This window comes from Halichoerus grypus, chromosome 7 (genome assembly GCF_964656455.1).
Source record: "Halichoerus grypus chromosome 7, mHalGry1.hap1.1, whole genome shotgun sequence".
Lineage (NCBI taxonomy): Eukaryota > Metazoa > Chordata > Mammalia > Carnivora > Phocidae > Halichoerus > Halichoerus grypus.
In genome coordinates this window covers 31,999,061-33,069,757 of record NC_135718.1, presented here as the reverse complement: position 1 = coordinate 33,069,757, position 1,070,697 = coordinate 31,999,061, and the positions used below count along the sequence as shown (strand labels likewise).

Sequence of the window (1,070,697 nt, the reverse complement as noted above, 5' to 3'; positions counted from 1 at the left end):
CAAGAAGACTGATTTGAAATAAATAGTAAGACCCATCCTTTTCCTGACAGCTCTAGCTAAAAAAATTCTTCAAAAAACTTATAAAAGAAGCAAAAGTCAAGATTTTCAATTTTAAGAAAGCTATTTAGGGACTTTCTAAGTGTCTGACCCTAGAATCATCTGAGAGCTAATTGAGATTGTAATCTTATAGTACTTGCCTCAGATTCACCCAATATGTAGGCCTCTTGATCTGATCACTTCTAGACATCAGTTTGGATGTTACTGACATGCTGCAGAGTGCCCAGAAGGCTCATATTTGATTTTCTAAATTCCTACTCCTGGATCACATGGTTTGTTAGCACCTAGCACAGTGCCTATGGTAGGCTAGGCTCTCAAAAACTGCTTTAGAAGACGCATGTGTGTCCTCCTGTTATAATAATAAACTTCCTAAGTCCCTTTGATCTAATCAGTCCTATTTATTGAGTACCTATTAAGAACGGGGTATTGTTCCTGTGGTGTTGGGGAGGAGAATTGAGGAGGAATTGGGCATGGCCCTTGCCCTCTGGAGCCTTAGACTAATTGGAGGGTTAAGACACAGAAACCTACAGAGTAAGCCGTAAGTGCCAATCATCATCTGAACATTCTGATTATAAAGATCCCAGGAGTATCGAAGATGAGTTCCTGGAGGAAGTGGTCCCTGTTTTAACTTAAAGGGGAGATATGGTTTCAAAAGGGGATCACGGCATAGAAGATATTCCTGGCATGAACTGGTTCTGTGTGAATCAGAGCTTCCTCCAGCTTATTGCTCCCCACGCTCCTTTGCCAAATGAATGGGTAGGGGGAAGAGGGCAGACATCAACCCCTCTGCTGGCACATATCTGGCAAACTTGAGATACCAAAGGTACACACAGTAGTTACACAGCCTCCAAGAAGCAATACCTCGGGAAGTTATGTGTAGGAACCAGATTCCTTTACCACGTGGGATGATATTAACTGACATTAAAGTTATAGGGGACAAGAAGTCTTACCCATTCCCGATCTGGCACACAGGGAGAACTGGCCTTTGAGTTTCTTATTTTCTTCAGTTCCCTTTTTCTATAAACAGGATATATGCTGTTGAAGAACACCTGCTTCGTACAGACTGGGTTTAAATCCAGCCTTGCCATGTACTGGCTTTGTCCACAGGCAAGTTATTTAAGTTCTCTGAGCCTCAGTTTCTTTATCTGCAAAGGGACAATAATGCCTACTCCAAGGACAGTGGAAGGATTAAATGAGATAATGTGCACTTGGTGGATTGAATTTTCCAAATACGGCCACAATATTTCCCATCCTACATGTTCTATGAGAACCTTGCCCCCACCCCATCAAGAGGTAGTGCCTAATTCTGTTATCCTTAAATCTGGGCAGGCTTATAATCAATAGAATGTAGTGGAAATGATGCAGTTTGACTTTTGAGACTAGATCATAAGAACAATGAAGCTTCTACCTTGTGAACTGGGACAATCGCTTTTGGAACCCTGAACGGCTACCCACAAGGTCCCACGAGGCTGAGGCCACCATTGTGAGGAAGCCCAGGCTTCGGTCGACAGCCCCAGCTGAGGTCTCATCTAACAACCACATCAAGCACCAGTGCTGTGAGTGAAGATGCCTCCGGGTAATTCCAGCCCCGAGCTGTCAAATCTTCCCCACTGGGGCCCTGGACGTTACGGAGCAGAGACAAGACATCCCCACGGTACCCGGTCCAAATTCCTGACCCACAGAATCTATGAGCATCATAAAATGGTCACTTCAAGCATCTAAGTTTTGGGGTGATTTGTTACACTGCAGCAGTGATCAGAACAGCATACAAGGTACTTAACACCGACCTGACACAAATTAGCACTCACCGAGTGTGCCAACTCCACACCCAGAATATTGCATGCTTCAGGGTCATGTTCTACATTTATTACCTTAACGTAACTCACGGCCGTTTCATTTGTAAAGGATATCTCTTGTTTTCAATACGTTGCCAGTGTTCGAACTCTGTGCCAGGCCTTCTGCTGAATTCAGGGATGCAGAAATGAAAGGCTTAGATTCTTCTCTGTTTGTTTTCACAGAAGCATTGACTATTTAAATTAGCAAACCGACTCTCTAATTCACCTGAACCCGGAAAGCCAGAGATGTGAAGTGAGCAGAGGGAGACAGCACCAAGCCAGGCCTCTGGACATTCAATCCAGATCCATCTTCATCACATGGAACTACCTTTCAACACTTCACCTTCCAATCCGAACCTGGGACTATAGATGGGGAAGAGGTGAGAAGTGAGAAGGCTGACAGAAATTCAAGAAGAACTGAGGAGGAGGACACATGGTAGGATCCACTTTCACAGGAATTGGCCGGTCCTTCCTGAGACTTGCCCTCTCCCCCTGTACCCTTCTTCTGCCCTATACTATATAACTCTGCCTCCTCTCCAGCCTCAGATGACTGGACCTGGAGTGAACTCCTGATCCAGGGTTCAACCCAGAAGCTGGGCTGGGAAAGAACTGATCCAGTTCTTTCTCCTGGATATTTGGAATTAGGACAGAGGCTCGGTCACTTAGTCACAGGCACCAGATTTGTAAAGTGACTATCTTAAATCAGTTTCCCTCAAAGCAGAGGGATTGACTGAGGGAGTGATTTCCTGTTACACCTGTAAGGGAATGAGACTAGGGCAGGGGAAGGTGCTACACAGAGATGTTCTTTCAGGAGAAGTTAGCTTCAGACTGTCTCCACGGGGAACTCCAGAGTGTGAATTGTACCACACAGTGTGTCCTGCCTTGAGGCAAGGAGGATGGATGTTTATACCCCCCATCTAATAGTCATTGAACCAAGAGGATGGGGCATAACCTTTCAGACATCTCCAGTGATGAAGGTTCCCGTTGGCTAAGGACAATCCTCCAGAGAAGTATGCAAATGTAGGCTGTTATAAACTAACACCCATGGCAGCTGCAGGATGGGTACTTCAACCCAGTGAAGAGCCTCTGGGTGGGAAACAATGGCATATGCTACAGGGACAGTGACTGAGCATCTGTAAGAGCAGAGGAAGCTGGTCTGAAAGGTGAGAAGAGAATGAGGTTGAAGGTCAGAGAGAAGCAGAGGTGAGAAGCTACATAGTCTGAGGGGGAGGGGGAGGAAGAGCAGAGAGAGAAAAGGGGAGAAAAGGAAGGGGGAGGGAGGTCTGGTGGCCCCTGTAAGGTCGCCTGAGAAAACCAGACTCTGTGAGGCTAATGTACACATATTAAGTAGTACCCTTGAGATGCCACCTAGAAGGGAGGAGAAGAAAGGAGAATTTGGCAGAGAGCAACTGAGCCGTGATTCAGTTCCAATAAAAAAAAGCCCTGTAGGGAGCTGAGATGCTCCCTCTCAGGTGTCCCAAGCTGAAGCGAGGGGACCCACCAGACCTTTCCACCTCCATGGTGATTAGTCACTGGATGTGGGCTGGAAGAAAGTATGGCCCGAGGTGAGGCTGTGTTTTAGCCACAGCAATCCCCAGAGACTAGCAGACGGTAGCAGAAGCTGTTTCTGGGAGTCCTCCCAGCAGCTGGGAAAGTAAGTTTTTAATTCCTGAAAGAGGGAGGATCTGGGCAGTGCAACACAGCATCCGCCACAGGGGGAAAGAGAGAGAAAAGAGTGAGAGAGATTCCTAGTGACTGTCCATTTCCCGTTCATCCCTCATTACATCCAATGGCACTCCCTGCCCCTGAATTCCTTGATGTACTTCTGGAGCCTTCTAATAACAACCCTGCCCCACCATCACCACACATACACATTTGGCTTTGTTCCGCATTAGTTTGAGTGGCTTTCTGTACTTGCCACACAATTATCTTCACCTAAGCAGAATGTTTAGGCGTAGTTACCTCAATGTGGGTACGATGCTGAGTACTAGATATTTTCATCACCTTTTCCTCTGCTATTCAAACTGTGTGATTTTTTACTGATCTATCTTCAAGTTCATGGGCTGTCTTCTCTGTCATCTCTCACCTCGAATTTCTTTAAAAAGTAATATTACTCCAACTAGATCAGAGCTGCTCAACTTTTAAAAATTTTTCTAATGTTAAAAAAAACTTCAACTATGGAAATAAAAAAAAAATCTCCAATGTATTTTTGGCCAACGTCTTTCCATTGTCTTGTGGACCAATATTTTTGGAAATTAGAATAAAAATGAATAATTACCAGAAAAATGATCACACGCTTCGTTATTGTGACAATGCCAAATTGCTGTAAAAGTTTCTCAACGTTTCCTCTCAACTCCTGTACTCATTCCATCCCAAACTGATTCCAAACTCCTCCTGGCCTGGCACTGGTCCTAGGACCACATCTGTAGGTATACTGCTAGTCGATGAGGGCTCAACTTACTCAACGCAGTTCTTACATGTTGATCTTCGTGTGGGATGTAGATGCATTTTAACATGATTGCTATCAAGGGCACTGGGCATCCAGGACCACCACAGGCCTAGGAAGACCTACAAGTGGCCCTATAAAGTCCTAAAGGTGGAGTTCAAAATCTGACCAGCTTCTCCTTCCACTCCAGCATCCTCCATTTCACCCACACTCCCTTCACGTTCACAATTTGCCAATCCCTGTTCATCTGAGCACGTTCGTACTTGCTTCTGTGCCTAGGAAACCCCAACCACCAACAATCCCTTTCCCTACTCTCCTACCTTTGGACATCTTAGTCCTCATCCAACCAGCTACCTCTGGTTTCTCCTTTCTCCAGCTTTCTCAGCCCGTGGCTTTTACCATAAACAAGGCTCATAATTCATTCTGCCTTGTATTATGGTTGATTGTTGACCTATCCATCTCTCCTACCAAGTTACATATCCCTGCTGGTCAGGACTTTGTCTTAGGGGTCTGTGATTCTTCTATCCCATCCCACCCTCTGTCCCCTGGAATAGTCCTACTTTGTAGAAAATCCATAAAGCTGGTGGAAATGAAATAGCTTTAAGTCCACCAGCTTCAGCCTTCCTGTTTGCATATCTGAGAAGCGGCCTCCTCCCCTACAGCAAATTTCCAGCCTTATAAAGAATCCTAGCCATGGGTTACACCTACAGGATAGACCTACCAAGACCACCTGTCTCCCAGGTATAACTGGGGTGATCTGGAAGATAAAAGAGACACAATTTATTTCCTGAGTAAATCCTTATTCAAATACATGCGGCAAATCTACCTAAAACTTGATCCACAAAAACGAAGGATGGGAACTAATTTAATTAATCCACGGAGACCCAAAGAACAAGAAGCTTGATACTAACACTTTCAGAAAGTCTATGCCCTTTGAAATTTCTATCCCCAAGAGGGATCCACATTCATGGTCAGCACTACTCAGAGATGCCCCAAGGGGAGCATCTTCCCTAGCTGAAGCTTTTAACAATAATTCTCAGCAAAACTGTGTCCCAGAAATCAGTATTCCCAACAGTGCCAGATCCCAGGACAACTGTCCTTTATCCTTCATTCCCTTAATCCTGTCTACCCACACATATTTAATAATTCTAAAGAAACTTTAAGAATTTTAATATTTTAATTTAATATTACAATTTATATTTTAACATTTTAATTTCATTATAATAATAGGTGGCACTTATTAAGCACTTACTATGAGCCAGGCACTATACTAAGCGCTTTATCTGTATTGTCATTCCATCCTCTATGATTCTGTAATAAGAGCATTGTTTTATAAATGAGAAAGCTTAGTCTTAGAAAAGCTAAGTAACTTGCCCAATCATATAGCCAGTTAAGAAGCAAAGACAAGATTCATTTTGGATAGTATCCATCAGTGGCGTGCTATGAAGTGCTTAAAGACGAAATATATACTAAAAATTCAGGACTCTGAATTCTTCTGTGGCTGGGTGGCACAGTCGGTTGGGTGTCCAACCCTTGGTTTTGGCTCAGGTCATGGTCCTAGGGTTGTTAGATTGAGCTCTGCATCAGGCTCTGTGCTCAGCACCAAGTCTGCTTGAGATTTTCTCTCCCTCTCCCTCTGCCCCTCCTGCTTGTGTTCTCTCTCTCTCTCTCTCTCTCAAATAAATAAATAAATAAAAATTCATGACTCCTGTAAACTGCCAGATAGACACCCCAATCAAGAACCTGGAGTGTTTTAAGTATCCTAGGACTATTGATTGGTATTTACACCAATGGACAACAACAAGCTCAATTGTATCAAGAACATTTCTTGAACATCTATTATAAGCAAAGTGCTATGGAAGATGGTATGAAGAAAACAAAACGAGCAAGAAGTTGTCCCTACTCTTAAAGGATTTACATACCTCTGGGGTTTATTTCTAAAAGGCAGCATGCAGAAACAACAAAAGGGGCAAAAGTAAGTTCTAAAGGAGAGTTCTAAAGTAAGATCTAAAGGAGAAGTGAAACATGACCAGTGTTTTTCTTGCTTTTTGCCTGTAGATCTATCCTGTTGGTGGCCACAATATTTCTGTCTTTAGAGCAGTGGACATAATGATTAACAACATGTGTTGTTAGATTCAGGCAGACCTGGGTTTGCATTTCACTGTGGCTACTCACTAACTCCATAAACTTAGACAAGTTAATTAATCATTAATCATTTCTCCACCCAGGTTCTGATCCCTGAGGAGACATAGTGGTTAGGATGCTTTTGGTTATAAGTTGCTGAAATCCAACTAAACTAGTTTAAATACAAAAATACATATAGCTTCAGAAATACCTGGACCAGATACTCAGATGATATTTTCATAAATCTGTTTTTCTCTGACTCTATTGTTGACTTCTTTCTAAGTCAGTCTCTCCTTTCATGGTGGAGAGACCCATCAGCAGCTCCAACAAAACATCTTGCCAGTTTAGCTGTGCCTAATAGAAAGATGGTACTCCTTTTCCAGTAGTTCTAGCAAAATTTTGGGGCTGATGCTCATTGGCCCAGTGCCCATCCCTGAAGCAATTGTTCTAAGTATAGAAGGCTCTGATTGGCCAGACATGGGTCATATGCCCACCCCTGGAACCCACAGGTGAGAACCATGTGCAATGAAAGTGAGGTAAGGGTATTTCCCTAAAGTGAAATTGTAGTGCTATTAAAAAGAAAGAAAGGATGCTGAACAGGCAAAACAACAGAAGTCATCAGCCGAAGGTGTGGTCTCTGTGGAGAATCTCCATTTAGAGAGCTGGAGTTACCAGGGAAGAGGCCACACCCTTAGATGTGTCTAGAATCCCTTCACTAAAAGGTTTCAAAGAGCCGTTCCGGCTCTTATTTTGCAAAACTTGACAAAATATAATCTCCCATCTTTGTCTATTATTCATGATGATTCACTGCTACAATTTCTATATACATTTTTAAATGGTGTTCTGTCAAACATTCTGTTTTAAAATATTTAAATTGATATCTTCTGTTTCAAAATGATATTTTCCCAAGTGAAGTCAAGCTGCCAATTCTGATTCCATGGCCACCCATCCCTGGGAAATGAGAACAAGCATTCCGAGATCATGTTTTGTTCTCCTGGATGTGCTTTGACTTCAGATCAATCTTCACCGGGCAAGGGTAGCTCTCTTCTTGCTCTAATCACCTTGAGCTGACTTGAAGATTAAAATCTTAGTGGCTCTTTATTGGCCCAAGACTTTTCCTGACTTAGCTTTCCCACAGGTACCTAGGCATTAGCTGGAAATTGTCATAGATCAATCTCAGCAGAGAAGAGAAGAACATAAAACACTGACTTCTGTTAATAATGGTTCCTGGACCTGGTTTCCCCCCCAGAACCTCCTAGAAAGCAAACTAACTATACAGGTTCCTGGGACCCCACCTCAGAGCCACTGAAACTGAATCTTCAAAGAATAGGACCCAGGAATTTTTATTTTTAAACATTCCTTAGGTGATTGTGATGTTGCTAGCCCATCACCAGTTCACTAGCTGGGCCTCTGCTCTAAATAACCACGTTGAACTGACCAGTAGCATGTCAGGAGCACCAAGCCTGTGGTTACAAAAGTTGGCCAAAAGCTTTGGAACACGCTAGCTTTAAGGATTACCTAAAGCAAGACATGGAGTTTCTTTCGGCCTTAGTTTTCTCTATAAGATATTGGAACTGGATCAGGTCAACCTATAGATACTTAGAGCTCTGAAAAATCTGTAACTGTGTTATAATGGAGAAAAAAGTCGCTTGGAAGCTTAGAGATCTTGGCCCAATACAACAGCCTTTATAGTTTTGTGACCTTGAGAAGTCACTTTCACTCCCTGGCTCACAATTTCTTTTTTTTTTAAATTAGTTAGTTGGAATAAATGAGTTAATGAGTGATAATTTTATGATAGCTATAAGATAACAATTAAGCCTTAGATAATTCTCCAAAATAATCTGTCAAAATGTACAGTATGAACGAGCCGAGGTTGATCATAATTTCCTGTTGACTTGGTTTGCTGGGTTGAGAATCTGCAAGCAGCATTTGGTATGTTGGTGTTTAATGGATATGACATTTCACTACACCAAATGGGAATGGAATATTTTTAGCACAGAATTCTCTAAGTTTTAGTAAAGAGGGCTTGTTCTGTGAATGGAGTGTGAACAAGCAGAGATACTATTTTAAAAGACCAAATATAATCCCCCTCCCCATCACAAAATAGTCATATGTGTACATATTTTCACCACAAAGCTTGAAGAACTTACCCCTTTTTATATCTTCTAAAAGGCAGTATTACATCTACTTTAATAATTCTACTGGCTCACACACACTCCTCCTTTCTTTGCATGGCCTGCCTATTTATGATTAATAGGCTAAAATATTGTTAATGATTGAAAGCAATAATAATAGCTACCATTGGGTTGCCTGGGTGGCTCACTTGGTTAAGCGTCTGCCTGCGGCTCAGGTCATGATCCCAGGATGTTGGGATCAAATCCCACATCAGGCTCCCTGCTTAGCTCCCTGCTAAGCTTCTCCCTCTCCTCCTCCCCCTGCTTGTGCTCTCTCTCTCTCTCTCTCTCTCTGACAAATAAATGAATAAAATCTTTTAAAAAAATAATAATAGCTACCACTTATTGAGCACTTACTATGTGTAGAACATGTGCTGAATATTTTATATGTATTTAGTCATTCAAGCCCTGCAACAATGCTATTATTATCCATTTTTTCAAAAGAAAAAATGGAAGTTCAGAGATGTAGAGAAGTCTACCTAGGGCATACAGCTAACAGCAGAACCAGGATTCAAACCAGGTCTCTCTGCAATCGGAGCCCTAGTGATTGACTTACACTGATATACTTACACTGATTGTTATCCGTCAGGATAACCTGGGTTATTTGGTAATACTTCAGTAGCACTCAAATATTACTGGTTTAAAATAATAAAGACTTATTTCTTGTTCATGTTACTGAGAGCACTGTTCCAAGTCATCATAATCTGCATGCATTCATGCATGCATTGATGGAATAGCCACTATCTGGGACATTACTAAGTAACAGTATCAGAGGGGGAAAGAGCCATGGCAAAGTATGCATGACAGCTACTACTGCTTTTATTGGGTTTCTTTATCTGATTTTTTAAAAATGATTTTCTTTTATTTTTTTTTTATAACCACGCCCAACTGGCTTGTTTTATTGGAGAAGGGCATGTGGAGTTAACAACGTGAAGACAGTTGGGACCTGAGGTCGGGAAGAACACCCTCCCCTCCCCATATGTGGCCACTGCCTCAAATAAAAAAATAACCAGCTATGGGGACGCCTGGGTGGCTCAGTCGTTAAGTGTCTGCTTTCAGCTCAGGTCATGATTTCAGGGTCCTGGGATCGAGCCCTGCATTGGGCTCCCTGCTTGGTGCGAAGCCTGCTTCTCCCTCTCCCACTCCCCCTGCTTGTGTTCCTGCTCTCGCTATCTCTCTCTCTGTCAAATAAATAAATACAATCTTTAAAAAAAAAACACAACAACTATGGGAGAGCCGATGCGACAGTGACAGAGGGTGGGGAAGGGAACACGGAACCCCAGGGCAGCAGAAGAGACCATGCGTGTGCTGGGAGGGCTCCAAGGCAGTGGCAGTACAAGTAACATGAGTAGGACTCTCTGTATCTTCCACATAGGTCTATGTAAATATATAGAGAGAAGTTGTTTGCTTTCCCTTGCTCTCTGCTCTGCTCCAGCTACTTGCTGCAGCCCCAGCTCCTCTTTCCACATGAGGGCGAAGGGAAGAAGATGATGAGCAAGTCATCACCAAACTGTGATCAGACCCACACATCCATCAGCTTCTGGATCTTCTGTGCTATTACAGGATTCTTTAAGTGTTCAGTGAGTGCCTGGGGTCCTTCTGCATCGGTGGCTCACTCATTATCTGCTGCACCTCCATGCTGTCATGTCGCGCCTCCATGCTATCATGTCGGTTCTACTGAGCCATCATACAGCGTTGGTAACCGTCTGCCACCTCCTTACCATTGGAGTCCAGATCTAACGCCTTCCAGTAAACATCCATGGCTTTTGTGTAGTCCTTCGTCTCCTCTAGTGCAGCTGCTTGCCGTTTGTAACCCTTGATGAGGGTTGGCTCCAGCTGGATACATTCCTCACAGTCCTTGAGCACCAGCCGAAACTCCAGGAGTTTGGTGTAGCAGGCAGATTGATTGCTGTACAATTTGGCATCTCTTGGGTTCCATTTGATGGCTTCGGTATAATGCTTCATGGCCTGGGGAGAGTCCCCTTTCTGAAAACATTCATTGCCTTTGTTCTTCTCCTCCAAGGCCAGGTCAGGGTTTATACAGGCCAGCCACTCTTGGTCCTTGAGAATTTTCTCCACTTGTTGGCATTTCTTTTTTTTTTTTTTTTTTTTTAATTTTTTTAATGTTATGTTAATCCCCATACATTACATCATTAGTTTTAGATATAGTGTTCCATGATTCATTGTTTGTGCATAACACCCAGTGCTCCATGCAGAACGTGCCCTCCTCAATACCCATCACCAGGCTAACCCATCCTCCCACCCCCCTCCCCTCTAGGACCCTCAGTTTGTTTTTCAGAGTCCATCGTCTCTCATGGTTCTTCTCCCCCTCCGATTTCCCCGCCTTCATTCTTCACTTGTTGGCATTTCTTGCGCACATCTGGTGTTCAGGGCTCTGCCAAAGACTTGTTATAGAAATGGATGGCATCCTTGCACTTTTCTTCTTTGAAGTAGGAGTTGCCATCTAAGGCTATACCACCCTGAACGCGCCCATTCTCGTCTAAAGTAGGAGTTGCCAATTCGAGAATAAGCTTTGGCAATCTTGTCAATAATCTTGGTTTTCTTGCCCCACCTCAACGGCCTTCTCAAAAAGCTCCCGGCATTTACTGTAGTCGCCCTTCTCGAAGTACACAGCTGCTTGATTGGTCATGTAGGGCATGTTGGTGGGATCTAGGTCCTTGGCTCTGTCATAGCGCTTCAAGGCTGTGTCAAAGTCTTTTGTCTTGTAGGCCTCACTCCCCAACTCTTTTTCTTTCAGTGCCTGCTTCTTCTTCTGGGGAAGATCTTCTTTCACTGGCTCTGGCTTGGTGTCCTTTTTGGGAAGAGGTGGTAGTGGAGCTGTTGCAACTCCCTCCTCCTCATCCGTACTGCCCAGACCAACTCCCAGCAAGACACTGAGAGTAGTCATGATCCGGGGATCTTACGGTTCGTACCTAGGTCACACGGCTTGTTTCATAGTTGCTCTATCAGTTGCTGGTAGGTAGGATCAGTGAGCAGCATCCTTGTCCTGGGATCACTCTCTAACTTGTGGTACAGATGCGGCATGTTGAAAGGATTCATGAATTTCCTCTCTGCACCACCGGGCCTCCATATTCTGTAAGCCCTCTTTGAGCTGAGGATTATTTGCTTCATGTTTTAAACCTTCTTTGTAGGTTCCCTTGGCTTCTTCGGATCAGTGTAAGAACTCAAGAGCTACTGCTTTCTGTGAATAGCCCTTGCCCCAGTCAGGCTTTAAGTCAATAATTTTGCAACCATCCTCATAAGCCTTCTGGTAGTCACCTTTCTTGGTGTAGGCTGCTGAGCAATTTCTGTAGAGCACATGGTTCTGGGGATCTAGCTTAATTGCTTCAGAGTAGCACTGTAATGCATCAACGATGTTGCCTGCACTCAGGGCCTTATTGCCCTTCTCTTTTAGCTCATTTACCTGCTCCATAGCCCGGCCCGGAACCCAGTTGAATCAATTCCATCCACTCCACATTCTCAACCCTTAAAAATTATTTTCATTTAATATTTGGATAACTTTTTTCAAGGGAAGTTTCCCCCAAAATAGAGAGATTAAAAGGGCCTAAGCCCTTGGAGATATCACTGTTACTTTGATGAAGATTTTACTGTCTTGTCTTCCTAATCTGAGGCCAATATGTCGGGTAGTTATCAATGACATGAGCCAGATGGCTCATATTTATAATATTGACACTGGTGTAGGGCCAAAGTGCAGACTACTTATATATACACACATCTGCTAAAAGGCTCCTCCATGACAAAGAAGAACAGTTACATGGTAGGTGAATTCTCCCAGAAGTACAGCCCAAGCGTGGCACTGCCAGCCTGCACTGGTGTGCTAGGAAGGGCCAGAGGGGCCAGCCCAAGATTCTGAGGAGATCTACAATGTACAATAAAATGTGGCATGTATTACTAGTCCCTGATAACCCAGCACATTGGGCTATCTCAACCTAGTCTCCCTTATCTTCAGGATACCCAATTTTACCTCCATCAGCTTCTTTCCAAACCTTCTCCCCTTCACTTTTTGTTGAAAGGATCAACTTGATGCTGAGATTTGAGATTTCTGCAATACTCAGCTACTGCTTCAAGGATGCTGTAGTAGATGAATCATAACAATAACAACTATTATTATGCTATAGAAAGAGGTTTTCTCTTTAGAGGCTCCCAAATAGAAACTATCATAATATGTGGGAGCAAGGTCAAGAGATACCACCATCTGATAACAAACTGAATGAGTCAGGGCATAGTTGATGAGCTCAGACATTTCCTGGACATATTTCAGGGCCCTTCCCAGAAATAACCCATTATCCATTGTGATGGGTGCCAGAATCATTCTCCCGGCATGTTAGATAAACTCTACGTGGAAGCTGCTGGCTCCATGCCAGCCTCCTTAATAATAAGAGGGTTTGGTACCTCCTTAATAATAAGAGGGATTGTGGAGGAAGAAGAGTTGGAGGGTAAGAAATGCAGTCTCTTGGGGGCGAGGGACAAGACCCAATGGTTAACAGGCAGAATATGCCCACTGTGGCCAGCAGAGGGCAGCAGAACCAGACTACTCCTGCAGGTGGCCCCTGTGGCCCCTGTGACCCCGTGGCAGCTGCTGTGGACATGGGTGCTCCAGGAGACCAGGACCACAAAGAGTAGTCCCTAGAAAAGGTACAGCTAAAGTGGGAAAGGAGGTTTGGGGAAAGAGATTTCCTTCCCAGTGATGATATTCTTCCCTGAAATCAATCCACGGTCCAGCCTCCTGGAAGATGAGATTAATCTTCCAAAGCCTGGTCATCCCAAGAGGAATAGTCAGAATAGCGATTTGGATCACACAAAGCTGAAGACTAGAACATAAACTCCTAATTACTCAATCAAGATAGAAACAATTCATTAAACTCAGCCTGGAACAGTCACCCATGCTTCCTTGTATGCCCCAACAGATTTACCACCACGTTGCCCATGCCCCCAGTGTCCACCGCCTCTACAACAAAGAGGGATAATATAAACACTTTGGTCTCATCTTCCCAATAGATCTCCTGCCCTCCATCTTCTTTTCCAGAAGGTCACTGTTCTCACTCAGAGGGTGGTGAGTACGGGCAATATGCACAGTGAGGGCCTGCTTCATTGCCTCCTGTTCTTCTTTGGTTAAGCCAGAGATGACTGAGTATAGTTGAATTTTACTGCCCTTGAAAAATAGCAAGACTCCTTACATCTCACATGTAGAGGTAGGGTCAAGGGCAGCATACCACTATGAATTATTCCTAATAAGATGACTGTCCCAAAGGGTTGGGGCAGATGCTCAGATGGGAAATTATGGCTAGCTTTGTTATCAAAAATGTAAGTCTAACCAGGCAAAAGCGTTGCTGGCAATGAATTTCCAGTCCTTCCCCTGGCCCTGTAAGCTAAAGAAGGTCCTTCCTTTTTCTCTTCAGTTCCTTCCTTTCCCACGGTCCTCCCAGCAGGCTCCTGTTTTAGGGGCTCTCATGAGGCAGAACTGGGAGGAGAATAACACAAAGAAACTCACAGATCAGGCTGAAGGAGCATGTCCAAATCTGTGTTTTAGAAGAGAGAAGCCCAGAAGCAGCTGTGGAAGGGGAGTGGGTGGGCGAGGACATGGGGATTCTAAGAAGTGTTTCTGTGAGTTGCAGCCTTTCATGACATTAAAAAAAAAAAAAAAAATGTTGCTCAACTGTGTTCATTTGGTGCAGATCTTCTTTGAGAATGGACCCTATGAATCATAGTTTCAATAGAATTATAGAAGACACTAACATAATTCTGCCTCTGCCTTTGAACAACCATTTGCATAATTTGAGTAGGTTATTCTGTAGCTCATGAGGAGCATGGAAAATTACCTAACTCACAGAATCTCAGCATACCAAAACCAAGCAAATCAAAAGCCAGAAATACTTATCAAAACTCTGCTGTTTCTGATCTTCGCTTCCATGTTGTTGCACCTAAAGCTTTTTAGAATCATCTTTGCTGCTTGAAAACTTCCAAGAGAAGTTTCTTTTTCTAGGGACCGTTAGCTTTACCATCTCATTACACAGCTCAAGGCTGTCCTCCAAAACCTCTCACTATGACCCAGACTGACCAGGCTGATGCCTTCTACACTGATGCCTCCCCAACATGACAGAGCCAGTGATCTTGGTGCAGTGCCTTTTTCTGTCCTGGAGGGACCCTTTTAACTTCCAGAATTGAAGGCATGTAAAGAAGAAAATAGTTGCTGGGTGTTATTATAGCCCCAAGGCCAAAAGGCGCTTGATTAATTAAATGTTACATGTGGATTTAGGGTGACACCGGGAGTAACAGGCATGGGGACAAGAGTGGCTTTTCCTCCTTAAAAAAGGAAAACAAACAGAAGAGGTAACATTACCTAGAGAAAATCTCCTGGTTACAGATAGAATTTTGATATGTGAGCAGCTGGGATTTCCTTCTCTCCCAGATTTTTTTCTTCATTGGAGGAAGATGAGGGCAGAGATAACTGAGAAGAGCTGGAATTCACTGGGGAAATTACCTCAGAAACCAGCTATAGATGAGGGCACCACAGAAACAGGTCCCCCTGTAACCATGGTGACAAGCAGAGGAAGAAAGGGGTGGAGAGAGGAGGGAGCAAACAGCCAGTGCAGTTAGAGGGCAGGAGGAATGCAGGGAGGGGAGGGAACACCCAGGTCAACGGAGTGAGTGACAGGAGCTTTTAAGCTAACTTCAGGTTTTTAAAGGAAGAAAGAATTTGTGACTGCAATTAACTAGGAAGGCAGGATGCATGTTACATTATGGATTCCTTTTACATTTAGAGAGTGTTTTAAATGTTTCTAGAGTTTAGCTATTTTAACAAAGCGAGATTAGGAGTGAGCAGTGGAAAGTTGTGGTTGAGTTGGGGGTGGGGATGGGGAGGGTGGAGGAGAAAGGAAGGCACGCTCGGAGCTACCCAGAAGCCCAGAGACTGCAGGCATCTAGAGTCAACACAGCACCCGACTGCCTCCTGGGGGCAGCTGTCTTCCCAGAGATGCCCTTACAGGCTTACAGGGAAAAACCAAAGCCAGAAGTACAGGAGGCCACATTTAGCAAATATAAATACAGGATGCCAGTTAATTTTGCATGTCAGATAAACAGCAAATAATATTTTAGTAGGTTTGTGTTCCACGGCAACCCTCATAAGGTGGTACCCACTAATTAAATATCTTCTTGTTCTCTCATCCCCTATATATTTAAAAAAAGAAAGGAGAGAGGCAAGGAAGGAGAAAGAGAGGAAGGGAGGGAGGGAAGGAGGGAAAAATGGAGGGAGGGAGGGCAGATCTCAACCCTCTGAACACCAAATGGTTAGTTTCTAATTACTGACCCACACTCCATTCCTGCTTGCTCCTCTCTCTCCTCACCATCATAGAACTTTCCTTAACTATTCAACTTTCTTTAACTAACTCAATGTCTTCAAACAATCCGGTCAGAACAAAGCCACACACAATCAGACCAAACCTCTCTGATTCCTACAAGCTCCGACTGTCTTTTCCTGGATGCTACCTGTGTGTGATGACACCTCCTCCAGCCTCACCTGGTGCCTCCACACTGACCTCACCAAGCTTTCTTGCAGCTGCCTGTTGTTCCTGCCGGGTCTATACCTGTACCAGTTGACCCCACCTCTGAGCTCCCTGCTGGCACTTTTCTCGGGTCTTTGTCCATGATTAATACACACCTCTTAAAGTGTCTACCAATTAAGTGGCAGGTATCAATAAATTCCATCACATCAATATTTCAAAGAAGTGTTTTACAAAACAAATCAACATCTATGGTTCAGCAGTGGTACTGATGTTCTCAGATCGATTTTTCTCACTCATGCCACCTCAGCTCCAGCCCTAACCAAACACCACTATAGAAAAGACCAAACACAAGACAAGAAATGGGTTCACACATCAGCTTAAAACTTCAATCAGATCATGTCATTTGGGTTAAGAACATCCTATATTATCTTGGGATTTGTGTGTTTTACTGTATGGATGTCACAACTCAGTGAAAGATAAAATATTAAGTGGGCCAACCACAGTAATTCATTACCACATCATCCCTTTTTATTCCTTCCTGACAAGGATCACAATCTAGTATTTATGTTGATTCATTTACTGTCTGTCTTTCCCCTCAATCAGAGTTGGTAAAATGATGGCCCATTGTCCAAATCCAGCCACCATCTCTTTTTGTAAATTAAGTTTTATTGGAACTCAGCCATGCCTGTTCATTGACTATTTTCTGTGGTTGCTTTTGGGCTACAGTGGTAGAGCTAAGTAGTTATGACAGAGATTTCGTGGCACCATGAAACCTAAAATGTTTACTATCCAAACAAAATTTGACAACCCTTGCCCTAGACTGTAAATCCCATGAAGGTAAGAACTGTGTCGTTCTTGCTCATCTCTATCATCAGGGTCCAAACAGTGCCTGGCCCAAACTCAGCAATCCTTCAACAAATATTGGCTCCCCATTATGCCTTCTGCCAACTGGCCCCTACTGCAGTCTCCTAGTTGCTCATCAGAGCCTGGATCCTGGCTAGTTGCCTGCAAACTGAAGGTTCTTGCCATCTGCCATCCCCTCCTAGTCCTGCCTTCTTGCTCTGTATCTCCAACTGGTGCTCCTGAAAAGTGATCTGATCAAAACCAACAATCCCACACCACAAAGCTTCCTCTGGGTTTTGTCCATCAGAACCATGTTTTGTAATCAATCTTCATGTGGCCAGCAGCCCATTCTTTATAATCATGAAAGCATTCCTATCTAAAATTTCATTCTTCTATCATTCAGCTTCTTGACAACATATTTATTTAGGTTTTTTTCTATTATAAAAATGATTTATAGGGGGCGCCTGGGTGGCTCAGCCGTTAAGCGTCTGCCTTTGGCTCAGATCATGATCCTAGGGTCCTGGGATCACCGCCCCCCCCCCCCAGCTTCAGGCTCCCTTCTCAGCAGGAAGCCTGCTTCTCCCTCTCACACTCTCCCCGCTTGTGTTCCCTCTCCTGCTATCTCTCTCTGTCAAATAAATAAATAAAATCTTAAAAAAAAAAAAAAAAGATTTATAGGTATAATATAAGATTTTGGAAAAATCGAAAATAAAAGGAAAAAGTCACCAAAACACAATCACTTTCATCATTTTGATGTAGTTTCTTTCCATTGTTCTATCTTTCTATGCTTCTTTTTTTTTTAAGCACACTTGTATAAAACAACAAAAAATGTCTGAAGGTAATTTTTTCTCTTGCATTATAAAAGCATTTTTATATGCACATTCTTTGTAAATTATTATTTTTAGTACCTGCACAATATTACATTGAGTGAATATATTTATGAAATATTTCTCTATTGTCAAAAAATATTTATAATATATCCAGATTTTTATAACCAAAAAAAAATTATGAAGATCTTTGTCCATGTAGCTTTTTTTCCCCTACCTTTTGGATTACCTCCTCAAGTCAGATTTCCAGAAGCAGAATTACTGGATCAAAGGATTTTGTTTGTTTGTTTCGATACGTATTGTCATTCTCCCTTTTTAAAAGGTTTTTATGGATAAAGTTCTCAAAGTAAATATACTCATAATCCTCTTTACTGTATCCCAAATCCATAAGAATGAGAGATAATATATTAAGATATATATTTATACACTACTTTCAAAACACAAGAGAAAAATCTCAGTGGCTCAAAACACAGAGTAAAGCTTAAACAATAAGGGAACTGTTAAGTCACAGGAACCGAAGATGGGACTGGAGCCAGGCAGGCAGAAATGGAATTAAATACCTCCTAGAAAAAGCTGGAATACACCTTCTGTAACAAGAACCTGAGCTGGACTTCCCACTCAAGAACAGTGGGTGATATCTCTCCATCCATGCATCTAGAATTGTGGCAGAAACACACTACTTGCTCAGGGCCAGTGTCCATAGCACAGTCTCCTTCTGGTCTGTACCATGTGAATTGCAGGGAATTGTCCCTCCAGAAATGGGGAGCTCTGAGCTGAACTACAAATACATGACATCAGTTGAGCCTGGTCAATCCATGAGACCAAGGCTAAGGCAGCTAAGAAATTACCTCACAGACAAGGGAGATATAGGAGAAAATTCCCACACAATATGAGATTTCCAGGAAAAGTTTAAAAACACATTTAGCACAATGAAAAGTAGTCACAAAAGAAAGATTTATATCCTAAGGTGACAGAGATACAAGCACCTGACAAGAAGTTTGAAATGAATCTGTCTGAAATCTTCAAAGAAATAAAACAAGGTAACAATAATAAAATCAATAAGATATTCTAAAACTGGAATAGGTAAATAATGAAAAGAGCATAAAAAAAATTATCTACCCTCAAACTTAAAAACAAAACCAGCCCTTAAAGGAACTGTACTTCACTACATTGACAGAAGAGGGTGATCTTGAACTAGGAATGGCAAATTACTCTATATCCATGACATGAAATGAAGCTCCATAAATCCACACAAAGCTACTCCAAGGGGAAGAAAACAATTAGGATAAAAACACCTCAGCTGAAGAAAATTTTTACCAAAAACAACCACAGAGCAACCACAAAACACAAAATTCCAAATGGAATTAATATCCTCAAACAAGCATCTGAAAATATGAAAAATCACCTTAAATCAGAAATTTAAAATCCAAGAACAGAAATGGACAGAGTGATAGATAGATAGATAGATAGATAGATAGATAGATAGATACATCGATCGAAGTCAGGAAAGAAAAGACAAAATCATCTTAGGAATGAAAGCTCCATGTACCCAATGGAGAATAGACTCAAATGAAGTTTTAACAAAGTATCGAGGAGTGGCAGGAAGATAAACAAGAGAAACAAAATAAAGAAGGAAGTAAAAAGATTCAGAGAGAAAGTGGTTGAAACGGAAGACAAAGAAAATTGAGGATATAGATCATCCCAACCCCTGAAGAAGACATATGAAACACTGGAATAAAACTTGTATTTAAACCTACAATCCAAAATGGAGAGATATACCATGTTCATGTACTGGAAGATTCAATATTATTAAGATGTCAGTGTTCCCCAGACTGAACTATAGACTTGTCTACAAAAAACTCCTTGTTTCTCCTTTCTTCTCACACTTAACAACTCTTCTGACAGTGTTGGGTAGTAGAAGTGTGGATTTGTTCCTACACCCACCAACTCTCCAATACCAGCTGAGTGTCCTATAGTTGAACTCAGTTCTGCACTGTCTACTTGGAGTTAGCATTAGATCCCACAATTTAAGGGCTCAGTACCACAAGACTGTCCCCACTTCTGATGCCTATTTTAAGTCCCAGGTTATCTCTTATACTTCTGACCAGCAACCTGCTATAACTCAGGGTTCCTGTGATTCCCTCCTCAGGTCTGATAACTTGCTGGAACAGGTCACGGAAGTCAGGTAAACACTTACTATGTTTAATATATAATAAAAGATATGATAAAAGACACAGATGAACATCCAGGTGAAGAGATACATGGGGAAAAGTCTGGAAGTGTCCCATATGTAGGAACTTCTGTCTCTGTGGAGTTGGAGTATACCACTGTCCCGGTACATGGATGTGTTCACCAACCCAGAAACTCCCCAAACCCTATACTTTTGGGATTTTATGGAGGTTGTATTGTGTAGGTATGACTGATCATTAACTTAATCTCTAGCTCCTCTCCCTTTCTCAAAGAATAGGGGGTGGGGCTGAAAGTTCAAAGCTTCTAATTGTGGCTACGTATTTCTGGTGACCAGCATGCATCCTGAAGCCATCCAGGAACCCACGAAGAGTCACCTCACAAAAAACATTCTTATCGGGGCACTGGGTGGCTCAGTCAGTCAAGTAGTTAAGCATCTGCCTTCAGCTCAGGTCATGATCCTGGAGTTCTGGGATGGAGCAGCATCGGGCTCCCTGCTCAGGGGGAGTCTGCTTCTCCCTCTCCCTCTGCTCCCCCCCCCCACCCTGCTCGTGCTCGCTCTCTCTCAAATAAATAAATAAAATATTTTAAAAACAAAACAAAACAACATTCCTACCACCCGGGGAATCCCAAGGGATTTAGGGGCTCTTTGCTAGGAACCAAGATCAAAGACTAAATGTTAGAACAGAAGATGCTACTTGTGCTCTCAGCACTTAAGAAATTACAAGGGTATTAGGACCTCTGTGCCAGGAACCAGGGACAGAAACATACTTTTTTTTTTTCTATTATTTCACAAGACTCAGTATTGTTAAAATATCAGTTCTCCCCAAATTGAACTATAGACTCAATCCCAATCAAAATCTCAATAAACTTTACTGTAGGAATTGATAAGCTGTTTCTAAAACTTATACAGAAATGCAAAAACCTAGAAGAGCCAAAACAATTTTGAAAGAAAAGAACAAAGTTGGAAGACTTAAAATACTTGATTTTGAGACTTACTATAAAATGAGCCATAATCAAGAAGAGTGGCATTCAATGGGAATCACCCCATACCTGTTAGAATGGCCATCATCAAAAAGATAGGAGATAACACATGCTAGCATGGATGTGAAGAAAAGGAAACCCTTGTGCACTGTTGGTGGGAATATAAATTGGTGCAGCCAGTATGGGAAAATAGTATGGAGGTCCTCAAAAAAAAAAAAAGAAAGAAAGAAAGAAAGAAAGAGAGAGAGAGAACTACCATATGATCTAGCAATTTTACTCCTGGGAATATATCCAAAGGAAACAAAAACACTAATTTGAAAAGATATCTGCATTCCCCATGTTCATAGCAGCATTATTCACAATAGCCAAGACATGAAAACAGCCTAAGTGTCCACTGATAGGTGAATGGATAGTTGTGGTATATATACCCATATGATGGAATATTATGTAACCATTAAAAAAGAGGACATTCTATCATTTATAACATGGATGGACTTAGCATTACCCTAAGTGAAATAAGTCAGGCAGAGACAAACAACTACTGTAAGATCTCATTTATATAGAGATCAGATTCGTGGGGGTGGGGAAAGGGGGATTTGGAGGAAGATTGTCAAAAGGTACAAACTTCCAGTCAAAAGATAAATACTAGAGATGTCACATACAACACGATGGCCATAGTCAACACTGCTAGATGATATATAGGAAAGTAGTTAAGAGAGTAGATCCTAAGAGTTCTCATCACAGGGAGAAATTTTTTCCCTTTCTTTTTATTCTATCTATATGAGATGATGGATGTTAACTAACCTACTGTGATAATCATTTCATGATATATGTAAATCAACCATCATACTATATACCTGAACTTTATGCAATGATGTATGTCAATTATTTCTTAATAAAACTGGGGGGGAAACTGCTTTTAAAAAAGGAAAGAAACAGGGGCGCCTGGGTGGCTCAGTTGGTTAAGCGACTGCCTTCGGCTCAGGTCATGATCCTGGAGTCCCGGGATCGAGTCCCGCATCGGGCTCCCTGTTCGGCAGGGAGTCTGCTTCTCCCTCTGACCCTCCTCCCTCTCATGCTCTCTGTCTCTCATTCTCTCTCTCTCAAATAAATAAATAAAATCTTTAAAAAAAAAAAAAAAAAGGAAAGAAACAGTGTACTGGGGGGCGCCTGGGTGGCTCAGTCATTAAGCATCTACCTTTGGCTCAGGTCATCATCCCAGGGTCCTGGGATCGAGCCCCACATCGAGCCCCACATCGGACTCCCTGCTCAGCAGGAAGCCTGCTTCTCCCTCTCCCACTCCCCCTGCTTTGTTCCTGCTCTCGCTATCTCTCTCTCTCTGTCAAATAAATAAAATCTTAAAAAAAAAAAAAAAGAAACAGTGTACTGGCATAAGACTTGACATATAGATTAGTGGAAAAGACTAGAAAGTCTTAAAGTAGACCCACACATATATGGTCAATTGATTTTTTATAAAGGTATTAAAGTAATTCAATGGGGAAATAATTGTCTTTTCAATAAATGGTGCTAGAACAACTGAAAATCCATATAAAAAATGAACCTCAACTATTACTTTATATTATGCATAAAAATTTATTTAAGATGAATCATAAATCTAAACACAATACTTAAAAATATAAACCTTGTAGAAGAAAATATAGTAGAAAATATCTGTGACCCTGGGATAAGCAAAGATTTCTTAGATTGGGCATAAAAAGCACGAAGTATAAAAGGGAATTGATAAATTAGGCTTCATTAAAATTATAAACTTCTGCTCTTTCAAATACACCGTTGAAAAAGAAATAGACAAGCCATGTAATGGGATAAAATATTCATATATATATATACATATATATATATATATATAGGACCAAAGAATTATAGCCGGAATATATAAAGAACTCTTATAACTCAATAATGAGAAGATAGATTACTTCATTTTAAAAACTGGAAAGGAAGGAAGATTGGGAAGGAAGAATCTCTGGCAAGCTGATGTGGAGTCCTCAAACCAAAGTCAGGGTCCTCTTGATAGAATGGGCTCACCTTAGTCCCTCTGCCATGCTCAGTAATTGGAAGGAGCAGCCCTAGGAAGCAGGTCTCTACACAATGGTGGCAGTGGATCTAGAGAGGCAGAGGTTGTGGCCAGCTAGGGAATTTTGCTCTTCACAGTAGAAAATAAAGGTGGTACATTTTCATGGCCACCCCATCCTCTTTCTCTCCTTTAGATTCTTCTTGGCCTTTGATCTCCCAAGTATTATTTTTCTCTGAGCCTCTATTCCTCCTCTGTAAAATCACAGAGATGGTACCAAACTTTATGCATTTTCCTAACATCTGACAAAGATGAGGAACTCCAGCTCTCCAAGAGGCCCCCTTGAAATTTTGCAACAGAAAAATACTATTCTCACTATACCTAGGGCCCACCCCTTTTCTCTAGCCCCAGAGCCCCTAGCATGGTGTGTACCCACCCATCTCAGGGAATTCTGTCCCATTCCTACACTGTAATAAGATGCTAGAATGCAGAAAATCCCACATTACACCATTAGCCAATTCCATGTGTGTGTTTCTCTCACAGTTTTAAGCAGCTTTTAAATGTTTAAAGCATCTTTTTTTTTTTTTTTTGGAAAACCTGGTGATTCTATCATAAACAATTTTCTGAAGATTCCTCTGGCCCACATGCGCTGTTAAACTTTGAAGTTGCTATGGGAACCAGTGTTTTTTAAATAAATTATTTATGTAAAGGAGAAAGAGACTTTGATGCCTATCTCAAAGAAAAACAAATGAGGCATTGGAAGATATTTTTAAAAAATTAAAAACCTGAACACATTAATAACAAGAAGAGCTTTTCATTCTTTACTTAAATTGTACAAATGGAAAGCTTGCAGAAATTCTGCTATGTGGGGAATTAGTCAATTATGTACTTCTATGAACAAAGTCAATTAGTATTTGTTGAATGAATGAATGAATGAATGAAGAATGGGAGACAAGGTAACCCTGAGACAGTGTTGGATAAACTGGTCATGCTTTACTACTCACTTGGGTTATGGGAATTAGAGGGGTTCGTCACCCCATGATTAACCACTAATCCCAGCTTTTCATCAGTTCTGTCCTTTAAACCTTGAGAGATTTCACTATGAATCACACATTCATTTTTCAGAAACCTATTTTCTAGGCTGTAGGCATTTAAAAGTTGGTGTCTACAAAAATGTCATACTATAAACCAGCTCAAGAAAGCCAATGGTAATATATGATTGTAGGCCAGAGGCTTCCTGCCACACAAATTTACCCACTATAACCAGGTATTAAAATCTCTCAAGTATAAAACAAGATCACATTAATTTTTAATGTCCACATTTGAATGACTGGAACCACTGGGATCATTGCTAAACCTCAGAGGCTATAGTGGACACAGGGATGGCGAATCCTAGGTCACCCTACAGGGAAGGATTTTTCCAGCTACTGGGACTATTGTCCACAAAGAAACTTCAGTTGTCAGCATCTTCAGGGTCAGCCTCAGCTACAGAGAGATGCCTTGCCTATGGCCATAGCTTTCCTGGGACAGCTTATACCCCAGAATGGATGGAAGCCAGGGTAGAAAGTCCCAGCCATTTCGACCCAAGGTGGAACAACTTGGGTGCTTTTGGTTGCCTGTAGGGTTCTTTGAGGCTGTTGGGCCTACATCTCAGTTCACCTTCTTTCTCAACCCAGTACAGCTTTCTTTTCCCCCCTTCTGAGTGTGTTGATCTCAAAGGCACTTCCTAGTAAAAACCCTGCACACTAACTCCATCTCACAGTCTGCTTGCCAGAGGACCCAACCTCAAAAATTCCTCCTATCCCCTGCCAATTGCATTGCCAAATAAAATATTGCCCAATGAAATGTAAATTTCAGATAAACAATGGATAATTTTTTTTAAAGATTTTATTTATTTATTTGTCAGAGAGAGCGAGAGCACAAGCAGGGAGAACGGCAGGCAGAGGGAGAAGCAGGCTCCCTGTTGAGCAGGGAGCCCAATGCGGGACTCGATCCCACGACCCTGGGACCATGACCTGAGCCGAAGGCAGACGCTTAACCAACTGAGCCACCCAGGCATCCCTGGATAATTTTTTAGAATAAATATGTCCCAAATATTTTTATGGCTTATGGCTCTACTCCCTTGTATGCCTAGTATGGTACTCTGCTTAAGCAAATGCTTGCTGGATGAATGAGAATGTTAGGACCCTGTCTTTTTTTTTTTTTTTTTTAAGATTTTATTTATTTATTTGACAGAGAGAGAGACAGCGAGAGAGGGAACACAAGGGGGGGAGCGGGAGAGGGAGAAGCAGGCTTCCCACCGAGCAGGGAGCACAATGGGGCTCGATCCCAGGATCCTGGGATCATGACCTGAGCCGAAGGCAGATGCTTAACGACTGAACCACCCAGGCGCCCCTAGGATCCTGTCTTAAAACAGTGCTCTGTCACACAAGGAAGAAGGCAGAGGTAGACAGTAGTCCCCTACTTTCCATTACGCAAGTGTTTCTCAAAATGTCCACAGGTAAACAACATCCCAATGACCTGGAGGTGCTGGTTACAAATACAGATTCCCAGGCCTCACCCAATTAACTGAACAAGGATCTCTGTGGCTGATCCCTAGAAATCTGCATTTGTAGCAGGCTACCTGGGTGAGTCTTCTGCCTCCTAAAGTTTGAGAACCTTCGACACTGAGAATGGTGACCTTGAACTAGAAAGACCAGTTTCATCTAAATTGAGAAGGTCTTTCTGTGGTCACCAAAGAACTGGGGAGAAGAGGGGACTAGCCCTGTCTCTTTCCTACTTGTCTACTTGCTTTCCCTTTCCTCTTGAGTCTCCTTTAGATGGAAAGTAAGTTCTTGGACGAGGCTGATCACAAACTCAGGGAGAAGCAGCTTATACGGATACCAATTTATTTATTCAACATAGTACTGGAAGTCCTAGCCACTGCAATCAGACAAAAAGAAAGAAATAAAAAGCATCCCATTGGTAAGGAAGAAGTAAAACTTTCACTATCTGCAGATGACATGATACTATTTTTTGAAAACCCTAAAGACTCCACCAAAAAACTACTAGAACTGATAAATGAATTCAGTAAAACCACATGATGTAAAATTAATACACAGAAGTCTGTTGCATATCTACACACTGATAATGAAGTAGCAGAAAGAGAAATTTAAAAAACAATCCCATTTACAATTGTACCAAAAATAATAAAATACCTAGGAATAAACTTAACCAATGAGGTAAAAGACCTGTACTCCAAAAACTATTTTTAAAAAATATTGATATACTAAATCAGAGACTCTGAGAGTAATATGTTGAGCACAGCAGGGCCTCACAGAAGCCAGAGTGACTGGGATAGGCTTTAGGGAAGAGATGGCTTTGAATGGTAGGCAGTGTTTACATGGGCAGATTGGAGAGGTTTGAGCATTCTAGAATTCTAGAATCTTATAAGCAGGAGAAGCATGACAGGGGAGACATTTATTGTTAGAATGCTCCTGGAAATCAGAATCTGGATGGCAGGTTCAGGAACATTCCTTCCTAGATAAAACACACAGTGTCATGTTTCTGCTGCCAGATGCCCCCCGGGAAATAAGCAGAGAAATCTTCCTTTGGGGTTTGATCAGATCTCAAATGGGTCAACACAATGCACCAAATGCTCGTCCACCGGGAGTTCACAGATTGGTGCCCCAGTTGGCTGGACACTGAGTTCTAAAAGCTCCCATTAATGTTTATATCTTTGGCAGAGTCCTCCTTACACAAAACTCTACTCTCTTCCCCACAGGATGAAGGTGGGTGGGTGAGGGAGTGGTTTTCCCCAGATACCAAATGATACCACAAAATTTTCCTCTCCCCATCTCTATTTTATCAAGTAAGGAACAATAAGATTCACAGGTAAGAGCCATCTATACATTTGGGGTTTGTGAAAGGTGGTTTGGGGCTGATGAAAAAGATGTCACCTCCGTGGAGGGGTGAGGTGAGCATTGTCACTCTCTGTACACACTTGGCTAGAGCAGCAGGTGCGTGTTAGGGAAGAATAAAAATCAGATTGGAAAATTGACAGCGGTTTGCCAGCCATGGTATGCTAAGAGTTACTGTTTATCTTCTCAGCACATCTTTATAGACTCATTTTATTCTTGTCATTCCAGTCTTAGCTCACATGTCACCTCCCTCAGAGAGGCCATCCTTAAGCACCCATTCTAAAATCCCTCCCTCCCTACTCTGTCACTCCATCACATCACACCACTTTATTCTGTTTAGAGTACTACTCTTATATTTAAAATTATGTTGCTCATTTACTTATTTTCCTGCTTGTTATCTTTGCCCTCACTAGAATGTAAATTCCATAGGGACCGGGTCTAGCTCTGTTTTGTTCACAGCTGCAGTCCCCTGCTTCACATTATTCCTAGCATTTAGTAAGTACTTGATAAAATATGTGTTGAATGAATGAGTGAACTTACATTTTCTTTTCATTAAACGTCATGAATATTTGTTAATCCATACCAGAAACATAAGCATAAATGCTATAATGCTAGAAGCATCGGTACCACAGGGGCCCATAGCTTGCACTGTTCCTCAGAATCCATGTGGACTCTTTTGCAAATCCTGCACTACATATGAAAAGTCACTGACAAGGTCAATGAAGAAAAAAACAAAAGTTGAGAATTTGCAGGTCTTTCTCAAGTGGTAGCACAGGGTTTTCTGATTTGACATTTAAGGGAAAATCAGCAAGTCAGTCTATATCCAACATAAATCCAAGAGTTGAAAGGTAATAATTACTCATGAACATTACATTTTAAAACCTTTAGCATGAAAAACCTTTAGACAGATGGATGTATTTCACTTAAATTTTATCTCAGAAAAAAATAGACTTAACTGAGCCTTTCTAATGAATAAAAACTTATTTTAACACTAAATAAAACTTGCCACAAGCTGCATATCCAATGGAGTATTTGTCAAAATTTAGGTGGAGAAAAATCAAATTCAATTAATCTCCAAGAATTCAGAGCTGAATCAAGGATAGAAGAACAGGAAGAAGAATTTTAAAAGCTGTCACATGTTAATGAAGTCTGCAAACCACTTCCCAATATGTAAGATTATAATATTCAAAATTTTAGTTATCTGAGTCTCTGGGTTTAATTCTCCTATGTTTTGAATGCCACAAAAGTTCATTTCTTCAGATCTGCAAAGAGCACAGTTTTTCTAAAAATAGGCAAATAGAATCTGTAAATCCTTTACCCTTCTGAAGTCTAAGTATTTATAATTATGCCCTGCTTTTAAAAAGGAGGCAAGTACATTATCTGTGCCTTTTAAAGAAATGTTAGGGAATTTGGTTAAGTTTGTCAAATTTATAAGATGATTGACTAGCTTAAAGTGGGCTATTTGGGCTTCTGTTAGTGATTTTGAACCTTCTGCCTTCATCTATTCATTTTTCATTCATTTCCTTCTAATGTTATTTGAGTTATGGGTCTATGTCCATCATGAATAATGTGCCTCTAGTTCAGAATGTCTGTGTTCCTAGCGGAACCTTGCATAATTCATTCACTCAACAAGTATTTGTAAGTGCCTGCCTACCGCAGAAACAACAGTAAACAAACACATCTGCCTTCTTGGAACTTGCATTTTAGTGATGAAGACAAACAATAAATAAGATAAATTAGTAAAATAAGTACTCTGGTAGATTGTGATGGGTGCTAAGAAGAAAGCTAAGTAGAGGAATGTCCACAGGAAATCTGTGTATGGGTGGGGGCGGGGGTGGAGTGGGCTTTTAAATAGCATAGCCAGAAAAGGCCTCAAGGAGAAAAGACGTCATTTGAGTCAAGATGGGAAGGAAGGGGGGCATGCCAGGTAGATAGAGAGCACTCATGTATTGAGTAACTGAACCACAGTCAATTGATTCCTCAGCTCTCACTCTGTTTGGGATGTCTCCTCCATGTGGGAGCTGATGTGTTTACACTGTAGATGGTTTGTCCCTTCTCATAACTCTTGAATGGTGTCCTCATCCACAGCCTATAAATAGCAATCCCAAATGCAGCTGATGTACATATCCACGTCCTCAAGAATAAACAGCTCTACACTGTCAGAAATTGGCTGGATATGTAAGGGTTAACACAGTAGCCTGGACTGGTGACAGGTAAGCAAACCTGAGGCTGTTTGGATATGGAATAGTACCATGCGTAAGTTGAGATGAAATGGAAGTAATCAAAGAACTCTAAAGAGAAAGCAAAAGACAGAGAGGTGTTGCTCTCAGGAGTTAAGGTTTACATGTAAACCGCAAACAAACTCTATGTTATAAACTAGTTTCCTATCTCTGACGTGTAAATGTGCGGACTTTCCTCCACACTTATCTACTGGTCATACCCAAAAGGCATGTTGTTCTTGGCAAACTACTGCCCCCAAGGAACTTCATGCTCTTTCAGCTCTCCGTGCCTTTGCAGGTAGGTATTCCTGACCTTTAGCCTGCTGTTCATTCTTCCAGGACTCAACTCAAAATTTCACCTTATCTGTCAAAACCCATTGAGCTGTAACCATTAAGATGGGTGCATATCACTGTAGGTAAATTATACCTCACACACAAACAAAAAGTAAAAGAAAAAACCCTCATCTCCTCTGAATATTCCTAGCACAACCTCCCATCCTTGTCCCCCAACTCAGCAGGGATGGCTATCAAGACCAGCAGTTCCAGAGTCTGGGGGCAAGCTTCCTAGAGAGCCAAGGGGCCAAAGCAAGGGATGTTAGTGTATCTGGTAGCAATCCAGGTGGATTATTACCTTTTTTGCCCTTTCTACATTCCACATTCCTCCTCTTTTTTCAACAGTAGACAGATAATTACAGCTTCCTGGGCTTCTGTGCACTATTGAATTATTAATTTTAATATGTCCTCCAGCCTTGCTAAGTTCTGGGATTCAAACTTTGCATCATAGTTCTGACGTGTCCTATCCATCCATCCACCCATCTGTCCACCCATCCATCTTGTAAATGTTTATAGCATAGTTCTGAACTCCCATTGCCTAGGTTGAAATTGTGGCTTCTTCACTTACTGAATAACTTTGGATAAGTTACTTAACTTCTCTGAACCTCAGTTGACTTATCAGTAGAATGGGATAGGGATAGTCTTTATTTCTGAGAGTTACTGGGAGAATGAAATGGGTTAATGCATATAAAATGTATAGATGGTACCCAGCACAGAGTGAGCACTCAAAAATTGACAGTGAGCATTCATTCATGAATTATTCACTGAGTATCTACCATATGCCAGAACTGAATTTGATACTATGGAAAGAAACAATAAATAAGACAGGAACCCTAACCTTAAAAACTGAATTTTTTTTTTTTTTTTAAGATTTTATTTATTTATTTGACAGAGAGAGACACAGTGAGAGAGGGAACACAAGCAGGGGGAGTGGGAGAGGGAGAAGCAGGCTTCCCGCCGAGCAGGGAGCCCGATGTGGGACTCGATCCCAGGACCCTGGGATCATGACCTGAGCCGAAGGCAGACGCTTAATGACTGAGCCACCCAGGCACCCTTAAAAACTGAATTTATGAGGGAAGATTCACAGGCAGACAGACAGACAAATACAACTGAATGGACTGATCCTATGATGCGGCAAGCCCTAGGGGCCATGAGAACCCAAAGAAAGTGTCCCCAGCTGTCACTGGGAGACAAGTCAGTGAAGGCTTCCCAGAGGTGGAGTTAGTTGAACTAAGTCCTACAATTCTGGTCTCTTCTGTTTTTTCCCCTCAGGTTCAGCATCACCCTGACGTCTTTGTTTCTGACCCCAAATTCTCTGACTGATGTGCTGGACTAACATCCAGACTTTGGCATTCTTGTTTCTGGTTGGTGTCCTGCACCCCTGTGACTCTAAAAGGACCCAAGCCTCTTCCCCCAAGGGTAGGCAAATAAGAACAACAACAGTGCTAGTAATATGATGATAACTAATGTTCAAGTTCCCTTTTTATTCAGAATAAAGGCAAAAGCCCTTCTAAAGGCTTCTAAGGCCCTATATCATCTGCCCCCATCATGTCTCTGACCTCTCTATCATGTTCTTCCTTCTTTCTTCAGCTCCAGGCAGACCTTTTTGCTGCTCCTTGAACATACCAGGCACACTACCACCTCAGGGCCTTTGAACTGTCTCTAACCTCTGTTCAAAGTATCTTCCCTCTACATCTGCAAGGCTCATTCTCTCTCTCACCTTCAAGTCTTTACCCACATATCAACTTCTCAACAGACCACCCTATCTAAAATGCAAACCCTGCCTCCCAGCACTTCCAAGTTCCCTTTACTTTGAGCTCTATTGTTTTTCTAAAGCACCTATCATGTTTTCTCATTGTCCATAATGTACTTATTTACTGTGTTCATTATCTCTTTACTTCACTACCTTGTAAGCCTCAGAAGAGGAAGCATATTTACCTGTTTTATTCACTAAATAGCCTGTGTCAGTGGTTAGCACATTGTGGGTGCTCCATATATTAAATGAGAGAATATTCAGGCACCTGGGTGGTTCAGTAGGTTAAGCGTCTGCCTTCAGCTCAGGTCATGATCCCAAGGTCCTGGGATCGAGTCCCACACTGGGCTCCCTGCTCTGCAGGGAGTCTGTTTCTCCCTCTGCCCCTCCTCCTGCTCGTTCTCTCAACCTCTCTCTCAAATAAATAAATAAATAAATAAATAAATAAATAAATAAGAGGATATTTGCATTAGCAGCCTAAGGGAAAGTTTATGAGGCCCCACAAGTTAGAAAGCACAGAACTACCTCTCTGCCTTTTAATTATTAAGCTGCACAAATGTAAAAAAACTCATTCTGATTTTACCCTTCAGTCAACAAAGAAATAAAGGTCCTTGAACTTGCTTAATGAGTCCATGAGAATGACTGCTAATTAATGTGAAGCAGCTACTTGCTCTGCCAAGTTAGCCACTACGATCACTTGAAGAGCCCGTTGGAAGTGGAACAGGTCTCTCTCTGGCTCCCTGTGTATGTGCCCAGCTGTCTGTGCAAGCCCAGAGGGGTACTGAAAGTGGAAGGAGAGCTGAGACAGCTTCTATCTCGGTGTCTTTGACAGTTCCTGGTTGTTCTAGCCTATAGGGAGCCTGGGACTTTCCCAGACTGGGATCCTTAGCCTGGACCTTGGTTTGTTAGATTCCTCAAAGGCTGATCCTAGACCTATTTAACTAGAACCCAACTCTGTGATTTCATGCATGCTCATGGGATAACTGGGTCTGAACCATGCTGGAGTCTTCTCTAGCCTGGCTTTTCCTGGCAGAATAGCACTCAATCTCTCTTTTTACAGAAACTGATGTTCTGGACACAAATTCAGAACAGATAGCACCGGTCAGACTGGGTCTGAATCCAGCTGGTCCACTTACTGGCTAATTGACTTTGAACGTGTGTTTCAACCTTTTGACAATACTGAATTTTACTTGAGCCCCAAGAACACATTGAGGGTTAAGAAGTCCCCCCACCCTTTTGTACTTCAAAATCCTTTCACCCTTTTTCGTATTCCAGAAACAGCTAATCTCACAAAGGACAACCCTGACCTCCCAGATTCCAAGACAAGACTTGTTTCCACCCTTCCCAAAACTCCCCTAGATTCATTCCCTTGTTTACCTGCTTCTATAAAACCCCAGGCCTCCTTCCCTTTCACTGAGATAGTCCTAGTAATGAACCTTCTCCCTAGTGCAATAGCCTGAATAAAACTATCTCCTTAATTGTCCAGTGCATTTTGTCTTTCACACTTTTGAGTCTCAGTTCCCCCATCTGTTATTTTTAAAATTTTTTCCTTCATTTTATTTTTATGTCATTTTAAAATTCTCTATAGTATTTTCATAATTTGCAAAAATTAAGGAACACATTAATTTAGCATTTTTATAGAACTCTATGGTGATATATATTTTTTTAAAGTAGGCTCCACACCCATTGTGGGGCTTGAACTCATGACCCTGAGATCATGCTCCACCAACTGAGCTAGTCAGGTGCCCCTAGTGATTTTTGGTATATGAGATGACTATGGTAAAGGTTTCCAGTCCAAATGCAAATGTTAGTGGTGCTTTTCAGTTTATTCCTTTTGAAAAAGAAAGTTTGTCCCACAGCTTTCTCAAAATATGAACAAAATGTACTGAATCGAGTGAACCAACTTTAAAATGCTCTCCCAACATTTCTTCCATATTATTTATTTCTACATTATATAAGTGTATTGCTATAGTAACATATAATGTACATTATGTAGTACACAGGCATTTTTAAGCATGAACTAAAAATAGAAATAGACATGTGATAGTCTCTCCTGATATCCCCATGGGTTGTCTTGTGTAGTCCTGAAGGACATACAGCAGACTTTAGAGACCATTGCCTTAGAAAACTAAACAGTCAAATAATTTAGGGTTTTACATTTATTTACATTCTGTATTCCTTTCCATTATTAAAAAAAAAATAGATTTGGAAGTAAATAGTAAAAAGAAAATGAGAACTAAATTTTTGCATGACTTTGGTGGTAGATTTTACACTCTTTTTTTGAAGATTATGTTTACTATCCTGGTTTGAAATTTGGTATTTGCTGCTTAAAATTATGTTTCACGGAATTGTTGGGGAGGAAGAAATTTTCCTCTCTTCAAGATTCTTCGAGCCGAACCAAACTTACCTACAGTGAATCCACACAGACATGAAATTTCCAAGAAAGGCAACATGAGGCTTATATGTCATTCTGAGCTAAGGCGAGGGGTAGGGGTCTAGGGATAGATAGGGGAGGAAGACCATTAGGAGAAAGGTGAGAGATGTTTGGTAAACAAAGGTTGCTCTGTTATGCAAACAAGTTTGTTAGATAAAGAGGAATCTCTGTTAATAACTCTCCCTAGTACAAGCTCTCCTTTCCAATGTAAATTTAAGCAGTTGAGGGGAGTAAAGAGCTTTTCCTGAATCTGCTGGGTTTTGATTGCTTTTAACTCAAGATATATTCTTCGTGCCAAAGTGGCCCACCTTGGAGCTGCCAGCCCTTAGCCCCTACAGTTGCCTCCTTTGGAACTTCCCACATGAAAAGTTGAGTTGATAGGTTGTTCCCTCTTGTTGAACCAGTCTCTTAGTCCTGACAATAGGTCAATTCAGTTAAACTCATTTCAGGAGGCAGTGATGCAGGTGTGTTCTCAAAGTTAGGCCAATGGTTCAAGTAATCATGTATTAAATAAGAGGCATTTCTCCTAAGACTGCTGGAAACTCTATAAGCAGGGTAACAGACTGATTATTTCCAAGGGGCTTTATTGGCTCCATAAAGTCAACCATAGTTCCTTAAAACATTCTGGTTATATCTGAGTCTATGCATGTCTCTCAAATATGACATTCTAGTCAAAGCTTTGGTATTATGACCAATGTTTCCAACTGTGTCCCAATTCAGTATTACGATCTTAAGGTTATCAGAAGCCTGTACTCAAGAGTTCTTTCCATGAGTCTCACTGAAGATGAAACACAGTTGCAGGAAGTTTTCATAGAAGCATCTGAGTAAAAGTATAACTGTTACAGGATTTCTTTTCCTTTAGTGCCCACGTTCTTGGTCACACCTCTTCAAAGAATGAAGACGTAGACAAGCGTGTTGGGCGGCAAAGCAAATTTTATTGAGTGATAGTAAAGTTTATTGAGCGATAGTGCAAAGCTCCCAAAGAGGGAGGGGACCCAAAAGGATTGCCCTCAATTTCCCCATCTGTTAAAAGGAGATCATCATAACTACTTCCTAGGGATGGTTGTGAGAATTAAATGAAATAATGTGTGAAGTGTAGTGAGCCCTCAGTAAGTATTTTGATGGAATTATTATTCCCACTGTTAATTCTCTCCAGCCTGGTCCTACCAGGCCTTGGTCTTTAGGGTTTCCTGAGCTGATAAATGTCTGATAGATGTCTTAGTAACTTAAAACTTGCTATTACTACACAATTTCTGTTAACGACAGCATTTTTCTAGAAGCTTTTGAAGGGTTTAGTCACATGTAGCGGTACTCAGCCTCTATCAACCACCAAACACATCCTAAGAGTATGTCCCAAATGCTGTCTGAAAACAGCATTTCAGTGCTCCTTCCGCATCCAGAAATGGAGTTCTGAACCACTTCCCCAACCTGCCCCAGACTGTTCTCCAAGATCTGGCCTTGCTTCTCCCTTCACATTTGATTCTTGGTGGGTTTTCCTGTGATGAGTGTTGCTTCTTGCCTATTCAGCTACATGTCTCTGTGTCCTAATGGGAATAGGTGGGGGGTTACTTTAGCTCTGGGGAAAACTAAGGCTAATCACTCCTTCACTGTGCTTCTGCAGAACTTTGCCAGTAGTTGGAATTGGAATCCCCCCCAGGGACCAGGACCAGGGACTTTTTAATACTCCTTTTTTAAAGATTTACTTATTTATTTATTTTTGAGAGAGAGAGAGAGCACAAGAGTGCATGAGCGGTGGGGAGGGGCAGAGGGAGAAGCAGACTCCCTGCTGAGCAAGGAGCCCATGCGGACTGATTCCGAGGACCCTGGGATCATGACCTGAGCTGAAGGCAGACACTTAACCGACTGAGACACCCAGGTACCCACCCCTTTTTAAAGATTTTTTCATTTATTTACCTTCTTAATACTCCTGATACCCAGGTGGCAACTCAGACCAACTAAATCATGGCCTCTGGGTATGGGACCACAGCACTGGTGTTTTTAAAAAGGTCCCTAGATGTTTCTGTGTGCAGCCAAGATGGAGAACCATTGTTATACAGATTTCTGTGGCATCCGACACCCTCTAGGATAATTTACCTTTCTGCCTTCCCTGACAAACCGAAGTTCTTAATCTGCAGTCCATGGACTTTTACAGGGATGATCAGGGATCTGCGACCCAGAAAACACTTAGAATCATTCATCCCTAGTCCAGGAGCTCCTTGGAAACAAGGCTTGTAGCTTATCCATTATTGAAACCTCTGTGCTAACCCCTGTTCACTCACTAATATGGCATTTATGCAGTGATAAATCGGATACTGGGGATAGCATCTCAGTAGGCATTGCCCAGAAATTCTTTGAGGAAAGAAGATGAGAATTAGGTTAAAGAATAATCTCATAGCTTCACATGCATAGAATAAGGGTAGAGTTATATATAGATATATATATATTTCAGTATTTGGTCATATATATGTAGGAGAAGAAAAATCTTTTTCCCTCTACCTTCCTAGATTTAATATCTGGGGCCCATTAATCAAACTGATAAAAGAGTCATAAGAGAAAAAACAGTTTTACTTACATACCCATGCATGGGAGTTCACAAAGAAAAACATGGCTCAAGGAAGCAGCCAGATGATTGACACTTACATACCATCATAGGCCAGACAAAGGAAACAGTTTTGGGGCTTCTGGTCAGGAGAGCCAGGTTATGGGAAGGAGGGGAAGAAATTTATGACAAATAAGGGTTGTTGTGTTACACTGATAAAAGCCTCTTGGAAGATAAAGGTTATCTCTGACAGTAGCTCTCTTCCTGATATGGAGACATCTTTATGTGGAAATTGCCTTTATAAGTGTAAATTTCCTTTATAAAAGGAGAAACGTATACTCTATTTTTAGGTAGTTAAGGGGAGGTAAAGAGCGCTGCTTGTGCCTGCTGGTTGTCAATGGTCTTTTAGCACAAAATAATACATACACTGAAGAGACGTATTTGGGGATAGCATATTGTGGTACCCTTCATATATTTACTGAGGGGTTTGATCCCCATCAAATTGTAATTGTCTGGAAGTTTGCAGCATTTGAAGAATTATCCTAAGTTCCATATGTCTGCCCAGGTTAATTCATTTTAAATTGATTTAAATATTCATCCATTTCCCTTTTTCTTTCATCTTCATAGGATAATAAAAGTTGCAGAGAAGTTTTGAAATGAAATGCTTTAAAATTCTTTCTGTATATTTGAGCTGAAGGGGAGCAGAATATGTAACCTCAAAATATATCCCTTGAACAAGTGGATTATTTTGAGCTTAAGACAATAAAGACCCAGCTGACTCAAGAAAAACTTTTATTTTTTTTTTTTAAGATTTATTGATTTATTTGAGAGAGAGAGAAAGCACAAGCACACATGTGAGTGGGGAGAGGGGCAAAGGGAGAGGGAGACAAGCAGATTCCCTGCTGAGTGGGGAGCCCCATGACAATGACAAGGACAAAGACACAGGGCAATCCCAGGACCCCGAGATCATGACCTGAGCTGAAATCAAGAGCCAGACGCTCAACTTACTGAGCCACCCAGGCGCCCCACAAGACTTTTACCTCTCCCTTAACTGCCCAGAAGAATTTAGATAGGGGGCCTGGCTCAGAGAGAGAGAAAGAGAGAGAGAGAGAGCACTATTACCAGAGATAATTTTACCTGAATGGCCTATCTGTATGGCAGGGCAAATATCTAATTTAGCAAACATCTGCTCTTCTTCTTGTCCTATGAATTATCCTCCCCTGTGAAGCCCCAGGCCCCTATCCCATTCCTTAGTTCAAAATGGTATATAAACCCCAATTGCTGGACTTGTCCTTGGGTCTCATAGTCTTTCTTTTTTTTTTTTTTTTTTAAAGATTTTTTTATTTATTTATTTGAGAGAGAGAATGAGATAGAGAGAGCACATGAGAGGAGGGAGGGTCAGAGGGAGAAGCAGACTCCCCGCTGAGCAGGGAGCCGATGCGGGACTCGATCCAGGGACTCCAGGATCATGACCTGAGCCGAAGGCAGTCGCTTAACCAACTGAGCCACCCAGGCGCCCGGGTCTCATAGTCTTATAGGCACCACAGATGTATGTAATTAAACTTGTTTTTCTTCTGTTAATCTATAAGTTGTTTATTAGACCAGCCAAAGTATCACAAAGGATAGAGGGAAAAAACTGTTCTCCCCAGCAGATCTTAATCAACTGAAGCCTCATTATTATAACTGTGGAATACTGCACAAATTCAGAGATCAAACGTGATCACATCTCTGCCAGTTTTCTAATTATTTGCTTGAGGCCCCATCTGCCTTACTAGCAGGAAGCACAGTCATCTCCTACCCTGAACTGTCCAAGAACCCTGGGGGGAGAGTAGTGAGTAGGGATGGGGGTGTCTCACTTCAGCCAAAGAGGAAATCAGTCCAGTTTCCACACTCCTGCTATAGCAGGGAGTACCGTATTAATTATGCCTTTTTATTTTCTTCATTTCCGATGCTTTGACAACTTGGGGCCCTGCTAACTGTACATAGACTGTCTCTCCCAGGGTTTGTCTGGAGATAGTAGACTTGCTCAGATTTCACCCTTCACATGCAAATTAACCAGTCCAGAGCCCGTACCCCACCCCTCCCCGCCATCAGCCTCTCTAGCTGAGGGCCACTGTTCTCCTGCCCTAATCACCCCAGGGCCAGGTACCAGACAACTAGAGACAGCCCCTATACCCCAGAGCCCACCAAAATTATTCAAACTAGCTAATCCTCAGCCTGCTTACAATGCCTCACTTGTTTCTTCCCACAGAAACCACAATAAACACACTTGCCCACATTTTTCCTGAATTCCTTTTGCCTCTGAACCACCTTGGTGCTTCCCTTGTGTCCCCACCCCCCACTGTGGTGTGGCATGCTCCCTTCTCTTGGGAACTATGAGTAACTCTCTTTTCATGGGCAATTCTTTCCTGATCTGTTGATCTCACTATTCTTGAACGATAATAAAACGTACATTTTAAAACCCACCAAAGTCTGGTGATTCCAGCAGGCTATGGCTTCCAAGGCCTTCAGCATTGAAAATGGGCCTTACAAAGTCCAAGATGCCTTGACAGGCCCCTACTGTCATGATGTCAATGCATTCCAGATTGCAACCAAAACTGTGGGAAATCCTGGGGGTAGAGCCCAGCTTAGCCAAGGATGCACCACATTTGGGATCCCAAGAGGGCAGAGCCTTAGCACTCTCAGTTCACATATCCAGGAACCTCCTGAGGGCAAGTCTGCTCGGTGGAGGCCTGAGATCTGCCATGGGCCACGCTGGGGATCCATAACCATCTGGTGAGGAGGCTGCCTTCGGGTGATACACTACTCCAGCGATTTACCTCTCTAAGCGAGTTATTTTATGGGAATTTCTGGCATTTCTTTTGCTATACAAAGAGAACTATCCCCCCAAATGTACCCTAATTTCATATAGACATTTTATAACTTATTAGAATATCTAATTTATGAAAAAACATCTTGTAAAATAACCTTCATTCCTCCCCCATCCCTGGCCTTCCATGGTCTCATTATTGGACTGTGCTCATCCCTGAAAACTCCTCCTCTCCTCATCTCCTGACCACAGTGGGCAAAGCTCCCAAACTGACCCCTTCTTTACTAGTCTTCCCCCAAGCCTCCAAGACATGCCCCAATCTTGGAACCTTCATCAGCGTTGTTCTCCTTCCCTACCCCCTGGCCCATCTGGGGTTCCCCACAGACTCAAGGCTTAGCTTTCAGAAAGGCTTAGGGACAAATGTCAGGCCCAACACTTGAGTTTTAGGGGGCTTGGGCTGCTTCAAAGATTGAAACAGTGATATGGGCTAAAATGGGTTTTGAACTGGCCAGAGAACCTCGCCAACATTTAAACAAGTATGTTTCTAGGAGAAGACGTGTCCCAAGTTCCAAACAAGTGACATACAAATGGAGTTTCAGAACATAATGCTATTTGCAAGCTAGGTATGGCCTGTCTTTACAGCCTCTAGCTAGTGGGCAAAGGGGTGCCGTGGAATGGTGGCTGCCCTAGGAGGCTGGGGTTCTATTCCCAGCGCAGCCACTCAGATAACTCATCAGTAAAACTGGCATCCCACCTTTAATATCTTCCTTGCCAGAAATTAGGAGCATGGATCAGATTGTCTCTTGCAGTTCTAACAATAATGCAAAATTAAAGCTGAGCTCCAAGAGGTTCATTTCCTGCTGTGAAGAATTCCTGCACTGAATGATTTATGGAAAGTTTTGGGAGAGAGGGTGGTTTGACACCAACTGAAAGGATCCTCCTTCCCAGTGGAGTTTATTAATTCAAGGATCAGAGCAGAGAGGAGAATGGGGGGTGGGCTGAGGGCTGTGAGGGTGGTTGGGCCTGAGATCCCAAGGTTCACAAAGGGACCAGGGCTGACCAATTTATTTCTTGCAGCAGTTTCCTTTTTCTCAAATCAAGTGCCCTATCGCATCTCAATAGTCTCCAAAGTAGCCATTTGCCTTCATTCCAAAGAGCAGCCATTTGCCACCTGCTGGTTTGCATTAACATAAACTATGCAGACAGCTTTTTGTTCTAGAACAAAAAGCCTCTCGGTAGGGTTGCTTAAGGCAATCAGACATTCTGCTTAAGAAAGGCTGAATTAATTGACTGCAGCAAATAAACTGACATTCTGCTCCAAGTACTGTTGAAGGCAAATAATTTTGAATGGGTTTGTAACCGGTTCATTTACACAATTTTTGTTGTTGTTGTTTTTTTTTTTTTATAGAATTCAGTGAGCTTTTACTGTTCGGGGCCCTCCGTTTAGTAAAAATTGCCCTGGGTGAGATGTTAAACATTGACACTAATGCACATCACCTTTCCATAGTGTTTATTACAAACATTCAAGCTGCCGCTGCAGATTCCTTAAGGGACTTTAGGCTATTAAATGTCAAGCCCTATTTTCACATTTCTATTTTCATTTGGCTAATTATCACTTAACAGAGACCTGTTGTGACTGACCCTCATCAACCAGTTAACAAAGAAACAGATTTCAAGGAGAACTTTTGTTTAAACAAGTCACCGGACTGGAGTGCACTGAGCCGGAAGGCCTTGGCAAAGGCCTGGAGGTGGGAGAGATAGTGACTGGGGAGGCTGGGGTTAATCAAACCCGCTAAACAGAGCAGTGGTCTTGAAACTCAGAAGTCATATGTTCGAGTCCCAGCTGGGTAGGATAAAATGACCAGATGACTTATTGTTCAAACCAGGGCATGTCTGATAGAAATGTTGCAGGATTTCTCTGCCTTTAGTGCCCGCGTTCTTGGTCCCGCAGTTTCAGAGAATAAAGAGCAGACCGGATGAAGAGTGGTGGGCAGCAAAGCAAAGTTTACTGAGCAAGAGTACAAAGCTCCCAGAGAGGGAGGGGGGGCGCCCGAGAGGGTTGCCCTGGAGTTTCAAAGTTTCGGGGGTTTTAGGAGCTCTTTTTTGCACTATCTTGAGCAATCAGGGTGTGCTGAGCCATGCCAATCAGGGCTTTGGTCACGTCTCTGTCTACCTATTAGGTTAATGTCAGTGTGCTGATGGTCTTTTTTGCTGACATCTGGGGGCTCATGTCTTAACTGCCCCTTGCCTGTGATATTGACAAATGCTCTGTGGTTAATTGCCTTATTTTAGGACATTTTGCAGAAGTCATTTCTGCAAAGGCTGCAAAGCAGAATGCCAGTGCGGTCCTGTCTAAGCTGCAAAACAGGACGTTAGTGCTGTTTTATTTCAGCTGTCCTGACTCCGTATTTTCTTCTTGGGGACCCTGGTCCTGACTACCTAACTGCCCAACTAACTCCTAACAGTAACATGGTTTTAACTGGATGGCAGACCAGGACAAAAGAACAGAAATTGATGTGGGAAACAAAGGCAGAAGAAAAATTATTAAATGTCCTTACTACCTACAGCCCATTGACAAGTCCTTGAACCAGGCAGAGTGACATTCCTCTAGGGACTCAGCTGCCTGGATATTGACACTTTGCTAAGGGCAAAAGGCAATCTTAGCCAGACCCCCAGGATCCTGTAAGTCTACTTCAACATATAAAAAATTCCCTTGAAAACTTCCTTTATCTCCACACCCTCCCCTTCAGATACATGTTGGCAATCATCCTCCAAGTATATGACCCACTCGTACACATCTGAAGGGTCTCACTGAGTAAGGGAAAGGTGGGGCTGGGGAGGGAGAGCTAGGGGGCTACGGGATCAGGCTCACAGAAATCCCAGAAATGCTGAGGCATAATCAAACCAGAAATAAGGGGACAAACCAGACCTCTCTGCCCTGAGTGTCAGAGGTGGGGTCTTTTAATGGCAGTCACATTGTGGCCAGACCCCAACAAGAAGAAAGCCATTAAAGATGTGATCACCAATCCTTCCTCAAACCAAGACATCACAAAAATGATAAGGCCACAGGCTCCCTGGTCAGTTCTGAATAAAAGACGGTCATGTTGGCAACCCTGTCAGGACCCCTCTCACGCCTGAGAGCTTTTTCTGTATCCTTGCTTCATAAAACTCTATCGCTTTACTCACTCTCCTTTGTTCACAAGAATCATTCTTCAACTCTGTGAGACCACTCTACCGCTCTACTGCTTCAAAATTTTCTTAGGAAAATCAGAATGCGTGGTTATCACGTCCCTTGGCTCCTTAGTAGTTTTGTGACAGTGGGAAGTCATTTGACCTTTGACCTTTCTGAGCCTATTCCTCAGCTTTACAATAAAATAACAATGTCTTACAGGATTTTTATACTTACTAGTTTCGGAAATACACATTAATGTACTTTTATAACTTGTAAAACATGATATAAATGTGAGATACTATCATAGTTGATAAAGACAAGTTTACTGCTTGCTACTGAGACTGAATATATGAACAATAGCCAGACCGTATATAAAAAATAGAACTTTGAGGGGCACCTGAGTGGCTCAGTAGGGTAAGCATCTGACTCTTGATCTCAGCTCAATTCTTGATCTCAGGGTTGTGAGTTCAAGACCCCTGTTGGGCTCCATGCCCAGGCCAGTGTGGAGCCCACTTAAAAAAAAAAAAAAAAAAAAAAAAAAAGAACTTTGACTCAGAACCTATAGCACCCTGCCCAGGAAACCAACCCCTCTTCTACAATAAACAGCCTAAGAAGCCTGCCTGCTCTAAGTTAGACTTGCAGGAAGCCAGACTGCTATCTCTAGTGACAATCCAGGAAGCTCAACAACAACTTCTGTAATAATCAGCCCCTAGGGGCCAGGACTTGATTAATAAGTAACGGTTTCCCTAATTTGTCTCCACACTTCCAATAGGACCAATCAGAGAAAACCAAACATGAATCCCTAACCAATCACATAGGATGTTCCATTTCTTGTTTAGGTGGCCTCCAGCTTCCTCTCGCTAACAGCTTTCAATTAGAGAAACCTGAAGCCTTCCTTCTTTTCCACTGAAAAGCTGTCCTACTCTTCTGCCTGCCTTTGGGTCTCTGCCAAAATAAAGGTGACAGTGGCTGACTCCCTGACTATATAGCAAACTCTGAATAAAGAGCCTTTGCTTTCCCCATTTAGTTGGTCTTTCTTTATTGCCAGATCTGATATTTACATATAAAACCTTGGGTCACAGGATATTGCATGGAACTTTCACTGTTGTCTTAGAATTGTCAACAAAGCCCTAAAGCTAAGGAAAATAGGTGCTAAGAACATCCAAAGGATGAAGAGGAACTCAACAGGCGCTGCTACCATTCTGTCATCATTTCCTACAGTCTAAATCAAGAGCAGAAATATTCCCAGAGTAGTAGGATTACCCTAGAGGAGTGTCAAGTCTTCTCAAGCAAGGATATTTGCATTTTCTGTGATAACTGACTCCACATAAAATAGTAGAGCTTGAGACCTCTCACTGGTACCCTGGGTAGGCAGCTGGCTGCTCATGAGATGGCCCCAGCCTAGAAGGGGCTGAGGGTGGTAGTCAGAAAAGGTTATGTTGGAAGAGGTCATCTTGCCTTGGGTACATGGTCATTCAAAATAAAGATTACATTGCCCAGGTCCCTCCACCCAGATGTGCTTAGTTCTGCCTGAGATCCTGCAGAGCCTCTTTCCCTACATAGGATTTTGTTTTCTCTCTTTAATCCCTCCTCTGCCTTCTCCAATCCTGGTGGATACAGAAGCAGAGTGGAGAGGAGTGGGAGTAGACCCTGTCTCCTTCCCCAGTGCGGGCCCCTTGTTCATACCCCAGCTAGGGAAGAAGGAAAGAGCATTGAGTTGGATGTGAAATTGAAGCTTCTCATTGTATTGGGCTAGGCTAGACTTTTTAAAACATGAGTGTGACCAGGAAGCTTTGGGATCATTAAGAAACAGAAAACAGGTGCTCAGTGGATTTTAGTTCGATAACACTAAGCTGTCTAGTACATCCACATGTTCCATTCTCTTAAAACGGGGGTGGGGGGCATGCTTGTATGTTGTGCAGAATATGTATAGATTAAGGTGGGGGGTGAAACACCAAAATTAAGGCAAACATCTACCAAAAAGGGAACCAGTAAACCAAAATACATCATTTCAAACTTCAGTATCCTATAACATGCAGAATCCCTTCCTACAACTCTTGGCTTCTTTATTGTTGAATACACAAAGTAAGGTGGTCAGTAAATAGTCATTATGGATCAATGACTGAAAGATTTTTATATGAAAAGTGTTTTCTTCATCTTTTCATCAAGGAGGCAGCTTCTATCCTCAAACTCTTCCCTACATTTTAAAATGTTTAAAATGTAATCTCTGTGCATATATCCAGCAAAAGAGAAGCTTGAAAATGAAATTGCAGCTTTCTAAGCATTAAAAAAGTAGGAAACTAATTTGTTTTACATAATTTGAATCTGAGTTTCAATGTAAAGATGGGGTTAAGCAATTGCTGATTTTGTGATGGATGCTGACACCTACTGGCCAAATTTGATATTACTTTTTGCTATGTTTTGACCAAGAAAAAGAAATGTTCCTGGTTCTTGGAGGGGGAAATTTGGAGGGGAAAGAGGGGGAAATCCTGGTTCCAGGTAGGTAAGAGTGTGGCCACTGGGAAATGGAGATGCAAATGTGAAAAAAGACCTAAGGAAAAGAATCATGGGGTAGCTTCTGAAATGTCATCAAATAGCTGACTCCAGAACTCCTGGCTTGCCCAATTTAAGCCCTTCCTCTCCTTGAGTTTTTCACTTGGTGTTCTAAGCGATTTTACTCCAGGTGCACACTTCCATTTTCAAATTAGATTTTGGAAAAGAACCACCCTCCAAGCCACCAAACAGAAGTGCCTTGGGCATCCGTGTGGCACCTGATCATCCACATTATTATTGTTGACATGTTTGGATGCTTACTCTGTGCTACTGAGCTAACTGCTTTATAAGTACACAGAGCCTGGAGTTGGGCTGCCTGGGTTCCAACACTGGCTCTGGCGTTTACAAGTTATATGACTGGTCAGATGACTTAATCTCTCTTTCCTTATCTCTAAAATGGAATTAACAATAATGCCTATCACATAAAGTTCTTATGAGGTTTAAAGAGTTTGCATATGGGGGCACCTGGGTGGCTCAGTCATTGGGCGTCTGCCTTCGGCTCAGGTCATGGTCCCAGGTCCTGGGATCAAGCCCCACATCGGGCTCCCTGCTCGGCGGGAAGCCTGCTTCTCCCTCACCCACTCCCCCTGCTTGTGTTCCCTCTCTTGCTGTGTCTCTCTCTGTCAAATAAATAAATAAAATCTTTAAAAAAAAAAGAGTTTGCATATGTAAAGTGCTCAAAACAATGCCTGGTACATCCCAAGTGCTATAAAAAATGTCAGTTATTCTTACCTTACTTCTTCTTTACAATGATACTCTAAAATAAATACTGTTATTTTTTAAATGAGGGAACTGAAGGTTAGTGTATGAGTTGGAAATGCTTTCAGCTTTAAGTAACTGAAAACTAACAATGACTTAATAAAGTTCCCCTCCCACCACCTTTCTGCCCCCCCCCCCCCAATCTCTCCCTCAACAACCCATCCAGAGGTAAGTACCAGCTGGCCCTGGCTCATGGTTCGGTGATGCCTGCTGGATATATGCACAGAGAGTATCTTGGAGATTACTTAGGTTTCTCCATCAGGGTCACGACTGCCCAGTTCGGCATCGTGTCTGTTCAGCAAGAATGGGGATAGAGAAGGAAGCTCCTGACATTGGCTCCATCTGCCCTTTTATCAGAAAAGCAAAACATTCCCAGAAACTCTCCCATTAACTTCTACTACTTATATCCCATTGACCAGAACTGTGTCCCTTCATCACTCCTGGCTAAAAAGGAGTGTAGGAAAGTGAGTATTCAAGTTTTCCTGATCTATCATAGAAGGCAACAAGGGAGAAGGGAACCGGGAATGACTATTGAATCAACGAGCCGTCTGTATCTGCCACAGCTTAGAGAAGAGAAATCGCTTGATAAGACCGTATCACCACTAAGTGGTGGTACCAGCATCCAAACCCCAAGTCTGGCTGCTTGTGTCTTGAACACCATCTTCTATTAATATTGTACTGGAGAGTCTCCGTTTGCCCCTCCAGATCCACTCTTCCTTTCCTCTAACCTGATGTGGTCCTGCAATTCTGTTCTCTAAGAACTGTAATACATGGGACTGCGTGCCCTCAGATTTACCATCTGGTTCAGCCAATCGTATTGGAAAATGGGAGAAGAGGGGCGCCTGGGTGGCTCAGTCGGTTAAGTGTCTGCCTTCGGCTCAGGTCATGATCTCAGGGTCCTGGGATGGAGCCCCACTTAGCAGTGAGTCTGCTTCTCCCTTTCCCTCTGCTGCTCCCCTGCTTGTACTCTCTCTCTGTCAAATAAGTAAATAAAATCTTTAAAAAAAAAAGAAAGAAAGAAAGAAAAGAGAATGGGAGGAGAGAGAGAAGTCCAGGTATTTGCTCTGCTAGCTCCCTTTTCGTCAGGCTCTGGCTTAGCGGAGGGTATGTTCCTCTACTGAAGACCACGGCATGCCCAGCAGCCCATCTCCTACTGGTATCCACTAACACCATTCCTTCGCTTGCCCCTTCAGGCCTATGGGAGCAATGGCTTTCTACTATTGATAATCCCTTGTTGATTCTCCTAATCCTGACAGGACAGATTAGTTTACCATCTGTTTCCTGCAAGAACCCTGACACGCACCTTTCATTTACATAATGCCCTATAATATCCTTTTGTATATTCTCTTAAGGGGTCTTATTCTACTGAGATTTCAACCTATTGCCTTGCCCCCACACATCTTTCTAGTATCTGACCTTCTCATAAAGGCATGTTCTATCAGCATATGCACAGTAACTTTCCTGTAGAATAAGGGAGACTTGGCCTCATAGGTATGCACGAGAGAATTACAGTTACATGGCTTCCTTCACAAGTCCAGCCTGACATACTTTACTTTATAAAGTCTGATTTTCCAAGGCTGTCCTGCTTAATCTGAGTCCCAGTCCTTGGTCTGTTTTTTTTTTTTTCTGTGAAAAAGACTTAAGGGTTTATTGAAAATAAACTCAGTATGTTAAGTGATAAAATATAACTGCCAAAGGTACCTAATTTATTTCTGTGATGAATAAATAGCAGTATGTTACATAAACAAAAGAAGAATGATAACCCCATTCTGTTTTGTTAATGGTCATATCACATACAGAACATTATATTCAGCTCTGAGTCCTTCTAATAAGAAGTCCAGCTTCTTTGTCCTCTCCCTTTATCTTGCATCCTTTGCTCCCACACTTGGCCCAATGTAACTCTTATAAGCCTCTTTCTTCCTCTGCCCGGGTTCAATTCCCCTAGCATTGCCCATTCTTAGCCATTTCACTTCTTTCTTCTTTTCTCTTTCCCCTAGTCCATGTTTCCCCTTTTCCTGTCTTCCTGGCTTGCATCTGGAACACGGCACCCTTCCCAGCCTAATTTCCCAGGTCTAGTATCTCAGCGCTTGTCAATCGTTTGCAGACTATCATGGCATGTGAAAGAGAGAGTTCACTTATTTTATTTTATGAGCTGGCATTGTAATAGGGCAGGACTTCCTTAAATAAAAATAAATTATAAAATAAACAAAATATAAAATATAAAATATAAAAAAGTATAAAAATAAATGTTACTCAACTTTAGCATCACATGGATAGGAGCCTATTCTGTTCATTCATAAAAGCCATTTATTTTTATTATGGTATAATACACTTAACATAAAATTTACCATTTTAAACATTTTTGAGTATACAGCCCTGTAGCATTCAGTACATTCGTGCTGTTGTGCCATCATCACCACCATCCAGCTCCAGAACGTTTTCCTTTTCCCCAAACTGAAACTCTGTCCTCCTTACACACTCACGCCTCACTACTTGCTCCTCCAGGCCCTGGCAACCACCATTCTATTTTTTTGTCTTTCTGATTTTGACTCAGAGTAGACTTATTTTGTACTCTTCAGAAGAACAAGCTCAGGATCACAGCATGCGAGCTGCAAGTGCTCCATGGATATGTGTTCAGGGTGGACACACTGTTGGGGGGCTGCTGCCGAGCTGCCTGCCTGTGGTGATGCTCAGGATAGCCTGAATCACCATCAGGATGCCAAAGGGTGAGGTGTCGAAAGAGAGGACCCTCCACTCCTGACCCCAACCCCCAACCCCACCTCTGCAAGCTCACTTCTGACTCTTCAGTTCCATGAAAAGGAAACTTGGACGGAGTAATATGAAACGTGTTAATAGAAAACACAAGTTGGCTAGGTTATTATAGCCAGTATGTCCATACATGAGCTATTTGCAACTAATGCCAGATAATGCCAGAGAGAGAGTGAGCACATGAGCAGGGGGGAGGGGCAGAGGGAGAGGGACAAGCAGACTCCCTGCTGAGCAGGGAGCCTACACAGGGCTTGATCCCAGGACCTCAAGATCATGACCTGAGCCCAAGGCAGATGCTTAACCAACTGCGCCACCCAAGCACTCCAGAAGATTTGTATATAATCAACAAATGACTGGAGGAGACAAAATGTTCAAAAACTGCAGAGGGAAGAGAGACTGTCTGGATATATGCAGGAAGAGCAATCCAGGCAGAGGGAATAGTAAGTGCAAATGTCCTGTGGAGATAGGATAGAGGTAGAACACATACCTAGCACATTCAAGGAACAGTAAGGAGGTCGGTGTGACATGCTACAGGCAGTTGAAAATTAAGATTCTTGGTGATGTATGTAGCTATAGTTGATTCATTTATTATTCTATATTATTCTACTGGGTACTCTTTATCCTTCTCCCTCTGACCCTCCCCCCTCTCATGCTCTCTCTATCTCATTCTCTCTCTCAAATAAATAAATAAAATCTTTAAAAAAAAAAAAGAGTATCAGTAACAGAAACAGAGAAGTCAAGAAAAAGGAGAGGCAGCTGGTCAGGATTTTTATCACAAGTAACAGAAATGCAATTTGAACTTCTATGGGCAAAATAGAGACCATTGGCTCATGAAACCAAGCTGTGGAAAGAGCAGGGATAACATGGAGTCTGAAAAACATTTGGCACAGGAACTTGAAGTTCATCTCAATTTCCATCAGCATCTGTTTCTTCACTCTGGGTGCCCTTCGTTCATGAAGCTGGAATACTTCTGCCAGCATATCCCAGGTTCACATGCTCCCCATACCAGAGATAACAGAATTTGCTTCCTTAGTTCCAATTAGAAAACTCCCAGGGAATACTGATGGATCTGTTAGGGTCACATGGCTACTTTAGCTGGAGAGAAGAGGCAGAGTACTCTGATTAGCAGCGCCCACGAAAACCACCAGGTTGACAGTTGGAGCGGTCCCTCAAAACAAAGGTAGGATATATTTTCAAAAAGAAATAGGAACACATGCTGGATAAACAAAGCAACTAATGCCTACCACAGGGGACAGGCTGATAGTTGTTTGTTTGTTTTAACATTTTAAATTTAGGTAAGTAGCATACATCTAAGATTGCGGAATCACATGATCTCAAAGTTCCATAAAAGTCTTCTGATTCTTATCTAATGTACTCATTATTTCCATAATATTCCCAACAAGCTATCTCCCAATGGGAATTCAATTTACTCCCTCCTTAAGCCCTCTATCCATTATAAAATGTTCCTAGTTGTTACAAAGTTGTTCCTTATAGTCAGGTAAAATTTGCCACCTTGGAATTTCCATCAGTCAATGGCAACTTTCTCCCTTGGAGGTGTCCATAATGAATCTCTTCCATTTTGCAGGTTTGAAGAAAGCTCTCATGTTCCCCAGTGAGTCTTTTCTTCTCAGGCTAAGTCTCAATTTACTCCAACTATTTCTCATGTGGCATGGAGATTAAGTCTCCTTGGACCTTTGTCCAGTGAATTCTTTCAACATTCAACAAATGTTTATTTATGCTCTTGCTTGTGCCAAGCAGTAAATTGGATCTTGAGAATAAGACGATGAGAAAAACAGATTACATCCCTGTCCTAATGGAGCTTATAATCCAGGAGGAGAGACAAATGCTATATATTCACACAAAAATATTGCAACCATGATAGGTACTATAAAGAAAAACTACAGAGTTATATGTTTACCTTAAGTTTTGGTGCCCAGAATCATGTAAAATGCTTCATGTATGGCCTTGCCAGTGGTAATGATGAGTAGTTTAAATATGTCCAAAAATTCCCTGACACTATCTTCAAAAGGTGCAACACTCCCCTTGAGTGTTAACTGGACCGACAGGAAAAAAGCAGAAGTGACACAATGCCACTTCAGAGACGAGCTCATAAAAGACACTGCAGTTTCCCACTTGCTCTTTCTCTTGCTCAGGGAAAGCCAGCTTCTGTCATGAGAAAGCTCAAAAGTCCCATGAAGAGGCCCATGTGGTGAGAAACTGAGGCCTCCAGTCAACAGTCTTGTGAGCAATGTTGGAAGCAGACCCTCAATCAAGCCTTCAAATGACCACAGCCCTGGCCAAAGTTTTGTTGCAACTTCATGAGACCCTGAGCCAGAATATCCAGCAAACCAGTCCTTAGTTCCTGACCCACAGAAACTATAAGATAATAAATATTTGTTTTAAGCTAAATTTTGAGAATAATTGGTTATGCAGCTATAGACAATTAATATGGCAACCAAAATATAAACAATTGAACATTTACCTGAAAATTAATAAATGGAAACATCTTTTAGAATGGAGTCAGAAGGCTGGCAGGCAAAGACGCTCTCACACACCGCCATTCATCAGTTGTAGACCCCACAAGAAGACAGAGACTTTGCAAGTCTATGCACTGTTTTACTAACCCAGAAGGAGGAAGGAGGATTTCTTCCTCCCCTGGCAACAGCCCAGCCAATGAGAGACAATCTCAGCTCAGCCAATGGAAAGCCACGATGCTTCCAGCTCCCAGTTTACTCCAATGGACACTTAGTTTATAACCACCCCTCCTAACTCAGTTCTTCCTCTATAAAAGAGCCATTCCTTTCTTTTGTTCTCTGGACTTGGCTGTGGTTTCCCCATCTTTGTTTGTTCCAGATTGTAATTCTCAGCAATTCCTGAATAGGCCCATCTTTTGCTAGTAAAATAGCTGGCAGCTTTATTTTTAATATTAACACATCCTTCACATTGACTATTGTAGCTGTCACATTGCCCTGCTGATTCATGTTGATTTTACAGTCAATTAATATTCCTAAGTCTTTTTTTCTCACATTCTATTAAGACTAGGCTCATTGTTCCATCCTGTCAAAATCCTTTGTGAGTTTAACTCTCTTTCAAGGTAATAAGTTATCCCTCTTGCTTTGTACTACTTCGTGGAAGAAGTAATAACATCAAAATCCAAGGAATTGGGTGGTAGTCCCAGATTTGCCACTAACTAGTTGAGTGACAATGAGAAAAATCTCTCAATCTCCTTCAGCTTCAGTTTCTTCATGTGCAAATTGAGTATAATAATGCTGACTTCATGGGGGCTCTGAGGGCAGACTAACCTGAGACCTGTTCCTAGATCCTGGACCCACCAGCTGCAAGGGACACCTTTCACCTGCTGAGTATTTACTCTCCTACCTGCTTTTGATAACAGTAGAAGTTTCTTTTGGGAGCCATCCCTCCTACAATCTCAGTCCATACAGTTCAGCAAAGGACTGCTCAATTATAAATGACTTTAAACTATAAAGATGTTTACTGTGTAGGTAGGTGTAGGAGGTTTCTGGTTTGGAGCAGTGGTTGAACAATGTCAACTCTAGTTCTGCATCTCTGAGATTCTCTTGGCCTTCTCATTGTCACACTCCAGTCTTTTCATTCTCACACGTCAGTGTCAGAGCAGGAAGTTACTGGGTGGGTGTGGGGTACACATATAGGAAAACTGGTTTCCCTTTTAATCAAGGGAGAAAATTGTTATGACTTTGTCAAATTAATAATTATTAAACCCCTAGGATGCTGGATGATGAGCTGGGATTTGACAAAAGACAACAAAGGAATTGAAATAGAGAGGGTTATTACTCACAGGTACTAGAGGAAGTATACTGCATGCCTTGAGAGACCACACCGGGAAGTAAAGGCAGGGTTCAGGCAGAGAGACAGGCAGGACCTGGGGCACATGCATGTATGAGGGCCTGTAGGTGAAGTGCTTGGGATCCAAAGTTGAGGCCAGATTTAGCCAATTCAGACCAAAAAGGGCAGGGTTTTGGTAAGTTCCACAGGGGTCTTACCTAAGAGAGAGGGCACAGGGCAAGGCCCTGGGAGGTGGGAGAGACTGTTTATCACAAAGGCAACTGCAAAAGTCATATCAGGAATTTACATTTACTCAGGACTCTCTGTGGGCTATTATCTAGGGTATGAGCTTGCATGAGGAAGCTAATGTTAGTTTAAGGCCTCTACAGTTCATTTGACCAAACAAAATAGATGCTGAGGCAGCAATACCAGAGTTTAGTGTTGCTAAACTCTCAACAAAAATCTTCCCTAGAAGTCTGAAGATCAACTCCCTTTTTCACTTCACTGGCCAGACTCACTCACATGGACACACCTAGCTAAAAGGGAAGCTGAGCAATTGAGTAATTGGCTTTTTTTAGACTCTCAGGCAATGGAGAAGACAGTTGGGAAACACTGCTGGGTAGGTAGTTAATCAAAAGCATGTGCCATAGGTAAGCACATGACCCAGACTTGACAATTAGCACATTCCATCCTCCTAGTCACAGGATGGGTGCATGGATGGATGGATACATGATCCTGCATGGCTCCTCCAAAGTCAGAAATACTGTGGCCATTTGCCACCATTAGTAGGGAATCTGCCTGACAATGGTGTTGACATAGAGGAAGCAGAGGTGAGAGGCAGAGAAGCATATTCCAGCTGGCCTCATTTGAGTGCCTTGTTACTGACAATACCTAAGCCAGCTACACATTTTTCTTTTCTTTCTTTCTTTCTTTTTTTTTTGAGGTGGGGGAGGGGTGGAGGGAGAGGGAGAGAGAATCTTAGGCAGTCTCTAGCTCCAGCATGTGAGCCTACCATGGGGCTCCTTCTTACAACCCTGAGATCATGACCTGAGCAGAAATCAAGAGTTAGATGCTTAATCACTGAGCCACCCGGTGCCCTGTAAACCAGCTATACTTCTTAAACCTGCCAGTAACGTGAGCCAATAAAATCCCTAGCCTAATATGGTTGGCATATTACATTAACAACCTGCCATGAACCATGTTTCCCAGCATTCATACCTTCTGCAGTCTCTCTCCTTGAATCTGGGCTGGCCCTCTGCCTTACTTTAGCCAGTAGACTATGATGAAAATGACATTGTGCAAGTGCTGGGCCTAAACCTTAGGATTTGGGCCACTGCACTTTTGGAAATCAGCCACTCTAGAAGTCCAACTACCCTGAGGCTGTCGTGCTGTGAGGAAGCCCAAGCTAACCATGTGGAAGAAAACTGAGGAACCTAGTGTATCAGTCAGGGTTCTCCAGAGAAAGAGAACTAATAGGATATATAGAGATATACAGAAAGAGATATATTATGAGGGATTGGCTCATAATCTAGGCTGAGAAATCCCATGATCTGCTCTCTGTAAGCTGGAGATGCAGGAAAGCTGGGGGTGTAGTTCTAGTCTAAACCCAGAGGTTTGAGAACCAAGGGAACCAATATGTAAGTCCTAGTCCAAGTATGAAGGTCCAACCAGGAGTGCTGATATCCAAGGGCAGGAGAAGACAAGTATCCCAGCTCAAGCAGAGAGAACAAAGTTGCCCTTCCTATGCCTTTTTGTTCTATTCAGGCCCTCAATGGATGGGTGATGCCCAACCACATTGGTGAGGGTGATTTTCTTTACTCTGCCTACCAATTAAACTGCTAATCTCTTCCAGAAACACCCTCACAGACACACCCAGAAATAATGTTTTATAAGTTATCTGGGCATCTCTTAGCCTAGTAATGTTGACACATAAAATGAACCATCACACCAGCTAACAGCAAGAACTGAGGCTCCCAGCTGAAAGCCAGCACAAACTTGTCAGCCATGTGAGTGCACCCTCTTGGAAGTGGATGCTCCAGTTCCAGTTGATAAGCCTTCCCCATGGAGCCCTATCCACATTGCAAACACAGAAAATGGTTGTTGTTTTAAGCTACTAAGTCATGGAGTCATATATCCCACAGCAAGAGATAGTTAAAACACTGAGTAGGATTCAGGTATTTCATTTGCAGTTGAAAGGTCTTCGCCTAGTACACCAGCCATATAGCCTTAAAAGGGAACTGTAATATCTGCCCACAATTCAGTTTCTTTAGCTATACAAAGGTTGTAACTCACATTCAGTGTATATTTAATTTTCTTCCCCCCGTTGGGTTATTTTTAGGATTAAATGAAGTAACATATAAAAGTACCTAGGATTCTTGCTGACTCCCAGTGACCACTGCTTTCCCACCTGCCTTGCTGAAACCCAGTAACACTGTCTCCAGCATTACCTTGATCTTCCAGCTTTGTAAATCATCAAAAAGTGAATAGGATTAACTTAGCTAGTGAATTCCTGCTGATGCACAATGACTACAGCTTTCCCAAGTGGGTAAAAGATTCATCCAATGTGCCTTTCTAGAATTTTGCCATGAGTAAAAAAAGGCATAGAAAGCCATTCAAACCTGAATTTTGTTCATTTCTGCATTTATTTCTTGTTTATTCCTTTTTCCTCCCTTCTCACGTCCTCCCTCCTCCTCTACCTGCCATCCCCAGATGAAATGAAAATTCTTTGATCTTGGCTAGTGAGGAGATTGGTTCCACTTGGTTCTAAGAGATGAATATTTCATCCTGATTCTCCTCTGGGCACGGAAGAGGGGAAGAACAGAAATTTCAGATTGGTTTTGGAGTTCTAAAAGCAGAGGGGACCTAAACTGCTTCCCTCTAGTAGAGCCCGGGAGGGGCAAAACAGCAGAAACTCTGAATGGGTTTGGGGTTCTGAGCTCAGCGGGGCCTGGGTGGGGGGGCAAGACCTCAGACTAGAAATGGCTGTGGTGGCCTAGGCAAATGCACTTGAGAAATCTTCACTGGGGATCCCTATACTCAGCTAAGTATGGGTACGGTAAATGATTCCTCTTAATACATCCCAGGCATAGTGAAGGGTAGCAACTACCCAATGGGGTTCCTTTGGGCCTGGTATGATAAGCAACACCAGAAACCCCATGCTCTTGGAGAAGGCACCCAATGAGCTGAGAGAACCCCCAGACCTAAGTAAGAGAGGGACCCAGCCCTAAGGAGGGATGACTCATGTGGGACATGTGTAGATTTACTAAAGACCAGGTAAGAATGAAGACTTCCCAGCAGGGGCCAGACATTCCACCTGCCCCTCTCTGCCACCCCCTCTGGTACTTCAACATAAGATACCAGAACTTTGGTGAAACATTGACTAAGATTTAAGGGCCACCACTCAAATCAGAGTGGGGGCTCAGAACAGAAATCAAGCTCATTTATAGAAAACTAAGTGCTCATATTTTTCATACCCGAATTTGTGCAAATATATTATCTGCCTGGATTTTGGTAAAATAGTTTGCAGATGTATGGGGAATACTGGGACCTGACTACCTCAGGTGCCATCACCCTGTGATACCATGACCTGGGCTCCCAGTACCATGCCAAGGACCATTTGATTCAGTTCATGAAGGCGGAGGAGATTTGCCTCAGCAAAGTGCCACTGAGCAGTGGTCAGGTAGTTCCATGACTCCAAGATCAAGGTCATACTGCCTCACCAGGTCTAATGTGGACAGTCAAAGCCATGCTTCACCACCAAGAGGCCCAACATCTTTTATTATTTTATTTATTTATTTATTTTTTCCAACACCTGCTTTTAGATACAGGGCCCTTCCCATCCCCAGGTCTGCTCAGATAAATTCCTTGGGGGGAAAAAACCATACGCTCCACCTAGGGAATATGTCAAGTGGAGATGTGAAAGATGGATAAGGATTAGGGATTAATCCAAAACAAAAGAGAAAGAGAGTTCTAGGCAATGGGAGGAGCAGTGTGTCCTCCTGTTTTCAGAGAACAATGTAGTAGTTCATTTTGAGTAAAGTCGCATCTAAAATAATTTTTGTTTGTGTATTTTTTTATGCCATTAAAGGGACAAGTCTCAAAAGTTACCAAAACCCAGTGGTTTCTGGTTAGCTGGGATGTATTCTACACTCCATGATGTTAGTTCCCTTACCAAACTTTGCATAACATTGGGGACCATTTGAACTACATTGTTTTAGCAGAAATCTGTTGGAGTATCTGCCATTTCTCAGTGACCCTGTTCACAATGAATTGCTCTTCCATGAAAGTGGACTCCTGGCAACCTTGTTTGTAACAGATGATCCTGGGTGATTATAAATCAGATCAAGGGAGACATCTGGCTCCATGTGAACCAATCAGGTTCTCCCCCTGGAAATGAAGTTTGGTGGCTAAGCAACAGCTAGTTATTCTCAGGGTGCACCCGGAACCGAGGGTCACATAACCCCAAGAGCTGACTTTTCTTTCACTGAACAGAGACCTGAAGAAAGAGAAGAAAAAAGCAGATGGGCAGGGACACCTGGCATCATGGAACCATCTGCCCCATAAAGAAAGAGAGAGGAGTCTGAGAGAGGACAGTCTTGCAGGAGACCCCGCTGCATTCCCACCTTTGGCTTTTTGAGACACACCCCGTATATCCTTACATATCTTTCCCCCTCCACCTCCACCTATCTTTTGTGAAGCTAGTTCAAGTAAATCCCATTACTTGCAAGAAAGAGTTCAAAGATAAGATAGTGATTATTTATGTGCCTTTGTTTTCTGGTGGGACAGTCAGTACCTGCTACATGCCCAAACAACAATGTTGCAAGGCCTCAAAACTAAATTATTTCCTGCTGGAAATGCATGCCTATGACTCAGCAGTTTTCCTCTCAGACTCCCTGCAAAGTCCTGGTAAATCTCAGCCAACGGCTGCCCTCTCCTTGTTCCCCATTAGGTTAGGTTGGCTGCTTCTGCAACTTCACACTAACTTGCTGGGGGCACATCCGATGAATAAGCATACATAGGGATGCAATGGTGAACATGGCAGACCAAACACCTACCCATCCAGAGCTTCTAGCTTCTAGCTGGAATTAAACCCACAATTATAATTCCATTTAGGTGTTGTTTAGCCAACAGGAACTATAGCATGCCAGAAAGACACATGGCAGGAGATGCTTAACCCAGTCAGGGAGGGGAGTCATGGGAGAGGAAGAGTGATTTGTCAAGAGGGAACACAATCCCCAGAGTCAAAGCCATTAATTACGTTCATCTCCTGTGTGTCAGACATTGTTCTAAGCACTTTGCATGTATGAGATCACTTAATCCTCACAAGTTTATATGGTGAACCCTATGATTAACTCCATTTTATAGATGATTCAGGTCCATCATAGAAAGATTAGTAAGCATGTCTAAGAACATACAACTAGCAGTGGTGGAGCTGAGATTCAAACCTGGCTGTTTGAATAATAATTATTTATTGATGGAATAGCTACAAACTGGACAAAGCACAACAATGTTTAATCCTTCCACCAACACCCATACTGGTCATTTTTATCTCTAAAATATAAATATCCTTAGGCCTTGAAATGTGCATCTAGTGGGACTCAACTGTATATGCAGAGTTAATGTCAAGATAAAGAGCATTTTGAGGCAATTCTGCCAAGTTATCACACTCCAGATAGTAATGACCGGCAGCCACATTATTATCAGCAGTGACCTCTCCATATCAGGGAGCAGGAAAACAAACAGGACCATTTCAAGCTTGCACCAGCCACCAGCTGAAATTACCCCATTAAAGGGAACGCGAGAGGAGTGGTTGCTGGGTAACAGGAGAAGATTGTTGACGTGCAGCCCTCCTTTTCAGGAAAATCTTTCCATGCAGATTTCTATTTCCACAATTTTCAGATTGGTTTGTAGCTTCATCAGAAAATGATTCTTTGGCTATTCTATTTCACAAAATGTACTGCAGCATTTACTTGTGAGAAGCCATTGAGAGGCAAACCAACTTCAGGCTGAAAGTTTAATTACCAGAATTTGAGTGGTATTTGGCTACACTGTATTTTGTACTAAAAAGAAGAGATCGAATTTTTTTTCAGAGTGACATGCTTTTGTATGTTTTCCAAAATTGTATTTATAATTCATTAACAAAATAAGGTATTCTACTTTAGAAGTTTTTTATTTCTGTTCTTTCCTTCTGGCCTTTATTCCCCCCTCCTCTTCTTTTAGCTCACATCTATACAGTGAGTCTTTGATCGTTTTCCTCCTGGAAACTTTATAATATTTAAGCAAGAGATAATGGCCTGATTTGTGCATATGAACTCTCAGAGAGAGGATGGGTTTATTTTGATCTAATCTCTCATCTCTCTTGCTATTAACTGTGTGATAGTCATTAGGGCTGCTCACAAATGTCCCTGCACTCCTGTTTCTGGCACATGGTAGGACTGTGCCTCTCACCCACCTTGAAGCTAGGCATGATCATGTGACCTGCTTTATCCAGTAAAATATGAACAGAGTGATGTGAATGTATTAAGAGCATGTAAGGCAATAATAATGGAAATTTACAAGTTTTGACAAAAATGTGGAAAAATTGGAACCCTCATATATTGCTGGAAGAAACATAAAAATGGCGTAGCTGTTGTGGAAAACAGTTTGGTGCTTTCCCAATAAATTGAACATAGAATTACCATATGACCCAGCAACTCTGCTCCTAGCTATATCCTCAAAAGAATTGAAAACAGGTGTTTATTTTTTTAAAAGATTTTATTTATCCATTTGAGAGAGAGAGAGACAGAGAGAATATGAGCAAGGGGAGGGGCAGAGGGAGAGGGAGAAGGACAAGCAGACTCCCTGCTGAGCGCGGAGGCAGACATGGGGCTTGATCCCACAACCCTGAGGTCATGACCTGAGCTGAAGTCAGACACTTAACTGACTGAATCACCCAGGCACCCTGAAAACAGGTGTTTAAACCAAACTTGTACATGAATGTTCACAGCAGCTGTATTCAAAACTGTCAAAGGTGGAAACAACCCAAATGTCCATCAATTGATAAACAAAATGTGGCATACCCACATAATGGGATATTATACAGCCAAAAATAGGAATGAAGTACTATTACAGGCTACAACATGGATGAAGCCTGAAAACATTATGCTAACTGAAAGAAACCGTATGCAAAAAGCCACAAATTTTATGATTCCAATTATATGAAATATCCAGAATAAGCAAAGAAAGAAAGCAGATTAGTAATTGCCAGTGGTTGGGGGTGAGGGGTAGGGGTAGGGAATGTGCCTAATGGGTGTGGGATTTCCATTTGGGGTGATAAAAATGTTATGAAGCTAGATAGTAGTGATGGTTCCAAAACATTGTAAATATACACTTAATGCCATGGAATTATACACATTGGTTAAAATGGTACATTTTATATAATGTGTGTTATATCACAATGTTTTAAAATGAATGTGTGTGTGTGTATGAAGGGCATGTATAATTCTCCAGAGTGAACTCGAGTTGATAGGGAACATCCATCAATCTGAATGATTATAGCATGACTGAGAAATAAACTTTTACTATATTGTCATTTGTTACAACAACATAACATACCCCATCCTGACTGATATAAACTATTATATTGCATTTAGTTCACCTAATCTTTTCTTAAGCCTCCTTTGTGCCAGGTCCTGGGGAAAGAAAGAGGAAAAGCTTCAAGCAGCTTGCAGACTAGCAAGGGAGATAAACATGTTAACCAAAAGATGCTCTTCTGTGTGATGATGCCATGATGGAGGTAGATTATGAGCTATAGTGGAAGCACAAAGGCCAGAATGGCCAATTCCATCCTGGAAACTCAGAGAAGGCTACCGAAGACAGCAAAGATTGAATTACATTTTAAAAGATGTATAAAAGCTTGCCAGCTTGTGAAAGGGAGAGATTCACTGAAGGTTGATGGAAGAGCTTGTGCTCTATGCAATGATATAGGCATGACACAGCTTGGCATGTGGCAGGAAATGTCAATCACTAGATAATAAGGTGTAAGGTGATGAGTGCTGGAGAGGGGACTAGAGAAGTCAACAAGTATTGGGAGTTTAGACCTAAATCTGTAGCCAGCCCTTTCTAATCTTTCCATTCATACCATATATGGAAAATGAAAAAACGTATGGCACACTGAGGTAAAAAGTTGAGGCTTCTTGTGACTGACAACACACCTGGCCCAACTTTGGTTGTCACCCTCGGCATTCTTAATCCACTGTAACACACAATTGGGGCACAAGCTTTGGGAAGCTCTCCTATGAGTAATGGAGTAACACCAAGATTTTTAAGCTAGGAAATAATAAGATTTGGAAAATAATTCATAGTTTGGAAAATAAAAGAATATGAAGATTAAGATTGAAGTCCAAAAGATCTAGAAGGAGGTGATGGCAATAACCCAGAAAGAAATAGTAAGAGCTTAAATCATAATAGTGGCCATGGAAATAGAGTGGATAGATTCAAGATAGAGTTACAAGTTAATTCTACAAGATAGAACTAACAAACTTTACTGATTGACTTGAAGTGGAGGGTGAAGGGGGAGAAAGAAATTAAAATGGCTCCCTGCCTGGATGAATGTTAGTGGTTCCACTGGAATAGGAGAGAGAGGAAAGAGAGGACTGTGAAGACAGGAGTCAGTACTCAGGGACCTGTTGAACTGATGTGCCAGTGGAGGTACCTGAAAGGCAGTTAAAAACCAGAGTAGTTGGGGAAAGGATGCAGGGTTTGAAACATGGTGGATGACGTGGACCAGCAACAAACTACCAACACTGTAGAAGAGCCCCTGGATCTCATCAGGCTCAGCCTGGATGAGCGAATTTATGTGAAAGTGAGAAATGACAGAGAGCTTTGAGGCAGATTACATGCTTATGATCAGCATTTACATATGATATTGGGAGATATGGAAGAAACTGTGACTACTATAGAAATTGATGAGGAAACATATGAAGAGATAGATAAATCAACAAAATGGAATATTCCAATGCTTTTTGTCCAGGGAGATGGTGTTGTACTAGTTGCCCCTCCATTAAGAGTTGGCTGAAACAAAGAATTTATCATGTATGGAATATAGGAGCTTTTGTATGATTGCCTCTTTTTTTTTTTTTAATATTTTATTTATTTGACAGAGACACAGCGAGAGAGGGAACACAAGCAGGGGGAGTGGGAGAGGGAGAAGCAGGCCCCCCACGGAGCAGGGAGCCCGATGTGGGGCTCGATCCCAGGACCCCGGGATCACGACCCGAGCCGAAGGCAGACGCCCAACGACTGAGCCACCCAGGCACCCCATGATTGCGTCTTTAAATGTAGAAGACATTCAAAAGAGAAACCTGCATAAATTTTGATATTAAGAAATGACCAAGGATTCTTCCACCCCTGAAATGAGTTGATTTGCGGATAACTAAAAAATTCTTAAGCTAAAGGGCATTTTAATTTTTTTCCAACCCTTTCAATAAATGTGATCACCAAGATGTAGAACTTTTTTTTTCAGGGAAAAAAACCCAAAAAACCAGAGTAGTTAAATATTCAGAGAGAAACTGGAGTAGAGTTAAAGATGGGGGGGGGGGTGGCCATGGACAGATACAAGCAGTAGTTAAAGCCCAGGGAATGGATGAGCTGGTTGAGAGAGGCCATAAGTGAGAAAAGAAAAGGTCCAAGGTCATTTAAGGGGAACACAGAGGAAGGAAAGCCTGTGGGAATAACATTGGCATTTCTTTGATGCATAATAGGATTTCTCAACTGACTGAACAGATACTCTTTGAAAAGAATGACTCTCTTTAATCTTTCTAAATCTGTCTGAATTATCTGTAAAGGCACCTCTGGGAATTCCAGAAGATTGATCCCTTAATATAGGCAGATACCTTTTATGCAAAATGAATGTTTAAAAAAGTAAATCATTTGAAGTAATTTTAACAAAGTCATAGTTATGGCTCTTGTTAACATATTACTACTATATATTGTGATTATATACTTTTATGTCTATCCCTTCTCACTAGACTATAAAATCCTCAAAGGCCCCAGTGTTGGTGTCTAGTCTGGTACCTGGAATATAGTACACAGTTGATAAATATTTGTGAATTACTATGAATTTGAGTTTTAAAGTTCAATATATAGAGTATAACTCAGTTCCAGTAATCTTTCCAATGGAAATGTTAAATTGGCAAGATATACTATAGTTCTAAATGTGGCAGTGCCCTTCATAATAGTCCACATTGATAGTGATGCATGATATATTTATAAAATATCATTTAGTAAAGAGGATAAATCAACTAAAACTATATATAGTAACAAGGATGAATTTCACAAATATATTGAATGAAAACAAGGGCAAAGGTAGAATTCCAATTATATGAAGTTTAAAAACAAACAAATCTAATGCATCAGTTTTAGAAGTCTGGAGAGTAGTTACCTTTGGAGGCAGTGTAGTGATGGGGAAGAGGCACAAGGAGGACTTTTGCAGAACTGGTTGTGTTCTATTTCTTGATCTGGGTGTTCTTTTCATGAGCCCATTAAATTTGTCATCATTCATTAAACTGTACACTTATTATTTGTGCATTTTTCTGTATGATGGCTAGACTTCAATAGAATATTGAAGAGAGAGGAACATAAATAATTCTGATACATGATACTACATGATAACTAATAACATTAAAGAATAATGCCTACAAGTGGAGGAGGAGTATATAGCCTTAAGCAAGTAATTGAACCTACAGTAATCAACTAATAAGAAAAAGAGAGTAAAAGGAAGAAGTCAGTGGGTTTCAGACCTGAAGACTCATGCTTATTATTAGCTGAAGACTCAAGTGGTTGCTGATAACTACATACCTGCATGGGATCAAAACCCAAAGTGGTCTTGCTGTTTGATAAGACCATCTTAGTTTCTGAGCATTCAGCACAACTCTCACCAAAGGAAACTTCACTTCATTAGATGAAAACTCTGAGAATAAACCACTTCTACTCAGGCTGTGATGGAGTGACTGGTATTATCCTAGACCCCTTGCCATCAGTGAAATATAGATAAACATGGACAAAAGATGAAACACACCTATTTTAGACACTGAACAACAGGCTATACAAGACTATAATCTCTAAGAGAAAGGGAACAAATGAGGTAAGTTCAAATTTCCTCAGCTTTAGGCTTAAAGGCACTTAGATTCTGGCACAGAGAGGAGGAACCTGAAGCAGAACAGCCTTGCTCAGTTGAGGAGACAGAGATTTTAGTTTGGTGAGATTAAGATTGCTGGAATTTGCCCAGAAAATGTGTGAGAAGTGGATACTATACAGAGAAAAAAACCTCCAGAAATCTGCACACAGTCTAGGGGGATAAGAATATTGGGGAAAAAAACAATGTCCAGAGAGCTATGAACTGAACAGCTGTGAAGCTCACAAAGTTTTAGGAGACCTTTCCATTCTGATCAACCACAGTGGAGAGATCTCATTAAACATCTAGAACATTCGTTAGAGATGCCAGAAAGCCCAAGTCTTATGAATAAAAATAATCTAGCTATAGAGTTAAACTACCAGAAATCCATTCTAGCGGAGCATAAAGTTAAGCTTTGAAAGTATCAAGCTGATCCACAAGTAAATTAACTGCAGGCCAGAACAAAGCTCAACAGTTCTTGAAGGAACACAACACAATCTAGACTCTATCACTCAATAAAAACAAACAAACAAACAAAAACCACTAGACCTGCAAAGAAGTAGGAAAATGTAATCTATAACGAGGAGAAAAGTTAGTCAATATGGAGACCCAGAAATGACAGAGATGATGGAATTAGCAGATAAGGACTTTGAAACTATTATTGTAAATATTACTTAAAGGAAAACATAAACACATTGAGGCAAGAAATGGAAACTATTAAAAGGTCCAAATGGAACTTCTAGAATTGAAAGATATAATACCTGAAATGAAAAATTAATTAGATGGGCCTGACATAAATTTAAACACTACAGAAAAAGACAAGCAAACTTGAAGACAGGAAGCAGAAACTATCCAAACCAAATCACAGAGAAAAAAAGAGGATTAAAAAATGAATAGCTTCAGTGATCTATGAAACAAAATTAAACAGTCTAATGTTTATATAATTAGAGTCTCAAAAATTAGGGTAGTAGGGTGGAGCAAAAGAAAATATTTGAGGAAATAATGGCTGTTAATTTTCTATATTTAGTGAAAGATATTAACCCAGAGAGCCAAGAAACTCAATGATCCTCAAGCAAGATGAAGACAGAGAAAACTACAAATTACATCAATGCATATTGATGAAAATCAATGACAAAAAGTTGCCAGAGAAAATAGGGGAATATTGAATTCTTGAAGAAAGAAGAAAATGGACCAAGATCTTTAAAGGGTTGAAAGGAAAAACTGTCAACCTATAATTGTACTTCCAACAAAAACATCTCTTAAACACAAAAGAGAAATAAAGACATGTTTCAGACAAAGACAGAATTCTGTGCCAGCATATCTGCTTTACAAGAAATGTTTTTCAAAGTTCCTCAGGCTGCAAAAAAAAAATTACATCATATAAAAACTTAGATTGGTATGAAGGAATGAAAAGTGCTAGAAATGGTAAATATTTGAGTATATCTAAAAGATTTTTCTAATTTTTAATCTCTTTAAAAGATAACTGACTTTCTTAAACAAAATAAAAACAAACATATCTATATGTGAAGAACCTTATAACATTCCATTTCCCCTCTCCTGTTCATTAATATATCACTGTCATAATCCTCATACACTTTATTTCTACATAGTATCAATGTGAATACATATGCACGTGCACACGTGCACACACACAAATAGACAACGTGCAGGATGAAGGAAATACTCGCTGGTGGCAGAACTAGACTGGCCTTAGAGCATTTGTTGTTCTGGGGCAGTAATGGTTAAGAGTTAAAGTGGGTATTAGAAAGTACAGGTTAAATCTAGCTCCCAGTTAGTAACTATCAGACGCTGAGCAAGTTACATAACTAGCCCAAACCTCAATTTCCTTATCTGTATAATGCAGGTAGGGCCTATTTACTAGCACGGGCATGAAGATTAATTAAATGGTCATATATAAAGTGTTAGCACATCGCCTGGCTGCCAATAATAAGGACCTGACAAAGGACGACTATTACTATCCTGAAGTCAAACATGTCCCCACCTTGCCAGATATCAACTTGTTCAGACACCGGTTGATCAAGATGATATGACAGGAACTAGGGAAAGCAGAGGGTGGCCAAGTGGCACTAAAATTCTCCATCTTCCAAAGAAGGATAAAAGAAATCATCTAAAGTCAGTAAATCGGTCATTAGAGACTAACGGCAACCCCTAGAAGAGTTAAAAACAGAAATTGTTTATAGTGATTGCCTCTGAGAAGTGGGATTGGGGGAAGAAAGAAAAGATTTTATTATTCATAGTATACCCTTTTATGCTGTTAAAAATTTTATCACACATTAAATATTGCATAGAACTTCAAAACCTAGTTCTATAATTCATAAAGTACATCTGGAACAAGTAGAAAGGTTAAACAAATATACCCGAATCTGTATAAAAATGGCACTTCTTGAGTGCTTCCCATCCTCACCACCACTGAAGGGGAAACTGCTTGTGTGTGTGTGTGTGTGTGTGTGTGTGTGTGTGTGTGTGTGCACGCGCGCGTGCGCGCGCGCACGCACATGCATACAAACATGTGCACCCCTGTTTGTCTGGAAAATAAGTGCTTGATGGTTTAATATTGGAATTATCTACTGACACTTTGCTTACGTCTTCTCCCTCCTTGGGCCTCATATTACTAAAAATTAATATTTGCCCTTTTGGTTGATAGCATGAAAAGTTGGAAGATGATCCAGTAATGGGAAAATAGAAATAGAGCAGACACCTAGGATGCAGGGAAAATAATAGAGTGCCCTGGATAGGCAGAGGATGCGGGAAATACCTAAAATCAGGTCTGCATTGCTGGTGGGTATCTATTCGCTTTGCAAATTGCTTGTGAACTCTCACCCCACCCCTGCCCTGTGGGTCCTAGCTTAGACTCCAGCTTTGGACAACAGAAGTGAGTTAGGAAGAGATTAAGAGTTGTGGACACTGGAGCATGTATGTTCTCACAGCAGATGGGGAAATAGGTTGGCTTCTATTATTATTATTATTATTATTATTATAAAAATTGCTTTTCTTCTTTGTTTCATAACATTTTACTCCAAGAAAGTTAAGATGCTAGACAGACACCATAAGCCTAACACAAAGCACAGAGCATCAGTGTGGTATAGAACATAGTCATAGAATGTAGCCAAAGTAATGGCCTCAAGGTCCAAGCCAGGCTATAAGGTGAAAGGGACTGTGCCCTAATGAGGTCCTCTCAGAAACCAGCAATCCTGGCAATTAAGACCCCTGGATAAGTCAAGTCATTGGGACCGTGGACTTTGACTCCAGACAGTCCTGGGTCCCAATCCTACTTCTGCTCTTTCCTATCAGTGTGCCTTTGGCAAGTTGTTTAACATCTCTGAGCCTCAATTTTCTTATCTGTAAAATAGGGATAATAAAAGACACACTTTTTTTAAAGTACTTATTATCTGTCATTCTACATGTATTACCTCATTTCATTCTCACAGCAGCTGGACACTATTATCATCCCATTTCATTTATTTTATCTTTTAAACATTTTTGTGTATTTATTATGTTTCACAAAATTACACCTTGCAGTCTAATACAAATAAAATTTTTTAAAAATTTGTATATTTCATGAAGCAAACCATATACTAGGTAGTCCAACTATTAAAATAAAGCATGTTATAATTCTTAATCAGCAAGTTTTTTTTCTTCCAATTTTTATTTAAATTCTAGTTAGTTAACATACAGTGTAATATTGGTTTCAGGAGTAGAATTCAGTGATGTATCACTTACAGACAATACCCGGTGCTCATCATAACAAATGCCGTCCTAATACCCATCACCCATTTAGCCCATCCTCCACCCACCTCCCCTCCAGCAACCCTCAGTTTGTTCTCTGTCATTAGTGTCTCTTATGAATTGCCTACCCCCCTCCTTTTTTTGCCCTTCCCACACATTCATCTGTTTTGTTTCCTAAATGCCACATATGAGTGAAACATATGATATTTGTCTTTCTCGGACTAACTTATTTTGCTTAGCATAATACACTCTAGCTCCATCTACGTCACTGCAAATGGCAAGATTTCATTCTTTCTGATGGCTGAGTAATATTCCTGTGTGTGTGTGTGTGTGTGTGTGTGTGTGTACCACCCTTCTTTATCCATTCATCAGTTGATGGACACCTAGGCTCTTTCCACAGTCTGATTATTGTTGATAATGCTGCCAGAAACATCGGGGTGCGTGTACCCCTTCAAATCTGTATTTTTGTATCCATTGGGTTATTATCCCATTTTATAGATGTGAAAATAGAGGCTCAAAGAGAGGCTAAGTCACTTGTCTGAAGTCACACAGTTGGTAAGTAAGGCAGCCAGAAGGGTACCCAGCAGCAGACTCCAAGAGCCCTTCTATTAACCATTACACTAAAATGTATGATAAAGTTCTCCTGAGGATTAAATGAAATGCATTTAATAGTGGTTGGCATACTTTGAGCATTTAATAAAGAACAAGCATTATAATGAGAGCTGGGTGGAATCCAAATCCCAAATTATAACAAATTTGGGGTTAAAGTGGATTGCGCTGTACTTTTATCATCTAGGGCAAAGTCTAAAGTACAGGCATCCGTCCACACTCTCAGGAAATTTGTAAGCAGAAAGCAAGTTCCCACAGGAGGATACAGGTTTCCCAGGGGCAGCGCAGCAGGGCAGTGGCCATAAATCATTTTTATAGGAGTTACCTTTCCCAGAGAGGGAACGGATGAGAGTAGGAAAGCAAGAAGTTGCTGGAGAAAGTCCCAGTGGTATCAAGGCCGGGTGCGGGGGTGTTGGGGGGGGGGGACGCTCTCCTGCCCAGCTGTGACTGCTTGGGATCCAGCTCTGTGACTTCTAAGCTTAAGAAATAGAGATGGCGAGAGCCAAGTGAATGTATCCAGACCCGCACAACTGCATGGAACCCAGCCTCTTGATTCCCAGGCCAGTGAGTCAACCCGGCAGGGACAAGAAGCTAAGCAAGATGCACAGAGCCGAAGCATGAGTTCTGCATGCTAGGTAATGCGTGCATCCTCTTTTGTTCCTCCACCATCCCTCACCCGACCCTTGAGAGGACTGCAGCCTTGTCTGTTTCGCGCCCCACTCTACCCCTGCTAGGAACCCTAAGTGGTCCACTGCAGGCACTCAAGCATTAGTTGAATGAGTTACATGAAAAATGGCATTAAGATAAACATAAATATATTAGGGAATAGAATGGAAAATTGGCATACGTGTCTAAGATGGGACAGGGGACTTTAAAGAAACATCCCATCTCTGACGAGGGCTTTAAACTCTGTCTCCAGAAATTAAAGTTCACAGTTCCAAGTTCACACTTTTAGCTATTAGGGATACTTGGATGGAAACGTTTCAGAAGCCCAGAACACACTATACCATGCTACCTCTTTTCCTCCTCTTATGGATCTTTTTAATGTATTATCATCTCTTTATAATTATGAAGGAGAACTGAAGAAAGGAGAGCATGGCTAGTGCTGGGGAAAATATCTTGCACACCGCAGCTTGCATGCAGACCTGGGTTTCCTTCAACTTTGGATCTACACTGCTGGTTTCATAGTCTGTTGCACACCCTCAGAAAAGCTTTCCCCTGACATTTCTTTTTTAACTTTATTTTATCGTGGTAAAACATAAATAATGTAAAATTGACCAGTTTAACCATTTTAAGTGCACAGCTCAGCGGCACTAAGTGAGATTACATTGCTGTACAACCATCACCACTATCCCCCTGCAGAACTGTCATCATCCCAGGCTGACACTCTGTACCCGTTAAACATTAACACCCCTTTCCCTCCTCCTCTCGGCTTCCAACAACCACCATTCATTCAATCTCTGTCGCTATGCATTTGACTATTCTAGGCTCCTCATCTAAGTGGAATCATAGAGTCTGTGTCCTTTTAGGTTGGGCTTATTTCACTTAGTGAAATGTTTTCAAGGTTTGTCCATGTTGCAGTATGTGTCAGAATTTCATTCCTTTTTAAGGCTGAATAATAGTCCATTATATGTATATACCACACTTTGTTTATCCATTCATCGGGTGGTAGACATTTGGGCTCTTTCCACCTTTCCGCTATTGTGAACAATGCTGCTATGAACACTGTTGTGCAAATTCTCTGTTAGATTCCCTGCTTCCAATTCGTCTGGGTATCTAACCAGAAGTGGAATTACTAGATCAGGAGGTAAATTCTCAGTTGCATTTTTTTTTTTTTAAGATTTTATTTATTTATTTGACAGAGAGAGACACAGCGAGAGAGGGAACACAAGCAGGGGGAGTGGGAGAGGGAGAAGCAGGCTTCCTGCTGAGCAGGGAGCCTGATGCGGGGCTCAATCCCAGGACCCTGGGATCATGACCTGAGCCAAAGGCAGACACTTAACGACTGAGCCACCCAGGTGCCCCTCAGTTGCATTTTTTTGAGGAACTGACCCTGGCTTTTTTTTTTTTCCTGTTATATTTCCAGAGTCAGTTTTTATCATCTATTCAAACAGTTTATTTTGCCTCTCCAATATACTATCCTACATTTAGGCTAAACTACCTCTCTTTGGCTTGTTCCCTCTTTCATTTATCAAGATATTTAGAATTATGATTTTATGTTCCACAGTACTGATCTTCCCCAAAACATGAACACTAGACCTCACTCCTTGGAGCAAACTGCCATTTTCTGAATCATAAGTTGCATTAGTTAAAAGAGTAAGAAACGAACTTTTTTGGGGGGGGGTAGGGAGGAGCCTTTCAAATCAGTACGAAGATACCAGTCTGATATGAATCAGGTAGACATACCAGGAGAAGAGAGCTCCTGATTTACACATGTCTCACTCAGGAACATCCCTGACATATAAAAAGTAGCAGAAATCAGGAGTCCAACTCCTCCGCTGCAAGTAGCTGGAGGTCTCCACCTGCCACCACTGTGGTGATGAGGATCCTGCACTCTCACTTTTTCATGGAACAGCTAGAACCCACTGTTACAGGATTTTTTCTCCTTCGGTGCCCATGGTTCTTGGTCATGCCACTTCAAAGAATGAAGAGGCAGACCAGGCAGAGTGGTGGGCAACAAAGCAAGGTTTATTGAGTGATAGTGAAGCAAAGTTTATTGAGTGGTAGTACAAAGCTCCCAAAGAGGGAGGGGACCCGAGAGGGTTACCACTGGAGTTTCTAAGTCTAGGGTTCTTCATGGGCTTGTTGGAGGGCTGTTTTATTGATAAGGAAAGTCTTTGTCCTAAGATGGCCAACCGAGCCAGTGAGAGAGTCCCAGTCCTTGCCCCAGGGCTCTTCTGTGTTATTCTCCCTGCTCGGCTTCCAGTGCACACCAATCCAGGTCCTTCTCCCTGCTCTGCTTTGTGCAGGCGCCAAAATTGCCAAGTACGCGGAAGTAGAAGTGTATAAATTGCCCCCTTTGTTTGTGCTCGGGGCTCAGACCTTTAGAGACCACTCTCCTCTGAGCCCGCCGGCCTTAAATAAACCTATCCTCCAAGATCTACGAGTGCCGCTTTGTTCTTCTGTCAGGCGATCCAATCCAGGTTCCGTAACATTTGGTTCCCTGACTGGGAAACCCAACTGCGCTGGCCCATTGTAGCCACCGGTTTGGGGGCAACGGTGGGGCAGTGACGGAAGGAGGGATCGTAATGGAGAAGGCACGCCCTGCCTAATTTTCGGTAGTCTCCCACTCCGGTCGCCTCAGGCCAGCCCCGCTCTGCTGTTCCTGCCAGACTCGAGTAGACTTGGCAGGTGAGGAGCTGGTCCGAACGTCAGATTCCGGTAAGGCCTGGGGCCCCAGGACCCAGACAGGCCCACCCCCACTGGGGTGGAAGGGGAGCCTGACCACCTCCCAGAGACCTTTTACAGGTCTCACAGGTAGGGATTCCCAGGGAGGGAATGTAATAACTTCTGGAGTGTGAATGCGTGAGTGAATGTGCAGTCCAACCTGGCTTGCTCAAGTGGACTGATTCTGTGACTCCATGGGCGGGCACCCTTAAAGTCCCCAGAAGCCTACGGAGTCTGAGTGGGCCCATCTGTGATTCTGTGGTGAATGGCATAGTGGTGGCATTGGAATAGTTTCCGATCGTAAGTCACAACACTGAGACCGCTAGGGCTAAGCCTCACCTAAGCTCCTTCAGAACACGGCCAGACGGGCATCTGATTGGTCTCCTCACCTCAGGAGGCACCCCCCTTTTGTCTATCTCTGCTCCACCGCACACGGGGACATCACCATGGGGTCAGGACAGAGTAAACCTACAGTTCTAGAGGCCATGATCAAAAATTTCAAGAAGGGGTTTTCAGGAGACTATGGAGTCAGGATGAACCCCGGAAAATTGAGAACCCTATGTGAATTGGAATGGCCCACCTTTGATGTCGGGTGGCCTTCAGAAGGGACACTGAATGTCCCAACGATTTGTCGAGTATGGCGAGTCATAACAGGAAAACCAGGACACCCTGACCAGTTTCCGTACATTGACTCCTGGCTAGGAATTGCTCAGACCCTTCCCCCCTGGGTGCGATTCACTTGCAATAGGCAGGGACAGGCCAGGGTCTTAATCGCCTCATCCAAGCGACCTAAAGAAAATCAGCAAAAGCCCCAGTCTCCACAAATCCTAGCCGGAGATCCCAAGAAGGAACCGATCTTGCCCCCACCGTACATACCCCCAAGACCATCTACACCTGGCCCTTCAGTTCCAGACACTCCACCACCATTGGTTTCACTGCCACCCCCAGGCCCAGAGGATCCACCGGCGCCCCCAGGCCCAGAGAATCCACCGGTGCCCCCAGGCCCAAAGGATCCACTTTCTCCAGGACCAGCAGCCAGGCTGCGCCCAGGCTGGGTGCAAGCGCCCTCCAAATGCTGGTACGAGAGACGCAGGAACCCGAGAGGCGCAATAAAGACGGGATGGTCCAACCTGGCCGTTCCATGATGTATTATCAGCCCTTCTTCACCACCAACCTCCTCAACTGGAAACCTAACACCCCATCCTACTCTGAGAAACCACAGGCCATGGTAGACCTCATAGAATCCCTCTTCCAGACTCATCAGCCAACCTGGGAAGACTGCCAACAGTTACTCTGCACCCTGTTTAACACAGAGGAAAGAAGGAGAATAATGAAAGGTGCACGGCAATACCTGGAAGAGCACGCACCAGTGGGAGTCATCAACCCTGCTGCCTGGGCTAATACGGCCGCACCCGAAGAGCACCCAGCATGGGGCTTCACTAGAATCAAGGGACAGGCCCACATCCACCAGTACTAAGAGGCCCTCCTCCGGGGAATCCAGGCAGGAGCTAAGAAACCCATGAACATGACTAAGATATCCTCGGTCACTCAACAACCAGGGGAGTCCCCCGGGGACTACTACGAAAGACTATGTGAAGCCTACAGGATATATACTCCATTTGACCCCGAGGCACAGGAAAGCCAACAGATGGTAAACACCTCCTTCGTGGCTCAGGCTGCCCCAGACATCAGAAAAAAACTTCAGAAACTAGAAGGTTTTGCCGGGAGGAACATCACCCAACTAATAGAGATTGCCAATAAAGTCTACATGAACAGGGAGGTCGCAGCCGAACAGGAAGCCGACAAAAAGATGAAAAAGAAAGTTAGCCTCCTTGCCGCTGCCCTGAAAGAAAAGGACAACACAAAGATGGGGTGACCCCAGCCATTGAAAGGGGGGAAGTCCAGAACCCCCTTGGCAAGGGATCAATGTGCCTACCGTAAAAAGAAAGGGCACTGGAAAAACGAATGTCCCAATCGGGGAAAGGCTCAAAAGCCCAGCCGCTACAAGGAAGAACCCCAAGAGGAGGACCTCATAGGCCTTGCGGGAATGAACTCAGACTGAGGGGGACCAGGCTCTTTCCTCCTTGGCCCACATGAGCCCACGGTCAGAATGAAGGTAGGGGGCCAACCAGTGACTTTAATGGTTGATACTGGGGCCGAGCACTCTGTTGTCACTTCCCCAGTGGTCCCTTTCAGCAAAAGGACTGCGACCATCCTCGGGGCCACTGGGACGCAAAAGATACAATAGCCCTTTTGCCAGGCTTGCCAGTGTGAACTCAGGGGCCACAAGGTCCGACATGAATTCCTTTATCTGCCTGACTGCCCCATCCCTCTCCTGGGCCAAGACATACTCTCCAAGCTTAGGGCTCAGATAACCTTTGAGCCCACTGGACACACTAGCCTCCGATTAACCCAAGGCAAGAGGAGATGGGGCATCTAATACTAGCAAATACCATGCCAAGGGAAGAAGAATGGAAGCTATTCTGTGCCCAGGCCCAACCGAGCAGCCCGCCGGAGTTCAGACTCGCCTGCCCTTCAGTATGGGCTGAAAACAACCCACTGGGACTAGCCCGGAATCGGGCCCCTATCATTGTTGAACTGATCCCAGGAGCCCAACCTCAGAGGCAAAGGCAATAGCCCCTTCCACAAGAAGCTAAGATCAGCATCCAAGAACATCTGACCAAACTCAAAGAAGCAGGTATTCTAGTCGAGTGCCAGTCAGCCTGGAATACCCCACTCCTGCCAGTCAAGAAGCCAGGAGGGGGATACCGACCAGTTCAAGACCTGTGGGCCATCTCTCTGCACCCAGTGGTCCCGAATCCATACACCCTCCTCGGCCAAATCCCAGGGCCGGCCAGGTGGTTCACTTGCCTAGATTTGAAGGATGCCTTCTTCTGCCTCCGCTTAGCTCCCCAGAGCCAGCCAGTGTTTGCCTTTGAATGGACTGAACCTGATACAGGGCACCAGATGCAACTGACTTGGATGCGCCTCCCACAGGGGTTTAAAAACTCACCAACCCTCTTTGGGGAAGCACTGGCTGCGGGCCTCGCCAGCTTCCCAAGAGAGGTCTCACAATGCACCCTCCTCCAGTATGTGGATAACCTCCTCCTCGCCAGTGACCCACCAAGGCCCTCCTACAGCTCCTGTCAGACTCGGGATACCGAGCCTCATGGAAGAAGGCACACATCTGCCAACAACAGGTCCGATACCTTGGTTTCCTCCTCACCCAAGGGAAAAGAGAACTAGGGCGGGAGAGGAAAATGGTCATCATCTCCCTGCCACAGCCCCAGACAAAAAGGGGCCTATGAGAATTCCTGGGGGCTGCAGGACTCTGCTGCATCTGAATCCCTGGGTTCTCGGCAATAGCAAGACCCCTTTATGATCTCTTAGGGGGACCAGATCGAGAACCCTCTTCCTGGACTGAGGAAGCAGAAGCCGCTTTCACAGAGATAAAGATCGCCCTGGGGCGGGCTCCAGCCCTGAGCCTACCAGATGTAGAAAAACCCTTCGATCTCTTTGTGCATGAAAAGGAAAAAATAGCTCTCGGGGTACTCACCCAGACTGTTGGACCCTGGCAATGGCCAGTTGCTTACCTGTCAAAGAAGCTGGACCCCTTGGCAGCGGGATAGCCACTGTGCCTCAGGGCACTGGCAGCCACAGTCCTACTCATCAAGGAGGCGGACAAACTTACCCTGGGGCAAGAACTAAACATCAAGGTCCCTCATGCAGTTGTGTCCCTCATGAACACACAGGGACACTGCTTCCTTTCCAAAAAACGCCTTTGTTACTGTACGTATACATGGAGCCATCTACAAGGAAAGGGGCCTCCTAACTGCAGCAGGAAAAGCTATCAAGAACAAGGAGGAGATACTGAGACTCCTCGAAGCCATCAAGCTTCCAAAGGAAGTAGCAACCCTGCACTGTGAGGGACACCAGAAAGGAGACGACCCCACAGCGCAGGGAAATCATCTGGCAGATGAGGCAGTCAAGACCACAGTCAGTGAGGACATAGACAGAGCCTCTTCCCTCACCATGGCCCTAACACCCCCAGAAGAAGTCCCTCTGCCCAGTTACACTAAAAAGGAAAAGGAATGGGCCATGGCTGAGGGGGCCACCCTGACTGAAAAGGGATGGTGGATGACGCCAGACGGTTGCATCTTTGTTCCAACAGCAACTGGAGGGCATCTAGTCAAGGAATACCACCAACTCACTCAGCTGGGAAAAACTGCATTAGAGCCCTTCTCAGGAAGCACTACTACATCAGTCAGCTGCCAGCACTATGCCGAGCAACGAGTGAATGATGCATAACATGTGCTAAAAATAATGCTCGGTCTGCACCACAGCCCCTGCCAGGTGTCCAGAGGATGGGAGCAACCCCCTTTGAAGATCTAGAGGTAGACTTCACAGATGTGCAGCCGAGCAGGGGATTCAAGTATCTCCTAGTAATAGTATGCACATACTCTGGGTGGGTTTAAGCCTTCCCGACCAGGACGGAGCAAAGCCAGGAAGTAGCTAAAGTCCTCTTGCGGGAGATCGTGACCCGGTTCGGCCTGCCATTAACAATCCATAGTGACAATGGACTCACATTTGTGGCAGACATTGTACAGGTCTTGACCAAATCTCTCAACATCACCTGGAGACTCCACACCACTTACCGGCCCCAAAGTTCAGGGAAAGTAGAACAAATGAATCACACCCTCAAGGGAACCTTAGGAAAGTTTTGTCGGGAGACTAACCTTCCATGGCTGGATCTGCTACCCCTAGCTCTCCTGCATGCTCGCTGCCCGCCCGGGGACATCAGGTTTCTCCCCATTCAAATTAATATATGAACAGCCTCCCCCGTGCTTGGGAAGCCTTTCAGGAAACTTGCATCAGGTTGGAGATAAAGGGATAAAGGAGCAACTTCAGGCCCTGGGGGCCACCCTAAATAAATTACAAAAGTACACCATTGAGAGGGCCCCAATCTCCTTAGGGTCTCAGGTACACTCCTTCCAGACAGGGGAGTCAGTTTGGGTCAAAGATTGGAAGAAAGACCCCCTCAAACCGCAGTGGACAGGGCCCCACATTGTTGTTCTAACCACCCCTACTGCCCTCAAGGTCTCAGGTGTCACTCCGTGGGTCCATCACTCAAGAGTGAAGAAAGCTCATCATTCGGACAAGGAGCCACGCCAGTGGAGAGTCCAGCCAGACTTCACGAACCCACTCCGGCTTCACCTTCGACGAGACTCCACCAACTGATGGACATCTGCTCACCATGGTCCCTGGCTCTCATTGGCGTGATTTCCCTCATCTTGGGAGTCAGACTCTACACTGTTGCCCCTCCTGACCAGACTTTCCCCCAGAGGCTCACCATTGTCATTGCTTATTGGGTGTCCCTAGGGTGTATTACTGCACTTACTTGTCCACGGGTTTCATCTGCTGACGGGTTAGCCATGATGGCTCCCTCTACCTAAGGTCATAGATCCCAATTTTACTGGCCTTCTGCTGTCTACTCCTGAGCGCATTTCACCGTGGTTTTCCTGGCCCCAGTCAGTCCTGGTCTTCTGCTACCTGGTGTGCTGTTCCTCCGCACTGCCTCTAGCTTGCCTGGCCCGGCAAGGGGGGCAAACTCTTGTATCACTGTTACTGGCAAATGGACTTTCCAGCTTATCCCCCTCAATCCTGCCCCAGCGGCCCCACTGACTTCCTCCACCTGGGAGGAGCACACACCAAAGGTTGACCTCCATTTTGATGGATGCCAGCTTCTTGATACCTCCTGGGAACCTCATAGATGGGGTTCCTACCATGACCCTCACTCAGGTTACCAGCTGGTAGATATCTACATCTGTGGGGGCCCTATGCATCAATAGCCAAACACCTGCCCCCAGTTCTACTCACAAGCCTGGGGATGCAAGTCCTGGGTGGCAACTTGGCCGGGAATGGAACAATGGTCCAATGGGTGGTGGAGCCTTAAACAGCACAATGACATCCAGATTTCCTTGTCACGCAAGGCCACCCCATCCTCTTGCTCTAACAATCACTGTATACTGCTCGCCCTCTCAGTCTTAGAACCCAATGCCACATCATGGGCTGTAGGAATCACTCTCCTCTTATCACTCTATAGGGACTGACCCCATGGCCAAATTTATGATTAAGTCCATGTTCACTCCAAGCCTTACAGTCAACCCCCAGAGTCAGACAGAAAATAACTCACCCTGGCACATCCCTGGGTCCCCCATCCACACGCATCAAGCGTCTATAGCGCAACTGTTAGGTATGACTAACGCCTCCCACCAAGCACTTAACCACTCAAATCACCCCTAGTGTCTGACTGCTGGATCTGTATAAAGCCCGGTCCCATCCAATACCTAGGTGTCATCCTCAACCAGTCTACCACGTCACCTCCCACCTCGGCACCGGGGACCACAGATGATCCCTTTCTGGCTCCGCTACCGCTGTATGGCAACTATTCCTCTCCCATCACGGGCCACAGTCGGGTCTGTGCGCCTAACAACACTTTTCTGGCTTGTGATCAAGGTGTATACATCTACATCACCCTGTTAGATCAATCATGCATGCTTGTCAGTCTCTTACCCGATCTTTCAGTCCTCCCTGGGAGTGATGTCCCACTCATATGGAGACGTCCTAGCCGCCCTCGACACTCCCCCACGGCCATCCCTCTTATCGTGAGCCTGCTGGCCACATCAGGTGCTGCCCTTGGCGCCACTGGCATCGGGATGTCTCAGGTTCAGTACCAGGGGTTAACTCAACAACTCACCGCAGATTTTTCCGCCCTCTCAGTCAGCCCTGGCTCTGCAGCGCCAACTCGATTCACTGGCCTCAGTGGTCCTCCAAAACAGGTGCGGGCTCGACTTGCTCACGGCGCACAAGGGGGCTCTGCCTCTTCTTACAGGAGGAATGTTGTTTCTATACTAATGAGTCAGGGGTGGTCCAAGAAACTCTGACCCAATTACAAGAACGAGTACATCGCCGGTGGGAATCACTCCAGCGGACAACTTGGTGGGATACCCTCTCACAATGGTTCCCTTGGTTCGCCCCCCTCGTCGGCCCCCTCCTATTGCTTCTCCTCATAGTAGCATTTGGTCCTTGTATTCTTAATGCCCTTACTAGGTTTATCACTACTCAAATTGCTAAATCAGACTCCAGTTACTCCTTACTCATTATCACCCCTTAGAAGATGAAAGTGCCCTCTAAACTAGGTGTTTAAAGGGGCATCAAAGCGGGGGAATGATAAGGAAAATCTGTGTCTTAAGATGGCGGACAGAGCCAGCGAGACAGTCCCAGCCCTTGCCCCGGGGCTCTTCTGGATTCTTCTCCCTGCCCCGCTTCCCGCATGGGCCAAAAGTGCCAAGTATGCGGAAGTAGCAGTGTATAAATTGCCCCCTTTGTTGGTGCTAAGGGCTCAGACCTTTGGAGACCACTCTCCTCTGAGCCCGCCGACCTTAAATAAACCTCCTATCCTCCAAGATCTCTGAGTGCCGCTTGGTTTTTCCGTTGGGCGATCCAGTCCAGGTTCCATAACATTATTATTTTATTTTTTAAGGATTTTATTTATTTATTTGACAGAGCACACGAAGGGGCAGTGGCAGGCAGAGGGAGAGGGAGAAGCAGGCTCCCTGCTGAGCAAGGAGCCCAAAAGGCAAGGCGGGGTTCAATCCCAGGACCCTGTGACCATGACCTAAGGTGAAGGCAGTTTAACCAATTAACTGACTGAGCCACCCAGGTGTCCCGGGAGGGCTGTTTAATCTGATCAACCCCTTGTGCCTGTCATCCAATCAGGTTTTTGTCATCTATCTATCACAAGGGAAAGGGTGGAGGGCTCCTTCCAGGGTGGTGTAAAATCCTTTTAACGGTGGTTTCCTCTGAGGGTGGGGGGCCTTTTCCCTGCCTGCGTGCCTGCCTTCCAACTATCCTTCATCATCACCCCTCTTCGACTTTCATCTTCCTTCTTCCTTAATGACACCAGAACTGTGGGAGTGCCACCCACTGTGGTTACCCGGCATTAGAGTGAGAGCCCCTGTTCTCACTAAAGGATTGAATTCCTTGAGAAGCAGAATTTCAGTTGGAACACTGCATGATTTTTTTTTTTTTTTTTAAAGATTTTATTTATTTATTTGAGACAGAGAGAATGAGAGAGAGAGAGCACATGAGAGGGGAGAGGGTCAGAGGGAGAAGCAGGCTCCCTGCTGAGCAGGGAGCCCGATGCGGGACTCGATCCAGGGACTCCAGGATCATGACCTGAGCCGAAGGCAGTCGCTTAACCAACTGAGCCACCCAGGCGCCCTAGGAACACTGCATGATTTTGCCTACAGAAGCAATGTTGCTTCGTATGAGTCCACAAATCCTGTCCACTCCATCTGCCAGCTACCTCAAAAGCAGTCCTTCCTCCCTGCCTCCTCTGCCTTGAGGTCAGAACCTCAGACTAGTGCAGTGGGCTCTGAGCTGGTTTCTCTCCATCTCAGGATTCTGCCCCACCCTTCACCCTGTGGGGGAAGCCCACCTCTCTCCAGCTGTAAGTCATTGTCACCAGAGTCTAGAAATAACAATGCTCAAAGAAAAACTTAGCTCCTCCATGCCTCTGCTGGGTAGAGCTACAACTCAGAGCAAGTCTTCTGACTTAGTCTGGTCCATATTTTCCTTATCAGTTGCTTTTTATATTTCTGTGGCTCTTGTTTGTTCAGCAAACAAGAAAAACTAAAGTGACTGCTATCTTTCATACATCACTGTTGGCAGCAGAGGGGAAGGAAGTGAAAGGGAATAAAATGCAAGACCCAAATCATCCCATCACCCTTAAGTCACCCTAGTCAATACTGGTGTGCTAACCTATTTTCTTCTCCCTTTTTGAGGATGGTATTGAAAGTGAAGTAGTCAAGATATTTCTTGGTCAAATCATCCAATTCTTTCTTCCTTACACATCCTAACCACCATCTTTACTATTTGAAAAGGGAAACTAACAGGGTTCCTGGACCCAATTACACTGGGGAGGGGTGTGGGCAGTGGGAGGTTTCCCCACACAAACAATAATTCTCCAGACACCAGCTGGGTGTCCTATAAGTCAACTCAATTCTGACCCTATTTACCCAGAGAAAGTGTCAGACCCCACAGTTTAGGGACTCAGTCCTACGAGGCTGCTCCCCATCCATTCAGATGCCAATTACACGTCCAGGTTATTTCATGTGCTTCTGACCCACCAGCTATAGATGGGGAGTTCCCAAGACTCTTGCCTCAGGTTTGATGAATTTGCTACAGCAACTCACAGAACTAATAGAAGCATTTTACTCCCTAGATCACCAGTTTACTATAAAAAGCTATAATCAGGACTAGCCAGATGGAAGAGAGCCACAGGGCAAAGTATGGGGAAGGAACTCAGGGCTTCTTTGTGCTCCCCAGGAGACCCATTCTCCCAGTACCTCCACGTGCTCACCAACAGGAAGCTCTCCAAACTCCATCCTTTGGAGGTTTTTATGGATGATTCATTATATAGGCATGATGAATTAAATCACTGGCCATTGGTGACTGAACTCAATCCCTGCCCCTTCCCCTTCCCCACAGGTGTCCAGCGGGACTGCCAATGCCAACCCTCTAATCACTGGATGGTTTCCCTGGCAACAAGGCCCCCCCCCCCCCCCCCCCCCCCCCCCCGTCCTTAGGTGTTTTCCGATAACCTCATTAACATAAACCCAGTTGTGGTAGAAAGAGGTTTGTTATAAATCACAAGATGCCCATTACACCTTTATGGCTCTGAAGCTATTTTAGGAACTAAGGACAAAAGACCAAATATTAAGACAAAAGTTGCTTCCATTGTTCTTATTGCTCAGGGAATTCCAAGAGTTTTGAGAGCTGTGAGCCCAGAACCTTGGCTGAAGAGCAAATAAATATGTGAATGACCGAATATATACTTCCTGAAAATCACAATATTGCAGGGACTCTTCAAACACTCTGCACATCTAAGTCTTACAAATAAATGCAGTTGTGAAACTGCACTTGATTTCTAGATGTTTGGAGAAATTTTTTGGTTCCTGCTTCATAATCATGATCTATCACCTTCACCACCCTTCCCTACAATTTCCCCACTAAAATACCACCACCACCAACAACAACAAAATCAGTTTCATATGTTTTATAAGCAGCCTTAAATTCTTTTTAAGACAAGGCAAAAGTATATGTTCACCAAGTTAGAATTCAGGCGGCCATTTGTCCCAGCTTGCCTACAACAATCCCGGTTTATGCCTATTGCCCTGCATAATTTTTGAAAGCTCCTTCTTCTACTCTATAAAAGGGCGGGTCCAGTTTAGAGGATAAATTAAATGTTCACCTTATATAAAAATACACCTTGTGGGGCGCCTGGGTGGCTCAGTCATTAAGCGTCTGCCTTCGGCTCAGGTCATGATCCAAGGGTCTTGGGATCGAGCCCCACATCGGGCTCCCTGCTCCGCGGGAAGCCTGCCTCTTCCTCTCCCACTCCCCCTGCTTCTGTTCCCTCTCTTGCTGTGTCTCTTTCTGTCAAATAAATAAAATCTTTTTTTTTAAATAAAAAAATACACCTTGATTTTTCAGTAAAGTGCTTTTCAGGTGACACTGTGCTTTTGCCCACATCACTGGACTTGATTTGCACAACTCTGCAAAATAGGAAGGGAAATACTTTATCTCAAATAACCAAGGCCTCAAGTAGTAGGTGGTGACTGTCTGAGGTCACATACTCAGGGACAGAATCAGAGGCAGAACCCAGGATTCCTGCCTTCAATATTTTTCAGCTGTTGACCAATTTTTGCAAATACCTGAGTAAAGACAAACTCTACTCTCTTGGTTGGTAATCTGCTTGCACTTGGACCTAGAACAATTTAGGCAGGTTCATCCCTGCCCAGACACTGTCCTTTTCACATTTAAAGCAAGCAGAGATGAAAGAAGAATTACCTAAACATAAAGAGCCTATTAGTGAATTCCAGGGATCCTGGGGCCAAATGACATATGTTTTTTTTAACTTTACTGGGCGCAATTATGTCAGATTATTGGAATCTTACATCTAACCAAATTAGGATGTCTCAGTTAACAACCAAAAAAAGAAATTAAAAAAAAAAACCCAATAATGAATGCCTACTGTTACAAAGAACATATAAATAGGTTCTGCCCCAGTCTTACAGATATATTTTCCCTATGGTTATGTGCTAATCCTTTTTTTTTTTTTTTTTTTCCTTACCTAAAACCAGGAAAATTCTACCTTCCCTGGATAACTGGCAAGGAGACAAAGACAGGCACAGTGTTTGGCAAGGTCTCCAGGGTACTCCAGAGGTGCTGAATGGGTGCCACACCATTAAATAAACGCACACTCTCCTAACCTCCCGACGGCCTAGCCCAAAAGAAGGCCACAGGACCCACAGGCGTCCCCTCCCTCTCTTTGCAACGACAGAAAGGGGTCCGCTGTGCCTGGGTAAGGATGACTCCAAGCCACTGGCCAGTCTAGCCGGACCGCAGCAGAGGGGAGGACGCCCTCGGACTAGTTGTGGGCACCAGCGCCAGACCAGGGAGGTGGCCGGCCTCCTCCTGCGCAGGAGGCTTCAGGAGCTGAAGGTAAGAGGGCAGCGGAGGACAAGCGCGGTCCCCGGCAAGGGGAGGAGGGCCGCGCGCGCATGCGCCCCGCCCCACCGCCGGCCGGAAGAGCAGGGCAGCGAAGCCGCTGCTCCCCGCGCTAGTCGCCGCGGCGCGGGGGAGAGCGCCGGCCGCGCGATGCGGCCCCTGGACAGCGCCGGGGCAGCCGAGGTGCCAGAGCCCGGGCTGCGGCTGACGGAGGACGCGCCTCAGGGCGCGATCGAGGAGCCCGCGGCGGCCGAGGCAGCGGGGACGCCCGGCCCCGGCAGGTGCTGGCTGTTCGGCTCCTCGCCGTGCGCCTTGTGTGCTCCGCAGGGTGAGTGTGGGGTGCAGACCCGGGCGCGGGTCTTGCCCCTGGGGTAGGGGTGGGAGTGCGGACGCCAGCGGGCGAGGGTCCCCGCAGCTGCGGGCCGGGGGCGCAGTGAGGACCGTGCCCCCCATCCCTACCCTGCTCAGAGCTGAGGAAAACCCTCGAGCCCTCACCTGGGGGTCTGCAAAGCAGAAGCCCCTTTCGTCCCCGCTGGCGCGAAGACTGGAGAAAGTTTCTGATTGTGTTTGGAACCCTTTTGGGATTCTGAAACTGTTCCTATAATTAAAGTGTTGCGGGCAGGACCGCCGAGTCAGATTGCAGCTCGGTGCGCCCTGCCGGAGGTTGGAGGTTGGGGGATCAGTTAAGAGGCCATCTCGCAGCCAGCTGAGGTTGGGAGGGAGCTAAACTACGAACACTGATGACGGTGGTAAGCGGTGTTCCTTCAAGAGGAAGTTGAAAAGCACAGAGTATGGGGCGCCTGGGTGGCTCAGTCCTTTAAGCGTGGGACTCTTGATCTCGGCTGAGGTCTTGATGTCAGGGTTCTGAGTTCAAGTCCTGAGTTGGGCTCCATGCTGGACATGGAGCCTACTTAATTTAAAAAAAAAAAAGGCAAGCATAGAGTCTAGAAAATGTTTGCTTCAGAATCTTAGAATCTTAGGAAGGCAGAGTTGAGTGGGACCACTGGTTCTTAAACTTTTGGGGTTAGGAGGACTTTTTTGTTGTAAATTTTTACAATATATCCGTAACAGCTCACACTGAACTAAACCAGATTTCCATTATTAATATAATGAATATTTTGTGATTTTTTTTTTCCTATTTTTTAAAATTTGAATCATTATATCATAGACCTGAAACAAATATAGGACTTTCTTAGCAACTAATCCTAAACAAGGCAGATGCACCTTACATAACATTTTTAAGAGGTTCACAGACTTGTCTCCAGAGCCCAGTACCCTGTGTAAAATCACCTTGATCTCGTTCAACCTCTTCCTTCCACAGAGGAGGAAAGTGAAGCCCAGGAAGGTGAGGGCTTTGGGGCGGGGGTTGCCTTGTTTTCCCTAGATCTGGCATGTGTGGGTGAGACATGGCACAGGTCCCTGCAGCACCACGGTTAAGGATCCCAGCATGCCAGAGACCCAGGCCAAGGCCCTTTGTGTTGACCACAGTGCTACTTTAAGCACATTCCTCCTTAAACTCCGCCACCCACCTGGAGCATCTTCCTAGAAGAAGAGGAAAAAGTAGATCTCCTTTCAAGACAAAGTTACACAGTCTGCATCATCTCATCCTCTGGGTGACTTCCACTAAACGTGACCCTGGATTTCTATGCCTCTTCCCCAACCCCATTTCCCCCTTTCTGTATTATGAACTTTCCGCAGTTTAGAGAGATGAACCCCAGAAGATGATTCTTGCTCTATTTTTGTCCTAAATGCTAACAGAAATGATCAGACTTCTGATTATTTATGCATGGGCTGGTGGCTCCAGAGCAGGGGTCACTTCAAGCTGTGCTGACCAGATGTGCAGTCCGTGAAGAGGTGAATTTCTCACTTTATCAGTTATGGCTGAATGTCATTTTGGTGGAATGCTGAGCCAGTCCTTACGAACTCTTAAATGTTTCTGCTGTTGTGAGCCAAAGAGGAATACTGTACACTCAGGCAGCACATGGCAAAATGATAAACCTATATAAGCGACTGCACTTAGGAATCTTGAGTATTTTAACTTCAAAGAAAATTGCTAATAGTAAGACTTAGTTATAGTTATCGTAAGATAAGCAGATAATACTCTGAAAACAGGATTGCCAGAGAAATGTTGTCATCGAACTTTGTGACAGTATCATTTTAACGGCTTGATCATGGGTATCTCAAGAAAGCTCATTTTCAAGTTCAGGTTGAAACTGTTAAACCAGTTTTCTACATTCTTGGATAACCTTCACAGACAGCATACAGCTATCCTAAGACATCTATTTATTTTCTTGAATGACAGTGTGGATCTTGGACTGAAGCAAGGAGAAGTTGTCTTCGATGTGTGCCCCTGGAAGGAGTTCTCTAGTGTAGCACTGGTTCTCAAGCTGGTGGAGCTTTTTACCGTTGCAGAGATCCTGTATCAGTGGGTCTGGAGTAGGGCTCAGGAATTGAAGTTTAAAAAGTTAACTCAGTCAATTCTCATTCCCAGCCAGAGTTGTGAATCACAGTTTAAAGCAGAGGATAGAAAAACTGAGCAGCTTTTCAGTTTTCTTCTAACTTGGGAAATTGCACTGTGGCCACTTACTTAATCTGAATTATTTAGAGTTGCCAAATTATTAGCTATGCTTGTAGTGGAATATGATCATAGAAGCACATTACATAAGCAAATGCCTCTTTGGATTATGCTACTCTCTTGTTCATCTCCATTGGCAGAATGGAAATTATTATTCAGTAAGAGACAGGTCCGCCTGAGTAGAACCAGGCCTCACCTTCATAACAAATAACCAAGCTCAGCCAGGCCTTGTAACAACTGCCCTGTCCCAGTCAGCAGTCATGGGCCTTAAGTGTTTATAGGCAAGAAAATATGTGAGTGGCTATGTTTTAAGAGACAAGATAATCAGAACCAGGGGTGTAAAATTAAGTTTTAAAAGATTTAAAATGTCATGTTAAGTTAAAATATTCCTGGAGAAAAATTTAAAAGTTTAGGTTGGAGAAGATCCTTGAAATATAGACCAGGGAGATGTTTTCTGTCCTTGATCTTCCTGTTCTATCTGAGGGTGTAGGTTCTATGTATGAGTTGGGCTTCTTTTTAGAAAAACTATTTTATTTGGACCTGAACTCTGAAATTTCAGAAGTTGAACTCTCAGGCTGACCACAGCCAAGGCATGTATTTTGTGGTGCTTAACTTGGAAGTCTTCTAAAGTTTCCTTCTCATGGGCTGAGTATGTGCAGTTTGTTTCTGTGGTATCTGAGCACATAGGTAGTGAACAGAATGTGGAGGATTCTGGCACTTACAACCTATCACCCTTGACATGACGACACCCGCTAGCTCCAAATGATTTTCTTCGGCTGTGCACCTGGAACAGGAAAAGGGAGAGGCCTCTGACCACAATGGCATCTTTCACCACACACGTCAGGCTGTAGAATGCTCCTGGAAAGATTGTGCATCATCATACTTTGGTCCCAATTCACAAAGTGTTTGTCACTCATGGGCAAAGGTATCTCGCAGCTATGAGGATGTTGAAATGTATTACCTGGTGTTTGCATTTATCAGAGGAGGGCATTTTTTAAAAAAACATTATTATGCAATACCATTCTATAGCTGAGTAACACATTGTAAATTCCTAGACTGGAATGATGATCCTAGTTTTACTATAAATTGCAAGTGCCCAAACAATACACCCTTCTGTTTTGCTGTACTCTTAACTGATGAGGGCCAGTAGTGTTTCCTTCTTATTCTCTCCTTGTTTCTGTATTTGTTTCAAAAAAGAAAAAAATATTAATATATCCCTCAGTGAGTCACCTATCTTTTAGGGAGTTCTCTGCTTATCCTGTCCCTTTTTGCTTCCCTCTGAATGGTGGGGCGGGGAGGGGGTATGAGACTGAAAACAGGTTCTCTTCCTGTTTTAGGTAACTAAGGTATAGGAAGTGGTGAAACAAAAGTTTAATGCTCATACAGACTGTCATTAATGGATTGAATATGTGATGCTTTAGAGAAAGCAGAAGTTTTCTCGTTCAGAGCTAGCCAAGAAGTTGGTGCTTAACGACGGTTCTAATTTTTTAAAAATTTTGTTTTAAAGCACTTTGAGGTCAGAGGGGTAGATACCCTAGCCCCCTGCCCTTGAAGAGTTTATGCTCTAAATGGAAGATCAGTCGTAAACCATGAAAAGTAAAAGATTTGATTAACGGTTCAAAATAACAAAACAGAGAGCCTTCTGTCGCCAGTGGTGTTAGACTTGGCGTCTTTCCATGAAGTTCTCTCATATTCTTTCATTCAGCAAATATTTAATCAGGGTCTTCCATGAGCCAGGCATAAACGAGACAGTGAGGTCCCAGCATGGAAGAGTTCACAGGCTTGTGGGGAAAGTAAGATAATCAACAAGTAGCCATATGACACAGCTATAAACTGTTGTCCAGAAAAGAACACTTCCTTTATAAAACCTGGTTCACCAGTGAGATGCTATAAATTATCACTTGGAAGCATTTTTCTCTAGCCATCTTGACAAGCATTTCTTAAAGATTTCTCTCACCGTCTTGGCAAGCATTTTTACTTTTTTGACTTGTGAGGGGTGATTCCTCAGTGAGCCAAAGGAAATCCATTTTATAGGGTAAAACTGCATTTAAAAATTAATGGGTTTAAATTGTTGCTTTCCTCAATGATTCTTCATTCTTGGTGGGGAAATGGTTCGGGTCCAGAGAATGGATATGCTTAGGAAATAGCATTGGTAGCCTGTTAGCCATTAACACTGTTCCATTTTTCTCAATTCCTAAGTGAAAATAATAAAACATATACTTGGAAGCAAGGACTAACCAGAACTTAATCTTTTTCAGAAGCCAAGAAGAAAGCACCCTGTCCTGGACTTGGCTTGTTTTATACATTATTGTCCGCCTTCCTTTTCTCAGTGGCCTCTTTATTTGTTAAAAAAGTGCAAGACGTCCATGCTGTAGAAATTAGTGCATTCCGATGTGTGTTCCAAATGCTAGTCATTATCCCTTGCTTAATATACAGAAAGTAAGTATTTCTTATCTGCAAAGTAGAAGGTATTAACAAATGTTTGTAAATCTTTTGAACTGCTTGAATTATTCTATAGCGGATGCTTTATCCCTCCCATAGATTAACCAGTTCCTACACCCTTTGGCTCTGATTACTAAAAAGTCACAAGGACCCACCCACAGAAGATGCTCTCATAAGCACAAACCACATGCCCAGCGAAGGAGGGGAAAGAGATTCAGTTATTCTCCATTCCCCATTTTGAGAACAAAGCATTCCTTGTACACAATTCCCTCCATCTTTTACCACTCTCCCTTCTTTCCCTTGGCATAACTGGTATTTAGAAGAAAAAAGGAAATGAGAAAAAGTCGTGGTGTCTCCTAATACCAATGTTTCTTTAAGTAGAATGGGCTGCTCTGTTATCAGGGCAAACAGAAGGTTACCATAATAATATCCAGGTCTTCCCCCCCTAGGGTGATGTGGGAAAGGGAAAAGGTAATCTTGAGCAAGGCCTTTTTAAGTAGTTTCATATTTAGTGTCCTCATCTGTGAACTGGAGGGAATTATACTTTGTCTTCTATCTGGCACCTTGGCTGCAAGGGCCAAGTAAAATTGATTATAGCTCAGAGCACTTTATGTAGAATGTAACAGTATTTGAAAACTATATTCCCCATCCTTCCTGTCCCTATCCAGCACCTCTTTCCCTTCCATATAGAACCCCCTCCCCACCCTTTCCCAGGTTAAAATTATGCCTCTCTCACACCGTTATAACCTCTACCCACCCCTGTGTACTTAGAGGCCTTGGAGAAGAGACCAGTTGGATGCCTGGTGGCAGTCTGTGGTTCCTTCTCTCTTTGGGCAAAAAGGCTTAAACCCTAAACTAAATGCTTCAGTCATGTGCCACCAAAGTCTCCTTGTATCTGTAACACAGTACAGATGCATTTGGAATAGTTTCACTCCGTATCCTGAGGATTTGGTGAAAAAGGTGAAAATTTACTAATTAATATTGTCAGAAATTCCTTTGTAAGTGTGGACAAGTCTCAATATTTTAGGAAATGATGGTGAGACTTCAGAAATTTCTAAGGGTGGTAACAGACCACTGATGCTAACACAATTATCTTTCCATAATAAAAGAATTGGCAGGGGAAGGCCCTGGAAGAATTTTTTAAATCCTTAGCACCAATCTGTTTTGACCTATTTTATGTTTCATTATCATGGAAGATGATACGGTATTCCAGGTATTTTCAAGGTATGAGTCAAAGGTGACCTATGCTTTCATTTCTAACTCCAGAGACCCAGGAGTCCTCATGTCAGGCCTACAGGCTAGCCTTCAGATAGGTGTTCAGTGCTGACACCAGGTCAGCAAGCTGACTACCCTGACATGTACCCAGCACTTTGCTTGGTAAATATTTAATAAAAAGAAAATTGAGTGGCAGTTATTATACTTATCCAAATGCTATATGTTCTTTTTCAGTATATTTTAACTCTTCCTGCAGAGAACAATGAAAAGTTGTCTCACATTCAATGGCTAAAATAATTTTAGCATTGCCTCAGCTTTTATAGAAAAACTCGTAAGATTGGCAATGCATACTAGCCAGGACCAAGTTTTCTTATGTAGGACAGCTCAATCTTGAAATTGTATTTATTATAAAAATCACGTATTGTCATTGTAGAAAATTGGGGGGAAATGAAGAAAAATTATCTATGAGTCTACCTATTAAAGTTTACCCACTATGAACATTACAGTACATTTTCCTTTTTGTCTTATTTGCAAGCCTGTATAGACATAGGAAAAATTAGATTTGCTTAATTATAATTATACTATTTATGGAGTTCTCTTTTGCTATTTTTGCTTATACTGTGAACACTTACCTGTTTTTAGCTATAATTAGATACCATTTTTTAAAGGTGTATACTATTAAGTTGTGGGCATTATAATTAATTTACTAGTCCCTTATTTTTTGACAGTTAGGACTTCAAAAATAATGTTTAATCAAGAATTGCAATATTAAAAACAAATACCAAGTTGGTTTAATGTGCGTTCCTCCATTTGAATTTACAGAACTGGGTTTATAGGCCCCAAGGGTCAACGAATTTTCCTCTTGCTCAGAGGAGTCCTGGGTTCTACCGCCATGATCCTACTGTACTACGCTTTCCAGGCAACATCCCTCGCCGACGCCACTGTCATCACGTTTAGCTCGCCCGTGTTCACATCTATCTTTGCTTGCATATTTCTCAAGGAGAAATACAGCCCTTGGGATGGCCTCTTCACCGTCTTCACCATCACTGGCGTGATCCTTATAGTGAGGCCCCCGTTTCTGTTTGGCGCCAGCGCCGCGGGCAGGGGCGAAAGCTACTCCCTTCACCTGAAGGGCACGATCGCAGCGGTCGCGCACGCCGTGTTCGCCGCCCTGACCCTGGTCATCCTCAGAAAGATGGGGAAGTCCGTGGACTACTTCCTGAGCATCTGGTATTACGTCATCCTCGGCCTCCTGGAGAGCATCATTGTCCTCTTCATCATCGGGGAATGGAGTCTGCCCTACTGCGGGTTGGACAGGCTGTTTCTCATCCTCATCGGCCTGTTTGGTTTGGGGGGTCAGGTGTTTCTCACGAAAGCCATCCAAATAGAAAAAGCAGGGCCAGTGGCAATAATGAAGACTATGGATGTGGTCTTCGCTTTCATCTTCCAGATTATTTTCTTTCACGATGTGCCCACGTGGTGGACAGTGGGCGGGGCCCTGTGCGTCATAGCCAGCAGCACGGGCGCGGCGGTGCGGAAATGGTGCCAGGGTTCCAAATGAGGCTTTGCTGCTGAGCGCACGGTCCCCCAGTGCGGACACGCCACACGTGCACACACCTGGAAAATCTGCATTTCCTTCACTGATTATACTTAATAAATTTCATAATTAAAGTACCATTTTTGAATATGGTATGTCTTTAATTAGCTAAGAATTAACCAGTGTGGTCTAGCAATTTTTTTTTTTTCTCAATTGTTTTGGTTTTGGTTTCTCTTTGGGTTTTTTGTTGTTGTTGGGGTGGCATCGGTAAGAGGACAGATCATTAGTTGGAAAAAAAACTGCAAAATGTTCTTTGACTGGTATAAATATATGTAATTTTTTAAAGTGTATTTTTGGTATTGATGGGATATAGGTGGGTAGGAAATTTTAGATGCTCTTTTAGCCGTGTAGAGGCTAAGAAACTTACTGATTATAATGCTGCTATAATTGGTATTATGTTGGAAATTCATTTGAAACCTAATTCCATTTAGGAGGCCAAAGCTGAAACTTGGAAAAGGTGCCTACTTAATGGTGTTAATAATACAAATGAATTAGCCTTATTTTCAAGGCTTTTATAAATGATTATCTTTCTTTTAACCCATATGAGTGCCTTTTCATTTTGATGCCAGAATTTTTATATGTAAACTTTAAAAAAAAAAGTTTTTGATCACCAGGTTTGGCTAGAAGTTTTCTGTTCAGTGGCATTCACAACTGTAGCTATCGTTTTATAATTTTAAGTTGTCCTCTGTTTTTTTGAAACTGCACTACATTTTTCTTAACTTTCTAAGGTTTCAGGTCTTTAAACCACAAGAGAGAAATCTTGGCATAACCAATGTGCACATTTCCATGCTGAAGTATTTTCCCCTCACTAGAAATGTGATTTTCTATAAATTCTCTTTGAATTTATAGTGTGATGCCAAATAAAATTTTCTCAGGATTTTATTAGGTTGAACCATATAAAATTGCTGAAATTTTACCTTTTTAACTTACAAAAACCATAGTTTCTTATGGATCACCCTAATAGATACCTCCCTTACCCTTTCTACACCAAATATTTAAAAGACTGTGGCATATATTTTTTTAAAACAACTTTAAAATACAGCAATCCTATTAAGCTTATTTTTATAGTCCTTTTCCCTTATGGAATTATATATAATAATGCTTCATGTTACTTGTTAAATGTAAAGACATGGATTCATGGTTGATTGACTTTTGTAGTTTCTTGAACAGAAAAATCCACTGTTAAATTCTAGTATATCAGTATGGTATTAAATGTCAGTGCTGTACCATGATACTAACTTCATGAATTCAAACAGCATTTTTTATCTGGAACTTCATCAGGCCAATACTCTGCAGTTAAAGAGAGAATGTAATATTTAGGAAGGCTTGGGAGGTTAATCAGGAAGTAGAGAGTACACGCAAATGATTCTTTATCACAATGAACCCTTTATTGGTGAAGCTATGATGGTTTCCAACTCTTACTGTCCAACCTAGCATCTGTTATTATCTTAAGCCTGCAGATTTGAAAGATTATAGGCTCTTTCTCTCCCTTTCATCATAATTCTTCCAAAGAAAGAAAGAACTTGGCTTCTGAGGTTTATGCCTTGGTGAGAAAGGATCTTTTCCAATAGTTCCAAAAGGAAATTTTTAGCTTGCTGATCTTCCCAAATGCTTCCCACCTGACAAACTCTAAATGAAGTCTACTTAGGGGAGTCACACTATCATTATAACTTTAGCCTAATACACAGTTTTTGGAGTTTAGAGTTGAAGAAGCATCATTTTGCAAAGGTCTTAGATAGTTACAGAATCCGAGCATTTTAGAGCTCAAAGATTAGAAATCCTCTTGTAGGAGCCATGCTGCACAGATAGAGATGCTGGGAAGGGGATCTGCCCAAGATGGGTTTCCATGGCCTTCTCCTTTCCATTATTTCCATGACAAAGTATGGAAAGTAAACCACTGCTTAAGCTACCTAAGGTAAATTAACTCAGGGAACCCTCTCCTGGTTCTTTACCTTGCACAATAAAAGAACCTATGGGACTTTGAGAGTTAAATCCCTTTGGGCCTGTACACTAGAGACATGTTTTATTTCAACAGTGTGTGGTTTAAGTACTTGAATGTCACAATATATACCAAGGTTGGAGAAAATTTTCCTTCTCTCAACTTTTACAGGGTGTCATTCTTAAACACTTTTATAATGTCTAAGGTATATACAAGGATGTGTATTGTAACAATTATGGGTGTGTATATTTTGCAAAGATTGTAGTTTCTATATCTTGAAAATATTTTCATAAATTGTTTTTATTTTATAAATACTAATAAAGTTAATATGAAAGAAGGCTATAATGTTGGTTTTTATGATTATAGCAAATGTGCTCGCCAGTCTATTTCCTTTTTCATCCATGTGCTTCAAAATTCATTTTATAAAGGATATTGATCCCTAGTCTTTCAGCTGTGATGTAATCTCAAGTTTCAATCTGTTTTGTTGTTTTTTTTAAGATTTTATATATTTGTCAGAGCACAAAGCAGGGGGAGCAGCAGAGGGAGAAGCAGACTGTAGTTAATACTGCAGAGTTGAACATTCTCCACTTCAAAATGATTCCCAGTTCAGGGTCCTTACTCCTGAGCAGTTTCCCCAGGAACTACAGGAGCAGTCTAATGGATTTCAAACCTCATTTGACTCTCTCCTGCCAGCACATAATTCCACTGTTGGGCAATTCTCAATTTCCTGGCTGATCTGCCCACATAGGTGGCCAAGGGTCACCAGTCTTAGGCGTAGGTGTTGCCACCTTTCCAGTTCTGGCTTTAGCTCTGATCTTCTGTATTACATTTGGCTCTGGCTGGGGAATGAGCCTGATTTTCTATGTGTTTCCCATGCACTACATACTACTACATACTACATACATACTACACTTAGTATGGCTCTTCTAGCCCCTTGAATCTGCTTGCTCAGTAAACACAATTAGTCTCTTGAGGGTAATCTAGTGGTAAGAGAGCCAGATGTCTTTATGTAACACGTTGGCCTCTAATGTAGGTGTATAGAGCTGTGGTCAGCACTGGGCATTAGAATTTGATTCTTAGGGTGTAGGTTGGGCACATGAAGCCTGAGCACCACACCAATCACACCATTATATGGTCGCTTTGGTCCCTTCTGTGAAATCTAATACAGCTACCATATTCACTTGGAATTCTGCAAGATGCCCTAACAGGGACTCTGTGATCCACAAAGACCCATCCAAGCTTTAGCCTATTTGAACACTAGATTTGGAGCTGGACTTGGAAAACCAATTCACAGAGAGCCTGTGCAACTTTGCACTGCCCATCATCTCCTAGAAACTGGGGTGGGGCTTTATTAGAAGGAGGGTAAGAAGAAGACATCTTGTGTCAAGGCAGGGCAGGAAATGTTGCATCACAGAAGTCCAGTCCACAGGAAATGTTCCACTGGGTTGCACGAGGTACCATGCCAGCTATCATCTATTAAGGCAGATTTGTGATGATATAAAACAATGCTATTCTCACTAATTTTTTAAATAGTTATTTTTCATAAGAATATTATTTATGTTAACATGGAATCATTTTAATAATTTTTTTTCAGTTTTGCCTTCAAATATGGTAAATATCTCTCTATATAACGCACATAACAGAAGCTCTTTGGAGTTCTCAATAATGTTTAACAGAGTAAAGGAATATAAAACCAAAAAGTTCCCAAGCTGCGGATTTAATATATAGTGTTATCAAATTTGAAACCTTAAAAAAAAAAAACAATGATTAGGCCCACCATCAAATCTACCAACTTTTTCATGAGGTTCTTACAGTTTGAAATGCAGCTCAGTAACAGTTTGTAAATTAGAAACATCTTTAATGTGATGTTCTATTTTAGAATTGTGAAACAACTTTAGATGTATATAAGCGATCCAAATTATCTACCCAACAGAGGGCAAAGGAACAACAAGAAATCCAACTGGTCTATGCTCACAGGGTCATATCAAGTTGTCTCTTTTACTTCCTATATATATGTTTTGGTTCCTTTGTACATGCGTTTTGGAAAAGTCAGAAGACTTTGATAATTTGCAGGTAAGTATGTGCATTGGTACAACTTCTATGAAGGGCAACTTGGCAACATCTATCAATTTACAAATGAACATGCTTTTTCACCCAGAAATTCCATTTCAGAAATTTATCTTATAGATATACTTGCTTATTGCAAAATAAAATGTACATGTTTATTCATTGCTGCATCACCTGTAATAGCAAAAAAAAAAAAAAAAATAGAGCTAGTCTAATGTTAAATAAGTAATGGTACTGGTAATGGGTTAAATGACTAAATAAGTAGTGGTACTGAAATTTTCCTCTGTCTAAGGTTCTAGCTGAACTAATAATTAAATTTACATAAGACAGATTAACGGAAGAAAAAAAACCACAAAGTTTTATTACATGTGCACAGAGGCCCAATAATGAAATTGAGACCTAAAGAAATGACCAAGCAGGCAGTGTTTATACTTTTTAGACAAAGAGATGATAAATCTATGAGGAATGACAGGACAAAGATAACCTTGGGAGCTTCAGTTAGTAAGGAATTCTAAACTGTATTTGGGCTGGGTTAGTAAATTAGTAAAAAGTAACAAGGGTTGTTTATACAGCCTTCTTGGCTCTAAATTTCCAGTTCTGGTGATAAAGATATCTACTTCTTTGTCCAGGGAGTGTACCTTTCACATGGGAGATTTTCTTTCCTGCTTTCAGGGGGATGGAGGAGGGTCCGAGTGTCCTTCTTGCACGGGCTGTCTCTTCAGTAACTTTTATTTAAAATATCCAATTGGCCAAAGTGGCACATTTGGGGGTGGCCTACTCTTGGCCCTTACAGTACATACATAAAATGAAATACAATACAGTAAAAACAAATTAAGGAAGAGCAAGAGAGCTTTCCACGTACTAATGTGGAGTAATCTTCAAGATTATTCAGTGGAAAAGCAAGATTCAGATAGTAGTACGGCATAGTATGTATTCATTTATATAAAAAGAGGGTAAACAGAATATTCTAAGAGGATACACAAGGAACTGGTAACACTGGTTGCCTTTAGGGAAAAGAATTTGGGGGCTGAAAGAGTGGAAAGGTGACTTTTCACTAAATTCCCTTTTATACCTTTCAAATTCTGAACCATATATGTATGTGACCTAGTCAAAAAACAAAATAAAAAATAAACTGGTGAAACAAACAAACAAAAAAGACTTGTAGAAAGGAAGGGAGAAAAGAAAGGAAGGGGTAAAAGAGAGATACCCATATATATATCCATATACACATGCATAGAGAAATGTTTACTGCTTTGATCTGAGCCATCACCCTGGCTCACCATCACTGACTTCCTTTTGTCTCATTCAGCCCACAAATCAGACTTAAATTCCCACGTGCTCAGGGCACCTGGGTGGCTCAATCCCTTGAGTCCTTCGGCTCAGGTCATGATCCCAGGGTCCTGGGATCCAGCCCTGCATCGGGTTCCCTGCTCAGCAGGGAGCCTGCTTCTCTTCTCCCTAGGCCTGCTGCTCCCCCTGCTTGTGCACGTGCTCTCTCTCTCAAAAATAAATAAAACTAAAAAAAATTCCCACATGCTCCATGACTGAAGAAAATAACAAAAGGAAATCCTGAACTTTAGCATTTTAATAGAAATATATCCTCCAAGGGGTGCCCGGGTGGCTCAGTCAGTTAAGCTTCTGCCTTCAGCTCAGGTCATGATCCCAGTCTCCTGGGAACGAGCCCCGCATTGGGCTCCCAGTTCAGTGGGGAGTCTTCTTCTCCCTCTGCCTCTGCTCCTGCGCTCCGCCTGCACCCCAGCTCTCGTGCTTTCTCTCTTACTTGCTTTCTCTCAAATAAATAAATAAAATCTCCAAGATCCCAGAAAGCATTGCCGAGTCCTGAGCTAGATATCTGCCTTTCCACAGCACCAAAACCATTTTTACATGGAAAGGAAACTAATATTTACTTAATATGTCCCATCCAGGCCAGGAGCTTCTTTCTTTGTCTCATTCAGTCCTTGCCAACTCTGGGGGATGGGTTGAATAGGAAACTGACATTCAAAGAGGTTGAATATGGTCACCTACCTAATTAAGTCTAGTGCCCTCACTCGTAAATGACGAAGTTGGCCGCTACCCAAGGTCTGCCTGACCACAAAGACTTGACCTTTCCAATACCCCTTGTTACCTCCCTAGCTGGGGTAGAATGCATGACAGGGAGTCACTGTGGCGAAAAGACTGTTTCTTGACTTTGGGATTTGAAGGTACGTATGTACTCTTCCTCTCTCCTTTCCCACACATGTACAAGAGCTGGATGTAAAAGAATAGAAGGTGAACAACAACACTTTATCGTTCAGTTTTATTTCTTTCTATATGTTAATCAATACTCATTGAGCAGTAGCCATATACAATCACAATCAAGGAAGGGAAACATCAAACTTCAAATAGTCAAATATTGCTCTTAAAGTGGCCAACACTGGATGCAAACATGACATACACACACTATAATAATTCGTACACACGCGCTACAATGAGAACCTCGAAATGAGATCACCTCCTGAGGTCACAAACCAAAGCAGAACAAAGAATGAAGCTACTCAAGGTCACCTAAATACACAGAATTGAATTCTGGGCCAGCCACACTTAGCCATAACTTACCTAGATGTACTAAGAACACTTCTAAGGGTGTAATGTACCAATCAGAAGAAGGGGTGGCCCTCCGTGGAAGCAAGAAAGGAGGACGGCATGTGTCAGGCATGTTCCCATTGTAGAGATCTCTACAATGAGAGATGGTGAGTTCCCAGTTTTTCTCCCTAAAGTACCTCTCATAACTAAGAAAAGTCTAGAAACATAATCACAAAGCATCACCACAATCTGGAGCTTGAATCACAACACAATAACAATAACCACTATCCTTTATTGTATCTTTCACGTAACAACTACTCTCCTAACTGCTTTTTGTGCTCTGGATCACTGAGTCCTTGCAACTCCTAAGGAAGGCTTTTTATTGCCTTCATTTCATCATTGAGGAAAGAGAGGTTTGAAGAAGGTACATGAATGTCCAAGTTAAGTGACTTGTCCACTTGCTAATAAGTGGCAGAACCTGCGTCTTAAAACCCTGGCCTATCAAACTCCAAGCTTACATTCTTGACTCTGCTACTCTACTGCTTACCCTAAGTCTGAAGCCATGCTTTTTTAAAAAAGAAAAAAACCCTGAGTTTTATGTGCCCCCTGGCACACTGCAGTGTAGCCCAAGGGACTCTTCAACTCCATTTGAAGAAACATGGCCAATGATGATGCAGTCAAGTCCTCTTGCTACTGAAAACTATAAAATCATACCCCTTATTCTTTGTATATCCATGTTATCAGTATCTATGCAATTATAATTTGGCTTCTCACATACTTTAAATGCAGAGGACAATTTAAGCTAAAGATTAAGCCCTTGGTTCCCTCAACTGTTATATTTTTCATTGTATATTAGTAAATTTGGCATTGTTCCACATATCGGTCTCCATGTACTTGGTTACTGTGACTCTTTCCAGAGAGATATACTGTATTCCCAGCGTCCCCTTTCTTCTAAGACAATACTCCTGTATTACTCAGTGTAATTATGCTAGCTACTATAACAACCCCCAAATCTCGGATATGTACCAATAAAGTTTTATTTCTTAGTTATATCACAGTCTGATTAAGTTGTAAGTTACCAGCTCTCTGTAATTTCTCCTTTAAGTGGTGACTCAGGCTTCTAGGCTCCTTCCATCCTAAAGTCCTAAACTCTTAAACATGTAGCCTCCAAGCTTGCTGCAGATTTTATGGCCACATAGACTTGCATATGCAGAATATCACTTCCACCTATATCTTATTGACCTTAACCTAACTGAAACGGAAGGCAGGAAAGAAGGTTTTCACTTGGTTCCAGGAAGAGGAAAAGAAAACAGAATTTGGTGAACACATAACGTTCTCTCTGCTGCAACCCCATCCCTTCAGAGAACCACCCAAACCTAATTCCATAGAGTTCTAGTGGAGCCGGCAATACAGAATCCCAGCGCCAGTGGCCTAAGGAGTGAAGGGGCCCATGCAACAAAGTCAAGTTTCTCTCTCCCGATCATCTGAACATTGAGCAGAGTCACAAGAACAGAAGACTCATAACTGAGCTGTCTGACATCAGTGCCCAGTGAGTTGGGCCCTGGGGTGCTGGCTGCCAAGAGGTGTCCAATCTTTTGTCAAATCTGTGAGCTCACCACTGTCATTCCAATTAATCCCCTATTCATGACTAAAGTAGAATCAGTTTCTGTTACTTGTACCCAAAATACCCTAGTCAATACCCAGTATTTGCTACCTATATGCTGACCAACCAGATTCTCACTCCCTCGTGACTCGGCCCTGAACTGTGATAATTTCACTGAGGTGGTGCCTCCCTTTGGGGATCTGATGGAGTGTCTGACCAGTCTTTTCCAGGTGACACCACTCTATCTCATTACATGCTGTCTTTGATCTTCTAGGAACATGAAAAAAGCAATTAACAATACAAAGCGGATGTTTAGGCTGAATAAGTGATAAAGACAACATAACATCCTCAAGAGGGATATCAAGTGGGCAATGGAATCATATATGAGTGATTTCTAAAGAAAGATCCCAGACAATACTTTGTCAACCTTTTCTATTTCACAGACAAAAATCAAGATTCTACAATAACACAGTCCAGTAGAAACATAATGCAAGCTACATATGTGTTATAGACTGAATGTGTCCCTCCAAAATTCATGTTGAAGCCCTAATCCCCAGTGTGTTGGTAGTAAGAAGGGGAGGGCTTTGGAAGGTGGTTGGGTTTAGATGAAGTCAAAGAGAACATCAATCTCATAAGGTTATTCCAGGGAAGAAATGAGAGGAAAATCTAAGAGATTTGATACATGCTGGCACAGAGCAGGGCTACTTAAGTGGTGGCTATTCTTATAATCCTCCTTTACTTCCAGCACGTTCTAGAATTGGGCTGTCAGACATGGTAACCACTATCTCTATGGCCACTGAGCATCTGAAATGTGCTGGGAGTAAAGGAGATTGATGTTCTCTTCCCTCTTTTACAGAAGAGAAAGATAAGACTCAGCATGTTTAAGAGACTTGTGTAAAATCACATAGCCAGCGAAGGACAGAGGCACACATAGGTTGATTTAACCCAAAGCATGCATTGATCTCATGCTTCCCATTTACAGATACAAGGAGTTTGAATTGGTCTGGACTTTACCCCAAAGGTGGTGAAGCAGGGCAGGGCGTAAACAAGGCGGAACAACACTCATACCACCAGGAAGATGTGCTCTGTGAAGGCAGAAGGTGGCATCTACTATATCACTGAGAGCAGCAGGAACGAGGTGCTGATCAATTTTCCCAGCCAAAAAAAAAACAAAACAAAAAACAAAAAACCACCAAAAAACAAAACCTATGAGAAGCAATGGTGAGGAGATAAACAAGGTGAAAACAAAAGAATTGTTACACTAACCGGAAAGAGATAAATGAGTTTGAACATTAACAAAGGGCAGAGTTGATGATATAAAATAGTCATAACCCTGGCAGATAAACACGCCATTTCCATAAAGTGAGTGGAAGTGGGTACCACAGGTCCCACCTGTAAGGTTACCCTTGGGAGGAGGAGGAACCAGAGCCTGGAGCCAGGTCAGGGGTTACCCAGATTGGCTGGAAAGCAAGTCAGAGGGAGAGCCAAGGTCACAAGAGAGGAAACCGGAGTGTGCAGCCATCCAAGGTGGGCTGTGAGACCACCCCGTGTGGCGGGATCCAAGCAGGGCAGGCACAGCTGCTGATACGTGTTCAGCTGGGACTGACCCCGAAAGCGAGGGCCCATATAAACGTGCCTCAGTGAAACGAGAACATCACGCTAAATTTGCCACACGCTTACATTATGCCTTTTCTGTATTTAGAGTTTAAATACCTTTTATTTATGAAAGGATGGTAATAATGGATAACCGTTGTTTGGATGGCTCTGTCCTTTTTTTTTTTTAATGTCTTCACTTCGCAAATATAGAGGACCTTACATTGGTCCTCCAGTTTTATTTATTTATTTTTAAAGATTTTATTTATTCATTTGAGAGAGAGAGAGCATGAGCAGTCGGAGAGAAGCAGAGGGAGAGGGAGAAGCAGGCTCCCCACTGAGCAGGGAGCCCGATGCGGGGCTCGATCCCAGGACCCCGGGATCATGACCCGAGCTGAAGGCAGACGCTTAACCATCTGAGCCACCCAGATACCCCCTCCAGTTTTACTATTTAAAAAAAAAAAAATTGTAATGGTACATAAAATTTTAAAAAATCACAGGTTAAGTTTCCATCCTCTCTCATACATACTGGATTTTGCTTCTCCTTGGTATAATTTTAACTACTCTATCCTAGCTCCATGCCCTTAGCCCATAAACATGCTCAAATTCCTTCCAGTTAAATCAAATTAAATGGAACCTTCCTTAAACTCTCCTCCCCTCCCCTCTAGATACACCCGACACCTGTTTCTTCTTTAACTCCCATTCTTTCCTCAATCCTTCAGCTGTTTCCCCCTCCCCCAAATTTTTCACACTGGCCCTTGAATATTCAAGAATGATCAATAGTTTCTCCACCAAAATAAAGATTAATTAAAATCTATTATTCAATTCTAAAGTTTTTCCTTCTGGTTGAATCATTGTGAAAATGGTACTGCTTCTTCCTAATAAATCACCTTGGGAGGGCCCAGTGTTTCGGCTCTATTACATGTTAGATGTTTGTGTATAAGAGAAAAGCCATGTTCCAAACTGGTTTTCAAATAAGCATTGTTTTTCTTTTATCTTTTTGTTTTGACATAATTTCAGAATTACAGAAACATTGCAAGAATTGTATAAATTCCCATTACCTTTTACCCAGATTCCCCAAGTGAACATTTGAGAGTAAGTTACAGACATGATGCCATATAGGCCTTGCATTATTCAAGATTCTCCAGAGAAACAAACCAATAGAAGATATATATACAAATCTTAAGAGAGAGAGAATTATTTTAAGGAACTGGCTAATGCAATTATGGGGGCTGGCAAGTCTGAAATTTGTAGAGCAGGCTGGCAGGCTGGAAATTTAGGTAAGAGTTGATGTTGATGTTGTCTTGAATCTGAATTCCTCAGGGAAGCAGGCTGCAAATTTACACAGACTTTCTATGTTGCAGTCTTGAGAGAATTCCTTCTTTGGGAAGCCTAAATCTTTTCTCTGGAGGCCTTCAACTGATTGGATGAGGCCCATCCATAGTACGGATGATAATGTGGTTTACTCAAAGTCTACTGATTTAAATGTTAATCACATCAGGGTGCCTGCGTGGCTCAGTCAGAGCTCATGTGACTCCTGATTTCAGCTCAGGTCGTGATCTTAGGGTCCTGAGATCAAGCCCCACATCAGGCTCTGTGCTCAGCAGCATGTCTGTTTGGATTCTCTCTCTCCCTCTTCCCAATCTCTCCCCTCCTCTAAAAATAAATAAATAAATCTTTTAAAAAAATTTATTTATTTGAGAGAGAGACAGAGAGAGTGCTTACGAGCAAGGGGGAAAGGGAGAAGCAGACTCCCTGCTGAGCAGGAAGCCCGATGTGGGACTTGATCCCAGGACCCTGGGATCATGACCTGAGCCGAAGGCAGATGCCATTCAGGTGCCCAAATAAATAAATCTTTTTTAAAAAATAAACGTTAGTCACATCTTAAAAATATCTTCACACCAACATCCAGACAGATGTTTGACCAAATAACTGGGCATCATAGCCTTCATAACCCCTAAAATGGTCCTTTCAAAAAGGCTGCCAGAAGCTCAGGCTAGGATTTTTCAGCAAAGATAGCAATAGTATTTCCAACAGAAAAACTTCTAAAATTCAGAAATCATTTCCAGGAAAGTGACTTTAATGAGGTGGTTTAGAAGTTACCATTATCACAGAATGCTGATCTGGACGTGTGGCTGGACAACACTTTAGGGGAAAAAAGAATTGTCAAAATACCTTAAAGGCTATAGGCTCAGGAGACCCTTGGTTTAGAGCTCCATTTACCAGTAGATGTCGCTATAGTCAGACATTATTTTAGAAAAACACAAGAGGTGACCTCATTAGTGTTTAAGGGATATGGGGCTGGGGGGAGCCAACAAACCCTTCTGTATCTAAACATGTGCTCTTCTTTTTAAGAAAACACAATAGGCATCTAATCATCATTTGTTGAGTGAATTAATGAGCAATCAATGTATGTTAATTATTCTACCTTAAAATTTTTGTGATTGAGTTATGCTCTGATAGGTGAAAAGGAGAATTTGTCACCCCAAGATGTGGCTCTTCAGCATAAGGATTATTTTAGGCTGATTCTTTTTAAGAAATTGCAGATTCAGGAAGAGCTCTTTACCTTTCTTTCAATTGCCTAAATTTACATTGGAAAAGGGGCCTGTACCAGGAAGAGAGCTATTATCAGAGATACCTTTTTACCAAAGAAACTTACCTGTAACACAGGGCAACTTTTGTTCTCCAAACATCATCTCGCCCTTCCTGTCAATGGCCTTCCTTCCCTCTGTACCCCCAGACTCCTGCCCCTTTCCTTAACTCAAGATGTTATATAAGTTTCAACTACCTGGCTGCCCTTTGAGTGTCATATTTTTATAGGGTTCCTATAGATACATTAAATTTTAAACTGAATTTGTTTTTCTCCTGTTAATCGGTTTTATGTTAATTGAATTATTTGACCAGCCAAAGAACCTGTAAGGGAAGTGTTAACAAGAAATAGACCAAAAATGGAGCCACTTATGCTAAACCCCAACAAGACTTAACATGCAACCTAACTGCATTTTCAGCCTCTGGGCAGGAGTGGAATTTTAAACCAATCAGTCTGGAATTTCCTGATCCCACTAGAGGTCATCTGCATAATAAGACTTCTGCACTTGCCCTAAGGGAAGGTAACCTTGTCTGAAACAATCCACTCTTATAACTTCTTTGTCACACTTGCTAGATAAGATGCTGCTGATAGACGAATCATTGAATAAAGCCAGTTAGATCTTTAAATTTACTCAGTTGAATTCTATCTTTTAATAGAAGAAAGGAAAACTTTTCCAACCCTACATAGGAATGTCAGAAGGAAAGCTTTAGAAATTGTATAATGAAACTGATCTCTAAGATACGAGTAGACATGTTTAGAAGAAAACAATTTGTCTAGAAATTCGATTTCACAGATACTAAATGCACCCACCCCATGTCCACACTGAGCTCAGTTCTACTAGAGAGAGAGACATTTTACGTAGGAGAGAGTGAAGCACAGGACACTGTTCTGTCTTTCATCCAAGAGATGGGGAAGGGGCAGATCTTCCTGGCACCAGGGAGAGACAAGTTCTAAAATCTGGGAGAAGGAGCCAAGAAACAATTCCCACTAGTTCTCCTTCAATACCCACTATCTTTTTTAAACTGAGGTTTGCCTACATAAAACAAAGAGATTAGTAAACAGTTCACAATGCTGGCCAGTGATTCAGAGGTTTGCTGCTGTTTACATATGAGAATATGCATTATATCCATTTTGAACTCTTGCTAAGTAGCACGCTCTGTGCCAAGTCCTTTATCTGATGTAACCCTCTCGGAAGCTCTATAAGGCAGGAATTTTTATTGTCCTGACTTTTAGAGATGAAATATCTGAAAAATAATAGCAGGTGGGGAGTGAGGGGTTAAACAACTTGTCCGGGACCACCCAGTTAATGAGCAGTAGAACCAGATCCAAACCCAGCCCTGGGTGAAGCACTCTGCCATGCCCCCTTAGGTCATTATTCCCAGGTCACAGGCTCTAGGCAGGGTCTGACCACAGATAACATCTGGACTCTATGTTATGTTCATTTTGCCCCATTCATTTTAAAAATCTTAATTACTGAGCGTGCCTCTGAAGAAGGCACTGCTTTGTGCTAGAAGAAGGGAAATTTAAAGGAAAGAAGCAGAGTGCCCTTATAACCTATAATTGAGTGGCAGTGGCAGGGGGCAGGGTGTCTGGAGATGAGGAGGGACTTGAATGAGGAAGGTCACCCCAGCCTCTGTTTTCTCCACATAGCCTAGGAGAGTTTGGGGGAAAGTTGAGAAGATTTAGAGCAGCTGCTATGAGGAATGTGTTAGGTTAAATAATATGTCTGGAGAAGAGAAGGATATTTCAGGATCTTTCTTTCCACTCCTTAGAATTAGTTGAGCTTATTTTCTCAGATTTTCCAAGATAAAGTTCACCTCTAGCTTGAGTACAAGTTCAAAGAATTTCAGTACAGAATCTAGTCTTGTCTCTCTCTTTCTCTCTCTCTCTCTTTTTTTTTAGAGAGTTGGCATTGCTTTACACTTTTTTTTTTTGAAGACCCCATTTATTTATTTGAGAAAGTGAGTGAGAGAGCAAGAGCAGAGGAAGAGGCGGAGAGAGGAAGAAGCAGACTCCCCACCCAGTGGGGCTCGATCCCAGGACCCTGATATCATGACCTAAGCCAAAGGCAGACACTTAACCCACTGAGCCACTCAGGTGCCCCCTAGTCTTGTCTCTTGAAAACTTGTCAGTGTTTAAATTTTTTATCACAAAAATAGATCATTGATAATACTACATAAAGGAGGAGGCTGACTCGAAATGCTTACTCGACTTTTGGTGTTGATTATCCATTCAACTTTTTTTTTCTTAATGTCACCCCACTTCCGGAATAAGGAAACAGCCAAGTAAGAAACAGTTTCAAAGTCGCATGTTGAAATCATAAGACAAACATCTGTGTTTGTTAGTATCTTCAAGGCCCGTGGGTTGTATTACCTTCCTCCTGACGTTCTGAACAGTGTCATCTGCCTGCTGTGTGTTTCTGCCTCAATGTGGACACATTTTCTGGCCCCACCAAGATGTTGTCATTTCTGCCTCCATTCCACTTAAAATAGTTTGTTAAATTATCTCACTGCATTTTATGTTTAGAAATCTTCTCTTTGAGACACTCCATCCTGCTTCTAGCAAGGGAGGGAAATCTGTTGGAGTGTTAATCACTAACTTTCCTCAGACTCAAATCTTCCCTCATACACTTTGCTTCAGAGCAGGTAGAAAATGTTGCTCTGGAGAAATTACAAGATAAAAATCTCTAAACCGAGGGTTTAATAACCAAGCCCATAACCAGTATATTTTTTCCAGAGTCGCCTTCAAAAAGTGTATAAATTGGTTTTTAAGGCCCCACAGAAGGGGGGAGCTCCCAAAACAGGAAACACAAATGGCTAATAAATATATGAAAAAATTTCAACTTTTCTACAAATAAAGTACATTAACACAGCAATGAGTTCTTTTCGCTTTAAGAGTTTTGTTTTTGTTTTAATAATACTCAATATTGGCAAGAGGGTGCAAATTGCCAGATGGCATTATGGTTTGGCAATATAAACTGTAAAATCTTTCTGAAAATAAATTTGCAATACATGTCACACCCTGTGGCCCAGGAATTCCATTTCTAGGACTTATTCCTAAGACAACAATTTGAACACAGGGAAAAAAAAACCTTTACATAAAGATAATCCTTTTTATAATTTATAATAATAAAATATAAAGAACTATTCCCCTATTTGAGTCTATTAGATTGTTTTTTAAAAGCTACATCCATAGATTAGGATTTTTTTTTAATTTAAATTTAATTAATTAACATATAATGTATTATTGGTTTCAGAGGTAGAAGTCAGTGATTCATCAGTCTTATATAACACCCAGTGCTCATTACATCAAGTACCCTCCTTAATGCCCATCACCCAGTTGCCCCATCGCCCCACCCCTCACCCTTCCAGCAGCCCTCAGTTTGTTTCCTATAGTTAAGAGTCTCTTATGGTTTGCCTCCCTCTCTGTTTTTATCTTATTTTATTTTTCCTTCCCTTCCCCTATGTTCATCTGTTTTGTTTCTTAAATTCCACATATGAGTGAAATCACGGTACTTGTCTTTCTCTGACTGACTTATTTCGCTTAGCATAATACCCTCTAGTTCCATTCATGTCATTGCAAATGGCAGATTTCATTCTTTCTGATGACTGAGTAATATTCCATTGTGTGTGGGTGTATATACATATATATACACCCACATCTTCTTTATCCATTCATCTGTCGATGGACATCTGGGCTCTTTCCACAGTTTGGCTAGTGTGGACATTGCTGCTATAAACATTGGGGTGCACGTGCCCCTTCGGATCACTACATTTGTATCTTTGGGGTAAATACCCAGTGGTGCAATTGCTGGGTCATACGGCAGTTCTATTTTTAACTTTTTGAGGAACCGCCATACTGTTTTCCAGAGTGGCTGCACCAGCTTGCATTCCCACCAACAGTGTAGGAGGTTTCCCCTTTCTCCGCATCCTCGCCAACATCTGTCATTTCCTGATTTTTTTTTTTTAAGATTTTATTTATTTATTTGACAGAGAGAGACATAGCGAGAGAGGGAACACAAGCAGGGGGAGTGGGAGAGGGAGAAGCAGGCTTCCCGCGGAGCAGGGAGCCCGATGCGGGGCTTGATCCCAGGACCCTGGGATCATGACCGAGCGGAAGGCAGACGACGCTTAACGACTGAGCCACCCAGGTGCCCCCTGACTTATTAATTTTAGCCATTCTGACTGGTGTGAGTTGGTCATAGATTAGGATCTTAAGCATCCTTTTACAATTATGCTTATAAAGATAGAACTAAAGAGGAAAAGTTGTGATATGACATTAAGTGGAAAAATCAGAATAAAGATGTATAAGCAAATGTATATATAGCACATATAAAGTACACACGTACATATATGTATATATTCATACATGTCCTCTTGTAAAATAACTAGAGGCTCTCTGAGGTTCCAAGTATGATTCTATAAAAGAGATTAGTTCAGAACCTTACCAATGTATTGTCCTCACACAAGTCATTATTCTCTGGAAACCACAAAATGATGTCAGTGACACTCAGCACTTGTCTTAGCTCAGATGCCCTAGAAGCAGAGCTTGAGAATGGGATTTGGGTTTATGTGATTTGCGAGGGTGTGCTCTTCAGGAAGAGCCTGTGAAAGCTGAGAGAAACAGACGAGGGAGAGAAAGAGGCAAGGATGTGGTTTCAGGTAAAGTCTCGTCCTACCTGATCCTGGGAGTGCTCTGGAGCATAAATACCATAGCATTATTGGTAGTTCCCACCCCAGGGCAGTCCTGGGGAAGTGGGGTGGGGAGAGAAGGGTGGAATCTGTGAGCCATGAACAGCCAAGTTCAGAGCAGCAGGGTACAGGGTGCAAAAGCAGAGGGGATCCACACCGGTCCTGTTGTCTCAACTAAGCCATTGTGAGGTTTAAATGAGGTCACTTTGTAGGCCTATGAGAACGATCAAGAAACTTAGCTTTGTATACTCTTAATGTTAACTAGCTACTGATCTTCTTTCTTTCCTTCCTTCTTTCTTTCTTTCTTTTCTTTTCTTTAAAGATTTTATTTATTTATTTGAGAGGGTGAGAGAGAGCGCACATGAGAGCCTGGAAGAGCAGAGGGGGAGGAAGAGGGACAAGCAGACTCTGCACTGAGCATGGAGCCCGAGACAGGACTCCATCCCAGGACCCTGAGATCATGACCTGAGTTGAAATCAAGAGTCTGAAGCTTAACAGACTGAGCCACCCAGGTGCCCCACTAGCTGCCAATTTTCAAAGACCACACCTAAATTTAATTATGCAACATGGAAGCTCAGCCTAGAGAGTGTCCCTTCCCCTGGCATGGGCGCCATCCACTGTATCCAAAAGCTTTGGTCACCTTCCTTCCTACTGGTTGCAGATATGGCGGGGGGGGGGGGGGGGGGCTGGTAGGAGCGAGGAAATGGGGCTGAGCCCTCCCTATCAGCTATGTGGTGATTTCTCTGGATGGTGTCTTCCTCCTGGGTAAAATAAAGTAACTGAACTAAATCAATAAAGTGTCCTTAATCTGGGCCTGGAAATCCCCAGGAATTATGTCCAAAATTCAGTCTTTCTTGCAATTTTCTGGGATTCGGGTGCCTAACTTTCATCAGATTCTTTAAGGAGGCTTTCAGCTGACGTCCAGACTTCCTTCCACTCCAGCACTCTGATAATGAGTGTGAGGAGAGACTTAGGTCAAAGGAAGAAATCAAGCATTGAATTCTTTGTTCTGATTTTATAAATATCTTGGATTAGCAGAAGGATTCTTTGTTCTCTTTCCCTCAACCCCTATTCTGCTTTAGGAAAATTAAATGCAGGCTCCCAAGGCACATCAAATAACTTTCAGGGCTACATTTTCAATGCTCCCCACCCTGGTGAGAGGTGGGTGTTATCTTCATTTTACAGAGCAAGAAACTGAGGTGCCTGGGAAGTGACTCATCCAAAGTCCAACAGCACCCCCTTGTGGTTTGGATCCAGGTGGCAAAGACTTGTGGAATCTAGTGGCTTTCAAATGTCCTGGGGAACATACTTTGAAATATTTTTATTTAAAAAATATATATACTTGGGGCGCCTGGGTGGCTCAGTCGTTAAGCGTCTGCCTTCGGCTCAGGTCATGATTCCAGGTCCTGGGATCGAGCCCCGCATCGGGCTCCCTGCTCCGCGGGAAGCCTGCTTCTCCCTCTCCCACTCCCCCTGCTTGTGTTCCCTCTCTCGCTGTGTCTCTCTCTGTCAAATAAATAAATAAAATCTTTAAAAAAAAAAATATATATATATATACTTTTTCTTCCCCAGTCTTTTAAAAATGATACTTTAGAAATTCAACAACATGGATGTATAAAATGTAAGTGGAAGGCTCAACTCCTCAGTCTACCTCCCTAAGTGCTAAGTAGTAGAGTGATTGTTTTTTACATATATGTAGTATTTGTTTGATTGATTTTTACAAAAATGGAATTATATTATACACTCTGTTCTGCAACTTCTGTCCAGACACTATATCATGAGCATTTTCCATGTCAGAACATAAAGATGGGCCTCACTCATTTAAAAACTATACAAAAAACATCTTATATGTATTTAAGATCCATAACAAGTTCATTTGAATCACGAGGTTAAATTGTGAACAATGTGGAATGAAGCTTCTACCATGAAGAAATTATTTGAACTTCTTATAAACTACTTATGGAGGTTGAGGTTCTGCACTGTTCAAAAAAAAAAAAAAAAAAAAATTCGGGAACTGTTCAGGACCACTCACAGAAATCACCCAAGGAACCATGTACCAACAGCTCCAGTGAGCTGCCCTCTATGAAATGTCAGACAAAGTTCAGGTCCACCTGTTTTGTGCAGGTCCTCATCACATCATCATTATAAACTGTGCAATAGCAAGAGAACAAATCAGATGTTTTATCATGATTATACTGTGTTATACATAGTTTTAGTTCTTACAATTTTGGTATCCTGGCTGTCTAAACAACTATACTTGTAATATTTATAAGTTTTGGACACTTATGGCTTAGTTTTAATTTTATAAATGTCATTATATTTTGAAATGAGTAACCTAAAAACTAAAAGTCAAATGATTAATAGATAGATGAGTATAGATGTATAGTTATTTAACAAATCTTATTCAAAACAGGAAATTCAAATAGCTTCAAGTTGAGCTACCTAAGCTCAATTTGGCAATGCAGAAATACAACTGTACCAATCTTACAATGCAGACAAAATTCCAGGGGTGAAATTTTAAACATAACATTCTTTTATGCAATCTATAAAGTACATAAAATGTGAAGGTTTTAAAACTTTAAGTAAATACTTCACTGACACAGGAACTGAACATCTGAATATTTTCAAAATGGTTTTGTTGAACATCTCATAATGTTACAATACACACCTGAAAAGTATGTTATGCGAAAAGAACAGTATAGCATGATAGTTAATGGTTCCAGCTCTGGAGTCTGATGAACCTGAGTCTGAATCCTAGCTTCATCACTAGCGAGACAACCTTAAGCCAGTAACATCACCTTCCTAAACTTTATCTGTGCAACAGGTTTATTAGTCCCCAAATAACAGAGATGTTGCAAGAATTACACAAGATCATGACAATAAGGAGTTTAGCACAATGCCTAATGCTGAATAGGCATTTTTAAGGATTTTTATTCTTAAGGATTATTATTGTTTTAAGCAAAGCCACAAAGAGCCAAGTGAGGGGCGCCTGGGTAGCTCAGTCGTTAAGCGTCTGCCTTCGGCTCAGGTCATGGTCCCAGGGTCCTGGGATCAAGCCCCACATCAGGCTCTCTGCTACGTGGGAAGCCTGCTTCTCCCTCTCCCACCCCCCCGCTTGTGTTCCCTCTCTCGCTGTGTGTCTCTCTGTCAAATAAATAAATAAAATCTTTAAAAAAAAAAAAAAAGAGCCAAGTGAAGGATGCTCTTCTTTGAGGTCTCGCTGAGCCACATGTAGCTGGTCAGGACTCCCCTTGTCTCATGGTCTAACCCCTCACACAATAGTATTCTTAACCACTTCACTGCATTATCTCACAATGAGCGTCTGTTCCTAGCAGGGAGATGTCCTTTGTTAAATCTATTTTTCTTCTTTTTTGACATCTTCTAGAAAATGGAAAGAAGGTGTTAAAGTTCAGTACAAGAAAAGGCACACGTTAGAAGTCAGAGGAAAGACTCTTGCTGCTGGCCTCTGAGAAAAGTCATCCAGAGGCGTTTTGATGCCAACCTGATCTGAAGGCAAAAATCGCTTCCAGGCTAGAATTCACAGTGCATTTATTTTGTCTTCTTTTTCATGAAGGTAATATGTGTAGTTGGTAAAGAAAAAATTTACATACTACAGAGAAATTAAGCATTATGTTTCCTATCCCCAAACACCTGCAGTCCTAGTCCCTTGCTCCGTGTTAACTATTGGTTTTGGGGTCTTTTGGGGTCACCTCCATTGGAAATGGATTTCAATAGAACAATCTTGTCCAAGCATTTATAAAGTTTGAGGTCAGGATATGGTGAACCAAAGGAAACAAAAAGATTCTGTGTTGTTCTGGTTGAGGCCAGCGTCAGCATTAGCAATTAGCAGACATCATCCTAGCAGAATTTGAAAATGGAATAAATGGGCGGATCATGGTCAAAAGGGCCAGCAGGGTCCAGAGGGACTATGGCTGTCTTTCCTGTTTACCTCTTACCTCACCCATCCCCAGAGCCCCTGGGTAGAGCCAAGCAGAGGACCATCATAAACTGGACAAATGCCCACAGCTGGTCCAAAGAGCAAGGCTTGGAAACCAGATGAGGTACCAGATCTCCTCCTGTAGCAATGAGACACCTCGGATGGTGACAGAATGAACTCGACCCTGGATGGTCCAGTTCTGGCACCCAGACAGATCCCTTGTGAAGAAAGATAGGAGAGAGTCCACCTGGTGGGATGCAGTATTCTCTTAGCCAAGCCAGCCACATGTAAACTAAAATAAATCAGGACTCCACTTTTCTTCCCATAGACAGGCTAGCCAATGTGTCACTTATCTAGCGGGAATTTGGAAGATGATTAAGGAAATGAAAGTGATCCAAGTTCATTTTATTTTGGTCTGATGTCAGCAAAATAAATCTAGATTATCATTTTGCATTTATACCCATGAAGGGAACAACTTGGCATGGATTGCAAAGTATTTAATTATAATTTAGACATGTCATGCATTCAGTGTTTTGTTTCATTATGCCTTTATTTACTGACACACAAACATGACCACATAAAATGCTAAGTTCCTGCCAGTACTTCACTGACCTCGTGTATTGTTAAGAAAAATTAAAATTTGCTGTACAGGAAGAAAAAAATATTCATTTTCATAAGTAGATTATGTGTGATGTAGTAAGATCAGTGAAGCTCTTTGAAGCTTCTCTGCCTTTTCGAAGGCTATTCTCCCACCTCCACGTTATCCTTCCAGGCTCACCCTCTTTTAGGATTTTCACTTCCCAGTTAGAATGAGTTTCTCCCTCTTTTCTACTTCTGGGGTGCCCTGTTCTTGCTTAAATAATTGTACTAGCAATGTATTTTAAGAATTAAATTAACAGTCCGTCTCTCCTCCTGGTCAGTGAACTCCCGAGAGGGCACAAAACTGCAAGAAATTGCCTTGCTCACTATGGTACATCACCATGCTGTAGTCAAAGACAATAAGGAACGATCAGGCATCAGGGATATGAAAACCAAAGTCACAGTGAGATACCACTTTGCACCCACTAGTCAAAAAGTCAGATAACAGCAAGTTTTGGCAAGAATGTGGAGAAATCGAAACCCTCATATATTACTGGTGGGATTGTAAAATGGTGCAGTCACTGTGGAAAACTGTCTGGCAGTTCCTCAAAAAATTAAACATAGAGTTACCATGAGATCCAGCAATTCCATTCCTAGGCATATAGGCGAGGGAACTGAAAACATTTGTCCATACAAAAACTCGTCCATGAGTGTTCATAGCAGCATTATTCATAATAGCCAAAAAGTGGAAACAACTTAAAGTGTCCATCAGCTGAAGAATAGTGGAACAAAATGTGGCATATCTATATAATGGAGAAGTAGACAATAAAAAGAAAGTACTGATACATAACACAACATGGATGAACCCTGAAAACATTGTGATAAGTTAGAGAAGCCAGACACAAAGGACTACACATTGCATGGTTCCATTTACATGAAAGGTCAGAATAAGCAAAGCTAGAGAGACAGAAAATAGATCGGCGGTTTCTTAGGATTGGTGGAACTGGGGGGAATGGTCAGTGACTGCTAACGGGTATGAGGTTTCTTTTGAGGGTGATGAAAATGTTCTAAAATTGATTGTGGTGATGGTCAAACAACTCTGTGAATATACCGAAGCCATTAAATCATGTACTTTAAATGGGTGAACTATATAGTACATGAGTTATATCTCAATAAAGCTGTTACTAAAAAAAAAAAATAAGGAAGAACTCTTTAATACTGCAAGGCATGATTTCTAAGATAAAGCTAACCAAAAACAAAAACAAAACCAAGGTGCAAATTTATAATATATGTGTAAGAAACAAGGTAAATAGAAATAATGCACGCAACAGCTTATTTTTGCAAAAAGAGTCACAAGAAGGATAAACCAGGTATTAATGATAATGTCGCCTACAAAGGAAAAGTGGGAAAGTGGGGGAGAGGAAGTAGAGAGTGTCACTTCTGTGAGTAAACTTTTGAGTATTATTTGACTTTTGGAACCATGCTAATGTTTTTACATATTCAAAAAATTAAGTCAACAAGTTAGCACAAAAACTAAAATTGAATACAAACAAAACCAAATATACTGGGAGCTGTATGTCAAATGGGTAATATAAGCACATGGGGGAAACTAATTCAGGACTCTGAACATATAAACATATTCTAAAGACAAAAAGAACTGCAAATACATTTTGAATTTTACTTGGTAAGTTTGTTATTGGCAGCAGTATGGGTGCATTCTCAGAGCATTTTGTGACTATTGTAGGATAGAGCAAATGATTAACCTTATATTGAAGATTTTGGAAATCAGAGCTTTTGCTGTTGGAAAACAAATGTGTAAATATAAAATGGGGCATGGACATGTAGAACTCTGTGCTGCTGGACTGGAATTAGGGAATCATTATAAAGTAATGATTTAAAAATACATAGGTACAGATTTACTATTTATATTGGCCGAAAGGGTCTAGAAGCAATCACAACCCAGAAGCAATAAGCATACTAAGTGCCCAGATCTTGGTTTCTAAATTCCATTTCCCACTAATGAAAACCAGAGCTTCTTGGAAAAAATGGCTGATTCTAGCACTGTGCCATGGAAAACACAAAATGATTACCTTGTTGTGTAAAGAAGAGTTCAAAGTTCAAAGAATATGAGGACATGTCAAAAGTTTCCAAGAGTTTCATGCTCAAATCAGGGACAATTTGAGTAATAAAATAAATATCATTGGTAGCAGATTGTAACATGTGAAACAAAATAAGAATCCATGAGCCCATACTGATGTAAATAGAGGATGGATGGATGATAGATCGATAGATAGATAGATAGATAGATAGATAGATAGATAGATAGATAGAAAACCTCCTTACAGTGGAAAATCAATTGATGAATGTAGATAAAAAATGGAATTAGGAAATCACTATTTGGCAACCATTATGGTAATAAATTCAGCCAAGAAATATCAGTGAATGTTGAAATTAGTGGGTGAATTTTAATGAGGAACAGAATACTTCCATGATCTCAAAATAACTATAAAATACTTGTTGAGTATGAAGTGAGAGAAAGTAACTATAGCACAGAAACCTTGCAGCAGATACCACTTTAATCAAGTCAGAGAAGGTAACATCACCATGACAGGACAAACTGAAATTGTATGCTACCTCATAGGGTATACTGAGGACACACAACCTCACTTTTGAGATATCCCTCTCAAAACACAAAACTTGGAATCTATCATCACAAGGAAACATAAAGCAAAGTGAAATTGAGGGACAGGCTACAAAATGACTGAACTTCGAGAGTGTTAAAGTCATAAAAGTCAAGGAAAGATACACAGGTATAGCAATTAAATGCAATGTGTATTCCCGGATTGGATCTTTTTGTGACAAAGGACATTCATGGAACAAATGAAGAAATACAAATTGGGTCTATAGATTAGATAGTAATTATCAATGTTAATTTCCTGATTTTAAAGGTTGTATTGTGGTTATATAGGAGAATGTCCTTGTTTAAAAGAATTCTAAAGTATTGAGGAGTAATGGACATTATGTCATCAACTTTTCCTCAGATGGTTGTGTGATGGGGAACTCTTTGTTCTACATCTGCAACTTTTCTTTAAGTTTGAATTTGTTTCAGAAAGAAAAGGAAAAGTTTCCTTAAGTCCATACTTCTGCTAAAAACAAACAGACATAAAGGAATAGGGGGAAAGAGAAAGTTTCTATTTATAGGAAAATGTCAACTGCATAATGTATGAGGAACAATAGAGTTTTTTGAATCACCATTTTGAACCACCATGTTATTAATTGATTCAGGCAAGAATCATCAATGGATGCTAAAATTATTGGTCAAAAATTTGTTCAGGACCAGAATAGGTATACAGACTCAAAGCATCCTCTTAAAGATTACTTATTAATTATAGAAGAAGAAATGGTACCTTTACCAAAATACCATAAATAACACTGTAGCCAAGTGATCAAAATTAACATCACTCAAAGTGGGATGAAGGCACATGAGGTGATCCCTGCTGTGATGCACTGGAAGATATGTATACCATGTTATATTCTTGCCAAGAATGCATCTTCATAATGAAGTCACAGAAGGCACTCAGACACACCAAAGTGAGGGACAGTCTATAAAATAATAGGCAAGCACTCTTTAAAAATGTTAATGTCATGAAAAACAGTGAAAGGCTGACAAGCCATTGCAGATTGAAAGACACTGAAGAGATATGGGAACTAAATGGAATGTGTGTGTGGTCTTGGATTAAATCCTGGATTGGTGAAGAAAAGTACTGTTGTATTCAATATTGAGACAGTCAGCAAAATTTGAATATAAATTGTATTTTAGATACGAATACTTATTGTATCATCAGTGTTAATTTTCCCGAATTTGATAACAGCAGACCATCCTAGGGAACCACAAATGACCCCGAATAGCCAAAAGAAATTTGAGAAAGAAGAGCAAAGCTGGAGGTATCACAATTCCTGATTTCAAGATATACTACAAAGCTGTAATAATCAAAACAGTATGGTACTGGCACAAAAATAGACACATAAATCAACAGAACAGAATAGAGTCCAGAAATAAACACACTCATATGGTCAATTAATCTATGACAAAGGTGACAAGACTATACAATGCAGAAAAGATAGTCTCTTCAATAAATGGTGCTGGGAAAACTGCGCAGCTATATGCAAAAGAATGACACTGGACCACTTTCTAACACTATACCCAAAAATAAGCTCAAAGTGGATTAGAAACCTAAATCTGAGACCTAAAGCTGTAAAAATCATAGACGAGAACACAAGTAGTAGTTTCTTTGACATCAGCTATAGCAACATTTTTCTAGATATGTTGCTAGATATACCTCCTGAGGCAAGGGAAATAAAAGCAAAAATAAACCATTGGGACTACATCAGAATAAAAAGCTTTTGCATAGTGAAAGAAGCCATCAACAAAACAAAAAGGCAATCTACTGAATGGGAGGAGATATTTGCAAGCGATATATCTGATAAGGAGTTAATATCCAAAAATATACAAAGAACTTATAGAGTTCAACACCTCCCCCCAAAAAAAGTCCAATTAAAAAATGGGCAAAGAACCTGAAGACACATTTTTCCAAAGAAGACGTACTGATGGCCAACAGATTTTTAAAAAGATGCTCAGCATCATTAATCATCAGGGATATGCAAATCAAAACCATAATGAGATATCACCTTACACCTGTCAGAATGGCTAGTATCAAAGAAGAGGGTGCCTGGGTGGCTCAGTTGGTTAAGAGGCTGACTCTGGATTTTGGCTCAGGTCATGATCCCAGGGTCCTGGGATCAAGCCCCATGTTGGGCTCCACTCAGCGTGGAGTCAGCTTGAGATTCTCTCTCCTTCTCCCTCTGTCCTTCCACCTAGTCTCTCTCTTTCTCTCAAATAGATAATTTTTTTTAAAAAAAGAAGAAATAAGTGTTGGAGAAGATGTGGTGAAAAAGGAAACTCATGCACTATTGGTGGGAATGTAAATTGGTACAGCCACTGTGGAAAATGGTATAGAGGTTCCTCAAAAAATTAAAAATAGAAATACTATATGATCCAACAAGTCCACAACTATTTACTCAAAGAAAATGAAAACACTAATTCAAAAAGATATATGCAAAAAAAAGATATATGAACCCTCATGTTTATTGCATCATTATTTACAATAGCCAAGATATGGAAGCAACCTAAGTGTCCATCAGTAGATGAATGGATGAAGAAGATATGGTGTACACACACACACACACACACACACACACACACACACAAGAATATTATGTAGCCATAAAAAAGGATGAGATCTGGGGCACCTGGGTGGCTCAGTTGGTTAAGCGTCTGCCTTTGGCTCAGGTCATGATCCTGGAGTCCTGGGATCGAGTCCCACATCGGGCTCCCTGCTCAGCTGGAAGTCTGCTTCTCTTTCTGATCCTCCCCCCTCTCATGTGCTCTCTCTCTCTCATTCTCTCTCTCTCAAATAAATAAATAAATAAAATCTTAAAAAAAAAAAAAAGGATGAGATCTGGCCATTTGTGACATGGGTGAACCTAGAGGGTATTATGTTAAGTGAAATAAGTCAGTCAGAGAAAGATAAATACCATATGATTTCATTCATATGTGGAATATAACAAAACAAATAAACAAACAAAACAAGAAATAGTTATAATTCTAAGGAGATATCTATTAGCAGTAAAGGGTCTTAATCTCTTCATCTTACTCTAAAAAATGTTTAATTTGAAAAAAAGAAGAATGTATATGTGTGTGTGTGTAAGAGAGAAAGACAAATGTATCAAATTGCTAATAAAAGGTCAAGTTTTCAAAATTTTAATTTATAAAGAAATCATCTTGCTCAACTCTGTATCCCCAGCACTTCCTAGCATAACCTTTAGAACATAGTAGATGCTTATTAAATGCTTAAATTAAATGACAAAGTCCAATCAGGACTCTTTTAATTGCAAGTGGTAAGATAACCTATTCAAAATGCTTAAGTGATGAAAGAAGTCAGTACATTTAACTGTAAAGTCAGAGGGTATATTTGCTTCAGGCATAGCTAGATCCAGGGGTCCAGTCAATGTCATTAAGGTCTGGACTTTTGCACGCGCTCTCGCTCTCACTCTCGCTCTCCCCCTTGGCCTTATTTTCCTGTGTTGGAAATACAGTTTCCTCTGTTTTTACTCACTTTCTTTAGCTGACTCTCCATATGGTAGCCCCACACAGCTCTCTAATTCAGCAGAAATAAAGATATTTCTGTCCAACTGTTCCATACACTTCCACTACTAAATCTCACTGAGCTGACTTGAGTAGTAAGAGAGGATGAAAAATGCTGATGGGCAGATATGAGATGTGTTCTCAAGTGTGACCTACATGCCTTGTGGAATGAGCAGCCTCAAAGCTTTTAAAACACAAATTCATGCGGAGTCTTGGAACATCATCACTAGGACGAGAAGTGCAGCCACATTCTCCCTTCTCCCCTGGTCCCTTTTGATTAGCTTCTCTATGAGCCTCGTGGCACAAAATGATCAGATAGATACTACAAAGTCCAAGCTATTTACTCTCAGAGTTTAATCAACCTATGCTTCAAAATAAAATGCTGTAATTCTAAAGTTAAAGGAAAGAAAGTTCCATTAAATCCAAGGGGAGCTTGGTGAGCAGCGGATGGTACAGAGAACAGAGCTGTGCAGGGCAGGGGTCACTAATCAGCAGCCCCCAGCTACATGAGCTGGCAGATGTGTTTTGTTTGACCTCCCTGGTGTTTTAAAGATTTATTTATTTATGAGAGAGAGAGGGGAAGAGAATCTCAAGCAGACTCCCCGCTGAGTGCAGAGCCCAATGTGGGGCTTGATCTCACAATCCTGAGATCATGACCTGAGCCAAAACCAAGAGTTGGACGCTCAACCGACTGAGCCACCCAGGTGCCCCAAGACCTCCCCAGTGTTTTAAAAATTGAGAAATCTTATACAGCATAAAGATGTCTGGCTTCTCTTGAACACTCAGAAGACCTGGTGGCCACGAGCCATGTGGTCACATGGGTACCGCTGGTGGAACTAAGTGTGGTCCTGTGTGGAACCACACAGGCCTCGTGTCTCCTACTCCCCATTTCGTTACCCCTGGGCCAAGTCTCTCCTTGACGTGACCCACAGACCTAACAGGCATTTGAGTTTGTGGCGGCATAGGTGGACTGCGAATTGTCCTCAGTTATCTCTGAAAACCCACTTAGCACTTTCACCTTCCTCTTTGCACTTTCTGCATTATATTCTGTTCTCAGCAAAATTTCACAATATTTTAAAAATAAGTAAAAGGCACTCAGAAGTTTGGCAAAACTAAGCTAATGCTTGAAAACTGTAAAATAAAGGGGCGTAAACAAATGTTTTACCACGATTTGGTTCAAAGGGTTCCCATAGTCCTGCATTCATTTAAAGACTTGAGAAACAAAGTCATTGATGATTTCTACTCCCTTCCCGCACCCCCACCCGTGCAATGTCCCAGAGCTACCGTCTCTTTAAGGACATTGGTATGAATATTTTTGCCATCTTCCTTCTCTAGTATTTTCAGAAACTTAACACATGCTCAATGTGGCAGGTGCTATTCTAATTTTAATATGGGTGGGAGTCCACCCAGCCAACTATTTGAGAAGGGCTTTGGGAATTGTATCAGAGCATCAAGCTGGTTAGAGCATATTGTGCTGCCTGAGCAACATCCCATTTGGGCACAGGTCCATTGAGTGGGGGCCTCCTTCCAGTCAGCTAAACCCCTGTGAGTTATGAGTATTAAAAAAAGAAGAAAAAGCCAGCACCTGTTTCAGCTCTGGCAAGAACCCTAAAATAGAGCAACCATTTCTCACGAAAGCTGAACTTCAGTATTTGCAGCTGCTTACTTCCTTATCAAAAATCAATTTCTGTCTATTATATAACGTACAGAAATAGGATGAGCCCCCCCCCACACACCTTTCTAATCCACTGCTTTTCTTCTTGACCAAAGGAACCTTTTTGAATACTTTTGTGTACATTTGGAGTCAATGGGGAAGGCTTCCCCCACCACGCCATGAAAAGCCATTGACCCACTAAAAAGAAGAAATCCACTTATTAAAAAAAAATTTTTTTTTTGCTTTCTGTTTACTGTTCTTTGTTTTTTTGTTTTCCTTTCTCAAGCAACCTGCAAGAGGATGAATGAAAAAATAAAAACAGGAATATAAAACTTTATTCAGTAAATACAACAATCCATAAAACTGTATCATTATATGTGTATCATAATATCCATGGAGGGAGACAGAGCAAATGGGATGGCAGGGAAAGGACAAGAGAGAGAAGTAAAGAGGAACAGAGTGGTAATGAAAGAGACAAATGTCCTCAAAGATAGGAAGGGAAAAGCCTATAGCTGACTGCTCATCAGACCACTTTCCAGGCTCCCAACCTTAGTCCCTAAACTCATCTTACACCCTCACTGTGCAAATACTACACCTCCTCAGCCTGTCTCCACAAGCCTCCAACACTTCTATCTCGTCTATTCAGTTTGGTCCCTTATGCCTTGGATCCAACCCCTGGGTCATGCTGATGAAACCAGCCACAGAATCTTCTTTCCCCAAACATGTCTGAATCCCCTCAAGAATAATGAGCACGCTCACGGTAGAAATATCCGTCTGATAGGTTATTCATCTTAATTACCCAGAGCTTTTCTGAGAGCGGGCATAGTTTTATCGACTACATTTTGGATAGCTTATTTTTAGGAGTGGAGAAAAAAATACATGCCTAACTCTTTATAAAATCAGCATTGCCTGATTTTCTGTTCAGCGCCATCACCATCTGAGATACTGAGAATGACTAATTCAAAAGGGCATTTCTCACCTCCTAAAACATAATTCTCTAGTATTCACACCACTAGCGATTCTGTCAAAATATCTTATATGCAGCCCTGTTATTTATTTTATTTAAGTAAATGCAGGTTGTCAATAGTGAAATTAGCTAAGCAAGGTAAAAATCTTAAGAGGAAAAAAAAATATATTCCTTAAACCTCATCTACAGAAATACGATGCTTTCAAATATGCACATTAAAAAAACAGTTTAATGTAAAATGTATAGGAAGAAGAAAAAATACAAAAAGAATTGTTCTGAAAAACCATAAGGAAATTATAAGTCATCAGTAAAGTAAATACATCTCATCACTTCCTTCCTCCCACCACCCCTTCTGGCCCCGTTGATTCTGCAGCCTTTCTTGGTAAAAAGCACACAGAGAGCGGAAGTTAAGGATAGATAAATGGATTCTAAAGTCTGTGAACTCAGTAATTTTATCTTCCCTCAGCCTATCCTTTGACTTAGACAAGGACTCAGAAGTCAGCTTCCACTGCTCATCCCTATCCCTGGCCTCACAGTTATATCAGATAATCATTTTAAGGCTTGGCATTCTCATTGTCAAATACAATTGCTGGTTAATCTGATCGCTGTCTCCTCTCCTAAAGAAAGTCCTTCTAAAACCAGATGAAGTTGTGTCAGATCTAGCCTCAGAGCTCCAAGCTCCTCCCTAGCCCCTGGTTCCAATGGCGAAGACTGAGTGATGTTCTCAGCAGGCCTGGGTATGGGAGACCCCTGACCCGGTTCCACCTATGTTCTGAATTTATGTTAAGCCCAGAAGTGAAGCCAGAAGTTTGTTTGAACACTACTATGAAATCAGTTAATTTTGTTTTTCTTTCTTTTTTTTTTTTAAGGATTTTATTGATTTATTTGACACAGAGAGAGAGAGAGCACAAGCAGGGAGAAGAGCAGAGGGAGAGGGAGAAGCAGACTCCCCGCTGAGCAGGGAGCCCGACTCTGGGGCTCCATCCCAGGACCCTGGGATCATGACTTGAGCTGAAGGCAGACACTTAACCAAAGTTAAGTGGTTAAAAACTGTATCATTATATGTGTATCATATCTACTCCCTTCCCGCACCCCCACCCGTGCAATGTCCCAGAGCTACCCAGGTGCCCCAAAATCAGTTAATTTTCTGATCTACTGTAAGGGTAGCAGAGTGATTTGTCTAAAAACCATGTCATGCCTCTGCTCAAAAGCCTCCAGTGGTTGCTCATCTCACTCAGAGAGAAGCCATAGTTCTTCAGCCAACAAGTTCTGCCAACATGTCCCTACCCTATCCTGTTAACTGTCTACCCTCCTCTTCTACTACCTCCCCCATGCTCACACACCAGCCACATGATCTTGCTGTTCCTTTAAAATCCCAATCTTTTACTCACCACAGGGCATTTGCTTTTGCTGTCCCTTCTGCCTGAAATATTCTTCCTCCAGTTATCGACAGGCTCACTCTCTCAATTCCTGGAAGGCTCTGCTCAAACATCCCATTATCCACAAGGCCTTCCTTGACCACCCTTCCTAAAAAAGCAGCAACCCCTTCCTGCCCCAGTATCCTCCATCATTTATTGAGAAATAGTTCACACTACCATGCACTTCATCCATTTAAAGTGTACAATTCCATAACTTCTAGTGTATTCATATAGTTGTGCATCCAACTCCCTATCAATTCTAAAACATTTTAATTGCCCCCAAAAGAAATTCTGCACCTTTTAGCCATGAATCCCAATCATCCCAACTCCCTAGCCCTAGGCAATCACTTTTCTACTTTCTGTCTCCATATATTTGTCTACTCTGGACTTTTCATACAGATGGAATTGCACAATATGTAGTCCTTTGTGACTGGTTTCTTAGTGTCATGTTTTCAAGGTTCATCCATGGCGTATGATGAATCAGCACCTCATTCCTTTTTATTGCTGGATAATACTCCATTTTATTGCTCCAGTCTTCAGTTGATGGATATTTGGGTTGTTTCCACTTCTTGACTATTAAGAGTAGCACTGTTAAGGACATGTGTGCACAAGTTTTTGTGTAGACATATGTTATAATTTTTCTTGAGTATATACCTAATAGTGGATCCCCATTATTTTTATCCTGCTTTATTTTGAGCACTTTTTACCATCTGATATATGATATATTTACTCACTTTCTTTTCTTTTGCCTGCTCTTTTCCTGCTAGATTATAAGCTCCCTAAAGATGAGATTTTGGTCTGTTTTGTTCACCGCTTAGACTAGGACAGGCACATAGTAGCAGGCAATAAATGTGCATTGCATGAATGAAAGAAAGCTGCTGTCATTAGAGAAAACTGAGTGAGGAAAATCTATTACATCAGCAAGCTGATTGTGTACACATTATAAGTCAATTTGTCAAGAGGATTGGAATGACAGCTTGAGGGAAGTAAGAATACTTTCAGAGTTGTCACCAGCCTGCTCCTTAGTCAAATGACCGCTCTGGGGCCTCAGTTCCTCCTGTGTAAAATGTTGGGATTGGACCAGTGTCCCTGACTCCTTGCTGCTCCATATTCCATAATCCAGCATAAAAATTAATAGTTGACTTGATTTGCCCATGCACGTGTTTATCTTTCACTCATTAATTCATTGATTCAACGAATATTTGTTAAGTGCCTTTGTGAATCAGACAGTATGCAGGTGCCTTATTTGGCATATCAACATTCATAATTTATTTGGATGGTAATTACACCCTTGCTGGTTTAATTTTTTTTCATTTAAAAAATATTTTTATTTATTTATTTGAGAGAGCGAAAGTGAAAGAGATCACAGAGGGAGAGGGAGAAGCAGACTCGCCGCTGAGCAGGGAACCCAATGTAGGGCTCGATCCCAGGACCCTGAGATCATGACCTGAGCCAAAGGCAGACACTTAACCAACTGAGCCACCCAGGTGCCCAATTTTTTTTTTCATTTTTTGTGTATCAACAAATATAGCTGAGTTGGGCTTTAAAAAATGAATGCTATCCCTTAACTATTTTAAGTTTCTAAGACATAGGCAGAAACTGGAAGGCTGAAAAAAATCAATATCCAACATAAGTTTATTATTATTTATTTTAGTGTCTTCCAGTTTCACACAGACACAAAGTGCACCCATTATCAGAAACAGAGAGGGGGTAAAAGGAAAAAAAAACCTCTGTCAGACTCATTGGCTGTGGCTTTTGCTCTGTGGAAAACCACAGATCATTCACCATCAGCAGTCCCTACCTCTTTTCGTGCTTTTCATGGTGGTCATAGACTGAAGGGCTGCCTGAAATGAGACAAGTTTTTCTATCATTTTTTTATCCAGGTAGTTTATTCCTGACTTAGCATAATTCCTCAAATGTTGGGGGGCAGAGAGAGTAAAAGAGTGGAAAGCCTTTTCTAGGAGCGCCTGGGTGGCTCAGTCGGTTAAATGTCCAACGCTTGATTTCAGGTAAGGTCATGATCTCAGGGTCAGGGATGGAGCCCCGCATCACATTGGCCTCCATGCTCGGCAGGGAGTGTGTTGGAGATTCTCTCTCTCTCTCCTCTCCCTCTGCCCCTTCCCTGCTTGCCTACACGTGTGATTCTCTCTCTCTAAAATAATAAATAAAATCTTAAAAAAAAAAAAAGCCTTTTTTACTCCTATTGACATTGTATCAATGAATAAGCCACACAGTTTGTTTCCTTTGTACCTCGGTTTCCTCCTCAGTAAGATTGTGGGCTTAGACTTTAGACCCCAGTCTCTTTCAGGTTGAACACAACTATCTGTAGAAGGAGAGCAAACTAAAGTAGACAAAAAGCCAAAGTAGTAAGATGTCCTATTGTCCAAAGGCCTTGTTTTTGCTGGAGAGATACACTTGCAAAATCACTGGCTATGTTCCTGGACCAAATACCCCAAAATGTACTTTGTCAGGAATGTTTTCTATGATTAAGTCCCAGGGACAGTTTTTCATCATCTGCCTACTGCATAATTTTAAGAAAGTGTCTCCGGAGAGTGAAGTGGACTTGGGAGGTAACACACAAATGCTTCATTCAACAAATGTTTATTTGCCTGTGATGTCCCAGCCTGCAAGCAGAAAGTGGTTAATACTTTCTCATCAAACCTGCATTGGGTTTCCCTAAGACAGGTATCACTGGCACACTGTTTTATAAATGAGGGGAGCTGAAGCTCTGAGATGTAAAAAAAAACTTACCTTTGCTAGGATTATACAAGTCATGGACAAAGTCTATGGGCCCCCAAAGACTGAACACTCTTTCACCCTGTAAATACCACTCCAATTGCATCTTTTGCATTTACTGATGGAGCTAGAGTGTTATCTCTGCATAGGAAGTGGATAATATGAATTGGAGACAGTAGGTGGTAATAATTACAATTCCTTTCCAAAAAAGGATATTTTATTCTGTAACTGGAGAGTTTTATGGAAAATTGAAAAATCTGACCAAATTCCTTTATTTTAAATGACCAAATGTAAATCATAAGGCACCTCTCTAAAAGGAAAAAAGACTCTAGTGAACTTTGGAAGCTCTGAAGTGCTGTTTTCAAGAAAATTTACGTGAATGAATTATTCACATGTTGTATGGGGGAGGGCTCCCTCCCCATCTATCAGAAGTGGTTAATAGACACCTCCCCTAATATGAACTCAGTAAGTAGACGACAAGCACACTACATGTTACCTCAATTCCTAAAATGTCAGTTTCCTTATTTGCACAGAGGGAGGGCTGTATGGGAAGATATGCAATCTAGTTCTGCTTTACAGTCCTTTCATGCAATCCTGGGATATAAATCACACTTTCTGGGTACCTGGGCGGCTCAGTTGGTTACGCGTCCGACTCTTTTTTTTTTTTTTTAAGATTTTATTTATTTATTTGACTGCGAGAGACAGAGCGAGAGAGGCAACACAAGCAGGGAGAGTGGGAGAGGGAGAAGCAGGCTTCCCACAGAGCAGGGAGCCCGACGCGGGGCTCGATCCCAGGACTCTGGGATCATGACCTGAGCCGAAGGCAGACGCTTAACAACTGAGCCACCCAGGCGCTCCTTCGCGTCCGACTCTTGATTTCAGCTCAGGTCATGATCTCAGGGCTGGAGGATGGAGTCTACTTGAGATTCTCTCTCCCTCTCGCTCTGCCCCTCCCCTTGTTCATCCTCTCTCTCAAAAAAATAAATAAATAAAATCTTTAAAGTAAGTAAATATATAAATAAAACACACTTTCCAAATAATTCTGTAAAATTGTAAAAAGAAAAAAGAAAAAAAAGTTGGCTGTAAACTAGTTGTACCTACTGGTCACAAACAATAGAACCATCTCTTGCTATTGTAAAACAAATACTAAAATAAAGAAACTCTGGAAATTGAGGTAAAAACAATAGAATGAAGCTTAGAAAGGGGAATGAACTAGGAAGGTCAGAGGCTGTAGGTGTAGAAACAAAAAAGCATCATTTTCCTGCTCAGTAGGCTTGACCGGGGCCACTGTCACGTTTCAGAGAGAGAGCATCTGAATGAGTTAGCTTGGGACTTCTGCCACGCCTTGGCCAAGGGAGGGACACTTCTCATGCACGGTGGATCTATGTGATTTCTGATTTGAGGCGACCATAGAATCCCCCAAGCAAAAGTTGGGTGCTGTCCCCAGAATAAGAGAGAGGAGGCTGGGTAGGAAAAACAACAAATGTCCATGAACCTGATGTCAGGAATTTGGCCTCTCTGTCCCCTTGGAGGGATCTGTGACACGGGTTTGGGACTAGGGACAAATATAAGCCATGAATAGACATCAGGATAAACCCTGGATCAAAGCTATGGTCCAGGCCAGGAAGGGGCAGGCCGGAGCTGGGGAAAGCGGATGACAAGAGAGGGCACTTGGAGCTCTGAGGGGTGAGCAGCTGTATTTTCTGATACACACTTCAACCAGCCGCCTGCACCGAGAATGCACCACATGGTCAGTGGAATGGAATGTAGGGCAGACACCAGCCCCTCCAAAGCACAGAAATCTGATATAATGCCTTCAGCCTAATGCACGTCCGGGCATTTTCTCTCATTTAATTCCAATTCTTTGTGATGTCCAAGAAAATAAAAATCGCCAGGCTGGGTCAAAGGGTCAAATCAGCCAAGTGAGAGTGGTCAGGCCCAAACTGCACATTTAGGTGAGACCAGGGACCTTAACTGAGGCAGGTTAAAACTGCCCTCTCCCCTTTCGTAAGCTGAGGAGAGGGGTGCTGGTTTGCTCTGGAGGACGCTGGCACCCCAGGGGGGGAGGAGACTGCTGTGATAGAGGCGTAGGGCACAGCAGGTTTTGGAGCCAAGGACTGGAGCCAAAGGAGCAATATCAGCTGCCAGATCCAAGAGGTCAGTTTGAGACTGTGGTCAAGAATGAGGCAAGAGACCAGGAACTGGGATTTAAAAGGGTCTGGAAACACAGTGGGAAGTGAGATGGTTTAAAAAAGTTCAGGATATAGACTATACAGCCCAAGGGCCAAAGCCTTGTTTTCCCTGTGTGCTGGCCACACGGCAGGGGGCCTGGCAGAATCAGAATCATTTAGTAGCACAGAGCTGGGCTGGAGGAAGATGAGCAAATACCTGAGGTGACCATGCACCTGATCCCGAGCAGGCAGGGATTGGGGATCTACAGGCTGGAATTCAGAGTCCCAGAGGTCAAAAATGTGGCACTGGCCAGTAAGACAGACCTCTGCTTCCAGTGATACCCTCCAAGTGAGGACACCAGGTCCTTGGACTTGGTGGTGATGCCATCTTCTAAGTGGGCAAGTACATATGTTTTTACAAAAAACGTGCTGTTTCTGTAAGATCGTGGTTCTCAACCATGGCAGCACACTGGAATCACCCAGAAATAGGTTGATGCCAAGTCTTCACCAGCATCTAGTTTAGTTAGTTTGGGGCATAGCCTGGACTTTAGGGGTTTAGAACTGTTTTTAATTAGGCTTAAAAACAAATATTCAAAACTTGGAAAACTATGAAATGTTAACTAATACTTCTACAAACAAACTAGCTTCTGATCAATAACTCAAATGCCCTCTTCGTGAGTCCTAGGGAAGAAAGAACCATGCCTCATTCATCTCTTTTTCTCTCAGCACCCGAAACAGTTCCGAGCATACATTAAACATTTATTAAAAATATTTTCAATTGAAATATAGTATTTCTCAAAGGATATACAACAAAATGTTAAGTGGTTCTTTTGGTAGTGAGACTACAGGTGACTTTTTTCTTCATTTTTTGTCTTCATTTTTGTGTTTTTCAACAGTGAACACAAGCTACTTTTAAAGTTAAAAAATACATATTTTTAAAACACTCATTGGGAAGGACTATTAAGTCTCCATTAGGAGAAAAGAAGGAATGTTTAATGTCATCATTGCTTAAATATTTCCCAATTAAGTAGTTTAACATTCATACCAAGACCGCAAAGATTCAGTTTGAGTTCAAGAAACTAATAACTGATGGGACTGAGCGACAGGAGTAATTATGTACATTTTGCAAATGTTTGCAGGCAGCAACAGGAAATAAGAAAATATGTAACTAAATGCTTTACCAAACAGGCCTGAGGTACTGATCACTGCTGGATGAGAACATTTGAACATTTGGTTTGCTTCTTCAATATCTAATTTACCTTCAAACATCAAGTACTCAGTTTCTAAGTTGATGTTTACAGAATACTAATAGAAGTGTCACATTAAGATTCTTCCACCTCAAGGATTCCTAAAAAAAAGCTGAGTTTTGTCTTGTTTTTTTTTTTAATAATCTGTAGTGGCTCTAATCAAGGATAACTAAACCTTGGGTCAATGTATTCATTGCGTTTAATCTATTAATGGAACAGTTGTATCTCGTAAACTATTTCAAATATTATTAGATTTGTGTTTGCCCGTTTTAAAAAATTCTTTTTTTTGAAGATTTTATTTATTTATTTGAGAGTGAGCGAGCAAGAGAGAGAGAGAGAGAGCACACTAGCACAAGGGGAAGGGCAGAGGCCGAGAGAGAAGCAGATTCCCCGCTGCGCAGGGAGCCCAGAGAACCCTGGGATCACGACCTGAGCCAAAAGCAGACGCTTAACTGAGGGAGCCACCCAGGCACCCCTAAAAGTTCTTCTTTTTCTTTTTAAGGCACTTTATACTCTACTTGCACTAACTATAGAACCCTAGTGGAGTCTACAGAGGGCGACCCCAGCAAACCTTCATTTATAAGGTTATGATGCAGGACAACTCGTCACCATAAATGAACACTTTACAGCCACATGTGAGAGCTTTTCTTTTCCCCTCAGAATGGTAAGCAGTTTCCCCTCTTTCTTTCTTATAAAGAAGGCACACTTTAAAAACTAAAATTTTAAAAAAATGATACAGAATACAGCAAACTGACATTTGTCTATTGTTCTGTTTTGCAGACTATATGTGGTAAGGCATTGTTGGAATACCTAAGGGATGGCTGTTCATTGTTTTGATTAACATGAAACATAAAAAGAGAAGATACTTCAAGAGTACTGAAAGGAGCATTGCCGATGACAGACTTCGGTAATGGCTCCCGCAGACCACAAAGGCTTAGTTTTACAGCAAGAAACTTGGGGTAACCTGGCTAAATATTTCACTCATGTGATGGAGCAGGTTGGGGGGCAAATGGCTGGGATTTGCTTAGCAGTGCTGGTGACTGTGGCTTGGACGGGCTTGGGGTTAATTTCTCACTCATTGCTTCGGACTGTACAAAACATCCTGCTTATGCCCTGTGTTCCACTACGGAACTTGTCTCACCCCTCGAGGCTATCTTAAAATGGCAAGATTAGCGGCACACTGGAGCCAGCCATTTAAAAGGAGGAGGGCTGGCTGGCTCAGGCTGCTGGGTGTGAGAGAGATGACAATGTTCTTGTCAAAAGCCTAGCCAGGATCCTTTCAAATTTCATTGTTATAAATGCTCTGCTTTTAGCCAGCATTGCCTACATTCATCCAATGGAGTAGGTGCTGAGAAGGAGAGGCGCAGGAGGAAATGAGAATGCTTAGGACCTGGAGAGTAAGGAGAGGTTTTGCACAGAATATTTCTCTGGACCCCAGGTGAGTTCTCATTGGGGTTCAACAAACTGACCTGAGGCATCAGAGCCTTTTCCACATTCATTTGAATATTTTTTTCAGTGATGGAACATTTATGCCTTCAGTGGTTACATCTGAATTTTGGAAATAGCTGAGCCCATTCAATTATAATCAAGCTGGGCCAATAATAACCTGCATTTTCATTGCACAAGGTACTATAACAATGCCTTGTTTCATTTAATCTCCAGAACAACCCTGGTGTAGGCACTGTTATTCTCAAGTCGCAGAGGAGGAAAGTGAGTTTGGAGAAGTTAAGGGATGTGCAGAGTTACAAAACAGAGTTGGACTTCAATCCAGATCTGATTCCAAATCCATTGCTTTTTATCCCACATCAGAGGTTCTACTTTTAATTTAAAACATATGAAGCAGTGTTATGGGGCAACCTAACTAATTTTAATTCACACTTCATAATCTTGTGCTAAAGACAATTCAACAAGAGGATTTCCAAAATATTTTGAGCAGTGACGTTCTCCTCAGAATGAGCATGTGTTTTCCTAAGAAAATAAATGTATGGTTTTCCTATCTTTCCAAATACACAGTTAGATTTTAAAAGTCCCATTATTTTATTGTCACAACTGGTAAGACTTTAAAATGCATACTATATTTGCTTCCATAAAAATCATTATGCGGGAAAAAATACTGGAGGAAAAAGCTATTTAACATCTGGGAAAGGGAAAACTGCAAAGAGCCTTTAATAGAACATAAAACCAGACTTGTGGACTACCTTTTATCAGGGAAAAGAAAAAAATGTTAGCATAATAATATTTATACCTATACATCTAACAGAAGAACCTCATTATACTTGGAGGTTTTTATTCTAGAAATTCCAAGCAAATAAGGGTGTTCCCCTAATTCATTTTTTTCCCTCCCATCTTTGGTTTTTGGTCATTTGTTCCATTAAACCCGCCTTTCTTTTAGGTGCAGTGACTCTATGTAGGAAATCAGCCTGCAATAGTGTTATATCAAGATAAAAGAGTCCTATAGGTGCCATAATTGATCATTGAGTGGCTGGACACTGCTGTGCTCCAGCAGCTCAGACCTGAATGTTAAATATTCAGGAATTTTGGGAGCCAACTGTTAAACTGCTGGTACTTCAAACTATAGTGGGAATATTTACAACGTGGAAATCAATAAACCTGCTACAAATTAGGGTTCCCTCTCCACCGAGAGCCAGTTTGCCAGCACACTGCTGACAGGAGGTATGAGGAACTAGGAAGCGGGGTTTGCTACCCTACAAATGTTGAAAGTCAGAGAAGAACAAAGAATGTGCCATCTTGTCCAGTGACTTCGGGCTTGATTTATAAATAGAGTTTTAATAAAGCTGAGAGAGTTGGACTGCATTTAGGGACATCTCTATAATGTCAAACAAACATTTGGCACCACACAAGTAATTCAACGTGCTTACAGTGAGTTGTTTAACTTGCCTTCAGGTTAAAATAATGTAAGATGGTCACTATATATTGTTAAATGGAAAAAAGCAAGTTACAAACTGCACACATGAGCCAAGAAAAATCACTGTAGACATGTATATTCTGGAAAAATATATACCAAACTGATTATCTCTTACAAGATGGGGAAGAAGATTAATGTTTACCCTTTTTGTTTCTGAATTTTTCTTTCTTTCTTTCTTTCTTTCTTTCTTTCTTTCTTTCTTTCTTTCTTTCTTTCTTTCTTTCAAGATTTTATTTATCTGACAGAGAGACACATCGAGAGAGGGAACACATGCAGGGGAGTGGGAGAGGGAGAAGCAGACCTTCCGCTGAGCAGGGAGCCCGATGTGGGGCTCATTCCCAAGACCCTGGGATCATGACCCCAGCCTAAGGCAGATGTTTAACCGACTGAGCCACCCAGGTGCCCCTGTTGCTTTCTTTTTTTAACAAACATTTAATTTCCTTATAACTAAATAGTAATTTTAAAAGAAAGAAAAGAACCATACAATGTCAGATAAATTTGGTCATGCTGACAATTTGATAATGATCTATTCAAAGCATAAAACTGATCCAATTGACCATTTTCTTCCTCATTCTTCTAGTCTCATTCTATTTTTCCTTCTTTAATCATCTTGACTTTTTAAATTATTGTTTTCAAAGATAAATGCATTTATATTTTTTTGGGCTCCAAATTTTCAGTTTAAAATACTTTAAAATTGTATCTGCTTTAAAATACTTTAAAATTAATTCCTGCATTGCATTGAAAGACATACCAACTCCACCCTTGGGATCAGTTAAGTCTTAAAAGCCTGCCACTGTGTCCATTAGCAAGCCCAAGGGGACTCCTAATTCCAACTGCTGGCTGTAGGCAGAGCTGACAAAATTTTGTTTTGGCAAATTGCTTTGTTCTTGTCAAGGAAAGTTTGTAAATGGAAAGTTTGTTCGTAGAGGAGTTTCTGGAGAACTCTAGCTAAGTTGTATTTCTGGCTTGGCCGTATAATGAACTATGTTACTTTGGGTTAGTCATTTAATCTTCTAGAACCTCATCTGAAAATAGGAATAGCACCATATTTCCATGACTCTAAAATATACATTTCCCCCCATATTTTATTACCTCTGAAATGGGATGTGTCTAAATAAATTTGCCAGCTTCCAGGCCCAGTATGAGATATAAATGTCATTTGTGAGGGTAGGACAACTTCGCAGGTTCCATAAAGGTATCTGTTTAGTTCATATCACTTTAGATGAGTCATTTGCATTTGATAGCATCACATGTGTTTATTTGCATTTCATCTTAAATAACTCTACATTTACATTACTCTACATTTGGGCCCCGGCACTTGTATTAATAAAGCCTCCCCAGGGGCGCCTGGGTGGCTCAGTCATTAAGCGTCTGCCTTCGGCTCAGGTCATGATCCCGGGCTCCTGGGATCAAGCCCCGCATCGGGCTCCCTGCTCTGCGGGAAGCCTGCTTCTCCCTCTCCTGCTCCCCCTGCTTGTGTTCCCTCTCTCACTGTGTGTCTCTCTGTCAAATAAATAAAATCTTTAAAAAAAAAAAAAAAGCCTCCCCAGTGATTCTGATGTGCATTATGTTAAGTTAGTGGTTCTCAAATTTAGCTGCACATCAGGGTCTCCCACAGCTCGGTTCAGTGCATGAGCATCTCAAGGTGGAGATCTAGGTATCAGGTTTTCTTTCCTAAGTGGTAAAGCCCAAACATCAGAATCATCTGAGGCCCTTGTAATTGAATCCAGACTCACATACACGACAGTCCCCAAGTTCTTATTTAAGTCTCAAGTGGGAGCCTTGTGATCTGTATTTTTTTTAAAGTAAGATAAAGGTTTTTTCTATATGTGACAGTGTCTGCTGGTTTATATATTGTTTTAAAGATTTTATTTATTTATTTATTTATTTATTTGAGAGGGGTGGGGAGAGAGAGAGAATGAATGAGAGCAGAGGGAGAGAGAATCTGCAGCAGACTCCACACTAAGCACAGCCCAATGCAGGGCTCCATCCCACAACCAGGAGATGATGACCTGAGCCGAACCTAAGAGTCAAGAGTCAGATGCTTAACCAACTGAGACACGCAGGTGCCCCAGCAGTCTGTATTCTTAATAAGTTCCCCAGTTTATGCTGTGGTATGGATTTGAGAATCATCAACTTATGTTCATTCACTAAGTTGGCAGTTAAAAATCTAGTCTTGGTTCTGCTAACTAGTTCTCTGAACTGAGCTTCCTCCTCTATGAAGTAAGGAGGTTGGATGAGATGGACATCTGAAGTCCGTTCTGACACCAACATGGGGAAGCCTGGGTCACTGGTCTAGTGTGGGACATCTGTTGTTTTGTCTGGTGAAGGCAGCCTTCTGCCCACCTCTTTTGGGGAGTGCACCTCTACTGTGTGATTCTAATGGAAGCCGCCAATCTTCCTGTAGAAGTCATCTCTGAGGCCACTGTGATGGGTCTAAGTTTGCATATTTTACCCAAATTGAGTCAAATGGAGCAACTGTGCAGTAGTGCTGAGCTTCCGGCCAGAGAACCAAAGACTCTGAGACTTCGCTGGTGACAAAATGGAAGTTGCCGGTCAGGCAGCCACGATACCCATGCTCCGGCCACAACTGAGGGAATGAAGGCGATGTTCAGAAAAGCCAAGGTGAGAGGTGGAGAGAATGTGGCCCACTTGGAATCTCTAATTTTAGGGCCTGCAGTTTGGTTACATGGGTCAGTAAAGTCTCAAGTTAGGTGTCTAACAATCAAAACCCAAACAAACAAACAACAACAAAAAACTCCCAACTAATACAACTGATCCTCACTAAAAATGACACATTAGAGTTTGACAGAGGTTTTGTGTGTACTTTCTCTCTGCCTCCTAATGATAGCCCTGTGAAGTAGCACATGTATTTTCTTTTCTTTTTTTTTTTTTTTAAAGATTTTATTTATTTATTTGAGAGAGAGAGCACATGAGAGGGGGGAGGGTCAGAGGGAGAAGCAGACTCCCTGCCGAGCAGGGAGCCCGATGCGGGACTCGATCCTGGGACTCCAGGATCATGACCTGAGCCGAAGGCAGTCACTTAACCAACTGAGCCACCCAGGCGCCCGCACATGTATTTTCTTTAAATTCTAAGATATAATAGACATTCCATAAAATTCACTATTTTAAAGTGTACTGTGGTTTTTAGTATATTCACAAGGTGTGCAACCACAATCACTGTCTAGTTCCAGAACATTTCATCATCCCAACAGAGCAACCCCATCCCCATTAGAGGTCTCTCCCCATTTCTTCCTAGTCCCAGCCCTTAGTAACCATGAATCTACTTTCAGCTCTTACATTCCCCATTGGAAGGTAAGGACAAGGAGATCTAGAGATTCTAGTGGCTTTCTTAAGCTTTTCTGAAGATGCTAGAGCCAAGATTAGAGCCTGTTAAACCATTCTGTCTCCTTCTGTGGACATATTTATGCCCAGTTTATTTCCTCAAGTTATTATATTTGTTTGCTATTGTAGATGGGGAAGGGGGTTAAAACAACCACATGTAAATTGTTGCGGTCATTTAGAAATGGCACCAGTTTGTTCTGAGAGGTCAATTCACTCTGACATGGCTTGCTTTAATTTTGTTAACGTTATGCTTTCTTAATGAAAGAGATCAGTATGCTTCTTTGCAACTGAAACCCACTTGACTTCCCCAGGAAGGAGAAAATGGTTATTGAAGTTAAGTCAATTGAGCTGAAATTGACTTTCTTGTAAATCTAAGGAAGAAAACAAGTTTTAGTCTCCTTCAGAACCATATGTCTTAAGTATAGTAATTCCATTTTAGTCTACTAAGCTTCTGAACAGGACAAATAAACCTTATACAGAATTCAGAGTTCAATAGGATTAGGAAAGAGACATCAGAGAGAAGATGTGGATATTATATTTTGATTCATTTGGAGTTCAAACCAACTTGGTGCCTTTCATTTTGGCAGATATTATTTTAGTAAGAGTTTTGCCTACCGACTACTTTAATCTAATTCTAGAAACCAATAAACTGCAATCTAATTGGGAAATGATGAAAGACAGTGATTTGGAGAAACAAATTTGTTTACATGCAGTTTTGTCCAAGTTCAGCTTTGTAGAAGAGTCAGAAATATCCAATCTCTACTTTGGCGGTAAAAAACACATCTAGGGGTACACACCCATATAGCCTGGTATGTATCTCCCTTTGTGTGCTTGCTTTCCATTCATGGGAGTCTATTTCTGTCAATGGGATAATACCAGGCCTGCACATCCCAGCCTCCAGGGCCCCTCAGGGTAAAGGGCTGGAGAACAGCAAGTCCCTAGAACAATTGGGGAGCCTGTTCAGTTTTGGCTGCCTTTGTCACTGCTTTGCCAGTCTGTTGAAGCATTTGGGGAACACCCAGTCTTTGCAGAAGCTTGAAATTGGCTCTAGAGAACAAAAATGAATAAAGAATAAATTTTCCCCGAAGCTGAGAACAGGGGCCTTCACTCTCCTGTCTAATTTTCTTGCCACTCAGCCACGTCTGTATCAGAAAACCCAGTGCACATGTATGCCAGGAGGAGGGAGCACATACACTCTTTCCCACCCCACCCTGGACATGCTGGGTCAATGGTCTCTCTAACAACCAACCGTTAAAAGATGTTCATCTTCTCTGATAGACACATGAAAAGATGCTCACCCTCACTAATCATCAGGGAAATGCAAATCAAAATCACAATGAGATATCACCTCATACCAGTCAGAAGGGATAGTATCAAAAAGACAAGAAATAACAAGTGTTGGCGAGGATGTGAAGCAAAGGGAACCCTTGTGGGAATGCACACCTGAAACTAATATAACACTGTATGTCAACTATACTTCAATAAAATAAAGAGATGCTCACCTTCTATTTGTTTCACAAAGCCATAGTGGTTTCATGCCTCTGTCCTTGGTCCATACTGTCGCTCTACTAGAACGTCACACCTCACTTCTGTCAAGACAGTCTCCTAGATTCAGCTTGTGTTGTCCTCCTGGGAAGCCTTTCCTGATCCCTCTCATCTGCAGTCCCAGTTAGGTCCTTCCTCTAGTATCCACCCCATCTCATTCTGCATCCTCTATGATGATCACTGTTGTACCCTGTTATTACCTTTTCTTTAAAAATATCCCCTATTTGATTGTTTCTACAGGGTCTGGCTTATCCTGCTTATCCCTGTATCCTCAAGATCTGATGTAACACTTGGCTTATAGCAGGCATTTCATTCATTCAAAAACATGTATTGGACACCTACTGTGTGCTAGTACTGTGTAGTGTGCAGCAGCTAATCAGCATACAATGCTTGCTGAATGAATAGTCTCCCATCCCTTGGTTCTCTACCATCTTTTGCAGTGTGGTGGGAAAGAGAGCTTGCCAGGGGGGTTGGGTACCAAGGTGTGAATGGAAAGGACAAAAGTGATATCCCGCATTATTTTTGTTTACATGTATTGACTGCTCACTGTGTGCCAGGCACTGTGGCTAGGGCTTCATGTACATTCACACACCTAATCCTTTGGTACCATCTTTATCCCCATTCTATAAATAAGGAAACTGAGGTGTAGAGGATGGAGTTTGCTCAAGGTCACAAGGCTAATAAGTGCAGCTAGAATTCAAAGTCAGGCCATCATCACTATATTATAGTATACTACTACACTATACTATATTATAATCGGTGGGAGATGAAAGAGAGGTTGTTTTTTTCTGATCTCTGTGAATGGAACTACTTTTCAACCCCAAGAACATATCCCTCAGATGGAGGCAGATTCAGGATCTGGGCTCTGAAAAGCCAGCTCCAGCTGACCACCACTACGCCACAGAGCAGTGAGTAGCTGTGGTTTTGACCCATGTAGTAGCAGGCAGTGTAGCATGATGGTAAAAACCCAGTCTCTCAACTCTCATCTCTACAATGTCCCAGCTCTAGGCCTTTAGGTGAGTCCCTTAACCTCTGTTTCCTCATCTGTAAAATGGGAGATACAGACTGGAAGAGGGTGATCCAGCCATACCAGCTTGCCTGGGACTGCCCAGTTTTAGCTGAAAGTTCTGCATCCTAGAAAGTTTATTAGTCTCAGACAAACCAGGATGGCTGGTCACTCTCAGCCAACTGTTTTGCTGCAGGATTCATGGCCTTTAAGGGAACTGTTTGAGCTCAATATTATCAAACATGGCCACTGAAGAGTCTCTGTAGCAGCTCTCACCCTTAGTCTCTATCAGAAGCACCTGGGGGGCTTGTTAAAGTGCATATTGCTGGGCCCCACCCCTAGAGTTTCCAATTCAGTAGGTCTGAGGTAGGGCCTGAGAATTTGCATTTTTAACAAGTTCCTCAGTCCTGCTGATGCTGCTGGTCCCAGGACCACACCTTGAGAATTACTGCTCTGCACATTTAAAAATCAGTTTGTTATTAGCAAAGAAAGAAAATTGTGTTTGAACTTAAATTTCAACTGCCAGGATAAGAAATGGTGAAGTTTCATAAATATCTTGGTTTATATGTGTATTATCTTGGAGCTACCCAAACTGGTGTTAAGATGAAAATATTGCAGGGGAGGATGTGTTAATAGTTGTGCTAAGAAAATAGGTCTGTTGGTTTAACCAATGAACAGAGTAAAACAGGTTTCTTTGAATTAATCTTTAATATACTAACATGAGATGTAAATCTCTGAGGAAGATATCACATTTCTCAAACATTTTGACGCCAGAAAACTTTGTTCTCCAGTATCTGGAAACCGTTGCTCGATTTACAGTGGAATAATAAATCATCCGTCAGTTTTAAAGTAACATTTAAGCCCCAATTTTTTACTCACTAATTGGCCAATTGCTAAATCAGATTATGTAGTATTGAAGATAGTGAAAACATTATTTGTCTATGAATTTCCACAGATCACTGTATGTGTCAAATTTAACTTAGGTTATTCATACATATTTTTCTTTATTACCAAAGGTCTCGGGAGCATCTCTACTCTTGCCATGGACACTTTTGGAGATGGCTGTATGGCTCATACAAATCCTTTCTCTGAGCGTGGCACCCAATGACTATGTCAGGGCCACCAGACCCTCTCAGCAGCTATAGTCCAGGGTGGTCGCCTGATCCAAGCTGGCTGATCTGTCCTGGGAATTTGGAATTGTGAACTAAAAGCCAGAGGCTTGAAAGCCTTTGGAGCTTCTTCATATCACTGGCATAGCACTACTGAGAAGGTCTTTCTGTCTCAGTTTCTCCATGTGTAAAATGACGCAGATAATAGTATCTACCACACACAACTGGTACCAGGATTGAGTGAGTTAATACACATGGAATTCTTGGGCGCCTGGGTGGCTCAGTTGGTTAAGCGACTGCCTTCGGCTCAGGTCATGATCCTGGAGTCCCTGGATCGAGTCCCGCATCGGGCTCCCTGCTCAGCAAGGAGCCTGCTTCTCCCTCTGACCCTCCCCCCTCTCATGTGCTCTCTCTCTCTCATTCTCTCTGTCTCAAATAAATAAATAAAATTAAAAAATCTTTAAAAAAAAAACAAAAACAAAAACAAAAACAAAAACAAAAAAATACACATGGAATTCTTAGGGCAGTGCCCGATGCATAGTAAAAACTTTTTAAGTGTGACTGTTTATTAATGCTGTTATTAATTACCACTGCTCAAATCCTTTAAGATGACAAGGCTCCTGCCCTCCCTAAACCTCGGTGGTTCAAATACTCCTTAATTTTCATGAGATAATGTAGTATCCTTCCAAAATATTCCTCTATGGAATATGGTAGGAGGAATAATAGTCACCCAAATAAATATATCCAAGTTCTAATCCCTGGAACCTAATGAACCTTACATACTAAAAGGGACTTTGCAGATGTGATTAAATTAAGGATTTTTACAATTGGGAGGTAGTCCTGGATTCTCTGGGTAGGCCAGAGAAGAGATATGATAATGGAGCAGAGTCAGTGAGATCTGAAGATGCAGCATGGCTGGCTCTGAAGATGGAAGAAGGAGCCATGAGCAAAGGAAGGAAGGCAGCCTCTAGAATCCCAAGAGCCTTGAGAAGGGATGCAGCACTGCCAACACCTTATTTTTAGCCCAGTGAGACCTATTTTGGATGTCTGACTTTCAGAACTACAAGATAATAAAGTTGTGTTGTTTTAAGCCACGAAGTCAGCTGTTACAGCAGCAAGAAGAAACTAATACGTGGCATAAGTTAGCCAAAGCTGGATTCTGTTGCTCACGACCAACTGACCAACCAACTAACTAACCAACCAACAAACACTAACCACAGCAGCTCTACAATCATTAGAAGAGTCTGAAGCATGGGGAGGTCTCTGCTGGGTGATTTTTCAGCTTCCTATGGCATCTAATACAATCCCTAGGTGGTATTCTACTTATAACTGGATTGGGCTGGGTGGGGGGGGGGGGTGGTCCATGATGGCTTTACTCATATGCCTGGCACCCTAGTGGGGATAGTTGGAAGGTTAAGCCTTTCTCTCTCATCATGTAGTCTCAGGCACTCTCCACATGATCTTTCTAGCAGGATAGCTGGACTTCGCACATGGCAGCTCAGAGCTCCAAGAGCAAGTATTCCAAGAGAACCAAGCAAAAGCTGGAAGGCTTCTTATGAGCTTGTCTTGGAAGTCCCAGAAAGTCACTTTCACCACATATGATTGGTTAAGGAGCAATGTATGGAATTAGCTCCACCAAGAAAAGCACATAGCTAACACAGAGAGAGGGATGATTTCTCCAAAGCAAGACTGGAGGTACGATTACCAGTGGAGGGAGAAAGGAAGCTAGAAATAAAACAACAGGGTCTCCTAATGAAGGTATGGAAGCCAGCCAGTTGAGAGATGAGAGAAAAGCAACCCCCATAGCCAACTTACATTAAAGAGTGCATCTATAGCTTAAAAGAGATAAAATATGTAAAGCAAGTGTTGAATGACGGGTAACTAGGAGTTTCATTCTTTGTTTCTCATTTAAATCACTTTTTAATGTACTGATAAAATAACAATATCAAGAGAAATAATAGCATTCAGGATTCTACCACCTTGGCACATAGTTTTGAGTTTTCTCCTTTCCTTCCAGTCCATACCCTTCCATACAGTTTTTGCAAGGTTAATTAATTTGTCACTTGGTCTTTAGAATACCCACAGGGTACACTAAAGTATGGGGCTTTTATCTACCATCCCATGAAAGTTTTTATAGAAATAAATTTAACTGTTGAGATTACTTTTTTTCTTTATTGCATAAGCTGCAAGAATTTTAAATGACTTTAAAGAAAAAAATTCATCCATAATTCTGACACTGTAATACAATAAATTTAATGTTCGTATATCACCAGTTAGTCTTGGTTCATACCCATTCATGCATTTTCTTTTCGAAGTTGGAATCACAATGGTTTTGCATTCTTTTTTTTTTTTTTTTTTAAAGAACTAAATGCTAACCATAATCATTTGGTTTTCATTTTAGGAAGTCTTAAAATCGATGTTTAATACTTGCATAATATTCCATCTAGTGGCAGAGCATAATTTCCTAAAGCTAACCCTTATTGTTAGAAATTAAAGTTGTTTCCATTTCTAATTTTCAGGCCTAGCATTTTACTTTTGCCAACCTAATTTCTGGAAATGAATCCTCAGGGCAATGGCTGCCTCCCCCAGTATAAATGTGCCTCAGTGCTTAGTAAGCACTGCTCCATTCTAGTCCGCATAGGCTGAGCCTATGGTCATGCCACTGGCAATTCGACTATAGCTTCCCACAACCTTGGCAGTACTGGGTATTATCTTAAAAAACAAAGCACAGTGAAGTGGGAGCTGGTCTAATAGGCATAAAATGGTATTTGTTTTTCTTGAACTGTTTATTTTGCTATTGCTATTTTACCCAACTTTTTATTTTGAAAATTTTTAAACTTACAGAGGTTGAAAGAATAATATAGTGAGCCTCACATTTCCTGTACATATATTCACCTGTTGTCAATATTTTGCCACATTTGCTTTTTCTCCTTCTTTCTCAACACACACACACACACACACACAATTTTTTTGCTGAGCCATTTGATAGCTGTAGACATCATTGATATTCTATTCCCAAATACTCCATCATGTTTTTCCTACATAACCAAAATGCCATTATCATTCATAGGAAATTTAACTGTGATACAAGTCAGTGTCTAATGTATAGTATAGAAGAAAATTTCCCCAATAATTACAAAATGCCTTTTTTTTTTTTTTTTAAGTAGGCTCCATGCCCAGTGCAGAGCCCAACATGGGGCTTGAACTCACAACCCTGAGATCAAGACCTGGGCTGAAATCAAGAGCTGGATGTTTAACCAACTGAGCTACCCAGGTGCCCCACAAGATGCCTTTTAAAGCTGTTTTTTAAAATCCAGGATTCAATCAAGGTTCACACATTGCATTTTTTTAATCACATCTGTTAGCTTTCTTTTGGTCTAGAAAAGTACGCTGCCGTATTTTTAACTCTTTGGAGATTGACTTTTTTTTTTTTTTAATAGTCCTGACCAACAGTTTCATAGTATATCCCACATTCTGGATTTGCCACGTTGTATTCTTCATGATTAAATTCAGGTCAAACATTGTGGTCAAGAACATTATACATGTGATGATGCATGTGCTTCCCATTGCATCCCATCAGGAAGCACATTATATCAGGTCATACAATTATTGCTCATGCTAAGTTTCATCACTGGACTGTCTGTTGTAAAAGGACCTTTTCCCTCCCTCTGACACTCAGAGACCTATGAATATCATGTTTTCCAGCATTTCACCCAGAGTGTTTGGGATCCACTGACAATGCTTCCTAATTAGTTATGTTGGTGGCCCAAAATGATTTCTAATTCAATTCTTCTTCCTTTTTAACATAATTCTTATGTATAAATGAGCTACAGCTCTCTTTTAAAATACTAGTATGAACTCATGAGTTCTTTTTTCAATACAGTGTTAAAATCTATTGTCTTGCTACTGTTTTTGAAGCTCAAATTGCCCCAAATTTGATTCAATAAGAGCTTCTCAAGCTAATTCCTGTGTCCTTTTGACATGTCCCCACTGGTCTTTCTGCACTTGTTTGCATTTTGGCACAAGAAGACATTATAAGCTCACCTTGTGCTTTCATTACCCCAGACCTGGAATACGTAATTTCTCTAAGGAAACCTGGTTCCTTTTAGGAGGAAATGTTATGTAGTAACCAAGATCTGGGTGGTAGTTATGCTCATTGCTACTGGGGTTTCACTGTTTCTAGGCCCTGTCTGTGGAAAGGCTAACGTGTGTATTTGTATGTGTGTGTATCTATTTGAAATCATGATTTCACACTGATACCTCCAATTCAAACTTATCATCACAAGATTTTTCCTCAGCTTCCCCTACTCCACATTTGTATTTCCCTTCTACCATAGTGAAAATCCTGGTTCCCAAATATATCAATATATTACTCTATTATACAATATGGAAAAAACAGTTTCTGAATTACTATGTCAATATCATTACCAAAATAAACCCTCAAAGTAAAATTCAAGATTTTCTTGAAGATTTTTTTGTTCATTTGTCCTTTGACTATATCCCATAAGGATGTACTATTAGAATATCATGCTCAAAATTTTCTTGGGTTAATTTATTACTTTTTTGTGGGGCTTCTTTCACTTAGTATAATTATTTTGAGATTCATTCATTTTGTTGCATGTATCAGCAGTTTATTCCTTTTTATTGCTGAGCAGTATTTCATTGTAAGGATATATCACAATTTGTTTATCCATTCATCTGTTGATGGGTATTTGGGTTTTTTCCAGTTTGGGGCTTCTCTTAGTCTGTTAAGGCTGCTATTGCACAAAACTGTAGACTGGGTGGCCTAAACAACAAACATTTATTTCTCATAGATCTGGAGACTAGGAAGTCCAAGATCAAGGTATCAGCTGATTCACGTCCTGATGAAGGCCTTCTTCCTGGCTTGCAGACAGCCACTTGCTCATATGTCCTCACATGGTGGAAAGAGAGCAAGCTGGGTTCTCTTCCTCTTCTTTTAAGAACACTAAGCCCAGGGGCGCCTGGGTGGCTCAGTTGGTTAAGCGACTGCCTTCGGCTCAGGTCATGATCCCGGAGTCCCGGGATCGAGTCCCACATCGGGCTCCCTGCTCAGCAGGGAGTCTGCTTCTCCCTCTGACCCTCCCCCCTCTCATGCTCTCTGTATCTCATTCTCTCTCTCAAATAAATAAATAAAATTAAAAAAAAAAAAAAAAAAAAAGAACACTAAGCCCATCATGGAGGTCCTACTCTCATGACCCCACCTAAACTTAATGACCTCCCACAGGCTCCAACTCCAAATACCATTACATTGGGGCTAGTGCTCCAACATAGGAATATGGGGGAAGAGGACACAAATATTCAGTCCATAACAAGGCTATTACAAATAAAGCTCTTTTTTTTTTAAACCTTTTTTTAAGATTTTATTTATTTATTTGTCAGAGAGACAGAGGGAGAGAGCATAAGCAGGGAGAGTGGCAGGCAGAAGGAGAAGCCGGCTCCCCGCTGAGCAAGGAGCCGATGTAGGGCTCGATTCCAGGACCCTGGGATCATGACCTGAGCCGAAGGCAGATGCTTAACCGACTGAGCCACCCAGGCGTCCCACAAATGAAGCTCTTATGACCATTCATGTAAAGTCTTTGGATATTTGCTTTCCTTTCTCTTGGGTAAACACTTGAAAGTGAGATTGCTGAGTCCATATAGTAGGTGTGTATGTTAACTTTTTAAGAAACTGCCAGAGTTTGGGGTGCCTGAGTGGTGCAGTTGGTGAAGCGTCCATCTCTTGGTTTTGGCTCAGGTCCTGATCTCACAGTCTTGAGATCAAGCCGTGCGTTGGGCTCTGCACTCAGCATGGTGTCTGCTTGATATTCTCTTCCCTCTGCCCCTCCCACTCATGCTCTCTCTCTCTCTAAAATAAATAAATAAACCTTAAAAAAAAGAAAGTGACAGTTTATATACGATTTTTCATTCTTACCTATAATGTATGAGTTTCAACTATTTCCTATCTTTACCAATAAATTACAACACTTGTATTATCAATCTTTTTAACTTTAACCATTCTATTAGATGAGTATTGGTATTTCATTGCGATTTTGATTAACTAACATAACTAACAAAATTCATGCAATAACTTGCCACCCATATATCTTCTTTGCATAAGTCTCCATACAAATCTTTTACCCGTTTTTAAAATTGGGTTCTTTGTTCTCTTATTATAGTGTTTTCAGAATTCTTTATATATATATATTCTGGATTCAAGTCCTTTATCAGATACGTAATTTCCAAATTTTCTCCCAGTCTTCAGCTTTTTTCATTCCTTCACAGTGTCCTTTGAAGAGTAGAATTTCTTAATTTTGTTAAAGTTCAATTATAAGTTTTTTCTTATGTGGATCAAGTGGTAAGTGCTGAATTTAAAAAAAATCTTTGCTTAATCCAAAGTCACAAACATTTCTCCAGTCAGTTTTTTATATTTTAGGTTTTGAATTTAGATCTGTGATCCATTTTGAATTAATTTTTTATATGGTATATGAATTGAGGTGTTTTGGGTTTTTTTTGCATATGGATACCCAGTTATTCCATTTTTTTAAAAAATACCTTGTTTTTTTAACTTAATACATCCTAGAAATCACTTGATATTTGTTAATAGAAATGTTTAACATTCTTTATTATGTCCACATGGTATTCAGTTATATGAATGTGCCATAATTTATTCAAACAGCCTCCTAAATAGGACTTACATTTTTTTCAATATTTTAAATTTGAGAATTACAAATAATTTTATGATGGATAACCTTGTGCATATTTTGTGTCTTATTCATTTTATTTACTTTTATCTTCGAGTGAAATTTAGACTGCCTATTTTTCAGATATTTTCAGATAGAGTTATGTTGATGTTTTGAGGCCTAAGCTTAACTCTTGGCCATATTAATTAGTCAAGAACTTACCACTTGCTGGGAAGTGTACTAGGTGCTCTACACAGGCAATCTAATTTCATTCTCCCACTCTCTGATTATTATTCCCATTTTAAAGGTGAGAACTCTGGGATATTAATCCAGCAGTTCTGAAATGCTATTGGGGCTGGGCCATTTTAAGAATCTGAAAAAAGCTGAAAACTTTTGCAGAGAAATTCATCTGCATGACATTTGGCCTCCCATTCCTAGGAACTCACAGACTCACCTACCCTGGCTTGTACATGCCCACACCCACAGGTAGATTAATAACAGTAGCTGTACTTCAAACTTTCCCTTCAATCCTCTTGCCGTGCAGATCTTACATTTTTCTGATAACCAAGTGGTCAGCAGGGGAAGGAAGATAGAGTACAGCCCTATTTGTCCCTGAGAAAGCAGTTGCAGAAGCTACAGTAGGGGCTGGGATTGGGGGATGGTCCCAGGTAGATTAATCAAAGTGATTTGATGCTAGCAAAACACTTGCTTAAGCCAGGTCATCTCACTGAGAAGTCCTGGCCATCTGACTCCCTCACAATACTTACAGTCTACAGACACAAGGCTTTGGTGCAAGATTGTTGAATTAACTAAATGGATTCTAATATTCTGAAGTGGGTGTTGGGGAGAACTGTCCAGAACTATGCCATGCATATGCATTGGCTCAGTCAATGAATAATGTTAATGTTTATCAAGTACCTCCATCTTTGCAGCACATAACTGAGCTTCATTACTGGTGGCTCTTGATTCTCAGAAACCTGGTGGCTCTTGATTCTCAGAAACCCATCACTGACCAATAGGTGCATCCACAGGCTACTTGAAGTGTCCATGGCCTCAGATTAGGAATTCTTGGGCTAAGGAAAGTATCTAATTAGAGTCACAGCTCTATGCTGTCTGACTTACCAGAATGCATGTAGCTTAATATAGCTGAAAAATGAAAAACTTTAATGAACTATGGCAGAGCCTCCAGCCTCTAATAAATCTGAGCATGACTGCTCCTCCAATAGTGGAATTATGCTCAGAGTTCAGACCAAATTGCATTAACTGTTGCTTCCATGTACTCAATAAAAAATAGAAGCATGAGTCACATTCCCAATTCTAAAAGTAATACTTTTCAATACTGTAGTAAAGGCTGCAGAAATGAATCTGGTTGGATCTTAAGGACTGAACCCCCATGGAGTTATCATCATCAAGAGCTGGTCATTACCTTTGAGGGGCCAGAGATTTCATTTGGTTGTTGACCCAAACCTGCTTAGGGGCTAAAGGAGGCTCCTGGCCTGTCTGAGGATGCATGTGGCTCAAAGCAGAGGCCATGTTGGTGTATCCTTGTGGGTGGGAGCCAGAGTCTGAGAAAGATGTCATGAGATGTCAAATGGCTCAAGTGAGATATCACATTCAGCACCAGGGTGTTCAGGAGGAAGATGGGTCATTGAAGATCAGGACGGCAGAATCACTAACTTTAGGGAACAGTTGCCTTGGTTCAAATCCTGATTCTCCTACTTAATTTACTTAATTTTCTTCCTATAACTATACTAAATGAGTTAAAATGTATGATGTCCATAAAATAGTGCCTGACATATTGTGTTATTATATAATATCATAGCTAAGGGGAGAACAAAGATAAGCCAGGACAACAACCAAGATATCAGATTGGAAAAGAACCTGGTATTTTACAAAGTGAAGCCCTAAGACTAATTTTCTCTGGTTAAAATCTGCCTGAATAATGGGCCCCCAACAACATCTGTGTCCAAATCCCCAGAACCTGTGAATATGTTACCTTATATGGCAACAGGGATTTTGTGGATGTGATTAAGTTAAGGATCTTGAGATGGGAAGATTATCCTAGATTATCGGGGTGATCCAAGATCATAAGAAGGATCCTTAGAAGAGGGAGGCAAGACATCAGAGAAGGACATGTCACAGCAGAAGCAAAGATGGAGATCGTGAGCCAAGGAAGACAGTCAACTCTTGGAAGCTGGAAAAGGCAAGAAAGATCCTCCCCTAGAGCTTCCGAAGGGACCAGCCCTGCTGACACTGTGACTGTAGCCCAATGAGACTGAATTTGGACTTCCAACCTCTAGAGCTACAACATAATAAACCTGTGTTGTATTAAGACACTAAATCTGTGGTAATTTGTTACATCAGCAATAGGAAATGAATACAGTCTTCATCACTCAATGAAGTATCGATACTTCCATTTTACCTCTGGGATGATACTTCCTGATAACACAGATTATGCTCCCAAATCTCTCCTGTAAGTTGTATCCAGAGAACACTGTCAGATGGCTCTTTCAGGTAGTTTTCTGCAAGCATTATTGCCCTGCCTGGGTGTATGTTTCTGGCCATTTCAGTCACAGAGGGTGGTGCTTGTTTTACTTTATCCATTGATTGGATCATATAGTGAGGGATTTATATTCTGGATAACATTTTTAAGGGTGTTGTAGTTTATACAGTAGCTATATTCCATTAAAAAGAAAGCATACACCAATACTTTGTGAAATAAGTCATTTTGGGGGTACTTAAGTCATGTTTTTAGGTATTAGTGGGACTATTTAAAAAATCCTACAATGACTCCTTTGGAAATGATTTTGTTTAATTGGAAGCATGTCTTTATGAGCAGTATCTTTAAATTATAGATCTCACTTCTGGTTTTTGCTCATTTACACACTCATCCTTTCAACCAGTATCCACTGAGATGTCATTTAGTGCTGGCCTGTATCATAGGAGCTGGGAAATGATAATGAATGGAGTCAGACAATAAACAAATAAATAGAAAATATATTGGGCTGTTAAAAAAAAACCCAGCTACATAGAAACTAAAATAAGGTGATGTGGTAAAATTGAAATAAGCTTTAAAAACTCACTACTGATCACCCTGTGGAACAATTACCTCCCATGTATGGGAAGGTGTCTTGAGAAATGCCTGTCCATCTATGAAGCTTTGACATAGCTCAAAGAGAGGACCTAGGTGGAAGCTGGAGTGTTTCCTCTGTAAGTTTGAAGATGAACTTATTTGTTCTTTCTACGGCAAAAGAAGAGAATGTGTTAAAAGACCTTCACACAGGAGACACACAATAAATATGTATTAATATTATTCATCATTTGTCAATGCCCAGCCCTCCATAGTGTTCTAAGTTCACTGGGCAAGTGAAGTTACAAATACACAGCAATTGGTTTCACTTGGGCAATGGTCTATTCCAAGTATTCATGGTTAGAGGATGGGTGATTGGAAAGGTCATCTGTGTCCCATGTTGGGTGCCCACAGCAATGACAATGGCAGCATTCCTTCTTCAGAGGAATGTTCTGTACACTGTCACCTGCCTGGTCCCAGGGTGTCTGCTTGGTAGAAACCAAGCTGCTGTTTCCCCAGTGGGGCACAGAGGAGACAGTGCCCCATGACTTCTGACAACCTTCAAGTCCCTTGTCCCCAAGTACAAGCAAGGAGCTTCCCATACTTGAGTCTGTTGTTTGCTGCCTTAGTTCTGAACCACCTTCTCCCAACTGCTCACTGTTCCATTTTGATTCTTGTCTTTAATTTTAGATTCAATGTTCAGGATCATTTTCCCATCACTGACCCTATATCTCCCAAAAATTATTCTCTATCCCAGCTGTGCTGCTGCCTCGCATCAGATCAAATAACCTCCCCCCCGCCTCCAAGTTCACTTCAACCCTCTGAAGCAGCTTTTCCTCAGACATTTCCCGTGTGAACAGCCCCCCCAGCCCTCAAGCTTTCCCTACCCCATTTCATGAGCTTGAAAACCAAGCAGTCAGAGAGTGTTTTTCAGAGACATTAGCCTAAAGGCAGTATAATAATAGGGCTTAACCAAATAGGTTCTGGAAAAACACAGCCTGGCTTTGAAAAGTAGACCGTCCACTTATTAGCTATGCAAACTCGGGCAAATTTAACTCGCAGACTTTTCATCTATAAAATGGGGCCAATGATTCACTGAGGTCATGCCTATAAAGAGCTTAGCTCAGAGCCTGGCTCATAGTAAGTGAATGTTAGCTACTACGTGTCCCACTCTTGGTCCTTTATCACAGATTTACTCAATAGCACAGTGACCTGAAAGTGTCAAAGTGCCTAACTTTCCACCAAAGTATAATCCAACATAAAGGCATGCATTTTATAAATCTTAAGAATGGATCCTCCTTCTCTAAAATCAAAATGGAGAAATGTGCGGTTGTATATGGCTCATGTAAGAGATGAGAGGATGATTCTCTGGAGGTTTTTCACCCAGTAAATGTGACAAGTTACCAATGGCAGAAACCGTTTGATCGAGGCTTAACCATAGAACATCCTGAGAAAATGTGGGAAAATGGTAGCCCGTAGCTGGGTGAAAAGAAGTGGAGAATAAGGCTGAAAAGACAGGAAAGGGAAGGTAACGGAGAGCCTCAAATGTCATGTTGAACAGTAAGCAGTAAGAGTCAGGCTATAGGCATAAGAGACCCACACCCTGGATATGAATACTGGTGCTCCTCAGACTAAGTAAGACAGTGGCATTCAAACTTTTCTGAATATGACACACAGTATAAAAAATGTTTACATGGTGTTCTAGGACACACACTGTCTCTCTCTCACTCTCTCACAGTCCTGAATCAAAGGTTAATAAAACAGTTCTTACCCTTAGTATGCATGATGTATTTTGATATTTTCTCTTCTATTTTATTTCATATTTTTAAAGCTGCTAGCCATGGCCACTAAATTGATCTCAGGACCCATTAATGAGTTGCAGCCCACAGTTGAACTAAGAAAAATTACTTTCATATCTCTGAACTTTAGATTCCTCATCTCTGAAAAGGAGATAATGCTGGTGCTGTAGAGTGGGGAAAGAAGATAAATTATGAAAAGCACCTGATAGAGTGCTTGATACATAGTGCACACTCAGTAAGTGACAGTTGAAAATATGGTTGCCAATGTATTGATGGAGTTAGAGAGAGAAATTCTGAGCAGCTAAAGATTCCTGAGAATTTTAAGTCTGGTGATTAGGGAAAATTGTGCAGTGACATGAATTGGGTGAGGAGTCAGGAGAAGGCTAACTGGGGATACCTTCAGATTTCATTGCATGGCTTCAGTTTTGCTCTTATTTTCAGACCATAAAAATCATACCTGCTTACTATGCAGTTTGGTTTTTGTGTTTTTAATTTTGTGTTTTTGATACCTTAACATGCAGTTTCAAATATTTATGTTTTGAAACATCCACTCAAATTCCTTCTATTGCTTTTAAGACTTAGAAAGCACCTCCCCACAATTGGATGAATGAAATATTCACCTGCACTTTATTTTACTTTTTTATGTTAATGGTTTCATTTTAACATTGAGTTATTCATTCTTCTGTACTTTATTTGATGTGTGTGAGTGCGGTGAGGTTCTTACTTGACATTTTGTCAAATAGTCAATTTTCCTAATATTTCCAATTGTTTAATAATCCATCCCTTTCCCATTGATGTGTTACTAATTTTATCATTTATTAAATCCATATATGTTATATATATGCGCGTGTGTATTTGGGTTATTTTCAAATCCATCTTTTCTATTATTTTGTTCAGTTCAGTCTTGAGACCATATATTTTTTCTTTTTGTAGAATTGAGAAATTTTTCGAACATAGAAATGTGCAGAAAGTAATAAAAACTATGTATCCACCTCTCAGAACAAACACTATTACTTGTTTTGAGAGGTGGATACATAGTTGAAACATTTGTTTCAGGTATCTTTTTAAATTAATAAACTTGAATTTTTAGAGCAATTTTAGGGTCATAGCAAAATTGAACAGAAAGTACAGAGTTCCTATATACCTCCTGTCCCCACACATGCACAGTCTTTCCCATTATCTACCTCTTGCCCCAGAGTGGTACATTTGTTACAACTGATGAATCTACACTGATACATCATTATTATCCAAAGTCCATAGTTTAAATTAGGGTTCACCTTTGGTGGTGTATATTCTGTGGGTTTTGACAAATGAATAAGGACATGCAGAATAGTTTAGCTGCCCTAAAATAGTTTAGCTGCTCCAAGTATTCATCTCTCCCTCCTACCTAACCCCTGGCAAACACTGATCTTACTGTCTCTATAATTTTGCCTTTTCTGAAAGTCATATAGTTGAAATCATACAGTATGTAGCCTTTTCAGATTGGGTTCTTTCACTTAGTAACATACATTTAAGATTCCTCAATGTCTTCTTATACCTTGCTATTTCATTTCTTTTTATCACTGGGTAATATTCCATTGTCTGGTTATACCACAGTTTATTTATTCACATACTGAAGGATACCTTGGTTGCTTCCAAGGTCTGGCAACTATGAACAAAGCTGCTATAAACATCTGTGTGCAGGTTTTTATGTGGACATAAGTTTTCAATTAATTTTGGTATATACCAATATGCTGGATTGCATGTAAACAGTATGTTTAGTTTTATAAGAAACTGCCAAATTATCTTTCAGAGTAACTGTACCATTTTGCATTCCCATTAGCAACATAAGAGTTCCTGTTGCTCTGCATCCTTGTCAGCATTTATATCATCAGTGTTTGGGATTTTAGCCATTCTAATAGGTACGTAGTGGTATCTCATTGTTTTTTTAATTTGTAATTCCCTAATGATATATGATGTTGAACATCTTTTCACATGCTTACTTGTCATTCGTATATCTTCTTTGGTGAGGTGTCCAGGTCTTTTGCCCATTTTAAAAATTGGGTTGTTCATTTTCTTATTGTTGAGTTATAAGAGTTACTTGTATACAGTCAGAATGGCGAAAATTAACAAGTCAGGATACGACAGATGTTGGCGAGGATGCGGAGAAAGGGGCACCCTCCTACACTGTTGGTGGGAATGCAAGGTGGTGCAGCCATTCTGGAAAACAGTATGGAGGTTCCTCAAAAAGTTGAAAATAGAGCTACCCTATGACCCAGCAATTGCACTACTGGGTATTTACCCCAAAGATACAAATGTAGTGATCCAAAGGGGTACATGCATCCCAATATTTATAGCAGCAATGTCCACAATAGCCAAACTGTGGAAAGAGCCTAGATGTCCATCAACAGATGAATGGATAAAGATGTAGTGTATATATATATATATATATATAAATATATACACACACACAATGGAATATTATGCAGCCATCAAAAAATGAAATCTTGCCATTTGCAACTACATGGATGGAACTAGAGGTTATCATGCTAGCGAAATAAGTCAATCACAGAAAGACAAGTATCACATGATCTCACTTATATGAGGAATTTGAGAAACAAGACAAGAGGATCATAGGCAAAGAGAGGAAAAAATGAAACAAGACTAAACCAGAGAGGGAGACAAACCATAAGAGACTCTTAATCCCAGGAAACAAACTGAGGGTTGCTGGAGTGGTGGGGGGGTGGAAGGGATGGGGGAGCTAGGTGATGGACACTGGGGAGGGTATGTGCTAGGGTGAGCCCTGTGAACTATGTAAAACTGATGAATCACAGACCTGTACCTCTGAAACAAATAATACATTATATGTTAAAAAAAAAATAGTAGGAAGGGAAAAATGAAGGGGGGGAAATCGGAGGGGGAGATGAACCATGAGAGACTATGGACTCTGAGAAACAAACTGAGGGTTTTAGAGGGGAGGGGTGTGGGGGGATGGGCTAGCCCAGTTGATGGGTATTAAGGAAGGCACATACTGCATGGAGCACTTGTTATACACAGACAATGAATCATGGAACACTACATCAAAAACTAATGATGTAATGTATGGTGACTAACATAAAAAAAAAAAGGTTACTTGTATATTTTGGGTAAGAGTCCTTTATCAGATGTGTCTTTTTTAAATGTTTTCTCCCAGCCTGTGACTTACCTTCTCACTCTCTTGACTGTCTTTCATAGAGCAGAGGTTTTTAATTTTTTTTTTAAAGATTTTATTTATTTATTTGACAGAGAGAGACACAGTGAGAGAGGGAACACAAGCAGGGGGAGTGGGAGAGGGAGAAGCAGGCTTCCCGCTGAGCAGGGAGCCTGATGTGGGGCTCGATCCCAGGACCCCAGGATGATGACCTGAGCCGAAGGCAGACGCTTAACGACTGAGCCACCCAGGCACCCCAGAGTTTTTTAATTTTAATGAAGTCCAGCTTCAGATATTTTTAAAGACCAAAAGTATTACAGATATAATTGATGTGATATTTATACCCTTCCCTTTCATCCCCTTACCGGGCTAGTGGCAAATTTCTGTCATGACGTTTGTGTACACACATCCTGTTCATGTTTTTACATTTGCATTTCATGTGTGCCCATAAACTAGATATAATCTTGTTTGTTTTAAAAATTTACAGCAATGGTATCCCACTGTACATGACATTCTGCAATTTTTGTTTTTCACTCAGCATATTTTTTAGATATATCATGTTGATACTTATAAATCTAATGCATTCACTTAAATTATTGTATAGCATTCTGTCACATGAGTAAACAAAAATAAATGTGTTAACACATCACCCAACAGATGTACATTCAAACATTCGGGCTTGTTTCAATATTTTTCTTTTTCTTTCTTTTTTTTTGGACAATTAACAACAAGGCTGCAAAGAAAGTATAGTATGTTTCTTTATGTATATATGCAGAAATTCCTCTGCGTATATACCCAGATGTGAAACTTGATTTGTAGTATAAGGATATCTTCAACTTCACCAGATACTGCCTAACTGCTCTTCAAAGTGTTTGTACCAATTTACTGTCCCAGCAACAGTATATAAATTACCACATCCCATAATTCTAACATTTGTTCTTGCCAGACTATATTTATTGTTGCCAAAAGCTGGTGTAAAAAACTATCTCAATTTAAAATATTTTAGTTTTTCCGAGATTATAAATGAGGTTTAGCGTGCTTTCATATGCTTATTGTCCTTTCCATTTATTTTTTTCCTATCAATTACCGGTTCATATCATTTGCCCATTTTCTATTTTTCCTACTGATTTCAAGACAGTCTTTATGTTGCAATTTTCCTCTTCCAATCTTTGTATTTTGTTTTAACTTTGTTAACAATGCCTATGGTTATACAGGTTACAGAGTAAAGCCGAATTTACCAATTTTCTCTTATTATTTAGCTTTTTAAAGAACTTTATCAAAAAACTCCTTTTCTGCTCTGGGAATGCAGACCTTTATCCTATGTTCTTGTCTAAAAGTTATAAAGTTCTTATATTTGGGAGGGTATGTCTCCTTCCTTTATCCACTATCACAGAGTCACCCTGGCTCTTCTATGTCAGATGCCAAAGAAAACAAAACAGTCCTTTAGGCACTGAGGAAAGTGATCACATCATCTAAAAAAAAGAAATAAATGAAGATTGGCCTCAGACACCTCTTAAATACACGAAGAAAGGATGCCACAAGCAGAGAAGGCTAAGCAGGTGTGGGAAGTTCTCTAAGGAAGATACCCAAGGCTGCAAACATCCCACAAAGGAGGCAAGATGCCAAAGAAAATGACACACCCTGAAGGGAAATCCTATAATTCCATGTTGGAAGAAGCTCAAGAAGTTTGAAAAGCACTTTATTGGAAGAGGTGAGAAAACAAGCACTCACATACATTGCCAGTGGAAATATAAATTGTTACAACCCCTATCATGGTCAATCCTGCAGCAGTCTTTAAATTGGAAACTTCTGAAACCTTTCGAAACCTAGCAGTTCAACTTAGAGCAATTTCTCCTGGAGAAATACTACTCATGGGTGAGTCAAATGATGTGTATACAAGGCTATTCATTGCAGCAGCCTTTTTTGTAACTGCAAAAGGATAGAAACAACTTAGATATCCATCAAGGGAGGACTGGATATGTAAATAATGGGATGGCTACATACTGGGGTGCAACTGTTAATAAAGGAAACAGTACTCTGTACTATTATGGGAAAATCTCTAAGGCACCCTGTTAGGTGAAAATATCCAAGGTACATAAAACATAGTGGGTTATTGATACATTTTTTTATTTTTTTAAGATTTTATTTATTTATTTGTGAGATACAGAGGCAGAGGGAGAAGCAGGCTCCCCGCGGAGCAGAGAGCCCAATGTGGGACTCCATCCCAGGACCTTGGGATCATGACCTGAGCAGAAGGCAGACGCTTAACCGACTGAGCCACCCAGGTGTCCCTCATACATTTTTTTAAAAGAAGGTACAAATAAATGTTTGAATCTGCATAGACCAGCCCTCGGAGGGTACCTAAGTGGTTGTGTGTGGGTGAGGGAGATGGAGAGAGAGAAACTTACTTTTTGCACCTTTTGAATTCTTGTCTGTGTTCCTTAATCTACAGATATAAAGTGATTCAAATTGATCTACAGATTCAAACCCGACCAAAATCCCAGCTGTCTTTTTTGTAGAAATTGGCAAGCCAATCTTAAAAGTCATATGGAAATGCAAGGGACCCAGAATAGCTAAAACAACCTTGAAAAAGAAAAAAGTCAGAGGAATCACACTGCCCGTGATAGCTATTAAGTAAATAAATTTAAAATTTAAAAATTATTTATTTATTTATTTAAAATTTAAAATTAAGTAAATAAATTTAAAAACTAACAAGAACCAAGGTGCCTGGGTGGTATTGTAGACTAACCATCCAATTCTTGGTTTTGGCTCGGTCCTGACCTCAGGGCCCTAGGGTCGAGCCCTGCATCAGGCTCCACACTGAGCATGGAATCTGCTTGGGTTTCTCCCTCCCCTTCCCTCTGTCCCTCCACCCTTTGCACGCACATGCTCATGTTCTCTTCCTCTCTCTTTCAAATAAATAAGTAAATCTTTAAAAAAAACCAAGAACCTAACATGTTAAAAATTGTCCATTTAATTTCTTTTTAAAATTAATGGCATAAGATTTTTCATAGGGTTGTCATGTGAACCTTTACTCTCTACTATAATTCTAGTTATGTCCAACTTCTTTGGAGCCAGACTGCCTATGGTCTTTTTACAACTGGCTGTGAAACTTTAGCAAATTACTTAACTCCTCTGTGCCTCAGTTTCCTATTACATAAATAAGAATTATAATTGCATTTTTTTCATGGGCCTATTGCGAGGATTAATACTTCATCTGATACTATGTCACCTTTCAATAAATATAAATTTCACAACTATTCTCACACTATATATTGACGTATTTTTGCTTTTATCTTAATTATTCTTGCTAAAAGCTTACCTAGCTTATTAGTGTTTTTAAAAATCCATTTTTTTTGTTTTCTATTTAAATAATGTATTATTTCTCTTTTAGGCTTTAGTCTGTTGTTCTCTGACTAGTTTCTTTGCTGAATGCTTACACAGTTTTTTTACACTTTTCTCTTTTTATTTATTTTTATTTATTTACTTACTTATTTTAAAGATTTTATTTATTTGACAGAGAGAGACACAGTGAGAGAGGGAACACAAGCAGGGGGAGTGGGAGAGGGAGAAGCAGGCTTCCAGCAGAGCAAGGAGCCCGATGTGGGACTCGATCCCAGGACCCTGGGATCATGACCTGAGCTGAAGGCAGATGCTTAACGACTGAGCCACCCAGTGCCCTACACTTTTCTCTTTTTAAATAAATGCTTTTTTAAAGATTTATTTATTTTAGAGAGAGAGAAGTGGGGGGAGGGGCAGAGGGAGAGAGAGAGAGAATCCTCAAGCAGACTCCCTGTTGAGTGGGGAGCCCAATGTGGGGCTCAATCCTGGGACTCTGAGATCATGACCTGAGCTAAAATCAAGAGTCAGATGCTCAACTGACTGAGCTACCCAGGCGCCCCTTGAATAAATGCATTTGAAAGTTATAAATTTCCCTTCAGTACGTCTTTAGGTATAGCCAACAAGTTTGAGTACGTAGTTTATTTTTTAAAAACTGTCATTCAGTTCTAAATATTTCAGAATTTCTGTTATGATTTTTTTCTTTAGCCTGTGTATTATTTGGAAATATGTGTTTTCTTTTCTAAACTGTTCAAGTCAGATTTCTTGGTTGCAAACAACAAAAACCAATTCTTGAGAGCTTAAGTGGAAAAGGAATATATTATACCAGAATCACTGGGAAGCCTGGAGAATCAGGCTCAGAAAATGGCTGGAACCAAGAAAGGAAAGACACAGCCATGCTCATATGACAGGAACAGCCAGCTTAGGACTAGCTGCTGGTGTTTCTCCACTGGACACTCACTGCTACCCCATGACTTCTGCCTGTGGATGCTGAAATGTCACCTTTGCTCCCCACCTAATGTCTTTCTTTTACAACATTCTTTTAGCTAATCATTTATTTTTTTTAACGATTTGTTGAAATTTTCAGTCAAGTTTTTTAAAACTTCTCAATATGGAAAATTTTAAACAAAAGTAAAAAGAGGAAGAATATTATAATGAAATCCAACGTGATGATCACCTTAGTTTCAGCAATATCAGCATTTTCTGGCAAGTTTTTAAAAAAAAAAACCTAGTCTAGAGGGATTTTATTAAATATTAAATATTAACTTAGTAGAAATTGACAAATTTTAATCTTTAAGTCTCCCCATGAATGAATAGCATGTCTCTCTTTATTTATCCAAATCTAATTTCTCCAAAATGATTAGACACGTGTGTGTACACACACATGTATATATATGTATTTATATCATCATGATTATCCCTAATTTCCATATTTTAGTGCTTTTGTTGCTATTATGAATGAGATCATCCCAATATATCTCTAAGTAGATATTAGTGTTATATAGAAAAGCTGTTGATTTTTGAGTATTTCACTTATATCCAGTGACTCTAGTAAGTTCTCATTAATTCTAAGTATTTTGTAGTTTTGTCTTGTATTATCTAGAAACATAATCATATTTTTTCTGCAGGTAGTCATAATTTTACCTCTTCTTTTTCAGGAGATATATTTATTCTTCCATGTATCCATGTGGCTAAACCTCTGAAGAAAAATGTAACATCACAATGACTGAGCTCACTTCACATTTATGACCACAATTGAACACTTAGTTCCTGGCATTATATTTCATTATTACAATCGCTCTCCCACTTTCCTAAAGGAGTATTTCATACCTTCTCTCTCAAACTTTTTGCACCTCCTACCATATTTTTACTCTTACCTGAGGACACTGTTTGCCATTTAATTGAGAACATAGAAGAAAGCAGTAAAAAACTTTCATAAGCTTCTAAAAACTCTACTTACCTCCCAACATCCACACCTATTTTTCCAGTTGCTAAAGCTATATAGCAAATTATCCCAAAACTTGTGGCTTAAAAGACTGAAAACATTTATTTTGCGTACAAACCTACAATTTGGGCAGGGATTGGCAAGGATAGCTTTTGTCTGCTCTACTTGCTAGAGCTAGGATAGCTTGCTTGAAGGCTAGGGCCCCAGAATCCTCCTGAAGGCATACTCACTCACATGTCCAGGGTTAATGCTGGTTGTCAGCTGGGACCCTAGCTGGGACCATCAGCTGGAACCCCTCCTTCTATTTTCTAAGTGCTTCACATAGATGAATTCGTTTCAACCCTCCCAACAGCCCTTAGGAGTAGGTATAGTATACAGAAGAGGAAAATGAGGCACAGACAGGTAGGTAACTTGCCTGAGGGCTCCCACCAAGGGGGTAGATAGCGGATTTCAACTCAAGTGGTCCCACACCAGAGTCTGTGCCCCTAATCCTGGCTATGCTGAGAGATAACGTTTAGAACAGTCTTTCCCTGCTTGGCCCACTGTTCCCACCAGATCTCCTCCACCATCACTCCTAAGCACCTCAGAAAAGTAGAACTACCTACTACTTTAACAAACAGGTCGTTTTTCACCAACCTCAAACTGCCTTAATACATCACCATCACATATGAGATAACTCTAAAAAGCTTGTTTCTGGCTCTCTCCCCACACTATCTGAACTCACAGGCCTATTTGCAGACAGTTGGTAAATCCATTACAATCTGATGCAGTGACTTCAAAGGGGAGAAGATGGTGATTCTTAAACTAAGGGCTGGCTTATTCCTTCTGCTCTTGGTTTTCAAGGCTACCAAGATGTCTCTTGGTAAATACCTCTGCCTGGCAATTAGCTACTGTTTAGCAAAGATCAATACATTTGTCAGTGATGCCTGTGCAGACCTCAGGGCTTGTTTATAAATGGGTTAACCGATGGCTGTCTTGTTGAGTGTGGCAAAGAGCCAATCTTTTTCCTGTAATATGTGCAGTCGGGAGTGTGGGGCCTCCCGTTGGCAGCAAGAACCATGAAGTCAGAGACCTTGCCCCACCCCACCCCCGCCCCCAACCTGAAAAATTACAGGATGGGAGAGGAAGAAAATAGGGAGATGATTCCATTTCTTAAAATGGCTTTATGACTTAAATTCCCTAGTCCCAACATTTATAACTTATTTAAATCCATTTCCATTGAATGGAGACCATTATGTACCAAGTTGAAAAAAGATGTGTGCTTTCTTCTGAAATTTCAAACACAGACACTCTATATTTAAATAAAGTTTCCACAGCATTATTTCTTGGGCCTTTTGTTTTTGTTGCTTTTGACTATGCAGAATCATCTCGTATACAAAGATGCGTAACTTAATTTATTGAAGCTGAATTTTCCATGGAAATTATCCAGTGCTCCCCCAATTCCCTCACTTTATCTGACAGTCTTTCTTCCTCCAGATAATGGCTGGCAGTAACCCACAGCATGGAGGTTATATGCTGCACTTTTGAAAAAGTCTTGAATGGAGCCATTGTTCCCCTGAGATGGTCTGCATGTTTCACTGAACAGAGAGCAGGGTGTAAAAAAGGCACCTTGTGTGCAACTGTTGGCGAGGTTGGGAAGTGAATTAAAATCTCCAGAAAGTCTGGGCAGTGCTGTTCAGAGGAGCAATGAACCCTCTGGAAGCACTGTTAGCTCAGACATTCCAATGCGGTGAGGCAGCCTCAGGGACATGGCTCCCTCCAGTCTCATTTAGAGAGGGAGCGAGGGGGCGAGCAAAGGACATTGATTTGGACATGCTCTCTTTGCAAAGACTTGGGGAAGGTACTCTTTTCCAGGCATGGGATGATGTTGATTATCACACTCAGGTAACTTTCCCCATCCAATAGACCTAGATTTGCCTTGGTTACTAACCGTGCAATGACTCATTTGGAGGATTAAATGTTAACTGCTTGTGCATCCACCAGTTTGTAGCAATCTAATTCCCATGTGCCTAATTTAAAATAAACAACAACAACAACAAAACACAAGTGTTTCAGGGCTCCAGGTGACTGATGATGTTTGACATTACTAGATTCATGAAATCATTTTTAAAACCATAACAGAAAACAATATATTAAATAAACAGTGTACCTTGTTTACTGTCAGTGATGGTTCCTTTTTCCTGGCTCCTGCATTCACCTGCCCAGAGTGGACTTAGGCATTGCAGTAAATGACCACTCTCTATTGCTCTAGCGCTGAGATCTCAAGCTCTTAATGAACAAAGAGTTTCCTCATCGTCCTCTGCAGAGACCTTTCCAAAACCAGCTCTCAAGGGAAGCAGTAATGTTGATTTTCATTAAAATCCTAGTGGTGAGAAAACAGCAAAAACAGTTAAGGACCAGGCTGTCATATTTTTCTTATAGGCAGAAATTCTTTGGTGTCCTCCTATGCATTCTTGATCCAACCTCTCCTGTGCCCTGGAGGCTCAAAGGAGGGGAGGCCGCTTTTAAGAGCGACCTGAAAGAAAGGGTCAAACTTGAGCAGGAGGATAGTATGTGGGTGGAGATGGTGATGGTCCAAGTAGAGGCTCAGCCTAAACACAGGTACAGAGTTGGAGTGGGAGAGACATTATGCTGGGTGGTCCATATTAGCCAGGATGAGGCGGGTTCCTACAGTCATGGGGAGTTAAGTTTGGAAGGCAGTAGGGAGCCTAAGGAGGTTTCTGCACAGATTTAAGTTGTAGAAGAGGGAAAATAATATGGCTGTGCCACGAGGGATGATTGGGTCCAAGAAGAGGACAGATGGGAGGGGTTATGGGCCACAGGAATTGGTCCTGATTGAATGTACAAGGAGGTGTCAGACCTATGGAAAGGTTATTTGTCCATCAAAATAGGTAAGGAGGAACAGGTTTAGGGGAAAGGGGGAGGAATGATAATTTAACTTTTCTCCAGGTCCCTGGCACTCCTGTCAACTGGGTATACAAACCTCCCAGCGCCTAGGGAAGGCTCTGTGCAGAGCCTGTAGTTTCTGGCGGTGGTTGAACATCCCCATGTTTGCTTCAGCAATGACAGAGCACTGGATTTGGAGTCCACAGACCTGAATGGCCACTATTAGCAGCAAAAAGAGTACTTCCAAAGCTTGGCACAGCGCCAGGCACGGTATGGCGCTCAATAAAATTTGTTAAATTAATGACTGACCGAATGGGTTCGAGACTTGGTGCTGCTATTTACCAGAGTATCCTTGGTCAAGTGACCTATCCGCCACGAGCCTCAGTTTCCCTAAGGGTCAAGCAGGGCTGGTCCCCGGGGAGAAGGTGTGGGCAAAACTTCCCGCGGCCTGAGGTGCCCACAGTTCCCGCCTCCCCGGAGCCCGGCAGCGCTGTTGCCCGCTCCCGTGGGCTCGGGTCGCGGCCGGCCGGCGGAGCCCGAGGCCGAGCGGGGGTCGCGCGGCTGGCCGCCCGGGCTGGGGTGGCGGCCGGGTCCGCCCCTCGCCCCCGTGTGCTCCGCGCTGCCCGAGCCGGGGGCGGGCCCGCCTCAGGCCGCTCCCCCGGCCGCCCGGGGGCCCGCGGCGGCGCTCGCGGCCTCTCACCCGGGGCGGACGAGTTCTGGGAAAGGCCGGCCCAGGGCGGGGGCCCCGCTGCCGCCCGCGCCGCCGTCCCGTCCCGGCAGCGCGCAGAGTCCAGGGCGCGGAGCGAGCGAGCGACGCCCGCGGGGGCGCACACGCTAGCGCGGCGGGCGGGGGCGGGGACGGGGGCCCCCGGCGGGCGAGCGGGCGGCGGGCCCCGGGCTCTGCCTCCCGGGCACTTGCCTGGCCGTGGCGCGCTGCTGGCACCCGCTCTGCCGCTGACACACGGTAGCGGGGACACCCGACGCCGCTAGCGACAGGCGCGTCCCACAGGGACGCTGCACTTGGGGACTCCGGCGCGACTGGCCCCAAGAGGAAAGGTGAGGAGGCGACTGTGTGGCTCGGTTCCTGAGGTGGGCGCAGGGGAGAGGTGGGCTCTTCCTGTGAGACTCCCGCGGGTCCGCGAGGGCAGCCGCCTCGGTCCGTACCTGGCGCGGGGCCCCGCCCCCACCCGGGGAACCGAGGCCGGGCGGGGGGGGGCACAGGCCGGCCGCCGCTCCGGCTCCAGGGCACCCCGAGTGCTTGCCTCGCTCCCGCACGCGTTTGCCTCAGTTTTCGCGGCATTTTTTGTGTACTTGTGGAGGCGGCCAGTACAGAGAGGGAAAACATAAGCCCTTTTTGAGGCGGCACCTAGCAACTGTATTTCAAGAAAGGTGCTCACGAAATTGTTCCTGGAGAGATCGATCTACATCAAGTCCTAGAAAATACCATATGGGACCTGGGCTCACTTCAGCGACTAGAAGAATGGCCACGTCTTTTTTAATGTTCTCTGGTGCTATGATAATGAATAACGAGAGCCAGAAGTCCTCCGTTGTGGCTAATATTAAATGCACAGTATAAATGTATGGGGTTCTCCCTCGCCCCCGTGCCTAGTATTTAAGCCATGAGACAGTTGGTTCAACTGACTCAACTAGTTGTTCCGTGTATGAAAGAGTCTACATATAAAGATTTAATGGCGTCATTTTCAATAGTGAGTTCCCTGAAGAAATGTGATGGGGGATTCACTTCATTAAAAAGTTTTGTTTGCACACTGTTCATAATTGTAGTTGCATTTTGCAGAATTTGCCGGTGGGTCATTTAGATCCCTGCAAGATTAGGTACTTTTCCTTGTGTTCCTTGTCGGAACCCCTGGTGGGATTGGGTGGGGCCGCTACCGCAGAATGGGCTCAGCGGACGCCAAGAATGCTGGACCCACCAGGGAGAATTTTTGAGAGCCTGTCTTGGGAGGTGGATGCAGGTGACCCCGTGGGTACCCGTACAGTGTGTCACTGCGGGAGATGGGGAGTTGAACTATCTCTGGATGCTGTCTGTATGCAGCCATGTGTCTTCACAGATACTTTCTAAAGAACGCCTGAGGATGCTGTCATCTAGAACATCCTTTCCCTTTTCCTCTTCCTGAATGCTCTTCCTGCCCATTTCACCACTCTAAATCCTAACCATCCTTCAAGCTGAATTTTGTTACTGCTGTGAGGCCCTCCCTGATATGCCCAGCCCCAAAAAGTCAACCTTACCCTGCTGGGATTCCTGCAGCATTTTACCTTCCCTACCTTTCTCCATTCTCCTTCTTTGAGAGTTATTTCTGTGCATGTCTCATTTTCCCTACTGAAGGCATTAACCATGGCTTTCTTAGCACAGTGTTTGCAGATATAAGGCCCTCTGAAATAATTGTGGGCTGCTATTAAATGTTAAGACTTTTGTTCTTCAACACAAATCTTTACTTTGGAGGAGATACTATAATTGAAAGTATTTATTGAAAAACATAATATTTACCATTCACATTGACCTCCATTTACAGGCCCATAGAGGAAATTTTCTTTATACCTAGGAGCCATGCATAATAATTATCTGTGGTCCATGCTTTGGGACCAAGTGAGAGGTGAGAGTGAGCTGAGGGACGTTCTTCCAGTCCTTCCAGTAACATAAGCTCCTTGGATGTGCTCCAAGGTTGACCTGTGTCATTAAAAATTCCATGCTCAAGTGAGTTGTGGTAAAGCTAGATTCCAGTGAAGGTGCTTGGTTTTCTTTTTCTATCTGCAACTTTTGTTAGTTACAGTCCCTTCTGGGCTTTTGTTGTATACTTTAAAAAATGAATTTAATGTGCAACTTGTTACTTAAACATTTCCAAATGAATAAAGCAGAGGGCAGGGAATGTTTCCCATGCCTGGGAAAGAGGAGATATTTGCACAGAGCGAGGCTGCTCTGCATGTGTGTGTGTGCGTGCGCACGTTGACAGTCCCTGCCTTCCACACACCTGGCTGGCAAGCAGCCTATGTAGGACAACAGCTGCTTCAGTCCAGACTCCTTCTCTCTGGGCCTGGGCCTACCTCTGCTGGGGGTGGGTGGGGAGAGAAGGGGGTTTCCCGGGGAACACAACAATTTAGAGTTTCTGGATTTAGAAAGAAACATAGGGAAAAAGCTAGAAAAAGCAGTAGCAGCTTTTTTAATCAAGTTGCTTTCCTGCTGACATTTGGTTGAGATCTTGGCATTGAGCAAGTAGAGTTAGGTTGGGGAGAGGAAAGGCAGGTGATGGGGAGCATGGTACTCCAGGAGAAGGGTTGGGAGGTATTGATGGGGCTTAGGGAAACATGTGGTCCAGATATGTGGGGTCCCCACAAAGGAAGTTGGAGAAGCAGGGTGTAGAGAAAAGATGATATCAAAGATGTACTTTGCCATGGACCAACCATGCTGCCTAGGGGCCTAGAAAGGAGAGAAAACTCTTTCCAGCATTGTGTGGTCTTCTCTGTTCTCAGGGTACAGAATTCAGGCTTATTTTTATTAAAGCAATAATTCATCTGTGTTATGGCTTAAATAGGTTTTCATGGGCCAGATCAGAACCTAGCCCTCTAGCTGTGCTATCAGTATGGTAGCCAGAAGCCACGTATGGTTATTTGCTTTAACTTTAAATTAGAATTAAATGAAGTTAATGAGCCACATTTCAAGGGCTCAATAGTTGTGTGTGGCTAGTTGCTACCCTACCAGACAATGAAGATGCAGAATATTTCCATCATTTCAGAAATCCTGTCCTGGAATATTGTTCTAAAGGGTTCATGCCTGTTAATTGCCAAGATACTGATGTCGAAACCTAATTCAGTCATAAATTAAAATGTTCCTGTTTATAATCCTCTAGCAAATCTATTTAGATGCAAGTAATAGTAGCACTTGTTGTTGGTAGTGCTTACTGCAAGCCAGGCAGTGTTCTAAGTACTCTACATCTATTAACTCATTTCATTCTAACATGAGGCAGCAAGTGCCAGAGACCTGTTATCCCTTACCTGCAATTCCAAAATCAAAACAAGCTCTGAAAATTGGTTTTCATAAATTTCGCTACAAAATTTGGTCTTAATTGACATGAGGTTATCATAGTGTTTATTTTTCTCACCTGGTGAGAACTATTCATACATTTTTATTTCAGAAAGAATGGACATGTTTGCTGTGGATCCTGCCAACAGTGTTATGTAATATATGGCCTATGGCACTGTCTTACCATCATAAAAGCCAAAAAAATTTATGATTTTGGATAAAGGAGTATGGGCCTCCATTATCATGTCCATTTTGAAGATGGGAAAACTGAGGAACTAAAAGGTTAAGCAACTTGTGTGGAGTCATAGCAAGAAAGTCCCAGACCCAGGACTCAGTCAGAGCAGGCTGGCTTCAAAGTCTGTTCCCTTGACCAGTGTGCTATCCTGCATCAGCCTCTGGTCTCATCACCCAGAACAAATGACTGGCCACTTTTTTTGGCTTGGTGAAGCCAGATAGCTTTAATTCAACTCATTAGAAAGTTTCAGGTAGGGCTCTGGCCGAATTGTTTACCGGTTGAGGGTGAAATGCTGTGGATGGTTACACCACCACAATGGGCATGCTTCGCAGCTGTTTAGCTCGCTCCTTTCCACCTTGTGCCAATCACAGTTTATTTTGAGCCATTCGCTGTGTAAGAACTGATAGAAAAAGAGGCCATTCATTGTGGCATTGATAAAGCTACTGGGCCCTTGTTGAAATCATTGGCACATGGGGGTTTATATACTCATAACGATTATGAGGTAGAAGGCAGGGGATGGTTTGGTCCTGGTGTATATTGACTGCTGAGCACTGGTGGGGCCATTCTGGTGGCCTGCAGGGGTTCTGAGACTTCTGGTATGGTTTCAGAGGATCTGGATCTATCTGACTCAGTTGGTTGTCTCTCCAGAGGAGACTGTAAGTTCCTCTCTTCTTTTGGAGGTTGACTAGAACTGCAGACCTGGTCTGGGGTCAGGAATGGACTTTTCACTTTCCCTCTAAGTGGTGGCAGGAATAGGTGGTCCCTTCATTTGTAGAAATTATTTTTTTTTAAGATTTTATTTATTAATTTGAGAGAGAGACAGAGAAAGCATGAGCAGGGTGAGGGGCAGAGGGAGAGGGACAAGCAGCTCAGCAGGGAGCCGGATATGGGGGCTCGATCCCAGGACCCTAAGATCATGACCTGAGCCGAAATCAAGAGTGGGACACTGAGCCACCCAGGCACTCACATTTGAAGAAATCCTTAATTACCCCCAAGGTTTCTCCTTTGAATATAAGAAAATGTTCTGTCTGAGTGCTCCACTATCTGTATGGATTTTTTTTTAATTATTTATTTATTTGAGGGAGAGTGGGAGAGAGAGAGAACATGAGCAGGGGGGAGGAGCAGAGGGAGAGGCAGACTCCCCGCTGAGCAGGGGGTCCGATGCGGGACTCGATCCCAGAACCCTGGGATCATGACCTGAGCCGAAGGCAGACGATTAACCGACTGAGCCACCCAGGCGCCCTGTATGGATCTTTTAGTATGGGCTCCATAAGACCCCTGTCTCTCTGTATCTGGGGAGCATTTTACCTTTTATGGTACAGCCTCCAAGTCTCCTCCTAGTGATCATGGTGCCACCCTTCCCCCCGCCTCCTCAAGTTATAATGATTTAAGGTGTAGGGACAAGGCACCCTGTTGGTGAAATACAAGGGCACTAGAATCAAACTTACCTGGTTTACATAGGCTTTACCACCTACTAGCTGTACAACCTTAGACAAGTGATTAATCTTTCTGTAAGATAGTAATTTTACAGGGTTGCTGTGAGACCTAAGCAAGATAACTCAAAGCACTTTGCATAGTGCCAGGTACATAGTGAGTGCTCACAAAGTTAGCTGCTAATATTGTTGTTCTGGGCCTACCTACGTCTTGCCAGTCTGCAGTTTTACGCTTTGGAGAGGCGTCTGTAGTAAACTGAATAATGCCAATAGCCTCCTAAAGGTATCCAGGTCTTAATCCCAGGAACGTATAAATATGTTACTTTACATGACAAAAGAGACTCAGCAGATGTGATTAAAGATTTTGAGATGAGAAAATTATCTGGATGGGCCTAGTCTGGTCAAGAGGGTCCTTATAAAAGAGAGGCAAGAGGATCAGAATCCCTAGCAGGAGGTAGGAGTAATGAGCCAAGGAATGCAGGCCGCCTAAAAGCTGGAAAAGGCGAGAAAATGGATTCTTCCCTAGAGCCTCCAGAAGGAATGCAGCCCTCCCAACCCATTTTAGACTTCTGACCTCCAAAACTGTAAGATAACAAATTTGAGTTGTTGAAGCTACCGAGACTGAGGCAATTTATCACAGCAGAAATACGAAACTAAGAGGGCATGGAAGAGAAACCAGAAAGTGGTCAGGAGTGAAACAAAAGGTCTCACAATGAGGAACAAGAACAGGCAATGGGTAGTGCAAACCTTGCTGGGTACTGTACTAAGTACTTCATACCTATGAACCGGTCATCCTCACAGCAACCTTCCCAGATAGGTACTTTTGCTATCTGCATCTCAGAGAAGAGGAAGTGGAGGCACGGAGAGGTTGAGTAACTTGCCCAAGGTTACAGAGCTAGTTGTGGTAGAGCTAGGATATGAATCCAAGCAGTCTGGCACTCTTAAGTGTTACCCACCCTGCTCCCCAAAGCAGGCATTTCTGTCGACTAAGTCTGACAGTATCAGCCACTGAATGGTATGTTACTGTATGGAAGGAAGAGAGTATTTGAATCAGTGAGAAGGAGGGCAATGTCGTCCCCCCAACGCGCCCCCCCCCCCAAGAAAGCCTGGTATTGAAGTGCTTGGTAAGGTTTTGCCATTCCTGTCTCATATGATATGTGTGGACAGCTTGAAGCTAGAGGACGCTGGCTCTGGGAGCAGTTCCTGTGCTGGCCTCCCTCTCATGCTCCCACCTCTGTTCATACAGCAGCCTCGCTCTCTCACCACAGACCGCTGGCCCAGGCATCCTGTTGGCTCTGCTTCCCACCTCTGCCTGTTTATTGGATTTGCCTCATTCCTGACTCTCTGCTCCAGCCCTGAATTCCACCTCCTTCTGGCCCCTCAAATGCTCAAACTTGAGATGGTTAGGGACCAGATTGTGAGCTACCTTTGTGACTTAAGGCTGCAGGGGAAGGTTATTTTTGCCCTTTTCCTTTGGTTTATCTGGCTTCTGTTGGTTTTCTAGCTGTGCGGTTTTGTCTCTCAAGCACATCATTCGGAGTGGTACTGGTTGGGACCATTGGTTTTCAAACTGTGTTCTAAGAGTGTTTGGGGCCTCTACCAGGTGAGGGGTATGGTAGGAGAAGACCTCAGCCCTTCACCCTGCTTCTATTGCTAGAGAGACAGAGAAGTTTGAAAGGAACTAAACCTCATGTTAAGGCACTCTGCGTAAGACCTTTAGCCCAGAGACTGGGATGTGCAAGATATATAATGCTGTGTTTTCTCTAATTGCATTTTACAAGTTTGGGGTCTGGATGCATGTTGCTTAGCTTTGTTTACATCCTGGCTCCACTACTTATATACAATCTGCACAACCTTGAGCAAAAGACTTGGCCTGTTGGGGCCCAAACTTCCTCATGTATGTAATGGGAGAGGCAGTAGTAGAACCTACTTAATAAATGAGATAATCCATGTGAAGGGCTTAGATCCGTGCCTGATCACAATAAAAATTCAATGAACACTAGCTCTCAGGATCGTTTTTCTTATTACTAAGTCTCCCAGTGCCGTGGCTGAAGAAGCAGGTAGCCTCATGTCTTCGCAGAGTTCTGCTCTCCGGTGGTGCTGCAGCCGGGGGTCCCCTGTTACTCCTCTCTCTTCCTGGTTGCCCTTGAAATTTCCATCGTCTCTGATTGCAGATGACTGCAGGTGCAGTGACATGAGGCTGTCTCTCATGGGTATAGCAGCTTCATCCCCCAAGGTCTCTGAGGCTTCGCTGCCTTCTGCCAAGAAGCAGGGTCTCTGCTACTTTTAGGATTTGTAGGACATTTCTTCTTTTCTCCCCTGCCTGCCAGATGTAGGGGCTGGGATGGGAGGGGCAGAATGAAACTCCAGTCTCCTCCCTGATTCTTCTCCAAGGCATTTGGTCTATAATAGACTGAATACTGTTGAATCCTTCCCCCCTCCCCTTAGGACTTAACAAAATATAAACATAAACAGGGTGGCTAAGCTTGACAGGGTTATTGGTCAGACAGGGCTGGTCAGTGCCATTATCTGCTCAGTACACATTGGTGTGTACTCTATGGCATGATCTGCTAGGTGGTGGCCCCAACGAAATGTGCTCCATTTATAAAAATAAACTGGAAAGTCTTCAGAGGGGCTGATGATTTGTGCTCACAAGTCCAGAGGTATAGCGAAACATGATGATCATCTATATATTTTTAATGCCTTGTTGGAACAGCTACATTATAATAATAAAACAGTAAGCCTGCAATATGCAGAATTAAGGAAGAGGCAGAAGCAAGGAGAGACTCTGTTTTGATGACTTCATTTTAGGTTTAAACTATATAATATCACTGACTATGGAAAGTCCAGGGAATGGAAAAAAATCATTGGGAAAAAACACATGTGACCAAGTGCATACTATACACATCTGGGATTAAAATATCATATAACACAGTTTAATTTGGATATCACTGGATTTGGTTCAAGTTACTGTCATTTCTAAAGAAGTTTTGAATCATTTGTTATTATTAATAACACAAACTCAGATTTCATTGATGAACATATTTTCACCTATGTTATGTTTGCCTGGAAGAATTGAAGCCCTCTCTGGTAGTCTGGTTTGTCAATCTCAGAGAGGTGGATACAATTCACAGAAGTTAAATACTTTTGGCCTGAAATTGTATTCCCTTTTTCCCCCCAAAGGCAGAATGAATTTGGATGACAGGGCAGCGCATAAACCTCACTCTGTCTGCAGTTTGTTAACTACTGGGTTCTGAGCCGATTCCTATTCACTTCTTTGCCACTCAGCAGGCTCAATAGTCCCTAACTCAGCCTGGTTTACTGTGCTTGAGGTTTATTCTTTCATCATGCCTCCGTGTGGTTTTAAAATTCACAGTGGGAGGGATTGGTAAGGCTCCAGGCAGTGGTGAAAGAAATATGCTCAATTAATATTTGAACGTAACAGAAGAAGGTAAGAACTTCTTGAGCTATTATACATAGAAGCTATAGAACTTTACAAAAAGAACTCCAAAAAGTGACTTTGCTGGGCCATCAGTGCAACACAGCAGTCAGCCAGCCCTGTGGGTTCTCCCAGGACATCTCTTGGATCTAGGATTTTGACTACCCTTTGCTGACTGAGAAGGGGCTGGGCCTCACCAATGCCAAGTCATGGGATGGCTGACAACAGGTGAAGTGTGTTCCGGACCCAGCCAGGCCAAGCCCAGATCAAATTAGTTACAGAGGATAAGAGAGTGTGCTTATTTCTAACCATGCTGTATAGTTCTAATGAATTATCACTATCTAAGCAGTCACACCTAAAATATGTCACCTATTTAGGAAGATACTAGTTAAAAAAGAGAAAAATTTTAATCCAAACAATTTTATTTTAACAACTAAAATTTTATCTTTTACTTATTAATGCAGACATTTCCGTTTATGATTTATTTATTAATTATTTATTATATGCTATGTCATCCAACAGTGAGAATTGAGGGCTAGAAAGGAGGGGTCCAAGTGTCCCCCCTCACTTTTAAAGTTGAAAGAACTGTCTCTTGAGAGACTCAGATTTGATCGAAGCCACCTAGCTGCGTAATGGCAAAACTGAGACCTTTGTTTCAAACAGGATTAAGACCATACTGTAGAGAGGCGCCTGGGTGGCTCAGTCGTTAAGCGTCTGCCTTTGGCTCAGGTCATGATCCCGGAGTACTGGGATCGAGCCCCACATCAGGCTCCCTGCTCCGCAGGAAGCCTGCTTCTCCCTCTCCCCCTGCTTGTGTTCCCTCTCTCACTGTGTCTCTCTCTGTCAAATAAATAAATAAAATCTTAAAAAAAAAAAAAAAAAAAAAAGACCATACTGTAGATACATAATACACAGTTTTAAATTCTGGATTCTTTGTCTGACATTCCATCATGAAGATGTTTCCACATCATTCAGTGTTTCCAAACCTTGATTTCAGTGGCTGGGTCTCATTGTATTGTGTGGTCCTGTGGAGGACTTATTTATCACCCTAATGCTGGACATTTAGCTGTTGATCCCTGATTTTTTTTCTATTTAAATACCTCTCCATTGCCCAGATCTCTAATTCTTTCTTTAGCACAGAGTCCCTAGAAGTGGAATTACCAGATCAAAGTGTAGAAGTTTTTTAGAGACTCCAGATACATATTGCCAAAATGCTCTCCAAAAAGGTTGTACCAATTTGCACTTCTACTAATGATATACTAGAGTGGTTTTTCCAGTGGATGTCAGTGAAAGATACCAGACTTGGTATTTCATAGTTTGAATGTGCATTTCTTTGATTACTAGAAGTAATATATCATCATTGTGCTTTCTCTTGGTTATTTAATAGTAGTTTTTTCCATTTGTCTTTTTTTTCTTTTTATGTGAGACTTCTTAATGAATTAAGAATGTAACATCCCTGCATTCTGTATTTTTGCAAGTATTTTCCTATCTTTGTCACTTGATGCTATTTTTCTCAACTAGCATTTTTTTCCTGGTTGCAAAATAATACACGTTTATTTTGGATAATTTCGGAACTAGAGAAAAGTCCAATAAAGAAAAAGTCCAAAAATCACCCACAATTCCACTATCTAGAGTAATTAATAACATTTGGTTCATGGCTTTCTAGGTTTTTGTCCTTGTTCTTCCCCCCCGCCGCCATTGAGATCATGTTTTCATGTTTTATAAGTTTTCACCTAACTTTGTTAATCATAATTAAGCAGATTGTGCTTATCTCTGCTATGGGATACTATATAAAAATATTAATGAAATATTATATTTTTGAAATATTTAGCATATTTTTTAATGTATAGAAAATTTTAATTTCTGTATGACCATAGGTCTGTGTCCTCCCTGGTAATTACTTCCATGGCCTTTAAATTTGTAGTTTTTATCTATTTTCTATGATTAACTATATTTTTTAGATTTTCAGGCTTTTAGTTACATTCAGCTTTTCATTTGGAATCAGTTTTTTGTCCATATTATGAGTTGAAGACCTAAACTGTTTTCTAAATACTTAATTTTCCTTAATAATACATTTATTTCCTCATATATATATGTTTATATTCCTTATATAATTTCCTTGAATAATATATTTATTGGATAATCCTAGGCAATTCCTAATCTCATCTTGTATATTCTAAAGTCAGTTTTAGGCCTAAGATAATCTATCTGCAAATGCTTGAGTACCTCAGTGTTTTAGTTATGTTAGCTTTATAATGTATATTTGTATCACATAGAGGCAGTTCTCTCTCAGAATTATTCAAATTTTCTTTATTATTTTTCTGCTTTTTCTTGTAAATTAAATTTTGAGACATTGTGTCAGATCTCAAAAATCCACTGAGATTCTGATTGGGATTATAATAAACATATATTAATTCAGAAAGAATGAATGTGTTTATAGTATTAGTCTTTATATACTCCTCTGTTTCTTTTTCTTTTAAAAAATTTATTATTGAAGTATAATTGACATACAATGTTGTATTAGTTTCAGGTGTACAACATATTGACATGACAATTCTATGCATTACTCGGTGCTCACCACAGTAAGTGTAGTCACCATCTGTCACCATACAACGTAATTACAATATTATTCACTATATTCCCTATACCGTAATTTTCCACCCACCCACCTCCCTTCTGGCAACCACCAGTTCTCTGTATTTAAGGGTTTGTTTTGTTTGTTTGTTCATTTGTTTTGTTTTTTAGATTCCACATATAAGTGAAATCATATGGTATTTGTCTTTCTCCATCAGATTTATTTTATTTCGCATAATATCCTCCAGCTCCATCCATATTGGATGGCCAGATTTCATTCTTCTTTATGGCTGAGTAATATTCCATTGTGTGTGTGTATATGTGTGGGTGTGTATATATGTGTATATATATGTATGTGCATATATATACATCACATCTTCTTTATCCTTTCAGAATGTTTCTTAATGTACTCAAATGTTTTTGTCTTTCAGTTAAATTTTATAGTAGCCTTCATATTAATCATATTTTTCTTATTTAAAAAATGTTTTGTGTATTTTGAGACACCTGGGTGGCTCAGTTGGTGTTAAGTGTCTGCTTTCAGCTCAGGTCATGATCCCAGAGTCCTGGGATCAAGTCCCACATCGGGCTCCTTGCTCAGAGGGGAGCCTGCTTCTCTCTCTGTCATTCCCCCTACCTGTGCACGCGTGCGCTCTCTCTCTCTCTCTCTGACAAATAAATAAAATCTTTAAAAAATGTTTTGTGTTTTTTTATTTAATCAACTTAATTTTTTAGCTAATTCTCTTGAGCTTTCTAGGTAGAGAATTGTATTATCTGCAAATAATGATTATTTCTCTTTTGAATCAAAAATTCCAGAACATTAATAACTAAGAATAAGGATAATAGACCTTTTAATTTAATCCTGATTTTAATGGAAATGCTCTTCATATTCATTAAGAAATACAATGTTGTCTTTTGGTTTTAAAAAGTTTAAATCACTTTGAGAAAGTAGTTTCATATTCACAGATTTAAAAAAGAAATAAAAGAGAATTGACTTATGTCACATGCCAAAAAGTTAATCTTTGAAGTGATTATATGCTTTTTTCCACATTTGACTACTAATGTGTTATATTATGTTAACAAATTTCCTATCATTAAACCATACTTGCAGTCTCATTGTGGCAGTTTATTATCATGGTGTTAATGAATTATATCTCTAAGATAGAGAATAATCTGGAACCCATTTAGATTTTACTTTGGAATTTTTTTTAGTTAGCTTTATTTTAGCCTTGGTCATCATAGGCTGGTGTTAAAATTAGCTTGCTGCTCCTGAGTATGCATAGATTGGATTCCAGGAGACCCCCATGCCTTCCTGAGAGTGACAGGGGCAGCTTCCCATGTGGTGAGGAGCTGGAGATGCTGTTTGTGTGGCAGAGAGTGAGGAGGATAAAGTGCATATCAGAGATTGGTTAACTGAGGCTCTTCCTGTGTCGTGAAAATGCAGTCAGTACCTTTGTTTTGTTTGTTTTTTTTTAACACTTTTAACACAAAGAAGCAGTCTTACTTCTTTGTAAGGGTTCTAGTCACTGCAATAATAACATTTGGTTCATGGCTTTCTAGGTTTGGATATGCTCCAGACCTGCATATCCAACTGCCTGTGTGACATCTTCCCAAAACTCGTGTCTCAAATTGGACTCAGTCTTTTCCCAAACCTATTTCTCCTGTATTCCTTATTGCAGTGACTAGAACCCTTATCGACCCATTTACGGAGACCAGAAACCTTAGCTCTCCAAGGCTATCCCTTCTGAGTCCATGGTCTCGTAGCACCGGGGGCTTCTCCTTCCCATTTCAGTGTCTGTCTTTCCCAATAAAGCATATGCTCCGTGAAGCCAGGGACAGGGACTACTGTCAGTGTTCACTTCTCTTATCTCCAGCCTCAGCATAATATTGAGCCAGTGACAAATGTTGATTGACTGACTATATTAATTGAATTTCCTGTCCATTCTGCCTTCTAAATATTTCCCTGGCTAGGCAGACCTCAGTTCTAAATCCAGCTTTGCTGTTTACTAGCTGGGTAATATTGATATTTTTTAAATTTTATTTTGAGATAATTTTTGATTTATAAAACAAGCTACTTTTAATTTCACTTTACATCATTTTCTAAATCCGTAAAATGAACATAATCATAGTACCTACCTAGATTTGTGGTGGATTAAATGAAATAAAGCACATGAAACATTATTACTCTGTTTGACAGGTGCATCCTCTATACTGTTATAAAGTTAGGTTTGAAGCTAGAATGTTGGAGGCCTTTAATGCAGGTTAAGGGGTGTGTGTTTTATCTTTTAGAAGGTGAGGATCCATGAAAGTTTCCAACTGTGTGGTGGAAAAACCATGAGCTCTGGAATCAACAGACATGGGTTCAGATCAGAACTCTACCACTTAATAGCTCTGAGGCATTTCACACCTTAGTTTTAAAACCTCTAAAATTAGGGGGTGCCTGGGTGGCTCAGTCAGTTAAGTGTCTGCCTTTGGCTCAGGTCATGATCCCCAGGTGCTAGGATCAAGCTTTGCGATGAGCTCCCTCCCCAGCAGGGAGCCTGCTTTTCCCTCTGTCCCTGCCCGGGCCCCCGCTCCCCCGCTCATGCTCTCTCTCAAATAAATAAATAAAATCTTTCAAGAAAAATAAAACCTCTAAAATCAGGACAATAATACCTTGTATCAGGAATTGTTGTAAGGTATAAGTGAAATGGTATTTGAAAAGTGACACTGATTTGTTTGTTTTAAAGTTACTTTCTTTCCTCCAGTGATAAGCTCTGGGTTCCCTTGGAAAGAGATCTGTGGTACAGAGGCTTGTCTTTGGCTCAGCCCAGTCTAACGTTTTTGTCAGATACTTAAATGAAGCCTGATTTCCTAAATTTGCAGACGATTCAGCGTTGGAATAGCTGATACAGTAGGTGATGGAATGGAGGCTCAAAATGACCTCAACAGGCTGACATGGGAAGTCAGGCATCTAGCAGGTGGATCAAAGCAGTCAGGAGCAAGGATACCACTTGGAAGGTGATTCCACGGTCCAGGTCATGGATGGAAAGGACCTGACTGAACTGGCGTGTCTCAGTGACAACAGAAAGGAGTTAACAGTTGGGAAGAACTTTTTTGAAAAATCACTAGAATGTTGCAGTTAACTAGGTGAATATGTGGATAAAGAGGGCTAGAGATGAATGGGAAGCTTCCTTTCTTGGTTCCTGGGAAAAAGAAGGTTCCAGTTAACAGGAAGGAGGAAGTTAAGCAAAAGAATTGAATTAGGGAGAGGAGGAGGGCAGGAGTCTGGTTTTGTACATGGGGTGTTGGCTCTGCCCAACAGGAAGTTGGAAAGTCAGGACGGTAGCTTGTGGGAGAGAGGCTGTGTCTGGAAAGAGGCGTTTGGGAGTCATCCACATGGAGGTGATAGTTGAAGTCGTGGGTGGGAGGGAATGGGATGGCCAAGGAGTGGCCAGTGCTATTCAGAATCATTAGGGTTGTTGGCTCTAACTTGAGATAAGCAGGATAAACAAACCCTTACCCAAGTGGGAACTAGTTCTACTGCCTTCCTCAGGCTCTTTAACTCATTCAAGCAAAGTTTTACAGGATGGAAAAAAAATCACATACAATAATTTCAGATTTAAAAAATTGTATTTTTGACTTGTATATTATTATTCATTTTTAATTATACAAGTAATACATTCTTGATTGGAAAGAATACAAAAACTGTGTAAACATAGATAAAGTAAAAGCCCCCATTAACATTAACCCTTGTCCAACTTTACTTTCTTTTTCAGAAGCAATCACTGTTACAAGTTCAGTGGGTGTTCTTACAAACTTTTTTTTTATGCATTTATACATACACACACATACACATAAAGACATGTCTTTGTTTTTGTGTGTGTGGTTTGGTTTTGTTTTATATAAGTGAGCTCATAAAATGTTTTATTCTTTAATTTTTACTTTATTTTTCTTAAAAGTATTTTAATTTCTTAATTTTTAAAGATATATTTATCCATTTGAGAGAGACAGAGAGAGAGTAGGGGGAGGGGTAGAGGGAGAGAGAGAGCATCCCAAGCAGAGGCGCCCGACGCGGATCTTGATCCCACAACCGTGAGATCACAACCGGAGCCAAAATCAAGAGTCAGACACTTAACCAACTGAGCCATCCGGGTGTCCCAATTTTTACTTTTAAAAATGAAACAATATGCTCTGAAACTCTTTCCAGGTAAATTTATCTAGATCTGAGTCATAAAAACAGCAAAATCTGTTTTCCTGGGTACAAATGTACTATGTTTTATTTAATCATTCCCTTATTGATGGAATATGCCATGTTTCCAACTTTTGCATCTGTCTGTCCTGCAGACGCTGATTGCTTGTACTGTGTAGGAGACTGCCCAGTAGATACTAGGATATGTTGGTCCATAGTAAGCCAGGGGTTTGCAAGCTGTTGGGGTCAATGAGAAGCACATCCTCCAGGGTCAACTATGAATATGCTATTAACCTTATGACGGAGAATTTCTTTGTCAGACTCAGCCACTTGCTGTGTTCAGCGGTGCCAGGGCCTTCTCGGTGCCTTAAGCTGAAGGAGCTGGAAGTAGTGGGGAGAAAGGGAAAGGATGAACCCATGCTAATGAGATGAGGACTTTCACCTCTCTCCCCAAACCAAAGTTGGAGTAATTGATTTGGGGAGGGGTAGGTTGGGTTTGAGAACGTTTTTCTTTTTACAAATATTATCAAAATGAATATATAAAGTTTTAAGTTCCCACTTGGGAGCTTCTGAAAATATATCCCCCTGTGAGAAACCGATTCATTGTTTCCTTTTCTCTCAAGTGCAGGGGCCTGAGGCAGCTCCAGTGTAAGGACGGCAGGGAAAGGAAGAAGAACCCCCTTCTGACCTCCTTTATCCCAACCCACCCATTCTCTTCCTTCTCCCTCCCTCTCTTTTTCTGGTTTTCTTGTCTTCGATGCTCTGAATCATACCACATCTAGTGAGCAGATTTGGGGCATAAGTGTTTTATGCAAAAACACCAGGGCCCTCATTTTCTTTCTCTTCATTTTTGCTGCCTTCACTCAGGACTCAGAGGAGGGTCCACTTTGGGCTACAACGCAGGGAATCATGCTGGTTCTTCTTCTCCTCTTCCCTCTGTTCAGGACCAACTCAGCAGCTGGGAGGCTCTGCCAGGCTGTCAGGAAGCACCATCCCAAGGCAAGACTGCCAAGAGCTGGGCTTCACAGGCAGTCGTGTCCTCTAGCATGTGTGACGAGTCTGGCTGGGAAATTTCTTGGGATCTCTCCAATTCCCCAAGCCAAGCCCCTCCCAACTTGAGTCCTCAGCACAGTGAAGACTGGGGGATCTTTTTCATTTCACCCGTTTCTACTCCAAGGCAAGCCGAACTGACCCTTGGGGCTGCTGGACCAATGAGTGGGCTCATCACACGGCTCCCACAGGCATATGTCTGCAATGTAGCTCTGATCTGCTACCTGCAGGAAAATGATCGCTACCCACTTCTTTGGGTACATGTTCCAGCCTCCTTTTCCACTTCTGACCCCCACCTGTCCCCTGGCACCCCGGACACCCCGGCAGTAAATACCTAATGCTTTCACTACTTGGAGCTCCCTAAACGCAACACATGGTCTTCCCGTTCTGTGCCTTACCTTGGGCTGCTCACTCTTCCCCGCCCGTCTTTCCTCTGTACTTTAAATTCAGTTTAGGCGTCAGTCATTCTAGAAAGCCTTCCCTGACACACACACACACACACACACACACACACACACACACACCCACCTCCAATGCCATATACACCTCATTGACCTTGAGTTTTTCATTTAGTATCTGTGTCTCCCACTCCAGTATGGCAGTCTGAGTCACCTCTCTGCCCCCGGGTCTGAGCCCAGGACGTGGAATATACTGCGCACTCAGTTTATGCTTGTTGAACTCAAATGACCTGGGGCAGGGACTATCTTTGTGGTTCTTCTAGGTTTGCCCACCTGACAGATTCCTGACTTCCTAAGTCACATCTTGTTATTTGAGAAATAATGCCTCATTAGTGAGAAAACTCACTGAGAGGGCTTACCTTATAATAAATAAATGTGTTGCATTCTATTTGGACAGTTTGCAGGGTGGAGCGTCATCATTTTTAGATTCCAGACAAGTCTCTGCCTAGGATGAGTGTGGGGAGTAAGGAGGAGCCACATAACGTGTCAGGGTCACAGAGGAGGCTCCTTGAGGTGCTCAAGGCGTCATGAAGTGCCCTCCCCCCACCCCCCACAATAACCCCACCTAGCATGTGGAGTCTTTCCTTTTACCAAGCACCTTGGCCACAGCTGATTTCCTATAAATCATCTTGGGAGGTAGAAGGAAACAATTTATACATAATTTAACAAATGAGGCTGATTTATTTATTCTACAAATATTTATTGAGTTCCTACTATGTCTCTGCTTTGGGAACATGGCAGTAGACAAAACTACTTTTGCAGCTCTCAGGAAGCTCTGGTCCTAGTCGCAGGATGCCAACAAGTAACTAGCATGCAAATAAGTAATACATATAATTTGTAGTGGTGGTAAATGCTCAGAAGACAATCAGGCAGTGTAATATGACAGAAAGCAATGGGTGGGAGGGGAGAAGGGCTGCTTTAGAGCTTCAAAGCCTTTCTGAGGTGATGACATTTGAGATGAAGTCTGAAAGGTGAGAAGGAGCCAGCTAGGTGATGTCTGAGGGAAGTGGGGTGACTTGCTGAAAGTCCCAGGCTGGAGCCAGCGCTGAAGCCGTGAAGCAAGCTTGCTCCCCGATGTCCCTTGAGCACCTCTCTCCTCTCTCTACCATGTCCAGGGACCCCCATGAGTATGTCGGGGACAAGCTGTGGGCAGGAAAGGGATGGGCCATGTTAATATGCGCTAGGAACTCTCACCAAGCATGGGCCCTGTCAGCTCGCCTTGGAGTGTGCACAGCCAGTCCAGAGCTGATGAGGGGTCACCTGGGGGCCAGATTTCTTCATCATTTGTCTCTCAGTAGGTCCCTTTCACAAGGGATCCCTTAAGAGTAAACCTCGCCTCTTTCCAGATCAGCAGGAAAGGGGTATGACAAACTCCTCTACAAGGCAGCTAAGAGGTTAGCATCCTGCCCTGTTTTTTTTTTAATTGTTATAAAGTATACATAACATAAAATTGTCCATTTTAACCATTTTTTAAGTGTACAGTTCACATTCTTGTGCAGCCATCAATACCATCCATCACCAGAACTAGTTCTTCTTCCCAAACTGACACTCTGTACCATTTCAGCACGAACTCCCTGCCACCTTTTTTAAGGCCCTGGTGGATCCTGGGTAATGAAATGAATCCCATTTTACAAAAGCCTCTCCCCCGGTAAATTTAGCCTCCTCGTGTTTAATGCAGTATCATCAATATAGTCTGAAGACAACTGGCACCAGGGTCACCCAGTTGGTGGGGAGAAGAAGGAGAAATGCCTGTTGAAATTTAGATCTCCCCTCTCCTTCCTGAATCAGAATCTCTCATCCAAACCTGTGTATTTGTACCAAGTCCCCCACATGATTATGATGCTGACGTAAATGTGAGAATCACTGGTTTCAGCCTCATGGGAAAAACACGTGAGGAAGAATATTAGCTAGGGCATAGAATGCTTGTTGTGGGGAAGTAGCTACCTGCATTTGAATATCTGCTTCCCCAGTGGCTAGCTGAATAATTCTGGGCAAGTTGCTTAATCTCTAAACCTGTTTTCCTATCTCTAAATTGGAAATTGTGGTCTTAGGACACACCTCACCAGAGTTGCTATGATGATTGAATAAGACACGAGATGCTCAGATGGGGGCCTCGCATGGATGTTCTCAGGTCTTGATGGAGCCCATGGGTGATGAGGTGACCCAGGAGACTGCTTTACACAGGGTAGTTCTATTTTCTTGAGGAGTTACGGGTAAAGTGGATCAAAATTTGCTATTCCAAAAGTGTTTTGTCTTTTGCTGTCATCCCACTGTAGGAAAGCAACCAACATTATTAGTCAGGATAGGAAATATATAGATACGCCTGCAGCAATTGATAGGGTAAAATATTTTTCTTGAAAAATCCTTTCAGAGATGGGTTCATGTGGAGAGATTCCTGAGAGGAATGGTTAGGTGATTAATAGTGATGCATGTAGTGCTTAGCTGTGGGAAATAATTAAGAAAATGAGGCTCTGGCACCTGTCCCAGATACTTACCACCACCCCACTTTGGAAAAAGGGCAATTAAGGTTGTGTAAAGATGTTCTGGATGGCTGGTGCAGTAGTAGTTTGAGAGTGTATCATAGTCATTGGTCAGAGAAGCTTTCGGAATAGAATGTGGCTCTGCAAAAAGGAAGGTAGAGGGAGCTCAGGAGTGATGAACAGGACACAAAAGTGGGGGTGAATAGGTAGGTTCAGGGAGCAGCAGACCAGACCACTCTGTCTGAGGGGAGTGTCAAATCGGTGGGTTGGAGAGTCTGGTTTTTATTAGATCACCTTCAAACTTGGCTCTGTTTGGCCTAGTTTAAATAAAATATCACCTGAACCTAGCATATATCTCCTTGATAAATTTCGATTAGAATCAGTAGTTTTATGGACCATTTGTACTTAGTGCTTAGCATAGGATTTGCACATAGTTAGGTGCTCAAAAATTTTTTGTTGAATAAGTGAATGAATGAATCATACCCTTTGGTTGACCAGTCCTTGCAAGAAAGATTGGAGCAATCTGGAAGTTATTGTACTCCGAGGACAGTATTACAAATATATCGAACAGGTGAGATTAGGCATGATTTCAGGGGGGCATTTTCCATGATTTCCTCCTTTGTAAAATAATATTTAGAATGTTGGTAAAGGGAGTGTTGATGTTTATATAGATTTCATTATGTCCAAAAATTATTCCTTTGGACAATATAAATACTAAAAGCAGGATAAAAATGGAGAATATAGTTTCAGTTCTGTAAAAGGTATATATTCATGGGGAAAAACTGGAAGGAAGTTATAAGAAAATTAGGACTTACCTAATGACCTTACCTCATGTTTTCTACTTTATGCTTATCAGAATTTTTTCAAATTTTCTACAGTAGATCTGTTACTTTTATAATCAGAAAAATATAACATGTTATTTGTTAAACAGTATAGAATGTGGTCCAACAGTCTTGCCAAAACTTGCTTTGTTTTTTTAGCCCCGGAAATCATAAAAATCATAACTGATACTTGGAATAATGATAGAGTGGTAACAAAAATGAACTCTACCTTACCAAGTATCATATGACATCATTGACTTACTGAGGAGCCTATACCACCCAGGTCCTGAGATTGGCCATCTCATGGCTCCTTGCTTCCACCTGCACATCCTCACCCTCCCTGGATACCCTCTGCCCTCCATCACCTGTTAGAGGCTCATGAATGTCCTGAAAACTGGTAATGCAGGTCAGAGTAACCTTGCTTGTTTCAAATTGTGGACTCTGCAAACAGCTCTGTACTTTGGGTTACACTGCCCTGAAAAATAGCATAAGTGCCAAGGTATTGGCCTACAGACTTAAAAAAAATTAAATAACAACAATAGCAAAACCCAAAAAACTTATTTGCTTCATTTTCTTTTCAACTAGGTAAAAAGTATGAATAATATTTCTTCTCCCTTTTGGATGAAGACTACTTAGTGATAAATCAGGGGCACAGCTAAAATGAACTTTGAGTGTTAAGGAGGCCATTTGCATTTTTAACCCTACTGAAAACAAGCCATTAGAGTAATATCAGCTGTTTGTCAGCTGTTGGCTTGGGCTTTCACCCAGAATTTGATGTCATTGGTGAGCATCCATAGGGAACAGGAATTATTTTTAAGCTTGTTGACCAGAGGACCTCTGAAGATCTTCATTGGTATGGTGTTAAATATAATGCAAATATAAAGAAGAAAATGGCTAGAAATGGTTTTCTTATGCATTAAGTATGTGGATTTAAAATGCTTTCCATCTGTTAGGGCTTTATGGGAGAGCTTCTATGAAACTGGAGAGTTATTTAGTCTGGAAAATGTTTTACTCCATGAGATGATGAAATGTAGGCTAGGTATCAGATGTGGTGCAACCAGGTAGGAGGGAGATCAAGAAGCACAGCCATGAAGAAAAGAGTTTGCAGGAGCTGAATCATATCCTATTTTGATTAAATCAGGATCATTTTACTGAGAGACTGTAATGTGAGAATGTGTTAGTGTAGTAGAGCAGTTCTATTATGTTTATCTCATCCAGAGTGAGTTAGTTTTCATCACATGTATTTTTAATTCTTTGGAAAGACAATTACATTAATTGAGGAATGACTTATAGAATACCAGTTTGGAAAAAAAAAAAATTTGGTGAATGGGTGTGTTGATATTACAAACTATTAAAAATTGCTTGTATTATGAGCTATAGGTATCCCAGCTGAATGGTGGCAGTTCGCTGTTTGGGGAAGCCTGTTTTATTTTTAATGCATAGGATAGGTAATACAAGGGCTTCAAGGAAGCAGCTCCGGGTTCTTCCCAGTTTTCTCTTCCCCTTCACTGCAAGGCTTCCAAAATGTCTGCCTTGACCTGATATGAGAACTTTTCAGCATCTATCCAGGATGGTTCTACTGCCTCTGCTGCCATTATGCTTAGCGAGGACAGGGTAACCTCCACATGCCAGTCAACCTACAACCTCCCATCCCATCTCCAAGACATGGCCAAAACTCCTTCTCACCTCCATTTTCTCCCTGGCTTCACTTCCCAGGCCAGAGTCCTCTTTTAAAGACTATGACATTCTCTGGGAAGTCTTTGCTGATAAGACTTGAGTGCATGCTGATTTCTGCCATCTCTTATCTTCACTTTTTATCAGTTGCACAATTAGTACACACACTGTTGAATGATTCTCTCACTTTTTAACTGCCTGCCTGGATTATTCAGGATTTTATGATATTAACTCATATCCTAAGTTTTTTCTTTATGGTTCTGTAACAGTGAATGATTTTCCTGTGGGCAGGGATTGTGCCTTTCTCTTCTTGTGAAGTCAAGTAGTCCCTTGCACGTATGTGCTGACACCCAGTAAACTCGTAGAGCTCAACTTAAATAATTCAGCTGCTTGCACTGGATGCGATAAAAAATCACCACCTACTAACATAAAAATAGTATTCTACCCAGAACTATCATTAGCAAGTATTTATTGAGCCTTTATTTTTATAGTCCTAGGAGGTGATTTAAAAGAAATAAACATGGTTCTACATCAGGAAGGAGTATGTGATGACTCTGGATATGATAATAAGAATAGAGGGTATTATTTTTTGAGGGATTACCACTTCAAAGGGTTATTGTGAGGGTTATAAGAGAAACTATTATTCCCCCCGCCATGTTACAGATATAAAAACTAAGCCTTAGCAAAGTTAAATGGAGATGGATCCAAACTCAGATCGAATGATTCCACAGCCCTGGTGTTAACACCATATTGTACGGTTGAGCAGGTTGTTCAGTGCTTGGAGGTGCCTGGCCAAGGGCACAAGTGGGATTGAAATGCAGCCTGTAGTCCACTTGAAAAGCTAATGGGGGGGAAAGTATACAGTTGGGGAAGTGTATACTGTGTATACTACCTCTTTGTGCCATTTTATAGTCTTATCTGTGCTGTTTTATACAGTTGCCATGAGCCACATACGACTATTGAGCACGTGAAATGTGACTAGTGCAGCTTGGGAGCTGAATGTTTAATTCTACTTAATTTAAATTAATTTTTTTACTTAAACTTAAATGGCCACATATGGCTAGAAGCTACTACATTAGCACAGGTCTAAAACTTCAAATAAATGCAGTCATTCAGTGCCTGGCTTCTTTCACACAACCTAATGTTTTTAAGATTCATCCACGTATGTTACATACTCAGGAGATCATTCCTTTTATTGCTGAGCAGTTCTTCGATTGCATGAATATGCCACAGGTGGTTTATTTATCTGTTGATAGACTTTTGGGTCGTTTCCAACAGTTTGGGCTGTCATGAATAAAGCTGCTAAAGACATTTGCATACAAGTCTATTTGTGGATGTATGCTTTTATTTTTCTTCTACCAGTGGAATTTTTGGGTCATCTGGTAAATGTATATTTAACTTTATAAGAAGCTGCCAAACTTTTCACTGTACCAATTTGTATTCCCACCACAATATTCCAGTTTCTCCAAGTTTGCACCAACTTTGGTATGGCCAGTCATTTTAATGTTAGCTATTCTAGTGGGTATGAAGTTCTATCTCATTGTGATCTTAATTGATATTTCCCTGATGACTAATAACATTGGACATCTTTTCATGTGCTTGTAGGTCATTTGTATTCTTTTGTAAGGTGCTTATTCAAACTTTTGTGCATTTTTAAAAATACTGTTATTTGTCTACTTATTATTGAGTTGTAGGTATTTTTTATGTATTCTGAATGCAGATCCTTTATTAGATATTTATCTTACAAATATCTTCTACCATACAATAATGGCTTGTCTTTTGAAGAGCAGATGTTTTTAATTGTGTTGCAATTTATCTATTGTTTTTTTATTTTGTGGTTTGTGCTTTTGTGTTCAGTCTAAGAAATTTCTGCTTCCTCCAGTGGTTGTAAAAATTTTCTCCTATGTTTCCTATTAGAAGTTTTATAATTTTAGCTTTTACATTTAGGATCTGCTTTGTGATCCATTTTGAGTTAACTTTTCTGTGTGGTGTGAGGAAGGGATTGAACTTCACATTTATTTCATACAGAAATTTTGTTGATCTGTCACAATTTGCTTATAGGCTATTCATATGTTATTTTATGAAGTATCTGTTCAAGTCTCTTGCCTATTTCAAAAAACTTGTGTTGTTAACTGCTTATTACTGAGTTATAAGAGTTTTATGTATATTCTAGATACAGGAACTTTTTCACATGTTTGTTTTGTGAATATTTTCTCCCAATCTGTGGTCTTTCTTTCTTTCTTTTTCTTTCTTTCTTTCTTTCTTTCTTTCTTTCTTTCTTTCTTTCTTTCTAGAGCAGAAGTTTTAAATTTTTAAAAATTTTGATTAAGTCCATTTTACCTTTTTTTTCCCTTTGTGGTTAGTGCTTTTTGTGTCCTAAGAAATTTTTCTGTATCCAAAGTCATGAAGATTTTTCCTGTTTTCTTCTAGATGTTTTACAGTTTTAGGTTTTAGTTTTAACTTTATAATCCATATTGAATTAATTACTGTGTATGGTGTGATATAGGGGTTGATGTTCATTATTTTTCTATTTGGATCCAGTACTATTTATTGACTATCATTTTCCCACTGGATTACCTCTATCTTTGTTTAAAAGCCAATTGACTGTATATGTATAGGTGTGTTTCTGGATATTCTATTCCATTGATCTAAATTTCTGTCCTTATGCCAGTAACACACTGTTCAGATTACTGTGGCTTTGTAGTATGTTGAAATTAGATTGTGTAAGTCCTCCAACTTGTTCTCCCTTTAACTATTTTGCTACTCTAGGTCCTTTCCATTTTCCATGAATTTGTAAGATTGTTTCAATACTTGAAAATCAATCGATATAATTTACCAAGGAGAAAAATCATACAGTCATCTTAATAAATGGAGAAAAAGCACTGGGCAAAACTCTTTTTGATAAAAACTTCCAGCAAACAAGGGATGCAAGGGAACATCCTGAGTTTAATAAAGGGCATTTATAAGACACAGCTAACATCATATTAAATAGTGATGTATTGAATATTCTCCCTCAAAGACTTAGAAAAAGGCAAGGATATATGGTCTTCATACTTAATTTGGTATCATAATTGGAGATCCTCTCCAGTGCAATAAGGCAAGAATAAAAGGTATGCATTTTGGAAAGAAATAATTAAAACTTTCTTTATATGAAAATGACATGGATATCTGTGTAGAAAATTCTAAGTCATCTACAAATTATCTACAGAAGTAATAATTGAATTTAGCAAGGGTATAAGTTATATTGTCTAGACACAATAATTAATTGTATTTCTGCATACTAGCAGCAAACAACTGGAAACTGAAACATAAAATAATTCTGTTTATAATAGCAACACTAACATAGGGACAAATTTAACAAAAGATGTACAAGACCTCTGTATAGATAAATACAAAATACTACTGAGATAAATTAAAGAAAATATATATGGAGCTCCCAGGTTGGTGAACATGTGGAGATTTGGGGAGGGTGGTGTGCTTGGAGAGGGCATGGATGCTACTTGTTATTTTCCCATATCTTGCCCTACGCATCTCTTCCATCTGGCTGTTCCTGAGTTATACGTTTATAATAAACCAGTTATCTATGTCTCAGCCTCTCAGCCATCACTTTAAAAGCAACAAATTCATTGTGGAACAAAGTGGCAACAAATGTCAGATTCTCTTCTCTGCACTTCCCTGGTCTAACTGCCTTGGTAGCTCTTCAGCACCTTCATGAAAGGTTCCAGATGAACCAAAGGTTGTTGAGGGACCCTGAGATAATCCTTTGTTTTAATAATTTATTAAGAGTTCATATTCAGACAATACCATGCATGACTTGATCTTCCTGTGTAGGCTCCACAGAGCTATGTGGTTGACTCTGCTACCACTTCTACACAGCCTACACAATTTACTCACCCACTGTCCTCTGCCTCCTGTGAGCAAACGCAGTTCATCTGCGTGACATTCCGTAAGCAGCACACACATTGTAAAAACAGCCTGGCCATGCAGCAGCTCTTTTATCCATGACATGCAAAAAATAGTCAAGAAGGGCTCCCCATCCCCCCAGGATCTACAGAGTCTTCTTTTTTAAATTTTGCTCTGATGTAAATATCACTCATAACTGAGACAACTGCTAGGCCCAGCTATCACACAATATGTCATATTAATAAAAACAAGAAACATGCAGGAGTTAATTTACCTAAACACAGTTTAAAGCCAGTTTAATTCTAGGGCATATTTTGTTCCCAGTATTTTGTTTTAAAAATACTATTAGATGTCCATGGCAGTTTTAATATAAAGGTATTTCAACTTAAATATTAGCTCTGAGGATATCAGATATTGTTTTTATACAAAGCTTTTAAATCACAATAAAATAGCAAATGGCAAAAAGATATATGTATATATACATAGATGTGGGTATGCATGTCCATACATATATTCTTCATATATATATATATATATATATATATATATATATATACACACACACACATATGTGGGGAGAAAGAGAAAGAGCTCTAGTGTTAGCTAGCTATGTCATGTTTATGGATTAGAAACCTCAATATTGTTAAAATATTATTTCTTTCCAAATTGATAAATTAATTTACATTACCAAAGCCCCTGCAGGAATTTTTTTTCTTTTTTTTAGTTTATTAATATGATAATTTACATTGATTTTTGAATGTTAAACCAAACTTTCATTCCAGGGATTAAACCCCACTTGGTACTGATGTATTAACCTTTTTATATATTGGTACAGTTAATTTATAAATATTTCTTTAAAATTTTTATGTCTATGCTCATGAGGGACATTGGTCTATATTTTTTGTGTGTGTGTAATGTCTTTGTCTACTTTTGATCTGAGGGCAGAGATTTGCCCTCACAGAATGAGTTGGAAAGTATTTCCTCCTCTTCAATTTTCTGGAAGAGTTTGGGTAGAATTGGTATTATATTTTCTTTAAATGTTTGGTAAAATTCACCAGTGAAACCATCTTGGCCTGGAATTTTGTTGTTTGGGTTTTTTTTTTTAGGTAAGATTTGAACTGCAAATTCAATTTCTTCAATAAATTAAAAGCTATTCAGTTTCTTTCTTTTTTTTTTTTTTTTAAGACTTTATTTATCAGAGAGTGAGCAGTAGGCAGAGGGAAAAGCAGGCTCCCTGCTGAGCAAGGAGCCCGATGCAGGACTCTATCCCAGGATCCTAGAATCATGACCTAAGCCAAAGGCAGATGCTAACGGACTGAGCCACCCAGGCATCCCTGTCTGTTTGTTCTTGAATAAATTTTCATAGTTTGTGACTTTCAAGGAATTTGTCTATTTCATCTGAGTGGTAAAATTTTGGGGTATAATGTTCATAACATTCCTTTATTGTCCTTTTATTATCTATAAAATCTATGTGATATCACTTTTCTCATTCCTGAATATTGATCATCTGCGACTTCTCTCTTTCTTCCTGTTCTGTCTAGCAGAAGTTTTATCAAGTTCATTGATCTTGTCAAAGAACCAGCTTTTTATTTTATTGATGTTCTCTATTGTTTTCATTTCAATCTCTCTATATCATTTATTTCCTTTCTTCTCTTACTTCAGATTTCATTTGTTCTTTCTCTAGTTTCTTAAGATGGAAGAAGAGGTCGTTGATTTGTATGTATGTATATATTGCTTTAGCAAATTCTGATATTAACAACTTCATTCATTTCAAATACTTTTTTTCTTGATTTTTATTTTTTTCATTTTTTATTTAAATTCAATTTAGTCAACATATAGTGTATTATTAGTTTCAGGGGTAGAATTTAGTGATTCATCAGTTGCATAGAACACCCAGTGCTCATTACATCAAGTGCCCTCCATAATGCTCATCATCCAGTTACCCCATCCCCCACCCATCTTCCCTCCAGCAAGTCTCAGTTTGTTTCTATAGTTAAAAGTCTCTTATGGTTTGCCTCTCTCTCTGTTTTTATCGCATTTTAATTTTCCTTCCCTTCCACTATGTTCATCTGTTTTGTTTCTTAAATTCCACATATGAGTGAAATCCTATGGTATTTGTCTTTCTCTGACTGCCTTATTTCGCTTAGCATAATACTGTCTAGTTCCATTTACATTGTTGCAAATGGCAAGATTTCATTCTTTTTGATGGCTGGGTAATAGTCCATCATATATATATATGGGGTATATATATATGTATATATAGTATATATATATGGGGTGATATACCACATCATCTTTATCCATTCAGCTGTTGATGGGCTCTTTCCATATTTTGGCTATTGGGGACATTGTTGCTATAGGAATAGGAATTTTTTTTAATTGATGATATTCTTAAGGATTAGGGTAAGGTGTGTTGAGGTGCCTGGGTGGCTCAGTCAGTTAAGTGTCTGCCTTCGGCTCAGGTCATAATCCCAGGGTCCTGGGATTGAGTCCTGCATTGGGCTCCTTGCTCAGTGGGGAGTCTGCTTCTTCCTCTACCCTTCCCCCTGCTTGTGATCTCTCTCTCTCTCTCTAAAAAATAAATAAGATTTTAAAAAATAAATAAAATCTTTAAAAAAAAAAAAGGATTAGGGTAGGTTTTTTCTCAAGGAATGATATGATTAAAATAATGTTTGGGGAATATTTTTCTGTGCTTGAACCTAGCCAAAGTCCAAGAAGTGATGGGGAATATTTTTCTGAAAATCATATGGGATGGAGTGAAACAGGAGGAGGTTGGGAAATTAGGAGACTGAAAGTTCTTAAGGATCCAGGTCTTAATGAACAAGGATTGGGCTCAAAGAGCCATGGAAAAAAAGGAGAGAATAAAATGTCTATTGAGACTATATACCTTGATACTGTACCAGGAATGTAGGGTGCAGAGTATCTATAAACCTCCTTAAGTTTAAAGATGCAAGGTCTCTGTTCTTCACAAGCTTTCAATCCATGCAGGGTTCCTATATAATCAATTGCTACAGTGTAGTGTTTCATGACATGTTGTACTGGTGAAGTGTAGTAAGAACTATGGGAAACAGATAAGAGCAATTAATGCTGTCAAGTGGGTTTCAGGTAGGGCTACAGAGTGGAGGTGCCATTTAAGCTGGGTGAAGGAGTCTTAGCAGAGAGAGAAAACAGTGGGAAGGGAAATGCACAGAGGCATTAATGCTAGGCTGGTTCAATACATGGCAAAAAGACCAGTGTGACAGGATATCTTCTCCTTGGGGGTATTCGTCAGTGATTGAGCTGGAAAAAATAGACTGGGACTAAATCATGGAGGGTTCTAATACCACCTTCTGCTGCTCACTTTTCTCCCTTCTCATCTCTCTTATCAAAAACATGCATCTTTGTGTGTGTGTGTGTGTGTGTGTGTGTGCATGTGTGTACCTACGCATAACTCCAGAATTTCTTGACGTGATTGTACTTCAGCAAAGGAGAGGGAGTCCTGTGAGTGTCACAACACTGCAATCCTATCTGCCTCCACTCTTGGATTAAAGTTCTAATAATGTCTATGACTCCACATTTCTGGGAGAGCAATAGAGTGAGAGGGGTGATTTGCAGGCTGATCGGAGACCGTGTTTACAGTGAGGATTTCCTTTCTTTGTGAGTTTTATAATTGAGAATTAACATGTTATGAGCAAACTTCTTTTGTGATCCTCCATTTTACTATATTAGCAACCTTATCAATGTATTAGTTCAAAAATATTTGTATAACTTTGGCATCTACCTATCGTTTAACTCCTATTTAATATACACAGAGTATAAAGATTAGGGTATCTCTGGGTTCTCTGTGTCAACAGTCTAGCATCACAGACTTTGAAACTTTTCTGATAAAGGGAGTGGAAGTCACAATGGGTTAAGTCTGTGGGGTTTTGGAAAAGGACCCAGATTAGTACACAAGTGCCTTTGGGGAATGTTTTAAAAGCTTTGTTTCTTTGTAAGTTATGGGGTTTCCATCATAATAGTTCAGAGAAAGGAGGTCAGGAGGGAGTGGAGCAGCAAACATTCCGTGGAGAAGAAAGAGTGAAGACTGACTCATCATGTAGGGTTTGGGTGTGGGTGTGCCTGTCGAAGGGAGAAAGGGAGGAAGGGTTATGTAGGCAAAATATTTTCTTTAATTGCTTTGCAGAGTGGTCTTTGGGGAAGAGAATGCATAAGTGCATAACTGTGGCATGGTTGTTCATCTGTCATATACATGATACTATAAGTGAATCTCTAAAATCCTTTAAGTTTAAAGATGAAATAGGACTATTACATCCTATTACCAGCTTTGACAGTTGCCCTAGTATTTCTTCCCATGATGGTGAAATTACAACTTTCACTTTCTTTGATTGAATTAAATGTTCTCCTAAGAACTTCAGATAAATTCATAGTTATGCATTGTATTTTCCTACTTCTTTATCTTCCTTTATGCTGTTCCTTTTACCCAAGGTCTCTTTTTTGGTTATGGATACAAGTAATTGCTACCTCTCTGTAAAGTTCCAGGTTAAATCCCCCTCCATCAGAGCTTTACTGATCTCCTGGTCCACAACTACCTTACTTCTGAACTTGGAATGTAACAGGTGCTTAATAAATAATTGATAGTTGTCTGATAGTTTTTGTTGTTGTTGTTGTCGTTAAATCCCACCTCCTTCTGACATTTACAATCATAAAAAACAATGGGCTTGTATTTAATATTTTTCTCATTTAACTGTTCTTTATGACACAAAGGATTTCATCTGGCCTAGAAACATAAAAGTGGAGACATATTGCCAATTAGTGAATATAACTTTCCCTCCAATGCAGGAATTCTCTCTACAGGTTCGTTGTTATATTACATCTCTACTTTTAGATAAGCCATTCAAATACTCTGAGCATAATCCATAAAATGGGAGTGATAATAGTATTTACCTTTATTAGTTAGGAAAAAATTTGGATGTAAGTGACAGAAAACCTAAAATAGTAGTTGCTTAAACAACATAAAATTTCTTTTTCTTTCCCCCAAATCCAGGAAACAAGCACCCATGCTTCTATCTTATTTCTTTACTATGAAAGGTATCCATCCTTATGTTTACCTCATGGTCTAATATGGCTGCTTCAGCTCTAGTCATCATGCCTTCCCTCCGGCCAGCAGAAAGGAGAAAGGGGGAGGAGAAAGGCACACCTTTCTATTCAAAGACTTCCCAGAAATAGCAAACCACTTCTGCTTATTTCTAATTAGTAATAACTTAGTGACATGACTACATCTAGCTAATAGTGAGGCCGATAGAGGGATGGCCATATGCTTGGCTAAAATTCAGAGGTTCTATTACTGAGAAAAATGAGAACAGATTTTTGGGGACAATTAGTAGTTTCTGCCACCCTACTGATAATGTTATTATAAAGATTAAATGAGATATTATATACGCTGTGCTTAGAACATGCCTGACACAAGATACATGTTCAATAAGTATGAGCCATTATTTTTATAATTAACCATTATAGACAGTATTCATTCACTCTAATATTCAACACCTATTGAACACCTGCTATGCTGAACACTGTGCCTCTCTCTATTTAAATCCCTGTATCAACAATGAGGAGAAGACTGCCATCCAAGATAGCTTCTCCTTTGTTAAACAGATCTAAAAGAGAATACTTTATTACAGTAATCCAAAGCATACCTCCCCAATAATTCATTTGTTTTGGCCCTGATCCTACCTTTTGAAACAATATGTAACCAGCCTATTTCCTCATCTCAGTTCTTCAAATATATGAAGATGGCTTTTAAGCCTCCCACTTAGTTTTCGGGCTCTAACCAGGCATTTTATTAACTCATTTATCTAGCACACGGTTTGGTAAACTTTTTGTATAAAGGGCTAGGTGGTGAATATTTCTGGCTTTGTAGGCTGCATGATTTCTGTCACAGTTTCTCAACTCTTATCATTGTAATGCAAAAGAAACCATAGACATTACGTAAATGAATGGCCATGGCTGTGTTCCAATAAAATTTTATTTACAAAAACAGATAACAGGTCAGATTTGGACTTCTGTCTGTAGTTTGCTAGCCCCTGGTTTAGCCCATGGAAATTTGTCAACAAGGTTATTTGTGACTGATATTTCTCTATCCTGAAGCTGAAAACTTACTCTATGTCACTCCTGATTCTTCTTAAACCTTTCATTTCTTTTTCTTTTCTTACCATTTTGTCTAGGATTTCCAGCACCCTGGCATCTCCATAGCCATACTTCATGGCCATTCATTTCCCTAAACATATTACCCATCCTAATTCATCTCTAGCTTGGAAATGCTACCTTGACAAGTTCCCTCTTATTCTTCCATATTCTTAACCCACATATCCTTTGATCTCTCCCGGGCTGGTCCTTCTCTAGTTTCCCCTACAAACCACATTAAGAAAAGAAGAATCTTTTTCTCCATCTCTTTCTTCTTCAGAACTCTTTGACTGTGATCTTTATTCAGTGCTTCAGGTTTTCTTCAGCCAACTGTCTAATGCTAGCTATAACTTTAACCTAACCCGTCTTCCTTCATAGACAACCTAGGGCTAACCAAGAGGAGGTAGGTAGAAAAATATGTGTGTTTCATTTTAATGTTATAGAAATGGGAAGTATAATTCAGGATTGATCATATAACCAGCTCATGGTCATGCAGCTGGGATTCAGGGAGTCAGTCCCAGTTATAGAATTAAAATTTAAATTTGAGTGAACCTGGTGAGTGGAGTGGGTGCATCTGACAAAAGTAAATTCAACACCATGTCACCAACGGAACTGCTGAACTTTACAAGGCATAGAATAACAAACATTTGCCCTTAACTTTTGATTCCCAAAGCATTTTCTTTTTTCTCTCTTTTTTTTTTTTTTTTTCGAGATTTTATTTATTTGAGAGAGAGAGATAGCAAGAGAGAGCACAGGCAGGGGGGAGAGGAAGAAGCAGTCTCCCTGACGTGGGGCTCGATCCCAGGGTCCTGGGATCATGACCTGAGAGCTGAAGGCAGATGCTCAACTGACTGAGCTATCCAGGCACTCTGCAAAGCATTTTCTTCATAATCTGATGGAATAGGTGATTTTATTTCTCTTACAAGAGAGGAAATCAACCCAAACCCAAAGTAGTTAAAATATTTGCCTGAAGTGCCAGGTGCCAATGTCTTACTGTTTTTTTCCATGAGAATCTTTTCTGAAAACTCCACACCACCTCTTTAGCGAATTCCTTCTTGTCTTTCAAAACTCAGCTTGATCATCATCTCCTCCAGAAAACCTCCCTGGCAATCACTCCCGCCTTGTCCCCACTATCTGATTTAGATGCTCTTTCTCTGTGTTAACCCAGATTATAGCCCTACTTGCACTGTACCTTACCTGATGATTTATTAGCTTATAAAGAAATCAAGGACAGATTACTGCCTCATTTAATGTCATACTCAATAAGAATTTGTTGAATAAAAGAATGACCTGAGATGGAGTCTTCAGTCCTTGGCTGTGATTACAGCTGGAGGCAAAACAAAGATCTCAGCCTTCCAGAGACAAACTCAAATAAAAGAGGATCCTCTCGGAAGCCATGGATCTCTTCAGCTAGCAGATATCAAGAATTCAAACCCATGAGGTTTCAAACTAGGTAGGAAGAAAGCAGCATAACTATGGTGAAGAGCATAGATTCTGGAGTCAGGTTTCTTGGTTTTGAATCCTGACTCCACCATTTTCCAGCAGTGTGATCTTTGGCAAGCAACTTAGCTTCTCTGTGCTTTGGTTTCTAATCTGTCAAATGTGGATAATGATAGAACTGATCTGTTTTAGTTCTCTCTTGCTGTGCAACAAATTACCTCAAAACATCTCAAAACAATAAACACTTCTTATCTCATATTTTCTATGGTTCAGGAATTTGGGAGCTGAGTGCTTCTGGTTCAGCCTTGCTCATGATGTTAGAATCAATATGTAGAATGTAGACCATGGCTGCAGTCACGTGAAGCCTTGACTGGTGTTGGAGAATCCCTTTCCAAGATGGCTCACACCAGTGGCTATTGGCAGGAGGCCTCAGTTCTTGCCACATGGAACTATCCTTATGACATGGCAGCTGATTTCCCCCAGAGCAAACAAGAGGAGAGCAAGGAGGAAACCCCAATGATTTTATGACCTTTTATGATCTACTCTCAGAAGTCATAAACTGTAACTTCCAACGTATTCTGTATGTTGGAAGGAAGTCACTGAGTACAGCAAGGGGAAGGCAGTTAGGCTCCAGCTTTTGAAAGGAGGAGTATCAGAGAATTCATGGACATATTTTAAAACCATCATGCTATCTTGTAGGGTTGAATAAGAATTATATGAGTTAATAATTTCAAAGTGCTTAAAACAGGAGTTAAGCAGCACTTGCCTTGAATTACCTTCCTCCCATAGGTGAGAAAGGACACATTAACAGTCAGTCTGGAGGTTTTGGCTTTAAAAGTTACTCTAAATAATAGAGCAAAGATACTGAAACCAAGTTACTGCCATAAGCCATAAGCCATTAAAATTATCTATATAGTTCTTGACATGAAAAGCTATTCATGAATTAAATTTGTTAAAAAAAAAAAAGCCGGTGTAAATCAGGATGTACAACATGATCAGGTGCTTGTGTAATTATATACATATACCTCTGTGTGTTGGTGCATAGGGAGCCTTCTGGAAGGAGTTTTCTCAAAGTATTAATAGTGGTTATCTCTGGATAGTGGGATTTATGTTAAGTTGAAATTTTTTTTTCTTTGTGTTTTTCTGCATTGTTTGAATTGTTTTACACTGAGCACATATCTTCAAAAATAAGAGAGGCATTTCCCCAAAGAAAATAAAAAGAAACCAAGTTGGAAGGAGGATGTGAAAGGTGGAAGGGTTAGGTTGAACCAGGACCTTGCTGCTCTTTGTGGCCTTACTGACTCTGTGAAGTATCTGATTGATAGGGTGTCCTCTGATTTTTCAAGGTAGTTGTGAAGACTGCACTTGAGTGGCATATATGTAAGGGAAGAGTAGTTGCTACTTCTTTGGTACAAGAGGAAAAGGGAGATGCGAGGGGAAGAGGGACACCTGTGTGGCAAAGGGCAAAGATAGGTCAAATCTGCTGTTGACAGCAGAGCATGAATGCTCATCCTTTGTCTTGGAAACGACAGCTTTACCTACAAAGGAATGGTATACTTGTGATGGATACCCACGGTCTCATAGTGCCTTATATATCCTTGATAATTACACTTGCCACACTGGATTGAAATTTGTTCAATTCTCCCTCTCTCAGTAGACTTGCAAGCAGGTCCTGGATATCTAGCCCATTACACAGTTCCAAACATAGAACAGGGTTCAATAATTTGGAGAATAAAGATAAGCTGAATTATTTTTTTAATAATGCTTTTCATAAATTGAAAATTTTTATGTCCACCGACATTCACCTGAAAAATTTCTTATTCAAATAAAACAGAGGGAGGGACGTCTGGGTGGCTCAGTTGGTTAAGTGTCTGCCTTCGGCTCAGGTCACGATCTCAGGGTTCTGGGATTGAGCCCCGCATCAGGCTCCTTGCTCAGCAGGGAGCCTGCTTCTCCTCTGCCTGTTGCTCCCCCTGCTTTACTCTCTCTCTCTCTCTCTCCCAATTAAATAAATAAAATCTTTTAAAAAAATAAAACAGAGGGGGGCGCCTGGGTGGCTCAGTCGTTAAGCGTCTGCCTTCGGCTCAGGTCATGATCCCAGGGTCCTGGGATCGAGCCCCATATCGGGCTCCCTGCTCAGCGGGAAGCCTGCTTCTCCCTCTCCCACTCCCCCTGCTTGTGTTCCTGCTCTCGCTATCTCTCTCTCTGTCAAATAAATAAATAAAAATCTTTAAAAAAAAAAAAATAATAAAACAGAGGGAGTACACACACACAGTCACATTTGTCACATCTGTTCTTTGTTCATCTTTTCCCCTTTTTTGCCTTTTGATTCTTTGAAATTTTTTATGATTCTAATATTTTGACTTATTACCTATATCTTAAAGTGGTTGCATTGGGGCTTATAGTATACATCTTTAACTTATGACAGCCTGCCTTTAAGTAATATTATACCACTTCACGTAGAAAATAATATTATAACAATATACTTCCATTTCTCTTCTCTTGACCTTGTGTTTTTATTGTCATATATTTTTTTCTGCATTTGTTAGAACCCCATAATACATTGCTATTATTTTTGCTTCAAAAGATCAACTATCTTAAGTGATTTACAATAAGAAAATTTGTACTTACCCACATATTTAACATTTTCCATACTCTATTCTTTTGCATCGATCCAAATTTCTATCTGGTATCATTTTCCTTCTGCCTAAAGGACTTCCTTTAACAGTTCTTATATGCAAGTTTGCTGGTGATGACTTCTTTCAGCTTTTATATGTCTAGAAAGTTTTTATTTTTGTTTACAAAAGATATTTTTGCTGGGTATAGAATTCTAAGTTGGCAATATTTTTTCTTTTTTTTTCCTTTTAAAGTATTAAAAGAAATAAAGTACTTTGGTACTTTAAAGATTTACTCCACTCTCATCTGGCTTGTATTGTTTCTTATTTTATTTGTTCATCATGATAAGTGTACTCTTTAATCCTCATCCCCTATTTCACCCATCCCCCCACCCACCTCCCCATAGCTTGCATTGTTCCTCATGAGAAGCCTGCTACCATTTTTATCTTTGCTCCTCTCCACTTAATTTGTCTTCTTTCTCCAGTTTTTGTGGCCTTACTGAACTTTCAACTTTTTTTTTCTTTAAATCAGCACTCTGTTGGGTTCAACCTGAGTTCCTCTTTCCTCCCCTGTAGCATAGCTCTCAAGCTGTAAGCTAGGGCATTTATAGGGCTCTCCTCATTTGTTTGTTTTTTCTTATTTCAGGAATCACTATTCTGTGTTACCTCTTGTTCAATATCTAAAAACCATTATTTCGTAATTTTTTTTCTGATTTTTTCAGTTGTTTAAGATGGAGGGATATTTCTGGTCTCTGTTATTACTCTACTTCGGCTGGAAACAGAATTTCTGAAATATTAAATCAGAAAAACAAATACCTAAAACATTGGAAGTAGCTATCAATTGCAAAACTCCTTCCTCAAAATTGGTTCATATTTAGCATTAGCTTAGAATTATTATGAAGTTCATTTTAAAAAATTTATTTAGTGCCACAGCATTGACATCATGTCTTTTTCTTTCAGGAAACATTGAAACTGGATTTTTAAAATCATTAGTAAGTCAGTAAGGGATCAGAATTTGCAGAATGCAATCCCGAGTAAAAATCTCCAAAAGAATTACTTCAAATAATAGAGGAAAGAAAGTTGAACTGCCACCTTAAAACCCTGGTCTAGAAAAACATATTGCAGACGACGGGAAGTGATAACTGGGGAAATTTATTTGGCTCTTAATGCACCTGAATCAAAGAAATTGTCACACTGTTTCTCAGAGGACTTGTATATCTAAGATTATTTTAATAATAAGTTGTTTTATAAGCATCTTGACATGATCACCAGAGAGGAGAAACAGCAATAGCTAAAACCTGTGTGTGCGTCAAGATGACATCTGAAGAAATGGCAGCTTCTGTTCTCACACCTGTGACTCAGAGAAAAGTGACGTCCACTCCATCGGCTGTAGATGAAAGTAGTGAAAAGGTCTCGGACGTCAGTGTTCCAAAGGCACATAGTGTCAGGCAGAGTGGGCAGACTTCTACCATCCCACGGATGAATGAGCTTAAAGAAGAATCTTCTGGAAGCAACTTGCCCAAGATTCTCTCCATAGCAAGGGAGAAAACAGTGAGCGATGAGAACAGCAATGAAAAGTGCTGGGCAGAAAGCACACCAGTTTCTGTGAAAAACCTTAACATTAACCACAACAACATACTGACAAACCGCCAGTGCATCCTTCCTCAGAGCCAGTGTTATGACATGTGCAATTCTGTCATGGAGGAAGACCCATGTTTGGAAACTGGAATCCCATCCTCACTGGAAAGAAAGGCATTTCCTGGAATTCAACTGGAAATCAATCGACCTCCCATGGACATTAGCCCCTTAGGAAGTCAGTCAGCCGTTGTAGAGACTGGCCAGGCAGACCCTGACAGTAACACGGCAGCATTTCACTTTCATTATGAAGTTGAGAGAAGAGTGTCAGATGCTTTCTGTACCCTGTCAGGTAACTTGATTTTGGATGATTGTGGAAACTGTGTACCACCGCCTGGTGTTGGTGAGGAGCAAAAGAAAAATTATGTGGCATATACTTGTAAACTCATGGAATTGGCCGAAAACTGTGATAATAAGAATGGGCAGCTGCAGTGTGATCATTGTGACACCTTGGATGACAAATACTTGTGCTTTGAAGGTTCTTGCCAAAGGGCCAGTGTGGTATGTTCAAGTGACAGCTTTTGCAGGGAGGACTTGACTAACAGTCCACCTGCCAAGACCTTTCTGAGCCATTTTGAGGACTTCCCTGATAATTGTGAAGATGTAGAAGAAGATTTTTTTAAGAGCAAAAAGGAGAGGTCCACTTTGTTAGTGAGGAGATTTTGTAAAAATGACAGGGAAGTAAAGAAATCTGTGTATACCGGGACAAGGGCAATCATGAGAACTCTGCCTTCTGGTCACATTGGGCTGGGAGCTTACAGTTACATCGATCAGAAGAGAAGTGGTCTCTTATTGCCCCGTGGGAGAATTCTGGAAAGGCTGTCAGCGGTGGTGATTAGGCAGGACGGGAGCCAGTGCCTGTCAGAAGCCCAGTGGTATCGGGTAAGAGTTAAAGTTTCATTTTTGACCACTTCTTTAAATTTGATCTTTGAAAATCCAATTTTCCATTGTTTTAATTCATGGAAAGTTTTAAGTTCTGTCAAATTGTGATTCTTGGGGGAAGCATTTTGTAGTTATTGGAAACCAGTAGACCTAACATGATACTCCAATTGGTAGCTGTCAAGATTGAGTTAACTTTGCAACGAGGTAAGTATATATGTAAAATACACATATATATGTCATCAGGAGTGCAGAAATTAGGGAGACTCCCTGGTTACTGTTTGTAGGATTATAAGACAGACTGCTGATAGTGGGAAAGCAGCTCCATTGACTGATTATCTAGTCGTGTCCTTTGGAGGCACATGCTTATGTCTTCCTTCTGCCATATTTTTAGGTTGCAGGGCCTAAAAGCACTTAAAATCTGGTTTCCTCCATTTTCCAACCAATGTTCCCAGTTTCTTCCCTTTTCATCTTTTTTGTGCCATGGACCCCTTTGGCAATTTGGTGATGCCTGTGGACTCAGAACAATGCTTTTAAATGCATCAAATGAAATACAAAGTGTTATAAAGGACACAGATTATGTGGCCATATGTACACTTACCAAGATATTGTTTGAAATTGTGATATACAGCAGGGTAGGTGCTTCTTTATTAACACATTGAACAGTGGCGTTCAGTGAGGCGATAACTACTGTAATTTCTAAGTCGTGAGGAATGTCAGTAGGGAACGGTTTCCCTGGGACTTCCCAGTTTAGCCCTGCAAATCCTACAGCTAGGGAAACCCCCTCAGTCCTGAGCAGACCAGGGCAGTTGGTCACCCTAAATATAAATACTCTTTTACGGTTTTGATGATGACTGTAATATATGGAAATATCTGTGATTTCTATCGGTGACAAGATCATAGGTGCTGCTCCTACTACTGAGTCTTATTGCCTATATTCATAACTGAAGGACATGCCAAATGTCTAACTCTCACATTCCAGTGTTTCACAATTCCTTAAGACCTGGCCTTGTGAATAAATACCCAGTCTAGAAAAACATTCCTTTTATTGAAACATAACTGGTATATTTTTACTGTCACCATCATCAGTCACAGGAGCTGATACTTACTGTGCATTTTACACGTACTAGACATTGGGTCACATAATTTACATACTTGATTTCATGCAATCCTCTCAACTACCCTCTGATACTGGTATGATTATTAACCCCATTGTATTGCTAAGAAAACAGAGTCTCAGGGAAGTCATGTACCTTGTCCACGGTCACTTAACTGCTAAGTGGTATAGCTAGGATTGAACAGAAGAATTATGTTCATTTCAGAGTCTGTTGATTGAGTAACCGCACTCACTGATGCTTCTGGACTTGGCTGTGTTCAGTGCAGCAGTTCTAACCCTGGTTCTGTGTTAGAACCACAGTGTCCAGGCCCCACTCCTGACCCTCTGAATCAGAATCGCTAGGGTCGGGCTCAGCATGAATGTTTTTTCAGAGATCTCCTGGGGATTCTATGATTCTGTGGAGTTGAGAACTGCTGTCCAGGAGCTTTAACTGAGCTCTTTGTTCTTTGGTCGGGACATTTAAGGAATATTTGCTCTCTCCTAAAGACCCTGACCCTGCTTGGGCTCTCAGGAGTGGCAGGGCTGAGCTGAAAGCCTGCCTGAAAAGGGATGACCCGCAGGCCCTTCTTTCTGTGCATTCAACCTACCATTCACCCAGCAAGTGTTCGCAGATTTGTTTTTGCCACCTCATCTGATTCCTCATAAAACCTGAGTCACAAGCAAGGTGATGTCAGCGACACACAGGCTCCCCAGCTCTTGAGACTGAATTTTGTCCATGCAGGGAGAAAGGACCTCATCACAGTAATGTGTCTTCCCAATTAAAAAGGCAGGGATTTAAAAAATTCATGCATACCTGAAGTTGAATGTTAAGAATGCAACAGAAATTTAAATGCAGCAAAGGGAATGGAAACCGATTGGTTGAGAACTGTTATCATAGGCCACCCCCCCCCACACACACACACACTTACACAGGCATGAGGGTCATTCGTCTGCTGTAAATAATTGCAGAATAATTTCTGGCATGACCATACTCACTCCTCCAATTTCTGGAGCACTGCCCCTTCTCCTGAGAATGTTCATGAGTCCCGGGTCCCTAGTTCCAGTCTGCCCCTTTATGTCAGTCAGAGGCCCTGGGATGGGTAATTTCCAGTGAAAAGGACCAAAGAGATGATGCAAATCATATCCTCCCTTCTTAGTCTCTGGAGGCTGGGAGAGGTTGCTACACCTTGGTCAGAGTGAACTCTAAGAAGTCCTCTCTCCTCTCTGACTGGGTTTCCAGGAGGCTGTGGGCATATTTATGAACCATTAAGATGAAGCTGGGGAAGGGGCTGACTGTCCTGTCCTTTCTGAAGTGAGAGTTCTGAAAGGGAGAGCCCTTTTTGAATAGTCAAACCGTACCACGGCAGGAATGAATCAGTATTTTCTAAAGTATAGTATTCTTTCAGTGTCTCAGTTTTTAGTTTAGAGTCTGGTAGAAATCCTTCTCAAAGTTGCACAGATGAATTTTAGCCACTTCCCCCAACTCCTCTAAGTGGCTTCCTTCACCAGAACAATGCAGACCCTAATGCAATGCTCCTGTCCCTGACCATTTCACACATATCCATCCTGGTTCCCCAATCAGATTATAAGTTGATTAAGGGCAAGAAGTGGCCCTACCTTTTTTCTACTCTCTGAGATGCAAGCCTAATGCCAAGTATATAGAAAACAGGACAATGTCATCTTAGGAACATGGTCTCTGGAGTCAGTCAGCCTGAATTGAAAGTCAACCACTGTGAGTCCTCCATTTACTGCTGGTGTGACCTCCGGCAAGTTCTTTGACTTCTTTGTTTCTAATTACCTTATAAGTAAATTGGAGGTAATTGTATTATTAGGGGGTTAAATGGAATGGCCCTGTGAAGTTGACAGCACAGCATCTGGCAAGGAGTGGGAACCACTGTTCTCACTCTGGCGGTTTATCATATGCTTTGTCATGAACATGTCCCCACCTCCTTCTGCTTTTTTGGAGCTTCTCCCATAGGGGAGTTTATGGTGGTGTGAATTTGGATGTCTATCTCCCAGTCTATGATGTGGTAGCTTGTACAATCCTTCTGCACATTTGAAGAATGTGTTGTGTGTCCAATTAGTTCCTCTGCCTCCCATTGAAATTTTTTTCTTGTATGCCTTCGTCAGAATGACCCAATTAATTTATGTTTGCACAGCTGTGCAGAGAAGAATGGGAGACATTAATGAGGATTAATGCTTGCTGACTGACTAACCATATTGGTATCCTCCTCCCCTTGCATTGTGAGAAATGAAAACTCTACCCCTTATCCAGTTAGAGCCACACTCCTCCTGCTCTCCTGCTTTCCATTTATTGGCTTCACAAGATGGCATATTTTGGCAAGTGGCTGAAGTCTCCAGGTTGAAAGTTGGTTAAGGGTGTTTTTCCTTTTAAAAAATCCTCTCCCAGGGGCACCTGGTGGCTCAGTTGTTAAGCGTCTGCCGTCGGCTCAGGTCATGATCCCAGGGTCCTGGGATCGAGCCCCACATCAGGCTCCCTGCTCAGTGGGAAGCCTGCTTCTCCCTCTCCCACTCCCCCTGCTTGTGTTCCCTCTCTCACTGTGTCTCTGTCTGTCAAATAAATAAATAAAATCTTTAAAAAAAAAAAAATCCTCTCCCTGCCTGAATTTTGGGGGGAGTTTGGAGTACTCAGAGTTACTCTGAATATGAAGGACAAGAAGTTTCTGCCTGTCCTGGAATCATTCATGTAACCTGAGTTCCGTGTGCCTTGAAGGATGGAGAGTGGAGGAGGGGAGGGTGGCGGGGGCAGACAGGCCACGAGCTCCCATATCATCCCTTCATTTATGTCCCTGCCATGGTCTGCAGGAGGATTCACTGTATAAGAATATGTACGGCAAAATAGAAAACAATGAATTTATTGTTTAAAAAAATCAGACTAGAAAAACTGTAAATTAAGAAGGAAAATCAAACCAGCTTCTGTGTTGCTAGTTCTTACTCTTCTTTCTTCCTTCTAAAATATATCTTTCTTCTTCACATTTTATTCTACTCTTTAGCAGAGAGAATTAAATTTAGGAGGCAATGAAAAATTTTTGAGTGTTTAACGTAAATACCTTTGTCAGTATATATGTCTTTGAGTCCATATTTTCTCTGCTAGATGTCAAGGCACCAACCAATAATAAATTCATCTTCCAAGTTGTAACTTTTAGGGATGATCAGATATCCATTGAGCCCTGCTGTCCAGTGTTGTAACAGATGGCTGCTGAAATAGCAACATGTATTATTTTCTCCTCCAGAAATTTGGTCTCCCTACAGGTTGGGTACAGTGTGGACCTTGAAACAATTAAAATTTCACAGGGTGTGCAGGCTAAGCTAAAAGCCTGCGCTCGGTGGCATGCCAGTCCTCCTCTTCCATTACTAAGGGTTATGTCAGATTCATGACATGGGTATCGGACGATGCTGGCCCCTTCCTGCTGAGCACAGTGAAAGGGAATCCAGATCCCGGACGGACAGCCGCTGCACAGTTTAGTCACGTCTGGTGCATCAGTGGAAAATGTGACAGGCTGTCAGAGGCCGACTCTGTGATGATTGGACAACTTTCCCTTATTAACTGCATCAGGGCCGTTTAGGATAAATTTACTTCCACATCTCTGTAGTTCCACCAGCTCTTTGGCTAGGATTTGGCAAAAAAATGGAATGAAAATGAAAAATGCTGACCCTGGACACTAATTTAAGGTGAATATATTCATGGCAACTGTTATTAAGATGGTAGCCTTGGGACAGTATCAGCACTAGGATTTTTTTTTTCCTTTTCCCCAGATGTCCTGCATAATAGGAATTAGCAGCTGGAAAGGCCTCATCCCTGGAAATGGGCCATGGTTAAAATGTGGTCTGAAAAGAATCGGAACCCATAGGCAAGGATAAGACCATCACATGGAGTCCTGATCTAATGCACACCCTGCATTTCTACACAAGCTACCCATAGAATGACCTCCTGTAGTCATGAGTGATAATAGTGTCCCTCTCCCTTTGGTCCCCTCCCTGGGTGCTGATTCAAGTATAACAGTCCCCTTAGGGCTTATAGGCCTCTTGGAGTAGTGTGGAGGTTTCTTCCCCAGTGGCCACAGGATTCAGCATCAAGGACTGAAGCATCATTGGGTGTGAGGGGTGACCATCCCCTGACCCTTATGTAACTAGGCTAACTCATGGCTCAGTCAGGGCCCTCCCTGAAAAGCTGTTCTGACAGTGGTACTGGGTCATTTTCTGGTCTTGATGAGCCTTATGACACCAATATGGTGTTCCATCTATTGGTTATTTTTTCTAGCAGCTGGCCTGGATGCATGTAGAGCCTCAGATTAAATATGGGTCCTGCAGAGTTCAGGCATCCAAATCCCTACCCTAACCAACATTCAGCCCTTGAGCCCATGCCCCATCCCTGTCATTTAGGCCATCACCCCTCAAACGCTCAGTCTTCAGCAACCCAGAGACACCATCATCTTTCAAGGGTAAGGAGAACCCGTACTTTGAATCCCAATAGCAGAGCTCTTTGGAGGCAAGGAGAACTTCTTTGATTTCTTCTGTTTTTAATAGATTTATTGAGATATAATTTATATACCATACAGTTCACCTATGTAAAATGCAAAATCCAATGTTTTTATATATTCACAGATATGTGCAACCATCACCACAATTTTAGAACATTTTCATCACCTCAGAAGGAAACATACCCTCTAGCTATCACCCTCCATTCTCCTCATCCCATCTCCCCTCCCCCACCCAGAAGCATCCACTAATCTACTTTGTGTATCTATAAATTTCCCTATTCTGGACCATCATATGAATGGACTCATATAGCATGCACACTTTTTTGACTGGCTTCTTTCACTTAGCATAATACATTTTTAAATTTTAATGTCAGTGTAGTTAACATGACAATATTTTTAAGATTCAAGGTACATCTGTACTGTAGCATGTATAGGTACTTTTTTTTTTTTTTACCTCTGAAAAACACTCCATTGTATGAACATATAACATTTTATTTATCCATTCATCAGTTGTTGGACATCAGATTCTTTCCACTTTTTGTCTGTTACAAATAATGCTGCTATGAACATCCATGTGCAAGTGTTTGTGTGGACATATGTCTTCATTTCTCTTGGGTACATATCCAGGAGTGGAATTACTGAGTTATATAACTGTGTTTAACCTTTTGAAGAACTGCCAAACTGTTTTCCAAAGCAGCCGCAACTTTTTGCATTCCCACTAGCAATGTTTGAGTGTTCCAGTGTTTCTACATCCTGACCAACATTTCTTAGTGTCCGCCTTTTTGCTTATCGCCATCCTAGGTGATATGAGGTGATATCTCATTGTACTTTTGATTTGCATTTTCCTGATAGCTGATGATGTTGAGCATCTTTTCATATGATTTTTGGCCATTTGTACATCTTTGGAGAAATGTCTATTCAAATCCTTTGCCTGTTTCCGTAGTGTAGTGGTTATCACGTTCGCCTGACAAATCCTTTGCCTATTTTCAAATTTCTTTTGTTATTGAGTTATTTACATTTCTGCAATATGTGTGTGTGTGTGTGTGTGTGTGTAGGTATAGGTATGAATGTGGATATAATGAATGCAAGTCAAGAAAGTAGCAAAGAAGGCTTATAATTTTAATGCACAGTGAAACTTGTTAAGTATTTTCTTTGGACATTGATCTCATTCTCAGTCTTTTTCAAACTTACCCCACCAGCAACAACAGTTAAGTCAAATTTTTTATCTTCCTTCTCCCCCAAATTCTTTCCAAACTCCATTCTGCATAGTTTCTCCCTCCTCTTCTGCCTAAGCTTGTATTATATAGGCCATTTTTCTTATTGTCTAAATTCTGTGCCCCAGAGCGATGGCTGGGAACCAGATTGTCATCTGTAAACTTGTGCATTACATGGAAGGCATCCAAGGCAGGACTGGTTGAGGAGGTCACCACTTCACGGTAATGTACTTCATTATGCACAAGTGGTGGGACCAGGCCTAGGCAGAGGCAAGCAAGGTGCCTGGGTGGCAACTTTTAAGGAGGCACTCAATCTCAGGGTTTCACAAGTGCCAACTGTCTACTTATCAGGGAGTACCTCCTTAAATTTTGAGACCTAGGCAGCTCACTTGTCTCACCTTAGTCCCGGCCCTTGGTAGAAGATCTAAGAGAATCTGTGGTTTAGAAATGCCTGTCATCTTCTTAGCTCAGGAATGGCATTGACTAACCCCACGTGCCCCTGCCCCGTATACATTCATGCAGATATTGTTAAAATACTAGCTAAGAATGGTTCCTCATTTTTAAAGCATTAAAAAAAATCAAGAGAAGAATAATATTTCCTGACACATAAAAATTATATGGAATTGAAATTTCAGTGTTCACATATGAAGGTTATTGGAGCACAGCTGCATTCATTCCTTTTTTTTTTTTTCAAAGATTTTATTTATTTGACAGAGAGAGACACAGCGAGAGAGGGAACACAAGCAAGGGGAGTGGGAGAGGGAGAGGGAGAAGCAGGCTTCCCGCCGAGCAGGGAGCCCGATATGGGGCTCGATCCCAGGACCCTGGGATCATGACCCAAGCTGAAGGCAGATGCTTAACAACTGAGCCACCCAGGCGCCCCTGCATTCATTCCTTTTAATACTCGTGTATTTTCTGTAGCTGCTTTCTCCTTGTAACAGCAGAGTTGAGGAGCTATAATTGAGACTACATGGCTTGGAAAGACTAAAATATATTTATTATATGGTTTAGAACATCCCTCTCCACCTGGCTAGTTTCTACCCGTCCTTTAGTCCTGAGCTAAGATTTCACATCCTCTTGGTGGTCTTCCCTGTAGGCCCCTCCGCCACCACAGACTCCAATCTAGAGTTTCACTGACAGTCAGTACTAATACATATTTCTTGAATGACTCCTTGAATTATAAATAAAGAAAGGCAGTTTCCACCCACTGCTGATGTCTCCTTCTCTCCTTCTCTCCTTCCCCAGACCCAGTTCAGGCTTATTAGCTGGCTTCCCCCTGATCATCGAAGCTTGGAAACACTTTCTCTGAGCAATACCTAGGACAGAATCAGAATTTTCCATTGATATTCAGAACGGTCTTTTTCAGTTCTGTGAACCTAGAGACCCATGCCTGTCACTTCCACAGACTTGGCCTGCAAGACAGAGAGGGGACATTTTTCCATCTCCTTGCCCCTGGCCCTCCATTTCAATTGGCTGCAAAAACCCCTGGGAAAGTTTCCAACTGTTTTGTGTTTACAAGGGGGGCATCTGAGACTGCTGTTATCTACAATGGGCCAGAAAGGAAAGAAGCCCCCTCCTCTCAAGATCCAGGAGCTCTGTCCCTGTCCTTCAGAACCCCCAGTCCTTATAGGCAGAGATTTCCACCATGGACCAGAGGGAAACTAGCTTCTGTTTCTCAGTGGTGGTCGGGGATGGGGTTGGTGGTGAAGAGATAGGGGGCAGCATTCTGTGTTGAGGAGATCATTCTTGAGTTTGGGAGGTATTTGGTCAGTTTTTTCAAGCCATCTGACCTCCAGTACTCTCAATAACCTGAGGCAGCCCCCTCTCACACATACACCCCCAAAATAAGACCTAAGTATCAATTCCCGCTCTCCCATTAACTGGTTGTATGACCTTAAGCAAGTCACTTTAGGACCTGAAATTTTTAGTTCCTTTGGGTATAAAACAAAGTGAGGGTATGGGCGCCTGTTTGGCTCAGTCGGTAAAGCATTTGAGTCTTGATTTCAACTCAGGCCATGATCTTGGGTCATGGGATCCAGCCCCGCATCGGTCTCTGCGCTCAGCACGGAGTCTGCTGGAGAGTCTTTCTCTCCCTCTCCCTTGGTCCCTCCCCCTGCTCATGCTCTCTAAATAAATAAATAAATACTTTTAAAAAAAAGCGAGGGCAGACTTGTATTCACTGACCGCTATGTGTCAGACATTGTTATATTATTTGCATATATTAGTACATTTTAAGTTACACGTCTCTTCTTAACTCTGAAAGCCCAACAGTCTGTGATTTTCCTGATTTAAGCCTTGACTCTGGATTTATGGTTGAGTAAATATTCTACCTCCCCCAGCAGTGCCTCCTGGAGATTTGATTTGGAGGGAACGTTGTCACTCTCCAGCATTTGCAGCAGTGGATGGGCACAGGAGAGATGCTTCTTCATCAGTGGCTGAGCCCTGAGATGCCTGTAGCGGTAAAACAGCAAGCACTTGGTGGGCTCTTACCGTGTGCCAGGCACTGTGCTTTCCAGACATGACCAAGGTCACACAGTGTGAGGACTCCAACCTGGGTTGGGCTGCCTCCAAAGCCCATACTCATAACCACTCCTCAGAGGTCCTCTGGAAGATTCTGATGTAACTCATCCCTATAACTTGGCAGAGGTTCTGTTCCCTTATTAAAGTGTACAAATGTTGAGCTGGATGAGCCCTTAAGCTGTTTCTGTCTTCAAATGTGATCTGGGTGTGACCGTTGGATGAAATGGGAGACATGGGGAACAATACCAAATCTTAATGTGAGGGGTGTGTTGGCTATTGAAATGGCTAAGATTTATTTTTATGACTCAGCCTGCAAGGGGGAGGAAACCAAGCCTGAAGGTTTGAATTTTTTACTGAATTGCTGTAATTTAGAAGTACATTTTGAAAGTTTTATAAGTAAGTAAGCAAGAACAAAGTCCAAAGCAAACTGCACACATCTGACTCAGAATCTATAGCTTATTCATGATCATGCTGAAATGACCCAAACTGGTGGGAACATAATTTAGTATTTTTCCATTTTAAAGTTTTCTGTGATCTTCAAGGGTTCTGACCAACTGACCTGAGTATGAAAAACATTACTCAGGAACATTTCTTTCCATAGTCACACCATTAAAATGAAGTTTTCACCTCCTTCACAGGGTTATGAGGCTGGAGGAAAAAATGGGGCTGGTTGTATAGTCAGATGCTTGGCAAACATTATAAAATGTCCCTGCAATTGTAACTTTTCTCCTCTTACTCCAGGCTCTGAGGCTTCAACATGAGGTACCTGGGGGAAAAGGGGGATTCTGAAACTATTCTGGAGGCACCAAAACAAAGCCTGAGTCAGCTGTTTTCCTTTCTCAAATGCTGCAAGCATCCAGGGGAACCTGCTTAGTGAAACCTGACCCTTTGGTTTCCCCATTGTTATGCTGGCCTAGTTTTCAAAACTTCATTTTCAACTTGAGATTAGGTGACTTTTATCACCGACACCTACTTCATCTTATCCCTGTGTTTTAATAAAATAAGGAATCAATTTGTCTGTATACCGTGTTAAGTAGCCTAACTTCAGAAAATTTAGCACCAAATTATAAACAGTGACACTTTAATAGTGAGTGTGGATGTGTCTCGAGAGCCAGCATGTGGGAGTTTGGCAGTTGGAAATCCCCATGGCTTCAGTTTTTCCAGATTGTGTACCCTTCCATCAAATAGTAATTTCTTAGCCTTGAAAAACTCTTCTAGAACAAGGGGAATGTTCATTTGAGCTCTAAATTGGTGAATCCAAAACTTGTTTAGTAGCAAATTCATTATTTTTCTCTTTAATGGGGCCAAAGAAAATGGTCTCAGGCCCTGGATGGACCAGCAAGTTCTCCTTTTGATGGCCACATACCAAATAAGGGCACCGTAATGTGGGTATGACTCTGCCATGACTAATATTTTATGAGGGTAATGCCATTATTGTGACAACCATATTTTCCAAATAAAAAGTTGAGAACTTTTTATTGAGAGGAGAGAGGGGCAGAATACTTGAACTTGAGACTGACTCAGGAAATCCAGAATGATTGGTCTTGGAGTTGCTGTTGATCACAATATAAAGGAAAAAGAATATGAGTGAATTAGAGCACATCTACTTTGTTGCTAGAAAAATCAGGGAGCTTCAAAATGAATGAGTTGGTAGTGGTAGTAAATGTGTTGTAAAGACAACACATTAGAAGCCCAGAACAGAATCCAGCAAATGTTTTTCTCAAAGTTTTTTGTTTTTCTGTATTTTTTCCAAGTGTTTGGTAGCTACTGTGTTTTGGAATTATAAAGGTAGTAAAATGGATTTCTTTGAGACATTAGGATATGCTCAGTTAAATAAGGGTTGTCCCTTTCTAAGAAATCACCTTGAAAGGCAGACTCCATTTTCCACTTGTGCCTCCATTATGCAAAAGGTCTTAATCCTTTGAGCTTGGATTGACATTTTAGAAACAGTCCTTTCAAGCATCCTAGCTAATGCTGGTTTAGGTTAATGTTGATGTATGACTGTGAAGGATAGGGTTGGTTTTATTAGGGGTCCTATAAATAGACTGGAGGTGAAAGGGGGTATCTAGAAATGTTTTGAGCAAAAGTAAAATTGTAAGTTCTGCATACGACACAAACTAGAACACAAACTTAGTCATTGCTTCACGGTCTTGCTCAGTGTCAAGGGATGGTTCAGAGGTACCCATAAACCCATTTGGTTTGGACTCAGCCTCATGGGCACGAAGCTCATGCCAGAAGTGAGATTGAAATTTAGCTCCATCTCCCCAGCCCTTTTTGGCCAGGTGCCCTGGTATAGATCACACCATGCCCAACCATACAAGGTGATCCTGGGGAGTTCCATGTGGAAGACAATCAGAAGAGCTACTGAAGACCAAAGCTACTATTGGATTTTTTCTTGGATTCATGTATAATGAATCTCTTGGATTCATATATAATGTGCTCAGCACAGGGGAGTCCATTAAGTTCCAGTGGTCTGAAAGATAAACAAATAGTGTGAACGCTTTTTTAGGTAAATATAAACTAAGTGTTTGGTAACTTCATGAACTACAGAATTCTCGAGCTGGAAGGCCCATATTCTATAACCTTATTCACTCCCTCATTTTATGGATAAAGTAGCCAAGTCCTTACACGGTGGAAATTACTTGACCAGATTCACATAGCTAATGATGGAAGACACAGAACTAGAATCTGGATCCTCATCTCTCAAATAAGATAAAAATATATGATACAGCCTTTCACAAAGTAAGTACTCTTATTAATGTCAGCTGATTCTGAACCCCAATGCCTTTGGGGTTCCTGGGAGACATGGATTCCTGGTATGGCACCTGCCCTGGCAGAGTTCATGGTGAATGGTGGAGGCCGACGTGCCTGTGCTGTCTTCCATTTGTTCCACAGTTTTCCCAGATTGTAAATGACCATGGTTGGTGCATAGTTTATCAGCTTTTTTCTGTGTTCTCTGGTCCATTCCAGTTTTCACAGCTTATCCTATCTTCAGTTTTTTAAGAAGCTGGCTCATCTTGTTGCAATAACATTGTCAATTCTTTAAGTACTCCAAAGTGCCCTTTAAATTTGAATGTAGCCAAGTTTTGTTGAGTTCATTTCTCCCCTTAGTCTAGTTTCTTTCCATCCTTCACTTGGCAGGTAGCTCCCTCTGGTTAATGACCAGTTCTTCAAAGCACACAGAGCGGCCGTGGGATCCCTCCCAGTCTCTCAGGAGGATATTTTCCCGTGTTCTTTTTCTCTTATTTATGGGAAGCAGAGCCAGTGAGAGACACTGAGCCCAGCAGGAGGGGCCAGACCAGCCCAAGGAATTGAGCCAGCAATCCCAGGCTCATAAAACATTAGCAGTGGAAGGGCTTTGGAGACTGTCAAGTCCAACTCTTCATTTTACAGAGAAGGAAACTGAGGCTCAAAGGAAGGCAGTGACTTTGCCCAGGTCTGCTCAGGCATCAGTTTCACAGCCAGACCTGGAGTCTGGGTTGCTCTCAAGCCAACTCTCCTGCCCTGTGACAGATGCCAAATACTATTTCTGACCCATAGGCGAGGAGCTGAATTGATTATCTTATAACAGTTAAGTTATTCAAGGTATAAGGCTCCATAGTGGTTAAGTGAGCTTGGGAGCCAGATTGCCTATGTTCACATCTGACTGTACTTAATCACGTTGTGACCTTATGAAAGTTACTTAACTTCTCTGTGCTTCTATTTCCTTACCTCTAAAGTGGGGATAATAATTTAACTTACTTCTTGGGATTGGTAGAAAGATAATAGGTGGTTATATGTTAAATGTTAACATATGTTAACAAAAATGTTCTTAATTTTAAAGCATTTAGAACAGTACTTGGCACTGATGTTATTTTCATTTTGATTCTTTTTTTTTTTTTAAGATTTTATTTATTTATTTGACAGAAAGAGAGAGAGCACAGTGGGCAGAGCAGCAGGCAGAGGGAGAGGAGAAGCAGGCTCCCACTGAGCAGGGAGCCCGACGCAGGGCTCGATCCCAGGACCCTGGGATCATGACCTGAGTCAAAGGCAGCCGCTTAACCGAATGAGCCACTCAGGTGCCCCTTCTTTTTGATTCTTAAGCCTTAACCAAAATTCTGTATTATCTCCCTATAAATACAAAGTTTTCTCTAGGAACCCTGATGGAATAACTCTAAATTGTGGGATATAGTCTCCAAGTGCTGTTAAGAGTGGCAGGAGGGTTTGTGTAGTCTGAGAAGGCTTCCTGGAGGAGGTGGGATATCATTTGAGTTCTGTCAGGAGTTAGGATTCTTCTGCATGCAGTGGGCAAAGTGTTCCATCATAAAAAAATTGACCACCTGTCTCCCTTGCAGAAGTCCACCTTTGGTTTACTCCAAATGTGATGTTGATTTCAGAGGCCTTCTGCCATCTTGACTTAGCCATTTTTCCCAAAGGAAATTGCTTCATATAAAATTTAAAGTGACATAATTTCTCTCAATACAATAGGAATTTTCCTGTTTTATTTTCAAAGCACCTTTTGTGAAAATTGCCTTCTCTACTTTGCAAAAGGTTGTTGGCAACATCTGTTGATGTAAAGCAAAAAGGACTGCTTTGTTTGTTTGTTCATTTGGCTTTTAGTAATGAAATAAGCACCCATCTAACTTACCATCTAAAACTAAAGCTAGGAAAACCCTACATCTAGCCTATGAGTCCCCTCTCTTGGCTCTCCCAACCTCAGTCTGTCCAGGCACCATCAGCTGAATCCTGTTTCCATCATTCCCTTACTTTCCTTTGTATGCAGTGTTGTTGCAGCTACATGTATGCTTAAGAACTATATATTAGGGGCACCTGGGTGGCTCAGTCGGTTGAGCGACTGCCTTCGGCTCAGGTCATGATCCCGGAGCCCTGGGATCGAGCCCCACATCGGGCTCCCGGCTCGGCGGGGAGCCTGCTTCTCCTTCTGACTCTCCCCCCCTCTCATGCTGTTTCTCTCTCGCTCGCTCTCTAATAAATAAATAAATAAAATCTTAAAAAAAAAAAAAAAAAGACGTCAGATTCAGGCCTGCTGTAACTAACAGCAGGTTAAAGGGTTTAAAAAAAAAAAAAACTATATATTAATACTAAATGCCACCACATTTTATACTTTAAAATAGTTAATTAGTTGTATGTCACATGATCTTCACCTTAATATAAAAAAAACTATGCATTTTTTAAAAAACAAAACAAGCAATCATGGGGGAAAAAGAGAGAGGCAAACCAAAAAAAGACTCTTAACTATAGAGAACAAATTGATGGTTAGGAGAGGGGAAGGTGGGTGGGGGGTGGATGAAATAGGTGATGGGGATTAAGGAGTGCATTTGTTGTGATGAGCACCAGGTGTTGTATGGAAGTGTTGAATCACTTTATTGTACACCTGAAACTAATATTACGCTGTATGTTAACTAACTGGAATTTAAATAAAAACTAAAATAAAATAAAATTTTTTAAAAAATTAAAAAATAACAAAACTATGCATTTTAGTTTTAGTTGTTTTGAACTTTTCATAAAGGCATAGTATGTGTTTTTTACTTTTTATGCAATATTATATTTCGGAAGTTTTATTTATACTGTTGTATGTTGTTTTAGATTGTTTTGATTCCTGTATAATATTTCTCTGTGTAAATATAGCATAGCTTCCTCATGCATTCTCCAGTTGATACACATTTAGATTGTTTTTATGTTTGTACTATTTTAAACAGTCCTTCCATGACTGTTTTTGTCTATGTTACCTGTTATACATGTCCAAAATTTTCTCTTGGAAATATACCGAGGAGTAGAATTGCTGAAACATGGGGTATGTGAATATTCAATTTGGAAGATAGTGGTAAACTATTTCCTAAAGTAGCTGCACCCATTTAGACTATATGCCCTGCCCCTACCCCATACCCCCTTGATGTATAAAAGATTCTCTGAATCTGCATCCTCTCTAATACTTGATATATTCCAACTTATTTTTGCACAGTCAAGCAGGTTTAAAAACATTTCTCTGGAGTTAATTTGGCATTTTCCTGATCACTAGTAATGTTAATCATATCTTTACATTGTCATTGTTTTTTTGTTTGTTTGTTTGTGTTTTTTTTTTAAAGTAGACTCCACACCTAGCATGGAGCCCAACATAGGGCTTGAACTCATGACCCTAGATCGAGAACTGAGCTGAGATCAAGAATCAGACACTTAATCAACTGAGCTACCCAGGCACCCCATCATTGTTTCTTTTTCTATGAAATGCTTTAGATCTTTTGCCCATTTTCTTTTGGGTTACTTGTGCTTCTGATCGATTTGTAGTTCTTTATATATTCTTGATATCTGTTTTTGTTTGTATTGCTGATATTTTTTCCCAGTTTAAAATTTTTTTTGTAAAATTAATTTTGATAAAATTTTTAATTTTAATAGTCAAATTTGTTGAAGTTTTATGGTCGGTGCCTTTTGTTTTTAAGAAACTTTTCTCTAGGGCGCCTGGGTGGCTCAGTTGGTTAAGCGACTGCCTTCGGCTCAGGTCATGGTCCTGGAGTCCCTGGATCGAGTCCTGCATCGGGCTCCCTGCTCGGCAGGGAGTCTGCTTCTCCCTCTGACCCTAACCCCTCTCATGTGCTCTCTCTCATTCTCTGTCTCTCAAATAAATAAATAAAATCTTAAAAAAAAACAAAAAAACTTTTCTCTACCTGTAGTCTAAAAGATATTCATTTGTATTTTCTACTAGGAGTTTTTTTTTTTTTTTTTGACAATTTAATTCCCTAGTCTGTTTAAATCCTTGATTTTGTATGTGGTGTGAGGCAGAGATCTCACTTTAATCTGTTTTCATATCAATATCCATTTCCAGCTCTAATCTGACATGTCTCTCTTGTATATCAAAGTTCCATATGTGCATCAGTCTTCTCTCAGCTCCTAACCTAGTTCTTCGGTTAGTTTATCCATCACTGTGCTAATAACTTTAGGATGTATAACAGCTTCTTTTCAGAATCCTTACTATTCTTGGCCCTTTACTCTTTGCTATCATGATGATGAGGATGGTGATGATGATGACAGATGACTGTAGCATCACAAGCTTACAGAGAAATATGCAAACAATACAAAGTGAAACACAGTGATGTAATTGGTACCAAAATCAGCAAATGGAATGTTAGCACCCCAGAAGTCTTCCTTGTATCCTCCTCCATTCTCTCTCTCTCTGTCCCCCAAAAGTAACCAGTCTTGTCTTCTAATGGGATACATTCATTTGGCCTATTTTTGAACCTCATATAAATGAATTCATTGTAGGTACTATTTTGTATGTTTTCTTCCCCCAGCATTATATCTGTGAAATTCATCCATGAAGTCGTAGTTTGTGCATTCTCATTGCTACTTACTATTCCATTCCATTTCATGAATATCCTACTCTTTATCCACTCTCCTGTTAAGCGTCATTTGAGTTGTTCCCAGTTTGAAGCTATTATGAATAGTACTATTCTCTTCCCTGCCAGCCTCCAAGCCCTTGCCTGGGTTGATTCCGTCTTCCTGTCATTCTTCCATTCCCTCCACTACTTAAGACCCTGGCCATTTTACAAAATCTTGGTAAGTATTGCCCATCCCTTTTGTGAATCTTTCATAGACCATTCCAGTATACCAAGTTATTCTCTGTCAGGGCATCTAACTTTGTAGCCCATGAGTTGAACCCTAAGTGCAATACCTGGAAGGTTTTTTGCAAAAGAGGAAGGAGGAGGAGGAGGAGGGGAAGGATGAGGTGGAGGAGAAGAAAAAGGAAAGTTTTACAAAGCAATTAGTATCTAGCAGATAGGAACTAATTGGGTCTAACTACTTGCCAAGGAGGAATTTGAAAAATTTTTCCTAAACATGTAAACATTGAGTTCACTTGTAGTTGTATACAAGGAAAGGATGGAGTAAAAGGCTTCCAAGAGTTTGTGTAAGTCAAAGAGATAATTGGTATAACCAATTTCCATTTCATCCTTCTTCAGAAGAAAGTGTAGGCCAGGTTCATAGCATGATGTAATGGAGAAAATGACCAAGGTTGTTAATGACTTATATGCTTCTACCCTTAACTATTGCCAGTTTATGGGATAGGATACTTAGAAGAAGTTGAAACAGATTATTAATATTTAGTTGACTTTAATGCTGTCAGATGGCTAGGTAATGGAAACTTGTTGAAAAGATTTCCTCTACTTTTTCAGATTAGGGACTTTGGGGAACAAAAGGCTCTGTGAATTAGTAGTGGCTTGAAATGCATCATTTTCTTACTAATGGGACAAGGATCTGAATACATTTAATTAGAATAAGCAAAACAAAATCCAAACCAAACAAAAATAATGTAATGCTGATTTGTTCAAAGTAAGGATGCTCACACTCAAATTGGACATGGCATTTGAACATTCTTACATTCATTCATTTATTCAACAACTATTTATCAAGCACCTGTTACTATGTGCAAGCTATTGTTAAGGAGCTAGAGAAACAGTGAACAAAACAGAAACATCTCTGCACTGTTGAAGTGTGTTAGTTGGGACATAGGTTCTCTGTCTTTAACAGTGACCAAAAATAAAAGTGAATTAAGTAAAATAGACATATTTTTTTTATCACTTAAGAATGATCTGTAGTTATTTAGAAATTTTATCCTACAACATCACCCAGGGACCCAGGCTCCTTCTGGTATATTTCCCTTATCCACATGGTCCAGATGGCTCAACATTGCATCCATGTTCTCAATGGCAGGAAGAAGAAAAGGAGGAAAAAATGTCATGCCTATTCCTTTTAGAGGACACACCTCAGAAGTTGTCCACATCACTTTCTAAAGCATTCCATTGGCCGGAATTTTGTTACATGGTCACTACCTAGCTCCAAGGGAAGCTGGAAAATAGAGTCTGACTCTGAAAGATCATAGACAGATAAATTCAAGGGCGTTATGTCTATGGGAGAATGTATACTGGAGGAATAGTAGTCTCTGCTACATTCTAGTACAGGGAAAAACACATTAGACACATTAAACAAATATTATATAGTCAGATGATGCTATATGATAAATAAAGCAACGTATAGAAATAGAGGATAAGGGAGAAGAAAAGAGATGCTAATATGTAATTCTCACATTTCTAAATGTTTCTAAGCTCACGGACTTACAAAGTTACTTAGAAGAAATTGAAATCATAATTGCAGTAGAGAATCACAGTTTTTCATGAGTAAGAATCATGCTTTAAGATTTTGCCAGCTGCCTTGGCATATCCGGGTAATCAAACTTCTGCTCCATCATTGTAGCTCATTGTAAAAGAACCTGATCCATGCGAAAAACAACTATGTCCATCAGAAGGATATGTCATTCCATAAATCTTGGAGATGAGCATATGCATCCCAGAACAAGCCAGAAATTTCTGATTGTGTGGTCAAAAACTGGGCAGTGCTAGAGATCAGTGGGCATTATGAAAGTATATTCTTCATCATGAGACCACTAAAATGAAACTTAAAGCCACCATTAGTAAAATAAACCTGGATAGAGAAATTGAAATGTGCTGGGACTGAATGGAGTCCATAGTGCTTGAAGATCTCTCAGCATGTCAAACATCATTATTCTCATCAACATGACAAAAATTGAACAGTGACAAGCAAACCACCTGTCACTAGTAGGCTTATGGTCATCTGACTCACTTCTTAAATGCCTTTGTTTATATTTTTATATATTATCTCCCTAAGGCATTAAATTAAAAAAAAAAAAGGTAATACACATTTCTTATAAAGAAAAAATGGTGTGTAAAATCTTAAAAGTGATGGATTCTTCCTTCCCCAATCTCCCCCACCCCTATTTTACCCCCAAATTAACAGTTTGTTGGTTCTGGCTCCAGACCTTTTCCTATGAATTCTATATAGATTTTAAGCTTCTTGTTTAACTCTGTAACTTTTTCTACCTGGAAGAGTGCTTTGCACAGAACAGGTTCTCTGTACATATTGATTGATTTAATTAGTGATTGATTAAATAGAGTTCAGGAGGGAAAATGCCCAAATGGAAATCTAGAGACTTGTGGGAAACCAAGAGCAATATTTTCAAAGTTGCCTTTGACAAGAAATATTGCTAATAACCTTTTAAGGAACACTCTGAGTGCTATTTTTCTACTCCCTCCTTCCCCCTTAGCACAAAATCATGAAGACATCATAAACAAAAGCTTGAGAAAAGCTATGTGTGATTCCCTCTCCCACATCCTCCCTCTTAGTGAAGAGTGTGTGGAAGGAGGAGGTGGGCACGACGGGAGACGGGCCCTAGCAGAAGATAAATCTCTAACTCTGTACCGGCTAACTCTAAAATTTGCTGTGGGGTGTTTTTATTGGTAATCTCTTTTACAGATGTTTTCAGAGAAAGTTGAAATTATGCTGGTAAAAACACATCTAGACTCCACATTGCAATTTAAACATATTGTATTTTATGTCCTCAAGCAAAAGGGCTGGGAACTCTTCTTTTTTTTTTCTTTTCTTTTCCTCCCTCTCTCTTTTTCTTTTTAATTAAAAAAGGAAATGGACCAAAGAAAGTCCAAAGAGTCTTTTCCTATCTGGACTGAAAAATTAGTTATTGCTTTGGGAATAAAGGTAGTGAGCATGATGTCTCATTTCTAGTTAACCAGTAGTTGCCTTTAAATATAAAAAACAATGACTTTGGAAGACTAAAAAATATATAGTTTTAAGGTGTGATTCATATTATTTCCCCAAGGTTTCATTTTTATTTTATTATCCTCCAACTCCATGGCTAAACATTTATTTGGCACTTGCAAACTGAAAAAGTCTGGGCTGCAATAAGCCATTTGCTGTATCTGATTAATTGCCATGGATATGCCTTTCATTCCTCCCAGTGAACCTGAAGTGTACTGTCTTGAGGAGTGCTTTCCTAAGGGAAAACTTTTGGAAGGCCCTCCATTTCTCTGAGTTTTCATAATAGTGGAATGTGTTATACAGGCAGCCGAGTGAGCAGTTGAGAGCAAGGCTCTGGAAGCAGGCCCTGTTCCACCGTTAACTCACAGTGGAGCCTTCAGCAATTTACTTGATCTCCTTAAGACTTAGTTTGTCTCACCTGTAAAATGAGAATAATGGAAATAACACCTAATTCAGAGAGTCATGAGGTTGGATATCTGAAAAAGCACTAAACGTAGCACGTGGTAATTGTCCCAACAGATTTCAGTGGCTGCTATTGTGATTATGACCTCTCTTTCTGACTGTCACTGCTACTCCTAATGGACTGTGAAGCCCCGTGGTAGAGGAATATGCTGTTTCTGAGGAAGTAGTGTGCACAATACTGGTATCTTACGTAGCACATGTGATATTTTTACCCTGTTAAATGGGAGTCATTTATAGCCTATTGCTGATCCTAGATTGTAGCCCTCCTGACCCACTCCTATGTACTAGCTTTTGCATTGCATCTATCAGTAGACCCTCAGGATGGCTTGCATTGAGCAGGTCCTCAAGAAGGACCTACCTTCCTTCCTTCCTTCCTTCCTTCCTTCCTTCCTTCCTTCCTTCCTTTTTGAGAGGGAGAGAGAGTGGGTGGGGGGTGAGGAGCAGAGGGAGAGGGAAAGAGAGAATCTTAAGCAGCCTCCACACCCAGCATGGAGCCCAATGCAGGGCTCAGTCTCACAGCCCTGAGATCATGACCTGAGCAGAAATCAAAAGTTGGACACATAACTGACTGAGCCACCTAGGCACCCCTCAAGAAGAGTTTCTTGAATTGCACTGGGAAATTCTAGGTGGAAGCTGGGCTCCAGCCTGCACCAGAGTAAAGGCTCTGTCTTAGAAATATCCTCACAACTGTTGAATGAAGGCTGGGGATAGGGCTTTAGGATTTCACATTCCAACCCGGAACTGGGGCTGCCAAGGTGCTAGTCACCGTAGTAAGAGCCAGCCTTCCAGTCTCTGAGTAAAGTTGAAAAGTAGAGCAGATTTGGAAAGCAGAAGTTTGTCTCTTTTACAGGATGGCCAGATTAGTTTCTTTCTTTCTTTCCTTCTTTCTTTCTTTCTTTCTTTCTTTCTTTCTTTCTTTCTTTCTTTCTTTCTTTCTTTAAGTAAATATTTTTAATTCAAAAAAGTAAATGGACAGAACTTGAGATTCAGATTTATAAGTTGCCATAATCCAGGTTGAAGAAACAGGCAGTAGGAGTGTCCATACAAATGATCAAATCATCAAGGGAAAAATGCAAGTCTGAGAGTCTCAGGATATAATTAAGAAAGTCTTACAACATGAGGGGTGGGAATGGTCACCTCCACAGACTTCAACTGTAGATGATGTCAACCTTGCTGACCTTTCCAGCCAACAAGGATGCAATCAAATCTAAGTAAAATGAAAAAATGCAAAATCTCTGTCCAGTCTATAAATGAAGAGGTGGCAGATCCTCCCTGCTAAGCCTGGGCTCCAGGAAGCGTTTGGGGAGAAAGAGACCATGCTAAATCCAACAAATTGTTCCCTTCCCTTCTGCTGGCCAGTGCTCCTTCCCCCAACTCATCTCCACTAAATCTTTGATTTCCTTCTTCCCCTCAGACCTCTGCTTTTCTGGGATTTCAGTTAACAACTCCAAATGTCCTCAGAGAGGAGTTAATATGGTGAAATAGTAGGGGGACCCTGAGCTTGCCTTGTCCCTCCAACACAGCTAGATCAACATCCAACTATTTTGAACAACTAGGAATGCGATCCGAGGACTAAGAAAACAGTCTGCGTAGTTTAAAGGAGAGAACATGGCAGATGTGAGGCTTATCTTAACAAATCAAAGCACACCTAGTTAAAGGTCCAAACACTCCCCACTACAAACAAGGAGGACCTCTGTAGAGGACAGAGCAGTGGGAAAGAGCAGCCAAAACACAACAGCGGAGTGTACAGAGCATACACTGAAACACTTCCTGAAGTTTTTGTTGTTGTTTTTTCTTTTTCTTTCTTCTTTTCTGGACAAAATGATGAGACAGAGAAATTCCCCCCCAAAAGAAAGAACAGGAGGTAGTACTCACAGGCAGGGATTTAATCAATACAGATGTAAGTAAGATGTCTGAACTAGAATTTTAAAAAACGGTTATAAAGATACTAGCTGGGCTTGAAAAAAGCATGGAAGACACTAGAGAATCCCTTATTGTAGAGATTAAAATCTAGTCAGGCTGAAATTAATAATGCTAAAACTGGGATGCAGTCCCAAGTGGAGGCCATAAAAATGAAGATGAATGAAGCAGAAGAGCAAATCAGTGATATAGAAGATAAAACTATGGGGGGGAAAATGAAGCTGAAAAGAAGAGGGAAAGAAAACTATTAGATCATGAAGGTAGACTTAGGGAACTGAGTGGTTCTGTAAAGTGCAATAATATCCAAATTATAGGAATCCCAGAAGAAGAGCGGGAACAAGGGCAGAAGGTTTCTTTGACAAAATTATAGCTGAGAACTTCCCTAATCTGGGGAAGGAAACAGGAATTCAAGTCCAAGAGGCAGAGAGAACTCTCTTCAAAATCAACAAAAATAGATCAACACCTGGACATGTTATAGTGAAACTTGCAAATTACAAAGATAAAGAGAAAATCCCAAAAGCAGCTTGGGACAAGAGGCCCTTAACCTACAAGGGTAGACACATAAGGCTGGCAGCAGACCTGTCCACAGAGACCTGGCAGGCCAGAAAGGACTGGCATGATATATTCAACGTGCTAAATGGGAAAAATATGCAGTCAAGAATACTTTATCCAGCAAGGCTGTCATTCAGAATAGAAGGAGAGAGAAAGAGTTTCCAGGACAAACAAAAACTAAAGGAATTTGTGAACACTAAACCAGCCCTGCAAGAAATATTAAAGGGGACCCTTTGAGTGGAGGGAGAGACCAAAAAGGAACAAAAACCAGAAAGGAACAGAGACAAATCTACAGGCAATACAATGGCACTAAATTTATATCTTTCAGTAATTACTCTGAAAGTAAGTGGAGTAAATGCTCCAATCAAAAGACATAAGGTATCAGAATGGATAAAAAAACAAGACCCATTGATATGCTGCTTACGAGAGACTCATTTTAGACCCAAAGACACCTGCAGATTGAAAGTGAGGACATGGAGACCATTTATCATGCTAATTGACATCAAAAGAAAGCTGGAGTAGCCATCATTATATCATACAAACTAGATTTTAAACCAAAAACTGTAATAAGAGATGAAGAAGGACACTGTATTATAATAAAGGGGTCTATCCAACAAGAAGATCTAACAATTATAAATATTTATGCCCCTAACATGGGAGCAGCCAAATATATAAATCAATAACAAAATTAAAGAACTCGGGCGCCTGGGTGGCTCAGTTGGTTGGGCGACTGCCTTCGGCTCAGGTCATGATCCTGGAGTCCCTGGATTGAGTCCCGCATCGGGCTCCCTGCTCGGCGGGGGGTCTGCTTCTCCCTCTGACCCTAACCCCTCTCATGCTCTCTGTCTCTCATTCTCTCTCTCTCAAATAAATAAATAAAATCTTTTAAAAAATAAATAAATAATTAAAGAACTCATTGATAATAATACAATAATAGTAGGGGACTTTAACACCCCACTCACAGCAATGAACAAATCATCTAAGCAGAAGATCAACAAGGAAACAAGGGCTTTGAATGATACACTGGACCAGATGGACTTCACAGATATACTCAGCATTTCATCCTAAAGCAGAATACACATTCTTTTCAAGTGCACATGTAAATTCTCCAGAATAGGTCACATACTGGGTCATAAAGCAGGTTTCAACCAGTACAAAAAGATTGAGATCATACCATACATATTTTCAGACCACAGTGCTATGAAGCTTGAAGTCAACCACAAGAAATTTGGAATGACCACAAATACGTGAGGTTAAATAACATCCTACTAAAGAATGAATGGGTCAACCAGGAAATTAAAGAAGAATAAAAAAAATACATTGAAGCAAATGAAAATAAAAACACAACAGTTAAAAACCTTTGGGATGCAGCAGAGGTGGTCCTAAGAGGGAAGTATACAGCAATACAGGCCTTCCTCAAGAAGGAATAAAAGTCTCAAATACACAACCTAACCTTACATCTAAAGGAGCTGGAAAAAGAACAGCAAATAAAGCCTAAATCCAGCAGAAGAGAAAATAAAGATTAGAACAGAAATCAATGATATAGAAATTAAAAAAAACAACAACAACAAAACAGTAGAACAGAGCAACGAAAGTAGGAGCTGGTTCTTTGAAAGGATTAATAAGATTGATAAACCCCTAGCCAGACTTACCAAAAAGAAAAGAGAAAGGACCCAAATAAATAAAATCATGAATGAAAGAGGAGATATCACAATTAACACTGAAGAAATACAATTATATGAGAATATTATGAGCAATTATATGCCAACAAATTAGGTAATCTGGAAGAAATGGATAAATTCCTAGAAACATATCAATGACCAAAACTGAAACAGGAAGAAATAGAAAACCTGAACAGACCCATAACCAACAAAGAAATTGAATCAGTCACCAAAAATCTCCCAACAAACAAGAGTCCAGGGCCAGATGGCTTCCCAGGGGAATTCTACCAAACATTTAAAGAAGAATTAATACCTATTCTTCTGAAACTGTTCCAAAAAATAGAAATGGAAGGAAAACTTCCAAACTCATTTTATGAGGCCAGCATTACCTTGATCCTGAAACCAAAGACCCCACTAAAAAGAAGAATTACAAACCAATATCCCTGATGAACATGGATGCAAAAATTCTCACCAAGATACTAGCCAGTAGGATCCAACAGTATATTAAAAGGATTATTCACCATGACCAAGTGGGATTTATTCCTGGGCTGCAGGTGTGGTTCAACATCTGCAAATCAATCAATGTTATACATCAGATTAATAAAAGAAAGGATAAGAACCATATGATCCTCTCAATAGATGCAGAAAGAGCATTTGACAAAATACAACATCCTTTCTTGATAAAGACCCTCTACCATGTAGGGATAGAGGGAACATACTTCAACATCATAAAAGCCACATATAAAAGACCCACAGCAAATATCATCCTCAACAGGGAAAAACTGAGAACTTTTCCCTGAGGTCAAGAACACAACAGGGATGTCCACTCTCACAACTATTGTTCAACATAGTACTGGAAAACCTGGCTTCAGCAATCAGACAACAAAAAGAAATAAAAGGCATCCAAATTGGCAAAGAAGAAGTCAAACTTTCACTCTTCACAGACAGCATGATACTCTATGTAGAAAACCCAGAAGACTCCACCAAAAAATTGCTAGAACTGATAACAGGAATCCAGCAAAGTCACAGGATACAAAATCAACACATGGAAGTCTGTTGCATTTCTATACACTAACAATGAACCAGCAGAAAGAGAAATCAAGGAATCAATCCCATTTACAATTGCACCAAAAACCATAAGATACCTAGTAATAAACCTAACCCAAAGAGGTAAAAGGTTTGTACTCTGAAAACTATAGAACACTGATGAAAGAAATGGAGGAAGACACAAAGAAATGGAAAAACATTCCATGCTCATGGATTGGAAAAACAAATATTGTTAAAATGTCTGTGCTACCCAAAGCAATCTACACATTCAGTGTAATCCCTATCAAGATACCACCAGCATTTTTCACAGAGCTGGAACAAATAATCCTAAAATTTATATGGAACTGGAAAAGACCCTGAATAGCCAAAGTAATGTTGATAAAGAAAACCAAAGCTGGAGATTTCACAATTCTGGAATCAAGCTGTATTACAAAGCTGTAATAATCAAGATAGTATGGTACCAGCACAAAAATAGACACATAGATCAATGGAACAGAACAGAAAATCCAGAAATGGACCCTCAACTCTATGGTCAACTAATCTTCGACAAAGCAGGAAAGAATACCCAATGGGGAAAAAAAAACAGTCTCTTCAGCAAATGGTGTTGGGAAAATTGGACAACCACATGCAGAAGAATGAAACTGGACCACTTTCTTACAGCATACACAAAAATAAACTCAAAATGAATGAAAGACCTAAATGTAAGATAGGAATCCATCAAAATCCTAGAGGAGAACACAGGCAGCAACCTCTTTGACCTCAGCCACAGCATCTCTCTTTCCACCTGCTGGAGATAAAGGATTAGAGACCCAGGAGAGGTGGAGGGCGAAAGGCAAGGAACTTGCTTCCTGAATTGCTATGTAGAAATCTTGCTGAGTGCTCACAGCTGACTGTGTGGGCATGAAATAAACTATTTTGTGAAGTCTTTGAGGGTTCAGGGGTTCAGGGTTTATCTCTTACAGCAGTCAGAATTACCTTAGCCATTAATAACATCCCCTTATAGTGCTTTAGTCTATTGGAGCAAACAGATGAAAATTAAATGACCCCACAAATTATCCAGGTGGATTTAAAATGCCCTGCTCAGTCAGAGAATATGAGGGCAAACCTAAATAAATGACAGGGTCACTTTTGAATAGCTGCAATTTGAGAGCTATGATGTGATGTGATTTTATTATGGAAGGAGGCTGTATAATAATGGGGATAATATGGGGTGCCTGGGTGGCTCAGTCGTTAAGCGTCTGCCTTCGGCTCAGGTCATGATCCCAGAGTCCTGGGATCAAGCCCCACATCGGGCTCCCTGCTCGGTGGGAAGCCTGCTTCTCCCTCTCCCACTCCCCCTGCTTGTGTTCCCTCTCTCGCTGTATCTCTCTCTGTCAAATAAATAAATAAAATCTTTAAAAAAAAAATAATGGGGATAATATTTCGTCCTATATCATAGGGTTGTTCTGAGGACTAAGTTAGTGTTGTATTGTAAATAAGGTAATAATTGCACACATTTTGTATAAGCAGAATCACACAATAAGCAGAATACATACTGGCCTTTAGTGACTGGCTTTCTTCACGCAGAACCATGTTCCCAAGGTTCCTCCATGCATAGCATGTGTGTCACTATTTTGTTCCTTTTTTAGCTGAATAATATTTCATTGTATGGATATACCACCTTTTACTTAGCCATTCAGTAATTTTTGGACATTTAGATTGTTCCAACCTTTTGATATTATGAATAATGCTGCTGTGAATATTTGTGTACAAGTTGTTGTGTAGACATGTTTTCAGTTCCTTTGTGTATACACCCAGGAGTAGAAATGCTGGGTCATATGGGGATTCTATGTTTAAAAATTTTGAGAAATCACCAAACTGTTTTCGAAAATGACTGCACCATTTTCATAACCTTTTATAGACTGCTTTTTCATGTAGCATTATATCACAGTCATTTGTGTGTGTCACTAAATTGTCTTTGAAAATGTTATTTTTAATAGCTGATATATACACCATCTTGTGGTTACACAAGAATGAAGTCAACTATTTTCCTAATGCTGGACATCTATGATGATGATGATGATGATGCAGTGACTTCGTTTGCATCTCTATTCCTTTTATTTTTATTTTATTTTATTTATTTATTTTTAGTAGACTGTACACCCAACATGGGGCTTGAAGAGTTGCATCAAGAGTTGCATGCATCAAGAAGCATGCATCAAGAGTTGCATGCTCTACTGGCTAAGCCAGCCAGGTGCCCCCATCCTTCTTCCTTTTAGAGTAAATTCCTAGAAGTAGAGTGTTTGGGTCAAAGAGTATAGACATATTTAAGACCCTTATTACTTAGTGTGACATTTTCCTCTAAGAAGGATTAACAACCTACACTCTCACCAAACTGTGTGCATGGCCCTGTCATGTCCTTTGCCCATTTTTCTAATGAGAGCCTATTAAAAATCTGTATTAGTTTTCTGTGCTGCATAGCAAATTGCTACAAGTGTATTGCCTTTAAGCAACACGAATTTATCATCTCAGTTTTTGTAGAGCAGATGTCTGGTGTGGTGTGGCTGGATTCTCTGCTCAGGTTTTCACCTGTCTAAACTCAAGGTGTTAGCCAGGGCTGCCATTCTCATTTGGGGTTCGGGGGTCTTCTTCCAAGCTCACTGGTTGTTGTTAGAATTCATTTCCTTCTCATGCTTTCTATTCATTAAATTACTTTCTTTTTCTTTGAATTAGGATAAGACACACTCTTACTCATTTTTAGCAGTTGAATATCTATGTTCTGCAGGTACATGTTTGAGAACCAGTGGACTATATTAATTTTAAGACCCTTCTAATTATAAGATTTTACCATTTATTATCTATCTGGCCATCTTTCTGCAACAAAAACCTAACTGTAACCGAACTGATATAACACAGCCTTTCAGGGGTACCACTCCAATTAAACAAAGTGACAAAAAAACATTTTTTCAATGGAGAATTTATGCTTCTTCTGCTTGTTACTGCATGTCAAGATGCATTTTAAAATTTCAAGGGCTACATAAACATTAGCTGTTATTATTGTTATTGGTGTGTAAATTTGGGAGGAACTTGGTGCAGTCTCTTGGTTCTCTCCTTTTTTGAGAATTGTACCTGTCTCTGGAATCAAACATCAATGGCAAAGATGTCAAAAACTATGATGGCCTTTTTTGCAAATGTGTTCTGTAAAGTATTTTTTTGAGCCAAGCATTCCATGATAACCAAGTTTGGGAACAAATGCATTTCCTATTTCTACTCCCCTTTGTGCTCCTCTGGAAAGTCATAGTACACATGAACACTTGAAAAGTCCTTCAATAAAGAGCTTGTTTGAATTACTAGACCAGATTTTCCTTGGTCGTGGAATGAGTATGCTATGGGCAATGCTGCTTTATGCATCTCTTTCTATTCATTAATCAGGTAAAGTAGAGTTCAGTGGGTTATCTAAAACTTGGGTGATGACCAGGGGATCTAGAACAAATAAGCTAACTTGTCTAGGATGCTAGTTCCTCCTTGGTAAAGTGAGGATGGGGGGATTAATTACACTTTAAAGTCTCCGCTCTAGCATTATGGGATTCCATCATTTACTTTATTATAAATGTGTAAAGGAAAAACTTCTCATAAACAGAGCTTTGCCAAAAATAAAATAATAAAGCCAAAACCAAAAAATTAAAGTCATCCACTGGCCCTCTGAGAAGCAATTGGATCATGGAAATCTTTCCTCATGAATTTTTGAATAGTCCCATAACATAAACATGTGCACATATGAGCATAGCTTGCATTGATTTGTCTAAATGACAAGTTTGGTGTGCTCTCATATACCAAACCCACAGGGTGGTGACAGTATGAAAGGGGAAGGGAGAGAAGTTTGGCTGAACAGACACAGTCGTGGTGAAAAGCAAGAAAATAGTTGTGTGGAAAGGAATGTGTTGAGAGCCTTGAAAGTTGTGGGGCTGATAGGAGGTACTTCCTGAGCATAGAAATAACATCAGGACAGGTGTAGTTTGGCTGAATTTCTCAGGCTGTGATGCATAGGATAGATCAGAAGAGAGAATTGCTACACAGACCAGGATGGAGGCCATGGCAGCAACCTGCTGGGCAGAGATGGGGCTGTGCCAGGTGAGGGCTAGAACAATGTGGGGGAAGGGTTGTTGGAACATGGTGACTCATGAGCTCTGATTCTTGGGGGAGAAGGAGGAACCAGTGGTGACTCCAGGGTGAAGATCTCAAAAGAGGAAGTGGTACCATTGGCAGTGACAAGGAAGGTATGCAGAAATGGTGACTCAGAGGTAAAATGGTGCTTTTTACTAGATATGTTGAGATCTGGAGGGGTACCAAAGTAGCCCAAAAAGCTGGCAAGTAAGCAGGGTAGGCAAGTGCTTTGGGAAGTATGACAGAAAAAATAACTCCATGGCTTCTCTTATTAGATATTTGTGTTACATGCTAATCTTATTTTCTCAGGTACCATTGCACTGGGAAGGTACCTTTGTACTCCATTTAACATTGTTTGAGGGTGTATTTATTACAGTGCTTCAAAACATTGGACACTTATGCTGCTTTTTGAGCTCCATTTTATTTCTTTATGCTTTGGTGAAATTAGTAAGTGGTCCCTGTTTCAACTCAAGTCCTGGGCATGCTCTTCCAGCTCCTGATGGCTTTTTCTGTTTGTTTCCATCGGGTTCTTAAAGGAGTGCCTGTGTTTGATTAAATTTGGCATACTGTTAATTTGCATCAAGTTATAGTGGAAGCATTCTTTGTGTTTTTTTGTCTGCCTTCTTAAAATAAAAAGGCAGCTAAAAACAATATCCATATGGAGACTTCTTTAATGTTCATGACTTTAATGGCATGTGGTATGTAGGTCAATGTGAGAGACCGTGTGGCTTTGAAATGCAGACTTACCACAAGCCTGGTCTCCATCAAGTTACTTTCTCTCACTAGGCTTCAGTTTTCTCAGCTCTAAAATGGAGATAACCATACTCCTTATTTCCTAATATGGTTGTAAGACTGGAGTGAGTTGATACATATAAGGCTTAGCACGGTGCTTGGCACCTAGTAAGTTTTCAGTAAATGGGCACTATTATTATCATCATCATCACCATAATCATTATTCCTAGCAATGGAACTGTGTGAGGTCTACAGCTGATAGAACTAGGTAGAAATTTTAATTATATAGAAGAGAATAAAGACATATAAAAATAAAGGAGAATATGGGAAATAAGATTAGCTTGCTTTCGATGTCTGTTTCTTAGTTTTGTGAGCTTGGCAAAACTTTACTTCCCTGTGCCTTGAAGAAATGAGTACTCTTGTGGCTGGCCTTACAAGAAAATTATAAGGATTAGTGCATTTATATTGAACTTCTGGATTCTCTGATTGCAAAGTAGGAAATATTTTTTGCAGCTGTGATACATTAATGTTAGCATGGACCCAGGCACTATAACTGGACTTAGATGTTTTTCCCTGCCCTTTTTCAACTTTTATGAACCCTTTCTGTGTTTCTCAGTTATGAGAATAAGGAAATGGCAGAAAACGTGGCTCCAAGGTTTCAGCGAGGAGGAAGCCATGGGACAAGGGTCCTGGATGCTCCGCGTGGCAAGTTTCAAGCAAAACCTGTTTTGTTTTTTTCTGGTCTGAGAAAACTTTCCACAAAACATGTTTCTCAGTGAGACAAGCTGGAGAAACCAATTGTGTAGGAAGATTAGAACAGATTGTGGTGAAAATGAAGTTCCTTTATTGGAGATCAAAAGATTAGCTTGGGCAGACAATCTCTAACTGGTAGTTCTCCCAGAGTCCATGAAAATGGAAGAGACCATAGCAAACCAACACCATGTTTCTGTAGATGGGAATTGAAGTGGACTAAGGACCTCGCCCTTAAGTAAGGCACCCAGGACAAATGAAAAGCAGTGATTAACATCACCCAAAAGAGTAGCTGGATTTCTTATGATGTGCATGCCATTAGCCAAAGAAAAATTGCCTCTTATGCTTACATGATCAAGAAATTATTCCCCAAGATTTTCTGTCTATTTTTTGTTCAGGCAAGTAAGGAAGAAAAGTTTAACCAGTAGTATCTAAATTGTAGCACAATAAAACTCAAGTACAAAAGTTAGTCTTTGTTTTTACATGCCTCCAGTGATGCCATTTGGAGGGACTGCTCATACAAGAAGCCAGTATAGTGATGGACAGCAAAGACTTGAGTCAGCCTACCTGAGATTGAATCCAGGCTCCCCCTCTTTGTAGCTGTGTGCCTTCAGGCAAGTTTCTAGACCTCTCTGTGCCTCCATTTCCTCATGGCTGAATAGCAGTATCTACCTCAGGTTGTAAGAATTGAAAAGAGGTAATAAATGTATAACATTAAGGACAGTATGTGACATATAGAGTCAGCATTAGGTATGAGTTAGCTATTATTATTTTGATAACTTGGTGGTTAAGAGTGTGGGTTCTGGACTCAGATGGTCTGAGTTTATGTCCCGGCTCTCCTACTTGTGAGCTTGACCTTTGACATGTTACCTAACTTCTCATAGTCTTTACATTTGTCAAATGATTATACTAATGGTACCTACTCTATAGGCTTGATGTGACAAGTTTACAAAGCACTTTATAATTCACGCAGTGCCCAGTATATAGTAAACACTCATATAAGTGTTAGCTATTGTCAATTTTAAAAAATTTTTTCTTGTCTTCAGATTTCAAACACACCATTTTTAGCCCTCAAGCAGAAAATTGGAAAATCTGAAGGTGACAGCTATGGGAGCTTATCTCTACCTTCCATTGCTGGAAGATCCTTCCCAGATTTTTTGTTGGCCGCTGAGCAGCAGAGTCAATTATTGTCTTTCTGAATTAACTTTCCAGACCACAGTGTTCTATAGCCAATCTTGGCAATACATCAGGTTCCAGGAAAGTACGTGAATCATCACAGGATGCCCAACTCTGTTCTTCTGAACTTCATAAAAACATGTGATTCTATTAGCAGATCTCCTGAGTCTCCTTCTTCCCTGATATTCTCACTTCCTTTCATCCTCTGCTGGCTCAGTCACTGGTTTCACACCCACCACATCATGCTCTCTCCCCTCCTGCTGCCTTTGGCTCAATCCCAAAAACATATGCAGCCCTTTCTCACCTGGACTCTTTTCCCACCCACTAATTTTCTACCACCTTTCCTCCTGCTCTCTTCTGTGAGCAGACCCTTTATTTCCCTCTGCCTTACTCACCACTCTCACTCCTGTCCAATGGGAATGCAGTGGTGAACAAGATGTTCTATCCTTGAGAGTAGAAAAAGGAATGAGAAAAAAAGTCTTTGGGTCATACTGTGGAAAAGCAGATGCAGAACAAGTATCAAAAACTAAACTCTTACCACAGTTATTGCTCAGGGCTCTGCTGAGAAAAGTCAAGAAGAGGCAGAAAAAGGTCTGGGTTACTGTTTATTATAGCATAGTGTCTTTGAACGCTCCTCAACCTTTAAGAAGCCTGGCCATCTAATGAACAGTTAATATGACCCAAGTTCTGTGTTCAGTGCTTTTACTGCATTCATTTATTTAATCTTTACCAAATCTGCAAAGTAATGATTATTATGCTTATTTTCAGATGAGAGAATTTAAGCTCAGAGAGGTTAAGTAAATTGTCCAAGATTACCCAGCTAGGTGATGAAGCTAGGAAGGATCTGAACCACAGCTCTGCCAGAATGCAAGCCTCACACTCTTAGTCATCCAGCCAGCCTGATTTACTATGATAAATCTAAGTCTGGTCATTGTGATCACTCTGGGTTGGAGATAAGACAGAAAGTTCTTATAGGGTTAAAAATATATAATGTGTAGGAACTTGTAGGGCAATGAAGCACTCATACAAAGTTGATGGCTATGATGTTAAGGATTATGAAGTGTTATCAAAATGAATGCTGAAGCCCCCAGGCTTGGCCCTTGGCCACCTGTCACAATCTGCAGTCATCACCCCTGCTGCCACACCTCTGGTCTTCCTTCAGCATCTTCACTGTGTGCTACACTCCTTGCTACCTCAGGGCTTTTGCACATACTCTTTACTCTACCTGGAATACACTTCCCTCCTTCTCTCCCCGACCTTGACCTACCCAATTACTATTCTCCCTCCTAGTACACAACTGAGCCCCACTTCCTTACAAAAGCCCTTACTGACAACCTCGTTCCCCACTAGGTTAGACCCCATAGAACCCTGCACTTTTTCTTCATATGTTTATACAATTCTAATTAATTTAAGCAGTATATCTTCTTCTCACTAAATGGCATGTCTCAGGAGAAGAGCACACTCTGATTGTTGAACCACTCCTAGCATCTCTATTAATATCTACTGAGTAGATGAATAAATAATGATAAGATTTACTTATGGGGTCAAGGTAGGCAAAAAATGTGCCAATTGATTAAACTCCTTAGGGAGAATCATTCACTCATTGATTCTGTTCACTCAACACATATTAGAAGAATGCTTACTATGGCCAGGCTCTGTTCTAGATGTTCAGTCTGGGATTATGGAAATGAGATGTGGCAATACTATGGCAAGGACCTCAGACTGATGACATGAATATCCTGTAAGAGTTGGGGAGAAGGTGGCAGTTCAACGCCTACTCCCAGCACAGGGCAGTGAGAAAGGCAGATCTCCTCCTTCCCCACCAAGAAGGTGAGGCTTCTATAAGTGAAGACTGCAGAGTATGTGACGTCTTCAGTTAAGAATGAAACAGCCATAAAGGAAAAGATGGGAGGGAAAGAGGTGAGTAAGTTGATGTCCGTGTTTAGTCCTAGCCTCTGATTTTCACTCAGCATTCCTTAGGGAAACTGTCTGTTCTTAGGTCTTCTACTAGCTTATCTCTAACTGTCACTCCCCATGTTTATATTTCCCACTCCAGCTGCTCACTCGTCCGCTGCCTCTACCTGTCCTGGGTTCTGGACTTTTGTCTGTCCTAGTCATTGAGATCTGCTTGTCTTTGTTTCAATGATCCATTAATCTGGTCTCATACTCTTGGATTGCACTGGAAAGGTGATACAATGTATTCCTTTCCCTTCCTTTGACCTACTGGTTCAGGAGCCAAAGCTTGCCTTGTGATACCTGCCATCTGGGGAAACTTAACCCCTGTTTTCCAGTCCTACACCCAGACTCATGTCCAGCCTTCTCTTGGCCTTACTCCCTATGAGTAAGGCCTTATACTGTTGCTGCCTTTATTTCTTCCTAGAAAAGAGACAGACCTTTGGATTCCCATCACCAGTTTTGGTTCAACACAACCTCAAAGGGAATTTACGTCCATATGCCTCATTCTTTCTGTACTTTGGTCAGGTTGCAGACATAGAACTTATTGCATCATATTTGCCTGCCTCATTAAATTATGAAATCTCTGAAGACAGCAATTGTCCTTAATTATCTCTGTGTTCCAACATTTAGTTCAGGCCCTGAAAAATAAAAGAAGACCTTTAATAAATGATGTTTTCAAAATTAATTGGAAATTGTCACCCTGCCAGAAAATCTAGGGTCAGCCTGCACCATCAGGGAGGAGTAGGATCATTGGCTGCTAGAGGGCAGCATGGACTATGGAATAACTCCAGAGATGGCACTGTCATCTTCAAATTATTCAGGGGAAGGTTCCATGGTCAGTTGATAGAGTCAGTGACATGGCCTCTTTCTCTGCTTGGAGAGGACTTTCTAGATACCAACGTGTACAAAAGTTAGTGTATCGATTTTCACGTCTCCCCCCTCCTCTAGCCTGCTAAAGATAAGTCTGTGTTTGTTTTTTCGGTATTGCATTTTCTCTCCCTTCCAAAAGAGGTAGTATTCTGGGTGGTTGAGAGAAAAGCTAAGTTCATCTATAGAATAATGGACATCCAGGGGAAGGAAGACAAGAACAGAAATCACAGAGATCTCTGTGGAGAGAAAGGGAACTTGGTGGGGGAGGTCATTTTGCAGAGAGAGCTCTGTAGTTGCTAAAATGTGAAAAGAATTGGAGAAAAAAAGAAGAGGTGAATAGGCCCCTCTGGTGTTCTTTAAGAAAAACAAATAAAAGATTTGACTTGGAAAGAAACTTTATCTGTATTTTTTATTGCTCTATCCCTTGCCTGGAACATGGAAGTTTCTCAATAAGTATTTATTGAATTAATTCCTTAAATATTGGAACTGTATCTTCAACAAATAATGGTGCCCAGACTGTAGGCCCTGCACTCACACCAGTCACAGTAGTATGGGGCTGGGAGCACAGTCTTTTGATACCATGAATCTTGTATGGTGGGGTGTTACAGAGGAGCAGGAGAGCATATACCAACCCACCCCCAAGTTCACAGTGAAATGGCCATGCTTTGGTGTGCAGTGCTAGTTTCAGGACCAAGGACAGCATCCATTGGACGCTCCCCCTCATGTTTTAGTGCTGCTACTCCCATGCTTGTATATGATTCAACATCCTGGGCCCCTTGTCTTTCCATTACACCTGTTCTGAAACCCTCCCAACTGGAATCAATGCAACTACTGCCTTCCCCATTTCTAGACATGGACTACCAAGTACCGCCAGAGAGAAATGACAAAACTAAGCCCTCAGATGACACACAAATTCATGGTCTCTTGTCTTAGCTTCAGCAAGCAGTCTTACAATGTTATCATCACTCTGCCCTATGCCCCACAATGGCTATTCCAAGCCTGCATCATTGTAGTCCCTCACTTTTGCCTGCCCTTTCAGTCATAGTATATGATTCTGCCTCCTGCTTCCATAGGAAATTGAAGTTACAAGGCAAGAATTTCTTTAACTGTTTACACTCTGTTTTGCCAGCTCTCAAAAGAAAAGGTGTCCTTTGGGCTTCTCAAAACAAATTCCCCATCTTCGCTTCTGATTTTCCTCCCCATCCCTTCAGGTCCTCTAGGACCAGATGGTGTTCCATCAGCTATCCTCTCCCCTCCTCTAGTTCTCTCTGGATCCTGCCCAAAATACTGGTTGGTGTTCCTAGACAACTGTGAGCTTCCATCATAGTCATGTAGATTTGAGCACCCTATTCCAGGCCTACTGAATCAGAGTCTTGGGTGGGGTGGGGGGCTGTAATCTATATTTGTAACAATCTGTATTTGTATTCCTGGGTTGGGAAGCTCTGCCTTCTTTTATTCTTGTGGCCCCCAAACCATCCTCCACTCAGGAGCCAGAAAGACCTCTCTGAAGTGCAAATTTGCTCACATCATTCTCTATAAAAAGCCCTTTAGCAGTTTTTTGTTTTTGTTTTTGTTTTTGTTTACAAGTCAGGGTCAAGGCAGGATACACATGGCACCCTCAAAATGGGTAATTTGAAGACTTTAGTGAAGGTGATATTTTAAAGGTATGGCAGAGAGAGGCATCTAAATGAGGGCTAGCGTAAGACCCCAGGGCTAGCAGTAGGGGCCCTGAAAGGGTAAAGGGAGGGAGTGGTTATTTGTTTAGAGAAAGAGGGCTGGCTGACTTGAGCTGTATTTAGTGGAAAGATACATCTAACCTGCAGCAGTGACAGGAAAGGGGAGATGAAAATAAATACTCCTCTCATCTTCCTCCCTCTGAATTCTTGCCAGCACTCCCAATTGGATAAGGGAAAGAGCCAGTGGCACAGTCTATATTGGTCAACCTCCAGGGCATGGACCATGGTGGAGAAGGTAAGAGTGGGACTTGGGGAAGTAGGGGAGAGAGGTGAGGCACGTAAACAGAATTTACCTAGCATGTGTTTCTAACCAGTGCTCACAAGATAGGGACCAAACCTTCATGGTGGCACATAATGTCCTTTTCTGTCAGGCTGTCCCCTCCTGCCTCCCATCTTCCCTTGTAGCCACTGTAGGTTTCTGGGGCTCTGGAACAGTCCCAGGCTGTTCCTTTGCTCATGCATCTGCTCCTATTACCTCCTTTGTCTGGAATGCCCACTCTGTTCTTATCCACCTAACAACTGCCAAACTTTCTGCAAAACTAACTTGAATGACACCATCTTTTTGAAATCTTTCTTCAACCTCTTCACCAAGTAGAACTGACCACATTCCTTTTTGCTTCCATAATACCCCACACTTATTTCATCATCACAATAATAGTTAACATGTACGGAGTGCTTACTAGGTGCTAGGCACTGAGAAGTTTGCATGTGTTAACTAATTAAATCCTCATAACAAATTTATTATCCCCGTTTTACAAATAAGTCAACTGAGACACAGAGTGGTTAGGTAAAACTTCAATAGATCACCTAGCTAATAATTCACAAAGCCAGGGTTTGAAGTCAGGCAATCTGGCTCTAACTTCTAATCACTCTGTCATAGAAACTCATTGCACCAGTACCATTTGACTCGATTAAATTAATTTACTCATGTGTCTGTCTTCCTTTACTGAACTATTAACTCACCAAGGATAGGATGGTGTTTTATTTCTTTTTTCCTCACTACCACCCTGCCCTCCCCCAATGCTTAGCATAGAACTTGGCAAATAGGAGTTATTTAATAGATGATGAATGAAAGGAATGAGTGAGGAGTGAAGGAAGAGGAATCTTTTGCAAACATTCTCTCTTTACAGTTGAGAAGTCTGCAACTCTGAGAAGCTAAATAACTTTCACTGGCATAGCCTATGCTATAATGTCCATCCAGGTCTGCTTGACTGCAAAGACTATGTCCCCCACCCCCCATGATATCAGGTTACTTCCAAGAGGAATACAAAACTTATTAATACGGTACTGTTGTCCCCAAACAAAAACATGGAAATCCACCTCGTTCATTTTATGGAACTAGCATAACTCAGATAATTCAAAGGAGATTGGGTGCCGTTTGAGGTCAAGTCCCAAAGCAGAAACTACTCAGGAATAACAAATTTGTGCTGGAGGGGTGGGGATGGAGGTATGGGACAGGGAGAAAGTTCTGAGAATTCAGGGTACTATCCAAAGAGTTGGAATTTAAGAACCACCATTCTGGAACCGTAGGACAGGCATCTGACCCAAACCTGCCTCTTTTTGAAGCCACAATTTGAATAAACAGAGGGTAGCCATGATTTAAGGAATGTGCCTTCCAAGGAGTGGGGAGGGATTTGGCCAAAGTCAGTCCTACAGGATAGCTCTCTGGGAGCTCCTATTCTATAAGGGGTTATTAAAATATTACTAGAAGATATTGGAAATAACATGCCAGTTAACTCAGCTTTTCCGTAGTCAACTCCTAAAATGATTAGGGAAAGAGGACTTTGTCTTTTCCCATGGAAGTCTCTTTCCATCAAGTAAAAACTGTTTTAAAGCATGCCCACCAGTGCTGGCCACTCCAAAAAGTAAGCAGGCGGGGCGTGTGGGTGGCTCAGTTGGTTAAGCGTCCGACTCTTGATTTCCGCTCAGGTCATGATCTCAGGGTTGTGAGATTGAGCCCGTATCATGCTCCATGCTCAGCTTGGAATCTCCTTGAGATTCTCTCCCTCTCCCTCTGGCCCCCCTCCGCCCCCTGTCAAATAAAATAATTAGATAAATTTTTTTTTTTTAATGAGCAGGCTGTAACTACAGCCATTGACATCAGCATCAATCCAGCCAATGGCCAACTGTCATCAGCAGGTGCCACCAACCAGTTCTAAAACTGAATAATGCATGGCATAATACTTACCTAAATTTTAAGCAGTTAAGATTCCTGGTTTCAAAAAATATACATGCCAGCAATCAGTATAATAAATCCCTTCTTTAAGCATAAAGAATGAGATGTGGGGGCACCTGGGTGGCTCAGTCATTAAGCGTCTGCCTTCAGCTCAGGTCATGATCCCAGGGTCCTGGGATCGAGTCCCACATCGGGCTCCCTGCTCCGCGGGAAGCCTGCTTCTCCCTCTCTCGCTTCCCCTGCTTGTGTTCCCTCTCTTGCTGTGTCTCTCTCTGTCAAATAAATAAAATCTTAAAAAAAAAAAAAAAAGAATGAGATGTGAATTTTCTTATTAATAGAAGATCAATTTTGTGCTTGGTCCAACAAATAAATGTTGAGCAAATGTGTTAAGAACATCAACGTTAGGGCTGTCCAAATGTCTGATATTCCTCCTCTGCACCCATGCCCTCTGTCAGTGCCTCATCCTAAAGTGCAAGAGCTGATTCTCTCCCCTCACCAGGAACGATGATCCCCCCAGCCCAGGCCAGTTTGTTCTCCTTCTGGTGCCCCTCACTCCTCTCCTTCTCTTTCTTCTCTTTATCTCAATCCAGGCTCTAATTGCCCAACTACTAGGTCAGTTACTTCTAAGACATTTTAATAGGTTGTTCCTTGGCATGGAGATAGCTTTTTTTTGAGCAAAACTTCCTAGCCTTTCCACAATATGATGCTGCTACACATTAGGCATTTTCCCCTACTATTCCTGCTGTTCCTTTTAACTGGGAAAGTTTCCACCCTGAACCTCAAAGACAGAATATCTGGGCTCATTGCTGCATCTGTGCCTTCAAGCTCTGTCTCCCCAATTCCCACCACTCCACCATCTTCCCCATTCCTACCATCCCCTAGCACCACAACCTCAATTCTCTTTTCTTATTCCTCTTCAAATCCTACCCACTTTTTAGGACCCTCCCTTTCTATAGTTTTCCTTGACTATGCTGCCAATGTTAATCCTTCCTTCCTGACGTAACCTTGTACATGCTATGTGCCAGGCACTGGGCTAAACACTTCATACCCATTGGCACAATCTTGCCAACAATCGGGGAGGAGAGGAGACATTACTGTTCCCGTTTCAGAGATAAAGAGAAGTTCGTGAGGCTAAGCAGCTTGCTCAAGATCAGGTAACTATGAAGTGGTGGAGCTGGTATGAAGGCCCAGGTCTTGGATTTACTGTCGTCCTATGAAACTAACACTTCTTCTCTTAGGGCAGGTCTGTTCAACTTGGGCATGTCCCATGCAGACTCCAAGGGTTGGAAGGGAGGGCTGTCAGTAGCTTCCTCCTGCTTACATGCTCCTCTCACACCTTGAGGCCATCTTGGCTCGGGATAGTCTCCTCTGTGCCAGGAGCACCACCTGGAGCCTAGCTCCTGGCTCTTCTTCCTTCTCCCCCCTCTAGGGAAAGGCATCCATTACACAATTCCTTCTCCCAGCTCAGCAGTCTGCCCTGGGGTGTATATGCATCCTCTTCTTAACCCCCATCCCTCTCTCTCTACTCTCTTCCAGCCCTTGGCTGGTTACATCTTGCTCTTTCTTCACCACTTCATTACTCACCTTCCTTTCTGCTTTTTATTGCTCCTGAGTTTGCCCTCTCCCCCCTCCCCACCTTTATATATAAACTCTTCCTGGTTCTGTCCCCACTTTTACCTCTCTCTCTTTCACCTCTTTCATTCCATGGAGGAGCTAAGACAATACCTGGATGGTGGCCGAGTAAGAGAGCTGTGCTCCAGGCACTAATCAGGGTGGTACGAGTCCATCTGCCTGGATTTGACTCCCACCTCCACCACTGTCTTACCTCAGACAAATGGCTGAATCTCTCCTCCTCAATTTCTTCATCTATAAAATGGGCATGATAGAAGTTACTGAGGCTGAAATGTGATAAACCTTCAATGTTTGGCGATTATTGCCATTATTATTTGAGTGTAAATTTGAATTTGAATGTTCTTCCATGGGGTGCATTGGTTCTACTTTTTACCTTCCCTGTTTCCACCATTTCACTTAGGTTACCCATTTTGCTTACCTGCTTGGCTCTTAGGTATTTGAGTTTGTGATCCATACAGACCAAAGCTTGGAAGCTACTCAGAATGTCTCCATTTATTTCTTTATTTGAAAATTTCCATTTATTTCTCTATTCTCCGACAAAGAAGCCAATTTTCTCTCAAGCATCAAGAGTGACACGTTTAATTACGCTTAATCCCTAGAATTGCACTGAGAGTTTTCTGTTTTCATTTTCTCACGTGATAAGGGTTAAATTAATGTCATCTGATGTCATTAGTGGTACTCCTCTCTGAGTTTCCCCAGAAGCAACAACTCCGGACACACAAGCATGGGTGGGTGATGTGGAGGTTTACTGAGGAGAGGATTGACATCACCTTCCCCTCAGCAACAACTCCAACTTCCCCTCTGGTATCTCCAACTGCAGAGGTGATGCCAGGAGTTCTTTTTCTCCTCCCTGCCCCTCATCTCCCGCCCAGGGAGCACTCAGCTCTCCTGGCTCCTGTCTTCATCCTTCCATACCCAGCTCCCCACCTCAAGCTTTGGGCATTTTCTTAGAGTATAACCCCCTGGCCCCAAGCAGCTTATTACAGTTTATCTTTTTTTTTTTAAGGTTTTATTTATTTATTTGACAGAGACATAGTGAGAGAGGGAACACAAGCAGGGGGAGTGGGAGAGGGAGAAGCAGGGGGAATGGGAGAGGGAGAAGCAGGCTCCCCGCCGAGCAGGGAGCCCGATGCGGGGCTTGACCCCAGGACCCTGGGATCATGACCTGAACCGAAGGCAGACGCCCAATGTCTGAGCCACGCAGGAGCCCCTACAGTTTATCTTTAAATGAACATTCTGGCAAATGCATTTTTTCCCCCATGTTATTACTTAGATTTTTATAGACTAGCTTAGGATACTAATCAACATTTATATACCTTTTCATAGGTGAACATGTTCTGAATTCCAAACAACTGACTTATAAACTTGTAACTGATATAACTATAATCATATGGAGCTCAGTGAAGGCTGAAAATCGTCAGGAATGGTTTCACAGAAAGTGGGTCTTGAGTTAGATTTTGAGGGATGTGCAAGAAGAGTTCAGAAAGGGAGATGTTCCAGATGAGGGAGTGAAGAAACAGAAGTAGAACTGATAAGGGACAGTGAAGAGAAATACAGAGGAGCAAACATGTTGAGAGCGTTTTACCTAATAAATAGTTTCAATAAATTGACCCCACTTGAATGATTTGTTTCTCCTCCTTTCAGCTTTCTTTAATTTTTAAGTCAGGGATGACAATGCTGGGCACATATGTTGCTATTTACCCACCCCACCCAGGGCAGACCTTACTAGTCATCGTGACACTTTTTGAGGGGGGGGGAGTCCAGATATGGCCTAAAAATCCTTCATAATGAAACATCCCAAGCACTTCTACCAGTTGATTATAGAGTTGGCATGCAATATGAAATTCATTTTGCTCTTCATGGCCCGCATTTAGTCAACCCGATGATTTTTATCTCTACATGGAAATGTATTATGACAAACTTATGGAAAAATCTAAATATCCACTTATAACAACTTTAATATAATTGTTCAGATACATTAGGATACTCTTTGGCTGAGATATAAATTTCATAGCGATACACCAAATCCCTTTTAACTGGTACGTGAATCTATTTGCTTTTAGAAGGGAACATTCAGTCCAGTTACTGATGTTAATGGTTACTGTTCCTCAGATTTAAGTTTTACATTGATCCATTTCCCAGAACTTGGTATTGATTTTCTTAAGGGTAATTTTTATAATACCAAGTGGAACAGCTATATTAATAAGTTCTACTCCTCTCTTATCAAACAGATCATTTATGCCTGGACAACCCAGGTCTACACATCATGTTTTGCACAAAGGCAATAGGATTTTAAGTGACTGGGCTTCTGTGGATTCCCTTCGTTGCCTCCTTCTCTCTCTCCTGGCATTTAATTCTTATCTTTCAAGAACTGGCTCAAGCATTATCTTCCCTGGGAGAACTTTCCTGAATCTCCACATCCACCATCAGAATTAGTGTCTCTCTTCTCTGTTCTGTAGTTCTTGGTATTTGCAACATTAACAGAATGGCTAGTTAGCGGGGTACATTCCTGCCTCTCCAGCTGGGCTGGGAGCTTTTTGAGGACAATCATGTGCCTCACCCAACACAGTGTAGGGACGAGATGCATCCTTTATATTTGGTGACAGTAATGAATCATTTATTTATTTATTTATTTTTAAAGATTTTTGTTTATTTCAGAGAGAGAGAGCACGAGCAGGAGGAGCAGGAGAGGGAGAAGCAGACTCCCCGCCGAGCAGGGAGCCCGATGCGGGGTTCGATCCCAGGACGCCAAGATCATGACCTGAGCTGAAGGCAGACGCTCAACCCACTGAGCCACCCAGGTGCCCCAGTAATGAGTCATTTAAAAATACTAGGCTAGTAAGGGCACCTGGGTGGCTCAGTCGTTAAGTGTATGACTCTTGATCTCAGCTCAGGTCTTGGTCTCAGGGTTGTGGACTCGGGCCCTGTCCTGGGTTCCACACTGGGTATGGAGCCTACTTAAAAAAAAAAAAAAATACTAGGCTAGTAGAATTTTCATTTTGTTTGAATGTATCAATGTTTATGCCATTTTACCTGAGAAAGCAAAATTGATGTAAAATTAGGTGACAAATCCATATATGTGGGCTTCAGGATCTTGGAAGACTGAATAGTTTTTGTATTGACTAAATTGCTGGCATTCTGTTTTTTACAACAAAAGTGCCATGGGGTGAAAGCATTGGTGTTGGTGTCTGTCTCAAGCTGAGCCTACCTTTGTTTGAGTGAAGGGAAGGTATTTGGATCATATGACTGGAAACATGCATGTCATGAGACAAATATGCAGACATTTCTATCAGGACAACAGATGATATCCTTTTCCTGAGTACAATGGGAAAAGCAGGGAGTGTGGGGAGGCCTGCATTATGACCTGGATGAGGGAGTAACATTCGGAATGTGTCTCGATGTTCAAAGTTCCCTTCCTCTTGAACATCACCCTTTGCCTCAGTTTTCTATATGGGAAATGGGTGGAAGTCAGTGGAATTATTGCATAATAAAAATAGCTAGTGTTTATTTCCTGTGAGTCAAGGACTGTGCTGAATCCATGAGCTCATGTAATCCTAACAACAGCCCTATACAGTGGTAACATTAGGATTCCCTCTTCACAGGAGAGAAAATGGCACCTTGGCAGTGAAATGACTCGCTCAAGGTCAGCTGCAAGAACACGGGAAAGTCTGTGGCTTGAATCCAGGACTTTCTAACTATAAAGCCTTTCTTTTTTACCTCCATGCTAAGCTGCCTCTGTGGGAAATTTGGAGAGTTTCATAAAAGAGCTCTACGTAGAATGGGAATCCTTATTAGAGTGTTCAGTGGGAAATTAAGATAGTATTCTGTATTTTCTTGAGAGAGCTCCTATCTGTTATGAAACTGTACAGTGCTTGATGTGATCAATCACATGATCTTTTGAATCTAGTGAAGCCGATATTCCTGCCAGGTGATTTCTGAGACTTTGATCCATTGCAGTAGGAGTTCAGAGGACGAAGGTCTTTGTCAGGACTGGAGGGGGTCAGTGTGACTTGTTTGACCGTGGCCCTGCCTCTCCTCAACTGGGCCTTGTTGTCTTCTTTCCTACCAGTAGGTGGAAATAGAACTGAATCTTCTAGCCCTTGCTCTTGCAGCGGAGTCCTGGCAGGATTCCTTTCATTTCTGCCTCAAAAGAACATCAGCAAAAAAAAAAAAAAAAAAAAATGCCCTCAGGACAGGCTTGGAGTGTGCAGTTAGGGGATGTTATTCTGCAGAAAGACCGGAGGATTTCCAGGGTGATGGTCAGATAATGGGTTTAGCCTCTTACAAGGCCAGGGTGCTGGAGGCGGCTGCTGGCAGTCTTGGGTATCCTGTGAGCCCTGCTGGACACCCATCTCGAGTGGGTTTTTTTCCCACTGTCCTGATCACATGTCCTTTTCCGAGACTTTTATTCCCAGTCTTAAACCTTTGTACTTGCTTTCAATTTGTACATCATCATCTTTTTTTTCAGAAACCACATTTCTGAAATAAAAACTTACCAAACTGAAGTGCATAAAAGGATGAATAAAAGGGGAAAGTCTCGCACTCATGGTCCCCCTCACCTCCTCAGAGTATTCACTAACAGTTTGTGGCTTCACTATCCAGACGTTTTTCTATACGTCTACCATTATAGATCTCCATTTAAATAAACTTAGAATCACGTCATAAGCATTATTCTGCATCTTGCCTTTGCCACTCATCAGTGGTTTAGGGCTGCTCATGTATGCGATTATCTCTAAAACAGTGGTTCTCAACTGGGGCAGTTTTGCCTCCCCCCCCCCACACACACATACACACTACATCCTACGAAGAATGATCCGGCCCCCAATGTCAATAGTCTGAGGTTGAGAAGCCTTTCTCTAGAGAGCCTCATTCTTTGTAATGGGTGCATAGTATTCTACAGTGTGGATTTTCCATCCTGTATTAATCCATCTTCCTAAAAGCAGACCTGTAAGGCTATTTCCAACACTTTCCTATTAAAAGCAATATTGCTTTACATCTTTGTGCACTGTGAGATTTTATTTCTACAAGATAAAGACACAAAAGTAAAATGTCTTGAGTATGGGAACTTTATTTTTTTTCTTAGAAATTTTTTTTTATTTTTTTTAATTTTATTTTATTAGGGGAACTTTACTTTAAAAGTAAAAGAACTAAAAGCAAAACATTGTTTCTTAAGTTCCTAGCAAGCTCATTTGGTGGCAAAACCTGACTTGAACTAGGATGAGGTTAGATACAGTCTTTATTTATTCCGTTTAATGTGAATATTTAGACATTTATTTTGTGATTAGGGAATGCTGTCTCTGTCTCTGATGGGGATGTTACATAATATATAGTATAACTACCTCATTGATTTTTTAAAATCTTAAAAATAATTGAATTCCAGAGTTTTCTAAACTTTTGGTATGTAGTGATGTGCTGCATTTAGTCCCTATAATCCTCATGTGTTAGAATGAGCGGATAGGGATGATTTTGATGATTTTGTATTCAGCATCTAAAACCCCCTTTTAGAACCCTCTTATGCTGTTGGTGGGAATGCAAGTTGGTACAGCCACTTTGGAAAACAGTGTGGAGGTTCCTCAAAAATTTAAAAACAGAGCTACCCTATGACCCAGCAATTGCACTCCTGGGTATTTACCCCAAAGACACAGATGTAGTGAAAAGAAGAGCCATGTGCACCCCAATGTTCATAGCAGCAATGTCCGCAATAGCCAAACTGTGGAAACAGCTGAGATGCCCTTCAACAGATGAATGGATAAAGAAGATGTGGTCCATATATACAATGGAATATTACTCAGCCATCAGAAAGGATGAATACCCAACTTTTACATCAACATGGATGGGACTGGAGGAGATTATGCTAAGTGAAATAAGTCAAGCAGAGAAAGTCAATTATCATATGGTTTCATTTATTTGTGGAACATAAGGAATAGCATGGAGGACATTAGGAGAAGGAAGGGAATATGGGGAGGGGGAATTGGAGGGAGAGATGAACCATGAGAGACTATGGACTCCGAGAAACAAACAGGGTTTTAGAGGGGAGGGGGGAGGGGGTATTAGTTAACCCGGTGATGTGTATTAAGGAGGGCACGTACTGCATGGAGCACTGGGTGTTATACGAAAACAATGGATCGTGGATCACCACATCAAAAACCAATGATGTATTGTATGGTGACTAACATAACATAATAAAATTAAAAAAAAAAAAAGAAAATAAAGATCCATTTCACCCATGCAAAAATAAATAAATAAATAAAACCCCCTTTTAAAGGTAATTTGGTCCTATCAAGAAATGCTGCGTGTATTCAGGTCCTAATTATTGCCAGTGCCTTGTGGTTTTCCATCCAAATTAGTCCATCAGAAAACAACGAGCATGACCTTGAGAAGCACTTTTTGCCTTGATATTTATGAGTATCATTTAAAATATTAAGCAATAACTACAACTATTGCTTACTGTGCTTAAAAAACATTACCAAGTCTGACTTTTACAGTGGTGTCCCGAAGAGGTGTGTTTTTAGCTTCCTTTATACTTGAGGGAATGGGCTCCGGCAGTTGATGACTTGGGCAAAATAGCATATCTGGCAAGAAGCAGAACCCAGGCCTGCAGTAGTGTGGGCTGCATCCCTCCCCAGTGTTAGTCCAATTCACTTTCCCACATGTGGACAGAGTTTTAATATTTCTACATTGGTGGCCATTAGAATTTTCTGAGAAAAAAAAAATTAGTCTCAAGTTGCTTTTTGTCTCTAGGGGTTACACTTGGACTCGAGAACAAATAGGTGAATGTCACTCGAGTCAAGTGGATATTTTCATCCCAATGTTAAGAGAAAGTTGTTGGAGCAAATCTGAGGTCACAAGCTCTCCCACCAAAGGACTCCAGCACCGAGTGTTGTTTGAAATGAGAAAATGTTAATTTCTTCCTTGGAGCCTGGATTTGATATGATATTAGAGGAAAGCTTTCAGTTATATTTATTTCTCTTGGTTTAATCCCAAGAAGATATCACTTTCCATTATGAAAATTGCAGGTGTAAAATATATTATCTTTTGTTTTCTATAGCAGAGCCAATCTAAGAATCCTCAGGAGAAATTCCTGCCCCAAGCCAATTGGAATTTCTGATTCCTAAATTTTTTGTGGGTGACCAGTTTCAGCTGAGGTCGCATCCAAGAAGGATGCTGCTAGATTATTTTTGGTTTTTTTTTTTTTTTTTTTTTTTAACTGCTGCTGACATAATCCACTTTGCTGCCTTCTGGCTCTAGGAGTTCCTCCAAATATCAGTGGGCAAGGAACCTTCCCATTCCTCAGCAGATCCCCATTCCTCAATGCACCCTTCCCATGGTGTCCTCTGCAGTTCAAACTACTGACTTGTTTTTAAGTTTCAAGTTTATAATTGATTTTATATCAGTGAAAGGGAATATCACAGTATGAACTGTATGCAGACCAGTTAAGTACTCCTGTTAATCCTTTTCCTGCCCAGCTTTTATTATTGCTTTTAGATGTCTTTCAACTTTTTACACATGGTCCTTCACCCTGGGTGGGTTCTCTCTGGTTCTTTGATCTTTGAGAAAGACAAAGACAGACTCTCCTCAGTTCCCTGTGCAGTCCCCTCCTCACAGCATGCCAGAACTTTTCATAGAGGTCTCTATAGATTCTGCACCAACACCCTCACAGCCCCTAGGCTCCTTTCTGCCTCAGGGCCTTTGCACATGCTGCTTTCTTTGCCTGGGACGCACAATCTACTTACTACCTCTTTGTTCCTGGTGGTTAACTTCAGTTCATGTCCTCAGAGAAGGCTTTCTAAAATCATACCCTTTCCCCTTGCCAAGACCAGCCTTTAGTTTGATTATCTCATAAGTTTGTCTCTACCATAAGACTGGACATGGTATTAGGCCAGAAACTAGGTAAAATACTCTAATGTAATAAATATTCATGCCCTGAGTGGACAAGCAAGACGTGTACTTCTCTGTGTTTCCAGAGAAGTAGCTCCTCTGCTTTTAGACTTTATTTTCTAGACCAGTGTTTTCTCTAAAATGTGCCTCTTTCTTCAAGTCACTCACCTGCCCTTTCTGCTGCCCCCACCTGCCGGCCTTTGCACTGTCCCTCTCCAGGACATCCTGGTTCGCATTCTGGACCTAGTCAGCATGTTCAAAAAACTGGCTTATTTAGGCATTTTTCTATTATGTCATTCCTCCCCAATATCAACAATGTTGTTTTAGATATAGTTCGTTTACTTGTGCTCATTTATTACTGTTATTTCAAGCATATAGGAAAGCACAGAGAAGCTTATGACAAATAGTCATGTATCCACTGCCCAGTGTTGCAAATCCTATTTGCCTCAGATTTTTCTAAAGAAATGAAATGTTAAAGAGACCTACTCCCTATTCTCTCCTCCTTCTTCAGAGATAACCACTATGGCGACAGTTGTCAGACTAGTCATTGGAAAATCTGTAAGTGAAAGAAAATAGAAAATTTGACATTTTGGCTGGCCTGATGGATAGGAATTTTATCTCACTCTTGTTTTAATTTATATTTTCCTGATTACTAGTAAGGTTGAACATTTTTCAGTTTATTGGCTACGTAGGCTGCTTCTGGAAATTACCTATTAATATCTTTTGCCATTTATATGTTTGGTTATTTGTCTTTTTCTCATTGGTTTGTAAAGTTCCCTGTATAGTTGGATTATTCCTTTGCTTTATATATGTTGCAAATACCTTCTTCTATTCCACAACTTTTATCTCTTTTATCTCTGTTCAAATGATCATATGTTGTATAGAAATTTTAGATTTGAATGCAATCTAACATTTTCCTCTTTAATTTCTGTTTTTTGTTTTTTTATTATATTCCCTGCCCCATGATTATATTCTCAAAATGTTTTAAATGTTTTCCTTTTCACATTTGAATTTTCATTTATCTGGAATTTATTTTTGTAATTAGGTAGAAATCTAATTGATTTTTACCAAGCTGCCACATACAGTTGGGTGTATTTTTTCCTTTGCCATCTTTGTACTTTTTGTTTGTTTTTCTTATCACACTGCCTAGTACTTTCAGTGCAGTATTAAATTGGTGTGTCCTCAGCCCTATGCTAAATCTCATTTAATTTGATTACACTAATAGCCAATAATACAGGTATTATCTCAACTTTATAGATGAAGTAAATGAAACTTGGAGAGGATAAATAATCTTCCCAGAGTCACACAGCTAGTAAGGAAGTAACAGAGTCAGTATTCAAATCGAATTCTGAGTGACTACAAAGTTGAACTGCTTATACTGCCTCTTGTCACAAATGACTTGGGGAGGGGCGCCTGGGTGGCTCAGTCGTTAAGCCGTCTGCCTTCGGCTCAGGTCATGATCCCAGGGTCCTGGGATCGAGGCCCGCATCGGGCTCCCTGCTCCGTGGGAAGCCTGCTTCTCCCTCTCCCTCTCCCTCTCCCCCTGCTTGTGTTCCCTCTCTCACTGTGTCTCTCTCTGTCAAATAAATAAATAAAATCTTAAAAAAGAAAAAACAAATGACTTGGGGAAAAGATATTCCTTCTACCTTGTCTGCTCTTGCCCAGATTCTCTATGTATAATGAGGAAAGGAGATTTTATTGAAGTCATGCCAGAAAAGCACTTCCAGTGTGTCTGAACAAAACCAATAGACTTTGTTTAATTTAGACCAGCCAAAAGCAGATTAAAGAACCTTGTAAGTATGGAACAGGTCTTATTCCAGATGGTATAAGCATTCACTCAGGTAAAAACAAAACAAAACAAAACAAAAAAAGTCACATCTTGGTGGAACTTCAGAAAGAAGTATATCTTCATAGTAAGTTAACATTTTCAGGAATATTAACAAGTAACTGGAATTTCCTTCCTTCCTTTCTCCCTTTCTTCCTCCCTTCCTTCATTCCTTCCTTCCCTCCCAGCCTCTATCCATAAAAGATTTGAGGCAGCTTGCACATATCGACCCAAAACAAAATAAAATAATAAGATGAGAAAAACAGGAAAAAAAGGAAAAATAAATATGGCAAAATTAATGCTTGCCTTAGTGTCATTTGTAAGAATTTGGCCACAACATAGCCCTAAGCATCCTAGCAACAGAAGCAAAGAAAATCTGTCCAGCTACACAATTCATAGTGACCGTGGGATCAAAATAGAATCGTTGCTAAGGGGATACGTAGCATTTGCTAATTCTACCATGGCCCTCATACAGGGACCCTCTGTGATGTGGGCAGTGTTCACCAACATCTTCTCAGTAATGGAGAAGTACACCTCACCTGTACCCAGTTCTCCTACTCAACGCCAAGCTCTTGCAGGCACCACATCTATTTAATTCTTCCTTTTATACCAGAGCGCAGCACAGAGCCTGATACATAGTAGGTGCTCAGGATATATTTTTTGAATGAATGAATACTATTTGTAACATCTACCAATAAAAGCCAATGGCGGGTTACAAGATCAATGTGCAGAAATCAATTCTATTTCTTTACACTAGCAGCAAACAATTCCAAAATGAAATTAAGAAAACCATTCCATTTACAATATCATCAAAAAGAATGAAATACTTAGGAATAAATTTAACAGAAGAGGTACAAGACTTGTACACTGAAAACTACAGAACAGCATTGAAAAGTCAATGGCAAAACGTTGGAACAAATTTATTAAAAGCAATTTTATGTGAAGTAAAAATATTGATATTTTAGGTATGTGGCTTTCCAATGATTTGATTTGATCAAAGACTATAATTTAAAATTTTTATAGGAATAGATAGGCCAAACATACTTCTGGCAATTCTGTATGATCATTACTTTTTACATCCAAGCTTCTGGTAAGAAGGAACAGGAGAGAATTGGGATTTTCATTCTTGGTCAAGAATCTGAAGGGTAAATAATACATGTTGCCAATAAAGGGTATTGCTAGAAACTTAGATGAATCTATAATATACCATAATTGCTTTGTGAGTTGGGAAAGGGTATATTAGGTAAAATAAAATCAGGATGTATGGGGAAAATGAGAAACTGCCTCAAATGTTTACCAGCATCTAATTCATACTAAGGATCCTTGTATTAATTACTGAGTTCAACCATTAATCTGTATTCTGATACCTGCCTTAAAAAATGTGTCTGCTATCATTAGCTGATTTTTATTGAGCCCACAATGTGGGCCTACTGCTTTTGCAAACAACTTCACTGATGTTCTCACATGTAATGCCCTCAGCTCTATAAATGGGGCGCTGCTATTACTATTTCCTTTTACAGAAGAGGAAACTGGGGCCTAGAGAAGTTAAGCCACTTGCCCAGGGTCACACAGGAGACATGGCAGTGCCAGAAACCACACCCACACCTGACCCAGGAACCACGCAGCCTGTGCACACAACCACCTCGCCGTGTTGCCCCCACTTATTTCTAGCCCAGTGAGAGCAAATACATGTTCCTGTGATTGGCCAGAAGTGATTTTCCCTGTTAGATATGGCGTGTTGGATGTACTCTTGGGGCCTTGTTTTGGTTTTGTCCTCAGGACACCACAGTTAAAGAATCACCCCGATTTTAAGACCATCTTTCCAGAGTCTCCTAGAATTTTAGGATAAGCAGCTACAGTTTGTATGGCATTTGCCAAGTGCTGGACTCAGAGACGTTACTGCTCCAGCAGGGGCCTTGACACGAGCACGGTTCCCAGGCTTAGTTCCTGCCTCACAAGGATTCTCATTCTGTCAAGGGAGCAGAGTCTGTAGTGAAGACCTTGGGCTCTTAAGTTAACCGAAACGGTTCAAATCCTGGTTTAATCATGGAAACTTCCCCACAGTGGTGTTGGAAGGAATAACTAGGCCTGTCACTTAGGGCACTTTGCACACCGTGGGGGCACTTAGAAAGCTTTTCAGAATGGTAGCGGTTAAAACACACCACCTTTTAAAACTGGACATCGGGGTGGGGAGTGCATCTTGACAACAGGCAGACGTGACCGACGACGGTCCAGAGCTGACAGCCGCTTTGTACTGCAGACTGAGAAGGCCGCTTGGACACTCGCCAGCCCGGACTTTGAAAATTTAAACATTTTCAAAATTATTTTTAACCAAACTTAAAGAACAGGGATTCCCACAGTGTGAAGGAGGCTGCCGCAGCTTTGCTATTTCCCATGGGGAAAGGGACCAAGGGAAGCTTCCTTTTGTTGGTGGAAGAAAGGAGGGAGAGGGCCAGAGTGCAGGGTGGGGACAAACACAGGACTGGGAGCTCCGTGCCCAGGTCCTCAGCAGCTGCCCCTTGAGCTCCTGGCGCTCTTTCCGCCTCCATAAAACCAAGGAGCTGGACTACAGACCCTCCTGATGCTGACATTCTGTGAAACCATAAACGCCTCCGTCGAGCTGCAGTTTAATGTGGGCCCCCAGCTTTTATGGAGGGGCCGTGTGAGTCTGAGCCCTTGCAAAGATGTCTCTGTATCTTTTACTCAAGTCCCAGGGAAGGCATTGTCCTTCCTATTACCTGGTGCCCTGTATCCCAGCTTATAAATTGCTCTTGAAATTTGGAGCCAGGAAAAAGTTTGTTTCTTAGCTTGTACCCTTAAGTTTTTTTAGGATTGGATGACATCTGTTCTACCCCCTCAGTGTGTTTCTCTTGTGACTCCCTTTGCCAAGAAGCTCAAGAGCTACATACAGTGGTTAACAATAGTTAACCTCAGACAACTCGGGGCTCTAAATCCTCAGAGCTGGATATTGCTGTTGTTTGACTTTATGTACTATAATATAGAAACCACACCAAATCCTTCTGCAGCATTCAACAGGGCATCAATCGCTGACGCAGAATGACATAGTGACTAGATGTGGACATACACGAATGCTGTTTCCCACTATCGGTGGCTTCTGTTGTCCTGCTCTTTCCCCACACCCAGCGAGCATGAAACAATAGCAGCACCTGGTACCTGGTAGGGGCCCACTCTGGATCTGGCATAAAGTGCTTTCTATGTGTTTTCTCATTCAACAACCTTGTGTTTGTGGCTATTATTATTTTCTTTATTTAAGGGTGAAGAAAGAGAGACACCAGAAGGTTAAGTAGCTGGACAAGGTCTCAAGTGAGTGAGAGACCACCCCTTTCCTTCACTGGTGGTGGACAGGCAGGCCAAGGGGGTCCCATTAGACCCAAAGAATTCCTTTGGCCCTGGGAGTCCTAGTGGCAGAGAGGCTTTGGCCCATCTAGTATTAGCTTGTTTATGTGGACAATTAGTAAGCCAAGCACAAGCAAACAAAAACCAGGAGTAAACACAAGGATGGGCAGGGGAGAATGGATGACCACAGAAGATGGGAGAAACCTCTAGGTTCTGACTCTCCTGAGATCTATTCTGAACTCCCATTGAGCCTATTTGTTTGGGGAACCTTGTGGAGTCTCAGATATGTCAACTCATTTTTTTGGAATGTGTATGGAGTCAGGCTGTGGTTGGGAGATGGTTCCTGGGACCGCCTGCATTGCCCCAGACTTGGATCTACTCTGAGTCCAGCTTGGCTGCAGGTCACAAACCCTGCCCACCCCTAACAGGGTTGTAGAAACATTTCCCAGTGTTGCCTGGCTTCCAGAGCTGGCACTAATGGAGGAACATGTCAGCCCATTCGGTCACAAGCCCTAAGCCGATCCTGCATGGTGGCATCTTTAGCGCCTGTCCTCACTCCTCTTCCCACTGAATACAAGATTGGCCATGAGTAGGGACAGGATGGGAAGTTGTCACCGGGCCTCGTAGATAGACTGGGTTTAAGTACAGCCTTACTTTGGCCATTGGACTCAGCCGGGAATGTGTCCACAGTCTGTATGCAGACATGTAAGTGTGACCAAATAATAAGACAACTTTTAACATTTCATATTCAAAAGTATCTTGCATTCAGTCAACAAATATTCATTGAGCATTCCCCTGTGCCTAGCATCATTCCACGTGCTGGGGGCACAGCAGCAAGCAAGCTAATCTGGGCCTGCTGATAGGGAGCTTGCCACAAATGATTCTGAGGCTTTTGTCTCCGGTGTGGTCAAGTGCTGTGCTTGAAAAGCCTTGTCTTTTGGAATCCCTTTGGTTGGCTCTGCCTTTAATCTGGAGATGGTATCATTGCTCGAAACATTTTTGGAACTGCCCTTTAGGAATCGCCTTCAGAGCTAGTCTGGGCCACACAGGAAAATCCATCTCACTATTTTATAGCCACACCTAGCTTGTGACCAAAAATGGTATTGCCCTGCTTGATGACCCACTTTATTTCCCAGACTTGGCTCTGATTGACTTGCCTGTAAGCCAAAATTACATCCACCGTCTGAGGATGGATATTTACCACCACTGAGCATATTAGCAGTCATTCAGATAATTTTGAAATAATTTCTCACTTGCCCCACCTCCCATCACCCTTGGCCCCATAGCCACCACTTAGCCCAGGCTCCCTTCTGGTGGAATAACCTCCTTCTGCCTCCACCCTCCCTACCAGGTGGGGAGCCCTTGGAAAACAGGACCATATAGTTATACCCTCTGCAGTGCCCAACATGGAACAGATATTCAAAAATGTGTATTTACTAAAATGGAATGTACAGCCTCTGAAGGAAGTTTCCAAAGAGGTGTTCCAGAATTGCTCTGAGTGACAAGAGTGTCACTGGAAGAGTGGGTAGTGTTAGCATCATATGTGGAGCTCTGGAATCTGTTGGGCCTGGCTCCAGTCCCTATTTGCCCCCTTAACTAGCTGTGTGGCTGGCCACACAAGGCATTCATTCCCTCTGAGCCTTCATTTCTGCATCTGTGGAATAGGAATGATAATACTGCCTCTTAGGGGCTTTTATAGGGCAAGTGAGAATATTCATGTAATGCCCTTAGCACAGGGCCTATTGCATAGTACACTCACTCAGTAAATGGGAGTGATATTATTATTGTTATTATTACTATGGTGGTGGTGGTGATGGCGATGGCTAGTGAAGCTGGCAGGAGCAATAGACTGGTGGTAAAGGAGCACACCAGACCACTCTGGTACCACTGCTTACCAGCTCACCACCACCTCCCTCCTCTGTACTTCGGGGGTCTCTTCATCTATAGAACAGGAACAATAGTAGTATCTACCTTGCAGGGTTGTTGTGAGGGCTCCATGAGGTGTGCCCGTAAAGTGTTAGCGCAGTGCCTAGCACATGATAAATGCTTTGTAAAGTTTCACATTGTGATCAGTAACACATCCAAAGACAAATGGTCTGCCCCTGGCATCCCCACCAGTCTCAAGCCAGCCAGTGAGCAGTTACGAAACCTTAGCTGGTCTCTTCCCCCAGGCAAGGGCTTTCCCCTTTCCCCTCTCCTAATCCCCTTCTCATCCAGCAGCAGTGTGGCCTCTCACATCTTCCTGTCCCACCCGATTCAGGGACCGGAAGATCCTGAAGTAATCACTTGTGGTTGCCCATTGGGAACGGTGTTGGGAACCCCTGGGCTTTCTTGTTCATCAAAAGTTATAGGAAGACAAATGGACTTCTGGCTTAAAACAACACTGCTTTTCCTGGGAGTTACCTTTACTTTGAAGGCATCTGCACCTTTGGGAGGCTCTCATATCCTGCAGCATGGCAGGCTCCCACATCCCTGGATTGGTGCCTTCCACCATTACCCCCTTGATACAAGGTGTTTTGCACGCAGATTCACCTTGGGTTGTTTGCTACCTTTTATTCTCTTGACTAAAACTGTGAGTAATTAAGAAGTTCTGAATTTCTGTTTGGAAAACATCCTGCTCTTGATGAGACCAGAACAATCCAAATAACTCTACGTTTACACCAGAGGCCAGATTAACAAAACCCAAAGATGAATATTTTTTTTTTTCTCCATCTAGAAAAGTTGTATTTCACAGCAGTTCTTACAATACCCTGACTCTGGATCAGGGCCCTCCCCTGATTCTGGATATTACATCATTTTATTTCAGCTAATGTAAACACTCATCACCCTGTGTGTTGCAGGATTTTTCAGTACGGTTTGAGATTGGGCTTCATTCGGTGGGTCTGGGTTGTTGCAGTGACTAATGGTTTCAGAAGGAAGTGCAGCAGGAAGAGGCTTTGCAGGAATGGAAGAGGTGAGGCAGCTCCATGTGAGATCCTGCAAAGGGATTAAGATTTGGCACCGAGTTGGTTTCTGTGCAGCCTCTTAGGCAGAGAGCCTGGGGAGAGGGAAGCAGGCTGTCAGCTGGGGCTTTGCACGCTCTCAGCCTGCCTTGAGGGTTGGTTGGCTCTTCCCTGTCTCTGCAGTACCTAATTTTACCTTATTAAAGGATGGATGTGGATGCTGGAGGCTTAAGGAAGACCAGGTAAGGGCTCCCATTGTCCACAAATCCCCCATTGTCCTTAATGCATGGGATCCTGGGGACTGTTCCTTCACTCACACCGCTGTGGAGCGTTAGCCAAAACACAATTCCTGTGAGACATTTCACAGAGAAGATCAGGGAAGTTTCTTTCCTAGTTAAGAAAATTTCTAAAATGTTTTAGCCCCAAGTACTTAACTATAGAGATGTAAATTTTTTTCTTTGAAATCACAGCTTTAAGATTACTTATTTGCATTTTAATCTACTAGATTTTGAAAAGAATCCTGATGGTTTATTAGATGTTTGTTTTCCTTCCTTTTATAATGACCTGTGGTGTGTTATATATCAACATGTAGTTTAATGAAAACGAATGATTCGTTATTCTTTGAATAAGTTGATCTTCTTTTTACAGATTTGATCTGTTTTTCTCTTTTTTAATCTTTTGTGCATATGGTAATGATAAGGAATATCCTTAAGTATAGCTAATTTTTAAGAGGAAAAAGTATATACTTAGGAGTTCAATTCAATCATATTTGATAGGGTCCCTGTTTGAAATGAGCTACGTGTTTTTTGATGCTTCATATAGAGTTTATTAAAAAAATATTTTTCTCAGTGTAAATGTCCATAGCTGGTGGGAAAGGTGATGCAGCTTGTCTGTGTTGTTAAGCTATTTATTTACAAACATTAAAAGCAAGTTAGACCTTTGATAAGATTAGCTCAAGAAGAGATAGTTGGAAGAGTAGTTTTCTGCTCACCACCAACTTAATTCCAAATTCTGTTCCTTTTCTTAAAAAAAAAAAAAAAATCTGGAGTTAAAAATAACCCAGAATAAAACTTGAAAACTGTTTTGTTTCTCTGTATTTGGCTAACTTCATTGCAAAGTGCTGTGTTTAAGGAATTCAAGCTATGAGGACTACTCTTGAAATGGTTCGCGCAATTCTATCTATGAGTTTCTATAACCTTTTTCAAGAGCATATGCTGTTTTGTGAGTATTACGATTAAACTTTTCCGTGAGTCTTCATTCCTTCTACAGCCCTAGGAGATGGATAACAACTCTAAGAAAATAACATGAAAAATCGTGTCAGTTTCCTGACACAAGCTCAGTTTTCCGGTGTCCACCATAGTGTAGAGTTGCCAAAGTGAGGAAAGGGGGGGCATTTGGCACCCCTCATTACAATGAGTGACTGCCTCGGACTGTTGTGGCTGACAGAGGCAAGGACCCGTGATCCCTATTATTTATTGTAAGTGAAATGTTTTTGTTAAGTGTAGGGGACTCTGACCCAAAAAACTTTGTTTGGGTGAGAGGAGGTCTGTACATCCAGTTGTTTTTACTGTTTTTGTTTGATGAGCCCTTTAGTTCATGTAGTCCTCTGGTTTTTCCTTTGGAAATAGACTTGCAGTAGAGTCTTAGCATTGTGTAGTACTTTAACTTAGCATATTAGCCATTGTGTTTTTTATTTTAGCGGGATGGCTAAAAATAAGGCAGTCTTAAAGCAATTTGAGAAGGTGTGAGAGCAGCTATTATCTTTAGGAAAATAAAATCATGCCGAGGGTTAAAACATGCATGCAGACTCTTAATTGTGCTGTGTACATTCTCTTCTGATTATTGAAGAATCTAGGCAAGCTATCGCTACAAATGCTTTCCCTAATTGAGCTTAAAAAAAAAAAAGTGCTGTATGGTGTGGAAATGGTATATTGTCCTGGCTTTCCTTTGTCACATTGATATCTTCTTAAGGGACATCCTTAGTCCTCTAATATTTTTAGAAATATCAAACAAAATATGTTTTGTTAACAGAATATAACTTTGCCAGTGTCTTACCTTATCCTCATTCTATCTTCTTCCTCCTTACTTGTCATTTAGGAGAGAGGGGAAAATAGTCCAGCTAAACAGTTGAGGAATGATTACCAGGAACATCCTAGAATAGTTGCTGTGAGTTATCTTTTCCTTTTCAATGTGCTCTTGATAGAGGTGCGATTTATTTGTTTGTTGTTTTTATTTCTATTGAAATAGCAAGATAATCACATGGCTGAAAAAAAATTTTTAAGTACAAAAAGGTAAATAAATAATGAAAAGCCTCCTCCATGGGTTCCAGACACCCAGTTTCCCCCCTAGATAATGCCTGAGAGAATTCTGAAAAGGAGTAACAGCACTTTAGATCCATGCTTCTCAAACTTTAGTATGCCTTGGCAAACACCTGCAGAGTTGGTGAAAACACAGCTTCCTGGGCTCCCCCCGCCATGTGCCCCTGAGATTCTGACTCTGGAACACTGGGATTGGGCCCCAGAATGTGCATTTCCAGCAGTTTCCCAGGTGCTGACGCAGCCTGGTGGGACCACGCTTTGAACAGAGCCAGTTTAAAGTGAAAGCCTCCTTTTCCTGCATCCTCCTCCACTTTTCAGAAGGGCTGCTATTGAAATTAATAGCCACAGTAAACCCCGGGGAGAAAACTGGGTGGCAAATAAATCCCATGTCTGTAATTAGAATTTGGGTGGAGAGGGGGGTGGTGAAGGGTGAAGGCATTGTGTGTGATGCCCACACACTGGGTAAAGGGCATTGCCTTATACCTGTAAATGGTGCCATCAACTCAAGCGAGCACCACCTCCATGAAAAATTTTTCTAGGTCGTGATTTTGAGAACATTTGGCATAATTGTATGTATACACACACACACACACACACACACACATATATGTATATATATGCTGGTAAAATGACCCTGCCTCTGCCCCCTTTCACCTCTGCTTCCCTATGAGCGTCACCACATCTCCTCTGTCCCATGGCAAATGACATACGTGAATGTGTTTGACACAAATGAACACAGGTCACACTTTGGTACTGGGCAGTATTTTCCATGAAACCAGCCCAAGTTGGAAAGAGATTTGTTTTCATTTATTTATTGGCTCCATAAATGTTTAGTGGGGGCCTTGCATGCTACACACTGCTAGGCCCTGAGATGAAGCAGCGAGGTGGATGACATGGTCCCAGCCCATGAAGCTTCGGGTGTAATAGAGATTCTTGGAAAGGGAGGCAAGTAGCCCAGCATAGAGATGGAGAAGGGAGAGAAAGGGAGAACTGTAATGTATGATGCACAGGCTTCGTAAATGACTGGTTATATGGATGGAGCCCTTCCAGTTCATGTTCGGTTCAATTAAACAGTTACTCAGGGCGGGTCATCTCATATTAGGACGATAAGGGACACCCATGAAAGTAAAATATAGTTCTTGCCTTCAAGGAATTTGCTATTTAGGGGCCTGTGATGCAACTCCCAATTGTTCAGCCCTGTACCATTTTCAAAGAGCTTCCCCGTATAGTGTGGTCCCTCAGTGATAGTGTGATGTGGATTGGATAACAAAATATAATTATTTGTTTCTGGCACCCTCTTCTGCCCCTTCCCAAAGCATCTGTTGCTGCCAGAAGAACAAAAAGGTAAAACACCTGCTGTGTTCTATTTAATGCTCATTGCATATGCTGACATGCTCTGCCACAAGAAGCCATTTGAATTCAAATGGCTTAGACATCTAAAACTAATAATCTCCATGTTCTCACCTGCAACATGAAGACATACAGAGAAACAGCATGTGCGTGTGTGTTGCGGGGTGGAGAGGGGTTTTGCCAGAGGCTCTGTATGTCGAGCGATTTCTCCATTGGGGTCAGCCCAGCTTAGGAATCCGGTGGGGTCAACAGGTTGCACCCATGAGGAAAGAACCGTGGCAACCACTGCAAACTGAGGCAGGTGTGGATGTGGGAAAGAGCCTTGGGGCATTCCAGAGCAGTGACCATTTTTGCAGCAATTGGCAGAGGGAGTTGTACACTGGCACTAGCTGGGTGAAGACAATCTGATGCAAGTGAAGAGAGCAGAGGTAGGAAATCAATAGGATGGAAACTGTCCTGTGCATGTCTCAGAAGTAACATGCCCAACTCTCTCCTTTAGTCCCAGTACTGTGACTTGGGACTAAATGATAGGAGGGTTCTGAAGGCTAATTTAGGAAGCTGAGAAAGAGCTGAAGATCAGAACCTTTTGTGGTCATTGCTGAGCTATAGTCATATATATATATATATATATATATATATATATGTATATGTATATATGTATATGTATATGTATGTATATATATGTATATATGGCTGTAGTCCATTGATGGCTATCATACATAGCACAGGTGGAAATGGGTGGAATTTGAAGGTCCTAGTGAGAGCAGATACAGGGCTATTGTGTTTCTTAGTTAGGAATCAAAGGTTCTTGTGAGATAGCTGGCAAAGAAGGGTAAGAAACCAGTCATGAAACAGATTGTCAGAGTAGTGGAGAAATCCAGGGAGCCTCAGCATAAAAATGGCATCAGGAAATGCCCAGTGGGTGGAAATAGCCAACAGTTCATGAAAATATGGCAGTAGAAAAGGGGTTATGAGCCACCTGACAAGGATAATGAGATTGAGCTGGAAACTGCAATAGGACTGGCTGAGCTAAAGAATCGGGCCAATTAGTAATAATGAGGGTGTTTACTCACTTGTAAATTGGCAAAATATCTCCCTGGGATGAATTAGGACAAATGATCATTTCCTGCCCTAATGATTTTACAGAAGAAAAGGAAGAGAAGCACCATAGAAGGTGCAGAGAGTATCTGTGTGTGACCACTGTGATTTAATAACTCTAATAAGTTTAAGTCGAACAGTCTGGTGTAAGAACGGAAAACCAAGATAATGTATACATAACAAGAGAAGAAAAGCATGTATATTGTAATAGAGTAGGAATTATGAAAAAAAATGTCAATCAGCCTCAAGAATCTTGCCAGCTAACTTTTAGAAAACACCACCAAACATGTTTTAGGAAGCACAAGATTTGAAAAACCATTTTGGCGGGTGGGGTGGAAAAGAATCAGCTTTTTTCCTATCTTCCCTTCTTTGGCCAACACGGTAAGAATAAGTAAGTGTTTGCTAAACACTTACTTTGTGCCAGGTATCAGGCACAACCCTCGATGGCCTTACTTCATTTGATTCTCATGGCCCTGGAGGTTGGGATAATAATCATGATTTACAGAATCAGCCCAAACAGGATTGCTCAAGACAAAGGCACATTCATAAGAAAGAGATATGTTCTGAAAAAATAGAAAGTTAATTCAGTTGGAAAAACAGGGGAACCCACCTAGGAAACCTGCAGAAGGGATCCACACATCATTTAAGGAGCATCCTATAAGGATCAGACATTAGAACAGAAACAAGAGGGTCTTTTAAAGTAATTGAAGTGAAGAAACCAACCAAAGACCTGGTAGAACCTTTGCAGATGATCAGAACACTCCTCTCGATATATGAAAAGGAGCCAGCAGACATAATAAATTATTTGCCCTGAAATTTTCAGAAAAACATATCAAAATGAATATCACTCTTAAAGTATCTTTAGAAGCAGGGGTACTAGATCTAGTAGTAGCCAATGCACAGAATGTTCTAGACCTAGTTGACAAATTGGATGTGGATAAATCACGGGGACAGGTTGGCATTCGTCCAGGAGTTCTGAAGGAATTCAAGGGTGAAATCGTGGGACTGCTGGTCAAAGCATCTAATATTTAGCTTCCAAAATCTGGCAATCCCCTAACCTTCTTTGTCTCATAAAATTGCCTGGCTCCGTCTCTCTGCACTACATTATTTGAACATAAATTATAATATATATGTAAAACATGAAATATGGTAAACCAAATAAGAAAATATCTTTTAAACAGCAATGATTTTGAATTGGCCAACCCTGTTGTGTCACAGTCTTGAAAGTCTTTGTGAACATTTCATTCTTGAAATTGCTGAGAATTACCCAGCCCCTTACGATCATGTAAAATAAGCTTATAATTATTCATGTGAACTCAGTAGCAAATGCACAAAGTAAGAAATGGGCAGTGACTCAGTGTTTCGAGAAAATATTTAGCATACAGAGCTGCATCGCTAAAGGGAGAGAAGAATCCTGCAGCCTCAGAAACGGACGCTCAGTGTCCATTAATTACATAAAAGGCATGTGGAGGATTTGAAAACTAATCAGCTTTTGAGCCCCTAACTGCGCAGTCCAGCTGCCCCATTTGCCCGGTGGTCTGGCCCTGCTCCCAGCTGGCTCAGGCCTTCTTCCTTTTCTCATGGCCTTCACTTTGTGTAGCCCGGCTCGACTCTTCGTCCAGACACCCTGTTCTCGGAGTTGTTACAGGCAGGTCTAGCTTTCTGTCACCCATGGCCTGCAGTGCACAGAGCAGGAGTAGGATCGGGGGCCTGGTCAGAGTCAGAATGGGATTTGTGCTGAGTGACATGGAGAGGCCAGTACAGGGAGTTGGTCAGGGGCAAAGCAAGCAGAAGCAAACTAGAGATGGGAGCTGGGGTGAAGGTCATTCAGCCATTTAGAGGGTCTTTTCTGCGCACCTGGAATGGGCCAGGCATCATACTGGGATACAGATATGAATGAAACAGCCGCTGTGAAAAAAGATAAACAAGTAAACAATTACACTAGGGCAGGATTTCACAACCTCAGCACTGGTGGCATTTGGGACTGGATAATTCTTCGTTGTGGGGGGTGCCCTGTGCATTACAGGCTGTTTAGCAGCATCCCTGGGCTCTACCCACTAGGTGCCAGGAGTATCCTCTCACACACACCATTGTGACAACCAAAAATGTCTCCAGATAATGCCAAATGTCCCCTGGAGGCAAATCATCACCAGTGGTTAATCGCTGTGGTAAGGTATGATAAGTGCCTGAATGGAGAAAGAACAGGCAATTAATTATGGGAGCTCCTGGTAGGGAAGGGAGGCTCCTGGAGCAACTCATAGGTAAGGGGAGACCTAAAGAACAAGTAATCCTCAAGGGCAAATTTGCAGGAGGAATGTCAGGAAGGGAAGTGCTCCCGGATGAGGGAAGAGCCAGGCCTGGAGACAGGCGGAGGAAGACCTTGGCCTGCTGGGTAGTGACTCACGGGTGGGGGACACTCTTTTTGGTGCACAACCTTATCCCCAAGAGCCAGCATTTTACTCCCGGGGTCAGCCAGCAGGTTAATGTGTTTGGATGCTGTGCTTACACCCAAGGACCTGCCACTGGATGAGGAGGGACATTGGTTAGAAATGTTTAGCCCCATGGTCAGAAGTACAGGGTAAGAAATGGGTAGCCAGTTCCTTTGGTGAATTTTCCATAAAACTCTGACTAATTGCCCCTTTCAGCTCTAATGTCTACTTTAGATTAGCTAATCTAATCAAATTAGAGCAAGGTTCAAAACTTGTTCACAAAAAATTTTTCTCACAAGGCTATCCCAGGAATTGCTTCCAGTTGCTGGGACTACACACTGTTTCAGGAGCTAACAAAGAATATATTTTAACCACCTTTAAAAAGCCTCCCTCTCTAACCAACTCTTTTCTAGAGAGACTGGTTTTTATTTCTGCCAGGAAAGGGGCTGTGAGCCACGTGCTAGGTCTACCTCAGGGCTCACACAGTGATGAGCACATTTGGGAAAGACAGCACTCTGAGTAACAGGCCTGATTTCATATAGCTACTAAGGGATACCAGTGGGATTTGAGCCCACCTGTTAGACTCTGATCCCATGTGCCTTCTACTTCCATATTATTCCATATCCACTTCCACCTAGGCCCATGGTCCTTGCTAGAGCCCAGCTCATACGCCATGAGGACAGGCTGGTCGGGGGTCTTCTCGGGATGCATGGCAGATCTGAACTTGAAAGGCCTCCAGGACTAAAAAGTGAGGATGTCATCTCCAGCTGTTCTGGGGGACCTCCCATGATCCAGATACATCCTTATTTGGGCCATCAGTTCATTGATCATTGCCGAGAAGACTTCACAAGGCTAGACCTCAGTTCTCTTCACCTTCCCAGCTGTCCTGCTGCTTCCATGGGGCAGTATGGAATGATGCTCAAGAGTCCTGGACCAGGATTTGGGAGACCTAGATTCTAGATACCCCTGCCTTTCACTTGCTTCTTGGTCTTGAGTGTGTTGCTTATCCAGCTGACTCATTTGTGAAATGATGAGCCAACCATAAACTCTACCCGGTTGTCTCCACTGGTTCCCCTGGGTATGGAATAACATAATGGTTATAAAAGCAGACTGAAAAGAGGCATAACTTAACAATTGTCAAGAGGTACAGTGTCAGCAATGGGAGGGACAAATTGAATTGGTGCACAGTAGGAACTTAATACATGTGTATTGAACAAAGGAATGAAAGAAACTCCATCAGGAGGTAAGTCCCAGAGAGGAACTTCATATCAGAGAGTCTGATTTCCCTGTCAGGCAAATAGCTGGAATTTACAATAAAGAGGAAGCTCCCCTAACACTTAGGTAACCTAACATGTTAGGCATAGGGTGTGATAGCTTCTGTGAGAGAAAGTACAAGAAGATCGTAACTGACAGGATCCCACCAATTACCTTTGACAGATAATGAAACTGAGAATCAGGGAGACATTGATGGCTAGATCAAGTTCACACGCAGTATCACTGGCTGCCCGGGATAGAGGATGAAGGGGGGAAGAAAGAGACAAAGGTGATGCTGAGGTTTCTAGCCAAAGAGTGGAAGGAGATACAAACAGTAGAGTTGGGGTAGGGGGGACAGTGAGCTTCTTTGTGGAAAGTAACAAGGTCAGTTAGGAGAGGGCTGATGGGGAAGTGGGGACAGAATGGTCCAGGTGAGTGATCATCACAACAGGTACTTTGACCTCACTTGGATGAGTACATTTGGGAAGCTTTTCACATTAAGGAAACTGATCTCTCTTGGAAGAAAAGTAGTTGCAGAACAAAACAGAAGATTTCTGGGGACTCATACCATTCATTCTTTCTTTAAACAAACAAAAAACCTTATTGTGTAGGTTTTTGAACAAACACAAAAATACTGAGACTAGTATAACAAATCCCCTGGGGCCTATTACCTTGCTTCACCATTTATCAACACTTGCCAGTGTTGTTTCATCAGTCACCTCCCAGGAGTATTTGCCCCTCCTGCCGGAGTATCTAAAATAGACCCCAGAATTATATCATTTCATCCATAAATACTTCATTATATATTTTTTAGAAATAAAGACTTTTTTTAGAAACAACTGCAGTATTATCCATACCTAAACAAACAAATAATTCCAAATTACAATTTAATAATGAGCCTATATTCACATTTCCCTGATTGTTCCCAAAATGACTTTTTAAAAAAGATTTTATTTATTGTCAGAGAGAGAGAGCAGCAGGCAAAGGCAGAGGGAGAAGCAGGCTCCCCGCTGATCAGGGAGCCCGACGTTGGGGCTCAATCCCAGGACCCTGGGATCATGACCTGAGCTGAAGGCAGACACTTAACCAACTGAGCCACCCAGGGGTCCCCGAAAAATGGCTTTTAATATTTGATTTTTGGAACCAGGGATCAGATAAGAAATATTACATTTGAATGATATGTCTCTTAAGTCTTTCAATCTAACAGATTCCTCTTCTTGTAGACACCATTTCCTTGTTGAAGAAGCTGTGGCCATTGTCCCATGGAACATTCAGTCTGTTTTAGAGCATTTTGAACTCCCCTTTGAGATTTACTTCTTATAAGTGCAATGGGCATACGATTGTTAGGTGACTCTGGAATTATCTCTCTTGTATTCCTTCTGTCTCAGGAGTCTCCATCATCATGGCTGATGCTACTTATGTTTTTGAAGAGCAAGCTGGGGGCCAGTCTGAGCAAGGGCAGCCGTATTTGCTTTACCAGTGGTGCAGTGAGAACACAGCATGTGTAATGCTGTGCCAGGCCATTTGGGAAACGCAGGGAAAGGGTACTAAAGGTATGGCTCTGAGGAGCTTATCACTCAGTTGGAAGGAAGAAGATGACACGCAACTAACAGATTAACACAAGGCAGCACAGTTTTGGGAAGTCAAATAAAGCTGCACTTGGCTCCATCTTCAGCCCTGACACATAACAGCTGTGTGATCGCAAACCCGTCACTTCACCTTTCTGAACCTAACCCCTCATCTTTAAAATAGGGATGGTAAACTCTGCCTACCTCAGGATTATATGAGAAGCAGGCAGCACGGGCCCTGCGGTAAGACAATCAGGAGCTGACTCTAAGCTCTCCTTCTTCCTAATGGTATTAAGTACTCACACTTCACTCTGTGCGAGTCCTGTCCCTAGCACTGCATGATCCATTTTAGAGATGGCAAGACTGAGGCTTAGAGGAGCAGTCTATGCACATTTACCTACTTAGTGAACTGGGATTGAACCCAGGCAGACGAATTCAGAGCTCACACAAACTGCTGGGATATATTACTTTTCCCATCCGGGTTTATCAAAACTCAATACCCTTGTTTGTGAGGAGGGAGATGTTATATCCATTTAATGAAACTATTATGAAAATTAAACAAGAAAAATATATCCAACATATAGCAAGTGCTCAAAAGTATTTGTTTTCATGGTCGTTATAAAATAATAAATTATTGTACCAGTTGTTGGACAGTGCTGTAGAATATTACATCGTACAGAGCCATCTGTAAATGTATTAGGAGTATGGAGAAAGGGAGCTTTATGTTGGGTTGAAGCCTTTATGGCAGGGGAGGAGGCAGGTAGGACCCAGGGGTATTTCACTATCACAGGAGCTAAAGGTGCATTCCAGGAAGGGAGAGCAACCCAAGCAGGGAGACTTGGTAGAAAAGAATATTAAAAATACCTGCTTTAAGCTTCCTAGTTGTCTTATGAGTGCAAGTGAGTGTTTAAATGGTCAGAGAGAACACACATAGACACTCCTGGCCCCTTTCAGAAGGCTCTGTAGGAAATTAGAGAAAGAGGTGGTGGTTAGGACCCTGCTGTTCTGCGTGTGGCTCAGCACAACTTCCAACCAGTGTGTCTGAGATCTCAGTGAGTCACTGAATTTAGCATTCCATTGTTTCTTCCTAGGTAAAATGGAGATCATAAAGGGCTGACATCTTAGGGTTGCTTGGGGGATTATATGAGATCATGTGGAGAAAGAATCCAGAGAAGTCAAGACCCGGAGTTTTTCCTTTCTGGCCTCCATATCGCCCTTCCTGCCTCTACTGTGGCTCAGCCTTCCTCTCCCCTCACTCCTTAAAGGGCAACCAGGACTCTGGGTCACCCTGGGTCAAAGGCTAGGCTACTGAAGCACCAGGATGGTGCACCAGGAGGATGCTCTCAAAGGCTTACTCTTTTCTGTAGAAACACGGCCCCGGATGAGAAAAGATGTGAATCAAGAGGAGGGATTGGGTGTGCCTATCTGGACCTGGTTAATTGCTCTGCTCCCTAAACCCCGCCCCTGTCCCCTGTATTGGCTTGGGTAAGAGGTCTTTCCCCAGTTTCTTGAAAAATTTAGAGGAAACTCCTTCAGTCTGAAATTGTGAAATCATTTGTCTGTGGGCTTTTGACTACCCTTGGGACTCTTCCTTTCTTCAAGTGCTTAGCCCCTGAGTCTCTGCAGATAGGAGAGATTTTAAAGGTCACTAACACTTTGTTTGTATGAGTCAACTGCGTCTGCTCTGCCCTCATGCTTCGGGCAGACCTCTAAGGGAAGATGGATGCAAACAGGTTAACGATTTGTTGCAAGACTGGTGAGCAAAACCATCAGAGAGGGCAGACAGTTCACTGCCGGGGAAACATGGGAGGGCTCCCTGCCTTTGTGGACTTGGAGGCTCACGTGGGCTTTCTGGGGAAAGCACCTGGAGAATGAATGCGACTTAGAGTTAGCAGGAAGAGGAATCGGCATTGACAAAAGCCAGGAAGTAAGAGAGGAGGAATGAGTCCACAATGGATTTGGGGCACCTGGAGGGAGCTACTTCTGCAGACCTACCAGGCCCCGTGGCAGATCGCTCCATAGAAGGAAGTGCAGTCATTGTCAGAAGCCCTGCCATGCGGAACCTGGACCTGGTTTAACAAGGAAATAGGGCATATGATAGGCTGAGAGGCACCAGGAACGTAGGTGTGCATGGTCTGTTTCCTTCCCCTAAGTGCCTTCCCACAGTGTGACCACCACAAAGCTCACCCCCAGGGGCCTCAGTTTTTTCATGAATGAAACAAGGACTGGATGAGCTCCTTTCAGTTCCTCAGTTCCATGGCTCTCTGAAATTATTTTTAAAGCTGAGGAAAAAAAAATCAAGTAACTACTGAAAACAGATTTCAGTCCTTATTAGGTTGCAAAATGGGAACAGAAACAGAACCTGGTATTGAGAAAGAATTCAAAAAAAACATTTGAGAAGAGACATCTTTGATATTGAGTAGATAAAGACTCCATGGCAATTCAAGTCAGTGCTAAGCTTGAATTACCAAAAAACAAGAGATGAATCACAGGAGAAAAAAGAAGAAAAGAAAAACCCTCCTCAGAAGCACAGGGGCATTTGAAAACAAGGGACTGAGGGCCTCCGCAGGGTGGAATGAGTTACTTGGTGAATATGGTGGCCAGTGGCTGGCGCAGAGGTGAAGTGTTTGGGTGGCAGCAGACGTATGTCAGAGCTTGCGCTCTGCGGGGGGAGGGAGCTGGCTTGTGTTTGCTTGCAGGGAGATGCAGGCCCAAGCTGTGGGCCACAGGGAGGATGTCACTCCTTGCTCGGTGCTCAGGCACTGGAGGGCTCTGGCTCTGGACGCCAGAAGGCCATTTGCAGAGCTGAGTGAGTGCCAGCAGGCAGGACAGGGCAGGGCAGGATGGGCATTTGACACGTAGTGGTGTGTGTGTGCGTGCAGTAGATGATGTCTGTGTGGGGCACGTCCTTGGAGTTGCCCGGGGACCTCTGGGGCCATGGGTCAGGATCCCCTAGGACACTGGATGTGTGGGGCCACCGCCGCTGAGCAGCTGTCTGCTCTGCCTGCCGAGAAGCCAGATTCTGACAGGGAATCTGAGAAAGGAGAGGAGAATGGGTTTTCTTTCCAGCAGCATTATAATATTATAGAACCAGGGAGAGTCATCATCATCTTTCTCCTGGCAACAACAGGCATCTGGTAGGTGCCAAATGTTAGGCTAGCTCCATTACCTACATTACTTCCAGGCCTCCCAACAACCCAGCAAGTGGGCATTATTTTTACTATCTCCATTTTACCCATTTTTCCTCCAGTGAGGAAATGGAGTCTCAAAAAGGTTGGGCCTCAAAACTAGTGAGCTGAAAAGATGAGGATGCACACCAAGTTTACCTCCTTCTCTTTCATGAGACACAATATGAATTGTGGTTTCTAGTCCCACACAGTTATGCCAGTTTGCCAGTGCTCCCAGGAATGCAGAAAAGTGACCTTGTTTTCAAATTTATATTTTAATAAACTTAAACATTATGTTTTCATTTAATACATAACATAATGTCTGTCCCATAATTTGCATTTTTTTTGATAACTAGGGAAGGGAACAAAATTGACTGACTGTCCTCCCAGGTGAATTGTCTTCCTGGTTTTTGCCCATTGCTGGCCCTCTCATGTCACGAGTGAAGACAATACAGTCTGGCAAGTTTAAGTGGCCTGTGACAGCTCTTGAACCGGCCAAGGCCAGAACTCCCCAGCTCATCCAGCCCCCACCCCGTGCTGAGTTTCCAGCACCCTCCAACCCGCCACCTTGACAGGAGGTGCTTCGAAGCTCTCCTCATTCCAGGGTCTGTCCCGAGGGAAGAAAGAACAGGACAGGCAGCTCCTTGACCAAAGCATCCTGACATGAAATCCTTCCTGCAAAAAGCTTTGGAATCTCTTCTGATGAGTAATAGGCAACCATTCAGACACTTTAAAATAGCTGGTTTGTTTTGAAATAATAATTTTAAAAAATGCAAAGAAGAAAAACAGCGTAAGAGGCAGATGGCATGTTTTAAAAGAGTTCTCACTGAGGATTTTTAAAAGCTAATATAAAAACCAGCTAATAAACTGCCCATCACCATCCAAAGAAGAATATACCTAAGATCTCCCTGGGGCACTCAGAGACAGGAACAGCCATTGTTGTGAAATCTGCCATTTAATGAGCCCTCACTGTCAGGCATCAGTGCTTCTTGAGTACTCTTATTTATTCTTCACAGCCACCTGATAAGATAGATACTGTTATTACCATTATCACCATTTTATAGATAGGCAAACTGAGGCTTAGGGAGGTTCAGTATTTTTTTTCAAGGTCACAAGATAATGAGTGGCAAAATTGGGGCTTGAACTCTTAATTCAAGGCTTGTGCTCTTAATTACTCATGTCTACCAGACACCCTCAGGTCTCAGCCCATGGAGCGGCTGCAGCCCTCTGGCTGGCCTGTGGGGGGGCAATTGTTATGAAACAAACCATCCCAGCCACTTTGAATAATAGGTCTAGAAAAGAGCACCCAAAGGACCACTTGTCAAGAACATTTTTCAGTTCCAGTAATTAAGGCTCAAGAAGTTAGGTAATTTGCTCTAGGCAACAACTCTACGTTTTGGAGCTGAACTGATCCAGACTCAAGCATTCAAGCATCAAGTCTCCACCTGGGCTGTTTCCCTTCCCCCTACCATGCATTTGTGCGTGCATGCATGGGAGCTTGCACACACACACACACACACACACACACACACACACACACACACTTATTCAAAAGCCAGAACAGCCGAGAATAAAAATGGGTTCAGATAACTCAAGCAAAGGGTTGAAATTACAGACTCTGAGGCTGGTGGGCACCATGCCAGGGCGTTCTAATTTCATCTCTATCAACAAACTTGTATCTCTTTTATAAAGAGAAGAGTCATTTTGATTTCAGCAATCCTGGCAGGAGGTTTTTTAGTGTACATTCTTCCTAGCCCTTCCTAAGTACACATGAAGAACAGCTGATCCTTGTCTTGTCTAACCTATGGTTTTCCGTGGTACTCTTGTGAGTGAGTAGGATGAGCAGAGGAAGTATCCTTTAAGAGAATCAATATGCAACTGCTCTCAGCTGCCTTGTGCTACCTCTAGTAACTAAGATTGATCTTATAAACACATAGCGCTTACTGTACAGCAGGCGCTGTTCAAAACAATGTAGAAATAGTAACATCTCGTCACAACCCTGTGAGAGGGGAACTGAGGCAGAGAGGAGGTACGTCACTTGCCTAAAGTCACACAGGTGGTGAGTGGCAGAGCGGGGCTCAGGGCTCAGGCCACCTGGCTTCAGGACCAGCTCCTCGTGGGTAGTGGAAAGTTGCAATTTCTCCTAACAAAGAGTTGATTATCATCGTGCAGGGGTTTTTCTCACGCAGAGAGTAAGTCTGAAGTGCATGTATTCCATGACCCTGGGTGGGGAAAAAGAACCAAACTCCAGCAAGCAATGGGAAGTGAGTCAGAGTCTGTTTATTTTGGTGGTTTACTTTGTGAGAGAGATTTGTTGAATGAAGGAACAAAGGAAAACGTAGACTTTTTGCAACTTCTGTCTGCCACCCTGATATTCCATGATTTCCTTCTTTTCATCTTCTAAGACATCTAATTTGAATACCCCCAAATTCAGATATTATGATTTATAATTGGCCCTCAGCCCCCTGTCTGCATCTGGCACATTGGACTTGACTACATCTCACCCCTTGTGCCTTTGGCCTCTTACTCTAAAAATAAGGGTCAGATGAATGCTCATATTCTTTATAGAACAGATGATGGTTTTACTGGGAGAATGTGGCTTATGCTTTAGAACAGCTGCATGTATGGAAGGAAATTATTTGAGTAACCCATTTTCAGACCTTGACACATACATTTGTCTTAAAATTCAATATGCGCTTTCTCAAAAAGGAAGTGAATGTAAACAGTCTTCTCATACATGATCCTGCACATCTGAATCCTATGTCTCGATGGTTTCTCTTTTGACTCTAGTATATAATATATTGGTAATGGGAAAGGAAGTCCCATTCAGTTGCCGCTTTGTAATGACATGAGAATTATAGAATGTTAGAGCCAAAAGGGGCCCTGGAGATCATCAGGGGTGACCCTGTCATTTTATAAAAGGATTCTGAGACTCAGAGAAACTCGATTCTCCAGGGACCCTCACATTAGTGATGGTGGACATGGGACTAGAGCCAGGTCCAGGCCAACTGAGTTGGCCGATGCTGGGATGAACTTTGAAAAGCTGGTGCTCAGAGGTTCTCTGGTCCCTACCTGCACCCTCCCCTCAGCTGCCTCGCCAACACTGGGGATTGCCTGTCTGTTATCTCTGGCCTCAGGCACGTCTTCTGCACCAGGCCTGGAGTCCCCTTCGTGTACCGGGCCTTGGTCACTGGAACAATGCTATGGCCTCCTGACTGACAACCCCCAGTCTTCCAGATCATCTCCCCCCAAGCACACACAGAACACTTTTAAAACATATAACCATCATGCCCAAAAGGCCAGTCTTGATTATATTGGTCCTTTACCAAATAGGCTGTTGTCTGTTTCCTTCACTGATGCGTCCCAGTTATCTAGAATGGTGCCTGGCACATAGAAGGTGTTCAATAAATATTTATGGAATGACTACTGGGCTCTTTATTTCCTACTGAATAAGTTAATTCTCACTCCTTTGCCTGGCATGCAAGACCTTTTATCATCTGGCACTAAGCTTTTCCCACTTTTCTCCTTCTATCCTCTGGCCATTAAAAAAAAAAGAACCAAATCATTCTTTATCTTGGCCAACAATTTATTGAGTGTTTACTGTATGCCAGGCCTTTCTAAATCTTTTGTGTGTATTAACTCATTTAATTGGCACAATACTATCATTATTACCATTTTGCAAATGAAGACACCGAGTCACAGAGAAGTTGAGTTACCTATCACTTGTAGGATGAGGCAGAACTGGGTTGAAACTCCAGCAGCATTTTTTCACAGCCCATGCACGTGACCACTGTGCTATAGCTAGCTTTTCTATTTAATTTATGTTTAATTACAAATTTCAACAATCTAGAAGTATCCAAAGTAAAAACTGACAATTCTCTACCTCTCCAAGAAAATCAAGGCAATCCATGTGTATCTTTCCAGATTGATGTATTTATATTATTATAAAACAAAAATTGACTCATGTTACAACTTGCCGTTTTCACTTAGTGTATCTTTAAGATCTTTTCATATTAGTAATGTATCACTACCTCATTGTTTTTCACCGTTGCCTAGTATTCATTGTATGGATACACCATAATTTATTTAATCAGTCACTGTTGAACATTTAGGCATTGTTCCCTTAGGAACAGTGCTGGACTGAACATCAATGTACATCTATTTGTGCAATGTTAATATTTCTGCAAGTTTAGATTCCTAAAAATGTGATTGCTGAATCTCTTAAAACTGTGATGGATATTGATCAATGGCCCTCTCGAAAACTTGTGCCAGTTTATCCTCCTGCAAATATCCTCCTGCCTTGAAGTTCCCCGTGACTTTCTTTTCCTCTGCATGTGAGTTCAGGAAGTGAACTCTGGCACCCTTCCTAACAGGAACTGGGAACTCCTGTCCTCTGCTGCTCATGCCTCTCTTTCTGCAGAGGAAACATTTCTTCTCCCCACATAGCTCAGCTAGATCAGATCCCCCCTGCTCAGTCCCTCTCACTTGTGCTTGCTCTCTCTCTCTCCTCTGTACCTCCCTCAGTTATGCAAAAACATAATAGAGATCCTCATTGTGGCCAAGGGTTCTTTGCTGCAATTTTCCTATCAAGGGAACTTGGAGGCTACTTAGAGAAGAGTAAACTCTGTTCCTGGCTGAGATGGTACTGCCCATGGTGCTGGTCGGGGTTGGGGTTCACAGTCTCACAGTGTTACTCTTTGGCTGTGTAGGTAAAGATGATCCCATCATCTTGCCCAACCTTATTTGGGGCACAGCAATGAGTGTGACTAAGAAAGGAACAAAGGGTTACAATGGAAGGCAAAACTAGGCAAGAGCCCTTTAAGCGACAAAGGAGATGGAAAAGGAAGGATAAAGGCATAATGCTTGCTGATCCTCTCCTTTATGCCACCCTCCTAGCTTGCTTGGTGCTTTACATACATTGTTGCATTTAGTCCTCCAGTGAGAACAGACTAAACAGATTAGGAATGTTCTGTCTGGAAAGAGGAGGAGGATGTGAACAACGTTTCTGAAGTCATAAATAGTTCTAGTGTAACTACTAGGAAGAAGAAAAGATACCTCTTAAGTGAGAGCAGAGCGAGTCTAGGACAAGAGAAAGGTAGTAAGTCAGTGGTACTTCTCAAAGTGGCAAGAAAGCAATGGACTCTCTAGCCAGAAGTGTGGTGCAGATGGAAAAACCTATTTTTTTTTTAAAGGTTTTAGAAAACTGCATGGTAATAGATTGTTTGGGGTCCTTAGCCATTCTTGTTGATGCTAAGGGGTCCTACCCTGCTTATGGCCCTAGTGTCCATGAAAATATTTAGGTTGGAAATGGGTGGAAGGAGGACATCCTGGGATTCCTTCATCTCTCTTTAAACCAGAGTCTCTCTACTACTTATCTTTTGTAAATTCTGGACTTCTGAGATTTCTCTTCAAAATACTTTTTTTTTTTAATTAAAAACATAAGTCCACAAGCCATTGCGTTAGTTGTTTGATTTCAGTGTGCAGATGAGCCCTGGGCTGAATGGACCGTGGGTCTAATCCACGGTGGCGGATCTGACCCGTGGACCAAGGCTCCACTGTTGCTTCTCTCACTTCCATAGCACAGGCTGGGGTCTGCCGGGCTCCTGGTCCAGTTCTGACCCTGTCCACGGGGGAGGGCAGGAAAGAGAGGGCAAGTACAGCAGCAAGAACTGCAGGAACAGCCCATTTGTCAGACCTCCTGGCCCCCACCCCACTGTGCCCCAGGCGAGGTCTGAGCTCTGCAGCCACAGGGCCTCCAGGAGCCTTGCCTGCTGGGTGCCCCAGAACGAGTCAGGGAAGCCTTGGCTTCCGCCTCACTCAGGTTCATGCCTCCTCTGAGCTCCTTCTTTAATGCCTCCTCCTGCCTGGCCTTTCCCCTGGGCTCTGACTCAGAAGACAGGGTTGAAATCTCTGGCCGTCTTGCAGCTGGAAGATTTTACAATACTCTGAACTTCTCTCCAAGCCTCGGTCACGTGCCTGTTTCTGTAACAAGGTCCTGTGGGCGGTTGTGAGGACTGGCTGAGATTATACAAGTGACACACTGAGCAGAGGGCCTACAATGAGGGAAGCCCTCGACTGGCCTTAGTGGTCATGGTTGCTGTGGATGATATGTCATTTTTATGCCTCCCTTCGTCGTTGCTAACATCCTGGTCCCAGACCTGTGACTTGGAAGGAACTTTTGATTCCTACCACGATACCTGATTGTGAACCACTAATTCTCCACACAGACATCTTCCTGTTTCTTTCCAGTCCCACAGCTTACCTGATCAGTACTGACTTTTCTGTGCTCGACCATACTTGGGTTGACATCATAAAGGAGGGTACACAATACATGGGAATACACAATAACAACTCTCTTATTTTTTTTAAGATTTTATTTATTTATTTATTTGAGAGAGAGAGAGAGTAGGGGGAGGGGCAGAGGGAGAAGGAGAAGCAGACTCCCCGCTGAGCAGGGAGCCTGAGGCGGGGCTCGATCCCAGGACCCAGAGATCATGACCTGAGCCAAAGGCAGACGCTTAACCAACTGAGCCACCCAGGCGCCCCTATAGCAACCCTCTTTGTACTGTTATTGCATTTAGAGAAGTATACTGTATCTCCAAAAGCACTCATATACTAATTCATATTTGATAGTCTTCCTTTTTTGAAATAGAACACTTCAGATGTCAGTGATGAAGGGGGGGCAGGTTACACATCAAGACATTGCTTCTAATTGATTTTTATATACTTGCAGGTTTCTCTTTGAACCTAGGAGCAGGAAGAGAAAGTGACATTTTAATTTCTACTTCTCTGTAGCTATCCTATAATCAGCTACTAAAACACAAGAGAGAACCGGTTTGGGTGTTAATGAAAAAAAATTTTTATCTTTGACCTTATTCTTGTTTCAAAATGTTCCAAACTTATCCCAACAAACAGCTGCTAAGTTGATTGTCAAAATCATTGCATTCCCAAAAGCCGAAATACCTGAGATAAAGAGAAAATACAACCCCAAATTTTTAAAAATAAAATAGCGAAACTGTTTTAATACAGAAGATGGCTTTGTGCTTATAGGAAAGACATTCCAAATAAGATCATTTTGCCTCTGTAACCAGCAAGTCCTGCTATCTTAAGGGCATATTAGTTATGTCTCTTCATGCCAAAAATCACAAGTCTTTCATTCTTGTTCTCATGATCTACTGCAGTCTCTATTCAGAAAGTTGTGGGGTGGATTTTTTTTTCAGGTTCCTTTGATGTTCCTCAAATGGAGACACTTTAAGTTGCAAGTTTGGAGTATGTTTTTAGACTAGAGCAGAGCCAGGGTCCAGGGGAATGTTTCACATGGGTTTTGATGTTAGATAGAACCTTTTGACAAATCCTGTTTGCCTCTCAAAAATTCTGTATGGATTATAGACCCTTTTTAAGATTTGTCCAGGAAATAACCACCCAGGTAGAAAAAGTTTTATGCACAAATATGCATATCACAACAGGCTGAAAACCTGGAAACAGCTACAATTTACACTACTAAGAGAAGGGTTAATTACAGTGTAGTTGGATCATGGCAAGCAGCCTCACGTAACAGTGAAAGCAGTGTCTTTTAATAATGTGGAGAACACTTGGTTGTCATGTTCTACAGAAAAGGCAGAGTATGAATGGTATATAATACAATCAAAGCTATTATATGTAAAAATATAAGGACAGTGGTATCACAGGCAGTCTTCTGCTTTTCTTAATTTTCTAATTTTTCTATAATGAGGGGGAAATGGAGGGGGCAATTTTGGGGGGCTAAAAACAGGAGCATGATCCTTCTTTGCTGGTGATTTTCAGTTTGATTTGGTTTGTAGTGCTGCAGGAATTTTCTTTGATTTTTCTGGAACGGTTTCTCAACCTCAGCCAGTTTTGGGGGCTGGATGATTCTTCCTTGTGGGAGTGGCCCTGTGCATTCTAGGATGTTTAGCAGCACCATTGGCCTCTACCCATTAGATGCTTGTAGCACGTCTTCATTTGTGACAACCCAAAATGTCTCCACATATTGCCAAATGTCCCGGGGGGGGGGGAGCAAAATGGCTGAGAACCACTGTTCTAGAATCATGTGCTGATTCTTTACCAAATGTCCACTCCCCTGTGCAGTGCATGAGGGACCAGAGAGATGGTGAAGCAGGAAGGAGAATGTCTGGATCAGGGGGTTTTGGTGAGAGACTTAAGCCTGGAGCTAGTAAGACCTGAGGTCAGTGTAGTGAAAAAGAAGGAACAGAGAGAGGGAGGAGTCCTAGAGACCCTTCCAAGGGGAGGCAGGTGCTGGGCCCAGCCAGAAAGGCTGCCCTGGTGTTCATAGCACGTGGTTTTCACAAAGAAGCCAAGGTGGCGAGCAGTCCAGGAGCCACCTGACTCCGGGAGACGCACCAAGAGGTAGCAGTATCTGTTCAGTTGTGCACAGCCTGGAGAAAGCTAGGAATTCACTCATTCACGAAACACTTGTTTGCCAGAGAGGTGTTCGGCATCAGAAAAGTATGGCAGTAGGTAGCAGAACTCCAGGGTGGGCTTCAGGGAGAGGTCTCTGGCCTCTTGCAGGCAGGGGTGGAGTGAGGAAGGAGTCTGCCAAGCAGCAAGGCTCAGAAGAACAGAGATATGAGCAGTTCTGGTGACAGAAGAAGGTAGACGCCTGACTTCCCAGCCGGAGGTGGGAATGAAAGCAGAAATGCACTTGACTAGACATCGTGGAGCCTGCATCAGAGACCTCAGCTCCTTAAATTCCTCCTGACTCAGAACAGGTTGTCCTCAGAACCTGGGGCAGCACACAGCTTGCAGGTGGAGGGAGCAGAGCCTCAGAGAAGGATGTGGCGGGACGGGCAAGAGCGGAGGACGCTGCCAAGGTGACAGTGAGATGGTACAGGGTCTAGATTGAGATGGTTATACTTGGTTCTGGAAGGAAGGAAGACACAGAGCCACTTTTCCTATAGGAAAGATAGGAGAATGTGCGCTTTTTGAGTTTTGCTGTGCAGTGCTAAATTACCTTCCAAAATGACGGGATAATGATCAATGGGTAAAATATGATTTAACATTTTGTAGGCTTGAATAATAAATTTATTATCTTAAATATTTATAGAGGTTTATAGCTGTTGCAGCTTTGTTTTTGTGACCTGTTTTTGATCATATCTCTGATTTATATGACATCTAGTCAGGAACACAATCCCAAATCATAAAAATTTTTCTATGGGAAAACATAACTTACTTTATGACAATCCACTTTATGGCATGCTTTCCAGAAATAATGTGGCAAAAAGTAAAGATGGTCTGTAAGGTTGGTGTTGTTTTATCTGTTCATGAATTTTCATGCTTTTGTCTTCTTCAATTTCCATCCTCTACTAGAAATATATATCTGATGAAGCTTGAAATGTTCTTTTTAAAAAGTGTGTAGAGCACAAGGAAGATGAATAGGTGGAATAGTAAGATGGTGGTTCAGATTATTATATGTATTTTCTCTTTCATGAAGTAAATGCATTCAATTAGCTTGAATGATATGAAGTTTCCATTTTATAGCTCAGAAGCAGTCAAATATCAACAATTTTGTACGATTCAGTCTAATAGTAATGTTGGCTATAAGGAAAATTTTTGTGAAGTGAATATTCTGGTTTTCATTGCTTTCTTAAAAATTCAGAGATTCATTTTCCTGAAGACAGAGTTAAAAACTCTGACTGCATATTATTCTGGACATGACTGGAATTCAACAAATTATTCTTGCTTAGGCTGGTTGTTTCCATTGGAACAAGAATTCTCAACCCTGACTGTTCGTAGAGTCATATTTAAAATTGGGCAAGGTTGAAAAGGTACTGATGGTCCCCACTGCAGGATGCAAAGTCAGAACCTTGAGGGCGAGGATGGCAAGGGGAGGGCTCATGCCTCAGGACCTTTTGTCCTCTAGGTGACACTAAGGTATAGCTAGTTTTGAGAACCACTGCCCTAAAATTTCACTTTGAAGAGTCTTAGCAAAGCTTTTTTTTTGTGCCCCAGAAAACAAAAACACAACAACCCTGTTCCTGATCTATTTTCTGAACTTGCTTTGGACCAAGTTCCAAGGATGAATGTGAAAAAATTTATCTTTAACTCGATTGAACCCATCTTTTAGTTTTCATTCAACAGCACATTTATTGGGTGCCAACTGTGTGCCTGGACCTATGGAGCTGGGTATTTGGGGGATATAGATTAATGATGAGTAAAAGAAGAAGAGTTTGATCCCTTGAAAAAGCCAGGGGATTATATGAAATGTTCAGAACAGGCAAAACTATAGAGATAGGAAGTAGATTAGTGGTGACCTAGGCCTGGGGAGGTTGGGGGGAAATGAGGAGTGACTGCTAATGGGTATGGGACTCCTTTTTTGGGTAATGAAAGTGACATAAAATTGATTGTGGTGATGATTGCACGACTCAGTGAATATACCAAAACTATTGACTGTACACTTCAAATGGATGAATTGTGTGGCTTGTGAATAATATCTCAATAAAACTGCTATTGAAAAAAAAAAGCCACAAGTATCCTTCACTGGGAGGACTTCACACTGAGTCATTGAGTTGGGAACAGCAGAGGAGAAACTCAGTGCTATATCTCATTCCTTTCAAAATTGACAGAACTTAAAATGGGGACACTAACTGAGAGCAAAATGGAGTAAATCCTGCTTGGCGGCATTGAATTATCACCTGTATTCCAGATAGCATGTGAGTGATCAGAGGGGAAGATGGGCCAGGAGCCGTGCAATGTCCTGGGGCATCCAATGGGTGAGAAAGAAACAGAAACTTTCGCAGAACTTACTGAGTCCCAGGCACTGCTCTAGGTGCTTTACTTTTATTCATTCACATAATCACCACACTCTTATCTCCATTTTCCTTAGAGAAACTGAGGCACAGAGAAGGTAATTGTCCCAAGGTCATGCAACCAGCCAAGTAGTGACATTAAGACTGCCTCCAGGAGCTGATAGGATTCTGGTAGGTGACAATAGGACAGGAAGACTTGGGTGTGCTGAGGTGGGAGGGACAGTGGTAAGCAGCTTGGTTGGGCAGGAGCAGTGGGTCCCTGTAGGATAGTAACTGAGGATGAGGCCAGAAGGATAGACAGATGATGGAGACGCTGTCATGACTGCATCTCAAGATGCTGTGGGTTGGGCACCGTTCAAGATTGAGTCAAAGCAAGGCTTGAGAAGGCCATGTCTTCTCAATGCTCAGGTGTGTGTGTCTGTCTGATGTGTGCATCTCTGGAGCACCACCTAGTCCCCTGCCTCTCACCTGGTGTGCAGGTAGACACACCACAGGACCTGCCATCCCACCTGGCCCCATGACCTGGCGTCTGGTGGGAGCAGCCACCACGAGAGAAGTCACAACAGCCTGGGGTTACTACAGAGCCTCCATAAGACCTGCCTTAGAACCTTAAATTCTTTGCCATGATAGCAAAGTCCCAGCCCAGGGGCTCTCCCCAAGCCCAGAATGCTCAGAACATTTGGCATCAAGCCTCTTGGACTGAAAGGCAAACTCTCCAAAGGGGAAGGAAAAAAACTTTTCCTTTGACCTCCTCACTCTCTTCAAAAACAGGAGCAAGTTGGGTTTCCCAGCCTTCTCCCCCTTCCCACTGGGCTGGATAAGGATAGACAGTAATGCAGCTAACGGGGCAGAGGAGGGAAGGACATCCAGCATCTTAGGCTGACAGTCTGATATCCAACCCAAACCTGCATTCAGAGCCAGCAACTTTTCATCCACATGAACTCATCCCACTCCACTTTCCAACCCAGTATTGTCCATCTCAGGGCTTAGTTCATTCAGGAAGGTTTTTTCTTCAGGTTGCTGACTGTTCTGACTTCCTCTCCTGCTTGGATTTTTATAACAAACCTCATACCTTACAGGTAGCTTTGCTTCATATTATGATCTCCACATTACGCAGATAATCAGGAGTTCACAGTACAGCTTCTCTTTTCTTATTTCTTCATCCACCAGCCTTACAGTAGGTTCATCTATTACACCCTGTCTCATGCCCTTACATGATTTGGGGGATGTGGTAGCTACTCACTTCCCCATGAAGTCAGCCTGTTCCCACTTGCCTGAATCTCTCTTCTCACTTATTATCTCCTGTCTCATCCTATCGTTAACTTTCCCTATTACCTGCCCTGCCTTCCAGCTCCCTGTGGCCATGTAAGAGACACTCAATGAAGCAGGGGTGAGTCATTGATTAATCAATGAGCACTTTATAGGTTAGGGATGGAGGGTGATAATTGTTCTGATGTCCAAAACCAGGCGAACAGCAGGTGCCTCCAGAGCACACTTACATCAGACTCACTTCTGTTCTTCCTGCCCCCACTTCCCTCTTTCCATCCTGAGCTTCAGAACTGTATCTTTCTAGGATTCTCTCCTTGCCAAATTCCTCCCCATTCTTAACTGCTCACAATGTGGATCTTGTTTATCCTCACATTCGTTATACATACACCTCTTGGCTTTGCTTATTTTTTTACGTCTTGTGTCTGAAAATGATACCAAATATGATTTTTTAAAAAACTCCTTATGAGTGGCCTTTGATGGATTTTGGAAATGGGGAAAGGATTCATGGCCTTGATAGGAAAAGACTGTCCAGTCTGTTCTTAAGAATTCTTAGGAATGTGTCCAGGCAAAATGTGGAAGAACTGATGAGGAAACCTGTTGGAGGGACTAATGGAAACCAGAATCAGCCCAGCCGAGGATAGCCATGCCCTCCTTCCTGACCCAGAATATGTCCTACTTCCTGCCTTCTCCATGGCTGAAAGGTAAAGAGTGGAAAAGGAGCAATTTGGAGGGAGGGCATCAAAAGAAAAGAAAGAACTCCTCATATCATCCCTGCACCCCTGACTTCCTAGAGCCTGTTTTCCAGAGCCTGTTTCTTCTCCATTCCCAATGCCTCTACCTCCTATTTTGTAGTACATCATGGTCACAACTGGATCACAAATTAGCAAGAGTTGAGAGGGTTATCTGTGGTCTGTTTATCAGTGTGGCCCCATGCCAGGTCCCCATATGTGCTGCTTTCTCCATCCATGATGAGCGCAAATAGAGCTCCTTTCCTCTCTCCTTGAGGTTCTTGTAGTGAGGGCACAGATTTTGAGAAAAGAAAGAGCACAGGGAATGAGCTTCCCACTGACAAAGGATAGGCTGACTTTAGGTCCACAGACGAAAGAACCCTCCAGCTGAACCCTCATTTGTTCCCCAAAAGGCACCCATTGATGTCCCAAGAAACCACAGAAATGACTGGGATTTACACTGAGGTATGGCCCCATCAGAAGGACCCTTCCTCCAGCTCAGCACCACATTCACTAGGTCTCCTTTACCTCCTACCTGCTCTGCTGGAAGTGAGCCTCAGCTGCCCTACCCTCCCTCTAGCCCACCTGGCCATGATGTTGGCTGCATCATCTTTGCCCCCCTGCCTTTGGCATTACTGGTAATGTCCAGTAAATACAGTTGCCAAGAGCCAACTGAAATCAATTCAGGGAATGTATTATGAGTTCCAGCTGTATACAGTACAGCATACCATGGATCACTGGATCATGGAGGGTGCAAAGAAGGGAAAATCCTTGAGACAGCCACCAGTGATTGATCCCAGTGGGGTTGGTCATGGCTCTAGTTAGCAGACACACCGTTGTTGACATTGCCTTTAATTATATGTAGTCACATCTGTATAGTATCCCTTATAAGCTCTTAGAAAATAATGGCTGCATCCAATTGTTTGGGGTCACCACAAAGTGAAGGACAAAGGTATTTTAGATTGTTGCAGGAAACCCAGAGAATCTGGAGACAGGGAGAGCTCTTAAGTCTACTTTTTACACAATGGAACTTCATACCATTATTCTGTATATAATCTTTTTACCAAAACACTGTCGCCTGTTTCTGTCAACAAAAGACCTCTTTGTTTTGATAGCCAAGAAAAACCTTAAGCTCAGGAGAGACAACAGAACAGACTTTTTAAATGACAAAGTGTAAGGGCCAAAATGCCTTATTTTTGGAATGTAAATTAGAAGCTTTTATTTTTTTAATATGATTGTATGAGCCCTCAGATTTGATGAATTTTGGGTGTTGTTTTGTTTGGTTTTAATAATATCCATGCAGTTCTTTGGAATGCACCTCATAGGGACTGTATCTTTTATATCTGACTACGGGGTAGACACAGATGAGGTGGAAGGTAATAGCTTTCCCACACCCCTGAGCATGTTGTCTTTGACCTTCAGTGTCTCCATATGATCCTATCCCTGAACATATGTGCTTATGCGCACTTTAGCTGAGAACCTCTCTAACAGGACAGAAGCTCTCTATCAGCGGATAGAGTCCCTGACTCTTCTTCATGAACTTGTGTACAATCCTAATGCCATCATCTGTTTATTGTTTTGTAGTCCTCATTATTTTGGAAACTTCTTTTTTTTTTTTAAAGATTTTATTTATTTATTTATTTGACAGAGAGAGAGATAGTGAGAGCAGGAACACAAGCAGGGGGAGTGGGAGAGGGAGAAGCAGGCTTCCTGCCGAGCAGGGAGCCTGATGTGAGACTCGATCCCAGGACCCTGAGATCATGACCTGAGCTGAAGGCAGACGCTTAACGACTAAGCCACCCAGGCGCCCTATTTTGGAAACTTCTTAAAGGCTTACATTTCCACTGCTATATTCCAAAGGGAGGAAAGCAATGTTTCTTTCAGTCTTTCCCATCTCTTTCTGGCTCTATACACCCACCTAGGCAGGAAAAATTCTCAGTCGCTGCCCACTCTGTCATTGTTACACTGCAGGTGTGAATGAAGTCGATAGTCTCTCTCCTGTTCCAGGCTGGTAAGTAATGTTGGGCACTTTGTCCATTCCCACTGGGTTTTGTTAATAACAAGGAAACCATCAAGTTATAAGAACTCATAGAAGTGATCATCTTGGGGCACCTGGGTGGCTCAGCCTGTTAAGCGTCTGACTTTGGCTCAGGTCATGATCTCAGGGTCCTGGGATCCTGCCCTACATTGGGCTCCATGCTCAGCAGGGAGTCTGCTTGTCTCTTTCCCTCTGCCCCTCCCCACCACTCGTGCTTTCTCTCTCTCTCACTCTCTCAAATAAATAAAATTAAAAAAAAAAAAGAAGTGATCATCTCTATCCGATTGGTGCCTTGAGAGCTAAGACTGGGTCTTGTTTGATGTTGCATCTTCAGCATGGTACCCCTAGAAGGACAATGGGTGTCCCCAGACAAAGGAGAGGACATCCTCCAGCTGTAAACTTTTTTTTTTTTCTGTTGAAGTTACTTGCATGGTTGTTAGCTTGGGAAATATTTCTGAAAGGAAATAGTTCCAGGCTAATTGCATTCACTTATAAGAACTCAGAAAGACCGTGCCTACCTCCCTAGGCTCATTACTCACTCTCAGCTCCAACCGCAGGGAGCCACTTTGCACTCGCTGTTCCCTCTGTTTAGAATGTTTTCCTCTGTCTTAACTTTATTCTGCCCTCCCCTTTGCCTGACTAACTCTTACTGTCTTTAGGTTATGTTTAGTTGTTACAACCTAGGGGAAGCTCCTCCCCCCCACCCCCACAGTGGCCTTCTAAGACCCTCTTCTGTGTTCCCAAAGCACTTTGTGCTCACACCATTGTAGAATTGCCTGCTATAATAGAATTGCCCATTTTCTGGCCTACCTCCCCTGATACTTGGTAACTTTCTTGAAGACGAAAACTGTTTTATTCATCATTTTGTCTCCAGTTTCTGGCACACTATTTGGCCCAAAGTACACATTCAGTAAATATTTGTTAAGTGAATGAATGAATGGAGTCCAAACAAGGAAGACATTCATAGGCGTAGATTTCTTCTTCTTCAGAGATTAAAGTGCGGCCAGAGACTTTGTCTGCCTTGCATTCCCGTCCATGCGGCTCAGAGCATTCCCCTGAGTGAGCACTCCTGCCTGGGACCTGGTTGTTACTTAGGCCCTCCCAGAGGCTGCCCTTCTTTGCATGTGGGTCCCAGGATTTCTCCACCAAGCTGGGCTACCTCGCTTTACTATACCCTTCCTCAACGCCTCCATCCTGTCCAGGCCCCTGGTGCCTTTTCCTTTCTAGACCCAGCAGTTCCTCTCCTGGGTCCCATGTCCTCCTGACCTGTCTGAGCTCAGTGATGACTCCAGTTCCTGGAAACCTGGTGCTCTGTCTTCACTCATCATGGCCTACTCTGTCTGCCTGAAGCATGTTCACTGGCTGACATGTGGTGGTTTTCAACCAATTGCTAAGCCTGATGCCACCTTGTATGAAACCTGAGAGTCTGTACTGCTAGTTCTAAGCAACTCTCAAGTCTTAGTGGTAGCATGAGGCTCTGAAGTGGGTGCCATTGTGCCTGCAGCCAGCTTGATTAGTTAAGGCCAGGAGTCAACTTACACTGGGTCCTGTGTCTGAGGGTGGGTCTGATGTTGGGTCAACTACGAAGTTCCTGTTCCTTAAGGGTTAGGGGAAGGACTGTCCCTAGCTCCTCTCTGGTGACCATTCACTTGTTGCCCATCAGAGGAGAGACTTTCAAGAATTAAAGTACTGCAGATTTTCAGTAGAAGAAATATAGTGCATTCAGTAGTGACAAACAACTGTCTACTGACAATTAGAGGAGGTTCTCTGCTTACAGACCCTACTAGTCAACACTCCTCCCTTATTCCCACCTTCTTCCTTTGCCCCTGGAAATGAAGCTCAGAGGATCCCCCTCAAAAGGAGGTGAGAAGAAATGAGGGGTGGAGGAGAGACACAGGCAATGGGAATAAAGGGAGGGCAAGGAGAGAGAGTGAGGAAGATAGGAAGATCAGAACAGAAAAAGTAAAAAAAAAAAAATGGGAGGAGAGTAAAAAGAAAGGAAAGCAGAGGATTTGAAAGGGGGGAGGAATAAAAAAATTTGAGAGTGAAGAAACCATGGGGATCCAGAGAAAGTTGGAGAAAACACCCCCAGGAGCAACCTAGAGAGAAAGAAGAGAACAGAGAAGTGAGAGGAAGAAGGAAACCTGGAGGGAGAGAGGATTCATGCTTGAACTGCCATATGAACGAAGGGGTTAATCAGCCCCATTTACTGAATGCCGCATATGTACCCAGCACTATGCCAAGGCCTGCATTTACAGCATGGTGGGTACACGAGCCCAAACTGAACTCAGAGTGTGGCTGTTTGAGGAGCTATGGCCCAGAAAACGCTCAGACACCTTCATATGCAGGAGGCCGAGCATTGGAGAGGCTCCAGCACCCTGGGATCACCAGTGAATAAATAGGAGGGGTGGGTGGGGGTGATGGCTTTTTGAGGTGGGAAGTTGCCTCAGGTCTTACAGGAGAGCAGGCATGGCCTTGGAGCTCTGGAGATGCGGACATTGATGCTGTGATGAGCACTGGACACTGAAAAGCTGCGTAGCTGGAGACAAAGAACTCGTAACTATCTTGTCATTTAATCCTGGCTTATAACAACTCTGTGATAATCTCCAATAAAAAACACAGGTGATACGCACACGCACGCACACACACACAGAGTAGAGTATTACTCAGCCATCAAAGAGTGCAGTCTTGCCATTTGCAGGGATGTAGATAGAACTTAGATGTATTATGCTAAGCAAAATAAGTCAGTCAGAGAAAGACAAATACCATAGGATTTCACTCATATGTGGAATTCAAGAAACAAAACAGATAAACATATGGGAGGGGGAAAAAAAGAGAGAGGGAAGCAAACCATAAGAGACTCTTAATGATAGAGAACAAAGTGAGGGTTGCTGGAGGGAGGTGGGCGGGGGATGGGCTCTGTGAGTGATAGGGATTAAGGAAGGCACTTGTGATGAGCACCGGGTGTTGTATGTAAATGATGAATCACTGAATTCTACTCCAGAAACCAATATTGCACTGTATGTTAACTAAGTAGAATTTAAATAAAAATTTGGGGAAAAAAAAAACAAACCACAGGTTATTTCCCCACTGCTGCTAAATGGTGGCAGTAGGAGTCCAAAATGATCAGTGTGATACAAAGATCAGGCTCTTTCCTCTCTACCACACGGCTTCTGTTCTGCTGTTCCACCTCTGGTGGTGAGAGCAGGATTTCCCGGGAGGTCAGCCTTCAGGCAAAGAGTAGAGGAAGGAAATGTAATGTTGGTTGGTCCAGAAGCAATGACCCCAGGCAGTAAGGGGCAGAAGAGGCCAGAACAAGGTGAGTGGGGATTCATTTGGCCCAGGAAGTAAACAACGCGGCCCTGTGGGTCAGCCTTGGTCCCCTCCACCTGTGTGGCCACACAGCAGCCTGGAGCCACAGGACTTTAGGAACTCTCTGTCCCTCACAGCTTCACATGTGCACAGCTTAGCAAGAACACTGCCTCTGAGCCTCTGAGCCAAGGCATCGTGGTCTGCAGGATTTGTGAAAGTTTGTTTTTTTCTTGCAGGGGCTTTGTCCCCATGTGATTCATTAACTGACCCGTTGCTCCTTCGAGCCGCAGGGAGCCTGGTAGTTCAGGCCATTAAATCCCTTCTGTCGGCCTAATTCATGGCCTGACATCACAAGCCTCACAACATAATCCATTTGTCCTGATTTGATTTTTTCTTTTCAAGAGGCGTCCTTGGCAGCCAGGTTTTCTCATTATGATATGATTCATCTGTATGGTAATTCCCATTAGAATTAGTATCTCAGACATGATTCATCCTTGGAAATATTAAGCCAGAAGCATCATTTCAGAAAGGCCTGTTCAGTCACAGCCACAGGGACTTTGTGTGACAGATGTCCCGTCATTCAGCTAGTATTGGTCCAGTTTGCTCTGTGCTGGACTCTAAGCTAGGGGCTTTGGGGGATGCCGATATGACAGGACTTCACCCCTGCCCTCAGGAGCTCCCATTCTGAAAGAAAGGTGACATGGATGTGAGTGTTTATGGGACAGATAATGTAAGAAGTGCAGTCAGAGAAAAGTAACATGTTCTCCTGAAAGTCTTAGGGAGTGATTCTCAAACTTTATCAGGAATCAGGGTCACTTGGAGGGCTTGTTACAATACATTTCAGGGCCCCAGCCCCAAAGTTTTTGATTCAGTAGGCCTGAGGCAGGGCCCAGGAATTTGCATTTCTAACAAGTTCCCAGGTAATGATGCTGGTCTGGGGACTGTGCTTTGGGAACCTGGCTTGAAGCCTTCAGTTATTTCTCTCTTGTCCCCTCTCTCCACTGCCTACGGGGTGCTAAGCAGTGCGCTTTGTGCTGGAGACAACATGTTAAATAAGACACGGGGAACTCGCAGCCTGGACGGGCAGTCGAACAGTGGCTTCCCTACTTCACAGGAAGTGCCTCTGGAGGGTTTTGCAGAGGGGTAGTTGGAGCACGGAGAGAAGATGCTCTTTTCTCACTGGAGCCTGGGGAAGGCTGCATGGAAGGGGCAAAATTTAAATGCTGGAGTAAAATGTGGCTTGAAAGAAGTTATGTGGGAGGGCTTGTCCAGCTGTTAAATTCCCAGATTATCGAATGTCCTGGGGACACCCTTTCACACTCCTTCTTAGATGTTTCCTGCAGTAATAAAGGTTCATCTTACTTCCCATAGAAGCCAGTGGCGGAGCTCTGGTTAATTGGCCTGGCCTTAGCAAAGCCTTTATTTTTGGCTCCCTGGAGCTGTGTTTGGTCAGCGTCTCATGCATGGTCTGAATATTCTCAGTAGAATGGAATTCTCCACACAGGCACTTAATGGAATGTGGAATCCAGAGCAGAGGAAGCGACTGCCTGCTACCAATATCCTACTCCCAGTCCCTGCCGCTCAGGTCTGCAAGTTGCTTCAGCCCTCACCCCTTAAAACAGCCTCACTCTTTTTGTTGACTCTTCAGGAAATTTGGCAGTTTTTCGATCATTCTGTTTTGTTTAGACGCACACACCCATCAAACTTCCAGTATTTTCAGGCTTCTAAAACACTGCTTTTAGACTCCAGAAGTTAGGAAAAGGACCCATGAGACCAGTAAAAGGGGTTTCCAAACCACAGCTCCTAACTGCATTGTTATCCAGCCTATTAACTCACAGTTAACCCATAGTTCAAATAAATGTGATTATTTGGTTTTCTAGCGCTCAAGCTACGGTAAGAATCACATTATGGGGAGATAAAGGTGCTATTAGAAGTACATACATTGTCACTAGTGACAAATGACAACGGTTATTGAAGAACACTGATAAGATAGAGGGAAACAGAAGACCCTAACTAGGGGCACCTGGGTGTCTCAGTCGGTTAAGCGTCTGACTCTTGGTTTCTGCTCAGGCATGATCTCAGGGTCGTGGGAAAGAGCCCTGTGTGCAGAGGGATCCGCACTCAGCAGGGAGTCTGCTTCCCTCCCCCTGCTGCCCCTCCACCCATCCCATGCACTCTCTCTCCCTCAAATAAATAAATCTTTAAAAAAAAAAAAAAAAGATGAAGACCCTTTCTATACACTGTATTAGAAAATAATGATGATCAAAATTAAGGTTAATATGCTCCATCTCCCATGTAAGAAGGCTAGGAAGCGTGGGTCACTGAACAATAACACTAAGATAATTGGAGATAATGTTGGCTGACCCCTTTATGTTAAAGAACATTCATTGAATTAAAGTGAATTAGGAGAGTCAATATATGAATCCATATTCTGTTGTTTTTAAGCCCCAGTATTTCCAAATCATCATTTTCATGAAGAATCAGGATGGAGAATAGATCTGATTAAGCATTCTCAATCAGCAAATGGTACTAGAATAATGTTAAACTACTGGTAAATTTCTCAGAGCAGGCCACATTTGGTTAGTAGCAATTAGGAGCCTCATTTGGGTACAGCTATTCTGTATACTTTGTAAACACTTCATGCCATTTCTATGTGATTTCCATGTCTGTTGTTCAGCAAATACGACGCTGCAAATGTCACCTGTAGTTCAGATGTATCCAATAGATTCATGACCAAAAAACTGGAGAACTCTAGCCAAGTTCTTGGAGAAGATATAGAATAGAGATATTTATTAATTTAATCAAGAACTTATTGAGAAGCTGTAATGCCAAACACTTCTAAACAGTGGAGATAGAGCAATGAAAAAAGTAAAATCCTCATGAAGCTGATATTCTAGATGGAGACAGACAATATACAGAGAAGGAAGGACTGTCACTACAATTATCCCTCTGAAAAGTGATTTGACAACTATATTATAGGATTCCCTAACTGGTTAGCAGCTCCGGCTGAGATGAAGAATCCTGGTGCTACGTCCTAGCTGTGTGCACACTGGTTCTTTATTTTTAAGCAGTGGTAATACATCTTCCTAGAGCTGTTCTGAAGTTGCAGTGAAATCATGGCTCAATGCTCAGTACCTACTTCATTTTAAGCACTCAGTATATGTTGCAGTGATTACAAGTACTATTGAGTCAATGGACACCTAAGTAACAAACCATCATCATTGTGGTCTTCTTCCTCTTCTTCTTTCTTCTTCTTCTTCTTTTTTATGTGGAACATAAGGAATAGCACGGAGGACCACAGGGGAAGGGAGGGAAACTGAATGGGAAGAAATCAGAGAGGGAGACAAACCATAAGAGACTCTAGACTCCAGGAAACAAACTGAGGGTTACAGAAAGGAGGGGGTAGGGGTGGGGGGATGGGGTAACCAGGTGACAGGCACTAAGGAGGGCACGTGTGGTAATGAGTACTGGGTGTTATATGCAACTAATGAATTGTTAAACACTACGTCAAAAACTAATGATGTACTATATGTTGGCTAATTTAACATAATAATAATTAAAGAAAAAAAAAAACCAAGCCTTCTTCTTATTGAAAGATTTCAGAAGATGTGCCATCAAATCTAAGAACATCATAGTTTTCCATAATGCTGACCCCAGAAAGATAGCTTTTGAAACAGAGCAAGTTATGAAATTGACCCCCCTTGACCAGTACCCTCTTTGACCCCAGTAGAAGTCAAATTAACACAAAGCTCCTTGTGGCTGTGTAGAGGAAGGAGCGCTCCTCCTAGGTGAGTGGTATGGATGTGGTGTACTGGCTACTTCATGCCTTTCCATGCACCAAAGTCTTTGGCTTTGTCTCCATCTGAATTGCCCCAGCTCTCCTCAGTCTTGGATGTTTCTTTTATTTTGTTTTAGTTCTGACCTCCATGTCCCAGTGCTGGTTTCTACAAGGCATCCCTCTTTCTTGAGTCACAAGGAACGCAAATGTTTTCTTAAGTGTTGTCTAAGCATTAGTTGCTTTTCTGCCAGTAACTTCATAATATCAAGGTCATCCTGCTCAAAGGTAGCACCTGGCATAATGGGAATAGTGTACGTCCATGAGAACGGTCCACTCATGTCCACAGTGGTTGTTAAACACAGGAGCCATGGGGGGTACTGTTTGCAACATTGATCTATATAGCTATCTATGTAAATCTTAAATCTCTAGGAACTTAACAGTGACCCAATGTAGAAACCTTGACCCCTTTCCTTTCCTTATTCCCAACACTTCAGCAAGTCCTGTGAAATCTATATCCAAAATACATCTTGACTACGTAACAGTCTGCAATTTTTAATTAACTTATTTGGCCCACGTATTTATTGACCGCCTTCTGCACTAAAATGAAGCTCTTCTTGCTCACTGTTGGATACCCAGTAATGGGCTTGATGCAACGTATGTGCTTAATAAATATAAATCAATTTTTGAGTGAATAAATGGACACATACATGTTTGGCAAGCTTAGATGCCGTGTTGTGACATGTTGATTTTATCTCAGAAAAGATATTGGCCCATACAGGATGGTGTTCTGTCTAGTTTTCAGCCCCTTTATTACCACATTAATCGAATGAGATAAAGTTTATGTATTTTTTTCCTTGTAATTTAAAACTATAAATCACCATATAAAGGAAACATATTTGGCCATTCGTTAGTCATAACTTGCCTATTTTCAAATGTAGTTTAGGGTGACCATGAAAGGAATTATCATGAATCAAAACAATAACAGCAATGTAAACAACACTTAAACCTCTTGCCAAATAACAATATTTTCTTGAATCCCGCTGTTTGGGTTTTTGGTGGGACCAAGTTTAGTGCAATGGATAAAGCTGGACCACAGAGCTGGACAAACCAGATTTCAGTCCTGGCCCAGCTTCTTACTAGCTGGGTGAAGTTGGCTGTATTTCTCCACCTCTCTAGGCTTACTGTCTCCATCTGCAAAATAAATCAACCTCACAGGGTTAGTGTGTGGATTCAGATCTCACGCAAGTAAATACCTGTCACACCCAACACACCATCATTTTGTCAGTTAACTTTTGTAACAAAGCACTCCCCAAATTTAATGACTTTTCACAACAATCATTTATTTAGCTCGTGTTTCTGTGAATTGGCTGGGTGGTTCTCCTAGTCTGGATCAGGAGACTCTGCTGGGCTCTCTCATGTATCTATGATGGCAGTTGGACTGGCAATTGGATGATCTAGGATCTAGGATGGCCTCACCATGTGTCTGGCTACTGGCAGGCTGTCCACCAGGGTGAAAAGAATGACTGGGCCATGGTCTCTCATCTTCCAGCAAGCTCGTTCTGGCTTCTCCACATGATGGTTGTTGCAGAGTTCCCAAAAGCAACAAGAGAAACAAGGTCGAATGCACAAGTATTTTTCAAGACTTGGCATGCATCACATTTGCTAAATTCCCATTGGTTAAGCAAATCACAGGGCTGGCCTAGAATCAGTGAAGGAAATAATTTATGACCATTTTTACAGTCTGCCACAATCAACATTGTCGCCATCATTGTAAAAAACAGTATTTGTTGAGCATTAACTAAGTGGCAGGTGCTGTTCTAATCAGTTACATTTTTTTTTTTAAAGATTTTATTTATTTATTTGACAGAGAGAGAGACACAGCGAGAGAGGGAACACAAGCAGGGGGAGTGGGAGAGGGAGAAGCAGGCTTCCCGTGGAGCAGGGAGTCCGATGCGGGGCTCGATCCCAGGACCCTGAGATCATGACCTGAGCCGAAGGCAGACGCTTAACGACTGAGCCACCCAGGCACCCCTAATCAGTTACATTTATAAAAGTTTGTAATCCTTACCTCAACTTTATGAGGCATACTATTATATCCCCATATTGGAGAAAAGGAGGCACAGAATGACAAGACAACTTATCCAGTCACACAGCTGGGAAGCAGGGGTGCTAGGATTCAAACCAACACCCCAAAGCCACATTTACAATGACTGTTCTATACTACATCTTCTTCCCACTCTATATATGTGGGACTTTCATTGGTTGCTTCTTTTTTTGTAAGTGGATGATCTAATAAGGGTTTATAGCCTGATTTTAACATGTTCCCTGAGCATTGCCATATCTACCAGTACTTGATCCATTTTTCAGCCTTCCAACAGGTACCTTATTAAAGCTCACCCAGGATTGGTGTGACTGGCAAGTGTTGGTCCAGATCTTGGTAGGACCTGTAGATGCTTTTTTGTTTTTAATGGAGTGTTAGCAGTGGTGGTAGAGTTTATTCTAGAACTCTTTATCTTTATTTCTTCAGAGAAGTTTGAGGACTTGGAAACAAGGGGCTGATGGCAATGCTGCATGATTATTTAATACATACATAACATTTACATATGTTGGAGATAAACTGCAACACCCCTTGAGAGCAGACTAGCAAAGGGAAGATCACCTAGAGGACATGTTGGGGGAGTTCAGTACATGTCGGGGGAGTTCGGTTTATTGTATATAGCTACAACCACGTTCATATCCCATTAAGGCATGGATCACACACTTATATACTAATAGTGACCAGATACTGGCAATATGTGATCACTAGAGAGGGGTGGGGACTGGTGCCAACTGGAGAACTCATGCCCCAGGCAACAGGGAAAGGTCTAGCCATTTGACACCACATGGGAATGTTCAGTGTTGCCAGATTGTTCCAGTTTTTAGGAAATGCTGTAACTTCAAATGTGTATGTAAACTTTCCTGATTTGATTTGATTTTTTCAAGATTTATTTATGTATTTAAGTAATCTCTACACCCAACGTGGGGCACAAACTCAGGACCCTGAGATCAAGAGTCGCATGCTCTACCAACTGAGCCAGCCAGGTTCCCCACTTTCCTGATTTTAAAACACTATGTGTCAGATTAAACAGGTCTTTTGATAAATCTGACCCATGGCCAGCCAATATGTTACCCCCCCTACATCAGTCACTGGGTGGCACATCTCTATTGCATTACAGCTGTCCTGAAGGCCCACGGAGGAAGGGGAACCACAGAATAAGGCAGAGATGTAGCAGTAAAATAATAAAAGAGACAGGACTTCAGGAAAGATGGATGATTGTCTATTTCAGAGATTTCACAGAGGTCAAGGAAAAGAGAATAATTATTTGATACAAGACTACGTTCACATGCTATGTTCTTAAAAAAAGAAAGGAAGAAAGAAAAAGAAATCCATGGTCAAGTAACATCATAAATACTCCAAACACTCAGTTAAACAAAATAAGATGGATTTCTTTACTCTGACCCTTTTCATTGTCTTTAATATCCTAATATGCAATGTAAATCTTCAAAAGGAGAATTAAGTACTGAGTGTTTCAGCTTGGCATATAAAGAAAGTAGGTAATAGGTAAGCCCATTAGTAACTAAGAACCATCAGCATATTAATCTTTGTAAAATAAAACCCTTTTAGCATCATTCCTCTAATAAAAACAAATAAACCAAAGAAGTGAAGGTTTCCCCACCTCTGATGGATTAAACCTCTTTGCCTGACATTCAAGGCTCTCCTTTATCAGGCCAGCTGACCTTTTTTATTTCCCACTTATTCTCTGCCCTATACTCATTCTCTGCTCTAAATACCCTGCTCTGCTCACTGTCCTCAGGGCATTTCCTCTTTTTCAGCCTCTTCACCCTTGACTACCATGTGAGTTGCCTCCCCCAGGTGCTCTGATTAGAACCGGGCCTGTTTTCCAAGGCACAGCTCAAATCTGCTTTCCTCAGAAGCCTTCCTTAGCTATCAAACCTCACAGTGGGTTCTTTTCTCTGAACTTCTAGAGCATTTGAAATTCTGAAGGATTCATCTGAGACTTAGTGTGTTGGAGATTGCCTGTATGATTTGGAACTGAGAGAAGAAAGGCATGTCCTGAGCTCTGCAACTCTCAACCCCAGTTTGCCCTCACAATACACCCAAATAAGGTTAGGATGATATTATCCAGCAGCACATAAGAGCAAGGGTACAACCCCATCACGGTGAATTTCATAGACTGTGCTCTGTTGTTATACAACCACCTGCTCTTCGTTGAGGTGGAAGAGTCCACTCTCTTCTTGCCCCATAGTAATGGGTGCCATTTGTAGACAATAGGTTGAGCACTTTACATATATGATCTTGGTGAATCCCACAATGTCCCTAAGAAGGGGCGTTAGTATCTCCACTTTATAGAAGAGTAAGCTTTCTCTAAACATTCAAGTCAGCTTGTTCATGTTTATGACCCTCTCTTTAGCTGGTCAAGGCAGAGCCATCCGTACCTCCCCACATACCTGACCCCAAGTCCTGGGCTCTTTCTGTCCCAGCACAATATCTCCATGGCCACACTGGCCACCAGAAATTTAATGACAAGAGAATTAAAGCTCAAGAATTCAGACTCTTCCTTCAAGTGGCAAGTATCTACCAGTAGGCTGCGGAAGGCGGAATAGAAATCTAGTTAGAGTCAGTGCAGTTTGAATATCAGGGGTGTTCTAGGAACATTCTAGGGTCTCCTAAGGACCTAGCACAGCTCAGTGGGTGTCCTCTTGAGTGCCGGTGGGTCCTGATTAACGTGAGATTTGCAGTGTGCAGCATCACAGGGGCACATGCACAGCCTGCAGGACATGTGAGGGTCTTCTCTTCCTTGGATACTCATTGATGTCACTGGAGGGATTGACCTCCATTTTCACCCTACTGTGAACTCTTTGCTTATCTGTCTCCCTTGTTAGACTTTGAACTCTCTGAGGGGAAAAGCTGTCTTATTTACCTGGACCTGACACATAACTGGTATATAAATACAAAATAACTCCTTCTGATTTGATGAATGAATGACAAGGAAAGGTGCTCAAGGTGGAGACAACACAATATAGTCAACTTTTATTCCACTATCAGAAAACTATACTAACTCACCCATGTTGTATTTCTTCCCTATTGTTTATATACTATTCAGAAGTCTCAGGCTTCCCAGAGACCTTCACAAAACCCAGAACCTCCCGCAGTACTGTCAAACCTCATAATTTTCAGGCCCCATCTTCTAAATTAGATTGTGCCGTTTTTCAGCACAGGAGGTGTGTGCTGCTCCTTGTGCATGCCCCCATCTTTCAGGGCACTGCCTCCCACCGAGCAGGATCTATATAAATGCATGTTGAACAACAGTATTGGAATTATGGCTGGAAGCCTGTCCTAATTGTGCAATCTCCTTGAGATAATTCTTGGTGAATTCAGGTGATAGGGGAGAGGAGATCAGGATGGTGACAGAGACAGAGCGGGAAGAGTGGGCAGGATCTGTCAACTCATTGGATGTGGGAGGTGAAACAGGATGAAGAGGAAAAAAGGATTCAAAGACTTTGAACCAAGCTGATGGATTGAAGGATTATACCCAAGAGAGAAATATAGAACTTCCCCTTCCCCTGACCTTCTCATCCTCACTGCAGTTTGAGCATAGAGAAAAGATTCCTCCTGAATGTCAAGCTCAAGTGTTCCTTGGAGGCAGACAGACCTGGGACAGTCAGGCACTCAGGAGAGTCCAAAAGGACAAAAAGGGAAGGTTTGACTTTGTCACTCTGCAGAAACACTTTGCTCTGCTAAGGAGGAGGAGAAATTTGAGCTGAATATATTTTTGGTTGGAACAACTTGTAAGTGCTCTGTTTGATAGCAGGGTTGTTTGAATGGCCGATTTCATAACTGCACATAGCTTTTCCAAATAAATGGTGTCTGTAGAATGTTCAGGTTAATGCATGAGTCCAAGGCTCAAGAGTGTTTGCGCTTAGAGCAACTGAGCCTTCTTTCTTAATAAGTCATCTTGGCATTTTGTCAACAAACTAATTTGCTTTTCTAAGAAACTAGATTAATACTTCCTGTACTCTGTGCTATTCACAGATCTACAATGCAGTGAGAAGGGGAGAAGAAATAGAAAATACAATTGGATCTCTTCTCCATGTCTTCACAAAGCTCCCAGCCTCCGAGACAGCCCATGAAAGGATAAGCGTTAGTCCATGCTTAAAGCAGTGTGTCCGAGACACCCTATGTGAGTACCGTGCCACCCTGCAGAGGACGTCCGTATCTCAATACATCACGGGTTCTCTCCTAGAAGCGACCACATCTTTGGGAGCTAGAAGTGGCCTACTCAGTACTTTTGGAGGATCCACTGGACGAACGATGCTAAAAGGTAATATCTGAAATTTCACTTTTAACTTTCATCTTTCAGTGCAGAAAGGAATCTAAGTTAACATCTATGCATGTCCTGATGGAAAATTTAGTTTACTTATTGGCAATTTTAAATAAAAGTTGCCATTTTAACAAACTATAAAAGAGGTAGTCCTTTATCAAAATCCTGTAAGATGTAAACATTCCAAGTAATAAGCATTAAGATTTTAACATTTCTTTTTCAAAAGAAGTAAATGGTTACAAGACTATCTTTAATTTAAAAAAAAAATTATTCAGACAGGGTTTCTCCTAGTGGTAGTCTATGACAGATGTCAATTACTGTGATAAGATGCTTGTAAACAAGTGTGGTCATGTGGTCACAGTGAAAACCAACACTGATATGGAACAGAATGAAATGTAGTTCTTCTTCCCACACAGAATCAATAGGTTCATGTTGACCAGAAAAGCTAAAGGCCATCTTCCAATGACTCCCATCTTAAAAAATAGGATAGTCAGGCATCCTGCTAAAAAATGAAAGCCAATGGAAAATGGCGTCCCTGAGCACCAGAACTTCCCAGCTACTTCCCACGAGTAGCAGACAGGCAGGTCAGAAATGGCAGTGCACCAAAGAACCTTGGAGATTTGTGCACTGCACGGCTGTCACAACCCGCTTGGCAGCCTTCCCTGGCAGGAAGCTGCCAGCCAGACAGGGACCATGCAGAGCAATGTTCCACTGCCTGGGGGCTGCCAAGAGCTTGATCTGACATCCAGCTATTTCTCTCAAGGAGAGCAGCTATTGTCCCTTCACAGCAAGCCCCAGACCTGTGGCTAGCAGGCCAGTGACCTTCCTCCCCCTCCCCACCACACACATCCTGGGCAGGCCCAAGAGGAAGTACACACCTCCCTGTGTACCATGTGGGTACCATGTTGGTTTGTTTTCTGGAGTCATTTTAACTTCTGCGGCTTGGTGATAAATGATGAATGAAGGAAAACACAAGGTGTGGAGACACTAATCCAAGAGACCAAAGGGTTTCATATGTTTTTCATTTATTCAACATACGTTTTCTGAGCCCCTACTAGGTACTTGGTGCTGGGTAGGGAACAAAACACAGTTCCTGCTGTCACAGAGCTTGGAGTCTCTAGGTGGTAAGCAGTTTCCCCTGTGCACAGGACTCAGGATTTCTCTACCCCGTTGTGGCTCCTGGTGACGGCCAAGCTTCCATTCTCCATCCATGCTCTTCCTGGGAAGTTGGGCTGAGATTGGTATGTGGAGTTATTGTTGCTCTAAGTCTTGTGACTCTATGTGAGGACCTCATCCTGTGATTTAATCAACTGTGTTTGTCAGATACCCCATCTGTGCCTGGCTGTGTGTAGGTATATGGGACAGTCTTTTTTTTTTTTTTTTAAGATTTTATTTATTTATTTGAGAGAGAGAGAGAGAGAGAGAGAGAGAATGAGCAGGGAGGAGGGGTAGAAGGAGAAGGAGAAACAGTCTCTCCACTGAGCAGGGAGCCCGATGTGGGGCTCGATCCCAAGACCCTGGGATCATGACCTGAGCCAAAGGCAGATGCTTAACTGACTGAGCCACCCAGGTGCCCTGGTATATAGGAGATTCTAATGAAATGCAAGTCAATTTACTTGCCCTTAAGTTGTTCATGATTCTAACGAGGAGGCCAGATTTGTGTGTACCAAGTATTCAAAGAATAATATGAGACTGGAGAGAGTTAAGTGCTAAATAATGTGAAAGTGGCTCGAAGAGTTCAAAGAGTTTAGAGAGGGAGTTAATGTTCTTTGTGACAAATGGCTTGGCCCAAAACATGAGACGGCAGACAAACAAAAGTCAATAGAAGCCACTTTCTTTCTTCTCCATTAATTGCAAAGGGATGGATCTCTAGGATCCCTGACCAAAGCCGCTGCCTCCAGTCCCACACAGACCTTTGGGAAGAAAAAAGGAGGCTGCTTGTTAGCATGTCTATTGCCCTGATAGTAGCTTGATCTCAATTGCTATTTGTACTTCTCTGTTCAGATCAGAACTTTTTTTTTTTTTAAGATTTATTTATTTATTTTAGAGAGATGGGGAGGAAGGGGCCGAGGGAGAGGGAGAGAGAGTCCCAAGCAGATTCCACACTGAGCATGGAGCCCAACACTAGGCTCAATCTCACGACCCTGAGATCACAACCTGACCTGAAACCAAGAGTCAGACGCTTAACTTACTGCACCACCCAGGCGCCCCCAGATCAGAACTTCTTCATCAACATTCCCAGCTCAGAGATTCATTGGACCATCAGCTAATGTGTTCTTTAAATTGGCAATTTATGCAAGAGTTGGGAGTTTCTTTAACTTTTTGTTTTGTAGCCCTTTAATGATTTTTGGTATCCCTCTGTAAGTAGGTTCTGCTGAACAATACAATTAGCTGGCTGGCTTCTGCTTCTGTAACTCTGACTTGTTCTCTTGGAAAACTTCTCCAACTTCAGTGCCCTCTCCCGTGGGGTCTTCAAAGTCTACACGTGCTGTAGTGAACCATATGTTTCTTTAACATGCAGTGGAAGAAAATACATCCAAAAAACCATACAGGTGTTCAGAATTATAGAATGTTTATAGAATCTATAGGTTCAGCCTATTGACTAGTTGGGTCTTGAACTTCATTGGCCATATATTCCAGCAGGGGGTCTGGAGGACATGCTGGTGTTGTGACCTGGTTGTCGGCTTCACTGTGTGTCCTGTGGCATTGAGTTGGCCGAAAACTTTCAGTTCTGTATTGCTAATGAAAATCTCTGGGAAGTATATAACACAGACTCAGTCCCCATTTTATAAATAACTTGTATTCCAGAAGTTCATTTCTTAGGGGCTGTGTGGAACTGAGAATACTTTCCTAGAGACAGTATTAAACGTTGTGATTTGGTTGACTCTCATCCTCAAAAACCTCTTTAACCCACAACACGGTTGAAAGTTATACACTTCCCAGGGTATTCTCTTCAAACACTATTATTGGAGTACTGAGAGCCTCCAAAGAAAAAGCAATGCAAATGAGTTAAAAGGCACTTCCTGCTTAAGGGAAATAAGTTTAATCAAGATGAAAGAGTTAAATTGAAACTTTTATGAAGATTTTCAAAAGAACTTCGGGCCATTTTAGAGATTTTGGATGTTGGCATCTAGTTCTCTTGTATGGTTAATCACATTTCAAAACTCATACCTATATAAAAGAATCAGAAAATTATTATCCCAGTAGTTTCCCCCCCTTTTTTTAATGGAGGCTTATAAATGGAATGAAGAAGGGAAGAGAGGCCGGGCAGGGTTTAATTTTTTTTCCCCCAGAGGAAAAGGGTAAGGAAGAGATTAAAACAGAATGACTTCCCCCATGAGAGAGGTCATGTTTGAAGTAAATTAAAGGGACTTGGGAAAGGTAGAGAAAAAGGAGGGGGAAAGACAAGTACTGTTTGATTCCATTTATATGAGGCACTTAGAACAGTCAGCATCATAGAGACCAAGGGCTGATGGGGTACGGGGAATGGGGAGTCATTGTTAATGAGTATAGAGTTTCCGTTTTACAAGATGAAGAGTTCTATACAACAGTGTGAATATATCTAATGCCACTGAAATATACACTTAAAAGTGGTTAAGATGCTACATTTTATATGTATTTAAACCTCCCTCCCCCCCCAAAAAAAGAATAAAAATTTTTTAAAAGAGGAAGAAGATGTTACATAGGTCTTTGGTCCCAGGTCTATTAAGATGTTAGAATCGAGGTTGTGGAAAAGAAATGTGAAAACAGACAGCTTTTCATGTGAACCTCAGGAGGGGGCACAAGTCAGCTCGTCCTGTGGAAGTGGTTGTGATTACAAGATGAGGGTTGGAGCAGCCTGCAGTAGGTGAGAATAGGAAGAGAAAATGTCCAGTCAGTTGTTCACGAGTCACAAGGCATTCACAAGTCAGGAACTGGGGACTCAAGGCTTGATTGGCCAGAGCTCTGCAGCCTTGCAGCTTTACCCCAGACTACAGGATTCTGCTGACTCTTCAGTATCTCACTGAGCTTCCACACCTCTGATGGTACAGGTGACTCTAGAAAGACAGCCAACAATCAGGACACAAACATTCCCGGTTTTCTGCCTTCAGGACCACCAAGGATGGTCTGTCTACGAAGTCGAAAGTTTGCCAAATAACAAACATTTTCTGATGTGAAGCATTGATTAGCAAGGGTGTGCCCTGGATTACAAAGGTGTGCTGTCTCAAAATGGGAAATGGAGCATTTACACCATCTACTTCCAGTCTAGGTCCCTTTCTTCCCCTCCCCATTAACCTTGCTAGAATCTCAGGATCAACTCCCTGTAGCAGTGACAGTCAAAAGAAATTATTGGCGTCAATAATCAGGAGGTTTTCTAAACCCATTACCTGTTTTTGTTTCTTTTTCCCCCCCCCCCAGTGTACTCTCTACTAAAAATTACAAAAACAAGGTAAAGTAAGAAGGGAGAGAAAAAAGTGAGATCGCTGATATTTATATGAAACACTGACAGTAAAATTAGAAAAAAATAGTGGTAAGGGGAAGGATTTTTCATTAGAAGGCAGCTAAGTGTTTTCAAATGTGCATATTGTACCAGCCAATATAATAAATTTGGTACATTAAACTCAGTTTTTCCTCCTCAAACTGTTGTTAAGTAAGTTTACAAATTAAAGGATTAAGTATTTACATATAACCAGGACAAAGCTTAGTTATCCATATTTAAATTATGTAGTAGAAAAGAAAACTCCACTGTTCATTTTAACCAGTTTGAGTGTGTGTATATATATGTAAAGAATAACTATATTAAAGTTATTGGTCATATATAGAGTGTGAATAGAATATTAATATGAAAACGAAAAGTGCCCTACATATTTAATATTCTTATTGAAAGTAGACAATATTTTGTTTCTGATAGAAAGGTCTAATAAATTTTTCTTTTATTGCAATAAGGATATTCTATTTGTGTATTTTTCTAAAATTAATACCTTCAAGGATAAAAAAAGAAGTTGTAATAAGAATACACACACACATTCAAACTATGTGACTGTGCCTCATAAATTATTTAGTTTATAAAGGCTGTCTTAGTTGACTTCCTCATAATCAGAACAATTAATCTTTACGTGCCTACCAAGTAGGGGAAGGCATATGCATACTTCTAATTCCCAGATTTAAGTTTATTTAAAGAAATCCTCTGACTTATTAGTTTTGTGGCCTTGAAATTATTTTCTTGGTGGTTAAAAGTATGCTTTATGTAATTTGGGGTATGTTTCTGTACCAGTTAATCAACTAGAAAGTATTTGTTAACTGTGGCCCAGTGCTGTGTCACCTCTGGGAAGAATGTAAGGGATTACATCTGGAAGTCTTCAACTTGAACAATAACTTTTCTCACTCCAGCGAAAATGTAATATTAGGTTTTAGGTCTACTGAGGTAGCTCTTACTACCTGCCAAGAGATCTATGAAGTGCTGGGCTGCACAGTTGATGGTGGGGTCTGTAGCTCACGGGGTCAGTAAGTTTGGTGGCTATAAGACAAAGCCCTATGCCTTGGGTCCACAGTAGTCAGGTGTCATCCAGGACTGTGACACTATGCCTGAGTGTGACCCAGGAAAGTGACTCCATGTCTAGGTGTGACCTAAACATGCTCAGATGTGACCAAGGAGTGTGACTCCACACCCAAGCATAACCTCAGAGTAAAACATCGCATGTGACCCAAGCGTGTCACTCTATGGCCAGGTGTGACTGAGGACTGTGTCTCTGCACCCCTGCTTATAACCAGGGGGTGCTTCCAAAGTACCAGGGGAGAGTAAAGTCATGTACCTCAAATGTAACTGGAGACACGATGCTTCTTTAGCCAAAACAATTATCTGTATTTTGAAGGGGAAGAAGGGTCAGGCAGAAGAAGGGTCAGGCAGAAGAATAACTTTTTTTTTTTTTTTTTAGTTTTTTCCAGGTGACATCCCCATTACTGTTATCTCTGAAATTTTAAACTCTTCCATTTGTAAAGAGAAAATTGGGCATAGGAGCAGGTTAGAGTTGGGTAGAATTACAATAATACTACTTCTTAACATTTTCTTAGTTCTTGCTGGGTTCCAGGTATTGCTCTGAGTGCTTTGCCTGTGTAATTTCATTGAAAGCCATTCAGTGGTCCAATGAAGAAGGTACTGTTTGCTAAGGAAACTGAGGCCCAGAGACATTAAGAATCTTGCACGTGGATATGTAGGTAGGTCAGGAATAGTGTGAGTACTTGAATCTAGGCAGCCGGTTGAGTGCATACCATGTTCCAGGCAATGCAGCAAGCCCTTTTTCTGCATTATTTCATTTAGTACTTATTGTGGGTTGACTTGTGTCCCCCAAAAGAGGTATGTTGAAGTCCTAACCCCGAGTACCTGTGAATGTGACCTGATTTGGAAATAGGATCTTTGCAGAGGTACTCAAGTGAAGATGAGGTCATTTTCAGTGAGAGTGAGCCCCAAACCCAGCAACTGGCTTTCCCTGTTTGAGGAAGAGAAGAGACATAGAAGCAGACCCACATTGTGGTGAGTACCATGTGATGATGGAGGCAGAGACGGGAGTGGTGCAACCACAAGCCACGAAACCTCAAAGACTGCCAGCCACCACCAGAAGCTGGGAAGAGGCAAGGGAGGATTCTAACCAGAGTCTTAAAGGAGACATAGCCCTGCCAACACCTTGATTCTTGATGTCTAGCCTCTACAACTGGGAGAAGATAAATTTCTGTTGTTAGCAACCATCCCAATTGTGGTAATTTGTTACAGCAACGCTAGGAAACTAAGACGATCCTTTTGACAGTCCTGTGAGGAGGAAATTATTAACACCAGGAAACTGAAGCTCAGAGAGTTTAAGTGACTTGCCCAAGGTCACAAAGCCAGTAGGTATGTGCAGCCAACCTAGACCAAGCTTCTCCAAGGCTCATGGTCACCGCTACGGTGGAGACATGTTTGCAGCTCCCCAGTAGCAATGTCTGTCTCCACCTCATTTTAGTTGTTTGGGGTTTTTTCTAGTCACAAGCTCTGATGCTCATCCTCCTCCTATACACACCTTGCCTGGCACAGGACCAGGCACAGAATAGGTTTTCAGGGGGCTATATTTCATGATAAAAAGCTTGGATTTTACCACGTAATGAAAGACACTGAAGGGTTCTAAGGAAGGATGTGATTTGATCAGATTGGGTTTTTAGAAAGACCCATCTGGCATAAACCTTTGTGGAATCGAGTAGCGGGTGTGTTCACAGAATCAAGGAATGTGTAGTCATTGCTATTTGATAATAGTTAATGGAATGAGATAATTTTAGAACCAAAAAAAGGAAATACTAATTTACACTGTAGGTTGTACAAACATACCAAACTCATACAAAATGAAAATGCAAATACATTCAGGAAGTTTTTGAACTGGCACAAAAGCCATTTATAGTGTTTCAGTAAACCATTCTCAGCACCAGAGCCCTGGAATGGTTGCAGGGCTATGTCTGGGGCCTCCCTTACTCCTGTCTGAACTCCTCTCCCCTCGTTCCAAGGCACCAGTTGCCTTCGGGGGGTCCAGAGCCGCCCTGACTATACCAGCCCATCCACTCCTCACTTGCAGCCCCATAGTAACATAATTACCTGTTCTTTCTGTAGTGGATCCCAGCTAGGCTTGTGAACAGAGTGACCTGATGGGTTAGAATAGAGATCTGGAGTGTTGACTGATGAGGGAGACTCCCTGGGATGGACTGGGGACAGATGGAAGAGCTGATGGCAACTGGTAGAGGGAATGGGGCACACAGGTGCAAAGGCATAAGAAGACACACAGTGTGTTCAGGGAACTGCTGGTCTACCAAGCTGTTCTGGCTGAAGCTTGGGAAGTACAAAGGCTAGGTAGGAAGGCATGAGGCTGGAGCTGGGAGGAGAAAATAGGTCTCCAGGGGACTGTATTTAATGATAAAGAGCTTGGATTTCACTTTGTATATAACGAGAGAGATGCTGAAGGGTACTAAGGAAGGGTGTGATTTAATCAAACTGGGTTTTTATTTATTTATTTTTTAAGATTTTATTTATTTGACAGAGAGATAGAGATAGAGCACAAGTAGGCAGAGCGGCAGGGAGAGGGAGAAGCAGGCTCCCCACTGACCAAGGAGCTGGACTCAGGAGTTTGATCCCAGGGCCCTGGGATCATGACCCAAGCCGAAGGCAGCCACTTCACCGACTGAGCCACCCAGTTGCCCCTCAAACTGGGTTTTTAGAAAGACCCATCTGGCTGCAGTAAGGGGTGGGGCTGTAAAGAGTGTCATCCTTAACCCTGGCATAAGCATCCAAAGTATAGTTTCCTGGGGTTCCCCCGCAAACATACTGAATTAGTCTCTGATACTTCAGGTGAGTGTGCTTGGTGTGGAAGGTGGGTGGAGGGAAAGGGCAATGAGATCCAGAGGCACTTAGGAGGATATTTTTAAGGCATCGTTCCTGGTAGGGTGTTGTTGGCACATTGAGCCACTGGTAAAAATTACAACAAGGCCCCCCTCCTCACTCTCCACAGGGTGATACAACCTCATCCCATGCATATCATCTAGGGCACAGCATGCTGGCTGGATTTCAGACCCTTTTCCACTCGGGTAAGCACCTTTATGCAGTGCACAGACTGTTCACTGTACCAAAAAGTCTGAATCCTGGGGAAGCAGCAGAGAGGCGTATGTAAGGGGTAGAATTAATAGAATATGGGGATTGGATGGATATATTATGGATAAAGAGAGCTGAGCCTAAGATGACCATTAATGTTATCTTTTAAAAACATCATTTCAGATCCTTCCGATTTGGTACACCTGGGTGGCTCAGATGGTTGGACGTCTGCCTTTGGCTCAGGTCATGATCTTGGGGTCCTGGGATGGAGCCTCATGTAGAGCTCCCTGCTCAGCAGGGAGTCTGCTTCTCCCTCTCCTTCTGCCTCTCCCCCTGCTTGTGCTCTATCTGTCTCAGATGAATAAACTCGTTTTGTTTTTTTTTTTTTTAAGATTTTTATTCATTTGACAGAGAGAGACACAGCGAGAGAGGGAACACAAGCAGGGGGAGTGGGAGAGGGAGAAGCAGACTCCCTGCTGAGCAGGGAGTCCGATGTGGGGCTCGATCCCAGGATCCTGGGACCATAACCTAAGCCAAAGGCAGACGCTTAACAACTGTGCCCCATAAATAAAATATTTTTAAAAATCCTTCCAATTTGTTATTCATGGTTAAAAATTAATAGGGTTTGGTGCCTGGGTGGCTCAGTCGTTAAGCATCTGCCTTTGGCTCAGGTCATGATCTCAGGGTCCTGGGATCGAGTCCCACATCGGGCTCTCTGCTCAGCGAGAAGCCTGCTTCTCCCTCTCCCACTTCCCCTGCTTGTGTTCCCTCTCTCACTGTGTCTCTCTCTGTCAAATAAATAAAATCTTTAAAAAAAAAATTAATAGGATTTTTGGATTGTATGCCTATTCCCACCGCCTTCCCCACCATCACTTCAAGAAATCAGGAAGTTAAGGGTTCATTAAATACTAATTATTTAGTATAAGTGCTAAAACCTCTAAAATAGGAAACTAATAAATTCTTTATGATTAAAAAGAAAAGTCCTAATCATTGAATTCAGAAAGGTGATTGGTGAAGACAGCAACCCCAGATAGCCACTTGGGATCTCCATATTTGAGCTGGTCCTGAAAATGTCAAGTCATAGGTATAGAATCTCTGAATGGTCCATGTTCCAGAAATTCACTTACAAGATAGTTACTTGAAACTTTATACCTGAAGACAAAATAGCAATTAAACTCCAAGCCTTCCCCAAAATAACTTGTTTGACACAAATAAAACTGAACTCCTGAGTATTTTAAATGAAAAAGTCCTAGAAGATGATTTTTCTGTGTCAGTAATTAAATGTCCCCCCCCAAAACCAAACTGGAATAAGAAATTGTTGTATTTACCCTGAACGAGGCGAGTTTAATTAGAAAACAATAAAGAGCAGATGGATAACCCTGAGGGGGAGTCAAGAAATACATTTAAATTGAAAGGTAAAGAGAGAAGTTTAAGAATAGTTTTTAAAGCTGAGGCAGTTACCATTAGAAAAAAAAACTGAAAATATATAGCTTGCAATAATTGGAAAAATGGGCCCAATTCCTCATCTTTCATTGAGGTGATAGAATATATTCTTCTTCCAGGGGAAGGGAATATATAAAGAAATAGGGATGTAAACCTTTTTTAGTGTAAGGACATAACTGCCCAAGAACAGACACAGAAACAAACAAAAATGGTTACCTCCAAGAGAGGCTTTTTACTTGTCACTTTCCCCTCATCTATAGTGTTCGAATGTTGATTTCCATGAGCACATACTACATGGATCATGTTTTAAAAGAAGCTTTTGGAGCCTATGTGAAGATTCTGATGGATTCAAGGCCCTCATCTCCAGTACCATTGTTATCAGCTGCCATACTGAAGACCATCTGGGGCTCCCATTCAAATGAGAAGACAGAGAGGAAGACCAGAGGCTTTGTTGAAGTAGGGTGGGGAGAGGGGCTCGGAGTGAGTAAGACAAGTGTGATTTCAGGCTCTTCTTTGTCCTGGTAGGACTGTCAGCCTCTGAGTTGCTTCATGATTTAAAGAAATGCAATGTGAACATCAGTCTGTCTTGGATTTGAGACTTGATTTCAACACCGTGTTATCTTGAATAGGTGACTTTCCTTCTCGAGGCTTCAGTGTCGGCATCTATAAAATGAAAATAAGAGCACAACTTGATAGAGTTGTTTGGAGGATTAAATGAGATAATGTATATAAAGAACTTAGCCTAGCAGCTGGCACCTAATATGTGCTCAATAAATGTAATGATGCTGATGCAGAGGATGATGATGGTGGTCATGATTGTTGCCACCTTGGAATGCCAACCCTCCACTGTTCTTAATTCAAGTGCTCTGCTCTTAGCTCAGTCACAGATGCACACAGAAAGAGAGACATCCTCCGTGTTTCCACAGCTGTAGACTCAGAGCAGTAGCATCTTAAGGGACACTTGAAAGGAGGTATCTACCCGCTGGGGCCACCCTTATGTAGAGTCTTCAGTTAGGTTTTCGTTAGGACCCATGCAGCAGGCCATTTATTCATTCATTTATTTATTTGACAAGTATTTATTGAGCATTTACTATGTTCAAAGCCCTGTGCTAGGTCCTGAGGATAAAAAAGTCAATAGATATAGTGTTAACTTTCAAGGAATTCACTTGCTGTTGGAGGAGATGGACAGATAAACATGCAGTTTTCAGTGTCAATATTACAGGTGAAATAAGCACAGGATGTAGAGGCTCAGAGGGAAGTTCCTATACCATCTTGAGGGAAGTCTGAGGTTTCTAAAACCACTTAAGAGCCTGGAGAAATGTGAAGCCTTATTTCGCCAAGGAAAACAAACCCTCACCATACACCTTCACTGTATGGTGAAGCTTCTGTTGTTTCTACTTCATTCTTTGTTGATATCATCTCTCTCCCCTCCAGAGTGGGAAAGATGCAAAACATTTATACCTGGGATTAGGAGCCATGTCTAAAATCTATGATTGGTACAGAATTTACTGTTCAAGTTAAAATTGGTATGTTTTTATGAAGATGCATAAAATTAAATGAGATTTTGCAGTAAATGTACCTTTTGAGTGTTTTTGTGTTATTTATTCTTTTAAAGAACAAAAAGTCATTTTAAATGAACTACAAAAATTCTTGTCCATGGGAACAGTTATAGAACATAATGGAATATGCTTATAATTTGTTTATAATAATGTGTGGGTCAGTAGCAAATATTTAAAGGGGGAAAAAAAGGAATATCTCAAGTTAGTCTGAGTCTTATTTAAACTTCTGTTGGAATTGGGTCTTAAAACCAAGGAATCATAAATTAGTAATACAGTTAAAAGTAGTTAAGAGGGCAGTTTAAGAGTATTTTGTCTTCAATGAACTGAATTCTAAAAGAAGATATTTTACCATCTTCAAGAAAGTCTAAAATACTTCGCCAACTAGAAATACATATTTGGTACTTAAAGACTTCTAACTCTGTATTTCATCATGACCACAAACTTTTAAAAGCATGATTCCTATAATATTAATCCCACAAGTGATTCTATGAAGGTCTGAACAAATGTATGCTTCAGCCCCTCTGAGGCTGTCCCTGTGAATTTCACAGTCACCAGAAACACCCTTGGTAGCATTGCTGCGTATTTTACCTGTGTATATCCAGAGTTACATTTTTACATTAATAAGCAGACTTATCTAAAATCCATTTCAAACAGATATTTCTGTGAATTATGAGGAACATAGAAGGGAACTGAGAATACACAAAGTTTCAGAGACCTTGGCAACTCACAAGAGCTGCACTTATAAACTACCAAGTTTAGAACCAAAACCTTTAACTGGGGTGATCAGCTAGTAGGGGCAAACCCAGCATGTGATCCCAAGCCTGTCTGATTCCCAAATCCAAGTTCTTAACCACTAGGAAACCATTCATGTTCTCTCCCAGTCTCTCTCTCTCTCTCTGTCTCTCTCTCTCCCTCCATCCCTCCCTCCCTCCATCCCTCCCTCCTTCCCCCCTCCTCCGCTCTTTCTTTCTGTGTACATATATGTCTAAGTACAACATGGAACCCCTGATTTGAATGCAGGTCCCTCTGACTACGAAACTGATCATTTTCCTGCATACCTGCCATCTCCTTGACCTAGAGACATCTGAGGACTTCAAGGATATCTCAAGCATTCTTTGATATAGGCACCTACCTATAAGTCTTCCCAATAGTCACAGCACAGAATCAACCAAATGAGAGAAGAAGAGACTCCTGTTAGCTAATGAGCCAAGCAAATATATTGCTCTCTACCAAAAAAGCCACACAGCACCCAACACACAGAAGGGGCCCAGAAAATATTTGTTGAGTGAATGAATGAACAAATGAACACATGCACACAACTCTAAGCTAAAACACATGTACCTGTACTAACACCAGGAGGGAACATTTGAAGCTGTCTCCCCATCCTCTGAGCATCACCAACATCAAAAGTTAATTTACCAGCAAGAATGTTCTTCATGCATCATTTACAAAAATCATTTGGGCTGGTCCCAGCCCTGCTCAATGTGCAATGGAAGGTAGGTGGCAGAAGACAGAGTCCTGCCCAGTTGGGAGGTATCAGGTGGCCCACAGTGAGGTGGACAGCCATAAAATGATTTCTTGCTGGTCTGTTTCTGTCATTCCCATGTGCCCTCATACCCCTAGGCCAGTTGGCAAGTGGTCCTGAGGGTCTGATCTCTGCAAAGTGAGCTCACAGTGTTACTGAGAAAAGAGAAGAGGGAAAGAAGGAAGGGGGTCACCCCAACCTCTTCATTAGCCCTGCTTTGGAGGGTCCAGGATCTCTTTCCTGAGCAGAGAGATGAGGACACCATCACTGTTCAGCCCTCAAGTCAGGAGAGAAGTCCTCATTTCCTTCTTATCTTTGGGGAAGGCCCTCTGCCCTATGGTTATCATACCCCAGCACACCAGGAAGAGGCTGCTGGTGGTGAAAATTCCTTTACTTTACAAATAAATATTAAATACCTATGCTGGCAGGTACCACAAATAGAGCAGACATTGTTCCTACCCAAATGGAGCTTAAAGACCTGTAGGGAATCAAGTATTTACAAAAACAAATGACAGATTATAACCTGATACATGCTACAAGGGATTGGGACCTGGCTGTGTGAGACCCTCTTAAAGGGAGATTTGACCTGAGCAGATAACGCCTTGCCGAGGCAATAATGTTTCAGCTGAGGGCTAAAGGTCCAACACATGTAAACTAAGAGAAGAGGTGTTGGAAGCATGTCTAGACAGAAGCAACTGTATGTGCAAAGGCCTGGTGGCAGAAGAGAGTATGGCAGGTTTGAGATTTGGATGTAAAGTGGTCTGGAGAAGTCAGAACAACAAAGGCTAACAGGTCTTGGGTGCTCACTGTGGGCAAGGTGTTATGACAAGTGTTTTTAAAGTATTATTTAAAGCTAACATTTTTACATATGAAGAAACTAAGGCAAAGAGAGGCAAAACAAATTGCCACATAATACCAGTTCTTGTTTAGGGCCCTTGTCTCTATCGCTAGAAGCAGTGGGAAGCCATCAGAGGGTTTAAGCAGAAATGAACACATGGTGTTTCAACAGAATGATTCTGATAAAAATAAACTAGAGATGCCCCCACCTGCACTACCCCTTCTTTTGTACCCCAAATTAAAATATTTACATGTAAAATCAGCATGGCTATTGAATCTGAAAATAAATGATTATTCTGAAAAAGAGACCTAGATAATACCAACTAATGTGCTGGTGTGTGGTGGTTCTGAGGAGTGGGGAATGGCCTAGTAGTCCAGCTCCCTCTACTTTCTGAGACCTGTATTCCAAGAAAGTTTAGAAGAGAGCCTGGTATGACCTAGAGAGGGAGGTTGAAGACAGTCCCCTTCCAGGAACAGAGACTTACGCTCCCCACCCTGTGCCAAGCTCAATGAGTACAATGAGTCCTATCTTACTTTTTATACCAGGGAAGCAAAACCTCCCTCGTGGCCCAAATCCAGGCCATATGTGTTTTTCTTTGACAGCTGCAATAGTTTAAAAATTGGGGAATTTTGCATTAAAATGTAGAGTTCTGGCTTCTCTGGCATTCCTGGGCCACCATTCACTTTTGGCCCCATGGGTTGGCCCCTGACCCACCCTAACCATCACCCCCCCATAAGACATACGAGCAGCTCCATACTCCTCACTGCTACACCTGGCACCTGCCTGACCCTGCAGCCATCTACATTTGGGACCCCTAGATTGTATTCTGAGATTTGCACAGGCTCTGGAAGGATTTCAGGTCATGGGTTTAGGAGGCTGCGCCGGAAGTTTGGACAAAGAGGAGAAGGGCTGCAAACAAACAGGTTGTCTTTGAACTGGTTTCTGGTCAGTGTGGAGGGGGGTCTCCCTGGGAGACATAGGAGTTGTTCTAGGCAGGAGAAGCAGGTGAGATGAGGTGCCAAGGTCAGAATGAGTGCAGTGCCTGGGAAGCAATGAGGAAATGATTCTCAGCAACAATCTAGTGGGTGGATACGAGAGATAAGGTTAATTTGGAGGTGTGGTTACAGTTCTGAGAGCAAGGTGAAAATTTGGACCTAAAGTCTTAGAGAATCATAGGCTCTTAGTGGGTTGAATTTTAGGAAGGTCAGACCAACAGCAGCATGTGGGGATCAAGAGCCTGGAGGCAGAATCACCCTCTGTAGGAAGGAGAGTGGCAATCACAAACCTGAATGATTATTCCCAGATTAGGAATGGTGCACCCAGAATAAAGAGCCAGAAGCTGGTGCAAGCCCATGTAGTTTCATTGGCACGGGGCAGTGGTTACAGGAAAAAGAATAGTCTTGAAAATTTAGCATCACTGGGAGAAAAATGAAATGCAATAAAAATTACAGTTGGTTAAGAATGGAGGCAATTTTACTACCAACAGAGCACCACTGTGAAAATCTCCAGGCTCGTGCCAGTGGGTAGATGCTGCTAACCTTTTCCTGGAGTCTGGGCATCTGAGTGCTCTTGTATTGGCCCAGCCCCGCTGGCTGGGAGCAGGGCCTCCTCCGGCTTCCATAAAGCATAGATCTTGCCCAAATGTGGAAAACCTTTAGGGATATGAAAACCATTAGGGATCCGTAGCCCTGATTTGAACCAAGCAGAATAAACAAACCCCTGCCCAAACTGGAACTCGCTGGACGCCTTTCAGAGTTATCCAGGGAGAAAGGCTGGAGGCCTCAAGGGTCTTCAAGTGGGATTATGTCTTGTTTCAGCTGCTCTGCTCCAGTCTGATGAGACCCGTGCACTTCAGTCTTTGTCCTTTTCTGAAGTGTTTTAACATCTCAGTTGCAAACCCACAAATGGATTGTGTTCTAAACCTATAACATATACAGTATTTTTTTTACCCCGCTAGTGGGATTTTAAAGCCCAAGTTAGACCTTCTGGAAGTGTGTTATATATCCAGGAACTCAGTTGGAAAAGGTCCAGAGAGCATTCACATTTTCCATAGACAGGGTCTTGCTAAGTTCCCAACCTTGATTTCTATTTTCAATATCCTTTGTCACTCTTTCCAGCCAAATAGTTTAGTTAGTTTTCTATATGCAAAGCTTCATATAATTTTGCATCTTGCTCCCCAGAACAATTAAGTGGCATATTTTCTTTTTTGATCCCAATTTTTTAATTAATCTGGGGAGGCAGATTCAGAGAGAATTATGAATATTCATTCATTCACTAAGTAGTCAACTCAGTGCCTACTGGGGGCTGGACACAGGCAATTTGGGGACAGCGAAGGGGGGTGGACTGAAGAAGAGGAAACAATTCCCTAGTCACTCATATTCGTGATCCACTAAACATGGAGTTGGACAGAGAGCTAGGAAAGCAAGACACAGAGCAACTAAGAACCCAGCCCTACATGGTCACGAATTCAGAGGTCAGAGAAGCATAATTTGAACTAATCTTGAGCTAGACTGGAGTTATTACCCTGTCTCTAGTCTACTTCTAGGAATTACACTGTAATACAGCACAGTACGAAAAACATGTACTGAAGCTGGCCATGGCTTTGTTCTGGCCAGGGATAAAAACAATGAAAAAGGCAGTGTTCTTAATCCCTAGGAGTTGGTGATTTAGTTGACAGACTGAGGTGTGAACATGTGGTTACATTGTACAGTGATACATATGAGGCTAAGGTTAGTGTGCCCTTTGGTGACAGACAGACCTAAATCCCACATACAAGCTGTGTGACCCGGGGCAGATGACTTACCTCCTCGGTTCCTAAGTTTCATCATCTTATAAAATGGGGACAGTTCAGATACTTGCCTCAGAGAATTAGAATGGTATAAAATAAATGAATCTAATGAATATAAGGTGATTAGTACACTCAAAAATAAAAACAAACAGACCAAAAAAGACGGAGATGGGACAAAGAAAACATTCCAGAAATACTGAGAACAAAGGCTTAGGTGCAGAATGGTTCTCCAGACCAGGACTAGCAAGGAAGGGGTCAAGTTTGGCAGGAGCGGAGCAAAGGAACCTGGAGAGGACCGTGAGAAATGGAGCTGTGAAAGGCGCCCTGGTCTAGAGGCTTGTCTGGAGCTGCGGGTGGGCCCTGGGTCAAGGCAGACCCCAGCAGGAGGGGGCTCTGGACGGTAATTCTTCCTGGCGCTTGCTTTCAGAGCTCATTTCTCCCATCCACACCCACTCCTCCCTACCATTCCAAGCTGCATCAGCCACAGACAGCACCTCACCTGCCTGGAAGGTCTCTCTAATCTTCCTAGCTTGAGCAGTGGAATAATGCACAGAGAAACCCTTCTCCTTCTCTAGCTCAGGCATGAGAAAGTTGGAATGTTTAATGCCAACTCTTCCTTTCAAAAGGAAAAGAGAGAAAAGATGGGAGGAAGGGAGGAGGAAAGGGATGGATGAAAGGAAAGGAAGGGAAATGGATCCAGAAGCGGGCAGGGAACGGTATACAGATGGACCAAATTAGCGATGTTCAGCCGACTTACCACCTCATTTATCAAAAGCGGGTCCCAGATCAGCCTTGCCAATGGATTCCACTTGTAGGACTTCCTGTTCTTCTTCCCATCCTTGCTTCTTCCCTGAATATCTGAACTTGGAGAGATTGCATGAGCTATCTGAGGAAGGGTCTGCAGACATGGCTGCTGCATCCATCCCAGAACATCTGAGTTCTCCACAGATGGCCCCAGGTCTTGGATCCCTTTGACCTTGGGCGGTGTCACATCCTTTGTGCTTATCAATCTTTCTGTGTGTTTATTGGGTGACAGTGACTGAGCTCTCCTCTCTGCAGGCGCTCTGCCCTGGGCTGGAGACAGCAACATAAGGTGTAGGAGGCCCAAACAACAGTGCCCAGCACTGAGAAAGGACCCAGGGCTACCTAGAGAGAGCACCTTTCTAGCACAACTAGAGTTCTCAGAGGTGACTGCTCAGTGCCTACTTGGATACAAGTTTCGGTGATGTTGTTTTTCAAAAAAAAATCTTTATAGCTTTATCACTTTGAACCTAAAATCAAAAAGCCTATATTGCTTTAAAAATAGTAAGATTAATCTTTTCTACTACGCAGTACAAATTAATGAGAAACCATGTATTTATGAACTGGCCAATGTATAATAAAATAACTTTGATTTAGGTTTCTTTGTTGAAGATGGATTTTTGAAGTGCAATTTCAAAGTGCCACTCTGGGGGACCTCAGATTTGATTATTCAGTCTCTCCAAGCCTTAATTTTCTGTATCCACAAAGTGTAAATGATAGGCTTGTCCTATAAATCAAAGGAATGCAGAGGCATCTGATTTGTTGACTGTAAGCCGTTATACAAATGTAAGCTGCCTTTGCTACTACCATTAATAATTGCGATGATGAACGATGACTGTGTTTATGGCCCTGGGTGAGGTGTGTGAAGCCAGCCAGCTCATCCTCTGCTACATCTGGATGCTTCTGTGTCAGCCACTTCTAGAAACTCCTTCAGACCTGAGCTTCTCAAACTGTAATGTGCATATGGGTCCCCTGGGAAACTTGTTGAAATGCAGATTTGGATTTACTAGGTCTGGGGTGGGGTGAGATTCTGAATGTTTATGAGGTTCCCTACCATGCAGTCGCTGCTGGGCAAGGCCCTCCTGTTGAGTAGCAAGACTTGAGGTTCTCTCAGAAATTCCCATGGCTTCTTTGTCTCCCACCTTTGCCGGAGGAGAGCTGATTCACCTTTCAAGGGCCAAGGGCTTCCCTGCCAGGTCCATACCCGGTCCTGGAGAAGGAAAGCTATCCGCTGCACAGAGCAAAGACCCCATCCTCCTGCAGCGCACTTTGCTTGCTGCCACATGCAGGAGGCACGGTGTTTGTTCCCCGTTCTCCTGTGTGTTCATTCCACCATTCCTTGAGGTCTGACCTTCAGCTCTGAAGAGGTGTTAGTTCACCCACTCTGCTTGAATCTGTCTTTGAACCCTGGGGCACTGATCTGAGCCAGTCAAGTTCACAGAAAACTGACTGCAAAACCCAAATGCACTTTCCCAGTTTCTGAGAGCCACCTGCAGCTCAGTCAGTTCAAGTATCACACACAACAGGAGTGATGATAATGACTGAATCGGGAAGGATGTGCCATAAACTATTGGGAGGGCTTTACCAACACCAACCTCACCTGAAGGTGTGGTTCCAGAACCAGCAGAAATCTTGGGCCTCACCTGACCTCATGAATCAGAATCTGTGTTATTTTAAACAATGGAATCCTCAGGTAAAAACATGGGTTCAAGTCCTAGCTATGCCACCCACTACTCCTGCAACTTTAATCTTTTCTCCCCTACCTTCCGTCCTCAGTCCCTTGGTCTCATTCAGTTTCAGGGTCAACTTGTAAAGACCTCAAATCCTCTTCATTTATAAAGATGTTGGGAGTTCTCTTTGGTGCCCAGGATTAGTGGTCAACAACTCTAACACTCACTCAGAGTGGCTGGAGGGGAGTTCCAATTTGTGATTGTTCCTCTAGACACCACGGGGCTAGCATGTTGGGTCCCTTTAGGTGAAGAAATTACAGAGTAATTAGATATGACCCATCAGCTGTCAGAGAATATAATCTCCTTGTATTATTTATATCTGTAACAGTAGACAAAAAGGAAGTCACCCTGAAAGAAATAACACACCAGTGAGTAATTGGACCTTTAACAGAATGAAGAAGCCACATGTCTTATGTGTATTTATGACCTATTTCCCCCTGTGCCAACTCTCATGTGCCTGTAAACAGGTAAATATAACACACTCCCAGTGTGTATGACAACCTGCTCAGAGTTCACATGGAAACATGCCAGTCTTCCATTAATGGCCCAGACACTTCCGAAAACAACCTGGTGAAGTATGATCATGATTCCCATTTCAAAGATGAGAAAACTGAGACCTAGAGCCTATACGTTGATGCCCCTGTAAATTTCCCTTATTTAAGAAATTGAGAAGGGGAAAGACAGCAGGTGGCTTTACCCTCTGTTGTCCTGAACCATTCCCTTCTGGCTTTAAATTTGCCTGCCCCAGTCCACAAACTCAAGCCTCTGTGGCGAGGCTGAGTGGGTGCTCCTGTTTGAGAAGACATTTAGGGAACCTCGTGGTGATCCCACCCCCTTCCAACCTCAGAGGTTTGCCAAAGTATTCATTCCATGTATGATATTTTACTTGTGAGGCATTTAGGAAAGTTTATTTTCCTCATCTTTTCCTATCTTTGATGATGTTTGTACTCCTTCTTAGCTAGGAGTTCACAGGAAGATGAGTAGATGGCCTGGTCTGCTCTGAAAGATTAATTACAGGGTTAAGCAACTCAAGAGTGAGGAGCAGGGGTTTGAACTTGGCTCCATCCCACTTCAGAGACCTGGCACTGGAGCACATTCCTGTGTTGCATCTGGAGCCCAGGGCTTCTCCTTCACCTCCTCCTTATTCCCTCTTGCTTCTGGCAGGAGGCACATGAATGAAGGTGCCCTTAGGGGTGAAGACCTGGTTTGGATGGTGAGAGCTGGCAATAATCCAGCAGCAATCACGGATACCGATGCTGGTCAGCCAGGACTATCCATGTCTGGCAGTAGGCACCAGCACCTCCTTTGTCTCTGCTGCTCAGACTCATGGGAGAGAGGCCAACAACTGTTCATCCAGTTCCTATGACTGTTTTATACCAAATCAGAAAGGAACTGACCTTAGGAAAGAAGTGTGGGGTTTCTCCAGGACATGTATAAACCTGTGTGTTTTCTTTACACATTTTATTGGGCTGGCCTCCACTTTTCTCCCACCTCCCACCGCCATCGTGGACACCATCTCCCAGGGCCAAATGGCCTTTCTAACTCCTGAGATGTTGGCCTAAGAAGGGTTTTATAAGGATTCTTCTTGGTCTCTCACAGCTGAGGACAATCAGGAGGCTGTTGCAGACATCCACACAGGTGGTAGTTGAGAGAAATCAATGAAAATGGGATGGAAGGGACTAATTCTTGGGACAACTGGTGGATGAATGGATTTGAACTCTTCCCAGGACACTGAAGAATAACAGACGCCTCCAAGATTTGGGACCTGGGGAGATGAAAGTGGTACCATAAAAAGAAAGTGAGAAGTATATCCATTTTGGATATCTTGACTTTGAGATGCTGGAATGTTCAAGGAGACGCTCCCAAAAGCATCAGCATTGGATCTGAGTGAGAGGTCAGAACTGGAATTATACATTTGTAAGTCATCTGCTTAGCTGTGATGGTGACAGCTTCAGATGAGCTTTTCTGGAGGAGAGAGAGAGAGCCAAGCAGAGGACTGAGACATGTACAGTTCAGGCTGCGGGGCTGCAAGTAGGCGCAGAAACCACTGCCATGGCTGGAGAGTTAAGAGGAAAGCCAAGATAGTGTAGTGCCCTGAGCCAGGACTCAAGAAGCTCCATGGTGTTGGGCTTAGAGTTGTGGATTATGAAGCTCATGCTACATAATAACTCTCTGTTGATTTAATGCACCAAGTCATAATGTCCTCAAATCTGTTGTTAGCTACTGTGGCATAGCCATTTTTTCCTGTTAAGGTGGGTTTGCTTTTGTCAATAAATATCTTCTACTTACATCATCAAACATAGTCAAAAAGCGATTAACTGCATAATTAAATACAAAACAGTTCCTGTACAGTCTCATCCACTACTGGATTGAATTCCCATAGTAAGTACTTAATGAGTACTTGACTTGAAATAGTACTTGGTCAACAAGTGAGGCACTGTGAATCTTATGACCTTCCAGGTTTTGGTCCCATTTCAGTTGAAAAGGGAAAATCGACAGTTTGAATATGTGTATAAATTAACCTCAAGTACCCAAAGTATAATCCTGGCCTCACTATCTACTACTACCTGTGAATAATATTAACCTTTGTGAGTTTCTTCAGCTGTAAAATGGAATACTAATCTTACTTAGGCCACAGAGTTGCTGATTGGGCTAAAGGAGATAATTAAGTAAAATGTTAGCAAGTAATACTACCAGTACCATTCCTATTGCCTTTTAAGGGAAAAAAAATTTCCAGGCCCATATGTGTTTTTCTAATTAAGTGACTTTGACCTATCTAAAGTCTGGTCCAGGTCATTTCTGCAATAATATGTACTAAATTAGAAATAACATGTACCAGTTTTCTCTTAAGTTATAGAGCTATTTTAATTGATACTCATATCATCAAGGGTTGAATATGTGATTATAATAACAATAATACAGAGTACATGTTCAACATGGATTTTAAAAATATATATTTCCTTTAAAACAAACATAATTTTTAAAAATATCATAGTGTTTGTGATGTGCAGTCATGGTTACAGTCACATCCCAGTTTGTCATCTATTCTTGTCCAATGTACAGGTCCAATTTAGGGCTAGACTTGCAGATAGACAATAAATATCTGGTGGTCTTGTACAAGGCTCTTCTCAGACTGTTCTTAAACATGTAATATAATACTGAATGGACAGTTAAAAGGTATGAAAACCAATCAAAGTAATACACCATATTAATAGCATAATGGATAACAACCACATGATCATCTCAATAGATACAGAAAAGGCATTTGACAAAATGTGACCCCCTTTTATGAAAAAACACCCAACAAATAAGAATAGAAGGAAACATCCCCAAATTGACAATGTGTATTTATGAAAAATCTACAGTTAACATAATGCATAATTGTAGAAAACTGAAAGTTTTCCACCTAAAATCAGGAACCAGACAAAGATATCTATTCTCACCACTTCTATTCAACATTATACTGGAGATGCTAGCCAGGGCAATTAGGCAAGGAAAAGAAATAAGAGGCATCCAGATTGGAAAGGAAGCAGTTAGACTATCTCTATTATCACATAACATGACCTTATATGTAGAAAATCCTAAGGAATCCACTGATACACTATTAGAACTAATAAATTAGTTCAGCAAGGTTGCAGGATATAAGCTCAGTTGTAATTCTGTACACTAGGCATGAAAAATCAGAAAGTGAAGTTAAGAAAACAATTCCATTTACAATAGTATCAAAACCAATCAAATACTTAAGAATAAATTTAACAAAAGAATTGTAAGACTTATATGCTAAAAACTACAAAATATTGTTGAAAGAAATTGTATAAGACAAAGAAATGGAAAGACATCCTATGTTCACGGATTAGAAGATTAATATTGTTCAGATGACAGTACTCCCCAAAGCAGTCTCCTGATTCAGTTTCATCCCTATCAAAATGCCAGTGGCCTTTTTTTGCAGAAAATAACAAGCTGATTCTAACATTCATATGGACTTTCAAGGAGAACCAGAATAGCCAAAATAAGTTTTTAAAAGAAGAATGAAGTTGGAGGACTCACACTTCTGATTTCTAAACTTATTGTAAATATATGGTAATCAAGCCAGTGCAGACATAATGACAGACATATAGATCAATGGAATAGAATAGAGAGCCCAGAAATAAACTGTAGCATATCTGGTTAAATTATTTTCGAGAAGGATGCCAAGATCATCCAGTGGGGGAAAGGACAGTCTTTACAACAAATAGTGCTAAGAAAATTGAGTATTCATATATAAAAAAATGAAGTTGGACCCTTACTTTCCACTATATACAGAAATTAAAATAGATCAAAGACCTAAATGTAAGACCTAAAACTATGAAACACGAGGAGAAAAGCTTCATGACATTGGATTTGACAATGATTTCTTAGATATGACACCAAAGGCACAAGCAACAAAAGAAAAAATAGATAAATTGGACTACATCAAAATGAAAAGCTTTTGGCATCAAAGAACAAACACTATCAGTGGAGTAAAAAGGCAGCCCACAGAATGAGCTAAAATATTTGCAGATTACATAAATAAGGAATTAATATCCAGAATATATATAAAACTCAACAACAAAAAGACAATCTAATTCAAAAATGAGGAAAGGACTTAAATAAGTATTTCTCAAAAGAAGATATGCACATGACCCATAAGCACATGAAAAGATGCTTAACGTCATTAGTCATTAGGGATATGCAAATCAGAACCATAAAATACCACTTCATAGCCACTAGGATGGCTATAATTTAAAAAAAGAAAAGAAATGTTCACCTGGAGGTAGAGAAATTGGAGTCCTATACACTAATGATGGGAATGTAAATTGGTACAGCCAGTGTAGAAAACAATTTGGGCATTCTTCAAAAAAAATGCTAAACATAAAGTTACCATATGATCTAGCAATTCCACTCCTAGGTATTTACCCACAAGAAATGAAGAAATATTCACATACAAGTTTTTGCACAAATGTTCATAATAGCATTATTCATGGTAGCCAAAAAGTGGAAACAACCTGATTGTCCATCAGCAAATGAATAGATAAACAAAATTTGGTATATACATAAAATGGAATATTATTCAGCCATATAAAAATAAGTGAGGAACTGATTCATGCTATAATGTTGATGAACCTGGAAAATATTATAAGTGGAAGAACCCAGACAAAAAAGGCCACATATTATATAATTCAGTTACATGAAATATACAAAGTAAGCAAATCCATAGAGACAGAAGGTAGAATAATGGTTGTCAGGGGCTGATGTGGCCCGGGGAAGGGGGGCGGGGCATTAGGAATAATTGCTAATGTGTACAGGGGGTGATAAAAATGTTTTAAAATTGACTAGGGTGACAGTTGTACAGCTCTATGAATATACAAAAAAACACACTGAATTGTACACTTTCAAAGCTGAATTTTATGGTATGTGAATGATATCTTAATTTAAAAGAAAGAATGGACATAAATAGCTCAGCGATATTTTAGCATGGAAAGATTTAACTCTGAGACTGCCCTGACATCTTGATGGGGTTTGCTGATAATGCCAAGCTAGAAGGGATGTGAAAGTTCTCTTTACAGAGGGAAGAGCTACCAGAGCTAGGAACAGCAGGGGTTTGGTGGAGGGGCTTTTTAAAATTGGGTAATCTGTTAGTACAATGTATAGCAAGATTTACAGACATTTCTTTTTATATGAACAAATGAGGTATCATTAGGGATCTTTAAAAAAAATTTTTTTTTATTATGGTAGGCACAACACCAGAGGGTACGAGTTGCAGGTTATAAAAACAAAGCAAAAGTTTCCATAGCCTGAAATGATTTGATACGTGACAGTCTCTTCCTCTGGCTTCAAAGATGAAAGGCCCCATAATTCCTTCTTCCTCTTTCAAATGATGACTTAATGATGATGATAAAAATGACTAATTACTGAGAACTGAATATGTGTGAAACCTCTTACACGCATTTTCTCATTTTAACTTCCCCATCATCACTGTGACATAGTTGTTGAGAACTTACCCAAGATCATGCAGCAAGTCAGTGCCAGAGCTGGGCTGCAACCCCACATCTGTGTGATCCCAAGACCTCACTCATAACCACTGGACTGTGCCGTCACTTTCCTCTGGAGGAGAATTCCCTCAAGCGTTTACAGCTTCTGAGATTCTAGCCACACCAAATAGGGAGGCAGTAGTGTGGAGAGGAAGTTCTGTGGACTGGGAGTCCAGGGCCTGATTCAAGTCCAGCTTTGTCCTAGTCAGCTCTGTGACCTTGGGCAAGAAGCTTGACCTCTCAGAGGCATAGCTTCCTGATTGTAAAGTGTGGAACATTCATCCCAACTACCCCTGTAGTTCCTTCCAACTCCAGCGTTTGGTCTGAGTCCAGCTTGATTTACCTACCACTAAGAAAACATCAGATTCAGTTGTAACAGAGACACTAAGGAACAGAACCTTCAAGTCAGTGGCGGGTGATGTGGGGAGCCTGGTCTTTGGTGTCAGTCTGATGTGGCGCTGGTTCCATCGCTAATCTCAGTGTGACGTTGAGCAAGTTCCCTAACCTCTGTCCCCATCTGCTAAAATGGGGATAATGATAGCATAGCGTGCTATGCCATCTGCCCAGAGGGTTGTGAGCACTGAGTAAGATTTCTGTAGGTACTAGTACATAGTAAGTACTAGGTATTATCTATTTCCTAATAATATAGTAAGTAGTGGGACCCCTGGGTGGCTCAGTTGGTTAAGCGTCTGCCTTCGGCTCAGGTTATGACCCCAGGGTCCTGGGATCCAGTCCTGCATTGGGCTTCCTTCTTATCGGGGAGCCTGCTTCTCCCTCTGCCTGCCACGCCCCCTGGGTGTGCACTCTCTCTCTGACAAATAAATAAAATCTATAATAAGTAGTCATTATTATATATTATATAATAGTTGATTTATGATTATTATTATTGATGGTTATACTTATAACAGAAAGACACAAAATCCCTTAAGGATAATTAGTGTATGTTTAAGTAGCCCAGCCAGGTCGGACTCTGGAGTTCAGGTGGCCTGCATGGGCTCGGTTCTAGAATCATCCACATCTACTGGGTCAACTACCCCTGAGGAATGTGCTGCTGAGTGGAAGGGCATTAGATTGTCACCAACACTCCAACTTCCCTCCTGTTGCCTTTGAGTTACTAATGCCATTCTCACAACACCATATCCCAGCTTGCCATATGAATTTTAGCTCAATTAATTTTGTTTACCCAAAGTAGTCAGAAATAGATAGGTAGTCAATGAGAGACACTGATAAAACTGTTAGTTGATGTTCTGTAAAAAGAAAAGAAACTTCCGTTGCCTGGAAGCTTCCCAAAATGGGTAGGGACCTGTTAGTAGATAACATAATAAGCATAATGTGATATATTTATAATAACCTTTATCACAGTGTTATTTATGATGGTAAGACATTATAAATGTAACATTGACTACTAGAGAGCCATTAAAAATACTAGAAAGCTAGTTTTAGAGCTGGGGAAATGTGAACTGGAGAGTATGTTTTTTAAAAAGGTTAGAAAAAAGTATGTGCTCTGATCCCTAACTTGGTAAATACTGTATTTATAGAAAAAAATCAAACACATGAGATGTTGCAACAGAAATATTAACAGAGATTATCTCTCTGGGTATGGGATTATTGATTATTTTAATTTTCCTCTTTACGCTTCTCTACGTTTTCGATACTTTCACAGTGAGCTCATATATCTTTGGAAATCTGAAAAGCAGAAGTTATTTTTTATTAATAATAATTGTCAGATTTTTTTTCTGCTGTGAGGCTTTTCAGTCTACTAAACTGTTTTATCTGAATATGGCTTAATTTTCAATCTAAGCATATTGTTTTTTCTTTTTTTCTTTAAGTACCAATTTAGAAATAATATGCTTCATTGATTTTGTGAACTTATCTTTTTCATTGTAGTACTGAGGGCAGGCCAGACACATTTGTTACAAGATTGATTTGTTACTCTGAAAACCAATAACAGATAATGAGAAAGAATCACCAATTACCTAACCTTTCTCTAAACCCATTTACTTCCCTGTTGAAAAGCAATTTTCAACTCTGCCTGAGATTAGTGTCTTTAAGCCAACTCTAAATCTTTTATAAAAAGAAATCAACATCTTTCCTCTCCTGTCTTATTTTATAATTGGAATTGTACCACTCAATGTCCATTAAATGTGCAATTGATAAATCTAATGCTTAAGAAAAATAAACAGACTGTCTACAAAATTAATTGAATCAAAGAAAAATGGATACAGTAGATACGATAAAAAAATTTTCTACTTTCTTCCCTAATTTTAATTTGAAGTAACTTTTCAAGAGCAATATTGTGATATTTATTGGGAAAAAATCTGAACAGCGCAGATGCTAAACCAGGTTGTGTCTGTGAAAGGACTTGGGGTTTTTCCTCTGGATGATTTTTTCAGATATCATTTTGATATATTTTTTAAACACTGTCGTGTGTACAGTAGAAAAAGTTAAACAAAACAAAATGTGCAATCTATAAACATTGTTATTAGTTTGATGTGTACTGGACAGATATGCAAACATATACCTACATTTGTAAAATTATTTTCCTCCAATAGGATCGTATTTTGTTGTTCCCAGCGTGGTTTTTTTAACCTAAATTTATCATGAAAAAAAATGTCAATGTCAGTACATATAAATTTACCTCACTCTGTTTATATTTTTACAAGAATTTCTGTCAGATAAAATCCTGGAAGTGGAATTGCTAGGACAAAGTGTGTACTGTGTAAGTTTTGGTTTGCCTTCCCAGAAAGCTTATGCCCCTTTCACCAGCACTCACGGAGAATGAGAATGAAAAGTAATGTTTCAGAAGCAGAGCTACATAGCAGGTCCTCCCAAAGGTTTGCCTTGGTTCAGAAACAAACACACAAATAAATGTGAAGTTACCATCAAAATATAACACAAGTACTATGCTCTATATTTCACTGAAGTCAGATTCCTGTAAGGTCTAATCCTGCTATTAAACAATAAAAATTGAACTGAGTCAATTGAAGATCTAGTGGCTTTATTAAGTGACTGATTTGTGAATCGGACAGTGTCCCATCTAGCAAGTAGAGTTGCACAAAATGGAAATTTTTTAGGGGCACCTGGGTGGCTCAGTCGTTAAGCGTCTGCCTTCAGCTCAGGTCATGATCCCAGGGTCCTGGGATCGAGCCCCACATCGGGCTCCCTGCTCCGCGGGAAGCCTGCTTCTCCCTCTCCCGCTCCCCCTGCTTGTGATCCCTCTCTCTCGCTGTGTCTCTCTCTGTCAAATAAATAAATAAAATCTTTAAAAAAAAAAAAAGAAATTTTTTATAGGGAGGTGGGTGAGGCAAGAGGTTATTAGTAAAAGAAAAGAAGGATTGTTGCAAGCCAGATCACCTTCCCTTGGGGGAAAGAGCAGGGGGTCTTATTAGGTGGATTACCTCATCTTTGTGTGGGGTGGGGGGCAATAGAGAGGGCCCACGTGACAAATGACCTCGTGGGTGCTGACCAGAAAATTCCAGATTGATTGGCTTAAAATCCCACTCCTGGAGGGGTCGACACTGCAGTTAAATCCTGGTTTACTCTCTTGGTGGGCAAATGACTCCACCGAGGGCCTGTGGCTTTTTTTTTTTAACAGACTCAGCAGGATATCGGGGACTCCATCTTCCTTGCAGAAGATCCCTCAGAATGCTGAGGGTAACAGAGGGCTGACCTTTGGAGTCAGAGCTGAGTTGTAGTTCTATCCCCCTCTCAGTTGCAGAGTGTCTTTAGACAAATTGCTTAACATCTCTGATGTCTGTTTTGCCATCTATAGAATAGGGATAATCACCCTTGCCTTACAGCATTCTTTGTAAGAATTAAATGAGTTTCTTGGTGCCAAGAGCTAATAAATGGTGAGGAGCAGGAGGTAGGTGAGGAGCTATTATTCAGATGCTAGAAAAGGATTAGGGTATTAGCTGAGGGCATCCTGGATGATAAAGTTATTAAAACATTTGCAAAAATCCTTGATGAAATTGCTAACATTCTAGTTAGTATATGCTATGTAATATTACACCTTCTTCCTCCATCCCCCGTTTCCCTCCTCCCCCACCCTGCATTATACTGATCCTCTCCTAGAATGTAGTTATGTGAACAAGGATCTTTTCTTTTTCACTAAATCCCAACATTAGTGTAGCCTGAAACAAAGTCTCGCACATTGTAGGCACCCAATAAATGAATGAATGAAATTTCTACTTGAGCCTTTCTTCAACCATTCAGATGTATTGGCAGCTAATAAGGCTGGCCCTTGGACAGAGATCACACCCAAGGTAACTCAGGCTTGGCTTGGGGTAATGCAGAGTCCTGGGCCAGGAGCCAGAATCTTCTGGTTCCTGCTCAGCTTTTGCCAGTTCCAAGGCTGACAACTCATGAACTGGGTCCTTGGGCAAGTCACTTAGCAGCTTAACTCAAGCTTTGTAAAAAATAACATTAGCAATTCCTGCCTGTCGTGACATCCTCACATTATGCAAGAGATTAAATGAGATTCCTTGGTAAACTCTAGGTTTTTGTGTAAGGCACAGCAAGAAAGACCACATGCTTTTCGTTTTGATTGGGACCAAAAAGCAAAGAGAGAAATAAATGGGAAGTGGCAGATTTTGCTGGGCTCGAGCCCAAGCCTGAGGCTTTGACCCAAACTAGCATTTCTGAGCAAGTGCTAACTCTGAGGGAGGATGTGGATTTTGGGGGGAGGGAGTTCCCCAATGGCACTGTGCCCCAGGGCATTGGGTGAACAGTTATCAAGGAAAAGTGCTTCCCAAGTTTAGAGGCTTTTCTGGATATTTCTGGACTGCACAATATGCGGACAGCCCCTGGAAATGGCAGCTTATAATCAAAATCAGGGGCTTTCTGAGTACCAGACAGGAAGCCAGGAATGAGAGGACTCTGGGGATTGCAGGGGGGATGCCACTCAAGGGAAGCCATGGGCCAGATTTCCCTCCCTGGAGGCAAAGTGATTGCCTAGATCCAACCAGAGACCCCAAAGCCTAGGGTGATATATTTTTTTTTAATTTTATTTATTTATTTGAGAGACAGAGAATGAGAGACAGAGAGCATGAGAGGGAAGAGGGTCAGAGGGAGAAGCAGACTCCCCGCTGAGCAGGGAGCCTGATGCGGGACTCGATCCCGGAACTCCAGGATCATGACCTGAGCCGAAGGCAGTCGCTTAACCAACTGAGCCACCCAGGCGCCCCTAGGGTGATATATTTTTATGTAGATATTTTCATCCTCCCACTACCCACATGGTTTCTTCATGGACCACACCTGTTCTGTAGTGCCTTCTGGAAAATAAACCTTCATTCCTTATTTTCTACAGTGATGCTCCATCTCTTCTAATATATGGTGCAGCAATCAGGAATAACCTGCAGTTTTCTAAATAAGCCACAGTGTCTCTCACCCTCTGACCTTTGCATAGAGTTCCAGCAACAAGGCAGACTAAACTTCCTTGGACACTAACTAACCTCACAAAGACCTTAAGCCCTGTTCCCCCAATGAAAATCACTGAGTATGATGATGTAAGTTGTGAGGGTGCTGTGATTCCCATGTAAACAATATATAGACAAGGTTGAGGAGAGCTACTGTGTGCTATGATAGTGTAGTCCTCTTGTGGGAATTATTAAAGACTCGGAGAAGTCCTGCAGTTACAATTGAGACTGTGGGGGACGAATCTTGCTTAAATTTGTTTAACCCAGTATGTCTCTAAATTATTAACGAAGGAACCATGCTCTGCATAAATTCAGTGTAACACTCTTTGGAAAATACTGGTTTAAAGCATGGGAACATTCTTTCGAACTTATAAGAAGGAAAGGAAAGGGCACCTTAAGTTTCTGGGTCCTATATTCTAATGCAGTTGTGCTGGTTGAAGTGATGATTCCAGACTAAGAGGGAGAGATGTTCACCCTCTAGGGTTAAATCCTTTATCTCTGGAGTTTGAAGAGTTTATTTTATCAGATCATTCCAAGGAAACAAGCACAAGAAGTTGATTTATACTGACTAATATTGCTCAAGATGCCTCTAAAAACCAGAATGAGAGTGTGGCATTCTGTTGTTCCATGAGGCCATATGCTGAGCAATCAGGAACATGAGCTCTGAAGTCCAGTAGACACTGATTCAAATCCCAGCTCCCAGCTTACTTCTTCTGTGAACTCATGTGAGCCTCACATCATAATACTATCTACCTCCTGAATTAATCCATGTAAAATACTTAGTTCAGGAAGTTAATAATTAAGCAGAGAATCAGAACTTGCAGACACTGTGTCTCATGGTAAATATTTCCAGGTTGTGACCGTGTCTAGAGATACAGCCCTATTCTACTGTAGAATAGCTATTAACTGAAGAACATAGAGCTGAGAGCAAACCTTGACTGTGATTAAGGTGGATAATTTTATTCATCATACATTTTCTAAAAACTTTCTCACAAGAGAAGAACTGCAGCTTCTAGAGGGCTTTATGAATTTTGCTCCACAACCAATGAGGAAGTGCCAGGGGGTCATAGAACTACAGGGTCTCTCATCCATCATAGAGTTGCCCATCTGGCAGAAAGGAGGGTGTGATGGTGATGCAGAGCCGTGAGTTGGGGCCATGTGGCATGGGAAGGGGAAGAAGGAGATTATAAGGAGCGCCCAGCAAGAATGAGAGAAAATGGGAAGTTTTTAACAGCTGCTAAAAGTTTGGAACTTGTGGGGTGCCTGGGTGGCTCAGTCGGTTAGGTGTCTGCCTTCAGCTCAGGTCATGATCTCGGGGTCCTGAGATCGAGCCCCATGTCAGGCTCTTGCATGCTTGTGTGCACTCTCTCTCTCTCTGTCAAATAAATAAATAAAATATTTTTTAAAAAGTATGGAACTTGTGGGACAGAAAATTATGTCCCAAGATTTCTGGGATGATTGTTTGTAGGGCATGATATAAAACCCCTGAGTACTTCTGCTTTAAGGAAACCTACACGAAAGGTCTACATTATGTTTCAAGGTTTCTAACATCAGATTTGCGTTTCCTTTGAGTGTGCTGTCATGCTTATCCTGAGACACATGGGGCTGTGGCATTTATGAGGGTTACAATGACCAGGCTTCTTTTTTCTTCTTTCATTCAGTTTTTTTAGGTCTCCTTTATTGCTGTTTCTCACCAGTCACTAGATTCTTTATTCATTGTAACAGCATGTGATTCCTATCTCAAGATAAATTGCAGTTTATAATATATTATCTTACGTTATTTATATCTTTTATTACATTATCTCTTCTCTTACATATTAGATAAGCGATTTCACAAGATTTAGGGGTTACTATTATTTCCATCATAGAGTGTTGTACTTTGAAATCATGTTTCAGAGTTGGTTACTTCTGGGAAGACTTCCCATATAGGGCTAATTCCACTGTACATATATTATCAGTATCTAGAAGCTGCAGTCTGCCTGTCATCAGACCACATTCTGAGTCAATTTTCAGGAAATCCAGTAATTTCTAAACTATTCAGAAAGTTGGAGAGCATAGACCATGTAGACTTGAGCACTTGCCATATTTTAATTATTTTCAAATAAGAGCTTAGAGAGAACCAAATATAATTTGGCTGTCATTGTTTTCCACTGAAGTTGATTTTTGTAGTTTGGCCCCAAAAAATGGATAAAAATGGTTACAATAAATCATTGTACTCTTTACTCACCCGTTCACCTTTTAGAGTCAAAGAGAAACAAAAATTTGGATACTACAGTTTTTATACAGAAGATAAAACAGCGAGTTCTGACTGGAATATATTTAAAATAGGATCAGGCTTGCATCAGTGGAGAGCAATATTTTTCAAACTTTACAGTTTTCTCCTCATGATTTTTTGTTAGATTGTCACTGAGAGCATTCCTGCAAAAGGGAAACAACTCAATTAAACAGCAAATGTCACAAGAATTTTTCTTGAGCTATGCTTCAGAGGTGGCGGGTGGGCTGCATGGGAGAGGATGGGGTGAGGGAAGAACATCAGAGCCCAGACCATCAACAGAGATGCCCTGTCAACAGGGTGGTCTAAGAACTAAGAGCTCCCAGTTTCCATTTTTCTCTCCCACACCATTATTGGTTTATTACTTTGGGCAGAATGTATGGCCTAGTCTTTGGATCAGAAGATATGGTCACCATACTTACCAGAGGAATGTAGCTTGCTGTGCACAGAAGGTACACAGTGAAGGGAAGGCTAGAGAAGATTTGGAGTTTAAGAGAGAAGGGAAGTTGTATGGGGTAAGGGTAACCAAACACTTGGGTAGGCAAAGAAGAGTCTGCAGAGAGAAAGGGACTGATGTTGGAGACAACCACTGAGGCAATTTGAATAGACTTAATCACAAACCTAGGTGTGCCTTGGGTAAGAGGAGGCACACAACTTTCTCAGAGAAGGAGAAGAAAATAGAAAACATAGAGGCATTTTACCTAATGGAAGGAGTCCCTGACGTTTGTCAGTTACCATCGTGTAGTAAACATGTGGTAAGCATCAAACACCGTAGCTACACTAGTGGTAAGCACAGCATCATGTTCAAACTTGTCAAATCACTATGTTGTATGCCTGAAACTAACATAATGTTGTATGTCAACTACACTCAAGTAAAAACAATTAAACAAACAAACAAAGAAAAAAGAAATGATCAAATCAATGTAAGGAAAATAAAGGTGGGTTTGGGAGTGTGAGAAGAATAGAAAGGCTCCACTGCAGAGGTAAAGAAGACAGTGAGTTATTTAGGAAAAAAATAAATAAATTCATGTCAAGTCTGAAGCTGCCCTGAGGGCCCAGCTGAAGTAGATAATCCAAAGTAGCAAGGGTCCCGTCACTAAGTAGCAGCAATGTCAGTGTCATCATATAGCAGCCCAGAAGCCAAGGATGGATGGTTGAGTTTAGGATTCAAGATTGGGAAGTACACGTGGCAGAAAGTCAAGGAGACTTGGGATGGCCTCCTGGGTGTTGTGGGCGCATGTTAAAATGCTGACCATGTACCCAAACCAAGATCAAGGAACTGGAAGTCTGTCAAGGACAGAGAAGGTTTAGTAGAAAGGATGGGAGGGAAAAGGCAGTCAAATTCAAGGTGGAGGATTTCAGAGTTCAGTACTACAGAGATGGAATACTTTGGAGTGACGATTCCAAGGTTGTCTGCAGTAGGGATTTAAAAAAGAGTTAAGGATGCTGAGATCTGAATGTGATGAAGTCCTCCTTATGAACGGTGCCGTTGTCCAGTGTCCAAACAAATGACAGTCAGCAGTGAGGAATGCCAGCCATCAGAAGGGCTTTATTCTGCCAAAGGGTCAGTGAGAATGTTTTAAGAAATCAGGAATGTGAGAAAGATCTGGAGAAGTAGAATGTGGTCCCCTCATGGAGCACTATGAGAAGCGTGAAGTGGGGCCGGCCAGGAAGAGACTGTCGGGAAGGAAAAGGCGTGAACTGGATAAGGAGTGAGAGCAGTTTGGCCCACGGGGCAGTGTTTCCTGAAGGGCTCCAAGCAGCACTAGTCTCACAGAGTGACCTAGTAGGTGTGATATAAAGTGTGCTCTGGGGAGCACTGAATGAAGCAATGGAAATGGATTTCTTTACTGCAAGACCCCTTAGAGCCTTTAACAGTATACCTGTGCACCTCATGTGTTTCCAGGAAGAGGATTTGTGACATGAATATGTGACATTTCCCCAACTTAGCCACAAAACTGGTCATACTTTGAGAAATTCTGTTGGAGGGCTCATCATAGATTTTCAAAGCTTTTTGAGTGGATGGACGGACAGATGATGGTTAAGTTAGATAAATGAATGAATGACTCGTAGGCAGGAAATTAAGAGACAGATGGGAGGAGTGGTCAAATAACGTGAATTTGTGCTAAGGGAATAATTTGGAGCCTATGAGTGCATTTGGTCCTTCTGTCTAGTGCACTTGCTGCTCTCTCTTCCTCACCACCTTCTTACTGCCACTTGTGGAGCAGGGAATAAGATTTATTTTATTTATTTAGATACATCTCCTTACTACCTCTTCCTGCCTTACTTTATACGTGGTTCTGTCCCTGCAAACCCCCAAATGGTTCTCAGTGGAATCACTGAGGGTAGAATATCGGCAGGTATACTATGAAGTTTTGGACCTTGTGTGCATTGGGTCCCTGGGGTCTCCTGCATGTTTACACACCACGTGCATATGTGTCCACATGCCTCCCCCCACCCCCTGCCACAGCCTTCTTTCCTCTTCCACCTCGGGTGCTGTGCCCACACCCAACCTCATTTTGCTTCACTCTGATGGTTAGCACTGGAGAATGCAGAAGCAAAGTAGAGACTTCTCTACTACTCTGCAAAGTGTCATAGTGAACTGGTTAGAGAATGGTATGTTAGATCAATTCTCTTTCTAAAAATGGGGAACTGAGCCTTCACCCATGCCCCAGGGGGCAGGAGCAAGCAGGCAGGACAGTTATCAGAAGGGTCTCCATATCAAGGAAGATCGTAGAGAGCTATTCACCAAGCAGAAACTTGATTAGGAAACCTGTAAGATTTTGAATGGCTCTCAAGTAAATATCAGTTGTAGGGATATCAACCTTGGTGTCACCATAACTTTTGTTGCTTTATTTTAGAACGCCAGCCAGGCACCTCCATGGCCAATTCCAGTGCCCTCCCTTCAAGTTCAGCTGGGATCAGCAAGGAGCTGATTGACCTGCAGCCCCTCATTCAGTTCCCAGAGGAAGTCGCCAGCATCCTGATGGAGCAGGAACAGAACATTTACCGAAGGGTCTTGCCAGTTGACTACCTTTGCTTCTTGACCCGGGACTTGGGCACTTCGGAATGCCAGACATCCCTGCCCTGCCTCAAAGCATCCATCTCAGCTTCGATTCTTACCTCCCAGAACAGAGAGCACAATGCCCTGGAAGATCTGGTGATGAGATTTAATGAGGTAAGAAGCCACTTGGAGATGTACTTGTAATTGACACTCTAGTAAGTGATTTTTAAACGTATTTCTCCTCTTCGCTTTGTCTGTTATTGGTGTCTCATCTCCCTGTTGGTCCTGCCATGTCCACAATGGCTGCTTTGTTTCCAAGCAATGAGATCGATGATACATTGTCATCCTCCCTATCATTGCCCTAGGCCTAACTGTTCCTATCCTTACCTCCATCTTCACAAAGTACATGGGCCTTCTCCCTTTGGACAACTGGTCCCTGCCCTTTTCTCTGCTCTCTTGCCAAAATATTCTCCCCGGGCTCATTTTCCAGTATTCCCCCCACGTTGTACAGGTGCTTTTAAGACCAAATGTCTCAATTTTGAGTTTTGACCACGTGATCCCTGGCCATGGGATCTATCTAACCCACCCCCTCTTCCACTCTCGGGGCTTCTCAGCAGAAATGTAAAAACCAATGCACCTGGGTCAGAAGCACAGGGAGGAACGTGGGTTCCAGGGGCACTTCTGTTCCCTGCACCCCATCAAGATCCTCAACACCAGAAAGTCCCTCCAAGGCCTCTGAGACCTTACCATAAGCCAGTGCTGGAAAGGACAGCTGTGACCAGAGTCTGGGAATACTTGAGAAGAAGGCACTGTAAGAGGTCAAGGGGCTGGGGTGGGGGGGGGGGAAGAGCCAAGGGTTGGCATCATGTGGCCCTGGAACAAGGACGAGGGACAGGAGGGAAAGGCAGGTCTCCATCCAGTATATCTGTGATGGACGGAGGGTCCATCAGACTTTGTTACTTAAACCCTTTCCAGCTGTGGCAGCTCACCTTGCCACCTCCACAGCCTGCCAATCCTGACCCCAATGATGGTTGTAAATATCAGTGACCTTGATAAGGCCCAGTGGATGCAGAAGTTTTAGAGGCTGAGCCCAAGTAGTTCTGTGCCCAGACATGCCCCAATCACCGTTCCTCAGAGGGAGGTCTGTTATCCATAGGAATCGCTGATACCGTCTGGCAATGTCATGCTCATCATTTTACACGTACCATTTATTTGCTCCTCACAACAACCCTGGGAGACAGATGCTCTCATTAGGCCCATCTTACCAGTGGAGACACTGGGGCATGAGGAGATGAAGTCATTTGCCCAGAGTTACATGGGTGGTAGGTAGCAATAGTGATATTCAGACCTACATAGTCAGGCCCCAAAGCCGGACTGTGAACCACTCCACTCCCACCAGGATCAGGCTCGTGTTGACGGGTGGCACCTGGCCCCACTCCAAACTGAGCAGCACTGACTCTCTGGGAGTCCACTTGAGAGCCCGTGAACCACATTGCCCCTAAATTGCTTTTTAAAATAAATCTGATGTTCTTGATTTTCCTTACTGATAACAACAGGGTAGAAATGGAAGTTCCAGTACATTGAGTGTTTTATTTGTGGATTTACTGTATGTTGTGTAGTGCTTTAAACTTCCAGATCTCCTTATTCTCACAGCCTTGGGACCTTATCCTTGTCCATTGTGGTTGTGGTTGTTTTAAATTCTACCTGAAGTTTTGCCTTGCCTGAACTTTTAAAATCTAATTTTAAATTAATTTTGGAGAAAGAAAATTTCGGTTTCTTCCATTCACTCCCATAACCTCAAGAATCAAAGATGAATCAGTGATTTCGCTAATTCAGAGTTAGTGATGATACAAAGCACAGCTGGGTTGAGGCATGCTTTGGACTGTCTTTGAAAATAGTTTAGCTAAGCAACTTCAGAACATAAACAAGATTTCTGGGAAAACACTTAAACTACTTAAGAGAACAGTCTGTTTTCAAGTATTCTCAAGCATCTATTTTCATACAAATTATGGATACTGATTAAAAATCAGTCTTATGTAGTCATTACAGGCAGATCTGAAATGACCTCTAGTAGGCAACACTGGGCTAGCTAAATTCTAGTTGCTTTCTATACCTTAGTGTAGAAAGGCTGCATTACATTAAAAGAGAATTCTTAAATTAGGATGTTCACCTATTTAGAAGGGTCTTGCCTTCAGAGTAGTGTGGCTTTACCTTCTATAAGGAAAAGGGAGGACAGGAGCCAGCATTTATTTACTAGGTACTATGGACTGGACATTTTCACATTTCTAAATCCTATTTAATCCTCATGATAGTTGTGTAAGGCTGTTGCCATTCTCCCTGACTCACAGATAAAAAAAGTGAAGCTTAAGTAACAAAATAAATGATAGTATTGGATTATAGTTCATAGAATAAGTATTCTTGAGTCCATACTGATAAAAATAAATGAATAAATTCATTAATGGGAGGGGAGGGGAAGCTCTTAATTATAAAAGAATCTAATTAATAAACGTAGAGGGATGAAAGAAATAGGAAATCACCTTGAGGACCCCCCAGCAATAAATTGTTACAAGCAAGAACCACTAAAACAAACAAACAAACAAACAAACAAAACAAGAACCGCTGATGAATGCTAATATTTTTGGGCAAAAATATGATGAGAAAAAAGATATTGGCTTAGTCTAAAAGTATCTCTCCACAAGACGTGTCTGGCTGACTCAGTTGGCAGAGCATTTAACTCTTGATCTCAGGGTCATGAGTTCAAGCCCCACATTGGGTGTAGAGGTTACTTAAGGAAATAACAAAATAAATAAAAAGTCAGAATATCTCTCCATAAAATATTTATTAATTACAAAAGGAAAAATAGAACAGTGGAAAAACCCAGTAGACACCACTTTAGTAAGTGTTCAAGGTCACCATGACCAGTAAGAAGACATATTGACAGATAACTCTTGCTGTGGTGCACTAGGAAGGGCATGACATCATCTCTGTGACGTTCTTGACACCAAAATAAATAAATAAATAATGCATAACCTAAATCTAATCACGAGGGAAAAAACCCATCAGACAACCCCAGATTGAGGGACATTCTACTCTTCAAAAGTATCAAGGTCATGAAAGGTATGGAAAGACTGAGGAACTGTCAAAGACTGGAGGAGACAAGGAGACATGATAACTAAATACAGTGGGGGAACCGACTGGATACAGGGCTAGGAAAAAATATATTAATGGGGAAATTAGTGAAATTCTAATAAGGAATATGGCTGTATTGTATTAATGGATCAATGTTAATTTCTTCATCTTGATAATGGTACTATGGTTATGAAGGATGCTAATATTAGCAGAAGCTGGGTGAACTGTATACAGGAACTTTCCATACTATTTTTGCAACTTTTCTATAAATCTAAAATTACTTCAAAATAAAAGGTTAAAAAAAAAAAAGCTAGTGCAGCTCAGAGAGGTTGAGTCACTTGTTCAAGGTCACACAGTGGCTGAGTGAATGTCAGAATCCAGATGTCTGTCTTCACAGTCTACTCTCTTCTAACCCAACTGCCTTGCCCCTCCTCTCTGCTTAATTATCAAGGTCAAGTTTGTAGTACCAGAATTGCTGATTGAGAATTTAATTAATCTTTTTTTTTTTTTTAAGTTATTTATTTGACAGAGAGAGACACAGTGAGAGAGGGAACACAAGCAGGGGGAGTGGGAGAGGGAGAAGCAGGCTCCCCGCAGAGCAGCGAGCCCGATGCGGGACTCGATCCCAGGACCCCAGGATCATGACCTGAGCCGAAGGCAGTCGCTTACCTGACTGAGCCACCCAGGCGCCCGAGAATTTAATTAATCTTGAGTCTCCTTTCCCCTCTCTTTCTATTTCCTTTCTAAATCTGCTGTGCATCTACTCTTTTTCTACTCCTCTTTCTGTTTCTATTTTTATCTAATTTCCTATTATTACTCATCCATTCATTCACTTAAGACTTATTTATTGAGCACCTCCTGTGCTATAGCCTTCTCTTTTTTTTGCTGATATGTCAAACATAATGTTCTTTTAAGTAAGAAATTAGCAGTATATGATAAAAATCTACAACATTATAAGACCATACTTTGGTTCTGTCGAAATTGGATACACAAAGTAAATGCACTTTCCTCAGTGGGAGGAAGATATCTGTTGCTTGGAAGGCTGGAGAATCTCAAAGACAAGATAGAGAATATTAGCTCCATGGCAGGAGTGCTAGTCACTTAGGGGAGAGGTGAATGCATTTATTTATGCATTCAATTATTCAGTGCACATATTTTCAGCACTTCTCAGAAGCAGGGCACCATGGTGGCTAAGCACTGAGAAAAATGAGTAACAGTCTGCGGCTGCCAGGAGGTACCAGTCTTAAATTGTAGTCAGGCACGGGCACAAATCACTACCAAAAAAGGCAGAAAGTCCGTGCAGTGTGAGTGGCACAGATGTGGAAGCTGAGGTGTCTAGATGGGTGATTAGAGCTCTCTCTGCTCAGCTTTGGAGGTTGGGGCTGGGCCTTGAGGGATGGGTGGGTTAGAGAGGGGACATCACAGGGAATGGAGGATATCCCAGACAAGAAGACAGCCAGTTGTTCTGAGCAAGACTCATTGCCTAGGGAGGAAGCTTGCTCCTAATTATCAATAGAACATTATTCTGAGCTAGAAGTTTCCCAAGTTCTAACAACTCTTTACCCAATGACTTAACTGTGATGTGGGGAAAGGAAAGAAAATCCCTGATGCCTTTTGGGCAATGTTGCATAACACTTGTTCTTAGGAAAATACGGTTAAAATGCAGTTCAAAGTACAATCATAAAATAACTGAAAAAATGGCTTACATTAAGGAAGGCCAGGACATAAATCGTTGAGAATCAATTTAGATTGTGGCTTGGAAGCAGTGTTTCTCCCCATTCCCCCTTCTCCTGCCCAACATCAAGACTGGTGCACATCAGAGTAACTTTTCAAGGGAGTCATTTCTTTAACCTCGCAAGTAAATGGAAGATGCAGAGGGTCAGCCCCAAAGCCAGTGGTTGTCGGATGGGGCTTAAGGGGTGTGGATAAGCTCAGTCCTGCTTTGCTTGATTTGGGAGGCAGGTCTTCCTGAACCCTTTTGATCTGGACATCTCTCTGTAGTCATACTCTGATCTAAATCTCCAAGAAACCAGTGTTCTTTCTTTCTCTCTTCAGGTTGAGCAACCTCACTTCCTGGCCACCCACAAAGTCTCTTACTTTGACAGTCTCAAATCATCCTGGGGGTTTTCCCCTCACTTTCTTCCCCTATCCAGCCTCTGCCTCTAGCCCAGATTCCTTTTGCTCTCACTGTTGTTTTTTTTTTTTTCATTTCTTTTAGAATAAATTCCAGAGCCATTTTTCTTTTCTAGAGGAGCCAGAGAGGCATGTCTTTGTAGATAATGTCACTGAAGAGATTGCATACTTTAGAAGCAGAGACGAGAGCTAAGAAGAGACGAGAAGCTATTAAAGATTGAAGACCATCCTTACTCCCTTTGTTCTCATGCCTTTCTTCCCCCACCACCCCTGAGGACGATGGTGAAACATGGAGGTTGGTGGTATTCTGGGATTGAATTTCTGAGTCACTGGTTCTCAAACCTTATGCCTCTTTAATATGGCCTCTGTTTCCTGTCTTTATTGTTCACCCATTGATGACCTTGGAAATCAGAACTCGCCGTGGTCTGCCTCTACAGCTGGGCCTCAGGACCTGTCAACAGAGTGAATTTTTGCTCCGTAACCACCACTGCCCACACCATTACCAGATACTCTTTTGTATAATAGATAGTTGATTTCTCTGACTGGAGATTGGTTTTCAGCTCTAAAGGCTATTAGCAGGTTCACTTTTTCCTCTGGCCTGAGCAGTCTTTTCTTGTTGAGTAATTTTTAGCAAGAACATTCCTCTGGGCTCCTCTTTTGGACCTGGTGGTCCAGGGGAAGTTCATGAGCCCAAGATTTAGCCCACAATTATTCTGAGACCCCAGAAGACCATGGAGGGATTCTACTTAGCTCTTTGCCCAGGTGACCTTCCCCGACCTCCTTCTGTTTGGTTAACCTAAGCAGTCATCAATCTGCTTCTCTAGCCACACAAATGCAGGCAGCTCAAAGTGACACTCAGTTGTTACTTGTTCCTTCTGTCTGGTAGGTTTCACTAGATTTCAGTTCAAGAGTTTAAAGGCCATCCCCTCTATGAAGAATACCAAGGTGCAGCTTAACTCCCTGGGAAAGAATCGCAAGAATAAGCAAACCATCTGGCCAGAGAACAGCTGTTTCAACCTGGGTCCTTTCAGCCAGAATCCCTTATATACTTCGTAAGTGATGATCAGTTTGGCATTTTCCAACATCTAAAACTATGTCTCATCATAGCAAAGGAAAGACCATTTCTGCACAGTAAGGAAAATGCATGACATATGATAATGGTGGAGATTAGGGTAGGGGAGTGTCGTCATGCCCAAATGTGTTCTTCACTTGAAATATTTTTTAATATGTATGTTCAATCATGTTAGAAGAAGTTCCTGTCAAAGCTTTTCTCCCCTCCTTTTATGCAGACAGCCAAGTAAATCATCTGTTTAGGGCTACGATACAAACTTCTTCTTCATATCTGAATACTCATGGGATGCATTGCTAATAAAGCCCCCTCAGCATAAGGGAAATTTCAGCTCACTGTGGAAAACCAGATTTCTCCTTGGGAAAGCACATCTCTCCAGAGGCACCTCTGAAAGTAGACACTATATTCATTCTCCAGAACATTTCACCACGTATTCCCGAGTTAACAGAAATTTTAGTCCAGAAATTTCTGGACCAAAAAATACAGTAGGCAGCTGAACCAAGACTCAGCTGTGTAGGGCCGTATTCTAAGATCAGGGTATTAGTAGGAGGCTAATCTGTCCTGGAGCTGATTGACAGCAAATTGTGATTGGCAGTTCTTGGCAATCAGAACTCACAGGATTCTACTCACTTACAGTAACTGTCAGTGAACAGCAGGGCTGGGAATGAGGAATGGCATCACCGTGCATCATCATTCAGCTCTAGGGTCGGCCTGCCTTGGTTCTAATCCACCATTCCCAGCTGCATAACCTCAAGCTAACTACCTAATCCCTCATCTCTAGATGGGGACAATAATAGTACCTACCTCAAATAGGTTATGTGAGTGTTCAGAAGGATGACATGTGTAAAGCAGTGAGGATCTAAGACACAAATGGTTCAATGTTGGTTACAAAAAAAAAAAAAAAACCTAAAATTAAAATAACTAATAATAATGGATCCCATCTCTTTTATTATTATGGTCCCCCCACTTAACAGATGAGAAAACTGAGGCACAAAGAGGCTAATTAAATGACTAGCTAGGATTTGAATCCAGGTGATCTGGCTTCCAAAGCCAGTGTTCTTGGGTTGCCTACCTGGTGCTATTAAATCAGATGCTGAAGGAGCTTTTTTCCTCAACTCTGTTCTCTTACTCTGAAAAAAAGCCATTTTCTTCATAGGACGACTCAAAATATTCTTTATGATTTCAACATGTAGAATGAATTTAACGTCTTTGTTGACTTGAACACATGTGCTCACTTCCTGATATTGAAAACGTAACATCTCCTTTGAATTGGGAGGCTGTGCTCCTTGACATGGGAAAGATAACCGTATCTTGAGGTGTCCTAGAATATTGTCCCAGAAGAACATTAGGATAAGTTGTCATTTCCACAGATCAGGCAGAAGGGGATTTCAGGTCTTTGGCTTTTAAATTTCCTTTCATTGTTTCATTGTTTGCGTATAACACCCAGTTAATCATGGAACACTACATCAAAAACTAATAATGTAGTGTATGGTGATTAAGATAACATAATAAATTAAAAAAAAAAATAAAGTTCCTTTCAGCCTTGAGGTACTGGATGCCTGAGAATGTAGGATGCCAAAAAAAAATCTAAGTTTTGCTTTATTTCTTTACCTTCCTCTCTTCCCCATACCATCGCTGTTATATGTTTCTTTCTCACTCTCTACTTCTATTTTTCATGAAACCTATACCCCAACAGAGATGGCTTTTGAAATTCAAAATCTTAAGTCCTATCACTACTTCCAAAAGGACCAGGATGGAGGGAGGCTGTGCCCAGTGTGGGGACAGCAGGAGAAGGTGGTGGACGAGGGCTGCCAGGAACCTTGGAATCAGGACCTCCATGCCTGTGCTCATTCTTGAAATATCTAATGTGATTTCCTTGAACAGTGGTTTTCACTGATCAGCTGAACAAAGACAAGGGCATCAGAGTATTTTTAAAGTATGCACATGCCTGCAGCCCACTGCCAGGAGTTTCTGACTCCATGGATACATGGTGGGCTCGGGGATCTGTATTTTTCGAAAGTTCCACAAGATAATTCTGATGCCACCAATGCTTAGAGATCACAGCTCTAGACCATCAGCCCCACTGGAATTCAAAGAGAAGAACAAAGCTGTATCCCAAAGCAAATAGGACAGTGATTCCTGTCTTTGAGGTCGTCCATTATTGCAGATAGTTGAGAATTGTCCAAAGTAAATTTTAATGAATGTGGTAGCTTGCTTGCTTGTCTTCTCTTTATTTTTCCCCTTCCTTCCTTCCTTCCTTTCTTCCTTTCTTCCTTCCTTCCTTAATTCCTTCCTTCCTCTCTTCCTTTTTTCTTTCTGCATTTTTTTTTCATTCTTTGGTACTCATGCTGCAGTAGAGAACTTGGTTTTGAAATCTTAAATATTTAAACCATTTTGTTACTATGATAGGATTTAGTGACCCTTCTTAAAGCTCCCATCATGTCTCTGAGATTTAACCAACCCAAAAAGAGAACTTCCGGTTGACCATTGGAGGCCTGTTTTATTCCCTTTAAGGCAGGCACCAAGTCAGTGCTTCAAGCCTGGGATGGGTAGAAATAAGAATGACTGCGATGGAAATTAGCAAAGAGACAAATAAAAACTTTGATGTATGTGAGAAGTATTGTTCTTGTTGTTAATTATTATTATTATTACAAATAGTAAACATGACTCAGAGAAGCAGTCTAGTGTCTCCTCGAAGCCCAGTGTTCTTTACCATCAGACATATCACTTCAGTGACACTGAAACTGTGGGAAAGACCAGGTAGGCTTTGGTCAGAGAGTAGGATTTTGAGCCTCTCCAAGTCTGTGTTAACTGACCCTATTAGGATATTTAATTCAACTCTTTGAAAAACCATTCTCTCAGAGATCTTTACTGCACATGTAGGAGCCAAAGAGGAAGGTAATTATGCTTTGCCAAGAATCTACATTTGCGCAAGAGATTTAAACATTCATAAATCCAGTTGCCTTCTCAATGCCTCCCCTTGGCTTTTTTCATTCAACAAGATTTTATTGCATACCAGCTTATATGCTAGGTGCTGGTTTGTGCACTGGGGATACAGCACAGAACAAGACACACAGAGCCTCTGCCTTCACAAAGCCTACATTCTAACAATGTCCACAAGACAGCTCAGATGTGGCCAAAATAGAACTACAGGATTGACTTCTCACTCCTCCATTCACGTACCACCCATTGTCTTCCCCATCTTAGCCTCTACCCAGTTGCTCAGGCTAACACCCTAGGAGTCATCCTAGATTTTACTCTTTTCCCAAGTCCTTACCATGGAAACTATCAGCAAGTTCCATTTGCTTTACTGACAAAATACATTTGAATTGGCTCACTCCTTAGCATTTCACCTGCCACCACTGGCCACCACTGCACTCACCTTCAGTACTGCTTTCATGCTTGCATACCCTATAATCCGTTCTCCACTCAGCAGCCAGAGTGATTTTTTATAAACATAAAGCAGATCAGGTCACCCCTTGCTGAAAATCTCCCAATGGCTTCCCTTTGCATTTGGAATAAAATCCAAAATGCCAAGACCATGCATGATTTTGCCCATCTACTTCACCCTGACTTTACACCAGCCACCCCCTCTCTGGCTCCATTCCAATCACATTGACTTTTATTCTGTTCCTAGACATACAGAGCTAGTTTTCTCCACATAGCCTTTGCACTTGCTGTTCTCTCTGCCTAAGACCTTCTTACCCTGGTCATACCACAGCTGCTGCCTTCTCTTGGTCATGTCTCACCTCAAAAGTCAGGGAAGCTATTGCTTGTTTGCTTTTATCCTTAGAAACTTTTTAAACTTGTTCATTGCTGTATGTCTTGTTCTTAGCAAAGTGCCAGCTATAAAGTAGACGCTCAATAAATAAGTATTTATGAATGCATAGTGCTAGTTGGCATTAACAGTTGTTTATTGAAAGAAGTGCCACTAGAAATACAAAGAAAAGCAAGACCTTTTGTTCGAGGAATTTACAATTTAGTTCAAGGCATGTAAGACCTAAGATATTGAATAAATATACACCAAGAAAAGGCCATGTAAAGCATTAGCTATCATGTGAGAGATCATGGTGAAATAAGTGTCATGGGTTAGTGGAAAGAATATGATTCTATTGCTAAAGTCTGGATTTGAGTCCTGGTCTGCCACTTACTCACTGTAGGACTCTGGGCAAGTTAGTGACATAAACTGATTTCAGCTTCATATTTCTCACCTGTAAAATGTGTTAATTTTATCTTCACAGGGTTATTGGGACATTTAAGCAAGGTAATAGAATAGCACAGAATAGTACTCAATAAATAGTAACTAGTGTGATTCCATGCCACATGAGTAGCAAGGACTGTGTGCCATGAGAGAGGAAGAGAGAGGGCACCAGGCACATTGCCCTTGAGGATGACCAAATGCTTCAGAGCCTTGGAGGTTGGGAAGGCTTTTGCCAGACACAACTATGAACATTATCACTGATGAGCTTTCAGAGGTTATGTTACATACCTCTGTCATCCACCAAATGTAGGAATCTCTCCCTTGTAGATTCTTACCCAGCTTTTGCTAAAAACTTTCAGAGTTCACTCCATTTTAATGAGCCTGTTATGTTGATGGAGCTCAATTTGTTTTAAAATTCTTCCTTAAATCAAACTGAAATCCGCCTCCTTATAAATTCCACCTGTCATTCCCTGGGATGAATAGGAATTGTCTTCCTTTGTTTGGTTCTCTTGAGGCTGGACATTCCCCATATTGTCAAAACAGAGCATTTTTCAATATCCCTCTTAAAAATGAAGCTCCCTAGTCTGTTCTGAACACTGAGACTCTCCCTTCTTGCAATTAGGTCATTCTCCTGCTCTGAATGCCTGCTAATTTGATTATTTTTTTCTATAAGCTGTGTCTAATTATTAGCCCACCTGAAGGTCAACTAAAACCCCTAGACTTTTAGCATGCAAATGGCCAAGTTCATCTTTTCTCTGTGCATAGGTTGTTTTGTTTGTTGTTTTCTTGCATGGATGTAATCTTTTACTACATTTTATCTTTTGGGGGCATTTTGGGGCAAAAGTTTTTGACTATTAATTCAGTTATATATTGAGTAAGCTAACTACTTCCAATCTATTTCATACTCAGGCTTGATACATGTGTCTCATGTATATTTATTCAAATTGTTAGTAAAAATGTCAAACCAAATAAGAGTTAGTAGGAAGCCCAAAGGCACATCAGTAGAATGCTCATCAGGTTGGCTTTACACCATTAATCCCCTCTTTGCAGAGTGTTTTTAAGCTAGATGTGAATTTCCTTAACTCTGCAATCATCCAACAGAGGCTTCTCATTTTGTCTCTTGGTATAATTTGAGATACTCCATGAAATAATTTCCTAAAACCAAGACACATCCTTGATATATAAGTCAAATTATCCTCTCAAAGGGAAAGAAAAAATATGGTTAATTTGTCAGTTAGCTAATTGAGGATGTCTAATTTTTTTCCCATTTATTTAGATGATAGTGATGGTGATGTTGGTGATGATGATGATGATGATGTTGTTGATAGTGATGGTGATATGGTGATGATGATGGTGGTGATGAGGATGATGGTGATCATGGTGATGATGATGATGGTGATGATGATGAGGGTGATGGTGATGATGGTGATGATGATAGAGAAATTAATAATGTAGCCACTGCTAATTCTTACACTGGGCACTGTGCCAAACACTTTACATACACACTTTACATTTAGCTTTCATACAATCCTGATAGATGGGAATTATTGCTTTATTTTACAAATAAGGAAACTGAGAGGCTACATAAATTGCCCAATATCACATAACTAGAAAGTGGCTAAGCCATGATGAAACTCAGTCTTTTATGACCCCAAAGCCCAAACTCTCTGTTATATAGCTTTACATATAGAATTATGCATCTAGTTGCACAACAAACATTTGTCATGAGAGATACCATGAATAAAGAAATGGGGCAACAAAATGGTAGTTTGTTTGAGGGATTTGGGGGGTAACCAAGTGTTGTATCTCCCACAGTGCATTGTTTGGGATGTATGCATTCTGTGGAAGAATGGCCTAACATATATGCCGCATGCTGGGCAAACAATGATAATGAAGGTGGGTTTTTTCTTTTTTTCATTGCAGGACTTCTCAGGTCATTCATTATGCTAATGTATATTGAGACTCTCAGAATGCAGTATTTCACTAACATATTTGAATACTGAGTGCCTGGTACCCATTATAGAACATGCTTTGGAAAACTCTGTCATACAGGGAGGAAGAGGGCCTGGGCCTTAATGCCTCAGCCTCCCAAAGCAGTTTAGCCACAGATCCCTCAAAAGCTGGAGAAGGAGCAGAAAAGGAAGTAGCATGTAAAATATTTAAATTACATGACAGTTGACATATGTTCTAGCCTCCCCTCCTCCCTTCCCCCCGTGGGATGAGGGTTCTGGATCAGTAAGGACTAGACAGTTCCAAGGTGAGTCAAGTGAATGAATGGCAAAGAGGTGGATGGCAGGGAGAACCTTTCAAATGAGAGAAGCAGCTTGATCAAACATATTCTGGGCAGGATCATGCATGATACCAGGAGGGGAGACCCATCAGGAGAGTTGCTGTAAACAAAGGGGGATGATGACGAGGGACCTGGTGTAAGATGCTGGTGAGCACAAAAGGAGAAAATGGCGCCCAATTGTTTAGAAAAAGAAACCTAGTAGTATAGTGACTAGTAGGGTAGGAAGGCTAAATTCAGGGAAGGGTCAAGACTGACTTTAAGCTTTCTGGGCAGGGCGTTTGGAAGACATGGGGCACCTGTGACATAGTCTGGGCAGTAACAAAGTCCATCCATGATGGTCAAGTGCAGATGCTCTGATTCAGACATACAAAGGTTCAGATCCTAACCCTGTTACTTATTAGCAGAGTGGATTTGGCTGAATTACTTTGCTTCTCTGAGCCTATTTCCCCACCTATAAAAGGGAGTTAGGAGTAGTTTCCTCATGGGTTGTTGTGGAAGTTAAGTAAGATAATGAATCCTTAGCTCAAGATAGTGCCTGGCACAGTTGTAGATGCCCAACAAATGTTAATTGTTATTTCTACTCTTGCTGCTATTATCACCATTATTATCATCATCCCATGAGGAGATACTTGCTTTGAGGCATGAAGGTTTTAGGATAAGAGTAAAGTAAGGTCTTTAAGGGTGTGGGAGGTGAGAACCTGGAGCTCACATATGAGGAGATTGAAGCTGCAGATACAATTTGAGAATAATCCCAATAGAAGGGATGGCTGAGTCATGAGAATTCATCTGTTTTCTAAGATGTCAAGTGTGAGAGAGATCACAGACTCCAAGGATCCAGCTTTGGTAACACCCACTGTTGTGGCAGATAAAAGGCTCCAAGGAGAAGGAGAATGTGGGCCTCCCATGAGAATCAGGCAGCATGGGTGATGAAGACCAAGGGGGAAGAATTTCAAAAATAAGTATCCCATTATCCTGAGCCAGGGAAGTCCAGAAGTGCATTACAGAGTCCACGATGGTGAGCAGATCACAGAATGCAATGGCCTTACTAACCTGTCCCCTAAACTGGGCACACCTGAAGTGTAGTCTGAGGCCAGATTTGCAGAAGGATTTCTACAGACCAGAGCAGAGAGAAAACTAAAAAACGCTGTGCAAGCAACAATGGAAACCTGGACTATTGTCCCAAGATGGGAGACTTAACAGGTGGTCAGAATAGGTACTTTTCAGTATTTGAAGGGTTACCACAAAGTTGAAGTTGACTTATTCTTTGTGATGTCAGCAGGCAGAACCAAATCTAGTCATTTCATCTCAGCCTTAGAGCAGGCTGCCTCTGAGGTAGTGAGCCTCTTCTGATGGGAGAAAGTTCCATACAGAGCCTGGCTGACTGGCTGCAAAGCTGGGAAGAAACTCCTGGTTTGGGTTGGAAGATTGACCTAGATCAAATAATGGCACAGGGGTTAAATCCATTCCACCACCTTTTTTTGTACAGCTTATGAGTTAAGAATGCTTTTTACATTTTTTAAATAATTTTTTAAAAATCAAAAGAATAATATTTTGTGAAATAATATTAGGTGAAAATGGTATGCAATTCAAATTTCAATGTCCCTAAATAAAATGTTATTGGAACACAGCCATACTCATTAGTTTACATATTGTCTATGGCTGCTTTGGTACTGTAATGGCGAGGCTGAGTATTGCGGCAAGATTGAATGGCTCACAGAGCCTAAAATATTTATCATCAGGCTCTTTACAGAACAAGTTTGCCAAACGGTTTGAGATCATCTAGTGGCCTCGGTTCAACTGGGAGATTCTGCGAGGGAGAAAAGTTTTTGCCGTAGATTTGGGTGGGAGGTCATGGGTCACTTGGAGACCACCATAGCAATAGCCTGCTGGGCTGCTGAAAATAGCCTGCTGGAAAACCAAGGTTCCGTGGTGAGAAAATGTAGAAATTGGATTGTGTATACTTATTTGAGAAGTCTGACAGAAAACAAAGGTGAAACCTGGCTGATGGCTCATCAGGCCAGCTCAGGACAGGGAAGGTATTTGTGGGGGGATAGGAAGACGTGTATAAGTTTGTGTCAGAAGAGAGACATAAAAACTTTTCCTGTGCTTGATGAACCTACTGGTATTCTCAGTATCTGCTTTATTTTATGGCTCAGTTAAATATATCTGTTGTCATATCTCTCAGCAAGAGGGGATTTTCTAAATGTTCTTGTTTATAAATGTGCAGAAAATTTTTGTGTAGAGAGTCATGCTTTTGTTGGCCAAAGAAAGTGAACACTTGCTGATTTTCTGGCAATCCTAACAAAAATACTGAAGTGTATTTATACTCTGGGGGCCAGAATGAATTTCAAAGTGACAGTGCTCAGATACATAATCAGCCCAGTTTTCCTCTTCTGCCTCCACTGAGTTTAACAACTTTGTCAAATCCCTTCCTCTGAAATCCACTTCTGCAAGTGAGCTGAAACTAATTCTCTCTACTGCAGAATAAACATAAGGCGGGCTTCCCTGCTAGGCTCTCAAAAGCTTGGTCCCCCACCAATGGATGAGATAAGCAGGCTAAATCCATGGAAAGTGTGGTATGAAACTATCTTTTTTTTAAAGTACATTTTTTTATTGCTTCTTACAATGTGATTTCCTTATTAACATCTGTAACAGTTATAAAAATGTTTACTTCATACTACTTTGAGGCATAAAGCTATTTCAGTAGAATTTCAAGCCAGACACCGGGACTTAAGTTTCTATTCCTATTCCAAACAAGGCAAGACACCTGTTATGTAGTCCAATATAAGTGACTATTATCTATGCCAATGAGGGATATTCTGCTAATAAAAACCCACACAGAACCAAATATCCTACTTTGGCTAATAGGGTTGCCTCCTTTCCCAGGGAATTATGTGACACCTATGAACAAAGTCCACATTCATCCATTTGGCTTCCACATTTGTTCCTTGTCCCTGTGACACTACTAAGGCATAGCAGTCTGCTCTTCATTCTTGAGGCGCTCCTTATTGCCAGGCAAACAGAATGCAGACATCTTAGCCACATGCAAGGGGCTCTACAACCTACCTGTCCAGTTTTCTCCCTCATTGATCCCTGCATGCACCTTTCACATTCGTCAGCCTGGATGAGTTACTGTTGCATGTTGAACTCTGTGGGAAGTAACAGAGACACCACACCATTCACATGGTGCACAAAATGGCAGCTTGGGTGAGAGCATGGGCTCTGAGACTTGAATTGGAATCCCTGTTGCACTACTTACTATCTGTGTGACCCCAAGCAACTTTCTTAACCATTCGATACCTCTGTCTCCTCTATAAAATGGTGCTAATGGCACCCACCTAACAAAAAGGGTCGTTTCAAGTATTAAAAGAGGTAATTTTAGGGAAATATGTTTGCCACGGTGATTGACCCAGACTCCAGAAGTCAATAAATAACTAATGTGAAGATAATGATGCTAGAAAACTAATAACTCTGGATTACTTACTTTTAGAACAGATGAGAAATTTTTCCTTCCAATTCTGTAACATTTTAAGATCACTGCTTACAAGCTCTCAAGAAGTTTGGGGAAATGGTCCCCATTTTGAACAGTTCGGCACACCTAGGTGGGCTCTTGAATGATTACAAAGGTGGCAGATAGAGGTACTGATATTAGGGTTGGTTCCACTCTCTATATCTGGATTCATAGAACAGAGAGAAACTGCATCTAAAGTTTTCTAACATTTTCGACTCATGTCTTCTTTCAAAATGTTTTTTTAAAAAACCCTCATGTGAACATCTAATGTGATTTTGGAATTTCCAAATATAATTAGTAGCATGAATAAAGCTATTTATAATACTAAATATACATTTTTAAAACATTACATGTTCTCTCCCCTACCTGCCCTGCCCCAATCCTGGCCAAGACTGTCCTCACCCTCCTCCCCAAGGTGAGAATCACAATCAAAGAGAAAGGGTAGTGGACTAGTCCAGTTCCACAAAGGCTCTTCTAGTTCTTGGACTTTGTGATTTAGGGACTAAATGTCCCAACCCTGGAGATCCAACTAACCGGAAAGAAGTCCCTGTGTAAAGGGACACAATGAGAGATAATGGAAATAGAAGTTTGGGTCTGAGAATGTCACCCTAAGAATTGGGGGCTTTATTTATTTATTTTGGGAAGAGGAGGGACATGACATGACATGTTTGAGGAGGAGAGCACCATACCCAATGATTCCCTTTTCTCTTGGGAAAATGAAACTAGTTGGGGGGCAGGGAGGGGTGCAGGGGAGGACATTTTACAGCAGTATAACTCTCTGAAGATTTTGAGAACATCTTTCTTAGAAACCCTTGAGAAAACAATACATACCATCTGCTTGGGATGGTTTTAGAACCCAAGTTAGATAACTCTGGACTATGGATGTGAGACTCTGACTTCAGGGAATTTCTTCCATATCCGTACCATGAATCTAAAAAAGACCAAGGCAACTTTTAATAAGATCATGAGTCTGGAATCTTTGCTTTGCCTCTAGCCAGTTCTGTCATATTGAATAAGTCCTGTAGCCTGGGCGCATCATTTTCTGACCATTAAGATAAGGGATGAGACCAGATGATCTCTAACACCCCCTTAGAACTTGAGCTCTGGAGTCTGACCTCCCCAAGTTGGAATCCCAGCTATATTGTTTACATGACCTAAGTTTCTAAATCTTTCTAAGCCTCCTTTTGCCCATCTGTCAAATGAGGATAACACTTCCCTCTAGGTAAGATTGTTATGATCAAGAAATGCCATCTCTTGTTATTATAATCCTCTGATGCTTAATGTGTCAGGTGAATTGAATGTAATACTGAATCCAGAATATCCTATATGCACTACCCACTTCCTATAACCCTATTTTGAGGGAAGGAAGAGGGAGGAACTGAGTGGGCTGGTCAACAGCCAAGGCTGTGGGCTCAGGGGGCTTGGGTTCTGTGGGGTGGGAGTGACACTGAGGGTTCTGTTATTGCAATATATTTTGGCATGAAGTGTTCTCTTCCTTCCTTTGAGGTGATGATTTCTAATCCAGTCCATCTTTAGCCTGATTATTACAGCTGGGCAGAGCCACCAAAGGTGAAGCAACTGCACTCCCAGCTCAGATGAGGGAAAACTTTTTAAGATGGGAGGGGAGGATCTATAGCCTGCCTTTTATGAGAGAGATTTAGGGAGAAAGGGCCCCACTCAGGCTTAATGAGGTGGGACTGCCTGGCCAGAATGCTCAGTCCTCCTTCCTGGCTGTTTTCTCTACTCCTGGCAACACTTCTCTTTTGTTTGTTGTTGTCAGTATAATTTTTATGAAAGTTTCATTGAGATATAATCCATATGCCATACATGCATACACTTAAAGTATACAGTTCAGATAACCACTGAATAATATATGGAACTGTTGAATCACTATATTGTACACCTGAAACTAATATAACGCTGGATGTTAACAACATTGGAATTAAAATTTTTAAAAAAGAAAAATTTATAATAAAAAATAGAGTGTACCCTTCAGTGGCTTTTTAGTATATTCATAGAGTTGTATAACCATCACTATAACTTTAGAACATGTTCATTGCTCCAAAAAGAAACCCATACCTATTAGCAGTTGTTTTTTATTCCTCACTAACTTTAGCCCCGGGAAACCACTAATCTATCCTCTGTTCCTATGGACTTGCTTATTCTGGACATTTCACACAAAAGGAATCATATAAGATGGGGTCATTTGTACATCATTTCTTTCACTTAACCTTACGTTTTTAAGCTTGATCCATGTTATACCATGGATCAATACTGATCGCCAAATAATATTCCATTGTATGGCATACCTCATTTTGTTTATTCATCAGTTGATTGACATTAGGGTTGTTCCCACTTTTTGGTTATTATAAATAATGCTCTTATGAACATTCATGTATTTTTGTATGGATGTGTGTTTTCATTTCTCTTAGGTATATACCTAGAGTGGAATTGCTGGGTTATATGGTAACACACTGTTCAGCATTTTGAGGATTTGCCAAACTGTGTTCCAAGGTGGCTGTACCATCTTACACTCTCATCAGCAACAGATGAGGGTTCTGGTTTCTCCCCATTCTTGCTGACACTTGCTCTTCTCTATTTTGCTTATAGCCATCCTAGTAGGTATGAAGTGGTAGCTCATTGTGGTTTTGATTTGATTTACCTAACTGGCTAATAATGTTGAGCATCTTTTCATGTGCTTATATTAGTATATCTTCTTTGGAGAAATCCTCCACTCAGATCCTTTCTTGCAACATTTCTGACAATGAGGCATGACATTAAGATGTAGTCTCATCCTTCATAGGTTGGCTATTGTCATTCCAAATCCTTAAGGATCAACATTTGTCCTAGGAAGGAAAATGAGAGAGCTCTACTTCCAAGTGTGAAGAAGAAGAGAGGGGTCAGCATTTAGGATTCCCATTCTGAGTTTGTGTCCATAAGCAGGGAAGACTGAAAATCAGTTCTTTTCTAGAAATGTGTCCACTCTCAATAGAAAAGCTCTGGACTTGAAGATAGAAGACGTGGGTTCAATTTCTGGTTCCATTTGGTGACTATGCCCAACTTGCTTAGTTGGTAACTAAGCTTCTTTAAACTTTCCTTTCCACCACCTTTCCCTTTCAATTTTCATCCTTCCTTTTTTAAATTGAAGTATAATTTACCTACAGTAGAATTCACCCATTTTGGTGTACCATTTGAATTTTAACAAATGCATACAATTGTGTAACGACCACCACAATCAAGAGAGAGAATATTTCTCTCATTCCAAAAGTTCCCTTTGTTCCTTTGTAGTCAGTCTCTTCCCCTGACTGCAGACCTCTGGGAATATTGATCTGATTCCTCTCTTTATCATTTTGCTTTTTTCCAGAATGTCATTTAAATGGAATCTTACAGTGGTGGATAGCCTTTTGAGCTTGGCTTTTTTTCATTTAGCAGGATGCGTTGGAAATTCATCATTGTTTTTTCATACATGGGTAATTTTTTTTTAGTAGCATTCCATTGTACGTATATCTATCATAGCTTATTATTAATCAGTTGAGAGACATTTGGGTTATTTTCAGGGTTTTTTGTGATTATGAATTAAGCCACTAAAAATATTCTCAGGTGAATATAGGTTTCATTCCTCTTGGGTAAATACTAAATTCTTTTGCAAAGTGATGTGCAAAGTGTCTCTATCATTTGGCATTCCCAGCAATATGTGAGAGTTCCAGTTGCTCCGTATCCTCTTGTCACAAACTCCAGTTTTTTTTCATCTGTAAATGAAAGAGCAAACACTGCCTTAATATCTCAGGACTGTTCAATGGAAATAAAAGCAAAACTGCATAAGTAGAAGTGCTTTGTAACCTGTGAAGTGCTGCAGCCAAGTAGACGCTTCTGCGTCCGATGATCATGATCATGCCCACTTATATATAAAATTGTGTTTCCCACATGAGCTAAATGTTTCATTTTTCCCTCTCCATCTTGGCAGACAAAGTGAGTTATGGCACGTCTAAAGCAGCAAGAGGTTTGCCTTAGATGCATTCTAGAGTTTGTCTTGGCTCTAGGTTTTGAACTTTTCACAGAAGCAGATAAATGACCAAGATGTAAATCATCAAGTGTGAGTCAGCTTTGTAAAGAAAAATGACCCTATGTGATGGAAGTCAGCAGGAGTGGAGTCAACAGGACAGATAGTGTGATGTGCTGTGGGAGAACTACATGCAGGCTTCAACCAGGCAGTGTCCCCAGGGCAAGGCATTTAGGACAGCTAAAGCAACTGAGAGGACTGGCTCTCTAAAATGTCCCACAGCAGTAGGGGTGAGAGGGGTGGGTAGGAAAACTGACTATAGAAGTAATCTCTTCAACATTTTCCAACTATTGAAATTTACTTTTTTTCCATGCTAGAGAGAGAAAGGCGTAAGAAACAAACAAGCAAAGGTTTTTTTCCTTGACATTAGTATGAACTAATTTTACTGTAATATACAGATGGTTACATGTGGAAATGTGTAGAGATATGTATGTATTCACTGGTCAGTATACATACATACATTTCCTTGCTCTGCCATCTGAGGGGGCCTAGAAGCAGCTGACACCCCAGTAGCAATAAGCCCATCTGATCCCCAGATCTTGGTATCTAATACCTTTTTCCAATAAAAAGGAACCTGGGTTCCTTAGAGAAGTAGTTCATTCTAAGACTGGGACAGGAGATATCTAAGATGAACCTGGGGTGTCTGGTAGTGTTAGAATGTAAGGAAATAGTCAAAAACACACCAGGATGGGGTATGTTGAAGAGGCCAGGAGGCAACTTAGAAATGTCCCAATTGTCAAAGCTAAAGCAATTTGAACAAAATAAAGTAGTATTAGATTATAGCCTGTTGTGATTTTGTTAAATGAACATTTGTTAGGTAGAACTCTGGGGTGTCCAGTAGTCAGCCACATTTCAACAAAAGGCCACAAGGGAAAGTGAACTAGAGAAGGTTACTACTCACAGGTGCTAGAGGAGGAACCTGGCTTGCCTACAAGGGCCACTGTGGGAAGTCAAGGCAGGCTTCAGGCAGAGAGAGAGGCAGGATGTGGGGCACATGCCTTTATTAGGGTCTGCAGGGGAATGCTTTGGGGTTACTGGGCTAAAGCTGGATTGGTCAGTTCAAACCAAAAAGAGTGGGGCTACAGTAAGCTTCTGAGGGGTCTTATACAAGGGGCAGCCCTGGGTGGCAAGGGAGAGTATTTGTCACAAGGGTCTTTCAGGAAGTCATATCCGGAACTCACATTTACTTGTGACTCTGAGGGCTGTTACCCAGGGCACTGCTCTCAGGAGAAGCTCGTATCAGTTCAAGGCCCCCATGGGTTGCTTGGCCACACAAAATGGATGCTGAGGCAATAATATCATGGAGTAGGAGCTAAACTCTCAACATAGCCCAAAGTATACAATAAATATTCATGAGTCTATTCTGGTAAAAGTAAACGACTGAGTAAATAAGTAGGAATACAGTTGACCCTTGAACCACACAGGTTCGCTTCTGTGTGGACTTTTATCAATAAATGCAATGCAATACTGTAAATTCGTTTTCTCTTTCTTATAATTGTCTTAATTAAAAACATGTTCTTTTCTCTAGCTTTGTTTAAGAATACAGTATATAATACATATACAAAATATGTATTAATTCCACTATTATCAGTAAGACTTCTGGTCAACAGTAGGCTATAGGTAGCTAAGTTTTGGGGCAGTCAGAAGTTCTATGTGGATTTTTGATGGGGCGGGGAGGGGGGCGGGATCAGCAGCCCTAACCCCTATGTTGTTCACAGGCTAACTGTAAACAAATCTCCTATGCGAAAGAATTCCAAATAACTTATTCTAGAAACTCCACCCTCTGGGAGGTTTGGCATACCTCCCACCCCTTCAGTGTGAGCTGCATATAGTGACTTCCCTCCAGAGGGCACAGTATGAAAAAGGAGGAAATATGAGTAATTTTACAGGGAGGGAAGTAAGCTAACACTACCTCAGCCAGGTGATCAAGGTTAATGTCAACAGGCAAAAGTCATGTCGATTACATTTGCCCTTGATGAGATATAATGAGAATGGCACATTGCCTCTGTAGTCTTCCTTCCACAAACCCTTAACACCAGTCCAATCATGAGAAAAACATCAGACAAATCCCAACTAAGGACATTTTACAAAATGCCTGACCGGTATGTCTCATAACCAAGGTCATTAAAAATCAGGAGTCTGAAAGGCACCTGGGTGGCTCAGCCGGTTAAGCACCCAACTCGTGGTTTCAGCTCAGGTCATGATCTCAGGGTTGTGAGATCGAGCCCCGAGTTGGAGTCTGCACTGGGCGTGGAGTCTGCTTAAGATTCTCTCTTGCCCTCTCCCTCTGCCCTGCCTGGTCCCTCCCACCCCTGTGTGCATTTGAGCTCTCGCTCTCTCTCTTTATCTAAAAAAATAAAAATAAGGAGTCTGAGAAGCTGTCACAGTCAAGAGGAGCCTAAGGAAACAATGATTAAACACAATATGATATTCTGGACAGGATTCTGGAAAAAGACTAAATTAGAAAACTCAGGAAAAAAATGAATATAGAATTTAGTTAATAATAACATACCAATTTGTTTTATTAATTGTGACAAATGTACTATACTAACTTAAGATGTTAATAAAAGGAGAAAATTGGGAGCTGGGTGTATGGGAATTCTCTATACTATCAATTATTTTCTGAAAAATATTTCAAAATAATAAAAATTTACTTTAAAAGAAGTTATCGCCTTGCAAAATAAGAACTAGGAAGATGCAAAATTTCATTTGTTTATATAGAACACTTTGCCTCACTGAAAATATTCCCAGAGGAATTTCAGTTCAATATTGACGAAATTTTACATATGTTCTTTCAAAGGTTTGTATTACATAAATTGTGTGAGCTTCAAATGAAACATTTATTATGATTTTTTTTATTGTTGCTCATTGAGATACCCCCCAAAAAGATGACTATAGATATTTGGGAGGCATTTCCTTTTAAAAATTTAAAGAAAGATGGAGAAAGAATTGGTAAAATAAATAAAAATCCAGCAGATAGTTACTCAGACTATCAGACACAAAATCAAAGGCCACTCTTTCTGCCAAGTTAAAAACAAAATCCAGCTTGATTTTTGTTTGTTCTCTAAAATGTTATTTAGTTTCACTTTTCAAATTAACAAATAAGAGCAACTATACAAATAAGATCAACTTAAAATGTTACGGAACTCTAGATTTTATAATGTGACTGTGGCATGTAGAATATGTCCGGTTAAAAACATCTGGACCATCTGGGTCAGTCCATTAAGATATTTTATACCAAAGGAAAACTCCTATATTCCTTTTTTCAACTTAATTTATTCCTGGCTTCAAGTCTTCTTTCTCCCCTAAGATAATAGTGATGCCTTTAAAGGATATGTAGCAGTTTAATCTTTCATTGCTTTCTAGTGAGCTTCCTATAACAAAAAGTTTCTGGCAAGATGTTTTTACATTCAGATCCAAATCACTGTCTGTGATGAAACTGAGCCAAGAACTTCTCCATCACCCCCCACCCCCAAAGAGGCTGGTGCTCCTCCACCCCACCCCCCAAGATTCAGGGCTGCCAACCACTCATTTGCTAGGCTTTCTTCTCCTTGGGCTCTGACCTTAGGACTGTGGTCTTTCCCCAGGATTACTCTCTAGGGGCACTTTGGCGTATTATATGCTAAGCCGGCCATTTAGGATGTGATGACAAGGTGAGGAAAACTTGCAACTACACACTCTAAGTCCTGCAGAGTTAGACAATTACCAGGTACAGAGTTTCTTCGTGGATTTGATTTATCCTAACATAAGTCTGGCTCATCACAACTGCAGTCTGAAAACCATCCTGTCTGCAGCTGCCTCCACCCCCAGGGAGTTAAGTTTGTCCTCAGCTAAATGTACCCAGGTACTTCACTTCCTTCCGGGACTACTGTGTCCTCTCAGGCTTTTCTGTATGATTCTTGCCTAGTTGGTTAAGTGAAATAGTTAGTGACTGGCTATGAGAGCTGCTGTAGCCCGACTCAGACATGGTAACATCCACAGTTGGCTGAGCCCCTAAGTCGGCACCACACTGTGTGCCCCACACGTGTGGCCTTATTCCATCCTCTGCACAGTCCTGGAGTATAGTTACTGTGGTTCCCATTTTATAGATGGGAACACTGAGACTCAACAAACTTGGACAACCTGTCTGAGTCCACACAGCTGTAAATGGGAGAGCTGTGTCACACTCTGTTCCCCCTGACTTGTTACCCCTTCCTGCACACCACTTGTGGACACCTGTCAGTCTACCCTGAATATTTATCCAAATTAGCACTCCCAGACCCATCTTTAGACTTGCCATCTTTTTTCCATACAAGGAAACATCAAAGTACCAATAGGATTTTTTACTCTCATATTAATGTTTCAGGCAGAAATTATTATTATTTTTAATCCAATTGATCACACCTGCTTTTGGAGTATAAACTTCTGTAGTTTAAACTTCAACATGTAGAGTTTTTCAGCTTGCATTAAACTCATTCTGTCCTTTCTGGGGATCCCAAACTCCACAGCAAAAATGTCATACTCAGAAATACTTGGTTTCCTAAAGGTATTTTGTACATATTCCCATTATTATGTCTGAAGTCCCAAGTGAATTTGGTAGACTGCTGGATGTGGTCCTCTGTAGACAGAAAAGATATGAGAAGGTATCTCCCTCCCTCCTGGACCCTGTCAACCTGGTGCACTGACGTGATGAGTGGGGAAAAATCACACAGACCCCAGCCATAGCTTCTCTTTCCAAAAGCAGAGCACAAAGAAAATCAAGCTGAGTAAATATCCACAACATGTGAAGGGAGAAGAAATATTAATGTTTAATTTGAAACAATATAGGATAGTGGGAAGGGTGGGAACCCTGAGGTTTTAGTCTGAAAGCTTTCCTAACCAGCTGTTTGTGGCTCTTAGCTAAGTCAGCCTCTCTGGACCTTATTTTCCTTACCTATAAATTGTAAAATGTCACCATTGGACTGTTTGTTCATGTACCATTTATGTCTCTTCCTCCTTGGAAAAAAAAAAAAAAAAACACCTCAAGAGGCTTTTAAAAACAATGGAGCAAAAAGTCTAGAATCATGCAGGAGAGGTTGGAATGATGTGGGCAAGAATGCCTAGGCCAAAGGAAACTTGATGCCATTGATTCAAAAATTGGTCAGAGCTTCCGGGTAGCCTAGACAAAAAGAGAGATGTGATGGGTTATATTGTTCTCATTATCTGAAAAAGGAATGTGGAGTGGAGGGAACAGAAGGAAGAAGAGGAAGAAAGGAAAAAAGTAGCAACCTACCAGATTGTCAGAAAATCCAAGCTCAGCCCTGGGAGGAATTGTTTTCTGTGTCCTATAGACAATGGATAGTCTTCAAGAGCAGCTTACAGGACAAAAACATTGGAAACAGTCTTTCTCTGGCCATATTTTATACGGACCCTCAATAAAAGGACATCATGAAAAAACATAGCTCTCTAAAGATATCCATGTAGATGGCTAAGATAATCTGGTCCAGGTGTGTTGCTCACCAAAGGTCTTACTTGGCATAGGGCGAGCTTAGAAAATCTAAGGAATGGGGGCACCTGGGTGCCTCAGTCGTTAAGCGTCTGCCTTTGGCTCAGGTCATGATCCCAGGGTCCTAGGATCGAGCCCTGCATCGGGCTCCCTGCTCCACGGGAAGCCTGCTTCTCCCTCTCCCACTCCCCGTTTGTGTTCCCTCTCGCTGTCTCTCTCTCTGTCAAATAAATAAAATCTTTAGAAATAAAAAAAGAAAATCTAAGAAATGAATGCCTGTTATGACCCTTAGGATATCTTTCTCAAATACCACTTGCCTCAGCCAAGCTTTTGACAAGTGTGATAGGCTGGTTACAGACAGTTGACAATTGAAATTCTTGGCAAGTCCCTTCATATATAAAAGTAATTCAGGTTTGTGAACGTTCTACTTGCACCACCTTCCTATTCCCCAGGGAATGTGGGGACATCTACCTGCGGGGAGGGCTGAGAAACTTTATTACCATGGTGACCCATATCAAGGGATGGAGGGAGGGAATTTCATTTTCTACTGTATAGAATGCTGTAGTACTGGATTTTTCTTTTTACAACAAACATGTATTACTCAGAATAATAGAGATTAAACCAGAGGCCTTGGGGAGGGGAGAGAAGGGAAGGAGAGAAAGGAGGGAGGGAGAGAGAGTGAAAATAAAGTACAGTTGCACGCAAGTAGATTTGAAAAGTTCTGTTTAACACATGAAGCCCTGGTGTGGTCCTGCCACTTAGACATTGCTCCACAAATATTTGTTGAATGATGAGATAAGAAATAGAAATGGAAGCGAGCACTAGCCGGCGAGAGTCTTGAGGTGATGTTGCCAGCTGGCTGCCTCGACTAGGAAACAAATGTACTGTGGCTTCTTTAAAACACTTTGTTGTGAGTAGGGCAGCCTCCAAAGGCCCCTTTCCAGGATGAGCAGCCCCAAAATGCATCCCCCAGATTCCTAAATGGGTTCATCTGTCAACCAGAGTTCTAGATGTGAGGTAGATGGCCGGGAGTGCCTCTTCTGATCCAACATAACTGGGAATGAGCCCTTCCTCCTGTTATCACTCAGCTGATGCTTTCGTTTGCTTCCTGAGGCCGCTCTTGGAATATCATTCAATTGTTCATTCAGTCATCCCCCCAGAAATACTGCTCGAGTGCCTACTGTGTGCCTGGCACCGTTCCAGGCTTTGGAGATCCTGCAGTGAAAAAACAAAATTCTCGATTCCGGAAGTTGCTTTCTGAGGTAGTGTGCGGTCTTTGTCAGCTTCCACCATGGCGTACCGTGGCCAGAACCAAAAAGTGCAGAAGGTGATGGTTCAGTCCATCAACCTCATCTTCAGACCCTTGCAAAATAGATCTCGAATTCAGGTGTGGCTCTATGAGCAAGTGAACATGCGAATAGAGGGCTGTATCATTGGTTTTGATGAGTACATGAACCTCGTATTAGATGATGCTGAAGAGATTCATTCTAAAACAAAGTCAAGAAAACAATTGGGTCAGATCATCCTAAAAGGAGATAATATTACCCTGCTCCAAAGTGTCTCCAACTAGAAATGATCAATGAAGTGAGAAATTCTTGAGAAGGCCATGTAGTTTGTTTTTTTAGATGTCCTTTGTTGGGAGTGTAGTTCTAAAACATTTGTTCGTATTGTTTTGATTACCTTTATGTTATTACCAGAGTACAATAAATGCTGTGGGATTGTTTTTATTAAAAAAGGTGGGGGGCTGCCTGGGTGGCTCAGTCTTAAGCGTCTGCCTTCGGCTCAGGTCATGATCCCAGTGTCCTGGGATCGAGCCCCGCATAGGGCTCCCTGCTCCGCAGGAAGCCTGCTTCTCCCTCTCCCACTCCCCGTGCTTGTGTTCCCTCTCTCACTGTGTCTCTTTCTGTCAAATAAATAAATAAAATCTTTTTTAAAAATGAAAAATAAAAAAAGGAAGAAAAGAAAAAACAAAATTCTCTACTGACAGGGGTTACATTCTAGTTAGGTGGAAACAGAGAATAAGAAAAATAAGTAAAAAGTATGGAATGATAAGCGTTAGGGAGAAGATAAAGCAGGGAAGAAGGATGGGGAGTGTTGGGGAGGGGTGGCTATTGTAAGCTTAAGTAGGACAGTGAGGGAAGGCTCACTGGGACCCTAGTATCTGAGTAAAGATCGGAAGGGGTTGAGGGAGTGAGCTGTCTGGATATATGCAGGAAGAGCAATCCAGGCAGAGGGAACAGTAAGTGCAAATGTCCTGTGGAGATAGGGTGGAGGTAGAACACATACCTAGCACATTCAAGGAACAGTAAGGAGGTCGGTGTGACATGCTACAGGCAGTTGAAAATTAAGATTCTTGGTGATGTAATTAGCTATAGTTGATTCATTTATTATTCTATATTATTCTACCATTAAAAGATCTCTCTCTCTCTCTCTCTCTCTTTCTCTCTCTCTCTCTCTCTCACACACACACACACACACACACACAAAATGCATGTGTGGTTCCCCAGACCAGCAGCATCAGCATCATCTACATCAGCATCATCTGGGAGCTTGTTAGGAATGCAGACTATTATCCCCGCCCCCATGCACCCACACCCCACACCTACTGAATCAGGACCTACATGTTAACAAAATCCCCAGTGCTTCCTGTGCACATTTAAGTTTGAGAATGGCCAGGGCCCTTGATCAGCAGTTCCTAGGCTTTATCAGAATCACTTAGGAAAACTTTTCAAAAGGACAGGTTCCTACCTCCCTACCCCATACACTGAATTAGATGCTACGTGGTAAAGTCTGCAATTGGATTTTTTTTTTTTTTTTAAGACCTTTATTGACGGGTGCTTGCCGTTTGTTGATTTTTTTGAAAAAATCAAGTTGTAAACTTTTTATTACAAATTAAAAATGAGGTTCTTAAAAATCTCAACTTGACCAGATATGAAACAATTTAAAAACCTTTAAAGGTGTATTGAGAAAAACCAGGTTTTTTTTTTTTTTTAAAAAAACACGTTTGTCATTACCAAAAAGAGACGTCTTTAGGTAAAAATAATAAAAACCCCATGCTGCATAGATAATGCAGATAGTTCTATTTATCTGGTCAGTGGGCAAAAAGCAAGCACTTAAGGTCTTCAGCTCCAATCTTTTGTTCATTTCTTATTGCTGGAATGCAATTGGATATTTTTAAGGAACTCTCAAGGGTTGTTTGATACGGAGCCACATGAGGAACACCTGGGCTCTGAATGATGGTGTCGTGTATAAGTGACCAAAACGGGGTTCATTCCTCATGGGCCTCAAAACACAGATTGAAGAATCAAGCTAATAATCATCAGGATGCCTCCAAGTACTGAGACATGACCCCAAACTAATATTCCAATGCACGGGTGGAATGTAAATAAATATTGGTGGCTCACATTTCAGGAGTTTTCCAGAACATTTAAGTGGATTTGAAAAATACTTTTTAAAAGATTGTTTGTAGAAACATCATACTCTTTCCAGTCCTTCTTTGGCATAGAGTTTAATCAGATTTAAAATGGTGAGTGTTCTTTGTAAGGTTGTGTGTTTCTTTTCTTCTAGGGCATGTAAAACAAGACATCTGGGTTTTATCATTAAAATGCTAAAACATGTCCAGCATTTTTAGGAAACTTTTAGGAATTTATACACTATAGGTGTTAGATACATTTGATAGAAGTCTATTCATTTAGAGTTTTTAAAAGTTTATACATACCAATTTTTTTGTTTCAGAAAAATATTTGAGTAAACCATTTAAGTTTCTGACTGTATTTTCCAGCACTTAGAAAATTAGGAGAAAATAGAAAGAAATCTTTTAGTCCCACCCTTATGTGAAAATACCTCATTTTCAGATATTCTTGGTTTTATATTATACACTGAATTCTCATCAATTCATAGCAAAATATGCTTTTACTCTCTTACTAGCATCTGTCAATTTATCTGTGGACATAAAAAGCATCTTCTTTGATTAATTTCTTCCCTGCCTGCGGAATTTCAGGAAAGATATAAAAATATAGAATTTAAAGAGTGAGGCTAGGTGTATTGTAGGCATATTCTGTGCATGAGTCTCAGACATGATGCTCCCCGTCCTACCATGGAGCAGGAGGCCAGGGAGGGGTGTAGAGTAGAAGAGCCAGGGAAACATAAGACATTAAAAAAAGTTGTAATTTCTAATTTCAAAGAAATGCCACATTAAATGTAGGTACCTCACAAAACCAAATCATTAGATACATGCGCATTAATATTAGTAAACTTGTCTAACCTTTCCACTGGGCTTATGAATATACAAAGCACTTATCTCCTTTATCTCCTTTAATCCTGCAGTTCTGTAAGGTAGGTGTTGCTCATTGGCCTGTTTTAAACTGAAGGCACAAAAGAAGAGAGACTAAGTAAGTAATTGGCCCAGTACCACACAGTTAGTAAATGTTAGAGCCGAGACTCGAGAACAGCGCCTCTGACCTCAAACACAGGCTCAGGCTGATCCCACTGCATCTAGTAAAGATTATTTGTCCAGTCAGCATCCCCAAAACATGATCTTGTTTTGATTTGGTTTCCTTTGGTTTTTTGGTATGAAATGTGTCACTTTCTAATACTTGAACAGTATGGGGGTTTTTTTTGTTTTTTTTTTTTACTTTTTAGTCTCTGTCATCAACACCCTAGGCGCTTTCCAAGTAAATATTTCTCTAAAGAGATTTCTTGAGCCAGAAACTGAACACATCTTTACCCCTCTGGAGTGAACGCTCAGCCCCTCTCTACAGGAAAAGCAAGGCTGGTGTTGGGCCCCCACCCCCTCTTGCCACAGCACCACGTAACCCTTAAATTACCAGACCCCAAACAGGTCATTCACTTTTATAGAGACTGTCAACACACCCTCAAAAGCTGTCAACACTCTTAAACTTCTTTCACTAACTCTCCTGATGACAAGGAGCAGGCTCTAACTTCAGCCCACTCGGCGAAATCCCAAGTCCTGCCAGCCTCATGGCCCCCATCTCCAAAATAAATCCCCTCTTCTGCTGATCTGAAGCTCACGTCAACTTCCCCACGTCCAGGGTTTTGAGTTTCTGCAGCTCCTGTCCTGGGGTTTGTGCCCTTGAGCTGTGAGTCAAGGTCCCCAACCCATTGTCCCCTGCTGCCACCACTGAGCAGCCGCCTTCTTCCCTTCCCGAAACAGATCCTGGCAGGATTTTTCTGGAAAGGCTCTTCCTGCTGATACCTCCTCTCCTCCAGGAAACAGAGGAGGCTTCTTGGCTCTTCCTTTGACCTCTCTTGCCATCCACAGTAAAGACAAATAGCAGCCACATCAACTTTAATGTGTTCTTGCTCCTGTTTTCCTTCTGCCCCAGATCTCCACTCCCCTAGACCCTTCCCCTTCTGGAGCTGGTCTGCAGGGCACAGCCGGAGGGCTGCTGGAAGGGGAAGAGTTCAGGCCGCAGTGTGTCTGAAATTCTGCATGCAGGTGGCTGCTGGTAAGGGCTGTGATATGGCAGGCCCGGGGCTGGCCACTCATTGCCCTGACTCCTCTCCCTTTTGTTCCTCGAGTTTTGCCCGACAAGGATGCGCTGCCACCATCTCTCAGGCCCCCTGAGTCAGCGTCTTTAGCAATTCCTGCAGCTGCCAGCTCGCTTTTTCCTCACCATCAACTTCTTCACTCAAGTAAGGCTGCCTCTGAGGCTCCACGGATGGAGGAAGAGTAGGACAGAAAGCGGCAGGGAAGGGTGGCTGTGCATCAGATCCTCTTCACAGAGATAACGGAAGCCCAGCAGGCCATGACTCTAGGATGCCCTGAGGTCAGGAGACCTGAGGTCTAGCCCTGGCACTGCCACTGACTAGCTGGGTGACCTTGGACAAGTCACCTCACCCCTCTGCTTCTTGGGGTTCTTCATCTAAAAAATAAAGGAAATGGGCTAAATAACCTCTAAGGTCTTTTGATTTATTAGCTGCCGTATTATGTAGTAGAACCAGATGTCTAAAACCACGTGTCTGCTCAGCTCTTTCCTCATCACAGCCTTGGCTATGAAATCAGAGTTGCCCATGTGCTTTAATCTCATTTTAGATTATAAGAAAAATTTTCCTGTGTCTTGGCTTTAGAATTCCTCCAATGACACATTGATTCCTAATTTATGACACCAGTTAGAAAATCCTATGCTGCCATTTCTGACTATTTCTACCCTTCGAAGTCCACTCACACCATGCAGTTTCTAGAGATGAAAGGATGTGTTCTCGGGACGGACAGATGCAAAGAGAGGTCTCCAGGATTGCCAGTGGATATGAGCCTCTGGCTATGTTCACTTCAGGATAAAGGAGTTTGGAGGAACCCAATGCCACTATTCCAGGGGCTTTCTAAATGTAAGTGTTCCTTTGGGGAAAAAAAAAATTGCATGGCCAAAAGAATTTGGGAAACTCCAAATATTAGCTCCTTCTTGGAGATTCACCATGTGCATTAGCATATTTAAAGCTCCAAGAGGGGCACCTGGGTAGCTCAGTCATTAAGCGTCTGCCTTCAGCTCAGGTCATGATCCCAGGGTCCTGGGATCGAGCCCCGCATCGGGCTCCCTGCTCAGCGGGAAGCCTGCTTCTCCCTCTCCCACTCGCCCTGCTTGTGTTCCCTCTCTCGCTGTGTCTCTCTAAATAAATAAATAAATAAATAAATAAATAAATAAATAAATAAAATCTTAAAAAAAAATAAAGCTCCAAGAAATCCTGCCAGTGAAGAAATCTTAATTTATCCTAGCATTTTCCAAACTCATATAGCCCCAGATACCTTCTTCACAAAATACTTTAACATCTGGTAGGACATGTCCCTGGAACAGAGTTTAGGAAACATTACCCCCAAACATTACTGACCTATCTCTATCTGGGTCTTCAGAGCAGAAAGGGATAACTACCGCTGCTGGAATAGCACACGTGGCAGTAATTCAAAATTGGCAGATCAACTGTCCAGCAGCCAGGATTTCAAAATCTGAAGCTGCAGAGGGACAGGCACAGGAATAAGCATGCCAGTCAACAAACAAGACAAATGAAGTGTCAAGTGCAGCTTGGGAGCATAGGCCAGGCCACAGGGCAGTTGTCTGCCTTCCCGAGCTGAATTTCCCTGCTCTCAGCTGTCAGTCTTAAGTTCTTTGCTCTACCAGGCAGTTACCTTTCAGCCAGTTACACGATATCAAAGCAGGACATTCATTGTTTATTTTTATAGGTTAGGTGGTTGGTGAGGCACATGGAGTAATTTTATCCCGTGCTGAGCATCCTAGAATTTTTGCCTTACACATACCACTCCGTTGAGTTTTATTCAGAATTGGAATCTGTTCTTTCCCGGGAAAAGACGACCTCCTTTTCACCAAGTAAGAAAGATACTGAAATGGCCAACGTCTCAGGCTGTTGTTTAATCCCAGTCTGAATCAAGTGTCATTTCGGTTTGTGTACACGATGTTTCCCGGACAGGGGGCCCGAGCTTCTCAGGGCCCCCTTCTAGGACCTATTTGTGATTCACTGTTATTTTTCCCAGCACTTCCCCTGGAACCAAGCCATACCCATGCGTCCTCACTTCCTCACACAGCTCCCGCCCCCGCCCCCTTTCCCCATCACCTGTTTTCCATTCCCCCCCACCAACGTTCCTTAGATCCTCTATGGATATGTTTTTTCTGAATTTTTTCTCTTGCTTCATTTCCACCTTTCTTCTGCCTCTTCTTTCTGTCCTCTTTAAAAGAACTGAAGGCTCATTCTTCTGAGGGTTTAATCCTTAGGAAGTTCCTCTCTGCTAAACAGAGAAGGGAAGCAAGCACTGTAATAAAAAGGCCAACAATGTTTCCACAAAGACTATATCTTGAAAAAGAAGTTGCTTATTATTTTTTTTAATTATCAATATTAGTTGACATGTATTGAGTATGTGCTCTGCTCCAAGCACTAGGGCCCTTAACATACATTGTCTCTTTTATTAGTCACCACACCCCTTATGATATAGGACATTTATTATTCCCATTTTATGGATGAGCAGTTGAGTCTCAAGGAAGGAAGGAAACTTGCTCAAGGTCATAGAACTAGTAAAAAGCAGGGCCAAGAAATGATCCTGCATTTCTCTGGCTCCCCATCCTGTCTTCTCCCATTGCTCCCCTGCCCTCCTTTAGAACAGGGAAGTCAAAGAGACAGAATTCTGGTTTTCATCAAATTTATTCCCTAACAAGTTTCATTCACAGAAGCTCACCCCTCCACACATGTACTGCACAGACAGCAGATTGAATTACCTCCTTAATGATCTATTATATGCACCAGTGTCCAGCTTGGCCAGGATGTAATTGATCTTGGTGGGATGCCAACATCCTTTCTTTCTTCACACAGATTTATCTTCAGGGGAACATACGCGAACACATGCAAACCATTTTATTCCCTTCCATTCCCTCCTTCCTGCTTGATCATTAGTGTTGGTTTCATTATTAGTCTGCTGTTCTGGGCTCACCGTTTTCACTGCTGTTGGCAAACCTTTGCTGTTGGGCCCTACAAGTGAAAGAGTGACTTGCTGGGCTTACTTTTACTTTCCTGTGACAAGTGTCCACCTGCTGGGGCCCAGAGTGGTTCACAGCATGTCTCAGAACCTCTGGACTTGCTCAGTGGCCCTGAAAGACAGCCTTCACTCTCCTCCTTTTCCCAAGCAGGATGGCCTATGGACAGTGACTTCCCCATCCAGGGGACTTAAGTAATCAGGGGCGCCACTTCCCGTCCATCACTTGGGGCACCTGAGAAGGAGCCCAGCCAATTCCAGAGCAGATGAGAAGGCTACCACTACCCTCACTCTCTGATGCCCAATTATCACAAGGAAAATGGAATCTTCCAGTCATGGGCCAAATTACCCATAGGCCTTCTATGTCACAGCTCCCTGGGTATCCTTCCCCAGCACTGGCCTCTTGAGCTTCTTGGATGAAGAGGAAGCTGACGGTGGGGGGGGGGGGGGCTGTCAGCCCCGCTCCCCTACAGCAGCCCCCAGAGACCCTGGCATTCGGGTGCTTGGACGCTCTTCCAAGAACGGCAGCACCAGCAGGGGGCGGATGCTGTGGCAGCTGTGCCCTGTCCCGTCTCAGAACAAGAGGTTATTCAGCCCCTGCCACTCGAGCTGGACCCTGTGCCGGGAGATAGATGAGTAAAACAATCAATACCTGCTTTCAAGAAGCTCATGCTCCAGAGGCAGGAGCCCGGGGGAAAGTGGTCACAGTACAGTGATAAAGTTAGCTTAGGGCAGAGGATGGATTAACCATGTGAGGATTCAGAAAGGCTTCCTGGAGGAGATGACATCTGGGCCACTTGGCAGTCAATGAGATGTGGGGCTGGAAGGTGACGGAGGAGTTAAGGATTGGGGTCAGGGTGGGCCTCCAGAGCCCTTGGGCCCTCCAGCTAGAAATGCCCAGTTAATTCTTGGATATACAGGACAAGAGCTAGATATTCAGAGATAGCAGCTGGGGGGGGTGGGTATAACCAGGTCAGTGAAGGGAATCATCGAGGGAGAAGATATAGCATAAGAAGAGATCCAAGAAGAACCAAGGACAGATTCCCCAAGAAATGCCAGCATTCAAGAACTGACTTGTGCCAGCAGAGGAAAATATTATGGGCACGGGCTCTGGGGCTGGGCTGCCTGAGTTGGGATCCCACCTTCACAACTTACTAGCTGTGTTACCCTGTGCAAGTGACTATGCCTCTCTGTGCTTCCATTTCATCTATAAAATGGGGTGATAATCACATATACCTCATTGAGTTGTTGTAGGATTAAACTAATTAATACACTTTAAGCACTTAAAACAGTCTATTTAAGTAGATGGTATAAGCACATTTTTAGTATATGTGCTGCCGAAGCGAGCACGGTATAAGCACATTTAATGGCATTATTCCTTCACTGGTGTCAGAAAAGGGCAAAAGGAAAAGGACAGCCTATGACACAGTCAGGCCTCTCAGTGCCAACCGGCACAGCTCAGTCGAGATCCTCAGTGAGGAGAGGTGAAGGAGAGCCCCCATGGGAGCCAGATCACAGCTGGGATGGAAGGAATGGATCATGCTGGGTGGGCAGGGGCGGTGGCTGCCTTACTCGCTGCATGCCCCAGTGGCCCGTGCAGTGCCCAGTGGCGTGTGAGCTCCTTAGGGGTAGAAGAGCCCTCCGTAAAGATTTGCTTAATGAGGGTATATTTTCTGAAGGTCCTGCAACTCAGCTGGCATGATGAGGCTGCCGGGACCAGGGAAAGCACATGGGCCACTCCGGTGGTGGCCGCAATTTGGGGAGCAGGTTTCTTGGGGGCCTCTCTTGACTCTGGGACACCTAGTTGTTTCCACGAGTGAGCTGTAGGATGGAATCTCATAGGCCTCCTCCTTCCAGACTCTTTAACCCATGAGACCCTGTTCTATTCTGCGTGTCATAGAAAACTTGGAATTTTAGACAGGTGACAGAACAGGAACATGCGTAGACATTCAATTCATGCTTGCAACACCTTCTCTATGACCTTTCAGAACACCAGCATTCTGTTTCTAAAGGGGATGTTCCTTATTTGAGCTGAGCTCACTCTAGTTTTGTTAAGGCATTTCTTTGCTCACTAGATCAGGGTAGATATTGGGGCTATAATGCAGTTTAAAAAGCTATAACGAATTCACTCTTTGGTCTAATGCTCATAAGAGAACATGGAGAGTAATAAAGCATGGTAGTTTAAAAGCACATGCTTTTCATTTGGCTCGTTCCTAGTTTATAGGTTGTGTAACCTTGGACAAGCTAGCTCTGCCACTCTGAACCTCAGCTTCCTCATCTGTAAAATGGGAACAGTACTAGTACCAGCATGTAAGGCTGAGAGGATTAAAAGGGATAAGCAGAGTCCCTCTCACAAGTACATGCCCACTACATGGAAGCGGTAGTGATTGTAAGTATTATTATCAAAATCATGCAAAGAGGAGAAGAAATTGGTTCACAAGTGGCCCCTGCGATAGGATCAGGATAGTTTGGAGCTAACCGCTCACTTATATCAACTTTTTATGTAAACGCCTAGCCATGGGTTTCAATCCCATTATTAAAATGGAATGAAATAACAAAGACCCTATTCTAGGACTATCAATAGATACTTTTACAAAAGGAGAGAATACAGATGAGATGAGGCTCACTCTTGAATACCGTTTAATAATTGGTTTCAGAATGAATGACCTGTTCAATTGAGTAGGGTAAGAGAGCGGAGGATAATGCAGCCTGCGTGACTCTTAGCAGTTCTCTGCAGTCCGTTTAACTAGAAATGGCATCTGCATGTTGAAGTCAAAATGTTTACTCTCGTTGCTTTTAAAACAGTAAGTAGCCATAAAAAAGAATGAAATCTTGCCATTTGCGACAGCAGAGACGGACCCAAGGGAATGCAGCTGAGTAAACTAAGTTAGACAGGGAAAGACTAATACCTATGATCTCACTTAGATGTAGAATTAAAACAAGAACAACAGCAACAAACCAAGCTCGTAGATACAGAGAACAGATTGGTGGTTGCCAGAGGTGCGGGTTACAGGGTGGGGAAAATGGGTGAAGAGGGTCCAAAGATACAAACCTCCAATTACAAAATAATTAAGTCATGAGGATGTGATGTACAGCATGGTGATTACAGCTAATAATACTGTATTGCATATTTGAAAGATGCTGAAAGAGTAGATCGTAAAAGTCCTCATCACAAGAAAAAAAATTTTATAACTGTGTATGGTGATGGGAGTTCACTAGACTTCTTGTAGCCATCATTTTGCAATATATACAAGTATTGAATCATGTTGTTTGCCTGAAATTAATATGTCAGTTATACCTCAATTTAAAAAAAAAGAATATGGTGTCACAGAGAGTTGAATAGCAAAACATTTTCAAAACTTTTAATAAATTTATTCTTTGTACAAAAAGGTAGTTTAAATTAAGTATGTCATGTGGAATTGCACACTTGTCAAAACTTCTAGATTTCACACTGAAAATATTTACATGTAATTTTATTGGCATGAACCATCGGTTAAATGGAACAAAAATAAAGAAAAAACATTTTAAAAGAACAGTAAACAATTCTAAGAAATTTAGAATTCTGAATATTTAGGGAATGTTTAGTTGAAGAGTCTTTTGCAAACCATGGGGGAGACATTCTGCAAACAATAGAAGGATGGCCAGAACACTATGGTTTCTATCCTCAAGGATTTGACAATTTAGAGAAGGTGGATATATATACAACGGACTTAATTGCAAGGCAGAACATGCTATCTTACTTTTCTTATACTTGCTCCAGACCCTCCTGTCCTCATGCCTAATGTAGTTCCTGGCAAATGCACAGGCATAGAGTAACTATTTGTAGGAAGAATTAGCACTGTTACAGAGATATGAATAAAGTACTTTGGGAGAGAGTGGGGACCACAGAATGGTAAAAAGACTGGACTTCCAAAGATGGTAGCATAGAAATGGGTAAAGTTGGCCTTGTACCTCCCAATCATAGTATCCACTATACTACTCTTTATTACTTGCTTATGTTATTTTCCCCACGAGGCTCCAGCCTTCCCAAGACCGGGTGCCATGTCTGTCATGTTTACTGGTGTCCAGCATGGTACATGGGACATAGTAGATACTCAATATATTCAATAAGTATTGTTAAAAGAAGGAGGGTCATCAGATTTATTTGTCAAGACTTTCCCCCACCAGTTGCAAGTTAACAGCAACTCAAACCTGCTTAAACAAAATAAGGGCATTTTGGGGTTTATGTATATGGACTCTTCATAGGGCTTCAAGTATGGCTGGACCTAGGAATCTAAGGTCCTCAGGAATCTATCTTCATCTTTTTTTTTTAAGATTTTATTTATTTATTTAAGAGAGCGCACACATACACACACATGCACACATGCACGTGAGTGGGGGATGGGGCAGAGGGGGAGGGAGAGGGACAAGCAGACTCCACACTGAGCACAGAGCCTGTCATGGGGCTCAGTCTCAGGACCCCAAGATCATGACCCAAGCCAAAACCAAGAGTCAGGCACTCAACCAACTGAGCCACCCAGGCACCCCCTATCTTCATCTTTCTTTTGTGTTATCTTCATTCTCAGGTAGACTCTCCTGATATTGTGGCAAAGACAACTGACTTGTATCTTGACAGTTTACAATTCCAGTAAAAAGATTGTGTATCTTTTCCTGATAGTTTCAGGGAATGACTCTGTCAAGGAGGACTCTGGTTGGCCTGGCTTGGTCGTATACCCACTTTGAACAAATCACTGAGACCAGGCCTAAAGTCAGGGGAGGAGCTGCCACATGAATTCTCTATAGACTGAGATGCAGAAAGCTGATTTCAACTAAGAGACATTGGAAAGCCAAAGCAAACAAACAAAATGCCCTATGTATTCACACCCCAAGGAAACTGGACAGTAGCGTAGAGATAGGAATAGGCTGAGAATAGGAAATGATACAAAACATAGTAGGGTTGAAATGTCAGACAGATGAGTGGTGGGCAGCTATGGGAATTAATGCTGAAGATGTAAATTTAGATCAGATGGTGTCAGGCTTGAAGATCAGAAAAAGAAGGTTTAGATTCGTTCTGTAGACAATTGTGATGCAATGTGAGGGGAAGGGGAGGGGGTATAATCCAAGATGTATTTAGGGCTTCTCCAGAAGCCACCTTTAGGGGCCTCTCTTTTCCCCTCTGTGTCCCTCCTAAACCAAAAGTCACCAGTGGAAACATGCCAAGCAGGACACAGAGTTCAAGAGACTCTCCTGCGGCTACTTCATGTGCAGAAGGATGTCTGGGTACATGTAACTTGCTGGCCTCTGCATCCTCAACACTGAGCCCCTGGCGTGAATAAGTCACAGCCTCTGGTTTAAGGAGCTCACAGCTGGGGGATATCGGTCTCAGACAAAGTACTAGAAATATACCCGCATATACACATATGAAGTACGTACGTGTGTATGTCTATATATGGGACCAGGTGGTTTAAATAGGAAAAAAGGGATGTTTGATTCCTCATGAGGAGTCAGGGGAGACTTCAGAGTGGAGGAAATAGGTGAGTTAGCCTTCTAGGAAAGGCTTGTGCTCAGGACACAAACCCTTCTCAGGGCAATCACAGATTCTTCCTGGTCCAGCCTTGGGCTATGTCCTTCCTTGTGGTTAGAAGGAGAACCTAGAGCTTCCTTTCTTCAGGATTTCTGTGTTCTGCTTCCTGGAATTCAGCTTCTCCACAACTCAGGTAACAGCACCCCCACGGCAGGAGCAGTCCCAGCAGTAAACAGCTATCGAGGCCGTAACTACACACCAAGCGTCATGCTCCCATCTTTGCATAGTCTCCAGTCTCATCCTCATCATCCTTCTAGGAGGTCAGTACTATCGTTCCCATTTTACTGAAGAGGAAACTGAGGCTGATAGCTAGGCAGCCTGCCTCAGGACCAGGCACAAGGCAGTGGTGAAACGGGGGTGAGCATGGTCCACTCGGCCTGGTGCCATGTTCTCCACGGTGCTCTCTGCTCCCTCTGTCTGCTCCTGCCTGCTTCCACGTGGGTCACAGGGACAGCCCCAGCTCAGGTGGTTTATAGAGTTGGTGATCCGTACGTAGTATTGGACTGGTACTAGAGGAAGGATGCTTCAGCTGACTCAAAACTGCACTAGGGGTGCGGAGAGGGACGCTGAACTCCTGGGATGGTTCTCAACCTAAACATGGCTAAGAATCACTGGGGAGTTATCTAAAAATGCAGATTCCTGGGCCCTGCTCTCAGAGAGTCTGGGTGAGACCTTGGAATCTACACTGGAACAAACACCCTACTACTACAACCATTGGAGGTGCTGAGGCCAGTGTTGCACATGTTGAAGAGTGCTGCCTAGGCAGGGTGTGTGTGTGTGTGTGTGTGTGTGTGTGTGTGTGTGTGTGTGTGACAATGTGTGTACATGCCCACACGCCCACAGTTCAAGGGTTGTTTTAGGAAAGCTCCGTGGAGGGCAGGTGTCACTGGCCACTGCCCATAAGCTACTTCAGAGCAGCTTTGTCCGGGTTTTCATTGTCTTCTGTGGATCTCACCATTCGAATCCAGCCCTTTCGGGCAGGGTGACCACATACCCACTGTAAAGGATCATCTTTCTGTGAAAACTGCTCAGCATATTCAAAAAAAACTTTTTGGCACGAAGACGTTTGTCTCTTTTTTCTGGACCTGGGAACAGCAGTAGGAAGTGTTCAAGCCTTTTCCCAAATATAATCCCTGACTGATTAGAGGCTGAGAATCCTCTCTGCCAGTGGCCTCCTGGGACTCTGGGTGGCCTGCCTGGTGGTCAGACGCACCGAGCACCCCCACACTGAAGATGTGGGAAAGATGGTCTGTCCTTGAGGACGTAAGATCTAGTAGTGGAGACAGAACAGACCCATGTGAAAGAGTCAGACGCACAAAGATAATAAAAATAAAGTCCTTGCAGCAATGAGAATCCCAGTATGGACGTAGCCTCGGTCTCAAAGTCTGACATTAAGTCAGGGAGAAACAGGAAGAAGTTGGATGTGAGTTGCTAGGTGAGCCATCAGAACAGCCTTCCTAGAGGAAGTCACACTGTCTCCTTCACCAGATCTCATGGAGCGCTTGCCGTAGGCACTGCTGCTGGTGTGCACTCTTGAGGAACACGGTGCTGATTGTGTAGGGGGTCTGGGGTCAGGGAGACCAGGGGCATCACAGAGTAGGCCTCCTCAAGAAAGTGATGCTTTTCATCGGATTCCTAAAGGCAGCCCTGCCTCTAAGTTTAGGGGAGCCAGGAGGAAGTACAAAGAAGGCCCCAGCCTGTGACCTGCTCACCTTCTCTTTCCATGCTGGCTTGTGTATACCTGTGTGTGGATACCTCAGACCTCAAGTTCAAACTGCATCCACACACCACACCCCCCTGCCCCCCAGCCAGCCTTCAGGCCTAGTGTCATGATCCACCCACAGGAGGACTGATGCCAGAAGTGGGCTTGAGCTGTTTGGATGGGGGATTTGGGGGTCCCGGCTCTACAGGGATGAATGATCTGGAAGTGGGTACACAATCACTGGGCGGACACTTCCCTCCACCCCAACATGGGCCTTCTAAAGCATGGGGCCCAGGGCAAGGATCCTGATGGCAGAGCCTGAGGGAAGTTTTGCCTAAAGGATAAGTAGGGGTTAGCTAAATCAAAGTCAGGACTGGGGGGAAGCCTTCCCGTAGAAGACCCCTGAAATGAGAAAAGGCCTTGGTCATCCTCCTAAAAGCATAGGTAGGGTGGAGGTTGGAGAACCGACAGGCGCCTGGTGGCGAACGTAAGGATTTGGCTTTACAAAGGACATGGGCAGGACATGGCGGGCCAGGGAAAGGTAATTATGAATTGAGCAAGAACATTCCTTCCAAACTGAGCTTGTGTGATGCCAACCAGGTGTTTGATGTGAAGAGAGCAAGCTGTTCAGTTTGGCTAGGCCTAAGAGTACTGACAAAGGCAAGAGAGGAAGAAAAGACACGTCAGGAGAGAAGTTGTGGAGAAGTTGTAGGCATGAACCTGGGTCGGGCCCTCAGGGGGAGCACAGAGCCTCCGGAGGAACTCTTACAGAACTGGGCTGGGGGCCAGATTCTGTCTTTATTCTGTGCTGACCATTCAAATAAGGTAAAATAGTCATTTAACATGTTCCCTATGCTTGAGTCGTAGTACTTTCTATGTACGTGATTTTTGTGTTTTTCTGTGTGAATCCAGTGTCCTGAAATTCTTTCTAAATTGGCAACACATCCTGTTTTTCACTTAGTAAATACAACCACCATTTATGCTTTGGGGCAACATTTTTCAGTCGTTGCCAAATCCTCGTGGGGTTTTTTGGTGACATTTATTTTTCATAATTAGTGATGAAACTCTCATCACTTAATGCCCATGAAATTATGAATACATTAGGCCACAATAAGAATCATCCCTGATCTCTGTAAGCAGATGGGGTGTGTGTGTGTGTGTTTATGATAACAGTGCTTACATAATCCCAACAACCAGACCCTGGGGACTCACACGCAGAGATGGAACGGCTGGTTTAAATTAGGTTTCCATGTGAAATATCGTATCACTATTTTTTTCCTAGCATTGTGGGAAAGTATATGGAAAATGATTTGACTGATAGGAAATAAATCTGGATGCATGATCAGGACTGAGGCACAAACCACGTGGTAGTCTGCGCCTGCTCATGAAGCAGTCTCTCTGAGGGAAAATGAATTAACCCTTTCAGGCCACTAGACTAGTAAGTCATCGCAGTGTACCAGAATAGCCTGAAAGAGCTGTGACTTTCCAGAGCCACTGATTTGCAATCAGTTTCAATTAAAAAAAAAAAAAAGGAGCTAAAGCCTAGAAAGAATATATTCTTTCTATGAGGTCTCAAGAATTAATGCATTTGGGTGTCTGGGGAACCATTTTAACTTTTGGGGATACATTTTTATTTGTAAGGAGATGGGTTTGAATTTCTAGCTCAAAGAGTCAGTAATTTTATGATTCTAAGTGTTTGCTCATGGCTTCCCACAGCAGGATAGGGCTCATCAAAAGCAAATCACACGGAAGGAAGAAATGCACCAGAGCACCAATGACACTCAATCTTTATTGACAAAACAGTTTCTTGTTCTAGAGAGCCAGAGTCTCACAGGATGACTTTTAACTGGGTAACCAGGTGATGAGGGGACAAGGCATGGAGACAGTGAGCAAGGAATTGCTTATAGCTGCAGGAGAGGGGTTGGCTCTAGGAATCCCAGAAGGTGCCAGGGTGCTCAAAACAGCCCCAGGAGATCAGAACAAATGGTTATCTTAGCTTATCTTCTTCCCAAGAGGCTCTGAATTCCTTGCAGGATGATCTGGACTGGGACTGGTCCTAGGAGTCTGATTCCAGATCTGTTCTCTTGATGTTGCCCAAAGTCCAGAGCTGGTAGAGAGCAGAAGTGCGTGCTGGGAGCCCCCTGGGCTGGGGCTGGGCTCAGGGTGGCAGGTGGTCCATCACATACGTGTCAGCACTGCTGGCTGGTACCACAGGGTGACCCTGTCTTATCACTGAAGGTCCCTGTTGCCACTGTTTCCCTGTTATTTCTGTGTAGGGAAAGGAAAGGGGTGTTCAGCACCTGTCTCTTCTGTTCTGCTTTTTTCATTGCTTTCATCATATTTTGGGACTCTTCTTGGCATCTTCTCCTTTTATTCCAACTCTGTTCAGAGGTGCTGCTCTTAACTGAGTGCTTAGAAAAACCTAATCAGTGACAAGTTTAAAAGAAACTGTCACCCCTCATCAGATAAAAGAGCACCCCACGGGGAGTCCTCATTTTGACATCAACAAGAATTGGGACCTCAGAAAATCACTTCTCCCTTGAGCCATAGATTCTTAATCTGGAAAAATGGGTTTGGACTGCCCTCTCTGATTGCTGTCAGCACTAAAGGCCATTCGTTCCTATCATTTTACCAATGGGGGATGGGCAGGAGGTGCAGTATTAAACTTGTTTTTTCTGCAGTTGCCATGGGTAACCGACCATGAACTCAGTTCAGGCCTCCCTTTCCCTCAGGCCAGGGAAATGAGTTGGCCCCAGGTTTCAGCACTGTTGCTGAACCAGTGCAGCTCCCGGGCCATGTGAGGTCAAGACCAAGGCTTTGGTTTGTTAACAACTAGGTTTATCAGCCCAGACATTAGCCAGGATGGTGCAAGTGACTTAAATGAACACTAGTGTCCAAGCACCAAAGTATAGAGAGCAGCAAAATAACCTTAGAGAGGGGCGCCTGGGTGGCTCAAATGGTTAAGCATCTGCCTTCGGCTCAGTTCGTGATCCCAGTGTCCTGGGATTGAGCCCCGCATCGGGCTCCTGGCTAAGCAGGGAGCCTGCTTCTCCCTCTCCCTCTGCCTCTCCCCCTGCTCATGCTCTCTCTCTCTGTATCTCTGTCTCAAATGAATAAATAAAAAATCTTAAAAAAAAAATAGCCTTAGAGATTAAGCAGAGGATTTTGAGGCTGCATATCAGAAAGGGGGGACTTAGGAGCGGGTTATTATTAATCTTGCTGTCCATCAGTCAACTGTATTTAAATGTATTTTTAAAACAATATTATCCTTAGGCCTTATTTTCTTATAGTCCCATGGAATTTTATAGATCAAGAGGGAGTTTATGAATTACATTTCTGCCTCCATATTTTCTTTTTCTTTTTTTTGCCTTTTTTTTAATTATAATGTATTATTTGTTTCAGGGGTACAGGTCTGTGATTCATTAGTCTTACACAATTCACAGCACTAACCATAGTACATACCCTCCCCAATGTCCATCACCCAGCCACCCCATCCCTCCCACCTTCCTCCACTCCAGCAACCCTCAGTTTGTTTCCTGAGATTAAGAGTGTCTTACAGTTTGTCTCCCTCTCTGGTTTCATCTTATTTCATTTTTCCCTCCCTTCCCCTATGATCCTCTGTCTTGTTTCTCAAATTCCTCATATCAGTGAGATCATATGATACTTGTCTTTCTCTGATTGACTTATTTTGCTTAGCATAATACCCTCTAGTTCCATCCACATCGTTGCAAATGGCAAGATTTCATTTTTGATGGCTGCATAATATTCCATTGTGTATATACACCACATCTTCTTTATCCATTCATCTGTTGGTGGCTCTTTCATAGTTTCCTGCCTCCTTATTTTAAAGATGGAAGGTGAAGAATATGGAGAGGTTAAATGACTTTCCCAGAATCCCATAGCAAAGCAGTGATGGAGCCTAGAGCTTCACCTCAGATCCCTCAGCTGGGGCCTTCATTTCCTAATACTAAATTGATTTAAAAAAAAAGAAAAAGAGGGCGCCTGGGTGGCTCAGTTGGTTGGGCGCCTGCCTTCAGCTCAGGTCATGATCCTGGAGTCCCTGGATCGAGTCCCGCATCGGGCTCCCTGCTCGGCAGGGAGTCTGCTTCTCCCTCTGACCCTCCCCCCTCTCGTGTGCTCTCTCTCTCTCATTCTCTCTGTCTCAAATAAATAAATAAAATCTTTAAAAAAAAAAAAGAAAAAGAGTTTTCCTGTGAAAAAAATATTCATCGAGTTTGCAGGACCTGGGTTCAGTGGATGCCCCTTTCTGCATTTTCCAGGTGAGCTCCTGGGTGACGTGGCTGATCCTCACGGCGGGCTCCATGGAGGAGAAGCGAGAAGTCTTCTCCTATTTGGTGCACGTGGCCAAATGCTGCTGGAACATGGGCAACTACAATGCTGTCATGGAGTTCTTGGCTGGCCTCAGGTATGGAAGTGGGGAACACAGTTATCTGGATACCAGCCAAATGGCACTGAATTAATTGCCCTGGAAACCACATTTATCCAAACCAGGCAATTGGTTGCGGGTGATTGTTTGCGGGAAATACGTTATTCTTTGTTAACACCACAAACCTTGTCCCTCAAAGATACAGCAGCAGAATTCAGCCCCTGTGGCCAGTCACGATCCTAATTAGCTATATCTGCTCTGATCCCATGCTGTTGGCCACACTGGGTAAAATTACCTGGGTGCACAACTCCATCAATCCCATCGGTGACCCCCACCTGCCCTCTGTGCCCTGTAAACCCCACTGTTATCGGTCTCTTCCCAGCTCTGCCTGATGAACTGCCTCAGCACTGTAGGCTCCCATCCACCGACTGGGAATGGCTGACACTGATAACAAGCATTCAGTAATGTTAGCTGTTATTTTAATTGAACATTTACTATGTGTCAAGCACTGAACTATGCATCTCCTATGCATTAAATCTTTTAATTCTCGGAGCAATTTCTTGGTCGATACTCTTATTATTCCCACATCATACAAAAAAAGAAACTAAAGTTAGGAGAAGTTAAGTCCACCTAGCATGGCTGGGATGTGAATGCAGGCAACCTTGACTTGAGAGCCCTTGCCCTTAACCTCTCATATCCTGCTCATATGCCTTCTCCCCTAAGCTAATAATAAGATCACCATCTTATCAATAAATCTCCTGCCTTACTCCCTTTCAGCTTCAGTTATCTGGCATAAAGTAACTGCCCCTCACTCTTGTGGAAGGTAATGTGGTATGGGGCTGAAGGGTATAAGTTGTTGGGTCAGAATAACAAGGAATCAAATCCTGGCACCCCCATGGAATAGCTGTGTGATCTGAGCCAGTTTCTTGATCTCAGTGAGCCCTAGTTTCTTCATCTGTAAAATGGGTATGATAATAATAAAAAGCACCTACCTCCTCACACAGGATTTAGTGAGATAGTACAAAGTGTTTAGCATGCATGTTTGGCATACAGTAAGGCTCTAGAAAATGAACCTGCTGTTGTTAGTGTCTGAGATTCACCTTCCCAATGAGGGTTCTCACTATAAATAGATCTTGCTTCATAACATTATTGAGATTTTTCTCTGATTCTCCAGATCGCTGCAAAGGGATTCTGGGTTGGGGGAGGAAAGGAAAATTCTCAGAGTTGGAAATTTTTTTTTGTCCTTTTGAACTTTCTTAACTAAGAATAAACTCAAACGTTAATGTCACTGGCATTTAAAGTGGTCATACAAATGTATCAGGCGTGGCTCAAAAGAAGGAAAAAATAGAAAGAATACTGAGAGAACAGGAGATGATTTGGATGATTGGATTCTCTTTGTGATAAATTTTCTACAAAGGACATGTGTTACTTTTCTTTAAAAAAAGAGAATGATCATATGATAAAACAATTCTATTTCAATGATGCTTATCCTTGGTGTTTGGCAAGCCGGTGTTGGCTATTGGCTGGAGACCTCGCTTCCTCTGTTCTGGATGTCATGGTCCTCACAGCGTGGCAGTTGGTTTGCTCCAAAGGGAACAACAGAAAGCAAGGCAAAAGCTGCAGTGCTTTTTATGGCCTAGCCTCAGACATCACACACTGTCACTTCTAACATATTATACTGCACATAAGAGAAAAGACTGGTTGATTGTGGATGGGATCTATACTACACCAGGAGCTGTGGATCAATGGAGGAAACAATTAGGAGTAAAAAGATTTACATAGAACAATATTTTATTCAATCATGGTATCAATTTAAAATAACCCAAATGTGGGGCGCCTGGGTGGCTCAGTAGGTTAAGCGTCTGCCTTCAGCTCAGGTCACGATCCCAGGGTCCTGGGAAAGAGCTCCGCATCGGGCTCTCTGCTCAGCAGGAAGCCTGCTTCTCCCTCTCTCTCTGCCCCTCCCCCAGCTTGGGCTCTCTTCTCTCTCTCTCTCTCTATCTGTCTCTCTGTCAAATAAATAAATAAAATCTTAAAAAAAAATAAATAACCCAAATGCACATCGGTGGGGAAATGAAGGAAATAATATGATGCATCCTTACAATGGAATATTATGTAGCCACCAAAAATGATGTGTATGAAATATGTTTAATATCATTGGAAAACAAGCAATATATAATGCATAAAAATATCTGGGAACAGGGCTGTCTTTACTTAATAACCTCAGCAATATTTATACAACATTTATAAAATATTTAGACCAGACATCTACAAATAGAATAAATACTGGAAGGAAATATACCTAATGTTGTCTGTGGATGATAGCACTGTGGGTGGATTTTCTTTATTTTTGGTATTTTCCAGATTTTCTACAATGAACATCTAGTACCTTTATAAACATAAAAAGAAATAAAGGTTTTAAAATAGTGTCAATTATCAATCTAACAAAAAATCATTTGATCTGATCTTGCTGAGATTTGTCTTTTGCCCCCAAATCTACCGTGACAACCCCATTACCCATGGAAAGAAGGATGATCCAATAATGAGAATCACGTATTCACTTTATTTATACTTCCATTTCATGCCCAAAAAGGATTCTCACCACCTTGTAAGAAATCAGTTGTAGCTGGACTCAGTGGGGTGAAATCAGGAAACAATTTTATTTTTTGACATCACTGTCTTTCAGACCTGCCTGTTAGGCTCTTCCTCCCCCCGACTCTGGGTTATACCTTGGGAGGTCCTGTAGCTTTCGCAGTCACTGATGTGGTCCGTAGCTTGTCTCACTCTCCTAGGCTCATGAGCATGAATAAGTCTCAGAAACATACAGCTGTGCAAGAAAAGCAGGTTGTCTGAGTACCTACAGTGTGACACCATTTCTATAAAGTTTAAAAGCACACAGACAGTTCTACCAGCTGCTTAGTGATATATACATATGTTGGGGAAGCATAAAGAATTGTAAGGGCACGAGGACGCTGAAGTACAGTTGTGGTCCCCTTCGGTGAGGGAGGGAGGAGTGCGTGCTCATGGAGGAACCCGCTGGGGCCTCAACTACATTATTAATGTTTTATTTTTTAAACTGAGAGGCTGGTGCCTGGGCGTTTGTCATATTGTACTTCTCTATGTCCTTTGAATGTCTTATGTATGATATAGTGATTTTTTAATCCAGTCTGATATAAATCAAAATTTCAACATCTCATTTGATTTAAAGCTTCACCCTTTCCCCACATTTCATAGCTTAGTCTCAGAAACCTGCAGTAGAATGGGAGGACGGGGTTTATCTTTTCTTCCTCCAACTCAGGGTCCCTACAGAAAAAGTGGGTGGGAGAAGAAAGAGGGAGGGAGATGGGGTGAAGGGAACAAAGGTCTCATTTGACTGGGACACTTGTAATCTGGCCTAGGTGCTCCCACAGAGAGGGATACGACGTGCTCTTGGGGTTTCTTCCCAGGTACTCCTCCTCCGTTCCCCCACCTATTGCCCTGTAGGTACCTCCCACTGCACCGCTAGCTGGCAAGGGGCAGGGCCCCCTCAGTCCCCAGGATCCAGCTCTGGATTTCCTGCCCTCATAGGCTCTTTCTGCTAGGATCCCGTCCTTCGGCGGGCAGGCCTTTCTAGATGGTTCAGGTGCAACTACACCTCACGGTGTCCCTTCCTGACTCACAGGAAGCGCTCAGTGCTTTGCCCTCCCAGACTCTGCAAATGCAAGACAGGCCCACTGGAACCTTCAAGCAGCTCTAGGCAGCCTGTCATCTTTAGACCTTCCCAGGCAAGAGTCACACACCGGGTTCTGTGATCAACAAACTCAGGACATAGGTCAGCCTCTCCCTGGAGTTCACTTGAAGCTCTCTGCCCTGGGGGTGATCCTCCTCCCTTCACATACCGCACTCTGACGACTCTATGCAGGGAAATATCCCCTTCCTGCCTGCTCGGATCCAGTTCCTCTGCACGGGCTGATGGACAGTTACAGACCGCAGGTGGCCGAGCAGTTTGGGTACCCTTCTGACGACCTGGTGCCTCTCTTTAGGAGGTGGGGTACAATGTCACCTGTTGTTCTCAGCAGCAATTTCATCAGAGGGAAAGTCCCATTTAACATCCTGTTATGCAAATAGTATTTTAAGATAATGTCCCTCAGGATGGGCCAGTGGCTTAATGTCAAAGCTGGATTTAGTAAAAGCAGTTGTACAAAAGAGGTCAAAACAGGGTTTATGTATTTCACTGAGGGACTGGCCTAATCCAAGGATAACATTTAAAAGATCAAGAGGAGTGGATGGACCATGTTTTCTGCAGACAATCCTCCATAAATATCTGTACAAATCATATTACCCACTAGGTTTCCCTCTTGGCTACAGCTGCCAGAAAAGCTCAAACCTAGGTTCAGTGCCCACCTTCCAAAATTAACTCCTTCCACACGTGTTATTTGTATCTGTCCTACTTAATTTTGTGTTTCAGTTTCTAAAAGTAATACATCATTTGGGGAAGTAGGTGGAGATATGAGTCCTAAATAAATATTACAACATAAGGAAAACTGAGGCAAAAAGAATAGATTTGTATGGAATTTAGGCTATATACTGTGGACGATATTATTTCTTCTTTTATCTAAAAAAAAAAAAAACATCATTTACTTGCAATAGGTCAAGAAAAGTTTTAAAAATGTGGCAGTTTATGGACCAGTCTGACCTGGAGACCATGAGGAGCCTGAAGGACGCCATGGCTCAGCACGAATCTTCCTGCGAGTACAGGAAGGTGGTCACGCGGGCCCTGCACATACCCGGCTGTAAGGTGGTTCCCTTCTGTGGGGTGTTTCTGAAGGAGCTCTGTGAAGTGCTGGATGGAGCCTCTGGCCTCATGAAGCTTTGCCCGAGGTACAATTCCCAAGAAGAAACTCTAGAGGTGAGGCCTTTCAAAATCTGAAGTGTCATTGTCACCAGAGGAGAGAGCCTGCTGAGCCTAGGTTATCCGTTGTTGCTGTTGTGTTGTGTAACACTTAGGCCCTGGGAAGTTCTGGAGAAAATAATGCCAGCTAGCACGGTTTGGGGCTTAATCTTGTTAACTTAGCTTTAATGGGGCAGTGCTTAAGTACAAGTGGAAATGGGTGTTGTTTTCTGATTTTTAAGGGATGATGGGGTTTTCTTCTCTCATTGGATGGGAATGTCTGGATGCCAAGGATAAAAGAAGTCAAGTGAGGTACGCCTGGCAGATGCTTAACACTCTTTCGGTTAAGCGTCTGCCTTTGGCTCAGGTCATGATCCTGGGGTCCTGGGATCGAGTCCCGCATTGGGCTCCTTGCTCAGCAGGGAGCCTGCTTCTCCCTCTGCCTGCCACTCACCCTGCTTGTGCTCTCTCTCTGACAAATAAAATAAAATCTTAAAACAAAAAAAAGTCAAGGGAGAGTATTAACTTTTTGGAATTAGAGAGATAAAGCATGACGGAAGGTCAGTGTTGCCTTGCTTTCCCCCTTTGTGGGAGGATGCTGGAGAAGCTGGCCTCTCATCAAAAGACGAGCTCTAGGCTCTGATCACAGCCACCTCAGCTCTCCCAGGCCCATGACTTCTTGTTCCTGACTCTAAGAGGGGAGAGGACCCTGTGAACTTTGACTCGGGGCATCGGGCATTGGAGAGAACGGGCTTTGAGAAACTGGAAAAAGTTGTTTAGAAATGAAAGAAGGGACTGAATTGGGGAGAACTTTCCCAAGATTTTTTTTTCTTGGTTTCAGAAGTAAAGTTTAGTGATTCATCAGTTGCATATAACACTCAGTGCTCATTACATGAAGTGCCCTCAGTGCCCATCACCCAGTGACCTCATCCCCCCACCCTCCTCCCCTCCCCTCCCCATACCTGGCAGTTCCAAACCCAAATCTAGGGTCATTCCCACTTGCTAACAGCACCACTACTGACCTCACACACACACACACACACACTCACACTCACATACCCCACCCTTCTCAGTGGCCATGAGACAACTCCTAAAACTTCAGCCTCTTCTGTGTCATCTGGGAACCAGGTCATCACCTGCTATCAGGGAGACTAACGAGCCCCTGGCAGGTACAGGCACCACTATCAGCTTGCATCTCTCTGGCTTATGCAGGAAAATAAAAGTGCACTAAATGGAGGAGAAAGCTTATAGCAAGCCCCCCAGGCTGCACCCACACCGGCTCCTCGTATCTTAGAAGCCGGGAATGCCACATCCAGTGGCTCAGCAGGAGCTCTTATGTCGAATGGGAGGAACTTCCTGATCCTGAATACAGACCATAAGAGCTTTAAAACCGTCAGGAAGCCTCTGTGCTACTACAGGATATAAGGGCAATAAAGCAAAACGTCATCCTTTCTCAGTATTTTCCTTGGGCCCCAGGAATTTTATCTGGTTCCATAGAATAATAGACTTTTGTCATGGTTTTTCTTGATTCTCACTACCAGGATAAAACAACCCTACCCGTTTTCTGTAAAGTGGCTAATCTTCTCCCTGGGGAACCTTGAAATAATATTGCTTTTTGTGTTGTAAATTTGAAATGGAGTGTTGATTCCTAGAGGGACTAGAGTTGTCTTAGTGGAAACAAGAATGAATTCTAATAATTCATGTGGTGAAATGAAAAAAATGTTTTTTCTGGAGGCTCTTTCTTCTTCTTTCCATAAAATAGGCGCAAATGCCATTATTTATGACTACTGCGATTTTATTTCCCTACCCAAGTAGGTTATTTAGACATAGTACATGAAATTGCAATAACAAATTCTTGGTATGTTTTTCTGTAGTTCGTAGCCGATTACAGTGGACAAGATAATTTCTTACAACGAGTGGGACATAATGGCCTAAAGAATTCAGAGAAGGAGTCCACCGTCAACAGCATCTTTCAGATCATCAGGAGCTGCAGCCGAAGTCTGGAGGCCGAGGATGAGGACAGCCCCAGTGAAGGCAACAGCTCTAGGAAAAATTCCTTAAGGGATAAAGCACGGTGGCAGTAAGTTTTACACTTTAAAAAGAGAGATGCTCATTTTTTCTTTCTCCTACATCAGGTTGGTTTTAGGTGGACTCCTAACAAAAACCCACCACCTTCATCAGGAAGCCATGCTTTCTATTCTAACTTTACCAATTCTGAATTTGAATTCACCTTTCTAAATTGGCTGCTTTGTTCTAGAATTACTGCTCATAATTTGACTTCTTGCCACCTGTTATCTCTTTAAAGAGGACAAACTAGAGCTATCCTGTCACTTCTGAAAATTCAGCAAATTATATTTTAGCATTAGAACCATGATATTTTATTTATTTCATAGCTTCTATAAAGATAGATTTTATTAATCACTGGGAGGGGCACAGGGACGGATATTAAAATATGTTTAAATCAAATATACTGATTTATTAGGGCTGGAGCGACACCCTGAAATCAGTGCTTTTAGCAGCTCCCGCAGACTTCTGGGTTACTGTAAATCAGGTGGTTCACAGATCTCACTTCCAGAAGCACAGCTCTGCAAGATGGCATCTGTAGCTTTATAATTATTCAGTTGCTGCAGCCGCTCTTGTATCCACAGACATTGCTGCCCATCTAGACATGTGTACCCACAACCAAATGAGAAGTTCAGAAATCAGCAGTCTCGGGGCATGTGTTGTGCCTCTTCAAGGCCACACTCAAATGGCAGAGCCTGGTCCAGCTGGAGGAATCCTCTAGCGCCATCCAAAACCATTGGGTCTGCCGACTTTGACATTGTTGCCACGGAAGATTTTATCTGTAGTCAGTACTCATGGGTCATGCCTTGCAGTTGTCTTGGAGTCTTCATACACACTTGTGTACATTTATGAGACATGGTGGTTTGTTTTGCAAAGCCTTTCCCGGTTGTCTCTGGGAAGGGCACAGTGTTTTTAGAAAAGAATTTCTGTCGAATTGGAGCACTGGATCCTTAGAATCTGTTGTGAACAAAAGAAATGAATGCCTTGTGTCTGAGTCCCTAATGCTGTTAAGGAGGGAGGTAAACCTATATTCCAGATTTCTCCAAAGGACCCAGATGCTCAAAGAATAATCTTATCCCAGTGTCTTGCCCCTTAAGCTGAAATGTCTCACAAGTAGCTTCTACCAGTTGTTTTTGGGTTTTTTTTTTTTAAGATTATCTCAAATCAAAGATTATTTGAAAGTTTTCGCACTAACTGTTGGCTGACTTTAGTAGCAATCTCTATACACAGAGAGGACCATCGACAAATAAACACATGTCTGCACAGAAAGCACCTCATAGCCATTTCCATCCTTAATCTATGTCTACCTCTATCTACAATTCCATGTTTATAGGTATGTAGGTATATACCTACATGCTTCCACAAAAGATTTCGTAGATGCTTATAAGAACAAATATAAATAATTGAGGATATTAAGAGAAAAGGGAAACAGGAGAGGAAAAAGTAAAACATACTGAAGTGTATAGTATCACTTACAGTGACTAAATTTTGTTCTGAGAATTCTTAGTGACTAAAGGAAAGAGAGGATTTGATCCATGATAAGTTTCACAGTATTTGTAAGAAAAATCAGACAGATGATTTAGAGAAGAAGCATGCCTTTTCCTCATACTGAGATGACTGAATTCCTTTGTTAAATCCTGCTAGAAGAGACGCATCATCCCTCAGGAGTTCAAATAATGAATTTCGTATGGCTCTTCTTTATAACATCCTTCTCTTGGGGCTGTGTTGGGGTGGTGGTGTTACTTAAAGGTGTCAACCTTTCTAAAGTACTTTTAGGAATACTGCCTTTGATTGAGTCTTAGAGACCTAGCCTCTGAGTTTCCCTTAACATCTTTTTTTGGGGGGTGGGTGGGGTGCTGGAGTTCCTTCAAGTGATACTTCATCCCATCACCTCTCCTGAAAGTTTTGTTTCCAATTTTCTACTCATTCCCTTGTCCCCTTTCTAATCACCATCCCAAGAACATTGCTCTTCCACTTCCCATCTTAAGTAGTCTTAGAAGGGGGAAAAAAAACACAAAAATGCAAATATCCTGTGAAGCCATAGTGAAATCACATTAAAAGCTATGTCCCTCAGTACCCGTAATAGTTTTTTGTTTGTTTTGTTTTTTTGGTTTTTTTGGTTTTTTGTTGTTGTTATTGTTGTTTTTTACCCCAAGTGACTGCTCCTCTGAAAAGAACCACTGAACACAAAAGATGGGGGTAGGGATGTTTAATAGGATTCACTGAAACCAGATCAGCAAGCACTGTTTCCGGGACCACCTGCCAGGATTTGGGAATCCATTCCTGAACAGAGCCCCATGTTATCATTTCCAGCATAGTGTTGTGTGTAGCAAAGGGATTTCCAGATCCCAAGACCCATAGGAACCACGCTTTATTGTTGATTTGGCTGAAACAAAGACTCGATAACCAATAACCTTCAGCCCCGTTCCTGTGGCAGCTGCCTACTTGGTGAAAGTTACATCAAAGAAAGAAGTGACAATCTCATGGTCTTTGCTTCACGCAGCCTGCAGGGTTCTCTTCCAGTTTGTCTCAAATCTCTCACTACTCCTGCCAGAAAACCCATTCGAATCATTCACAGAAACCTAAAGAGTTCGAGTCCTCAGCAGAAAAGGAATAGGGTTGAGAGAATCTCAAAGTGTCAGTGGAATTGGTAGGTCAACCCGTCCAGCTCCCCTGGACAGATGAAGAAGTGGTGCCCAGAGAGGTGAACTCACTTGCCTACGTGATGCCTACTGAGCTGGGGCAAAGCCTGATGGTGTGTTCAGGGCAGGACACAGTCTTTTCTCCTACGGTGTTCAAGGCATTTCTTGACACTGTAGAGGGGCTAACCCTCAGCTTCTTTTTATTTCTAGTTCCTGTAGATTAGGAACATCTGAATTCTAAAAACACTCCAGTTAACATTTTGTACGACCTATAAAGCTCATTAATAATGACTTTTTAAATTTACCAGCACAGAGACTAGATAGCTTAGCCTGTGTGAGTACGTGTGAGTCACGGAGACATAAGAGACACATAGAGCCCCACTGTAGGGAAATGGAAATTCGGAATATTAATATGTGTAGAGGGGCACCTGGGTGGCTCAGTTGGTTAAGCATCTGCCTTTGGCTCAGGTTGTGATATCGGGGTCCGGGGATCAAGCCCTGCGTCAGGCTCCCTGCTCAGCGGGAAGCCTGCTTCTCCTTCTCCCACTCCCCCTGCTTGTGTTCCCTCTCTCACCGCGTCTCTCTTTGTCAAATAAATAAATAAAATCTTTAAAAAAAAAAAAGATGTGTAGAAAAGAGTGTGTGGTCATATAGGAGCTGCAAGTTCTTAATATTGTTGTCCCTCTTTAAGATGCTATGACTTAAGAAGGGTTTGCACATTTGGAGAAATTGGATATAAGTAGATAACAAGTTCAGACAGAACCTTAGAAAGGAGGCTGCCTGAGATGATTACAGGCTCAAACTTTGTGGACACATTGCCAGCACTCTATTTATGTCACCTGGGTAGTGACTTAATCTCACTAAGCTGCAGTTTTGTCATCTGTAAAATGGGAATGGCCATAATGCTTTATAGAGTTGTTGTAAGGATGACTTGAGATAAGCAATTTTACATTGTGAAAGCCACATATATGGGGCTGTTGTAGTTAGTGGCTGCCATCACACCTTTCAGTGCTGGGGGCATCTGGGGGCCTGAGCCAAGGCAATCTGGGGGCCTCAGCACTCAAGTGTGGGCACTGGGCAGCAGTCCCCATTTTAGGGCCACCCCTCAGTCATGCTCTTCTTCCTTACTGGAGAGAGCCAAATTCTGTGCCTTCCTACTCCAACAATCTCCTTGAGACTCTCCTGGAAGATTATCCAATCCCACAGGGATAGAAAATAAGGAAACTAAGCAGAAGGAAGTACAGTATCTGAGAAAAAAAAAATCATATTTACCAGGATTACACACACACACACACACACACACACACACACACATACACACTCAACATGCAGGCACAAAACAATAAAATGACAGGAAACCAATTATTTTCCACAGAGGATGGTGACAGACCAGTCCCAGTCTTACAAACGCCCACCTCATAACATCCTTTAGATGAAGCTGATGCTTCAGCCCAGCCCAGACCTTAACATGGTGTCCCCCCACACCACCCGTGGCTTTGCTGGGATAGCTGGGACCCTCCCATTCTCTCTCTTTCCTGTCTCTACAGCCAGTACGCACCACCAGTCCAATGTCTCTGACCTGCAACAGAGAAAGCCATTTTCCTCCTGTCTGCAGAACATTCAACTGAAGGTAGTTTATCACTTGAATCCCAACTTGAAACTTGGACACCATTTCCACAGTGAAGCAATGTTTGGGTGGCTATGTTCTAGAATATTGACTTTGCAAATATAATCCAGATGATAATAATATCAGTAATATTTAACATGCCATGATTTATTGAGAGCCTACTTTTGAATAAACACTGTCCTAATACTTTACATATATTAAACTATGTAATCCTCACAACAGTTCCATTTGACTCAGGATCTTATACCTCCCAGGGCCAGGATTTAACCTCAGTCAGGCTGGCTTGGAAGCATGATGAATCATGGTCCTGTAATCATATTAACTTTGTAGGAAGTAATGAACAGTTACTAAGAAAATACATAACCAGATTGATTAATAGCCCACTTGTCCCCTCGTATGAGATTTTCATCAGGGAGCATGAGAAAAATATTTATCTGTCAATTTATGGTTTCTCACTGACCAAAGCTGCAGAACTTCTTCAGGGGGGTGGGATACAAAATTTCCTTCTCTTTCACTCCTTGGTCCTATGTCATATGACCTAAGTAGTTTCCTTCCTCGTAAACCACATCTTTGATCTTTGATGATGTTATTTGGTTCCTAAATAACCCTTTAAGTGCCACCTTATTCCTTCTTGTAAACCCACTTGAAGAAACAAATCTTCTATGTGGAAGAATTCCAAATAACTTATATAGATACTCCACCCTCTAGGAGATTGAAAATAACTCCCTACACCTTAAATGTACATGGGGATTTTCCAAAGAGGACAGTAGGGAAAGGAGTTTTTAAAAAAAGAATAACTTTACAGTGGGACACGACCAACACTACCTCAGCCAGATCAACATCAACAGGGATAAGTCATGTTAATAGTATGTTCCATGGCTATGATATTATGAAAATGACACTTTACCTCTGTGGACTTCCTCCCCAGAACCTATAGCCCCAGTCTAATTGTGAGAAAAATATCAGGCAAGTTCTAACTGAGGGACATTCTATAAAATACCTAACCAGTGCTCCTGAGAACAGTCAAGATCATTAAAAACAAGGGAAGTGTGAGAAATTGTCACATCTAAGAGGAGACTTATAGAAGTATGACAACTAAATGTAATATGGTATCCTGGATAGAATCCTGGAAAATAAAAAGACATAGGTTAAAAAAACAAAACAAAACAAAACAAAAACAACTAAGGAACTCTCTAGAGTATGAACTTCAATTAATAATTTATCAGTATTGGTTTATGATTGTGTCAAATATACCATCCCAATGTAAGATGCTAATAACAGGGAAAACTGAATGTGGGGTCTACTGTCTTTGAAATTTCTCCATAAATCTAAAAGTATTCTAAAGTTAAAAGTTTTTAAAAACTAATGTATTTGGATAATTATCAAGTGAATACATGCATAACTACCCCTCAGAGTGAAAACATTGCCAGCACCCATAAACTGTTTGTTTCCTTTCTCAATTTTGTTACCACCTTTCCCCCATTGTAGTGAATTTGACAATACCACTTCCTGCTTTTCTTTATAATTATATCACTATTATGCATTTCTAAATAATATAGTATAGTTTTCTCTGGTTTTGAAATTTACATTTACACAAATGTAACCATACAGTATGGATTCTTGTGTGTCTTGCTTAAGATATGTCCTTTTGACAGTTAGTTATGCGAGGGAAATGCTTGCAGTGGATATGCTTGCCACAGAGATCTTCAGGGTGAAACTGCCTAGAACTTGTAAGAGTGACTTTTCTCTATAAAGAAAGAAGCTGTGAGAGATATATGGGGTGTGGACTTTGGAGCAGATTCCTTTCCTCCACTTAACAGCTGCATCATCTCAGTCACTTGCCTACAGTTTGTGCCATGAAGGTGAGCTAATATCTTTGAAAGATTCAAGAACTAGAGGAGGGGGAAAAGATGGCAGAGGAGTAGGGGACCCTATTCCAACCAGTCCCCAGAATTGAGCTGGATATCTACCAGACCACTCTGAACACCCATGAAATCAGCCTGAAATATAAGATAGATCTGGATCTCTACAAACAGAATATCGCAGGCATTTGGTTTTGAGGTACAAAGCAGGGAGCCATGATTCTGCGGGCAGATATTGGAGGATAAATGGAAGGCGGAGGGAGCCATCAGGATCCTGCACCACCGGTGAGCGATAGCCTCCCGCTCTAGGGACGGGGCACAGACTCGCAGACCTGTAGCGACAGGGAAAGGACTTTAGGGCAACCCCCTGGACGGAAACCCGGAGTGGCAGGGCCAGGCGTGCAAACTGGGGGCGGCTGGCAGTTTTAGAAGCACAAAAGGCAGAGACGTGCCCCAACCTGGAGGTGAGGACTGGGAGCGCTGCTGAGGGGCGCACAACCCAGGATGCTGCAGTTTATAGCAGCACGGACAGAAATGGGTCTGTTGTGGCCTGGAGAGCTCATTGAAGAACAGACTGCAATCTCTCTGCTCTGAGGCAGAGGTTTGGAAATGATCTCTTCTGCTCTGACTCTCGGAAGAGACTTGGAAAGCCGCCAGGGAAAGCCACCAGAGAACAAAAGCCCCCCAAAACCGGTTTTCACTGAGCCCATCCCCCGCCACAAGGGGCAGGGCAACTCTGCCCAAACAGGGTTGCCTGAGTAACAGCACGGCAGGCCCCTCCTCCAGAAGACAGGCTGGGAAAACAAGAGGCCAGCAATCCTAAAGTCCCTATAAAACAGGTGCATCTTGCTTGGGTTGTGGTCAATAATTTGGACTCTATACATTCCCTCAACCACCCCTCAACAGAATGACTAGGAGGAGGAACCCCCAAAATAGGAAAGACTCAGAGACTATGATTTATGCCACAGATTTACAAATGGATATAGATATAACCAAGAAGTTGGAGATGGAATTCAGGGTAGCAATTGTGAAGACAGTGGCTAGAATGGAGAAATCGATTAATGGCAACATAGAGTCTCTAAGGACAGAAATGAAAGCTGAACTGGCAGAACTTAAAAATGCTATGAATGCGATCCAATCTAATCTAGATAATCTAACAGCTAGGGTAAGTGAGGCAGAAGAACAAATTAGTGATCTAGAATACCAATTAATAGACAAGAAAGGAAAAGAGGAGGCCAGGGAAAAACAACGCAGAATCCATGAAAATAGAATCAGAGAAATAAGTGACACTATGAAACGTTCCAATGTCAGAATTATTGGGATCCCTGAGGGAGTGAAGAGAGGACTAGAAGATATATTTGAGCAAATCGTAGCTGAGAACTTCCCTAATCTGGGGAATGAAACAAACATTTGTGTACTAGAGGCAGAGAGGACCCCTCCCAAGATCAAGGAAAACAGGCCAACACCCCGGAATGTAATAGTAAAACTCTTAGAACAAAGGAAACCATCTTAAGGGCAGTTGGGGGGAAGAGATTCCTTACGTACAGAGGGAGGAACATCAGAATAATGTCAGACCTATCCACAGAGACCTGGCAAGCCAGGAAGGGCTGGCAAGACATATTCAGGGTACTAAATGAGAAGTACATGCAGCCAAGAATACTTTATCTGGCAAGGCTGTCATTTAGAATGGATGGAGATTTGCAGAGCTTCCAAGACCGGCAGAAACCGAAAGAATATGTGACCACTAAGCCGGCCATGCAAGAAATATTAAGGGGGGTTCTATAAAAGAAGAAAGACCCCAAGAATGATATTCTTTCAGCAGAAACTGAAAGAATATGTGACCACTAAGCCGGGCATGCAAGAAATATTAAGGGGGGTTCTATAAAAGAAGAAAGACCCCAAGAATGATATGGGTTCTATAAAAGAAGAAAGACCCCTATAAAAACAAGGTCTTCATAGGCAACATGATGACAATAAATTCATATCTTTCAATAATCACTCTCAACGTGAATGGCCTAAATGCTCCCATAAAATGGCACAGGGTTGCAGACTGGATGAAAAGACAGGACATATGCTGTCTACAAGAGACTCATTTTGAACCTAAAGATACATCCAGACTGAAAGTGAAGAGATGGAGAGCCATCTTCCATGACAACGGACCTCAAAAGAAAGCTGGGGTAGCAATTCTTATATCAGACAAGTTAGATTTTAAACTAGAGACTGTAGTTAGAGACACAGAAGGACACTATATCATTCTTAAAGGGTCTATCCAACAAGAAGATCTAACGATTGTAAATATCTACACCCCCAACATGGGAGCAGCCATCTACATAAACCAACTGTTAACCAAAATAGTCATGTTGATAACAATACGTTAATTGTAGGAGACCTCAATACTCCACTCTCAGCAATAGACAGATCATCTAAGCAGAAAATCGACAAAGAAACAAGAACTTTGAATGACACACTGGAACAGATGGACCTCATAGATATATACAGAACATTCCACCCTAAAACAACAAAATACTCATTCTTCTCAAGCACAGATGGAACTTTCTCCAGAAAAGACCACATACTGGGCCACAAATCAGGTCTCAACCGATACCAAAAGATTGAGATTATTCCCTGCATATTCTCGGACCATAATGCTTTAAAACTGGAACTCAATCACAAGAAAAAATTTGAAGAAATTCAAACACTTGGAAGCTAAAGACCCCTCTGCTCAAGAATGTTTGGGTCAACCAGGAAATCAAAGAAGAACTTAAGCAATTCATGGAAACCAATGAGAATGAAAACACATCAGTCCAAAACGTATGGGATACTGCAAAGGCAATCCTAAGGGGGGAATACGTAGCCATCCAAGCCTCACTCAAAAAAATAGAAAAATCCCGAATTCACCAAGTAACTCTACACCTTGAAGAACTAGAGAAAAAGCAACAAACGATGCCTAAGCCACGCATTAGAAGAGAAATAATTAAGATTAAAGCAGAGATCAATGAATTAGAAACCAGAAACACAGTAGATCAGATCAACGAAACTAGAAGCTGGTTCTTTGAAAGAATTAATAAGATTGATAAACCACTGGCCAGATTTATCCAAAAGAAAAGAGAAAGGACCCAAATTAATAAAATTATGAATGAAAGGGGAGAGATCACAACTAACACCAAGGAAATAGGAACAATTATTAGAAATTATTATCAACAACTATATGCCAATAAACTGAGCAACCTGGATGAAATGAATGCCTTCCTGGAAACCCATAAACTCCCAAGACTGAAACAGGAAGAAATTGACAACCTGAATAGGCCAATAACCAGTTAACAAGACTGAAGCAGTGATCAAAAACCTCCCAAAAAACAAGAGTCCAGGGCCTGATGGATTCCCAGGGGAATTCTACCAAACATTCAAAGAAGAAATAATACCTATTCTACTGAAGCTGTTTCAAAAAATAGAAACAGAAGGAAAGCTTCCAGACTCATTCTATGAGGCCAGCCTTACCTTAATCCCCAAACCAGGCAAAAACCCCATCAAAAAGAATTTCAGACTGATATCCCTGATGAGTATGGATTCCAAAATCCTCAACAAAATCCTAGCTAACAGGATCCAACAATACATTAAAAGGATCATCCACCACGGCCAAGTGGGATTTATCCCCGGGATGCAAGGGTGGTTCAACATTTGCAAATCAATCAATGTGATAGAACACATTAATAAGAGGAGAGAGAAGAACCATATGGTCCTCTCAACTGATGCAGAAAAAGCATTTGACAAAATACAGCATCCTTTCCTGATTAAAACTCTTCAGAGTATAGGGATAGAGGGAACATTCATCAAGTTCATAAAATCCATCTATGAAAAACCCACAGTGAATACCATCCTCAATGGGGAAAAGCCGAGAGCCTTTCCCTTAAGATCAGGAACACATCAAGGATGCCCACTCTTGCCACTATTTTTCAGCACAGTACTAGAAGTCCTAGCAACAGCAATCAGACAACAAAAAGAAATAAAAGGTATTCAAATTGGCAAAGAAGAAGTCAAACTCTCTCTCTTCACAGATGACATGATACTTTATGTGGAAAATCCAAAAGACCCCACCCCCAAATTACTAAAACTCATACAGCAATTCAGTAATGTGGCAGGATACAAAATCAATGCACAGAAATCAGTTGCTTTCTTATACACTAACAATGCAACTGTAGAAAGAGAAATTAGAGAAACTATTCCATTTACAGTAGCACCAAAAACCATAAGATACCTCAGAATAAACCTAACCAAAGAGGTAAAGGATCTATACTCTAGGAACTGCAGAACACTCATGAAAGAAATTGAAGAAGTCACAAAAAGACGGAAAAACATTCCATGCTCATGGATCGGAAGAATAAACATTGTTAAAATGTCTATGCTACCCAGGGCAATCTATACCTTCAGTGCCATCCTGATCAAAATTCCAATGACATTTTTCAAAGTGCTGGAACAAACAATCCTAAAAGTTGTATGGAATCAGAAAAGACCCTGAATCATGAAGGAAATGTTGAAAAAGAAAAACAAAGCTGGGGCATCATGTTGCCTGATTTCAAGCTATATTACAAAGCAGTGATCACCAAGACAGCATGGTACTGGCACAAAAACAGACATATAGACCAATGGAACAGAATAGAGAGCCCAGATATGGACCCTCAATTCTATGGTCAAATAATCTTCGACAAAGCAGGAAAAAATATGCAATGGAAAAAAGACAGTCTCTTCAATAAATGGTGCTGGGAAAATTGGACAGCTATATACAGAAGAATGAAACTCGACCATTTGCTTACACCATACACAAAGATGAACTCTAAATGGATGAAAAAACCTCAATGTGAGACAGGAATCCATCAAAATCCTAGAGGAGAACATCGGCCACAGCAACTTCTTTCAAGATACATCTCCAAAGGCTAGTGAAACAAAAGCAAAAATGAACTTTTGGGACTTCATCAAGATAAAAACTTCTGCACAGCAAAGGAAACAGTCAACAAAACAAAGAGGCAACCCACAGAATGGGAGAAGATACTTGCAAATGACACTACAGATAAAGGGCTGGTATCCAAGATCTATAAAGAACTTCTCAAACTCAAAACCCAAAAAACAAATAATCAAGTCAAACAATGGGCAGAAGACATGAACAGACACTTCTCCGAAGAAGATATACAAATGGCTAACAGACACATGAAAAAGTGTTTATCATCATTAGCCATCAGGGAAATTCAAATCAAAACCACATTGAGATACCACCTTACACAAGTTAGAATGGCAAAAATTCACAAGGCAAGAAACAACAAATGTTGGAGAGGTTGTGGAGAAAGGGGAACCAACCCTCTTACACTGTTGGTGGGAATGCAAGTTGATACAGCCACTTTGGAAAACAGTGTGGAGGTTCCTCAAAAAATTAAAAATAGACCTACCCTATGACCCAGCAATTGCTCTCCTGGGTATTTACCCCAAAGACACAGATGTAGTGAAAAGAAGGGCCATATGCACCCCAATGTTCATAGCAGTAAGGTCTGCAATAACCAAACTGTGGAAAGAGCCCAGATGCCCTTCAACAGATGAATGGATAAAGAAGATGTGGTCCATATGTACAATGGAATATTACTCAGCCATCAGGAAGGATGAATACCCAACTTTTACAACAACATGGTTGGGACTGGAGGAGATTATGCTAAGTGAAATAAGTCAAGCAGAGAAAGTCAATTATCATATGGTTTCAGTTATTTGTGGAACATAAGGAATAGCATGGAGGACATTAGGAGAAGGAAGGGAAAAATGAAGAGAGGGAAATTGGAAGGAGAGATGAACCATGAGAGACTATGGACTCTGAGAAACAAACTGAGGGTTTTAGAGGGGAGGGGGGTGGGGGGATGGGCTAGCCCGGTGATGGGTATTAAGGAGGGCATGTACTGCATGGAGCACTGGGTGTTGTACGAAAACAATGAATCGTGGATCACTGCATCGAAAACTGGTGATGTATTGTATGGTGACTAACATAACATAATAAAATAAAATTTAAAAAAAAAGATATGTCCCTTTGTTGCATTGCAATAACTATTACTATTCATTTTCATTGTTGTGCAATGCATTACATTATATGAATACATCAAATTTTATTTATAAGTTTTATTGTTGCTGGGCATTTGGATTGCTCCTAGTGTTATCAGTGTGGCTTATCAGAAAAGGATATTCTGATCATCAGATTTGTGAGATCTCTTGTAGATTTCTTTTCTTTTTTAAGAATATCTGCTTATGGAGTGCCTGGTGGCTCAGTCATTAAGCATCTGCCTTCGGCTCAGGTCATGGTCCCAGGGTCCTGGGATCGAGCCCCACATCAGGCTCCCCGCTCAGGAGGGAGCCTGCTTCTCCCTCTCCCCCTTCTCCTGCTTGTGTTCCCTCTCTTGCTGTCTCTCTCTCCACAAAAATAAATAAATAAAATGGTTAAAAAAAAAAAAAAAGAATATCTGCTTATGTGAGGCAAGGAGGAAGAACCTGCTGAAAACAGGAGTGGGATCTTACTCAGGGACCGGGATCTAGACTGAGAGTCCAGGAAGCCCAGTGCTACAGCTCATGCCTTGCCAGGAGGCAGTAGTCTGCCCAAGAGCCAAGTTCCCAAGACGATTGGATCATTCCTTCCCAGAGATGTATGGACCTGCTCCTTCTCAATTTTATCCATCACTTAGCAAGCAATGTCTATGGACCAAACAGCAGAAACCTTGATCTTAATAACAATTCTTCATGCTTTGAAAAAAATGAGTCTCCTTTGGCACATTCCTACCGAGGTGGCCATGTAGGAAGGAGGCAATAAGGTCTCCCATGCCTTCCCCCCAGATCCTTCTGGACCTAACAGTCCACATTCCCAACTCAGGGAAGACAACTTGCTAAATTTTCCAAGCAGACAAGTCTTGTATGTGCACATGCGTGCACAATGAAAATCTACGGTTGAGTCAGGGAGAGCTGTTCTTGTTCATCTGGCCACCATGACTGTATTTTCCAATGAGTGTCTTTGAACTAATGGTATTTTATTTTTTAACAGAGGCACTTCTCAGGCCAGCTTATTAAGTCTTGTTGTGCCTATTTTAGTACCATTGTGTTCAGGTCACAACTTTTGGTTCTGATCAAGTAGAAGGCAGTCAAACCTAGTGACACAGGTCCCAGGCTGATGAGTCAGAGCAGAACCCTGCTGAGCTGGATGACCTGGAGTGAGTTACTTACCCCTTCTGAAGCTCAGTTTCTTCAGAGGTTAAAAAAAAAAAGGAAAAAAAAAACTTACTTCATGAGTAGGTAAAATTAAGTGCAAATGTATGTAAAGTATTTAACAGTTCCTGACACAAGAGGGAAAACTAATACATCATGAAGATTATTGTTGATATTAAAAACACAATAACTTTGGACTCCTGGATGGCTCAGCGGTTAAGCACCCAACTCTTGGTTTTGGCTCATGATCTGAGGGTTGTGAGATTGAGTCCTGCATCAGGCTTTGTGCTCAGTGCAGAGTCTGCTTCAGATTCTCTCCCTCTCCCTCTGCTCACCCCCCACTCTCTCTCTCTCTCTAAAATTAAATAAATAAAATCTCAAAAAAAAAAAATACAACAATTTATCTAGCAGTTCCTTTCCTTAGGCCCATGGTCAGACCTATTGCTAAATACAAGGTTTTAGAATGCAGCTATACAAAATCTACTCTGACCTTTAGCATTTTATATTTCCTATGCTAATTTGAATTCACAGTGAAGTGAAAAATGATGTCCAGTGTCAGTGAAAAGTTTTGTGTTGTTCTCACTTCTGATTACAAGACAGACCAAATTTACATCTCTTTCCATTAGGTTTATAATTGGAGATTTGTTGGACTCCGAAAACGACATCTTTGAGCAGTCGAAAGAATGGGACTCTCATGGATCAGAAGAGCCACAGAAGGCCTTTGACCACGGGACAGAGCTGATCCCATGGTACGTGCTGTCCATCCGAGCTGATGTGCACCAGTTCCTGCTGCAGGGGGCCACTGTCATCCACTACGACCAGGACACGCACCTGTCAGCCCGCTGCTTCCTCCAGCTTCAGCCTGACAACAGCACCTTGACCTGGATAAAGCCTACCACTGCTTCCCCAGCCAGTGCTAAAGCAAAACTTGGTGTGCTTAGTAGCACGTCTGAGCCCGGCAAATTCCCGTTACTGGGCAATGCTGGATTAAGTGGCCTGGCAGAGGGGGTCTTGGATCTGTTTTCAGCAAAGGCTGTGTACATGGGACACCCTAGCATTGATATACACACTGTGTGTGTTCAGAACAAACTGGGTAGCATGTTTCTCTCAGAGACTGGCGTGACTCTGCTCTATGGGCTCCAGACCACGGACAATAGATTATTGCACTTTGTGGCACCCAAGCACACAGCTAAGATGCTCTTCAGTGGATTGCTAGAACTCACGAGGGCTGTGAGGAAGATGAGGAAGTTCCCCGACCAGAGACAGCAGTGGCTGCGGAAACAGTACGTCAGCCTCTATCAGGTAGGGGCGCAGCCCTCCCCGCTCCTCACTCCCCTGATTCTCAATCTCGCAAAACCACACTGGGACCACCAGGGCTCGCCCTCGCACTCTGGCACGTACTTCCAGAATGGTACTGGGCACCTTTGACTTCTCTCTGTGCTTCAGTTTCTGATCTAGAAAATGAGAGTGATAACAATACCCATTCATAGGGTGGCTCTGGGGTCTGAGTTAATATGTGTAAAGCCATAATGTCAGCTGCTGGTAGAGAATAGTGTCTGGCTCATAGTAGGTCCTATTATTATTTTGTATGAACATAGTGACCAGTCATTGTACTTCTCACGTTGGAAAGAAACCAGTTAATATAAGCGTTGTCACTTACTCAGTTTCCATCAAAAGCATTAGAGTGTGAATATTTTTATTATTAATTAGGGACTAGCTGATACATTGGAAACCTTCACTTTGGAAACTGAAATCCTGCTTCATCCCCTCATATGCTATATGACTCTCAGAGCATTAATTTACTGTGTGTGCTGCCTCACTGTAGAGCTTCTAAGTTTAAAAGAAACTTTCCCAAATGTGGGGTAAGTCATGCATGGAGTTCTGCCTCGCCAGGTTATTATATTGGCAGCAGTCCTTACGAGGCCGTGTCTCACAGTCAGTTGCTTAACCTGAGTGTGTTTCTCACTAACCCTAAAATTCTCGGGTACTTCAACACTCCAGCTAAGGGTGGCTGCAGGACTGGGCTGAGCGAGGTGTGGAAAGAGACACAGGCATCACCAGAGTGGTATGCTTGCGGAGGACGAAGGGCAGATGGCTGGGAAAGTGAGTCAAAAACCCCGCCACGAGGGGACACTGTTGATGGTGCTGCCCAATGAGTTGTATCCAAGTATTCAGTTTTTCTTTGTTATGCTTTTCCATCTTTTGGGCAAAAAAAATTATCTTTTTTACTAGTGTCACCACAAATAGAACTATAACTTAAATTCTTCAGATGACTGATTTCATGTACTTTTCACAGTTCTAATATGTTTCCCACAAGCAAAGACATTTCCCCCGCCCCCCCCCCCCCGGGCTGTTAGTAGAGGCATATATATATAATGCTCCTCTTTCCCCTTTCCCTACACCCATGCAATACTTATGAATAGAGATCATATCCTGAATAACTAACTTATTGAATTGATTAATAAGCACGTAGGCCTATCTACACGATGATGCTAGGACTGCACAGCACAAAGCCTGTTTCAGTTAACTCATCCTAAAACGGAAACCAAAATATGAGCTTCCTGTCCACTCCGCAGGGAGATTCCAGTGTGGTCAGCTGCTTGGAAAAAAGGTCTTCAGGAGCTATTGTAAATATTGATCTTAAATTATAATCATTCCTCAGCCTTACAGAATCATACAGATCCATTCAACCTGGACATAGACCAAAGTCTCTGAGCTCAGTTACAATCACGGTCACAAGCCCGACATGGTTTATTGGCTCCATTTGTTTCCTTCCCCATCTTATAGCATAAAGTAACTGAATTAACACCTAAGACATACTTGGTTTCTCATTCACCCTGGCAACCTACAGTTTTTGCTGAAGGAAGCACCAGCTGAGACCAGGAACAGCAGAAGAGGTAAAAGGCTCCGCTGGAGCAGAGACAGCAGAAATGACCTGGAGCCGACTCAGTCCTTCCTAGTTGCAAACACAGCTACACCCCCCCTACGCCCATCCCTCCACCGCTGCTTGGAAACAAGCCATTACAGGGTAAAGAAAAAACAGCTCCATATACCTCAGCCACTTCTGAAAACACACAGGTGATCGTCTTCCTCAAAACATTGTTCTGCATGAGCCACCCAGGAAGACAAGGACAGACCCTCAAGATTTAAAAAAAAAAAAAAAAAGTGAAAAATGTTAGCAAATTGTTATCTTCCCATTATGTAGACCAGCTCCTAAACTGTCTCAGAGAACATCAGAAAGATGCTGCCAATATGGTACTTGGAGAACAAAAGGTCAAATAGGCATCCTGTTAAATGCCCCTCTTGATGATTTATGGTACTGCTTAACACACTTAACGCTCCTGAGAAGTCCTAAGGTACAAAAGAAATTAATTTAAATGTATCTATATGTTCAAGAAATTTATGAACAGTCTTATGTTCTTCCAAACTCATGTTAACAGCCCTGTAAGAATATTTCTTTATCCCCAGTTTGGGAAGGGCTTATATAGAAAATAATCTTTCTGGGGTGCCTGGGTGGCTCAGTCGGTTGAGTATCAACTCTTGGTTTTGGCTCAGGTCATGATCTCAGGGTCATGAGATTGAGCCCCACGTTGAGCTCCACGCTCAGCGAGGAACCTCAGCTGAGTTCTCAGCTCTGCTTAAGACTCTCTCTCCCAGAATGAAGGGGGGGAAATCGGAGGGGGAGAAGAACCATGAGAGACGATGGACTCTGAAAAACAAACTGAGGGTTCTAGAGGGGAGGGGGGTGGGAGGATGGGTTAGCCTGGTGATGGGTATCGAGGAGGGCACGTTCTGCATGGAGCACTGGGTGTTATGCACAAACAATGAATCATGGAACACTATATCTAAAACTAATGATGTAATGTATGGGGATTAACATAACAATAAAAAAATTTTAAAAAAATTAAAAAAAAAAAGACTCTCTCTCCCTCTCCCTTTGCACCCCCCAAAATAAATAAATAAATCTTTAAAGAAAAAAGAAAATAATCTTTCTGACATTGGAGCCCTCTTATGTGATTAATGTGTATGGAGTTGCTCTTTTCTTTTTTTAAAGATTTTATTTATTTGAGAGAGAGCATGAGGTGGGGTGGCAGAGGGAGAGGGAGAAGCAGACTCCCCAGTGAGCAGGGAGCCCGACCTGGGGCTCAATCCCAGGACCCTGGGATCATGACCTGAGATGAAGGCAGATGCTTAACCGACTGAGCCACCCAGGTACCCCATGAAGTTGCTTTCAAATGCAAGTATTTTAGTAATAGTAAATGTATTTGATCTAATGGAAATAGTAACAGGAGATAAAGCAAAAGACAAGAAGAAACAGTAACATTTATAATGAAGCCTAGGAATACAGGAAAATAAAAGTAAGCCCCAGAGATTTGATGTGGGGTGTGGAACAAAGACTGGTATCATGAGCTTTGGCTTGAGGTTGCATAGGCAGAGCTGAGAACCCATAATCTTGGGTATTTGGAAACATCTCTGGGAATCTGAAAAGGTTCAAAACAGGGTTCTCAGGTGAACTTTGGTTGTAAGCAGCAGAAACAGATTCTGAAAATCTGTTTTCAGGAAACAGAGAAAAAAGTTTTAAGGCCAGCCTTAAAAAAGGGGGGGGAAAGGATTTATTCAAAGGATTAGATTAGTTAAACGGTCTCCAAAATATCATATGCAAAGATAATGCCAAGAGGTAAAAGTGCATGAATACTTTTTAAGGAATCAGTTTCCTGATCCTAATGTCCACATGAACTTCTTTTATTTTTCTGTATTCCTAGGCTTCATTATAAATGTCACTATTTCTTATCTTTTGCTTTATCTCCTGTTACTATTTCCATTAGATCAATTTACATTTACTAGTACTAAAATACTTGTGTTTGAAAGTAACTGTTTGGGACGCCTGGGTGGCTCAATGGGTAAGTGTCTGCCTTCAGCTCAGGTCATGATCCCAGGCCTGGGATCGAGCCCTGCATCGAGGTCCCTGCTCAGCGGGGAGTCTGCTTCTCCCTTTGCCTGCCACTCCCCCTTCTCTCTCTCTCTCTCTGACAAATAAATAAATAAATAAAATCTTTTTAAAAAAATGAAAGTAACTATTTTCTAAAACTGAGAATGTAGTTTCACTCACAATAGACCTTCTCCCAAATTAAAAAGAGAGAAGGTACATCTTTCACCCATCCCAACCAAGTTTATTGTTTTGTACAAAATAGAAGAGTCAAACTACATTTCAGCTCCCAGAAAGTCTCCTTTAAAGATTAAACAAAAGCATATGCCTTTTCCAGGCCTGAAATATTTCTATTAAGAGTAAAGCTTAACCCATGTTAGGATGTTCTGAATTTAGAAATACCAAAGCAGTAGAGGCTAATTCTTTTATATATACATGGTATGGGTCTAGTAAATTTTTATATTAAAGATTTTCTTTTTTTAGAGCAGTTATAGGTTCACAATAAAATTGAGAGGAATGTACAGAGATTTCCCATAAACCTTCTGCCCCCCATGCATAAATAGTGACCCCCACTGTCAACATCACTCAGCAGAATGGTACATATTTTACAAAGGATGAATCTACATTGGTATATCACAATCACCCAAAATCCATAGTTTACCTTAGGATTCATTCTTGGTGCTGTATATTGTATAGGTTTGTACAAATATATGACATATATCAATCATTATAATATCACATGGAATATTTTAACTACCCTAAAACTTCTCTGTGCCCTGCCTATTAATCTCTTCCTCCCACCCTACCTCACCCTACCTGCCCCCCCAGCCCCTGCAAACACTGATCTTTTTACTGTCTCCATAGTTCTGCCTTTTTCAGAATGTCATTTCATTGGAATCATACAATATGTAGCCTTTTCAGATTGGCTTCTTTCACTTTTATGCGTTTAAGATTCTTCCATGTCTTCTCATGACTTGATAGCTCATTTCTTTTTATGGCTGAGTAATACTCCATTGTGTGGATGTACCACAGTTTATTTATCCATTTACCTACTGAAGGACATCTTGGTTTCTTTAAAGTTTTGGTATTATGAATAGAGCTGCTGTAAATATTCATGTTCAAGTTTCTTCGTGGACTTAAGTTTTCAGCTCTTTTGGATAACTACCAAGGAGCATGACTGCTGGATTGTACGGTAAAAGAATGCTTACTTTTGTAAGAAACCGCCTCACTGCCTTCCAAAGTGGCTGTGCCATTTTGCTTCCCTACTAGGATGAATCCTTATTCCTGTTACCCCACATCCCCACCAGCATGTGGTAGTGTCAGTGTTCTGGATTTTTGCCATTCTAATAGGTGTTGTAGTGGTATCTTATTTTAATTTGCAGTTCCCTGATGCTATATGATGTGGAACATCTTTTCATATGTTTAATTCCCATCTGTATCTCTTCTTTGGTGAAGTGTCTGTTGAGGTCTTTGGACTTTTTTTTAATTGGGTTGTTGGTTTTCTTGTTGTTGAGTTTTAAGTTTTCATTGTATATTTTGGATAACCGTTCTTTATCAGATGTTTCTTTGGCAAACATTTTCTCCCAGTCTGTGGCTTATCTTCTAATTCTCTTGACAATGTTTTTTCCAGAGCAGAAGTTTTAAATTTTAATGATGGGATCTCTTAAATTTTTAAAGTGTTAGTTAAAACCCATAGATAAATTTTTACAAAATTTCTTTCAGCATATGATATTCAATAAGGTAGTTAAAATTTATTTATGAAATTGTGGCATGAAATGTTGATTCCACTTTGAAGTCAATTGTAGTGACTTGTTCACAGGGAATAGGCCTGCCTCAGGAAAGAATGATCTCCAACCATTTCATTCTCAGTAGCACTGTATTCAAGATGCATTTTTCGGGGAGGGAGATTCTGATTGACTTATTTGGATCTTATGCCAACCATTGGTCAAGGGAGGATGTTTCATCTTGATTGATAAATTCAAGACTGTATCCAAGGGTCCTGGGTGGCTCAGTCGGTTAAGTGTCTGCCTTTCCCTCAGGTCATGATCTCAGGGTCCTGGGATCCAGCCCACCATTGGGCTGCCTGCTCATTAGGGAGCCTGCTTCTCCCTCTCCCTCTGCCCCTCGCTGCCCAGCTCATGTGCATTCCCTATCTCTCTCTTTCTCTCAAATAAATAAATAAAATCTTAAAAAAAAAAAAAAAGACTGTGTTCAGTGGAAAGAGATACAGTAAAATTGAGGTATGGTTAGAGAAAAGAGAAATGATTAATGGAAGGCATAAATCCCAGATGTCCATCAGAGATCACCAAAAGATTTCCCACATCAAGCATCCAAGTCACTCAGCATCCTGGGATCCATAACAGGATGCAGGAAGTGGGAGGTCACAACTCAAGTCATAAAATGAGATAGCAGTTGAACGTTAGGGTGAAGGAGCAAACACACACACACAAAGACCCTTTATTATTTACAGAGCATCTACAACAAAGCAAAACCTATTTACAAGCTCCTCTTTGGAGTTGCAAAGGAGAGCTGGCCTTAAAAGCTTGCAGAAAGTAAAGACAGCAAATTATGGAAATTAATTTTAAAAGGTCCATTTTATACAACCTGTGAAATTTCATCCATATTGGCTTTAATTCATACGTGACTTTTTGTGGTTTTATTAACTGGCCTCCCTGACTTAGAGGGAGAATTGTTGGCGGTTGCTTAATGAGTAAATCTCTGCTGCTCCCCAGCGCACGTAGCTGAGTTACCTGGTGAGAAGCATTTGTCTTGAAGCATGACTGCTTCAAGACAAGGATCTTCTCGCTGCTCACAGCATCATAATATGCATGGTGTTCTCAGTGCCCTGGGCTCTCTATCCTTGGTTATCAGTCACTCAAGAGGACAGCAGCCCAGCTATTTTCTTTCTTTATTTTACTGAGTGTAGTTGTTGACACATAATGTTACATTAGTTTCAGGTGTGCACCAACTATTTAATAATATGTTTTCTCTGTGGTTATCTCCCCAGAGCCCTCTGAAGTAAATTCCACATATGCCACATACTCTGTATTTCAAGTCAGACTGTCCCAAGCATCAAACTAGGTAAAAAACAAACAACAACAATAAAAAAACAAAAACCTTCCTGAATATTCCTACAGTGGTAATTCTGGAATGTAACCTCTGAAACTGGGAAGGGAAGTTTATTTTCATCCCACTTGCCCATGGCCCATAAAGCACATCCTTGGAACTCAGCAGGGATGTGACCAGGACAACAGGATGTGATGAGACTTCCAACAGAGTCTGACAGTTAGGACACAGGGCCACTTGGGTGGCCAGATCTCTAGTCTTCTGTAACTGCCTGTGCTCCTCCACCTCTGGGAATTTACTAGAAGCCATTCATCTATTGACTTCCCCATTGCTTGCTGTTCCCTCATGCATTCAGAATGTGATTCTCTTACAGGAGGACGGACGGTATGAAGGCCCAACTTTGGCTCACGCTGTGGAACTGTTTGGTGGCCGGCGATGGAGTACACGCAACCCCAGCCTTGGGATATCCGCAAAGAGTGCTGAGAAGCCCAGTGTGCAGAGAAACAACACCTTGGGCATAAGCACCACCAAGAAAAAGAAGAAAACCCTTATAAGGGTAGAGTGTTATTTATGACGCCTCAGACCCCATCATCCAGGACCATTGTATGGTCTACATCACCTTAGCGCATTTGGGGTGGGGACAAGATGGAACAAATGAAATGCAAGCACTTGCCAAGCACCTCCTGGTGCCAGGCCCAGTGTTGGGAATTGTGTCAACACCTGAAAAAGTCAGGGGCCTCAAACAGTGAGGACTCAGTAGGAGTCATGGTGAAGCCATCTACAGAGTGCTATGGGAGCAGACATAAGGAATATCCAGGACTAGAATGCAGGCAGGAGAGGCTTCGCAGGGAAGCCGACAGATGGGTCTTGAAGGATCAGACAGACAACGCTGTGGGGGTGGGGGGGAGCATTTCTGGCAGAGGTGGCGGGAGGGAAGCACAAAAGACTTGGCTTGTGCAGGGAAGCATGCAGAGTTCTGGGTTCATGCTCCACGCTGAAGCATATGCTCTGTGGTGGGCAAGCAAAGGCTAAAAAGACCAGGGATCCGGTTATAAATCTCTTAGAGGGCCAAAATGCTCAATGTAGAACATAACTTAAAATACAGTATCAAGAGAAGCAACCTAATGTCCACCCATGAATGAAAGATCAAGGAAAGGTGAGGTATACATATAATGGAATACTGTTCAGCCTTTAAAAAAGAAGGAAATCCTGGCATGCGACAATGTGGGTGAACCTGGAGGACATCACCCTGAGTGTAATAAGCCAGTCACAAAAGGACAAATGTGGCATGATTCCACTTAGATGAGGTACCTAGAGTGGTCAAGCTCTTGGAAACAGAAAGTAAGATGGTGGATGCCAGGGGCTGGGGGGGAGGGGCAAAGGGGAACCCGTTTTTCATTGCGTCTAGAGTTTCAGTTTTGTAAGAGGAAAGAGTTCTAGAGATCTGCTGCACAACAAGGCACATAGAGTTAGCACTACTCTACTGTACACTTAAAAATGGTTAAAGTGGTAGAATGTATGGTTTTTACTGTGGCAGAAAATATTTGGTTAGTTACCACTATATATTCTATATTCATTATATGGAGATTATCAGTATAACACGATAGTGTGTTTTCTCCATGGTTATCTAGAAAAAGTCCCACACTTTGTGTATGAGAGGCTGTTGATGCCTAAGCCAAGCTTTGTCTGCTTCATAATTTGGTCTCTATGCAGAGATGCCAGGGGCTGTGTGTCTGCTCTTGTCAGCCCCCTCCCCCAGGGAGGGCTGCTATATCAGGGAAAAACAAGTGGGATAATGTAACATGAGACTCCTGGGTCAGCCTTCACAGGGATCTGTACTGGTTTGGGGTGGGGGCGTATGGAAGGTGGGGCAGTCAGAAAATAGGGACCTGCCTGAGCCGCAGCAGTGCCGGGAGGGAGAGAAACCCAGAACGAGGGATATTGGCACGTGTGTGTTCCCAGGGTGAGAGTGGAGAGGCGGCCGACGACGAGATGGCCACGCGGAAGGCCAAAATGCACAGGGAGAGTCGCAGCCGGAGTGGTTCCGACCCTCAAGACATGAATGAGCAAGAAGAATCCGGTAAAACCCCCTACCAACATCTGAGGGTTTTTTTTATTTTATAGGGAAAATATGCATTTGGTTTTCAATTGTGATTTAAGTACTGTGGACATTCTTAACAAAACTATTTGTCTTGTTAAATATACTTATCTTTATTTATTTATTTTTAAAGATTTTATTTATTTATTTGACAGAGAGAGACACAGCAAGAGAGGGAACACAAGTAGGGGGAGTGGGAGAGGGAGAAGCAGGCTTCCCACTGAGCAGGGAGCCTGACGCAGGGCTCGATCCCAGGACCCCGGGATCATGACCTGAGCCGAAGGCAGATGCTGAACAACTGAGCCACCCAGGCGCCCCTAAATATACTTATCTTTGTATTTAACTAGATAGTGGAACCCAAGAGGTACTTCTGCAAGTTCTGTGTGCTTGGAAGAAAATTCTCATTAATTAACTTGGCCTCATGGACAAAGGATATGAGATATACAAAATCAATGTGGTGGATTAGACCAGACCAGTGATTCTCAACCATGGCTGAGATTATTTTTGAAAAATATCTGGATGCCTTGGTGGCACCCCAGCCCCAACTGAGTCCAACACTCTCTGGCTGGGACCTGAACATCTCTATATTTTTAAGCTCCCCAAATCATTCTGATCTGCAGCCAAGGTTGAGAACCCACCACATGAGTCCACCCATCAGAATATTTTGATGCTTCTTGTATAGAAATTGCTTGCATAAATGGATTTGCTCAGACATTCAGAAGCAGCTTTGGTGTTTCTTTGATTTCGAGGGAAAGGATAACCTGACGTCATTGTCTGGTTTCTGTGTTTCTCTCTTGCAGAGGCGAATGCCATCATGAGCCTTCATAACACTCTGCCTTCCAGAAGAGCCCATTCTTTGACCACGGCTGGGTCTCCTAACTTGTCTGCCGGGACATCATCTCCCATCAGGCCAGTGTCCTCCCCTGTGCTGTCTTCTTCAAACAAGAGCCCGTCCAGGTGGGGCCTTAACATGATAAAACAGAGGGACCCTTCATTCAAGTTGTGTAGAAGGGCATTATCTTCCAGGGCTCTGTGGAAAGACTGTCTCTAGTTTTGACTTAACAATTACACTGAAAACTGAAAAACCCCCTATTTTTAAATGCTTCTAATTTTCCTGATTTTATACTCCTGTCTTGCATTACTGTAATTGCTCCTAACCTAATTATTTGACAGACCAATCCTTCGGTAGCACTAACAAAACCCAAGCTGTGATTTTCTGAAGCTGCCTTGTCGAATATAGTAACTGCTGGCCACGGCGGGGAAGGGGGGGGGGGAAGATGGCTCTTTAAATTCGATTTTAAATCTATAAAAATTAAATAAAATTTAAAATTCAGTTCCTCAGTCACACTATGCCCATTAAAAGTGTTCTTAGCTACAAGTGGCTAGTGGCTACTATACTGCACAATGCAGAAAGAGAACATTTCTATCATTGCAAAAAATTCTATTGGATAGCACTGTTCTAACTGAGAAATAAAGTAAGTTTTAACATAAGCCACTTTACGCTTTGCTGTTAGGTAAAATATATTTAATACTCTTCTCATATATAAGACAAGATACACCTGTCTGGAGAAATGAATGTATTAGAGCAAGTTAGGTGTGTTAAGGTATAATTCTAAAGCTGGTGTTATAGTAAATTATTTTATAAGGTCCATGCAAAGTACAGATTTGAAACATCTACCCTCTCAGATGAAATAATATTAAGAAAGCAAAACAAAGGAATTAGAATGGCATACCTTCTCCCTCAACCCCCCAAAAAGTTTAAGAAATGCAGAGGTTCCAGACAGAACCAAGATGAAACAGGCACTCTTTACTTTATTGAACAGAGGAGTGGTAGGAGGAAATGGGTCTGTGCAGACACTGGCTTTGGAAACGTTAATTACACACTCACACATGCACATACGCACACACACACACACTTTCTCTCAAGGAAGTTTGCTACTGATAAGAATCCTACAGTAAATCATCTTTTACAGGGAAGCCTTCTTTCACAATGTGAATAATGAACATAATTTAAGCTCTATACATTCAGATTTCTACACTTGGTGAAACTGAGTCAAAGGTACATGGGAATTCTTTGTACCACTCCTGCAACTTTTCGGCAAGTTTAGGTTTGTAACAAAATGAAAAGCTACAAAGAATCAGAACTCTTTATATTTCAGCCTCTACAGTATCCTGGGTAAATAAAATACCCAGAGAGAACTTGGATGGAGTGGCTTTCCCTTTATTTCAATTACTCAGGAACAGGAATGGGAAGGACAGAGTAAGGGAGGAAAATCTTTTTAAAGAGGTAGGACTAACATGCCAGATGCAAGATCATCGGGCCCTCCCACAAGAGGACAGGGGTCAGTGCCCACCAAGTAAGCTAAAACCAGAAGATAAGACAAGGCAAGGAAAGAAAAATTAGCCCAAATGCTGTTCAAGGAGAAAGCAAGGCTGAGCCGTAGAAGGGGAGAGAGTGGACAGTTCCCTAAAGTCTAGGGGAGAAGGGTTCCTGCAGACAGTGAGTGGCTGACCCAGAACGAGAAGGGAGGAACACAGGGAACATACGTGCTTAAATGCAAATGATAAGTAACTTTGTCAGACCTTTTTCCTCTTCCTGAACCTCCACCCTTTGCTTCCAACACCACCTTGGGGATCAACAGCCCATGCCTACAAGCAACTACAAATCCATCCTTTGTAATACTCTTCCATGTACAGAGGTGACTTTCAGATATCAACACAAAATAATTTTCCACAAATAAACACTATTAGCAAGATTCAGTATAAACTGACTATTCATTACAATGGCCTCTATACTTTCTTATATATTTGAAATATTTCAAAAGTAAATAAATAAATAAATAAATAAATAAAGCCCAAAAAACAAAAATGAAAAAAAAAAAAAAGAAAGATCCTCTTTATTGATTTGACTAAAAACCAATCAAAACATTTGTTATACTATCCTGTCAGGGAACCAGTATAGAAAATAATAGTGTTGTGAAACAGCTAGACTGAGTTTTGACCGAGTGGACTGATATTTTTATATTGAATATACAGCCTTGGCAGGTGCAGATATGTTCTAGGCAGAATTGGCTTCTTTCCATTCTTAATATTTTTGTGACTCACATTTTCCATTAGTATCAAAAGCCCTTCCTTGTTTTCATCTGATAACTGGTTAAGAAAGGGAAAAGAGAAGAAGACATTGATACGTTCGGGACTTTCTTCCTAAACATGTTTCTGTAATTTAGAATATGGGAAAGAACGTGCAGATTTTTCCACAGGTTGCGCTTTTGAAAAAGCATAGGTGCGTTTGAAAAAAAATGATTTTTCTTCAGAAACATTGAGTTCAAGTTGTGTCCTCCCACTGACCTGTGATTTCAAAGAGCTGTTTTGGTTAGCGGAAGGGTATTAACCCTAGCCTTGTGGCCTTATTCCGTAGCCTATAAACGTGAAGTGGTTTTGCTGCGTCATATGTCTTATTTACTCTGACACAATGTAGATTAATTTTGAGAGAAATGACAAGAGAGTCCGGAAAAGAGCCTCCATGTTAAATGACTTGCGGTCCACCTTTTCGCCGGTGTTGCTCCCCAGGGGCGCCCGTCGGGGCAGAAGGACGCGCCGCCCCGGTTTGCCTGTTAAGGCCGTGTCTTTGTTGCAGTGCTTGGAGCAGCAGTAGCGGGCACGGGAGGATCAAAGGAGGAATGAAGGGTTTTCAGAGCTTCATGGTTTCAGACAGTAACATGAGTTTTGTTGAATTCGTTGAGCTGTTCAAATCATTCAGGTACGGCGTGCTTTCTTCTGAGGCTTTCTCAGCCCCACGTTTTTGCGGCAATACTAATCGGGAGTGTTTTCCATCCCCCGCCCAGCGTGAGGAGCCGCAAGGACCTGAAGGATCTCTTTGACATCTACTCCGTGCCCTGCAACCGAGCCGGCTCCGAGCCGGCCCCCCTCTACACCAACCTAACAATCGAGGAAAACACCAGCGACCTTCAGCCTGATCTAGGTTTGTGCCACCATGTAATATTTCCCGTGGAGGCCTTTGTACCTAAAAGCGAAGGTTGGAGATCCAATCACACAGCCCCTCAGCCTGTCCCACGTGGCGCGCTGGTACCTGCAGAAGGGGGGAACACTTTGAGGATTCCTTCAAGTTGTCTTAGGGATGGGTACTGTTGGCATTTTCGACAAGGAAATTCATCATGGTGTGAGTCTGTTTAGGCATTCCAGAATATTTAATCAACAGAGCCTTCCAGTCCTTCTGACAATCAAAAACCCTCTCTCGCCCATGTCCAAATGTCCAGTAGGTGTGTGGTGCACCACCAATGTTTCCCTGCCTGCAGGCCGACAGGTGCTCAGCCCCAGGGTGGCAGTTGCCTGCCCTTTGACAAGGAGATCTTTAGTGACTTGAGCAGAGCACTCCTGCTCAACATCCAGGACACTTTTCCGAGTGTAACCTGGAATGTCTGCCTCCTATGCCCCGCTCACCACCACCACTATCATCACCACCACCACTATGATCACCACCACTGATGCATGGTAAGCCCCTTAGTTTGCTCTTCTGTTCTCTCTGGAGACTAGAAACGCAAAGAAGCAAAAACAAACTGTCCTCTTTTATACAGTAGCTTTTTTATTACTCAAAAACTTACACTGTCCTCAACTAAGACTATTAAACTTTTCAACTCTAGTCACAAAACATGCATAACTATGGATTAGTCAAGTAGTTGCACTTGTTAAAAAATTAATAGACATTATTTTTCTAGAGCAGTTTTAGGTTTACAAAAAAATGATTGGAAAGTACAGAGAATTCCCATACACAGTTCACTCCTGAACAAGGCAAGGGTTAAGGGTGCCAATCCCCCACACAGTCAGAAATCCACATGTTAACGTTTGGCTCCCCCCAAATTTAACTACTAATAGCCTGCTCTTGACCAGAAAATCCTTACTGATAACATAACGATAAGTTGATTACTCCATATTTTGTATATATATATGTGTTATATACTATGTTCTTATAATTAAATAAGCTAGAGAAAAGAAATTATTATAAAGAAAATCATAAGGAAGATAAAATCCGTTTACAGTATTATACTGTGTTTATCAAAAAGATCTGCCTACAAGTGGACCCACACAGTTCAAACCTGTGTTGTTCAAGGGTCCACCGTACCCTCACCACACACACATACACCGTTTTTCCTATTATTAATATCTTGCATTATTAGCATAGTATATTTGTGACAGTTGAGCTGATATTGATATATTATTATTAACTGAAGTCCATAGTTTAGTGTTCACTGTTTGTATTGTACATGCTATGGGTTTTGACAAAAGTATAATGATCTGTAGCTACCATTACAGTGTCATACAAAATAGTTCTGAGGTCTTAAAAAATCCCCTGTTCTCTGCCTGGTCATTCTTCCCACCTTACCTCTGAACCTCTTTTTACCGTCTCCATAGTTTTGTCTTTTCCAGAATGTCTTATCGTTGGAATCATACAGTTCATATGTAGTCTTTTCAGATTGGCTTCTTTCTCTTAGCAAGGTGTATTCAAGGTTCCCCTTTGTTTTTTCATTGCTCGATAGCTCATTTCTTTTTATCATTGAATAATACTCTATCGCGTGGATGTATCACCATTTGTTTATCCATACACCTTTTGAAGAACATCTTGGTTGCTTCCAATTTTTAGCAGTTATGAATAAAGATGCTATAAACATTTGTGTGCAAGTTTTGTGTGGACATAAGTTTTCAACTCCTTTTGGTAAACACCTGGGAAGGCAGTTGCTGGATCGTATGAGAAAGCCCATCTTTAGCCCTGTAAGAAACTGCCAGCTTCTCTTCCAAAGTGGCAAGAATTAAAATGGCCACACCAAAAGTGGTGCCAATGTGGGACACCTGGAGCATGGCTGGTGGAAAGGTAAAATGGCACAGCCACTTTGGAAGAGTTTGGCAGTTTCTTACAAAATTTAATATACTCTTACTTGCCAATCCAGCAATTATACTCCTTGGTATTTACCCAAATAAGCTGAAAACTTATTTTCACACCGAAACCTGCACACCAATGTTTATAATTATACTTGTAAAGTACAAAACAACTATAATTTTAAGAGTTCATCTTCACTGTCTGTAAAAGTAAAAATAAAGTTATTCTCAATTTTAGTATATGTGCTGCCGAAGCGAGCACAAAATAAAGTTATTCTCAAAAACCAAAGTTCAAATTCAGCCTGAAGTCCCCAACTGAATGTACAGTTAGTTCTCTTTTAATACCCTGAGCTCATGGGATTTCAAGATCACTGACCTAGTTCTCTCTTAGCTTATTTTATTTATTGATTGATTCATTTTTTGTTTCCTCAACTATGTGAAGCCAGGAATAAGCACTGAGTTTGATGGCTTGTGTAGACAGATGAGTGAAGAGACTAATTCCACACACCATTATCTCCAAAATGAACTTTGCGAAAGATTCTGGCTAGCTTGCCCATGTTCTGTGGGTGCTTCTATTTCAGATTTATTGACCAGAAATGTCTCGGACTTGGGGTTGTTCATTAAGAGTAAACAGCAGCTATCCGACAACCAGAGGCAGATATCTGATGCTATTGCTGCTGCAAGTATCGTGACAAATGGCACTGGGGTCGAGAGCACGTCTCTGGGCATCTTTGGGGTTGGCATACTCCAGCTCAATGACTTCCTCGTCAACTGCCAGGGAGAACACTGCACTTATGATGAAATCCTCAGCATCATCCAGGTATGTACCCATTTCATATGCACGTATGTATAAAGCCTCTGACTGTTCTAATTATTTTCTGCTAACCATACTGTTTCTATACTTTTTTCCAGAGCCTTTAAGTCTGGGGCAGAAACAGAAGGGTTTCATTAAATACCAATAGATGCATTCTTATTTACCATACAAATAACATAGATTGCAAGCCTTCTCTTGGTGACTATTATAAGGGATCAGTACATGATTCCTTCTTGTTGTTCTAGCACACATAATAAAATGAGTATTCTAGGTTTTCAACCTCTTTGATCATTTAGCAAATATTTATCAGCTCCTCCTACGGGCCAGGTTCTTTCCAGGACCTGGGATATAGTAGTAAATAAGATCGCGTTCTGGCCTTCACCTAGTGGGTGAGGCAGACAATAAATAAAGATAGAATGTAATTTCAGGTATTGATGGATTCTGAAAAACTCAAGCAGAGTAAGGGGATGTAGTGATGCGGGAGGCTGAGAGGAGTAAGCACAGGCCACCCTGAGGAGGTGACAATGGGGCTGAGCCCTGAATCAAGAAGCCGAGTGAAGGTCTGAGGAAAGAGCATTCCAGGCAGGGAGTAGTGAGCTCAAAGACCAAGGCGGGAGCAAGACAATGAAAAGGCTGGTGGAATAGGAGCCCCATGAGCCAGAGGCACAATGGTAGACATGATTCCAGACAGGTGGGCAGGGGCCAAGTCATCTGGGCATTTTAGGCCATGGTAAGGAATTTGACATGGAAAGCTATTGGAAATTTTTGAGCAGGGTAGTAACAGGATTTGATTTATGTATTCAGGAAGTCACTCTGGCCCCATTGGGAAGTAAGCTGTGCTGGGAATGAAGTAGAAGCAGAAAGACCAGGTAGGAAGCTATCCCAGTAGCCACGCAAGATATGATGATGGCTTCCTCTGGAGAGTGTCAGGAGATGGGCTAGGACACTCATTCAGGCCACGCCACATACAGCAGGATCAGTCTGGGTTTTCAACCTCCCTTGTAAGCCGATTGGGAATCAGTGGATTCGCTGCCCAGCAGTTGATCACTGGAAATGCTAACGATATAAGATTATGATCCCATGGTCCGGTGCTCACTCTACTACTATTGTGTGGGAGCACCATACTGAGTACTCCCTCTGACTCGTCTCATTTCGCCTCTCCCCAGCTCTGTGCTAGCTGCTTATCCCCATGTTCACCTGGAACACGCCAGTAACCATTTGTATTCATATGAATCAGCCTTATCCTTTTCCCTCGTTCTCCCTTTTTCTCTTAAATAAATACGGTTCGTATAATAAACGCACATACAATAAATGTTTTCTTTGGGACTAAAACACTGCCTCTTACCACTGCATAACGAAATTAGTTCAAATATTTGGTTTAGATGTTTCCTGATGAAAACAGAACACCTTTAAAAAATGATATGGTGGTTTTTTTCCCCTTAGTTTCCTTTACCTAAATAACACTCTTTTTGTGTCCCTTGCAGAAGTTCGAGCCTAGCGTTAGTATGTGTCATCAGGGGCTACTGTCATTTGAGGGATTTGCAAGGTAACTTTTAAAGTCTCTTTTGCCCATCATTTGAGAGTAACTCTTTTCCCTATGCAGGCCTAAGAAAATGTGTTTCCTCTAGGTTTCTGATGGATAAAGATAATTTTGCCTCCAAAAATGATGAGTCACAGGAAAACATTAAAGACTTGCAGCTGCCCCTCTCCTACTATTACATTGAATCTTCACACAATACCTACCTCACAGGCCACCAGCTCAAAGGAGAGTCCTCAGTGGAACTTTACAGTCAGGTACAGAACTCCACATGGCATGTGATTTCCATTAAATCTTACTGATGTAACCCTCAAAGTCACAAAACCCTGATCCCCGACTCCTTTGAAGAACTTACCAGCTATTACATGTGCAATGTGAGGAAACATGATGCGCGGGAAACTGCCTATACGTACAGTTGTTTTCTTCTTTTTGTTTTCTTTCTCCCTCCTATCTACACTTAACCCTTGTACTAGGCCAAAAAGAAAGGTATTTGTTTGAGACTCATAGCTTTTAAATCCTGCTTTGTCTGACCTACGCCTACTAAAATTAGATTTTCCCATGGGAAGATCAATCATTTCACTAAATGCTAAATAAATCAATATGTTATAGTGGGAAAGCATAATAGAAAATGCAACAGAATTTCTATGAAGTTAATCTCAAAGTTTTGTTTATTTTCATTTGCAATTTGTTAGACAATCAGTCCATCCCTACGGTAACCAACTTATGGAACGAAAATTTACAAAGACTGTAGGCACTGTCCCTACACACTTAAATTCGTGCAGATGTTCTTGGAAACTCCTAAGGGTCTCTGGACTAGAAAAGGCATATCCTTTTGACCTTAACACCAACTCTCAATGATCTGCATGTCAGTTGCCTCTGTTATATCTTCTGCAACTTTCTCATCTATTCTGCCTGTTTTCTGACCTCCTACAAGAAGAGTTAATCAGGAGGAAAAGCGAGGCTAGGCCCAGGGAATACAAGTGTGTGGTTGGGAAGGGTGGGGTAGGGAGGATGTTCAAGTATGAGAATTATCGTTTACACAAACCCAGCAGAGTTGAGGTTCCTTTGTTCTCCACATCAGTCCAGATATTCCTCAAGCATGGGTCAAACTTCTGTCCCAAAGCTTATCTGGTATGGAATTTGTATTTTAAACTCTAAATTCTGAAGGACTTTTATTGTGAAATGAAGATGTGTCCTTAGAGTAGTGATTTTCAAAATAGAAGTTCTATCAGGGGACCTCAGCTGGGGACATTGAGAGGAGCAAGCAGCAGAGGAGGAGGGTAGGAGGGCCCCATCCCCTGCCCCCACTGTAGCTAATGTCCTATTCTTCTTATGTGCTTTACATACGACCCTCCATTTGCACAGAGAATTCCAGGGTTAAAAAGGAGTTTGAAATCCATTGTTCTAGTTCTAGGGGAAAGAAATGAAGTGTGTGTGTGTGTGTGTATGCATGTGTGTGCACGTGCGTGTGTGTGTGCAGTGTCTGTGTGTTTCTCCCAGGAAAATGGGCAGGGGCCAATGTCCTAGCTTTAATTCCTACCTCACTTCCTTATTTGACCTCCAAGAGGTTTTTTTAACTCCTTAATATTACACCCTGAGTAGAGATTGTCACAGCCTTTGAATGAGGCACAAGAACCCCTCAGATAGACTCACAGACGTGGTTAAACCCAGTGTGAAGATCCCTTGTAGCTTATTTCTTACCAGTCTCTGCTTTCCCTCAGCCCTGCTAGTTACCTCCTCACCCTCCTCCACGGGACAAACCGGGAGTGAGGAAAAACCCTGTTCTCACCTGGAATTTCCAGCCCTGGTTTTCTTCTTCTAGCCCTATGTGGAGGTCTTAATGTCGTGCAGACTTTGGAAAGCCCTGTAGTCTTTTCCATGCTGAAAAACCATCTCCTGTGCTGCCAGTCAGCGAGCGAGAGAGCGTTCTCCCCAGTGTGGCTCACCACGGAGATGAAGCAGCCTCCAGCTCCTGCTGTCATTCGACACCACAATCCTCAACCCAGAGCAACATACCTCTAGATACTGTAGCTGCTGGAAGAAGCTCTTAGCCTCGGGAGTTTAGGCCCCAGAATCGGTTCCACATGGGCCATCTGTCACCTGGGAAGACTGGGTGCTACATGCCATGCAATGAGAAGAATCTAGCAAGGACCTCATAAAAAAGATTAAAATAAGAGGGATTCCACTGAGTTTTGTTGCAGTAACTCTAGCGGCCACTCACCCACAGTATTGGATTGCTGTCGCCTGGAAATAGTTATATGGAGTTTTAAATCAGTGAGTTGGCCCATTCACAGATACATCCGCCTTTTGGTTTGCTTTACCCTTCCAATACATGGAAATCTTTTAAGATAGTTCACAAAGAGAGTCTATGAGGAAGAGGTTGCTGCACGCAAATATTACAGAGCTGCAACCCGAGCACATGTGTCAGGAGCTCTGCATTCGGCTCCCCATCCAGGGGAGCAAATAAGTATCATCTTACCTAATTCAGCAATGGAGCACTTTACTAAAGAGGTTGTGAGATAGGGGGCACGTGTGTTGTGATTGATCCCTGATGACTGCTGTAGGTATGGCAGAGGGGAGTTTAGGGATTATTTGCCTCTGTTCTACGACTAGACAGCAAGACAAATCCTTGATGACAGCTTGCTTCTACTCTCCTGCCATGCTCTATGTTCACAGGAAAGGCATTAGCCAGTGGCAGAATTTGGGTCTAAATGGAGGAGATTTTATTCTGATTGGAGTCATACAAATGTTTAGCCAGTTCATTAAGGAATTGGTGGCCTTGTTTGCTTTGGCCTGCAACCTCATCCCCTTCACCTCCACTCACATTTGCCCAGGTAGAGCACTAGCCTCGCTCTCTCATTTCAGCATGTACCCTGTGTATGTCCCTTGAGGGACCAAAGTTGCTGGGAAAATAATCATATGGTTTTGCTATCAAATTTACCTTCCAGGGATGCCTGGGTGGCTCAGTTGGTTAAGTGCCTGCCTTTGGCTCAGGTCATAATCCCAGAGTCGTGGGATCAAGTCCCACATCTGGCTTCCTGCTTAGAAGGGAGTCTGCTTCTCCCTCTGTCTGCTCTGCCTGCCTCTCCCCCTGCTTGTGCTCTTCCCCCACCCCCCACCCTCTGACAAATAAATAAAATCTTTAAAAAAAATTTTTTTTTTACCTTCCAATAGTATTCAGCTCTGGTAAAAAAAATTCTTTCCACCATAATTTGTTCTCCCCCCTAATTCATTGTGGCATTTGGCCAAAATGCACGCTTTATTTTAGATCTTATGCCCTTCTGCTTTAGCCCTAAACATGAACACTGATATGTAGAAGCATTTGTTGGGTTTAATTTGAGGCTCTGTGTCCATTTGCTCATCTGGGGTGAATCCATTCCTTGATCATACAGGTCCTCCTGCAAGGCTGCAGGAGCGTGGAGTTGGACTGCTGGGACGGAGATGATGGGATGCCCATCATCTACCATGGACACACACTGACAACCAAGATCCCCTTCAAGGTAATGCTTCACATGTTCCTTAAATCAGATCACAGAGTCATTGTCTTCAACAGTCCTTTACATGAGTGACTCTTCCAAATTATACCTTAGGTTGGGGGTTCTCATCCTGAGCCTATCTACTTCCCAAAATTGTGTGGGATGTGCACATGTTCATTTTTCTGCGAGTTGATATAGAACTCTCATTAGAGTCTCATTCACCAGAGTTTAATAACCATTACCTTAAATGAGTTATCTTGTAATAATATTGTTGCAATTTTTACATCATAAGATGATATATAAAAGGCAGGGGCTTTTTTTCCTGCTACAGGAATTAAAAGTCATTTATCCTGGTGTCCCGCCGACAAAGACCAACATCATGTGTTAGAAGATGATTAAATAATTAATATTATGAAATGAGAATTGGTTCCACCGGGGGAAGTCAGTCACCCAGAAAGACTAGTCTCATTGGATTATTGTTTCAAATTCTAAATAGTTTATTAGTTCATTGTGCAGTTACTATCCTCATTCAGAGTGGTTTTGGCTGTGTAAAATCACTTTTCTCTGAACTGTGGCTAGGCTGGGATAGAATACTATTATTTCTGTCTTATATGCAGAGAGGATAGCTAAAATGCATTTTCTCTTTAGCTCATTCTCCTATTCACCTCTCTTAAAACTTTTGTACTCTATATTGAGAGGAGGATTTGAGAACTGTGTTTACATGCACACATAAATATATGTATATGTCTTATTGCCTCACGTAGATTGATTATAAACTCCTTGAAAGCAGGAAAATATCTTAAGCCTCATTATTTTTTATGTTGTAACAACAGGCCTTTTACCTAAAATGTTATCAGTATATATACTGATTTGTTAAATTTGGCACACTGATAGCTGTTCCTTATAAAGTATGCGAACAAAACTCAATATGAACAGTTTAATGTGTTTATAGAAAACAGCCTATCATCGTGCTTAATTTGAAAATACATTTGAAAAGATAAAAACCATTTTGGCCAGAATCTTCTGCATACAACAGTTTAGGTGCTTTCTGTGGCTATAAGTACTTCTTCTGACACCCTGGACAGACATCTGGACTCTAATGAGCTGCTCTGGCTCTCGCAGGAAGTGGTAGAGGCCATCGATCGCAGTGCCTTCATCACCTCTGACCTGCCCATCATCATATCCATTGAGAACCACTGCTCATTGCCTCAGCAACGAAAAATGGCAGAAATTTTCAAGGTAAGCTCTTATAGCTAAGAGTTAGGATGGTATGTTGGCCTTTGTCTTGTCACTGTTGCTTTTATATGGAGCCACCATGGACCACATCACAGGGGACCTCAGCCACGAAGCACATACAGTTAGGGTCCCTCAGACCTCAGAAATGAGGGTGCCCTGGGAGCTTGGGCTCCCTTTTGAATGGTCCACCTTTTCAGCTGAAGTGATGAAACATTGTTTTGTGGTCTCCTGACCATTTCCAGAAAGCCTTAGAGATAAGGAGAGAACAATTCTCCAGTGCTTCTGGCACCACAAATCAGTGATGACACCTGTCAGTTGTACGTGGAAAAGCTGAAAATACCTCAGGGCAAATCAAATTTTCTTGTGGCTAACACTACAGATATGGGGATCCATGTTGGCAAAGAGCTTAGACTGGCCAGAACAGTTGCTATGTTAACACTTCCTTATACAGGCAAACTATAATGCAGACAGATTTAGGATCAAATATTCCATTATATTTCCCCCTTCCTCCACTGATTGAGGCACTTAATGGAAATATGGCTCTCAGGGGGAGAGAGGGGCATAGTCAAAGGAAAATGTCCCCAAATACTTACGCCAACAAAACTAATCAGCTTTTCATATTGCCTTTCTTTTGCCATCATTTAGAATTATGGTCTCAACTTTTTGGACTGTATACTCTGTCGGTAAAATACTGTAGTATGTATTCCTATTGTATGTTTATTGTCTTATTCATACGTTATATACATATCCTACTTATTAGCATATTTTATACCTTAATTAAAACATGCAAAAATAGACTGGGAAAGGGAATTACAGAGAAAGGGTCAAGTATAGTTCTTATACTATTATTTGTTAATGGTACAAAATCCCTTTTTGCTCTCATAAAAATTTTTAACAGTAAATGTATTATTTATTATCTAAGTTTTTAGTGGGAGTAATGTGATTGAAAAATTTTTGAAATTTTTTTATTTCCTTTTTTTATGTTCAGTTAGCCAACATACAGTACATCATTAGTTTTTGATGTAGTGTTCAATGATTCATTAATTGCATATAACACCCAGTGCTGAAATTTTTATTAGCGACATGTACGTCTAGCTTTAGGTTTAGTTTATTATTTCAGTATTTGATTTGAACGGCTATAGTCGCTGATAAAGACACCTTACAGAGAAACATGCATGAGATGGAAAGGGGGTGTCGTCAGCTGCTCTTGTCAAATCATAGTACTAATTTCTCAATTCCATTAATGAGGCTAAGGTACATTAAACACTATTAAACTTCCTTTTTTTATTAAAAAATTACTGAAGATAGAAAATGTCATATTTTCCACCCTCACCCCAATGGATCGTCTTGTTCCTACTCCCACCACCCACCTCCTTGAGGGATACACATTCCCCTTTGGAGGCCAATGCTCAGAAAATCTTTGTGAGAAGGGTAGGGCAGTTCTTTACACTAAATGGTGGCAGATTCTCCCCATGACCTTTCATCTTTGTCACCACTCCCTAGCTACTTCAAGGTTTCTATCCTTTTGGCCTCTTACCCACATCTGGAATGGATCATATTCTACAAACCACAGCCTCTAACTGAATCTCCTTTTCTTCTTTAGTCTATCAGACCCTAAAGTATTTTCCTAAACAGAGCTGTCCCCACCTGGAGAATGGCCTAGATCACTCCTCCTGACCTTCTAACCACCTCCCTTCCTTCCAGTAAGAGAGTGTTGGCAGGGAGGAGGGACACCACTTCTTTCCGACTTTCTCTACCTAGGATTTGTAGAACCTTTCAAGTGAGCTGAAATATCTAGTTGAATAATTCAAGCGTAGGTAAAAGGCACTGATTGTGTGTTTTCCTTTATTCTTTGTAGACTGTGTTTGGAGAAAAACTGGTGGCTAAATTCCTGTTTGAGAGCGATTTCTCAGATGATCCAATGCTTCCCTCACCTGACCAACTTAGGAGGAAAGTGCTTCTTAAAAATAAGAAGCTAAAAGCCCACCAGACACCAGTGGATATCCTAAAGCAAAAGGTATTCTCCTCTCATTATAGAGGCTCTGGGTATGCGGTGTGCCCAGGACTAAGAAATCAGTGTTATCCTGACCTTTCAGATGACCTGCAGGGTAACCAGTTTTTGATGATTGAGTTTCCTGGAATGATCAATTTGAGTTCTGGCTTTCCTGTTAGTAGACTAATAAGAATTTTCCTCCCACTCACCTAGAATTTTATTTTATGAAATTAATTTCACATGTAGAATGCACCTCGTTGTTTAATTTACTCTGAGAGAGATAAAGTGTGACTCTTGTCTCTGGACCTGGACTTCACAGCTGTCAATCCCACGGTGGTTGCTGTGGTCCCCTTTAGGTAAAGGCCCCTATAGAGAGACCTCCCTCTACACACCGTAGGGAGAGCCCCTGCAGAGAGAGCACTTGGTCAGTCAGTATTGGAACCCCAATACCAGCAGCCCTGTGGTCCCAGCATGGAAGTTGATGTTTCACTGTGGCCTGTGGACTCCAGGGCACCCCCCAATCTGCCTCACCCACAGAGATCTACTCCCCAAGTATCCCAAACCTGCTTGTGTAGAGAGCCTTCAGCCCAAGGATCCATGAAAAAGTTTAGGTCCAGAGCTGCTGAGTTCATATGCCAGGTTGCACATATCCCACAGAATGACAGCTGCCAGAATTATTTGTCTTATTTAGGGCTTTGTCTTTATTTTTGGGCCTGAAACGCCACTTTTAAAACTTAACAACAGCCAGGGGTTGCCACACGAAGCTCGGTACACTGGTCCTGTTCCAGCAGCAGGGACAGCCCAGAGCTCAACCTAGGTCATGGTCAATGGCTCTTAATTTCTGTCTGTGCCATCACTCCAAGCCTCCAGGCCCTACTCCGGTCTTGCTTCAGTGGATTCCAGAGAACAGAGAAGTCAGCAAAAGGATTCTATGAGCCCAACAAATTTGGAATCTTTGTCCAAGGTCATCAATAAAAAATCTCAAGTCTAGTTGAGTCAAGTGTCCAGCTTGACCTAGTTGAGTAATCAATTTGTAACAATCATCAAATCTTCTAAAAGCCCTAATTTGTAGAACTCACAGGTAAGGGCCTGAGTTTAAAGTCAAGTGATATATAGCATGATACTGGAGAAAGAGCATTAGGTGTGGAGCTAAAATACCAGTTTCCAGTCTCTGGCTCTCTCACAAACCAGCCATGTGACCATAGGCCAGTCAGTCTTTCTAGGCTTCCATTTCTTCATCTGTAAAATGGAAATGTTAAGGTAACTAGCTTCACAGGACCCCTCTGACACTAAAATCGCCCAAAATCTTTCCCAAAGTGAATCATGGGACCCCTGTCAGAATTGCAGACCACTCTGTAAACATTTCATTGTCCTACTTCTCAGACTCTATTTCCAGTATTTCTTGCCATTCTAGAACATTACTGCTTCCCTGAGGGGTCCTTAAAGAATCTTGTCATCTGCTGAGTAAGTACCAGGGAGTTCCCAGGTTGTCCAGCTCACCTGCAGCGGGATTCCAGGCTGCCCAAAGTCCAGGCTGAGTTAGAGAGGTTTACGTGATACCACCTAAAAATTCAGTGATTCACCAAATGCTCAGTGACTTCAGATGCCTCAGGGTGGGGGAGGAAGGTGAGGTCAGAGGCTCCATCATCTTTAAACTTACCGTTCTGAGCAGAAAAACAGATATTTACAGAATGTCCTCAAACCAATCCAGCCAAGAGATCCCTACTGATCAGGTTTGCCCTGAATGGAGTGGCTCAGGGTTACCACGGATGCTGTAGAAGTATGGTCATCAAATTTTTTTGCTCAAATATCTCAAAAATTTTTTGAAAAACTGTATTTCTCACACGTATTTTCCCCTTTTATACATTTTTAGGTTGACATTAAAAATTTTATCACAAGTTTAAATAGTTACAAAGGATTTATTTTCAAACATAATATTTATTATATATAAATATAGATAACATAAATTATATACCAATATAATGTACAAAACAATCCTCATTGTCAAAGATATCAGCCCAGTCAGCCAGATTATGTTTGGTCAGAAAAAGTGTGACTTTATTTTTTTTAATTCAAATAAACATTCATCCCTATGATAACCATCTCACTTTTGAATAGTAATTCTAAGATGGATGGATGGACAAACAAAAGGAAGGAAAGGGAGGGAAGATAGAAAGAGACAGAGACAGGGATGGATGGATAGATAGATAGATAGGCAGACAGACAGACAGACAGAGACAGATAAAGGCATGGAGCCTTGAATGTGCTTGTTGCCTGGGTGAAATAAAATGCTCCGGTCTTTAGTTTTTCAAGACACTCAGGAGCTCTGCATTCTCAAATGACCGTTTGCTACCTTGGGTGGTTTTCACCTCATCTCATGTATCACAGATTTTTTTTTCCCCCTTTGGTAAGTGAGAGTTACACTTTTCTTTTGTTAAACAGGAGAAGAGCAATCATGGCAAGAGCGTGGGGAAGGGAGAACCAGCCGACCATACTCTTGTTCGCAGGCAGTCCTATTTTTTAAAGAGTACACATGGAGCTTGAAAATCTTGAATCTAGAAATTGATTCCTTTAAAAATAAATGAAGCTGCACATCCCTAGAAGTCATGTGTGTACCCCGGAGGTACACAGTTTGAAGATCGCACACAGCTCTTGGCCAAGAGTTGCAAAACCAGCCACTTTGGGGGTCAAGCAGAAACATAAATATGAGGGGCCAGCTCGTTGTATGCCAGCTGGAAGCAGTCAGGATGGGAGTGGAGCTTGCATGCCCTCATAAATGAACAGTTCTAATTACATTCTTTTTAAAACACTGCGCCAGCCACACCAGCCTAGTCTGGAGGGGAAGTCAGCCGTGAGGGCCACCAGTTTGAGCCCTCGGCTAGGTTTACCTGTGTGCAGGTCTGGACTCTCACAGCTGCTCCAGAAAGCCCGGCATTTGTTTGGGTTCCAGAAACCACAAGATCTATGCTGATGGGCTTTTGTTAGGAAGTCATGTAGCTAAAAGAGTAGCATGTGTTCCCCGGCCCTCCGCAACGGCTGCGTCAGTAACTGACTGCCCGGGATGGGGTGTTTTTTCTTCAACACTGTCCCTCCCTGCTGTTTTCTTTCCTCAGCAACTACTGCCCGCTCCTGACTGCCAAGCAGACCCAGCTGCCCTGCGCATACCTCTGTGGTCCTCTAGATGCGGTGGGATCTTGTAGCCGTTGCCTCTCCCGTTCTTTGTTACTTATGCAGCCTCCAGTTCACAAATGAATGCTTCGTGCTATTTGAGAAGCCTTTATGCTGAGCCCAAATCTTGCTTCCCGTTCCTCCTACTCCTTGGCACTCCTTCCTCCCTTTGCAGCTGCACAGACTGATTCCATATCTAGAGAGCTAGCATGTGTCTCCCACCAGCTTTTCTCTTCTCCAAACTAAACAGTCTTGTGGTATCAACTGTTTCTCACAGGATATGGCTGCTCAGACTCTTTACTTCCCACTAAGAATGTTTAGGATATTCTTAAATTTGTGGATATTCTTGAATTTGTCGATCTTAAGATGTGATTTCCAGAACAAGTCAATACTCCAGATAGGGATCTGACAGCACAAGGAGGACAGTGAAACCATCGCCGCTCTTAACTTGGACTTTATACCTCAGTTAATGCAGCCTGGGACTGTTCTCACTTTTAAAATTCTTCAGTGCACACTGGGCTCCTGTTGAGTTTGTGCAAAACAAAAAGAGTTCAGTTATTTTCACAGGGACTGCTCTTTGGCTAGTCTCCCCATGTCTTCAGGTTTTTACAGTTAATTTTCAACTTTCATGGGCAGGAGCCTCACATTTATCTCGGTTACATTTGCTCTTCTTGGTTTTGGTATGTCATTGCAGCCTAAAAGGTTCTTTGTGAATTTTGACTTCTGATATCCAGTGTATTTATTAGCAGTTTTTCAAATAGTGCCTTAATCCTTAAAGTTGCCCTTGAGCCAGATGAGCAAGCAGAGAGCCCAGCCTGTGGTCCTTCTTGCAGATCCTTCCTGGAGTTTAGATGATTATCACTCCTGTCTAGTGCTCTCCTCTCCTGCAGCCCACATTTCCCCAGAATCTGCTTCAGCTTCTTTATTTATAGACTAGAAAACTGAGGCCCAGCCATTTATGTGACTTTCTCAAAGCCATCCAGCTCAGAGTAGCAGAACTAGGATTCAGATTCAGGTCTTTAGGAAAGACTCTTTCAAACGTAATATAGAAGTCAGAATACAAGGGCGCCTGGGTGGCTCAGTCAGTTAAGCATCCAACTCTTGGTTTCAGCTCAGGTCATGTTCTCAGGGTCATGAGATCTAGCCATGCTTCGGACTCCATGCTTAGTGTGGAGTCTGCTTGTCCCACTCCCTCTGCTCCTTCCCCCGCTCACACACACACGCTCTCTCTCAAATAAATAAAATCTTTTTTAAAAAAAGTCAGAATACATTGATAATCACTGGAACACTATTAAAAACATAGATTCTTAGGTGCCAAATCTGCCCAACTAAATCAGAATTTCCACAAGGAAAGCTGGGTAATCTGTTTATTTAAAAATAGTTCTTACCGTCCTGGAAGTTTGGAAACATTCCTTATCTGTTATTTCCCAAAAAGTGAGTTACCTTACCCAAAAAGTCTAAAGAGTTTAGTGTTCTGGAGATGTGTTCTTAGTAAACCCATGCTAACTCTTGCTAATCACATCTTTATTTTCTGTGTTCTTCACCAACTAATTAATAACCCATTCTGAGATTTTGTTGGCTATCACCTGAGATTTTGTTGGCTATCACCCTCTATATAATTTCGACAATTTAGCTCTTCCTCCTTTTGGAAAAATGGGACAATATAATCCCACTTCTAGTTTTTTAAGACCACTTCCAGCCTCCCATGATCTCCCAGGGAGTACTGACAGTCATACATGCAAGGTCTTTCAGTCGCCTGGCAGATTGAGTCTAGCCCTGGTGATCTGAGCTCACACGAGGCTGGGTGAGTGAGTGCCTAGAGCTCCAGTATGTTCAGACCCAATCCCTGACTTACCTGGGTCATTGCCATACCAGAAACTCACCCTCAGCTAGGGTGGACTGACTCAGAGCCAGGGGGATTTCTGGAGACTTCTGTCTGCCTCAGACTCATGCTGAGGCTCTTACTGAGTCTCCCTAACTATACCCCATCAGATCTCTAGTTTTCTGACATTGGTCTCCAGCACTCCAACCTGGTAGACTCAAACAGCGCACATTAGATGACAGGGACTATGCGAGGGGCCAGTGGAACAGAGTAAAGTAAGACACGGCCCCAACTAGACCCATCTGAGCCAGTCCCCTCATCTGACCTCTAGCTCCAACCCCTCGACCTATGTCTGAATTGCTTTTATTCAAGGGCCAGGATCTTGTATTTTTGCCTCAGAGTAAGTAGGATATTGCACAGAATAAGGATGTCAGCTCCTGGTTATCCTTTTGGCCACCTCTCCATACTTCTGCATTGGTAGAAGCGTTTGGGAGTTTGAAGGACCTTGGCATGCTGCTTTCTGACATTGACAGTCCCCAGATCTTTGCATGGCACCTCTCCCATCATACGGTTCTCACGCTTCTCTGCCAGTGGACCTACCAGGCTCTTCGCATCACCATTCCCAGCCCTTGGCTCTACCTTGAATGCTGGCTGCGTCAAGACCCTTCTCTTATCCGTGACAGATAGACTTGCCTTTGTGGCTCCCTTGTGCCGAGAGCACATTACCCAAAGTTTTGAAGAACACTAATCCTATGAGACATGCTGAGAAAAGGGGTGGGGGAGGGAAAAATCCCTGGTTAAAAAAGCGTGGGAAATGCTGCACTGGAGAGCTTTGAAGAATCACAGTGCCCTTTAGCATATTAAATGCAGGCTATGTGATACCCTGTAGCAGGACTGCTTCAGTTTGTTTAAGTGCTGTTCCCAACCTTCCATTGTGTCTTGTGGTCACTGTAATATAGGTCAGTTTTCACCTACCAGCTATTAACACCCATGGAGCTCGTGTTCCAGAAAACCCACTTTGAGAAATCCCAGCCTAAACAGTGTCCAGTTGTCTCGAATGGACTGTATTGTAAAATATTTTATGTCGATATAGACAGAGCCTAAATTGTGTCTTCCTTATGTATACATTTTTATTATAAAAGGAATATAACCACATCTCAAAAAATTTAGGGAAGAGAGAATTATTTTAAAACATCCATAATTCCGACGCCAAATACAACCTGTATCACAGGGGTTCTTAACCTTGGTGATATAGCCACAGACAGAATTCAAGGGTCCATGAGTGTAGATGGAAAAAAAAATTACATCTCCGTTTTTACTAACCTCTAGCTAAAATTTAGCATTTCCTCTGGTAATAAACATAGGGAACAAACCATAGTAACACTGGCAGTACTTGGGTCTTCATCAGCAATAGAAATTATATTTTTTTCTGTTACATTACAGTTGTTGCTAAATCTCCAAGAATTATTTATGCTCATCACTATTTCAAAAATGTTACTTGACCTACCCTTATACATTTTTGTCTGTGTTAATAAAGAAACATATATTCAATAGCACCCCAGTTTGTTTTTTTAATATTTGATAACTGTATTCAACATTTTTTATAATCTTTTCTATTTTGTTTTATGCATTTAAAATGTCGGGGTCCCTGGGTGGCTCAGTCAGTTAAGTGTCCAACTCTTGATCTCAGCTCAGATCTCGATCTCAGGGTCATGAGTTTAAGCCCCACATTGGGGTCCATGCTGGGTGTGGAGCTTACTTAAAAATATAAAATAAAATAATATAAAATAAAATATCATTCTGAGAAGGGATCCTACCTCACCAGACTGCTTAAGGGGTTTGTGCACAACAACATGTCAAGAATCCCTGCTGTATTATGCATGTCATTTTATATCATTATAATCATTGTAGATAGACACAGAACAAATGATATAGAATTGTGTATATATTTACATAGATACATGTATATATGTATATATTTACATGTATAATTATTTACACACACACAATTCTGTATCCTTTGTTCAATAAATATATATCACAATTATTTTTTCAAGTCTCATTTTTTTAGGCAGAGACAGCATAGTTTACTGACCCCATTCTTCTATTATTGGATTTTAAGTTTGTTTCTTGTTTTTAATTCATACAAGTAACTTTTCCTATATTTCTGCTTATTTCCTATGCTCAGTTCCCAGACCTATATTAACCTTGTGTCCTGTGATACCACCTCACAGTAATTCTAGTTGCGTGTAAAGACACATGATCTCCCTCGTAGCACACATCAAATTTCCAGAAGTTTCTAGCCTAGTTTTTTTTTTTTTTAAAGATTTTATTTATTTATTTGAGAGAGAATGAGATAGAGAGAGAGCATGAGAGGGGGGAGGGTCAGAGGGAGAAGCAGACTCCCTGCTGAGCAGGGAGCCCGATGCGGGACTCGATCCCAGGACTCCAGGATCATGACCTGAGCCGAAGGCAGTCACTTAACCAACTGAGCCACCCAGGCGCCCTCTAGCCTAGTTTGTTAATCTGATTGACGGTTCAGATAAAGTCTGTTGAAAAAAACTTTATTTAAACTATTCACTCAGTCTCATTGTCCACAGGGACTCTAACCTTTTTCTCAAAGTCAAAGGCCTTTAGATATTATTTTAAGAAGAAGAAAAAAAAAAAACAGTTTCTTAGCAGAGACTTACTTTTCCAAAAGTGATGGGCTAATTCACTTCTTCATCATTTGGGAGTGATGGTGGTTCTCCCAAGCACCAGGGTTTGTCCTGGAGGGCTTGGCCCAGGGAGCCTGGGTGGCTGGGCATGACACACAGATTACCTGTGATTGTTGCTAAAAGCTCCTGGACTGCTCTTGTAGGGATGTCAACATTTGCCCAAGTATTGACACTGAACTTTAGGTAAATCTAGATTTTTGGTTTTTGTCTCAAATGAATCAAAATAGGTTAAGCCAGTTTTTATGACTGTGGCAAGCATTAGGTGGTCACCTTGAGGGCTATAAATGAAATTTGAGTAGCTTAGCATCTGCAGTCTTTAATTACTGATATCTTACAGGCTCATCAGTTAGCATCCATGCAAGCTCAGGCTTATAATGGGGGGAATGCCAACCCCCCACCTGCTAATAACGAGGAAGAGGAGGATGAAGAGGATGAATATGATTATGACTATGAATCCCTGTCTGATGGTAAGAGAAATACAACCCTATGCTGTGTGCGGGGAAATGACGGGATGATTTTCTGTTGTGGTTTTTTTGTGTCTTTTTTTTTCCCCCAAAAAAATGAGTCTGGCACTCCACAGGCCAACAGTGCAGCTTGTTGTAATCACTGTCCAAGAGTTCCTGAATCCCATTGCTTAGTGAGGAGGACCAAGCAAGGAAAGGGATTCTGTTAGCTGCTACAACCAACATTCAGGGAAGGAAGAGGAGGGTGTAGGGAGCAGCACAGGGGTCATTCCTGACTGGGTTTCTGAAGGAAAAGGTGGAAGTGCAGCAGAGAGACCCCATTCTCACCCTTTCAGTTTCTGAGCCAGCTAATGCTCTCGCAGGAATGGTGGGGGCTGGCTAGTCCCACTCCTCACCACCTGCAGGGGGCAGCATCACAGCTCTGTGCTCTCTGCTCAGCCCTCTCACTCCTGTTCTGTAAGGAGTATAGAAAAAACAAACAAAAAACAGCATTTCACTTCCCTTTCTCCCTGGTTCTCACGTCACTAAAACAACAAGATATTTCCATCTGGCTCCACCAAAGGGACAAAACATGGCTGATGGCTAATGGCACAATCCAAATACCACATGAATGAAGTTATCTACAGATTACAGGTGAAGAATTCCTCTTCCATGAGAATTAGATTTCACATGTGTCTCATTTGTACTAAATTGGCTATAGATTGCAAAATGCTTTCTAGGTCCCATTGCTAATGGTAAACGGTTTCATTTCAGCAACTTTTGAAAACCAATGTAATGAAAAATTGCCAAAATTTCTATTTACATAAATAACATTGCATGTTTAGAATATATTACGTCTATGTCAGATAATTGTTTTGCTAATATGTAGATATGCCCAGACCAGCAACCATTTACCGTTGGCATTAAGACAGCCACGCTACCCTCCTCCAAATATCTGCTGCTCATGCTCCAGGACTGCCTGCCCCCTAGTTCTGTTGAGTTCCATGAGCTTCCATCAGGACCAGCAGGTACAGCCCAGTCTCCTTTTGCCTCCCAAATACAATACTAGTCTATGTCTATTTAATATTTGTCCTCAGTAATAGCTGATTGCTTCATACCATCCACTAAAAGCCAAATTTAGGAGTGCCTGGGTAGCTCAGTCATTAAGTGTCTGCCTTCGGCTCAGGTCATGATCCCAGGGTCCTGGGATTGAGCCCCACATCAGGCTCCCTGCTCCATGGGAAGCCTGCTTCTCCCTCTCCCACTCCCCCCTGCTTGTGTTCTCTCTCTGTCAAATAAATAAATAAAATCTTTTAAATTAATAAATAAAAGCCAGATTTACTTGACATGAAATCCCATCAGATAATGTGAGGGGCACATTATCCCATCTAATGGGAAAGTAAAGAGAGGGAAAATGAAAAGGAGTCACAATAATTTCTTGTATCCTATTCCTGAGAAGTTGTGGGAATATGAATATTCTTATATTGACTTATTCTTCCCCATGGAACTCTATTATAATTATGATAATATTGTCTCAGAAGAACAAATTTATTCAAATAAGAAACAAAAACCACACACACTTAAGAAATCAACCAATCCAGATGTCATTTGCCCCTGTGAGAAGTTAGTTTGCTGGAAGATAAATTCACTTGCTCTCACAAATTACTCCTATATTTTTTCTGTACTTTTGAGAACAGGAAGAAGGGACTTTTCTTAATTATTATTATTATTATTATTATTATTATTATTATTGTTATTATTATAAAAGTTTTTGATGTGCAAATAACAAAATGATCAGGTATATATTTCAGGTAGGAGAGTAAAATTTAAGCCATACTCCACTGAATATCTAAGATAGTTGCATGCTTGTTTAAAGCCTGCCTGTGCTGGGATGGGGGACACATAGAAAGGGGGCCCCACTAGGTCCTGCTTCAATAAACTATGAGACGTTGGGTCAATGTCCTATCTCCACTCTAGGCCTTATGACCCTCAGATGTGTAATGAGAAGGTTCTGTTCAGTGTTGGCTGGTGTTCTCCCTTCTTCTAGCACTAACACCTAAGATCTATGACAGCTGAAGGCCACTGCCCCCACATGGGTATTTCCCATTTCATTGACAGATTCCTCCAACTGGCTGATTCCCAAATAGGCCTTGTAGTTTTACTATGACTAGTTTAAGCTGGTCGTGTTGAGGCTTCCTTATGCTACTGCTAAATGCCCTGTCAATCTTCTAGTCTTGGTTGTGGTTTGTGTGGTGCCTCCCTCACCTCTGTGCAATCCCTCTACTAGCTAAGATGAGAGGGAAATGAACACCTGCCTGCTATGGATAGAACCATTTGGAGCTTCATAGGGGGACCTCAAAGGTTTCTCAGCTTCTTGTAATGATGGGTCCCTTTGAGAAGGAGAAGTAGAAGCTGTGACCAGTCCCCTCAGAGAAATAAACGTGCTCTCAAAATTCTGCATAGAGTTGCAGGAGTGTGGCTGGCCTTCTGAGGCCCTCGCAGACGTGCCAGGTGAAGAGCTCATATGTCGAATCTGGGTGGCCCAATTTATCTCTGTGACAGCTCTCGTCCTCAGTTTTCATGTCTATAAAAAGAGAATTAGTCTAAAGCCTCTTTGAGCTATAAAAATGTGATGATTCCTAACCACAAAGTTAATTCCAGAAGATCTAAAGGAAGTTGCAAATGAGGCCCATGTGTTTCAGGAATTCCTACTCTGCCTTTTGGCCAATTTGTCCTTCATGAATATTTAATTAATTAAATTCCATTAACTAAATATAGATTAATTTTCTTCCAAACTTGCTGTTTATCTTGACTAGCTTTGAACAAGCAGTGGAGTACAGATTTGAACTCGTGACTTAATACAGACATTCTATGACAGTGACTGCATGATTCTAACAAATTAATCCATGTCTGGGCACCTGGGTGGCTCAGTTGGTTAAGCGACTGCCTTCAGCTCAGGTCATGATCCTGGAGTTCCGGGATTGAGTCCTGCATCGGGCTCCCTGCTCAGCGGGGAGTCTGCTTCTCCCTTTCCCACTCCCCCCTCTTGTGCTCTCTCTCTCTCTCTCTCATTCTCTCTCTCAAATAAATAAATAAAATCTTAAAAAGAAATTAATCCATGTCTGTCCATGTGACATAATGCATTACTGGGAATGTTATGACAGTAACTGAAAATATGTAATGTGAATGTGGCAGCATGATTAACATTAACAATGTTTGCATTTCTTTTATTGCTAGCCCTTGTATCCCTAACAGTCAAAATATTAAATCAGTAGAGAATTTCTTGTTTCATTTATCTTACAATCTAAGCTATTGTTATTTATGCTTTGCTTCATACCTTAGTTTAATTTATCTGGCTTTTTGTCTTAATTTTCCTTACTTTTATCCCCTTTCTGATTCTGTTTTTCTATAGCAGATGTCCTTACTGCTTCTCCTGCTCCTAACAGTCAGGAAGGTAAAGCCATTTGAACTGGGCATTTTAACTGCATGAATGTCGGCATTCTGTGTCCAATTTCTTAGGCCTTATTAGCATGATGAAGTCATGATACTTACATGAGTAAAAATGTAATAAAATGATTGATCTCATTTACTTCTTGGCAGCCTGCCTGGCCCTTATTTGGTATAAGGATATTTTGGTCTAAGCATTTATGGTCTGATGAGAGCATGAACCTTGAGTGAGAAATGAGAGCTTTCTTATTTTTCATTTTAAAAGAGCGTAACTGTGTTGTACCTCTAACACCTTTAAAGTCATTTTGAATAGAAATACCAAATCAAGAGCAAAGTGTAAGATTATCTGTCATGCTTTAGCTATTGTTAATGTTAATTTCTATCCTCAAGGTTTTCGCTTAATAAATTCATAAACAATTATGAAAACTTTACTTTCCAATTAAGTAGAATCGTGAAAACTGCATTGCAAATAACAGTATCTTTTTTCCCCAGGTTTTGACATTTCTAGAGGTAAAAGAAGCTAATAGCTTCATGTTAAAGTGAGAGTGATTAACTCCCGTATGCGCCATCTAGAAGTGCTTCTACCACTAAGTCCTCCCCAGACTTGTGTGCTGAGGCTTCTGACACATGTGTGTCTAAAGTAAGGTTTGCAGGGTCCTAATGATCTATATGGACATGAGCCTTCTCATTTAGATTATGTCTGTAGGGTACCAAAACTACTGCTAAATGAGTCCATTCAATCCAAAATAAACACATCATTGACCAAACTTAAGAAATTTTAAAAATTATACTCCAAGCCATCATTTTGGTAAGATGTAGCCAGAGCCTCAATCTTAACAGATAAGCATGAGTGTCTGGATATCCTTGCAATGATATAGACATAGCTCTTAAGTGAAACATCGGGTTCTCGTTTGCTGAAGCCTGCCCACTTATTTTCAGACAACATTCTAGAAGACAGACCTGAAAATAAATCATGTAATGACAAGCTTCAGTTCGAGTATAATGAAGAAATTCCCAAGAGGATAAAGAAAGCCGATAACTCTGCTTGCAACAAAGGAAAGGTAATGGTTTCTATTAAGTTACACTTGGGCCATGGTACTCTTGTCAGTTGTGGGTAGAATTTCACTCCCTCCCTGTCCCTTTCCTTCACATTTCCCCCTCGCTTTCTCTTAGATGCCAAAGCCCACATGGTGATGCTATGGGACACCCACCTGCCATTTGTAGAAGGTTAGTCCCTGGTTCATCCAACCAATAGCTGCAGAAGGCATAGAGTGTGGCAGGCACTGAGGTGGCACGGAAGGTGGTTTAGTGATGGAGACAGATACAAATGCTGTAGCTGAGTACAAAGACCAGTGACTACACAGTGTTATCGGAGCATCAGGGAGGACGATGTTGGAAACGAAGATATGACCAAGCAGACAAAAACAGGGCATTTAGGCCAAGAGGACAGCCTGGTACATTCAAGGAATTTCTAGAATGTTTAAAGTGTTTGGAATGACGAAGCCGATAAACAGGGCTCAGACTGTTAAGTGTTCACAGAGGAATGACACGGAGAATAGAAATCTAAATGAGATACCCAGACCCTACCTTCAAGTGCCTCACACTGAGTAGACTCTGAGCAGATCTGCAGACATGGTTGTAGTGAGTGACATTGTTGGAGAGCCAGGTAATAAAGTATGTCAAAAATTGGAGCCATAGAAGATGAATACTCAGTCATCTCTCATTCAACAAGTATGCATTCACTGTTCCACATTTAAGACACTGGACTGTGCCCCAAGGCAAGATGAGGATGAGTTAGGCTCATCGCTGGCTCTCAGAAAATCCTGACTCTGGGAAAGGTGTTGGGACATGTATATGGATGGATACAGAGCAATGCGAAACACACTGTGACGTGAGAAAGGAACAGATAAAGACCTTTGGGGATTCAGAGGTGGGTGGGCGTACGCTTCCTGTGTAAACTGGGATCATTTTTCTCTTGATAGGTTTATGACATGGAACTGGGAGAAGAATTTTATCTTCCTCAGAATAAAAAGGAAAGCAGACAGATTGCACCAGAGCTTTCTGACCTTGTCATCTATTGCCAAGCAGTAAAATTTCCAGGTAAGGGTGGGCAATACCATCTGTAACATTTAAAGATAGCAAAAGGTAAAAATGTGCTGTTGATTTAATTGGACATTGCGAATGTTTTCAAAATAACTAAATTGTGTTACCAAAGTCATTGTTACACTACCTTCTAAATATTTATTATTATTATTATTATTACTACTAGCTTTGATGGTCATGAGGAAAAATGCCATAAAATGTTTATTTTCCAGATGTCATGTCTTTTCATAATAGTTAATAATAATGATAATAATAATATTTATAACATCTAATAGCTAAAATTTAGTAAGCCCTTCAGTACCAGGATTTGTGCTAAGTATCTTACATACACCATGTTACTGACATCCTAATAATTCTGTGAGGTAGGTGGGTTTATCCCCATTTTTAAAGAAGATGAAATCTGAAGGAGACACACTGGTCCAAGTTTTCCTGATGTATCATCTAAGAGTCTTTTGTTTGAAAGTGGTAGAAATTGACTTAAGCAAAAAGGAAGTTTATTGGCTCCTGTATTGAAACATGAAGGGATACACAGGTTTCAGGTACAGCTTGATCCAGGGCTTCTCTTTCCCCATTTCTCCTGCCTGCTCTGGGTTGGGCCTGTTTCCTCTGTGGTAGCAAGGCGGCTGCAGCAGGCTAGCACCACATGTTTCCAGACCAGCTTCCATCTTAGAGCCTCTTCCAGAGATTTCAGCAGCAGTTTCATTGTTTTCCATTGAGTCCTTTGCCCATCCCTGAACCAGTGCCTGTGACCCAGGGAATGCCGAGCTCTGACAGCCGAGGGCCAATGGCACATTCCCCGTCTCTGAGCTGGGTAGTGAGGCTCCACCTGAACCACAGGGCCAAGGATGGGGTTTCAGTGGGAGAGTAGGTTTCCCCAGCTTGCTGTTTCTAGAAGTTCATGATGATAAACCATTCCTCCCTCCAAAAATGTGCATTTCAGTTAATACAAGGTAAACTGTGATTCTGAAGCCTGTCTATTTCCAAAGCCCTGCTCTTAACCCTTGCACGACCGTGTCCCTCTTGTTAGGGTGTGATCTCAGTGTGCTCACCCAGTTGCGTGTCCCATAAATGGGGCAGCAGGGGCTGCAGGGCAAACAGGAGAGTCCATAAATATTTGGAAGTCAGAAAAATTCATCTCCTTAGACTCTGAAAAAGGATCCCCTTGTGCAAAATTTCTGAGGATGGGAAAGCAGCTGGAATCAGGAGATTCATCTGAATGTTGGGAAACGGGGTATACAAACTTGGCCCAGAGAAGGGAGTTGACATTTCAGCCCTGCACGTGAATGCAGATCCTGGCCTCCAGAGGCCTCTCTTAAGCCCCACTTCTCACACTCTGCCCTGCAAACAGGACAAGGGTATTAGGCTATTAAAAAATTAGGTAATAGTGGTCTTTTCACACACATGGAAAAAATCACAGATAGAACTTCTTCAGTTTCAAGCTTTCGCCCCTAAACTGTTTTTAAACTTTTGGCAGCTACTGCTGCTTATCTGGTAGCAAATGCTGTTGAGGAAGATGTGAATTGATAAGTAGCCATCAGAGTTTTCAAAGAAATTTAAGAACTTAGCTATTTAGGTTTCGCTTCACAGATCGTGACTTTGTCAGGTTAAGTATGATATGATTATACTTGCCGCTGGGGAAATCGTTCTCATGGTGGGATAAAGTCCTCTTCCTGTCAAGGAGCCTCGTGGCCTGCATGTCCTTTACGACTGGAACAAGTGTGAGGACCACTGCATTCACAGATCAGTAATCACTCACATGCTCACATTCGAGTATCACTGCATCTCTTGTTCTTTATAAATTCAGCGGACACCACACCCAAACCATTCCACAGGCTTTGTCTTTTCTTCTCAAGCATGGATTAAAGAGCACAAATTCCCAAAGATATTTGAAGTCACTGTGAAAGAAAGTTTCTGTACCAAGAGAGAATTGTGGGAGAGCCAAAAGGTCACTGGGTCCAGCTTCTGACTTGAGGCACAGGCTAAGGGTTATTTGGCTTATGTTTAAAATTCCAAGAATGCTGTTTTTTAAAAGTGTTTATATAGCACATGTTCTTTGTAAGTATACTACATTTAATTTGGGGTGGTTGTTGGTTTTTTTAAGTGATTGAAGTTTCTTACATTTTTCTCTCCCCAAATTTATTTCCTCTCAAAATTAACAAAACCATGCTGCCAGAATCATTGTCCTAATAGCTTCTAAATATTTATTGTTATTATGCTTTGTCTCAATGCTCATGGGGAAAACACCATAAAATGTTTATTTTGCTACACTATCGACTTTAATTTTGCTACCTTATCAATTTCAATGCATCGCACCTTCACCATTCTGAGTCCCTTCCAAGGAGCCACATGCAAAAAAATCTTCAGAGAAGTGAGGCACCACGAAGATCATGTAGTATGACCTTCCCCAGAAGTAAATTAACTTCCCCAAGATCATGAACCTGCTTCAGCGGCAGAGCTCAACTCCTCAGTGGCCTTGACTGGGACAGTTACATAACTTCTCTGCACTTCCAAATTCCTTATCTGTAAAAAAAAAAAGGCATATTATGTCCTAATTTGCAGGGTAGTTGTAAAAATTAGCAATAAAGTATATAATGTGATTAGCAAGCTATCCAGAAAAGAATTGGGGCTCTCTGGGAGTGGTTGTTGTTGTTGTCATTGGTAAATGGGCCAACAGGGCAGAAGAAGGCTCTTTGTTGCTCTCTCAGTTACTTCTGTGGGCCTCCCTGGATTCCTTCCCTTTTCTTGATCACCCAGCCCTTGTTTTCTTGCGTCCTCACCCCAAGGGAATGACCAGGCTCTTCACAAAAGGGCCCACATACCCTTTGACGCATGCCAGGATGTGTGCAAAAACCCCAGAGTGAACAGGCCCCTCACTCTAGGCCCTTGGGAGAAAACCTACTATTACATCATTATGCACAGAGCAAAATTCACACAAAATTTTAAGATAAAGCATGAGAACCTCCTAGTCCAAGTGTGTGCCGTCTTTGTGGTTACAGATACTTAAAAGGAAAAAAAAAATTTAGAAGCCCCACAGCTGCTATGAACTGAGCACTTTCTCTGAGCAAGACACTCCACTGAGCATGTATATATACATGATCTCATTCAACCCTAAGCACGACCCTTTTATAGATGAGGGAGTGATGCAGAGAGGTTAAATCATTTGTGTGAGGTCACACCACTAGGAATAGTGTGTAAACCCCAGTGTCTGTGCTCTTATTAAGCACCGCCTTATCCTGTCTTCTCTGCTGATGTTCTTGGAAGGTATATTTTCATCTCAAAGAGGACCTCCTGCATGCGCTTCGGCTGAAGGAGTGACTTTCTAGTGGTACGGTTGTACACAGTGGAAGGGTTTGGAGGCAACTCTGGCTTCATCAGTGCTTTTAAATGACTCTCCCTGCACCGGAGCCAGGTCTGCATTCATTTCCTCCTTCAGCAGAAGTCTGGGAAGTTACCACTGCACACCAGGCTCTGTGCCAGGCGGGAAGGGTCAGGCAGTGGCTGGGCTGGGAGTGAACTCGCAGGACAAGCCATGAACCACCAGGATCGTCATCACGTATTTCCCACCAAGCCCTCAGACTAACCCTGTGAGCGAGTTCCTATCATCACACCCATTTCGTGGATAAGGACACTGAGGAACAGAAAAGGTAGATGTTAAGCCAACCTCCTACTTGCAGGAACTGAACCCAGACAGTGTGACGCTGAAGCTCAGGCTTTGACCCATTCTTTTATCGCTCCGAGTTGAGTAATTAGGTTCTGATAATTAAATATTGACGGGGGCGCTTTCTTTTCCTGCAGTTTTTCAAAATCTTTCTGGTGCACAGTCAAGCGGGTGTGTGTGTGATTTTGCGATGATCTTGCGGTTCTTGTCACATTTGCCTCCAGAGAGAGAGAAGCTTTGCTATCATTGCCTGCAATGCTATTATTAACTGCGCTAAAAATGCTAGTAGGTCTTCTGGCCCGGGGCTGCAAGGGAGTAGTAGGACTTCAAAATAAACAGTAACAGGGATGGAAAATGTTGAGTTCCCTTGCTTGTAGTTTTTGGCTTATTTATTTTCATTTTATGGGAACAGGCCTGTCAACTCTAAATGCATCTGGCTCTAGCAGAGGAAAAGAAAGGAAAAGCAGGAAGTCCATTTTTGGCAACAATCCGGGCAGAATGAGCCCTGGGGAGACAGCATCGTTTAACAAAGCATCTGGAAAAAGTAAAGTCACCTTCTTCCAATATTTTGGCCCAGTTCTGCATGCTGGATGATTCCAATACTTGACCGTCTAAGCACTTCCCTTGAACTTTTAATTTCTTTTTTTATGTTCATGAATATTTATGTTATCTACGTGTGGTACCAATATCCTTAAAATTACAAATTTACACTTTTAACTTCCTAAAAAATAACATTTCACTGAAGACATTCTAACAGTGTTTGCCTCAAAAGTAAAAATTGGAGCCACCTTGGAACATTCTAGTGTTCTTGGAACTCTTCATCCTTATAACTCCAGAAGATATATCCATTTTATTTCTAATTACTTTTTATTATAAAAGTAATAAATTCTCATAGTTAAAAGCTCAAACATTTCAGAGTATTATTAAAATTCCTTTCCACTCTCTATGGCCCAGTTCTATTCCCCAGAGGTAACCACTGTTAAGTTTATTGTGTTTTGTTCAAGAAAAATAAGATTCTTTTTAAGATAATCCAAACGGAATATAACAACATAGTTGGATAACTTTTTTTTTCTTGAGGTTAAATTTGTATATAACATTATATTAGTTTCAGGTGTACAACATAGTAATTCGATCTTTGTATGCACTACAATAAATCTAGTTAGTTATCATCCATCACCATATACCTGACCTCCTTCACCCATTTCACCTATCCCACCCCCCTCCCCCTTTGATAACCACCGATCCATTCTCTGTATCCAGGAGATTTGTTTGGTTTTATGTGTTTGTTTTGTTTTTTATATTTCATATATGAGTGAAATCATATGGTATTTGTCTTTTTCTGACTTATTTCACTTAACATTATACCCTCAAAATCCATCCGTGTTGTTACAAATGGCAGGACCTCCTGCATTTTTATGGCTGAGTAGTATTCCACTGTGTGTATATATACCATGTCTTCCTTATCCATTCATCCTTCACTGGATACTTAGGTTGTTTCCATATCTTGGCTGTTGTGAATAATGTTGCAGTGAACATTGGGATGCATGTATCTTTTCGAATTGGTGTTTTTATTTTCTTTAGATAAATATCCAGAAGTGGTATAGCTGGATCATATGGTAGTTCTATCTTTAATTTTTTGAGGAAATTCCATACTGTTTTCCATAGTGGCTGCACCACCAGTTTGCATTCCCACCAACAGTGTTTGAAATTTCCCTTTTCTCCACATCCTCTCCCACACTTGTTATTTCTTGTCTTTTTGATAATAGCCATTCTAACAGGTGATATCTTGTTGTGGTTTTGGTTTGCATTTCCCTGGTGATTATTGATGTTCATCTTCTCGTGTGCCTGTTGGCCATTTGTATGTCTTCTTTGGAGAAATGTCTGCTTAAATCCTCTGCTCATTTTTTAATCAAATAGTTTTTTTGCTCCTGAGTTGTCTGAGTTCTTTATACACTCTGGATATTAACCCCTTATTGGATATATGATTTGCAAATATTTTCTCCCATTCAGTAGATTGCCTTTTCTTTTTATTGATGATTTCCTTTATTATGCAGAAGCATTTCAGTCTGCTGTAGTCCCACTTGTTTATTTCTCCTTTTGTTACCTTTAATTTTGGAGTCAGATCCAAAAATTCAGCACCAAGACTAATGTCGGGAAGCTTATTGCCTTTGTTTTCTTCTAAGAGTTGTGTGGTTTCAGGTCTTACATGCAAGTCTTTAAACAATTTCAAGTTAATTTTTTGTGTATGGTGTAAGATAATGGTCTGGTTTCATTCTTTTGCATGTGGATATCCCACTTTCCCAACACCATTTATTGATGAGATGATCCTTTCCCTGTTGTGTGTCCTTGGCTCCATTGTCACAAATTAATTGACCATATATATGTGGGTTTATTTCTGGGCTCTCTATTCTGTTTCATTGATCTATGTGTCTGTTTTTATGCCAGTACCATATTGTTTTGATTACTATAACTTTTTAGTATAGTTTAAAATCAGGGAGACTTGTATAAATTTATACTTGCTATAACTTTCTTCATAGCTTTCTATACATATCTACCTTATTCTCATTAATGCCCCTGTGGTATTCCATTGTGTGGGTAGACTGTTATTTATTTAACTGCTTCCTCGCTGGTAGAACATTTAGGTTGCTTCCTGGGTGGTGGTGGTGGTAATGGTGGTGGTTTTGGAGTTTTTGCTTTTGGGGTTTTGTTTTGTTTTGGTATTTTAAAGAGAAAAAAACAATGCTAGAGTGAACACCCTTGGGCATGTGTGGTTGTGTATTTGTGTAAATTTATTCATAGAATAGATGAGATGTGGAGGCAGAGGACTTTCGGGCTTTTGATTTAAATTAGTGTTGTTACACTCATCTTAAAACACACTAGCCATCATTTTGTTTCAAGGTAGTGGACTAACTCACAAGGAACAGGCAAGATGTATTCTGATGTGTTACGTGTTATGATTGCCTACTGGGATGTTGTTCAGGTTTATCTTTCTAAAATATTTAAAGTTTTCTGCACTAATCTGAGGCTAATCTTTTGGGGGGTTTAGGTTCCTGTGAAGGAATGCGACAGGCCTGGGAGGAATCTTCTTCCCCCCTCAACCCAACCACATCCCTCAGCGCTATCATTAGAACTCCCAAATGTTACCATATCTCATCGCTGAATGAAAATGCCGCCAAACGTCTGTGTCGCAGGTATTCTCAGAAACTGATCCAGCACACCGCCTGTCAGCTGCTGAGGACTTACCCGGCTGCCACCCGCATCGACTCCTCCAACCCCAACCCCCTCATGTTCTGGCTCCATGGGATACAGCTCGTGGCGCTCAACTACCAGACAGATGGTAATGGGCCTGCTTCACCCAGAAGGGTGCTTCCCCACTGCTCTCCTCTGCATCTTATATTTCAGCAAATGTAGTGCAACAAACAAGGTTGTTAGAAGGGGGCCAGATTCCACACGGGGGCACACCATATGTGAGGGGTAAAGTACAGAGGACTGAATTTGATATGGAATTGTGCCCTGGATGTTTCGGTTAAGGCAATAGATAAGAACCATGAAGGGGCCCCTAATTGTCTCCTGTTCCCTGCCCCCTTTTTAAAGCATTTTTTAAACATACAACTGCGCTTGATAGGGCTGTGTCCAGTTTGTTTTTAAAGATCTTTGGGGTAGAGATTTCCTAATACCCCTTAGTAAGTTCTCTTGCTAAGCTCTTGTTCTTGCCGTCAAAAAGTAGTGTTACTCCAAACACTTGGCACACTAAAAACATTTTAGCTTCTTGTCTTCCCTTTGAGATTGAGATAGAGAATGGTTGTTGCTCTGGAAGGGGCTAACACACACACAAAAAACAAGTACATGACCTACATGAACAGAGAGAGTAATGCGTGTGTTTCTCCACTGTGGATGAGACTCTCCTAACAGGGGAACTGAGGAGACCTAAAACTCCAGGTAAGAGCTATGGTTTATGGCAGGCTCACCGTGCACCAGGCACTGTGCTGAGTTCTTGACCCCTCTCCCTATTATCTCATTTAATCTACGAGGTAGATACCTTTATGATCCCCATTTCTCAGATGAGCAAACCAAGGCACAGAGTGGCTAATTTGCTGCACGTTATAGAACGACTTATAATAATAGTTTCAAGGACCCTGTGAGTTTAGAGGATAAAGCGTTTTGTTTCCACTTGATTATGGGAGTGGGGGGGGGGGGAAGGAGGGAGTTACAGAACATGAAGAAAGAATAAAAGAGAAGTGTTTCCTAGAAGCTCATTCAAAAACCAGAGTCTTTCCTTTGAACAGTGGAGCGGCCTCCCCATGCCTCTCATGTGAACTGAATCAGATCCTCGCTAACCATGCTGACCCATCAGCACAGCCCTGTCTCCAGCCAAGGTCAAACCACAGTATTAGTCCTGGGACCACCTAGCAGCCTGGCACTGGTGCCAACACGGTCCGTTCGTGGCTGACCTCGCAGACGTATGGTCACAGATATCAGTCCTATTTTTTGCCCTTTAATATTTGTTTCTTTCAATTGATATTAAATAAGTCAACGCAAGTGAAGTACCATACTTAACATAGTGCTTGGCACATAGAAAGCATTCCACAAATATTAACTATCGTCAGTGTTTTTTGATAAGTTATGAAAACAGTATGATTTGGACTCACAAGTGGAAATAGTAATGAAATATTTTCAAAGTTGTAAAAATTTCTTTTCAATCTGTCCCAAGTGGCTTGTGGGTTCACATCTCTGGCCCCGTACTTAGCCCTGTGTCCACTGGTCCCCTTGGTTATTATGATACTGAAATATTTTAAGTAAACTGAAATAACTAGAAAAAATCTTTTTCTCAAGGAAATGGAAATGCATTTGGGTTTGGATGTGTCCTTTCTCCTGAAGTGCCAAGGCTGCTGCAGACATGCCGGCTCCACAATGGCAGAGGGAGCCCCAGCTGAAGGGGACACGGAACGGCCCCTCCGTGAGCCACGCTGCAGTCTGAAACACGCGCTGAGGCTGGCGTGGCCTCCACTCACCCGGGAAGGTTTCTCCTCTGTCCCAAGTCAAGCCAGAGAGCGTGTTGGAGCTTCCCCACTCAGAGGAGGCAGATGGCAGTGTTGTGCAGTTCATCCTCAAGTTTCTCTGCAAAACCTTCCAACTCCCAGGAGGGAATACTGCCATATATCCTCTCTTGATTCCAATATGGCAAGCAATGATAAACTTCTCCCCACACTGGACAGAGCACAAGCTACGTGCAGTCTCAGTGTGTTCATCTGTAAAAATAGTCTTCATTTCCCCAAACTGGGGGTAGAGCCAGAGCAAGACCTTGCACACAGTAGGTGCTCAATAAATGCATGCTGCACTGAGCTGAAACAGATTGTCTCTATCAGCCCCACTGCAGTCTGAACCTGTGGTTCGTGAGTTTTGGTCCAGATCTCTTCTAGGTACTTCTCTGTGAATGCAAGTCCAAATTAAGAGTCAACATTGGAATAATTATTTTTTAATTTTTGAAAAGAATTTCTAGGTTAGGGAGTGCTTGATTTTCCATGAAATGTCCCAACCAAATAACCGAACCCCCCTCCCAGTGTCCCTCTAGTCTCCAGATATGTTCTATGGATCATCTACCTTACCACATCCTGAATTTCACGGAACGCTGATGCCCCAAAGGGGTGTCCACAGACTTAGGCTGATCTCTTCCCAGGATCTCTAATGGCTCCATCAACTCCTGGAAGGTCTGCAGTTATCTAGAACCAGGAGTATCCCACGTCTCCTCAGTAAAACCAGCTCTTGAGTTGGGAAACTCACCTGAGCCTGGCATGCAGACAGACCCTGGCTGTTGCTGGTAACAGTCCTGCAAAGCTCTTTCCATCTGGGGCAGAACAATTTTTGCCTCATGTCTTAGGACCTACAAGTATATATAGACCTTCAGCCCTAATCTGAAGACAAGCTTCTGTTAATATTTATTATGCTTTCTTGAATGATGGTCACACTCTTTATGATGACTTTCCCAGCCCCAAAATATAGGGATAAATATTATGAGAATGGTGTCTACTTAATATGGAGTTTTTAAAAGAATGGAAGACTTTAAAGGTGATGCTATGCTTGATACGCCATCACATGCATTGACTGAGAGGGATGATGGTGTTACACAGATTCCTACGTGCTCTGTCCAATTGGTTAGAACCAGGATTTTAAAACTATAGCCCTAGATGAAGTTCTGGGACCAGCCGTAGGACCATAGGACGACTGGACTCGAGGTCCCACTTTTGTTCCAACTGAGCAGCTCCACGTGGATGTGTTTTACATGGTGGATCACCAAATGAAATTTTAGTTAAGAAAAAGTGCTTTCAGATTTTGGAAAGCTACAATGATGACACATTGCTAATGCATTCAGACTTCAAACCCAAATGGGTGTTGACATCATAGTCCTATTTAATGGCTACTGTTTATCGAGCACCTTCTATGTGCCACATGCCAGGGTAGGGGCTTTCACACATCATCTCATTTGTCTTTATGATACCCCTGTGAGAGCTTCAGCAGTTCAGACTCGGTAGTTAATATACATTACCTGGTTCGGTAGTTAGGCTGGGTCAGGCTGTCTGGGTGTGAACGCCAACATCCACCACTCATTAGCCACCGGCCTTGAGTTTGAACGTCCATCACTCACTAGCCACGTGCCTTGAGTTTGTTCATTTCTTGTGCCTTGATTTCTTTATCTATAAAAATGAAAGTATTAACAGGACCTACCCCATGGGTTAGGGAGGCACTGATGCACACACTGCTGAGCACTGGGGGCTGGTGCCCGGGAAGGGCGCAGTGAGTGCGAGTTGCTAAAATTTCATTAGGAACGTTTCTCCATTTCATGTTTACCAGCGGCGTGGGCTAGTTTGCTTCCCTCCGTAGCCTCGATGAATCAGTCACATGGGGACCAGATGGGCCTGAGAGGTGGGGTCTAGTGTGCTAATTTTGTAGATAAGGAGGCCGAGGCCCCTGGAGCTCTCACGTGTCTAAGACATCTCCCCCCCCCCCCCGCAAATTCCGGCACATGGCCCCAGCCAACTCCACGTACATGGAGAAATGTGACACACAAGACGAGTGAAGGCCAACTTCTCCTTGCTCCACGGTGCTGACCACACTCTTCCTTGATGTTGGTCCATGTAGCAAAGTTCACTCTGCCCATGGGAGGAATCTGTCTAAGGGAAGATTTGTCAGATGTTTCTCGTAAACTATTTGCTCATTTGGGCCACTTTTATACAGACTTGCGCCATTGGATGAGCATTTGAGTGTGGAAGAGTCCAAAAATAGTGCAGGGGTCCAATCATTCATCAGAGAATGGTGCCAAATAAAATTTGGCCCCCAAATACTGGAAGCTGTTGTGAGAGTTCCAGGCATTGAGGATTGAGGGGATTGTGGACATGATGTGAATCACATGTGATGATTTTGTTTTCATATGGAATTACAATTATTTAACAAAGAGGTAGAAGTATTATGATTTATGGGTTGAAATTGAGATTTCAAAGACAAGGTGTGTTTTTCTGGCTCTTCTCCTAGCCTTTTTTTTTTTTTCATTTAAAACAAATGTTTCTTTTTTTTTTTTTAACATATAATGTATTATTTGTTTCAGAGGTACAGGTCTGTGATTCATCAGTCTTACACAATTCACAGCGCTCACCATAGCACATACCCTCTTGTATTCCTAAGATTTCATCTTCTATTTGAAAAAGCCACAATTGCTCATACAACTGTCTGCAATGGTTGGTGCATGGGGATACGAAAATGCCATTACCCTTTCTAAAATTCAGTATAAAATGAGGTATTTCCAGGATTTTTCTAGATGGATATTGTGAATTTTTATTTGCAAGAGTTTTTAAGTGGCAGAACGTGGGATGGAGCGTGAGCTCCACGAAGGCGGATTCCTCGTCTTGTCACCAGCTGTGGTCTCAGGTGCGGTAGGCACTCAGCCTATGCCGTGAATGCACGGTCATCTCTTCTTCATGCTTCAGCTTAGGGGAAAATGGATCCAAGGTTCTTTTGAGCTTAAAAGTAAATGTGTAAGATGACACGTGAGCCACCAAGTAACAAGCAATATTGACTTTATTTTGCAGATCTCCCCTTACATTTAAATGCTGCCATGTTTGAGGCCAACGGTGGCTGTGGTTATGTTCTGAAACCCCCAGTTCTGTGGGACAAGAACTGTCCCATGTATCAGAAGTTTTCGCCCTTGGAGAGAGACCTGGACAACATGGAGCCTGCCGTCTATTCCTTAACTGTAAGCATGGCCTCTGTTTTCAGATTATAGTAGGATCTGTAAGCCTTCCTGAATATGAACTGGTCTTGAATTCAAGGTATTACAAAGGTCTCATGTCACAGTCTTGTTCATGCAGATTTAGTTCCCAAAGGCATGTCTTTACCTCTCAGAAAGCAGTGGCTATGGTTTAGGTACGCTGTCACCAGGCCCTGTATCTGCCAGAGCCCAGTCGGTGGATTTATGAGGTCCCTGCTTCAGCTGTGTATTGATGATGGTAATTCTGTCCTCCAGCCCCTGAGCATTATAACTGTGAGTGGATCCCATAAATGTTGAGCTCCTGGTTAGAGCAGATCATCTTAAACTCTGACAAGTTCTTAAAAGATCAGACAGGCCTCAATATACAAATCAATTAAATATCTTTTCTCTTTGCAGCTTAACCTATCATTCCCGGGCCTCTACTTATTCCTTTTATTACCTAATTAACTAATCATCAGAACTTCGCAGGCTGCCTCTAACAGCTGAGCCCCAGTAGCTCATCACCCAGATTTATTCCCTGTTCTTTCACTCCCACTTAGTTGATAGAGGGTAAAAAACCACTGGATGGTGATAGAAAAGGCAGAGAGGGACGAAGTTACCTCTTCTCTCCAAGTTCACATCTTGTTTGTCTGGCTGCAAAGGAAGACTGCCGGACAGCCTGGGCTCACAACACCTGAGAGCCGGGGGGATCCCACTCACATGTGTCCCCCCCCACAAACTGCTTTCTTCTGGCCCCAAGACAAGGGCAGCCGCCCCTTTCTGTCTGACCATTTCAGCTGGACTCACGTAGAGTTCCATCTACTTACAGAAGGCTGTGGATTGATTTTTAACAACATTCCCTGAGACTTGCGCCAAAACCCACTCTTCAAGAAAAAGATTTGGGGTATATCAAATATATCCACCGAAAACCTTTTGAACAGAATGTTAGGAACCAATGCTCGGTTACATTGCCTACAGTCCCCTCTTCTCTTACCTTCTTGAGAAACTTAATCATCTTGATTGCTTGGTTTTTGAAAGGAGTTCAACATTTTCACAGTTGAAGGGTTACAATCAGGTGAATGCTGTTGACAAAATAGGCTTTCACATGATTCCAGTCGTGTGATGACCTGATTACAATCACTTCTCTTTTTTTTTTTTTAGCAACTTTATTAACCATTTACCGCGTTCATTCCAGAGTGTTCTCTGTCCCTCTTGGTGGAGGGAAGCAGTGAGGTACCGAGATTGCTCTGTTTCTTTTGCATCTTCGGTGATTTAGATCCTTTTCTCCCCCTCAGATTGTCTCTGGTCAAAACGTGTGTCCGAGCAGCGGCACGGGGAGCCCGTGTATCGAAGTCGACGTGCTGGGCATGCCCCTAGACAGCTGCCACTTCCGCACAAAGCCCATCCACCGGAACACTCTGAACCCCATGTGGAATGAACAGTTTCTCTTCCGGGTTCACTTTGAAGACCTCATATTTCTTCGTTTTGCAGTTGTGGAAAACAACAGCTCAGCCGTAACCGCTCAGAGAATCATCCCACTCAAGGCTTTAAAACGAGGTAGAATAAAATTGTCAAAATGCTAATCATTATTGTAGCTAAGTGATGGATTCCCCGGAGTTCATGATGCTCTTCCTTCGACTTGTGTGGGTTTAAAATTTCCATAGCATGAAGTTAAAATAAGAGGCACAAAGAAATAATACAGATTTGAACATTGTTGACGAACATCTCAAAAGAGAGTTTTCTTTTACATTATCCTAAAATCGGAGGTGTTGACAACATCCCCTAAGAGTGCGGCCTCTGCTTCTGCTTGTGTGGGGAGGCATGTTTGTGCTCCCGCACGCACCTTCCCAGGAGCACCCACCGCACCCTGGCGGGTTTAGAGCACGGACTGACGTTAGGAGAGGAGCCCCAGGGGCACCTGGTAGCTCAGTCGGTAGAGCAGGGGACTCTTGTTCTGGGGGTCCTGAGTTCAAGCCCTATGTTGGGTCTAGAGCTTACTTTAAAAAAATTTAAAAATTAAAAAAAAAAAAAAAAGAGGCTGAGAGGAGGCGGGCTGAGGCGTGCTCGTGGCATCGGCAGGCTGTGGTGGGAGTAGGCCCCAGCCACGCCCAGGGTTGGGAGCTGGACTGGGTGTGGGGGGCAGAGCAGGGGCAGATGGAGAATGCTGAGCCAAGGCCGGAGCTGTTGGCCTGAGGTGGTTCAGCCTAGCTGCGCTCTCCTGCAGCTTCTGCTTGCGGCCCCCGTTGGCCTAGCTGTGTCTGCTCCTCAAACTTTGATGTGTATCAGAGTCTCCTGGGACTCTTGGTAATAAAATGCGGATTCTGACTCAGTAGGTCTGGGGTGGGGCGTGAGATTCTGCATTGCTAACAAGCTCCCAGGGATGCCGAACTGCAGGTCTGCTCTGAGTACCAAGGTTCTAGTACTTCTTCCCACAACCACAAACTGCCACAAGCATGTGATGGGCTTCTACAGTTTGTTCTTTCCCTGTTTTTCTTCCCCACCATGCAGGCAGCCCATGGTCACTGCCTTAGTCAGCTCAGGCCGCTATAACAGAACACCACAGACTGGGAGCTTAGACAGCAGACATGTCTTTTCTCACAGTTCTGCAGATCAGCGTGTTGGCAGGATTGGTTTCTCCCAAGGCCTCTCTCCCTGGCTTGCAGACGACCACCTTCTCGCTGTGTCCTCACATGGTTGTCCCTCCGTCTGTGTGCATGGCTCCAGGTGTCTCTCTCGGTCTTTGTGCTAATCTCTTCTTATAAGGACACCAATTATACTGGTTTAGGGCTCACCCTAATGACCCATTTTAACTTCCTTAAAGGCCCTAACCCTCTTTAAAAGCCCTACCTCCAGATATAGTCACATTCTGAGATCCTAGGAGTTAGAGCTTCAACATAAGAATTTGGGGAGGACACAATTCAGTTCATAAGAGTTATTACAGAAATATGAGAAAGTACAGAGAAGCAAAAACAATTCTTTTTAACCATCCATTTCCCATCCAAAACCATCACTTTTGGTGTATTTCTTTTGCAGGCTTTGTTTTTCTGCCCATGTATTTACATACTATACGTAATATGCATACATATACATATTACATAATGTATATTTTTAACAAATAGGCTTCCTACTAATCTTAGTCCTTTGCACCTTACTGGTTTTCACTTCCTGATGTACGTAGGGAGCAACTTCTCATGTTGATAGCCATGCGTCTTCATCACCATTTTTACTGGCTGCTTGTTATTCCATTTTATACAGACATTCACACCATAACTTACTTAGCCAACCCCCATTGTTGGAATATTATCACTAAAACTGTTCTGAGAGGGAATATTTGTAAAACAGTGACTGTAGATGACCTGATACAGAGATGGTCAGGTTTTCCTAGTATATTTTGTTTGAGTTTAGGATTTCCGGTTTGAGTCTATGTTAGAAACAGTACCTAGACAAGTTGGTTGCCACTGGGTGATCCAGAACTGTCCCCAGGGGCAGCAGTCTGCCAATGGAAAGGCATCTCCTGGCTGCCACTCCCCACCAGTCGCACGGCCTGATTTCCGCTGGCTGTGGACTGCCCCCCGGGGTGTCTTCTGTGCGGAGCTCGGGGGTGCATGGCTAACAGGGTTCTCCCAATTCTGCATTATTCCAGGATATCGGCATCTTCAGCTACGAAACCTCCACAATGAAGTCTTGGAAATCTCTAGTTTATTCATAAACAGCAGAAGGATGGAAGAAAATTCCTCCAGCAGTGCCGTGCCGGCCTCTTTGGTAATGAAGTTCTGTTTCACTGAGCACGTTTGCAAGCATTGCTATGCTGGGGGTAGGCTTTCCTGTGGCACAGGAACCTGGCCCATGAGAGTTATTAATTAGGTAGCAGTGGAAGTGACAGTCACAATAACGTCTGGCCCTTGACACTTTCTAAGCACTTTACATCTGTCCTGACTCAGTTAATCCTCTCAATAACTTCATGAAATCGCTATTGATCTCCACTCCATAGAAGAGGAAGGTCAGAGCTAAGTTAAGTATACCTGAGGTCACACAGCGATAAATCCAAGTTATTCTAGTGACAAAGCCCATGTTCTTCATGAGTACATGATAGTGCCTGCCGGGGGGGTGAACCCAAAATAACGACGTGGGGAAAGGACTAAGCAAGGCAAGCGTGGGGAGATGCAGATCGGCCCTCTTGGAAATGAGACAGGAACACCACAGAGAGGGCCACCATTGCAGAGTCTCTGTTTTAACAAGCTCCCCATGTAAGTTCCATGCCCACTGAAGTTCAAGAACCACGGGACCAGCACTCACCCCAGTAATGCAGAGTTGTTTACTTAAGTAGCACTGCTTTAATTAACCAGTTGATTCCATTATCTTGCCCTTTAAAGCTGAATTTTAAAGGGTGCCCATTGATTACCTCTTTACATGCTTAATCGTCTGATACAACGGTGGTTGCATCAATCTTATCCTTCAACATAGTGCTAACAACCCGTGGAAAGGCGCCCTGTATGCTCACAAATGGCGCTGGTCGGCCACTGCCATGGCCGCCTGTAAATCCCCCAGCTTTCTTCTCTGCTTCTCTTCCCCTCACCTCGTCAGTGTCTTCTCTCTCTGTCCTGTCCTCATTTCCTTAGGTTCTCCTCCCTTTCCCTTTAGTGTGTGGCCAGGGTCAAGAACAGCACCTTGGCCAAGGTGGAGGGAGGCACTGCCCGTACGTGTGCAGAGGACTGGGTAGCAGGGGCAGGGCTGCCTGGTACCTAAGGGCAAGAATCAGATGCTTTCACAAGGTGAGGCAGGCTTAGTGCGGGATTCAGGGTCGGTTGCCCTCGATACCTATTAGCAATGGAGATGCCACACACGCCATGAATGAACCATTGTTCCTCACAGCACTTCTGACACCAAATACGTGGTGTCTTTTCCGATGCTACTTCAGCTCTGACACCAGCTGGGTGTCCTGCTTTTCGATCTAGTTCTGACACCATCTACCTGGACTTAGTGTCAGATCCCAAAGTTAAGGGCTCAGTCCCATAGGACGGTCCCCACTTCAGGCGCCAGTGGCAAGTGGCTGTCACTGGTACTGCTGACTGACCACCTATAAATTCGAGAGTTTTCCACAACCTCCTCCTCAGGTTCAGGAATTTTCTAGAATCATTCACAGAACTCAGAAACATGCTTTACTATTACCAGTTTTTATGAAGGATACAACTCAGGAGCAGCCAAATGGAAGAGATACGTGGGACGAGGTCTAGGGAGAGGGGGTGCAGAGCCTCCTGGCATCCCGATGTGTTCACCAACCCAGAAGCTCTCAGAACCCCATCTTTTAGAGGTTTTTATGGAGGCTTTGTCCTCGTTCTGGGGACAGAAATAACAATAAAATAAAATAATTCCAAGGCCAGGCATAATGTCTGATTCAGCTCTCCATCAGTGAATTTTGTATTTTGAATGAATATATCTTAATATACAAAGTGCTCAAAAAGTTATGAGTTACACACACCCCCAGCTTTTCCTAAAACAGAAATGCTTTTCTTATTATAATTATTTGTGTGCCTGGGCAGTGAGCTCTCCAAGGCCATAATATTCTATTTATCATCTTACCAACCAAAATTCTAACCCAGGAGCCTAAAGAGAGATGGAACTCAATAGACACTGTTGGAGGTCAGTTCATCATAAGTAATATACATTTCAGATAATATCAGTCTCCTAGTTAGGATGGAAAGAGTCACTATTATTTAAAATAAATTATTATTTTGGTGGTATGCTGCTAATATCCTCACTAGACTATTAAGGAAGATGCCCATGGCCTCTTCAACCACAAACAGATGCATCAGGTTATAGAAGAATGGTCTTCTTTTGCATTTATGTGTCCCCCTACAGACTTCTAAGAACTAGCACTTCTCTATCGAATATAGCCTAGAAATAACTTGAGAATGAGAATGAATGAGACACCATGTGATCTTCCTTGACAGATGTTTAATACAGAAGAAAGAAAATGTTTGCAGACTCACAGAGTCACAGTGCATGGGGTCCCGGGTCCAGAGCCCTTTACTGTTTTCTCCATAAATGGAGGCACCAAGGCAAAGCAGCTTCTCCAACAAGTAAGTCCACCATGCCCATGGTTGGGAGAATCCAACATCTATATATATGAGTGTGTGTGTGTGTGTGTGTGTGTGTGTGTGTAAATGCATGTGTAAACACAAAAGCATACATAAGACACAAAGTCCACAATGATGATCTGCCTTTTGGTTATTCATGTAATTCAACACTGAGATCCACCCTAAGAATGATCTGGGAGAACTTGGTACCACTAGACAAGCTAACCTGTAGAAAAGAATTTTTAACAATTCTTCAAACACATAAAAACTTGGCGCTCAGGAAGGATAAAAACCAGAATGAGTAGCTCTCCAAGCATGTGTACTCTTTCCCTCTAAGCCTAGACCCAGGCCCCATCTCCCTTTTTAATGCAGAGCTTACTAATCAATCAGAATTTGCACACAAGCTGAATGAAGTTTGTTTGCCATCCTAGGAATTGGATCAAAGTTTTAGAGCATCAGGGCGCCTGGGTGGCTCAGTTGGTCAAGTAACTGCCTTCAGCTCAGGTCATGATCCTGGAGTCCCGGGATCGAGTCCCGCATCGGGCTCCCTGCTCAGCGGGGAGTCTGCTTCTCCCTCTGACCCTATCCCCTCTTGTGCTCTCTCTCTCTCTCTCTCAAATAAATAAAATAAAATCTTTAAAAAAAAGTTTTAGAGCATCAGGATGGAGCACATGGCCAAGAAGACATCTTCAGCCCCTCCAGCCTTAGGCCTTTATTTGCATGTTGAGCATGTTGAGCAGCCCCCTTGTCGGTCTTCCCCTGGCACTTGATCTCAACCCTTGAGGTACCACCCCTCTTGTAGTACAAAGAGGCCAGCAGGGCCTGACACAAGGACGAAGGCCTGTTGCCCCAAACCCTGCAGCAGCCCTGGCCTGAGTCCCCTCATGTGGTCCTGCTTCTGCTCGGGATCCACCAGAGATCTCTGTTGCATTCTGTAGGCCACCGCCCCATGGGAGGACATGTCAGAGTGAGGAAGCCGGGAACAAAACAGCATCTGGAGGGAGGCAGCTCCTCAAAAGGACGGGCAAACCCATGTGTAATGTCTTTTCTCTTCACACTGGAAGCTCCACCCCTGCTTGGCACAGTGACCTAACATCCTCACAGACTATTTTATCCCTAACCCAATTCAGAATCCCTCCTCTTCCTTGGGGATAGACCAAGGGAGCAGTGACCAAGAGGAGTGACCCTTAGGCTCTCTCTGAAGGGATCATAGAATGTATGGGGTGAGGTTAGAGATTAAAAACCAATGAAACAACCATACAGAGTAAGAGTAATAAATAGTTCTGGTTTTTGAGAGGAAGTCTCTATGGACAGGCAACATTTTGCCCAACATTTTATAATTGACTTAAAATCAGAGGAAACAGCTTAAGTGCCGGATTTCATAGACTATCAAACAGAAGCTACTACCAAGAATTGGGGGGGGTGGTATTTGTTTTTTGGGTTTGTTTTTGTTTTTTAAAGCAATCAGGACATGAACTTCAGTGTCCACTATCACAAAGTATTGTTGGGGATTTGGAGACTCTATAATGAAGATGTTAAGTACGGCAGTATTTCCATAGACCACCCACAAAAAGCAGCCCATTACTTTGTTGTCACCCCATGTGAATAATGCCATGGATATAAAGCTGGACTGAGGAGGGAGTGATGCCAGCCCTCTCAGGGTGGTGACAATACCCACTGACCCACTCCTAGAAGCTTCACATCCTGAATTACCTGTTGCAGTAGCTGTCTTGCCCCCACAGGAGCCAAAGCCCAGCATTGATTATAGACGAAGGACTGGGGTGAAGGGAACAGCGTCTTCCTGAGAATCTTCTGCCTGCACCATCCTCAGCTCACTCTGCTTTTCCTCCAAGCGAGACAAAACAGTGCCAAGTGTTGACTCTGGTAGTTGCATCATTGCGGGGGCAAGCAGAAGGGTGTTTGCCTAATCCAAGCCAGATGGTGGCAGCTTTCTCTGTCCCCACTTGGAGTTGAGCCTTTTGACAGTAACCTGTATGAGTGTGAAGCAATGTGTCAGCCAGAGGAGCCGTAGCGAAGGCTAGTGTTTACTGAGTTCTCATAACATGCCAGGTCATGCTTCATAACCGGTGCCTCCGTCATAAAACAAGGCTGTTACTCTTACTATTCCCATTTTATGGATGGGGAAACTGAGCCTCCAAGGGGTTAAATATCTTGCCCAACCCCTCACAGCCAATAAGTATTAAAGGCAGACCTCAGACCCAGGTCTGTCTGGCTCCAGAGCCTCGTCTCGGCCGCTCTGTTTGACCGCCCAGGGTCTGTCGCCAACAAAGAAAACAAGCTTGTAGGCACAGTGTCAAGAGTTAATTGAAAGGAGAATTCCCAGGAACTTAGATCAGATGAGATTAGAAGACAAGCATTTCCAACCTGAGAAAAAGGGATGACGGTAAAAGCTGTGCTAGGGTCTTTGCCACTGGTCCTGAGTGACAAGATCACAGAGAGCTAAATGCATAGATTGAGAAGCCTCAAGTTGGTAATTCAGTAGAAGCTCTCATTCCAGCTGTGGGAAAAATAGTTACGCTGTCTGGGGATTATGAATAAATTGTGTCGTTGCCCAGAATGAACATAAACAATCCTTCTTGGACATAAGAGAGTTCTTAGGTCTTCCAGGAAGAATTATGCAACGCTGCAGAGTAGGTCTCACTTATAAATGACACATCGAATCTATGTAAACACCATAAAAATAGGCTTATTTCATGTGTGTGTGTGTGTGTGTGTGTGTGTGTATTTATTCAAGTATAGTTAACATACAGTGTTACATTGATTTCAGGTGTACAATAATGTAATGATTCAGCAATTCTATACATTACTCAGTGCTCACCATGATAAGTGTACCATTAATCCCCCCACCCACTTCCCCTCTGGTAACCATCAATTTGTTCTCTGTAAAAAAAAGTTTATTTTAGGGGCGCCTGGGTGGCTCAGTCATTAAGCATCTGCCTTCGCTCAGGTCATGGTCCCAGGGTCCTGGGATCAAGCCCCGCATCGGGCTCCCTGCTCAGCGGGGAGTCTGCTTCTCCCTCTCCCACTCCCTCTGCTTGTGTTCCCTCTCTCGCTCTGTCTCTATCAAATAAATAAAATCTTTAAAAAAATAGTTTATTTTGGTTTTGGGGGGATTTTTTTAAGATTTTATTTATTCATGAGAGACATGAGAGACAGACAGAGAGAGGCAGAGGGAGAAGTAGGCTTCCCTCGGAGCAGGGAGCCTGATGCAGGACTTGATCCCAGGACCCTGGGATCATCACCTGAGCCAAAGGCAGATGCTTAACCGACTGAGCCACCCAGGCACCAGAAAAATAGGCTTATTTTGAATTAAAGTTTTGCCTTTGCTTTTCCTTTAGATTCTGACTACTGAACAAGACACCAAACCTATCGTCACAGACTATTTTTTGATGGAAGAAAAATATTTTATATCTAAAGAAAAAAATGAATGCAGGAAACAACCATTCCAGAGAGCCATCGGTCCAGAAGAAGAGATCATGCAGATTTTAAGCAGCTGGTTTCCAGAGGAAGGATATGTTGGCAGGATTGTCTTAAAAACCCAGCAGGAAGTAAGTGTGTCCGACACCATAACAACACAGTATGTGATGAACCACTTCACCACTGGCTACCTCCCTCCATTCAGAATTTCTTATAATTGCAACTTGATTTCTGTTGTTCTTCTTAAGTAAATGTAGAGAAATGATTTTATTTTTCTGCACGTATTCGGAATGTTATCTCTAAGTTACAGAAACCCAGTCTAAAAACCATCCTTTGCAAAAAAAAAACAAAAAGAGCGGGGGGAGCAAGAACTCAAAGGATTCCTTATGCACGCCATCAGCTGTGGGTCCAGGATTTGATTTCTGCCTGAACACTGTCATAAGCATCACGGTACTGTCATGCTAGTCCCATTGGTATTTTACCTTTGGAGACTGCTTGCCTTCCTGTTCACGCCTATTAAAGTTTTAGCTAATAAAAGATCCTGTGCTTCTAGGTAAAACAACAGTAGTCCTTTGAAAATACTCTGTAACTTCACACACAGCAAGAATAATCTCTCAGCCTCAGTCAGAATTAGTAAAAATTAACATTACATTCACTAACATTCCCATAGCCATTCCCATGAAGGAAACAATTCAGCGACTGTGTGTCAACTCTACGTTGGTTAACTCCTATTGGAGTTTGTGAATGGAGCATTCATTTTTTTTCCCCCAGAATAAACTGATAAGAGCCCACCAACTTCCCGCCATTTTTTAAAACGACGTATAAAGTCATTGCTCCACCATAGACAGTCATGCGTCATGATATGTCAATAATGAAGGAGTCAATTCAACAATTAGATTAAACAAATAGTAACTGAGCACCTACTATGAGCCAAGCCCTGTTCTGGGCACAAAATCTTGCTCCTTTGGGGCACGTAATAGAGCTAGGTTGGTAAAACGCCCATCGAAGGTCCATGACGTTGGGACACAGTGGAGATGATAAAGAGCCAGTTTTCAGCATCATGTGCTACTTTTTCACTGTGCACCAAGCTGTGAACGTGGCCTACATCCTCCACAGAACCCCAGCATCTGCTCTGGGAAACCAGAGCTGCTGTCTTTCCTTCTGACCTTGCCTTAGACCATAAAAGGACACTTCATTTAGGCAAGGAAATGTAATTATCTCCCTAGGCTCCTCGCCCTATCGGACTTACACACTGCAGACACAGTTAACAAGCAGTTCTAATAATTATAGCTTTATGAGAAAATATCAGAGGGCTTAGCTGGACTTTGGAAGACATCTTCATTTTCTCTCTACATTTTTTCTTATTATTTCTCATTGTCTTGCTTCATTCTCCAGCTACATGTAAAAAAAAAAAAAAGTATCCTTTAAGTGATGATGTCAGCAAGTGAATTTTCAAACCATACAGTTGCATTTACTGTGTTTAAAGTTCTCACTCACCGCTTTTGAATGACCTCGTGACAGAATGGAAACCATTTCACATAAGGAAATGGAGGTTCACAGAGGTTAAATCATGACAGGGTGAGACACAGAAAGCACTCACGTCTGTGGCTTTCCGGTCAGTGTTGGTGCCCAGCACTGTGGGGACAACAGTTGGCAGCAAGCAGGAGAGAACACGGGCAGGCTGCAGAGTGCCACGGCGCCATATGCATACAAGGGATGGGGAGGCTAGGAATGCCCATATGCGATTTAAAATGTTTATGAGGGGTGCCTGGGTGGCTCAGTCGGCTAAGCGTCCGACTCTTGATTTCGGCTCAGGTCATGATCTCAGGGTCCTGGGGTGGAGCCCCAAGTGGGGCTCCACGCTGAGCATCGAGTCGGCTTGTCCCTCTCCTTTTGCCCCTCCCGCTTTGCCCTTCCCCCGCTGGCTCTCTCTCTCTAAAATAAATAAATAAATAAATAAAATCTTTAAAATGTATATGAAAACAGGCTGTAGAGACCTCAGGAATAAATATTTCATAAGGGCTGGTGGAAGAGAAGCATTTTGAAGAATAAGGGGGATAAATTAGAAGGGAAGGCTAATAAGCATTTTTTGATGGGGAGAATACAGCAAGCTCTCTTGTATAATGCCTTTGTGGGGAGGAGATTTTTTTTTTTAAGATTATTTATTTATTTATTTGTTTGAAAGAGAGTGTGAGTGAGACAGAGAGCATGAGGGGGAGGAGCAGACTCTCCGCTGTGCAGGGAGCCCGATGCAGGGATCGGTGCCTGGACTCCCGGATCATGACCTGAGCTGAAGGCAGATGCTTAACCGACTGAGCCACCCAGGCATGGGGATGAAATTTTTGAAATGACTGACATGTGTCTGCTAAGATAACAAATCACATTTAAAGTGTTTAGGTTGACCTGGTACATAGTCATACACAGTACATATTTACTGACTGAATAAATGAATTCAGCAATTATTGAATGCAAGCAGATACTAGCATAGTTGATAGATTTGGGCTCTAAGTATTTCCATGTATTTCCTTCTGTGGAACTAGTGAGATGAATAAGCAGTTTGCCCGTATATTCAAAGTCCCCAAACTGCCATCCGTGACCTCTGATCTCCTCTGCCTGCCTGCCTTTTATAGTTTTCTTGTCTTCTAGGCTCTCAGGCTGTCAGGATCACATCTTCCTGTGGTCAGTATGCCCTCCCGGGACACCTGCTGGATTTGAAATCAGACAGACCTGGCTCTGCCACAAATTAGATGACCTTGGACAGCTCATTTAACTTCTGTAAACTTCTGTGCCCTAATTTGTAAATCTGTAAGAGAAACTACTCTACCTGATTGAAAAAGATTAACATGAGACTCGCGCCAAACATATAGACAATATGTAGAAAAATGCTTAGTAAGCTATAAAGAGCTACAAGTGAGGGCCGTTGTTCTGGTCATAACCTGTGCCTTCTAATGTGGGCAGAAAGCTCCTTGGAAATAAATAAGCTCTGAGTGAGGCTCCAAGAAGCTCTCTTAAAAGTCATGTTTATTGCATAGTTATTGAGGTATTTCATGTGTCCATTAGAACCTTTTTTGGTTTTTTTCATGCTTGCTTGCTTCCCGGTTTTCAAGACACAGATTATAAATTATGTCAGATGAATTACCACCCAACCCTACTCTCCAACTGGTTAAATATATTATGATCAACACAGTGACATATTACACAGCTAAAATCTCTAAGAAGTGACATGAAATGAACACCACAATCTTTTAAGTGGGGACAAAAAAGTTGCAAAACATTATATGGAGTTTATATAATAAAAATAGTAACTCTCCCCTGCCCAACACCCATAATGTAACAAATGGGGTCCAAAAACATCAGTCCTGAAAATTGTAGGGACCATGATTACAAGATTGATGAAATGATTGGGGTGAGCCTGTGGGGCTGGTTGGCAAGAAGCTCCAGGAACCAGTCCTTTCTGGTCCTGGCTGCAGTTTAGCGCCACCTGGTGGCAGTTATCCATTCTGACTTTAATATCAATGGGGACAATTCTGGGTCCTATGGCTGGTTGGAACCTCCAGGAGTGTGGCAGTGATTCCTGGATTTTTCTGGTTAGTTAGCACCATTTCAGTGCCTTGATCTGAGGAGATTAGGCTAGGAGACTGTTGGAGATCGAAGGACCTTTCTGCTAAATGCTCACTTCCTGAGATGGGGTTGCCCCTCCCCCTTCAGACCTCCCCCTTGCAGAAGAGAACTGTAAGCTACCTTTCATTTGAGAATGGGGCTAACAAAAAACAGGAGCCATTCCACAATATTATATCTAAATTCACATAATTCCAGGGTTTCATTGTATATATGTGTTCACATACACAAAAATACATAGATCCATAGCAGATGTTTAGAAGCATACATAAGCTAACAACAACGGGTTTTTTGTGGAGAATGAGATGGGGGGGAGGTGATAATGGGGAAAGTTTGGCTTTTTGATATATTTCTATACTGTTTGGAAAATTTCAATAAGATTCATGTATCTATAGATATATCTAAATATATATTTAATATATAGTTACATATGTAAAATTTACTGAAAGCCAGTTCACCAAAAGCCAATTAACCTGATGACCAATTCTCGTAATTATTGAGAATTTTGTCGATATTCATTTCAGTGTGTCCTACCTCCAGCCATCGTTTCAGCCTTTTCACTGCTGGTTCTATCCGTCCAGCCTGGCTGAGGGTCAGTTTGCATGCTTCATGTTCAGATGTCTAGTATTTCTTAATTGCCCAAGGCCTGTGTAGGGAATGGATGGGCTCTCTCTTAAATGTAATTTACTGTGTTCTTATTTGGCTTTTGGTCATTGGCAATATGGTATGTTGTCCTTGTACAAATTTATCTACAGTGACTTGGACTCAAAATCCACAGGTAGTAGGAGCAGATCTACTGGCTCATTGTAAGCCAGAACTTATCAGTCTGTCAGCATCAGCAGAAATACCTACATTACTTTCTTCCTCTTAGAAGACATGGATATCCTTGTAGAATCGTTTATGAACTATTAACTAGTGTATGAAATAGATGAGAAGTAGTTTCCAACATTGCCCAGATACAGCTCACGTTTTCACTGGGTTTTTCTTTCTTGCTCTACATCATCTTACCATTTACTCATACTTTTCTTTTTTAACATAGAACCTAGAAGAGAGAAGCATTGTTCAAGATGACAAGGAGATAATCTTGAACTCCGAGGAGGAGAGTTTCTTTGTCCAAGTGCATGACGTTTCTCCAGAGCAACCTCGAACAGTCATCAAAGCACCCCGTGTCAGCACCGCGCAGGATGTCATTCAGCAGGTGAAAGCCTCGCCCTTGCTCTCCTCGGTCTGCTCCTCGGTGTAAATCACTGGCACAAATCAGATGTCAGCTCATTTTATGAGAAGTTCTAGAACAATGGGGATCTGAAAAGGGAGAGTGTGCCTCTAGGTTGGGACATGCTAGTTCATTCCTTCAACAGACACTTGCCTAGTATCTATCATGAGTCTGGCTCTCTGTGGAAGTGTTGATAACAGATTTAGGAGGGGGCTCCACAGAGTAGTAATTTCATTGGCCCAGAAATGCCTAAGCCAGTCCCTGGTGACTGTTTCTCAAAGATCTTACAGAGGACATGCTGGAGGCCTTCTCTGGCCCTCTTCCTCCTCTAAGTCATGCTTCTTTGTGTACATGGTTTCAAAGAACTGTATCTCCTTCCTTCAAGCCTCGTCATGGTTTGTTTATTAAATACCCAGTTGAGAAGTGGTATAGCCATAATGGTTAACAGCACAGACACTAAATCAAATTGCTCCAGGTTCAAATCCCAGCTCTCCTTCTTAGTGCCTCAGTTACAGTGGTGTGCTGGTAGACTGGCTGTCTTAAGGAAAAAAAAGAGCCAAATTGATTTTTAGTATTTGCCAATTTCTGTTGTGTGGATACTCCCACCACGTCTGATTTCACTGGCCCATTCCAGTTGGCTCCAGCACACTATATTATATACTCTGTGGTAAGCTACTCCATCCACAACGTGGAGATTGTGTAATAGTCCTTTCCACACAGAGCTGTTGTGAAGATCAACTCAGTAAATATACATAAGGTGTACAATGCCTAGCACCTGGTAAACACTATTTAAGTGCTATCTGCTATTATTACACGATGACATGGTTAAAATTTGCCTCCTTAGTAGAGTTTGAAAGTCCAGGAGAACCCAGACATATGTTTGTTTGTTTGTTTTCACCTTTATCTCCCCAAAGTATAATACAGTATCTGTGACACAGAAGGCCCTCACTAAACATTTGATGAGCAAATAAATGTATAAATGAAAGATGATCTTGTACTAAATGAGAAGTGAGACCGGGTGAATTACTAAAATGCCTTCCACACCCAAGACTCTGTGATAGAGAGGCTCCCGAGGGTCAGGATTCTGCCCTTCCCGGTCTGTGTGACCTTCATGTCTATGAGCTTTGGTGCATGTAGAAAACCCAGTCGACATCCTTACTCTGTTACTCATTAGCTGTGCATTCTCTGGAGTCTGCTTAATCTCTATACATTTAAGTTTCCTTGTCTAAAAATGGGGTAACAATACCTAAATCACGGTCTGCTGTGAAGCCCAATTACAAGCGACAACTACGCAAACATAAACTGAGGAATGGAACGATGCAATCTGAGAAAGATCCCCTCCTTCTCTAAAAGTCTGTGACATTTTCCCACCTTCAAGTTTCATTCAGAATGAATGCAAGCGTTGGAGATACCATGTACTCAGTGCACCGTAACTTCTCTTTCAGACCTTATGCAAAGCCAAATATTCCTACAGCATCCTGAGCAACCCCAACCCGAGTGACTATGTGCTTTTGGAAGAGGTGGTGAAAGACGCTACCAAGAAGTCTTCCACCCCGAAGTCCTCCCAGCGGGTTCTTTTGGATCAGGAGTGTGTGTTTCAAGCCCAAAGCAAGTGGAAAGGTGCAGGAAAATTCATCCTTAAGCTAAAGGAGCAGGTGCAGGTAAAGTTCAAAGTTCTTTTGCTCTCTCCACAAAGCACTTGATACTCATAACCACGTGGTAATCAAATCTGGGAACTTATGAAATCTAGGAGAAAGTTTCTGAGTCAAGGGATATAGTTGGGAGAAAACGGGTTTGGCTTCACTTTCACTACGTGAAAAGAAATGTACTCCCCACTGTGGGTAAGCAGCCCTGAGAGGGGACTCCCTCAGCACTTCTTCCCAAAGCTCTACCTATTAGAGAAGAAGAGGAAAGGGCTCCATGATAGCGTGTCAGATGACTGGGGATCCCGGCTTTCACCTTATACCCATGGAAGGTTCTTTTTTTCCCACAGGCATCCAGAGAAGACAAAAGAAAAGGCATTTCTTTTGCAAGTGAATTCAAGAAGTTCACCAAGTCAACTAAACAGCCCCGAGGACTCACATCACCTTCTCAGGTCTTGGCCTCAGAAAGTGTCCAAAGCAAGGAGGAGAAACTGGTGGGCAGCTTGCCCTCCAGTAACACCACAGAGTACCGACAATAACCAAGGTTGGCACATTTTACCCAGATAGACCGAGTCATTGAGCCATTCTGAAATGGGGGCCCACTTACCCTACTGTGTAAGGCACAGCAGGCCCAGAGGATGATGTCCCGAAGGCAGATAGGAATCGTACCTAAAAACAGGAAAAGGGCTCTGAAGATCCATGTACCTTCAGTATTTATAATTTTAGACCGACTGGTTTTGTAGCTAGCCAAACGAAGGCCCCAAGAAGATAACCAACTTGCCCAAACTACTACATCAGCTTTATTTTATCAGACCTAGAACTGCCTTAACCGTCACTAACACAAATATTCTCGAAGGACTGCTATGGGTCATTCAGCTTTCATTCCTTTGGATTTTTAGTTTCATGCTATTTTGAGGTTTGATTTAGCCTCAACAACCTCACCTTGGTCTGCCTCAATTAAAAAATAAAAATCTGGCATTCAAAACTGTGTAACAGCCTCTATCTGGAAACTGCAGTAAATTCAGCCTTTGGTTGCCTACCCACTGCTCAGTATCCACAGAGTAAACTTCGTTCCATCTTAAAAGATTATATGGAACCCAAATTAAAAAAAAAAAAAAAAACATGAGGAAAACAAGCACATATATATTTTTTTTACTTCCTAATGAACCCAAGGGATTATTAAAGCCCGCTCTTTACCTGCACCATTGTAGTTCTAAAACTGAGACTGCTAGCCTAGCAAAGGCATTGCTGCTCACACTGCAGGGCTTCATCGTCTGCCTTTATCACAACAAGGAATTTCTTATATAAAACTGTAGAAGCTCGCATTAAATAATTCATTGACACCTTTTGGCAGGACCTAATCTGATTTATAAGAGCACAAAAGAAGGCCCAATACACTGAGCCCATGTTTCTACATTTGAGAAACTCCTAAAATAACTGGTGCCCTGTACCACACATACAAAGCTCTTTCAAAACAACAGATGGGACCAAATACAGGAAATCCCCTCCAGAATATCGGCGTTATCCAACTATCCTGAGAGATGCAAGGTTACTTAGGTTCTGTACGTAAAGGCTCATCGGAAGGAACTCGTGGAACCAGGGCAGCAATCCACATCACACATCGGGTAATAGTGAATTCACACAGAACGGCGAAGCCGTGCTGTGCCACACTCAGAGAAGGCTCAACACCGTTTTCTGTTGAGATACATCTAGAATCCTAATTTTTAAAAGTTCCAGACTCACTTTCTTATTTGCCCCAGGTCACTGAGAGTCGGTGCCTTCTCCAAAAGCCAAGTGAGCTTTAGAACTAAGCACCAGTGTTGAGCCTCTCCAGCTTTGAGAGAACGACTCATCTTGGTAGTGGGTCTGTGAGCATACGCCGTTAAGGACAGAAATGAAACTTTAAAGTATTGTTTTTCTCGATCAAGAACTTAGTATCAAATGAATCCGAGATGTCAGGTTTACATACCCCTCTATCCTGACCTCCAAAGTGACAGTGGTGTCACCCTCCGCACAAACAGAGCCCTCCTCGTGCCGCAGGATCACGGAAGTCCGTAGGAGTACGCCGCCACCAGAAAGCTGACTTACAAAGGAGCTTGCTACAGGAGCAGTATTAGGAGAGGGGGTGATTTAGAAGTAGGTTTGGGACTGTATTTTTCTGTAGCAAGCATTCAGAATCATTCAGTTGACCTCAGCTTTGCTTAAACCTGGGGAAGTTTTTCTTTAAAAACAGACATGGGTGCATCTATGGGTACATGAATCTCGTGTTATAAATTCCTTTACAAACGGTGTCCTCAAAAAGGGGCGCTTGTGAGAAAAGAGACTTCCAGTGCTCACGAGAAGGTAAGTTTAGTGTTTTCACTGCTTATGAAAACATGAGTTTTCATGTTCTAATTCTAAAACTTTCACCCCTGAAGTTTTAAGAGTTACCCCTTAATCATTTAAGAACTCATAAACAATTATTTACCTTACTCTTATCTGAAATGATGCAGAGTTGAAGGAATTCCGAAGTTTATCTGATTGTTATTTAAAAAATCTTTCTAAAGGCTGTGGTGTTCCAGGGCAGAAATAGGCTCACATTCCACCTCCCAGGAACATCGTGTTACAACACTGCAAGTTTATTTTTTAAAGATTTTTTTTATTGTCAGAGAGACAGAAAGCACAAGCAGGGGGAGTGGCAGGCTCCCTGCTGAGCAGGGAGCCCGATGCGGAACTCGATCCCAGGACCCTGGGATCATGACCTGAGCCAAAGGCAGACACTTAACCGACTGAGCCACCCAGGCGTCCTGACACTGCAAATTTCTAGCCAAGAGTCTCTCCTCCAAAACCAGCCACCAGAGTTGTGGGTTTCTCTTGGTTGAACCACATTAAACCGTTGCTACACTGCAGATGCTGCTCCTTCATTTTAAATATACTCACAAGCCTATGTATACCACTTTACAGGTGAAGATCTTTTGGTAAGAAGTTAAAGTCAAGAGTGAACATGATGGAAACAAATAAAATTTCCTTACCTTCATCAGACTTAAACTGGAAATTGATGATTTCTGAACGGAAGCCTTCTTCACACATGACGTGAGGTCCACGCTGTCAAACAAAATGGCACCGGGCTACCTACCACCCAGTTTCCTGACGAATGCAGCAAAGAAGCCCAGGAGATGGCCATTTTATTTTATAAATGTCAGCAGTCGGAACATTGCTAAGCTTGCAATAACAGACTTATAGAACAAGCAAGGGTCAGCAAACTCTGTCCATAAAGGGCCAGACAGTAAGGATCGTAGGCTTTCTGGGCCCTCCAGTCTCCACTGAGCCACTCATCTCGGCTGTTAACAGTGCAAAAGCAGCCACAGACCATACGGAAGTGAGTGAGCGTGGCTGTGTTCCAGTAAAAATCTGCAGACGCCGAAATTGCAATTTCATAAAATTTTCACATCACTAATAATCCTCTTTTGGTTTTTTTTTTCCAATCACTCAAAAATGTAAAAACTATTCTCAAGAGCCATACAAAACCTGGTGGCAGGCTGGATTTGGCCCAGGGCCATAGTTTGCCGACCCGACTTAGAAAACTGGGAACAAGAGCCACAGAGGTCTGAAAACAAGCAAGCTAGTTTAGTCATATACTTCATGGCTGACGATCAGAAGCTTTGGGGCATTGCAAATGTAAATATATCCTATAAGATTCATTAAAAAGTAATTCAATGTAGTTTCTATATTATGCACCATAGTGGACTCTTCTTTAGCATTTCTTTCTATGTAGAGAATGATGTTGGGGTTTTTTTTTTAAGTTTATTGCTTATGTATTCACAGATTATTCCACTTTTGGTTTTCACAAACTGAATTTAGAATGATGTATAAATTAATATCTTCTGAGTTGTGACATCTTAACAAGACATTTAACCATTTCTTAAAGCAAAAGTAGACTGAGTGGGTGTTCAAATTTATTTATTTTGCAAGGTCTGTACTGACACTGTACTTATATATTTATTATACATAGCTTTTGTGATCCCGCTTATGGATTAGAAACACTAGTGGTTCTGTCTCACTATTTGAAGACAAATCTCCTAAAAAAAAAAAAAGTATGCCCTGAATACCTGACATGGGCCAGAATTTCATGCAAAAAAAAGCTTCATTTTCAATTCTCATTAACTGAAGAGCTATTGATCCAAGTCATAATTGCCATTTAAGGTATATTATCTTTAAAACTTACTGTGTAAAACTATCAAGTAAGTGTAAAGAATTCTTCTTATCCTTGGTATGAAGCAAATTATGACTTTTAAAATGGAATGTGTGTTCCTCTAAAGTAAATCCAAACTTTATCTTTCTACCAATATTAAAATTTTTTCTTCAAATTATAAAGCACACAAAAAATCCTAACTTTTTCTTTGAGAAGTCTTTTTACCAATTATAAAAATAAAACAAGTCCCCAGTTCTCTGCATATTCTGAAGTCAGAAGTGTTAAAAACACACCAGACAGCTTTCACGTTATTGTTCACTGACTCGAAGCCTTAATGTTAGAACAGCCGCCATTTGCTTGCCCACAGAATTCAAGCTATTCCAGTTGGATGTGGTTTGCCCAGTGCTACAGGTTTCTTTTCAAATCATCAGTCTATAAGAAATGCACAATACTGCCGCATTTAAAAAAAAATATTCCAGAAACACTTTATCATGTGTCTATAAATTTGACATCTTTTCCTCTTGTTTGGCTTATCATGTACTGAAAACTGAGGTACTGGCCTAAAACTGGCTAGAGTCAAAATGAAAACAGTGCAGAGTAAGAGGATGAGAAGCAAGACTGGTCTCTCTAGGTTTAGCACTTGGCCTTGACTCTAAGCTCCAGCCCCATCCCACCCACCCCAGTCTGTAACATCGTTGACTCGGCTACAGGACGGAAGCTGAAACTCCCCGAGACTAAAGTGAGACTAGGTTTTACAAGTGAATGTATTGCCTATGTTGAACCCAACTTAGTTGTTCATTCCATTTTGAGGTGAAAGCACATCCTCCGTTGTATCATCTTTGGGACCTTCTGAAGGACACTGCTCAAAATGTAAAGCGCCCACTCTACTACAACTAACCGGCACAACCTGGTGTTTGCCAAATATATGAAATTTTTATTTGTAGCTTCTCTGAACTATATAGCTATGTTAGTACACCAAATGAAAGAAATTACCCTATTAGAATAAATCAAAAACGGCCACCCAGACTCTACCCATTACCACTTCAAACTTTCCAGACTACTAAAAATCTGGGTAGCAAACTTTTATCATTTGTAAAGTTGATATGGCAAAGAATCTAAATATGCAAACTAGGTTTATGACAAGATTCTGAGGAAAAATATTTCAAGACACTTCACTAAAAACAAAGGAGCATGAGTTCTGTTACTGTTGGGTGATGACAACTTTACAGAATACGTATAGCTGGTGAAAAAGGAAGAGGTAAGAATCCAACTGGTCTGTGATGCCGAAGAAATAGACTGACTTCCTCCTGGTCACCTGTTCATCTGGAATTGGTTGTTTTGCAAAATAATGGAAGGTCGCATGAGGTCATCAAGGAATTGAGGGTAAGTTTGAGGGCAAATCTGTAGGAAGTAACAATACTATTTAGACAGAAAGTGCCCTGTTGAGGGAAATGCCTCTTTTCATGTCATCCTATCCTTAGCAAGTAATAGTTACTTATAAATTCTCCAGATGGGGGTAAATAGGAGTTACAACTCAACAGAAGTGAGTTACAGGTGCCTTGTTTTTAATTAAATTTGCTTTCATACAAAGGCTCCCATCTTAGGGGCTCGGGAAACACTAGAGGCTCACTAATGAAGAGGGCCCCCTCCTGCCACACACGTACTCCTTTCTCAAACTACATCTTCCCCTTCCTCCCTTCTCTTTCCCTATCCAGTAGTTCTGTAGACCTGTCGTCCTCTGCCTGGACACCCACAGGCCTTGCTCAATTCTGACAAGTAACAGAGCTTGCATCCTGCCTGGTAAAACTGAATTAACTGCCACCACACCAAGAGAAAACTAGGATTCTTCTGGCTGGTGTCTGATCTCCAACTTGGCAGAGTGAGAGGCAGCCTACAGCCTACAGCCCTCTAGATGGCTGCCTCCGACCACCTGCAGTTTCTTCTCTCACGTGTGCAGCAAAGTGAAAAGAGGTGAATACCTAGACCCTCCAGAAAGTTATTAGGAAAGGAAGACTGCCTCTTACACTAAGTCCATTCTTGGGTCAGTATTCCCAGGATACAGTGTGCTGTTAACAACATATACGTTCTTGGCCATCTCTAAGTGTCAACTTCCTAAGGAATCTTCAGCTGATGGCATCCCATGGTCATTTGACATGGGATGACCTAAATGTTCCTGAAGTACTGAATCTCCACAATTACCAAGTTATTCATATACATCTCTTAGATCCCAAGTAGACTATGCTCAAGAAGGTCTATGAGACCTTTCCCAGGTCTCTGAACTTTGAACTAATTCACTCTGACACTGAATTGGGTAATGTTGCATTTGTTTAAATGTTGTGTGAATGATCGTAGTATGCAAGCCCATGGAAGACTGAAACTGTGTCTTACACCCATTATTACCCCCACTTCACTTTTAAGTGCCTAGCACAATGCTAAGCACACAGTAGGTGCTTGATATTCGTCTAGTTAAAAAAAAAATATTAAGGCTGTAGCTTGTTATAGCCTCAGAGTGTGTGTATGTTACTGTTAATGACTAGGATATTTAGTTCTGAAAATGAAACTCATCAATACAGGCCATGTAAGTTTATGCACAAATAGATTTCATTCTCAAATTCATAGAGCATTCAAATGCTAGACGTAGAATTTTATGGTCCCACTGTGACTCTCTGTATGTGTAACTAGAAGGTTAAAAGCATAATACAAGTGTGAAACAGTTGATGAATTTCTACTTTAAATTGATTTTTCACCTAAACTACAGTTTCTGCTGCCAAAGTGAAATATAAATGTATTTGTATATGTTTGGAAAATAAATGATTTGTGACATGTAATGGTCACTTGTGCTCTGATGGGGAAAGACCCTGTCGTCATCCAAAACACTATTCATAACATTTCTGGACCTTGTTTTATATCTAAAATGTGGATTAAAAGCAAATATTTATATGTTAAATCATACATTCTCCTTAAATAAGCCTAAAAAAACAAAAACACTTTTTAAAATCACATATAAGAATATGGTAAAAGATTAACATGCACTGTTGAGCTGATCTCCCCCATTAAGCAGGAGTAATAAAGGAACTTTCTATTCTCACTTATGTCATGAGGGGAAAAAAAGAGCTTTAAGCTCTAGACCAAAAGAATTGGCTTCTACAGGGCGCCTGGGTGGCTCAGTTGGTTAAGCGACTGCCTTCGGCTCAGGTCATGATCCTGGAGTCCCTGGATCGAGTCCCGCATCGGGCTCCCTGCTCGGCAGGGAGTCTGCTTCTCCCTCTGACCCTCCCCCCTCTCATGTGCTTGCTCTCTCTCATTCTCTCTCTCTCAAATAAATAAATAAAAAAAATCTTTAAAAAAAAAAAAAAAAAAAAAAAGAATTGGCTTCTACAGTTTTGAAGACATAAGAGATCTATTTAGTTGCGACTCTGTGCACTTTTTTTAAATTCTCACATAAGAATAGGAAGCAAAAAAAAAAAAAAGGCAGCTGTTTTATTCGATTATTCACAGTAGAGAGTATTTGTAACCTGGTTGTTACAAAAACTTATTTCATACGCCATTCCTAGAATATGGCAATAGCTCAGGTAAAATATTGCTTTTTAATTATATTCATAAGAATAGGACTGCATCTGTACAAAGACGACGACGAAGGAAGAAGAAGAGGAGCAGGAGGAGGAGGAGAAGGAAAAGAGGAGAAGCCCTTCAATAGGCACCATTTATCCTTAAAACAGAGGCAAGTCTTCAAATTGGTTTTTCCACCCAGGAGCAGTTCTTCCCCCATCACCCTCCAGAACATGGCAGAAAATGCAAAGAACTGTGAAGAGACTAGAATCACATTCAAACTCTTTTTGCAAGTAGCCATAATGAACACTCTCGTTCTTTTTTAAAAAGATCAAATTAAGTTACTTCTTGAAGCGTATCATTCAGCCAGAGCCAATGAACCTGATCTCCAATTTCAAGCTATTTTTTCTTTTCTCAAAAATCTTCCTGAAAACATACTCAAATATAGAATTTTTCTCATTTCCATCTGTAGTACTGCAAAAAACATATATTTATTTCATTTGAAAGAGTTTTGGTTATAAAGAGTAGCTGAGGGGCACCTGGGTGGCTCAGCCGTTAAGCGTCTGCCTTCGGCTCAGGTCATGATCCCGGGGTCCTGGGGATGGAGCCCCACATCGGGCTCCCTGCTCGGCAGGAAGCCTACTGTTCCCCCCCCCACTCCCCCTGCTTGTGTTCTGGCTCTCTGTCTCTGTCAAATAAATAAAATCTTTTAAAAAAATAAATAAATAAATGAAGAGTAGCTGAATTTTAAAAAGCAATCTCATGGTCTTGATTTTTCTGCACTCTATGCCCTCATTTTAAGGGGGCAACTGTAATCCAATTAAGTTCACCCCAAAGATTTTTTTAAAACTGTAACTTAAGATGTATATTAAGTTTTTTGTTTTGGGATTTTTTTTGGGGGGGGGAGTGCAGGGGGTTGGGGCAGAGCGGGAGAGCGAATCTTAGGCAGGCTCCACACCCGGCACAGAGCCCGACGTGGGGCTCAATCTCATGACCCTGAAATCATGACCTGAGCCAAAATCCAGAGTTGGACACTCAACCAACTGAGCCACCCAGACATCCCAAGATATATATTAAGTTTTAAAAAGGCAATGTCATTAAGAAACTTCCAAATATGGGGGTAGGTGGTTTTCAATTCTCCTTTCTTAATGACAATTTCGTAATTGGGGCAGAACCCTGTGCCATGCAAAGGGTAATTCTTCCTCTGCTGTTAATTTTCTTAGGAAGCTTCCCTTGTATAAAAAGAGAATGTCCTAAATTAACAGTAGGTCTCTATGTGCATCTAAACAAATATAAGAGAAAGTCCACTGACTCCTCCTCCTTCTACTACCGTAGTGATGTTTTCAAATATTTGGTGAAATCCAGAGGCAAGTGAGTAGCTACTTCACTGCAGTGTCTTTTGATTAGTTGATTTAAATCTTCATTCAAAAATGAATCCCCTTGTAAAACTTCACTCTGAAAAAATATTAAAAGTGACTCACATTAAAAGTTCTTCTGTCATAAGCAAAAGCCAAGCTGTGAGCAAAATTGAAAATGGCAACAGTAGACCCCGAACCAACACATGAAACCTGATATGACGAGCACTGGGTCAGGTCTGGGACACAGCCTACACTGAACAAAACAGTCTCATGACCATCTCCAGAGTCCCAACCCTACGGATCCAGCCTACCGTCAACTCCTAAACATGAAAAAAAATCTACCTATAATACAATTAAGGAAGTTGGAATCAGTTAATAGAGACATTTAGTTTTTATTTCATCTGTTAAAAAAAATAATGAAAAAGTATCACATACCTTCCTTTTGGAACTTGAAGATTTAACAGGAGGATTGAATGTCATTGCAGCCATGCTGTAGGTCTCAAAAAGTTCTGCAGCAGATCTATAATCACAGAAGGAATGTAAGGACATCACCCGATCTGTATAATCTGAAAAAATTAGACTGTACCCAAAGAGAAGGACTCATTATTCTAAACCCCATATAGTAAGATATAACATAATCCTGCTCTTGAAACCAACAAACCAACACACTCGTAAAATAAATCCTAAATTCCCATGTAATGACAATGCTATCCAACTAAATCTACCTCAGAGAGGTCTGGTGTACATTTAGAAACACAGGCCTGGACAAAGACAAGGCTGAGCAGAAGAACTCCAGCTCAGTGTAATCAAATCCCAACTCGGCCAGTTATGTGAACAATATGCAACTAAGTCATGGGGGCCAGACGAGTGAAGCATGGAGTTACCTCCATGAATTTCAAATAGCTCAACCCCTCAGTTATTGGCCTGGATTAAAAGCAAGGAGAGGCCAAGGACAGACTAAATGTCTATACCCATGGCATGTAAATGAATCCTTAGTGACTTGGGGTTGGTTCACACTCCCCGAAGGAGATCAGCAAGGGCCTACACGGGTTGCAATTAGAGTCTCATCTCAAGCTCCACCCTCCAGGACAAGACCATCATGAGTCTTCTTTCTCAAGCTTTTGGGATAAACCCATTCTTCATCTTCCTCCAGAGAAAGAAACTTCTGGCATAAATGAGGCAGACGTTCAAGATCTTTGACGAAAACATGCCAGAAAAAGATCATGAATAAGAACACTGACAGGTAATTGTTTTCTCCTTTTTCTCCCTTTTAAAAAATGAGGCTGGAGGACAGGTGGGAAGTATGAAGGAAGAAAAAAGTAAATGGCCACTTTATCATTTAATAAGGCCAAAAGTTATCTCTCTTCTACCCAGAAGGAAAAGGGTTCATGGGAAACTGGAGTTTCTGCCTCATTTAGAGGGAAGAAGCAGCTGACTTCTGCCATGCAAAAATATAGACCTATTTTGCCAAATCTCCCAGTACTTCAAGAGAAGCTGGAACTTCTAGGTGAATTTGTCCAATATTTAAAATATAGCAAATAATTCAATTTTTGTTTAAACTCTGAAGAGGCCAGAATACCAATCTGCTGGCCTACCAGTCACTTCTATGATCTCCAAATTAGAGAAACCAGTGGGCTGCAAATGAAAATTCTACAGCAGGATATTAATTGTGAGTGGTGAGTATATTACAAGGGTATCTTTTATGTCATTTCCTTTTCTGTGTAATTGCCTCATTTTGTAGGGAAAAGGGCCATTATCTTTTCAACTTTTCTGTACTTTTGAAATTTTTCTGAGTAAGAAGCTGGAAAAGAAACTTCTCTTGGCAGGATCCTACTCCCCACCTGGAGCGTATGGTGGAGGCTGGGAGTACCAGCCAGCCAGGCCGCACTGCACCTAGAGGACTGGGAGCCCCACAGAGAGGAAGTGCGGCCCCTCTGAGGAGCAGTGTTCCAAAGCACTTTCTTCTCTCACTTCTCCCCTGCTGGCCCTAGCACGACCGACCATTCAGCAGCAGGGAGGAATCTCACTGTGCTTGGACTTGTGGATCTTCCCAAAGAGCAAATATGGCATTATCTTATTAACTGCTGAAGCTGAGTGTCGGGGGTATGTGTTTTCACTATTCTTTCTACTTACCTGGATGTGTGAAACTTTTTATAACCCAAAAAAAAACGTTAAGCGATTACCAAAACACTAACAAAATCACTGTCGGCATGTTTTCTCCTTAGAACAATTCAGGAATATGAAGTGAGACCAAATCCAGATCAACTGGCACTTTCTGTTTTAAAACCTATTACTTTATAAATAGAGCAGACTTCTCAGAGCGAACAGAGACCAACTGCAGTTTGTGGTCTGATTACCTCCGGCTCAACTCCGGTTTGAGTGCTTCTGAGCCTTCAGAGGGGGCTCCGGCGATCAGGTGAGCCGCAAATCTCTGCACGACGGGATGGTAATGTCTCTGAAGGACAAGCAGGACAGCCACATTTTGCACAGGTCAGTACTTTATAAAACATTGGCTACAGCAAAGATTTTCTGTAATGAACACTATTTTTTAAAATCATATATGTATATGTAATTCACATAACCACATACCAACAGAAAAAATACTCTCTGCTCACATGATAACAACATGAATCTGATGACCAGGTTACCAGTGACGTAGCTTAGTCTTGCTTTTACAGCATGAAAAGAAAAATCAAGAAGCAATTTCTCTTTTAGAGTGAAAAAAGTTAGTTTACAACAGGTTTCCTGAAACATATTTGCTACGAGTCTCCCTCTAATGTGTCCACACCGTAGAATCACAACAGTGCCGCCCTCTTAAAACTGAGGGGCTACCAGAGTCTCCTTGGGCAGGACCCAATACAAATCTTCCAATAGTGCTGGGGAAATAGTTCAATTTTCTAAACCTCACCCCACAAAAATGTTATTTTCTGCCTCCTTAGAAAATGTACCTCAACATCTTAAAGAACAGTAAGAGCAAAGTGAAATGTAGACTATTAAAAGAAGAATTCTCCAAAAAGCCATCCCAGAACAAAATTATATTGAGGACTCTAGCAACAGTAACGACTTGGGGAAAAACTGAAAAACACTGCTCACAAAGAAAGGGCCATCCTCACTGGGTGTTATACGCAAACAATGAATCATGGAACACTACATCAAAAACTAATGATGTACTGTATGGTGACTAATATAAAATAAGAAAAAAAAAAAAAGAAAGGGCCATCCTTACCCGTAGTGCATGCAATTCCCAAAGCGCAGTATTCTGAGCATTACAGTACTCGGGTTCATCCAGTTCAGGAAGGAAAACCCCACTTCCCTGAGACTCATTGTCAAGCAACAGATCTGTTTTTGGGAAAGTCTGCAAAAATGTCACATAAAAATAAGAATTAATTAAATTAATACTGGTAAAGAACGTTACTGGGTTCTATACTTTTAATTTAATTTGATTTTTATGCTTAAATAAAAGCTATAAGCGGGGAACCCGGCTGGCTCAGTGGGTGGAGTGACTCTTGATCTTGGGGTCATGAGTTCGAGCCCCATACTGGGTATGCGTAGAGCCTACTTAAAAAATAAAACATTTTTTAAAAAGAGCTATAAACACATGTACTTTATAGCTATATTTGTACTGACACGAAAATGTGTCCATCACCATTAGTGTTAAAAAAAACGTCGTAGAATAATGTACACCATAAAAAAAGCTGTATTGTCTGTGTATGTGTGTTGTACATGTTTATATATGAATTATAAGTCTGCTGGAAGGAAACCCAACAAATGGTAAAAATGGTTACCTCTGGAGAGTGTCAACAGGGGTGGGAATGCTTTGGTTTTGTAATTTTATATACCTCTTTTCTCACTGGATTTTACCATTTTGCCTTATCAGAGTAATAACATAAATAGGGGGAAAAGATGCAAACAAGATAGCACTGTTGTACTACCAGAACTTGGCTTTCTATCATTACTTACCTGCATTAATATTCTGTTAGTTGCTAAAATGCCAATGCTTGAATTTGGAAGAACGTGAAGAGCAAGGGTACAAAGACGCTTGATGAAAGCAAGGGCTCTCTGCTGAGAAACCTGCTTTCTGCGCTTAGTTAGCATGACGTCAAGGCACTGGAGTAGAATCTCGACACCTTCATTGGTAGCACCTAAAACAGCAGGTATACCCTTCAGGGCTGTTCTCATTCCTTTTTTTTTTTTTCATTCAATTAACCAACCTACATTACATCATTAGTTTTCAGATGTAGTGCTCAATAATTCATCAGTTGTATACAACACCCAGTGCTCATCACATCACATACCCTCCTTAACGCCCACCACCCAGTCACCCCATCCCCCCACCCCTCCAGCAACCCTCAGTTGGGTTTCCTATACTTAAGAGTTTCTCATGGTTTGTCTCCCTGATTTCCTTCCATTCCATTTTCCCTCTCTTCCCCTACGGTCCTCTGCCCTATTTCTTATATTCCACATATGAGTGAAACCATATGATAATTGTCTTTCTCTGACTGACTTATTTCACTCAGCATAATACCCTCCAGTTCCATCCATGTTTATGTAAGTGGTAAGTATTCATCCTTTCTGATGGCTGAGTAATATTCCATTGTGTGTGTGTGTGTGTGTGTGTGTGTGTGTGTGTGTATCACATCTTCTTTATCCATTCATCTGTTGACGGACATCTCAGCTGTGTGTGTGTGTGTGTGTGTGTGTGTGTATCACATCTTCTTTATCCATTCATCTGTTGACAGACATCTCAGCTGTGTGTGTGTGTGTGTGTGTGTGTATCACATCTTCTTTATCCATTCATCTGTTGACAGACATCTCAGCTGTGTGTGTGTGTGTGTGTGTGTGTGTATCACATCTTCTTTATCCATTCATCTGTTGACAGACATCTCAGCTGTGTGTGTGTGTGTGTGTGTGTGTGTGTGTGTGTGTATCACATCTTCTTTATCCATTCATCTGTTGACGGACATCTCAGCTGTGTGTGTGTGTGTGTGTGTGTGTGTGTGTATCACATCTTCTTTATCCATTCATCTGTTGACGGACATCTCAGCTCTTTCCAGACTGGCTATTGTGGACATTGCTGCTATGAACACTCGGGTGCAGGTACCCTTCGATCACTACATTTGTATCTTTGGGGTAAATACCTAGTATCATTACTTTTTCATTATACAACTTCACTGCATTCCAGAGAAACCCAAGACAAACCGTCATACCTGTCCCAAATCATTTCCCTAACCAATGAAGTAGTGCTATACTGCTCAGGAGATGCAGAGGGTTCTACCACAGCTCCAGTCAATTCCAGAAATTCTCTTTCTCCAACTCCTACGTAATAAGGTTCAATACAGATGTGTGGCCCGCAGAGGCCAACATTCTAATACGCCAATTCTGATTTCTCAGTTTTCATTGACTACACACAAGATATTCTTAAAAGATAAGCATTTATTAAAGACACATTACCTAATGTACATACCTGCATGTAACTTGAACAGTGTTTTATACAGATGTGTATAGAATTTCATGGGGTCAATATTCAGAACATCACCTTTGAAATTACAACAAACAATTAGGTATGTTACAGCCTCCAAAGCTAAAGCAAACAAAACTTGATTAAGAAAATATTTTACCTTGCCCAGAAAGAATATGAAAAGCGGTCTGGACGCAGTGAAGGCTTTCTCGATAGCTCAGGTCCTTGAAAAAAAAAAGGGAGAAAAGGACATTAAGGATAATAATCACCATTCATATCTTAAAAAGTAATTCATGAAATAGAGTTACTTACACCAGATTCGATGAGAGTATGCAGTACTACTAATAAATCATCAAAAAACTCCACATTTATAAGGTGAGCAAACCTAGAATCAAACAAAGCTTAGTCAATAGGTGACCTAAAAACAGAAATAAAACAGCTAGAAATTAAACTTGACTTTAAAGCCATATTTTTAATATTCCCTATTTCGATGTTAGTTATGATGCAGATGGTGGTAATTACTGATACTTCTCATTAATTCAGAATGACCTTTCTAACAATTCACCCACAGCTGGACACTACACTCAGCAGGAATATATGAGGCACGAAACAAACTGAAAGCATTTCAGAAATACTTCTGCCCTACAAAACAAGTTGTTAAAAACAACTCTCCAAGGAAAGTTTACCGGCTACCCCATGCTGCTCTAACTCGAAAGAGGGCCAAAAACATCAGCTTCTGGAAAAATGGGAAGCGGGAAAAGGGAAAGGAGGAAAGAGACTGTTATTTATAGGAATATGGACTCTACTAAAGCTTTAAAAATAAAATGGAAAGAATATTGGACCTAGTATCTAGTTCAGGCTCTGAAATTAATTGCCTACATGATCCTAGGTAAGTCACTTGTCAGTCCTGGGTCTCTGTTTCTAGAAATAACGGAGATCACTCAGTAGAGTTACAGGAGAATCATCTGACCTACTAAATGTGAGAGCACGCTGTACAGTGTAAAATCCTAGGCACTGACGTACTTAAAGTCAAGATCTTTCTTCAGTATTAGTGCAAGAGCCTTTGACACTACATAAAGCCTAGAATAAAGAATCTTAAACGTGATACATTCCCCGTGTACTAGTACAACTTTTTTGTGAAGCAACTGGGCAGTATTTATCAACATTTAAAATGAGCAGACCCTCTGACCAGGCAATATATGCACACAAGTGCATGAAGGTATTTCCAGTGCAGCATAGCGGGCTGGCCAAATAAAAGTATCACCAATCCATAAAATGGAATATTCCAAATGTAAAAAAAAAAAAAAGGTGGATATAATCACACCAACATGGGAAGAGACCCAAAGTAACCATTTTATCAAAACAGAACAGTCTACGTAGCAGGACTCTATCTGTGTGACAGAAGACAGGCAGACAGACTTATGTATATATATAGGAAAATTGTAATTTTTTAATTTTATATGCTTCTGAATAATTTGAATTTTTAAAGTAAGTAGATATGACTAAAAGCTTTTTTAAATAAAGGAACTGGTCATTGAAAAACAAACAGTAGGTCCTATCCAATGTAGGAATAATCCCTTCTCTGACCAACCTCCCTTTGAATCTTTTCAATAACAAGGTCCAATTACTTTATAATCCCATTGCCAAACAGCTCCAGTCATTACAAAGAAATTTCCTATACTAAACAGAACTTGCCTTTTCTCTTTCTTCCAACCGTAAGTCCTGTTTCTAAAGCTGTGCTGTCCAATGATGACAGCCACTAGCACACGCGGCTACTAGGCATCTAAAATGGGACTGGTCCAAACTGAGATATGCTGTCTGTGTAAAATATTCATTGGTTTTTTTTTTTTTTTAAAGATTTTATTTATTTATTTGACAGAGCACAAGTAGGCAGAGTGGTAGACAGAGAGAGAAGGAGAAGCAGGCTTCCCGCTGAGCAGGGAGCCCGATGCGGGGCTCGATCCCAGGACCCTGGGATCGTGACCTGAGCCGAAGGCAGACGCTTAACGACTGAGCCACCCAGGCGCCCCTATTCATTGGTTTTTATGAAAATAAGACCAAGTATCTCAATAACTAATACCGATTGTACGGCAAAATATTTTAAACTGAGTTCGATAAAATGTTAAAATTAATTGCACCAGTTTTTTACTTTTTTAATGTGGCTAACGGAAAACTTTAAATCACATAAGTAGTTCACATTATAGTTCTATTGCACTGTTCTACAGGATACTACCTCACATACCTGGAAAACTACCACAACCACCATTATTCTAGCTCGCATCCCCCAATAGGTTCACTAGAATATACAGAGAGATTTCTCTTTCCGGGAAAGACTGCACAGGACTCGAGAAAAGGATGCGCAAGCAGGGTTAGAAGAGACTGAAGAGTCGCATGCACGGACCACTCAGAAGTCTGACAGTGGATAACTGACCACAGCGCAAAAAGAACCAAGAACTGAAGAGATGAACTTTCGGGACCCCCAGAACTTAGCAGAAGAAAGGAGTTACTGAAGGAGATTTAAAAAATAAAAGGCTTGAGATGAGAAAACTAAAAAGACAGCATTACGAACAGTTTCAAGGAAAGGCCGGTGACAAACAAAAAAGGAAAAGGACACTGGGTCATCATTAGTGAACCCTGGTTAAGAGTCACGGGTTTTTTGGTCTTATTTATTTGGAAAGAACTGAGAAGGCTTCAATCTACACAGCTCTTACTTGGCCAGGCCTTCTAGAACCGACGGCAGGAGAGGTGACCTCTGGGCCTTCTTCAATATTCTGAAGTAGGTCACAAACACAATATTCAAAGTCTCCGTGTGCTGGCAGAAGAAGCAGACAAAATGACTTGAGTATAACCCCGTACCCTTTCTCCTGAGTTACTATAGCGATGACAGTCAAAGCTCAACCTTCTGTCCCTTCCCGACCCTTTCCACAATCCAATCTTAGGAGCTTCAACAAAACAGAATGAAGATACGCACCTTGTGATTTCACGAGACCAGCAATGATCACATCGAAGACTCGGCAGATTAACCAAGATTATACAACCCCAAGTTGAAACAATAATCTCTAGTTAAAACCATTTAACGAAACATTCTAAAAGCGTGAGAGAACGTGAAACTGCCTACCAGTTTAAGCTTTCTCTCCGTGCTCTCTGAAGCTTCTGCCTCCAGTAGCTCTCGCTCTAGTTTCTCTTCTGCTTTCTTCCACTGGAAAGAGACAGGAAAGAAAAAGTAAGAGTATATAGTGCTGAGTGAAAAAGAAAGCTTCAGAGGCATAGTATGTCAATATTCTGAAACACATACCCTAACCTGTCTATGAATACAAACACAAGCACAAGTACACAGACCTGAAGCAGCAGCAAACACACACCAAACCAAGGACAGCGGCTGCCTCCTGGGAGGAAGGCAGAACAAGACTGGGGAGAGGAACAAAGGGGACTCTCACTCTATCACTGATGGTTTCTTCTCAAGAATGAAACTGAAGTCTATTAATATTTGCTCATTGTGAATGGTAGATACATGGAATATTCCGTATTATTCTCTGTAGTTTTCTATAATTTAAGTTTTTTCAAAAGAGAAAAAAGGGAAGAACACACTGAGCCCAGAAATAATTCTTACTGTTAAATCATCTATAACACGGAAATTAGTCATCAACGATACCTCCTAAACACATTTACATACAATGCATAAAACCAGACACTATAGAGAAATTCAACGAAATATAAGTTTTTCCACTTTCTTACGCAGTATGAGCAGCAAATAATGGTTGCTAAGCTGCCTAAGACGCAGGGGACCGACTGAGAGTTTCCTTCCTTCATGCGCCATTTAAGGAGCTGCCATGTTCTTAGTGGGTCTGTTTCCCCACCACAGATACGTACATGCTGTTTCTAACAGGGATATCCAGTTTATATTAGGATAGTATGGTATAAAAAATTAAAATATTTACCTTCATTTGTTTCCAATTATTAAGTCTATTGTGGTACTTCTGTCCCATTTTCAAAATTTATTAGGGCCATTCAAAGATGGATATCCCTGAAAACTATTTTTTGTTTTGTTTTTATAAGCAATTTGATAACCCTATGTAGAAATGTTTTGAGAAGTAATAACGATGCTGGTAGTAGTAATTCATGTTTATAAAGCATACCCAGTGTCACGCACTTGCTAAATGCTTTACCTGCATCATCTTATTAAGGTGCACGGTGACCCACGAGGTACGTGCTATTACTAGCTCCATTTCTCAAAATTAAAAAAAAAAAAGGTTACCAAAGTTTCATACTAAATAAACAAGGGGCTGGAATTTCAACCTAGGTTTCAAATGCAAGCCAATAAAGAAACGTGCTTCAATTAACAAAAACCCACTTTGTTGCCAAATTTACATGAATATTGCCTTCCTGGTCAAGGAAGGGATCTGTGTATCACAATGAATCTGAAGAGCAAAAAAATTAAAACCCAGCATGACAAGGAAATTTTTTCATCAACTGCTCTTTTTGCCAATGAACTGTCAGTTTAATTAATAAAGCACTTTGCAATAACTGGAAAAAATAAAATTTTCTAAATATTAGGTTTTGACACATTTATATTTATGATTTAACTATGATTTCTGCCTGTGCCTACACTATGTTTTAATCTCAAATCAAACAAAAAAGGAAATCAACCAAACCTTTCTCTGCATTCTTGATAGAGTTTTTCTCTTTTCCTTGAAAGTCATGAACTTTTTTGGTTTATTAATGTCCTCTGTATCTTTTTTCACTTCCACTTCTTTGATTCTTAAGCACAAGAATGTCTTTAACATCTAAGATGAAGAAAACACAATATACACCTTAATATTTATATTGCCATCAAAACCTTTATACAGAGAGGTTGGCATTTAACAATGTTTTTCCTTCCTTTGTGCCAAAGAAAAACCAAACAAAATACACCTTTGACACATCTTTTATCACATTGCACACAAAGTTCTATTATCTTATTGCTAAACATATTCAGTAATCTGCGTCTCTAATAGGACACTAGTATTTGGCTAAATAAACATAACATTATTTTGCAGTACAATGAGTGGAAGGCAGAGAGGACACATTACCTGGCATCGGTAGACAGGATTACAAAAAGTGGACAGGCCAGAAAAAGGTTTGGACCAGTATGGGAGGAGAGGATGTAAATTAGATATTTCTAAACCAGCTTTAATTTACCAAACCAGCCTCCATTTTGCAGTCAGTAGTTCTAATCTTCACTTTTCCAATTAAAAACAAAACACAATAACCAAAAAAAAAAAAAACCCACGTAGACCAGTGTTACTAATTTTAAGACAAGTTATTTTCCTTTAAACCAATGGGTCTCCAGCTTCGGCAAACATGAGAATCATCAGGAGGGCTTGTTAAAACAAATAGCTGGACCCCATCCTCAGTTTCTGATTCACTAGGTCTGGATCAGAGCCCCACAATTTGTATTTCTAATTCCCAGCTGCTGCTGGTCCAAGGACCACAATGAAACTACTGCCTTAAGCCATTCAAAAAATCCAGAAACTAATTTGGAAATTGGTGTTTTGTGTACTACAGCAACCATACAAAGACAAAAGGGGTTCAAAATTCGAACTTTCTCTGGAAGAAACCACTCTACTGACCTCCTTCTATCATAGCAGCATTCCTGGAAAAAACATGTGAGAACTACAGTTTGTATTATTTTGATGTTCCAATATGTACATTGGAAGAAAGCAGAATATTTCAGTTTACAGGGCTTAAAACACAGAATGGAAACAAGAAAGAGTTAAAATAGAAACGGCGAATATGAAATCATTCTAGGTACCAGAAAGATCAATATGAGTATTCTGTAAGTATTCTATGTGCTCATAAAATATCACCCACAAATAAAAAACGTAACTCCAGATTAAAGATGGCCAACTAATCTTTGGCAAGGGCACCAATAATACACAATGGGGAAAGGATAGTCTCTTCAATAATGTTAAGAAAACTGGATATCCACATGCAAAAGAATGAAACTGGACCACTGTCTTAACACCACTCAAAAAATTAACGTGAAATGGATTAAAGATTTAAATGTAAGAACCGAAACCATAAAACTCCTAGAAGAAAACACAGGGGAAAAGCTCCTCAGCACTGGCCTTAGCTAGTGATTTTTTGGATAGGCATCAAAAGGCACAGGCAACAAAAAGCAAAAATAAACAAGTGGGACTACATTAAACTAAACAGCCTGCACAGCAAAGAAAACCATCAACAAAATGAAAAGACAACCTACTGAATGGGAGAACATATTTGCAAGCCTCGTTATCTAACAAAGAGTTAATATCCAAAATATATGAGGAACTCCTACAACTCAATAGCAAAAAGCAACCTGATTTAAAGAACAAGCAAAAGACGTGAATAGACATTTTTCCAAAGAAGACATACAACAAATGGCCAGTACATACACAAAAAGGTTGGTTCAACACCACTAATCATCAGGAAAATGCAAACGAAAACCACAATGAGAAATCACCTCACACCTGTCAGATGGCTATTATCAAAAAGATAATAGGGGTGCCTCGATGACTCACTGAGAGGAGCATGTGACTCTTGATCCTGGGGTCATGAGTTCGAGCCCCACGCTGGGTGTAGAGATTACTTAAATAAATAAATTTTTAAAAAAAGATAAGAGAAAACAAGTATTAGGGCATGAAGATAAGGAAACCCTTGTATACTGTTGGGAGGAATGCAAAGTGGTACAGCTATGGAAAACAGCATGGAAACTCTTCAAAAAATTAAAAGAGAATTATCATATGATCTAGTAATCCCACTTCTGGGTATAGATCCAAAAGAAATGAAGTCAGTACCTCAGAGATATCTGCATTCCCATGTTCATTGCAGCATTATTCACAATACGAAGCAAAGATATGGAAACAGCCTATGTATCCACTAACGAATATAGAACCTGTGCTATATACATATAATGGAATACTATTCAGCCACTAAAAAGAAGGATCCTGCCATTAATGACCACAGAGATGAACCCAGGGGACATCTTGCTAAGTGGAATAGGCCAGACACAGAAAAACAATATTGTACAATCTCACTTACATGGGGAATCTAAAAAAGCCAAATGCATACTAAAACAGTGGTTGACGGGGGGATGGGGGACATGCAGAAATGTCAGTCAAAGGACACAGACTTCCAGTTATAAGATAAAGAAGCTCTGGAGACTGAATTTATAGCATAGTAAATAGAGTTAATAATACTGTATTGTATAATTTGAAATAAGCTGAGAGTAAGTTTTTAGGATTCTCACCACAAAAAAAGGTGAGAGGTGATAGATGTGTTAATTAATTTGACTGTGGAGCACCTGAGTGGCTCAGTTGGTTAAGCTACTGCCTTCGGCTCAGGTCATGATCCCAGGGTCCTGGGATCGAGTCCCACATCAGGCTCCCTGCTCAGCGAGAAGCCTGCTTTTCCCTCTCCCTCTGCCACTCCCCCTGCTTGTTTGCTCGCTCTCTCTCTCCCTCGCAAATAAATAAAATCTTTAAAAAAAAATTAATTTGACTGTGGTAATCATTTCACATATTGATTAAATCATCATGTTGTTTTCCCAAAAAAAAATCACACTGTACAACCTAAATATATACAAAAAAAGAAAAACCCAACAAAGAGTTCAGAAATAAAATACTGTATACGGATTTAAAACAAAATAAAGGCAGCATTTTAAATCAGCAGCAAAGGGAAAATAGTATTGGAATAACTGGCTATCCATTTCAGAAAGTATATATACGTATTAGATCTGCACCTATACCACACACACAGAAAGATGTCAGATGGATTATTTAAATATAAAAATTAACACTCTTCTAGGAGAGAATCTATACTTGGGATTGAAGAGGTTCTTCCATGCATGACAAAAATATAATCTCATCTATAAATGGCGAAAAAATGACAGAGTCAATTAAAATGTAAAACTTCTTTAAGACAAAAAAGACCACAATACAAAATTAAATGGCAGAGCAACAAACAAATATTTGCAACTTACTATCCTTTATATGTAATATAACCTCAACAAACACCAGAGCTTTTGTTTCTTTTATTCACTACCTTATACCCAGGACCTAGAAGAGTGTCTAGTACACAGCTGATATTTACTGAAATAAATGAGTATCAAAAAGTATTACAAGTCATCAAAATACCTGAGGAGAAAAATTAGCAACAATGCAAATGGGCAAAAAAATTCAAATGACTAATAAATATGTGAGAACAAAAAAATATGTATGAGATGTACAGGATGATTTGCCCACCAGACTAACAAAGATTAAGTGGTAGAAACATTCAGCATCGGGTAGGTTGTGGGGAAAAGACACGCCTGTCACTGTGAGAACATAATAAAATGTATTTGCAGGGCACTACCTCTCAAATGTATCAATGTGTATACTGTTGGATCCAGCATCTAAACTTTAAAAATTTAACTCACAGAATACTCCTGTAAGTATGAAAAAATAATATAGCCAAAATGTTCTCTTTCATGATCACTGTAGAAACAACTCAGCTGTCCATCAAGTAGAGGGCTATATTCACATAATAGGAAACAGACGTTAAAAAGAATGAGACAGCCCTATACAACACAAAATGAAAGCAGCTCCGGAAGAGCTTCCATAGAATAAATGCATTTTTATTTTAAAATCTACACATGTATTAAATAAATAAATAATTTAAAATCTATATAAACAAGGGGCGCCTGGGTGGCTCAGTCGTTAAGCATCTGCCTTCGGCTCAGGTCATGATCCCAGGAAGCCTGCTTCTCCCTCTCCCACTCCCCCTGCTTGTGTTCCCTCTCTCACTGTCTGTCAAATAAATAAATAAATAAAATCTTTAAAACACATATATACATGTATATATATATAAACAAGTATGTATGTCTATATAAACCTCTAAAATTCATACTAAATTGTTAAGAGTAGTTACACTTGGAGAATCTTCTATGTTATACACTTCTACAAAGAATAAAATTCCTAACAACTGAAAATTAACTTTGTAATTTAAAAACAAATAAAATGCAAAGTCAGAAAAGGCTTACCTCTGGCCTAACCTCGTAATTTCTGCCCTTCACAAAACCAGAAATCACTTTAATCACACCAAGGGAAGCTTGGCCTAATTTATCTTGTTTAAATAGTTTCTTCACTGCGTCACAACACATTTCAGATACCTGAAAAATAAAATGTTACACTCAGCCGGTGTTTCTCAACCTCGGCCCCACTGGCATTTTAAGCCAGACAGTTCTTCGCCGTGGGGTCGCTGTCCTGTGCACGGTGGCAAGTTTAGAGGCCCCCAGGCCTTTACCCACTAGATGCCAGTAGTAGCCACCGCAGGGTGACAGTCGAAACTGCGTGCAGACAGTCTCGTGTTCCCCGGAGGGCGAAACCACCTCCCGCTCAGAACCGCCACACTAAACTTATGTTCGAAGAATTTTCTTAAAGAGGCAGTGTTTAACAAAGTGACGCTAGTTTAGCAATGAATGATAGCTCCAAAAGAATTCTGAGAGGAAAAAAATAATCACAAGGTCTAGAATTCTGCGTTCGGGAGGACAGCAACAACCACTTAGCAACCCACCGATCTTGACACGTCATCCATGAGAGGGACGATCGACACAATGATGTTGTTGTGGAAGTTGAAATGAGGCAGTGCCACCAACAGCTCACACAGGCTCCTCACGGCCACCTCCGCCAGCCCTCTGTAGGCCTTCAAGGGAACTACGTTACTTTTCTTCAGTTTCCTTTGCTTCCAGTCTAATCAAAGGATAACCGTAGTTACTTTACTCATTGATCAAAGCTTCAACTAATTAGCTTTCTTTTACAAGAATATGCAATAATACACTGTGCCAATTCTTAAATGAGTTGTGTCCACCCTTAGACACAAGTCCAAACGTTATCATTAAAATTTATCCGCCATTATCCACCCTCTGACTCTGACCATAATGTTAAGAACTCTGGCTTTCCACACATTTTTAAAGATGTATCATTAGAGGATAAGGGTCTCAGGGATAAATCAGGGCAGGGGGAGACAGAGAGCTGGATATCTTAAGGAATCCCTGGGCTCTACCAGGCTTTCCCCAAAACACTAGATTTCAAGAAGCCTGGGTTCAAATCCTAGTCATCCACTAATTGGCTAGTGAATACGAGCAAGCTCCAGATTCTGAGCCCTGATCTCTTCCATGTTCCAAAAATTCCGGAGAATCTAAAACATTATTTCTCCTGACTTCTTGCTAATGCTCACTGTGGTATCTTTACCCAGGAGGTCCAGAAGATTTAAGGTTTTCTTCAAAATAGCCGATAATTCACAGTACCTCTTTTCTTTAAAGATTTTATTTATTTGACAGGGAGCGACAGAGAGAGCACAAGCAGGGGGAGTGGCAGGCAGAGGGAGAAGCAGGCTCCCCGCTGAGCAGGGAGCCTGACATGGGGCTCAATCCCAACCTGAGCCAAAGGCAGACACTTGAAGTCGACGGAGCCATCCAGGCACCCTGCAGTACTTCTTTTCTAGAAATTTCTACATACATACTCTGCCACCATAACATAGCATCCTGAATATGAAAATATGCTGGTTTTTCTAGAGTAGGTTCAACACTTCCCTGTACATTATACACAACTGGAGATGAGAAACAGTATAGAGGACGGTGCCTGTGTTTTAAACTTGCTTCTCGTGTATATGAGTTTTCTTCAAACACGCTGTATTCATCGTAAGAACCGTATCTTCTATTTACCTGAAGCTGACGAGACTTCCTAGTGGATGGATGAATAAACAAAACGTGGTACGTATATACAATGGAATATTATTCAGCCTTAAAAAGGAAGGAAATTTTGACACGTGCTATGAGAATCCTGAAGACATTACGCTAGGTGAAATAAGGCGGTCACAAAAGGGCAAATACTGTGTAAGTCTACATAGAATACGAGGTTCCAGGAGGAGCCAGATCCATATTCACCTCAAATTCGAAAGGAGAACGGTGGCCGCCCCGGGCGGTACCGAACTTGAGCCGGGGAAGATGCAGAGCTGCGGGTGCACGGCGGCCACGGCCACGCCACATGGCATTTACCAAGCGCCGCACAACTGCACGCCTGCGAAACTGCTACGACGACAGACTCGATGTTATATTTTACCATACATTTTTTAAAACTTAAAAAAAAAGACTTCATAATGGTTCCATCAGCTGAGAAAAGGCCTACGCCTGCATGGTGCGATACAGAGGCCACCAGCCCCGTGTGACAACTGAGTACTCGGACTGTGGCTAGTCCAAATGCACACGTGCCCTAAGTGTGAGATACGCATCAGATTTTGAACTTAATACCAAAAAAGGAATGTAAGATACCTACTTTTTAAAATCGATTACATGTTGAAATAGTAATCATATACATAGTAGTTTCATTACTTTTTACTTTTTTTTCTTAGTGTGGGTACATATTTCTCAAATGACGTATGTGTCTCATGTTCTATTTCTCTTGGACGGTGCTGGTCTACACAAAGCTCCCAGGCCTTGGATGTATGCTCCTAAGTAGGCTCCAGTTGGGAGGCCAGAGCATAGGAGCAACATCCACGGCACCCACCCCCCACCCCCACCATCTCCTTCCTGCCCTTACTGGGCCAACACGATTCGGTAATCCTGTTCCAACTGAGAAACTCGGTGATCCTTAGGCCCTTTACTGAGTAAAGTGAAAGCACCTGACCTAGGCAACTGAACGTCTTCTCCATTCATGCTCCAATTTTCATATGCCCTTCCTTTTTTTTTTTTTTTTTTTACAGATTTTATTTATTTATTTGACAGAGAGAGACACAGCGAGAGAGTGAACACAGCAGGGGGAGTGGGAGAGGGAGAAGCAGGCTTCCCGCCGAGCAGGGAGCCCCATGTGGGACTCGATCCCAGGACCCTGGGATCATGACCTGAGCCGAAGGCAGACGCTTAACGACTGAGCCACCCAGGCGCCCCTGCCCCTCCTTTTCTGAACAAAGAAAAAGAGAATAAAGGTTTGCTGGAAGAGTTTATCATCCAGTATGATTGACTTCTCTCTAAGTCCATTTTCAAGGCACTAATTTCATCCATTTCAAGTCATCCTTCCCCCCTAATTCCCCTAACCATCTCCAAATAAAAACCAGCAGCATAAATTTCAACCATTCAGGAATTCAAGAAACATACTTACTAGGGAACGGCCTGGAGCAACAATACTACTAACAGCTGATCAGTACAGGCCCTGCACAGGCCAGCCACAGCTGTAAGCAGGTTTTATCTATAAATTAATTTACTTCTCACAACAATCCTATGAAGTAAGTACTATTATTTATAAACAGAAAAATGGAAACAGAGAGATTAAGTGATTTGCCCACCACATGGGTAGTAAGGAGAGAGCCCAGATTTGAACCCAGGAAGTCGGACTGTAGACTCTGCTCTTGACGACCCGCTATACTGACTCTCACCACAGAGCACAGAATATAGAACTCACCTTCCTGAACAAAGCTAAGTATGTTATGTATTTTAAAAATGTTCAATATACCTTTAACCACTTGCTCCAGATTTTCCAAATAAAATTTATATTGGCTAACCAGGCCTTCTTCAAATTCTCTTAACTTTTGGGTTTCTTTGCGGATCTGAAAAAATCAAAAAGACCACTCATTTTTTTAAATCAAAATACCAAAATCCTTAAATTAGCACAAAATGTGAGTGCCTTATACCCAGTCCTATAAAAACAAACAAAAAAACCCCTACAATTTCTCCCATCTCTAGCTCTCCCAAGTGTTCAGCTTATTTTGTATAGTAATTGTATCTATCATTACCTTGGTAGATTTTTCTGCTTCTGTGAGGGGTCGTATTTTGTATGAAGGAGTAATGTCTTTAAATAACTCCAGCAGGGAAATTATCACCAGCTTTCGAACAGTAACAGCCACATCAGGATCCTGTTCCATCAGCATGGAACGCAGTTCTTTCAATTTTTTAATCTGTTAAAGAAATATATGGCAGAGGGAGACAGAATCTTAGGCAGGCTCCACGCCCAGCGCAGAACTAGAGCCACAATCCTGAGTCATGACCTGAGCTAAAATCAAGAGTCACACACTTAAACGACTGAGCCACCCACGCGCCCCTCAATACCTTCATTTAGAGATGAGGAAAATAAGACTCAGAGTTTAAGTGACTTTTCTAAGGTTACAAAAAACATTAAGTGCAGATGTAGGACTAGGCTAAGGTTCTGTCTACTCTTATTCTACCTCCGTCACTATTTTAATGCTTTTCCTTTTTGTATGTGCTTATAGGTAATAAGGGAATCTTAAAATATTAGACATTCACACCTTATCTAATATGAAGAGCTCAAAGAAATTAGTACTACTTACGTTACTTTCTGGGTCTGATAATATGGCAGATGCCAAGGCTGCAATATGCATTTTCTTCTCCTGTAATTTCTTCCTTCTCTCAATCAAATGTTCTTCTAGTGTCAGCTCTCGAATGGGATCTTCAACGATCTCTGAAACAGATTAGATTTCCCCTCTTAAACGTTTCTTTATTTACAAGTATCCAAGAACCTTAATCAATACAATAATATTCCTATAGTAATAAATAATAATAATAAGTTTTATTGAACACTTGCCATGGGCCAAGATTACTACATATGATCCTCTCAAAAATGTTATGAGGCAGGTACAATCATCATATCCATTTTGTACATAGAACATGAGGCAAAGGGAGAGTAACTTGCTTATACTCACAAACCTGGTAGAAATGGAATTCAAAACCCAGGTAATCTGACTCGAGAGCTCATATTCTTAACTACTATGCTAATAAACTTATAATAATTCCCATGAATTAAGGGAAAAAGCAACCTGATTTAGTTTTTTAAAAAAGTACAGAATATTCTCCCTTGTTTCCAACTCTATACAGTCCTTCGCACTGCAGAAAATATGTCCATCTTAAGAAAAGAGATTGACAGGAAACTAGATTTAATAAACACAGAAGCATAATCTCTAATGAGCCTATGAAGGATGAATGAAAACAATTAGTTGACCTGTAATCTCATTTACACCATTAATGAGGTTTGCTAAGCTAAAGTAAAACTTAACCAGTTTGTTCTATTGCAAATTCCAAACAAATATAATTTCAAACCATAAAAATATGTTCTTTCAGTTTAACTTTGATTGCAACTGTCTTAGCTATTAGAAAACCACACTCAATTATCTAAAACAGACATATATACAGACATATATAAGTATAACAGCTCTAAGGGGGGGCGCCTGGGTGGCTCAGTCGTTAAGCGTCTGCCTTCGGCTCAGGTCATGATCCCAGGGTCCTGGGATCGAGCCCCGCATCGGGCTCCCTGCTCAGCGGGAGGCCTGCTTCTCCCTCTCCCACTCCCCCTGCTTGTGTTCCCTCTCTCGCTGTCTCTCTCTCTGTCAAATAAATAAATAAATAAATATCTTTAAAAAAATATATATATAGGGCGCCTGGGTGGCTCAGTTGGTTAAGCGACTGCCTTCGGCTCAGGTCATGATCCTGGAGTCCCGGGATCGAGTCCCACATCGGGCTCCCTGCTCAGCAGGGAGTCTGCTTCTCCCTCTGACCCTCCTCCCTCTCATGCTCTCTGTCTCTCATTCTCTCTCTCGCAAAAAAAAAAAAAAAAAAAAAAAAAAAATATATATATATATATATATATATATATAACTGCTCTAAGAAGTGAAATGATTTCATATCACAAAATCATTTTGTAATTTAAAGCTAAAAAGTTAGTATTTGTAGGCAGGTCCTTCACTTAAAATTAAAAAGAATTCAAAATGGTAATAATTTATAGGACTCTTCATGCAGGCCTAGACATTACAAACATAACTGCATAAAATTCTCCATAATGAAGAGCAACAAAGAATCAAATTCCACAAGGTGAGACTTTCAACATGTGGGAAAATGTTCAAAATGACCTTGAAATGACCAGTACTCTAAAATGCACATTTCAGACTTTATCTAAAATTAAGTCACATTTACTATTACGCAAAAAAAAAAATGTAATTCTCAATTAACAATTTAGTAACTACAAAAGTACATTCCATTACCTTCCTCAAGTTCCAGCTCTTCTTGATCCTCTTCATCTTGGTTACTGTCTGTAACTGTATGGAAAACATGTATATTAAAAAATCTGACAATATACTTTTAAAGTGATCAAACTACAAAGAAAAGCAGGAAAGTGATTACCATAAAACTTGGGAAAGTAGTTACTTCTGTGAGGAGGAAGCAATTAATGATTGAGGGGAGCACAAAGGAAGTTTCCAGGTGCCGGCAGCATTTACTTCTTGCCCAGACAGTAGTTTTATGGGTGTGTTTTTTGTGATAAACCACGTAACTTCACAAGGCAACTCTGATTTCTAGACTTCTCTGTGTGTTTTATTTCACAAGAAAAAAGATACATGTAAGAAAAAAAGGCTAATAAAGGATAACTAATATTCTAATTTTAGAAACGAGTATTTGGTGAAAAAAAACTGAAAAGAAAAGCACCTCCAGATTGTAGCTTCAGCTATCTCATGACACAACAGACATGAGAGATAATCACCTGTATTTCTGGCCAAAAGCATCAAGCTTGCTCTATGACTAATTGCAGCTACCCCCTATTTTGTAGGTAAAAGTAAGAATAAAATTCAATCTTGAGTGGGAAAAAAAATGTGGTATTAGTAAGGAGCTAAAATTTTTACTAATACACTGGATGATTGATTAGATTCACCTGGCTTCTCCCTGGTCTGTGGGATTATACCACTTTTATCCTTGATAGGAAGTAAGTGAATCAGTTCCTTCTCTGGTGCAGTTTGCAGAGTTCTTGGTATTTTTTCATATTTATCTATAACACGCTCATGCTTTTGTTTCTTGGCGTGAACAGGTTCACTGCAGAAAAAAAAAAATTCCAGTTTTAATGTATTTAAAAAGGAATCTAGAGATCACTTAAAAAGTACAGAAAAGTAAACTACTGGCTAAACTTCCAACAGGTATACTGAAAAAAATAAAAAATAAAAAAAATAAGTACATAGAGATTAGCACCTAGACCGGGCACATAGTAGGCACTCAAATAGTAAATGAATAAAAGAATCATATATTCTGCCCCGAAGACTACGGCTGCATGGAGTTTTTCCCTTCAGATGCAAAACAGAAGTGAAAGTTATGGCAGATTCTTTTTGAAAACTATTCCACAAAGCCAAGGGTGACATCATGCTATTTTACTTCCCCAAAATCCTTGAGACCATTGCATGGGCTTAGGAGTTAAAAAGATCTAGGTTTAAATTTCAGATCCACTAGTTGTGATCGCAGGAAGCATCAGTTTCCTCTGTAAATGGGAATAATACCTCCCCAACAGGGTAACAAGGACTGAGATCGTGGCCATTAAGAACTCAGGACTGTTCTGCCAGTTCCCCAGAGAACTACATTCTTCCCCAGTGCACTCTACTTCACTATTCAGACTCAAAAAAAATAAAGATGTACACTAAATAAAATCAGTTTGTTTTATTCATGAACTTCCTTTATTTAGGAAATAAACTGAGTCACAGGGTTTACTCTCTTATGTTCCGAGCTGAACATCTTGCACTAACCACCTAACTAAAATTCTGAATCAAGTTTTTAACACTGAAAGGATGTGAATGTTTATAATCTAAATTAAGTATTACCTAGAAGAAAGATCTCTCGTTAGAAAAGATGCTCTTTGTCCTAAGTCTCTCATTAACTGCAAGTCATCTTCATCCATCATATCCAAAGGAAGGGCTTCCTCTTCTTCCTCCTCTTCCCGTTCAATCCTCTTACCTGTTCCAACAACAACAAAATCAGAAACAGGCATTAGAGGCATAGAACTCCACGTTTCTGTGTCAACAAGAGGAAAAGTTTATGCTTTTCTAGTATGTCAGCCCAGTGTTTCTAAATGGAAGCACTAATGACACGTTGGGCCGGACAGCTCTTTATTCCACTGGGGGTCTTGAGCTAAGCAAAATGCTCGCATCTCCAACCCCTGAAATCTAAATGCCGGGAGCCTTCCCAGGTCACTGTCACAACCAAGAAATAAAACGCCTCCACACAGTCTGCAAGGTCTCTCAGAGCATGCGAGAACCGATGATTTAGCCGCTTCGCTCCTTCTGATCCCCACCGACTCTCACTTCCATTCCACTTCAGCCACCCCCTCCATGGGCCACATCCCAAGCCTTGGTGCTCACCCCATCCCCTGACCACAACCATCTGTCCTTGCAGCTCTCATTCGGTTACTTCCACTGCACTTCTGTGACCAAATACATAGACCTTCAATCCTCTGACCACTCTACTTCTATCTTCCATTGTGTTCTATCTTCACTCCTGGGCTTCTGCTGCATGGCAATCATTCCAACTGCCCTCTTGATAATATCCTCAACTACTTTCCCTCCTACAGCTTAGGCACAGACATCTAACAAAACCCCAACTGATCACTATCTTCTCCCTCTGTCCCTCCCTCTCTCTTTTTTAATATAAAAATGAATGTCAACTAAGTGCCAAGCACTGCTCTAAGTGCTAAGGATTCGACCATGAACAATACAATCTTAGCGTCTTCCCTAACAGAACTTGTAATTCTCCTTGACTCCAATAACACTCGTAAATATCGCCATATAAATGTACACATTGCACAGAATGGAACTCCTACCTACTTTAAATGAGCTTCCCGTTTCTCAAAGGTGACCAGCAACTGGTTTATTTCCCTGATCAGCTGTCTCTCTTCCTTAGCCTTTTCAAATCTTTTCTCTATCATCACACTTCTAACCCCATCACCTACCTCACTTCATAATCCTCAGAGGAGCTAGCTTCCTCCATCACTGAGAAAAGAAAAGCCAGAAGCTAGAAACTCCTGCAATTTCCCACAATGAATTCAACAGCATCTGCATCCATCTCTTCTGTTTTCCTTCTCATAACATTGGAAGAGTGCCTCTCCTCCTGGGCTCTGGATTTAACTTCCTGCCTTCTCTTGCCTTGTTCTATCATTTAAGCCCCCTCTCCCTTATACCTTCAAACTCTCTAACCCATTAAGTTCTTTATATCAGCATTTTAAGATGGTCAAGTCATTTTCCAGTGGGCAACTTGCCAACCTTTGCTTCTCAGATCATATAGATCATATTGACAGACTACAGCTGTCAGTCTTAACAGCTGTATAGTATTCCACCATAGATAAACAACATTTGTGTCATTTAACAGTTCCTGTTGATGAACATCTTACTTTCAATTTTTGATCACGGTGGCATTTTTGTTTGCTATTATTAATAATGTTGAAATGAGCACACTTGGAAATATGTTCTTGGCAAATTTTTTCAAATATAATCATAGACTGAATTCCTAACAGTAACATGTTAGGTCAAAGGAAAAGCATTTTCTGAAAATCCTTTTCTGTGATAGTGTATTTGAGTTTATAAATATATTTTTTCCTCCTTTTTATTCAAATGGTATAAGCATCTCATACATGTGGCAAAAGCCTATAATTTCAAGTGAGTGAAAGCATCAATGCACACTACTTTTCACTTTGTTTTTTAAAATTAACTATTTTGTCGGGGCGCCTGGGTGGCTCAGTCGTTAAGCGTCTGCCTTCAGCTTAGGTCATGATCCCAGGGTCCTGGGATCGAGCCCCGCATCAGGCTCCCTGCTCAGCCAGGAGCCTGCTTCTCCCTCTCCCACTCCCCCTGCTTGGGTTCCCTCTCTCGCTGTGTCTCTCTCTGTCAAATAAATAAATAAAATCTTTTAAAAAAAATTTAAAAAATTAAATTAAATTAACTATTTTGTAGACAATTTCTTTTTTTTTTTTTTAATGAACATTTTAGGACAAATCAAAAGAAACTACAGGACATGAATGCTTTCACAATTACCTGGTCGTTTTTCCTTTGGGTCCTCCAGTGGGATCGGTTTCTTAGACACAGCATCTTTTACAGCTTGCCTTAGTTTCCTCTGTTCTTTTCGGTACTTCTTGAGAGTGCTTTGTTGTTTAAATTGCTTATTTTTTAGCTTGTTTTCAAGTTTGACTTTACTAGTTTTTAGTAACTTCCGAAAGCTGGGGATCTGTTTTTTATTTCTTCTCTAGAAGACAACAACACGAGTACTGCATACCCAGAAATTTAAACTGCAAACTCAGAACAAAATGTTCTCTTTAAAGTAAGTGCCATTCATATATCCTCTTACTGTTTGCAAAGTTCTCCAACATATTTGATTCCAACAGCCTAGTTAAGCAGTTATTGCTGTTACCTTCAAATTATTACTGAAAAAGCTAAAGCTGAGAGAGATTATATGACTTGTTAAAGACCCCTAAACTAAGGAGGGCAAAACAGAATTCGGATCTTTGGATTTCAACGCTTGCTGGTAACCCCTTATTCAGAAATGCAAATCCCAGCTCTTATTTTCTGTGAGAACCAGGGCAAATCACTTACTTTGCTATCCCCTTACCCTTTAGGGAAGAAAATGGGACTCATCTCGCGTCCCATTCGTTGAGAACAGGACCCTGTTACCCATCTGTAAAATAAAGGGTACGAAAGATGGTCTCGAAGAACCCTTTAATGTCCGACACCCTACAGACAGAAGACTCCGTGCTTCTATCATCGCGGCCCCCTGAAGCCAAGTGCGAGCACAGTGGGCGATCAAGGAAACTCCAGATCTAAGTGCCGGGAAGTTGGCAGAGCACAGAGAGGAGGGAGCCCCGAATCCAAGCCACCGCCCCCTTCACAAGGGCAAAAACTCGCCGAAAAACTACACCAGGCAGCGACTGTCAGACAAAGGGGCCCTAAGCCGCGGAGATCGGGCTCCTCAAGACACTTACCGCCTTCATCCTTAAATATGAAGAGTCCCGACCCTACACTTTCACCAGGGATAGAGGTAATCCAGGAATCGCGAGGCGGCAACTAACACACGTGCCCAAGTCCCAACACTGCGCAAGGCGGAAGCTACCGCTGGCTCCTCCCCATCCTCCGCCGCCGGAAATAGGGGTGGGACTTCCGCGCCCCGCCTCGGCCGCGCGCCCTCTTGCGGCGCCGGGCAGGTGGCACCCCGGTGAACGCGCGTGTGAGCCTGCAGTGTCCCAGAGCGGCGCGCTGGCCGAAGGCGGGTGGCCCCGGGGGAGCTTCACAAGGTCTGTGATTCCTGTCCTGTCGCCCAATTTCCTTTAAGTCCTGGAGAAGTCGGGCTCCACCTTTCAGAACGAAAGGGATTGATTTTTATCAATCACCTTACTGCACGTCGTGCCTGTCCTCACGCAGCGTATCTGATCTTTCTGTCAGAGATACTGACTTTGGCAGTTAGTTTTCCTCCGTCCAGGCTTGAGGGCAGGAAAGGTTTATTCCTTTTGTGTCATGCCTGCCCCCTCGACGGGCTCTCTGGGCGTGCTTGTGGAATGGCGAATGACTTCTCCTGACCCTCCGGAGCTCAAAATTCTCTTAATGCTGGATATTTTGTTTTGAAACATTTCTTGCCTTCATTTTAACCATTGTCTGATAAAGAGGTGTGTCGGTGAGACTCTGCATTTCAATATTTTGCAACTATTACCTTTGTGTAAATTTTTCTGTCTGCTTATTAATTCCGCCAAAGTCATTAATTCCAACAGGAAGATTTATGTACTGCAAAAATGTGGTTTTCAAAATGTTTGTCCCTCAAGGACTTTTTTTTCCCTGAATAAATTTAAGAATTCCACTTGAGTTTATTTTTTAAAGAAATAAAGTCTGTGATTCTTGAGCACATCTCTCAACTGAGACCTGACCCTGCAGTCCTAAGCCAGGAGAGACAGGCTCCGAAGTCTGAGCTCCCTGGTGGGTGTTAGTGTTAAATAGATTGAGAAGAAAACTGCCAATTTCTGGGTTCCACTTCAGAGACCAAGAATCCCATTTTGTCTGGAATTCTTTCCCTCCCTTCCAACTTCACCAGTTTCCCCCGTTGTGCTCTCTCCTTCCACACACACACTGTCAGAAACAGCAGAGCCGGGGCGCCTGGGTGGCTCAGTTGGTTAAGCGGCTGCTTTCGGCTCAGGTCATGATCCCAGGGTCCTGGGATCGAGCCCCACATCGGGCTCCCTGCTCTGCGGGAAGCCCGCTTCTCCCTCTCCCTCTGCCTGCCTCTCTGCCTACTTGTTCTCTCTATCTCTCTGTCAAATAAATAAATAAAATCTTTAAAAAAAAAAAGAAACAGCAGAGCCTGTCCCACTGGAGTATTACTTCATCAAGCATACGGCCTGTGCTCTTCCCAAGTGCCTAACAGTCCCTTCCCAAACAGCTGTCTTATCTTTGGTCACTCCCATCCTTCCAGCCTTCCCTCCAGTCTCTCCAAGGGTGAGGCATCCCCGCTTCGGTTTTTCTCTCAACTTTATCAGACTCCTGTACCACTAATTAACCCTTCTCTGTTTTCCCTCTCCAGTGGATACTTCCCCTCAACCTATTAGCACATTCAAGTCTCTTCCATAATTTTCTTTCTAATGACTTATCTTTTTTTTATTTTTTATTTATTTATTTGAGAGAGAGAGAGAGAGAACGAGTGGGGGGGAGGGGCAGAGGAGAGGGAGAAGCAGGCTCCCTGTCCGATGCAGGACTCGATTCCAGGACCCCGGGATCATGACCTGAGCTGAAGGCAGACGCTTAACAAACTAAGCCACCCAGGCGCCCCTGACTCTATCTACTTTTAATTGCTGTTTCATTTTCCTCCTTTCCTACTTGTCCTTATTTCCAAAAAAAAACTAGTATTCTGGTGTCTCCACTTCCTCTTTTCTATTATCACAGCCCAAGTTTGTGCTATTTTCTTGAGGAATTAAATCATATGCTTGGCCCATGTTAAGTTTATAATCAGCTTGAATCCCTAGATCATTTTTAAGCAATTGTTGCCAAGCTAAATCCCTCCCATCTTGAATTTGAACAATCTGTTATTTGAACACAAACTTAAAAATAGAAGTTTACATGATTCCTACTAATTTAATCTTAATGGTTTCTCAATTCTATGGTCTCCAGCTTTGTGTCATTTCCCATTAGCTCAACCCACTGCTAAACTCAGTTTGGGTTCTTGTTTGTTTGTTTTTAAGATTTTATTCATTTGAGAGAGAGAGAGCATGAGCATGGGGAGAGAGGCAGAGGCAGAAACAGACTCCCCTGCTGAGCAGGGAGTCCTATGCGGGGTTCGATCCCAGGACCCCGAGATCATGACCCAAGCCGAAGGCAGACGCCCAACTGACTGAGCCACCCAGGCACCCCTCAGTTTGGGTTCTAAACTTTGAGTTCTAAACCCTGCTGACAGCGTGATTTCAAGGTCCTCCTGGATCGTCCAGAGCTTTCCTGAACACTTGGGCTAAGTGTCCCTGGGGTACCCCAAACTAGCTTCACAGGGATTGTACTCAGAGATTCCTATGAGCCCTTTTGAGCAGTCTATTAAGAACCCATCTGGATCTGCCCGTAACACTCCACTGTCACTCTCGTTGGGGTCACTAAGAATCTCCAAAATGTTTTTCTTTTTTAAGTGTGCACTAAGCTGTATCATTTCTTTTTACTTTTTTTTTCTTTTTAACCTCACTAGATTTCTCCACTACATTTGATGCTGCACATTTCTTCTTTCTCACATTACAGTGTTAGTGTCCTTGGCTCTCCTACCAGCCTCTTCCCTGGGTTCTTGTCCCACCTGCATTCCTTCTTCCTCATGCCTCTTTAATGTAGGTGATTTTCAGGGTTCTGGTCTGGGCCCACGTTTCTACTTCTGATTCTACCTGCTCTTCCAGTGTGATCTCATCCATCTACATATTGCAGAAAGATTTCCAAATCCTTTGTCCAGTCCATACCTCTCCCTCCAAGCTTCCATTTTATAGCTACCTCCTTCAGGACATCTCCACATAGTTACCATAGAACTTCAAATCACCATGTTCAAAAGCAAACTATTTTCTTTACTTGGGCCTCTTCCAAGATTTCCTATTTCATTCATTTACCCACAGCTAGAATCCCAGTATTCCAGAAATCTTGGGACACAAGCTAGGGCTTTCTTGGCCATTCTCTATAATAAACTGATTTGAAAAATGTCACTAAATAGGCAGGGAACAATAAGGCTTCTGGTGTTCCTGTCCCACAAGATAATTCATATAAGTTGTAACAAGGGACCTTGAAACTAAAAGCACATAATAAGCTCAAAGGAGATGTCATATTTCCTAATGAGAAATTACTAAATGGTGCCAGATTATAAATGTAAATCTCCAAAATTCAGACATCAAGAATTTGAAAATATATGTATCATGGCCTCTTCCTTTAGCAACGTCAAAATATAGTTGAGAAAAATGTATATATAGGGTGCCTGGGTGGCTCAGTCAGTTAAGCGTCTGCCTTCGGCTTAGGTCATGATCCCAGGGTCCTCGGATCGAGCCCCGCATCGGGCTCCCTGCTCAGCAGGAAGCCTGCTTCTCCCTCTCCCACTCGCCCTGCTTGTGTTCCCTCTCTCGCTGTGTCTCTATCATATAAATAAAATCTTAAAAAAAAAAAGTATATATAGTTGAGAAAGATAATTATGCATGACCAAATAGAGATTAATAGAAGAGTTTGTAGGGGCACCTGGGTGGCTCAGTCAGTTAAGCATCTGCCTTTGACTCAGGTCATGATCCCAGGGTCCTGGGATAGAGCCCCGTATCTGGCTCCCTGCTCTGCGTGCTTCTCCCTCTGCCTGGCGCTCTCCCTGCTTGTGCTCTCTCTCTTCTATTTTTTAAAAAAATATTTATAGGTGCTAAAAGAGAAAGAAAAGCTTGGGAAGAAATGACAGAGCAATGTATACTTAAATGGACCCTTATAGAAAGGACAAAGTTCGTAGAGATGGGATAATATTTTCTGAGCAAAATCACACAGGTAATGCAAATAATTTTTATTGTGACCCATCAGGAAATTAGCTTAAAATAACTAATAACCATAATGATTAATTATGGAATTAAAATTGTAAACAAAAGACTGATGCCAAAAAATAATAATATAGCAGATGTTGTTGGTATCCCATCAACATCCTTTCAGCACTTATTACACACATGCAGAAAAAAGTCCTCTACAAGTGTTTGCAACTTTTCACTTGAAGACTTTTTCATAAACCCTGCAAAGCAGGCCAGAAGTGCCAAAGAATTTTCACTCCTGAGAGCAGCCTTTGCAGTGATAAATTGAAGTTGAAGGATAAATATACCAATTGTGGTAGGCTGAAAAATGTCCTCCCCAGATATTGGGCCCTAATCCCTAAAGCCTGTGAATATTACCTCAGATGGCTAAAGGTGTGATTAAGGATCTTGAGATGGGGAGATTATCCTGGACTATCCAGGTAGGCCCTAAATGGAATTACATGTGTCTATGTATGAGCTAGGAGGAGGGGGATTTCACAGATAGAAGAGGAAGAGGCAATGTGACTACAGAGCAGAGATTGTAGTGATGTAGCCACAAATCAAGAAATGCCCCAGCACCAGAAAGGGGAAGAGGCAAGGGACAGATTATCCCCTAGATTCTTGGGAGGGAGCACAACCCTGCTGACAGCTTGATTTCAGTGATAATGATTTCTGATTTCCTACCTCTCAACTTGTGAGAGAATGAATTTTGTGGGCACCTGACTGGTTCAGGTAGAACATGTGACTCTGGATCTCAGAGTTGTAGGTTCAAGCCCTACATTGGGTGTAGAGATTCCTAAAAAAAAAAAAAAAAAATTTAAAATAAATTTCTGTTGTTTTCAACCATCAAATTTGTGGCAATTTGTCACAACAGCCATCAAAAACTAAAACACCAATATTTTACTGATCAGTACCAGTGACCTCATTCCACAGAAGTAGGATGACTCTGAGGCATCTTCTACATTGTCTCCCAGAGATCCACAGAAGGAATGAGCTCCACCTACAAAGCTAACCTACTCATCAGCCCACTCTCTCACTGTCCTTCTCTTCCCAGTCTCACTTCCCCACCCTTCTATCAATGGTTTCTGGACTCTTCTTTGAAATAAACCGCTTGCACTGAAATTCTTGTGTATTAGTTTCCTGGGGCTGCCATAACAAAGTACCACAAGTTGCGTGATGTAACAAATTTATTCTCTCGCAGTCTGGAGGCTGAAAGTTAGAAATAAAGGTGTTGGCACAGTCGGTTCCTTTTTAGGGATCTGAAGGAGAATCTCTTCCATGCTTCTGTCCTAGCTTCTGGTGACAGCTAAAAGTCCTAGGAATTCTTCAGCTTGTGAGTGCAAGACTTCAATCTCTGCCTCCATCCTTACATAGCATTCTCCCTGTGTCTATGTCTTCATATGGCTGTCTTCCCCTCATAATGGATTAAGGGAATCATGCTAATGACCTCATCTCAACTTGATTACCTCTGCACAACCCCTGTTTCCAAATAAGGTCACATCCATAGGTACTGAGGGTTAAGATTTTATCATTTTATGGGGGGGCGCAAAATTCAACCCATAAGACCTTGACTCAGGGTCAAATTCGAGGACCCCAACCTAAGACTTATCACTTATTAAGCACTTTTTATGTTTCCCTTAGTACAAATTATTTCATTTTATCCTCAATAACCTTATGAGATAAATATTAGCTCCATTTTAAAGTTAATGAATCTGAGGATTAGGTATACTGTAACAAAGTCTGCATTTCTCCAGGTGGGAAATGTAATAAAATGCTAGCTCCACCGGAGTGCTTTTTCAGCAAAGGGGATCGAATGCCTTAAACTCATTTTCCTAATCTGCTATATTATAGAACTGGAAAAAATTAAAGAGGATCTTCCTAGGGTTTTGATATATGTTCTTTTCTACTTAGGATTTTTGTTGATAAATTAAACTTACAACACATGACATTTCTTCTTTCTTGTATTAGTTGTTCAGAGCTATTATTTATTCATGGCTTTCCAAAATCTCTAGGCAAGGGGAAGTAGATTCCATGCACAATGTCATGTACAGTTTCTGATAGTCCCTTTGGCCGCAACCGTTCCTCTCTCCCCTCCCTGTACCAGACTCTGCTAGGAGCTCTCTATGAAAGAATGTTCTGTAAAACAAGGACACTTTGTCTCTAGACCTCTATTCTAAAGCTGCTGGGAAGTATCCCTGAGCAGGGAAGGGACTATAGAGTGAAACTAATATCTAAAGTAACATGTAGGTCATCTCACACCTCCCACAACATGCCCCTGCTTATTCTAATATTCTCTCTTACACCTATCACCAAAGCTCAAGTCCTCCCTCTGGTTAGGAGTTTGGAAATACTTCATTCATGGGCTTACCACATACACACAGGAGGCCTGCTTATGTGGCATTTAAGTTTCTGATTGCTTTTCTTTTCCAAGTTGCTGCTGCTAAAATCCCCTTGGGTGAATAAATGGATACATAAATGAAATAAGTGGACATTTATGAATAGAATTTTGAGAGGCCTGGATGATCTAAAATATCTCCTCCTACAGCTGTCACTCCAGAAAGAAGATAAAAGATCTGCCCCTAAGGAATCTCTTTCTTGGGCCCATTAGGGGCAAAAGAGACTTTTTAATATTCTATTTGGGACCTTTTAACACCCAGAAAAAAAGGAAATTGGTGGCTTCTGGAGGTAGCAAAAATGGGATGTGAAGGAGGGGAAGGATGTAACTGGAAGGGACAGGCTCCTATAAAGTAGCTAGTTTTTATTTTTATTTTTTTTAATATTTTATTTATTTATTTGACAGAGAGAAAGACAGCAAGAGAGGGAACACAAGCAGGGGGAGTGGGAGAGGGAGAAGCAGGCTTCCCGCCGAGCAGGGCGCCCGATGCAGGGCTCGATCCCAGGACCCTGGGATCATGACCTGAGCCGAAGGCAGACGCTTAACGACTGAGCCACCCAGGCGCCCCAAGTAGCTAGTTTTTAAACGTAATTTAAGGATGTATATTTATATCATAATAGAGTTATAGTTTTAGTGGGCATATGAGTTACCTATTTCTGCTTAATAAGTTACCCTAAAACTTGGCAACTCAAAACGATAAACATTTATTATTTCACGGTTTCTGTGGGTTTGCAATTTAGGAGTGGCTCAGCAGAATAGTTCTGGTTCTGGAAGTTGAAGTCTACGTGTTGGTTAAGGCTGCACTCATTTGAAGACTTTACTGAGGCTCCAGGATTAACTCCTAAGGTGGCTCACTCATATGGCTCTTGGCAAAATGCCTCAGTTCCTTACTGGCTGTTGGCAGGAAGCTTCAGTTTCTCACTATGTGGACATCTCCTTAGGACTGCATCAGTATCTTCATGACATAGCAGCTTGTTTCCCCCAAAGCAAGTTATCCAAGAGAGCAAGGGGAAAGCTCTAATGCCTTTTAAGATCTAGTCATATAGTGGTGTTCAGACCTGGCTACCTATTTAAGTCACCTGGGAACTTTGGGAGACTAACAATACCCCATCCCACACAGTTAAAATCAAATCTCTGAGGGTGATGCCTAAGCATTGGTGTTTTTTTACTCTTCTTAAGCTACCCAGGTGACTCTAATACAGCCATGTTTGAGATTCCTACCTGGGGCACTGACTCTCAAATATAGCTGCACATTGGAATCACTTGGGGCAGGAATTGAAAACACTGATTCTTTAATCCTGTTATGGGCTGAATTGTGCCCCCCCCCAAGTGCATATATTGAAATCCTACCCCTAGTACCTCAGAATGTGACTATACTTAGAGATGGGTTCTTTAAAGAGATCAAATGAGGTCATTAGGGTAGGCCCTGATCCTTATAAAAACAGGGATCCTTGTAAGAAGAGGAGATTAGGATACAGGTTCAGAGGTAAGACCATGTGAAGGAACCAAGAGGAAAAAAACTCTTGATTTCAGCTCAGGTCATGATCTCAGGGTCCTGGGAGCATGGGGCTCCATGCTCAGCAGGGAGTCTGCTTGAGATTCTCTCTCTCTCTCCTCCCGCCTCTCCTCCCACTCATGCTCTTTCTCTCACTCTCGCTCTCTCTCAAATAAATAAAGGCTTTATTTATTTGAGAGAGAGAGCATAAGAGTGGGTAGGGTCAGAGGGAGAAGCAGACCCCCCACTGAGCAGGGAGCCCAATGCGGGACTCAATCCCGGGACTCCAGGATCGTGACCTGAGCCGAAGGCAGTCGCTTAACCCACTGAGCCACCCAGGTGCCCTAAAATAAATAAATCTTTAAAAAAATCAGTGTTGGGTTCAGTGAACATTTATTGAGCATCTTTATTAGGACCTGAGTGGGCACTGAAATTCAAACACAAATTATTTTCCTGTCAGTCGGGACTAAAGAAATTGGAGTTTTTGTGGAGATAGGCAAGACGCATTTTTTGAACACAGGACACTATAAGACTATGATAGTTTAAAGCTGAATGTTCCTGAGGTGAGATGTAAATCATGGACAAAATGAGGGACTGATTTTCTTCTGAGCAGAGGAGAGAGGTTATTTTGTAACCATGTGACTGCCCATTCTTGAAACTTCGTAGGATCTGAACTGAGAAATAAGGAAATACAGAGATGGTTACTCATTCCATCATGTAACCCTTGACACCTGGGTCATTATTTTTTATCTACAAATAATATTTACTGGTTTGTTGAGTTAAATTTAACTGATGAATTAAGATGAATCCTAAGAATAGACTCATGTACCCCATTTGATTATTATAAATTTTGATTACTATGGTTTAGAATAATGTTTTCTATTACCTTTGTTTTTGTTTTTTGATTTTTGTTTTTGTTTGTTTGTTTTTTGCCATGGTCAGCTCTTTTCTCTAGAATTTAGAGCAATCACAGAGGCATTAACTCTTTGAGGCCCATGACCCACACTCTGCCAGTGGAATTATTGTGTTTGGTTAAAACAGTGTGCCTGTGTGTGTGTGTGATGTATTTAATTGCTTTCTGAATGCCTTTAGGTGGGGCACACACTCAGTATGCATCCTCTTGTTCCCCACTACTTCCTTGTCTACTGTCCATCAGCCACATTGGTCCCTAAAGGCTTCAGTGTGAGACCCATGCACCTAGATTTAAAATTTCAGGATTATAGTGCATATTATTTTGGCCTTCTTCTTTTTTTTTTCTTTAAGATTTTATTCATTTATTTCAGAGAGGGAGAAAGAGAGCCAGCAGGGAGAGGGGCAGAGGGGGAGGGAGAGGAGGAGAGAGAGGGAATCTCAAGCAGACTCCACACTCAGCACAGAGCCTGATGTGGGGCTGAACACTGGGCTTGATCCCATGTCCCTGAGATCACGACCTGAGCTGAAACCAAGAGCCGAAACTGACTGAGCCACCCAGGCACCCCTATTTTGGCCTACTCTTACTCTCCATCCAAAGGGTGAGCTGTTTCCAGTAGATGACTTTTGGTTTTAGGTCAGAAGTACTGTTTCGGTGGTCATTGCTGCTAAACACTTGCTTTCTCTCCGTCTCCTCTTTCCTTTCCCTCCTAGTCAGTGTTTGTGGTGAATATTCTTATTTCCTACAATTTTCATCTCCACATCCTCAATGATACATGGAAAAAAGCACAAACATGAAGGTCAGACAGACTTCGTTTTTACTAATTTTTAAAACGGAGGTAACAATGCCTGTGAGTGAAATATGTATATATAACACCTGGCATGGAAAAGGTGTGGTAAACTTAAGAAACATTCCCTCCTTCTTTTTGGCAAATACTTTCAAGAACTTCTCTGAGTTCTTGCACAGTCCTTCCACTTTTTACTCTCCTTTCCTATCTTGATTCTTCTCAGTTCATTCATTTATCCTTTTATTAATTCACTTATCCAACAAATATAAATTGGCCACTTGTTCTATATCAACCACTATGTCAGGGGCTGAGGAAAAGAATGATACCATCCCCGCCCTAGTTGAGTATGTGGTCTGCTAGCAGAAAGCAGATATTAAAGAATCACACTAACCAATGTGAAGTTTTGAAATTCTATAATTTTAGTTGTAATTAGTGTCAAAGTATTAAGTGTTAGGACCTATCATAATAGCAGGATGTGGCCTTGTCAGGGAGGTCACTGAAGGCTTTTCCTGAAGGAATGATGACTTGAGATCTGAAGAAAATAGGTAATTCTGGTAGGAGGTGTGGGGAGTGATTATAATTTCTAGCAGATCGAACAGCATGCACAAAGCCCTGTGATCAAAGGGAGCACAGGTTTATTACTGGTCAGAGTTTCCTGCTTGCTTACTTTCTTCCTCTCTCTTGCTTCCTTCTTCCTTTTCCTTCTTTCCCCTTGAATGCAGAGGATCATTAACAACTTCCTCAGTTCTTAAAACATTATCATCATTTATTCATGCAAAGACTCTCAGCTGCATTTTTTATTTGGTACTATATTCAGTTTTATTTCCTTTCAGCAATTCCTTTCTCTCTTCCATAGACAACGATTTTAACACATTTAACATAGATTCTAAAAATTTATTTGTGTTCTTGTAAAAAGGAAACATTTCTGTTTTGTGTATAGGTATTTTTAATTTATGTAAATGACACTGTATTGTTCTCCTTTCTTTTTCCACTGGACACTATGGTTTTTTTATTTTAAGATTTATTTATTTATTTGAGAGAGAGAGAGAGAGAAAGAACATAAGCTGGAGGGAGGAGCAGGCTCCCAGCTGAGCAAGGAGCCTGACACAGGGCTCAATCCCAGGACTCAGATCATGACCTGAGCCAAAGGCAGACTCGTAACTGTAACCGCTTAACCAACTGAGCCACCCAGGTGCCCTGACACTATGTTTTTAATATCCATCCAGGTTGCTCTGTGTATCTAATCTGTTGTTACAAATTGTTGCATTGTTCTCCATCATGGTTCATCTACCACTTATTATACATTTACTCCAACTGGACTCTCTCCAATTCCTTTCCACCTCAAACAACAACAATCACACACTTTAATGAGCATCCTCTAACATGTCCTCTTAGGGATCTCTGAGAAAATTCATTTGAAGGGTATAACCAGGAGTGGAATTGCTGGGTCATAGGTTACATGTGCACTTGATTTGACTAAGTCATGCCGGCTGGGTCTCCAGGATAGTTCCAGATATTGGAGGTTTTCTGTTCTATGGTTACTTTATCCCTACTGCTTTCTAACACTGCGTCCTGGATTCTTCTATTCAATTCTTTTTTCTCTTCTATCCCTTTTATCCTTCACATACCCATTGTGAGCAAGCCACCCAGTAGCCTAGACACAGATTTAGTTGACCACATTCCCTTCAGGAATTCACAACATACACTTATATCCTAAAGATAATCATATCTTCTAAAGGAGATTTCTGTTGTCTTTCCCTAAACATTTAAAGCACTGTAGGGCGCCTGGGTGGCTCAGATGGTTAAGCGTCTGCCTTCGGCTCAGGTCATGATCCCAGGGTCCTGGGATCGAGTCCCGCATCGGGCTCCCTGCTCCTTGGGAGCCTGCTTCTGCCTCTCTCTCTCTCTCTCTCTCATGAATGAATAAATAAAATCTTAAAAATAAATAAATAAAGCACTGTAAGATTATCTTTCAGCTCATAATTTATACACTTCTCCATGGTCCCCTTTCAATTCACAAATATTTCTTAGGATTATCTAGTCACTAAAGTGGACTGGAAATAGGTTGGACCAAATAAATTTTTGACTTAGTCTCAAAAAAAAAAAAAAGAAAGCAATGTAAATGGCTAAGTAATATGGGAGAGGGGTGAGGTGTGGGACAGGTTCAGCTTCATTACTAGTCAAAGAAAGGTAATTTGAAATCGTTAAGAATAGCTTAAAAATACCTAAAAATTGGTTTTCTATATTCTTTTCTATTATAAAATGGCTTCCTATTATACTTTGGTAATAAAAATAAAGACATCATTGAAATATAAAGGGAAATATTTAATCTGCTCCAAGTCTGGCCCCAAACATTTCTGAAAATACTAACACTTGACAAATTTAGTCCTCCTTATGCCGAATTTATGCAAAAACTCTCATTTGATTATAGCAGTAGCAACTATTTGCAGAACCTGTCACTGTTTTTGTGAGTCTGTCAATAGCTTTTTTTTTAAAGCTCTCCTCTTTATGAGGGGGAGAGAGAGAGAGGAGGGGCAGAGGGAATCTCAAGCAGAATCTGAAGCAGAACTTCAAGCATACTTCCTGCTAATGCAGGTCTTGATCTCATGCCCCCGAGATCATGACCCAAGCAGAAATCATGAGTCCCTCACCATGTCAATAGCTTTTTTTTAAAAGCTCTCCTCTTTATGAGGGGGAGAGAGAGAGAGGAGGGGCAGAGGGAATCTCAAGCAGAATCTGAAGCAGAACTTCAAGCATACGTCCTGCTAATGCAGGTCTTGATCTCATGCCCCCGAGATCATGACCGAAGCAGAAATCATGAGTCCCAACAGACTGAGCCACTTAACCAGATGCCCCTCAATAAATGCTTATAGATGATTTTTCTTCCAAATGTAACTGAATGCCCTCCTGTAGCATAAAAAATATTTGCAACTCTTGTTTTGTCATAACTCATAGCTATGGCATGTATATGGAAACAATTTCAAGAGCATTCTTGTAGAGGGTTACCACTGAATCAATTTTTTAAATTTCATAAAAAGGAAGGTATAAAAATTTTAAAAAACCTCCATTAGTCTTCTTTCATGTCTATCCTTTGTGGCCTTATCAAGCTAGAAATGCAGTTTTATACATCACTGTCATTATGATATGTAATTGTATATCTCTACCTTTTATTTAATATTACTTTGTAAAATTTATCCATATTTCTGCATTTTTATCATTTTAATCATCTGCCTATTTCACTGATATACTAGATTTTCCTACACTTCCTGTATTATTGACAATTTCAGTAATTCTTTTTAAAGATTTTATTTATTTATTTGAGAGAGAGCGAGAGAGAGCACAAGCAGGGGGAGGGGCAGAGGGAGAGGGAGAAGCAGGCTCCCCGATGAGCAGGGAGCCAGACGTGGGGGCTCAATCCCAGGACCCTGAGACCATGACCTGGGCCGAAGGCAGACGCTTAACTAACTGAGCCACCTAGGCACCCCGACAATTTCAGTGATTTTTAATTTTTAACTATTAAATATGTTGCTATAAGCATCTTTGTATAGCTTTTATTTTATTCTTTTGAATGATTTTCCTTATGATAGATTCCCAGGAGTAGGATTACAGTGCCTCTTATTATGTGCCATCAGTTTGCTTTTCCAGAAGATCAGTGTGCATTTCTAAAGCATTTCATCTGTCTCTTGGTTTGTGGCTGTCCCTGTGTGGCTTACCAAACAGCAGCTGCTTTGTGATTTTACTATCATTTATTTCCCACACATAACTTATCCTGCTGAGTTAATCTGTAATAAACATCCTTTCAATACTTGTTATCTAGCTATAATCCACAATCTTAGACTTACTCACCCCCTGTTACCAGCTGAGGCTTTACCAGGCATGCATGGAATTTAAACCATTTGTGGACATTGAAGATGATTTCAGTGCCAATCCAAGTCACATGGTCCCATAGAAGGTTGTTCATGACCATTGCTTTACAGAACTTTCTTTTAGATTTTGATATCAAATTTATTCTGAGTCTTCTCAGTGGATTTCCAGTTGAACATATTGACCACATTTTTGTTTAATCAGTTTATCATCAAACCTCATAAGCTCATCAAAGCTTTCAGATCAGTATATAGTAAGGATAACCTATGGTTATTTTAGATCTCACTAGTGCCTACTCATACAACACAAGCCATCTTTAGGTTAAACATTTATCCATGAAGATGAAATTGTATGCATTGAAGAGTATAAATAGGAATCAGCCTCAGGCAGTTTCTGAACAATGGCCTTGAGGATTATAGATATGCTTAATCTATTGAGTTGGGAATTTCCTGGGTACTAGATATGTATTTTTTTTAAAAAGATTTTATTTATCGGGGCGCCTGGGTGGCTCAGTAGTTAAGTGTCTGCCTTTGGCTCAGGTCATGATCCCAGGGTCCTGGGATGGAGCCCCGCATTGGGCTCCCTGCTCCGCGGGAAGACTGCTTCTCCCCCTCTCCCACTCCCCCTGCTTGTGTTCCCTCTCGCTGTGTCTCTCTCTGTCAAATTAAAAAAAAAAAAATCTTTAAAAAAGAAAAAAAATTTATTTATTTATGTGTGTGTATACAAATGCCAGTCCAAAATGCTATAAGATTGGAGCTGTTGACAGTGGCTACAAAGAAAAAAGGTGCTTTGAAAGCATATAACTCAAGTCTAATCAATTAGAGGGAAAGTCAGAGAAGAGTTCTCTGGGGAGGTAACATTAAAACTGAATCCTGGGGGCACCTGGGTGGCTCAGTCAGTTAAGTAGCCAACTCTTGATCTCAGGGTCGTGAGTTCAGGCCCCACGTTAGACTCATGCTGGGTGTGGAACCTATTTAAAAAATAATAGACAGACAGACAAACTGAGTCCTGAAGAAAGAGTAGGAGTTAGCCCAGGTCATCAAGGTGGAGAAGAGACCTCTCTAGCAGGGGGACCAACATACATGAAGACCCTTAGGGAGAGGGGGCTTTGCACATAATTTTGGAAACAGAGAAAAGAGCAATGTGTCTGAAACATGATGAGTGGGGAGAAGAGAAATGAGAAATGAGGCTGGAGAGACAGATAAAAGTTAGTATAACAAAAATCCCAGGTCATTATGCAGAACATCCTAGATATATGAGCTTGCAGAAGAAGTTTTGTAGTAGCTGGGATGAAAAGAAGATCAGTATGACTAAAGCCCAGGGATTTTGGGGAGAGAAGAGAGAGAGGAGGCTAGATAGGTACATAGACTGTGAAGAGCTTTGTAGGTCATGAGAAAAGAGTTTGTCTTTGGTCTTAAGAGAATAGGAAGCCATTACATTTAGATTAAGAAAGAAGAACCCTCCCTAAGTATACTCAGAAAAATATAGCCAAAAATGTAGGAGAAAAAAAAAATGGAGACAATAGGGCAATGAAAACTGAGGAAGAAACGTTTATTTTAAAAGGTCGAAAGGGGGTCGCCTGGGTGGCTCAGTCGTTAAGCGTCTGCCTTCGGCTCAGGTCATGATCCCGGGGTCCTGGGATTGAGCCCCGCATTGGGCTCCTTGCTCAGCAGGGAGTCTGGTTCTCCCTCTCCCTCTGCCCCTGCTTGTGTCCCCTCTCTTGCTGTGTCTCTCTGTCAAATAAATAAATAAAATATTTTTTAAAAAATAAATAAAAGGTTGAAAGGTTAACATGATGTTCACTAAAAAAGCAGGGCAGTGACATGATCAGATTTGTGTTCATAAAAAAGTACTTTGGCTGCAGCCATGGAGAATTGTTTGGATGTGCCCCCAAATGAATGTGGGGAGACCAGCTGGAGGTTAATTCTGTCACCCAGGAAAAGATGATGGCAATTTAGTCCGGGTAGGTGGATATAGTGTGAAGTGAATAAATTTAAAAGATATTTACATTAGATCCTCAGACTTTATTCATATTATAGCTGAAAGTGTGTAAGGATCTTTCAGCTATCCAAATTCAGAGGATCTAACATAAACCAAACGATGACTACAGTTGATAACACCGTATTATATTTTTAAAAAGAACAATAAAAACATTTTATATAAAAAATACAAGACACGTAGGAGATAAAAAAGACAGACTTCAGTAACTTCTTTGTGTATTAGCTTCCTAGGGCTGTGATAACAAATTACCAAAACTTAGGTAGCTTAAAACAACAGAAATTTATTCTGTCACAGTTCTGCAGACCAGAAATATGAAATCAAGGTGTTGGCAGGATTGATTTTTTCTGAAGGCTCTGAGGGAGAATTCACTTCATACTACTCTCCTAACTTATGGTAGCTGTTAGCAATTCCTTTTTTTTTTTTTTTTAAATTTATTTACTTATTTATTAGAGAGAGAGCGCACACAGTGGGGAGGGAATCTCAAGCGACTCCCTGCTGAGCATGGAGCCTGAGGCAGGGCTTGATCCCATGATCCTGAGCCAAAATCAAGAGTTGGACGCTCAACCCACTGAACTACCCAGGTGCCCCTAGCTGTAAGTAATTCTTTGTGTTCCTTGGCTGGTAGACATGTCACTCCAATCTCTACCTCCATCTTCACATGGCCTTCTTCCCCATGTCTCTATGTGTCTTTTTTTTTTCTGTCTTTTTAAAGGACACCTATCATATCTATTTATTAGCTCTATGAGGAGAGGGAGAAGTCTAATCTAGGATGATCTCATGTTAAGAGCCTTACCTTAATTACATCTGCAAAGATCCTTTTTTAAATAGTCACATTCACAGGTACTAGGGGTTAGGACCTGGACATATCTCTTGGGAGGACACAGTTGAACCCACTATACTTGGCTAAGGGGATAAGAAAGAGAGAAGTATCAAGGATGACTCTTGGATTATAGGTTTGTGCAACTAGATGTACAGTACTGTTATTCAGTAAGATATAGATTATTATAATAAGAATAGATTTAAAGGAGGCGATTATGAATTTAGTCTTGTACATATTAGGTTTTAGGTGGCTTTGACCCCAGCAAGCAGAAATGTTGGGTAGACAGCATGTCAGATCTAGAGTGACTGAGTGGATGGTGGTGGTACATAAAAAGATAGAAAACAATGGAAGAAAACCAGGAGAGACTCATTTTAGTCATGTTATGTTTATGATGCCTAGAAATATCTGTATGGAAATGTCATATATTTGGATTGTAATGTAGGAGCGGTACGTTAAATTCTAGTCATCAGTTTATAGATGATCATCTAAATCATGAGAATTAATGAGATTGCCTGGAGTACAGAGGGTTGAGTGAGAAGAGAAGAGGCTTCAGACTTATTCTGTTAAGAAATTTCATTAAAGAGGAAGAAATCCTGCCTTCCCAGGAAGAAACTGAGACAAGGTGGTCAAAAAGGTAAGAGGAAAACAGAGACTATGGCAACAATAGAGTAATGAAAACTACCTTAAGGAAAAAGTGTTTCTTTTATTTATTTTTTTTAAAGATTTTATTTATTTATTTGAGAGAGAGAATGAGAGAGAGAGAGCATGAGGGGGGGAGGGTCAGAGGGAGAAGCAGACTCCCTGCCGAGCAGGGAGCCCGATGCGGGACTCGATCCTGGGACTCCAGGATCATGACCTGAGCCGAAGGCAGTCGCTTAACCAACTGAGCCACCCAGGCGCCCTCTTTTATTTTTTTTTTTAAAGATTTTATTTATTTATTTGAGAGCAAGAGAGCACAAGTGGGGGGCGGAGTGGCAGAGGAAGAGGGAGAAGCAGGCTCCCTGCTGAGCAGGGAGCCCAATGCGGGACACGATCCCAGGACTCTGGGATCATGACCTGAGCCGAAGGCAGATGCTTAACCGACTGAGCCACCCAGGCGCCCAAAAAGTATTTCTTTTAAAAAGTTAAAAGCTAGGGCGCCTGGGTGGCTCAGTCGGTTAAGCGACTGCCTTCGGCTCAGGTCATGATCCCGGAGTCCCGGGATCGAGTCCCACATCGGGCTCCCTGCTCGGCAGGGGGTCTGCTTCTCCCTCTGCCCTCTTCCCTCTCGTGCTCTCTGTCTCTCATTCTCTCTCTCTCAAATAAATAAATAAAATCTTTAAAAAAAAAAAAAAAGTTAAAAGCTAGAGAAAGGAGTGTTTCAACATGGAAGGAGTGATCAACAGTATAAATGCTGTTGAAAGATCAAGCAAGATGGAGACTTAAAACTTTCTACTCAATCAAGAATAAGAAAGTCATTAATGAGAGAAAAGAATAGTGTACAGAAGCTAGAACAGAGTAAATGGGAGGTGAGGAAATGGAGACATCTTTAAAACATTTTTTGGAAATGACCTTAAACTTAGAAAAAGTTGCAAACATAGGGGCACCTGGGTGGCTCAGTTAAGCATCTGCCTTCAGCTCAGCTCATGATTTCAGGGTCCTGGATTAAGCCCCCACATTGGGCTCCCTGCTCAGCTCTCCCTCTACCCCCCCCCCGCTCTTTCTCTCTCTCTCTCTCTCTCTCTCTCACTTACTCTCTCAAATAAATAAAATCTTAAAAACAAAGAAAAAGTTGCAAACATAAAAATAACACAAAGAATACTCATATATCTTTCCCGGATTTCTCTACTGCTAACATTTTATCCCATTTCACTTTGTCACGAGCCCTGTGTGTGTATGCATGAATAATTTTTTTTCTGAATTTTTTGAGGGTAAATTACATATATCATGGCCCTTATCCTAAATACTCCACTGCATCTTTCCTAAGAATAGAAATATTTTCTTACAGAACTGATATAGCAATTATAAATTGTAAATATCAATTATAATTGTAACTATCAATATTTACATTGACACCTTTATTTAACCCACTGTACATATGACAATTGTGTTGGTTGATGTAGTGTGTCCTTTGTAGACTGTTTTCTTTTGTCTACTGAGTACAAAGTCAAGTTTACGGGCAGGTATTACATATAATTGTCATTTTGTTTTAATCTTCTTTCATCTCAACTATGTCCACAGCTTTTCTTTGTCTTTCATGATACTGGCATTTTTTTGAAGAATAAGAATCCCCCATTTCCTTTTTTAAATAGAATTTTCTTCATTTTAAATTTGATGATTTTTGTGTGATTAGGTTGAGCTTATACATTCTCAGCCACACTGTGTCTTTTTCATGGTATCACATCTAAGTGTGCACAATGTGTAAACAGCTTTTTAAAGAAGCTTGCTTGCTCAGGGAAGCAGAGAGATAAGGTTGTAGCTATAAGCCAGTATTTCTCAACGTTGGTTGTAAATTAGAATTACTTGAATAGCTTTTAATATCAGTGTAAGGCTCCTCTTCCAGAGATATTGACTTAATTGGTCTCGGGTGGTGCCCAGACATAAGCATTTTTAAAATTTCCTAAATGTTACTAATGTGCAGGTGAGTTTGAGAAACATTGCTCTAAGAGTATGTGGGTGGTGATAGTGGTGATTTAACATAATAGAAGTTAAAGCATGTTTGAAAGCTTTTTGGAAATCCAGTACATAAGAAAAAGGTTGAGGATTAAAGAAAGATATAAAGAGTTTTGAGGCCTTTTTTTTGAGGCCTTTGTACTCTCCTTGAGTACAATTTTGGCAAAATAATATTATGGGATAATGGGACCATATTTACTGTTCAATAGTGAGGGGAGGATCATACAGGTAGAATATGACAAATTGTATGTATTTTGAGAATTTCTATTAAAGTCAAATTTTCTTAGCAAATGTAAGAATCCAAAGTATACTCATAGTTTTCCATATTTTAACTGTTAATTCATATTTTATAACAGAGAGATTAAGAATATCCTTTCTCAGGAGAACCCTCTTACGTTGTTGGTGGGAATGCAAGTTGGTGCAGCCACTCTGGAAAACAGTATGGAGGGTCCTCAAAAAGTTGAAAATAGAGCTACCCTATGACCCAGCAATTACACTACTAGGTATTTACCCCAAAGATACAAATGTAGTGATCTGAAGGGGCACCTGCACCCCAATGTTTATAGCATTAATGTCCACAATAGCCAAACTATGGAAAGAGCCCAGATGTCCATCAGAAGATGAATGGATAAAGAAGATGTGGTATATTTTTATGCAGTGGAATATTACTCAGCCATCAAAAAAGAAATCTTGCCATTTGCAATGACGTGGATGGAAATAGAAGGTATTATGCTAAGTGAAATAAGTCAGACAGAGAAAGACAATTATTGTAAGACTTCACTCATATGTGGAAATTAAGAAACAAAACAGAGGATCATAGGGGAAGGGAGGAAAAAATAAAACAAGACGAAATCAGAGAGGGAGACAAACCATAAGAGACTCTTAATCATAGGAAACAAAGTGAGGGTTGCTGGAGGGGAGGGAATGGGGGGACAGGGTAACTGGGTGATGGACATTAAGGAGGGCATGTGATGTAATGAGCACTGGAGGTTATATAAGACTGATGAATCAGGGGCACCTGGATGGCTCAGTCAGTTAAGCATCTGCCCAGGTCATGATCTCAGGATCCTGGGATCGAGCCCCACATCTGACTCCCTGCTCAGCAGGGTGTCTGCTTCTCCCTCCCCCTCTGCTGCTCCCCCCTACTTGTGCTCTCTCTCTCTCTCAAATAAATAAATAAAACTTAAAAAAAAAAAAAAGACGAATCACTGAACTCTACCTCTGAAACTAATAATATACTAAATGTTAATTGAATTTAAATTTAAAAAATTAAAAAAAAGAATATCTTTTATCATGATAATAGTTTCACCTGATTTATAGGAATGTACCAGGATATTTTATTTATGCCTACAGTTGTGGTAATATAATATGGTATCAAAAGTTTTAATGTTGGGGGACCTGGCTGGCTCAGTTGGAAGAGCACATGACTCTTGATCTTGGAGTAATGAGATCAAGTCCCAGGTGGGGTGTAGAGATTACTTAAATAAGTAAAACTAAAAAAAAAAAAAAGTTTTTAATGTCAAACTCTTAAGGACCACAAAAAAAAAAAAAAAGGATATGCTACACCTTGAAAGTAGATTTTTAAAAAATTTGTAAGATGGCATATGATATTACTTACCAGGTAACACAGAAACTTTTACTGTTGAAAGTGGAAAATATGGGGCGCCTGGGTGGCTCAGTTGGTTAAGCGACTGCCTTCGGCTCAGGTCATGATCCCAGGGTCCTGGGATCGAGCCCCACATTGGGCTCCCTGCTCAGCTGGAAGCCTGCTTCTTCCTCTCCCACTCCCCCTGCTTGTGTTCCCTCTCACACTGTCTCTCTCTCTCACTCTCTCTCTCTGTCAATTAAATAAATAAATAAAATCTTAAAAAAAAAAGAAAAAGAAAGTGGAAAATATAACGACTAACCAAGAAGAATGCCTAAAATAATATATTATGGAATACATATTATTGTAGACAAAGTTACAAAATACAAATGTGTTTCAGTTTTGAAGTCTTTACTGAGAAAACAGTAGCTATGGGCTATTATTATTCATAAAACTTTTGTTGCTATTGACAAGGGGAGAGGAAGGAGATGAACTAAATAAACCATTTAGAGAAATTGGAGTTTAAAATACTGTAGTATGATTTCATAGAGGGAGAAGTAGAGCAATACGTAGAAAGGAGTAAGTCAACAAGTTAGTTAGAAAAGGTTTGAAAGGGGTGCCTGGGTGGCTCAGTCGGTTAAGCAACTGCCTTCAGCTCAAGGTCATAAGGTTCTGGGATCGACCCTTGCTTCTCCCTCTCTCTCTGCTGCTCCTTCTGCTTCTGCTCTCTCGCTCGTGCTCTCTCTCAAGTAAATAAAATCTTTAAGAAAAAAAAGAAAAGGTTTGAAAAATTAGGAAGTTAGGAAAGTTAGGAAAGAAAAAAAGTTGAAATGAAACAAGATTGTGATTAGTCTCTTTCAGCCATCCTCATCTTTACCATCATATAACTATACTTATGTCTAGGTATCTTCTAAATTAACTTAAATTTCTTTTATTGAGGTGAAAATTTACATAAAATACAGCTATTTAAACATGTACAATTAAAAAAATGTAGAATTCAGTGCTATTTAGTGCATTCGCCATGTCATGCAACCACCACCTGTATCTAGTTGCAAAACATTTTCATCACCACATATCCATCAGGTAGTCTGTCCCTGTTTCTCTCCTACCCACCCCCCTCATTGGCTATCACCAATCTGTTTTCTTTCTCAATGGATTTAGCTATTCTGGAGAGTTCATACAAACGAAATTATACAATGTGGACCTTTTGTGTCTGGTTTCTTCCACTTAGCATAATGTTTTTGAGATTCGTCTACTTTATATATCAGTACTTCATTTCTTTTTATGGCTGAATAATAGTCCATTGTATAAATGTCACATTCTGTTTATTCATTCCTCTGTTGATGGGCATTTGGGTTGTCTCTATCTTTTGGTTTTTAATTGTGCTGCTATGAATATTCATGTGTTATTCATTAAGTTTTTGTGTGAACATCTGTTTTCAATTCTTTTGGGTACATATCTAGGAGTGGAATTTCTGGGTCATAAGGTAATTGAATGTTTAACTTCATTGAGGAACCACCAAACATTTTCTATAGCAACCATACCATTTACATTTCTACTAGCAATGTTTGAGGGTTGTAGTTTTTCCACATCCTCTAAAACACTTAACTTTCCACTTTTTTGAATATAGGCATTCTAGTCAGTTTGAGTGCCATGTCATTTGGTTTTGATATTGAGCATTACTTCATATGCTTATTAATAGCTATTAACATATATTCTTTGGAGAAATGTCTGTTTAAGTCCTTTAAAATTGGGTTGTCTTGTTAAGTTGTAAGAGTTCTTTATATATTCTGGATACTAGACTCTTAATCAGATATATGATTTACAAATATTTTCTCTCTTCCTATATTAATTTTTCCACCTGTGTCCTGGAAGTCATTTGTTCTTCTGAAAAATCTTGGCAATAAATATATTGCTAACTGTGCCTTTGACACTCCTTCCTTAAGGCCTTCAGATAATGCTCATTGTAAAAGACATTTGATGTTTCTTAAACTGGGTGCTGGGTACATGGGTGTCCATTTTATTTACATTTTTAAAAAAGATTTTATTTATTTACTTGACAGAGACACAGCGAGAGAGGGAACACAAGCAGGGGGAGTGGGAGAGGGAGAAGCAGGCTTCCCGCAGAGCAAGGAGTCCGATGCAGGGCTCCATCCCGGGACACTGGGATCATGACCTGAGCCGAGGGCAGACGCTTAACGACTGAGCCACCCAGGCGCCCTTATTTACATATTTTACTGTTACTCATATATAGGTTATATTCCTTCTTGCACATGTAAGAAAAAAAATATAAAGGCTTGGCAATGCTGCTTCCTCTCATTACTACCCCATTCTCCTATTTCTTCTCTTTTCATTGACATACCTCTAGAACGAGTGGCCAATATTTTCCCCTTCATTTTATCTACAGCTAATTCCTCTTTAATCCTTTGCAATACAACTTCTTTGCCCATCTTGAAATAATAACACCTTTGAGTCTCAGCCCCACCTCCATCTTTATTCTTTCTTCCCAGAAGTCACTAATGACTCACCTTGTTACAATATGCAAATGACTCTTCAATCCGAGTCTCCAAACCGAAGCCCTAACCCAAGTTTTAGATCTCTAACTATATCCTGGATAGTCCCAGTCTTTTACTTTACCAGATATATTTCCTCTATTAATCAAGTTTTTTTTTCTAATCCAAATCCCATTTCTTCAAACCACATTAGTTTCAGTAGCAAGAGTTTTGTAGAAATTGCTGGTTCCTCCCTCTTCCTCTTATATGTTAGAACGTCTTGCGATTTCTTCTTTAAACGCCTTTCATTTCTACTCAGTGGCTATCACCCCATTTCAATCCATTATCACAGGGTTCTTGAATTATTTCAACAGCGCTTCTCCGCCTGACTCCACTTCCTTTCCCTCCTTGAGTGATGATGGAAATTTTTAAGAAAAGTGATATGATGAAACGTGGTGCTAGATAAGAAAAATTCCTTTGGGGGCACCTGGGTGGCTCAGTCGTTAAGCGTCTGCCTTCCGCTCAGGTCGTGATCCCAGGGTCCTGCGATCGAGCCCCGCATCGGGCTCCCTGCTCCGCGGGAAGCCTGCTTCTCCCTCTCCCACTCCCCCTGCTTGTGTTCCCTCTCTCGCTGTGTCTCTCTCTGTCAAATAAATAAAATCTTTAAAAAAAAAAAAAAAAAGAAAGATTCCTTTGGTAGTATCGTGGAAGATAAAGTGGAGAAGGGAGGGTGTTGACATGAAGCGACGAAGCTCTAGATTGTGGCAATGGCGGTAGAGAAGATTCATGAAAAAGCGTGAAGTCCATCGGTGACCAGTTGGAGCTGGAAGGACTTATATCTAATATCCTGTATTCTACTCCCATAAATTAAGTACGTCAAGTGAATTTTTGCTAAGAGAGGCAAACCCGTGCCTCTGTAAGGATTGTCACGCTCGGAGTGAGCCAACCAGCCTCCATCATCCAGATGGCTGATCCCAGATTGGCCGCCGGAGTGTCAGGGAGCGGCCTCTCTAGCTACTATCTCTATGGTTCGCGGAATCTCCAGGTCGCGGTTTGACCGGGCCGGTGTTTGCGCGTGCGCGAAGTACGGCGCGTGCCCGCCCTCCCGCAACTGCCCGGAGCCCCGGGTGGGAGGGGTGGGTCTGGGAAGGTTGCGGCGGTGGCCGCCGCGGCCCCAGCCCTTAGGGTTATTCCCGGGCCGAGCCTGTGCCGGGGACTCTTCCGTCGCCTCCTCGGGCGGCACTCACCCGGCCCTAGATGGTGGGTCCGGAGGATGCCGGAGCCTGCTCGGGAAGAAACCCCAAGTTGCTCCCGGTGCCGGCGCCGGAGCCCGTGGGCCAGGACGGGAAGATGATCCGGGCCACAGGCGGTTTTGGCGGAGGCGTCGGCGCGGTGGAGCCGCCGGCGGAGGAGGAGGAGGAAGAGGAGAAGGAGACGCCGCCTCAGCAGCTCCTTCGGCGCTACCTCGCGGCGGCCGGGGGACAGCTGGAGCCGGGGCTGTGCTACTGTCCACTCCCGGCTGGCCAGCCCCGCGCCCCGCCGCTCCCGGCAGCTCCGCGCTCGGACGCCTGCCCGCGGGACTCGGGCTCCAAGCACCGAGACGCGGAGGTGGCGGATGCCCGCGCTCCGCGGCACAGAGGCATGACCAACGGGGACTCGGGCTTTCTGCCGGGCCAGGACTGTCGGGACCTGGAGGAGGCTCGCGGGCTGGCCTGCGCGGGCGGCCGGGATCCGCGCCATCGCCGCCTCCGCCCGGAGGGGCCTGGCGACGAGGGCGCGGACGGCGCGGGCAGCCCGTCCGACTGGGCCGCGCCGCTCGAAGACCCGCTGCGGAGCTGCTGCCTAGCAGCGGCGGACTCTGACAAGCCCCAGGGCGCGGGCAGCGGCTCGGAGGGCAGCCCGGCCAGCGACGGCAGCAGCAGCGAAGACTTGGAGCGGCCGGGAGACGGCGCTGGGGGTCCCGAGGAGGGCGCGTCCGCCGCCGCCTCGGCCGAGAGGACTAGCGGGGACGCCGGCGCTGAGCCGCGCCCTGGCGTCTCGGACGTTCAGGTGAACTCTCGGAACACGTTCGAGGTGAGCCGCGACCACCTGCCCGCCGCCGGGCCGCCGGTGCCCGCGCCCGCCACGGAGCAGGGCGCCGCGGGGACCTCGGCCCGGGCTCGACGGAGCGGCGGTTTCGCCGACTTTTTCGCCAGGTACAGCGCCCGCTGCGCCGGGGCTCGGGGCGGGCTCGGGGCCGGGGCGGAGGTTGAGGCCGGGCGCTGGCCGAGAGCGGCTTGCGGACCGCCTCCGTGCGGGCTCTTTGCTGGCGTCAGGACTTAGCTTTGATTTGTCACCGGGGGAAGAGGAACTGGGTCAGCATTGTGTTGCCTGTAGGAGAAGTTGCCAACTTTGTGGGGAGCGAATCTTTCTGTTCCCCTGTGGGCTGGAGGCTATACCTGCTATTCACACCTGGTTTCCGTGTATTCAGGTCCTGGCAGTGTGCTCATGCCACAGCTGCAGTTTTGCCTCCTCCGGAAAAGCAGACAACCTGCTCGGTTCTCAGTTTATTTTTACTGTACTACGAGGATTAGGGGTGGGGAGTGGGGGTGGGCGCGGCGCTATGTGTGTACGGGTGTGGTTGTGAAAGAGAAAGAGAAGTCATTTTGCAGAGATGATTATTTGTGTGGAGTCTAAAGCCATTCAAGTGGCTTGGGAATTCTTGAAATTAGAAGTGATTGTGTTTCATAGTGTTTAACTGTTTCAATGGCCTTTATTAAAATGCAGTCAGTTTCGAGTTTAGAATTTGATCCCAGCCCTTAAAGCCAAATTACTATGGCGCTTTATCTAGAAAATCCCTCTTCTCTACTTCTTCCAAATAGGCCTACACTTTTTTCAGCAACTTTTAAATTTTTGGTGCCATTGTATTTGTGTTTTGACCTGCCATTCTTGAAATCAAGTTATGGTGCTGGACATTGCAGATTTTGGAAAAGGGTTTGATAGGGATAAAATGCTCATCCTGTTGCACATTAATGAAATGTCAATTTTCCCGGAGTCAGATCTTGCTTGATACGCTTTTTTTTTTTCCTTTAATCTCTAGGCAAATAGGAGAGTATTCCCAACTTGTAAACTCTCCTTTTCAGAGTTCTCCTGTGTTTTTGTTTCCTTTTCAGGGGTCTTGATAGAAACGAAAGAAACAAATTATGCAGCTCCAGTTTTAGAGGATTATACAATCTGTGTGCATTTTTGTAGACACAGTCACAGTTTTCTGATTGTAATTATTTCTTTTTCTATTTTATTATCGCTTATTTTCCCTTGTATGAATTTACAAAAATTTATAAAGTTGTTTACATCAAGATTGGGAAATCCTAATCTTGTGTTACTGGTGGGACAGAATATATAGTAGTGAGATCTGTATTTGTGCCTATAGTTGCAAAAATATACAAAAATATATTTAAAGCTTAGAGTGGCAATATTTTTTTTTTAAAGATTTTTTTATTGATTCATTTGAGACACAGAGCATGAGCAGGGGGAGAGGCTGAGGGAGAGGGAGAAGCAGGATCCCCGCTGAGCCAGGAGCCCAATGTGGGGCTCCATCCCAGGACCCTGGGATCATGACCTGAGCCCAAGGCAGACACCTAACCATGTGAGCCACCCAGGCGCCCCTATAGTGGCAATATTTTAAAAGCTTGCAAGGTGAGCTAAGTTTATACATTTGTGAACTTTGGGTGTTTTTTGGTCATGTTTTGATGTCAGGTGTCAGGCAATTTTAGACCTGGAAGGGGCTTTGGAGATTGCTAATTCAGTCAGTGTACCCAGAATACCTGCTTGTGCCACCATTGGGAATAGAGATGATTTGGACAGTGGAGTGCAGGCTAGTAGGTATTAAGTTTGAAGACAGATACATTTTTATGCATTGCAAATTATGAACAATAGCAAAGCAAATCTATTATGAGGTTTTCATATTAACAGTAGGGAGGAATTTTGATATAATTAAAATTTTTTTCTTAATCTGTAGACTAATAGGATTTCAGTTAATATAACTAGCTGAAATTCATATAGCCACATTAATCATGTGTATCAGAGCACTCGATTTCAAGTCAGAAAACAGGTACCAGAAGTTAATTTCTCTAAGCCTCATTTTTTAATTGACATCTGAATGTCAAGATTCTAGGTGTCAATTGCTTCTTTGTATAACATACTTGGGAAAGGGCACAGGGGCACAATTTTTCTTTTAGCATTTAACCACAACCTTAACTGGATTCAGAACACCTTAAAAGCAGAGACTATGATATTCATCTCTGAGTCTATAGTATCTAGCGGTGGTATTGAGAACCTTGCTCAGTTTGTGTTGAATTGGCAACTTTTATAGACTCTTCCTCTTCACTATTCTCTAGGTAGTGTAATTTTGGTTTTTTTGTTAGTAAGCCAGTTCGGGGTTTGAACTCATGACCCTGAGATCAAGACCTGAGCTGAGATCAAGAGATCAACTGACTGAGCCACCCAGGTACCCCAAGTAATTTTGAAGAAATCTCCCATCCCTGGGCAGAATGGTCAGAAATTTCCTTTGCCTTGACAACCTATGAGGGGTTTTTTTGTTTTTTTTCTTTTCCCTTTGTGTGTACAATTGTCATTCTTTTTTTTTTTTTTTTTTTAAAGATTTTATTTATTTATTTGACAGAGAGAGACACAGCCAGAGAGGGAACACAAGCAGGGGGAGTGGGAGAGGGAGAAGCAGGCTTCCTGCCTAGCAGGGAGCCCGATGTGGGGCTCGATCCCAGGACCCTGGCATCATGACCTGAGCCGAAGGCAGCCGCTTAACCGACTGAGCCACCCAGGCGCCCCTACAATTGTCATTCTTAACTCTGAAGCTCCAGATGAGGAATCCCTTTGGGGATATCTTGTTCTAGGATGTATTCTCCTTCTTGGGTGCAACTGCTACCTACTGCCACTTCATTTTTTGATGAGGAAATTCACTGTCTACATGAGGTATTTTAGGTAGCTGATGGCAGAGCTGGAATTAGAAACCAGGATTCCTGATTTTCAGACCAGGTTAACATTCGATCACAATTTATAATCACCTGTGGCTTTTTTCTCTCCCACCTGATTATCCTCCATCTTTCCCTTCTTTCTACTTCCTTTCTCTATCTTAACCTGGCAAAAATCTGTAACAGAAATACTTTTAAGGAATAGTTTCATGTTTGTTTTAACTTAAGAGAGGGGAACATTTTACAATGGTTTATCTATTACTACAAAGTTATCTTCAGTTAAGACACATCATTGACAGAAGCTTCATTGAGTAGGGTAGAAATTCTGTAGGAGCTAAAGGAATTTGGTCGAGGATGGGATTGCTCTCCATCTCCTACTTTCCTTCTCTTGCAGATGAGGTGAGTTCTAGTTCATTCCCTATTGGGGGCTTGCCTCAGCTTCACATGGGCATCTCTCTGTGAATGGTGACTTGACCTTGGGAGCCCCAGAAGTAATATTCCCTCAGATCCGTGGTCTTTTCCTGTCCATACATGTTTTAAAATGCTAGGTGGGGAGCGCCTAGGTGGCTCAGTCATTTGAGCTTGTACTCTTGGTTTCTGCTCAGGTCATGATCTCAGGATTGTGAGATCCAGCTCCGTGCTCACTGGGGAGTCTGCTTGAGATTCTCTCCCTCCCCCTCTGCCCCTCCACTGCTCGTGTATTCTCTCTCTCTCTCTCAAATAAATAAGTAAATCTTAAAAAAATAAAATAAAATACTAGGTGGGTACACTACCCCCACTGTCACCAACTTAGCAGTAAGAAGAAGGAGATGAAAACTTAAAAAAAAAAAAAAATCTTGTGTTTCCAGACTAGCCTTTGTTCTTTAAGGATCTGTTTATTACTCTTTCAAAAATAAAATAAATTTAAATTATTTTTATGGGTCCTTCAAATTCATGTCTTAATTTTTTTCAAACTAGAAAGATTTATTTTTTGGATAGGTACACTCTTTACAGATGTATTTTTTTAAGCCAATTAATACTTTTGAGTTTTGTTTAGATTGCACTGGCAAGGTACTGTTACTTAGAAACACACAGGTATCTGTTGCTGATAATTTTTTTTTTTTTTTTACAAAGTCTTCATGTGAATCATGATGGGGGCCTTAAAGGGCATAGCTAAGGTAGAAAAGAAAGTATTAAAAAGAGAATTGACATAGATTATGAAACATACGGATCCATGTAGCTTTTTCTATAATTACTGACTTCTGAAACTTACTAAATGTTGTGGTAAAAGATTATAAAGTTCACAGAACTCTTTTATTACAGTTAGGCAGAATAAGGAAGACTAAAGGCTCTTTTAGTGATTTCTTTTCTTTTTTTTAAATTTTTTATTTTATTATGTAGGCTCCACACCCAACGTGGGACTTGAACTCACCACCCTGAGATCAAGACCTGAGCTGAGATCAAGAGTCAGACACTTAACCGACTGAACCACTCAGACGTCCCATGCAATTTTTCTTTATTGTTCTCAGAAACAACAAAATCAACCACATTCCTTTTTCCACTTAAAATTTACACTAGTTGGCAAAATCATAATTCACCTGACTGAACCATCATAGACCTCTGTCAGATAGGGCTCCCTTATTTGTTGCACAGCGTGTATTCCTCCCAACCAACTAAAATAAAAACCTATTTCTCAAAAAATTTCTTTTTCAACATTTCAATAAAGAAGAGGCAAAATATCAAATTTCTGATAAGTTTTAAAAGATTTTTATAGCTCCCCAAATCAAGCATTTAATATAGGTGTGGGATAGTTATTTGTAAGGAGAATGAAGGAATATCTTGATCTAAATATTACATTTTTGTTACTGCAAGAAATTAAAAATATGTGAAAATACTCTTTTCTATGTCACTAATGAAACTCCTTTAACATTACTTATATAATTAAAATATTTGAAATTTTTAGAAAAGCTGAAAATAATACGTAATTCATTGCTCTAGAATAAAAATAAGGCTCTTTTTAAGATTTTAGAGTGTTGTGAAGCTACCTATTAGATTGAGGAGCTAATGGCTCAAGAGCCTTTTGTATTTGTTCCCTGCTCCCCTCCCCCACTCTATCCAGTGTTTTCTTAAAACACAAACGCTAAACCACTGAAATCCAGCTATGGTTTAAGGATGTTACCTTAGAAATTTGTGGTTTTAGGGTGGATGGTTAGAAATGTGATAATCTAAATATAAATCAGGTAGAAAATACTGGGGAACTCCAATTTTTCTGAAACTAAGATAATTTTAAGATAATGGGGGGGTGGGCAGTGGAAGAGGGAAAGAGAATCTTATGCAGGTGCTAGGCCCAGCGCAGAGCTGACATGGGGCTCAATCTCACAACTGTGAGATCATGATCTGAGCTGAAATCAAGAGTCAGACGCTTAACCGACTGAGCTACCCAGGGACCCCGAGGCTAAGATAATTTTAAGTGCTCAAATATTATTTTGAAGTGCTAAATTAAATTAACATTTTTAACACTAGATCCCAATAACAAGGCAGACTATTACTCCAGTATTAACTTGGAGTTACTTGTTTGGTAGAAATTTTCTGAACTATTAAAAGTGGGCATAGAGATTTACTTTATTTTTTAAATACTTTTTATTTTAGGATAGGTTTAGATTTACAGAAAAGTTGCAAAGATAGTAGAGAATTCTAGTATATCCTCACCCCTCCCCCTATTGTTAATATCACATTACTGTAGTACATTTAACACAAGTAAGAAACGAGCATTTGTACATTGCTATTAATTAAACTTCACACTTTATTTAGCATAGAGATATTGACTAAAAGATTTTTATTTGGGGAGCAGTTGTGTTTTATGTACAATAAGAAATGTTTAAAGTAGAAGGGACTTCAGGGATCACTTTATTCATCGTTTAATATCCTATGGAAAATCAACAGTGCTGTTAATCAGAGAAACCTTTTATTTGCTAGACATCACCTAGTAAGGTGGTATTAATTTAATATTGGAAATGAGTTACACATGGTAATGAGTTGTTCTTCAGGTGGACCGAGGGCATTGATTTTCAAGGCTTTTCAGTTCAGACTATTCGGGGCAGTATTTAACAAACAGTACCTACTAATTTGCCTATAGAAAAAATTATGAAAGCATATCTTAATTCTACATAATTTCATGTTTTTCCAAAGTTATTATATTGATATGTGTTTTCTAATTCTGGAAATATTCCCATGACCTACTAAGGGTAGGATTTATTTTTATTTTACAATTATTTGCCCATAGTCAGATAGTGATTGAATAAAAGAATCAGAACTAGAGCAAAGGGGCGCCTGGGTGGCTCAGTCGGTTAAGCGTCTGTCTTCGGCTCAGGTCATGATCCCAGGGTCCTGGGATAGAGTCCCTCGTCGGGCTCCTTGTTCTGCGGGGGGCCTGCTTCTCCTTCTCCTCCTCTCTTGTACTCTCTCACTGTCTCTCAAATAAATAAAATCTTAAAAAAAAAAAAAACTGATTCCTAGGGCTTGAAGCTAATACACTGATTTCTACGAATCATGAGAAGTTTACAAACAAAAACATAATTTTTGGTGTAGTAAAAATACTATTGACTTGAGAGATAAGAAATTTGGTTTTTGTCCTGGGTAGCTTCTGCCATTAAATAATTGTGTGACCTTGGGCAAATAACTAAATTTGTCACTTCAGTTTCCTTATCTGTGAAATTAGGAGATTCAGAGTTCCTTTCAGCTCCAATATACTGTGATAATGTTACATGATTTTCTTGCAGTACTATTGTGGACCTCAAAATTTTGCCAGCTAAATATTACAAATGTGAACTGAGTTAAAGATGGTGCTTTTAAAAAGAGGATGTTTGTTTCACCTGTAAAATGAGAAAGTTGCCAGAGACAGAAATATCTCCAACTCTAAATTCTACCTTGCAACTCTTTCCACCATCTTTCTGTGCCTCCATAATGGTGTGCATGAATGTCCTGGTAGATGCTCTCAAGAGCATTTACAAAGCTGAAAAGAGAGGCAAACGCCAGGTTCTTATAGGCCATGCTCCAAAGTCGTCATCTGGTTTCTAACTGTGATGATGCAGCATGGTTACACTGGCGAATTTGAAATCATTGATGATCACAGAGCTGGGAAAATTGTTGTGAACCTCATGGGCAGGTTAAACAAGCGTGGAATAATCAGCCCCAGATTTGATGTACAACTCACAGATCTAGAAAAACGGCAGAATAATCGGCTCCGGTCCCCCCAGTTTGGTTTCATTGTACTGACAACCTCAGCTGGCATCATGGACCATGAAGAAGGAAGTGGAAGTGGAAAACACAGGAGGGAAAATCCTGGGATTTTTTTTCCTAGGGATGTAATACATATGTGCAAATAAAATGCCTCAATGGAAAAAAATAAATTCTACCTTGCACATTTCTTTTAGTAAAGGTCTGACTCTGCCCCAGAATAATCGTGCTGAACATCAGTAATTTTTGTTTAGTTTCTTATATATAGATAGTATAGACCAGCAGTTCTAATTAGAAAATTCTAGATTTTTTTTTCTTATAATTTCTTTGGAGTAGGAGAGAAAATAGGGTAAGTAAATTCTAGTTAATCAATGCGGTGGAATTTGAGACCTTAACTTCCCGGACCATGAGTTATATCTCAAAGATTGCCAGGGTTCCACTTTGGCGAACTAGTAGCCTTAGTGCAATAATTCCAAGCTTTTGTTATACTTCAAAATCACCTGAAAGCACATTTTTAAAAATGAAATTCTCCAGAATCCACAACTCCTACCTTTTTAGATTCAGGGGACTTGCCTTTTTGGCAGGTGGCATATTCAAAATACAGGATAGTGTAGTGTTAAAAGTGCTGGTTCTGGAGTTAGACTGCCTTGGTGGAATTAGCTTTCCTAGCTGTATAATTCTGCACTAGTTACTTGACCCCTCTAGATCTTAGGCAACTCATCCATAAAGTAAGGATAATGGTGATACCCACCTCATGAGATTGTCCATGAGATAATGTTCTAAGTGTGTTGTATTTCTTATCTGGCATGTAGTGAAGGTTCAAATGTTATTATTCAAACTTCAGTATGACAGCCGCAATCCCTTCCCCAGCTTCATTACTGAAATCCATTGGTTTAAAGAAAGGAAGAGATGAATGGATTTTTTGTGTACTACCTGAAGAAACATTACACAATTTGTGTAGTAGATTTTTTTTTTTTTTTTAAAGTTTTATTTATTTATTTGACAGAGAAAGACACAGCGAGAGAGGGAACACAAGCAGGGGTAGCCGGAGAGGGAGAAGCAGGCTTCCCGCCGAGCAGGGAGCCCGATGCGGGGCTCGATCCCAGGACCCCGGGATCATGACCTGAGCCGAAGGCAGACGCTTAACGACTGAGCCACCCAGGCACCCTGTGTAGTAGATTTTTATTGGTAAAATTTGTAGTAGATTTATAATTGGTATTCGGGATTGTATGGGAATTAAAATGGACTATAACGTTATGATCTAAAATTTCCAAAAGTCTTGAAGCTTTGACTAAAAAGCAAATCTGAGAAGGAACTGAAAGGAGGGAATGTTGAGAAGGATTAAAATATTTGTATCTTTTATTGTTTTAAGGAACTTATAGACAGGCAAAGCCAGTTTTTTAGTTTAAATTCATGAAATGTTTAGCTTGGCTCACTCATACATTTCGAAGTTAGTATGTTGTGGTGGGAAAGCTTTGGGAAGAGTGGAAACATTTGGAGATTTTGAGGTGACACATCTGTTACGCGTCTCCAAGTATATTGGGAAGGGGAAAGTCGGTCCTTTTTGAGGCAGCTTATTTCTTCCTAGGAACTCTGCCAGCTACCCTGAGTTGTCCCCAGGTAGTTCTGATTGATAGTTGCTTAGACCCTACTGCAATAATTCTTAAACTTTAGTGTTTAAAATTACCTGGAGGGAGGAGGTTGTTAAGAATGCAGATTTCTTGAGCTCCCCCTCCTTTTTTGATTCACTAGATCTTGGGTGGGGCCAGCAGGAAACCAAGTATTTAACAAGGACCCCCCCCCCCCCAGTGATTCTGATGCAGGTGGTTCCCAGCCTATAATTACTGAAATAATTGTTGATAGGCAGGTGTCCTCAGATAGTAACTGAAAGAAGGTACAACATTCATTTATAACTCATATTACCTTACTGATTCAAAATTGGGTCATATGTAGGTCCTCTGTAATTGGTGAGTGTAAGTACAGGTACAGTAGAGAACAGGGGTAAATACAAATGTAGAAGTATTTTGCTAACTTTCACTAGGTTGAGAAGTTATCTCTGCCTGATTAAATCTTAGTTTCCTTTTTATTAGTAGGAAGGGTCTTTTACTTTCATTTTATGCTGTGTAGATAGTCATGCTTGCCTATTCTGTGAAAAGCTTTAACTTTTAAAATTTTACTCAGATCTCTTTAACTTGGAGACATAACTTTACCTCTCCTTATTTATAGCTTATCAAAAAAGGTGTTAATTTTCGTTCCTTCTGCTGCTAGTTGTAACTCTTTTCCATGCCTTTAAGAAAAAATCCTGCAGATTGAACATGGCTTATTCCCCTCTAGAATTTGCTGCTTCAGCCTTTCTTGGACTTCTTATTTCTGTGGCCAAAAGAAGAAAGAGAGGGAAACCCATGTGACTGTCTGGGTTTTCAGCAGGCTCTTTCCTGCAATTAAGAGAAGTTTACCTTCGGAAACCAAGCTACAAGTTATGTTCCTAGTTAGAGCTAGTTTGAGAGTGAACTTGGTAATGTGTTTAAATTTACCTTTGAATTTGGCTTTTCACTTTCTTTTTAATTTGAATTTTATTTTGAGATACATTATTGGCTAGAAAATATTTCCATCTGCCTGTTTCTAACCCCATGGAGATTAAAACCTTCTGAGTTTGGAACTGAACATGATAGTTTTGAAATCAAATTATGTGCTATTTTCTCATATTTTTGCAAATACTGTAATGTATAACTACCCATCATACACTGGGAATTATTTACAGTTTCCAAATCTGGTTTTCATCTAGACTGTCTATAGTCATCTTCTAGTCAAGTAGGGGAAATACTTTTATTGTCCCAAGAAAAAGGTACTCAGAGACTATAAATTTAAATTTTTTTGTAAGAAAAACAGAAAATACTCATCTTTTTTTGGCTTAAAAAATAGGAATTCATTATCTGATAGCTCTGTAGGTTAGAAGTCTAACATATGTCTCAATGGGCTAAAATCACGGTGTCAGCAGGACTACATTCTTCTCTAGAGGCTTGAGGGGAGGGTCCATTTCCTTGTCTTTAGAAAATGCTCTTATTTGCTTTTGAAAAGCAGGACAGGAAATATAAAACTACTAAGGATAAATACGTTGTTTCCATACTATTTCAGTTAAGGTGGTAAGGAAATAGATAAAGAAAATTGGGAGAGTGTGAAGCTAAAGTTAGAGACAGGAAAAGCTGTTAAGAGAATGAGTTGGAAGATGTTTCTACAGAGAAAAATTGCTGAGGAGAATACATGTTAGCTGGAAGTTAGCTCTGTACTTTGGCTGCTAGGCTTCAGAGTATTACTACAGATTATCCCCATATTTATTTTTCTGCCCTGCTTACCTCAGTGCCTTTGTAGAGGTTTCTGGCAACTTCTTGCCTTAAAGGTATCTGCTGTGTCTCCCTCTTAACTTCCCTAATGTCCTCATCCTCTCATGGCCTCTTAAGAGGTCATATTGTGCAGCAGAAATATTTTTTAATGATAGGTTTTATATATATATAACCTGCAATTACCTAATATATATAATATACCTTAGGTTAATATATATAGTACATATATGATATAATGTATATAATGTAAAATAACCTATATATGTATTTGTGTGTGTGTATATATATGTGTGTGTATATATATATATGGTTTAATTTAGGTTCTAAAAGTTTAGGTGCTAGTATGATAGATTCAGATATTAAAAAGTACTATTTTATGCAATGTGTTCTTCCTTGAGTTTCATTGTTAAAAGGAGAATTTTCTGCAAGCACCATGGTAAGTCTAGCAAACAGAATTAAAATCCCTCTCACCCATAAGGAGAAAATTAATTGCTCATTAGCAGGAAGATATATTGTGTAGTTTTAAATTTAAGTTCTGAAGTAAACTATTGAAGTTTTAAGTCAGTAAAAGATCTCAACTGAGCAGTTTCTGTATTTTTGAAGAGTGATAAAATGTAGGTTTTTAAAATGTAAGTGATAGGGACGCCTGTGTGGCTCAGTTGATTAAGCATCTGCCTTTGGCTCAGGTCATGATCCTGGGATCCTGGGATTGGGTCCCACATTCAGGCTCCTTGATCAGCAGGGAGCCTGCTTCTCCCTCCGCCTGCTTCTCCCTCTGCCTGCCGCTCCCCTTGCTTGTGTTCTCTCTCTCTCTGACAAATAAATAAATAAAATCTTTAAAAAAAAATGTAAGTGATAAAATGTAATGCTCTTTTTTTTTTGTTACATGGCCCTTGACACCCTGTTGGATTGACTTTTTAACCTCATTGATACTACCTAGGATTGAAGAGATTGAAATCCTGGGTGTTGTTTGGAAACAGAGATTTGTTGTGATTCACAATTGGGTGTTGGGAACCAAAATTTGTTATCAAAGACTAATACAGTTTTTGATAGATAATTATTATATAAGGTAACCAGCACAATAATTGAACATATAACCAGAGAATAATAGCCATCTTTGTGATATACTCCCAGAAATGCATTAATACTGTCAAGAATACCTAGGATAGCAATTAAATTTCAAAATTGGGCGTACAAATAACTGAGAATTATACTGCAGAAAGGAACAATTTTAGAAGATAACCACTATTACATTTTCCCAAATAAAATAATAACTAGCTATATATTTAATGAAGAGATAAGATTGTTTTGTTCTAAGAGACCACCAAAATACAATCTTTTGATTTAGTTGTCTATTTAATGGAAACATCATAACACCTTGATCACTAGAGGGATTTCAACTATGCTACTGGAAGGTAAGTTGTATCACATGCCATCAGTTCAAGAAGTACTTCTAGGTCAGGCCTGAGCAAAAAGGTCAACAAAACAAACCAACAACCACCACCACCACCCTAGAGCTGTGTTTTCCTCTGTATTCTTAGAGAGTTTAGGCACCTGATGGATATTGTTTAGCCTCTGCTTGAATTCTTTCACTAACAAGGAGGTCAATTTCCTCAAGGCAGCCTATTGAGGGTATTAATTGTTAGAAGGTTCTTTATGTGGAAAACAGTGTATTTCTTTGTAATGTTTCTGGTCCTAATTTGCCTTTTAGAGCCACAAAGAACAAGTTTGTTTTTTTACATAATCACCCTTCAGAAATTTAAAGATTGCTTCTGAGCTCTTTTTTGTTTTTGGACCTTCTGACCTAAGCATACACAGTTCTTATGAGTTAGTTTGCAATTTTCTTACCATTTAGTTATTCAAACAAATGCCTTTGAGCCCTATTATGTATATGAGGTACTAAGGAAATTAAATAATATTAAACAATGAGAAAAAGTATTAAACTTAAGATGGGGGAGTCACATAAATCAGTACTTACACAGTATTACCTGATTAGTGTTATAAAAGAAGATACAGGATGCATCAGTAGCACTGAAGGAGTGATTAACTTTGGGGTAGGAAGTTAGGGAACTCTTCACGGTAGATGAAACAAAAATGCTTGGTGTTTTACTAACACCAGAACAGTTGGGATTGGAATGAGGCTGACTGAGGACCATAATTTATGCATGAAATAGCACAGCACTTGGGACTGCAGATGCTCAGTATGACTGCCCTTAGGGCAGGTGAGCCAGTGTCAAAATCTGAAGGCAAAAAGTTGGAGCTAAATTGTGAGGGAGTTTGTATGACAGAACTAAGCAATTTAAACTGATTCCACGAGGGGTGGCAGTACACAGGACCTTTGATGGGCTTTTTTTTTTAGGATTTGATTTATTAGAGAGAGCAAGCACAAGCACTGGGGGAAGGGCAGAGGGAGAAGCAGACTCCCCACTGAGCAGAGAGCTGCACACCGGGCTGGATCCCAGGACCCTGGGATCATGACCTGAGCCGGACGCTTAACCAACTGAGCCACCCAGGTTCCCCTGCCGGGCTCTGAAAACAAGGGCAGCGTGCTCAGAATTGCATTTTTTTTTTTTTTTTCATTTAGGTAGGCTCCACACCCAGCGTGAAGCCCAATGTGGGGCTTGAACTCAGGACCCCATGATCAAGACTTGAGCTTAGATCAAGGGTCTGATGCCTAACTGACTGAGCCACCCAGGTACCCTGCAGAATTGCAATTTAGAACAATGACTCTTGTGGCAGATGATTTGGGACTTGTGAAACCAGGCTTGGATACACTGTGGTAGTTTATGGGTGCTTGTCGGTCTATTAAAGTGTGATATCTGGTAGTTGATGTAAATAACATTATATTCAGTCCTTTTCAGAAGGAATCACTAACAAATTGAGTGACATATGCTTATACCAGATGCCTTTTTGTGAAGCTTTAATGGAGAAAAACCTTGAATCTGATTTTTGTTTTGAGGGAAGTGGGATGACATGAAAATGGAGAGTCGTATGAAAAATTATATGTCTGCCATGTTTTTTAAGGAATTTGATGGGGGAGGAAAAGAGCCAGAATAGCTGTTAGGCTGGTTGTTTTGCTGTCATGAATCAGAAAGGAAACAACTTCAGGGAAAACCCTGCTAGTGTTAAGTTGTTGTAAAATCAAGTCTTTACATTCAGTGCACATGTTCTGTACATCACTTCATAAAAGTGGATGCTGGCAGTATACACTTCAGCCATTTCAGGGATTGAATGAGGTAAACACAAAGTCTTGAGACTTCCAAACTCCCTGGAGATAGGGAACATGTCTTTTTTGCTTTTTTGTCCTGCAGAGAAACATAGGGCCTTGTATGTAATAGGAACACAAAGATTTATTGGGCTACAGCCTTTAAAAAGGTACAAGAATGTAATATAACTGAATGTCTGGAACCTTTGAAGTGATCACTCTGGGAGGCTCTCCACTTGTTACTTTAAAAGTATCATTTCTCAAACTATTTTGGTACCTGTCTTTGGGGAGATGTTTCTGTAGGAGAGAAATCCGTTTGGCCAGTGTAAGATAGGGCTAAAAAACTGAATGTTGGAGGGGATCAAAGCTGAAACACATTAGGAAGCCAACTAAACAAGTTCAGTTGTACATTAACTATAATAAGTACTTTAAATAATATCTTAGTTATAATAGATTTGTCCCCAGGCAAATAGTTAGACATAATACGTAAATAGTTGTGGTTTGTACAAACCGGCATAAATGATTTCACCTTCATATTCTTTTAAAGGATTAAATAAAGTCAGAGACTTGGTGTCTGCCACCCTTAAATTTGGTCATCTTGTGTAGATCTGGCAATATCAGTTTAATTTTGGTGGAGCCTAAAACTTTTGTTACTTACCACTGTTTGCAAAAACAGTCCATGTTTAAAGGACTAACTTTTTTTTTTTTAAGATTGATTTATTTATTTTGAGGGAGAGATAGCGAGCGCGGTGCACACAAGTGGGAGGGGCAGAGGGAGAAGAAGAGAGAATCTCAAGCAGACTCCGTGCTCAGCATGGAGCCCAGCACAGGGCTGGATCTCACCACCCTGAGATCACGACCTGAGCCAAAACCAAGAGTCAGTCGCTTTATGGACTGCACCACCCAGGTGCCCTTAAAGGACTAACTTTTATATAGATTATGGGAAAATCCATAATATAGCATCTGTAACTGGCAGTGTCATAATGTAAAAGAAATATTGAACTCTGTATGGTAAATGTTGCCTTAATGATGTTGCAAGTTTTGAAATACCCTTTATGTTTTTTCCACTTGGGAAGTAAATAATTTTCTTCAGCTTTTCTTTTCTTTTTTTTTGAGAGAGAGGGAGAGAGAGCGTGTGCACATTTGGGGGGGGAGGGCAGAAGGAGAGGGAGAGACTTAAGCAGGCTCGATCTCATGACCCTGAGATCATGACCTGAGTGAAAATCAAGAGCCGGACACTTAACCGACTGAGCCACCTAGATGCCCCTTCTTCAGCTTTTCTGATTAGCAAAACAAATTATTCTCAATTTCAGTAGAAGTAGATTTATCTGGCTTTTTCTTGCACTCTGTCTTGTATTTTTGATCCTTTATTAATAGCAAACACATTCATCTTTTGTCATTTTGTTCATTCTTATTCATTCTTACAAATCTATACTAAAAAACATTTGTTTGCCATCACCAAAGTTTTTAATAATATTAGCCTTCATTTTAGATTTGATAAAGCTTAAAAACAGCTCATGTAGAATAAACAGCTTTTGATATAAATAGTCATTTTTGTATCTTGTTTAAAAAGCCCTAACCAGTGGGATTTAGTTTTCTGTGCAATATATTTAATTCCAAACACTGCCAGAAAAAAAATAAAAGTGAATTTCCTTGAAATAGTTCTTACTTTATAAAGTTGTGTGGTTTAGACATGGTTTTTGGTTTGGCATACTTATTACTACTTAAAGATATGGTTCTAGGCTTAATTAAACTGGTGACCATGTTTTAAAAATTGATAATTGGAAGTTCAGTTTTAGAAACCTCTTAACATTTTTTATTATGGTAAAATACATAGAAAATTTACCATTAATGACATTTAATGCATTCATGGTGTTTATAGTCATCACCACTGTCTAGTTCCAAGACATTTCATTGCTCCAAAAGAAACCTCCATACCCATTAGCAGTCACTGCACTCCCCTCTCCCCCCAAGCCCCTGGCAACCACTGATCTGTGTCCTGTTTCAGTGGGTTTGCATATTCTGGATGTTTTGTGTAAATGAAATCATACAATACATGGCCTTTTGTGTCTTTCACTTAGCATAATGTTTTCAAGGTTCGTCCATGTTGTAGCATGTATCAGTACCATTCTACTTTTGATGGCTGAATAGTATTCCATTGTGTGGCCATACCAGAATTTTTTATCCACTAATCCATTGACAGACACTTATTTGGGTTGTTTTCATGTTTTGGATTTTATGAATACTACTGCTATGAACATTTGTGTATAAACAAGTTTTTTTTTTAATACCTCTCAAGTTATTTTGGGTATTAGGCCTAGGAGTGGAATTGTGAGGTCATATGATAATGTTTAACTTACTAGGGAACCACCAGTTGTTTTCCACAGTACCTGCACCATTTTACATTCGCACCAGCAATGTACAAGGATTCCACATTTTGCACATCCTCTTCAGCACCTATAATTTTCCTTTTTTTTCCCCTAGTTATAGCCATCCTAGTGGGTATGGAGTGGTATCTCACTGTAGTCTTAATTTGAAGCCCTTTATCAGTTATATAATTTGGAAATATTTTCTCGTATTCTATGGCTTGTCTTTATACTTTCTTAATAGTATCATTTGATGCACAAAAGTACAAACTTTTTAGATTGGCTATATTTGGGGTGCCTGGGTGGCTCAGTCAGTTAAACATCTGATTCTTGATTTTGGCTCAGGTCATGATTTCAGGATTGTGAGATCAAGCCCTATGTGGGGCTCCGGTGCTCGGTGTGGAGTCTGCTTGAGATTCATTCTCTCTCTCTCTCTCTCTCTCTTTCCCTCTTTCCTTCTCCCTCTGCCCCTCCCCCTGCTTGCAGGTGCACACACGCTCTTTCTCTCTCTCAAGTAAATAAACTCTTTAGATTGGCTATATTACAGTTCTAAGTATGTGTAACCAACTTAGTTTATCCTTTAATAGAAATAAAATGTGTATATAAGCTATATAGAGCATAGAGGCAGGGAAGTACAGAATGTGTGGAAAAGGATATAGAGTTTGGCTAAGATGTTAGGGTTAGTGTCCATAATTTTAAGGAACAGAAGCCCACCTAAGCTACCTTAAATGAAGGAAGGTTTATTGTAGGCGTGTAATAGGCATCTTATATTTTGAAAATAGAAAATAAAATATACCTGGGCTATAGAGTGCTGGGAACAGTGGTTTCTCCACTTTTCAAGAGATGGTTTTTCTCATCTTTCTGTCTCCTGGTTGTTCAGTGCATGGTTTCCACCTGCAAAAGCCCTATATAGCTGTCCCAGCTCTACCTGATTTATCAGTTCAAGCATCTACCTGCCTTCAACTCACTCAGTCTCTAAGTTTCCTATTTAAAAATCCTGGGACTGGGGCGCCTGGGTGGCTCAGTTGGTTAAGCGACTGCCTTCGGCTCAGGTCATGATCCTGGAGTCCCAGGATCGGGTCCCGCATCGGGCTCCCTGCTCAGCAGGGAGTCTGCTTCTCCCTCTGACCCTCCCCCCTCTCATGCTCTCTCTATCTCATTCTCTCTCTCAAATAAATAAATAAAATCTTTAAAAAAATAAAAATAAAAATAAAAAAAATAAAAAAATAAAAATCCTGGGACCAAAAAAAAAAAGGGGGGGAACCCCTTCGGGTCCCCTCCTTCCTTGGGAGCTTTGTACTATCAGTCAATCAACCTTGCTTTGCTGCCCCCCCCCAAAAAAAAAATCCTGGGAATCTGATTGTCTCAGCCTATGAATGAATTTGTTCTGAAGGGCAAGGTCATAAGATACAAATGCAGCCATATTGGGCTACTGCTTCAGTAGGGATTGGGGCAGATGCACAGGAAGTGGGAGTGGGTTGCAGGTATGCTAAAGTCACATACATTTCTCTTAGTTGTGGCAAGAGTAGTAGGAACTAATGTTGGACAGATAATTTGGGTTCAAGTTGTGAAAAGCTTTTAATACTAGGATAAGAATTAAAAATTTTCCATAAATATTAGGGACTATTGAGGGTTTGAGGGCAAGGGAATGAAATGCTCTATTCTTTCCTGTTTGTACTTTATAGTTTATTCTAGCCAGAATGAGTTCTTTAACATTCTCCTCTCTAATTTCTGTTTGTCTGGACCCTCCCTTGCTCATTCAGCAAGCATATTTGTACACCAACTATATTCCAGGAAAGGAAGGAACTAGAATAAGGCCTTTCTGGTAAAGTCAGCGATGATCACATTGCAGACATAAATTGAAATGCTATGATGTGATACTAGCAGGGAGCATGAGATGGGAGAGGCAAGGTTTACTTCTCGGGCACTGAGTCTGCCTTGTAAGTGTATCTTCAGGTTCATTCCAGTACTTTACAGGAGTTAGGGGAGAGGGTGATTACAAAGAGGTAACATGATGGGGTTTTTTGGGGTGATGGAACTGTTGTATACCTCAATTGTGGTTGTAGTTATGCAAATCTATACATGTGGTGAAACTTGTAGAACTTACATCAAAAGAAAAATGGCCAATTTTCATTTTGTGTTAGTTTAAAAAATATTTACTGAGTGTTTTAGTTTTACATAGCTTATATGTAGGGCGTTGTGAATGTTATACAATCCTGTTCTCAGTGCATTTATAGTTTAAAAGTTGCATTCAGATCAGTATAGATGATAGAAAGTGGAAAGTATTAGAAGAGAGTGATGCAAGAAGTGGCTCCTAAGAGAAGGGTTCATAGAAATAATGGCTCACTAGACTGCACTCCTCCATTAGACTAATGCTATAGGACTGGATCTTTGTCATGTGCTCCCCCATCGTATGTTGGAAACCTAATCCCCAGTGTGAGAGTATTTGGAGTTGGGGACTTTGGGACGTGCTTAGGTCATGAGAGTGGAGCCCTCATGAATGGGATTAATGCCCTTATAAAAGAGGTCTCAGAGAGCTCTCTCATCCTTTCCACCATGTGAGGATACAATCAAAAGACAGTCTGTGAACAGGAAGGAGGCTCTCAGCAGACACTGAATCTGCCAGTGCCTTGATCTTTGACTTCCCAGCTTCCAGAACTGTAGGAAATAAGCTTCTGTTGTTTATAAGCTACCAAATCTATAGTATTTTGTTATAGCATCCTAAATGGACTAAGACAACTAGGAATAGAAGTGATTTTTTTTCTCTGTAGCTGCCCAAATTAGTAAACTTTCATTCATGTGTGTAAGCACAGCACTAGGGATACAATGATGAACACAGAGCTCACAGTCTAATACAGTGATAACATCATAGAGCTTGTATTCAAATGCAGAAGATAACAACTAAATAAATTTTCAAAATTGTTTTGGCTATTTACTTTGCCTTTCCATATCAATTTTAGAATCTGCTTGTCTGTATCTACAGATAATCCTTATTAACTTGGGAAGAATTGACATTTTTAGTATGTTGAATTTTCTGTTCCTTGAATACAGCAGGTCTCCATTTATTATGGTCTTGTTTGATTTCCTTCATCAGTGTTTTATATTTTTCAGCATGTACATCCTGCTCATGTTTTGTTATATTTATATGTAAATACTTAATATTGGAGATACTGTAAATGATACACTTTTTTTTTTTTAAAGATTTTTTAAAATTTATTTGACAGAGAGAGAGACAGCGAGAGAGGGAACACAAGCAGGGGGAGTGGGAGAGGGAGAAGCAGGTTCCCGCCGAGCAGGGAGCCCGACGTGGGACTTGATCCCAGGACCCTGGGACCATGACCTGAGCCAAAGGCAGATGTTAACGACTGAGCCCCCCAGGCGCCCTAAATGATATACTTTTAAAATTTTTAGTTTTCAGGTATTCACTGCTTGTATATGGAAATATGATTGATGTTTGCCTTACATCCTATAATCAAGCTAAATGTGTTTATTAGTTCTAGGAGTTCTTTATGTATCCCATGGGATTGTTTATATAGATGATGTTTTGTACAAATAGGGAAATTTTTTTTTTTTCCTTCTCAATCTATAAGACTTACTTTTCTTATCTTATTACACTGGCTAGGACTTTCAGTATGATTTTGAATGGGAGTGATGAGAGTGGTCATCTTTATTTTGTTCTAATCTCCAAAATATTTGATCTTTCACAGTTTAGTATGATGTTAGCAATAGGGTGTGTGTGTGTGTGTGTGTGTGTGTGTATGTGTGTGTGTGTGTGTGTGTGTGTTTTAAGATGCCCTTAACCAGGCTAAGGAACTTCCATTCTATTCCTAATTTTCTGTGGTTTTTTGTTTTTTGTGGGTTTTTTTGGTCAAGAATGGACTTAGGATATTGTCCAGTGTATCAGTTGATATGATCATGTGGTTTTTCTTCTTTAGGCTGCTAATATGGTTTTTCTTCTTTAGACTGCTGATACAACTGCCCAAGAAAAATTTACATAATCTTTAGATTGACTTTCAAGTATTGAATGAGCCTTACATTCCTGGGATAAACCCCACTTTTCTTTTTGCTTTTATTTTTAAATATTGTCACTTTTTTATTTTTTCACTTAAATAATGCTTTATTTTGGTATAATTCACACACTACATAACTGATCCACTTAAAATATACAATTCAGTGGTTTTTAGTATATTCACAGAATTGTAAAACCATCACCACAATCAGTTTTGAACATTTTTATCACTCCAAAAAGAAACCCTGTATCCATTATTGAAGATTAAATATATATGAATATATTATATTTTTATTGTAAACAAAAACACTAACATTTCTTTTTGTTTATGCAAGAGGCATAAATGGAAACATATTCACAAATGTGATTAGCTTTACTCATCATCATCAATTGTTTTCTTGCCTTTCTTTCCCAACTTTCTTTTAGGTTAAAAGATAGATTACCTCCTGGTGATTGGAATACCTTTCTCATATTTTGCTAATGTGTTGTTCCTTGTTACTGCTCATGTTCTTGTTCTAAAAGTTCTTTCCTATTCTCTTCCTCTTTTCTTCTTCTGGTGGTTTCTATCTTCCCTCTGAATGTCTTAGGTACTACATTGGGTGTAGAGAGATGGAGATTTTCTTCATGAGGCATTCAAGACATGTAATTAGTATGTAGCACAAAAGCAAAAATGTTTTTAAGTTTTTTTCTTTTCCCCTTAATTGTATTCTATTTTGTTCTGCCTGTGCAACAAAAGAATAAAAAGATCTCTATTAGTAAGATATTGCCCAAAACTTATGGCTGGCTCAGTTGGTAAAGCATGCTACTCTTGATCTTGGGGTCATGAGTTCGAGCCCCAGATTACTTAAAAAATAAATATTTGCTTAAACAAGAAATAAGATATACCGTAAGGTGACTTGCTGACATGAACATAGGAGAAAGAAGAAAATAATTTGTATTTTTGAACTTTAAATGAGTATCAAAAAGCATTTTTGTGTAGAATGAAAGGGAGTAGGAATAGTTATGAAGCTCTTACATGTTAATCGTTCTGTGAAGGACATGAACAAGTTAAGTGTGGTTAGAAAGAAGAGGTGATGGGTATTAAAGAGGGCACATTCTGCATGGAGCACTGGGTGTTATACACAAACAATGAATCATGGAACACTACATCAAAAACTAATGATGTGTAATGTATGGTGATTAACATAACAATAAAAAATTTAAAAAAATAATAAATGTTTTTTAAAAAAAAAAAGAAAGAAAGAAGAGGAACTCTTCAAGAGACCTGGCTCAGGTCTCTAGTGATGTGACTTTTGCAAGTGATTTTATAAGCTTTCCCGGTGTGGTGGTGGTGGCACATTGAATACTTTGAGAATTTGATGGAAGTTATAGACAACTGCCCAAGAAAAATTTACATAAGCACATCGTTTACTTCGAATTGTGCGTGCAGTTTGAGGAGGCTGTGGACCTCCTCTAGCTCATTCATGTAGGTTCATTGATTCGTGATGAAGAACCTTTGACCTAGTTACTCTCTATAGTTCCTAGCAGCCCTAAAATACTTAACAACAACAAAAAAATTATAACCTTTACTTTCAGCCTTGAAATTCTGTGTGTGTGTGTGTGTGTTTTGACAAAGAGTAAGTTATACTGAATTCTGTCCCTTTTTGATAGTTCCAATCTCTGAGAATATGTAGGTTAGTTTAGCAGTGTATGTTAAATAAAAATTCTGTATTTTTTTATTTTTACAATTTGTAATAACAACAAAGAGAAGATCCAGAAAAAGCCCAAAAAAGAAAATTCTTGGAATTAAAAAAAAGCCTTCGTTATCTGGCAGAAAAAGTACTTTTTTTGCATATAGTCAGCTGAAAGTCTTTTCAAGTGAAAAATGATTGAGGTTTGGAAAGAATGTAAGTAATCTTCATGCCAGATCTTTAATCCAAAATACTCAAGGGTAGCCAAAGTACTGAATTTTAAAGAAACAGTACTTCTACTTCTTTGAATTAATTATGTAGTCAACTGTGGCATTCCATGATCACTAGATAATGTTTTCTTTTTGGCCTTCTGTTATGCTTCAGGGAAACTTAAGTACAAAGTCCAGGAAGTTCTTGTGTTTTCAGCAGTCCAGTTTCTACTGAGACGGAGTTCGAAGATCAGGTCATGATTTCTAGTATTGTTTTGTTTTTTAACTGATTTTACTCTCTTTTTTTTAAGATTTTATTTATTTTACAGAGAAAGACGCAGTGAGAGAGGGAACACAAGCAGGGGGAGTGGGAGAGGGAGAAGCAGGCTTCCCGCAGAGCAAGGAGCCCGATGCGGGGCTCGATCCCAGGACCCTGGGACCATGACCTGAGCCGAAGGCAGACGCTTAACGACTGAGCCACCCAGGCACCCCTGATTTTACTCTTGATTGAAGTTGGATTCTTAACTGTTCGGAAAAGCATTTTAACCCCTTTTTATGTACAACCCCATTTAAGTGATGATTAGAATTTAATCTAAAAAGTTAAAATTGTCATATAGGTGTAAATGTTAGGCAAAAAGAGTGATTTTTTTTTCCTGGAGCTGACATTGTTGGCAATAAGAAGATTGACGACTTAGGCAGTCCCAGTTTTCTATAAGTGTCAAATTCCATAGTCTGAGAAACTATGGAATTTACATGGTTTTGTCATGTTTACATGGGTTTGGCAGTTCTTGAAGACTGAAGCCCTGGAGATGCTGCTACTTTAGAAATCACGGTGTTAAGTTTTGCCCCTTTTTGGTTAGCTTTATCCTTAATATGGTGTAGTAGGCAAGTGGTCTGATTGTTTTATTATATGTAACTCTTTGTGTGTGGTAAAAGAAATGAAATCTTGGAAAAATGAAACGGACTCAGATACACAGATATGTGAAAGCAAATATTAGTATTAATAAGCAAGAATCATTCACCAACCTTTATTATATAAAAGCCACTGAGAAAAATGGCTAGGCCTTTTTTTTTTTTTCTTTTTCTCTCTCTAATCCCCACATCAGTTTTTTTCTTGGTGTGCCTCTTTTTCTTTTTTATGTTTTCAGTGATACGGAAACACTGAACTGCTACTTCTCACCTGTGCTGTTTCTTAGCTGGTACAGCAGATTTTCTCCTTTTATTTTTGCTGAAAAAAGCAGACACAGATTAGAGGAGAGAATGGAAGATGGTGTGTTTATGTCTCTGTGTGTGTAGATAGTTGTGTGTGTGAACATAGTGTTGATTGGGCATAAGAGAATGAACTTAATGGAGAAAAGATGGATTACCACTACCATTTCCTGTTCTTTAGACAACATGTTATCACAGAATGGGGGAAAAAACAAACAAACACAAAAGCCAAAACATCCAAACTAGAAAAAGAGTTTTTAAAATCTCCACTGTATCTGAAGCCATAAGATACTTTTAGCTTCTAAAAACTCGACTTTTGGAGTTTGGGGAGAACCAGCAAATAATACTTCATCAGCCCCTCTAAGTTTGGAATCAGTAGGAAAAAAAAAACATAGGACACAGACAAATGGGACCTTAAAACATCAGCTTTATGCTGATGAAATCTGGATTGAAAGACACGCCTTTGGCTGCAGTGTGCCTTGTAACCTTGCCCTGATGTACCCAGCTAGGCACTAGCACAGCAGGCCCTTCCTCGGGGGGTCGGAGGCAGAGGGGTGCAGAGGAGACCTAACCTCGTATCATTAGGAAGGCAGAGCAACTGTATCTTCTCTGCTGTTAGGCAGCGATGTCTGTCACCAAAATTTAACCCCTCAGGTGGAGGAGATGAATAAGGGAGCAGAAAGAAGCCAGGAGTGTCCCTCCTCTCCGTCTCTCCCCTGAAACATGAAGAATGCAGAGTAGGAGTGACCTTTTCTCCCAGCAGTGCTGTATAGATCTCATTCATACAGTCAAGCTCTACCTCTGAAATCCAGAGAGGAAGAACCGTCCTCTTTTTTGTGTCTGGGTGCTTGAACACATTTGGTTTGTTTTGCTAAGAACCTTTAGTGTTGGCTTAAATTTAAGAAATTTGAATATGTTGAGCGATAGAAAAAAGGGAACTGTGTGTGTGTACTCAGTTTGAAAAGGTGGTGAGGAGGAACCTAGTCCCACACATTTATTTGCACTGAGACCTCAACTTCATCAGTGCTCTGATAGTGGATCGGGAGACGAGGGATGGGGTATAGGAAGAATGACAACATATGACATATATTTGAACTATTAATGTACCTTTTTGTTATGTTTTCCCTTAAGACTTAATAGAGTGGTACTCTTTTCCTAGATTGACTAGTAGAACCCATTTGATCTGTACTATTTTAATACAATTTCATTTATTTGTAACAATATCTTAAAATTACTTTTTGTTGCAGATATATGCCTTTTAGTTACATTATACACAGTTTTTGTGGCAGAGGATAACCTGAAAACCTAATCCAAAATTTCTTAGTGGCATAAGAAATTAATGTGGAACATTATCTGGTGGCCTTTCTTAGCAATTGGATACCTGTTGGCTCATGTTTCTTTTACGGAAATTTCTTATAGTAACCAAAGTTTATTGGATATGTAAGCTTAAGGTATTTGGCTTTCGTTTGTTTTAATGATTTAATTAAAATTTAAACTTCATGCTGAACTTATTATCATTGTAATATTATACTATAAAACATGTTGAAACCAGGCTTTCTATTATGGAGGTTATGCATTTATTTTGCTTTTTTCCTTTTCATCCTTTCCAATCATATCAAGATTCTTCAGAGACTACATCCATAGAAAGGCCTATTATTGTTTGGTTTAAGATTTTAGTATTCCTTGACTTCAATTTTGGAAGTCTAAAATACCCTTATAAATTAATTTCAGACATAAACCCACATCTTAACAGGCTTTTTGTGATGCAGGATAATTTCTAATGGTCTTTGCTAAAAGAATCATGTATATTTGGCATTTTGGCTGTGATTTATAAAGAGTTCTGTAACTTACAGGTGGCCTGATGCACAGTATTACTATGTATAGCCTGCAGTTTTTTATATGAGAATGTGTTTGGTGATGATTACAATACCTTAATTGTAGGTAAAAGTATAGAGATGTGACCACCCCCAAGGGCTCTCTGTAAAGCTCTGTGCATGGGGAATTTTCTGATTTGTGATTATTCCTCTCTCTTGGTATAACTGCATTTTACGCCTGTGGTCTCCTCATTCTGCTGCTGTGTCTGTATTCTCAGCCAGGTCACATTATTTGAAGCTATATTTCATTGCATTTGAAAACACTGCATAACCCCTTCTATTTTATGTTAGCCTGCTTTAATTATATATGTAATTCTACATTTCTAGTATAGAGAATGAAATGCTATTTTTTCCCCATCATAAAACTACCTTATTTATGCATTGTGAGGAGGCAAGCGATTTATGGGTTTTTAGATTTGAAACAATTAAGATTGTAGTGAAAGATCTGATTCTGGTCAATGATTAGTTGGTGGTAGTTGTAAAAACCAAACAAACTTATTGTTCATTGTATACTTCTTTCTCCCTCCCTCCCCCAAGAGCTAATTGTTAGCGTGGAGTCTTCTGACCCCGTAACTACCTCACTACGATGATTGAGACAAATTTATATAGAGATATGAACTGACCCTAAGAGGAGTACCTAAAATCTGAAATGTTTATCAACTTTGGCCCAAATAAGTATACCTAAGCCTATGGCAAAAGTGGATACCCAGCACTATGTAGGAAAAGGCTAACTTTATAGCTCCCCAATGATGGATTTGGAATATGCAATCTTTTAACTATTTATATGATGCTCTAGAGTTATCAGGGAGTTCCATTCGGGATGTTAGGTTTACATAACTTAATAAAAACTAGTATTTTGGGGCGCCTGGGTGGCTCAGTCGTTAAGCGTCTGCCTTCGGCTCAGGTCATGATCCCAGGGTCGTGGGATCGAGCCCCGCATCAGGCTTCCTGCTCAGTGAGTGGGAGCCTGCTTCTCCCTCTCACACTCCCCTTGCTTGTGTTCCCTCTCTTGCTGTCTCTCTCTCTCTCAAATAAATAAATAAAATCTTAAAAAAAAAAAATAGTATTTTTTTGGACACATACAGAAAAAAACATGTAACAGACACGTGAGTTATGAGGCATGGTATACATTGGTGAATGCTTTGCCCAGTCTCAGAAATAGAACATTATCAGTCCTGTTGAAAATATACCTATGAGTGTCTTACTGTCCTTTTCACCCCTAAGATGTAACAACTAACCTGAATTCATTTAGTGATTTAAGCAATAGTTTTTGCCAGAACATTTTTCTTATTTTATTATATTATTTTAGAGCTTCGTAAAAATGGTATACTGTGTGTATTCTTCTGCATCTTGCATTTTTGTTTGTTTTTAAAACTCAGCATTGTTTTTAAGATTCATCCATGTTGGGGGCACCTGGGTGGCTCAGTCATTAAGCGTCTGCCTTCGGCTCAGGTCATGATCCCAGGGTCCTGGGATCGAGCCCCGCATCGGGCTCCCTGCTCGGCGGGAAGCCTGCTTCTCTCTCTCCCACTCCCCCTGCTTGTGTTCCCTCTCTCACTGTGTCTCTCTGTGTCAAATAAATAAAAAAAATAAAATCTTTAAAAAAAAAAAAAGATTCATCCGTGTTGATGGATGTAGCTTTGATTTGTGTTCGTTGAGGAACAATATTACATTTAATAACATGCCACGATTTAAGTTTTCCATTCTTCTGCCAGTAGATTATTAGATTGTTTAGGATTTTTGCTCTTTTGAATAGTGTTCCTTGAATGTTCTTAAATATGTCTTCTAGTGCACGTGTCCAGAACTTTCTCTAGAGTATGTGGCTAGAAGTATAATCACTAGATGGTAGTGTATGCAAGTGTTCAGCTTTATGAGATAGAAACCAATGTGTGATCACACTATTGTCAATTCCTAGCAGCATTCTTCTCCCTCCAAATCTGGTATTATCAGATTTCTTAGTTTTTGCCAATCCTGTTATAAAATAAAAATGTTATTCTGGTTTTAGTTTGTGGGCTCACTAATTATGAATGAGGCTAAATATCTTCTGATAGATTTCTTTATTTGCCATTTGTTTGCCTTCTTTGTGCAATACTTTTTAATAGTTTTTATCTTTTTTATTAGTTTGTCACTTATGAAAATAATTAGTTGGAGTTCTTTATATTTTCGATATACCTATCTTTTGTCATTTATTTGTGTTGTAGTTTCTGTTCCACATTTGTGGGTTTTTATTTTTTGTTTTTGTTTTTTTTTTTTAGGATTTTATTTATTTATTTGACAGAGAGAGACACAGCGAGAGAGGGAACACAAGCAGGGGGAGTGGGAGAGGGAGAAGCAGGCTTCCCGCAGAGCAGGGAGCCTCATGCGGGGCTCGATCCCAGGACCCTGGGACCATGACCCGAGCTGAAGGCAGACGCTTAACGACCGAGCCACCCAGGCACCCCTTGTGGGTATTTTTTTAAGATTTTATTTATTTATTTGAGAAAGAGCGCGCATGAGCAGGGGGGAGGGGCAGAGGGAGAGGGAGAAGCAGACTCCCTGCTGAGCTAGGAGGCCGATGTGGGACTACATCCCAGGACTCTGGGATCATGACCTGAACCAAAGATGGACGCTTAATCGACTGAGCCACCCAGGCGCCCCAGTTTTGTGTCTTTTTACTTTTTCTATACTGCCCCTTGAATAGAAGTCCTTAATTTTAATGTTGTGATTTAATTAAGTTTAAAAAATGATAGTCCTTTGGGTTCTATTTTTAGATTCTTCGCTGCTATGAGCTTATTTTAAAATTCTCTTGTATTTCTTTCTAAAACTTTGGAAGTTTATTATTCAGATCTAACTATTTAATCCATTGGGAACTGACTCTTATGTATGGTAGGGATCCAGTTTCATTTCCCCCGCAGTGATAGCCAAAGGTCCCAGCATCACTTTTTTAAAACATACATATATATATATATTTTTTTTTTTTTAAGATTTTATTTATTTATTTGAGAGAGAGAGCCCAAGAGGGGGGTAGGGTCAGAGGGAGAAGCAGACTCCCCGCTGAGCAGGGAGCCCGACGTGGGACTCGATCCCGGGACTTTGGGATCATGATCTGAGCCGAAGGCAGTCGCTTAGTTGGTTAAACTGAGCCACCCAGGCGCCCTTTTTTTTTTTTTTTTTAATGTCAGCTCCATGCCCATTGTGGAGCCCAATGCAGGGCTCAAATTCTCAACCTGAGATCAAGACCTGAGCTGAGATCAAGAGTTGGACGCTCAACCGAGTGAGCTACCCAGGAGCCCCCTAGCGTCATTTTTTAAATGATCTATCCTGTCGTCATTGATTGCAGTTCCACCTCTGTTTCCATTTATGCTTTTGTGTATTTCTGAGTTGTGTATTGTTTTTCCAATGATCAATTTTTTTCATCCCTGGGCCATTACCATGCTGTCTTAAAAACAATGGTTTTGGGGGCACCTGGGTGGCTCAGTTGGTTAAGCATCTGACTTCAGCTCAGGTTATGATCCCAGGGTCCTGGGATCGAGCCCCGCATCAGGCTCCTTGCTCAGCGGGGAGCCTGCTTCTCCCTCTCCCCTCTGCTCGTGCTCTCCCCCTCTCTCTCTCTCAAATAAATAAATCAAATCTTAAAAAAAAAATGGTTTTAGTAAATTTGGTTATCTTTGGTAGGGCAACTCAGCTTTACCTTTTTTTTTTTTCCACTCAAAGTGTTTTGGCTATTTTTGGTCCACTCTTCAATATAAATTTTATTTTATTTTTTTAAAGATTTTATTTATTTTTTTGACAGAGAGATAGAGAGTGAGCACAAGTAGGCAGAGCAGCAGGCAGAGGGAGAGGGAGAAGCAGGCTCCCCCACTGAGCAGGGAGTCCGATGTGTGGGACTCGATCCCAGGACCCTGGGATCATGACCTGAGCCGAAGGCAGTCGCTTAACTGACTGAGCCACCCAGGCACCTCCTCAATATAAATTTTAAAGTTATCTCAAGTTCTTCAAAAACCTTATTGAGGGTGGGGGGCACCTGGGTGGCTCAGTCAGTTAAGCGTCTGCCTTGGGCTCAGGTTATGATCCCAGAGTCCTGGGATCAAGCCCCTTGTTGGGTTCCTTGCTCAGCGGGGGAGAACCTGCTTCTCCCTCTCCCTCTGCCCCTCCCCCTGCTTGTGCTGTCTCTCTCTCAAATTAAATAAAATCTTAAAAAAAACAGAACAAAAAAAGTCTTGTTGAGCTTATGATAGGAGTTGTGTAGAATCTATAGATGGATTTGGGGAGAATTGATATTTTTAAGGTAGTGTCCTTTCTATAAATATAAGCTGTCTTTCTATTTAGTTAGGTTTTCTTTAATGTTTTGGGATAATTGTATCCATTCCCCATAAGGGTCTTATAAAAAGTTGGTTAGATTTATTTCTAGGTCATGCACACACACACACACCCACACACACACACACATATATACACATACATTTTTAAAGATTTATTTAAGTAATCTCTACACCCCATGTGGGGCTCAGACTTACAACCCTGAGATCCAGGGTTGAAAAACTGAGCCAGGCAGGCACCCCTAGGTACCTTATATTTTGTTGATATTGATATTGCTTTCAACTTTTTTATTTCTAGCTGCTGTTGATAGATACAAAGTCAAAGCTGGATTTTGTTTTTTGATCTTACAGATAACCACTTGCTAAACTCTTTAGTTTGTAATTTGATAGTATATTATGGAGTTTTTAAATACAGATTTTCATATTGTCTATGCATAATGGCTTTTGCTCTTCCTTGCCAATCCTTCTGCCATTTATTTCTCTTTCTTACCTGATTGCACTAAGACCTTTGGTACAAAGTTGAATAGAAGTGAGAATAGTGGCATCCTTGTCTTGTTCCTGATTTTAAAAGATGTTCGACATTTTATTAAGAATGACATTTACTGGGGCAGCTGGGTGGCTCAGTTGGTTAAGCATCCAACTCTTGATTTCAGCTCAGTTCATGATCTCAGTGTTGTGGGATTGAGCCCTGCATCAGGCTCTGTGCTCAGCTGGGAGTCCGCTTGAGATTCTCTCCTTCTTCCTCTGCCCCTCCTCTCTCTCAAATAAATAAATAAATAAATAAATCTTAAAAAAAAAAGACACTTACTGTAGGTTTTTGGTAGGTGTCCTTAAGTTGTCTTCTAGTTCTCTTTTGTAGTTTCTGTTGTGAATGGAATGTTTGACTTTACCATCTTTTTTTTAGCATTGAGATTATCAGAGTTTTTTTTTTCCTTTTTTTCTGTTAATGTATTGAATAACATTTAAGATCTTACAATGTTTGACTACCTTTGCATTCCTGAGACAAATCCAACCTAGTCATGATGTATTCTATCTTTACAGATTATATTTAGTTTGCTGATATTTTGTTTAGTATATTTCTTCTGTGTTCATGAGTTAGATTGGCCTGTAATTTTACTCTCTTAAGCTGTTCATGCCCGGTTTTGTTACTGAGTTCATATTGGCTTTACAGGTATGATTAAAGATTATTCTCTCTTTCATTCTCAAAAATAGTTGATACAGTATTGGTGTAATCTGTATCTGGAAAAATTTGGGAGAACTCTCATGTAAAACTAACATGCCATGGGGCACCTGGGTGACTCAGTTGTTAAGTGTCTGCCTTGGGCTCTGGTCATGATACCAGGGTCCTGGGACCGAGCCCCATGTCCGGCTCCCTGCTCCGTGGGGAGTCTGCTTCTCTGCCTCTGCCTGTTGCTCCCCCTGCTTGTGCGCTCTCTCTCTCTGTCAAATAAATAAAAAATCTTAAAAAAAGAAAAGTAACATGCCTGATTTTGAGGGGGGGAGAAATTTTAACTTTCAGTTTTTAAAATGACTTTTGGACTCTTGATATTTTCTGTTTCTTCTAAGTCTGTTTTGATAAATTATATTTTTACAAAGTTCTGTCCATTTTGAGAAATTTTTTTTTTTTTTAAGATTTTCTTTTTATTTGACAGAGAGAGCGCACGTGCTTGCGCACAAGCAGGCAGAACAGCAGGCAGAGGGAGAGGGAGAAGCAGGCTGGGCTCCCCGATGAGCAGAGAACCTGTCTGGGGCTCCATCCCAGGACCTGAGATCATGACCTGAGCCGAAGGCAGATGCTTAACCAACTGAGCTACCTAGGCGCTCCTTGAGAAATGTTCTAAATTATTGGCATAGAGTTGTTTATAGATTCTCTTCCCTTTAAAATTTTTGCTGCGTCTGATTTTATGTTCTTCTCTTTACTCTTAATTTATTTATTCCTGTTCTTTTTTGCATAAATCCCACTAGAAGTTTTGTCTATTTTACTAAACTTGATGAAAGACCAACTTTTGGCAGCGTCAACCCTCTATATTTGGTTGTTAGTTTAAATAGTCTTTTAATTAACAGCTTTATTGAGGTAGAGTTAACATTCCATAAAAGTCATCCATTTTAAGAGTACAATTCAATTATATTAAATTTATATAGTTGTACAGCCATTACTGAAATCTAGCTGCAGACCATTTCTGCCATGCCAGAGATCATTTGTACCCATTTATAGTCAATATCCATTTCTACCCCACGCAACCACTAATCTACTTTGTAGAGTAGCCCTTTTTGCACATTCATATAAACAAAATTATACACATGGTCTTATACATCTGACTTCTTTCATTGGGCATATTTTGAGTTCATCCATGTTGTAGCATGTATCAGTTGTCGCATTCCTTTTTATTGCCGAATAGGATTTCATTGCATGAAAATATATTTTGTTTATACATTCAGTTGCTGGATATTTAGCTTGTGTTCACATTTTATTTTTTGTTTTTGTTTTTTTTTTAAGATTTTATTTATTTGACAGAGCGAGAGAGCACAAGCAGGAGGAGCAGTAGAAGGAGAGGGAGAAGCAGGCTCCATGCCAAGCAGGGAGCCCCATGCAGGGCTCAATCCCAGCACCCTGGGATCATGACCTGAGCTGAAGGCAGACGCTTAACCATCTGAGCCACCCAGGCGCCCCTTGTCTTCACATTTTGGCTATTATGAATAGTACTTCTATGAGCCTTTCCTTGTAAGCCTTCATGTGGACATATGTTTTCATTTCTCTTGGGTAGACATCTAGGAGTGGAATTGTTGGGTTGTATGGTAACTTTATGTCTTACTTATAAAAGAAACTACCAAATTGTTTTTCAAAATGGCTGTACCACCTAACATTCCTACCAGCAATGTTTTCCAAGCTGTTTCACCATTTTACATGCCCACCATTCCAGTTTTTCCACATCCTTGCAAACTTGTTATTTTGTTGTTGTTGTTGTTGTTTTATAAATAATAGCCATCCTTAGTGGGTGTGGTTGGTACCTAATTGTTGTTTATGATTTGCTTTTTTCCTAACACTAGACTATGAACAGTTGCTCATGGTATTCACATACACTGCTTTTTATTGGTAGTAATTTCCCACTTTTATTTCTGCTTTTAGTGATTTGAATCTTCCCTCTTTTTTTCTTAGTCATCTAGCTAAAGGTTTGTCAATTTTGTTGATCTTTTCAAATAACCAGCTTTAAAAATTTTTTTCTCTATTTTTCTATTCTCTGTTTCATTTATACTCACTCTAATCTTTATTATTTCTTTCCTTATGCCAGCTTTGGGTTTAGTTTGCTCTTCTTTTTCTGGTTTCTTCATGTGTGCCATTAAGTAATTGATAAGAGATGGTTCTTTTTTAATATTTACAACTGTAAATTTCCCCCTCAGCTGTATCTCATAAGTTTTGTTATGTTGTGTTTGTTTAAATTCATCTCAGCGTGTTTTCTTTTCTTTTTTTTTCCCCAAGGTGTTTTCTAGGTAAACTTGTGATTTTTTTCTTTCACCTACAGGTCATTTAAGACTGTTTTGTTTAGGGGCACCTGGGTGGCTCAGTCGTTAAGCGTCTGCCTTTGGCTCAGGTCATGATCCCAGGGTCCTGGGATCGAGCCCCACATCAGGCTCCCTGCTCCGCGGGAAGTCTGCTTCTCCCTCTCCCACTCCCCCTGCTTGTGTTCCTGCTCTCGCTATCTCTATCAAATAAATAAATAAAATCTTTAAAAAAAAAAAAAAGACTTTTGTTTAATTTCCACATATTGGTGAATTTTCTAATTTTTTTCTGTTACTGAGTTCTAGTCTCGTTTTACTGTGGTTGAAAAAGATACTTTGCATGATTTCAATCTTTTTAAGCTTATTAAAACTTGCTTTGTGGGTTAACATACAGTTCATCCTGGAAGATGTCCTATGTGCCCTTGAGAATGTATATTTTTACTTTTGGGGGGAGTGTGCTGTGTATGCCTGTTAGGTCTAATTGATTTATAATGTTTTAGTCTTTTACTTTTTGATCTGTCTGGTTGTTCTGTGTATTGAGAGTAGGCTACTGACATCTCCAGTTATTATTGTAGAACTGTCTATTTCTCCCTTCAATATTGTCAGTTTTGTTTCACATATTTTAGGGCTCTGTTGTTAGGTGCATATATGTTTATAATGGTTATATCTTTTTATTGGATTAACTTTTTTCGACATATTTCGACATTTTTTCTCCTTTGTGTCTTATAACCTTCTTTGACTTTATGACTACTTTGCCTGACAGAGCCACTCCAGGTCTCTTTTGGTTATTATGTGCTTTCAGTATAATTTTCCATTCTAAAATTTTCAACTTCTTTGTATCTTTTTATCTAAAGTAAGTTTCTTGGGGTGCCTGGGTGGCTCAGCTGGTTAAGCGTCCAGCTCTTGATTTCAGCTTAGGTCATGATCTCAGGATTGTGAGATTGTGCCCCGCATAGTGCAGGGCACTATGGGAGTGGAGCTCGCTTAGGATTCTCTCTCCCTCTCCTCCTCTTCCCACACCCCCTTCCCTCTCTAAAAAAATAAATAAAATGAGTCTCTTATTGTCAGCTGTACTTTGATTAAAAAAGAGTCTCTTGAAGACAGCATATAGACAGTTTTTAATTCAATCTGCCAATATCTCTTGTGTGGGGAGTTTAATCGACTTATATTTAAACTAATTGTTGGTGAGGAAGGATTTACTTCTGCCATTTAGCTATTAGTTTTCAGTATGTCTTTTATGGTTTTTGTTCATCCGTTCCTCCATTACCACTTTTTTGGTATTTAGTTGAATTTTGGTAGTGGACCATTTTGATTCCCTTCTTTCCTTTTCTGCATATTTTTAATCTATTAGCGGTAACTTTAAGGATTATAAGTAACATGGGGTCCTGGGTGGCTCAGTCGTTAAGCGTCTGCCTTCACCTCAGGTCATGATCCCAGGGTCCTGGGATTGAGCCCCGCATCAGGCTCCCTGCTCGGTGGGAAGCCTGCTTCTCCCTCTCCCACTCCCCCTGCTTGTGTTCCCTCTCTCGCTGTGTCTCTGTCTGTCAAATAAATAAATAAAATGTTTTTTAAAAAGTTTTAAAAAAAAGGATTATAGGTAACATCTTAAACTTACAGCAACCTATTTTGAATAACACCAAGTTAGTTTCATTAGTATACACACTGCTACACATCTCTGTCCCTCCTCCTTTATATTGTTATTGTCAGGGATTACATGTTTATACATTGTGTGTCTATTAGCATAAATTTATAAATATTGTTTTATACATTTGCCTTGTGAATCATATAGGAAAAAAAGTGTTGTTACAAACCAAAAGTACAATAATACTGGCTTTGACATTTACCTATGTAGTTAATTTTACTAATGTTACTTATTTCTTCTCATGGCTTTGAGTTACTCTCTGGTTACTTTTCATTTCAGCCTGAAGAGCTCCCTTTAGCATTTCTTATAGCTCAGGTCTGTTGGTAATGAACTCCTTCAACTTCTGTTTATCTAGAAATGTCTTCATTTCTCTTTCATTCTTGAATGATAGATTTGTTGCATATAGAATTTGTAGTTGCTACTTTTTTCTTTTAGAACTTTAGATATATTATCCCACTACCTTCTGGCCCCCATGGTTTCTGATGAAAAATTTGTTGTTAATCTTGTTTGTGGTATTTGCTTCTCTCTTGCTGTTTTCTAAATTTTCTCTTTATCCTTGTTTTTTTTTTTTTTTTAAGGTTTTATTTATTTATTTGTCAGAGAGAGAGCACCCACAAGCAGGAGGAGTGGCAGGCAGAGGGAGAGGAAGAAGTAGGCTCCCTGCTAAGCAAGGAGCCCAATGTGGGACTCGATTCCAGGACCCTGGGATCATGACCTGAGCTGAAGGCAGATGCTTAACCAACCGAGCCACCCAGGTGTCCCCAAATAAATAAATAAAATTTTAAAAAAAAAAAGAAATATTTCATTTTAGTTATGCTAGTTTTCAACTCTAGAGTTTGTTTGGTTCCTTTCTATAATACTTTTTCCTTGTTGATACTCTTATTTTGTTCATGCATTCCCCACTCCCCATTTCTTTGTGGTTTCCTTTAGTTTATTGGGTATATTTGAGACAGTTAATTTAACATCTTTGAGTAGTAGTTCCACTGTCTGGACTTCTCAGGGATGTTTTTGTCAAATCTTGCTCCTGTGAATGGTTCACACTTTGTTCTTTCTTTGTGTGTATTGTAATTTTTTGTTGAGACCTGGATATTCCGATTACAATAATGTGGTATTCTATAAATCTATTAACTCTTCAGTGATTGCTTATTTTTGCTTGTTGAGTGCTAGAGTCATCCATTTGTGATGTTTCCAAACTATTTTGCAAAGTATATAATTCTTTTTGTGTGATGTCACAAGTTTCTGTTCTTATTTCTGCAGTCAACTGGTAGCTTGAAAAAGATTTTTTCTGTAAATGTGTGACTCAAAAAGAGAGACAAAAAGAGTTTTATCTTTTTTTCTTTTTAAGATTGTATTTGTCAGAGAGAGAAAGCACAAGTGGGGGGGGTGGGAGCGGCAGGCAGAGGGAGAAGAGGGCTCCCAGCTGAGCAAGGAGCCCGATGTGGAGCTCAATCCCAGGACCCTGGGATCATGACCTGAGCCAAAGGTAGATGCTTAACCGACTGAGCCACCCAGCCGCCCAAGAGTTTTATCTTTTTTAATGTTCCGGTAGACACCACCGGTAGAAGCCACTGCTGCAAGATGACTGAACTGATACAGATGTCTGTGCTGGTCCCTCAAGGTGCTGCTAGGCCAACCCAAATTCACAACTCCAAATTCTAGGAAGACATGAGCCCTATTATCCCTCCTGATGCATCAACCACTTCAGAAACGTGGGATCCTAATCCCCGCTGCTACGGAAGGAAGGGCTGAGGAATTGAGGGAAGGTGGTTGGTTTACACCTCTAGACTTAGGAAGGATCAGCACTCTCTTCCTTCATGTACTTCCCTGTTTGTTAATAAGTTTCTAGAGTTCTGAAACGGTTGATTACAATTGCTCTTTCCAGCTCAGTTTTTACTTTGGGGGAGGAACTGACCTCTAGATCCTCCTATTCTTACATTTTGCATCAGTGATGCTTTTGAACTGCAAATTTGATTTAAATTTGTTTTAAATTTGATTAAGGCCAGTTTTTCAATGTTTATTTTGGGGGCGCCTGGGTGGCTCAGTCGGTTAAGTGTCTGCCTTCAGCTCAGGTCATGATCCCAGGGTCCCAGGATCGAGCCCCACATCAGGCTCCTTGCTGAGCGTGAAGTCGGCTTCTCCCTCTCCCCCTGCTCTTCCCCCTGCTTGTGCACATGTGCACTCTCTCAAATAAAATCTCTTAAAAAAATTAAAAATTTTTATTTTATGGATAATGACTTTGATGCCATATTCAATAATTTTTTGCATAAACCATGGTGACAAAGATTTTTCTCCTGTGTTTAGCATGGCTGGATGGCAAACCTTTGTGATATAGGCAAGCCACAGAGGGGCTGGTAGGGGGAGCATAGCTTGGCTGGTGAGAACTGTCCAGGGAGTACCGGTGAGCTGTGTAGGGCTTACTGAGGGAACTGGTATATCCCTGCCAGCAGGAAGCCTTTGGGGTGCTAGTTTCCGTATCAGGAGAGCTGCAGAAGCCATCTCCAGGTTGAGTTTGCCAATGCTGCAAATTTGCTGAAAGACTACATGTCCTGGGCACGTGACTGAGTAGAGTTCTGCTACCCACTCTGCAGCAGCTGGAAACCACAGGAGAGCTCCTTTCTCCTTCCGTGTCTTTTTCAGTGCCCTCTATTAAGAAAATTTAACAGTTTCATGTTCATTTTGAAGGAGAAATGCTCATAGAAATTCTGTTATTACACACAAGATATCAAATGTTATTTAAATTAATAGGCCATCCTTTGAGGCTTGAAATTGTATAAATATACCAGTCCTCAGTATAATCATTATTAAAAACCTCCAATCTAGAGATCTTATTAAGTAGAGATTTGAGTCACTATATATAATTTCAGAGATGAAACTTCTAAAGCATCCTAAATAGAAATTACTCTACATTGTCATCAGTTCACTTCCATTGCACACGCAAGGAAATGGGAGTGTCTCTTTATTAGGGATTAGTCCACATTCTTTTGTAGGAGTCCATTGATATCTTTCTAAACTCAAAAGAATGGCTTTAACATTAGGCTTTAAAAACTTAACTCCTTTTTATCACAATAATTACTTTTAAGAACAGATATATGATCTTTTGAATGTAGATAAATCAAGTTATTTAGGACTTCAAATAATTTGTAACTATATGTGCAAATTAAAAATTTGCTTAATGATCACTTATATCATAGCTTATAAGAAGGGTTCCTATTCGGTTGGATTCATCAGTACCTTTCTGAGGGTGCCCTGGTCATGCTTTATTGATAGATACATATTTTGAATATCATTCCTGCTTATATCTGCTATAGATACTTATTTTGGTTGGTAAGGGCCTAGAGATAAATAAGTAAAATCCTTGATCCTTGGGGGCACCTGGGTGGTTCTGTCAGTTAAGCGTCTGGCTTCAGCTCAGGTCATGATCCCAGGGTCCTGGGATTGAGCCCGCATTGGGCTCCCTGCTCAGTGAGGAATCTGCTTCTCCGTCTCCCTCTGACCCTCCCCCTTCTTGTGCTCTTGTGTGCTTTCTGTCTCAAATAAATAAATAAAAAGTCTTCTAAAAAAAAAGTCCTTTATCCTTGTACAGGTTTCCTTTAGAAAGATACATCAGTGAGAGATTCTTTCTTTTTTAATCTTTCAAAGATTTATTTATTTATTTTAGAGAGAAAGCAGGAGCGGGAGGGGCAGAGGGAGAGGGAGAGAGAATCCCAAGTAGACTTCACATTGAGTGCCCAGTCCGATGTGGAGCTCAATCCCATGACCCCTGAGATCAGGACCTGAGCTGAAACCAAAGTCAGACGCTCAACTGACTGAGCCACCCAGGCGCCCAGGAGATACTTTCTTCCAAGGCTGTTTATTGAGTCTTTGGCACTAAGCTTTCTTGTACATATCTGTCCTAGGAAAACAATCTACATAAACATATATTATAGCAATGGAGGATCAGTAGATGCCCTGTTATTGCAAATCATAACAAATTATTACTGAAAATAATTAAATAGTATTTTCCCAAAAAAATTTTATTACTTTACCTATTTTATACAGATTCTCTTTAACTTTTTTGTTCTCAGATTCTTGGCTTTTATTACCTAGTACAGGTATAGTCAGTTCTAGTATACTTTGTAACTGATCCAAAGCAGATATTTACATTTTATTTACAGCTATCATTTTTCTCCCAATTTGTTTATCTAGTATCTCTGTTGATAATTTTTCTAGAATTTCTCTATAAGTCAGGTATTCTTAAGTAAGTCTTGTTAGTCTAATAGTCAGTTGTATAAGTAGTGGAAATAATTTCATTTAGAGGCACCTGGCTGGCTCAGTTGGTGGAGCATGAAACTCTTGATCTCAGGGTTTTGAGTTAAAGTCCTGTGTTGGGTGTAGAGATTACTTAAAAATAAAAAAATCTTTAAAAAAATAAAAAGAAAGAATTTAAATGTATTTTGTGTTTGTCTTGGGTATAAACATACTTTAAAAATTATTAAATAGTGCTCTGGTTACCAAAAACACAATTCATGTAACTTTTCTGTGTTTCAGAAACCTTTTTCCAAAAAGGACAAAGGAACTCAAATCAGTTGTTCATAGTGCTCCTGGCTGGAAATTATTTGGTAAAGTCCCTCCTAGAGAGAATCTTCAAAAAACTTCCAAAATCATTCAACAGGTAAGTATTAATATAGCCACGTGGTTTGTCTTAGCTTTTCAGGTATTTTTTCTTGATAATCATATTCCACTTTCATTCATACTTTTTCTACATATAAAATTTGGGGATTATTAGATATTTGTAGTAACCTTAATTTTTTTTTAAAAAAACACGCACTATTTCAGTTATCTTTTATGGTTGTGAAAATTCTCGAAAGTGATAGAACATTGATTTTTTTTTTTCCTAGTTATTCCTTGGAGAACTTTTTGGTTTTTTGTTTTTCTTCTTAGCTAAGCAGTCTTACCACATACTTTGACTTCTAATTGACTATGGTAGCGTTTGCCAGTGGCGCAGATTTTATGGATGCAGGGAGTTGTCAATCGGTGAAAGAGCAGAAAGCAAAAGCTGAGTAAATTTTGAGGTTGAGCACCATCTTTGGTCACTTTTCTGGTGTTCTGACTGAACCAAGGACTTTGTGAGATAGGTGGATGTATAATCTGTTTCTAGTAATTTTGGAGTCAGTTCTTCTAATATCTGTATTAATGTCCATGTTCTGAAGCTCTTAAGAATTTCAGATCTTGCTTGACTCCTGAACTTGGGCTCCATCAGTACTAGGAGATAAGTGAGACTGGATCAGTTTGCAGGCATTTCTAAGTTCTGAGAAGTTGTTGCTCAGAAGGAGATATGTATGTAATACATTTCCTATCTCTCTCCTTCCCGAAGTTGTAGTTTTTCAGATTCAACACAACCATTGTGTATAAAAATAATCACATTAAGACAATAATCATCATTCAAATTGGAAAAAATACCTTCCATTAAGGATTTAATAGTGTTCCTTTTATTGCTCAAAGAAAAACTGGTTTCCCTGGCTATTAGTAGAAGAAAATTTTTAAATCTTTAAAAACATCTGTTGTAGTTAATTTTATTTACAATTAAAATATTGACTAGTTTATATAGCTGCTGGGACTTGAAACTGTAGTGTTGTGTTTTCCAGCCTGTGAACCTGGGCACTCCACATGCTACAGCTAAGGCACTGGGGAACAGTGGCTAACTCAGTGATTTCCATGTCTGGTGGTTACAGTGCAGGCTGTTAGCTTGAAATGATACACAATTTTGACATTAAGTGGCACTATGTTTTTTTTCTGTGGCATCATATCTTTGTAAATCTGGTTTTCTGAGGTTGCTGTGATGAAAATCAGATACTGTGCAAAAATCAGTGTTCAACAGGAAATGAATGTGACCGGGTCCAATCTGATTTCAAGATTTGTGAAATTATACAGTGCACAAGAAGCATACATGCCTAATTAGTAATTGTGGCTATTTAAGAATGAAAGCCTTTTTCCCTTCAATTTATGTGTATTTTATCAAATGACTACTAAGTGTTAGGACATAAATCCTTATTAAATTGTTGGGCATAACTACTTATTAAACAGAATATTTAGGTATTTCTATTGGTTTAGGGGGAACCTTGAAAAAATTAATGGTATGCTAAGGGTACTGTTAACCAAGAAAGTTTGGGAATTTTTGCTATCTCAACATCTTAAATTTTAACATTTTTTCCTAAAGTCTGAAAGTAACTTCTCTTGTCTAGAGTTTTCCAGAAGACCAAGTTCGCCCTCTAGAGGCAAAACAGTGGTCTTGCTATTGAAGGTTTGTATTCTTGACTTTATGATAGTTTACGTTAAATATGCATGTGCATACTTTTATATCTTTATGTAAACTAACATTCTGCAACAGGTCTCTAAATAAATTACTGGTTGGATAATTATCTGTTTACTTATATGCTGTATACTTTTAATTAGCTATTTTCATTTTGGAAAGCGAAGACGTCACATTCTCTGTTTCATGTATATTGTGTGAAAATTTGATGAGGGGTCAGGGAAAGAACAAGTCTTATTTTCATGTGGGACGAGGGAGTGGAGTTGATGCAGCTGCTCTCCTCTGTAGTCCTTTGTCTGGCCTTTTACAAATGATGGTATCTCCTACCTGCTCCTTTTAATTTTTGAACCTTCCAGCGACGTGTAGGTTAGTGTGTTATTTGGGTGCCTTTTCCATGGTTGTTTGTTTTCTGGGAGGTGTGGTAGATAGTGAAGTCTTTGTTCTTCTGATCCTTTACCCCCCCCCCCAAAATATGTATCTTCCCATGAATGGAGCGTGTTTCTGCCGCTCCCTTTCTGCTTTGTCTTTCCCTGTTTGTATGTATGTGCTCTCCTCCCCATTTGTCTGACTTTGCTCTCCTCTTCCCTGCAGTTGTCATTTTCAAGGTGGGCATGATTTTCTTTTATTAGTAACAGTAAATTTATAACTTTGTGTCTCTGTTGCCACTTGAAAACATGTTTTTCACAGCCCTGAATTTTAAACTCTGTAAAACATTATGAACATAAAAGTTGTTTGAGATCCTTTACCATGTACTGCTTTTGAATGAATATTATATGTTGAGAGTCAGAAATCAAAAATGAAGGATCAGTAAAGACATGAAGACTGTTAGGGCACATCTTTCATTCATTCTTTCTTTTTTTTTAAGATTTTATTTGAGAGGGAGTGCTCGAGCACGGTAGGGGGAGGTGTGGGGAGAAGCAGAGGGAGAAGCGGACTCCGTACTGGGCTTGGAGCCTGGCGCGGGGCTTGACCAGAGTTGAAGGCAGATGCTTAACTGACTGAGCCACCCAGGCGCCCCAGGATACATCTTTCATGTTTTAGGGCAGGGCCTTACGCTATTCAGGCTGTAGAAAGTGAAGGGAGCTAGTAATTCCAGTGTAAAAGTGCCTGAAAAAGTGAGGCAGTGCTAAAAATACAGAAGGAAAGTACATTCTGCTGGGCTTTCTAAGGATTCCTTGCTTGCTTTTGAGTGGCAAAATAGTAAGATTTATTGAGAGATTAGAGGATGAGGAGTATTTCATAGGATAATAATTTTTTAAAGCAGATATTCAGAAAGGAGTTGATATATTCTTAAGTATGACTATATTATTGGGGCAGAATTTTCTTTTTAGTGGAACGACCTCTATAAGATTATAAAGTAACTATATAGAAAATTAAGGTTTTATTTACAAACTTTTTTCTTAATTATTAATTACACAATTAACACATGATTACATTCTCTATAAAAATGTAAGACATTATAGGAAGATATGTCTCATTTCACTTTCCCTTCACATTTTTAGGCCTTTTAAAATTCATTTTTTGTGTGGAAGCACATATAATTATGTGTGTATATTTTTACATATATGGTGTTATATATATATATTTTTTACTCATTTCAAGAACAGAATGTCACTATATATATATAAATTTTTTTTGCCTTATTTATCTTTCCTTGTTTTGCACCCATAACTTTTCAGAGATACATGAAGTTCATAAGTGAAAGATATTTGTAGGTTAAATTTTTTTTTAAATTATAGTAAATTTTATTAAAGGTCTGATCAGTTTTAGTGCTTTCCATGATAACATAAAGCAACATAAAAATCATTTTAGGATAATAGCAAAGTCAAACTGACTCACGTTTGGCATTTAACTTGAATCAGTTCCCAAATCACATGAATATTCATAATATTATTTTATGAGGATTATCACATGTGTTCTCTTGCAGGTGTGAAATTCCTGCTTGTGGCCTTTTGAACCAGTTGGTGAGCCATATTAAAAATTGCATCTGTTAATAATAAATAGTATTTCAGTTATATTGTAATTCAATTGACCTAAGTTTTTGGTTTTTCTAAATTAATTGGCCAAAGTTGGAATGTAGCTACATTGTCGTCCGATCTCCAAACTGCAAGTAAGAATGATTACAAATGAGCCATGTTATGTATAATTGTAACATGATTGCATACTAGATTGAATATACCCTATTTATATCAAACTGACAGATCTTTTTTTGCTAGAAACTGTTTTTATATTGGCATCTTTAAGAAAATGAGATTGTAATACTTAGATGATGTTTCCAGTTTTTCATCACTCATGTCTTTTTCTGAGTGAAGTTTCAGTTGAGAGGTTGAAACACTTTCACATAACTTTTGATAGGTAAGGGAAAAAACTTTTAAGACACTGATTTCTTAATCTGAGCACTTCAAAATGTCTTAAAAATCTAAAAGAATAGGTCACTCTCCTCAGTTAAGCCATTGCCTTTGAAATGTATTATTGCAGGAACAATAACATTATGAAAAGGACTAGAATATGTGTGCTTTGTGAGCAGTACTTAAATATATAACATTGTGAACGTGTTAGAGCTTAATATTCTGGTTAATAACTTGATTGGTGTAAAAAAATAACTTGATTGGTGTGTGCAGCATTAGAATATTTGAAAACAATTTGTTGGCTTTAATTATGCTTAAATATAGATACCTTTGGTGTAAAATTTGAGTAGTGCAAAAAGTACCTACTTCCTTATTTGTGTTTAAATTGTGGAGGGGCTGGACTGTGTTCAGAATTTATTTTTAAAAAGTCCTTAAAATTGTTACACCCTTGCCTGTTTTATTTTCACCTTTGTTACCTAGTGTAATGTCACCTTGAGAAGCTAGTCAATAACTACCTTTCTGGCTGCATGTGTGTTCTTTATTTTATAGTTAATGATAAAATATTGTCTTTCCTATGTGTGAATAAATTGATTTCATAAAAGTTAATTTGTATGGTCTGAAGGTTGAGAGAGGAATTCATAATAGCTCAGCCTGTGCTTCTTGGAGGGGAGAAAAGTATAAGCCTTAAGAAAGAAACTTGCTTTGGTTAAAGAAAACTAAAAGAATAAAAGCAGTAAGTTCTCACAAATTGAACTGGGTGGGATTTGGAGGAAAGTTTTTTGCTATCATCAGAGACAGAGACTTGGAAAAGGGTTACAGTCTGAAAATACTGACTACCTGTTATTTGATTCTGTAAATACATTTTGTATCAAAGTTATATTAAAAGTTGTATTCATTCTGTCTTTATGTCAGACTTGTATATTATGTTAGGCATCAAATTAGACTAAACAAAATTGTGCTAATAACTTTACCAAAATGAAGTTTACTAAGACATTCCTGTTTGCCAAGGGGTGATTAAATGTTTTGCCCCAAGGTTTCAGTTAAGGTTGAGTTATGTGATGGATTTTATTTCTCCTACTTCACAGATTCTGGAATAAAATTTAGAATCAGTAAAGGCATCATAATTGGCTTTATCCTCTCTACTCCAAGTGTGATGGTTTCCTGGCTCTTGGATCAAGTTGTGTAAGAGAGCCTCTTTATCTTGGGCAGGCATGGTCTTGAGGTGGTAGAGAGGTCCACATGGGAAGTTACTTCCATTTCTGAAACATTATTCTGGCTGTCTATAAACTATTCACAGCATATAGAAATATGATTGATGCAGCTTTAACATTAGCTCCTTTAGAAGGGGTGTTCTCACTGTCTACTGAAACTCAAAGTCAAGTCAGTTTATGTGTCAGGCTATTTTGGTTTTCATGTTGTCTTTGGAAGAGAAGCTCCTATTTTATTCTTTACTCTCCCCAGTTCTAGTATTTTACTTCTTTAAGAAGCTATTCCGAGACACTGGCCACCCTGCCTTTGAACCTATAGTCTGATCTTTTCTCACATTTCCCTCCTAGTCACCTTCTTTCTGGTAGATACCTTTAGCTACAGAGCCCAAGACATCAGAGTGTGGCAGAATACCATTCTGCTACCAGTTCACCATGTGACCTCATGTTAGCAAACTCTATAGCAGAAATTGAAGGACAAAAGTCTTGAACTGATTCTAGATTCTTCTCTAGGATTGTCTGTTTTTTACTTCAGTAAATGCATAATTTATTCAACATATGTTGACTGTGTATGTTGGTTCAGATTCTTGGGATATAAATAAATATGAGTCCTAGCCTTTGAATTATTCCAGTATAACTGGGGGGGGAGACATAGCTTCATATATAATTTTAATGATTTTGAGTGCTATAGTAGAGTTGTGAACTAAGTATGAAGAGTACAGATGAAAGAATAGTTAATTCTTTTCAGGGATGACATAATGAGTTGTGTTCTGAAGTATACTAACTGGTAGGAGTTTACAAGGTAGACAAGATGGGGAAAGCCATCCCAGAAAGAGGAAATTGAATGAGCAAGCAGGAATGCACAAGACTTTTTTAGTTAGTAGGCCAGTATATCAGGGATATAGGATAGATGGTGAAAGGTCATTAGCCACAAGATTAGAGAGCTGGGTTTTATCCAAAATACCTTCTTTAAAAAACATTTTATTTATTTATTTATTTATTTATTTATTTATTTATTTATTTATTTTAATGATTTTATTTATTTGTCAGAGAGAGAGAGCATAAGCAGGGGGGAGCAGGCAGAGAGAGAGAAGCAGGCTCCCCGCTGAGCAAGGAGCCCGATGTGGGGCTCGATCCGAGGACCCTGGGAACATGACCTAAGCCGAAGGCAGACACTTAACTGACTGAACCACCCAGGGGTCCCCCAAAATACTTTTAAATAAGGTACTGAGACATCAAATTCATATATTAGAAAAGTAATTTTGGAGGCATTATAGAAGCTAAATTAGAAAAAGTGGGTTGGCAAACAAGGACATTAAGATTTATTATAATAGTCTATGATTCTGGTTCCTAAACACAGTGGATTACCTAGAGAATGTGTTAAAAATACAGCCCCATACATTGAGTTCCTAATGTCAGATTTGTGTTTTTCAATTCTTATGTTTCTAGCTGGTTCTTTTTCAAATCTGCTGTATCACTTTTTACAGTTTACAGTTCCCTGCTGAAATTTCAAGCTTGGCCTTTATCTCCTTTAACATAGTAAGTATAGTTGTTTCATAGCCTGTGTCTGATAACTCCACTGTCTGCAAATTCTGTAGGTCTGTTTATATTGAAAATCATTTCCGCTAATTTTTTTTTAAGATTTATTTATTTGAGAAAGAGAGAGAGAGACAGTGCAAGCATGAATAGGGGGAGGGGCAGAGGGAAAGGGAGAGAGAATCTCAAGCAGACTCCCTGCCGAGTGTGGAGTCCCACATGAGGCTTGATCTCATGACCCCAAGATTGTGGCCTGAGCCGAAATCAAGAGTTGGACACCTAACCGACTGAGCCACCCAGGTGCCCCTCTGTTAGTTTCTGTTAGATGCTATTTTATCTCTGTGCATGCCTAGTTACTTTTGCTTTGTTACTGGATATAATATTTGGAACATGATATGTAGAAAACAGTTTGAAGGCTAAGGTGATATCATCCTTGAGAGATTTTAATTTATGTCTCTCAGGTACCTGATGGTGCTAGTTATCTAGTTTTTTCATCCTTTAAAATGAGGCAAAGCTCAGATGGAATCTGTTTTTCTTATTAATTTTTCTTATTAATTTGAAAACATTTTTTGATTGTTAAATCAACTTTTCATTCCTGGGATAAACTCCCAGTTAGTCAGTTATTATCCATTTTGTATATTGCTGGATTTGGTTTGCATATATATTTTTTTAATTGATAAACTTTTTTAGAATAGTGTTGGATTCATAGCAGAATTGAGCAGGAAGTACAGAGAGTTTCTATATACCTCCTGTCCCCCCCCCACACACACAACCTCCGCACTGTTGACATCCTGTACCACCATGTGGTACGTTTGTTACAATCAGTGAATCTACACTGACACATCATAATTACCCAAAGTCCATAGTTTACATTAGGGTGTATTCTTGGTGTACATTCTAAGAGTTTTGACAAATGTGTAATGACATTATAGTATTATATGGAATAATTTCACTTTATTCATTAATGAATAAAGCTGCAATAAACATCCACAGGCAGGTTTGGTTTTTTTTACGGATATAAATTTCCATTTCATTTGGGTAAATGCCAAGGATTCTGATTGCTGGATCATATGGTAAGGATATGTTTAGTTTTGTAATAAACAACCAAACTATCTTCCAAACTGGGTATACCATTTTGCATTCTCATCAGCAGTGAATGAGAGTTCCTATTGCTCCACATCCTCATCAGCATTTGTTACTCAGTGTTTTGGATTTTGAGCATTCTAATAGGTACACAGTAGTATCTTACTGTTGTTTTAACTTGTAGTTCCCTATTAACATACGAGTTGGAGCATCTTATGTTTACTTGTCATCTATATATCTTCTTTAGTGAGGTCTCTCTTCAGATCTTTTGCCATTTTTTAACTGGGTGGTTCATTTTAAAACAGTAAGAACAGGGCACCTGGGTGGCTCAGTCAATGAAGTGTCCGACTCTTGATTTTGGCTCAGGTCATGATCTAATAGTCGTGAGATTGAGTCCCATGTTGGGCTCTGTGCTAAGCAGGGAGGGAGACTGCTGGAGATTCTCTCCCTGTACTTCTGCACCTCCCCCCCCCCCACTTGGTTGTTCATGCTCTCTCACTCTCTCTCTCTAAAAATAAGTAGATTTTTAATATATATATAACAATAAGAACAGAACTCAGTAGACTTTTAAGAGGTTTTTGTTATTTTTATTATTAACATATAATGTATTATTTGTTTCAGGGGTACAGGTCTGTGATTCATCAGTCTTACACAATATACAGCACTCACCACATAACACATACCCTTCCCACTGTTCATCATCCAGCCACCCCATCCCCCCACCCGCCTCCCCTCCAGCAACCCTCAGCTTGGCTAGTATCCAAAATCTGTAAAGAACTTATCAAACTCAACACCCAAAGAACAAATAATCCAATCAAGAAATGGGCAGAAGACATGAACAGACATTCATTTCTCCAAAGAAGACATCCATATGGCCAACAGACACATGAAAAAGTCGGCATCAGGGAAATACAAATCAAAACCACATTGAGATACCACCTCACACCAGTCAGAATGGCTGAAATTAACAAGTCAGGAAATGACAGATGTTGGCAAGGTTGGGGAGAAAGGGGAACCCTCTTACACTGTTGGTGGGAATGCAAGCTGGTGCAGTTACTCTGGAAAACAGTATGGAGGTTCCTCTAAAAGTTTAAAATAGAGCTACCCTATGACCCAGCAATTGCATTACTAGGGATTTACTCCAAAGATACAAAAGCAGTGATCCGAAGGGGCACCTGTACCCGTGTTTATAGCAGCAATGTCCACAATAGTCAAACTATGGAAGGAGCCCAGATGTCCATCAACAGTGAATGGATAAAGAAGTGGTCTATATATACAATGGAATACTACTCAGTCATCAAAAAAATGAAATCTTGCTGTTTGCAAGGATGTGGATGGAACTAGAGGGTATTATGCTAAGTGAAATAAGTTAGAGAAAGACAATTATGATTTTACTCATATGTGGAATTTAAGAAACAAAACAGAGGATCATAGGGGAAGAGAAGGAAAAATAAGACAAAATCAGAGAGGGAGACAAACCATAAGAGACTCTTAATTATAGAAACAAACTGAGGGTTGCTGGGTCAGGGAGGAATGGGGTAACTGGGTGATGGACATTAAGGAGGACACATGATGTGATAAGCACTGGGTGTTATATAAAACTGATGAATCATTGAACTCTGCCTCTTAAGCTAATAATATACTATATGTTAATTGAATTTAAATTAAAAAAAAAAAATAGTTCCTTTCCCCTCCTACTGCTAGAAGCATGAGGGGATTTTTCTCTAATCGTCACTCTAGACCTGGTAGAGTTACTGGAGGTAAAACTCAACAGAAGTATGTGGGATTGGGTCCTCTTGTAGTTGTAGCTCTCAGACCTGTGCACGCTGTGCCTCCAGCCATTTTTCAATGATAGAATTATAGTTCATGTTTTCCTGCCCTGGGATTTGTTCCCACAACCGTTTGTGCTCGTGGCTTTCTGCTCTGTTTCTTTATATCCACCTACCTATCTCCATTTTGTGGGGCACAGTTCGCCCTATGGCTTTACTTCTCTGATAGGTCCAAGAAAAGTTACTAATATTTTTAGTTTGACTTTTTTACTTGTTAGGATGGAGTGGCAGCTTCTAAGCTTCCTCCATGCTAGACCAGAAACCAGAAGTCAATTTGCTAATATTTTGTTAAGAATTTTCATTTAAGATACTAGTCTGTAATTTTCTTTTAATATCTTGGTCTGATTTTAGTATTGGGATAATGCTGGCATCATTGAATGCATTGAGAATGATTCCTTCCCCCTCTATTCTGAAAGAATTTGTGTAGAATTAGTATTATTTCTTCCTTAAATGTTTGGTAGAACTTGTTAGTGAAATTATCAAAGGCAAAGTTTCTCAACCTCAGTGCTATTGACATTTTAGGCCTTGTAATTATTGTTGTGGGAGACTTTCCTCTGCAATGTAGCATATTTACCAGCTTCCCTACCCACTAGATGCCAGGAGCCACACTCCACCCCTACCCCGAGTTGTGGCAACCAGAAATGTTGCCTGGGGGCCAAAGTTGACCCCAGTAGAGAACTACTGACAAAAACCAAATATGGAGGTTTGTTATTTTTGAGTAAATTTTTAAATATAAATTCATTATTTTAATTGCCATTGGGTCATCAAGTTTTCTATTTCTTTTTGAGTCCATTTTGGTAGCATGCTTTCAAGAGGTTTTTACATTTCATCTGTGTTGTTGGATTTATTGGAATAAATTGTTCTTAATATTCTCATTCTTTTAAAGTCTACTGGATGTGTGATATGGATAGAGATCATCTCTTACGTTTCTGATTTTAGTAATTTTTGTCTTCTCTTTTTTCTTGACCAGTTTTACCAGAAGTTTATCAATTGTAATGATTTTTTAAAATACATGCCTTTAATTTCACTGATTCTTACCTCCTCTCTGTTTCCTATTTCATTTATTTTTGCTCTTCATTGTTTACTTTTTTCCTCTTACTTTGGATTTGTTTTTGCTTTTTTTCTAGTTTTTTTTAAGGTGGATCATTGATTTTAGGCCTTTCACCCTTTTAATATAAGTATATTAAGCTTATAAATTTCCCACTAACCATGCTTTAGCTATAGTCCACAAGTTTCAGTATTTTCATTTTTTGCTCCATTTCAAATGTTTTTTTCTTTTTTTTTTTTTTGTTATTGCCTTTACTAATGTTTATTTGGAAGTGTATCATTTTAATTTTCAAATATTTCAGAATTTGCCAGATAAGTTTCTGTAAATGATTTCCAATTTAATTCCTTTATGGTCATATAATATACATTATACAACTTCAGCCTTTTTTAAGTTTGAGACTTGTTTTATGCGTCAGACATAGCTTGTCTTAGTGAATATTCCTTGTGCACTTGAAAAGATTGTGCATTCTGCAGATGTTGGGGGAGTGTTATGTAAATATCAGTTAGGTCTTGTTAGAAGATAGTGTTGTGCGAGTCCTGTATGATTTTTCTGATTTTCTGTTCTATGAATTACTGAAAGAGGAATAATAAAATCTCCACCACAGTCTACTTTGTTGTTTCTCCCTTTCCTACATGTGTTTTGAAGCTTGTTTTTGTCTTCTTGATGAATCAGCCTATGAAGTTTTTGTCTGACTTTAATTTATCCATTGCAGCTTGCTTTCAAGTAGTGCTTGCATGATGTTTGTTTTTCTGTTCTTTTCCTTTTTATTCATCTTTATATTTAAAGTTGGTTTCTTATATAACATATTTGAATCTTTTTTATACCATCTGAAATGCTGAGCTTTTTGTAAATGAGTGTCATTTAATGTCATTATTGATGTGACTTGTTTTAAATTTACCATCTTGCTATTTCTTTTCAAATTGTCCCATCTGGTCTTTGTTTCTTTTTTTCCCCTTTTCCTGCCTTCTTTTGGATTAAGTGAGTATTTTTAGTACTCCATTTTATTTCCATTATTAGCTTATTAGATATATCCTTGTTTTAGTTTTTCAGTGGTTGTCTTGACCAACAGTTCTCAAGTGGTTCAGTTTCATTGGATTTGTAGTTATTAATGACCTCAAAGACTTTTTGCTTAAGTTGATTATCATTTATTACTATACCCAAAGTTAAAGCTGAAATGTTGAGGTATTTATTAATTCATTTAAAAATAATGTTAGTAAAGTCATTACATGTTAACATAAGTAACATTTATGTTAACTGTGTTTTTAAAAGTATTTTTAAAAAACTGGTGGGGGGCGCCTGGGTGGCTCAGTCGGTTGGGCGGCTGCCTTCGGCTCGGGTAGTGATCCCAGGGTCCTGGGATCGAGCCCCGCGTCGGGCTCTCTGTTCGGTGGGGAGCCTGTTTCTCCCTCTCCCTCTGCCCCTGCTTGTGTTCCTGCTCTCGCTGTCGAATGGATAAATAAAATCTTTAAAAAAAAAAAAAAAACTGGTAGGAAGAGTGCCATTGTTTTACTTTTTCTTATCTCTTTGAAGTCTGGCTTAATAAAAGAAGGCTAGATTAAATATCTACTCTTGCTTTCAATTTCTTGCTGTATGTTGTTTTGGTTTACATCTGTGAAGAAAATCTGGCCTCAAACAGATAATGTAGACAGTGTTTAAAAACAAAATTCAGCCAAGTAAATGTGAAGATCTAATTGGCTTTATTAAGCGATTTATGAATTGCATAGCATCCCATTCAGCAGGTAGAGGGGAGCTCTGAGGAGCTGTACAAAATGGAAGGTTTTTGTAGGAAGGAGGGTGGGTCAAGAAGTTACTGGCAGAAGAAAAGAAAGGATGGTTTCAGGCAAAGTTGCCCTTTTTTAGGGAAGACCCTTTAAGGGGTCTTATGATGCAGATTACTTCATCTTCTTTTGTGGGGGGGTGGGGAAAGAGGATGGAGAGGGCCCAGTGACAGATTACCACATTGGTACTGACCAGAAAATTCCTGACTGACTGATTAATAAGACTACATTTCTGGGGTAGGTTGAAACTGCAGTTAGGTTAGGTATCAAGCCTCTGTGTGGTCTAAGTGACTCCATTTGGGGCCTGTGGTTTTCTTTTTTAACAACTGTAAAGGGAAGAGCATTTTAATAGCCTTTTCAGATATTTGTGGATATTTTTCTTTGGTACACTCAAATTCATCAAGTGGTAGTTTTTTAAAGGTTAAGTTCTATTGTGGAATCTGAAAATATGTAACTCTGTTATATTAAAATCCATTGGTCTCTCTTGCACTTTGAATGGACGTTTTTACCCCTATGTGGTTTCATATTATTATGCATTGATCATTTGGAAAATACTGGTTTGCCATATTGCAGATCATTTAAATGTTGTAATATTTTATTATAGACTATTTAAAAATTACGGTAATATCATCACTGATTTCATCTGAAAAATTTATTGGAAACTGTCAAACGTGGCATTTATAAGTTTTGCAGAATTTCAATTTCACTTGAAAGGTTGACTTTTATTATTGACAATAATTACTTACAGTTGCTTTCCTTGAAATCACTTGCTCACTTCATCCTTTTTTGTTTTAATAAACTTTATGTTGGAATAACTTTAGATTTATAGAAAGGTTGGGAAGAAAATACAGGGAGTTCCTGTATAATAATTCATTCATTTTTCATTAATGCTAATATTACTTGCATTATTCTGGACTTTTGTCAAAACTAAGAAATTGACGACTGACACTGGTACATTGCTGTTAACTAAACTCCAGACTTCATTTGGATTTCACCAGTTTTTCTACTTAGGTCCTTTTACTGTTCCAGGATCCAATCCAGAATACCACATTGTATTTTGTTATCGTGTTTCTTTGTCTCTATGGCCTTTGACAATTTCTCAGTCTTTCCTTGTTTTTATGAACCCTGACACTTTTGAGTGGTGCTGGTCAGGTGTTTTCCAGCATGTTCCTTAAAAGAAAGACTATTTTATCTCTACCCTCAGTATTTCTGACACCAACTGTGTAGGGTTTTTCCCCCCATGCTGACCAATTCTTTGACACCAGCAGGGTGTCCCACAATTGAATTCAATTCTGACACTATTTACCTGGAGTCAGTGTCAGATTCCACAGCTTAAGAGCTCAGTCCTACATGCCCGCCCCCCACCCCAAGCCAATTCCAGGTCCCAGCTTCTAGTACTTCTGACCATCCAACTATAAATTGGAGACTCTCATGATTCCCTCCTTGGGTTTGATAATTTGCTAGAATGACTCATAGAACTCCAGAAAATGGTTTACTTACTAGATTTAGATTGCCAGTTTTATAAAAGGTTAAAACTCATGAACAATCAGAAGAAAGAGATACATAGAGCAAGGTATATGGAAGAGGTGTAGAGTGTCAATGACTTCTCCATGTGCATCACCCTCGCACACCCCCATGTGTTCACCAACCCAGGAGCACTCTAAATTGTTTGTTAGGGCTTTTTATGGAGGCTTCATTATGTGGGCATAATTGATTGACTCACTGGTCATTAGTGATTAACTCAACCTCCAGCACCTCTCCCCTCTCCAGAGGTAGGGGGTGAGGCTGAAATGTCCAACCCTCTCATTACAGGGTTGGTGCCCCTGTCAACTAGCCCCTATCCTGAGGATATCCAGGAGACTTCAGCTACCCATCATCTCATTAGCATACAAAAAAACCCCACTTAATTCAGAAATTTCAAGGGTTTTAGGATCTGTGTGCCAGGAAACAGACCAAATGTATATATTTATTATGTCAGGTCCTCAATTTGGGTTTGTTTGATGATTTCCTTATGACTTGACTGGGGTTGTATTTTTTTGGAGGAATACCATGGAGATGAAGTGCCTACTTTGTACAAATTTGAGAAAATATCTGCCAGATACTCAAGTCTGGATAAGTATAGTTTGCTATTAGTGTTCTTTTAATTAAAAAAATAGTGTCCATAGGGGCGCCTGGGTGGCTCAGTCGTTAAGCGTCTGCCTTCGGCTCAGTTCATGATCCCAGGGTCCTGGGATTGAGCCCCACATCGGGCTCTCTGCTCTGCAGGAGGCCTGCTTCTCCCTCTCCCCTGCTTGTGTTCCCTCTCTGGCTGTCTCTCTCTGTGTCAAATAAATAAAATCTTTAATAAAAAAATAAATTAAAAAATTAAAAAGAACGCAAAGTAATTAAAAAAAAAACAGTGTCCATAATAAAAGAGGTTTGGCCCCTTTACCACTCAAATAATTGCACGAATGCTTTTTCTCTAGACAACCATTGTACTTTGGTGTGCAGCAGAAGTTCCTTATGTATACATCTCCTTTTATCACATAAAATATTAAAGAGATGTTTATTATAGGTCAAGATTTAATATAATTAGTAATATTTACTGTTTAATCATAGATATTCTTAAGTGAAACTGACCAGACTTCCCCCATTCCCTTTTTGTTTTTTAATTGTGAGTACATGCCACTGTGAATACAGTGATTAGTAGTACAGTTGGAGTCTGCCTTGATTTGTGCTAGAGTACCAACAGTTTTATTTAACGTTGCTTTAGCGCCAGGAGAGCTAATGTTAATACATTGACAAGGACAAACTATTATGAATATAGTTTTGACTTTGCAGGCCCAATGAAAGCATCTCTGGGACACTGTTGAGAACTGCTGCAGGAGGGCTTGTGATACTTTACCACAATCTACCCTCAAATAGTGTTTTATTACTTTGAGTATGATGTAATAACCTTACAACAGTGTATTGCCATTCTTTCCCTTTTGATTTTTGTGCTGTAAACCCCTTAATACGTTGATAATATGTTTGCTTTAAGTAGTCCTATATCCTTTAGAAATATTTAAGTGACTTTTATATTTTTGTTTGTTCTTTATGTCTTTTCCAAAATGTCTTTTTATATTTTTCCATATTTACTATTTCAGTGCTTTTCATTTCTTTGTGTAAACTCATGTTTTCAAATGATATATTCTTTCTGCCTGAAATTTCCTTTAAAATATAGTTCAGGTCTACTGACAACATATTCTCTCAGCTTTTGTTTGAAAACAAATTTTATGCTTTCTTCTTTTTTTTTTTTTTTTGAGTAAACTCTGTGTCTAATGTGGGACTTGAACTCACGACACCAAGATCAAGAGTTGCATGCTTTACCGACTGAGCCAGCTAGACACCCCTGTTATGCTTTCATTTTTGAAAGATATTTAATCTCGGTATGGAATTCTAAGTCAACAGGGTTTTTCCCCCCTCATTGTTTTATTTTTTTCTTTCAGCATTTTAAAGATTTTTTTCCATTCTCTTCTGACTTGCATAATTTCAGATGGGTCTGAGCATTCAGGTCTCTCCTGAGTGTCCTGTGTATTCAGTGATGACTTTACATTTTGGGTGGTGGGAATGTGAATACTTCTCATCTCTGAGTGAGCTCTGCAGACTGATTTTGCTTACTGCTCCCAGTAACTGTTCTTTTCCCAGATGCTGTTTTTTGCCCTGTCTTGTGTTTTGCCTTACACACAGGTTAGTATTTAGCCGAAGACTCAACTGGCCTCCTGTGTGTGCAGATTCCTGGAGCTCTTTTTCAGTGGACTGCTTTCTTTTCTACTACTCTGGTACACAAATTTTGGTCCCTCTCGGCCATTCTAAACTCACAGCCAGTTTTTGTTTGAGTTCCCCCTTTCTCTACTGATGTCTAGAATAGCCTTCACGCGCAGTGGAGTGATATTAGGCTTACCTTGTTTCCCATTTGTCAGGGATCATCACAAAGGCTGTTTTCAGCAAGAAAGTTGCTATGAATTACCTAGTACCCCATGTGGGAATCTACCCTATCCTTCAAAGAATTGGCCAGTTTGTGTGTGTGTGTGCGCGTGCGCGCGTAAGTGTAATTTTTAGGAATGTAGGTGAAAATAAAATGCTTATTTAAGTTTCTAATTACATATTCAAATCACATAGTATAAAAATAATGTGTGATAATGTTTTTTATTCAGAACTGTTTGCCTACATCTTTGACATCAATATGTTCAGGATCACTGTGACCAGTTTTGGGGTCTCTAACCCCAGAGCACATTATTTTCACTTTTGTCCAAGCTGTAGAAGATAGAGTTCTTTTTTTTTTTTTTTAAAGTAGGCTCCACGCCCAGTATGGAGCCCAGCATGGGGCTTGAACTCATGATCCTGAGATCAAGACCTGAGCTGAAATCAAGAGTTGAACACTTAACTGAGCCACTCAGGTGCCCCAAAGATATAGTGCTTTTGATTCTACATATTATCTTCCTATGAGAAATTTTGTCTCAAGCCATAAATTTCCAAGTGCATTCCTTTTTTTCTTTCATTCTATAGGTATAAAATTATCTCTATAGCAAAGTCTCTTACTATGTTGTTTTTTAAGGTAATGTTTAAAGGCTCTTTGTGATAGTTTGTAATCAGATGGTTATACCTTCAGGAATCCTTACTTATTTTACATTCAGTTTCTTCCTTTCCTACTCCAGTTAAGCAAACAACAACAAAAAACCCCACTAATCAACAAGTGACCTTGCACACTAGCATTGATTGAGATAATTTCAGGATAATGTGTCTTCTCCAAATAGTAATTTGCTGTCCAAAATTAATAGAAAGCACCCATAATATGAGAGATACTGTTAGCAAATGGGCTACATCTTTTCTGAGCGATTATTTTGGGGAAAAACATCTTTTCTCTATGTGTATAGAGTATCTCTTTATCTTGGAATTGGAAGACATTTTTTCTACTTTTATGGAGATGACAACAACTGCCTGCCATCTTATGATCAGGCTTAGAATGATTGATTGACTGTTTGATGCAAATTTTTTATAGTAGCAGAATAAATTATTCTACAGATCTATGCCTGCCTGCCCTTAGCATTGGTTTCACCTACTATTCTAGTTATCTCAATTAAAGTAAACATATTTCGTAGGACAGAATATTTTGAGTGAAAAACAAAGAATAAATTAAATTACAGAAACAATAAATAGGCTTCATTACAACACCCTGTAGAAATACATTCCATATATTAAATGCTTCTTATCTTATATTTGGCAGGTAGATTCTAACTACTCATAAAATAGGTCAGTTAAAACAGCTTTGTTGGCAGAAAATGAGGCAGAATCTTACAGTATTTTCAGGTGGTGAATCTGCTGTAGCTAGCATTATTTACTGATTTCCTTGGACTATGATATTTCCAGTTGCTTTTTAATATCGTAAAGTTCTTTTATAACCTATAAAATTATCAGTGTTTAGCTCGTTATTAAACTTCTGTTGAAGAAATACATGGGGGATTTTTATGACATGATAATACACGTGGAATTAAAGTGAATTCCACCCATGAGATATTATTTGTTATATTTTTAAATGAAGTCTTATGTATTTCAATTAAATTTCAATAACTTGAGCCCTATGATCTCCCTACTGCCCTTGACTAGAGTTACTTAAGAGTCGTGTGATTTGCCTCAGCTATAGGCCCTGATTGACTCACTGGTAAGGCTTATTTCTCAGGTTGTTGTGATAGTTGCAGAATGAGATACTGAGAACTTCCAGGAAGGATTTTTTTCCTTCTTTTTTGTGAGAGTTACTAGAAAAGCAGCTGGAGGATCATTGAAAGTTACATTAAGGATGTGACAACTCACATTGTTGCAATCATTTCTCTGAGTACCAAGCCATGAAGCCCACACATGGAGGAAGACATGGCTGAGAGACTGGTAGAGAAGTGGAGTCCTTGACTAATGCTGTGAACCTCTTGGTCAAAGACCAAAGTTAGCTGAGTGTATGGAATATTCAGTCCTATGACCTGAAAAATTCACCTAAAACTGTTTGAGTTGGATTTTTGTTATATATTATTTTTTTTTAAATCCTAATTAATAGAAATCATCTTGTGATCAATTTTGAGTACTGATAAACTTAATATTTTACTGTTTCTAGTATAATTTGTAATTCTAATCACATTAGAGTAGCATCTTTAATTCGGCAAATATTTTAGTCATTCCAGATATATAAATCTATACTATTTTCATATAAGGGTGGATTGATACCATGTTTTTTTTTAGCTTTTCTTGTTCATATTACCCTCTAGAAACTAAAAGCATTTTTATGCTAAGGCTCTGTGATGGAAATTGCAGGAAATACGACTCCTTGTGAAAAATACTTGAATGACAGGGGCGCCTGGGTGGCTCAGTTGGTTAAGCGACTGCCTTCGGCTCAGGTCATGATCCTGGAGTCCCAGGATCGAGTCCCACATCGGGCTCCCTGCTCGGCAGGGGGTCTGCTTCTCCCTCTGACCCTCCTCCCTCTCATGCTCTCTGTCTCTCGTTCTCTCTCTCTCAAATAAATAAATAAAATCTTAAAAAAAAAAAAAAAAAAAACAAAGCCGAAAATAGAGACAGAACCATTTAAAAAAAAAAAAAAAAAAATACTTGAATGACAATTCTGTATAAAGCCCATTTGTAAGGTAGACACATAAATGATATTTAAGTGCCTCATTTTGTGTCACCTTTTATATTAAATGTATACGTATTCAGTTAATTTTTAATAAAAGACTACTTTCATCAAAGTTAGGCTTTAGGGGCACCTGGCTGGCTCAGTCAGTAGAACATGTGACTCTTGATCTTGGGAGTCATGAGTTCAGACCCCACATTGGGTGTAGAGCCTACTTAAAGCCTACCTCCTTTTTTTCTTTTCGTCTTAATCTAGACTCTTTTAGTGGCTCTCCATTTTGTTCATGAATTCCAAATATTTTCATCAATGGAAGATTCCATAATTTAGCTTACACGTTTCCAACCTTATTTCCTATCCTTTTTCATGTTCAGTGAGATTAATGTGTTTCCCTCATCCATGCCTTTGCTCCCCCTCGACTTATTCTTTCCAATCCTTTCTGCCTATGGAATTAAAACCCATCATTTTTGCCCCAGTTCTGATCCTACCTCTTCAGTAAAATCTTTGTCAATTATCTACCATGAATGTAAGTGATCTCTCTTACAAAATACTTTATTTCTTCTTGTAAGAAAATTCAAATAATACTGAATACGTTAAAGTAAAACAAATGCCCTTCATTCTTAGTCCAGTCCTCCAGAGGAGAACCTCTTAATAGTTCAGATTCCTCGTTGTTTTTCTACATATGTTTAAGCGTATGTGACATACTTGGTTATTACTTCTTTTGACTACCATATTGGAGAGCACAGTCTAGAGGCTTAATCATATTTAAGTTTGATTTTTCTTTTGGCAAGAATATTTCAAGAATGGTGATATGTACTTCATACTGCATTATAACAGGAAACATCATCTGGTGGTCTTTTCTTGTGATGTTTAGTTGGATCAGTGAATTGTTAGCCTGATCTACCCATTTTAAAGATCCCCATTATTCTCTCACTGAATGATTTTATCTATCTCATTTTTTTAAATTGTCATAGAAAGCTACTTGACTGTTAATATAGTAAAGTAATAGATTGTTAAAAGGCCAGGCTCTGGAGCGACACCGTCTGCCATTTATGACCTGCAGCTAATGACTGCATATCTTTGTGCCTTAGTTTCCCCTATTGTGAGTTAGGTGCCTCACGGGGTTTTTTTCAAGGATCAAATGTGTTAAATGTTTAAAACAGTGCATGGTACATTGTGTCAGTAAATATTGTTAATATATTGATTTAGAAGTGCTATTTTGCTGTCTGTGCATTGGCATTTATTTGCATGGGAAATGCTTTATTGGATAATATTTATTGTATTCTGTCTGGCAGTGAGACCAGCTCACATTGTAGGAAAACAAAGTGCCATTTAAATGATAAAAAAAACTTCATATATGTCTAGCATCTATGATTTTTTTTTAAAGATTTTATTTATTTATTTGACAGAGAGAGAGAGAGAGTGCACACACAAGCAGGGGGAAAGGGAGTGCACGCTGAGCAGGGAGCCTGATGTGGGGCTCCATCCCAGGACCCTGGGATCATGACCTGAGCTGAAGGCAGTCGCTTAACCAACTGAGCCATCCAGGTGCCCCACATCTGTAATTTTTAATAGAGAAACATTAGCAGAAAAGAGGATTTGTTACATTTGAGTTTGTAACAAAGAAAAAAAACATTGATCATAATTACATATATCTTATATATTAGGAAAAAGAAAAAGAAATGAGTGACCTTTGACTCTCAAAAGCTGTATAGTTCTTTGGGATGGGAGATAGTATAAATGAGCATACACAGTCTTTAATAACTTGAGAAAGAAGTCTCTAAAAACCCGGTGCAGTTATCCAAAGGAGCTCTCAGATTAACAGAGCGTAGATTTACTAGATGGAAGGGGAGATGCACAACTAAAGAATTATAAAACAATAATACAAACCTTTATAAACACTGGCAGTAACTATAAGCTGGAGTTTATAGAAAATGCTTAAGACAGCATAAATTTTTTAAAAAGTAATATCTCAAATTAGAAGATTAAGCCTCACAAGACCATCAGATTTTTAAGGGGGATAGAACCATCAGTTTATTATTTTACAACTGTTTGATTCAGTAGGGAGAAATAGTCTTTGAGTTGGAAAAAATAATAATAATATAAAAAGAATTATAGGCCATGGTAGGAAAGCAGCTAGTAAGTAAAGCACTTGATCACTTTAAGTGTGTTTCATTTTCTTCATTTAAATTAATGTCTTCTGTAGCTGCCAGTAAAGACTTGCAAATCTACCCATGAAATTGTATAATCTTTAAGAATTTTTTTTAAAAGATTTTATTTTATTTGAGAGAGGGCACATGCGAGTGTGGGTAGGGGCAGAGGGAGAGGGAGAGAAACCTAAGCAGACTCCCGATGAATGCAGAACCCCACGATGTAGGGCTCGATCTCAGGATCACAAGATCACGATCTGAGCTGAAACCAAGAGTCAGACAGACACTTAATTGAGTCACCCAGGCGCCCCTTTGAGAAGTTCATGAAAAATGTATTTGTTACCTAGAGATGATCAAATCTAGATTGATTTATTTTTTATTATTATTTTTTTTAAAGGGAAAAATGTGGATTCTGGAAACTATAAGCCTGTAACTTGTTACTGATTTGTTAAATTTCTGGAAATAATTTCAGTAGAAGTCTCTGAACATTTATGAAAAAATGCTCATCTAGAAATTTAAAGGTATCCACCAAGAACTTACCATGTCAAATTAACTTCATTTCTTTTGGTAAGATTATCTGTTCAGATGAATTAGAAAAATACTGTAATAATAGTTTCTTAATTTTAGTGGTGTATTTGACAATCTTTTACCATATTTTTGGATAAGAAATGATGGTGGATTATTGTTTACATTTAAGTAAATAGGTAGATTTATAGTATTTAGATTCAAAATAGGTCGAAATTGAAAACCAGCATTTGATTACAGGTTCAGTGTTAACTCTTGGGAGAGGTCTTCAAGGCATTACAATAGGATTCTGCCTGTGTCAACATTTCCATTATTGATCTGACTGAAGGGTTAGAAAGTAGGTTTCTCTGCTTGTAGATTATTCAGAGCTGGACTTGGCTAGCTGATACCATAGAAGGCAATCAGGAGCGTCTCCCTAAAACCACTTAACTCATTAGTGTAGTGCGTTTGTGTCTTCCCCTTCTCTTAACATACTTTGATACTTTATATGTAATGTAAATTCATGATTTCGATTGCTTCAGGGAAAAAATTTAGTGACTTTTTTTTATCTGCCTCATGGTTTTACCAAATTAATGTATGAATTGTATCTTTTATTATAGTGTAATATCCTTAATGATACAGGTTTAATAATACAAACTGAAAATTGGAAAGAATTCTGCATAAAGTATATTTTTATCTGTTCTAGGAATATGAAGCACGAACTGGGAGGACCTGTAAACCACCACCTCAGTCTTCAAGACGTAAGAATTTTGAATTTGAGCCACTTTCTACCACTGCCCTGATTCTTGAGGATCGACCATCGTAAGTATTCTGGTTGTCATCAGGCACACTTTATATTTTAAACTTCAATTTAATTTAAACTTCAGTTTAAATTTCAATTTAAATATATTGAGAAATTAGATATAGAAATGGCTTTTTTAAAGAAAATTTTAAAAATCTCAGTCATGTATCCTAAAACTAATAGGGAAGAATATATTATTTTTGTCCAGACTTTATACATATTTTCTTGACGTATCTCTGAGCCAGTGTATGAAACATAAAATCTTTGCTTTTTTCATATCTATTCTTATTTCAACCATCCTGCCTATCTTAACAAGATAAGGCAATTATTTTTCCTTTCTTGACATTTAATATGTACTTAAGATGTATTTGTCCTTGCCTTTTGGACAAATTTTGAAATTGCAACTTGAAATAATAACTACTGACTGTCAACTAGTTGGTTTACTATTATAAAGAATATATATATATATATATTTTTTAAAGATTTTATTTATTTATTTGAGAGAGTATGAGCGGAGGAGGGACAACAGAGGCAGAGGGAGAAGCAGACTTCCCGCTGAACAGGGAGCCCCACATGGGGCTCGATCCCGGAACCCTGGGATCATGACTTGAGCCGAAGGCAGACGCTTAACAAACTGAGCCCCCCAGGCGCCCCAAGAATATATTCTTAATACCCAGCAACACATTTTAAATTCTTCCCTTTGCTTTTTCTGCCTTTCCCACCTCAGCCTTCCACAAAGCTGGTGTTCTTCCAAATACTGTCTTTGATTTGTTATTAAACAAAAGACACCTTCCCTAAAGCAAGACACCCCTTGGTTCTTAACTCATTTTCCCCTTTATGGCTCTCTGGATCTCTTCTTTTTCTTCTTCTAGACTTCTCTTTCCTTCTAGAGTAAAAATTCCTAACCTGTTTTGTCATTTTCTTGGTCTGCAGCTTTTTCCACCCATTATCAAGAGGAGCATAATAAAAGAATCTAGAGCCAAACAGGCAGAGGTTGAATTGAATATTTTTTAGACATTGTGAGAGAAGAAAGGTTGGACATAAGTATATTATTTTTTTTTTCATTCCTGTTGCATACCTTCACACTAAAGAATTGTGATCGCGACACTCCTTTTAAAGGACTTGGTGAACATGTTCATATTTTTCCATTGGTTAAAAAAAAAAAAAAAGATTTCCAGAAATTTAGTTATGAGAACATGTCAGAGTTTTATTTCAGTCTTACTGCCAGGGAGGAGAATGAACCAGGCCAATTCAGAGTGGTTAGATAAGCAAGAAAAGAATGCCTGGTTAAAGACCTTCAGACTGCCAGGCAGTCAGCTGAGCAGGTAGATAACTAAGTTCCCAGAAGAGTTTTCTTAAACTTGTTAAAATTCATCCAAAATGGATTAAGCTCTTTACCAGGACTGTTCATTTCTTCCCAGGAGTTCATAAAAATTCTATGCAAAAAGTTCTGTTTTAAACAGTATTTGGGACATATTTTTCTTTACGCCATATTTTATCTTACAACCAAACCTATTTCTTTAAGTCCTGCCTTCATACCTTTGCCCATTTATTGCCCTCACTTGGGATGCAGTTATCTTATTTCCACTTCTCACCTACCTAATTCTTTAAGGACTCGGCTTTATCTTTGCCATCCAGTCAAGTCTTTGACTTCAACCTTCAGTGATTTCTGCTTCTCTTAAATTTTTCTTGTAACTTATACAAGCATTTCCACAAAATTGGAACTTGAAATAGTACACTAGACACAGTAAATTTATAAGAAGATCTCAGTGTACAGAAAATGTATAAACAATGGAAAGAATGACTTTCTTTTCCACACTATCTGAAATTAATATGGGAATTATAATAAATATAGCTTCTGTGCTGTTTCTATGTGATTTTGTTCATCTATAATATAGAGATTCAACTTGATAGCAACTGTTCCCCTCAGTTCTGAGATTGCTGCAATTTAATTAAAAATTTTGTTCACCTTTCTAAAATTGGAGGGGTCTTTTTTGGGGAAGTGATTTGTATGATTTACCATTTATGTAACTAAAGCCAACAATCAAAAGCTTTGGAATATGGGAGTACCTGATCACTCATCCCTCCTCTACTTCAACAGTTGAAAAACAGATCTAGAGAACCAATGAGAATGAAAATTTTGACTTTAGTAAGGATAAAACGAGATGAGAATGCATGGGTGCAACCTGCATATTAAATGGCACTCCAGGGCGCCTGGGTGGCTCAGTTGGTTAAGTGTCCGACTCTTGATTTCAGCTCAGGCCATGATCTCAGGGTCATGAGATCGAGCCCCATGTTGGGCTCCACACTCAGCCTGGTCTGCTTGAGATTTTCTCTCCTCTCCCTCTGCCCCTCCCTCTGCTCATGCACACACTCTCTCTCTAAAATAAGCTTTTTAAATAAATAAATAATAAATGGCACTTCCTACTTTATCCTCCCTCAGAATACCCAGCAGATCTGGGCCAGTTCACATACATCCCTTCACAGGCTGAGAAGTTGGAGCAGAGACTTGTATAATCTGTAGTGTTGTTCTGTTTCTGGATGCAGCCAAGTTCTGTGAATACCACTGTTTTATCTATGAGATAGCATCGGGCTGTGGGCAGAGAAAGGGGCAGAAGTTTTTCCTCAGCATGAAACTGATGTTGGAAACTTCCTCTTTCATAGGTCACAGTGATAGTAGAAGGAGGAGAAATTTCCCCTTGCAAAGGGAGTTTGTGAATTGGTGCTACTTTTCCTTTCTTAGCCTCTGTAATTTTGCAGAAACATCCAGCATCATTGACTGCATAGGTTTGTTTTTTTTTTTAAAGATTTTATTTATTTATTTGACAGAGACTGAGACAGCGAGAGAGGGAACACAAGCAGGGGGAGTGGGAGAGGGAGAAGCAGGCTTCCCACTGAGCAGGGAGCCTGATGTGGGGCTCGATCCCAGGACCCTGGGACCATGACCTGAGCCGAAGGCAGACGCTTAACGACTGAGCCACCCAAGCGCCCCGACTGCATAGGTTTTTATAGTTGGAACTTCCTTACATATGAAGCAACTCTAGAATTTAATCATCTGAAGTCTCAGAAGATTTCAAATGTAGAAATTTCTGTAATTTCATCCTTTAGTTAATTTTCTCTCTGCTTATTGCTATCTTAATCCACCTCAAAATAAAGCCTTAGACAGGAAGTTAAGAGCATCCATACAAGTTGACTCTTCTATATTTTAAATCACTGATGCTTAGAGGACTTTTTTAAAACCACCAATGGATAGAGCTATCTCCTCTTTCTCTTCTGGCTTCCTTGCTGAATTACTGCGTACACAGTACCAAACCAAATGGAGAAATCCTTAAGATACAAGTGAAGGCTGACAAAAAAGTAAAGCATAGGCTTTTATATGATACCTTTGAAAAGCAGCAAATGTTCATATCATGTATTTTAGCGTGATACGCTATCTTAAATATTCATTAATGATTTCTTCTCTTGACCATATAACTGATTGACATTTTGGGGCACCTGGGTGGCTCAGTCGGTTAAGCATCTGCCTTCAGCTCAGGTCATGACCCCAGGGTCCTGGGATCGAGCCCTGTGTTGAGCTTCCTGCTCAGTGGGGAGTCTGCTTCTCCCTCTCCCTCTGCCGCTCCTTCTGCTTGTGCTCTCTCTCTCTCTGTCAAATAAAATCGTAAAAAAAAAAAGTAGATTTATAGTTCAAAAACTGGAAGTAAAATTTGAATTAAGCTGTTTCTCTGTTGGTAAAATACAAATTTCTAAACGTAGATGAATTATAGCTATCAATCAAATAATTTTCTGTATCTTAAAGGTTCAGAGTCCAATCAGGAAAAACAGACACCAGTATAGTAAGTTCAAACAGAGGGACTTTAATAGAGGAATTTATTACAAGGATGTTAGAAGGACTAGAAAAGCAAAAGAAGGGAATATGAGGTCAAAAGATTAATAGATTCAGGAAAACACTTACTCTCTGGGCTGGAGGGAGCAAAAGAGAAAACAGTATTACTGAGTCTGGATCACTGTTAACTTGAAAACTAGATTTATATTTAGCTTCTTTCTCTTTTTACTGTGGTCTCATTTTCTTGCAATAAATAAGATTTCTCCTTTCTTTATGTAGTAATAGCATCTGAAATTTAGAAACCATTAAACCTGTTTTCTTGTGGTACCAAACTATATCCAGAGAGACAGGCAGGATAGTTTGTAAAAGGAAATGAGAGAGACTTAAGGTTGGGATTGGGGTCAATGGTTGGTTAGGACCTGGGTACGAAGCAGCTTTGGACAACATCAGTTTGTAAGATTTAAGGGTAGGCAATAATAGGAATCATAAGATTAATTAATCTAGTGTAAGGGCTGAACTCAGTGGATTTTGAGAGTGGTTGGAGTCAGAAAGGTGAGGTTTGTGATGGTCCTTGCCCTTTAGAGCATTATTGTTTAACTGGTATATCACTCAGCAATTACATTCAACTACAAGTAAGAGACTTAATAGTGGCTTAAACACGCAAGGATTTATTCCCTCATATATACATGGCCCAGAATTGGGCAATTCAGAGCTAGTATGGTGTCTCCATGCATCAAGAACCCAGGTTCATACCTTTCTATTGTACCACCTTCAGGAACTGACTTCAGTCTCATGCTGACCTTGCACTTGCAGTTGGGACAAACCAGGTAGAACAAAAGGTCTCTTGTGGCTGAGTCAACTCTCCTTTTAGAAAATCTTCCAAGAGATTCCACACTTTTCTTTAAATCTTATTAGAAACAATTCTGTGTTTAAACCTAGGTGGAGAAATTTGTCTTTATTGTAGGATGGCAATCAAATTTCTACTTTTTTATTTTTTGGCCTTCTTTTGGATAAAATATTTTGTTGACTTTTTATTTCATCTATTGGTGAATTGCCTATATTTTTAATATTAGTAGTTTCTCTATAATATATATCTTGACTCTTCATGGACTACCTTTAAGTGATATTATACCATTTCAGATATATAAGAACATTACAGCAGTATGCTTCCACATTACATGTTCTTAACCTCGTGTATTAGTGTTCTTTAGAGAAATGGAATGCCATGTATTAAGGTTCTTCTTTATATATATCTTATATGTAAGAGATTTATTATAAGGAAGTGGCTGTCATGAATTTGGAGACTGAGAAGTCTGAAGATCTGCAATCAGCAAGCTGGAGACCCAGGAGAGCTGATATTCCATGTCCAGTTCAAGTCCCAAGGCTGTGAAATAGGAAAGCTAATAGTGTAATTTCCAGTCCAAGTCCAAAGGAAGGAGAAGACCCGTGTCCCATCTCAAAGGCAGGCAGGCAGGCATAGAAAGAGGGAGAGGGAGAGAGAGTGAGAAAGTTTGACACACAAAACTGACCATCACATCCCACCATACATTTTTATTTTTTTCTTTAAACCTTTTATCTTCTAAGAATTTGAGTAACTAGATTTCTATCTGCTATTATTTCCTTCTACTGAATGTCCCTTTTTTTAAAAGATTTTATTTATTTATTAGAGCGCATACGTGCAAGAGAGCATGAGCAGGGGGGAGGGGCAGAGGGAGAGGGAGAAGCAGACTCCCTGCTGAGCAGGGAGCCCCATGTGGAGCTCGATCCCAGGACCATGACCTGAGCCGAAGGCAGACAATTAACCGACTGAGCCACTCAGGTGCCCCACTGAATTTTCTTTTAACACTTTTTGTAGTGCTGGCCTGCTGTCTGAATTCTTTTACTCTCTGAATGCTTCTAAGACTTTTTTTTATCTCTGATTTTCATGAATTTGATGATATGCTTTGGTGTGGTTTTCCTCATGTTCCTTTTGTTTGGGGTTCATTGAACTCTAATGTGTCTGCATTTATAATTTTGTATCAACTTTGGAAAAATTGTAGCCTTTATTCAGCTATTTTTTGTGTGCCTCCTCTCCCCTTTCTTCTGAGTCAGTTAAACATATGTTGCTTGATATTGCTCATATCCCACAACTCAGGCTGTTTTGCAGGGGTTGAGGGATATTTTTTCTCTTTGTATTTCATTTTGTCGAAATTTCTATTGTATCTTAAGCTCACTTATTTTTTTTCCCTGCAGTTTATAATCTGCTGTCAGGCCCATCTTTTGTGTTTTTCAGTTTAGAAATTGTACTTTTCATCTATAGACATTTGATTTGGATCTTGAGTTTTTCTTATCATGTTCCTGCTGTCTTCTACTTTCTTGAGTATATTTATAACAGCAGTTGTATCATCCTTGAGTTACAATCCCGTTACCTGACATTTCTGCACTATCTCTGTTGATTTTTTTTCCCTCAGTATAAATTGTATTTTCCTGCTTCTTTGCTTCCTTGGTAACCTTTATTGGACACTAGATTTTGTGATTTTACATTGTTGGATGCTGGACTTTTTGTATTCCTTTAAATATTGTTTGGCTTTAGTCTTGTAGAAAGTTCTTTGGAATTGGCTTGCCCCTTTTAATCTAATCATTGTTAGAGTGAATCTAGAAGAGTCTTTAGTTTAGAACTAGTATCCTTACTACTGAGGCAATACCCTAACGATTCCACAGGATACGCTATCTATTAGGAGGTCTTTCCACTCTGGCTGGCCCAGTGTGATCTTTGAGAATGTTCTACCTATTCCTTTCTGGTATTTCTTTCTTGGCTACCATAGTTTAATCACACACATGCACAAATAGTACTCAGCCAGAAATTTGAGATGACCCCTCGGTAGCTCCCCTCTCTCTGTACTCTGATCTGCAAAGTCTAGCTGTGGACTCCACTCAGCAAGACTGAGGGACTCTGGGTACTTCCAGCTGTGAGACCTGGAAACCCCCGGCTGTGTGGTTAGGCATTTGTAGGGTTACCTTGTTTGTTTCCTTTCTCATAAGGATCACTATCTTGTGCTGCCTATTGTCCAGTGTCTAGACAGTGTCTGCTTAGAATATTCTGTTCATTTTTCTAATTAATCAAGGCAAGAGGTTAAGCCTGGTCCCTCTTATTCCATTATAGCCTAAAAAAGTCTTAACCATCGTTCCTCCCTATTACAACATACCTGAGGAATCTAACTTGAGAAGAAGAGGTAAACTGTATGATTTGAAAGTTTGTCACATACTTTCCCCATCCTAACCTGTTGAAAATAACTCAAAACACTGAGGGGCACCTGGCTATCTCAGCCATAGAGCATGTGACTCTTGATCTCAGGGTTATGAGTTCAAGCCCCACGTTGGGCATGGAGCCTACTTTAAAAAAAAATTTTTTTTTTAATTAAAAAACCTGACTCCCCAAACTGGACATTATTATGATATATTTGGATATGTGGTAATAGTCAAATGTACTTCTTTTGCATAATCATTTATCTAAATCACCTGCCCTGTAAAGCCATTAATTTTATAAGCCAAAATATTGTATATGCAAGTGATTAACTGATTATCAAATTTGTAGGTAGAATGTTATCTTAACACTCTGAAAGTAGGAAGCAATTTTTAAAAGTATACCTGCACTTACCATATAACCCAAGAATTCTACTCCTAGGTATTTACCCAAGAGAAATGAAAGAAGATACCCACACAAAGACTTGAAGTGAATATTTATAGTTTATTTGCGGTGGCCCTAAACTGGAAACAATCTAAATGTTTATCCACATGGATAAATAGAACACTACTCACCAATTAAAAGAAATACTAATTAAATACTAATTAAAAGAATTACTAATATGCAGAGTAACATGGCTGAATTTCAAAAGCGTGCTCAGCAAAAGAAACTAGACACAAAAGAATCTATATGAAATTCTTTAAAAGGCAACCAGGGTGGCTCAGTCAGTTAGGCGTGGACTCTTGGTTTCGGCTCAGGTCGTGATCTCAGGGTCCTAGGATCCAGCCCCGTGTCAGGCTCCACATTCAGTGGGGAGTCTGCTTGAGGATTTCTCTCCCTCTCCCTCTTCTCCCCCGCCCCCCACCGCTCACTCTGTTTCTCTCTCTAAAATAAATAAATCTTTTAAAAAAATTAAAAGGCAACCAACTAATGTATAGAGATAGAAATCAGAGATGTAATTGCCTAAGGTAGGAAGTGGGTTAAGTATTTAGTGCAAAGAGGTCATAAGGACACTTTGTAGAATGATGGAACTGTTCTATATCTTGATTAATATGTTGGTTGCACGGGTATATACATTTGTTAAAACTCGTCAAACTGTATTCTTGAAATATGTTCATTCATTTTATTGTATGAAAGTTATACCTCAAAAAAATTGACTAAAAAAACTAGTAAGTGGGTTTAACAAACCTAGAAATATTGGCTGAAATCTAACACATTTAAATAATATAGAAACGTGTACGTCAGACATATAAGTATAGTAACATTTATATAACAAATATTAGCAACCTTGGGGCGCCTGGGTGGCTCAGTTGGTTAAGCGACTGCCTTCAGCTCAGGTCATGATCCTGGAGTCCCCGGATCGAGTCCCGCATCGCGCTCCCTGCTTGGCAAGGAGTCGGCTTCGCCCTCTGACCCTATCCCCTCTCATGTGTTCTTTCTCTCTCATTCTCTCTCTCTCAAATAAATAAATAAAATCTTAAAAAGAAAAACAAAAACAAATATTAGCAACCTGGATTCTGATTCTTTTCTAAAATGCGGAATTCTTTTCAACCTTGTACTTCCTTAAGGTATGAAATGAGAAGGTTAAGATAGAAATTCTTTGTATTTGGCAATGAAAAGGAAGAAGTTTACATTTAAGTTAGTTTTTTAAAAACTGACTTAAAACTTTTTTTTTCCCCAGAAATCTACCTGCCAAATCTGTGGAAGAGGCTTTACGTCACCGACAAGAATATGATGAAATGGTGGCTGAGGCTAAAAAACGAGGTATAAAATTTAACTCCCAATTGGTATATTAAATCTCCTAATGTCAGTTAGGAAGCTAACCTGTTGGTTAATTTCAACAGGAAGGTAGATGATGAAATTGTTTAAGTTCATCTTTAAGATGATGCTGATTTCTTATTTTTCTAACTAAATCTGTTATTAAAAACAAAATGTCAGGGATGCCTGGGTGGCTCAGTCGGTTGAGTGTCTGTCTGCCTTCAGCTCAGGTCATGATCCCAGGGTCCTGGGATCGAGTCCCACATCGGGCTCCTTGCTCAGCGGGGAGCCTGCTTCTCTCCCTCTGCCTGCCGCTCCCCCTGCTTGTGCTTGCGTGCTCTCTCTCTCACTCTCTCTCTGACAAATAAAAACCTTTATAAAAAATGTCATACTTTTTCTACAAGTACTTTTACAAAACTAATAGGAGAAAGGCAGCAGACTATCTAAGAGAATTCTTGTAATTGCAGTCATAAACCTTGGACTATTATTTTAACTTATGAATGGAGATGATATGAATTTATTTCATGAAATTCACTTTTACAGTTTTTAAACTTTTAATATTTTATAATTTATTAATTTTAACACTTTAAGGTAACTTCCTATATGACTGTGAGAATACGATTTGAAATTAGAATTTGCCTTTGTGATTAATGGAGTCTCTCTAGAATCCCAGTTGTGTCATTTGGGCAGGCACATAAATGTATTTACTGGTATATAAATACGCACATTTATTTATTTGTTCTTTCCTCCAACCAAAAAGTATAACGTAAGGAGAATTTAACAGTATTTATTTACTAAGCACTGTTAGTTCAGGATACATTTTCAGAAAATATTACACAGCTGTATATATTTGATTTAACTTAGTGGAATACTATCATAGTATACATTTCTATTTTGTGACACTATTTTGGAAATGAAGTTAATTTTTTAATGTTATAAGAAACCTATAAGGCCAGTTATATTTTTCTGAAAGCCCTAATCATTTAAACATTGGTTGAGTTTATTTTACTGTCTAGAATTTGAAATATTTTTGACATACCCAACAAATTTTAATTGATTCTGAATTTTGACTTTACTAGTTGATTAATGTTTAAGATCATTATTGATAAATACATGATCCTAACAACATGATATGGTAGAAATAACATTAAATTGGGAAATCAGAAGGTAATAGCTTTACATCAAAGAACAATACAGACAGCATGATCTGATTAGTAAAAGAAACAAACATGGGAAAAATAAAACACGACGAAATCGGAGAGGAAGACAAACCATAAGAGACTCTTCATCATAGGAAACAAACTGAGGGTTGCTGGAGGGGATGAGGGTGGGAGGATGGGGTAACTGGGTGATGGGCATTAAGGAGGGCACTGGATGGAATGAGCACTGGGTATTATATAAGACTGATGAATCACTGAACTCTGCCTCTGAAACTAATAATACACTATATGTTAATTAATTGAATTTAAATTAAAAAGAACCCCCCCAAAAAAGAAGGTAATAGCTTAATCTTCTTTGACACTACTTGGATATGATTCTGTAAATGAACCTAATGTTAGTTTCCTCAAGTCTGAAGTGCAGGGGTCAGGTTGACTAGATTTCGGCTAAAATCTTTTTTGGCTTATTTTATTATTATTATTTTTTAACACTTTTTTGTTTTAAAAGCAGTGGAACTCTCTACAAAGAAACCTTATTTGGGGCACCTGAGTGGCTCAGTTGGTTCAGCTTCTAACTCTTGGTATTGGCTCGGATCATGATCTCATGAGTTGTGGGATTGAATCTCAGTCAGGCTCTGTGCTCAGTGGGGAGTCTGCTTGAGATTCTCTCCCTCTCCGTCTGCCCTTCCCCCAACCCCTGCTCACTCTCTCATAAAATAGATCTTAAAAAAAAAAAGAAACCTTATATAGAGTCTGAATACATACAACAAATAAAAGAAAGAGGAGCTGCTTACTTGGCCTCCTGCTTGCCCCTTAAAATGATTTCTGAGGCATTTGTGAAACACAATTAGTAAACATTTTGGCTAGCTGACCTCTGAAGTCCCCACTGAGTCTAAAATTATAACTATAAACAAACATATATATAAAGCATTATATATTTATATTAATGTGTTAATATATACTATGATCTACAGTATGTAATAAATGTATTAATATGACATGTTCTATATCATTATAATATAAAATATGATTATAATACATAACAATTATATATTTATCATATATAATTATTTTATGTACATATCTGTTCTCTTTTTGAGGCATCTCGTTTCAAAATTGTGACTTCTGATTTTCTGTAATGTATAATTATAATATATACTATATAATAAAATATTTATAAATATGTGTATATTTATCACTTTTGTTTTTGAGGCATCTCTTGTTTCAGAATTGTGACATCTGATTTTTAGAGGAGTATTGTGTATGGGTGTATGTTAGGGTTTTTTTTAAATTTCAATCTAATTAGTAAAGTGAGACATTGTAGTAGAAAGGGTTAACTATAATAGTGCCATTGGCAAAATTATCTTTTAATGTCATTTAATGTCATTTTTTAAAAAGATTCATTTATTTATTTTAGAGAGTGTGAGCAGGATGAGGGGCAAAAGGAGAGGGAGAGAATCTCAAGCAAACTCCCCACTGAGCACAGAGCCAAGTGAGGGGCTCAATCTCATGACCCTGAGATCATGACTTAAGCAGAAACCAAAAGTTGGATGCTTAACCAGCTGAGCCACCCAGACACCCCTAATATCATTTTTAGTGCCTCTTTTTTAGACTTAGGTAGAAGAAGGGCATATGATCTAACTTTTTTGTATTGAAATAATTTTTGCTTGTTTAAAACAGAAATTAAAGAAGCCTATAAAAGGAAAAAAATAATGAAAGAACGATTTAAACAGGAAGAAAATATTGCAAGTGCAATGGTAATTTGGATCAATGAAATACTGCCCAACTGGGAAGTAATGTAAGTAAGCAGACTTTTCCTGAATTCCAGTCTGTCTCCAAAGATCTCATGTTTCTAATCCTCTATTTTTATTACTTCCAACATGTATCTTATGCTTTGGCTAAATGATACTGTTAATCAGTGTATGAAAAATTTCATGACTATTTCTGTGCCTTTAATTTTATAAATCCCTCAATCTCTAATACCTTCCTTACTTACCACCCTCTATGCCTGTCAGAATCTTACCTATCCTTTGAAGATATCCATCTGAAATGCTGGTTGATCCATGAAACGTTAATTTCCTCGGTTACCATATTAATTCTGACATATCCTCTGTCACAAGATGCACTATTGATGTAATGGCAGGTTTTTGCAAAGAAAATATTAAATATGTACATTCATTGTAAGATGGATTTATTAAATGTTAAAGATTTTTAATATGTTTTCTCATAATCATAAATATGCTATATATGATCTTTCCCTTCTGTAACGTCCCATTATAGTTTGAGACTAATGTACTTCTTGCTTTACTTTGCCTTTTATTTTCTGATGTTTTTGTACATGCCTTACCTTCCCTCTACACTGGAGGGTAGGAGGGAGATGTATTCTGCAGCGCCTGGGGTAGGATATGCACAGGAAATTTGTTGAATATTGGTACAATGTGACAGCAAATTAGGCTCTTTACATAAGTAATCACATTTGATTCTTACAGCCTTTACTCCCACTTATAGAGAAGCTCAAGGTCAGAAAGGTTAAATGATTTGCCCAAGGTTATACAATTAATGAATAGTTAAACCAGATTTGAACTCAGGTCTCTCTGACTCTAAAGCCTACACTTTTCAGCAGACTACACTGCCTCTCAAAGACAAGCGCCTTACCCGTAGTAAATACCTTGTGGTTTTCTTTTTGGTACTGAGTTGACAACAGATTTTTATGTTCCTTTTATCCTGATTTTTGTGATTGTCCACATATTTCTGATTCTCTCATTGTGCCCTGTAAGTGGCAGTTGTATGTAGAAGGCAGCTGCCTTTAAATTACTATTGTCCTCCTTTAGGGTGCTGTGTGTTCTTTAGGTTTCTGTTGCCTACAAACATGAACCCCACAGAAAGAATGCATCATATACTTAACCATGTTCTTAAAAATCATTCAGTCACTTGGCCACAGACTGGGTAAACCATCATGCAACTAGTGTTTTTGGTATAAAAAGTAACTCTCTCCTTTTTTTCTCCCCCTTTAATTCTAGGCGTAGTACAAGAAGAGTTCGAGAATTGTGGTGGCAGGGATTGCCCCCTAGTGTTCGTGGGAAAGTTTGGAGTCTAGCTGTAGGAAATGAACTAAATATCACTCCTGGTTTGTATTCTGTATTCAGTTACTCCCACACATACGAATAGCCATCTCCAGAGTTACAAAGCAGATTAGTAGATTGGCCATTTAAAAAGACATTACCATATATAATGTCATTTTAAGAGCATGCTTCATTCCTACTCCCTCTAAAACCTGGTATGATTTAATGAGTAAGTTATTACATAAATAAGATTTATGGGCTTTCCTTTAGTTGACAACCATCAGTAATATTATTGACATCCAAATATCTTCACTGCAGGTAACTTCTGGGATTCTAGGTAGCAGTGGATGTATAAGTATATAAAGTATATACGAGGAAAAATAAAATAGTCTAATTGTGGAAAGGTTTCCCCTCGATTCAGAAAAGCATAAATATTGGTGGAAGGCCAGAAGTTTCTTTTCCTACATCTCTTTCAGATTTTTTTTATTTGAAAATTTCAAGTTTAAAAAATAGAAAAGTAAGACTCTCAAAGAACTGTTTTATTTCTTTTTAAAAACCTTAAAAGATAGAAGTAAAATGTAGTTTTGATGCAGTAAAAAAAAGTTAGATAAAATTAAAATAATATGAGATAGAGGAAAATATAAAGTAGTTAATAATAAAAAGTGCTGACTAGGCCTGAGGGGTAATGACAGAGCTAGCCCGTGGCACCAGAGGGAGACTCAGGAACTCTGGGGTAATACTGTGTCGTTACTGAAACAGTGTTATTTACATACTGATTTTTTAAAAGTCAAGCAATAGTAAGGTACCAATTGTATGTTTCTTCCCACTCTTCTACCCAAACTCCTGCTTTTGATCCTACTATAAATACAGGTTAGCAGTTCAGTGTTTGTTCTTTCAGATCTTTTTTTTATGCACGTAAAAAAAAAAGTGTGCATCAACATATGATAATGTTTAAGGCTTCTCTTTCTTTTCTTTTTCCCCCACAGAAAAGAATGTATGCCATAAGCTTATTCCATGGCTTATTTTTTTCACACTATAATCTGCCTTGAACATCCTTCCTTGTCACTACATACAAATGTACATTATGCATACTGTAGCTGCACTGTATTCCACAGTTTGGCTGTACTATAATTTATTTAATCATTTTCTTAGTGATAGCCAAATCAATGATATATATGTTAAAAGAACATCAGGGTACTGTTTTTTACCTCTCAAAAGTGATTAAAATAAATGAGAATTACCCACATAGGGTCTGACTGATAATAATATAGAAATATTTATCAAAGGCCTCAAAAAATAATCTTTGACCTATTTATTCTAGTTCTAAGAATAAGAAAATTATCAGGATTGGGTACAAAAGCTTTTTTACAAGGATGCCCATTGTAGCAACTCAGCATTATATATATAACTGGACAGAATTATAACAAAAATCTGAATATTTATCTTTAGTCTTAAAAGTGATGCCAACTTTGAATGGCATGATTATGATTTTTTTTAAAAGATTTACTTAAGAGAGTGAGAAAGTGAGAGAGCATGAGCAGGGGGAGGGGCAGAGGCAGAGGGAGAGGAAGATAAGCAGACTCCCTGCTGAGTGAGAAGCCCGATGTGGGGTTCAATCCCAGGACCCTGAGATTATGACCTGAGCCAAAATCAATAGACACTTAACTGACTGAGTCACCCGGGCACCCCTATGAATGATTTTTAACATTGATTTTCACAAGTATCCCATAACGAACATGTTACTTTAACCAGACTTTTTTTTTTTTTAATTTTAAAAATATAATTTAAAGGAAGAATTAAGTAGGGTACCTGGCTGGCTCAGTCAATAGAGCATGCGACTCTTGATCTTGGGATTGTAAGTTCAAGCCCCATATTGGGGGTAGGAGTTTACTTTATAAAAAAATAAATAAAGGAAGGAAGAATTAAGAGTTTTTAATTTAACTTAGAAAAGGTTAGAGTCTACTTAACCTAACCATTCCCTCCAAATAAAACAAAGGTTTGTTTTGCCCTCTGTGCTTGAAACTGATTAAAAGGAAATATTTTTACATTATAGTCAGAACTCTCAGATAAAATCCTTGACATTAAGGATTGTTGGACATATTGTAATTGTTTAAAGTCTTAAGAATCGGTTTTACATACAGATGAGGTGATAAAATATTGAGGGCTATTTGAAATTTGGTTTGTAGTTTTGTTGAAAACTTAGACTTTAGAATGTTAAGTGTCCTAATACCTTCTACATTAGAATATTGGTGAAGTTGGTATTAACCTTTTGTGATAGTGTAATCAAAAAGTTCTTTTTCAAGCTCAAAATTTATAAAGTTGGAAACATAACTAGGTCATTTACTTTGAAAGTAATTTGATATTTTCTCCACTAAATACTTCTATATTCAGGAATGGACTAGGTGATCATTCTTTTTTATTAGTGGTAGGAAGGAAGCTAAATTTCAATTGAAGTGAATTTGCTTTTTTTTAAGATTTTATTTCTTTTCAAGAGAGAGAAAGTGAATGGGAGGAGGGAAAGAGGGGGAGGCAGAGAAACTCAAGCAGACTCCGCACTGAGCATGGAACCCAATGCAGGGCTTGATCTCACAACCCTGAGTGAGATCATGACCTGAGCCAAATTCAAGAGCAACTGACTGAGCCACCCAGGCACCCTGAAGTAAATTTACTTTTGATGACTTTGTTTCCTTTTAATGACTCTTAACAGTTTTTGACTTTTTACCTATTTATTTTAATCATGAAATTTATAACCGTTAGAGAATAGTAGAACAAGGGTTAGTAGAGTAAGAATAGAATAGTAGAATAGAGAATAAGAACAAGGGTTCTAAAGTCAGTCATATGTGATTCAAATCTTGGTTCCACTATGCATTAGGTTTGTGACCTTGGGCAAATTACTTAACATCTAAGAGAATTAGTTTTCTTCATCTGTAAATGAAGTTAGATTACTAGCTATCTCAAAGGATTGCTCTAACAGTTATTTGTGGTAATATAAAATCATAGTGAAAGTGAAATTTGCTAAGAATATGTACAATATCATCGTCAGAAAATGAGAAAGTGAAACATACACTGATCTCAAAGAGTTCTCAATTCATGTCCAAGATACATCTTTAAGTCTGCTTCAAGTTCTACATTTGTAGATTCAGAATAACATAAATGAGACATGTCGGGTCAGGAATGGAATTGAACTGAGGTGCAGGTCTTCTTATTGTAGACAAGCACTGTAAATCGTCCCTGGAGAGATGTCCTTTGATGTTTTAAAATGCATTACCATATTTTTATTATTAGATCAATTTTGTGACTCCCAAAGGTGAGGATTTATTCAGTGAGCCCTTCTTCTTCCAGGACAGCTTTAAAATATGAGTAGAATAGTGAAACTGGATGTGGCTTGTTATCAGTTTGAAATCAGAAATTGTGAACTTCAGTTTGGTACCTGATAACTGCAAAAAAATTGTATATCTAAATTTAAAAATTATATCTACCTCTTTTATCAAATTATTGATGGACTCAAATAATAGAAATTTTGACTTTTTTAAAAAAAATGTTCTTTCTAAACCATTAGTAGTAATGAAAAATGAACAGAAGGGAGAAGAGATCAAAATAGTAAGAGTCTGTTTGCAATATATCTAGTCAGCTTTTTTATAAAGATCTGATTCTTGGCAATATAAGAATACTTATTATGGTACAGTCATACATTGGAATACTGTGCAGTTGTTTAAAAAAAAAAACTAAAGCAGATTTATTTTCCTAATAAGGGGTAGTTTCCAATATAATAAAGCAAGATGCAGGTCAGTACTGTAATATGTGGCCACACTTTTTTTTTTTTTTTTTACGGGAAAGATAGATCTGTATATACTTGTGCTTGCATGTTTTCATCTTTAGATTTCTGCATAGTTACATCTGAGGGAAGGAAATTTATTTTTCATTTTACACTGTTTTATACTATTTGAATTTTTAAAAAATCATATTTGTTGTATTGCCTTTAAACTTTTTAAAAAAGATTAATCGAAGCAAAAATGTTCTTGGCATTTTAGGCAATATATAAATGTTGGTGTTTGGTAAGAAATATTTTTTGCTGTTCATCTGTCATTGAAATGTTCTGATTTTTTTTGTAATTTAGAGTATCAGTAATGGTTAGTTAGAAAGTAAAGACAATTAAAGTCTGAGAATTGAGAAGAAAGTTGTTTCTTCTGTTCTTGAAGTTGTATCGAGATCCTACATATAGATGCATAAAGTGGTAGTCTCAAAGTGATGGGGCACTTAAAATAAAAAGATACGAGTAGAGATTTTTTTAATGCAGGCCCTCTGACCAAATCTGAAGTTTAGGTAGCTTTAGATAGCAGTATCATAATGGAGAAAGAAACCAGTTTCAAAAGAGAAGGAAAATAAGCACTGGCATTTATTGAGGGTCTATAAGTTGTCAGGAGCTTTATGAAAATTATCTTGTTTAATCATTAGTATTCCCATGAGTAGGTATTAATTTACAAATGAAGAGAGCCAAGTTCCAGAGTAACCATGTAACTTTCTTAAAGTCCCAAATACTAAAAATCTGGTATTTGAATCTAGGTGTGACTGACTGCAAAAATCATTTTTCTGCTACTCCACAATGGTACTCTTTTTGCAAAAGCATCTCTTCCTGCCTCATACGTACATTCTCTGTTGTAGCTATTTGGATGACCACTGTACAATATTTTTATTTTCTATCTTTCCAGTTGTGGTAATAGTTTTGGTAGAATCAAGTTCTTCAGTTTGCCACATTTTTGATGCCTGCTCTTTTACGTAAAGGGAGGCCTGAGCTGTAATAGGACTTTTCTCTATAAGTAAAAGTTAAATCAGAATTCATTTCCCCCCATATATCCAGTCTGTTGGCTAGAAGGTATATTCTGTAGATTGTTCAGATCTCTGCAATTGGGCTTCTGCCCCCTCCCCCCTCAGATGTTGCTCCCACCAAGGTCACCCATGACCTTCATGCTATAAATTCCAATGGGCTCTTTTCAGATTTTGTCTTGCTATATGATACTGGATAGTTGATCACTTCCTTCTTTGTGGCTTACATCTAAGTGCTTTCAGGATTTTGCATTTATTATTTCATTTAATACTTAAAGCCCCAGGATGTAAGTACTAGTACTATCTCCACTTTATGAATGAGAAAACTGAGGTTAGAAGAGGTTAAGAAACTTGTCCAGTGTCACACAGCAACTCCCTATCCTATGTATACTTAGTGAAATGCTCTTTTCCTTTGGTTTCTAGGACAACTGGTTCTCTTTTATTTCTTTGCATTTCTTATTCTTCGGATGTGCCTCTTCCTGTGTCTACCCTTTAAATATTTGTCTTTCCTGGAAATCCATATTTCTCATTTCTTCTTGCCATGAATAATCTCCCTGAACACACTTGTGAATGGTTTTAATCATCTATACTGATGGCTCCCAAACTCTTTCTCCAGTGTGCATGCACTGCCTTAAGATCCAATTTGTCTGAAACAGAACTTACCACCTTCCTCCTTCCCACAAATCACAAATTTGCTTCTTCTTCTGTGTTCACTCTCTCAGTGGCATTATTATCTACCCCAGCTACCCCAGCCAGAAACCTGGGAGTCCTAATGAGTCTGCCTTCTTCCCCTTACTCTCTTTCAACAAGTTTTGCTTTTTCTACTTTCTGAGTATCTCTTGTGTTCATTTCTTCTCTCCAGCTGCACTGTCACTGCTCTCAAGTTCAAGCCTCATCATCTTTTGCTTGGGCTATTATAATAAAACTCTAACTTCCCTTCAGCAAAACTTCAGCTTCAACCTACCCACAGCATTACTGCTGGCATAATGGACACAGATCAGAGTGTGCTATACCCTTGCACCTCTGGATAAAATCTAACCCCCTTAGCATGCCATTCAGGTCCTGTCCTGTCAGCAACTAGTGCTTGCCTCTGTCATCCAACCTTATCATCTTCTCTTCCTCCCTCACCCCTTATAATCTAAGAGTCCTGAAATCACTTGTAATTCATGCAAATAAGTCATCTCTTTTTTCTCTTGGTGACTTTGCCCATGACGAGAATTCTTAGAATGCCTTCTTCCACCTTGTTCACTTATAAAACTCGTATTTAGTTGTTATGGGACAGCTCAGTCATCACCTCCTCTAAGAAGTCTTCCTTTATCCCCCACCTGAGTTAGGAAACTCTCCAAGTGATCCCATGGTTCCATGTATATATTTCTCATGGCATTTAACTCTCAAAGCTGCCTTGTTCCATGTGTGGCCCCAGGTTTACAAATGAACCTTTTCCATAGCCAGGAAATAAAAGAGTAAAAGTTAAAATATATGAATCTATTTTTCCTACTATTTATTAATTTTTATTTTGTTTTCCCCTAGAACTTTATGAAATCTTCCTCTCAAGAGCAAAAGAACGGTGGAAAAGCTTCAGTGAAACAAGTTCAGAGAATGATACCGAAGGTGTGATTTATTTATTTATTTTTTTAAATAAAAATTTCTGGGTGAAAATCCAGTCAGTGAAGATACTAGTGTGATTTTTATCATGTGTCAGGAACTGTAGTAATTGCTTTACAACATTATCTCCTTTGATGTTAATAACCCTTTAAGTAGGTGGTATTATCCTGAATGGTGTAAGAGGAGACTGGGGCTCAAAGTAGTTAACTTGTAAGCAGTGAAGCTGTGATGTAAACCCAGGTTTTTGGACCTCAGAACCCAAGATTTATTCACAACAGTAAGACTAATAATTAAAAAATGAAGTATTTTTAAGCCAACTTTTAACTTAAAGATAGGTGGTCTTCTCTCCTCACTTAGGACCTATCTCCTTACTCACTGACTTTCACTCACTCCCTAATACATTATTTATAATTCTTATCATGCCTTAGCCTTTGTTCATTTAATTAACTCATAGACCTCATCTTTCCCTCCACTCAGTTTTTTTTCCTAATCATTTTGGAGAAGATAGGAACACTTTTTTCCTGTTATCATTATTTATTAAATATAGGTAAATTTATTCAGCCATCTCTTGTTCTTGAATAATGGAGAGCTATTTGTCTGCCACTTTTCTTTCTATATTTGTTCTACTTCATAGATAGCAAACATTCGTCTCTTGCCAGTAAGTAAAACTCTAAAAATGAACATGGTTTAGAATAGAGAAGTGGTATATATGGCAGAGTGGTTTTCTATGAGTATGTAAACAACTCTATTAAATTCCTTGAATATATATTTCTATTTTAGAAGAGTGAACAGTAAGGTGGGGAAAATTGGCTAAACAAGGTCAGAGAGAAGATTTGATTTTGAGAAGGGTTCATATAAGTGTCATCCTGAGACCTGTTAGCTGTCAGCTATTTGTGGGAAACTAAAAGTGCAGGGAAGGTGAAGATGTAAGAAGCTTTACAATGGAAAGGCCTTAGCTGATTCATAATTCTTTTTGAATTCATTTTATGAAGTATTGAAAGTATAAGAATTAAAATAATAAGCATTTACTTCTGAGCCATTTTTGTCATGATTAAGTGGTAAAAGTTGCACTTTAGTGGAAATTAATTGCATGTAATGAAGAATTGTTCCAATTAGAAACAGTACTCCGTCTAAATTACTTACTTTTTATTATCTATGTGTTTATAATTTGCAGTTGTCATTTAACTTTTTTTTTTTCAAATATTACTTACGCCTCAATTCTACTCTTTTTTGGACATGTATGTTAGACCATTTATCAGTGTCCTACAAGTCTTTCGCTTAAAAAACAAATTTTTTTCTTTCTGTGCCTCAGTTTAGATGATTTTTATTGACCTGTAATCAATTTTCACCTATCTTCTTTTTTCCAGTCTATTAGATCTGTCCAATGAGTCTTTAATTTCAGATATTATATTTTGTAATTCTAGAATGTCTACCTGGTATTTTTTGTAGATTCTTCTATTTCTCTGTGGAAATTCTCCATCTTTTCATTCCATACATTTCTCCCCATCTTTTCCTCTATTTTCTTTAACATTTAACAGTTAATATTCTTGTTTGTTAATTCCAGTACTGGGTCATCTTCAGGTCTGCTTCTGTTGGCTTGTTTTCCCCTTGATTATAAGTCATATTTTCCTGCTTCTTTGCATATCTTAAAATGTTTTACTCTATGTCAGTCACTGTATATAAGAAGAATATATAAACTGAAGTTGATGTTTCCCCTGAAGAGGAAGCATGCTGTTTTCTGTCAGGCAGTTGGATTATCACCTCAGTTCAATCAGTAACTGAGCTAGATTAGGCCAAGGTTTCAGCTTTAGATAAACTTAGTTCATCATGGGTTTCAAACATCTTGGTAGGAAGAACTGTCCTATTTTTATTATAGGCTTCTCCCTCTCCTGAGATACTCTCCCAAAGGCCTTGTGATTTTGGGTGATTTCCTTCTGCCTTTCCAGCCCAGCCTTCTGCACTAGACTAACACTCGGCAGAAGTCCCATAGGTGTAAACGAGTTATACATTCAGGTTCCTCCAGATTCTATCACATCAGTCATATTTGGCCATGAAAAAGCTCTTCTGGTTTCTCTTTTCCCAAGCAGAGTACCTTTGTCTGTGGCACGCTCAATCCTGAATTCATGCCCAGACTTGGCACATGCTTCCAGGAAGAAAAATGGCTCTTCTCTTTCTGGGATTTAAATCCTCTGGACCTGTCTATGTCCACAGCATTCTTATGCCTTTTTTTTTTCCCCCCCACTTAATGCCTTTTTAAAAACCTTGTGCTATTTGAAACTTACTTATTTTTTTCCCAGTTGTTATTGTGGGAGTGATAGTCTGCTCTTACCTTGTATAAAAACTGGAAGTAGAAATCTTTCATATACCTTTCTGATAAATATATAAATATTTTTTTCATGTAAGAATTGCTCTAAGTTCCAGCAAAAGCTGTGTGGCATTTCTTTAAATTTCTTTATTATTCATCTTTTAACTTTCCTTAAGTAACATATCAATGCTATGTAATCATTCTGTATGTACAAGATTGAACTGGGTATAGCCAAGTAATCATTTTAATTTTATCTACCTGACAAATGCAGGTGTGTCTGTTGCTGATCGGGAGGCCAGTCTGGAATTAATTAAGTTGGACATATCCCGTACATTTCCATCCCTTTACATCTTTCAGAAGGTGAGGGTTTCTAATCAGTTGTAACTACTTTTTAAATTTTTTTGTAATCCAAGGCAACAAATTCTCAAAAGCCTTTTTAAAAGGCAAAACCATAAAAATTAGAGACATTTATATAAAAGTGTGAAACTAGTAGGAAAATTCTAAAGGAATTTCTGTTACTTTGTTCCATTGACTGAATGCATTGCATTTAGCATAGCCCATAATATCTTTATTAAGGTGAATTTCTTTGTCTTACTTTTTATTCTGTAAGATATTTGAATTTTAACATTTTTGATTACTCAGTTGGTAAAATGTAAAGAACATTTTCCCAAATCTTAGTTTTCCAGAATTACTATTGAAATACGAAAAAATGGTTCATAAAAATGATTTTGTGCATAGGCTGTCATGAGTTGCTAATACTTTATGAGAAGTGATTACATTTTGTATGTACTTTATATTTCACACATGCAATTTCTCTATTTAGATTGATAAAATGAAATAAAAATTTTTATCCATTAAGATTAAAATTATTAATAAACTTAATTTGATGTAGCTTGATGGTTTCCTTTTGCTAAAATTGTATTGTATGAAATGAAACAGTCTGTTTTCATCATAATCCTATTGTACCAAATCTAGAAATCTTTAAAATAGTACACAGACTGTATAACTTGCACCCATCAAGTGAGTTTATTTGGCTTTTTTTGTTTTTCAGGATTAAATATTTTTATTAATTCTTTAGAGAACACATCTTACAGAGTGTATTTAGAATATTTCTGACAGTGATACAATATACTAACTAAAACTACTCATTTAGGAAATGCTGAAGTTTATTTAAAAATTACTTCTTTGGGAATTAACTTACAGACACTTATTTGCATAGTTTGACATTTCATTTTTCTCTCCTAAGGGTGGCCCATATCATGATGTCTTACATAGTATCTTAGGGGCATATACGTGTTACAGACCTGATGTTGGTTATGTAAGTACTTGCTTCAATCTGGTTTTTGAATATAAACATTTTATCTATCTTATCAAAGTATCTTATGTTGTACTAGCTCCCAAATGTCTGTATCTCTCTGTCTTATTTTTCTCGGGCCTGTCAATTGACCCAGAGACGAATCTTCCCAGGGGCTTGCGAGACTGCCTGCCAGATTTCTGGGAGAGCTACTGGGGGCTTTATTATTCAGTTTGTAAACTTTTATTAATTGCCACTGCTGTTGGTGTGGTGCCTCCTCCCTGTGCCTGTGTCTCTAGAGATAAACTTCTTATATTATGTTGGGTTTTGGGAAAGATAGGCACCTGTCCGTATAGAATAGAGGAAGGGATTTGCTCCTTTTATAAATTTTCAACCAATCCTTTGGTTGGAGCTTTAGTCTTACCCCCAATTTCAGAGGGGCATAATAACTTCAGTTTCTGAGCCTTCCAGATTTGTGGTAGAATTGGTTTGCTGCTTATTGCTTCCTCTGCAGATATCTTAGTTTCAACATTCTCCATTTAGTTACAATTTCTAGAATGCTAGTGACATTTTTATTTACTGTTTATATTATTTTCCATTCTCTTTGTCCTCCCAGGCTAATATTTATTTTTTTCTTTAATGTCATTTTAGTTGGATTTGGGAGGGATCAAAGAAAAATGTGAGTGTTCAGTTTGCCATGTTTAATTGGAAGTCATAAAACCTCATCTTCTCACCTTTGTCTTTTTTTTTTTTAGATTTTATTTATTTATTAGAGAGAGTGAGCGAGAGAGAGAGAGAGTGCACAAAAGCAGGGGGGAGGGGCAGAGGGGGAAGCTCCCGGTGAGCAGGGAGCCCAATGTGGAACTCAATCCCAGGACCCTGGGATCATGACCTGAGCCAAAGGCAGATACTTAATAACTGAGCCACCCAGCCATCCCCAAAATAAAATCTTTAAAAAATGTGAACATTACATAATGTTTTTACTATTCTATGACATAATACATGAGCAAGAGAGTTTAGACTCTTCATTCAGATTTCACTTTCTCCATAAGGACTACTTGGACCATCTTCTTTAATATAAAATATAATATATAATATAAAACTTGCCCCATTCCCAAACTTGGCACTTCCCCCCTTTATTTGTCCTGTAGCAGTTATCACCTTTTAATGTAACATGATTTATTTGTTTGTTGTTTATACAAAGGTCATGATCCCAGAGTCCTGGGATCAAATCCCTGCATTGGGCTCCTTGCTCAACTGGGAGCCTGCTTCTCTCCCTCTGCCTGCCATTCCCCCTGCTGGTTCTCTCTCTCTCTCTCTCTCTCTCTCTCTCTCTCCCTGGTAAATGAATAAATAAAAATATTTTTTAAAAGAAGGTTTTATGGGCGCCTGGGTGGCTCAGTTGGTTAAGCGACTGCCTTCAGCTCAGGTCATGATCCTGGAGTCCCGGGATCGAGTCCCACATCGGGCTCCCTGCTCAGCAGGGGGTCTGCTTCTCCCTCTGCCCTCTTCCCTCTTGTGCTCTCTGTCTCTCATTCTTTCTCTCTCAAATAAATAAATAAAATCTTTAAAAAAAAAAAAAAAAAAAGAAGGTTTTATTTTTAAGTAATCTTAAAATTACCCAATATGGAGCTCAGATTTACAACCCTGAGATCAGGAGTCGCATGCTCTACCAACCGAGCCAGCCAGGTGCCCCTATAATGTTCACATTTTTAAGTTGACATTTAAATTTCTTTCATCATGAGTTTATAAAGGATTTAATTTTTAGCACTTGCTAAGTATTATTTTAAAATGAAACTCTCGTATCTTTTTTAAAAAGTGTAGCCAATGGAATTTAAACAATATAATGATTTTATATATATCATCCATTTAAAGAAAAACGTATGAGATATGTAGCTGTCAAATAACTATGTTGTACACCTGAAACTAATATATGTCAAGTATACTTTAATTTAAAAAAAAAAAAAAACGGGCGCCTGGGTGGCTCAGTCGTTAAGCATCTGCCTTCGGCTCAGGTCATGGTCCCAGGGTCCTGGGATTTGGCCCGCATTGGATTCCCTGCTCAGCGGGAAGCCTGCTTCTCCCTCTCCCACTCCCCCTGCTTGTGTTCCCTCTCTGCTGTGTCTCTCTCCATCAAATAAATAAAATCTTAAATATATATATATATATATATATATATATATAAACAAGCCCTACATTAATATTTTACAAATTATGCAGATTAGCTCTTTGAATTCATGTAAAATGACCACAATATAACCTGACAATGCCAAACCTTAGTGGCAAACCAGTCAGCCAAATCAGATTTATTTTATAAGATAAGAGAATAGTATAAACTATGTTGGAATATATATTTCATATTATTTGATAAAAGAGGTTTTTAATTACATTAATGAATAACACATGCTGAATCTATCAATAAATCACACAAAAGTTTTATTTCTGGAATTTATTCAGTATATCTTGAAAAAAATTGGTAATAGTTCATATTCCAGTTGTGGACCAGCTTAAAAGAACCAAGGGCACCAATCTATATTACTATTTTCTTTATTTGTTCTCCTTGGGATTCTCCCTCAGTGGCTGTGCATTCTTTGATAGAAGGTGGTATGGAAGAGGTGAGGTCACCAAATGAAAGCTGTTACTACTCATCTCTGTTCTACATATAATGAAATTCAGTCCTATTTCCATTCACCTGTGACAGGAAGCCATGAGCTTTCCCCAAACGGTATTTCGAATTACCCTTTGGTTTCACATTTCATGCTTCAGAGCAGTTCACCGTCATAAATTATAGGATGAGTGAGGACTGACTTTCACTTGCTACTGTGAATGTAGTGACATTCTTAGGCAAACCATGTGTAGAAAGCAAACGTGTAAATGGAGGATCTGGGAATGGATTCCCTTAAAATAATCCATGATGGTGTACCGTGGACTCTCTGGAAAGTATTCTTTATGTGTTTCCAGGGCGCCCTCTTCCCAGTTTAAGACCACTGCTGTCTAGATTGTTGAATTGTATTCTTTTTCTGCTGTGAGGAAATGGTTATAAGTTCCTTCTGAGTAGAATAAAACTCTAGAATCTTGAGTATCAGCTGTCTGTAGGTCCTCTAACCAAGCTTTCTCCTTTGCAGCAAGGGAGTAGGTAGTTATTATTTTGCCTGGACTGTGTCTACTGTAAACTGGGGTGGGGCTGGAAGGTCGGTATATCATAATCATAAAGGTGGAAGTGAGAAGACACATTTCCCAGGATCTCAGGGGAAGTCAAACTGTAGACCAGGATTCAGATATTACTGTAAGAACTTTGTAAGCTTTGTAACTTTCCCACATTGATTTTTCATTATAGCTCTCTATAATTTATCTATAGTGATTATCAGCAAAACTAAAACAAGAAAGATCCATGTGCATGTGTGCAAGGGGAATAAAGAATGGGGAATCTGAGTAGATGACCTCCTCCTATGACCTAGGCAGGCATAAGGGAAGGAAGAAAGACTTCAAGGAACAGAAAGGTGGTGGGTTACACAGGTACTTCAATGGGTGAAGTTTTACTACTACTTCTTTTTTTTTTTTTTTTTTAAGTAACCAAATGCCCGATGTGGGGCTTGAACTCACAACCCTGAGATCAAGAGTTGCATGCTTTACTAACTGAGCCAGCCAGGTGCCCCTAAAGTTTTACTTCTTAAGCTGAGTGGTCTATACATAAAGTGTTGTTGTTGTTGTTGTTTTAATTGTTTGTGGGGTTTTGGTTTGTCAAATTTTTATTTTGAATAACTTAAGACTAACAGAAAAGTTGCCCTAGCTTCATCCCACCCCCACTTCCAAGATCCATTCAGAGTTATATGTGGCATATTGCCTTAGTCTCCTTTAATCTAGAACAGTTCTTTAGCCTTTTCTGTCTCTCAGAACTATAACACTTTTGAAAAGTCAAGCCTGTAACACTTTTTTTTTTTTTTTAAGATTTTTATTCATTTATTTGACAGAGAGTGAGACAGCGAGAGAGGGAACACAAGCAGGGGGAGTGGGAGAGGGAGAGGGAGAAGCAGGCTCCCCGTGGAGCAGGGAGCCTGATGCAGGGCTCGATCCCAGGACCCTGGGATCATGACCTGAGCCGAAGGCAGATGCTTAACGACTGAGCCACCCAGGCACCCCAAGCCTGTAACACTTTTGATACTTCTACAGTAGTTTCCTGACCATTTCCTCATGATTAGATTAAGGTTATACATTTTTCATAGAAATACTACATAAATGATGTGCTCATTTTGGTACATCACATCACAAGTTGATAAAATATTCAGAATATTCAGAAAAATTGGACTTTGAAGATACTTAAGAAATAACTTTATTTTTCTTATTTTCTTGTCATGTATGCAAAAGAGTGATACATGATAAATCTGAGTGAGCTTCAAATAGTTCTGTGATTTCATGCATCATCAAATAAAAATTCTGGGAAAGCATTGTCTTTAATAGGCAACATTTTCCTTTTTTAGTGTTATGTAAAGTAGTGTTTCTTAAACAGCATCTTAGATTCAATTAAATATATTAATTCCTTTATTTGCTACCTGTCTGTTAGAGACACCTAACAGTTTGCCCCTTGCATCTATCCCGCAAATTTTGTGGCATTAAGAATATAATTGTGAAAAAACAGACATGGTCTTGTCTCTGTACTGTTTTAGTTTCCTATTATTGCCATAACAAATTGCCACAAACTTAGTGGCTTTAAACAATACCAATTTATTATCTGGCAGCTCTGGAGATGAGAAGTCTGAAAGTCAAGGTATTAGCAGGGTTGTTTTCCTTCTGGAGGCTCTAGGGAAGAATCCATTTCCTTGCCTTTTCAAGCTTCTAGAAGCTGCCTACATTCCTTGGCTCTTGACCCCCCACCTCTATCTACAAAGCCAGTCGTGTAGCATCCTCAAATCTCTCTGTGACTCTCCTACCTCCCCATTTCCCTCTTTCATTTATAAGGCCCCTCATGATGATTACATTGGGCCCACCCACATAATCGAGGATAATCTTACCCTCACAGAATCCTTAATTTAATCACATCTGCAAAGTCCCTTTTGCCTTGTAAGATAACACTTTCACAGGTTCGAGGGATTAGGATGTGGATATCTTCCTGGGCATGTTATTCTGCCTGCCACAGGCTCTATCCTCATGGAATTTATACTCTAAAAAATCAAATAGGGGATTACTGTAGATTTTGTAAAGAGCACTCAGAAGAAGCTAGAGAAGTAGGAGGAGAACAAAGAAATACTGGATCACAGAAGAAAAGGGAATTCTAAGAGGGTAGAAAAGTGCCCATTGGGTTTTACAAGTTATTGGTTATCCTGGCAAGAGGAATTTCAAGATCGGCTAGTAATGGAGTGGGAATCCAAACTGACGTGTGCTGAAAATAAAAATTTCAAAGGGAGCTGAGAAAGTAGAAATAGTGATTGTAGGCAAACCTTCAAAACATTTGGCTGGGAAAAAGAGACAGTGGTTTCATTGTAAATACTGTTAGTGTTGTTTTTGGGTAAGTGTATTATGCAAGTCTCTACCAGAAGTAAGTGCCTGATGAAGTTTCTTTAAAGAATGAGCAGCAGTTCCGTATCACTTGTCTGCTCAGAAATGTACAGCAATTGTCCATAACTCACAAGCAAGCATCTGTGTAGCTGAGCTTTTTCCTCAAGGCTTTCCACTGTTTGTAACTGCATCCTGCTTAAGTTCTACCAGTATAAAGATTGTGCTCCAGCTGGGCTGGTCCTGTGTGTCTTTGCTCATATTCCTTTCTTTCTTGGGATGGTTTTTTCTTATTTCTTTGTCCTGCTTTTCCAGGAACCCAGCCTTCCTGTCCACCCTCCCACCACCTCTTCTGTCTTAGAACTTCAGCAGCACTTCTCATATATTTCTTTTATTCTTGGCTCCTCACTTTCTACCTCAGACAGAGGTGCTGTGACAATGAAGACAGTCACCGGATTTTCACTACCCTCTACTTTGAAAGACTTAAGATTGAGAGAAAATCAAAGCGAGATTAGTACACGGAGATAGGCTTTTGTAGCAAGTAAAAGCTGATACTTTCTTTTTTTCCAAAATTTTCCCTAATTCTTTTTAAACCATAGCACATGAACAAGAAATTTAGGATTAGGGAGATTTCATAGTTATTGGCAGGTCCTCTGTATTTACTTTCATTGACAAATAAAAAGAAAACTTGATTAATTCTACTTTAATATCACCTTATAATTTTTAAGCAATACAATAATATAAACTGTTCAGAATTATTATTGTAAGCACATTTTGATTAATTTCTTTTCTCTTTGAAGGTCCAAGGGATGTCCTTCATAGCAGCAGTTCTCATTCTCAATTTGGAAGAGGCAGATGCCTTCATTGCATTTGCAAACCTCCTCAATAAGCCTTGCCAGTTGGCCTTTTTTCGTGTGGATCACAGCATGGTATGAACATTTGGAAGGAATCGTGTTTTCCTTTGACTGTCAGTTTCTATAGTCTGAATGCTCTTTTAGAGTGAAAAACAGTAATTAGAAGACCAAACTAATCTGATCTAAAATAAGTTTTTCATTGAACTATAGTTTTACAAATGCTTGATAAAAAGACTCAGAAGTGCTAAGCAAGATTTTCTTTTAATTTATTAAGGATTTAATTTCTCTATTTCTAAAGTATACTCTTTAATAACTTTATTGATATTTCTATCTTTAGATGTTGAAATATTTTGCAACATTTGAAGTATTTTTTGAAGAAAATCTCTCCAAACTATTTCTTCATTTCAAATCTTATAGTCTTACACCAGACATATACTTGATAGACTGGTAAGTCATCACATAAATAAAATTCAATTAAAAGAAAAGTATAACTTCTTGGGTATTTTAGGAACTAGAGTAAATCTCATGCACATGATTATACATATAAAAACTCCTTCCCTTACAAAGAGAGAAACGCTGACATTTTTGTGGGGAGGCATTTGATTAAGAACATGGACTCTGGGCTAAAATCAGAATCCCTCAGTTTGTGTTTTAGTTTCTTATCTATAAAATGGGCGTAGTGTCTGTATCTTGGGTTGTAGTGAGAGTGTTTTACTTGATTTATCTCCTTCAGTGCCTGCATGCTACGCTCTCAGAGGAGAGAGCCATTTCTTTATCATTCTTAACACACAAGAGCTTATGATAGTTATGATAGTGTTTCTTTTTTTTTTCTTTCCTTTTTTTTTTTTTAACTGAGGGCTTTGTTTTTTTCAAGGCTTTATCGTGCTTTTTGACAGAGGAGTGATGCCTTATTTAGGTGCTAGTGTCTTTTTTCAACATTGCAATTACAACTCTTCCTTGCCGAGGAGTCTTGTGAGCCATCACCAGTTGATTATAGAATGGTGGGGTGGTGAATTTTGCCAAAGGGATGGAGCAATTATCTTAAGATAGGTTGTTAAGAGTACATATGAAACATTCAAACCTTAAATCCCATTCATCAATTCAGTGGATTTCATGAAAATGATACTAAGTTTTCATATATAATTAATGGCCTTGATCAAATATGCTATATTCCCAGTTGTTTGGGGCTTCTTTTATTTAAGCTTTTTTAAAAACTTAGTTATATTTCAGTGTGTTCTTTTTTTCCCCCAGTGCAAAAAAGGTGGTTTTATTAAAGCATGGGGACAAGACCCAAGGGCAGAAAGAGCTGCCTCAGTGTATATTCTTTTCTGTTTCCACTAGGAACATTAAGAGTTCTTCTGGGAAGGCCCCAAGATAATGGGGAGAAGAAAGGTTTTATGTTATGAGACCCAGAAGCCCAAGGTCAAATACTAAATCTGTAGAGAAAGGGGGAAAATACTCAATTGTCAGTCTGAGGAGTGTGAACATAAGGCAAACCAGTATCACAGTTGGTAATAGGGAGCAGTGTGTAACTAAGAGTACTGTGCACGTCCTAGGCACTGCTGGTACCTGCTGTCATTTTGAGCAGTGAATTACTGTTCTCTGTACTACCAGGGGTGTGCTTTTATTATGCAATTAAATACGTGTTTATAATTTAAGAAATAGACATGCATTTTTGTTTCACTGCCTTTGTTGAACTTACTGCATACAAATCCCAGGATCAATCATGCAAGAAAAAAAGAGGAATGAATAAGTGGCAGTGCTAAAGGCTAGGGGTAGGGAGGAGGGGGGCAAAGAGCCTTTAGTTCCCTTCCTCAAGTTTCATCAGCACTACCTCAAATAAACACAGTCTTTGTAAAGAAAAATGTGTACTTTGGGAGCACCTGGCTCAATCAGTGGGGCATGCAACTCTTGACCTCAGGGTTGTAAGCTTGAACCCCACATTGGGTGTAGAAATTACTTAAAAAAAAAAAGTGTGCTTTGCCAAGGCAGCTTCAAGAGAAGTTCTTTAGCACCTACTGTCCCTATTTCCCCAACCAGAATGCCGCCCTGAAGCACCACTGGATAAAGAATGACATGATCAGACATTGTCAGAAAAGATGGGAAAAACCATTTTGGTGATTCTGTTGGAGCTATACATGCTCCAAAAGAAGTAGTAAGTAAAGTTTGGTAAAGGGGAAGAAAACCAGTAGATGTTTGTGGTAGGAGAAAAGAGAGAAGTCAGATTATGATTTTGTATTTAGGTTACTAAAAGATGATACTTGGATTCCTCATACAATAAGTAACTTTTTTTGAGGCTTTCTTATGTGCCAGGCACTGCTCTGAATACATTTGTTCCTTTAATTTTCAAAACAATCCTGAGAGGTAGGTAATATTATTCTTTGTTTACTAATGAGGAAACGGAGGCACAGCAAGGGTGGATATCTTGCTCAAGGTAACATCACTAATGTCAGACTCAGACATTCTGGTTTCAGAGCCCATCCCCTTAACCACTAGGTGTTTTTACCACTCTAATTTGTATTAGGACATGTCTCTGTGGAAGGTTGTAAATTACTTTGACTTACTTTCCTACTATTCAAATTCTTTGAAAGAAGGAGTCATATTTTATTTATCTTTTTATCCCTAATTAAGCACTGTTCTTTTTATAGAGAGATGATTAATAAGTGAATGAATAAATGAATGAAAAATTTCAATGACTATTTTCTCCCTAATTTTAGGATCTTCACACTATATAGCAAATCACTACCACTTGATCTGGCCTGTCGAGTCTGGGATGTATTTTGCAGAGATGGGGAGGAATTTTTATTTAGGACTGGATTAGGAATCCTCCGATTATATGAAGATATTCTCCTACAAATGGACTTTATTCATATAGCACAGTTTCTAACTAAATTGCCAGAAGATATCACATCAGAAAAGCTGTTCAGCTGTATTGCAGCCATTCAGATGCAGAATAGCACCAAAAAATGGACTCAGGTAGAGTGACCTTTTCCTACTTCTTCTAATGGATGTGTTAAAACAATCAGTTGACTTCTTATAAAAAAATTTATTTCTCAAATGTTAGTGCTTAATTAAAAAACAGCAAAAAATAATTTTTGACTTTGAAAAGGCAAGAGTTTAAAGCAGATTGCTCCTCTTTCATCTATCCAAACCTATGGTTTTATTTTTATGTAAATCCAGTAACTTTGGTTTGTTTTTTTCGTTCTTTTTTTTACTTTGGTATTTCAAATAGACAACAATTGTATCAGTCACATACTGGATGGCTCAGTTGGTTAGACATCCGACTGGGTGGGTGGCTCAGTTGGTTAAACGTCCAACTCTTGGTCTCAGCTCAGGTCTTGATCTCAGGGTCGTGAGTTCAGGCCCCATGCTGGGTTCCACGCTAGGCATGGAGCCTACTTAAACAAAAACAAAAACCACCTACCTTATGCTAAGTATTTGCAATAGAATATAATGTATGATCCTGGCTTTTTAGATGCTTAGTCCTGTTAGGGAAGCAAACATTGGCAGTCTAAGTTAAGTGCCATAAAAGCATTATCACTTGCTCCTTAAATGATAGACCGTAGGCATCATAAGCTCACAGTTTTATTGCTTATGAAAGTGAAATGTAAGAATATGGATCCAGAAAATGTTCTGTTACCAAATAGTAATTTCAGAATATTTGGCCAGTGATGAAAACTGAAATCTAATTATATACCATAAAATTGGGCTGAAACGAACAAGAGGATTTAAGAATAGCAGTCTTCCAGAGGACTTCCAGAGGAGTTAAATATACTAAAGCTTTTTCATATTAATAAACTATAGTTACTTCAATCTCTTTAATCTATGTGGTAGTTAATTTTGAGGATTAATCTTTCCTTTATATAATTTCCAGGTCTTTGCATCTGTAATGAAGGATATTAAAGAAGGAGACAAGAATAATAGTCCTGCTCTGAAAAGCTAATCTTCAAAATTAACAGACTAATTGAAACATAAATAATGTTGTTTTGATAAAAGTTTTTCGTTTCCTATGTAAAAAGCATGGAAGAAAATGTTGGCGAAATCTAAAAGAATCAAGACATGGGAAACTGCTGATTTTGAATTCCATGGCTGAAGTAAATGAAATGAGTAACCGATTGACAGTATTAATAAAAAAGTATTTTGTAGGGAGAGCCATTTTACAAAGGGAAAAGTTTAAATGGCTAGTTCATACTCCATAATTTGGAGTGGAACAGTTTAATGCAATAAACTTTTTTAACAGCTTTGGAGATTATTCAAATTTTTACATCTTTTCTTTTTTAACAATTAACATAAAAGCACTTTGGAGGTCAGAGCAGGATTGTTAACTTTAACTTCCAAAATACTATTTGAAATAAACACCTTAATACAAATATTATCTCCAGTTCCAACCTTTTGAAGATATTAGAGACCAAGAGAAAGCAACTTTGATTGTAAATTATTTAAGTCACTGAAGTTGTTGCCTTCACTCACAGGTTGGGGCAAATTTGGGTTTTCTGGGAACTGGAAACACTGGTGGGAGCTTGTTTCACATTTATTTAGGTGTTTTTCTACAGTATCATGTCTGTTTGTTTTTGAAGGAAAATTGTTTCTTAAGTAATTCCTATCACTCAAAGAATTTTAGCCTTTCTGTTTCTAGTCTGAGGAGTTATTCATCTAGTAATTTAAGGAAGCTAACTGGTAGAAGGAAAGTTCTTTGCACTTTAGTGGACTGAAGACTTGATTTTGGAAGTAAGTCCATATATATAAATGAGATTTTTCACTGGTAAGAGTAAAACATATGAATTCTGAGAGTTCTGAAATAGCATGCTACTTGGCAAGACTTTATTTTTAGTTAAAATTCCTTCACTGTCTTTAGAAACAAAATTTAATTCTAGTTTTAAATTCGAAATCTTAATATGTAGCCAAGTCTATGACTTGTAAAACACTGTGCATAATTTTCTAATCAATGGAAATAAGCGTAAAAGAAAAAGATAAAATTAACTTTTTTCTAATGAGTCTAACTTTGATGGTATAGTGGATAAAGAAATTATTAATTATTGGTAAATCAATATGAAATTTATTATAATATGTTTAATCCTTGAACCTAAAATAAGTCACTTGAGTATTATAAGTGATATCTGTATAACGTGCTCTTTGGTTAATAATTAGATGTACAGTGTGCTTTTATGTTTGCAGTTTGGTTTAAAACAATACTTGAGCATACTATTTCTGTTAGTGGTATATAGTCTTCAAACTAACAAGCCTGACAACCTTGTTAGTTCAGTGACTGCCTCTTTAGGAGTATGGGACCAGATGGTGTCCATATATTTTTACCCCATGGGTCATTCTAGCTTAGGGACCACTAGTGGAACCCTCCGAAGTTAACTCCTATCTTAGGAGCTTACTTAGTGGAAACTGGTATTGTAATAAATATTGAGGGAGTACCCAGGGTCTTAATAGGTTTTAGAGTGACATTTTAACTCTGGTAACTTCTTCCTTGATATTGGTGGCCCTGATCAGAGGGAATGTAATCCCTGGCAGTAATCTCACTGAAGTTATATTACCTGCTTAAATTTAATCTTACTTGTGCGTATTTGTTTCCTGAGTTTGACCTAAATTACTGTATTTCTTTTTCTCATTTTTATTATTGTACAGTTTCTTTACCTTTCAAGTATAAATGTGTATATAAAATGTAAATACAAGGAATTCACTAAAAACCACTATTAATAATTACTGTGTAAATAAAACTTGTAAGCAGAGTAATTACTTGAAATGTGTCTTCATTACTTCGGGGATAACTGGTTTATTTAACAACATTTGGAGGGAAAAAAAGGAGTAATTTTTTTTCCCCCCAGTTTCTCTTGCAAGGGATATTCTAGTCCTTCAGCCTCTTGAGACTCTCAATACTGGCAGCTCAAATATTATCCTGTATCTTCCTTTGAACCTCCTATACAGGCAGTAAAGGGTTATTCAACATGGTCAGTGTATGACAGGGGTTTTTTGGTTAAAGTATATTTTCAATTAAAAAATAAGTTTTCCTAAAATCTTCAAGATTATGTGAAATTTAATATGTATAACATGTTTCATTAGTCTGTTTTATATAAGTATATATATAATTTCTTCATTGTCCTTTCAGCCCAGGTATACATTGTATTATTTAAGTGCTACTTAGAAGATCCAAGTAACTAGCGTAGTTTTCTAAAAGTCATAGAACATAATCATAATTTTTGCTGATTTATTTTGTAGTGATGATCTTAATATGATGTTATTGGTTTGGGTATATTTGTTTGGTTTTACAAAAGTTAGGTAGCATTTGCAAAAGGGCATTGAGATTTTCAAGCCTCTGACTTCAGGATAATAGCTTCCATTGTAGCTTAGGAATTGATGTTGTTTTTATCTAGAGCAGTCAATGTTTTAGAGTCTATACTATTGGAGGGTATAATTCTAAAGCATATAATCATGGAATAATTTATATTCATAATGCAATATGGTTTGATTTTTCTTATTTTTGATTGGATAAAACTATTTTATATTCCATGAGCATATTCAGACAGCAGAGATGGGTGTAAAAGAGGCAAAAAAGCCATGTGACAAAATAGTATTGGGAAATCAACTTTTAATTTGCCATGACTAGTTGACATAAACAGTGTCAGAAAACAAAATCTTACCTCTGGGGAAAAGTGATTTTTGTATCAAATTCGTATTATTTTGATGTTGTCAAAGCAGTGTCCAAAATATGAATTCCCAAATGTAGTAAAACTTCATTAGAACTGCACTGCTTCACAACATGTGAAAACAAAAATTAAAATAGAAGATTTTAGGGAAACTAGTGACTTCAGAGAGAGAAGAAAACCTGGCCCTTTAAAAATATTGTTTGTTTACTAACAGTGTAATTGCAGTAGAAGTGAATTACTTGGTACTTTGAATGAAAGTAGGAACGTTTGCTAAGCCCTGCTAAACACTGCCTCTTAATATTTTGATAGGCTAAATAAAATTGCAAGACTTAAGAAGTGAGCAAAATTGCTTTTCTTTCCAAACATTCTACCATTCATATTTATCTTCCCTCAGTTCCAATTAGTAAGGTTTTACTGTTTTCATTTCATTCTGTGGGTTGGGTTTAATTTTCTAATAAATACCAGAAAGAAGTTTTGACTTTTAAAAAAATTGCATTACAAAGTGTTTTATTTGTTGAACATTTACATAAACAGTGCTTTCATGATTTTATTTAAAAATGACTTGTACTATTGCATTGTATTTGGAAAATCATTTTTATAATAAAAATGTAAATGTAAGCTAACACAGATTTGAAAAAGTATATAAAATTGACAACAGTATTGTATATATGTTCTCATTTTTCATCTTCAGGCAGAATACTATACATAATGATATTATAAAAGCAGAAAGTGAAGCTTCACTTTTTCCCGTTCTAGGCAATATTGATAATCAATATTGTAAGTAAATGATGTATTTTGATTGTTACATAAATCCCAAGGCTTTTAATTTTAGCATCTATATTAAGAAACTTTGAATGGGAAGTATTGACTTGATTAAAACCTTGTAGATTATATGTAGGGTGCCTGTGTTTGGACTTCGAAAGTGAGAAGAAAAAATGGAAAGTGTTTGAATGATAGGGTTTGTTCTATTCTTAAAGTAAACCAAGTGATTTTTAAATAAATTTTAGTGTAGAAAGGGCATTTCTCATTACTTTGTTGTAATGTTTCTTCTGATTTAATTTTTAAGGCCATTTATGTGAGCCCTTGAAAAGTAAACAGTTCTTATCAAATTTTTAATTAGACTACATGTTTTAGTCTTTGTTTTTTTTTAAGATTTTATTTATTTAGATGAGAGAGATCAAATACAAGCAGTGGGGAGGGGTAGAGGAAGAGGAAGAAGCAGGCTCCCCGCTGAGCAGGGAGCCTGATGTGGGACTCAATCCAGGGACCCTGGGATCATGACTTGAGCCAAAGGCAGACGCTTAAGCGACTGAGCCCACCCAGGTGCCCCTGTTTTACTCTTTTTTAAAAATCAAATCAAGGGGGTGCCTGGGTGGCTCAGTCGGTTAAATGTCTGCCTTTGGCTCAGGTCATGATCCCGGAGTCCTGGGATTGAGCCCCACATTGGGCTCCCTGCTCACTGGGGAGCCTCTTTCTCTCTCTCCCTTTGCCATTCCCCCTGCTTGTGCTCTGTCTCTCTGTGTGTGTCAAATAAATTTAAAAAATGCAAATGAAATCCCATCATTTCCTTGTTCAAGACCCTTTAGTGGCATTCCTAATAATAACAATCCAAACTCTTTTACCCAGGTCCTATCTGTTCTGGTCTCTGCCCTTCTCTACAATTTCAACCACCAGTCAACCTTATTAACTCTACTGCAGACCTCTGGATCTCTTGCCATTTCTCAATCCGCCAACATCCTATCTGCCTAATATCTAAGGGCTTTTACTCTTATTACTGTTTCCTCTGAAATGCTCTTTACCTAGGTCTTTGTATGGCTTATGTTCTTTACATTCAGGTCCCTGCTTCACGTCACCTCCTCAGAGTTGGGCCTTTCTGTAAATATCCATCCTCTATCATTCTCATGACTTTACTCTGCTTCGTATTTTTTTCTAGTGTCTTTCACTTATCACTACTTGACATTGTTTTATGTGTTTGTTATTTCCACTACAGTGTAAACTCAGATCAGAAACATTGTCTTTGTTTACCACTGAGTTGGAAGTACCCAAAGTAGTGCTTGGCACTAGTCATGATGGATATGGATGAATAGATTGTTTTTATTTTAGGCCATTCGTCAGTGAACTTACCTTTCATTTAAAATATATCTATTAGATTATGCATGTAGCTAGAAACCCAACTCATAATATTTCTGGTTCATTCAGAAAGAAGGTTCAGCATTTAAAGGTTGGGTAGAAGAGAGTGAACTAATAGATGTCAGAAATAGGAATATCAGCAGAGTGTTGGGGTCAGAAAAAACAGGAGACAAGCATGTTTCCGTAAAGGAGTGATTGTGATAGTGTAAGGTGGCAGTGAGGTTGAGATGAGGACTGAGACATGCCCGTTAAATTTAGCATTGATTTCTCTAGTTAGTTTGGTGTATGTTGAGTGTAGCAGCCAGACAAATGGTTGAGGAATCAGTGGGAGGCAAGGAAATAAGATTGCTAGTGTAAATAATTCTGAAGTTACCTGTAAAGGGAAAGAGAAAGCAGATAGTAAATAGCTGGTGGGGAAAAAAGGAGGTTGCCTCTTTCCTTTTTTTAAGATGGGAGTGAATTAAGTATTTAAATATTAATGGAAGATATTCAGTAGAGGTTTAAGAAATAGAGAATAGGATAATATGTAATCTAAGATTCCTGAACAGGCTGCAGGGAAATGGATGCAGAGCATGACATAAGGGAAAGTGGAAAAGGTGTTCAGATGAAGGTAGGTTTGTAAATTTGGTGTTTGGAATCTGAAAGGAGAATTCTGACTGTAGCTATTGTTTACTTTGGGAGGTAGGCAGGAAGTGGGGCCATCTATTGTAGGCAAGAGGGAACATGGTTTTGTTTTTTGATTTGGGTTTTTTTTCCCCCTACTTCTACAACTGGGTGGATAAGTGAAATCATTAATATGAAAGGGATTTCTAGGAGAGGAAAACATTTTATGTGGGTGGGGAAAAATAATGACTGTAACATCTTAGAAGTAAATATCGGTGCTTCATCTGGACAGTCTGCTTCTGACTTTTGTATCCTACCCTCCCCTGCCAACTCTGCTTCAATCATACTGGCCACCTTCTAATACTCAAACATGCCCGAGCTTATTCTTGCCTTAGTCTCTTTGCACTAGCAATAGCTGCTTCTTGGACTTCAATGAGGGGTTCAGAACAAGTCTCCCCAGAATGTGCCTATTTTACATGCTGATTATTTTGAGCTGAAGACATGTAAGGCCCAAAAGCCTCAAGAAGAGTTTTTTAGGTTCCCCCTCAACTGCCTGAAAGAAATTAGATAGAGGGCCTGGTCCAGGAAGAGAAATATCACCAAAAATAGTTACAAAGAATATGGACTAGATATGGTAAGCTGGTAAGATGGGTAGGGACTGTTTGTTCAAAGTTCTCTCTGTGTCCATTTCCCTATGCATGGCCTGGGGAACATTTGTTTACCAAACATTTGTTCACATTTTCGTGCAAATTGTCTTCCTTCCCTTTGAAGTCCCAGACCTTCTTTGTAACTCAAATGGCATATAAACTTCAATTGCCTGACTGTTGGGGAAATTCTTGTTTTCATTGTGGGGCTCCGGTATGTATGTAAGTAATTAAATTTGGTTTTCTTTTGTTAATCTGTCATAAGTCAATTTGATTAATAGCCCAGATAAAAGAACCTAAAGAGGTAGAGGAAAAATTTTTCTTCCCCTACAGTTGGCTACCACAAAGGGAAAAACTTCTCTGGCTGGACAGTGCTCACTCTGAGGCTGCTACAGCTGAGAAATCCTGGGACCTCTGAAAAAAATCTGGCAGAAGGTAAGAATTCTTACCTCATCAGTCTCCCAGATCTTTGCCTGCAGGGTCTGGTGGACGCAAGAGTCCTTTGTTTTCCTTTTCTAAATTTAGATTAGCAGGAGGAAATATTTATGGAGCTAGTTACTTGGGTATAATAACTCTGGTAAAGATTTATTATGAGTACTCTTGATTTTTATTGATCCTTTTCCTCCCAGAGATGGTCACTGTTTTTCTTTGTCTCCATCTGTCTCTGGCATAGACCCTGTAAGTCAGCTGTTCAAGCCAACCTTACAGACTGGCGAGTTCACAGTCCTCACCAGACCAGCATCTGTGTAGACAAACTTTGTTGTGGTCTAATGGGCATATGAGGTAAAGGCTCTTGCTAAGGGACATCTGTGAAGCCAAAGCTGCAAAATTGGTGGGCATGGGTCGAGCACTTAAGAGCGGTTAGAGTGCTCACCACCTAACTCAAAGACACATGGGTTAGGATAAGTTGGTCAACCTCAAGAAAATATCCATGCAACAAGGAACACACCACACAATCCCCAACCCAGCAGCACATCCTCCTTAGGTATTAGTTTAGCTCCAAGAGACCCAAGGATTAACGAAAGCTGTTAATGTGCATATGAGAAAAACCAGATGGAAGTTTTCCTTTTGTCTTATTCTATGTCTTTTTTTTTTTTTTTTAAGATTTTATTTATTGATTTGACAGCGAAAGAGATAATGAGAGCAGGAACACAAGCAGGGAGAATAGGAGAAGGAGAAGCAGGCTTCCCGCTAAGCAGGGAGCCCGATGCGGGGCTTGATCCCAGGACCCTGGGATCATGACCTGAGCCGAAGGCAGATGCTTAATGACTGAGCCACCCAGGCACTCCTGTCTTATTCTATGTCTTGAAAGCTTGGCTTTGTGACTAGTGAGAATATTGTGTCTAGTCTTGGACAACTGGAAGGTGCATGTACCAACGTGCATCTTGTGGGCCAGTTGAATCGACTGCGGTTCCCAGTCACAAAGTCACAAGCGGCATTCTCTTCATCTGACTGTGCCAGCTTCAGGGGAGCTTATCATAAGGGGCTTTTGTCATCTCAATCTTCATTGTTTTGTTGGTGCTGGAAAAAACCCCATTCCAGTAGTGCCTGCCCCGTGTCACAGATTAGTGGGTCTATGAGTGGAGGCAACCAAGACATTGTTTTCACTGCACAATTCTTAACGTCTGTAACCCTGTGATGAGGGGCTTTACTTTCCTAGACTATCTTTGGAGTGAACTTTTTGGGTCATGGGGGCTGCATCTTCTGCACGCACTCCAGGGATGCCTGTTGTGTTCATGGTAAAAATTTATTCTGATCCCGAAAGTTGCCTCTAGGTCTTCCCACAAAAAAGGCTTATTGAATTGAGTTGCTATTAGAATAAATATACCATTGTGGGTCTTACTCATCAATGGCCAGATGATGGATTTCTGGAACTACAAAAACTTTTACATTTGAAAAGTTTTTAGAAAGCTCTCATCCTAAATAACTTTCCCTTATGTCATGCTCTGCATCCATTTCCCTGCAGCCTATGGTACCTATGGGGAGACCAAATTGAAAAGAGGACACAAAGAAGTATAATGGCTAGCCTTAGGGATTCCCTTAATAAGAGGAAAGAACAGAAATCAATCTTAGAACAAAAATTAAAAACCACATCTTATTTAAGTCCTCCCTTCTCTTTCCTCTTTTTTTTTTTTTTTTTAAAGATTTTATTTATTTATTTGAGAGAGAATGAGATAGGGAGAGCATGAGAGGGGGGAGGGTCAGAGGGAGAAGCAGACTCTCTGCCGAGCAGGAAGCCTGATGTGGGACTTGATCCTGGGACTCCAGGATCATGACCTGAGCCAAAGGCAGTCGCTTAACCAACTGAGCCACCCAGGTGCCCCTCTCTTTCCTCTTATACACATTTTTATGTCCAACTTTCTGTCCCTGACCCTTCAGATCTTTCGGATCTCTGGGCCCTGGGTCCACGCCCCTCCTCTCAAAGCCCTACTCCATCTCCTCAGCCAATTCTCTTAGATCCTAAAACTTCTCCAATTTCTCCAGAAAATCCCTTAAATACCCAGCTGCCTGTGTTCACTTCCCTTTATTTGCAAGATTTACAACGAGCATTCTGGCCTGATCACCAGGCCCAGGATATGCAGGTTACTCAAATACTAAAAGCCAGGAAGTGAACTTAGCACAAGCACCTGAGAAGGGCGGTAGGGCTCTCTTTGCTGTTCCTTATAGCTCCTCCTACTTTCCAGGTCTCTGTAACCAGTCTCTGCCAACTTCAGGCATTCCTATGCTATGTACTTTGCAGATGTATCCTGGATCCCACCGTAAAGAATTCATGTCCCCTGGACAGCACCAGATCTTTTGAATTTTAAAGCCCTTTTACCTCTACTTTCAGAAGAGTCCAACAAATTTAGAGAGGAGTTGGAAAGCTTAGTGGCCATTAACAACCCCGTTCACAGGCACCTATGTTGGCTACTAAGGGGTGTTCTTCCTGCCCATGATTATACTGTTGTTATCAGACAAGCCAGACAGCCCCCTGGGGAAAACCCCACACACAGAGGAAACAGATGGCCAGAATTTCTTCCAGGCCGTCCTACAAATGACCAGGAAATGGCTCAGCTGGAGGCTCATATTCAAGGCTTGCTAGGAGCAATATTGGAGACTACCCCCTCCCCACAAAGTGAACTGGTCTAAGGTTGAATTTTGCACTCAGAAAGGAGAGCAAAGACCTTTCTTGAACGCTTTATACAGACTTTGCAGTAGCGTACTGCACTGAACCCAGAAACCCCAGAACATAGAAATCTTTTAATTTCTGCTTTAGTGGGAAATTTTCTCCCTAGTATAAAAAAAAAGCATGGTGGTCCTGCCAATCTCTGAGGGTCATAAGGGAGAAAGCTACTCAATTCTTTGGAAATAGCTTACGGGAATACAAGAGGAGGGGTGCCTGGCTGGCTCCGTTGGTAGACCATGCGACCCTTGATCTTGGGGTTGTGAGTTCGAGCCCCATGTTGGGTGTAGAGCTAACTTTAAAAAATTAAAAAAAAAAAAAGAATACAAGAGGAAATGAGTTAAAAGCAACAATTCTTGCTTTGCAACTTGAACCTTCAGAAAAACAAAAGCATGACTCTGAGAGTAACGCAAAATCTACTTAGAGCCTTCCCCGTTTGACTCCAGACAGTGGCAGATACTGTAAAAAATCAAGGAGAAATTTTGGAAGAAAAATTGTCCTGCACATAAGAGAAAGGAAAATTTAAGGAACAGAAACAGTCTCCCTAGACTCTATCACCCCCAGAAGGTTTTTCTCCTCCTGTGGGACAGTTCCCCCTCAAATGACAGTGCCAGCTGATTCTTCCACCCCAGAGTCTGCCATTAAGCCTAAAATAGAGAATTGGGAATTGGATTTCTTTCTTTCTTTCTTTCTCTGTCTCTTTCTTTCTTTCTTTCTTTCTTTTTCTTTCTTATTTTCTTTTTCTTTCTTTCTTTCTTTCTTTTTCTTTTTTATTTTCTTTCTTTTCTTTCCTTTCTTCCAAGATTTTATTTAATTTGAGAGAGAGGGAGTAAGAGAGAGAGTACAAGCAGGGGGAGGGGCAGAGGGAGAGGAAGAAGCAGAGTCCCCACTGAGCAGGGAGCCCAATGCGGAACTTGATCCCAGGACTCTGGGATCATGACCTGAGCTGAAGGCAGATGCTTAACTGACTGAGCCACCCAGGCACCCCAGGGGAATTGGATTTCTTAATTGACACTGGTGTAACTTTCTCCACAATCTGCTCAGAGAATTTATCTCTACCTGTCACCTCTGATTCTATTCAAGCTATAGGGGTCCCTGGGCAACCTCTTTCACTGCCTTTATCCCAGCTCACCCCAATATCTTTAGGCACTCTTAACAGCCATCATGCTTTTTTTTTTTTTTTTTAAGATTTTATTTATTTGAGAGAGAGAGAACACAAACAATTGGGGGAGGGACAGAGGGAAAGGGAGAAGCAGACTCCCCGCTGAGCAGGGAGCCCAGTGCGGGGCTTGATCCCAGGACCCTGGGATCATGACCTGAGCCGAAGGCAGAGGCTTAACTGACTGAGCCACCCAGGTGCCCCAGTCGTGCTTTTCTGGTCTCCAACTCCTTACCAGCATACCTTTCAGGTGGAGGTTTGTTACATAAATTTAATGCCACTATAAAATATAATAAGAAAGGCATTTTTATTTCCCTATCCTCAAACCAAACCCCAGATTTCCTACTTTGCTTACTGGAAATTCATCTCAATTTAAGTTCCTCTGAAGAGAATGCATGTTTAAAATTTGTCCCAATTGGGGGCACCTGGGTGGCTCAGTTGTTGGGCGACTGCCTTCGGCTCGGGTCATGATCTTGGGGTCCTGGGATCGAGTCCTGCATCGGGCTCCCTGCTCAGCGGGAAGCCTGCTTCTCCCTCTCCCACTCCCCCTGCTTGTGTTCCCTCTCTCACTGTGTCTCTCTCTGTCAAATAAATAAATAAAAAATCTTAAAAAAAAAAAAAAAAGATTAAAAGATGTCCCAGTTGGTGTGCCTGGCTGGCTCAGTCAGTGGAGCATGCGACTCTTGATCTCGGGGTTGTGAGTTTGAGTGAGTGAGTAAATATATACATACATAAATACATATGGTCCAAATTAATCTCTGGACTACACATGCAAATGAAGTTGCATTATTACTGAGTACAGAGCCTGTGCACCTTATTTGGAAAAAGAAAAACCATTTCCATCAGTACTAGCCCAATATCCCCTTCCCAAAGACTTGGAGTGAGGAATTGAACCTATAATAGATCTCTTTTGCAACAGGGTATATTTGTCTTTACTTCCTCACCTTGTAACACTCCAATCTTGCCAGTAAAGAAAGAAGGTAAATTTGACTCAGACAGGAACCAAACTTCAATTTGTACAAGACCTAAGAGATGTAAAATCTTTTATAATTCTTTACAACCCTGTAGTCCCTAATCCAGGTACTATTCTTAACCTCAATTCCTGCTGAGGCAGCCTGATTTATAGTCACTGGCCTCTGCTCAGCTTTCCTTTCAATCCCATTGCATACCGACTCACAATTTCTCTTTGCTTTTACTTTTAGAGGGAGACAGTTAATGTGGGCTTCCATACCTCAGGGATAATGTGAATCTCCCTCAGTGGTTTCCCAGGTCCTTAAAGCTGACTTGGATTCTGTAGCCTTCACTCAAGGTTCCACTCTTGTTCAGTAAGTTGACAGCCTTTTACTTTGTAATCTAACTAGGCAGGGAGCTCTTATAGACTCCCTCATTCTCCTAAAGGCACTAGCTGAACAAGGCCATAGAGCCTCCAGATCTAGACTTCAATGGGTGCAAACAAATATTAACTGCTTAAGACATAATATATCTCAGAGCACTCAGACGCTCACCCCAAGGGGCACCTGGCTGGCCCAGTCAGAGGAGCATCTGACTCTTGAGTTCAAACCCCATGTTGGGTATAGAGATTACTTAAATAAAACTTTTTAAAAAATCACCCCAAAATGCTTTGAGTCAATTTTGTCCATCCCTTTTCCCAAAACAAAAAAAGTAATGTAAATTTCTAGGGCCAGCTGACCACTGCTGCCAATGGATTCCTAATTTTGCTGCCCTTGCTAAACCTCTGTATGCCCTCCTCACAGATACCACTCCTGGCCTTCAGAGGCACTAACCTCCTTTAAAACCTTAAAATTAACATTGTCCACACCCCCAGCTCTTAGTTTACCTAATTTTGACAAACCTTTAAATCCATGAAAATAATGAGATTGCGGCAGGTATTCTAGAACAATCTTTTGCCTCCTGGATAGGTCCTAGGGCTATTTCTCATGCCAGTTAGATCTTGTGGCATCATGTATACCCCCATGTTTGTGTGCAACAGCCGCAGCTGCCATCTTGATTGACAAGGCCAGTAGGCTTATATTAGGCTCCCTCATTCACCTGTTTGCCATGCTGTGTCTGCCCTCTTAGAAGTTCATAAGACATAGCATCTTTCTGCATGGTGACAACCACTTATGAACAGGCTCCTTCAGCCAACCCTTTTATCATCCTGTGTCATTGTAACAAATTTTTTTTAAGATTTTATTTTTGTAAAAAAAATTTAAGTAGGCTTTACGCCCAACGTGGGGCTTGAACTCAAGACCCCAAGATCAAGAGTCTCATGCTCTATCAACTGAGCCAGCCAAGTGGCCTCATTGTAACAGTTGAGGTATTTTACTACCCCTCCCTGATGATGGAAAGACCCAGTCCATTCCACATCATTGCATTGCAACTACAGAAATGATCTCGTAGTGACGAGAGGACCTCTTAGATACCCCTTTGGACAACCTAGATGTACTTCTATTTTGTGATAGATCCTGTACAAGAAATTTCCAGGGAAATATAATAACTGGTTATGTTATAGTTTCCTCACATGAACTACATGAAGCATATTCTTTGCCCGCTGTTAAATCAGCCCAATCTGCCAAACTCACAGCTGTTAATAGAGTTTGCACATTGGCAAAAGGGAAAACTGCCATTATTTACAGACTCCAGATAGACTTTTGGTGTCTGCCATGCTGTTGGCACAATTTGGGATTCTTAACTTTTGCCGTATTCCTATTGCTAGTGAGCATATAATTGTTGCTCAATTAAGCTATTCACCTCTTCTAAAATTACCATTGTTCACTGTTCAGCCCACAGTAAGGAGACTGATACCATATCATTAGGAACATTCATTAGCTGATAGGGCTATTAAATATTCCACTCCAGATGAACCCTCCCTCCATCCTTTCTCCCCTCAAATTTTAAATCTGCTGTTATCCCTGGCTGACATTATTAACTATTAGGCAAATGTCCCACAATCTGAAAAAAACAAATATATACAAAAGAGTGCCAAACAATTATCTGAGGGGTTATACATTGGGCCAGACATACTTCCTGTAGCCCCTTCTCTTTTGACCTTTTGGCTTGCGCTTATCTCCCACCAAATGAGACGTGTGCAGATGGGGGATAGGTAAGGAACTAAAAACAATTGGTTTTGCCCTGGCTTCCACAAAACTTCTGAATAAATTATTTCCCAGTGTACCACTTACAAATCTCACCAAATTTCTGGAAGAAATCAGTATAGCCATACCTTGTTTTATTGCACTTTGCTTTATTGTACTTTGCAGATATTGCATTATTTTTACAAACTGAAGGTTTGTGGCAACCCTGTGTCGAGCAAATCTGTCTGCATCATTTTTCTAACAGCATTTGCTTGCTTCCTGTCTCTGTGTCACATTTTGGTAATCCTCACAATTTTTAAACTTTTTCATTATTATATTTGTTATAGTGATCTGGGATCAGTCATTACACCTTGCTGAAAGCTCAGATGATAGTTAGCATTTTTTAGCAATGAAGTATTTCTTAGCAATAAAGTATTTTCAATTAAGGTATGTACATTGGGTATTTTTTAGACATAATGCTATTGCACACTTAATAGAACTATAGTATAGTGTAAACATAACTTTTATAGGCACTGGAAAACCAAAAAATTAATTTGACTTGCTCTATTGTGATATATACTTTATTATGGTTGTCTGGAATTGAAACCACAAATCTCTGAGGTATGCCTGTATACCTCAGGAAGTTCTGCTAGGTCCACACTGTCCTCTGTGGCACTCCAAATGGATTTTATAAATTTGCCTCTAGTTTTCAGCTATTCTCATTGTTAGCTTATTGTTTGCATATTTGGTGGATAGACTGAATGCTATCTGACTAGATGAGTTGATGCCACAACAGTAGTTAAGAAGTTAATAACTAAGATTATTCCTTGTTTTGGTATTCCTTTATGGGTGGAATCAGACCAAGGAACTCATTTTATAACAGAGATTAACTACTTGCTATAAAGCCTCAGGTACTCGTTAAAATTTCATACTCCCTGTCATCCTCCATCATTAGGGCAAGTGGAACACAAAAATCTAGACATAAAAAGGACTTTAGGAAAGATATGTCAAGAAACTAGATTTAAATGGCCAGAAGCATTACCCTTGGCCCTTATAAAGATCTAGAATACTCCGAATAGGAGACATGGATTGACCCCTTTTGAAATAGTGTTTGGTTGTCCAGTGCCTTCTGCAATCTCTAAACTCTCCATTCTTGGGTTAAGTGAGCATTATGAAAACTTAGAGAACAGTTTGATACTATGACTAACTATATACAACACCTAACTAGTATACTTGAAGCATATCACCAACAGGTAATAGAGGCATAGCCCCCACCAACTGACAGGCCTCACCCTCCCTTTCAGCCATGAGACTGGATGGACATCAAGGTCTTTAGAAGAAAACAAGTACTGTCACCTTGATGGGAAGAACCTTATGAAGTACTGCTACCTGTCATCAGAATAAAAGAAACATCCTCCCGGATTCACGCAAGCCACACCAAAATAGACCCAGAACATTGCTCTCAAGACAGTTAGGAGACAATCCTACAGGTGACCTTAAGTTAAGGATTTCCAGGGTCAATTCCAAGGCCCCAGAAGTAGACAGCATCAAGAAGAGGGCAGCCTTGGGGCTCAGTCGGTTAAGTGTCCAACTCTTGATCTCAGCTCAGGTCTTGATCTCAGGGTTGTGAGATCAAGCCCCACATCGGACTTCACACTCAGCAGGGAGTCTGCTTTAAGATTCTCTCTCCCCCTCTCTCTCGGCCCCTCCCTCCCATGAACTCTCTCTATCTCTCTCAAATAAATAAATCTTTTTTTTTTAAAGATTTTATTTATTTATTTATTAGAGAGCGAGCGAGAGAGAAACAGCATGAGAGGGGAGAGGGTCAGAGGGAGAAGCAGACTCCCTGCTGAGCCGGGAGCCCAATGTGGGACTCGATCCCAGGACTCCAGGATCATGACCTGAGCCAAAAGCAGTCGCTTAACCAACTGAGCCACCCAGGCACCCTCAAATAAATAAATCTTAAAAAAAAAAAAAAAGTAGGCAGCCTTTCCTATCATGAAACTTCTCTTTCACCCATACCCCTCCACCCTTTAAGACTCTCTACACACACACACACACACACACACACACACACAATGCCACCTTCTCTCATTAATGAACACTTCATTTTTTCATCATTTTATTAGAAGGCTGACTGGAGAGTGCTTTATCTACCCTCCTTCCCCTTTCTGTAGAGGGGAAAACTCTATAGAGTTTTCACTATAGATTCTCTTTCAACCTGTGCCTTGCTCTTATTAACCCTTACTTTTCCAACAAGTTGGGTGCAGACCAAACATACCCTTATGTCGGTTTACCAAACCCTGAGCACATTAACTCATCAGTATGCCTGTTGATTATGTCTCACATCTACATAGTGCAAAACAACCTGAATATCTTTCATTCCTATCACTGTGAATATGTGGTGGACTAAGTATGGAAGATGGATGTATGACAGGGTACTGTATCCACGACTAGAAAAACATCACTCTGTCTCTTCTTCTGTTGAGTTATTTGGACCCAGGAAAACCTCTATAAAAGTTCCAGGATTGTTGCGCCTGGGTGGCTTAGTCGGTTAAGCGTCTGAATCTTGGTTTCAGCTCAGGTCATGATCTCTGGGTCATGAGATCAAGTCCCACGTTAGGCTCTGTGCTCAGCGCAGGGTCGGCTTGGGATTCTCCCCTCCCCTGCAACCCCCACTCCTCCCTCTATTCTGCTTGCACCCCCCCTCTCTCTCAAATAAATAAATAAAATCTATTTATTTGAGAGAGAGAGAATGAGAGAGAGAGAAAGCACATGACGGGGGGGGAGGGTCAGAGGGAGAAGCAGACTTCCCGCCGAGCAGGGAGCCTGATGCGGGACTCGATCCAGGGACTCCAGGATCATGGCCTGAGCCGAAGGCAGTCGCCCAACCAACTGAGCCACCCAGGCGCCCTAAATAAAATCTTTTAAAAAAAAAAGTTCAAGGACTGTCCCTTGCCCAGATAAACACAACAGGCAAAAAAGTTTCCCTTTGTATCAAAAAAAGGATGCCACTGGACCTTTCCTGGATGATATACCAGGATAGTGTTACAATCAAACCCTGTCAAGGAGATTAAAAGTGACTCTGGTACTGCCTTCTACAGCACAGATGTTGGCAAATCACCAAATGTTTGGGATGGTTCACAGGCCATCCTTGTACAACTTGGGGTATCTTCACTGCTTCCCTGAATAGACTGGCCAATATTCCACACTATATATGGGTTGATCAAAAATCTGAACTCTTGGTCAGGTGACAAAACCAAGCTTTATAGCTGCCAAAGCCAGACTGTAGGCCTCCTATAGCAAGTATTTTGCAACCTGTTCTGTTCTTACAAACTGGCAGGAGTACATGGAAAGTAAAGATGTATGGATGCTAAAAGTATTAGTAGCAAAGGTCATGGGATGTCCCAGATCTAGAAAATTACAGATTCCACTCTGACCTTGTCTGTAAACCACACTGGCCTTTTTATCTTATGTGGCAACAAAATTTATACAGGGTTCCCACTTAAATGGTCAGGACCATGTAGACTCACACCTGGCTCTTTTGTCACCAGATACTCCATCTTAAATGCCAGCCAAATTGCAAACTTGGGCTCCTTTGTTCATAAGGCCATGCCACATAAACATACTAGGCAAGAAGTAATAGGGAACCCACTTGCGTAATGGCACTCCCAAGTTCTCTTCAATGTTGAGGACCTTATTCCCAAGTTTTGTCATTTATGACTTGAAAAAGATGGGCTTTAAATCTCTCCAGGTAATAGAACAAGAGTTCGATACCACTATGCAAACTTTGAAAATACTCCAATCAGAAGTTAATAGCTTAGCCTCTGTGTTACTCCAGAATTGTTGTGCTCTGGACACGCTGACCCTCAACAAGGAGGAACTTGTATAGTCAGTGGTGAAAAATGCTGCTTCTGTGTAAATGAGACAGGACAAATAGTGTCTAACTTATGTCTATTACATGAGAATATTATGAGCTGGGATTTCATCTCCAGCTCGATTCCTTTCTTTCCGTGCCAGTAGTACTCTTACAAACATGGTGAACTTTCCTAAAACCCACTGGACTTTCTGTAAGAAGTGTGGCAACCACCAAACCCACAAACTAGCATAGTACAAGAAAAGCAAGGATTCTCTATATGTCTAGGGAAAGCAACAGCGTGACAAGAAGGAGAGAGGCTATGATGGGCAGACTAAGACAATTTTCTAGAAAAAAGGCTAAAACTACAAAGAAGGTTGTGCTGAGGCTTGAATAGGTTGAACCCAACCGAAGATCTAAGAGGATGCTGGCTAATAACAGAGGCAAACATTTTGAACTGGCAGGAGATAGGAAGAGGAAAGGGCCATGTGGTACAGTTCTAAGCTTCATATTTTGTTTTATTACAAAGACAAATCCTTTTTTTTTTTTACAAGATTTTATTTATTATTGTGCACATGCATGTGTGAGGGGGTTGGGGGAAGAGCAGAGCAGGAGGGAGAGGGACAAGCAGACTGCACTGAGTCAGATCATGACCTGAGCCGAAACCAAGAGTCATATGTTTAACTGACTGAGCCACCCAGGTGCCCCTGAAAACAATAAAATCTTGAGTTTATGTTCAAAAAAAGGGAGAGAAGGGGGCACCTGCCTGTCTGGGTCGGTAGAACATGGACTCTTGATCTCAGGGTCATGAATTCAATCCCCATGTTGGGGGTAGAGATTACTTAAAATGGTTAAAGTGACAATGGTTATGTGGACTTTACCTCAATAATTTTTTCTTTTTTTTTAAAGAAGAGAAGATTAACACTTTCCATCAGATAAATGAAGCACCGCCATTTTATCAGACTGATGTATTCCCAGGATTGAGACTGGTTTAATGGGTTGTGGGGAAATGTGCTTCGATTTGTTCTTTTCTGTTTGTTCATCTTCATTCTATGGTTTTTTTCCCTCCTTTTGCAGCTGTCTTACCATCCAGCTACTCACCTGATTCTTCTGTCCATGGCAACCAGCTCAGCTTTTAATGTGTGCAACTTCCAGGGAAGTTTCAGACAAGTGGTTCAGAACAAGTCTCCCCAGAATGCATGCTGATTATTTTGAGCTAAAGACAATTAAGGCCCAAAAGAGTCAAGAAAAGTTTTTTTGCTTTTTTACCTCCCACCCTCAATGCTTAAAAGAATTTACATAGAGGGCCTGGTCTAGGAAAAGAGCTGTCACCAGAAACAATTACAGAGATTAAGGACTAGGTGTGGGAAACTGGGGGGAATTTGGGAGGCCTGTTTGTTAGAATTCTCCCTGTCCCCCTTTGTCTCTGCATGGTATGGCAAACATTTGTTTACCAAACATTTGCTCTTCCCATCTTCCTGTGAATTGTTTTCCTTCCCTTCTTAGCTTAGAATGGCATATAAGCCTCAATTGCCTGCCTGTGCCGAACCTCTCATTGATTCTGTGGGACTCCTACATGTACGTAAGTAATTAAATTTGTGTTTCTCCTGTTAATCTGTCATGTCAATTTAATTAATAGATCAGACAAAAGAACCTAGTAGGGTAGGAGAAAAATTTTTCTCCCCTACAACTATCTTCCCCTGGGCTAGCTTGACATTCAGTTCTTAGCTTAAATGTCTGTCACTTCCTCAGATACCTGACTCTACCCAGTCTAAAGTAACTACCCAGTTATTCTTACACTACTCCATTCTAATACTCTTGCAGAGTACTCCTCACATAACCCCCCTACACATGCTTACTTGCTTTAACTCCTGAAATGTAAGATCCATATCAACAGGGATCTTGTCTGTCTTGTTCATTGCTGTACAGCTCCTAGAAGTGTTTCTGGTACCCAGGAGACATTTAAATGTAAGCCCTTAAATAAAAGTCAGTGAACAAAACTTGGAACAGCCACTCTGAGGGAAGACCTGCACAATGACAAATGTGTCAGGAAATAAATGCACCAGTGTACTTGTATGAACAAGTGTGGGACCAGATGTTAGATGAGATGTCTTTCCTTTGAGAATCAGATGAAATTGTCTTGAACTCCATCTCATGTGTGTTTAGACAAATCTTTCCTACTCTCTCTTTCAGGAATTAGAAGGGAAGTTGTCAGCCTTGAGCTGATCATTGAAGCCTATAAAGCAGATGCTACAAGTACAAAGTATATAGAAAAAAGCAACAAATAGAGGAAAGATTTTGGGAGCTGGGCCACAATTCAGTTCAAAAGAAGGAATAACAAGATTTTCAATACATTATGGGAAAACCCTGTGAAAAGCTGTGTTTCAGAAGTCAGAGGAAAGAAATTTTAGGGGATAGGTAGGGGAAGTAAAAAATGTTAAGTGAGACTGATAGCTATTGTCTTAGGTTAGAAGGAGGTAGGATTTAAGAATAAGTATTAATTCAGGCTATATTTTATCTTAAAATAATACTGAAGTAGGAGGCAAAAAGACCTGGGTTTGGCTCCTGTTTTATCACAAAGTGACCATAGGCCTCTGGGCAAGTCCGTCTCTCTGAGCATCAGTTTTCTCACCTACAATGTAGGAATAAAAATAATCTAGTAATCTCAGAGTGTTACAAAGGTTGCTGAAGATGTTTATGATGGACGTATGTTGCAAGCCCTTAATTTTGTACAATTATTAAAGTTGTCCCAAGTCAGAAATGAAGGAAACAGGTGATAATATGGCAGGTATACCACAAATTTTCAGAAGGGGAGGGGAGCCAAGGAATTTACTGTAAAGGGATTGCAGACAAGAAAGGATGGAATTATAGGCTGAAGTAAAAAACCAGTAACAAAAGTCCAGTCTCTTCTTTCAGGTGCCCATTCTAATTATTGGTCTTTTTTTTAAGATTTATTTAATTTAGAGAGAGAGAAAGAGAGCGCACCAGCGCGGGTGAGCAGGAGAAGGGGCAGAGGGGAGAATCTCAAGCGGACTCGCCTTGGAGTGGGAAGCCTGCCTCAGGGCTCATCCCATGACCCTCAGATCATGGGGGAGCTGAAATCAAGTTAGTCGCCTAACCGACTGAGCCACCCAAGTGTCCCTGGTCTATTCTTGAATCTTTTGTCTTTTCTACCAGCCACTCCACTCGCTTTATCACTACATTCAATTCTCCCTTATCCTGAAACACCTTTCTTGAACTCTGCCATAATCTTACTTTCCTATTTTTCTCTCCCATTTCACACACAACAGAGCTCTCTTCTGGGTCATTTTGGGGAGTTTTCACCCAAAATGTGCACTGTGCACTAAGGATGGTGAGTGAGATGGGCAGTATTTGTCACTGACATCCTCACCTGAATACTCATACATATTTCCTGCCTAAAGGATCATTGGTTGCAGGATTTAATCATATCAGCCAGTGTGTTAAGGTGCCTTGCAAATAAGAGCGCTACTAAAGTATTGTGTAGTTCCGAACCATCATCCAATACGTGAAGAAATTGGGCCCTCCACAGTGGGCAGACTCACTCGTCCAGTGTTACAGAGCTAGTTAAAAGCTAACTTCTGCGGCAGAACCCCGTTTTCCCAAGACAGACATCTAGGTAATAGCTCACCGTCGCCCGGGTGGGTTCTGATGAAAACTACATTGCGCCAAATCTCGCGCCTCCGGGATTCGGGGGCGGGGCGGGGAGCACGAAGTATCGCGAGATGACGGCTTTTCCCGCGAAGTAGAAGCGCGCGTTTTTCCTTGGCCGGGGATTTAGTGAGGAGGCCGGGCAGGCAGCGGCTGTGAGACTTCGGCGCGCGGCGTTGCAGTCGCTGAGAGCCGAGGACTGGGTTCCGGAGCGTGTGTCCAGCCATGCCCGCGCAGCGGTCCGCGAGCAGCGGTGGTGAGTGAGGAGACCCTTCCTCCGGGCGCCGGCGGCGGTGTCCGGGCCGGGGGGGAGGGGGACAGCATGGAGGCTGCAGCCGAGATTGGTGGGTTGAGGTGACTCGGGGCAGAGACTGAGGAAAGGAGGGCAAGAAGCTGTGGAGGGCACCCGGAATTGCACGTAAGTGCACGATATAGGAGATTTACACGGGGGGGCTGCATTTTCGCGAGCATCCCGACTGGTCAGCTGGGGTCCTGGCCACTTGTTGACATTGTGGAGACCCAGGATATCTTCAGAGGGCTGATGCTGGCGTCCCCGTGGGTCTTCAGCTTTTGCCTCAAATGCATCCGGTAAGATTGTTGACTGTGGGAGTTGAGTGGTAATTTTTTAAAACTGCGGTTTAAAAACTTTCTCCCCTCTTAGGGTCCCTGACTCCAGATATGGTTGAACAACCGGAGCCTGCCGTGATTACCCAGGCCATGCTGGAGGAGGAAGAACAGCTTGAGGCTGCTGGACTTGAGAGGGAGCGGAAGATGATCGAAAAGGTAATTTAGGAATCAAGTTCCTTGTCATTGAAGCCAGTAGTAAGCTTCCTCGGAGCTTGGGTTTGTTCTTCGGTCTGCTTTTTTCATAATCTTTAAAATGGGCTTTGTTATTTATCTATTTGCATGGTTGCTCGCGCTATCTTTGAGGCACCTTTGCTCGTGCTTTGGGTGATGCTTCTGTGAGATGTAGTCTTGGTCTGAGAGTATTTCAAGTTGCTTCTTTAGCTAGATTAATTCTTCCAAAATCGGTAGTGAATTTCTTAGATATTTTAGTGCCATTGACCACCCAAGTGATAAACTTGTTTTCTGTTTTCCTTTTGATTTCTTCGACTAGTGCTAAGTAAGATTGTTTAGATAAAAATGGGGTGTACTTTTTCAGTGATAAGTGTTTTTCTTTTACAGAGTATATATTTTGTAGATGAGTGAAAGCAGTTTTTAACCACTTGAAAATTCAGTTTGGTTTTTTTTTAAGATTTTATTTATTTGACCAAGAGAGACACAGCTAGAAGAGGGAACACAAGCAGGGGGAGTGGGAGAGGGAGAAGCAGGCTTCCCGCGGAGCAGGGAGCCCGATGCGGGGTTCGATCCCAGGACCCTGGGATCATGACCTGAGCCAAAGGCAGTCGCTTAACGACTGAGCCACCCAGGCCTCTGAAAATTCAGTAATTAAGTGTTTTTCACTCCCATTAATAAAGCCCCATGTTGCTGCTTCATTATTGCGTGTGCAAGAAAAGAAGTGATAGCCACTAGCACTTACGTGCTGCCTACTAAGTGATTTTCTTGTAATAATTTATTTAGCACTCCCAATATTCTGATGCTGTAGGTACTTTTGGTGTCTCTCCATTTACATATGAGGAAACTGGGGCAGTTGGGTCATACACCAGTGAACCTGAATTTGAACTCTGGCTGTCTTCAGCGTTCTTGTCCTTAACCCTATACCTAAGGAAATAAACATTAATATTTAATGAACTCCATGCAATTACAAAACTACTTAAATTGGGAAGTAATGCACCTCAAAGACAATTAGTGAATCAGTTGGTTCCCTGCTATTTTACGTCAACAGAAATGATTCTTTTGCTAGCACTGTTAACACCACATGAACACTGTTGTGAATGTTGTACATGTATTTACTAATTGGATCCTCAACAAGACTATAAAGTAGATACTGCTTTTCATTATAACTTTTAAACTTACTAGTTTAATTACTAGTCTAAAGTATTATTTTTATTAAAGCATTCTGTGAAGTAGGTTGTTTTCACTTCATTTTACAGATGAGAAAACTGAGACATGTAGAGAATGTGCGGGGAGGAGGGAATTCCACAGCTTTAAGTGATAGAGCCAAGATTGTAATGTAGGCCATGTGATTCCAGAATTCACACTTTCTAACCACCATGCTGTACTTTCACTCCAGTAATACTAGTTTTGTTATTTGTCATCCGTAGTTGACCATAATCAGTTACGGTAATGTTAAGAAGTTTTAATAGAATTGGGAAGTCGACCATGAACCACCTTTTTATCTTTCCTCATTGTATAAATTTTCGTAGTACTTTATTTCACAGTATTATCATTACTTGCTTGCTATCATTTTGTTTATTGAGAGGACGTCACTTACTGTTTCTTTTTTGTTGGCTGTGCACCTAGCAAATAGGCAATCAGTAAATTGTTTATTGAATTTCAAACTATGGAAAAAATATTTTATAATATATTACATAGCATATATAAGATTACATAAATAAAATAAATGTACTTACTAGCCATATAACCAGATGATATTTATAAAAGGTGAATCCTGGGGCAAGTGTCCGGAATTGAATCAATCAACTTCAGAGGTTGTAAGAATGATATCAGCCTTCATTTTGAGTAGTATATCTTCAGTTTTGTGACTCTTGAAGATTGTTGGGTAAGAAAGTACTATTTGAAGAAAGATTCTAGGTACAATAAGAATACATTTCCAGAATGCATTAATTCAAGGGATGAAACATTTTCACATTTTTCTTTTAAAAGATTTTATTTTTAAGTAATCTTCACCCCCAACGTGGGGCTTGAACTTAGAACCCTGAGATCAAGAGTCACATGTTCCATTGACTAAGCCTGTCAGGTGCCCACATTTCCACATTCCAGATCTCTCAAAATTTATAGTACCATAAGTATTTGCTGATTAAACTAGGAATCAAAATGACATACTTTAAGTGAAATATTTAAGCTTTTGAACAAATGTTTTGCAATCAGTCCAAAATTTTTTTGGAATTGTTATTGTTGAGGGATAGGTATGGTAAAGCTAGCTTTTCTTTAGCAGTTATTCATCACAGAACTTAAAATAGCAGTTTTTTTTAAGATTTTATTTATTTTGTCAGAGAGAGAGAGGAGCAAGCACAAGCAGGGGGAATGGCAGGCAGGGGAGAAGCAGGTTCCCCGCTGAGCAAGGAGCCTGATGTGAGGCTCGATCCCAGGACTCTGGGATCATGACCCAAGCCAAAGGCAGCCGCTTAACCTACTGAGCCACCCAGGTGCCCCAAAAAAGCAATTTTTAATTGCCTTTAATTTAATTTAATTAAGCATTTTCAATCCTTCCATGAATAAATTGCATAGCTCTCTTCAGTTCTTACACTAAAACCAGGGTGTGATTTGCCAAAAAGCTAGTAGTATTATGGTCTATTATTATATTGCTTTTTCATGTATAGGTATTGAAAGAATTTGATTAATTGTCACACTTTTCACTTATAAGTTGTTCCTTACTTGACCATGGGGGAAATTCTAAGAATTAGTCTCTCCCTACTTGTCTTTGGAGGCCAAAAAATTCATTGTACAAAAATAAAGATTCCTTTTCTTTTGGGAGAATACAGTATTTATGGGCATATATTTAGAAGTACTTAAGAGCTTGCTTAAGATTCTTAATGAGAAGCATTTACTTTGCTTTAGGAGATTGCAAGCTTTGTAAAGTAGAGAATGGCTTTGACATTGATTTGCTACAGTTATTTTCGTTGGCTTTTCACCTGCATTTCCTTTTGAAAGAAGTCATTGTTAGTCTAGAAGACTTAAGAGTAGCATTAATGTGTACATAGTGGGGGAGGGGAAAGGTAAGAGTTGCGATAAGTGTTAGGTAAAAGGAAAATAGTTCATATTTTGTGGAGTGAAGTGTAACTCCACGCCCCACTCCCAAATCTGGTGTTGGTATTGGGAGAGAGAATGAAGTAGACAGTGGGGAATTGATGCTGCTGGTGTCCATTGGCATGCTCTTTAATTCTAGTTATCAAAAGACTCTTCCTGCCAGGCATTCAGTGCTTTCCACAGACAGAGCTGCAATTTACCTTAATACAACAAATAAAATTGTTAAGAAACAGTAATGGTAGATAAGGCTTATTACAAAATTATTTTGAAATACGGAAGGTTGGTGTTAAAGGTTAATAAGTGATTTAGTTTCCTAATTATATTACTTACAAATTAGTGTAACATATTATCTTTAATCTTTAATTACTTAAAAAAATGTGTGCTAAATTATTCTGAACAGGATTTAAGGTAGCAGATATATCTAAATTAAGCCCAGAATATTTTAACTGAAATTTAAAACAAATTTTAAAAGTTAAGGATTTTTTCAGGGGCACCTGGCTGGCTCAGTTGGTGGAGCATGCGACACTTGATCTCAGGTTTGTGAGTTCGAGCCCCATGTTGGGTGTAGAGATTACTTAAAAATAAAATCTTCACGAAAAAAATTTTTTTTCAAATTCTAAGTAATTTCATCTTTCAATTTATAATAATCTATTTCATTCATTGACTATGGTAATCACAGTAACATTGGTAATGGTAAAAGAAACGCTGTCTTAATTGTAAGAGGTCAACAGTTTATCTGCATGGATAGGATTGTTTTATGGGTTTTTTTTAAATATTTAGTTGTTCTGAAATGTGTATTTCCATTGGATTTATTCTTAGGTATTGTCATTGCTTTTGTAATAGAAAAATGTATTTTGAATGAAAAGCTGGAGAGATGATAGAATATCTAGGAAATACAAGCCAATAGACATACAGTGGTGTCTGAATTACGGGGTCAAGCCTTAAACATTAAACATTTAAATATTAAAGTTAATTAGGTTATGCTAACTCAGCCTCTGTGTGCGAACCCTCATGCACACACACTTTGTCTCAGGAGTAGAATTGCTGGTTGGTAAGGTTTGCGTGTATTTGGCTTTGATAGGTGAATTCAACTCTTGATTCACTTCAGCGCACTTAGTGTGTTGTGAGTTTTTTTGTTTTAAAATTCAGATTATACTGAGTTGACATATTATGAACTGGATTGTGCCTGTTTAGGTAAATAAAGTTTTATTGGAACATAGCCTTGCCCATTTGTTTCTATATAGTCTATTACTGCTCTTGTACAAAAAGGCAGAATTGAGTGTTTATAAGCCATGTGCTCAATATTTAAATATTTACCCTTTGGTCCTTTACAGAAAAAATTTGTGGACCACTGAACTATACTATTTATTTGTTGCTTTTGTTTTTCATCTTGTGCCTTCTGGTATTTTTCAAAATATTTTACTTTGTCATTGTGAACTTGGAGAGGATTCCTCCTCAGCCACTAGCCTATTGTAGACTTAGAAATCACTTAATGAATAAATGGTGTGTAAAAGTTATATAGAAAGCAGGCTTGTAATTTGAAAGTGTACAAAAGTGAAAGATAGAGCTAAGAATAGGAATAAAACAAGCCTAAAAAGAAGGGCAAAACTTCAGGGGACACAATGCTGAGAGGAAGAAACTTATAATAAATCATAAGTAGTTAAGCATGTTGAAATATTTTGACAATGCAGTTTTTGTTTTGTTTTGTTTTTTGTTTTCTAAAGTAATCTCTAGGCTCAACTGGGGCTTGAACTCATAACCCTGAGATCAAGAGTTGCATGCTTTACCAACTGAGCCAGCCAGGCATCTGGACAATATAGTTTTATAATTCTAAGAATAGTTGTTCTCGTTCCTAGCCAATTAAATTATTTTTTAATTCTAATGCTCTTTCAAATAAAACTAGTGTGTAAAATTTTTCTGAAATCATTTGATTGTTTAAAAATTTAAATCTACTTGAATTAAATGATTACTTTCTAATGTTAATTTTATATGTTTCAAAAATGGACCCTCAGTTCAGTGGATGCCAGTAAATGTGTCCGGTGTCTGAAATTTTGATATTTTGGTATCCAAGCTGCATCATACCAAATGGCATGTTGAACCCAGGCATCCTATTTTTTCAGCTATTTGTTCTAGTTTTTGGTTTGGAAAATAAACCAATGTTAGTAAAGTTAATACTAGAAAAATCTTTTTTTCCCCATTAATTACAGGAAATAAATTAAACTCAAAGAGCATTTAGCCATTTTTTTTTTTTTTACGTCTTAATGCAAAACATCACACACAAAGGTCAGAAAACTTAATAATCATGGAAATTTTCTTTTTGGGTAGGCTCGCATGTCGTGGGATAGAGAGTCTGTGGACATTCGGTACCGTAGACTTCAACATTTGCTTGAGAAAAGCAATATCTACTCCAAATTTTTATTGACTAAAATGGAACAGCAACAACTAGAGGTATGTGTATGTAATTGATTATAACTAGTAGCTTAAATTGTTTAACAGTCACTTTATTGAGATAAAAATCACATGCAGTAAGCTGCACACATTTTAAGTTTACTGTTTGATGAGTTTTGACCAGTGTATAGACCTGTGTAACCACCAGCACAATCAAGATCAGGAGCATTTCCATTACCCCCAAGAAATTTTCTTGTCTCAGTGATCCCCATGCCTGGCCCCCAGACCACTGATTTCTGTTTTCTGTCACAATAGATTGGTATTGCTTTTTCTAGAATATTATATAAATGGAACCATGCGGTAAGCACTTTATTGTGTCTTGCCTCTTTAGCTCAGCATATTGAGATTCACTTGTGTTTATTCAGTGGGCCATTCTCTTTATTCCTGAGAAGCATTCCACTGTATGAATATACCTCTGTTTATTTTTCTGATTTTTATCCTGTCTAGTGATAGTTTTTGGATGCTGGAAATTGTGAACTTTATGTTGCTTAGTCTTTTTTTTTAAATTGCTTTATTAAGATATAATTGATATATGCAGAACACATGTATGTAGTGTACAATTTTATGTTTTGACGTGTATACACCCATGAAGCCACCACAATCAAGATAATGAACATAACCATCAACTCAAAAAATTGTACCCCCCCTTTTTTTTTAAGTTGAGGTATAATTGACATATAATGTAAGTTTCAGGTTATGATTCAATATTTGTATATATTGTGAAATGATCACAGTAAGTCTAGTTAACATCTATTACCATACATAGTTAAAAAATTTTTTCTTATAATAAGAAATTTTAAGCTTTACTCTCTTAGCAACTTTTAAATATGCAAGGGAGTATTACTAACTACAGTCACCATGCTGTATAGTACATACCCCTGACTTATTTTATAGCTGGATATTTGTACCTTTTGACCTGTTACTCATTCCCACCACCACCAATCATCAGTCTTTTCTCTGTATTTATGAGCTTGGGGTGTTTTGTTGTGTTGTGTTATATATGGTATTTGTCTAAGTCTGACTCATTTCACTTAGCATAATGCCCACAAGGTCCATTCATATTGTTTCAAAAGGCAAGGTTCCGTTCTTTTTTATGACTGAATTCCTGCCCCTTTTTAAATTTTCTCCCATCCTTCACTGCCTGTCTTCCTCACCAAATAGTCACTGATCTGCTTTCTGTTATTATAGATTCATTTGCATTTTCTTTTGGTGATATATTCTTTTAGCTTTTATATTTCTGGAAAAGTCTTCATTTGCTTTTGTTTTCGAAAGATATTTTTATTGAGTAAAGAATTTATTTTTCTTCAGTGCTTCCTTTCTCCTGCCCAGGTGTCCCCATCCCTATGATGTTTCACTGTTTTCTAGTTTACATTGAATGTGACAAAACCAAAATCATTTTTTTTTTTTTAAGATTTTATTTATTTGAGAGAGATCATGAGGGGGGAAAAGAGGAGCAGAGGGAGAGAGAGAATTGGGCTCCCTGCTAAGCAGGGACTGATGTGGGACTCTATCCCAGGATCCAAGACCTGAGCCAAAGGCAGATGCTTAACCAACTGAGCCACCCAGGTGCCCCGACAAACCCAAAGTTTTAATGATGGTCCACAAGACTATAAGCAGTCTAGCTCTCCTTTAACCCTATTACCTTTCCAGACTTCATTCCAGGTGTGTTTTCTGCCTTTGGGCCTTTGCACTGGCTGTTTTGTGCCTGGAGCCATCTTCTCGTAGATATCTGCATAGCTTACTTCATCACCTTCAAGCCCTGGCTTAAACATTTTCCCGAGGAAGCCTGCCCTAACAGCCTCGAATGAAATTGCTGTCTGACACCTTTACCACGTGCACACTCCTGACCCCCTTTTCCTTGTTCTGTTCTTCCCATTGTACTTACTATAAGATACTATATAATTTATTTATTGCCCACTAGAACATACGAAGATTTAAAAATTTGTGCAAATATCAAGGCTACAGTAATGCCCTGTGTCCCCATCATTCACATTTCACAGTTATCAGTCAAGATTTTGCTTTTGCTAAATATTTTTTCCTTTGTTGATAAACCTTTGTATGGTAAAATGAGACACAGATACAGGAAAGTAAAACAATCACACTTAATGAGTTATTTTAAGGCATATATCTTTTTAAAGATTTTATTATTTATTTGACAAAGAGAGAGAGCAAGTGTGCACAAGCAGGGAGGAAGGGCAGAGGGAGAGGGAGAAGCAGGCTCCCCACTGAACAGGGAGCCCGATGTAGGACTCGATCCCAGGACCTTGGGATCATGACCTGAGCCAAAGGCAGACACTTAACTGACTGAGCCACCCAGGCGCCCAAGGCATATATCTTTTAACCACCTTTTGGGAATGGTTTGAATCCCTTTTTGTCTGTCTTTTAAAGTTTTGTTAGGGTGCATACGGAACAGCTTTTAGTCTGGTAGTAACTCAGCCCCTCATCTGAGCACTCTTGTCACTTTGCCTGATGGGTATGAACTGTTCCTGATCCCCTGTAAGCACAGGGATTATTCCACGTGCTATTTTCTAGTGGCCTTGGTTTTCTTATACTCATGTCACTGATCAATACTCAGCCTGAAGTCTTGACTGCGTATCTTAAGGGCTTTTTTTGTGTACCTGACCCTGGGTACGCTAGCTGCTCTGTTTTGTACCCTTGTCTCTTCAACTCAGGGAGGCTGTGAGCTGTTAAGATTGTCCCTTCATTATTTGCACTTGGAAATTGCCTTCAGGCAGTAAACTGCACAATCAAGATTCATCTCATTTGTTTCCCTTTGTCAGTGTTCACTCTCTTTTGCTGCATATTGTCTGAAAACCACTGTTTAATATATTTATCTGGTGTAAGGCAGGAGGGTAAGTCTGTTCCCTGTTGCTCCATAAAGGCTTGAAGTGCAAATTCTCCCTTGTTTTTAAATCTTTATATAGTTCTTCATTGTGCACATGTTATTTGAGATGTGTGTTTTATACTTTGCATTTTCTACTTGTGATGCTAAGAAAAAATTATCTTACAGGAACAGAAGAAGAAAGAGAAATTGGAGAGAAAAAAGGAATCTTTAAAGGTTACTAAGGTAATATATAGTAAGCTAGAAAATCCTGTATGTTACCTTAAGTATTGAAGAAATTCTTCTGTAGTCTTAATTTTATAGATCATCTACTTAATTTTAACCTTTATTTGAAAACCTATCTTTGTTATAAGCTGCACAGAAACATGTAAAATCTGTTTCTCAGTATTTTTAGGTATGGAAGGAAAGCTAAAGTATAACCCTTTTGGTTTCTTAATTCTGTTTTTCATAATGGCAAAATTTCACTCTTATAAGTGGTCAGCTCTTTTGGTGCTCATAATGATTATTCCTTCCCCTTAATGCCTCCAACCTCATCATGTCAACGTGGATCCATAATAATTTAAATTTGTATCTTGTGCATAGCTGCAGCAGTGGAGCCAAAATTGGAGCAGATTAAGTATATCTGCTAATAACATTTCAGATAATAGATCATTCATTTAGGGACAGCCTGAGTTTTAGATGTGATGTTTGGAATAAATTTGTTTTAACATGAAGCTGTTTAATGCCATATTGTTGGGAATTGTATAAACAAGAGTTGTACTAGTGAAAAGAGAGGGCAACATTTAGAGTACTTACTGTGTGTCATGTATTCTAAGCTTTACATTTATTTTTTATTTTTTTAAGTAAGCTCTATACCCAGCATGGGGCTCGAACTCAAGACCCTGAGGTCAAGAGTCACATGCTCCACTGACTGACTGAGCTAGCCAGGTGCCTCTACATTTTTTTTTTTAATTTCAGAACATCTCTTAGGTAATGTTCTTATCCCCATTTTACATATAAAGAAGCTGAGGCAAAGAGATAAAGTATGATCCATCCTCATTATTCATAGATTCCATATTTGCCTGTTAGCCTACTTGTAAAATTTATTTGTGACTCCAGAATCAATACTTGGGTTTTCATGGTCACTCACAGACATGTGGCTATGCAGAATGGCAAAAAATTTGAGTCTCTAACTTACACATTCCCAACCAAGGTTAAACAAAGTGGTGTTCTGCCTTACTTAAGCTGTTACTCTGTAAACAAATGTCCTTTTCATGGTTGATTTTATGTCATGATTTTTGCATTTTTGTGGGTTTTGTTGATTTTGCTGTTAAAATGGTAGCCCTCGGCCATATTGTGCTGAAGTGCCATCTAGTGTTTCTAATGCAAGAAGGCTGTGCGGTGCCTTATGAAGGAAATATGTGTGTTTGAGCTAAGCTTCCTTCAGGCATGGATTATAGTGCCGTTGGCTCTGAGTTCAGTGTTAACATATATATTAAATAAGATGTCCTTAAACAGCAACACATACGAAACAGGGTTGTCTTGATCAGTTGATAAATTGTGACCAGAGGCTTGCTGGAACTTAAGCTTGTATTTCTCCTAGAAGCAATGATTCAGTGTTCACTGATCCAGTATTCATAGTTATCGTATAGAACAGAACGAGAATTGACTGTAACTTGCTGAAAGTCATATATTCAATAAATAGTATTGCTGGAGTTAGTTTCCGACCTCACACTTCTTTATTAACCTGACTTTATTAGGTAATATCAAAATGCCAATAAGGGTACCCTTAAGTCCACTTGATTCTTAGTGTGGTTAGTGGTAATGTTAAAGTACAAATAGATAATTTTACAATAAAAACAATTACTGAACAATTACTGAACAAATAGATAATTTTACAATAAAAACAATTACAATAAAAACAAAACTGATAATATTTGACTCTGTTATTAATTCCAGGGACTTATTTTAGGTTTTTGAAGAATATATACTTATAAGATAATTTTACTTGTTTAATCATTTACCCCCTACTCTTCAACCTGTAGGTTTAATGTATTGTTCAGTTTTGCCCAGCTAACTTTTTGTACCAGGGTTTTGGTTTTTCTCCCCCGCTGTATTCTAAAGGTGTGAACCATTAAGTTCTGTCTGTTCCATCTCACCAGTCCCTTTTGGTAATTTATATTTTTAATCCTCTAACTTTTTAACTTTAAAATTTACCTTCTTGGGGCACGTGGCTGATTCAGTCAGTTGGTAGAGCACGTGACTCTGATCTCAGGTTGGGAGTTTGAGCCCCATGTTTGGTGTGGGGTTTATATAAAAAAAATAATAAAATTTACCTTTGTTATTTTGATTTCTTACACATATTGTCTCTCTCTTCTTGATCTTCTTATCCAACTCTCATTTTGAAACTTTTTTTTTAACATCTCTTCCTTTCCTGTATTTCCCCTCACTAATATTTTTACATCCATATTCTCTCTTATTTCTGCTTTCACTTGTATTTAATTTAAAAATGTACTGAAAATGAGTAGTTCTTCAGTATCCTGCCCATTGAATATCTTCAGTATAAACCTGCAGTTACAGAAAATGTACATGGTAATTTCAAAATAAAAATGCCCTCTGTGTTTAATTTGGAACTATATCAAATGGAAAAAATTTGAGGAAAGTAGAGTCATCAAGAAAAAGGAATATGGTTATAAACAAGTTCTAGTGGGGAAATGTAGAAATAGGTTAAATGTTGGTAAGAATAATAGTAAAGAGTTGTAGATGTGGCTCAAATGCAAGGAACATTTAACATTTACTTAATGTCTTTTAATATGTAACACCATAAAGTCCTTAGAAGAATAATATCCTAAATTCTTGTTTTGTAGGGTAAAAATTCCATTGATGCAAGTGAGGAGAATGCAGGTAAACTTCCTTGTTCTACTTTTGAACAGTATGTTTATATTTTTGCTTTTATTGCTATTAAAAATAAAATGATTTTTTTTTTAATAGTTATGAGAAAGAAGAGAGGAAGAGAAGATGAATCCTACAATATTTCAGAGGTCATGTCAAAAGAGGTAAAAATAAAGTGGGGAGGGCACATAAGATTCACTGTTGAGTAAAACCTGTTGTGGATTTTGAACCAGCTTTAGCTGTATGGATTGCTGTTACTTATTTGGCTTTTCAGATTGTTAAGGGACTATTTCAGGGAAGAAAATGGCACCGTCTTCCTGTTTGTTAAGGGAACATGAGCTTGGCCTAATTAGAAATAATTATAATAAAAAAGAAATTACTATTATCAGAAATTTCTCATAACTTCAAGACCTTATCTTCAGAACTTTGTTCTTATTCCTTGTTGAGGACCTTTAGGGAACTGAAATCATATAGTCATTTTATTTATTTTTTATTTTTTAAATATTTTATTTATTATTTAAGAAATAGTGCGAGAGTACAAGCTGGAGGGAGAGGCAGACTCCCCGCTGAGCAGGGAGCCCGATGCGGGGTTCTATCCCAGGACCCTGGGATCATGACCTGAGCCAGAGGCAGATGCTTAACTGACTGAACCACCCACGTGCCCCCCATATAGTCATTTTTAAAACCAGATCCTTTTTTACCTATTCTCACTTGTTATCTCATAAAATAGAAATTAAAAAGCATGTTTAGTTAGACAAACCTTAAATATCCCTTAGGCATATTTTAATGTTACATTCTTACATTATTATCTACTATATTTTTTTTTTTTTTTTTTTTTTTTTAAAGATTTTATTTATTTATTTGACAGAGAGAGACACAGCGAGAGAGGGAACATAAGCAGGGGGAGTGGGGGAGGGAGAAGCAGGCTTCCCGCCGAGCAGGGAGCCCGATGTGGGACTCGATCCCAGGATCCTGGGATCATGACCTGAGCCGAAGGCAGACGCTTAACGACTGAGCCACCCAGGCGCCCTACTATATTTTTCTTTAACCTGAAATTCAAACTCTTGAGATCTTCTTAAAGTATAGAATACAAAATTTCACATAATACTTGTCTTTAGTAGGGATGCACTCTGATATTTTCCTTTTTTTTCTTTCATTTAAAAATAATGGTGAGGGCGCCTGGGTGGCTCAGTCATTAAGCATCTGCCTTTGGCTCAGGTCATGATCCCAGGGTCCTGGGATCAAGCCCCGCATCGGATTCCCTGCTTGGCGGAGAGCCTGCTTCTCCCTCTTCCTCTGCTTGCTGCTTCCCCTACTGTGCTCACTCACTGTCTGTCAAATAAATAAATACAATCTTTAAAAAAAATGAATAAATAATGGTTGAGACCCATTTAATTGATCATGGAACATAGCCTACAATTTGAGAAACACTATTATTTAAGTATTATTTAGATTTATTGAAATTCAGCCAGTCGTGCAGTTTGTTTGTTTGTTTTTGTTTTTTTTTAAGATTTTATTTATTTGACAGAGAGACAGCCAGAGAGAGAACACAAAGCAGGGGGAGTGGGAGAGAGAGAAGCAGGCTTCCCATAGAGCAGGGAGCCTGACGCGGGTCTATATCCCAGATGTCCAGAGGCAGGAGAGTTCCTGACAAGTTCAAAAAACTTAAAAATACGTATTTGTTACCAGTTTATATATAAATGAAAAGGTGGTAAAACATGAGGCTATAGAGGTAAGCAGGGTCAGGAGTTTAGTTACAAGGTTTAATTTTTAACAGTACTTCATAGATAGTATTATGTTTGTTTTGATTCATTCACAAATTGTTTTCCAAAAGGTTCGGCTTAGTCATTGTATTTATTTATTTTTACTTATTTTAAAAGACAGCTCTGCTGTCAGTTTCCTATATCCCTTCAGCCTTAGGGTATGAATATCTATACTTACATAATACTTTACATACACATATGACAACACATGTAAGCGTGTATATGTTTTTCTTAGCCTCTTAACTGATGTGTCCTATCATTCTGTGTATCTTAAATTTAAGATACATTCGAAGTTTCTTGAATGTATCTACCATTTCATCCCCTTTGTCCTCTCTACATGCTATTCTCTGAAACATACCCTAACTTTATCTTTAATGATTATGCCCTGATGATAACTTTTTCAGATAATTTGATATAATACTCTCCTAACTCATCAAGTAGCATTTGGTATTGCTTGTCTTCATACCCTTAGTATCTAGTAGGTACTTCAGAATCAGAACACTTCTACTCTGTATTTGTAATTTATTTGTCTTTGCCTCTTGCTCAAGACTGCAAAATCAGATATCTATCCACAGAAGCCTAAAGTGGGCTAGAGTTGGGACTATAATACATTTGGAAATGAATCCTTAAATACGAGGAGTAGCCACAACTTAGACTCCAGAGGAGGGTTTAGAAAACCTTTTCTATAAAGGGTCAGATAGTTTTTGGCTTTGAATAGTTTAGTGGACAACTACTCAACACAACTTGGTTGGCCATTGTAGCCTGAGAGCAGTCATAAACAAACTAAGCAAATAGGGCTCAACTTTGTCCTAGTTAAACTTTATTTACAGAAACAGGTTGCCAGTTGGAGTTGGTCCACAGGCTATATTTGCCAATCCCTGTTCTAGAGAATTATTGTCATGTGTGAATTTGGACTTAAGTCTCTTCAGATAAGCTTTGGTTTAAAAAACAAACCAAAAAAAAAAAAAAAAACCCTGGAAAATTTAGGAGGAAATACCCCAATTTTTAAGTGTTGCTAACTAATGCAGAGTTTTATAAGACACTGTAACCTTAATTTTGCCTGAGGTCCACCAGTTTGAGCCCTGTATTTTAATTACCTTGAGAGCCTTATCCCCATTTTCCTGGCATGAAGTTAGAACAGAATAAATGCTTGTTGAATAAATAAATGAATGAATGACGTACATTGTTACTTTATTTCTGTTTTCTCAATGTTCTAGGAAATTTTGTCCGTGGCTAAAAAAAATAAAAAGGAGATTGAGGTAAGAGATTTATGAGAGATTAAATGTAGGATCCATATCAGTTTACCTGATCATTAGTTCCTTTAAATCCCCAGTGTACATTTTTTTCTCACCAGTTATTCTGTTTGTTAACCTTAAAAAAAAAAATTCACTTCTTATCCTATCATATTTCTTCCTCATATATCAACTTAAGGTGTTCTATTGCATGTTCCTTAATGTGTAAATATTAGTTTATGGGTCCTTGGGAGTTTAGCAGTAATGCAAGTGCCTGTAACCATGTGCATTCCACGTGTATATATTCCACAGCTTGTGGAAGCTCTGAGAGATGCCTTAATCTTGTTTCTGACATTAAATATTGTCTTTGGATCTGTTTGGGAAGGCTTGTCACCCCACCCCCATTTTATGTGGAGAGATTCCTTGTTACCTGAGTATTCACTATCCATGTCCCTTCAAGTACAAGATTTCTTAGAGAAGCAGAAACAGTTGTAACACGAAAATGTTCACCAAGGGATATAGAAATTAACTTACCTATCAAAGATTAATAGGCTTTTGGGAAAATTGATGACATGATTATAAAATGGGAGATACTCTGTTTGCCCATCATAATTTTAGCCAGAATTTACATCTTATATAAATGCATTGATTTTTATTTGTTCAGTATAAGGATTAGTTTATGATATAATTATAACTCAACAAAGTTAAATGTAAATCTTTTAAGCATATTTTTTTACAATATATAGTTGCATATTTATTTAAATTTTTTTTAAAGATTTTTTTTATTTGAGAGAGTGCCCATGAGCAGCGGGGGAGGGAGAGACTGGGAAGCAGGCTCCCCACTGAGCAGGCGGTGGGGGGTGGGGCACGGGGGTTCCTTCCCAGGACTCTGGGATCATGACCTGAGCTGAAGGCAGCCACTTAACCTACTGAGCTACCCAAGTGCCCCTTTAGTTGCATTTTTAAAGATAAAGCTTCAGTCTAATTCCCCATGATTTACTATGGAATTTTGACCATTTTATAATATGCAATAAGTAAATGTGTACTATGCTTGTGTTAATTCTGATGAATTTTGATAAATGTATACATTTGTGTAACTACCACCCAAATCAAGATCTAGAATCTTTTCATATGGTAGAAGGATCCCTTAATATCCCTTGCCAGTCATTTCCCCCACCACCAAACCTAGAGGCAATGGCTTTTTGACTTCTGTCACAGACAGTTTTGCCCAATTTTTAACCTTTATCACAGGCTAGTTCATACAAATAAAATCTAAATATGTAGTCTTTTATCTTTTATTTCCTGTTAACTTTTTACTCAACATAGTTAATATTTATTTATATTGTTGAGTTTATTACTAGTTGTTTTTTTTTAATTGCTGAGTAGAATTCCATTGAATGAATATTATAATTTCTTTATCCATTCTCTGGATGGGCATTTGAATGGTTTCCAGTTTGTGACTTATGAATAAGACCGCCATGATAATTTTTGTACAAGTCTGTGTGGACATGTTATCATGTTCTTAGATATATACCTAGGAATAGAATTGCTGGGTCATCCTGTAAATGTATGTTTAACTTTATAAGAAAATTCTTTTCCTGAAGTGAGCACACTATTTTAATCTCACCAGCAATGTATAAAAATTTCTGTTGATATTACCAGCATTTCATGTTAGTCTTTTTAATTTTAGCCATTTTACTGAAAGTGAAATGATCTTGTGTGGTTTTATTTTGCATTTTCTTAATTACTAATGATGTAAAGTATATTTTCATGTTCTTAATGGCTGTATGTTTTCTTTTATAAAGTTTCTGTTCACATCTTTTGCCCATTTACTGGCTTACTTGCCCTTTTATTGTTGATATATGAGTTCTTTATATAATGTACAGGTTCTTTGTCAGATTTATGTACTGTATTTTCTTTCAGTTTGTGGCTTGCCTACTCATTTTCTTAATGGTATCTTTTAGTAAGCAGAACTTGTAAGTTTTATAATAGCTCAGTTTATCGCTTTTTTCCCCCCTTTGGTGGTTAGTGCGTTTTTGTCTTGTTTAAGAAATTTTTGCCTATCACAAGGTTATCAAGATACTCTGTTTTCTTCTAAAAGCTTTACAGTTCTGGTTTTACTTTATGATGTTTGTGATGTTCACAGATTTTATGTATGGAATGGTGAAACTTGGGGTTTGTAATTTTCCAGTTGAATATCTAGTTGTGGCATTATTTATGACTTCTCATTTATAAGACTTCCATCTGAACTGACTCAATCCTCATTTTCACATTCTTAAAAAACAGAGTTGTGGACGTCACTAACCAGTAAAATCTGTCATTGGTCATAAGTTGGTAATGAGTGTCATCAGAGATAAGTTCATACTCTTAAGTGTGATGTACGGAGTTCTTAAACTTTATTTACTTTGCCCCTTTTCCTTCAACAGAAGTAATATTTAGATGGAAATAAATGTTTCTTTTTCCTTGAAAGGAAATTTTTTTTTTCATTTCTATTTTTTATAGACATTACCCATTTTCTTTGATTTGGGTGAAAGTATTATTAAGAAAATAGTTTAATAAATTCTTGAGTAGCTCATTTTAAAAGTTTGGATGGGAGGTACAGTTGTAAAGGTCATTTCAGTAGTGTATGCCTGTAATCTGTAAGAGTTATTTTCAGAATTTTTTTTCAATGGCTTTGCATTTGTGGGAGAATGGGGGTAACTATCTCTAAGGTTTTATTCAACAAATGATTTTATTTCTCTATACTTAATGATTATAGGACTGGGTAAGTTTTGATTACATTTTCTGATAAATAGAGGGTAGCAGCATTATGTATCAAAGTTCTAATTAAGCTTTTTTCTTTACAGAATGAAAGCTCCTCTTCTAATCTCTGTGTAGAAGACCTTCAGAAAAACAAAGATTCAAATAGTATAATTAAAGATAGATTGTCTCAAACGGTTAGGCAGAATACTAAATTCTTTTTTGACCCAGTTCGGAAATGTAATGGACAGCCAGTACCCTTTCAACAACCAAAACACTTCACAGGAGGAGTGATGCGATGGTACCAAGTGGAAGGCATGGAATGGCTCAGGGTAATGAATTCTCAATTTTAATACAAGATACTGGTTCATATCTATATAATAACCTATTAATGTGCTGTAACACAACTTGAGTTGTTCCTTCCAAGTTGATTATTAAATGTGAAACTTGGTGTGTAAATACTTATTTTCATATTTATTTGTCTAGACTAATTTTTGGTATTTTATTCAAGACTGCCAGCACTTTTATGGCTTTGATAACCAACTTCCCACAAATGTTACAACCATGAATATGTCAGTCTTATCATAATTATCATCTTTGGGTAAAAAGAAGAAATAAACTATTGCTAATCCAATAGGTGTTTATATCAGAATTTAAATACAGTGTGTATTATTTTGTCTAGATGCTTTGGGAAAATGGAATTAATGGCATTTTAGCAGATGAAATGGGATTGGGAAAGACAGTTCAATGCATTGCTACAATTGCATTGATGATTCAGAGAGGAGTACCTGGACCTTTTCTCGTCTGTGGCCCTTTGTCTACACTTCCTAACTGGATGGCTGAATTCCAGAGATTTACACCAGATGTAAGATATGTTTCCTTTTGTTGGATATGTTATCATTTCTTTTTTTTTTTTTTTTTAAAGATTTTATTTATTTATTTGACAGAGAGAGACACAGCGAAAGAGGGAACACAAGCAGAGGGAGTGGGAGAGGGAGAAGCAGGCTTCCCGCAGAGCGGGGAGCCCGATGTGGGGCTCGATCCCAGGACCCTGGGATCATGACCTGAGCCGAAGGCAGACGCTTAACGACTGAACCACTCAGGCGCCCCTATGTTATCATTTCTAATATTTTATTGCTTTGTTGCCTGAATTGTAGAATTGTTACTGTAATTGTATGGATTTCTGTACTACAGAAACACTACATCTTGAGGGTTGTGTTTTTTGTTTTGTTTTGTTTTAAGTTTATTTAAGTAATCTCTACACCCAGTATGGGGCTTGAACTCATGGCCCCAAGATCAAGAGTTGTGTGCTCCTCTGACTGAGCCATCGAGGCACCCCTACTTGAGTTACTTTTCAAATGTTAGCAAAATCCATGTTAAGTGTATATGGAAGAATAGGTATAAGTAATCTCAGGTATTTGCCAAAAATATCCCTGGATGATTTTCAGTGCATTGGATAATTTCATTCACCTAAGACCGACCTAGGCAGAAATTATTTCTCTTACTATGGTGTTTTTCTTCCATATATATGTGTCATCTTAGCCAAATCCTTGCCTTATACTTGATTTGTTTTTATGGCTTATTCTCTTATAGTAGTAATTTATTAGAGGTGATTAACTCATTTTGCTATTGAAAAATAGAGCTAGGATTAAATTATCTTTTTTTTCCTCCTAAATGATTAATTTTATATTTTCCAAATTGTTGATATTTGCATTTTGTTCTAAAGTTTGTTATAAATCAATATAAAATCTTTTAGATTCCTACTATGTTATATCATGGGACCCAGCAGGAACGTCGAAAATTGGTAAAGAATATTCACAAGCGAAAAGGGACACTGCAGATTCATCCTGTGGTAATTACTTCATTTGAAATAGCCATGAGAGATCGAAATGCATTACAGGTATGATTGGTCTCCATTGAACTCTTTGTAATCCATAAACCACATTTTTCGTATTTCATAGCACATTCTCATCATCTGGTAGCATTTGTTTAATTTTTTTTTCTGATGAAAGCAGTAGATTGTGTTCTGCAGATTCTTTTAGAAACCAAAGGTTTAAATTAACAGATTGAGAAGGTTGTAGTCTCTAACAAGAAAATTAAAGCAATAGCATCTTGACCTATAGCCATAATATCATTTTAGTGTGTTAAATTCAGCTAGACATAAATCTAATCTGTGAATATGTTACAGAATATGCTTTCTGACATGTGGTTTAAGTATATAGAACTTATCCATTTAATTTTAATTAAATAAGAATAGAATATATGAACACAAGTTATTTTTAGACTGTCTTATGGATATATGGCGTCTCTGTTTTTTGTGTATGTCATAGCTACCTATTTATTAGTGCCCAAGTTATAATACAGTTGGAAAGTTAACCTTTGCTCATTGCCTCTCTCAGTTCATTTTTTGGCATTTGCACTTCTCTATCACTGTTCCACCTATTTCACATATAGTTCTTTACAGCTTTGTTTTCCTTTCTCTGTCTGGTTTATCAAATTTTACTTGTGTGCTGGTGGAAATTGGGAATATGAATTGCAGTTATGTTACTTCTTCACAGTAAAAGTAACATACACTCCTTGTAGAAAAAAAGCATACAGACTTCAAAGCAGTTGTAATTCTGAGAATGCTGCTGCTATATTAAGTATTTTTGTTAGCATATAGATATAATTTATACATTGTGTCTTGAAACTTCAGTTTTCTACTAAATAATATAACATGAAGACCTTTCTGATTATTTTGACCTCCCTACCCTGCCCATATTGGAACAGATAAGCTTTATTGTCAATTCCATTTGCTAGTAGCTAGAATTTTTGTAATTTTCCCTTTCTCTGAACTTAGGATATTTTAAGGATCTTCCCTTTGGGGGTCCAGGGCCCCTATTGCTGAGTGGCAGCAGAAGTATCTGTTAACTTACCAGATCATTTTTCAGAACCCTCATTTCTGTTGCATTGAGTTTTCTCTTTGCTTTTACTTACTCATTTATATTTGTTTGGCTTTTTTATGGTAGATGTCTTACAGTGAGAGGTTACTTAGGTTATCTGGTATTACCAGCAAAAGAAGTCCCAAGTTGTTTTTCTTTAAAAAAAAAGTCATAATATTATGTTAAAAAAGTTTTTTTATTCTGTTATGAATGTATTAAAGTGAAATGCAAAAAATGCCCCATTTCATACTCTTCCCCCCAATTTGCCAATCCTGTTCTCCAAGGATACCTACACTTGCCAGGTTGGTATTTACATTTCCTAGAAATATCCCATATTTCTGTATTTTTAAACAATAAAATAGATGAACTTCAAGCTTGCCTGATTAAGATTTTTTGTTGTTTTTGCTTTTTTTTCCAAGGTATTTTTCTCCTTTGAGATTATAATGCTCCGAGTAAGATTGTAGTTTTGTTGTTTTTGCTTTTTTTTTAACAAAGTTTTGGAAAATGAGAAAATAATTTTTATGACAACTTACTGAAAGTAAATGAGTGGCTTTCTGTGAAGATAGAAATTACTAAAACTGGCTCCAGAAGAAAGGCAAAGTCTAAACAAATCAGTAATTATGTAAGAAACTGAGAACACCATCAGATTAAAAAGAGTGTCCATTTCAGATGTAGGCCTCAAGAATGAAAATTCTAGTATTTAATGTTTCAGAGCATGTGGAACTAATAAAAGCTTTAGTTCTTTTTTAGGAATCTAGTATAACACTAATCAAAACCTGACAAAGCATTACACAGGGAAACCACAGATTGCCTTTTTTTTTTTTTTAAGATTTATTTTTAGAGAGAGAGAATGAGAGAGAGCACAAGTGGGAGGGGTAGAGGAAGAAGGAAAGAATCTCAAGCGAACCTCATGCTGAGTGCAGAGCCCAGTGTGGGGCTCGATCTCACGACCTGAGCCAAAATCAAGTAGGACACTCAACCGATTGCACCGCCCAGGTGCCCCCAGACTGCTTTGACTAAAGAATGTGAATAGAAAATATTTAAATACATAATAGCAGGTGGACTTTATTAGTTCATAGCCAAGGGAAGTCTATTTTAGGAGCACAAGTATACATCAGTTTTAGGAAATTTATCCTTTTAGTAGATCAGAGGAAAACATGACCATTTCAGTAGGTACAGAAATGCCATTTGATAAAATTGAACATCCATCCCTGATAAAGAAGTTTTATTTTTGAATTGTTTTTAAAAAAAATTGTGAGATTATCATTTTAAAGTTTTTCCCTAAATTCCTTTTCTAGCACTGCTATTGGAAATACTTAATAGTAGATGAAGGACACAGGATTAAGAACATGAAATGCCGTCTAATCAGGGAGTTAAAACGATTCAATGCAGATAACAAACTTCTTTTGACTGGTACTCCCTTGCAAAACAATTTATCAGAACTTTGGTCATTGCTAAACTTTTTGTTGCCAGATGTATTTGATGACTTGAAAAGGTAGGTAAGCCAGTTATTTAACTATTTTCTATATTTTTCTAACCTCAAATCTGTGCTTAGTTAAAATTAATTCCTTTCTTCTAGGTAGTTGGATTAAAATGATAGCTTTTTGGCAAGTTCTTCGTGATATATATATATGTTAATATAATTGATTTATGTGATAGGTTAACTTGTAATCATTTTTTTCTCTTACAGCTTTGAATCTTGGTTTGATATCACTAGTCTTTCTGAAACTGCTGAAGATATTATTGCTAAAGAAAGAGAACAGAATGTATTGCATATGCTGCACCAGGTTGTGACTTTGTCTTAATTCTGCTCACTGTGGACTCCTAGAATAAAAAAGGAACCCCATAAATTACCTGTTCAACCCTTTGTAGTAGATTTTGAAAAAGTGACCTCTGGGGGTGGGGGAAGAGCAAGGGAATAAGTTAAATCTGAGGGAGTGGGGGTCTTCATTTTTTAAGACTTCATAGTATTTATAAAGGAAAAAAGAGAAAGAAGGGATAAAGAGGTATGTGGAGAGAGTATTGCCTAAAAGCATACGAATGCTTAATATTCACATACATTTATTCATGTTTAAATTTTAGATTCTAACACCTTTCTTACTGAGAAGACTAAAATCTGATGTTACTCTTGAAGTTCCTCCTAAACGAGAAGTAGTTGTTTATGCACCGCTTTCAAAGAAACAAGAGATCTTTTATACAGCCATTGTGAACCGTACAATTGCAAACATGTTTGGATGCAGTGAGGTAGAGTGTGGATTTGACATAAACTGTAAATGACAGTTGATGTTGGAAATTTCATGGTTAATTTCAATCTTAGAGGTTATCACCTCTTTTTAGGACTTGTCGAGGGTGAATTTCTAACTAGAGTAGAAGGCAGTAAAAGTTGTCTCGTAGTAATTCTGTGATCCTACTAAAATTCAGGTGATGGCTCATGCATTAATTGCTTTATAGTTATCTGGAATGTTTGTTAAAATTTTTTATTCCTGTCCCAGATTAACCCAAATCATGCTGTGTGGGAATGGACTTGGAAATACATTTGAACAACCACACACTATATACCAGTTTCCCAGCTAGACCAATCCCACCCCCCCCACACACACAATCCCTTTCTAGGTTATTGATCTCCAAAAAATGTAGAATACCTTATTTGAAAGAAATAGCTTCTTTATTCACCCACCATATTACATTAAAATGTGGAATTTTTTTTTTTTTTTTTAAAGATTTATTTATTTGAGAGAGAGAGATTACAGTGGGGGGGGGGGTGCAGTGGGCAGAGGGAGAGGGAGAAGCAGGCTCCCAGCCGAGCAGGGAGCCTGATGCGGGACTCGGTCCCAGGACCCTGGGATCACGACCTGAGCCGAAGGCAGACGCTTAACCGACTGAGCCACCCAGGTGTCCCTAAAATGTGGAATTATTAAAGTGGAATGTGATTATCTTAAAACTAAAGATTAGGAGACCCTTAAATTTTGTTTAAATGTCCAGATTTTTTACTGTATGCCATGTATCTATTTTTCAAAACATGGTTCTATACATTTCTGTTTTGTGCAACCATTAGACTGTTCCACAATTTTTATTTTTATTTTTTTTAAGATTTTATTTATTTATTTGACAGACAGAGACACAGTGAGAGAGGGAACACAAGCAGGGGGAGTGGGAGAGGGAGAAGCAGGCTTCCCACTGAGCAGAGAGCCCGATGCGGGGCTCGATCCCAGGACCCCGGGATCTTGACCTGAGCCGAAGGCAGACGCTTAACAACTGAGCCACCCAGGCGCCCCTGTTCCACAATTTTTATTATAATTAAAGAGAGGATCTGGCTTTTTAGCTATTAGAAATTTATAATCGTTGCTTATTTTGAGGAGTTTCATTGCAGTGTTACACCAATCAAAAGAAATAGTCTCTAATGCAGATATGTGGAGCCCCTTAATTTAACCCTAAGTTATTAAATTCTTTTATATAAGTTCAGAACAGTTCTATCCATCCTTAATTTTTTCCACTGAGATATGGAGGCATTTACTCTAATTCTATAATATTGTCATAAGCATTAAAATAAATTTCATATGCCCCCATATGCACTTGGCCAAAGTTTATGGATCCTTCGTTTTGTGCCTTTGGAAATCCCTAAACTTGATGATGAAAGACAAAATTATTTTTTTCTTTGTATCTTAAAACATTTGCACATGAAAATATTACAATCCACTTTATGTATTTAGAATTTAAGGGTATAGCTTCTTAAACATATATTTCTTTTTAATTGTTCACTTTTAGAAAGAAACCGTCGAGCTAAGTCCCACTGGACGACCAAGACGGCGAACTAGAAAGTCAATAAATTACAGCAAAATAGATGATTTCCCTAATGAATTGGAAAAATTGATCAGTCAAATGCAGCCAGAAGTAGACCGAGAAAGGTGTGAGTTTAAAATAAATTTAAGTATCTTTTAAACCATGATACTTTTTGTATTTCTCACATTCATGGATTATATGTTTTTTGGTAGAGCTGTTGTGGAAACAAATATCCCTATAGAATCTGAGGTTAATCTGAAGCTGCAGAATATAATGATGCTCCTTCGTAAGTGCTGTAATCATCCATATTTGATTGAGTACCCTATAGACCCGGTCACACAAGAGTTTAAGGTGAATACCATTTAATAATGTACTGTTTTGATATCTGTAACTATTCCTCCCTCCCTCCCATTCCCTCCCTCCCCCCTCCTTTCTTCCGCCCCCCCAATAAATAAATCTTGAAAAAAAAGAATAAACTTCAACATCTGTGCAGTAAGTTTAAGCTTAAAGTTGTCTTATAAAGCCTTTGGGAGAGGAGTGGGGAGGATAGTTCAAGGTTGGACTTAAATTAATTTTTGTTTTTTGTGAAGTCATTCGCTTTATTTATTTTTTGAGAGAGAGCGCGTGTGTGGACTCAGTGGGGGGGAGGGGCAGAAGGGGAGAGAATCTTAAGCAAGCTCTATGCTCAGTGTGGAGCCCTATGTGGGGCTTGATCTCATGACCTGAGCTAAAATCAAGAGTGGGGCGCTTAGCCTACTGAGCCACTCAGGTGCCCCCATTTTAAATACCAGAGTATGTCTTTCCTTGAGAAAAAACTGTCTTCTGATTTAAAAAAATCAAATGATAAGGGCAGTTTTTTTTAATTTAAAGTTTTATGGGAACTTATTGAAAATGAGCTATTTACATAGATTTTATTTTGACAAAAACAGATTATTGGTAATTATTATGACTATTTTTTCTGTTCTTTGCCTGCTTTTAAGATTGATGAAGAATTGGTAACAAATTCTGGGAAATTCTTAATTTTGGATCGAATGCTGCCAGAACTAAAAGCCAGAGGTCACAAGGTGGTACTTTTGACTGGGATTTGGGTTATTTAATTACTTCCTATTAATTGGTATAGATACTAAGATATATTTAAATTTCAGGTGCTGCTTTTTTCACAAATGACAAGAATGTTGGACATTTTGATGGATTATTGCCACTTTAGAAATTTCAACTTTAGCAGGCTTGATGGATCCATGTCTTACTCAGAGAGAGAAAAAAATGTAAGACTACTTACGTCATACATACCAAATTCTCTTTTGTAACTATCTTGATTTCTAAAGTAATATAGTAGAACCACAAATTGATAGACTAAAAACCTTATAGCAGGATGAAAAGCATAAGCATTATTTAGTATTAGTAAGTCTTAATGTTTCTTAAATTATGTATGTTTTCTGGTCCAACTTGACTTAATAATATCCTACTTCACTACCACTGTAAGAATATTGAGATAACAAGACCTTTTTTTCTCCTGATTTTGGCTGTTCCCTCTACCCCAACATTTCACTGAAAATATAAAATCTGAGCAACTGAAAGAATTTTACAGGAACACCTATAAATCCGAAAACCTGCCGTTAAGCTTATACTATTCCTTTTTGTCATATGCTTGTGATATAGAATCAGTCCATTTCTGTATCTATTTAACATTTTATCTTTTGGGGGGCATTTCTAAATAAATTATAGAAAATAATTCCCTTCTACTATTTCAGCATATTTTGTCTTTTTGGGTAAATTTTACATATCCTGAAGTGAATAAAGTCAAGCATACATTTTCTGAGTTTTGATGAATGCAAACTTAACAGTAGCTCAGCAAGTTGTCTCATGCCCGCTCTCAGGCAACCCAGTTTTCCTACCTACCCCATCCACTGGGAAACCACTTGGGGTTTTTGTTGTTGTTGTTCTGGTCACTATTTTTTAAGAGAGGATGGTCTAGACTTTTTTTTTTTTTAATAATACTAGATATTCTTCCTTAAACTTCCCTTGTGATGTGTGAGTTTTCTTTTTTAACAAAAATATCCTTTTTTTTTAAAGATTTTATTTATTTGTTTGAGAGAGACACAGCGAGAGAGGAAACAAGCAGGGGGAGTGGGAGAGGGAGAAACAGGCTTCCCGCCGAGCAGGGAGCCTGATGTGGGGCTTGATCCCAGGACCCTGGGACCATGACCTGAGCCAAAGGCAGATGCTTAACAACTGAGCCACCCAGGTGCTCCCAAAAATACCTTTTTTTTTTTTAAGATTCTATTTATTTGAGAAAGAGAGAGCACAAGCAGGGGGAGCAGCAGAGGGGTGGGGAAGAAGCAGGCTCCTGCAGAGCAGGGAGCCTGATGTGGGGCTCCATCCCAGGACTCTGGGATCATGACCTGAGCTGAAGGCAGACACTTAACTGACTGACCCACCCAGGCACCCCAACAAAAATATCCTTAATAAAAGAGGGGCTTGGAAAACAAATGAAGTTAACATAAGCAGATGTTTTATATGTTAACATAATTGCTTTCTAGACCTAAATGATTGATTCGGTCTCCTGTGGATACACCTTCTAATTGCTATAATTAAAAACAATTTCCCTCCTCAGTTCTTTTGGCTAAAGTTAGTTATCTTTATTTCTAATGCTCATAGCTATGATTTATTACAGTGAAAGGATACAGATGAAAAGCAGCAAAAAGAAAAGTCACATAGGGTGAAGTCTAGGTGAAACTAGGTGTATATTTTCAGTGGGGTCACACAGAGAACACTTAATTCTCTCAGCAGCAATTTGTAACTGTACATGTGAAGTAAGCCAGGGAAGCTCATCTGAGTCTTGCTGTCCATAGTTTTCATTGAGGGTTAGTCACATAGGCATGATGTATCTGTGTGACTGGCCTGAGCTACCCGGTCTCAAGCCCCTCTGAAGACCAGGTTTACTGTCTTAACCTGCGCAGTACGTAATGCTGAACGATTTTTATTTCGTGGGAGGGGAGACTTTGATAACTTTCTCTTTTCAGCAAATTGGTCTTTTTCAACTTGCATGACTTCTGGGGTTTTCAGTATTTATTTACTCCACATTGAAAGTCCTGTAGATACTGAAGAATTCATATCTAGTTTCAAGAATGCTGACTTATTCTATCCCTTGGCATTGCCCTCCCCACTCCTTTGTTATAAACACATGGTTATAAGATGGTTGGTCCACATGCAACATCATATCCACATTCTAGGCAGTAACAGTTGCTTTCTTAATTCCTTGAGTTTACCTTTTTTTTTTTTTGCTTTTAGATGCACAGCTTCAACACAGATCCGGATGTGTTTATCTTCTTAGTAAGTACACGAGCTGGTGGCCTGGGCATTAATTTGACTGCAGCAGATACAGTTATCATTTATGATAGTGATTGGGTAAGTTGGAAATTTAGCAATATGCTGTTATATTTCCACTCTGAATTTTTGATTTTTCATTGTATGCTTTGCAGTTTTATTTATCTATTTAGAAAAGGTATCCCATCTTAAGACAAAAATCATTATCAAGTGCGCTGTGTGTAAAATCTTGAACATGTTTTATCATTGAAACCATTCTAGATAGCTAAAATGAGTTAAGACACTTTAAAAGATTCTGATTGGATCATGCATTTAACTTCAGTAGGAGTTTAAATAACCTTAACGTTAAACTGTTAAATGTTATTTTTCTTTTCACTTTAAGAATCCCCAGTCTGATCTTCAGGCCCAGGATAGATGTCATAGAATTGGTCAGACAAAGCCAGTTGTTGTATATCGTCTTGTAACAGGAAATACTATCGATCAGAAAATTGTGGAAAGAGCAGCTGCTAAAAGAAAACTGGAAAAGTTGATCATCCACAAAAGTAAATAATACTTCTTAGTACTTTTCTTTTTTCATTTGTCATTTACTGTGAGATTTCATTACTGTTATTTTCTTATAAAAGAAATTGGTACAACTTACCTGGTGTAGGATTTAAATAGGCAGTGGGGAGGGGTGCCTAAGTGGGTCAGTCGGGTGAGTGTCCAATTCTAGATCTCAGCTCAGATCTTGATCTCAGGGTCGTGAAGTCAAGCCCCATGTTTGGCTACATGTTGGGCATGAAGTCTACTTAAAAAAATAGGCAGTGGGGAATTTGCTGTTGTAAAGACCTAAACTAGAGGTTGGTGTGACAACAAAGGAAAAACATTACTGTCTAGATGAGGAGCAGAGGGGCAAAGAAAACTCTCCAGGACACTTTCAAAGTATCATATCCTCAACTCTGTCATGGGGATTTGGCACGATGTTAATGCTTATTCTTGATAAGAGAATGCCTGCCAAAAGGCTTTAAGAAAAAACCTCAAGCCGCTTCTTACTAGTCCAGTATATTAAGTATTAGAATAGTAAAGATAATGTTGAAGTAGCGCTACTAAAAAAAAAATCTGTTTAGTTAAACTCATTATTTCAAAAAATATTTGGCTCTACAGAACGTACTTTTCATCATTTCAAACCTAGTATTTTTAAAATACAGTGTGTTTTTTTTAAGGGAGGGAGAGAGGGTTGTGGGGTCAAAGGGAGAGGGAGAGAGAACAGGCTCCACACCCAGCATGGGGCCCAGTGTGGGGCTCAATCTCACGACCTTGGGATCATGACCTGAGCTGAAATCAAGAGTGGGATGCTTAACCGGCTGAGCCACCTAAGCACAAATACAGTGTTTTTTAAACTGGAAGAGATTCTGAGAGGTAGGGGAAGTAAAGTAAGTGAGACATTGGTGTTTTATATTTTGTTCCCTAAGATTATTCAGAGAAGTTCTACTTCTGTTTGTTCAAAATAAAATTCTATTTGGTAAATTGGCTTCGTGGCTACCTTAACAAAAGTTGAAAACATCTAAGTTTTGAAGCCTAGAGAAAGTGGAATATGATAATGTTGAAAATCACTATCAATTTGCTTTTTTTTTTTTTAAGATTTTATTTATTTATTTGACAGAGAGAGAGCGAGAGAGGGAACACAAGCAGGGGGAGTGGGAGAGGGAGAAGCAGGCTTCCCACGGAGCAGGGAGCCCGATGCTGGGCTCGATCCCAGGACCCTGGGATCATGACCTGAGCCGAAGGCAGATGCTTAACAACTGAGCCACCCAGGCACCCCAACTCTCAATTTGTTTTATGCTACTTTTCTGCCTGCTCTCTACTTGAAAATACTTTCTCCAGTGTATCTGATTTTGAGGGAAATATGGGTTAGGTTTTAGAAATCTGTAATTTGCCTTGATTGAACATTCAGACTGTAGTTGGAATTTACACTGGAGGAAAAAGGAACTTTTCTTTTTCTTTTCTTTTTTTTTTAATTATATAAAAAGAACTTTTCTAATAAGATTTTGTGCAAATTAAAAAATTTTCACCTGTTCTGCTTTAGGAATTTGAATGATGAAATATATTTTCTTGAATATAATTTAAATTCAGTAAAATGTATGTCTAGTTTTATTTTCCCAAGTCTGTTTTCAGTATTTTGAAAAATTAATATCAAAGAACAATTTGAAAGGAATTTTTAAAATACTGACAGAGTGTTTTATTGAGGTAATATACATATAGTAAAATACCCACATCTTAAATGTACAGATTGATGAATTTTGACAAATGTATACACTCCGGTAACTATCCTCCGGATCAAGGTAACAAACCTGTCCTTCATCCAAAAGCATTTCCTTGTGCACCAGTCATTTTCCATATTCCCTTATCCCTCAGTAGAAGGCACCACTGTTCCAGTTTCTGACACACACTCCTTTTTCCTTTAACTTCATATATGGATTCATTTGTATATATGTAGCTACTTTTCTTCAGCATAATATATTGAGATTCGTTTATGTTTGTGTTTTAGAAGTTAATAGTTTATGTATCTATTGTTTAGTTGGTTGACATTTAAATTGTTTTCCAGATTTTGGTTTTTATGAATAAGCTGCTCTTGTTCAAGTGTTTGTGGACGTATGCCTTTGTTTGTTCTTGGTCTTTCCGTGGGTGTATGTTTACCTCTAGGAAACTGCTAACCTTTTCCCCAGGTGGACATACCATTTTATACTTCTACCAATGAAGTAGGAGAGTTGTGGTTGCTTTTCTTCCTTATCAACACTTGACTTTGCCTGTTCTTTTTAACATAAGCCATTCTGATTGGTTTGTAATGTAGTATATTTTGGTTTTAAAAGTAATTGTCAGTGTTTTGAATTTCTTGAAAATTTTTTCTAGATCATTTCAAAGGTGGTCAGTCTGGATTAAATCAATCTAAGAACTTCTTAGACCCTAAGGAATTAATGGAATTATTAAAAGCTAGAGATTATGAAAGGTAAGGCTTTTTAATTTTAGAAAAATGTAATTCACAGTTTTGATTTCTCATATGGACTTGAATATTTTGTTTTCTTATAGGGAAGTAAAAGGATCAAGAGAGAAGGTCATTAGTGATAAAGATCTGGAGTTGTTGTTAGATCGAAGTGACCTTATTGGCAAGTATCCTGCTTTTACTTCCTTTAACGGAAACTGAAACAGACTTGTAAAAAGAGAGAATAGTAATACTTATGTACCCCTATATGTAATTCATTCAGCCACTAGTCCACAGCATTTAACCAATCTTTTTTCATTGTGATTCTCTTATCAGAATCTTAAAATCATGAGATTTTACCCATCTTTTACTCAGGCATCTTTTACTGAGAAGAACGTGTCTTTAAACATAGTCACTATGTCATTACATTATTACATTTAAGAAAATTGGCACTAAAACTTTGATACCATCTAGCTAGGCCATATCGAGATTTCTCCAGTGGTCTCAAATCTTTATAGTTAGAATCAGGTTCCAAATTTCATTGGTGGCTTTGTCTCTTTTCTTCTGTAACACCCTCCTCACTTTTGTTTTTCCAAGTCATTGACAAAAACTGGATTATTTGCCCTATGCAATGACCTACATTCTGGAATTGGCTGATTATTATTATTTTTTACCCCTCTTGTGTTGTCCTTTGATTTGTTCCTCATTCTACTTATTTTCTGAAAAGTGTAAATAGCTGTGTACATAGCTGTACGGGCTTAGTTAGATCCAGGTTCCATTTCTTAGAAATACTTTGTTCATTCTCTTTTTGAGAAAAGCACTTGTTAGCATTTAATGAGGCTCCTTCCATGTGGCTTCAAGCTACCAGGACACAGCTCCCACCTTCCAGCCCCCCACCCAACACACCATTAATCTTCTCAGCTGTTCTGTTAAAGAATTTGGCCTTCTCTGATGGCAGGCTGCTTTGGGAGCGTTACCTTTCCCAGAATCTTGTAGTCTGATTGCATTTCATCAATGATATGATCAGCTCCAATCTTGTTTTTGGCAGCATTTACCAGTGTCTGCTTACTAACCAAGGTCCACAGTTTATCAAGGTTGGCAGATGTGCGAAACCTCTGATTCCTGTTCCAGCGGTAATGGGCCATACCAACTTTCCCAAAGTAATCTGGGTAGATGGTTGTTGAAGTTGATCACCTTGGTTCCTGGGTGCTTCTGGTGTTTGCCAGTGTGGCCATGGTTCCCGTGATCCTGACATTTCCATGTCTTCCTTAGTCTGGATGGTATGTCAGCAGCCAAGACAAAAGAGCTCTTGTCAGAGTTTAAATCCTACCAGGCAGCACATATATCTGAGTTTATTTTTAGTGAGCTAAGATTGGTCGGCTGATTCAGGCTGATCTTATAAAGTTTTCTGTCCTTCTATTTGACTTGATGGTTTTAGTATCCATTGATGATGATTGTTTAGAACCATTATTTCCTTAAGGATTGCAAAATGGTGATTTTCTTGTCTTGTTATTCCTTTATTAGCTAGAATTAGTTTATTAAGAACTTTTCCGTATCACTTCTTTGGTTATTCTGTACAGGAGACTGTACAGCTGAAGCAGGATAAATTGCTCAGTCTTTATTTTTTTTTTTTAAGATTTTATTTATTCATTTGACAGAGACACAGAGAGGGAACACAAGCAGGGGGAGTGGGAGAGGGAGAAGCAGGCTTCCCGCGGAGCAGGGAGCCCGATGCGGGGCTCAATCCCAGGACCCCGGGATCATGACCTGAGCTGAAGGCAGACGCTTAACCATCTGAGCCACCCAGGTGCCCCAAGATTTCATTTTTTTTTTTTTTTTTTAAGATTTTATTTATTTTTTTGACAGAGAGAGACACAGCGAGAGAGGGAACACAAGCAGGGGGAGTGGGAGAGGGAGAAGCAGGCTTCCCGCAGAGCAGGGAGCCCGATGCGGGGCTCGATCCCAGGACCCTGGGACCATGACCTGAGCCGAAGGCAGACGCTTAACGACTGAGCCACCCAGGCGCCCCTATTTATCAGTCTTTAGAATAATGAATGGATGTCTACAATGGCAACCATAAATTATCTTGAAAACAAATATAATAAATATTTAAAATTCATCATTTCCTAGTTATATTATTAACGTACTACTAGTATCTATGCTCTTGATTGTGTCTGTTGTATCTGTATAGTGGAAATACTGCATAATGCTGTACTGCTGCGCATCTTTTCCCAATCCTACTTCAATACTGTTATGTTGGTACCATGGAGATAGGGAAAAACTACAAGTCAGGGCCTTTTGGTGGGGCAGGGCATCAGGGGAGTCAGTCGTTAAACATTAACGAGCACATCACTGGATTTAATTTCCTGATGTCTTCAATTTCGTTTCAAATACCTCTTTTTAAAATTATGCTCTTTGTCTTCTTTTCATTGAGTTGAGAGAAGTCTTTGTATATTTGAGATATAAGTCCTTTATCTGATACATGTTCTGCAAATATTTTCTCATAGTCTGTGGCTTAGTTTGCATGTTCTTTTTTCTTTTTTTTCTTTTTTAACTATACGCCCAGTGTGGGGCTCGAATTCATGACCCTGACATCAAAAGTCACATACTCTACCTTCTGAGCCAGCCAGGCACCCTCTGTCTTTCACTTTTGTTAATTAGTGTCTTTTGAAGGTCAGAAATTTTTAATTTTGATGAAGTCCAGTTTATCTTTTTTTGTTACCACTCATGATTTTGGTGTCATGTCTAAGTAATCTTTGCCTAATGAAGGTCATGGTGTTTTCTTTGAAGAATTACAGTTTTAGTTCTTGCATATGAGTTAATTTTTCTGTAGAGTATGAGGTAAAGGTCTAAATTCTTTTGTGCATATTGTTACGGTGTTGTCCCAGCACCATTTGTTGAAAAGATTATTCTTTCCCCATTGAATTGCCTTGGCAATGTTAATTGAAAGTCAGTTGATCATAAATGTAATAGTTTATTTCTGTACTCTCAATTCTGGCCCCTTTATCTGTTTGTCAATCCTGTGTCACTTTCACACTGTCTTGATTATTAACAGTTCTGTGGTCAGTTTTGAAATTGTGAGGAGCGAATCCAATTCTGTTCTTTTTCAAAATAAGTTTTAGCTATTCTGGGTTCTTTTTTTTTTTTTTAATTTTACTTACTTTTTTGACAGAGAGAGCACAAGCAGAGGAAGAAGCAGGCTCCCCCACAGAGCAGGGAGCCCGATGCGGGGCTCAATCCCAGGACCCTGGGATCATGACCTGAGCTGAAGGCAGACGCCCAACCAACTGAGCAACCCAGGCGCCCATATTCTGGGTTATTTGCATGTTTATTTTAGTTTTCAAATAGTTCACGAAAATGAGAAAGATAAAGCCCTATGGCCAAATCTTAAATATATTATTAAATAAAAATCAGTTATATAGGGGTGCCCAGCTGGTTCAGTCTGGAGTGTGCAGCTCTTGATCTTGGGGTTGTAGATTCAAGCCACACATTAGGTGTAGAGATTACTTAAAAAAATAAAAATCTTAAAATAAAAAAAATCAGTTGTATAGAAGGTATGCAACGATAATGTAATATCTGAAAATATTTGCATTAACTGAATAAAGGAGAACTAGATACGGAAAACCCACTTGAGATAACGTCATAATCACCTCATATTTCTTTAACTAGACATGGAAAAGAATGTTGTTAATCTGGTAAAATGCATCCATCCAGTAAATTACTAAAATCAAGAGCATTCAAGGATAACAGGTCTCACTCCCACTGTACAGCACACAACATTGCACAATTTACAAGGAATTCCTAACACTGTAAAATAATAAAAGTAGGTTTAGGGGAGTAGTACTTAGTTTTAGTATAATTTTTGCAGGTGATATAATCATCTCCACAGAAAGTTAAGGGAATTTAGAAGTTTTTAGAATAGAATTAAAGAAGGTTGCTATTAATTAATAGTATGCGTATCAGCAATAATTATTTTGAAAATAAGATGCTTCCAATAGCTACAAAACTAAAATGCCTAGGATTTAATGTAACAATTTCTTTAAGGCCATTATGGGCAAAATTATGAAACATAGGACTGAATAAATGTACATATTTAACTGTATTCATGGATGTCATGTGTAATATGTACATGTTAAAATATAAGTTCTTGCCCAACTTAACCTATATTTCTTATATTACTTTCTTTTTTTTAAGATTTTATTTATTCATTTGACAGAGAGACAGCAAGAGAGGGAACACAAGCGGGGAGTGGGAGGGGGAGAAGCAGGCTTCCCTCTGAGCAGGGAGCCGGATGTGGGACTCGATCCCAGGACCCTGGGATCATGACCCGAGCCAAAGGCAGACACTTAATGACTGAGCTACCCAGGCGCTCCTCTTATATGACTTTCTAATTAAAACCCCAATATGACTCTTTAAAGAACTATGACAGGCAGTTTTAAAAATTTATATGGAAGAGTAAAGGGCCAAGAGCCAAGACAGTTTTCAAGAACAACAGAATATTCCATACCGTGTATTAAGACGCAATTTAAAGGTCACGATAATCAAGGCTAGAATTAGCATATGATAAGATAAATGAACCAGTGGTTTGGCAAATTCAGAAAGCCAACCAAACTTGTGTGGAAAATCAGTAAATGACAGAAATGGCAATTCAAACTAGAGGGGGAATTCTTGTTATTCAAATACATGATGCTGGGACATTTCTAATCAACAGCTGGGAGACCTCATATACTCAGTAACAAATTCTAGATAGATTAATTGGTCAAAACCTAAATATTAAAAGCAAAACTTTTTAAACATAGGAATATATATGTATGATTTTTAGAACAGCAAAAGAATTCTTAAGGTACAAAATTAAATGAATAGATCGATAGATTTTATTACATTAAAGACTTGTATAAAAACAGATGATACCATGAACAGAGATTAGAGACAAACCACAGAAATATGTGCAACACATAACAGAAAGTGTTTATTACATACACATAACTAAAAAGTCAGCAAGAAAAATGGACAACTTGAGCAGGCAGTTACCAGTAAAGAAGTGGCCAGTTAACAAAGATGCTTCAACATCCAAAGAAATTGGAGTAATGCCATTCAAAACCAGTAGAGATTTCATTCCATAGCTATCATTGACAAAAATGTAAAAGACCACATATTAGCGGTGAGGGGTGTGTATGAAGATAAATTTTCATGGTATCTTGCTTCCCAGCTTTTAAACTAACCATGATTGGGCTTTTTATTTTTTTTAACATCTCAGAATGTAATTTCAAATTGGTGCTCTATACCTGTGTATCTTAAATTCAGCAGAAGTGATTTTGATTAGCAAACTAATATTTGTCTGTTTCTTAGAGGCCGGTTTTCATTGTAATAAGAGGAGTATACTTTACTTTCTTACTTTTGCTATGTTGAATATTGATTAAGGAATAAAGTGTCCCACACTTCTGTGGGTTTTTAAGCTTTGGACAGATGACTCTATAACAACATATTGGACATCTTTAAGATTCCTTTTTATGTTTGTATAATTTTTTTAAAAATAAATATTTGTTTATATATTTTTCTCTTAGATCAAATGAATGCCTCAGGACCAATTAAAGAGAAGATGGGGATTTTCAAGATACTAGAAAATTCAGAGGATTCCAGTCCTGAATGTGTGTTTTAAAGTGGAGCTAAAGACTGTCTTTTAAAAGTTCTTGTTTACGTCTAGTGATTTACCTGTATTGGTTTTAAAATTCAGATTATCCACTTTTTTGATTCTATCAGTTTACATAATGAAACTTGTACCGTTGCATAATTAATATATGATAATTTTCTGAGCCTTATAAGAACAAAGAAGTATTCATAGTCAGTTTAGATTTTCCGTTAATTTCTCAGGCTCGGTGATATTCTTGGGTACAGGCTGATGTGTACTTAACCACTGCCAGATTTATACAGTCTTCCTGTGGAAGTTTATGTCTTTCTCCCCCCTTTTAGCAGTGCAGTTCATGGGTTTGGGGTACTTCAGTTATGGAGTAGGCTTTGATGGGGGAAAGATTAGGATTATGCTTTCTCTTGTTTAAATAAGAAATTGTTTGATTTTAAGGTCTATTTCTATAAAATAGTTTACCAAATAAATGTTTGTTATAAGATGTTCTCATCAAATTATTTTTTCAGAAAAATAATGGCTCAGGTGAAATAATAACGAAAGTCTTGACTGGCATTGTGATTCAACATTATGTTGACTTGATTTTGTTTGTTAGTACTCTACACATGTATCATATAAAGATTTCAACTGGACAGTGGGTAATTCAGAGCAGACTTTTGAAAACTGTAGGGTCTTGACAAAAGACCAGAAATTGGAAGTGGTAGTATATCATGCAAAACAAGGGTAGAACAAGAAAGAAGAGACCTTGAAAATGTATAGTAGGAGGGGTAAATAGTATTGAGAGAGGAAAATAGGATGTAGGAATGTAAGATAAAATTCAGGGGCGCTTGGGTGGCTTAGTCGTTAAGCATCTGCCTTCAGCTTGGGTCATGATCCCAGGGTCTTGGCATCGAGCCCCACATCGGGCTGTCTGCTCAGCGGGAAGCCTGATTCTCCCTCTCCCACTCCCCCTGCTTATGTTCCCTCTCTCTCGCTGTGTCTCTCTCTGTCAAATAAAGAAATAAAAAAATTTTTTAAATAAAATAAAATTCATATTATATGATAGAGGAACATAAAGGGCAAAATAGGAATAATTTGGGCCCTGTATATATATCAGACTGAGGAAGAGAGTTCCTTTTTTTTTTGTTTTTAAAGATTTTATTTATTTGAGAGAGACAATGAGATAGAGCGAGCATGAGAGGGGGGAGGATCAGAGCTCGGAGAAGCAGACTCCCTGCTGAGCAGGCAGCCCGATGCAGGACTCAATCCCAGGACTCCAGGATCATGACCTGAGCCGAAGGCAGTCGCTCAACCAACTGAGCCACCCAGGCGCCCCTGGGAAGAGAGTTCCTGAATGCTCCCTGAACCATTTCTGTAGGTTGTTTGTCTCTTGGGAAAATGTTATATTCAATGCAGATCAGATTATCTCTGCCATAGGGTAATTGAGCTAGGATTCAGAAGGAAAACCATTTTGAGAGAATATTCAGTCTGATGAAAAGACTACAGAGAGGTGTGTTTTTTCTTAAGTGGGAATGTTCACCAGCCAGTCGTGCTGACCAAACATCCCTGTAACTTGGTTGCTTAGTAGTCCTACTAAGTTTCCCTGGTCTGTTCTGTTATGTTCTCCAGTGACTGCATCGTGGTTTTACATCAGTAGTAACTCCTCCCTCTCACCTTGCTCCCCGTTGGCACTGAGAAAACAGAATCAGAAAAGAACTTGAAAAAGTTGCCAGGATGGCATCTATAAACCTCCCAGCATCTGTGCCCATGTAGCCTCCTTTCCTGTTACTATGGATATATTGTCCTAGTTAGAGCCAGCTAGAGCCAACAGAAGTACCCCGTTTCTTTCTCTTGTGGAAAACTCCTTGGAAAGTTGTCTGTATTCACTTTTTTTGTTGTTATTCTCTTCCATTTTTTTCTGAACCTGTTCCAGTCATCCCTGTCTTTCCATTGGAACATTTCTTTTTTTTTTTTTTCAAGATTTTTATTTATTTTTTGACAGAGACAGTGAGAGAGGGAACACAAGCAGAAGGAGTGGGAGAGGGAGAAGCAGGCTTCCCTGCCGAGCAAGGAACCCGATGTGGGGCTCAATCCCAGGACCCTGGGATCATGACCTGAGCCGAAGGCAGATGCTTAATGACTGAGCCACCCAGGCGCCCCTCCACTAAGCAATTTCTTTAGTTTGCTAGTTTCTAGCAAACACATCGCCTGGTTTTCCTTCCTACTTCTCTGGTTCTTAGTCCCCTTAGCTATTTCTTTCTTATGTCTTTGACCCCTAGACATTAGAATGTCCCAAGCAAGGCTTGGGGCTCCCTTGATGGTCTTACCTCCTTGCCTTATATAGATGACTCAAAGTTATATCTCTAGCCAGAATCTTTCTGCTGAACTCACATCCGGCTGACTACTGGACATTCTTACTTGGTTGCCTGATGAGTTACTCAAACTTACCAAATGTGAGCTTAAGAACTCGTGCTCCAGCCCGTTGAGACTGTTAGAACCCATGAATTTAATTTTCAGCTTCCAAAACTTGTGGTGCCATCTCTTCTCTTCTGGGAGTTTAATACCTCTATCATCCTTTTATGTTCTTTTAGTTCTAGATTTTAGTAAGGGGCAGAAGGGAACAAATATTCTAATTGTGTGATACTGAAGCGAATACTCCCTGCTTCTGTTTTTATATAAAAGAGTATTCTCAACACAGTACTTGAATTCCTTCAGTTGGACAAATTTGTCATGAAAAAGACTTTATTAGCTTTTTTTGTTCATTGAGTCTTCCATATCACTAGACAGTTCCTAATGTGTTGAGAGGTGTAGTGAAAGTGGTACACGAACATTTCTTAAAGATTGATGTATTTATGGGGCGCCTGGGTGGCTCAGTTGGTTGTGACTCCCTTCAGCTCAGGTCATGATCCTGGAGTCCCAGGATCGAGTCCCACATCGGGCTCCCTGCTCAGCAGGGAGTCTGCTTCTCCCTCTGACCCTCCCCCCTCTCATGTGCTCGCTCTCTCTCATTCTCTCAAATAAATCAATAAAATCTTTTTTTAAAAAAAATTATTTATTTATTTTGGAGAGAAAGAGACCAGTGGGGAGTGGCAGAGGGGAAGGGGGAGAGGATCCCAAGCAGACTCCTTGCTGATCACAGCGCCCGAGGTGGGGCTCAGTCTCATAATCCTGAGATTGTGACCTAAGCAGAAGCCAAGAGTCAGATGCTTAATGGACTGTGCCAGCCAGGCTCCCTGGAACTTGAACATTTCTAAGCAAATGTGTTTGATGGCATCTTTCACTAATGTCTTAGCAGTTATATATGATTTTTTAGTCTTAGTGGTTTGAAGTAATACTTTATGAGAAGACTGAAAAGCAATGTTTATATTCAAAACATTAGGTGCTTCTGTTTAAATTTGAGCTGCTTTTTAAATTAATGGTAGTTAAGTTTTTATGATCCTATTTGCTGTATTAGCTAGTACATCTCCACAAATAACATACTATATTTTTTACTTCACCATCAATTATGGTTACCAAATTAAGCCAAGGAATCGTAGTTAAGGATAAAAATTTATTAAATCTCTTTTGCTCTTTAGTTTTTTGGAATCACTTATTGTCATGACTTGATTTACTACCATTACCGTTACATTCAGAGAAGATGTAACTTATCAAAATCTAGTGAAGTTTGGAGCACCTGGGTGGCTCAGTTGGTTAAGCGTCCAACTCTTGGTTTCAGGTCAGGTCATGATGCTGGGGTCCTGGGATCGAGCCCGGTGTTGGCTCCCTGCTCAGCAAGGAGTCTGCTTTTCCCTCTCCCTCTGCACCCCCACTCATGTTCTCTCTCTCTAAAATAAATGAATAAAATCTTTAAAATATTTTTTTTTTAAAAAACTTGAATTCCTGAGCTGTGTCTGCGAGTCCATTATGAGAAACAGTCCTAAAGCATAAATTGTCCATAATTTTTCCTAATCTCCCTTTCACAAATCTGTGCCCTAGCCAGATCAATCAACAGATTGACCCCCCCAAGTCACACTTATGAGTCTTTTGTTTATTTATTCCTGAGTCTTGTTACTTAATATCCATCACTGGCTTGGTTAAATGTCACCATTTGAAGAGAGGTCTCTTAGGGGTCTGTGGGGGTTGGGGGATTACGTGAGCTTCTCCACTTCACTAGAGTATTTAAGAACATTTATAAAGTATGCCTGCCTCTCTTCATGCTCAGTACTCTGCCACCACCTACCCAACTAAGGTGGTCAGATTCAGGTTTCATTCCTTTTTTAGCTTTAATAAGTTCTTTAATGAAATGTAAAAGTAGCATAGTCACTAAGATCGAGCCCTGCGTCGGGCTCCTAGCTCAGCGGGGAGCCTGCTTCTCCCTCTCCCTCTGCCTGCCTCTCTGCCTACTTGTGCTCTCTATCTCTCAGTCAAAAAAATAAATAAAAATCTTAAAAAAACAACTTTAAATTTTAGGTTGGAATTTTTTTCCTTCAACGCATTGACAATTTTATGGTCTTCCTTTTGTTAAAATAAGACACATGCAGTCTACCTGATCTCTGTCCCTTTGTGAATGAGCTCTCTAGCTTTAGAAGATTCTCTGATGTTATTTTATCTACAACACATCCAGGTGTAGTTTCCTTGTCTTTTCTGTTTAGTATTAGAGAAACATGGCAGATTTCTTTTTTACTTCCTATGGGGGTATAACTTCTATTCAGGAGAGTACAGAATCTTAAGTGCTCAGTTGCACGCACGTGTCCACTGTGTAACTGCCATCCAGATTATGATCCAGTGTGACAGCTAGCATCTCAGAAGGCCTTCTGTTCCTCCTAACTAAACCCTACCACAGGGTAACCATTCTTGTAATCTTTATCACCGTGAACTAATTAATTCTACACCACAAAAATCGTTGCGAGGGACGTGAATTAATGAAGTTTGGGAAAAGTTAATAAAAAGCACTTCCAGTATAGATGAAGTAAATGGTAAGAAAACCTCTGGTAAGAAGAGGTCTGTTATGTTTATCTTGCCTTTCTTCCTCTTATTCTCTGTACCATTTATTACTGGAGTTTGAATAAGGGTTGTGTGTTTTGTTGCCCCCAACACGTAAGTTTATTTCTCTGGTTACTTGCAAGATATGAGATGAGTCCTATTTTAAGGTTTTATCAAAATGAGATCTGTGACTTGACCACCTTGTGCTGCAGAAGGAGGTACAGACTCGTCTGGGAGCATTGGTTACAAGAGGCTTGCCTTTAACCTATTTCTCTCAATCCCAAGGTTGTATCTGTTTGTCCTTGTTTCTCTACCTTCCATTGAATCCTTTTTGTACAAGAACTAGGGTGCAAGAGCGAAGTGATTCACTAGAATGTTATACAACTTGGCACAAGACTGGTTTAATCCTTTCTTGAGAGAGAATGGAAAGTTCCAAGATGTGAGTAGACTCTAACAGAGGCATCAGCAGTGCCAAAGGTAATAAAAAATTAACAATTCATCGATTCATTATTATTAGGACTTGATATTTGGTCATGTTCCTCACTCAGATATTTGCATGGTTGGCTTCTTGGCATTCAAGTCTCAGCTCACAGTTCACTTTAGAATGAATGTCCCTCCTCTGTCCCTTCCCCTTGCCAAAGGATTTCACCCTTCCCAATCTGTCAGCCTCTCATAATCTCCATGTGGTGGGGTGTACTGTGATCTGTCTTGTTCACTATATAAGAGAGTGTGTTGAAAACATGAAGCAGGAATACAGTTACCAAGAAAAACCGGGTGAACACACTAGATTAAAAAGTATGGACACTTTCCTAGAATTAAAGAAAGACAAAGGACCTCCATTGGATTAGTTAATCAGGTGCTAAACAGAAAAGAAGGAAAACTACACCTGGATGTGTTGTAGATAAAATAACATCAGAGAATCTTCTAAAGCTAGAGAGCTCATTCACAAAGGGACAGAGATCAGGTAGACTGCATATGTCTTATTTTAACAAAAGGAAGACCATAAAATTGTCAACGCGTTGAAGGAAAAAAATTCCAACCTAAAATTTAAAGTTGTTTTTTTAAGATTTTTATTTATTTTTTTGACCGAGAGCACAAGTAGGCAGAGAGGCAGGCAGAGGGAGAGGGAGAAGCAGGCCCCCCGCTGAGCTGGGAGCCTGACGCAGGGCTCGATCCCAGGACTCTGGGATCACGACCTGAGCCGAAGGCAGCCACTTAACCAACTGAGCCACCCAGGCGCCCCCAACCTAAAATTTATATCCATCATTGGCCATCCCTGGAGATTCACACATAACATTCAGCTGATTCAGTAGGTGGTTAAAACTCCTATAGATAAAGAATAGAGGAGGGCACCTGGGTGGCTCAGTTAAGCATGGTTCTCTTGCTCAGTTCCGGTCATCTCAGGGTCCTGAGTTCAAGCCCCACGCTGGGCATGGAGCCTCCTTAAAAAAGAATAGAGGAGGGGCGCCTGGGTGGCTCAGTCGTTAAGCGTCTGCCTTCGGCTCAGGTCATGGTCCCAGGGTCCTGGGATCAAGCCCCACATCGGGCTCCCCGCTCAGCGGGAAGCCTGCTTCTCTCTCTCCCACTCCCCCTGATTGTGTTCCCTCTCTCGCTGTGTCTCTATCAAATAAATAAATAAAATCTTTAAAAAAAAAAAAAAGAATAGAGGAGTGATGTAATTTTAAATGTCGCACAGATGTTATTAGCAGGTGACCTTATAACAATTAAAATTAACCATTTTGGACTACAAACGATTCTCAACCTTTAAAAAAGTTACTGTAATATAAATCATTTCCTGTAGTCCCATTTCAGGATAATTACAAAGTGTGAACTAAATTATAGAACAATTGCTTGGAAATTTTGTAACTCCTAAATCTTTGGATCAAAGAAGGCACCCAAGACAGTATTGCACAATAATTTTAAAATACAAACAATGGATGTACTCACTGGGTAGAATAGAGCTAACATTCACTGCAGAAATAATGTGCCATCTAATACTTAAGAGCATTTATGACAAGCGTGTGAAAATGAACAATAATATAACTTAAAAAGTTAGAAATCGAAAAGGAAAACAGTTAAATTTTGGCATAAAATATTTTAGGGCTCTGAAAATCTGAATTTTTGATAGAAAAATGTAAGAACTCCTTCTAGGGTTATTTTTCTTCTCCGGATGCCCAGTGAATTCTGTGAGCTCTGCAGAAAGTTCCCCTGCGTAGTTTAAAATCCTGGTGGAAAAGGACACATTCCTGGGAGGTTCAGGGGTCATGTGGACCAAACAAACTCATTTTCTGAGAAGGACACTCTAGTTTTGGCCAGAGGAGGGACTTGGTGTTCTCTGAACCTGTGAACTTGCCCTGCTGGGGCGCTTGGATGGGTCAGATCTGATAACACTAGCCTGGGAGGCTGGTGCTCCTGTCACTTCAACCCTTGGTCCGCAGAGGTCACATCAATGTTCTGTTTGCCTGTCTTTTCCAAAGTGGGTGTAACTTACATTCTCCCCAGCAGAGTATGAGAGTTCTAATTTCTTTTAGGATTTTTAAAATTTTAATTATTTGACAGCACAAGCAGGGGGAGCAGGAGAGAGAGAAGCAGGCTCCCAGCTGAACAAGGAGCCCAATGCCATGCGGGGCTTGATCTCACGGTGCTGAGACCATGACCTGAACAGAAACCAAGAGTTGGACACTCAACCAACGAGCCACCCAGGAGCCCCTCTAAAGCACATTTTTTAAAAAGATTTTATTTATGAGAGAGAACACAAGCCAGGGGAAGGATAAAAGGGAGAAACAGACTCTCCTCTGAGCAGGGAACCCAACGTGGGAATGGATCCCAGGACCCCAGGATCGTGACCTCAGCTGAAGGCAGACACTTAACCAACTGAGCCACCCAGATACCCCTAAACCACATTTTTTATTAAGAACCAGGACTCTGGAGCAATGGCAGATTGGAGAGTAGGGCAGGAGAAGTAGGAGATGAGACTGGAATATATTACTACAGTTAGAAAATTAAGAAATTGCTCAGAGATTGATGGGATTATGTGAAAAGAGCAAAGAATCCCATCATTAGACAATTTGAAAAACAATAATGATATAATGGATTGTAACCTGTGAAAGTAATTGAATGCCTGATTCCATAGTAAATAAATACCATTGAAAACTTGAATAGTTATTTAGTTTCAAAGAGTCTACCCTCAAAATATTTAATTACAAATGCTGTTAAGGGGCACCTGGGTGGCTCAGTCAGTTAAGCGTCTGCCTTCAGCTCAGGTCATGATCTTGAGGTCCTGGGATCGAGCCCTACATGGGGCTTCCTGCTCAGCAGGGAGTCTGCTTCTCCCTCTCCCTCTGTCCCTTCTCCCCTGCTTGTGCGCTCTCAAATACATAAAATCTTTTTTAAAAATAAAAATAAATATATATAGGGGCGCCTGGGTGGCTCAGTTGGTTGGGCGGCTGCCTTCGGCTCAGGTCATGATCCTGGAGTCACTGGATCGAGTCCCGCATCGGGCTCCCTGCTCGGCGGGGAGTCTGCTTCTCCCTCTGACCCCCCTCTCATGTGCTCTCTCTTTCATGCTCTCTCTCTCAAATAAATAAGTAAAATCTTTAAAAAATTAATTAATTAATTAATTAATTAAAAAAATATATATATATATATAATTTTATGGTGGAAGAGACTGCCAGGCACTCTTAAGTAATCAAAGTGAACACCCATAATGGGCAGGTTGAAATTGTCATCTACTAGGATGCAATGAGAAGAAAAAGCATTCTGTGATATTCCTGTCAAAGATGCATAACCTCGGGGCGCCTGGCTGGCTCAATTGGTGGAGCGTGGGACTCGATCTCAGGGTTGTAGCCTCAAGTTGGGGGTAGAGATTACTTGAAATCTTTGAGGGGTGGGGGAAGATATACATAACCTGAATCTAATCATGAGGAAATACCAGACCCAAATTGAGATTTTACAAATACCCAGCATATATCTTCAAGAGTGGCAGGGTCATGGAAGTCAAGGGAAGGCTGAGGAACTATTCCAGACTGAAATAGATTAAGGAGACATGACAACTTCTTGCAACATGTGATAATAGGTTCTGAACTGAATCTAAAGGATGTCATGGGGACTTTTGGTGAAACATTAATAGAATGAGGATTGTGTGGTCCTAATGCATTAATTTTAGTTTCCTGATTTTGAAAGTTATATTATGGTTATAGGGGAGAATTGCATTGTTTTTAGGAAATACCAAAATATTTTGGTTTTGGAACTTAAGGTCAGCGATTTACTCTCAAATGTTCAAAATAAGGAAATTCTTTGTACAGACTTTGGACTTTTATGTACACTTAGGATTATTAAAAGTAAAATATATGAATATATATCTATGAAGCCAGCAATGGGCTCATATCTAAACTGCAAACCCTTCACAAAGAAGAATTGGTACTGTCAATGGACATCTGAAAAAGCGCTCAGCATCATGAAGTGTAATGGAAACGTGAATTAAAACTACAGTGAGCTGGGCGCCTGGGTGGCTCAGTCGTTAAGCGTCTGCCTTCGGCTCAGGTCATGATCCCAGGGTCCTGGGATCGAGTCCCGCATCGGGCTCCCAGCTCAGCGGGAAGCCTGCTTCTCCCTCTCCCACTCCCCCTGCTTGGGTTCCCTCTCTCGCTGTGTCTCTCTCTGTCGAATAAATGAATAAAATCTTTAAAAAAACAAAAACAAAACTACAGTGAGCTATTACATATCTGTCAGAATGGTTAAAATGAAAAACTGAATATACTTAGTGTTGGCAAGAATGTAGAGTAACTGGCAACTCATAGTAAAACTTTTCAACCATTTGGATAATTATTTGGCAGTATTTACTATAAGAAAACACCTGCATCTCCAGCAATTATATATACTGAACAGAAAACCAATACATTGGGATACAAAAAAGCCATCTATAGGAAATTAATAATACTATTCATAATAGTCTCAAACTAGAATCAACCCACATGTCCATCACAATATGATGGAAAAAAATAGTCGAATAGTTATAAAATAAGACACTATAAGAAAACATGTGCTATTTGCAACAATATGAAGTGAAAATACTAAATGTATAATTTCGTTTATATAAAGTTCACAAACAGGCAACACTAACATTTGATGTGATACTGGATACATTTGGTGGGGGAAGATTCTGAGTAGGAGGCATAATGGGGTTTCTGGGGTCCTGGCAAAATTTTTCTTGGCCTGTGTGTTGGTTTCACAGTATATGTTCAGATGATAACTCACTGAGCAGAACTTTTAGGACTTTAGGTATATTATGCTTCAATGAAAGGTTTCTTTAACCGAGGTCAGTAGTACTCTCACTGTGGAAGGCCACATGCTGATACCCCACTGACCACCCATTTGGGCAGCGATGGGAAATCCCTTCACTGTGCAAGGTTACTGAACTGGGAATGGGAAAGCTGGATTCTAAGACAAGGTCTTGTACTTGATGAGTTGATGGCACTTCACCTCACCAAGTCACCAATTCCTCACTTCAAAAACTAATTTAGGGATTCCACTAGGGATTTCTGATGACTTCTATCTTGAATCATTTGTCACTCTTCCATTTTCTAAGGAGAAAGGGCCAGGCAGGAGCCTCAGAAAGAGGGAGGAACAGAGCAGGGACACCTGTCTCCCAAGTAATAAAAATGATTGCTATAAAGAGAGCCATGGAGGGGTGCCTGGCTGGCTCAGTCAGTAGAGCGTGCAACTCTTGATCTCAGGGTCATCGGTTCTAGCCCCATGTTGGGCTCACATGGAACCTACTTAAAAACAAACAAACAAAACAAAACAACCCATGGAGTTCATTAGGTAGTGTGGCTCTTTTAGAACTAGAGCTATGAGCCAGGCAGCAAATTAATGCCTCTCTTTGTCCTTGGTAAATTATGAAGTTTCACCAAGACCCGGACTCAAGTTCTAAAGGTTACAGATCTTTTCTGACCCCGTGCTTATAACTACCCTGTGCTGCCATTTTGAAAGTCACTGATGAAGGTAAGTCATAGAATGCTGAATCATACTCAGTAAGCATTCAATAAATGTGAAGAAACTTACTTGAACTGAATGTTTTTCTTGTAGCGAAGAATGCACCGCTCAGGGCGTGTGGCTTCTGAGCTCTACCACCTGCAGTCTGTGTGTCCTTGGAAAAAGGTGCTACAGCCCCGAGACCCAGCTGCCTCATCCTTAAAATGGGAATAATTTTATCTTAGGTAAGGTAACTTCGTGTATCAAAAGAAAGATGATAGGTGTGAAAATTCCATAAATTGTCAATATCCCTGTAATCATGAGGAATAAAACACTAACGGAGGTCTTGATAAAACTTAATTTTCTTTAGTAAAAGAGCTAAGACATAACTGTACTGATCAATTTAGAACAAATATATTTAGAGAACATTCCTTTGTACAAGCATTACCATCAGTGATCTGATAAAGTATATTTATCATTCCAGTGATACCTAGATCCTCATGAACACTGAATGTCATCTGTTCATGTCTGCATGTGGTCGTGGTTCGTTAGGTCTTTTTTTTTTTTTTTTTAAGATTTTATTTTTAAGTAATTTCTACACCCTATGTGGGGCTCAAACTCACAACCCCGAGATCAAGAGTCACATGCTGCTCCCACTGAGCCAACCAGGTGTCCCAGTCCTGTGGGTCTATTTAATGAATTCCCTGCATCCCATTCTCCATTGAATCTACACCTTTTGTTTTAAAATCTTGCCTTCTTTGCTGTGCATACTTCATTCCATTATTTTTGACAGTGGCAGGCCAAAAAAAAAAAACCAACAGAAGAAGTTATGTCTGGAGGTCACTGCGAGGTGGGGGAAACCATATTTTCTCAAGTCTTGCCCCCTCGATTCTGAGATTGGCTCTTTTCTCTATTGAGCAAGTTTCACCTCTGCAGTGATGGAGAGGGAAGAATCCCTATCTTTTGTTTTTTTCTTTTGAGAACCCATGGCTCTTTTATCCTTGGAATCAAATAAAGATTTCTACTTAGTGAAGCCTGTTATTTTGTGAACAGTCAGTGAGGTATACATACTGAGGAACTAATGTTTGGGGGTTTGATTTTGTTTTCCTATAATTGTGGTGTAAGCCATAGTGCATCATAATGGGCCTCAAAAGATCTAGGTTCAAATCCCATTTTTGTCACTTAAAAGCTGTGCAACACTGGATGGACCTCCTGTTGCCTCCAAATTTCCCTTTCTCCATTTGTAAAATCAATTTCATTTTCCTTGTGTTGGGGGGTGTGGGCACAAGGGCTTGATGGTAAATATATGTAAATTTTCTTAGCTAATTACTTGATACATATTTGGATGTTCAAGGGTTATGTTACCTAGTTTATATTTGATGTTAGTACAGTACACTAAAATATTTCAAAAGGCTTTCATTTTCTAGGACAAAATATACTGGTGTTTGATAAAGCATTAAAGGATAGGGATGCCTGGGTGGCTCAGTCAGTTAAGCGGCTGCCTTCAGCCCAGGTCATGATCCCAGGGTTCTGGGATCGAGTCCCACATCGGGCCCCTTGCTCAGCAGGGAGCCTACTTCTCCCTCTCTCTCTCTGCTTGTGTTCTCTCTGTCAAATAAATAAAAAAAAAATCTTAAAAAAAAAAAAAGCATTAAAAGATAAACGTTTTTGTGTACAAGGATTTCCTCCCAAATCATAAATTCTCAACTGGTCATTACTCTGAGAATCCAGAATGTTTTGCAGTTTTTGTGATTAAGTAATTTACTTCACTGGCTCTCAATTGGTACCACCTAGAGTGTTTTAAAAAACAAAAACCAAAAACATTACCAGTGCCTGGGCTCCACCCCAGGCCCGTTAGACCAGAATCTCGGGGCATAGTGTTAGACAGAAGCAAAAGAAGAGTAAAGAACACCATATTTTTATCTTTATCAGTGGGCCAAAGTCCTTTCAAAAGAGAGATTAAAGTAAATCCATCCGATTGATTACTTTATGAGTCAGAGGGACATGTTGAATTAGCAGGGAGTGTTATAAAAGCTTTAGATTTCAAGCTCACAGTTGTCCAAGAAGAGAATTCCTCCATGGATCCAGTTGTGGTTCTAGTGCTCTGTCTCTCCTTTTGGCTTCTCCTTTCACTCTGGAAACAGAGCTCTGGAAAGGGGAAGCTCCCACCTGGCCCCACTCCTCTCCCTTTCATTGGAAATATCCTCCAGGTAGATGTGAAGGACATCGGCAAATCCTTAATCAATGTAAGTATGCTTTATGATTCTCTAGCAGTTTGCAAAGGGTATGTAGGTTAACCTCTACTTTTATTTATTTATTTATTTATTTATTTATTTATTTATTTATTTATTTATTAAGATTTTTATTTTTTATTTTATTTTGACAGAGAGAGACCCAGCAAGAGAGGGAGCACAAGCAGGGGGAGTGGGAGAGGGAGAAGCAGGCTTCCCGTGGAGCAGGGAGCCCGATGTGGGGCTCGATCCCAGGACCCTGGGACCATGACCTGAGCCGAAGGCAGACGCTTAACGACTGAGCCACCCAGGCGCCCCAACCTCTACTTTTAAATAAAATATATTTATTAAAATTAATTATAATCTATTAAAAACATCAAGGTATGTCTGGAAAGCAAATACTCCTTGTGAAGTATTGTCAAGAATACTAGAACAAGGGGCGCCTGGCTGGCTCAGTCAATATAGCATGCGACTCTTGATCTCAGGGTCATGAGTTTGAGCCGCACGTTGGGCATAGAGATTACTTTAAAAAAAAAAAAGAATAGTGGAATAAAATAATGTTTTCTATGAATAAAGAAACATTTAGGCTGTTCTGTGGTAGCATTAAAATAATAAAGTCCAGGGTGCCTGGGTGGCTCAGTTGGTTGAGTGTCTGATTCTTGGTTTTGGCTCAGGTCATGATTTCAGGGTCATGGGATCAAGCCCCTCATTGGGCTCCATGCTCAGCATGGAGTCGGCTTGAGAATCTCTCCGTCCTCCCCCCCACTCTCCACTCCCCATTCATGTGCTCACTCTCTCTCAAAGAAAATCTTTAAATCTTAAAACAAATAATAGTGAAGTGGCAAAAGCCAGGAATTCTGCTGCCTTTCTTTGTTTCACAGCCATTTGCTATGATTTCTGGCTGAAGGTAAATGGTAAGGGAGGTGTTTTGTGATTAGAGATTTCATTCGAGGAGTCACCTACTATGTAGTCTGTGTGTGTTGTTCAGAATAGCCATGAAAATTGAACTCTGAAGAAGCAAATTGTGCCTGATGTCAAGGAAATAACTGGGTTCAGAACTAGCTTGAATGAATGCAAGAAATAAGAAATCATCAGGACCAGCTGGATGGTAACAGAATCCTCGGATTCCACACAAAGCTGCTGTCTATACCCCATGAATGCTGCAGGATAGAAGAAATTGTTCTTCCATGAGATGCTGCATGTCCTGGCACTGCCTTTGGTGTTAGTAATGCCAGCAGATCTCAAAATGGAGGGGGCATTAGCACCATCTGGGGTGGGTCTTTTTAAAATATAGATTTCTAGTATCCATCATAAGGCTACTGAGTCAGAATCTCCGGGGGATGGGAGTACCTGGCTGGCTCAGTCAGTAGAGCTTGCAACTCTTGATCTTGGGGTTGTGAGTTCAAGCCCCACACTGGGTGTAGAGATTACTTAAAAATAAAATCCTTAAAAAAAAAAAAATCTCCAGAGGATGAGCTTTACAGGTGATCCTGAAACAGCTGGGTACTGGTCCCAAGGTAGGCACTGGAGACTCAGAGAAAATAGGTTGGCTAAGTGGGGTTGAAATTTGGATGTTCTGTTATTAGACACTGGAATTATACAGGAAATTCTTTGAACTTCAGTCTCTTTATCTGTACAACAGGGTAAATAAACCTAGCTCGAGGTGTTGATGTGATAATCAATTGTAATAATCTGAGTACCAATTCCCCAGGCCATTGCCTGTCACATAGAGGCCCTCTATATGTGTCAGCTGTAACAATCTTATTTATATATAAGATCGAGAAATATTTGAAGCCATGTTTGGCAGAATAAAAACATCGACAGTATGATGATATCAGGCTTAACATGCACACACACAAAAAATCATGCACAAAATATAAATTGCTAATATATACATTTTCTTTGAATTTCTCAGCTCTCAAAAGCCTATGGCCCTGTATTCACTCTGTATCTTGGCATGAAGCCCACTGTTGTGCTGCATGGGTATGAAGCAGTGAAGGAAGCCCTGATTGATATGGGAGAAGAGTTTTCTGCAAGAGGAAGTTTCCCAATAGCTGAAAAACTTACTGAAGGACACGGTAGGTGTGCATGTACACACGTTCAACACTGGTTATGGGGTTGGGAAGGATGGAGAACTGGAATTTGAAGAGCAACTCAGCAGAACTCAGCCCATTTGCAAGGCTGCCAAGTATGAGCTTCCTCCTCCTTGCCTAGGACCTCCCTCCCAGTTTCTGTTTCCTCTCTGGTAGGACTCCTTTTCACCAGTGGAAAGAGATGGAAGGAGTTACGGCGCTTCTCCCTCATGACCCTGCGGAATTTGGGGATGGGGAAGAGTGACCTTGAGAGCCGAGTTCAAGAGGAAGCCTGCCACCTTGTAGAAGAATTGAGAAAAACCAATGGTGGGTTATTCTATAGCTCTGACCTTGGCAGGCTATTCTCGCGTCTACTGATGTCCTTGGAAACATTTCGGCCCTCATGTGGACAGAGGGGTGCAGCAGAAAGAGCCAAGGGAGCTTTTGTGTATCTATGCTTGTTATGTGTCCTTTCATGACTGTGCCTACAATGTGGGTATAAAAGGTCATTTAATCCTTTTCTGTCCCAAATTTGTTTATTTCCACGTCATTATGTCATGAAGGTACATTTGGGGACTCATTTTTTTCAAAGAGTTAGAGAACGGTATTTTTCCCATAGTGTAAATGTGGGTTACCTATTTCAGAACTTGTCACCAGGGAATACTTGTCAAGTGGACACAGTGGAAATGACTTCATCACACCCTTATGGAGCACCTGTAACCAGTGACATGTGCTTTTTACTTAGTTGGTCTGTATGTGTTTGGTCAACTTCATTGATCTTTGGAGGGTTTCTTCCAAGGCCCATGTCTACATTTCTGGTCAGTAATGATACTTTTTTGTGGTTATAATTGCTTAGGCATCTTTAGTGCTGCCCTCATCAATTGTGATTTCCCTTTCAACAACTATTTTTTTAGAGTTTATTTAAATTCCAGTTAGTTAACACATTAGTTTCAAGTGTACAGTATAATGATACATCACTCGGTGCTCATCACAAGTGCACTCCTTAATCCCTATCACCTACTTCACCCATCCCCTCACCCACCTCACCTCTGGCAACCATCAGTTTGCTCTCTACAGTTAAGAGTCTGTTTCTTGGGTGCCTGGGTGGCTCAGTGGGTTAAGCCGTCCAACTCTTGGTTTCAGCTCAGGTCGTGATCTCAGGGTTATGAGATCGAGCCCCGCATCAGGCTCTGCACTCAGCACAGAGTCTGCTTAAGATTCTCTGCCGCTCCTTCTCCCTCTGCCCTTTCCCTACTCGAGTGTGTGCTCTCTCTCTCAAATAAATAAATACAAATCTTTTTTTAAAAAGTCTGTTTCTTGGCTTGTCTCTCTGTCTCTCTCTCGTTTTTCCCTTTGCTCATTTGTTTTGTTTCTTAAATTCCACATATGAGTGAAATTATATGATATTTGTCTTTCTCTGACTGACTTATTTTGCTTAGCATAATACTTTCTAGCTCCATCCATTGTCATTGCAAATGGCAAGATTTCATTCTTTTTATGACTGAGTAATATTTCATTTTGTGTTATATATATATACATACAGACACATACACACCACGTCTTTATCTGTTCATCTGTTGATGAATACTTGGGCTGCTTCCATAATTTGGCTATTGTAAATAATGCTGCTGTAAACATTAGAGTGCATGTATCCCTTTGAATTAGTGTTTTTGTATTCTTTGGATGAATACCTAGTAGTGCAAATGCTGAATCATAGGGTAGTTCTGTTTTTTTAGGAACCTCCATACTATTTTCCAGAGTGGCTGCACCAGTGTAAACAACTATTTTAAAATGATCAGTTTGAGTTATTTGATGTTGCTCCCTATTTACTCTAATACTGTTCAATATATGTTAAGAAATATATGCTATAGCATAATCCTGAGACTTACACAAATACCAGGTTATAAAATGATTTATTTAGCTAGATTTCAGCTATCATTAAGAACTGTTTACCCTGCCTTCCTTATTATTTGGCTCTGCTTTCAGCTTTCCTTATTTTACTCTCCTTTCTTGGTCTATTAATCATGTTTTAAGTTTTCTCTATTTTGTGATGTTTTGACATCTTAGGGGCCTTGCAGAACCAGGGAGCAACCTCCCCTCCTAGGGGTAGCTAATTACTAGATACAGCAAACATCGTGTCTTTGAGCTTGTCTTTGATTTGTAAATCAACCTATCCAAGGCCCATACATACCCCCAAGTTGCCTCCTTCACCAAATTCTCACACACCAAGCCAATACTCTCTCAGCTCTAAATGAACCCAGGGCAGTTACTGGACAACAGTCAACACCGCTATAGCCCATAGCCCTCTGCAACTATTCAAGCTCTCCAGTCCTAAATTTACTCAGCATACCTACCCTGCCTTGCTCGCTCCTTCCCATGAAAACCCTGGTAAAGGCTCTGGCACGTGCTTTCCCCTCGTTCCTCCTGCCTCCTGACCTACCTTGGTCCTTCTCCAGGTGGCCCTGTATGATGCACTTCTCCTCTTGGGAACTGTGAGTAACAAACTCTCTTTTCAATGGCTATCTTCCCTATCTATTGGCCTCATCATCTGAATAAAAACAAAATTCCATGTGCATTTTAAAACACAGTTGGATTTGGGGTTAGAACTTTTTTTTTTTAAGATTTTATTTATTTATTTGTCAGAGAGAGAGCAAGCACACACAAGCGGGGGAGCGGCAGGCAGAGGGAGAAGCAGACTCCCCGATGAGCAAGGAGCCCGATGTGGGACTCAGTCCCAGGACCCTGGGATCATGACCTGAGCTCAAGGCAGATGCTTAACTGACTGCGCCACTCAGGAGGCCCAGGGTTAGAACTTTTATGGTAATTATTTAGCCACCTCTGCCAGCTCTAGTGACCTCTGAAGTGCATGTCACAATGAATCTGAATTTCAGTCTGGATTCCAAATTACCCTGCTTTTAAATTCTCTCAAAAGAAGTGAAAGATTAAAAACCAGATTTTAGCTGTGAATCTCACACACACACACACACACACACACACACACACACACACACAGAAATCTCAAGGCCTTCCCAAATTATCCCCTACCTTCTAAAATAAGTTTTTCTGAAAGCTTAGTGGCCTCAAGTATTTCAACTGAAAAAGAGTCTGTGGGCGCCTGGGTGGCTCAGTCAGTTAAGCGTCTGCCTTCAGCTCAGGTCATGGTCCCAGGGTCTTGGGATCTAGTCCCACATCGGGCTCCCCGTTCAGTGGGAAGTCTGCTTCTCCTTCTCCCTCTGCCTACTTGTGCACGCTCTCTCTGTCAAATAAATAAAACATCTTAAAAAAAAAAAAAAGAGTCTGGAATAAGAGCAGTTAACCAAACACGTTTCCCATTTTTTAATTCCCTCTCATTTTCTCCTCATTTTGGATTCTGGTCACCCTTAATTACATCAGTGATGTGAATTTGGGAGCCTTTTGCAGAGAAAGCTTATTGATCATTTGCTTATAGCAATTTCATTTAAATATTTCTCACTAAAAAATTTTTCCTCTGCTTTAATTTATCTGTAAAATGACAGAATTGACCTAAATGATAGTCCAGTTAAAAAATTCATAACTAGGGGCACCTGGGCGGCTCAGTTAAGCGTCTGCCTTCAGCTCAGGTCGTGATCCCAGGGTCCTGGGATCGAGCCCCGCATCGGGCTCCCTGCTCAGCGGGAAGCCTGCTTCTCCCTCTGCTGCTCCCCCTGTTGTGCTCTCGCTCCCCCTCTGTCAAATAAATAAATAAAATCTTTAAAAAATTTTTATAACTATGGTCTTCTGTGAATGGCTATCTATAGAAATACTCCAGAATTCCACGAGAGGGCAGGCTGTCTAAGTAAATGTGGGACCTGATTGGTGATGATGGACACTATTTCCTAGAGAAGAAGATTATTTTCTATATTGCAATAAAGAAATACAAGAACTCCATTTATTGCCTTTTCCTTTTTTTATATTTTAAGTAAGTTCAATGCCAAACGTGGGGCTTGATCTTATGACCCTGAGATAAGAGTTACATGCTCTACCTACTGAGCCAGCCAGGCACCCTAGAACTGTATTTAACAATTTAACCTTTTTCTTTGCCTTAGCTGGATTTAAGTTTGAAATGAAGATTTCTTATTTTACTTCTATCTTAGTCAAACAAATCTGTACTATAATTTTAATTCATTTGCATTAGTTTTTCTTCTCATACAACATGGATAGCTTTTGCTTTTTTATGTTTGTTCCATCAAAATACCTGAATTTTCCCATCATCTTCCATCCTTTAATCTTTTCCTCTGCTGATTTTACACATAGTTCACTTCAAATATTCATTATCTAAAAAAGGTTTCCAGGTCCCTAGCTATTTCTTCCTTCCTACAGGAGTGTACAAGCTTACCAGACAGGTGTGATTCTGCATTGATAACTTGAATTATTAGGTGCTTTTATTTATTTATTTTTATTATTCGTTTTAAGTAATCTCCATACCCACGGTGGGGCTTGAACACATGACCCCAAGATCAAGAGTCACGTGCTCACTCCTCCTACTGAGCCAGTTAGGTGCCCTATTAGGTGTTTTTAAAAGTGGATTCTTTAAAGTTTTTTCTTTTCCTCTTCAAAATAATAGTCACCTTGGGTCAGAATCAAGTAAACCTAAGTAGTGATCTAGAGTATTTGGAAGACTATTACTAAACAAACTAGGATGGAATGGACTTCCCATTTAAGGGAAAAGTGATGTGTTGATTTTAAGCATGCTGAAATTTTTGCTGGAAAGGGGATTCCTAGGTAACTATTGCTTTAGAGATTCTAAAATTACCTTTACCTATTATCAACAACAAAGATTTTTATATGTTTATTTTAATGGTATTTTCTAAATCTTTCCTGTTCTTTAGCCTTACCCTGTGATCCCACTTTTGTCCTGGGCTGTGCTTCCTGCAATGTGATCTGCTCCGTTATTTTCCAGCATCATTTTGATTATACAGATGAGACTTTAATTGGTTTCCTCAAGAGATTTAATGAAAACTTCAGGATTTTGAGCTCCCCATGGATCCATGTGAGTTCAAGATCCTCTCTTTTTTCTGACAAATCCAAAATTCTGTATGGACCATGCTGTGAAGTGAATGAAAACTGGACATTTTGGATATTATAATGTGGTAACTGTGGAAATGAGCTTCTTCCCCCCCTTGAGATTTGTTTTGTTTTGTTTGTTTTGCTTGCTATAGGTTTGTTTCCCTTTTTGCTTTCTATAGGCTATAGATGTTTGTTTATTTCATGACTTTTCTGGACCGTGTTTGCTAAGTCTCTTCTTCTTTGTCATGTGTGGTCTCTGAAATCTCTGTCCTTTAACTTGTGTTTAGCTAGTGTTTTAATGGAGTTTTCCTTGAATGTGAGGAGCTGAAAAGAAGGGAGAGAAGGGGGGTGGGGGAAGAAAGAGAGAGGAGAGAGAAGGAGGGAGGGAGGGAGGGAGGAAGGAACGAAGGAACAAAAAACAAATGAACAAATGAACGAACTCTTCCAAATTTGGTTCTGGGCTGGGGCACTCCTTCAGTGCTTTCATCAGACTGTTTTCAGTTCTTTCTCAGTCTTGTTGCTTACATTGAGCCAAGATCAGCCAGAGGTGAAAGCTAGGGTCTTCTGAGGTCTTTTCTTAGCCTATATCCTGCTTTCTAAATTTTAAAATGTGTAAATTCCTCAGTATACATGGGTACATTTGAATGCCCTAATTTCCAGAAGATACTCTCGCCCCAGCTTTTCTTCCCAGAATTCTGGTGCTCTATCATATGCCTTAACTAGTCTTTGCCCCAGGAGGCTGTGGGTTATTCATTTGCCTTACAGAGTTTTTGAGGCAGGCCTGCTGCTCTCCACCCTGCGTTCCAGGTTAGATGAAACAAAGACAAGAGTCTGTGTCAGTCCTTCAGATTACCCCAGAGAAGTTGCAACAGAGAAAACACAATTTTTTTAAGGTCTGCTCTAGTCTCTTGCACTAGAAACCAGAATCCCATACAAGAAGCTACCCTTGTTAGGACCACTGCCAAACTGAGGAAGGAGGTGGGAGAAGGGTAAATTAAAAATTCCACAAAGCTTTTCCACCTTTTTTTTTTTTAAAGATTTTTTTTATTTATTTATTTGAGAGAGAGAGAGAGAGAGTGAGAGAGAACGCAAGAGGGGGTAGGGTTAGAGGGAGAAGCAGACTCCCCGCCGAGCAGGGAGCCCGATGTGGGACTCGATCCCGGAACTCCAGGATCATGACCTGAGCCGAAGGCAGTCGCTTAACCAACTGAGCCACCCAGGCGCCCTTCCACCATTTTCAAGTTGCCTTTTTCTTGATTCAGCATTCACTTGATTGCTATAAGCCTTTGTTTTCTAGAGTTATGACAAGTTGATTCTCATGGTTTTTGCCAAAATTTCCAGCCTTTTTTTGGAGTGTCCTGCCTTTGGACCTGTCTACTCTGACATTTTCACTGGTCATACTCAGTGAAGTGAATTTTTGAATACCCTACTCCTGCCCAGGGCAAGCGTCATGGAGTGTGCATCTGGGAAACATAGTCGAAACCTTTATTTCACAGACAAGAAGACAAATGTCTAAGTATGGAGCTGGTGGAATTCAAGCCTATTGACTCCCTGGCTTGTGGTCTTTCCACTAAATCCCGAAGTCCAGTTTTGGTGATTGCCCAGAAACATGTCCATAGCACTCAATGGGCATCCAGGCCCTTGCTGAAATGTTCCCATTGCCCACAAGGTTTGTCCTCCACTCACACTTAGTGACCTCTTCATCACATTACTTAGCAGAAATATGCTAATCTAGGAAGGAAGAGAATATCTCCTTTAAGCAGAGAAGATGTTTGGGACCACAGATGCTTCCAGGAAGCACTGATGATGGAGTAGCTTTGTGCTGTATATCAGGTCGTCCAAACTCCCTTAAACTCAGTCTTCATCTGTAAAATGTGAATCATAGTAATTCATGGCATTCTATGTTTCATGGTTGTAGGGAAGAATTAATATAAAAGAAAAAAGAGAATTGACATAAAGATGCTTTAATACTGTAAGGTTGATGTGTGAGTATAGGAAATTATTGTCATATTTCATCATTTGGTCATAGTTTTCTCCCTCAGATATCTCTATGCGCACAATATAAAATGCTCCCCCAGAAGACAGAGACCATTTTTTCTTCATCTTTTTTTTTTTTTTTAAGATTTTATTTATTTATTTGAGAGAGAGAATGAGACAGAGAGAGAGAGCATGAGAGGGGGGAGGATCCGAGGGAGAAGCAGACTCCCTGCTGAGCAGGGAGTCTGATGCGGGACTCGATTCCAGGACTCCAGGATCATGACCTGAGCCGAAGGCAGTCGCTTAACCAACTGACCCACCCAGGCGCCCCTTCATCTAATTTTTTAACCAGGGCTTGGCATGTCTTGTATATGTCTTCAATACATGTTTTTAAATTTAATAATTTTTTTTAAATCTTTAAGGTCTACAATAGCTTCCCCGCTCTCCTTGATTATCTCCCAGGAAGTCATAATACAATGTATAAAAATTCTGTTTTTCTAAAAAATTACATTTTGGAGAAAATAAAAGAACACCAAGAATCCTTGGACATTAACAATCCTCGGGACTTCATTGATTATTTTCTGATGAAAATGGAACAGGTAAAATATTAATTACAGATCCGTTATTTGTTTGCCTGCATTTTTCTTGTTTACTGATTAGATCTGTACTTATGAGGATGTTTAAATTGTCAGGCAAGAAATACTTGACTGACACTTAGGTACTTAGGTATGCATGGATCTGGATTGAGCATCATGGAGCATCATTCAATCTAGGATTGAATTGTTAAATAACTAGAATACGTGGAACCTATTTGTGAAGTTTCTACCTGAAGAGAAAGAGAATGTACACTTTAGGGGAAATAAAAACACAGACAAGTTAGAAATTACAAAATATTGAGCCGGACAATGAAGGTATATGTGATCAGGTCACAGCATGTGGGAGAGTAAGGAGGAAAGGTTTAACCTAGCTGGGCTTCCTGCTTGTCCTGAGGGCTGATGTAGATCTTAAAATATTTGCAATAAGGAATAGGGGAGGGAATTTCAGATTGGTAGAATGGTATGATGAGAAGTTCAGAAGTGCGTGTCAGCAAAGAGATTAGATGGGTGGAAAAGGGAAATCTTCACTGAATGTAACCAAAAATGAATTTGGACAGATACAGAGTTGGATGTTGGTGTCTGCCAAATAACTGTAAGCCTGAATGTTGGCATGAAGAGTTTTGATTTGATCAGGTAGATGTATGAGCCAGAACAAGAGTGGAATGCAAATAATTATTGGGGAAAATTATCCTGGGAGTCCTGTAGAATGATCTGTATGATAAGATTTTTCTTATCTGTGAGATTTTTCATTTCTTGACTTTGGCTTGATGGAAGTCTGGACCATGGAAATACAGAGGATCCTGAAATAAAATCAAATTGTCCATCTTGTCACATCTCAGAGATCTATAGAGACTGGTTTTAGTTGGAGGAGAGGATAAGTAGGGACTGTATGGGAGATTTTAGTAATAAGAACAGATATCCTATTTGAGAAATTTAACCAAGGAGTGAAAGATTCAGGAAGTAAATCTGAATAGTGAATTTGATGAGTGATGGGGTCAAGCTGGAAATCGTGTGACAAAAGTAATGTAATGCCATAAGGACACTTGTATAGAAGCAACATCCTCCTTGAACTGAGGAGAGGCAGAATCCAGAATGCGTTGTAAAGACTAATTCTAGAGAAGGAAATTCCTTCATCTGAGGCCATCATTACTTTATCCAATCACTTTGTAGCTCTGGGCAGAAATGAGAAACCGATGAGTAGGCTAACATGGCAAGGAGTCAAAGATGCTGATGAAGGTGATTGTCAAAGAATTGTCCCTGGATTTCAGCTGGACTGCTCAAATCACATATTCTAGGTGGAACGAAGTGAAGAAGGTGGTGCAATGGTTTGAAGAAACTGGAAGAGAGAAGAAACGAATACTTCCATGCTCTGCTTTCTCTGCTATTGGGGCAATGATTTTTATCTTTCTGGTGATCAGCTGATTTGAGAATCTGATTAAAAGTATGGACACCTAGAGCATGCAACTCATTTTTTTTCCTTAGGATTTTATTTATTTATTTGTCAGAGAGAGAGAGTGAGAGAGAGCACAAGCAGGGGGAGCTGCAGGCAGAGGGAGAAGCACGCTCCCCACTGAGCAAGGAGCCTGGTGTGGAACTTGATCCCAGGACCCTGGGATCATGACCTGAGCTGAAGGCAGATGCTTAACCAACTGAGCCACCCAGGCATCCCGAGCATGCAACTATTGATCTCAGGGCCATGAGTTTGAGCCCCACATTGGGTGTAGAGTTTACTTAATTCTTCTTTAATTTCTTGGTTGACCCATTCATTCTTTAGTAAGATGCTCTTTAGCCTCCATGTATTTGAGTTCTTTCCAACTTTACTCTTGTGATTGAGTTCTAGTTTCAAAGCATTGTCATCTGAAAATATGCAGAGAATGATCCCAATCTTTTGGTACCGGTTGAGACCTGATTTTGTGACCCAGGATGTGATCTATCCTGGAGAATGTTCCATGTACACTAGAGAAGAATGTGTATTCTGTTGCTTTGGGATGGAATGTTCTGAATATGTCTGTGAAGTCCATCTGGTCCTATGTGTCATTTAAAGCCTTTATTTCCTTGTCGATCTTTTGCTTAGATGATCTGTCCATTTCAGTGAGGGGGTTATTAAAGTCTCCTACTATTATTGTATTATTGTCGATGTGTTTCTATGATTTTGTCATTAATTGGCTTATATAATTGGCTGCTCCCATGTTAGGGGCATCTTTTGCTTAGATGATCTGTCCATTTCAGTGGGGAGGGTGTTAAAGTCCCCTACTATTATTGTATTATTGTTGATGTGTTTCTTTGATTTTGTCATTAATTGGCTTATATAATTGGCTGCTCCCATGTTAGGGGCATAGATATTTAAAATTGTTAGATCTTCTTGTTGGATAGACCCTTTAAGTATGATATAGTGTCCTTCCTCATATCTTATTATATATAGTCTTTGGTTTAAAATCTAATTTGTCTGATATAAGGATTGCCACTCCAGCTTTCTTTTGATGTCCATTAGCATGGTAAATGGTTTTCCACCGCCTCACTTTCAATCTGAAGGTGTCTTTGGGTCTAAAATGAGTCTCTTGCAGACAGCATATCAATGGGTCTTGCTTTTTTATCCAATCTGATACCCTGTGTCTTTTGATTGGGTCATTTAGCCCATTTACATTCAGGGTAACTATTGAAAGATATGAATTTAGTGCCATTGTATTGCCTGTAAAGTGACTGTTTCTGTATATTGTCTCTGTTCCTTTCTTTTTTTTTTATTTATTTATTTTTTATTTTTTATTTTTTATTTTTTAAAGATTTTATTTATTTATTTGAGAGAGAGAGAATGAGAGACAGAGAGCATGAGAGGGAGGAGGGTCAGAGGGAGAAGCAGACTCCCTGCCGAGCAGGGAGCCTGATGCGGGACTCGATCCCGGGACTCCAGGATCATGACCTGAGCCGAAGGCAGTCGCTTAACCAACTGAGCCACCCAGGCGTCCCGTGTTCCTTTCTGGTCTATGTTACTTTTGGGCTCTCTCTTTGCTTAGAGGACCCCGTTTAATATTTCTTGTAGGGCTGGTTTGGTGATCACAAACTCTTTTAGTTTCTATTTCTCCTGGAAGCTTTTTATCATGAATGACATCTTGTCTGGATAAAGTGTTTTTGGCTGCATATTTTTCTCATTTAGCACCCTGAATAGATCTTGCCAGTCCTTTCTGGCCTGCCAGGTCTCTGTGGAGAGGTCTGCTGCCAATTTAATGTTTCTACCATTGTAGGTTATAGACCTCTTGTCCCGAGCTGCTTTCAGGATTTTCTATTTGTCTCTGAGACTTGTAAGTTTTACTGTTAGATGTTGGGGTGTTGACCTATTTTTATTGATTTTGAGGGGGGTTCTCTGTGCCTCCTGGACTTGAATACCTATTTCCTTCCCCAAATTAGGGAAGTTCTTCACTATAATTTGCTCCAATATGCTTTCTGCTCCTCTCTCTTTCTTCTTCTGGGATCCCAATTATTCTAATATTCTTTCTATTATGGTATCACTTATCTCTCGAATTCTCCCCTCGTGATCCAGTAGTTGTTTATCTCTCTTTTTCTCAGTTTCTTTATTCTCCATCATTTGGTCTTCTATATCACTAATTCTGTCTTCTGCCTCATTCATCCTAGCAGTTACAGCCTCCATTTTTTTTTAAGATTTTATTTATTCATTTGAGACAGATACAGAGAAAGAGAGCATGAGCAAGGGGAGAGGCAGAGGGAGAGGGAGAAGCAGACTCCCTGCTGAGCTGGGAGCCCGACACAGGGCTCGATCCCAGGACCTGGAGATCATGATCTAAGCCGAAGGCAGATGCTCAACCATCTGAGCCACCAAGGCACCCCTGGAGCCTCCATTTATTAATGCACCTCATTAATAGCCTTTTTGATTTCGACTTGGTTAGATTTTAGTTCTTTCTATTTCTCCAGAAAGGGATTCTTTAGTATCTTCTATGCTTTTTTCAAGCCCAGCTAGTATCTTTATAATCGTCATTCTTAACTCTGGTTCTGACATCTTACTAATGTCCGTATTGATTAGGTCCCTGGCAGTCGGTACTGCCTCTTGTTCTTTTTTTTGAGGTGAGTTTTTCTGTTTTGTCATTTTGTCCAGAGAAGAATAGATGAATTAGAGAACAAAATGCTAAAAGGGTAACAACGACCCCAGAAAAATATACACTAAACAAAGCAGAAGAGACCAAAAACCAGGGGGAAAAGGAAAAAAAAAAAAGAATATGATCAGGCTGGTTAATAGAACAGAGCCACCCACTAGATTTTGGGTGTATTTTGGTCTGTTAGAAGAAACTGCCTCCCAATATTTTAAAGAAAGAAAAACTTATATATATATATATATATATATATAATAAGGTTAAATACAATGAAGGTATAGAATATGACTGTAAAAATGAAAATTAAAAAATATTTTTAAAAAGGAATTGGTAAGATAAGATGTTGGTTGAAAAAGGAAAGAAGAAAAATTTTTAAAAAATAGAAAAAAAAAAGAAAATTTAAAAAATTAACTTTGAAAGACTAAAGAATCATGGGATAAAAGCCATGAATTCTATGTGCTATATTTCCCTGGCCCTGGAGTTTTGCAGTTCTCACTGATCAGTAAACTTGGTCTTGGCTGGCTGTTCTTGCTGATCTTCTGGGGGAGGGGCCTGTTGCCATGGTTCCCAAATGTCTTTGCCGGAGCTGAAATTGCCCCACCCTTGCCAGGGCTGGGCTAAGTAATCTGCTCAGGTTTGCTCTTGGGAGCTTTTGTTCCCTGCAAGCTTTCCGTACAACTTTGGAGGACAAGAGTGAAAATGGCGGCCTCCCAATCTCTGGCCCCAGAGGAACCGAGAACTCAGGGCCCCACTCCTCAGTGCGCCCCCAGAGAAAAGCAGTCAGTCACTCCCGTCTCCCCGGTCTCCCGCCGCACTCCATGCTCACCCGGCCTGTGACCGAGCGTTTCTATCTCTGGCTCATGACCCCATTTGGAGTCTCCAAACCCAGCAGATTCCTGCAGTGTGCTCCCACGCCGCTCTGCCCAGGTGAGGAAGGGGGGGTCTCCCCGGATCTGCCGCTTGTTGGGTCCCTGCTGGAGGAGCAGTGGCCTGACTGTGCTGCGGATCATGGTTTATGGCCACCCCAAGCTGAGAGCCTGCACCTCGGCTCTGTCTTTGCAGCCGGCTTCCCCATTCCGATACTTGGGCGCTCTGCCACACTCAGGCACCCCCGGTCTTTCTGTGACCCCGAGGGTCCTGAAACCACACTGTCCCAGCGAGGGTTCCACCTGCTGCTTAGCCACTGAAGCGACATCCCTCAGCGGAGCCGACTTCTAAAAGTTCTGATTTTGTGCTCTGTTGCTCTATCACTTGCCGGTAGCAGCTGACAGAGGCCCCTCCCCCACCATCTATCTTCTGAATATCGCCTTGGATTCACTTCTCCGCCCGTCCTACCTTCCAGAAAGTGGTCGCTTTTCTGTTCAGAGAGTTGCTGCTTTTCTTTTCTTTGATCTCCTGTTGAGTTTGTAGGTGTTCAGAATGGTTTGATAGCTAGCTAGCTGAATTCCTGGGACCAGACGAAATTTAGGTCTCCTACTCCTCCACCATCTTGCTCCTCCTCTGGGTGTAGAGTTTACTTAAAAAATAAAATAGTAGGTTACAATTTGAGCTATTTTGTGGGCAAAATGTTATTCTGCTCTTTTTTTTTTTTTTTAAAGATTTTATTTATTTGAAAGAGAGAGAGAGAGCACGATTGGGGGGAGGGGCAGAGGGAGAAGCAGACTCCCCACTGAGCAGAGAGCCCAATGTGGGCTTGATCCTAGGAGCCTGGCATCATGATCTGAGCGGAAGGCAGACGCTTTCACTGACTGAGCCATTCAGGCACCCCTCTTTTTTTTTTTTAATAATAGCTTTTTATGAGATTTTACCTTAATTTTCTGTTTATTTTTATGTGAAATTAGTTTTCTGGAACTTTTAGAGGGAATTGTGTGGTTTAGGAATATTTTTCTAACTTCATAGAGCTCCCTCTTTTGTTGTTTTTATGTAATATTAAAAAATGATGGTGGCTTGCCAACTCTGTTCCCCTCACACTTTTATTTAGATCAAAGACTTGCAAAAGTCACCTGTTTTTATAAATAAAGTTTTATTGAAATACACACACACAAAGTGTGGACACCTTCCCAGAAGAATGCACCTATATGAATGTTTTTGTATTTTGCACATATTGTGAGGGATTTCCTTAATGCTAGGAAGCTTCTCCAATGATCCTGGGCTCTGACATCTCTCATATATCAATTAACAGTATTTCCTTAATAGTATATTTAAAAACTGCATTGTTACTCTGGAATTCATTAGAGTATTTAGATTCTAGCTTGTTACTCCTTTTTTTCTTGTTTTTAATATGTTCACTGAGTATAATTCACTTGCCACACCCTTCCCACATTTCAAGTATAATTCAGTAATTGTTGGAAAGGTTAGAACAGTGTGTGACGTTGATGTTACCAGTGGGTCTAGCAAGTACAGCTATTGAGGTTAAGCCTGTCTTAATGGAGTTGATGACATGTTAGGCATGCCACAGGTCACTTGGGGATTGTAAGAACCTTATTAAACTAATGTTGGCCTAGAGGACTGGATAGGAAGGTTTTGTTTTTGGTTTTGGTTGTTTTTTTTTTTTTTTTTTTTTTTTGTATTTTAGTGACCTGCATAGTCAGTATTTCAAGTGGCCCCATTGTTTTCAATTTTGTGTCACCCTTATCTTAAACCAACTTTAGTTAGTTGTCCTTGTGAGGTGCTTTTATTCTCCCCACGTAAAATTTATGAGATCTCTATTCAGTCTCTTATTCTCAGTATTTGCCTTACTCCTACAGTCTCCTTCATCCCTTATGGGCAGTTAATGCCCAAACTTTCTGTCTTCATGTCTGTAATATTTCTTCTGTGTATCTGCATAAATTCCTGCACTTGTTTTCTAGACCAAACTGCCTCCTACCTTACATCTGGAATACCATAGCGGCTGGCCCCCATTTGTCTTTGTAAATCCATTCTCACTACAGTCTGTTCTAGGATGTGCTGCCATGTTAGCTTTTGCACATTTTCAACTTCATAATGAGTTTTTAGGCAGTATAGAATCCACATAAATTCTATAACAGAAGAAGAGTATTGCAAACTCTTGATCCTGGCTTATACCATTTTTTAAGATACGGCCCTAATTTACTCATTTCTATCAGTTAGGATTGGTTTGCCTACCAACAAGAGAAAACCCAATTAACAATGTTTTAAAGAAATAGTGGGTTTATTTATCTCAGGTATAGAGAATCTCATGTTGGGCAGTCCAGAACTTGTACAGTAGCCCTGAAGTATCATGGACTCGGGTGCCTTCCATTTTTCTTTAGCATTATTACTGTGTAGGCTTCATGTTCATCATGTTTCAAGATGATGTCTACAGTGCCTCCACCAACATATCTGTGTAGACATGTAGTAAGAAAAAGGAAAGAAAGTGACATCAATAGGCCATTGGGGACACCTAGGTGGCTTAGTCAGTTAAGTAGCTGCCTTCAGCATAGGTCATGATCCCAGGGTCCTGGGATCAAGCCCCACATTGGACTCCTTGCTCAGTGGGGAGTCTGCTTCTCCCTCTCCCCCCTCCCCTCCCACTCATGTGCTCGCTCTCTCATGCTCTCTCTCAAATAAATAGATTAAAATCTTTAGGGAAAAAAATGGGCCATTGGTAAGAAATCGGTTGTTTGCCAGTGTAGTTGCAAAAGAGGCTAGGAAATGGAATTTGTAGGCAAGCAAGGGGTAAGGGAATAGGAAATGAAGATTGGGTCAACTAATCCATACAATTTGCCATACCATACAGTTGTTGTTATTTTAACACTGCACTCTCCAGTTTCTAAGTTTGATTAACTTTATAACATGTGTTATTTTAGATTTATTGTAATTACATATGCTGGCAAAGCAGCAAATAATTGCATCAAATAATTCCTAGGAAAAGTACAATGAGCAGTTGGAGTTTACTTCTGAAAACTTGATAAACACTGCAGCTGATTTGTTTGCAGCTGGGACAGGGACAACAAGCACCACCCTACGATATGGTCTCCTGATGCTGCTGAAGCACCCAAAAGTCACAGGTATGGCCAGCATGGAGGGCAGGGTGTACTTCTGGACATATAACTGATGTTTATAATGATGTTGGAACACCTTCAAAGTGTTCATATAACCTGAATTGGCATGTAAATGTATATGCATTTGTTTCTTTTTTCATCAGTCTCATTTGTGTTTTATCAGCTAAAGTCCAGGAAGAGATTGACTGTGTAATTGGCAGACACCAGACCCCTTGCATGCAAGACAGGAGCCGCATGCCCTACACGAATGCAGTATTGCATGAGATCCAGAGATACATTGACCTTGTCCCAAACAACCTGCTTCATGCAGTGACCTGTGACATTAAATTCAGAAACTATTTCATCCCCAAGGTAAGATGTGTTTCTCCTACACCTAATTTCAGTGCTCTTTAAGTTCTCATATTCACAGTATGGTTTCAATCCTCTACCAATATGGATGAGAGAATGCAAAAATCATACATGTGGTAGCTTGATGAATTTTGTGCTGTTTCCAGTTTGAGGCTATACATTTTTATGATAGGTTTTGATATCGGGCTGTGTAAGTCTTCCAAATTTGTTCTATTTCTTTAATATTGTTTTGGCTTCTCTTAGCTATTTACATTTCCAAATAAATTTTAGTATCAATTTGTCAGTTATCCAAAGCACTTGGCAATGGTTTTTATCAGGGTGATAGTAAATTAATTTGAAAACAATTGACATGTTGGAATGTTGAATCTTTCACGGATATGGTATATTCTCCCAATTTATTTGGGCTTTCTTTAATTTTTTCAATATTGTTTTCAGTGCAGTGGCTTGTACATCTTTTAGGTTTTTCCTAGATAAATGATATTTTTATGTTATTATAAATTGTATAATTTTTTTAAATGCCTTTTCTACTTTTTTGGTATATGGAAATATAATTGATTTTTTTATTTTGATGACTTTATATCTAACAACCTTTACAAATTCACTTACCATTATTAATAATTTATGGATTTATAATTTCCACGTACACAGTTCTGTGATCTGGTTTAATTTTTGTTTTAATAATTAATATTTAAACTTTACATTTCATATACTTACAATTAGCTTTAATTTAAATCTAAGTAACCATGGATCACTCAAGGCCACTGTATTGGATAGGACTGATCTAAGGTTTTTTTTCTGTAATACTTAAATCCTTATCTTAAAACCATCCTTAGTTCTGCAATACTAAAAATTTAAAAAATAAAAATAAATATAAGTTTGTTGCCATTTCATTCGATGACCAAAACCTTACTTGAACTGAAATAAATCTATTTTTATTCCTTATTGAGTCCTCTTTGTGTGACTATTCATGTTTTAATAAAGAAATATCAGTGTGGAGGCAACCTGCTGGCTCAGTCAATAGAGCGCCAATTCTTGATCTTGCGTTTGTAAATTTAAGCCCCACGTTGGGTGTAGAGATTACTTAAAATCTAAAAAAAAAAAAAAAAGTAGTATCAATGTATTTGATTATATGATACCACATTATTGGGAGTATTTCAAAATTTATGGTATATACATCATAATATTTTTCTAACAAGTCAAACAATTCTGAATTTGAAAACACATTAGGCCCCAGGGGTTTCAGATGAAGGATTGTGTACTTAATCTTTCAAGAAGACAAATGTTCATATTTTATGGGCTGAAGTAGAAAAATAAGGAGAGGCTAAAATAGTCCTCCTACATATAACTTTGAAATGGTTGAGAAAACACCTTTGAGGAGAGATAGTCTAGGATGGCGGAGGAGTAGGAGACCTTAGTTTCGTCTGGTCCCAGGAATTCAGCTAGATAGCTATAAAATCATTCTGAACACCTGCGAACTCAACCAGAGACCCAAAAGAATAGGTGCAACTCTACAAATAGAAAAGCGACCACTTTCTGCAAGAATGACAAGACAGAAAACCTCACGTCAAAGAAGAGAACAAGAGGCAGTACTGACTGCCAGGGACCTAATCATAATGGACATAAGTAAGATGTCAGAACTAGAGTTCAGAATGGCAATTTAAAGATACTAGCAGGGCTTGAAAAAAGCATAGAAGACAGTAGAGAATCCCTTTCTAGAGAAAGAAAAGAACTAAAATCTATTCAAGTTGAAATCAAATAGGCTATTAATGAGATGCAATAAAAAAAAATGGAGGCTCTAACTGCTAGGATAAATGGAGCAGAAGAGAGAATTGGTGATATAGAAGACCAAATGATGGCGAATAAAGAAGCTGAGAAAAAGAGAGAGAAACAACTACTGGATCACGAGGGAAGAATTCAAGCACGAGGGGAGAATTCAAGCGATAAGTGATACCATAAAGTGAAACAATATTAGAATAATTGGGATCCCAGAAGAAGAGGAAAGGGGGAGAGAGAAAGAGAGAGAGGGGGGCAGAAGATATATTGGAGCAAATTATAGTGGAGAACTTCCCTAATCTGGGGAAGGAAACAGGCATTCAAGTCCAGGAGGCACAGAGAACCCCCCTCAAAATCAATAGAAATAGGTCAATATCCTGACATATGATAGTGAAACTTGCAAATCTCAGAGACAAAGGGTAAATCCTGAAAGCAGCTTGGGACAAGAGGTCTACAAGGGTAGAAACATTAGACTGGCAGCAGACCTCTCCACAGAGACCTGGCAGGCCAGAAAGGACTAGCATGATATATTCGGGGTGCTAAATTAGAAAAATATGCAGCCAAGAATATTTTATCCAGTTAGGATGTCATTCAAAATAGAAGGAGTGATAAAAAAAACCTTCCAGGACAAACAGAAACTAAAAGAATTTGTGAGCACTAAACCAGGCCTGCAAGAAATATTAAATGTTAAAAGGGATCCTTTACACAAAGATAGAGCCCAAAAGTAACATAGGCCAGCAAGGAACAGAGACAATATACAGAAACAATAAGTTATACCAAATAAAATTCATATTTTTAAGGGTAAAGTCTAGTGAGTTTTGATCAATATATGATGTCATGTAACTAGCACTACAACTAAGATATAAAACATTTCTATCATCTCAAAAATTTCCCTCATTCTCCTTTTACAGTCAATCCACCTCCCCCAGTTTCAACCCTTGGTAACCAGTGATGTACTTTTGGTTCTATGGTTTTGCCTTTTAAAGAATGCAACATAATGGAATGTGACATAAAAGTAGTATAATTTGTAATCAGTGTAAGCCTTTGTAATCAATATAATGTCTTTTTTTATGTGGCGGAATGTGTTTGAGATTTCTTTGTTATCACATGTACCATTAGTTTGTTGCTTGTTTTGATGAGTAGCTTTCATCATATCGAGTGCCACAAATTGTTTATCCATTCACTGATTGATGGATATTTGGGTTGTTTCCAGTTTTGGGCCATTTGAATAAAGGTGCTGTGAACATTTGCATACAGATTTTAGTGTGGACATAAATTTTGTTTTCTTTTGGGTCAGTGCTTAGGAGGGGGACTTTGCTTAACTGTTTATAAAAAACCGTCAAATTGTTTTCTAAATGTGGCTGTGACATTTTACTTTCCCACTAGCAACGTATGAGAGTTCCAGTTGCTTTAGGCCCCCTCCACCACTTTCCCTGGTTGGTCTTTTTAAATTTTATTTTATTTTTATTTTTATTTTTTTAAGATTTTATTTATTTATTTGAGAGACAGAGAATGAGAGAGAGAGCACGCATGAGAAGGGGTAGGGTCAGAGGGAGAAGCAGACTCCCCGCCAAGCAGGGAGCCCAATGCGGGACTCCATCCTGAGACTCCAGGATCATGACCCGAGCGGAAGTCAGTCGCTTAACCAACTGAGCCACCCAGGCACCCCTTTTTAAATTTTAGATACTAGAAGGGGTTGTGTGGTGATACCACATTTTGTTTTACTTCTCTTTTCTGGATGGATAATGATGTTTTACTTCTTTTCATGTGCTGATTGACCACTCATATATATTCTTTGGTAGAGTGCTGAAATTATTATTCCTATTTTTTATTGGGTCATTTGCCTTATTTAATTATTGCAATCCTTTATATATTTTGCATGCAAGTCTTGTATCACATGTAGGTGTTGCTAACATTCACTCTCAATCTGTTGGGGTGTTTTTTTTTTTTCTTCTTCTTCTTTCCTTTCTTTAGCTTTCAAAGAGCAGAAGTTTTGAATTTTGATGGAGTCCAATTTATCAATTTTTTTATATTTTGACTTGTGCTTTTGTGTCCTATCTGAAAAATTTGTTGCCAACACAAGTTCCCAAATATTTGCCCTTATGTTTTCTTCTACAAGTCTTATACTCTTAGCTTTTCTATTTAGATCTGTGATCCATTTAAAGTTCATTTTTACTTATAGTGTGAAGTAGGAATTGTACTTTTTTTTTTGTTATGGATATCCACTTGTCCCAGCATCATTTATTGAAAATATACTAGCTTTTTCTTAAAGTAACATTTTCACATACTACTTGTCTTAAAATATATAAGGCAATTTTGAAAACAAAATTATAGACCTTAAATATGATAAACTTAGAGGATGGAATTTCCTTCCAATTTTTAATTTAAAAAGGTAAAAAATCTAAATAGCCTTTAAACACACACACACACACACAATGACTATGTAATGTTTTATGTATATATAAATAATATATATGAAAATGTGTATACATCTATATATTAAGTGCATATCTACCTATGTCCATCAATCTACCTCACTCCTAAATACTTCAGTATCTGTCTTCTAAGAATGAGGGCTTCCTGCACAGCAATAACAGCATTCACACTCAAGGAATTATCATGTATACAATAATTTTATCTAACATATAGCCTGTAATTACATTTTTTCATGTATCCTAAGATACTCTTTAATAGCTTTTTTTGAGGGGGCATCTAGTAGCTAATCAAGGAATATGTATATAATTTGATTATCTGTCCCTTTAGGCCCTTTTTATAAAGAACATTTACGTTTCCTTTATTTGTTTCATTTCAATACACTGACAGTTTTGAAGAGTCCAGGACAGTTGTCATGTGGAATATTTCTCAGTCTGGTTTGGTGTGGTTTTTGTTTTCGTTTTTGAGATTAGATTTCAATTCTGTGTTTTGGGGAAAAAAATTACATAGGTGATGTTGTGTATGTCCCACTACATCACATTTTGGCTGGAGATGTGTAATATCAATTTATACCATTATTGGTGATGCTAAGGTACTGACTTGTGAAGGAGGTATCTGCCATAATTTTCTGTTGTTGGGGTTCTATTTTTCATAGGTAATTAATAAAAAAGTCTGTGGCATGGTACTTTAAGACCTTGTAAATATCCTGTTTCCCAAATCATTGATCCAACAGTTTTAGCATTAATTAATGATCTTTACTTGATAAAAATGATAAGTTTTTAAATTTTATTATTGGGGCATGTTTGTGTGTGTGTGTATCTATGTATAGCTAGGATTCATCTATAACAAAGAGTTCCCCCACATTTTTATTTTTATTTTTTTAAAGATTTTATTTATTCATTTATTTTAGAGAGACAGAGTGTGAGTGGGAAGAATGGGGAGAGGGGAGAGGAGAGAGAGAGAATCTCAAGCAGACTCCCTGCTGAGAGTGGAGCCCAATGCCGGGCTCAATCTCACCACCCTGAGATCATGACCTGAGCCTAAATCAAGAGTCAGATGCTTAACTGACTGAGCTACCTGGTGCCTGCCCCCGCACTAAAAGAAATTATTTGAGAGAGAGTGAGAGAGAGTGTGCAAGTGGGGGGAGGATCAAAGGGAGAGGGACAAGCAGACTCCGTGCTGAGTATGTACCCAACATGGTGCTCAATCCCACGACCCTGAGATCATGACCCAAGCTGAAACCAAAGTTGGATGTCCAACCAACCAAGCAACCCAGGTGCCACCCCTTTTGTAAATTAAGAGAAACAAATTGCATCCCAAAGATAAATACTCATTACTTGTTAGTGTATTTGTCATATTGTCGAAGAAGTCATTTTTTTCTCTTGAGCAAGTTTTCTTTTTTTTTTATTTAAGATTTTGTTTATTTATTTGAGAGAGAGAGAGAGAGAGAGCATGAGAAGGGAGAGGGTCAGAGGGAGAAGCATACTCCCTGCTGAGCTGGGAGCCTGATGCGGGACTCGATCCTGGAACTCTGGGATCGTGACCCGAGCCAAAGGCAGTCAGTTAACCAACTGAGCCACCCAGGTGCCCCAAATTTTCCTTTTTTACTGTGGTAAAATATACAGAACATAAAAGTTACCATTTAGGTATTTTAAGTGCACAATTCAATGAAGCTTAGTACAGTCACTGTGTTGTGCAGCCATAGATACTGTCTAGTTCCAGAACATTTTCATCAGTCCAAAAGTAGATCCCTTACCCATCAAGCAGTCATTCCCCACTCCTCCCTCCCTCTCTCCCTCCCTCCCTCCATCCAGCCCCTGACAACCACTAATCTGTTTCTGTCTGCATAGATTTACCAGTCATTTTTTTAAGTAACCTCTATGCCCAGTATGGGGTGTGAACGCACAACCTCAGGATCAAAAGCCTCATGCTCTACTGACTGAGCCAGCCAGGTGCTCCACCAGAGTCATTTCAAACCAGATCAAACCCCTGTTTTTAAAAGCCCTAGGAACAGATTCCAAATACTCCTGACTTTTCAAGAGCCAACAGAGGCTTCCATTTTATTTATTTATTTATTTATTAATAAGATTTTTATTTATTTATTTATTTGAGAGAGAGAGCACGAGCAGGAGGAAGAGCAAAGGGAGAGGCAGAGGGAGGGAGAGGATCCCAAGCAGACTCTGTGGAGCCAGAAATGGGGCTCCATCTTACCACCCTGAGATCACAACCTGAGCCAAAACCAAGAGTGGGACACTCAACTGACTGAGCTACCCAGGCACCCCTAGACGCTTCCATTTTAAACCATAATCCACGTGAGATGTATGAAAACTGGAGCGATGAAATAGAGCAGGGAGTGAGACAGATACAAGTGTCTGAACACTGTGATCAGTGGAGGGGATTCAGACCCTATTGGAAGCCATATTAGCATCCTGACTAGCACTGGCCTTAATCTCATCCCTGTTTATTACTTGGTCTGTCTGGCCGGAAATGCCACTGTCCTTCTTTGGAAGGGATTCCTCACATAAATATCAAAAGATTGAACTAAGTGATTTGCCACATTTCTTCCAGCTCTACAACTTCTATAATTTATAACCCAGTTTATCTTCATCTGTTCATTCCAGGGCACAACCATATTAACATCACTGACTTCTGTGCTCCATGATGACCAAGAATTCCCCAACCCAGAGATATTTGACCCTGCCCACTTCCTGGATGATAGCGGCAACTTTAAGAAGAGTGACCATTTCGTGGCTTTCTCAGCAGGTAATAAAAATTAAATTCCTTAGGTGCTGAAGGGGACAAAATATTTTGGGGGGGATCAGTTGAAACTTACACGTTGCCTGCCCTGGGGTGGGTAGAATTGTTCTTTGTCCATGACCAAAAGCATCACTCCTAATGCCCATGCACTTTCCCCCACTCAGCATACATCGTCATTATTGGAACTTTGGCTGGGTGACCCAGTTTTTCCAAAGTGAGAAAGTTAGAGAATAGGTTCATTGAATTCTGCCTCTAGATATATCACTAAGCTACCAAGAGCTTCTCTTAGCAGCAGCTGAAACTCATTTAGACTTTACTCACTGGCCATGAGAAAGGTATATAACTCCTCAACTTTGAGTTAAGTATCTTTTTTAAAAATTATTTATTTGAGAGAGAAAGAGAGAGAGAGGCACAAGCAAGGGGAGTGGCAGAGGGAGAAGGAGAAGCAGGCTCCCTGCTGAGCAGGGTGGGGGTGGGGGATGGGAGTGGGGGCTGTGGGGCAGGCAAAGGGACAAGCAGATTCCCACCAAGCAGGGAGCCTGATGCGGGGCTTGATCCCAGGACTCTGATGGGATCATGATGGGAGCTGAAGGCAGCCACTTAACTGACTGAGCCACCCAAGGCCCCCTGAGTTAAATGTCTTCTATGTGGGTCGCCTGGGTGGCTCAGTCGGTTAGGTGTCTGACTTTGGCTCAGGTCATGATCTAAGGGTCCTGGGATTAAGCCTTGCATCAAGCTCCCCACTCAGTGGGAACCTGCTTGTCCCTCTGCCCTCTCCTGCCTCCCGCTAGTACTCTCTCTCAAATAAATAAATACAATCTTAAAAAAAAAAATTATCTTCTATATGATATCCCTCACTCCCCAGAGTGAGCTCTGGGGTGACAGGCACCCACAAGCACAGCATGGACACCAAAGGGGTAACACTCTAGTTACGGAAGCAGATTAGTAAACAGATCATTAGACTAGTGTTGTGGGAGAGGAAAGCCCAGGCTGCTCAGGAGACCAGAAGAGGAAGCTGCGTGCTTCCTGCTCACTCATACTCCACAGTGAGGCAGAGTTTATACTGGAATAAGCACATTCTACCAGCAGAAAGGGAATTTGAGCTGCCTCACAGGGGACAGGGAGCGGGGGAAAGAAGAGGGGGACGGGCTACTTTTACAAAGTGGACCATAGGAGCAGGACATTTCTATAGATTGAGGAGGTCAGAACCTGCCAACTAACCACAGCATCAAGGAAACCTTGGGAAAGTGGCAGAATGCCCTGCAGTGGTTCCAAGGCACCTGATTGTCCTCCACTCAAGATCATGTATCTTGGATATTGCGTCTCCACATCTATAGTGTGTGCTGAGTCTCTGGCGATGGAGTCCCCTTCATTTATCTGATGGCTTTTGATGCCTGCTTTGGGTCTTGCACTGTACATACCAAGATGTCAAGGACTGAGCCTTCCCTACAAGAAATGCACATTTTAGCATGGTAGAAAAAGAAATAAACAGAAAACTATGATTCAAGGTGAGGATCTATGCTTTAATTGAAGAGTGAATAAGATGCTGAGGAAACCCAGAGAAGGCAAGACTCTACTGCCGGAGGGGATCATAGGGATTATGGAGAGGAAATGACATGAGACTTAGGTCCTGAAAGAAGTATAAGAGAAGTGCACCTTAACCAAAGGAAACAGCATGAGATAAAGCTGGAAATGTCATGGTGTGTTGGAGATTGATGAAGATTGGGTATGGCTAGAACCGAGAGTAGAGGGTATGGAGGATGGAAGGAGGGATAGGGAACGTCAGACTGGGTACAGAATGTGGAGGGTCAGTTCCACCCATTTGACCTCACCTCATAGGACAGATCAGGGACACACTGAATATTTTAAAGTGAGAGAGTGACACATATAGACATGTGCTTTTGAAATCACATGAAGGAAAAAAAATCTTTGACACAGATATATGAATTCCCTTCTCTTAGTCCTTCTCCCTCCAAAGCACTTGGACAAGTGGGTGTGTTTCTACAAAGATGTATGGAAACTGGAAATGTGAAGAGAGCAGTTGTAATGTGGAAATACATAATGAATGCTTGATGTAGGCCTGATACTCAATAGATATTTGCTGAATGAAGGGTTCCTGTCAAGACACTAGGTGAATAGCAAGCATTTCCATCCTTCTATCCATCTGCCCCTCTAACCTTCCTTCCAGCTCTCCATCAGTTCAGTCATTCATCAGATACTTCTTTTGGCATACTTCTTGTTGCAGTTCGAAACGTAGTGTTCAAGGAACAGATCCCTTGTGTTTGTTATTTTCAGGAAAACGAGTATGCGTGGGAGAAGGACTGGCCCGAATGGAGCTGTTTTTATTCCTGACCACCATTTTACAGAAATTTACCCTGAAATCTCTGGTTGACCCAAAGGACATTGATACCACCCCTATTGCCAGTGGGTTTGGCCATGTCCCACCCCCCTACCAGGTGTGCTTCATTCCCATGTGAGGAAGGGCAGACCATCTGCCTGCCCCTGTGCTGATGTCTGTGACTCCTCCTCCTATGGGGCATCATTCACCTCCTTCTCACTGCTGGGGATGCACTGTCTGACCTCATCTCCTACTTCCCCAGTCCCTCCATACCCAGTGAACATCCAACCTCCATTAAAGGAAAGTTTCCAGGGGCGCCTGGGTGGCTCAGTCGGTTTAATGTCTGCCTTTGGTTCAGGTCATGATCCTGGAGTCCTGTGACCGAGCCTCACTTCGGGCTCCCTGCTCAGCGGGGAGTCTGCTTCTCCCTCTCCTCCTCTCCGGCTTGTGCTCGCTCTCTCGTTCGCTCACTCTCTCAAATAAATAAAATCTTTTTTAAAAAAAAAGAGCAAAGTTTCCAGAATTTCATTGTACACATGCTGTGCTGCTGTTTATACTCTATAACACTTGTATTTGCCACTACATATACTTATCTAATATTGAGCTATTACCATGTTATCACCGTGGAACAAAACCAAATGATTCGTATACGCTAACACACAGTCATTTGTCCTCTGCATGTTGTAAATGGAAAGCCTTATTATTTGCTGAGCCAGTTTTTAGACTTTCCTTCTTTTTTGCATAATACAGGTAAGATATGGAAGAAAATAGAGTCCAAAGAGGCCACACCATGCTGTCCTCGTAATGATAAGCACAGGAGGGGCAATGGGGGAGAGGGCAGGAAAGCTCTCTGGGCTCAGTGTCACCTACATTTACTTGAGGTTTGGATTTAAAAGTGAGAAAAGTTGTGTCCAGGAGCCGGGTAATAGAATTTCAGCAATGGGGGTAAGGAATAATTGTGTTAGAATTCATTTCTCTGCTTTGGTGTCACTTTGAACACCAAAGATTTGACATGTTGGTATGAGTTTGTTTCAAACTTAGTCAGGTATTAACGTATGCTTTCATATTGCTAATCAAATCTTCTAAGGGTCATTCTTTGCTCTCTGACCTAGAACAAAATCCCTGGGGGCCATCACTAGATAGTCTTTTTTCTACTTTCCAGCACATTGTTTTATACCTAACACAAGTGTGATGGCTGTGTGATGCTATGATCCTAAATTCTTTATCTAAAACATAGACAACTAGACATCTTATACCAGTCAAATAATTTCCATCATTTTTTTTCTTATGTGTTTAAGTGTATAAAATGAGCATCACCTACTACCTTCTGCCAGCTCATCTCCTAGACAAAACTTTTTATACTTTGGCATGCATTTTTAAGATAACATATGAGGATAGATATACATAAACATAATATATATCCAAAGTATATATTCACACATAATATATATTATATCATGAAATTAAAAATGATTCTTTACTATTGGCCTCATAATAACACATAATATGCTACAACTTGCTGTTTTTCTACTATACAATATGCCATGGAAAATTCTAAATAATAAAAACATGGGCAAATGAATGGACAGATTACAGAAAAGGAAATGAAATGGTTCCTGAACACATGAAAAGATCTTAGAAATAAAAGGTACAAATTAGAACTGTATTATATTCCTTTAAACCTTGATTGGTATATGAAAAGATTTTAACGGAAGTATTAGCAAATGTGTGTGCCACACATTTGTGTGTGTGTTCTAAAGTTACCTTCTCCGTGAAGCCTACCCTGAGATTCTTTTTTTTAAATTAATTAATTTATTTATTTGAGGGGGGGCCAGGGAGGGGCAGAGGGAGAGAGGAACTTTAGCAAACTGAACTCAGCAAGAGCCTGGCATGGGGCTCGATCCCATGACCCTGAGATCACCACCTGAGCCAAAGACCACGAGTTGGATGGTCAACCAACTGCACCACCCAGGCGCCCCTACCCTGAGATTCTTACTGAAACTTGTAAACTCTTCTCCATCATCACTTTCCCCATCCTTCACCTTCTGAATCTCCTTACAATGTGTTTGCCACTTTGCATGTTTCATGTTAATTAACCTTGCTGATAAACCTAGGGGGTAGATAGTATTTGTATGAGTTTCCTAATGCTGCTATCACAAATGACCACCAAGTCAGTGGCTCAAAACAACACAGATTTACTACTTACTTATAATTCGGAGTTCAAAAGTCCAATATCTGTGTTCGTGGGCTAAAATAAAGGTGCTGGCAAGGCTGCTTTCTTCTGAGGCTCTAGGAAAGGATACATTTCCCTGCCTTTACAGCTTTGAGATGCTGCCAGCATTCCTTGGCTCATGACTCTTTCCTCCCAACAGTCCCATCTTCTTGCTTATTTTCTTGTACTTATTCTAATCTTCCTGCCTCCCTCTCCTAAGGACTATGTGATTACATTTCGTCTACCTGGCTAATTTAGGATAACCTCCTCATTTTAAAACCCTGAAGAGGGGCACCTAGGTGGCTCAGTCAGTTAAGCATCTGACTTCAACTCAGGCCATGATCTGGGGATCCTGGGATGGAGCCCCACATTGGAGTCCCTGCTCAGTGGAGAGTCTGCTTCTTCCTCTCCCTCTACCCCTCCACCCACTCTCCCACCCCAGCTCATGCTCTCTCTCTCTCTCTGGCACGTGTGTGCTCTCTCTTTCAAATAAATAAATAAAATCCTGAACTTAATCATATTTGCACAACTCCTCTGACCGTTTAAGGTATATAATCGGTTAAGTGTCTGCCTTCGGCTCAGGTCATGATCCCAGAGTCCTGGGATTGAGCCCCGCGTTGGGCTCCTTGCTCAGCAAAAAAAATCATTTTCTTTTGCTATTAACTCTCTTCCCCTACCCTCCTTCTAAAAAAACCTTCCATTTTGTGTATCTCCTTAGAGAGTCATCTATTTGCTAGATGGGATGCTGCCTGATTCATAAATCATTTAATAAAGCTAATTAGATCTTCAAATTTATTCAGTTGAATTTTGTTTTGTTTTGTTTTTTAAAGATTTTATTTATTTATTTGACAGAGAGAGACACAGCGAGAGAGGGAACACAAGCAGGGGGAGTGGGAGAGGGAGAAGCAGTCTTCCCGCTGAGCAGGGAGCCCGATGCGGGGCTCGATCCCAGGACCCTGGGATCATGACCTGAGCCGAAGGCAGACGCTTAACGACTGAGCCACGCAGGCGCCGCTGAATTTTGTTTTTTAACAAGGCTTATTAAACTGATCTTTTTTGAAGGGTTTCTTTAAAAAGAAACAGAAGCAAATCACACCCAGACTTCCCAGTAATTATTTTCCCTAAGATTATTATATATAGGATACCCACATCTTATTTCTCAGCTCTATGAATATGGTCGCATTTGATGGTTAAGTTATGAGACTAATCTCATAGTAACTAGGTAGACTTCCAACACTAGAAGTCTTTCTTTTTTTTTTTAAAGATTTTATTTATTTATTTGAGAGAGAGAATGAGAGAGAGAGAGCATGAGAGGGGGAGGGTCAGAGGGAGAAGCAGACTCCCTGCCGAGCAGGGAGCCCGATGCGGGACTCGATCCCGGGACTCCAGGATCATGACCTGAGCCGAAGGCAGTCGCTTAACCAACTGAGCCACCCAGGCGCCCTAGGAGTCTTTCTTCAATCGTTTATAAAGATAATTTTATTAAAGATAATTTAAAAGACCTCTCGTATGGTGTTTGCAAAGAGCCAATTTCATCATTCAGGAATGTCTACTTCTATGATGTTCTAAATGAGGTAAAGCTAATTTAATGGTGCTAGAAACCAGAGCAGTGGGGTGCCTGGGTGGCTCAGTCGTTAAGCGTCTGCCTTCGGCTCAGGTCATGGTCCCAGGGTCCTGGGATCGAGCCCCTCATCGGGCTCCCTGCTCAGAGGAGAGCCTGCTTCTCCCTCTCCCACTCCCCCTGCTTGTGTTCCCTCTCTCTCTGTGTCTCTCTCTGTCAAATAAATAAATAAAATCTTTATTTTTTAATTTTATTTAAAATCTTAAAAAAAAAAAAAAATAGAAACCAGAGCAGTGGTTGCTTCTGAAGAGGGGGGATTGCTATGAAGAGATGTGAAGGAATTTTCCAGGGGGATGAGATTGTTCTATACCTTGATAGGATGTGGTTACTCAGGTGTTGGTGTTTGTCAAAACTGACTAAGCTGTAAACTCAGCTCTTACTGGAAGGCCCCAATGCCCCCAGATGAGCAAGATGTTTAAGGCCATTTCAAAAAGGGAAGGTGTTTCAAGTCCCGGAAAGTAAGCCTTTTCTTATATCTGTTCTGACCTAGTCTGACCCTGTGCTTATAGTTGTCCTTTTAAGACAGGAAACTGAAGGGACCTCATGAAAAAGCCATTTTTTTCCCCTTTGCAGCTTTTCCTGCTCGTATTCTTGCTAGGACCTGCACCCCCACCTTACACATATGCTTATGTTTGTCCTCCTTGTAAAGATCAAGGAGTTAGTGATTTCTTTGGAGTCGTCCAGCACAATAGGTAACATCTAAGGCGTGATGAGGTGGGGTTGTTCTCTAAAACCACTGACTCCACAAACACCATGACGCCAAGACCCCTGGCTTCAGGGACTGAGTGACTTAATGAAGGACACCTGGACCTTGTCCTTGTTCTGACCAGTTTCTGGATGCCTGAGAGGACACGTGAACCACACCACAATCACCAATAAAAACCCCAGACCCCCAACAAGGATGAGACTCCTTCCTTTCCTTTCTGAGTCTCCCAGACAGTCAGTGTGTCTATATCTGCTCTCTCTACATCTTCAGTAAACCCCCAGTGGGCATTTTTTAATTTATTTTATTTATTTGACAGCGAGCACAAGCAGGGGGAGTAGCAGGCAGAGGAAGAAGCAGGCTCCCTGCAGAACAGAGAGCTTGTTGTTTTTTAACAGCATATTGTGGGCTATCCTACTTAAGAAAACTTTTGTTCAAGGCCAGCTTGCGAAAATGATAGTAGAATGATAAATACTTGTATAGTGTTACTATGTGCCAGGCACTGTTCCAAGCACTTTGCCCACACTAATCTCTCAATATAAATTATTACAAGGCCATCTGTGAAGGATAACTCCATGTCAGAATTCAAGTTACCAATCCAATATGGTTTTTTTCCCTTTAAAAATCAGAGCATATCAAATAACAGCATAATGATTCTCTAATAGCTTCTTTTACTTTTATGTATTTTAGGGAGTGATGTAATATAGATTCGTGCTGTCTTTTGCCACATTTCTATAGTTTTCAGTTACTTCCTGATTTTTTCACTTTGTCTTCTGTGAATCTGCTCTTAGCTCTTATTTCTTTTAAAGAAATGGCCTTGGGGGCCTCTGGGTGGCTCAGTCTGTTAAGCATCTGCCTTTGGCTCAGGTCATGATCCAGGGGTCCTGGGATGGAGCCCCGCATCAGGCTCCCTGCTCAACAGGGAGCCTGCTTCTCCCTCTCCTGTTCCCCCTACCCCCTGCTCGTGCTCAATTTCTCTGGTGTTCTCTCTCTCTCTCAAATAAATAAAATCTTTAAAAAAAAAAAAAGAAAGAAAGAAATTGCCTTGGAGCCGTATCCCTGGTAAACCTCTCTGTTTAGGCCTCCAGCTAAGTTGGTTCTCTGCACCCACTGTCCCCTCCCATGACCTGTGTGATTACTGTGCCATCTCACTGGCCTGGGCTGAGTTTGGACCAGAGCCACTGAGTGGCTCCAATGGTCAGCTTGGCTTCTGAAGTGTCTCTCAGACCTTTCATTTTTCACTTGACAACAAAGGGAGATAATTTCTTGTGACTTCAGTCTTTCTCTCCAAAGAATATAAAAATTCTGCTCCAAACTTAGAATTTATAATATTTCACTTGAGAAGGAATTTTATTTAGGAGTTAGCTGACGCAAAAGATTTCCTATTATTGATAGTAGTAGTTCAGTAAGTACAGTTTATTGATGAGTTTTAACCATCTCATTTCATAAACTTTGCCTCAAGTAAGTGACAGGAAATCAATGGGAGCCCTCTCAACCTGCAAGCTGGAGGATAATCTCAAAAGGCAGTACTGAAATTTATACTGAAAACAATTATATATGTCAATCTACTAAAAGACCACAAAAGGTGGCATGATTTCTCCATTAAAACTGATCTTTGGGGGACACCTGTCTGGCTCAGTCAGTAGGGCATGTGACTCTTGATATCAGGGTTGTGAGTTCAAGCCCCACACCGGGTGTACCTAAAAAAAATTTTTTTTAGGGGCGCCTGGGTGGCTTAGTCATTAAGCGTCTGCCTTCGGCTCAGGTCGTGATCCCGGGGTCCTGGGATTGAGTCCCGCATTGGGTTCCCTGCTCTGCAGAGAGCCTGCTTCTCCTTATCCCTCTGCCACTCCCCCTGTTCGTGCTCTCTCTCTTCCTGACAAATAAATAAATAAAATCTCTAAAAACAAAACAAAACAGCTGAACTTTGGAGTTCTAAATATGATTTCAAGGAGTCTTTCCACTTTACAGGGCAAAATTTCAATTTATTTTGCCTGTTGATCATTGAAATTAAGTTGATATTACTCAATAATTTATCTTTGCAATGTCTTACAGTTTCCTGTATAAATGGCTTTCACATCATTTCTTAAACTATTTCCAAATCTTTTATTATTTTTGATGCTATTGGTGGATGGAATTGTTTTTGAACTTTCATTTTCTAATAGTTTGTTACTAGTATATAGAACATTTGATTTTGTTCTTGAGTTTTATACATTGGCCTTACATCTTGCTAAATTTATTAGTTCTAGGAGCTTTTTTGTGGATTCCTTGGTGTTTTCTGCCTACAAGAACATTTCATCTATGAATAATGACAATTGTACCTCTTTCCCCCAACTGAAATGCTTTCTATTTTTCCCTTGTCTTAATAAACTGATTAGGATCTCCAGTACAATGTTAAATAAAAATGGTAAGCCTGGTTATCTTTCCTCTATTCCTGATCTTTGGCAGAAAACTTGAGGCTTTCCTCATTTTATATGTTATTAGCCGTAGGTTTTACATGGGTGCCCTTTACCAGGTTGAGAAAGTTTCCTTCTGAAGGAGAGGAAGGTAAAGTCTTAGCTAAGACTTTTTAATCATGTGTTAACAAAAATTCAACTGACTAATTTAAAATTCAAATTGGCTTTATCGAATGATTCATGATCAGCCAGCATCCCATCTAGTAAATAGAAAGGAGCTCTGTGGAGCAGAAGAAAAGGAACGGTTTTGTTTGTTTGTTTGTTTTTCAATTTTTTTTTAAAATTTTATTATGTTACGTTAGTCACCATACAATACATCATTAGTTTTTGATGTGGTGATCCACGATCCATTGTTTTCGTATCTTAGGACCCCTCCCAAGATCAAGGAAAACAGGCCAACACCCCGGCACATAATAGTAAAACTTGCAAATCTTAGAACCAAGGAAACCATCTTAAGGGCAGTTAGGGGGAAGAGATTCCTTAGGTACAGAGGGAGGAACATCAGAATAACGTCAGACCTATCCACAGAGACCTGGCAAGCCAGAAAGGCCTGGCAAGACATATTCAGGGTACTAAATGAGAAGAACATGCAGCCAAGAATGCTTTATCCGGCAAGGCTTTCATTTAGAATGGATGGAGAGATGCAGAGCTTCCACGACCGGCAGAAACTGAAAGAATATGTGACCACTAAGCCGGCCCTACAAGAAATATTAAGGGGGGTTCTATAAAAGGAGAAAGACCCCAAGAGTGATATACAACAGAAATTTAGGGGACAATCTATAAAAACAATGTCTTCACAGGCAACATGATGACAATTAATTCATATCTTTCAATAATCACTCTCAATGTGAACGGCCTAAATGCTCCCATAAAACGGCACAGGGTTGCAGATTGGATAAAAAGACAGGACCCATCCAGGGGCACCTGAGTGGCTCAGTCGTTGGGTGTCTGCCTTTGGCTCAGGTCATGATCCCAGGGTCCTAGGATCGAGCCTCGCATTGGGCTCCCTGCTCGGGGGGAAGCCTGCTTCTCCCTCTCCCTCTCCCCCTGCTTGTGTTCCCTCTCTCGCTGTGTCTCTCCCTGCTAAATAAATAAATAAAATCTTAAAAAAAAAAAAAAAAAAGACAGGACCCATCCATATGCTGTCTACAAGAGACTCATTTTGAACCTAAAGATACATCCAGACTGAAAGTGAAGGGATGGAGATCCATCTTCCATGCCAGCAGGCCTCAAAAGAAATCTGGGGTAGCAATTCTTATATCAGACAAATTAGATTTTAAACTAAAGTCTGTAGTTAGAGACATGGAAGGACACTATATCATTCTTAAAGGGTCTATCCAACAAGAAGATCTAACAATTGTAAGTATCTATGCCCCCAACATGGGAGCAGCCATCTACATAAGCCAACTGTTAACCAAAATAAAGAGTCATATTGATAACAATACATTAATTGTGGGAGACCTCAATACTCCACTCTCAGCAATGGACAGATCATCTAAGCAGAAAAATCAACAAAGAAACAAGAGCTTTGAATGACACACTGGACCAGATGGACCTCATAGATATATACAGAACATTCCACTCTAAAACAACAGAATACTCACTCTTCTTGAGTGCACATGGAACTTTCTCCAGAATAGACCACATACTGGGTCACAAATCAGGTCTCAACTGATACCAAAAGATTTAGATTATTCCCTGCATATTCTCAGACCACAATGCTTTAAAACTGGAACTCAATCACAAGAAAAAATTTGGCAGAAATTCAAACACTTGGAAGCTAAAGACCACTCTGCTCAAGAATATTTGGGTCAACCAGGAAATCAAAGAAGAACTTAAACAATTCATGGAAACCAATGAGAATGAAAACACATTGGTCCAAAATCTATGGGATACTGCAAAGGCAGTCCTAAGGGGGAAATACATAGCCATCCAAGCCTCACTCAAAAAAATAGAAAAATCCCAAAGTCACCAACTAACTTTACACCTTAAAGAACTAGAGAAAAAGCAACAAACAATGCCTAAGCCACGCATTAGAAGAGAAATAATTAAGATTAGAGCAGAGATCAATGAATTAGAAACCAGAAACACAGTAGATCAGATCAACAAAACTAGAAGCTGGTTCTTTGAAAGAGTAAGATCGATAAACCACTGGCCAGACTTATCCAAAAGAAAAGAGAAAGGACCCAAATTAATAAAATTATGAATGAAAGGGGAGAAATCATGACTAACACCAAGGAAATAGAAACAATTATTAGAAATTATTATCAACAACTATATGCCAATAAACTGAGCAATCTGGAAAAGGAAAGGTTTTTAAAGGCAGAGAGGGAGCTGGAAAAAATACATTGTTTCAGGCAAGGTAGCCCTCCTAAGGGGAACAGAAACTGTCTATCAGTAAATTTCCTAGTCCTGACCAGTGAATTCTATGTTGACTGGTTAAAGGTTACATTATTGGGTGGGATGAAACTGCAGTTAGGCTAGGCATTAGGTCTTGAGTGGGACCTTAACATAAGTCACTCCTTTTGGGGCCTCTGGTTTTCATTTTAACACAGGAAAGGGTATGGAGCTTTGTTAAATGCTTTTTTTCTGTATCCTCTGCATCCACTGAAAAAAAATCACATACTTTTCTCCTCTATTGATATTTTGAATTATGTTGATTGATTTTCAGATGTTAAACTAACCGTGCACACTGAAGATAAACTCCACTTCGTCATGTCTATGATCCCTTTAATATTGAATTCCATTTGATGAAGCTTTGTTAAGGGTTTTTGCATCTTTATTCATGAAAGTTACTGGTCTGTAGTTCTTTTGCCTTGTGATGTCTTTAGTTTTGGAATCAGGGTATTTCCTGACCTCAAAGAATGAGTTCAGAAGTTGTGTCTTCACTTCTTTTCTGAATGATTTTATGAGTATTGATATGTTCTTTTCTCTTTTCCTTTAATTGTTGGTAGAGTTAACCAATGAAGCCATACGACCCTGGAGTTTCCTTTGTTGGAAAATTTTTATTTACTAATACAACCTTTAAAATTTATATAGGGCTGGTCAGGCTTTCTATTTCTTGTTGGGTGAGATATAGGATTTTGTGTCTTTTAAAGAATTTGCCTATCTCACCTGGTTGTCAAAAGCGTTGTTTGTAATAATCTCTTATTCTTTTTTTTTTTTTAAGATTTTTATTTATTTATTTGAGAGAGAGAGAGAGTGAGAGAGAGAGCCCAAGAGGGGGTAGGGTCAGAGGGAGAAGCAGACTCCCTGCTGAGCAGGGAGCCCGATGTGGGACTCGATCCCGGGACTCCGGGATCATGACCTGAGCCGAAAGCAGTCGCTCAACCAACTGAGCCACCCAGGCACCCAATAATCTCTTATTCTTTAATGTTCTGAAGCCACTGTAGTGATTCCCCTTCTTTTATTCCTGATATTGGTTATGTTTTCCTTTTTTTTTTTCTAGCTAGAGGTTTATAAATTTTATTAATCTTTAAAAAAAGAATCAGCTTCTGCTTTCATTAGTTTTTATCTTTTGCTTTTCTCTTTTTTCTTTCATTCATTTCTGCTTTTATATTTGATTTCCACCTTCCTGATGGCTTTGAATTTAATGTTCTCTTTTATATTAAGGTGGAAGATGATATTGATTTGAGATTTTTCTTCTATTTTAGGGATTCTAAGGCTTTAAGTTTTCCTCTAAGTGTCCTGTGTTAGCTGAATCCCCATAAATTCTGGTAGGATGTATTTTCATCATTATTGAATTAAAAATATTTTTCTTGTGATTTATTCTTTTGCCCAGTGATGACTTAAATGTGTGCGGTTTAATTTTCATGTATTTGGGGGTTTTTTTGTTGTATTTTAAAAATTACTAAAGTTTACTTAGTATGGTTTTCTTTCAACTTGGATTCATTGGCTTATTTTTTAAACTAGTAATTTAGGCCACTTTAATTTAAAGCACAGTTAAATTTTTTTGCTCTGAGTTACAGACTAAAAAAAAGCTGCCATTTAAAGTGTTGAAAGTTCAATTTTTCTTTTCTAGAAATTTTCTTTTTCTTAATTTATGTAAATGTTTATTAATCCTTAGAGTCAATTTTAAAAAGTTCTGTTGAATTTAGGAAAGTCTATAATCTGATTCATTAGTTATCTAACTTGGAGATAGGTAAAAGTAAACTAATTTGTTAAGAAAATATTTCATACTCAGAACATGGAAAAATTTTTATCAAACTCTTGAGCATGCTAAGGAATTCATTGGGAGTTCATAGCCAGATTTCTATTTCTTTATTTGCTCTTTGTTTTCTGCCATAATTGTGTGGGTCAGACCATGGCTTGAGCTAAAGGTTTAACTTTTAAAGTCCTTGCTGGACAGGGCACTCTCCTTTATGTTTTGACCTAGCTCATTTGTACATTTCTGTGTGGCTATTTTATTTCTTTTGACATGAAAGAGAAAAAATTACATTTACACAGAACACCAGATTTCTCATGTATTTACTAACAAGAGGGCATGAAGCTCCTGACAATCTAGAAGCATTAATTCCCAGTGCAACATACATTTAGATAATTATACAATTTTGAATAACCTGAGAAAACCTTTCTGAAAGGTCCTTTATCTTTGCTCTAAAGCCATATAAAATCAGTACAAAGGTTTCTTTTTTTTAAATTTTTAAAAATTTAAGATTTATTTATTTATTTTGAGAGAGAGCGAGAACGCACATGCAGGGGGAGGAGCAAAGGGGGAAGGAAAGGACGGGGGAAAGAATCCCCAGCAGACTCTACACTGAGCAGGGAGCCCAACATGGGGCTTGATCTCACAACCCCGAGCTCACTACTTGAGCCGAAACCAAGAGTCGGATGCTTAACCAAGCTACCCAGGTGCCCCAATTTTAAAAAATTTGATATAAGGAATTTTTTCTAGCTTTATTAAGATGTGACTGACATATAACATTGTATAAATATAAGGTATACGACATAATGATTTGATATATGTATATATAACAAATAGATTACCACAATAAGGTTAACACAAGTATCACCTTCATAGTTGTAATTTTTTTGTGTATGGTGAGAACTTTTAAAATCTATTCTCTTAGCAACTTTGAAAAAGATGAGTTTTGTTAGTCACCATGCTGTACATTATATCCCCAGAACTTATTCATCTTATAATTGGAAGTTTGTACCCTCTGACCATATTAACCTCATTCACCCCACCACCCATCCCTGACAACCACCAATTTGTTCTCTGTTATCAGGTCGGTTTTTTAGATTCCATATATAAATGAGATCATACAGTATTTGTCTTTCTCTGACTTATTTTATTTAGCATAGTGTGTTGAAGGTTCAGCCATGTTGTTGCAAATGGCAGGATTTTCTTTTTTTATGGCTGAATAATATTCCATTGTATATACAGTTGACCCTTGACCAAGATAGGTTTGAAATGTGCACGTCCATTTTTATGCAGATTTTTTTGGATAAATACAGTATGTTAAATGTATTTTCTCTTCCTTATGATTTTCTTAATATTTTCTTTTCTCTAGATTATTCTAAGAATACAGTACCTAATACATATAACATACAAAATATGTGCTAATAAACCCTTTATGTTACTAGAAGACTTCTTGTGAACAGTAGGCTTTAGTAGTTTAAGTTTTGGGGGGAGTCAAAAGTTACACACAGAAGAGGCTTTAGTGTTTTCTATGTATAATATCATGTCATCTGCAAATAGTGACAGTTTTACTTTTCCCTTACCAATTTGGATGCCTTTTCCCCCCCTTTTTCTTAACTGATTGCTGTGGCTAGGACTTCCAGTACTATGATGTTGAATAAAAGTGGTGAGAGTGGGCATGCTTGTCTCTTTTCTGATCTTAGAAGAAAAGCTCTAAATTTTTCACCATTGAGGATGATGTTAGCTGTGGGTTTGCCATATATGGCTTTTGTTATGTTGAGGTATGTTCCCTCTAAGCCCACTTTGTTGAGAGCTTTTATCATGAATGGATGTTGAATTTGTCAAATGCTTCTTCTGAATTTATTGAGATGATCATGTAATTTTTTTTAGGGTTTTGTCAGAGAGAGAGCACAAGAAGGGGGAGCTGCAGGCAGAGAAAGAAGCAGGATCCCCACTGAGTAAGGAGCCCAGTGTGGGACTCAATCCGAGGACCCAGGATCATGACCTGAGCTGAAGGCAGATGCTTAACCGACTGAGCCACCCAGGCATCCTGATCATGTAATTTTTGTATCATTTTGTTAATGTGGCTTATCACATTGATTGATTTCCGGATATTGAGCCATCCTTGCCTCCCCGGAATAAATCCCACTTGATTGTGGTGATGATCTTTTTAAGGTATTGTTGAATGTAGTTTGCTGGTATTTTGTTGAGGATTCTTACATCTACGTTCATCAGGGGTATTGGCCTGTAGTTCTTGTGTTTTTTGTAGTGTCTTTGGGTTTGCAAACAGGGTAATGTTGGCCTCATAGACTGAATTTGGAATTTTGGAATTTGGAATTTTTTGGAATAGCTTTTTTTTTTTTAAGATTTTATTTATGTGTGTGTGTATTTTTTAAGTAAACTTTACACCCAATGTGGGCCTTGAATTTATAACCCCAAGATCAAGAGTTGCATGTTTTATTGACTAAGCCAGCCAGGTGCCCTATTTTTTGAAATAGCTTGAGACTAGGTATTAACTCTTCTTTAAATGTTTGGTAGAATTCACCCAGTGAAGCCATTTGGTCCTGGACTTGGGTTTTTTGATTACTGATTCAATTTCCTAGAAATCAGCATGTTCAGCTTCAGGGTTAGTCTTGATCCTTGGGTGATCTTCATCAAGACCTTCAGGCTTCAAGTCAAGTTGAGGTGTTTACTTGGTCCTTCCTACTTGGCCAGCTCTGAACTCCTCACTTTTCTTCTTCTAGCCCAGAGAATTTGCAAAAATTCTTTTCAGATTCTAAGGCTCCTAAATGATATTTTATAGTTAGCCTTTCAGCCTCTCAGCACCTGATTTCAAATCAGCAATCACCTCAAGGGTAAAATCACACAAATATCAGGCTTCCCAATATGGATTTCCCAAGCCCTCTGTTATTTTGTCCCAACAAATCCTCACAGCTTTCATCGCCTTCCCATGGTGACAAATATATATATACACGTGTGTGTACGTGTGTTTGTGTGTGTGATAAATCAGAGAGACAGACATAGGTATAGATGTTATTTCTGGAAAGTTCTGGTCATTGCAATGAAATGTTTACAGATGACATGATTTCCTACTTGAAAATCTATGAATTTTTAGTTAGAAATTACTAAATCTACCAAAGAATTCAATCCTCAGTATACACAAGGGTTTGGTCAAATAGTCTTTTTTCTTACACTCATGATAGAAAAGTAAACAGATACATAATTTTTTGTGTTATGCTTCAGTATCTATGAAAAATAAAAGTGCACATATATGTGCAGCCACTTCACATCTATTCCTAAGAATAATGAAAGATATATGCATATAGTAGGATTTTTATATTAACAAAAGTTCAAAAATAATCTAGATATCCTTGAATAGGGAGACATGCGACAGGATATATTTATACTACTTGTAAAAATATCTATAATGTTATTATATAAATGTCACTACCAAATCATAGGTATATTATACAGAAATATATATGTATATATACATACATAAAACATATTTCTGTACATGTATATTCGAATATAACCATATATACATATTATCTTTCCCTCTTCTTTGCCTTCTTTGTCTGTGTGTGTGTATGTGTGTGTCTCCAATTGTGTGTTTAACCAGTAGGGGAAAACAGGAAGAGCATCCTTGGAGAGACCAACAAATTCATATTTTATCTCATGTTATTGCCTCTGGCTGAAATGACCATCCCGTTTTCTCCCTGCATGTACATATTTGTACATGCATACCTACACAAACGTGTACCCCACCCATTTATTAATAACCGCAGGGAAAAAAACAAAAATACGCATGCCAAACTATCAAGAGATAGGGGTAAGAAATGAGTGAATATCATATATTTAAAAAAAAAAATTTCACTCATGGGATAATTTTTAATTTTTTTTTTTTTAAGATTTTATTTATTTATTTGACAGAGAGAGACACAGCGAGAGAGGAAACACAAGCAGGGGGAGTGGGAGAGGGAGAAGCAGGCTTCCCGCCGAGCAGGAGCCCGATGTGGGACTCGATCCCAGGACCCCGGGATCATGACCTGCGCCGAAGGCAGACGCTTAACGACTGAGCCACCCAGGCGCCCCTAATTTTTAATTTTTAATAGAAGAAAATATATTAATAAGGTGCCTTACATTGGTATACACTGCAGATGAGATATAGCATAGTCTCACGATTGGATTTAGAATTAGAATTCTAAATTCTAAATTCTAAACTAGAATTTAGAATTGGATTTAGAAACACAAAGAATTTAATTGGAAAGTAACAGTGAGTTTTGTTTCATGTGGGTAAATTTGAACTGAATCTTAAAAGATGAGGACAATGAGAAGAGACAGGTTTAGGAATGTCCTCCCTGACGTGAAAGGAGAGGTGGAGAGTGGCTGACACAGAGGCCAGAAAGCATCTGGCTTGTTCAGCTGAGGCCAGAGTGTGGCTCTGCAGTCTGGCAGCCTGGCCTTTCTTCAGACTGGAACGAAACAGAGCTTGAAGAAGGGTGGTATGGCGCCCAACCCACTGACTTTTGGGGTGGTGTCAATGTCCTTTGGATCAACCAGAGGTTTCAAGGTGAAATGCTGCAAAATGTTGGTCAGTAGTAAAAAGAGCTCCATGCGGGCCAGGCCTTCTCCAAGACAAGCTCTCTTTCCTAAAAACGACAAATACATTCAATATTCATTTAATTCTGTTTCTGAGCTGGCACACAGGGAGGCTTCAATAAATATGGATTGAGAAAATAAATATATTAATAGACTACCGCTTCTTTTATCTACACTGAAATGTGGTTTCCTTCACTTCCTCAGTACATATTTTTGTGTGCATGAGTAGCGGCAAGGGCAGCTTGCCCCAGGATGGGCCACTTTGGCATAAAGATTATTTTGAATTAAAAGCAACCAAAACCCAGCAGATTCAAGGAAACCTCCCTACCTCTCCTTCAACTGCCTGCCTGTACCAGGAGGAGAGCAGTTAACAAGATTCTTCTTTATCTATGAAACTTCTCGGCACAACAGGGCAACCTGTGTTTTTGAAACATTTCCTCTCCCCTTCCTGCTAATGGTCTACCTCCCCTTTGAGCCCCCAGACCCCTCCCCTCTCCTTAGCTCAGGATGTGGTAGAAGCCTATGTCACCTGGCTTTGCAATTTCATATGTTTGTGGATTCCCCACACCTGTGAGACTAAATTTGATTTTCTCCTCTTAATCTGTCCCATGTCAATTTGATTTTTAGTCCAGCTGGGAAGGACCTTGAAAGGCAGAGAAAAATTCCTCTTCCTGGACAGCTGGCCTAGTTGGCAGTATGCTTTAACACACTGGATACTGCTTGCCACACACAGGGCTACAGCTGGGAGAGCCTCGGGACGTGTGACAGACAGCTGGCAGCAGGGCAGATGTCCTACCACGTCAGTCTCCTGGAATCTAAGGAGTCTGATGGAGCAAGAATGGTGAGAGTCCTTTTTCTCTCTGTCTAAATTTAGATTAGCAGGAGAAAATACTTGTGGAACTAGTTCCTTATGTTCAGCAACTCTTGGTAAATTTGGTAGAGTACGTTTTTGGGGGAAAGAGATCAGCCAGAGATGGTCTTTGTTTTCCTTTGTGTCTTTTTTAAAATCTTTTTAAGATTTTATTTATTTGTCAGATGGAGAGAGAGAAAACACAAGCAGAGGGAGCGGCAGGCAGGGGGAGAAGCAGACCCCAGCTGAGCAAGGAGCCCGACGTGGGACTCGATCCCAGGACCCTGGGATCATGACCTGAGCCAAAGGCAGACGCTTAACCGACTGAGCCACCCAGGCGTCCCTCCTTTGTGTCTTTTACATCGTTTGTCATAAAAAGGAATTACCATCGTGCAGAAAGCAGGCATAGGCCCCATAAGCCTGCTGTTTGAGTTAGTCCCACAGACTGGTGAGTTCATGGTTCTCATCAGACTGGCACCTGTTTAGATAAACTTTGCTGTAGGTTAAAGGCTGTTGCTAAGGGATAAGTTGGAAACCAAAGCTCCAAAATTGGTGGGCACGGGTGGAACACTTAAAAGCTATGAGAGCACTCACCGCCTCTAGAAAGCTCCTGTGATAAGGTGGTCACAGAACAGGTTAGATTGACATTTGTTAACCTGTCAACCTCAAGAAAACTTCTGTGCAATGAGGTACACTGTGAAAAATCACCAACATCTGCCTGTGGCACATCCCTCTCAGGTGTTCATGTGGCTCCAAGAAACCCAAGGTTTAGCCAAAGGAGAACCAGATAAGGTTTTTCCTTTTGTCTTGTTCAGTGTCCCAAGAGCTTGGCTTTGTGACCAGTGAGAATATTCTCTATGGTCCACCATCTGGAGGATGCATTTACCAGGGTGCACCTTGGAGGCCAGTCAAAAAGACTGGGGATCTGAGTCTCTCTCTCTGGCCATACCAACTCTCAAGGGTGTTTGTCATGAGAAGTCCCAGCCCATAGGAACCTTTATATTCTCAACCTTTGTTTGTTAGTGCTGGAAAGTCCCATTATAGGAGCACATGCCCGGCGTCACAGATTATTGAGTCTGTGACTAGAGGCATCTCATGATTTCACTGGAGACCTGCAATGAAGATCTCGGCTTTCTTAGACTAATTATGGGAGTCAACTTTTGGATCACGAGGGCTGCATCTGTGCCCTCTCTCTGAATGCCTAAGGCATTAAAAGGCTTATTAGTTAGAGATACTTGTAACAGATCCTACTCATCAATTGCCTGATGATGTATCCTCCAAGTTGGCTAATGTTTGAAAAAAGAAGAAAAACTTTATTTAAAAAAAAGATTTTATTATTATTTGAGAGAGAGAGCAAGAGCTGTATCAGGAGGGGCAGAGGGATTGAGGCAGGGAGAAGCAGGCTCCCCACTGAGCAGGGAGCCCGATACAGGGCTCGATCCCAGGACCCTGAGATCATGACCTGAGCTGATGGCAGACGCTTAACCAACTGAGCCACCCAGGCGTCCCAAAGAAAAACATTCTTGTTAGAGAGCTCTCAGTTGTTCTAGCTTAATTACTAGCCTAAGGGACTCCCTTGACAAGATGAAAGAACAGAAATTAGAAATAAATGTGCACATCCAACATAAATTTCCCCTAAACTCCAGCCTCATCTGTTCATCTGCCTATTTTAACTTCCCTTTCCCTTTAGGATTTACACAGAGCACTCCAGCCTCATCTCTAGGTTCAAAATATACAGCTTGCTCATGTAAATGCTGAACGCCAGAAAATGAATTTAACAAAAGTAGTAAGGCTCACTTTGTTCCTACCTTCCAGTGCTCTGTAATCAGGCTCCGCCAGCTTTGGGCATGGCACTTGGCTGGTGTATTCTAGGCCCACACCGCAAAAGAATTTGTGTCCCCTGGACAGCAGCAGACCTTTTAAATTACAAAGCCCTTTAAACCTCTACTTTCAAAGGATTCTACCAAATTCAGAGATAAATTTAAAAGATTAATCACTAGTCACAACCCCCAGTCAGAGAGGAAACATGACCAAAACTTCTCCCAGGCCCACCTATAAATGATCAGGGAAAGGCCAATATTCAGGGGCTAACAGAAGCCCAGATTAAATTATGTACCCAGATAGAAGGCTTTTGTTAAAATGCTTTATACAGACTTTACAAAGGCATGAATCTTTTGATCCCCATTTTAATTAAAAATCTCCCTGATATAAAAAAGCAAGTTTAGTTAAAAAGGTGGGCCAGTCCGTTGATATTCAGGCTGTAATCCAGTTCTTTGGGGGAACTGATTCTAAACAACTGTCTTTGCCTTCCAAAGCTCTACCAAACCAGAAATCCAGCTCAAGAAACAAGTCAAAGCCCACCTCTCTTTACTAATCTCCAAACTTTGCCTGTTCCTCTCAAAATGTTTATAGATACTATAAAAGATCAGGATTTGGAACAAAATTGTCCAGTAATTTAAAAAAAAAAAGGTAAATTTTAAATAGCAATTACCCTGAAACTCTAGAAATAAAAATATTTTTTACATTATTTCTCTGTCCCTTGAAATTATAAATCTTTCTGTTTTTTTTTTTTTTTTTTTTTTTTTAAGAGAGTCGGGGGAGGGCAGGAGCAAAGGGAGAGAGAGAGAGAGAGAATCTTAAGTAGGTTCCACTCCCAGTGCAGAGCCCAACCTCACGACTCTCAGATCATGACCTGAGCCAAAATTAAGAGCAGGACACCAACTGAACCACCAGGTGCCCCCTGAAATATAAATCTAATGTCTTTGAACACAGCCCACAGTCACCCAAGACTGAAGAAAATAAAAGAGGGGGAGTGGTGTGGGAAGAGGCCTTTACAAAGTACAAACTGCTTAAATCCCTCTTATGTCCAGACTTGGAAAAAACTTGGAGCTTTCTCTGTGCCTCTGGGATTTAAATTTTCTATCCTATCATCTCTAGGATATAAGAGCCATTCTTTTAGATACAAGCTTTAGAGGAAAGTTTTTCATTAAAAAAAGTAAAAGAGGGAGGTACTTGAGAATTGGGGCTATAATGTCCTCATCACAAATATTAGTAAAAACAGAAGCTATAAGAATATTTTTTATCTTGCTTGTGTGTGTGTGTCCCATGTTGCAAATGTGAGGTATTTTCTCTACACCCAGCTGGTATTGCCAAAATTAATTTGTAAAAGAGCTCCATTTAGTTGGAGGCAAGCACTCATAAGGACTGGGCATTCTAAAACTCAGAAAGATGGGCGCCCACGTGGCTCAGTCGGTTAAGCATCTGCCTTTGGCTCAGGTCATGATCCCAGGGTCCTGGGATCTAGCCCTGAGTTGGGCTCCCTGCTCAGCAGGAGAATCTGCTTCTCCCCTTCCCTCTGCCCCTTACCACAATCATGCTCTCTCTCTCTCAAATAAATAAATAAATCTTTAAAAAAGGAAAAAAAAATTCTTAAATCTCAAAAAGGTAGAAACTAACCTAAATGTTTTTCAAGTTTATGTCATCAGGGAAGATACTCAGTATTAAAGCTAATTTAAGGTTGTTGGTTTAATTAAAATAGCCATATCTTTAGAGTTATCAGGATTAAATATAAAACTTGTAGTCTGCCTGTGTTTACTGGAAGTCAAATAAATTCATGGTATCTCTTACAAACTTTTTCAGAAAAAAACAAAACAAAACTTGAAATGATGGCTGACTTTGTCTAATGCCTCATAAAATTTTGTGGGTAGACTAAACTGTTCAGAACAAGTTAATTAAGTAAATGTAAATAATAATAAAGGTTTGCCTACACACCTTTTTATCTTATTTTTAAAAAAGTTTTTATTTATTACTTTAGAGAGAGAGAGAGTGTACGAGTGGGAAGGGAGAGGGAGAAAGAATCTGAAGGAGACCCTGCACTAAGTTCGGAGCCCAACGAGGGGCTCTATCGCACGACTGTGAGATCAAGTGTAGGTAAACTTTTACTTTATTTTTTTTTAAGATTTTATTTATTTGTTTGACAGGGAGAGATAGCAAGAGAGGGAACACAAGCAGGGGGAGTGGGAGAGGGAGAAGTAGGCTTCTCGCGGAGCAGGGAGCCCAACACAGAGCTCGATCCCAGAACCCCAGGATCATGACCTGAGCAGAAGCAGAGGCCTAACGACTGAGCCACCCAGGTGCCCCATAGGTAAACTTTTAAAGAGCTACCAAAATCTTCCTAACCTGCATTTCTAACCTGCATTTTTAAAGTTTTGCTAAGTTAAATGTTAAGCTAAATTCATTGAATATCTAGATCATTTCCAAATGAGATAAAATAATGAAACATTAAGTAGCAAATATAGGTTTCTCTCCTTTTGTCTTATTACAGAGAAACAAAAGATAAATTTGGGTCTGTTAGTAAACCTGGTTTGTGCCTTACTGAAAGACTGTACTGTGAAGAAACACATATTTCTTTTTTTTTTTTTTTTTTTTAAAGATTTTATTTATTTATTTGAGAGAGAGAGACTGAGAGAGAGAGCATGAGAGGGAGGAGGGTCGGGAGGGTCAGAGGGAGAAGCAGACTCCCTGCCGAGCAGGGAGCCCGATGCGGGACTCGATCCAGGGACTCCAGGATCATGACCTGAGCCGAAGGCAGTCGCTTAACCAACTGAGCCACCCAGGCGCCCAAGAAACACATATTTCTAAGTTGTGCAGTCTAAAGAACACTGGTGTAATAGTTCACTGTAAAAAGTGAGATGCCTCCAGTCACAGACCTGCTAATCTGTGACACTGGGCAGGCACTCCTGGAATGGGACTTCCCAGCACCAACAAGAAACGAAGATTGACATGACAAAGGTTCCTGTGGGCTGGACCTCTCATGACAAACAAGCTTGAGAGCTGGTGTGGCCAGACAGAGAGAGAGACTTGGAACCCCATTCTGTCTGGCCACCAAGGTGCACCCTGGTAAGTGCATCCTCCAGATGGTGGAGACCAAAGAGAATATTCTCACTGGTCATAGAGCCAAAGTGTTAGCCCATAGAACAATACAAAAGGAAAAATCTTATCTTGTATACGCACATTAAGAGCTTTAATTAAGCCGTGGGTCGCCTGGAGCCACACTAGCACCTGAGGGCTGGGCCACAGGCTTGGGGGTGATGTGTTGTGTTCCGGTGTACCTCGCTGTGCACAAGTTTTCTTGAGTCTGGCAGGTGACCTGTCAATCCAACCTGCCCTGTGACCAACTTATCCTATCATAGGAGCCTTCTGGAGGTGGTGAGTGCTCTGAGTTTTTATTTTCTAAGCAATCTCCACACCAAACATGGGGCTCAAACCCACAACCCCGAGATCAAGAGTCACATGTTCCACCGACCGAGCCAGTCAGGTGTCCTAGCTCTAACAGCTTTTAAGTGTTCTACTGGTGTCCGCCAATTTCACCATTTTGGCTTCCAAGATGTCCTTAAGCAACAGCCTTTCCCTCATATGCCCACTAACCTATAGCAAAGTTCATATGACAAATGACATAAAAGACACAAAGGCAAACAAAGACCATCTCTGGGAGGAAAAAGGTCAGCAGCAAAGAGGATCCTACCGAATTTACCAAGAGGCACTAAGCCCAAGGAACTAGTTCCACAAGTATTTTCTCCTGCTAATCTAAATTCAGACAGAGAGAAAAAAAGACTGTCGCCATTCCCGCTCCATCAGACTCTGCAGACAGAGATTCTGAGAGACTGATGGTAGGAAATCTTACCGTGTGTCAGCTGTCAGATGTCCTACGGATCTCTCAGCTACAGCAGCTTGTGGGGCGAGCAGGGTCCAGCAAGCTCAGGTATCCAGCGGACACACCTTGCTGGGGAGCAAGAATTTCCTGTCCCTTTCAAGGTCCTTGTAGCTGGACTAAGACTCAAATTGACACCAGACAAATTAGCAGAAGGAAATCCAATTTAATTTCCTATGTACAGAGAATCCACACAACCTAGAAATTCCAAAGACAGTCAGGCAAAATGAGGTATATATGTCATCCTGAATTAAGGGGGTAGGAAAAAAAGATTACACATTAGCCACAAGCCTACTAACTAATCACTGATCCCCCAAAGGACTGGCAATTTCAAATGTTATCTAGATTCCAGTCATTCTGGAATGACTTGTTGAGTATGCCACCTGTTTCTTCCCAGGACCCTGACAAATTGAAGGGAGATTCAACATTCCCTTACCCTCTATCTATCTACTCTACCTTCTGCCCCTTCTTAGGAATCTCAGTGGTGGGTTCTGGGGCCAATCTTGGCAAGGGAAGCCTTCGGTCAAATGAGAAATAACCTGGGCTTCAGGAATGATGCCTCTAGCCTCATACAAATGACAATTTGTTCAGCCCCGAGTAGCCTCCATGCAAAGCCCTTCCTCATCTCACTGACCCCTGATGCAGAAATAACAATGAAGCTTGCTTGCCTGCTGAGAAGGCCATGAAGTAGTCACTCTTCTTAAAGTTGCCACTTTCATCCAGGAAGTGGCCGGGATCAAAGCGATCTGGGTTGGGAAACTCTTTGTCATCGTGCAGGACAGAAGTCAGAGATGTTAATATGACTGTGCCCTGATACGAAGAAAAACAGATAAACTGGATTATAATGAAAGTCATGGAGCTTGAAATCCTTTTGTTTTATAGATGAGGAGACAGGCACAAAAAGAGCTTATTTACTCCATTTCACAGAACAAACAAATGACCGACCCTAACAGGTTTTAAATCCTATAATGCCAGTCCAAGGCACTGCTAACTGACTCCCAAGTCATTCTCTTCAGTTGGTAGCCTGATACTAGCACTTGCTTTTCAGAAAACTAAGGGAACTCCCTGGAGTGTATTGTTCTTGACAAATAAATTGCAGTATTGTCTAAAAGAGCTGATGCCACTGAAAATCCAGCTCATTTTCTTTGGAACCGAGTGTGAGGTCTTCAAAGTTCTACTTGAGTGGCCATATTCTTGAAAACCCTTCACCTTCCCATCAGGATGACAAACTGAGGGGCGCCTGGCTGGCTCAATCAATAGAGCATGTGAGTTTTGGTCTCGCGGTCGTGGGTCCACATTGGGTGTAGAGCTACTTAAAAAAATTTTTTTTTTTAAAAAAGATGAGAACAGGATAAGTATCCACTGCTCCTGTTGTGCTCTTTCAATTGAATTGTTGCGCATTCTTGTGGAAATGAGAGAACATTTCTGGTTTCTAGTAGGGTTTTCTGAAACTCACGGATACAGTGTAACATAATGATTTGGAGTTTAGTTTTCAAAATCAATAGAATCTATTAAATTATGCCCCGTGATGATAGATTATTAGTTTAACATTTCCATGACTCATTTTCATTACTAGCAAAATGGAAAGGATACATCTGCACTAGTTCATTGCAGATGTAAAATGAGATAACATACGAAATACTTTGCACGAGGATTACCACATGCTAGGGCCACCTGGGTGGCTCAGTCAGTTGGTGATCTGATCTGGATTTCGTCTCATGATCTCAGTGTCCTGAGATCAAGCCCTGCACTGAGCTCCATGCTCAGCGTGGAGTCGGCTTGAGATTCTCTCTTTCCCCCTCCCTCTGCTTGCATGCTCTAAATAAATAAATAAATAAATTCCTTTAAAACATTCTCTATCCCACTCTGCCCCATCTCCCCTGCTCACATGCTCTCTCTCTAAAAAAACAAAAACAAAAATAATTACCACACAAAAATGCTCAATAAAGAGAAATTTGTTATGTTATGATAATGACTTCATTCACAATCTTGGGATCTTAATAAAGGTCATATATTTATTACATAGCAGAGAAAAAATTCAAATCTAAATCTGTCTGGATGCTTTCTAGTGTACTGTCTGGCCTTTCCAAATACATGATGTAGTTCTCATTGCAGAAAGGTCACTTTCCTCCTAGAGTTCAGGGAGGTGAAGGCCAAGCAAAGTGCTACTCTTTTTGAGCTAAGAAGACAGAGGTTAAAAAAAAAAAAAAATTGGCATCTAGAATTCATGAGGAAGGATACAGGACAGGAGGATTCTATAAATAGAGAGGATCTCAAAAGTATACAAAACTATTCTCTAGAAGTCCATGGTTAGGGGTTGGGTAACACATATACAGGAGGAAACTCACTCAATGAAGCCTATCAGAGTATGACTGCTTGAGAATTGAAGGTGGATATCAGTGATAGAGGATTTGAGGTTCCCGCCCAGCTAGGGTGGAAAGAACTTTCTTGGCACCTCAGATTTTTTGTGGTGACCCCCAAACTTGTAAATTGTTGGATTAAGGAACCCACACTGGACTAAGGGCCATGCACAAAGACTAAATTCAAAAGTGAAACTAATTCACAATGAAAGAACTATAGGAAGTCCAATAGACTGAAAAGCATCTGTCAGTAATTTAGCTGCCTGCCAAAATAAAAGTCAATGCCCTTTAGGGGAAGTCAGCATCATCAGACTCCCCACCAGGCATCATTCAAAATGTTCAACATATAATAAATTATTTTTTTAAGTAGGCTCCACCCCCAGTGTGGGTTTGACTCACAACCCTAAAATCAAGAGTCGTACACTCCACCGACTAAGCAAGCTAGGCAGCCCAAGCATGTGATTAATTTTTAAACATGTGAAAAAGCAGACCCCATAGTATCCTAAATGTTAGAATTATCACATAAGAACTTCAAAGCATATGAGTGTATGAGTCTGTGTATTTAAGAGATACAGAACAGTCCATCCAAAAGCAACAGAGTACACATTCTTCTCAAGCACACGTGGACTATTCCTCAGGATAGATAATACATTAGGGCACAAAATAAGCATTAAAAAATTACAGAAGATTAAAATCATATGAACCTGGGGCACCTTGCTGGATCAGTTGGTAGAGCATGTGACTTTTGATCTTGGGGTTGTGAGTTCAAGCCCCATGCTGGGTGTCAAAATTACTTAAAAATAAAATCTTAAAAAAAAATCATATCAAGCATATTTCCTGACCACAGTGGTATGAATCTAGAAAAACAAAACTGAAAAATTCACAGGTATGTGGAGTTTAAAAAACATGCTACTGAACAACCAATGAGTCAAAGAAGAAATCAAAAAAGAAAAAATACCTTGAGAGAAATGAAAATGGAAACACAACATACCAACACTTAGGGGATGCAGGAAAAGCAGTTCAAAGAGGAAAGTTAGAACAATAAATGCCTAGATGAAGAAATAAAAATCTCAAACAACCTAACTTTATGCCTCAAGGAACTAGAAAAAGAACAAATGAAGCCCAAAGTTAGGACAAGTAGGGAAATAACAAATACCAGGGTCAAAATAAATGAAACAGAAACTAAAAAGACAATAGAAAAGGTCAATGAGGGGCGCCTGGGTGGCTCAGTCGTTAAGTGTCGGCCTTCGGCTCAGGTCATGATCCCAGGGTCCTGGGATCGAGCCCTACATAGGGCTCCCTGCTCTGCGGGAAGCCTGCTTCTCCCTCTCCCACTCCCCCTGCTTGTGTTCCCTCTCTCGCTGTGTCTCTCTCTGTCAAATAAATAAATAAAATCTTAAAAAAAAAAAAAAAGAAAAGGTCAATGAAGAGCTTGTTTGTTGAAAGATAAGCAAAATTGACAAACCTTTAGCTAGACTCACCAAGAAAAAAAGACAGGACTCAAAATCAGAAATGAAGTAGACATTACAAGTGATACCACAGAAATACAAGAGATCACCAGAGACCATAATGGACAATTATACACCAAAAAAATTGGACAACCTATGGGGCCCCTGGGTGGCTCAGTTGGTTAAGCATCTGCCTTTGGCTCAGGTCATGATCTCACGGTCCTGGGATCTAGCCCTGCATCGGGCTCCCTGCTCATTGGGGAGCCTGCTTCTCTCTCTCACTCTCCCCCTGTGCACAGGCACTCTCTCAAAAATATAAAATCTTTAAATAAAATTGGACAACCTAGAAGATATGGTTAAATTCCTAAAAACATACAACATACCAAGACTCAATCATGAAGAAATAGAAAATCCGAACAGACCAATTACTAAGATTGAATCACTAATTAAAACTCTCTCAGGGCGCCTGGGTGGCTTAGTCAGTTAAGCACCTGCCTTCAGCTCAGGTAATGATCCCAGAGTCCTGGGATTGAGCCCCACATCGGGCTCCCTGCTCAGCAGAGAGTCTGCTTATCCCTCTCCTTCTGCCTCTCCCCCTCCTGGTTGCTCTCTCTCTCTCAAGTATATAAATAAAAATCTTATAAATAAATAAATAAATATAAATAAATAAATAAACCTCTCTCAAAAGACAACATTCCTGGACATATGGCTTCCCTTGTGAATTCTATCAAACATTTAAAGAGGAACGAATACCAATCCTTCTCAACTATAAAATAGAAGAGGGGGGAACACTTCCAAATTCATTTTGTGAGGGCAGCATAATCCTAATACTAAAACCACACAAGGACACCACAAGAAAAGAATCTTAAAGGCCAATATCTCTGGTGGACAAAGGTGTACATATTTGCAACAAAATCTTCACAAACTGAATTGAACAGTACAATAAAAGGATCATATACCATAATCAAGTGGGATTTATTCCAGGGATGCAAGGATGGTTCCACATCCCCAAATCATTGTGATAGACATTAAAAAATGAAGGCTAAAAATCATATGATCATCTCAGTAGATGCAGAAAAAAGCATCTGGCAAAATTCAACATCATTTATGATAAAAATGCTCAACAAAGTAGATATAGAGGGAATGCACCTTGACATAATAAAGGCCACATATGATAAGTCCACAGCTAACATCATCCTCAGTGGGGAAAAGCTTCAGCTTTTCCCCTAGGATCAGGAACAAAAGAAGGATGTCCACTCTCACCACTTTTATTCTACATGGTATTAGAAGTCCTAGTCCAAGCATTTGGCAAGAAAAAGAAATAAAAGGTACTCAAATAGGAAAGGCAGCAGAATTGTCACTATTTGAAGATGACATGATATTGTAGATTTTAAAAATCCCTAAAGACTCCACCCAAATTGTTAGAAGAAATGAATTCAGGATAAAAATGAATATACAAAAATCTGTTGCATTTCTACACATTAATTATAAACTATAAAAGAAATTAAGAAAACCATCCCATTCACATTGGTATAAAAAATTTTAGTAATAGATTTAACCAATGAGGTAAAAGATCAGTACACTGGAAACTGTGACAATGATAAAAGAAATGGAAGAAGACACATAATAAATGTAAAGATGTTTTGTGCCCACAGTTTGAGAAAATTAATATTGTTAAAATGTCTATACCATCCAAAGCCATCTATAGATTCAATGCAATCCCTATCAAGATTCCTATGGCATTTTCACAGAAATGAAACAAACTATCCTAAAATTTCTGTAGAATGACAAAAGATCCTAAATAGCCAAAGCAATCTTGAGAAAAAACAAAGCTGGAGTCATCACACTTCCTGATTTCAAGCTGTATTACAAAGCTACAGTCATTAAAACAGCATGATGTTGGTATAAAAACAGACACATATAATGAAACAGAGTAGAGAGCCCAGGAATAAACCCATGCATAGATGGCCAATTAATTTCTAACAAAGGCACCAAGATATACAATCAAGAAAAGACAGTCTCTTCAATAAAGGGTGTTGGAAAAACTAGACCCTATCTTACAACAGCCACAAAAATGAACTCAAAATGAATTAAATAATTGAACATAAGAACTAAAACCAGAAATCCCAGAAGAAGAAAACACAGGCAGTAAGCGGTCTTGTCAATGAATACTATGAAGAAAATCCTGTGGGAGTCTAAGCACTATGATTTATAAAATTGTATCAACAAAGTAAAAGGAAAGGAGCATGCGGTCAGAGGGTAAAATGCCTGGGCTATGAATGTGCCATATCTGTAGATGGTTAGGTAATCTATAATCCTACTGTTGTGATGCTTGATAACCTAAGATTCTTAAGGAGGGGGCACCTAGATGGCTCAGTCAGGTAAGCCTCCAACTCTTGATTTGGGCTCAGGTCATGATCTCAGGGTCATGAGATGGAGACCCTGGATGGGCTTGGGCTAGGCATGGAGCCTGCTTGAGATTCTCTATCCTTCTTCCTCGGCCCCTCCCCCCCCCTCGCTTTCTCTCTCTCTCTCTCAAAACAAAAAAATATAAGTACAAATAAAAGTAAAAACAAAATTCTTAAGGAGTAGTAGAGATGAAATATCTCTCGCCTTGGGAAGAAGGTATTCTCTGAACTTAATATCCTGAGTCACTGCACGTGGGACACCATTGGGGATGAGGTCGATGTATCTCTGGATCTCGTGAACCACAGCATCCGTGTAGGGCATACGGCTCCTGTCCTGCATGCAGGGGCTCCGACGTCTGCCAACCACACGGTGAATCTCTTCCTGGACTTTAGCTGGCAGGACAGGAATCAGAATTTATGTGAAATGGAAAGGTCTGACCTTTTTTGTTGTTGTTGTTGAAAGATTTTATTTATTTTAAAGCGAGAGAGTCGGAAGGGAGGGGCAGAGGGAGGAGAAAAGTACCCCAAGCTGACTCCGAATTGAGTGCGGAGCCCGGCGGGAGACCCAGTCTCATGACCCCGAGATTATGACAAGAGCAGAAACCAAGAGTTGGACGCTTAACTGACCGAGTCACCCAGGTGCCCCTTGATTTGATCTTAATCATGGTTCCATTGTGGAAGGAGATCGCGAGAGGGGGAAATGATATATAACTACTACCACAGGGAAAGAAAAAAAAAGAAAGAAATTTGTTTCCTAGTCAAATTGGTATCTCATTAGAGACTTAAATATGTGTATATATAAAACATAATTGTACCATGAAATTCAACTCTGATTCTCTATTTTGAGTATTTTGTTTGATAAATCCAGGGATCTGGGGTCTTGAAAGCTCACTACAGACCATGCTGTTTGACCACTTTGTGTATGCCAGTTTTTGTTTTAAATATGTAAGTTCTGGGTGCCTGGGTGGCTCAGTCTGGTAAGTGTCTGCCTTGGACTCAGGTGATGATTCGGAGTCTGGGGACTGAACCCCACATCAGGCTCCCTTCTTCCTCCACCCCTCACCCCCTCATGCTCTCTGTGTCGCTCTCTTAAACAAATAAATATTTTTTAAGGTTTTATTTATTTGTAGGGAGAGAGAGAGAGAGCACAAGCAGGGGGAGCGGCAGGCAGAGGGGAAACAGACTCTTTGCCCAGCAGGGAGCCGGACACGGGATTCGATCCCAGGACCCTGGGATCATGACCTGAGCCGAAGGCAGATGCTTAATGACTGAGCCACCCAGGCCCCATAAATAAAATATTTTTTAAAAAATGTTAAGTTCCAGGAGCGCCTGGGTGGCTCAGTTGGTTAAGCGTCTGCCTTTGGCTCAGGTCATGGTCCCAGGGTCCTGGGATTGAGCCCCGCCATCGGGCTCCCTGCTCAGCGGGAAGCCTGCTTCTCCCTCTCCCACTCCCCCTGCTTGTGTTCCCTCTCGCTGTGTCTCTCTCTGTCAAATAAATAAATAAAATCTTTAAAAGAAAAATGTTAAGTTCCAAGAGGGTAAGAACTACCCAGTGCAATAAATGCTTAATAAATAGAACAACTGAATAAAATGTTTGACTCAGCACATAGGACCGAGAAGTTAACATTTATCTAGAATGCAAAACATGACAGGCATGCTGTACAATGTATTTCATTACTTTATAATTCCTCAAGATAGTTCTATGTGTTGGGTATTATTTTATGTGTCTTAAAAATGAGGAAACAGGTCCATAAAAGTAAGTATCTTTCTTAAGGACACCCAGGTGTTATGTGGTCCTTCTTATTCCCAAACCCGCAATCTTAGCAATTGAATAAGATCACTGAAAATAATCTGTGTTAGCGAATTATATTCGTCCTTTATTTGCAAAATGTATCATGTAAATAATACGCAGTTTTAGTAGAACTATTCATTAGTTAAAACAAACATTTATTAACTTTCTCCTATGAGGGAAAGATTCTGTGAATGTTAGGAAGTATCATCTCTCCTAAACAGATGACGGACCAAGTAAGATATGCAGAGAGGTAGTCATGAGTCTGAGGTCACACAGCTACTTACTAGTAAAGTCAGAATCTGAAGCCACTGTAGTTTGTCCACTATAGCCAGGACCGTGTTGCTACTTTGGTCAAATGGTGTTGATCTACTAGCTGAAGAATGTGTCTTTGTTAAGAGAGCATGTGATTAACTCTGTGGTTTGATAGCTGTCAGGAAGACTTAGCAATTTTAAAGAAGTTTTAAACTTCACCTTTTCAGGTTGAGAAGCTGGATTTTTATCTAGAAGAGAGTGATTATGTAAAGTGGTTAGGAACTGACTTATAAAATCAGAATGTGTAGAGAATGGCCCAGTAAGGAATGAAAATGGGAAGAAAGAAAAGGAAAATATAAGTGGATATGATGCAAGAAAAAATGAACATGGAAGCAATGCGGAACCAAGACACAAAAAGGACTTTTGCCATGTACACAAGATTTATGGGTCTGGAGAAAAATATCATATGGTGTTTGTGGTCATAATCAACATAGGTCTAATAAGAGGGAAGTTATTTGGCTGAAAGAGTCTGTGTCACGTGAAGGAAACACAGTGCCATTAGATCCCACAATGTGTGAGAGGAAAGGAATTTTGAAGCTGTGCTTCTAGATCCCACCATTTGGAAAGCACTTCTTACTTAGACTGGGAGGGCAGGAGGACCTTAAACAAAGAAATAATCTAGTGCTGACATCATGGAGATAAGCTTCCTGAGATTTAATTGTATTAAAAGTGTCTCTATGTACCAAAGCACAGAACATGACCCAGTAGTGAAGGAAATATCCTCTTGGATGAGCACTCAAGAAAAAAAGAGGAGGAAAAGTGGAAAGGTTGCACTTGCAAGAGAAATTATATTTGTGAGGAAGAATTTATATGCCCAAATGGGTATATTTGAAAAGAATGTATTTGTATGTAACTCTTTTTATTTAGGGACTGAGACTCTTTGATAAAGAAAGACTGTCATTTTTGTTGAGTCAATCCTTACACTGCAAATGCATTTCAGCAGAAATCTCCTCTGACAAAAATATATTTATCTGGACATGGAAGACATATCAAGTGATACCCTTTTAGAGAAAGCAGAAGGCCAATTCTTCTAGATCCTAAGACAACTGCTTATTATTGCATCTGTCCCAACGCAAATCAGGGACATTCCACCATAGCAGGGGAAACAGTGAGCTCTGCCCTTCAAATCTCTGCTGCTGTTTAAATATTTCATTATCTTTTTGTACTATAAACTAATTTGTATTTAATTTATCCAATGACGGGAAGATGTACGAATGAAGGAAATTTTTTCTGTGCATTGTCTGGGCAGGTGAAGAGTGGGATAGTTGTCAGTGTCACCTGCCAATTTCTACCTGGAATTGCACGCTGCCCAACACCTGTGACCATACCTGTGATCTCCGGGTACTTCAGCAGCACGAGGAATCCATATCTCAGGGTGGTGCTCGTTGTCTCTGTTCCTGCACCCAGCATATCCCATACGGTAATGATCAAGTTGTCCATGGTAAATTCAGTCTGTTTATTGTGTTTTTCCTAGAAATGATGTGTTACAATTACTTGATAAATAAAAGAGCCTCAGAGGTAACTTAACTCAATATGACATTGTTATTTGGTGTGAGCGCTACAGCTGAAGGTCAAGTTAGATAGTTGTTAGGGTTCTGTCCAACAGTTAAAATATAATCAGAGTTATAAAGTTCCAACAGGTCCTTTCTGATTCTTCACTTTCTCATTCCCCTCGAGTCCATCAGTTGCTCTACCATTTCTTTGAAACATAATTTTTATCAAGTCCTCACTGCTATTCACTGTCAATTCCAGCATCTACTGCCTATTTTATAATGTCTAATTTTCTCATTCAAGCCTCCAGAACCACCCACACACACACAAAATGCATCACTATTCCCACTCATCACTCATTACACCCACGACAGTTCCTCCATTACAATCAAGAGTACCTCTCAGAAAATTCCACCCTCTTGATCACTTGCACTTCTCATTCCCTGGGCCTACTTTGTTGTCTCTGTTCATCTAAGCTACAGTTTCTTCAAAATCTACCTCATCTGTGAAGATTTCCTAGTGCCTTTGCAAAGGTTAGCCTTTGTAGATTCCTGTCTGTTCCTGTGTCCCCTCATTTGTTACACCTACCCGTTGCTGAACTTTTTTGATGAAGGATTATATGCTGTGTATCATTAATCTTGAATGTGTGTGAGTGTATATTACAATCTGGCCCCAAATAAAGAACCAGCTTTATTTAACACAATAAATGTAAAACCCGCAAAGTCATTTTCAGTGAGAATTTAGAAATATCTCAAGATACCCAATATGGTTTGCACAAACAAGAGGTTAGACAAGCAATTAATACATCTTTCGGAAGGACCATTTGTTTTAATATCCCAGTTTCACTGGGAAGAACAAAGCTAATCCATGAATCACACCACCCACAAAGATAAAGGGTCACATTATACCTTTTCTATTTTGATCAGGAAGTAGTCAATAAAGTCCCGAGGGTTATTGAAGTCCAGGGATTCTTGGTGTTCTTGTATTTTTTCCATAATAAACTTAAATTGTTTAGCAATATTTTTAAATAACACGTGATGGCTTCCTGGAAGGTAATGTATTAAAAGAGGGAAAGCATTGTAGAGCTGAAAGAGGAAAGAATCATTCATTAATTCACTGAGCAAAGTTTTACGGGCCCATGTTATGTATCAGACACTTAGTTATATTCTGAGTAGATAAAGGTGAGTAAGACATGCTTCGTGCACTAGAACACACTTGGAATTTGAAGGGGAGGGAACTGACAAGATGTCTGGAGTTACAGTATGCACAAGTCACAAAGTAATTTCAAAACCATTTAAATTTATTTCCTAGCCATAACTCTATGAAGGAATCCAGGAGCATACCATCTTTTCCCAAAGGAGAATATTGAGGTTCAGAAAGGTCAGTCAACCATTGTAAGACACCAGTCTAGTAACAGAGCTAGAACGTAGTGTTCATCCCAGTTTACCTACACATTTTTCTACAGTCACCTAAAAAGTTTTTTTGTAATGAAGAAACTACATCAGAAAAATTAAAGAAATGCCCACATTACTTAGCTTATTTAGGGATTTTATACCCTCAGGAATATGCACATTGCCCTTTTACATCTGCCCAAGGCCAGTCCTAGAGTTTAGTGACTCTACTTTAGACAGCACCTCATGACTTAATGCCCTTGGTAGGCAATGAAGCAATTTTCAGGCCAGTAGTTTGTATCAAACTACAGAGAGAACAGAGAAATCTAGACTCTAGGGCTCGCTCATTCCTTGTCTTGGCTAGGATTTCTTTGTCTTTGGAAAATACGCTTAATATCTCTGGGTGATAGTTTCCTGTTCCAAAAAATGAGTAGACTCCTTGTTCTCTAGAGTCCTTTCCAGGTGGAACACATCATGACCTTATGGTCCACACATAATTTAAGTTCTTAATGATCATACAACATAGGTTTTCTGATGGTGTGCTATAGTAAGAAATACATTTTACATCATCACCCTCTTCATCTATGGATATAAAATGGTTTCTCAAAAAAACACCTTGCTATAATTGATGCACTATACCACATTTCTCTATTACTGTATTTCATGGTTTTTAAAATAAGCTTTTAAAGATTTATTATAGAGAGAGGGAGAGAGAGCGAGTGAGCACAGTGGGGAGGGGAAGAGGGAGAGGGTGAGAGAGAATCTCAAGCAGATTCCCTGCTGAGCAGGGACCCCGATGAGGGGCTCGATCCCACGCCCCTGAGATCATGACCTGAGCCGAAATCACCAGTCGTATGAGTGGTGTATGAGCCATCCAGGCACCCCACTATATTTCATGTTTTAAACTTCATTTCAATACATTAAATTGATTTGATAACTCATTAATTGGTTGCAAATGATAGTTTGATAAACATAACTGTAGCCACTTGGAAACAGGACAAAGGGATGAGGTAAGCATGAGCAATAGATTAGTTAGAAAATTATTTCCCATTTAAGAGAACCTTGACCTTACCTGTATCCAGGAGGTGCTTGAAATTAGGAGGTTTTCCTGAAAACATTCTATCAAGGTTAAGAATGTTTTATCATCATACTCAAAACGATTCTGGAAAATAATGGAGCAGATGACATTGCAGGGAGCACAGCCCAGAAGGAACGCAGGATCACAGGGAGATGCTAAAACAAAGAAGTTAAAAGTTAGAGCACAATTTTCATATAAATCTTAAGCTGACTGTTTAAAATGATTGAGAAGGGTTGACTGCTGGGAGTCTTTTAAGTATAGGAAATCCCTGGACATGTCATCATCACTGTAAACTCAACATGCCTATAATTTATTGTTTCCCCAAACGAAGCTATCTAATCCAGTCCATTTATTAATTTTCCCCACATATCCTATTTACATTATTCTCCAAGTAAGAGCCACAAGATAATTCACAAGAAGGAGGTCACATAAAAATATCTTGAAAGGTGTAAAGTTTAGCTCTCAGTGTGAATATTTCTTCACAATGTCCGTAGGAAGCTGAACAACCTAATAAAAATTTCAGGAGACTGGAGAGACTCAAAACCATTATTTTAGAAAACATAATTGAAAAGTTGGGTGTGCTTTTCTTGTAGAAGAGAACGATACGATAATGAGAGCAATTGGAGTTCCATTTGGATATTTGAAAAAATATATTTAGTAATGGAACCAGGCTTCCTATATATAATATAAAACATGGCTCCATGTTTTGATGTTTGGTTGCAGACAACTTTTGAACCTCACCTTTTCTTCTTCAGTTCACATCTGGGCAAGCTGATAAAAAAGCTCAAGTGCTCCTTCCTTTGGAAGCAGGACATTTAAACTATACAAGCACTGACTTGCACACAGGAACTGTTCTCTACCCTATCCCTTAGCCACCATAAACACATCAAGCCAGTACCCTTTCCCTGATCTCTCAAACTGGGATTTTGTTTTTGTTTGTTGTATATATTTTTTAAGATTTTTAAAATTTATTTTTTAATTTTTATTTATTTGACAGAGACAGAGCAAGAGAGGAAACACAAGCAGGGGGAGAGGGAGAGGGAGAAGCAGGCTCCCTGCTGAGCAGGGAGCCCGATGTGGGACTTAATCCCAGGACCCTGGCATCATGACCCGAGTCGAAGGCAGACTCTTAATGACTGAGCCACCCAGGCGCCCCTGTTTTTTTTTTAAGATTTCATTTATTTGAGAGAGGGAGAGAGGAGCAGGGTGAGGGGCAGAGAGAGAGGTACAAGCAGACTCCCCGCTGAGCAGGGAGCTCGACACAGGGCTCCATCCCAGGACCCTGGGATCATGACCTGAGCCAAAGGCAGAAGCTCAACCAATTGAGCCACCCAGGCACACTCAAGCTGTTTCTTAATCTGCTTAGGAACCAGTGCCCCACCCCCACCCTCCACAGAAAGCCTCATTTTGTGAGTCACAAACTTTTTACATCCAAATGGAGTGTGTGTGGTACGAACACTCTCAACATCGAAACCAAAGTTGGGGTGGGAGGTACATCTTGTCTCTGTGAGGTGACTGTTACATCACTATAACTCCAAAAGGGAAAAAAAAAAATTAGCGGGGATCAAAAAGTAGAAGTTATAAGGAAAAATGTTCTGCTCAACATGTAAAAGAACCTTTCAATAGTCAGAATTACCCAGTGGTGAAATGGGTAACCCAAGAGTCTGGGGTCCCATAGCTTGGTGGGATTAGGCAGAATCTGGGTGAGAGTAGGTCAGGAGCATCCAAATAATGGAATACTGTAGTAGTCTGTTAATAATTTTTTTAAAAGATTTTATTTATTTATTTGACAGAGACACAGCGAGAGAGGGAACACAAGCAGGGGGAGTGGGAGAGGAAGAAGTAGGCACCCTGCTGAGCAGAGAGCCCTATGTGGGACTCCACCCCAGGACACTGGGATCATGACCTGAGCCGAAGGCAGATGCTTAATGAATGAGCCACCCAGGTGCCCCAATAATGTTCTTGATAAACAAAAATTAAACATGTGAAAGTATTTAATATATTAAATTGAAAGTTTACAAAACTATATACATTTGTATCCCTTCTTCTGCCAGGTCTCCCACCCATTCCTCTGTAATAATTTACATCAAAAGTCCAAATGATATTCATTGACACTCTACTGTCACAACTTATTCCAAGGAAGAAACAAGAATCATGCAAATATTTGTAATAATTACATTTTTTATATTAATAGCAGCAAAAGAAAAAAAGGTGAGGACAAGCTGTCTGGACAATACATAACATGGGTTAAAAAACACAATGGCAGGGGCACCTGGGTGGCTCAGTCAGTTAAGCGTCTGACTCTTGGTTTCAGCTCAGGTCATGATCTCAGGGTCGTGAGATCAAGCCCTGCATCAGCCTCCATGTTGAGTGTGGAGTCTGCTTAAGATTCTTTCTCTCTCTCCCTTTGCCTCTCCCCACCACTCTCTCTCTCTAAAATATATATATGTGTATATGTATATATATGAAACACAATGGAAATTCACCATATATAAAATAGCATTATTTAGTTGTAAAATATTTAAATATTGAAGTTCAAAAAACCACATATATCTGATGATCCTGATCTTACTCCTTTCCTGCCAAGTCTCCTGCCCACCCCTTCTCTTCCACCTCCCCTCCCAGTCCTGCATGTGCATACACACAAATACACAGAGCCAACTCGTGCTACTGAAGCTCCCTCCATTCATACCCATACTCCTCCAGGTGAGCCATAATGCAGCCCTAAGCACTGAGAAGGGTTTGGTGTGAATCCTACCACTGAAGCACCAGTGCTCCCCCCCCAACCCCCAGTTTTACTAATATAAGACTGACAGCACTGTGTAAGTTTAAAGTGCCCAGCATAATGACTTTACATACATTTATACTGAAATGTTTGTGATGTTCTCAAGAAGTTACTAGGGACATTACTTCATTTTTCAAGGTATTATGGCCAAAACTACTAGTTCATTACCAAAATCCATGTTCTCCCCATTTTCCTCTGCACGCAGATAACCACATTTCCCAGTGCCCCTTAGAGTTGGTGTGGCCCTGAGACTGAGTTAGAGCCCATGGAATATGAAAGAAGTTTGGTGTGCCATTGACATACCTGGCTTACTGAAAACACAATTTGCTCTTTTCTTTGTTCTTTGCTCCTTCTGCTACCATGCAAAAAGATGAATTACGAGTGACACAGGAAGCCACGTGTTGAAGAAAGACATCAGGGTTCCTATCAACCTAGAGCCTGAGAAGGCTGTTATGCCAACCACTTCACCTCTTATTACTGTTATATGAGCAAAAAAGCAACTTCTATTGTGCTTGAGCCATCAGATCTCGCTGTAGCCTATCTGAAATAGCATATAGTCTTCCCAAACTAGTACTGTTAATTACATAAAGAAAGACACACCATTGGTTTTTCTTAACGCTTCCACCAGACACAAGGCTTCCTCTTGAATTCTGTCTTCAATAGTCTTCTTTCCCATCCCCATGTTCCGCAAAATCGTGATGGAAAAACGTCGGGTTAGCTTCCATTTTTCTCCATTGCTGAAAATAATTCCTATCAGAAAGAGAGAGAGAGAGAGAAGAATGACCTCCATTACGATGAATTCCAGCTGAGAGTCTTTATCTCAGAAAATGATAATCACACTTAAGCAGGGATGTAACTAGAGTGGTGTCAGCCACAGGAATTTCCAGTGAGCCCTGCTTCCCCCACCTCCTGTTAACCCAGCCTAGTATCTGTCAAGACTCTGGGTTTGACATTATTACCCAACTCTTCTTCATCTGTTAGCTCCTTCAAACCTCAGGATAACTCTGTGAACCAAGTGTTTTGTCCCCATTTTACTGATGATCATAGAGGCCAAATGCTTGCTCTGTGATTACACTGGTAATAAATCATGGTAAGTCCAAGTGTAGGTGACATTTTCAGGGCTGGTTTTTGTACACTGTGAATGAATTGTGGGAGAGGCAACAAACAGAGTCGATTCTCAAGAGAAGGAGAGAGCACTTGTGCACTGGAAAGAAGTTCATGAAAATCTATTCCTCATTTTCCCATTTCCCCTCTGTTTGTTAAATCTTTTCCATGAAATATGGTCTTAACACCAAGGAAGTTCAATCAGACTTCCGGAGCCAGGACAAGATTAGGAGAAAAAGTAATTTTCAGGAAACTTGTCCATAAAGATTTTAAAGAACGATGTAGAGGAGAAAGTGGCCCCATTCAGGCCTTATCTCTTTTTGCAGAAACCCAGTGACCCACCAGAGGACTGGACAGCTTAAGGCCAGCTCCAAAACAAAGACAGTTCAAGTACTTTAGTTTAAAAAGCTTTTTCTAGGATGACTTGCAATCCATATGTACTCATCATGGGTTTGTCCGTAATCATCTTCTCGGAGCATATTTGTGCTTTATGCTTTGTATTCCATTGGATTCAAATATTTCTTGTAGTTTTTTTTAGAAGGGTAAAAGATTGAAGGCAAGGCTGGAAATATTTCAAACCTATGTTGGCTCCATGCACACTATGGGACTTTCCTAAAATAGTCTCTTGGCAACCATGACTCAGGCCAGAAAGCAAAATGTTTGGTGACTAGGATAATTGAATCATTTTCCTCCCTTCTCTTTTCTCTCAGTCTCTTATTATCTTAACTGAAATAACATTATCTTAACTGGCCATAACTTAAAGTGAACACAAATTCATAGAATGTTAACAGTTAGATGATTTGCTTTCATTGCATCTAGTGTTTCATGAAGACATTGTGTGTCCCCTTCATTATCTACAATATGGATTAATGATCCTTTATAGAAAAATGTTGGAATTATGCTGTTTTCTCTAAATAAATTTCTCTAAATACTTACAATTTCTCTGTCCCTTAGCCTGTTTGGAGTCTTTGCAACTTACACACTCACATACATTCTCCAAATTGAGACATACCGAATCCCCGGCTGATCCAGTCCACCACTGGGAAAGGGCCTCTGCCAGAAAACTCCTCACCCCGATCAATCAGAGCTTCCTTCACCGCTTCATATCCATATAACACCACAGTGGGCTTCATGCCAAAATACACAGTGAACACAGGGCCGTAACTCTCTGCTAGCTGGGAAAGGAACAGGAGGTACAAGAGTAGTAGAATTTTAAAACTAGGAATGTAGATAAGTGAGGTAAATAGTTTTAATCTTACCAAAGAGACATTTTAATATTCACTTACCCAGTATAAAAGATTTCAACTTCTAGAACTGGTAATTGAATAAATCACATTAAGTAGTAATTATCATTATATTGTTAGTAACACTGCTACTATTATCATCATCAACAGTTTATCATTTATTCAGTTCCTACTATGTGACACGGAGTGTATTATGGATTTTATTATTCATATTATTTTATTAACTTTTATCTGCCAAACCTATAATTGCACCAAATTTTTCCTTCCTTCCTATAGTTATAATAAATGATGTGTTTCTCATCCTGTTTAAGGGATGTTCTTTCTCTTGCCCCCTGTGTAGATTCTCACAATCATCCCTCATTATCCACCCCCCATCTTTTTAGCACCAGAGATCTCGAGATTTTAGTAACACATAGGAACCTGGCAATATAGTCACTGACATTTCCCAGCTTCCCTGTGTGGCCATGTGACTAAGTTCGCATGAACTGCTATTAACAGAAATGATGTGTGCAAATCCTACATGACTGCATAAATGGTAAATGCATGCCCTCCATCCTTTCCCCTACCCATGGAATGAAATGACAGCATGGAGATAGCCCCACTGTGTCCCTGCATATGAGAACAATAGCCTAGGCACCCAGGATGATAAACTACAAGACTGAGAAAACCTGGTTCTCTGGATGACCTCAAGGAAGACAGGCAGCCCAATAGCACTCACCTCTATATCATTCTGTAAGACAGAAATAAGCTCCTGTCTTCTTTAAGCCATTGTGTTATTGGGATCTTTCTGTGATGGCCAATTATTTGGTATTCTAAATGATGTAGGACCTACACACTTTCAACTTATCCAAGGTTTGTGTCCACCTGCTACCTTACAATTCATTCTCCATAAAGCAACCAGAGTGATCTTTTCACAAGGCAAATGCTAACATGAGAGTCCTTTTTAAGCACATTAATGGCACCACATTGCTCTTAGGCTAAGATCAATATATTTTTTCTTAAGTAGGCTCCAAGCCCAGCATGGAGCCCAACACAAGGCGTGAACTCACAACCTGAGATCAAGACCTGAGCTGAGATCAAAAGTCGGGTGTTTAAACAACTGAGCTACCCAGGCACCCCTAAAAGCCAATATTCTTTTTTTTTTTTTTTAAGATTTTATTTATTTATTTGACAGAGAGACACAGCGAGAGAGGGAACACAAGCAGGGGGAGTGGGAGAGGGAGAAGCAGGCTTCCCGCTGAGCAGGGAGCCCGACGCGGGGCCCGATCCCAGGACCCTGAGATAATGACCTGAGCCGAAGGCAGACGCTCAACGACTGAGCCACCCAGGCGCCCCAAAACCAATATTCTTAAAAGCCTTGAAAGACCTGCGTGCTCTGGCCCCAACTTACTTCTCCAATCTCATCCCACACCATGTTTTTATTCACTCTCTGGTCTATAAGCAAATTGGTCCTTTCAGAGACACCAACAAGTAATTCTCCTCCAGACTGAAACAGCCTGGAACAAACTTATATCTGTATTTTGTGTGCTTAATGCTTGATCATTCTTTAGATCTCAGCTCCAGCTGCACTTCCTTGGAGAACTCTTTGTTGACTGTTCCTCCCATCCCCGCTCCTCCAAGCTGCATGTCCTCTTGCTACTGTGCCCGTTACATGGTTTATAATCATACACTCATTTGCATGATTACTTTACAAATACATGCCCTGCCCTCTAGACTATAAATTCCATAATGCTTGGGTCTTTTTTTTTTTTCATTCACCATTAAAAAGCCCCAGCATCTAACAGAGTGCCTAATACAAAGTAGGCATTCAGTAACTTGATCAATATATGATATACTCAAGGACCATGTGCAAAATACAATTATTATTCACATTTTAAAGAAATGGAAATTAAGGCTCAGAGAGATTTTTTTAAATTTGCCCAATGCTGTGAGTTTACAAATGGACGAGCTGGGGTGCTGACAAAACCTCTTTGAATCCAAAGCCCCAAACACAGAAAGGAGCTTCCAGAGGCTGTGTTCTGGTCAATAGCTGTCTCAGGGAAGACAGATTTCAGACAATTCCTTCAAGATTTAGAGAGCTATTGCTATTTAAATAGCTAGAAAGAGAGTAGTTATTCACTCACTCATCGAGCAAATATAATAGAAACTGAAAAGTATGGAATCTTGAGTTATTTCCTAGACTTAAATCAATGTTAGCTTTTAGGAGACTTTTAGTATTGTGACGCTGTAAGTCATTAGAACTTTTATGTTTTTTTTAATTGAAAGCAGTTTCATTGCCATTAGGGTTTAGCAAAGAATAATTACTAAAAAGGAAACCTGGTCACAATATGGACAGGGAATTCCTTCTTTTGGCAATTTCAACAATCATCTCATGGATCTCATTCCCTTCTGGCAGCCTTCCAGCTTAAAGTCATGTCTGGGTATCCAAGGGACCCTTCCCGTTCAAACCACTTCCTTAAAGTATGGCATCTGGAACCATATTTTATTTAGATATAGCGCTGTAACTGCAAACAATTGGAAGGAACGTAATCATACTTGCCTTGCTTAGGGATTTCTTGATGTTCTTAATATTTATCTGTAGAACATTTCCAATGATTGGGAGGGGAGTGGGGCCAGGCGGCAGCTTCCCTTTGGCACGGTTACAATTCCACGGAAAGAAAGGAATCAAACAAGAAAGACATATCACCAGAACTATGAAGAGATCCATTGCTGTGCTTTCTCTAAATGCAGTTGAAAGCTTGGAATCCAAGAACTTTATAAATACTAAGTGCAAGCTGATCATCAAACATACACTGTTTTGAACTTTTGGATAAATAATCGTTTTATCTTCAGTGGACTCTGACCCACTGGTAAAGATTAAAATAAAACCAGTCACCTCAGTATTGGTAAATATCTAGGTTTTCAGTGGCAATCCCAACTAAAAAAATAACACTTCTTCAGAGATGGTCATATTTTAATTGTAAAATTGAAAGCCATCAGATTTTCAAAGAGCTGGAATTCATGATCTTGACCACTGATGAAAGAGAATATCTCATGTCAAAATTTATCATTATGTGAGCAGAAAAAAGAAGCACTCTCTCAGTGCCTTTTCCCAGAAAATCCAAGAAAAGGCCAGAATTAAGAGAAAGAAAGGAGGAGGCAGGGTAAAAAAGGATATGGGGAGCTAGTCACCCCTAGAGCAAAGAAGAGATAACCCAAATCTCTTGACAAAGCCCTTTTCCATGTCAGGAGTTCTGACACAATTAACTGCCAAGGGGGATGCAGGATCAACAGACAGTAGATAAGAGCCAGGAATCTACCAAATCAAGGAGAGAAATCACTCAAACAGTGGAAAGTCCCTTGGCTGCATATCACCCATCCTTCCCCCTGCACATCCATTTCCAGTGAGGGTCCTATAACCAGAGCCTACATTGCTTGTTCTCAATATACTCAATATACTCCAGCATTCAATACTATGAATATTTGAAAGTGTCTAGGAACTCACAGATATGAACAAAATTTCAAGACTCAAAGATATTTGAGGGGGAATCCTTTTACACTGCTGGTGGGAATGCAGCTGGTGCAGCCACTCTGGAAAACAGTATGGAGGTTCCTCAAAAGTTGAAAATAGAGCTACCGTATGACTCAGCAATTTCATTACTGGGTATTTACCCCAAAGATACAAATGTCGTGATCTGAAGGGGTATGTGCACCCCGATGTTTATAGCAGCAATGTCCACAATAGCCAAACTATGGAACGAGCCCAGATGTCCATTGACAGATGAATGTATAAAGAAGATGTGGTATATATACACAATGGAATACTACTCAGTCATCAAAAAAATGAAATCTTGTCACTTGCAATGACGTGGATGGAAGTAGAGAGTATGATGCTAAGCGAAATAAGTCAATCAGAGAAAGATAATTATCATATGATCTCACTCATATGTGGAATTCAAGAAACAGAGGATCATAGGGGAAGAGAGGAAAAATAAAACAAGACAAAGTCAGAGAGGGAGACAAACTATAAGAGACTCTTAATCATAGGAAACAAACTGAGGGTTGCTGGAGGGGAGGGAGGTGAGAGGATGGGGTAACTGGCGGATAGACATTAAGGAGGGCACTTAATGTAATGAGTACTGGGTATTATATATGACTGATGAATCACTGAGCTCTACCTCTGAAACCAATAACACATTACATGTTAATTAACTGAATTTAAATTTAAAAAAAATGGAGAAAAAGATATTTGAGGAAATCCAACGAGGCATAACATAGCACTTAAAAATCAGAACACTAACCCCTGAAGAAGCTAACATCAAGAAAACAGAGAAAATGTTAAAATAAGTTTAACATCGGAGATATAAAAACTGTGCCTTCAGAGAGGTGTTAATATGGTGGAGCAGTAAAGGGACCCTAAGCTTGCCTCATCCCTCAAACGCAGCTAGATCAACATCAAATCATTTTCAACAACTACGAAATTGATCTGAGGATAAAGAAAACAATGTGCACAGCTGGAGGGAGAGAACGTGGCAGATGTGAGGCTTATCTTAACAAACAGATCAAAGCACCCTAGTTAAAGGTCCAAACACTCCTCACTGCCAGCAAGGGGGAACTCTGTAGAGGACTGACCTTTGGGAAGGTGCAGCCAAAACATGACAGCAGAGTGCACACAGCATACACCAGAAAGACTTCCTGAAACTCCAGGCCCTGGACAGTGTATGACCCTTTCTTAATATAGTATTACTCTCAGGAGCAGGAAACACAATAAGTTTTCATAATACACAAAAGATAGAAACTTAGACATGATGACAAGACAGAGGAATTCTCCCCAAAAGAAAGATCAAGAAAAAATCTCAGCCAGGGATTTGCTCAAAACAGATAGAAGCAATATATCTGAATAAGAATTTAGAACAACAGTCATAAAAATACTAGCTGGGCCTGAAAGAACAGAAGATACCAGAGAAACACTGGCTGTAGAGATAAAAGACGTAAAAACTAGTCAGGCCAAAATAAAAAATGCTATAACTGAGATGCAAAACTGACTGGATATAATCACAATGAGGATGGAAGAAGCAGAGGATCAAATAGGTGATTTAGGCAGAAGATAAAATCATGGAAAATAACGAAGCTGAAAAGAAGAGGAAAAGAAAACCATGAGAACACAATATAGACTTAAGGAACTTAGGGATTCCACAGAGCGCAATAATATCCATACCATAGGAATCCCAGAAGAAGAATGGGATAAGGGGCAAAAGGTTTATTTGAACAAATTATAGCTGAGAACTTCCCTAACCTGGGAAAGGAAGCAGGCATTCAAGTCCAAGAGGCACAGAGAACTCCCCTCAAATTCAACAAAAATAGGTCAACACAGGGGCGCCTGGGTGGCTCAATCAGTTAAGCGTCTGCCTTTGGCTCAGTCATGATCTTGGAGTCCTGGGTTGGAGCACCACGTTGGGCTCCTTGCTCAGTGGGGCGTCTGCTTCTCCCTCTCTCTCTGCTCCTCCCCCCTGCCCCCCCCAGCTTATGCTGTCTCTTTCTCAAATTAAAAAAAAAAAAATCTTAAAAAAAAAACAACAGGTCATCATCAAGACATATCAGAGTGAAACTTGCAAAATACAAAGATAAAGAGAATGCTGAAAGCAGCTAGGGACAAAAGGTCCTTAACCTATAAGGGTAGTACATACATAAGGTTAGCAGCAGATCTATCCATAGAAACTTGGAAGGTCAGAAAAAAGTGGCATGATATATTCAATGTGCTAAATGGGAAAAATATGTAGTCAAGAATACTTTATCCAAAGAAGATATGGTGTGTGTGTACACACACACACACACACACACACACACACACACACACACACACACTGGAATATTATGCAGCCATCAAAAAATGAAATCTTGCCATTTGCAATGACGTGGATGGAACTAGAGGGTATGATGCTAAGTGAAATAATTCAATCAGAGAAAGAATCATACGATCTCACTGCTATGTGGAATTATGCCCCCAACTTGAGAGCAACCAAATATATAAAACAATTACTACCAACCTAAAGAAACTCATAGATAATAATACAATAATAGTAGGGGACTTTAACGCCCCCTTCACTGTAATGGGCCGATCATCTAAGTAGATCAACAAGGAAACAAGGGCTTTGAATGACACACTGGACCAGACGGACTTACCAGATATGTTCAGAGCATTTCATCCTAAAGCAGCAGAATACACATTCTTTTTGAGTGCACATGGAACATTCTCCAGAATAGATCACACACTGGGTCACAAATCAGGCCTCAACCAGTATAAAAAGACTGAGGTCATACCATGCACATTTTTGGACCACAATCCTATGAAACTTGGAGGCAACCACAAGAAACAATTTGGGAGCCCCACTCCCAGTCCCCACGGCAGAGGCCACAGAGCCAGCATTGTTTCTGCTGTCTCAGAAAGAAGGAGCCAGAAGCTGACTGTCAGCACAAATGAAGCCCCAGTATGGAGAGAGAAGGAAGGCTCCTATGCCCAGAGTAGGCTGCAAGCTGGGGGCAGGAAAAGGGAAGTTTTGAGTCATTCCATCTTTAGAAACAAAGGGGAAACTGGACCTTTTTCTATTGCTATGGTTCTCTAAGGTCCTTTACTACTACTGAGCTCCAAGGGGATATGCAAACACAAATAATAAATAAATCAGGAGAACTCTACCCTGGCTGGAGAAGAGCGTAACAAACAGGAAGATAGGTCAGTGAATCGTTTGTAGGAAGACAATGCTAGGAACTTCAGCTCTTCACATGGCTGCCAGCCCTACAGAGGACAACACAGTAAGAACTAAGACAGCCACTCCAGACTGGTACAGCTGGGGAATCTTCAGGCCTTTCCCTAGGTCCCACATCAAGTGTCAGATTCCATTCCAGATAGGATACATGAGAGGGCAGACAAGTGCAAACTTGGCTGTGTAGATCAGTGATGGCCCCAGACACAGGAACTTCACACGTTCCGAATGAATCTCAAAGTTCCCAGGGACCAACAGGGCTGACAAGCCAAAAGGAGACCCCTACACCCAAGGCCACACCAGGACCATGGTGGCAAACAGACATCACTATGGGAAGAGACCAACTGTAGATAGTGATATGGGGAGACAGAGGATGGCTTAAACAGTATTCTTATTCCTGAGCCTCTCCATCTCTTCTTTGGCTGTAGTTCCCAAAGGGATAGCCATTTCTGACACAGAGCTGAGGATTAAGGTGGGCATGGAGACAATGATGGCCAACATATCTCAACAAGAACACAGCCATCCTGAGTTCCGGCCTGGATGGAAGTAAAGCTTTTTGAGTCTATATAATTGATAATATGGTAGTAAAGCTTAAAGAAATTAAGTTGGTTTTCATTTTTAAAAAGGGGCTAAAATTCTAGATGTTTTCAACAAAATATGTATAGAATGAAGTGAGTTGTCAGCATTCTGAGAGCTGTGTCTTACTCTCACAGTCAAGTTACATGTGGATTTTTGGCTACACAGCGGTTGTCCCCCACTTGGCCCTGCATTGTTCAGGGGTCAAACTATATGACTTATGAACTCTACAATGGAAAGTATTTCAACTAAATTACATTTTACAAACACCTGTTGAGTAAATATGATGTATCTTGCAATCTCACCATGACACTAAAAAACTTGTTTAAATAGTTACTGAGTTGACAATTTCACAGTGGGTAAATACAAAGGGGAGTTCAGAGAAGTGTCCCTTCGCAATCTTTAGAACTCTCCCCCTCCTTCTCCCTCAGCACAGCATGAACCCATGGGGGCACATGCTGACATGCTGCAGCTGCTTGTCGACCCCTATCAGGCCCTGTCTTGTCACCAGTCTACACCACCATGTACACCTGCACAGCCCTGGCCTGACCCTCATCACTGACCTTCACTGCAGTGCACACACCTGCTAGGAGAGTGTGCAGCCCTGGGAGAGCACACCAACAGAAACAGAGAGTAGAATGGTCTTTGCCAGAGCCTTGGGGAAGAGGAAATAAGGAGTTGCTATTCAGTGGGAGAAGAGTTTCTGTCGTGTAAGATGGAAAGTTCTAGAGATCTGCTGTACAACATTGTGCCTATAGTTAACAATACTGTATTGTGCACCTAAAAATTTGAGGGGAAAGATCTCATATTAAGTGTTCTTACCACAACATAGGAAGGAGGGAAGGAAGGAAGCAGGAGGTGGGGAGGGAGGAAGAAATCAGCCACAATCAAATGACCGGTTGCAGAAACAAGGGCTGTAGTTATCATGAACAACTACATTTCGTTATGAGTGGGTGTGTGTGTTTGTGATCTTTGTTACAGGACATCGATGAGAAGAGTAAACATCACCCAAGGACTTGACATCTTCTTTTGGCTAAAGGGTTAGTTCGTTTTTTCTTTTTTTTTTTTTTAGTACACACGCAGAATAGTTGTATCGTGTTAAATAGAAGTATGACTTTGTTATTTATTTGGAGATTAAGTATGATTTAAGGAGATGTGTAGGGGTGCCAAGTTTATAAGGGGTGGATTGTAATGGTTAGTATTCTGTACCAACTTGGCTAGGCTATAGCACCCAGTTATTTAATCAAATACTAATCTAAATGTTGCTGTAAAGGTCTTTTTGGAGACGTGGTTAACATTGACAATCGGCTGACTTTAGGCTGACACACTGATTCACTCTAGACACATAAACTCCCAATGAAGTAAATCCTATAACAATTCATTACCCTTAACAGATGAAAACATGGGAGTCCAGAGGCTAACTGATATGCCCAGTATCACATGGTTAGTAAGCCCCAGAGGTGGAATTTGAACTGACAAACTAGCTCCAGGGTCTGAGCTCTTAACCACCACACCATGCTGCCTCTAACGGAAGCAGGTCTATGTGAACTGACGTCAAACAGTCTCCAAGTTATCCTAGTAACTCAAAAATTGAGGTGCACCTCAAGAAGTATAATGTGCTAACGTTTACGATCAAAAGTATCTAATTTAGTTTGATCATTATTCTCCCTGAGCTTCATGAAGGTGTGCTGCACTGTCTGTTGGTATCCACGGAGGATTATACATTCTGAAAGCATTCTGACTCCAAACTCTTTACAGATGACTGGATGTCTCTCTCTCTGGGAACTTTTAAGATTTAATCTAAGCAATCAAAAGTTTTATGATTGTTGTGCCTTGAGATAATTTTTCTTTTTTTTTTTTTAAGACTTCATTTATTTATTTGAGAGAGAGCACAAGAGGGGGGAGGGTGAGAGGGAGAAGCAGGCTCCCCGCTGAGGAGGGAGCCTGACACGGGGCCTCGATCCCGGGACTCCAGGATCATGACCTGAGTAGAAGGCAGTCGTTTAACCAACTGAGCCACCCAGATGCCCCGAGATAATTTTTCTTTCATTGTGCTATGAGATTTGTAGATCCTTTCTACCTAGATATCAGTATATGGAAGTTTCTTCTCTGGTGATATTTGGTTTCTTTAGGAAAAAAATCCTATAGTCTTCTGTTACCTGGCTGCTGGGTTACTGGGAGCAGAATGGAAGAAAGAGCTAAGGATCCTAGAAATCAATATGTGGACCATTGCCCAATGCCCAGATTTTCATCCTGGTACCTCATTCTGTCCTTACTATGCCAGCTGTCCCAGGTCCAGGGTGTCTGAGGAGTTTTAGCTTCTGTAGAACAACAGGTTTCAACCTGGGGTGATTTTTATCCACCCCCACCCCAAAGGACCATTTGGCAGTGTCTTAAGACATTATTTGTTGACATTAACTTGGGGGGCGCTACTCGCATCTAGAGGGTAGAGGCCAGGAATCCTGTTAGACGTATACAATGCACAAAACAGCTCCCACTACAAATACTTGTCCAAAATACCAACAGCACCCAGGTAGAGAATCCCTATTCCAGAGAGTAAACTTCCTATATCCTATGGGAACAAACATCATGTGATTGCAAAGGACAGTGTAAAAACAGAGGTGGCAACAGCTATGATTGCAGAATTCCAATATGCTGTACTGTTTTTAGCTTCATCCATGCCTTGTCTTCTTTGAGAATTGGTACTTCCAAATCCTGAATCTCTGAAGGATTCTGTGTAAGTAACTTGACTTCCTTCTCATGGGTAAACGTCCTCTGCAGACATTTGGGTTGTAAATTCCTTCACTCTCCTAAATTAGTTACTATTCCTCCATCTGATTTTTTGCCTTTCACAAATAGATTGATATCTTTTTTTTTTTTAAGATTTTTTTTTATTATTTTTAAGTAATCTCTACACCCAACATGGGGCTGGAACTCACAAACCCGAGATCAAGATCAATATCTGAGTCAATATTTTTATTTAAAAAAATTTTCCTAAGTAAGCTCTGTGGCCAACCTGGGGCTTGAACTCATGACCCCGAGATCAAGAGTCGCATGCTCCACTGACTGAGCCAGCCAGGTGCCCCTAGATTGAAATCTTTTATTGGCTAATCCTTCTCAGTCCTTTCTCTGAAAATTGGTACTTGTTTTCAAGTCCCTCAGAGTCATCTTAGTGTGGTTTTGGAAGGAGCAGATATAGATGTGTATATCAACCTCTCATACTTCACCAGCATTCCTTCAAAGATGAACTTTTATAAAGAATTTACTTGTAGGGGCGCCTGGGTGGCTCAGTTGTTAAGCGTCTGCCTTCGGCTCAGGTCATGATCCCAGGGTCCTGGGATCGAGTCCCGCATCGGGCTCCCTGCTCAGTGGGAAGCCTGCTTCTCCCTCTCCCACTCCCCCTGCTTGTGTTCCCTCTCTCGCTGTGTCTCTCTCTGTCAAATAAATAAATAAAATCTTTTTAAAAAACCCCAAATAGGGGTGCCTGGGTGGCTCAGTCGTTAAGCGTCTGCCTTCGGCTCAGGTCACGATCCCAGAGTCCTGGGATCGAGCCCCGCATCGGGCTCTCTGCTCAGCGGGAAGCCTGCTTCTCCCTCCCCCACTCCCCCTGCTTGTGTTCCCTCTCTCGCTGTGTCTCTCTGTCAAATAAATAAATAAAATCTAAAAAAATAAAAAAATAAATAAAATAAAATAAAAAACCCCAAATAATTGCATCTAGTCACATCTAGGGAGTGCTAAAAGCTAAAAACCTTACCTATGACAACATGGTAACGACTGTATCTGAGTTGTCTGTTGCTGAGATAGAAATAATGAACCCCATCCTGAGATACAGACTCTTTCTTCTGTTAAAATATCCTAAGAGCACAGATTTGATTAAAAAAAAAAAAAAAAAAGAAGGGTGAATTTTAGAATAGATTAGAATTAATAGAAGTTGGAAAGCCATGGATAGTCCTCGTCTTCTTTTTCTTAAAAAGTTTTCATGATTATTTAAATTGATGTGCCCATGGCCATCTTCTGTTCAAATTGCCTGGCAGGACTGGAGAGAGGAAATAACACCAAGGGGAGAATGTTAGGGAAAACTGGAGGGCGGAGCGGACAGGAGATGTGATGATTCTCTGAACGCTGTGCAGAATCCCAGCTTCACGGCCGTGGTTTGGGGCAGGCACAGCTGGCTTGAGCTGTCTTAGGTGTATTTTTTTTTTTTCTTAAGAGGTGGCCACTTTGTTGATCAGGGTGCATTTTTTCATAATTCATTCTTCATAGTGAAAATGTCCAGAGTAGTGTTCCAATGTTGGAGGTGGGAAAATGGATACCTACTTTCTATTACTGAAGAATGAAATAAGTTCTGGAATTTTGTATGAAATGGTCTCAGATGATTTGCAGTCTGAGAAGCATTCGAAAAGGTTAGCTTTGGGAGAAGGGAATTGCTATGAATGACAAAAGGAAGCTAAAGGAAACTTACTATCCAAGAAAGCTATATCCAGGAAAGTAGTGAGTACAGAGTGAGAATATCTGAGCCAATATTTTTATTTAAAAAAAAATTTCTGGGGCGCCTGGGTGGCTCAGTCGTTAAGCGTCTGCCTTCGGCTCAGGTCATGATCCCAGGGTCCTGGGATCGAGCCCCGCATTGGGCTCCCTGCTCAGCAGGAAGCCTGCTTCTCCCTCTCCCACTCCCCCTGCTTGTGTTCCCTCTCTCGCTGTGTCTCTCTCTGTCAAATAAATAAATAAAATCTTAAAAAAAAAAAATTTCTAAGCAAGAGCTGTGCCCAACATGGAGCGTGAATTCACAACCCTAAGATCAAGAACCCCATGCTGTACCAACCAGGCATCCCCATCTATCTGAGTCAATTTTTTTTTTTAAGTGGGCTCCATGCCCAGTGCAGAGCCCAATGCGGGGCTTGAGCTCATGATCCTGAGATCAAGACTGAGATCAACAGTGAGACACTTAACCGACTGAGCCATCCAGGCACCCTATCTGAGACAATATTTTAATAATATACAAGTAAATTCCTTTTTTAAAAAAAGATTTTATTTATTTATTTGACAGAGAGAGAGAGACAGCGAGAGAGGGAACACAAGCAGGGGGAGTGGGAGAGGGAGAAGCAGGCTCCTGCTGAGCAAGGAGCCCGACGCGGGACTCGATCCCAGGACCCTGGGATCATAACCCAAGCCGAAGGCAAACGCTTAACCGACTGAGCCACCAAGGCATCCCAAGAATTTTGTTTTTAAAGATTTTATTTATTTGAGAGAGAGAGCACAAGCTGGAGGGGACAGGCAGAGGGAGAGGGAGAAGCAGACTCCCCGCTGAGCAGGGAGCCCGATGCAGCGCTCAATGCCAGGACCCTGGGATCATGACTGAAGGCAGATGCTTAACCGACTGAGCCACCCAGGTGCCCCTGGATGTAATTATTTGACAAAATAACTGCCCAACATATGGTCCAACATAGAGAAATAATAGTACAAGTTCCCCTTGGATATATCCATCTGTTCAAGTACATCGGGAGATTCAGTGGTTCTTATACCTGGCCTATCGAAATTACGCTAGACTCAAAGTAAAATAATGTTTCCTAGAACAATGAAGTTATATTTAAATATAGTATTGGAAAGATAGCTACTAGTAACTCAGACAGCAGGGGCCTTGGAGCCCTCCCTACCCCGGGAGTAATGAAGAGGCTTTATAGCGTCCATGATACCCATCAGAATGTCCACAAAAAAGCAAGCGGTGAATATAAGTGAATTCTTCCCAGAAAGAACTATGGCCTCCAAAAGGTTAAGAATCATTCATTAGGGGTAGAAAAAAGGGCAGACACTGGACGAAATTTGCTTCTTCCTACAGCTCCCTAAACCACATGCTTAACCACAGATCACCGCTCCTCATCCAGACCACATGAAACTGGTGGTTCAGACCAAATTCCACAGAAAATTATTTGAATGTCCTTCGGTCTCATCTTCTGGACTCTACCCATTTAGGATCCTAAGTCTTGCCCACTAATCAATTTCTCCATTCCACCCAGTGTTATAGACAGTAGTTGGTTAAAGCAATTGTAATTTCAGAGGAAGAAATGTCCTTTTGTTCTCTGGGAGTACCGCTTTTCCAAATGTTCTAGAATCTTCCCTCTTCCCTTTCAGTGGAAATGTTACACCTACACTTATGTCTTTATGCCTTTATTTCCTTCCCATGCAATTTTGCCACTTGACCCAACCACCATTTAATCTGTCACCCAGATCTTTTCCCAGATCTGTTTAACTTCTCAGAACATCTCCCATTACTGAAATTTCTCCCACCATCATCTCCTTCCTTCTAAACTGCTCTCTTCAATTAGGACTCACCAGCAAATCCTCTTAACCCATCCAAAGGCTGCCCAGGTGTCCACCTTCCTAACTAAATCTGATCTATTCCTTCTTTTTAATGTTTTTTTGTCTCCTTTGGCTTCTTTGGACCTGCCCAACTGATTATATTCCTAGATCCATGAGAACACAGAAAGGGAGACAATCTTCATGTAATTTTGACTCCTCTATCATCAAACTCCTCTACATTTCCATTGCTGTAATGATTATCCAGACTCTCAGATGCTAGGTCTAGAAATTAGAGCTCTCCAGCAGGGAACCAAACACTCCAGGGAACTCCTGTATAATTTCCCACAAATATCACCTGCAATCACATCCTTCTTCTTGCTCAAATTTCCTTCTAATCAAATTAAAAATTTCTAATTCAGTATTCAGATCACTCCATAAATACCAAACTCCAATTCCGTATCAGTTCAAAGACCAATTTTCTTTTATTTTTTTAAGATTTTATTTATTTATTTGAGAGAGAGAGGACAAGAGGGGAGGAGAGGGAGAAACAGGCTCCCCGCTGAGCAGGGAGCCAGTCGAGGGGCTCAATCCCAGGACCTTGGGATTATGACCTGAGCCGAAGGCAGATGCTTAACCAACTGAGCCACCCAGGCGCCCCTAAAGCCTAATTTTACTGAACTATTTAAAGCCCTCTGCTCCCTCTAGCCACTCTCCTTGCCAATCCACTTGTCCAGAGTGGGCATGTCTTCACCCCATCTGAAATTCCCTTTCCCATCCTTCATGGCCTACATATGCCATCACTTAAATTTTTTTAAAGATTTATTTATTTATTTGGGGGGTAGGGGGGAAGAGGGAGAGGGAAAGAGAATCCCAAGCAGACTCTGAGCTGAGCACAGAGCCTGACGTGGGGCTTGACTCGTGACCCTGAGATCATGACCTGAGTCAAAACCAAGAGTCTGACGCCACCCAGACACTGCTCCGCCATCACTTCTTTTAAGTACAGTATGATCGCACTATGTTCAATCATCAATTACAGCTTCACCTTAGTGCATGGTATTTTGTATGTGCTGCTCTTTAAAAATTACAGTTATTTCATCCAAGATGGAAGAATATGTATATTCTGCCTTTCTTCAGTTACACCTTTACCACTTACCAAACAGAGACCATACGTTTCATCACTCTCTACCCTTACAAGATTGAAAGTCCCCCATGATGCGTAGTGTAGGTCCCTGCACACGGTACTTGCTGCTGGAAGTGCTTTTCAAGTAGTAGTATTTGCCCACTCACCTCAATGCCACCAGAAAGAACAAAATGATGCAGCTCATGGCCCAATTCACACTTGTCCCGCTCCATTTTGACCAGAGAGAGTCAAAGAAGTTCCAATGATTGTTAGTGTTCATGAAGTCTTGGTATTGCTTTACTCTCTCCAAAACAAAACTATTTAAATCAGCAGTATTGAAAGCATGGCTTTCCTAGATAGAATGGATAGGAAAGGCGGAAGTATGGTAAGCTTAATAGAGGAAGCCTCATCTATCTAATTAAGAACAACAATAACAAACTCGTTGAGCACACTTATACCTAGGTCAAGTCCTGCATGAGGCTTTGGGATCATAAAGATAAATATTACATGGTCCCTACACTGGAGGTGAAACTTCTACTACACATATAAAATAATTCTCTATACTGAACTCAGAAAGAGATGGAGAGAAAAACCTGACTATACTTAGAGACAGCAATCATTCCTTACACTCATATTATCATTTTGGTGTTTATAATCAATTCACAATTGATTTTTTAAAACTATATAAAATTATATATTGAAAATATGCCTCAATAAAAGTGGCTACATAAAAAGATTTTCAGACATTCCAAAATGAAGTAAATTCATCACAGCACCCACACTGATTATGACTAAAATAAACTTCATGCTGAAGGAAAATGATCCCAGATGGAAGCATGGATCTGTAGGAAGAAATGAAGAACACTGGAAAGGATCATGTGTGGGAATTACTTACATAAAATTATTTAAAATATCATAGACTAGTTTTTAAATCTCCTTTAAAGACTACTGTTGGGCTTAAACATAGGTAGAAATAAAATATATGATAACAATATAAAAGATAGGAGGCAGGAAACGGAAGTATGCTACCGTAAGGTTTCTACACCATGCTTGATATAGTACAATATTACTTAAACATGGATCACATTAAGTTGATGCTGTAAATCATAAACCACTAAAAAACAACAACAGAAAAAAATAGAGCTAATAAATGAGATCAAATGGAACCATAAAAAATAAACAATTGATCCAAAAGGATGCAGGTTATTTTTTTTTAAGATTTTATTTATTTATTTATTTATTTATTTATTTATTTATTTATTTGAGAGATACAGAAAGAGAATGCACACAAGCAGGGTGAGTGGTAGAGGAAGAGGGAGAAGCAGGCTCCCCGCCGAGCAGGGAGCCCCACGTGGGGCTCAATCCCAGGACCCTGAGATCATGACCCAAGCTGAAGGCAGACACTCAACCAACTGAGCCACCCAGGTGCCCCTAGGATGCAGGCTAAACAAGAAAACAACAAAAATGACTCTGAGAAAACCAGTAGCAAGATGGCAGACATTTACCCAATGACATCAAAAATTAAATGAAATAAAAATGGTCAAAACCCAAAAGTAGAGATTGTCAGGCTGAATGAAAAGGCAAGACTCAAACAAGTGCTTTCTTCAGAAAACCAACTCTAAATATAAAGACACAGAAAAATTAAAAGGATGTAATATTCAAACACTGATCAAAGAAAGCTGGGATGGCTATTTTAATGTCAAACTAGATTTCAGAATAGGGAATACTACCAGAGATAAAGATGTTCATTTCATGGGCGCCTGGGTGGCTCAGATGGTTAAGCGTCTGCCTTCGGCTCAGGTCATGATCTCAGGGTCCTGGGATCGAGTCCCGCATCGGGTTCCCTACTCAGAGCAGAGCCTGCTTCTCCCTCTCCCTCTGCCACTCCCTCTGCTTGTGCTCTTCTGTCTATCTCTCTGTCAAATAAATAAATAAAATCTTTAAAAAAAAAAAAAAAAAAGATGTTCATTTCATAATCACAAAGGAGTTACACCTCATTACAAAATAAAAGAATCTTAAATGTATAAACACCTAAAACAGAGCTTTAAAAGATATAAAACAAAACTGATAGAACTGAAAGAACAAGACAAATTCATGATTATAGCTAGAGATTTCAAGTGTCCACTCTCGGTAAATGATTGAACAAGCAGACAGAAAATCAGACAGAAGACTTGAACCTAATTACTTTGAACCTATCGACCAACTTGACCTAACTAATTTAGTTTCCTAAACAGCAGAACACACATCCTCTTTAAGTACATATAGCACGTTCACCCGTACAGACCACGATCTGGGCTACAAAAGAAACTGACAGTTGGTCACTTGAAAAGGATTTAATTCTAATTCAAGGGGAATTGAATTAGATATCAATACCAGAAAGACAGCTGGAAAACCACCAAATATTTAGATATTAAACACAATGCTCCTGAATATTCCAGGGGTCAGAGAAGAAATCACAGGAGAAACTGGAAAACTATTTTGAAATGAATGAAAATGAAAACACAGTGTATCAAATTTGTGACATGTGGCCAAAAGAGTACTTACAGGGAAATATATGCCACTAAATGCTTGTATTAGAAAAAAGTCTCAAACCAATGACTTAAATGTCCACATCAAAATAACTAGAAAAAGATCAAACTAACCCAAGGCAAAGAGAAAGAAGGAAATAATAAAGATGACTACAGAAGTCAAATAGAAGCCAGAAAGAAGACTGATCAAGAGGCCAGGACACAAACAACAATGCAGGGTCCCTACATCAGGAGGAGTGAGTGACTTGGCTAAGTTCTCACAGCTAGGAGGGGTGGAACTGGTTGCCCTGAGGAAAAAAGTTCAGTCCCTTTCAGAGTGGGATGAACCCCGGGGAGTGGAAGTCTGGCTGAGGCAGGTCTCTCCCCATCAGAGTCCCCAGGTATTCAGATCCTTCTCAGGAGGGACGACTCTCCCATGGCAGACAGGTATAGTGGGGAGAAGAGGGGACAGCAGTAAAAACAGGATTCCAATGTGCCCAACACACTGAAGCACACAAATAACACGGCATCTCCTCAGCCGCAAGATGAAGCCCAGAGCCCGGATTCATTCTGCTGGTGGCTCGTTGTGCCTCAGTCTCTCTACTGCCCTTGGCCTTTGCCTATCTGCACCTCCAATTACAGCAGGAAGGGGATGGATGGGCTCAAATCAAATCAAGGGGGGACCTGAGGGACAAACCAACAAAGTCCCACCACAAGATAATTTACCCAGCCCTCAGCTATATGGTACACACATGACAGGAAACAGCTAGATCTGAGTTCCTGTAACACAGACCAAGGCAAGAAGGCATAGATTATTTTATTTATCAGAGTTTAATGGCCCACACTGTACTCTTTCCTCCCACTGCTAGGCTCTGCTCACCTGTGTTTCAGCAAGGAGTGACCACACGCCAGGCCTTGAACAGTAGCCTCTGACCACGGGCAGGCTGGTCGCCTTTCTCCTCAGACTCCAGGATTTCCTGCAGAAGCTGGAATGAGGTAGACTACTTTTTGTTTAAACTCCTGTTGCTCCCGTAGCATCTCATAAACGTCAGATTCTTGGCCTATGCCAAGGTTGCCAAGAGGGTAATGCTTTAATCTGTGAAGAGTGTATGCAAAGTCACCATGTGTCAGAAGTTAGAAACAATTCACCATGCATCTCCCTTCAGAGAACATTCAACACAAATTTCAGGATATATACATGTAATCACGATGGAGGAAACCCTCTCTTAATTCAACAGATGTTTCTGCCAAGGTTTTGAGGCATATTTATCACCAAAACTGGCTGTTGCTTCAATGCAGTGAGTGTCTTCAGCCGAATAGTTTCAGCAATTCAATTCCTTGTTGGCTTAATCCCATTGGACAGAGACACTTTAATTCTTTTCAAATTGATTCGATGACATGGCATCAGGAGCATATTCAGAGGGAGGAGGGCAGTCAGCCACCAGCTAACCACTGCAACAAAGCCCCTCATGCTCTCAGTCCTTGGCCACAGGCATTCTTTTTTTTTTTCTTATATAATTTTTTTTATTACGTTAGTCACCATACATCATTAGTTTTTGATGTCGTGTTCCATGATTCATTGTTTGCGTATAACACCCAGTGCTCCATGCAGTACGTGCCCTCCTTAATACCCATCACTGGGCTAGCCCATCCCCCCACCCCCTCCCCTCTAAAACCCTCAGTTTGTTTCTCAGAGTCCATAGTCTCTCATGGTTCATCTCTCCTTCTGATTTCCCCTCCATTTTTCCCTTCCTTCTCCTAATGTCCTCCATGCTATTCCTTATGTTCCACAAATAAGTGAAACCATATAATTGTCTTTCTTTTTTTGACTTACTTCACTCAGCATAATCTCCTCCAGTCCCATGTTGATGCAAATGTTGGGTGTTCATCCTTTCTGATGGCTGAGTAATATTCCATTGTATATATGGACCACATCTTCTTTATCCACTCGTCTGTTGAAGGGCATCTCGGCTCCTTCCACGGTTTGGCTATTGTGGACATTGCTACTATGAACATTGGGGTGCAGTATGGCCCTTCTTTTCACTACATCTGTATCTTTGGAGTAAATACCCAGTAGTGCAATTGCTGGGTCATAGGGAAGCTCTATTTTTAACTTTTTGAGGAACCTCCATACTGTTTTCCAAAGTGGCTGCACCCATAGGCATTCTTCCAGAGCAGAAACCACAATGTTCCCTATAAATTCCAGTACATGCTCGTTCATGACCGTATACATTCTAATTCTCATTCGCACTGAGTCCCTGGTTCCCCACCTATGAACTCTCCTGTTAGTAGGGTTTGTGATGCTCGCAGAGCAATACAATAAATGCATTTTGTAATCTGTAAAGTGCCATCAGTGTAAGGGACCATCACACCGGATGTACTTTCTAGATGCTATTCTTTCCTTGAGAGCAGAGTTCTTGGAGGTGGACGAGGGGGGCAGGTGAAGGAGCCTTCAGCTCATGCCCAAGGGACTGGGGACACCAGACCACACCTGCCACACTTTCTCCTGCCATTCTGAGCTCCCAGCTTAGAACAACGGGGCTGGCAGAGTTGAGAGGTCTCCTGCTCTAGGGGCCCATTACTGGGGGAGAAGCTCTTTGTTGTCTGGTCAAGGAAGGAGACAGAAGGAGGGCAGCCCAGGTCGGTCTGCTCTACATTAAAAATCTATCTCAAATCCAGTGACTTCCCCCCACTCCCACCTCCACCACCCTGTACCAGCCTTTCCATTTCCTACCTGGGCCAGGGCAGTACTCCTACCTGGTCTGTGTCCACTCTTGCCCCCGATGGTGAGTTTTTGACATGGCATAAAAATCAGTTATTTGAATGGGTAAGTCAGTTTAAGGTAGGTCCCTGTGAAAAAACCCTCCAAATAAATCCCATCTCAGGGAAAAAAAAAAAAATTCCGAAGTTTCTGTCATGGTTGTCACAAATTGGTTTTCCCAGGAAGCAAACTGTGACTGGGGCTAGTGAGAGGAAAGTTTAGGAGGGGTGCCCTTGGGACCATGACCTGGGGTGGGGGGGGAGGTAGGGAGGGAAGCAGAATTGGGCAGGGACAGAAGTTGGCTATGAGCAATACAGCTTTAAGGGAGGCCTCAGCTGACGCCTACAAAGCTGTCCAGGGCTGGGGCAGGGGGCCAGGCCCAGATATGCCCACCTCCACAGGCACTGGACCACCTGGGAAAGGGGCCATGCAGCAGCTCTCTTCAGCTGAGACACTCTCCAAGAGGATTGACGGACAGGGCCCTCCACTGGCAACTCTCCGGGCAGCTCGGGGCCCGAGTCCTTGGGTTCTGAAGGGGTATCTGAGTGACGCAGCAGGTGTCAACACTGCGGGAGTCTCCATGCGACTTCTGAAGGCAGCCCTGCCCAGATCTGGTGGGCCGGCTTTTCCTGTGGGAAGCTTAGAAGAGGAAGGTCACTAGAAGAGGAAGGTCACAACAGCCCCTGCGCCTGAGGTTGGTAACTCGGGCTCATTATCTCCAGTCTCTACCACACGTTCTGGATTCCCCTCACCCTCACCCAGCGCCTCTGCGTATCCGAGCCTTCCCTGATGGTATGACCCAGAGCCACATCCCTGCAGGTCCCATGTCCTTCTCGGGCTGTGGCTGCTGAACGTGTCTATTTGCCGTCAAAATTCCACAAGGGACTACCAAGAGGTGTCTGAGTTTAGCACCTAGGTGATGCCCACCGAGTGCGCTTCCCTTCACAGAGCAGGGGGGCTGTGGTGCAGCCAGCAGCCTGGAGAGGGACTCGTTAGGGAGTATCTGAAGGCCCAACTGGTAAAGCTCTCCGTCTCTTGTTTGGGAAGCATTCATTTCCTCAGATAAGTCCCAGAACAGCCAGATAGAAAAGAAGACCTCATTTCGTTACAACATAACAAGGTTGATCTTACATTAGCATCAGAGAAAGAGAATTTGGAGCTAACTTCAAAGGAAGGTGAGAACATGGCTCATTCAGACGTCAATCTTCTCACACATGGAGGAGAAGGCCTGCAAATCTCAGAGAAGCGGGGAACCCAAAACAAGAGGAGAGGCCTCAGAGATCTCATCTGGCCTGAGACAGGAACAAGGACGCATGGTGAAATGATAAAGGGACACCACACTGCCTTGGAGTCTATACATTTATTGAGTAAAACCGAACTCAATGTCAGACACACACAATTCAGTTTGGTTCAAATGTGGCTGATGTCCATTTGCAGCAGAGATGAACTGAGGTAAAGAGAAGACCCGGGGACGCTGGCAAGGGGACACGGAACAGAACAGTCCTCTGTTAATGTAAAAGCGGGCGTCACACAGCCAGTGAGTCAGTTAGCAGAGGCAGGGAGCCGTGGTGCTTAATGAGCAGGGGTGAGACCAAAGTCAGCAAGAACTTTCAGGAGAGGAGAGGGCCAGAGCATGGAGAGGAGGAGACCTGCTGGGTCACTTGGGGAACACAGTGACCACGTCGTAGCCCTCAGGGGGTGTGACCCGCTCCCGGGCGTGCTTTTCACAGTAGATCTGATCCTCCACGAAGAAGTGGCCCTTCTGTTTCAGGCTGGTGCCGCAGTCAGTGCACACGTAACACTCAGGGTGACGGTGGCGGTCCCGCAACTTCACGAACACGCCGCTGCAGGAGGGAGGCAGGAAGGGGCTCCGTTAGTGACAAGCACCCGAAGGAGGCACCACAGCCGGGGGTTCCTTCCACGAGGCCCCTCAAAGGGCGGATCAGGGCCCCGGAACCGGCCACACGCATTGCTCGTGAAGCCCTCCCTCTTCAACAGAGAGGCCCTTTCTCTGGTTTGACATCAGTCACGCCCTAAGGGTTCCGTGGCCAAGGAACACCTTCCCACCTGACTCTGGACATAAAGGCCCACTTGGCCTCTCTGCTCCATCTTCCAGGCAGGACTTCTTCCCCGTCACACCCCACAGGGGCAAACTCTGGCACTTTGCACAGCTGCACGGTTGAGCCCGCCTGCGGGGCCTCCGACGCCGGGGCGAGGCAGATACTCACACAATGCCGGTGCTACACTTGTCACACATGGGCAACTTCTGGGCGTTTCCAATCGATGCAGCCACTTTGGTGACCGGAGCCTTGACGCTTCTGAAACCTGAGGGCTTGTTGGGATCCCCTATAATGAGGAAAACACTTGGGTTGGCCAGGAAGGCTGGGGTTGCAGAAGTTTCATTTAGCTTTCTCAGAGTTGCTTATACGTAGTGCCAGCAAGTTCCTGGAATCAAACAGACCCGACTCTGCTGTGTGACCCTGGAAAAGTTACTTAACCTCTCTGGTCCCTCAGTTTCCTTTTCTATAAAACAGGAGCTCATTTCCCCCTTCACCATGGTACAAAAAGATAAAAAGAAAAATACACACAAAGCCCTCCCACAGTACCTGGCACCAAGTCAGCCCTCGAAACACAAATTACATTTCATTCTGATTAGATGCACGCACATACGGACATGGGAACTTCAAGATGACTTCTCCAGATGGAATAAATAAATAAAGACGTTATCTGATCATCAAAAGATAGTGAATTTAGATGCTGAAAGAAACCCACATCACAAGAAATACAAAACCATTACAGTAGAGCACCTACAGGCAGCCAGATAAAACCCACCTGCTACAGAGCAGAGCAAGCGACCTCCCTGCAGTTGGCCGTGTCTGCACCAGATAAGCTGCTGGCTGAAGAGCCGCCGGCCCAGCACGTCTTCAGAGCACTCTATCGTGGGAGCTCGTAACAGCGGCCAGCGAGCAAAATGACTATCACTGCGTCTATTCGGCCGGCCAGCGATCTTGCTGTCAGCTGGGACTGCAAATTCCTGCAGCACCAGGACCCTGCGTTACAGACTCTGCGACATGCCACAGAGCCTCGCGTGGGGCTGAGCATATACTGGAGCCCCCATAAATGCACAGAAACGAACGGTGAAATGCCGTGACAAAGGCTGGGATGGTCCCCACCGCGGCCCAGCATGCTGTGGCCAAGAAGCCAGCGAAGTCTCTACACCAGTGGTTCTGAGCTGGCATGGGTGAGATGGGCCAGGCCCCAGGAGAGACTCCCTAAAATTCACAGACCAGGCTCTTCGCCAGAGCTGCTAACGGAGCATCTCTAGAGGCAGGGGCCCCAGGAGATCCTACTCTATGTCCCCAATTAAAACCCACTTCTTCAGACTAAAAGCAGCTGTTCTCAGATTTCACCGTGCATCAGAACGATGTGGAGGGCTGACTCCAGTGCAGCTCACTGGGCCTCACCACCAGAGTTTCTACTTCAGTAGGCCTGGGGTAGGGCCCGTGAAGTTGCATTTCTAGTAAGTTCTCAGGCGCTGCTCAGGTGACTGGTCCAGGAACCACCCTTTGGGAACCACTGGACAAGAGCAAGAGAATGGTTTCCTGCGTAAGGTGAAGGGCTGAGGAGAGTCGTCCTGTGACCGTAGCCAGGCTGGGCAATCCTGGGGCTGACAAACCAGGGCTCTGGTTCTCTTGTCCTTTTAGAAAATGGGTCCCCCTATGTCGACTGGTGCTTCCGAACCAGAACTTGAGATGAATCCAAATAAGGAGCATTGATTATTGGCTAGGATGGTGGACTGTGTATTTTGTCCACAATTATGTGTCCCCTCCCTACCCTTGCCATGCATCCCAGTAGGTCAGTGATTCTCTACTGGGGGTGATTTTGTCCCCGGGGGAAGAGTTTGGATTGTCACAACTGGAGAGCAGTGCTTCTGGCCTCCACTGGGTAGAGGCTGGGGATGCTGAGAAATGTCCTAAAATGCACAGAACAGCCCCACCACGAGGACTTATCTGGCCCCAAATGTCTACAGCATCAAGCTGGGAAACCCTATTCTTGGTGGAGCATACGCCCCACGCCACAAACTTTGGGTTTGGCCCCATGACTTGCGTTGGCCAATGGAATGGGAGCAGACGTGGGCCTTGTTCTGGCAGAAGCATGAGGTGCACTTGTGTGGTTTGGTCCTGTCCCCACGAGCTTCCGACCTGTGCCTTAGCAGCAAGGCCCCAAGAGTGACGCCTCCCTGTGCTGCGCTCCTGGCATGGGAAGACTCACGGAGCCAGGCCCAGCCCCGCCACACCGGGCCAACCCAGGGCCCGACCAGCAGCCCTCATGGAACACGAAGAAGTGCATTCTGCAGCCCACTGAGGGCTAACGCCAGGGGCCAGCCAGCCTGGGAGATTCTGGTGCCTTATGGAGAACAGCAAGAGGGAATATTTAAAAGCAGCCTGTTTTAATGGCCCTAACATGGGGTGTGGACGGCGTGGCCTCTCAGAGTTTCCCTATCAGTGCAGGGAACCTCCTGCACTAGGGAACTGATGGACACGGATGTCTGTCTGGCGGCACATGAGAGGAGCAGGGGTTAGGAGGCCGCAGGATTTCCAGTTTCTAGCTATAAGCTCCACGATTAGGCTTGGGGGAAGGCTTGGTGCCACCCGGTTAGCTGCCGTGGTGCTTTGGTCACCCCAAGTCCAAGTCCCTTTTTGCCTTCCCAAACCTTCCTCCCTTCCTTGGCCCCAGTCTCAACTTGGTTCATTATAGACTTTTTTTTCTTTTTTTGCATTAATTGTGATTTTAAAAAACACTGCTATGAAGTATCATTTTTGTCTTGATTGTTGAGTTTTTTGGTGCCCCCTTAAATTCTGTACCCAAGGCAAATGCCTCCCTCCTGTCCCCCTAATCCTGGCTCCCTACAGGAATCTCAGAAGGGCCTGGGTGGCCAGCTTCATGCCTCTAAGCATCCTCAACAGGCTCCCTCCTCATGTGCGGGTTCCTGCTGCTGCAGCCACCCAGGCTGCCTGCCCTGAGAAAGAAGGAAACGCGGCGACTCTGTGGCATCTCTGCGTACCCGGATGGCCTGGAAGGGGAACTGACTGCCCAGGGAACCAGCTGGGTGAGGTTGTACCCGGATGGCCTGGAAGGGAAACTGACTGCCCAGGGAACCAGCTGGGTGAGGTTGTATCCGGATGGCCTGGAAGGGAAACTGACTGCCCAGGGAACCAGCTGGGTGAGGTTGTACCCGGATGGCCTGGAAGGGGAACTGACTGCCCAGGGAACCAGCTGGGTGAGGTTGTACCCGGATGGCCTGGAAGGGGAACTGACTGCTCAGGGAACCAGCTGGGTGAGGTTGTACCCGGATGGCCTGGAAGGGAAACTGACTGCCCAGGGAACCAGCTGGGTGAGGTTGTACCCGGATGGCCTGGAAGGGGAACTGACTGCCCAGGGAACCAGCTGGGTGAGGTTGTACCCGGATGGCCTGGAAGGGGAACTGACTGCCCAGGGAACCAGCTGGGTGAGGTTGTACCCGGATGGCCTGGAAGGGGAACTGACTGCCCAGGGAACCAGCTGGGTGAGGTTGTACCCGGATGGCTTGGAAGGGAAACTGACTGCCCAGGGAACCAGCTGGGTGAGGCTGTACCCGGATGGCTTGGAAGGGAAACTGACTGCCCAGGGAACCAGCTGGGTGAGGCTGTACCCGGATGGCTTGGAAGGGAAACTGACTGCCCAGGGAACCAGCTGGGTGAGGCTGTACCCGGATGGCCTGGAAGGGAAACTGACTGCCCAGGGAACCAGCTGGGTGAGGTTGTACCCGGATGGCCTGGAAGGGAAACTGACTGCCCAGGGAACCAGCTGGGTGAGGTTGTACCCGGATGGCCTGGAAGGGAAACTGACTGCCCAGGGAACCAGCTGGGTGAGGTTGTACCCGGATGGCCTGGAAGGGAAACTGACTGCCCAGGGAACCAGCTGGGTGAGGTTGTACCCGGATGGCCTGGAAGGGAAACTGACTGCCCAGGGAACCAGCTGGGTGAGGTTGTACCCGGATGGCCTGGAAGGGGAACTGACTGCCCAGGGAACCAGCTGGGTGAGGTTGTACCCGGATGGCCTGGAAGGGGAACTGACTGCCCAGGGAACCAGCTGGGTGAGGTTGTACCCGGATGGCTTGGAAGGGAAACTGACTGCCCAGGGAACCAGCTGGGTGAGGCTGTACCCGGATGGCTTGGAAGGGAAACTGACTGCCCAGGGAACCAGCTGGGTGAGGCTGTACCCGGATGGCCTGGAAGGGGAACTGACTGCCCAGGGAACCAGCTGGGTGAGGTTGTACCCGGATGGCCTGGAAGGGGAACTGACTGCCCAGGGAACCAGCTGGGTGAGGTTGTACCCGGATGGCCTGGAAGGGGAACTGACTGCCCAGGGAACCAGCTGGGTGAGGTTGTACCCGGATGGCCTGGAAGGGAAACTGACTGCCCAGGGAACCAGCTGGGTGAGGTTGTACCCGGATGGCCTGGAAGGGGAACTGACTGCCCAGGGAACCAGCTGGGTGAGGTTGTACCCGGATGGCCTGGAAGGGGAACTGACTGCCCAGGGAACCAGCTGGGTGAGGTTGTACCCGGATGGCCTGGAAGGGGAACTGACTGCCCAGGGAACCAGCTGGGTGAGGTTGTACCCGGATGGCCTGGAAGGGGAACTGACTGCCCAGGGAACCAGCTGGGTGAGGTTGTACCCGGATGGCCTGGAAGGGGAACTGACTGCCCAGGGAACCAGCTGGGTGAGGTTGTACCCGGATGGCCTGGAAGGGGAACTGACTGCCCAGGGAACCAGCTGGGTGAGGTTGTACCCGGATGGCCTGGAAGGGGAACTGACTGCCCAGGGAACCAGCTGGGTGAGGTTGTACCCGGATGGCCTGGAAGGGGAACTGACTGCCCAGGGAACCAGCTGGGTGAGGTTGTACCCGGATGGCCTGGAAGGGGAACTGACTGCCCAGGGAACCAGCTGGGTGAGGTTGTACCCGGATGGCCTGGAAGGGGAACTGACTGCCCAGGGAACCAGCTGGGTGAGGTTGTACCCGGATGGCTTGGAAGGGGAACTGACTGCCCAGGGAACCAGCTGGGTGAGGTTGTGGTCTCAGGTGATGGGGCTGTTTGTCACAATTCATTTGACCAGCAGAAAATTTATAGGTTGCCTTTGCAAGAGGGCAGGAGAGAAGGAAGGAGGAATAGGAGAGCCCCACTTGGCAAGAGAATCCACATCCCTTCTCCAAATAAAGAGAAGTAACTGGATGAAACTGGGCCTGGGGCGGGGACGGGGCCCACCCAGTTGGCTCAGTCAGGAGACCATGAGACTCTTGACCTCAACGTCATGAGTTCAAGCCCCAGGTTGAGCGTAGAGAGATTTAAGAGAGAGAGAGAGAGAAAATGGGCACAGCATGGGAAGAGGCAGCTGTGTGCAGGACTAAGCGGCGCTGTGTTCAGCCCTGCAGCGCCACCTGCTGGCTCCATTTTCTTCTGTTCCTTACAGCCAACACCGCACTCTCAAAGAAATGTCATTTTGTCCCTCTCAACAAGCTTACAGTAAAAATATTAGCTCCCTTTGGGCTCTGGGAAGCTATAAAAATTTCCAAATTTCTCTTTTTCCAGTGAAACTTGCATGTCAAAGCTTTCTGGGAAAAAAGTAAAAATGGGTTCAGTAAGGCACAGCCTTTTTTCTGTCTACTTCACTGCTCAGCAACCTTCCAGAGCTCCACATTACCAAAGAACCAAATTCATGGTCCTTAAGCACCTGGTCATCCTCCATGATCTGAGTCCAGACCATGTGAGGATTCTCTGCAACCCCGGACACCCTGATACTTCCTGAGAAAGTCTCCAGCTTTCTCATCTCAGAGCCCCCAGCGTCCACTGTTTTCTCAGTCCTTGATGCTTCTTTCAAGTCTCCTCTCATTAAAATTCCCCTTAAGTGGCCAGATGGATGATAAACAAGATGTGCTATAGACACACTGTAGAATCTTCAGCCTTAAAAAGGAAGGAAATGCTGACACCTGCTACAATATGGAACCTTGAGAACATTATGCTAAGTGAAACAAACCAGTCACGAAAGACAAATGCTGTATGATTCCATTCACAGGAAGTGCTTGAAGCAGTCACATTCATGGAAACCGAAGGTAGAGCCGTGGTTTCCACGGGCTGGGCGGGGGGGGGGGGCTATGAGGAGCTAGTGCTGAATGGGTACAGAGCTGCAGTTCTGCAAGACGGAGTTCTGTGGATGGGCGGTGCTCATGGTTGCACAATGGTACGGATGTAGCTAATGCCACCAAACTGCACACTTAAATATGGTTAAGACAGTGTATCTTATGTTAGCTGTAGTTCACCACAATTTAAAAATAAAGATAAAAAGCCTCCTTGTTCCCAAATCTGGAATTTGACCCAGAGTAAGATGAAGTTTGAGAAACCTAGGACCCTTTCTCCTAGTCCAGAGGCTCAATTTCACCCAAAAGGAGAAGATGCACATTGAATCTTTTGGAGGTTTATCACCAAACCCTGCTGCAGCCAAGCCTCCCATGTGGGGCCTCACTGACAGTGGGCCTGGCACTTTATGTGCACCGTTTCCCTTAATGCTCTAAACCATCTGTGAAGGGCGCCTGGGTGGCTCAGTCGGTTAAGCGTCTGCCTTTGACTCAGGTCATGATCCCAGGGTCCTGGGATTGAACCCCACATCAGGATCCCTGCTCAGTGGGGAGTCTGCTTCTCCCTCTCCCTCTGCCCCTCCTCCCTGCTCGTTCTCTTTCTCTCTCTCTCAAATAAATAAAATCTTTTTTAAAAAAAGTAGCCATTATTAGCCTCCCTGGACATGTGCAGAAACTAGGGCTTAGAGAGATGGGCAACCCACTTGCGCTCTCCAGGTGGGTCACAGGCAGATCCTGGATGTCAGTGCTGTGAGGACAGTGCTGCTTTATGAACCCGAGGCCTTCTCGAATGACAATAGCCCTCACTGAGTGCTTTACTATGTACCAGACACTGCCCTGAACTTTGACCATTACATCTCAAATAAAAACAGGCATTTGAGCTCCTTGCCCCCAAGAGCCTTCTGCATGTGTAGATGTATGGACCGGAACTCACGCTGTTTCATTGTGTAAAAATTTACTGCAACTACATATTAAGAGATATGGAAGAGACTATAAGATCCATTATCTCCCTTCTTTTTAGCAAAATTTTTATTTTCTTTGGAGCAAGAAGATATCCATCCCAGGGAGGACAGAACTATAATTCTCAGACTCTCCTGCAACTGGATGTGGCTATGTGACTAAATTCTGGTCAAATTAAATGGAATGCTAGGGTGGGACTCCTGGGAAAGAAAAAGCTGGCTGGTCTGAAAGGAGTCCCCATTCAGCCCTTCTTCCCTCCTGGTGCCTGGATGTGGTCATGATGGCTGGAGCACCAGCTGCCAACTAGAGCCATGAGGTAACCTTGAGAATGGAAGCCACAGGCTTGGTAGATGGAGCACAAGATGGAAGTTCAGATCTTGATGAGCATGGAACTGCCACCTCAGCGCAGCTCGGTGAGCCCGGGCTTTAGGTCCTTCTCTGTGACACGAGGGTATTTGACTAGATGAGTTCTGCAGTGTCTATGTCCTAGTTTGGGCTGGAATGGACTGACTTTTCCTCTCTTAATTGAAGGGTTTTGCACCTGCTTACTCAGAGTAGAATAAGTTGTGGTTTCTCACATGTTTTGATAAAACGGGCATCCTCTAGGGTTGATCCCCAAGTCACTTGTCAGTTGGCCCTAATACTGGAACTTCATACAGAATGTGACTCATTCCTTCCAAAGTGTGCAGGTACAACAAGCAAAGGGGGAACTGCTGGTAGAACAATGTCCTTTTAGCATAAGAGAACTTTCCCCGTAACTTCCTTTGCTTGTAAACTGTCAATTTCTCTAAGAAGCCTGGGTCTGGGTCTGTCAGTAGGAACTCTCAGCTCAGGAAAAACTCCCAGGAAGCCAAACCTGGAGCTGGGGGCCTGGGGACGGGAGGTTACTCTTGCAGAGGGCGCTCAGCTGTGGCCCTCACTGGTGGCCCTGAGCAAGCAAGTGGCTCCCTCCCTCGGGGCGGGTGAAGCAGGTTTCACTGTCTGCCTCACCAGCTCTCTCTTCACAGGAGGTCACTTCAAGAAAGGAAGAGAGAACAAGGAGGGCACTTCAGGAAAGGAAGAGAAAACAAGGAGGGCACTTCGTGAAAGGAAGAAAGAACAAGGAGGGCACTTCGGGAAAGGAAGGGAGAACAAGGGAAAGCAGGCCTCCGGTGAAACACCTGCGCCTCGGGGAAGGCCACAGAGCCGAGTGTGGGGGGCTGTCCGCAAGGCAGAGCCACACGGGTGGTCCCCGGTGGCCTCAGGCATCAGGCTCACACCCTGGACGAGCTGAGGCTGACCTCGTGCCTCTTGATAAGGTTTGCAAACAAAATCACAGGCATGAAGCACCTCCCATATGCTGGTCACGGTGGGGGGTGTTTGTGCCGTGCAGGACACTGGACCCTCACACCAAGCTTCGAGGACAGGATTTTGGCCCCTGACTGACCGAGGAGAAAACAGGCCCGGAAAGGTCACCGGGGAGGATGTGGCCAAACTGGGGGGTTCTCTGGCTCTCAGGAGTCCATGTACCCGAGAGCAAGAACAAAAGCACCGCCCTGTACCCAGCTTCTCTGTGTTGCTGATTCCTTTTCCTTCTGCTTGTCACAGCCCATGGCCTTGACCCAATCACACACGTCAGCCACCACAGAGCATGGGATGTGGGCTTAAACCAAACAAATGGCCAAGGGACGGACGAACAGAATCCCACAAGAGTCAAGCTCACCCTGACGTCAGCCTCCTAAAGCTCATGTGACAGCAAACAGCTGGGCAGGTGTGGCTGGGAGCTCGTTCTCTCTCTCTCTGAGCTTTTAGCGGTTTCAAAGCTGCTTTCTAATGTGCTTCTTCCACCCGCTCAGGGCTGTACTCACCTTTGTTTTAGCCACGACTGACCCTGACCCAGGCCTTGCCCAAGAGCCTCTGACCCCATGCATGCATGCAGGGTGGATTACCTTTCTCCTCAGACTCTAGGATTTCCTGCAAAACCAGGAATGAAGTGGATTGCTTGGGGGGCTCATTTAACTCCTGTTTCTCTTGAAGCATCTTGTAAACTTCAGATTCTTTGTCGATGACGAGTCCGCTTGGAGGCTGAGAATGGTCTAAGCTGTAAAGAATGTTTGGAAATTCATTAGGACATGCCAGAAGTTAGAAAAACAAAAATTCGCCAGGCACCCCCTTCCAAGTGACGACAGCCCTGAATCAAAGGGTGGCTAGAAAGGACCGCACTGGACAGAGCCCGCTCGGAATCAGCCGCAGACCTCCTGCCAGTGCGACGAGGTGCCCACTGCTGGAGCTGGTTGCTGCTTCAATGCAGTCAGAGGCTATTTTCCCGAAGAGTTTCAGTAATGAGATTACTTTCTGGCCTAATCCTGTGGAAAGGGAATGCTGCGCTTCTTTCTTAATTACATAAACAACATTATGTCAAAAGAGAATTCAGAAGAGGAGAAATGTCAACCCCAACCTGACCGCTGCAAGCTTGGCTGGGCCCCCTCGGCTGGGTCCCCTCGGCTGGGCCCCGCAGTATGGGCCGCATGCATGCTTCCCATGGAGCAGGAAGCGGTGTTCTTTCTTCCTGACGACAGGACGTCTTTCAAAGTGCTGTCAGCGAGTGACGGTCTCCATAAGCTCTCGCAGCACTCGGGGCCAAGGGCTCCGAGACGGCAGTCTCTGCCTTGCCCAGCTCACAGGGCTGGCGGTGAGGGTGGATACCGCCGAGTGCCCTGTGCTCGGTTCCCCAGGACAGGACAGGCCGAGCTGGGGCTGCGTTCCCCCCCCCGCCAGGGCCCGTTTTCCAGGAGCCTCGGCTGCCTGGTCTGGGAAGGGGTAAAACGGAAGGAGACTCCGGTCAGCTCTGTTTGCAAAGTCTGTCCCGAGCCCCCTTCTCAGCACCCCCACCCCCACTGTGTGTCCAGGCCGCCACCGCTGACCTGCACAACGGACCACCTTTGTCGCTTGTCCCTGCACTGCCATTCTCAGACCTGGGACAGTCTTATTTCCAAATGGAGGCCATAGTGACCTACTAAACACAAGAATCACACTGTGTTGTGATGGGGCTCCAGGTGTTCTCCTCTGACTTAGAACCAAATATTCACAGTTTTAGTAACAAAATACTAGTTTAATCAATTTCATCTCCTTTGGAGTAAATATTCATGACAAAACGTAGAAAGGCCCTGAAGAATGCGGCCCTGCTTCCCTCTGCAAACACACGGCCTGCCAGCCAGCCCCTGCTTGCTTGGCTCTCCTCACACCCGCCTCCGTGCTGTTCCAGAACGCGGCAGCCTCAGAACCGCTGCACTTAACCGCTCCCGGCGCCCGGGGGGCTCTGCCCAGATCGCCCCATGGGGGCCGCGCTCCCCTCCCATCCTCATCTCCGTCTCCGCTCAGATGTCCCTCCTCAGAGAGCCCCCCACCCTGGCCCCCGTTGTGTCTCACCCTCGTGCCACGGACTCTAGGTCCATCTGTCTGTTTCCTCACTGCCCCTCTCCCCCTAGACAGTGAGCCCCAGGAGGACAGGGGCGCAGTGTGTCTTGTTCACCAGCACATTCCCAACCCTGCATCAGTGCCTGGCACAGGGCCCGGGCTCAGCAGGTATGAGGGGGTGAAGGGAAACTGCCAAACAGATCAGCGTGCAACACCCTCTCCCTGCTCCTATGAGGTTACAGGGGACCCTCCCAGGGGTGTGCTGGCGAAACGGCAGCCCAGCCTCCTGTGCCCAGATCCCCCCAGCTTCTGAGCCTCGGCTGCTTTTTCAGAAGCTGCCACCCTCTAGGGAAGAGGGACAGTACGCCCGATGGGGCCACAGAGCAAACGTCACATGGCGGTGCAAGGTACCAATGCAGATGGATAGGTCTGTGCACAAGCGCGGCGTCATCCGTGGGGAACAGAGCTCTGTCTACGCAGCCCGCCAGGCCGCCTCCCAGGCCCAAGGAGGCAGCCAGTGGCCCCCAGCAAGTCGAACCACTCTGTCTGTAGGGCCGAAGCCACTTTTACAAGTGCAAGTCAAGTATGCCAATGACATTTACTCACTCACTGCCCACCCACCCACCCATGTGTCATTCATTCCCATTCCCTTTTAAAAAGAAAACAGGTATATGGGTGATTATAGGGGTAATTCTCCCCAGGTTACCTCTCCCTGTACTTCTCTTTCTTTTTATATATTTTTTAAAGCTTTTATTTATCCATTTGGAGAGAGAGAGAGAGTGCACGCACATGTAAGCAGGGGAAGGGGCAGAGGGAGAGGGAGAGAGAATCCCAAGCAGCCTCCACACCCAGCACAGGGGCCCTACATGGGGCTTTGATCTCACAACTGAGATCACAACTAAGCCGAAATCAAGAGTTGGACACTCAACCCACTGAGCCACCCAGGGGCCCCTCTTTCTTTCTCTTTCACGGTCAGCCTCCCGGGCACTTGGGTTCTCAGGTCCCCGGCTGGAAGCAGAGTCAGCTGCGTCGATGAAAGCTCAGAGAATGAAAATGCTTTGCTGCTGCTGGGGAAGGTCAAAACAGAAGTAGAAAGACTCATCAGCGGGTCACTTGTGCTGGCTGCAGTGGGGGGGAGGGGAAGCCAGCCACCAGCCCTGTCCATGGCCGCTGGCTGGTCCCTGCCTTTGTCTCTCTCCTTCCCACCTACTGGGGCCTGTGAGCAGGTGATGGGCCCACCGTGAGGAGTGGTCTTCACAAACGGCCACTGTCTTCCTCTTGGCCCACCTGTTCATCCTGTTGACTTGTATGCCTGACTTTCTCTGTGGGTCCTGAGTTCTGAGCTTGCCTTATATAAACATATTACATTATTTTTGATAAATATTTTTTCCTATTACACTTAGAACTATTTTAAAATCAAGATCAGGGGCGCCTGGGTGGCTCAGTTGGTTGGGCGACTGCCTTCGGCTCAGGTCATGATCCTGGAGTCCCGGGATCGGGTCCCGCATCGGTCTCCCTGCTCAGCGGGGAGTCTGCTTCTGCTTCTGACCCTCTCTCCTCTCGTGTTCTCGCTCTCATTCTCAGATAAGTAAATAAAATCTTTAAAAATAAATAAATAAATAAATAAATAAAATCAAGATCAGACCATGGAATGTTCTTGGGAGAATTCTTCTCCTTCTTTGGTGTATGTGGTTATGTCTGGAAGCCACCAAGGGAACACTAAAAATGACAAAGCTCAAACCACAAAGTCATCACATATTCTTCCAACACATAGTCTTGTAAAGTATTTCTGTGATTTAAGAAAAAGGAAAACAATTTACTATTTATTCTCAAATAATGATTATATTGTTCTACCACTTGACAATTTATAAAACACATTCAATATCTATTCCTTATTTCAAGGATTGATACATCTAATTCAAAAACAGTATCATCAATAAAACAGAGAATAAAACAGATAAACCAAAAACTCTTAACTATAGAGAGAACAAACTGATGGTTACCAGAAGGGCGGTGGGTGGGTGGCGCGAGAGGATGGGGAAAACAGGTGATGGGAATTAAGAGGACACTTAACTATACAGAAATTAAAAAAATATATATATCTTCTTTAAAAAAACAAAACAAAAATAATATCCTGAATATGTAACAAAAGTAATTCTAGGACAAAAACATGCATAAGAAATGGAGCAAAAAAAAAAAAAGCATTCTCATTTTTATTAACAACAATGGAAGAAAGAATTCTATAAGTGATTAAGGTTTCAAAAATATAATGGACATGACTGAGTCACCAGGGAAAAAAGTAGGAGGGGGCATTGAAAGTTAGCATGTTCTTCTGAACCCAGTCTTTACCATTTAATAACAAAATACAAGCTTTTAATCAAACTCAACTCCTTCATAAAAACAAACAAAAAACTCAACTCCTTTGGGCTAACTAGACTTTACACTCTTTGTTTCCTAGTTCTTGTTTCTCCCCGAGTCACACTTGGTGCGGAATGTTTAATGTTTTGTTAACTTGTTACTTACATGTTTTATATTTTCTCCCACTCTTTTAGTCCCGGACCCCCGGGCCTGTCCCCCCATGAGAGCCAGGTGTTCAAGGATGCCAGTGGTCCTTGGAATGAGAAGAAATTTCCAGTCAGCTCGTCTGGCAGAGGAGGATTCTGGAGGCTGAGCCTGCTGACCCTGTGTGACTCCCAGGCCTGTCCCAGCCAAAGGAGCAGCTAGGGGGAAGGTCAGGTCACAAAGGACCAGAGAACAGCAGACCCCTAACTCTGGGACATGGATCCACACAGCAGCCCTGGGATGAAAGTCCATTCCATCAAAATAATGAGGTGGCCAGAGTGGGGACATAAGGGGCTCTTTAATTTTTTTAAAAACTTGAGCCAGAACCTGTGCAGCAACTTGATAATCCGTATATAAATCCCAACTAAAACAAGCAGGCTGTAATCAGAAAATTCCCACTGCTGATACAACCTTAATGGCACGTCTTCTCACATAGTGAATCAACTTTGGTTCCTCCCTAAAACAGCCTGTGTGTGTGTGACAAAGTCTGGGACAAAAAGGAGGATTACTTGAATTGTAAGAAGCATCCAGGCAGGGGAAAGATATTCTCCTCATAAAAATCTCTCTCCCAGGGGCGCCTGGGTGGCTCAGTCGGTTAAGCGTCTGCCTTTGGCTCAGGTCACGATCTCAGGGTCCTGGGATCGAGCCCCCTGTCAGGCTCCCTGCTCACTGGGGAGTCTGCTTCTCCCTCTCCCTCTGTCCCTCCACCAGCTTGGGCTCTCTCTCTCTCAAATAAATAAAATCTTAAAAAAAAAATTCTTTCTCCCAGAAGATGAAGTAGACATATTTTTCCCTATTCTACCCACTAAGTACAGCTAAAATCCCTGGACATCACATATACAAGGAAGATGAGACTGGGAAGGAAGCAGAAGGCCCACCAGATAGGGGACTTGGGACCCGAGGAAGAACACCCTGGTGAGTTCCTGGAGTTCTCTTTCTGCCTCACAGATCCCAGACAAGAAGCTGAAGAGGCAGCAACCCAGGAAGGGCAGTGAGTTCAGACAAAAGCCCCAAGGACCTGCTCTCTCTCTAACCAAATGACCGAGAAAGGGGCGGCCAGCCTGACACAACACTGGGAAGCAAGAACCTTTTTCTTCCAGCCAAATGTAAGAAGAGGCCGGTGGAAGTCTAGCCTTCGACCCTCACCAGGCTGGGATGCGGCACCGCAGGGACCCTCTGGGGTGGCATCAGAGAAGGTCCAGTCGGGAGCCTGAGTTTCATCCCCACGCATATTGTTCATAATAGGACCAAAAAGGCCTGGTGGGAAGTGAGGACCGTGACCACCACTCAGAAGTAACAAGGCCACCACTCACCTCCAGTGGTGGCAGTGGAGGCCATGTGGGCCAGCAGACCTCTCGCTCCTGTCCAGCAGTGAGGAGCAGCCCTGAGTAACCTCAGGTGTCTCAGAGGCAGAGTGGGGAAACTGGACTCTACTCCCACCTTGGTGAAGACCACTCCTCAAGGTGGCCCATCACCTGCCTGGGGTCCCTGTCCATCACCCCCTCAAAGGCAGAGGCCAGCCAGCGGCTGTGGACAGTGTGTCCCTTCCCCCCACTGCAGCCAGCACAAGTGACCTGCTGATGAGTCTTTCTACTTCCGTTTTGACCTTCCCCGGCAGCAGATGAGCACTTTCATTCTCTGAGCTTTCATTGACGCAGCTGACTCTGCTTCCAGCCGGGGACCTGAGAACCCAAGTGCCCAGGAGGCTGACCACGAAAGAGAGAGAAAGAGAAGGAGAGGGAGAGGTAACCTGGGGAGAATTACCCCTATAATCACCCATATACCTGTTTTCTTTTTAAAAGGGAATGGGAATGAATGACACATGGGTGGGTGGGTGGGCAGTGAGTGAGTAAAAGTCATTGGCATACTTGACTTGCACTTGTAAAAGTGGCTTCAGCCCTACAGACAGAGTGGTTCGACTCGCTGGGGGCCACTGCCTGCCTCCTTGGGCCTGGGAGGCGGCCTGGCGGGCTGCGTAGACAGAGCTCTGTTCCCCACGGATGACGCCGCGCTTGTGCACAGACCTATCCGTCTGCATTGGTACCTTGCACCGCCATGTGACGTTTGCTCTGTGGCCCCATCGGGCGTACTGTCCCTCTTCCCTAGAGGGTGGCAGCTTCTGAAAAAGCAGCCGAGGCTCAGAAGCTGGGGGGATTTGAAACTGGATACCCGAAAAAGGACTAGAGGATATGCTGATGACAAATAAGCACATGAAAAGATGTCTGACATCTTTACCCACTAGGGAAGTGCAAATTAAAACCACAATAAGATATTACTCATCCCTATGAGAATGGCTAAAACAAAAAATAGTGACAGCACCAAATGCTAGAGAGGATATGGAAAAACTTGACTATTCAGACACTGTGGGTAGGAATGTAAAATGGTACACTCTGCAAAACAGTTTAGCAGTTTTATAAAATGAAACATGTACATGTAACTAACTACCTGGGCCTTTATCCCAAAGAGATAAAAATTTATGGTTGCACAAAAACGTGTTCATAAATGTTTATAGCAGCTTTATAAGAGCTGAAAACAAGACACAACCCAGATGTCCTTCAATGGCTCAATGGTTAAACAAACTGTGGTACATCCATACCATGGAATAAAGCCAAATCAGGAAGGAACAACTAGACAGAAGATCAATAAGGAAACACAGGTAACTGAACCACACTGGAGACCAACTGGACCTAACAGACAAATGGAACACTACACCCAACGATAGCAGAACACACATTCTTCTCAAGTGCATATGGAATATTCTCCAAGATAGACCACATGTTAGCCCACAAAACAATCTTAAATTTAGGAAGAATAAAATCACCAAGTATCTTTTCTACCCATAATGGAATGAAAAAATCAATAGCAGAAGGAAAACTGGAAAATTAAAAAAAAAATTGGAAACTAAACAATACACTCCTGAACCAGGGGGACAAAGAAAAAATCGCAAAGGAAATTAGAAAGTATTTTGAGACAAATGAAAATGAAAAAAACAACATACTAAAAATTATGTAATGTGGCAAAAGAGGGGACTTTATAGCAGTAAACACCTAATTAAAAAAGAAGAGAGCTCTCAAATAAGCAAACTTTATATCTCAAGGGACAAGAAAAAACTAAACTCGAAGTTGACAGAAGGAAGAAAATAATAAAGATTAGAGCAGAAACAAACAAAATAGAGAAGAGAAAAACAATAGAAAACCATCATCAAAACTAAGTTTGTTTTTTTTAAAAAAAAATCAACAAAATTGACAAACTCTTAGCTAGACTAAGAAAAAGAGGGAAGACCCAAATAACAAAAAACAGAAATGAAAGAAGAGACATTACAGTGGATCTGATAGAAATAAAAAGGATCAAAAGACATTATTATGAACAATATGCACAAACTGGATAATCTAGAAGAAACAGATAAATTCCTAGGAACATACAGCCTACCAAAATGAAATCATGAAAGGAAAAAATCTGAACAGACCTATAATAAATAACAAGATTGACTCAGTAACCAAAAGTCTACCAACAACAAAAAACCCAGGACCAGATGGCTTCACTGGAGAATTCTACTAAACAATTAAAGAAGAATTGACACCAGGGCACCTGGGTGGCTCGGTTGGGCATCTGACTTTGATTTCGGCTCAGGTCATGATCTCAGGGTTGTGGGATTGAGCCCCATGTAGGGCTCTACACTCAGCAGGGAGTCTGCTTGGGATTCTCTCTCTCTCTCTCTCTCTCTCTCCTCCCTCTCCCTCTGCCCCTCCCCTCCCAAGCTCATGTGCTCTCTCTCTCTCAAATAAATAAATAAATCTTAAAAAAAGAAGACGAGGAATTGAAACCAATCCTTCTCAAAGTCTTCCAAATAACTGAAGAGGAGGGAACACTTCCAAAGTCATTCTATGAGGCCAGCATTACCCTGATACCAAAACCAGACAAAGGTACCACAGGAAAATCAAACTACAGACCAATATCTCTAATAGTATTGATGCAAAAATCCTCAGCAAATGGAATTCAACAGCACATTAAAATGATTATACACCCATGACTAAGTGGGATTTATTCCTAGAATGCAAAGATGACTCAACATACCAAAATCAATCAATGTAATACACTTCATTAACAGAATGGAAGATAAAAACCACAAGGTCAGCTCAGTTGATAAAAAAAAAAGAAACACATTTGACAAAATTCAACATACTCTCATGATAAAAACACTAAACAAATCAGGAATAGAAGGAAATTACTTCAACATAATAAAGGTCATGCATGACCACCCCAACAGCTAACATCATACTTAATGGTGAAAAACTGGAAGTTTTTCCTCCAAGCTCAGGAAAAAGACAAGGATGCCCACTCTCACCACTTCTGTTCAACATAGTACTGAAGTCCTAGCCTAGGCAATTAGGCAAGAAAAGGAATAAAAATCATCCAAATTGAAAAGGAAGGAGGAATATTATCTCTGTTTACAGATGGCATGATCTTATACATAGAAAATCCTAAAGACCCACAAACAAAAATATCGTTATAATAAAGGAATCCAGCAAAGCTGCAGGATACAAAATCAACACATGAAAATCAATTGTGTTTCTATACACTAACAACGAACAATCCACAAAGGAAATTAAGAAAACAATCCCATTTACAATAGCATCAAATGAATAAAATCTGTGAGAATAAACTTAACCAAGGAGATGAAAAACTTGTACACTGAAAACTACAAAACACTGATGAAAGAAATTAAAGAGGACACAAATAAGTCCATGTTTATAGACTGGAAGAATTAATAATGTTAAAATGTCTATATTACTGAAAGCAATCTACAGATCCAATGCAATCCCTATCAAAAACTCAATGGTGTTTTTTGCAGAAATAGGAAAAAGCATCCTGAAATTCATATGAAATCTCAGAAGGACCCCAAATAGCCAAAACAATCTTGAGACAGCAAAGCAAAACTAGAGGTATCATATTTCCTGATGTCAAAACATTACAAAGCTATAGTAATCAAAACAGTGTGGCACCCTCATAAAGACAGACATACAGACCATGGAAGAAAATACAGAGCCCAGGAAAAAAAAAAAGAAACACCTGGTAAATATGGTCAAGATGATCTTTGATAAGGATGCCAAGAATACACAATGCAGAAAGGATAATCTCTTCAAAAATGGTTATCTGTATATAAAAGAATGAAAATGGACCTTTATCTCACCATATACAAAAATCAACTAAAAAAATGGATTAATGTAAGACCTGAAACCATAAAAATCCTAGAAGAAAACATAGGGGTAAAGCTTTGGGACATCAATCTTGGAAATGGTTTCTTGAACATGATACCAAAAGCACTGGCAATAAAATCAAAATTAGACAAGTGGGAGTACATCACACTAAACAGCTTCTACATAGCAAAAGAAACAACAGGGTAAAGAGGCAATCTATGGAATAGGAGAAAATATTTGCTAACCATATATTTGATAAGGGGTTAATATCCATAGTATATAAAGAATTCCTACAACTCCATAACAAAAAAACAAAAAACAACAAAACCCAAATAACCTGATTTTAAAAAAACGAGCAAAGGACTTGAACAGACATTTCTCCAAAAAGATACATACTGGCCAGCAACCATATGAAAGGATACAGAATAGCTGCTACAAAAATAAATAACTAAATAATCCCAAAAAACCACAGAACCACAAATGTTGGTAAGGATGGAGAAATCGGAACCCCGTGCACTGTTGGTGGGAATGTAAAATAGCACAGCGTTATAGAAAATGTTATGAAGGTTCCTCAAAAAATAAAAAATAAAATTACCATATGATCCAGCAATCCCATTTTGGGGTATCAAGCCAAAAGAATTAAAATCAGGATCTGAAAAAGATATTTGCACACTCATGTTCATTGCAACATTAGTCACAATCACTGAGGGGTAGGATCAGCCTGTATGTCCACTGGCAGATGAATGGATAAAGAAAATGTGGTACATACAGACGATGGAGTCGTCTTCCTGAGCCTTAAAAAAAAAGTCTTGTTGGGGCGCCTGGGTGGCTCAGTCGTTAAGCGTCGCCTTCGGCTTAGGTCATGATCCCAGGGTCCTGGGATCGAGCCCCACATCGGGCTCCCTGCCCAGCGGGGAGCCTGCTTCTCCCTCTCCCACTCCCCCTGCTTGTGTTCCCTCTCTCACTGTGTCTCTCTCTGTCAAATAAATAAATAAATAAATAAAATCTTAAAAAAAAAAAAGTCTTGTCACATGCTGCAACATGAACCTTGACGACATTATGCTAAGTGAAATAAACCAGCCATAATATGACAAATACCACATGATTCTACTTATGTGAGGTACCTCAAGTAGTCACTCTTAGAAACAGAGTGGCTGGAGGGGCGCCTGGAGGTCTCAGTCAGTTAAGCATCAGACCCTTGATTTCAGCTCAGGTCATGATCTCAGGGTTGAGTGATTGAGCCCACGTCAGGCTCCTCCTTGGGTGTGGAGCCTGCTTAAGATTCTCTCTCCTTCTCCCTCTGCCCAGAGTGGGAGGGCAAAGTTGGGCTGTTCAGTGGATACAGAACTTCAGTTTCGCAAGATGAAAAAGTTCTAGAGATCTGTTGCACAATGATGTGTATGTATATGTATGTTACCAGTCCTGTATACTTAAAAATGGTTAAGATGGTATATTTTATGTTAAGTGTTTTGTTACCACAATGAAAAAAAAAAATCCTTAGAACAGGAAAAAGGGGAACTATTGGTACATAAAACAACCTGAATAAATCGAATAAATTTCCAGTGAATTATGCTGAGTAAAAAAAGCCAATTCCAAAAAGTCACCTCTTGTATGATTCCACTAATAGAACATTCTTGAAATAACAAAAGTATAGAAACGGATAGCAGATTAGTGGCTGCCAGGGGTTAAGGAGGGTGCAGGAGTAGGGGGGGAGTGGGTATGACTATAAAAGGACCACACGAGGGACCCCTGTGGTGATAGAAATCTCCTCTGTCCTCCTCCTCCTACTACTGATGTCAACATTCTTCTTTTGACAATGTGCTATAGTTTTTAAGGTGGTACCACTGAGGGGAACTGGGTACAGGGTACAGGGGACCTTTCTCCATTATTTACTATAACTGCATGTGAATCTACAATTACTTTAAAATAAAAAGTTTAATTAAACTTAAGAAACCTTTTCCCCACATGAGAGAGGGCTAAGCGCTAACTGGAAATAATACAGAGATTTTAGTACTTGGTGGTTATGTCAGTGGGGATGAAGGATGCAGGCTGACTCAGAAAAACTCTTCATGTCTGAGGTGCCTCAACTTGGTTACCCTATTGTCCACCAAAACATGCAGTATTGAGAAACCCTAGATAATCCTTTTTGGAAAGGGAGCCTAGCCAGAAGGCTCCCTGAGTTTTAGTCTTCAAAGACCTAGATGTTGGACCTGTAATAAGAAACCAGGGGAGTAATTATGGGCCCCAGGAGAAGAGGGAGGAACATCCAGACTCCAGAGCCTTCTGGGGGCCGTGGGCAAGTTTAGCTAGGGGGTAAACAGCCACCGTCATGATAGAGATTTTCTTCTGATCCAGCTCTGAATGAGTCAGGGTTAATATAATCCCTCTGATATCATGTGAATAGAGAACAATGCATCCCTTTATTTCCACTGCACCTGCTTAGAAATATGCCTCATGAGTATACGGGGGGAGGGCGGGGATTGCCTGAGAACACAAGCTGGAAGAGCCAGTATCTTTAGACTACTGTGTTGGTTAAGGGAGTCCAGCCACCAGGCCATGAAGACGCCACCACTCCATCAGGAAGGTGATGAACTGTACCGGTTGGCTGGACGTTAGTGACGATGCTGGAAAGAAAACAGTCTACTGGAAGTCATCGCAACATCTTCTCCAGAACACTTATCCACATGCTTCTGCCCTTCTGGAGCCCCCAGTACTCAGAAGTGGTGGGTGTGGAGTCCTCACAGGCAGTGAAATCAGTAATCACCGGCATTCACTGAGCACCCGTGCTGGGTGCTGACACTTCACCGCCTTCTCTAAATAACCTGCTGCTGAGGCAGAAAGCACTACGTGTGCCTTAGAGGTGGGGAGGCTGAGTCACTGAAGTTAGCACGGTCTGCCCTCCGTAGGAGGCCTGCCTGGAATTCACCGGCCCTCTATCTACAAGGCTTGTACCTTTAGGAAAGTACAAAGCGGCATCACATCTACAGGGAAATCCAGACCGTGAATCACCAGAAAATGACCAGAGCCCTTCAAGTCAGCTGAAAGAGGTCAGAGGGCCGGTGAACGATTTCGGCTGAACAGAGCAAAATTTCCTCCACCCACATGGCACACAACGGCCACTCAATAAATGACTGTTGAGCTGAACTGGCCCCAAAGGCTGTCCCACTCAGCTGTGTGTGTGCTGGGACGCCAGGTGGCAGAGGGTACCCTCTTGCCTGCCATCCCAGTTTAATTTGGAAACAGCAGTGCTGTCTGTTTTCTTGTCACATGGGGACATGCACCAGGGACGCCCAACGAGACAGGGAGCCACACACACACACTAGGCTGCTTTGAAGTGCAGGGGACAAAGAAACTCAAACGTGAGCCCCAGGCAATCAGTGATGACCTCAGATGCAAAGTATGAAGTGAGCCAATTCTGGAACCTCGGCGACCGTTACAGACTAAACAGCGGGGGTGAGTGAGCGCTTGGCACTTCTGCTGACCGAGCGAGCAAGCAAGCGACCCGGGGGCTGCCGGCCGGGCAGGAGAGCCTCCCTCTGCTGAGAATGCACAAGTGGGCCTCCCCAAAGCAGGCTGGTAAGCAGAGCCCCACGATGGGCAGCATGGCCCCTGAGGGCCCTGCCTCTGCCACGGGCTGCTGGGATTCCCACTGTTTCTGGATTTATCCTCAGAGTCTGGGATGAGGCAGAAGCACGGCCCCCTGCGCTGAGAAAATCTGGAAGGACAGCCTTGATATCAAGACGACTCAGCGCCTGCTGCAGCCAGAAGGTCTGTGACAGGAGGGGACAGGGGCTGGAGGAAAGGCTTGCAAGTGTCCAGACAGTTTCAGACTTAATTGTTTCAGATGGAAGGCGGGGGAGCAGGTGGGGAGCCTGAGAGAAGAAAGAAGACATTAATGAAGGAAAAACCGCCAAAGCCCGACTAAAAATACTCCCCAGGCACATATTTCTCCCAATGCATAGCAGTTCGTTCAATTAAGGATGTGTCATTTCCTGGGTTATTAAATCCAGATCATGGAACATTCCACTCTGGGATAGTAAAAGAGGGTCACGTTCTCAGCCTCCCCCAGCACCAGAGCAGCAAAGAACAGGGATCATGGCCCGTGGTGTTTCGGCTACTCGGCTCCCCATGGGGCTGCCTGAGAGAAAGCTTCCCTCAGGGCATGTCCGTGGGAAGCCCAGGGGGCCCGGCACGACATTCTTTCTCAGGCACCCCCAAATGCCCCCGGAGTCACCTGGAAGGACATCGCCATCCCAAGCCACTAAGGCCCTGCAGGAATCAGAATTTGGGGGAAGCAGCAGCATTAGTGGCCACCTTGCCTTGGTTACTATAATAAATGTCAGTAACCTCGAATATCTTGTAAAGCCAAAGTCACGCAGCAAAGAGTCTCTCCTTCTAGACTCTAAGAAACTTAAAGGAAATCGCAGAGCCTTTCGGCGCTGGGCACAGGGACCTGCATGCAGTGGGTGCCCAATAACGTCTGTCTCCCTTTTCTGGGGAGAGGGCGACTATCTGCATGGTCTGGTGAAGGAGCCCTTGGGAGGGGTCCCCACGACAGCCCTTTCCACACATTTAAGTCGTCTGGAACCTCCCATGCCTTAACCTCTCCCAACCTGCGTCTGAAGCAATGGGTTTGCAATTTACTCACCCAAAGAGCTGGGCAGATGGCTTGTTAAAGGTGAGTCGGGGAGAAACTGAACAGCAAACGGGCTTCAGAGGGAATACAAGAACTGAGGATTCCAAGTGGGAAGGATGCTCAGAGATCAGACAAGGTTTGGACCACATGGTATTTTCCAACCAGTTTGACTGTCACCAACATTTAAAAATCAGGTTTCAGATTTAAAAAAAGGCTTTCTGGCTTCCGTGAAATTAATCAGCAGAAATTAATGAATGAGCGGCGCTGCTGGAGCCACTCTGGGCTGCCCACAGGCCACTCTGCCCCACACTGTCTGCACTCCGAGCTCCGTCCTTATCTTCCCTCCCACCTTCGGGCCGGTGAGGGGGCAACACATGACCTAGTCCATCATCTTTTCACTCACAGAGAACTGGTCCCACCTCCTATTCTCCTTCCTCAAACCCGGGTCCTTTGCTATGGGCTGTGGTATCCCCAGTGTTTCTGGATTCATCTTCAAAGAGTCTGGGATGGGGCACCTGGGTGGCTCAGTCGGGTAAGCATCCCACTCTCGATCTCAGCTCAGGTCTTGATCTCAGGGTCGTGAGTTCAAGCCCCGAGTTGGGCTCCACGCTGGGGGTGGAGCCTACTTCAACCAACCAACCAAAGAGTCTGGGATGGAGCAGACACTGGGCCCCCTCTGCTGGGAAGCCCAGTGTCTGCTCCATCCCAGACTCTTTGGTTGCCCTTCCCATTAGAGGGGCGTGCCCAGGAGTTCCTCCATGCGGATAAAGACTTAGAGGCAACTGTGGCCAAATGGCTGGTGACAGAAGGGGACATGCCTCCCCAGCCCTGAGAAAGAGGCTTCCTTAGACCTCTCCACCCTGTCCACCTGCAGTGCCCCCACTCCACCTCTGCCTCCGATCAGAACCTGTTCCGACAGACACACATTTATATCCTCACAAACTTCTCTTCTATTGTTTCCATTGGGGCCACTCTGGGGAAAAAAAGCAAATGCTGGTTCACAAAAACTGCATCATGAAGTACCTGTCCCTTGCTCAGACTAGATGGTGAACACAAGGAGAAGCCCCAAACTATAAAAACTGTAAAAGAATGTCTCAGCAATGAGTAGGGCTGCCAAAGAAGGAAGATGATCACAGAGAAGATGACGATGACCCGAGAAATCCAGAAAATAAGAACACAGATCTCGGTGAATACTTGATTCATCTGTGCTAGGCACAGCACGAGGCATTTTACACATTACTTCTTATGTTCACAACAACCCTACAAGGCAGGTGGTATTTGCCCCTTTTCAGAAATAAGGAAAGCACGGTTCTAAAGGAGACAGTTTTCTCTCTGGACTCCAGGAGGCTCAACCTCCCGTCCACCTGTCTGGACGCACCTGGCCCTGCTGGGAACGGCCGTTTCCAGGACCAGCCTGTAGGGGGAATTCAAGGGCTACTTACGCTCTGCCGCCGTCCGTCTCCTGCCCGGCAGCTGCTGTCTTTGACTCCAAGGCGTTGTTGAAGCTGGAGATGTTTTCAGAGGAATAGAGGCCAGCTGGGTTGTTGTACTGGTTTGTGATGACCCTGGGGGCAGAGCTGGAGGCCGCCGAGGCGGTAAAGGGCACGGCACTCCGGTTGTGGGCACTGCCTATGTGCAGGACCTCCTGTCGGCAGAGATCAGAGGAGAAATCAAGGGGGCGCTCAGTGCACACCCCTCGAGGGGCAGTGCAGGCTGAGTGCCAGAAAGAAAGCTACAGGGGCCCTGGGTCAACACCAAACTTCAGCGGAGGGGCTCTGACAGGCCCACTAGACACGCAGGTAATGAGCGGGGAAGCCTCAAGATGGGCGAGGGTGCGGCTTCGCTCACCAGCAACGCCTTCTGCTTCTTCCCTGAGGCCCAGTCAGGCCTGGTCTGCTGCTGGGCACCCCCGGGCATGACACCCCTAGATGCCTTGGGCCATCATGGTCCAAGCTGGAGCTGATACACCCTTTCAGGGCACATTCCAGAGGGATTACGGTACGAGGAGGAGAAGGACAGAAGTCACTCGCGTCAGTGTGGAGCAGGAGATGATAAAAGGTGGAGACAAATTCCCTAGGATCCAACGGGTTAGACAAGCAAGATAAGAAGCCTGTGGGGCCACCGGGCGAAGCAGCTGCTGAGGAGGCAGAGGGGGCTCAGTGCTCTGGCCGGAAGAGGTAAAAGGAGCTCAGGATCTGCGGTTTCTTGCAGGAGAAGGCCAAGGATCACCAGAGGGAAGGCTAGGAGCTTCCTGTTAGAGGGGCGTGCCCAGGAGTTCCTCCGAGCTCAGCTCCCTCCTTCTGTAAGGTGGGACAGCACCCTCCCTCCCTTCCCTGGACTGCCAGGAGCCCTGGATAATTCCTACAGCTACAACAGCTCAGAGCTTCTTTACAAACACCCCCGCCCCCGACACTTTTTAAACTAACATTCCTGTTCCTAAAAGTCATGGCTTTTCTGACAATGCAATTAGAAAGGTACTTTCTGCACGAACATTCTGGACCAACCCCACAGCACCGTCTATGCAGCGACTAAACTCGACCTGCACCCTATTTTCTGGGGCGTACTGAACCCTGGCCTCTTTCTTAACACCCAGGCCCAGAACAGCTGGCCCCTAAAGAGTTCTGGTCTTCTGCTGTTCTTCCTTTTTCCCCCCTCTTTTTTCCACCAAAACTTCAAGTCTTCCACGCTTTCTTAGAAAACATGACAATGAAAAGTAACAGCTTAATTCACTGTGTACTGATTCAAATAAAAGTCAAGGAAATATTTTTATGATTGAGATTTCTTTTTCACTATTCAGATAGGCTTCCTTTTTAACAAGTTGGAACCAGTGAGGTTTTAATGTAGAAATTACATTGAGTTCACCTTGTCCACTTAGGACAAAAGCTAAGTACACAGAGATCACTCCCAAAAAAGGGGAAGTATAATTAGTTAAGAAAATAACTTTAGCAGCAATCAAAGCATGGTTAAGTAAAGTTCATGGCACAGCTACCGTGAGGAATAATATACAGTCATTAACAGCAGGGGATTTGCACATCGGTGGTGGCCTGGGATTTTGGTACAGTTCTGTTCTCTCCACAGCAATTCCTCAGAGCAGCACAGGATGCTGAGCACCAAGGAAGATTCCTAGTTTTCTGTCTTGGCTCAATTTTCCCCTGTCACTTCCTGTTTGGCCCTGGGCAAGTTAGAGCTCTCTGAGCCCATTTCTCATTACAATGAAGTCAACACAGCCTTCTCTCAACAGGGACTTGGTGCGACATGTTAGTGTAGCAAGCACAGTGATGCGCAAACAACAGACCTTCGACCAGTGTCCGGTCCCTTCTCCCTCCCTAGAAACACATTTCCATTGAGAATGGAAGTCAACAGAAATTATTCCGGTTGGAAATTCTGATTTTTCATTTTTATAGAGAATCTTCAGAGAATGTATCTGTTTTGTACATGAAAGGAATATCTCTAACCCCATGTGAATACTGGTCTTTCCAGAAGTCAGGCAGTTAATTCAGGGCCTGCCTTTTGGAAGGGATGATGTAATTGTTTGGGCTTTGTATTTATCAGTCTCCAAGGAAACTCAATAATGAGGAAATATAAACTAGGTGTGTAACTACTCTGACCTCAGATAAGCTGGGGTGGTGGTTGGCATTACATGAACTAACAGATCTTTTAATTATAGATGAACTCTGCTCTTACTCATTCCTTTATTTTAGAATGACTGGAAGTGGAAGGTTTTGGAAAAAGGAGAGTGGGAAGTTTTTCATAGGAACAAAGAATTACTGGAATCAAAAGAAAAATATACTCAAGTTGGATGTTAAAATATTTGTAAAGAATTTTTTAAATTCTTTTTTTAAGTAAGAGAACTACCTTCAAAATATTAATACAGGGACCGGATTATACGTTTATGATGAAAACTCAAGCATAAGACATAGAAAAAGCGTAACTGTAATAAGTATTACCTTATTTAAGTAAAAATAAGATTTTAGGTAGACCAAATTAAAACAAAATCATTCCTTATGTATTATAAAATATATGAGAGCTTAACACATTGAAACTTAACATTTATAGTAAATTCAGCAAAGTGACTAAGAACTTCTTGGGAAATTGGAATTAATGGTGGCATGTTTAAAATTAGTTTGTATGGGGTGCCTGGCTGGCTCAGTCAGAAGAGCCTGCGACTCCTGATCTCGGGGTTGTGGGTTCGAGCCCCATTTTGGGTGTAGAGATTACTTCAAAAAAATAAAAAATAAAAAATAAATATATATCTATATAAACTTTTAAAAAATAATAAAAAAAAAATTTGTTTGCACAACTGTTGGTTTACAGACTGAGTGCCACTCTCTCAGCTTTCCTTACAGGAGCCGTGCAGAATAACATGTTCATGCTGGTTTTGAAATGCCAGATGCAAAATGGTCCTTAATGTAACTCTTAGGATTTCTTGAGTATGATTTTTATTATATTAAGGAAAAAAATGTTGTATGACAACATCTCGGAAATTCTAAAGGATACCTTTGAGAAAATCTGACTTTTATTTTTATTTGTATTTTTTTTAAAGATTTTATTTATTTATTTGAGAGAGAGAATGAGAGAGAGAGAGCACATGAGAGGGGGGAGGGTCAGAGGGAGAAGCAGACTCCCTGCCGAGCAGGGAGCCCGATGCGGGACTCGATCCAGGGACTCCAGGATCATGACCTGAGCCGAAGGCAGTCGCTTAACCAACTGAGCCACCCAGGCGCCCATATTTTATTTATTCATTTGACAGAGAGAGAGACACAGCGAGAGAGGGAACACAGCAGGGGGAGTGGGAGAGGGAGAAGCAGGCTTCCCGCCGAGCAGGCAGCCCGATGTGGGGCTCGATCCCAGGACCCTGGGATCATGACCTGAGCCGAAGGCAGATGCTTAACCAACTGAGCCACCCAGGCGCCCCAAGAAAATCTGACTTTTAAACAACCACTCCATTTATCCACATGATGCACTCCATGAGTTCATTTTCTTTTTTTCCCATAAGTTCATTTTCATAGAAGTTTCTGTCATGCATAAAGGATAGCTACCTGTTACCTTTTTATTTTATCTTGATTCACCATGAAAAGTAAGTCGTGTCCCAAATTTAGAAAAAAAGTTAAAGTTCAAATCTTCAATTGGGGTTAAATGATTGTTATCACAAACCAGTCTAAGAGACGTTTTCAGAAGCCATTATCAATTTATTAACTTTTTTTAAGATTTTTGTATTTTTAAGTAATCTCTACATCCAGCATGGGGCTCGAACTCACAAGCCCAAGATCAAGAGTCGCATGTTCCACTGACTCAGTCAGGCCCCCTTATTTATTAACTTATTATTAATAATTCATTAATGTATCCAAGACACATACTTTGTAAAAAGGAGCAGGCCAGGCATGAGAAATTTTACGAAGATGTTCTAAACATGCTAAAGTTTTTTCCCCTTATTTCAAAAGAATACCCATTCATTGTAAGTAATTTAGGAGATGCAATTAAGGAAGAAAGAAATAAAATCACTTGTAATCTAACTACTGCGAGACTTGTTTACAAATATGGGATCTTCAGAGAGTCTCCTGTCCTCAGAAATTCTGTTTGGCTGACAAATTGGACACTGACCACCTATCACGGTCTCAGTCTGAACTGCCACTTTATTCTGAGACTTTAGGGTCTCACCAGAAGTCTCACTTCTACAGAGATGAGAGAGTTCCACCAGAAGGCTCGTGGAAACCAGAGAGTGGGGCACAGGAAGGAAAGGCGAGGTAACCATCACGTCTTGCCTCTTGGCTCCAGGCCTCAGGACCTAACACTTGTTTTCCCCCCGGTTTGATTCGCGTGGATCTGAAATCCACGGTGAGCTGAGCCAGCTCCTTGATGTCACCGCGGTCCTGCCACCCTATTTCGTGCAGGAAGGCGTCCTCCCACTTCCTGTATCCCTTCCCCTGCACCGTGTCCAGTCCCGGCGTCCCTGCCCGGGGGCTTTCCAGCTCCGTCTGCCCCGCACTCCCTTACGGGAAGGAGCGAACAGGAGCCAGGTCCCCGCGGTGTCAGCGGCGGGCTCTCCTGGCCTCGGCCCAGGCCTCCAGGGCCGGAGAATCAGGGGTGTGCTAAGCCGTGTGGAAGGCAGAGAAGGCAGGAGCGGTGGAGGCAATGGTGAACAAGTACTTACTTGGGGTTCAGAGGCTAAATTCATCTTGTATGGATGACGCTTCCCTTCCTCTGTCACCAGGGGAGACCAGATTTTTTGTTCAGATCTGCAACAGATTGCCAAAGCTGTTGTTTCATTCATGCTAAATAATATATACTAAAATCCAGCAAAGGCCCCCTCTTGCCTGACTTCTGGCCTCTGAACTAGGGCTCTGCAGCCTGCCTTCCCCCGTTTGCCAATCTGATGACATCTTGTCCGATGGCGGCCCGCACTCAGCCCCGAGGGGATTCCCGTGCAGCTGAGACCTCTTCCAGCCTCACCCTCTCTTACTACGCTGTGTCGCAGCCCCCAGCCCACTGGCCTCCTCCCCGCTCCCCACTCCTGAGCAGCCTCATGCTGCCCCACCTCGGTCAGGATGGACCGAGCTTCTCCTCTCCCTCTCCCAGTGTTCTTGAGCCAGATCAGGTAACCAACTTATTCTTCATGGAGCATGGCTGGCTCAAATAGAAGGGACGCCTCTCTTCTTTAGCATGCAAAGGATTTCTTTGTACTGATCACACAGCAACAACCTCAGTCTAGTCCTGGCTTTCATTAGTGTAGTTTTTTCCCTCTCCAAGAGTGAGAGAATATTTATGCCTATCCTATATGGTCAGAGAGCCAAACACGGTACCAGACTGACACAAGAGACACCCGTTGAATTCACTGGCAAATGAGTAGAAAAAAAAAAAAAGAATGAATGAATGTCTTGGAAAAGGTCTGGACTCAGACTGAAATGGAGATGAGAATGAGGGACAAATGTGCTTTTGAGGGGATAGAAAAAAATGGTGTGGGGCACCTGGCTGGCTCTTGATCTCAGGGTCATGAGTTCAAGTCCAATGTTGGGTGCAGAGCCTACTTTAAAAAAAAAAAAAAAGGTGCACCTCCTATGGGGCCAGGGCTCTGAAGTATACAAATATTCGGACCTCCTGCCCCACACTTGGTCCTCCTACCAGTCCTGTGGCAGAGATAGAAAAAGTTATAAAGCTATTTCATAGATAAGAACCTGAACAAAGGGTTCATGATGAAGAGCAGTAGAGGCTAAAGTTAATGGCATTAAACAGCAGGTTAACAGAAGAGCAGAATGAAGAATGTGAATTTTTTTTTTTTTTAAAAGATTTTATTTATTTATTTATTTGACACAGAGAGAGAGAGAGAGCGAGCACAAGCAGGGGGAGCAGCAGAGGGAGAGGGAGAAGCAGGTTCCCTGCCGAGCGGAGAGGCCAATGTGGGGCTCGATCCCAGGACCCCGAGCTCGTGACCTGAGCCAAAGGCAGATGCTTAACCAACTGAGCCACCCAGGCGCCCCGAAGAATGTGCACTTGATCCAACAGGAAAGAGGGAGCCAGTAAAGGTTAAACCAAAGCTCTCCTGAAATCATGCCCTTGCAGGACCCCTCCAAGACTAAATGGCAGCAGAATGGGAATTCTACCCCAGTTCCAATTCCCAATGCCCTCTCCTCACACGGCAACCCATTGAGAACACTTAACTCTCCTTTCTTGTAGTGCACTTAAGCTCACAGGCAGCATTCTGTGTAAGGGGCTGCCGTCTTTCTCTGCTACTGTAACCTCCGGGTGCCTACCCCTGCTTGGTGTGGGGTGGCACGAGCAGCATCCTCAGTACGTTCTCAGTGGTTTCCAGGAAGAAATTTTCATTTCATTTTACCTGACAATACTTAACTGATTTTACTTCTTCAAAGTTTTGGTTGGTCGTGTTGGAGCAAGTGAAAATGCAGAGCTCCTACAGAAAGACACCCACACTATAAGAAAGCACTGGGAAAATTCGAGAGAAAAGCGGGCAACCTGGGGAAATCCCAATCCCATAGATCTGCCGGCCTGGGCTTGTCCACAGCGCACGCGGAGCTGGGGCTCCAGGGCATCTGAGACAGGTGGGGCCGACCTGCTCACATGCAGCCTCCAGTCGAGGACGGAGCGTTTCCAGGGGCCTTACCTGGTGACTGTGAGAGTCATGTTGTCTGTGCAACCCTTGATTTTGTTCTGGGCTTCCAAGTGTGTCATACTGCTGGTGTTTTCCCCATCGATGGCAGTGATCACATCTCCAATGCATAAGTTAGCTATCGCAGCCTTGCTTCCGGGAGTGACCTGGAAAAAAAGAAAGAGCAGGTCAGTTACTCTTTGTCTCCAAGGAAACCACTGAGTAAGTTACCACTGGGGCAAGTATTCACTGATGTGGATCAGAGCATCTGAAAAGTAAAAAGGGCAGAAACCGTAAGTTTCAATAATAACAATCCTTTAGATCCACATAACACATTACGGGTCACAAAGAGTCCTTTTCTATGTACAATGTCATTGGGTTCTTACAACAACCTTCTAGGAAAGGACACATATCAGTCCCTATTTTAGAGACCAGGACACGGAGGCTGAGAAAGATCTGTGATTTACCTGGGATCACCCAACTAGTATATCACTATATTACTAGCAATCCAACTAGTATATTTACAGAGCCAGGATCCAGAACACTTAAACCCAGAACCTAAAATAAGTTACCAAGTACATTAAAAACACATACATATGTAGAGAACATTATGTACGGCAACAGCCTATTTCTATAAAAATCTTATTATTTAAGCACAGAAAAAAATTGGAACACTGCACATAAAATTGTTCACAGTTACACATTTCTGTAGTGTTTTTGTTTTTTCACAATGATCTTGAATTAGTCTTGTAATTAAAAAAAGGAGTAAAGGGGAGAATTCTACCAAACAATTAAAGAAGAATTGACACCAGGGCACCTGGGTGGCTCAGTTGGTTGGGCATCTGACTCTTGATTTCAGCTCAGATCTCGATCTCTGTCATGAGTTCAAGCCCTGTGTTGGGCTCCACGCTGGGCATGGAGCCTAGTTAAAAAGGAAAAAAAAAAAAAAGCAACGAAGAATATTTTAATATTCTCACACTGGTCCATCTCCTCCCACCGGAGAAGTTGATTATGATTAGGATCGTCCCCTATATATATGTATATATATATATATTTTTTTATAGGTGGCTGGTTTTCTGCAGGCCAAATCTTCTGAATTAGCAGTTCCAAATTTATGGGCCACCAATGCTTGGGGAAAGCCAGTCAATTACTGCGGTGGGCTGTCAAACCCATCTGCTTGCTGGGCGTTACACACGGACAGAAGAAATATCACGCTTCATACACAGATGTACAGCTATTTTTCAAGTGAACGACAGAGGCTATTGCAATGAATGAAGTACACACTCATTCTGCAATAGTACTAACCACAGAGTAATTTTTTGTTACTAGGTATTTTCTCAACCAAGCGATACTAAAAATACTACTATCGTCCCAGTGTTGGTCCATCACTTTGATATTCAAAGACCTTCCTTGATGGGACTGCAAGCCCCCCAGGAGAATGATGGTGACACACACAGACTCCCAGTGCTCACAGGGTCCCGGTCCCCCGCCCCAATCCCTTGGAGCCAACTGGGGAAGATCTTGTGAACACCTGGGTGTCTGCACAAAGCTGAACCATGGGTAGGAAGCCCCTTGAGGCACCAAACTGGAACACAAGGTTTACGCTCTAGGCCTCCATATCTGATGCCGTTTCCAGCAGCCACGGTTTCTAATCAGCCCTCACCACTCTGCCCTTTGCGTTGTGGTATTCCCAGCGTCTGGCCCCTCCTGAGGCAGCTGTGTGATGCTGCTGTCATGGGCCAGACCCCCCATCAGCTCCCTGACCCCATAAAGTAAGGGTGGATGGCTTGATCCTTGGGGTCCCTTCCGGCTCAGACGTGCTATGACTTCATCAGGCAAAACTCTTCTGGAACGTAGCAGGATGTGGAAGCCGGTGCAGAGATCTTGACCTCATAACCTTCCTTTCTGGCGTTCCCATCATCTGTTTACCAGAGATCTGTTTTTGCAAAAGCCCCTGGGGCGCCTGGCTGGCTCAGTTGGTGGAGCATGCGACTCTTGATCTCAGGGTTGTGATCTCAGGGTTGTGAGTTCGACCCCACATGGGGTGTGGAGATTACTTAAAAATAAAATCTTTAAAGGGGTGCTTGGGGGGCGCCTGGGTGGCTCAGTCATTACGTGTCTGCTTTCGGCTCAGGTCATGATCCCAGGGTCCTGGGATTGAGCCCCGCGTCGGGCTCCCTGCTGGGCGGGAAGCCTGCTACTCCCTCTCTTGCTCCCCCTGCTTGTGTTCCCTCTCTCGCTGTGTCTCTCTCTGTCAGATAAATAAATAAAACCTTAAAAAAAAATAAAAATAAATGGGCACTTGGGTGGCTCAGTTGGTTAAGCATCTGCCTTCGGCTCAGGTCATGATCTCGGGATCATGGGATCGGCCCTGCAGTGGGCTCCCTGCTCAGTGGAGGGGTCTGCATCTCCCTTTCCCTCTGCCCCGGCCCCCCACCCGTGCTCGCTCGCTCTCTCTCAAATAAAATATTAAAAAAAATAAAATAAAAAATAAAATCTTTAAAACACACACACACACACACACACACACACACACACACACACACAGACACGAGGCACCTGGATGGCTCAGTCAGTTAAGAGTCTGCCTTCGGCTCAGGTCATGATCCCGGGGTCCTGGGATCGAGCCCCGCATTGGGCTCCCTGCTCAGCAGAGAGCCTGCTTCTCCCTCTCCCTCTGCTGCTCCCCCTGCTTGTGCTCTCTCTCCCTGTCAAATAAATAAAATCTTAAAACACACACACAATAAATGAATAAATAAAAAGCAAGAGCCCGTGATCCAAGGTTCAGACCTTTTTCTCATCCAGCCACTGGGAAAAGACCTTTTATCCAGGCAAGGGCAGGCTATTCTCCTCTCAGTCCGTATGGCAGAGTCAGTCCCTGGATGAACCCGTACATACACTGAAACAAATTCATTTTTTGCCCCTCTCCCTGAGAAGACTGATTTGGTGTGACTTCATGTATATTTCACTTTTTTCTAAAGAACCATATACACCCCTTGTTTTAAAAATGGTCCTAAGTAGGGGCGCCTGGATGGCTCAGTTGGTTAAGCATCTGCCTTTGGCTCAGGTCATGATCTTGGGGTCCTGGGATCGAGCCCCGCATTGGGCTCCCTGCTCAGTGGGGAGTCTGCTTCTCCCTCTGTGCTCTCTCCCTCTCTTATTCTCTCTCAAACAAATGAAATCTTTAAAAAAATAAAAATAATAAATAAATAAATAAATAAAAGGAATGGAATGGAATGGTCCTAAGTGAGGTGCCTGGCTGGCTCAGTTGGTTCGCGCATGCAACTTCTTATCTCAGGGTCATGAGTTCGAGCCCCGTGTTTGGCATAGAGCTTTACTTTAAAACAAAACAAAACAAAACAAAAAAGACCCTAAGCATTACTCTGTTTGGGATTGGCAATAATTCTGTTGGCAAATTCTATCTCCAGAGACTGCAGCCTGATGGAACCCATCTATCATTTAATCTAACAGTGTGAAATCTATTAGTGTGAAATCTAATGGCGTTAAAGAATCCCCTTAGGATAAAATCCAAAATCATTAACAAGGCCCATAAAGACCAGACTTCCTTCCTCACCCTCGTCATGCCACCACCCTCCCCCCACCCCCAACTGAGCTCTAGCTCCAGGGCCTGCCTTAGTTCTTTCCCACCACAGGGCCTTAGCACCTCCTGTAACCTCTGCTCTAATTAACTTTGTCTCTTCCTTCAGGTCCCACTTAAATGACCACTTTCAGAGAGGCCTTTCCTGACCTCCAATCTAAGGTAGATCCCCACCTTCCTTTTAACACACTGTCCTTCTTCCTCATGACACTTGTCACATTAGGTTTATAAATCTATTTTGTGGGTTTATTTATTTAATGTCTGAGGGCCCACTACACAGTAAGGTGTGGGAGGGCAGGATTTTGTCTGCCCTTTGCACTGTGGTATCCCTGGTGCCTGGCACATAGTAGGTGCTCAATAAATATTTGTCCAATGAATGACTGAATCTAAAATATCTAGCGTTGTGAAATATAAAATCATGCTGCTTCGTTATACCTGTTCAGAAATGACGATTTCAAAACGAATCAAATAATCATTTCCCTCAACATCACTATTCTGGAACGTGACCACCCACAAAACTAAAATGATGAGACAAGGGTGGAGTGGGGAGGGAAAAGCTTGAGAAAATAGAAACAGAAGTTTCTTCTCCTTTCATATGCTCAGCTGCTAAGAACTCTGGAATTTCCAGCATTGGTTCAAACTGTCTTGTGCGAGAGGCATTTCTGTTAAGTACATCCCGGCATGTCCTGGACAAGCTAGAACCAGCCTTAAGAGTCCCAAGCCTGAGTAACCGAGGCCTGGCCATCCCATTTTTTTGGTCTGATTTTTTTTTTTTTTTAAGCCAAACGTATGGGAAGCCAAAGGAAATCTCAGAAAGTTACAAGACAATATGATCTGCTGGGACTCCGATGGAATCTCACAGAAACAGATTAAATTCACATTCTCTGAGCCATCTACTTTTGGATTAAAAAAATGGGATTTAAACAATACTAAAGCCCTTTCCCATACAATCTCCCGTTTGACGACCTCACCACCAACATATAAGATAACGTCACAGATGAGGAAATTGAGATTCAGAGAAGCAGTGACTGATTCAAGTTCTCAGAGCTAAAGGCTTGAGCCTGAACTTGAAACCATACCCCCTCATTCCAAATCCCATCCCCTTTCTGTTACCAAGAGGCCACAAGCAGATGCTCCCAACCTAACTGCCAGAGCCAAAGAGAAATCCAGATCTAAGGCGACTCCTCTGCATCCCCGCATTGGCCTTCTGCACAAGGAACTCTTGTCACCACCCCAGCCACAGACTGGGTGTGTCGTTCCCCCCACCCGCCCCAGGACAATCATCTCAACAGCTCTGTGCCGGGCAAGGCCCTGTAACCCCACCTTGTTAAAATACCCAAATCAGAACATGGCCCTGGAAGGGGCCTCAGGGAGAAGACCCCTGCTTCTCCAACACTGGTTCGTCCCCATCCTCAACAGGGGCGCCAATCCTCACGACACACTCACTGTTCATCACAATCATAATCGTAATCACAGCCGTCAGTTACTAAGCACTTCTTATGTGCCGGGCACAGTTTAAGTACCTGGCGAGGCTCCCCAGACCCGTCCTCATGCAGTGCTAGTGATGATCTGCATCGCTGCAGAGGAGGGAGTGAAGGAACAGGGGTCAGAGCCATTTGCAGGCAGCTACACAGCTGGTGGGCTCTGGAGCCCACCCACTTAACCCAGTGTCCCACACTGTCTGTCCTAATTTCCTCCCGGTCATCAAATTCCATTAGAACCATCTCATAATGGAGTCAGCTTCAACGTCTAAAAAAGAAATCCCATACGCTCCTCCAGAGAAACAGATCCATGAGCTCAAGGGACATCCTCCAAAACCCACTTCCGGCTTTCTTCCCCAGAGACCATATAACACAATTCTTGCTGCATGAGAACCATGGGGTTATAGGCACAACGACTTCCACCGCTGAACAACCTGCCATTACCTGCAGAATTCACTTCCATCTCTCTTGCCCTTCGGCCCTCCCAAGGCACACACTTTGCTCAGAGGCCAGCCCGTACAACCACCCGATACTGCAAGGTCCTAATGCATCTTTTTTTATTTTTTTTTAAAGATTTTATTTATTTATTTATTTGAGAGAGAGAGAATGAGAGACAGAGAGCACGAGAGGGAAGAGGGTCAGAGGGAGAAGCAGACTCCCTGCTGAGCAGGGAGCCCGATGCGGGACTCGATCCCAGGACTCCAGGATCATGACCTGAGCCGAAGGCAGTCGCTTAACCAACTGAGCCACCCAGGCGCCTGGTCCTAATGCATCTTTACAGCCTTCCGGCCAGACTCCTGAGAACACAAGGTTTTTGAGGAGTTTAATTTCACTTCTAAACGGTGCAGAATAGGACTATGATGTAGCTCTCCCACTTTCTTCAATTTACGGCCAAATAACTAAATATATGGCTGTTAGAACTGTAGGTACTGCCCACCCGCTGGCGTCTCTGTGGTAATGGCAGGTTTCTATTTTCTGCCTTCTCTGCTCCCATTTTCTCTTTCTCCTTCATTCGTTCATCAGTCGTTCCTTAAGTACATCCTGAAAGAGAGTGTAGTGCGTTAAGATGTGGCTTCTGAAGTCAGACGGCCAGGGTTCGAGTCCTGTCTCTGCCACCTGTGAGCTAAGTGTCCTTGGGCAGGATATGCCCCCTCTTCTCATCTAGGACACAGGGGGGATAACAGTCCTGACATCGGATGGCTGTTACGAGGATTACATAAAATGATTCAGGCAGAGCACACTGTCAAGCTCCAGGAATACGAGCTACTGTCTGTAAGATTCTGGGAACCACATGAGGCACTGGGATACAGGTCTGAAAAGGATGGTGCCTACCATCAAGGTGCTCACAATCTCCTGGGGGCGACAGGCATGTACCATAGCTGGTGCGTGCTGGGCTAGCCAGGAAGCAAGAGGCCATGGGAGCCTCAAGATGGAATCAGGGAAGACTCCCAAGAGGAGGTGTTGCTTGAAACTGTGTAAAGGTGCTACAAGAGGTGGGAAAGAGCGCGCCAAGTTACAGGAACGGCATGTGGGTGGGCATGGGTGAAGGTGAAGCACAGCAAGTACAAGGAGAGAAAGGGGTTGAGGCTGGAGGTGTTCACACAGACCCGGAGACCGGGTAAGAACCCTGTTATTCTCTAAAAAGATTGTACTTAGACAAACAAAGGAAAACTTGCCAATATTTACATATTGGTAAATTTCACACAAACACTTACATCCTCAGCCTCTTGTGAAAAACCTGGCAATTCTGGACCTAAACAATCGGCACTGGCTGAGGGGCCTCTGCCCTCTTAGATACGATAAGGCATCGGCTCTCTCTTCATTTAGCACAGCCCCCACCTCGCTCGACTGCCCAGGACACAGGAACGTTGCTGTACCAGATGCCATCGATCATCAGAAAATTCGTAGCTCAATGTAGTGTGCAATTACAGAAACCACCAACCACTCCTGCAGCTATTAATTTAATTTTCTGACTACCTCACCCTCGAGCCAAAACTCATTTGTGTTGCCTCCTGACCCCTTCACGCCAATGTGTCTGGCTTAGTTTGAAAGGTATGTAAAGCAAAATTAAAAGTAGAAATGTTTTATGACTAGGATCATGAGACACCCTGGTTTGCCCAGGACACTCACCTATTTTCCCAGCTTCATTAGGAAAAGCACCCCATTTCACTTTTACCAGTGTTCCAGTCTGGATGATAAATTGAATTATCGTCCTTTCGACAGAGAAGGGATTTTCACCAAATATTTGTCAATTAGTTTAAACAGTTTTGAGGCAGAGCCTTTTTTCCCTAAGGGGAAAACTGTCTCTACTCAGAAGGTTCTGTTACCTGTGGACAGGAATATAGGGCAATTTCCTGAATGTCCAGAGAACACTGTTACCCTTGCCCCTTGGAATTGGCATCTACGCTTCAGGCCAGAAACGGACCCAGCTCACCATTAACTCAGGAGAACTCTGGTATTTGCAAGGATGAGGCAACTGTTCCCAAGCAGGTCAGTCATCAGATCCCCTGAGGTTTTTAAAAATATAAATAGATCTCCACACCCCACCTCAGATCTGCTGAAGAGGTTTGACACAGATTCCAGGAATCTATATATTTTGTAAAGCTTCCCAGAAAATGCTGATGCTCACCAGGTTTGGAAACTTCAAGAGGGATGTTGACTACCCCTTCCCCTGAAGCTTTCTCCCTGAATGAAGTTATAAGGTAAACAAAAATACTTAGACTCTAAAATCTTAGCTCCTCCAGAAACAACCTCAAGGGCTTACATTTTTATTAAGAGATGTAGAAGACCCTTGAAAGAAACATCCATTAGAATAGTCTTTCTCTATCTCTAACCAAAACAGAGTAAAAAAAAAAAAAATGTATATATATATATATATATCCCCTATCATGTTGGTCAACATCCTTGAAGGTGATATGCAAACTGCATACTGTAAAAGTAATTTCATTCCAGATGTTAAATCACTCAACATGGTTGCCATTTTGCCTTGGCCAGAACCCTTACAACTCAATGTGGGGTGCCATTACAGAAACCACCTGATTTAAAGGTCCTGGCACATCTCTTTCCTTTACTATGTTCCAATTTTTAAAAAAATCTTATTATGTGTGTTTTTGCATTGAAATATTGTAAATACATGTTGTAAATCACCTTAAATTCTTCTTACAAGTAGGTGAGATGGCATAAATAATGATCTAATTCAGCATTTATATAAAACAAGACTGGTATAAGGTAAGTTGAATTCAAGTTCAATCTCAATGCCATGTGTCTTTAGGGTCAACCTTCATTGATTTAATGGCCATATCAAAGCAGAACATAAATTTAAAAGATTCTGCATTGGGCAACACAGCAGCATCCAACCCTGCAATATGCCATTTTAGATGTGGAATTTTTAACTCTCTTGAGTCAGACTTTTGACTCAATTTGTTTTTTAAAGCTAGAGTATAGCCACAGAAGCTGTAAGAGCTTATACAGGTTCGCCTGAAAATCCCCAAGAATGTTTCAAAATGGTCTTGGTTACTCTATAACCATTTAATCGACGAAACAAAGCAATACAGTAGGGTTCAGGAGCTTGTAGATGAGCTGTGCCAAAATCCAGCTTTGCTTCCCGCTCAGTGTCAAAGGAAGCTACTCACACTAAGGAATGGCAGTCGAAGTGACTGCTCTCCTAGTCTGAAAGACCACACATCATTTCTTAGGGAGGAATATACTTAAAAATGAGTTAAAAAAAATAGAATACCCTAATTTGTCAAGAAATCACCAAATCTCTCAAACAAGCCCTTATGGACCCCATGTGTTTTGTTTTGTTTTTAAAGATTTTTTTTTTTTTTTTTTATTTGACAGGGAGAGACACAGCGAGAGAGGGAACACAAGCAGGGGGAGTGGGAGAGGGAGAAGCAGGCTTCCCGCGGAGCGGGGAGCCCGATGTGGGGCTCGATCCCAGGACCCTGGGATCATGACCTGAGCCGAAGACAGACACTTAACGACTGAGCCACCCAGGCGCCCCTAAAGATTTTTAAGTAATCTCTACACCCAACATGGGACTCGAACTCACAACCCCGAGATCAAGAGTCACATGCTCTACCGAATAAGCCAGCTGGGCACAACCCCCGCCCCCTGCCATGTGTTTTTAAATCACTTCAAGAATTACCACCCATAACCCAAAGCCTAACCATTGACTAAACACGCAACCTTGGGCAAGTTGCTCTCTACACCTCAGTTTCTTCATTTATCAAATGAAATTTATAATAGCATCAACCTCATTAGGTTGTTGGGAGGAGGAGAATTTAGAACAGTGTCTGGCACCTAATAAGCACTCAATGCACAGCAGATCACCACCGGTATTTTTTTAATAGTTCCACTGCATCCTGATGCCTTCTAGGTGTTGGCCACAGCGCTAGGCTGTCTCTGCACATCCTCTTAATCCTCACCACAACCTCTGAAGACAAGTACTATTATCCCTACCCCACCAGTGAGGGCGCTGACACAGAGCTAAGGAATGGACAAGACAGAGTGTGATTCTGAGACTGCATCTCCCCAGGGCACCAAGATGTCTTTAACTCTTTATCTGCTGCAGTAAAAATAAGGCAGAAAGTACAAAACAATGACATCCACGTGACATGTAAGTTACTATGATATGGTACTTCGATATTAAAAATGTTACATGAGTGGGGAAAGAAGTCTGAAAAGTTTTGCAGCAAACTGTTGGCAGTGTTTACCTCTGGGAAGGGGGACTGGGGAAGCTCTTACGGTATGCCTTCCACATTTTTATGTTGATTTTTTTGTAACAAGCATGAAGGTTTTTATGGAAACTTTTAATTGAAGTATAACACGCATACAGAAAAGTGTACAAATCATAAATACGCGGCTGGACAGATTCGCACACAGGGAGAACACCCGTGAACCCAGCACTAGATAAAGAAACACAACTGAACTTCCAAAGGCCCTTCCTGTCTCCTTCCCTTCACTAACCTCTGACCCTGACTTCTAACACATGGGTTAATTTTGCCTGATTAATTTTATATAAGTGGAATCACATAGTATTTACCCTTTTCCATCTGGCTTCTTTCTCTCGACACAGCATGTGTCTGTCTCATTCATGTCATTTGCATAGTTGCAATTCCTGCTGGTGTCTTATATCCCATAACTACACTACCATTTATTTATCCACTCTACTGTTGTTAGACACGGAAATTATTTGATTTTGGGGCTATTGTGAATAATGCTGCTTTGGAAACTCTTGACATGTCTTTTGGTGCCCATATGGACACATTTCTATGGAGTATTTAACTAGCAGAATTGTTGGTCATAGGGTATGGGTATGTTCAGCTTTAGAAGCGTATTTTTTATAATCTGTTTTAAAAAGAAACGGACATAAATCATTGCAGCACCATCTGAATTTGATCCATCTGTAAGCCTTTCAGACATCTTTATCTTCCATAGGTCATACCTGTGTCCTTGATGTCTCATGTGATATATGAGTAGTCATATATATAAAAGTTGGGTCCTGAGTCCTTGGTCAAGAACCCACGCTCCTTCAAGACCACAGTGTTATTCAGGAAATCATTCTTAATGTTTACGGCATTTACCAAGAAGGCGGTGTACCACATCCATGAAAGTACACTGCAGGCCTGAGCATTCCAGTTCACCCACAATAAGGCTAACAGCAAAGTCAACAATCACACAGGGCGCTAAGTGCCATACAAAAACTACTTTCTTTTCCCTTCGGCTTTCATGGGTACATTTCATTTTGGCCTTGGCTTGGCTGCCACTTTCCAGTCCCATCACCGGCTGGGCAAGCTGGATCTGTCTATCCCTAGTCATCTGCATTTGACCCAAAAATTGCCCCCAAATCCCCTCCGACCCAAACCGGCAGGCTTCTCTCTAATCCTCCAAATCCTCTGCACTTCTGTTCTCCACTGTCCATGTGGGCATGGAATCCCACAGCTGGACCGTCAATTCCTGCAGGTGGGGCCACGGCTTCTGGCTTTGCAGGGGAGTAGGGAGGGGAGGTGCTGCTCCCTGGGATGCTCTGAGCTCCAGGAGCACTCGGGCAGAGGCCACAGGGCAACTGGAAGGCCCCCACAGCCAACCCTCATGGGCACAGCAGGCTCTGGGGCAAGGAGCCCAAGAGGGTCCCCGCTACCCCTCATATCGTCCCTGTACCATTAGCATTTCCTGGAGCTGAGCTGTGTGCCACGATTACCACCAATGAAATACAGACAGTCAGGGATTATCAAGAGGCAGAAGAGAGTGGTTAAAGCTGGCCTGGGGTCCAGTCTGTCTCATTTCCAATCAGCTCTGCAATTTACTGAGTGTCCTGTGTATCTGTGTCATGGGTTGTGGGGAACACAGAAGATAACGCAAGTGCACACGTAGCCCAGAGTGAGCATTCAAGAAATGTTAACTGCTATTAAAGTGGTTATTAGGAAATAGAGATTAAGGCCACGGGCTTTGAAGCCAGACCAGCCAGCCGAATTCCAGCTCCATCACTTACTACTGTATGAAGCAGGCCAAGTACTGAACACTTCCATCCCTCAGCTTCCTCAACTGCAAAATGGGTGTCTTAATTAGATCTGCTTCACAAGATACGTGTAAGGATTACTGAGGGAATATATTAAGCACGTAGAACAGTGCCTGGCATAAAAAAAGATGTCCTATATACATTTTAACTATGGTCATTATCACAAGCTGGTCAAATAAATATTTCTTGCACAATCTTTCAAGTGTAAACTGAGGCTCCTGTGATTAACATAAGAGTCATCTTAACACATATTCACAGATGAATAACAACACACATTCATCTGAAAACATTTCTGAATTCCTAATACGTTTTCTTAATCAACTCATAGTTGAAGGTACAACCAGTGACTTTGTGCCTAATGCTGGAACACTTTTTAACAACAAAGAGTAGGCCCTCATATCAAAGGGTACAAAACCAGTGGGTCTGCTTGTTTATTATTTTATCTTTACAGAGAAGCGGCCCCTAGAGAAGGTGTGCAACTTGCCCAGGGTCCCCCAGGGTGGTGCTCGGGACTGCAGGGGAGCTCAGCTTGAGTCCCTGCCCTGGACCTCTTACCAGGCACCATACAGATGTTCTAGCAGCTTCCCCAAGCTTTCCTCTGACACACATTAAAATCAAATCATCCTTTAAAAATTAATTTTCTGTCCTAGCCACTTTTGCTCATTTTTAACTAATTTCTACCCTTTCCTTTACAAGGAAGTAGTTCAGACAATGAAAAACTATGTAAATTCAAACAAATTACCTAACCTATGGGCACCGGAGCTTCCCCTCTGTAAAAGGCAAAGAATACGAGCTTTCCTCTCCGGAGAGCAAGGGGACGGGAGCACAGCTTGGAAGCCAGTCCCAGCCTGCTCCCTGCACAAGAGCGACTGTTCGCTGCTTTTCCAAGTCCTGATCAGCTGAGGAGAGTGTGACCTCAGCGGTTAGGTGATAATCTCCTCTTGGTCATCTGCCTTGCTACAATCCCCTGAAAGCCATTCTTCTCCCCTCTCCTCCTCAAAGACAAACCCTGGCATCCAGGAGGCTGAGTAAGGGGAGAGTATTTGATCAGAAGGTCCCAACACAGCTCGGTGGATTTCATACCAGCAGGCTCAAGCATTCACTTAAGTGCTATTCCACAGGCACCCACATTGGGCTTGGAGAGTACTTAAAAAAAAAGATTGGAAGCACTTAAGTGCTATTCCCTTTGATTGACCCTCTTCCTCCTTTCTCTGTGGATCAACCTCGATCAGCTGGAGCCGCTAATACTTCCCAGGTGAGGGAATGCAGGGCAAGGGCTATTAATGCATAACAAGCCTTTATGGACGCTTCTTGCCTTTCACAATTTGGCACGCAGGCCCTCCTCTTTCCACCTTTAGGACATGATAGAAATCTACTTGGATCTGAAAAATAACACTCTTAAAAATCAGAAAAGAACCCCTGGCTACAAAGTATCCATTATTAAGCTTAGCTTAGGATACCTGAGCAAAGGGCACAGCACTCCCCATAAAACCACACTGCTCTTAGCGAAGGCTTACTCAAGAGGCAAATGACAGCTTCTCCCACCAAGAGCACCCCCTTATCTCTGGCCCCACCCCTTCCTGTCTTTTGTCAGTTGCTGGGAGAGAAAAACAGTCAACATAAATTGAGCGGCAATTTTGGCCTGGGTGTGGATTCTCTGAAGGCTTCCCTTGAAAGCAACTAGAGGAAATAAGAAATTGATATGGGAAAAAAAAAAAACCACACCAAAAACTCAAGATGAACAACTGTAGATTTGGAGCAAGAAGTGACAGAGAAAAAAATCTCAGGGGACAGAGGCAAATGTGTGGCTAGATCGTCAGGGAGTCCGAGGTAGGGGTCTTAAGTGAGAAACTGGGAAAAGGAAGAAAGTTGGTTTATGTCCATTTAAAGCTGAAAACCTGGATTGAAATTTAATCACAATAGCACACATGAGAACAATGAGAAGTGAAAGCAGCTCTTCTCACACACACAACATATGCCCTATAGGATTCTGCTCAGAAACAGGTAAAATTAGGCTATGGTGTTCAGGATGCATATTTAGGTAGTAAAACTATAAAGAAAAACAAGGAGACTGATTATCATAAGTCAGGGTAAGATTATGTCCGGTGCGCTTGTTCTATTTATTATTGGGGTGCTGGCAATGTTCTATCTGGGTGAGGGATCGTACAGGTATTTATTTTATAATTATTTGCTTTGCATCTATACTTTACGACTTTTTTATTTCAAAAAAGAAACAATTTGGGGCGCCTGGGTGGCTCAGTCGTTAGGTGTCTGCCTTCGGCTCAGGTCATGATCCCAGGGTCCTGGGATCGAGCCCAGCGTCGGGCTCCCTGCTCGGCGGGAAGCCTGCTTCTCCCTCTCCCACTCCCCCTGCTTGTGTTACCTCTCTTCGCTGTGTCTCTGTCAAATAAATAAAATCTTTAAAAAAAAAAAAAAAGAAACAATTTCAAGTACACAAGATTACAGTTAGATTCAGGAGCTTTAGCAGTTTAACGAAAGACTAGAGCCAACGCCATAATAATTCACGCAAGAGAAAGCAAACATAGTTACTTAAATGAAAAGCACTCCTCTCCCCTAATTTTATCGTTTGCTTTGGTGTGGAGACTCAAAGTCTACATATATAAAACCATACTAGAAAGTGTATCTGCCCAAAATGATAAATGTAGCACACCTACCAACCAGAAGGTGTGTATCTCTTTGTCACTGCTCCTATCTCCTCACTCCTGTTCACCGTTTCCAGAGCACTCTGATGTTCCTCACCTCGCAGCCAGTGGTTGGGGTTACCCCCATACCAGAGACAGAGGAGGAAGCCTCAGACAGTAAAAGCTCACCCCCGGGTACAGCTCAAGCAGCAGAAACCAGACCACCATCAGATCCCAACGACCACCGCAGGCCCCTTTATGACCACTTTCCCAACCCCAGGAGGTGAGGAGGCACACGTTCTTTCCATGTAGAAATAATGAGATGAAGAAACAAGTGAACTACCTTGAGCATGAGAATGTCACCTCTGAGTCACTTTCACTTTTCAATTAAAGCAACTGCCAAGGGCATTATAAAGATTAGCTTCCCTCACTAGACCATGAGCACCTTGAAAATGGAGCTGTGTCCTCTCATATCTGGGACCCCATGGCGCTGCACAATATATGCTCATTAAACATGTGCAGGTAAGGCAATGAAGAAATATATGAAGGTACAAACCAGTGATTTTAGTGTTGTGGTTTCCACGCCACGTTGTCATTCCCGCACAGTGCCACTTGCACGGACTTTTTAAAGCCGTTAAAATGATGGGCGGTAACTGCCCTTTTAACAGACTGGCCGTATATCCTCCACTTCTTAAAAAAGGGTTTCATGTCATATGTAAATTCAGAAGTGGAAAGGGCTGACAGGTTAATTATAGACACAAAGAGCAAGGACAAATGGACTATGAGGTAAGCGAGTCTACATGTGCCTTCCTTGGTCAAGCATGTATTAATAAGCCTGCAAACATTTTCTGGGGACGGCCAGGTTCAGCTGTGTGCCAAGCCTGGGGAAGGCACAGTATCTACACTTAAAGAATTTGGCTGGTGGGTGGGAAGTACATGGGTGGGAAGACAGCATGTACCTGCAAGAAGAATCAAAGAAGTCCCCTCAGGACAGCAGGTGGAAAGAGATGGGGAACAGGGCCTAAAAACTGAGGCACCTGCCCCTTTCCGGGATGCGATGGTCAGAGAAGACCTCCTCACTGGGCTAGACCCACCTGGAAGGAAATGTGGCTAGGACCGTGGACGGCTGAGAAACCAAGCAGAGGCCCCCACTCCTTTGCCTCCTGCACCTCCCACCATATTCCTTCAGCTACTGGAGGCTGGGATTTCAGTAAAAAAGCAAACAAAACAAAACCCCATAGGGATCTTCCCCTTCTCTCTCCCTCCTCCCCACTAAGAACAAAGAGATGTTCAGATGGCTGAGGAGGCAAGTTTAGGGTCAGCTTCAGCAAGCAGATGGCCCCAAGAGTGGAACACCAGGCCTCTAGGCAGGGCGTGGACACCAGAGAATGCTTTGTGTTCCCCCTTTTCATTAAGTCGGAAAATATTTATTGGCCGCCTTCTAGGTGCAGGCAGTGAATAGGGCAACTCCCACTGGGACATTACAGTTAGTCTAGACGAGATGACCAAAGCCTGGGCCTCCAAACCCTGAGTCTGAGTCTCCCTGGGGTTTCTGACTTATTTGGGGGTAACGGGCCTGGTGATCTCCGATTGATCCTGGGCCTTCCCAAAGAAAGGAGGCCCGTCTAAAAAGTTTTCAAGTAGCACTCTCCCCGCCCCCCACCGACGCCACGCAAAGTAGGAACCCCTCCCCACCCAGTATCCCTGGGGAAAGGCGGCTGTTGGGTTGATATTCTGGGAACGCCAGGCAGAAATATGGCATGGCCACCTTCTGCAGGAGGAGGGGAATGTCCAAGAGGGTTTATTTGGCCCTGTTTGTTTCAAAAATCCGGACTTTTCTCCAAAACGTATGAGGGAGGTGAGACCTGGTCATGGCGTAAATCCAAGGAGTGGAAAACTAGTTGTATCGGAAATTCATCACACCTGGCCCGGGGAAACTTGCCACCGACTCCACCCCTCTTCCAGGTCTTTCCAGCTGCTTCCAATCTACTTTACGCCCCTCGGCGACTTGTGAAGAACCGGGAAGTGATACCCTCCAGAGTGCGGGATCTGCGGGGACCCCCCTGCCCTCGCGGGGTGACGAAGCGCGTCCCCACGCCGGGCAGCGCCTCCGTGGCGAACGTACGCAAACTGCTCCGTCTTTCGCGCGCGGACACCGGGACTGCGCGCCCGGCCGCCGCCCGCTCGCCTCGCCCCGGGCCGCCGCGGCGAAGGGGCTGCGGGCCCGAGACGCACCGGGAGCGCTCGCCGCAAGGCGCACCTGGACGCGCCCGGCCGTGCCAGCTCGGGCCCGGGCTCCCTAACCGCCGTCTCCGGCAGCGCCCGCGGGGCCCCGGCCCCCCCAGATCCCCTGCTGGCACGCCGCTCCCCAGCCCGGGTGCGCCCCGATCCCTGCGCGTCCCGACCGCTCTTACCCGGGAAATGGCCAGGGGTTGCTCGAAGTCCTTGCCCCCCACGAGGCGGAAGCCCCATGGTCCCGGGCCCTGGAGGACTATCTGCTGGGTGGTCATGGCGAAGCGACCCGCGGGGACAGACGGGACAGACGGCGGAGCGCTGTCGGAGAAAGAGCGCGCGGCGCGGGCCCGGGAGCCTGGGGCTGGCGGGAGGAGGGAGCGCGCGGGGGCGGGGGCGGCTCCGCCCCGGCCGCGCCGCCCCGCCCGCCCCGCCCGACCTCCCGCCGGCCGACCGCCTGTCCCCGCCCGGCGCGCCCGCACAGGGGGCGGGGTGGGGGCCCGGGTCCCCGCAGCCCGGCCCCAGCGCCGTCTCCCGCCCGCCCCCTTCCCCGCGCCTGCCGCCGCCGCTCGCAGCCCCGCCGTGGGTGCTAGGTGAGAGCCGAGCAGGTTCCGGCACCCCGCCGCGGAGACAAAGCCCGGCTCAGCGCTTTGGAAAACGAGTTTGGAAGTGCCGTGCTAACTCAACCCTCTGAGGTCAACTGCATTTTCACCTTTGCTGCTTGTAAAAGAGAATGATGTTAAAAGGTGCTTTCGGATGATCTCATTTGATGCGATGTAGCAGTCAGGGCATTTAGCCCCATTTTACAGATGAAGTAACTGAGCCGGCCTGAGTTAGAAGACTTGCCAGAGGCCACACAGCTGGTCAGTGATGTAACAGTACCACTGCCCGGGCTCCCCGTGCTAGAGAACCTCATACTGGAACTTTTCTAATGCTAATGAGACCATCAAACGGTGTTAGAATCCGACTTCAAAACTTTCCTAGAAACCTTTCCTCCAGGCTGCAGTTCGCTGTAGGTTCTGACCGTCCCAACAGGTCAGACCTCAAGTCTGGGACGGGCTAAGAGCTAAGTGCATGGAAAGACCCCTGGGTTGAGGACAAAACCCTGAGTTCCCAGCTTGCTACCAGCTTTGTAACTGGGCTCCTTGCCATCCTGGCCTGAGTGCATTCTCCATGCCAGACGTCCCCCGCTGTCCCGAGTCTCCACTCCACTCAAGTAAAACTGAAGTCCTTAAAATGCTTATAGGGCCACCCACAGAATGGCCCAACTCCCTCTCTGACCTCATATCCTCCTGCTGCCCCCCACCCCACACTGGCCTGGCTCCTGCATCAGGGCCTCCCCGCAGGGCCTCTGTCTGGAATGCTCCTCTCCCAGCCATCCATGGCTTTCTCTTTGTTCAGATGTCATCATACCAGTGAGACCATTTCTGAGCACTCTATTTAAAACCTTCTCTCTCGACTGCCCTCTCGCCTTCCCTACATTATTTTTCTCCACTGTATTTATCACCATGTGACATACTTAATATTTTACTTATTGTTTGTCCCATCCCCACCCCTAAGCATCAGTTCCATGAGGGTAGCAGTATTTCACTGTTTGATGTATCCCAGGGCCTAGAATAGTGCCTGGCACATTAGTATCTAACAGATGCAGTACATTGGCCACCCTTAATATGCACATACCCTCTCTGGGGTCTAGCTTCTTCATAGATTTCTTGGCACTCATTCATACTGGCACCCGGGCCCTAGCACGGTGCTTGACACAGAGCACAAGCTCAGTGCATTTGTTAAAAGCAGAGCTCTGAGGGGCGCCTGGGTGGCTCAGATGGTTAAGTGTCTGCCTTCAGCTCAGGTCATGATCCCAGGGTCCTGGGATCGAGCCCCACATCGGGCTCCCTGCTCAGCAGGGAGTCTGCTTCTCCCTCTTCCTCTGCCTCTCCCCACTGCTCCTGCTCTCTCTCTCTCTCTCTGTCTCAAATGAATTAAAAAAAAAAAAAAAAAAAAAGCAGAACTCTGTCTCCTTGTGATCCTGGCATACCTACCGAGAAGTCCTCTGCACAGACGTACACATAAACGGATCACCTTACTTGTCCAATTGTGTCACAGCGCAAATGCGTATGTCTGGGAAGGGTTTGCTTGTTTATAGAAATCAAAGTGGCTTTATGTTATCTACACATCCCTCTCACTCCCTTGCATCCTGACATTCTTTCTTGAATCTGAGAAAAAGGAATGGGGGTACAGCCAGGAACCAGCCACCTGCTTCATCAAAGCCAAAGATACACCCTCTTTGATTAGATTCTGTTGATTAGAGAACATGTTAGTGTTTCGAGTCCCTGCAGAATTTGGGGGAATTGCTAAATTCTGCGTCTGCCCTTCGATGTGCAGCAGTTTTGAATATTTTGTGCCCTAGGAGGAAAAAAAGGTTGAAAGCCACCACTTCTGTGCCCCCCAAGGCTGGGGCTGCCTCTCATCATCCCCAGGTGTCCTGCTAGCACGAACCTGATACTTCATAGGTGCCAATCAGTGCTTATTCTATATAATATTCTTTCCAAATATAGGACACTAGTACTTCTGTGAGGACTTGGGAGTCCTCAAGTTGCTGCATTTAGCTGTTAAATGTTCTCAGTTGTAGTCTGGCTTTCCATAGCAAGAGCTATAAAACAGTCAACACTTTGACCTGGTCATCCCCTTTCTGGGCACTGATTCCAAGGACATAACTTAAAAGAAGAAAAAAGCTATATGTACAAAGATATTTATAGCCACATTATTTATAATGACAAAAAATTGGAATCGAGCAGTAACAGAAAAGTGGCTAAATATGGTATGGCCATGAGGGAATAGTATACAGCATGAAAACGAGAACAGTGAAGACTAGGAGCAGTCAGGGAAATGTGCTTTCAAAATAGGTAAAAAAGAGTTTACAAAATTACTTGTAAACCCAATAGCATGATGTATAAACAAAATTATTGGTAAATGTTATATTAAAAAATAAAAAACTCATCTACCTGTTGTTAAAAATTAGGAGAAAATACAAAAACTAACTTTGTATTGGGGGATGGAACTGGGGAAATATTTAAAAGATCATTTCCTCTAATGATGATGTAAAGTTTTCAAAATAAAAATCAAGGTCCTTAGATGGAGACTAAATGCTAGTCTTTGTGTGGGGGCTAGGGACCTCATCTTCTAAATTTTTGATCTCTCTTCCTGTCCCCCAGAAGGAGCTCTGAGCTGGGCACACAGCTTGTACTCAGAAAATAACACCCCCCCCCCCCACCCAGGGACTGACAGCTCTTACCCCAAATGCAAGCAACCTTGTCTTATCTTAAATACTATTAGTATTTATCTATACACTCCAGTTCCCTCAGACTCTTGACTCCTGCCCAGTCCTAGGTGAATGGCCTTAAGCAATCTCTCTGAAATTCAGTTGCCTTGTTATTATTATTATTATTGTGCATTCCATAAAAGTTTGTGGACTTAAACAGTCTCCATCAAATATCTGGGGAGCGGGGGAGGGGGACTGGACTGCAGGAGAATTCAGGAGAAATGGAATCAAGGAGGGTAGAAAAAAGTGGTCCAGGATATCAGGGGGGAGAGTGGGCCTTCTCAGCTCTCCATTTCACAATGTGGACAGGGTAGAAGGCAACTGCTGGTGGGTTCCCCCAGCCTGGCTTCTGCGGACCTAGCAACCCCCACCCAGAGTGCCACCTCTAGGACCCTCCAGGGCCATTATGCAGACTCTGCTTCCTGGAAAAACAGCTCCCTTTCTTAATGGCTGGGAGTCCAGGACTGTGCTAGACTTGACATAAGGTCTTATTTAATCTCCAGGACAAGTTTTGTACTTGGCCAGGGGACTGCAGGGCTCCCATTCCTGGAGATCACCGCTGGGACCCCTCCCCTGGGCTGAGCGTTTCCCGCCGGACAGAGAGGCGAGGGGGTGACCCCCAGACTACGGCTACGCGGGGATCTGAGGCTAGCTCTGCCCTGGGGCGAGAGAGAGCCAAAGCTCTGATGTCGCCCCTGCCAGGCGCGCGGGCACACAGCGGCTCCCAAGTCCCCAAACAGGGGTGCAACTGCCTCGGGGCGCCCTAGCCAAACATATCTGAGCGACTTGCTTCTCTTTTCTTTAAAAAGAACCGAAACCCATGCTCACGGGCTTGAAAAACAAAGGCATCTGTCCCTGCCCAGTCCTATCCCACCAGTCTAGTCCCTTTTAATCCCCAGCCCCGCTCCGAGGGTCAGCGGGTCCTTTACTAGGATCCCACGCAGGGCTCGTCCCCGCGGAGCTCCAGGACCGCCTGTGGCGGAACCGGCCGGGGGGAGGTGGTCTCAGCTGTGCCAGGGACCGGCGGACAGTGAAAGGGCTCCTAATTCTCGCATTTCTCCCACTTCCTGCTCCAGCCCCGAGGGAAACCCTGAAGTGGCCGCTTGGGATTGGGCGCCTCCCGGATTCCACCCTGCACAGAGCATGCTCCGTGCACGGGCCAGAAGGACACCTAAGCAATGAACCTGGCGGCAGCCCCCTGCGGGCTGGTGAGGGTGTGGACAGGTGAGCGGAGCTGGCGGTCCGACAAGCAGCTCTTTTGTCTACCTGCCTCCTGGCTCCCTTGACAGGTGGCGCAAAAGTTATCAAAGGCAGAGAGATGCCTGGACCACTACCATTTCTCAAGCATCCCTGCATATTAAACGAAGAAGAAATTCCAAAACTGGATCACAGATAGGGGATTCATATTAACTGTTTATGTTGAAGAAGTTAAGACAAAAAGACAATGTCATATAATAGTGTTCACAAGATAATTAATGGATTAATAAACAATGTAATTTATCTGCTAATGGGAGAATTTAAAGTTGTGTGATGAACATATTTCATTGCTGTTATTGTATTTCTGTGGCTTTCCATGTAACCTCATCTAGAGAAACATCAAAAGTCTAAATTTGAGTCTTTAGCTCCCCTGGAACCACCCCTCAGTCCCCTCCCCCATAGAAGAAAGGTGGCTTGGGGTCAGAGTTACCCAACGGACCCTAGCCCAGTACCCAAACAATAAACACTGTCCTCATTACTAAACAGTGACTGTGAGTCAGAGTGTGTGCTAGAACTTGACAAACATAGTTGCATTTCATCGGGACAAGAGCCCAGTGGAATGTCACGATGCCTTTCTTACAGGAAGAAGCAGAGGCACTGAGCGACTGCCTGGATTCCCTACATGGAAGGACTTGGTCCAGCTCCTGGGAGGTGGACAGCCTTAGGCTTCCAGCCCTTTCAAGGACTGCCTCCACTGCAGAGAAGCCTTGCCCAAGGGCATGCTCAGCCCCAGGCTGCCTGTGTCATTTTGAAGGGACAAGTCTGATGGATCATTCTGGCCCCAGAGCTCCCTGTGGAATAGGTCTAGCCTGTCAGGTCTGCATGACAACTCTTAACTTCCTCTCCTCAATCCAGTTTCGCCCCCACTCCCTTGCACAGACATTGAGCCCAAGGGCCCTTCTTAAGAAACATCCTGCATGCTACATTCTGTCCCTGGGACCAGGGAATCCAGCCTGCAATAGGCCCAGAGAGGTTACGAGACTTGCCTAAAATCACTCAGTAACCAAGTAACAGGGCAGAGTCTGGGCTGGGAAAGCAGAGGAGGAGCGGTAGGGTCTGCAGAGCTTTGTAATAGAAGAGGGAGTGGCAGGAGGTTATTCAGAGGTTCGTGGATCCAAGAAAGACCCCTCAGACTCAGAATTCATGGAGTCCCCAAGGGCCAGATCTTCCTGCTTCACTGGCAAGGGCACCCACAGCCCAAGCGCCAGCAACTCAACTAGACTAGATCCTTCGGGAATGGCTCTTTGGACTTCCTCCTTGGAGGAAGTGGAATGTGCAACAAGCTTTAAAAGCATGAGCACATATAGAAGCAGTGAGGCCATACCAAGTGGCCAAAACAGGACGAGGTAGTAGGAGGGGCGGGAGATGGTCTGCTGGAGTGACATTACTGGATGACAGGCAGGCTGGAAAATTCTGTGGGGAGGGCTCTGAATGCCAGTGATCTGATGTGGTGTGCAATGGGGACAGGCAAAGGCATTTCCTTAGCCTCATCTCATTCCAACCATTCTCTCTCTCTTTCTGTGTGTGTGTGTGTGTGTGTGTGTGTGTGTGTGTGTGTGTGTGATATCCTCCCCCAAATCCATTTCCTCCTGGGGCTGGCCCATGCTGCTGGCCTGGTCTGCAGTGGCTGATACTGAAACCAACTATTTATAGCATTTGAGGACAGACAGAGTGATAGGGCCAGTTTCCATGACGCCAGGGCTCCTAGATGGTGGCTTCCTCCCTGCTGAGTCCCCACCGCCCCCTCTGTGTCCACCTCCTCTTCTATAACCTCTGACTCTCTACTTCTATGTGCTCGTTCCTTGGGCAGCATCAGGGGTGGTGCTGCTTGAGAACAGAGCAGGAGGCCAGCAAGGGATGATAATGCCACCCCACTGTCCCCCTACTCCCTGTGTTAGACCACATTCCAGGCTGAGGAGAGGTCCCAGCCGTCACCACTGGGTGATGTGACCCTGGGGTCTTTTACTCCCAAGCCTGGCCACCTAGCCTCTGCCTTCACCTCCCACCAGCTGACCGCCTGAGGTTATAAATCCCAGTGAGCATGGGGAGCAGATATAACCTACAGAGTTCTGGAGGTAAAAGAGTTCAGAAAAAAATTAAGGTGAGAAAATGAAAATAACTGCTGTCCTAGCCAGAGGTTTAGCTCCTGTTTTGGGTCCTGGAAGCAAAACGAAAAGAGAGTTCTGCCATGTGTCAGCTGTAACGATTTGGCAAGTCATGTAGCCTATTGTTTCTTTCTTCTCCTTCAGCCAACAACTATTTATTGAACACTTCCCATTTGCTGCACACTGTTCTATGTGCTAGAAAATCAATAGCAAACCAAACAGCCACAGATTGTCTCCCTTGGGAAGCTTACATTTTAGTGTAATGGACAAACAAAATAAGTAAATTATATGGTACGTTTTGTATATGTATGTTTATGTAGGTGTGCACGTGTTTAAATAAGTATTTGTATGTGTACGTGTATTTGCATGCATGTTTTCCGGCCGAAAGGGCCCACAAGTGAAGATACTCCAGAGCGGTGAGTACACCCAGCATCCTGATGTTGGTTTCTAAATACCATAAAAGGAATCCAGGATTCTCAAAGAAGTTCTAGAGCTGCAGCAGGATAGCTACCAGATTAGCCTGGGATAGCTTTTTATGCAGAAAGTAAGAAAGGGCTTGAGAAACTGGGGGGCACAGAAGCCTGTGAAAGGGGCTCTCCCTGGCCAAGTCTGAGACAATTCATTAAAATGATAAGGAATTCTCGCCTATTGGGGAAAATAAGAATCTAAAAGCCCACACAGTAGATAGATGGATAGCTAGAGAGATTAGACAGACAAAGGCAGGAAGAAAGGAAGGAAGGGGAAGGAAAGGTTCTTACTTACAGTAGAATTTTAAGTCCCAACTAGTAAATGTAGAGGGAGTACCAGAGTTTGAAAACCATCATTTTGCAGCTATCATAGTAAAGACTAAATTTGGGCACAAGTCATTGTTGAAGGCAAAATCGAGAATGAGAATGTGATGAGAAGCAGGATGTTTTATAGGTGTTTTTTGTTAAGATGTATTTATTCATTTGAGAGAGAAAGAGAAAGCATTGGAGGGGAGAGAGGGGCAGAGGGAGAGGGAAGGAGAGAGAACCGCAAGCAGATTCCACATTGAGCATGGAGCCCAACATGGGGCTTGATCCCATGACCCTGAGATCATGACCTGAGCCAAAACCAAGAGTCAGACGCTTAATGGACTGAGCCACCCAGCTGCCCCTGCATAGCCTTAAAGTATCTTCCCACAGATTGCTCATTAGATGCAAAGGGAAAAATAACAATACGTGGTAAAATCTAACACCACCTTGCCAGAAGGTCAAAATTAACATCACTGGTGACGGGCAAAAGTACACCGTGTGTGGCTCAAACACGGAATCCTGAGAAGGACATGGTATTGCTTATGTAACATGCCGGCCAGGAATGCGTAACCTGACTCTAATCACGAGGAAACATCAGACCACCCCTTTTGAAATCTAACAGGATGGGAGAGGGACTATATTCTTCAAAAATGGTAACGTCATAAAAGACAAAGTTTGTAGAAATATTCCAGATTAAAGGAGAATAAAGAGTCAGACCATCTAAATGCAATGTATCTGGGAGGACATTTGACCCTGCACTGGAGGGGAAAAATTGACGGAGGTGGGAGCTTCAAGTATTGTATCAGCGTTCAGTTCAGGGGTGGAGAACTAGATCACGGTTGTGTAAGAGAATATCCCTATCTTTAGGAAATGCACACTGAAGCATTTTGGGGTAAAGGGCCACACGTATGCAACTTATTCTCAAAAGGTTCAGGAAAAAGTTATGTGTGTGTGAGTGTGTGCTTGTGTGGCGGGGGGAGGAAGGGAGGGTGCAAATGGGATAAAATATTAACAATAGGTAAATCAAGGTAAAGGATGTATGGGGGTTCTTTGTATTGTCCTTATTCTTGGAACTTTTCTGTGATCTTGAACTGATCTCCAAATAAAATGTTTCCTTTAAAAGGAAATCATATAGAATGACACATGGTGTTACACTCTGTGGAGAAAAGTAAATATGTGTTGCAAATGTGAATAATAAAAGTGACGAGGGAGGACTTCTCCAGGAAAGTGATCTTGAGCCAAGACCTGAACAGGTGAGTGAGTATGTAGCTATCTGGGGGAAGCGCATTCCAGGCGGAGGAACTAGCATGAAGAGGGGAACCAGTCTGGCACCTTCCTCAGCAAGGTGGCGGGAGGGGGGACTGGAGCAGAGTGCATGCAGGTGTAGAGGTGAGGTCAGACAAACCCGGGCACCGAGCTGGGCGGCGCCTCCTGCGTGGGTCTGCGAACCGCCGGTCTGAGGGCTTTGTGCGGTGGATTCACATGCTCTGCCTTTTGTTTCCAACACTCTGTTTGCTGTGTTGAAACAAATGGAAGAGGAGGCAAGAGCCGCAGGAGGGGAGCAGTAAGTGGGCTGTTGCAATAATCCAGGCGACAGGTGATTATCGGCGGGGACCCAGGGTGGGAGCAGAGGAGTCTGTGAGCAGCGCTGGGATTCTGGCTATATTTTAAAGCATTTGCCGCTGGGTGGGAAGTGCAGTACAGGAGGGGGGCGTCAAGGATGACTCCTGTGTTCTGGCCTGAACAGCAGCTCCAAGGATGGAATTGCCATTAACTGAAATGGGGAAGCCTGTGGGAGAAGCAGCTTTGGGGGTACACTGAGGAATTGGGTTCTGGACATATGTCAGTGTCAGATGCCGGGTAGACAGTTCCGTGGAGTGGGGCAGGTGGTTAGTTGTATGTAGGAGTCTAGGGTACCTGGGAGAAACCCAGGCAAGGGCCGGGCACATGGGGGGTGTTTAGACCCAGGAGTGGATGAGGGCACCGGGGAGTGGGACAAGAAGCAGGGGGCCAGGGGTTGGGGCAGGGAGATGAGGACAAGCTGCCGAAACAGACCCCGAAGGAGCCAGTGGTGAGGTGGGACCAGGACTGAGAGACAGTGGATCCTGGGAGCCAAGGGAAGACGGGTTCAAGAAGAAGGAGTATTCAGGTGTGTCAGGAAAGTCCAAGGAGTTGAGGACTGAGAACCGCCCATGGGATTAATGCTGTTAAAGTCATCGAAGGTCCTGACTGAAGAGCTTTGGTAGGATGGGAGCAAAATCCTAATTGGAGTGGGTTCAAGAGCCAAACAGAGCAGAAGAGCCAGAGTCAGCAGGTATACACAGCTTTCTGAGGCATTTTGCCGTAAGGGAAGGAGAGAAACGGGGTAGTCGCTGGAGGAGGAACAGGATCAGGAGAGGTTTTTCCTTAACTGGAAAGGGGAGACTGGACCTTTCTTGCAGGGTCATGGAAAGGTTTGCTGTATATAACGGACTTCATCGTTTCTAGGTAAACGGGACGCTACTGTTTCGTAGTCTCTCCCTGGCCTGACCCTGCTCTGGGCTGACCCTCCAATGCCCCCTGGATGAAAGCTCAGCTTCCTCCCTGTCATGTTCCTTTATTCAACAATTCTTGAAAGCTCTAGTCTCTCTTCCTGAGCCCCTCCCCATGTCCTCTGGCCTCTTTCTCCCATAGGTTCCCGGAAGTGCCCCCTAGTTCCACACCCCCCACTCTGGCACACCCCCTGCCTGATGGCTGCCTGCCTTGATCCCAATGCTCCATGTTAAGGAGCACCACTTTCATTCTTTGGAAACTTCTCAAAAATACTAGAGACTATCATCTATAATTGGACTCCCAAGCTAAGGTGATGAGGGCACCTCTAAACCCACAATCATTTTGTGGGTACGAAGCAAAAGAGGTTTCAGGGAGTGGTATCAGTTGAGGGAGGGTGTAAGAGGATGAGTTCTTAGTGACAAAGAGGTAAAGACAAATCCAAGAGAAGTGCCAAGAAAGAACGGACAGGTCTTGTCAACAGCTGTATGACAATGTGCATGTGTTAAAAGCCTTAAATATGGTGTGCCCTTTGATCTTGCCGTTCTGCTACTAGGAATTTGTCTAGAAAAAAAGTAGGCATTTAAGGTACAAGAGCATGTAAAAGGTTCACCATAGAATTGTCCATAATTGCAAAATATTGGAAGCATCCTAAGTGTTAACGATAGAGGGCTGCTAGGTATATCATGGCACATTTATACCATGGAATACCATGTAATCATTAAATAAAGATATAGAGGTGAATAGGTCTTGTCAGGAAAGGTGTTTCTGGTAAGTGAGAAGAGCAGGTCACACACACACACAGACACACACACACGTGTAGAACACAAAAGAGGTTATAGTTCAGTGGAAATGATTAGGTGAGTTCTGTTTTGCTTCCATAACTTTGTATTGTTTAATTTAAAAAGTAGAATAAAAGTAACATAGAAAAAAAGGGATAATATTAAAGTTAGGAAAAGAGATAAGATTGCCCAGGCAACAGATTACAGAGAGAAGCTTGGGGAACATCCACACTGAAGGAGTGAATGAAGAGGAAAAGCAGGGAAAGAATTCGAAGAACCAGTGAGGGGAAAGGCAGGAAGATCTGATGGAAGCCAAAGAACAAGTGAGCCACCAGGAATGGCTTGCTTGTGATCCTCACTGCTGGTTAGCGACCCCGGAGTCACTCCGAACTCTCTTCCACCTTGCCCAACGCCCTCTGGCAATTTCTTTACAGCGAGGAGTAGCCATGGGATCAGCTCCAGCCAATGAGATATGGGAAAATGTCTGCGGGGGTTGGGGGGTGCTTTTGGAAAAGACTTTCCTTCCTTAAGGAAAGCATGTACAGAGAAAACCTCTGTCCTGCGTTGCTCCCTGTTTCCTGCCTTCAAATGCAGTTGTATGAGGATGTGATGCTTGCAGCTGCCACGCTAGCCAGCTTGTAATCATGATAGAAAGGCCAGGGGAGTCAGATAGACTAACCCAGAGCCTGTCTTCTTTTCTGTGAGATAATGAGACACATCTGTCAGCTAAGCTGTCACATTTGGGGGCCATCTGCTATTAGAGTTGGAGTCATTCTTAATTGATAGATAATATGGAGAGTACAAAGTTCTTGGGGGGCCTCTGAGCTTTGCAGATCTATAACCCTACAGAGGGGAGCCACAGTGCAGGTGACAAAGGATTGGTGTGGTGAGGAAGTATGAGCAGCGAGGCTGGACCACACTTCGGAGAGGCTCGTGAGTGGTAGAAGATAAGATGACATGGTATCAGGGGCGCCTGGGTGGCTCAGTCGTTAAGCATCTGCCTTCTGCTCAGGTCATGATCCCAGGGTCCTGGGATCGAGCCCCACATCGGGCTCTCTGCTCAGCGGGAAGCCTGCTTCTCCCTCTCCCACTCCCCCTGCTTGTGTTCCCTCTCTCACTATCTCTCTCTGTCAAATAAATAAATAAAATCTTAAAAAAAAAAAAAAACATGCCATGGAATCAGCAGGGGTACCTGAAGGTTCCTTCTGTGCCTTTGCTATCTTGGCTCTGGTAGAAGACTGAGGAAATTGACCTGTTTTTGAACTTCTAATGTTTAAGCATGTAGTAGGTGCTCATCAAATGGTTATCACTGTTAGCATTATTCCATGAGGTCATTCTTGGAGATGTTATAATCTCTAGGTAAAATTTAGATGTTCCGAGGTATACTGATCTGCAGACTCATCCTGGCTGTCTGTCCTGGCTTGGAGGCAGCGGGGTGTGATCAGTGGAAAGGACACTGGCTTTGGAGTCAGACCGAATCCAGTTACTTGCTGGATAACCTTGGGCTGAACTCCTCTGTCTCCGGTGCCTCACCTGTTAGTGGAGATCAGAATGCCTACCTCGTAGGGTTGGTATGAGAAGTAAATGAGAAAATGCATGAAAAATGCTGGTACAGAATAGACACCAGAGGAACAGGAATGCTCTGTGTTGGGCACTGCAAGTTGCTTTTCAAACATCATGTCCTTTTCCTCCTTCCTAACAGAACCCACCTTGGGCCAGGTGTCTCCCCCTCCCAGGTGAGGAAACCCCAGCTCGGAGAACTGAAGTGGCATTTCTGAGGTCTCACAACTGAAGTACCAGAAGCAGCACTTGAACAGAGGTCTTCTGACTCCCAGCCCATTGTCCTAATAGCCCTACTTTTGGGAAGAATTAGCATATTTATCCAATATGACAACTAAGTCTTAGAACTTTTTTTAAAAGTTTTTATCTATTTGGGAGAGAGAAAGAGAGAAATCAAGAGAGAGTGAGCAGGGGGAGGGGCAAAGGGAGAGGGAGAAGCAGACTCCCCCTGAGCAGAGAGCCCGATGCGGGGCTCAATCCCAGGATCCGAGTTGACCTGAGTTGAAGGCAGATAGATGCTTAACCAACTGAACCACCCAGGCACCCCAGTCTTAGAACTTCTAAAGCGTGGTCTGCTTCTCCCCATGAACAAGGGACAGCAGCCGCAATGGCTTTTATGACCTAGTCTTGGAAGTGACATACCATTTCTTGTGCCGTATTCTACTGGTTCCACAGACCAGCCCTGACAGAGTGCAGAAGGGCGTGAATACTGGGAGGTAGGGATCACCAAAGGTGTTCTTGGAAGCTGGCTACCACAAGCATCTTAACATTATTAAGACAGTTTTTGGCTTTAAAAATCTGCTGAAAGGGCCTGGGGACTCCAACAGGTCCACGGGCCATCCTTGGAGACCCAGTGACCTTGATGATACAAGCTCGAGTCAATCTATATGACTTATGCTACTGTTTAGACGATGATTCTCAGCTCTACCTCTCTTTTGCAGATTCACGTAGGTTTGTCAGCCTCACTTTTTAAAACAGGAATCTCTATGCCCAACACGGGGCTTGAACTCATGACCCCGAGATCAAGAGTTGCATGCTCCACCGGCTGAGCCAGCCAAGCGCCCCTGTCAGTCTCACTTTAAAAACCAGTAAGCCAGAGGGGGCCAGAGACTCTTATTAATCTACCCAGTGTTTTCCCTCTGCTGACACCGAGGTGAGTGCTGGAGGAGCAGAGTCGTCCTCCCCCGGGATAGGCATCAGAAACCAGCATCACATGGTCATTCAGATGCCTCATCATGGGCTTTTTCCATCTGTGAGTTCATCTTAAATTTTCTTGACTATGTTCAGTCTGAACCACCTGCCTGGCTAGTCCATTCCACAGATGACTTGTATCAAGTAGTAACTTCTTTCATTTGTCTTAAGGGCCTCCGCTAAGCGTTCCTGAGACAGGTTCGATCTCGACATGCCAAGACTTGGCAAATACACCTATGTACAACTCATGCAAACATTCTTCGTGACTTTTGAGACGCTAATCCTTTTTCCTTCAGAAGAGTCCTAGTATTTTTAGCATATGATACAGTTGGCCGTGTCCTCGTGGTCACATCAAACCCCTTGACTGGGTGGCCATCCCGTGCTCTCCACCATGTTCTTCTCAAGACTTTGGCCTGCAGAGCTTCAGCACATAGCCTACATTCAGCTCACTGACATTTGTATTGATAGGGCAAGGGTATTCCATTTTCCAAAGCTTGTCACAGTAACGCTCAGAGTCTAGCTTGCACAGTGGACCATTGAGTTACTGATCCAGCTGCCTTTTTCCTTCTTCTAGCAGCACACCCCTCCCCTGGCCTTCTCCTCTCCCCCCAGTCCACATGGTGCTGGTGAGGCTGTCACTCATACTACACCCGCTTCGGCCAGTGATTAGTCAAAGGAAGGCTAACTACCCAAGTTGGACCTGGCAGGGTCTGGAACTGTTCTCAGGGAAGCGCAACAGGAAGGCCCTTTTCCCTAGAAAAGGGTGTCAGAGGCCTGTAAGAATGAGCCCCGGGCTGCCTATGGCCGCACTCGGTAGGTGACAGCGTGGCCAAACAAGCCAGCAGCACCAAGAATGAGACAAGTACGAGAGGCGCCAAGAATAAGACAAGTACGAGAGTCGAGAGTCTGGACTCACTCCTGCCCGAGGAGGGTTCCAACTCCCTTCTTTCCAGCGATTTGACCCAAGAATGGCCCGTAGTGTTAGGTTTCTACCACTTATCATCAACGGGAGCCCCCATACAACTGGCTCTTTCTGCCAAATTACATTGTGAGGGATCTAGTCCCCGAAGGAGCATGTGTTAAGAGAAAGTAACAGATGGCTGGGAATGCAAGTAGAGATCTAGAAAGAGGGCTGGCCAGTGAAAAGGCAGATGAACCAAGGAACAGCATTCCATGGAAGCAGATAACTGGGTGGTGGGGAAACAGACACTCCCATACTTGGCGGGAGTATAAACTGTTGTGATGTATTTTGGAAGGCAGTTTGGCAGTATCTCAAGATTTGAAATGTTCTTGCTCTTTAAGCCAATCAATTGTATTCAATGCAGCATTGTTTATTGTGGGGGAAAAAACTGGCAATATTTGCATCATCAATAGGGGATTGATTAAGTAAATTATGGAAACATGTCCAAGCTCTATTGTTAAGGGAGGAAAAAGTGTATAAGACCATGCAAAGCTTTTGTTTATAGACCATGTGTACTGTACAAAGAAAGCTCAGAGGACCATAGAGCGGAGAGTCAGCAGCAGTCATCTCTGTGGGGAGGTGACTGTAATTACAGAAAATTCTCACCTGCTGTTTGTATGAGCTCAGAGTAATTTGAGATTAATTGCTGTTCTATTTCTGCTGCTGGAAGAAAGGACTGATAACGCATCCCTTCCTTCATTATTAGTATTCTGAGTTCTAAGATCTCTGGCCCCAGGGGTTCATTTATTTACGCATTTACTTGATCAAGTGACTGAGTGCCGACTATGTTAGGCACTCTTCTTGGGTGCTGGGCATATAAAAGCCAAATGGAATAATTATCCTCATGGATTTTACAGGATCGTGAAACACATATCAGATGCTGATGAGTTATAAAGCACAGGATGAGAAGGGGGAGAGGATGCTGGGTGGAAAGAGTAGGGTCCTGTTATATATAAAGTGGTCAGAGAAAGCCTCGTTGAGAAGGCAATCTAAAGATGTAAAGAGAGGGGAGAAGAAGGCCATGCAGCTCCAGCAGAAAGGGTCTTCCGGGCCCAGAAGACAGAATGGAAGATCCTGAACGTGCAGTGTGCTTGACGAGTCTGAGGCCATAAGGAACAAGGAGAAACGAAGCCAAGGTAAGGGAGGGGGGTGGGACAGTGTACCAGTGGGCCTGAGGCCATGGTACCGCTCAGTGATGTGAGAAGCCGCGAGAGGGTTTTGGATAGACTTTAAAATGCTCACTCTGGTTGTTCTGTTAAGACCGGAGTAGAGGCAGCAAGGGTGGAAGCAGGAAGGTGAGTTAGAAAGCAAGCACAAGGATCCAGAGAGAAAATGGCTTTCTCCAGAGAGAAAAGGCTGGGTTCTAAATGTACTCTGAAAGTACAGCTGATGGATTTGTTGGAAGGGATGAACAGCCTGAAAGTAGTGCCTGTGACCCCGGGCTCAGTCCTGAGGCCGTCAGACCCCCTGGAAGGCAACCCTTCTCCCATGACTGTTTGAGGCCTACGTCTACAGAGAGGGATGCCACTGAGTCACCCCCAAGAGGTGGCAGTGCTGAGTTGACAGAGGTGGAGAAGGACAGAACCAGGGGAAGGTGGAGGTTTGATTTGTGCACAGCAGGCCCTGCCCCCCAGAGATGGGTGTGGTCCCAGTCACGGGATGCCAGGGGAGGCTGGATGCCTATGCCACCATCTTGACACGCTTGGCTTGAGAGGGGACAGACTGCATTTTCACCCATCATAGCAAGAGAAGGCTCATAGCCGATTTAACTCGATTTAGGAAAACCAAATGCTGTATCATTTCCTGTACCCATGTCTTGCGGAGCAAATCAAGACCCATTGCACATATTTTATAATGTTTCACTTGTGCTTTTAAAGACACATCATTATTTTTGCAATCAGAATAGAAAGCATGGTGAGATGGCCAACAGTAGTCCATTCAGAGAAGGTCACAGAGTTAGCTTATTGAGAAAGGAGTAAGGTAAGAAGTGAGGTCTTCCAGGAGCAAAGCGAGACGGTATGTGATTAAGAAGGGAAAGGAGAGGATGCGATATCGAAGCAGTGAATATAAGCCTCCCCTGAGAAACTTGGCGAAGGAAGGAAAGAAACAATGAATGGTAAGAACAAACATATGCCACGCAATTCTGAATAAAGTTTATTAAATAATATGTACAGCAAATGTAGTAACTCAACACATCCATTTATCAAATCAATCCACCGCAATAAAGAAAAATAAATGAACAGAACAATCTGTGTCCGCATAGTACATGCTCTCCAGGTGTAATTAAAATGGCAACACTTTAAATTAATTGGTTATATATAATGTCAGTTATTTTTCTTTCAGAATATAATCTTCTCTGTAGTAACCTATTCTAGCAAAAGAACTTAATACCTACTGTAGATAAATAGGACTGCAAAAAAAAAAAATCAAAAACAAAATTAAAAAAAACCTATATAACTGAGATAACAATTACCTTCTCTCCCAGAAAGAATGATTATTTGAAATTTTAACACTTTACAATGGCTATTTTTGTGCTAAAAATCCGCAGGTGAGTTATTTGGAATTCCTTCATTTAAATAAAAATGCAAAAAACTTCATGACTTCCTCATTTTACCCCCCTTCAGTTCAAATTTTTAAAATTATTTTTCTATACAAAGTAGGTACATGGGCTATACAAAGTTAAATATACATATTTACAGTCCTACTTCTTACGCATATGATCTTTTTTCTCTTACTGATCCGAGAGAGACTGCAAAAGGTAAGTAGCTGGGGGCTTGCCTTTCCCCAGAAGCACGGCGAGTGTATCAAAATGTGCTGCAAGGCATGGGCCCAGTTAGTTGCTCTTGCTATTAATAAACTTGTATAAATATTTCAGCATAAAAATAGGTATTTTATATTACTAAATGTCTGAGGACAAAAGAGCAATCGGAAACCTTTGTTCCTTGTTTTGTCATACATAGGAAGCCGAAGTTCGATGCAAATTCTGCAAATTTTAACATGATTTTGTTAAAGACGGGCAAATCGGTGAGGCATACCTGGGTTTCTGGGGATCTACAAATGCGTGAGGCTGGCATCATATGCAAATGCGGCTTTACAGATTGGTTTTATTTTCTAGCTGTATTTAAAGAGGTGTTCAAAATTACCTACTTAATCAAGAAGCACCCCTCAAAAAAAACTATTAAGAGTAAGATCGTTATTAATTGTCTGCATCTAAGACAGACCAGGAAACATGTCGGCCGATACAGGAGTTACATTCCAAAAGCGAGTGAAGTGCTGTCATGCAAAACGCACGTGCATATGCACTCGTACCGAATGCCCTCGGAGAGAGACAAACGGCGCCCTCGGATGGGGAAGTGGACCTTCCGCAGCAAGGAGTCTGATTCAAAGACTATGGGGAAGGCTCCTTCTACCCAGGAAGCTCCTCCTCCTCCACCACCGGCACCCCTTACCCCCACCGTTAGTTCCACAGCCTCACTCTGTGGGGTTAAGGCTCTGCTCTGTCCTAGTTAAAAACAAATGTCTCTGGGAAGAAGCTAACACATTCCTCTTATCAGTCATTCGCACTCTAGTGTGAAGGAGTAAGCAGCAGTTTCCTTCCTGAGACCGGGACTTGAAAGGAGGACAGGGAGAGAATGAGGCTGTCTGATGGGGAGGGGGGGTGCACAGCTGATGGGTGGCAGGTGGGTGGGAGAGACAGAGGGCGAGGCAGAGGCGCTGAAGACGAACTCCGCCTACTCGTAAAGACTCCAGACTCTGGGACAATGGTCCGCCGGCAGTTCTGAGCTACGTGCAGAGAGCCAGGGTTCCTGTACACACCTTACCTACCTAGAATTGCTGCTTCTATTTGTGACCTTGGATGTGTACTTGTGGGGAGGATGAGAGTTTGAAGACTCTGGAAACAGTTCCAAGAACTTCCAGCCATAAACTACCCTCGGACAAAGCTTCTTCTAGCAGCCTCATTGTTCAAGAGTGAGTGAATGGAGAGAGAAATACGACAATGCTTTCTAGAGTCTCTCCAGGGAAAGATCACCTCCATCTCTCTCATACCCTTCTTAGCACATATCACAGTCTCTCCGGACCCAATATTCCTGTGTGTCTGCCCCTCCCATCACCTCTGAGTTCCCGGCAGGCAGGTGGGCCAGTCCCTATTTCTTCAAGGGGTCTACCAGAGGGGCTGATGAACATCCTCGAATTGGATGGAGCTGTGACCGAGCACCCCGGGCGTCACAGGGGCCTCCCTCCTCACACGTGGCCCCACAGAGGGCAGGCCTCCCGCTGCCTCGCACGTGGGGCCGCTGCCCGTGTGCCTTCTGCTCTGAAGCGAGGCCTCACCAGGGTGCGTCGGGATTCAGGATCCTGGGCCACCACCTTGTGGGTGGTCCCTGAACTACTTCGGGGAGTAAAAATGAGGACGCGGTGGGCCTACGGCGTGGAGCACGTCCTGCTCACCGGTCGCCCCGGCATCCAGTGTGCATCAGTGCCTATTAAATGATTCACTGAACGCCATCCTTGGTTCTCTGTGAGAACAGGCCTAGCGACCTCACACTGCCCTGGCCAGAAACAATCCAGAAAAGAAAGCTTAGCACTGGCATTCTGGTAAATGAAATTGTGCCGAAGGTGACCACTTACAAAAGTCAGTGATATGGGAAAGGACCACACTGCAAGTGACCTTGACAGCTACAGAACTTCTTCACTTCATCACTTGGAAACACAAATTTAACTACCTGACCTGGGCACCCCACGCCCACAGGCAAACCTCATGTGCTTTTCTGTCTGAACACCAGGGGCGTGGAGGGCAATGCTGCACGCAGGCTGACTGCACGGGGCAGCTCCGTTCTGCTTCCATTTCTCCACGTACCCCAGGAGTGAGGCACATGGTCCTAGATAGCCTGGGGGGCCCCCGCCACTGTCCAGGGATGGCCTCGGCAGCCCAGGCAGATCTCCAGCAATGTTGGGAAAACGGTGGGCTCTGGGGTGGCCGGGGTGCGGGGCCTTTGGAGAATGGCTGGGGATCTGCCTGGTGCTCCGAGGGCTGCTTCTGGCTAAATGACCGCTTTGAGCCAGAGCTGGTCAAGGCCTGGGCAGCAAGAGACATTTCTGACCTCACTGATCCTGGACTGTGTTACAGGTCACTGATCCTGGACTGTGTTATAGGTCAGATTACCCAAGAAGGGGAAAGGCTGGGAAGGCTTGGAGTGGCTCCCAGAAGCAGCTAAGTAAATACAGATTTGCCTCATTCCTTTTTCCTCAGTTCGGCTTGCCTGATACACAGCAAGCGTAGACAGGCTCAGGCTTTAGACACAACACTTCTCTGTCCCTCTGTTTTGCTTCTTACTTTATCCACTGCATTAGTTATCCTACTGACTCAATGTTTAAATAAAGAGTCCAGTTCATGAATTACACTTCATCCTCCAATAAAAATAATCTCTGGTTTTCAATCTTCTTATAGATACAAAGGCTTTACATAGTTGCCTGGAAAAGTACCAAATTGCCTTGTCCTTCTTGAAGTACCTATAAAAAACAAACAAACAAACAAAACACAAGCAAAATCAGAAGACTCACCCATGTGAGTTCAGAGAGAGCCCTTTGTTTTTTTGTTTTGTTTTTTAATTAATTTATTTGAGAGAGAGAGAGTGCGCGTGCAAGCAGGGGGAGGGGCAGAGGGAGAGAGAATTCCAAGCAGTGGAATTCCAAGCACTGAGCACAGAGCCCAAATTGGGGCTCGATCCCACAACCCTGAGACCATGACCTGAGCCGAAACCAAGAGTTGGAAGCTCGACTAACTGAGCCACCCAGGCGTCCCTGGATAACAACCCTGTGGCATGAAGGACAGCATATGGTTTCCAAAGCACTTTTCCCTGCCTTATCTCATTTAGGCTACAAAATAATGCTGGGTGCTAAGCCAGGCAGGCATTCTCAATACTCTCCCCTTTTTCAGATGAGGAATTCGAAGCTCACGAGCTTAAGTCCCACAGTTGAGCAAGCATCAGAAGCAGGCTCTGAACCAGGACTTCTGACTCCCAGCCCACTGCTCTTTCCAATACTTCTCCTTTTTGGAAAAAATGAGCCCATTTATTCAACACAAGATACCAGGAATTTAGAATTTCTAAACTGTAGGATTTCTAGAAGTCCACTGGATAGGACCACACATCAAAAGGAAATTCCTCTCAGAAGCCTGTGCCTAAGCCCCGGGCTGACTCCGTCTCTGCTGCCAACCTTTTCAGGGTTCCCACCGAGCCAGGAACACTGAGCTACCTGGGCACAAAGGCCTTCCTGTGCTGCTCTACATCCCGAACTGCCGGATCCCTAACCTAACTCCTTCCCTCGGGACTGACTCTCTAAAGCTGCGGGTGGGGGTGGTGGCAGACCCAGACCATGTCATTATTCCCCAATCACTGGCAGATAGCACAATTTGACAACCGCATCCTTTTCCCAGTTGGCTTGGATACGGCTTCAGGACCCCGGTGGACACAGCATTTCAAGCTGCCACCACCAGCAGGCTGGAGCTGTTGCCCGAAGCGAAAAGAAAGCATCAACGATAAAGACATCTAAAACAACTAACTGAACCCCCTAGGGAGGGCCGCCGGGGAGGCTGCAGAGAACGGAGACGATGATAGGGGTGAGAGATGTGCTCCTATAGCTGGCTTGCACCTTTCCTTATGGACGAGAAAAATGAGCTCCACTGGGTTACTTGATTCTCCTCTGAGCACTAGGCTACGTTTTGAAGCATTTGAGGGATTGAGGAATATTTCCTTTGCCTAGCTGCCAGGCGTGCCCCCATTAGAGAAATGGTGCCCCTCACCCTACCCCATGTTCTCGTAAAAAATGTAAATCGTCCTGGAGGAGTTTAACAGCGAATCTGTACCACTGCTGCACTCTCTAATACGACAGCCACGAAACGTGGCTAGTCTGAATTGAGCTACGCTGTACCTATAAAATATACATCAGAATTCTAAGGCTTAGTGGGATAGTTTGTTCTTCTATTCGTACTAACAATTTTTTATACCGATTACATGTTCAAATGGTAATATCTTGAATGCATTGGTTTTAATAAAATATATCCCTAGAATTAGTTTCAAGGGTTTCATTTTACTTCTTTCAAGGTGGCTTCCGGAAAAATTTACATTCCATCCACAGCGTGTATTCTGTTTCCACCGGACTGCACTCCACTGCAGTGTTGCCGACTTCTCAGACTGGCTTCCTTCTGATCGGAGCGATTCAAGGTAGTGAGGGGCCACAGGCTTCTGGGGGCCTGGGCAGGATGGGGCAGCTTTCTAAGAGGCCAGTGAGGCCCAGGCAAATCTTTCTGGCTTCCCATTTCTGCTGAGGCCTTCCCATTCTTACTACCCCAGATCTGAGAGGACTTCACGTTAGCAAAGATTTTCCAGAGAGATCAGGAAAGAGCTGGTCTTAGAAAGACGATAAAGGTAAAGCCATTTGTACAAGGGGAAAACAGAGGTAAAAAGGGAGTCAGTGGCTCCCAAAGGCATATTTATGCCTGAGGAGAAAGAACAGAGGCTTGGGGACAGATGCGGCTGAGTCCAAGTACTGGCTCCGTGACTGGCTACCTGGGTGACCTGGGCTAGTTACGTCACCTCTTCAGGCTTCAGTTTTTGAGTCTGTGAACTGAGGATAATTCTTGTCTCACAGGCTATTTGTTGAGAACTCCAGTAACAAAGTATATTAAGCAAGTATCTGCTTTGTAACAAAATCTCAAAGAACATTGATCTTTCTCCTGTTCTCTGAAGGTGAATCTTTTAATTAGGCAGGTTGCTTTTTTAAAGTTATGAGAAGCCTGAAGTAAATAAGGTCTTTGGAAGATCTACACATATGCTTGAGTTTCACAGTTGAGACCTAGGCTCAAATTTTCTTGTGCTGTTCCATAAGAGTTTAAAAAAAAAGAAAATTTTCAAATGTAGAACAGATATACGCACAAGAGAAATACAAACAGAACTCAAGTAATGAATTTGACAATTGCCCTTCTGTGCAGTCGCGTTGGCGTATTTGGTTTTTGGGTCCAGTATCATGAGCGTCATGCACACTGTCTTCAGAGCAAGCATAAAGTGGGGGGCCCAGCATTCCTGACAGCAGTACCGGATTTGAGAAAGGCTCTTTTTTCTGTGCAGAGAATATTGCCTTTTGCATGGCTTATCACTCCTAGTTACTTCTTCAATACACAGCTAGTAAGAAAAGCACGAGGAGATCACTTACCAACGAACCATCCGTCATCACATTTTTCCATGACATCGACAATATCTCCATCTCGGAGTTCCAATTCATCATCATTCTGTGGTATATAGCTATATAATGCTTGGTAGCTAAATCTAAAAATGAGAGACATTGATTCAAACACTGATAGGATCAAATAATGAGGTTTTAAAGCCCAATTCAGTTAAATCAACACTTAGGTAGTGTTTCGTACTCATCAGTGGGGATGAAAGTATTTTACTGGCTATTTCCCTGACGGTGTAGCATTTGGGGAGATCCATTCAGTATATAATAAGGAAATGGAGACTGATGTCAGAGGATGGGAAGACTCTGACAAGCGAGGTTATGATCAGTCCTTTTATTTAGTTTCATTTGGTTACCATAGCTAAGCATTTTGTCTAGATGCCCCCTCTTTAAAGTTAACCAAGGCTTTTTCTTAACATAGGAGAATGTATATAGATTATCAAGGATAATCAGAAGTTACTTAAGTCCCAAAAAAAAAGAAGTTACTCAGGTCTAGAGATAGACACTATATTCTGGACATATACGTTGGAGAGCATAAAGCAATTGTTGTATATATATAAAATTGTTGCATTAATATAAAGATATAAAAAGTACATTCTAATTGCTTACCTTGAGTTTAATATGCTGATACATATTTCATTGTTTTTATTTTTTTAAAGTTTTTATTTATTCATTTAAGTAATCTCTATATCCATAGTGAAGCTCAAACTCATGACCCCAAGATCAAGAGTCACACGTTCCTCTGACTGAGCCAGCCAGGAGGTGCCCCTCGTTAATTGTTTTTAAATGTGATGTCATTCTTCCAAAATTCTTGAAAGCGTTTTGCTTTCTTTCTATCCCAGTGATGTTTGGGAGTAAGATTTTTATTTACTTGTTAGTTGGCCTAAGGCAATCTGTCTGTGCTGTTCTGTCTGTCCTGACAGCAGCTCACTGGAGGAGGCTGGCCTACTTGTAAAATCTGACAAGGAAAAGTTTGTTTTCATTTATTCCTTTGACAGATACTTAAGAAGCATCTACTATGCACTAGTTCACAATTCTGTGTACTTACTATTCTGAAACACAACAGTAGAGGGCAAAACTTTGCAAATGAGCCAACCATCTACCATGTCCAGTAGATGCCAGTGAATTCCAGTAAGTGGGCAAATGAGACTAGAAACAAGTAAGAGGAGCCAGTCCCCAGGAATGAGAGGTTCATTTTCCTCTGCTGAAACAAAGGGACCATTTAATTTTATACATTTATCCAAATGTATTGATAATTCAGTAGATGGATCTGTCTGCCAGAAGGAAGTCTCCAATGAGGAATAAAGAGATGCAGATAGATTTCCAGTTGGTAAGCGAATACATTTTTGATGTTTCCATACTTGCCTGCTGTCTCCAACCAACTTGGACTCCTCAGAATGCCTTATCTTCCTCTTTACTTCCACTATGGCTGCCTTGGTAGCCTCAGCTCTGGGAAGTAACTCCTGATACCTGCTTCTCTATCCTCACTCCCAGACAGTGGAGACTGGGGGGCCAAGGTCCCAGAACCTTGCAGCTCGGGTCCCCCAGTCAGCTCTAATTTTGGATTGGCTTCATGCTGCTCAGTGCACCATTCCATTGAGTCCTTTCCCCACATGGGCCTTCTCCGAGTTCCCCAAACACACCATCTACCCTGGGTCTTTGCATGTGTGGTTTCCTCAGCTGGGAAGAACTTTTAGCTCTCAAATCCAGTTTGTCTTTCTTTCCTCCTTTCCTTTCTTTCCTTCCTCTCTCTCTCTTTCTATCTTTCTTTCTGTAAGCTCTACATCCACGTGGGGCTTGAACTCATGACCCTGAAATCAAGTTGCATGCTCTACTGACTGACCAGCCAGGGGCCCCTTCAATGTGTCTTTCAATGCTCATTCCAAATCTCTCTTCTTCTGGGAATGGAGTTTGCTCCTATATGCTTAAAACATAGGAGATATCCAATGATTTTTTTTTTTTTTTTTAATGAGTGGGTCAACTCTATTTCTCTAGGCAGAACCAATGACCCCTTCCTCTATATTCCCACAACACTAGTACTGAAGCCAGTCAGCACTGCTCTCATTTGCCCCTGGATGGCAGTTCATTCTTTCCTGGTCTCTATCTCTCAGTAGTCTGTGACCTCCTTTATTCACCCACCCACCACCTGTTTCATGTTGGCTGATGGGAAACATGGCCTCAACTAGAAATCCTCAGAGAAGCCAGGGGTGACTTGTCCATTCCCCCAAGTAGCTGCCCCCACACTTGGTCAATGACTCGTTCTCTAAAGCCAATAGTCTACTAAGAATGTGAGAAAGGAAGTTCGCCAAGTGTACTTACATATCTTGTGAGGTTTGACTCCTGTCTGGGGTGACTCTTCGCTGCTGGGCTTGAGGTTGCTGAGAAATGATTAAAGATGATTTATTGTCAGAAGGGGATACCTTGTGATGAAAGTCAAGGGGATGAGAAACAGTGCTGCAGTAATGAACAGATTTTTCGGCAATGTTTATGATCTCATTGCAAACTGCTTCCTGTGAGTGGCCCCGAGATATCCAGAAACCCCCATAAAACAGTCAACATGGGGACAAAAAACAAAAAAACAAAAAGAAAAAAAAGAAAGAGAGGAAGAGATGTAACATTCCAGACGAAGCACATAAGTCCAGGGAAACAACAGAGTTGAAGATCCAGGTTAAAAAAATAGATATTCCAGTAGTGGAGTGCAGGAGGGATCCAGGCGTAAGCATGGAAAAAACAGGTAAGATACAGAAGAATTTGGAATTTAGTATGAATATTAAAAATAAAGGCAGCAGCATAAAAGCCTGTAATTAGTGAGTAACTATCACAAATGGAATAACTTCAGGATAGAAATGCAAGTATGGATCCCCAATCATGCACTAACCATTAATTTAATCCCACATGTAGGCAGAGTACAAATATGGTCTCTAAACTCCTCTGCTTTCTGAGAGGGAAGGGGGTGGGCCTAACATTTCCCTCTAGCACAACCGCCATATAATTCTTGCAAATAATGGCTCTGTGAGTTAGCCAGGCATTACTCCAGTCGAGACTAGAAGTCAGTAAGGGTTCTCTTTAGAAAAGCTACAGGCATCTTACCACATAGCTCTTTTCAGATTCTGTGAGATCAGGTCCTGCTCTCAGTGAATGATGAGAAGGCTGTGATCACCAAGCAAATTATAAGGGAGACATTTTAGCAGATGTCACATTGGAACGGATTCAAAATAAAAGTGTGAGCAAATACACGTACCACACCATCACACTCGATGACGCCGGATACTCATGGCCTACGGCCATCGAGTTTCCATGACAACACGGTGGGTGCACAGGAGAAAACGCAATGTACAGAGTTAGAAGCAAGCATCCAGGCAATGAAATGGGAGGTTGGGAATATGAGCACAGTGAGTTGAGCATGAACACAGGGTCCCCAGATTGGCAGGAAAGAGACACAGAAGGGCTGTCTTAAGGAACAAGTATGACCCTCCATAAACACACACATTGGTCCTTTTGCTCTCAGCTGGCAAAGCATCTATGGAAGGGCTGCTGAACCAAAAGCCAGTTTCAGTTTCTTGTCGACTGGAAGCCTCCTCTGGCAAAGCAGGCTCACAAAACTAACAGGTATGCCACACCTGTACTTGTGAAAACAAACAGAAACGCTTCTGAAAAACTCCTTGGTGACATCGGAAGTATCGAACAAGACCGTTCCCCTGGAAAAGTCTGCACATGACACCCTCCAACCAGGAATGAGTTCAGGTATCTCACAGGGCAGAGCTTGCTTCCAGAAATAGGACTGGGTGTCCCGACACAGCTGCAGAAATGAAACCATCACTCTTCACTCACCAGCTCAGGTGTCACATGGTGACATGGAAACACAGGTGTGATTGTGGCCAAGCAGACCCATTATTTAAAGTGGGTCTCCCATAGGATAGGCCAGGAAGAGTGTCTGGAATCATTTCCCTGAGAAAGGATTCAATGCCAAGCTATAAGAAATCTCCCTACATAAATATTTGAAGAGCCATCCTTCTTGGAGAAACCCTCTCGGTAATGTGCACCAACAGCAACAAGCCATGGTAACTCCAGGGCCTTCTAGAAGGGTGCTCAGATCTTGTGTATATGACCCACTTGATTCAGAGAGGCCCAGAGAGGCCAAGGGCTTCCCCTGAGGTCACACAGCAAGCCAGTGGTAGATTTGTCTTCTGGATTCATTTACTGTCCCACTGGATCTTCTCTTTCATCCTTGGACCATTTCCCATGTCATTAAGAGTGCTCACTGGTTTTATTTTCCATGAGTCCTACAGAAACTCTGGAGATAGGCAGAACAGGGTTTATCATCCTGTTTGCCTTTAAAACCCAGGAAGCTGATGCTCAGGGGGTTTAGTTCATGCCCCAATGTCCCACAGCTAGTAAGAGGTCGAGCTGCTGGGCGGCCCCTCGCATGCCACCACACCACCCCCTCGTGTTTAGCACATCTCGCAGGACCAACTTCTACCCCAGACATCACGTCTATATTCCTGTCCTTTTGGGAAACCTCTTCAAGTTCTCTAAACTTCTTCAAAATGGCAATTCTTTAAACCCTGGACTCTGGCAGGAGTAAAGGAAGAGCCAGAACTGCAAGGGGCCTTTTCATGGTCCTTCTCCAATGTCTCAGGACCTGCTGGTCTTTGCCAGGTGACCTTGTGCGGCCCCACTCACCACCCACCCAGCCTCCGGGTCCAGGCTTCTGTGTAACAAAGGAAAGTAATGACACTTCAATGACACTTGCTATGTGGGCTTTAATGTGGCAGAAGAAGGAAATGTATTCTGGGTGATCCCTCACAGGCAGATTTGGACAGGAGGGAAAAGTCTGCAAGTGCGAGCTGTCCAGTAGAAGGGCTCCCAGGAGAGGAAGGGAGCTGCCGATCCCAGTGGCTGTGGAAGCCGAGGCTGAGCTATCACTCGGAGGCAGGCTGCGACACTGCTTCTCAACCTTCCGTGTGTGCTGCCGTCACCTGGGGACCCTGTTAACATGCAGACTCCGACCGGACACACCTGGGGTGCATCCTGAGGCTCTACATTTTTTTTATTTTTATTTTTAAAATTTTATTTAAATTCAATTAATTAACATATGGTGTATTATTAATTTCAGAGGTAGAGGTCAGTGATTCATCAGTTGCGTGTAACACCCAGTGCTCATTCCATCCCGTGCCCTTGACACTCTACAGTTCTGTTGGTGATGCCCCTGATGCTGGTCCACAGATCAATCTGGGGGATTAAGGCTGTAGAGCACCTTAATTATCCTTCACTGAGATTCTTTGGCTAGACTGTGCCAAGACTGATCAGTGTGGGTCATACCTCATATGAAAGTTCTCATAATAACCAAAATATTTCCAAACTGCGGCTGGTGGCCTAATGACCTTGGGTCAAATGCAGGACAGAGAGAGGATGTGGACCACCTCTTCCCATGATGTCCATAGCTTACAGAAGTCCTGTGGCATCTTTCAATGAATTTAATCTAAAAGGAGTGACTAGAATCCATCATCAAGCAAATATTTGGTGCTTAAAAGAGGTTTGGTGCATCAGATATAGCAAAAAGGACCTGAATATTTTACTAGCTCTTTTTTGCAAAGCACCTAAAAACAAACAAACAACAGCTTTCAAAGCACACAGAGATCCGTTACCTCATCTGACTTTTACACTAACCTTTTGACTTAGGTGGAAAAGGAATTTTAAGGCTCAAGGAAGTGTGAAGATTTACACAGGGTGACAAAGCCACCGCATACTGAGTCCTCAGTGTCTAACCAACATACACCACCTTCCTCTCGAGTCCCATTGGGACAGCTATGACCATAGCAATACCTGGCTTCTGCCCTTTGTGACAACAGGTGTGGTTGCTTCTCTTCCTGAATACTTTTTCTTTATGTAAAAGGTACAGTGTGCGGTAATAGATATGGTCCAGTCCTTAACTCAAGGATGCACAGTACCGGAAGGGATATTAACCCAGCTAATATCTTCCTTGGTCTCAGGCCATATCCAAATCAGAGCATAATCGTCATCATCGGCTTCACATCTAGACAAAGTTGACATCTAGTACAAACTTAAGTCATCCCCGAGAGGTAAGGATGATTGGACTCCGTACTCAGAGTTTGTGGAATGAAGGACAAAAGCAAGATAAACATTTATCCTATTAGCTAAGATTCAGTTTCTTCCTGTTTGAAATGCATTCCTTACATTTAAATCGAACACTTCATATAGTTGGGATAGAAACCAGTTTTTGGGGAGGTGTGTGTGGCATGTGGACCCTCAGGGGAGATGGAGACCACTGATACCCCAGGCAGGGATTCGCCCTTCACTTTGAAGGCTATTTACCTTCAGATTTTTTTCCTTTGGCATATATTTTTCTTTCCCTGGCCCCATTTTCTTATTTTATTTTATTTTAGCAAGAGAGCGAGCACGAGCGGGGGGACAGGCAGAGGGAGAGGGAGAAGCAGGCTCCCCACTGAGCAGAGGACTGATGTGGGACTAGATCCCAGCACCCCGGGATCATGACCTGAGCTGAAGGCAGACGCTTAACCAACTGAGCCACCCAGGTGCCCCTCCCCGGCCCCATTTCTAACTGTGTATAGCTTTCTATATCTCTTCCTCTGAACCGATGCTGTCTAATATGGTAGCCAATAACACTTGAGATATGGCCAGTATGAAATGTGCTGTAAGTGTAAAAATACATACTGGATTTCAAACAGCATAAAATATAGACTGTAAACTATATCATTAATAATTAGATTGATTATATACTATTACATAATTATATTAATAGTTTAAATACTACTTTAGATATGTTGGACTAAATAAAATATATTGTTAAAATTAATTTCACTTATTCCATCTTACTGTAACCAGAAAAGTTTAAATTACGTATGTGATTTACGTTATATTCCTACTGAATGGTGCTGCTCTGAACCCTCCCCTGCCTGTACTTAAGGCTAAAAGTAGACAAAGTTCTAACTACGACCTCATCCAGGGTTAAGAATAAAGAGAGTATTATCTTATGCCAAGTACATTTCAAACTCTTGGAGATACACACCAACTTTTTTTTTTTTCCACATGTTTAGAAAAATAGCCATCAGCCCAACACACACACACACACACACACACACACGCTGCACTACCCCCACCCCCCCACACCTGACAGTAAGCAGGGGATAGTTGCTGATCTGGAAACTGCTTTGCATCCATATTTGCACACACACTCACAAACTGTCCCCCTTGGCCTGGAGTGCTGGTTTTATTCTCTCCAAGTGAGCAATCCTGCATGAATCCTTGCTCTGTTGCCTTTCTATCTGCAGTTCACAGAAGACCCCCCAGGAATGTGACCCCGGCCTCCCTGGGGCTATTAATCCCTCTGAATCCACGAAACACCCGGTGCCACCAAGGAGTTAGTAAGCGTTCTCTTCCAGCTTTGGGTGTGTGCCAAAGCCTTGAAACCCCAAATAAACTCTCCACAGGGTAAAGAACAGCAGGAAGTCCTGGAGATGTGAACAAGATGTGAACAAGGACCTCAACCTCAGAGCGGCCCAAGCCCCCGGAAGCATCACAGGTCCCTTCTGCCCTCCTACCCCCCCCACCCCGCCCCCAGCCCCAGTCTGCTCAGAGACGACATTCCTCAACCCACTGCACACACCTATCTTGTCATCTGCTCAGACCCCACCCCACCTCTCTTTCTGGTGACCCATACTGGCGCCCAGGGGGAGACGAGACTGGGTGCAAGGAAAACTGGGTTCCAGGCCAGGCTGTGACACTAATTCATTGTCTTTTGAGCAAAATGTTGAATTTCTCTGGATTTCAAATTCTTAGTAAAATAAGAGGATTGGACATGATTTACATAAACATCCTTTTCGGCTCCGAGGTTCTAACATAAGGGTCAGAGTGCACGCATCCTATGACTTGAGAACTAGGGTCTGGGGCGGGGGGCAGGGGCTGACCTGGCTAAAGAACGGGGCACCGCACTCACGGTCCCCTGAGTACTGGGTAGAGGGCTTCTGACTGCAGCCTCTAGATGTGGATGGAGGGCTTCCTCTGGCAGTTTGTGGGAGGCGAGGGGTTGCCCTGCATGGTGGCAGATTTGCAGCTCCGGGAACATCACAGGCAAACGGCCAGAGAAGCCGGAGGCCTGAATGATTCGGGCTCCTGGCTTTCGGCTCTAGAACACCTCCACGGGACCCTTACAACAGGACCAGGTTCTCCCTGAGCTTATTAAGAAAAAGATCCCAGCTTAAACATAAAACAAATTACAGCCGATCGGTTCAACTGTTTCCCACCTAGATACAATCCCCTTGCAGACTGCTCCTCAGAGAACACGTTACTTTGTCGTAACTCGAATCTGATTACAACGCTAAACTCAAATGCTCAGCCTTCTCGTCATGGTCTGTAGTGTGTGGTCTGTTTCCTTCCTAAAGTAATCAGAGGAGAAATGGCAAATATGTATTCAAAGATGAAGAAAGCAAAAACTTTCCAAGAGGACACCTTCATACTCAAGGTGAGAGAGAACAGGGAGAAGCACTAAGTTACAGAATGCAAATTCTCAGTTTTCTAAATTCCAGATTTGTGGAACACAAAGTGGAAGGATTCTTCCAGCTTATCTTCTACTTTCTTCTTCTCCCTGCCACCCCCCCACCTCCATCTTCCTCTCTTAGGTGGAATGGGGTAGGAGGATAAAGCAAACTGCTTCTGTTTCTTTGCCCTGTTACCTCAGCATCACGTAACAGGTATTTACTGAGTCCCAGTGACAGGCTCTGTGCTGGGCGTGTTCATCTCCACGGCCTCTCATTTCATCCTCACAACTCAACAAGGTGGTCCACATTTACCTCACCCTACAAAACTAAGACCCAACATGTGTGAGTTGGGAACTGAAGAGCCAGGATGTGAACCCCGAGCTCTCAGACCCCGAGCCCTGGGCATCCTGCTACACCCTGATTCTCTGAGCTTGAGCTCTGCCCGAGGGACACATGAGAGTAGCTGGAGAGGTCACTGACCAGGAGGTCGCCTCAGGAGGTACTCTGTAGCTGGCATGACGGTTGCTACCATTGCTCCCAACACCTTCTGAGGGGTGGACACTTCAACTTGAGGTCTTAGTTCCCTACCTCAGGTGTTGAGAGAACACCTGCTGGTTATTTTTGGAACTGCAGCCAACGCCTCTCCCCATCCTGTAAATTATTAGAGATTTCCTTTCTGAGTGAGTCAAAGGAAAACATTTCCATCTTAATTCCCATGCTCAAAGCAGGACTCTGTCTTTGTTACCTTTCTGGGAACAAAGCTAGCTTCCACACAGTAAGGGCCATTCCCTCTGAATCCGCCAAAGCCTGTTTCTGTCATCACCTGAGCGTTCTCTCCTCGCCTTTCTCTAAGGCTGTGCAGTTTGATCTGGTGCTTCTCAGACGCTTTGAGGACACACGGCTTTCCTGAATACTGATTTTATTGTTGACTGGCTTCCTTCCCTTTGGGACTCAAACAAATATCACAAAGGTTTTTGTCACTTTTCTCAACTCATCATAAAAGTAGAATAGACTAGGGGCTCTTGACCTGGGGGGCACGGACTCCCAGGAAGCTTTTGGATGGACGCAGGTGTGGATCTCCTGAAACTTGATGCAAAATTGTGTGTGTGCTCCCCTCGTCGTCCCCAGACTACTGGCCCAGAGTCTTCAGCTGACCTCAGATTCTCAAAAGTTCTGTGATCTAGAAAAGGTTACGAGTCCCTGGAGTAGGTGATTTGTAAAGACTCTTTTTAATTCAGAAATTCTGTGAGGATCTCTCATGCCAACTGTAGGAGCTCTTGCTGCTGACGCCAGTCAGCAAACGGTGCCTCTCTCGGGAAAGCTCAGTCAACAGCTGACGATGCTAATGACTGAGAGTTGTAAGATGATCTTCCCCTTCACGGTCTTGATCACCCTAATCCTTCTTGGCCAAAATGATGCCCGACAGAATCCAAGAATTTGGTTGATAATTCTGAACTCTTGGGCATTTTGTTTGTATGCATGTTTTTGTCCTAGTACACCCCCCAAACCAGGGGAAAACTTTTCATTTTTCAATTGTGAAGGTCTGAAGGTTTAATAATAAACCCCCTACTTAAAATTTTGCATTTGTTCCTTCTTTCCCCTTTTATTCACACAGGATTTTTAGCTAATCATAAAACATCAATGCTAAAAAGACCTTCAGTTCTCTTGTCTATATCTTTTGTTTATGGATGAGGAAGCTCCCAGAGAAAGGAAGTGATTCATCCGAAGACACACAGCAGGCCAAAAGCAGTGCCGGGCCAGAGCCCGGGGATCCCGACTTCCAGCACAGTGCTCTCCCCACGACATGGTGGTTCCCCTAAACACCCCCTGCCCTTCCTTTACGCCTTCCACTGTCTAAAGAACACACACCTAAAAACATGAGCAACTGACCCAATGTGATTTCAGTCTGGGAGTCTACAAAGGAGTGAAAAGCCAAAGCCCTTCACCAGTGTTCATCCACTCACAGAGCGTTGGGGGCGGCAGGGGTGGGGCTGGACAGGTGACGAAGGGGGGAGGAAGCAGCCACGCAGGGACTTAGCACCAAATACGGAAGTTTGACAACTGATTCACAAGGGGCACGTGACTGTGAGGAAGGTGACTGGACGTTGCTGGTGGGTGTCTACGTGCTTCCCGGCTCTACTCCCAGCCCCTTCCCCAGACTCTCCTCTTCCAGCCACCTGTGGACCTCCTAAGCCTCACCCAAAACTCACAATTCCCCGCGCCCCCTTTCCTGTTCCCACCTGTGGGTCTTGGCTGGGTTATTTGCTTGCCTTAATTGACACCCTCTTGCTGTTCGCCTATTATAAACCTCCCTGTGCTTGAAGCCCCATGTCAAATGCCACTTTTCTTTACAAAATCTACCAGACTGCCACCTTCTCCCTCCTGTTGCTTATTCTTTCTCATCTTGAACCTTCAGGGTGAACTGACTCTCCTTCCCTGTCTGCATTATAATTATATATATAATAATATACATATTAATATATATGTAATTATCTTAACCACCCCCTGCAATGGAGATCATACATAGCTTTAATTGGGGTCAGACACGTTTTTATCTCTTCTTTCACTCAACAAGTATTTATTGAGTACCTTCCAAATATGAGGTGTCATGGTCCCTGACCTTAGGGCGCTAACACTCTAATGGCGACACAGACAAGTGAAGGTAAGAAGACAATAGAGCTGAGATCCCCCAAATCAGGTGCCAGGGCCGTGGATGCACAAAGTCAGAGCACTTAACCCAGTCTTGCAGGGGCAAGGGGAAGCAGTCAGGAGGGGCTTCCTGGAAGAAGTAACATCTAAGTGGAGAAGTGAAGGACAGGTGGGAATTACGGAGGCAAGCCAGCAGGGAGGCTGTGGAAGGCGAAGCCGGCTTGCTGTCTGAAATGGCCAGATCACATGAGGCCTTCGATATATTAGCAATGAAAGAAGAAAAGATCCTAACATTTTAGACTGTCTTTTCATTTAAGGTACGCCGCTAAATTCCCTCTACTTACTGGTCAGATATTCAACCTAGCTTCTTAACAACTATCATAAAATTGAACTTTTGTTCAGTTCCCCACAGCAAGGAGAACAGTGACTGGCGATTTTCCTGATCACACACGCTGGTCTGGAATGCATTTATCCAAATAAGTGACATAGCCTGAGGCCACAGCAAGCTCACAGGCCACCAAAGAACAGTTGTCCCTGAAGTCCTTTCCATCTTTAGCTCTGTCACCCCAAGAGGGCCTCAAGGGGCAGGGAGCTTCTGCAGGTCCCCCTTCTGTGAGTGGCTGGCTCCTGTTCCCAGTCACAGGAGAGGAAAGTAGAGGGGTTGGGCGGGAGGCGTGGGGGCAGGGGCCCCCTTCACACAACCTTCCAGCTCTCAGCAGGGAGCAAGGCCGGGGCCAGGGCTGGGCGCACCCATGGAGAAGGACTGGCGCTGGAAGAGCAGGAGGAAGGGCGGGGACAGGAAGTGGTACACTCGGGTTCTGGAGGCCCACCAATTTTCAACGGGCCTGTCTTCCCATGTTGCCAGTTACCTCCCCCGCCCCCCCATCCTCCATTAGGAAGCGGGAAGTATATACCTCTCAACTCACCCGGAGTTCCCGCACTATGCGCACTTCCTGTACACATTGGGTCCTGGAATTGGGCTGTGCTGATGACTCACGGCCGACAATAATGAGGTCTCCAGGCACCGTGGGCTGACTTAGGACGTTTACAGAACTGTTCCCACATCAGAGACATTGAATTCTTTTCAGCTAGCCCCTTCACCATCTCTCCCCAACCAACTATTCTTTGCTTAGCTGGACACACCCTTCTCTTCCTCCTGGAGCGCACATTCCAGGAGCACCTGCTCTGGGACCAGGCAAGGCCTTCCCCAGGTTCTGCTATTTTCCCTAGGTCCCATGCTCAGAGCTGGAGAAACAATCCACTTTATGGAGCCGCCCCACAGGCCGGCCATCACTCTTAGCTCATTTAATCCTTACAACTACCCTCTGAAGGAGAGACCACTTTTACTCCTACTTTGCACAGAGAAGACTGTGGCTCGCTGGCCTGATTATTTATCACTATCCCACACTGCTCTTCCCGTGGAAAGCGATTTTCTGCTCCTAACCATTACGCTGGGGCCAGAGGTCCGGCCTCGTCGGTGTCTCAGGCCTCTGAGCTCCGGTGGTCTTCAAGCACTTCTCTGTCACTGCAGTCATGATGCCGCTGTGCCTGTCTTGTTGCTAGAACACAGGCTCCTCCAGAGCAGGGAGGCACTGACCCCAGTCCCCTGCCCCGCTACAGAGTGGTGTCTACAGGCCCGAAATAAATACTTGTTGAGTGACTTTAGAGAAAAACTAGGATGGCAGGTCTGAGGATCAAGCATAGTCTACTGTGGGCATTGTACATAGTAAACAATAAATGAGGCTTCTTCAAGAATTCCATCTGATACTAAAGGCATTCTAGAATGTTCTCCGTTCCAGAAGCAGCTCCAGATCGTCCAACATGGAGAGCTGCCAAAGTGCTGACCACGTTCTGTTCCCAGTCCCTGCACGTGGTATTTCATATGCATTACTCTGTGGAACCCTGTCAACCACGCTGTGAGCCTGTTTTACAGGTGAGGCTCAGAGGGGGGAAGTGACTCCCAGTCACAGACGCTAAGAGGTGAACTGGCATTCAACCCCAGCTACTTTGGAGAAACTGCCCGAAGTCTTTGACTTTTAGGGTACTGAACAGCACTGCCAAAATTAGAATCATGACCTAATTGCCACGTTTGTCCTCATCCCCATCCCCAGTTTTTCAGCCCTCAAAACACCCTGAGGCCACTTTGGTCCTTGAAATCTTTGTAGCTGACCCAGAGAGAAAATGGGACAGTCACCTAAAAACCTGGTGTGCCCATTCCAGGACCCTGTACCTGCTGGGGCCCCAGCGCTGGGTCTGCATGCACCTCCTTAGGACCAACATGCATTTGTTCATCAGTGAACAGAAGCCCTGTGCTCCCACACGAACACGAGACGGGACGGAGACCTGACAGAGCTGAGCACTGGCAGAGCACCACGCGTTACGGACACAAAGTGCAGCTCACACCAAACCAACCACACGGAGCCAAACTGAAGCCTGGTGTTCTCAGCTGTGTTAGAGCAAACCGAGGGAAGTCTCCAAGGCATGAATGGACGTGAGGAAGGCCTTCCTTCTCGTGGGGCTTTGGCACCAGGCCAGGAGGCACCCAAAGTGGGAGTGACTTCTGAATCGCCTCAAGAGGCCAGAGTGCTGACTGTCCTTTGCCTCCAGCTGTCCCCAGCCTGGTACCTTAATCGATGGCCCCTCCGTTCCCTCCTGGGTACTCTTTCTGCCCCCAAGGCAAGCGAAGGGCTCTCACCGGCATCCACGGGGCCGCGGTAGGCGGGCCACGGCTGAGACGTCCAGCCCACCCTGCCAAGGCACATGCGGTCACGCTGCAGGCCTACCTGGCTTACAGCACTCCGAGCGGCCCTCCTCTTAGCCTGCTCGCCACCTCTATGCAGGTCTGTCTGCTCAGCCTCCCTTCCCGGCAAAGGGCTACCCGGGGGCCTGCCGGGCCGGCTCTCCTCGGGCGCGTGGAGATCTGAGAGTCTCTGTTCCGAGCTCAGGCACCTGACCACGTCTGAAGGTCTCAAGCAGCTCTTCTTAGAGATCTTGGGTGCTCCGGGGCATCTCTCACCTGCCTCCCGCTCTGATCTCTCACACTGTCCGCGCTCTTCTCGCCTCGGCTGCCGCTTACCCTGGCTGCTAAAGGCGTTGCTGAGCTCCGAGATGACCCTATCAGAGCTCCCCGGCAGCAGCTGCGAGAAGCTATCCTGGCGGACACCTGGCGGTGGCACGTGGACACCACTGTCCCCGTTGACGTGAAGGGAGGCGGGGGCACCGTGTGCCAAGGAGGCAGCTTTGTGGGGGGGAGGCAGGGCCAGTGGAGAAGCCATCGAGCGTGGGGTGGAAAGATCAGACCAGCTCGAATGGGGAAGGCTGAGAGACAGAGAGGAACCGGGCCTCGCCCACGAGGCGAGGTGGTCGGTGTCATAGACAGAAGTCTCCGGCAGAGGAGGCAGGGGTGGGGTCAGGGCCAGAGGCCGCCTGCCTGGGACCCCAACAGTCAGGGAGATCCACTCAGAGGTGACAGCGTGCATCTCGGGGGACAGGGCTCGATAGGAGTGGGGCAGGGATGAGGGGGCTGGCATGATGAGCTTGCTGTGACTGGCAAACTTAAAAAGAAAAGGAGAGAGAGGAAAACAAAGGAAAGAAGCAAAAGGTACAAGTGTCAGCATAAAGAAGACAGGAGGAAAATAATCACAAGGGATATACAAAGAGGAATGAAATGCGGAGGACGAGGACACTCTGGTGTCCAAAAAAATGAAATCGTTTGGTTAGGTTGGAGAGAAAGTGGGATGTGGGTGCATGCGTGTGTGCACGGTGTGTGTGTGCGTGGTGTTTGTGTGGGGGTTGTGTGTGTGCACCGTGTGTGTGTGCGCGTGGTGTGTGTGCGTGCGCGGTGTGTGCGTGGTGTGTGTGTGCGCCGTGTGTGTATGCACCGTGTGTGTGTGCGCGCCGTGTGTGTGCGCACCGTGTGTGTGCGCGCGCGGTGTGTGTGTGCGCCGTGTGTGCGCGGTGTGTGTGCGCGCCGTGTGTGTGCGCGGTGTGTGTGCGCGCCGTGTGTGTGCGTGCCGTGTGCGCGCGCGGTGTGTGTGTGCGCCGTGTGTGCGCGGTGTGTGTGCGCGCGGTGTGTGTGCGCGCCGTGTGTGCGCGCGGTGTGTGTGCGCGCCGTGTGTGCGCGCGGTGTGTGTGCGTGCCGTGTGTGCGCGCGGTGTGTGTGTGCGCGGTGTGTGCCGGCGGTGGAGGAGGGGCGGGCGAAGTGAGTGGAACAGAGACGGGAGAAAGGGGCCCATTGGGGCGGTGTCAGATGGCGCTGGCCCGGTTTGCAGAATCAGACTTCCAGAGGGACACACTGGAAGGCCCCCATCCTACTCCACCCCACCCCAACCCCGCTGCCACCGAAGAGGCCCTGACCTACCAGCACGAAGGAAAAAAGGTGCCCTGCCACTGCCCTGCCCCTTCTTCGGGCTTTTATTCTCTCTAGAGTTCTCAGCAAAGAGCCTTCCAGACAGGGGTACGAGCAGTGGAGTCCTCTTGTTTTACAGTTGTGCTTGGCTACAGTCAAGCGAAAAATCTCGCTGAGTTACTCGAATTACTACGAAGCAGAATGGCCTGCGCCGACCCCACGCCCTCTCCCCGTGAGATCGCCGGAGATGGATCTCGCTGTGCAGGAGCCCTGGGTCAGCCCATCTAATGCTTTCTGCCAGGAACCATCCCTGGGGTCAGGGGTGGGCAGGTGGGAGAGGAGGAAATAATGAGAGGATGACAGAAAAGAGGCACCACCCAAGTGTCATCCCGAGTCCAGGTCCGGGTCCTGTTCTCACACCTCTGGCCATTCTCCCTACAACTTACCACGGTGGTATGGTCAGTGGTCTTCACAGGAAGTCACCCCACCATGCCTCTTTTGAACCCAAGGTCCTAATTCTTTCTTGGCTTTGGGGAAGTGGGGATTGGTTTGGAATAATTATATTTTTTAAAACAAGTCTGTTCATAAGTAATGTTTAGGGATGCAAACATCTTACTATGCCTATAAACCTACTTCCTCTCGGCCCAGTGTAGACAGAGATGCTATACGTTCCCTTCCCAGCCTGGTTCTTGCTTGCAAAGAATACTCTGGATCTGGTCCATATGTCTGAGGATGAGAACGTGAAATTCTCTCTTTCAATCTTTGCCTTCTGCAGGCCAGCCTTGACCAAAAAGATGATGAAGAGAACCCTCCTGGGTCATGGTACGTATGGGACACTGGTGGTCCCCAGACAACCAGCTTCCCCTAGGGTAGGCTGCTCCTATACAGTTTTGGACCAACTGCTAAAGTCTCTCATTTCTCTTGCCCTTATCATCTTATCCCCAGAGCCATCACCTTAAGCTCTTTCTTTTCCCCACGATAATAGTTCTCCCTCCCAAGTTCTCGAAACGTGTCATTTGTATGCATGAAAACAAACCCTGGTGTGTATCCTCTGCATTACTGCAGATGGTTCCTAATCACAGTGCTGCAGAACCACCCCAGAGAGGCTGTGTGCCAGCAGCACTGTGGATTGGTCGTGAGGAATGTGAAGACCAGGGACGAGAAGCTTAGGTACCTGTGGGCTCACGGTGCCACTACGACTTGGGGAGGAGGAGAAAGGCAGGTCGATGTAATCCACGGGGTTTTTCACCAGGGGCCGCTTGATCACGTCCACGTAGGTGATGGGGAAGATGCCTTGCCGGGACGTCCCTGGGATCCTCCCTTCGTACCAGTTCTCGTCCACCTGTCGGAGCAGCATGATCCTCTCACCCTGCAAGATACGGCAAGGAAGGGTCCTTGTGCCACCATGCCTCGGCAGGTCTGAGGCCCCTGCCTGCACCCTGTGCCATCCTTCATTGTTTATCACATCCTTTGTTCAGAAAAACCTTCCTTGCTAGACCCGGATAAAATCCGTGTCACGGAGATGAGGTGCTGACAGGGGAGCTACCTGGAGGCTGAGAAGTGAAGCTTAGTTTCTAAATATTGCAGTAAAGGAGAAGGTCAGAGTCATCCCCCCTAACCAACAGCCAAATGGAGGGGTTTTGCCTCATTTATCACAAAACTGATATCCAAGTTTCTCTAAAGCAAAGGTTTTGGAGCGTTATCTTTTTTTTCCTTCCTTTTTAGAACTTTGCTTTTTCCCTGTACCACTATAGAAAAGTAAAAACACAAACATTAAGCAGAAAACTATTATTACCTAGAAGATTATCTCTCGGGGTAACCACAGTTAATATTTTGATATATGTATTTCCCAGATTTAATTCTGTTCATGTGAATTAGACTTGCACATATTTTTTTACTTACGAAAACTGAGTATGCACTGTATTCCCCTTTCCAACCTTCTTTTTCACCCTTTATGACATAGAATGAACCACCTTCTTTATCAACAAATAGAATTCTACAGTTTTAATCCTATTGCAGCAACAGCATCATGGCCCATTGCAGGCCGTTCTATTGTACACACATATAATGACTCAATTACTGGTCTCCTGATATTGGGCATGAAGGGTGATTCTCTTTTCCATACGGTAGTTCATCTTTCTCTAAGGCATGTGTTCATTTCCCTAAATCCTCACTAAAATTAGTAACTAATAACTTCAGTAAAGCCAGAGAGTTCTGACACGGGAAGAGAGCATGTGATCACAGGGAAGAAGGGCATCCCTGCACAGCTCACTTGTGTGCAAAGCGAGCACACTGAGCTCCTTGAGGGCACCGACGAGATGCCATGCATCATGCCGTGGGCTTCACAGAGGCAGTTTCCTTGAATCCTCTTAAAACAGCTCTAAGAGAGGGTCATTTATCTTCATTTTACAGATGATCAAAGGGCGGCTTGGAAAAGTCTTTAACTCCCCAAAAGTTGACTTTTTGGCTTCAAAGGACTTGCTCTTCTTCACTGGGCCATAGGAATATGTCGTAAAACCTAGTCACAACCACTTTTCACATCACTGGATGCTCAAAAAATGTTGGCTGAAGAGGTCTAAGACTCCAGAAATACTGCCGTTAGTCAGTGAACTTAATGTTAATTAAACCCTGACAAAGCCTAGGGTTTATTTTTTAAATGCCTCACCTCAGAAAATTCTCCACCTGCCCTTCATGCAAGCCTTGACGGGGCACATCTCCCGGGCACAGTGATGGTACCAAGAGACTAGTATGGTATGTACGGGACGCCGTCCCATATGCCGTGACGCCCCCTCCCCGAGAGAACAGGGCCATCCAAACAGAGCCCCAGGGCTGAGAAGAGAGGGCGCTTACCTTCCTGAAGGACATTTCTACTTGCGTATCACCATTAAAGTTGAACTTAGCGATAGCTTCTCCATATTCCAAGACCTGCACCGGTGCCAACTTCTTGGGCTGAGCCTTCTCAGCGGGAGGAAGAAGCTGAGAAAGGGAAAGAGGCAGAGGAGAAGGAAAAGAAAAGAAAGCGAGGGGATAAGAGCAAGGGAGGAAACAAACAAACAAACAAACAAAAAACACAAGTTCTGGGTAAGTGAGTGGTGCTTTGGGCATGACCGGGCTCTTCTGTGCAAAGAGAAGGAGGGATGGTACCTCGATGTAGGTGCGCGGGAAGATCCCCACCCGGCCGTGATGCTCTCCTTCATACCAGTTCTGATCAATCTGCTTGTAGATGTACACAACGTCCCCCTTCTGCAGAGGAAGCTCCCTGTCGACAGAAGGTCAGAGCATGTTAGCAGATGTCTCAAAATGTGTAAGATGAAGACACTCCATTTTTTAGCAAAAGGAGACTCTGAGTGAGGTCAAAGGGGACAAATTATAGAAGAGGAGCCTCCATATTCGGAAGGGAGAACCCCACTCTTCAGGAAGTTACATCCCTTTTGGCATCCTTCCAGTCTTCTGTGGGATGGATAACTTTCAAAAGGACTCCCCACTCCAAAGTGCTCACAGGCCGTGTGAGTTTGTTGTGGTTTTCTCAATGTATTTTTTGTGAATGCTGGTCTTACGCTCAGAATATTTATGCAACACGTAACAATGCACCCAGTAGTCTCAACTGATGTCCAGTAAATGATGATAAACATTTCCCTGTAGATACTTTCAGGGTCTTCACTATGCTCCTTCTATGCCCTGGCAAGGCATGCTTTCATTGCTTGAAATGACCCTCAAATTACTTGTGATAGACTGACATCCTTGTGTCCTTCCATCCAGTCAGCCAGCCAGCCGCCCACCACATCACCCTCCACCCGCCCGTCTATCATCATGCAGTAGAAAAGCTCTGAAATTAGGCAGATCCGGGTTTAAAACCCAGTTATATCATTTACTAGCTCTGAGACCTGGGGCGAGATACGTAATCTCTCTGAGATACTTTATCTGAAAATAGGAGCTAACTCAGAGTTGCTGGAAAAATGTAGCAACAAACTTCAAGTAAAACACCCAGCACGGTGCCTGTTACAGAGTTAGCACTCAGGAAATGGGAATTCACTACTTCCTTTTCAACATGGGAAAGGAACCTTGGAAAGAAAAGTGGATTTTCCTTAAAATGTTCTTCATGTATTTTTGCAACTTTTCTATGTCCATCCATCCCTTTGCTGGCCTTAATAATGATGCTGTTAACCTCTAACCAGGGCTCCTTAAAAAAAAAAAAAAAAAGATGAAAAAGATAAATTATAAGCAAAATAAGGATAACAATTGTAGCTTGAAGTTTTTTGAATTAAAAAAAAAATGATCTAGATCCTTTCCATTTGCATCCAACCAAAAGCAATGGAAAGAAAGGCTCTGACTGCAGTTTGGAGGGGGTGGGCCTGTCTCCTCTGCAGTGCCAGGAAGCCGCTCGGTTATGTGAGGGGCGCCGGCTAAACAATGGGGGCACATCTGGAAGACTTTACCCCGAGTCCTCACTGTGCTGAGTGCAAGAACAAGGCAGCCTTTGTGGTGTCGCACTGACAGACAAGGTTCTAATCCTGAGGAAGCCCGGGGAGGGGATCTAGGGCATTTGTCTCTGTAAGAGAGAATGTTTTTGGCCAGTTTTTTGCTATAGCTCTCCTTGGGGGTGTCTGAATCCCCTCCTCTCTTTAGCCCCCAAGCACGGACACGTGGATGTGCAGGACCCTCAGCACATCCACCCCTGCTGGAGGTCCGTGCGCTCCACGCTCTCCCACCCTTGGTGACCCACAGGTGTAGAAGCAGCTGGGAGTGTCACGGCCCCCGTGGTGAGCAAGGAGGACGACAGCTTGTGGGGGGCTGAGAGGTCTGCAGTCATCCTTCCTGCACTGCGGACCACATGCCCATCTCCCAAAGAACCACAGCGCAAGGTCTGGTGGTAATGAGGTTCCAGAAGCACTAATACGATATCCTTCAGGTCTTTTCTGGAGCGTCACCATGTATATTATCAGCACAGGAGAGGCTCAGAGAAGTCCTGCGGGTAAGAAACCTGTTTAACTTTGTTCACTCGAGTGCTCCTACAGGACACTTTTTTGAGTAACATACTATGGAGAAAAGTAGAACCCAGTGATTAAAGATGTTTAGAAGACTCAAGTCAATGGATCTGTCCTTTACTCTTTTAAAAAAAAGTTGTATTAACTTTTCTGGGAGGGAGCAAGGGGTAATAACAGCATGGAGCCAGGAGGTAGACTCCTCTCTCCAACATTAGCACCATTTTAATTCTTTTTTTATTTAGAGAGAGAGTGTGTGGGGGATGGGGAGGAGCAGAGGGAGAGAGAGAATCTTAAGCAGGCTCCACGCCCAGTGGGGAGCCCGATGTGGGGCTCAATCTCACGACCCTGAGATCATGACCTGCGCCGAAATTAAGAGTCGGATGCTTAACTGACTGAGCCACTCAGGCACCCCCAGCATTATCACTGTTGATAAATGGTGACAATTCTGTCTCAATCAGCCTTCTCTAAGTTGCTCTAAGGAAAAAATTGTTGTGTGATTATCATCACAATACCTCTGTCAGTTCAAAGGAAAACATGGTCACGGACCTCTCTCAATTCAAAGGAAAAAGGGGGAAAAGGTACTGTTTGGTTAAACTAAAAATTAATTTATAGAACTCTGTTATCTTCTCTCTGGTTAAAAAGAAGGGGTGGGGGGAGATGCTGACTTTTGCTACATTATGCAAAATGTTTTGTATCTATTACCTCAGCTGCCCTGCAAGAGTGGCATTTTTATGTCCATTTTATAAATGAGGAAATTTGAGGTGGAGGTTGGTGACTTGCTCACTGTCACAGAGACAGTAAGGGGCCCAGTCACGACTCAAACACAGGACTTCCTGACCTTAGAGCCCATCTGTCCAGCACACTAGACTGCTACCTCTTGTTAGCTGATGAGCTAAAGGACTGGAGTAATTACAATCAAACCCAACATACCAGAATTTGTGCCTAGGTCTGCAGACTGTGGCCTGGTCACTCATTTCGTGTTGGAGGAGATCAGAATCATGGCTGAGTAGCCTTCTCCATGGCATTACTCAGTGTCCAGTGATGGAGAGCTTCCCCTCTCATCACCACGAATGGAGATGTGGAGCCTCCCATCAGCAGGGCAATGGGATGGCTGCTGGTTATTGCTACCATGGCAATTCATGGCCCACTTTAATCAGTAATTAGATAGGAAGTGAGCAGGTTCCTTGTAGAACCCAGGCTTGCTAGCATTTTCCAAATTTCATCCCATGGAATACAAAGGCTTCCTGGTCATCTAAAATTAGATAACACTGAGTTAAATAAGCTAACCAGGTTTCTTCATCGAGGGCCTTCTAGAGCCATCACTACGCCAATAGCAAAGTCTCTGTGGGAAGAAGGGGGCATAGGAGATATTGACATAATGTGCGGTGGTTCCTAGACTCACTGCTAGGATGGAAGACTTTTTTTGAGAAACATTTTATGGAGCTAGCCCTTTGAGGAACATACTGCTTTCCTGTGGGTTCCCACAACCACTGAATGTCATAAGATGTTGTAGCAAAACTAATGAAGTTATCATTCTAGATACTGGTTCTGGTTCCTGAAATAGAAAGAGTAGGTCAGATCGAACCACCACTTCATCAAGCAAACTGAGTCCCTGGATAGAGGCGGCAGGGTGGCACAGTGGTAGGAGCCCAGGCTCTGGCAGCAAGCTGCCAGGGTTTGAACCCCCTGCATCTAACCCTAACCAGCTTGGGCAAGCTCCTTAACCTCACAGCCTCTCGGTTTCCCCATTAGTGTAACGGGGATAACAATAGCACCAACCCCAGAGGGTTCTGGTGATGGCTGAATCAGTTACCATATGTAAGTAACTTGAATGGTGCTTGGCACGTAGTAAACTATAAATTATTGTTTTTAATCATCGTTGTTCTCCATCTCTACAAGTGAGCTGTGTTTCAAAGAGGCAGTTATAAAAACAAACTGGTAGTACTTACTTTAGAGTCTGAGCCTTAAAGTCAAATTTGGCTCTGGCAGGTCTCATCTAAACACAAGAAACAGTGAAAATTTAAAATCACAATTTATGTACAATGAAAAGGACACATTTTTCGGAAGTTTCCAGAAAGCAAAGCAGAAAAATTCACTCTAACTAGTTCATTCTGGTGGAGAAATCTGGGCAAAATTCCACTTATCTGACCTCAGCAGAACACTAGATGAATGTTTGATCAACTATGTCATGCATGAGAACCTCCCTAAGGAGGGCCAGATTTGGGGAAGAGATGTTTCAAAAAGTCCCAAAGCTGAAGCGCTGGTTCCCCAAAGCTGACCATGGCTATTAAAAACAACACATACACACACCAGTCGGCCAGAAGTCCTCAGACATTCCTACTCTTTGGGGGACATCTCCTATTCTCCTGACTTAAATTATGATCTGCAAGTGGACGACACCCTGATTCACCTCTCACATCATCTTTGACTCTGTAGATTTCTCCCGGCCTGTGAGATCATCCCAAAAGCCAGACAAAGCGAGCCCTGAGTTCATTTTCTTTCTCCAAAGCTTCCTTTCCTTTCGGGTAGCCCTCTCCTTCTGGACCCCCAGGCCTGGAAGTCCTCCTCAGACTCCAGTTCCTCAAGTCTGTCACTCAGTCATACCAACCCTCCCTCCAGAACCCTCCACAAGCATGCTCAGGTCTGACCTCTAGCTCCTACACACACAAAGCTTCCTTTGACTTTGTGTTCTCTTCACTTTCATCTACTGTCACTCAGGAGCACAAATAACATTCCTCAAATACTTCTGTCCATCACTTCCTTGCTTTGAAGTTGGCTGAGGCTCTCAAGTATCCCTCAGATCAAATCTCAATTCCTGACGTGGGTTAAGGTCTTTGGGTAATTTCTCCCCAATTTCACATACTTTCTCTTCAATATTAGAGGACAAAGCAGAGGGGGAAAATGGGAGACTCGGTGAGAAAAAAAAAAAAAGGTATTTAAAAGCTCCATCAAGGGGCGCCTGGGTGGCTTAGTCGTTAAGCGTCTGCCTTCAGCTCAGGTCATGATCCCGGGGTCCTGGGATCGAGCCCCGCATTGGGCTCCCTGCTCTGCGGGAAGCCTGCTTCTCCCTCTCCCACTCCCCTTGCTTGTGTTCCTGCTCTTGCTATCTCTCTCTCTCTGTCAAATAAATAAAATCTTAAAAAAATAAAATAAATAAAAGCTCCATCAAGCTTAGGTTTAGGTCCGAAACCCCTCAGTGATATGTCCCTTATTAGCAGGCTCCTCAAGCTGGTATCTTGTAGGGATTTTCTTAAGGGTGGTGAATTCCCCACAGGAATTTATTTTTGCATTTTCATGTTGATGTTTCGCCTCTATCTGCTCACATATGTATTAGAGGTCAACCGAATGACTCCTTTACAGTCCATGCCACACAATTTCAATGCCTGCATGTGTGTCCGTCTGTGGCCGAAGAGCACAATTTAGTAGTCGTAAGCAAAAAAGAAGAGAGCGGATGTGGAGTTAATGATAAATGACACGTTCAAAAGAGAAGGCCAGATAACCAACATTGTAAGGACAAAAATTTCACAGTGATTCCAATTAAAAAAAAAAAAAAAAAAAGATGGTCGCTACCCAAGGACAGCCAGCTATAGAGCTGTGGGAACTTTAAAAAATGTATACCAAACAGCACCATATTCACACTTTGTGTGGCAACTGAGTTCAGGCAAAGGGATTTCACCTATCGGTCAAATTAATTAAGTTTTACAGGTGTGTCATTAACTATTTAATTTGTAAATTGGCTTAGGCCAATACTGGGGATTGGTGAAAACAAATTTTTTTTTCCATTAATCAGAATCCATATGTTACTCAAAGTTGAGAAAAACACTGATTCCATGGAACTGTTAAGACATATTCTGAGTCATCGTTGCCTATGCAAAGTAGCATCTCCCTCTTTATCTGCCTGTCTCCCTGAGGCCCAATGATCTCCCCACCCCGGCTCCCACAGCACAGACCGTGGTCACGAGGGTGCCGCCCCTGCTAGACTCCCAGCTTCCCAAGGGCACAGTCTGGGTCCTATTTCTGCCTCCACACGGGGTCTTGCACAGAATTACTGGTCACCCACATTGTACTCAGTGGGGCTGGAGTACATCTACATAGCCCTGTGCACCTGGGACTTGTTGGTCTCTGTTCTCCCATGGCTGTCAGTCAACATCCAGGGCAGTGATTCTCAAAGTGGGGTCTCTAAACTGGCATTATCAACATCACCTGGGAACTGGCTAGAAAGGCAATCCTTGGGCCTCACCGCAGAATTAGAATATTTGTGGATGGGGCCCAACAATCTGTATTTTAACAAGCCCCCAGGAGATTCTGATGAGCACCCAAGTTTGAGAATCACTGCTCTGGAAGGGAGGCAGGGAGAGTTAGGCAGCTTGCCTGCCTCTCTCCAAAGCTGTTCTGCCCCAGCTGCGTTTCTGTGTGCATGTTCCTATACATGGATCTATGCAGCCCTATGGCACCTTGCGTTCCCCTCTTCCCCATCACTAGCCAACGGGTAGGTCTGTGAATGAGGATAATCCATCACCAGAGCCTTCGGGAGAGGGTGGTTCTGAGGAGCTGGAATGCTGAGGGCTGGGGGCTGCCTTTCCCTTGTGTCGGAGTTACCCCTGCTAACTTCTGCCTCTTCCTTATTATGTTTTCTTTCTCTCCATCACCGTAGAGTGTCCTTCCCTTTCCCTGCTTTTCTCTCATTCTGGTTCTCTTTTCTCTCTTTGTCACAGAGAGACATTTCTTTAAAAACAAAACAAAAAACAAACCATTTGATGAGAATAGCCAGTGCCTGTCACTCAGAGGGTAGAAACGTGAGTATCAATCCCCTATTACACTGATTTATAAACCTGTATATGCTTCGGTGTCACTCCCCCAGCTCCCTACCTCCCAAGCCCCAGACACACACACTTCCCCAGAGGGAGCTAATCCTTAGGGGACCACTTCGGGTCCCATGGCAAAACATACTCTGACGCAAGCAGCAGTGTTTGGCCGGCATAAGAATTTCAACATGTTGGCCTGAGCGCAGGAGGCCAAGGCCTGGATAAAATCGCTTCAAAGGTTTGTGCTTTCTTCATGCCTTTTATAATATTAAGTTTTGTAATCTCAGCTGAGAAATGTCAAAATTAAGGGAACAAATGAAATGTCTCTCAGAGAGCCCTCTTCCCCTCCATGGGCATATCCTAACCACAAAACCCCTTGGGTTTCAAAATTTTTCAGTGAGGCTTCAGCACTACGAAACACCTCATTCAACTAATTCATCATACGATACCGAGCGGCAATATTATTCTCTGATATTTCGGGACCTGGGTAAATGGTGTAAACAACGCATTGCTTGCTAACTTTTATAATAAGTTTCACGAAACCATTTCTTCAAAGAAGAATCTTCTAACTGCCCACACGATAGCTACTAACACACACGGGCTAAGGTATAAGGTTTCTAGGCAGAATACACAGGCAACACAGTGTCATGATAAAATGCAGGATGTAGAGGACTGGATTTGTGAAGACAGCCGATGCTCTAGGCATGCATGGGGTGGGGGTGCGCGCCAGCAGATCCCGGTCCCACAGCCAGGCATGCTTGAACATACAGAGCACAGGACATAATGGGACTCATGTCCATGACCAGCCACAGAAGAGCCAAAGCAAGCCTATGGAAGCCAGGATGACAGATGCCGTTTGGAGAACTAATTCGGCCTACAGAAGGCAATGCTAAGGGGAGGCAAATATTGCTTTGGGTCAAGCAGCAGACCGAGGCAACCAAAACAGACCTCTGACCCAGATTTCCTTTTGGCCGTATCGTCTATATTGAGGAGGTCCCCAAAGCGCTCGTTAGTGATAAACTGATGGTGCGTCGGAATGACGCCCGTGTGGCGACGAGCAGCAATATCGGCCTCTTCTTGCTCACGCTTAAGTCGTCTCTGGTCCGCTAAAAGTTTCTGCCATGAAATTGCATAAAATGGGCAGTGAATCATCTGGTCCAGGGTGTTGGAAAACTGCCAACAAAACAACTAAGGAAAAAGGTGCTGGGTGAATGGGGGGAAATGCTGAGGGTCAGGTGTCAGAGGGGCTTAATGGCCACAACTACCACATCCCCCTGTAGCCACGCCCCACGTACTCTGTGGAGGAGGGAGACCGCACCACGTGGGAGACACCTGGGGAACCCTGGGCCACGGGGGAAGGATGAATTCCAGACAGTTACAGTCTAGAAAACTGTCTCCTGGTTCAGCCAAAAGCCTCCTGCCCCCAATACATGGCCACAAAGTCCAGGCCCTCTGGGGTGGGGGGGGGGAGAGTATCTGGAGCATCCACAAGCATGCTGGGCTGGAGGTGGGGGTCTGGGGGTGCTGCCCTCACCTCGTTTAGGCAGTGATGAGTTCCCAGTGTCTTCCCACGGTGGGGCCAGAGCTGGCTGATTCCTCCTACCCGAATCTGGGCTCTTACTATGCAGGATCTATGGCAACTAGATCATTTTTGTGCTTCCTAGGTCTGTTACTCTAATATGCTCCAGAGTAGAGATGCCCATTTCAGAAACTATGACACCCCTTCTTCTAGGCTGGCCAACCCCTCCCCTGAGCACAATGTCTAGGAGGCCTTAGCACACTCACCAAAAGCTATTTTTGTGACTGACAGACAACATCAATTACTTTCTTACTGTACTTTTTACATAACTATTTCTTCATTAGGTGAAATGAGGCTGAGTTTAAAGGAGTGATGTAGAATATAAATATAAAGGATGAACTTGGAATAAAAACACCTCAGTTTAGAAGAATTATGCTCTTCTAAATTAAGGAAACAGTCATCTACTTCTATTTTTAAAGGCTTCTTCTTTTCTTCCTCTGTTTTTAAAGGCTTTTTCAAATAAGTAAACAATGTTGCCTTTTACCAAATGTCCTCATGTCCTATTGAAGTGACGCTATGGAATAGAATTTTAATGTGTTTTCTTATTCCATACTGGTCGTACATTCCTGGGATTACCATCCCTTGTAGAAAAGCATTGCGGAGGACTGGTAATTCTTAGCAATTTCAGTAAGGCATTAGTCTTCTTCCAGCAGGCAGTTAAATGCCTCACGTGACACCCAGTCCCAAAGGATGGTGGGACTGATTTTCCCATTTGTCGCCAGGAACTACAAATAATCAAGAAACGAATTCTCAAATGGCTGTGGGATGCCCAGTGCTCAGGTAAGTTGTCATAAAGATTACATGAGAAAAGACATGAGACAGTGCTTTGCAAAGCCCAGAGCCACTGAAAGGGCACTGGCCCAGGAACGTGGAGCCCTGGTTTCTAGCTGTTTCTCTGGTGTCAGTTAACGTGCTGTGTGACCTCGGGCAAGTCACTATTCCCCTGGAGTCCCGTCCTGGCTAACACAAGGGGGCTTGGCTAGAGGTCTACTAACGTCCCTTCCAGGACTGACATGTTCTCATTTTCTGCAATGCCACGATCATCAATGTTCATAATAAAGCATTTGCAAAGGAAGTTGTCAGGACTGACACTCCATTAGCTGGTAGTGTGAGTTGTTTCTGTAGCAGTGGGGAGGGACCGCTGTTGGAGGCTCCCGTGACCCCCAGTGCTCAGGCCATGGTCACATATGATCAGTGGAAGTGGGCAGTGAAGGGAGCAAAGCTCCCAGCCCAGTGCTTGGATCGGACCTCAGCAAATCCATCGTCCCCACAGTTTAACCAGAGAAGCCAAACACCATGAATGAAGACACAACTGTGAGCCAGTGTCATTCAGGGAACAAGATACTCCCCTTCTGAACGCACCCTGTAATACAGCAATTGCTAAACCAACTAAGTAAAATATGCCTCCCGTGTAGCGGGCATGATCCTATCACAAAGCCTTCCACGTTGGACACTAGTATTTATATTAATAAAATGGAATGTCATCTTCTTCCTTGTATCTCAGGGACAGCTACTAGAGGTGAAACGGTCTGTGGCCTGATGGACCCTCACTGTGAGTTTTTCATCTGTTTTTACAAGTAAGCCTGCATGTCACATGCTTCCTTCTTTCTTTCCCCGGACAGATACCGTCTTAATGAATACTGTCCGTATTATGCCTGCAGGCAGGGAGAGCTACGGTCTTTTTGTCTCAGCAGCAATGACTAATATCATCCAGCCCCCCAAGGTCAGCTTTATCCTAAATCCTGAAGGAAAATCCACCTCAACTCTGAAACCACTCAACGAAAAGGAACGGAGGAAAGGGGCTTCGGACTTTACAGGGAAAGGGACAGAGCTGTGTACACACGGGCACTCTCTCCTCCTAGCACCAGGCTCAAAGAAATTCTTCCACCTCCTAACTTGACACGGGAAAATGGTTCCTGGAGCTGGTTTAGTCTATTGGACCCTTCCTGCTGGGAATGCAAAGTCCAGAAAGCATGCCTCGAAACACGACTTTATCACAACAGACTCTTGTGATTTTGCCCCTTTAGCTGATACGTAGAACTGCCTCTTCTGAAATCCCAAGAGAACACGCTCCTTCCCCAGCCATTCCACTGCTGTGTAGACATCTCAGCTGCTGCTAGAAGAGGTGCGTGCCCGGAAGTTCTTGGTGGGGGTTTCCCGGCATCTATGGGGGTAGCTCTTCTTCTGAGTTAAAGGCAACTTCTTCAAATTATTTTATAAAATGTATCATGGTGGTCATTATTTATTACTTTTCAGTCTCCTTTTTCCTGCTGCACCCTCCCCAACAGGAACTGTGCTTTGTGCCAACAGAGGGGTGGGCAGGACTGGGGAGGGGGTGAGTGAGTGGAGCCAACTGCGGGTCCCCTCACATGGCGCTGAATGCAGGGCGAACCTCCCCTGCAGGGACGCTAGTGGGACTTGGCATTTAGAACCTAGTGCCTGTGGGGATATCAGTCCTACTTTTTGGAGAAGTGGAACAACTGAGCTTATGCCACATAAAAAGCCATTTGTGAAGATGCCAATCTTTGCCTCCCATTCCTAGGTCATGTCACCTCTCTGACAGATGTCTAGAATGTTCGCTTCCTTCATATTTTTATCTAAGAGCTAAGAGATTTTCAAGATGGCATTTACCTCTTTATCATCATGACGTCTCCGAATAAATTCTTCCGTGGATTCCAAATAATCAGCAGGTATAAAATGTCTTGGTGATTCTGAATCTTCAAAACAACAAAGTAGAATTAAAACATGCAAAGATTTAGCGGGAAACCAGACTGGGATAAGATTTCACCCTTCAGCCATTATCAATACCAAGTTTTTACTGTCATGGATTATTGACCAATACTCAAATTCTGAAGAGGAACCAAATCCGCCCCCCCCACTCCCCTTTTTGGATGTACTTGTAAAAGCCAGTTTAATACAAAGCAAACTCATCAGAAGGCAAAACGTGAGCAGAGAGAGGACCTTCTCTGAAAAGTGTCCCTCCTAAGAGGCGTGCAGGATCTTACAGGGACACACCATACACTCACACACACACAGGGCCACTGGGAGAGGCTGCCTCTCAAAAAACCGCGGGGTGACGGTGGATTGGCGTGAACTCCAAGGGGTTCAAGAGTTCAAATGGACGAATTTCTCAGCTGAGCTAAACGGCCAATTTTTCTTTCGAAACAGAGTTTGGTGGTTAGTCTAAATGACATGGGGGGCTTTGTTTTTAAAGAAGTGCAGCCACTACGAGCCATGATTAATTGCCAAGCAAAACAAACAGAAAACAAAAGACAGACCAGAAAATGAGCACCAAGGGCACACGGGAGAAGGGGACAGAGCAAGCAAGGTGGAGAGACGGGTGAGGTGAGACTGGGCAAATACACAAATGCCACCTCCGAGGGATGTTCCCAGTTCACTGTGTGGGTTGTTGTTCCTGTCCAGGCCAGGGTCTGAGTACGGCATGGAGTTGCCATTATGAAAGGCCCTCAGGCAGTCCTCTGGGACTGCGGGTCTCCCCTGAGGGGGCTCCGAGATCCGGCTCAGCCTCGCCATGGTGTGTCGGGAAGACAGGCGTCTGGGAACCAAGGGCTTCCCCTCAGAGGGGGTCTCGTCCTGATGGGGCTGGCTGGGCAGGTCTGGTTTCTGGCCGGCCAGGGGGGCTGAGAAGTCACCAGGGGGAGGCTGCCTGGGGTGGTACTGGAGGGGCTTTTTCAACCGGAAAGGGAGGGGGCTCATTAGGTAGATGTTCCTGAGGAGTGTGCTCCTGTCCCCCCTGAGATCTGGGCGCCAGTCGGGCTGCCTGGACGTCTGCCGCTGCTCGTGCTTCCGGATGGTGGTGAAGCGGGTGTACGAGGCCGGGCAGGTGCCCTTGCACTTGGGGAGGCGGTGCTTGGGAAAGTCTCCGTGGACACTGCTGCTGCTGCCCTCCCTGCTGTCGCTGGAGATGTTTGAACAGTGGTCCAGCTCGTCAGAGCAGACAGAGAGGGGCTCAGAAGGCACGAGGCCCCTGAAGCCCAAGCTGGGTTCGGCCATGTTGCTACACGTCGGGGCGGCGTAGAGCCCCCCCGGGTTCATCCCGTCCATCTCCCGGGGCCGGAGCTTGGTTGACTCCAGGAGGGACTCAGCCGAGCGGGCTGAGGTCAGGCCACTCCGGGACAGCACAGGCATGGGGGACTTGCTCAGCCTCCCGGACAGGTCCAGGGACGGCATGGACCGGGACCGCTGAATCAGCTGCTCAAACGCTGTGATGCGGGAGGAGACGGTGTGCTTGGGGATGTGCTCCGAGCCCTCCTGGCTGGGGCCCAGCTCGCCCCTGGCCAATGCCAGGCTGCTCCTTTCGAAGTGGGAGGCAAGATCTCGCACACTCGAGGAGGAGAGGGAGCCCAGGAAGAGGCCAGCTCGGTTGATCTGGTGCATGTCCCGGTAGAACATGGTGAACTGCATCCCGGCCTTTCTGGAGAGAGGGCAGGGCCTCCTGGCACTGGTGCCACACTCCTGGAGGCTCACGGTGCTGCTCGACTTGCTGTCCCACTCCCGCCGGGAGCGCGTGAGCAGGTTCTCGATGCTTCCCCCCACTCGGAGGGGGAGACCTCTTTTGGAATCATTCAAAGACAATGAAACACAAAGGTTCTCACAGCTCTGAGCCTTTTCTGCCGGCAATAAGACACTCTTCTGTTCCTGCAAAAGAGCGCTGGGAGCAGAGAGCCTGGGTTTGAATTTGGAGGGAAGGATTTCCGAAATGCAGGCTTTTGCAGCGGACAGGGGTTTCTTGTGCTTACACACGGGGCCTAATGCATTGCTAGTGCTAACCGTTCGGCTAGGAACTGAAGATGAAGAAATCATGTGAGCATTCCCACCTTTACGATCCACTGGAAAGCATGCAGAATAAAATAAACAGACCCATTAGGTTAAAGCTGAAAGCTGCTTAAAAAGAAAATAAAAGGAGAGGTCACATGCTCATTTGTCATAAGGGTTTTTTTGTTTTTTTGTTTTTTTTTTTTAATTTCCAGTCGATGTCCGGAAGCAAAATAATCTGTGCTGCAAAGCAGGAGCAAAGATGCAACAAAAAATGGCCACCCTGCTACAGTTACGAAGGGTTAAGGCTCAGCTATGTCCTAAGAAAAGGGAATCAGAACAAAAAAGAGAGAGATGCTTTAGGGAGAGCAACGTTGGGGTTCAAAGGAAGGGAAAGTAATACCAGAAAGAAAAATGGCCGGTGAAAAACTGGGGGAGGGGGCTCAGAGGGCTCAAAGGCCTGGAAATGGACCTGCACCAGGCAAAGGATATTCCAGTAGCTGGAAGTCACCCGCTGCCGACACCCCGACACTGGGCCTGCACGGGCGAGAGGCATGTGGAAAACCGTGTGGCTGGGCCGGAGCCCCGCAGGCTTCACCCAGTTACCTTTAGTGGAGGCTGAGCTGGAGGGTCGCTTGAGCCCACTCAGGCCCTGGAGAGGGATGTCTCCACCTTCCAAGACGCTTTTGTAAATCTGCCTCTCGTTCTCCAAACTAGCGAGATCCCCGGGAGCCCCGTCTGATTCCCTCTTCACTGCGTGGAAGTTGGAAGAATAGATACTAAAGACAATGTAATTTTAAGAGAGAGAAAAAGAACGGGACTTAGAATGTTTGACATTTTTCTCAAAAGCACATTACCACCTGAGGACAAGAGGCACACTTTTTGGCATCCTAATCAAGCACTGAACTTTCTAAAGGGTATTCTTATTTAGTTAGAGTTCTTCGGACAAGACAAGCCCAAGGGGGGGCCCCAAATGCTCAGGAATCTGACCAAACAGCAAAAGTGCTGAGATGACTGTATTTGTGCTTTAAAAGAGTAACTGAGAAACTCGGCCTGGGGAGGGTGGGCTGGGAGGGGGTGGGGAGGGGTGGGTGGCTGCTGAGGGCCCAGCAGCTTCACACAAGATGACACAGCCGAGGACGTGAGTGGAGCCTCTGACAGGTCGCCTGCCGGAGTTGGTGACGTCAAGTTCACCACTTGGATTATTTTTCTGGGTTATTCTTCACAAGCACTTTGGTTGACGGAGCATTGAAGTCAACCATTCTCCCGGGTCTCCAGGAAAATCAGCCACCAAGTGAAAGTGGAACCTGGGATTCTATGTGCTGTTATCATCCCAGCCACATGTTACACCAGCTTCTTTCAAAATTCATAGTCAGAATCTTATGACATGTAATAGGAGTATAAACATGGCTCGTTTACATCTTTCATTTATTTTTATCTTGTTGAAATTCTAGGTATTTTTGCAAGTTACCACAAATCCTTTTAGGAATGAGGTGGGGCGCAGAAAAAATTAAGAGCACTTACTCACTGAGCCCCTCCCTTCCCCTAATCCCAGTTTTCTACGCCCTCACCCACTGACACATGGAGACACACAGACACTCACTCAGATAAGGGAACGACCCCCTTCCCACTGAAGTACTCAGGCCTCTGCTTGGCTGCTTTTCGGTCTTACTGAATTCGGTTTACTGGTATCAATATGGATTTTTTTTTTTTTTTTTTTTAGCTCTGGAGATGTAAACAGCTTGATAGAATTTCTCTATTCCAATATTTTATGATGAATAGTATCAAGTGTATAGAAAAACTTAAGTAATTACAATAGTGAACCCCCACATATTCTGGGCCCCCAGATTGGACACAGAACTCTGGACTTCCTTTGCTGTATCACACATCTTCCAATCCCTTTCCCTCTCCCCATCCCTCCATGATGGGATTATTCCTACATTTCACACAGCCTCTCGGTCGCCATGGTCACAGTTAATGGCAGCAGCAACTCTATTAAACGTGCTGAGATGTCCTATGTGGGAGGCTTGACGATCCTTCTCTCTTTAATCCTCACAAACAATCCTACTTTCCCCATTTTTGGACGAGGGAAGGAGGCACCAAGAGATCTGGGCACTGACTGGGGAACGGCAGAGCCAGAACTTGAGCTGCGTCGTTGGGCACCCCCCAGCACCCCCAGCGGAGCATTCCCCCACTAATGAGGAGGCAGTGAGAGCCCAGGCGTGCACACCACAGGAGGCCCAGGGATGCTCGAGCCCTGCCGTGAACGTACCCCGGGGCACAAGAGGCCCCAGAGCCCAGGAGTCAGAAATGGAAAGGAGGAGGCGCCTCTGGTAGAACGGGCAATGTGTCTACCCCCAAGGAGGGAAGTTCCCTGAGCAATAGCACCGCTTCCAGCCCTCGGCAGCCAGCACTTCCTAGACCCTTCCCATGTGCCCAGCCTGCCTTTCAGGGCTTTGATTCCTCTACTTCAGGGGACTGCCTAGGAGGTCGGGGTCCCCCCCCGCCCCCGTCCCTTCTCCTCATTCTCTCCGGCCTACGTCAGGGGATCAAATGCTTTTCCCCTCTTCTCAGCCTAGACAGAAGAACATTACTGAAAATTTAAGGGGAAAGAAAACCAACTCATAAAGCTGAGACCATAAAAGCACGTAAGTGAACGCAGTCTGCACAGCAGCCTCCAGCGTGCCTCAGAGGGGAGAAACCTCCGGAAGGGGCATGATGGGGCAAGTCTCCTCCCCCAGGCCGTGCCCTTATCTGCAGGGGCCCACGAGAGGGTCCATGAGTATACCCAAAAATATTTGTTGAATGAATACGAGGTCACACTTTCTGAAAGTAAAATTGGCACATGTGATCTGATTAAGGAAATGCTTTGATTCATGAAGTGTGTTTAGAATTCTTCCGTAAGTGTAAGAATTTCATCACATTCACTTAGGCTCCTGATGTCAGTAACTACGGAGCCCTCAGAACGGTGGAAACAGAGAGACTACAGGGAATTAGCACGGCCCAGGCCGAGGCTGGCTGGCCTTGCTGGTGCCCTGGCCCCTGACCGGGGGTGTCCACTCCCACCCTGGAGACAGAGGCCTCGGGACAAGGGCTGCCACCCACACAGCTTTTGCTCTACCTGTAGGGGGGCCTGAAGATGTCCCCCCCAACCTTCTGATTGATAAAAGCATCAACTCCAGCCAAAGGGCAGGAGGACCCTGAAAGGTGACTTGCAAGGTTGTGGCACTCTATGCCAAGTTCAGTCAATGCAAGCTCATCTAAATGGACTTTAACTTTGAATTTCGTAATTAAAAATAAATCTGCCCCTCTTCTCAGTTTCCCTTTCAGAGGCTGCCTTCACTTTGGTTGCATTTTCTGGTTCTGTCCTTCAGTTTAACCCCACGGTGCTCCTTTTTATACAATCTCAACTTCTAAAAGGTCCATGTACAGGTGTCCTTTAGCCTTGCCAACCAACTGCAGTGGTGAGCGGACAGTCTCTTAGGCCCTGCTTGCCCTGGTTTTGGGTCACCAGACTGCCCTCAGCACTGGGGAGGGACTGCCAGAGGCTTCTATCCTGCTGTCCTTTGAACTGCCTCAGCCTCGGTCATAAACTCCAAGCCGGTCTTTTCTGGTTCCACCTAATGTCATTTGGTCATGACTCTTGCCGCACCCAGCTGCCTGATTTCACACCTCCCCTACCTCACGACCTGTCAGAAATCCCCTCCTGCCCTCAACCACTCCACTTTCTGGCTTTATTCCATCCATTATCACCATTTCGTCCTGCTTCCCCACCAGAATGACAAACCAGCACTCAGGAAATCTCTCAGAAGGGATTTGCTATAGCTAATTGTTTTCTTTCTGATACTGAAGCCAACATGCTTTTTCCAGATGGGCAACACTTCCCAACTGAGGCCCTCCTTGGTTAAAAACACACCTACAAGCTCTGGAACAATGTTTTCAAATGTATCCTCACCATCACATCTCCTAATGTGGGAAAGACAGATACCATTTGTCCCATTGTACCAAAGGGAAACTGAGGACCAGAGTGCTGAAGGCAATTGTTGAAGGTCACAGAGTTGCTGGGTCTCTGCCATGTTCAAAGAGATCAGACGGGATGAGAAAAGCAGCGGGGCTGATGAGCAAAGCCCAATCAGCATTGGCAGCCTACGACCCCGTTAACAGAACAAGCCTAGTTTAGCACCGGAGCCCAGCTCTTAGCAGCCTGGGCTGAGCCAGTTTCCAGGTCAAAGACAGCAGGCTGGAGGACACAGCGCAGACAACTCGCCCTCTGGCTAAGATGCAAAGGGCGCTGAGTTTCAAGGGGATTCAACAAAAACACACTCACTGGAAGAAGAAAGTGAGAGAATGGAGTGATCCTCTTAGGGTCAACAGTTTGCAACCCTGTAACCAGATGGGCTCCGGAGGACTCCAGCCTGACTCCCACGAGCAATGCGCATCAGCTAAGGATAACCTACTCTGTTTGAAAACCTTGGAAACAATCTGTTGCCCAAGTTCTTTCATCTGTAAAACCAATAGGTATGATAAGACTGTCCAAGAAATCCACCTTCAAATCTGTTATTATATAGACCTTCCTTTTGAGCTCCAGATGCATACATTCAACTGCCTTCTAGACACCTCCACCTGGGTATTCCTCAGGCATCTTAAACTCCACATGCCCCAAACCAAACCCAGCTCTGTTCCTGTCTCCCATGGCCCAAGCCAGAAAGCCCAGGCAATCAACCCCTTTCTCCCTCTCCTTGCTCCCCAAGCCTAACCAGTCACCAAGTACTGCTTACTCCCTGTCCTGACACAGCGTGCACCAGTCCCTTCCCTCGACCTCCCCGGCTACCACCTCACCATTGCTCACCTACACCTCTGCAATAAGCGCACCCTCACTACTGCCTCTTCAGCCCTGACTCGCTCTGGTCATCTCTGCAAATCACTGCCAATGGTATTTCTAGAAAAGATCTCACGAGGTCATTCCACTGCTCATTTTATTCACTCAAATATTTACTGAGCACCTATTAAGTGTGAATCACTCTCCTAGGTGGAGCTTCAACAGGGAAAACAACAGACAAAAAATTCCAGCCTCATGGAATTCACTGTCCAAAACCATCTGTTGTTTTCAGCAAGGAAAAAAAAAAAAGTAACTGCTTTAAACCATGGCTTTGGGGAAAGAAGTCTAGGAAATCTGGGGAGGGCAGTTTCATCTTTAGCCTCTATACTGCAGGAAGAAAATGATCTTTTAGATTTATAATATGTGATTGTCATTCCTTCTCTCCTGGGTCCTGCCACTGCGTTTACCATACTGGATTCTAACTGTGAGTTACAAGTCTGTGTCCCCATTACACTCTGAGCCCCTTGAGGGCAGGTGGTTTATCTTTTTTTTTTTTTAAGACTTTATTTATTTATTTGAGAGAGAGAGAGAGAGAGAGAGAGAAACAGCATGAGAGGGGAGAGGGTCAGAGGGAGAAGCAGGCTCTCCGCTGAGCCGGGAGCCCGATGTGGGACTCGATCCCAGGACTCCGGGATCATGACCTGAGCCGAAGGCAGTCACTTAACCAACTGAGCCACCCAGGCGCCCCCAGGTGGTTTATCTTATTAATCTTTGCATGCCTAGCGCCTAGCACTGCTTTTCAATAAGTATTAGTAGAATAAATGATTCTATAAAATTAAATGCTTGCATGCAGATTTCTGAGAAATGAAAATTACATTTTCAAGGCCCAGTGGAGTCTCTAGCGTTTCATTTAGTTCTTCAGGTAATGATTTGTGTTTTGATCCTAGGTTAAGAGAAAGAAGGGTTTTTTGAGGAAAAATCAGCTTGTTCTTGAGCGCCACTTGCTGGCCAAATAGAGGAAAGCTCTTTGGTTAGGCAATAAAATGTATGATTCCTAATCCAAGCTGAAATGCCAATGAAGACAATGAGTAGTCTTCAGGGCTGATTTAAGATCTGATAACTCTAGGGAAATAAAATACAAAACTGGACACTGTGATTGCAAGCAAAAAAAAATATTTTTTGACAGTAAGGACTGGTAGTTCTACTGGGATATTGGGACTACGGGTAAATTTCTTCCTCTCTACACCCACATTCTTTTAACATTGTGATATGTAATCACGGTAATGAATAAAATTCTAAAACTGCAAGTCTGTCCAAGATATGAAAATGGATTTAACACAACTTCTCCAGTGACTTTTTTTTTTTTTTTTTAATTATGATGTTTTTGAACCTGAGCCATTCCTGTGTCTTCTCCTTCAATCCCTGGGGTTAAGTCCAGTCTTGCCAAGGTTTTTTTTTTTTTTTTTTTTTTTCAATACATCCTTCCCAACCATCCAGTGAGAGGAGCCAGATTCAGTCTGCAAGTTGCCGACCTCAGTGCTGAGCGCGTTGGATGCTGGTTAATAAAGACTCACAAGCTCATTCATTTATTCAGCAAACATTTGCTGTGCACTTCCCTGGGTGTCAGGCTCCCCACCAATTCCAAATATGGAAAAACCCTACTTCCTCGTTTGAACAAACTGAAAGAAAACCCCGCCTGCCTTACTGAAAAATCCCCAACTGGAAGAATAGCAGGAGGATAAAACTTATCTATTCCTCCCAAGTAGTTCATGAGAGCCAGGCTACGGCTGAAACACAGAGGTCTTTGGAGACCTATTTCAATGACATAAATAAGAGCGCTTGATAAATTAACCCAGCAAATATCTTTAGGTCCACAAATACTCAGAATGTCTGAAAGCAATTTGCTCTTTTAAGCAGTTTACGTTCGGCCCCTTCGATCCTGCTAACGGTATTATACCTAGTTACTTACACTGTTTTTTTAAATCACTCAAAACCAGTAAACCGTAGCATGCTTTCTGTGAATTTCCTGCCCCATTCTGAATCAGGACGGTGCAGACGAGACCTTACCGCTAACACCATCCCCTGGCCTAGAACGTCAATGTCTCTCCTCCAGCTACAGCTCTGCCAGGTGCCAACCGTGGAATCATGGGCATCCCGCTGCCTTTACGGACCTGTTTACTCACCTATAAAATGGGGATCGCTCCTGGAATGGTGAAAGGACTCAATGAGGGAATGAACGTACGATGCTAACTGCAGGGCCTGGCACGTAGTAAACGTCCAGCAAGTCACTGGGATTATTTCATTCAAGACCTGCATTCCTAACTTTGACAGCCCGTGGGTACTGCTTTCTCTTCTGAATACATTTATGATTTATTTTCATTCTTATTTATTATATTTATTAACTTATTATACTGACTGATTATACCCCCGGGGGCCCAAACCTGAATACTTTTAATCCTTGGTCTCCTTCCTTCATTTGCCACTTTGCCTTCTCATTTACCAACATTTTTGGGGGGGGGGGTGTTTTTGCTGCCAAAACTAAGGGACTGTATCTTATGCTATGATAATACAGAGCATGGTGCCCTAGATCCAGCAAGAACTCACCAAGTGAACTAAGGAATTCACTCGGCCAGCCACCAGAAGCAGCCTTTCCTGTCTCGCGCACTCTGGGGAGACGGGGAAAGGAAAGGGGGTTGAGGGGCGAGACCAGGTAGAAGGGTTAACACTGAGCCATCCTGAAAACAGGATTGTAGGGGCAGGGAGAGATCTGGAGCAATCAGTGGGCAGTCAGGACTGTCCAAGTGACAAATAGGTGGCCTCAGGGACCAAGGAGAGTTTGCAGGGAACTGTGGCCTTATTATTTATTTGTCAGAGAGAGAGAGAGAGAGAGCGAGCGAGCACACACAAACGGGGGAGCAATAGGCTCTCCGCGGAGCAGGGAGCCCGATGCGGGACTCGATCCCAGGACCCTGGGATCATGACCTGAGCCGAAGGCAGACGCTTAACCACCTGAGCCACCCTGTCACCCCGGAGCTGTGGCCTTTATCTGCAGGTAGCCTAAGGTCATCTGGTGTACTTCATCTCTGAAAGCACATCTCTGGGGACCTAGAGGACCTGTGACTTGTCATCCTTGCAGCTGAAAGCACAGTTCAACTAGCTCTTTAAAGAGAATGAGCCTCAGAGCCCAGAGTGGAGGGAGATCGGGAAGATGCTAGATCTGAGCTTTGATGTCTGTCACACTGCTGGCCTGATGACCGACCCCACAGTAGGCAATGACTTAATGCCTGGACTTTTCCCAAGGCGGACTGTCTCCTAAGGCAGGTAACTTCCCTTCTAGCTGCTGTTCTAATATATCTTCTCAATTTCTTCTTGCGCTGGGGTACCTTAATCATAATCATTAACACACATATTTATAGAAAAAAAATGAACAGAATGGATCTAGTGAGAGATTTGGTCACTAAAAGAATTAAGACTTTTCCAATTTGGGGGCGCCTGGGTGGCTCAATCAGTTAAGCATCTGCCTTCAGCTCAGGTTGTGATCCAGGGTCCTGGTATCAAGTCCCACATCAGGCTCCTTGCTCAGCAGGCAGCCTTCTTCTCTCTCTGCTTCTGTCTGTCACTCCCCTTGCTTGTGCTCTCTATCAGTCAAATAAATAAATAACATCTTTAAAAAAAAAAAAAAGATTTTTCTAATTTTCCACTGAAATACCCTAATCCCAGCTGACTGACTTTCAAATGAAACTACTCTTGTTGAATTCATTCTTTGGCAAGGTAGGTAGGACATTCCCAAGTGACCACAACATCTGCCAAAAATTCCATAAACTCAGCATTCCGATCAAGCGAGGCTTCTATTTGAAGAGGCGGATTTTGCTCATTGTGGGTTTACCCAACCCCAAAGGAACAGGCGACAGTTGTCTTTGGCCCTCATCATACTTCCAAGACTGAAGTACAGATACGATGGTGACGAGAAGCTGTTTCCACCAGAACAAGCACCCAATTCCACTGGGTGCACCGGGTACCCCAGAGAGGCAGCCCTTGCCTTCAGGGAGTTTCTAATTTATCAGCAGTTATAAAAATACATGAGTATGATTCAGGTACCCAGCCACAGAAGTGCCATAAGAGGCCTTAACATTAAATTGGGTACAAGGAGGCTCAGGGCCTATTTATACGTGCTCAGAGCTCACCATGTACTGTGTAGGAAAGGGGTAGGGGACAGGACTGAGACATTTCAGCTGGGATAATGGCCGCATGGCAAAGTACTGAGAAAAGTAATCCGTATAGGGCTCAGGATGGTCTGGAGAGGGGGAAAGAGGCTGGTGGTGACTCCACGAAGTGAGCGGAGTATGCACTTATCACCCAGGCAGAATCCTGATTGGTATAAGGAAATAAATCCACATTTCTCAGCATCAGTCAAGTCCGCCCCCTCTTGGCCCCATCCTTCCCTGTGACAGGTGCCACCCGAGGACCCAACCCCACCATCCCCCCACCTTTATGCCCAGCACAGCCTGTCTCAGTCACACATCGCCTCCAAGAACCAGCAAATGAGGCGAGCTTGGATTCCAAACTCAGACAAACTCACATTCTAAAGGTAAAGATGCCAACACAGGAAAAAGCTTCTCAAAGGTAATAGGAATCATCACAAAATTAATTTGGAGAAGGAGGAGAAAACAGAAGAAACATAATTTGAGGACAATGATTAAATGGCTACTTATCACTAAAGCCACGAGACTGATACAAATAAAACATACTCGGATCCAAAACACAAGCCTCTTCCCATCTCTGACATTAATACATGAAGCCATGTACGTGGTGGCAACTTACTATCCAGGAAGCTCTGAAGAAATTTCCGGGCTGGGGCTGACTGCTGAGCTCTGTAAATGTCAAAAAAAGAAAGAAAAGAAAAGAATGTAGATCACTGATTTTGCATCAGATGTTCCAAGTCAAGGGGGAAAGAGAGCAGCCCCTTTCCTTTCCTGATGTAGCCAAGGACCTTTGGGAGATGGGGCCCTTGGCCGGAAAGGTCTCAGTGCTGGACGCTTTCTGGGCCAGTGGGTGCTCTCGCTCTCTGGGTGAGGTGGAAAATGACCCCTTAGCTTAGACTTAGCTTTCATATAAATATAGATCCACGCGGTGGATAGCCCACCATCTGGCCAACATGCATTAGTGACATGGACAAGACAACACCGCCATCATCAGCTTATCCCCAGTCCTCAGAGCCCCTGGCCAAGCCCACCAGAGACTCCTTCATGCACCCCAGATGCCACCTCCAGAGAGAGGGTCACCCAACACCTTAGGTACAGAAAATACAAAAAATGTATTTGGAAAGACCACACTGTATTTAGATCATTTGTTCACCCTGCAGATTTAGAATGTGGAAATGGGGAGAAATGCAGTTTCACAAAACCTAGGAGTGGGGGAGCATTTTATAAAATGACAGGCCACTATGCAAAAGAAAGAAAACAACCAAAAGCTACATGCAGAGAAAAGGCAATATAATTAAGTAGTTTAAGGTTTCTGTTGTTGTCTTGGAGATAAAAAAGGCAAAGGGCTCAATATATTTTTTAAAAAATAATGTGGTAGTTGAATAAATCGATGAAAAGGTTAACTTTTAAAAAATACTCCTATCTCTAATAATAATCATTTCAAGGAAAAGATGCTATCTGGAAAAGAGATATTGGGGGAAAGGAGAGAAACAGCAGGAGACAGAAAAGGAAGATTGTCCAAGAAGGAGGCGAGGACGGGAGGGGAAGCAACCGTTATCGGGGCTCACCCACCTGGTCCTCTACCTGCTGAACACCCACCCTCAACCTGCTGGGTCCTCTCACTTTGGAGGGCGCCTCTGCCCCAGCATGAGGACTCTACCCTCCCCCACTCCCAGTTGCCCACCATTATTCCTCAGAGAAGGCAGCCCTCTTGCCCGTTGTCTCCTGCCCATCTCTCACCTCGGCACCTGTCCTATTCTGGGTCTTCATCCACTTTGAAGATGATGCCCTGGTCTCCATCTTGGAAAACTTTTGTGTGACCCTGCAGAGTCCTCTGGGAACACCCCCCGCCCCTTCCTTCCACATTCACATGTTTTCAACAGTGCTGTACCCCTGGGGGATCCCCAGATGCTTCCCTACTCTCTAGCTCCCAGCAACCTCTGAGGTGTTTAGAAACCTCCGGGTTATCAAATCCACTGACCTTTCCTCAGAGTCTACTTTTGGGGACCTCTCTGGAGCACCAGGTAGTTGTCATACTTGCTCTTCTTGTTCTACTACTTTTCCTCCTTCTTCTCTGAACTGTTCACCCTCTGATCCTCCCCTTCTTCTCCTGCTCCATGTCATCGAACATCCCAGTGGGTAGTTACTGCTCTCGTCCTTCCTGTCCTTCAATCTTCCATCTGCTCCTAGGACTTCAGCCTTCATTTCTCTTCAGGTGACTCCAACTGACTATGTAGGCCCCTTCCTCTCTTAGGAGACATAGTCTTATATTTCCAGCTGCCTACTGGATAGGCCCTAGGTGATACCCAGCCAACACTTCACGAATGAATCACCTAAAACTAGCTCCATCTTACCTCTCCACGGATTTTCTCCCCATCTTTCTTATGTGACATACTGATGTCCTCATCCTTCCAGCTTCCTGGCCAAAACCCTAGAGTTGTTTCTGTCCCTATTCCATCCCCCAATTCTTTGTTCTTCACACCAATTAGTTAAAACGTCCCATTGCAATTTCCTCTATGAGCACTCTCATACCACCCCTCCCCCCCTTCATGCTGATGCCACTGGAGTGTGGGCTCTCATCACTCCATGCCTGGACCACCACAGTAGCCTCCTTGCCCTCTGCACATCCAACTGGAGGTTCTCCTTTCAACCCAGCCTCTCTAGAGGATGCCGACCTTCCTAAAACAACTCCTGAACCACATCATTGGGCTGTGCACAAAATCATCTCCTAACTGTATTTCTGAGCCTCTACAATCCAGGGTCAACCCTCTTTCCTACACCTACCCATCACTACTACCACCCCCAATTTTCTATTATAGCTGAATCTTCTACTTTATTCCTTGAATACATGCTAAACACGATCACTTCTGTGCTCTTTTTGTGCTTCACATGGATGCCCCCTATTTCTACCACGTACCTACACTGCACCCATCCTTTAAGGTCCCGGCTAACTCCCCTGGGAAGTCTTCCCTACTTTTCCACAAGATCACTCTTCCTCCTGGCACTTAGAGCCCATACCATTCTTTTAGCTCTTCACAGGCACTGCTGTGTACTGTTGGACATCTTTTATTTATGAGTGTGCCTAAACGGTCATGTTCCTGAAGGCAAATTTCATTGTTTTTGCCAGATTTAGAGCCTCTCTCAGCATGTCCCATACCTATTAGGGACTCATGGGGAACATGTAACTGAACCAATGTGAAGATGACTCATTCATGCATCAGACCCTTCTTGGTGCCCACCTTGGCCTGGGCAGGAGTCCAGGTACTGGAAGCTGTCTCTGACCTCAGGGAGGCCTCAGTGCATTCAGTAATTCTCCAGCTGCCCCTCCATCCTTGCATGTGTTATAGGGCTGCTCCTATTAGACTACTTTAAAAGGGGACCCCTGACTCATTTTATGACCTGTAATCTTAGCACTCCGGTCCTACCCCGGAGCACTTTAGGACTTACCTGCCGTTAGTTCTCACTCTTGAACTAGCTCAGACCTTCCATCCCACAGTGGCTACAGCTGGTTCCAGTCTCTGCCCTGGTTGAAACTGAGCATCCCCTTTCCCTGCTCCACGACCTATCTGCTTTGACCGTGCACACCGTGGCTCAACTTCGTGCCTCCCCAAAGTTCTGAAGAGGGGCCTGGAAACACAACTTCCTTGATTGACCTGCAGTTCCTCAGCGTCTGACCTTATCTCAGCCCACCTTGGCTGCTGCCGTAACCCCCTGGTTCTTCACTCCTTCCCTGGCTTGAGGGTCTGGCACTCAAGACTTTTCATAACCCGAGTCACTCATGCTGGAGGTCTGACCCTCCTTGTCTTAGTTCTGCTTAAATAGAACAAGATCCATAGCATTTTCCACTTTTCCTGCCACAGTCTGTGGACCTTCCTAGCCTCTTCCGCAGTGTCTGCCTGCCTTTTTTATTTTCTGTAAAGAAACCCTTTCCTTGTAAGAGTCCTTTTTGTTTTGTCAGGGAGCCCTGGGGGCGGTTCTCCAAATACTTGGTATTTTTCTTCCCCTTGGGAACCTGTTTACCTTGGACTCTCTCTCTGACATAGCCTTCAATAAGCCACATTTTGACATAGCCCCCTCTAGAAATGTCAATACAGGTTGAGTTTCAAATGCTTGTTTGTGGCCAGGCTGTCTGGTCTCTGGAGTGCATTTTTTCATTGAGAACTTTCTGACCCTTTAAATGACAAATACAACTACTCTGCCAGTACATGCCATGCATGTAAGAGGCACTCAAATCACCGCCACCGTGTTTCTGAAAGTGATCTCTGAGGTTGGTATCTCCCAGGGCTGCAAAAAAAAAAGACAAGGGAATTGCCCCCAAAAAATGGCTCCCGGAAAATTTGGAGCAGGTATACGGAGGCAAAGGACAGGAAATTATAAGGGTCCCCTCCCGAGCGCAGAGAAAGAGAATGACAAGGGGGTGGCATCGTTTAAATCACCAGCCACCCTGCATATTTGAAAAACTCCCTTTAAGGAAGATGCCAAGCTCAAAAGAAATCCAAGCAAAAATTAGCTTGGGGGGCGGGGAGAGGAATCGAAAATAGGAGTCAGAAAGCCATGCAGCTTATAAAGACCCAGCATAACCATTCATTGCCTCAACTACATCGAAACCCGAGAGCAGAGAAGAAAACAAAACCAAGCTGGAAGAGAAACCAACAGCGTGAGAAAAACTAGGAAATACCTGGGACGGGTGTGCACTGGGTGCTTTATTAAGCGTCTCCGTGTTTCCTAAGCGTGCCTCTAACTCTGCTGAGCAGAGGCTGAGATCTTTTTCTAGATTAGTCTGGTTCAAGAAAGAGAAGATGGGAAAGAATGTTTTAGTTTAGAGGACAGGCAGAAAGAATGAAAGGTTAAGTTTGAAAAATGAATTTGTTTAGTGCTAGGGCTTTAATAAGGCAAAGATGGCATGACCGAACACAAGAGCTCACTAGAAATCAGGTGAAGACGTGAAAACAGAGAATGCAACATTAGGCAGAGAAAATATAAATCCTGAAGTCTTCAGAGCTTCAAAAGTCTATTCTAGAGAGAACTACAAATACCACAGAACTACAAATACCACAGAAACCTACCTTTCGCGAGAGACCTATTTTTCTCTCTTTTCAGAGTATGGTGACTGTGACAAATAGGATATGTCAGGAGAATAAGGCATTGCTTTAAAAACCTCTCAACATTAGTAGAAGTCGTAGAGACTTTGTTAAATAGTTTTATCACCAAGCCAAAAGAAAAAAAACAAGTTATCAAGTTAAAAAAAAAAAAAAGTGATTTAAGAAAATAAAAGAAAAAAAGAAAAAAACCCACAACACACTCACACTAACCAGGCTAGAGAACACACACACAGCCCACGGAGGAGGCACGGCAGAATTACCTTTCTATCCTCTCTAGGAAGGATAGAGCAGTCTCCAGGAGTATAATCCCATATCTTTTTGGGAGGCTGACGGGAAGCAGAGGAGGAAATGAAGAAATGAGCATAAAGACATAAAGACAAACATGGAGACTGGCTCAAACAAAGAGGGGCACGCTAGGAGAACTGTATCAACACAGAAAAGTGAACTCAAAGCACAGGGAGTGGGCACTCGGCCTCCTGAGGAGGCTGCCCGGGGAGGGATTCTGCAGAATTTAGGAGCTGGAAACGTTAACTGGGAAGTTTCTATGTCTACATCTCAAGAGTATGTCATTGTTGGATTCTAAACATTGAAAACGTAAAAAAAGAAAACAGAAGAAAAAAAAAGCATTAACACCAATTTGAACAAAAATCAAAACTTTAAAATTCCTCATTGTTTTTTTTTTTTTAATTGAAGTATAGTTGACATACATCCTCACTGTTGTTTTCAAACTAAGATTGACACCGAGATTCTACATTTTTGAAGCAGTCTACTCCAAGGCAAAATTCATCATGTTTAATAAACGTGTGACTTTGGAGATTTGGCCAGGGGAGGGTAAATTTAACCAAAATGTGCTTTCTGTGGTTTGTGGCAATGAAATCCAGGTACAAAATGGGTGTTCAATAAATGCACTGTGTAACTAGATAATTCCACTAGACAACACTTAAACCTCCATTTACAGCTTAACCAGACTTTGATAATACTTCTGGTGGTACAGCCATCCCTTCCGTCTGCCTTAGAGAACAGTTTATAATTTGAATTTGAACAGCGGGACTGTAGCGTTATGTTTTTCTCCTTTAACTCTAAGTTAGGATGAGAGCTGCATTCCTAAAACTGCCAGGAGAACTGTGAATTTAATGAGCGAAGGGTTCGGAGGGTAGGACATCTGGAAGTTACAAGCCTCCTGTAATTCTTGAACCTCTCCCCCACCAACTAAACCTTCTTGTTCTGCCTATTTAGACCTGAAATGTCTTATACGATGACCCCTGAAAAAGATGAGATCATTAGTAGCTCCTGGAATTTTGTGCAAATATCATTGTAACTCTGTGCAAGCATTCAAATTGGTTTACGTTGTGACATTTTGCCTTGAGCTTACTTCTAGAAATCACATGGATTTCTGCAGAAATTAGAGGGGGGAGAAAGAAAAAAACCTAACATCCAGACTCTTAGTAATGAATCTGCAATTTGAATCCAAGGGACTTAGTAATGAATCTGCAATCTGAATCCAACGGACTTTCATCACTGACAGTGATGGGTCAGTAGTGCCGTCTCTGTGTATGTGTACTCTGCAATTTGTAAAGTAGTGCTATTAACAATTACCATTCATCTTTAAGTGCTTACTACACTTGGACTCTTCCCCTGGAGAAGTAGACTTTTTAAAGTCACTTAGGATACCTACTCATTTCTTTCTTTACTGCAAAAAAAATAAGGCAGTGCTTACAAATTAAATTGGTTTTAAATCCTTCCAAAAATGATCCGGGGAGTCTTGAATTATTTGATATTCTACAACAACGTATCGGAGCTAAAAGGTATTACAGACAGAACCGTGCTGCAATTTCAGCTCATTCTGGGTGGTGGGCTTAAGTGCAAGAGTTGAGGAAGAAAGGAGTTCAGGGTAAATGTCTAGTGTCCAAGTTCTGGCAGGCTTCACTTGGGGGAAGTGGGTCCTGAGCTGGTGTGGAATAAAAAATAAATAAAAATGATCCACGTGATTAGGTAGGAGTTTTAATTTCATTCTGCTTCTCTGAATGACTGAAAAGCCTTCCAAAACAATTTCTGTGGTTTACACCACTTTGATTTATCTCTCTTATTTTTACTATAGCCCAGAGTGATGACGGTAGGACAGAAATGAAGAAAAAATTTCTCCCTACCACACCTTCTTCCCCAACTCTGGCCGTAAGAGGCAGTCATCAAATTGGTTCAACCGGATGATAAGCTCACCCTTAGGATGCTTCTGACCATGAGGAACCGTTCATCTTGACACTGTTCCTCAGGATATGGGCACTGATTAAGTTATTTGGGCAAGTCTTCCACAGTATTATCTTTTACTACTTTAAAAGACCCACTCAAATAGTCTCATTTAAGGACTCTAAGGTCTCTGCAAGGAACATCATGGCTCAGAGGAAATGGCATTTTGGAAAAGCACCGTTAAGTCTTTAAATAATTAAGAGGCAGTTAGAACAACAGAGTAGGGACACCAATTCTAGGAAGGTCCCACTACACAAATGGACTGTGTTCTCAACATTTGTTTGCATTGGTTGTGCGGTGCTCAGACCATGGTTTCCAGCAGAAACAGTGTTTAATCTACCAGGCTGTTCACAGAGCCGATTTAATGTACACTGGGACTGAAATACTGTCCTTTGCTAACAAATACGGAATTATTTGCAATGACAGATTCAGTAAAATAAACGAATCACATTATAAAGATTGTTTCATATCTTTCCCTAAAAGTTAATATTTCAGATGAAACTAAATTAGTTATTTGGCAAAGGAGAAATGGCTAGAAATGTGTGGATTCTGAGAAGGCTTTGCAAAATCAATGGCACGGACTCTTTATTGCACATAATTTAAAGCTGACAGCTTTTTGCTTTCCTTGATGAAAGGATAGCATTATTATTATATATACCAGTCATGGTCTTTTTTTGTTTGTTTGGCAGAGGGGGGAGGGGAACACACAATTCAAAAGTAGCTTTTGGTGTGAGATAATTGAGCAAGTTTTAAGAAAAAGAAAAGGGTTAAGATACTGTTCAATATTTGAGTGTGGAGAAGGTTGCCTGAGGTAGACTTCTTTGAAGTCTGAATGGTAAATAAGAAAAAGGGAGAGAACAGAGAAACGAGGTATGCACCACAGCTCTGGGGAGAGAAGGTGGGCAGACTTCAGGTTAGACACGTCCCTCTGCACTGGTCACTAGGTGGCGCTGTTCACTCAGGACAGCTCGGGGGCCATGAGCCGCCCGCGTCTAGCAGAGGACAAGGCAGGAGGAAAACGTTCCTACCAGCGGCAAGTTTGCAAGTCAGGTGCTCCTAACTCAGAAGATGCCTCAACTTTCTAACAAAGCTCAGCCTCACTGAATCAAACTAGAAATTCCACAGCACCCGCTTCATTTCTCTTTGTCTTCATCTTAATGAAAAAGTTTCACACGAACATCTAACAAAATAAGATGTCTTATCTTTATACACTTAACTTCCTCCACCTGTAAATTTTTTTGCAGCTGTAGTAAGACTTCAAAATCCACACATTTCTAGCCATTTCTCCTTTGCCAAATAACTAAATTAGTTTCATCTGAGATAATTAACTTTTAGGGAAAGGTATGAAACAATCTATGGTGTGATTCGTTTGTTTTACTGAATCTGTCATTGCAAATAATTCCATATTTGTTAGCAAAGGACAGTATTTCAGTCCCAGCATATATTAAATCGGCTCTGTGATCAGCCTGGTAGGTTGAAAGTCAGTTTCTAGTCCTCTCCAGTGGAAAAATGAACTCAACTCTCCCCTCTGGGTGATACACCTTTGGGTGAGGGCTAAGAAAATCCTCCTTATGTATGTGCCAAAAATCAGTTTGTGCCAAGGCAACTCAGTGACATCACAGGGAAATTCTAGCAAATATAGCATTCAGCCTAATCCCATTTTAAGTTTTGGGAAATATTACACTAACTCCTAGAAATCATTCTCCAAAGCCACCTATAATGGGGATGCATTCGTGGATGACATCTACATACAGAGGCTGTTTGGGGCACTTCCTTTGCATATGTACTTAAATCTTTTTAAAGCAGTAACAATGCTGCTCCTCTCAGTGTGTAATGCATTTTCCTGCGTTATCTTCAGTTTGCCATAAAGACTCTAGTTAAGTAATTGAACCAAAGGACAAAACAATGCCAGCTACAAGGTATGTGATATCTGTTTCTAGTGCAATGATTTAGTCTTGTTTCTCTGTGATTTTCTCGCAAGAAATAATTCCAGGGCTCACTGTCCTTTCTTGGTGAAGTAAAGTGCGGGAAAGCTTACAGGTTGTAGTGAGAAGAGACAATCCCACGATTGCCCACTGAAATGGCTGCCCCCCACTTCCTGCATTCCTTACAAACAGATCTGATTCTTTAGCAGCAACAATGCATCAACAGCATTATTTAAAAAGGTGTCTATAACCACTGAAGCTATTAAACTTACCGGTTTCCCAAACTCCAATTCCGAAAAGAATTTATACCAAGGTTCATTCTTTAAATCTATCTCTTCTGGGCTTATATCCCGACTCTATAGGGGTTGGTGACAGGGAAATGGAAGAGAGAGAAGGATAACATTACGCAGAGATTACATAGGAACAGGCCAGTAGAGACGCAGTGGTTTCCAGGCATAAACTGTATCCAATAGCAGCAATCATCCATTTTATGGACATCAGCAAAAACAAGGAGCTACAACAGGCGGGAGAGGATGGGTTTAAAAAAGCAGAGAAACGGAGGTAGGGGCAGGGAGTGAATCATTCTCAGCCCTGAGGCAGAAGGCACACGGGCCACGGATGGAGAATTCTGCACCGCACTGCTGCCCTCCACGACAGATCGGAATACGGGCATATTCCTCAATAACTGTATCGTGGGAGAAGAGAAAGCCTGTATTTCCTCTTTAGGAAGAACTGTTAGTGAGGAGCAAATAACCTGGTGAGCACACCAAACATTTAGCCATCTACGCTAGATGAGTAGAGCAAATAATTTTTATTGGCTAGTATAGTTTTAGTACTTATTTGCAAAGCTGCCTTGAGGGTTTTCCAAATAAATGCAGATACCAACACTTTGTAAAAGCCAATTTGTTAATACTGCATCTTTAATGGCACATGAGTAGGTGAGAAATCATGTCCTATACACAGTACAGTGAAAGATGGTGTAAGTAAAGAACAGAGGACACAAGCGCAAAAACATTTTAAACGAGCATCCGTGGGGGAGGAATACAGACAGAATATACTTTGTGCTTTCACAAATAAATGTTAAAGAACTGGGAAAAATAAAGTGAGGGAAAAGCTGAACAAGACAGACGACAGAACAGGGGGGAGAAAACTTCTGGGTTATGTTGCAAAAATTAAGTCAGATATCTCAACTTCATGCAACTCTAAGAGGCGGTTCACACAGACTGATCATTTGATTCCACGGGGTTTCATATCGAGTCAGATCTTTATAAAGTCTTAACATCTCGCTCTGTGGAATCACATGTGTTTCTGGAAATAATTAGTTGGAAAACGAATGCCTGGAAAGCAAATCAGGTTTTCCCTTCAGACACTGGAGATACAAGTTCACAGCAGACAAAAGCATGAGGGGCTCATGGCGTCATGAATTTCATCTATGTAGATACATTTCAAAATACCTTGGCAGTCACTACATGACAGAGATATGGTGATCTTTCCGACAACAATATGAAATAGAAAAGGTATATTTTGCACCGAGATTGAAAACAATATCTAAGAAACGTCACTCCCTCAGGGCAATGCCACATGGCAGGTCCTGTGGCCACGTTTTCCAAGCCACTGCTTCACGGAGCAGCTCCTTGGGGGCACGCTTCTCTTCACATGCTGTTCACAGGCCTTTGGCAGTTTGGAGAAACGGTGGTCAACTTTCTTTGCGACCCTGACCAATCCCTTCTTCTAAAATCCTTCGAAGGGTCTTCACCGTTACTCCTACTTTTGTTTTAAAAGGAGGAAGACGTGGCAGAGAACTTTTCTTTACGTGACATGCATTGAATATAAGTTAGCTGGACTCAGAGGGAAATGTCTCCTGAAACGGAGTCTGCCCCCTTGCATCCAGATTAAAATCTCCTCCAGCTGTCTTTAGGGACTTAGGGGCCTGAATCTCGAAGGAGAAGGTGTGCTCCTTCTCACTGGATTCTGAAATGATGTAAAATAATGGATTCCAAAAGGATTCTTAATTTATTCAGTGAAATGAGGCACAACAGCAAGAAGGACACAACTCTTCCGGAGGGACAGTCCAGGCTCTGGGACATGCTAGATCCTCACATGGTGGGAGTTTCATGAAACCCATTTCATGTTTATTATCTTTGAACACTATTTATAACCACTCCCTGGGAATCGGTTAGGTTTTTGTTGTTGTTGTTTTAAATAAAATGTACCAACTCTTTCAGGAAATGGCCTGAATGTCTTGGTACTCGGTCCTGAAAGAATTAGCCCATTTTATTGCCCAAGGTTGCTTGCAGATTGTTCTTACTGCGAAGGCTAACGCTGTGCTGAGAACTGAATCAGGACGCATGTCAACTGCGTGGGCCCAGAGCAGCTGCCTGGGGAGAAAGTGAAAGAGGTACCACCACACAGCACTAACATCTGCATTCGGTTTTGTCATTTACGACTCAGCTGTAGATCCCATTATGGAATGGACAAATAGGAAACGTCCTTCTAGACGCAGAGCACGATCTCCGTCCTGGCAGGCAGGGTGGATTCCACAAGGCCAGGCTGAGTTCTCTGCTACTGTGGGCTACTTTCCCCAGCTCGGCCAAATCCTTGGAAAAGGCAGATGACCTGCCAGAAAAATGCCTGATTCTCCTTGAGGATGGTTTTGCTTCTTGGACGGGAGCCAGAGACTAGCTTCAATTTTTAATTAAACAATCTGAATGTGGTACGTTCATGTGCACAGCACTTGATAACGTTCATATAATTCTCTTATACATTTTACAGCACGTGGTTCTCTCATTCGATACTTCGGTGAGTATGCAATCCTACTCAGTACTCACTTCAATACTCAGTACTTCAGTAACATTGGCAGGCCAAGCAATACTTCTATTTTATAGATGAAAACACTGAGGCTCTGAAAAGTTAAAGGACTTGCCCCAAGATAGCTGAAGGCAGAGTCAGTATTTGAACTCAGATCTTCCAATTCCGAGCCCAGTGCTCTGTCCAGTATGTAACATCCCCTTCTCATAATCCTGAGGAGGAGGCAGACCCTCTGCGTTGGCAGAGGACCCCGAGCTAAAATAGGGGTAAGTGACAAACGTGAAAAGCCAGGAAGGAACTCAAAGTGACCGTGTACTGGGGAGAAACCCCCTTGTTTTACACATCCGAATCTGTATCATGTCTGTAATTACTATTTTAATGTCTGTCCTTCCCAATATATTCCTGTGGGAGCAGCAGGGACCCCAACCTCTAACCCAGGGCTTGGCACATAAAAGTGATTCTCTATCTATCTGTTGAATTGAGCTGAAGTTCTGGAGGGAAGTAAAAGGGACAAAGCCAGAAAAAGGCCATTTCTGACAAAGCAGGGCTTGACCACTAGATCCCTAATCCCAAGGCTGAAGGACAAGACGATGGACTCAGACTATGACGACGGGGGACTCGGGAGTTATGAAGAATGTCATAGGAGTTGGCCACATGGCTGAAGAGGTCATAAGGCTGTAAACCTACTGTGGGGGATTCTGAAGGTAGCACAGGGTTTCCTCTGCCTGTGATGGTTTGGGTTCACTCCAAGGATGAGACAAGCTCTTTGGCAGCCTTTACAAGTCTACCACCAACCCTTCCTGCAAACAACGGGTAGATGTGCCCGTGAGGTCGCCATTTAAGTTGGCAGGCTGAAGCAGACAGGAGTACTTCAAATTGGAAAAACATTTTTCCCCTCAAAAGGAGTTGTGCATTTCTGAGAGCAAATTTAGATTCTATACCTGTCACTAGTTAGCATACCTATCCACAGTTAAGGACAAGACAAAAGTGTGTGTGTATGTGGTGGTTGGGGGTGGGGGTGTGAGGTGTCCTCAAATTCTGGCAAACTGGATACTGGATGCCAAAAGGCAAGCCACATGGACACATTCCAACTTTTCTGTTCACGTGGCAAAAACAGCAGGGAAAAAAATTCAAAAAAGAAAGGACTACATCATTTAAGTGTGGACACGTGATGGTGCATCCCTGGCTTGTTATTCAAGTATCAGGAATGTTCCCAAGCACATGACTGTCTTTCTGGGCACACCTGTGTGTGGAAGGCTAACTTCAGTGCGTATGATCTTCTAACAGGGAGAGAACCCCCAGGGCAGGGTGGAGTCAGAGGCAAAATTCTCTGCTCCTTTCTGAACTTTTTGCTTAAAATAACTGTGGTGCACAGTAAATGCTAAAGAATGACAACCCTAAAGCATTTCTGTGAACTGTTGACCTTTCTTCCTAATTAAAATTACTTTCTCCCTTTGTGCTTTTAAAGATGTCACATTTTTATTTTAGTAAAAGTCAAATCAATTATTACTTAAAACATGTAGAGCAGAAGAGGTGGAGGGAAAATAATTTGAACCTGCATTTCAGAGGCCTACTTAATCTGTTCTCAGTGTGGTAACCGCATTTTAATAAAAACCAATCCCCAGCATGATAATTCCATCCTGCTGGCATGGCTGGAGGGCTGCAATATTTATAGAGCTTTGGAGAATCCCTTTAACCGTGATCCGAATTCTGAACCAGCTTTCCTAACGAAGGGTGAATAAAAGGAAGCGTGAGGGACAGATATGAAACTAATCAGTCTGCAAAAATTCTTTCCCATTTCACAGAAGAAGCCGCTTTTCCAGGGTGGTCTTCTATGCCCAGACATGCCATTTCCCCCACTTGCACTTGCTCGGCGATGTGAACATGTGTAGAAAATTAGAAACCAGACTGAATATGAAATTCGTCCTCCATAGTGCACTTGTCAGAAAAGGAAGACCTACAAGACATATTCTAACAGCCTGGGTCTTTTCTTCCCAAGTCACAACAACATATTAATTATTTAGCTTTTAATGAGGTGCTCGTAACTTCTACAAAATTTATGCATGTTCGAATAAGAGTCACGTAAAAAAAACCCTGACTTTAGTCCAGTTAGTAGTAAGCCTGATAAATTAACGGTTAGACGTTTTTAAAAAGACAGCAGCAAAATCAATCTTTACATTAGTAGACCATTTTAAATTAGTTCAAATCATGCACAAAAAGAACAACAAAGCTCAATATGGCATCTTTCAAAGCAGACTCTCAGGACTCATTTTATAAACACCTGCAGAAATGAAAAGGGTAAAAATACTTCATTTTTTCATTTGTCTTCGAAACAGAGAGAGTCTATCTCAGGGGAGAAAGAATATAATCCAAGCGCACAATGCATCCAGATTAAAGAACACGGCAGGGGAGACAAAAGAACTTTAATATACACATTACCATCTTTTCGTTGGTCAGAACAGAAGACTTGCCCGGCTGATAGTCGTAAATGCTTTTGGGCTCTGCACGGTATTTCCTTGTATCCACTTTCTTATCTGGGGGCTCCCAGTCGTTTCTGGAGAAAGAAAATCCTATTAGAGCTATGTTCATGAAAATTGGCATCCGACACGGTCTGACTTTGGCGGACTGCAGTCTAATCAAGAAATTTTTGTATCAGAAGCATAAAATCGGACTCTGCGCGAAGCATTTAGTTGAGCTGGTTTCCTTCTCAAAATAACCAGTTACATCTCCGTGTTGGCTTCACAAAAGGCTTGAGGTGTCCTGTGCTCAAAACCGGGCACCGGACGCGCAGAGAACGAGGAGAAGCGTGGGGAACAGCGGCAGCAAAGCCTGCTCTCCTCTCAGGAGCTCATCGTTTCCCAAACATGCCTGTGCTTCCCACTCCTGCTAGCGCAGTGGGAGAGAACGAAGGTCCTGGAGCCCGTCAGAAGTGGTTCCAGTCCCTGCTACAGCACTCGCCAGCCTGGTGAGCTGAGCCAAACACCTCACCCACGGCTACTTTAGTTTCCTCATCTGCAAAATGGGGATACTGGAGGGATTAAATGAGACAGTGCATGTAAATCACTTAGCAGAGCACCAGGCCCATGGTGTAAGCACTGAATAAATGTGATCTGCAATTAATAACCACGTTCCTCTCTATTCCAGACCCTGCCCCAGGAGTCACCCAAATCACAGCCTTGGGTGTAGATACGTAACGTGAGCCAGCAATGGGTTCCAGAGGATACGTGAACCCTTGGAAGTTCTTGAGAAATTTTTAAGGCATGTACAGTATGGCATTTTGCACTGTGACTATAGTTACTTTTTTCCTGCAAAGCTACAAACTTCTCGAAGGCAGGGACAGTGATTTATATATGCTTATATTCCCCCATAGCATCTGGTTCAATCTGCGACAGAATGTACCCAGCAGATGCTTGATGAATGCACTTGAGTGTGTACCCACAAAGACTTAAGGGTATACCCAGCCTTCCTTTCAAATTAATTATCAAAACCCTCAGGCAGATGCCACTTGCCTATGTGTGGGACTCAGCCACTCATTTGTCTATGAAGATGGAAAAGGTATGGAGGGGTGAAACTGAGTGTGTACTTAGAGGAAAAAAAATAGTTTGGTCAGAGCCTTGTTGGGAAGTGGTGAAAGAGGGAGCCTGAAGATGCATGGGACACCAGTCCAGATGGCATAAAAGTTTGCTCCATCGGGAATAAGAACTCAATAGAGAAAAGTGGGTCATTCAGCACAGCCATTAGGAGATGACGAACACCAACCTTAGGACCACTCCAAGCCTTATCTTTCAATGATACACATTGCATAATTATTAATAAGTGTGGCTTTGGGATGCCTGGGTGGGTCAGTCATCTTGATTTTGGCTCAGGTCATGATCTCAGGATCGTTTTTGAGCTCAAGCCCTGCATTAGGCTCTGTGCTCAGCACAGAGTCTGCTTGAGATTCTCTCTCCCTCTGGCCCTCCCCCTGCTCGCTCATGCATGTGTGTGTGCTCTCTCTCTCTCAAATAAATAAAGTCTTTAAAAAAGGTAAGTGTGGCTTCATTTTAAAATCATATTCTCTGGTATGACCCTGTCAGAATGCACAAAGAGTATGAAAACACATGACAAATTTTAAACAGTTAAGATTTCTCTTGTGAGAAGGGTAAAGTCATGATAATTATAGCCAACATTTGGGGCACCTGGGTGGCTCAGTCATTAAGTGTCTGCCTTCAGCTCAGGTCATGGTCCCAGGGTCCTGGGATCGAGCCCCGCATCGGGCTCCCTGCTCCGCGGGAAGCCTGCTTCTCCCTCTCCCACTCCTCGTGCTTGTGTTCCCTCTCTCGCTGTGTCTCTCTCTGTCAATTAAATAAGTAAAATCTTTAAAAAAAAAATTATAGCCAACGTTCACTAAGCCCATACTGTGAGCCAGGAACTACTAGAAATGTTATATGCATTATCTCGTTTTATCCTCGCAACATCCCTATGAACGTAAAATGTATCCCCATTTAACAGATGAGGACACTGAGACTGAGGATAAGTCACAGGGATTCAAAATTGGGTCTGTGACTCTTGCCTCTAAGGCTGCCTGATCAGCAGAGGGAGTGCACTTCAGTGGTAGCTTGGGGATGAGAGCCCTAACTCTCAGAGCTGATTGTGGGTGAGGGAGCACTTACCTTTCTGGGCTTGATTTTAGTGAGGAAGAGCGGGCTGGGAGGGGAAGTGTGGCCGACCTCTTAACCACCTTCTCACCGTCGATGTAGCTCATCTCACTTTTTGAGCGAGGCACAGAAAGGGGAGATTTTGCTGGAGAAGAAAAGTGGGTACAAAAGACTTGCAAAAACTGAGGAAAACCAAAAACAGGAAGATGTCTTCCCTCACCTACCACCCTCTGTTCCTCCCCGGCAAGCAGAAAATTCTACATCACTTACTGTCTTCAGAAAAGGAGTACCGAGGTGAGTATAGATCTGAATCTTCATCTAGTGAACAAAACAAAACGTAATCAGGAGCAATCTGGCTGAGGTAAGGGAACCAAGTGACATGTCCCCCCACTTGCACCGTCCTGCACCGGCGTCCAGCCACACTGGGAGCCCGACACACAGAGGAGGGGCCCAGTGCCGGAAGCTACACCACCGCAGACCCCATCTGAGAGCCCACCCAACCAAACAGGATCTGCCGACCTGCAGTCCGGAAGGTCCACTCATGACACCAGGGGGTTGACTGCCACCTGACACCAAGGAAGCATGGGGACAAATAGCCAAAGGTCCTCCTCAAGACAATTTCCACAAGCAAAGCGAGAACACAGGGTCCCCAGCCTGGGCTGGAAACAGGGGCGGAGAGAGGTCCCCGAATGCTCATGCTGACAGTCTCTGGTCTAGCCTGCTGAGTCCCCCAGAGTCCACCAGGCCCATTACTGGATGGGTTGGGGGAGGCCCAAAGATGCGGTTTCAGCTGCCCACAGCGGCTGTGACCTGTTTTATACGCTGCAGTTCCATACACAATACCATTCACCAAAGAGGAGCTGCGGCTAAGGAAACAGGCTGAGAAGACCCTCCTAGTCTCTTGCTTTGATTCCACCTCAACCTAGTTGCTTGAGTAGCTTGCTTTCCTCGAGACACAGCACGAGCTGACAGGTCTGCTCTGCAAACGTACTGCCTGGGCTCAGTGTCTAAACGGTGACTCCGGAACCAGCCAAGTCCCAGGGTTTTGTGGGCTTGCTCTGCAAGGGCAAGGCACACGTCCCACAGTACAGAGAACCCCGGGACATGGACACTTGCGGAACCGAGATGAGAGCTGAGCCCCTCATGGAAGTAGCCACCCTGAACTCAAAACGAGAGCACACGGACATTTACCGAAACGGATTTTTAAATTGGAACTGTCCCGAGAATGCAGGATATTTAGTCACTACGCCCGTGATAATCCCCCCCCACCAAAGCACTTCTCCAACAAGAGTCAGGCTGCATCAGTCAGCCTGTCCTGTTTTCTAGTATCTTGCCAACCCGAATTCAGAATTCTTGAGGATGAAATGAAGACCCAACTCCTTCCCTTAAAATCTGTGCCAGCTTTAACAAAAAACATGAAGTAACCTGCAAACGCAAGCCAAAGACTCCAATGTCACATGTTGACTAAGTGTTAATCAAGTCCTATCTCTCTGCAAATCATTCTAAGTTTCAGAGCAAGAAAGGCTGGGATATTTTGTGAAGTATAAATAAAACACTGCTATTATCTTGAGTATTATTCAAAGACAGCTTCTCTGGCAGCCCCCTCCCTTTTTAAAATATTTTATTATTTGACTGAGAACACAAGCAGGGGGAGCGGCAGAGGGAGAGGGAGAAGCAGACTCCCCACTGAGCAGGGAACCCGATGCAGGACTTGATCCCAGGACCTTGGGATCACGACCTGAGCCGAAGGTAGCCGCTCAACAGACTGACCCACCCAGATGCCTTCTGGCAGCCCTTCTTAGTCCCTCCTCTCCTCTCCCTATTTTTATCTGTTCCAGGTCTCCCCCCGGCCCAAACAAATAAAGGAAAGGTATTAGGTACCAAGTTATCTTTCCCTCCCTCCCTCCTTCCGCTTCAAGGATAAGAACTAGTCGATATCAAAGTTGAACAAGACTTGCCCTGCTATACATGCAATGTGCAAGGTGATTTACGTTAATTTCTGAAAATAGGGCAGAAGAGGTAAAATGTATTTTTGGAGTACTTTTCTGAAGAATTTTGTCTTGCCTATTTTTGTTTTTTAATAGAACTTCTGATTACTCTGCTGAAAATGCCATGATGTCAAAGAAAACTAAAAATCAGCTCTGACTGTAGAGATTTGACTGGAAAAATGGTGGTTGCCAAATGAGAAATTAGCTTACTTAGGAACCAATGTATGTACTGCTTAAAATCCAGCCTAGCATTTTAGCTCAAAACCCTGTATCTCTGAATCATGGAATGACAGCCTATCCGTAGACAGTAGGTCAGGATTAGTTTGTAACTGTTACCTGGTTCTTGGGGTAAGAAGCAACGTTTTCATGGGGGAAACATGGCATTTAAATATTCAAAAAAAAATGTTTAAAGCCTAAGCTCTTTAAACACTTTTTTCTCCCCAGAGCTTCCTTATGCAGAAATCTGGAAGATTTGTTAGAAGAAAATGAGAAATAGTTCTTATAAGATGGAAAAAAAAATAGCACAGCTTGGGGAGTTAAATAATTTATGTATTTTGAAAAGTAAGAGGAGAAAAAAATAGGGGTGAAGGCAACAGACGTTGGAATGACTAAACGCTCATAAAGCTAATTCTTGGGGCGCCTGGGTGGCTCAGTTCGTTAAGCGTCTGCCTTCAGCTCAGGTCATGATCCCAGGGTCCTGGGACTGAGCCCCGCATCGGGCTCCCTGCTCTGCGGGAAGCCTGCTTCTCCCTCTCCCACTCCCCCTGCTTGTGTTCCCTCTCTCGCCATGTCTCTGTCAAATAAATAAAATCTTTAAAAAAAATAAAAATAAAATAAAGCTACTTCTTATTTGACGGAGATAGGAAAAGCAAAGTCACCCAGCTACGGCCAACGCAGGGCAGGAGCCCCTCTGGGGGAGCAAGCTCTTCATTTCTGTGTCCACGGCATCTGAGTCCGACATGTGGATTTCAGTTCGCCTTTGAAGACGGCAGACTGAAGTTCCACGGATTCAGCTGAACACTAGCCATCAGGGCAGGTCCCAGGGGATGCAAAATCTACTTTAATTGTTGATGTTTGTCTTACAAATCTAATGTAAGAAAATTTTACCTCTGCTTATGAATAAAAACAATCACGGTTTCCATTAAGTGCCGAACAGTGGCTGGTAGTTTACTCACATCATCTCAGTCAATCCTCGAGAAAGCTCCTGGAGGCACGTACATCTCTCATCTCACAGATAAGAAAAGGAGGCCCAGGGAAGTTAAGAGAATTTGCCCTTAGCCACACAGTGAGAAAAGGACAAAGCAGGAATGGACCCAAGGTCTTTCTGACTCCCTTCCTCCTTGTGCTGCCTCAAAGCCCTGTGACAGGGATGGGGGCTTTGTCCTATTCCTCACCCTAGCCTCATCTACCCCATCGTGGGAAAAACTGTGGCTCTTCTACAATTTTTATTGTGGAAGAGGCAGGGGAGGGTGTTGTTTTGAAACTCAAGTCGTGCACTACGGTGCTGGCCAGACTGACTTCCAGCCCTTGTAGCCTTTGCTCTCTTTTTCTGCATCATCGCCTCCCTGGTGAGGCTGAAGCAAGTTTTCTTTCTTTTTCTTTTAAAGATTTTATTTATTTATTTGACAGAGAGTGAGCAAGCGAGAGAGCACAAGCGGGGGAGAGGCAGAGGGAGAAGCAGACTCCCTGCCGAGCAGGGAACCCGACACGGGACTCGATCCCAGGACCCTGGGATCATGACCTGAGCCAAAGGCAGACACTTAATCAACTAAGCCACCCAGGTGCCCCCCTAAGCAAGTTTTCTGAGTTACCCACTTCTAGTTTTTTGCTGGTTTCTAGGGACAATGGGTAAAGCCGAGTCACTCTTGCTACATCATCTACTTGCTGTTTCTCTTGCTCCCTTCTCCTGGCAGGCTAAGTCCACACTGGGGTAGATGGGTATGAAGTTAAAAATACCAATGAATGGGAAAACTGGGTACAAGGATCACCCTTCTGCATTTCTGCACACTAGAGCTAGCCAATGGAGTGTATGTTTTTAAGCACAACTAAGACACAGTAAATGAAACGTTTTTCAAGCTGTTTGTGAACACAGACATTGTCTGTGTCTGAAATCCTGCCTTTATGGTTTCTCCACGGGTTCTTTAAAACTGCGCCTTAGGGGGCTCAGCTGAGCTGGGATCTTGTGATTGCTGTTCGTGGTGAAGCCACATGCTGACGGTGCCCCTCGGAGCCTTGGCAGTGACACCCAGAACTTCCGGTGCCAGCGACTTCCAGGAAGCTCTAAGGCTCAGCGGGATTTACTCAGGGTGAACAATCCACTTCTGGAACCCAAAGGCCCCTGCTGGGCTCCGATGTTTACACACCAGCGACTGCCCTCTAGGCTTTGGCAATCTATCCTTGGAGGCTCGATTTGGGGACGGCTATTCTCCTAAAACTGCCGGGAAGCACATAATTGCTCTTTCAACCACAGTGACTTTAAATGAACTTCTAAAAAAGACTTTTCCTGGATTTGGGGGGTTTCTTTCTTGAGAATTTATAACAATCTTAGAAACACTGGAACAAGTGCTGGTTGAGAATGATTATTTTATAAAAAATATGTAACTGACTAAAATGAGATGCACAAAAAGCAGTATTTACATAATCATGTGCCTTTATCAATTAAATTTTAATTTTATGCATTTCTTAGGCATTTAAACTTAAAATTATTTTCCTAACATCAGGGGCTCATTTTTGACACAACCTTTTTCTACTGCTCAAATTAATTCCTTCTACTTCATTCCACACACTTCGGAAGAGAAAGGATAAAGGAGTCAAGATAGACACACACACTCACCCCACAAACAAAAATATTCAAAGAAAAAGATGTATACAGAAGTGGTGACAAAGTCTGGGTGGGATCGGAGGAAGAATCAGCAAAAGGAGATACGGGGCAAGGTGGTCAGGAATAGTCCAGGGAGCCCGGGGAGACATTCCCAAAGCTGCCTATGTTCTGGTTAAAGGCAAATCTTAAGGGATTAGGAAGGGAAAAAAAAAAGATCCACAAAGGGTATAGAGTAGCTACAGAAAAAAATACAGGAAAAAAAAAGAATCTGAAGAAGAGAACAAGACAGAGAAGGAAAGAAGTAAGGGCAGGACCAGCGGGCTGGAAGGAGACTCACCGTCCTCACCTCCAGCAGCGTTCCTGGCTCGTGGAGGTGGAGAGGGTGTAACCGCACGCTCTCGCAACTATCCTGCAGGCTGCTCTAAGACTGCACTTGCCGGGCGGAGCCCTCCTGCCCGGCTGTCCTCAGGAGAGCAAAGGGGACCGCCGCGGGCAGCCGGGCCCCGCCTCCCCTGGGCAGTGCGAGCTGCAGTGGGGACAGGAGGCACACAGAGCCTGGCCAGGCATCTTCACGATACAACTACTTGCTTGAACTCAGGCAAAATGAGGCTATTCTTAGAAATCCTGTAAGGCCAGTAGAGGATTATTTTAACTCAAATACAGATGTGCCTGGGAGAAATCAGCCTCCCAAATCTTTGTCCTGGCGCATCCTCATCTAGGAATGAGGAGAAAGGTCCATGAGACAGACCACTATGGCATGATCTGTCACCACGCCCTGGGGATGCCTTGAGACACTTCACCAGAAGGTGGCAGTGGTCACTATTGGCCTGACACTGGTGGAAGGAGCATCCAAAAGCAAGAGGAAAAGCTGGTCTCTGGAACTTCCCCCTTGGCTGACAGGACAGCCCTTGATCCTGACATGGCCAAAAGTATTCTCACAGGCCACGGACCATGGAATAACACATCAGATACCTGGTTTTGTGCTGATTCGGAGGCGTCATTTGAAAAGCGTGGCCATTTTGTGGACACAAAGCATGTCAAGAGAGCCAACATCATTTGGCCATGTTCAGAGCGGGAAGGCTAGCTCTTTTGAATCTAAAGTCCCCCCCACCACCCCAATTCTATATCCCCATTCCCTTGGATTGCACTGGCGAGTATCTTCTCCTTCTTGGAGGGTGGGAAGGGTGGTCTCCTCCATTCCAGTGGTTCTCAGTCCTGGCCATGTGTCAAATCACTTGGGGACGTTTCCTAACTGCATACCCCCACATGCCATCCCGGGAGACATTGGCGCCTGGAGTTAGGGGTCAGAGAGGGTCAGCCAAGACCACAGGGTGCAGCAGGAGAGGTAAAGGAATCAGCAGTGCAGTAGAACAGAGTAAGAAAGAGCCCATGCTTGGGGGCCCTGTAGATCTGCGTTTAAAACCTGCTTCTGCTACTTACTGTGTGATCTTGCACAAATTACTTAGCCTTCCCGAGCCTTACACCCTTTATTGATGAAATGAGGACTTACCTTGTGGGGTTCCTTTTGCTCTTATAATAATAATAACATGTGAGGCCTTGTATTCAGTAAGGGCTCAATAAATGGTGGTCGCAGCAGGCGCTGTGGTGGTTATGCTATTGTTGTTATTATTAATATTATTATTATTATTATTATTAATGGAATCATGCCTGTGAGCTGCTGAGGTCCGAGCCACCACACTGCTATTTCCTAAAGCAGGAGGCAGGGGATGAGGCCGCAGCAGCGGGTCTGAAGACCCACCCTAGCAGCCCCTCCACGTCTGGGTGCGGCGGTGGGTGGGGCTGGCTCTGGTCGCTGTCAACGGTCTCTCTCCCCACCCCCCCAATCTTTCTAACCAGACATCTCAGATGGTACAGAAGGACATCTCTCCGCCTTTAAGAGAGAGAACAGAATGGAATTCACAGACAAGTAGCTTTGGGTCACAGAGGAAGGAATGATGGGGAGGAGAGGGTGGGTCAAGTGAAGGTTAGAAAAAAAAGAAAGTCATACTCATTTGCTCAGCCTTACTTGAAAGTTATTCCCAAAGGATTTCTGGTAAGTTATTTTTGATAAGCTTTCTAGTGACCGAGGTACATAGTGAAATTTCAAGAAGTCAGTCTCCTGAATTCATTCTGCTCTTCCTCAGTTCCCTAGCCCCAATCTCTCCTCACTACCTCATGAAACAAAGAGCAATCCGCTCCTGTCCCAGAGTGGTCTCAGAGATCACAAAAGGATTAGAAGGGACTGCTCCCTGTTGGGAGTTTACAGGTTTCTTTTCAAGTACATTTTAAACTTCACAAGTTAAGACGTGATAATTCTATTTATCTTCTGAAAGCCTGGACAAGTTTGCTTTTTCATTATAGTTGGGGGGAAAAAAGGTTGCTAAGCCGGCATAAACAAACTTTCCCGTAGTCTTTTACTAGTCAGGAGAATCAGCTTTCAGACACTTAGAAATATTTTTTTTTTATACTGTATATGCAACTAGAATTTAGACGGAGGAAGCGGCCCTTAGGCTAGGTTTTGATAGGTTTATTGCAAATAATTCTAGTTTCAAATTCTGAGCTCAAGCAAAACAAAAAAACCTGCAGCAACAACAGTCTCCTTGCAGAGGACAGACTCTGGAATGACAGCTCATATTTCTCAGTAAAGCGGGCTATTTTTTAATGCTCATTAAAATCTATGGCTAGGTGCTAATTTGTCCTTAACACCTTTCTTTGAAAGGCATAAATATTTTCCACGTTAAGAAGGGCGTGCAGAGCCCAGAAGCACGGGGCTGAGGGGGACCTACCAAAGCTCACAGACATCACAACCACAAGCCAGAGAATCTCTGATTACTTAAAAAAAAAGAAAAAAAAGATTCTTTAAAGTGATCTAGATCAAACATTTCCCTCATTTGTAAAGAGCCTTCATGTGATTGAATACGTCTGTGGTCTGTGTCTGGCTCTGTCATCTGCAGCAGGAGCAGGGGTGAGATGAAATCCACCCTATTTTTAAAAGATCTCTGGGGAAGAAGACTTCTTAGACACTTGTGTTAAAGCCTAATCACCTTGGTTATTATTAATCTTTTATGTTCAAACTAATTTTTCCCCCTTTTTATCCTTTACGACAATTTCATCCTCTTTGGTCTTTGAAAATAAAAAATATTAAGGTCTGCTTCCTACATTCTAGGTGACAGGTTACCATATCATCCCTTACTGTTTATGCCTCAAGGCCAAATCACCCCAATTCCCTCTTGAGCCTGACTTGATGTGTACCAAAAAGCAGACGTCACTGTTAGCCAGGGTTGCTAGGCGTGGCAGCTGACGACGTGGCAGCTGCGTGTGTGAGGCCACGAAACCCCGTCTTCAGACCAACAGGCTGACCGTGGAAGCTGCCAGCACTGCCCGTGGCAGGCCTACGGCATTCTTCCAGTCTGACGGAGTCTCTGCTTCTCCACAGGACTTCTCCAGGGGGCCTTCCTCTGCCTATGGGACACTATGCCTTCACGCTTTCCATGCACTTGTCATCTTCCCAGAAGGGAGCCTGGTGCTGGGTTCTCAAGTCCAAATGAAGCACCAACCGAAAATCGCATTTCGTCAAAATCACCCTAAAAAAATAAAATGTCTCCCTCACTCAGCTCAGTCAATTGTTTCTTAAGCAACGCTTTTGGCTAGAATCAGCACCCCAGGATAAATAGACTAGGTTATCACACACCAGAGAGATTCTTGTTGGAAGTGAGGTGGTCACTGATAACAATGAAATCATTAGCATCGAGTTGGAAGTGAGGTGGTCACTGATAACAATGAAATCATTAGCATCGAGTTGGAAGCTGGGTTTGTTTGGTAGACTTTTCTTCCAAACCCAGATATGAAATGGCTGGAAACCATCAAAGGGAGAGCCAAAATGGAATCTGGTATTTTAACTAAAACTGTATCTAATACATCCCAGGACGTCCTTTCATATATGAGAGGCAATCAGTAAGAGTTTGATGAATGAGCGAATGCACGATTTTACCAGTGACGAGAAGGGTTGTGGAGGACAGTCTGCTGAGCTAATTAGAGCAGAGAAATACCGAGGAGGTGGGACAGGGCTGCATCTTGAAAAAAGAACTATGGTACCATGGTCCAAAGCCCCACTCATCAACATTCTCCAGATATATACTGAGGAGCTCCTTTGCACCAGCAAGCTTTCCTCTGGCCTTCTGGACACATGCTCTTGCAACTGCCACCACTCTGGACACAGAGCAAGGAAGGGGCCTTGTCTCTCTGCTGGATGTGCACTTTTGAGAACAGAGGATATATCTTATTCATGGTACTATTTTCAGTTCCAAGGACAATGCATGGTACTAATGCTCAGTACTAATCAAATAAGTTCAGAGAGCTCAACATCTCATCCTCGAAGAGCATTTAATGAAATTTCCTCTTGTAAACTCCCTTCCACGCCCCTCTTTCTGGGTCACTCACCCAAGGATCAGATAATCCCTGGGACTAGGGTAGCTCTCAGGATGGTGCCTTTAACTTACCTTTTAGAACCTTCTTCGACACCTAGATTTTTTGCTCTTAGATACAAGTGTGACCATCCTTCCCAGCAGGTCCAAATTCCTAGCCAGCAATTTCATGAAACATTTTTTAGCTTGGCCAAAACCCTTATTTTCAAGAGACATCATCTCCCACCATGAACGGACCTCACACCTGGATACCTCGTTGGGAATTCCCTACCAAGGAGATACACCCTGAAGATCCGTGAGGGGCCCAGTGACTGTTACAGCACATACAGAAACTAGGTAATCTGTCTGTTGTTGACAGCAGGTGTGTCCACCTGCTGCCCGTCGGCCATCATGACCGCCTCCCCACGTCACTGCCCAGCCACCAGCACCATGAGACCACCCCAAATACTGGCAGCTGTTCCCAGAGCCCCAAATGTTCAAAGCATTATAACTAAGCTACACTGGTTGCCCCATTAATCATGTAAACTCCAAGGGACCAGTACTAAAATCCATCTGGATAGACTCGGGTCATACAGTCAGCGAGGAGCAAGACTCCACCACAAAACACAAGGATGGGGGAAGCAAATGCTTGGGAGACAGCCCGTTAGCCACCAGAAAAAACCCCAAGGTGAAGGAGAAAGTAACATCACCAGTACAAAGAGAGGCACATGATTTTCCTTTAATTACCTTCAGATTTAGGACTAGGAGTAGATGCTGGAAACTGGTAGGTAGGAGTGTAAGGATTGTCCTCTGTAGCAGAGAAAAGCAGTGGATTTTGAAACTACCCACCATGAAGTGAAGGAACTGACAAATCCCACAACTGATTCTTTTGAACGATTACCTACTTTAGTGTTATTAAAGCACACGGCATCACACTTAACACGAGATTAATGAATTAGAAAGGCCTTAGTTATTTTAATACAGCACATCATGCAAATGAGTGAAATAAAATTTTCACCAACCAAAAAGGACTATAAAAACAAAATCTAAAAGCCAAATCTTATTCCTAGAATGGAACTATAAGAATTAATTTAAGGCTAGGACAACAGATACACTGTCTAAGTTTATGGTACCTTCAGAATTTTGCTGGATTTCAGGAAGTTCAGGGAATTGGTACGTAGGGAAATAAGGGTTTTCTTCAGGAGTGTCTAGGCAGAGGAAGAAGTTTGGGAGAGAGAATAGAGGAAGATACAAATGGAGAGAATGAACGAATAGGGATCCACACACAGTTCAGGCTCCTTGAATTCTGGAACATACTAAGCTTCACTAGTGATATGAAAGAAATTCAGATTGCTTTTAAAAATCCAGTCCTTTTGCCTGAATTACTGAGACACATCTAAAAAGACAGTATCATTTTTCCTCTTGGACAAAGAATTACATATACACAGGCTCTAGTAAGCGAGAAGGATTTAGCACAAAGCTTCAAGTTTCCAAATAAACCAGTGGATTCTCAATTTTTTACACATCTCTGTCTACCATTAGGGCAGCTGGTTTTGTTTAGAACCTGTAATTTGGGTTGAGTTAATCCCTCTAACAGGAGAGAAGTGATGTTGCCTGTGGCACAGAATAACAGACTGTTCACATATGCACCTGTGGCTTGGCATTTGGGCTGCCAAAGCCAGGTCTCAAGGTGAGAGAGACACAGAGTGCTGGGGGAGATGGACATCAGCTCGAGGAAGTGACCAACAGAACTGACATCACCCAATCAGAGACCCAGCCTTTGGCATCACCACCATGACTGAGCTCATCCACCCAACCACAGTGGATTTACTCTTGGTTTAGAAACACTAAACACTGAACATCTCAGTATTCTGAAAGAGTTTGAAGAGAGGCACAGCCAGGTTCATTGTGAACTCATTGTAGGAGCTCATTAACAGTGATGTTAGTTGGCATTTGCAGCTAATCGGAAAGACCGGTTATTTGCGGCTTAGGCCGACACCGACCAGAATGCTTTCTCTTTGCCTTCATGTGTCATCTGTGCTAGGCGGCCAGACTGGATTTGGCCCCAGGGAACAACAGAATGCTCTGCCCATGGTAGGAGTGGTACCCTTCCCATGGTGCAGCTGCATCCCCATCAGCTGACTGGCAGCACAGGCGGATGGGAGCTGGTGGGGTCATGAGCTACCTGAGCGCCGGCCTGGGGTTCTCCCACCATGCTGGATCACCTGCTGATAGCCCAGTGGGCCTCTGATTCAGAAGCACTTCTCTTCAAGCTTGAGCGGGCTTTGGTGTGTCAGCTCTTGACTGACTCTCAGGGCTACCTGCCAAATGCTGGCTCCCAGTTGGGGCAGATTATTTTTCATTTTACCACCACCTTACAGGTGCACCATGCACTCTACTTCCTAAGGCAGAATTTGCTCTCATTTGGACCCTGCAACATCCCTTGGAGGAAGGGAAGTGGGTTGAATGCAGAGAGGTATGTGACTAGCCCAAAGTCACATGAGTGCTTAGGGGACTAAATCCAGGTGAGACCAGTTTTCTCCACTCCCAGTTCAGGGCTTTCTCAACTTGCTCTGCCTACAAGGCAGTCATGGGCTGACACGGGGGGCTGCACCTAAAGCTGGAAGCAGGTGGGAGTCAGAACTGCTCACATCCCGGGCAGGCAGATGCTGGAGCACAGGTGGAGTGCTGGGCTCAACCTGCTGCAGCCCACAACATCTGAGAGGGAGGATTTGAGAGCTGACCTCAAATCCCACCTGTGAGGCAGAGCACAAGCGTTCCCTCCGTGCTCTGCTCTGCAGGCGTATGGCTGGGCTCAGGCAGGCTGGTGCCCAATGACTTGAGCGTAGGGCCCAGTCTTCTGACATCCTAGCAAAGCAAGTTTAAGTCCTCATCACAATAGTCAACATATGAACACAGCATAGCTTCTACAAATGAAAATCAGTACCTCTGTTTAGTTTGTGGATCTGTTTAAACATGGTCTTGTACCAGTCTTTTGATCTCTCGGTGTTCTAGAGAAAAACAGTAAAATAAAATGGAAATGTCAGCACATTTCAGAACTTCTATGATCATGAAATCATAATGGAAAGTGACAACATCTGAGGTCAAAACTTACTAACTCTATACATCTTGGTGATCCCACGTTTATTTTTTTTAGAGATTTTATTTATTTATTTGACAGAGAAAGAGAGTGGCAGGCAGAGGGAGAGGGAGAAGTGGCTCCCCACTGAGTAGGGAGCCTGATGTCGGGCTCGATCCCAGGATGCTGGGATCATGAGCTCAGCCGAAGGCAGCCGCTTAACCGGCTGAGCCACCCAGGCGCCCTGGTGATACCACATTTAAATCTTCATTAAAAATGCAAAACTTTTGAGAAAGAACAGCCAAACCAAGGGGCGCCTGGGGGGCTCAGTCAGTTAAGTGTCTGGCTCTTGATTTCGGCTCAGGTCATGATCTCAGGGTCGTGAGATCGAGCCCCGTGTCGGGCTCCACACTCAGCTTCTCCCCTTCTCCCTCTCCCTCTGCCCCTCCCACTGCTCAAATACACACACTCTCTCTAAAATAAAATAAATAAAATCTTAAAAATAAAATAGCCAGACCAAGAGATTCAGACCTGAATCTGCAGAGTAATATTTGGCCAAAAAGGATGCAGATTTTGAAAAAAGTAAACAAAGATCCACCTGAAATGTGTCCATTCATACAATTTTTAAAAATTTCATTTTTTAGAGAGACAACTAAGCAGAAGTAAAGCCTCCTAGAAACGTAAGAGGCAAAGAATAGTTGCATGCCCCCATCCATTCCAGGTTATTCTGTAAAAGTGTAGTCACCTTGGAGAGGGCCAGAGAGTTCTCATCCTAACCACAAAGCTGGGCTGTTTTTGTTTTAAGAGCAAAATAAAACAAGGAAAGGTACAGATGGGTGGTTAGATCAGGCATATTCACTCCCACTTTACAGATGAGGAAAAAAGTCAAAACGATGCCCAAGGTCACAGAGCTGGTGAGAAGGTGAGTGGGAAGGCCGCCTCACACGATGGTTAGGGGTGTGGGTTTTCGGAGTCAGACTAGTCCATCACCCACAGGTTGTGCAATCCTGGGCAAGCACTGTAATCACTCTGAGTCACTGTTTCCTCATCTATAAAATGGGAATTCTATCTGTGTTCACCTTGTAGAGTGAATGATGGCTGATAGAGTGAATGACGAGACCGTGCAGTCCCTAAGCGGTGGTGGCAATGACTGTCCTTCACAGCTCCCTTTATACTTATTACTGTTCTTGTATACTTAGTATTACTTAGGACCAGACAACAGTTCTTCCAAGGCTCAGCCCATTGCTGTTTCTACTCCTCCTCCAAAGGGACACAAAAAAATGTCCATTCGTTACACGGAGACCGTAGAGAAACATACTGCAGCTAGTGTTCTGAGGGGTTCATGGAAAACAAGGGGATTCACCCTAATCCGGTTTCAAAAGCAGGCTTCCCTTGAATTCCGCGGGGCCTGCAGGAGGCTGGCACGTCTGTGTGGAGGGGGAGAACTGGGGAAGCCTGAATTCATTCTGTGGTTCCTTTAGAGCTTCTTGCTCACCCTGGCTGATGGGAGTATTTCCCATCCAGAGGAACTTCTTCCTGAACCCACCAACAGGGACCCTGAGTCCCACACTCCCCAGGGCCCTGTAAGCCTAGACCTACAATTTCTGAGTGTGCTCCAAGGGACAAAAAAGGGAGATTGGGAAACACTGCCCACAACATTCTCTCTCCCCTTGAACGTGTACCGGCCCGAAGCTTCTCAGAGGTTCTGCTGCAGAGAACCCGCTCTGCCTATGTTCCACCCTGCTTTTCCCCCATAGTCCCCTAAACCTCAAACCCCCTTCCTCATGAGACTTATTAACACCTAACATGCTTTGGGGAAAGCTGCTGCACTCTGAGCGGCTCTGCAGCCCTCAGTGGGTTTGGAGAGTGGGCAGTGCCTCAGTCTTTGAGGCATTTCCTCATGAAGCCTTCGTCAGCTGCAAGTAGGGTCACATGCACTCGGGGGTATGCATGTCATCGGCGTAAGAGGAAGCCTAGGTAGGACTTATGGGTCCGTATTCGTACCCGGAGTGGGATGCCCACTTCATCCATGGAAACATCGCTCAGGTCCTGAGCACTCCTAGCCACCCGCCTACTGTCATCCTTCGCCTTTTTCTCAGTAGCCCCTCCAGGCGAGGTGGGTTTCTCCTGGGTTGGTGCCAAGTCCTGCTCTCCCACTCTTCTTTCGGAGACAGGATCTGGAAGCGAGAAATAGTCATTAGCTAAACCAGCTCTTCTGGTGGCTCCAAAGTAAAAATCTCCCAAACAATCCAGCTGGGGGAAGTGTGTTTGCTAATTCCCAATACCAATGAGTTTCATTTAGAGTATGGGTTGGCAAACTACGGCCTGGCCACCTGTTTTTGTAAAGTTTTATTGGGACATAGCCACACCCATTCGTTTGTGTATTATTTATGGATGCTTCCAAGTTACAGTGGCCGAGCAGAGTAGCTACAACAGAAACTATGGCTAGTGAAAACTGAAATATTTATCATCTAGCCCTTTCAATCACTAAGTGCACATTAGAGTTGATTTGATTCAGGACTAGAGGTTACAGAGAGCGAACAAACAGACCAGGTGTGGTCTACAGATTATAAAATTACTTCGTATCCTCTGTTACTCCAAGCCACGTCACTTACTGTGGGAAGGCATTATGGCAACGCATGACATGTCCTGTGGCCATGGGGGTGAACCTCTCAGAGCACGGGCCTTCAAGGAGCTGATGGCCAGTGGGCAGAAAGGGCAAGAGAGCCAGCGATGAGAATGTAGGATGACCAGGGCGGATAGAGTCCGCATCCAACTTAGCGGAGGAACTTAGGTTCAGGGCTGACGTCTCAGAGGGAGTCACCCAAACAGGAAGTGAGGGGTGCCCCCGGCAGAGGGAACAGCATCAGCAAATGCAAGGAGCCTGTGAACTACTCTGAGCTACACGGGTGCCAGGCACTGTGCTCAGTTCTTCATATACATTATCTCAGTTCATCCAATAACGCTCTGAGGAAGAAACTATTATCTGTCCATTTTTAAAAAAAAACTGTGAAGGGCACCAAGGCACAGAGAAGTTAAAGTGCCCTGCCTGAGGTCACACAGCTGCCACATGGCCAAGCTAGGATTTGGACTAGGGACACCTGACTCCAGTGGTTCTCTCTGAACCATACCCTGTCATACCTCCCTCCAAGATGGCACCAAGGCTTCGAGCCTGGCCCGATCCAAACAGAAGTAAATAAAGGGACTGGGGTGGGGAAGGCAGGGAGAGATGGCTGCTTCCATTCAGACACGGTAACTTTGACAGTGAGACATCCAAGCAGAAATGCCCTCAAAGAAATAGGGGAGCAGAGCCCCGGTGAGGCCATCAGCATAGACGTCATGGAAGAGGTCAGGGAGATGGAAGCGCTCATGGAGGAGTACATGCGGGTAGAGTCAAGGGCTGACGTCACGCGCTGAGGGGTGTCGCAGCCGACAGGCTGAGGAGCAGAAGGGATCCCCCAAAGGACGTAGGAGTTATCGGAGGGGGAGGAAATGAACCCAAGAACAGTGAGGCATCACTGAAGCCAGAGAAGACAGAATTCCAAGAAGTGGGTGATCCAACCCATGAAAGGAAGGAAGGAAGAAAAAGAAACCAAAGCAGAGAAAGGGGCATTCGATTAGGCAAAAGAAGAGTCACGGGATCACTGACGGAGGGAGCAAGTTTCCGAGGGCGGTGGGGGTGGGTGCCAGGCTGCAGAGAAAGGGAGGATCACGTGAGCAGGAAGTAGGGAAGGAACTGGGGTGGGGGTGGGGGGTCAGCACACAAGGACAGACTATGGCAGGTGGCAACCAGAGAGGTCAAGAGGCTAGGGGTCCAAAAGGTTTTGAGCCGGGGGAGTCTAAGTCCTAGCAGCGACGCCCTGGCGGTGAGACTGAAGGGGAGCGAGAGGGGCCTGGCACTCAGCCAGTGCTCGGCAGGACCTGGTCACTGACCGAGGGAGAGCTTCTCATCTCTGGGAAAGGAAAGAGTGCAGACGGCTGGCTAGAGACTAAAATCCAGCAGAAAGGAGGGGCCCGAGGGCACACGCGAGGTTGTGCCCGAGTCTGAGATGTCCCCGTGTGGAGGAGGGGCTGGGGAAGAGGGGACACACTGCATCAGCACGCCCACCTGGTGGGGCGACCCGGCCGGGATTTCAAACTAACTTCTGAAACACGGACTCATTCTGTGACTGCAGAATGGTTTCTAAACCTTCTGTGCGAGACCCAGGGGCTCGGTGTGTGCTTCAGACGACCCGATCCCTGGCATCACAGCCATGAGCTTTCAAGGATGGTAAGATCAGACTGGACTCACGGGAGGAGTTCTCATGCTCCCAGGCAATTCCAACAGGAGGCCAAGGATTTGGCAGGAAGCCTGGAAGTGCAGGGCAATTTCAAGTTACCCAAGTCTACCCTTAATATGGCTCTGCTGAGCATTTTCCTTGTGCCTGGAAAGGCCTTCCTAACTGTCACCAGGAAGCAGCAGGTGAGGCTGATTTCAAGCCATCTCACCCGGTGCTTGGAGGTGCTCACACTCCTCACTCCAATGTCCTCTCTTAAGAAGTAGCAGCAAATCACAGACTTGGCATTCTCAGGGTTCCCAGACCCAGAGACATTTTTTTAATCGTTAGGGCAAGTGGCTCTAACAAGAATCACTTAACTGCAAAACTCAGGCTGACAGTCCCGTGATTTGTTCCAAAGCTGTCAGAGTTCTTTGGCTCTACAAAAATTAGCCCTGAATTATTTTATTTTAGAAGCCTGTGATCATGTGATTCACGACTAAGTAGATTTCAATGCACAGAGAGATGAAATGCAGCCTCAAAGAAATTTTTTTTTTTTTTACATAGTGAAAACCTAACATGATACTTTCTTGTACCAGGCAGGTGACAGGACCACCCTGTGACATCCAGAGGACAATGGGGGTTGCTGCTATTTCTCATGAGGCAAATACTGATCCCTCAACAGGACATCCTGCAGCATTTCCTTCCAGTTTTATACTGAGCTTTTAAAAGGAAGGTGCTGGAAAGGGCCACTCAGTGAGTGACAATGCTGACAACCTAGGACAGGGCCTCTGTGTTTGTGGGCAGCTTCCCTTTTCTTCACACCCAAAGTTCAGTGATTGAGGACCACAGCAATGCTGACATGTCCCTGAGGAAGATGTGCCGGACCCTCCGCCCCAGCCCAGACCTGCTTCCCTGCCCATCTCCCCAAGGGAACCATGAGCTGGAGGTGGCCAAACACCATGTGGGTCTCCATCCCGAATGAATCTCGTTGAACAAGAAGCCCCATAAAGGCTCAATAAAAACCTGTTAAGGACTGTGGGGTCGGGCTGAGGTGAGTGGCCCTTCAAGTGCCACCAGCCCAGGTATGCTGGGCAAAGGCTCACTGATGCTAAGGAGCAGACAGTGTCAACCCAGCCAGCCCTCTCTCCTTCAAGAGCTGCTGAACAAAATGGTGCTGCTTCTTTTTCAACAAAAACTAACATTTAGTGAGCACTTACTTTATGTCCCACTCTATCAAACGCCATTAGTGGCTCTATCCTAAAACTTAAGGAAGATGGAAACATTAGGCTTATTTTGGAGCCAAGGAAGTGGCCTGAGCCTGCCAGCCTGGTGGAGAAGCCCTAACATCACGTAGCACTTTCCAGTGTGCGAAGCATACCGCACCCCCCCTTCTTGTTGCACATGAGCCTCACGCCTCTCCAAGGAAGGACGAGGACAATCATCCCTGTTTCCCACATGAGGAAACTATGCTGCAGGAAGGAAAAGTCACTTACTCGGGGACAAATGATGTCAATAAAAAGAAAGAGACAGGACCAAACTGTGGGCCTCCTAACTTGTGTTTGGGCCCGTCTCATCCATTCCACTGCTCCTTCCCAAATCCCAAAGGCAGGACGGCATTCACAGGAGCTCCCTTCATTTCAGAGCCACCCTGGTCTCAGCAACCTGGGCTGGGGCCAGGGACTGAAGAGGGTTGGTGTGGCAGAGTCAGGAGGGGGCAGCGAAGGGCACCTCGTGCTCAACCACGGCCTGTCCTGGTCCTGGGGCCAAGTCCCGATAAAGCAGAGTGGGTGTGAGAACCCAGTGATCTCCCCCCCGGGCTCTCCACGAATCCCAAGGGCAGCAGTAGCAGGAAGTAACACAGAAATCATGAAGCAGCTGCTCAGAAAATGGTGAAAACTGGTGTATCCACCGATCAGGGATTCCTGACCCAGATTCACACGTGTCTATACATCCACCACGTGCCCGTCTGACAGGTGTGGTTTCTTCTAGAGATGAATCTACCGCCTTTATTAGATTCTTCAAATGAGTCCATCACCACGAAACGGTTAGGAACCATCACACCACACCGTGGGCTGCGGGAGGGCAGTACACTTCCCAGACACGGCCACAGAGACTGGCCCAGGGCCGGATGCAAAGCAGGCACTCAATAAAATGAGGAACGCCTCAATGGCGGTGTCTGCTGACAATGGAAACTCCTGTCTGCCGAGCACCTAGTGAGAGCCAACGCTCGGCGCTGGGCTGCTCGTACGCAGGACCTATGTGGCGCTACTGCGTTTCCCATTTGGCAGAGAAGAGAACTGACCTGTGGTTTCGGTCATTAGCAGCCTGCCTAAGCTGCACCCTTGGGGAGAAGTAGGACCAGGACTCAAAGCAGAATGGCTACAGAAAGCCCTAAGGACATGGCGAAACCTTCCCATTCCTGGGCTTGCTCACAGTTCTGCCTACGTGGGGCTATGCTTCACCAGGGACGGAGCCCTGACACCTGATTATCTAGCGGATCCATGCCCACCACTGCCAGGTCTTGGTGAGACTTGCTCCTCGAGTGTGGTCAGTACACAGGCAGCATCAGCATCCCTGGGGACCCGGTTAGACACGCAAGTTCTCACCCATACGCATTAAATCCGAATCTCTGGAGCTGTGGCCTGCGAATCCGGGTTTTGGACCAGGTCTCCAGGAGACTCCGCTGGCTGCTCTCACCCCCTTCCAGGCACTGCTGGTCTGGAGGCTCTCACCCAGGTCCATCACATGCCACTGACTGGCATCCAGCCTTGCCACCCGACAAGAAAAGAACCTGCCCACATTTCCTAACCCTGACTTATCACATCCCAGGAGAAGGATTAGAAGCAACAGAAAGGGGACTTCCTCAGCAAGGCCTGCCACAAACGCTCCACCTAAGGCATAGCTCTTTGTTCTTTTATTCAGAGGACCCTGTTCTTACCCATCAAGGCACTGATCACAGCTGCCCAGGGCCCGTGTACAAGCTGGGGTCACTGGTGTGGGGTGCCTCGTCCGCCCCACAGGCTGCAGGGAGGAGGCAGGACGGTGCCTGCTCTCACCATCCTTACGGCCCAGGAACAGAGTCCCCAGCACATCAGAGGAAATCATCAGACTGTGCTGCTCATACATCAAAGGTGTTAGCGTGTTAAGAAATATTTGGCACCTACCTGAAAGGCTACTGAGTCGTTTTTGCTGTTCTGTGATAAAAGAAAAGATACACATCGTGAGATTTACACAGACACGGTAAGACCAGGAAGTCCTGCCAGAACTCGTGAGCGTCCCCAAACTGGCGTCCTGACTGTCCCCTGGGCTGAGATGCCAGACCGTGGCGTGGCCACCACACCCAGCCCAATGCTGGGGCATTACTTCCGTTGTCCAGGTGTGGTGTCTCCAAGCCCCTACTCCTACGTCTGCACCAAGATTCAGGGAACAGTCACTGTTTTCTGGTTGTTTCCGTCTGGTTTCAAGGTGATCGGATCATGGAAGGAGATCCTCCCAACTCCCCTGATTTCAAGGGACCAGGACGTTATCACGTCTCAGTAACGTTCTGAGGGAAACAGAACCGTGATCGTAAGCATGGCAGCTACCCCCTCCCGAGAGCTCGGTCAAACACCAGACATTGTTTTAAGAGCTTTCGTACGTTAACACTTTAAATCTTTGCAACAACCCTAGCAGGTAGGGCAGGTGGGTTGAGACAGCCCAGAGAAGCGGCACACACTACCCGTGAACTGAACATCAGAGGAGGGCCTAGAACCTGGAGCCCCAACTCCTAGTGTGGGCTGCCTTCCAACCCTGATCGTCAGTCCACCACTGCTCCCCAACACAGATGGTCTCTCGCTGCCTCACCCTCCTGGGCTCTCGTGGAGGGGAGCCCAAGATCTCCTTCTGAGAGTTCTGTGTGTACGTGCTTCCGGGTAAGCACAAAAATGACCTTTACCTTCCACGGCTGCTAAATATAAAGCAGCCGCATAGTTAAAAATAGAGCACCGGCCAGCCCCTGGGTGCTGTCATCATCCCCCTTGGCTGCGGCCCTCCCCTCCCTCCAGAATCCATGTGGGCAAGAAGGAAACAGAGCAGTGGGGGTGCTCACAGCCAGTGGAACAGCCTGCCCACCTCTGGATGCGGATGAAGTTCACACCAGAGGGACAACAGGAGCCCAGCCGAGCTCTAGGCTCAGCTCCGCCAGCAACTTGCTAGGGGATATGGACCAATCGCATAAACTCTGCCCTTAGTTTCCTCATCTGTCCAATCGAAGTGCCCACCAGACCGAGGGTTCCTAAACTCCAGTCTGCCAACCGGAGGCAAGGGCTTCCTCATCAGGCAGGCAACAGCAAACTTACTCAACTTAAAAGGCTATGTTGTTCCTCCTTCTGGGATCTGAAATGGCCTTTCACAGAATGACATGTGATATGGATAAGAGCAGTTGTTTTTCAGGGGTGTTATTTACTATAGTTAAAAATGAGCAACCCTAGGGGTAGTCCCCAGGCTGCTTCCTGTGACCATGAGTCCCAGAGTCTGGGAGCCACGGAGCTCTTAGTCTCCAGTGTGGTCTATGGACCGGAAGCACTGATGTGTCCTGCAAGTTGCTGAAAAAAAAAAAAATGCAGAATCTCAGCCCTGCCTCAGAGCTCCTGAATCCAAATCTGCAAGTATGTACTCCCAAGAGCGTGCACACTGAAGACTGAGAAGCTCTGAGCTAGGGGGCCCAGGCACCTCTTCAGTCCTGAGTTTTCTAGTTCCAACCCTCCTTCCAGACTGATCGTAAGTGAGCTGCCCTCAGACATGCAGTCTAAACGTTGAGGAGAGGGGCGAGGAGCTGTGTGGTGCGTGCCAGGGCAGACGTACGAGGGAAGCCCCCTCGTGTGTCTACAGTTGGGGGCCTGGCTTGCAGGGAGAGGGTTACTGTCACACTGTGCCCTGGGGCCATCTAGGCAAGAAAAAAAAGGGAACCTTTTTTAGGATGACTAAACTAGAATTCCAGAAGTAGAGTAAAGTTATCATTCCCTCAGGAGATTTTGCAATAGTTAAGAAATTGTTTCTACGGGTACTTTCTATGAGCACTGCTGCCAGGCTGGGTAAATTCCAAAGCGAGGCCAAAAACACATGACCTAAAGCCCACTGACACTTAGTGATCCAAAGCTAGGTGGCTAGGCGCCTCCATTTTCCTCCACTCTTCCTGCTCCGCCTCCTTAGGGAACATATGGTTTACTCTTTAGGAGAAGCTACTTTTAATTCCAAAAAACGAATGTACTTGTATCCTTTACTGAAGGATGTGTGATTCAGGCAGCACGATTCTGGTCTTTAAACCCAAAGGGCAGAACTGCACAAAAGAGAAAGGCAAGAACCGAAAGCATTTGGGCAAATAAGAGGAATCCATTTGCCCAGAGAAGAAACAAAAAAGAACTATAGGCATTTCTGTGCCCAAAGATGTCTCACTAGGTGTCATCAGAGGAACTTGGTGGAAGCAGCTGACATTACACTTGGCATTTCCCAAAAACCAAGTTGCCTTGGGAATAAATCCCATTTTTAGAGAAACTGCCTTTCCTTCTGGGAACTAACTTGCTTCTGTTTGGATTTTTTTTTTTTTTTTTTAAAGATGAGTCACAAAGAAGTTCATAGAGAACCAAAATTTCACTTTGTCCTGCATTGTGGACACTGTCTGGGCAGAGAAAGCTATTGCCAGTAAGGGGTATGGCCCTTACTGAGAATGGGGTCTTATATAGTTTAGGGTTAGGGTTGGGACCCTTGTCATCTTTGGAAGAACACAGATTCATGGAGGACGGTTAATATGGAGGCCATACATAATGAAAAAAAAAAAAATTACTCAAATAACTATTTAAGATTCAAGTGGGAAGATTTTTAAGTGAGAGGAAATGTTTCATTCATCTGTTTTACAAGTTAGAAGCAGGAAACAGAAAACTCCATTTAATATGGAAAACAATTAAAAATAGATTCCAGTTCCATTCTCATCCAAGTTAATGTGGGGGGGGGGGCCTGGGGGAACTATGCAGTAGGCGAGCAGCGAGTCAAGAAAAGGAGAGGTTTGGTGCCCAGCTTTTTTTGAAACTCAGACTAAAAAGCCCTTTCTGCTCTAGGAAACAGCTTGACAACTTTACACTTCACACTGAAAAGGATTTTTATGAAGGGAAAGTTTCTCTCTCCATTGAATTCCAACTAGTAAAACTTGGGACTTAGAATCATCTCCTGAAATTTTAAAGCAGAAGGGTCAATAGATACAACTATTACCTCAAAGCGCTTCTGCTTTACCTAAGATGCCCCTTCAGAGAAGGGGAAGAACCAACTAGAAGCAGTAAGAGAAACAACAGAAAACAAACATGGAAACCCTCAGCAGAGCTGTATGGGGCCACGCAGCATAAGGGACAAACAGCCACGTGAGCCTCACGTCCCCAGAGGGTGCACCAAATGACAGCCCAGTGTGATAACTGCTGGCAAGAGTCAAGGCCAGTGAGTCATCAAGAGAAAGTCCAGTGCCTGCTTTAGAGGCCACAAAAACACGTTTGATATTTTATAAAGGTTTCCACCCGTTATGCTTTTTTTTTTTATTTTGGTACTCAAAATTTTGCTTTTTAGAAAATTCATGATGTCAAAGAACCACATGACTTATTAAAAGAGGTATTACTGTAGGTAGATTTTCCAGGCAAAGCTCTGATCTGAATGCTCATGATGAGGAGTTAAGATGCATAGACTTTTTCCCTTCTGTCTTTTCTTTCTTTTTGGTGCTACCATCTGAAGACAACTGTGACTGCCCCAGGCGCGCAATACATGCTACACCAGCTTACTTACGCAGATACCCAACATCATTCCGAATCAGGGGCCTGTCTCCCTGCTGTGGGTCATGGGAGTAAACGGGGGGCAGACGGCCTTGGGGAAGGATGGGGTTTGTGAAAATTTCTGCGGAATGGCAGAATTCTTGCCCCCGGAAGTCACAGAACAGCTTTGTTAATGCCAGTGAGCTGGAGGCGCTCTGCGAAGGTCCCTTACCTCGATTGTGTTGCAAGAGTACAATAGTAGGATTGACAATTGTCGTAGAGGGGTAGGCAGATGATGGCTTGCTAACTGGTGCAGAGATTTGGGGATCGGTTCCAAGGTGGGATGAAGAAACTTCATTTAGTAGAGGACCTGAATCCTGAAAAGTGAACACACATTGTAACCAACTGTAAGTACATGAAATCTAATGTTAATGCTTTTTAAAAAGAAGAAATTTACAGCTTTACAAGGACCTTAATTATAAAAAGAAATGTAATCAATGAGACATCACTAATTCCAGTTAGAAGTTTAATCTGGAAGGTTTAGTCTCTTTGTTGGTGTTAGTAAGGGTAGAGAGGGAAGGTGAGTGTTACTGGAAGTCTCAGCAATATCATTATTTTCACCTGGTAATAACTGTGGATCAATCCGGTTACTGAAAAAGGAAATTCAAAACAAAGTAGAACAACATGCAAGACTCATGCAATTCCAAATGTGATCCGAGAACGAGAGCTGGTTTAAGGGAAAAATCAGGAAAGTTTAGTACACTTGTCTAAAGAGACATGAGACAATGTGAGGACAAGAAGCCATCGATGTAAGAGTAGGGAAAAATTAAGTATTGGTCCTCCTGGAAAGCCACTCTTATTTGCATCACTCAACAAACTTACTAGCACTTGCTTCTGAGATTTGGATGTTAACCAGTTCTACCCTGACATTTTTTTTTTCACTCTAGTATTGAGTGACAAAGATCTCTGAAGTGGTAAAGACTTATAAAAATCCTGACTTCAAAAACCTGAGGTTTCAGCTATAAAATCCAACAGAATCATTACTATTAAAATTGCAATTTGCATTATGGGAATGATGGCAGTCTTTTTTAAAGACAGGAAAATAAGACCTCAATATGTAGTAAGGATACCTATACAGTCTTCTATCACACCTGTTTACAAAATTTCTATTTTGGAATTTACAGACCTCCAGCTGGAATGTCATTCTTAAGGAGTTTGAAAGGCAAGACTTTGATCATTACTCTCCAGATGCAAGTATGGCTCAAAGCAATTAGTATGCTCCAGAGATCAGCTTCTAAGCACCTGTAGGACAAAAGCCATGCCTCCCTTCCTCTTTTTTGACCCCTGCACCTAGCACAACACCCTGCAGACAGCAGGTGCTTGGTAAATAAACACCACCTGAATGACTGGAGCCATCTCTTTGCAAAGATGTACCTGAACAACTTTTGCAGCAAGAAAACACGTGCCCAAAAAAGAAAGAATGTGAGTATCAGGACCAGGGACAGCTCCCGACACACAGTAGGGGCTTCAGTCTAATTCTGAAAAGTGCCCTAATGTTGCAGCTGCTAGTTATGAGCAACAGCTCAATTTAGTGAATAAAAGCTTTCCCGAGACTCAAGAGGCATAATATGATCTTGTTCAAAAGTGCTTCATCTCCATTTTTTCATTTGTAAAGTAGAAAAAAATTACACTTGTCTTAATTTACTTCCTAAGTGATTTAATAAAGATAAATGATATATCCGTGAAAACTCTGCCATAATGCATCCAAGAAACACACACACACACACAAAATCAGGCATGTGGCTCCTTAAGGTATAAATGCTTATTGTGGTATCTGGATGGATCATGTGAACATGGAACATTCCACAAAATTTTATTCTGTGGCACAAGTCTTATTTCTGGAACATCACAAAAATGGCTCTTGACTAAAGAACCTGGATCAATTCACATGAATTTTCTTTTCCCCTCTTATTCTCAAATAGCTACAGATGGAGCAAATCTCAACTTGTGGCTTGGCCACCATCCCCAGGGCCTCCTGCTCTTCTTGACAGTTCTCACTGAGTGGAGGATCCCAAGCAGTTCCCTTTTTCACCTTACTGTTACCTGGGACCAAACCAGAAGTTATCAGGCCAGCTGAGGACTCCCCCAGAAGTCTATACCAGGCTGATCAGTCAGGTTTGAGAAACTGAGGACACTGTCCTAACTAGCCTGTTCTGGATCACCTGTAACAAAACTCGATATGAAAATCTGGGTCTATACAGATGATAAATTTTAGAATATACAACAAAACTACTCACGATTGTACACTAGGGCACTAAAAATTCTGCTTTATATACTGCTCTAGAGAAATACTCTGTGCCAACGGGAAGAATATCTATACTCTCCAAAACAAGAACAGCTTCTCAATTCATCTACGAGCTGGGTTGGAGGGAGGGGAGTGCATTAGAAACAATCTAGCATTTTCCTCCAACGGGATTGAGTTGCAAAGGATATCCAAAGCCCCTGGGCCATGTTTGCCTGAGTCCTGACCTAACTGCATTGTGTTGCATCTAGAGATTTGCGAAGAGGACCCAGACCAGAATGAAGCCATCCCCAGCTCTGGTGTGCCTGGTACCTGGCTATAAGTTCTCCTACAAGCCAAAAAGAAGTTTCCCTGCCCTGCTTTTTGCATGACTGGCTTCAGTTTAATGAACCCTTAGAGCCAGTTTTGTAGGCACACACCTTTACACAAAGGGGTGTTACTGAGCATTTAGCTGCATCAGCCAATTACATGACCCACTGTATCTTGAAATGTGGTCCAAGGCCCCTCAGCATCAGAATCCCCAGGATGTGTGTTACCAGGTCAGAGCCCCAGGCCCCTCTGCAGATCCACTCAATCAGGACTCTAGAAGTATAACCTGGAGTTGACAACTTAAATGAGCTTTTTTGCCTCTCAGATAATCAATCCCATGTACACTAAGCTTGAGAGCCAATATGGTACCTAAGAAAAACCCTGAGAGCAAGGCCTGTGCCTTGTTCATAACTGTACCTACAGAATGTAGCAAAATGCCTGGAATATGGTAGGAGCTCATTAATTGCTAATTAGCAAATAACTTATTTTTGAGGGACTCTGGCCCCCATTTGCGAGGGCAAGTCCTCGACAACGTAGCAAACAGTTATTGAGTGCTCTCTCCATCAGAAGTGCTATCCTAGGAACTTGAACATACTTGGTCCCACTGCACCCCACAGGCCTATGGAGTAGATCCATGCATTCCCATTCTACAATTCACTCTGAGGTTCTCAGATCCTCTCGATTCCCAGGGCTCCTGAGGAGAAGAAAGACTGGGTACCCTGATTTAGCTTTTCCTCTAAAGCACATGGACTCTCCCACCTACAATGGGGACTCATCCCTCACGGGATGGGACCTGAGGTGTCAGGGCCCTTGACCTCCACGTGACCCCTGGAGCAACATTTTGCCACAAAGGCCCCTGGGAGCCACTAGTCAGGGGCCCTAGCAATTCTCTGCCTTTGGAGAAAACAGTGCTAACATCTGTGCAGGGCTTTTAGATCCATTTACTCAATTAAACTCAACTCCCTCATTTTTTTTTTTTTAAACTACGCTCTGCCATCAGCGTACATAAAAGAGTTTACTTGCTAACTCAACAAAAGAGGGAATCTCTTCCTCCCCTGGAGGCTCACTGCTCCCTGGTGGAGAGAATGCCGTTGGCTTTCCCACACGGCTCTTCAGCTTTCCTCGGCTCTCAACACCGCATCTGCTTGGCCTCTCAAGAGCATCACGAGCCAAAGGAAAGGCCACGGAGGTTCTCGGAAGGAAAACGGAGTTCTTTCAGCAAGATGTGCATTCCGAACAGGACAGACAGGAAGAGGGACGTGAGGGGCTCGTGAGCAGCTGTAGGAGACCACACACACACACACGCGCAGGAGGCATGCACTCTGGGGGAAGCAAACAGGGTCCGGTGACCACACGAGCACAGTGGCAGCGGACACGTCCCTCACGACTTAGTACTTCAGTGAGAAAGGGGTTTTTCACTGCCAGGAGCAGACATTCAGGAAAGCCGTGAGGAGGGGATTCCAGAAGCTTACGGTACTTGAAACAGCTCCCGTGAGGTCAGGCTCCGAGGCTCTGTGGAGGCCCTCCGGGACCGGAGGGACCAGCGGAGGAGGTGGTGAGAAGGATGGTGGTGTCTGGCTAACGGGGGGGTTGGGGCCAGGAGCGCTGGCTGGCTGGCTGTGGTGGGACCGCCTCTGCAGACGAGGGGGAATGAAATCATCTAGAGTCGGGAAGGTCAGAGGTGAGCCGGCAGGGGCGGTCGCCGGGCCTGGGGGGCCAAGAGGCCCCAGAGATGCTGGAGGTCTGGCTGTGCCTTCTTGCCCTCTGTTGGTATTAACCAGGTAGAGAGGGACAACTATTATCTCAGGCTGGGCTGAACTGGAGAAAGTGGCATCCTGTAGGAAATAAGGGGGTCGTTACGTAAAGGGGCACGGCAGGGAAGAAGGAATTCCATATTTAAACAGTTGAGACTGGACATGCAGTGATGTACTCTGAGAACTATTTAATCGGTGCCCATTCCTCAGAGTACATGAGACAGTCGGTGCTAGCCAGCTGGCCTCCTGACACTCCATGACACAGAGGGAACCCCATCCAAGTTGACTTTCCATCCATCTATTTTTGAATCCTTTTAACACTTTAGAGAGAGAGAAAGAGAACAACAGAACAGGCAGACAGGCTGTGTTTAGCCCCCCAACTGCTTGCAGAGCCTGAAAGCTTGGGAGCAAATACAGTTTCTTTGGCCCCTTGTGATCAAATATTGACACCCCGTATCTCAGCCTATTAGTCTACGGATCCCACACTCCGGCATACTTACATACTACCAGGGAAGAGAGAGAGGGACAGACAGGGCTGTGCCAAGGTGTTTAGAGAGCAGAATTCGGGACTCAGGCTGCGGCAATGTTGACAAGGAGAGGGAGGAGAGGCTGCTCAGAAAACAAGTGAGCTGCCTCCACGAGTTTGGAGAGAGATGGTGTAGAAGACACATAAACATTCCTCATTCCTTGCCTTGGCTGGATAGCACGGCTGCAAAAGGTAAGGTTCTTTTCTCTTCCGGTTTTCGGGAGCAGAGGAAAGCTGGGGGCCTAGCACAGGTGGTCTCGCCGCGTCTGGGAACGGAGGCCGAGCGCACAGGGAAGGGCTCGCACCCCGGTTAGCGGCATCTTTACGGATGTCAAAGAAGAGCTGGGGAGGGTCAGGAGGAGCAGAGGGTGGTGTCCCTGTGCTGGCTGTGAGGGACACAATGCTGGGAGCCGGTGCGCGAGCGCCTGCAGCTTCCAAGGGAGTGCCCGTGGCTGGGTCACGTGCAACGCGAGAGGCGTCTTCCACTGCCCCCCGGCAGATGTTATTGGATAAACAAGGTACGTATAAGCTGCTGACCTTTTTATTCCCATCGGCCTCATGACGTGGGTTAGAGCTCACATTCTCACTGTAAACTGTCCTGGTGGCCACATGGTGCTGCCGGGGTTGGGAGGAAGCACCGGGGAACATGGAACCTGGAAGCGAGGGCCCAGGGCGCGGCACACCTTTGGGGACGAGCTGGGGTCGTGAGGGCCTCTGCTGGCTGGGGGTGCTGGGGGGCACGTAAGGCTTTGGTGAGCTCAGGTAGAGGGAGTCCTTGGAGGTACTGTGGATGGTGGGATGCTGCCATGCAAAGCGGTCTTTAGGGAGAGGAGGCCGAGGGGGAGAAAGAACCTTTAGCATTATTTTCAAGAGATAGCATGAAAATGGGGAAAAAAGAAAGAGGAGGGAAATGGAAAGAAGGACCACCATTAGAAATAACACCATAACATGATCTGAAGAAAAACAATTCTTGACATGTTTTTAAGCAAACCCTGAGCTTAGCACTCCTCTAGGTCCCGACACTAGTCCTCCAGGTGAAGCCAAGGGCTGAATCATACTCACCTGGAGCAGCAGGCCTGACTCACATCTCAGCCCAGGAGAGGTCATGCGCTAAGTCAGTTTGACAGCGATCCTTGGCTGACCTGCACCCTTTGTTAGCCCTCCTGACTGACGGGTGCCCAAGGGCTCAAGGCTGGGGCAAGAGGCCCCAGAGCCCCCTCAGTTTTCTCACTCTCTTTTCCTCAAAGATTTCTCTCTCCATGCCCTTCATGCTCAAAGTTTAAGTTCACTGAAACGCTTGAATGTCTTTCATTCTCTTCCCTTAGGAAATAGAGAATTGGAAGAATCATCCTTATTTGTGTTCACAGGAGACAGATGTCTTAATTGAATCACTGAGATTTAGCACTCAATTCCATAAGCATAACAAATTAAAGCTTACCAAGAAGAGAATGCTAAGGATTTAGAATCCACCTGTGCTCTTTTCTCAGAGGAAGCAATTTGATGGAACTAATTATTAGGAGGAAGACAGGCATGAGATTAAAAGCACGCAGTCTCCCGTTCTGATGCACAGAGAACAAAGGGACCAGGCCACGAAGCACTTGATTTGCCTACCGAATTGGACTGTGCCTGGTTCATTCAATTCCAGCCCCTTCCTCAGACAATCCCACAGTGGGGTGACCAGCCTCACACTCTTGGCTTAAGTAAGCCCAAAGCTCTGGTTCCAGGCTGAGAGTTAGGAAGCTGTAGGTCACATCTCATTCCCTCCACACAGCTCCCAGCTCCTCCGTGGGTCTCAGTGGGGCAGAGGAAACGGGGTAAATCTCCAGAATGATCCTCATTTCAATGAGAACCATCTGTCAATCATGGCTCAACTAGAAATTAGATCAGAAAATGAGAAGTTTCTTTTCCTAGTGTTATGGATTAAATGTGCATGTCCCCCCAAAGTTCATATATTGAACCCCTGGCCCCAAGTGATGGTGTCTGGAGGTGGAGCCTGTAGGAGATAATTAGGGTGAGATGGGGTTATGAAGGTGGGGCCCCCATGATGGGGCCTTAGTGTCCTTATAAGAAGAAGAGAGACCAGAGCTCACTCCACCAGGTGAGGACACAGTGAGAAGGTGGCTGTCTACATGCCTGGAAGAGCACCCTAACTAGGAACCAAATCAACTGGCACCTTGACTTTGGACTTCCCAGCCTCCAGAACTGGAGAAATAAATGTCTGTTGTTTAAGACACCTGTTTGTGGTATTTTGTTATAGCGGCCTAAGCTAAGACAACTAGATTTTCCTCACTGCTTCCTATCTTTAAAGATAGCCCAGTACTGGGGCGCCTGGGTGGCTCAGTTGTTAAGCGTCTGCCTTCGGCTCAGGTCATGATTCCAGGGTCCTGGGATCAAGCCCCGCATCGGGCTCCCTGCTCGGTGGGAAGCCTGCTTCTCCCTCTCCCACTCCCCGTGCTTGTGTTCCCTCTCTCGCTGTGTCTCTCTCTGTCAAATAAATAAATAAAATCTTAAAAAAAAAAAAAAAAGATAGCTCAGTACTAGAGGAAAACCAGAATGTCCTCTAAATGGCACAGGTCATGTGTATTACGAGTTTGGTCACTACCTGGTAAATGGGTTATAACCAAAAACTGGGAGAGTGCAAGGGTGTGGGTCTGTTTGGGGGTTTTTATTTTATTTTTTGTGGACTGCAGGTAGAAAGGGGAAGGGTGAATAGGTGAGAAATCAAGTTTTTTGAGTGTGGATTAGAATATCAGCCCCAGAAACAGTAAGCAACCTATCCCATAACAAACTCAGTTTTCAAGCTACAAATAACCCAGATCGAGAAGAAATGATCTGGATACCCTAGGTTAACTCGATGCCTATCCTTCCCACAGGGTGTCCATGACAGTGCCAGCAGAATGAGGCCATGTGCACCAGCCAAAAACACAAACCGAACGGCCTCTCTTCAGTAGTTAGCAGGAGGAAAACCCTCCAGCTGGGACTTACTTGGTTTCCGTGAACTTACAGTGGAGGTTGGGGCATGTCTCAGACTGAACAATGCTCTCTAGAAACAAAACACTTGAACTAGCACGCAGCAAAGGGACCACAGGCTAGGCTGAGTGAGAGTTGTCAGGGAGGGAAGCAAAAGACAATTCTGAATTTGGCTCAGATTTATTTACTTTTACTTTGAGCTCGAGTGTCCCATGTGTGATTCCTTCTTGTCCAAAGATAGAAATCTGTTTCAATGAGTTTTTAACGTAATTTGGTTATGGCCATAAAAGGTGCCAGGGTTGCATTACATCAGGCACAAGCCTTCCCGGGGCTTTGACCCTGTAGAGAGGACGCTTCCCCAGAGTGTTGACAATGCACTCAGATCCAAAGGCCTTCCTGTCCTAAAGAAGGAGGGAGACAGGCACCGTCATTTTATAAGGAACTACTTTCTGATTTATTGTAAACATTGTAGGAACTAAATAGGCCGTTTCCATTCCTGCCTAGCTGGCTACTAATGAAATCCCATTTATCTTTGTAGAAGGTGGGGACAGGGAAGAAATGGGGCTGCTTGAAGAATCGGATATGTTCCTAGTTGATATAGTTCCAGAAACTACCAATCTCTGCCTCCACTGGTGACCACACGATGATGCTGTCAGAGAGAAGGAAGCCCTGGTTCCCCGTTCCTGGAGGGGAGGAGAGAGGGACAGCAGGTCCAGGCTAGCAGGAGGGAAGGTAGCACATGGAAGCACCAGGAGACAGGACTGCCCTCTGGCCCCTGGGTCTCCTGGACCCCAGCTCATTCCTTATAAGGAGATGCGAGGCCTGTGGGACTCTGAGAACTGTCTTCATCTGAAGCCGAGCCAAGGCAGTCACCAGCCCGGCCCACCTGCTTCTGTCTGAGCCAGGGTATACGTACAGCTCTGGCAATGGCTTTAGGGACAAGAAGCCATTTTTGCATTCAGAAAACAAATCCAAGAAATAATGTATGACCTAAAGTTCTTGAAAGTTGGGGTGGCCAATTTTACACTGAATATACAGAATAAACCCTCTGTATCACCCATCTGCCAGGTTCCCTTGAAGACACCCCAGGAAAAAAAAAAAAAAATTCTTGGATAGTGACAGACAAAGAAATACACGGTTTGTAGGGGCGCCCGGGTGGCTCAATCGGTTGAGCGTCCAACTCTTGATTTCAGCTCAGGTTGTGATCTCAGGGTCATGAGATCGAGCCCCACATCTGGCTCCGCACTCAGTGGGGAGTCTGCTTGATGATTCTCTCCCTCTGCCCACCCCCCCCCACTCTCTCTCTCTAAAATAAATCTAAAAAAGAAAATACACTATTTATAGGCGACAACTACAGGATGCTCACCCTTATGATAAGGCTCACCCTTATAAACTCCTTGAATGCAATGTTTAACATCATGATCTGAACACAATGAATGCTCAATAAAGCTGTAGTAAATAAATTATTTAAGAGGAATTTTTATATATTCACATGCTTTTAAAATGATCTCTTTAGAAGAGCTGTCTAAGAAGCTAAAAGGAACCTTTGGGCTAAGGCACTGATAGGGGAGGAGGATGTCCTTCCAAATTTGCCTTGGATTAATTAGCACCATTTCCTAACCCGGACAGGTGCCAATGGTATCCATTCCTGAGACCGCAGAGACAGGAGCCTGGCGGCAGCAACTGACACACCAAGAAAGGTCTGGGAAGCGGAACGGCGATGGCAAGTCATTTACTGCACGGCTGTGGCCCATGAGGGCCTCAGGAGGCCGGGCACACTTGTGGCTCTGGCCTGGCACGCACGTGGCTGGGCCTAGGGGAGACAAGCATGGCAGGGGCGGGAGGGCTTAGCGGGGCTGTGCAGAGACACCTCGAAGCCCAGAAAGACAGGGTCTGCAGGGAGGAAGGAAGACGTCATCTCTGACTCGGTTGCATTTCAGAGGCAGGTGCAATTCTATGCCCTCAGGAGCAGGAGCAAGGGGATCACTGGAGAAGTGGGGTGGGAACCAGGGTGGCGTTCGGAATCCCCAGGCCCCTGTGAGGTCTTGGAGCACCTTCGCAGAAGACAGTCCCAGGGAAGTGGACCACACAAGGAACACGGTCCCGCCACATTTTTTTGAGCAGCACAGCTTGCTTTAAAAGAAAGTACTGCTCCGTTCCATGGATGTTACTCCTATGTAAAAAAAACCACTCTTCATGTATCTCCTGAGTTAAAACAGGGGCTATTCTTTCATCAAAATGGCAGAGTAGCCACAGGGAGAGGAAGGAAGAACGATCAGGAAAACAACTTAGGGGAAAGACTTGAGCAAAATTATCCCTCCTCCAAGCTGTCCAACCTCAGGGGTTGCTGTGGGCTGCTGGATTCGGGGCCGGCCACAGCTACCTGATCGTCATCTGTAAGGCTAGAGTTGCTGGAACTCTTACAGCAAATTAACGGAATAAACACTAGAGTGTACTCTTGACTATCCTATTCCAGAGTATTTAACACAACAGGCTCAGACCTCCCCCCCACCGCTTACTCAGGGCTAAACAGAGTCCCTCCTTCAGAACATTTCCACGTGTGTTTCAGACCTAGAAAACACTGGGCTTAAATTTCCTATTCCCTGGTATGGACCATCCTCATCCATGCCTCTGTGACCCTTGATCCCCAACTTTTCACTCACTCTGGTCCTCGCAGAGCTTTTCCCGAGTTGGCCAAAAGCGCGACTCAGAACCTAGTCCGTTATCCAGCCAGGCAAGCAGGAGGTCACAAGCGTAGACTCAGAAGAGGTGCCGCTCACCAGTCCCCACCCCACCCCCGGCACATGCCTACCTGGGGCTTGTCAGCAGGAAGGTTGGGATGCACGCTTCTGTAGCCCTTGGCAGCAAGTGAGGAGGGCTGGGCGTTTCCATTGGCATCAGCACTGGAAGAAAGCCTCCACTCATCTGAGAGATGGGGGAAAAAAAGAAAGCAAGCCCTCACTCAGAGGGAACACTCCCTGGTTCCCCTCTAACCGAAGTCCCTGGTGGAAGGCGGGGGCAGAAAGAATGCAAGAGAAGTCCTACCTGCTGAGGGAGTCTCTGAGTCCAGAACTACGTGCGGTGCAGAAAGGATGAAAACAAGAAGAAAAAGGGACAAACAGAAATGGTTACACTTGGAGGAAATAAGCATGTACTGCAGAGAAAGAGGAAAATCCAGCACCCCGTTGCCGGACACAAAATGCCCTCAGTCACGATGGCCTAATTACCATAGGAACCCACTCTAAACCATGATGTGCTCACAGGCAGTGACCTTTGAAAACACAAGGCTCACATTCACAGTAATGAAGAAACAATTGTTCCTTGACATTCTTATTTTACGGACAAAAAGGCAACAGAACTCTCCCCTGCCGGGTCCCCAGTAACTCCCATTCCCCTTCTCCAACCCTGATGTGGGCTGGGAATGACCTCTCCTCATTAGCAGGCTGGGCTAATGAACAGACACGGGAGAGGGAGAAGTAGATAAGCACTTTTTCTGTGGCGACTGGCGCTGGGCTAGGGGGAGAGCATGATTTAAGCCCAGAGGTATCTGCTGTGATAAGGACTTTTTTTTTCTCCCTGCCTGCTTCTCTTCTTTCCATTTAAATGAGCCACATAAACAATTCAAAATTGAATCACCCTGAGCTTTCATCACGCTACAAGGCACCCTTGTCTCCCTTTAGCTGGCTACCACCCTGCCCTCCCAGCCATGCCCAGCACATCTCAGAGGCCCTGAACCCCTCCTAACGTGAGCCCCCTAGCACCAAGAGGCAGCAGAGCACAGGGGCTACCAGCTTGGCTGGGAAAGTAGTTGGACCTCAGCTCAAGTCGTGGATCCACCACTGATGGGCTCTGTGACCCTGAGCAAGTTCCAAGCCCGTTTTCCCATCTGAGAAGTGGGGATAATGAAATGCCTGCTTCCCAAGTGTTGCTATAAGGATTAAATGACATAATGCATGAGAAATGCTTAGCACGGTGCCTGCCAGAGCTCAGTCAATGTTTGCTATTTATCATCTTCCGCATCATCTCGTCTCTCTGCTCTATCCTCCACCTAGCCCGGAGCTCAGCACACTTTCTGCAAAGGGCCAGACAGTATTTTAGGGCCGTATGGTAGCAGTCGCAACCATTCAACCCTGCTGTCCTATAGCACAAAAGCAGCCACAGATAATATGTAAATGAATGAGTGTGGTGACACTGAAATTTGAATTTCATGTAATTTTCGTATGCATCTAATACCATTCCTCTTGTGATTTTCATTTTATCCATTTTTTCCTAAAAACCATTCTTAGTTCATGGGCTGTACAAAAAATAGACATGGGCCAGATTTGGCCCACAGGCCGGTTTGCCAACTCCTGAACTAGCCAACCCCTTAACTTCCTTCTTCGTGCCCTACCTACTCTTACCTTACCCGAGATAGAGAGAGAGAGAGAGAGAGACTAACACAGCAGCTCTCACAGCCCCAACCCCATCTCCATGTGGATCCCTCCAGGACAAGAGCTGGGCTTTCCAGGTGGCAAGCTGAGATTTACCAATGTCACTGACCACCAATCCAAGTGCCACACACTGTTAGTCACTTCTGTACCTATTTCCTATTTGATTTAGTCACACAACAGGTCTGCGGGGCAGGTGATCGCTCTACTTCATGGATGAGGAAACAGAGGCCAAGTGACTTGCCCAAAATCACACAGCCAGGAAACACAAAGTACTCAGCCTAGGTCTCCAGAATCCAGGGCAGCACTCTGCCCACCACCGTCAGCCACCTATGTTCCAGGGAGGTGGTGGGAGCCAAAAAGGAACAGAAGGCAAGGCAGAGGTAAAGGTTTCGGGTGATGTGCATCCAGGTTCAGCAGTTTGGCTGCATCAGAATCAGCAGAGCGCCTATTAGAACGGACTGTCTGCCTCCCCCCCTGTTCCTGACTCAGTAGATAGGAGGTAAAGCCTGGAACTGGACATGTCTAACGTGCTTCCCAGGTGATGCTACGGTTGCCGGTCCACAGTCCACCTTTGAAAACCATGATTAAAGGAATACTCAAAGAATATCCTTTCTCTGGGAAACTGTTTTCTATTAACTTTTAACTATTCTGTATCCATTTTTGCTTTGTTTTCCCCTCTAAAACAGTTTTTACAGCGTGTTTCGGTTGTATGTTCCTTCAGCAGGTTGCCGGTTACATTTCTGCCACCCCCTTATGCACAACCCATAGGTATTTGTCTTCTCTTTCCAATCACATAGCTGGGAAATTTACAGGACTTGAGTTTCACGCACATTACTGCGAGGTAGAGGCAGGCTGCTAACCACTGTGTATGTCCTTTTCCTCATCTATAAAATACGACCTGGACTCCATGGACACCTCACAGGGGTGCTGAAGATTCAGAGATCAGGCATGTGAAGGATCCTAAAAAAAATGACCATTTTTAACACTCACTGTAGCGTCCATCCAGATCCCTGGCCCAGAGATTTCCTTACACATGGCAGGCCCTCAACCACTAGGTGACACAATGTGACAGTGGTGCCCGCACCCCACCCCCTTCCTGCATCCATCAACTTCTGTTACGTCTTCCTTTCTAAGTTCCTTCTTGTCCATCTCTGTCAAGTCATTCTACCAAATGTATTAGATCGACACATACACTGATCTCAATAGGTTCGGAGTGAGGGGCTATCCAGTGAAGGATGTGAGCTTTCTACATGGATATGGGGGCACATTATTTTGCATGCTCTTTGGTTCTTGGTTGGGTTGTTTCTATTCAGGTGGCGCTGACAAACAGATGTGTTGTGGACAGTTGAGAGGAGTCTGTCCCTCCAAAGCACTAGTCATGAAGGGACGACCATTTTGGCATCAGACTGCCGAGCTCGAGTCCTTGCTAAATGCGCATCCTACAGCAAATGACAGCCTCGCCTGTGAAATAAGGGGTTATCTACCTCTTTTGAGTCGTGAGGACTAAATGGGAACCTCTGGCTTAGTTAGTGCTTAGTAAAAATGGACTCCAAAGCATAAGGAAAAAAAGTTTCCCCAAACACAGAAATAAGTAGGAGCTGTTGACATCTGCTGTTTGATAAATAGCTTTGAGAACATAATATCCTTGGGGATCAACCCTCTTTTTCTTCTTATTCCAAGTCATTAAAACTGTTCCCCTCACCCTGCCCCAGAAAAGGCAGTTCCCAGGACCTCTCTAGGCATTCCTCTCTTCGTTACCAAAGGAGAGCCGAATTCCCAACATCCATCATCCTCTGTTACCTAGTCTTCTGAACCTTCAAGGTCGGCAGCAGCCCACAGGCACTTGCACCTGAGTGCGGCAGGTGAGATATTATATACATAATCATCAGTTATTAACTCTTGGTTGAGAAGGCTGTCAAAATGCTTCTTTCAGTGTCATCTCAATGCTCCTGAAGGGGGAGGAGCGTCTAGGAAAGCTGGATTCTAGATAGGTTTTGCAGCCCTGAAGAGACCAAGCCTTTCCAGGACAAGTAAAATTTGTTTTATCTTATCTTTTCCTCTATCTCTTCTTTATACATAATCTTTTGTGGCCTGTGGATACAGCCTCCTGATATTTTCTTTTCTCTCATTCTGTGCTAATTTCAATTTGGTCTGCTTTAAAGTTGTTCTGCTGATCAGTTCTTCTTGGGATCTTAGGACGACTTTTACTGAGTCAGATTTGATGTGTTCTAGTAGAGTATCCAAGAATTAGGTGAGGTGTTAAAAGTGGGCCTAATACTGTTCCAAATCTTATTTGTGTTTATTTATTTATTTTTTATTCCTTACCCAAAAAGAAGTCTGGCCTTTGCCTTCTGGCAATTAATCTCTAAACCCCTGGAATGTCATCCCAATGGGAGTGGTCTTTGTGCCAGATCAATAATGTGATTTATGGTGGGGGCTCTGAGTCATCAAGAGCTCAACCTCCTAATGGACTGGAGAGTAAGAGCAGTGGATAGAAATTCTGGACACAACAGCTCAGGAGAACGTCCTGGTTGACAATACTCGGAACATACTATCACATCTCAGTGCTGGGAATTAATACATTCTGACTCCCTAGGAGAGGTCAACAAAAGGCCCCATGCTTGGTTCTTCCCTAGAGTCCATGCTGGGCTTCTTCTCTTAGCCAATATTAATCTGTATCCTCTCCCTGTAATAAATCATAACCATGAGTATAATAGCTTTCAATGAGTTCTTTGAGTCCTAGCAAATTATGAAACCTGAGGGTAGTTTCGGGAATCCCTTCAACTAGCATTTGGTGTCAGAAGTGAGGGTGTTCTCAGGGCGCCTTGGGTGGCTCAGTTGGTTAAGAATCCGACTCTTGATTTCAGGTCAGGTCATGATCTCAGGGTTGTGAGATCAAGCCCCATGTCGGGCTCCACGCTCAGCGGGGAGTCTGCCTGGCATTCTCTCCCTCTCCCTCTGCCCCTCCCGCCCCATAAATAAACAAATCTTAAAAAAAAAAAAAAAAAAAGGAGTGAGGGTGTTCTCTTGTGGAGACTTTTCCTTCCAACTGCTTAGTTTGGCCCTCATTCTTGTACAGGCGTTCATAAAGAGGACTCTGAGTTACCGGGGGTAGAGAGTGTCTTTAACTGCTTCCATGTCCATTTTCTCATGATATCTTTTTGCTACTGCCATTTCTAGAGCACAAACCTGAGAGTCAAACCAGAGGAAATGCGTCGATTTAGTTCCAAAGCTAACATGGTGGTCAAGAACCGGGTAGGAAGGACTGGAGCAAACTGGCACAGAATTAACAAGACGTAAGGGTTGAACTGGATTTTGGCTTGCGGGTCAGAACACAGGGATTGATGGTCTTCAGGCTATACCAGACAAGAAGCTTCGTATCACACTCAGCAGTTCATTAGGCTCCGTGTCTCTTCTAGAATAACGAACACCCTGACCTGGGGACGTAGGTGGAGTCACCCTGAACCAGAAGAGCCAATACCCAGACCTGGCCGGGCAAATGCTATCAGGAAGCAGGGATAAGGTAATACCTCTCCCCGGGGCAGGGCGTCAGCACTAAGATCACTGCAGTTCTTTCCAGATGCTTCTGACCCAAAAACCAAGGTCTACATTCAGAGATTAGGAGGCTGGTCAGGAAGCTGTGATTGGGGATCCAGAGTCAAGCTACCACTTGAGGGCCGGAGTCTAGAGGGTGGGTTTAAACTGGGCAACTCCAAGGGCTCCATCTCACTCCACCTCAGAGAGCACCTCCATCTTCCTAGTGTTCGTCTGGCTGCACATGGTTCCCAAATCCGCACTCCAAACTCCAAATGTCTATTAGAAACTTCCTCCTAGAAGTCCTGCCCTTGCCCCGAAACTCAATATGGCAAACAATGGAATTCAACATTGCTTTCGCCCCCTCCATAAAGCCACTGTCTCCACAAATGCCACAGCCTTTCTCCGGGTCAAGCAGGGGAGCAGTGCCTATGCAGCAGGGAGTCCACGTCTCCGTGCTCCTCACACACACCGCCCCGAGCCCTGCCACTTCACTCTTCCAAACGCACGTCCACCCTGGCCCTGTTCTTCATTCCCACTGCCCTCATGGCCTCTAGCTGAAATTACTGGAAGGCTTCCCCAGGCCTCCGGATGTGCACAGCTAGAATGGCTGCCATCAAAGAACACCTGCTGTGTGCTGGGCTCGGTGCTAAATCTTGGTGTGAAAGAGCTCCCTGAATCCCAGCAACTCTACCGAGGTCATTCCCATGTCATAGAGGAGGAAAGTGAAGCTCGCCAAGTTTGAATGAGTTGCCTACATCACAAAGATGGAAGCAGCAGAGCTGAGACTCGAGAGAGGGCTGTGTCACTGCAGAACTAGACCGTGTCTCACAGGATGAGGGAGATGGAGCAAGGACGGGGAACAGGAGACACTTCTGAAATGTGGGTGTCAAGGGGTCATGTAAGCAAAGAAGGTGCTGGGCAGTAGTACAAGACTGGAGCTTCCAGTCCGGGCAACTGATCAGCCACTTGTGGGCCTACTGGGAGGGAAGAAGGTGGTGAAGCCCGGGAGTGAGGCAGAGAGGAGGCAGACGGAGCAGCTAGGGGACAGATGCTGGCCCGGGTGACAGGGGAGAGAGCTGGACGCTACCTGACATCAGCTATCTGTGAAGGCACTGGGGGTAGGAAGCATGGAGGAGACACTTGCTGCCTCATATTTGGGCTCCCGGTCTGGGCTGGACATGGCTGCCTACAAATACTGCAGAAAGCTGTTTTCATGAGGCCTCTCAAGGCCCATGGACTCCCAGGCCCTGAGACGGGACTGAAGACTGGTGGGGGGGGGGCGGGGAGGATGTGGAGCAAGTTGTCATGCAGAGGCCCAGGTGCAGGGAGCAGAGAGGGATGAGAGGAGAGCTGGAGAGCCACACAGACACAGCCAGTCAGGCGCCAGCAAGATGCTGGCCAATGAGCAGTACAGGGAGAGGACAGGATCTCCAGCTGGAAGGTCCCATCCCTGGAGTCCCATCCCCCCAGCGTTAACTCATTCCAGCCTCTTTGGTACTCTCCCCTCTACTCAAACCCAGCTTGTCCCTTCCACCCAACCTGTCCTGGTATGTAATCTCGAATTTGTCCTTAGTGAGGGCGATTCTGTTTGTGTCAGGTTAATTCCCACACTGCCCAAGGTCACAGAGCATGTTGGAACTAGAAAGGCTTGGAAACCATCTTGCCCAGGTCCTTCATACTTTACCTGGGCTTCAAAGGTGTGGCTTCCCCACGGTCGGAAAGCACGGTGGATGAGCAGCCCACGCCTGACTCTTCTATTGCAGCAAATGGGCTTCTGTCCTCATCTGATGCACCCAGAATTATGCTCCTTTCCCTCCCATCTCCCTATTTCTCACCACAATTCCCACGGACTACTTAGCGCCTGGCACATAGATGATACTAAATGAATGTTTGCCGACTTGGAGTCAATGATCTCCACTTATAAGGAGGAAAATAATCTACTAAAATCGATTTACTATAGAGGTGTGCATGACTGATAGCTCTCCCCTAATTCTTCAGTGTATTCACATTTTAAAACAAGATATTTCTTCACCCAAATTAGCTGTCAGAATTCGTAAGATATAGAATTATTCGTAGACTAGGGAGCTTCCTAAAAGTGCTCACATCACTGCACGGTCCTGTAAACCCAAGCCCACAGATTGCCGGGGGAAGGCTACCCTTCAGCGCTCCATGTTAGTGCCACCCGATAACCAGGAGGGGGAGCTCCAGGACCCTCTCCTCCCACTCGCACTACGTATTCATCCCCAGAGGAAGGGCCCTGCACTTGATAAGGTCATTTTATTGAGCCATGGGCTGTAGGTATGGTCTTTTTCTTTCAATTATCCCTGAGGATTCTCTCTTCCCCAAACATCCTTGGGAGCTGGATCTTCCCAAGTGGGCCAGGAGAAGCTGGATGAAGCTAGCCTTAGGAAGAAATGATTTTGCCTTCACTCCTTGGCCCCACCTTTCCAGGAGGGCTAGAGTGGGAGACTGCAGTGGGGCAAAAGGCAGGTATGGTTGGAGGAACACAGGGCCAAGAAGCGACTTTCAACCTATAGTGGCTGGAGGCCACTTACGCCTTCCCTGAGACCAGGGAAAACGTAGCCCTCCACAGGGGACAGCATTATCAGAACGGGGCCTGTGCTCAAACCCTAGCCTGGCTTCATCCTTGGGCATCTGCCTTGGCGCTAGTTGTAGGTGGCTGGCACAGGAAGTCAGCTTCCAGGATGCTGGCCATTGACCGGCTCCTTCCTTCAGGTTTCCGTCTCATCACAACACACTGCTCCCCGCTGCACCAAAGAGTCTGTGTGCCCCACCTCCTTTTGTCTCCAGTCCCAAGGAACTGGTCTTCACTCTCACTCCTTTTCTTCCTTCATTTCCTTCAAGAAGGAAAGAAAACTCCCCTTCCCTATAGCAGTAGCTCTCAAATGTGATCCTGGGACCAGCAGCATCCCAGCATGACCGGGAACTTGTCAGAAATGCAAACCCTCAGACACTACCTCAGACCTGTAAGTGGGAATAACTGTAACTCCTAAAGCCCCGGCCTGGGGCCCAGCAGCCTGGCCTTTTACTCCAGGTGATTCTGATGCAGCTCAGGTGTGAGCACCAGTGCCGTATGGAGTGGACTGGAGGGGAGGGGCGCCCCACCCTAAGCTAGCTGTCCCTGTGAAATCTCAGTGTTTCTCAACTCCCAGAACACTTGGGGGGCTCTGGAAAACCCTCTCTAGAGACGTCACAATAATCACAATCATAACCTACTAATAGCAGCTAACGTCTAGGCAGGTGCAAAAACCTCACACACTCCACGCTCACAGTAATGCTCCGAGGCAGGTGCAATTATCAAGCCCTTTCTACAGAGGACACCACCAGGGCTGAGACAGGGAACATCCTGTCCACTGCACGGCCACGGATGTGAACACAGATCTCTCGGGTTCCGAAGTCCCAGTCTCAACACCACTCTCTAGACACCCCGACCAGTGGAGCCGGATGGGAGGTGGGCTGCAGATGGGCTTCTTCTGTCTCCCGTAGCTCCCAGGGTGCAGTGACCTTGGAATGGCTCTTCTGCTCCTGCTGCTTCAGCTGCCAGGTCACCTCCCCAGGCCTGAGCCCTGCCCCTCCCCTCTTTTCCTGGGAGCCAGGTCAGTCAGGCGCCTGCACTTCTCAACCTCCCTTGGCTTCACCCCCTCCACCGCCCCAGCCCTGCTTGGCCACTTAGAGCCAGCTCTCAAAAGTGGGGATGGCCACTGAGGAACCCAACCTCTAGCCCATCGCACTGCTCCCCTCCCATGCAGCCTAAGCCACCTCTGTCCTCGAGAATGCAGTCTGTAGAGCCGCCAGCTCTGTAGCGAGGTTTCTCCTCATCTCTCCAGTCACCAGCTAACAAAGCGGTGGCCACTGCCATGCCTCTGCCCGAAACAAGGGAGCACCTGGGAGTTTAGGGCACTGATCGTCACCCATCCCAGATGGAACAAGGCGCTGACGGTTCCAGGGACCTCCGGGAGAATCGGAGGCAGCCCGTGAATGCACACCCTTCCGAGCAAAAGCAGGAGGGCCTCTCTCCCTCCCGGGGGGACTCTGAACCCCTCCCCCAGGCACAGGGGTCACACACCTGGTTTGCTTTCATGTTGCGGGGTTTCCTGAGGGCTCATGGGGCCGCTGCTCGGGATTTCCCTGTAGGAAGATGAGGCCCGGAGAGTCACCGCTCCCTTCCCAGTGCAGATTTTCGTAGGATCCATGTCTGAAAAGGAAAGATGCAAAGAGAAGCCTGAATCCAAGGCTCTTGAAGGATTAAAGCAACAGTCAGCTGGCAACTCATGACAGCCGGGGAATGAGATGAACCTGCTTACAGCCACGCTGTCTTATGGTCAATGTGATGGTCAATGAGAATTAATTTATGGGTGGAGGAGAGAGACGAATCCCGTTTTGGAGGTTTACCACACATCATGAGGTTCAGGGGAAATGGAGGTGACAATGAGTTCTGTGTAAGTTATAATTATCAGCTGAAAACATTTCAAAATGAAAGCAGGTTAATTCCTTTTATTAGATGAGGCTTAGATTGGTGAGTAGACTTCTGACCAATTAGTAAGGCATGATTCAAGAAAGAGTTGATGAGAGATTTCTCAAGCTTCCAGACCACCCTTCTAATGAAAGAGCAAGTTGGCAATATTGGGAATCAAGTTGTTCTGGGGAAAAAAAATCACTGCTCCCTCTTCTCCAGTGGAAAAAGGAAAAAAAAATCTTCTATCAGCAACTCAAGACCCTTAAAATGATGACAGGATATACTGCCTGTGGAGAAAGATCATGGGTGAGAGCCTCACATTCCAAACTTAATGAAGAAAATTCACACCAAGGAAAACGACAAGAAACACCAAATCCTTCAGTGAACGGTGTTTACTGCGCCCCCTGCCGAGCCTTCCCTGGGCCCTGACCTCTCCTACAGCTCACAATGGCCTAACAGCACTCTCAGGTCATCTTTCAGAATTCCATTGAGAAGGATTTCAAAATAGGCTTCAGAAGATGTGGATGCTCATCCTCTAGGAAAACCAGTGATGAGGAGTCAAGAAACTGACATAGATCACACAGTTCTAGAAGGCACGTGTTTCCTTCCGTGCAGCTCAGCTGAACCGAATGCCACAGTTCATTTTTATCAAATTGCTCACAGCACAGCCTGGATCTCTGACCTAAAATTGTCAAGACTGGGATTATGGGGTAAGGCTTAAGGTGGGCGATGGGCAGGACGGAGGCTCAGACATCCACGCCTCCCCATTCCCGTGCCAGGGCAGAGAGAAGTACAGCCTCCTCTCTCCTCCTTTCCAGTCCAGCAGCCTCTCCAACAACTCAGACGGACCGACCACTGGTGTTACAGAAGAGAACAGATCTGCCCCATCAGCACCTCTTCCCATTGAAAGCAAAGCACAAAAAGACAGTGTGTGGCAGAGCAGGCAGTGACCTTGGTGGGCACGTGATTTGTCCAACCCTATCAAGAGGATAAGTGACTAAGGTCACAAAAGTACTGGGAAAACTGATTCATGGCCTTTTCAAAAAGGATGAGCTGCAAAATGACAAATCCAGCCCATCCTAGGCTCCCGGATGCATGGCCAGATCTGCCCAACTCCGGAGAGCACCACTGGGATAAAGCACCACCTGGGCCTTGCTTGTGCCATTTCGCACAGAAGGAAGCTGTCTGTCAGAGCTGACACCTGAGCGGCAGCCCCTCCTCGGACAGGAGCAGCAGGAAGGGACTGCAGGTGAAGTCGGGGCTTGGGGGAGCACAGCAGTGCATCTAGGATTGGCATCTAAAGCAGCTGCTTCAAGTTCAGCCCAACTCAGAGGTTCCCTGTGTAAACACGTTAATTCTCGGGGAGACTGAAGTTGTAAATAAAGTATTGGGAGCTGAAAGCCTCCGGGGAGAGCCATGTACCGCACGCACCTCCATGTATCACGTACCCCACGTACCAGAGACCTGTGCCAGGGTAAATTATGCAGCCTCTGGACTGACCCTTCTCCTAAAGAGAGGAGGGGCAAGGCATCTATCAGTATTCCTCTAGACATGCTGCCTCACAAAACACACACACACATACACACACACGCACGCACGCACGGACAGGAAGAAAGGAAACCAGCTAAGGACGTGAGAGGGAAGAGCTCCTAAACATGCAAGAATTAAGCCTCCAAGTCTTTGTTAGAAGGAAAGGAAGGAAAACCATGCATGATCTGCTAATAATTAAAAAAAAGAAACCAACCCAAGGAGAGATACCTGGAGGGAGTACCAGGCCTGAAGAGCTTTTCACTGTCTTCACGGGAATTATTTTAACAGCAGAAATAGAGCGTGCACGTAAAGGGTCGGCAGTTGCTGAAAACACAAAAGGGTAAATGGTGCATCCAGAAAGAACATTTGGGAAACACTCAGGCAGTTGAGGAACTGGGCAGGGACAATAGGAGGAAGTCGCCCACACAAAAAGAACAATGCGAAGAGCAGTAGATGCGGTCATTTAAAATAACCTGCTTTCTCTCTCCAGAGTTCCCTGCCGAGATGGCAGAACCCCGTCCCCCCATCACCCATACGCAGTTGGTCAGTGTTTATCTGTGCCTCCTGCCACACCAGGAACGTGCCAAGCCTCTGGACAAAAAGATTTCCAGACAGGCAGATGGCCTGGCACACAGTGGGAGGGGAGAGCCCCCAGGGTCCGAGGGGCTCCGGGAGAAGGCCGGGGTGTCTGTGCTGGGGGCAGGGCCGCGAGGAAGAGAGCCCTGGCTCAGGCCCCTGATGAGTGCGGGAGGGAAGGGAACAAGCTGGTGAGCTGCCTGGGCCCCTCAGACATCACGGCTGCCTCCCCACCATCACAACTTCTGGGGTCCTTCCTGTGCCTGTGGACCCTGACCACCATGGTCCTCTGTCCCCGAGCAAATCAGAACCTCCATCTGTTGGTCAGCAGATGCTCTTGCTTAAACCCAGCCTTTCCTGGACAAGAGGTTGCCAGGTGTCCAGTGCATGCTCAAGACTCTGGGCAGCACCCACGTACACATCCCGGGATCCTGACACCCGGCTGGGCCGCCAGAGAACCAGCAGAACTGCCTGGGATGTGGCTGGGGCTGCTGTCCTCATATCCTGGGTGCCCCTACTTCTCCCTCTGAAGGCTTTCCTGGACCCCCCACCTCCCCAGATCCTGAAGTCTCAATGGTGGCACAGCCCCAAACCCTCCTTCTCACAGCCTGTGGGGAAGCCTCCCCTCAACCTGTCTCTCCAATGGCAGCAAGGAGGGATGGAGTTCAGGCGCTATGGCACCAGGGTCACCCCAATGAGCAACACTCAGAGGTCTTCTGGCCCCACATCTACAAAATAATTGGGGGGTAAGGGCTGTTTGGGAAGCAAGACCTGTCAAGGGAACAGGAGGGAGACAGGACCCTCAACCACAGAGAGTTCACTTTCCAGCCCATCACGCTGCCGCCTCATAAAGCGGTCACGTAGCCCACGGCCATCAATAACTAAGTAGACAATAACAACAGTGCATGTATTGAGATACAAACATGCTTGCACAGCGATCCCGTTGCCTGCTCCTTATGACCACGTAGGAGATTGGCCAGTGGGAGATTCTTGTTACCACTTTCAGAGGAAGAAGCAAGAGGCTGAGCTACTCAGAGTCATCCAGCTCCTAGGTGAAGAGGCTGGAGCTCAGCTGTCCAGGGACCTGGCTCAGTGACTTCCCCAGGCCGCCATGACGACCTTCGGGTTACATCTGCTGTCTCCTTTCCAGAGGAGGGTTGAGTCTACTGAGTTGAGAGTGGAAACCGCGCCCACCTGCCACCCTCTTCCACACACCTGAAGTCTGCTCTGTGAATGAATTCACGGGGATGGGGCTGATGGCCCCATAGGCTGTACAAACATCAGAGCCCCCAGCCCTCCCCATGCTCCCTGGATGCTGAAACACGCCCCTGGGGCCACTCCTCAGGCACTGCCCTCACCACCCCCAAGTGTGACTTCGCCAAGATTGCCCAAGGCCCTGAGAACGCATCCCGGACCGTGAGTGGAGAAGGGTGGTCGGGGAGGGAAGAAGGAGCACAGAGCAGCAGGACACCTCCTGCCACAGAGGAACCGACCCCCAAACTAACCGGGCCCCCCGTTCCCTAGCTCCTCCCGTGCTCTGTACCTTCTCTTCCCAGCTGCTCCTCCTGACTTCACACTTTGCCTTGTCACAAGAGGACTACTTGGCTGAACCAGATGGAAATTACAAACAAAGGCCAAACATGTCACATTCCGAAATTATTCTTTGTGAGATGGTGCATTTTGACTTGAATGCCCAATGACAGGATTTTTGCCCCCTCCTCTCTTGGATGCCATAAAATTTAGTAGGATGAGCATGGATGGAATCACTAAAACCCAGAATTTGAAGCAGAACATCTCATTCCCTCATTTCCTAGATAAGGGGACTCACACCCATAAAGATAATGGACCTCCCCAGATGTCCGTCTGTGAGCAGCAGAAGCGGAACGCGAGTCCGTACCTCATCGCTCGGCCCATGCCACACTGAGGAAGTGACATGGGCGCTTGGAGCCTGGCTACATGGGCAGCCATGCTGAGAGGCTGTGGAGGAGAGACCACAGGGCAAACGGGACTCAACAGTCATCGTACCCATCACTCACTTCCCACTTAAATCTTCTGTCCTGAAATTTTTTAAAAACTGAAAATCGAGGATGCACATGGAACGAATGTCACGGAAATAACTGATTTCAGCAATCAGAGGTTCTTGCCTCTGGGGCAGGACTGTGGACGCATCACTACTTACTGCCACTGAAGGTAAAATGTCAGGTAAGGGAGACTCCACGTCGATAAATGCCGTTTGCACCAGGCGAAGGCCGCGGTCGGTGTACTTGACCTGTTGTTATCCACATCCCGGGAGTGAGGGACAGGTTTTATTACCATGCGACCTCACGGTGGGAAAGAGTGGCCTCAGACCCATGAGATGCAAGAACATGCTCCCAGTCTCAAAGTCGGCACAGGAAACAGGCCTCTGGTTCACAGCCCGATGCGACCAGTGACTGCTCGTACCAGGCCAGTGGCCCTGGCCCCACATACTCTGTTCCATCTAGAACTGCTTCCTAATACCCAGCCGGGCTTCCCTTCAAGAGCTTACCTTTGTCCGGCCCATTGCTGCCTGGCGCCAACCCGTTGACCACGGCTTTAGAAGCACCAACGTCACATTCTGAAAGAGAGACAAAGAGCACAAGGCTTGGGATTCTCTCTCCCCAACATTTATTGAGTCCTGCGTGTGTGACATGCTGGGGACATGCTGGCTTTCTCAGGCGCCCCCTCAGGCGCCATGGGAGAATTCTGAGAACGCTGTGTGGCTTGAACCAGGAGAGAACCCAAGAGCTGTTTGGGGATGGGAAGTATGTGGTAGGTGACGTAAATTCTCCCGCCGCCTCGCTATGGCTTCATTTCTGACATTTTTAAAAAATCTGCTTCATTCCCTCAAAATGGCATCTCCTGACTGACAAAGGCTTATCTACTCACCGGAAGGCCAGCTCAATCGCATCCCTGAGCATCCAGAGTGAGAGCTGTCAGAGGACAGAGACCTCAGGCTCTTTGACACCTTCCTTTACCCACCCACGTCCCCCGTCATCAGAAGCATGCTATCCATCCCCTGGAATGTCTCTGGACACTGCCCCTCGCCCCCCCACCCCCACTGCGGCTCTTCTGTTACTGTCCCAGAGATGACCTGGCTTCCCCACCGCTCCCCCTGTCTTCATTCTGTCCCTTCTCCACCCCCACTGTCAGTCTGCATCCAGAGAGCACTTTCTAGCTCCTGATCCAACCATGGCCCTCCCTGGGTTAAAAAGCCCCAGGGTGCAGGACAGACGAAAACGAAACAGGACAATGCAATAAGATCTTCTACGACAACTCAGTATACTTTAAGTAGATGGTATTTCATCTCTGTTTTAAAAATAAAAATATTGGGGTTTAGTTGGGAATTCAATCATGCATATGAGGAAAAAAATCATCCACGAGGAGAAAATGTATTCCGAGTTCCCTCAAATGTACAAATGATTGTTTGGAATATAATTTTTTAGTAAGTTGTAGGACTTACATCTTGGCCTACCTGGTTATATTTAAATTAACTGACCTTCCTGATAATTAAAAGCAAGCAAGCAAACAAGCCCCAGTGGCCAGCAGCTACCTAGGGGACAAAGCCTGGGCAATTCACACTGGATTCTGGGCTCTCCTAACCACTGGTCCTATAGCCTTTTCCTGCTCTGTTTCCCTCCTCCCCTGCCTGCCATGCCCATCTCCTCATAACCCCTGAGCTTGTCAGATATGAACTTCCAGACCTTTAGGCTTGGTTCCTACAAGACCCACACCAGGAATGCCTCCTCTGCTTTCCTTACCTTGGGGAAATCCTGTGCTTCCTCGAGGCTTGCTTACCGCAAATGTCACCTCCTCTAGGTCAATGGAGACCTTTCCAAGTTCTGCCCAGCTAAAGGCACTGAGAGCAGCCTAAGACCCACCTGTGTGGTTTGGAGTAACCCCACCCCCACCCCCCACCAGCCAAGAGCTAACCAAGCCACAAATATAATCATAACAGCCATGGTTTCTTAAACATCTATTTGTCCGGATCTGAGGATCCACGCTAACATTCCGTAAGTAGCATCTCATTTTTAACCTTCAGACCCAGTCCCCTGGAGCTGGGAGTCAGGAACTCCTATTTCACAGATAAAAAATTTGAAGTGCAGAGAGGATGCCAGGCCCGCCCAAGATCACTACGCTGGGGTCTCCAATCTGGTCTGCTCCATCCCCCAGGGCATCTTCTTGCCCCCAACAGGGAGAAACATTTTTTATTTTTAAAATAAAAAATGGCTCCTACATAGTCTATAATACAAACTAAATATATTCTATATGAAAGAGCTTATATACTATCTCCCCAAATGCTGGGACTGAAGCCCTGTCCCAAAACCCGGTGGTTCCCCTGGCTGAGACTAGGTCACCTACCTAGGCTCCCAACAATCAGCCTCCCTGACATGGCCCACACTGCTGGGCCAGCCCGGATGCTCCTGATCCAGACACGAGCAGGGCCACCACCCTTCCCCACCAGCAGCCTGGACCTCCCGACACTGGCCCCACAGATTCTGTCCTGCTCGCTGCCCCCACCCACCTGCAGATGAAGGCTAATTCCCCCCGATGCCAATATCTCCCTCGCACCTACATTCTTGGGATGGATGGAAGGAGGGTGTTGGCAAGAAGGCCAGAAATCCAGGTAAAAGAAGTAACATAGGTTCCATCACCCCATCTGTTATTTCTGTAACTCTCTCTTCTCCCTGCACCTGCCCTAGTTCCTCTCCACTATCTCTTCTCTGGGGCTGCAGGCCTTGCTTCGGGCCCCCCCACGCTAGCCTCTGAGCTCCCACCGGGCTAAGCCCCATGCATTTCCTTTCCTTGCTTTCTTTTCATGAAACATAGCGAAACTTGAAGAAAATTTGCAAAATCGTCCCAGCACCTCCCATTCAGACCTCTGCGGCACAGCGTGCTGGTGCCCACGGCTGGCTTTGCCTCAGCTCCACTCCCCACCAGCTGGCTATGCCAGACAAATCCTCCACCTCTCAGGGCCTCAGGTTGCCCATGCACAGAATAGGCCGGGGTACACCATGCTGGTCTTTGTGGGTCTGCCAGGAGAATCCAATGAGAGAGCACAAGCAAAGCCCCGCCCCTGGTGACTGGCAGCCCAGGCCGAACTTGGAATAAAATGAATGCATCATTTTCATGCTTCTCTTTCCACCGAAGGTTAAAACAAATGTTTTCCTCATACCTGCTTTCTTCCTAATGACCACTTTTAATAGTGGCGTAATATTCCATCAAGTAAATACACACAATGAACCTACTCATTCCCCACCTTCATGTGGGTAATGTTTTTGTTTCCTCCGAATTAAGACCGGAATTCCCAAGAGTGGGATTATCAGGTCAGAGGGTCTGGATTTTTTGGACTCTTTCTATAAAATGCCTCCAAGCACCACGCCTGAGAGCGAACCTGGGAGAAGTCCCACAGGCCTGTCCACACCCTCACCCTCCTGCCGCGCCCTCCCTTCTTCTGCCTCCTGCCCTTTGGCATGCCAGGAGCTGCAATGCCAGCTTAGGCTCATCCTGATAGAAGATCCAGAAATTTTAGGCTGCAGAGCAGGAAAAAAAAAAAAAAAAAAGGCGCTTCCCGGCCTGTTTTAAATGACCACAAAACCAAAAAGCCAAGCAAACGAAGAGTGACAAAGCAGGAGCTCCTGGCAGTACCCAAGTCCACTTGGAGGGAAAAAGAAGGTGTGTAGCCTCTTCACGTGCAGCAAAAGGGCTCAAGGGATCAGAACAAGCCAAGCCCCCTCCTTGCAAGGAGGAGATCTGAGCTGATAAGCGAGGACGGAACACTGGCCACGTGGTGGGCACAGAACATCCGAGGCACCGTGTCACTTAATCCTCACAGTCCCAGGGAGCCGGTGCTTCCATGACGTCCGTTTCACAGAGCAGAATGCAGAGGGGGGTCCCCACAGGCCAGAGGCTGCGCAGTCGGTCTGGGAGGAAGCCAAGTTGAGGCCCTGTGCTGTTCTACCTGGAGCCCCCCTCAGTCCTAAGCACACCCGTCCTGCACAATTTATATTTGGCTAAAAGGACACCGTATGTCAATACATGGAAAGGCTTGTTTTTAATCTGCAGAGATCTCTGGTAACACTCCAGACATAATGCAGAATTAGGAGACTCATGAATGAGCTGCTACTTGGTCATCTGCCCAATACCCCACACACAGCCTATGGGCCTCGGGAGGCTCCAGGGCACGCTCAGAGCCAAGGTGGGCCTTAATTTCCAGATGGAAACTTCTCTGCCTTGAATTCTGGACTGGAAAACTGACAACTCTTGGCTGCACAATGAGCAGGGAACTGTTCCCTTCTCTGACTTCCCTAGCCCGTGCTTTCTACCCCAGCTCTAAACTAAAAATACGCAAAACTGGTCATTTCTTTAGGTCTTGATTTTTACTACCAAAGGCATTGCAAAACTGTGAGCAAGCTGCTCTTCCAGCCTCGATGAAGGAAGTGTTAGATTAGCTTGCACCCTGGGACAATTATGGCCGATCTGTTTCCTTTTGCTGCAGTCACCAGGATTAAACAATGCCACTGAGGTATATACATATGTCAACATCAAACTGTATGCTGAAAATCTCTGCAGTTCACTGTATGACAATTATACCTCAATAAAGTTGTTTAAAAAGCAAGAAAAGGAGATATTATAAAGATGAGGACGTGGTGCATGTTAAGCCTAGTGCTTAACACATAGTAGGCAGTCATTAAATCATTTGTAATGAAGGCGACAGTAGCAATGACAACCTATGACAGAGCTTTGGCGCTTGCCCAGGTCTCAAAAAATAAAAAATGAAATGCAGTTGGGGCCTTATGAGTAAGTAGGAAATCTGGGTAAACTACCCAGTTTTGTAGATTTGTCCAGAAGAGAAAGACAGGGTTTAAAATGACTTACCAGAGCTCATGATGGTAACAGGACAAGTCTTCCGCTACTAGGGCTCCGAACTGCTCTGCAGAAAAACAGACAACAACACAACAGAACTGATGAATGGCGGGTTCACAGTTAGTCCCCATGGTTTGCATGAAAAATGCAGACACCATATATAACCAGGAGTCGCCTGGCCAGGCTTCTAGTTCTTGGCTGGCTGCCTATGAACATGACCTTGACCTTGGGCACAGCACTCTACTTCCTTGGCCTTAGTTTTGTCACCAGTACTTGGTTTAGGTACTAAGCAAGATCTCTTCCAGTTCTAAGATTCTATTAAAAACCTCAAGTTCCATGAATGCACATGGGTCAAGGAGAGGGTAAAGAAAGAACCAAATTTTAGAAGAAAGACGTTAAAATCACAACACAAAATGATTATCAAAGGATAATAAGTTATACATATATATTACGCACGTGGAAATGTTCTAGATGCTTTAAATATATCATTTGATCCTCCCAATGACCCTACAGAGTAAGCACTGACACTGTATTAGTGTACATGGATAAGGAGACGGAGGTGCGAGGGGGGCACAGCTTGGTACTGGGACCCAGACGGGCAGACTCGAAGGCCCAGGCTGTCAGGTTCTGCACTCTATTGGCCTGAGGGGGGAATGCATTCTCTTGATTCACAAAGACCAGCCCCTCATTTAGTATGGTCTCATCTCAAGTCTGCAGTAACCACGGATCTGCTTTCTATCATCAGAGTCTAACCCTTTTCCTAGAATGTTACACCTGACTTCTTGCACCTGACTTCTCTCACTTAGCCCACCATCATTCAGCAATCAGCCATATGTGTGTGGGTCTATTTCTGGACTTTGTTCTGTTCCACGGATCTGACTTGAGCCCATAACTTACTCTCTCGATTACTCCAGCTTTAGAGTAAGTCTTGAAATCTGGTAGTGTGAGTCTTCCAACTTCATTCTTTTTCAAAAATCATTTTTGGCTCTTTTAGATCCTTTGCATTCTCACAAAGTTGAGAGGCTTACCCACTTCTACCAAAAACCGAGCAAAAAGCGTGCTGGACTTTTGATTGGGACTGTATTGAATCTATACATCAGTCTGGAGGGAAATTAACATTTTACCAATATTGAATTTTCTAATTCATGAGAGTAGATCCTCTGTCCCTTTATGCAGGTCTTTCATTTCTCTCCACAATATTCTGTAGTTTCCAAAGCACTGGTCTTGCACATATTTTGAATAAAATGGCTTAAGTGAACATACTGGAAAGACGATGTGAAAAGCAAGACTTCGGGATGTGCAGAACCTTGCTATTTAAAGTGTGGTCCAGAGACCAGCTGCACTGGCATCAGCTGGGCACTTACTAAGAATGCACAAACTCAGACTCGACCCTACAATGACTGAATCTGAATCTGCATTTTAACAAGATCTCCAGCTGGTCTCTCTGCACTTTAAAATGTGAGAAGCAAAGAGGGAGAGGAAATCAGCTCCCTAGTTCATGAATTCTGCAATAAGAAGGCCTAGGCATGGCCTGAGGGTCTGTGCAAGGAGACATGCGTTACTTTCCTTTTTAACACATGAGGCCAGGCACTGTCCTTGCTCACTGTCCTTGGAACAGAGTAGAATGCTAGGGGCAAGAAGGATAGCATCCAAACGTTTTTATTTTTAAAATAATTTTAATAGTTTCATTAAGGTTTTCTTCAACTTTTAAAGTGATTAAAGAAGGGCTTTTGATTCAAGCATGAAGCTGTCTTAATAGAATGTGTATTTTCTTTCTTTACAGTCCTTTCTAACCTCTATCTGCAGAAGTACCATTTACATATAGTTGTAAACGTAATGTCTAGACAGCTTTATGTTTTACTTTTTAAATATTTCAGGGGCGCCTGGGTGGCTCAGTCAATAAGCGTCTGCCTTCGGCTCAGGTCATGATCCCCGGGTCCTGGGATCGAGCCCCGCATCGGGCTCCCTGCTCAGCGGGAAGACTGCTTCTCCCTCTCCCACTCCCCCTGTTTGTGTTCCCTCTCTCCTACCTCTCTCTCTGTCAAATAAATAAATAAAATCTTTAAAAAATAAAAAAATTTAAAAAATAAAGATTTCAACATTTTTCTGGGTTTTTACACAGTCATCATATCCATTATTTTAATGGCTATGTAATATTTTATTGTATTAACCCTTCATAATTCATTTACCACTTCCCTCTGGACAGTTCTGTTTAATTCATCTTCATTTTAAAAATAAGTACCTGGCACAAACGCATTCTTAGGCTAGGAAAGAGATGAATGGAAATGTCCTATGAACCAAACAAAAAAGGTACCTCAACTCACACATGATGAATATCACCGTCATACGTGGGCAGCCCTTTGCGTGTGTAATATTTTTCAACATAGACACTGGTAATTTCTAAATGTCAGCCCCACTCTTGCTTACAAACTGATCTAATGTACATCCGGTCAGGGAGATTATCCAAAATACCATCACCTGGCCACAAGTGCCCAGCACCCCCAGTAGAGGTCAGCTGTAGCACTCTCTGGGAGGCCCCCCCATGCCAGGTGTTAGCCAGTTAGTGGCTGGATTGTAAGATGGAAGGAGAATGGACCCACAGTGCTAGGACACTGTTTTAATATTTTAAGAACTAGCATGACAGTAATGGGTGACAATGACCATGCACAGGTGAGCACCAGCTCTGGACACAGCCTTTTTGGGTCGTAGGTTCTGCGGCATGCTCTCATTTGGTGACTGAATCAGCTGCAGGTGACACAAAGAAGAAGGGGACAGTCTAAAATAAGATCTCCAGCAAGGGTGGCCATGGCGGCTGTACCAAGGAGGGTGCCCGGTGTCCAGTCCTCACCAGTGGCGGCTACAGACTATTGCAGCCCTATCCCGACTATCACAGGGCCCAATTTCAGCTCTCATTCCATCCCAGTCTCCTTGAATTCCTGCCTCTGTTCGGAGGGCAGTTCTCCAGCCTCCCACAAATTCGGAACTACCCAAGCTCTTACCAATAAACCCCATCTCAGTTTGAGCTCAGTTTGAGAGGCAGTTTCCGGTCATTTGCAACCCAAGAATCTTGACCGGCACAAGGTGAGGGGGAGGAAGAAGTCCCAGAGGTTTCATTCCGAGAGGAGAATCTTCATTCCTCTCTCCTCAAGTGAGGCCATCCAGTCCTGAATCCCAAGGGGCCTCAGCAAAGGGTCTTGTCTCTACAACCTGAAGAGCTCAGAGTTGGGATGGTGAGGACGGTATCAGGAAGGTGCACAAACTGAGTCTGACCAGCACACTGTAAGCCTTGAAAGTCATAATCTAGTCCCTGCAGTTTATTCAGAGATAATGCAAGCTATTAAAATCATATGTAGAATGTGAGAGTTTATTTTACATAAAACCCCCTGACACTTAATATTTACTTAAAAACTAAGCTGTAAAGGGTTTGATTTGGTTGAGAACATGATGGTATGTCTTTGGAATTTCTCCCACAAGTCGCCTCCAAAGGAGGCAGGCACCTTTGGGTACAAGCCAAAAAGATGAACAGTGCCATCTAGTGGCAACACCATACAGCTCCAAGTGGACAGCTATCCCCCAGTAAATCGCAGGAAGCCCCTCAGTGTCAGAGCTTGGATGGGCCAGCGAGGGTCAAGCTTGGGCAGCCAGGACCTACCGTACTTGGGTAAAGGGCCACAGCGTCAACACAGACATTCCACCAGAAGAACAAAATGTAAAGTAGCCAGACTTGTTAAGAATGCATCTGGATAACTGATGGTTCTGCATGGTCCCTCCCTAATTCCACGACCCTATAATTCTGAGATAAGTCTTGATGACACAGAGTGAATAATTACTAAAAAGCAAAAGTTATACTCATGCTTCCAGCTCAAACAGGATCCAATAACTAAATATGGGTTGTTTATTGGGGAAGGAAAGAAGGTCCTTCCTTATATGGATGGTTCGGGGATGTAGGACGAGGGAAGAATTGAGTTTGTCTGTAAAAATGAATTCAAGGTCCAGCAAAGATTCTTGGAAAAGAAGGAGTCTCAGACTGACCTCTCACAAAAGGTGCTCCAGCTTCTCCTATGCCCTATGGTGTCTGGCTTCCATTGCTTCTCCCCACATATGTACTAAGGATGTGTGTGTACACATACACACACACACACACACACACACACACACACACACAATTTTAAGTTTCCATAGGAGAGACACTGTGTCATCCCCATGACCAAGAACTCAGTGGGTGCTCAGTCATGAACTCTGTCCTTGTCTCTATTTAGCCTTTAGAACCCAATTTTGGAGTCTTCACTTCAAGATAATCAGGACCCTCCTTAAATCCAACATAGCTGTCTAAAAACAAGCTAGCTCCCCATCCCAACCAAACCCTGGTTATACCCTGGCTTTGAAATCCAGTCTGGGACTTGATTTGATATATTTGCAGCTACTTCCTTCCAATGGCTTGAAAAGAATAGTGACAGCTCACAAAGCCCCAGAATAAATGCTCGGCCTTTTTGCTTTTTATACTTTGTTGACCCACACAGCAAAGTCAAATTTCTCCAATTTTTCAACAGCTCATCCTCTTCTCAATCTCTATGAATGGTCATTTCTCTGCAAATGCACTCTCTACTTTGCTGAAGAGGGCGCAGAAGGTTCTTCAGAAAGCCAGAAAGGATACACCCTGAGCTGCTGACACTGCCTTTCAAGGGGAGGAAGACAGGATAAACCCAACCGTGACATGAACTTAGGTATGGAATCCCATGACATAGCTGGGGGCTCAAAGCACAACAAGCACAAGGTTTTTGTGAAAAGACCGATGCTTCTGGAGAGGGAGCCATAGGAAAACACATCAGAAAGGCCATCCTCCACATCCTCTCATTTCCTCCTGGAGTCTCTCCAACTGGTTTCCGCTCTAACCAATTATCTGAAATGGCCTTCAGAAAGATTTCCAGTGCAGACACGGCCAAGCCCAACACTGGCTTCTGCACTGGTCGGGGCCTCATTGACCTTTTCCACTGAATTTAAAACACTTAACTCCTTCTTCCTCCCACAAACACTTTTTGGTCCTGGTTTCTAAGTGCCACTGTGGGTTGGTTTACATCAGGCCAGGAGAATCTCCTTTCTGGATCAGGGCTTCCACTGTTCTTCTAGGAGTTCAAAGATCTAGAGGACCCCACACTGGGTCCTCATTCTTTTCTATCTTCATGCTCACTTCCTTGGGGATTTGATCTGGAATACGAGAGCCAGAAGGATCCATGTAGGTTACCTAGCCCATTTCACTAGCTTTCTGCCTGCTTTGGAAGGAGGTTCCATGAGCCCCCTCATGCCACAGTGCTGGTAACCCACCCACCCCATCCCCACCTTTCACTTCAACCAGGGCAGCTGTACTTTTGTTGATTTCATTAATTTATATTTCCTGAGTTTCCCTTGGATGATTGGGTTCTGTGGCTACCAAAAAAAAAAAAAAAAAGGCTCATAAACCAGAAATCCAATCCACACCCTTACTGGGGTGTAAAAACTGAGATTCAGAAAAAGTTTCCCTTTGTCTTGCTTTTTACTTCTCTACTAAGCCCCCTATCCCTTTTCTTCCTCCTCAGGCCACTTGCAGCCTTTGGCCTCTTGGCAATGGATACAGAATTCCAGATGAGAATCAGTCCTCCACAGCTAATGCACAGACTGGCCAGTGCCATTTCCCCTTTTAGAACCTTCCAATATCACCCCATTACTCATTGAACACCAAGTCCCAATAATCAGCGACAAGAGATGGCTGAGTCCGATACTCATCTCGCCCCCACCTTGCCTTCCAGTCTGTCTCTGCCCCTCCAACCAGGCCTCATGCACTGAGCCCAACAGACAGTGAGCACCTTCCGGCAAGGCCGGGTCTTGCTCATCTCCGTGTCCCAACATCTGGTATGGTGCCTGGCAAGTGCCCAATTAACAGTGCAGAGAATCCACTGCCCCTCGCACATACCAGTCAGTGCGCACTGCTTTCTCCTTTCCCCTTGTCACCCCCCTCTTACCCCACACCTGACAAGCTGCCTGGTCTAGTCAATTCTTCCTTCTTCATGAGTCCTGCGCCTCAGCCGCCTCTGGGTTTCCAACCTCACGCTCACACTCACACTCCACCACTCATTCCTAGACCATGATAATGGCCTACGAAGCCCAGAACCACCCTACACAGCCATGGAGGGCCACACTGTGACTTTAGCCGTGGAGGACTCCCTAGAGGTCACATTTCCACGGGGAAAACAACCCACAGAGCCCCTGTGAGCTCAGAGGGCTGGCTGGGCAGTACAGGGCTAAAGGAAAAAAGGCACCAAACCTCCTAGGAAAGAATAATGGTGGCTAAGACACAGGCCTGGTGACACTGTTCAAACAGTATTTCTCTTGCACCTGCTGTGCAACCAGGACAGTGCTTCGCCCAGAGGAGACCAGCGCGAACCACACAGCTGCGGTCTTTGAGGCCACCGCAGAGTGGTAGGGTGACAGACATGTCCCACTGAAATATAATATGATGCAGAGCCCTTCTGCTAGCAATCTGAGCTACATGGTACAGGGCCACAGAAAGAAAAGGAGTAAGTTCTGCATGGGACAGAGAATCAAGGAATGAATGCTAACATTTTCAAATGTTCAGTGACATACTTCTCAGCTCACTTCGAGATATCGCACTTTGGGAAACACTGGTCTAAAAACTGAGGTCTGAATTCCTGAATACAGCATCAGGCCATGTAAGATAAGGTCCCGGTGAGTCTTCCATCTTGCTTCCCCCATATATTCAGTAAGCCCTAAACTCCACGGTACCAGACTGTCATTCCTGCTACACCCTGAATAAGAGTTCCCCTTTCCAAGTCCTTCATCTCATGGTTTCTTCCCACTAATACCCTTTCCCTCACCTCCCCAACCTTTAATGGCAACCCTAGTCGCCAGATGCACTGGCCCAACAAAAATTACAGGTTTTTATTTGGGTTTAGTTTTGTTTTTAATCTCCACTAGAAGTCATGCTGATAAGGAACTCGTTTTAATAAGACCAATTTCCAATCACAGAATCAAGAAATCTGATGCCCAAGTTCCCACTAAAATCATCACACTCTCATCCCAGACCCTTGCCAGAGACAGGTCAGATCCAGAGCTGGAAAGCTAATTACCAATACACCTGCAATGGTGTTTTATCTTCTATACGTAAACGAAGCCTTAAAATAAACGTACAAAATTGATTCTGCCAATTGCCAATAAGCAAAATACAGCCCCCAAGTAGTTTCAAGTCTTATCAATGCAATATTATTTGAGCTCCAGACAATAGAATTTGGATAACTTGCAATCATATGTTACATTATCTATGTATTAAAATGCATGGTTTGCAGCATACATGATAGAGGATTAATATCCTGATCTTACAGTATGTTCATACTTATTGCCAGGAAAAAAATTAAAAAGCCATGAAGAAATAAGTCCCAGAAGAAAAATGCAAACAAACCAACCCATGAGAAAAGGTTCACTTAACCTGATTAGTTTAAAAAAAAAAAAAAAAAAAGATGCAAATAATGACTATTTTTTCCACTTCTTAATTAGTCCATAAATTTAAAAACACTAATACTCAATGTGGACAAAAGCAAAGGCACTGACATTTTTCTACATGGCCAGTGACACTATAAATTGTTATCCCTGTCTTTAGCGTTACACATCAAGAGCGACATACCTCAATCCCTTTGTGCTTTCGGCGAATCTAGCCCAAAGAAAGCCCCCCAAATGACAAAAACCTACACAGAGATGTTTCTCACGGCTTTACTAAAAATAGTGAAAACCTGGACACTCTCTGGTGTTCAGTGACAGGGGACCAATTACATGGCCACACACACCCCTGGGTGGACTGTTGGAACAGTCATAAAAATAATGGCTATGTAGACCACACAACATGGGAAGACACTTCTTATAAGAGTAGGTGAGGAAAGCAGGGTGTAGGTCTGTGTGACATTTGTGATTATAGTTATGTAAAAAATAAAACATAGCCAGGGGCACCTGGGTGGTGCAGTCACTTAAGCGCCCGACTCTTGGTTTCGGCTCAGGTCGTGATCTCAGGGTCGTGAGATCGAGCCCCGCATCAGGCTCCAAGCTGAGCACGGAGTCTGCTTAGAGTTTCTCTCTCCCTCTCCCTCTGCCCTACCCCCGTGCTCACTCGTGCTCTCTCTAAAATAAATAAATCTTTAAAACACACAAACAAAAAGACATATCCATATATTTGAAAGGAAACATGCCCAAATTCTAATAATGATTTGGCAGCATGGAATTATAGGCAACTTTTAAATTTCATTTCTGTTTTCTAGATTATGTTTCTTTTTAAATGAAAAGTTATTTTTTCAGCTCATACCTAGCATTTGAAATGCAACTGTGTAATATTTAGAACTTTCAAGAGAAAATGTAGGTGACAAGCTAAAAAACACGCCACTAACAATCTTGTCCATTAGAACATAGCCCCACATGATGCAATCTTCCACAAGACTAATAGCAAATGCTCTAAATGCGAGATTCCAACATTAATCGCCAGTGATTGCGTTTGTTTAATGAAGCCAAACTACTCCCGTGTAGTTCCTTATGAGGACAAGGGGGGCAATAAAACGACTAGAATGTTCAGCCAGATTTCCTGAGAAGCAATTGCACCAAAATGTTTCATCTTAAAATAGTCAGCAGGGGCTGCCAGGTGACAGCACACACGGTACCCCATTGCTCCCTAGGCCTGCTTGCTGCCAATTCCCTGCTCCTAACCCGACTTCATGGCATTCCAGAGCCCTGAGCTCCTTCTCAAACTCTTTATATGTACAACTCTGGGCACACGAAGTTTCTTAAACATGCATTGTTAACCAAGACAAGTCTTAAATACGAAAACTGGCCCATTTGTGTTTCCCAAATATGGCTGTGTCTACAGAACCAAAACAAAGATGTCTAATTGCAGCATCCCGCACATTTGGAACTCTCCACTGAGACAACCTAGAGAATTCAAACAAGGGCAGATTCCCAAATTCACGAGATAAACGGAGAACATCCTAGCTCATTTCGGCTGTGAACACATAACCTCCAAGTCCGGGATACAGACGAGACCTCTCTTCTGCAGCCGTCACTACACGATGCCTACCTGTAGGGAAACCACAGCCATGGGCATTCTGAATTCTCAGAAGAATCAAGGTTGGGCCAGAGTCTACAGTATAGGAAAAGGAGACTAAGAAGTTACTGTGTGTGGCTGAAAAAAAGTCCTAAAAAGCTGAAAAGGGGTCTGTTAGAACCTGAAAGAAGGGTGGGCTTGATATGGCAGGAGAGGTGTCCACTCTTCTAGACAATCCACAGTTCCCTCTCAACTTGGCTTTTGAACCACAACACTCCTAAGGCTATGCACCACATCATATATCACACGGACATCTGCGGCAGAGGCCCACACCATGCTCAGGAATAAGGGAACAGAAGTTCCATTCAGTAAAATGACGCTGGGTCTTTTGCAAATACGTAACTTAAATACTTCAATTCATAATACTGGCTTATTCAGGAATTGCTTGTTTTCCTTAAGGAGTTTTGAAATTTTACTGAAAGTACATTAAGTTAGCAAAGAGCCAGTACGAAACACAGAAAACAGTATCTTTTCTGAGAAAATCTCTCTCCTCAGTGGCATCTGTTGAATAACTGAGGTAGAACACATATAGACAAGGCCCAGAATCAATGATTCTTTAACTCAGGCCTTTGAGGCTAAGGACTTCATCAGACCATTGGTCCCTACCAGTAATGAACGGGAGACCCTGACTTCCATTAATCACTGAATAATCAGTGAATTATTTTTTAGCTACTTTTCTCTATTCTCATCATTTTATTTTGTACTTATTTTAGGCACTTTTTCAATATATCAGGTGTAAAAGCTGCATCTAAGCATTTGAGAATACAATGCCAATTTCCAAAATGGGTTTTCTTCAAACTAAGCTAAAATCACTAAGATACAGTAGCAAGCTCATATATGGCAAACATTCAATAAAAGTATTTATCTTTTAAATATGACAACTCTCAGACTACTTGGAAATAGGCTGGCATCTATTATATGTTTTTATATAAATAGAAATTGTATATATATGCATATACACACTCACATTTCTAAATTCAGTTGTTCTCTGTGCATCCAACTATATCAATCATCACTCTGAATATAAATGGTCTAAATGTACCAATTAAAAGACACATTATCTTGGGACGCCTGGGTGGCTCAGTTGGTTAAGCGGCTGCCTTCGGCTCAGGTCATGATCCCAGGGTCCTGGGATCGAGTCCCACATTGGGCTCCTTGCTCGGCGGGGAGCCTGCTTCTCCCTCTGCCTGCCTCTCCCCCTGCTTGTGTTCTGTCTCTCTGACAAATAAATCAATAAAATCTTTAAAAAAAAAAAAGAAAAGGGCGCCTGGGTGGCTCAGTTGGTTAAGCGACTGCCTTCGGCTCAGGTCATGATCCTGGAGTCCCAGGATCGAGTCCCGCATCGGGCTCCCTGCTTGTCAGGGAGTCTGCTTCTCCCTCTGACCCTCCTCCCTCTCATGCTCTCTGTCTCTCATTCTCTCTCTCTCTCTCAAATAAATAAATAAAAAATCTTTAAAAAAAAAAAAAAAGACACATTATCAGAGTGAATTAAAAAAAACAAGAGCCAACTGTATGTTGTCTCGAAGAAACCCACTTTGACTACAAAGACACATATAGATTAAAAATAAATGCATGGAGAAAAATATACCTGCTAACAGTCGCTACGTGTGGTTACCGGCTGCAAGAAAACAACAAAAATCCACGGTGAGAATGGGGTTTGAATCCAAACCCACCAGGGCTGTGCAAATTGGGAAGTCCCTTAGTTTCTCAGCCTCGGTTTACTCACCTATACGAGGAAATGGATAATACCTAATTTCATAAGGTGTTTCTAAGATTAAATCTAAAAGTATGTACGAAACATTGTAAATTGTGTTGCAAAAGGAAAAGTGTTCTAGCGAAGAAGGTGCTGATCTAGTCCTGTCTCCCTTTGTTTATTGCTTTAACAATACTTACCTGTACAAAACATTAAGCTTTACAAACTGAAGGAGCATGTAAGAATCAAGAAATCCATCTTCGGCTCTGCCTTCCTATGCAAAGTCAGGCAACGAAGGACACTCTCGATAAAGGCATCATGCTTTTTTAAGACACTTCACAGTTGCTCTCTCTTAAAGGTTAGGTCTCAAGGAACCAAGCCGTTATTATCCAAACCCATTTATTGTGCATGCGTTCTGGGCGAGACCCTGTGCTCACGCTTCAGAGCAGACAGACGAACCAGCCACTTTAACACATGCCATTTCTCATTTTGAGAACACCTTGTAAGGTTTCTATACCCACCTGGCAAATGGAGAAACTCATCCTCAATGAAAGTTAAAGAGTCTTATAGATGCAATAAAAAGTGGAAAAAAGGGGCACCTGGGTGGCTCAGTTGGTTAAGCAACTGCCTTCAGCTCATGTCATGATCCCAGGGTCCTAGGATCGAGCCCTGCATCGGGCTCCCTGCTTGGCGGGAAGCCTGCTTCTCCCTCTCCCACTCCCCCTGCTTGTGTTCCCTCTCTAATATAAGAACTCCTGCAGTTCTTATATTAACTTCTCTAGAGAAAGTGTTCACTGGGGGAGGCTACACTGAGTATGATTACACACAGCATTTTCTAGCAGCCTTTAGGAATCAACGACACCCACCAACACCCCATGACCCACACACACGCCTTAAAAAATGCATAGAGGAACTCTAAAATAACCTGGATTTCAGTTGCTGCTCTGTCACTTACTAGAGGCCTGATCTGAGGTTCGTCAGTTGACCTTGCAGGCCTGTTTGCTCATCTATAAAATGGGAATAACAGCCACAGGCTCAGAGTGTTAGCGATGAAAGCGAGCACACCAAGTGCCCATCACGGGACTAGAAAGTTCTCAGTAAATGTTAGCTGCTCGCAGCTGATCGTCATCGTCCTCAGTAGCATCTGATGGGGAGGCTCAAAACCACTCTCCCCTCAGCTGGATTCTCTGAGCAGCTATTGGACAATAGGGAAGGGACGGTGCTGTTGGGGAAAGACAGACCATGTAACTGGTCTACCCTTTCATGGAACAGTTCATTCTCATGGATGTTACCGGCTATCACTTGACTCCCATGTAAAATTTATTGTCTTCCGTGCCCTTTGCTAGTCACAAGCCACTCTCACGCAAGTGCGTGAGCTGGGCTTTCCAAGGTGGGTTCCACCCGGCGGTGTTTGGTCCACAGCATGGAACGTACACAGAATAGACCCAAGTCCAGTCCAGTTGATGGAACAACTGGAAAGGATTTTTACTGAAGAGCATATGGAAATAACATTGGGTAGGTGGGGCACACGGGCCCCAACTGGCCTCAAATGCCAGGCAATACCATCTGTGCTTGCTTCCATCAGGCACTAGAACCCAGGGTGAGTTCTTTAGACCTGTCCTAAGTCGAGATCAATCTGACTGAGGCATGCAGGACGAACTACAGAGGTTGGGGCACAGGTGCAGGGAGTGTAGGTGAGCTGAGACCAGGCCAAAGGACGGGGCATTGACATCTACATCTTTTTTTATCAGAGCTCCCCCTCTAATTTCCATCAACCCCATAGACCCTCCCTGCCCAGGAAAGCAGCTCCCAGCAAACTTGTTTTGCCCGTTTGGCTATGAGAAGCTCCACAGAGGCGTTGATTACAGCAACCACAGCTGACAATTTCTACATTTGTCTTGTCTTGCTTATTTGCAGCAAAAATTGCTGCTCAGAGAGAATCTGATTTTTTGAGCTTACTCCTTAAATCTCATTCTGCCACTTTTGCCCACGGCCAATCTTATTTCTTGCCCAATTGCCTTGGTGGCTGACATAAAATTATCAGAAAATAAAAGGTGTCAAGAATCCTTTATAACTCAAAGAAGCTGACTAACTAGACACACACTACAATTAACCACCACTAAAACAGAATAAAGATGACAGAGTCGGGGATTGGTTTCAAACTAATGTTACAGAGAACAGTTCTCAACACAAAATAACCTTGTATTCACAACTCACAGCACGCGTAAATATGACACAAGATGTTGGAAGAAGAGAACTATGTATTCGACTACAGTTAATGTGGGATTTGGGGGAGAGGGGGAGGGACGACACAGAGATCCTGACTGAGAGAATATTAGATGGCTCACACTGGACTCTGTCAGCAAATCATTCCAGGCGTTTAGGCAGCGATCCTACCGCTATGAAGCTCAGTTTCTCCCACATGTGAAAAAGGGATTAGAACAGCACTAACTTCCCTGGGGCTGTAAGGAGTCGTGGGGCCAAGCGCTATCCAGGGAGCCACGGTGCATGCACACAGTCAGAACTCAACAAACCATCAAGTGGTGACAGAATTGGTTTATTTCCCATTAGTCTCGTTCTAACTCCAAAAATGAGAGTAGTAGGTGGGTGGAAATGCTGGTAAATAAAAGGCTCTGGTCAGTCACTGTTTTACTAGAACAACGGTTTCCTGGGATTCTGCTGGAAGGAGGTGGAGGCACTACCACGAACGAAGGCTTTCTGCCCTGGACAGAGAACACACCACACCTGCGGCCGCTTCAGCAGCACCCTACATTTGTACGGAACTTTATAGGTTCTAGAAGAGCAGTGCCCTTGGCGGTCTGCAAAAAGGCTGGTAACTGAGTTCAATTAAAAAAAAAAAAAAAAAAAAAAGGAAAAGAAATGCAATGTGGTCGATCTTTAAGAAGTTTTCATGTGGCCAAAGGACTCTGAGAGTATCATAATAGGTCAGGGTTGGAAAGGACCACAGTTTCCAAATGTTATGAACCCTGAAGTCCTGACCAATCCATTGACGTGAGAAAGCAAATCCAGACACACATCCTCCCTGAAACAGAGAGAACCCCCACCCTGACGAGCTCTTCCAACAGGACGGGGCGTGGGGGAAAGACAAGCAAGTCAGCAAGAGATGTTACAGTGCCCATGCTTGTGGTCCTGAGTGCTTTCTAGAAGCTAAGCCCCCTGAGACAAGCATCTGAGATCATAGGAATTTGTAAGTCATGAGGGCACTAAAGTACTCTAAATGGCTTTTGAAAATTTCATTGTGGCATTCTCTTTCCTTAAAAAAAAAAAAAAAAGGCAGCAGTAGAAAATTAAAATCTAAGGTTTCATAACATTTACAGGAAGTCCAAATGTCTTTAAATCTGAAGTCTAAAATCTTATATAACAAGTACAAAGTTGGGGAATAAATGGCTTTCTCCTTTCTAAAAAATACATCATTAATTTAAGGCAAGTCCACAATCAGATGCCCTTTGGTGCTGCTGAGCCCATTAATTCATTCAATAAAAGTTCACTAAATGTGAGGAATGAATAGTGGTTCTTGCATTTTAATTTATAGTATGTTGTACACAGCTGGAAGTCAAACCACCAGGATTCTAACAGAGGGCATTTTAAGAAGACTGCAGAGATGGGGGAAAGAAAAGGTCCCATACAAAAATCTCCCCTGCCCTTCAAGCATGCAACAAAAATCTGTCATAAAAATGTAACTTTAGAACTCTTGGGTTGGTTCCCAATCTTCTTTCAGGGAGCTGCAGTATTTGTGGAGTTTGGTGAATATATCACATGTCTGGAGGAAATCCAGTGTAAGAAGCACAAAATTATAGACTCTCTTCCTATCTGTTTAATAATAAAAGCACGTAAGTTTTTTCTTATGCAAAAATGTAAAGCCTAAGTAAATACACCAGATTATAAGGGAGGGGGGACTAAAATATGAGCTTAAAATTCTTTAAAATTCTTAAAAACAGACATGAAAAATACTTGAACTCTGAGCATGGTGATGAAGCATTTCAAATTCCCACCTGCTAATATCACAGCTCTAAAAACAGACTGGCAAACTTAAATGCAGAGAATCAGGTGCAGTGAGGGCTTAGAGAGCATGAAATCTGGGAGGACTACGCGAAGTCTGCCAACAGGTCTTGCCAGACTGTCATGTCCAACCAGTGAATAAGGACAGAACATCTCAGTGACGCTAAAATTTACCTATAGGTGTGATTTAAAATACTTAGTGCTCCTGCTTCCCTGTTGGTTACACTCAAGTCCAAAGAGAAGGGAGGGAGGAGCAGGAAGGCTCAGAAGGCGCCCCAGACACTGTCCAGACAAGAACCAGCTGGAAGGGCCCGTTCTTGGAATGGCCCAGCAGTGGGCATTTACTCATTGAACGTGGACAAGCGGCTGAGTCCTTCCAATGAGGGGCCAGACGGGGAAACCCTCCTCTGGCCATTCGGCTCGGCTCCCTCATTAAATTCAGAGTGAAACCAGCTGCCAGAAAAGGCAAAGGGTGACCCAGCCATGGCTCTGGGAATTCCTAGCAAAGAAAATAGATTGAATGCCTGGGTCGTGGGAGCTCACAGATCAATCACAGGGCTAGAAGGCAGATTTCAGGCCTTCTGTGAAAGATAAGGAAATCATCCTTAGAGTATTGCTCTGCTCCTGCTGGAAATAAAGCATGGTTTCTCTTAGAATGTGCTGAGTCCATTGTCAGCAGGGAGAGAGAACAGATGGAGGAAGATACAGGCGGAGGGGCCGGGGGTCCCCAAAGACCAGTAAAACAGAGCTGATGACTAGCGGACCAACTCAAACAGTATCTCAACAAAAATTATCGATTCTTTACAAGAATTATTAAAGTTATATGAATAAATATATATACAATTCTTCACTAACGAGGTGGAAAAGTTTTATTTAAATCTTACTCAATTCTTCTATCACTTAAATCTACAAAAATGACATTAATATTTAAATAGAGATGTTATATGAAATCATTTTTAAGTCAAAGAAATTTTAAGATAAAGTGATTTTTTTTCTCTCATGTTCTGATTATTTTTTCCTTAAAAGCTGTATCTGTAATAGGGAATATGGCAAGACACAGACTGACCTCTCACTGGCTTTACTTTTATTACTCTAAAAGCCAAAAATGCTGCTACGTGGGTGGAAGAGCCTAAGGCATTCATCATCGTCTTGCTGTGGAGAACTGGCTGCTGGCTTTACTTTTGCCCCCAAATAAATCGTATCTATTAAATTAAATATTGGTCTTAACACTGGATAGGAGGTAACACCGGGTCTTTCTCTTCATCCCTTTTCCTCCAAGCTTAGCAATTTCCTCTTTTATAAATTCAAAAATGACTTAATCATCAATGATTTCCCCAAATGTAAGTTTTCTTACGGATGTCGAAAAAGGTATCTTAAAGTACCAGTTGCAATGCTGTTCTTAGTCAACCCTGAGGAACCAGAGAATGCAGAAAAGGAGCATTTTTAAAATTATTTGTACGTGTGCCCTTCGACTAAATTTTTAACTTGTACTTCAATTTTCTTTATAAATTTGAACTCTCTGGATTCAAAAATATTGTCAATTCAGATCACAACTGAAATAACCTTTGCAAAAATGTTCCTTCGGTATCAAAAACTGCTCTATGTTGGCCACGTGGAGGAAGCACTGGTTTAAAATGCAGTTTACAGGTTCTGCCCCCGGATGTGTGGATGGAGAAGTTCCAAGGGGGCCCTAGAATCTGCATTTCTGGCACATAGGGTTTAAGGCCCTATTTTGAGAAACACCAAAGTGACCAAGTTACTGCAGCTTTAATACTGCAGTATTAAATGCCCAGAGCTTCACCAACACACTTGACACAAAGCTGGAAATGATTATGAATTTGTTGCATCGAATTAAATAGAATTTATAATTTGCATCGATTGTGTCAGAATTTCATTTAAGCAGGGAGACAGTTTTTCCTTTTTTCCCGCAAAATGTTCGCAGCGCATAAGACAAGGTGCAAATGCAATCCCACTTTCCGGGCCTGCCAGGCATGACGGCTGCCCCATCTGCACACTGTCTGGCACAGGGCTTCCAAAAGACAGACGTACGAGGAGCACATTCATCTATTAGCTTAAATATTCCTAAACTGGATGACTGAGAAAGCCAAGGAATCAAATGTGCCCCAAATTTAGGACTGTTTCATACCGAAACCCATAAAACGACTATACTCTTAAAAAAAAAGATATATTTTGATACATCTGTTGATGTCATCTCAAGAGCATTTTTTAAAATTAAACAGACATTGATTCCTACAAGTCCATTAAATACTTTATCCTGTATTATTGTAAGGGCAGCATTTTACCTAACTCAAACTCCTAACTTCTCACCGTGTTTCCACTAGACAGTTCCAGTAACTATTCTGCAACGGCAAATAGTTTCTTGCAGATAGCAATCAGAAAAGCAGTTAAAGCTGAAAAAATTCAAAAGCGGCTAAGTATTAAACTCTTTTTTAGAAGAATCCCTTTTTCATCTCAAGAGTGTAGTTCTTTTTACATCTAACAGGTTTTTTATTTTTTTAAAGTACAAAAGAAATATAAGCACAAAATTTAACATCTGAAAATTAAAGAAAAAGATCCATACTGTCACCACCCTAACACAACCTCTTCCTCTGTAGGTCCGAACTTGGACAAATACCACTCATACCCCGGTGAACTTGTTTCTGATCCAGGTAACGGCAAAGTATTCAGGATTATACTACTCTGCAACGTGTAAACTTTTTTAAGTTGGGGAGCTAGGGAGCCATATACTCAGGTCTGCTTCCTGTTTCTTCTGAAAGGTAGCCAAATCTGATTTGTCCCCCTAGCAATAAAGAAAATACAATTATTTTGATCATCAAGAGCGCCCCTTTTAAGCACAGGGACTATACGTAGCATGTTACATACAATATCTCATTTAACACTAATAACCTTATGACGGATGTACTGCTGCTACCAATTTAGAAAGGAGGCACTTGGGACGCCTGGGTGGCTCAGTCAGTTGAAGTGCCAACTCTTGGTTTCAGCTCAGGTCATGATCTCAGGGTCATGAGATTGAGCCCCACGTCGTGCTCGACACTCAGCACGGAGTCTGCTTGAGTTTCCCTCTCCCTCTGCTCCTCCCCCCCCACCCCATGCTCACACACTCTCCCTCTCAAATAAATAAGTAAATAAATCAAGAAGGAAAGGAAAAGGAAAAGGAAAGGAGGCAACGGTTCAATGTCTCTCCCGGGGTCGCGTGACCAGTAGGCTGTGGAACCGTGAGGTAAAACCTGAAGGGGCCTTAAATCCCAGGCTCGTAAAGATCACCTCATACTAGCTTTGCATTCCATTTCCCTTCCTTCCACTCCCCCCACTCGTTTTGTAAACGGCATTCATTTTTCTTGGTGTTTAAGAGAATGAGCGCGACGAATCGTTCCAGACACAGCCAGCCTTTACGACGTCGCACCACATGCTGTGCTCGGGGCTGGCTACAGAGATGAACGCCATCACTGCCCTCGAGAGGCCTACAACCCAAGCCGTGGAAGGGGCTTAAAAGCCAGATAATGGTGTTTTTTTTGTTTTGTTAAAGCCATGTGATGCCCAGACATAGTCCATGGCTGGCTGCTGAGGGACTGACAGGGAACAGGAGCTTGGACTGAGGCCCGTGAGCAGATACAGGCGACCCCTTCGGTCCACGGGATGAACTGAGAATTAGTGAAGGACTATAAGCCGTTCACAGCAGATTCCAAAACTAGAATTTTTTGGTTCTACAAATGGAGATGTTAAAAGAGAAACGTTAGTTTGAAGTAAAACGGAGTTTTGGAAAATTTGAAAAAAAATTTGAAAAACTTTTTAGAGTTATGCTGTTGGGGGGGGTCACTCTCCAATTCCACGTAGTTCTTTGAGTCCAGCTGTTTACTCCCTTGATTTGACTCTTGTCAACTCAAGTGGCAAAGATATCCCAAGTTCCAGTAAACACACACACAGCTCTTTTTAGCTCTGGCACGAGTGCTGGGGGGAGGCTGGAGGGCGTGGTTTTGGCCAAGCGTGGGCCACACACTTTACAGAGGGGCAGTAGGCCCCGGGCTCCAGCAAGGCAGTGAAGGTGACTGAGGTGAGAGAACCGAAGGAAATGGGTCCCTGTAGGTGGCCCATGGTCATGAATGTCCCCTTCTCCTTCCATCACTAATCCTTGGCAAGTCCATGCTTTCCTTCAGTAAGAGAGGCCTGTTGCCTCGCTCCACCCGTGGCCTCACCTTCCCCAGAGGCATGGTGATTAAGAATGTAGGTTCAGTATCAATCATCAGCTCCGTCAGTGACCGATGGTGTGATCTTGGGCAAGTGACCTGGGTTTCCACACCTGTACAATGGAGTCATCACAGCATCCCTCCCATGTGGAGGTTTGGTTTGGGTAACACCAGTCACACACTCAGAAGCTCCTAGCACAAAGCTGGGCACGGTGCACTGCTTGACAAATGACAGCTTTGACTCACGGCACTCCCAGCCTGGTCCACCTTGTCCCACTTCTGTGTTGGCTCTCGTATTGTTCATTCTTCTGTAAACAAGGCATAATTCTCTGAAGGGTGGCTGAGTACACGCTCACTCTACTCTTTGCAGTGACTGACTCTTGTAGGATGGTCAATAAATGTTTTGGGGTTTTGTTTCTGTTTATCTAGCTCTGAGGAACCTTTAAAAACTCACAGAAGTAAGAGACTCTCTTGGACTTATTCGGAACTATCTCTGTAACTTACATAGTGCAAAGTATTCAATAAAAATCACTGTTGGGTTTATTTTGTTATGAAGGACCTTAGAAATAATCCAGTTTGACACCTTCACCATACAGACAAGAAAGCAGTCCAGGTGGGAAAGGAAAGGCCTGCCCACATGGTTGGAGTGAGCTTGTGACCTGCACAGGAATAAAACAAGGGCTTTTAACTCCCAATTCAGCACTGTTTCCCCCAAAGGATGTTGCCTTATTTTTCTAAAGACCGACTGGTAAGGAGAATGTCATGCTAACACCATATTTCAGGAGGAACAAAATTCTTTATTTACTACAAATATTCTTTCTGAATTTTCACACAGTTCCTTGAATGTAGTAAAGGGGCAATAAATATTTTGATTTGCTTTTACATAAAAAGGCAAATGATGCTAAGAAATATACCCTATGAAAAACTCTTTCTAGATACTAACTTTCCATATCCATATCCAAAGAAATAATGGAATGTTCCAGATGATAAAATTGTTGCCATGGTCTAAAGGCCTATGTCCCCCCAAAATTCATATGTTGAAAACCTAACATCCAAGGTGATGGTACTAGAAGGTGGGGTCTTAGGGATGTGATTAGATCATGAGGGTGGAGCCCTTATAAATGGGGTTAGTGCCCTTGTAAAAGAGGCTCCAGAGTGATCCCTCATCCCTTCTGCCATGTGAGGCTATGACGAGAAGTCTGCAACATGCAAGAGGGTCCTCATCAGAACACGATCATGCTGGTGCCTTGACTTGGAACATCCCAAAACTGTGAGAAATAAATTTCAGTTGTTTTTAAACCACCCAGTCTGTGGTATTTTGTTATACTGTCCTGAAAAGACTAAGACACTGGTTAACAACAATGTCCAATTGTTGAAGAATGAGAAATACCATGAAATGAAGTATACTAGCATCCTTAATACACTTTATCTTTCTATGAACCAAAAGGCGTCTAGAGAGCATCAGTGACCACGATTCTGCATTGTACTACACACTGAAGACTATTAGGATAGCTCCAAATTCAAATTTTCTATGTCTTTGTACCAATAAATAATTTAAGTTCTCCCCTAAATTCCAGTTTTCCAGAAACTAGTCACCAAATAAATCGAGTCAGTAAGCATAATGTAAAATACAACCGTAAGACAAAACAGACTAAAAACCCGCAAAAAGAAGGCTCACATGCTCACCCCCAGGAGCACATACACTGAACCCAAGAGGTCTGCAGCTGTAGGTGGGACGCATATTTGTAGAAGCCCCCAGTGTAGAGTCTGTGACAGCAGACAGTGAGCAGCAATGGCAAATTCTGCAACCAGAATCTTTCATTACCTATTTTCCTAAGAAGCAAATGGCAAGGGAGGTGGGTAACAGAGACTTCTTAAAAACAAACAAAACAAACAAACAAAAACAAAAAAACCTTTTTTTCTCATGATATTATCGTGAAGCCAGAAATCACTGAGCTCAAACTCCTCAACTTTCTTTTTTCTTTTTTTTTTTTTTTAAAGATTTTATTTATTTGACAGAAAGACAGTGAGAGAGGGAACACAAGCAGGGGGAGTGGGAGAGGGAGAAGCAGGCTTCCCACCAAGCAGGGAGCCCAATGCAGGGCTCGATCCCAGGACCCCGGGATCATGACCTGAGCCGAAGGCAGACACTTAATGACTGAGCCACCCAGGCGCCCCAAACTCCTCAACTTTCTTTACCATTATCAGGTTGAACCATATCAAATGCCCTGAAAGCCAAAAAGAGTCAAATATTGGAACATCACAGGACTCAAGTTAACATACAACATTATGAGGGAACCTAAGACCTCCTGTCATCGAAGACAGCCTCAAGCACGGTTTCAGGGAAATTCTCTCTAGTTCGCGATTGTCTTCAATGAGTTCTGGGGTGGAGAAAGCAGGAGGGCTTGGGGTTAACAGTTGTCTTAATTACCAAAAACTCCACTGATGAGAACTCTTCATCTTCCAAGCATCCCTATTAAAGTTTCACTGCAGAATAATTTATGAGATGTCTGAGGAATGTTGTGGGGGAAAAAAAATACATCTGACATTTAAGACTATTTTAAAACACCTCTCTTGGAAAAAGAGCTTGGAGGTGTGGCAGGTGGGGCCTTGCTGGTGCCTGGGGGAGAGCTGAAGTGTTGAGCGGCTTGGGGCAGAGGCCTGGCACAGCTTCAAAGCTCCGAGGCCCAGGCGGGCTCTCCCAGGCACTCTGAGGCACGACCAGGCAGAGACGGCATCTCTGTTCCGATCCGGGGCCTCCGCACTTTGTTTGCCCTTCAAGGTTCCCTGCTGCCTAAGGAAACATGCAAAATATTTCCGTGAAGGACCGCTGTGTGGAAGCAACAGGAAATAAAGGTTTACTCCAGTGACTCCCTGCTAATAAAGAGGCAGGGGTCGCATCTGAGAATCACCGTTTTCCAAGCGACTTGTTATTTTTACCAGATGTTTTCAAAGGCAGGGCTTGTGCACGGTATTTGAGAGGTGTTTTTGTTTTCTGGAATAAAGAGGACTTGACCATAAGATACATTCTAATTGAGCAGTAAAAGCCAACCCAAACTCAACATGACATGGGAAAAGTAACCTCCTCAGAAACAGGACTTTTAAATTTTCTTAGGGTATAAAAGGAATGAAGCATTCATATCTGAAACTTCCTGACGGAGGTAAAAATCGAGAAGTTCTTAGAAAATTCAACCTTTACCATCTCTAACAAAGGTCTTAGGCTAAGGACACTTCACTGGACAGTGTGGCCCCAGTATAAAAACTGGAGTCAGAAGCACCTGAGGGTCCCACCATGACCTCTTCCTTCTCCCACACACTTGCCCACCTCCCACCACCAGCACCATCTCCATTTGGCGGAAGCACCTAGGAATAGAGCACTCTTGCATGCTACTCCCACAGCAAGCCTTCCCAAGCTGCGCCGTATGTCTCAAAAGTTTCCCTCTATCTCGTCCCAGCCCCAACGAGCTAAGCGGCCTCATTCACGCCCTTCAAATGGCTCCCATAGCCTCCAAAAATATTTTCTAGAATGGGACCGATCCCCAAAAAAGGATGGATGACAGATTTCCACAGCCCCAACCCACCTGGACATGGGAACTGCCTGTTGCCCGCCTCTCTCTCCCCCATATATATAAGCTGCACATTTCTGTTAATTTACATATTTGCCTAACGCACTATCTTCTGTCTACGGATTACTCAGAGCAACACATCTGGCTCAGAACATGAGCTTCTAGAGAGCAGTGTTTTCAGCCTCATCATACGGAGAAAGACGGAGGGGAAAGAGGATGTTCTCCTAAAGAAACGTGTCGGGAAAGCGCCGGGTTGTGAGTCTGACGGAGCCGTCACGACTGGGCCTCCGTTCCCCAGCTAGCATCGAAGGGTAACTTCCTTTGCCTCCTTTAACTTCACTTTCCTCTTCTGCAAAGCATGAAATAATAAAACCTCTCTTTGGGGTGATTGTGAGGACTAAACCGGATACGTGAAAAACCTTGTATATACAGAGGAATGAGTCCTGCGTCAACCATTGTTGCTTTTCCCAAACTCTGCCTACACCTTTTATAAATAGTTCCTTTATTTAAATCTCCTTCAATTACCTGATTTGAATGTGCCATAGGATTCCTGCCAGGACTCCCAATATGCTTAGTAAGTGACATTTGCCTTAACTTGCCTTCCCCGCTTCTCCCCTAGTATATGGTTTTCTACCTAAGAAAAATTTGCTCCTTTAAAAATATATAAATTTGGGGCGCCTGGGTGGCTCAGTCGTTAGGCGTCTGCCTTCGGCTCAGGTCATGATCCCAGGCTCCTGGGATCGAGCCCCGCATCGGGCTCCCGGCTCCGCGGGAAGCCTGCTTCTCCCTCTCCCACTCCCCCTGCTTGTGTTCCCTCTCTCGCTGTGTCTCTCTCTATCAAATAAATAAATAAAAATCTTTAAAAATAAATAAATAAAAATATATAACCTTGTACTCTTCAATGTTTAGTTACTTCCATTTTGTTCCAATGCTCAAGTTGTTGTGTAAGTCTGATTTACCCAAATTATAAATTCTGGCATCATGTCTGATTCACCCTGAGTTTGAAGTTTCGGAGTTTCGCACTCATTTACAGGGCTGTGAAATCGCAAGGCTGGGGCATCTGGGTGGCTCAGTCGTTAAGCGTCTGCCTTCAGCTCAAGTCATGATCCCAGGGTCCTGGGATTGAGCCCCGTGTCGGGCTCTCTGCTCAGCGGGAAGCCTCCTTCTCCCTCTCTCTGCTGCTCCCCCTGCTTGTGCTCTCTTGCTGTCTCTCTCTCTCTCTCAAATAAATAAATAAAATCTTAAAAAAAAATCGCAAGGCTAACAGGACCCTCACACATCACCTGGGCCAGCATCTTCCAAAACATGCTCCACAAAATACTGTTGCCAGAAAAGATGTTCTAGAATCTAACAAATTTGCAACGTCTTTCCACGGTGACTCTCAGTGACATATTTAGGCATCTGAGTAGTCTGGCCATAGGGAATCCTGTTGAAATTCAGTAAGGCAGCATTCTGTTCATTTATTTGCCCACAGAACGGTTGCCCCACCCCTCCCTCTAGTGTACCCGTTAACATCCTGCAGAACAAATTTCTACAAACTACCCCTGGAATGGGAGAGAAGAAACAGAAAAACTCCCTTCCCTAAAGTCAGTTAGCAAATGGCAGAGGTGGCATCAGGCCTAGACCTCTCCAACCCCCAGACCCCGGTTCTTCTCCCTATACCAGAGGGTCTCTAACTTCATCATTCAGCGGCCGGCCAGGAGTGCTCGTGAATATTGCAGACTGCTGAGCCCGGCCCCCGGACTGTCTCATTCAGCGGGGCGGCTGTGCATTTCCAACAGTCCTCGGGGGCTGCTGCTGTGGGAAGGAAGCCGCTTTGAGAACCACTGCCCTACACCCATCTACAGTGGCTCGGGAGCCGGGGAGTGCCCCAGCCTAAGGAGTGAAGACCTTGTGGGGAAGAGAAGCCGAGGCATTGACAGAGGAAACCGCCTACATGAATCTACATGACAACAGGGTTAATAACTAACAATTCAACACATAAGGCTTTACCTAACAAACAGCCAAACAGTCCAGAGTCAAAAAAAAACTACAAAAACTGGACAGTGGGAATTCGCTAGATGTGAAAGGATAGGAAAGCCTGAGTTAAAAAAAAAAAAAAAAAAAAAGGATAATTGGGAAGAGCATTCCAAGTGGCAACAATGGTTCCTATCATCCAAATATTTGTTTGCAGAATGGAAGGGACCTGGCTGTGCATGTCTTTGGAGAGCACCCTGGTTCTTACATTTGAATATGGGTGTGACTGCTATTTCAAAAATTCACAGCAAAACACTTCATGCAAAATATAGTAGCTTCTCTCCAAAGGAGTGATTTGGAGGATCTCACAAAGGTCTTCCTGCTCCCTTTCCAGCTGGAGCTTCACTTCCCCTGCTCGGGTCCCCCGTAGCCCACCTCCAAGACATTAAACCAAGGGCCAAGCAAAGCTGGCCACCGAGTCTATAAGCCAGCTGACTCACGCTTTTCTTGGGAAGTGGGAGTAAAATGGTCAAAACAGGCCTCCTGCAAGTGCCTTCTAATGGAGCTTTGATGAAGTGCAACACTTTCAAGACCTCTCCCCCACACCTACCTCCCCCCTCAAAAAAATAATTATCTGGGAAAATAATTTTTATAAGTTGGCTACAGCACATTTTCTCAAAAGGAATAGCCAAGTATGAAAACACCATTCTCTGTGATCACTTCCGGAGCTAGTGTTAACACACCGTGGCCCCTAATTACAACCTTGCAGTGCTGTCGCTGGCTACCGCTTTCAAAGCAACCATAATGACCTCGCTAGGGTAGGGAAACGGCAAGCCTGACTCTCACTCACTCGCTTGCGGGCACTCACTGAAAACTGGTTAACACCGGGTAAGATGCACGTGACAACCACTGAGAGATCAACTGCCCTCCCAGCTGAAGCAGAGAAAGCACACTGGTGAATCGCAGGGCAAGTCAGGAGGAGAGTGGAGACGAAGAACACTGGGGTTCAGGTGGGAGAGGTTACTTCCAAGGGGCTGTGCTGATGGCAGGAGGAAGTGGGACACAGGACAGGAAGGGTAAAGGAACTGATGGTTCATGAGCACCTGCTGGGTGCCATACACCGTTGGGTCCTTCACCTACTCTCTCTCGACAACCTCAAAGTCCTATGAGGTGGACGGATGTCTTCATTTACAACGCCCTGCAAGTGTAAGGTCAAACACCTGGCAAACACCTACATGGGGACTTTAGCTTTGGCTTGTCTGAATCCAAAGGTGGTGGTCTTTGACGATGTAAGATTTATAGGTGACGTAAGACCCTGTACCTTCTACTGAAGTTAGCTAAACCAGGGTAAATACACTCTCCAGTCTTTTCCAAAGATTTATAATTTCAAATATGGTGAAATCATTAAATAAATTTGAGTCATACACACATACACACAATGTATTTGCCAAAATGTAACATATTTAAGTATCATAAAGTTCTAAGCTAGTTATGGATGGGGGAAATTTTTGAACCATTTGTTAAAAATTATCACCATGGGCAATGCATTTGATGCCTTTGAAGGTGTCTGGACACATGAGTGGCCAGAAATTCAATCTTTCCTTTTCTCCTCCAGGATGTACACAAAAGCAACAAAGAAATGGGGGGCTGGGGGAAGAGAAACATGGCATTTCGGTAAATTTAGGATAGAACCCACACACTCAAAAGCTGTGTATTACTAGTAGTGGTTCAGAAACACGCAGAGATAAGTACATCTTCAAATTCAGATGTTTCCACATCATGCAAAATGACACCACTAGTAAATAGGTACAGACCTGTCGACATGCCTGGCGCTGTCTGTAAGCTTTCTACAGACCAAGGTTTTTAATCATCACATCCTGCCTCTAAGATAAAGACTATCTTAGAAACGCTGAAACCGAGGCCCAGTAAGAATAAGTAACTGGCCAAGACCATAGAGTTCAACAGTAAATGGAGAAACCAAGACTTAAACCCAGGCCCTTAGGCTCTAGAGCCCCCACTGATAACTACCCAAGAGGGAGTGCCTATCCCGCAGCAGATGTATGGGATTATCAGTATTCCAGGATTTTAGTCGCAAAAGAGGAAAAGAGCCTAAATACCATTCATAGACGACTGTTTATGGGCTCTGACACATCTACTCAACGGAAACAACAAAACTACGGGGCGCCTGGGTGGCTCAGTTGGTTGAGCGACTGCCTTCGGCTCAGGTCACGATCCTGGAGTCCCTGGATCGAGTCCCGCATCGGGCTCCCTGCTCAGCAGGGAGTCTGCTTCTCCCTCTGACCCTCCCCCCTCTCATGTGCTGTCTCTCTCATTCTCTCTCTCTCAAATAAATAAATAAAATCTTTAAAAAAAAAAAAAAAAGAAACAACAAAACTACCAACGACCACGAGGTAGCTCAAAATGTGAGACGGAATGATTTCTAGGATTATGGTTAAATAGAAAAGCCAAGTTCAAAACACCATGGATAGTGTGAAGTCATTTGCATGAAGAAAACAGACAGACCTACAGATTCACAGATGCTGAGAAAACCTCCAGCACAGTTTACAAGACACCGGTGCCCAGCACTGCTTCTGAAGAGAGGGCCGGGGACAGGAATTCAGAGAGAGAGAGAGATGAAAGATTTACTTTCCATCACAAATATTTTTCTAATTTTTGAATTCTGAACATGGTCACATATCACCTACTTATTTAAAGCAAATTCAAAGACAAAAGTTATTTGAAGAAAATCACAATGGAATGTCTTCCAACTTAATTCTGAGTGGGGAGGGTGAGAAGTGACCAGAACACCCTGTGGTCATTCTCTATTCATTTCATTGAATAATTTTTCATAGTAGTGATTCCGAAATACTTAGAACTAAAAAATAAATTTAAAATGCCATCCACTTTCTTCCACTGGGACACCTGCTTCTTAAAAATGCAATGGATAAATAGCAAGGAAGAATTCCCTGTGTAGATAGTAGTAAGAGGTGTTTCAATGTTTGTGCACGCGGTGTGCACGAGAAAGCATGAGAAATCCCTAACAAAATCAAATAAAGAGGGCCAGTAGTGACCCAGCACAGCCACTGTGTGGCTGAAATAGCAATGGGCATGTCACCTCCGTGCCACTAAAGAAATGGAGTCTCTCATGTCCTACAAAACATGCAAGGCATCTTGCCTTGCCAAATTTAAACGGGGACATTATTTTTAAGTTACTATAATTAGTTCCCATTTGTCTATGAATCAGCCTTTATGAGGCAATAGCATCTAAGCCCCATCAGATGAAACCTGAGGCAACATCATCTCTGTTTATTATTTTGAAAAGAAAGAGAGGGTGCCAAGTTTCCTGCAACAGCCAATTCAAACGCTGAAATTTGGAGGACAGAATGTCCTGTTGTCCACGTTTGAAGATAGGACTATATTTTCATCTAATACATCAGTCCCAGGTTCAGCTGGTAACAGGAAGGAATTGAATTCCAGAGCTCAAAAATAGGACTTAAGTACTAAACCACCTTTCACTGCTCATATAGAATTTTATATTTTAACCCCTGACGCTGCAGCATTTTTTAAAAGTGTCCATGTTAATGAACAAACATGAACGTATTTTAATCTAAGGGTATCTGCTTAAGCAACGAGAGACTGGCAAATACAAGTGTTTTAAACCGATATTCACATTCCTCAATACACCCCTTTCATAACTAAGTTTCTTACAAGAAATGAACTGCTTCAATACCAAATACAAAGGCAGGGGGAGGTGAAGTGTTCCTGTTTGGCCTGGGCTTCCTCCGAATGAAACAGCTCCTTGAAGGGGCTCTGAAAGGAGGTACATAAACACAGAATCGTTTCGTCTCCAAAGGGAGTATGGCCAGACAGTAGGCAGTTAGGATCTGGACAAGGTTTAAACTGGCAACCTTAGGAAGCTTCAGAGACCCAACTGCAGGGAACAAGTTCAATGTTGGAATTCACAGAGGACATCAGTTAGCAGTACGCCAGGGGATCACGGCACATTGGAGTGAGGGCAATAGGGAGAGAAGAAGTAAATACACTATTCACTGATCACCAGATTTACTATAGCAAATGCTTAATGTTTTTGTGCACACCCATGTGCCCTTGATAAACGTGTAGAGGTACCCTATCTTTCATTGCAAATACCATGGGTTCTAGGCCTGCTCTCCACATTTACCAGCCAGGCTCCCTTTGGCAAACCATTTTAACCCATCAGCTTCTCATTTGTGCCCCTCGGATACAACAACAAGAGACAGGTGACAAGGGAATAACATCTGTCCTATCTAATCTCACAGGAATCTAAAATAACCAAAATAAGTTTTATAGTTTCTAAAATTTAGCAAATATTTATGTAACACGACAGACCAGGCACAAGGTGTTGTGCGAGCCGTACATTTTTTAAGATAAGCATGCATATATAGCATTTAGATATACATGAATATAGATCAGAGAAGGGGAAATGAGGGCGGGCAGCGTTAAACATAGGCCTGAGATTACATCGGAATTTTAACTGAAAGCTGAGACCCAAACAATGGCTTTATTTTGCCAAAACCACAGGCAGGAGCTGCCTGGAATGCTGTCATACTAACTTACCCTCATCACCTTGGAAGACTCAGAGACTCGCGTCCAAGTCCTCCTTTTAACAATCCTCTGATACAGGTACTAGTATTATCCCCATTGTATAGGTAAGAAAACGAAGGCCCAGAGAGGCTCAATAACTTGCCCGTGGTTATATAACCAGGGAGCGGGCTCTGAACTTTGGCCGTCTGAGTCCAGAGTCTGTTCTATCATACACTATCCTATGCAGCCTGTTGTAATTGTTAGGATGATGATGATGTATTATAATAAACCCCTTGTATTAATCCCGATGCCGCAAATGAGGAACGTGAGGCTCAGAGGTGAAGTTACAAGCAAGCCAAGATCATAAAGCGAGCCCACGGCAGAGAGAATGTGAAAGTCCATGTGACTCTGGCCTGGACATGATTAACCGCCACGTTAATAAGCTTTGATCCACAAATATTTATTCTGCCCCTTCTGTGCCCTAAAACACTTTTTTAAAAAGGCAAGGGGTTGGTGGTGGCGGTCCGTCAGGAGCTGGAAAGGCTCTCATAGCACCTCAATGCTAAATCAGCCCCACCTCGCAGGGCAAAGACCAGAGCCCTGCACACGGCAGGTGCCCTGTGAGAGCTGATGCCAGTAAGGATGACGGTGGCAGAAAGATCTGAAATGTTAGTATGTGGTTTCAAAAGGGAATGTGACTACTCCATTTGGAGGGGGAAAAACCCTTAGGGCAGAATACAGACAATTTCTAAAACAATGTGAACAGGTGTGGTCTCCACTGACAGAGAGAACACTTTAGGTACTTTGTTAATTCCTATTAATCTTTCAACTCCTGAGGTAGGATCACCAAACACCCGGGTTCTCCCTGGACTTTCCAGGTAGTCTCATGTCCCAGGAAACCCCTCGGTCGGTCACCCTAGAGGGCAAACATCAGGTTTTGTACTCTTGACCTTTCATGCCCAACCCCCTTGGTTCTAGCCCAGTTCTGTGCAAACAGAAGACGCTCAATATGTCTTAGCCGGTTAGATGGATGAAAGGAGCATTACTTTATTATTTCCAAGTACACTCATTTCCACTATACAAATGTTGCCAAGCAGCAGTCCCTGCACTGCTAAAATGACTATGTGAGAATCATTTTAATTAGCACTTTCATTGTTTGTATGCAAATGCACATTCCTAAAGTGGGTCCTCTAAAAAGCTTTCCCTAAACCAACATCCCTTACTGAGATTTTTCCAGTAAATCCTTGTCCATAGACAGTAAAGAGATAAACTTCCAGCCAGCCTGAGTCTTAACGATCCAGAATCTGTAAAGGAGTTAAGAAGCTTTTCTTTATAGGAATGGCAAGTCTAAAATGAGGGAATGTGAGGCACTTCCAGGCGCCAGGATAGAGCTGCTCCTTGACTTATTCATCCCAAAATAGGATGGCGACTCAGAGGGCACTCTCCCAGTACTGAGTTCCTCTTGCAAAAAAGTGGAACACCCTGTGGCTGGGCCCCCCGCATTAGAGTCCTCAGAGTTATCGAAAGCAAACTTTCCAGCCTCCCCCAGATGTCCTGCTTCCAGCTCAGGCAGCCCGTCCGCTCTGCCGGCCCATCCCTCGCCTATTCCCTTCCTTTGGCTCTCTGACCCCGGGGCTGGGCGGCCTTGGTCTTTTGCCTCAGCTCAGGGAGAGGCCCAGATGCTCCTTGAGAATTCAACTCTGGCAGAGGTATCCATGGACCCAGCCCAGCCCTGCCCTGGGTGGGAATTCTGAAGAGCTGGTCTCTTGGGGAGTCAGGGTGGGAATAAAAGTTCTGGGCGGTCAACATGGCCGACTCCAGTCCTGAGTCACTAACTCAGCTCTGCATGGTTATACCAGGCAGCCCAGAGAGCCAGTCACAACTTAAAATTAGCAAGAACACGATGGTGAGAAGCTAAGTCTTAGAAAGGCAAACAGGGAGGCAGAGGTTATCTAAGCTTGGAGAAAAACTCCTGTGGTCCAAAGAGGCCGGGGAGGACTACAGCCAGGAAGGCCCTGTAAAGTCCTTTAAATGGCTGCAAAGCACTCCTAGCATGGAATGCTTTATTCTCATGTCTGGGCCACAGGAAGGCAGAACAGAGTTGAGGCTGAACAAAGGACAGTAGCATTTATCAGTCAGACGAAAGTCCAAAAGGCTAATGTCTGGGATGCGTTAAAACACGTGAGAAATGTGAATAACCATCAGGGGTAGGTTTCTGTTTGTTGGTTTGTTTGCAAAGCTATGATCAGCGTGACAAGAAAAGCAAAGAAGTATAGGCCTGCTTGGGGAACCCAGTGTCATGTTACAGAGAGCAGAGAAACAGCTCCTTGCCGGTGCTGAGGGAACGTTCTTCATGATGGAAAAGGCAACTCTGGTAAGAAGCAACTGGAGTGGAAGACAGGTGTGGAGCTGGGAGAGCAACAGCTACTTTAAGTCAAGTCAGGTTTCTAGGCTCAGTGAATCACATCCACAGACAGCCAAAGTATGGACACGTGTCACAGATGAATCACTGTCAGGAATCCTTCAGAAACCTCAAAGAAAGGAATGGTGTTCAAAGATATGGAACTAATTCACAAAAGGAAGATTCTAGAAGTATATGCCAAGAGGCTTGGCATTCATGTCCAGCAGAATTCTTTTTTTTTTTTAAAGATTTATTTATTTATTTGAGAGAGAGAATGAGAGAGAGAGAGAGAGAGAGAGAGAGAGCACATGAGAGGGGGGAGGGTCAGAGGGAGAAGCAGACTCCCCGCTGAGCAGGGAGCCCGATGCGGGACTCGATCCCGGGACTCCAGGATCATGACCTGAGCCGAAGGCAGTCGCTCAACCAACTAAGCCACCCAGGCGCCCTTGTCCAGCACAATTCTAGCCTGGAGTATTTTTTTTAAAAGATTTTATTTATTTTTTTGAGAGAGAGAGAGAGCAAGAGCATGAGCAAGGGGGAGGAGCAGAGGGAGAGGGAGAAGTAGACTCCCCGCTGAGCAAGGAGCCTGATGCGGGACTCAATCCCAGGACTCCGGGATCATGACCTGAGCTGAAGGTAGATGCTTAACCAACTAAGCCACCCAGGCACCCCTAGCCTGGAGTATTAAATAGATGAATACCCAAGAAAGAGTGACGATCGCCAAAAACTGACAGAGGTTCACTATAAATAAGTATCAGATTAACCAATTCCCATTTTTGTTAGATTTATAAGACGGATAGTTCATATGAGTGTAACTTCCCTTGAGCTGGGCTTTAATAGTTCAATGATATTCTTGTGAATATAAATAGGAGCACTGAGGCAGATTTATACAGAGATGAATGAGCCACCAGCCTGCAGATGCGTGGACTCAGCCCTGTCCCATACATGAGGCTTATATCTAGAGGTAATACTAGAGGGAGGGCTCATCACCTTGTGAGGAGACAAAAGCTGGATATTAAAAGTTCCTCACAGGTTGTAAGGTGAATCAAATCTAACAAGATGAAATTTAAGATGAATACATGTAAAGTCTACCCATGTAGGGGGGAAACTGGGGAGGAGGTAGTACTCTGGTTGACCACCTGCTTCACACAAATTCCAAGATCCTGAATTGGTTCCTGAAAAAAGCAGTCAAGTTTAGTTGCATGAGGGGGTCCTTGTGATGATCCTCAGAGAGCTTCCAGCTGAGATCCCAACTCAGCTCTGGGACCCCGACAGAGCCCCTTCTAATGCTCTCATTCGTAACTACAGAGAAGTTATGGCACCACGGAGAAAGAGTACACACACCTGGATGAGAGCTCAGGGTGGGGGCTCAGAGAGGCCTCTACTCAGGGTATGTCTTAGGAGACACCAGCAGTGTGATAGCTGATACCTTAGAAACACCTTCTGGTCAACATCTGCTCTAGTCAAAGCTGGTTCTGTTCCGAGATCGACATTCTCAAACTAGCCAACATAGGGACCACTGCTGGCAGGGTGGGTCGGGGGAGTGGATGTCAGCAACATTTAACATTGGGTGATACCCTTCTCACCCAGTGACCTGTGACTGACAGGCTAAGATCCCTAAAGGGAAGCGCCTGGTTGGAGTGCCTTCTTATTAGCTCATCGGTCAGACAAGCATCTTTGGAGTTATTTTTCCCAAGGAAAGGGATGTCCCTGGAGGAAATGAGTAGATGCCAAGCAGAAAATATAGCAAATCAAAATACTTCCTGATGTAATCCAAATCCTTGGCTGATGTACTTGTAGCTCAATACCTGGAACTCAAGACCAGCCCAGGGAGAATCAGAAACAGGCTCCTAAGTGGCTGGGAGCCAAGAAGGTCCAAAGTGGCTTTGGAAGCCCTGCAAAACCAAAGACACTGGGCGTGTTCCAAGCCACAGGATTTCTGAGCTACTGGGGGCACTGGATATCATCTCACTTTAAAAAAAAAGAAAGAAAAGAAAAAGAGAGGAATATGGAAGTGCTAAGGGAGAGCAGTGTTGCAAAGCTCCCTAAAGTAAAAAAGAAAATCTGAAGACCCTGGTCTCTAAAGTATTTTTACCAAAATGGGCATTTTTTGGGGGGGGGGGCCATATACTGTTTGGTCAATTAACAGAGGAACCCCAAGGTTCACACCAGTCACCCTGCCTCCCAGCACTCAGTGAGTGGACCTTCTAGTCCTGGAACTGACCCTGCGGTACTTTGGACCAGGGGTGATGGGCAGGGAGCTGAGATGATCCACAGTGAACTGGAACCAACCTCACGAAACTGCGTCATCCATGAAAAGGCGGTAAGGGAACTCACCACACCCCACCCTCCGTCACACCAAGACTTTAACCCTAGACAGAACATTCTACACATCAGATATCATCCAAAAGCTCAGAGGCAAGTTCTGGAGACGGAAAATACACAAGCAGCATTTCTAGACACCCCCCCAATGTATTGCGTTCTCCAAGGATGGGTCTGGAAACCGACAGACACCCTGTTTTTTCTACTGGTACAGAATGGTTCAGGCATATGCCCACTCTCGTTCTCTGAAGGCTTCCCTTTCTCAGTGTTCTGACAGCTCTCTGCTTGCTCCAAGAAGGAAACTTCCACTGTGCACGACCAGTCTTGAACACATGCTCCATCAGGGCAATGTGGAGACGGGAGCAGCAATGACAGCAGCTAGAAGGGGACAGGCTGAAGCCCAAAGCACTGAATGTTGGACGCTGCCAGCCCTGAATCTGCAATTCCTCTATTTACTTAGAAACAGTTGCCGATGCTCGCCCTGACCAAAGATAAACTAGGACAAACCCGGAAAGGGAAGGGGAAGCGGTGAGGTAAGGGCTGTTGTAAACCTGGCACAATGCAGAGGAAAAGTTCCTTGCGTTGTCAGGACACGGTTTTCCTCCCTGGGAGAAGGAGGAGATAACATACCCCTGTGAACGGGGACGTGAGGCCGCGACCACGGGCTCGGCAGAGGCAGAGGCTCGCCCTCTTCACACACTTAGAAGTCCCGCGCAGACACGTTTGGAGGCTGTCGTGGCCCTAGTGCAAAGGCCACGGCATTTGGAGTCAGAGAAGGTGAATGTGAGTCCTAGCTCTGCCTTGAGCAAGCTGTGTGACATCAGGTCAGGCACTCACCCTCTCTGAGTTTCTGTTCTCCATGAACTATAAAAAGAATAGTTCTTTCTGGGCCAGCTGATCTCACAGTTTTCTTCCAGATCTAACAGTCTGCTATAAACTGATATTGCAACACAGCAGTCAGGCCTCCATTCAGCAAACATTTGCTGAATACATTCTGCATGTCTAGGGACGAGGACAGTCCTGTACTCAACGAACCAGGCAGCAGCCTGTAAACAAGTCTCTACAGTGCCATGGGAGACACATGTGGACAGGGCGAAGGGTCGGCCCACCCAGCAGAGAAGGGAGCAGAGTGAAAGCAGGAACAGCGTCCCAGCAGCGATGCCTGGGCCAGCGCGTGGAGGAGGGAAGAATTTGGCTGAGGGAATAATATGTATAAAAGCACACAGGAGGGCGCCTGGGTGGCTCAGTTGGTTAAGCGACTACCTTCGGCTCAGGTCATGATCCTGGAGTTCCAGGATCGAGTTCCCACATCAGGCTCCCTGATCAGCGGGGAGTCTGCTTCTTCCTCTGACCCTCCCCCTTCTTGTGCTCTTTCTCTTCATTCTCTCTCAAATAAATAAATAAAATCTTAAAAAAGAAAAATAGCACACAGGAATGGCCCAACGGGGCATGTGTGGTGGGAGTTCAGAGCTAAAGGGCCTCATAAGCCATGCTAAGAAGAGCTGCCACCCAGCATCCCCAGACCCCCTCAACTTCCTTGCTGTCCACCTCAACAGCTCCCTGTATGGCCACACTCTCAGGGTGGGTGTAGGCCTACACTGGGTCAACCATCGAGCAACCGTCCAATCCCTACCCCCCGCCCTCCAGCCTCTCCCTTTGTCCCCGAGTCACACAGCCAGGCCACACCTGCTGTTCACTAGGTTTCCTCCCAGGCACTCGGCAGGCCTTGCTCTTGCTCAGCCCCTTGTGCCCAGCCCATGGCAGCTGTGCCAAATAGTTTCCATCTTCCTCAGAGCCACAAGCACATCCCACCCACCCCACGCATGCTCAGCAGAGGACTCCCACCTCCTCTGTTCCTGGGCATGACTGTCCAAGCCCAGCTCCCGTAGCAACCGTTCTGTCCACCTGTCACAAGTTCCTTCCTAAATAGCCCAGGCCAAGCTGTGGCTAAAGCTGCTCGCAAGTACAAAAGAAAGTAAAAAGACTCCATTAAGAAACAAAAACCACAGCCATCGACCAACGCAGACTGTTGCCCACGCATCTGACCAGACTCTGAAACAACATCTAAGTGGGATAAGGTCCGGGGATATACTCCGTAGGCCAAAAAGCATTACGTAAGTATTAGCTACTCCATAGCTGTCATCTGAATAAAGGAGTACAAATAAATGTAAATCTGATGTTGAAGAGACAAAGAGATTTGTTTTGATAAACAAATCAATGAATCTGATGTTGAAGAGACAATCTAAAAGCGCTGCAAAATCCACAGTATCTTCAGGCATGTGAACGAAGAATGCAGCCTAGAATCTGTCAGAGCCTTTAAAACAATCCCGAGGCCCTTGCAAGATGAGACTCTGGTCCCTGCTGGGCTCCAACACACACAGCCGACTCAAGCAGCACAGAATCATGGCAGCGCCATTTATTTCTGAAATAAATGTCCTCAAGTACGCCAATATATTTAATATAAAATCCAGGGGCGCCTAGGTGGCTCAGTCGTTAGGCGTCTGCCTTCGGCTCAGGTCATGATCCCAGGGTCCTGGGACCGAGCCCCGCATCGGGCTCCCTGCTCAGCGGGAAGCCTGCTTCTCCCTCTCCCACTCCCCCTGCTTGTGTTCCCTCTCTCACTGTGTCTCTCTCTGTCAAATAAATAAATAAAATCTTAAAAAGAGAAAGGTTTAATATAAAATCCATATACAAGACATTTAATGTATATTACATACAGTATACTGTATGTGTATGGATGTGTATCTGTTTCTATTTCCATGCTCTATGTGCCATTATACGCTGTCAGCCAATGAAAAGAAGCCGATCACACTCTTGGCCAACTGCGGACATGGCTCCACCACAAAACACCCACAGCGGCCTCTAGGACACCGTCCTGTGTCAGTCATATTCTAGAACATGTCTTGTTTACTCTGTGAAAGCCTCTCTGTCTGCCATTTATTTATTTATGTTTTTATTTGTTCCGGTCAACAGTTTTGCCACACAGTGGCCAAGAGATGGTATGGAACTGGTGTCGGACTTGCCACGAAGACATAAAGGAAAAGTGTGACCCAGGATTGTACAATTCAAGTGTTAAGACTGTCCAGCTAGTGAAGAGGAGTCCACTTCCAGACCTGGGAGCACCAATCATCAGAAATATTCTACAGAATGCCAAGAAGATAAAAATCTTTCTTCCTAGTTCACCTCTGCCCCATCCACTAAGCAGAGCTACCAAGTTCTCTTCCAGCGCAGTGAGTGCAGGGTTGTGCCGAGAGCTTGCTGAGTACAAATCCCATTACACTTAGCTCTTCCACGTATATTAGAGGCAAGCATGAGGAATTCCTGATGACATGAGGAACTTTCTCCACTGAGACTCTGCTCTTCCAACCCCGTAAAACTTGTTATGTGGCCAGAACAGCACAGCTTCCCAAAACTCATGCCCAGAACTGAGAGTGACATATGACAGAGAATTCTAGACAGTTAACCTTTGAGGGGAACCCAGATATGATCTCATTTAATGCAAGAAAGAAATGAAGCCCAGGGCGGGGAGGTTGTTCTAAGGTTGGTGGCAAGTCAGGGCCTGCAGGTGGCCAGGGTGAGGAGACCTGGCTCCTCGGTGATGGGCTCGCACTTTAAACCCAGAAACTGAAGGACAAAGATGTTGTCTGCATTCTGGCTAGCATTCTGCTTACAAGGAGGTTACAAGAATAATTTTAAGAGGAAAAAGGGATTATTAGAAGAAACAAACTGCCCATCACAAAGCTCATAAAATGGGAATGGTTTAGATTAAATTCACATCCTTATTAAAGTGTTAGGTTGGTGTGTTGGCTTGGTCATGTTTGGTGCAAAGTTCCTTTCCTGTAACCTTTCCAGTTACTTTGGAAGGTACCAGGGCTCAAAAACTAACAACTGTGGTTCATGAAAATGGTGACTTCTGTCATCCAGTTTTAGGTTTTGGTCTTATTGTAAAAAGGGGAAAAAAAACCTGAAAAATGTTCCGCTCCTTCAAGTTCAGTAGTTCAATTTGAAAGAAGGAAAAAAAAAAAAAAAGGGAACTATTAAAGAGAAAATATAATTAGATTTGTATAAATGTTCCCAACATGGTAATTTTTTGAGCAAACCATATTATGCAGAGTACATGATATGTTTCAAAACTAATATAATGACTTGGTATATGTAAAGAATGCTCCAAAAATTACATTATTGCTCTCTTTCCTTCCTCTCATTGAAATATGCACAAATCTCTTTAAGGAAAAAATATTTGTTTTCACTACTCCACTGCTCCAAATATTTTTCTCCCTATCATTTTAAATTTAATTTAATCATTATTTATAAATTTAATCATTATTTATAAAGGAGGATACCAAAATGATGTTTTGCTGAACCTCAAGATCCCCTGATTTTTCGGGGCACCTGGGTGGCTCAGTCGTTAAGCATCTGCCTTCGGCTCAGGTCATGATCCCAGGGTCCTGGGATCGAGCCCCGCATCGGGCTCCCCGCTCAGCAGGGATCCTGCTTCGCCATCTCGCTCTGCCTCTCCCATACGCTTGTTCTCTCTCTCAATAAAATCTTTAAAAAAAAAAAAAAAGATCCCCTGATTTTTCAAGAATAGGTTTTAAACGGACACTCTAAGTCATGGGTTATGAAACCAAAAGCCTGAGAGGGCCAAGCAAGTGATAAGTGGGTGGCGTGGGGACTACAGCAAACTGGGACCCAAATGCCTCCCCCCACCCCCAATCAAGGGGACAACCACTGGTTCTCACTCTAGCCCACGCCGCTCCCATGCAAGAACATGGCTCGATACTGCAACATATTCTAATTGTCAAGAGGAGTTAGAAATCAAATTATGCGAAATCTTCCGACTTAAAATTCTGGCCACTTACTTCAAAAAACTTAAAACTGGTGTTTTGTGGGCAGCTAGTTTGCAACCTGCCACAACAGACAGGATGCCATAAACGTAATTAACTCAGGGAACAAATGCAACATCTAGAAACACAAACTTTGTTGGAAAATGAAGGATGATCTCTATATACTTTTTTTAAAACCTGCATTCCTCTGTAATAACTTTTCTCTGGAACAGGGAGGCAGAAAGAGGGAATAAATGAACTTGGGAAAAACACGAAATTAGTTGCTGGAAAGCAAAAAAGGTAAAGGTATCTCTTTCCTTTTTTTTGTTAAAATAGAAGAGTATTTCCAGCTTTTGAGTCCACGTTGGGACAATTCTGGCAGTTGCAAATTTCACTGAGGTTAGGCTGCTTTGAACAGAGCTATCTTCCCTAATCTTTCTCTAACAGAAATGCCATACAGAGCCGGTAACCTGTCACTCAGAGTCACTTTTATAAGAGTGAGCTAATGGTTTGTGTGACTAAGCAAGAAGGCATGACAACTGGGGGGAGGGGTGTCACCTCCTAAAAATGTGAACGTATTATATATGCAGACTGGGCCTGTGCATAAGTACCTTAGAGGGGTTCTTGAGCCCTCTCCCAAAAAAGCCTAAGAAACAATACCTAACTGATTATAATAGTGAAAGTTCAATTGTGCAAGTTCAAGCACAAGCAGTTATTTTTTTCCAGCATACCTCTGCAGGAGCCATTTTTTATTTAATCACTGCCATAATCAGCAAACCAGAGAAAATCTCTCTCAGTGAGGAAAACAGAGTGAGTCATCTCCATGTTGATAAGGAGACTGCAGGATGAGGGCACCGTGCTGTGAGGTAGGTATCAGATGGTGCCTGGTCTAAATTAGTCAGTGGAGCGATCAGAATGATTTCTTCCCATGATGTTCAGTAATCACGGGAGATGATGATGAGCTCCCCGTTTTAGTGACAGCCACCAGTACCATCTAATGTTTACTTCCCCAAACCAGGGAGGAAAAAGAAAGGCAAAAGAGCTTACTCACTCTCTATTTGTGATCACTGGATGGAAAAGGAGAAAAATATCTTGTTTTTACACGTGGCCGACAAATGTGATAAAACTTCCTGTTTGAAAAGTACAAAATCAAATGTGTAAATCTCCTGGAGAAATACCAACACCTCAAAAATGTCACTGCTGCCAGAAATGAATAGCATGTCTTCGCAGGACACGGTAACTAACTTTGGCCGGAAAGTGGCCCTATGAAACTCTGGTGACACAAACCAATACAGCAAGCCCAGGGAGACACTTTTAGACAGTGACCCCTGCGGAGGCTGCCTCCCAGGGCACATGGCCCAACAGCAGCGTAGGACCCTGCAGCGTTGGTATCAGACCCTGAATTCCAGCCTTCACTTAAGGAAAGGTGACAACTCATGCAAATTCCACGTTGAGCATTTCCCTCCAGTAGCTGAGATTCTTAAGGAAAATGAATTTGAGTTGCTTTTAAATTGGACTGAGCTCTGGGGTTAGAAACTGTCAATTACTGGATTCCAAATTCCATGTCTTATTCCACAATGCAACAATACTTTGCTTCAAACGGTGGCAGAGAGATGTCCGGTTGAAACAGCAATAATTTGTGTTTCAACTCACGGCAAGCCCGCCTCATTTCAAATTCATATTTTGTCTAAAGCTGTGGAATAAAATATCAGCCAGAAACAGCCTTAAGTCCTTTCTGAAAGAAGGGAAGGAAGGAGGAAAGAAAGCAACTGGACTGACTGATATATGCAAAATATATGCAAAAATTGGAAATTCAAGTTAAAGAAGCCTAGTCCCAACCTGCTGATGAACATGGAGCCTCAGAACAAATAAAGGCAATGGACACTCAACAGGCAATGTCTTCAATCCAAATACACATCGAGCAAGAGCACTTAGAAAACCAAGTAATGAAGGAACTTTAAGCTTTCTATTTCTAGGTCATATATTAAAGGCTAAAAGGGATACTTATCATGCTTTTTAAAGCTAATACATAAACATGATACAAAAAAATTTAGAAGTTGTTAAAAAACAAAACAACGGAGTACATTCAAAGATCTTATTGGTTTTATCCACTGAGTCACAAATCGGGCAGCCTCCCATCTGCAGAAAGGAGCTCCGAGGAACTATACAAAATGGAAGATTTTTTATAGGCAGAAGGAGGTGGGGCAAAGAAGTTATTCTAGTGGATTGTTCCAGGTAAGGTCACCTTCCTTTGGGGGAAGGCGGGGGTCTATCAGGCAGATTCCCTCCTCAGTAGTGCTGACCAGGTAATTCCAGATTGACTGTTAAAGGTTACATAGTTAGGCTAGGTTTTAAGTCTTGGTTTGCGGACAGGGGCTTAGCACAAGTGACTCCACTTTGGATTTTTTTTTCTTTTAAAGTGTAAAAGGGTATAGAATGAAAAGTAAGCATCCTTCCTACACCACTGCCCTCCCCAAAAGGCTACTACTCTCTAGCATCTCCTCCTGAGATGGTCTACATGCATACAAGCACCAAGGCACTGTTCTGCTTTTCAACTTAAGGAGGATACCACCATTTTTTAATGCCTGACCACTCAGTCTCCGAGGACATGAGAAGGTACCAGCCTTTTCTTTCTTTTTTTTTTTCTTAATTCCTAAAAGCACTTACTAAGAAGGAATCAGGGAGGAGAAATCCTCCTCCCATGATTGTCAGTAAGTTTCATTCTTTTTAATCATATTTAAGTTCCAAAAGACAAAATTAAAACCTGCGTTGGTGTCAATCATCACGATTGACATTCCATTCCACTGAAAGCTTCATTTTGCTATACACCATTGGTTATGGATAGAGAATGCTACATAATCAATGTTTATTAGATGCTCCAGAAGTCCCATGGAGAATATTTTCAATGAAATATGAGGGCTTGGAAATACATGAAAATGCAAGTTAGGGCTTCCCATTGCCCAAGCAATATTTGAAAGAGTACATTCTAGAAGGCTGCTTATCACACTGCCCTCAACAGCTGCATGGGTTTCCTATTTTGTCATGTCCAGAAAAGGCATGAAAAGACCAGGCCTGGGGAAGAGGTGACAGTGTCCTCAAAGAAGGGATTCCTAAAAGATCCTGAAAAGCCTCTGGAGAGGGCTGAGAGGCTCACCAGGGCAGTCAGAGACAAAGTCCAGGGGGACAGGGAGGTGGCCAGCCAACTTTGAGTGGCGACTTCAAGAAGGCAGCAAAAATGTCTATGGGGCCTGGAGATAACAAGACTAAAGAAACTCACCAGGTAGTGCAAAAATGGAAAAACTAAGGAACCCAATGAGAATGTGCATGAAGCTCAATAGGGCGATTTACCTTAGAAACGGACAAAAACAATATGGAGCGGTGCATTTTGTGCCCAAAGCCCACAAACAGATAAAAATGTGTAGGATTCAGAACGGATTTCCTCCCGTCAGCCGATGGCAGTTGAGGGACATGGGTGCTACCTGAAATGCATCTCTCTCCTACAACCATCATGGTATATTTTTGCTGCTTTTTATCTTATAACATTTATCCTTGATATTTCAGAGATGTTCTAAATATTTCCTACATTGTGGTTCTACAAACCAAAAAAAGGCGTTTGGCCTTTTCATAGAATGTGATCATATCTAACTTTGATTGCACAACTAATGACTTTCATGCACTGTTTTTCACTTTAGTGAGCCTTCATTTAATGAACTTTTGGGGCATTTGGGTGACTCAGTCAGTTAAGTGTCTGACTCTTGATTTCGGCTCAGGTCATGATCTCAGGGTTATGAGATCAAGCCCCGCATCAGGCTCTGCCTGCTTAAGATTCTCTCTCTCTCTCCTCCTCCTCCTCTGCACCCTCTCCCTCTCTAAAAATAAATAAATAAAATAAAATAAAATAATGAACTTTTGGATGGTATGATTATAGGATGAAAAACCCGAAATGTATTAGCAGTGAATTAAACTTAGTCATCAAAATGGCTTGCAGAAGTTCTAGTACAGATAAAGAACAGTGTAGTTTACAGGCTATTAATGGCAAAAGATGCTGGAACCTTCTGCTTGCCAGCCAAAGGCACAGCCATGTGCCAATTGCATAAATGCAGTTTATAATTCACTCAGCCGACCTGATTTAAAATTATGCAACTCTAAAACTAATTCTCTTAATTTGGGTATTTCAAGTTTTTTATATAAGGTGAGGCTTTACTACTTTTATATCATTATCTCATTTGAATAATTTATATTCTTATCACATGAAATCATGCCATATTCATTAGCATGTGTCTTCATTCACCTCTTAGGGATTTTATATGGAAAATCCACCCTTTGCCTCTTTCTCTGTCCAAATCCGATTTAGTCCTCCTTTCTCTACCAAAGTAATCTCAGTCTCCTAGCTTTTAAATATCATCTACATGCTGATGACTCTCAAAGATACCATCTCCAGCCCCAGCCAACTCTAGATCTCCAGGAGAATACCAAATGGGCACCTCAAATTTAACATGTCCAAACTGAACCCTCAGGGTCCCCCGCCACACATCCCTCTCTGTTCCTCATCTCAGTAAACAGCAACATCATTCACCCAGCCAAAAACACTAGGCTCATCCTTGATTCTTTCTGCTCACACCCCATACCCAACCCAGAAGGCACGACCTTCAAAATATATCCTGAGCTTGCCCAGTTCACATCATTCTATAATCCCCACCCTAATCCAAGTCGTGCCCGTATCTCCTGCTTGGACCCCTTCAGGTTACACTGATTCTACTCTTGCCCCCAAAGTCTACTCTCCACTCAGGACCCAGAGAAATAATTGTAAAGCACAAAGATGATTACTGTTCTGCTCAAACTCTCCAGTGTTGTCCAATCACACTCTCCTTATCATGGCCTACAAGATCTGGCTCCTACCTGCCACTGATCTCACTTCATATCACTTTCCCCATACCTACGTCCCAGCTCAAGGCCAGCCAAACTGGCTGCCCTCCTGTCCCTCTATCACGCCAAGCTCAGCTTACATCAAAGGCTTTTCTTTCTGCTTACTGCTCCCTCTGCCTACACACTTCCCCCAAGATTCCTTCACTCCATTCAGATCTCTGCACAGAATTTCTCCCCCTCTCTCTCTCCCCCATGCACAGAAGTCTTCTCAGGCCACTCTTTCAAAAACAGTCCCTCCAGCCACTCATTTTGTTTTTTTTCCCCCCCATGGCACTTATCACTACCTGAAATTATTATTTAGTGATTTACTTTGTTCATAAAATAATTTTTAGTGAACACCCATCATGTTTGCATGCGAGGTGCTCTTCTAAGGGCTCGGGATATCCAGTGAACAAGATAAGCAAAGATCTTTGCCCTCTCGGAGCTCACGTTATTTGCCACCCTACTTGAATCTAAGCTCCAGAAACATGGACACAGTCTGCCTTTAGACCCCTGAATCTCCAATGCCCAGAGCAGTGCCTTGGCACACAGTAGGTATTAATACATATTTGCTGAATGGGTAGTGGCCCACCCACCTGAGACCATCTGCTTCCCTGAGGAACCCCACCATGGAGCTCTTCTTGCCAACCAGATGGGACTCTGGTTGTAGGACCCAGAATGTCCACTGTGTCCCTTTAGACACAGCAATCTGGCCAGCCTCCCATGCCTGAGTTGGGTCTCTAACCCTGGGCCTGCCTGTCCTAATTGCCTGTCCTTCCTGCACCAACCCGCAGCACTCCGCCAGCTCCCCACCTGGCCATGCCACTGAGACTTGTCTCACTAGGTCATACCAGCTCCTGGTCCACATGGTGGCAGCTGACCAGCCAGTCAGCAAACAAACCGGCTTTTCTCAACAAAGAGTGGTGGGGATCCAGACACATGGGTCCTACTGCCTCCTTGGCTCATGGTGGTCCTTCCCCTCAAAGAGCTCAAACGAGACCTTCAACATCAACTAGCCGGTGCTCTCCGGAGCATCCTTGGCTCAGCCCCGACGCACCGCTGCAAAGGACAGAAACTTGCTTCCTTCCACTGCCACAGAAGCAAGACACTTACCTGCTGTGATGAGTAATTCAGTTTCTTTTGGAAAAATGAAGAACATTTGTTAACTGAAATTATCTGATCTCAAATAAAAATGAAGGTAATTGGGAAATGCAGTTAGTTCAGTCTTTCAAGAAAAGGGCAGCTGTAGCAGTGGTGGGAAAGGGGAGAAAAGGAAAATACAAAGGTCTTGAAGGACCACTCTGGAAGACTCAGAAAATAGGTGTTTAAGATCCGTGTTTCCAAAATATCTGTTCACATTTTAATTTGTTAGCTTAGAACTACCCAGCTGTACATCTCAAAGCTAAATGGGGTTACTTTCTATTTGTCCAGCACTTTATTCTGTATGAAGCATTCTCAGATATAGGATCTCTTTTAGCAGGACAGGTTTCATTTCCTGTCCAGGGCCCAGAGAGGTCAAACAATTCACCTGCGATCCCAGAGTAGAAGTGGCAGAACCACGTAGGTATCAGAACCCAGATATGCCTCGGCCCAGCCCAGTGTTCTTCCTCCTAGTACAGTAAGGACGGTGTGGTCTCTGAAAATCACATTCTACAGTCCACCAAAAATATTTCCTTTCGTTACAGCGGAAGAAACAAAACAGAGGTGCCTGGGTGGCTCAGTCAATTAAACATCCAATTCTTGATTTCTGCTCAGGTCACGATCTCAGGGCCAGGGGATGGAGCCCCATGTCAGGCTCCACACTAGGCGTGGAGTCTGCTTAGGATTTGCTCTCCCTCTCCCCCTCCCCTGTTCCTGCACATGCTCGTGCTCTCTCTCCTTCAAAAAAGAAAAGAAGGATGGAAGGATGGATGGAAGGATGGATGGATGGATGGATGGAAGGAAGGATGGATGGAAGGATGGAAGGAAGGATGGCTGGATGGCTGGAAGGAAAGGAAGGAAGGAAGGATGGATGGAAAGATGGATGGATGGAAGGATGGAAGGATGGAAGGATGGATGGATGGAAGGAAGGAAGGATGGAAGGATGGATGGATGGATGGACAGATAGATGGAAGAAAGGAAGGAAGGAAGGAAGGAAGGAAGGAAAAAAAGGGGAAAAAAAAGAAACAGAAACGGAAACAAAACAAAACACGTATTTACCAGTGGTTTAAGGTGGTGGGATGCATTGGTCCTGAGCTCTGGGCAGAGAGAAGGTTTCACAAAGTCTTCCAACAAATGCCAGCCCCTGCAATGACAAAGATACAAAACATGTGGTGTGAATCAGGCACTCTGTGGCCTCTCCCCAAGGAGGCCAACCAAAACACCAATCGGCAGGCAGCCTGTTTAGGCTTACGCCCCCATCCTCCTCTTCCAGCCCCCACTCTTTTCTCTGACTTCCCCAACTGGAACAAGAATCTTTAGTTCACCAGCTGAAATGGTCCCCATTAGAATCAATGGACCTTGGACAGAAAGAAGCTTTAGAGATCGTCTATAACAGGGCTCACAAACTGAAAGCCCAGTGGGTTACATCTAGCCTATAGCAGTATTACAATCGATCTGTAGGATAGGTTTAGAAAATTTGAGCCAAAACTTAAAAATCACAGAGGTCACATAAAAACCCAGACTTCTAAGTTCTCTTAAAACAACAACAACAGGGGCGCCTGGGTGGCTCAGATGGTTAAGCATCTGCCTTTGGCTCAGGTCATGATCCCAGGGGCCTGAGATAGAGCCCGGCATCAGGCTCCCTGCTCAGTGCAGAGCCTGCTTCTCCCTCTCCTGCTGCCATTCCCTCCGCTTGTGCTCTCTGGCTCTGTCTCTCTGTCAAATAAATAAATAAAATCTTAAAAAAAAAAAAAAACAACAACAACAAAAAATGAGTCAACATGGCCTACACATGTCTAAAAACGATCAGCTGTGCTAAGTAGCAGCTGCCCTTCACAGGCAGGCTTGGCTACTCCAAAATGCCACACTCCCTACCACTACCTAATGTCTCACCGCAGAGAGAGCTGTGGTTATCACTGCCCTTGTATTATTGGATTTTTTGGTCTTGTGTGTGTGTGTGTGTGTGAGAGAGAGAGAGATACAGAAATAATTCCCTCTACTTAACGAAAGTGGGAATGTAAAAGGAAAAGGGGCAGAGTTCCAAGAGGAAAAAAAATGGTACAGCACATCAGCAACTTAAGTTAGCACCCCCACTCTGGAAGGCATGTGAAATCCCTGAACAAGTACAACACTTCCATATTATAAAAGTATAAGCAGGAAACTGACTTGCCTACTCCCACAGTTAGAAGCAGAGCTAATTCTAGAACCTAGGTCTCTTGACTGCCAATCTAGGCACTCTTCCACTATGTCCCACCGTATGGTAGTCTTATATTGTAAAACAAAAAATATTTTATATACACAGGTGTGCATGTATGGGTCTTTCAAAGCTAATACTAAAGTCAAGGAGATAGAGTTGAAGTATCCAAACCGCTCTACTGAAAGGCTTGCCATACTCTTCTATTCTTTGACAAATGAAGGTAAATTCCATTAGGTTCCCTAAGGCTTCACTTCCTAATGTGACAGTCTCAAGAATGTGGATCCTTGGGCTCCTGGGTGGCCCAGTCGGTTAAGCATCTGCCTTCAGCTCGGGTTGTGATCCCAGAGTCCTGGGATCAAGCCCTGTGTGGTCGGGCTCCCTGCTCAGCAGGGAGCCTGCTTCTCCCTCTTCCTTTGCCTCCAACTTGGGCTTGCTCTCTTTCTCTCTAGTGCTCTCTCTCTCCCTCAAAAAAACAAATAAAATCTTAAAAAAAAAAAAAGTTGCTCCTTTAAGTACAAAAAAGTCTCATAAATACCACGCATCTATTACTACAAAAGTGGTCAGTTAATGTCCCAAACTGTCTGAAATACTCTTTATGCTAGAAAAATGTCCTTTGATATGCATTTTGAATACAAGGCTACAAATAAGCTTATATAGAGGTACTAGACTATAATAAACAATGTTCAACTAGAAGATCTTGGTAGGAGTTATTTATATCATCCCCTCAAAGAATGTACTGATTCATTGATCACTCAACAGATACTTACTGAACCCAATTACACGCCAGGCAGTGTGCAAGGCGATGGAAACAAAAAGATGAACCAGATCCAGTCCCTGCCCTTAAGCTGCTCTGTCAAGGTAAAAGACAGATCTGATACTCAAAAACAGTTCTAACACAAATGGGTAAACCTAAAGATCTGGGAAGGCACCGGTGCTCTAGGAGCACTGGGCTGGGGCTCCTGGTGCAGCTGAGGGGAATAGACACTTCCCAGCATGGACAGATGCCGAGGAAATCCTAAAGCAGGGAGGGGAGTGGAGCAGGCAGGGGGAGAAAAGAGGAGAGGGTGGGAATTATAGGCCATGGGGCAACATGGGCAAAAGCAAGGAGTGAACAGCCCCTCCAATTTGGTCTCATCCACATTTCGTGTTACCTTGTCAGTCGTAAAAGCCCCTGCCACCTGGGGGCATCCGGGTGGCTCAGTTGGTTGAGTGTCTGACTCTTGGTTTCAGCTCAGGTCATGATCTCAGGATTGTGAGAGGTCTCTTGACTGCCAATCTAGGCACTCTCTCTCTCTCTCTCTCACTGAGCCCACGTCAGGCTCCATGCTCAGTGGGGAGTCTGCTTGAGGTTCTCACTCTCCTCCCTCCCCCCCCAGGCCCCCCACCCCACTCACGCTCTTTCTAAAATAAGTAATCTTAAAAAAAAAAGCCCCTGCCACCTGACCCAACATCTGCTGAGAGGTCATGTACACTTGTGGACATTTATCTCGCCAAGTGCCCATATCAAGAGTGCCACCATTTATCAGCACTGATTCCTGGCAATGCCCACCTAGGACTCCCTCAGGGCAACCAATGCTGTCCCAGAGTCTGCCAGGCCCAAGAAACATGGTGGTAGAAATACTGACCCTTCTAGTATTTTTAGTACTTCCGTCATGTCCCTGAGAAGACAGCTGATAGTTTTTTGTCCTGTGCCAGTCATGAGCCCATCCTGTATCTACCTCAGGGCCTGGATTTCTATGGCCAGAATCTACTATGCAGTCAAGCCTTAAGCAGGAAGTTTTGTAAGAAAATGTCCCAGAATATCTGCCCATCAAAATCCCCAGGTGGAGTTCTCCCATTCTCATGGATAGGATAGGGATGAGCCGCCAGCCCCAATCTAGGCTGAAGCAAAGCCAGGGGCCAGCACCCCAAAAGAGACATTTTGGAAAGGAACATAAAGAGGAGTGAAGACCAAATACGTGTGCATGGTTAGGGTTGCTCAGGGTTCAAGACCAAGATGAGCAAACAAAGAGGCAAAATTCACCTCAAGAGTGGGAAGAACTTCCCTGGATCTGTCACTGGTGGGCAGGTTCCCAAATCTGGCTGACAATTAGAATCACTAAGAAAAAAAAATTCCTGGGCCCCCAACTCATTAAATCAGAATCTCTGATTTGGAGGCCCAGGCATTGTTCAGGTGATTCTGATGCCCAGAGTCCTTCCCATTTGGAAAAAAGTATCTTTCACTCAGAGGCTTCAGGAGCTCCAGAAAATCTCCTCGAGGTCATTAATTCAGCATCCTCCAGGCAGGATGCAAGGATCCAGGCTTCGGGGGCGTTGCACATTCTTAGTGTGTTTGGCCACTCCCTACATCACATTAAGAGAACCATCACTTAACTCGTTTTATTCTAAATACATAAGCATAGAATGCCTGCATACGGTGACCCGGTGCCACTGCTTCCAGATTCCAGTCTCAGCAGATCGGAGCCCTCATACCTATGCAGGCTCACCCTGTAGGGCAAAGGGTCTGGGAGCATCCAGTCACCAAGGTGGCCTTCAAGGAACAGCTCCAAGGCACAAAGTACTCTGCCTCAAGTCCTTACTGCCCACCAAAGAGAAGACACTGAAGATCAATGCAATGCCTAGAAACCTGCCACGCCAGCTGAGCACTTCTCCTTCCAGATTTCCACTCTGTGGTTAACTGATGGCCTGAGCAATCTCAAGCCAAGAATGGCAAAGTAAATGCTGTGCGCCACGAAGATGACAGACGGGAATAAGTTGGTTCCGTGAATGGCCAACCTAAAAAGATCTCTCTCCTGACATCACCAGATGCTACCAGGTGACCTTCAGACAGCCCAGCACCAGAGAAACCCGCAGCTGACCAACATCAGCCTTCCTGATCGCAAGGCCCAGCAGCATTCCATAGTATCCTTCACCAGAAGGAGGATACTCTTACGCATCCCCGCCAGCCTCAGGGTCCTCCACTTGAGCCATAATGCAAATTTGGAAGAGTGTAGGTGGGACAGGAAGTCTAGGAAAAGCTCAAGATACTAATCTGCCCCTTCTGGGGGTCATCAATTTTTAGGCAATCCATTGTTTCCTGCAGTACCATTATGCCCTTGCCTAAAACAAGACATTTCTTTGACTTATCCCTCCAAAAGAAATCGCCAAACGCCAAACACCTGGAACCATTACCTCTCTCATTTACCTCCTCCTGTCTACCCTACCCCAAGAATATAGAACAATGCTAGGTGTTGTGGAAGTCACATTAGCCACCTTCATTCCTACCAATCTAGACCATCCAAATAGGTCTAGTCCAATGGGAGCCTCTAGGGTTACAGGTCCTCAGAGCACTATGTACCTCTCCATAGCACAAGCACTTACTCATGCTTACCTCCTTTGTTGTTTACCTGGTAAGGAGTCTTTTGCTTGTTTGCCCAACTAATCACTGTATGCCAATATGATGCCTTCAAACCCTCCAGATTCCCTCAAGATACACCTCAAATTTCATATCTCCCAACTGAAGTATGATCAAGCTAACCCATCCCCTAACTACTTAGGTCTGCCACTAGACTCTGAAATCTAGGCCCCCACTAATTAGCCCACTAATTTAGTGGACTCAGAAGAACTGCTCAGAAAGCTAGTCTAGAATTGGAGAAAATCCCCAACTGGCCTTGAGGCTGACCAACTTGGGAAGGAATCAAATAAAAATAATTATCTTTATTTCTTTTGTGCAGTATATATCATTTTATTTAAGATGATTTTCTAATATATGCAAAATGAACTTTTTTGGCCCGGAAAGTACTTCCCTATATCCCAGAACAAATCCCACTGGGACCATGCCCAAATACTCGATGCCAAGGTAGCTCAAACAGGAATCGCCTCTGGTCCCTTGCCCAGCTGTCCTCCCTCTACACCCATTGGCAGAGGAAAGTGGGTTTGGAGGAACTTTTTAAAGCCCTCCCACCTACTTCAGATTCAGTAGGAAGCACAATGAAGGTTTCCAAGTTCTGTGAACGACACAAAGCTCATAAAATAGAATAAAATTAGTTGAAAAATAGCAAAATAATTTTTAGCTCCCCTTATTAAAAAAAAAAAAGCACGCCTACTTTAAATGAATCATTTAAGTATGAGTGACTTCATACTTTCTTCCACTGGGATATAGTTTTCTTCCTCACAAAGATTCCCTTCCAGGCCCCCCTCCACTCCTGAGACAGGATACCTCCACAAAATACCTGTCCTGATTTGTGCCCCCCCGCCCCGAGAAAATCTTGACAAAGCCCAGAGTACTCCCCCTGCAGAAGGCCAGAGGCTCCTTCCCTCTACGGTCTTTGCATTTGCTGTTCTCTCTGCCTGTGAAGCTCTTTCCCTGTGTCTTGCCATGGCTGGGGTATTCTCACCATGGGAAACTCAGATCCAATATCACCTCTTGACTCAGGCCAGCCCTAACTGCCTAATCTTAGTCCCACCAGCAAAAGCTACTTTCTCAATAGGACTATCACAACCTGTAATAACCTTAACTTATCCATGCTTCCCTCCAGGCGGCAGGAATCTTGCCTGACTTGTTCATTGCTGCAAACCCAGCACCACAATAGTTCCTGGCACAAAGCAAGTGCTCAGTAAGTGGGTGAGCAAGGAGGTGGAGACAGGCCACTGGAAACAGAGCTGAGAGCCCTCCAAACATGTTCTATGGCATGACTTCATCATGGCATGGCTTCTGGAATGGTCTCCTGGTTTCTCTTGCCTTGATTCTCCTTACTCTCGTTGATACTTAGATACTGATTCTACCGCTGCATATCCCACTCCCTACCCCAACTGCTCAGACTTGGGTATTCCCCCTGGAGACTCAATTCCCAAGTTCGGCTTCTCCTACTCTGCTTCCATTCAGCCATTATGAGCTTGCAAACTACAGACATCCACAGGGGTAGCTGACCTGCAGGACTCTGACCCAAGCCCACTCTTCCAGCTGTATCACCAATATCCAGTTCCCCATTTCCACCCCCATCACCACTAATCAGCTCACAGCTCAGGTGTGTGCAACTACCACTCCTCAAGTTGAAACCTCTGCTCAGGTCTCTCCTGCTGCCTCGGGACCTGCCAGCTTCCTCTCACCTCTCAAAGCCCCCAGAGCTTTCCGCCTGCTACCCTTCCGCTCTACCCCACAGTCATGATATTTACCCTAATATCCTGAAACTCTTTCTTTTGTTTCCCTCAGTGGACTGCTCCTTGATGGTTAGGGTCCAATCTAACTCATCCCTGTTGGCCCTGAGCCTGGTACACAATAGGTACCCAGTAAAAGCATACTTAAGTGAATTATCTTATTTTCTTTTTGACAGTTTTCATTTCCACAGTGACTCCATGAAGAACCTTAACACTCAGCACAAGTAACAGAAGACATTCTGTTGTTAGCATGCTTATTAAGACCAAGTAGTTTTATCATCATATTATAAAAACAAACAGCTGAATGGTGAGAGGCAGAAAGGTATGGTACTAAGAGTACTGGTTCTGGGTTCAAGTCCAGTCTTGGCCACTCACTAACAGTATACTAATGGGTACATCACTTTCCCTCTCTGGCTCCACTTCTCATTCTCTGTAAAATGAAAGGGCTAGTCAGACACAGAAGACCAGGACATAGAGTACCAGGATTCCATTTGTATGAAATATCCTGAAGAGACAAGTCCAAGGAGGCAGAAAGTAGATGCATGGTTGCCACGGACTAAGGGGAGGGAGGGACGGAGCGAATGGTAATGGATACAGGTTTCTTAGGGAGTGATGAAAATGTTCTGGATTAGATAGTGTTAACAGTTGCACAACATTGCGAATATACTAAAAAACACTGAATTAAATACTTTAAAAGGGTTAAAGTAGTGAATTCTGTTACACAAATTTTAAAGAAAGAAAGAAAGGGTGAGACTAGAACAGAGGTTGAAAACTGGAGGCTCGGCAAGGCCACACCAGGCCTATGGCATGTACTTTAGACCTAAACAGAGTTTTTGATGTTATCTGCAGAATCGAAAAGCCAGACTTTCTCTGTACAGGTGGTTACACAAATCTGCACTTGATAAAATTGCACAGAACACACACATGCATGCGCACACTGAGTGCATATATAAACTGAACTAGTGAAAGCCGTGTAAGGGCTGTAGATTGCAACAGTATCCATTTCCTGGTTTTGATGCTGTACTATACTTATGTAAGGTGTTACCAATGGCCGAAGCTGGGAGAAGGACACACAGGAACCCCTGGACTTTTGTTTTTTTTTTTAAACAACTTCCTGTGAATCTATACCTACAGTTGACCCTTGAATAACACAGAGGTTAGGGGCACCAACCCCTGCTCAGTTAAAAATCCATGTATAACTTTTGACTCCCCCAAAACTTAACTACTAATAGCCTCTTGTTGACCAGGTCTTAGCGATAACATAACCAATTAGCACATATTTTATGTTATATGTATTATATACTCTTACAATAAAGCTAGAGAAAAGAAAATGTTAAGAAAATCATTAAGGAATTAAAAATACATTTATAGTACTGTAAATAATCTGGGTTAAGTGAACCCATGTAGTTCAAATCTGTGTTGTTCAAGATTCAACTGTATTTCTTTTTCTTTTTTTTTTTTCAAGATTTTATTTCTTTGTCAGAGAGAGAGAGAGAGAGCACAAGCAGGGGGAGTGGCAGGCAGAGGGAGAAGCAGACTCCCCGCTGAGCAGGGAGCCTGATGCAACACTCGATCCCAGGACCCTGGGATCAAGGCACACGCTTAACTGACTGAGCCACCCAGGCGCCCCTCAACTGTATTTCTAAATTAAAAAAAAAAAAAAAAGGCCAAGCTATTACCTTTTAAATATTCTAGATGTGTGGCTTCTCCTTAAAATAACAAGATCTGGTAACGGTGGGCCTCAAAGACAGCAATTGGATGGACTGGATAGTAGCTACGTCCCCTTAAAGGCGCATGGCTCTCAGATCCGTCTCCCTAAACACCAAGTAAATGTCACTGCCATTTATCACAATGCTTACACTGCTTGTTCCCTTACAGAAATATTTGTCTCTCAACAGTAAGAAAATGACAGACCAACAGGGTCCTGTATTTCCAGAAAAAAGGGAGACCACAATCTTTGTGGAAGTGAAGAACATTCCTAAGATTGGAGTTGGAATCTCTGGCCCTTTACCACCTGTCACCTGGCGGACCTCTGAGGCATTTGAGGTTTGGACCCCAGGACTATAACTCTTTAGGACCAGATTTCTTCCACTAAGTCAGCAAATAAATTTTAAAACCAAACCACTGGAAAAAAACACAGCTTAAGTATACACAGTATCCCATTCTCCCCTAAATATTTTTATTCTTTTCATCTTACCTTTCCTGAGAACAGAGGATCCTGCTCTCAGCCACCGAGAAGGAAGGTCCCACCCCTTATGCATGATCACATCCAGATAAATAAGCAGTCCTTTTTTTTCCCATTGAAACTGAAGTTCTATTTAGTAAGGGAGGAAAAGGGCCCTCAGGGCATACATTCCCCCACCTTTCCCATCACACCACCACCCCACCCCCAGAGAACGTGCTTGGAATGCAAGTGTCCCTGAAAGGGGGCGGGGCAAAGCCACAGAACCGAGGGAAATGGCCCAGTGAATGCTTTTAGTGCAGCTGTTTCCAGTCAGGTTACCCAGAAGAATCACCTGGGACCCTAGACTGAGGACTTATAATACCCCCCTCCTTCAGGTGACATTCATGCAGACTACCCAGCATTGATTCATCCTATGGCCTTTGTAAACCATTAACTTAGAAACCCCTGGCTACCCTGAGCAGCAGGGCAGGACACACTTCTCCAGTCCAGAGATGCTAGAGCTCTGCTGTCCTGTACGTACTCACTGGCCACACAGGGCCACTGAGCTCTTGAAATGTGGCTAGTGGGACTAGAGATGTTCTGGGAAGGTGACATACACGTTGGATTTTGAAGACTTGGTATGGAAATAAGGAATGTAAAATATCTCAGTGACATTTTTTATACTGATTAAATACTGAAATATTTTAGATATACTAGGTTAAAGAAAATCTGTAGTTAAAATTAATTTCACTTGCTTCTTTTTACATTTTCAATGTGGCTTCTAGAAAATCTTAACATGTATGGCTCATATCATCCTTCTATTTCACAGCCATGCTCGAGGAGACGCTCAACATTCCAGCATGGGGATCCCAGCCATAATGGAAAAAAAAAAATTAGGACTTTGGTCAAGCCTGGTCTCCACCTACCAACTCACCTGCACGATCCTAAGCAAGCTACGAATCTGACACTGTTTCCTCCCCTGTACCCAGCATCATAACATCCAGCACACTGGGCTGAGTGTAAATAAAAAAGGCCTGGCATCTTCCAACAGCTGGTACTCAACACCTGCACCCTCCCTTCTCCGACTTCCTTAAGGCCCTAAAATCTGAACCCAGGATCTCCTGGCATCAAATTGACCAAGCAAAATGCCCACTGCTACACAATGGCTGCAGATGGCACAGTGGTTCTCCACCCAGAGGGTACAAAGGAATCACCTGGAAGGCCCCCATCCCCCAGAGACCCCGACTCTGTCCACCTGGTATATGCATTACTTACAAGAACCGTGGAGCATTCTAGGAGTCCCTCTGAGAAACACACGGCTGAGAACTGTGACCAACATCATCAGAGCCACATCGAGATTTCCCTGGCCAGAGTTGGGCCAGCCTGAACGAGGCAGGTGTGGCCCACGGACAGGCCAGGAACTGAGCAGGGCCTTTCCCCTGCAGAGTGCTGCGTTCCTAACAGCTTTTAAAGCTAGGTAGGAAATGACCGTCTGCCCTGGACATTGTTCCAAACTCCAGAAGGCCACTGACACTTCCTGCCCTCACATAAGGCCCCTTAAGAGGATCAAAAAATATAGATAGGTAATTTCAAGGTGCCCAATAGCTTGGCAGTTGGGCTAAAACAAAAACAACAACCGTGCTGCTGAGCACTCCCACCAGCAACATGAGAGGAACCAGGGCAGGTCCTCTTTCTGCCCTTGCCTGGTTCCCAAAAGCACCAACGCTCGCCTGAACTTTCTCAATATCAGGCCAAAGCTTGGGGCTCTTCTCCAGAAGCGTTTCTCCTGCTCTCCTCGGAGCCCAGAAAGGGGCCAGGACGTGATGCACAGACCTGCATGGTCCAACAGCCTGTTTCCTCCAGGGCCTGCAGGAAGTCCTCTTACTGGATGTGCACGCGGAACGGGCAGAGCGCACACATCAACTGAACCCCCACAGGCATGCTGGCAGAAGAAAGAACTCTCTTTACCTAAGCCAGGCACCGGTCCTTCCCTTGCTTTAAAAACCCTGTGTGCTAAGCCATCTCCATCTCAAACCAGTACAAGAGAGCAATTTCTTGGAGAACAAACATTTAAATAATCTTCTCCAATAAAAGTTCCGTCAGTAAAACACAACCAAGAAACTCAACCTTGTCCTTTTTCTTAGGGCAAACTTCCTCTCTGTGGAAAAAATACAATCTGAATGAATCGCTGCATCCCTCCCCACTACGTCCAAACTGCCTTGTATTTTTTTTTTTTTGCAAACAGGGTCCAAAGTGATTAAGGACATATTTCTTTATTTTTAGTGCAGGAAAATGATGTAGGAGTTCGTTCAGAGGGGAGAGGAACACAACCTGCACGCGGACTCTGGCACGCCAAACCCCACCCCAGGCCACTTCCCCCAGCTCACCCCCACTCTAGAGTCTGCTTCTCACACTCTTCTGCCCCCCACTCAGCCTCTGTCTCCCAGACAGAACACACCAGAAACGTCAACATAACCTGGTCTCCTAGTAGCCCAGTCTCCACTTGGTGGCCACGTAAGCAAACAATCCAGTCTAAACATAACAAAAATTCAAAATGTTATTGCATTTCTTATTGAACACCAACAGGAGAGAACGGAAGTCTTAATGCACCAGGAACGATCTTTAAAACTCTTCCCCCTTCTCTACCACTTGTATCCCTCAGACAGACAGCAACTATTCTTCCAAGTTGACTCCTCTCCTCCTCCCCACTCTTCCCAATCCCATAAACACTTCTCCCTCCCTCTCTTTACCCTTCTCCCGCATGCCTTCTTCTGTCACACAAGCATTGGGCCTTCTCAGATACAAATACAGCTCCTCTTTACACTTACACTTTTACACACACACACACACACACACACACACCCCACCCCCAGTTCCTGGTCCTCCAACTCTGCTTCTATCTGTTGCCCCAACTCTAGATGAAAACGGGCCAGCAACGGAGGTAACCAAGATAAAATTCTCCTAAGAAGGTAGAGTAACTGGGCAAACTGTTCAGCAAAGAGAAGAGAAAGCCCATGGACATTCACAGGGCCTGTGGCAAGGAGCAGGGCAAGCTCAACAGTGTGAATGCCCCGTGGTGCTTTGTCACCACTCAGATCAGCCAGCCCAGCTTCAGAAAAGATGCTCTTTATATCCAGCTCAGACCTCCGCTGGATCGAGAGCACCAGCACAGCCATTCACAAACCAAGCTTGGCTTCCCAGAGCTTCCGGGAACACATCGGCGGGGTATATCCACCATTACATGAATGGGGATAAAGTAGTATATGGAGAGGGGGAGCTCCCAGATCTCTGTCAACAGCAGAAATTCATCCCGGTGCATGGAGAAGTTACCCGGATCTGAATGTGTGAAGCCTGTGGGCCTAGCGCCATAAAGGTCTCCTGAGATGGCTCTGCTCATGCAGATGGCGTGGCTCCTTCATTCACCACACAGTGAGGCAGTGAGAAAGAGGGAGAAACTATGATGAGAATGACCCAGCCTCGGGGCACCTGGGTGACTCAGTTAAGCGTGTGTCTTTGGCTCAGGTCATGACCTCAGGGTCCTGGGATCGAGCCCCATGTCAGGTTCCCTGCTTGGCGAGAAGTCTGCTTCTCCCTCCCCGTGCTCTAGTGCTTTCGCTTGCTCTCTCTGTTCCTCCCTTTCTCCCTCCCTCCCTCTCAAATTAAAAAAAAAAGAATAACCCAGCCTCTACTTTCAAGGAAGCAAGTAGAGGGGATGAGGGCCACACAAGGTAAAAACTGATGCAGAGCTGTGTCCGATGGACACAGGGACAGCCATACGGCACAAATGAAAGACTGCTAACCTAAGTTCTGGCTCTGCCATGGATTAGCTGTGTGGTCTTAGACAAGTTCCTATACCTCTCTGAGCCTATTTCCATTCCTGCAAAATGAGAAGGCTGGCCACAGGTGATCGGAGTTCCCTTCCAGAACTAACATCCCAGGTATCTATGATTTGAGGGAAACCTGCTGTGGGGGGTCATGAACAAACAGGTGGGGAACAGAAAGGCAGACAGGCAGACAAGTACAGAGTACAAACTATTCCAAAATCTCATTAGGATCACCGATTGCCACTCTATGAAAATACTCTCTGTATCTTCTAAAGCTGCAGTCGTCAAGCATGGTCAGCAGCCACAGATCAGTCTCTGGGTTCATTAATCTTAACAGAACGATGTGCACACTGCTTGGCACCGGCCATTTGCTTAAGGGCACTGCCTTCCTCCCACAGTGGTAAGACCTTCCTTATCCTAATGAAGGCCAGAGTTCATCTGCTCTAGTTTGCAGATGAGCAGACTGGCTCAGAAGAGTCTGAATGACTCCCCAAGCTACACAGCTTGGAGGGGCAAAACCAGGAGAGAAGCCCAGATTGTCCGACTCCCCACCCACCATTAAATGCCAATTAGATAACTGTGTGGGATCCCCGCAAAGCTGGGACACTTAGAAACCCCACGCAGATGCACCTAACTGGTCCAAGAGGATGGGGGAAGATTCTGCAAAGGGGAGCCAAGAGCAGCCTTTCCTTCCTCCACCACCATGACAGCAGGTTGATCACCAGCTGTGGGGGAGTGGTATCCACCTGCTATCTTATTACACATACACATTTCCATCTGTAAGCAATGCAGGAGGTGGTTTGTACTCTAGAACTGAGGTACTCTAGCTCCTGGGGTCCAACTGATAGCATATGCAAAGGCCTTACCACTTTCTAAACATGTGTCCACAGGCAAGCCATTTAACATCGCAATGCCTCAGTTTCCTTGTCTGTAGAACAGGGAAAACAAGAGTACCTACCTAAACCTCATCGGGTTAGGAGGAGGATTAAAAGAGGTAATACCTGTTTAAGTGCTCACAACACAATGTTAGTTATTATTACTATAATTTTTCTAGGGAGGAGTCCAAACTTTTCATCAGGTTCTCAAAGGGGTCCATGACCCAACAAAAATTAAGAATCCCTGTTCCACACGCTCTCCTTGGAATGGAGCCGAGGTCATCCTGTGAGCAGAGAAGTTACCTCCCCTAGCTTCCTCACCTTTCCAGAAGAAAGGGATTTGAGGCTTTCTCTGCCCACCGCCCCCAACTCCCAGAGGGAATTAAACAGCACTGGAGGCAGGGAGTCATCCTTTCTGTGGCTGGGGAATACCTTCATGCACCCCTTACAGCCCCACTCTCAAAGTGGAAAATTAGAAGGAGAGACCAAGTCCCAGCTGCAGTCTCACACGCTCAGGGATAAGCCCAGCCACGGCCCCGAGCCTCCACTGTCAGAGTCTGGCCACCTTCCCCGCGCCTCCTGCTGAGGACCCATGAACCCCGAGCCCACCCACTCCAGACCCACGAGCAGGTGATGTGTTGGGATGTGAGGAAGATCCGAAGCTGAGGTCCTGGTCTGGAAAGAGCAGACCAAAGAGGAAAGGGATTAGAGAAAAAGTATGGAGGGTGTGAGAGAGAAGCAATTTAAATTCTGGCTTTGTGGCTCTTTGGCCTCATGACCTTGGACAAATTACTCAACCTCTCGGAACCTGTTTCCCCCATCAATAAAATGGGGGCTGATGAGCAGTCTTTGCTTCTCAGAGGAGTTGTAAAGATCAAATGAGATCGACATCTAACACAGGATCTGGCACTCAGTATGTGCTCAACTGATGCCAACTGTTATTACCATGATGATGATAATGACGAGGCAGAAAAAGGTTAGCACAGTCACGAAGCCTTACTGTATTATTGGTCTGGGGCTGTTTTGATGTTGTTGCATTAGAAATGAAACCAAGGCAGGTTTTATGGGAAGAGATACCAGTACTGGAGGGAATACAGGGTCTTGGGCCCAAAACACAGAAGAGCTCTAACTGCAGAACCCCAACCTTGGGTCCTCGGCTCGGAAAGTCCCACACCGGCAGCCAGAAAGATGGAGAACATAGATGAGTGCCTAACAGGGGGGCCAACATCACACCTTCCCCCCCAGCTGGAAGAGCATCAACTCCATAAAGTAACCCAGGCAATTCTTACAGGCAGTTAGTCTATCTTGGAGGGATCAACTATGGGGGATTACTTACTACTTAATAAACACAATGTTGGGTTAGATGAAATCTTTCAAATCAGGGAAATTTAGAAGACAAATAAGTATAAAAGTAAAAATAAAAGAGAGGCATCTTTGATGATAAAAAGAGAGGACAACAGTTCCCATGGTAGCGCTGGCTCCCAACGTCCCTGGGTTCCAATCTGTTATCCGTCCTGCATTCTCCACCTTGTTACCTCATTGGCAGACTAGGAAAGAGTTTAAAAGCAACCATGCTTTCTCCCCACCCCCAAATAATTTTCTCTAATATAGATTAATATATGTTCATCACAGAAAGCTGGGAAAACAGGAAGTCTCAAAGGAAACACAATAATCCAACTACCAATGTTAACATGTTGATTTATTGCTGCCAGTCTCTCTTTATGGCAAGTCATTTTTATTTAAAGATTATACCCAGTTTTCCTAAGATGGCAAGCATTTCTGAAGAATCCGTAAAAGCAGTAAGAATTGAGGAAAATTTAGACCTGGTTGATGAAAGGGGAGATAGGTGTGGGCACGCGCGCACACACACACACACACACACACACACACACACACACACACACACGTGTGCTGGTCTTGCTTCTCAGAGGCCTCTTAAACTCACAATATAGGATTGATCACTATGGCCACCCCTGAACTAAGAAGTTTAAACTCCGAGGATCAAAAAAGAACTACACCCTCTAAAACAATGTTCTTTAAGTATCAAAAAGTCTAGCATTTCAAACAAGCATTTTTAAAAACACATCTTTAAAAACCCCAAACCTATGATGTGTTCCTTGGCATGAATCTGGGTCAGTTCCTGGTGGGGTTCCAGGACAGGATTTCAGAAGATACTGTAATTATTCCTCCTGTCACTGATACCATTCTATCAGACTCAAATAAATCAAAATCATAATGAAAAAGAAAAACAAAACTGAACCTCTCTGGCAACACACTTGGTGCTTAGAAAACATTATTTTTTACCAGCATCTTTTATAGCTGCCTCTTAAAATCATTTTTAATACTGCTTATACAAGAGTAATGGGGGGAATAATTTGTTGACTAGTTTCAACAAACTGGACCTTCAAGTTTGCCCTCACCTGTTTAGTGGAGTCCCAGACAAGGACATCAGTCCAGTAGGAAAGAACTTCCCAATGAGATGAGCCACCCAACATTGAAAGGGGCAGCCTCTTGAAAGAGTGGCCCCCTCACTGCTGGGAAGTAGGCAAGCAGAGCTGAACCAACCACGTGGTTTCCAAGGTCCCTGACACCTTTAAGATTCAGAGTCTTCATTTCTTACAGTGGAAGTCCCACCCTGTTCCCTTCCCTCATTCCTCATGAGTGAGAAAGACCGGAAGATCACTGCTGTAGCCCAGCAAAGTCTCCTCCAGAACTCAGAAGGGCCATAAATAGAGGCAAAGGAGAGGAGGTAGGAGTCATTCACGAGCCTGGAGAAAATAGATGAGGCCAGAGGAATGGCCTCTAGAATTGGACAAAGAATTCAGAGGTGTCTGTGGGTGGCTCTGGGAACAAAGTGAAACTCTTGAGACTCAGAGTAGAGTCCACATGCTCTACCCGGAGACTGGACTGCAGCAGCTTTTCTGGAAAAGGGAGCACTTTTAGGACTTCCCATAAATTCCTGAGGGTTCCCAGGATACAAGTATTTCTACCACCATCTCACAAACTTTGGATATCACCAGTCAAATAGAGACAGAAGCTATCTCCTTGAGAGTGTCCAAGACCCCAAGTCTGGCAAACAATGGCCCACCATAAATTAGGATGGTGGATTTTCTCTACACTCTTTTATGGAAAAGCAAAGGATAACAAAATGAGTTGATATTTGGTCCAAAAAAACAACATCCAGGAGATGCCCTAATTCAATTCAGATTCCAACAGGTTCTTGGTATTGGTTGGTCCATGGAGCTAGTAACAACACAAGGATCAATTCAAACCAAGAGCTTAGAATTTTGGACAGACTTTAAAAGTCTTGTTGGCAAGATCACGAAAAGCCAAAAGATGTGTATGTCACTCCATGTAAGGATCCTTTGTCCCTCTCGGATAAGTCATGATACTCAGGACTTTTAGAGAGGACAGGATTTTTCTTCCTCCAGAGTCAAAAGGGGATAGTATACAGGGAGAGGGAAGAGCTAAATGCTCATCTTATGTGGTGAGGAGTCAACAGATAATGCCCCAAAGTAGCAACACATGCAAGTTACTGAAAATGTGGAAGTAAATACTAGAAGAATCTGTTAAGATTTTTAAGTGAATGGGGCGCCTGGGTGGCTCAGTCGTTAAGCATCTGCCTTCGGCTCAGGTCATGATCCCAGGGTCCTGGGATCGAGCCCTGCATCGGGCTCCCTGCTTCGCGGGAGGCCTGCTTCTCCCTCTCCCACTCCCCCTGCTTGTGTTCCCTCTCTCACTGTCTCTCTCCCTGTCAAATAAATAAAATCTAAAAAAAAAAAGAAAGATTTTTAAGTGAATGCCACTGAGGAATGGGGTGGAGGTAAGGAGACTGGAACCTGTGTGGTCCTGTAGAACTATTTGATTCTTGAAACTATACACATATGTAACTTTGATAAAAACTACAACTTTTAAAAGGAAGAAAGGGGGGAGGGGCTAGGGTACCTTGGATGCATCTATTTTCCAACTTAAGTTTTTATTAAAAAAACAATACTTTAGGGTTGGGGGGAATACTTTAAATCAATGATATTATTTCTCCATATTTTCCAGAGTTATGTTTTAATAACTTTTTTCCTCCTCCAAAAAAGGGAGAAAAAGAGGAAAACAGTTATCCAGAGAGAACCATGGGATGGTTTGGAGGTAGTTTCTTCTGACATATGTGCATATGTATATCCATATATCAATAAAAACAGAATTTTCATTAACTCTTTGGATTCATCCAGTGATCATAAGGCTTTTGAGGGAGAAGGAATATTTTCCAAAGTATTAAACTGGGCCTTAGCTTCTTAAACCATCAATAAAAATTTCTTTCTGTGAGGACAGGCAGGTCAGGTTGTCCTATTGTAACTACATGGTACAATGACAAAGAAAAAACAAACCCTTTTTTGATAGTGATTGGGATTTCCCCAGAATTCCTAGACATAAAATTGCAATGGGGCGGAGGCCTTACGACAAATTGGTTTCACCTGATATTGTTATTTTCTGACTGTGTCTTGTTTCTTCCTGTGCAAGTCTCTTTGCCCCTCTCTCTCCGCCCACCTGTCACTAGCTGCCCGCCCCAGCTTCCCGTTTTATCCCCCGCCCCCCCACAGCTTCCCGTTTTATTCCCCGCCCCCCCACAGCTTCCCGTTTTATTCCCCGCCCCCTCTCATACCTGTACCTTCTTCCTGCCACCCTTACTTAACTGATGCGCTAAGGAACTGAACTCATACTCTAATTACTTTCTGCATTGGCAGAACAGATCTGTCTTTAAGTTTAAAACAGGAAAACAAAGTGCTCCATTTATCCATTTTCTACAGACCATGTTGCAGATTTTTTTTTCCAAAACAAAGGCAGCTGTCAGCTCCAGGGCCTAGGGCCTGATGAGGAAACCCTCAGAAATAAGAAGAGCTCAGACCCCTGCCTGGAAAAGCCAGTGCAGGCATGAAAAAGGCTTTGTGTGGGCAAGGTGGTGGTTTCTCAGAGAGGCCAGGGAGGAGAACGAACCAAAGCCAACTCACACTGGACCTGCGGTGCCTGCAGGCAGAAGGGGCATGTACCCGCCCAGCCTTACCTTGGGGGGCGGGAGTGGTAGCTCCAGAAGGAAACCTAAAACGGTCAGGGCATCCAGCTCAAGAACCACCTACTGCCCTCTCCATCCTTCTAAGAGGGACCTGCCTCTTTTTCTGATCTTCCAAAATGAGTCTTTTTTCCCCCCGTAAGAGCTTCTTTTAAAATCAGGTCACCCCCATCCTACACATACGAGATTTTTTTTTTTATAACCTAGATGCTGGACATATCTTAAAAGAGCTTTTTGGGTTCTGATTACTCTTTGAAATGTAAGCTCTCTCTCCCGGCCCTAAGAGATCTGTGCATTTCATATGGCTGTCCTCTACAGCTCCGAGTGTCTGAGAAAAAACACTGACTGGGATAGAAACCCGGCACAACCCGAGGTCTGCAACGAGCGGTCTCCCTCATAGAGAACAGGGAGCTAGCTGTTCTGGTAATCCGGCCAGCAGTGAATCTACCTGCGGCCTTATCACCCAGCCCTTCACTTCCCATTTTAGCCATAGGCTCCTCATGGGCTTCTGTCCCAGGAATACTGGTTCTTAATTACTGCTGCATTCTTCTCCACAACTGTCCCTAAGCCATCTCCTTATGAAGATTCATGAAAACTCCTAGGAAAAAAAGAAAAATGAGAGCGCAGATAAAGCAATTCTGCTTTCCTTAAGAAAGTCAGGCACTAGTTTCCATTTCGAGAAAGAAACCAGTAAATTCCCATACAGTAAGTTTTCTACATAGGATTTAGGCCCCTGGGGGAAGGGGGTGGAGGGGTGAATAGAAGGGATGCACCAGTTCTCATCAAAGAGTAGCAAGATGAGACGCGTTTTCGTACAGTGGCAAATGTTCCTTTTGGACTTGCTTCAAGCCTGTGTGTGGGCTGATTCTCCGAAATAAACAAAATTCTCTTGTATAACAGAGGTTAGGGGTGACTGAGAGGGTGAGGATTCTGACGGAAAAGAAATCACCCACAAATCACCTCTAAGTGAGATCCATTCCTCCACCTGCACTGGGTCTTGACTTGGTAAAGCCAGACCAGGGACGTGGGGCCGTATCCGAGTGTCCATGTAACCCCAGATGGGTGCGTACGTGCTCCAGTTTAAGTTCAATGACAACCTGAATGGGTACAGCTCTTGAGAGCCCTGAAACGCCCTGTTCCACCAGCAAAGAGCTGGAATGCCAATCCTGGCTTCAGTCAGCTCCCAGACACCACTGCGGGAGGCATGATGTCCTGAACGACAGTTGGCCAAACACGTGTGAGGGAGGTGCAGCTGCCAGGCTTTCATGCTTACCAGGAAGAAAGAGTGTTGATTTTGCAGATTTCTGATCATGTTTTTACAGCCAGTGTTATTCCCAACCCATGTTAAAATGCAATCTGAACAACACGCCTTTCCTCATTAATCTCCTTGAACTTAAGCAGTTCCACTGGCCATTGGCCCTGGAAGCCCTCTGCTCTCCACGGGCCACACCTGCGTTGGGCCAAGCGGCGGGGTAGAGGGAACCAGGATCTCTGCAATGGCAGCATGGGCAGGAGTAGAGTATTTGATTCAGACACGGGGCCCCTGGGCTGAGGACCGTGGCCCCAAGCAGCTGCAGGATCTCTGCGGGCCGGCGAGGCCCATCTGAGGAAAACTCTTGCCACTCCAACAGGCTTGGGGTCTGTGGTTGTACTACACTGATTCCATGCTCTCCCTTTAAATTTCGTTACCCAAATGCAAGAAAACCGAAAACGAAAAAGAACTAGAATGAACTGAGAAGTTACTTTAGACCGAGAGCAAAGAATGGGCAAAGCAGCCGGCAATCCTGCCGGAGGGACCTGGCAGGCCACCACAGAAAGGATCCAGGCTAGAAAGGGCCCTTTACAAAATGCTGACGGTTTGCCCAGGCTCTTTTGAAAACTGGGTTTTTGGGTTGTTTCCTGAATTTTTTCCCCACAATCTTGAACATTGACTATTATGTAGAAAAAAGAAAAAAGAAACATTTAAAGGGACAAACTATATCCTTGGGAGACACAGGAAGAATGCTGTTTGAAGTAAGGACCTTTTCTTTCTCTTTCTTCCTCATACACACACACTCAACCAGCCTTATGAGTAATCCGCTGCCAGAGATGATGCCCAGCGGACCCTGTGGTAGCCAGCAGCCTCTGCCAGCCACTGATGCAGTGGAATAGTTATCTGACCAGTTCCCTTCCTGATGCTCATCTATTTTTGGTTAAAAACTCAAGCTTCAGTTAGGGCCCAGACTTGCCGGGAGCTCCCTCCTTGGAAGTACTATTTGACAGTAATCCTCAAGGGCCTAAAAAGCACACACACACATACACATAAAAGACTTTCCGTCTAAGACACTGGAAATCAAGCCAGTTCTAGCCCCTTACTGCCATGGTTCTGAGATCTGTGCAGGTATCAAGCAGTGGTCATCCCAGCCCAGAAAGGTCATAGGAAACCTACCTATCCCACCACTGATTAGGTATCTATATGCCCAGTACCATGTAGACATGATGCTTACAACAGAAATTCCATGATGCTTACAACAGAAATTCAGAGATTAAAAACCACCCAGTGCAAGCTAGTCAGACAGCCATATAAAGGAAAAAAAAAGGTTAAAAAACCATTATCAGTCACAAGAAATTGAGAGACTGGATCAAGTGTTGGCTACAAACGTCAGCCAGACTTTGCACTGGGCCTTGGGGTAGGAATAGTTTGGTAAGCAGAATATAATGGAAGGTAAATGATCTCTTTAGAGGCCAAAACAGAAACCCTGAGGCTTTCTTCTCCTCAAAGAACCAATGGCTGAACAGAAAGCCAACATTAAGCCAACCCTCTCCCCTCCCAGCCCCACAGCTTTGTCTCTCTCAGGTATGGAATATAGATTCAGAGGAGGACAGACATCCAAGCAGGGGCTGCTGGGTGATTGGAGTAAACGTGCCCACCACATGTTGGCAGACTGAGAAGCAAGTCAAATTCTCTTTAACTGGATCCCCAAGTCTAGGTCTCAGATCCCTAAAATCTCTCCAGACCTGAGAAATCAAAGTCGTTGAGGGTGTAGCCAGGGAATCTGTGTTTTTAAGCAAGCCAATTTGATCCCCAAAGTGTGAGAATTGCTGCTAGCCTGTTCCAGCCTTTCTTCTGAAATGGGGATAATTAAGAGAAAGGTTGGGTATCTCAATTAGGAAAGAGATTTCAGCAGAAACCACACATGTCACGGAGAGAGGGAGGAAAGTGATTGAGCAGTTAGTGAGGAATCTCCTAGGCTAAGAGAGAGAATATGAAGATGAGCCACCCAGCCCACAGGGAGACTCTCCCTCCGCTACAACCTGGGAAGATCATAAGAAAGGTGATTCCTTTACTGGAACCAAAGATGGCTTCAGTTTGGGTGGGTCTGGGCCAGTCTAAAGAATGAAAGAGTTTGCCAATGCAGATGGGACTGTCCAAGTTTGGCCCAAAGCAACCTGCAAGAGATACCTTCTGCCCCTGAGTAGTGAGGACTACCAAAAGCCATCCTAAGTCCTAAGGGATTCAAAGAAACAGTGAGCTGCTCCCACCCAACTCCTGACATCGTAGCCAATGACCTAGGGTCACCAATGCCCACTCAGCTCTATGTGGCTACAACACGGGCCTGTACGGACCATCACGTGCACTATCCTCCAACAATCAATGGGTTTCACCTAGCACTCTCTAGGCTTGAGGTAGTGGCAGGGCCAAGGGGCTCCAGATCTCAGTGGTGTGTTTCAGTGGTTCTCAAAGTGTGGCCACACTAGCCCAACAGCATCAGCATAACATGGGAACGTATTAGAAATACAAATCCTGGGGCGCCTGGGGCATGCAGTCAGTTAAGGCACCATGTCTTGGTTTCGGCTCAGGTCATGATCTCAGGGTCGTGAGATCAAGCCCCGTGTCAGACTCCGTGCTCGGGGCGGGGGTCTGCTTGAGGATTCTCTCCCTCTCCCTCTGCCCCTCCCCCTGTGCACGCACGCTCGCTCTCATGCGCGCTCTAATAAATCTTTAAAAAAAGAAATACAAATCCTCTGGCCCCACTCTAGGGCTACGAGATCAGAAATTCTGGAGGAGCAGCTCAGCAATGTGTGGCTTAATGAGCCCTCCAGGTGATTCTGATATAGCTGAAGTTTGAGAAGGGGCATGCTATGCTATTAATAATATGAACCATAACAGTAAATCAACAATGGACTGGCATCCATTCACATAGGCCTACAAAACATTTTTAAACATCTTATGGATACCCTCTTCTAGTTCTAAGGCCCTATAATTCATTTGAATCTCACAGCAATGCTGAGGAGATAAAGCAGCATTACCATCCCATTTTATAGGTAAAGAGATTGAGGCTCACAGAGATGAAGTGACTGACACATGTCACCCCCACCCACAGCCCACTCAGTGACAAGCCACAGAAGAGTGGCAGAGACCTAACTCTAAGTAATTAAAAACTACCAGTCCAAACCAAGTTCTTTCCCCATGGCCCACAGGGAGACTGCGGGCAGCAAGAATGAAATAGGCATCTCTTCTATTTGGCCCACTGTTACTCACCTCAAGTGACCATTTCTAAGACCATCCTCCATTAACGCTGGATTTGAACTGAAAAAGCAATTTTAAAACCACTGTGAGACAGATCCACTTAGTCTCAATGCTGACCTGACACAGACAACAATCCTCAATGGACAAGTGGGCCATGCTCCAAAAGTTCATTTCTAAGTTGGAGGGCTGGAGCTCAGACTGCATGTTCCCCATGGACACAACATGGACAGAGTGAAGGGATCCCCAGGTCAAGCCACAAAATTCCATCAGCAAGCAGGAGAGGCAGAAGGCACAGGTAGGTTTGGCAGTGGCCCAGAGGGATCAGAGCCCAACTTTCCCATCATTAAACAACGTGAGACAAAGCTCAAGTCCCTCTGCCTTTCCGAGCCTCAGCTTCTTCACCTAGAAATCAAAATCCTCACCTTGCACAGTTGCTGGGAAAATTAAATGACACTGTACATACAGTGCTTGCCACACAGTAGACATTACAAAATATAAGCTATCATCACTTGAACTCCTAAAGTAGCAGCCATACTACATTTTTGCCCTGAAAACTATGCAATTAAAAAAAAAAAAACCACACACACACAGGGCAAACATTTGAAATTACAAAAGGATTGATTGGAGGATGGACTGCCTCCTAAAAGACCAAGGGAAAGGAAGGAGGGTGGCTGGTTACCCCCAACTCTCCCTTCTGGTCTTCCTCCAGCCCTTAGCTCAATTGTAACTTCTTTGGGAACCTTCCCTGGCCTCCCAGACTGGGTGAAATTTCTCTAGTGTATGTTCCGAAGGCCCCAAAGTACTCTTCACAACCTTACAAGTATAATTTTATTCTTATTTGCTTAATGTCTATCTTCCCCACAACCTCATGGGCTCCATGAAATCAAGGCCTAGCTCTGTCTATGCTCACCAATGTGTCGTGCTCTGCGCCTCGAACATAGCATGAATCATACCAGGGCAGCTAGGCAGGGCTGGGTAAGGGAAACAGGAGGCCATGTGCAGCTCGCTGTACACAGGCAGATAACTCAGGAGCCGGTGGGCTGAGACCCAGGGTTACCTGGAGAAGCAGGCAACTCTTTTCTTCCTGCCGCAATAAAATCAATCTGCCTCTGCCATATCACTCAGCCAGGAGAGGAGGATTATGAAACCCACAGGCGTCTCCTTCCAATGGGCGCACGTCCCCCAGGGCCTCTGTCGGTGCACAGGGCAAGGCCCGCACACAGATGGCGCAGGGGTCCAGGCAGGGTTGGGATTTGTTGCAGTCTGCCTACCTCAATATCCGTTAAAGAGGTGGGAAGACTCCACACTCACCCCACCCTAAACACTGAAGCAAGGTGTGGAAAATGCTCCTGCCATCGGCAATGTGATGGTTGTCTACACGTACCAGGGATCAGTCCAGGGTGAGCCGCAAAACCTAACGAGGTGGGGGGATGGCTGCCATCCTAGAGATGAGGAAACAGAATCAGGGAGGTTAGGAGCACACTCACAATCATAAAGTTAATAGGCAGCAAAGCCAGAATCAGAACCCAAATTAGATTGCAAAGTGTTTGCTCTTAGCCATATTCAGCTCCTATCCCCGTGCTGATTCCGTCTAAGTTTCTCCAGACTCTGAAGGACACACAGGCTTCGGTGAGCCAATGTAGTGGTGTAAACACACTGCAGAAAGCAGGCAATTCTAGTCTGGGATCTTCTGCTATCATGTGACCCAGAGTAAGTCATTTTACCTCCCTGGATTCCAGGGAGGCTTCCTCCCCAGTAGTGCAGAAGAAAGGACCAGATGACCGTCTCGAGAGGAGAGCTAGTGCTATTGGGCACACACAAAGGCCTGCCCGTCAAAACCGGTCACATCTGCCAGGCTCTCACCGAGGACCCCACCATGCGGCTGCTCAGCCCTCCCTCACCGAAAGCAGAGGTTAAGCAGAGCCAAAGACCCTGCGCTTGCTGGTGGGAAAGGAAGGACAGAGGCCACTGACTTTTCTACTAGGCCCCCTGAGCACTGGCTTGGAATGAACCAAGGATACGCAATAAGGGAAAAGGCCCAGTTTACCATATGTTTCGTGAAACACAAACCTCCCTTCTGCAGCAGGAAAATGAAAAAATATCCTTTGCTGTGAAAGAAGCAGGTGTCTATCCCCCAGTTTCCCTCAGGCTCCTGCCCACCAGGCGTCTATACTGCACCAGCTCCCTCTGGAAGGTCTCCAACGTGTAAGCCAAGGCGAACTGAAGGATCAGCCTTCAGAGGCCGAGGCCATCCGTTCAAGCAATGATCTCTCCCTAGTGTCAGCCCCTGCACGGCTGTGCAGAGCGATCTGGGATTTACAGTCTCTCTACCAAGCCTTACAAGGTCAAAAATGCTCAAATTGTGTAATTCCTAGGGTGAAAAGGCTGTGGAACAGCACAGACTTTATGGCCAATACAAACGACACTTCACAAGCCAAAACACAATAGCCGAAAAGCAGAGTCAGCAACGGGTGCAGCGGAAGCCAAGGAGCCTGGCGCTGGCCACCACCTCCTTCCAGGCCCTGCCAAGGGGGAGCACCGTCACCCCCAGCACCAAAATAGGAGGCACAAATAGCTGACGTCCATTTTTGGGAAGGTTGCTGACCCCTTAGCCATCCCATCCTTTGCAAAACCCACACAGACTTTTTTTTTACACGTACAGCAAGACATGGGGAAATGATCAAAGCCATTTTGTAAAATGTTTGTCAACGTAAAGCCGGAGCGGGGCACCTAGCTGGCTCCGTTGGAAGAGCATGCCACTCTTGACCTCGGGGTCATAAGCTCGAGCCCCACGTTTGGTGGAGAGATTACTAAAAAAATAAACATGCTTTAAAATAAATAAACAAAGCCTGAGCTAGGAGGAGCAGAAGAAGGCAGAGTGGGGGTAGAACATCCCCTGCTTCTCAAGCCTCAATGTACTAAATCTAGCAACATATACAAAATAATTCAGTGGCATGGGAGTCAGGAGAAACTAGGGAAATCAAACGAGAAGAGGAGACGAGAAGGAAAAACAGGGAATGGGTTAAAGAGGAAGGCCAGCACCCAGTAAGCCACCCCCCTGAAGCTGCCTGGCCCTACTTACCCAGGCTGCCTCCCAGAGGGAGGTGTGCGATTCCCGCTAAACATCAAACATCAAAGATTTAACATGCCTGACAGACCAACCGTACTACATGAACACCCCATCTCCCACGAAAGACGAAAAGCAAACGGACGAATGTTGAGTGGACCCACCTACCCAGATACCAGGCATAGAACTTGAAGACATTTTCCAGCTCCTAAAATAAGCTCTTAACGCCTAAATATACTCAGGCAAACCCTCGAAATGATAAAATATACATTTATAAAGTAAAAATGCTAAGGTATATAAAAATAAAGTGTTATTGCTTGCACACTTGAAAGAGCACAGAGAACTGCCAGGATTGCGCATTAAATGCTGGGAGGCGGAGAGACCCGCAGCAAGATCGAGAACGGAGCTCAGCTGTTAGGTCCCAAGCGATGGTTCCACACACCAGGGAGGAGGAAATGAGCGGCTAAACTAAGAGCAACAGATTTCCATGTTCTCTAAAATGTGTTAACATGGACATTCCTGCAAAGATATTCAAAGTGTTTTTTATATATTGACCTGAGTCCTCTGAATACCATCTCCTTGACTGTGCAGGTATTAAAAAAGACACATAGGACGGTTCCATTCTATCTGTGCCCTGAATTCAACATAATTACCACACATGGGGCTGCACCTGATGCCGAGACCAAAGAATCTTTATTGAACACCTATGGCGCACCAGCCCTCAGAGCAAAGGTCCCACTTTTGCCTGACCCCTTGTCTTCCCCGTGCCCAAACGGCCGTGCCAGGGTAAGAATGGACAAGAAGGACCGAAGCTCATCCCAGGCCTTCAGATACAGCTGGTATTTACCAGGAGGCAGAGGTGCGCAGCATACAGAGAGAGCTTGGTGCTCCAGGAACTGAGGGCTATGCCAGCCCTAATTTAGAGACGACTTTTTCACCTGAAGAGGCTGACAAATGTAGACTGATTAACCCTTTCATCACCCTTTCTCTGGTGGCTTCTGAGCCAGCCCTCCCACCCTCAGGGCCTCCTGACTGAGGGCAGAACTTTCTCTCCTAATTTTATCTTGTTTCTGGTCACGCATAAGACTGAATCTGGGATTCAGCTGGACTTCAGAGCAGTAAAAAAAGGTAAAAACTGGGGCTTTCCCAGACAGAGTATGAAGTCACATCACCGACTGCAAGAAGACAAATTTTCCAGGCCTTCAGAAAGCTCGGAGCCAGCTCCCAGTGTGGTTACAGGTTAGAGAAGGACAAGAAGGGTGAGGAAGCTTTTACACGGTCCCAAGACCCAACCCAGAAGGGCCTCCTTTTCTCCGTTCTCCCCTGTTGCTGGTTATTCCCCTTTTGTTTTTCTAGTCAATCAACACATATCTGAGACCTTCACATTCGAGTGTTTCCCACTTTATCATCAACACAATGCAACTGTACAAAGCACCTGACATTTTCTGACGTCCACCCTTCGGGGATCTTGTAGGAAGTCTTTGTGAATCATGATCTCTCCAGGTGAAATTCCGCCAAATGTTATTTTAGGCAGGCAGGTGGACCACAACTCCCATCAGTACCCCACACCCAGCCATCTTCATGTCCATAATCAGAATCACTGGTGCAAAGTGCTGATCATGAACTCAGGGCCAGAGTTCTTTCTGCACAACCGCCTCCAGGACACACACGAGCCGATTCACAAGGCTGGTGCCAACAATCAAATGGTAGTAACCAGTTAACAGCAGCCATGATGCACGGAGCACCTGCTCATAGGGTGGGCACTGGGCCAGCGCTTACCTACATTACTTACAACTGTGAGGTCCATTTTATCATCCCAATTTAATGGAGGAAAAAAAGCTGAGCTCAAACACCTTGCCTACAGTCACACAGCAAGGAAGAGGCTAAGCCAAACCTGGACCCAGGACGATCCGACAACTCTTCTCCTCCTCGGTGGAGGAGACGGGTGAGATACGACTCAATGCGTGCAGCACACGTGCAAGGCCCTCCCCAGTTCTGGGTGCCCTTTGGACATGGCTGGTGGAAATGGATGCTGAAGACCGGAAATCTAGGAGCCAGAAGTATCACGGGGCATGATGGCAGTAAACGCCTGGGTGTTTCTCATGACTTTTAAGGCGGGGGGCGGAGAAGGGGAGAGAAATCTGCATGTAAACATTTTATGTCCCCAGTAACGTCACTTACCTCCCAAACCATTATCTCAAGCTTTTGCACTTGAACATTTTGAAAGTGACCCTTGGTATGTCAGCGGCTTCAGCACAGAGAAGCAAGGTCGGACCTAATCAGGCTGGGCCGCAAAGCAGCAATCTGTACCGTTTGACTCAAGTCACATCCAAGAATTGCTTAGAACTTTCAAATGTCAGAGCTAATACTGGACTACTCACTGGATGACTCCTAGTGATCTGGGCTACTGGAGCATTATCGGCTTCTCGACTTCATCCTCGGGTGCCACAGATGAAAATGACAGGGCCACATGAACCCTGCCGGCCCAGCTCGAGCTCCTGGCCCGGCCGCAGGCTGCAGCCATGCTCTGCCACCCTGACTCACTGAAGACTGGGGCACGTGTGTGTGGTGTTAAGAAAAATACTAACAAGAGGCAATAGACCGCCATTTGGAAAAAGCAGAGAAAATAAAACCACATTTGCCAACATTCCTAGCACAGTATTATTTTGGGACATTTCCTTGCAGTTTTTGGTTTTTTTTTTTTATATACATCTAGCACATGATTGTGACTGTAGCTTAGATACAACTCAGTTTCCTGTTCCTCCAACTAATGCTTCTGCTTATCAAGAGTCACCTGTTCAGTGGAGTCTTCCCTAGCCATTTCCCTATCCAGGTGAATCGGACCCTTTTCTCCTCCGTGTTTCCACTACCCTCTGAACACACCTGAATCCTGCTCCTCTACAATTTTAGTAATTAGCTTATACGTCAGGCTCCCCCTATAAGCCAAAGCCCTTCCAAAGCAGTCTGATTGTAAGCTTTATTTTTCAAATAGTTGGCAGAAATGAACCAAAATGTTACCAGGGGCCAAGTTGGAGTGGTGAGCCATGACTGATTTATTTCAGCATTCTTTCCACTTTTTTGATGTGGTTCCAAATTTTCTTTACACAATATAATTTCTTTCATGCATATTAAACGGACTATAAAAGTTTCTTAGAACTGCAACTGATCAACTTCAAAAATCACACAAAGGAGAAGAAGGCTTTGATGGCAGGAGACATGGGTAAATGTCCCCATTTTAAAGTAGGAAAGTGGGCAATCCCTCGACACCTACAAATAAGTAAGCCCTGATAACTACAAACCAATAACGATTCCTGGCAAAAGTGTACAACAAATGGTTTGAGGACATTTAGAAAAGAATATGAACATGAGTACAGGATGACCAAGTCCTGCCAAAAAGCAATCAGTGTTTTCTTGTTGTGATAACCAACTGGGTGGAGCAGGTGAAATGTGAGCTACAATGTTATCATGATGTCAGCAAAGCATCTTCAACTCCCATGATTCACTTAAGTTAGGGAAACAGTCAAACAGCTTGTATTAGTGTAGGACTATGGAGCCTATTGAACAACCACCCCCACAAAACACACATCACTCTCTCCTGCTTTGGGGCCCACTGTACTTTGTACATATCCATACCCCTCTCCCAGCGCTTATTAAACTTGACTGAACTATTAGTCTGTCTTCCCCCCAGACCGGGGGTCCGTACACCGTCGCCCACAGGCCAAATCCAGCCAGCCACCAGTGTCTGTAATGTTTTACTGGAACCACCAGGCTACTGGTCCCCATGCTGTCTACAGCCGTGCTACAGGGGCAGTTAAGTGTTTATGACAGACTGTCAGGGCCCACAAAGCCAAAAGTATTTCCTATCTGGCCCTTTAGAAGAAAAGTTCTCTATAGCCTCTGTACCAAATGATTCTCTCTTCTCAGGCAAGAAGGTGGTCTTGTTCCTCTGTGTACCCTCAGCACCAGCACAGTGCCTGGCACGTAAGGGGCATGCACTGAACATCTGGTGAGTAAACTGGCACCCTGCCATCTTTAATGGCCCGATGACAAGCCAGAGAAAGGTTACTGACAACACGACACAGTATTCAATCCTCAGCCACACCCTGTCCAATGTCTTCTGGACAATGACCGGACTAAAGACGGACACAGGAGGCAGGCTCCTCAAACCCCCAGATGGCACAAAGCGGAGAAGAAGAGCGAACGCTACAGATGACCGAATCTAGATGCAAATGATCCCAACAGCCTGGCATCCTGGGCCAAACACAGCCGGGTGTGCAAGTACAGGCTGGGGGGGGGGTGGCAGTTCCACACTTCGTCCAGTCCGAGAGGCCTGCCCTGGCAAGCACTCCCGAGACACAGAGCTGGGTGCTGCTGCCGACCACAAGGTCCATCGGAGCCCGCCGTGCCAAGAGTAACGCAATCTTAAATGGCATCAAAAGTAGGACACTGTGCAATCCAGGAGAAAATGGTAACACCCCTACTGTACCCCATAGCGGTCAGGCCACAAGTGGAGGATGCCGCTCAGGAGAGCACACTTTTTTAAATGGTCTTTTCAATGGGTTACAATCACAAAATTTAAAAGGCACCCAACAGTTTATAGTGAAAAGTCCCCCTTCTACCCGGTCCTGTGGCCACCCAGTCTCCTCCTCAGAGGCAAACAATGTTACCTGTTTCTCTGTTCCCTTCCATTGGTACTATACCCATATACAAGCAAATAAACGTATATTGTCCTCCCCTTCTATTGCACAAATGGAAGCACGCTCTATGTGCAGTTCTGCTTTTTTCACCTGAAATATCGATCCTACAGAGTTCCCTGCCAGGACCTGAAGAGCAGCCTCATTCTTTGTGGGGCTGCACAGGATTGAACTGCATGGAGAGTCTGGACTGACGGACACTGAGGTTACTCCAGTCTTTTGCTACTCCAGTGTGTAAGAGATCAACACACATACCATTTCTCCCCTCTGCAGGAGGTATAGCTGCAGGACAAATCCCGAGCACCAGAACTACAGTAAAAAAAAGCAGGTGCATTTGTAATTGTGATGGATACTGTCAAATGGGCCACTGCCCTTTAAAGAGAGTCATGGACAAAGGGAGTTTCCCAAAAGAGGGGGCAGGAAATTATGTCCCAGAAGGAAGAGGAGAGGCTTAGTGTGGAGAAAAGAGGGCTGGAAGAAAAGACGAGCATCATCAACTTCAAAGACCCATCATCAACTTCAAAATCCATCCTACCACCAATAGCGTCAGTCCTCGTTCACTTACCAGCATGCCGGACACATCCTGGGAGACTCGTACACATCACCCCGCTCAACTGTTAAGACAAGCCTGAGGGATGAGCATTTTTATCCTCGTAATGCAGATAAGGAAACTGAGGCCAGAGTCTTCTTGCCAAAAGCCACAGAGCTGATAATGGGCAGAACCGGGACTCAAACCAAAGCAAAAGTACCTCCACCGTCCGTGCTCCTCACCCCATAAACGCCGGCTCCTCCAGCCTTGGCTGCGCAGGAGAAGAGCCTGGGCAGTTTCCGCATGGCCCCGCCTTCAGATTCTGATCTAAGTCCTCAGGGCACAGTAGGCAGAGGCTGAAAAGCCCGGCTCTCAGGTGAATCCAAGGTGCAGTTCAGTCTAGTGATTCTCCAACTAGGCAGGCATCAGAATCACCTGGCGGCCTTGAAAAAACAACTGCAGGCCCCACGGCCACCCCGAGTTTCCGAGCCAGCAGGTCTGGGGTGCTGCGACAGAACTTGCATGTCTAGCTGGCTCCCAGGGGACGCTGACGCGGCTGGCCTTGAGCACCAACCCCCCGCCTCCCCGGCTTTGAGCACTTCTGCTCTAGAAGCAACAGCTACTACTGCTCCTAATAATAATCAGCAATTAATACTCCGTAAGATACATCAACCCAGTGAATTTTCACTGCTTTAGAAGGTCAGAGGGGATAATGTCCTCTGTAAAACGAAGTGTCTTAGCCAAGTTCACACAGGTTGCAAGTGGTACAAAACCTTTGCTTCTTTCTTTCTTCTTTTTAAATTTCTTCATTTTCTGACATCTAGTTCAATGCTCCTTCCACTGTACTAACATGAGACTCTAAGTTCCAGGAGGCAAGAATTCTATCTTGTTTACTCTTATTTCTCCTGAATCTAAAACCAACCAGTGCTCAACGCATATACTTGAATGAATGAATCATGGTGTGAAATATGGTGAAAAATGTGTCCTAAAGTAGAAAATTAACAGACAAGCTGATGATGGCTCATATTAAACAATTCTAATAATTAGAAGCATTAAAAAAATAAAAGGAACTGCCTCAGTGAATAGTGAGCTCCTTGTCCTTGGAAACACACCAGCAAAAGCTAAACAGCTAAGTGACAGAAATGTCACAAAGCAACTACATACTCCAAGGTGACCTCCTGCACCTCTAACAGCCTTTGCAAAGCAAAACTTTAATCCTTGTGTATTCCAGTAGAGAGTAGGTCCTCTAAATCCTCCTTGATTATTGGTCAACAAGCCTGCCAACAGCTTCGCTATGGACATTTACACACTAATTACTTCATCCCTGTGCCTCAGTTTCCCAGGACACAAAATGAAGGGGTTTGTCAGTCAGTCTCTGGGGATTATCTAATGACTGGCAAATAATAAACAACTAACGGATGTACCAAAGTACTTAACATGCATATCACGTCTACCTGGTCTCTTCGCTGCCATTCCACAGTGCAACTAATCCAGCATCTAATGATATTTCCATGAAAATTCAACTTAAGAACCAAGGGCAAATTCAAAATCATACTGTCCACCCTCTGAATACCCTACCTTCACCAGTTTAATCATCAGTCTTTCATTCTTTAAAAAAATCCATCCTTAGGGCGCCTGGGTGGCTCAGTTGGTTAAGCGACTGCCTTCGGCTCAGGTCATGATCCTGGAGTCCCGGGATCGAGTCCTGCATCGGGCTACCTGCTCAGCAGGGAGTCTGCTTCTCCCTCTCCCACTCCCCCCTCTTGTGCTCTCTCTCTCTCTCAAATAAATAAATAAAATCTTTAAAAAAAAATAAAAAATAAAAATAAAAATAAAAAAATCCATCCTTCCAGCAGCCACACATTGGGCACACACCGTGGGCAAGAAACTGGGCTTCCTTAGGGAAGGCAGAGAAGCGTCACGCTGGCCCTGTCTGCTTGCGCACATTCCTACATCTGCCACTTTCATCGTTTAAGGCTGGTTTTGGATTCCTCCCACCTGGGTAATGTTGAAACGTTCGTCAGAATTTACTAGTATAGAATTGTGTTTACAGATTGATTTCGACAAGGAAAACCACAACACAGAATAAGAGAACCAGACTGAACCAAGATCCAGAGGAAAGTTCTTAATTTTTAAGATATGGAATACCAGATGCCAAGGTTTCATCATTACGATGGGCCAGACTATGTGCCTGGTCCTCACCGAAGACCGCTTCATTCACACCTGAATACAAGGAGGGGGTCAGGCTGAGAGTGGTCTTAGGCAACAGCTTCTCAGTCACCAGCACTGTGGCATCTTAGGGGCTATTAGATTTCGTGGCGGGGGGGGGGGGGGGAGGGGGTAAGAAGCTGGGGAAGATTCCCGGGCAGCTATATATAGCCCTTATTTACTTTGAACATTAAAACCTGTGCTTTCAGACACAATATCAAAAAAATGAGAACACACACGGCGGCTATTAAAATATTGTGAACCTCATGAAAAAATGTTCATCATCATTAGCCATCGGGGAAATCCAAATCAAAACCACACTGAGATACTACCTTACACCAGTTAGAATGGCAAAAATGGACAGGGAAAGAAACAACAAATGTTGGAGAGGTTGTGGAGAAAGGGGAACCCTCTTACACTGTTGGTGGGAATGCAAGTTGGTACAGCCACTTTGGAAAACAGTGTGGAGGTTCCTCAAAAATTTAAAAATAGAGCTACCCTATGACCCAGCAATTGCACTGCTGGGTATTTACCCCAAAGACACAGATGTAGTGAAAAGAAGGGCCATATGCACCCCAATGTTCATAGCAGTAATATCCACAATAGCCAAACTGTGGAAAGAGCCGAGATGCCCTTCAACAGATGAATGGATAAAGAAGATGTGGTCCATATATACAATGGAATATTACTCAGCCATCAGAAAAGATGAATACCCAACTTTTACATCAACATGGATGGGACTGGAGATTATGCTAAGTGAAATAAGTCAAGCAGAGAAAGTCAATTATCATATGGTTTCACTTATTTGTGGAACATAAGGAATAACATGGAGGACATTAGGAGAAGGAAGGGAAAAATGGGGGGGGAATTGGAGGGAGAGATGAACCATGAGAGACTATGGACCTGAGAAACAAACAGGGTTTTAGAGGGGAGGGGGGAGGGGGGATTGGTTAGCCCGGTGATGGGTATTAAAGAGGGCACGTACTGCATGGAGCACTGGGTGTTATACGAAAACAATGGATCATGGAACACTACATCAAAAACTAATGATGTAATGTATGGTGACTAACATAACATAATAAAATTTAAAAATAAATAAATAGCTTAAAAAAAAATAAAATATTGTGAACCTCCGTTAATAACCTCGCAAAGATGATCGGAAGGGAATCAAAACGGAGATGACCTCGTCAGGATGCAGGAGGCTGAGGGGGAAGGACCCAGAAGAGGGAAGCAAGTCAAACATCCAGAGCCAAGATGAAAAGCCAAGATAGGTGTTTATCGTAATGATTCATAAACAGATTCTGACAGCCACATTCGGGTCCGTGTTAACAAGGCTTTTCTTCCTTAAGCAAGAGCAAAACCGGCGTGCGGATTAGGTCCAGCCAGGACACCTCAACTACGGAGCAGTTTGCTGAAGGCATCCACTGCAAGGATAAAACATTAGGGAAGGACAACATTTTATCCTCCCAGTTCCGGTGGACGTATATGTGGCTGAGGAGATCAGGGCTGAAAGGATTAGGGGTTGCAATCATGTGGCCCAGGTGTCCCCAAACTCTCAGATGTTTAGGAATCACCTGGAGTGCCTGTTAAATGCAACATCCCAGGCTCCGCTCCCAAGCGTCTGGCCTTAAGAACAGGGAGGAGGCGCCACCCCACGAGGACTCTGCATTTCCACAAGCACCCCTGCCTTTCTAAAGGAGCTGGTCCCTGGACTGCTGTTTGAGAAACACTGATCTGATCCAACAGCCTTTCTTCCATAAGTGGGGAGGCTGGGGCGGGGGGGAGTGGGCAGCCCAGACTAGTGAAGTGTTTTGCCTAAGTCCAGCTTCCTAAACCCAGTGCAGACTCCACAAGGAAGAAACCCGTAAGTACAAATAGATGTCTTATTGAATAATCCAAACTGTTGAAGGACACAGTCCACCCCAGGGCAGCAGACAGCAAGCTAGCTTCCTAAACAGAGCCTCTCACCAACGGAAGACCTGCAAAGGGGTCCCGTAGGACAAAGGCTGATAAGCCAATAGCACAACTAACCCGCAGGGCCCCGGCTTCCACCGACTCTGTCCATCCGCTAAATCACACTGTCAGCTGCACTGCCATTCTCTATTCACCCCTGACTGCGAGCACCTGCAGGGCCGGGCCTGAGTCCCATCCACCTCTGCCTCACCCCTGTCACAGAGCAGGCTTTCAGGAACTGTTTTTATTGTCAGGTGAAAGCTATTACCACCCTCTGCCTAGATTCCTTCCAAGAGGCTGGTCTGCCGGGCACATCTCCCTCCCAGCCTTCAAGCCCCGACTCAGGTGTCACCTCCTCGGAGAAATACTGTCCCTCCCCCCGACTGACCCAACCAGGTGTTCCCTCCTACTTCTCCCAGAGGACCCTGTACATACCTGTCAACACTTAGCACACAGTTTTGTAATGATCTCGGTTAGCGACAAGACTCCTCCTCAAGGACAATGATTTTGGTCTTCGAAACCTCAGCACCAAGCTCAGCGCGCTACGCACAAGTTGCCCAATATAAATGGGAAGGGTAGGAAGGCTGGGAGGGAGAAACCAATCTTAAATCTCTTACTACAGGCTCAAAACCCTATGAAGCTGCAGATATGCTTCACTGGGGGGGGACCTCCCTCTGCTTCCTCTGTTCATATTTGAAGTCAGGTCGCTGTGTCCAGCACCACCATAATCAGAGAAGGATGTTGGCTGCACTTGGAAAGGGCCTCACCTGTCTCTCTCTCTCTCTCTCTCTCACACACACACACACACACACACACACACACGCACATACACACACCTGTGGCCCATCCTCAACACACACTGCTGGCTCCGTCCTCCCGGCCTGTCCAGTGCTCCCTAAGCCCCCAGGGTCCTCCCACAACCCACAGCAGCCCCAGCCTGTCCCTTGTGCTCAGCGTGGGGCATTCATCTCGGCCCACTGGGTACGACTTGTTATCTCCCCCTGCACATCTGTGGGCAACACTCCGCAAGGCGTAGGTCGGGCAAAGCGCCATGGGAGGGACCCAAGGGTCCAGAGCTAAAAAGGGGCTTTTTCAGGCCAAAGCCAGCCGGGTGCCCTCCACCGCTCCGACATGCCCCCGCCAGGCAGCTAACAGCTCACGACCAGGTAGAAATGCAGGAGGTTAAAACTCTGGGGTGTCGACTGGGGCGTACACCCTGACACTCCCTCACCCCTGCACAGCTGGCAAGGCCCGCTCCCCCCCTTCGCCTCTCTGGTCCCCCTGCCCAGCCAGCTGCCGGCCAGGACCGCAGGCTACAGGTGCGGACGTTGCGCTGAAAGGCTCAGTGACTTGCCCGAGATCACACAGTTGGAAGCAGAGCTGGGGGGAAAGCGGGGTGTTCACTCTCCACCTCGCACTCCTGCTGCCTGCCACTCGGTCCACGTTCACCGGTCGTCTCCCAAACCCATGGAGGGGTTTCCTCCCCTCTCAATCAGCGCCAGCCATTTTCAAATCCAACAAACCTTCAGGCCTTTTGGAGGGTTTTCCTAATGGCATTTTAGCTGCTATATAGCAAACCAGATTTCCTGTTTCTTTCTTGTGTATATTATGCTCAGGATATTTTTCCTGGTGCCCTGAGAATTATTCCCAGAGGAAACATTCAGCCCCTTAGGAACTCTTTTGACACTAAAACCCCTTTCGCTGAGAACCTTCCTTCAAGGACATAAACAAGGCTGGCAGCCGCTGATAAGCCCCAGCGTGGAGTAGGGAAAAGGCACTTGAGCTGGAGCCGGCAGGCTTGGCTCCACCGCCCCCAAGCTGTGCAACCACCACCGTCAGCTTTGCCTTCCGGCGACTCAGTTTCCCCATCCCTAAAATACGGAGAATAAAGCCTGATAGGTTGCTACCAGGATTTAAGATAATGTAAGCACTGCACCTGGCTTAGGGGCTGACATGCTAGCCACCCCCTTCCCCCCAAACTGGGGTGGATATCGTGATCTCAACTGCTTTCAGGTACAACCAAAGCAGAGGTGGGGGAAGCTCAGTATAGATCTCTCCTCACGCCTTGAGAAATATCCCCATAGGAAAAACAGAGGAAGGCCTCCTGCCATGAATAATTGCAGTCATGGAAGAGAAATCAGAAATGAAGGAGGCAGTTCTGACACATCAGAAAGGCTAAAAACAAAAAACAAAAGTATGATTACTCTCCTAGGGCTAAAAAGGACGCGCAAACACCTCAGTTCCCTCCCTCCCAACCCCCACAAGCTATGGGTGTGTTATCTACAAGTCACTACGCTCAGGGAGTCTCATTTCCTCATCTGCACGACAGAGATAACCTTACCAACAGCCCGGCTGCTCAGGACGGGAGGCAGTGCTGCTCGGACCACCTGCACACTGGGCCCTGGAAATTGCCTTCCCCACCGCTAGTCCCTGCTCCTTCCTTCCTAACAGAGCCTCCATTTTGTTCGGATACCTGCCTCTCCTCCAGATGGCTCCAGGAGTGTGATCACCTTCCGGTCAACAGTGATCGACTCAGGGATGGACATGCAACCAAGTTCCAGCCAAGGAGGCATCATGGGAGAGAGCTGGAGGGGCCTCAGGAACCGTCCTGGCTCCGGAGAGAGCCAGAAGTCCATCTAGATCCCTCTTCTTCCTCTGGCTGTGGTTGTCTCACTAAGACATTTGGAAACGCTGCAGCCGTCTTATTCTCTGCAGACGAAGCCAACACCAAAGATGGCAGAGATGGGGAAGAACCTGGGGCCTTGCTGACGTCACTGAGCCACCGAAATGACCCCAAAGCCCACCCTCCCTCTAGATTCAGAACTGTCCCACTGCCAGCTCCAGGGAGCACCATTCACACTGCAGCCCACGGGGCTGGTGGGTCTGGGAGTTATACAATGCACCCCCGCCAAGTTGAGAAACGAGTTTTGCTATTGTTAGCCAGTCTGAGCTGCAGTGTGTTATGTGCAGCTGACGATATCCAGAGATAACTTGCCTAACCTAGGGAACACGTTAGAAATTCAAATCCTTGGGCCCCAGCAGGGAGTGCTATGCATTTTTAGCATGTACCCCAGGTGAATTCTGATGCTCCCCGAAGTTTGAGAACTGCCACTTTAGTGGGATGTGAAGACGCCCGGGGCAGTGCCAGGCACACAGTGAACACTCAGCGTCGGTCCAAGATTTACCTGAGGAACACCAGCCCCTCTGTCCTACTTCCTGCGGAAAGCTACTGCAGAAAGAACAGATGAGGGCAAGGGAGTGTGAGCTGTCAGACAGATCTCACCTCTTCCCACAAAAGGCTGCTCTGCACACTTTTAGAAAAACATCTGCTAACATTTGGCCAAAACCCTCTTCCAGGACAACCGGACTCTGTTCCCTCCTCAGCAGCCGCGGCTGGAGTCACTCCCTGGGACTCTTCCGGTGCAGACCGCAGCACACAGCACACGGCCCGGTGGCTGGCGGCCACACGGCTGGCCAGCCCCGCTCACCCGGTGGCCCTTTCAGCTTTATTAAAAGGTCATTTTCCTGGCCTGGCTGTTTCTTATCCCGGACTGATCACCCCCTGTGGCACCAGGAAACTGCAGGGGAAGCTGGACGTCTTAGAAGGAGATAAAAGAAGAAGCTGGCTGTGCCACAGCTCATTCCCGAGATCATTGTTTTTGAAATGTCCGAGGTGCAACGTCCTTGGGGGTCATACCCTACCCCCCTCATTCCAAGGGGGAAACCAAAACCAACGGGGGTGGGACTTGGGGTTCCCACTCACGCAGCTCTTTGTCAGCGTCAGAGTCAGGGGGCTCCTGACCACAGCGATGGTGACAGATGGAGGGGGACACTTAGCAGGGAGAGAAGGAGACTGAAGGGAGGGGCAGGCACTAATTTAGAGGCGCTTTTGCAGGATACCAGTTGCCTAGATAAACCGTGAAGGCCAAAGGCAGCAAAGAACATCTCACCTGCTCTTTTTGATATTAAGATCCTTGAGGCTAGGTCTACTTAATTAATTTGGACTTTTTTACTCAGTAAATATTTTAATGACTATGAAATGCAGAGCACTACACCAGGCGTGCAGTAATGGGAAGGGGCCAGAGCTGAGGGTAATATGAAGGACCTTGGTACAACAGTGAAGATAAGGCAAGTACTTAGAGAAGAGAGTAAAAAGCAAGTCTCATTAGGGGAAGTGTCTTCAGAAAGTCTCCCTAGCCCTCCCCAAATTCAACAGCATTGGGGCACCCTTCACTCTGTGCTTCCTCAACCAGCCTGAGCACTGCATTGTAACTCAGCTCACACACCCATCTCTCTGTCTTCTACAGCAAGGAGCTCCTCCTCTGTTATTCTCTAGCACAGATCCTGGCACAAGGATGTGCTCAGTGAAGGCTGGCTGCTGAAACGATAAATGGATGGATGGATGGATGGATGGATGGATGGATGGATGATGGACGGATGGATGATGGATGGATGATGGATGGATGGATGGATGGATGGAAGGACGGATGGATGGAAGGAAGGAAGGATGGATGGATGGAAGGAAGGATGGAAGGATGGAAGGATGGATGGATGGGTGGATGGATGGATGGATGGATGGAAAGAAGGAAGGAAGGAAGGATGGAAGGATGGATGGATGGATGGAGGGATGATGGATGGATGGATGGATGGATGGATGATGGATGGATGGATGAGTAGATGGATGGATGGGTGGATGGATGGATGAGTGGATGGAGATGGGGATGCCAAAGAATTCTGGCCAGGGAATCAGGGAAGGCCTGAGCTAGATCTTGAAGCATTTAGACAAGTAGAGATAAAGGCAGGACCCACTTCATCCAAAGTGCCCAGTACCGTGTTCGGCAGAAAGCTGGTGCCTTAAAGCTTCCAGGATGACTTTACTACTGAACTGGCTTTCCTAAGGGAAGGAAGCTGGCTTCATTTCCCACAGTCTTTTGTTTCTCTCTAGGTAAACAGAAGCAACTCCTACACAGTAATTAAACTGATAAACCAAGGGAAAGTTAACTGCCCACTAGTGTCTACAAACACAAAGATACTTCAGCAAAATGAGGACACCCCAATTCTACTGATAGGTAGTTTTCCAAGGTATATTCAGTATTCAGTGACAAAGGCAATGTATGTTACCCCCCCTTACATATAGAAATTCTGGAAGGAAATCTAAGAAACCAATAAAAATAATTACCTGTCTGTAGAGGAATATATCATTTAGTACCTAAACTGGGACATTTTTGAGGATGAAAGCGGGTGTTACTGACCATTCACTGGGATGGAAAACACAAACTAGGACTGTCATAGGTAAACTGGAATATTACATTTAGCCCACCTAATAGGGCCCAGGTTGGAGGAGGGAGTGATGTGGACATCGCAGGGGTAAGAATGAAGATTCTCAATGCAGGGGCGCCTGGGTGGCTCAGTCAGTTAAGCATTTGCCTTCGGCTCAGGTCATGATCCTGGGGTCCTGGGATGGAGCCCCGCATCAGGCTCCCTGCTCAGCGGGGAGTTTGCTTCTCCCTCTCCCTCTGCCCCCCTCCGCACTCCTCCCTCATGCACGCTCTAATAAATAAATAACATCTTAAAAAAACAAAAGAAAATTCTCAATGCATAACATTTAGTGTTTTGATTTCTGAACCATGTGTATGTATCAACTATTTTAAAATGTAATCAGGGGCGCCTGGGTGGCTCAGTTGGTTAAGCGACTGCCTTCAGCTCAGGTCATGATCCTGGAGTCCCTGGATCGAGTCCCGCATCGGGCTCCCTGCTCGGCAGGGAGTCTGCTTCTCCCTCTGACCCTCCCCCCTCTCATGTGTTCTCTCTCTCATTCTCTCTGTCAAATAAATAAATAAAATCTTTTAAATAAATAAATAAATAAATAAAATGTAATCATTTTGGGGGTGCGCCTGGCTGGCTCAGTAGGTGGAGCGTGCGACTCCTGATCTCAGGGTTGTGAGTTCAAGCCCCACATTGGGTGTAGAGGTAACTTAATAATAAAATAAAATCTTAAAATGTAATCATCTTTTTAATGGGACTTTAAAAACCCAAGGAATTTGGCCTTCCACCTCTGAGACAGAGGCGGCTCATTTGGGGGCACACGGAATAGCCGCCCTGAAGAGCACCCCAGATACAGAATGAAGGGACTGCTCAGAGCATAGCCCCTTTGCAGCATGCAATAAGCCAGCCCTGGGAAAAGGGAGCAGTGCATGGCCTAAAAAGGCTTTGACTCCGTGCAGGGCCAGCTGAGATGGGGAACATCAGGGGAATATAAACAGTGAGACGGACATAAAGCAGGTCAGGTTTTACACAATCATGGCAACAAAGTGAGATTGATTCGGGACTGAATGAAGCTCTTTATATTGTTTCTACTTAAAAAGGAAATGTATTGACTACAGTCCTCCTCACAGATTTATCTTTCCTGACATCAAGCACATTCATAACCTATTTTAAATTCCAAGGAACAATGCTGGGGTTTAGGAAAGTGAATACCAGTGTGTTTCACCAGAACGTTTTGGAGGCTGGGGAGAAGCTTCTCTGACTTTTAATTGCTCAGGAAACAGGCACAATGTAGATGTTTTTCTTATCAGTCATAACTTCAAGTTAGAGAACTGCTTACCCAGTGGGTGTGAACTTTAGAATGTGTCTATCGTGGGAAGAGCCACTTTGGGGCCATCTTAGAGACTGTGCATGGTGTCACTTTGGCCTCAGTCTCTTTTGTGACTCTCTCCTCCTTTCAGATGCCACTACTACTTCTTGGGATCAGGCCTTCTCTACCTGGACTGGAGAAGGTCCTGTCTCCTGCCTCCAGGTGCCACCAGGCACTGACCTTCCCCACGCCAGCAGGACCGTGTGCCACCGTGAACCCTTCAAGGGCTCCGAGTAGACTTTAGGATTGTGGGGTCATACAATTTATCATCCAAACAGGGACACCTGTGAGCCAGGGGGGGCACTATTAATAATCACATGGGGACAACAGCCAAAGCCACGCTGGGAAACTGCAATGTGAGGTCATCCTACTGTAGGATAAATCCAAACCCTTTAACACATCTTGAATTCAGGACTCTCCACATCTGGCCCCACTTTACCTTTCCAGTCTTCTTGATACTGATCCCATCACAGGGTCCAGTCACAAGGGACTTGGAAGTTACCCAGCATGCCTTGAGCCTTGCTACATCTGTACATTTGCTCACACATTTCCTCCTCCTGCTTCTACCCCACCCACATTCCCTGTCAGTCCGTAATGTCCCCCTCCCCCATCCAGGTAGGTCTATCTCCTACCCTTCCTTCAAAACCCAAGTCAACTGGTACCATTTTTCACTGCACTCGTTCAACAAAAATCTGACTGCTCGCTCTGTGTTAGGTGCATAGTGAGTAAGACTGAAAAAAATCAAGCTCTTACAGAACTTTAACTCATGCGCAGGGGGGAAGTTATCACAATTGTGAGGGTGATACGCTGGAGAGGCTACTCTATTACGGTGTAGACATACCCAGCCCCTACAAGGCTATGAGCTCCTTGAGGACAAAGCCCAAGAGGCCCCAACTTACAGCCCTACTGAACCTACCACACACCCTTGATTATAGCTGGCACTCAACAAACATTTGCTGAGTCAAGATTTAATATTAAAGCAGCTTGCTTAGTTGGTCCAAAGATGGTTCCTTAACCAGTTCCGAGTCCTCCATGAATCTGTATGAGATCAAAGGGGAACCTGACTTGCCAACGACCTTAGAGAAACACCCCAGGTCCTATGGCTGTAACTCTCATTCAGCACTGATGCTGGAAATGAACTGAAGTCACCTGACTTGGTTCAATCCCATGCTGCTTCTCTAGAGGTTAAGTGACTCATCCGAGGTCACACGGCTAGTTAGTGTCTGAAAGGTGACACAGGAAGCCTAGAATTCACTGACTGAATAAAGACCAAAGGACTCACTGGAACAGAGGGTGTCTGGAGGAGGGAGGTGATCCTGCTAGCTGGAGTGGCCAGAGAGCTTTGGGGTGGGGCCCAGGGGATGGAAAGTAGTGGGGGATCATTCCTGTCAGCGAGGCCAGCAGGGGGAAAGGCACTGTAGTAGAAAGCTTGGCCAGGGAGGGCTTGCTTGAAACCAGGATCACAAAGGGAGGCGAAAATCTTCCCTGGTGATGTAGACCATCTGAGACCAGGACCACCTTTTCCATGTCTGACCTGGAAGAGGGGCCTGAAGAAAGAGCAGTTTGGGGTGAAGCAGAGAGGCTTTCCTCAGGACTGCCCAAGCGGTGCCCTCTCAGGAGAGGGGGCTGTTCTGTCAGACTTATCGGGCGCCAGCAACGCTCAGCACAAGCTGCTCAGAGAAGCTCACATAAAGGCCAAGGGTCCTGGGGCTTCCCCACATTTGTTTGCTGTTCTGTCCTATGTGGCATGGGGTAGACCAGAGTTAAACAGTAACCAGTAACAAAGATGTCTGGCAAGCAGCAGGGTACTACCCAAGTTAGATGCGCAGCACGTATACCCCTTTCTCAGACCTTTCCGATGGTGAGTAGTCATAGGAAAAATTTAATAAAGGCATTTTGAATTATACAACTCCCTGGACCTGACTTATTTCAATTCCACACACAGAAACAGCTGAATCCATTCTCAGTAGCCCAGACTGCACCCCGCCCACCTCTCACCTGCGGCCCTGGGCCACCCTGGCCTGTCACGCCTTGTTGGAATTTTTCTTCCTGGCCTCCACCCACCACGACCCCACGCCAGTCTCTCTCAGGGCTCAGTCAATGGGGGGCCCAAACCGCAAACATCCACTGAGGTACAACAACATAAGTCCCTGAAGATAAGGGAACAAACTGAGTTCTTCAGACGGGCTCTCCAAATGGCCTTCCACTAGCCTTGTGCTCTGAGGGGAAAATAGAACCAGGTCCCCAAAGGGCAAGGCTCCTGGATCTCAGCACACTGACATCTGGCACGGGATACCTCTCTGTTGTGGGCCGTCCTGGGCACTGCTGACGTTTAAGAGCATGCTGGCCTCCACCCACCAGAGGCCATAGCCCCCCTATACATCACCACAACCGAAAATGTGTCCTCCAGACATTGCCAAATGTCCTACAGGGATAAAACCGCCCTTGGCTGAGCACCACTGCCAGAGGGTGAGCTCCCTAAATGCGCTAGTCCATACATCTCCAAAGACTCAGGCACCCAGAACTCCTAGTCCTACAAAACAGCTTGGGCATTGAAGGCAGAGCTTTGGATTGGGTGGGCCTGGGTTGGAGTCCTGCCTCTCTCCGTCTTATCAGCTCTGCCACTTTAAGTAGGTCACTTAGCCTTGTGAGCCTCAGTTCCTTCATCTTTAAAATGGGAGCAATAAAATACCACCTACCTCATAGGGAGGCCCTGAATTTACATAAAATGACATGTAACGATTGCCTGGCACAGTAAGTGAATTTAACATTCAATAAATGTTAGTGATTATTTATGGGCCTGGAAAATTCCTTTTAGCCATGCCTAGAGTTTAGTCTTCTATTTCTGTGGCTTCTGATCTTCCCGCTTCTTCCTATGTCCTTTCCACCTGTTAAATGCCTTTGGTCTTAACCTTTGGTCTTAAGGAATCCTTCCCGTGGTTCAAAGGCATCTGAGGTTAAAGTGAAGGAAAGAAAACACACACACACACACACACACATACATACGCACGCACGCACACACAGAGAACCTTTCAGATCCAACCCTGCCCAGACCAACTCTCCAGACAAAGGTTTCCATTGTTGTCTAAAAACAAACTTTTCCACAGGGAGGCCTTAAAAGACCCACAAGTCTCCAAGCCTCCAGACTCTTCTAGTTCTCATCCCCACTCTGCCCAGACCCTGGCATATCCCTTCTCCTTGCTGGGCCTCGGTTTCCTAATCTGTGAAATGAGGGCTCCAGGCCCCGAGGAGCTCTAAATGCCCCCCCCCATTACCATTCTCCAAGATGCCACACTGCGTCGGAATGCTGCGTGTGGACGGCGGCTGGATCCACATTTCAAGTAAGTGCTTCACTGGGAATAAGGGTCACAAAGACAAATCATCCTCTTTTTCCCTATGTTCCCCCAAGAGCCAGCAGAATACGGTATTTACAGAATACAGAAGTGGGTATTTGTTGCCACTGGAGTCAGATCTGAATAAAATAAAATCCTGCCAGACCACCGAGACCTTGAGCAAAATAACACTGTTGCCTCATCTGTAAAATGGGATAATAAGAGAGGCAGAAATGACGTACAGATTACGAGACAAACATCATGAAAGCACCTACTACAGAGCTGGTACACACACTGGGTATTCAAAACACACAGCCCTTCCTTTCTGGACTCTAGTTTAAATTGGGTAAAATAACTCCATGTCATCTTCCTCCTCTGGAAAGTCCTTCCTTCTCTCCTTTCCCAGGCCTCTGTCCAAGTCCTCCTCTGCCAGGAAGCCTTCTCTGCATGGACTCTGCTTCTAAAGGTCCAAGGCCATAAGTTTCCCAAAGACTGACTCGGGGAGGGAAGGGGAGGAGGGGAAGAGGTTCCCTGCCTGAGAATTGTCTTTCTGTGAATTCGGGAAGATTAACCCCTCCCCTGCTCCACCCCCCAATGGAGCACTGACCGCAACATCTGTGTAGGCTTGGAGTTTACACACGCATTATGTCTGAGTCCCATACCCACTGTGATGGGCAGGAGGAGTCGGGACAGCATCCTCTCCCCCGCAACTCAGTCACCTGGAGTCCCTCCCGTTGCTCACTGCCCACTCACTCCAGGAAGACAAGGAAGAAGATCATGTGGTTTCTTCTCTCCCCTCCACGGGAGGGCCTCACACATCTCCAGCCCAGACCCTTCCTTTTGCCCGAACCCTAGAACTATAATGACTCCATGGTCTCCGGTGAGCTTGAATCCTAAGGTAGAAACGCCTACTGACCAAAAATTGGATGGCAGGAGAGGAAGGAATAGGCCCAAGGTCTCAGCCAGTTCAGAGGCGGGGCTGGGTTAGAACGTGGGTCTCTGGGCTCTACACACACCATGCCTCTGTGCCCACTCCCTCTTTCCCACGAGCTGCACCCCCTCCTGTCTCAGGTACCACGATTCTCCCAGGCTCCGAAGGCAGCAGTCACCTCAGCTTCTTCCCCTGCCCTATTTCTCTCATGCTCTTATCACCACGACCAGTAGCCCTTTGTGATAAGGGCCTGCACACAGCCAGCCCCACCCTCCCAAGCCCACTGCCTGGTTCCCATCACCTCATGACAAGAAGCCCAGGCTGAACTCCCCAGAAGCCCATTCTACACAGCAGGGCCAAATTCCTCTCCCCTCAACATACCTTTTCCATGCCACTCTTCTGTCCAAGAACCTCCCATGGACTCCTCTGTCCCACTGGATCTCCTGCCCAACAGGCCGGGGAACCTCATTCACCTACTCCAGTCCACCTGGTTTTGCCCTGCTTCCCTATGTGCCCCCTCCCCTCTCTCCTGGATGATCTCCTGGCTCCCTCCCTAGACCTTTGCCCATGTCACTCCCCTCCTTTGGAAAGTCTTCCGTCCTCCCCTTCCTCCTATCCTGTTGGCCCTTTCATGAGGACACCTCCTCTGAACTCCACAGCCCACAGCAATCTCTGACTCCTCTACGCGTAGTCATCACTATGCAGTTAAGGGCCTAAGCCTGGTGTTCTCCTGGCCTCATGTTTTCCCTTTACTGCCTGAGCTGCATGAACTTTACCTCATCAAACTGCAAATGGCCACCCACCAGCTTGGCCAAGTTCCTTCCAACTCCAACCTCAGCCTGGCATCCATTCCACAAATATTATCTGAGTGCATCTAATTAAAGGGCAAGAGAGTCCTTGTCCTTACTCTTGAAACCCTTCTTACCCTTCAAGCAATCTTAAATGCCACGTGCTCTGTGAATCCTTCCCCAATCTCCCCACTGTCCCCCCACACACACATACACACCCCCACGATGGAGTCATCACCTCTCTACCTTAGGACCTCCTGGTTGTTCTCCAGCCAATCTCCCCACCACCCCCACGTCCTCCCTAGAGGCAGACCTTCTTTTCCTCACCCACAGCTGGGCCTCCTACATTACCTTATATCAAGAAAATGCTCAATGAATAGCTTTCACAGTGAACTGAAAGAAACAGAATCTGCCCAATTCTCAGGCCAGTCTGGGCTCCTGGGTGGCCCCAAGCTCCGTACATCCAAGTGACCTCTTACTGTTCTTCCAAGACTGGATTTGGGCCCAGACTGAATCAAATGACCTCTTATCATTCTTCCGAAATTAGGCTTTCCTCTTTAATTACACCTTATCTAACCATACTCTATGCGGATTCTAATTACATAATTACTTCAAGCCTTGGGACTTAAGGGAAAAAAAGAAAGAAAGGAGTGTGTATCATTACACAGGTAAGTAAACACGTCAAATATGCATATTTCTACATGCCATATGCCATTTTTCTGTTCATATGCCATTTTGTAACCCAGAAAATATAGTCCATGGAGGTGTCTAGATCACGTTAAGGTAAAAAGCTCCCTGGGTAGGAGTAGATGAAGGAGAACTTCATGGAGAGCCTAACCCTGAGATGGGCTTTGAAAGAGGCTTGAAGTCAGTGGCCAGCCCTCCTCCTTCCCCTCCTGCATTGAAGAGGGGGCTGTGTGGTTGGGCACAGTAGATTTTGAAAGCATGACCAGCCTGATCCCCCCCAACCCAAATATCCACCTTATTCTGAATCCAGGCACTCACTGCACTGTCTACCCCTTAAGGCATGCATGCACAATTCTCTCCCCAACTAGACTATGTCCACCCTGCAGGCAGGGACCCTGTCTCAGCCATCTTGGTATTCCCAATTCTCAATCCCTCCCCAAACCAGTAGGGGCATCTAGCAGGCCCTCCCCTGGCCTTACACTCCCAGCCTTATTAAAGTATTGACCTCTCCCAATGCACTAAGCCTCTCATGCCACGCCGCTTTTGTTCATGCTGGTGCCCCCGCCTTTTATCAGGAACACCCTCCTCTGGTCCTCTTCCAGCCCCCTCCCACCTCCACGGTGGCCCCTGTTGCAGCTGGTACTTGCTCTAACTTGGTGTTTATCACACCTGGGCACAAAAACCTTTTCATGTGCCTACCTCTCCCTTCAGACCAAGTCACCCAACTTTCTGATCATACCTTCCTGTTAGTAAAATAGCTTTGAGCATATTTACTTATAAGTTAATTATAAAATCTGTACTACTATAAATAGGAAAGCTACATCTTTCTTATGTTTGAGTTAAAGAATAAATAGAACTTTAACTGATGTTTTCTTCCTGCCACTCAATCGATCTCTTGAGAGCTCACCCACTGCTCTAGATTAGGAACAGCGTAAGGACAGCAGGGGTGTTTTGTTCTCTTTATATTCCCAGAATCTGTGACAGAACCCACAACTTAGTATATGAATTAATTTGCTCACAGCTAGAGAGGCCCTTCTGTGGGCCAGACACATGCTGAGCACTGGGGACAGAATGTGGCTGAGAAACAGCCCTGGCCACGGCCATTGTGGATCCTACAGACTGGAGGGGTGGGCAGACAAACAATGATTTCCCAAACAAGTGTAACGAAGCAGCTGAGACAGATGCCGTGAAGAATGTTCTGTCTAGAACCACTGAATCATGAGAGCCTCAAACTGGAGGTTTTAAACTGCTCCAGGGGATCAGAGAAGGCTTCTCCAGGAACATGCTGCTGTAGGTGACATCTGAAGGATGAACAGAGCTGGCTAGGTAAAGGAAGGAAAGAACACTCCAGGCTAAGGAAACTGTACCGGCAAAGTCCGGAGACTGGACGGAGAAGCCTAAGTGCCAGGGACTAACAGGCCAATAAAACAAAATGAATGAACAAGCCCCAAAAGGATGGCGAGTTCTCCTCCCCTTTGCTCCCCACTACTTACCAAAACAGACCCCAGCTTCCAACCTCTGAAGGGGTCGCTCAGTCTCAATACTGCCCGGCCTCTGGACCAAGCAGGCAGGTGGGCCTCCTCCAGGCCTCCCAGCCTGCTGGGAGTGGGGTCCCGCACCCCTTCTGAGAAGCTCAAAAGCTTAGGAAGACACTCCTGGAAACCATGCCTGTTGCTATGGGCATCACCAATCAAAGACTCCTGGGCAGTTTAATTTTTTAAAGACAGTATTAAACATTTTACGTCTTCTAACATCACTGTTTCTTCCTTGCTACAATGGAAAGGAACACCCAGCAAAAATACCCATCAAGATAGCCCAAGGAGGTGCACACCCTGCCATCAAGGGTAACCTCTGGATTTCCTGGTTGCCCAGGTGTTTGTTCCTTGCGGGAACAAGCTGGGGAATCCAGAACCATGGCCACAAAGCCCCTTCTCTACTGGAGCCCCTTGGACCCCAGGGATGGGTATTTTCGCTGGGTGTTCCTTTCCATTATTCACAGCGATGCTTCAGGTGAGTGCTGAAATAGCCCATGACCTTAATAATTCAAGATCAAACCAAGACGGTCGATGGTACCGTAGGCTGGCAGGCTGCAGGGCCTCGTCCTGCAGCAGCTGTTCTGAAGAGGAGCCTATCTTCTCTCCGTGCTCAGGCATGACTAACATTTCCCAGTTCCCGGGGGCCTCGCCCCCTCACACCTGCCAGTCCTGGTTCACTAGTGCACCAAGCCCAACATAAAGGCCCCACAAAGCAAACACAGAACTGTCCTAAAAGGCCTGAGACTGTCTTGGGCCAGGCTCACGGGCTTGGCAACCCGTCTGTCAGCAGCTGGCACCTGACCCTGCTCAGGCCCTCGGGCCTCCCGAGTCCAGCTTTCCCAGCTACTCTATCTTCCATCCCCGCTGGGGTTTTTCTTTCTCTGGAGACGCTATTCATTTTGTCCTGCTTACAGCGGCCCAGTTCCTCCTGTTGCCTTGGCTTCTCCGTCCAGATCCCTGGCCTGCTCTCAATCCCACAGTGACAGACCCCCAGCTCCAGCTCCGGCCCATCTCCCCTCCCCCCCAGCTGCAGGATCCCCTGCTCTCGCCAGCCTTCTGCATGCACTGTCCATAAGGAGAGGCGCACCCACAGAAGAGTCAGCAGTGTGTATGGTACAGCAGCCTGGGAAAGACTCTCAAACATCAACATAACACGAAAATGTTTACACTGTCCCCCCTCGATGTAGCATCAGTAGCTGCAACCCCTGACCGTCATTCTGTGCTCGCAGGAAACAGTCACTCAACCCTGGATCTGCCCTGACGGACAGACGAAAGACAAACTCTGAATAAGAGCAATCTGCACATGAACGAGTTCTTACAGGTCACACTGGGAAACCGCTCAGATGCCCAGCTGCCAGGTTCCACACAAATTCCAGGCAACAAGAGAAACTGTTTGTATTTCAAAAGATACGTCCTGGTGACCCTTCATGCTGGGAAACCAAACTCAAAGGTTGGCCTACAGGCTGATGTTAATAATCGATGCACACTAGGCATTATATAAATGAGTAATGAGTTTGTGCATTGACACGTGGGCAATTCCGGAATCTTCTAAGCACCCATTCCTGTCACAGCTGCTCTGAGCTAGAACATCGTCCATGAATAGTGGAAAGTCACGGCCCAAAGGAGAACGAGCCTGGCAAAGCCAAGTAGAGGATAACGTCCAAGTATTCGATACTCCTGATCCCCGGTCCTCAGGCAGCATGCGTATGGCACAGTGAGAATGCGGGTAGCCAGGAGCAGTCTCCACCCAGGTCAGTCCTGGGTCCACCATCACCAGGCACCTCACTTGGGGTCTGTCACTGGCCTTGCTCTACCACCTGCTCTGTGTGCCTCACCTGGCGGAAGCGAGATGCCGTATCGGTCAGGTGCGTCTAGAGCACCGTCACCACCCCCACCCCCACCCACGCTGTCCGACCAAAACCTTCCCACCTCAAAACCTGAAACAAACTGCCGGATGCCTACTGGGGAAGCCAAGAGCCCCGCGCTCTCAGCGTGAAGGAGGAAAGAAGTCGGGGAGGACGGGGGCCGTGGCTACATGTTCACCAACATTTGTTGGAAGGATGAAATGAGCCCATGGCTATTAAAGCGCTTCTTAAACTGAAGTTCCACCTGCAAGCAGGGATCCGCCCATCGAATGGAGCACCCTCCCCGCCCTGGGGCGAACATCAGAGCTCCCTTTCTCCACAAAACGGGGCACCCCGAGCACATCAGGCCACACCAGGTGGACCTGCTTGCAAGACTGAGCAAATCACCAAGCGACAGAAACCCCAAAGAGAAGCCACAGAGCCAGCTGCCAAATCACCCAGGATCTGTCCCTTCTCTCCTTCACACACCTCTGGCCATCCCTCTGCTCCACAGGGCTGATGGCAAATGTCTGAGACCCCACCCCTCCAAGGTGGAAATACAGTAGGGGGAGAAGAAATGTTTGGGGACAGGAGAAAGGTCCATGGGTAGAGGCAAACCAGAAGGAAAGGGACATCAAAGGGATCCTGTTCAAGTGTCAGTGATGAGTACTGGGATTCAGAGAGCTTCGCTGGCATTTTTACATCAGCTCTCATGCCCAAAGCAGCTCCTGGCTTAGACATATTCGGTTCTGTGTCCCTCTCCAGGTGGCCAGTCAGCTCTGCAAACACAGCCTCGCCTGCCAACGTTCTTTCTCCACTCAACAGTCTCCTGTTTGAAAATGCCTCTTGACTCCACCAATAACTTGTCTCCTTCTCCTCAACATAGCAACCAGCGCTACCACGCGTCAGGCACAGTCTAGAGACTTGCATCATTGAATCAGCCACAATCCTGTGAGGTAGGTACCATTATTTTCTCCATCTGACAGGTGCAGCACGTGAGGCACGGAGGAGTGAAGCAGCAGACGCAGGCTGGGGACTCAGGCAGCCTTCGTCACTCTGCTCCCCACCTCACTTCCAGGCAAGAAGAGCCAAGCTCCATGAGAAGAGATCTGCTCCCAGCTCGGGCCCATCCAGCGACATGGCCTAAAACAAATGGCTTCTCTCGGCATCAGCTGTCTCCGCTGTGAAAGAAGGCTAATCACAGATGCCTGGTCTAGAAACACAAAAGCTTAGCTCTGTAGTCCACTGCAGGCTGCCCGAGAGAACTTCCTGGGATGATGGGAACTTGTGTCCATGAGCACTGGAAATGTGGCTGGTGTGAACAAGAGACTGAACTGTAAACTGTATTTCATTTTAATTAGTTTAAAATGAATATGGCTGGTGTCTACCACACTGGAAAGCACAGCTCTAGTCTATAAATTCTAGGAGGGCAGGGACCATTTCTCTTCAGTCACCACTGTATTCCCAGAGCCCAGCCCAGACCCTGGTGTACGGCTGGTACCCAGTAATGATTTGTTGAGCAAATCAAAAGCAAAGGACTTTTCAGGTGCTCTAATAAGACTTCCTCTCCCACCCCAGGATTGATTTCCGAGGCTCCCTGGCTAATGGACATCTAGCCTTGGCTTGGCGAGGAGCTCAGTACCTCCCAAATGCAACAGCAGGGAATGGCTCTCAGGATGAAAAGTGCTTCTATGAAGCCAAATTTATCTCCCTGAAATTCCTACTTACTAGTCCTGGCACATTAGCTCACAGGTTTAGGAAAACCAAAATAATTATGAAAAAGCACTTAAACATTTGTAAACACTATAAACGCAGGATTGTATCTATAACTCACTTTCTTAGTTAAGATAAATCTGATCTTAACTTGTAACAGTATGAGGCCCATTAAACAAATACATTTGGTGACCTGTTTGGGGGAAACAATCCTCTAGTGTCAGGGCTGTGGTACAGAACGGGCATCTCTGCTGACTTTCCCATCAGTGCGCTTGAGATCTGGGCCCCCAGCTCCAAAGCTGCGCCAAGGAGTGTGCAGCTGGACGCCCAAGGAGCAAGGCCTCGATCTCCAAGCGGCGTCTAGGGATTCTGGCAAAGCAGCTCCTGTTTTCCATTTCCTTGATGTATTCTAAGTGGAAAAACCCAACACGCACCAAGGGCTACGCACCCTGGGCCCTGCACCTGGGGCTGTGTCAGACACAAAGATGACTGCGATGTGGCCCTCACAAGGAGCCCGCCGTCCGGAGGGAGAGGTCAAATCCGCAGTGTACCGACCGTGTCAGGCACGGAATACAATCAGGAGCAGACATACAAGGCACAGTCATTCAGTGTGACAAAAGTCCTCACAGACATTATCTACAAAATCCTGACCCGACTGACTTAGAAGAAACAGCCAGAAAGATGCTGGCACCGTGCCATGACACGGCAGGTATTTACGGAGGTGAACGGCATCAAATCTCGACCAATAGCTCATTTTAACCCTGGGGAAACCAAGTCCCGGACAGGTTATGTGACTTTCCAAGGTGACCCAGGTCATTAGTGATGGGACTGGAGATAGCACCTGAGCCTGCCTGCTCACTCTCCAGCCCAACAGCCGACAATGCTGTCTAACAGTGCTTCTTATGCTACGTGGGAGAAGGGCAGACCTGCTGTCTATCTCAGAAGAAACAATGGATTTATTTTTGTAAGACTGTATGCTTGGGACTGTCTTGAAATCTCATGACTAACTGTATGCATACCACCTCAGGAACACGCATTCAATCAGTATACAAACAGTTCTTGAGAATATACGCTACATCTAGCAGGTACCAGTTCAAGGGCTTGGATAAAGAGATGAAACTTCTGGTCAAATCGGAGGGTTAAATACCCATATTTATCCCTGCTCTCTCCTAGAACCCCACTAAAAGGACAGTAAAAATTTTGATTTTTGATGGAAAGAAGACAACAGCAGATGAGATATATCAACAGAATTCTGGAAGACAGAGAGCTGATTGCCCTGCAGTAGCTGATTCAGGTTTCTGCTCTGCTAAGTGCAAGCAGGGGAGGGAAACACTAAGCAAGTGGGGACTTATGCTACAGAAACAGAAGAAGCCTCAGAAATTGGAAGGCACCAAGGACTAAGAGGGGAGGGGAGAGGGGCTAAAAAGAGGGTCCACTAAAAGTTTGTTGAAGGAGCACTTCCAGCCCAGGGTCGCCTCTCCTACATCTACTCAGTCTGGTGATTTCCCTCCCCCAGGCAGAAGAAGGCAGAGATTCATTGTTTAGGCAAACTACACCAAGAGACTCTGGATCCAGACACAGTTGAGGGAGGGACACAGCTGAGAAGAAGGGAGAGAACCTTCAGAAAAGGACCAAGTGAGTGAAAGTCTGCATACCAAACAGGGTACCTAGCCTCCTTTCCCATCAAGGCTCCCATGATGCAGGACATCCAGGCTATTACACCACCAGGCAACATTTTTCTCCAGGAAAACCCAACATCCCCCAGAAAAAAAGATCTATAGGCACAGACACTGAAAGTGGGCTCTCTTCTGGAACCCTACAATGAAGTTAAGCCCCCTTCCTTGTCACACAAATGCCCAATCAGGAATCTTAAAATATAAATGGACAGTCAAGGATCAGTAGAAGAACAGCTCCAATGGGAAATTCAGTAACCAAAACAAGCAGAAAAAGGGGCTTGGAGGAAACAAAGACAAAGCAGAAAACAGTAGAAAAACAGTAGAAAAACCTAACCTAAGTGAATTTATTGCACCCATGAAACAAGAACAAGATGCTATTAAAAAAAAAAAAAAAAAAAGTGAGCATCAGAGAACGAGGGAGTTCCAGAAAGTACACATGCAAGCATGTTTCATGCAAAACCATGAAAACATAAATTTGAAAATTCAAAAGGGTTAAGAACAAAGCTGAAGAGGCCTCTCACAAAGTAAAACAAAAATAAAATGAAAAACAAGAAAAAAATATTTTAAAATTATAAACTCAGGGCGCCTAGCTGGCTCAGTTGGTACAGCATGTGACTCTTGATTTCAGGGTTGTAAGTTCAAGCCCCACACTGGGTGTGGAGATTACTTTTAAAAAATAATAAAATGTTTAAAAACATAAAATAAAAATAAAAATTATAAACTCAACCCAGGAAGTCCAACATCTAACTAACAGAGGAGTTCCAAAGACAAAAGAAAAAAAGGAACTTATCAAAGAAAAATAGAAATCTTCCCAAAACTGAAGAATGTGAGTCTTCAGATCAAAACAGCACACTAAGGACCTAGCACAATAATTTTAAAAGCAAGAAAATTTCCAGTACAGAGAAAAAGAGATGATCCTAAAACTTTCAGTGGGAAAGAAGCAGGTTACCCATAAGTGATCAAGAATCAGAATGGCAGGGGCGCCTGGGTGGCTCAGTTGGTTAAGCGACTGCCTTCGGCTCAGGTCATGATCCTGGAGTCCCGGGATCGAGTCCCGCATCGGACTCCCTGCTCAGCGGGGAGTCTGCTTCTCCCTCTGATCCTCCCATCTCTCATGCTCTCTCTCTCTGTCTCATTCTCTCTCTCAAATAAATAAATAAAATCTTTAAAAAAAAAAAAAAAAAAGAATCAGAATGGCATCTGAATTTTTGCCATTAATATTGAAACCTAGAAGACAGTGGAGCAATGCATTCAAAATTCTAAGGGACCATGGCTTTCAACCTAAAATTCTAGACAAATTAAACCACCAATCAAGTATAAATGTAGAATAAGGATATTTCAGACATGCAAGTTTGAAGTGATCAACCTCCACAGACCCTCTCTTAGAACCTCCTGGGGAAATAAACCAAGAAAGAGGAAACAGAAGATCCAGCCTAGGACAAGGCAAAGGAATCCCCAGGATGAGTCATATCACAGGCGTATAGGTCAATCAATCCAAAAAAGAGGAGAGGGATGGAGGCCTCTGGGAGGGAGGTCTCCAAGGGGAAAAAATGAAGAGGAACATGTGTTATAAAACATAGATGTTTTAAAATTCTGTCAGAGACTTTGAGAATTAGTAATAAGTACATAGAAAAGTAAATAGAAAAAGAAGGCAATTATCAACTAAAAAAAAAAAATGTACAAAAAAGGAAATATCATTATAGCACAACTATATGGCTCAGCCATGAATGCTATTTACACAGCCAAGATAATGTAAGCACTGAATATCAATATAACCCAAAACTGTGATGTAACCATATTGGGAGGACAGAGTGAACAGAGATGTATGGGGAGAAGAGGGGAATAAGGGTTCCTCTAATCCATGGCAGGACATCAAGAAATAATATCCAAATTGAACAATCAAGAAACAGCAATGTAAGTAGGGAACTCACAAATATAATAGTAATATCAGGAAAAATAGCTAATAGAGTTGGAAGTGACTGTAGTAGGCAGAACAATGGCCCCTCAAAGATGGTGTCCATAACCTAATCCCCAAGCCTAGAAACATGTTATCTGGCAAAGGGGAATTAAAGTTGCAAATGGAATAAAGGTTGCTAATCAAGGGAACTTAGAATAAGAATTATGCAGGGGAGCCCAAAGTAATCACAAGGGCCAGGGACTGCAGGCAGCCTCTAGAAGCTAGCAGAGGCAAGCAAGGAAACAGATTCTTCCCAAAAGGGGTTCTTCCCAAGATTCTTCCCAAAAAGAATCTGCTACCTCCTTTATTTTAGCCCAGTGAGAACCTTTTCAGACTTCTAAGCTACATAACCATAATATGAATTTATTTTGCTTCAAGCCACTGTGTTGGTGGTAATTTGTTACTGCAGCCATAGAAAATCACATTCAGTGACTGACTCTGGGGAGTAATCCCTGGAATGAGAAGGGGTGACACAGCGTTTCTTTATAAGCCTTGCAGTGTTACTTGACTTTAAAAAGTATATATACACGTACTTTTAAAAAGTATGTATGTATACTATATACACACACATATATATGTATATATACATACATATATAAATAAAATAGGACTCTGATGTAAATTAAAATTGAATTTAAGGGGCGCCTGGGTGGCTCAGTCGTTAAGCGTCTGCCTTCAGCTCAGGTCATGATCCCAGGGTCCTGGGATCGAGCCCCACATCGGGCTCCCTGCTCCGTGGGAAGCCTGCTTCTCCCTCTCTGACTCCCCCTGCTTGTATTCCCTCTCTCGCTGTCTCTCTCTCTGTCAAATAAATAAATAAAATCTTTTAAAAAAAAATTGAATTTAAAAAGAGATGAAACACAGGTTCTGTCTTGCCAGATCTCACAATCTGGTAGAAAAGACAGACAGGGAACCAGCTACTACTTAACACAGGGAGAAAAGCACCTCGTTCAGATGTGAGGAGAGTCTGAAAGGAGAAGGAGGAGTCAACCAGGCAAAGGAGAAAAGGCCTTCTGGTGAGGAACAAGCCCTGGTGTGAGGGAGAACCTGGTCTTTGGGGACATGGATGAGGTCTTCGTGACTGGGACATCCAGTGGGTCTGACAGAGCCAGCAGGAAGGGCTGGGGGCGGTGGGCAGCTCCCCATACCACCAGGTTGGATGCCTGCCCCACTGCTGGCTTCTCCAGCTGGAGGACGGGACCTGCTGTGCATAATTCAAGTGGACATGGACAAGTGAACGCCCCATATAAACACATCATTTTCCTGGACCATCAGTTGTACTTAACAGCAAAGCATTTTTTTTTTTAAGATTTTATTTATTCATTTGAAAGAGAGAAAGAAAGAGCACGAGCAGGGGGGAGGGGCAGAGGGAGAGGGAGAAGCAGTCTCCCCACTATGTGGGTAGATGGACATGGGGCTCGATCCCAGGACCCTAAGATCACAACCTGAGCCGAAGTCAGACGCTTAACCGACTGAGCCACCCAGGCATCCCGACAGTAAAACATTTTAAATACCTTTAAACTAAAACCAGCTCAGACATATTATAGAGTAGAATACAAAACTCATGTGAATTTTTAACATATTAACTAGAGATTTCAAGGAGACTGCTTGCTTGCAAGACCAGCTTTAGATGCTAAACTATCTGCTGACCACTGAGCACCAAGACTCGATCTTCTCTGTAATTAACCTGAGTCAGAAAAAAATTTTAAAGCACTACAGCAAGCATCCATCAAAGCACCTGGAACTTCATACCTGCAACCTGTCAGTGGGTGCCTACCCTCCTTCTGCCTAGCTTCCCTTGGGTCCCAACCGAGATGAATCAGAAAGCTGAGAAACATCTCATTCTTTTCCAAAGGGGTCTGGGTCTTGTCACTGACTGCTGGGTTAGCCCAGCTTAGGGAAACAAAGAAAAACCATCACACTGAATTCTTAGATGTCCTCTCTTGGCCATAAGCCCACCCACCTCCCCAACTTTAAGCATTACGAATCACAGACAAGAGCCCCAGCTTCACCATCAACACCCCCAACCTTTACAGTACAGGCCTCTGTTGGAGAATACACTGCAGACACTCTTTCCATGGAAGGAAGTCAAGAAATAGGGCACATCTCTTGGGAGAGGGTGTCCCTTGTGTCCACAATACAGGGGCGGAAACTTTTTCTATTGTTGTAACTGTTTTTGTTATAAAAACAATAATATCCACATGACAGTGAGCTGGGAAATTTTTTTTTCTATAAAGAGCCACTACTGACCACAGAAGAAAAGGGGGGAGGGGAGGGAAGGGGAGGCAGAAATCAATGGAAGGCCACACAGAAAGAAGTAAAAAGGAATTTAATAGGGTTTGTTTTGTTCGTTTGTTCTGTGTATAAAACACATACCCACACATTGCAAGGGAGTGAACTCAACTGACTGTAAATTAAGAACAGAGAAGATTAAATTTTAATAACAGTAAATACATTAAAATACACTACAAAGCTGTATTATTGACAGTAAAGAAAGGATGGGGGAGGAGGGTAAGAAGAAAAAGAAAGATACAGCAGGAGGAGAGGGAAAGAAATGTATAGAGGAGGGAGATGGAGACGTGGGAAAGCAAGAACGGGAGACAGTGAGATACACAGACACACAGACCTATCCATATCCTATTTGGTGAGGAACAAGCCCTGGTGTGAGGGAGAACCTGGTCTTTGGGGACATGGATGAGGTCTTCGTGATTGGGACATCCAGTGGGTCTGACAGAGCAGGAAGGGCGGGGGGCGGTTCCTATCAAGGAATCTACAGAGACACTTCCGCGGCCTGACCAACAAGCCAAAGTAAACTATACCACACAGGCTGGCTGTTGGCTTGGGTTATAGACTTCAAAGTATTATCACCTTTCATCCTTGCCTTTGAATGGCTACTGATCCGCTTAACCACTGTTCACAGCTCTTTCATTGCTCACTGAAACATTCGGAGGTTTAGCTCACGTCCCAGGCCAGAAGCTCCCCACACATGAGCTACAGTTCAGTGAATCAGCCAGCTCCAAGCGTGCCTCTTGAAAAGGGAGTACATGAAACACTATCTCATAAAACATACAAAACACCGATGAAAGTCAGAGGAAAAATGCTTGAGTTGAAAAGAAATTCCACAGAAAACTTTCTTTCGTTTTGCATTTAAAAATAAACTGGGACTTCAGCAGAACTGGGTCCCACCTCAGCATTGTCACCACCAGCACATCTGACTTCCCACATGTTCAAGTTCCATGTACCTAGTGGCTCCAAAGGCCTCAGCTGACCCTACAACAAAGCAGCTTCTACCACACTCTGCAGTCTGAGGATCAACAGGAGAGATCCCAAGGAGACTCCACCTCCGCCCCAAGCCCAGGCAGGTCCACCCACTCCCACCCCTGTCTAAGCCAAGCCCTTTCTTGCTTCCTCCATCCAAGGGCTGCAGAAATCTGCTCTTTCACAGCTGGAAGAGCCCCCCTTTCAGCTCCATCCCTCCCTCCTCCAAGCTTGGAGGCTGTGTTTTCCCCTTCCCCACCTGACCTGCCTCCAACCTCTCCCTTCTTCAGCCCTATTTCCTCCTCACTTTCTCTATCCCATTTTAGAATCTCAGAGGAGGAGGGAGTAAGAGCTACAACTAGAATACAGGACCCAGAATCTACCCACCAGGGGTCCTGTCCCAACTTTGCATCTTGCTACCTGTGTGACTTTGGACAAATCACCAAACTTTCCCAATCCCAAATTCCTCAGTGAGGGGGGCAAAACATGGCAATCATGGTTTTCTTCCAACGCTCATGCTCTAAATAACTGAACATTCACCTGTATAACCATAAATAAAGCAGTGAGCTAAACATACACAGGAAAGGAGAATGAATTCTAGAAACTCCTTTTCCTTAGCATTCTGCCAATTCAAGTCACCCCAGTCAACCACCGCTCAGAGGGTCTGTGCCTCTCCAGGCCATTCTAGCTCTGAAGTATTTACATACAGTAAATCCTTATAAATTGTACTAATTGAGGAAAAGGTGAGTCTGAAGCCATCAGAAGCCTGAGTCCTGGAATACTTCTTTCATGCCATTGAGCAACACTATGACTTTAACATCATTTAGCAAACAAAAAAGAATCTTAAAAGGCCCTCCCACAAACTGGACTTGTGAATCTAAGAACAGTAATGCTGTCAGGAACCCGGGAAAACAGTCTGCTCCAAAGCCTTCTGCTTTTTCCCCAACAAGGACACGGGCCCAGAGCGTGGAAGCCACAAGCCCAAAGCCCAAAGCAGATCAGTGGCCAGGATCAAAGCCAGCTGCCCCGCCTCTGGTCCAGAGCTCTTTCACCAAAGTTTTTTGGGACCATCCATTTCCTTTTACAGAGACAGATTAAATCCTAAATGACCTGTGAGTGCCCTCTACAGCAAATCTATTTCCACGTCCAGGGAAGGGTCCAGAGCTACGTCTGGATGACCAGATGATTACCAATGCTGCCTGGTAAAAGCCTTCTTTCCTGAACCCTGCCCATTCATACTCTGCAAAGAAAACCCCAGAGTCTGCTATCTATATAGAACTCTATTTTAGGGAGGGGGAAAGAGGGGAGCGCTGAACAGGTCTTTGTTCTGCCAGTAAGAAGCATCTGCTCGTCCCTTCCCAGCACTCCAACCTCACCCCTCATTATTCCCAATCCCTTCAGAAAAGTTCACTGAAACTCTCCAACTAGCAGGAAAGAGAGCAGGTAAGAGGAGGATCGGGCCAGCCAACGGGGTGGGCTCCAAGGGAAGATGACAATACCCTCCCATCTCTTGGCCCTACAGGGTAGAAGCATTTCTTTTCAGTTGCTAATTCCCTGTGGGGAAGTCACCAGAGAGAGCTCAACTCAGGGCCCTCCAGCTGAGAAATGAGCTCTCTGCAACCCCAGAACTACCCCTTTGCTAACAGTCCTCTCTAAAGTGCCCAGAGCAAAGGTGCCAACAGACCCACCCTTCCCTGCCATCCCCTCAGGCCAACAGCCCCAGACAGCCGAGCTTTGCGGGCAAGGAGCTATTTAAGGCAGCATCAGGAGGGTGGGGCAGAAAATTGCTGGCAGCATCCTCTTCCTCCACCCCTCCCTCAAGCCAACACACACACACACACACACACACACACACACACACACACACCCTCCCAGTGGGTAGACTGCCATCTATCTCACCTGTGTCTCTAAGGGCTGTAGATCTGGAGTCTCCAAATGTCCAGCATGTGCTTTCTGTCATTGAGGCTGCTGTCCCCATCTGCCGCCCACCCCACTTTTAATCCACCCCCTTCTCTTCAACCACCACCAAGCTTCCTTTCCAATTAAAAACATAAAACTGAATCTAAAGAGAGGAGCTCAAAAACCAAGGAGAGTGGAGACAAACAAGCCATCCTGGCCTTCACTTATGAGAGGAAAAGGGATGTGTGTGTGTGTGGGGGGGGGGGTGATGTCAGAGGCCTGACTGCCAGATAGGTTCCATGATGTCTCTAAATGAACCTCCCTCCTATTGACAGTGAAATCAATTCTGGCAATTTCAGCAGGTCAGCCCTGTGACAACAGGAGCATCCCAGCGCTCAGTTTAAAACAAAAATCCAAAGGTTCAGCCAGAACATGCTGGGAAAACACAGGGTCTGGATAAAAGGAGCCGCGCTCAGTGGGACCCCTTCTGCTTTTATGTAGCTATGTAATAGCGTAATAAATTCTGTCTGCCCAAAGAAAGCATGCACTGGTGAATTTCAAAGCCATCTTACGACAGCGGATGCAGGGGGGATGCAGAATTCGACAGCACATCCCCCCATGAAAGGTACATAATGACTTCAAGCCTCTCTCCCCCTCTATCTTGAATGGCGCTACCGCTTATCAAGGAAGCCACATCGGAAAGCAGCCAGGTGGGAGCTAGGGATGCCCGGGGAATTCGGAGAAAGGAGTTGCTTTCCGTCCATGTCGGTGATGAACCGCCTAGCAAGATGCTGCCAGTCACCCTGGGGGATGAAGCAGCATGGGCGGATGGGCACGCACCGGGTTCCCAGACCCACACACGTACCCGCTCATTCAGGCGGGTCCTTAGGCCAGACGGATCGTCCTAGCGCCCCTCCCGCCGCCCTCTCCTCCCGGGGGATGCTGATGAATGAACACACCTGCGATGCCTCCATCCTGCCGCTCGCTCCCTCCTTCTTCCTCTCGCTGCTGCAGAGGAGCCCCTCCTCGGTAGTTTCACTTTACAGCGCAAACCCCCCCGGGCTTTGATGTCTCCTCCACCCACCCATATTGCAGCCAGCCTGAAGAAGTGGCCATGATCGCACGTACCCCCACCCACAAAAAAGAAAACAAAACCTGAATCCCGGGGACCCCCGCACCCTGGGGAACTTTCCTGGAGAGACTGGGGATCCACCCAGCAGGAAGGAAGGTTCGGCCGAGGAGGACCACGGTTTTCCCCGTGACTACGGGGGATGCTCTGGGGGAGGGCGTCCCCCAAGTCCTTCCAACAGCTGGCCCTTTAAACGCGCCTCCTTCGAGCGCGGAACAAAGGCGCCGCCCGCGGGGGCCGGGCCGCCGCACGCCCCCGGCGCCGCGGCCGCCGATCCGGAGAGCGCGGGCGGGCGAGCGGGCGGCTGGCGCGGGCTTACCTTGCGGGTCTCCGGGCAGGCGGGCGGCGCGCGTCCTGCCCCACTCGCACTACACGCTGCAGTTGGCCCCGCTCTGTTTTTCTGGGACTCGGCGCTGACTTCACCGACACTCCGCGGCCGGCCAATGGGCCGCGGCGGCCGCCCCCTCATTAGCATGCGTCTGGAACCGTCCACTCCGGCAGCGCCCGGGTGGTAGGCGGTGCCAGGGGGCGGTGCCCGGTCCGGCCGTGACAGGAAGGGGCGTGTGCGCCAATGGGAGGCGAAGAAGCGTCCCGCCGCCCCGCCCCGCGGCATTGTGAGCCGAGAGCGCGGGCCTGCGGATCGTCGGCGACTAGGCGCGCGCGGTCTCAGTAACCCTTTCTGTCCTGGCCGGCCACTGGCTGGGCCTCGCGCCCTCTGGTCCTTGAGAAGGCTCG

General features: G+C 42.5%; 9 protein-coding genes, 1 long non-coding RNA gene and 4 pseudogenes across 72 annotated transcripts; 7 read left to right on the top strand and 7 right to left on the bottom strand.

Moving 5' to 3' along the window:
• Window positions 1-10,152: 10,152 nt before the first annotated feature.
• On the bottom strand, window positions 10,153-12,104 carry LOC118523073 (stress-induced-phosphoprotein 1-like; annotated as a pseudogene).
• A 48,714-nt stretch (window positions 12,105-60,818) lies between these two features.
• LOC118523072 (U6 snRNA-associated Sm-like protein LSm3 pseudogene) lies at window positions 60,819-61,356 on the top strand (annotated as a pseudogene).
• Window positions 61,357-82,609: 21,253 nt separating this feature from the next.
• SLC35G1 (solute carrier family 35 member G1) lies at window positions 82,610-90,448 on the top strand. Its single transcript, XM_036072492.2, has 3 exons — window positions 82,610-82,869; window positions 87,375-87,555; window positions 89,596-90,448. The coding sequence occupies exons 1-3, from the start codon at window positions 82,692-82,694 to the stop codon at window positions 90,332-90,334; spliced, it is 1,098 nt and encodes a 365-aa protein (XP_035928385.1). The 5' UTR covers window positions 82,610-82,691; the 3' UTR covers window positions 90,335-90,448.
• Window positions 90,449-162,024: 71,576 nt separating this feature from the next.
• PLCE1 (phospholipase C epsilon 1) lies at window positions 162,025-474,314 on the top strand. Of its 3 annotated transcripts, XM_078077338.1 has the most exons (33): window positions 162,025-162,204; window positions 198,597-200,153; window positions 298,105-298,393; window positions 334,259-334,575; window positions 380,298-380,443; window positions 385,034-385,292; window positions 387,149-387,354; window positions 401,317-401,992; window positions 409,057-409,239; window positions 410,646-410,763; window positions 411,582-411,738; window positions 414,419-414,541; window positions 414,627-414,763; window positions 417,255-417,493; window positions 418,972-419,033; window positions 419,116-419,281; window positions 422,417-422,524; window positions 423,623-423,739; window positions 425,595-425,753; window positions 433,774-433,903; window positions 438,266-438,387; window positions 439,309-439,426; window positions 443,500-443,631; window positions 446,134-446,424; window positions 451,169-451,332; window positions 452,622-452,883; window positions 454,970-455,088; window positions 457,278-457,406; window positions 460,763-460,972; window positions 465,499-465,657; window positions 467,118-467,333; window positions 467,666-467,859; window positions 470,259-471,036. In XM_078077338.1, exons 2-32 carry the CDS (start codon window positions 198,951-198,953, stop codon window positions 467,852-467,854), a joined length of 6,906 nt encoding a protein of 2,301 aa, XP_077933464.1. In that variant the 5' UTR covers window positions 162,025-162,204; window positions 198,597-198,950; the 3' UTR covers window positions 467,855-467,859; window positions 470,259-471,036. The 3 variants fall into 3 exon arrangements, with proteins under 3 accessions (XP_077933464.1, XP_077933465.1, XP_077933467.1); XM_078077339.1 differs by lacking the exons at window positions 467,118-467,333; window positions 467,666-467,859; window positions 470,259-471,036 and adding an exon at window positions 473,202-474,314; XM_078077341.1 differs by lacking the exons at window positions 451,169-451,332; window positions 452,622-452,883; window positions 454,970-455,088; ... (4 more) ...; window positions 467,666-467,859; window positions 470,259-471,036 and adding an exon at window positions 447,921-448,739.
• Window positions 361,499-361,993, top strand: LOC118523077 (small nuclear ribonucleoprotein E pseudogene; annotated as a pseudogene).
• LOC144382552 (uncharacterized) lies at window positions 456,482-459,566 on the bottom strand. The gene is made up of 2 exons (XR_013449670.1): window positions 459,117-459,566; window positions 456,482-456,663 (listed from the first exon to the last, which is right to left on the bottom strand). It is a non-coding gene; the product is annotated as an uncharacterized LOC144382552 (long non-coding RNA).
• On the bottom strand, window positions 472,164-501,763 carry NOC3L (NOC3 like DNA replication regulator). Of its 2 annotated transcripts, XM_078077342.1 has the most exons (22): window positions 501,627-501,763; window positions 500,686-500,893; window positions 498,484-498,616; window positions 497,553-497,710; window positions 496,891-496,944; window positions 495,187-495,317; window positions 494,635-494,796; window positions 494,355-494,448; window positions 491,422-491,597; window positions 490,889-491,017; window positions 486,504-486,635; window positions 484,970-485,050; window positions 484,563-484,663; window positions 482,164-482,236; window positions 482,012-482,075; window positions 481,858-481,929; window positions 480,354-480,535; window positions 479,620-479,748; window positions 478,751-478,848; window positions 476,829-476,913; window positions 476,366-476,490; window positions 472,164-472,887 (listed from the first exon to the last, which is right to left on the bottom strand). In XM_078077342.1, the coding sequence occupies exons 1-22, from the start codon at window positions 501,633-501,635 to the stop codon at window positions 472,806-472,808; spliced, it is 2,478 nt and encodes an 825-aa protein (XP_077933468.1). In that variant the 5' UTR covers window positions 501,636-501,763; the 3' UTR covers window positions 472,164-472,805. The 2 variants fall into 2 exon arrangements, with proteins under 2 accessions (XP_077933468.1, XP_035967608.1); XM_036111715.2 differs by lacking the exon at window positions 472,164-472,887 and having other exon boundaries at window positions 474,951-476,490.
• A 47-nt stretch (window positions 501,764-501,810) lies between these two features.
• Window positions 501,811-623,517, top strand: TBC1D12 (TBC1 domain family member 12). Of its 7 annotated transcripts, XM_078077344.1 has the most exons (14): window positions 501,814-501,935; window positions 565,702-565,825; window positions 569,391-569,427; window positions 588,282-588,397; window positions 597,108-597,190; window positions 600,022-600,139; window positions 601,362-601,468; window positions 607,758-607,838; window positions 610,409-610,497; window positions 611,384-611,455; window positions 617,722-617,850; window positions 618,113-618,222; window positions 620,493-620,751; window positions 621,650-623,517. In XM_078077344.1, exons 5-14 carry the CDS (start codon window positions 597,166-597,168, stop codon window positions 621,716-621,718), a joined length of 1,059 nt encoding a protein of 352 aa, XP_077933470.1. In that variant the 5' UTR covers window positions 501,814-501,935; window positions 565,702-565,825; window positions 569,391-569,427; window positions 588,282-588,397; window positions 597,108-597,165; the 3' UTR covers window positions 621,719-623,517. The 7 variants fall into 7 exon arrangements, with proteins under 7 accessions (XP_035967613.1, XP_077933470.1, XP_077933469.1 ...); XM_036111720.2 differs by lacking the exon at window positions 569,391-569,427 and having other exon boundaries at window positions 501,811-501,935; XM_036111717.2 differs by lacking the exons at window positions 501,814-501,935; window positions 569,391-569,427 and adding an exon at window positions 525,685-526,866.
• Window positions 623,518-642,827: 19,310 nt separating this feature from the next.
• HELLS (helicase, lymphoid specific) lies at window positions 642,828-679,624 on the top strand. Of its 3 annotated transcripts, none has more exons than XR_013449669.1 (23): window positions 642,828-642,982; window positions 643,388-643,509; window positions 648,943-649,065; window positions 652,076-652,132; window positions 654,754-654,790; window positions 654,878-654,942; window positions 657,759-657,800; window positions 660,620-660,844; window positions 661,195-661,377; window positions 662,269-662,412; window positions 664,732-664,928; window positions 665,124-665,220; window positions 665,516-665,677; window positions 667,199-667,338; window positions 667,426-667,564; window positions 668,194-668,277; window positions 668,359-668,478; window positions 670,505-670,621; window positions 670,923-671,082; window positions 673,430-673,526; window positions 673,607-673,683; window positions 676,672-676,814; window positions 679,064-679,624. XR_013449669.1 is itself a non-coding variant. In XM_078077337.1 (23 exons), the coding sequence occupies exons 1-22, from the start codon at window positions 642,952-642,954 to the stop codon at window positions 675,268-675,270; spliced, it is 2,532 nt and encodes an 843-aa protein (XP_077933463.1). In that variant the 5' UTR covers window positions 642,828-642,951; the 3' UTR covers window positions 675,271-675,306; window positions 679,064-679,624. The 3 variants fall into 3 exon arrangements, 2 of the variants coding, with proteins under 2 accessions (XP_077933463.1, XP_035967607.1); XM_078077337.1 differs by lacking the exon at window positions 676,672-676,814 and adding an exon at window positions 675,158-675,306; XM_036111714.2 differs by lacking the exon at window positions 676,672-676,814.
• A 12,356-nt stretch (window positions 679,625-691,980) lies between these two features.
• Window positions 691,981-733,012, top strand: LOC118547943 (cytochrome P450 2C41). 3 transcript variants are annotated; one of them, XM_078077335.1, is made up of 9 exons: window positions 691,981-692,300; window positions 694,201-694,363; window positions 694,535-694,684; window positions 699,205-699,365; window positions 701,782-701,958; window positions 709,921-710,062; window positions 710,220-710,407; window positions 717,232-717,373; window positions 732,729-733,012. In XM_078077335.1, exons 1-9 carry the CDS (start codon window positions 692,133-692,135, stop codon window positions 732,794-732,796), a joined length of 1,359 nt encoding a protein of 452 aa, XP_077933461.1. In that variant the 5' UTR covers window positions 691,981-692,132; the 3' UTR covers window positions 732,797-733,012. The 3 variants fall into 3 exon arrangements, with proteins under 3 accessions (XP_077933461.1, XP_035967606.1, XP_077933462.1); XM_036111713.2 differs by lacking the exon at window positions 732,729-733,012 and adding an exon at window positions 719,663-720,211 and having other exon boundaries at window positions 692,009-692,300; XM_078077336.1 differs by lacking the exons at window positions 701,782-701,958; window positions 732,729-733,012 and adding an exon at window positions 719,663-720,211 and having other exon boundaries at window positions 692,011-692,300.
• A 1,919-nt stretch (window positions 733,013-734,931) lies between these two features.
• LOC118547938 (cytochrome P450 2C21) lies at window positions 734,932-762,160 on the bottom strand. Its single transcript, XM_078077334.1, has 9 exons — window positions 761,949-762,160; window positions 759,182-759,340; window positions 757,666-757,815; window positions 754,275-754,435; window positions 752,720-752,896; window positions 751,649-751,790; window positions 748,422-748,609; window positions 742,669-742,810; window positions 734,932-735,490 (listed from the first exon to the last, which is right to left on the bottom strand). Exons 1-9 carry the CDS (start codon window positions 762,118-762,120, stop codon window positions 735,309-735,311), a joined length of 1,473 nt encoding a protein of 490 aa, XP_077933460.1. The 5' UTR covers window positions 762,121-762,160; the 3' UTR covers window positions 734,932-735,308.
• Window positions 762,161-766,048: 3,888 nt separating this feature from the next.
• LOC118547941 (succinate dehydrogenase cytochrome b560 subunit, mitochondrial pseudogene) lies at window positions 766,049-767,249 on the bottom strand (annotated as a pseudogene).
• Window positions 767,250-780,759: 13,510 nt separating this feature from the next.
• PDLIM1 (PDZ and LIM domain 1) lies at window positions 780,760-829,304 on the bottom strand. The gene is made up of 7 exons (XM_036111711.2): window positions 829,096-829,304; window positions 812,456-812,607; window positions 810,491-810,575; window positions 805,782-805,984; window positions 790,476-790,627; window positions 781,643-781,760; window positions 780,760-781,258 (listed from the first exon to the last, which is right to left on the bottom strand). The coding sequence occupies exons 1-7, from the start codon at window positions 829,189-829,191 to the stop codon at window positions 781,072-781,074; spliced, it is 993 nt and encodes a 330-aa protein (XP_035967604.1). The 5' UTR covers window positions 829,192-829,304; the 3' UTR covers window positions 780,760-781,071.
• A 16,220-nt stretch (window positions 829,305-845,524) lies between these two features.
• Window positions 845,525-1,070,440, bottom strand: SORBS1 (sorbin and SH3 domain containing 1). Of its 50 annotated transcripts, none has more exons than XM_036111654.2 (35): window positions 1,070,282-1,070,440; window positions 1,007,423-1,007,507; window positions 961,649-961,703; window positions 957,279-957,347; window positions 954,404-954,499; window positions 952,256-952,384; window positions 943,247-943,273; window positions 943,014-943,126; window positions 936,424-936,786; window positions 932,573-932,717; window positions 928,738-928,767; window positions 923,319-923,491; window positions 921,183-921,246; window positions 919,369-919,443; window positions 918,983-919,045; window positions 909,294-909,341; window positions 909,039-909,168; window positions 906,826-906,940; window positions 901,851-901,934; window positions 897,670-897,735; window positions 896,986-897,087; window positions 892,927-892,976; window positions 883,893-884,065; window positions 881,885-883,360; window positions 881,142-881,227; window positions 877,880-878,047; window positions 874,076-874,122; window positions 870,286-870,400; window positions 869,992-870,117; window positions 868,316-868,510; window positions 865,577-866,347; window positions 854,716-854,775; window positions 853,945-854,135; window positions 851,605-851,717; window positions 845,525-848,904 (listed from the first exon to the last, which is right to left on the bottom strand). In XM_036111654.2, the coding sequence occupies exons 3-35, from the start codon at window positions 961,656-961,658 to the stop codon at window positions 848,837-848,839; spliced, it is 5,541 nt and encodes a 1,846-aa protein (XP_035967547.1). In that variant the 5' UTR covers window positions 961,659-961,703; window positions 1,007,423-1,007,507; window positions 1,070,282-1,070,440; the 3' UTR covers window positions 845,525-848,836. The 50 variants fall into 50 exon arrangements, with proteins under 50 accessions (XP_035967547.1, XP_077933444.1, XP_077933445.1 ...); XM_078077318.1 differs by lacking the exon at window positions 1,070,282-1,070,440 and adding an exon at window positions 1,069,793-1,070,169; XM_078077319.1 differs by lacking the exon at window positions 854,716-854,775.
• Window positions 1,070,441-1,070,697: the final 257 nt, after the last annotated feature.

Bases quoted from the DNA above. Each gene is read 5' to 3' on its own strand.
- SLC35G1 (XM_036072492.2), top strand. From the start codon at position 82,692: ATGCGGCCCCTGGACAGCGCCGGGGCAGCCGAGGTGCCAGAGCCCGGG. The intron at 82,870-87,374 runs GTGAGTGTGGGG...AATCTTTTTCAG, and splicing joins CGCCTTGTGTGCTCCGCAGG to AAGCCAAGAAGAAAGCACCC. The intron at 87,556-89,595 runs GTAAGTATTTCT...TTGAATTTACAG, and splicing joins CCTTGCTTAATATACAGAAA to AACTGGGTTTATAGGCCCCA.
- PLCE1 (XM_078077338.1), top strand. From the start codon at position 198,951: ATGACATCTGAAGAAATGGCAGCTTCTGTTCTCACACCTGTGACTCAG. The intron at 433,904-438,265 runs GTAAGAGAAATA...ACTTATTTTCAG, and splicing joins CTATGAATCCCTGTCTGATG to ACAACATTCTAGAAGACAGA. The intron at 457,407-460,762 runs GTAAGTCCACCA...CTTTTCCTTTAG, and splicing joins CAAAGCAGCTTCTCCAACAA to ATTCTGACTACTGAACAAGA.
- NOC3L (XM_078077342.1), bottom strand. The intron at 481,930-482,011 runs GTAAAATATTTT...GTAATTTCAAAG, and splicing joins TCATATTCTTTCTGGGCAAG to GTGATGTTCTGAATATTGAC. The intron at 480,536-481,857 runs GTATGTACATTA...CTGCTGTTTTAG, and splicing joins ACTGTTCAAGTTACATGCAG to GTGCTACCAATGAAGGTGTC.
- TBC1D12 (XM_036111717.2), top strand. From the start codon at position 525,929: ATGGTGGGTCCGGAGGATGCCGGAGCCTGCTCGGGAAGAAACCCCAAG. The intron at 526,867-565,701 runs GTACAGCGCCCG...TCTGTGTTTCAG, and splicing joins TTCGCCGACTTTTTCGCCAG to AAACCTTTTTCCAAAAAGGA. The intron at 611,456-617,721 runs GTAAGTACTTGC...TTCTCTTTGAAG, and splicing joins ACAGACCTGATGTTGGTTAT to GTCCAAGGGATGTCCTTCAT.
- HELLS (XM_078077337.1), top strand. From the start codon at position 642,952: ATGCCCGCGCAGCGGTCCGCGAGCAGCGGTG. The intron at 652,133-654,753 runs GTAATATATAGT...CTTGTTTTGTAG, and splicing joins AATCTTTAAAGGTTACTAAG to GGTAAAAATTCCATTGATGC. The intron at 665,221-665,515 runs GTTGTGACTTTG...TTTAAATTTTAG, and splicing joins TATTGCATATGCTGCACCAG to ATTCTAACACCTTTCTTACT.
- LOC118547943 (XM_036111713.2), top strand. From the start codon at position 692,133: ATGGATCCAGTTGTGGTTCTAGTGCTCTGTCTCTCCTTTTGGCTTCTC. The intron at 692,301-694,200 runs GTAAGTATGCTT...TGAATTTCTCAG, and splicing joins TCGGCAAATCCTTAATCAAT to CTCTCAAAAGCCTATGGCCC. The intron at 717,374-719,662 runs GTAATAAAAATT...TGTTATTTTCAG, and splicing joins TTTCGTGGCTTTCTCAGCAG to GAAAACGAGTATGCGTGGGA.
- LOC118547938 (XM_078077334.1), bottom strand. From the start codon at position 762,120: ATGGATCTCTTCATAGTTCTGGTGATATGTCTTTCTTGTTTGATTCCT. The intron at 759,341-761,948 runs GTATGATTACGT...TTTCCCAGCTAG, and splicing joins GAAATCCCTAAGCAAGGCAA to CAGAGAGTTACGGCCCTGTG. The intron at 735,491-742,668 runs GCAAGCAAGCTT...TGTCGTTTTTAG, and splicing joins CTTCATGGCCTTCTCAGCAG to GAAAGAGAGCTTGTCTTGGA.
- PDLIM1 (XM_036111711.2), bottom strand. From the start codon at position 829,191: ATGACCACCCAGCAGATAGTCCTCCAGGGCCCGGGACCATGGGGCTTC. The intron at 781,761-790,475 runs GTAATCCACCCT...TCCTCATTATAG, and splicing joins CCTAGAGTCTGAGGAGAAAG to GGGATCCCAACAAGCCCTCA. The intron at 781,259-781,642 runs GTGAGTATCTGC...TCCCTCCTGCAG, and splicing joins AAGTGTAGCACCGGCATTGT to CGGCGTGTTCGTGAAGTTGC.
- SORBS1 (XM_036111654.2), bottom strand. The intron at 897,736-901,850 runs GTAAGTTTAATA...GCTTCCCGTCAG, and splicing joins AATTGGAGTTTGGGAAACCG to CCTCCCAAAAAGATATGGGA. The intron at 851,718-853,944 runs GTAAGTACACTT...TCTCATTTTTAG, and splicing joins AGTCAAACCTCACAAGATAT to ATTTAGCTACCAAGCATTAT.